Below are 1,153,433 nucleotides of genomic sequence, written 5' to 3'. Positions count from 1 at the left end.
AGCGTCTGAAGGGGCGCCATACATACGATGTCCTTTCAAAAGCACTGCATGATGTACATGTGCAGTACAGGATCCACAACAAAGTTATGTGCACTACTACAGACAATGGCTCCAACTTTGTGAAAGCATTCAGAGTTTTCATGGCCAAAGAACCAGTGGAAGCTGCAGGCACCAGTGATGATGATGGTGATAACCAGGAGGAGGAGGAGGCTGAGGTGGAGTTTGTGCCTATCTGTGAGATCCTGGACACAGGACCTGAGGCAGAGGAAGAAGCTGCAGACTCAGGAGAGGATTTTGTTTTACCACCACACCAGAGATGTGCTAGCCACACCCTCAACCTTGTGGCAACACAAGACATAGAGACCATGCTTTCTGACTCCTCCAAAAGTAGTCTTCTTGGTCCTTTCAAGAAACAGTTTCGTTCCTTGATGGGAAAGTGCAGCAAGTTGTGGTCCAAGCAGAACCAGTCAGCCCAGATTGCTGAGTATATCCATGCGCAATGTGGTGTGTATCTGAAGGTACCGAATAAAACCAGGTGGAATTCCACCTTTGATGCATTGAAGCAACTACATGAGCTCCTGTCAACTGTGCCACTAAAAATGCATGCCATAATGGACCGCTGCTCCTTGTCCAGGATCACAGCTGCTGAGATTGAAGTGGTACAGGAATACACAGAGATTATGGAGCCACTAGCCCAGTCCCTAGATATCCTGCAACGGGAGAACGGCATGTTCATGGGGTATTTGCTACCAACGCTCTGCAATCTGGACCGCAAGTTAGAAGGACTGGAAAACAAACCTGAGAGGTACACATACTGTTTTCAGCTGCTGAGAGGTGTGCGCGAAGCCCTAAGAAAGCGGTTTGCAGCTATCTGGGAGGACAAGAGGCTTCTTCTGGCAGCCTGCCTACACCCTCGCTTCAAACTAGATTGGCTGGAATCGTGTCAGGCCACCACCCATACCAACAAGTAAGAACATTAGGGAAGCCCTTTGGGTGGATTACTCCAAGGGAAATGCTGTCTCAAGGGAGGCATCAGAGGGCTTAAGGTGGTAGGCAGGGGCTGGTCCTTTTCTTCCTGGGGCTCCTCATCACAACCTTGGGTTGCTGCAGGTAATCCTTAAGGGTCTGCTGTGCTGCCCCATGAGCATGGTGACTTGGTCACCTTCCTACCTTCCATGTCATCATCCACAGGCTCAGGCTGGACCCTGAACCAGGGGACATGACAAGCATCAGGAAATGAAGAGCAGATGATGGTTTCCTAACATATATGTGTTAACATATCCTCTCTCTTTCTTAGATACACAATGGAAGCCTTGTTGAAAGCTGAAATAAAGATGGGTGTACTTAATGAGGACAGTGATCAGTTTTCAGATAAAGACCAGGAAGGAGATGACTTAGAAGATGACTTCTTTAACTTTCTGCCCCAGGGCAAGAAGTCAGCAGTGGACACTGATGAGGAGGAACTGGTGAGGTACCTGAGGTCTCCCAGCAGGGAAGTGTCATCACTCCATGGCTTTCCACGTGTGCTGCGGTGTTTTTTGCAGCACAACACAGGCATGCCTTCAAGCGCCGCAGTAGAACGCCTGTTCAGTACTGGTGGCAACGTAATGACTGTAAAAAGACATTCCTTGTCTGACATGCTCTTTGAGCATCTTGTTCTTTTGAGACATAACAGAAACATATTATAAAAGCATTTCAAGTGTAAAATTTGATTTCAAGAGTTGGGGTATCTTCATTGCTTGGGGGGATATGAGATTCTGTTATGCCATTATGTTAATCTTATGGATAATTTTTTTTATTCTACTACCCCCTGTGTGTGTGTGTTTATTTTTTAATATTGTTTTAGGCTTCTTAGATGTGCAGCAGCCAAGGCCAGCACCTTGTAGGAGTTTTTTTAAAAAAGTAACTGAAATGTAATTGTAGTGATTACTTTTGAGAAAAAGCAAAGTAATCAGTTACTTTCAGAGCAATTGTAATTGTAACGGTAATTACTACTTTTTTGGGCCAAGTAACTGTAACTGTAATTTATTACTTTTTAAAAGTAATCTTCCAAGCTCTGGTCTTGCTCCACACCCCTTAAATTCTTTTTTCTGGCTCGAATGTGTCCCGGAAGAGTCATAATGCCTCTTGCTTGTCTGGATGGAGGATGGAGAGATATGTGCAAGGATGGGTGTGCAGAAACCTGCCATTTGTGTGTTTGGAATGTAGCCTACTGTATAAATGCTAAGAATCACATCCATTGCTTGGCCCACTGTTGGCTCTGGCCCTGCCCACCACTGGGATGTGCCCTCTGGAAGGCTGTCCATGAGGGAATGAGGGCACCCTTGGACAGGTTTATGAAAGTTCGGACTAAAACCTGGAGCCGATTCCACTACTCCACTGACATGGAGCCACCAACTGCCACCAGCTTCTGGCTCTCAAATTTTAACAATGGCAAAATTGAAAGTGTTTCTTTAAAAAAATAAAATAAATAAATAAAGTGTGTCATGGTAGCTGCCCTTGTACTAGTTGCTTATCACATAGCCTCAGCATTCCTTACCTGAGTGTTAAAATGAAAATTAATTTGAGTATTAACAGGTTGCCTTTCATCACGGCTTTGTGGGGTTCTGCTGGTCACTTTGAGAATTCTGTGTTAGCATCTCCAGTTGATAGTAACACAAATACAGGTTTGTATTTGTGTTAGGGATGGGGGGGATTTGATTAAGTTCATATTTGGAGCTGAATTTATTAAATTTGTACTTTCAGAAACAACTTGAGATCCAAAACACAGTCATCTTTTGAAATTCGCACTTATTTAAATTTTGTGATGCAGTTTGCCAACCAATGTTTACAAAAATGCATATGTTAGAGGAAAGTGCTCATAAAAATGAATATATGAGTGAAAATAACATACAAAATGCATTATATTAGGATAAATTGCTTGCAAAAAAAATTACATTAGTGAAAACCGCATACAAAAATATGTTTAGTGGGATAAATTCTCACTAAAATGCTGGAGAATTTTCATGAGTTTAAAATTTTTTTGCAAATTGCTGCAGAAATGTGGAGAACTGAATTTAAGATTGGAAAAATGAGAAACTGAGAGATCTGAAACTGACCTTTCATTCCGTCCCTTATTTGTATGTACTACTGTACATGGTTCTTGGGGTGCAGTAAGTAATTGACTTCACTGTTCCCTTCTATTCTAGAAAAAAACAGACAACAACTAAGTAGAATGTACAAGCCCAAAGTTTGGAAACTGCTGCTTTAGATCAGTATTTTCCAAATTGTGCCTCATGGAATCCTGAGGTTTCTTATGTGGATGTGGTATTATGTGATGTGATGTTAGGTTAGGTTAGGTTAGGTTAGGTTATGGTATGGTATGGTATGGTACCTTATGTAGATGTGTTGTTATGTAATGCTATGTGGATGTTATGTACTGTTCACTTTATGTGGATGTGCATCTGCAAAGCTCCATCCAGGGAAGCTCCACGTCACCATGCTGGCTGCTATTGCACGGAGCATGGCTTGCCCAAGGGCCCCTCAAAATCTGGAGCTGACCCTGTCTGCCATCTGTATAATCATTATCCCATTAATGACCCATTAATGCAAAAGGACCAAAGTCAAAGTGGCAAGTTAAAAATACAGTAGAACAATAAATTTAAAAAACAATTAAAACCTCAATAAGCCATTAAAACAACCAAAGAGCAAACTCAAATTTATTCTCAAAGAGAGTAGAGGAAAGCAGAAACTCTGCCACACTAATTATAAATTTAGAGCAAGGCAAGCCAAGGAGGCATTTGTAAACAAAATCATTAAAGACATTTTCAATGATCAGTGCTTTTATATTTTTAAGCCCATCATCACTAGGAGGAGGGCAGCCAGGGAATCAGAATGGCAACATGTTTCTGTGCAGCTGAATGGCCATGTCTTTATTGCATTTATTGCATTTATTGGGTTTTAACTCTTTGCTCCTATTATTATTATTATTATTGTTGTTGTTGTTGTTGTTGTTATACCCACTTTTCACCATCAGGCTCTAGGATGGGATACAACAATTTAAAATTCAATATTAAAAATAATTATGTTCTCAGTCTAGAATCTAGATCCTACATCCCACAGCTGTGATTTGCATAGGAAGAGTAGTACCCATGATCACCAATGGGAGCTTCCATTTCAATGCAGCTAGAAGGAGCCTCCAATACAGTTAGAGATTTAGCTGGGGGAGACACAAACCTCATGGCTGCTATTTACTTAAAAAACATTCACACTATTAATTGCATGAATAACATCAAATAGGGTTCCAGCTTTGGAATAACCTTCTCTGAGGTGCATCATGCTCTTTTATTATTTCCATTTTGGCCACAGGTAAAGATGCATGCCTCTTAGAATCATAGAATAGCAGAGTTGGAAGGGGCCTATAAGGCCATCGAGTCCAACCCGCTGCTCAATGCAGGAATCCAAGTTAAACCTTTTGCCCAGGGTTGAAATACCTTCTCTTATTTCTGCTTCTGATGCCTCATTTATCTATGATTGTTATTAAGTGTATGATATTGTTTGATTCATTTTGTTTTCAATTTTTAAGTGATAATAGTGATTTTAATACTTGTTGCGTGCTGTCCTGGGATCCTTGGGTTAAGTGTGGGCTACAATGACCCCAAATAAATTCATCTGTTTTGACCCTTGCATGTATGTATGTCGAGCTTCACCCAAAGAAATGGAATATTGTGCAACCACTGAGTGAATTGGTTGTATTGGTCTTCACTGCAAGAATGTATTGGAAAGATACACTTAAATCTGGCAGGGCACTTAAAGAACAATGTCAAAGAGAATTTGAGCCTGGAGCCACATGTGTCTGTATTTTTATTAAGATTAACTCAAGGAAAAGAAAAGTAACAGAATTAATATACAAATGAAAGTTGTGTTAATAATTTACTATGGATAATCAAAATATAGTCTTTATTAGCAATATGATTATGATCTACATAGTATATGATTCTGTTGGTTATGTTTATATTTTATTTTGAAAATTAATATTATTTATTTAGACTATTTCTATACCTCAATATATATATATATAAAAGGATCTCTAAGCAGTGTACAGAAAAGTAAAACAACTACAATAAGCATTATAAAAATGCACAATAAAACCATAATATAAATAATACATACATAATACAAATTATTAATAAATAAATACTGACCCAAATTCCTTCACACTTCCCCACTCAACATCGCGGCCTCACCCAGGACTCCACCCATCCACTCACGCTGTTACCCAGAGCCCAAGCACATACATTATTTCTTTAATAAAAGAAAAAAGGGGAAAAAGAAAAAGACTAACTCATTTTATGAACTGTCACAGACTACTGCGTTACAGGTCAGAGATGGGCGAATCTGTCAATTTCAATTTCCAATTTCCCCAACCTTAAGTTCAGTTCTTCATATTTCTGCATCTTAAAACTTCTTTTTAAAAGAGTCCCAGAGAAACTTTGTCAGCATTTCAGTACATATTTCTCCTAATACACATATTTTTACAAGCAACTCCCCCATTTTATATGATATTTTCACAAATATATGCATTTATTCTCATCTTTCCCCAGTGATTTCCAAACTATGGTCCATGGACCACCAGGGGCTGCAAGCTTCATTCCGGCAGTCTGCAGCATGTCAGCATAAAATATTCATATTGATATTTAATTGAATTTGTATTGCTTTTTTATTTCTTACATTGTACAGTATTACAGTTTGAATTCTATGGCATTCATTCATAATGCAGAGTATGGCAATGGTTACAACAGGCAGAAAAATCATTTAAGTGGTCCTGCAAGGCCATCAGCAAGTTTCTAGTCGTGGGGGGAAATGTTTGGGAACCGCTGATCTAGTGTATGCATTTTTGTACATGTTATTGCATGACAAAATTTGAAGATGTGCAAATTTTGAAGGATGGCTGTGTTTTGGTTTGCATATTGTTTTGGGAATTAGGTAGATCCATCTTTAAATGTGAACTGAATCAAATTTCTCCCTCTGCATCCCCCCATTCTTAATTGCAGGAAGAACTGTATTCTACAAAAGCTCATGCTTCAAAAATAAAACCAGTTCATCTTTAAGATGCTACAACCTCAAATATGTCCTTTCTTAAAGTCATATAGCAGTGTCAAAGAACGGTGTTGTAACATTAACATAACTGGGGGTGATTGGTTTTCATCTGAGTGTTCTTTAAGGACCTCAGACTGGAAACAGAAGAGCTATTAAGTACAATATGTGACATCCTTGAAAGCAGCCTACACACTGGAGGCTCGGCAAGTGGTAGATTTAGCACCAGTCATTAAAGAACAATCCAGGCTGGATTGGACTTGGGGGACATTCAGAAAAAGAAGCTGTCAGCCTAAATTCCATCCTGGATAAATTGACTGAAAGTGTTATTACTGCTCAAATGGTGAAATATATAGAACAACAACCCTTGCTGAGGAAGAATTACCATGGCATTGACAGAGATGTCTTAGCTCATTAAACGTCTCAGATGTGCTGCCCTAGACTGGCAGTTCTAAAAACGAATTTCACTCCTAATATTCCTGCAAGGAAGCTTGTAGTTCACACTGCATTCCAGGACCTTTGTCGCTATTTATGCTCTACTTTTGCATCTTTTTCCAAAAGGAGAAGGTAGTGTTAATCTAGCCACATACTTAGTAGTATAGGGGGCAGGCGGGGTCTTTGAGGTAAACCGGAATGACTCCAGAAAAACTAGTTTAGGAAAGTAAAGGCAGGGAAAGGTCATTCATGATTAGGGGAGCAAGGATTTTGCTGCACACATTAAAAATGAATATACTGTGAGCCTATGACAGAAAGCTGGCATAGTTAATAAAGTTGAGTGGGAAATCAGTGGTGCAGTTCAGTTATTTTAGACTCTGGACTTAAGGGGCTGCTACCCTCTTTAGATGGTAATTTGTATTATTACAAATTGCCATTTAAATCTCCATCTACCTGCTCATTGGGTCCCCAGACCTGCTATAAAGTCCTTCCCTGATTGCACCACTGCAGACAATATTTTGAGGGAGCACCTGAGGCAAATGTTCCTCACCCCCTAGGGCTCCTTTGTTGCTGCAAGTAGGGTTTACTGGCTATTAATAATTTTATTTATTTAGGTCAGGGGTTGCCAACGTGGCATCCCTATGTGCAAGGGTTACGGATGGAAAGATCTGTCTTTTGGTTCTCTCATTTTCTCGTTTTTCCAGAGTTAAATTCAGTTCTCTACATTTCTACCGCAAGGAACAGGTGCGTAGTCTGGGAGTCATCTTAGACTCTTCCCTCACACTTGAGGCTCATGTAGCCTCGGTGGCCCGGAATGCGTTCTACCAACTTCGGTTGGTAGCCCAGCTACGTCCCTATCTGAGTAAGGAGGACCTCTCATCAGTGGTACATGCTATGGTAACCTCGCGTCTGGACTACTGCAATGCGCTTTACGTAGGGCTACCTTTGAAGACGATTCGGAAGCTACAGCTAGTGCAAAATGCGGCAGCCAGACTGCTAACAAGAACTAAGCGGTCTGAGCATATAACACCTGTGCTAGCCCGTTTGCACTGGCTTCCAATATGCTTCCGGGCCAGATTCAAAGTGTTGGTACTTACCTATAAAGCCTTATACGGCGCGGGACCACGATATCTGTCGGAACGCCTCTCCCGATATGAACCGGCCCGTACACTACGGTCTACTACGAAGGCCCTCCTCCGGGTTCCGACTCATAGGGAAGCCCGGAGAGTGGTGACAAGATCTAGGGCCTTCTCAGTGGTGGCCCCCGAACTATGGAATGGTCTCCCCGAGGAGGTGCGCCTGGCGCCGACACTATCATCTTTTCGGCGCCAGGTTAAAACCTTTCTCTTCTCTGAGGCATTTTAATTCCTGTTAATTGTAAATTATTATATTTTGATTTTAGACTGTACAGTTTTGTGTACAGTTTTGTGTTATTTTTATTGTATTTTTAATGTTCACCGCCCAGAGAGCTGTTGCTAGTCGGGCGGTATATAAGCTTAATTAAAATAAATAAAAAAATAAAAAATAAAATCTGCAAAATTCCTCATGAAAATTCTCCACCATTTTAGTGTGAATTTCTACAAATAAACATATTTTTGTAGGCGGTTTTGACAAAGGTACACATTTTTGCAAGTCATTTCTCATTATTTCATGCCTTTTTGCATGTTGTTTTCACTCATGTATTCATGTTTATGTACACTTTCCCCTGATATACGTATTTTTGTATCTGTTGTTTAGTTGGCGAACTGCATCCCAAAATTCTAATAAATGCGAATTTCAAAGGATGGCTGTGTTTCTGTTCTCATATTGTTTTGAAAGTTGTGAATTTGATAAATTCTTCTTGAAATGCAAACTGAATCCAAATTGTCACCCATTCCTACCAAGGGTGCCCTTGAGGTCTTCCCCTGGTGTCTGTGAAGTCTTTGAGGCCCCTCACTCATTGCCCCTTTTGGTCTTGAGCTGATGAAAGTAGTCGCCTTTTTCTCCCTTGAAATGTACATAGAGCTGAAAGAGGAAGTTGGAAGAGTGACACTCTTTCCTGCTTCCTCTTTCAGCTCTATGTGCTTTTCAAGGCTTAGATTAATTCTACTGGATCCAAAGTTTACCCAGATTTCCTCAGAAAAGCTAAGTCTGTGTGCATATACTTTTTTCTCTTGGAGGGCGGTGGGCAGGGAGATGATCCAAGGAAGAAGGAATGCTGGGAAAACAACTTTAAACTTCTCTTTAAAATAGGTTGAACTTAAAGAATTTCCAACTTGAATACCTCTGACCTGGCGGAAAAAAAATTCCTTCTTGGTAGGCTTGCTTTTATTGACTATAAATTCCTGTACTTTTCCAGTCAGCTTCCATCCCGTTTTCTTGCTAGGGTGATTGTGTATTTCTGCTGTAATAAGCAGAGGTGGACACGCTATGGAATACATAGTCCAGGCTGAACTTTCACCTCAAAGTTGAACTGAACCCAAATCAAACTTTCTACTGTTTGAGAAAGTTTGGTTCTGATTTTCCTTCCCCTATTATTATTAGGTTTTGTAGCCTTTGTAGTTTTCTGATTCCTGCTGAGAGTAGAGAAGCCAAAATACCTCAATACAGGCAGGCCTTGCAACATTTCCAAGAATGTCTTTCAATAGGAAACTGTGGGAGAAGGAAATGAGATTTGCAGTGCAGTTCAGCCGAGCAGACTGACTGCGAGAAGGATATCAGGGTTCATAGATCATCTTCTTCCTGGTCACCATGAATGAATGAATGAAACTTTATTTTTACCCCGCCCTTTTTCCAAACTGGAACTCAGGGCGGCTTACAAATAAAACTACATGTAATTAAAAACATACAAAAATATACAATTAAGATACAATTAAACTATACGCAACCTTAAAACCATGAAACAGGCACTTAAAATACTAAAAACAATTTAAAATAATACAAATAACAGCATAAAACAATAAACAAACCTTGTAGAGCCCAATCCTTGTCACCATGTCTTCTCCAAGCCATTTGCCTGCCCTTGGGCCCAACCACCTGTCTCTGGGTTGGATCCAGTGCTAGTCCTCCTCAGAGCAGACCCATTGAAATTAATGGACAGAACTAACACAGGTCTATTAATTTCACTGGTTCTTCCCTGAGTAGGATGTAGTTGGCTACAACCTTCTGTGTAGATATGGAAACAGGAAGTAAAGCTGTCTTGAAAGCAGTGGGCTGAGTCGAAATGGGAGAGTCCCTTCATCTCCCCCTCTGCTCACCTGTTGTCAGGCAGCAAATATTTTGCTCTTTCAGACTTAATTCTAGCAGATTTTTATATTGTTTTTGTTTTTTTATGACTGAACTGTTGATAATTTGATGTATTCTTGTTTGTCTGGGGTTTTGGCTGTTTTCAGTTACATGATTGTTTTTACATATTGCTGTAACATTGTTAGCTGCCTTGGCGGTCTACTCGACTGAAACTTGGAGAAGTATTTTTAATATGTTCATTTTTAAAAAAAAGCAATCTGTGAGTGCTCCTGTTCAGGTTTCTGGCCAGCCAGCCATACCCTTTCCCCAGCTACTACATTCTATTCCCCCTCCCCCTTGGTTTTCCATCATCCTGTTCAACAGACAGGGTTAGGAATATAGGACGCTGTCTTCTACCAAGTCAGACCAGTGGTCCATCTAGCACAATACCTTCTACACGGACTGGCAGGGGCTTTTGAGGCTTTCAGACAGGAGTCTCTCCCATCACTATCTGGAGATGCTAGAGACAGAACCTGGGACCTTCTGCATGCAAGACAGATGTTCTGCCAGTAAGCTATGGTCCTTCCGTAGTGGTACTATGGCTACTGAGCATGCTCAGTCTTCATGCTGTTTCAGGATTCCACCCTTAGCACTTTTTTTTTTGTATGTCTACAAACCTTGGGGTGGCCCCAAGCCTCCTCATAGTTTTCTTTTGGATGTGGATGGTGTTGTTTTGGCTACATAATGGCCCACCCTTGGAGACGGGGTGCCTGTTACAAAGGAGAATCTTCTGTATGAAGGCACCCTCTGTTTCAAGGGCTGTCTGGTCCAAGTCTGGCTTAAAGATAAAGAACCCTAGGACGTGAGGGCAGGAGAGGCCTTGAAATGGCCCATCCAGTTAGCAGCACTTGGATTGACAGCAGGTCGCCCAGGTCACCTGGTCACCACCCTGTCCCTCACTATGGTGAGATGTATTGTATTTGCAATTGCACATATAAATTAGCATATGCCACATTTGATGCAACTCTGTGCCGTCAGTGATTTGTTTCTTCAGGTTTTTTTGGCAATGGTAAGTGGCTACTCTACTTGGAGAGTGAATTCAATCTAAGGTACAAAGCAGTGGTTCCCAAACATTTCCACCCCCCAGAACGCTTCACAACTGCTGAAGATCTTAATGACTTTTTCTAAGTGTTGCAGCAATTGTAATGCGCTGCGCCAGATGCTGTATTATTTTCACTTAATGACTTTTCTAATGATTGCAGCAGTTGTAATGCACTGTGCTACATGCTGTATTAACTATTTTTATAGCTTTTATTTCGTATATACTGTACTTTATTGTATTACAGTTTGAATCCCATAGAATTGGATAGGGTGCCATCCAACTCAACTTTCTGCCGGGCTGGGGAGAGTTGGATGCTGTGGATCCCCAGTTGCACTGGCAGGCTCCTGCTGTGCCAAGCTCCACCGGCAGCCCTCTTCCATGGCTGAGCCGTGGCGCTGCCTGGAGTCTGCTGGCAGCGCCAGGAGTCCGCTGGGGATGGCCTGCCTGACAGACTGAGGGCCAGTGAAAACTGGTGAATTCTGGGGATGTGGTGGGGGACTAGCCATGGGGGGACTTACACGAGATCCTCTTCACGTTCAGGCCCCTCCCCCAGGCCCCAATTCCCCTGCAAACTCCCCCAGCCAAAAGGCTGGCACAATAAAATGATTTTCCTAAATTTCCACTGTGGCCCACAGGGAGCGCTTACTTCACGGGAGGCCTATTTATCGGAGCCAGTGTTTCCTAGCCAGCTCATGCGTGTGGGTCCTGATGGAGCCAGCAGTCAGCTAGGGTGGCAGCTCCTGAACAGGAGGAGGATCCTGCAGAGCTTTCTGCCGGCTCCTCCTCCGTCAGTCCCCCTTCTGCCGCCTCCTCGGCATTTGAATTGCTCTGCCCAGTAAGTAATAAGTACAATTCCATTGTACAAAGTAAGTTTCACAGATTTCAAATTGTAACACCATAAAATACAATACAAGAGATAAAAGAAGCAATAAAAATAACAGTTAATAATCAATATGAATATTGAATGCAATGAATTCTCATCTTCAACCCCAAATCCACAGGCATGCCATAGACCACCTGACTGAAGTTTGTGGACTACTGGTGGTCCACAGACTACAGTCTGGGAACCCCTGGTACATAGGGTTTACTCTCTAGACCTGGGGCAGAGATATGAAGTGCCTATTTAGTTGCCAGTCAGGCATTGCTTGTTGTTAGAGAAGGGGTTCATGGGGGCAAAACTGCTAGTACTTGAAGCCTGTAGAGACGCTATGCAGCTGTTCCAAAAGCCCTGCAAAGCTGTTTCCTATAGACACACACACACACACACACACAATCCTTGAGTTGTTAGGTTGTCAGTTCTGGATGAAGTTCCTGAAGTGATTCCATTCCTGCGAGGCTCCTTGGCTAACTTCGTAAAGTGTGAGTTATCCCCGGGGCTGAGATGACATTTTCATAGGGCAGCTCTACCCTCGTTGGCTTTTTAAAATAAAATGGGTTTCTTAAACAAGCCACCCATATTAGACGGTGCTGAGAAACCGATATTGCTTTCTGTGGCAATTAGGAAGAGGGAGGGAGCGGCTGAAATATGTGGAGACCTGCCGCTTGTTGATGTATCCAAATCACATAAAGTTTATCACAATCCCCCTTCCTTACTCCAGCCTTGTGCTGTCAGCAAGTCTTTCTTTATTCTGTCCAGACATTTGCTCACAGATGTGAAGTCCCGGAAGATGTGACTGTTTGCACTATATCCCATCCTTGCTGGAACTAGGAGAAAAAAAATATACTCTTGGCTGCCTTGCTTTCCAGATTTGTAACAGATCTCTCGATGCTGCCCTCTGCTTAGCATGTGGTTAGAGTGATCTGAATCAGGAGGAATTGGATATATTTCCTTTTAAGGCCATGGGCCAGCTGTGCTCTCTCTTGAGATAGCTGGTCCCATTGATTTCAATGAAACTGACAACAAAACTAGGCATGCTTAGAATTGCAAACAGGCAGGCACCCTTGGGCCTTGACATTTACAATGTGAGTGCAATGTTTTTGCAGTGTCAACAACTTGCTTTGGTGCCTGAATGGTGTATATGTTATGGTTGGAAACCCCTAATGTTAAGGCCAAGAAGCAAGCCAGAAGCCAGCGGCAAAGAGCAAGTCCAACTGAAGGACAATCCAGGAGGCAAGGTGGAGGAGCATGCCAGAAGTCCATGCTGAAGAGCAGGTCAAGACTGAAGGACAAGGAAGGTCAATGGGAAAATCAGGCTGAAGGACAAGTCAAGACTGAAGGATAAGCCAGGAGGGAAAGTTAAGGAGCAAACTAGAAGTCAAGGCTGAAGAGCAAGTCTCAAAAGTGTTAAGGGTTAAGGAACAAGCCAGGAGTCAGGATTGAAGAACAAGTCAGAACAGGAGGACAAGCCAGGAGTAAGGACAGAAGAATAACCAAAGGATACAGGAACATATCAGAGGTCAGTTAGGCTCAGGTGGTACACGAAATACTCTTTTACTTCTTTCTGTCCAAGAGGATCTAATAGCCAGCCCAGTGGTGATGATGTGAGGAGTCAGTCTAGGGTCTGAGAGTACTTCACTGAGATGCTGCCATGTGCAGCTCAAAGGTTCACCACATGGGGGAGCTGCACACAGATCCAGCATTTCTTGACAGCTGCACACAGCACACAACATTTAAGAGGCAGCACAAGCTGTTCACCTGTTCTGCTAACAATGGTGACTTCAGTGGATAGTAATAACCCTTTGTGCCTGCAGGAGGTGCTGTAGAATGGATGCGCACTGAATACTTGGATGTCTTTTGTTCCATGCTGATTGCAGCTTGCTTGCTGCCTTATTTCCCATCCAAGCTCTTCATTCTCTGCAAAAGCAGAACTCTTGAATGTACTATATAAGAGATAACTTATAATAATGTTTTTGTGAATTTAGGGAACTAACTTTGCAGCTAGATTTTCCAGACCACACAGGGAGAAGTTACACTGTCCACAATTTGTGTGTATGTGTAAAATTTAGAAAGGGGAAAAAAGATCTCCAAGAATTAAATAACACGGGAGTGTCCAAAAGTTGGTGTGGGGAATATTCCCACTGCTTGAACATCTGTAGTTAATTATGGAGATGTGCTGAATAGTTTTTTAAAGGAAGAATAAACACTGGCATCAAAAGTGTAAATAAAATTACCAGACAAAGCTTATGTTCAAAGGGACTTGACTCTGCAGTATTAGCCAGGCAGATTTTAATGGGCTGCCTGGATAAATGGCTGATGATGAAGGAGGATTGTCACTGATTAGCTCTGTGTAACTTCTTGTGTTTCTGTGTGTGTATATGTGCTAACTCTTATTTTTTGGCAATCTTCACTTAAAAACAAAGACCCTCTCCAGCCTCATTGACCAGTATTAGTAACAGTTTCTTTTCTCTAACAGGTGAAACTTCATTTCTCTGCAACCCAAATCCCAAGGCCTGACGTTAACATCCAGTGGTGGCTGGTGGCTGGTGGCTGCATGTCAGTGGGGCAGTGGAGGTGAACTTTAAAAGATCTGTCCAAGCTGCTGATGCCACCTTAGAAGTTTGGACTAAAACCTGGAGTGAATTCCACTGCTCCACTGACATGGAGCCACCAGCCACCACTATTAACATCTGAGCAAGATGAACGTGTCCTGGTCCACTGGCCCACTGGCCAGTGAAGGACCTGTTGCAGGAAACTTGCTTCCCTGTTCTCTACCAGAAAGGAGGAAGGGCCATAGCTCAGTGGCAGAGCAGCTGCTTTGTATGCAGAAGGTCAAAGGTTCAACAACAACACACACAGGCCAGTGGGCACAGCAGATGAGCAATGAGGAACTCGTCCATGAGAGTGGGAGCGAGGAACAAGGCATAGACAGCAGTTTTGACTAAAGTACACATTTTTGCAAGCAATTTATCCTAATGTGATGCATTTCTTAGAGTGAACTCGCTGTTGGGCATTGAGGGCCCCTTTTTCATATCTGAAATAAAGTCTCTTATAACATACAAAGTATAGCTAAACAATAAGCAGGCAATTAAAATTAGTGCTAAGCAGGCTTATTTGAAAGTTAAGAGAGCAAACCTAACCCACCCACCCTCAGCCCTGTGCAAAGAGAATTTGGATTGCTCTGCCCCTCCATCAAAAGGAATAGGGCTTAACTAGAGGATTTGCGCTAAACTCTACCATCAGGGGCAAATCCCCCTAGTGGGGTTTTTCAAGAAACTGGCATGGAACCCCAAACTGGATTGGGAGCATGTTCTGGATCAGAATGCCCCCCCCACACACACACATACACTCACAGTGTATTTTTAAAATATTAGGCAGGTGCCGTCTCTGCTATCTTTTCGGCGCCTTTTGAAGACTTTCCTCTTTCAACAAGCCTTTTAAGTTGAGGCCTATCCCAGTCTGCATCTGTGTCAGAATTGTTTAATATGTTTTTTAATAATTTTTAACCCTTTTTTAAAGTTGTTTTTTAAAAAAATGTTTTTAATGCTGTTTTGTTAATGTATTTTAAGATGTTTCTATGACGTTTTAAATTGTTTTAGTGCTTTGTTTACCCCCCTGGGCTCCTGCTGGGAGGAAGGGCAGGATACACATTAATTAATTAATTAATTAATTAATTAATAAAATATGTGAATGACATAATGTGCAGCTTAGCACTTACTAGGGATGAGTGAATCTGTCGATTTCTGCTTCTCTCTGTTTCTCATTTTCCAGTCTTAAATTCAGTTCTCCACGTTTCTGCAGCAATTTGTCGATTCGTTTTTTTTAAATCCTCATGAAAATTCTCTATCATTTTAGTCCAAATTTCTCCTGATGTACACATTTCAATGCAATTTTGCTCAATACACACCTTTTTGCAAAACCATTTCCCCTAAAGTGAAGCAACTTTGAGTGTTATTTTTACAAAGGTATGCATTTCAATGCACACTTTCTGCTAATATATGCATTTTTGTACACTTTATATGGAGAACTGCATCGCAAAATTTGGAGAAGTGAAAATTTTAAAAGACAGCTAGGTTTTGATTCGTTTATTGTTTCTGAAAGTGCAGATTAGGTTGATTCACGTTTAAATGTGAACTGAACCAAATTTCTCTCCTAAACCTAGCCCAGACATACCTGGCTATTACAGAAAACATACAGCAAAGGTAAATATAGAGTTCTGACTCCACAAAACCATCCCTATTTCCATCTCCCAAATATTGGAGAGTACGAGGCAAGCCTTTCTGAGTAAGCATGGTAGAGAATTCAGCAAATGTGTCTTGCTGGGCTCCAATTCATTAAAGCTGCCAGCGATGCCCGCCCCCTCTTGGGAAACTCAGAGATCTTTGGCACTCAGATTGACCTCCTGACATTAGCTTGTCCCCAACTGAGCGTGCTAATCATTTGGGATCAAATGGCAACACCTCTGCTGCAGTGCTAAACAAACAGCATCCAAGGGGTTAAAACACAGCCCAGCCATAAGAAGTTTGGCAAGAGACTCCAACAGAGACCTTGAAATCCTGTTAATTAATGCCACACATGTGCTGCATTTAACCTCTGACCTTTCTCATAATAGTTTACACAAGTCATACCCAGGCCAGTGTTTCTTAATGTACTGGGTTGCTAGGACAACTGTCACGTGACCTTTTTAACTATATTGCCCAGTTTCTGGGAGGCAGCCACCACATGCAGAGAGGGAGAAACTCAACCACATGTGTGCGCACACATGCAGATTGTAATGGGAGTAGGAGAATAACACACAAGAGTGAATTATTCTAGGGAAAATTGCTTGCAAAAATGAGTACATTCGTCAAAACTGCAGACAAAACTGTGTACAGTAGGAGAAATCCACACTAAACGGCTGATCAATTTTGGGGAGGATTTAAAAAAAAGAACTCACAAATTGCTGCCAAAATGTGGAGAACCAAATTTAAGATTGGAACAATGAGAAATTGACACATCCTTTCATCCCTAGTCACAGTTTGTCTGGAGAGAACTAAACCACAAGTCTGGGTTTGGATAACACACTAAGCCGAGCCATATATCCTGAAGACAAACCTAAGATATATCCAAACCACTTTTCTTTATTTTAAGCATTTTTACACCACTTTTTGGCCCCAAAAAAGTCTCCCAGAGTGGCTTACAATGACCAGTAACAAGTCAGCCCCTGCCCTCAGGCTTACAATCTAAAGGACACAACACAAAAGGAAAAGGGATGGAAGCAAAAGAAGAAAAAAGCAAACTCGACCACTACTTAATTACAAAGTTCTTATGAGTGTTTTTTCTCTCAGAGAGAAAGGAAAATGGACCCTCTCTGGTTGAAGAATGCAACCAAGTTGGTCTCCTCCTTGCCCTGGTGTTCATCCTGGGAGGCAAGGGAAGCAGCTTCTCAGTGGCCCTTGACCCCGTAGCCAATAGCAGAGGCCAGACTTTGCTGCCCTTCAGCTCTGCAGTCTGAGAGCAACTGGCAGAACATTTTGGAGCAGTTATCAGGACATAGCTCAGTACTGTCTACTCAGTATTGTCTACTCTGACTGGCAACTGCTGTCACAGAGGAGATTCCCAGCCCTATTTGGAGATGCCGATCAGCTTCCCAGCATGTCTTTCGCCACTCGTGCTCTAGCCATTGTCTGGCCTGTTTCATTGCCCTTAGCTCAGTGGTGTACCAAGGTGCAAACTGGGCTCCACAATGATGGAGAGGGCGCTCTGGGGCAACTATGTGAACAGCCCGATACGCCTCGCTGTTCCACAGCGTGACAAGGACTTAAACAGGGTCACCTGCTCTATCTACTGGAAACTCCCCCAGGGCATTCAGGAATCCAGTGGATTGCATCAGTCTCCAGGGGCGGACCATCTTAATCTGTCCACCACCCCTGCAGTGGAGGATTTGAGCCATAAGTCTAAACTTCACCAGGAAGTGGTCTGACTATAACAATAGGGTGACATCCACCCCCATCTCCAGACCACCCCTTCCTCCATCTGGAGTAAAAACCAAGTTGAGGGTGTGCCCTGCCCTATGTGTCAGGCCAGTGACAACTTGAGACAGCTCCATGGTCATTATGGAGGCCATGAAGTCCAGAGCCAGAACACTAGAGGCAGCCTCAGCATGGACATTGAAATCATCCAGGACCATTGTTCTGGGCTCCTCCAACACCACAGCTGAGATGACCTCCACTAGCATGGTCAGAGAAGCTGCTGGGCAGCAGGGTGGACAGTACACCAGCAGCAACCCTAGTTTACTGTCTCCTTGACACCAGGTGCAGGCCCTCACAGCCAGCTCCAAGAAAGAGCTGTTTCCTGGTGACAGAGATGGAAGTTCTGTAGACCACAGCAACTCCTCCTTGCCATCCCTGCAGCCTGTGCTGGTATTGCACCAAGTATCCAAGTGGGCAAAGCTGGGTCATATCAACTCCTTCCAGTTCACCTACCCAGGTCTCAGTAATGCACACCAAACCGGCACCTTCATCCAAGATCAAATCATAAATGAGTGTGGTCTTATTGTGTAGAGATCTGGCATTAAACAACACATATAGGCCAGTGGGCACAGTGGATGAGCAACGAGGAACCTGTTCATGAGAGGAGTGGGAGTGAGGAACAAGGCATAGATAGCAGTTTTGACTAATGTACACATTTTCACAAGCAATTTATCCTCATGTAATGCATTTCTGTATGTTATTTTCACCAATATATTCATTTTCTGTGCACTTTAATGTACGCATTTTTGTAAACATTGCTTGGGTGGAGAACTGTAATGTAAAATTCAGATAAGTGCGAATTTCAAAGGGTTTCAATTGTCACATTGTTTCAGAAAATGCAAATTTGGTAAATTTGGCTTTAAATGTGAACTTAATCAAATTTCTCCCCTGTCCTTAACTGTGAATGATAGTTCCATATATAGACTTACAAAGTTTGGAAAAATCACTGTTGCCATGGAAACCCTCTGGCCCGTAAGAACCCAGCCATGGCCCCGTGAGAACTTCACAGAGGTGTAACATGAATGGCAACAGTCATTTGGAAAACGCACATCTGCCTGCTTCTTTGTTAGGGTTATATGGGGAACCGTTAGTCTCTTCTGTATCTCATCCAGCAGTGTTAAAAAAAAAAAAGAATGAAAAGATGCCCTGGGGATAGATTTGGCGAGCCCAGTCCAGACTGAGATGCTTATTACAAATTCTGTATAGCACTCCCCACTTGGCTGGTCTAAGCTTCAAGGTGGAGAATCTGCTAGCTAAGTTGGGGAGTGGGGAGCAGATGGGCTGGGTGTCAGGCTGGAAGGTCAGAGTGGGATAAAACATCAGTGTTGCTTGCAATTGTAATGGAAGCTTTAGCCGGAAGACCTTTCCCTTGAACTCCACAGTAGTCTATAATAACTATAAGCCTGGTTCTGCATTTTAGTATTACTAATCAAATGACCCTCCGTGGCGCAGAGTGGTAAGCAGCGGTAACGCAGCCGAAGCTCTGCTCACGGCCAGAGTTTGATTCCAACGGAAGGAGGAAGTCGAATCTCCGGTAAAAGGGGTCAAGGTCCACTCAGCCTTCCATCCATCCGTGGTCGGTAAAATGAGTACCCGGCATATGCTGGGGGGTAAAGAAAGGCCAGGGAAGGAACTGGCAATCCCACCCCCTATATACGGTCTGCCTAGTAAACGTCGCAAGATGTCACCCTAAGAGTCGGAAACTACTTGCACTATAAGTGCGGGGACACCTTTACCTGTACCTTTTAATCAAATGTACCATTTGTGTCATAAGTATGTAAGAAGAGCTCTGTTGGATCAGCCCAAAAAACCATCTAGACCAGCATCCTGTTTTCAGAGTGGCCAACTAAATGCCTGTGGGAAGCCTGCAAGCAGGACTTGAGTGCAACAGTGCTCTTCCCACATGTGATTCCCAGCAACAAGCATTCAGAGGGATGTTGCCTCTGGCAGTGGAGGATGAACATAGCCATTGAGAGCTTTATCCTCCACGAATTTGTCTAATCCTCTTTTAAAGCCTGTGTGTGTGGCTGCCCTGCGCAGTAAGCCAGAGAAATGCGAGTTACAGGATCTGTCTAGGCCTATGGGTGCCAGTGTGGATGAGGACTTGAGGACTTCCTCTGATGCCCACATGGCCTCTGAGCCCCCACACCCTATTTGCTGCCCCTCCACAGAGGTGATCCATGATTTGATGGCTTGGGGAGATCCTTTTTTTTAATTAAAAGGTGAAGATCCATAAGGATGTGTACTATGTAAAAATCATGAAGATCTATGAGGACCCATATCTTGGATCGATGTTTTTGTGGTGCTGGCAAGCAAGTGATGTCTTACTGTGCTATCTACCTCTGTAAGCTTCAATTTGATGGTGGTTCTGGGTGCGGGTGTGTTCTGTGTTGCAAATTCAAGATAATCCATTTCAGTTCTGCCGGATCCAGGTTTTACCCAAACCACTTGGAAAAGCAAAGATGGGTGTGTGCTTTCCTTCTCTCTTTGTCTCTCTCTGTCTTGATGATGGGTTAAGGGCCCCTCCAGACACATTCATTGAGCATTTTGTGATGATTTGTGCTCATGGTGCTGTCGGGGCAGTCACACGCAATTCCGCTTTCAATACTGTTTGGGGTGCTCACACGGTTTCGTTTCCAGTCAGTGCATATCCTGGCACTTCCTCCTGAAATCCTGTAACATTTTATGCCACAAACATTCTAGTTTATTTTTGTCCCATTTTTGTTGTACTATAGCCCCTCCAGACAGCAATAACAGGGTAGCGTTGGGGAAGCATCGCAACACAAACTAATGTAGAAAACCCACCACCACTAATGCACTATTATTGTGTCATGAACATGTGGCAGGATACATCCGCAATAAAACGCCAGTCCAGTGTCCCAGAGAGGGGGAAGAGAAGCAGTCGGAGAGGGGTGATGCTCATGGCATTCCCTCAATATTCAAAAGGTGCTCATGGGCCCAGAAAGGGTGGCAATCCCTGCTACATGTGGTTTAGCCAGTGACTGGAAATGCCAACTGAAATAGGGAATTCCAGTTTCCAGATTTTCCCAGGTGTGCTATTTCAATGGACCTGCTTACTCCATCTTGTATTCATAGCACCAAAAATGGCGATAGAGCCTCTTGCCTTGCATACAATCTACCTTCTACCCTCAGCTGTGTAACCAGGGGTGTAGTCATCCAGGGTCTTAGACCCCTTACTTTTTTGGGAGCAGGGTCCCAGCAGGATCCCTATGTCTCCAGCATCCTACAAGCCAATCAGCATGAAAGAAGAGTGTGTTAGCCACTGAAAAGTGTCTTCTAACATGCTCCCCTGTCCTTTTGTGCTGATTGGAGTCAGAGTGAAAGGAGGTGAGTCAGCCACTGAGAAGACTCTTTTCAGTAGCTAACACTCTTCCCTTTCATGCTTATTGGCTCCTAGGGACATCTGTTGTTGTGGGAGAAGGCGTTAATAAGGATCTCATTCTCAACTAAGCAGCAAAAATGGGGTGTGTGATGTGGCTGTGACTATCATAAAGGGGCCGTGCACTTCTGAATTTGCCACTGCACTACTGTGTGTAACCAGGGGTCTCAGCTCCTCAGGGTCTGCCTCACCCCCAGCAGCTGAATGTAAAACAAGATGCCTCTTGGGCAGGGCTGTGGAGTCGGTACTTCAAACCTTCGACTCCGACTCCTCTATTTTTCTACTGTCCGACTCCAACTCCTCTATTTTTCCACTGTCCGACTCTGACTCCTTCATAAATGGCAAATGTATATTGATTTATGTTAAAATATTAATATTAATATATTAATTTTATTTTGAAGCCAGAGTCAGTACATTTTTTCTGACTCCGACTCAAAATTGCTTCCGACTCCGACTCCACCCAAAATTGCTTCCGACTCTGACTCTGACTCCAAGACTCCGACTCCACAGCCCTGCTCTTGGGGGTTGGCTCCAACCCAGAACTTGGAAGATTACTTTTAAAAAGTAATAAATTACAGTTATAATTACATGCCCCAAAAAGGTAGTAATTACAGTTTCAACTACAATTGCTCTGAAAGTAATTGATTACGTTTTCTCAAAAGTAATCACTACAATTACATTTCAGTTACTTTTTTTTAAAAAAAAGCACATACAAGGCGCTGGCCTTGGCTGCTGCACATCTATGTAGCCTAAAACGACATTAAAATTAAACACACACATACAGAGGTAGTCAAATAATTCATTTTAGTCATAAGATAGCAATGGTGGTCTCCCTACTGGTAAGGGAGGTGGGGAGGGAGACAGAGGCCACTGCTCAGATCTTTGCACATCAAACCAAGTGCAACCCCCCCCCTCAGCCAGCAAGCATAATCTCTCGCACTTAACCACCTTCCGGACCCTGCCCTTCCACCAACTAAGGGACACTCACCCAAGCAAACATTTTTCCCTGAGATGCAAAAAGTTAAAAGACTGCAAATGCAGTACAGTAGCCAGAGAGGGTGGTGGAGGCTACTCTGTGCCAAGTGCGTGCATGCACGCACGCAAGCACGCACGCATGCATGCACGCGTGCGCACGCACGCATGCACACACACATTGTCATCTTTCACCTCCACAGTTCTTTATCTCTATTCTGCTGCTGCCTCCTCCTTTATCCATGTTCTTGCCCTCCAGTTCCTTTTTCCCTCCACTCCATTCTTCACCACCACCATCAATTTTTTTAAACAATTGTTTTCTCCACTCCACCCCATCTCACTCTCCACCTCCTCCCTTGTTGCTTCCTACCCACCCACAGAACATGAGGGAAGAGCAACGCTGCACGGAAGCCCAGGTTGAGGCACATGATTTTCATCCACAAATCAGAGGAGCAGAAGACTTCCCCTGCTTCACCCCCCAAGTAATGCCCAAAAGTAACACTGGAAACATTACAATTACTCCACAAAAGTAATAAAATTACTCTTAGTTCTATTACAATCAAAATGTAAAGGAATTACCCACTCGTTCCTTAAAAAAGTAATGAATTTGTTACTTGTTATGAATTACTTCCAAGCTCTGCCCCAACCACGTGAACTCGCTCTGTACTCTGTTTTGGTGCTGTATTTGTTTCCCCCCATCTCTCTTTGGTCTGTGCCTGACAAGACTTTTACCTCTGTATTTCAGTTCAGATTTTTCCGACAGCATTCCTTGCTCGGATTCCCCCCCCTTCTTCCCATGGCTGCCCGTTCTGCTAGCTCTGACCCCACTGAACTCAAAAGCTCCCCTTGTGTGGCTTCTGCAGCACCTTCCCTGGCGTTGCCATGTAGAGAGAACTGTCCCATATGAGGGAAAAGGGTTGTAGCTCAGTGGTAAGAGCATTTGTTTTGCATGTAGAGGGCCCCAGATTCAATCTCCAGGTAGGTCTGGGAATGTCCCCCATCTGAAACCCCAGAGAACTGCTGCCAGTCAGGGTAGACAATACTGAGCTAGATGAACCAGTGGCCTGACTCAACAGCTTTCAGGAAGGGTCGTGGTTCCGTGGTAGAGCATCTGCTTTGCATGCAGAAAATCCCAGGTTCAATCCCTGTTGTCTTCAGATGGGATTGAGACAGACCTCTCTGAAACTCTATAGAGCTACCACCAGTCAGTGTAGACAATACTGTTAGATGGACCAACTGTCTGATGCTGTCTAAGGCAGCTTCCTAGGTACTCATGGTCATCCAACCCAGAGCAAAGCCACATTCACACCTTTTATTCCACTATTATTCCACTTTAAACAGTCACGGTTTCCCCCCAAAGAATCGTGGAAAGTGTTGTTTGTGAAGGGTGCTGAGAGTTGTTAGGAGACCCCTATTCCCCCCATAGAGCTAAAATTGCTAGAGAACTACCCTTCCCAGGATTCTTTGGGGGGAAGCCATGGCTGTTTAAAGTGGAATAAATGCATGGTATGAATGTGGCCTAAAATGAGGAGTGAGGGCCAGTTCCAACAAGCAAATAAATTAATCTCTGAACAGGTAGTGAAATCCTCATAAATGTGAATCACTCCATGTGTTGCAGTAAATTGTTCTGCATAGCACAACAATTTCCAGAATAACATGTCAATTTCTGGCCGTGGACATGGGGTTAGTCTAGCAAAACCAAGATGAAGAAGGGAGGAGGAGGAAATAAAATAGGGAAATGCCACATGCTAAGGGGTTGCAGATGTCTGGATGTTGGCAGGAATTTGGGTGCAGCGGCTGATACAACAGTTCATAACGTGCTGAATAGTAGAGGGGAGAATCTATTAAAACATACCCTTTGTAAAGAGCCCATTGAACCATCAAAGCCAGTTAGTACAGGCTGGATACTGGAGCCAGCCTCATCTTATTACAAAGAATGAAGCAAGCCTCTTGGCTTTTTCATTGAAAACGTCCTGAATTGTTGAAAGAGCCAAACAGGAGGCATTTGGAGCGTGGGTGTAGGCCACGGACTTGGCATGGCGCTGAATGAGGTGGACTAGCAGGAGTTGGATTTTTATTTTCTTTTTTAAAAAGCTCTGGTCCCTATTACCCAGAATGCAAAAAATCCCCCAAAACATCAAGGACAAGACATGGAAGCAGCAATAACCTAAGTTGATAATATCAGTTTGTCAGCTCAGTCCATAAGAACACAAGAAACGCCCTGCTGGATCAGGCCAAAGGCCCATCTAATCTGGCAACAAGTTTTCACAGTGACCAACCAGATGCCTATGGGAAGCCCAGAAGAAAAGCCCTGCTGGATCAGGCCAAACGCTTATCTAGTCTGACATCCTGTTCTCAGTGGCCTGAGCGCAACAGCCCTACTTGTGATTCTCAGCAACTGGTATTCAGAGGCATGCTGTCTCTAGCAGTGGAGGTTGCAGATAGCCATTGTGGTTAGTAGCCATTGGTAGCCTTATCCTGTATGGATTTGTAATCCACGGAAGCTAGCTAAGAACCTTTTCCTTCTGAGGCTGGCTCCTTTCTTAATAAAATCTATAGCCAAAGTCTCTCCTCCTCTCCTCCTCCAGGCTTAGGCCATGCAATCAGTCCAGGATTTCCTCCATTTTTTTCCTGTCCTTGATTAGATTATAGGCTCCCCACCCACAAGCCCATGCTCTATGTGCAGAAGTGTCTCATTTTTGTGTGTCTGGCATAACTATATCCTGGGGGAGGGGGGGAATGGCCACATTTTAAGCACTCTTGCACAGAAGGTGTTTTGCATCATGAATGCAAAAACTGAGGTAGCCGTGGGGAGAAACTTTCCAAAAGAAGGGAGGAAGCAAGTCATTTCTCCAATGAGGCCCTTCTCCTGGTGTCTAACAGCAGGAAGGGTTGTGGTGAAGGAGGCTGAGGGTTGTGGCTCTCCAGAGCTGCTCCTCTGCCCACATAATGGCCTCCGCTCCCACCACATGCCGCCGTCTGAGCGTCCAGGCATAAACACACCCATGTAAATGCATGCCTGCAAACTGCATTAGAAACCACAAAAACCTACGCTTCAACTGGCTCCGTTTAGCCCTGCAGCTGGGCTGAAAATTTGGAGTGAAAGCTGAGCTCCGGCAGCTGCTGGCTAGTCGGTTATTCTGGAGCAGCCTCACTTCTGATGACGATGCTGGTTATTAATCCAGTGGGAGGAAGATGATGGTGGTGGTTGTAATGGTGGGGCACACTTCAAATAATGTCCTCTTGGGAGTCACCCGGTGGTGCTCTTTTTGTTTCAGTTGAGCACGTTCTCTTTCTCTGAAGGAGAAAAAAAATGCAGAACAAGCAACAGGAGACTGCATTTTCGATGCAAGGACCATGTCGCCTTCCCATTCTCTATGGTTAAACTAAAAGCATGAAAAGAGCACGGGAAAATCTGTGAGTAAAGAAGGAATCTTCTTCCTGAGAGTGCTGCCTGATCCCCTTCTGTAGTATAGGCTGTTACCAGCAGCTCCTTATAGGGGCGTCATAGAATTCCAATGGAAATGGGAGTGGAAATTGCCAATGTCTGCTTATTTGTCCCATGTCTGGAACAGAAATCAATCCAGCAAAGATGATCACCATCATTGTTTTTTTTGTCTACACACAAAATTGATGACATCTCCCCCCTATTTGCATTGCGTTTCCTTTGCATCGAAATGAATGGCCTTGCATTTAATGTGGAATAATATCATGATAACATAATTAATAATGATAAAATTCTACCACAGCCAAGAGTGAGTCAAATAATATTTTTGTCAAAAGCTGATCTGCAGCAGAATGAAAACAGCGCTGCATGCGATAAACCCTGAGTCCGAATGGAAATCGATGCCTTCTTACATCACTAGCTCTACATGTATAGAATGCAGGATTTGACTGTCAAATGAATCTCTGAGTGCTTTTGGCACCAGGTAGTTAACAGCCTTGAGCATTGGACAGCACTGCTGGATGAAACAGCAGATCGTATGGATGCACAATTTATTTATTTATTGCATTTGTATACTGCTCCTTAGCCAAAGCTCTCTGGGCGGTTTACAACAATCCAGATGAACACACTTCTGTCCTCACTAGATATGTGTAGGAAGTAGGGATGGGTAGACATTCAATTCAATTCACATTTAAAGCTGGATGTATCAAATCCGTACTTTCCGAACCATTATGTGAACTGAAACACAGCCATCCTTTGAAATTTGCAGTTATCCAAATTTCGCAGTGCAGTTCTCCAACCAAAGTTTACCATAATGCATATATTAGGGGAAGGTGTGCAGAAAAGTGAATGTATTAGTGAAAATAACATACAAAAAGGCATCTTGGTAGCAGAAGTTGCTTGCAAAAATGTGTACACATTTACAAAAATGTGCTTATTAGAAGAAATCCACACTAAAATGCTGGAAAATTTTCATGAGGATTTTTTTTAAAAAAATTGTAAATTGCTGCAGAACTGAATTTCAGATTTAAAAAAAAGAGAAATTGAGAAATTCCTAGTAGGAAGATAAAAATCAGTTTGTGCAGATGGATCTTTTTGTTGGATTAATTTCAGTAACATTAAACTTGCCTACGTGTGTGTTGGATGATGGCCCTAGTGCAAGAGCAGAAAATATTTGCTTGTCATAATCATACATGTGTCTTCTTTCCTCTCTCCCCAGAACACCATAAATGGGGCAAGACAGGAAATGTGTGTGGCAGTTGAGACCCCCTAGGAGGAATGGCATTTGCAGGAAGGGGACCAGGACTGCCTCTAGTATTTAGGGGGCTCTTGGCAAAGTGCCATTTGTTAGATACCCCCCCAACTCCTAAAGTGGTGGGTTGGGCTCTGATCCAAGTGGGTGTGCTTATCTTTGTAATGTTGGCTCCTGGAGGTGGTCATGTTTTTTCACCCAAAGCAGAGTCACTTCTAGGGACATTGTAGAAAGAAACAACAACCATGGCATCCACCATGTTTTTTCTACAAGTGTCCATGTTTTTCTGCACACAATGCCCCAGAACTCAACTCAACATCTGGTTCTCAGGTCGAATGGCCATAGCTCAGTGGTAGAGCATCTGCTTTGCATGCAGAATGCCCCAGGTTCTGGCCAACTCTGTTGGATTCAGACTCAGACTCACTGGTTTGTTTTGCTCCATTACTTTTAATGTGGAATTTCAGCTTAGAGCGTTTCATAGATCAGTTTACAGATTACACAGGATTCTGCATCTCTACACAGCATAACTAGGCATGACTGCTCAAAGCTAAGATGTCAACTCAGCAGTTAGACACCCCCTGAAACTCTTCAAGTAGGTTTTGCGCGGGCTCTTTCTATTTGCGTGGGGAAGTGAGCACTCCTCTTAAGTTGAAAAGCTGGAGCCATCTGTGCACACCTGAGCATCTGTCTGTGTGTCCTGGGCGCTGGCGGTGGTGGCAATGGCACTTCATAGAGATCTGCCTTGAACACAGGTTGCGCCTCTGATTCCTCCTCCTCTAGAAGAGATGTGTGCAGCAGCAGCTTGGGTGAAGAGGGGAGGCTGAGGGGGGGAGAAGGGCTGGGTCATGGTGAGACAGCATTTCTTTTGTTGTGTAACTGGAGCTAAGGGGGTGGAGCTGTCACTGTCAAAAGTGCTGAAGCCTTCTGCTTCAGCACCCCACCGTTGCAAGCCACTGGGCCTCTCCCCTGGATCCCATTCTATCTCCTCCTCCTCCTGACCACCCCAGGAATGCTCCATGGGGCTTATGATGCTAATATTTTCATGTAGAGCTGGAAGATGCCTCAGTCTGAAATCCTGAGAAGCTGCTGGCAGTCAGTGTAGACATTAATGAGTTAGATGGACCATTTGCATAGATTGAGAGGCAGATTACTATTTGCCTTCTGTTGTCATGTCTCTAATGGCTATTGAAAAACCAAACTCCCTTCCTCAAAATGGTCTCCTGTGCTCATTTTGATGATGGTGAATGTTCTCCAAATGTTCATTGATATTCCATTATTATTTGACATCCGCAATCAGCATTTGCCACCTGACAATTTGGCAATGGATCATCGGGTCAACATTTGACACCCGGCTCACAAGAGCATTTAGTCAATTGTGTATTGGCTTCATTCATTCACTGAAGCCATTGGGAAGATCCCTTTGATGAAGGAGCAAAAAACCCCAAAGCAATCAAATCAACATTTTTATCACCATGTGAATTAGTGAAGAGAGATCCACGTGAGCTGGACATGAGTGCGGATGAATGAGCACATGTCTGAGGCCCTGAAATTAGAATCCTTCATGGGTTAGCAACACTCCCAATTAGTAAGTAGCTAGAGACTGTAAACAATGGAAAGAACAACAATTGAGTCTTTTTAGCCACAGCATTTTGAAGGGAAGTTCTTCAAGCAATCGCTTTTGTCACTGCATGAGAAATCACAGCCTGGCTCCACAGAGATTGGCCTTTTTTGAGAATAAGTACAAACTGTGGGGCCTGCTAGCCTGTGTGCAGCCCACTGCATTTTGTAAGAAACAAACTGGGCCAGTGTTCTGCGGATGTAAATTGTTCACAGTTTCTTTGGCTTCAGATTGTCTTTTTGTGAACATTCCTGACATGCTGCACCCCTGTGTTTTGTCAGGCTCTTTGGGAAGAAGCATTTTGGGTACACTTTTAAAAAAAGGAGCATCTGCAAGAGAGAGAATGGGGAGGGTGGGGGGAAGCAGAGAATTATCCTCATTTTTAAATTTGCACCAAACTGTGTGGTTGCCCCCTTCCTGGTCCAAAAGCACATTTTAGGAATGTCAGTTGTTACACCCAGTCTTTCTAGCGATCTGAGGCCAAAGCTTTAAAAATCAATCAATCAAAGAGCAATACAGAACTTATTATGCCAGATCTATACATGCCAAGAGAACACAAGTGTTCTGAAGTAAATTAGAACTGCCCATTAGGTTCTATAAAGGGCTTTGATGTTCTGGGATATCAGACAACCCTTAAAATGAAGGGCATCTGGCAACCCTAAGTCATGTCAACACCTGTGTTTTCAAGAGTCTTCCATTTTCTCTACCATTTTGAATTTCACAGTTGCCAACCCCAGATGTTTGTGATTAGTCAGGCACCATAAATCTTTGAGATTTTGTATGTGTCTCATTTAGGGCGAGAAAAGAGAAGAATGTGAAGGTGATCCAGGATGACTGCATCTCAGTAGTACATAGTCAAGAGTAGGGGAAAGTTAAATCTCCAAGAAGTTTATAAAGTTGGTGTGTGTGTGTCGAAGTTAGCACATCATGGAGCTGTAGCAACCTATCTACTACATCGGGTAACTGGTAGGTTACTACAGCTCCATGATGGACTAACATCAACAGACACATACAGACTTTATAAATGTTTTGGTTTGCAGCATTGCACCGTTTGGTTTAATCCTTATACCATTGCAAAGACCCTCTGGAGCTATAGGATGCTACACTAATTTCTCTCTCACCTCCAAATAGCTTCATTGGTCCTTTTGCCACCTGAAAGGCCTGCACTTTTGTTGCTTGCATCATGGAATATGTGGACCATATCTGTGGATAAAACATACACATAAGTAAAATATACACCTTGTGCAATCAGTAATCATTTCATAATTCAGGGGATACCAAACTGTGGCCTGTGGATCACCACTGGTCCATGAACTTTATTCAGGTGGTCTGTGACATGACCACATTAAATATTCATACTGATTTTTAATTGCAGTTTGAATTCTATAGAATGCAAACTGTAATACAATAAAATGCAATCTTTTTTTTATAATAATTTTTTTATTCAAATTTTTATAAAAACAAATACAAATACAACAAAAACAATACAACAGAAAAAAAATAAAATAAAAAGAAAAACTTGACTTCCGATTTGTTACAGATCAGCTATAAGTATATAATATATATCAAACCTGTCTCCTAGAACATACGAAATTCACTTTTTTCCATAGTCTATCTTGATTAATCGTCAAATCCCATTATCATCATTTCATTTTTTCTTTCAACAAAAAGTCCAAAAGAGGCTTCCATTCCTTAAGAAATGTATCTGTCATTTTTTCTCTAATAAGACATGTCAATTTGTCCATCTCAACTAAGTCCATTAATTTCAATAGCCATTCTTCCATTTTGGTATCGATTCCATTTTCCACTTTTGTGCATATAGTAATCTTGCTGCCGTAATCATATATAATATTATTCTTCCATATTTCTTTTCCTTTTGTTTATCCATAAAACCCAATAAAAAAAATTCTGGTTTTGACTGAATATTTATCTTTAAGATTTTTTGCATCATCCTACCTATCTGTGCCCAAAATAATTTTGCCTGTTTACACGACCACCACATGCAATCTAAGAAATAAAAGAAGCAATAATAAATACAATTGAAAACAATACAGCATTATTAGTGCTGTATATAAATAGTGCATCCCAACAGCTACAACAGGCAGAAAAAACATGAAGTGGTCTGCCAAGACCAGCAATTTTCCAATGGTTCATGGGGCAAACAGTCTGAGAACCACAGTTCATTGCTGAACCTTTAGGGCAACAGCTGCATCTTCCATGCCATTACATTTTAGGAAATCTTACTAATGTGTGTCATGAAGTGGAATTATAACTCTTCTGATTTATTCTGGAAGCACATCCATGACCGTTGGTTTTCCCTTACCACGGGATGGTGTCTGGTCTCACAGGAACCTAGGAAGCTGCCTTATACTGAGTCACACCATGGGTCCATTTAGCTCAGCATTGTCTAACACTGACTGGCAGCAGCTCTCCAAGGTTTCATGCTAGGGGCATTCCTAGCCCTACCTGGACATGCTGGAAATTGAACCAGGGACCTTCTGCATGAAAATCAGGTGTTCTACCACTGAGCACAGCCCTTCCCTAAATATACCCGTTGCTCGCGCTTTAATGGGACACACGCCTGCCACAAACAGATAGGGTGGTCAAATGTACATTGCCAAAGCAGAAGAAATATATGATTTTTAAAAAGGACAAAAGAGGATAAATGTTTGCACAAAAGTTGTAAATACTAATTTTTGTGTATAGACGGACATATAGAAATAATGACTTTTCTTTAAACAGAAACACACACAATACATCTCACTATAGTGGGGGTTGACCAGGTGACCTGTGTACCTGCCCAGTCTGCTGGCTATCCAGGCATTGCTAACTGTGGATGGGCAGCTTCAAGACCCCTCCTGTTCTCACTTCTTAGGATTCTTTATCTTTCAGCAGGACTTGGACTGGAGAACCATTCTAACAGAGGATGCTCCCAAATGGAGGGCTCTGCCCTCTGTAAAATAAGATATCTAGCCACCCTGCAAACTAATTTATTTATTTATTATAACATTTCCCTCTCCATTTTATCCTCACCACAACCCTGTGAGGTGGGCTAGGCCGAGAGATGTGACTGGCCCAAGGTCACCCAGCGAGCTTCATGGCTGAGTCGGGATTTGAACCCTGGTCTCTCAGGTCAAAATCCAACATGCTAACCACTATACCATGCTGGCTCTCAAAAATATATGACATTTGCCTTCCTGATTGCCTATTTATTTATTTATAATGGTTTTAAATACCGCTTAGTATAATAACAATTTCTATGTGATTTACCTAAAAACAACAGACAACACATCTACCAGTTGTTTCCAGAGTCATTCCTCCTTGGGTGTGTTTCCTCAGTGGACTGAGAGGTGGCAGCAAAGACTCTTGGAAAGAGGAAACAGATGTGTGTGTGTGTGAGAGAGAGAGGGAGCGAGAGGGAGACCGTGACGGTCTAATATGCATATTTTCAAACCATCTCTGGAAATGACTGTACAAGGTTATTTCAGATGTACTTCCATTCCTTAGTCGCAGTACTCAGTTTGGAACCAAGCACATGGTTGAAAGACTGGACTCCAGCTTTCTCAGGAATTCCAGTGGGAAAAGAAAAAGAAAAAGAAAGAGCTTCAGAAAATGACCTGGCCCAGAGGTGGAACATTCACGTTTGGAATTTGGAAGGGGGAGGGGTTATGGAAAGGGATAAGTTTTCCACTGCTAGTTGGTTTGCACAGAGCTTTACATTTATTAGGTAAGGTCCAGCTGCAACATGAAGCACTCACATAGTGTGCACTAGGGATGGGGGAGAAATTTAGTTCACATTTAAAGCTGAATCTAAACAATTAGCACTTTCCGAAGTGATACATAAACCGCAACACAGACATCGTTAGAGTTCACACTTATCCAAATTTTGCAATGCAGTTCTCCAACCTAACAGCATTTGCAAAAATGCATATATTGGAGGAAGCGTGCATAAAAATGAATATATTAGGGAAAATAACACACAAAAATGCATGACGTTAGGAGAAACTGCTTGCAAAATGCGTATATTAGTTAAAATGCTTATACAAATGCGGTTATTAGGAGAAATTCTCACTAAAATGGTGGAGAATTTCCATGAGAATTTTTTAAAAAAAGATTCAGATTGCTGCAGAATCTGGAGAACTGAATTGAAGACTGGAAAAATGAGAAAGAAAGAGTACTGAAATTGATAGATTGGTCAATTCCTAGCGGTCACAGCAGAGGAATGGCATGCACAGCATCTATCCACAAACAACCCTGTCTTACAGACTTTGGGGAAGTTTAATTCATGCTCGCATCTAGTTATGCACTATTGGGCTTCTCCAGAGCTACAAATGTTTAACACTATTTCTGAAATTCTAGCTGGAAATTGCAAGAGCCTCTAGTCCTCATGATTTTCTCAGCAATGTAACTGGGGCTCAAACAACAACCACCACCACCAGATTGGGTGAATTCATCAGGATGGGAAATTTCAATGGCCAGTAACTAAAATGGGTAGGGCATACATTTTCTTTTGGGTGTGCATCAGTGTATGGTGTATGCAGCATGAGATTTACAGAACAACGGAGCCCAGAGAGTTCTCCACTTGACAAAGATAAGTAGGGAACCTGTGGCTCTCCAGATGTTGCTGGACTCTCCCCTCAGTCCCAGTCAGCATGGCCAATGGCCAGAGGTGATGGGAGCTGTAGTCCAGCAACATCTGCAGAACCAAAGGTTCCCCATCCCTACTATAGATGACAAGCCATTCAAATGACCAAGGGATCGGATTATGATGATAATTCAAAAATTGTAAAGAGGTGGAGAGGAGGTAGACACAGCAAGGGGAAAAAACAGAGCTTTCTACTAATTATGCGCTCAATTTTCTAATAAGGCAGAATTGTGTACAAATTATTATTGTTCTGCAATATGTGTACAAATGATTAATCAATCAATTCAATGCAGTGCTTTTTTTGTCATGACACTCACCAGTGTGGAATACCAGCACCTCTTTTTTTGCTTCCCATGGCAGCTGTTTTGTGCTGGCACCCATAGCACTTTTTTGAAGAAATGAGTACTGGCTCCTCATTTTTTAAATCAAAATAGCACTGATTAAATATATAACCCATCTTCCACCATCAGAGTGGGTTACAACAGCTTAACAATCAGTATTAAAAACTGCTAAAACATATGACAGACACAGGAATAGAGTGGGTCATAAAAATGCATATATCAGGTGTCAAAGGCCAGGGTGCATCATCATCATCATCATCATCATAACTTTCTTATCTATTAAGAACAGGACTTCCAAAATGTGAATTGTCCTTATGAATTGTGAACAGGGGCAGAAATTCTCTTGCCCTATTCTGGTGACAAAGATTGAGGGGTTTGGGCATTGTCTAGAATCACTGTATTCCCCTTTTGGGCTTACTTGGCAGCGGCAGTAGCCAGAAGCAGCGGCACAATGATGGAGTCACCATTTAAATTTCCCACAGTGCCCTGCAGCTGGGTTTATTCTAATGTGCAGCTAGACACATTTTGTGCAGCGTAAAAAAAAAAGTGTGCAGTGTGAACTACATTTTTGTGCAGCATATGAACATATAGAATTTAATAAGGAACTAGGTAGTTTCTCAAAAAGAAATCAATGAGAAAAGATAAAAAGATATAGAAAGTGAAGATAAGATACTGGTTCCTTTCAAATCTTCATAACCTTATACTAATGGCACATTTTTGGTTAAAAAAACACACGAGGTGCCGGTACTCATATCTTGATAAAACGACTGTGGGTACCAGCACAAAATGGCTGACATGGACAGCAAAAAAGAATAATGTCACAGACACAAAAAGAACTGCTGATAGTATATTAGGGAACAAATTACTTGACTGGTAGTGTGCTGGCTGCTTGTACAGCAGGAAAAAAAGCTTAAAATAAACCCTGCCCTGGAGTGAGGCTCCGTTATGGGACATTGTGGGAAATTAAAATTATTATTATTATTTATTATTTATTAAATTTATTAGTCGCCCATCTGGCTGGCTGTCCAGCCACTCTGGGCGACGTACAAAATAAAAACATACAAATATGCCCGTATCTGGACAGGGAACATCTTGCTTCAGTTGTCCATGCTCTGGTAACCTCAAGATTGGACTACTGCAATGCGCTATACGTGGGGCTGCCCTTGAAGATGGTTTGGAAACTGCAGCTTGTGCAGAATGCAGCGGCCAGATTAATAACCGGGACCAAGCAGTCGGAACATGTGACACCGATTCTGGCCCACTTGCACTGGCTGCCTATGTTTCCGGACCCGATTCAAGGTGCTGGTTTTAACCTATAAAGCCTTACACGGCACGGGCCCACAATACCTGATGGAACGTCTCTCCCGATATGAACCTACCCGTACACTGCGCTCAACATCGAAGGCCCTCCGACGGGTGCCTACTCAGAAGGACGCCCGGAAGGCGACTACAAGAAAGAGGGCCTTTTCGGTAGCGGCCCCCGAATTATGGAACATCCTTCCTGACAAGGTACGCCTGGCGCCTACTTTACTATCTTTTCGGCACCAGGTGAAAACCTTCCTCTTTGCCCAGGCATTTTAATATTTTTAGTATTTTAGTAATTGTATTTAATGTTTGTAAAGATAGTTATATGTTTCATCTTTTTTTTTCTCTAATTACTTTTGATTTGTATTTAATATGGGTTTATTATGTTATCTCACTTTTGTTTTATGTTTAAATTGTTGATTTGATTATCAGGTGTTTTTTAAAATTGAATGTAAATATATATTTTTTATCAAATGTACACTGCCCAGAGAGCCTTGCTATGGGCGGTATAAAAATTGAATTAAATAAATAAATAAATACATTAAAACATTAAAAATCTCAACAACTGTAATAAAACCTAACCCACCCCAAAAGCCAGGTCTTCAAGACCCGGCGGAAGCTCATCATAGAGGGGGCATGGCGGAGATCATTTGGGAGGGAATTCCACAAAGTGGGGGCCACAATTGAAAAAGCCCTCTCCCTAGTTCTCACCAGTCTAGCTGTTTTAACATGTGGGATAGAGAGAAGGCCTTTTGAGGCTGATCTTGTTGAGCGGCATCCCTGATGATGTTGGAGGCGCTCCTACAGATAGACTGGGCCGAAACCGTATAGGGTTTTAAAGGTCAGAACCAACACCTTGAATTGGGCCCGGAAAACAACCGGTAACCAGTGCAAATCCTTCAGCACTGGAGTGATGTGATCTCGCTGGCGGCTGCCTTTAATCAGGCGAGCCACCACATTCTGTACCAGTTGCAGCTTCTGGACCGTTTTCAAGGGTAACCCCACGTACAGCGCATTACAGTAGTCTAGGCGAGAGGAGACCAGGGCATGTACCACCGATGGGAGCAGATGGTTGGGAAGGTAGGGGCGCAGCCTCCATATCAGATGGAGTTGATACAGTGCCGCCCGGCTCACAGCCGAGACCTGAGCCTCCATGGACAGCTGGGAGTCAAGAATGACCCCCAGGCTGCGGACCTGGTCTTTCAGGGGCAATTGTACCCCATTGAGCACCAGGTCAACATCCCCCAACCTTCTCTTGTCTCCCACAAACAGTACCTCGGTTTTGTCAGGGTTCAGCTTCAGCTTATTCCTTCCCATCCAGCCACTCACTGAATGGTAGCATTTTAGGGGCATTGTGGGAAATTAAAATGGCAAGGTGGGTGTCAGCAGTGGTAGGCCCTGCTGGAACACTGGGGCGTTGGCATTTGCCCGAGGTTGCCTCATGCCTCATGTTGATGTTGGGCTTGGAGAGATAGATGAGAGCCTTCTGCATTTTCATTTCCATAATGACAGCAACAAAAGAGAGCCAGCTGCCTGCCACTGGGAAAGAATTTGCCTGAAGTTTAGTATGCTGCCCCCCTCCCCGGCCTCCTGTCAGCGAGTCACTTCAGGTGCCTAGAAAGCTCTCTTTCCACACACTGAAGAGGGAAGATTGGACGAGATGGTATCAGGGACCAGCTGGGGAGGACTGAGTCACTCCTGAAGGCTCATTGACAGGGCTCAAGGCAGCCTACCGATGGAATGCCTCTCAGCTAAATCGAGATAATCTGCGGCCAGTCACACAGGCAGTGGGGCAGGTGTTTTCAAAGTATATGGGGTCCTTGGGGGTGAAAGGAAGTCCAAGAGTCATCTCTTTCACACATTGCTTGCTATCATGTAGGGTGTTCATGTGTCCTTTACAGAGGACAGTCCTTGATTTCAGTGGTTTCCTACCTTTTCCCATCATGGACCACTTGAAAATTGCTGATGATCTCAGTGGACCACTTAATAATTTTTCTGTCTCTTGTAGCAATTGTAATGCGCTATGCTAGATGCTGTATGATTTTAATTGCATTTTAATTGCTTCTTTGATTTCTTGCATTTTATTTCATAGAATTTGCATTTTGTATGAATATTACATGTAAACGTCGCAGACCACCTGAATAAAATTCGCGGACCACAGTTTGGGAACCTCTGCTCTGTTTGAAGGGCTGTGTAGTAACAGACCTCTGTTTGCAGGTTGTCCATCCCAAGACTGGTTTAAAGATAGAGAATCATAACAGGGAAGAAACAGGGGCCTCTTGAAGTTTCCCATCAGCAGTGAGCACCTGGACCCAGACTGAGCAAGCATACAGGTCACCTGGTCACTGTCTTCCCCACAATAGAAGATGCATTCTACAAAGATGCCTGCTTTTGTTCTCTTTTTGGGTGATGAGAAAAGGGTCACCCTAATGCCACCTTTGCACTTCCCATCTTCTAACTTTGGGTGGCGGTGGCAATGGGGAATGTCACATACAAAGTAGAAAGCAAGATGCCATCTTGGTCATTAAAGGTTATGTTGAAATATCTGCTATGTATTTTGGAAAGGTATTTCTCTGTTCTCTGTGCTCTCAAGATATCCCAAGCAAATTTTGCACAATCGTTCCTGAAATCAAGGGGCAGGTTTTTGTCTATACTGTGATACAGTTGGATGCCATTTTGAATCAAGATGGCAGACTGAACCTTTCAAAGCTGCATTGATTCCCCCCCCAGAATTCCTGAGCGATGCCCGATATGAGGCTGCTAATATATAATAATAATAATAATAATAAACTTTAATTTATAGGCCGCCTATCTAGCCAGTGGCCACTCTAGGCGGCGTACAATAAAACGTGATAAAATACAATAAACAATAATAAAATACAATAAACAATAATATAATAAGTTCGGTGCTTGTTAACCAAGTGTGGCCACTTCCTGCTTCAACACCTTCATGGATCTCCTCCCTGAGGGCATCCAGATAACAGCAGTGTAACCCCAAGAGGTTCAATTCAAAATGCAACCAGCTCCTATTCCAGGACCCCTCCACGTCTGGGTAGGTTTCATTTATCCACTGACACGCTGGCCTTCTCCTTTGTACTCTTTCCTTTTGTTTTCACACAGACGTGCGGGAGAATGTTTTTATTTCCTTTCTTAAAAATGTTGGCTGCTTTCCCCAACACCTCCCCCAACTCTCATCACCCCCTGCTCCAAATGGTTTTGATTTTGACCAGACGAGGCTAGCAGGTGGGAGGATCATGCTCTGAATCTCAACTTTTTGGGTGGGATAGAGGGAGGTTTTTTAAAAAAAATAAAATTAAATAAAAATAACCACAGCTCTTTGAAAGAAAACAGACGGGCCAGCTATTCTTTTTACATACAAGCTAAGAGTAGATCCAAGGTCAGTGAAGGAGAAAATGATCATGACTCCGGGAGAAAGGATGGGCTTGTGGCTCATGTGCAAACCATCGTTTGGGTTGGGTCAAGGTTTTGCCTCTACCCCACTGGAGAATGTAGCTTAACTTGGAACATGAACATTTGAGATTCCTGCTTGGAGGGAATGCATGCCCACTGAGAAAATAAAAATGGAACATTGGTTAGATGCAAGTATTTGGCAGATTTTGAAATGCGGACCCTCACCTTGTAACCTTTCCTTACTTTGTTATATAAGAATACTAAGTTTTAGATGCCATTAAGCAGGGATGGCCAACATGGTACCCTCCAGATGTAATTGGGCTACAAGTCCCATCAGCCCCACCCAATATGATCAACATTCAGGTATGATGGGAGTTGTATTTCCAACAACATCAGAAAAGCACCATGCTGGCTACCCCTGACATTCATGATAGCAGAAAAGGAAAGAGGCATTCATCTGCCCACCAGGGCACAATCCACCAAGAATCCATCCCCCTTCTACCATGAAAGAGATAAGGTAATATCCAATGTTAATCATACTCAGAGTAGACCCATGGTGCAGCCACCCCACTGCTCTTGTGCAGGCGGGATTCCATTGCAAAGTGGCAAAGGCAGGTTGAGCAATGAAACTGGGCTTGGCAATCACACTCAGCAAACCGGCTTCCAAAAGATAAATTTTTAAAAATCGGGGGGTTTTGTGTGGTAAGGAAAGTGATGGAAAAATGCACTGTAACGTGTGGCATCACAATTGTTTGATAAATCAGAAAGAGGGCTCAACCCCACAAACTTTGTGCAAACAGATCAGGATGATTGCTCAATAAACAAATCATCAGGAAGCAACCCTGCCAAAATGTAGCCATTCTATCAATTCCAGTGAGCCTACCCTGAATATGACTAACCGTAGCTGTCACCCAGAGGAAGCTGCTTTATACTAGCCCAGACTAGTGTTCATAGTGCTGTTGTATTGTTAATTTTATTAGAGTGATTTCCTTTTTGTTGTTATATTCCTGTGTTAGGAGCAACAACAATAGCAATAGCAGCAGCAGCAACAGACTATTTGCCCATCTTGCACTCTTTATGGCAATGGATCCCCAGTGGGGAATCTTCTTGGGCTTAATAACTGACCCTGTTAATTGAAGATGCCAGAGATTGTATCTGGGACCTTCTGCATGCAAGGCAGGTGCTCTACAGGGCGCCCCCAAATGAATAGGAGCGGTTCAAGAAAAAGGGGCACACATTGTTGGAACTTGTCAGCATGGGAGAATTAATTCTTTGCCCCAAATCTGTTGTAACTTCTTATCAATTTACTTTTGGTTGGGAGGCATTTTAAAAAGTTGGGGAAAAACCCATTTCCATTATTATCACTCCCCCCTTTTCTTCTTCTACTTCTTTGCAGGAAAAAATTGCTGTCCAAACTGAAGGGCACAAAATCCACCAGCGATGTGTCGTCTCACAGAGCTACAATTTTCAGAGTTCCCCAGGAAGAGGAATTGATTGTTAACCCACTCTGGGAACTGTAGCTCTGCAAGGGGAATCGGGGGTCTCCTACTCTCAGCACCCTTAACAAACTTCAGTTCCCAGGATTTTTTGGGGGGAAGCCATGACTGTTTAAAAAGGTATGACACTGTTCTAAATGTATAGCGCAGATGGGGCCTCAGAAATGGAATATTGAATCTATGCTTTTTAGGACCAAACAGGAAGCCTCAGGGCCACTTCTAAGGAAGATGCATGGCCGTGGCTGTGATTTATATAGCTTCTCTCCTTCACCTGCTGCCTGAGCCATCTGCTGGCAAGCTGAGTTCCTTCTCGCTGGCTGACACAACACTCTAATCTACAAACACATGTTCTCATCCTAGGTTCCTCTCAAATCTCGTCTTGCTGACCATAACCCAGAGGAGTTGACTCTACATACTCTATAGCTGTCAGCCTAGACAGTTGTAGGTGAGGTCATGCACAGATTGTGAGCTTGAGCGAACTGGGTCAGAAAATTTAGGCCTTGTATGCTAAGGAGGTGATTCAAGAGCACCAGGCTGTATGGATGGGGGAGAAATTAAATTCAGTTTGCATTGAAAGGTGAATCTACCTAATACACACAGCCCAAAACAATATATGAACTGAAACAAGCCATCCTTTGACATTCACACTTCTCTGAAAGTTATCCAACCAAACAAATGTGAACAGTGTATATTAGGGGAAAGTGTGCATATATAACATACAAAAATGCATTATATTATGGCAAATTGCTTGCAAAAATATGCATATTAAGCCAAATTGTATAAGAAATTGCATATGAAAAATATATTCCCAGTTGCTGAGAATCACAAGTGGGTAGAGTGGGCGATTGCACTCAGATCCTGCCACAGATGGGCATCTGGTTGGCCATTGTGACAACAGAATGTTGAACAAGATGGGCCTTTGGCCTGATCCAACAGGAGTCGTCTTATGTTCTTATGGGGAGCAAAACCGTTCCTCTCCATTCATCCAATGAACAAGGAGAGGGTGATTTCCCACCCCATGATGGCACTGGGCTGGGCCCTCTCCACTAGAGTGCTAGACAAAAAGCTTCTTGGCATTACCAGCCATTTGCCGTTTCAGTGTTTTGGGTTGGGCAGGATGCTAGCAGGGCTTCCACCACTCCTGAAGCTTCCGCCCCCTTCCTCCTATTTCTTCTCCCCAAAACCATTTTTGGGCAAAACATTTTTTTTGTTTGCAAAGCAATCTGAACAGCGGCATCAGATTGCTCTGTCACGGAGAATTGCCCCCTTCCTTGCAATCAGCCACAATCTTCACAGTTCCTGGTGCACTCTGTCAAGAAGAATATAGCGGCCCTTTGGGAATTCCACTCGATCACACCTTAACTTAGAGCGCTGAGCAAGGAAGCACCTCTCCTCTTCACATTTCAATCCTTTGAAAAGCATTGCAGCAGATTCTTACTCTGCCCTCCAATGCCACTGCTCTCAATGGTGGCAGAGAGGACTTTGCATGGAAAGGAGGCTCTTTCTTGCTCTGCACTATCTCCAATGCCACTGCTGCTACTCTGAAACCCTGCTTTAAATCCTGACTCTAGAGGAACATAGGAAGCTGCCTTTATGCCGAGTTATACTAGTGGTCCATCTAGCTCAGAATTGTGTGCTCTGACTGGCAGTGGCATTCCAGGATTTCAGACAGAGAGTCTCCCTCCCAACCATAACTGGAGATGCCGGGGATTGAACCAGGGACTTTCTGTGTATGAGGCAGATACTCTTCCACTGAGTCACGGCCCTTTCTGGAAGTTGCCTTATACTGAGTCAGACCATAGGTTCATCTAGCTCAGTATTGTCTGCTCTGACTGGCAGTGGCTCTCCAGGATTTCAGGTGGGAGTCTCTCCCAACCCTACCTGGTGATGCCAGGGGTTGAACCTGGGACCTTCTGCATGCAAGACAGATTCTAGAGCCCCTTGAAGGATATGACTGAGAACCAGGAGGGGTGTGTGTGGAATGTGTGTGCTGTGTATGTGTGTGTGTGAACTATACGTGTGATGAGTGTTTGTATGTATCTGTGTGATCTGTATGTATGGGGGTGAAGGGGGCATGGGTGTACTGCATATTTGTTGAATGTGTGTGTGCGTTTACATGCATTTTGGCCACACCCACCCCTGGCTTTGGCCACACCCACCACTGGCTTTAACCACATTGTCTAGGAGGGTGGCCAACAAGTAATGCAGACTCAGGGCTGAAAAAGGCTAGCCACCCCTGATGTAGACAATGGATATTTATACAATATTGACATACAGCAATATGTCAATATTCCTCTGGGAGGAAGGGTGGGATATAAATGTAATAAATAAATAAGAAGAAATAAAGAAGTGCCATAAAAATATCATTCATACTTTATAAAGGGGGGGATGAGTTCCACATTTTCTACTTTAAAGATTCTGTTAGTTAAACCACAAATTCAATCTTTCATACAGTATATTAAATTAAAGCAGTATTGCAAACTTGGAAATAAGTAGTCCCGCTTACAACATTACATGTATGTTTTTCATTTATTTCTAAAAAGATCTAATTTCTGACTTTTTCCTTTGATACTTATATAACCTGCTAATTTAGCCTTCACCACATAGACCCACATTTTGATAGTCCATTCTTGGACTAGTCCATTGGACTTAGAATGATGACCACCAATGTGAATGGCTTTAAAAGAGGTTGGCTACTTGCCATGATGAGTTGGAGGCAGCATGCGTCTGCATTTCAATTGCTGGAAACCGCAGGAGGGGAGAGTGCTCTTGTGCTCTGGTCCTGCTAATGGGCTTCCCTTGGGCATTTGGTTGGCCACTGTGAGAACAGGATGCTGGGCTAGATGGGCTATTGACCTGATCCAGCAGGCTCTTGTTATCTTTTTATTCTTCCTACTTTGGTCATTTTGATTGTTTCCATTATTTGGCATATGATAACTAAGCAGCTGTTCCCATGAAGCATCCCACCTACTTTTAATAGTGAGAACAAAACTACTCCTTTGCGAAATGCAGCAGAAGTAGATGAGCTACACATTTTTACTGTAGGCTGTATCAAAGTTACCACCCTTAAAATAAAGCCAGGAAAATAGGATAACTAGTGGCTTGATTGGTTTTAAGCACTTATCACTTGTCTTTCAACTCTAGAGTCTCCCCAGAGGTTTATTACACAAATTCAAATTACAATAGAATGCCATTAAAACATCAGAACCAGCAAGAGAGAAAAACCACAACTAAAAATAAAACAAACATCACAGTAAATTAAGCAGCAAAATAACAGAACAGCAAAAAATCAACCATTAAAAGGTTGAGGGATTAGAAAGTTTCAACTTGGTTCCTGAAATATAATAATGTTCTTGGCACCATGCAACTCTTTGTGGCAAGAGGTTTTCATGTATGCATTTATCCGAGAGCAGGAATGAATTTCCTTCCAAAGATTTCTCCTCGAAACCCTCTTGAATGAGTTTTATGCCAAATATTTAGTGAATATTCTTGGTCACAATATAGTGGTATGTATATGTATGTATATGTAGCTCATGTGTAGGAAATCTTTGCCCCTCCAGTTATTGCTGAACTATAACTCTCATCAACCCTGGCCTTTGGCCATGCTTGCTGGGGCTGATGGGAGTTGTAGTTCAGCAACACTGGAGGGACACAGGTTTCCCACACCTAATCTATCTATCTATAGCCCATTCTAGTGTATAGAAGACTTTTGGATGGCTGGGGTGATGAAACTGAATGAGCTGAATGACTCATAAAATGGGACATGTTGGGCTTGGAAGTAGCATAATCGTACGTTACAGCTCATGATAATTCAGTAATTCAATAATTATTGATTCAGCTATCAGATTTCACAACAAAACTTATACATCACACAAAACAGAACACAAAATTTACAAAGACCTCTATTAATAGATGGGAAACAATTATTCCATTATTGATTATAATAATGGATGTCCAGCTATAATATTTGTTTTGAATATTTGATATTTGGCAATAAGTGACAGTTGACGTGTATTGGTATTACTTTTTTGACAGTATTTGATAATTGGCATGCAATACTAACTAATATTTTACTGTATCTGATACCTGTAATGGTACTTCATGTTTGACAGCTGATAGTGCATGAGCTTTGATGTTTGATGCCTGCCGAAGTCAAAACACTCAAGAGGTGCCAACAACTCTAAAACATTTTAATTTTAAAAAACTTCATATTTAACTTCAAATTTGATATTTTGCTTTCAGAATCTGAATGGTAAATTTTGACATTTTGGAAATTTTTCATATGTTTGCAAAGAAAAAAAATCCATTATAATTCATTCTGGTCCCATTCATGGTGTATATGATGGAGGTTATATTACCCTGTGCTAAGATTAAGTAGTACATTTCCATGTTCTCCTTCAGCTGCCTGCAAGGAAACTCTTTGCAAATTTTCAGCTGCTTGTCTCCCAAAACTATAGGAGAGCTGAGCTCTTGCAAAGGACTGTGGCTTGAACTAGTGACTTAGCTCACTAAAGGCATTGTGTGGTGCCAAGCGGAAGGGCTGTAGGTCAGTGGTAGAGCATCTGCCTTGCATGCAGAAGGTCCCAAGTTAAATCCCCAGCATCTCCAGGCATGGCTGGGAGAGAGACTCCCTGACTGAAACCCTGGAGAGCCACTGCCAGTCAGTGTAGACAGTACTGAGCTAGATGGACCAGTAGTCTGACTCAGTATGAGGCAACCTCCTAAGTTCCTAAAGCCTCCTGTTTCACACTGCTGAATTATACGGTGAAGTGCTGACAATCCATGCTTAGGATGATTGTGGTTTTCTATAAATCTTTAACCAAAAGAACAAATATCCTCCTGGCTTCTAAGTCAGTGTCAAGATGGGCACTCAATGAATACAATATGCAGAAAATGGAGGAGAAGCTTCAGTAATGCATAGCAGAGGGAAACAGGGAGAGACTTGTGGTCTTCAGGTGGTTGTGGATTCTCTTTCATTAGAGGTTTTAATGCAGAGGCTGGATGGCCACCTAGCGGGGATGCCGTAGCAGTGGATTTTTCTGCATCGATGGTGGGTTGGACTAGATGACCTTTGAGGTACCTTCCAGCTCTATGATTCTGTAGGGTGTTACAAGCACATCCGTATTCTTGTTTATGCAGTGTAGCATGATAAGGGAAAACTCACTTGGGCTTCTTCTCCTCTCACTGCTTCATTGCCATAGTTTGTCTAGGAAACATAGGAAGCTGTCTTATACTGAGTCAGACCATTGGTCCACCTAGCTTAGTATTGTCTACACTGACTGGCAGTAGCTCTCCAGGGTTTCAGACAGGGAGATTCTCCCAGACTTATCTGGAGATGCCAGGGATCAAACCTGGGACCTTCTGCTTGGAAGAATAACTTCTCTTCCAGAAAGGTGGTGAAAGGTGTCTGGCTCACGAAGCAGTTACATGGATAGTGTGATGAGGTTTGCCACTTGTAAACAGATGTCTATTAAGTGGGACTTGCAACAAAAATGTTGCAGAGTACCATCACTTCCTAAGAGAATATTTGTGGGGTTATTTTGCCCCCTTAGTTTTTCTCCTTTTATAATTCTGCAACTTTTGAGGTTCCCCCAGCAAGTTTTCTAAGTTCCCTCATTTTGGTTCCATTTCTGGTTCCATTTCAGTTGGCACTAGGGATGGAGCAATCTGTTAGTTTTGATTTTTCTCAGTGTCTCAGTTTTCTACTCTTCATTTCTTCACATTTCCACAGGAATTTGCTTTTAAAAAAAACTCATGAAAATTCATCAGCATTTTAGTGAATTTCTCTGAACAAACCCATTTTTGTATGCATTTTTAACTAATATACATATTTTTTCTGTACTTGTTAGTTTCCCTTGATAGAAGGAAGTTTGTTATGTTCTTTTCACTAATATATGTATTCTTTTTGTACACATTGTTTGGTTAAACAACTATATCACAAAAATTCAGAGATCTGCGAATTTTGAAGGCTAGGCAAGAAAAGGTAAGAAATGACATGATAGAAGTATATAAAATTATGCATGGCACGGAGGAAGTGTATAGAGAAAAGTTTTTCTCCCTCTGTCATAATACTGGAACTTGGGGATCTCCAACAAAACTGAATGTAGGAAGATTTGCAACAATATAAATATATGATTCAATCTTGTCACAATATTAACAGTTTGCTGTTGTATCCATATATTGTATTCTGAACATACAATATATTTTGGATGATAAATCTTGAATTATTATTAAATGAGCTGCCTAATCATTCCTAATTTGAGGGCTTTCTCCAGATTAGTAATTTGGAGTGTTTGCTGGCTGACCTCTGTGAGCATTACTAATTTGAAAGATTTGGGACAGACAAAAGAAAGTACTTCTTCACACAGTGCATAGTTAAACTATGGAACTGATTCCCATAAGAGGTAGAGATGGTCACTCACTTGGATGGCTTTAAAAGAGGATTAGACAAATTCATGGAGGGCCAGGGCTATAGCTATGGTCTTCCTCCACTGTTGGAAGCAATATGTTTCTGAATACCAGTAAATGGAAAAGGCAGGAGAGGAAAGTGCAACAGGTCCTGCTTGTGGGCTTCCCATGGACATTTATTTATTTTTATTAATTTTATTCGATTTATATACCGCCCACAGCCCGGGGGCTCTCAGGGCGGTGCACAACATGGATAAAATACAATAAAATTACAAAAGCAGTAAAATATACATTATTAAACAAGTAAACAGCCAGATATACATTAAAAGCACAAATAGATTAAAATGCCTGGGAGAATAAAAAGGGTTTAACCTGGCGCCGAAAAGATAAAAGTGTAGGTGCCAGGTGCACCTCATCGGGGATACTATTCCATAATTGTTGACCACTGTGAAGACAGGATGTTGGACTAGATAGGCCACTGGCCTGATTCTGAAGTGCTCTTATTATGTTCTTATTTTGTTTGCACATTGGTTTGCGTGGTGTGAATTAGGTAGTTTCCCATTAAAATGGAAATAAAATTGAATTACTTCTTCATCCCTAATTGGCACTTGTATCTGAGTTCCTTAATGGGATGCTTGTTCACACATCAAACTGAACATAAGTCCAAGCTAGGGTTGCCAGGTTCAGGGCCTGAGAATGATGCTGTATCTTTAGAAGGGAAAGTCAGCCAAGTGCAGGTGTTGTTGCAACACTGTAATGGGAAAAACCACAAGGTGGAATTCTCCCTTCCCCCTGCACAACTGGGGCATGGCAACCAAGAGGTCTTCTGTATCTTTAGTCCAAGCTCCCTCTACACATGTACAAATATTTGTGTACACATGTTGATTCACTCAACTACTGTGTACACAGGTGCAGAGACTGTACACTCATTGAACATTACATGTACGAGTGTACAGGCCAAGTGTGCACACAGATTGTACCCTTGTTGAATGTAATTTGTGAACACCCCTGGGGTCACAGGCTTTGCCGCAGCTTCCCCACACCTCTAGTAGAGCTTTGTCTCAGGTCTAGAAGAAGTTCTCTCCGCAAAGCCTCAGAAGCTGTGAAAATCAGACCTTCCTTAGGCCCCTCATCCCCTCAGGGTTCAGCTCCGGAATGAGACCAAGGGGCCAATTCAAAGCCCTTTAGAAAGAAAAAAATAAAGACCCATTTCCTCAGCAGGCAAACCCCACTGACTTCCCTCCCTCGCTTCCCTCTTCTCCTCTGGCGTCTTCCACATCTTCATTTATTACCCCTGAGGGGATTCATAAAGCTCAACAGATGCCTTCCACAGAGAGGCCTACTGTGATCGATAACCAAAGACAATGAGCCTGAGGAGGAGCAAGCTGGGCCACCTCATGAATAAACATCATGCGGTTGGGAGGACACAGCAGCCTCTCTTCACCAAACCCGGCCAATTGTGTGGCAACCGCTTAAAATTCAGCCTCGGCCGGGGCCTGTCTTCCCAAGACACCACCCTGCCCAAAACCTGTTGGGTGGTGGCGGCTGGCTGGCTTATTTATTTATTTCCTCTTCCTCCAACTTGAAATGACAACCTGGTTTCTTTTCACCCCTTTATCTCCCCCTCTATTTCTGTTGCCTCCCCAACCTACCCACCCCCCTCTTATTCCATCCTTTTTCCTTCCCCCCTCCCCCATTTCATTCTCTTCCTTGCTTTTGTGAGTTGGGCCATGACGAATGGCAGAAAAAGGAGGATGCTGTGAGAAACTGGAACAGGCCATTGAGAGAGTGGGTGGTTGAATGCTTTCTTCATTTACTTAAGGGTGTTTTTTTTTTGAGGCTGCAAAAATATATTTTTTTAATTGTCTGGTGGCTCAAAAGCTGGAATGAGGGGTGGAGAAATGCACCCCAAGTTGGGCCATATAGAACTGGCTGTTTTGTTTTGTTTTGGTGGCCAGAGGGGTGTGTTTGGGAAGAGAACCAGCAGCAAAACAATGGGAAATGTTTTCATACGAGCATGGTTTTTATTCCCTTTCCAAAGCAGGGGGTATTGACTTGTTAGAGGAAAGAGGGCTTGGAACTGCTTTTCTGTCCCCCTGTGTAAGCCCTGTCCTTGCACAGGAAAATCAGCGTGCTTGCTTGCCGCTGAGCCACTTCTCTTGGGACTGTGATCTTCCTCTTCTCTTTGGCTCTTTGCAGCTGGAAAAAGGGGTGGCACTGAGATTATGCTTATATGAGCTAGGGATGGGGGAGACATATGATTCAGTTTGCCTTCAAAGGCCAGCCTACCAAATCCACACTTTCCAAAACATTATGTGAACTGAAACACGGCCCTCCGTTCTAGGGATGCAAAGATCTCTCAATTTCAGGTCTCTCAGGTTCTCATTTTCCCAATCTTAAATTCAGTTCTCCACATTTCTGCAGCATCTTGCGATTTTTAAAATCCTCATGAAAATTCTCCAGCATTTTAGTGCGAATTTCTCCTAACAAACATGTTTTTGTAGGCAGTTTTGACTATATGTACACATTTTTGCCAACAATTTCCCATCACCTAATGCATTTTTGTATGTTATTTGATTTTTATGCACACGCTCCCCTAACATATGCATTCTTGTAAACATTGGTTGGCGAACTACATTACAAAATTCAAGTAAGTGCAAATTTCAAAGGACAACAGTGAGTTTTGGTTCTCATATTGTTTTCCAAAGTGCGTATTTCATATATACAGCCTGAGGTGTGAACTGAATCGAATTTCTCACCCATCCCTATCACTGGCATGTGGACCTCAGAAGGTTGCCCAGAAGGGAATGCAGCTCTCAGACTGAAAAAGGTTCCTCATCTGTGATGTAAATGGTTGTGCATGAACTTCCCCAATTGCCAGTACATTGCGTTTTTTCATACTTCTCATGAGCACTTCCCTAGGTAGCAAATGTTGCTGAGTATTCTGTAACCACATCCAATATGAATTGAAATATCCTAATAAAAACATTCTGAAAATGTGCCCCCCCCCAAAAAGAAACTTGCTTTGGAAGCCAGTGTAGGACAGGTGATTCTAGATTAAATCATTGAAGCTTATGGTGGGCTGAAAAAAGCCCTTCACTGATGTATAACGGCGTGGAAGCCGTAGGCTGTTCTGGCATGAGAACAGAGGCTGCTACAGCACACACAAGAGTGTCCCTGTTTTCATTTGTTTGTGTTGAAGGGTATGCCATTATAGTCAGGCCAACTGGAGGCCTAGATTCTAACATTTAAAGAAGATTAAGGGCTGCAAGATCTGTCCAACGGCACCCTCTGTTCTAGCACTCTAACAGCGGCAAGCCAGAAGCTCCCAAGAAGGGCTTGAAGGTGTTCGTTGCCTGCTCTGTACTTGCTCCTTGTGGCTCTCAGCATCTGGTAATTGGTAACACAGTGATCTCTTGGATCTCAGATGCTGTATTCTCTCACCTTATCTACCTCTGTTGAAGGGTGAATGTGACCCTCAGCAATTCTGTCGGAGTGAGTGCTTGATTAAAAGCACCTGGTAGAAGCGACTGCTTTGTTGGAAGTGAAATCTGTTAGACTTATTTCCAAATAAGCATGTAAGAACCACCAGCTGCAGACTGGAAGATCTCTGGACAGTTGTCTTGACACCTGATACATCTTAGCAGTAGTGTAGTGGTGAATTCAGAAGTGCAGGGTCCCTTTATGACAGTCATAGCCATACACCCACCCCTTTCTTTGCTGCTGGTTTGAGAATGAAATCCTTGATAATGCCTTCTCCCACAACAACAAACATCCCTAGGAGCTAATCACCATGAAAGGGGAGAGTGTTACCTACTGAAAAGAGTCTTCTCAGTGGCTGACTCGCCTCTTTTCACTCTGATTGGCCCCAATCAGCAGGAAAGCACAAGGAAGCATGTTAGAAGACTCTTCTCAGTGATGAACACACTCTCCTGTCTTGCTGATTGACTTATAGGATGCTGGAGACATAGGGAACCTGTTGGAACCCTGTTCCCCCCAAAAGTAAGGGGTTTAAGACCCAAGACCCCAAAAGAGTACACTCTGGCATTTTAGGGTCACATTAGATGAGAACTGTGATCTGGATCTCTCCCCCCTCTCTTAAAGGTGATATGGGCAGCAGAGGGCCATGAATCTGACTTGGGGCCACAGTACAGTACTGTTTCCCCAAATAAAATCACCCTGAAATCCCCATGTGGACAAACAGATAGTTAACCCTCCTTGACTATATCCCATATCCCTGCAGGGCCCCCACAGCTAATATTAATTTTTAGGTAGCAATGGGGGAAGATGTTTCAGACCCTTGGCCTCTCAATTGTGGTGTGCCACAGGGCTCTATCCTCTCTCCCATGCTATTTAATATCTATATGAAGCCGCTGGGGACAATCATTTGGAGATTTGGGCTGCAGTGTCACCAATATGCGGATGACACTCAGCTCTATCTCTCGTTTAAATCCTCACCAGAGTTGGCTGTGGAGACCATGTCCAAGTGCCTGGAATCCGTGAGTGGATGGATGGGAAGGAACAGGTTGAAGCTGAATCCCGATAAGACCGAGGTGCTACTCGTGGGGGACAGAGGAAGGTTGGGAGATATTGACTTGATGTCCGATGGGGTGAGATTGCCCCTAAAGGACCAGGTCCGCAGCCTTGGGGTTGTTCTTGATTCCAGGCTGTCCATGGAGGCTCAGATCTCGGCAGTGAGTCGGGCAGCTTGGTATCAATTACACCTCATACGTAGACTGCAACCATACCTTCCTGTTCATCAGCTCCCATTGGTGGTACATGCCCTGGTCACCTCTCGTTTGGATTACTGTAATGCGCTCTATGTGGGGCTACCCTTGAAAACAGTCCGGAAATTACAACTTATACAAAATGCGGCGGCTCGACTACTTACAAACTGTCACCGCCGGGAGCATATCACCCCAGTGCTATTCGACCTGCACTGGCTTCCAGTTGTTTTCCGGGCCCAATTCAAGGTGTTGGTATTAACCTTTAAATCTCTACATGGTCTCGGCCCAGTTTATCTGATGGAGCGCCTCCAATGCCACCAATTATGCCGCCCGACAAGATCAGCCACACAGGGCCTTCTCTCAGTCCCGCCAACTAAAACAGCTAAGTTGGTGGGGACTAGAGAGAGGGCATTCTCAGTGGCGGCCCCCACTCTCTGGAACTCCCTCCCGTATGATCTTCGGCATGCCCCATCCCTGAATGTATTCCGCCAGGCCTTGAAGACCTGGCTTTTCAGACAGGCCTTCGGGACTTCCGGGGAGGGTTAATCTCTATGACAAATTGCCCATTACTCTGAACTGTCATTGTTTATAGTTTTTATCGTTTGTATTGTATTATTATGATGTATTTTATTGTAACCAAGATGTACGTCGCCTAGAGTGGCCACAGGCCACATAGGCGACACAGAAATTAAATTATTATTATTATTATTATTAAAATAAATCTCGCAGATCCTGATCACAGATTTAATGCAGTTCCTTGCACCCAGTTGGTGTGAACAGCAGAACAACCAGTGTGCCATCATATCTCCATAAAAGCATATACTTCAATTATAAAAATCATCATGATCACTCTTCTCTTGGATCTCATCAGGATTCCCACTCTTCATCCTAGACCTGGAGCCTTCAATCTGTTTAGACCCAAGGCCACTTTTAACTGCAACAGGGATGGGGAACCTGTGGCCCTTCAGATATAAAGTGTAATGGGCTGTAGCTCAGTGGGTTTGAGCATCTGCTTTGCATGCAGAAGGTCCCAGGTTCATCAATCAGGGATGATGGAAGCTGGAGTCCATAACATCTGGATTCCCTATCTCTGAACTGCAACCTCGAATGTGGGATCCATAGTTATTTTAAAAAACATTCATGGGCCATCGTCCTACTGTTCTTTCTAGGGTGGCCAGATGTAAGGGAACAGAGGGTTCCTGTTCTTTTAACAGTTGTGTACAAAAAGAAATTTTGGTGGATACAACTTATCACCCAGGAATAGGGTTGCCAGGTCAGATGCATCCCAAGCCCTGAGATTTCAGGGGCGGGCCCTAGTGATGTCATGTGGGTATCCTAGTGATGTTATGGGGTGGGCCCTAGTGATGTTGTTAAGCATGATACATTAAGCATCAACCACAATTGCTTGGAGCATACCACTCAAACAAATTAAGATAGAAATCTTAGCTAGATAGAATGTGTTTTAACTTTTATGGGTTTTAATTTGGTTTGGTTTAAATTTGTATACTTGTTTTTAATTGTTGTAAACTGCCCAGAGAGCTTTGGCTATGAGGTAGTATATAAATGAAATCAATCAATCAATCAATCAATGAGGGTGTTTCCAGGTCCAGTTGAAGTGATGGGATCATTCCTTCTCACCTGCTTAGACAGCCTGGGTAAGGAACATGTAATCTAGCCTACTTGCTTCTGGCAAGAAGGGTTTAAGTGCCCTCAGGCCACGTCAGTCACCAGAAGGCCATTGTAGGAAGAAAGCCTAGTGTTGTGGAGAGGTTAGATAGGAGCACTTAGGAGTAAAGATGGATGCCCTGAAGGCTGCAATTCTAAGCACACTTACTAAGGGACTAAGCCCCATAGAACTCAACAGGACTTACTTCTGAGTATATATTGTAAAGATTGCGCTGTTGGTAAGGATCCTCTGCAAAGATATCCATATCAAAGCAGCATTGGCAACCCCCTGCCTAGAATGCCTTGCCTGCCTTTTAATGTGGCTGCTCCAAACTTCTTTACAGACGACCCTTCACTGCAGAGATGTTTGAGAAATGACGTTTTGAGTTAAGAAGATTCTCTACTCTTTCCTGCCTACTCTGTGGACTGCTATAAACTCACTTTGACAGCCAACACAATTCCAGTGCGTAATAATTGACAGAGAGAAAACACACATGGTTTGGTCTACCTTCACAGGCAGTAGATTGGGAACAACAGCAATTGAAGCCACACTTCTCAGTATTACCACTATTGGGCAAGAAACAAACCATCATGCAAATAACAAGGTGCATCAGTGGGTTTAAGGGGGTTGAGCTGAGTGCATGGAACCACTGTTGTTGCTTCTACTGATGTAAGGTAACAAGGTCAGAGGTAAATGAAAAGCAAATAGAAAAAGAAAAGACAGTGATGATTTCATAAATGCAATACCATACCAACCACAACAAGATTCCTATGAGTAAGACAAAAAACTCAGCATCCCACAACCAGTCAGGGTTCCTAACCAAAAGTGAAAAATCGTGGCAGCCAAGGTAATAGAAATCCCCATGCAGCACAACCTGACGCGGGGGCTGTAGTTAGTGCAGAATGCTGTGGCACGATTGCTGACGTGAATGAGACCCTATCAGCACATAATATCTCTGCTCTGATATCTGTACTGGTTGCCAATTTGCTACCAGGCCTAGTTCAAGGTGTGCTTTCCATGTTACGGGTGCCACATAGTACTTGTTCTGCTCTTGTAAGAAATCAATCCTTTAGTGTGGCAGTACCTACACTCCCTGCCTATTTACACTAGGTAGGTGCTTCATTGTACTCATTTTGGCACCTGCTAAAAACATTTTTGTTTAGGCAAGCCTACCCAGGCAAGTAGAAGCTATTATTTTTTATCTGTTTTTAACTCATTGTTGGCTTTATTATTTTGAATGTTTTTAAATACCTGTCTAACTGTTTTTGCCAATAATTTTATTGTTTTGATTCCTTCTGTAAACTGCTTTGAGGTTTTTTACAATAAAGTGGTATATAAATGTTGTAAATAAAATACATAAATAAATTTCAGAGTCACTGTGGCCCTTGCGTCTCTTTTAGTCTCCCAGGAATCTGCCTTATACCGAATCAGACCATTTGATACCATCTGGCTCAGTACTGATGACATGGACTGGCATTGGCTCTCCAGGATTCCAGGCAATAGTCTCTTTCAGAGATTGAATTTTGGACCTTTGCATGCAAAGCATGTGCCCTACTACTGAGCTACAGCCCTGTTTAAAAAAGATATTTTAAAATTGTTCTTTTCAGTTCACTAATGAATGCACAGCACATTGGGGCAGATCCACACCATTCATTTAAAGCACATTCAACATACATTTGAATCCCATGAATCCCATAACAGAATCCTGAGAACTGTAGTTTGTTTAGGGTGGTGGGTACTATAATTCTGAGGGGGAAACTACACTTCCAGGAATCCTTTGGGGGAAATAATGCACTTTAAATGAGAGTTGGATGTGCTTTAAATGTATTATGTGGATCTACATTACTTCATAAACTTTGCCTGAATATAAATCATTTTAATTAAATTTTAAAATGGAAATAAGCTACAAAGTTTACTGGGTGGCCATGGGCTATGCACCATCTCTCAACCTAATCTGTCCCTCAGGATGAAAACAACAGAGGGGGACCATGACCACCCCAAGGAAGAAGGGTACACTTAAAATGTAGAGAAAATAATTTGTAAATAATAATTTACAACCATAGTGTGAAATCAGATACATATCAAGACATAGTACGAAGAAATATTTATATCAGCATGAATCTCAAAGATTATTATTATTTACACAGCCTGTAAAGATATTTATGGTGCAATCTTATGCAAGTTACTCAGAAGCAAGTCCCAATGTATTCAACGGGGCTTACTCAAACAAGGAAGTGTGCAGAGGACTGCAGTTTAGTGATAAGGAACTTCACTCACCCAATCCAAAATTCAAAATCATACCAGTTTAAGCTGTTTTGCAACTGTTTTATATTTGTTTTATGTTTACTGGGTTTTAAATGGCTTTATTTCTTGTTGTGAGCTGCCTTAGTTTCCAAACCTACCTCACAGGGTTGTTGGAAATATTCCATATACACACACACTGGAGATGTAAAAATATATTCACCCCATATAATAGTTTATTGTCAAAACCAGTTGGCCATTGCAGAACATTTTTTTAAAAAGCATTGTTTCCTTCCAAATAAAAGCAATGACACCTAAGTAAGCCCTGCCTAATTGCTTAAAAAAAAAAAGGATCGGAGGAGGAAAGAAAGATTACCAACACAATCCTTTTCTATGTTCACTCAGAAGTCCCACTGATTTTCAGCACAATCCTAACCATGTCTTTTCAAAAGTAAATCCTACTGAATTCAATGGAGTTAACTCCCAGGTATGTGGAATTAGCATTGCAGCCTTACTCCGAGAAAAGCTTCTATATTGGGAAGGTTTTCAAAACAGATTATGAATAAATAAACTGCCCTCTTCAACAGTCCAGTAACATTTAAACTTGTTTGACTCTTTAATTAGAAAAGTATAACACTGCAGTATGTACACTTTTTAAAACTTCTGTTCAAAACTTATTTGAAAGATAAAATGTATAATATGCCATTTTTGCAAGTAATTAAAAAACCCTGCATGCACACCTTTACTATAATTATAACTAAAATTGTTTTCTGTGTATGCCCACCAAGATCCTGCTGTGATCTTCTATTGTAGTGCAATCCTATGCATGTTTACTCAGAAGCAAGTCCCAATCCTGTACAGAGAAAGTACTCTTTATGCTGCTGAAAGCAATAAATTTACTGAATTCCTGATGTGAGACAAGCAGGGAAAGGAAACTATTATCAGAACTTGAAATGGGGTTTAGGTATTGCCAGGAGTAAACAAATCTTGTCAATCAGAACGCTGCCTTCCAGAGCTTGGAAGTCACTTTTTTGAACTATAACTCCCATCAGCCCCAGCCAGCATGGCCACTGGATTGGGCTGATGGGAGTTGTAGTTCAAAAAAAGTAACTTTTCCAAGCTCTGCTGACTTCACTTATTGGCTAAAAACATGAAAGGGCAGGGATTAGAGCAGTACTAACTGAAGTTGTGGGGGGACGGCAGCTGACATTTTGGTTTATATCTTTTGAACCAGACCACCTAGAAAATTTTTTTTTTAATGAAAGTTAAGAGTCCAGAGATTAAGGTGACTCACCCAGAGACCCAGAAAGGACCCCCCAAAACTGGGGTCTCTGGGCAAAAACTGGATACCTGGCAACGCTACCCAGGGATGAAAAAAAGCAGCACCTGCCCGAACTCCTTCTTGGTTGCAAGACTTCTAAAGGAGTCTGCTTGCCTTCTTTCTCTTAAAACCAACAACCAAAAAAAGTAAGTAAAGTAGGTTTTTGAAGCAGCTTTTTAGGTCTATGATCATCTCACATACAGGAGCAAGGCAAGATATAAAGATAAAATAGGCACATTAGGAAGCATACAGGATTCAGAAGTCGCTTAATACCCATAATACTAAAACTCGGGGCTATCCAATAAAACTGGATGTTGGAAGATTTGGGACAGACAAAAGAAAGTACTTCTTCGCTTCACTTGCATAGGCAAACTATTATTTATTTATTTATTACATTTATACCCCGCCTTTCTTTTCATGATTGAAACCCAAGGCGGCTTACATATGGTTCCCAGGCGGTCTCCCATCCAAGCACTGGAATTCGCTCCTATAAGTAGTGATGGCCACCAACAGAGGATTAGACAAATTCATGAAGGATAAGACTATTGATGGCTACTAGTCAGGGTGACTGTGTTCTGTCTCCACTGTTCAGTAAGCCTCCGAATACTAGTTGCTGGGAATCACAAGTGGGGAGATGGCAGTCTCTTGCAGGCTTCCTGTGGGCATCTGGTTGGCCACTGAGAGAACAGCAAGCTGGACTAGATGGGCCTTTGAGCTTGATCAAACAGGGTTTTTCTTATGTTCTTATGTTAAAGTTTAAGAAATGGCAACCACATGCTAAGTGCTGCCCTTCAGAGCACTGCAGGGTTCGGTAAGGCTTAAACATAAGAACATTATTTGCAGGCAAGACTAAAAAAAGGCTGAGTGCTTTTTATAAAAACCCCACTGAAACAAAACAAAAAACCCACTGAAACAAAAAAGAATTCACTGAAAAAACCTCACTGAAACAAAACAAAGTGCCTCTGAGCATGTTCAGAGTGCTCTTCCCTTCACCACTGAATAAACACAGCCAAACATTATCTTGGACCAGAGGGAAGCAGGCTGGGTTGAACCCCATCGCAGACTTTCTTGAAGTTGGGAGGAACTGTGGCCGTCCAGATGTTGTTGGACTCCAAATCCCAGCCGCTCCAGCCAGCATGCCTCATTGCCAGGGAAGATGGGAGTTGTAGTCCAGCAACACCTGGAGGGCTGCAGGTTCTTCATCCCTGATTAAAGAGTTGGCTCTGTTTTGCTTTACCACTTCACTGTGGCTGCAATTCTGTTCCCTCTTGCAAGTTTTCACAGCATGTGCCTCTTGTGGAAAACCCCCCACCCCCACCAAAAATCTTTGATTTCAGATTGAAGGCCTGGCCATCTCCTGCTGCAGGAGGGCCTGTGTATTACAATTTCTGTACAAGCTCCCCAGCCCCCCCGCCACCAGCTTCCCCTGCTCCTCTGTGCCTATCAATAGGGGGAAACAGCTACTGTTTAATCCTGTTTGACAGCTCTTTCAACATCCCCCTCTTTCCCTCCAGCTTTGCTGTGGCTCATCCAAGGCCCCTTTGTGGGAATAATCAAAGCCCGGTGAGTGATGGCCTTTGGGGAGGGGGAAGGGGAGGAAGAGATGTCAGAGGGAACACAAGGAAGACCTCCTTAGTCCTTTGGGGAGCTGCGACCAGGACTTGTTTGTGGTATGGCGAAAAGCGTCGGTATTGAGCTTGCAAAGGGGGGCAGTGATGGTGGTGCGCTAGGAGGGATGTGGTGCCTCTTTGTTCTGGGCCCCTCCCACCCATTCCAAACTGCACAGGTGTGCATTGTGGGTGGCAGGCCAGCTCGGCCGCAGGATCAGGCCAGTTACTCCCCTTTGGTTTGGTGAGGAGGAGGGGGGGACCAACCTGCCTTCCCTCCCTGACACTGTAAATATTCATTTTTTTTGGTAAGGAGATGCTCGATTTTGGCAGGACATGGGTAGAAACAACAGAAACCATGGCCTGCATCCTTGGAGGCACAGTTTGCTCAAGGTTAATTCCATTTGAATTTGGAGACGTGACACACTTTCCTTCCTTCTTTCCCATTGCTGTCTTGTGCTTGGCCAGCCTGTCTGGTCATCGGTGTGTGTGTGTGTGTGTGTGAATCAAGAGATAGTGTGACAGGCGTCTCTCTCAGAATTTTAGAAATTGACATGGAGTGGAAGAGCATTGGACTGGGGCCCTTTGACAGCCTGCTTTACACCCCAACCACCATCCTTGGCAAAAAGGGGCTCCGCAGTGTCCTGAGATGGGATAGTTGATACCTAAAGCATCCTTTAAAAGGCTTAGAGCAGCAGGGATAGGAATATTAAGCAAAACAAAGCAGAGAAAAGACTGTACAGAAATATGACTGCAAGGCAGCTGAACTTTTGTGTGCAAAACAAGGACTTGAGGTTCATTTTCCACACAGGGCGCTTCCAGGCTGCTGTTATTTCCAGGCAGGAGTCAATCACGTGCTGGCAAATTCAGGTTGTACAGTTAGAGCTGATTTGGAGGTTTTCTACAACAAACCTGTTTCCCCAAAAGATTAGACTTTTTGCAATAAGGAAAGTGTTGCGTAGATGCACTGGAAAGTGTGGGATAATGCTTGATGCAATGTTGGGCTCATCCAGACAACTGTAAAATGTGTGACATGATCGCTTTGTGTTTTCATTATTTTTTGGTCGTCCATATGACGCCTCGTGCTTTTGCGCATTTTCGCGCGGTTAAATCCGCTCCTGCAATACCGCAAATCTTGCGATTTCCTTTTTTAAACTGGGAATAATCCGCTGTACCTTCAGGCACTCGGATGCAATACCGCGGACTTTACAGCTGTGGGCGTTTGATGGGCAGTTCTTGGGCGGTTCCCCATATCCCTTCCTTCATTCTCAGCCAATCATGTGTTTCCACTGTTGCGCATGTGCGCGAATGTCCGGGGAAATCCCGGGAAAAAGGAACCTATCAGAGCAATGGTGTGGTGTTGGGGGGGGGCTGCAACTTTTACTGCACAGATGCAAAAAAGCGCATTTGCACAGAAGCAGCAACAGCAGTTAATTTTTAGCCAGCCTGCAAACTGGGCAGCTGCTCAGGGTGAGATCTGCAACTGTGGTTGTTTGTAAACTTTTTCAAGAGAGAAAATATTTATCTTTGCCTAACCTCCACCTCCCACCCCTCACCCCCCCCGCATCAAATGCCCTTCTTGAACATATTGGTCTTTGCTTCCAGGCATCCAGAGTCGAGGGAGAGGGGGGAGAAGAGAAATAGAGGCTTTCCTCTTGGATTACATACACTCAAGCACCCTTAGTCAATTTCGCTTTCCTGCCTTCAAGGCTACTCTCTTTGAGTCTTGTCAATTTCAACCACAGCCTGCAGGTTCTCTGCAGCCCAGCTGAGCTGAAAAGCGTACAGTCGCTTTTGCGAAATATCGCAAGTACAAGCAAAAAACCCACAGGAATTATTGGCATATAAGTGGTTTGCTAGAGCATCTCAGCCACCCGCAACCATAGAGACTGGTGGTCTACCTTCCTAAACATGACACATAGTTACTTGCTGTTCTGGAGAAATAAGTGGAATTGCAGTTGTGTATCTCCAGAAACGTTAAAGGTAGAAAAGCATACAGTCGGTTTTCCGAAATATCGCAAATACAAACAAACAAAAATACAGGAATTATAGGCATATTAGTGGTTTGCATGTTTCTTTTATCAGAGGGAACGCAAAGCCTGTGCTGGTCACTTCAGTGCAGATTGACACAGCAGCACGCGGGGCTGTTTGCCCGCATTCCCTGCCTGAGCCAAGAGCGTTTGCTTCCCTCAGGGGCAGCATTCCTGCCGCCGAGCCGCATAACGGTCCGGGGCTGAACCCTGCAGTGAATGAGCCCAAGGGTTATGGGGGCATTGGCCTGGCGATTACAAGCTCTGATCCCTTGCACTGCCCACAATCCCCCTGGATGGTCAGGGGCACCTGGAGACACCCCCCCGGCCGGCGCTGCTCCAGAGTGGTGAGCAACAAGGAACTCCGTTACAGCCACTACTACCAAACCATCAAGAAATTCAAACTTTCATGCTCGTACATTTAAGCGCATGCACCTTGTTGTGCTTTGTTGCAAAGGGGGAGAGGAGCATACGTCATATTTTTGCGGACCAATTGGCTGATGGGGGAGTGTTATGGGCGGAGCTGGGAAAAATTGAGAAGAAGTACGGGTCCTCTCTCTGCGTCTGTGGGTGCAAAAAAAGCATTTTTTTTATTGGGAAAGAGCGAACAAATAGGCAAAGTGAGGACTGTCAGATGACGAACCGGATATGGACACCGTGGATTATCCCTCTCCGTTTGGATGAGCCCATTGTCTAACTTCTCTGTCAACAAATCAGGATGATTGTTCCCTAAACAGGTCAAAATGACCACAGTGTCATAGTGTCACAGTTCCAGCAGAGCAGAATCCCCTCATCCCAAATATAAGTTGTATGTTCGTTTTAAAAAAACACGTATTAAGCACCATTGCATTTCTAAAAGTATTTTCTCTTAATACACACGTTTTCAAATGTTTTTTTCCCAGCTGAGAACTGTATCACAAATTTTGAAGAAGGACAAAATCCAAAGAATAACTGCATTCCAATCCACACATTAATCTGAGGAGCTGATGATCAGGTCAGCCTGTATCAGAATTCATGAAATTCACATTCCTCAAGCATCTCTATTAACTGTTTCCTCCCATGCTACGATCCTGATGAAATTCCCCCCACAGCTGAGTCTTGACTTGGGAGGGAAGCTGCCATGGTTGCCAGTGGAAGCTCCCTTTCCAGGCAGTGTGTGTTTGTGTGTGGGGGGGATTTTGACAGGACCACAATGTGAGAAGGAAGGGTTAACCCCCCCTTCCTGGATGTCATGACCCAGATCCTGACTGGACCCCAACACCTGCTATTTCTGCTTGGGAAAAAGCAATCATGGAACTTCAAGGATGCCTTTAGTCTCATGCATGGTCAGCAGTAAATGGTATGGTGTCACAGCACTAGATGGTTAACCAGCTTTGTCCAAGTGATGTCAGTCCTCAAGGCAAGTGAAGGCAATTGAGAGTGAGAATAGGTGAAGACCATGTCATATGTGAATATTTTCGTAAGGAGTACTAAAAACTCAGACGAAGGAAGCACTTTTGGGCACCGACAAAAATGTCTGCTAAAAAATCAGCTCTGATTCACATATGACTAGTTGGCTAGTCGAAAAACCTGGAAATAAGGAATATGTAAGCTTCCGTATTCATAGGAACAAACAAATTATTCCCCCAGAGTCCTTTGCCATTGGAGCAGACAAGATCCAGGAAACATGGGAATACCTTTCAGGAAACAATTTATCTTATACATAATTCAACTGTGTGTGGACCAGGATGATTTGAAGAAAATCCTGGAACTGATCCCTGAGTTTTCTAGCTGAGGAATTCCTTAAGTTGTCAAACATCTTGCAGCTCAACTGCTCAACATCCTAAGAACACATGTTAGCTCATAAACCTGGGATTCTCTTATCTCAAAAGGGCACATCCGACAATTAGCTTATCTGCTTTGCAAGTGAGGAACAGCAACTCTTATCTAGATGACTTCCTTATGTTGAAAAAAAAAATATGGAGATGTTTGGAGTCCTCTGGGAAAGTCAGTTACATGCTTGGTATCAACATAGTTAAAGCCAATGCCTGGTCTATAGGAAAATAGAATATGTGAAATACCTGTATCTCTGCAACAATGTGTTGCAACATGGAGTGTTTCTGCTCAGAGCCCCAGCCATTCCATTCCACCCACCTGCCCAGTTTTCCTCCCTTCCTCCAACAGGAGGACTCATACTCATTGAGTATCATCATTGGCCTGTTTTACGCCCCATTCATATTGAGGTTTTTTTGGGGGGGGTGTATGGGTGTGTGCTCAGTCCCAGATACATTAAAATCTTGGCTTTCTTCATTGATTTATGGGCAGCTTTCAGATCCACCCCTGGGGACTTTTAAAAAATAATTTCCCAGTGACTCAGGAAATGACCTATCCTGACAATGAGATGGTCCTTTCTGCACAGTTTTCCTTTCTATGTATCTCTTCTTCCCTTTCTGGCCATTCTGATCCCCTTCCCACCCACTTGTCAAGTTTTTCCCCTCTTAGTCTTTCAACATTCTGTGCCAATAAGCCCTTATTTGGCTGTTTGGGGAATTGCTCACCCTTAGGGTTTTTGCCCCCGTAAAGAAAGGGGAAAGGCTGTGGCTCAGTGGTAGAGCATCTGCTTTGCTTGCAGAAGGTCCCAGGTTCAATCCCTGGCATCTCCAGGTAGGGCTGAGAGACTCCTGCCTGCTAGATGGGCCAGTGGGTCTGACTCAGTATAAGGCAGCTTCCTATGTTTCTATTGTTTGAGCATGTGCAAACCTCTGAGCTATCTTGAGTCTGGAGTGTGGGCAGCAATGCCGTAGGGCAGAGTTGGGGAACCTGTGACCCTCCGGTTGTTATTGATCCCATAAGCCGCAGCCAGCATCCCAATGGTTGGGGTGATGGGATTTGTAGTTCAACAGCACCTGGAGGGTCTCCATCCTTGCTGCAGGAACTGTATGTGTGTGTGTGTCAGTTTGTTATCCTTCTATAATTATAATTTATCAGCATTTAGTGCAAATTTCTCTTAATATTCCCATTTTTAGATGCAATTTTGCCTAATATGCACGCTTTTTGCAGAGTAATGTTCCCATTATATAATGCAATAATTTATGCATTTTTATACTCACACTTTCCCCTTGTATATGCATTGTTGTACGCTTTACTTGGCTGGAGAACTGCATTGTAAAATACCTGGGAAGAGGGATTGATTGTTAAACTAATCAGGGAATTGTAGTTCTTGGGGAGAGAAATAGGGGTCTCCTAACAACTCTCAGCATCCTTAACAAACTACAGTTTCCAGGATTCTATGGGAGAAGCCATGACTGTTTAAAATGCTGTCATAGTGCTTTAAATGTATAGTGCAGGTGGGGTCTGAATGATGAATTCATTTCAGCTTGAGCTTTGCAAGGTTCTGTTATGACTGTTATAGATTCCCCATTCTTCAAAACAAACCTCTCGCTCGCTCGCTCGCTCGCTCACAGTCCCCCCACTGCACCAAATGGCTCTGCCTTTGATCTTTCCTTGTGTCCTGTAATTGAAGGTGATTTTGCCAAGTTGTCCAAAACAATGTTTTGCCTGGATTGCTACAACAATAAAACCCTCCCTTTGGCCCAGACCACATCTGCACTGCAGCTTGTTTGGCCCTCAAACCTTTTTTCAGGGTCAGTGATGTCAAAGGAACCATCACACCCAACATAGGCGGCATCTGCTTTCTGATACAGCTCCTCTCCCTGGCCTCACCAGGATTGGCACAGCTGGGGACATTTGGCCTCCAGGAAGAGAGTGCTCCATGGTGGGATTTTTTTTTAAAGGGGGAGGAGGAAGTGAGGTGGTTGGGAGAGGCATGCATTACAATGCGGATGTTCAGGTCAGGAGAGGAAATGCAGTGCAGAGCAGGGCATTTTCCATACCATCTGCAGAATTCTTACGGTAGTAGAGGTAGATGATCTATTGCACTGAAGCACATAAGCACTTTCTATCTTCTGCAGTAGAGATGGAATGATATGTCCATTTTGGTTCTGTCAGTTTCTCATCTTTCCAGTCTTAAATTCAGTTCTCCACATTTCTGCGGAGAATTTTGCAAAAATGTATTTTTTAAATAAAAATCCTCATGAAAATTCTTCAGCACTTTAGGGTGGATTTCTGCATTTTTGTATGCAATTTTGACTGATGTACATATTTCGCAAGCAGTATCTACTCATATAATGCATTTTTGTATGTTATTTTCACGTACCCTTTCCTTCAACATATGCATTTTTGTAAATGTCATTTGGTTGGAGAACTCAGAGGAGCGCAGATTTTGAAGGATGGTTGTTGCGGTTCTCATATTGTTTTGGAAACTACCAATTTGACATATTCAGCTTTAAATGTGAACTGAATCTAAGGGCCCATCCATACAACTGTATAATCTGCAATGTTATAGCTTTGTCCTCATTAATTCACCATCGTCCATATGATGCTACAAGCTAGTGCTGATTTTTGCGTTCACAAACCGATATGCTTTCCTAAACCAACAATCAATCACATTAACGTCCGTGCGCACGGACACATTGTAGTGGACTTTCCTGCAATAGGCAGTCCATGGGCGTTCCTCCGTCATATGCCAACCCCCTTGTCTCCTTCCCACCCAATAGCACATCCACAAACCTGTGCATGTGTGGGAATTTTAAAAAAAGATATACATTTCTACGCTCTTCTGAAAAAGCACTCGAAAAGCAAATGACCGTTATGGGCCAATCACTGAAAAGGGGTGGGCTTAGGGGAGTGGCCAATGCTAAAGCAATTTAGACAAAAACAAAAAAAAGCCCACACGTATGGATGCTTGATAATCGGGTTTTCACAATAATCCAACCACAAACAGGACATATATGGATCTTGAGGCCACCAGTAGTGTAGTGGCAAATTCAGAAGTGCAGGGTCCCTTCATGATAGTTACAGCACGTCCCCTCACAGCCACAACTCTTTCCCACTTTCCCTCATCTTGCTTGCTCTCCATGTGGTCTCGGAGTTCACACTCCATTACAACAAACATGCCTAGGAGCCAATCAGCATGAAAGGGGAGGCTGTGGGTTAGCTACTGAGAAGAGTTTTTTTCAATGACTGACTCACTTATCTCCTTTCACTCTGATTGGCTCCAATCAGCATGAAAGGACAAATAACAGTGGCTAATATGCTCTCCTTTCATGCTGATTGGCTCATACATAGGGATCTGGCTGGGACTCTGCTCCCAAAAATGTAATGGGTCTACGCCCCCCATGACTTCAGACAACTACACCCCTGGAGGCCACCAACTGAACATGGAAAGCGCGGATTTTGCGGTTAGCTATGGATGGACTTTAATCCCGATTATGCAGTAACTAATGACTAGGGATGGGTGAATCTGTCGATTTCAGTTTCCAATTTTTCCAAACTTCAGTTCCATTTTCCACATTTCCACATCAAAGCATTAATGCTAAACATTTCCACCAAATGCTAAACATTTCCACCAAAGTTCTCCTCCTACATTTTTGTATATAATTTTGCCAAATTACACTTTTTTTTTGCAAAGCATATTTTCCCTAATACGTATGTTTTCCCTGATAGATTGCATTTTTATACGTTATTTTTACTTATATGCATTTGAATGCATGATTTTGACAAGTATGTGCAGTTTTGTAAACATTATTTGGCTGGAGAAGTGTATTGCAAAATTCGGAGAAATGCAGATTTTAAGGATGGCTTCTGTTTGCATATTTTTTTTGAAAGTGCAAATTAAGTAGCTTCGGCTTTAAATGTGAATGAATCGAATTTCTCTGCCATCTCCAGTTTTCAGAATCTGGCGGAAGTGACATAATGAAGATGCCAGCTGCATCTCTGTGGGGAGGGAATTCCACAGCTTAAGTGACAGTAAACCCCATTGAAATGAAGTAAAATTGTATAAGTTGGGCTGTTAACTTCTAGAGCCTGAGGGTGTTTGTGTGTGTTGGAATGCATCCTGGAGAACCTGACTGCACATGTGTGAATGCTAACAGAATGATTAAAAAACATCCCTCACAGCTCTCCCAAAGGCTAAACCGAGATAGTGTTTTACTAGGGACAGGGCCCCAAACATAAGGACCGTTCCTGGTAAATAGGGACAGCTGCCCGTGTGTGAATATAAAACCTTGGAGCTAAGTTTCCCCTGCCAGGATCCCAAATTCCCCTGGCATAGCACTTGTGTGGCATGGTTGCTCTTTCCATGCCCTTGCCTGCCAAATACACTTGTTTTCCGGAATACACGAGTCAATCAAATATCATGAATCAGAATTCAAACAAATATTCCCAATAATATTTACCTGGCAGACTCTGGTTCCCATCTCCGTACCTTGCTTCTTTCCATTTGTCACGGTGGAGTCAGGTAACATGGCTGATGGCTTTTGCAGTCACCGAGGGATTGGAAGGAGGCTGTTTGGTGGACCCTTTGGGGGAACCACCTCTGCAGCCCTCACCGTTTCAATTGTTTTGCAGTTTGCTTAAAACTGTGGGAGTTGATCAAGCTGTTGGCTGCTGGACTTTTTCTGATGACTTAGGGGCCAATCCACACAATGCAGTTTGTGAGTTGGGTGAATTTCCTAGCTACGATTTTATCCTGCACTTCATCCGAGATGTTTACAGCAACATCACATGGGTTTTTCCACCCTCATCTTAAGTTTTGGCCCCACATCAACTGTCTGAGGTGAGTTAGTCTGAAAAATACGAAGCTTCCAGATGACCTGTTTATTGAGCATCCATCCTGATTTCTTTGCACAAAAATTGTGAGGAGGTTAGATGATGTTCACCATTTATTGAGCATTCATTCTGATTTGTTTTTGGAGTGGTTAGAGTGGTCACATCACCACACATTTAAAGCACATTTAAAGCACCTGTAGTTTACCTTTGACAGAGCTGCATTTCCCGGCACCCTTAACAAAATAAAGTTCCGACAATTCTTTGTGGAAAGGCACATGCTTTAAATGTGCTTCAAATGTATAGTGTTGATGTAACTGATGTTGCATGAAGGAGTTGTTAACTCACACTTTCAAGTGTATTTCCCAACCACGTTCCTTTTCACAAAAAGTCTAGTTTTTTTGGGGGGGGGGAGTAGGTTTGTTGCACAAGATTGCCTAATCACCTTTAATTGCACATCCTGAATTTGCTGGCATGTGGTTGAATCCCACCTGAAAATAGCAACAGTTTGGAAGCGCCCAAGGTTGCCCATGGCTGCCTGAGCATTTGAGTCCAGGTATCTCCAGCCCTAGTCCGCCCCTAATAACATTATAGCACAGTGGCTCCAGTTTTTTTTTAGATGCCCGTGCTCTCTGTAAGCCTCCCTCCTTCCCTCTGTAACCTCTGCCTATTCATTTGTCCTCTCCAATTTGTCCAAGCTGCAATACTGCCCATTCCAATTTGCAGGGTTTATTCTAAAGTGCAGTGAGATACATTTTGTGCAGTGTCAAAAATGTGTGCAGCGTGAGATAAGTTTTTGTGCAGCAGAGCATATGGGATCTAATAAGGAGCTAGGTAGCTTCTCAAAAAGAAATAGATGAGAAAAGATTAAAAGAAATAGAAAATGAAGATACTGGTTCCTTTAAAATCTCCATAATGTCATAATAATAATGCATTTTTGGTAAAATAAAAAATTAGGTGCTGGTACTCATATCTTGATAAAAGTACTGTGGGTGCCAGAACAAAATGGCTGGCACAGACAGCAAAAAGGAGGTGACCGTACTCTGTGCCAGTGAGTACTGTCACAAAAAAAGACCTGCTAATAGTATCTTATGGGACAAATTACTTGACTTGTTGTATGCCTTCTGCTTGTGCAGTAGGGGGGAAAAGCTGAAATAAACCCTGCCAATTTGTGCGTGCGATCAAATTGATTTGTGTCCACAGTACTTTTCTGAACATCCAAATATGTTCCAAGTGTGTGGTCTCGTAGATTTCAGTCCCCTTCAGCCCCAGCCGGGGGATGATGAGAACTGTAGTGCAACAACATCTAGAGGGCCACAGGTTCCCCTCCCCTAGTATAAGGGCATTATGCTATTAGTAGAAGACTCAGTGGTTTTTTTACAGAAAGGAAGAAAGAAAGGAAGAAAGAAAGAGGATGTTATTAGCTACCGGGCCAAGTTCAAGGTTGTGGTTTTGGTGTACAAAGCCCTATGCGGTTTGGGACCAGGATACCTGAAAGATCGTCTTACCTCTGATAGACCCAGTTGGTCACTACGCTCTGCAGGTGAGGGTCTCCTGCAGATACCATCTGATCAGGAGGTCCGTTCTGCACAACATAGGAAGCGGACCTTTAGTGTAGTGGCACCTACCCTTTGGAATTCCCTCCCCTTATATATTAGATAGGCACAATCTCTGTTGTCTTTTCAGTGCCTACTGAAGACCTTCCTCTTTCAACAAGCCATTTAAGGAGAGACCTAATCCCAGTCTCTCTGTTGCTTTTGAAGATGTTTTCAAAGCTGTTTTTTAAAGCTGTTTTTAAGCTGTTTTGTTTTCATATGTTTTAAAGTCTTTTGCTTTTAGGATGTTTTAAAGTGCTTTTAGTGTTTTTGTTTGCCGCCCTGGGCTCCTTCTGAGAGGAAGGGCGGGATATAAATGTAATAAATAAATAAAATGTGACTGCAGTGAAAAGATGAGATTCCCCAACACATAAAGAAAGCAAATTGTTCTGAAGTCTAGGAGTCTTATTTGGGAATTTGGAAACAACACCCTGGATGTTGGGGTCTCCAGGACCTCTAGATCCCCTCTAGGCCCAGGGAAATTGTCAAGAATCTTAGTGTAGGCAATGCAGGTGCTGGCTCACCCCGGAGAGAGAATCTTTCCAACGAAAAGGAACATTTTTCTCCAAACGCGTTCCTCTCCCCGTCCCCCTCCACTCCAGTCCTCTGTTCATTTGGGATTTAATGATATTGCAATGTATACAGTGCCCCAGCCCAGTGCACCTCCTGGCACGAAGCCTGCATGAAAAGCTATAAAGCAAAGACATAAGCATTTTTTTAATGCAGAGCCCAACTGAATAAACAGTGGAAAGCAAATGGCTGCACCACTTTTTACCCCTCCCTTTTCTCCAGTGTAGGGTTTGCTGCTTAAGTAAAATGAACACAAGGAGATCTGGCTTTCATCCCACCCAACAGTTAACAGGATTCTCCCTCCTGAGGAAGCTGCTTTAAACTGAGTTAGATGATCAGCCCATCAAGCTCAGCATTGTCTACACCATGGGTTCCCAAACGGTGGTCTATGGACCACTAGTGGTCCACAAGCTTCCTTCAGGTGGTCCGCCCTTCATTCAGGTGGTCAGCTGTAGATCTGTAGATTTGGGATTGGAGATGGGAGATGGCACATCCATTGCGTCCAGTATTTATATTGATTTTTAATTTTTTTCTTTTATTTCTTGTATTGTAGTTTATTGTATTACAATTTGAATTCTATATCCAGCACAGCTCATTACAATTGCTACATCTGGCAGAAAAATCATGAAATGGTTTGCCAACACCCTCAATAATTTTCAAGTGGTCCGTGGGGAGGAGGAGTTTGGGAACAACTGGTGTACACTGACTGGCAGTGGCTTTCCAGGTTTTCAGCCAAAGGAGTCTCTCTCAGTCCTCCCTGGAGGTGCTGGGGACTGAACCAGGGACCTTCTGCATGCAAAGCAGATGTTCTACCATAAAGCTATAGCCTTTCCCCTCCTTTTGACTGGGTAGAGGGGACTGCATCAGTGGTGTAGTCATCCAGGGTCTCAGGGGGTCTTAGACCCTTTACTGGTTTGGGAGCAGGTCCCAGCAGAGTCCCTATGTCTCCAGCATCCCAGGAGCCAATCAGCATGAAAAGGGAGTGTGTTAGCCAATGAGAAGAGTCTTCTTGCATGCTTCCTTGTCCTTTCCTGCTGATTGGAGCCAGTCAGAGTTAAAGGAGGTGAGTCAGCCACTGTGAAGATTCTTTTCAGTAGTTAACTCTTTCATGTTTATTTGCTCCTAGGGACATCTGTAGTTGTGGGAGAAGGCATTAACCAGGATCTCATTCTCGACTAGCAGCAAAAAAATAGGGAGGGGTGTGGCTGTGACTATCATGAAGGGACCCTGCACTTCTGAATTTGCCACTATACTACTGGACTGCATAGTAAATAACAAAGGTGGTGACCATTGCTCGTTTCTCTCTTCAGCCATTTTGGTGACCGTTCATCCATCCCATACACACTGCTCCTCTTCTCCATCATGAAGTTCCTCTCCACTGAACTCCATGTTGTAAGCAGCATGTGGTGAAGGCCGGAGACAGAGCAGGAGGGATGGGAGAAAACAGGAGAGCAGTCAACCCACCTTCCTCTCTCATTGTGAATGCCATGTGCACTGTGTGTGCATGCCTACCATCACCCAGGATGGTGGCGGGGGCTTTCCTAAGGGGCTTATGCCCCTGCCACCATCTTGGTTGATGACAGGCATACATGCTATGTGCGCATGTCATTCACACAACACAATTCCCTCCTCTTAAATATTAGGCAGTCGCCATCTCTATTATTTTTTCGGCGCCTTTTGAAGACTTTCCTCTTTCAACAAGCCTTTTAAGTTGAGACCTATCCCAGTCTGCATCTGTGTTGGAATTGCTTTTAATATGTTTTTTTATTTTAAACAATATTAAAGATGTCTTTAAAGCTTTTAAAAAAGTTTTTAAAGTTGTTTTGTTTTAATGTATTTTAAGGTCTGTTTGATGATGTTTTGATGTGTTTTTGTTTGGCGCCCTGGGCTCCTGCTGGGAGGAAGGGTGGGATATAAATCAAATAATAAATAAATAAAGAGGTAGGTGTGGGCACAGGCAGGCTTCTTAGCCCTGTGCCTCCTGTATCGGGCAGGGCATTGGGCTATGGCCCATTCATGCCTGGCGCTGTCTCTGAGGCTAGGTTTCTGTGATTTCATTAAGGATACCCTACCTACCTTTCCTGTAATAAATTGACCTCATGTGTGTGTGTGTGGCATACTCTATTGCATCATGGAATCAGATCTCTGCTATGAAAAAGTGAGGAGGAGGAAGAAGGCCTTTGCTCAGTAGTAGAGTATATGCTTTGCATGGACAAGGTTGCAAGTTCAAATCCCCAGCGTTCTCTAGCTAGGGCTGGGAAAGACTCCGCAGAGAGCCGTTGCCAGTCATTGTAAACAGTACTGAACTAGATAGACAAATGGTCTGATTTTGTGTGAGGCAGCATCCTATGAAAACAGGTGGAGAGGGCAAAGAGCAGCGTTCTTTTGTTGAGCCTCTTGCTGACCAGGAAAGTTTGGAAATGAAAAGCTGCAAAAATAAGTTAGAGAGGGAAACACAGCTGCTCCCAAGAAATCTTAGGTTTGTTTGCCTTTGGGATGCTTGCCTGACCGGGAGGGTCAAGGAGCAAGGCATTTACAAACGTGCCAGGACTTTGCACGGGTGGATGAGAAACTGTTCAAGAGGACCAAGAGATTAGAGCAGTGATTATTTATTATTATTATTATAACAGGAATGTGCATCAATATGATGGACTGGGGTATAAGTCACTTGTACAGGAGTTCTTCATCCTTTTCCAAGCTGGGAGCACCCTCACTTTCTTAGGACAAAAAAAGGATCATATGGGTATCTATATATTTTGCCCTGTGGGGCAAATGGTTTCAGGAGAAGAGAGGGGATTTCAATTGGGGGAAATGACTTTAAAAAAAACACCATGGTGCTAAGGTCCCAGTTCAAATTCCATCCTCCTTCAGGTGCTGTTGACAGTTTTAAATAAAGAAGGAGATTTGAATACACCTATCTTTGCCTAGAGCTCCTCCAGATGATCTGTTTATTTAGCATCCATGCTGATTAGCTTGCACAAAGCTTACATGGTGGTTAGACATTGTCTGGTTTTTACTGAGCATCCTTTCTGATTTGTTTCTAGGGTGGTTATATGACAATGAGCATTCATCCTAATTTGTTTATGCATCTATTGTAAAGAACCCCTTGTCCTATCTAAGCATCCCTGTAGTCCAAGGTCAACCATGACTCTTCATCATGTTGGGAAGGTTAGATGTGAGACATGTTGGATCTTGAGATGCTCCTGAATAAAGTCTATCACATCCCTTTGGTCAGGCTCATAGCTGAGTTTTCTGATGTAATATCATCTGAGTAAATGCAGCACACTCATCTCTGCTGTAAGAGATTTGAAAGATCTGTGCACACATAAACACAGAGCTTGGATTACTGGGGCAGGCAGACAGAGGGGATCCAGCCCTGTACCTTTTGTGATGGACTCCTTTGCTGCTGTTTTGAGAAAGCAACCAGGTGGGATGTGGCTAAAATTGGGGGCCATGGGTGTGGGTTTGTAGATTTAATTAAGTCCCCCACACTACCCTTCTCCCTCCATTAGATGACTGCTCAGGCATACATCAGATTTTCCCAAGGCACATCAGTATGAGGAAGGGCTGTGTGCTCAGTGGAAGAGCATCTGCCTTGCATGCAGAAGGTCCCTGGTTCAGTCCCCAGCATCTCCAGGCAGGGCTGGGAATGTCCCCTGCCTGAGATCCTGGAGAACCTCTGCCAGTCAGCGTATATGATACTGAGCTAGATGGATTGTGGGAAGCTTCTGCCAGTCAATATAGACAGTACTCAGCTAGATGGACCGATGGTCTGACTCAGTGTAAGGCAGATTCCTTGTTCCTAGTATGACTTGAAGGACAATGAGGTCATCATCTTGCTGCAGCTACCTTGGGTTACATGCCAGAAGAAAGGTAGGACATAAATGTAAGAAAGTAAGCAAATAAAATAAATATGATGATGATGTGAGTATTTAGCTGTTTTCCACTGTATTTTATGTGAGTATGGGACGCTAGCATTAGAATGACCACTTCTGAACTTGAGGTGCCCATGTGATATCCACCGTACTACACTGAGCCCTTTGTCACAGGCTGCATACACACCATACCTTCAAAGCACATTTAAAGCACATGACTTTTCCCAAAGAATCCTGGGAACTGTAGCTTGTTAAGGGTGATGGGACTTACAGCTCTGTGAAGGGTAGATAACATTTCCCAGGATTCTTTGGGTGTACTTGTGTGCTTTAAATATGCTTTAAGTGTGCTTTAAATGTATGGTGTGTATACAGTCACACACACAGCTTTTAAAGCAAGCAAGCAACAAACTTGGACCTTGCAAATGAGTTACTTGTGGGACCTCCCTTTTGCTCTCAGTGATGTTTTCTCATGTAGGGTCACCAACATTAATGCCATCTGGATTTCAACCACCGATGTTCATAAACTGAAAGATGATTTTCCCCAGTGCAAGTTTTTACAAGAGGAAGAGGTTTCAAAAAACGAAAAGGGATGGGACGGGACAAACCAGTGCCCGAATTCATTGACTCTCTGCATTCACACCTGGATCCAAATGTTGTCGCTCAGACCTTTCTGTGCTTCACTGTGGTCCACGTGTCTCAAGCAAACAGGTATCTGAGCTCCTGAGCTCAGATGGGGCTGGTCCTCCATTGGTAAAATAATGTATGGCTCATCCATAAAAATAAAAGAAAGGGAGAGAAACTGTCCTAAAAAGTGTCCAAAAATATAGATATTCTTTTTTAAAAAATAATACAGATTCATAATTTTCAACCACAGGCAAATGTTTAACATTCCTGAGCAATGAGGCCATTTTTTTATTGCCTTCATTGTTCTCAACGAGCTGGAACTGTGAAAATGAATATCTGCCCTGACCCCATTAGTTAAAAAACTGAAATGGCAAAAAAAAATTATGATGATGAAAAAAAACAGAGAGAGAGAGAGAGAGAGGCTGAGGGAAAGCAAAGCTGTTCAGAGAAATGATTGAATGCAAAAATAACAAAGGCAAACATGGAAATAAATCTGCCTGCCTTGAAAAAAAATCTTTAAATGATATTTTAGTACAATCACAACAGCAATGAATCATAACTCAGCTCTTTGCTGGGGGAGGCTTTTTCATTCTGTTGCAAACTATTGTCATTCCTGAAATCCAAGAGGGCATCCTTCTTCATTTGCACCCCTTCCCAACCACTCCCCTCCGGCCAAAAATCCATAGCCCGATGAGGTCAGTAATGTGGCTTGGTTTGGCAGTCAGCAAAATAGAAGCCACATCGGGGAGGGGAGGAGTGGCAGCAGCGGGGAGGAGAGGGGGGGAGGTGGAAGTAGAAAGGATCCAAGTTGCAAGTGGAGGCCTGACTCCAATCAAGCTATCTCCAGGCTCAGTAACAAACACAGACCACACAGGCGCTGCTGAAATAACTTTTACTGGTTCCGCAATATAACCTCCAGCACTGGCAGTCTAGTAACCAGAAGGGAAATTATAGCCGCCTGCTTGTCTCTAGAAGGGCTGGTAAGCATGTAATTCAGCCAGTAAGCCAGGGAGGGTGGTGGTAGTTAGGGAGGGAAGGATCTGTCCATTTCATTTCTCTTCGTTTCTCATTTTTCCAATCTTAAATTCAGTTCTCCAGGTTTCTCCAGCAATTTGCAACTTTTTAAAAAAGAAAGAAAAATGTTCAGCGTTTTAGTGCAAATTTCTCCTAATAAACACATTTTTCTATGAAGATATGGCTAATGCACACGTTTTTGCAAGCAACTTCTCATCATACAATGCACTTCTGTATGTTATTTTCACACATTTATTCATCTTTATACACATTTTCCCCTAATATATGCAGGTTTGTAAATATAGTTTGGTTGGAGAACTGCCTTGCAAAATTCAGACAAGGGCAAATTTTGGAGGCTGGCTTTGGTTCGGTGCTCATATTGTTTCGGAAAGTGTGACTTTCATAAATTCAGCTTTAAATGTGAAATGAATTGAATTTCCTCTCATCCCTAGTGATGGGGAAGAAACCCTCCCTGATGGGAGCATGTGACAGTTCACAAATACCAAGCAATCAAAGAGCAAAAAGTGAGAGAAGCCACACACACCCTGATCCAATGGTGCAATGCTCTGCAATGTTCATATTACAGAAGGACAGCCAGACTCCTTGCCCTAGCTATTGCCCTTAGAAGGCCACAGTGGGGGCATGATCGGGCAAAAATTGGGGGGGGGAGTCTGGGTGATGAGACTTGTGGATTTCATTGTTTTATACATTTATATCCCAAGCTATATAGTTGTATGAATGTGTGAATGTGTATGGACTGAATTGTATTGATTTAGTTAATTAATTTAATTTGATGTAATTTAATTAGTTTAATTAATTAATTAATCGGTTTAATTACTTTATTTTAAATTAGTAAATACTGCTGCTATAGGGTACGGAGGCGGGTCTCCGGACTAATTTTATTAGGGTGGGTGGCCTGCTGATAAGCAGATAGGGATTGAGGCATGTGCAAGCCGGAGAGGGAGGTGGGGGGCCAAGTTATAGGAAGTTTGGGCGGCAGGCGCCGGAAGGGTGCTGCTAGCAGACCACGCCGGAATAGGGGAACACGGGACAGATGCATTATATCCATCCCATGTTCCGGGTCTGCTTAGACTCCGGGGAGGGTTAATTGTTATAACTGTAATGCCTCCTGCCCAGTTTTAATATTGTTGCTGCAGATGTATTGTTTTTATATTGTATTATTATATTTTATCAATTGTATTCTAACAAATTTGTAAGTCGCCTAGAGTGGCCATCGGCCAGATAGGCGACGAAGAAATTAAATTTATTATTTATTATTATTATAAGCTCAAGGTAGCATATATAGTCTCCAGCAGATGGTCAGCAGAATGTGAAGCCGCACAGGTCACCTGCTGTCTTGCCCATAATGGTAAGACGTGTTTGATTTAAATCATCACAATTTGCATCTATAATAAAAAATTAACATGTACATTTAATGCAAATTGATGTCCAATTTGCCCCCCCTTTTTTGAATGGGTGATGCAAATCCCTTTTTTGGGTGGGGAGATGCATAACTGGACACCCTAAGGGTACGTGGCCTCTTATAAATGAGACACAGAGAGGTTGCGTTCTGGTCTGATGCCAGATCCCATGGAGGAAGTGGCGTAGTGTGGCCCTTGGCCAGGGACAACCAGGCAAGGCTGGTTGAAAGTTGCTGAATTGCAGACAACTCCAAGTGAGTAACTTGCTCCACTGAGGCCTGTTATGCCTCAGCCTACCTCCTCTAGGCTCCACCCCCTTGAGAGAACTTCAGAGCCTTAAAGGGCCAACCCTCTGGCCTGAAGATGGGCACTACTTCTCCTATGTTCCATGGCCTCCCGACCGGTGTGTTCCCTGTGCTGCCAGACTGGTGATGTGTGCTGGGAGGCATCTTGTTTTTCAGGCTCAGGGGAGGGTGTCCGTGAGGATCCAGGCTCTGGCCCCGTAGACCCTGGTGGGCTGAGGTTCCTCTGGTGGTTCCTGTCCAACAGCCTCAGGTGCAACAGTCTCCCAACCTTCAGTGGTCACTCTGAACCCTGACCCGGCTCCCCATCTGGTGCCCCTGCAGCCTCTGAGTCCAGATCACTGCTGAATACAGGGGTCGTGACATAGGGAGAGTAGAGTAGGCAGTGATGAATGTGGGAAAATGCCATCATATATACATAAAGCTTGCTGGCAGTTGGGAATGGGGGTTAAGGGGCAAACAAGACATGGATTTTGTTTGCGTTTTGATGAGAAACTACCTAAATCACATTTGGGAAACCAATACGTGGCCCAAAATGCAGCTATCCTACATAGGAAGATGTGGATTGTGTTCATTACTGTAGCATCATGGTGATTATGTAAACATAATGTTTTGTACAAATAAGCCTAATGACAACAACCAAAACTCTGTATCCATCCATTTCCCAGCTTTATCTATCCTCCACTTCCCTAGGCTTAGAACAACAGAAGCAGGGTTGCAATTGCAGATGCAGGCAAAGTAAGGGTTAAATATGTGCCCCCAACCAAGCTCGTAGGTCACTGGTTCACAACTGATAGGATCAAATGTTGCCATGCCAAGGAGGCAGTGGGGGCGGGAGGCCTCCAAGGGTCTTTGTGGCCTGCCCACCGTGCATTCCCTGCCTCAGTTCTCCACCTTCACCGTCTGCAGCTCGCCAGATCGCCTCCTCTAATCATCACCCGGCCTAATTGAAAATCTCTCGAGCCCTATCCAAGGGTTGTCAGTGACGGCAGCGGAGCAAAGGCTGCAGGTGTGTTTGTGTGTGCACAGATTTGTGTGCATGTGCGCGTGGGCGGGGAGCAGGGGGAGGAGGCAGCGGCAGACTTGCTGTGGTTCATTTCCAGCTTGGCCTGACCGGTGGGGGGGACAGGGAGAAGCTTTTAACTGGCATAAGGTTACAGCCAGGCAGCCCAGCGATGCCAAGGATGTGAGGAATCTGCTCTCAACCTCAAAAGGATGCATTCTTTTTATAGTCTAATTAAAAAAATAAAATAAAATAAAGGGAGCAGCGGGTGGTGTAGGGGGGCAGTTGCTGGGGAATTGCCGCACACCTGCTCAGTGGGCAAGCCAGGCAGAGAAAGAGAGAGAGAGTCTTGAAAGAGGCCAAGAAGGGAGGGCGACAAAGAGGAGGGGAAGGGGGTGAGGAAAGAAAAGTGAATGGGGGTGAAGGTCAGAGAGGGCGGCCAGCACCATTTCTCACGACAGGACGCAAAGCACATTTTAGATACTAAATAAATATATACATACATACAGTGGAACAGTGTCTCTGGATCTGGCAGCATAAGGCTCCCTTCACACCATCCACTTATTCCACTCTTATTCCACTTTAAAATCATAGCTTCCCTCAAAGAATCATGGGAAGTGTAGTTGGTGAAGGGTGCTGAGAATTGTTAAGTTTGTTGTTGTTGTTGTTACATGCCTTCAAGTCAATTACGACTTATGGTGACCCTATAAATCAGTGACCTCCAAGAGCATCTGTCATCAACCACCCCGTTCAGATCTTGTAAGGTCAGGTCTGTGGCTTCCTTTATGCAATCAATCCATCTCTTGTTTTGCCTTTCTCTTTTTCTACTCCCTTCTGTTTCTCCCAGCATTATTGTCTTTTCTAGTGCATCCTGGCTTCTCATGATGTCTCCAAAGTATGATAACTTCAGTTTCATCATTTTAGCTTCTAGTGACAGTTCTGGTTTAATTTGTTCTAACACCCAATTATTTGTCTTTTTCACGGTCCATGAAAGCTCTCCTCCAACACCACATTTCAAATGAGTTGATTTTTCACTTATCTGCTGTCACTGTTCAACTTTCACATCCATACATAAAGACTGGAAATACCATGGTCTGAATGATCCTGACTTTGGTGTTCAGTGATACATCACTAAATTGTTAAGAGAGACTCCTGTTCCCCTGACAGAGCTGTGCCTCTCAGTCAGTTCCCTCTTCCCAGGTATGCTTTTCTTTAATAGGTTTAATGGACTGTTTCAGTTCAGAATGCTTCATGAATCAGCTTACAGGTTACACAGGATTCAGCATCTTTACCAGGTATAGCTAGGCACAACTACACTGCACTAAGACATTGTCACGGCAGTTAGACGTGACCCCTTACCAGCCTTAAGTGAGGATGGGCAGGCTCCCTGCTTGCATGATAAAAGTGTCACAGTCGGAAATGCGCATGCATTGTCCTCGGTGGGACAGTGGGAACTCTTTGAGCCTGCTGGTGCTGCTGCCTATGGGCCTGAGGCAAGGGCTGGTGGACCAGTTCAGCAAGGTCCTTCTCGTCAGGAGGAGGTCTGCTCAGTGGCATTGGCGGGGAGAGCGAGAAAGGGAGGTGAAGGGAAGGTGAAGAGGCAACTTCTTGATTGGGCAGCGCCTCATCCGTGGTATTTGGATCTACGGGGGTGGAACTGCCAGTGGCATGGGGTCCTTCAAGCTCAACCACATCTGAATGCACGTCATGAGGGGCTTCCCCCAAGTCTAAATTTGTCTCCTCCTTGTCGTCCTCATTGCTCCAAGACCTTTCCATAGGGCTCGGGACAGTTCCATTCACAGTTCAAGTTCATCCAAATGATCCTCAGCAAATTTTCCCCCAGCATTCAGGATGTTACAGGCTGCTGCCCTGAAGTATAAAATATACTGAAGGAGACAAAGAAAACATCAACATATACACAGAGTATAATGTGAACTCTTTATTTCCCCCAACCTTATGCTTAAAGGCCCAAAGAGGCCTAAAGAGTAAAAAATACACATGTAACAGAATGAACAAAGTAGAAATCATTCAGAGTTCCATCCCAAAACAAACCAGCAATTGTGGAAACTACGTTCAGGTGGAATTCAGAGGTCTTTGAACTAATTCAGTGAACTTTGTTAAACTGAACTAGTTCAGTCCAAGCACTGCAAAGGTGTAAGATGGGGGATCTCCTAAATTTAAGGTACTTTATTATTTTTTTAAGGAACATTGCTTGTACTTACTAACCCATTTAGCACCAGAGGTGTGTGTGTGCAGAAAAGCCTTGCAGATGCACCGGAAGATTTATGCTTTCTGTTTTCAACACAGCCATTTCCATTTGCTTGTCTACTTGGAAAGGATTTGGGTGGGAAATGTGTAGCAAGACCTTACTGAACCCAACACACCATGATGAACCATGATAGTTATCTACAACTGACTACTCAGGATGTGGGTAGATGCACCATGCACAAGGGACCAGCTGGTTAGATTCATGACTGGAACTGACACATGGTGCAGCTTCTGTTGGGCTGCCCCATTGCAGACTACAAGTGTGTGTGTGTGTGTGTGTGTGTGTGTGTGTGTGTGTGTGAGAGAGAGAGAGAGAGAGAGAGAGAGAGAGAGAGAGAGAGAATTACATGATTCTAAATGCCCCCCCTTTTTAAAGGAAAAAAAATCAGGTTTGGCAGCAGGAGGGACATTTTCCTTGCCATAAGGATAGAGAAAAACAGAGGGCAGGTGAACACATCAACTGTCTTCCTGGTCTCACTGCCAGGGATAGATGGCAGAAGGAAGCATTCTTGTTCCTTTGGGATTCCAGAGAGGTAAAGGGGGGCTGATTTACACATAGGGATGAGCAGATCTGACAGCTTTGGTTTCTCACAGTTTGTCATTTTTCCAGTCTTCAGTTCTTCACATTTCCAATTAACAACAACAACAACAACAATTTCCTAATGGTAATTCATCAGCATTTTACTGCAAATCTCTCCCAACATACATATTTTTGTATGCAACTTTGCATCATCTAAGCATTTTTTGCAAAGCAATTCTCCCTGAAACAATTCATCTTTGCATATTATTTTCACAAATACATGCATTTCAACACACACTTTACCCTAGACAACCTTTCCCAACCTTTGGGGTCCCCAGAAGTTGCTGGACTATAACTCCCATCATTCCTGACCATTGGCAATGCTGGCTAGGGCAGATGGGAGCTGTAGGCCAACAACATCTGGGGACCCAAAGGTTGGGAAAATCTATTTAATTTTAATTAATTTTTAATTAATCAATTTTATTTATTTTTTATTTAATTTTAATTAATTAATTTTAGCATGACTTTCTCCTAATAAATATATTTGCGTGTGCATTTTGAGTGGTGTACACACTTTTGCAAGCTGTTTCTCCTAATATAACTTGTTTTTGTAAACATTGCTTGGTTGGAGCACTGCATTGCAAAATTCGGATAAGTGCGAATTTCAAGGGTGGCTGTTTTTCTGTTCTCATATTATTTTGGGAATTGTGAATTTGATCAATTCAGGCTTAAACTGCAAACTGAATCAAATCCCCCACACACACATCCCTAACATGCAGGGTGAAAGTGTGAGGAGGGCTGATGAAGGTGAATTAAAGGCATCCCCCCAAAAAAGAGTAGGGGAGGGGCTTTGTTCTTTTAGGGTTGGAAAATGGTCAGATTTGCAAGCCCATGACCCACCTTCTAAGAAAACAAACTCTGGGCAGCAATGGAGCAGTCTCCAGCAGGAAAAAAAAAAGGCAGGCAGGAAGTGGGCTCTAGTTGCCAGGAATGTGAACTATGTCCCAACTCTTAGACAGGTGTGTACAGCGGGTTTGACTTACTGAATATGCCATCGGTGCTTGGATTTCTGGGAGGTGGGAACCTTTTTCTTTAACTCCTCTCTAATGTAATCGCATCTCCCACTTTTATAGATGGCAGCCCTCTATTTGGAGGGCCGTCTTACCCAAGTTTGGTTTAAAGATAAAGAATGCTAAATAAACTTGCCCATCCACAGTTGGCAGCACGTGGACAGAAGGCTCAGCAGGGCACGCCCATGTCCCTCTAGTCACAGCCTTGTGCCCCACTATGGTGAGTGCATTGTATTTCTATTTGAACTGTAGTCAATATTTCTGAATCCGCATCTATACCTATAAATGAGTACTTGCCAGTTTTATGCAAATTAATGTCCACTTTTGGGGGGCAAAGTGTAAGTGGCCACTCATACTCAAGTATCTCCAGGAAGAAAGAGGTCAACAATTCCTTTCTTCGGCTTCATATTTATATCTTTCCCCCAACAATTTATATTATGTGAAAGTAGGGAACCTTGATTGATTTGGTATGAGAAAATATCCTCTTACTGTGTGGTATGGAGCAACCATAACTTAAGAACATAAGAAGAGTCTGCTGGATCAGGCCAGTGGCCCATCTGGTCCAGCATCCTGTTCTCACAGTGGCCAACCAGGTGCCTGGGGGAAGCCCACAAGCAGGACCTGAGTGCAAGAACACTTTCCCCTCCTGAGGCTTCTGGCAACTGGTTTTCAGAAGCATGCTGCCTCTGACTAGGGTGGCAGAGCACAGCCATCATGGCTAGTAACCACTGATAGCCCTGTCCTCCATGAATTTGTCTAATCTTCTTTTAAAGCCATCCAAGCTGGTGGCTATTACTGTGTCTTGTGGGAGCAAATTCCATAGTTTAACTATGCGCTGAGTAAAGAAGTACTTCCTTTTGTCTGTCCTGAATCTTCCAACATTCAGCTTCTTTGAATGTCCACGAGTTCTAGTATTATGAGAGAGGGAGAAAAACTTTTCTCTATCCACTTTCTCATAAGAACATAAGAACATAAGAAGAGCCTGCTGGATCAGGCCAGTGGCCCATCTAGTCCAGCATCCTGTTCTCACAGTGGCCAACCAGGTGCCTGGGGGAACCCCGCAAGCAGGACCCGAGTGCAAGAACACTCTCCCCTCCTGAGGCTTCTGGCAACTGCCATGCATAATTTTACACACTTCTATCATGTCTTCTCTGACCCCCTTTTTCTCTAAACTAAAAAGCCCCAAATGCTGCAACCTTTCCTCATAAGGGAGTTGCTCCATCCCCTTGATCATTCTGGTTGCTTCAGAAGCTACTTCCATGGCAACCCAAAAGATTAGCATGTCCTTCAAACGAGTATTTGGGATCTGAGCTTCAAGTCTGCATCTCTCTGGGCAGGTCTTTATGATGCACCAGCAGACAAGTTTCCTACTTGTGTTTACTAGTTAATGTGGGCGCAGGAATGCAAAAGTCATTTGGAGAGGGAGGTTAGCAGGGAGAAGGGATTTGCATCACAACTGTGGATTAGGAGCACCTTGTGATTCTGATCCAAGACAACAGCTTGCTTGAGGTTCCTCAATTGCTTCTGGAGGCAATCTTGATATGATCATGTGTAAGCTGTGGAATTCTCTCCCCACAGAGGTGCATCTGACACCATTATGTAATTTACATCATATGCTGAAGACACACAATTCCACAGTGATTTAACAATCAATTCCTCTTCCTAGAGAACTATGGAATTGTAGCTCTGTGAGAGGAAGGGGGGCTCTCATTGACTCCTGGAATCATAGAGTTGGAAGGGGCCTATAAGGCCATCGAGTCCAACCCCCTGCTCAATGCAGGAATCCACCTTAAAGCATAACAACTCCTAACAACTCTCAGCACTCTTCACAACCTACACTTCCCAGGATTCTTTAGGGAGAAGCCATGCCTGTTTAAAGTGGAATAATAGTGGAATACATGTACGGTACGAATGTGGTTCAGGTGACCTGTGCACCTGCTCAGTCTGTTCTCCAGGTGCTCACTGCTGATGGTAGGCAACATCAAAGTCCCTTTGTGTTCTCCCGTAAGGATACAAGAATGGCCCCCCTGGATCAGGCCAAAGGCCCTTTAAATCCACCATCCTGTTCTCACAGTGGCCAATCAGATGCCCCAATGGAAAGCCCTTCTGAGGGCTCTTCATCTTTAAACTGGGCTTGGACTGGACAGCATGTCAAAGAGAGAAGTCCTTCAAATAGAGGATGCTCTTCTGATAGCCAAATAAATGACTGTCCCCTCTAAAGTAGGGCACATTGCCACCCTAAGGCAGAAGCTTTTCACACAAGACACAAGCAGCAAGATCACTGCTTTCCTTGGCCCCAGTTACATCCCAGACAGAATATACTGCATCCAGTTTGGATCATCACATTTTTGTAGATCTCCAATGCAAACATTAAACGGGGGCAATTCAGAGGAAAATGACAAAAATTAGAAAGAGTTTGGATGGAAAGCATGAGGGAAGAGGAAAGATTGAAAGGACTGTCCTTATTTACCTTGGAGCAGGGATGGCCAGCTTCCTATGCTTGTGGGGAGGGGAAGGGAGGGGGAATGTTCCCTGAATGTGACATCATTGCTGGCCTCAAAGTGCCTGGAAGGATGTAATTGCTGAAAGTGCCATGGTAGCAGACCAGCTCCTGTTGACAGGGCAAGATGACAGCAGTCCATAGCCAGCAATGAGTGCCGCAAGCAGAATCTAAGATCAGGAAACAGGACCTGGAAGACTTTATTAAAGGTCAGAGAGCTCCACCTAACCTGTGCTGGTCTGCTAGTAGAATGAAGTAGAGTTATGCAAGAATCTCTCTCTCCCCACCCTTGATTTTGTAATTCCATTTGTTTTTCATATTAAAGACTTCATTTGTTTAATTATTCATTCATTTATTTATATGTTGGATTTATGTCCTGCCCTTCATCAAATCTGCAGAGACATCCATCCACTTCTCCAGTGGCAATCTGTGTAAGTGTGACAAATGAAAGATGTGTTGCTGCACTCATTGCAAATGGTTGATGGGAGGGCGGATCAATGTTTTATGAGGGCTGGTTTGCATGTGCACAATTCCTTCTGAGGTTCGTTCCTTGGGCTGACAATCATGAAGAAATGTGCCAGATGCAGAGAGGAAGAGAGTGGGATGGAAATGCTATTGCTGCACTAGGTAGCCACTTACCAACAGATCATTAATAGGCAATAATGTGATGTTGGAGACAGGAAAGAGGTGTCCAAACAAAGTGATGTGGGCCCCATCACACAGGTTGTTCATGGGATGGTGTATTCTTCCTATCTGCAATCATGCCCTACCTGATTCAGTGTCCTAAGACTGTTCACATTCATCCTAAAAACAAAGTTTCTAGTACTTATGACTAATATGAGTGTGTTGTCTGACGAAATCTCAGAAGCTTGAGCAGCTGTCAGATTGTGGACCTTGCTTTGACCTTCCTGCTAGCTCAGTGGTAATGCATTTGGTTTGTATGCAGAAGATCCCAGGTTCAATCCCTCTCCTCTCCAGGTAGGGTTGGGAAAGACGCAGGAGAGCCATTGCCAGTTAGTGTATTCCAGTTTGATCCATCTGCATCTGCATTTCAACGTGGTGCAACATTTGGCACTTATAGCTAGACGTACAGCATTCATCAATCTGGTGCCCTCCAGGTGTTTTTGACTACAATTCCCATCAGCCCCAGCCAGTCCAAAACATTTGGAGTGCACCACCTTGGAGAAAGTTGTCATAGAGCCCCATCAAAACTCTCCCTCTGCTTCGCTGGCACATGGCTTTGGGGTTATCGCTGCTGACTTAAACTTGGAAACTGCACGTCAGCCCTTCAAACCAGCTTACTTTCAATGGCCAGGGACTTCAGCCGATTCTCTTTGCCTGAATTTCAGAGACCTGTTCAGAATCTCCATTTCAGGGAACCTCAAGGGCACTGGGGAAGGCCCTTCGACGTGGGTGCCTCTCCTCTAGCCTGTCCAAATATTCCTCCCAACGCCCTTTTCCTTTCCCATAAGAAACCCTTAAAAACGACACGCCTATCAGGAAACCTCAAATCAGGGCCAATGTTTTTGAAAGACTTTGGGGAAGAAAAAAGGAAAATACACATCTGCCAATATAATCTGACTTTTCCAAATAAATAAAACCGGCTCTCTCCTACTTTGATCCTGTGTTCTAGCCTTTTTCTATTTATTTAATTGTCTCATCCAAGTTCTGAGTGGGCTGGTTGCCCACAGCTGCTGAGCTTGCATTCCTTGGGGCTTATCATCAGCTGCCTTACCTGTTTATTATTACCCCAGCAGGCTCCGGTAACCAAAGGCTGTCAGAACATTGCCTCCCTGGCGGAGCACTCGCCAACAGGGACTCACCTGCCTTGGCTTTCCACAGCATGTTCTGCATTGGTTCCCTGGCAGTCTCACTGTAATGCCAAAACGGATAGAAAGGGGTGCAGGGCGGCACTAGAACAATGACCTGGCATGTCTCAGGGCACCCTGGCATCTCCAGCTTGACAGCAATTAGGGATGGAAGGATGTGCCAATTTCAGTTCTTTCAATGTCTCATTTTTTCAGTCTTCAATTCAAATCTACATTTTGGGAGCAACGTGTGATTTTAAAAAAAACAACTCATGAAAATTCTTCAGCATTTTAGTGTGACTTTCTCCAAATAAATACATTTTTGCCTGCAGTTCTGACTAACGTGCACATTTTTGCAAGCAATTTCTTGTCATATAATGCATTGTTTGTATGCTATTTTCACGAATATAGGCGTTTCTATGCACATTTGTGCCTAAATATATGCCTTTTTGTAAACATTGGTCGGGTGGAGAACAGAATCGCAAAATTCGAATTTTGAAGGCTGTCTGTGTTTTGGTTCTCATATTGTTTTGGAATGTGCAAAGCTGATGGATTTGGCTTCAAATGCAAACCATCAAATTTGTCTTCCATCCCTAACAGCAATACAATGAAGATGGGCACAGACGGGGGGGGGGGAGGTGGTGATTGGAAGCAAGGTAAATTCTGAAATGTTGGAAGCTGACTTACACCAGGTCAGACTATTTGTCCATCAAGCAGGTTTTTTGTTAAAAAAATCAGTTTTTCCAGCTGCCTGTAAGACACCCCAGACTAAAAAAAAAAAAAAAAGGGAGGGGGAAAGGTGAATGAACATAAAGCATGCTTTGCTTCTTGCTTACACCCTATATCAGTGGCGATTTCTCCAAAGGACCCACTATTTCTAATTACCATACAGCGACAATTCATTTATTCATCTCTCTTTGTTCAGTAATCAGGCACACACACAAAAGGAGTACTTTAAGGGTATTTACTATTTAAGGATGCAACAAAGCATGACCCAGCCAAAGAGATGAAGAAGAGCAGGTTCTGGCCAAAAAGAAGAAGAGGCTTTTTATTGTTGTTTGGGCAGTTTGTTTTAAGGATGGAAACTGAGTGCATTCTACCTTTAGGTAATTTGGGTACATGCTGTCCCCGACATTGTCTGTAATTTAAACGCTTCATAAACATGTGTCTAAATTGCCACCCCCATTTTTCCAACTACACATTATCAGCTTTCCAACTGCACATTTCCCCCTAACTCCAGAATTTGGGGCCAACTGTACACTAAAAAAAAAAAAAAAACCTTGCCATCTAGTCCAGTATTACCTACTCTGACTGGCAGTAGCTCTCCAGGATCTCAGAGGAGGGCCTTTCCCATCACCTGCTACCCCAGCATTTGCCATGGTGGGGCCCTCCAGATGTTGTTGGACTACAACTCTCATCAGCCCTAGCCAGCATAGGGAAATGCACCAATGAGAAGGCATGCAAACACCACACAAGCAAATCAGGTTGAATGCTCATTGTTGCATAACCTGAATTTGTCACTTTGCAACTAGGGATGGGAGGATCTGTCTGTTTTGGTTCTCTCAGTTTCTCATTTTTTCAGATCTTGGGTTCTCCACATTTCTGCAGCAATTTTTTTTTAAATCCTCATGAAACTTCCCGACATTTTAGTGAGAAATGCACATATTTCTATGCAGTTTTGACTAATGGATACATTTTTGCAACCAATTTCTCCTAATATAATACATTTTTGTATGTTATTTTCATGAACATATTCATTTCTATGCACATTTTCCCCTAAAATGTGTGTTTTTGCAAGCATTACTTAGTTGGAGAACTGCATTGCAAAATTCAGATAAGTGCACATTTCAAAGGTTGTCTGTGTTTCAGCTCTTACGCTGTTTTGGAAAGTGCAAATTTGAGAAATTCGGCTCTAAATGTGATCTGAATTGAATTTCTCCCCCCTGTCTGTTTGCAACTGAATCCCACCAGCAAAATAGAGACAGTCTAGCAGCTGCCCTTTGGCTCGAACCAAACCTTCCGAGTTTGTCTCAGATGATATTCATCTGAGGATCCTCCTCAGATTCCTGCATCTCTTAAAAAACCTTTCCTGGTAGGGAGTTCCACACTAAAGCCCACCACACTAAAGGCTCAGTCCCTAGTCAAGGCCAACCAAACCTCAGGGGCATTGGCGAACCCCCAGAAGTGCCTCATCAGAGGACCTCAGTGATGGAGGTGGAGCATAATGGATCACACAGTCCTTAAAGTATGCTGCTAAACATGCTCCTGAACTCCTTAAAGGAAATTAAGGATATAAATTTAATATGTACTGATGTGGAGCAGTAGTTTTACAGCCATGTATAAGCAGAGATTTGCTGTTGGCTTCAGCAACAGCTTGACAAAATGGCTCCTGCCCTCCTCAAGGCACCTGACAATTTCAGGGCTACCTATATAGCAACTGACTACAGGGAGAGATGGATGGGGAGGCATAGGGTTCAGGGGTGTAGTTGTCCAGGGTCTTGGAGGGTCTTAGACCCTTTACTTTTTGGAGAGCAGGGTATTAACAAGGATCTCATTCTCAAACCCGCAGGAAAAAAAATGTGTGTGTGACTAACATGAAAGGATCCTGCACTTCTGAATTTGCCATTACATTACTGGGGTTGATCATTCCTTCCCTGACAGAGGTTTCCAGGGCCTTGAAACCATAAAACAGCTGCTTTTCATTTCAGCTGAGATATTTTATATTCTTTTTAAACTGACTGCCTTCAGGCCGAGGCGAACTACAGGGTTAAGTAAAGAAATAAAATAAAGCAACAGGGAAAAGTTTGACTGCTGTAGCTTTCCCTGCCATGGAGATGTCATGAGGAGAAAAAAATGGTACCTGTTGATTTCCTGCAGCCGCAAAAAGAAACGCCTGTGGAACTTCCTCCCAATGGAAATTAGACAGGCACCCTCCCAGCTGAATTTCAGGCACATGAGTCACTTAGACTTTTTTGGTTCCAGCAGGTATTTTAAGGTAGTGTGGGGCTTTATGATGATTTTTATTGTTTTATTATTTCATTTGCTTGCTTTTTGGTGCACACTGCTTAGAAACACGGATAAATTAAGTAGCATATAAACGTCTTAAATAAATACATGAATAAAAAGGCACAGAAGCTGATTTCAGGGCAGGGATTCACTGCTCTTCATTCGAGTAAATGCAGAGTGCCCCTTTAAAGAAGGGTTTTTCCTTGTTGTTGTTGTTGTTATGTGCCTCCAAGTTGACTATGACTTATGGTGTCCCTATGAATCAGTGACCTCCAAGAGTATCTGTCATGAACCACCCTGTTCAGATCTTGTAAATTCAGGTCTGTGGCTTCCTTTATGGAATCAATCCATCTCTTGTTTGGCCTTCCTCTTTTTCTACTTCCCTCTGTTTTTCCAAGCATTATTATATTTTCTAATGAATCATGTCTTCTCATTATGTGTCTAAAGTATGATAACCCCAGTTTCATCATTTTAGCTTCTAGTGATAGTTCTTGTTTAATTTGTTCTAACACCCAATTATTTATCTTTTTTGCAGTCCATGGTATCCGCAGAGCTCTTCTCCAACACCACATTTCAAATGAGTTGATTTTTCTCTTATCAGCTTTTTTTACTGTCCAACTTTCACATCCGTACATAGAGATCGGAAATACCATGGTATTCCTTGTAGTCTCTGAAATATCATAAGGAGGGTTGGAGGAGAAATTTGATTTATTTGCGCTTCAATGAGAAACTACTCATTTGCACTTCTTGGACCAATATGGGAACCAAAACAAAGCTGTCCTTTGAAATGTGCACCTCCACATTTTCTGATGCAGTTTTCTAACCAAACAAAAATGCATATGCTTATACAGGGATAACCTGGCTACAGTAATCTATGCTCTGGTAACCTCAAAGTAGAATTATTGCAACGTGCTTTACATGGGGCTGGCTTTGAAAATGGTTGGGAAACTTCAGTTAGGGCAAAATCAACAGCCTGTCTGTTGACGGGTTTAAGGTGAACAGAACATAAAACACCTATCCTGTTCCAATTGCACTGACTGCCTTACACTTCCGAGCCCAATTCACAGTGCTAATTTTTACCTGTAAAGTTACTTACAGCTCAGGACCCCAATATCTTTTAGAACGCCTCTCCCAATATGAACCTACCCAGACCCTTAGATCTTCCTCTGAGGCCCATCCTCAGGTCACTCCTCTGAGGGAGGTTTGGAGGGTGGTGACAAGGGAGAGGGCCTTTTAAGTTGTGGCTCCCAATCTGTGGAATATGAGCCCTAGTGAGGTCCGCCTGGTGCCTTCACTGACATATATTTGGTGCCAAGTAAAGACACACCTTTCTTCCAGGTATTTGATAGATTGAGATGACATTTTCTTTTAACAGGCTGCCAATTATGCTTTAATATGCTGTGGCTGTATGGGAGTGCTATTGCTATGGTTTTGTTGTTGTTTACTGTTATGTTTTTATAGTGTGTTTTATTTGTTTTTGTTTTAACATTGTGTAAGTCACATGGGGACCTTTGGGTATCAATAGATGAATAAATCTAATAAATAAATAATAAATAAATATATTAGGGGAAATGGATTGCAAAAATGTGTATATTTGTCAAAAGTGCATAAAATGTGGTTATTAAGAGTTCACACTAAAATGCTGATGAGTTTTCATAAGGATTTTTTTAAAAAAATTGCAAATTGCTGCAGAGATGCTGAGAACTGAATTTAAGAGAGGGTCCCTTCACGATAGTCACAGCTATGCCCCCATTTTTGATTTGGGGTCGAGAATGAGATCCTTTTAATGCCTTCTTCCACAACAACAGATGTCCCTAGGAGCCAATAAGCATGAAAGGGGAGAGTGTTAGCTACTGAAAAGAGTCACCTCCTTTCACTCTGATTGGTTTCAATCAGCAAGAAAGGACAAGGAAGCATGTTAGAAGACTCTTCTCTGTGGCTAAGACACTCCCCTTACATGATTGGCTCATTGGAAGCTGGAGACACAGGGACTGTGCTGGGATCTTGCTCCCAAAAAAATAAGGGGTCTAAGACCCCCTGAGACCCTAGACCACTACACTCCTCTGGCTGGCTAAGGGCAGACTGAGTTTGGTGGGGCAGTGCCCCACTCACCCTAATGGGCCAGCCTCTACTGTGCTGTCACCAGCATCCTCCACTGCATCTGGGAACAGTGGGGCACCGGTCAGGGGGCATGTGGCTACCGCTGCCCTTCCTCCAAGCATCTTCCATCTGAGGCAGCTGCCTTGCTCTGTATAATGGTAGGGCCGGCCAGCCTGCAAAAGCTTATTTTATTTATTAGATTTATATCCTGCCCTTCCTCCCAGTAGGAGCCCAGGACAGCAAACAAAAGCACTTAAAACACTCTGAAACTTCATAAAACCAGACTTTAAAAATATTAAAACAAAACATCTTTAAAAACATTTTTTTAAAAAAGCTTTAAAGACATCTTAAAAAAAAAAAAAAGCTTTAAAAACATATTAAAAAGCAATTCCAACACAGACACAGACTGGGATAAAGTCTCTGCTTAAAAGGCTTGTTAAAAGAGGAAAGTCTCTACTTAAAAAGCTTGTTTGTCACTTTGTTTCATTTCAGTTGGTCCTAACAGAAGTATTATCCTGCCATTGCTTTTTGATATCTCACACAGAGTCTTACAATGGGACCGAAGCTTCTGGGCTGGTGGCAGAATGCTGCTGGATCCTGGTAGCTTTGTGGCTCAATTTGGACCACTTCCTTCATGGATGGACTGACAAATCTGTTGCTGGAGCCCAGTTATTACTCGAATTTGTTAGTGCATGTCTGCATGATACAACAATTGCAAATCTATTAATGATTCCCAGTTTGAATGCCTTCTTGCACAGTGCTTGTTTATTGCAATAGGGCTTGCATGGGAGGTTTGTGGGTGAATTGTGCTCCACTATGGCCCCATCTGCAACAAATATTTAAAACAGCGTTGCACCACTTTAAACAGTCATGGCTTTCCTACAGTGTCCTGGGAACTGTAGTTTGTTAAGGGTGCTGAGGGTTGTTAGGAGACTCCTATTCCCCTCCCAGAATTCCCTGAAAAGAGCGATTGATTATTAAACCACTCTGGGGCAAGCCATGGCTGGTTAAAGTGGTATAATACCGCTGTAAATGTATAGTGCAGATGAGGCCTACATGGATAGGCCCTTACTTCCTCACACCTCTTGCTCATAGCCTCATGAGGAGGTGCGTCTTCTCACTTGATGCAAAGCACATGCACCTATTTTTTATCTGAGCAATGCTGAAGACAACCGATTTGGTATAGATATTCGTGTCTAGCTCTTTTGAAATCTGGGCCTACTCCCAGATGAAAGAAGAAGGGGTAGGGAAAGGACATTTCTTGAGGGTTGATAAACAGATGCTTCTGTGGGAACCTTGATGATGTGAATAGCAATCACACGATGGGGGGAGTGTTATCAAGATTGCAGCGTGCATGGAGGACAGGTCCCTCCCCACCTCAGCATAATCCCCTGGCCCACCCAGCACAGAAGTTAGCAGTGGGGGGAGCTCCTATTGGCACCAATGGGATGTTTGTTTCCTAGTGTTAATTGCTACACATTGAGAAGGGTGTCACAGAGAGGGAGGGGTTTAAATTTCCCCTCCCTGCACATTGCAGTTTTGATAACAGCCAGGATCCTAAACCCTGGATTGTAACTGACTTGTTTCCCTAAACCACAGTTAAGACTAACCACAGTTTGTCCAGGCTTGGGCATAACGAGTAACAGTGGTTAGCTGAAATGCCAGCAAAAGCTCCTGATTTCCTTCCAGCCACACTGGAGGAGGAGAGGGGAGGGTTGGGAGGCTAGATCAGAGGCTCTCCTATGTTTATTTCTACAGTGCTGAGCTCTGATCTTGTTGCAGCTGTGCTGAAGGAAGAGGGGTTGGTGGGAGAGCTAGCTGCGTGTTACATGTAATCTAGGCCATTGTCTCTGTTTCGTAGCTTCCCCTCCATAATTACCCTCCGCAATCTATTTAAATGTCCCTTTGATGAACACTCCTGCATTCTCCTTGTTAGTGGCTCATAACTTATCTGCCCAGCGCACTGATATGTGAGGAGTGGGTGGGTGGGGGTAAGAAAGCAAGAGAGCTGTACATTCCACTCACAGGCAGCAGTTCCTGTGATGTGCCTGGGTGTGCCTCCACAAGATGATTGATGGGCACCATGTTGGGGGCAGATGGAGTGTGCCTGGGGTTCGCCAAGAGCGCCGAGCTGTCCAAAATGCTGACGGATGAAGCGTGTCCGGACTGTGAGGGATGACACCTCCAGCGGCCTCCTCGCCTCCACATCTCTCTCCCTCTCCCCCCTCCTTCCTCGGCTGCTGTCACGCTGGGGTGGCGAAGGTGATGGAGCGTGTCCGCTCTGCAAAGGACGTCATTGCCTGTGCTATGCAAGAGCTTTTGCTGATGGGCCATCCTTCTTCCACTCCCGGCAACTTTTCCACTCTCTGGGCCAGATCCGCAGCAAAATGTAAATCATTGTTGCACACTCTAGTTGCTGTAGTGAAACTGGTCCAGTCTACAGGGACTGTGGGCGGTTTACCCCTGCGATTCCTTCGGTTCCTGTCCCGATGTGATTCAGCGAAGATGAGCTGCTCCGTGATGAGTTAACTCAGCTATGCTGAGGGAGTCACCTTGTAAGACACCTGGGCAAGAGGCCCTACAAGTGCAGAGAGTGTGGGTGTAGCTTTGGCACCACCCTGGAAGTCATCACCTACCAGCAGACCCACTTTGGGGCGAAGCCCTATAGATGCTCCCACTGCGGGAAGGAGTTCACCCGTCAAGCCAACCTGCTGAAGTAGCCAAGGAGCCATGTTAAGGAGCCCGTTAGGACATGTCACTGGGCCAAAGGTGGTGAGGGAACATGTCCTCCCCCTGCATTAAAGTCAGTCTAGAACCTGAACAAAGATAAGCCCTTCTGTAGCTTCAGATGATGGGGAAGCTACAGGGCTGATCCTGCTTTTGCAACAGCACCCGATAAATCCGCACATGGTTGAGGAATACAGTAGGGCCCCGCTCATACAGCGGGTTACGTTCCGGACCCCCGCTGTAAAGCGAAAACTGCTGTAAAGCGGATCCCATTGACTTACATGGACCCAAAATGGCGCCCGGTGGCAAAAAACCGCCGTAAAAGCTGAACAAGCGCTGTAAAGCGGGTCCTTTCTACAATTGACAACCACTGTATTAGTGGAACGCTGTAAAGCGGGGCCCTACTGTATTTCAGAAAACAGCATAGAAATGAAGAGATTGTAGAAATGCCTTGATGTGGAAGAGGTGTGGCTGACACCAGGTTCTTAAAAGAAGGCCTATCAAGGTACAATTAGCAACCATGTCTACTGATTCAGAATTCATATTTTTCACATTTCTGGTTCACATTTGTTTGACACCTGTGTGTAAGACAGGCAGCCTGATCCTGCGTCTAAACCTAAGTGGCTGCAGTGTTTGCAGACAGGGCCCAAGCTGCTATCAGGGGGTGCTCTGGGCAACCTTGCTGGAAGGAGCCAATCAATCGGCCAAGACTGATCGGGCAAAAGGAGGAGAAACAGTGGTGTGAAAGGAATTCTCTATTTCGACACGTTGACGTTTCACAAGTAGAAGCCAGCCTCCCAACATCTGGCCCGAGATATTGCTAATTGTCTAAGAGCAACTCCAGATGTTTCAAAGGCCTTTCTTTCTTTCTTTCTTTCTTTCTTTCTTTCTTTCTTTCTTTCTTTCTTTCTTTCTTTCTTTCTTTTTCTTTCTTTCTTTCTTTCTTTCTTTCTTTCTTTCTTTCTTTCTTTCTTTCTTTCTTTCTTTCTTTCTTTCTTTCTTTCTTTCTTTCTTGCACTCCTCTCCCTGATACTGTTGGTTCACTGCATTGCCACTCCGGGCCTTGCTTATAGATAGGACATTTCCAGGATAGGGCAGGGCAGTTGGGGTGGGTGAGGAAGAGGCATTCCTCAAATTGATGCACAAGGGCTGCTATCAGCTACAATCGATAACCACACTCAGTGGTTATGCTCAGGGACTGATAGGGCGGTAAGCAGAGAGGCCAACAGTAGGTGGAGCCGGTAAGTGGAGCAGAGACAACTAATGCTAGTTTGCTTCCCATCCTTCTCGCTGCTGATTTCTACAAGGGGCAACCCTGAGACTAGGGAAGAGGACGCTGAAGGCCAGTGCCACCTGCGGGACTGGTTGTAAATAGGAAGGCAGGGCAGATGGGGGCTGGCTGAAGGCAGGCTGAAGTCGATGGGGTAGTGCCCCATTTGCTCTGATGGACCAGCCTCTGCTAATGGGGATATAGCACAGGGATGGGGAACCTGATTTAGCCCAGGGAATGGGAACCACAGGCCCAGAGGCTGAATATGGCCCTCGAGGCCTCTGTATCTGGTCCCTGGGGCTGTCCCAGGCCACACCCATCCTCTCCAGGTCCTGCCCCTCACCAACCCTGCTCCATGCCCACTTTGAGTGCTTTGGCTTCGTTGGGATGTGCTCTTGAACTGCAATGAGGCTTCTTGTTTGCTTGGATGAAGGACGAAAAGAGATGTGTGGGTATATATAATTCAGAAGTGCGGGGTCTCTTCATGTTAGTCACAGCCATGCCTCTCCCCTCTCTTGTGCTGCTGGCTTGAGAATGAGGTCCTTGTTAACACCTCCTACAACAACAGAAGTCCTTAGGAGCCAATAAGCAAGAAAGGTAAGAGTGTTAGCTACTGAAAAGAGTCTTCTCAGTGGCTGACTTATCTCCTTGCACTCTGATTGGCTCCAATCAGCAGTAAAGGGCAAGGAAGCATGTTAGAAGACTCAGTGGCTAACACACTCCCTTTTCATGCTGATTGGGTGGTAGGATGCTGGAGATATTGGGTCCCTGTTGGGACCCTGCTCCCAAAAAAGAAAGGGCCGTAAGACCCCCTGAGACCCTGGACGACTACACTCCTGTATATACTCCTCTGACGTTTTGTGTGGCTGAAATGTAGCCTACTGTACAGTGGTGTACATAACTTCTGGTTATGTCCCCATCCTCCTCCCTGCTGACTTCTACAAGGGGTGCTGCCACCCCCTGGACTAGTTGTAAGTAAAAAGGCAGACAGGTGGGGTCTGGCTGAGGGCAGACCAAGGTTGGTGGGGCAGTGCCCCCCTCGCCCTCACAGATCTGCCTCCACCGCTACTCTACAAAGGTAACAGTTGCATCTATTGCTCTCTCTACTTTTGGCCTTAGCCTGCACGCTCTTTACCCTAGCAACACCCATTTTTGCCTCTGGCTCTGCCCGCCACTGGCATGTGGCCCCAGAAGGTTGTGCACAAGGGAATGTAGCCCTCGGGTTCCTCACTCCTGCTAGTACAAGATGCAAAATAAACTAGCTGTTACTCTTTGAATCAGACTGTCATCTTTCCCAGATGTAGTATGCAAGCTTCCAGATTCCACAGGGCTCTTCATCTGCATCAGCTTGTTAAGCTTGCATCACACATGTATACTCATTGCAATGCCATCCGTGCCATGGTGGCTCATAAAAGTGGTCCTGTTTCTCCAGCTGTAGCAAGAAAGATGACTTTGGAAGGTTCGCACGCCGGCCATGGTGGTGAGATCCATTGGTCAGAATGTTAGGGCTGAGCATCTCATAGTCAGAGGCTGTGAATACAATGCAAAAAAGGTGCAAGGTGCAGTTTCAGAATCTTGTGATGTGCAGAGCAGGGAACTGAGGGTGGGGTGGGGAGGGGAGAGATTGCAGCTCAATGGTTAAAGCATGTGCTTTGCATTGCGTAGGGTCCAGGTTATCGAGAGTTAAAAGGAACAGGTAGCAGGTAATGAGTGGCGCAGTTAAGCAGTTTTACACTCTGAATGGTTCTTGTTCACTTCCCTTAGGGGAAGGGCCGTAGCTCAGTGGTATGACTTGTGGTACGCATGCCTTGCATGCAGAAGGGCCCAGGTTCAATCCCCACCATCTCCAGGCAGGGCTCAGGGAGACCCCCTGTCTGAAAAAGAGCCTTTGCCACTCAGTTGTAGACCGTACTGAGCTACATGGATCAATGGTCTGACGTATAAGGTAGCTTCCTAGGTGCTCTTCTTCAGATGGTAATATGTATGACTTTGCTTACTTCAAAATGTAGGAAACACGTCCTGCTGTGCTAGGGGCCCTCCTGCTCATCCTACTGAGTGCACCCTGGACTTCTGCCCCAAAGTCCTGGTGATGGGAAAAGCCTCTGTTGGAGAGTGGCTACCAGTCAAGGTCTGGGTAGAGACATTTGCCTGGGCAAGGTCAACCTCTGCCCTGGTACAAGGCAGCAGCTTCCTCTACCCTCACCTTAGATCAGTTGGGTGTGTTTGTGATTATTGCTGGGGCAGCAAAGTCTCAGAAGCTCTTCCCCCCCCTTCAGAATGTCTGCAGCTGAGCCCTTGCCTGGAATAGCCCGAGGCAAAGTCCTGGGGAGCAATGGCACAAACAAAGCCCTGGATGTCATCCTGAGTCATCTGCATCCAAAGCCAACATAGTATCATCCTCGATCCCATGCTGGCCGATGACACAAATCTTTCAGCTTTACTGTCTTTGGGCCATTTGGCAAGCATTAAGATCCAAGGCCTTCACAAAAGTGCTGGATGTGGACAGACGCCACCCCAGCAAGCCAATACTCCTAGGAAACCGCCATTTGGCCTTTATTTCCATGTCGAGACAACCCAGGAGCAAACCTGGGGAGATTAACAATGACATGAGTGGCTTTTAAGAGTGATTAGCAAGCGTGGGTCCTCTTACCTAGGTTAGGACCCTGGCAGCAGGATTGGGTGTCTTTAACCAATCTGGATCAGGACCCTTGTGCTTGCTATTTGCATTGGAAGAGAAGCTGCCATGTGGTGCAAGTGGATGGCTACCAAAGAGAGGACTTCTCGGTATGGACACCTTGGCTATGGAACAGCCTTCCCAGTAGGGTTGCCAGGTCTCCAGTTTTTGCCCGGAGACTCTGGATTTTGGGGGGTCCTATCCAGGTCTCCAGATGAGTCACCTTAATCTCCGAACTGTCAGCTCTTCACTGAGACAGCAGTGTCGGTGGGGGTGCAGGCAGGGCTGGAGATTCCTTGGTAATTGCCAGGCTGTAAGTCCTCAGCCGGCAGCTTGGCTATAAATCTGCCAGGCTAGCAAGGAGGAAGCAAGATAAGGACAGAGGCTGTTCAAAGCTTACGTGCCAAGCCAGAAATCCAGAAGAGATGTCAGTGAAGGTCCGGGTCTAGTTTGCCGAGAGATCAGTCGAAGTCAAGGTTTAGGGAATAGGAAGACACACAGTGGTCACGCCTGACGTTGTAGTCAGCAACAAGCTGAAGCCAAGGTTTGTCTTTTAAGGAGCAGGTTTGTCAGCAGGTGTGAGCCATCAGCATTTTGGCCTTAAGTGGACAGGCCTGCCCCTCTTCTGCCTGACCTTCTGTTGTCTACGTTCTGCAGGTGAGGGGGGAGTATCCTGTTCACTGTTTGCGTCTGGCTGAAGGGCTTCAGCTGTGTCTGGGGTGCTCTGCAGCTGAGGGGGAGAAGGAGCTGGGTTCTCAGGAGTTTCCTCCATTTCTCCTTCTGGGTCTGCTGCTTCTGGGTCTGCTGCTGTTACTTCCGAGTCATCCTCATCTGATGAGTCCTCTGACGGGGCCATGACACGAACTTTGTTTTAATTTTTTTAAAATTAAGTTTCTAGGTGGTCTGGTTCATGCGATACTCACCAAAACGTTAGCCACCCCCTGCAATTTCTGTAAAATGATACCTTAGCTGACTGCTGTAACCCCGCCCCCTTCAGGTTTGTAGCCAATAAGTGAAGTCAGGATTGTGGTTTACAAGGCATTTCTTGGCCTCCAGCCAGTACCTAGACCCCATTGCAACGGTAGAAACTCGTTTTTTTCCCGTTTATCTGAAAAGCTCATAAATTGAGTAAGTATATAGCTTTCAGTTTTTTTCTCTCTTGTATGCAGAAGTCAAACAAGTTTAAATTTTCCAGGGCAGGGTTTTGAAAACCTTCCCAATATGAAGCTTTAATCCAATACATGCTTTTCTGGGAGTAAAGCTGCAATGCTAATCCCACACAGCTGGAGTAAACCCCACTGAATTCAATAGGACTTACTTTTGAGTAGACATGGTTAGGATTGTGCTGTAAATTAATGTGGCTTTTGAGTGAACATAGCAAAGAATTGTGTTTGTGTTGTAAATCTTTCTCTCCCCCTCTAATCCTATTTTTTAAAGCAATTAGGCAGGCTTACTTAGGTATCACAGTTTTCATTATCTAGGAAACTAATATTGTTTTTTTTTTTTTAATTGCAATGACCAACTGGTTTGACAATAAACTATAATATGGGGGTGTATAAGAACATAAGAAGAGCCTGCTGGATCAGGCCAGTGGCCCATCTAGTCCAGCATCCTGTTCTCACAGTGGCCAACCAGGTGCCTGGGGGAAGCCCGCAAGCAGGACCCGAGTGCAAGAACACTCTCCCCTCCTGAGGCTTCCGGCAACTGGTTTTCAGAAGCATGCTGCCTCTGACTAGGGTGGCACAGCACAGCCATCATGGCTAGTAGCCATTGATAGCCCTGTCCTCCATGAATTTGTCTAATCTTCTTTTAAAGCCATCCAAGCTGGTGGCCATTACTGCATCTTGTGGGAGCAAATTCCATAGTTTAACTATGCGCTGAGTAAAGAAGTACTTCCTTTTGTCTGTCCTGAATCTTCCAACATTCAGCTTCTTTGAATGTCCACGAGTTCTAGTATTATGAGAGAGGGAGAAGAACTTTTCTCTATCCACTTTCTCAATGCCATGCATAATTTTATACACTTCTATCATGTCTCCTCTGACCCGCCTTTTCTCTAAACTAAAAAGCCCCAAATGCTGCAACCTTTCCTCGTAAGGGAGTCGCTCCATCCCCTTGATCATTCTGGTTGCCCTCTTCTGAACCTTTTCCAACTCTATAATATCCTTTTTGAGATGAGGCGACCAGAACTGTACACAGTATTCCAAATGCGGCCGCACCATAGATTTATACAATGGCATTATGATATCGGCTGTTTTATTTTCAATACCTTTCCTAATTATTGCTAGCATGGAATTTGCCTTTTTCACAGCTGCTGCACACTGGGTTGACATTTTCATCGTGCTGTCCACTACAACCCCGAGGTCTCTCTCCTGGTCGGTCACCGCCAGTTCAGACCCCATGAGCGTATATGTGAAATGAAGTTTTTTTGCTCCAATATGCATAATTTTACACTTGTTTATATTGAATTGCATTTGCCATTTTTCCGCCCATTCACTCAGTTTGGAGAGGTCTTTTTGGAGCTCTTCGCAATCCCTTTTTGTTTTAACAACCCTGAACAATTTAGTGTCGTCAGCAAACTTGGCCACTTCACTGCTCACTCCTAATTCTAGGTCATTAATGAACAAGTAGAAAAGTACAGGTCCCAATACCGATCCTTGAGGGACTCCACTTTCTACAGCCCTCCATTGGGAGAACTGTCCGTTTATTCCTACTCTCTGCTTTCTGCTTCTTAACCAATTCCTTATCCACAAGAGGACCTCTCCTCTTATTCCATGACTGCTAAGCTTCCTCAGAAGCCTTTGGTGAGGTACCTTGTCAAACGCTTTTTGAAAGTCTAAGTACACTATGTCCACTGGATCACCTCTATCTATATGCTTGTTGACACTCTCAAAGAATTCTAATAGGTTATTGAGACAGGACTTTCCCTTGCAGAAGCCATGCTGGCTCTGCTTCAGCAAGGCTTGTTCTTCTATGTGCTTAGTTAATCTAGCTTTAATAATACTTTCTACTAGTTTTCCAGGGACAGAAGTTAAGCTAACTGGCCTGTAATTTCCGGGATCCCCTCTGGATCCCTTTTTGAAGATTGGCGTTACATTTGCCACTTTCCAGTCCTCAGGCACGGAGGAGGACCCGAGGGACAAGTTACATATTTTAGTTAGCAGATCAGCAATTTCACCTTTGAGTTCTTTGAGAACTCTCGGGTGGATGCCATCCGGGCCCGGTGATTTGTCAGTTTTTATATTGTCCATTAAGCTTAGAACTTCCTCTCTCGTTACCACTATTTGTCTTAGTTCCTCAGAATCCCTTCCTGCAAATGTTAGTTCAGGTTCAGGGATCTGCCCTATATCTTCCACTGTGAAGACAGATGCAAAGAATTCATTTAGCTTCTCTGCAATCTCCTTATCGTTCTTTAGTACACCTTTGACTCCCTTATCATCCAAGGGTCCAATTGTCTCCCTAGATGGTCTCCTGCTTTGAATGTATTTATAGAATTTTTTGTTGTTGGTTTTTATGTTCTTAGCAATGTGCTCCTCAAATTCTTTTTTAGCATCCCTTATTGTCTTCTTGCATTTCTTTTGCCAGAGTTTGTGTTCTTTTTTATTTTCTTCATTCGGACAAGACTTCCATTTTCTGAAGGAAGACTTTTTGCCTCTAAGAGCTTCCTTGACTTTGCTCGTTAACCATGCTGGTTTCTTTACATATGCAGTGTGTGTGTGTATGGAGTCTTTCCAACAACCCTGTAAGGCAGCTCACAATAAGAAATAAATCCCTTTAAAATCCAATAACCATAAAAACAAGTATAAACAGTTGCAAAACAGCTCAAAGTGGCATGATTCTGAATTTTCGGTTGGGTGAATGAAGTTCCTCATCACTTAAGGTTGCACTTCTGTGCACGCTACCCTGTTTGAGTAAGCCCTATTGAATACATTGGGACTTGCTTCTGAGTAAACAAACAGGATTGCACTATAAATAACTTTACAGGTTGTGTAAATAATAAACATATTTGACAGTCATGCTTATATAAATATTTCTTCATACTGTGTCACAATAAGTATTTGATTTCACACTATGGTTGTAGATTATTATTCCCTCTACATTTTAAGTGTGCCCTTTTTCCTTGGGGTGGTCATGGTTCCCTTCTGTTGTTTTCATCCTGAGGGGCAGATAGGCTGAGAGATGATGAGTAGCCCATGGTCACTCAGTACAGTTTATAGCTCATTTCCATTTTCAAAAAATTAATTAAAACAATTTACATGCAGGCAAAGTTTATGAAGTAGATCCACGCAATACATTTAAACCACATCCAACTCGCATTTAAAGCACATGACTTCCCCTAAAGAATCCTGGGAAGTGTAGTTTCCCACCCACAGTTATAGTTCTTACCACCCTTAACAAACTACAGTTCCCCTGATTCTATGGTGGGATTCATGCGCTTCAAATGTGTGTTGAATGTGCTTTAAATGTATGGTGTGGATCTGCCCTAGGCATGATGTGCATTTATTAGTGAATTGAAAAAAACAATGTTAAAAGATACTTTTTTAAACAGGGGAAGGGTTGTAGCTCAGTGGTAGGGCATATGCTTTGCATGCAAAGGTCCAAAATTCAATTTCTGAAAAAACTATTACCTGGAATCTTGGAGAGCCAATGCTAGTCCATGTCATCAGTATTGAGCTAGACGGTACCAAATGGCCTGAGTAGGTATAAGGCATATTCCTTTGTTCCTAATAGGGGAAAGAGACCCAAGGCCCTAGTCACTCCAAAATCTATTTATGTATTTTATTTACAACATTTATGTACCACTTTACTGGAAAAAATCTCAAAGCGGTTTACTGAAGGAATCAAAACAATAACATTATTGGCAAAACATTTAAAGACAGATATTTAAAAACATTCAAAATAATAAATCCAACAATGAGTTAAAAACAGACAAAAAACATAATAGCTTCTACATGTCTAGATGGGTGCTGAAAAGAGTACAACGAAGGCATCTGCCTAATGTCAATAGGCAGGGAGTTCCAAAACGTAGGTGCTGCCACACTAACCGACTGATTTCTTACAAGACCAGAACAAGTATTATGTGGAGCCCATAACATGGAAAGCACACCTTCAATTTGGCCTGGTAGCAAATTAGCAACAGTGCAGATTTCAGAGCAGAGGTGTTATGTGCTGACAGGATCTCACTCATGTCAGCAATTGTGCCACAGCATTCTGCACTAAATGCAGCCTCTGGGTCAAGTTGTGCTCTATGGGGATTTCTGTGACCTTGGCTGACTGGCTGCCAGGAATATTTTAGTTTTGGTTTTTGGTTAGGAATCCTGACTGGTTGTGGGATGCTGAGTTTTCTGCTTTACTCATGGGAACCTTGTTGTGGTTGGTATGGTATTCCATTTAGGAAATCATCACTGTCTTTTGTTTTTCTTTTCTATTTGCATTTCATTTATCGTTAACCTCACTCATTTACATCCATAGAAGCAACAATAGTGGTTCCATGCACTCCGCTCAACCCCCTTAAACCCACTTATGATGCACCTTGTTGGTTGCATGACTGTTTGTTTCTTGCCCAATATTGGTAAAAGAGAATTCACATTTTGGGAAGTTTGGCTGCAATTGTTGTTCCCAAGCTGCTGCCTGTGAAGATAGACCAAACCATGTGTGTTTTCTCTCTGTCAGTTGTTACTCACTGGAATTGGGTTTGCTGTCAAGTGAGTTTATCTTATTTTACTCATTTCTCAAATCTCTTTCTGTAGTGAAGAGTCAAATCTGTAAAGAAGTTTGGAGCAGCCATGTTAAAGGACAGGGACAAGGCATTCCACACAGGGGGTTGCCAACCCTGCTTGGATATGGATATCTTTGCAGAGGATCCCTAGACAAGCTTTACCAACAGCACAATCCAAACCATATCTACTCAGAAGTAAGTCCTATTGAGTTCTATGGAGCTTAGTCCCTTAGTAAGTGTGTTTAGAATTGCATCCTTCAGGGCCATCCATCTTTACTCCTAAGTGATCCCATCCAGCATCTCCACAACTCTAGGCTCCTTTCTTCCTACAATGACCTTCTGGTGACTGGCCTGGCCTGAGGGCACTTAAATCCTTTTTTCCAGAAGCAAGTTGGCCAGATTAAATGTTCCCTACCCAGGCTCCATCTTTTAGCTAAGATATCTATCTTAATTTCCAATCAGAGAAATGTTTTTGTTTGAATTGTATGCTCCAAGCAACTGTGGTTGATGCTTAATGTATCATGCTTAATGACATCAATTGGGCCTGCCCCCTGATATCACTTGAGCCAGCCCCATGACATCAGTTGGTCCTGGCCCATGACATCACTCGGGTTTGTCCCTATGACATCACTAGGGCCCGGAGAGGTTTGCCTGGCACCTTCTTAATAGTCTTGCAAAGACCCTTTTATCCATCCAGGATTTTAAAAGTTGTGTTTTAAATCCAGGCTTTAACACTTTTTTTTTTTGCTACCTCTATGCGCAGCAGGTGTTGTTTTTCCCCCCGGTTTTTTTTGTGTGTGTGTTTTTAACTGATTGATTGTATGCTGCATTTTTAAGATTTTGTTTAAGGTGCCCTGGGAAAGCTTATTGATGGGTGACTATATACTTCTAAATAATAACAATACCAGCAACAGGAGCAACAAAAGCGACTGCAGCAACTGCAATAACTTCTCCCCCACTGCAAATAGGTACAGGACCCCCAATTTGGATCAGGACTGCAGTGGGGGGGGCAAAGAGTTAAGGCACTCCCATCCCATCTAGGTCCCAATCACACTGCTATGTATTTTGTTAAAGCCATTCCTGTAATTGCAAATGAAGTTGGCGAGGCAGTGCCCCATTTGCCCTAAGAGGGCAGCCTCCATTGCAACTCCAGTCTTGCCTGTTGGCTGTCGGGGGTTTCTCTGTCAGCCCTTTCTGGCCAGCTGTGTTTGCAGACTCTGTGCGGCCTCCTCTTAGTGATACATAATAGTAAGAGCTAGGGATGCAGGAGGAACTTGATTCAGTTCGCATTTAAATCCCAATTCATCAAGTTCACACTTTCTGAAACAATTTGAGAACCGAAACACAGCTATCCTCTGAAATTCGCACTCATGTTCATTTTTATGCATAGTTTCGCATTATATATGCATTTTTGTAAACATTGGTTGGCAAAATTCAAATAAGTGCAAATTTTGAAGGATGGTGTGTGTGTGTTTACACACACACACACACACACACAGACACACACACCATCCTTTGAAATTTGCACTTATTTGAATTATATATATATTTCAGTGAAGTGTAGAAATAAATGGTCTGTTAAGACTGGTAGCTGAAAGAATAAAGAAACTGAAGGTTTATTACTACAAAGAGGTAAAGCCATACATGCTGAAGCAGCCATGTGGCTTGTACTGAGGGAGCCATTACTAACCAAATGAGGAAGAGGAAGGGAGGAAGAGGAGGAGCGAAGCCTGCAAAAATAACAAACACCCCAGAGGAAGAGGGAAACAGAGACACCCCCCCTTCAACCATCGCCCCCACTGGTCCAGGTTGCCCACCACACATGTTGGTGCCCCACTCCCAACATATACCCCATGAGACTTGTCTCAGCTCTTCCCACTTGGTTTTTAGTCTTCTGGAAAAGTTGGTGCTATTCCATGAAGTCTTGGGTGTAGGATAGTAGTCTGTTCCCCCGATCAGCTTTGTTCCTATGGTGTTGTTTGCTGATGCCCTTCTGGCTTTTTGTTTCTAAACTGCTGCATTTTTATTAGAGTTTTTGGAAGTCTATTAATTGTGTGGTTTTTTTAAAAAAAATTAAGTGTTGTTATATTTTGACATGTGACTTTTAAAATTCATTGTAAGCTCCTCTGAGGGCCTACGAGCAGAAATCTAAGTGCAACTATAAATAAATATAAGTTCAAACATAAATAAATCACATTCTTTGAATCTGAGAAGGTAATGTTCATTCAGCCCTATAAGCAACATCCCATGTCTTAAGCAACCAGTGATCAAAAGATGGTACTGGGGAAGCTGTTTATATCAATAAAGCTATCCACAACACTTTAGCAACAACTAGTAAGTTGAAAATCTGGCCCCTTCCTTGTTTCTCTAGAGACTTTCAGATATGCCAAGTAATATGATGATGTGACTTGACCACAAGTTCATCCTTCCTCCCACACCTACGAGACTTTGGAAAGCTCTGCCTGGAGCTGAGTCCAACTATGATGTAAATGGCCAATGCAAACAGTAATGGGCTAGTCTGAGCCAAAGAAGGGACAGCTGGAGGCCCATCAACAACTATGTCTTGCAGCAGGTTCTTTCCACCTCTGCTGGCGACAGCAGCTTTTACTCTTTCTGAAATCAGCAAAGATTTCAGCCAATGACAGACTGAGCCAACCAATTCTAGTTTTGTTCCCATCTTCCTCTCCGCTGAGTTCCCATCTTCTTCTCTGCTGAGACTAAGGAGGAGAGGCTGACAGCCAGAGCCACCTTCTAGACTGGTTGCAAGTAAGAAGGCAGGCGGGGGCGCTGGCTGAGCACCACAGACTGAGGTTGGTAGGGCCTTCATTGCCTGGGCCCCCCTTTAGAACTGATGTGCCAAGAAATTTGATTCAGTTTCAAATTCACACTTTCTGAAACTGTATGAGAAGTGAAACAAAGCCATCCTTTGAAATTCACACTTATCCAAATGTTCTGATGTAGTTCTCCAACCAATGTTTACAAAAATGCATATGTTAGGGGACAGTGTGCATAAAAATGAATATATTAGTAAAAATGGGATACCAAATGAATTAGTTACAACTGCATACAAAATAAGCTTATCAGGAGAAATTTGCACTAAAATGCTGAAGAAGTTTCATGAGGACTTTTTTAAAAAAATTGAGAATTGCTGCAGAAATATGAATAGTTGAATTTATGATTGGATAAATGAGAAACTGAGAGAACCAAAATTGACAGATCCTTCCATCCCTAGCTGCGCAGCTTTCACCTTTTTCTTAGTATAAGCAATGGAAGGCCTTCCCTGGACCTCAGTGAGAGCTGGCCAAACAAAGCCCTAAATCTGTCCCTACTCCTGTGCCATCTCTTTACTACAGTGGGGAAAGGGAAGATCTAGGCATGGAGGTCTGTGCCAAATGTAATTTCCTCCCCCCCTGTTGGTTCTTTGCATCAGGTGCATCATGCATGCCCCAAAACTGATGGCTACATAAATCCCACTTCTTTGGAGACCACTACATTCAGATGTAAAAATAAAGGTTTTCTCTCTGGTTATATTTCAGTGAAGGAGCAGGGCCCCCATCTGAACCCACCCTCCCCCTTTTAAAACAAAAATGAGAAAGTATAAAAGGCATTTAGTACACATGTGGTCCAGTCTACCTTCCCCAAAGTTCAAAATATGTGATACACAATCAGATCCTAATTTCAGGCTGCTCCTAAAATTCCAATTGCATCACGGCCACCTATTTTAAATCCCATTAAAACTGGCTTCGCTTCTCCTCACATGTTTTACATGTCCCCACATCTATTTGAAAGCAATGGACAATTTGCTTTACGGCACATTTGAATGTAACTCGCCCCTCCCTTCCTCACCTGTTTTTCCAGATGGGAGTTTATGGGATCTTCTCTTCCAGAATATTAATAACAGGACTCTAAGGAAATGTCCAAACACAATCACTGGGATTTATGGCCAGAGAAGATGCCCTTAGAGAAGGATGCAAAGGTGAGCACACACACAAGAGTTACAGTCTAATCTCTGGTAGCTGTTCTGAGCACAAAGAGAGCTCATGTAGGGCTTGAGCTGTGTGCGCAGCAGGATGACTTATGGGGCCCAGGGGGCTGGCCTCTCCGATTTTTTAAAAAAATATTGTTATTTTAGTTTATTTTACATCCCATCACTTCAGTTTACAGTGAACCTCCCAGAGCAACCCACAGAATAATAAAATCAAATCCAAACAGAAAATAAATGTGCTAGCCCCTCCTCCCAAATGTTAGCTTTTATTTCTGGAAAAAGTATGTTTCTAGACCTTTGAGTTCTGAAGATATAAGGGGGAAATGGGCAGGAGGAATGTGCCACTCAGTTGCTTGCTCACCACAAAGGAACTCTGCTCCCTCTTAAGATTAGAAAAACGAGAAAGGGAGAGAGCTAAAATGGACCGATCGTTCCATCCCTAGCTGCGCCTCTGCTTTGGTACCCCAGGACAGTTGTGGGGCTCACCTAAGATGCCCAGAGCACCCCAAAAGCTCTTTGAGGACCAGTTAGTGGTGTGTGATGATCTTTTACTTTATAAGAGTCAAATTCTTTTGAATATCTCTCTATGATAGTCATTGTTTGTTTGTTTAGCGTGCAGGGCATTTTACAGAGCATAAGACAGCAATGGGGAAACCTGCGGACCCCCCAGATGTTGCTAAACTAGTACTCAAAACATTGTTTCCTTACAAGGGAGAGGGGCTGTGGCTCAGTGGTAGAGCATCTGCTTTGCATGCAGAAAGTCCCAGATTCAATGTCTGGCATCTCCAGGTCGGGCTGAGAACGATCCCTGTCTGAAATCCCAGAGAGCTGCTGCCAGTTAGTGTAGACTATACTGAGCTGGATGGACCAATGGTCTGGCTCAGTATAAAGCAGCTGCCTCATCACTGACCATGCTTGATGTGCAAGGCTTTTGTTAGGCCCACATTTTTAAGTGAACTGGTCTGATGTGAAATTTCTTGATTGGAAAAGAGTCATTCTTTGAGTTTTGCACTTCTCCGAATTTTGCAATACAGTTCTGAGCTAAAAAAAAAGGTAATTATATGTATATATATAAAGGGGATGATGGATTAGGTCAGAGGTAGGGAACCTTTCGTCCTCCAGATATTGGTAAACTACAACTCCCATCAGCCCCAGCAAGCATGGCGAATGGCCATGGATGATGGGAGTTATAGTTTAGCAACATCTGGAAGATCAAAGGTTCCTTACCCCTGGATGGATCCAGCAGGAATCCTCTTACATTCTTCTTATGACCATCTTCCTCTGCCCCTCCCTGAAGACCATGCAATCCATGAGATTGCACTGTTCACAATAAAAAGTCTCGCCACAGTGCAGGCCCATGCCACTCTCCCAGAAAGGAATCGCTGGGTGGGTTTGGCTCCATTCTTGGGAAGGGTTTCAGTTTTCAGTAATGAGGTGAATTGGCAACAGGTTTCCTTGAAAGTTGTGGCATTCAGGCATTCATAATCATTAGCCATTTGGAGGGTGAAATTAGTTCATGGAATAAGAGCAGACAAGAAGGGCAGCAGAAATAACGAAGGGAATCCAATAAGCAAAGTGCTTCCATTTGTCTTGGACCCCACAATGGATTACTACCATTAACTCTCCTGTGTATGTGCTGTGCATCTGGTAGGCTGAAGCCATTTATTTTGCATTGCGTGGGTTCTTGAAATGGGGGAAAAACTGGCCATTGTTTATTTTGACAACAGAAACCTCCACTCCTTGGAGTTTCTGGATAATGTGATTTGTCCAAGATGAAGGAATAAATGGTTTATTTTAATCCCTTGTATACATGGCCTGTTGTATATATACAGAATGTGCTTTTACAAAGGCATTGTGGTTTATGACACTGTTGGGGGGGGGGAGTGAGTTTGCCAGCTCCAGCCGGGGGTCTTCAAGGGAAGATGAAAAAACTTCACACGTTGAGAGTTGACTCACTGAACCCACCTTGTGGTACGACGGCAGGCTTGTCCCAAGCTCACCTCAGTCCCGGGGTTTGTCTCTTTTACCCAAATGCAGGAGGATCTGGGATCTGCATGGAATAACACAGCCAATAGGATTAAGCAGCAGTAAATGTGACCAAGGGCTGTGAGAGGAAAGAGTAAGAATGATATCGAAAGACCTGCACTGAAACAATGCAAATGTGTTCGCAATGAGGGCTGGAAAAGGGAGGCACCTCTCGACATTTAAACACAAGAAGCCAAAGTGAGGCTAAGCAGCACTGGTTCCACCATTTAGGTCAGGGACGAGGGAATTTATGGCTCTTCAGGGGCTGCTGACCCACAACTCCCATCACCCCTTGCTATTTGCCCATGCTGGCTCAAGCTGATGGGAGTTGGGGGTCCAGCAACATCTAGAGCAGCCTTGTCCAACCTTTGGGACACAGATGTTGCTGGACTACAATTCCCATAATTCCTGACCATTGGCCATGCTGGCTGGGGCTGATGGGAGTTGCAGTCTAGCAACATCTGGGAACCCAAAGGTTGGACAAGGCTGATCTAGAGGGTCACATGTTTTGGGCCAGGGAGGCTAACCTTTAGCCCTCCAGATTTGGCCAGACTACATCTCCCATAATCCTTGACTGTTGTCCATGCTGGCCCAGGCCCATGGGAGCTGGAGTCCCACAACATCTGGAGGGCCACAGGTTAGCCCAGCCTTTCCCAATCAGTGTGCCTCCAGATGTTGTTGGACCACAATTCCCATCTTCCCTGAACATTGGCAATGCTGGCTGAGGCTGATGGGAGTTGTGGTCCAACAACACCTGGAGGCACACTGGTTGGGAAAGGCTGGATTAGCCCCTTCTGCCTGTTTTGGACAGTCAGTGATGTTTCAGTTTGGTCCTATTGGAAGCTGGTCCATTAAGGCAAATGGGGCCTTGTCCCACCAACCTCAGTCTGCCTTCAGCCAGACCCCGCCTGCCTGTCTTATTACTTGCAACCAGTCCAGGGGGTGGCCCTGCCCGCCAGCTTCCTCCTCCTTATTCTCAGTGGTGCCCTTGTAGAAATGAGGAGGATGGGGACAAAACTAGAATGAGTTGGCTTTGCCTGTCATTGGCTCTGGCTCCACCTACTGTTGGGCTCCCTGCCTTCCGCCCCACCAGTTCCAATGTTCACCAGCTGCCACTGCTCAGAAGATATCAAACTGAGGGTAGAAACACACTCACTGTTCTGCCGGTTCCAGTATGTCTCTCCCTCTCTCTTCTGAAAAAGGCGGCACACAATGCTACTCAAATCCCGCCCTTTTTACCGTAGAACCTAGTGGGAGCAGCTTGAGTGCTTTTATTTTTAAATAATTTGGATTCAAAGAAATTTTGCTACTGAAAGGCAGATTGACCCGTTCCCCCTCTGGGCGTGGCTAATGGAAATGCTTTAATCTGGCAACAAGTGTGTTTATAGCCTCAAATTAAGATCTTTGTTGCTCCGACGCAGAAGAATGGAAAGAGGAGTTATGAGAACAGGGTCTTGAGCTGCAGGCCAGCTCTGCAAATTAGGAAGGACTGAGTAGCTCTGTTTTCATTGGGTGTAAAAATACTATGCAAACAAATGGATCCTCTCACAGGGACCCCACCCCCGTAGATTCTTGTTCCCCCTTGAGTTGTCTCATCCACACCTTGTGAACTATTGAACATTCTCAATTTTGAACATTGATCAAAAGCTCAACGGTGGTATGTTCACATAGCTGCAGCTTCGTGCAAGCAATGGTCTTGAGAAAGTGAAGAGGTCAACAGTGTGCGAGTCGAGGGGTTGGAAAGCATAGCTGAGCCATGAGGTGGGACGGTTGAGGTCCTACAGCCTCAGTCCCTTTAACCTCATTCTCTCCATCACCACAGCCTTGGGAAAACACTCGCCAGAGGAAGCCAGCAGGTTTTGCCAGATGGCTGACTGCACTGACCCCAACCATCCCCCCCCTTAACTTTGCCTTAAGAAAACAAGGAGCAGGCCAACCAATCGGTTTATGGCTTCCTCTAGTTCAACCATGTTCTTTGGCTGTAAACTCTGTCGTGCTTGGCCAACCTCCACTGTTTTGGCTGGACGGAGGGTAGAGCATTGCTTTTATAGGTGCCTATAAAACTGCCTGTAGGAATTTGGATTATTCATGGCGATGGTGCAAAAAGGAAAACCATGAAAACAGGAAGGAGAAAAAAATACGTTCCAAAGTCTTTCTTTAACCCTACAGCTGTGGGACTAACAAAAATATAGTTGCGTGTGGAATCCTCAACAGGTGGCTGGTCCTTGCAGGACAACAGCCATAACTATCCACAGTTTCACCTGTAATTGGTAAACATAGGAACAGTGCTGCACAGAAAACTTTCTCAAAAGTTTGCTTCCCCACAAAAGAGTTTTCTGGTTTTCTGCCTAATTGGCAGGGCACTTTAGGATCTCTTCAGAATTTTAGTGGTTTTTGGTAGGGATAGGGAAATCTGACAATTTTGGCTTATTTCAGTTTCTCATTTTTCCAGGCTTAAGATCAGTTCTGCAAACTTCCACCTCAGCTGGCTTTTTTTTTTTAAATCCTCATGAAAATGCATTAGCATTTTCATGCAAATTTCTCCTAATATACACATTTTTATATGCAATCTTGTATATTGTACCCATTCTTTGCAAAGCAATTCCCCCTAATATAATGCATTTTTGCATGTTATTTTCACTAAAATATGCATGTTATGCACACTTTACCCTAGCTAAGTGTCGGTAACGCAGCCGAAGCTCTGCTCACGGTTGGAGTTCGATTCCAACGGAAGGAGGAAGTCGAATCTCCGGTAAAAGCGGTCGAGGTCCACTCAGCCTTCCATCTATCCGTGGTGGGTAAAATGAGTACCCGGCATATGCTGGGGGGTAAAGAAAGGCTGGGGAAGGAACTGGCAATCCCACCCCATATATACGGTTTGCCTAGTAAACATCGCAAGACGTCACCCTAAGAGTCGGAAATGACTCACACTATAAGTGCGGGGACACCTTTACCTTTTTTTAAATGTATTTTTGTACACATTACTTGCCTGGAAAACAGTACTGCAAAATCTGGAGAAGGTCTAATGTCAAACAGTAGCTGCATTTCGGTTCATGTATTGTTTCAAAACATGGATTAAGTAGGCTGGCCATTAAAGCCAAACTAAATTGAATTTCTCCCATGTCCCTAACTATGGGTTAAGTGCTCAATTTTTAATTATCTGAGCTAACAGTTAGATGAAGGAACTGGAGGCAATTCAAGTGGGGCTAGTAGCACCGCAGACCAGAATCTGCTTGGTTCACTGGTATCTTCAGATTGGGACTTTATAGTAGAAGTCCAGAGTTCTAGTCAGTAGAATGAGCAGGAGGGCCCTCCACCTTGTAAGACTATAAAGTCTTTCTGGGTCTCACTGGGTGAGTCAAACTACTATGTAGCTCCAAGGTGTACCACATCCCCTTATGCTGGATATTATGGAGAAAGCAGTCACAGAAAAGTTTCTCTCTCTCTCCCATAATACCAGATCTTGGGGAAATTCAATGAAGCTGAACGTTGGAAGATTCAGGTCAGGCAGAAGTACTTATTCACACAGCACATAGTTAAGCTGTGGAATTCGCTCCCATAAGAGGCAGTGATGGCCACCAACTTGAATCAGACAAATTCATGGAGGATAAGGCTATCAGCTAGCCATGATGGCTCTCTCCACTGTTGGAGACAGTATGCCTCTGAATACCAGTTGCTGGACACCGCAGGAGGAGAGAGTGCTCTTGCACTTAGGTCCTGTTTGTGGACTTCCCACTGGAGCATCTGGTTGGCCACTGTGAGAACAGGATGTTGGACTAAATGGGCCACTGGCCTGACCCAGAAGGGCTCTTCTTATGTTCTTAGAATGTCCGCACTGTATTAACTAACCGCCACAGATCAGGACACTTTCTGGCTGAACCCACAAGGGACAATTCCTGGTAGGGTTGCTACATACTTGTCTTACTTTGCAGAGGAGAGTCTTCTGTTTGAAGGTGTTCTCTACATGAAGCGCTGTCCAGTCCAAGTTGGGTATAATGATAAAGAATCCTAAGAAGGGAGAAGAGGAGGGGCCTTGAAGTAGCCAATGAACTGTTAGCACTCTGATAATGGACTCAGCAAAGTGCACAAGTCACCATGTTGAGATGTATACAATATCAATTTAAATTCTAGTAATTATTTCTAAATGTGTACCTATACCAGGGTGGGGATGTGACCAATGATCAGGCTTATTGTTGTTTCTGTGTTATATTTGGAGGGAGGGATGTGGATTTATTGTTAAACTTGATTTTTTTTTTAATTGTGTATGAAAGTCATCAAGAGACCTCTTGTATTAGGTGAAAAATAAATTGAGTTGTTGTTGATAATGATGCTAGTAATGATGATTATTATAATAATAATAGTTGTATTTTAAATTCTAGTTTATTTATTTTGTTCTTTTATTGTTGTAAATTTGTCCCGAAATAAATTTTGATTGCGGGCAGTGTAATATTTTAAGTTAAAAGAAATAAACAAACAAGTTCTCAAAACTAAGAATGTGTGATATTGATGATCCATGGGATATTCTCTAAATAGTCACTGAATATTTGATACTGACATTAGCCCCCTCAGCACCCCACCTCTCTTATACATGTGCCCTCACACAAATACATATCTTGCTGGAACAAATGTATAATAACGTACAATTATTGGGCTATTATAAACTGATCACCCTGAAAGACCTATCATTAACTTGTTTTGCATTCCAGATTGAAGCATGGAGGGGGCTTTGTCACTTTAAAAACATTTTTATTTACTTAATTATAAACAAAATAGGAGTTATTTGCAAATGTACAATGATAAACCAACAAAACCTCATCTGTAAGCACTGAAGGCTACATTAATGTGTGCCCTCTTGTTTGGAAGCATCAGTGTTTTCTATTTATGACTTTGCTGACAGGATTGTTCAAATGCTGAAATAGTTACTGCTACAGCAATGTGTCCCATAATTACACATGACGCGTGGGATCCCCAGAACTGTTGCAATAGAAAGGTATGTGTTTCCTTTCAGTGATAAGTGGTTTGCAAGTAGTTGCAATGACAACCTGAGAAGGCATTCTCAAGGATACCTTGTCCTAAAAGCTCTTAAACGCAGATCATGTCAGCATTGCCTGCTGGAGTAAACACACCACTGTCAATGTCCTAAGCTTGCTGCTCAGAAGATATTGTCTATTCTGAAATGCATACTCAAACACAAAGGATATGCGTACCACCACATCAACTGTGAAGATGCATTTGTGTTTCAAATGTGGCTTTTCCGTATAATGTTCTAGAGGAGTAACTGTATTAGCTGCAGTGTAACCAGCAAAGGGTCTTGTGGCATCTTGAGGACAAACAATTTTATTGTGGCATAATCATTCATGAACTTAAAGCCCACTTCGTTGGATGCATGAAGTATCTCTGTGTGTATATTAACTATGGTTTTTTTGGGGGGGGAGGGGAATTAAAAGCAGAAAAACTGCTAAGATGTGTTTCATTAGAAATTCATGTGCAAGTCTAACAATTTAGATTAGATAGATAGATAGATAGATAGATAGATAGATAGATAGATGATAGATAGATAGATGATAGATAGATGATAGATAGATAGATAGATAGGTAGATAGATAGGTAGATAGATAGGTAGATAGATAGATAGATGTTGGGATAACAATAGGCCTTTGTACATTGTTTAGAAACCACAAAGAAACAACCTTGACAAAGAAGCTAAAACAAGCTGTTTCAAAACATTTGAATTCTGATGGCCACAACCTCTCTGGCTTGGAAAAGTTTCCCTCACAGCAACCAACAAATCTGTAGAAACAAAAGACTTCTGGATAGGGGTGGAGGAACCAGTCTACTCTCAATCCATGCCATTTCCCCAAGTGTGCATTCACAAAGACATCCCATACTTTTTTGTTAATCTGCGGTTTTAAAAAATCTGTACGAAAATTTGTGTTTACATTTGTAAATACATAGTTTTGAATGTGCTCTCAAAACACACATTTTGAAGTGCATTTTATCTCAGAATCTGCATTTGGGGGCGGGGCGGGGAATCAAGCCAAGGACTGTATGACAACTCTGGGGGAAACGCAAAATCCAGTGGATAGTTACATCACAATCTGCGCATTAGATTGGGTGTCTCTGTAATGATCAGATTCCTTAGCCATTCCTACTTCTGAACCTATAGATTTAAGACCCTAATTGTATACACAACTTTTTCTGGGAGTAAGCCCCCATGAATCCAATGGGACTTCCTTCTGAGTAGACATGCTGAAGTTTGTGCTGTAACTCCACTTGGGTTTAATCTGAAAGTTGACATGCAATTTCTAACTATTTCTTTTTATAAAAACACCTCTCTTACACAAGCCACACTTCTTAGTAAGTCAAATAGCCATGGCTGCTCCCCCAAAATCCTAGGAACTGTCATTTGTTCAGGGTGCTAAGAGTTGTTAAATAATTAGGTGTCAGAACAAATTAAACCAGAACTATCACTAGAAACTACAATGATGAAACTGAGGTAATGATACTTTGGACACATGAGAAAACATTTCCCTAGAAAAATACAACAATGCTGGGAAAAACAGAAGGGAGTAGAAAAAGAGGAAGGCCAAACAAGAGATGGATTGACTCCATAAAGGAAGCTACAGACCTGAACTTACAAGATCTGAACAGGATGGTTCATGATGGATGCTCTTGGAGGTCACTGATTCATAGGGTCGCCATAAGTCGTAGTCGACTTGAAGGCACATAACAATAACACATGGATAGTGCAGATGGGGCCACTGTCACGTTAGCATCCAGTGTTTTCATTTGAAATCCCAGCTGTTTTACCAAGGCAGAACCCAAAACGTTCAACTAAACTTGATCAAACCTTTATCACTGGCCATCCACTTATTTGCATTTAAGTTAACATTCAGCAGTATCCTTCTCAGCTCCACACTCTACATGCGACAGCCAACCTGTTAAGCCTTTAAGGCGTGCCAAACCTTTAAAAAATAATTGAATCTAGTGAACTCACAATTTAAGTCAAGTCCAGGGGTGGGGAAGCTGTGGCCCCCCAGATATTTTGGACTACAACTCCCATCATCCCTATTGGCCGTGCTGGCTGGGGCTGATGGATGTTGAAGTCCACAACCTCATCTGGAGGGCCACCAGCTCCTCAGCTTAGACCTTGACCAACATTCTATTTACAAGAGAGGAAAGGTAAATGTCTCTTGATCCTGACAATCAGGCATAAAGGGAATGCTCCTTCTCCAATTGCTTGTGCACAGGATTGAGTATCCAGAGGTATATTACTTTTAAAGTACATTTAAAGTGAAGGCGGCCGGGGGGGCATGATTACTTGTCTTTCTTGCTTTCATGCATTGTCAAGAGGAAAGTAACATCATCATGATGGGCAAGTGCACAACATCAACAGCATCTCATGAGAAGTGGCCTTTGCAATCCTTTGAAAGTGATGCTTTCTGCAAGCTTAAAAATCCTCCAATCCTGCATGTGGGTGAGCAGCAGCATCATTTTATTTGGGGGAGGGTGGAAATCTCAGGAGGTTCTTTGAGAGGTGTGAAAGAAAATCCCCCAAGAAGGGGCAGCTGATTGGCTGGGCTACAAGTATGAGCAAGGGCTCATCCACATTGCGATTTAGTGTGTGTCTGGTGCTACTTGCAACCCTTTGTAATTCACATGGTTCACATGACGTTGCAGGCAAACAGAAGCTAGAATGCAGTTTTCCCCTTTAAATCCATATCAACCCAATCAAATTATAATGTGAAAAGAAAAGGAAACACTGTGTCAGATTCGCTGTGCTCCTCCATGTAGGTACTTTGCCTCAATGTTTTTTTACTGGGCAGGCTGTCTTATGCCCCATTGCTGGTTCCCTCTCTCTGTTGCCTGCAAAAGCTGTGGCAGCCGCTGCCTGTTTTGCCTTTCACTCATTCCCCCCTCTAATCAGTTTCATGTAGTTTCATGTCAATTGCACCCCAATGCTCTCTGGGCTTCAGCTGGGAGAGGCATGCAATTAACAAGAAACAATGAAACTGACAAAAAAAATCCTCCCCATTAGCAATATCAATACTCCAGAGGGAGTAAACATGTAAAATTGTTGGGGGGCCACAAGGCAAAAGCGATACTAAACCTTTCCAGATGAATGCCTACTTGTGTGAAAGGAAAACATCAGACTGGAAGCTACCATTGAGCAAGAAGTGTGGACCTTGAAAAGCTATTGTGATGGTAAAAGCAGCTTCTTTAGTACGAAGTTAGGCTCCCTTGTGGATAAGCCCCAAGATGAAGTGCTTATCCACACAGGAGCATACCTTTATACTAAAGCTGCTGCTTTTACTGTTATGACAGATTTGCAAGGTGCATACTTCAGTCTCAGTAGTAGCTTCAAATCTGCTATTTTCCATTCACACTAGTAGGCGTTCCTCTGGGAAGGATTAGTGTCGCTGTTTCCTTGTGGCTCTGCCCTATAATTTTACATGTTTACTCCCTCCGGTTCAAGGCTGAAGCCAGGAGAGCGCCTCGGTGTGCAATTGACAAGAAAAAATGAAACCGACCAGACCCCCCCTCCCCTCTCCATTGTCCAAGTCTGAGTGAAAGGCAGATGGGGGGGAGTGAGTGAAAGGCAAAATAGGCAGCGGCTGCCCCAGGTTTTGCGGGTGGCAGAGAGAGAGGGAGCAGGTGATGGGACATAAGAGAGTATGCCCACTAAAAAAACATTGAAGCAAAGCATCTACAAGGAGGAGCACCGCACAACTGAGATGGTTTTTCCTTTCCTTTTCATATTATCAGCAGATTGGGTTAATACGGATTTAAAGGGGAAAACTGCATGATACTTTCTGCTTGCCTGCAATGTCATGCGAACTGTGTGAATTACAAGGGGATGCAAGTAGCACCAGACACACACTAAATCACTGTGTGGATGAGCCTGAAGACAGGAAGGAGGCTGCCATCGTAATTATTCCACCTTATTTGGCAACAGGGCTGGCAGCAGGTTTGAGAGGCTTATGAGCAAGCCCCATTCTGGTGGAATCACCAGAACTGGGCAGGTGTCATCCCCCCATGAACTTAACAGGAGGCAGAAGGCTGGGCAAGATGGGGGACAGCAGGTGAAGTGGCTGCAGCAGCAGTAGGCACTATCTTAATTTCTTTCAAATGCCTCTGGACTGTATGCTGAGGCCCAGAGGAATTCTGGGAAAATGAAGATGACAGCAGGTGCCTGGCTGTTGATGTTTCTTCCAAACTGCATGTACAAGTCTTTAATTATTTTTCACCTTAAACCAAAGGGAAGTGTCAGCAATCGCAGGCCATCTGGTGTCCAAGCTCCCAGTGGTACCAATGTTGTGCCTGCTTGGCAACATAACTAGCTCACCAACTAGCCACCACCACTACCACCCCATACCTCAACTAGCCCATGTAGCTCTTATGCTTTCACTGTGTGTGGCAACTGACAACATGGCAACCTCAAGTGTCTCCAGAGGGAAAATGGGGAGGTATGGTCTTCCAGGGAAAAGCTTTGGCAGGCCTGACATGACCAATGTTGTGGCCCTATATTGCCATACTCCTAGACTAAAGCATAAATGGACCGCCTGGAACTGCCTGGCAAGCCATGCAAGCAAACCACAATGGAAGCACTCAGACTTTGCTGAAAGGGCAGCCGGATGGCTTTTGAATTGCTGCTAAAGAGAATTAGCACTGGCGCAGCGAAACAAGCTACCCATCACCACATTGTCTACACTTGTTCAACCTGATGAAATCATCCTTCCTTACACCAGGCAGCTGGCAGGATAACCTACCAAACATACAAAGTCAAACAGTTTGCAGCGAGTATCATCCTGTGGTGACATAAAATAACAGATGTGATTAACCCAAAGTATTGAAAAACAATGAGGCTGGCTTAAAAAATCTAAATTATTAGAAAGGCAGTGCTATAAATGCAGCACTGCCAACTTGGATGGCTTTGAAAAGAGGATTATACAAATTCACCAAGGATAAGGCCATTGGTGTCTATCAGTCATGCTATGCTCTGCCTCCATAGTCAGAGTCAGTATGCTTCCGAATACCAACTGCTGAAAACTACAGAAGAGGGGAGTGCTGTTGCACTCAGGTCCTTACAGGCTTCCCACAGGAAACTGGTTGGCCACTGTGAGGACAGGATGCTGGACTAGATGGACTAGATCCAGCAGGCTCTTCTTATGCTCTTAGTTCATAGGTGTTCATAGATCTCAGAGTTCAGTTGTCATTGACTTTGCCACCTCTCATATGCTGTTAGGCATTTGGCTCTAGGTTTACATCCTTCTGTGACATCAGAACAACTGAATCAATGGACTGTGACTCCTCAGGGAGACCACTCTGTAATGTCAGAGCAGTTGTGCCAATGACAGCCAGAAGGCAGCTGTAACCCTTCAAGTGAACCTTTCTGTGACATCAGAACAGGTGAGCCAATGGAAGCCAGAAGGCAGCCCTGACTGTTCAAACAAACCTCTGTGAAACCAGAGCAGCTGTGCCAATGGCAGACACGACACCCTAGGCCTGTCTCAGGCCCCGCAATAGCATAGAGTTTGCAAGTCGAGGGCCTTGGCACTGGGGTGCCTGGGGATTTGCTAGCAATAGTAAGGATGGCGTACTGGCCATCGGAGTAGATAACTGAAGCATCTAGAGAGATGGGTACAGGTGGTGAGATCAGAGGGCCAAGAGGAAGGTGAGCCAATAAGCTCTTTAAAGGACCCTTATCGGGTTTGTGTGCCTTTGTGTGTGTAGGTTAGATTGGCAGTAGAGCATCTGCTTCTAATGCAAGAAGCTCCCAGGTTCAAGCCCAGCATCTCCAGGTAGGCCTGGGAAAAACACCCTGCCTAAAACCCTGGAGAGCCACTGCCAGCCAGTGTTGACAATACTGGGCTAGATAGACCAGTGGTCTGACTCAGTATAAGGCAGCCTCCTACGTTCTTATGAGGTTTTGGTAGGAATGGGTTTTGCAGATTCCATATTTTTCAGCCCACCCACAGAACTGTTGCTTTTGTGCACAAGATGAGGATATTCCTCGACCCCCAGAAAGAGCTAAAAATCAGATTTGTTCAATTTAAATGGAAGCTGAGATTGTCACGTTACCACCTAGTGGTTCCTCCACCAATAGGCAGAGAGAGTCAAGTTGCTTCCGGTGGCAGATAGTGGCAGAGGGGGGGGTAGAGAGTGGTGGTGGCCAGGTGCTGAAGGACAGCCTGCCATGTGGCCCCTAAAGCAGCCTGCAGCCCTCAAGAAGACACTGCTTCATCACCAGTGTCAAAATTAGACTAAATCTGCACCACACATTTAAAGCACTCTGATACCACTTTAACACTCATGGCTTTCCTCACAGAATTGTGGGAACTGTAGTTGTTTAAAGTTTGAGTTGTTAGGAGACCCCTATTCCTCGCTCTCAGAGCCACAATTCTCAGAGTTCTTTGGGAAGAGGGATTGATTGTTAAAGCACTCTGGGTCTCCTAACAGCTCTTAGCACACTTAGCCAACTACAGTTCCCAGGATTCTTTTGGGGAAGTCATGACTGTTTAAAGTGGTATCAGAGTGCTTTAAATGTGTGGTGCAGAAGACTGGGGCCTAAGACTCAACTGCCAGTCCAATCAGCTTCTGCTGGCAAAACAGGGGTGCCATCTTGTCTTTTGCTTCAGGAGGCAAGATGTCTTGGGCTGGCCCTGACCACCAAGAAATGCAAGCTTTAGGGGCAGATGTCTCAGGTTCCCAGTAAAAAAGTATACCAGTTGGCAGCCCTGAAGGTCAGGAGGCAGTGAGGTGAGAACATAATGCAGTTAACACCTTGAGCCTAAAGGTTGTTGCCAACTAAGTCCTACAGAGAGCAGACCCACTGAAATTAACAAACCAAAGCTAGTCATGCCCCATAAATTTCAATGGGTCTACTCTTCCCAAAGCCAATGGGACCTTCCTCCCATCGCTAAAAGATTGGAGTGCAGAAATGGCGTTGGAATCAGAGAACAAAAGCAGGAAGGAGTCTTGTTGCACTTTAAAGGCTAATCGGCTGATTGTGGCATTAAGTTTTTATGGACCAGAGTTCAATTCATCAGAGAACAAATACAGCACACACAGAGGTACCTGCACTGAGACACAGAGGGTGTGTGTTTGTGCATGGTCAACAGTGGAGCCCCCAAAGGCCCTGGAATGGAAGAGGAACAGTCTGTGATATATTAGCTCCACTGTGGAAAATCTGTTTCCTCTGTACCCTTGACAGAGCTGAGCAAAAAAAGGCTCCGCTCCTATTTTACGGACCCAGGTAGTAAAATTGAGGTAAGGTGCATTACGGCTTTTTTTTGGGGGGGGGTGTCAAAAAGGGACAGAGAATGGAGTCTTCCCAGCACTGCTCTTTTCAATAGCCAGTGGCTGCCATATCTGCTCCCCTACAGCTGCCCTCCGAGCAATTCTACAAGATGATACAGCATAGTTCTGAATGGAATTAAGGGTGGGTGGCACGATGGCATTCCCACCAGCTCCCCAACCACCATGGTCAATGGTAAGGGATGATGGGAGTTGTAGTCCAACCAGATCTGTAGACAACCAGGTTGGGGAAGAGTGGGTTGGATAGATGAATCAACTAAAAACATGTTGAGCTTCTGAAAAGGCGCCCCTCCAAACTTAATACTTTTAAAAACTGCAGATACTAAATGCCATCTTAAAAACAGACATTCCCAAATGGGGGAGGGAACAGGAGAGGGCTGTTCTAAAAAGGAGGCCTGCTCCACTCACTGAGCTGCCGGCCTTGATCATTTGGCCCTCAGAAGTTTGGCCAAGGATGAATCTGGCCCTTGGGCTGAAAGCTGTTCCCCACCCCTGATCTATACAGGATGTTTATTTTAAGACACTGGTTTTTCTCACATGCAAATTTATGCAGACTGAATTGATGGATCAATTAAAACTCATAATGGTAAATTGACCAAGGTTTCTTTTCTCATTGGGTATGCCACAACATTTCTCAGCAGAGATTTTCCTTCCCCCCCCCCTCACAAAAGAGGGCCATTTTGCTGAATATCCTCCACCACTTTTTTGGGATGGCCTCCATTTCCCACTCCCCCCCAAACCCACCATGCCCTGGGACAATGCAACTATCTGGGGCGTTGCAGGGGGATACCAGGATGCCAGCACAGGAGCTCTGCTATTGTCCCTTCTGCTGCTTGCCCCCACCTCCTGCATAAACCATTAGAGAATCCACCCCGCCCTGAGAATGGTTGGTGAAATTGACCCCCCCCATTTTAAAGTTGACAACGAGGACATTGAACTTGTCATGGATTATCAATACCTCGGCACAGTCATTAACCAAAATGGAGACAACAGTCAAGAAATCAGAAGAAGGCTAGGACTGGGGAGGGCAGCTATGAGAGAACTAGAAAAGGTCCTCAAATGCAAAGATGTATCACTGAACACCAAAGTCAGGATCATTCAGACCATGGTATTCCCAATCTCTATTCACTAATAGGCAAAAAACCTTGCGGTTTAAGAACATACCTATAGCCCACAGCTATTCTATCAAACTTTAAAAAGCAGGGAAATTGGGCAGCTATAGTGAATACACCAGGGGAGCAGGAGACCTGACCTCCTCTCTGAGATATTGGACTGCCCTACAAATTGGTGAAAATGCAAACACCATTTGGGTTGGTCTTTCACAGTCCAATCCACTTCCTGTGTAGCTTGGAAGAATTTGGTAACATTTTTTCAAAGTGAGGATAACACCTCCTGCACCTGAGCTCCTGCCACAACAGACCTGTTTAAGGTGCTCCAAGGTTTTGTATCTGTATGTGTGTGTGTGTACTGTTAACAGACCTAATATGGTTACCCAGGAAGAGCTAATGGCAAGAGGTGCCACCACACGCCTGGCCTTCCAGCAATGGCATCGCTGCAGATTACCGGAAGGGAGAAGTGGCGGGAAGGTCAGTGTTGTGGGGATGCGCCGGTGGGAGCACTATATTGGCTCTGCCGGCGCAGCTGCAGAGCGCTGACCACCCTATCACCTCCCCCTTGTCTTCCTGGTAAGTTGCAGCAATGCCACTGCCAGGAGGCTAGCCGGATGGTGGCACCCCTCCTCACCAGCTGTCCCTGTGGCTGTCCCTTTGGAATTTGGCAGAATCAGAGAAACACTGCAAAAGTTTTTTTTTAAAAGCAGGGTGGGAGTTTTGCTCCTGCCTAGAGAAGATCTGAGCTGTCTTCTTCCAAGTGTCTTCAGTTCACTTAGTGGCCCCACAAGACCTCTCCTTCACTTCGCTCCTTGTTAAAGGTTTGTCATTACTGTGTTACTCTTAATAAACATTTCTTTGTTTTTTTTAAAAAAGGAACCATGCCCGCAACCCCCACCCCCTAGAAATCGTTGCCAAAATATACACTATACACAGGCGAGTCCATCCATTCCCTTGACACGTATATGTACAGAGTCTCTCGGAACAGTCTGCGGAGCGCAGTGCACAGGGAACCAATGGGCAAGCGAGGAGGAGGGCGGCATGCATTAACAGATGCAAGCCAAAGCCAATCATGGCTTCAAGCACTTCCCCTTTTTCTCCCGCCTCTGCAGTTTCCGGAGGCGCCGAGTCCAGGCATCCCGCCACTGGATCACCAAGCTGTTCTTGTCAGCCATCAGTCCCGGTCGGTCGGTGGGGTTTTCGCTGATCCCCATGACCAAGTACTTTCTGCTGATTTGGATCTTGGGGCATTTGCATGCCAGGTCTTTCATGTGGATCCACAAGAAGTTGTCGCCCCTTTTCACCCGCTCATCCCGGCACTTGTAGACTGAGAGGATGTTGACGGTGAACTTGGCCCAGTTGGCCACTGTCTCCATGTCTAAGACATTCACTTGGACAACTGGAGGTGAGAGAGAAAAGCCACAATAGCAAGTAACGGATGCTGAATATTTGGAATCAGGCATGAAAACACAAATTACAAAGGGTTGTTGTGCTATCGTGTGATTTTATAGCAATGCCCCATGCATCAGCATATTACATCAGTGCTGAAAGCTCTGCACTGGTTGTCAGTGCATTACCGAGCTAAGTTCAGGATATTAGCCTACTGTGAATTGTTTGCAAGGGTTAAGTTGCTCGCCTCCGTAGCAATCTTTATGCCCCATTTAATTCTATCGTAGTCCCCAGTGAGGTGTCCAGTGCAACATATGCTGCAACTTCTTGGGTCAGTTTCAGTTGATGTGGCCTGATGATGTGGACAAGGCACTTGCGACAATACAGCCAACGTGTCCACTCAACCCTTGCCCTTCTTGGCTTATTAAAGCTTGCTGAGGGCTCCTCCTTAGGGTGGGAGGGTGACACTCCCTCTGTGATCCGCAGCAGCGTCGGGTCCTGCAACCTGACCCTACCATAGATCGCAGAGAGGAAACTCCCAGGCACCTCCCCAATACAGACAGTGTGGGCATCAACAAGCCTACCTGCCTGCCCCACCTACCTCTCCCATCAGTGTGAATCCCATGCGCACCTGTGCGCACATGCCTGCCATCTGTCAAAATGGCGGTGGGAGCTTCCATAAGGGGCTTCCCTAAATATGTTTTTAAAGATGTTTTGTTTTAATATGTTTTTAAAGAAATTTTGTTTTAATGTGTTTTAAAGTCTTTTGTTTTTAAGATGTTTTAAAGTGCTTTTAGTGTTTTTGTTTGCTGCCTTGGGCTCCTTACGGGACCAAGGGCAGGATATTAATTGATTGATTGATTGATTGATTGATTTTGATTGATTGCTTGAAATTACTGTTAGTGTACAAAGCCCTAAATGGGCTGGGACCAGGCTGCTTTGCCCCTTATGAACTGGCCAGACCACTGCAATCATCTGGAGAAGCTCTCCTGACTGTTTATGTCGTATTTGTTTAGTTTCTATGCAAACCAAGCATTTTAGCATACTGGCACCTGTCAATCTGCAATACTGTTCCAATTGAAACAAGATGGGCACCTATGATCCTGATATTGCGTCACCTGCCAGAAACATATTTGTTTCACCAAGTGTTTTTAGAGAATTAGATTCCTGCTAGACCAGGCCAAAGGCCCACCTAATCTAGTCCAGTATCCTGTTCTCATAGTGGCCAACTAGATGCCTAGGGAAGCCTATAAAAACATAAGAAAAGCTCGAGTGGCTCAGGCCAAAGGCCCATCTAGTCCAGCATCCTGTTCTCAAAGTGGCCGGCTAGATGCCAGTGGGAAGACCACAAGAGGACCTGGATGACTTCTCAAGATGATAGATCATCTGTTGTTATCTCTGTCACTACACAACTGAAGTTTATAGTTTTGCTGTGCAATGTTTTTTAATTGCAGTTTTGTATGTTTGTTTCATACACTGATGCCTTGAAAATCCTGGTGGGCAGAAAGGCAGGGAAGCGATGCTTTAAATAAATGATTTCTGATCATAATTCTCTTCAGGGGTAACTGTGCTTCTGCAGAAGATATAGTTTGTTTTGTGTTTTAAAAACGTCTCTGCTACCACCCTGTCTCACAGCCATCTGACAATGATTTCTAGTCCCGTTCCCTTCTACCTTGCCAAAAACATCTTTTCTGTTGGAGCCAAGGAGTTCCTGTGGAAGATCAATCACAAACCTCAGCCTCTTTTAGGGATCCTCCCTCTCTTCCAAAGAGTGAATGTGTTTGTGTCAGGGTGATTAACAACCTGCTGTCAGGATGCCCTGAGTCCAAACTTCACACACATCCCATCCCTTTCAAACCCTCTCACCCCCCACCCCCACCCCACACACCTTGCAAAAGAAGTGGATTGGGGGGGAAAGCACTTTTTAACATATTTGGCAGACAGGGAGTGACTGTGGGCAGGGGCAAGAAGGGGAGAGGGCACAGAATATTTTCCTAGGTTGTTTTTTTCTAATGTGTGAATTTCGATCTGGAGAAACAGCAAGGTTGTCAGCTCCTGGAGCCAGGGCATAACAAGCATGGGCGACGTGGGGAAGCTGTTCCCTACTGATTTTTTTTTGTCATGTTTGTCCCCTTCCCCACATCGCTCACTTGTTCTATCCATCCTTGATTGCTGAGAATTAGCTACAGTGCAAAACAATGTCACACATGTTGAAGAAACTGTGGGATTCAAAGCCCTGCAGATACCCTGAGGGGCCTGATCCAGGGGCCCGATCCTCAGGCTCCTGGAGGGGGTGTCACAAAATGGAAGGCGCAACTGTCTCCCTCCCATACGCTCATACTTTCCACCGTGGCCAGTGTGAACCAGCAGGGCTATAAGGCTGGTCCATTGGGGGTAGTGGGGCGCTGCTCTACCAACCTCAGTCTGCCCTCACTTGCCAGCCCACACCTGCCTTCCTTCTTACTTATAACTAGTCCAGGAGATGGCCCTGGCTTTCAGCTTCCTCCTCATCCTTAGTCTCAGTGATGCCCTTGTAGAACTAAAGAGGGAGGAGAATGAATTAGCTGGTTCTGCATGACTCTGCTTCCACATACTGTTGGGATTCCTACCTTCTGCCCCAACAGTCCCAAAGGGCACCAGCCACCGCCGGGGTTATATATATTCTAAATCAGTAATAGTTGAAAGGGAACAGGGAAGGGGTTGGAGGAACTGGGTGGGCCAACGAGAGGGTAAACTGGGAATTCTTTCCCGGTTCAGATTTTAGTCCGAGCTGGAGAACAATTTAGGGGCCTTATAATGCTTGCCTCTTCGTTGAGGTCGGCATTATGACTGAGCATCCAGAGATCACTTCTGAGCTTGAGATCAACCTCTCTAATGAAAATACCTCACAAAGCAAAAAGCAATGACCTGGTTGTCAGTGTCTCCATCACAGAAGCTTGGCCAGCAGCTTTTTTAAGGCCTAGAGGCAGATGCCAAACTCTGGATGGGACTCTGGATGCTTTCTGGTCCATTAAGGTGAATGGGGCACTGCCAAACCAACCTCAGTTTGACCTAAGACAACCTTGCTTGCCTGTCTGCCTTCTTACTTACAACCAGTCCAGGGGGTGGCACTGATTGTGGTAACTTCCTCCTACTCCTTAGTCTCAGTGTTGCAGGACTTAGCAGGAAGTAGGATGGGGACAAAACTGGAATTAGTTGGCTTGGTCTGCCATTGGCTCTGGCGCCACCTACTGTTGGGCCTCCAGCCTTCTCCCCTACCAGTCACCATTGACCAGAGGGTAAGGCAAGTTCCTGGAGAGGAGATTCTTGATTTGACCCTTCCATTTTTTGCATCAGAGAAAGGAAAGCTTGTCCTTACCATAGTCTTTCTTGCAGTATTTTTTCATGTTAATTTTGTAGTTGCCTTTGGCTGGCTTGCAGTAGGAGTCACAGTCTGCTGGGGACAGAAACAAAAATGCAGTTAGGATGGCAGCTATTTAGTTAGCAAAGTGGCAGCAGCACCATCAACACAGCCAGGGATGGATGCACCAGTCAATTCCTGTTTCTCATTTTTCCAGTCCTGAACTGCATCAGTTTGTGAATGTGAGGACAGGTTGATGGACTAGATGGGCCTTTGGCCTGATCCAACAGGCTCTTCTAATGTTCTGAGGCTTTAAAAAAAAGTTTCTTGCTCACCAATCCCCCCCCATTCCCCATTACCTCAGCAGCTATGGGGTTGGGAGTAAGAGGTAATTTTGTTCTTTGACCCCCCAAACATGATAGGCCAAATGCCCTTCTAGTTAGTGGGGAGACTACACAGTATTCAATAAACAAGCAAGCAAGCAAGCAAATCAACGATACCCCAAGGAGAAACTGTTGTTGTAACAATCAAATGTTATTACTGCATAAATTCAGCTTGTAAAACACAGGTGAACTTCAACAAAAGTTCTTTGGCCAACTGAAATGCAATCTTTTAGTTAGAAGTGCAAACAATCTTAAACTGCTAGCATGAAGCAGGAGCCCCATCAAAGAAAATGAAAGAAGTATCTAACTTTTGCTTGATTTTTAATCATTCTCTAACTTCCTCTATTCTCCTCTTTCACAAAAAAGAGTGTAACCTGAAAGCCTCATTATCACCTTATTCCCTTGCCATAGCAAGCATTGTCCATCAATTACCCTTACAGATGACACCACCTCTAAAAAAAAGTCCCAAGCTGCATTCCTCTGCACGTCACCTCTGCTACATCATTGCCTGTAGTCATGGGTTTCCAGTCACATGTCTGGCCACATATGCAGCCACATGCCTGTGAGGTTACAATCCCAAATGTAGAACTTGCACAGAGATGCAACAATGAATTAGCGTTTTTGTTCAAGAGTTCAGCATGGAAAAGAATATAGTCCCATTTTGCAGTTGAGGAACACAGAGGCACAGCAAGTGATTAGCCCAAGATAAGTCAGTGAAGTTCTGGACAGAATTCTTAAGCAGAAACAATAGTTAAGTAACAACAAAAGAGTGCCTCTGAGTTTACAAAGAGTGCTTTTACCTCATCAGTGAGCAACTGCAGTCTCCACTGCAGAATTAAAAAGCAATGTTTACAAAGTGATGGCAAATCTCACACACAGATTAAAGCCCCAACACTTTTCTTTTTAGCAATGGCTCCACTTTCTTTGCCATACCACTTGCTGGAAACCACAGGAGGGGAGAGCGCTGTTGCGCTCAGGTCCTGGTTGTGGGCTTCCCATTGGGGCATCTGGTTGGCCACTGTGAGAACGGGATGCTGGACTAGATGGGCCACTGGCCTGATCCAGCAGGGCTCTTATTTCTCATGCTAGCAAAGTGCAACTGCAGAACAGATTCTTCTGTTCTTCTCCACGCAACAACCCCACTCCTATTTCTTCCTCCTCATGAAAACAGGTTTTCTCCCCCCAAAAAACTCTTTCCCCATTATATTATTAAAGACCTGCCTATTATCCTCCCAAATTAATTTGTGCCAAGATCTCATCAGAGCAACTATCATCTCTTTCGGGGTAAACTCTAACACCCATTTCCACACAAACTCCCCTCCTCCCCTTCATCTCATCTAGGCCGCAAAGCTTGTTGTGCGTGGGGAGTGAGGTCTGGACAGTTCTGTGATTATCACCACGATTTGTCCTTATGAATACATGAAGGGGCTGTAGCTCCATGGCAGAGCACCTGCTTTGCATGCAGAAGGTCCCAGGTTCAATCCCCACCATCTCCCGGTAGGGCCGGGAAGAGATTCCTGTCTGAAACCCTGGAAAGCCACTGCCAATCTGTGCAAATATGGCGCTGGATGGAACAATGTTCCAGCTCTGTGGAAGGCAGCTGCCTATGTTCCTGCAGGGAAAAACTCAGTGGTAGTGATGGGATCCGTCGGCTGGTGCCGGTTCGAAAGCGTTCTGTCGACCTTACAGGCTGGCAATGGTTTGAGTTCATTCTTTATCCGCTAGCTGCTGCTTTTACCAATGCGTGTGGGGTTTTTTCACACGGAAAAAATACCGATATTAATATCAATATTTTAAAAGGAAATTTCAATGTTTTGAAGGAAATATTGATATTTTAAAAGGAAATATTGATAAATCATCATTCTTACAATCAGTGTTGCTGCACTGGGCTCCTACTGGGAAGAAGGGTGGAATATAAATCAATAAATAAGTAGATAAATAAATAGATGTTTTAGAGGCAGATTTTTTTCTTTTAAAAAGTCCATTTTCAAACATAGCCACAGGAATTCGCTACACTAAAATCCGATCCTTGTCAACTGAGAATAAGCAGATGAATGGAAAATTCGGTACCAAATCCGAATTGGGCGGAATTCTAGCACATCCCTACTCAGTGGTAGGCTACCTGCTTGCTTGACTGATTTATTTATTTTTGATTGATTGATTGACTGATAATATCCCGCCCTTTCTCCCAGTAGGTCCCAGGTCCAATCCTCAGCATCTCCAGGTAGAACTGAGAAACACTTCTATCCAGTAGTGGACAGGAGGGTGGGGCTGCACTGCTCACCTGACCTCACTTCAGATGGGGGAGGGGAAAGGCAGCAGTAAGACTCGTGCAGCCCAAACACTGGTGGAACAAACCCAGCACTTTGTGTTTGCCCTGCACTAATCTCACCCTTCCGGCACTCAGCATGTTTACAACATAGTGGTCTCGCCGCTGCCTCACTCCTCTTCTCCATCTCACTACACACGCTGTCTAACACTGGCCCTACCTGGAACTCTGGACAGCTGTTGCTGGTCAGTGTAGACAATACTGAGCGAGATGGACCGATCTGACTCGGTATCAGGCAGCTAAGAACTTATGTTCCTATGAGAATACAGGTAATGATAAATGAATTGTGTTGAGAAGGGCTGTAGCTCAGTGGTGGGGCATCTGTTTTGCATGCAGAAAGTCCCAGGTTCAATTCTCAGCATGTCCAGGAAGGGTGGGGAAAAGATCCATGCTTGAAATCCTGGAGAGCTGCTGCCAGTCAGTGTAGACAATATTGAGCTAGATGGACCAGAGGTCTGACCTTAGTATAAGGCAGCTTCCCCCTCTCAATATTCCCATTTGATTTCAGCCTTGGTGTGCTTTGTGCTCTGTGAACTGCAGTCAGTCACAATGCACACTGCACATCGCTAAGCACTGCTTGTCTGGAGCTTCTCTAGGAAAATGAGCTTGATTAATATTTTCCCTATCTTTCTACAAAAGCAAGGAAAGTGTAGCCTGCCACCACTTGCAATTGCCTTCCTGACATGGTCCAGATTGCTTAGGGAAGTCGGAGAATTCTGATGGAAACAGAAACGGGAACGGAAATTGCTGATGTTTGCTTATTTATCTTGTGTCCAGAACGAAAATCGATCCAGTGGATATGGTCGGTATTCACTGTTGTTGCTTTCAGTCCACAAACGAAACACAATTGATTTGTGTCTCCCCCCCCTTTGAATTGTGTCTCCTGTACACTGAAACAAACGGGATGGAATATTGTAATAACAATGTAACATATGTAATTTGCATAACTAATTACCTAAGTGGCATCATTTCACCACAGCAGACAGGAAGACAAGTAGCATCCTTGTCACCAGAAGACAAACTGCAGTGCAACAGAAACAGTGCTGCGCGCGACCAATACCTGCTTGCGCGCGACCAATACCTGCTTGCACCTCCCCGTGCGGCTTCACCCCCAAGCAGCACGGGGCAGCTGACTTCAAACAGCTTGCCCATGTCAGGCTCCAAATTCTCCGCCTTTCTTGGCCAACCCCAAACCTTCCCTCCCTCCAATCCCTCGTGAACATCATTTTAGCAAAAAGAAAGAGTCAGAGGCATGTACCCTCTCCTCCTCCTCCCCCCTCCCCCCATTGCCTGTCGTCTAGCCTTTGAACATCTCAATTTGCCTCTCTCCAAAGTTTCCGCTTCTTTGGCTGTGCTTCCCCCCCACCTCCTCTTTTCTCAGCCCCATGTCCCTCCCCCTCTTTTCTTCCTCTCCCTCTGGGGTTCTCTGTCCACTTTGGCAGTGGCTGGCACCACCTTCCCTTGGGATGGGGCGTGCAGTCAACGAAGTTTCCTTTTTTGTGCGTGTCTGACTTGCCAGAGGCTTCAGAGAAAGAAAACTCCTGTGAAGGGGAGAGCGAGGGGGCGGAAAGCACAGTGCCTGTACACACACAGCCTCTTTGGCATGCAGAAAAGGAAGGGTCCCAGAAAGAAACGCAAACCCAGCTGGGACTCGGCTGCTCTTGCTGTTTCCACTCCACTTTCCCTTTTCTATCCCGGCTTTTATGTTGCCTGCTCCAGATTTGTCTCTGCTAAAAAAGACTCAGCATGGAGTTAATTCTGCCCCAAGGGGGAGGGAGTAAAGCAACAGCATATAGGCTGCCCCTTGCCCACCTTGGCCAGGCCTGGGACAGCAGGGCCTTTATTTGCTTTGTTCCATACCCCTGGCTCCTGTTTCCATGGAGGGAAAGCACGAGCCAAATGCCAGGGAGCTTTGATGGCCATGGCGAGAGCCATCTGCCTGTCTCTTTCTTTCTCTTGTAGCAGTTTTCCTTTCTTGCCTCTTTTAAATCAGGGAAGGGCCACGGCTCAATGGGAGAGCATGTGCTTTGCACACAGGAGGTCCCTGGTTCAATCCCCAAGGGCATCTCCAGGTACGGCTGGGAAAGATCCCCTACCGGAAACCCTGGAGAGCTGCTGCCGGTCAGAGTAGACGATACTGAGGTAGGTGGAACCAATGGTCTGACTCAGTACGAGGCAGCTTCTTACCTTCCTAAATCAACACACACCAGCACAGTCCAAAAAGCTGATCCCCGCCCGCATCTACCTGTCACCCTTGAGACCATTTGAAGACGTGCTTAAGGATTTGGAAAGTCTGATTAAGAAAGAGAGAGGAGGAGGAGGGGAGACAGAGAGAGGATGTTTCTCTTTAAAAAACATTAACTGGGACCGCCCAAAACAGCTGTCTCTCTCACCCACCCACCCACCCACCCACCCACCCACACATCATCATCATCACCACCAACAACAATCTGTCACCCTTCAGACCATTTGAAGAGGTGCTCAGAAATTTGGGAAACCTCACTGGCAGAGAGAGGAGAGGAACAGAATATTGCCTCTTTTAAATCAACATTCATTGGGAGAGTCTTTGAAGGGTGCCGAGAGTTGTTGAAATGGAAACAGGCTACCTTCAAGTCGATCCTGACTTATGGCTACCCTATGAATAGGGTTTTCATGGTAAGCAGTATTCAGAGGGGGTTGACCATTGCTTCCCTCTGAGGCTAGTCCTCCCCAGCTGGCTAGGGCCTGCTCAGCTTGCCACAGCTGCACAACCAGCCCCTTCCTTCTGCAACTGCCAGCTGGGGGGCAACTGGGCTCCTTGGGATTATGCAGCTTGCCCACGGCTGCACAGGTGGCAGGGCACGTAACCCTTGAGCCACTCACTGTGGTGTGATCTTTAGCTGGCCCTTGACACCCAGGAGACACGAGGAGGGATTTGAACTCACAGACTCTGGACTCCCAGCCAGGCTCTCCTCCCCACTGTGCCATACCAGAGTTGTTAGGAGACCCGTATTCCCCTCACAGAGCTACAAATTCAGAGTGATTTAACCATCAATCCCTCTTCCCAGGGAACTCTGGGACAGGTAGCCGTGTGAAGGGAATATGCCCCCCCCCAGCAACTCTCAGCATCCTTCCCAAACGACAGCTCCCAGGATTCTTTGGGGGAAACCATGAGGGTGTATATCAGTATGATACTGCTTTAAATGTGTAGTGCAGATGAGGGTCTGAAAAACAACCACACACCAGAGGTGCACAGTACCACATGTGAAACTGCCTCTATCGGCCGAGCCATTAACGAATGAGTTGATACATTTGTGGTGCCCTCCAGCTCCAGACCGCAACAGCCCGATCAGGATAACGGAGCGTGTAGAGCATAAATAAAGCCACAGGGAAGACGAGCGTAAGGAAGGAGCTGCAAACGCTGCAATGGCGAGGTTATGTTTTGTTGAGTCTCCATTTGCTATGACTAAAAATTTTTCCCTCAGAATGGCTGACTATATTTGGAGTTACTGAGATAGTTGCTTAGTCTGGTTTTGCAGGGAGAGGGAGAGAGAGAGAGATTCCGAGCCAAAGACGCCCAGATAGAAAAATCATTTTTCATTATTATTATTTCGGATGTCTCTGATGAAGCAAAAGATGTGGGTGCCGTCAAACAGCTTTTGGAGCCTAGAGCAGGGGCAGGGAGGCTCCTTCAGCTGAAGGGCCACATTCCCTTCTGGTCAACCTTCTGGCGGCCAGATACCAGTGGTGGGCAGGGGCAGAGCCATGAATGTAAATGCTACCTTTGTACAGTAGCCCAGTTTCTCTACATACACACACTCCTCCATGCAGACAGGCAAGAGGCATTATTGGAGCTCAATGGCACATTTCAGCCTGGCAAAAGCACTCAAGAGGGTGCCAAGCAGGGCCAATGAGGGATATGGCCTGGGAAGAGCTCTGGGGCCAAACGGAGAGCCCTAGAGGGCCACATTCAGTCCCTGGGCCTGAGGTCCCTGCCGCCTTGTTACATTACATTGCTCTGTGTTTTGAGGGCAAGCCCTCTGAAATGGTCAAGATCCCTCATCATTTATCTGCAGTCTGTTGCACCCAGCAGTGGAGTTTGTCCCCAGGCCACTCAACACAAAGGGATATAAATTCTTCCTGTTCCAGCTGTGGTTTTCCGTGGCCTTTGGCTCCCGGCTTGCGCTGTTCCCTGGCTTCATGCCCCTGTTCTGCATCTCTGACCTTTAGCTGTTCCGTATTACAGAATGGTGGTGAGGGGATCAAGGCTGAGCTGTAGGCGAATGGCCTGGGAAAACCTGGAAAAGTTGCTGGAAGGGGAAGGGCCAATGTTCAGTGGTAGAGCAACTGCCATGCATGCAGTGGTGTAGTTGTCCAGGGTCTTAGACCCCTTACATTTTTGGGAGCAGGGTCCCTATATCTCCAGTATCCTATGAGCCAATCAGCATGAAAGGGGAGTGTGTTAGTCACTGAGAAGAGTCTTCTAACATGCTTCACGCTCTTTTCCTGCTGATTAGAACCAATCAGAGTGAAAGGAGGTGAGATCAGCCACTGAGAAGACTCTTTTCAGTAGCTAACACTCTCCTCTTTCATGCTTAGTGGCTCCTAGGGACGTCTGCTGTTGTGGGAGAAGGCATTAAAGCAAGGATTTCATTCTCAACCCAGCAGCAAAAGAAGAGGGAGGGGCATGGCTGTGATGATCATGTAGGGACCCTGCACTTCTGAATTTACCACTACACTACTGCATGCATGCAGAATGTCCCAAGTTCAATCCCCAGCATCTCCAGGTATAGCTAGGAAAGACTCCTGTCTGAAATCCTGGAGAGCCGCTGCCAGTCAGGGTAGGCAGTACTGAGCTAGGTGGATCAACGCTCTGACTCACTCTCAGGGAGCTTCCCAGGTTCCTAAGGTCAACCTTGATGAATAGAAATGGCCCTAGCAAAGAGGCAGCCAATCTTTTGGGGCCCATTTGCAAACCAGAGAAACTGCCATGTCCATCACAAACACATTGCCTCTGTTGGCTACAAGAGAAGCCTTCCCTCTGGGTTCATTTCAGCAGGAGGGATGGGACCCTGTAGGAAGCACGGAAGGCCTCTCTGGGCACATGGGCACACATCGGCCTCGCACTGGTGATCCACATTATAGTGACACAAAAATGCCCAATGCCTTTCAGGTTGACAATAACCATCCTCAGGGCACCACAAGATTCCATTTCTCCGAGCATGGCAACATCTCTCTCACTTTTTTGGGGGGGGGGGAGGCTTCACTTCTTGATTTGTTTCCCTTGGTCTTTTTGCCCCCTTTCTTCCCCATACGGGAGCCAAGAGTTGAGTCAGCACAAACAGCAAAGGCAGGAAGCTCAGGTGAGGCCTTCACCAGTGGTGGCTGCTGCACATTGGGACTGGTGGGGCGGAAGGCAGGGAGCCCAAGCAGCAGGTGGAGCCAAAGCCAATGACAGGCACAGCCCAGAGCCAATGACTGGCAGAGTCAACTCATTCTATTTTTGTCCACGTCCTCCTCCCTGCTGAGTTCTGTAAGGGCAGCATTGAGACTGAAGAGGAAGAAGCTGATAGGCAGTGCCGCCCTTCCCCGGATTGGATGTAAGGAAGAAGGCAGGTAGGTGGGGGTTAGCTGACGGCAGACTGAAGTTGGTGGGGCACCGCCCTGTTTGCCCTAATGGACTGGTCTCCATTGGTCTTCACTTGCACAGAAAACATTTTATCTTACTTCCTGCCCAGGAGGACTCAACAGCCAACTTTGGGTGGGCAGTGCCAGCCCAGATTCTCAGTGCACTTTGCTGCCAGGAAGATGCCCCAAGCTGGCACTGCCAGAAGTAAAAGTGAGTGGAGCCACAAAAGTCCATTGACTCACATATCTCTCTATCCTCCAGTCCAGGGTAGCAAGAAGCATGATCAGAGATCAAGGGCACATTCTTGCCTGGCAAAAATACTCGAGGATGCAAACCAGGGGCAGTGATGGTCGTGGCAAGGGGGTGTGGTCTGGGGAGAGTTCCAAGGGCCAGACACAGAGGTCTGGAGGGCCACATTCAGCCCCTGGGACTGAGGCTCCCAATCCCTGGTGCAGAGTAGCTACATGGGCCAATGGTCTGACTTGGGATAAGGCAGCTTCCCCAGTGAATTGTTACCTAAATCTTCTCCTTTTTGATTGGCCAAAGTTGGAAAGTGAGCACAGGTGTTGTCAGAACTATGCCTGAGGGAAGATGTGTTGAAGGTTAGGAAGAAGGAACAGGAGACAGGCAGACCTAGCAGTTGGAACAGTTCTTTTAGAAACCAAAAGCCCAAGCCAAACTGAGTTGCCAATGATCCAAATTGCAGAGACACTGCCAGAAATCTGTGCAGCCATAAATCTTTGTCCGTGTTTTGTATAATTATATTTTTTTAAGTGTCACAAGATGTAAACTAATCTGCTCAGTTAGAAAAACATGTTTTTTTGGGAGCCGGGGGGGGGGGAAGGGAGAGAGATTTGGGCAATCTCTGACAAAGAGCGTCAGCAGGGGGGAAAAGTTCTTAAAAGGACTGGAAATTATTATGCCGATTATTTATAAAAGCTATAAAAAATTCCCCCCTGTGTGTGTTCGCCTGCACCACCCCCTTCTCTCCCCCAATCCAAGGCTCTGCATCGCCTTCCTGTTCACACCCTTCCACCAGCAACGAGTGAGTCTTCCCAGCAGACAGCTGGAACGTGGCAACAAAGAGCACGGATGGTCCTGACAAGGAGCACATGATGACAGGAACAATGACAGCGGTGCCAGTGGAGATCAGGAGAGTCGTTTTCACCTGCTTTAAGAGAACCAGGGCTTAAAAGAGCCCCACCCTCACAACCAGGGTTCAGTCTCCAGACCTGTTTCCAATGCTACACCTCTGCAACCAAACCTGTGATGCTGAATATTCACGTCTTTCAGGGATAGACAGCGTGGCGCCCTCTAGATGCTGTTGGACTTCAGCTGCCATCCGCTGCAGCCTACATGGCAAAACGGTCAGGGATGATGGGAGTTGTAGTGCTGCAGCTCCAGAATGCTCAGTGGGCAAGCATGTTACCTTTGGAGCAACAGAAGAGGCAAGCTGCTGGAGCAGGCCATTGGCCCATCTCTAGTCCAGCATCCTGTTCTCACAAGTGGCCAAGCAGATACTCATGGGAAGCCTGCAAAAGCAAGACCTGAGTGCAACAGCCCTCTCCCCACTTGCCATTCCCATCAACTAGTATTCAGTACCGCACCTTCATTCCCCCCCCCTTTTTGGAGCAAATAGCAGCTCCAGGTATGTGTATGGGGAGGTGCAATACAGATCAGGGAAACAGTGTGTGGTGTAGGGAAAGGGTTAAACCCCTTTCCTGCAGTGCCAAGGTTCCAATTTGAATGGGGGGGCATGGCTGCCTTTACTATTGAAGACAACAAGAAGTGGTTCTCCTAATGTCGTCCCATGTGGTGTAGCCTCAAAACCCTCCTTTTTTAGAAAGGGTGTTTGCGACGGGTTTGCTGGAGCTAGCCGTGTGTTGAGTGATACTTTATGCTGTTGTTTTATTTGCTTTTGGTAGCTTGTTCCATTGCTGTGTTTATAACTTTTTCTATTTATTTCATCATCGTGGATTGTAATAAGCTTTTGGCTGGGAATCAGGGTATAAATATGAACAATAAAATCAAAAATAATGTAAAGGCACATGAGCCCCTGTTTATTTATTATTTGATTATTTTATTTATATCCCGCCCTTCCTCTCTCTCTTTCCCTCTCTCCCTCTTCCACTTTCTGTGTGTGCATGCGTGGGCTCTCCCTAAAAGAAGGGCAATTTTCTAATGAGCAGGGGCGCAGCTGTCCAGGATCTCTCTCTCTCTCTCTGTGTCTGTATTAGACCCCTTACTTTTTTGGGAGACAGGTCCCTATGTCCTCCAAGGCAATCAGCATGAAAAGGGAGTGTGTTGACCACTGAGAAGAGTCTTCTAACATGCTTCCTTGTGCTTTCCTGCTGATTGGAACCAATCAGGTTGAAAGGAGGTGAGTCAGCCATGGAGAAGACCCTTCTCAGTAGCTAACACACTCCCCTTTTAAGCTGATCGGCTCCTAGGGATGTCTGTTGTTGTGGGAGAAGGCATTATCCAGGATTTCATTCTCAACCCAGCAGCAAAAAAGGGGAGTGGAGGGAGAAGATGGTGGTTTTGTTCCTGTCCAAAGCCAGGAGTAGGGAAGGAGGAGGAAAAGAGAGGAAAAATAATCAAGAACATGATTATCAAATGCCTACTGAGTTGTGTGTGTGTGATTTTGACATGTCAGAAACTGAGTTTCTTTGCTTGCAAAGCTAGCTGGGCTGATAGTGTCATTACGAAGCTCATTGATTTCATTACAAATCAGATTGCTATTGAACCGGTGTTGGTGTTGAGTGACTTTTCACATTCACCTCAAGTGAGACTCCTCCTTGCTCAGTAAATCAAAAGTGAGGAATATGTTACAGGTCCTCCAAACCTCTCTATTTGGTCCTCAAGTATCTCCTCAGGCCACACCCCCTCCCAAAGGCGACACCCTCCTCAAGTGCTTTTGCCTGGCTGAAATGTGTCCTTGAATGGCAATAATGCCTCTAGCTTACCTGGCTAGAGGATGGAGAGTTGTGGAGGGAGTATGTGTGTGAGTGTGTGTGCAGAGACCTCTGCCTTTTGCAGGGCTGAAATGCAACCAACTGTCCAAAGGGAAGAGTCATCACATCCATCACTCTGTCCACATATGATTTTGGTCCCTTCCAGCACTGGTACGCGGCCCTCAGAGAGTTGCCCAGAAAGAAATGCAGCCCTTGGGTTGAAAAGGGTCCCCTTGTGCGGAAGAGATGCGGGCTGTGAAAGAAAGAAAGAAAGAAAGAAAGAAAGAAAGAAAGAAAGAAAGAAAGAAAGAAAAAAGAATTGGGAAGGAGGGAGGAAGGAAGAAGGGGAATGGCAAAATAGATGGAAGGAAGGTTAGAACTACGAGAGCAAAAGGGAAGGAAGGAAATTGGATTCAGAATTTGGAAAGCAAGGAAGCTGAAGACGAAGGGAAAAAGACAAGGCCAAGAAGAGCAAAAGAAAGAAGACGTCTTAATGATTTTCATAACCATTTAATAAAAAATATGCCTATGAAAGGCAGGAAATAGTTTGTGGAATTAGTAACTTAAGGAACTTAAAAAAAAAGAAGCCTCCTTTTTGCACAGTGTACTTTTCCCAGACTGTAAAATTAATTTCATTCCACATTTCTGTCAAAGGCAGAAAGAGAACATGGAAAAAGAGCAACCCAAATTCATCTGATGTGGCCGGAGGTTAGGGTACTCAGAGTTTTCCATGCAAGAGGCAGAGGAGACATGGAAGGCAGCTTCAGCCTGGTGTGTTCACTTGACTCCCGAGGATTCCAACCCTTTGATCCTTGGGTATTTTGGAGACTCGCTCATGCCAGCATCTCAAAGATGCTCCAGTTTGAGGATTTTCCCATTTTGAGGCAGCTGTTCAGTGTTGATGCCTCTCAATACTCGGCACACAGTTTGTGGGCAGAAAGGAATGCTTAAGAGAGCGCTGGAGCACAAAAGTGCAGTCTCCGAGGCCTCATCTGCACTATACATTTAAAGCAATGTCATGCCACTTCAAACAATCATGGCTTCCCCCCAAAGAATCCTGGGAACTGTAGTTTGTTAAGTGTGTTGAGAGTTGTCAGGAGACCCCTATTCCCTTCAGACAACTACAGTTCCCATTGTAGTTTAACAGTCAATCCCTCTTCCCAGGGAGCTCTGGGAACTGTAGCTCTGTGAGGGGAATAGGGATCTCCTAACAACACTCAGCACCCTTCACAAATGACAGTTCCCAGGATTCTTTGGGGGAAGCCATGACTGTTTAAAATGGTATGGTGCTGCTTTAAAAGCATAGCGCAAACAGTAGCATCCCGCTTTGCAAATCCTGTATCAAGGACGGGTGGACTAGATGACCTCAAATATCACTTTACACAATTACGTGTAGTTCTGTAGTAGACCTAAACTTTTAGGGCAGTTCTTTTCAAACTGGTGTCATGTACAGCAGGGATGTACAACAGGGATGGGGGAACCTCTGGCCTTCCAGATGTTGAAGGCAGTCAGACGTGGACCTCCAGTTCCCTGGCCGTTGGCCATGCCATGCTGGGGCTGATGGGAGTTGGGAGTCCATCTGGAGGGCACCACATTGTCTCTCCCTGTCCTTGCATATGCAAATTTCTCTCTGTTGACAAGCTGCTTAGCTGCTTTCAGGTAAAACGGATTGATTCGCTGCTGTTTGCCAGCAACTTACTGGGCTGCCAGCCTAACCAAAACAGCCAGCTACTTACATTGAGGACTCACCCTCTTCATTCCATCTGGCAATTCCACTTTGGCCACCTTGAATCTTGGCTCTCGGACCATCAGGAGGGCATCAAAGGTGCCGGTGTTGTAAGAACTACACTTAAAGCATCAACAGCAAGGGGTGTGTGTGCAGCAGACAGAGACTCACCTCCGTGCTAGATGAGGCAGCAAGTGTTTTTTGCTTGTTTGTGGGTTTTTTGCACCAGTGTGGTAGGCTGTAGATAGCTTGAATGTGCAGGGAAAGAAAAGGAGGGAAGGAGAGCGAGAGGAAATGAAAAGCAGAGTCCACAAATGAGTAAAAGGGGCAACGTGATGAGACTTGCAGAGAGAAAGCTCGAATTCAATGGATTTTCGGATGCAGAAGGCCGAAGATCCGCTCACTCGCTCATGCTGGAGCATCCATCATGAGAAACAACCCTATAAAGTGTCAAATGGGATTGGATGGGCATCAGAAAAGCTGCTTCATAAGCACCTCAGTCCCTTGCCAGCCTCTGGCATATTTCCACCCAACCCACACTTCCTTTAAACTTCCAGGACGAGGTGTTACACCTACAAAGGGGATTTGGAGGCAGGAGCCATTTCAGCTCCAAGGCAACTTTCGCCAAACTGGTGCTGTCTGGGTGGTTTGGCCTGCAATTCCCACCCGCAGTCACCCTGGCTGCAGATGATGGGAGTTAATCGCGTGCAACATCTGGAGGCCACTGGGTTGGCAAAGGGTTGTTCACAGGGCTCCCTACCTATGACCCTTCCAAACAGGTGTCTGCTAACTTGGCTCCCTAACAAGCCATCACCCATCACGATGCTGGCAGCATCCCACGAAAGGAGTAATAAATAGCCCATAAAGCATCTGGTGCTTAGGTAGATGGAAGCGGCTGTCCGGACATAGCAGCTAAGGTCAGTTTGGAAAGAGATACTTAATTTGTGATTACTTTCAGATGGGAAGGAGCAGCAAGAGAAGAGGAGAATTTCTCCTCTGGAGGAATTCGGTTTGGTTAGGATTTTAATGCAAATCTACTAGGGATGGATATTCCTAGTTCTGTAAATTGGTTTCTCATTTTCCCAATCTTAAATACAGTTCTCCACCTTTCTGCAGCAACTTGCAATTTTAAAAAATCCTCATGAAAATTCTCCAGCATTTTAGCGCATCTTTCTCCTAATAAACACAGTTTTGTAGGCAGGTGTGACTCATGGACACATTTTTGCAAGCCATTTCTTCTCATATAATGCATTTTTGTATATTTTCACTCATATATTCATTTCTATGTGCACTTTCCCCTAACATATGCATTTTTGTAAGCATTGATTGGTTGGTCAACAGCACTGCATAATTCGAATAAGTGTGAATTTCGAAGGATGCCTGTGTGTTGGTTCTCATATTGCTTCAGAAAGTGTGAATTTGATAAATTCGCCTTGAAATGTGAATGGAACTGAATTTCTCGCTGAACCTTAAAATGTATTTAATTCATGCATTCAAAATTCACACTTCCCTAAATTTTGATGCAACTCTCCAACCAAATAATGTGCGTACAAAACTGGGTGTATTCAGGAAGACGTGTGCATATGTGAGTGAAAAGAACATACAAAATGCATTATACTGGAGGGGGAAATGTGTATAGCAGACAACATTGTATACAAAAATGTGCATATTAGGAGAAATTTGCACTAAAATCCTGCTGAATCTTCATGAGGACTTTAAAGAAAAAAATTGCAAACTGCTGCAGAAATGAGGGGTGGGAGGGAGGGAGGGAAAAGCAACAACCCACAACAGGGAGACTGGGTGGGGATGGGGAGCTCTTGAACATTTGCGAAGTCTGGGCTGCTCACCTGCATTGTAACATAAAAGCTTTATTGGAGCAGAAGAAGAAAACCAGATTAGAAACAGACGTCAATAAAATGGCTGGCCTCCTCCACCCTCACCACCCCAACTCGCCTGTTTGTTCTTCCACGTAACCGCTGCCGATGCCAGCCTCTCCAAATTGCCTTTTTTCTTTACTAAAAACCATACTCTCCACATTTGGGTTCCCCCCACCACAGCGCAGGTCCCTTTCTTCTACTGCCTCTAAACTTCTTTTGCCACTTAAGCGCGTCTCAGTGGCCCAGCTTGGAACCGTCAGCACCACCAGAAATGATATGAATGTGCTGCGCTCAGCAGGGGGAACCCATTTTGTGGCACGCGTCCAGGTGGGCACTGAAGGGAAATGGCTGCCATTTGCATGAGGGTGTATGAGCATGGGAAAGAGACAGAGTACTGGTGAGTGTACGCTTTCAAAGGAAAATTGCAGGCGCAAAGCCTCTTTCTCTCTCTCTCTGTGCATTTGTGTGTGCAAGGTAGTGTGTGCAAAGCACATAGAGAGTGAGGCTGGGTGCACATGAAAGTGTGCTCATGATTTTTGGGGGGAGGGTCTACCTACAGCAGATTCTAAGCATGTTTTAGTGCATGTTTGGTGTTAGCCACTCAATACGTTAACGTAGAATGAGGTAGTAGACTGAGGTGGTGATTTTTGTGTTTTGGGTGTTTTTTACTTTGTATTTCAGGGAAGAGTTGTAGCTTGTATTTGTATGTTTATATTTTGTACGTTGCCCAGAGTGGCTGGACAACCAGCCAGATGGGCAACTAATAAATTCAATAAATAAAAATAAATAAAATAGCTTAGTGGTACAGCTACTGCTTTGCATGCACACAGCCCCAGGTTCAATCCCTGGCATCTCTATTCAGCACTGGTTAAGCCTCATCTTGAGATCTGTATCCAGTTCTGGACACCACACTTCAAGTAGAATGCAGACAAACTGGAACGGGTTCAGAGGAGGGCAAAGAGGATGATCAGGGAACTGGAAACAAAGCCCTATGAGGAGAGACTGAAAGAACTGGGCACGTTTAACATTGAGAAGAGAAGACTGAGGGGAGATAGGATCACACTCTTCAAGTACTTGGAAGGTTGCTATACAGAGAAGGGCCAGGATTTCTTCTCGATCGTCCCAGAGTGCAGGACACAGAACAATGGGCTCAAGTTGCAGGAAGCCAGATTTCAGCTGAACATCAGGAAAAACCTCCTAACTGTTAGAGCGGTACGACAATGAAGCCAATTATCTAGGGAGGTGGTAGGTTCTCCAACACTGGAAGCCTTCAAGAGGCAGCTGGACAGCCACTTGTTGGGTATGCTTTAATGTGGATTCCTGTGCTGAGCAGCAGGTTGGGCTCAATGGCCCCTTCCAACTTTGTGATTCTATGATTCTAAGTAGGACAGTGAATATCTCCTGTCTGAAACCCTGAAGAGCTGCTGCCAATCAGTGTAGGCAGTACTGAGCTACATAGACCAATAGCCTGATTTTGTGGATTTTTGGAATTTATTTATTTATTACATTTATACCCGGCCTTTCTGTCTTTCTATCAGAAGGCTGTCTGTGCACTAAGATTCTGCTTATAGTATGATCCCACAACTATATGAAGACCCCCACTGGATCAGACTATAGATCCTCAATTGAGTCCAGCATCTTCCCTCTTTTCACTAATTGCTGGGAAGGTATCTTTGGGAAGGCATGAAGGAAATAGGTTGCTCATCCTTCAGCTACGACCAGCACAGGATTTGGTTCAGTCTGTATTTTTAAGCGAACAGATGTGATTCATGCTCCCTGGATTCATATACAAGTCAAACACAGGTATCCTTGGCTGTTTTCCAAATTTTGTGATGCAGTTCTTGGCTGGTTGGTTGGTAGGTTAAAGGTTTCAAAATGTGTATTTTATGTTAACAATGTGTACCGAAACTTCGATTTTAGACTAATATCTGTAGTTTAAGCTAACACACATCTAAAAATAATGCAACATTTTGTGTGTGCGTGTGTTTTAAATTGCAGACTGAGGCAGAATGGATTTATGAACAAACACACGTGAAAGTGATATGGACTGGAAGCGAACTAAACTAAACCGCATCAAAAAATAATGCCGCATTGTGCGTGCATGTTTCAAATTGCAGATTATGAATGAACACATGTGAAACTGATGCGGACCGGAAGCAAACAGGTCTGTCCACCCCTTCCTCCAGCATCTGGTGTTCAGGGGTACACTGCCACTGAACATGGAGGTTCCATTTAGCTAGCATGGCGAATTGCCTTTGACAGATCTATCCTCTGCTAATTGGTCTAATCCTCCTTTAAGACCATCTAGACAAGTGGTGGCTGTCACCACCTCTTGTTTAGTTGCCCTCCGATGAGAATTAATGGGCCGTTTAGAAACAACAACAGACAACACAACACATTCATGGAACAAAGCTAGCGGTGGATAGGTGAGTGGTAGAGGACTGACGATCCCTCTCTTCCAAAGCCCTGCTGGGCTCCTGACAGCAGGGCAGAAAGGAGGGAGGAGGAGTGTTTTTCTCTTTTCTGTCCCCCCCTTTTTTCCTTTATGATGTTCTTCCAATTGTTTCCAAAGGGAAGGAGAACACATATGCTAGCTCTGGGGGGATTCCCCTTCTCCTAGCTCCAGGGGGATTCCCTACATTTTGGTGTGTGCCTGTGCCTGGGATCTGCCCTGGCCAATGGGAAGCCTGCAAGCAGGACTAGGGTGCAGCAGCCCTCTCCCCACTTGTGATTCCCAGCAACTGGTATTCTCAGGCATACTGCCTCTGACAGTGGAGGGAAAACACATCTTCCCTTTCTGAGCATGGGTCTCTCTGCCATCAGAGGGAGATTTAAAACATGTTATGTCTCCAGGGGCTAGGGAGGGGCAGGAAATTCAATTTAGTTTTTCCCCAGGGTGAATCTATGAAATCCACACTTTCCAAAACAATATGAGAACCAAAACACAAGCCACCCTTCAAAATTTGCACTTACTCGAATTTTGCAATGCAGTTCTCCAACCAACCAGTGTTTACAAAAAATGCCTATGTTGGGGGGGAACTGTGCATAAAAATGAATATATGAGTGAAAAGAACATACAAAATGCATTCTATGGTGAGAAATGGCTTGCAAAAATGGTTGTATTGGTCAAACCTGCCTACAGAAATGTGTTTATTAGGAGAAATCCACACAAAAATGCTGGAGAATTTTCATGAGGATTTTTCATGAGAATTTTCATGAGAACTAAGATTGGAAAATTGAGGAAGTGAGAGAACCAAAACTGACAGATTTTCCATCCCTGCCTGGGGCACCCTTTCTAGGCACCATAGGATTGCAGCCGCGGCCACAAGGAATTCCCAGGGGGTGGGGTTTTTTTAGGGCGGGGGAGGCTTCTTTCTTTGAAATGTAAGCTGAATTTAGCACCAAGCTGAGGACTCTTGAAAGGCAAGATTTCTAGGCAAGCCTTCCTCTGTGAAAGTGTGCTAGTAGCATGCCCAAGTGAGCCCATGTATAAGCGAAGCAGATTGAGAGGGTGAGAGGTATAGAGCCCTAGCGTGTGTATAAGCGGCAGCTGAGTGAGTGTGGATGTGAAAGAGAAAGTGGACGACAGCCAGAGTTGGCATAACTGGACAGCTGGTGGGCTCCACTTCCATTAACTTTCATGAAATGTTTTTCACTGTTTGCATTTGGCACTGGCTCTCCCTTCTCTCTCTCAGCTTGTGTAATATGAAAGAGAAAGACCAAGTGAGTTTGCACATCTGGTTTATTTCTCCTGCCTATTTCTCTTCTTTTAAAGGAATATTTTGTTTTAAAAAGAGATGTAACTTAATTAGGTGTTATGGCTGCAAATCTTTTACTGCTGAATTCCTTTTAAATCCATGCCCGGTAGAATCAAGGGCATAATAAAGCACTGGGGAAGTGTGTGTGTGTGTGTGTGTGTGTGTGTGACAGTTGCTCCATCTGCACTATATGTTTGAAGCAGTATCATGCTACTTCAGACAGTCATGGCTTCCCCCAAAGAATCCTGGGAACTGTAGTCTGTTAAGCATGCTGAGAAGTGTTAGGAGACCCAGATTCTCTACACAAAACATCAGTTCCCTGAGTTCCCTGGGAGGAAGGATTGCCCATGAACAGGTTAAACCATATTTTTGTTTCGACAGGCTTTCCTAGTGGGATGAATGGATGTCTGCCACAGATTTTTAAATTTATTTGCTGCTTTTTTCTGTGTTTTTAACTTTAAAAAAAAGTTTTTATTGTACATCTTCTTGAGAGGAGATTGTAGAAGGTGGTGTTGGATTATGACCTAGGAGACCATCCCACTGTATCCCTGGTGCAAGCGACACAACTGGCATCCAAAGTTATGGACAGGTAGACAGCTGGTAAAAAAGACACCCAGCGTCCTAGCATGCCTGGAGCCAGGTACTGAAAGAGACAGTGTGGCACAGTGGTTAGAATGCTGGAGGGAACAGGAGAACAGGGTTCAAATCCCCACTCAGCCATGAAGCTCACTGGGTGTCCTTGGGCCAGTCACTGTCTCTCAGTCTAACCTACCTCACAGGGTTGTTGTGAGAATAAAGTGGGGAGGGGAGAACCATGTTTGTACGCCACTGTGAGCACCTTGGTGGAAAGGTGGGAATATAAATGTAATAAATAAATTGTGGTTGGTATTGTTGTTATTTGGCAGGTGCACTGAGGCACCTCTCGGCAGTGGAACTCCCCTGGTGGCAGAGGCCAGTGGATGCAGGCAGGGCTGGGCAGAGCAACACTTCTGTCTCATCTGCCCCCCCTCCAGCCGAGTGGATTGGGAGTTTGAATTGCAGCCTAACAGACAGGAGAGTGGTTTCTCGGAATATCCCAGAATTGTGGACCCACCACAGAAAAAGCCATATCCCTGCTCTCAACCTGCTCAACCTCTAATGGTGGGGTACCAGGTGATGACCTTATAGAAGACAGATTGGTATGGGAGAAGGTGATCAGGTGCTCCATCTTTTGCATGCACTACAAGCTTGTGCTTACAAAAGATCAATGCTTTTGCGCACGCTGTTCATGGGCAATGAAACTGACCCCGCTACTGCCTCCCCTCCCCCACAAATTTTATTTGGAGCAGGCAGCAACGACATAGGCAACAGACCCTGCAGCTCCTCGGGGGAGCATTCTTTTCCACCAGGGAGGGGACTCAAAGACCCAGCATCATTGGTGGGAAAATGATGCTCTTTGCATCACTTTCCACTGTGGAGAAGGACCTTCCATTCCTCATTTCCCCAATTCAGGGGCAACCACCACAATGTCCCTGTCCCCCCCAGATGTCTGGACTACAACTCCCATCATCAGTTGGCCATGCAGGACAGGGCTGATGAGAGCGGCAGCCCAAAACACCTGGAAGGGGCACCTTTCCAGCAGTGCCCTAACAAGGCATTTACAACTAGGACCTAGACATGCAGCTTCCATTTCTAGCCATAGAGTTAGAAGGAGCCTGAGACTGAATAGCAGCCAAAGTGGGTGGTGTTGGTGTTGGGAGCCCAGATCATTCCTCTTCATCCGTGTGACCCTTTCCCCCTATTAAAAAAAAATAACATCCCCACCCAACATCAGCCATTTCATCTTGACAGGCTTTCTAAACACACAGCAGGTGTGTCAGATTCTTTGAGGTGCCTGGTAACAGTGCTCCATGTGTTTCAAGCCCCTTGCTTGCCAGGTGTTCAGCTGCCCCATCCTCCACCCCCTTTACAAGCCCCCCACTCCACATTGATCAGTCCAAGCCACGGCATCACCCTCTCAGTATGTTCACCCCCCCAAAAAAAAAGAAGAGGGGGGAAAAGACAATAATGCTGGGAAAACAGCAGGGAGTAGAAAACGAGGAAGGCCAAACAAGAGATCAACTGATTCCATAAAGGAAGCCACAGGCCTGAATGTACAAGATCTGAACAGGGTGGTTCACGACAGATGCTACTGGAGGTCACCGATTCATAGGGTCGCCATAAGTCGAAATCGACTTGAAGGCACATGACAACAACAACGGTTCAGGCAGCTGTTGCCTATCTTTATCGTTTTAGTAACACAATCTCCAGATTTAATACAGTCCCCCACCCCCGCAAAAACCCTATCCTCTTTTCACCTATCATACAGGTCCTTAACATGAGCTCGCTGCCAGCTGGTCATTTATTTTATTTTGTTTTAAGTTTAAAACAAAAAAAATTATACCACCTTTCAATCACATTCCCAGGGTGGGTTTACCAAAAAAAGAGAGAATAAAATAATTAGAATGTAGCTGCAAAAATAAAATAAAACAAACTTAAATCGCGTTCCACTTAACAGAAGGCAATCCTCTAGCTGAAGGGCTGTCGGAATACTGGAAGCTGCTATATGCTGGGTCAGGCCATATCCTTCAGCTATGGCCCTTCAGGAGCAGATCGTGGCATGACTTTGGTGGACCAGAGCCTCTTTCCCACAAGACTCTTTCTTCGCACTCTTTCAAACCGTGGCTCTCGTGAGAGTCCCTGGATTGCTTGATACAGCTACCTTGGGATTGACTGTTTCCCCAGCCCGATCCGGAGTAGGGACGGAATGACCTGTCAAGGTCGTTTCTCAAGTTGCTCATTTTTCTAATCTTCAGTCCAGTTCAGTGCCCCCCTGCAAGCAGACCTTTTCCAGACGATATGGTTGGTTGACGGGTTGTTGCTGCTTTTAAACGATTTGCCTTTCGTTGGGCATGGTTTGCTTTTGTAGGATATTGTGTACCCAGTTTGAGCCTAAGGAAAAGGAGAATGGAAGTGGAGCACTCAGCCTTGATAACCAGCTGATCTCAGGGCAGACGCAATGGCAATGGAGATTGGTCAATTAGGGCGTATGGGACGCTGCCCCACCAGCCTCGGACTGCCCTCAGCCTATCCCCAACTGCCTGCCTTTGGACTTGCAACCAGTCCCGAGGTTGGCAGTGGCTCTCAACTTCCTCCTCCTTAGTCTCAATGTTGCGAGGGAAAGGGAAGAGGAATCCCTTTGGAATTTGCACTTATCCAAATTTGGCAATACAGTTCTCCAACCAAGGAATGTTTATGGAAATGCATATATTAGGGGGACGCGTGAATATATGAGTGAAAATAAACATACAAAAATGTATTGTATTAGGGGGAATTGCTTGCAAAATATGTATATCAGTCAAAACCGCATACAAAAATGTGTTTATTAGAAGTTTGCACTTAAATGATGGAGAATTTTCACAAGGATTAAAAAAAAAAATTGCTGCAGAAATGTGGAGAATTGAATTTAAGAATGGAAAAATAAGAAACAGAGAAGCAAAACTGATCCTTCCATCCCTACTTCTGAGTAAACATAGTGAGGATTGCAGTGTAAACTGAGATTAGGCATACCTCAGCAGAGTGAACTCTCTGAAAAGAGACCAGAGAGTTCAGTGCCTTTTCTGAACAGGACCTCGCTCAAAATTCCTGCAACAAGCAACCCCCACCCTCCCACCCTCTTCCTGCTCCAAATGTTCAGATTCTGCCAGGGTGGATCCTTAAATACTCCTCCTCAGAGTGCATCCTGGGGAATGGCAAAATATTTGGTGCCACATATATTTGAACTAGAAACAGGGTTTATAAACAGAAAACCACCGATAATTCTGTGGACCACTTAAGCAGACTTCCTTTGCTGAAAAGAAAAAATAAAGAGCCGGGGTTGTTCATCAAGTTTCTTTTATATTTTTCCAACTAAAACTTTTACAAGAACCTTCAATGTGTTTTAAACAAAATTTGAATCTTTCCCTCCCAAATGTACCTTGGAATGAAGATTTACAGAAACTAGCTCCACACCTCCACTCCCTTTCCTGGAGTGTCCCCTCTTTGATGTTCCTAATTAACATGCCTAATAGCCAAAAAGGAAAAGAGGGCTGGGGGGGTAGAGAGAGAGAGAGAGAGAGGTTCATTTTGGGAGTATACTAGGGAGTTGCCATGATTTTATTCCCCACAATCTTTCTTGCCAGGAAATTAAGGCCAAGCGATTGCTTTTGGAATCTCCACGCTCCTCTCTCCATCACTAGGGATGGGATACTGACCAAAATAAAGGACTGCTGGGCTTCTTGAGCCCATGACAGCTTTCTTCTGAGAGTGAGCAGGTGGCCCAGCTCATTTGCCCAGGGCCATGATTGAGGTATATAAAATTATGCATGGCATGGAGAAAGTGGTTTCCCTCTATCTTTCATAATATAACAACACATGGTTGTCCAATGAAGATGGGTTGGACATGGAATTAGATGGGGAAGGGCTGAAGGTCAGTGGCAGAGGATCTGTAGAGATGCTCTGCCACTGACTCTTAGCCCTTCCCCATCTAAGGAGGTCCCAGGTTCAGTTCCCAGAATCTCCAAGTAGGGCTTGGAGAGACCCCTCTTTGAAACCCGCAAGACTTGTTCTTAGTCAGTGTGGACAGCAACACTGAACTAGATGGACCAATGGTCTGACTCACTATATGGCAGCTTGCTACGTTCCAAATGATGGGAGATTCAGGACAAACACCACCACTCCAAGTCCTTAAACTAAAGGCTTGTTCACACATTATATGGAACACAGGTACCAGCTGTCTCTATACATGTACAGGTGTTTGTGTGAGAGTGTACACTTGTTGAATTATACGGCTCAACAGTTGTGCACACAGGCTTGGCACCTGTTGAACATTACATGCAAATAAAGTGTGATTGCACAGCTTTGCGTACACAGATAGGTAGATGTACACTCATTGAATTTAATTATGGAACATACTCCCATAGGATGTGGCAACGATGGCCAACTTGGACAGCTTTAAAATGTGTTTAGACTAGGGATGGAAAGATCTGTCAGTTTTGGTTCTCAAGTTTCTCATTTTTCCAGTCTTAAATTCAGTTATCCACATTTCTGCAGCAATTTGCTATTTTTAAAAAAATTCTAATGAAAATTGTTCAGCATTTTAGTGTGAATTTCTCCTAAAAGAACATTTTTGTAAGCAGGTTTGACTAATGTACACATTTTGGCAAGCCATTTCTCATTATATAATGGCATTTTTGTATGTTATTTTCACTCATATTTTCATTTTTATGCACAGTTTCCACTAACATATGCATTCGTGTAACCATTGTTCGGTAGGCAAACTGCATCGCAAAATTCAGATATGTGTAAATATTGCTTTGGAAAGCCCAAATTTGATAGATCCGGCTTGAAATGCAAACTGAATCTAAATTCTCGCCCATCTCTAGTTCATAGCGGATAAGGCTGTTCTTATCCCTTATCCCACAGACCCTCCGTGGCGCAGAGTGGTAAGCGGCGGTAACGCAGCCGAAGCTCTGCTCACGGCCAGAGTTCGATTCCAACGGAAGGAGGAAGTCGAATCTCCAGTAAAAGGGGTCGAGGTCCACTCAGACTTCCATCCATCCGTGGTCGGTAAAATGAGCACCCGGCATATGCTGGGGGGTAAAGAAAGGCCAGGGAAGGAACTGGCAATCCCACCCCATATATACGGTCTGCCTAGTAAACGTCGCAAGACGTCACCCTAAGAGTCGGAAACGACTCGCACTACAAGTGCGAGGACACCTTTACCTTTTTTAAGGCTGTCCATGGCTACTAGCCAGGACAGCTATGCCCTGCCTCCAGGTTCAGAGGCATGCTGCTGGACAACAGCATCAAGAGAGAGCAGCAATGGGAATTCAGGGGACTCAAACACATAAGAACGCAGCCAGAAAAATAACAAGAAGGGAAGGGAAGAGAAACCACAGAACTAACCAAATGTGTTTCAAGGGTGATGCTGAACTTTCTACCCTTGTATCAAGGGGTGGGGGGGGAGAGAAGAAGACTGAAGGGAGAGTTTTCATGAGCAATTCATCAACAAGCCCGTGTAATGGGGCAAAGCAAAAGTACGTTCCCACTGAATTCCTAGCACAAAAGAGCAATTGTGCGAAAGGTCTGGCAAGAAGGGGTGGGGGTGGGGATGAGGAGAGGTTGCTAAATGCAAGTGGCATTTTTTATTTGGTGGTTGCCTTTCTGGGTGGAATGCGATGGGGGGGATGTGTGGATTAGGTGGGCTCTTTTGTGCCCAGATTGGACAAGCTTGGCACAAGAAGGTGGCCCACTTCAGAAGGATTGACATCTTCTAGCAGTCTGCCAACCCCCTTTCCCACCCAGTCGCTCCCACCACTTTGCTCCAGCTGCAACTTCCACCTGCAGCTTCTAGGCACAGGTCTGATTAAATGTCGTGACTCACAGACAAAGAGACTCACCGGTACATCTGCTTGTTCTGTGGTTGTCGTGATGGGGAAGAAATTTAAGTCAGTTCACATTTAAAGGCCAATCCACCTAATTTGCACTTTCCAAAACAATATGCAAACCGAAAGGTTCCCAGGCACCCCCCAAGGCAGTGCAGGCTTCAATAAGCCCTCTCAAGCATCCCACCTACCTCTCTTATCAGTGTGAATGCTGTGGACAATGCATGTGCATCCCTACCACCACCCAAGGAGGTGGCGGGGGCTTCTCTAAGAGGCTGACGCTCCCACCATCATTGTGGTTGATGGCAGGCATAAACTCTATGTGCTGATGTAATTCACACAACACAAGAGGTAAGGCTTATTAGCCCCGCACCGCCTGTGTCAGGAGGAGCATTGGGCTATGGTGCCGTGGGCCCAGGGCAGGCTAGTGCCCAAGGGCCCAGTCGTGCTTGGCGCTGGCCTGTTAAACAGAGATTAAAAGATATGGACGGCCAAGAGTTCCATGCTTTAGCCCCTGGGCCACGTCCACCATGCTCACTGGGCCTGATTTGGTCTGCCACTAACCAATGTATGCCATACCTAAACTTTTTAACAATACCTTAGAAGAAGAGCTCTTCTGATGGTACATTTTAATATTTCACCTTCAAAGAAGTTAGAGGGCAGTTTTGCTATAGTTCCTATCAAGGATAGGTGCTGTCCATGTAATCAACTGGAACTTGAAACAGTTTTCCATCTGGTGTTTTTTACTGTAGATTTTATCAAGGGGTCAGAGAATGTACAATCTATCTTCTTATGAGGCAGTTTCCCGGTCAATCCTTAGCGACTCTTCTGAGTATTTTCCTTGGGGGAGTCCAATGTATTCATTACCGAGCAGGTGGCAATATTTCTGACTGTAGTAATATCTCTTAGGCATTCAATGACTGTTAGCTCTTAATCTTCACCTTTGCTCTTTTGATTTTGTTGCTATGTATCATACAGTTTATATTCTATAATGGTTGGTTGACCACAATAAAAATGTTGCTGTTGTACACTGGTGTGTGTGTGGGGCAGCAATCTAGAAAGAAGGACCAGAACCAGTAGATGGAAATTGCCAGGAGGCAGATGTCAGCTAAACATTAGGAGAACCTTCCTAAGAGTAGGTAGAGACAGCCTCAGGAGGTGGTGAGCTCTAGTTCACTGGAAGTCCCTACACTGAGACTTGATGGCCACCTGTCAGGGATGCTATAGTTACTTCCTACATTGCACCTCCTGTGTTAAACGGTGTTGGCGTAGTAGAGGACGTTCAAGGCCCCTCCAACATTTATAATTCCAGATGCAATTGTACATGTGGCTAAACTAAGTTTTCATGTGCCGTATCCTACAATCCTACACACACTTACCTGGGAGCAAATCCCATTGAACCAACAGGGCTTACTTCTGAGTAGCCATGTATCAGTTTGCACTGCCAGTAACACTCCACACAGAAATGATCTTGTTGCACCAATCATGCAGTGTCATCCAGATGCTTCTCTTTTGTAGTAGTAGTGTCTTATTAATGTGCATGTGCTGATTGTTTAATATCTATATGCTGTTCGATGTCTATATGAAGTCACTGGGTGAGGTCACCTGGGGATTTGGAGCATGGTATTGTCAACCTGTTGATGACATTCACCTCTCCTCTCTCTCTCTCCTACCAGAATCAGGTGAGGCTGTATAGTTCTCTGGGGGCAGCGATGGGCTTAGTGAGGACCAATAAACTGAAACTGCATCCTGATGAGATGGAGGTGCTGTCGCAGAGAAGTTCTTAGGTCTGGGAACTGGGTAGACAACCAGCTCTGGATGGAGTTGCACTCCCCTTGAAGCAGCAGCCATATAGTTGGGGGTACTCCTTGATCCAGCTTTGTCACAGGAGGCCCAGATGGTTGCAGTGCTAGGAGCGCCCCTTTGCATCTATGCCTGGTTTGCCAGCTATGGCCTTTTACTGGACCAAGATAGACTAGCCACAATTCTCTATGTCTTAGTAACCTCCCAATTAGACTACTATAATATGCTGCACATGGAGCTATCCCTGAAGACAGCCTGGAAACCACAGCTATCGCTGAACGCTACCACAAGAGTTCTGAGTGGTGAAGCACAACAGTCATAGAACAACAATTAATTACCAGGCCCAATTCAAAGCCCTGACAGTAACTTGTAAAGTCCTAAACAATTTAGGATCCCCTACATTGATGGAATGCCCCTTCCCATGTCTGCTGATTTGGGCAGTGAGATTTATAGGGGAGGCTCTTCTCATAGTCCTGCCAGCTGATGAAGCCTGTTGTGTGGTGTTGAGGGACAGAGCCTTCTCTGTGGTGGCACTCAGTTTGTGGAACTCTCTCCTGTTGGAAGTATGCCTGCCTCCCTTTTTTAGTGACTTTCCACCATCAGTTGAACACATATCTTTTTACCCAGGTTTGGGGGGGGCAGGGTTTAAAGGGGGGATGGGGCACCTCAGGCCTAGGGGCCAAATATGGTCCTCTGGGTCTCTTTTTCTGACCCGGGGACTCTGCAGGCCACACTCCTTCTCCCCAGGCCACAGCCCAGCCCAGCCCCACTTCATATCCTCCATGAATGTTTTTGCTTGACTGTAAAATGTCCTTGAACCTTGATAAGGGTTCTTGGTTGCCTGAATGGAAGACAGAGAAGTGTAGAAAGGAGCCTACTGTAGAAAGGTACAATTTGCATTTGTTGGTACACCCCCTTTTGCCTCTGGTCCTGCCCATCACTGACATCCCACGAGAGGACTCAGAGCCGCAAGCAAAGAAGATGAAGGTGGAAAGCCGGGAGAGAAGTGTCGGGAAACTCTCCAACAAGGCCAAACTCTCCAGGCTGGTGACAGCCAAGAGGAAGCCGGATTTGAGCGTGGCAAATGGGGCGGACAGTTGGAACATGCCGCCGGGCCCAGGTGCCGGGAGTGCAGACAAGACCTCTGTGGATACCTCTCTGGCTTCCCGCTCAAAGGCGGGCGCCTCTTCCCTCAGCCTCCTGGGAGCATATTCTGACAGCGAGGACAGTAAAAGTGACTGACCACCCCTGGTTGAGGGAGTGAGTAGCCTGTGGCTATTTATTATTATTATTATTATTAATATGCTGTATTGTACGTCGCTCAGAGTGGCTGGGTAACCAGCCAGATGAGCGTCTAACAAATTGAATGAATGAATGAATGTGGTCCCCAGGCGGTTACCCAGATGGGAATGCAGCCCACAGTCTGAAAAACGTTTCCCTTTCCTGGTTCTGATATTTGTATTTTATGAACTCAACTGAAGCTTTTATGGTTTAATTGTAGTTGGATTATATTTACGGGCAATATTCAGAGCTAGTCCTACTCAGGGTAGACCCAAAGAAGTTAATGGACATGTCTAACTTAGGTTCATTTCAATGGGTCACCTCTGAGTAGGGCTTAATTGAATACAACCCTATGTATTCATTACATCTCAGATGAAAGACAATAGTAATAAGTAAATAGACTACATGGAGGGGTGGTGGTGGTGAATAGATACAAAGGAAGCACCGAAACTGAAAACTGCAGTTGAGTTCTGTACGAGCAGCGCTTTTGACAACATTTGGAAAAACTACGGAGGATTCCTAACTCATCAGTTCTTCTTCATACAAGGAGAGTTTTTTTTGGAAGCATCCCCTAAAGTTACACATGCGCACACACATACAATTCACAAAGCCAGAGCAGTGTTCTTATTTTTTGCTTTCCAATATAACAAACACTCACCTGCTGGCTCTTCTGTGCTGGTGACCACGGACGTTGGGTTGATGGCAGGAATCTCTGGAAAAGAAAACATGGAGTTTCTTAGTTGGCTTGAGCATGCCTGTCCTCTCCCTCTCATCACCTCTTCCCACTGCTGCCAGACGGGTTTGAGAACTGCATCATCGCAGGATTCAGAGGAGTGTGAATTTTGAAGGAGGGCTGTGTGCTCGGTTTGCAAATGGTATGGGAAAAGTGCAAATTAGGTGCAAACCCATCCAAATTTCTTCCCTGTCCCTAGGAACTGTGTAGTCCCTGAGATACAGTCCAAACCTCAAGAGGAAGGGGCCCAGTGCAATTCAGATTTCGAGGAGGCCACTGAAAGCAGAAATAAACCAAAATATGTCTCAAAGTATACTCTGAAGGCAGTTAATACAGCCACTACCTTGCTAAGCAGTGTGAGTGGGGTCAGTGCCTTGGTGGATGATTACCCGAGAACCTCATGCATGCCATGAGGAATGGAAGGATCCGTCAGTTTAGGGTATCTCAGTTCCTCATTTTTCTATTCTTAAATTAAGTTTTTCTCAGCATTTCTGCAGCAACTTGTGAGAATTTATCCTAACAGACACATTTTTGACTGCAGTTTTGACCAATGTACCTGGTTTTGCAAGTGATTTCTCCAAATACAATGCATTTTTGTGTGCTATTTTTATGCACACGTTCCCCATGTATATGCATTTTTGCAAACATTGTTTGGAAAACTGCATTGTCAAATTTGAATCAGTGGGAATTATGATGGATGGTGTGTTTCAGAGTTCATATTGTTTCAGTAAGTACAAATTTGGTTTAAATGTGAGCTGAACTGAATTTATCTCCCATCCCTAGATGCCACCTTGAGTTCCACAGTGGGGAAAAGGTGGGATATTATTGTACTAAATAAATCAACATGGCCCTAAAATGTCACTTTTTGTCATATACTTACCCTCAGCAACAGCCTGTCAGCCTCTAGTCACATCATTCTAACAACCTTTGTGTGTGTGTGTATGTGTGTATGTGAATATTGTTTCACTGAGATTTCTAGTAAATGTAACAACAAACAAGTAAAACAACAATCAAAGTACAATAAACATGTCACTCTATATAAAACAGAAAAAGAGTACATTCAGCAACAGAAGCTTTATATATAAAATGGAAAGAATACCAGAAAGCAGAACAACAGAATTAAAAAGCAGGGTACACCTCCCACCAAAAGGAAGTTAATGATGAGGGTGGTCTCGCTTCTGCCCCATCTTCAATAGCATAACATAAAAAGGGATACTATATTGGAGTAAATTTATCGGAGGATGTCTCCCCTCAAGCTTTATTCCACTCTTGAGTTAATTTTTCATCTAGTGCAAGTTGCCAAAGCCTGGTAAACTATTTTTTTTAATCGATAAATGTTCTGCCCCCTTTCAATTTTTGGCTATTTCAAGCCTTGCTGCAAGTAGGAATCTGGATAGGAGAGACATCTGAGTCTTAGAAATTATGGAACCCCCTTTAAGGAAAAGAAGTGCTAAGGCTGGATCCGGGATAATTGTAGTTTTAAGAACTTTACAAGCAATTTGAAAAACATCACTCCAGAATTGTCTCACTTTATTACAGTCCCACCATAAACGTAGGAAAGAGCCACGGATTGGGCATCCCCTCCAGCACAGAGGGGAGAGGGAGGATTTGATATAGTTCAGTTTGACCGGAGTGAGGTGCTACCAATGTATAACTTTCAAAGCATTTTGTCTGCTGAGGGCTGAGGTGGCTCTTGAGTGTGGGCCTACCCATATATCACTCCATTTCTCTTCTGTGATTTCCCTCTCCAGATCTTTAGCCCAAGCTTTACATGCCGAATTTTCTTTTGCAAATTTAAACTCTAATAAGAGGCTATAAATTACAGTAGGGCCCCGCTTTTCAGCGTTCCACTAATATGGTGACTAAAATTAGAGTAAGGCCAAACTCATATGGCGCTTGTCCCACTTTTACGGCATTCTTTGGGCATCAGGTGCCATTTTATTGAAGGAGTTCTGCTTTTCGGCGGGTTTTGCTTTTAGGCGGGGGTCTGGAATGTAACCCACTGTATGAGTGGGGCCCTACTGTATAGAGACAGCGCCTTTTGGGCTAGAAGTTCCCTGTTTACACAGGGCTTCATAAGATGTCAAAAAACATGGCAAACCTTCTGCTTTGTAAATTGTGTTTAACAACCTTTTTACATGTTTTTAGATAATGTAAGGAGAGCCCTGCTGGATTAGGCCAGTGACCCATTTAGACCAGCATCCTGTTCTCACTGTGACCAGCCAGATGCCTCTGGGAAGCCTGCAAGCAGGACCTGAGCACAAGAGCATTCACTCCCCACGTATGAGTCCCAGCAACTAGTATTCAGAGGCATAAGGCTTCCAACACTGGAGGTAGAACACAGCCATTGTGGCTAGTAGCCATTGACAACCTGATCCTCCACACAGGTATTTCATTTTTTTAAAAAAGCCTTTCTAGACCTTGAATTGTTTTTTAAAGTTTTACTTTTATTTTATTCTTAATTGTATTGTTTTATCACTGATTTGTTTGCTGCCATGTCCTCTGTCGAGAGGAAAGGGGGGATATGAATTTAATTCATCACCATCCAAACTGCAGAAGCCATCATTACCCTTGGAGGAGTACAAAAGCCTGAAAAAACTTGGCTGGCGGTACTCACTAGGGATGTGCAAAAATTCCACCCATTTTGGAGTTGGTACCAAATTTTCCATTAGTTTATTTCTCAGTAGCTGATGATCAGATTAGAATGCAGCAAACTTATGCAGCTATTTTTGAAAACGGGCTTCTTTTTAAAAAAAATCTGCTTCTAAAACATCGATTGTAAGAATGATCATTTATCAACATTTCCTTTTAAAAAGCAATATTTCCTTCAAACTATCAATATTCCCTTTAAAATATCAATATTAATACCAATATTTTTTAAAAATACTAATAGCAATGTTTTTCTGAGCGAAAAAAAACCCGGATCAGCAAAAGCAGCTAGTAGATAAAGAATGAACTCAAATCAATGCCAGCCTGTTAGGTCGACGGAATGCTTGTGAACTGGCACTGGCCAACGGATCCCATCCCTAGTACTCACTGATGCATGGAGCAACTGGCGAACGGCTCTGTTGGTAGCCTTTGGCACAGCGGTTGCAGGTTAACCCTGTCACACCATCTTTGCACGGGCATTGCCCAGTGGTCTGGTTGCAGGTTTTTCCAGCTGCGCCAACAGGGTGGCAGTCGCATGCTAAGTAAGGGGTGAGAGGGAGAGGAGGAGAGAGAGAGAAAAGGTTAAAAGTTGGTCATTGCAAACACACACACACATTTCATAATATGACATGCTGGGAGAGGCAGAGCTATGCATGAACAAAACAGCAAATCAAAACACATGTAACAGTGAGCAAAAACTCTTCCAGATTCTCCAGACCTGACTCCAATTGCTATGGCAATAAAGGGGCAGTTATATGTTACCTTGATAGAGGAGGAGAGTTGTGATCCCAGCTCATCAGGGATCACACAGTGAACATAAATGGCATCATAACACCAGGTAGCCAATAGGGGGAGAGTTATGATCCCAGCTCATCAGGAATCACACAGTGTACATAATGGTATCATAACACCAGATAGCCAATCCAATCTGATGACAAACATAGCCTATTCAAAGTGATAAAAATGCTTCCTGAATAAACAAACCCTATCTATCACCTTCCTAAGGAATTCCTAAAAAATAATAATAATAACTGGGAGGCACCTTCCAAAATTTGTTTGCAAAATCCATCTCTCTCCCTGCTTTCAGCTCAGTCCTAAATATGAACACAAAGCATATATGCTGGTAAGTCAAATACAAAATACTAAATGATTACTGTGGCATTACATATCAATAAAATGCAAAACAAAATGGGAGACAATTGCTGCTTTTTGTAATAAGAGAAGCAACCATAACCTGAATTAAAATCTTGCAAAACTCAGTCAGATTTATTAGCAAGCTCCAACTCTGCACTCTCTCTCTCTCTCTCTCTCTCTCCCCCCTTTCCTATATAATTACGTTATCACACATAATTTGGCTTAATAGTCAAATCATTCCCCAAGGAGCACTGCGAACTTGTGATTTTGTGACCTAGTTTTAGTCACATACAGTAATTTGCAACAATTGCATTTAGTGGAGTTTAATGTTGCATTTTATGGATGCTTTTAATAATGCGACATTGAGTAAATAAGCAAAGTTTTGTTCACAAGCTTTTCTGAAAACAGTTCTGCTATGCACGCGCATCTCTGCCATCAATCAAGATGGCAGCAGGGGCTTCAGCACCTTAGGGAAACCTCAGCCGCCATCTTCATTAACAGCAATGCTAAAAGGCAGGAGACAGGTAGGTAGGGTGAGAGAATGGTGGGCAGGCAGAAGCTCCTGCCCTGCTATCCATGGCTACTGCCACGGATCGCGGAAGGTGAGCAGAGGAGCTCCTCAGGGACCCCTGTAGCTCTAGGGGCCCTTGGGCCAGTGCCCCACTTGGCCACCCTTTAGAACCAGCCCTGCCTCCGCCTGTTAAGTTACACTCTCCGCTGCGAGACTCTTGCAAAAGCTAGCCAGGAATCACATGACTATAGACTAGGAATGGAAAGATATGTCCATTTTTAGTTCTCTCCGTTTTTCATTTTTCCAATCTTAAATTTGGTTCTCCACATTTTTGCAGCAATTTGCTTTAAAAAAAAATCCTCATGAAAATTTGCCAGCATTTTAGTGCGACATTTTTGCAGGCAGTTTTGACCAATGTACACATTTCTGCACGCAATTTCTCATCATATGATGCATTTTTGCATGTTATTTTCATGCATATATTCATTTTTATGTACACTTTCCTCGAACATACGCATTTTTGTAAACGTTGGCTGGCGAACTGCATCGCAAAATTCGAATGAGAATTTCAAAGGATGGCTGTGCTTCAGTTTTCCTATTGTTCTGGAAAGAGCAAATTCGATAGATTTGGCTTGAAATGCAAACTGAATCGAACTTCTCCCCCATTCCCACTATGGACTAATACACAGCTGTACCTTGGGAATGTAAATCCATCCTGTTGTGATAACGCAGATCATGGCAACATCTTTTTCCCTTCCCCCCCCAGTTGTGAACCAACGTTGATGTATGTTTGTTTTTCCTACTGCTTTCAAAAAGCTTGACAATTTCAATCCAGTAGGAGAATTGCATGCAAATCTGTGGTTTGTTTTTCCATGATGCAATTCGCATTCTGACCCTGCCCTCTCTGAAAGCAGGAGAATAATGGATAATACATGGCAAACCGTAAACTAATGAATGAAAAACAGTGTGTGTGTGTGTGGAGAGGGGGAAAGAGCTGCTCCAGTTACTTTTTGCATGAGAAGAGCCACCCCCCCGAGCCTGAACACTCATATGCACAGCGACGCTTGTTTGTACAAGTGAGGACTCACGTGGGAATTTGTGTGGGCTGGAACAGGAGCCGCTATGATGGTGACAGCACTGAGGAGCAAGCTGCAACTTCTTATACACCACCATTTTTGGCAGCACTTGTGGCAGCAGTGGCTGACACCGGTTGGGACTGGGCGAGCAGAAGGCCAACAGTGGGTGGAGCCAGAGCCAATGAGAGGCAGAGCCAACTAATCCTCATTTTGCCCCCATCCTCCTCTTTGCTGAGTTCTACAAGAGGCAACAGTGAGATGGAGGAGGAGGAAGCCAGAAGGCAGGGCCATCCATTAGATTGGTTAAGGCAGGCAGGCAGGCAGGTGAGAGCTAGTGGAGGACAAACTGGGTTTGGTGGTCAGTGCTCCATTTGCCCAAAAGGCCTCCACTGGTTTCCAGACAACTATTGGCAAGACACTGGCAATTTTCTCACATCTGGAGTGTCCGCATGGCCATGAATCACAGTGGTTTCAAATCATTTTCATTATTGCTGGGATGGGAAAGTGCCACTACGAGGAAAGGTGCACAAAGATCAGACATGGTACAAGCACCCAGCAGCCTTGGACAGCTGCCCGGGCCTTGCCAGCAGCGGCATTGTTGGAGGAACCCTGGGACTTTCACAGTGTGTTCCAAATCTCCTGCCTCTTCCCCCCTTTTAAAAACCTATAGCATTATATACATATACATATATATATACATATATACATATAAGACAGTTTTGAAAGCAACAAACAGAACTTCACTCAAGCTTGCTCTGGATCCCTATAAGGATTCCGTTAATCACCTAATATATATATATGAACGTATTTGTGATTAACCAAACAGAGGTTTTTATTATATTAACAAAACGTTTCAGCTTCCACCTTCATCAGCTGCCAACATACAAATGCTGTTGCGAAGGTGGCAGTTGTAGAGCTTTGAGGATGGAATGCTCAGAGGGGCTTCATTTGCAGAAGCTAAGCGATGCTGGTACTGTCCTCCAGCTTCAGGCCATGTGGTGCCAATGTGTCCAGAGAGTAAATCCAAAAGTTCTCCCTTTTGGTCAATGCTGCTGGATCTGCTGGCATCTCTATCGCTGTAATGGAAAGGTCCAACAGGCTGTGACCCTTGATGTTAAAATGCTTTGCAACTGGTTGCTCCACTTTTTTGGTCAAAATTGCCGACTTGTGGTTCCTGAAGTGCGTGCGTAGGTCAGTTGTGGTCTTTCCTACGTATTGGATATGACATCCTGGTCTTTTGCACTCAATGATGTAAACTATATTGCAGGGCCTGCAGGTGATGTTCTGTTTGATGTAATATGTCCTGCCTGTCCTAGTGCTTGTAAAAGTGGCTGTCTCCCTGAGGTACACACAGGTGATACAGCGTTTGGAGTGACAAGGATGAGACCCTGGATTGGTGATAGGTGGCTTAAGCACAGCTCTCACCAACAGTCTGTGCAAATTAGGAGGTTGGCGAAATGCTATAACAGGAGGCCTGCTGATTGCTCTGGTAAGATGTTCAGAGTTTGCCAGCTCTCCTTGATTGCTCAGTGATAGTTAGGAGATGCTGGATGGAAATCTACCACAAATGGAATCCGTTGCTCTCTGCTCTTTGACACCTCAGTATGATGGAGGAGGTTTTCTCTGGACAGAATGCAGGCTCGGTGGATGTTGCAATTCATAATATGTAGAGAATATATATATGACATATATATATGAGCCTCAGCTCCTTGTGTTAAGCTCCTGGACGTCAGCGTGTTTAAGACCAGCACATACAGCTGCTTTTCAGTATTAAGCTCTGGACACCCAGAAACAGCCAACTTTCCTTGTGCCACCCCAGGGCTAAGACAGCGGCTTCAGGGGGACAGTCTGGCTCATATGGAAACTAGAAGGAATTTCCATGCTGACTTCAGCTGTCTGCCAATCATGAGCAAGTGACAGGCCAGAGTGGAAGGGAAAGTGTGTTAAGGCTCATTAAAGGTAACAAATTGCAACCCTGAGAGAGAGAGAGAGGGAGGGAGCAAGGGATGGTGGAGAAAATGAGGAGGGAATCCAAAGAGAACGATGGAGGGTGGTTTCCAGCAGGAAATTTTTTAACTTTGGAAAAAATGCTTAGTGAAAGATATCTGGCTTATGTCAGAGGGAAAAAGGGGGTAAATTTATTTACAATGCTTTGCTCATTTTTATTGTCAGTAAAGCAAACAGTGAGGGTGGTTTGCACAACCAAGTCTCTCCAATCTTGGCGGCCCTTCGCCCAAAAGGATTTGAGGGTTCTGGCTTCTTCCCACTGTGAAAAACTGCACATTAAATGCCATTGATGTTAACCATGTCACTGCACATTAATAAAATGTATAAATATCACTAAGACCACATGAGTTATACTGCAGTTAGGATGGACATTTCTAGTGGCCTTGTAAAGATATATTTGTAGTCCACAATCCCCAGGTGTTATCAAACAAAGCTGAATAGTCCAAAGATGGTTAAAATGAGATGAAGGCATGTCCTCCACATGAGCCGTCGATGGATGGACACACAGTAATCACCGGGCTCTAGGAAGGTGAGAGGAGCAATAGAGGATGAGTGGAGGTGCAAGAGAATGGTTACTGTGAGCAAGGGTATGTGGCTATCATAAATTGCACAATGACGTAAAATGTGCATGAAACAGACTGTGAGGGTAGGAAGATGTGGAAGAATGGACTGCACCACATCAAACCACAGGCAGGAGATAGCAGTTTTGAATGCTACTGTGAAAGAGTAAGATTTTCTGGTATTTTCTGTTGGATTTTTGATTGTAAAATGGTTTGGGTTGATTGGGTTGTAAAATGATTGCTTTTTTCTTTAAAGACTTGTGCACAGGAAAGTCAAAAGTATGCTGGAAGGTCAAACATTTAAGAGAGGAAGGTTTGCTCAAAGGAGTCAAAGTATGGCAAATTTGCTCTGTCCAGGGTGAAACTCTAAGTGTGTTTTTTAAATAGAAGACGCTGGGTCTGGCACTTAAGCTGCACCTTAGCTCCCTCTGCAACACATGCTACATTAAGAAGAAGAGTAAGCCCCCCCCCCTCCATTTTAGCACACACAAAATTTAAGATTCAGGTTGAGTGTTTGGCATGTAAGTTTGATAAATACATTTCCGTTGCTAAGCAGAACTTAAGTTCTACAGAAGAGAAAATAAATGAAATTGTCAACGACATAGAAACATTATAAAATACAGTCGCTATTATTACAGTTCTAAAATATTGATGTTGGAAGTGGGGCAAGAACAACAACTGTTTTGCTCTTTTGTTTAAGCTCCAGAGGGAAGATAGGGCTAGGGTCCTCCAGATGGATAGGCTTTGTTTAGCTTTCACCTGTGATGCTCTGACTGACTTCCTTCTGTCGCTAGACTGTGACGTCTTTAGGGAAGCTTACCTGCCCCTCCTCCTTCTGCCCTTTCCACTCCTTTGTCCTCTGGCTGTCCAGGAGAGAGGAGACTCCTTTGTCTCTGCTCTCTCCGAGCATGGGGCTGACTCCTACACCTGGGCGTTATGCCTCCAACTTAGCTAGTTAGTTACAACTAGGTATGCCTTTCTATCTACTATGTATTTCTATAAATAAAGTAGCATTTCTTATTTTACTAAGTCTCCAGTCTCAGTGATGCTGATGCAGGGTAAAAGCCTGCTTTCTTAGGCAAACGCACACACACACTGGCACACTCGCATTTCAGACAGCTGTTATTCTCTGCTGCTGTGGTGCTGCTTTTAAACAAAATTAAGCAACACAACTACACACAACGCAACAATTGATGCAGAGCTCAGAAACCCTATTAGATCATAATTACCTAAATCAACAAGGCTATCTAGGACACAAGCAAAGGTGACTGGCCTCTCAAAAAGAAGAGAGCCAGATGCTTAAAGGAAGGAATATTTACGCTAAATTTCCTTTGAAGAAGATAAATGATGCACCCCCTAAACTTGCAAACTTTCTCAATTATCAAATATTACATTCCACAAAATATCCAACTATGGAAGACTTTGATAAGTCATATGCCAAGGTGACATACATTGCAACTTTTGCAGTAATTTTGATTAAACCTAGTCTACTATCATCAAAGTGAAATAATTTTAGTTACATCTAACAGAACTACTTCACATAATTGCTATTTTATTATCAAAACCTAAATTATATTGATACAAGAATGTATCTGATTCACCCCTGAGCATAGTAAATGTATCAATGTTAAAAATAGCATTCGCTATGAACACAACTTGTCTGGCCAATTCAAGGTTTCCTTTTTATAACAGGAAACATGGGTGCATTAGTTCAAGACAGGGGATGGGGAGTAGTGATGTACCAGTCTGATTTGCAAGTCTGCTCTGTCTCTGAAGGACACCACAAAATACAGAAAGATGTCTCCTGTTTCCAGTATAATGATTTTAATTGAGCTGACTGAGGTAAGGAAAATCCAGAAGTGTAGTGGTAGACAGTCACAGCCATGTCCCTTCACAGCCACACCCCCTTCTAAGATTATACAACCTTCAAAGTCTATAGAATAATCTGGCCAGGCTTGAATATCTTTCTGTTTCTCTATCACTGTCACCATTTGACTGCCCTTTCTCACTGTCAGAGATATTGCTTGAATTACTGAGTTCAATGTCTCTCCTGCTGCTACCAAACTGCTTGATGATGTAGATGGGATGCTATCACCACAATTCACTGCCTCTTATTCTGCAGTTACAGACTTCTCCCTCTCCACAACTTGGCTTTTTGTAGTAGGAACTAATAGGCACTCCTTGCACTCTGATTGGCTCCAATCAGCAGGAAACAACAAGGAAGCAAGTTAGAAATCTCTTCTCAGTGGCCAACACACTCCTCTTTCACACTGATTGGCTCATAGGATGCTAGATACATAGGGACTGCTGGGACCTGGTTCCCAAAAAAGTAAGGGGTAAGCATGGGAAGAATTCGGTTTCTTTTGGATTTGTAACTGGATATTTTCAAAGTTTGCATGCTCCCTCTGTGTGCAAAACGAACATGCTTGTTAGGACCTCAGCGGATTTCCCCAACAACAGACTGCGCAGCAAGGAGAGCAGGGGTGCACAAGTCACAAAAGTGTGGGACCTGCATGGAGAGGATAGGGAAGAGAGGAGGCAGCTGGAGTATGAGGGTGGGGACAAGCATGGGAAGTGTCCTTTGGCCCAGGTGGCAGTGCACAAAGGGAAGCAAGCAAGCAAGTGAACAATGGCTGCACTGGGCATCTTGTAAGAGCTTGGAAGATGGAGGAAGGGTACCCTGGCTTAGAACTTCGGGTTGGGAAGCAGGCAGCATCAGAGCAGGAGATGCGCCAGGTGGGGGGCACGATTGGGAGGCAGCTTCTTCCTCCCTGCAGCTGCCATTTTCCGTCTGGGCAACACAAAACAGAAGCACTTGTTCTGATCTCCCAACCAGCTGACTGCTGACATTCCTGGTGGAGGGCATTTTAAGGGTTAACACCACAGAGACTGATTGCCAAGCCCAGAAAATGTGAGGAGCCTTTCTAGGCTTGGCTTTCAATATCTGTAGTATTAACCCTAAAATGTCCATCAACCCTCACAGGAGGAGGGAGGGGAATCGGATCGGAAAAATAAAGAAGTCTGCGGAAATGTGAATACAGAATGCAATGGCCTGCCAATTTGCCAGAATTGGAGTGGATCAGCAACCAGAAGCGGATCCCAACCCTAGCAAGGGGGCTAAGACCCCCTGACACCCTGGATGGCTACACCCCTCAGCTATGGGGCCTGGTGGAATGTCTCTGGAACCAGCCAAAATGGGTACAGAAGTGGGTAGAGTCGCCACAAAAGGTTCATTCAAGGAATCTGGCAGTGAAGGGGAAACAGAAATTTAACCAAGACTGTACCCTCCTCCTGACTGGCTAAAAGGTCGGGAGGCAGAGTGAAAATATTGTATATAAGGCAAGCGAGAAAACAAGGTAGTTAGTCAGAAGGTTGTCAAGTCAGAAACCTGAAGGACTGGAAGAGAGTTAAGGGGCTGAAACACTTAAGTCAGCTGAAACACTGGAAAGTGGTAGCGAATACAGCTGGACCACTGCAAAGGACCACGAAGGGATCCAGAAGCTAAACTGAGGGATGCAAATTGACAAGGTTTTGCACGATTAGGAAACCATCTTGAATAGGTATAGCTGGAAGGGTCGATCTTTGAATATTTATTTGTTTGTTCTTCTGGGTAACTATGCAAAGGGCAACATTACTTTTTTCTCTCAGATAATTTTCTCAAACATTGCCTTGCCAAAGCACTAGCTAAAAGCAAACCTTTGGCAGGGGCCTTGTTATTTACTCCACATCTAATTTCCATGCCACTCTACCCAGTATTGGGAGTAGGCTGGCCCCGTTAAAGTCCAAAGGTTAAAGAGCTGTTTAGCCGAGGTATGCAGAGAAAAATCAAGGTATCCAACTTGATGGCGGCAGGAGCGTTTGGCAGTTTTACTTGCCTCCTTTCCCTCTCACAGGGTAGGCCACAGCCTGTGCTGTTGCAACTACGCTATGTGAAAATGTCCCACAAGCAGGAAACTGGTGCACTTGGGAGAAGGATTCTAGCTACAGTGGTCACTTACCAATCACCAAAAGGAGGAAATGCATGACTAAAAAAAGAGGACACCAACCTGCATAAAATTTAGAAATAATTGTTATAATTTACAAAAGTTCCATACGTCTCGGTGAGAAAGACTGTGACTAGGTGACCTGTGAGCCTGCCCAGTCTGCCCTCTGAGTATCAACTGCTGATGGGCAACTTCAAGGCTCTTGCTCTCTCTTCTAAGAGTTCCTTATCTTTAAACTGGACCTGGACTGGTGCAAACAGAGGAGACCTTCGGCTAGGGAGTCATCCTCTGTCGCTTTTCTTTTCCTTTCCTTACAGAAAGCTTTTTATGCAGGGGGAGGGGGACATTAAAAACAAACCACAATCTGCCACCTGGAGTGACGCAGTCCAGTCTGCATCTAGCTCAGTATTCTCTGCTCTGGCCGGCAGCAGCTCTTCAGGGTCTCTGGCACAGGCCGCATCACTTGCTCCCTGAACCTTTTCACTGGAGATGCCAGGGAATGAACCTAGGACCTTCTGAAGGCAACGTATGCATACATGCTGTACCACTGCGCTATGGTGGTATTCTGTCTACCTGGGACAGTCTATCTACCTAGCTCAGTATTGTCTACTCTTATTAGCAGCTCTTCAGGGTCTCTACCAGAGACCTGTTGCATCCGTATCCTGTTTCACTGGAGATGCCAGTGAACTGAACCTGGGACCTTCTGCATGCAAAGCATATGCTCCACACTGCTGAGCTCTCTCCCCCCTCTCCTCCTTTTTTTGCATACTGAGGCAAAGCCTAAGGAGGCCTGGACTCTGCCCCTCGCTGCAGCTGGGATCCTTGGTACATCCACAAGCGTGTCCAGAATCCCTCAGGGAGTTCACAAAACAGCTAACAGATTCACAACCCTGAATCCAGGGGGCACCGTTACTTTTGGCAGCTTGGTGGATAAAAGGAAGGAGAGAGCCAGCTAAGCATGATGAGTGTCCCATCAGCAAGTCTTGGACCAGGGCCTGCTTAAAAGATGGCGGGGAGGTGGGGGAAGTATCATGGTTTCCATCAGTGTAACAGTCAAACATGATTCCACTGCCAAACAAAAACACACATACGCACACATCCCCCAAAAAGAGATGTTATCGTTTCCCTAATTTTCACCAGATGGGATCTTGCCAGAGCGCCATGTCTCAGCGCAATGGGCTCTCTCTAACTCAGCGAGAAGCGTGCACACTGCACCTAATGGGGAACAGATGCAATGGGCCTTATCAGATCCTAGCCGGGATTGGAAACGGACGTGTTTCTGATGAGGGCATTTGGGGGGCTCAGCTGTGATAACACATGGCAGCGGGTGGCGGAGTCCTCAGATGATGTCGAGCCTCCCCTCAGTCACAACAACATGCTTTGATGCTGGGGAGAGCTGTCCGCAACACTTCTCTCAGTGAGCTGGGCTGCTCCCTTCCTCATGGAGACGCTGAGCGGCCAAAATGGGCTTGCAACAACAACCCTCCAGAGGTCACAGTGGTTAGTCTGTAGGGTGACACCTAAGAGGAGGGCAAAGTAGTCATAAACCAGGAGTGTGCTGCATCTGTCAGGAGCCACATGCCAACTGTGGGCAGGGCCAAGGCCAATGGAGGGCAGAACCAGAGCCACTTCCTTCTCCCACACGCGCTCTCGCTCTCTCTATTCCTCCCTACCCAGTGGGCTGCTAGAGGACGACCTTTTCACTCACTCCCTTCTTTCTAGGGATGGGTGAGAAATTCAATTCAGTGTGGATTTCAAGCCAAATCTATCTATCAGTTTGCATTTCAAGCCAAATTGTTGTAAACTGTCCAGAGAGCTTCAGCTATGGGGCAGTATACAAATGTTAGTAACAACAACAACACTAATAATAACAGTAATAGTAACAAATTTGCACTTTCCAAAACAACATGAGAACTGAAATACAGTCATCCTTTGAAATTCGCACATTTGAATTTTGCAATGCAGTTCGCCAGCCAATGTTTACAAAAATGCACGTTAGGGGAAAGGGGGCATAAAAATGAACATATGAGTGAAAATAACACACAAAAATGCCTTATATGATGAAAAATGGCTTGCCAAAATGTGTACATTAGTCAAAGTTGCCTACAAAAGTTTTTATTAGGAGAAATTCACACGAAAATGCTGAAGAAATTTCATGAGTTTTTTCAAAGAAATCGCAAGTTGCTGCAGAAATGTGGAGAATTGAATTTAAGATTGGAAAAATGGGAAGCTGAGAGAACCCAAAATTGACAGCTCTTCCCATCCCTAGTTGGGGGAGGGCCTTCTATCTCTCTCTCCCTCCCCCTGCCCTCGAATGGGAGGGAGAGATCACTCTTGCCAGAAGTCTAAACTGATCCTTTGCAGAGATTAGCTGAGTGCCCATAACATGAGGCCGAGGGCCGCATGCAGCCCTAGTGTCCCAGGTTGCCATCTCCACTATAACCATGAACAAGTGTGGACAGCAGCCTGGCTGAACGCCTGGTTCCAAATTGTTCTAAAGCCCTTGTTGGGGTTGGGGGGAGGAGTCTTCTTGCCAGCGGGATGAATAAATACTGGCAGTCATTGCTGGTCCGTGTATTATGGCAAGCAGTGTAAGGCGAATGCCGGAGTTTCACATTGCAATCAGTGGATGCTGGTTCATTGTGTCATGCGGGACACCTCCCCACCAACCTCAGTCTGCCCTCAGCCAGCCCCCACCCCCAAGTCCAGCTTCCTTCTCCTTAGTTTCAGTGTTGTAGAACTGAGGAGGGTGGGGCAAAACTAGAATTAGTTGGCTCTGCCTGTCATTGCCTCTGGCTTTGCCTACCGTCAGTCTCCCTGCCTTCCGGCCTACTAGTCCCAATGGACACCAGCCATCACTGACTGCAATGCTGTCTTGTCAGTTGTAAAGCGTCTTTCTCTTAGGAACCCACCACCAATGTGCTGGGGTCAGCATATGAAGCCTTGCTCCCAAATGGGATCTCCTTCTGGAGTTAGGCAAATGGTTACATGGGGCATGGCCTTCTTATTGGTGGCATCAATCTTTTGGAGCACCTTCTGGAGTTCCATTTGTTGCTGGCCTTTACAAGGCTAGTCAAGGTGATGTTACTACTACTACTACTACTACTATTACTACTGTTATATCCGATAAAACAGATAAGGTAAGCACGAAAACAGGAGGGGGCAGGCAGGGAATTGACAATTAAAAAAACAGCCTAAAATGCCAATTCACCCATAGACCTTTAGGAAATTATTATTAATAATGGGTTGCATTCAACTAAGTCCTGTTCAGAATAGACCCATTAAAATAAATGAACTTAAGCTGGGCATGTCTAGTAACGTCAACGGGTCTACACTGAGTAGGACTGGCATTGAATACAACCCTGCATTAATAATAATTGACAATAAATCAGGTAAACCACTAGCAATAAAACCAGCCTAAAATATAAAAAAACTATTATTGTTATTATTGTTGTTTTCCAAAAGTCTATGGGTGAACTGACATTTTAGGCTGGCTTTATTGCTGGTGATTCACCAAGTTTATTGTCAGTAGTCCCCCCCCCAGTCCCCTTGCTGTTTTAATGCTGACCTTATCTGTTTATCTGATAGTCTTAATTGCCAGGGAAAATAATTCAGCATTGGTTTCTTAATTGCTTTCATTTTTTTCAAATGCAGAAAATAAACAAAAGATTGGCAATCCAAACATTAAACCATAAACCAACAGAAACATGAAAAATATACACCAAGTGAATAGACTGCAATAAATCTAGATCTAAATTATTTTACTGTTTATAAAAATGGCTAAAGGGCACTCAGTTTGATACAAAACTCTCCCTCCCCTTATGCTTCAGTCCTAAGAGTCAGTCCCTTTGGATTCAGTGGGACTTCCTTTTGAGTAGAGATATGGATGGGCTTACATTGTTAACAGCAAAACTTCAGTTATTTTAAATATTTCTGCAGTTTCCCATCCTTTCTGCATCCATTATCTCCTGGATGGAACCTCAGAATCAGGGGAGCAGACTTTTGCCTGGCTTATTTTATTTTGGATTGTATTGTATTATTACAAGGTGGCGTACATGGTTCTACCCTCCCCATTTCATCCTCACAACCACCCTGTAAGGTAGGTTAGGCTGAGACTGGCACAAGCTCACCCAACGAGCTTCATGGCCGAGTGGAGATTTGAACCTTGGTCTCCCGGGTCCTAGTCCGACATTTTAATCACAACACCACGCTGGCTGTGAGCCACCTTTCTGACCTCACTAAAGAGTGGTGGTTTTCAGTGGCTGACTAAGATAGCTGGTTTAGTTGTATTATTGTTTTATATGGATGCAGCTTGCCTCAAGCTGGGAACAAACTCAGTCTTCCCAGCCTTAGACGTCTTCTCACTTGCTGGCCACATTTAAGCTTTGTATAATTTATTATTCAGCACTGATCCACGCATTTTAATTGCAAACTGGTAGATAAGCTTTGAAACTTAAAGAAAATACCACTGTACATTTTTATGCTACATTTGACCTATTGTTAAGGCAGCATGGGAAGCTGCCTTATAGTGAGCCAGGACATTGGTCCCATCTAGCTCAGTGTTCTCTACACTGACCAGCAGCAGCTCTCCAGGGCTTCAGATGGGGCATTCCTGGCCCTATCTGGTGATGCTGAGGGCTGATCCTGGGATCTTCTGCATGCACAGCAGATTCTCTACCACTGAGACATGGCTGTTCCCCAAAGCATTGGAAGCTGCCTTATACTGAGTCAAGCCATCTCCCTGTTCTCTAAAATGACTGTCAGCAGCTCTCCAGGATTTCAGACAGGATTCTCTCCCAATCCTACACCTGGAGATGCCGGGCATTGGACCTGGGACCTTCTCATTCAAAGCAGATGCTCTGCCGCTGAGTTAGGACTGACGCACACACGCACCACTCAGCCAGCACAATGTCTTAGAACAATTGATGGCACCAGTTAAAGGACATGAGCAGGGCTGATTCACCATATTTGAGCTCCTCACCCCACCCAGGAAGGTGCCAAATGGTAGACCTCCTGATGAGTGGGGCCCCAGCTAAGTGGACTTCTGGCTGGGTTGTGGAAGCCATCTGTTATTTTTAGTTCCCACAGTGCCCCAAACTATGATGGGTGTTCTGGGTACTGTGGGAAATTTGTGGGAAATTTAAAATGGCAGACCCAGCCACTGTAGTAAGCAAAGCCTATGGCCAGGTGAACATACAGGCCAGAAGGTCAAAGCAGGTGTCAGCCTTGGTATGTTCGGCCAGGGTGCTTAGGCCTCAGCAGCTGCTGGAAGGTTCCGGGTTCTGACACGAGCTCTGGCTACAAACTATAATGCTACCATGAGTCAATCAGTCCCTTAAAACCAAACAGATTCAAAGCAGTGGCGTGGGTTGTCTGGAAAAATTCTGGATCCAAAAATTTCCCAGTGCCTCAAAGCAACCATGTTAATTTTAGGTGCCATTAAACTATCTCAAATATTTTCCAATCATCAAAAGCAGTTGGACTATTTCGTTAGGAATTAAAGTTCAATGAAACATATTTAATGTGGTGCAATGTGTTATGTTCAGACAATTTCAAAGCTTTACTTGGAAATTACTTTAACTGGAATACTTGTAAATAACTTTTTAAGACATGACAACCCAATAGCATGTACTTCCCATATGTAGTTTAAATTTCAAGGTGGGGGAAGCAATGAAAACAGTGAAACACCCCCCCTCCATTTCCTAAGGACAGCAATCTGAAAAAATAAATTACAACTTTCAAACTGTCCAATTTGACTGACAGTAAACTAGGATCCATTTGTTATGTTATTAATTAGTTTTATGGACGGATGTTGTTAGAAGTTGAAAAATTTCCATGGAAAAAACTGGTAGTGGAAAATTCTCTGGAATATTATTTTGTGGCAGAAAAATTTCCAACCCGCAACCCTGCACAAAGGCATGTCAAGAAGACAGCAACTTCCTGCATTCAAAGTTTGACATCCACGTTTGATGCCCACCAACTTGGATGGCTTTAAAAAGTGATTAGACAAATTCATGGAGGATAAGGCTATCAATGGCTGCTAGCCATGGTGGCTGTGCTTTGCCTCCAGAATCAGAGTGCTAATGCAAGAAGCAGGTAAAGTATCATCAAAATGATGGATGCATAAAATAAAGGACAGGGCTACAGGTCCTGCACCACTAAAAGAGGCTACTAGTAGCTAAGGCCCTACACATTAAAGGCCAAAGGCCTGGGGGGAAAGGAGAAGTCTTTACCTGGCACCTAAAAATAAAGATGGCACCAGACGGGCCTCCTTTGGGACAGCATTCCACTGAAAAGGCCTGTTCTCATGTTGCCACCCTCCAAACCCATGGAGGGGGCACATGAAGACAGGCCTCAGATGATGATTACAGGGTCCAAGTTTCTCATGTTTCCAATCTTAAATTCAGTTCACATTTCCACATCAGTTTGAAATTATTTTTTTAAAAGTCCTCATGAAAATTCATCAGTCACTTTCTCCTAATATACATGTTTGTATGCAGTTCTCTCTAATATACTCATTTCTTGCAAAGCAATTTCCCCTACCAGAACATTTTTAACGACATCTTTGCTAATACTGCATTTTAATGCACATTTTATCATGGTACACACATTTCTGCACGCATTACTTGGCTAGAGAACTGGACTGTAAAATCCAGAGAAGGGTGAATTTCAAAGGATGGCTATGCTTCGGCCCGCGGATTGTTTCGGAATGTACAAATTAGGTAGGCTCACCTTGAAAGGTGAATTGAATTGAATTTCTCCCCCAGCTCTAGTCTCTGTACAAGCAGCTCCTTGGATGAGGCCACTAAGTTGCCAGCCTGGAGTTTAAATCTCCATGTTTCATATGCCAAAGATCCGATCCTTGCCCCTCAAAAGGAGGATATTTCTGCTTCTAAGAGATTAGCAGCTTCTATTCTCCAGCTTCCATGGGATACCCTGCACATTTTATGGCTTTCCTTAAATTATGGGGATTAACAATGAGACGTGCCTTAGTTGGCTTTTCAGTTACAACCATTCAATTAGCCCAGTCTGAACATTTGTCCTGTGTTTTCCATATGCCCAGCTTTTCCACATTATCAAGCTCACTTTATACTTCAGCCGTTGGCAAAGGGATCACTGGAGGTATTAGCCTGTCAGCTTTAATATGGCCTTCACCTTCCAGACATCCTTGGGATGCCGTACGAGCATTCAGTGGGATGCAGCCTGTGCTTTGTGCGTGAGATTATAGAGAGCTTGTAGAAAAGCACATTTTGGAACTATCTTCAGAGCAGATTGATCTCCTGGCTCTAGCACAGAAAATGCATTAGAGCTACAATTGGGTGGGGGGAGCCATTAATGACACTAAAAACAAAAGCCCTGATTCCTTCTTGCCTGTGGTCGCCCCATTTTATTTGCATATGACAGTCCATTTACATGTACGTAAATTTAAAATTGCCCATTGCCTTTCTGTATCTGTTTGTTTATTACAGGTGTAGGGAACCTTTCGCCCTCAGATGTTGCCAAACTACAGCTCTTTCCATCCCTGGCCATTGACCATGCTTGCTGGGGTTGAGGGGAGTTGTAGTTCAAGAACATCTGGAGGGCCAAAGGTTCCCCACATCTGATTTGTTATATTTATGGCAAGACAGAAATGTACATGGTTCTCCACTTGCCATTTTATCCTCACAACAGCCCTCTGGTGTAGGTTCGGCTGAGAGAAAGGACCTGTCGGGAATGCTTTGATTTGGATTCCTGCATTGAGCAGGGGGTTGGACTTGATGGCCTTGTAGGCCCCTTCCAACTCTACTATTCTATGGTTCTATGACCTTCTGTGCCTTTAACAGTGGGCAGTAGCAGGAGATTCTGGCTGGTACAGCTTCTCTGATCTTTGCCTAACAAAACTGAACCTGCAGGGATCTGACAGGGACTGAAACTCAAGATTGCTAAGTGAGCTTCAAAGCTGAGTGATAATTTGAACCTGGATCTCCCCACTTCTAATCCCACACTCTAACTATTACACCACACTGCCTTTCATAACATTGAAGCTGACTTAGGGGAATGCCTCCTTCCAAACAAGAGTGACCAGAGGAAACAAAGGGTGGGCCTTTCGGCTCCTTTAACTGTGGTGCAACAGTAGGAAATGTGCTGGTGAAAGTTCTCTGACCTTTGCTTAACAAATTGAGCCTGCAGGGCTTTAACAATAAATTAAAGCAAACTCACCATCTATGTTGTATTCTCCCTAAAAAGGGCTCCGGAAACTTTAATAACTGCATAAGAAGAAATTTAACAGGTACTTTAAACTTTTAAAATATGAAGTTCTCTCCCACAGGAGGCAGTGATGGCCACCAACTTGGATGGCTTTAAAAGGGGATTAGACAAATTCATGGAGGAGAAGGCTACCGATGGCTACTAGCCATGATGGATATGTTCTTGATCCACAGTCAGAGGCAGTATGCTTCTGAATACCAGTAGGTATTCTGCTCCCACGGGTAATACTGTTGGTGCGTGTGGAATTGCGTGTCCGGCTCTGTACAGGTGAACAGCAAAACGTTCAAGAAATCCAAGCGCAGACAGAGAACTTGTTTAAGAGTCCTTTACTGTGGACATTAAAGTAGCAAAACAGCATACAAAGTTTTTCTCTTTCCCTCATGAATACAACACCTCTCTAGCAAGAACTGCTTCCCCCACAGAGCTTCTTTTGGTTTCTCTCCAGCCTTTTGTAGATAAGACTGGCCTCGCTGGGCACAGCTGCCTGCCAACGTCCTTGGTGCTCTCCCTGGCTGGATTAACCCCATAACTACAGTTTTGCTCTTCTACTCATGTGAGGTACATACGCACGTACACACATATCCAACAAATACATGCTCTGGTCTCCTCTCGATTAGACTACTGTAATGCGCTCTACGTGGGGTTACCCTTGAAGACGGTCCGGAAACTCCAGCTGGTACAGAATGCGGCGGCACGCTTAATAAAGCAGAGCTGTCGCCGGGACCATATCACCCCAGTGTTGATCGAGCTACACTGGCTGCCAGTTGTATACCGGGCCCAATTCAAGGTGTTGGTATTAACCTTTAAAACCCTATACGGTTCCGGCCCAGTTTATCTGAAGGAACGCCTCCAGTATAATCAAATATGCCGCCAAACGAGATCAGCCTCTCAAGACCTTCTCTCGGTCCCACCGGTGAAAACAGCTAGGCTGATGCGGACCAGGGAGAGGGCTTTTTCGATCATGGCCCCCACCCTTTGGAATTTGCTTCCCTTTGACCTTCGGCATGCCCCCTCCCTGATGACTTTTCGCCGAGTCCTAAAGACCTGGCTTTTCAGGCAGGCCTACGGGACTCCGGGGTGGGTTAGGTTTTATACTGTACTAGTGTAGGATGGTTTAGATGATTTGATATTATATTGTGATTGTTATGTATATGTGGATATTGTATTTTATATTGTGTACGTCGCCCAGAGTGTCCGTTAAGTCGGACAGATGGGCGACTAATAAATAAAAGTTTATTATTATTTATTATAGGTGAGGCTCTCAAATGGGGAGAATGCAGTCGCACTCAGATCCTGCTTGCAAACGTCCAATAGGTATCTGGCTGGCTATTGTGAGGACTGGATGCTGGCCTATGTGGGCCTTTGGCCCGGTCTATCAGGGCTTTTCCTTCAGCCCCAATCAAAAAAAAAAGTTATCAGTTGTAATTCAGGAGACTTATGTTTGTTGTGACTAACTTGACTCACTGATTTCATCAATGAGACTTAAGTGCAATTCATTTCCCCTGGACTGGAGTAGCAGTCAGTCTCTCAGCCCCACTCAGTGTCATGCAGAAGGGTAAGGGAGGGAAAACATTGCTTTTGCCTAGCAAACAGAAAACGCATGCCCCTCACCCCATTTTAGGTTAAGTCAAAACCTGCTGGACTGAAATTCCTATCTGCTTTAAATCTGCTTTCAAGCCTGGCCGTGGTTCCCTTCACAGAGCTACCATTCCCAGAGCAGTTTAAGAACCAACCCCCCTTCCCAGGGAACTCTGGGAAATGTAGCTCTGTGGAGGGGGGAATAGGGGCTCTCCTAACAATTCTCTCAGCTCCCTTAACTAACAACAGTTCCCAGGATTCCTTGGGGAAAGCCATGGCTGTTTAAAGTGGTACAATACTGCTGCTTTAAATGTAGGCTTTGTGGCCTTTCACTCAAGTCAAGACTGGCACAGAATATTCTGTTACCTGAGGTGGAATAGCTAATGACCACTTTAAACAGTCATGGCTTCCCCCAAAGAATCCTGGAAACCAGAGTGTTTTAAGAATCAATCCCTCTTTCCAAGGAACTCGGAAATGTAGCTCTGTAAGGGGAATAGGGGGTCTCCTAACACCTCTTAGCACCCGTAACAAACTACAGTTCCCAGGATTCTTTGGGGGGGACTTACGACTGCTTAAAGTGGTATAAGAATGGTTTAAATATACGACGTTAATATGGACAAAGAAAGAAAGATGGAAAATGGAGGGGTAGAGAGAATGTCATCCACTTGTTGATTTAGCCCAACTTGCTGCCAGTGGTATGTGGCCCATGACCACTCTCCTCTAAGGCAATATTGCCCTTGACCCCAAAAAGGTTGCCCATCCCTGCCTATCCCTTAAAGAGATCCCCTTTAAGGCTCCTCTGAAGCTTCCCAATCCTTCATCCTGGAACAATGCATCCTTCAATGCTCTGATGATTCAATGGTCTGTTGACGGTAATAACATTTGATTTGATGTAAGAGCAGCCACACCATTTGTAACCGGTGTCGACAGAATCCAATCACTTCTTCCCCTCCAGATCCACCAAAGATCCCATGATATCGGAAGAAGCAAAGAGCACCCTTGCCAGCACCCAGGAGTTCCCAGAGGGCAATGCTGGAGCTCCACAGGGAGACGAGGGTGTGTGTGTGTTTGGTGGAGGATGTACTTCTCTGGCTCTGCACGCAAGTGGCCAAAGGCTGCCCTGCTCTGCAAGACTGGTCTATCCTGTCAGAGAAGCACTGTGAGCAGACGCACCACTGCTCCACCCCGGGCAGTAAGGTTTGTGGTTTGGCCATCCATCACAGCCATATCATCTCTTAATAGAGTTGCTTTGTAACTTCCTAAATGCTCTGCAATTACGTTCTGGGAAGATCTCAAAGCAAGGGACTTGCCTGGACAGACCCGAGCTGCTGCTTCAGCGATACAGATTAGAGAGTTCGAAGCCAGAATATATTTTCAAGGCAGGGAGGGAAAGCTCCTCTTGGTACTCCTTGCAAAAGGAAGAAGACTGAACGGCTGCCAGAGTCTGGCTGGGGTGGGGGAGTGAGTGAGTGGGTGGGTGGGAATGCACCCAGTCTCCTTCCCTTTGAGTATGTTCCCGCACAGACAGCCCTAAAGTCTCCCTGACGGGATTCCTCGACTCTGCCCCCCTTCCCCACAAAACAGCAGCTTGTGCGTGCATGTGTGGCAAAGGATAAAGAGGATATCTTCAAGGAAGGCTCCTAAATCCAGAGCAAAGAACATAAGCGGAGAGACAAGCGCTTCTGTTTCCACAGCGCCTGGTTGCCGTGATGCCAATAAAGAGTGGGGTGAGGAGGAAGGTAAATAATTGATTCAGAACATTACCGAGAACACAGGTCAGGAAATAGCTGCCTAACCCACCTCCAGCAAGAGCATAAAGAGATTCCTTGTGGATCAGACCAAACACCCACCTAGTCTAGCATCCTATTCTCACAGCGGCCCACCAGACACCTATAGGAAGGCCGCAAGGCCTGAGAGCAGTCCAGAAGGTTGTGTGTACAGAGCAGATGTTTTTCAGAACAGACAAAAGGGAGTATTTTCTTCTTCAAATAGCACCTGGTGAACTTACGGAACAGGTGGCTCAATGATGTGATGACTAGGGATGAGCATATCTGTCTCATTTCCCCCTTCTTAAGTTCAGTCCTCCATCTCTCCACATCAGTTTGCAAAGAACTTTTTAAAAAAAGTCCTAATGAAAATTAATCAGCAGTTTAATGCAAATTTCTCTTAATGTACATGTTTGTATGCAATTCCCATAATATGCATAGTTTTGCCAAGCAATCCCGCCGAATATAATGCATCTTATATGTTCTTTCAACTAATATGTGCTATGCGTGCTTTACCCCAGTATATTCATTTTTGTACCCATTACTTGGCTTACTTGGCTGGAGAATGGCATTGCCAAATTTGGAGAAGTGTGAATTTCAGAGGATGGCTGTGTTTTGGTTTGCTTATTGTTTTGAAAATACAAATTAGGTAAGCTTACCTTTAAATGCAGACTGAATCAAATCTCTCCCCTATCCCTTCCTCTGGGTCCAATGCTAGATTTTCTGAGCTACCTGTTAGCTGGTTGAAAGTACTGGAGGCAGTTCAAGTGGGTGATGACACACTCCATCTTCAGCTCCCTTTATGCATTATATGCACAAAGTAAGCTGATGCACTGAAATAGACAGCAGGGCCTTGCTGCAGGCCATGCCCCCAATGTTGCATGGCATCTTTGTCTCCATCCCATGACTCATGTGGGCAGAGGAAGCCTATGCGTGTAGGCAGCGCTGGTCCTGCCATGAGGCAGACTGAAGCAACTGCCTCAAGCGGCAGATGCTAATGGAACAAAGGGTGCAGTGGCAGCCCTCACAGCTATTTCCCTTTGGAGGATGACGAAAATGTTTGTCTACTGATGTGATGGAGGATGCTGTTCCACAGCCAGGAACGCCAGAGAATTCTGTTAGAAACAAGAGTGGAAATTCCTGCAAATTGCATGTTCATCAGAGGTCAGTAATGGAAATCATGCAAGTATTGGCTATCTCTCTTTTTTTAGCCTGCAAAAGTTACATAAATAATTACATCTTTATTGCATTGTTTTCGCTGTTTCCCTTCCACTAAAATGCACTGAAGTTAACATAATGAATTACATATGTCTCAGCCACAGTGGATAGTGAGATGAATAATGTATGTTTTAGCGGAGACCAACTGTAGCAGAAAAGAAACAACGCTGATTGCAACAAATCCAGGACAGGTTAGAAATCACTGCTTCCTTACATCCCCGTCCATAGCCAGTGTTGAAATAAGTTTCAGCTGCCATTCCAATCAGTTTCTGTATCTAGAGCATCTTGTCCTTTGCCTTGGGCAGCAAAATATCTCTGGCTGGCCGTGTGTGAAAACCTGTACACCTGGAGGCTTCCATGGGAATTGGAACCCCAAATGCACATCTTCTATACAGGTCTGTGCTCAAACAACCCTGCCCAGAGGGTAGGCATTAAGGGATGGGGAAGCTGCACAACAACTTGGGCTGGGGTGACAGCTCAGGGCTGTGGCTCAGTGGTAGAGCATCTGCCTTGCATGCAGAAGGTGCCAGGTTCAATCCCCAATGGTGTCTCCAAGTAGAGCTGGGAATGTCCTCTGCTCGATACCAGGAGAGCCGCTGCCAGTCAAGAATAGACAATAGGGAGCTAGAAGGACCCTTGGTCTGACTCAGTATAAGGCAGCTTCCTATGTTCTGATGGTCCTCCACAACCACCTGGCTGTCAAATGTTATTATTATTAATTTGATTTCTTGCCTGCCCTTCACCCTAAGGTCTCAGGGTGTGTTACAGCAACTTAAAATTCAATATTAAAAATAGTTTAAAACAAATGACATTCTGTTGTTGTTGTTATTCAGTGACTATCTAGAGTGAATGTTCAATAGAAAAAAATCACAAAGAAGAATTCTGGAATTTGATCCGATTTCAAAATCTGTGAACAATTGTTTCAACTCAAGAAGCTACCGAAACTTTTGACATGGTAGCAGCAAAGGAGTCACTTGCTTTGTTCCAAATTGTTGAGACACCCCTTAAAGCAGAGGTCCTTAAACCACAGTCCGTGGACCAAAGGTGGTCCACAAGGTGCATTCAGGTGGCCTGTGGACAGAATGTGGAACTGTTGAGAGTTAAAAAGAACATGTGCTACTATCTCCACCTCATAATTGTTGCACGGGCAGCATCTGTCATTTGCTTGGACTCTTTTATCTGCCTCCTAAAAGTTTTAAAATGTTCAAATGTGCCAAGGGAAAAGCTTGCCTACATTTTGGAACAGATAGCCCAATGCAGGTAAGGCATCCCTTTACTGGAGTCTGCACAAGGCAGACTCAATAACCAGGAGGAACGTTTGGAAATAAATTTGTCCTGGTCCCAGTTTATCAACAGCAGATAAGAAGGAGATAGCTCAATTAAACTAATTTTTTGCAGACTGCTGGCTGTCTCTCCAGAACATCAATCAGGGCTTGGAATACCAAGGCAGGCACCCAGGAAGTCTGGGAGACACTGGGCAGAAAGCAGAATTCTGTCTATATGAAAGGCTGACGGGTTCAAATCTGGTTTAAAGATAAAGAATCGTAAGAAGGGAGAACTAGAATCTTGAAACTGCCCATCAACAGTGAACACCTGAACCTGGAAACATCTGCATGCAAAACAAAACAAACCTCCCTCTGATCTCTAGTGGGAGAGATTAGAAGTACCTAATTTGCACTTCCCGAAAGAACATGCAAATCAAAAGGCAGTCATCCTTTGGAATTTGCACATTCTCCCACTGAGAAAGGTGTACATATACTAGGGGAAAGTGTTCATGAAAGCACATATATTAGTGAAAATAACATATAAAATTATATTAGCACTATATTAGGGGAAATTGCTTGCAAAATATTAGGCAAAACTGCATACAGAAATGAGGGGAAATGTGCAATGAAATGCTTATGAGTTTTTCTAAATACTTAAAAAATAAACTGCAAACTGATGCAGAAATGGGGCAAACTGAAGACTGGAAAAATGAGAAATCTGAGGGAAACCAAAATTAACTGATTCACCCATTCCTATCCACCATGAAACTATTGGCCCCTGTAGGGAAAGCAAGCACACAAAAGCAGTGGTGGTTGGTGCCCATTGGGATTAATGGGGCAGAAGACAGGGAGGCCCCCAGCAATAGGTGGAGCCAGAGCCAATGATAGGTGGAGCCAGAGCCAATGACAGGCGGAGCCAACTCATTCTGTGTCCCCCATGCTCCTCCTCCTCCCTGCTGAGTTCTACGAGGGGAAACACTGAGGAGCTGATAGGCAGAGCCACCCCCCTGGACTGGATGTAAGTAAAAAGGAAGGCAGGTAGGGGCCTGCTGAAGGCAGGTTGGGTTTGGTGGGGCAATGCCCCACTTGCTCTAATAGACTAGCCTCCACTGCACAAATGCAAGGAAAAAAAGGTTGGAAGGGTTTGCCCTGGGAAGCTTCAAAACCACTCCGAGGCTGAAAGGGATGTATATGTGTGCAAACTTAGGAAAGGAAAGAGGCAGGGAAAATTTCACAGCAGCAGCGGCAGCTACCGCCAGGGTTCCAGGCTTCCAGCAAATCCCTTCCCAGCCCCACAGAGGAAATGACTCAGGGCTTTTTTGAGAAACCGCACGCTGACAAGTTCACCGCCTGCCCTGCCACTTTTGTGCTGGGTTGCAAGATTCAGGGCACATTTCTCACTCCCAGCTGCTCTCCAGGAAACGATGCGGAGACTGAAGGAAGGGGGGGTCTGTGCAGCAGGCTGGGCTTTGCAACGGCCGGGTGGCTGCAGATGGATGCTTGCTGGATCCACCCAGCTGAGGTCAGACTTCAAAGATGAAGAAAAGTGGAAATGAAAAATTGTGATGAAAACACAAACTGCTCAAAAAAAGTGCAGGGGTGGGGGCAAGAATCCTCTTTGGAACAACTTTTATGTTTTCTCCCAAGGAGGAAGCTATCAGAGAGGGAGATACCATGGTCAAAGACCCCCCTCCTTCCTCTTGACTCAGAATGGGCCCATTTTCCAGTCTTAAGCTCAGCTCTCCGCATATCAATTTGCATTTATAAAAAAAATCATGAAAATTCATCAGCATTTAAGTGCAAAGTTTTCCTGATATACACATTTGTATGCAACTTTGCGTGATGTACTTATTTTTGCACAGTATCTTTTCCCTAATATAATGCATTTTGGTTTGTTGGGTTTATTTTACAAATGTTTGCATTTTTGTACTTGTCTGGAGGGCTGCACTGCAAAATTCAGAAAAGTGTGAATTTTAAAGGATTATTATTATTACATTTGTATACCGCCCCATAGCCGAAGCTCTCTGGGCGGTTTACAACAATTAAAAACATTAAAAACAAATATACAAATTTAAAAACACTTAAAAAAAATTAAAAACACATGCTAAGGATGGTTGTGTTTGCGTATCATTTCAGAAATTGAGGATTTAGGAGGTTCACCTTTAAATGTGAACTGAATCAAATTTCTTCCCCATCCCTGAGAGGAGGTACCATGGGCAAAGACCCCATCCCTTTATCTTGGCATTTTTTCTAAGCTTGTTCAGACAATTATTGGGGGGTGGGAGCTTGCTTTGTCTCTTAGAGTTCTTAAAACTCTCGGGAAGATCTGGCCCATTCCAGCTGAGGAAGGGTCATTGTTCAGTGGCTGAACACATGCTTTGTATGCAAAAGGTTCCAGGTTCAACTCCCACCACCTCCAGGTATGACTGAGAAAGACTCCCTTGTTTGACACCCTACAGCAAGTGTGGGAAACTGGATCTGGCTAGCAGGCCAGATCCAAAACTCTCCCACTCTGTAAGCCATGTTGGCAGGTGGGATGGTGCCTCCCACTAGTCAGTCACATGACATCAAGTGATTCAGCCATGGTTTGTTCCAGCCACATCTGCAAAAGAAGATTGCTCCTTTGCAGCAGTGGCTCAAATTGAAGCTAGGCTGCGAAGGAAAGACCCACATCACACTCTAAGGCCCCATCTATACTATATATTTAAAGCACTATGATATCCCACTTCAACAGTCATGGCTTCCCCCAAAGCATCCTGGGAACTGAAGTTTGTTGAGGATGAGAGGTGTTAGGAGACCCCTATTCCCTCTCACAGAGCTATAGTTCCCAGAGTGGTTTAACAAACAATCCATCTTCCCAGGGAACTCTGGGAATTGTAGCTCTGTGAGGGGCTTAGGAGTCTCCTAACAACTCTCAACTCCAGGCAGCATGGCCAATAATCAGGGATGATGAGATCTGTAGTCCAACAATATCCATCCTGGCGGACTAAGAGTTCACCGTCCTGGCACTATGACCTTCTTGCTCACTTGGGACTCAGGTCTATGACTCATCTTCCTCCAAGGATTAACAGAGGCTGTACCTCCCACTCCCCCAGCACCTTTTTATTTGTTGCTCCTGATATACACCAGTGGTCCAGTCACAGCCACCGTGTTTCTGTACGATACTACCCATGTATGTTGATTGCAGGGTGACTGGCTGGAACCGCTTGACCACTGAGCTGCCTGTTGGGCTAGGAGGGCCAGGCTGTTCCAGGAACATGTCATAAGAACGTAAGAGCAGCCCTGCTGGATCAGGCCAGTGGCCCATCTAGTCCAGCATCCTGCTCTCACAGTGGCCAACCAGATGCCCATGAGAAGCCCACAAGCAGGACCAGAGCTCAACAGCACACTCTCCCCAGCTGTGATTCCCAGCAATTGGTGTTTAGAGAGTTACTGCCTCTGACAGTGGAAATAGGTCTCCCCTCACTTCCTGCATATCCCCTGGAAGAATCTGATCTTGGGAGCATTGCCTGCCCTCTCACAGCTAGGGTTGTGAGGGAAATTTAGATGGGTTCACATTTTAATATTGAACTACCTTATTTGTACTTTCCAAAACCATCCCCTGACCAAGACACACTCCTCTGAATTTTGCAGTGCAGTTCTCCAACCAGGTAATGTTGGTTGGAAATGCATCAATTGGAGGAAAGTGTTCATTAAAAAACCCCCACCAGAAATGCATAATATTAGGGGAAACTGATGTGTGCATGAAGGAAAATACACACTAAAAATGCTGACAAATTTTCATGAGGACTTTTTAATAAAGAAGAAAAAAGTTTGCAAACTGATGCAGCAATGTAGAGAACTGAACTTAAGGCTAGAAAAACGAGAAGCAGAGAGAGACTAAAAGTGATGGATGTGTCCATCCGCCTTCCCAGCCCATGCCTCGGGCTGCCATATTCCACCCTTCCTCACAGCAATTGCCTACAGGAGACGCAGCTTCCTGGCCACATCAGCTGCTTTGGTAACGGGGCTGCCCATTGGCAAGGCAGCTGCCATGTCGAGGCTGCAAAAAGCACAGGGTCCCTTGGGGGAAAGAGTGTGAACTCTTCCGGCTACAAGGAGACGGGACGGTGTGGAAGCGAGGGACACATGAACAGGAGGCCTTGCCCACTCAGCTGCCGGGGTGATTAAAAATGATCAGCTTTCTATTTCCTAATGACCTGACTAAGAGGCTGGGCTCGTTCACCTAGCCATGCAAGATCCTCGCAACACGCCCGTCGGACAGCGCTGCCTTCAGCTTTACGGGGCACTTGTTAAAACTGTGAAGTTTCTCCTCGCAGCATCTTCCATGTTCCATCAAAACCCTTAGGGCAGATTGCGATTTTTGTAGGTAATGCAATCAGGCTGAAGGAAAGGGGTTTCCAGTGCCCCCAGAGCGAGGCACTTCTTCAAAGGAAAAGTGTGCGGCTCCTTCTGGCCCACCGTGTGTCCCAGCTACACACCATTATGATCTGCCAGAGAATTTATTCCAAGTGCAAAACATCTATAAACTAAAAGTTCCTGCAAAAGCAAAGCTGCAGCACCTACCCACTCCAAACCTACAAAATGCTCATTAGGGCCAATGCTTAAACACTAGGAGTATTTGTTAAGAACAAAACACAGGACTGAAATGATATTTTGTATACAGCTGTGCTTTGAATGTTTAAAATTCACATCTTGACTTTTCTGGGGGGGGTGGCAATTGAAAATGTGAAAAGAAAATGTGAACATCAGCCATCACTCCCCCTCCCTTGTGCATACTGAAAAAACGCTACCCCCCCACCACGTTTATTTGGTCAGAATTCACATTTTTAAAACGGACATTTTGAAACAGAATTTCCTTACATTCCAGATTTGGGGTTCTGAATATGAAATACTTGCTCTCTGAGTCAGTTTTAGCTTTATGCGGGTCAGCATTAAGCATGACAAGCCGCCTTCAGATTATTTGGGCAGCAGATATAAAAACTGCTGACGGAGAGCCCATCTCATACATGAAGGAATGCTAAATGGCACTTGCTGTGGCACAGGACCACTCCAGACTGGCACTGGTGGGTTTTTTTGCAGGTGTATTCTGCAACATGTCATTGATGCAACAACAGTGCGTTAGTGGTGGATTTATACTGGACTGACTACACATTGTTCCACTTTATTCGTCGTTCTGCAACGCGCCCTTACTTGTTGCATTATTGCCATTTGGAGAGGCTCTCTTATGCTATAGCACAACAAATTCAGGACAAACACAAACAGAACATTTCAGGTATAAATAGTAACAGGATTTCAGCAGTGAGTTATGGGACACGCCCTGAATGGAAATGGAGCAAAACATTTGCAAGGCAAACAGTATTGAATGCAGGATTGTGTATAACTGCCCCAATACCATCATGAGTACAAATCATAGCAAACGCACTATAAAAAGGATGCCAGGAAGGGCCCATGTACATATGCTTTCTAAACAAAATACGTTTCTCCTCCCCTTCAAAACAATTATTTTATTTATATTGAGCTTTGCGCAGACTACAACAGGAGGAGAGGGAGAATTTAACACACACACCTCACTGCCATCATCCTGATGGAAATGGGCCATCCTCCTCTGGGGCATTACTTGGCACTAATGCAAGCGTCCCTCCTGATGCAAACAGCAGCATCAGGGAGAAAGATTTCTGTTTGGACCACTGCAAAGAGTGAACACCTCCTCCGCACCCCCCGGAGTCTGAAAGCTTCTCGGGGTTATTCCAACAACATAAGAGTGTTATGTTAGCACACAGAGCATAGACCAGGGTGGGGAACCAGATGTTGTTGAACCACAACTAGAAATGGAAAGTTTTGTCCATTTTGGTTCTTTCTGTTTTTAATTTTTCCAATCTTAAGTTCAGTTCTCCACATTTCTGCAGCAATTTTGTGATTTTTTTTAAAATCCTCACTAAAATTCACCAGCATTTTAGTGCAAGTTGTTCCTAATAAACACATTTTTGTAGGCAGTTTTGACTAAAATACCCAGAGTTAGAGCTATTTTATAGTTATTATTAATTATCAGTTTCACAATATTGTTGTATATTTATATTCCTGAATTATTTATTTATTTATTTATTTATTGTTTTAATCTTTTTAAAAATGCTTTTCTTCTTTCTTTCGGTGCGAATGCAAAAAGCCTGGTTGGCTGTTGCATAATAAGCTGAACTGAACTGAACAGACAATGGACACATTTTTGCAGCTATTTCTCATTATATAATGCATTTTTTTCATATTATTTTCGCTCATGTATTCATTTTTAATGCCCATTTTCCCCTAGCATATGCATTTTTGTAAACATTGGTTGGTTGGCGAACTGCATTGCAAAATTCGGATAATTGCGAATTCCAAAGCGTGCTTCAAACTGAATCGAATTTCTCACCCATCCCTAACCACAACTCCCATCAACCTTGACCATTGGCCATGCTAGCTGAGGTTGATGGAGTTGGAATCCAACAAAATCTGGAAGGCCACAGATTCCGTACTCCTGTCACAGATGAAACAAGATCCAGTTTAAAAAAATATAAAAATCTCCAGACTGAATGGGTGGAAGCAACGCTAAGCTGAAAAGGTGAAAACTCTCCCACTAAAAATAAGGTTGGGCTGGGAGAGACTGTAAAGGGCAAGGGATAAAAATGTAGAAATTTGGGTCGGGAGAGAAATTCTACAACTTTGAGGAGCAGGAGGCTTACTGGGAAAAGCACTTTCCGTTCCTCCCCTGCAGTAGTGACTGGTGCCTGTTAGGTCTGGTGGGGCGGAAGGCAGGGGGCCCAACAGTAGGTGGAGACAGAATCAATGATAGGTGGAGCCAGAGTCAATGACAGGCAGAGCAAACTCATTCTAATTTTGCCCCCCAGCCTCCTCCCTGCTGAGTTCTGCAAGGGCAACACCAAAGTTAAGAAGGAGGAAGCTGATAGGAGTATCAACTGATGGGACTAGTTGTAATTAAGAAGGCAGGCTGGTGGGGGATGGCTGAGGGCAGACTGAGGTTGGTAGGACACTGTCCCACTTGCCCCAATGGACCCACTTCCACTTTCCCACCCCCTTTTAGTATATGTAGTTTTACCACTACCACAACACCAAAACTAGGTTTAAACCAAGATAGGAGGGGGGTGGACAGAGAGAGAGCTGCTACTGCTTTTTCAAGTAAGCCCCCTGCCCCCAAATCTTTTAGAATTTCTCTCACAAAATAAACAGTGTCCATCAGGGATAGCCAATGAGATGCCCTCCAGATATTGTTGCACTGCAGCTCCTATGGCCAGCATGCCCACTGGACAGGAATGACGAGAATTGTAGTCATTCTCATCATCCCTAGAGCTAGAGGGAGCCCCCAGCTGACAAAGAGTCAAGGCGAGTTAAGCAGCAGAGCGAGTTCAGCAGCAGGGCGAGGAGGCCAGGGCCCCCCCACTCTGCCCGTCTGTTCCCTGACCTCAACTAAACCGCAGTCCCCAACCCATTAACAAAATAAACCTTAAACAAAACTATGCAGGTAAGAAGCCAGCAGGCGTGTGGGGGCTTTCCAGTGTTTTGCACTGCCTGCAGCATGTACTGCCTGTTGGACAAAAGTCATGGGTGTGCTCTCGGTGCAGTGAGCTCCTGGCTCTCCGGGAACAATGTCATTTCCTTGAGGCCAAGGTGGCTGACCTGGAAAAGCTGAGAGAGGCAGAGAGGTGTGTGGAGGAGGCCTTCAGGGATGTTATAGCTGTGTCCCACTCCAAGGATGATAGCTCTCCTGCTATCATGGAGAACGATGGTCTCGGGGAAGGAGAGCATCCAGCTGAGGAAGAGGGAAATGATCCCTTAGAAGGGATCCATTCCTTGGGGGATGAGCAGCTATCCTCTCGTACCGAGGATATATCGCCGGGGGGTGGAGAGATCCTTGTAGTGGGTGATTCGATCATTAGGAACATAGAAAGTGGGGTGTGTGATGGGCGTGCAGACCGCAGGGTGATTTGCCTGCTTGGTGCGAAGGTTGTGGATATCACCCGTCGTTTAGATAGTTTGGTAGGCAGTGCTGGGGAGGAGTCAGTGGTCGTGGTGCACGTTGGCACCAATGACATGGGGAAATACAGCCGTGAAGTCCTGGAAGCAAAATTTAGGTTGCTAGGTAGGATGCTGAAAGCCAGGACCTCCAAGGTGGCTTTCTCTGAAATGCTACCGGTTCCACACGCAGGACCAGCCAGACAGGCACAGCTGTGCAATCTCAATGTGTGGATGAGACAATGGTGTAGGGAGGAGGGGTTTGGATTTGTTAGGCACTGGGGAACATTTTGGGACAAGCCGGGCCTCTACAAAAGGGACGGGCTCCACTTGAACCAGAATGGAACCAGACTGCTGGCACTTAAAATTAAAAAGGTGGCAGAGCAGCTTTTAAACTGACTGAGCGGGGAAACCTGAAAGGAGCTGAGGAAGGTCCTGTTCGGAATAAACCTTCCCCCTGGGATAAAGACCAAAGAAATGATGAAATTTTAAAAGGGGTAGGCCTAGAAGTAGGCATTGTGAGAGCAGGGGCACAGGATATCAATTCAGAAGGGCAAAATTACCACAGGCCAAACCAAAAGTGCCAAATACACTTGAAGAGAGACATTGCTTACAAGTGTCTGTACGCTAATGCTAGGAGCCTCCGAACCAAGATGAGAGAACTGGAGTGCTTGGTCTTAGAGGAGAGCATTGATACAGTGAGCATAACGGAGACCTGGTGGAATGGAGAAAACCAGTGGGATACGGTTATCCCTGGATATAAACTATATCGGAAGGACAGGGAAGGACGTATTGGTGGCAGTGTCGCTCTATACGTGAAAGAAGGCATTGAATCCAGCAAGCTCGAAACCCCAAAAGAGGCGGACTCCTCCACAGAATCATTGTGGGTGGTGATACCATGCCCCAGGAGGGATTTAATACTGGGAACGATCTATCGTCCCCCTGATCAAAATGCTCAGGGAGACCTGGAGATGAGATACGAAATTGAGGAAGCATCCAAACTAGGAAATGTGGTAGTAATGGGTGACTTCAACTACCCGGACGTAGACTGGCTGCATATGTGTTCCAGTCATGACAAAGAAGCAAAATGTCTAGATATTCTAAATGACTATGCCCTAATCCAGTTGGTCATGGAACTGACCAGAGGGACGGCAACCCTGGACTTAATCCTCAGTGGGGACCAGGACCTGGTGCGAGATGTAAGTGTTGTTGAACCAATTGGGAGCAGTGACCATAGTGCTGTTAAATTAAAAATACATGTAAATGGCCAATTACAAGAAAATCCAACACAGTCACATTTGACTTCAAAATGAGGGGATTGGTAAAAAGAAAGCTGAAAAACAAAGTGCAGAGGGTCACATCACTCGAAAATGCTTGGAAGTTGTTTAAAAACGCTATATTAGAAGCTCAACTGGAGTACATACCGCAGATCAGAAAAGGTACCGCCAGGGCCAAGCAGATGCCAGCATGGTTAACGAGCAAAGTCAAGGAAGCTCTTAGAGGCAAAAAGTCTTCCTTCAGAAAATGGAAGTCTTGTCCGAATGAAGAAAATAAAAAAGAACACAAACTCTGGCAAAAGAAATACAAGAAGACAATAAGGGATGCTAAAAAAGAATTGGAGGAACACATGGCCAAGAACATAAAAAAAAACAAAACAAATTCTATAAATACCATCTAGGGAGGCGATTGGACCCTTGGATGATAAGGGAGTCAAAGGTGTACTAAAGAACGATAAGGAGATTGCAGAGAAGCTAAATGAATTCTTTGCATCTGTCTTCACAGTGGAAGATATAGGGCAGATCCCTGAACCTGAACTAACATTTGCAGGAAGGGATTCTGAGGAACTGAGACAAATAGTGGTAACGAGAGAGGAAGTTCTAGGCTTAATGGACAATATAAAAACTGACAAATCACCGGGCCCGGATGGCATCTACCCGAGAGTTCTCAAAGAACTTAAATGTGAAATTGCTGATCTGCTAACTAAAATATGTAACTTGTCCCTCGGGTCCTCCTCCGTGCCTGAGGACTGGAAAGTGGCAAATGTAACACCAATCTTCAAAAAGGGATCCAGGGGGGATCCCGGAAATTACAGGCCAGTTAGCTTAACTTCTGTCCCTGGAAAACTGGTAGAAAGTATTATTAAAGCTAGATTAACTAAGCACATAGAAGAACAAGCCTTGTTGAAGCAGAGCCAGCATGGCTTCTGCAAGGGAAAGTCCTGTCTCAGTAACCTATTAGAATTCTTTGAGAGTGTCAACAAGCATATAGACAGAAGTGATCCAGTGGACATAGTGTACTTAGACTTTCAAAAAGCATTTGACAAGGTACCTCACCAAAAACTTCTGAGGAAGCTTAGGAGTCATGGAATAAGAGGAGAGGTCCTCTTGTGGATAAGGAATTGGTTAAGAAGCAGAAAGCAGAGAGTAGGAATAAATGGACAGTTCTCCCAGTGGAGGGCTGTAGAAAGTGGAGTCCCTCAAGGATCGGTATTGGGACCTGTACTTTTCTACTTGTTCATTAATGACCTAGAATTAGGAGTGAGCAGTGAAGTGGCCAAGTTTGCTGACGATACTAAATTGTTCAGGGTTGTTAAAACAAAAAGGGATTGCGAAGAGCTCCAAAAAGACCTCTCCAAACTGAGTGAATGGGCGGGAAAATGGCAAATGCAATTCAATATAAACAAGTGTAAAATTATGCATATTGGAGCAAAAAATCTTCATTTCACATATACGCTCATGGGGTCTGAACTGGCGGTGACCAACCAGGAGAGAGACCTTGGGATTGTAGTGGACAGTATGATGAAAATGTCGACCCAGTGTGCGGCAGCTGTGAAAAAGGCAAATTCTATGCTAGCAATAATTAGGAAAGGTATTGAAAATAAAACAGCCGATATCATAATGCCGTTGTATAAATCTATGATGCGGCCGCATTTGGAATACTGTGTACAGTTCTGGTCGCCTCATCTCAAAAAGGATATTATAGAGTTGGAAAAGGTTCAGAAGAGGGCAACCGGAATGATCAAGGGGATGGAGCGACTCCCTTATGAGGAAAGGTTGCAGCATTTGGGGCTTTTTAGTTTAGAGAAAAGGCAGGTCAGAGGAGACATGACAGAAGTGTATAAAATTATGCATGGCATTGAGAAAGTGGATACAGAAAAAGTTTTTCTCCCTCTCTCATAATACTAGAACTCGTGGACATTCAAAGAAGCTGAATGTTGGAAGACAAAAGGAAGTACTTCTTTACTCAGCGCATAGTTAAACTATGGAATTTGCTCCCACAAGACGCAGTGATGGCCACCAGCTTGGATGGCTTTAAAAGAAGATTAGACAAATTCATGGAGGACAGGGCTATCAATGGCTACTAGCCATGATGGCTGTGCTGTGCCACCCTAGTCAGAGGCAGCATGCTTCTGAAAACCAGTTGCGGGAAGCCTCAGGAGGGGAGAGTGTTCTTGCACTTGGGTCCTGCTTGCGGGCTTCCCTCAGGCACCTGGTTGGCCACTGTGAGAACAGGATGCTGGACTAGATGGGCTACTGCCCTGATCCAGCAGGCTGTTCTTATGTTCTTCTTAGCAACATCTGAAGGGCACCACTTTGGCCGCCTCTGGTGTACATAGCCACCTAAAGAGGGACAATTACTTTCTGTACTAAGCAGGCTGCTCCCACTTTCTTTGGAGCCCAAATCTGATAGCGTCACATTTGCAAATGAATCTCAGGTCACCAGTATTGCTTCATGTTAAAGTTACTTTCTGAAACCATTGTGTTGTTGTTGAATGGCAATTTTCAAGCCCTTTAGCTTACTGGCAAGCACTCTGAGGCTTTTGCATTGGTTGTATACTTACTGGGGCGGAGCCAAAATGGGGCCTCACCTTTTTCACCATCCCATTCATCTCTGGAGGACACTGTTTCCTCCCCAGAATTAAAAATGGCAGCTGGCAATAGCAAGGGAACTGGGAAAGTGCTGGTACATTTTGCACTCATGCCCTCAAAATTTGTCTAACCTCCAGTGCAGGAGATGAGAGTCAGTTTTGTCCCTTTTTCCCATAGACCCTCCACTATTTCCCATGGACTCTCCACTATTTCCCATGAACCCTCCACTAATAAATTATAGAAGCCCAGCCATCTGTTTGTGACTGTCAAAAGAAGAAACCTCTTTGCCTGAACTGCTCTTGTCTCCAGTCCCAGCTCATCTATGGATCTTGGGTTGGAGAACACATGCCCCAAGTCTGGTTTCCAGAACAGCTGTACAAGGCCCAGACTTGGACAGCAGTGATGTGGGTTGGAAAATTTTCTGGAAAGTTGCTATTGAAACCACTGCTATATTTTTCTGTGGAATTGTTTTCTATTTTTAGAAATGCGCCGCTCATAAAATTAATTAGGAACATAATGAAGAAACATGTCAAGTTGGGCAACCAGGATGGATGCAAGACCAAGTCAAACCTTAGAAAGAATGTGGTCATTATTGATCTATTCCATTATTGGACTATTCTTAGGGAGCACACAGATTTATGCGCATAGCTCTTCAGGCTTACTAAAATGAGTAATTTTCATTTTTTTAACAATCTGAACAATGTCAACGAAGGGTAGGCTGTTGAGATGGCATGTCTTAACCATATTTGCAAGCAGTCCAATAAAAATAATGTGCATGTAAAATTTTGGATTTGTTTGAATATAGCATTTACACCACACTAAGGCTGTAAACCTAGGTAAACTTGCCTGGGAGTAGGTACCATTAAGTTCAATGGTAGATATGCACAGCACTGCACTACACAGCCACAATCCTAAACATACTTCCTAGGGAGTAAGCCTCATTGACCACAGTAGGACTTACTTCCAAGTAAATATTTATAAGACTGCACCATCAGTGTGCTGTACTTTACTGAATTTCCTCCCTCCACATCAAATATTTCAGTTCAACTGCTTGTGATTAGCGTGTTTTATATATATATATATATATATTCTAATACAGGACATAACATTAACATAGCAGACTGTTTTGTTTATCAAATATTATTTATTTGTTATATTTATATATCACCCATGAACTCAATCCTCTTGTTTATAAAATTATTAAAAATGCAAAAGTTGAGATACAAAAAATAAACATGAACCAACTATAAACAGTACAAAGCAGTACACTGAAAGGTCAGTACAAACACAACTGCATGAAATCAATTTAAAACCAGACTAATACCATCAGGGGGAAAAAGAAATTAGACGCATAAAAAGATCTTTGCCTCATTCTGAAAGGTCCATAGCATAGGCATCAGGCAAGCATTTCTGAAGAGGGCATTCCATAAATGAGGAGCCCGCATCAAAAAGACCCTCTCTCTATTCAACACCCACCTACAGTGGTGCCTATTGGGACTGGCAGGGCGGAAGGCAGAGAGACCAGCAATAGGTGGAGCCAGGGCCAATGACAGGCAGAGCTATCCATGACTGGCAATATGTAAGAAAGCAGGAAGGTTGGTGGGTCAGTGCCCTACTTGTCCCAATGGACCAGCCTCTCTTGTATTTACCAGTCCCCATTAATAACCTCACTGCTGTATTTTGGACCAGCCGAGTTTCAAGACCATTTTCAAAGGTAGCCCGAGAGGTTTTAACAATCAATTCCTCTTCCCAGGGAACTCTGGGAACTATAGCTCTGTGAAGGGAATAGGAGCCTTCCAACAACTCTCAGCACCCTTCACGAACTACACTTCCCAGGATTCTTTGTGGAAAGCCACGACTGTTTAAAGTGGAATATGAGTGCTTTAAATGTGCAGTCCAAACAGGGCCTGGGTCTGTTTATTGGCCCTCATCTAGTCCATTACTGTGCGAAGGCACTCATTTGGGACCTTGCTTGGGTTAGATTAAAAGGAAGTATAGATCGGGGTGTCATCCACGTATTGGTGGCACTTCAGGCCACATCTCTGAATAGCCTCTCCTAGTGATTTGATGTCAAAATTAAATAGCATGGAGGACAAACTAGAGTCCCAAGTGTAAATCCCAAGCAGTAGAGGAATAATCCCCCAGCATCACATTCTGTAATCATCCATCCAGATAGGGGCAGATCTGCCTCAATGCAGTACCTCTAACCTACATCCTAGATAATACCATGGTATCCATGGTTGATGTCATCAAAAAGCCATGGGGAGGGAGGAAGGGGATCAATGGGGCTGCATCCCCCAGTCTGTCCTTTAGCAAAGGGCGACCATGGCCATTTCTGTTCCAAAACCAAAAGTCTAACAAACGTGTTTAATCATATCTTCATTGATTTAGGGCAGCAGAAAAAAATGCTAATTTATTCCAGAAAATCCACATCTTTGCCTGACCATCAGTAACCCCCTGCCTTGAACTGCCTCACCCCCTGCTACTCCTTCATCCACTTAGACCATGGTATTCCCGATCTCTATGTATGGATGTGAAAGTTGGACAGTGAAAAAGGTGGATAAGAGAAAAATCAACTCATTTGAAATGTGGTGTTGAAGGAGAGCTTTGTGCATACCATGGACTGCAAAAAAGACAAATACTTGGGTGTTAGAACAAATTAAACCAGAACTGTCACTAGAAGCTAAAATGATGAAACTGAGGTTATCATACTTTGGACACATCATGAGAAGACATGATTCACTAGAAAAGACCATAATGCTGGGGAAAACACAAGGGAGTAGAAAAAGAGGAAGGCCAAACAAGAGATGGATTGATTCCATAAAGGAAGGCACAGACATGAACTTACAAGATCTGAACAGGGTGGTTCATGACAGATGCTCTTGGAGGTCGCTGATTCATAAGGTCGCCGTAAGTCGTAATCGACTTGAAGGCACATAACAACAGGGATGGACAAATCTGTCAGTTTTGGTTCTCAAGGTTTCTCACTTTTTTCATTCTTAAATTCAGTTCTCCACATTTCTGTAGCTGTCTGCAATTTTTCTTTTAATCCTCATGAAAATTTCTCACCATTTGAGTGCAATTTTCTCTTAACGTATATACTTTTTATGCATCTTTGACTAATAGCCAAATTTTTGCTGAGCAACTTCCCCCTAATTCAATGCATTTTAATGTAATTTCCATTAACATATGCATATTTATTTATTTATTTATTAAATTTATATCCCGCCCTTCCTCCCAGAAGGAGCCCAGGGCATGGGCACACTTTACTTTATGCACGCTTTACTTTAGTATATGGATTTCTGTACACATTACTTGGCCAGAGAACTGCATCACAAAATTCGAAGAAGTGTGAATTTTGAAGGAAGGTTTTTGGTTCACATATTGTTTTGGAAAGTGAAAATTTGGTATGTTAGCCTTAAAAGGCGATCTGAATCAAATTGCTCCCCCATCCCTAGGCAGAGAGCTGGCCTATTTATCATCTAAGGGCAAATGGCAATGAAGGAAGCTACTGTCTGGAAACACCTTTAAGGTGCTCTTCTAACAAGAGTTCCATGAAGATATATATTTTCAAAGAGGCTGATGGGAAGCCTGAATGAAGATTTTTTTTTTAATTGTGCCGCGGATACACATGAACCCACGGATAAGTTATACTGTGGGTAAAACCTGATGATACATAGAAGAAGCCTGCTTCTCATTTAAACCCAGACTAAAGATTAGTGTAAATAAACCATGACAGGGGAATGAATTATTCATTGCTGACAGAGCAATGGTTTTTTGCCTGAGAGACGCATGAAAGTAGAAAGCGTGTCTCCTTCACCTTTGGCTATAAACTCACACGTCGATTGTGAAATTAATTAATCTGGATGACATACCAGAGACCGTCTGGTTTGGGTGACACATTCTCTTGTTTACGCTTGGGATCATCACTTCACTCTTTAGGGTGTGTTCTCAATGCGATTTGCCCTTTGCAACAAAATCATCATAACAATAAAAAAACTGTACGTTTCTATAGCACTCTTCAGTGCGCAAGTGAGCCCAATGGAGGCTGGTCCATCAAAGTGAATGGGGCAGTGCTCCACCAGCCTCAGTCTGCCCCCAGACAGCCCTCGTCTGCCTGCCTCCTCAGCCTCATTTTTGACCTTGTAAAGCTCAGTAGGGAGGAGGACAGGGACAAAACTAGAATGTGTTTGCTCTGCCGATCATTGGCTCTGGGCTCTGCCTGTCAGTGGCTCTGGCTCCACCTACTGTTGGGCTCCCTGCCTTCCGCCCCACCAGTGTCAATGGACAGCAGCCGTCACTGAGTTAACCAATAAATTCCTAAGAGGTTTAGTCGCCTCTTTTCACACAGTTAGGGTGGCAAAAGTATGGTTTATTTATTTATTACAGTTACATCCCACCCTTCCTCAAAGGAGCCGAGGGAAGGGAACATGATACTCCATCCTGATTTCATCCTGACAACAACCTTGTGAGGTAGGCGAGGCTGAAAGATAATGACTGGCCCAAGATCACCCAGCAGGCTTCATGGTTCAATGGGAAACTGAAGCCAGTTCACTTCTGTCCTAGACCAGTGCTCTAATCCAGGCTTTGCCCAATCTGGTGCCCTCTAGATGTCATTGGACTACAACTGGGGCTGATGGGAGGTGTAGTCCAAAACTTCTGTAGGGTACTAGGTTAGAGAACTCTGCTCTAACCACTATACCACATTGGTCACAGTGGTTTGGATCCTGAGTTGCCCTTTCATTCATGGAAGGGCTTCTTTCATTCATGAAGAGACTCAGACCCAGCGAAGGCTCCCGCTGGCAGAGGAAGGGAGAGGCGATTTTTGCTGATTCCCCCCAGCACCATCCCCTGCACTGTCCTGGAGGATCTCCCAAATCTCTGGAGCAACCTGGGGTTGTGTGTGCAAAGTACTTGCAAAGAAACAAGCAACGTGCAAAAATTGCTTCCCCCACCTTCCAACAGTGGGGGGATCCTGTAAGACTTTGGTTCATAAGAAACTTCAGCTCCAAGCTGTTAATACCATCACTCCACAGCAACTGGCAGTCAGGCTGCCTCTGAGCTTGGAAGCTAAAAGACACTGATAGATCTGCTTTCTTCCCTGAATTTCTGCAATCCACTTGCAAAGCCACCTAAGCTAGCAGCCACATCTTCTGGCATTTATTTTATTTATTGTATTACATTTATATTTCACCTTTTCCCCCAAAGAGCTCAAGGTGGTATACATAGCTATCCCCCTCCCCATTTTATCCTCACAACAACCCTGCAAGGTGGGTTGGGATGCAAGCCTGTGACTGGCCCAACATCACCCAGTGAGTTTCATGGTCAAATGGGCATTTGAATCCTGGCCTCCCAGGTCCTAGTTTGACATCCTAACCACTATGCAACTATGCTCAGAGGCAGTGCCTATCCCTGTGCTACCTGACCCTTTTCGTAAGAGATGCCAGGAATTGAACCTGGACTCTTCTGGACCCGCATTGGCGAGACTCATTTAACACAGTCACGAAATTGAGCCTTCAGTGCTTTGGCACAGTTCTCTGGACTGCTCTGCCAACAGAGAGTCAGCAGGCAACTTCTGGTTTAACCTTTAAACTCCTGCTGAAAACCTTTCTGTTCTGCCAGGCTTATGCAGGCAGTTAAGAAGATGTCTCTCTGCAGTAGCTGACCTTGTTTCTATTGTATTTTAATGGTTTCTATTATAAGGTTTTTATTTGCTGTAACCCACTTTTAATGAAATAGCAGTATACAAAGATGTTTATCAATAATGCGCTACAGAGTCTATGCATGTATACCCAGAGCCTAGGCTCCTGTGTCTTCCAGAATACTGGATAGCCCGCTCAGTTCCATATGCTGTACACCGCCCTGAGACTTGTTGCTATAGGGCGGTTTACAAGCGTAATTAAATAAAAATAAATAAATAAATAAAATATGGTACCCTGAGCGTGTGAAGATTAGAGACGGGGACAGCACTGGCACCACTTTACACATTTGTTGAATGCCCAAACAGAGGGATCATCAGGAAGGTTGGGAGAGATTATTGTTCCTTACCTTTGCAGGCCTTGCGGTCAGTGATGGATTTGCTCAGGTCCCGGTAGAAGCCCTCCTTGCAGTAATGGCAGTGCCGCCCAGCGGTGTTGTGACGACAATTGAGGCAGACACCTCCACTTTTCCGTCCTGAGAGTTTGTACAGCTCCATGTTGAAACGGCAGCGGCGGGCATGGAGATTGCAGTTGCAGGCTACAAGGAAGAGATGAAGCTGGTCAAAGGAAGGAGCAAAAAGGCCCACACGCTCATTCATCCACTGCAAAACCCTGTCCTTAAACAGATGCATAGGGTGGCAATTTCCAGTTGAGACGGTCAGGCCACACCAGTAAGCTGTAGAAGAGCTACTTATTTAATTATTTGCTTTGCAGTTTGCCTAATTGCTATGGCGGGGTCATGTGATAGGTCAGATGTCATATTCAAACCACTTGTTGGTTAGTAGGGCCACCCCTCAGTCAACTGTCCTCCCTCGTACAAGTCAGGTCCCTCTCTTAGCTTGCCATTGTGTCCAAACTGATGGCCTCTTCAACTGATAATTTGCCTCCAAACCAGCACTAGAAATGCAGGACATCGTGTGGTTCCCAATCCTATTTGCAGTAACTATAGTTTGCCCAGTTTGGATGTCCCAGTAAACTATGGTTATGGTGAACGAAGAAACAAGGAAGGGAATTATAGAGTGGGAGAGGAAGGAAGGAAGGAGTGCATGAACCCAAGGCACAAGAAGCTTGATGGAGAAAAGCCTTTTTTGGCCATGACATCTGAACTGAGATTTTGTGTTAAAAAAACACAACAAATCATAATGCTGTTTACAATGACTAAAGCGATCCTCATCCTAACCCATTGCAGGCCACCAAAAATTCACGGAATGAAAACTCTCAGAGCTAAGCTACATGTTCATAAATGGTATGTGGTATCTAGAGGATGGGCAGCCTGAGCCTGTCCTGTTTCATTCTCAGTGGCACACAATCACAGGTCAATTTTGTACAGATTTGTTTGAAGGAATGCACGAAAAGTTGACATTTCAATTATAAGAATTATTAAATGCATTTCGGTATGTGTGATGCTGTACGTATCTCCCCAAAATGTGTAATTTTTCAATGCTTCTCAATGCGTTTCCTTGTAAAATATTCATTTTATATACCTGTTATTTCATATACCTGCTAACTGTGGTCACTTGTTGCGCACTGAAACTGCATTGCAAAATTCGATGAAGTGCATCATCCAATTGGGAACTGTGTCCTGATCTGCAAGCAGGTCTGGGACCATCAAACTGGGTCAGTCCATGGCAAGAAGTGGAGCAAATTATTTCCTCTTCCAACTCTAGCCCTTCTTGAGCTGTATCATTTCAGATTCCCTAGGCTCGGTGTCTTGTGTTTAACATTTAAAAAGTATTGGGGGGAAAGCCTTTCATTGAGCCACAACATGAGCAGAGGCTCAGTGTGGCATCAGCAAGTTCTTATGAACTTAACAGCCCTGCTAGGTCAGGCCAAAGGCCTATCTGGTCCAGCATCCTATTCTCACAGTGGCCAACCTGAAGCCTATGGAAAGCCTGCAAGCAGGGCCTCAGGACAACAATATTCTCCTCACCTGCGATTCCCAGCAACTGGCCATCAGAGGCATTCAGTGGAGACAGAACATAGCACCATGGGTAGTAGCCATTGATAGCCTTATCCTCCAGAAATTTGTCAAATCCTCTTTTAAAGCCATCCAAGTTGGTGGCCATCACTGCCTCCCATGAGAACAAATTCTATAGTTTAACTACACGCAGTATCAATAAGTACTTTCTTTGGGCTGTCCCAAATTTTCCAGCATTCAGCATCATTGCATGCACCCAATAGCGAGGGGGAAAAATCTCTCTCTGTTTTCTGCACACCGTGCATCATTTTATACACCTCTCATGCCCCCTCTTACTCGCCCAAGAAGAAACGAGGAAAAATGGCTCCCCCGTTCATCTTGGCTCCTGATTCTTCCCTCCGTACAGCCTGTTCCACCCAAAACCCCTGCCCAGCGCCCGTGCAAAGACCACCCACTTTGAATTGGGCTGGGGCTGTGGGGGAGGGGAGTCCTCTCTGTTCTACACTGCCAGCGCTGTTACGGAACACGCACAGTACCAGCTGCAGCCAGGTCATGAAGTGAGGCACGGGGAGGCAGCAACAGCAACGAAGAAAGCTGCTAAAGTCATTTTGCTGGTTCCCAAACCTCCTGCTCCTCTTTCCCTGTTTTTTTCTGATTAACCACAGAAACCAAACTTGAGAGCGGGGCCAGGATTCATGTTTGCAAACATTTTTCTTTTAAGGGAAAAAGGAAAGCCAGCTCCCGTTTAATACACTCACGCAAAATGATAATGGGAACAAGATTCTCCCTGGCTATACCCTGCTGTCCTCCATTGCCCTTGTGCCCCCCCTCCCCCAATCCTTATTCCTCTCTTTCCCGGACAAATCCCTGTGAGGGTGAGAGTTTTTCCAGGCGTGCTGTGAAATTCATTAATGTGTCAGCCCAAGATTCAGCTGCCAGGCCTGCTTATCATTTGCATGAAATTTCCTCTCAGCTAACTCACCTCGTCCACCCCCCTCACCACCATCCTGGTGTGGTTTGCAGATCTTGCAGCTTCTCTTTGTAACAGAAGAAAGTGGGGAGGAGGGGTGGGTGGGGGTGGGGGACCCCTTGAAGATCAAACAGCTCCGAAGAATAAGGGGGAAGGCTCTGTAAGTTCAAACAGCTTTACGCTGGCTGAGAGTAACGTCCCCCATATCTCTTCCCAAGACCCCCTGCACCATCCTAACTTCTCAGCAAGATATTACTGGACGATAACAGCAATCATTATATTTCTATAGTGCACACACCAAAGTGCTTTACAAAATAGTATAAAACCGTCACACAAAAATAATTTTTGCAAAGCCAAGGAGGCAAAATCTGGAAGGATGCAAAAAGGAAACTAACAATAAATTTTCTTGAACATTGGTCTTCAGTTGGTGGGTCAGGACTAGGGATGAGGGAGAAATTCAATTCAGTTCGCATTTAGAGCCAAATTTATCAAATTCACACATTCTGAAACATGAGAACCAATACACAACCATCCTTTGAAATCCACGCTTGTCTGAATTTTGTGATGCAGCTCTCCAGCCAGAGTGTTCACAAAAATGCATATATTATGGGGAAAGTGTTCATTAAAATGAGTATATTAATGAATATAACATACAAAAATGCATTATATTAGGAGAAATTATTTGCAAAAATGCATACATTACTCAAAACTCCATACAAAAATGTGTTTAGTAGGAGAAATTCTCACTAAAATGCTGGAGAATTTTCATGATGATTTTTTTTAAAAAAAAAATCCAAACTGCTGCAGAAACGTAAAGAAGTGAATTTAAGATTGGAAAAAAGAGAAGTTGAGAGAACCAAAATTGACAGATCTTTCTATCCCTATTCAGGACTCACAAGGGAATCTTATCCTGAACCAGCGTCAGAACCTGGCATCTTCAGGCAGCTGCCAGGAGCCCCCGCACTCTGGCAGGGCCCACGGGTGATGACTGGCCTGGCTTCCCCTTGTTCTTTCCCCTCTGATGAGAACCAGGGCATGCTGGAGCCACCATTTAAATTCCCTACATGGTTGCAGAATGCAGTGTCACTACATGAATGGGGCCACCATTTTGCTTTTCTACAATGTCCCAGAACAACACTTTGTATGGAATTAAAATGGCAGCTCTGCCAGCCCCTAAGGTTAGGACAACCAGGGATTGCCAGGAGAGGGGCTTAAGAAGGGAGACAGCTCAAAACAAGGTTCTCTGCTAAGGTCCCCCACAGCCTGGAATTGGCCATGATCTCCAGCCAACAAGGCATGTTGCAGTCACATATGTGTCTCCAAAAAAGAGGACAGAACAACACATTCCCCATCAGCAGGTTGCACTACCTGGCTACAATCTTCTCCACTATGGTAAGATGAACAGTGTTTCTATTTAACTTATAGGAGGTGGGTTGAAGCCAATATTAGCCCTACTCAGAGTAGACCCATTGAAATGACTGGGCATGCCTTTGGTCCATTAATTGCAGTGAGTAGTTCTAAATTTGCATCTCTACATTTCAATTGTCATGTGCAATTTTTTTGCAAATCTGTGACTTCTGTCGACCCAGGTGTGTTACTGGGTGATGCATTTTAGCGCAATGTGTAACCGTACAATATAGCTCTGGATGAAGAGATGCTCCATGCCTACTGTTGAATGGGTCTGAATTAAAGGAAGAAGAGACTTTACGTTGGAAGAGAGGAAGGTGTCACTTAGGGGTGGAGGAGAAACTTGTTTCATTTCAGATATTAACGCAAACCAACCTAATTCAAAACTATACATGAACTGCAGTGCAGTTATCCTCAGAAATGGGCTCTAGATTTCGTGATGCACCTACAACAAAAAAAGGGAGGGTACACAATGCACATATTATGGGGAAAGTGTGGATAAAAATGCAGGTATTACTGAAAACGATGTACAAAAGTGCATCTTATTAGGAGAAATCGCTTGCAAAAATGCAGTACTTTAGGCAAAATGGCACACAAAGACGGGTATATTAGGAAAAACACACACTAAAATGATGAATTTTCATGAGGATTAAAAAAATAGCAAACTGATGGAGAAATGTGGCAAACTGAACTTAAGGTTGAAAAAACAAGAAATCAAGAGAAATCAAAAGTGACAGGTTTGACAACCCCTACTGTCACTGCTCATTCACCACTGATTTATGTTTCATTTCTTACATTTCTATCCCACCTTTCCTCCAAGGAGCTCGAGACAGTGTACATGGTTCTCCTCCCTCTCCATTTTACCCTCACAACAGCCCTGGGAGAAGGCGGTTAGGCTGAGAGCCAGTGACTGGCCCAAGGCCACCCAGTGAGCTTCATGGCCAAGTGGGGATTTGAACCCTGGTCTACCAGATCCTAGTCCAGCACTCTAACCACTACACCCCACCAGCTCTACTGATTGGTTACTGCTTGGGGAGTGGCGGCTACCACACCCCTTCTGACCTGCAGCTCCCATGTATAAGATGTTACGCATTCTGCTCCCTTTGTAAGAGAAACCCTCATGGATTATTTATCAGAGGTGAATAGGTGAGTTGGGAAGGAAGTGTGGGTAAATAATTGTCCAGGCTTGTCTCAGTCCCTCTGACTTCATCAGTGACAATTTAGCTTAGCGAGGTCAGAGGCCAAAGAGAGGCTGAAAACTACTCATAGCAGCACCTAAACAACAGAGGCATCATTGCACTCACAGGAACATAGAAAACTATTGCCTTATACCAAGGCAGATCATTTGGTGACTAAAGGGGACTGTTCCTGGCAACCTGAAGACTATTGGTAAAGCATGTTTTTAACTGTAACTCTGTTTTAGAATGTTTTTAACTATTTTTAGAATGCTTTCCTTTTTCTTGTTGTTCAGTCTTTTCAACTGGAGAGACAAAGGATTGAGCCTAGGACCATCTGCATGCAAAACAGGTGCCTTGCCACTAAGCTATGGTTCATTCCCTGCTGGCTACTCAGTTGCATCCCAGTAGTAACCAGGTGGTATTTTAAACAGCTTTTCTTGATTATCATCATCATCTCAACTATATTATATCATTTCAACTCTACCCAGTCTTTTCCCCTTGGGCCATTGGTTAAGAACATAAGAACAGCCTGCTGGATCTGGCCAATAGCCCATCTAGTCCAGCGTCCTGCTCTCACAGTGGCCAACCACTGTGGGAAGCCTGCAAGCAGGACCTGAGCACAAAGGCACTCTCTCCTCCTGTGGTTTCCAGCAACTGGTATTCAGAAGCATACTGTCTCCATCTGTGGAGGCAGAGCACAGCTGTTGTGGCTAGTAGCCTCTGATAGCCTTGGACTGCCTTCAAGTCGATTCTGACTTATGGCGACCCTATGGATAGGGTTTTCATGGTCAGCGGTATTCAGAGGGGGTTTACCATTGCCTTCCTCTGAGGCTGAGAGGCAGTGACTGGCCCAAGGTCACCCAGTGAGCTTCATGGCTATGTGGGGATTCAAACCCTGGTCTCCCAGGCCGTAATCCAACACTCTAACCACTACATCACACTGGCTCTGATAGCCTTATCCTTGATGAAATGAACATAAGAAGAGCCCTACTGGATCAGACGAAAGGAATATATAAAGCAAAATTCTGATGCCCCCAAAGTGGCAAACCAGGTGCCTATGAGAAACCCACGAGCAGGGCAAGGCAATCAAATAAGCCTTTTCTAAAAGCTTGGCAGGAGCAAGCTCTGTCCTACTTCCTCACTCAAGGAAGTCATTCATTCTTGAGCTTCAGAGCCACTATGGAAAAGACCCTACATCTCCTCACCTTGACCACATGTCTGACTTTACAGAGGACAGGCCTCTGAAGGGTTATGATAGGTCAGTCTGTTGCTTGTCCAGTCCAAGTCCCATTTGAAGATAAAAAACCACCAGAAGGGAGAGCAGGAGAGGCCTTGACATTGCCCATCAACAGGTAGTAGCACCTGGACATCAGACATGACAGGTCACCCGGTCAGTCTTTCCCACTAAATTTGCATCTACCTATACAAATCAGCAAATGCAAATTTCCTTCTTTTTTTTTAACAACGTGTTAATGGCCACTCTTTGAAGAGGTGAAACTGTGAAAATGACACTAAACATGGAAGCAACCAGAGCGAGCTAGAATCTATACATTTTTATTTAAAACCCATATTAATGCATAGGAAGCAGCTATAAAATGAATCAGACCATTGATCCATCAATGCTGGCAGCAGCTCTCCAAGGTTTCAGGCAAATAATATCTCCCAGCCCCACCTGGAGATGCCAGGGATTGAACCTGGGACCTTCCGCATGCAAGGCAGACGCTCGACCGATGAACGACGGCCCTTCCCCAAAACGCAGGAAGCTGCCTTATTCCAACTCAGACAATTGGTCCATCTAGCTCAATATTGTCCACACTGACTGGCAGTAGCTCTCCAAGATTTCAGACAGGGGCTCTTTCCCAGCCCTATCTAGAGACTGAATCTGGGACCTTCTGCATGCAAAGCAGATGTTCTACCACTGAGCTATGGCCCCACATTCACATGCACACACCCATGTAAATGAACAGGAGGAATAAGATAAAGCAAATGACAGCATCTAATTCTTGAAGGTAATTACATAGACTTGCCTACAACAGAAATAAACCAGAGAAAGATATCCAGTTGACTTTCTGGATCTACTCTGTCTGGACAGCTACAAGTATTCAGAGCTAACTAGAGCTCCTGCTGTTTTGGTCTGCACTGACAAGTGTCATATGTAACCTGTGCAGGAGACATTTTCCATCTTGGCTGCTACTCGCTCCTGGAGGGGAAAGGAACTGTTCCAGAAAATTACTTAAGCTTCTGCATATAGCTTATTTTTCTCCCCTTGTTTTCAGACATGACAGTAGCAGAGAAAGATAACTTGACACCACCACCCCACCCCAGAGTGCACTGAGTGAGCCAAGAGGCCGAGGCCAGTTCTCAGGAGGCCAGGGGTCCCCAGCAAGACCCTCATTCATGCTGGGAGTAAAGCACCAATGCTTGCTACAAGGGACTTGATCCATGGGGGAGGCGAGAGACAGAAAGGCAATCTATTCTTTCTTCTGCTGATTCCTCATCTAAACTGTTTGTAGTTTTTGCATGCTTTGCTCCTCTCCTTCCTCCCTTCTCTTCCTGTCTTTGTTCTCAGTTAGTTAGTAACAGCGCCAAGTGCAGGTAGCATGGCTGCTTCAGCATGTATAACTTTACTTGTTTGTAGTAATAAACCTTATGTTTCTTCATTCTTTCAACTAAATGAATGTGCAAGGAGAGTTATCCACAAAGGCATGAGCTCCGCCCCATCCCCATTGACCTCTTCTGTACTGAAGGGTGACTGATTGTGGCAGGGAAGCCTCCTGCGCTCATGAAGCTCAGGGTTCCAAAATATATGGAGCTTCACGAGTACAGGAAGCTTCCCTGCTGCAAGCAGTCACCCTTCTTATGGACGGCAATAGGAACATGGGGTTAGCACTAGGATAATTCCAACAAAACCAGACACAGAAGCTGAAATTGCCAATGTCTCCTTATTTGTCCCATGTCCAGAACAGAAATCAATTAGCGAATACCAGTCAGTATTCACTGTTATTTTTCAGTCCACAAATGATATGTAACTCCTGACTCCTCACCCTTCCCATTTAAATTATGTTGCTTTTGCATTAAAATGAATAGTGTGGGAATAATTACATCATCAATTATGTTAAATTCATAACTTATGTAAATAATGATATACTTTGTGTCAAACAGCGGACAGCGAGACAAATAGCACGGCATTTGGTGAAAACCAAACTGCAGTGGAACAGAAACAGTGCTGATTGGACAGACATCCCTAGCTAGCACACCCATGCCTGCTCTCCCCTATCATGGCTTCCCCCAAAGAATCCTGGGAACTGTAGTTTGTTAAAAGTCCTGGAAGCTATTAGGAGCCCCTGTTCCTCTCACAGAGCTACAATTCCAAGAGTGGCATGACAATCAATCCCGCTTCCCAGGGAACTCTGGGAATTGTAGATCTGGGAGGGAAGTCAGGAGTCTCCTCCTCAGCACTACAGTTCCCAGGATTCTTTGGGGGAAGCCATGACTGTTTAAAGTTGTATGATAATGCGAGAAATGTATAGTGTAGATGGGAACTAGGACTAAAGTGGTGAGTCGAAAAGTGGCCTCATCATAATATAGAGAGCTGAACTTCAGAAGAAGAGGGAAAGAGGGATCTCTCTTGGTGGGGGGAGATGCTAATCATCACTTATTGTATAAGAAAATAGAGGGATGTGTAACTGTGTGTAGAAACTGGTCTACTGTACAAAAGGGAAATTTACACATGTTGCTCCACCCACTTTTGCCTCTGGCCACACCCACCACTGTCATATGGCCCTTGGAAAATTGCCCAGAAGAGAATGTGGCCCTCAGGCTGGAAAAAATTCCCCGCTCCTGGACAAGATGGACCCATTTCTGTTATTCTCACAACGATTGGTACAATTAAATAGTAGATTCCCACCCCAGCCCCTACTTTTCAATCCATGAAAAAAGGAAGATTCTAGTTCACATTGTGCATGATGTGAACTGTATGCAGCTGCAGCAGTGATTAAAAGGCTGCTACTCCTAAACAACTTATACTCTACAGTTGATACCACCAGGAAAGCAACACCGTGGCAGCTAGTAGTGCTGAAGCCAAAGCATTTAGCATATCTGTGCCAAACAATGTGGGAGGGATTGCCAAAAGAACCAAGCACCAGCCAAATTCTGCCATCAGTGAAGTCAAAGGCTGTTTGTTCCGCTCTCTGCTTTCCTAAAGATCACTCCCAAGGTGGCAGTAAATAAAGCCACTAAGCAGAAAAATAATTTTCCTGCTCTAGCATGTGCACAGATATTAATATCACTAGGAAATTTCTGGGAATCGCGTCCTCATGAAACCAAAGGAGACCCCCCAGAAAGGGTGTAAGGTGCACACATATCCCTTCATTTCATTTCAAGGCTTCAGCTGTTGCACAGAAGACGAATGCTTCTGCAGAGACACATAGATGTAGAATTTCACACACACACAAGAAAGGGAAGAAAAGGTTACAGTTGCAAATGAGAGGCACCTGCAAAAATTATCATCATCATCAACAACAACAACAACAACAACAGGCACATTTAGGGTGGTCACGTGTGTCTTACTTTGTGGACCACTGTCTTCTATTTGAAGGGCCACCAAAGGACAATCCTTTATTTGAAGGCTTCTTCTTCTTCAGGATGGGGAAGCGAGGGCAAAATGCGGCCCTCCAGGCCTCTCTATCTGGCCCTTGGGACTCTTCTTAGGCCACGTAGCTTCCTCAAGTGTTTTTGCCTGGCTGGAATGTGTCCTTGAACTCGAATAATGCCTCTTGTTTGCTTGCCTGGATGGAAGATGAAGAGGGATGTGCAAGTGTGTGGGCACATCCACACCAGACCTTTATTCCACTTTAAACAGTCATGCCTTCCCCCAAAGAATCCTGGGAAATGTAGTTTGTGAAGTGGTGCTGGGAGTTGCTAGGAGATGCCCTATTCCCCTCACAGAGTGACAATCCCCAGAATTCTCTGGGACGAGGGGCTGACTGTTAAACCACTCTGTGCACTGGAGCTCTGTGAGGGGAATAGGAGTCTCCTAATACCCCTCAACACCCTTCACAAGCTCCACTTCCCAGGATTCTTCGAGGGAAACCATGTTTAAAGTGGAATAAAGGTCTGATGTGGACGTGGTCTTTGAAGGACACTTACCTTCTCTGCAAAAGTTAACAAATTTACATTTGTTCCTCCATCCGCTTTTGCCTCTGGCCCAGCCCTGCACTGGCACGTGGCCCCAGGAAAGTTACCCAGAAGGGAATGTGGCCCTCAGGCTGAAAAGTTTCCCCACCCCTACTGCAGACCACCAGACCTGACAGATAGGGTCCAAGTTCAAAGGAAATCTGAAGACAGATTGCAGAAGAAAACAGGCAGGCAGCCTACCTAAGCGGGAGGGTTGGCAGATCTCCCTCAGATCCCTTCCCCAACATGACTGCGCTTGATCTTTCATAGCAAAGCACGTCTGCTGCATAGTCTTCCCTTTCCCTCCCAAGTCGAGAGGAGGAAGATCAGCTAGAAACCTGTGCTGCAACCACCAGCCAGTTTTTGTTACAGCTCAATCTCTCCCTGTCTCATGTTAATCACTAAATAAAGGCCTGAATGGTTTCTGCTGTTTGAGGGTATTAATAAGAATTTAATTGCATAGTTTCCGGCTAATTATATAGGAGCTTGCTTCCTTCCTCACAGAAGTGCAGCCAGTCTGCTCCCTTCCCTCCTTTCAAAACTCACATGACCAATTAAACAATCACAGGTTCAATTAATTTGTAAATAATCACAGGTTCAATTGATTTGTAAATAATGGGCCAATTACACAACACTGCCATTCTCTGTTCTTCTTCCAAAGGCCACCGACATTCCCCTTCCTCCTCCGGTGAATCTGCAACCTGCCAGCTTCCTGCAAGCATTGTGGAGCATCAAACGCACTTACTGTCCGGGAACTAGCTGGGAACAATTAGCCAATGGAACAATCCTAGCGCAGACGTCAATGCCAAAGCCACAACAGATTGGAGCTACACCCCGTGCCTTCGCTGGAGAAGTGCCTGGCTGCACTGCCTACAGGGCAGGGTTGCTACCTCTGCCGTGTAGGAGAGGAATCCAGGTCCTGAAAATGCCACTGCTCCCTCCTTCCCTCCCTCCCTCCCTCCCTCTCTCCCTCTGCCACCCAAACCATCGTAAGGAAGCCATTCAGTAATGAGTCGTTTTGGAGCACTCCACCAGTGAGTGGTCGCTCCGATTAGCAATTCTCCCAGAGGTGCCGGCAAAGGGAGTGCAACCCACATGTTAAGAACTTAAGAAGAGCCCTGCTAAGGGAGAGGAATGCAGGAAGCGGCCTTATACTGAGTCAGACCATTGGTCTACTTAGCTCAGTACGGTCGACACTGACTGGCAGTGGCCCTCTAGGATTCCACACAGGATTCTCTCCCAGCCCTACCCTGAGATGCCATTGGGGACTGAACCTGGGACCTTCTGCATGCAAGGCAGGTGCTCTGCCACTGAGCGATGGCCCTTCCGCTAAGGAAGCTGCCTTATACCGAATCACACCGTTGGTCCAGCTAGTTCAGTATTGCCAACACTGACTGGCAGCATCTCTCCAGGATTTCAGGCAGGGTTTTCTCTCAGCCCTACCTGGAGATGTCAGGGATTGAACCTGGGACCTTCTGCATGCAAGGCAGGTGCTCTGCCACTGAGCTATGGCCCTCCCCCATTGTAAAGCAGATTAGATCACTGGACCCAGTGGCACAGCTAGGGCTGGATCCCAAGGCCCCACAATCTAGCCTCCCCCTAGCGACCACCAAGCACCAGATGATGGGAGCAGCAGCCAATAGCCCCCATGGTGGGCAACTAAGATGACATGAGCATGCTGGGACCAACTGGGGCCAATGCAGGTCACTGCAGCATCTTGCCTTTCTTCCTTGTATTTAAAAACATCTTACAGTCAAGAGGTGGCAGGCACATGCATGGCTGTAGATGCTAATTTTATTACTGTTTCTCGTTTAAAAGATATATTACTCTTTTCTACAGCAAAATGGTGCTTCTTTCCAAGTAAATGAGTTTAGCATCAGGGCAGCAGACGCAAAGTCCATTTTGTCCCTAATAGTCATGATGGTGCTATGCTTTAAGTGACTTTATAATGCAAAGCTGCACATACTCAGAGTGGGTGGTATTCACCTAAGTCCTACTCACAGCAGACCCATTGAAATTAATTAGCTAGTCATGTCTATTAACTTCAGTCGGTCTGCTCTGAGTAGGACTAGCACTGAATGCAGAAGCAATTGTAAAGCATAGAAGGACGGTTAGGATGGCAGGAGAAGCCAAATGTTAATTGCGTGCTTCACAATTAGGAATGGGTGAGAATTTTGATTCGGTTCTTCTTTGAAGCCACATCTATCATATTCGCACTTTCCAAAACAATATGAGAGCAGAAACACAGCCATCTTTCGAAATTCATAATTATTCAGATTTTGTGTTGCAGTTCACCAAACAGTGTTTACAAAATGTACATATTAGAGGAAAGTGTGAATATATGAGTGAAAATAACATGCAAAAATGCATTATATGACAATAAATGGCTTGCAAAAATGTGTACATGCATCAAAACCGCCTACCAAACTGTGTTTATTAGTAGAAATTTGCACTAAAATGCTGGGAAATTTTCATGAGGATTTTTTTTTAAAAAAAAATGAACCATAAATTGCTGCAGAAATGTGGAGAGCTGAATTTAAGATTGGGAAAATGAGAAAAGTGAAATCGAGAGATCTTTCCATCCTTATTCACAATACACATGGTTATCTAAGGGGGGGTCAGCCATAAGACATTACGTTCAGGGTCTAAAATTATCTAATTGCACCACTGGGTGCTCCATCTACCAGTACAGCATCCTGTTTTCCACAGTGGCCAATCAGATGCTTCCGGGAAGCCCACAAGCAGGGCACAAACGAAACAGCCCTCATTCATTGCCCCCAGCAGATAGGAGTGAGAGATGCACAGCCTCTGAAAATGCAACTACCATTGCAGTTACTAGTCCTATCCTCTATAAATTTGTCTAATCTTTTTTTTTTTTGTGGTCTAACATCAGCATCAAAGACCAGCAGCTGTCACCCATCTTGTGACCATGAATTGTATAAGTCAGTGAAGGGGGGAGATCTGGTCTTCCACATGTTGCTAGACTTCAGCTCTCATCACCTCTGACCATTGGCTATGCTGGCTGGGGCTGATGGGAGTTGGAGTCCAACAGCATTTGGAGAGCCACAGGTGTCATGGGCTCCCAGGAGAATCTCTGGGAAGGTTCGGAAAATGGAGAAGGGGTTGCCAACATTGGGGAGGGCATGGCCAGCACTGGTGAAGGAAATGAGGGGGTTACAGAGGATGTGTCTCCAGAAGCCTCAAAGTTGGCTGCTGGAGTTACTGAGGAAGGCTCAGACAGCCTCTCCTTGTCTCAGCCACTGGTGAGGACTCTCTGCAGGCACCAAGGCCAAGCGTAACAGCAAAAGAGATGAGTGGTAGCAAAAACATTAGAATGTCTCAAGCAGAGGAAAATGAAAGCAACAGCAGAGTCAGAAACTAGCATGTCTCCAAGGACACAGAGGATAGAGAAGAGATGGTTAAAAGTAGCCCAATTTCATCCACCGCCTGTCTTGCAGCTCATGCTGAAAAGACCCTGAATTGATAGTGTTAAGTGCCCTCCCTGTTTCTGTATATAAGAAGCAGCACTGCTTGTATTTACTACTGCGACAACTCGTCTGCTGTTGCTTCCAGCATCTAGTATGCCTGTTCCTGTTTGAATCCCAGTTTAGGCCTAGCACGAGATACTAGATCCCTGTCCTGATTTCTGGAATAAAGCTTTTTGCAGAAAAACCCAGTCTCCGAGTCCTGAGCCTGCTTCTCTGGTTGGGAGCCACGACAACAGGTTCCCAATCCTTGCCTTATATACAGATGGTTCCTGTTCTGGTCCTCAGCATTTTGAGTTAACAGGTTCTTGGGTAGCAGGATTGGGAAAGATCTTTTCCTGAGACCCTAGAGTGTCACTGCTAGTAACAGTGGAGGCTCATCCATTAGGGCAAATGAGGAACTGCCCCACCAACTTCCCTCAGCCAGCCCCTACCTACCTGCCTTCCTACTTAATAGATTTAATAATAGTAATTTATTGTTTTTAGCCAATAGCCATTACAATATAAGTATCCATATAAAACATATGATAAAACATGTATATAAAACATTTGTGGAACATTAGGAATCAGTCCAATGATACATGAATAAAACCCTGAGCTTTCAGGAGCTAATTAAAATAACTGTGAACTGTTGAGATTTACTTCATTTACTTATTTATTTAAATTAGAAGTGTACTCAAGTGATCCCCCTTTTACTGGTAGAGCTAGTTTGTGTTAGGGAGGCCATTCTAATCTTCGCTGCAGTTAATGCGAATAGGGCTACCCTATAGGTAACGAATTTATCTTTGTCTGCCAGCAGCCATTTTACCTTAAATTTGTCTGACTGGCCTTCTAATAAGGTCTGGAAGGGAAGGAGTCCAGGAGATGGCACTACCTGTCAGCTTCCTTTTTCTCCCTCTTTGTCTCAGTGTTGCCAGAGAGCGAGAGGGACAAAACAGGCATTAGACGGTTCTACCTGCCATTGCCTCCAGCTCAACCTACCATTTGGGCTCCCTGCCTTCCACCCTACCACTCACAACGAGCACAATCCACCACTATGGCCAATATGGACAGGGTGGTCAAATGCAAAAAGTGGACAGGGCTGCCAAACCATTAATTGTTGTGTAGAAGAGGGGATCTCGGCTGGTGTAGCTCCACAACTATTAAAGATGCAGGAGGCCTGTCCAATATCAGACCTGACCGCCCAAAAAAATGGACAAAGGAGACCAAGAGTTTTACTCAGTATAAGGCAAGCTTCATATGTCCACATGATTCTCTGATAGGCAGTCAAATGAACAACTGAATTAACAAACCTGCCAAGGAAGAGATATTGAAGTTCTGTCCCTGTCATTCATGCTTTCACCGTATGGTTGACCTATTCCCAAGATAAGGCCAAGAAAACTGCAGTGTTTTAATATTTGTTTTCTGATGATATTCCTAGATATGTGCTAGACACAAAACAGGCTTCATCTTGCCCTCTGTCAATGTTGAGTAATAGATTAAATCTTTATTACTTTGTTCTGTAAATTATGAGCTATGCATTTCCAGCAACCTTTGCTTGAAAACTACAGATCTGAGCTATTAATTTATTTATTTATTTCGGTCGTTGACCAGCAGACAGATTTGAGCTATCTAGCAGCTCAAGTTTGACAATGGCTATCTTTGCTAAGTATATCAGATCTTGGCAAGAACTCTGTTTTGATTCAGCAGTTCTGGCCCTGCAAACTATACACTTACTAAGGTCCAAAAGGACCAACATACAAATGTGTGCAGGCTAATTTGGCTTGCAAAAGAGTTGAGCTATGGGCTGAAAGCACATTCTGATTAGCTTCCAGACAGCTATGCTGCAAAGTGCTTTGGTTTGATCCAGCAAGCTCAGTACCCCAAATAGTTTAACTGCCAATGCAATTAGTGAATAGCGGGATGACACTGGTCAGAATTAAAATACAGTTGAGGGGTCAGATATCAAAGCAGAAGACAGACCAGACCTAAATATAGATGACTGACAAAAGTGGACAGTCCTAGCTTGGTAAATTCACCCTTTTTTTAAACTGTTTGGCACAGCCCAAGTTCTATTCTGAAATTATTGATGAGATGGGGGGGATGATTTCTCTGGTTACCTCTACTCTGTATTCCACTCCTTCAGAATTCTGGTTTAAGTGGGAGAATTCCTAAAATTAATTTTGTGCCACATTTTTGTGTTTTGTTTTTGCAGTTTAATCATGCTTATATCCAATAATTTTTAAACCTTGCTGAAAATCTTCCAACCCCAACAACACCTCTATCCTACCTTGATCTTACATCTCAACCCTAATGTATATAATGGGCACATGAACACAAAAGTTGCAGTCTCCTCCACACATGTGAGAGTAAACCACAGTCAATATAGCTGAGCCTAAAGCTGCACAAGATTGTGTTGCAAAGCAGTTGGATCTGTAGATGACAAGGGGGTCAAATATATGCTAAAGGAGAATAAGGAGACTACAGAGAAACTGAATAAATTATTTGCACCTGTCTTCACACCAGAAGATGCAGGGCAGATCCCTGTGCCTAAGCTAACTTTTTCAGGAAGGAAGTTTGAGAAACTGAAGCAAAGAGGGGTGACAAGATACGAAGATATAGGCCTTATTGACAAATTAAAAACTGACAAATCGCTGGGTCCAAATGGCACCCAAAAGTTCTTTTAAAAACTCAAATGTGAAATAAAAAATAATTGTCCCTAAGATCAACCTCTATCCCTGAGGACTGGAAAGTGGTCAGTGTAACACCAATTTTTAAAAAGGGATCCAGAGGGGATCTGGGAAATTACAAGCCAGTTAACATCTGTTCTAGGGAAGCTGGTGGGAAGCATTATTAAAGATAGAATGACCAGCATATAGAAGAACAAGTCTTGCTGAAGCAGGACCAGCATGGCTTCTGCAAGAATAAGTCCTGTCTCACTAACCTCTTAGACGTCTTAGAGGCTATCAACAATCATATAGGTAGGGGTGATCCAGCTGAGAAGCATATCGGTAGGGGTGTTCCTGCTATGTAGTTAAGACTTTCAAAACACTTTCTATAAAGGCTCCAGAGAAAACTTAGTTCTTCTATTATACACTCCCAGTATCTTAGTTAAGGAACAGGAAACAGAGAGTAGGAAAAAAATGGACAGTTCTCCCAGTGGGGGTATGTAGGAAGTAGAGTCCCCTAAGGATTGTTACTGGGACCTGTGTTTTTCACTTTTTCATAGATTATTTGGAGTTAGGGTGAGCAGTGAGTAGCCAAATTTGCTGATAACACCAGATTGTTCAGGGTGGTAAAAACAAAAATGGATTGTGAGGAATTCCAAAAAGATCTCTCCAAACTGGGTGAGTTGGCATTAAAATGGCCAATGTGACTGACCAGGAACAAAACTTGGGGCCACGGCGAATACCTCAACAAGGAAGCAACTCAGATAGGGAACCTATAGAGGAAGCTCCACCCCACCCCTGATCCGTGCAGCTGTTGTTTCCATGCACTTTCCCCTTCTCTGGAGTAGCCTCACAAGCAGCTAGCCAGGCACTTTGGTGGTGGCTGTGCCTGGCTACCATCTCCTCCATTCCTATGGCCGTGGGGGATATGAGGGGGTCCTGAGAGCTGGTCAGGAACTGAGACAGCTGCAGTGAGGATCTCTAGTCCTGGGACAGGATCCAGCACTGATGATCATTGACAGTGTAGGGATCTCCTTAAGAGCCCAGTTCTCCCCAGGTTTGAAGTGTGGGCAAGGAAGGACACTGACATCCCATCCCCTCCTGTGTGTTTAGCAATGTGTAATCAGGGTTGCTTAGGCAGTGTTTCTTTGTGTGAGAATCGAGGAATTATACAAGGTCCTACAGGTCTTTCTCTCTCTGACCTTTTCGCCACTCCCCTCCCTGGCCCTGCTCAACGTCTTACTTGAGTGCTTTACTTGGCTGGAATGTGTCTGGATGCACCTTGCTTACCTGGGTGGAAAGATGCATGTGTGCATGTGTAAACCTCTGGCTTTTGCATGGCTGGAACGTCACCTGCTACACAAAATTGCCCCGCCCAACTTTTGCCTATGGCCTCCACCCACCAATGGTACATGGCCCCCAAAAGGTTGCCCATGATGGAATGTGGCCCTCAGGCTGAAAAAGCCCCGCCCCCATCCCTGATATATACGGCTGAATTTGGAGCGCTGTCAGAGATGAAATAGAGGGAATGGGCCTACCTCTTTTTCTCCATTTTTGATGCCATATTTTTTCTCCTGCTTCAGTGGCAGCCATCCTCCTAATGGCTGCCATTTTCTTCAACCCCATTTTCTCCAAAAGCCCACTAGTACAACATCATCCTGTGGCATGGCATTGCTCACAGTGTTCTGGGAGGGAAATGGGAACCACTCCCTTTTTGCCATCAGCAACCGGGGCAGCAAAACTGGGAGGCCCGAGTTATAAACGCCTCCATTCTCATCTATGAAACATTTAAGGGTATAGCAGTTGCGCTTGTTTGCGTTTAATTTTGCAACCCATCTATAAGCCCTTTTTCCGGAGAAACCAGAAACATCAAACCACAGTAGGAAAGGCTGCTTCTCTTGATATATATCTGGCTTATGCCATAAGAGTGGAGGAGGAAAACATGTCTTTACAAGTTTTACAGGTATATTATTAGGTGACAAACGAGTGCTGCATTGGGGGAGGGGTGCTAATGTTCAGTCCTTGCCTTTCCAAGTAGATCCTATTTTCTGTTGCCTCTCCCTATTAAATCATTGTTCCTATTTTGCCTTCTGGGAGAGATTTGGAGGAGGAGGTTGCTTGTTTTTTAAAGAAATGTCATGCGCTCATGCTAAGGCAGGAGTACCCAATGTGGTGCCTTCCAGATGTTGTTGGACTGCAACCCCCATCAGCCCCAGCCAATATGGCTTATTATCATGGGTGATGGGAGCTGTAGTCCAGCACCACCTAGAGGCACCACATTGTCTACCCTTATGCTAAGATAAACTTGCTTCCCATCCATTGTCTATCCTCCCCCAATAACGGTGTCTCTGAATATTGTGTAGTGCTGGATGTATTTGAGGTGCAGCTGCTCTATCTAAAATGCAACCAAGGTCCTTGTGAGATGGAGTTACAGGCAGCACCAGAGGCTAGACCATTAGGGCAAGTGGGGCATGGCTTCACCAACTTCACTCTGGCCTCACTCAGCTAGCCCCTGCCTGCCTACCTTCTTACTTACAACCAGTCGAGCGGGTGGCACTACCTGTCAGCCTCAGCGGTGTTATTATAGAACTAAGTCAGGAGGGGACAAAAATACAGTTAGTGGACTCTGCCTGTCATTGGCTCTGGCTCCACCTGCTGTTGGCCTCCCAGTCTTCTGTCCTACCAGCCACAATGTGTACCAGACTCCACTGATAAGCAGGAACAAATCTTGGTCTGGGTTCATGGTTAAGGAGGACAGCCCTTAACCACGAGCCCATGTTTGCAGGGCACACTAAGGTAAACCTTGGCTGAGCTGCCACACTGTCCTGTTGGAACTGGGGAACAGCACAGTGGCTGCAATTTCCTCCCCGGGAGCCTGCTTCCTGCTCACATGAAGCCATAGTTTGCCATAGTGTGAACATGGCCAATTAATGTTGCCAAACATGCTTTGAGTTGAAGAAGCTAACAAACAGGCACAATCAGGCCCTCTGTGAACTTAAACATTCTATGAATCATCCTTACAGGCACTCCTAGCTGCCTCAGCCAGCATGGCCAGTGGTTAGGGATATTTATTTATTTATTGAAATAATATCCTGCCCTTCATCCTGAAGGAGCCTATGGCACCAAACACAACACAACATTTTATTGGCTAAAAAGCTATCTAAAAACAATTACAGAGAAAAACACTCTTAAAAACATTACTAATAAAAACATTTTTCCATCCAGTGATCTCTGGGTTGCCAGGAACAGTCCCTTTCAGCCCTCAAATGCCTGGGTAAACAGGAATGTTTTTCAATTCCTTCTGAAAGTCAGTAATGAGGGAGATAGATACACCTCACTGGGGAGGGCATTCCACAAACAGGAAGCCACCACTGAAAAGGCCCTGTCATAGGTCACCTGTCAGTGGTGGCACCACCAGCATGGCCTCACGTGCTGATTGTAGGGTCTGAGATGGTTGATACTGGGGAAGGTGCCCATTTAGGTACTTAGGCCCCAAGCCATTTAGGGCTTTATATGCTGTACCACTAACGCCTTGCCTTGAGCCTGGTAATAGCAGCTGTAGTCCAGCAACATCTGGAGAGGCGCAGCCTCCCATCTTTGATGGTCGGAGCAAAAACATGTCTCACCTACCTAACCTCCACTGTGTTTGCCCCACTTCTGAACCACTGGCGTTTACAGGGCTCTGGCGGTGGAGCTTTCCTCTCTATGCCATACTGGGGGCTTGCCAGAAGAGGGAGCTGCTCACCTGGCCTCTAGAAAGCTGCTGGGTCACTGCTGAGAATGGCCAGAAGGTGTCACTGCAGCTACCAGCTCAACAGGTGTCAGGATTCAGGTGACACAAGTGACCAGTAGGAGTCCTACAATGCTTCTGACACTGGCCTTGGTTATCAATAGGAGTACCAGTTGCTCAGATACAAAAACTGCTCTAGCTGCCAACTCCCTTCCTCCCTGGCTGCTGTCTATGACAGGAGTAGTAGTAGGAGAATCATAGAATAGTAGAGTTGGAAGGGGCCTATAAGGCCATTGAGTCCAACCCCCTGCTCAATGCAGGAATCCAAGTTAAAGCAGAAAGGGGCCCTGCTGAGCTTCTCCCTGCCATGAAAGTATTCAGATCAGTCAGAGCTGGGGAACTTTTGTCAGCCCAAGGGCTGCATTCCCTTCTCATCAACCTTCCCAGGGCCACGTGCCAGTGGTGGGCAGGGCCAGAGGCAAAAGCGGGCAGAGCCATGGATGTAAATTTTTGCCTTTGTACAGTGGGCCAGTTTCTGCACAAGGAATGGGGAACCTGTGGCCCTCCAGATGCTGCAGGACTCTCACCATCCCTGACTGGTTGGCCAAGCTGATGGGAGTTGGAGTCTGACAACACCTGGAGGGCTACAAGTTCGCCACTCCTGCTCCCCCCCCCCTCTCTCTCTCACACACACACACCTCTATCCAGGCAAGCAAAAGGCATTATCAGAGCTCAAGGACACCTTCCAGCCACACAAAAACACTCAAGGAGAGTGCAGAGCAGGGCCAGTGAGTGGTGCGGCCTGAGTAGAGTCCCAAGGGCCAAACAGAGAGGCCTAGAGGGCCACATTCAGTCCCCCGCACCTAAGGTTCCCCACCCCTGAGATAAATGAAGACCCCCTTCTCAGATATGGGTTGGCCATCCAACCAGACCCATGTTTGAGGGTAACCTGGTATAGTGCCCTCTGGTGAATCATTCCTCCCCTGTTGGTGGGCCCTCATGGACTAACCTGGTGATGGCAGTGGAACAAATACTCAGCGCTCTAAGCAGCAGCAGGTAGCTGGGTCTAAGCTGCCATTTAACTACCCATAATTTCCTTGACATAATATAACTCCAGGCCATTGTGGGAAATTGAACTGGCAACCCCCTATGCCTCAAAGCTATGCTAGACCCAGCTGTCTGGTGCTGCTCAGAGTGGTATTTTAAGGGGGATGGAAAGTGTCCAGAGTTGGCATCAGCACTGGGCCCTCCTAAGGTATTGGGGCCCTAGCAGCTTCCTGAAGATGCCAGGTGTTGGTGCCAGCCCTGGAGGTATATCATCTCTCTTCTCCATAGGCACATTTGCAGAGACATTCAAGTTCTTTGCAACCAAAGTCTCTCTCTTTTTGCTCAATGTTGGTGGAGCAATTCCCATCTGCGTTTGGTGCTCTTGGTCAATAAAAGAGAAATATTAGCATCTATTATAATGATCTGGGCTGGCTAAAATATTTAGAACAAAAACAAGTGTTTGTTTGTTTTTTAAATGCCATATTTAGTTGGAACACTTTTGCAAGTGATTTGGAGGGAAGGCAGAGAAGGGATTTCTATAAAGATTCTGGCAGAAATCATTCAGGCTTCCTGACTTGAAAGGATTATAAAGATCACCTAGTCCATCCCTTGCATTGGCAAGCTTCTTTAGCCCTAAAACATTCTCAACTGAATAACTCATCCAGTCCTCCTTTTTTTCAAAACAAATACTATTAACAAAAAAGAAAAGAAAATTAAGTTGCTGGCAACCAAACAGTTGTGCCAAACACACCAAACCCACAACTTGGAAATGTGCCAAAACCACAAAAAGTAGTGAACCCTGAAAATGTTCAGATCCAAGTTGTTGTTGTTGTTGTTTTAGTAACCACACACATTGTTTTTCAGGAAATCACATACACAAAAATCATTCATGCCACCCACCAGTCTTTGATTAAACTGGAACATTCTCTCTTGACACAGAATTTGCTATGCTCTATAGGACAGCATTTTCTAGCATTTTCTTCATTAGAAGAAAATGAAGAATTTTCTCTGGATTTCTCTCGGAAGCCTCATCCAATCGCCATCCTAAAGACCTAGAAACCATAGGTATTCACAGCTTGCCATCCTAGAAAAAGGGATGGCCAAATCACATCTCAGTGCAAGAGAGAAGAAGAGGATATGATTGGCTGTAAGGACTGGTGTGTTAGTGCCCTGTCATGCAGGGCCTGTTCTAAAGGGAGGCCAGGTTGGTCACTGGCCCGACAGCCCCTGGAGCTACAGGGGGCCCCTCAGCCGCCCCTCCGCTCCCCTTCCGTGATCCGTGCCCCCCACATCCCCCCACATCTCCCCACTTACCAGTCTGCTGTCTTTTACCATTGCCCTTAACAAAGATGGCAGCCACAGTTTCCCTAATGTACTGAAGCCCCTACTGCCATCTTAGTTGATGGTAGAGATGCATGTGCGTAGCACGCATGCGTGCCATCAACAAAGATGGTGGCGTAGGCTTCATCCCCTTAGGGAAACCGCGGCTGCCATCTTGGTTAATGGCAATAGTAAAAGACAGGAGACAGGTAGGTGGGGGTGGGGTGATGCCCAAGGACCCCGGCATTCCTGGAGCCGGCCCTGCTATCATGAGTCACGGTGTTCCACTGATACACTGAACACTATGAGAACAGAATGCAGGGATCTCTGCATGTTATTACGTGAAGAAACATAGGGAGCTGCCTTATGCCAGGTCAGACCATTGGCCCATCTAGCTCAGTACTGTCTACACTGTCTGGCAGCAGCTTTCCAAAATTCCACATGAGGGTTTACTCCCAAGTTCTAGGGATGGAAAGATCTGTCAGTTTTGGGTCTCTCCATTTCTCATTCTTCTAATCTTAAATTCTGTTCTCCACATTTCTGCAGCAATTTGTGGGATTTAAAAAAACTTGTGAAAGTTCTCCAGCATTTTTGTGAGAATTTCTCCTAATAAACACATTTTATAGGCAGTTTTGACTAATGCACACATTGCAAACAATTTCTTGTCATATAATGTATTTTTGTCTGCAGTTTCCACTCATATATTCATTTTTATGCACACTTTCCCCTAACATATGCATTCTTGTAAATAATGTTTGGTTGGTGAACTGCATTTCAAAATTCAGAAAGAAAGAAAGAAAGAAAGAAAGAAAGAAAGAAAGAAAGAAAGAAAGAAAGAAAGAAAGAAAGAAAGAAAGAAAGAAAGAAAGAAAGAAAGAAAGAAAGAAAGAAAGAAAGAAAGACTCAGGATTTTGCAACCGCACTGATGCAATTATACCAAGTCAAATGTAGACAGAGAGGGTGTGTGTGACAAAGACAGGATAGGGGAGTGGTGAGACTATCCATGTTGACAATCCTAGCCGTGTTGACAGGATACCTCAACCTATGCGCCCAGCCTTATCGCCATTAGTTACAGAGTGCCTAAATTGTCTAGGTGCTGCACAAGGAATAAGAAAACAAGATCGTCTCTGCCCGCAGGCTGACAAGGAAAAGAGGACAGAGAAGGAACAGGCAAAACAAGCAAATTCGCCCTTCCACTGGTAGCGACCCTAAAACATAAACGTTAATATAAACCACGAAACACAGGTGCCAGATGTCAAGGCTCACAGTCCATAGAGCCTGCGTAGAACGCAAGGGACAGTCTCATGATGACATGCAACAATCAATCAGCATACCAGCGGTGGCGGCTGGTGGCCATTGGGGCTGGTGGGGCTGGTGGGGCAGAAGGCAGGTAAGCCCAGAAGTAGGTAGAGCTGGAGCCAATAACAGGCAGAGCCGACTCATTCTAGTTTTGCCTCCTCCCTACTGAGTTCTATCAGGGTAAAACTGAAACTAAGGAGGAGGAAGCTGATAGGCAGAGCCAATCCCTGGACTGGTTGTAAGGCAGGCAGATGGGGGCTGGCTGAGGGCAGACGGAGGTTGGTGGGCATTGCCCTACTCGTCTTTATGGACCAGCCTCCACTGCAGCATACACATACAGGTGTGGTAAAGCACTGCAACAAATGCTACTTGATGTCCACACCAGAATGGGGAGGGGTATAAGTCCAGTTTGGATGCTTAAGGGATGGCAACGTAGGGGGAGTTGCAAGCACCTTCCCCACCACCATCATGCGCAACTGATGTGGCAAGATGCAAGCACCCCACACAAAAGCCCAGTTTGCCCATTCTTCCCTGTCCAAACAAAAGGGGAGAAAACTGTGCACATGTGGAGCTTCACGCAGAGCTCCTGCACCGCACATTACATCTGTCAGAGTAGGCATCAGTGCTGGGCCCTTCTGGGGCTTTGGCCTTTGGGACCCCAGCAGTTACCTGAAGATGTCAGGTGCTAGCACCAGCCCTGCAGCCACTTTGTATCCGTAGCCATGTCTGCTGAGACATTCACTTCTGCCACGCACCACATTTGCAGAGAATCCCCATCTGAGTTTAGCGCCCTTGGCCAATAAAAGAAAGGCAATTGTCTTCCATGATCACGATCAGAGCTGGCTGAAATATTTTGAAACGTCAAAGGCAGCTCTCAGGATGTCCTGTAAGGTTACAGCAGAAATCTCTCGACATGTACAATGTGTGGGCAGCAGCCAAGCTAGGGCAACCATGAACCCCTGCCCGGACTAGCTGTATAACAGGGGCAGGTGACTTCCCAGGCAGGCCCTCTCCCTTTAATTGGTACTAATTGCTGCGACCGCTCCTGCTGGCCGGCAAGATGTCACGGCTGAAAGGCACAGAGGGGGACACCGGAGGAGCTAATCCGGCTTTTGGCCACTAAACCCCCTTTTGGAGGCGTGTGATGGAGGGTCTCTTTCACAGAAGGGCACAAAGCCTGGAAGAGGATAGGGAGAAATTGGAGATGGAGCCGATAGGAAAAACTTTCACACGGCAGCTCCGTTAAGCCGCCTTTGTGCAGCGGAACCTGTCCTGGACGTTTTAAAGGGACACTGACTCCCTCCCCCAACCCTCCGCTTGCATTCCTTTTCTCTCCTCTTGTTCATATTTTCAGTCCCATCTGCCAAAGGGCTGAACCCCATAGGGTTGCTAAAGGGGGAAAAAATCTCCCGAGAGAATTTGTTCAGCTAGCTAGGAGGGTTGCGAGAGGGAAATGGCAATGACTTCAAGAGACTTTGGCCAGACTGGTATCGAAAGTTAACTCCCCTCTCCGCTTCCTCTGGTCTCGGCTTGCGTTTCTTGCAGTCTGTGCTGTTTTCTCCTGAACTGCTGTGCTGATCTGTACGGAGCCGATCAGCTGAGAGCTGATGTATTTGCAGGCAATCCTTAACATGGCTTAATTCCACTCAAGTTGCTCATTGTTGGTCTTGCAAATTGGTCCACCTCAGCCCCTTGGCCTGAGGCTGCTGTGCTGCTCAGTGACATCAAGCATCTAAGCTTTAGGGGAAGCGCCGAGGCTCAGTGGCAGTGAATCTGCCTTGCATGCAGAAGGTCACGGGTTCAATCCCCGGCATCTCCAGGTAGGGCTGGGAAACCCTGGAGAGCTGCTGCCAGTCAGTGTAGACTATACTGAGCTAGATGGGCCAATGGTCTGACTCAGTATAAGGCAGCTTCCTGTGTTCCTATGCCAGAGTTGGGCAATCTGTGGCCCAAAAGCCTGAGTACCATGTGAACATTAGCCTAATTTCATTCAGGTGGCAAGGAAGGGAAATTGGGTGGTAGAGAGAGAGAGAGCCTAACCACTTTTAGCTTTGGCCCTGACCACCACTCACTTTGGCCTTGCCCATTGACAGCATGCAGCCCTCAACAGCTTGCCCCTAAGGGAGTGCACCCTTTAACAGGAAAAAAAAAGATTCCCCACCCTCAACCTATGATGCCTCTGCCTGCCCCATCATCAGATCAAATCAGACAATGATCAGGCAGTGAGATCTAAAGTCAGCAAAGAGTCAGCAAATGTAAAGAGCTCAGAAGAGGGACAGCAGTATAACACTCGGCAACGGATCTAGAAAGGGTCCTCCCACTCTCCTCTCTTATGGGTTTGAAAATACTTCGTTTCCAGTAGGCTTTTGGCAGTGGTGGCTGGTGATAATTGAGGCCAGTGGGGCGGCAGGCAAAGAGCCCAACAGTAGGTGGAGCCAGAGCCAACGACAGGAAGAGAAGCCTCCCGATTGGTTGTAAGTTACCCTTGAAAACGATCCGGAAATTGCAGCTGGTACAGAATGCGGCGGCAAGCTTAATTAAGCATAGCCGCCGGCAGGATTACCAGCTGTTTACCGGGCCCAATTCAAGGTGTTGGTGTTGACCTTTAAAACCCTATATGGTTTCGGCCCAGTATATCTGAAGGACCGCCTCCAGTATCACCAATCAGGCCGCCTTACAAGATCAGCCACACAGGACCTCCTCTCGGTCCCACTGGTCAAAACAGCTAGACTGGTGCGGACCAGGGAGAGGGCGTTCTCGGTTGTGGCCCCCACCCTCTGGAACTCTCTCCCTTATGATCTCCGACATGCCTCCTCCCTGGTGGGTTTTGGACGAGCTCTTAAGACCTGGCTATTCAGGCAGGCCTATAGGAATTGTGGGGTGGATTAGCTTTTTGATATATTATTGGATGTTTTCTGATGTTAGATTAATTGATAATTGTGTTTGATTGTTTATTGTATTTTCATATGTTGTTGTAAGTCGCCTAGAGTGTCCGATAACTCGGACAGATAGGCGACTAACAAATAAAATTTTATTATTTATTATTATAAGTAAAGTAGGCAGGCAGGCAGGGGCTGGCTGAGGCTGGTGGGGCAGTGTTCCCATTTGCTCTAATGGACCAGCCTCCACTGGCTTTTGTTCTGCTGAGCTTGGATAATGATTTTGTTCTTTCATCTGCTGCACTCTTGTCTTTTGACTTGTCACTTAACTGTTCATATATATATATTGTAAGCTGCATTTCTTTTAGTGGGAAGGTTCAGCATAAACACCTCTAATAATCGTAAGATTATAACATCAAAACAGCCTGTCATACTGAAAACTTGCCTGCCTGCCTGCCTACTTACCGTCTTGCCTGCCCTGCCACCCTCCACACACTCCTAGCCGCTGTATTGAACTTCATTAGCTGCAATTTGGCTGATGCTGCCATTTCTGTTTTTCCCCACAATGAAGCAGACATTGCAACAGTTTGATGCATCCTGAGGAAAAACAAAATGGCGGCTACCAAGAGGCTGCCTCTCAAGAGCTTTTCTGCTCCTTACAGTGAAAACAAAAGAAAGCGGGGTGGGATGGGGAAGCCTGTTAGGCTTACTACAAAGTAAGCCCTCCCCGTGAGCCTTAAGGGAGCCCATGCTCAGAGTAGGGCCCACTCATATCTGGAGCCATATCTGTAATATTTACAGGCCCTTTGCCAGTCTAAACATAATCGGCATTCACTGGAATATCAAAGAATGCAACCCAGGCCACATCCACACCATAAATTTATTCCATTATTATTCCACTTTCAACAGTCATAGCTTCCCCCAAAGAATCCTGGGAAGTGTAGTTTGTGAAGGGTGCTGAGAGTTGTGAGGAAACCCCCTATTCACCTCACAGAGCTACAATTCCCAGAGTGGTTTAACAGTCAGTCCCTTTTCCCAGAGAATTCTGCGAACTGTAGCTCTGTGAGGGGGAATAGGGGTCTCTTAACAACTCTCAGCACCCTTTCATAAACTACACTTCCCAAGATTATTTGGGGGAAGCAATGACTGTTTAAAGTGAAATAATAGTGGGATAAATGTAAGTTGTGAATGTGGTCCTAGTCTATACCATTTCTATAACTGCCACCAAGAGCTTCGGCTATGGGGCGGTATGCAAACATAATAAATAAATACATAAATATATAAATAAATTACTGTGTTCATTTGGTTTATACACCTTTGTACCTCTACCCATATCTGCATGTCTAACCACTTCTTTCTCAGGGCTGTTTAACTCATCTAATGCAAGGATAGTGAGACTCAGGCCTGGGGACTAAATATGGCCCTTCACGCCTTTCAGTCTGGCCCCCTGGACTTTCTGTAGGCCACGCCCCCTCTTCCCAGGCCACACCCCTCACCAGCTTTGCTTCACATCTTCCTTGGGAGTTTTTGCCTGGCTGGAATGCGCCCTTGAACTCTGAGCATGTCTCTTGGTTGCCTGGATGGAGGATAGGCAGGAGTGTGTGAGCCTGTGTAGAAACCACCCTATTGTACGAAGGTAAAACATCAATTGCTCCCAGAGCTTGGAAAAGTTACTTTTTTGAACTACAACTCCCATCAGCCCAATCCAGTGACTGGGGCTGATGGGAGTTGTAGTTCAAAAAAAGTAACTGTTCCAAGCTCTGATTGCTCCACACGCTTTTCCTTCTGGCCACACCCACCACTGGCATGCGGCCCCCAGAAGTTTGCCCAGATGAACCTTTGATCTAAAAGGTTCCTCACCCTTAATCTAACAAAGTAGGCTGGGGGCTCTTGCCTATGAAAGCTCCTCTCACAAAGAGCCAGTTGTGCAACAGGCTGCTTTGGATAAAGATCAGCGGCATCTGTTCCTATTGCAGAATTTGGCCTTTTTCCCTGGCTTGTGTTTTGTTCTGTTTTGACTGGCAGACCAGCACCAACAGTCCTGGACAGATAACAATGTACAGGTAATAGGAGCCGACCAGCACAAAAGGAAAGACTGAATATTCTCTTACCTAGGCACTCATTGGCCTCCCTGGCAGTGGCCCTCTGCCACGGGCGATCGTAATGGAAAGGTTTGCAACGGTCACACTCGGGGCCTTCAGTGTTGTGCTTGCAGTCGCACACCAGCTTGCCTTCTTTGTCCTTCACGCAGCGCGAGGCATGCCCGTTGCACTTGCAGCGTCCCCCAACTTGAAACTCACCCACAGCATAGTAGTAGGAAGAAGAGCTCACCCCACCATCCTCGTCCTCATGGTCCCGACCCCCTAGTTCCCGGAACAAGTGAGGGCGGCTGAAAATGACTCGGATGTCAGTGGCTGTCACCCAATCCTGGAGAACAGGACTGTTGTCAAAATCTTGGGCGGAAGGACGCCCGTCCAAAGTGCTGAAGGCAATCAGCCCTCCGGTCAACGGGTAGAGGTCGGTGTGCCCGTCCGTGCACAGCGCCTCCTGCTCGTTCTGCTTGGTGACGGTGGCTTTGTTGGGCTTGCCATAGATCTTCCGGCACTGCGAAGAGTAATACTGATAAGGCACCCAGGTTTTGCCGTAATCCATGGACTTGAAAATGGCGGATGACTCGGGACGGGGCGAGCAGAACTGCAGACTCACATAGATCACCTCAAACTTCTTGCCCAGGGAGAGGGTGAGGGTGATGTTCTGGGGCGAATGGTGCAAGGTCTCCGAGCGCCAGCAGGTCATATTGGCAGCGGTGTTGAGGTCGGTGAGGTAAGAGGCTGGGTGGGCTTTCCGGGGATCTGAAGAATCACAGTGGCGGGTGGGAGGCTTCCCGCACGTGCTGGAGGCATGGACTTCCTTCCCAAAAGCGGCATTGACGAACTCTGGGATGCAGCGTCGAGGTGCCCCTTTTTCATCGTAGCAAGGGTCAGGCGGGATCTGCTGCACTGCAAAGGGGTTCACAGCCTGAGACAGGTCTAGCCCACAGGCAGTCAGGAGCAACCACAACATAGGCAAGGGGTCCATCCTCCCAGCGAGAGACCTTCCAAAGTCACAGAAACTGGCTTCTCTCTAAATGAAAAGCAAATGTAGTGTTAAAATGGTTCCAGTTGTTCGCTGGGGATTGGGGTGGTGGTGGAGAGGGGACAGAAGCTCAGGCTACAGTACATCTCCAGCTTTGAGGAAGGGAACATGGACTGGAGAGGGAATAGGCAGACAAGCTTGCAAACATTTTTAAAGGCTGTCAGAAAGTTGGAGGAGCGCTCGATTGTCACTTTGGACAGGGCAAGCAGCAGAGGGGTTCAAACCATGGGAACAGTGAACATACAAAAGTGCTGTGAATCTGTAAGCTCGGCTAAGCAAGAGCACAGGATGGTTGTGGAACCCACACCTTTTGATTTTTTTTCCCCTTGGGGGTGTTGCACAGGTCGCAGCTATAGGATATCCGTTTTGGAGCTTCTCTGCATAAGCTGCAGGGAAATAGTCTTTGTGCTCCTGATGTGAGCCACAGCAGGAATGAAAGAAATCCTGTCTCTTGATGAAGAAACAACTCTTTCTATCTCGCTTTTGTGGTTAACTAGGGAGATGATCGTCTCCCAGCCAGTTATCTCATGGAACCAGCTTGGAGTGGGCTAGGACTGGGGGAGACCTCGGTTCAAATTCCCACTCTGCCATGAAGCACACTTAGGACAATCACCTTCTCCCAGCTTGATCTACCTCACAGGGTGGTTGTGAGGATAAAATGAGGATGGGGAAGGGATGAATGGAGTATGCTGCCCCTAAGCTCCTTGGAAGAAAAGCAGAATAAAAATTTAATAAACAAAACACTAAAAGTTAACTTTGCTTATGGCTAAAGATGTAGGCTGCATGCAGTCAAACAACAAGGTCTACATAGGTGCAGGCTGAAGTTGGGTGTAATGCGGATCGTGGAGATTAGATGCAGATAGGGATGAAGGGAGAAATTCAATTCAGTTCACATTTAAAGCTGGATTTATCAAATTCACACTTTCCAAAACAATATGAGAGCTGAAACACGGCCATCCTTTGAAATTTGCACTTATCTGAAGTTTGTGATGCAGTTTTCCAACCAACCAATGTTTACAAAAGTGCATGTATTAGAAGAAAGTGTGCATAAAAATAAATACATTCATGAAAATAACATACAAAATGCATTCTGAAATTGGTTGCTCATTAGTCAGAACTGCATACAAAAATGTGTTCATTAGGAGAAATTCACACTGAAACGCTAAAGAATTTTCAAGAGGATTTTTTTTAAAAAATCACAAATTGCTGCAGAATTGAATTTTAAATTGGAAAAAAAAGAGAAACTGAGAAAACCTAAGCTGACAGATCCTTCCATCCCTAGATGCAGGATCAGCCATGCTGGCCTCTGCAGTCAGCACTGTAGGACATCTGCCTGAGCCCACACACTAGCAAGGCACCACTTCCAAACCTCAGACGCCTCTGCCCTGTTCTTCTTCCTCCTTGCAGATGCTGCCTCTGCACTGGCCCTATCATCACCATCATCATTGTTGACATTTATTTGTATGTCATGTTTCTAAACCATCCTCAAAGCGGCTAACGACATGAAAACAGTCACATAAGCTAATGTACCAACAGTTACAAGACATAACAAAATATAAACAGTCGCATAAACAAAGGGCTAATGCAAACCCTTCATATTAATAAATATGAAATAAAATTAAACTGCCCAGTGATAATTCATAACAAGTTCTAACCATAAAAAAATACAAGAACACAATCCAGATAACAGCAAAAATAATGCAGCTCCAAAACAAAATCTTGACCCTCAGCAACAAACCCTAAACATTATCCCACTCCAATAGTCTCTCTGTACCTTAAGAGGCAGAAGCGTCCTTTGTAGGTGGAGTCGGTCAGGGCCCTGTCCTCACAGATCAGGAGGAAATTGGTCAGACAGAGAGCAGGGACCAAGTCTTGTAGGACTCACATCTCCAAGTGTGGAAGCAGAAGCACAAGTAAAAAGGCACCACAGATCCACCATGACTCTCACTCTCTCAGTCTGGATTGTATTTTATTTATTTATTTTATTGCATTCCATTTATATCCCACCTTTTCTCCTAAGGGCTCAAGGCAGCGTACATGGTTATCCCCCTCCTCATTTAATCCCCGTAACAACCCTGTGAGGTAGGCTAGGCTGAGACACAGTGTCTGACCCAAGGTCACCCAATGAGCTTCATGGCTGAGTGGGGATTCAGACCCTGGTCCAGGTCCTGGTCCAACAATCTAACCACTACACCACACTGGCAGTGCAGCTTGGGGCACAGAGAGAAGAGGGAACGAATCTGCAGTGGTGACGGCAGTGATGAGGTGGTCCAGTGAAGGGCACCCTGTCTGAGGGTCACCCAAATTGTGGGCACTCCACCTCGGAGTGCATTTGACCCAGAGTGCAAAGGATCAGTGCAAGTAAACTCCTCAATCCATAGATCCCACTTTAAGGTAGGCTTCCCATAGTGGGCATCTGGTTGGCCTCTGTGAGAACAGGATGCTGGACTAGATGGGCCACTGGCCTGATCCAGCAGCCAGGCTCTTCTACGGGCCTTATGTAAGGTGCATTGGTGTCCCAGCTCATCATGGCAGGAAATGTTTGGGTGAGCGGGCCTGTGAAGGTACATGGGTGGGAGGAGGAGAGAATCAATACCGAATAGCCAGAACACAAGTACAGGTAGCTATATATACTTGGCATTAATTATGTATAGCCCTGCAGAAGTCCCAAACACAGTTCATGTCTGTGCCTCTGAATGCAGCCTCAAATAGCTGTGAAGGGCCATTAGCTCAATAGCCTGTTTCCGGAAGAGGCAACTTCCTCTATTGATATGTTGTGCATCCTCGGGAGCTGCTGCCAGTCAGTGTCGACGGTCCTGGGCTAGACAGACAAACAGACTGACTCTGTATAAGGCAGCTTCTCCTCTTCCTGTGCTGTCAATCCTGGACAGCTGCTGCCAGTCAGTGTAGACAATACTGAGCTAAATGGGCTGACTCAGACTAAGGCAGCTCCCTCTGTTGGTATGTTGTCAGCTCTGCCCGTCGGTGCAGAGAGTATTGAGCTGGATGGAACAACGGGCCGACTTGATATAAAGGCAGCATCCTAGGTTCCTCATGCTTTCCTGCCATTTGCATCTGGCCCATTGCTTGCCCAGGGTCCTAGTTAAAAGCTTCTCTCTCTCTCCTTGCTTTGCCTCTCCCCGCCTCCCATGCACCCCATCATCAGTTCCTCCCTCTTTTCAATTAGGCCAGTCCTCCACTCCTGAGGACAGTTGTGTTCCTACCACATGCTGGGTGAAAACTGAAAGGTTTAATTACCTCCTAATGCCCCCAGTGGGGAAGCCAGCCAGCTTCCAAAACCCTGCATCCCACATCAAAGGCCAAGGGGGAAATTGGGGGCCCAGCAGGGCTGATCCAAGCCCACCAGGCAGCTATTCTCTGCAAGGAGCGACGCTTGTTCCCACCCACTGTAAAGCCAGGGCAAGAGTTTGCTCTCTGAATGGGATGTTAATCAGGCAATTTCCCGCCCGCCTTCATCCTGCCTCGGGGTCCCTTTGCACAGCTTGTCCTTTAGATTATGGGGCAATGACAATTACTGAGGGAGGAGGCTGGGTGGGGTGGGGGAGATGCCCGGGCTTCATCACAGCAAAGAGGCTTCTGCCACATTGTTTGTCGCTTCAAGTTTGACACTGCCGGTCAAATCAAATCAAATAAAGGAATTGCAAAGCAAGAGGTTTGCAGACCTGCTGATATCCTTCCGCTTGGATGGTTGCAAAAGGAGGTTAGATCAATTTCATGGGAAATAAGGCTACTAGTCAGTGGCTGCCAGCCACTCCAGTATCAGAGGCAACACGAAGGGAAGATTGCTGCTTGTGGGCTTCCCACAGGCATCTGGTTGGCCACTGTGGGGACGGGATGTTGGACTAGCTGGGCCTTTGGCTCTCCTTAGGTTTTTAGGAGAGGGGTTGCACTCACATTCCATTTCAAACCTATCTGCCTGGCCTGCACTGGACAGGGGCAAGGACTGCCCGAGATCCCAATGGATGGATCCCAGTCAGTCCAGGTGGAAGAACATCATGAGCAAAAGATATTGCTCAAATGTCTACTGTCTTTTCAGCCCCCAATATTTGTTACTTGTCAACAGCTACTAGCCACAATGGCTAGGTTCTCCAGTATGCCTCTGAATATTAGTTGCTGGGGAATCACAAGCAGAAAGAGTGCTCTTATGCTCAGGTCCTGCTTGTGGGTTTCCCATAATGGGCATCTGGTTGGCCACTGTGAGAACAGGATGCTGGACTGGATGGGCCACCAGCCTGATCCAGCGGGGCTCTTATGTTCTTGTCCACTTGCAGAATAGTTTTTAGTAAGACTAGCAACACTGCACTACCAAATATATTCCAATGTCCCTATTTACAGGTGACACTCCCTATTTTCAGACCCCTAGTAAACCCTATTTGGGTTGCTTCAGGATCCGAGGTTAAAACTTAGTTCATGCAAGTTCCCATTCTTCAGGGTGCAGTTCTCTGTCCTGGGCAACCAGAAATTAGATCTCTAACTGGGTCCATCTTGCAATGAATGCAACTTGTATCCAAGGCTGCATATGCATGTGCATGAACATTAAGGCACTGCACACACACGAACATTAACATGCCATGCAGTGTGGAGCCTGCCATTTCTCTTGCCACAGCTGGTGAATCAGGGTCAACTGCAAGCCATCATTTAAAGCAGAGCTGGGGGACCCTTGGACTCCAGCTCTCATCAACACCAGCCTGCATGGCCAATGGTCAGGGAGGATAGGAGTTGAAGTCCAGCAATATCTGGAGGGCCACAGGTTCCCAACCCTAGTTTACAACTTTAATTACCCACAATGCCCCAGAATAGCTATGTCATGCTCTCTAAGGCATTGTGGGTAATTGAAATGGCAGCTTGTAGTCAACTGGCAGGTACCCACCACAGCGACCCTGAGGGCAGGCATCAGTGCCAGTGGACCCTCACTGGGGCCCTAAAGCCCTGGCAGCTGCCTGAGAGTGCAAGGTGCTGACGTCAGGTCTGGGTCAGCCACTCTGTCTAGCCTAACCTACCCTGCAAATTTGTCACGAGGGGAAAATATTGGATAACCTCAGCAGACGCCCTGAGCTGAGACAGTAATTTGATAGATAAATAAATACAAATTAATTGCACAACCTAAGTCAACCTGTGGCATGCTGCTGCCTGGATTAGGCAGGCAGGCAGGAAGGCCGGCAGCCAGCTGAAAAGTTGTCTGCTTCTTTCTTTATTTGCAAAAGAAAAATGGTTCTTCAATTTGGGTACCGGTTTGCTCTCTTCTCCATGCCAAACCCACTAATGGCTATGGAAACTCCACCCATTCTAGACCAAGATACGGGCATGCATTGGGGCTGGTTGCTTGGGAGGAACAGAACAGGGCAGGCAGCAAAACACCTGACAATAACAACTGACAGTAAGGGGAGGAGGCAAGGACCCAGGGAGTGACTAGATTGTCCCCCTAACCATTCTTGGCTCATTCAGCAGAAACAAGGGAAGGGTCAGACTCTCGGTCCATCTAGCTCAGTATTGTCTACACTGACTGGCAGCAGCTCTCCAGGGTTTCAGGCAGGGGTCTCTCCTAGTCCTATCTGGAGATGGGGGGGATTGAACCTGGGACCTTCTGCAGGCAAGACAGATGCTCTGTCACTGAGCTATGGCCCTTCCCCAAGAGGGCCCGTAACAAACAATGTGGAGTGATTCTATTCAGGAACCAAAACACTCCATTCCATATAGTCTCTGCAATCTAGCCTTCTGTGCCCTCCCCACCACCACCACAATCAACCAGTCAGCATTCTGAACCCACTGAGCTGTTTGGGGTTTCTCCCCCCCCTTAGGATCCCCCCAAGTTTCATTGTTCTTCTGCAAACCTGAGCCTGTTGATACCCAATGGTGACTGGTGCCCATTGGGACTGGCGGGGCGGACGGCAGGGAGCCCCAACAGTAGGTGGAGCCAGAGCCAAGGACAGGCGGAGCCAACTCATTCTAGCTGTCTCTCCCTCCTCCGCCGCCCTGCTGAGTTCTATGGGGGGGCAACACTGAGGAGGAGGAGGAGGAGGAAGCTGACAGCCAGTGCCGCCACCTCCTAGACTGGTTGTAAGAAAGAAGGCAGGCAGGTGGGGGGGTTGGCTGAAAGCAGACCGAGGTCGCTGGGAGACAATGCTCCACTTGCCCTAACAGAGCAGCCTCCACTGCTGACTCCTCCTTCTTCTGCATGGAAGGTGCCGTATTGGCTACTTAAAGACCAGCGCTTGTAGAATTGCAGTTGCTATCAGTATTTATGGTCACAGCATATTTATTTATTTTTATTTCGTTTGGGGAGAAAATAAACTTGCATCCCACCTACTTTCCAAGGAACACGGGGCTGTATCCAATGCTAGCCACTCTCGCTGAAATTAATAGACATGGCTAACGTAGGCCCATTAATTTCAAAAGGGCTACTCTGAGTAGAAGTCAGTTGAATATAATCCAAGGGCCCCAGCGCGTCAGAATCCCAGAGAACTATTCCCAAATCAAAACCAACCACAGAAACCACAACCACCAAAAAACAAAAGCAAACCTACAGTAACAATTCCAACGCAGCCAAGGACCGGACAGGAAAAAAATCAGCCGAAGGCTTTTTTGAATAGCTTTGCCTTCACCAGCCACTTGAAGCCACAAGAGCGGAGGGAGAGCCCAGCTGCTGGACCAGTCCAGTGGCCCATCTAATCCAGCATCCTGTTCCCACAGTGGCCAACCAGATGCCCATGGAAAGCCCGCAAGCCAGCTGGACCTGAGTGCAACAGCCATCTCTCCCCACTTGGGATTCCCAGCAACTGGCATTCAGGGGCACCCTGTCTGTGACAGTGGAGGCGAAACACAGCCTAGCCATGACGACAAGCCCTGATGCACCTCCTTTTGGAAGGCATTCCGCAGCGTGTCCAGAAGGGGCGCTTGCACGACATCTAGACAGTGCCTCCGAGAATGTGTAGAGAGCCCACTACTCATTATTTGCAGCAGGAAAATAGCTCAGTGGTAGGGAACATGCTTTGCATGCCAAAGGTGCCAGGTTCAATCTCTGGCATCTCCAGTTAGGGCTAGGAAAGCCTCCTGCCTGAAACCCTGAGGAGCTGCTGCCTGTCAGTGTAGACAAACCATTCCTGACCTCTAGATGATATTGGACTCCAGCTCCCATCAGCCCCAGCCAGAATGGCCAATGATCAGGGATGATGGGAGTTGTAGTTCAAAACATCTGGAAAGCACCAAGTGTCATGGCCCCGTCAGAGGACTCATCAGACGAGGATGACTCGGGAGTAACAGCAGCAGACCCAGAAGGAGAAATGGAGGAAACTCCTGAGAACCCAGCTCCTTCTCCCCCTCAGCTGCAGAGCACCCCAGACACAGCTGAAGCCCTTCAGCCAGACGCAAACAGTGAACAGGATACTCCCCCCTCACCTGCAGAACGCAGACAACAGAAGGTCAGGCAGAAGAGGGGCAGGCCTGTCCACTTAAGGCCAAAACGCTGATGGCTCACACCTGCTGACAAACCTGCTCCTTAAAAGTCAAACCTTGGTTTCAGCTTGTTGCTGACTACAACGTCAGGCGTGACCACTGTGTGTTTTCCTATCCCCTGAACCTTGACTTGGACTGATCTCTCGGCAAACTAGACCCGGACCTTCACTGACGTCTCTTCTGGATTTCTGGCTTGGCACGTAAGCTTTGAACGGCCTCTGCCCTTATCTTGCTTCCTCCTTGCTAGCCTGGCAGATTTATAGCCAAGCTGCTGGCTGAGGACTTACGGCCCGGCAATTACCAAGGAATCTCCAGCCCTGCCTCCACCCCCACCAACACTGCTGTCTCAGTGAAGAGCTGACACCAGGTTGGGGAAGGCAGGTGGAGCTAGATGGACTAGTGATGTCATTCAGTATAAGGCAGCTTGTTATCTTCCTACTGAATCACATCTCTCTCAAACAGACAAACACACAAGTTTGGCAACTTGCAGTTGGGGGCTAAAACAACCACCAGCAAAGGATCTACAACTATCACTCCTGTGCCTCCGGGGCAGGGGGAGGGGGAAATGGAAGAAGGGACATCCAGCCTTCCGGTTTTGTACTTTGGGTCTAAGCAAAAAGTTATCCCACCCTCCCCGCTGGAGGATGTGCATTCTTGGCCCAATAATTTTCTCTAAATTCTGGATGAGACATATTGCCTTGCACAGCCCTGAATCTCTTCCAACCTTTTGAAGGGGAAAAGAGATACCCTTGCTTTATATTAAAGGAACAAGGGGTCTTTAGTTGGGTAGCAAGGAAGCCAAGTTAGCAAGCCACTGACTGGTTGTGTGCCCAGCTCTGCCAAAAAAGTATTTTTGAAATATTAATTTCAAAATATACATTTCCCCCTTTTAAGCCAAGAAAGTGTGAGAGATTTTTTTCCATTTAGCTGTCATAAATGTATGCATTCTTATGGTCATGCAATATCTCTCACTTCCCAAAGATTAATGATGCGGAGTTTCAAAAGTCAATACATGCTAACAGAGTCAGATGACATCCAGCTTCCCTCTAGGCCAGCCTTTCCCAACCAGTGTGGCTCCAGATGTTGTTGGACCACAACTCCCATCAGCCTCAGCCAGCATTGCCAATGGTCAGGAAGGCTGCTCTAGGCAATCTTGGGCTAGCCCAGCAGATAAAAGAGGAGGTTGGGGCCCACACTAGATATCATTTTTATTGTGCATTTATGACGATTTGTGCTTGTGATGGTTTTGGGGTGGTAATACACAGCTGTCAAGAATGTTTGCTCCTGCAAAGGTTTCAGGGCAGATGCGCTGCTTCATTTCCAGTCAGTGCATGTCCCATAATGTCCTGCTGAAATCCTGTAACATTTGGACGGTCCACCTTTTTTGTCCTGTTTTGTTGCGCTAAAACAGCTGGTATAGCAGTGGGGAGGAAAGCCTGGCTGGGAGTCCAGAGTCTGTGAGTTCAAATCCCTGCTCGTGTCTCCTGGGTGTCAAGGGCCAGCTAAAGATCACCCCCACAGGGAGTGGCTCCGGTTATGTGCCCTGCCACCTGTGCAGCCGTGGGCAAGCTGCATAGTCCCAAGGAGCCCAGTTGCCCCCCAGCTGGCAGTTGCGGACAAGGAAGGGGCTGGCTTGTGCAGCTGTGGCAAGCTGAGCAGGCCCTAGCCAGCTGGGGAGGACTAGCCTCAGAGGGAGGCAATGGCAAACCCCCTCTGAATACCGCTTACCATGAACACTCTATTCATAGGGTAGCCATAAGTCAGGATCGACTTGAAGGCAGTCCATTTCCATTTTGTTGCGCTACTAATGTGACACACACGTCTCTTGCAGTTATACGTCATCCCGCTTTCAATACGTTTGCACCTGCATATTGCCTTGTTTCCTATCTCCCATAGCTTCCTGCTGAAATCCTGCAACTTTTCTCACACAACAAACATTTTTGGGGGTGTTTTGTCCGTGCTTTTGCTGTGCCACAATGTAAGAGTGCCCCTCCAGACAGCAATGACAGAGTAACACTGGGGAAGCACTGCAGAACAACTAATAAACAGGAAATTGTGTGGATTGTCCTGTATAAATCCACCACTAATGTACTATTGAGCCAGTGTGGTGTAGTGGTTAAGGTGTCGGACTATGGGTTCAAATCCCCACATAGCCATGAAGCTCACTGGGTGACCTTGGGCCAGTCACTGCCTCTCAGCCTCATGAAAACCCTATTCATAGGATCGCCATAAGTCGGAATTGATTTGAAGGCAGCACATTATTATTAATGTACTATTATTGTATCAAAGTTAGGTTGCAGAACACACACACACAGTCTGGAGGTGCCCATAATCTAATGTTTGGTGTAGGTTCAATTAGGAATGGGCAAGAAATTCAATTCAGTTCACATTTAAAGCCTGATCTATCATATTCTCACTTCTGAAACAACATGAGAACCGAAACACAGCCATCCTTCAAAATTTGCACTTATTTGAATTTTGCAATGCAATTTGCCGACCAAACAATGTTTACAAAAATGCATTTGTCAGGGGAAAGCGTGCATAAAAATGAATATATGACCGAAAATAACATACAAAAATGCCTTTATATTAGGATAAACTGCTTGCAAAAATGTGTACATGAGTCAAAACTGCCTACAAAAATGTGTTTATTAGGAGAAATTTGCACTAAAATGCTGGAGAATTTCCATGAGGATTTAAAAAATAATAATTGCAAATTGCTGGCGAAATGTGGAGAACTGAATTTAAGTTTGGAAAAATGAGAAACGGAAAGAAACGAAATAGGCAGATCTTTCTGTTCCTGGGTTCAGCAGATAATAACAACCTGGTGAGAAACAAACAAACAGGCAGAGTTCTGCACCCGTTAAACAGTGACAGCTAAACGGCAAGAAACTAGCCCCAGGAACCCAACAAAGAGAGGTACAAAGGGAGGAGGGGATGGTGAGATAACGTTCACAAAATTAACAGATTTGCAGGCCTTTTATAGCACAGTCCTATGCATGCCTACTCACAAGCAAATCCTATATAGCAAGGGTGGGCAGAAGATGGATCAAGATCTACTGGTCGATCTCTGGAAGATTTGCAGTAGTTCACCTTTCATTTCTGACTCCAAATGTTTAACAAAAGCAGCAAATTCCTCTCTTGCCCCCACCAAAAAAAAAAAGATATGGGAGGGGAATTAGCTGAAATGAAGAAAGTTTAAGGGGGGAATCTGGAATAGATTTTTGTTAGACAGTCTGAATAGTGCTCAGTTCTGGTAATGGGGTGAGTCCTCCTAGGCTGAGATGCACTCAGAGGTGACATCTTCCTTAATTCTCAGTGTATGTCTATCCTAATTTACTTAAGCCACTATTTCCACTTGGCCCCAGCTGGCGGACCTCAGGGGTCTAAGAAAAAACAATGTAGATCTTGCATGCTTGAAGTCCACCCACCCCTGCTAGCGAGTTCAATGGAGCTTATTTCTAGGCAGTGCCTTTTTTTTTTTTAAATGAGGTTCCGGTACTCATATTTTGATAAAAGTGTCGAGGGTGCCAGCACAAAGTGGCTGCCATGGGCAGCAAAAATAAAGGTGATGGTATTCCGTACCGGTGAGAACCATCACACAAAACAACAACACTGCTCTCAGGTAAGGGTTAAAAGCAAGGGCAGAGAAACTCAGGCCCAGGGGGCCAAATGCGGCCCTACAGCCCTCTCTGTCCAACCTTTGGGACTCTCTCCAGGCCACACACCTTCTTTCTCTCACTGGTCTCGCTTCACATTCTCCATGAGTGCTTTTGCCTGGCTGCAATGTGTGCTTGAACTCCGAAAATAACAGAGCATAGCATGATAATAGCATGAAGACTATGCTCTGCCTCCATGGTTGGAGGCAGTAAGCCTTGCTATGGCTAACCCACTTTCAAGCTTGGCCCAGAACTCTGGCTTCTAGCCCTGCAAAGAAGAGCACCTCATAACCCGTGCCAAGCACACTTGAAGGCAAGCCCTTCAAGTCTTACATACTCTCTTTCCTGGGGCCTTAATTCACTCTGTCCCTGGAGCTGCCTTGATCTGAATGAGATGAGCCATGCTTTAAAACGAAAAAGACGCAGCCCTGGCTCCAGATGAATTCAAGCACTAAGCAGGCAACAAACTATAAATTCTCCCATGCTGCAGCTGCAGAACAGTACAAGCAGATACTTGGGAGCTGATGCAGCAAAACTTAAACTAATCTGTAAGTGATTTTATGGGTTTTGCTTTCCAGGAAACAATAACCGAGATGAAACTATACACACACAGGGAGAAAGTGGGTGTAGGGATGGGTGAGCATTTCCATTCAGTTTGCATTTCGAGCTGAATCTATCAAATTTGCAACTTTCCAAAACAGTATGAGAACTGAAACACAGCCTTCCTTTAAAATTCTCTTATTCAAATTTTGCGATGCAGTTCGTCAACAAAAACATGCATCTATTAGGGGAAAGTGAGAATTAAAAAAGTGAATATATGATTGAATGAATGAATGAATGAATGTTTATTTCGGTCCATGACCAGCAAGAATATATGATTAAAATGCATTACATAATGAGAAAAGGCTTGCAAAAATGTGAACGTTAATTGAAACTGCCTACAAAAATGTGTTTATTAGGAGAAATTTTAGAGTGTTTTTTTTTTAATTGCAAATTGTTGAGGAAATGTGGAAAAGTGAAATTAAGATAGGGAAAATGAGAAACTGAGAACCAACACAGACCGATCTTTCCATCCCTAGTTGTGGCTGGGTCGGTGTGCATGCGCATGCATGTGTGAGAGAGAATGCAATGAAGGTTGTCATAAGAACATAAGAAGAGCCCCAACGCTGGATCAGGCCAGTGGCCCATCTAGTCCAGCATCCTGTTCTCACAGTGGCCAGCCAGATGCCCAAGGGAAGCCTGTAAGCAGGACCTGAGTGCAACAGAAACTGGCATGCGGAGGCCATACTGCCTCTGACCATGGAGACAGAGCATACCCATTATGGCTAGTAGCCGTTGACAGCCTTATCCTCCATGAATTTGTCCAAACCTCTTTTAAAGCCATCCAAATTGGTGGCCACCACGGCCTCTTGTGAGAGCGAGTCCACCCTAAGGCCATTAAAAAATTTGGATGAGAACTTAGGAACAAGTTTGAGTCAATTTGTTTAGGATGCAATCAAGACTAGGGGGTTCTCTCCCATTGCAGGTGTCAGATCAGCAGAGTCACTCTGGAAATGATTTGCCTTTAAATTACTGCTGTCATGAATAGTCACTGTGCTCAACTTGGATACGTTTGCATTTTGCATAGATAGAGCCTCTCACTGCTGCCACATTTGTCACTTTTTGTCAAACTGTCACATTTGACATTTTCCTTTTTATATACTGATGTGCATGTCTATGTGGATAACTCTAGACCACAGCTGAGCAGCCCGTTTTCCTCAACACCTCCTGAAAGCTGCCCTGTTCTTCCCTCAGAGGAAGGGCCATAGCTCTGGGGCAGAGCATCTGCCTTGCACACAGAAGGTCCCAGGTTCAATCCCCAGTGGCATCTCCAGGTAGGGCTAGGAGAAAATCCTGCCTGAAACCCTGAAGAGCCACTGCCAGTCAGTGTAGACAATACTGAGCTAGATGGACCAATGGGTTTGACTCAGTATAAGGTAACATCCCACGTTCCTACGTTTGCAATTCTCTGTGTGGTTTAACAATCAGTCTCTCTTTCCAGGGAACTCTGGAAATTGTAGCTCTGTGAGGGGAGCAGCAGTCTCCTAACAACTCTCAGTACCCTTCACAAAGTACACTTCCCAGGATTCTTTGGGGGGAAACAATGACTGTTTAAAGTGTTATCGTAGGGGCTTTGAATGCATGGTGCAGACGGGGCCTAAAAGTATATTAGCAAAGTAAAAAATGCTGCTCACAGGGTCATTACCAACAGCCTTGCAAAATAAGCCAGCTCCCCTGTTTCGTGTTAACTAGTGACGGCTTTAAAAAACACCAGATAACTGGTCAGCCTCTGCATTATTACAATGCAGCAACTGGACTCTCTCTAAAGAGATTTTTGGTTGCTTTTGTCCAAGTCCAGCAATAGGGCTTCAACCTGGGCGTAATGTTATTTCTCCTCTTGTTTTTCAGATTACAAGACTGCAAACAGCGTCTCCGCTGGAGTCTTGGACAAAGCAGCCAGCGAAGGGCAAAGAGCGAGATCTCAACCTTCCTCCTTTAAAAGTGGCTCCAGGGTGGGTGTGACATTGCCTCTGCTCTTTCCGCCCAATGTTCACTGGGAACTGTCCAGCAAAAGAGTGCAGGAGTTCAGTGCTGAATCCTAACCCCAGGACACAGTGGAAGACTAAAAAGATGAAAACACACCAACGTCTATGTGTCTGGATAGGCTTGGCCAAACAAAAAAAGTTTTAAGAAGGCGCTGAAAATAATGCAGTGAAGGCGCCTGCCTGATGTCAATAGCAGGGAGTTACAATCATTGGGCTGAGGAAGCACAGAGATAGAGACATATTTGGGAGGTTAGGCTGAGAGATAGTGACTGGCCCAAGATCACCCAATGAACTTTTTATAGCTGTGTAGGAATAAAGCTGTATCACTGTACACTAAAGTCAGGATCATACAGACCATGGTATTCCTGATCTCTATGTATGGATGTGAAAGTTGGACAGTGAAAAAAGTGGATAAAAACCAACTCGTTTGAAATGTGGTGTTGGAGGAGAGTTTTGCACATACCATGGACTGAGAAAAAGACAAATAATTGGGTGTCAGAACAAAATAAACCAGAACTGTCACTAGAAGCTAAAATGATGAAACTGAGGTTATCATACTTTGGACACATAATGAGAAGACAATGCTTGGGAAAACAGAAGGAAGTAGAAAAAGTGGAAGGCCAAACAAGAGATGGATTGATTCCATAAAGGAAGCCACAGACCTGAACTTACAAGATCTGAACAGGGTGGTTTATAATAGATGCTATTGGAGGTCACTGATGCATAGAGTCGCCTAAGTCATAATCAACTTGAAGGCATATAATAACAACAACAAGGGAAGTGTCCCCAAAACTGGCATTTTATGCTGTTGCCACTACAATATGGAATGCCCTTACCTCTGGCATATGTGAAGCAGCAACCATAAGTTGCTTCAGATGTCTTGAAAAGACTTCTCTTTCTGCCCAGGCATTGCATACCTCATGACGTAGGCCCCTGTCCTATGTGCTTAAATACCCTAATTTATTTATTTTTATTTGCTTTTACATGTTTTCTACTGCTGCTTTATTGGCATTAGGCTGTATTTTTGTTTTAATGACATTGTGAAGTATATTGCTTAGCAATGTTTAACATATTACGCTGTTTATAAATGCTTTTAAATAAAAAAGGATAGGGATTTGAACTGAGATCTTCCCTGCCCCATCTCCAACACTTTAATCTAGCACAGCTGTGCTAGCTGGGGAGGCTGGTGTAATCCAAAATGCCAGGAGGGCACTAGGTTGGAGAAGTCTGCTTGAACCATTACATTAGACTGCGCCTCTTGCAATCAGATCTCATGTTACAACAGAGCATGCTTTATACTGAAATTGACAACATTTTAAAAGTGAGCTACTTTGGCCGGATCATGCCCTTGGTATGAAGTTGTTGTAGAATGCTATGTGGTGGGTTGGGGGGAACCTGCAGACCTTCAGATGTCATTGGACTTGAACTGCCATCAGCCCCAGGCAGCAGAACCAATAATCAGGAATGATGATGAGGACTGTAAGAACATAAGAACAATTCTGCTGGTTCAGATCAGTGGCCCATCTAGTCCAGTACCCTGTCCTCACAGTGGCCAAACAGATGGGAAGCTCGCAAGCAGGACATGAGCACAATAGCACTGTCCCCTCCTGCAGTTTCCAGCAACTGATATTCAGAAGCATACTGTTTTCAACAGCAGAGGTAAAACATAGACATCAAGGTTAGAAGTTCAGCAACACTTGGAGGACCACAAGTTATCCATCCCTGTTATGGGAGGTGCGGTAGGTGGCAACACGAGAACAAGCCTTCTCAGTGGTGGCTTCCCATCTGTGGAATGCTCTCCCCAGGCAGGCACACCTGGCACCATCACTGTCTCTATTTAGGCTGCAAGTAAAATAAAAAATTATTCACCCAGGCCTTTGGGATTTAGTGTTCTGTTTGTTTTTAGTCAGGTGGGGAGAAGTTGGATTTTGTTTTTATGTAGTCTGAGTACTTTAGGTTGTTTTTATTCTTGTTTTTAAATCTGTTTCCACCATTAGTTAGTTGCTTTGAATTTTCAATTTAGAAAAAAAGTGACTAATAAATATTATGATATATAAATAATATATGGGAAGAGGCCCTCGGTTATAAGCAAGGAAAGGACCAACATTTTTCTAGGGGTACTAATGTCAGAATCTGTGGCAAAAGCTCTGACCTTTTTCTTTGGGGCAGCAGAGCAACCCTCAGGAGGTCAGTGCTTTTTGCCTCATTCTCTCTCCTGTCCTCTCTCTCTCTCTCTCTCTCTCCCCCTCTCTTTTGGTTGAGTCATTGAATCAGCAAAAGACGTTGAACCCTCAGGGCCCAAATAATTCCTGCTGCTTTGATTCCTGCTTCTGTTTTTATTACCTGGATCTCAGCCACTGAGCCAACAGATGGGGACCAAAATATCAGCACTGCCAACGCACGACATAAGAATAATTCATCACTGGGTGTATCTTCCTGGGGTGGAGTCTGAAAAGGGGTCAGATATGCATCCAAGGGCCTAAATAAACATTGGTATGAAATAAAATCCCAATGGCCTTTCTTGGCAGTGGTGTTCAAAGAGGAAAGCTGCTTTGGGAGGGGGTGATTTACAGAGGAGAAGCAATGGTGTAGGTGTTTAACCCTCCCCCCCTGCCATTCCCTACCCCAAATGAGTGAGAAATTCGATTCAGTTTGCATTTGAAGCCAAATCTAATTCACACTTTCTGAAACAATACGAGAACCAAACACAGCAATCCTTCAAAACTTGCACTTACCTCAGTTTTGCAATGCAGTTCTTGAACCAAACAACGCTTACAAAAATGCATACGTTGGGGAACAGTGTGCATAAAAATAAATAAATTAGTGAAAATAACATACAAAATTTCCCCCAAAATGCTGGAGAATTTTCATGAGGATTTTTTAATATATATATATATAATAATAATCCACAAATTGGGCAGAAATGTGGAGAACTGAATTTAAGATTGGGAAAATGAGAGAACCCAAACGGACAGATCTTTCCACCTCTAGTTTATTCTCATAAGTTCATAGTTCGATCCCTGCAAGGAGAGGGGGAAATGAGCGGGGGTGAGTTGGAGCAGAGAAGTGGCTGTTGGAGAGCGGGTTAAGCACACACTCCTTCACTGCTTCCCTAAAGTAAATCATTCCTCCTGCTGTTGGGCTTCTTACTGGGGCATCTGGTTGGCCACTGCAAGTACAGGATGCTGCATTAAATGGGCCACTAGCCTGATCCAGCAGAGCTCTTCTTATTTTCTCCTAAATATGAGTTCTTTTTCTTAAAAAAAAAAAGAGATTCTTGTGGTTTGGTTAGACACAGATGAGTGTAACGGCAATGTGAGAGACATCCCTGCAGGGGTGAGTCTGCAGCAATCATGATTCTGTAGAATCGACAAAAGCTAATCCTTGAAGCAGACTGGTTGCAACTGTGCACCGACAGAGTGATTCTGTTGAGAAGAAGAGATCTGGATACCTCAAGTACCATTCCCCACCACCCAAAATGAGATCCTGCACTCAGGGTAGGACTCTAGGCAGACATCTAGGGCCCAAAGAATAAGCTATAAGTAAGGCAATCCAAGTAAGACAAGAGTAAGATAGTTCAAGAGTACTTTATAAAACATATTAATTTTCAAAATGGCAAATTATTGAAACTTCAAGTTACAAAGTTCCCCAAATCATTTAGATTTTTAAAAAATCCCTTTGGCCATTAACACTGTTTTTATCTAAGCTGTAATCCTTACAAAAAGCTTATAAAGTGAGTCAGTACTATTATTCCCTATAGAGGAGATTGGCAGACAGGGCGGTGGTGGCTTGTGCCCGTTGGGACTGGTGGAGCGGAAGGCAGAGAGGCCAACAGAAGGTGGAGCCAGAGCCAATGACAGGCAGGGGCAACTAATTCTACTTCTGCTCCCATCCTCCCCCTTAATGTCAACATTGAGGAGGGAACCAACAGTCAAGGCCACACTCTGGACAGGATGTAAATAAGAAGACAGGGCAGGTGGGAGCTAGCTAAGGGCAGACTGAAGTTGGTGGGGCTTTGCCCTAACAGACCAACCTCCACTGGGGTGGGGGGAGAAGAAGCAGACTGAGACTGAAGGGCTGCCTGCCTGAGGCCACCTAGCAAGTTCATGGCAGAGGCAAAATTCGAACTGGGGAATCCCTGGCTTCTAGCAGTCTCGCAGCCCTTATAGCACCCCAAGCTCTCTTCCTTCCCCACAAATGCTCTACCATAAGGGAAATTGAGGCAGGATGCTGGAAAAGAAAAATGCCCTCCTTTCATTGCAGCTTGAACATTATTTCCTAATTGGCAGGATGCGGAAAGTGAGGAGAAAAAGCTTGTCCTGTGGCTACTTGCAACAGTGCCAGAATCCTAGGAAGGGCAAAATCAGATCAGACATGTCGGAACACAAGCAGGTCATTAATAGATGGTGGAGCCGTTGAGCCTCAAGACTGCGTCATTGCGCAAAATAGGTTCTGCAAACAGCATAAGAGCTTCAGTTAGGGATACTGGCTTAGTATCTCACCCGTGATATCTTCTTGTAAAGAGTTCTGAATGAAGCTTGGTCTCCACCAACAGAAAAAGAATCAAAAGCATATCCTTCAAATCCAAGTCTGAATTCCCAGATGAATAATTGTAGTGCAGCGATGCCAGTAACCAACGGGTCTAGAACCAAGAACCTCCAGTTCCATCTTTAGCTGTCCCCAAGACACTACACCTGTGGTTTGGAGCACCTTTTATGGATGTGAGACACACCGGACTGGACCCACCCAGGTTGGACATTTGGCCTGCTCTGTGAGGAAGGATTACAAAGGCCTTTCCATTTGGATTGAGATTTCTCCTGAGCAACAAGGCCTTCCCTTTCTTTACATGCCACTTTTTAATTATTCAGTCACTTGGCTATAATCCTAGAATTACTTACTCCAAAGTAATGCCTGCTGAACTAAATGAGACCTACAGTAGGGCCCCGCTCATACAGCGGGTTACATTCCGGACCCCCGCTGTAAAGCAAAAACCGCTGTAAAGCGGATCCCATTGACTTACATTGACCAAAATGGCGCCCGGCGGCAAAAAACCGCCATAAAAGCAGAACAAGCACTGTAAAGTGGGGCCTTTCTACAATTCACAACCGCTGTATTAGCGGAACGCTGTAAAAGCGAAGCGCTGTAAGGCGGGGCCCTACTGTATTTCTAAGTAAATACATTCAAGGTCAGGCTGCTAATAGAGCAACAGAGTATCAAAATCTCACTTGATCAGGTGACCATCTAAATGAGGCTATAACAAACCTTTGTAATAATGCGGCCTTCCTTAGATCTTAGCTGCTGCCTGCAAATGTTTGCCCGATCGCTCAAAGTCACCACTGTAAGTTCAGCATCTTCCTTGGTTTTTACTTGAAGAGGGTTGAGCAAATGCCTAATCTAAGAGAGAACCATGCACAGCCTCTATGGTGTGACTAATTGCTTGTGTAGGATTAGAAGGCAATAGACCTTGATTCAAATCCCCATTCAGCCACACAGCTAGGGATGGATGAATCAGTCCATTTCAGTTTGTCTTTTTCCAATCTTAAATCCAATTCATCACATTTCTACATGAGTTTGCAATAAAAAAGGCTTTGCATTCATCAGCACTTTAGAATGCACTTCTAACAAACATTTTTGCATGCAATTTTTCCTAACAGAGGCATGTGAGACTTGAATACTACTCTGAGTTCCTTGGGAGAAGGGTGGGACAAAAATATGATACAGTGCCTTGCAAAAGTAATCAGACCCCTGACCAATGCTCTCATATTACTGTATTACAACTGGTACACTGTAATTTCATTCTGTATATTTTATTTTGAAACACTGAAACTCAACATCAATTATTGTAAGGTGACATTGGTTTTATGTTGGGAAATGTTTGTAAGAAACATACAAAACTGAAATATGTTGCTTGCGTAAGTTTTCCCTGTGCTGTGGAAGCTCCCAGGTTACACAGAAGAAAAACTGCCCTATTGAGGACACAATTACTTTACCATTGGCCTCCACCTGTAAACCAAGTAGCTGTCACATTGTCACGATAAAACCCCCACTGTTGAAGGCTCATTGGTCAGGCTGTGGATCTGAAAGCAAATGAAGACCAAAGAGCATTCTACAGAAGTGAGAGATAATGTAATACAAGTGCATAGATTAGGAAAATGGTACACATAATATCCAAGAGTTTGGATATCCCAGTGAGCACAGTTGGATTGTCCTGCCCAGAGGTGATGGATTCAGACTGAGGCGAGGTGATGTCTTTTTCTCTTTTTATTAGTGTTATAGTTGCATCCAAAGCTGTGCTCTTCATATACCTGTCTACTCTGACTCACTACTCCCCTAACTAGCCTAGCTAAGCAGTCTCTGCAGCATTTGAGGAGAGATGACTCAGCACTTGTGCCTTGGGAGACACTGGCTTAAGTAGGGAAGGTTTTGGCTCGTAAATGGTGGCTCCGCCTGAGTTGCACCCTCCAAAAGTCTCTCTTCTTGCACCTCCTCGCACAGGTCGAGGGGCGGGGCAAGTCTCAGACAATCCATCTGACAACGAGGCTTCGTTAGGTGTTGGTGCGGTCTCTGGAAGCGGGATGCTGATTGGCTGGGGACTTTTGAAGTCCCTGGTGGGAATTCCTGCACAGGAGTAGATAGCACGGGTGGAGAGTAGCTTCCCAACTGCTCGGGCATTGGACTTGCAGGTGGGGCAGGAGCTTCCTCAGTGGAAGTGCCAGGCAGGGGGTTTGGGGGCAGCCAAAACCCTCCCCGCTCGTCTCCCCTCCTTCAGCTTCCCAAGGAGCCTCATCCCCATCTGACTCCCCTCCCTGATCTAACTCTCCCCTCGCCAGGGTCACAACATGGATCAATAATCAGGAAGTGGACACTGCATCACACCACCCAGGCACTGCCAAGAAAAGGTCATCCCTCAAAACTCAGCACTCGAACAAGAAGGAAGCTTCTGAGAGAAGCCACAGAGAGGCCAACAATGACTCTGAAGGAGCTACAGAGTTCAGTGGCTGGGAGTGGAGTCATGGTGCTCCAGTCAACCATATCAAGAGCTCTGCATAACACTGGCCTGTATGGGAGGGTGGCAAGAAAGAAGCCGTTACTCAAAAAGTACCATCTGAAAGCACGTCTGGAGTTTGCCAGAAAGCATGAGAGTGCCCCAGCTGCGATGTGGGAAAAGGTTTTGTGGTCAGATGAGACCAAGGTAGAGCTTTTTGGCCAAAACTCAAAGCGCTATGTGTGATACAATCCTAACATTGCCCATGCCTCAAGACACACCATCCCTACATTGAAGTATGGTGGTGGCAGCACCATGATGTGGGGATGCTTCTCATGAGCAGGGACGGGGCATCTTGTTAAAATCGAAGGAAGAATGGATGGAGCAAAATACAGGGAAATACTGTGAGAGAACCTGCTTCATTCCACTAAAAACTGAAGCTTGGGACAATGATTTTCAGCGGGACAATGATCCAAAGCACAAGGCCAAAGCAACATTGGAGCAAGAACAAAAAGGTGAACATCCTACAGTGGCCCAGTCAAAGTCCTCATCTCAATCCCATTGAGAATCTCTGGCGCTATTTGAAAATTGTTGTCCACAAGTGACATCCAACCAACCTGAATGACCTGGAGAGAATCTGCCAAGAAGAATGGGCCACAATCCCTCCGACACTGTGGGAAAGCTGGTACATACCTACCCCAAAAGACTTAAAGCTGTTACTGCAGCAAAAGGTGGCTCTACCAAATATTAATGTGTGGGGGTTGAATACTTATGCAAGCAACATGTTTCAGTTTTTTATGTTTCTTACAAACATTTCCCAACATTAAACCAATGTTACCTTACAGTAATTGATTTTGAGTTTCAATGTTTCAAAATAAAAGATCACACAGCACGAAATTACAGTGTTCCATTTGTAATTCAGTAATACGAGAGCATTGGTTAGGGATCTGGTTACTTTCGCAAGGCACTGTAAATAAACCTCAGCATAGGAGCAACATGAAAGCTCAAGCACAGTGTCTCTGTATCAATATGCAGTACCTAGGGATGGAAAGAGCTATCAGGCTTGGTTCTCTTAATTTCTCATTTTTCCAATCTTAAATTCAGTTCTCCATATTTCTACAGCAACTAGCATTTTTTAAAAAAAATGCTCTTGAAAGATATCTAGCACTTTCGTGCAAATTTATCCTAATAAACACACATTTGTAGGCAGTTTTAACTAACGTACACATTTTTTGCAAGCCATTTGTAAACATATAATCCATTTTTGTATGTTATTTTCACAGATATATTTATTTTTATGCACACTTTGCCCTAACATATGCATTTTTGTAAACATTGTTTGGTTGGCGAATTGCATAGCAAAATTCAGATAAATATGAATTTCAAAGGATGGTTAGGTTTCGGTTCTCACATTGTTTGGGAAAGTGCAATTTTGATTCAGCTTGAAATGCAAACTAAACCATTTCCTCCTCCATCCCTCTTATAAACATGACAATAGGAGATACTCTTGACTCTGCAGCTACTCAAGCAAGTTTACAAATTATGCAAAATTCTGGCAGGACTATCTGTCCTTCAGTCTGATTTTGACCCGCCATCCCAAAACACTCCCTCTGCATTTACTTACTCGCCACATGGCACAAGTTGTTGATGATTTAGGGTAGTCCAGGACTGTCTACCGTACTTGCGAATAAATCTGGCAATTTTCATACTTATGCACAGACTTTTGGAACTATGAAAATGTTAGGATCTGGGGAATGTTTTGTTTTGTTTTGTGCAACCATGCAAAATGTGCAAATTTGTGACATCCAGATTTGAAAAATGTCCTTTATAAACCATAAGGAAACAAAACATTCCTTTTTGCAGCCGATATTTCAAAATGCCTTTGGCAGGGCATATCACCGGACCTCATGGAAAAGGCATTTGGCTCTCCCATTCCCCTTCTTCTGTATCCCTCATTCTCTTAATGCAAAACAGACTCTATTTCCCTCTGCATCTCTACTCACTGGGGCTAAGCCATAAGTGGAATGAGCCACATCAATCAGAGGACTTTGGGCTCTGCATCCAGAACAGAGGTTTCAATATTATTTTTAATGGGTTGGAAATGCAACTCAGAAATAAGAATCCAGGTCCAGGAGCAGCCCACCTGTGACTCAGTTGGCTTCCTTTCCCTTTTATGTTACTCTCCTATCTCTTTGAGCTGGTTTTATGGATGCTAATTATGGATTTCATTGCATTGTTCAGCAATGAGACACAAGGACAAATCCCACCACCACTCCCAGCCTGATCTGAGCCAGGACTTCCTTGTCGCAACTACATTTTTTATCACAGGTGCAAAGGGGCAGTGATTATAGAGCCACAGACAGAACTCATGGCTTAGAATCTAATGCCTGAACCTGTGCCCATAAACTGCAGGCCCCAAACGAAAATAACGTCTGCTGAATGTCCAAAGATAGAGAGGCCATACATGTCCGAGAAGAACATTAGTGAAGGGAATGCAGGAAACAGCCTTCTACTGAGTCAGACCCTTGGTCCATGTAGCTCAATATTGTCTACACTGACTGGCAGAAGCATTCCCAAGGGTTTCAGGCAGGTTCTCGCGCAGCCTTACTTGGAGATGCTGGGGGTTGAACCTGGGACCTTGCGGGGATTGCTTGAATCAAGCCCATTTAAGACACAAGCAAATAGCTGTGGGAAGGAAGGAAGGAAGGAAGGAAGGAGTTGTTGATATCATAGGCAGAGACCCAGGTTGTCTTGGGTTTTTTGACAGGCAGAGAACAATGGTTTTATTGAAATCACCCTGGATTATTAACCATGGTCTGAACTTGGCTGCCAGATTTGTCCAGATTTGGACATAACACTAAACTGTGATTAGAAACTAGAAACAAATGCTTATGATTTTCTTGTGGCCATGCCAGGGGGAAGAGGAAATGCAGAAACCTGAGGCTAATGCAAAACATAACCCTAAAAGACTGTAAGCACTGGCATCTGTGTTCACACTATGCTTTAGCACAGGGATAACCAACATGGTGCCCTTCCAGATGTTGTTGAACTCCAACTCCCATCGCTTAATGTTCAGGGATGATAGGAGTTGAACAGCATCTGGAGGTTGCCATGTTGGCTACTCCTGATTTAACACTATGTCCAAACACAACCAATGAAACTTAGTGCTTCACTTTGATGAGATCATACCCTTGGCATTAGGAGTCTCAATGCCAGAGGTAGTATTTTCTTGGCGTTAACTAGTGCTGGTATTGAAGCCACCACCATAATCCAACAGACATATGTGGAGAGCAGAATGACATATTACTGAGGATTGTACCAGGAAGACACTACATGGAATCTGTTCAGTGGCATTCTGTCAGAGGCAATTCACATACATACCTGTCCTTAGAGAATAGCAGTAGTGGTAAGCTGTTATTACCCATTAAGGTCTACTAGCAGAGGAGGTGTACTAGTAATTTGCATCCCAAAAATGTGGGAAGAAAAACAGTGCATTTCCTTATACGTTAAGTGAACGTTTCCACACACAAGCACATACACACAAGGTCTGGGGTGCCTCTCCTTACTTTAAAAAGTGTTGTTTTCAGTTTTTTGGTAATACATGAACTTCAAAAACATACATTTCCTTGAAATCCATCCTGTATTCACAATCTGGCATCACAGATGTGTGCATTTGCATTTTTGCACAGCTCAAACCCAAACCATTTGTGTAAAGTGCCAAACATTTCCTCAGCAAGACAGATTGTACAAAAGGTGCACTTGGCAAACAAATCCCAAGGCTGGATACAGATTCTGAAAACATCAGTAACTGGCAACCTGAACCTGTTGGCAAGAAAATGGCTGTTCTTCAAACAGGTACTACAGTTTAAGAGGCCAAATGAATTCTCATCCAGCCAGCATTCTTAAAAAGGTGAGGGGGAGGACTCTTCCAAGATGTTTAAAAAAAAAAGATTGTCGTTGATTATTAATAAAAGATGACAACCAGAACAATAACAGAACTGTTAAGCGATACCAGCCTAGAGAGATGCAGAGATTTTCCAGATGGAAAAGGCCATTGAGTCACCTCCATCCATCCCAAGTGGATCAGAATTATGCCCTACAAGATCATGATGCTCCGTGAGTGCTTTTCTTCCCAGTCAGCTGAGGAAGAATGTTCAGTATCCTGTTGGTTTTCACATCTACTTCACTCTCCCTGTGTCTCTCTTGGGGAAACTCTTTGCCTTATTTGGAAATGATACAGAAGAAGCAAAAAATAACAATAATAACAATCTGGTATCTCCTCTGGCAGTGCACCCCTGCTCATGTCTCTGTCTCTCTCTCTCTCACACACACATGCAACAGATTAATTTCCAAAGAACATTGATCAATGGATACTTGTTCGCTCTGCACGATGGCAGAACCAAGGTTGTAAAGAAAACTAAAACATGGCACTGTTCAGCTGAAAGGCAACCGCCATCTATACCAACGGGCTCGACCACTGCCAGAGATGCACTTAGCCACTATTTCAGATGCTTCCCTGGGGGAGAAAACATGAGAAATGGATAGCAGCTGGACGATGGATGATGAGAGGGGCCTGAGGTCCTTAATGGGGAACTAAGTGGTGTCTTTGTGTGGAGGAGATTGTGATGTTTGGTGGGTACAGTGCTACTGAATATGCTACTGAATGAATTACTAGGAGGCACTTCTGCCTACACCGAGGGATGGATGAGTCTGTCCATTTCGTTTTCTCGCAGTTTCCTATTTTTCCAAGCTTACTTCAGTTCTCCACATTCCCACATCAGTTTGTAATTTTTTTTAAGTCCTCAGGAAAATGCATCAGCATTTTAGTATGAATTTCTTCTAATATATACTTTTTTGTATGAAATGTCCCCAAATATAGACACTTGAGCAAAGCAATTGCTATAATGCATTTTTGTATTTTATTTTCACTGGTAATATGCATTTTTGTACACATTACTTGGCTGGAGAACTGCGTTGCAAAATTCAAAGGAGTGCAAATTTTACAGGAGGGCTACGTTTTGGTTCGCATATTGTTCTGGAAAGTGTGAATTAAGTAGGTTCACCTTTAAATGTGAAAGAAATAGAATTTCATCGCCATCCCCACCTACAACCCAACCTGCAGTAGTCTGGATCACAGCAGTAGACAACAAAATTAAGCCCCAATTATTAAAGAGAAGATGAGTTCTGAGTACGGTTGGGGGGAGAATTTCAATTCAGTTCACATTTAAAGGTGAATCTACCTAATTCACATTTTCGAAAGCAATATGCAAACCGAAACCGAGCCATCCTTAAAAATTTACACATCTCTATGATGCAGTTCTCCAGCCAAGTGATGTGTACAAAAATGCATATACTGTGATATAAATATGCATATATTAGTGAGAATAACACTAATAATATAAATGCATTACATTAGGGGAAATTGCTTTGCAAAAATGTGTATATTAAGGAAAATTGCATCCAACAATGTATATATTAGGAGAAATTCACACTAAAATGCTGATCATTTTTAAACAAATCACAAACTGATGTAGAAATATGGAGAACTAAACTTAAGACTGGGAAAATGAGGACCTGAGAGAAACCAAAATGGACAGATTTGCTCATCCCTAGTTCTGAGTTAAAACTTATTTTTTAAAAACTATTTCTGATCATGGGTTTTGTTATAGTCTCATATTAAAAGGTGTAATATTGGGTGTGTTTTTTCTCTGCTGCGATTGTGAGAAATAGTAAGAGCCTTTGTCCTGGTGCTTTGGGACAGTGAGCCAGGACACAGGGACAAATTTAGGGGCAAGTAGCCTAGGCAAATGCCTATCGCATGAGAGAGGGAGGCTTGGAGGGGGGCTGGCTACCATCATAGGATATCTATTCAACTATTTATTTATCTATTAACTTATCTACCTATTCATTCATTCTGTTTAACAGTTGCCCAATAACAATCATGCCCACAGCAACATGCAAACGCTACAGACTACAACAATCCACATAGATAAAATTCTGTAGAGTAGTACTCACACACTCACACAAACACACACATCCTTTTATTTCAGAGAAGGAGTCTAAAAATCGTGGCAAGCAGCAATTAATACCAGGCCTAACAAGTTCCATAGGATTAAGCAGCTTCATTAAAAGACAGCCATAAAAGGCTTGTGTGACAATAAATAGTATTATGCTTGGTGCTAAAAATACCTTAAAGTAGGTGCCAGGATAATAGCTTCGGGGAAGGCATTCAACAAGTGAGGAGCTGCCACCAAGAAGACTATTTCTCTTGCAGTCACCTGGCAGATCTCAGCTTGAAAAGGCATTCGGAGAAGAGTTATCTCTGGACTTGGGTAGGTACTGTGCATATAGGAATTATCTGTCTCAGGGATGGAGACCCTTTTTTAGGCCAAGGGCTGCATTCATTTTCTGGGGGCCACATGGCAGTGCTGGGCGAGGCCAGATGCAAAAGTGGGAGGAGCAATGGATGTAAAGTTGAGTTTTGTATAGTAGGCCATTTTCAACACACACATCTACCTCTCCATCCTCCAACTCAGACAAGCAAGAGGTATCATCAGAGTTCAAGGACACTTTCCAGCCAGGCAAAAACATGCAGGATGCGAAACAGGGCTAGTGATGGTTGTGACCTAGGGAGAGTTCTGAGGGCCGCACAGAGAGGCCTAGAGGGCCACATTCATTCCCTAGGGCTGAGGTTCCCTGCCCTGTTCAATGTTCTCAGCAGCTGAAACAAATAGTATTAAGCAAAACAGCTGACATGTTAAACCTGCATGGCCAGCAGCATGTTAATTCACTTTTCTTTTTAATTTGTGGGGAAGTGATGTACATCATCGGTGCCCATTTCACAAATGGGTGTGTGCAACTGAGTGGCATTGTAACGAGATCCATGCATGCATATTGCTCATCTTATCTGACAGGGATAGATCACACATGCAAATTGTACATCAAAGCTAGGAAGTGGCCTGCAAATTCAGTAAGTAGCAAGGTACTCAAAAATTGAATGGAGGGTACACTGAAGATATTCTCCATCTGGGACACCCTTTGGGCCCTGTCCCAGGTAAATCAGTGTCTGTTATTTTGCCCTTGAGAGAGGATTCCAAGATGTCTTTTGAAACAAAACAAATGTAGAGCATGCACTCCCTTCTCTTCTGTAACTATAAATGTCACTGGATGCATTTAGTCTGCAGCTATTCTATAACAGAGGCATGGTGAAATCAAACATTATAGTAAACACTCTTGAGTTTTAAAAGACTGAGGCTGCAAATGGAATACTTACAAAGGAAGTCGGCTGCCTTGAACACAGCAGGACCTTACCTCTAAGTAAGCCTAAATAGGATTGCACAGTTACATCCTTAGAGGTCTGGACAGTGTGGGTATAAATATAGTTACTGCGAGGCATATATACAGTCAGACTCTTAAAATAGCAGCAGCCACTCCATGAGGCTATAGCAGAGAGACAGAGGGGGCACCGCAGGGCTTGCATCGGCTCTGCAGAATCACCAGCTCCATTAGGTTCCTCCCCATGACAGTCATCTAGCAGAAGACAACCCATCAGGTTGTAGCAGAGGGGGAGAGAGGGCAGCAGGGCCTCTCCATTGGCCCAGCTAAGAGACCAGCAGCTTTTTGACTCCTCCTCTCCTTGAACTTTTTCCATTCCAGATGTATTCTGTAACTAAGACCCAGGTTCTGCTTTCCCCCCACCTTCTCCTTCCCAATCCTTTTTCCTTTTGTGTCATGTCTTTTAAATTGTAATCCCGATGGCAGGGACTGTCTTATTATTGATATTTGTACGCCACTCTGGGAACAGTCTTCTACCCCCCCCCATATGAAGAGTAAAGCGAAAATACCTTTAAATAAATTAAGCAAACAAACAATGTTGACACAAAACCATTTTTACTTATTTTTAAAGAGTTTAGTCCTCATTCTTTCAGGGTGGAACTTTAATGTTTAGATATCACTCCATCATTGGGCAACTGCAGGCAAATCTGTCAAATTTGGGCTTGTCATTTTCCCAATCTTAGATTCACTTCTCCACATCAGTTTGCAATTTTAAAAAAATGGTGCTGATTTCTCCCAACGTACACATTTTTTAATCCAGTCTTCTGTAATATGCATATATTTGCAAAGCACTTTCCCCTAGTATAATGCACATTTGTATGCTATTTTCAGAAATATACATGCATATATAGGCACACTTTAACATAGCATGTGCATTTTTGTACCCATTACTTGGCTGGAGAACTGCATTGCAACATTCAGGGACGCGCACATTCAGAGTTGGCTGTGTTTTGGTTCATGTGTTGTTTCAGCAAGTGCAGATTAAGTAGGTGCATCTTTAAATGTGAACTGAATCCAAGCTGTCCCCCATCCCTAGCAACAGGTCCGGCTCCAGGAATGCCGGGGCCCTTAGGCATCAGTTTGTTCTGGCCCCCAGCATGTGTGTGTGTGCGCGCACGTGCACACGCATGCACACACACAGCACCCCCCAACCCCCACCTACCTGTCTCCTGTCTTTTACCATTGCCCTTAACAAAGATGGCGGCTGCGGTTTCCCTAAGGGGATGATGCCTCCGCCGCCATCTTTGTTGATGGCACGTGTGTGTGCTATGCATGTGCATCTCTGCCATCAACTAACATGGCGGGAGGGGCTTCAGTACCTTAGGGAAACTGTGGCCCCCATCTTCATTAAGGGCAATGGTAAAAGACAGCAGACAGGTAGGTGGAGGGGTCTGGGGGGGCGTGGGGGGCCTGCGGATCGCAGAAGGGGAGCAGAGGGGCAGCTGAGGGCCCCCCTGTAGCTCCGTGGCCATCGGGCCAGTGACCAACCTGTCCGCCTTTTAGAACCGACCCTGCCTAGCAGCACTGTGACTCTCCATCACCTAACCCCAGCCAGTGCAAGAGGCACACCAGCATCATGGACGCCACATTAGGAATCAATTCAGTTCACATTTCAAGCCAAATCTTTCAAATCTGCAACAACATAAGAACTGAAACACAGCCATCCTTTGAAATTGGCACTTAATTCAAATTTTGCGATGCAGTTCACCAACCAAACAATTTTTCAAAAATGCATACGTCGGGGGAAAGTGTGCGTAAAAATAAATACAGGAGTGAAAATAACACAAAAAATGCACTATATGATGTAAAATGGCCTGCAAAATTTGCACACGAGTCAAAACTGCCTACAAAGCAGTGTTTATTAGGAAAAATTTGCACTAAAACGCTGAAGAAATTTCATAAGGATTTTTTTTAAAAAAATTGCAAATTGCTGCAGAAATATGGAGAGCTGAATTTAAGATTGGAAATAATGAGAAACTGCAAGAACAGAAATTGACATATCTTCCCATCCCCACTCCACATATAGGGGGCTACACCAAAGAGGACCATGTTTTGTGTTCTCTCTCTCTCTCTCTCTCTCTCCCCTAATAAGACTCTACCATCAAAAACCTTTTCTTTCCTCTGCCAGGAACCTAATTCAGTAGGTTCTGGCTGCTTTACACCAGGGTTGGCTCTCCAGACGCTGCTGGACTGCAAGTCCCATTGTCCCTAGCCATTGGCAGTGCTGGCTAGGGCTGATGAGAACTGGAGTCCAGCAACATTGGGGGGGCAAAGCTTCCCCAGTCCTGCTTTACATAATGATCCCTGCCCCAGCTGCAGAATGTTTCTACCCTCATCAAACAAACAGAATTTGCCAAGACCAAAAATCAGCTGTGGACACGGATAAATTATTCCATGTGTCACTGGAGTAAAAGAAAAGAACAAACACGCACACAAAATGGACAAAGAGCTAAAAGCAAATTGTGTGGCCAGTGGCAGAAGGGAGGACACACAGAAACACTCTTAGAAACACCCTGAGAAAAGGCATAGCTCAGTCTGCAAAAAGCCCCAGGTTCATAAGGAAACTGGCTGGCAGACAAGGAAATGATTGGATTAGAAAAACTCATAAAGAGGAGTGAACACATCTATTGACTAGCCTTAGATTTCCAGATTAAGACAGATGCTCAGACAATATACCATATAGGTTATAGTAACTACAACTAGGACGTAAAAGGAGCCCATTTTGATATAGCACAATATTTTCAATAGTGACCACTGAAGAAGACGTGATACAGGTCGAAACGCATATGGTCCTTTTTGGCTGGTCCATGACCGAAATAAATTCATTCATTCATTCATATGGTCCTTTGCTAAATTGACATTTAGCCAAGTTTCTGTATTACGATTCCGCGTCTGTGTTAGAATTGCTTGTTAATATGTGGGTTTTTTTAATAATATGTTTTTAACCCTTTTTTAAAGATGTTTTTAAAGCTTTTTCTTTTTAAATGTTTTTAATGTTGTTTTGTTTTAATGTATTTTAAGGTCTGTTTTTTATGATGTTTTAAAGTGTTTTTAGCGTTTTTGTTTGCCTCCTGGGCTCCTGTTGGGAGGAAGGGAGGGATATAAATGAAATAATAAATAAATAAAGAATTTACTGTGAAGTTAGTATGTTAAGGTATATATGTTCACAAGAGATTGTGGATGCAACACAAACCTTCCATCTTCACATATGACGACACAGGTTATGGGATAAAGATATTTGTTTTAAGGTGATAATTTATATATTTTTAATACTTGATTTAGTATACTATTATTTATTTATTTATTAGATTTATACCCACCCTTCTTCCCAGTAGCAGCCCAGGGCGGCACTTTGCCTAACTTTTAGTACTTTGCTCAAACTTTTTATTTCAATTTTTGTAAAGGTTTGGTGGTACATTAGTCTCTGACATCACCAATGAAATTGATTTCAGATAGCTGGAAAATATCCCTGCCTGAGACTGTGGAGAGCTGCTGCCTGTCAGAATACTAAATCATAGAATCATAGAGGTGGAAGGGGCCTATAAGGTCATCGAGTCCAACCCCCCTCTCAGTGGAGGAATCAGGCTAAATGTATAAAGCATTGTCATATGTTGTGTGATGGCAACGCAGAAAACATCTTAAACACACACATAGCACAGACTCAAAGCTTAGAGGAAGGATGGGGAATCTGCATCCCTCCAGATGTTGCTGGACTCCCAAGTCCCAACAGCCCCAGCCCACATGGGCAATAATCAAGGATGACGGGATGAGAACGAACTTCATTGAAACAGGCATGGAGAATCAGCCTCTCTTAGACTTTTTGTCGAAAGATCAAAATAAAATGATGATACTGGGATTTGATGATTAATTAAGACAGCTTATGGAGAAAAGGGATTTTGTATGTATATATATTAAGGGACAGGTTTGATGTATATTATATACTTATAGCTGATCTGTGACAAATCGGAAGTCAACCATTTTATTTTCATTTTTTGTTGTAATATTGTTATGTTTTTTCTTACTTTGTTTTGTTTGTTTTTGGAAAAATTTGAATAAAAATTATATATAAAAAAAAAAAGAAACAGGCATGGAGAATCCATGGTTCAGAGGCCAAAACACAGTCAGCAATCTTTAAACCCACTGATTCCCAGGAGAGTCAAGCATGCACAATTCTTGGCTGGATTGTGCTTAGAATATTTCCTTTCTAGCACACTAGTGAGTGCCCTAAAGGCATTACAAGTTAGGGCTGGGAGAGAATTTAGATTCAGTTCACACTTAAAAGCAAACCTTGCCAATTCCCACTTTCCAAAACAATACACAAACCAAATACACAACCATCCTTCGAAATTTGCACTTCTACGAAGTTTGCAGTACTGTTCCCCAACAAAGTAACATATACCAAAATGCATACTCTAAGGTAAAGTGTGCATAGGAAAGCATATATTAGTGAAAATACAGTACGTAACATACAAAAATGCATTATATTAGGGGAAGCAGCCTGCAAAAATGCAGACATTTGGGAAAATTGCATATAAACATGTATCCGTCAGGAAGAATTCACACTAAAATGATGAATTTTCTTAGGTTCAGTGGGGTTGGGAATGTCCCCTGCCTGAAACCCTGGACAGCCACTGCCAGTCCATGTAGACAATGCTGAACCAGATAGACCAGTACTTTGTCTTGGTTTAAGGCAGATTCCTAGGTTGTGCTATTCCTCAGCAGCTCAAGTGAAATTGAATGCCTTCACCCTCCTAATGGCCCCCTCCCCCCACAGACCACTGGAAAATTGCTGAGGGTTCTTGGCTGACCACTTAATGATTTTTCTGCCTGTTGTAGCCATTGTGTGCTGTGTTAAATGCTGTACGGATTTTAATACCATTTCCTTTTATTTCTTGTATTTTAATATATTACAATTTGCATTCCATAGGCCTCAAGTGGCAATACAATAAAATACAAGATGGGAAATAAAAAATAGTATTAAAAATCAACATGAATACTTAATGCAGACATGCCATTAAGTTGCATGAAGACCTGCATGAAGTTCGTGGACCACTGGTGGTCCCTGGGCCACAGTTTGAGAACCCCTGCATTAGAGGAAGAGTCATAGTTCAGCGGCAAGCAATTTATAAAATTCAAGAAACCTAACCTTACAAATCCAACTTTCTAACCACTGCACTGCGCTGCCTGTCAAGCCTCGGTGCTGTTTCCTGGGGCAGGAGCAGAGAGCCATCATGCAACTGCCCTGTCTGATCCACACACTGCCTCATGATGGAGCTGGACTGGAGGCCATATAATGACACAATTGCTTGCAACAGTTAGTTAGTTGCTTCTAATAATGAAAGGACAGGACAAGATGTGACCAAATCTCTGCTTGCACCACTAAGCGATAGCTTTAAAAATCAGTCCATTGTCCTGATGTAACATCAGTCAGAGCCTACCCTGTTGTCTTAAAACCTGACTTAAATTAACATCGGTCCCCACCCCCCAATGCAAAAGGGAAGGGCGAGGGAGAAATTAGCATCTTCTGAAAAAGAGGCCAGATTCCTTTAGTTACGAAACACAATGGAAAGAAACCAGAAGGAACACAAAGGCACTGAGAAAACCTGCATCAGAAAGGGCTGTCAGTGCTCAGTCCACTAGCCATTCTTTGCTTTATCCTGCAAGGAGGAACTTTTTCTTCCTTAAAAGCCACAATTCAGGGGCGGCTCCCATTCATTTCAATGGGGCTTCTGGCCCAGGAAGGGCTTGCCAACAAATTGTGCCTTCAGCTGCCTGTTTCTGCAGCAGCACCACCCAGGCGCACAGAAGCCCACAGTGCACATCCGATGCAAACCACAATAGCTGTCATGAATCCAGGGCCTCTTGACTCAGGTTTGCTCACCAGAACCCAAGGCAAAAACACCTCCATATATGGCACAGTGTGATATGATTTATTTGGCCTATGTACTTATGTGGGCCCACCACCGTGCCGCTGAGATTATTTGACTTTTGACGCCTAGTTTATAGCATCTGCTTCTTTGCCACAATGCTTGTTTACTCAGTTCACCCAATCCACAATTCAGGATGGGTTGTTTTTTTTTGTCATTTTGTGTGTGGGGGGGTAAGGTTAGTTAAAGCTTGAAAAGGAGAGAAGGGCTGGTATTTGGCCAGTCAAAAAAGGGGGGGAAAGTTTTTCACAGGTCAAATATTGTCCAATAACATACCATCCAACATTTTAAATATGAAAACAGGAGTATGGTTGTAGCACTCCTCACCTATCACATCCATACCATCCATTTAAAGCATCTTTTTAACACTTTGAACAGTCATGGATTTCCACAATGAATCCTGGGAGCTGTAGTTTGTCAAAGGTGTTGAGAGTTGTTAGGCGACCCCGGTTCCCCTTACAGAGCAGCTGTTTGCAGAGTGGTTTAACCATCAATCCCGCTTTCCCAGGGAATTCTGGCTCTGTGAGGGGGATAGGGGGTCTCCAAATAACTCTCAGCACCCTTAACCAACTACAATTCCCAGAATTCTTTGGGGGAAGCCATGACTGTTTCAAGTGGTATAAGTGTGGTTTAAATGTACAGTGTGGATGTGATCCTATCTTGTACAAAGGATTCACTTTCCAAACCTCATCCTCTCCAATATTACACATTGCTGCAGGATCTGTTGCATTTCCTCCGCAGATGTAAAACAAAAGGCTCCTAGTTCCTTGGGGTAAAGACATGCTAGGAAAACATCATTCTCCTTCAAATTACTTCTACTTCACATCTCCTTCTATTGGATGTGGAGTGGTTTAGTGCCAAATTTCAGAATGGTGTGTATTGGACAGTGTGTCTAAAACTTAACCCACCCCAAAGGCCTGCCTGAAGAGTCAGGTTTTCAAGGCTCAGCAGAAACTCATTATGGAGGGGGCATGGTGGATGTCATTTGGGAGGGAATTGCATAGAGTGGGTGCCATGATTGAAAAAGCCCTCTCCCTAGTTCTCACCAGTCTAGCTGATTTAACTGGTGGGCCGAAGAGGAGGTCTTTTGAGGCTGAACAGAGGAGAGCTTCTCTCTGTGAGTGAGCATGGCAGTGGCTGATGTGTCTTTTTCCCATTGATGGGGGGGCACGCCATACCATTTTTGTGACCCTGTCCCTTTCTCTGCTTGTTTACAAGTGGCATTCATTTTGTGTTACATCACACTCCCATGGCAGCCGTTTTGTGACTGGCGCCCACAGCACTTTCTCAAAATTCCAAATGGGCCCACAGATCAAAAAAGGTTGGCGACTCTTCATGCGGAACATTGAAATAACACAGTTCCTGCCAAAATGATTTACATTCTTGATGCAATTCCACATAGCAACATGTTCTATACAAGTGTATGCAACCTCCTTAAAGAATCCACAGGGCATAACATGTACACAGGGCATACCACATTCTAGTATGCACTCAAAGTATCAGCATGCATAAACTGATTGAGTTATTTAAGATATTTATATCCCACACCATCAACCCCTTATGGGACACACACACACGCACAAGCTGACCTGCTGCACTAGAGCAAGTGGGGCAAACCTTGGCCCTCCAGATGTGGCTGAACTTCAACTCCCATCATCCCTGGCCATTGGCCATGCTTCCTGAGGCTGATGGGAGTTGTAGCTCAGCAACATCTGGAGGGCCAAAGTTTCCCCACACCTGTGGTAGGGTGACAGAGTGCTTCAATCCACTTTTAATTGCAAAAATACCCACACTTCCAGTATGCACTTGAATGAATCCCTCCCACAAAATAGTGACAGCCTTAAGACACTTGTGGCACTTTTTTTAAAAGATCAGAATCTTGGAAAGCTAAGAACCAGGCCTAGGAAGCCATCACATCAATAGGCCCAGGGTGAGACAACAAGGCAGGATGTAAGCAAGGAGGCTTTCCTTTCCCTTGATCGTCCGCATTTGCCTAGAGATGATGAAGGGCTGGACGCAGGATGTGGCTTTTCACAAGAAGGTTTTTAAATCTACGTCCTGCTATTCAACCAGTTTGTGGACTAGGGTGTCTAGCAGACCAACAGCATACCACCAAGAGACCCAGTGATTAGATACATTAAGAAACAGTCATCTGGAATGCCTTTGATAAATGTTTAATAGCACCCAACCTGGTGCTTTACAGGACCTTAATCCCAGCCTAGCCATCCTAAACCCCTTCACACATTCCAATTGCATTGTTTGGGTGCCTCACATGTCCTTGAGAATAGCACTTGGTATGCAAAGAGATTCATTACCACTGATTTGATCTCACACAATGTGGCTGTGTGTGGGTTTGTGGGCAGGGTGGGGGTGTTTTAAATGCAGTCCTACAGCAGAATGCCTGTTGTTCCTGTGCCCTATTATCCCATTCCAGAACAAATCAGCCTGCTTGATTAAAAAAAAACCTCCTTGTTGCCATTTTGTAGATTTTGGGGGATAGCTTTTTAAATTAAGAAGTACAGAATTAAATATTTTGAAGTTTTGAGACCATGTGCCAAATCTTATTTGCAGATCATAGCATTGGGCTGGTAAATAAAGAAAAATGCTCATATGATGCAGTCCAGTTCTTGGCAACTAATTTCATGTAAACTGTAGCCCTATGCTTCATGTTGTGCCTGTAATATCTAGACATATAATAGAGAAATCATGCATTTTTAAAAATAATCTTGGGCAGAGAGCTTTGTTCAGTGCTGTAGCATCTGTGAATCCACAGAATTCTATGCACCCAAAAGTAGGAAGCTGCCTTATACTTTCAGACCATTTCCAGGGTGTCAGACAGGAGTCTCTTGTATCTGGAGGTGCTGGGGATTGAACCGAGGACCTTCTGGGTGCAAAGCAGATGCTCTGCCACAGAGCTGTGACTCTTCCCTCCCACTGCTGGCTCCAAAATTCAGGGGGCCCTTGGCCAGGATCCTGTTTCAGAAGTATTGCTAAAGGCTAGAGTACCTCTGAGCACATACAGAGTGCCTTTCTCCCATACCATGCAACTATGCATCATGAATTTTAGAGCGGAGATGGAGACTCTGTGGTCCTCCATATGTTGCTGGACTCCAACTCTCACTGGCTGGGGCTGATGGGAGTTGGAGTTTTTATGTTTTTTGTAAATCTTATTGATATATTGACTTTTAAATGTAAACCGCTTTGAAGTCATCCCGGATGAAAAGCAGTACACAAGATCACCAAACAAACTGCATCTGGAGGGCCATCCATTTATTAGGCTAACCTGTGGCCTTCCAGATGTTGCTGAACTACAATTCCCATCATCCCAAAACATTGGCCATGCTGCCTGTTCAGCAACATCAGAAGGGCCACAAGTTTTTCAAATGAAACTGTCCCCTTCTCTCCTTCCCTGCCCCCAAGTCATTAAGTGCTACTGATAATCACAAAGCCTATTGGCTCCTATGTTTTATAAAAGCAACACTGCAGGAAAATACCAGATACCAAATTTGCTTGCAAACTTCCATGAACAACCCGTTGAACAGGCAGAATCTCTGGGTGGACCCCATAGTTCCTGCCTCATCCCTCAACATCATACCTAACACCTGAGCACCCCTACCTGAAGATGCCAGAGTTTGAATGTGGACTCTATTTTTAATGCAAAGCACGTACTCTGCTAATGAGCTATGACCCATCCCCCAAAACATAGCAGGCTGCCCTCTATCAAGCCAGAGCATTGATGTAGCTAGCTCAGTATTGTCCACATAGACAGAAACTCGCCAGGTTTTCAGACAAGAGTCTTTCACAGCCTTAGCTGGTGAGTGAACCTGGGACCTTTTCCATGCAAAACAGATGCTCTCCTACAGAGCAATGGTCTTTCCCCTTCTCACTGCCTGAGGGCCCATTACTTGCCCTCTTCTGTTCTGCCCAATCCATACAGACACCCAGAGGGAGAGGAAATCAGAGGTTATTCCACATTCCTGTCACTGCTCACTCATGACTCATCCTGACGGCCTGTTGCATTGAGCATCCTTCCTGATTTGCATGCACAAAGCTTATGCAGAGGTTAGGTTCTGTCTGCTCTTTATTGAGCACTTTTTCTGATTTGGTTGCAGGGAGGTTACGCAACAAGAAGCAGCCATCCTGATTTGCTTGCAGGATTTTTACCGATCTTCCCATTAGGAATGGGTGAGAAATTCAATTCTGTTTGCATTTCAAGCCAATGCTATCAAATTTTCCCTTTTCAGTACGAGAACCAAAACACAGCCATCCTTCAACATTCGCACTTATTTGAATGTTGCAATGCAGTTGGCCAGCCAATATTTACAAAAATGCATCTGTTAGTAAATAAAAGTAAATATACAAGTGAAAACAACATACAAAAAATACATTACATGATGAGAAATGGCTTGCAAAAATGCGTACATGAGTCAAAACTGCCTAGAAAAATGTATTTATTAGGAGAAATTCACACTGAAATGCTGGAGAATTTTCATGTGGTTTTTAAAAAAACTGACAGATCTTTCCACGCCCCTTCCCATTAATCATTCATCCCCCACTTCTCAGTGCATTTCCCCCTCACTTTCCTAACTACAAAAAGTCAATTTTTGTTCCAAACAGATTTGTTGCTGTAGGGAGACAACGCACTTTAATCCACTTTAATTGACCAAACCTACATTTCTCAATATTCACTTGAATGCCTCCCACAAAGTAGCAATAGTTTGGAGACACCCACAGGTAAACAGGGAGTGATAGCAAGGAAGAAGAAGAGCAAAGCCAGGGGGCTTCATGGATTGGCAGCGGCTCCCATTGTAAGGCAAAAGACCTGGCCGGTGCACAACAAGGCTGATCTCTGACACCAGGCCCAGTGCACAAACTGCTCACCCCTCCAAACATCCTATTTATTGTGTATTGATTATAGGAATGGGGTCCACTGGCCAGTGCCAGTTCGAAAGCATTCTATCACAAGTAGGCATGTACTAGAATTCTGCCCAGTTCAGATTTGGTACCAAGTTTCCCATTAATTTACTCATTTGCTCCTCTTTCACATTGGATTTTTATGAAGTAATTTTCCGTGGCTATTTTTGGAAAGGGATTTTTTTTAATGGATGATTTGTGCTCATGGTGGTATTGAGGTGGTTACACACAATCCCATTTTCAGTCCCTTTCAGTACCATTTGCACCTGCAAAAGATTTGGGGCAGACATAATACTATGTTTCCAGTCAATGTATGTCCCATAACTACCTCCTGAAATCCTGTAACTTTTTATCCCACAAATGTTACCGGGGGGGGGGAGTTATCCCACTTTCATTCCTCTATTGTGCAAGAGTATCCCTCCAGGTGGCAATAACACAAGTGGAACAACTAATAAAGTGGAATTACGTGTGGATGGTCCAGTATAAATCCACCACTAATGCACTATTATTGAGTCAATGACATGTTGCAACACACTTCTAGATCTTTCCATCCCAATATATATATATATATATTCTCAACTTCTAGCAATTCTAATGCTTCCTCAGTCCCTGGCATAGTGCTCCCCCTCTTATGGTTTTCAGAACCTTGTTCTGAGGCCAGTAACCCACAAAACCCTGAAGTTGCTTTCCTCAAAGACCTACAACCCTCAGGCCAAGAGTGCATATGTCTCATAGACTTTGCATTTGCTAACTGTTCTGAAAGAACCTGCTTTATGTACAGAGTCCCTCTTGAACACCAGTGCCTGTCTGCCTGCCCATTAGGCCTGCGTCCACCAGCTTTTCTTACTGATAGGGATATGGAGGGGGGCAGGCAATTCCTTTGGAGACAGATCTATGAAACTGGCACTTTCTGAACATGAGAAGAGAAACACAGCCTTCATTTGAAATTTGCGCTTATCCGAACTTTGCAGCGCAGTTCTCCAACCAACCAATGTTTGCAAAAATGCATATATTTGGGGAAAGTGTGCATTAAAAGGCATATATTAATGAAAATAACACACAAAAATGCATTATTTTAGGGGAAATTTCTTGGAAGTCTGTATGTTAGTCAAAATGGCATACAAAAATAGGTTTATTGGGAGAAATTCGCACTAAATGCAATTTTTTCTTTAAAAAATCACACATTCCCGCAGCAATGTGAAAAACTGGATTTTTAATTGGAAAAATGACAGAACTGAAATGGACAGATCTTTCCCCCTCTACTTTCTGATCCACCTCAACGTCCTCCCGCTCCAGCCTAACAAAGAGACCTTTATTTTCTTCCAAGGTTTGCTCCAGGATTCCGTTTCTGAAGTACTACTTAAAACTAAAGCATCTCTGAGCAACAACAAATTAACTTTCTCCTACCACCAGGTAACTACAGCCACACTCCCATACATCATAAATTAGAGGGTTCCAGGCCAGGTGGTATGGTTTTCAAATTAGCTCAAGCCCCTTCCCCCCCCCCTTAAATCATACTGCTGAAACTCATAAAGCCCACTGGCTCCCTCTGTTCTGGAAAAGCAAAACTGCAGGGAAATTTCCCTTCCCAAATCTGTCAGCGAGCTAGCATGAATTACCCACGCAGTATGTACAATGCCTTTGGCAACATCCCTATGCCAGTTCCTGCTCAGTATCCGCAACAGTTGCACCAAATGTCTGAGCAGGCTGTTCAGCAGCTGTACAAGGGTGCTGCCTGATATGGAGCCTCAGACCGTTGGTCCATCTCACTCAGAACTGTCTACGCTGAAAAGGCAATGGCTCTCCAGAGCTTCAGAGAGGGCTCTTTTCCAGCCTAACCTGGAGATCGCCCGGGACTGAACCTGGGACCGTCTGCATGCAAAGCATATGCAGTCCCAATGAGCTACAGTCCTTTCCCCTAAGTGCTTATCAGGTGAATCAGCACCTGGGTTAGTGCCACGGGGGCCCTTTTCCCATCCACTTATCTGACTTCCAGCTGCAAGGATAACTGCAACAGATGCTAGATGGTAGATGCAACGCCAGGGCTCCGTTGCCTCTCTCAAAGCCAAAGTAGATATTATTTTTATTGCATAGCTGGCAATCACATATAGTTTTATTTTTTTTAAAAAGAAAACAAAATAATACTAGGAACAGAGGGCCATGGTCTTCCTCAGGACCACAAACCATGAGGAAGAGAGTCAGAGTCCAGCATCATCTGAAGGGGTACAGGTTCCATACTCCTGTTTAATATTGTGCACCTCTGTGTGAAGATATTTCTTTCTTTTTTTGAACTAGAGACACTTTTGGTTTATCTCTGTTTCACATTTTTCCAATCTTGTTCAATTCCCCACATTTCTGCCCCAGTCTGAGCATTTTCTTTTTAAAAGTCCTCATGAAAATTTAGCAGCATTTTAGTGTGGATTTTTCCTAATTGTACATTACTGCAATTTTGTGTAATATGCACATTTCCCCAAAGCAATTTCCCCAAATGTAATGCATATTTTTATGTTACTATCTGCAATATATGTATGCACACTTTACCCTAGTATATGTATTTTACTACACGTTACTCGGCTGGAGAACTGCACTGCAAAATACGGAGGCGTGCAAATGTCAAAGGAGGGCTTTGGGTATTATTTCATCAAGTGTGAATTAGGCAGGTTTGCCTTTAAATGCAAATAGAATTGAATTTCTCCCCTATCCCTACTTTTGAGATCTTTGATATTCACACTATTAAGAGGACCGACATCTACCCCACGGAGATGACAATCAAAAACCCAGCACAGAGGAGATGACAGATAAGGAGAAGGGAGATGAGGCAGAGGTAAACTGGGGGTAAAACATGCCTTTATTTCAGTTATGGAAACTTAGGTTTAATTGAAGCGGCAGATGGGAACTAAAGGCTCAATGGAAAAAGTGCTCAGTCAGGAGAGATTTGAATGAAGTGAAATAATAGCATGCAAGTGCTGAGAGACACACAGGCAGGAGTCACCTGTGAGAACAGGACACCTTGGATAACTAGGAATGATCTCAACCCTAAGCCTTCAACATTCATGACCAAATGTGAATTTTCTCTCTCTAGGAACATAAGAAGCTGCCTTATATTGACTAAGACAATTGGTCCATCTAGCTCAGTATTGTCAACACTGACTGGCAGTGGCTCTCCAGGGTTTCAGGCAGGGGACATTCCCAGCCCTGCCCGGAAATGCTGGGGATTGAACCTGGGACCTTCTGCATGCAGAACAGTTGCTCTGCCGCTGAGCCATGTCCAGTGCCGGATTTAGGAGCAAGCCAAGGAAGCCATGGCTTGGGGCTTCAATGTTACCTCTAAATATGCTGGAGATAACAAATATGTTTTATTCTCATTTAAACTGCTTTGGTTGAAATAACCTTTCATAGAAGTAGTAAGACAAAATTCTGATATAATGGGGGCCGGCTGTTTTAATTGTTTTGTTTTTTTATTATACTGTGATTAAGAAATCTGATTTGTTTAATTTATTATGTTTTTTAAAAATATGTTTTAACATGTTTGTTTTTCCTTGAAACTCAGGGAATATTCTGTTTAGTCTATTATGTATATTATGTTTTTCCCCTTGTATTTCTTGTTCTTAGTTTTATATGCAGTGTTTATATTACGTTGATACTAAAGAGAATGTTTTGTTCAGTTAACGCTATTTTATTGTTTTTTGTAGTTGTTGCTTTAAGATGTTTGGACTTGTTGTACACCGCTTAGAGTTTTATTTAAATATAAGTGTTATATAAATGGACTAAATAAATAAATAATAATAAATAAGATGCATCACCAAAATGTTGAACCCTGGCCTCCTTTTCCCAGTCCACCCCCAGCCTCATCAATTTCCCTACCACGGCTGCTGGACTACTCACTTGCTCAGCCTCAGCTCAGACCTCAAGAAGAGGCCATGGGAGTTAGCCTACCAACACATTCTAACATCCCTGCTCCATACCAGGCATCATTTCCACTAATCCCCTCCTTGCCACTTTCCCCTCCTCTTTATTGTTTATGGTATGGGGCCTCTGAATCTTAGGGCCTCAGCCTGTCTTAATCTGGCCCTGGCTACATCCCCTCCCAGAAGGAGAAGCCTGAAGGCCCATTGTCTCATTTTGATGCACACCTTTTTGTCATCACCCAACCTATCTCACTCTCCAAACTATACACGCATTTCAGAGTCGGAGAGAATTCCGCACTCCCTGGCAAAGCGGAGCGGGGAGCGTGACCTCCCAAACGGGTCACGCTGCGTCTTTCTGATAATGTGTTTGGAGACAAGCACTGAAAATCAGTCCACATCAAGACCATTGAAACACATTGTAAAGGAATATTTGTTTGTTTGTTTGTTTATGACATTTATATACCCCGCCTTTCATTTCATGATAGAAACCCAAGGCAGTTTACATATGGTTGCCAGGCGGTCTCCCATCCAGACACTGACCAGATCTGACCCTGCTTAGCTTCAGCAGGGTGCTGGCCTCATGTGCCTTCAGACCATAACCTGGAATAGGGGGACTTCAGACCATAGCCTGGAATAGGGGGATAATGTTCAACTGGTGCTACTGCTAGCAGGCACACAGAAGAAATTCTCCAAAAAGAGGGCTCTTGTTTTAGTGTGGTATCAGAAGCTGAAGCTCGGCTTCAGCTTGCTGTAGTATGGAACATAAGAAAAGCCCTGCTGGATCAGGCCAAAGGCCTATCTAATCCAGCACTCTGTTCTCACACTGGCCAACTAGACTGGATAAGCACCAGCTAAAAGAGCCCAGAGCAATGCTGCTTTACGCCAACACAGCCAACTAAATTAATTTGTAAAAGAACTGCTGCTTGGGAGAGGTGGAACTTCGTCTTCCTAGGATGCCATTTGCTCTGATCTGGACAATGTGCCCCTCAGCTCAGATGTGCTCAGGATCTGTGCGGGGACTAGTCTACTGTTGCTCAGGGGCGGCAGAAATGCACACACTGAGAAGCACCCCAGGTGCTGCTTAAGAGGCCCCAGGGATGAATCTTGGCTCAAATTAAACTTTGCTGAGAGCATTTTGAGACAAGGAGGGCAATCTCCAGCTTTGTCTCAAGCAGCGGTAGTAGCAACGAGCCCATTTGGCAATGTCTGCCAATGGAATGAAGGGTGTTTGGGCTAGAAGAATGATGAGGCTGGGTTCAGGCGAGCCGGATTTTAAAAAACCTTCCTGCCACCACAGACTTCATCTCTGGCCCTAGGCAAGACACTCAGGGCAGAGTAAAATGTTAGCTGCCATGTGCTTTTGCATGACAGACCTCTGCTACAGTCCATAACTATTTTGTGTCCCCTTCCCATAATAACTAGGCTACATTTTACCTTTGGGGCAGGAGGGACAAGGGTTTGCACTTTTGTCTTTTTCTATTAAGCTGCACCAAAATCTACTCACATCTGGTAATCTTTGTATTTTGATAAGTACGACATGTCTCTGTGTTCATCTGTTAAATGTTGGCAGGGGGATGGGTACAGAATCAAAAAGAGAGTCCAAAAGACAGAAAGCTGAAAATGCGCAGAGAAGATCTCTGTTAATGATGCACCCTTTGCATGTCTGTAAAATGCACCAGGCTCAAATATAAAAAAAGAGAAAGAGAGAGAAGAGGGTGGATTTATATACTGCTATTAACGTACACACACACACACACACACACACTCCAAACATCTATCATTGCCAGGAACAATCCTTATGGTAAAACTCTGTGTTCTTACATTTACCTTTGGGGAAAGTTTTGTTAACATTTCATGAGTGCAATCAGCCAGTGTTGTCAGTCTTCAAGGGTCAGATCCAGTGGTGCCATAAAGACCAGGATTTTAGGGCAGGAGGCTAGGGCCCCACTCTGCAGAATGAACAGCTGGGCCCCCAAAAGCAGCAGAGCTCGTTGGCACATTTTGAAGTAGGTGAAATAATATATGTTACCATCTAAAGGAGGAGGGGGGAAGGCATGGAAGACCATTCTGTCCAGAGTCTAAAATTACCCAACTCCGGTGTGGGGGTCCATTTTATTATGGTTTTGGATAGCCTGGGGCTCCTACTGGGAGGAAGGGCGGGATATAAATTTAAATAAATAAATAAAATAATATTATTGTTGTTTATTACTACATTTTTTACCCACCCTTCACTAGTAGGTCCCAGGGCAGGTTCTAACAATTAAAAAATAATAATTAAAAACAGTTTGAAACAGTTACATTCACAACTAGAGACACTCCTAAAAATATCTCTCTCAAGTGTCAAAAGCGAGAGCGAAGAGGTGCGTCCTCAGCATATATGATGAAAAGCTGTACAGTGAAGCACAATGAAGCTGTGCAGTGAAGGTGCCAGGCGCACCTCTGTAGGGAGGGAGTTTCACAACTTAGGGGCTGCCGCACAGAATAGCCTCTCCCAAGCAACCATCGCAAGCTTCTGAGGGTGGCAGGCGTACCAAGAGGGCCCCTTCTGCCAATCTCAACACCCGAGAGGTGTTGGAGGGAAAGAGGCAGTCTTTCAGACATTTGGGACCTGAATCCCAAGGGCCGCTTTCCTTTCTAGGCAACCTGCCCAGGGCCATGTGCCGGTGGTGGGCGGGTCCGGAGACAGAAACAGGTGAGGCAATTAATGTTTACCTTGGTACAGTAAACTGGTTTCTACGCACACCCCTCTCTGTCCTCCACCCAGGCAAGTAAAAGGCATGATCAGAATTCAAGTACACTTTCCAGCCAGGCAAAACACAGAAGATGTGAAGCAAGGTCAGTAAGGGGTGTGGGGAAAGAGTGGGTGCTTGGGGAGGGGTGGTGGTCTGGGGAGAGTTGCAAGGGTTAGATAGAAAGGCCTGGGAGGAGAGCTTTTGGCCTCCTCAGGCCTCAGGTTCCCAATCCCTGACCTAAATACATCACTGGTCACCTGCTCTTACAGGGTCTAGAAATTAAATTTCAAGAGTGTGCAACTCCTCTCTCATGCACATGAATGTGAACGCATGCACGCTCATGCACATTTAGAGGCTATATACCCTGCCATTTCTCATGCTGGTGAGGCTCATTTTCAAGTGTTGATAAATAGCCTTTCGGAGCATTATTTTCCCCTCTAGTATCTCTTTGATCTAATGAACACCCATCTCGTCTTTTAAAGCCATTCCGGGCAGGCTACTGAGTTAATGGACACAAAGACACCAGCCTATCTTTCAGAGATGTAACACAATGAGGCTTATACAGCATTTCTGCAAATTGAAAGGTTGTGTTAATGAACAGCCACAATGCTGGGGGGTTCATTTCAACCAAAAATGATACCAAACATAAAATGCTAAATAAAAGCAAATAAAGTTGCTTTGGTCCACAAGAAGTCCAAAACATACAGTTGGGCAATAGTTTTAGTTGGACCAATGAAAACGTCACAAAACAGTAAGCAAGCATTTAAGTTCTCCAGAGCTCTGTATAAGGTCTGCACCTAGACACAGACTCGGAGTATGACATGCATCCCATCACACTACAATCACAGAGCAAAGGAAGTGTTACTTTATAAAAGACATCATAGATAGATTTTGCTGCCACAAGATGTGGTTCGGTGGCCACTGACATGGAGAGCTTTAGAAGGAGGTTAGACACAGTCCTTTAGCCAGGGTGGGGCAAACGGGTGCACCACCATCCCTAGAGCTGTGCTTCACACCTCCCTCCCAGGATTTCTTTTTAATTTGTGACACAACAGACAATGACAGACTCCATTTAAAGAATGACATCCTACAGAAATACAAACACTGCCATCACTCTACAGTTAGCTAGCTGGCTAGCCACCTAGGCTATAACTCAGGCCTAATTTCTGATTTTCCCAATGTGTGCAGCTCAGCATGAAGGCTTTTCAGGGTTTCTGGGCAGAAGAATTACACAGCAACCAATTAAACAATCCAATTGCTTTCCACAATTAGTTTCCAATTGGTTTTTCTTGCATTTGAAAAAGAAATACAGCTAATCTTAATTTTTATAAATATTTACATTACTTTAATTCTAGGAAAAAACAACAGCTACAACTGTTCTAAGATATGATTTTTTGATGCTATCCATTTTTTTCTCTCTGAAAACGTGTGTTGTGAACCTACCATTCAGAAAGCTTTCTTGCACATTTGCCAAGCATTTTTATACGTTTATGAAGGGAAGTCATTAGGCAGTAAATGTTTTACAAAGTTAGGGACTCAATCTCATTGACTTCAACAAAAAAGTTATGCATATTGTTCTCAGCGCCACTTAAAAGTCCTTAAATGCTTGACTGTGGTTGCATTGTAATGCGCTCTTACTCTGTTTCTAAACCTGTTTTCTGGTGCTGGTGTTGTCATGATACAGGATTAAAACTGAATTTTTGAGAAAACAAGCTCCACCCTAGTTTTTAACATGTTAGTTGTAGCATAAACTATTTTATTTGTTTTACACCCTTTCGTATCCCCTTGTTCACTGTATCCTTAACATCCTTTTTTCTTATGAGACAAAAACTATGCCAGTCATTTAATTCCTGGTGTTCATACAAAATTTTCTGTTAACTTGACATTTACATAGCCCATTATGCAAGTTAACATACTATTTGCATGGAAGAGAGGTGAGAGGGAAGGTCATTGTCCTTCTCTTCCCCAGGCCTGGCCCTCGCATCCTCTCCATCAGTGAGTGTGGGGTGGGAACTTGGTTGGCGCTATGTGTCTCTCTCCCTCCTCCCAAAAATGCCCTGCCTAGAAATGTGGCTGCTCCACCTAACAAAAAAGGCTGGCTACAGAGCTGATTAGACAAAGTCACGGTCTCTCAAAAAGTTATTAGCCGTGATGGCTTTATAGAACCTCCATGTTCAGAGGCAGTGTACCTTTAAAAATCAGATGCTGGGATAGTGGGAAACAAGGGGGGTGGGATCTTCTGGTGCCCTGCTTGTGGGCTTCTCAGAATCATCTGATTGGACAATCTGGGAAACACACTGAATGTGATGGAGACTTGGTCTAATTCAGCAGAGTTCTTCATATGTTCCTAATTCTAAGAATGTCATTTTTTAAAAACAGAAAGTCTTATATCAAGGCTTCATATGCCCTAAAAGTGTATATGGGTCTTTTGGGGGGGAGGTGCCCCCAGTTTCAGATGATGACTTAAAAAAATCATCTGCCAACTTTCGGGTACCAAAACACACATGCTAGATGTCTCTTATTGTTGCTTCATCTGGGAACAGTTTTAGAGAGGAGAAATCTCTAAAGAGTTAAGCAGCAGAGGGAAAGGATGGATATCAAATGCAGTAGCTATTGGCAAAAAAAATAAATTAAATTAATGCATAAACGCTTTATGGGGCACGTTCCAAGCATTGGGATCTGCATGCATGCACAGGGCTAGTATGTTCTTCAACACTGTTCTTCAACCTTGAATTGCCAGATGTTGTGCCATAACTTGCATCATCCTTGGCCATAGGCCAAGCTGGCTAACAACATCTGGGGACCAAAGGTGGAAGAACAGTACCTTAGAGGGCTGCTTGACCCACCTGCTTCAAGCTGGATGCACCCAGTCTCGACAGAACTTTGCATAAGGAAATTACAGCTGAAGCAAGAAAACACCAGAAAAAAGATACTCTGAAGTCTCTATTCTACTGGAGAAATATGGGATAGGCATTATTCAGAGCAAAGGGGTACCTCTTAGGAGCAATCTACTAAGTACATCTCCAGAGCTTGCACAAAAGTTCACCTGTGCTGTCTCACACAAGCCTATATACCTGATGTGCAAGGTCAGGACTGGCCTTTTTGAAGGCATCTGTACAAATCCCACTTGGCACACGTGACGTGAAAAATGCTGTGTGTGTGCATAGGATCATAGTGTTGGATGGTACCTCAAAGGTCATCCAGTCCAACCCCACACCAAGGCAGGAAAGTTGAAGCTACAACGTCGCAGATAAGATGCCCTCCAGCTTCTGCTTCAAAGAAAAAAATACTCTTAATCAGGGAGCGTCTGCCACCTTCAGAGGTAGTCCCTACATACATACAGCGTCTTGCAAGACCTCTGCCCGGAACACCTTTTTTAAAGTCCACATAAAATTATCCCCTACTCAATCTCAAGCTGTAAGCATCTCCCGTGCTCTCTTACAGCTGTCGAAAGCCAGAGGCTGGATTCTCTTACCACCTACCCTACTGGACCCATTATTCTGAACACACCCATCTCTGATTGCTGAGTGTGTCTCTTGTCTCCGCCCCCCCCAGTCTCATTTCAGAACCAGCCCATGTTTCCATAACCATGTTTAAGCATCCTGGCTCTCCCGTATATAAATTGTCCATCAAACTGAACAGCAGAGCAGTTATTTTAGACGGCAAATCGCTTAAAGGTGCCAATTTGTTATATAATACTAACTTTCATATACATACATACATTATACATATAATTTATATATATACATGCACTCACAGAGAGGGGACCATCGTTAGTACAGGATTTAACAAATGGAAAGTGTTTTAAAAGTTCGATCCCTTTTTTGAAATTTCAAGATGAAGCTCTGAAAGGATTAAACAGGAAATAAAAAGGAAAGGAGGGAAGAGAAAAAACAAGAGAGAGAAAAACAGATGGAAAGGAATTTTAAAAAACGTATTAAGTACTATTTAACTTGGACAGAGCAGAATTAGCCGGGAAGGTGTGTGTAAAAACAGATTCTTAATCAACGCAGTAAGCAAAAAGAAGGAAAAGGAGTCCCCCCCATACGCACACACACACACTTTCCCACACAAACAGCCTTTAAAATGCTGTCAAGAGTTGAAACGCAGGCAGAAAGAAACGCATATCATTTCTTCTCCCGGTGGCATAATGAACTTTTACCGCGGGGGGGTGGTGGTGGAGCAACTTACCGCGACGAGAACAGGTAGAAAGTTCCACTTTCGACGCCCAGCCGGGAGCCGTCAAAAATCGTCTTGGGGAAAAACAGGCGGAGAAGGGCTCGCCGTTCTGGAGGCAGAGCGCGCGCGAGAGCTCTGCCGCGGCAGCTGGTCGCAAAACAGAGGCGGGGGGCGATCAGCCAAGGCAGCCCAAAGCCCAGCCCGGCTGCTATTTTGCGCCCTGCGGGGGAACTGGCCGTCCGCTCTGCCCGCTGGCCCGGGGAGGGTGCTGCCCCCACGCCGACACCGCCGGCTCCTCTCTGGTCTACCCGAGGAAGGGGCTGCCTGGCTGGGAGGGTCGGGGGCGGGGAGAGCGAGGGAGAAGCGCAACAGTGGAGAAACTGAGCCCCAGCGGCGGGCTGCCTTGAAATGGGAGTTTAAAAGGTTTCAATAAATCCAGGGGTTGAAAGCAGAAGGCGGAAAAAAAAAAAAGAGGAAAAAGTCAACTCCCCGAGGAAATCAGAAGCAGATTTCAAGACATTCAATCACATCCAGGGAGGTGTGTGCCTGTGAGGGCGAGCGAGCGAGTGTGTGTGTGTGTGTGTGTGTGTGCGCGAAAAAGAGAGAGGGAGAAAGTTGTGCCCGGCCTTCCGTGGGTTTGCCTCTCGCTTTCTGCCAATCCCACCGCCTTTGCTCGCTGCCTTTTCTGCGCTCCGGAAAAAAGGAGTCCCCCCCCCCTTCCGAGCCAAGGCTGGCTGGCCCAGCCACCGCCCCCTGGGCTATGCAGAGGGTAGGAGAGGAGGAGAAATGGGGAGCAACGCCGTCGGGGGGGCAGCCGGAGGGGACAACCAAGGCAGGAAGGGGGGGATTATAAACTATTCTTGCAACGAGGTAAGGATGGCGAAAGGAATTTGGAAATGAAAACAGGGAGTCTGGGGGGGAGTGAATCCAAGGGCGGGGGGACTGCGGAGAGGGGGTCGGCTTGTCAAGCGCTGCTGCACTCCCAGCTTTCTGGAAAGGCAGAGTAGAGGTGAGGACAGGGGTGTGTTTTGAAATATTTTTTTGGCTTCACAGGCTGTTGGGTTCTTGGAGGGTCTAGGAAATTGAAAAAGGAGGGGCCGACCAGAGGGAGCCGAGACCGGGGCCGATGGGGAAGGAGGGGGAAATGCCAGGTCAGGGGAGGGGGAGGGGGTTTCTCCGGGGAGGGGGACTGAGCCGGCATTTCCAAAAAGTGGGGAGGAGGCTTGCGAGTGCCCCGCTGGGACACACGGCCCGAGACATTGGCAGCATCCCAAGTGAGGCATCACCGTTGGAGTTTCTTGCTCGCCCGGCCCTTCACAACAGGGGTGGACCCTGTGGCCCTCCAGATGTTGCTGGACTACAGCTCCCATCAGCCCCAGTCAGCGTGGCCAATGGCCAGGTGTAATAGGGTGTGTAGTCCGGAAACATCTGGAGATATGCAGGTTCCCCTGCCCTGCTAGTTTACAGTAACCCTCTCATTCTTCCTCCCAACAACACTCTGTGCCATTTGCCCCCCCCCTCCAGGCTGAAAAGGATGGAAGTTGCTCAAGGGCCGCCCAGATTGCTCAGGGGCTTGAGGGCCGAGTCACCCTGGTTCAAATTCCAGCCTTTGTCCACTGAAACCCGCAGCGGATTCAGCGCTCAGGCTGCGATTCTCAAGCCTGCAGTTCAACGCTGCATCCCGCCAGCCTCTGGCGCAGCAGGCAGTGTCCACATGTGCCAAACATATAACTCCAAGCTGCCCATTGCAGCTCCACCATCCCAAAGAATGCAGTTAAGTCTGAACATCCGACCCAAGCAATGGTCAACTGTCGTTGTGCAAACACACAGGACTTAATCACACAAGAAGCACCTGATGTGACCAACTTACAATTGCATGTTGCTATTGTTTTTTTTTAAAAAAATAAATCTTAAGAAGGGGGGAAAAGGGAAGTAAAAGAATACACATTTTTTAAAACAGAAGTTGTCAAGAAACTAGTACATACACATCCCATATTACAATTAGGTGGCAAATTATCACCTCTGTGTACACACATCTGTAATGAGTGTCTGTAGGGCAACTGCCTGGATTTCTAGTTCAGCACTGTTATCAAACCCAGGGGCTCGCCAAAACTCAGCCCATTGGGATATTTTAAGTGGCAGAGATCAGCAGTGCATCAGTGTGAAGGATAAATGAACTCTGTCTTCAAAGGTGTGCACAATGCCTCTCTGTCACTATTAGGGAAAGCACAGCCATTTGCACTGAAGTTCGAATTTAAATCCGAATCTATAAAATTCACACTTTCCAAATGAAATATGAGAACTGAAATACCGCCATCCTTTCAAATTTGCACTTGTCCCAATTTTGCAATACAGTTCTCCAACCAAAGTGTTTACAAAAATGCATATATTAAGGGGAAAATGTGTATTAAAATGTGTATGTAAGTGAACATAACATACAAAAATGCATTGTATTAGAAGAAATTGATTGCATAAATGTATATATTAATCAAAACTGCAGGCAAAAATGTATTTAGGAGAAATTCACACTAAAATGTTGAAGAATTTTGCATGAGGATTTTTTAAAAACTGCAAATTGCTGCAGAAATGTGGAGAACTGAATTTAAGATTGGAAGAATCAAAAGCCAAGAGAAGTGAAACTGACAGATCATTCCATCCCTAGACACCATTGACTAACCACAGCCCTAACCACAGTCACACAGGATTAGTGGATAGGCCATCCAAGGTCAGAAATGCCAGGCTGGTTTAAGCTCCAACTCCAGAAATCTGCATGGTGCAGAGTCAGGCATGTGTGGGAAGTCTCTACACAGGTGTTGTACATATAATGAATCATACCATTGGCCCATGTGGATCAATATTGTCTACACTGACTGGCAGCAGCTCTCCAAGGTTCCAGGCAGGAGTCTTTCCCACTCCTGCTTGGAGAAGATGTGGGGGATTGAACCTGGAACTTTCTGGATACAAAGCTGCACTCTGCTGCTGAGCCACTGCACAAAGCAGGGGTGGCAACCTCAGGCCCAGTGGCCAAATATGACTCTCCAGGCTTCACCGTGCAGCCCCTAGGGCTTTTCCCATGCCAGACCCCTCACTGGTCCTGCTCCATTCCCTCCTTGAGTGCTTCTTCCCAGCTGGCATGAGTCTTCTTACTTGCCTGGATGGAGAGATGTGTGCGCATCGAAACCTGAGCATTGTGTGTGGATTTGTACTGTACAAAGGCAAGAGTCACATCTGTTGCTCCACCCACATTTTGCCTCTGGCCACACCCACCACTGGTATGCGGCCCCCAGAAGGTTGCCCATAAGGGAATGTGGCCCTCAGGCTTGAAAAGATTCCCTCACAGAGACACCTACATACACATGTGATCCTGTTTTAGGAAGGGCACTATTTCATATTGTTCCTCAGATCTTCTCTTGGAAACACACTCCCTTTAAAATATAAATCATAACAAAAGTCACCCCTTAACCCTCACAAGGGCTTTCTTCCGCTACTATGTAAACCACAGAGACAGCCACATGGGAGACCCCCACCAAGCTTGCTCAGTCATGATCAAGACAAAGCTATGAGACAGCCAGGTCCCCATGGATCCATGGATGAGAATTCAAGACAGTATCACCCCAGTTGCCCATCTCAACAAGAGCTTCCCATTCAGTTTATAGCCAAACACTCAGCATGCGGTCAAAATCTGAGCACAGACCTGGATGTTGTAGATATTTTTAGGCAGCCTTATTTCAGTTTTGCTGAACACTGAGGATACGGAATAAATGACCGATGCTTCCTTCTTCACACAATGCAGGACCACAGGTTGTTGCGAAGACCAGTAGCAGAAGCAATGGTTTTAAACGAGTCACCCAAATTCTATCATTGACTTATAAGATAGCTATGAATGGAGCCTCCCCATTCAGGTGCAGTATACCTCTGTGATTACTAGATGCTGAAGGAATAATTATCTCCACCACTGGCATCAACACTTTGAATCCTTGGGCAATTGCCTGGACCTCAGCAGGGACCACCAGTACTAATGCTTTCCTTGCGACCCCCTTGCCAGGCGGCAAGCAACAATCAACCACTATTCAAAATTGTCCACAATTCCCCCTGAGGCAGCATCGCTGTGGGGCATTGTAGGGAGCCCATAGAGGGCACTATGCCAAGCCTGGAGCCAGCCCTGACTGTCTTCATTATACCCAGCTGTTGTGTCCTTTCCCAGGATATCATTTGGCCACTGCCATGTCATAGACAATGTGCTAGACCAGATGTAACTTGGTCTGAGTCACCCTGGCAATTCTTAAGACACTGGCCAGTGAAGAGAAAATCTCAGAAAGAGCACTTGAAACAGTTTATTAAGGCCCAATGGATATTTTAAGTCTGTTGACATACTATATATTTAAAGCACATCCCCCCTCAAGAATCCTGGGAACTATAGTTTTGCCCTCACAGAGCTAAAATTTCCAGCACCTTTAACAAATTACAGTTCCCAGGATTCTTTGAGGTGAGGGCTTTAAACGTATGGTGTACATACTTCCAAAGCTTCTTTGTCAGAGTTTCATCCAGAAATAGCTAAGGCAAGGAGACCTACTAAATCAAAGCTGGGAAAACTGTGGCCCTCCAAATACTTTTTATTTATCATTAAAATTATATGCCACTCTTCCTCCCAAAAGGAGTCCAGGGCAGCAAACAACAATAATTTAAAAATATATTTGTTGGACTTGAACTCCCATCAGCCTCAGGTAGCATGGCTGATAGTCAAGGATAGTGGGAGCTGGTGTCCAGCAGCACCTGCAAGTCTACAGGATCCCCATCCCTGTGTTAAAGTCATTGAGAGTCTTGAGGCTTACTCCCAGGTAAGTAAGTACAGGATTGCACTCTTAGGCCGTAGTCCTATACACACTTACCTGGGAGTATGCCCCACCGAATTCAGTGGGACCTCTCAGTATGCATACCCAGGATTATGCTGTAAAGGCTGCAATCTTATACCCACTTACTGCTAGGGAACAACATCCACTGAATGCAGTAGGACTTATTTCTGAGTATACCTACATAGGATGGCAATAAACAGCGTCTTTTAATTGTTTCCTTCAACAGCATATTTTAAGATTCCCTATTCTCTTTCCCCCCCCCCGAACTGGTATTTTCCCTTTCATTTTTTGTTCTCAACTATTTCATAAGCCAGTAGAATTCACTATGGATTCTTTGGGTTCTAGCTACAATCCTGAGAAAAGCAGCTCCTTTAAAAAAAAAATAAAAAGCAAGTTTCTAGTCCTGGTAGTCCCTCCAAATGTATTTTAGAGGGGGAAATGGCCAAAACACATAAAGGTCAGGAAGGGGTGGGGAGGAAAGGACAGAAAGAGACCCAAATTCATGTTTTCAAAATCTGTATTTAAGATGTTGTCAAGGGCTGCTGTATGTGTGTGTGTTTTCTGGGCAGGGGATGAGAAGCATTTGACCGAATATGGAGAAACAAACACATTGACTAATCGTGACTTAGTATGTGCTGTGTTCAAAATAATAATTTGCAAGTTTCATGGGGTTGACCCAAAACACCGAAAGGACAGATGCCCCTCTCCTCTGCCCAGCTCATGAAAAAATATCAAGTGTGGCCTTTAACAGTGAGCCAGTTGATTGCCTTCTTTTATAAGCCATGGTGACAGAAAAGGGCCCACCAAACTGGCAAGAGACTGCAGATCTCACACTGGATTGCCCCTTCATACACTCACCTTTGTCTGTCATTCTTCACTAGGAACGAGGAAGGGGGGGGGAGAGAGAAATTCGATTCAATTCGCATTTAAAGGCAAACCTACCTAATTCACACTTTCCAAAACAGTATGTGAACTGAAGCAGGGTTATCCTTTGAAATTCGCACCACTCCAAATTTTGCAAAGCAGTTCCCCAGCCATTTAATGCGTACAGAAATGTAAAGGTAAAATATGCAAACAAATGCAGATATATATTAATGAAAATGACAGCAAATATGCATTCTACTAGAGGAAAACTGCTTTGCAAAAATGTGCATATTAGGCAAAATTGCATTAAAATATGTATATTAGGAGAAATTTGAACTAAAATGCTGGTGAATTCTCATTAAGACTTTTTTAAAAAACAAAATCATGCAAATTGATGTGGAAATGTGAACTAATCGTAAGTTTGGAAACATGAGAAATGGAGGAAAACGGAAATGGACAGCTCTGCTCGCCCCTCAGCTTTACACAGTGCATAGTTAAACAATGAAATTTGCTACCACAAGATGTAGGATGTCCAACCAACTTGGATGGCCTTAAAAGGGGATTGGACCAATTCCATGGCTATCAATGGCTGCTAGCCATGATGGCTAGTATATTACCTCCAGCAGCAGTCACTGAGGAACAATGACTGGAGAGGACTATTACGCTCATATCCTGCTTGGGGGCTTCACGGAGACATCTGTGAATAAGGGATGCTGGACTAGACAGGCTTTTTGGTCTGATCCAACTGTGCTATTCTTAGGTTCTTATGCTCCCAGGTACTTCAACGTACACAGGAACTTTGGCATACAAGGCACAGACCCAATGCCTTTGTTAGTGGTGACTTCCATCTATTGCGTTTAAGGTCATGTTGCTGTCTCATCCAGCCCAGTTCTGTCACGGGGTAGCCAACATGGTGCCCTTCTGAAGTTGCTGGACTCCAGCTCCCATCAGCCCCATCTGGCAAGGCCAATGTTCAGGCACGATGGGAGTTGTAGTCCAACCGCATCATGAGGACACCATCTCTGGTCTAGCAGCACCACTAGACCAGTCCAGCAGTATCTGAGATTTTTTTAGCCAGGTCTGACCTTTTGCATGCAAAACATAGGCTGCTTTGTTTCACAGCAAAAAGAATAGGTCCCCTCCCCAAAGGAGACATTTTGAGGTTTAGAAATCATATTCATAACCCAAGCTGCCCTTCTAGTGGAACTTGATCCATATTTTCCATATTCTTGTCTCTCTCCCTCCTCTAATGGCACCTGCAAAACAAGCTAAGGATTCTTAAGCCGGTAGAAGTAATGTCAACAGCAGTATATGCAAGTGAGGGGTGCATGTACAATGTAATCTCCCCTTCCTGATCATTCACTCTGGCTGAAATGTTAGTTATGCACTAGGAAGGGACTCAGACTGATCTGGAGTTTTGCTGCTACCAGTTCCAGATGCAACATACGTGCCAGTTCCAAACCCTGCGTAAGATCACCAAACCTCTGCAATCAGTATCACATGGAACAGGAGTTGGAAAGCACAGGAGGCAGGTTATGTAAGGTGCTAGAAGACTGCTGGTACCAGCATCCCCATGGATTAAGGGCGCACACACAATCTGTTCCAGCAATACCAAGGCGTCCAAGACTGGGTTAGCCTTCCGACCCCACCCCCAATGATGTTGTATTCACAACACAGCTAGCCATCCAGATTTCCTCCAAATCAGCATTCTTCAAATGATATGAAACAAGAAGCTAACCTGGCTGGGGTTTCCTGCCTCTTAACTTTCTGTCAGCTCACGGAATGAAAAAGTCTGGAACAAGGTGTGCACCCAGTTTGGAAGCCAGAGGAAAACATCCGTGCAAAAAAGAGGCTAGAATTAAGATTGCCAACAGGCCAATATTATATTATTTTATTTATTAAATGTCTACCTTGCCCTTCCTTCCCAAGGAGCCCAGGGCAGCACACATCAAAATGTTAAAACAATACAGTTTAAACTGTGTTACTGACTTTCTGTCTGGTAATCAATACAGGAATACCCCGCTATACGGACCTTCACTTTACAGACACTCACGAGTACGGACACATTTACAGTAGCACCATTCCCGTTTACGTACGCTCGCTTCGCAAGAACGGACACTTAACGGCATGACGCCACCGCCCGATCAGTTTCCAACTACAAACTTTTTCTTAAAATAAGGCCTACTGTGTTTATTTTAGTTACAAATGCATTATTTACATCAGTTATGCCCATATATGATTATTGCAGTGCAGTATATGCATCGATAAATGAAAAAGGTAGTGCTTCACTTTAAGTACATTTTCGGTTCACTCTGGACCCGTTGCATACGTTAATGTGGGGTATTCCTGTACTGAAAAGCCAGCAAAATGCAGAGTCGGAACTTGCCCCACCCCTGAAGAGACATTCAGGTCCTAGCCACAACCCATCCATTTCTGCCCTGGCTCAACCTATCACCTACCAGATATGTTCAGGCTCCACCCCTGACCCATACATCTTCATCTTGGGGGGGGGGAGTAGTGCTTTTTTAAAATCAAAAGTTGGCAAACCTACCTGGAACATCAATGGAAGATCTACACTGAAAAATGGAAATAGACTGCCTTCAAGTCGATCCTGACTTATGGCTACCCTATGAATAGGGATTTCATGGTAAGCAGCATTCAGAGGGGGTTCACCATTGCCTCCCTCTGAGGCTAGTCCTCCCCAGCTGGCTAGGGCCTGCTCAGCTTGCCACAGCTGCACAAGCAAGCCCCTTCCTTGTCCGCAACTGCCAGCTGGGGGGCAACTGGGCTTCTTGGGACTATGCAGCTTGCCCATGGCTGCACAGCTGGCAGGGCACGTAACCCCTCAGCCACTCCCTGTGGGGGTGATCTTTAGCTGGCCCTTGACACCCAGGAGACACAAGCGAGAATTTGAACTCAGACTGTGGACTCCCAGCCAGGCTCTCCTCCCCACTACTGTGCTATACCAGCTAGATCTACACTACATACTCAATAAAGACCTGAGTAGGCCCACCTGAGTAGGCCCACCTGAGTAGGCCACTGTTAAGAGGCCTCTGTGACACTCACACAACCACATAGCATTTAAACACAGATAGATAAGACAGGGCAAATGTAATAAAGCAATCAAATATAAAGGAGTCAGGAATCCCACACAATGGCACATTTAAATAACTGCATTAATTGCAAGAGTCTGGGGTTACTGGTTGATGACGCAGATTAGCTCAGCAATCAGCTATGTCCTTCCAGAGGAAAGTAATAGCAAGAGGCCATTGAATTAAGAGTGGGAAGGTGCATTGGAGATCATCTAGTCCACACCCTGTTTAGTGCAGGATCTGGCAAGGACAGCATCCTTGACAGATAGCTATCCAGCCTTAGCTAAACTATCTTCAGGCTTCAGCGAAGGAGAGTCCACAACCTCCTGAGGCAGACTGTTCCATTGTTGAGCATGGGGTTAGAAACTTTGTTCTTGTGCATAACCAAAACCTGCTTTCCTGCAATTTCCAACCACATAAAATAAACATGTTCCATCTTGTAGGCTGGCTACAAAAGGCGTAAATGGCAGCATCCCAAAGGCATTGTGTCGCTTGTTCACTTCCAGAAGTACAGTGTCCCCTTCTCAGTCCCTGGGCCAACAATATGCTGATTAGGGATAGAAAGGGTCTGTCAGCTTCAGTTCTCTCCATTTCTCATCTTTGCAGTCTTAAATCCCGTTCTCCACATTTCTGTAACAATCTGCAAATTTGTTCTTAAAAATCCTCATGAAAATTATCCAGCGTTTTAGTGTGAATTTCTCCTACTAAACAAATATTTGCATGCAGTCTTGACTAATGTACACATTGTTGCATGCAATTTCTCCTAAGTATTGCATCTTAGTATATTGTTTTCACTAATATACTCACAATTTCTCCTAATATATGCATTTTTGTGAACGCTGCTTGGTTGGGCAACTACATCGCAAATTTCAGAAAAGTACAAATTTTGAAAGATCACTGTGTTTCAGTTCTCATATTGTTTCAGAAAGTGCAAATGTGATAGATTTAGCTTTATATATAAGGGATGAATATCCCTTTTATAGAGATGTCTCACTGCTAGATTTAAAATAACTTAAAATCTACTGCTTCCTTCTCTCTTATCATCTGATGAGACATTTATAAGAATATCACTTCCTTTTTAAACATTTATTAAGGTCCCAGCTGGTGAGAGAGAATGGCCATTGTAAAAAGCAAAAGGCAGAAGCACTTTTAAAGGCAGAAAACAGGGGAGGGGCATCCTGAACTATAAAAGTGGGGGGGGGATGAAGAACTAAGGTTGTCTTGAGACTATTTTGTAGGAGGAATTCCAGTGCAAACCGGAAATTTAGGTTTTTGCAATTCAACTGGATTAAAGCAGTCTGGTGCTCTAGCACAACAAATCCACTATAAGAAAAATGGACTAATTGCAGTTAGGAAAGTGACAAGGAGATGCATTAAACAGTGTGGGGTGAACAAATGATTAATGGGAAGCCACATACACACCCCACAAGCAAACTCAGATGAATTCAAGATGAATGTTCATTGTCATACAAATTCCTTGCAAACTAATCAGGACAAATGCTCATTAAAGTCTGGATAGAAACTAGCCTCCACATAAGCATTATGCAAGCAAATCAGGAAGAATGCTCAACATACACGTTTTCTTGAAGGGCCCTAAGAAACAGCCCAGCCTGTCCTTTAAAAAAAAAAGCAGCTTCCTGTCCTGACCTTCCATGACTGCCACAGACCATCCTGTAGTGCCAAAGCTCACCATGCAAATCATCAACAACATACTTGCAGCTTAGGGTTGCCTCTATCCAGACTTGGGGTTTATCATCACAGGTTTGGCAGAAAGTTAGGAGATACAGAACCATGCTGTTGATTAGATTGGCTTTTTATAAGTTTTTATTTATTTACTCAGGGATGGAAGAGCTAGGCATTTCCCTCAGAGCTCAATATGGATTTACACCCCAGTATTTTCTGCTTTGGGCAGATTCAGAGGATGGGTTTTATTCATGTTCAGAGTCTAACTGATTATGCTATTAGAAGCTGCAACAACAACAACAACAACAATCCTCTTTACCTTGCTCAGTTATAACCACCAACATTAAATGCACTAGAATGGATTTCTGTGAGCTTAGTTCACCCCCTGCTGGTTGCACAGTGATCCTTTGACACTTAATTTTTCAGAACACACATTACTTTTTTCAAATGGGTACACACAACACATTTTGTATCTACCTGTAATATGTGCATGTGGCAAATGTGTGTTTCCAACACACACATTCCTCTCTCTCTCCCTCTGTGTTTGTCTGTGTGTGTGTGTGTGGGGAGGGTATGTATCCCTCCGCCAGGAAAGCAGGATTAGCCAATATCTGTAAAACTGCCTTAAGTGTACCTTTCCCAGGCTGTGCTCCACAAAACACTTAAGCCAGCAAGCAAACTTGTACTAAAAACATGAAGTTGTATCTAACTAGGGATGGAAGGATCTGTCAATTCGGTTTTCTCAGCTTCTCGTTTTTCCAATCTTAAATTTATTTCTGGAGAAATTTTTGATTTTTTTTTTAAATCCTCTTGAAAATTCTTCAGCATTGTAGTGCAAATTTTCCCTAATAAACTACATTTTATGCAGTTTTTACTAACGTACACATTTTTGCAAGCAATTTCTCTTAATATAATGCATTTTATATGCTACTTTTGTAATTATATTCATTTTTTATTTTATTTATTAAATTTATATCCTACCCCTTCTCCCAAAAGGAGCCCAGGGCGGCACATTTTCCACTAAGACATGCATTTTTGTAAACATTTTTTATCAGAGAACTGCACTGCAAATTTCAGATAAGTGTGAATTTTGAAGGGATAGCTGTGTTTCAATTCTCATATTGTTTCAGGAAGTGCAAATTTGATAGATTCAGCTTTAAATGTGAACTGAATCAAATTTTTCCCCCATCCATATATCCAACTAGGCTCTAGTCAGAGTAGACCCATTGAAATTAATGAACCTGAGTTAGGCACGTTCATCGGATGCAACCCATGACATGGAAGATCAAACCAGAAAGCAGGTAGCATGTAACAACTTGATTTCTTCCACCTTTGCAGCGGTTCCTTTCCCTGTTCAAACTAAGCATGGGAGTAAAAATCTCCCCAATCTTTACTGTTGGAACACGTCCGTCGCTTTTTGGGGGGTGGGAGATTCAGTTGCAAACTAGCAAATTCACACTGTGCAATTTCAGCTGATTTGATGCTGCTGCGCAAAAAGTACACTTTCCTTCCACAAATCTGACTTTTGGATGCTTCTGGGTGACCTGTTTATTGAGCATTCATCCTGATTTGTTTGCAATGGTGATTAAAGATAACAGTGGCTACTTAACCAGCATTCATCCTGATGTGTTTACGGGGAGGTTAGATAACATTGCACCAAAGCAATTGTTGTTCCACCTTTCCCAGGGCATTTCCCTGAAACTTTCCTTATCACAAAAAGTCCAGACATTTGGAGAAGCTGGTTTATTGTGCAAGACTTCCTAGTCAAATGTAATAGGGCAAGCTGCATTAGACAGTATGTGACCGAATACCACCTGGAAATATTGGCAGTCTGGAAGCGCCTTTGCAATAAGGAAAGTAACCAGAAAATGCACTGAAAAGTGTGTGATAACACTTGATGCAATGCCATATCAACTCTTTACAAACAAATCAGAATGAATGCTCAGTAAATAGCTGTCATTGTCCAGACCTTCCCACAAACTTTGTACAAGCAGATCAGGATAAACAATAAACATAATAATAATAAACAGGTCATTTAGAAGCAATTTTCCTCTCGTTTGCCCTACCTTGTATTCCACTGCTTCTGAATTCCAATTTTTAAAGAGGAATTTGACATCAGGCAAGCACTTGCACTGGACTCTTCCTGGCACCTGCCTAAAACAGTTTTGTTTAGGAAAGCCTATCCAGACATTTAGAAGGTATAGCGTTTTAATCTGTTTTTAGCTTACTGTTGGTCTTATTTAGTTTTTGAACATTTTGAAATGCCAGTTTTTAAATGCCTGTTTTTAAACTATTATTATTATTTATTTAATTTGTACCCCACCCTTCCTCCTAGCGCCCAGGGCAGCAAACAAAGCACTAAAACACTTTAAAACATCATAAAAACAGATCTTAAAATACATTAAAACAAAACAGCATTAAAAACATTAAAAAAAACTTTAAAAAGGGTTTAAGAACATTATTAAAAACATATTAAACAATTCTGACACAGATGCAGACTGGGATAGGTCTCAACTTAAAAGGCTTGTTGAAAGAGGAGAGTCTTCAAAAGGCACCGAAAAGATAGCAGAGATGGCGCCTGCCTAATATTCAAAGGGAGGGAATTCCACAGGGTAGGTGCTGCCACACTAAAGGTCCGTTTCCTATATTGTACAGAACGAACCTCCTGATAAACTATCTTTTACTGATCATTTTAATGTGTTTTATTCTATTTTGTAAACCACTTAGAGATTTTATGACAATCTGTAATGCAGTGGCAAATTCAGAAGTGTGGGGTCCCTTCATGATAGGCACAGCCACTCCCCCCTTTTTTGCTGCTGGGTTGAGAATGAGGTCCTTGAGAATGCCTTCTCTCACAACAGCAGAAGTCCCTAGGAGCCAATCAGCATGACAGGAGAGAGCATTAGCTGCTAAAAAGAGTCTTCTCAGTGGCTGACTCATCTCCTTTCACTCTGATTGGCTTCAATCAGCAGGCAAGGACAATGAAGACTCTTCTCAGTGGCTAATGCACTCCCCTTTCATGATGATTGGCTCATAAGATGCTGGAGGCTTTGGGACCCTACTCCCAAAAAAGTAAGAGGTCTAAGACACACACACCTGAGACCTTGGATGACTACAGCCCTGAGACAATCAAGTGGTATATAAGTTTTGTTAAATTTATTTTATTTTATTTAATTAAGCTTATATACCGCCCGACTAGCAACAGCTCTCTGGGCGGTGAACATTAAAAATACAATAAAAATAACACAATACAGTATATCACAATACAAAACTGTACAAAAAACTGTACAGTCTAAAATCAAAATATAATAATTTAGAATTAACAGGAATTAAAATGCCTCAGAGAAGAGAAAGGTTTTAACCTGGCGCCGAAAAGATGATAGTGTCGGCACCAGGCGCACCTCCTCAGAAAGACCATTCCATAGTTCGGGGGCCACCACTGAGAAGGCCCTAGATCTTGTCACCACTCTCCGGGCTTCCCTATGAGTCGGAACCCGGAGGAGGGCCTTCATAGTAGACCGTAGTGTACAGGCCGGTTCATATCGGGAGAGGCGTTCCGACAGATATCGTGGTCCTGCGCCGTATAAGGCTTTATAGGTAAGTACCAACACTTTGAATCTGGCCCGGAAGCATATTGGAAGCCAGTGCAAACGGGCTAGCACAGGTGTTATATGCTCAGACCGCTTAGTTCTTGTTAGCAGTCTGGCCGCCACATTTTGCACTAGCTGTAGCTTCCGAATCGTCTTCAAAGGTAGCCCTACGTAAAGCGCATTGCAGTAGTCCAGACGCGAGGTTACCATAGCATGTACCACTGATGAGAGGTCCTCCTTACTCAGATAGGGACGTAGCTGGGCTACCAACCGAAGTTGGTAGAACGCATTCCGGGCCACCGAGGCTACATGAGCCTCAAGTGTGAGGGAAGAGTCTAAGATGACTCCCAGACTACGTACCTGTTCCTTTAGGGGGAGTGTAACCCCATCCAGGACAGGGTATATATCCACCATCCGATCAGAGAAACCATCCACCAACAGCATCTCAGTCTTGTCAGGATTGAGTCTCAGTTTGTTAGTTCTCATCCAGTCCATTGTCGCAGCCAGGCAACGGTTCAGCACGTCGACTGCCTCACCTGAAGAAGATGTAAAGGAGAAGTAGAGCTGCGTGTCATCAGCATACTGATGACAACGCACTCCAAAACTCCTGATGACCGCCCCCAGCAGCTTCATATAAATGTTAAAAAGCATGGGAGACAGAACCGAACCCTGCGGGACCCCACATTGGAGAACCCACGGTGTCGAGCAATGTTCCCCAAGCACTATCTTCTGGAGACGACCCGCTAAGTAGGAGCGGAACCACTGCCAAGCAGTGCCTCCAACTCCCAATTCCGCAAGCCTCTCCAGAAGGATACCATGGTCGATGGTATCAAAAGCCGCTGAGAGGTCAAGGAGAATCAACAGAGTTACACTCCCTCTGTCTCTCTCCCGACATAGGTCATCAAACAGGGCGACCAAGGCAGTCTCAGTGCCAAAACCAGGCCTGAACCCCGATTGAAATAGATCTAGATAATCGGTTTCATCCAATAGCGCCTGGAGCTGGTCAGCAACCACACGTTCCAGGATCTTGCCCAGGAACGGAACATTGGCTACTGGTCTGTAGCTGCTGAAATCCTCTGGGTCCAAGGAAGGTTTTTTCAGGAGTGGTCTCACTGCCGCCTCTTTCAGGCAGCCAGGGACCACTCCCTCTCGTAAAGAGGCATTAATCACTTCCTTGGCCCAGCCAACTGTTCCTTCCTTGCTAGTTTTAATTAGCCAAGAGGGGCAAGGATCCAGTACCGAAGTGGTCGCACGAACCTGTCCAAGCACCTTGTCCATGTCCTCGAACTGAACCAACTGAAACTCATCCAACAAAACATGACAAGACTGTGCTCCGGACACCTCAGTAGGATTAACTGCTATTAAATAGGAGTCTAAGTCCCGGCGAATGCATGAGATCTTATGCTGGAAGTGTTCAGCAAATTTATTACATCGAGCTACCGATGTATCTGCCGTATCTTGTAGGCCTGGATGGAGTAGGCCACGAACCACTTTAAAAAGCTCCCGTGGGCGTGAGAGAGATGACTGAATAGTGGCGGCGAAATGTTGTTTTTTTGCCACCCTCACCGCTCCTACATAGAGCTTAGTAGAAGCACGAACCAGCTCATAATTGCATTCGTCGGGAGTTCGTCTCCATCTCTGCTCAAGCCGCCTCCTGTCTTGTTTCATCGCTCTCAGCTCCGGAGTATACCAAGGAGCTGTATGAGCTCTACATAGGAGAGGGCGCGCAGAAGCGATCGTGTCAACAGCCCGGGTCATCCAAAGGGAATTTCAGACAGGAAGAAAGTGCAGTTTGTCTCATCAGTCTGTTCATTTGCATCTCCCAATGAGCCCTTGTGTATTGTTAAAACACTGTAAAAAAGCCATCTTGATATAATTGCTTAAAACTGTATTGGGATTCTTTTTCTGGAGTGTTTTACCTATACACACATACATTGTGCTATACATTGGTAAAGCAGACAGAAAGAATCTTTATTCAATCAATGTTGTTAAGCATTGCTTTTTTGCAGTCTTTTATCCAAGCATACAAGTGCATCTCCTTGTCAATAAAACTCCACACAAAGGGAATCTTGATGCAGTCATGCATATGATCACATCAGAATAGCTCTTTTCCCCTGCGCATTGCTAATGCATGGGAAGGAACTCAAAGCTGTAGCAAAGAGTTCATGCAAAGGACTCTATACAACATTTGAAGGATTTCTTACATGCTGATTCCACTTGGGAACTCCAGCCAAATTTCAACTGGATCAATGAAAATCCTATTTGTAGGGTTGCCATCAGTCGGAATCGACTTGAAGGCAGTCCATTTCCATTTTCTTGATGGAAATGCCCCCCAGAGACCACTTATTAAAGTGTAGTTTGACAAAATATGGGAATAGACTGCATGTCAATGCAAAGTAGGGCTGCTTTGCATCCTAATCTCAAGGATTATTTCTTGGGGAAATGGGGCCTGCTTCTAGGTGCCTGTTGAATGCTCTCCCCATGGAAATGAGCCTGGCACCACCATTGTCAGTTTTTAGGTACCAGGCTAAGACATTTTTATTTACCCTTTTGGCTTTTGGTGGTGAAGTTATTTCTGCATGCATCTTCTTGAGAAAGACCTGGTTCTTCAGATGCAACAGGTGAGCAGACTCCTGTTATATAACCAAGTCTTGTGTTTAAAGTATCACTCATATTTTGCAGCAATGCAGAACAGCCAGGCAGCTCCAAATATAGTTCCCAACTGTCACCAAGATCCCTGGCCACATCACAGAGAAATAAAAATATAGGAAAGTGTCAGTTAATTGGATGCTAGGCTAATGGCACATAGGTCTTAATTCAAGGGCAAAAACAGAATAGCAAAGCTGGTTTGGAAAACAGAAGAGTCACCCGGCCTATTAATCATGACCCTGTGGGGCTGAGACTCACAAGAGGGTTGATGCCTGACCCAACATGAGTCATACTCATGGCATCACTAGATTTGCATGTTGTTGCTTTTGAAAAGAAATAGAAAGATGAAAGGAAGAATAAAGGAGAAGGGTCGTAGCTCAGTCCTAGAGCATCTGCCTTGCATACAGGTCTCCGCCTCATACCCCACCATCTCTGGGAAAGGCTGGGAGAAAACCTGAAATCCTAGACAGCTGCTGCCAGTTGACAATACTGAGCTAGATGGACCAATGGTCTGACTCAGCAGAAGGCACCTTCCTGTGCTTTGGGAAAGGGCCATAGCTCAGCAGTAGAACATCTGCTTTGCATCCAGAAGGCTCCAGGTTCAATCTCTGGCACCTCCAAGTATGGCTGACACTGTACCCGGCCAGGAATTTTGAAGAGCCATGGCAAGTCAGTGTAGACAATAGTGAGCTCAATGAACCAGTTGTCTGATTCAGTACACGGCAGCTTCCCGTGTACCTTTGTTCACATCACATTCAGGGCTGTAGTAATCCAGGGTCCCTGGGGAGTCTTAGACCCCTTATTTATTTGGGAGCAGGGTCCCAATGTCTCCAGCATCGTATGAGCAAATCAGCATGAAAGGGGAGTGTGTTGGCCACTAAGATGAGCCCCACTGAGTGTCAATTGCAAGCAAACCTGTATTAGTCCCCGTTTCAAAACGTCAAGACAAGTTGTGGAGAGAGAATTCTGTCATCGCCCAAGAAGAGACAGCGAATCCTGATGATCGCATCCTGTAGATCACAGTTTGGTAGCCACAGGAGATAAATGTATAGACACTGAATCCAGAAATTCAAGCAATATTCTTGACAATGAGAAAGAACAGCAAATTTCCTCTTTCAAAAAGTAGAAGAAGGAACAAAGGGATCAGCAATCCTGGACCTGATCTTAACTAACAGGGACGAATTGCTCACGGGAATTAAAGCGGTCGGTACCTTGGGGGAAAGTGACCACGTAATGCTGGAATTTGTGATTCTGGGGAAAGCCAAAGAAGAATATAGTCAAACATGGACCTTGGATTTCAGGAAAGCCGATTTTAGCAAGCTCAGGGAAATGATGGGTAGGATCCCTTGGCTAGATAGACTAAAGAAAAAAGGAGCCCAAGAAGTGTGGGAGTTCATGAAGAACGTATTACAAAAAGTGCAATCGCAAACAATTCCAAAGAGAAAGAAAAACCGAAGACATCGGAAAAAGCCAATGTGGCTACACGGAAGACTGGCGGAGGAGGTAAAAGTAAAAAAGAGCATGTATAAAGAACGGAAGGAAGGACGCATCACCAAGGAAGAGTACCGACGAGTGGCTCGGGCTTGCAGGAATAGCGTAAGGAAAGCTAAAACCCAGAATGAGCTGAGGCTGGCGAGGGAAGCGAGGAACAACAAAAAGGGGTTTTTCAGATATGTTCGAAGCAAGAGAAAGACCAAGGAAACGGTGGGACTGCTGCTCAATGAGGATGGCAAAATGTTGACAGATAACAAGGAAAAGGCAGAACTGCTCAACGCCTATTTTGCCTCCGTTTTCTCCCAAAAAGGGAACAGTGTGCAACCTTGCATCAGTAGCAATCTCAGTAAGGGGTCGGGATTGCAGTTCGAGATTGATAAGGAGATAGTCAGGAAATACCTAGTTAACCTAAATGAGTTCAAATCTCCAGGGCCTGATGAACTGCATCCCAGAGTATTGAAGGAACTTGCGGATGTACTCTCAGAACCTCTTGCCATCATCTTTGAGAAATCCTGGAGAACGGGAGAGGTGCCGGAGGATTGGAGACGGGCAAACGTCGTCCCGCTCTTTAAAAAGGGTAAAAAAGAAGATCCGGGGAATTACAGGCCGGTCAGTCTGACTTCAATACCGGGAAAGATATTAGAACGGATAATAAAAGAGTCCATTGGCAACTATCTAGATGACAATGCTGTGATTAGTAGGAGCCAGCATGGGTTTGTCAAGAAAAAATCCTGTCAAACTAATCTCATCTCTTTTTTTGATCGGGTCACTAGCCTAGTAGATGGTGGAAATGCTGTAGATGTCATCTATCTAGATTTCAGCAAAGCGTTTGACAAAGTCCCCCACGACCTTTTGATTAGCAAACCCGTCAAATGCGGACTAGATGAAAATACTGTCAGGTGGATTCACAACTGGTTGGAAAACCGTACTCAAAGAGTGGTCGTCGGTGGCTCTGCTTCGGACTGGAAGGAGGTCTCGAGTGGAGTGCCACAGGGTTCTGTCCTGGGGCCGATACTCTTCAACATTTTTATCAATGACTTAGATGATGGGGTGGAGGGAAGCCTTATGAAGTTTGCGGATGATATGAAACTGGGAGGGATAGCTAACACAATGGAAGACAGGAATAAAAATCTAAAGGGACCTGGATAGACTAGAAAATTGGGCTGAAATTAATAAAATGGCATTCAATATAGACAAATGCAGGATTCTGCATTTAGGCCACAAAAACAAAATGCACGGGTACAGGATGGGAAATACCCGGCTTAGCAGTAGTGCATGTGAGAAGGACCTTGGAATTGTAGTGGATCGCAAGTTGAACATGACCCAGCAGTGTGATGCTGCAGCAAAAAAGGCAAATGCGGTTTTGGGCTGCATAAACAGAGCTATAGTTTCCAGGTCGAGGGAAGTAATAGTCCCACTATATTCTGCATTAGTCAGGCCTTATCTGGAATACTGCGTTCAGTTCTGGGCGCCTCATTTTAAGAAGCATATAGACAAGTTAGAGCGGGTTCAGAAGAGGGCGACAAGGATGATAGCTGGTATGGAGAACAAGTCTTATGAGGAAAGGTTGAAGGAACTTGGCATGTTCAGTCTGGTGTAGAGAAGGCTGAGGGGCAACATGATTACACTCTTTAAGTACCTGAAGGGCTGTCACATAGAGGAGGGTACAGATTTGTTCACTGCTGCCCCAGAGGGTAGAACTAGGTCTAATGGTTTTAAGTTGCAGGAGCATAGATTCAGATTGGACATTAGAAGGCACTTCTTGACAGTAAGGGCAGTTCGGCAATGGAACCGACTGCCTAGGGAGGTGGTGGGATCCCCTTCGCTGGATGTCTTCAAGCAGAGGCTGGACAGCTATCTGCGGGAGATGCTCTAGCTGTGGATTTCCTGCTGTGAGCAGTGGGTTGGACTCGATGGCCTACAAGGCCCCTTCCAACTCTATGATTCTATGAAATGGTGACAGTGACAGAGAGGCAGAAAACAGTATTCAAGCCTGGCCAGAATATTATCTAATTTTAGAAGGGGGTATGGCAGTAGCAATCCAGAAGGGACCCGACATGTCTGAATCTGCAACCACACTACTGAGACATTACAGATTTGCATTGGATCCATCATATATTCGGGGGTGGGTGGAACCTGTGGCCCTCCAGATATTGTTGGACTCCAAATCCCACCAGTCCCATGGCCATGTTGGGGCAATGGTCAGAGGAATGATAGGAGCTGTAGTCCAACAACATCTAGAGAGCCACAGGTTTGCCACCCCTGCTGTCTAGTAATAGCAAACTCCTTCCTCGTTGTCATACCAATGTAGCCAGAACACCACCATCCACACACAAGAGAGAGGTATAATTAAGTTTGGGGAAAATCTAAGGTTTTCAGAAGTACAAAACACATTGGACGAGGGGGAGACCCACGGGGAGGGGAAAAACCCCTCATAGAGATCAGTAGGCACAGTATGGTGACTGACTGTTAAGAGTTGGGATTAAAAATCCAGGGGGAGAAAGTATGGAATTAAGTATCCTGGGAAAGAATATGGTTGTCTAAACTAGCTGGTTGGAAACTGAGTGACAGTGTCCCATGCTGCAACATTTTATTGCAGGCCTCATTTGTAACTAGTTTAACTAACTGTCTGATTTCCACCCCACCTACCAATCGTTAATACTTGGTGCATTCCAGTCCCCTGGGGACTAGCCAAAGACTGAACCAGAACATATTTTGAAAGTGTTGCCAGAACCCTTTGCTTGGGATTGCTCTGGACTGTTATGGTTCACCAGGGAGAAGGCTGGCCTATAAATCTGAGTCTGCAATCTTATGCACACTTACCTATAAAATAAGCCCCACAGAACTCACCTAGATTTACATCTGACAAAACCTGAAAAGGGTTGGGCTGTAAGTAAATGACGGAGAATGCACTAGCAGCTGGTGAGCCAGTTGCCCTCTTGACTAGAGCTCCCATCATCCCTGACCATTGAACATGCTGTCTGGGGCTGATGGGAACTGGAGTCCAAGAACATCTAGAGAGCCATAGGTTCCCCATCTGTGGAATAGAGAAAGCATTATTGGACAGCAACAAACACTTTTAAGATCATATGTCTTCAGGAAACCTGGGCTACCTCTTTGGACAGTTTAACTCTGTCAGGATATCACTCCTTTTTTAGGCCCGCGGTAAAGTATTCAATGAAAGGTTGACCTAGTGGGGGCCTTGCCACCTTTATTTCGAATACGTGCTTCCTGTCAGCTGATTACCTCCCAACATCCCTTCCTCAATCTATCCTGGCGCTCAGAATTAGAGGTTTATGGGCTGAGGCCCTTAATTGTATAAATGTTTACCTTCCTCCCACCTGCAATACTACTTCTGCTAATACTAACGTCTGGGATAAGTTAGAAGAAACTCTCACTCAATTTGAGACACAATTTCCGAACGATAGATTTCTATTAAGTGGAGATTTTAATGCTAGAATAGGCCATCTCTGGTCAGATAATACTGAATCTTCTAATTGGGAACTTTTACATCAGGATGGTAAGCAGTACAGGATTTTGCAAGACAAAAAGACAAACAAAAGGGGCCCTCTTTTGTTGGAATTAGCCCTAGTGCATTCACTCAAAATTTTAAACGGGACCATATTGGACTCCTCTCAGGGCTCCTTTACGTATTGGTCATCCTCTGGATTAAGTTTAATTGATTATATACTAGTTTCCCAAGCACTACTTTCGGATATTATTGATTTTCAGGTTAAACCCAGGATAGAGAGCGATCATTTCCCTCTCCAATTAAGATTTAAACTCTCCAAGAATAACACTCTTAATACCTCACCATTGAGACAAGCAGGGTTAGAGAGAAAAGTCCACTGGTCGGGGAAGTTGAGAGATTCCCTGGCTATCCAGCTGGGGAGTAATACATGTCAATCACTTCGTCAAGGTATTCTAGATGATAACCTGGACCCTATTCTGGCCTTCGAAACAATTCTTTCCCTGCTCAGACCATGCCTGACCCAAAAGAGCTACGGCAGTTCTAGGATACACCCTCCACATTCTTGGTTTGACCAAGAATGCAGAATAGCAAAAAGAAAGATTAAGTCCTTCCTTCGTTCGATCCTTAAGCATCCATCTGAACAATCTCACAGCCTTCTGAAATTAATGAAGGCTTCCTATAGAAATCTTTTAAGACAAAAAAAAGCTGATTTTGCAGAACTCCGTTGGCAGCGGCTAGCCAGTGCGGTTTCCGAAAGATAAGAGCGCCAATTTTGGAATATAGTTAACTCTGGGATGAATTTGTTTAAATCTCTAAACGTGAAACGAATTTCGTCCGCAACTTGTTATACCCATTTTCATAGGCTCTATTCCTCAGTAATAGTCTCACAAGGTAATTTACCGGACTATGATATCTTAAATGTGCCAGTTTGGCCTCCAGTCACTGTTGATGAAGTGAGATCACTCATTCAATCCCTGAAAAATGATAAATCTCCGGGCGAAGATTTTTTCCCCCTGAAATTTTTAAGCAATTCCCAGATTGGTGGGCCCCCCTTTTGGCCCGCCTATTTTCCAGAATTATTAACTCAGGTATTGTACCTGAAGGGTGGAAACGTAATATCATCGTCCCAATATACAAAAAAAGTGACCCCTCTGACCCCTCTAACTACCGCCCAATAAGCTTACTAAATATAGCTTCTAAACTTTATAGCAAATATCTCCTCCAAAAGTTAGAACAATGGGTAGATACATATCAGCTTATCCACCCTGAACAGGTAGGTTTTAGAAAAGGCTGCTCTCCGATTGACCACTGCCTAACTCTTTCTTTTTTGGTAAAACAAAATATGATCGGCCCTACAAGACACCTGTATGTCGCATTTGTTGATCTGGCCGCAGCCTTTGACTCAGTGGATAGGAATGCTCTCTGGTCTAAATTATACAATCTGAATATAGACTGCCATTTGTTACATCTTATGAGGGCTTTATACACTAATACAAATGTCCTGGTAAGAGTAAGCCAAAATGGGGAATTAACAAATCCGATAGCGGTAGAGAGGGGTGTCAAACAAGGCTGCCTTTTAGCTCCCTTGCTTTTCAATTTGTTTCTAAACAACATCATCTCTGACCTATCTGGTCCTCAATACTTTCCACCTTCTATAGGACATAAGGTGTCTATCCTCTGTTATGCTGACGATATGGCCCTTCTTTCATTGGTGCCCATTGGTCTAAAAAGGTTGCTGAGGAGACTTCAGGTCCTCTGCATAAATGAAGGGTTAAAGATAAATTATGGGAAAACGAAAGTCTTAGTCTTCGGGAAAAGGTATGAAGGGCATCGATGGTCACTAGCTAGCCACCAGTTGGAACAATGCCGTGAGTATAAATACTTGGGAATATGTTTCTCGGACACTCTTTCTTGGAAAAAGCACTTGCAAATTACAAAATTAACAGCGGCAAAAACAGTGGGAGCAATCCTGAAGTTTTACTGTACGGCTGGTGGCAATTTGATTTCACCAGCTTTAAAAAATTTTCAAACTAAAGTAATACCTCAGGTCCTGTACAGTGCTTCTGTCTGGGGCTGGGATAAGGAAATTTCTTCGTCCTTAGAGATAATACAAAATAATTTTCTTAGACGTCTATTGTCCCTTCCCCCAGGAACCTCAGCAGCTATGATACGAGCTGAAACTGGCCTCCCCCCACTGAGTGCGCATATCCACCTGACTCTTTTGAAGTTCAGGAGATCAGTCAATACACTCCAGGGCAAGGAAATATTAAAACTCTGCCTTGAACATCCATTTGCTTCTAATCTATGGGATAGTAAATTAAATGAAATATTGCATAGTTACCATCTTACTACACAGGATTATATCTCCCTATCAACAAACAAAAAACTACGTGAAGCCATTTTTCAACACTGCGAATATCTAGACAATTTAACTTTAAATAATTCTAGCGTAGCCCCATGGTATGGGAGGTTTAAAACTGACCATCACTGCGCCCCATACCTTACGCAGCCTTTTCCAATTAACTTCAGACATGCATTTACAGCAATACGCTTTCTATCTTTGCCTAACGCTGATAGAGAGGGACGGATTGCTGGCATCCCGAAGGATCTAAGAAAATGCGTCTGTGGAGCCCAAACAGAGGATCTTCCTCATATATTACTACATTGCCCAATATACCAGACCCCGAGAACTAGATTTTTTAAAAAGTGGTTTGATGATCACGGGTTGTTTACGGAAGATGACAAAATACTCTTCCTAATGTCTGATTTAAATCCAGAGGTGACCCACAAGGTATCTTTGTTTGTGATAGCAGCTAGGAAATTACGAGTTAATTATGTTCTAGAGTGCTAAATGAAATAGGTGTTTTATAACTGATATTATGTTTTAAACTGTATAGTAACTATAGTAAAAATTGCTGTACCCTTTTAACATTGTGTTGGCCTATGGCCCCGCAATTTATAATAAACTTGAAACTTGAAACAAACATTTTGGCCACTAGATGTCCCTGCTGCTCCACAGTCTGCAGGATTTGAACTGAAATGTATCAATTTCTCTTAAAAGGCAAGAGGCTTCTCATACCAAGAGGTTTAAACAGTTTTCCCCTCTTATATCTTGCTGACACAAATTTAAAACCACACCAGCTACCAAAATGAACATTAGCATAATACATTAATTAGGATCAGGTTTTTCAGTTTTACCAAATGCTTCAGCTAGATGTTAAACCAACAAAACTAACAATCCAGGCAGGCAGACCGGGGAGGAGATGATGGACATGATAAATTTTAAAGATATATATACAATTCCTCTTCCAAATTCTAATCCACATTCACACATGGCACAAATAGCACAAGGGATGTCCAAGAGATGCTTTCTGGTACCAGGAGTTAAAATTCCCAAAGAGTCCAATGGCACCATAAAGAAAAATTCATTTCTTGCAACAAGGGCATTTGTATGCATCTGCCTAACTTTGGTTGCAAAAGATGATCTTGCAGAAAATTGCATCATCTTTAAGGACCAGCAAGAACTCTGTTCCCTTTTTAGCTGCAAGAGACAAAGGGTGAAACTAGACCAGGATTGTAAAACCTATGTGGCCCCTCCAGATGTTGTTGGACTCCAACTCTCATCACCCATGACCACTGGCCATGCTGGCTAAAGCTGATGGGAGTCCAACAACATCTGAAGGGCCATAGATGGAGCACCCTTAAACTAGCTCTTTTATTATTAGACTTACGTATTTATAAATAATATTTCCCTTTTTGTCACACTAGGACCTGGGAGACCAGGCTTCACATCCCCACTTGGCCATGCAGCTCACTAGGTGACCCTGGGCCAGTCATTGTTTCTCAGCCTAACCTACCCCACAGGGTTGTGGCGAGGATAAAATGGAGAGGAGAGAGAATCATGTTTGTACACCAACTTGAGCTCCTTTGAGGAAAGGGGGGCTGTGAGGGCAACAACAACAGCAATAGTTAAGATTTTGTTTTGTTTTAGTATTCTTTTGCAGATTTAAAAATATTATGTATACCACCCTGAAATCTGCTTTTGGATGAAGGCACAGTTTATATTTTCTCTCCCTCCTCAAATAAATACAGTATGCAAATTTAATCAAGTGTTTTCAGTTATTTGTTAATACAAATGCAACTTGTACCAGACTACATTCTTGACAGTTAATAACAATCCCCTTTATACTAAATAATAAGTGCATAAAATAAATGATAATTTGAGCTTCTGATAACTACTAACAGCAAATAGGGTGGTCATTTTGAGTGAAACCACACTTTCTCTTACCTTTGTATAGCAAATTGCCCCTTGTTTACCATTCCGTTTGCCAATCTTGTTCATATTGGCATAGCTTCTTTTTCCTGTTTTTAACCTATATGATCCAAGTAATTTGACTCAAAGTGGCCATTTTCCACAGTTTTCATTCATTTTTTTAAAACAGTACTAGAAGTGCCAATGTTCGTTTCGGGCAACTGAAGATGTCTTTCTTCAAGGACCACAGGGAGAGGAGTAAGTAACGGAGAGCTGAGTTGCATTAATTCACACACTGGCACTGAGCATTTATTAGCACCCGCTGTGGGAGCTATTTTGCTGGGCTGGGCTGGCCTCTGGCTGCAGGTACAAGCTGTGATTGTTGAATGAATGCATTTTGTCTTTCTGCCAACAAGTGAGGCAAGCCGGTGAATCCCAAACTCCTCAAATATGAAACAGGCTCACAAGTGCGGACCAGAGCCAGAAGTTCAGAGACATGATGCCTTCCCATGTGATATGGCAAGCCTGTCTTCCCTTGCTGCCCTTTGGCAGGAAAAAGGTGTTAAAAGACACCACCCAGGCTTACTTATATTAAAACTTACTTTATTTATTTCACTGGCCTCCCAAGACAGCTCAGAACACAGAAATCAAAACATAAACCACATCTCATTATAGTAACATCAGAGTCCCAAATGCTTCGTACATATGCATCTCCATGGTGTAGGAACATAGGAAGTCGCCTTAGCCTGAGCCAGGCCATTGGTCCATCTAGCTCACTATTGTCTGCACTGACTGGCAGAGGCTCTCCAGGATTTCTGGCTGGGGACATTTCCAGCCCTACCTGGGGATTGAATCAGGGACTTTATGCATGAAAACCAGATGTTCTACACTGAGCTACAGCCAGGGATGCGGGAGAAATTTGATTCAGTCCTTATTTAAAGGCAAAATTGTCTAATTCACATGTTCCAAAACAATATGTGGACTGAAATACAATCGTCCTTCAAAATTTGCATTTCTCCAAATGTTGCAATACAGTTCTCTAGCCACGTAATATGCACAAAACTGGATATACTGCAATAATGTGTGCATATAAATGCATATATTCATGAAAATAACATACAGATATGAGTAGTATACTCCTAATATGCATTACATTAGGGGAAATTGTTTTCCAGAAATGTATATTAGACAAAATTGCATACAAGCATGTGTTTATTAGAAGAAATTTGCACTAACACATTGCTGATGAATTTTCATGAGGTCTTTTTTTAAAAAAATCACAAACTGGCTTGGAAATGTGGAGAACTGAACATAAGACTGCAAAAAATGAGAAACCAACAGATTCTTCTATCCTTAGCTACAGCCCTTCAAATCCTTACAACTATCCTTTAAGGTAAGCCTACTTTTAAAATCCCAGTATTGCAGGTGGTGGCAGGGCAGAGGCCAAGAGACAGCAGGCTTGTCTAAGTCTACCTATTGAATTTCTTGCTGAGGTGGCATTTGAAGCAGGGGTTCTTAGCTTACTCTCTTAGCCATTTTTTGTTAAGGTGCTTCCAGACTGTCATTATTTGGGAGTAAGATTCAGTTACACACGCAAGTTCAGGTTGCACAATTACAGTTGATTTGGAGTTCTTGTGCAGCAAAAATGACAAGAAAATAAACTGGAAAAGTGTGGAGTGACATTGGCTTGATACAATGTAATCTAATCTTCCTGCAAAACAAATCTGATGAAATGCTCAATACACAGGTTGCTTGGAAGCGGCCTAAAACAGCACCCTAAAAAAAACAAACCATACAGTCCAGTGCAGCACTCATATAAAACCAGTTTCAAAGAGGTAAAGTTAAAATCAGCAGCAGTTTAAGCAATTAAATACATGTATAAAACACTCCTGCCCAACCTCTCTGCGAAAAGCAAACAAGTAGATTTCCAAGACTCGTTTAAAAGCCAGTAAAAGAGGAAGCCAAACGTAAATCCCCAGAGGTGGTTGGTGCCTATTGAGACTTGTCTGGGACAGAAGGCAGGAGCCCAGCAGTAGGCGGAGCCAGAGCCAGTGACAGGCAGAGCCAACTCATTCTATTTTTGTCTATATAGCTGTCCCTCAAATACTTTAATATCATGTTTTAGTCTGCAACTGTTGTGTGCCCTGCAAAATTACAGTCAAGGGAGACAATACATTTAATTGGGCTGACTCTTAATAAAGATGGCGGTGCAAGCTTTAGGGCAGCAGGGGAAAGTCTTTTTCCAGACGAAGAGTTGCATTCCTTTCTGGGCAACATTCTGGGGGCTACATGGCAACGGTGGGCAGGGCCAGAGGCAAACGTAGGCAGAGAAGGTAATGAAAACTTTGCCTTTTCACAGTCTGCAAGTTTCTACACACACTCACACCCCTCTCTTTATCCTCCATCTAGGCCTGAAAGAGTTGACGGACACATTCAAGCCAGGCAAAAACGCTCCAGGAAAGTGTGAAGAAGCAAAGCAAGTAGAGGGTGTGGTCTGGAGAGGAGGTGTGGCCTGGGGAGACAGAGTACATAAAGCTAAAGAAGGAAGTGGGAAGAGTAACACTTTCCCACTTCCTCTTTCAGTGTTATGTACTTTTCCAAGGCTCAAATTAACTCCCTAAAGTTTCCATGGGGGCATGTGGTGCGCTCACGGTACTTGCTCAAATATCCAAATGTACCAACAGGCATAAAAAGGTTGGCATCTCCTGGACTAGGACCAAAGAGAACCAGTCAAGTCCCCACCCGTGCATGAAGGTCACTAGGTGACTTTGGACTACTATCCCACAGCCTAGTTTACCTTACCGGGTTGCTGTAAGAATAAAACGAGGGGGTGGATCAGGTATGCTGCCCTTTCTTAGAGGAAGGGTGGGATTAAGACGTAACAAAAAAAGTTTGTATTCTTGGATCTATTACTATGGGCATACCACTGGCGGCTGCCTGGTTAGTGTTGACCTATGATGGGGCCTTTTCCTCTGGTGACTCCCCATTTGTGAAGTCCCCTCCCCAGTGAGATGCGTCTTACAGGAGGAATTTAAAAACAATCCTGTTTACCCTGGCATTTGTTGGCTGAAGGAGACTGTTCCTAGCAACCTAGAGATCACAGGATGGAAGAATGTTTTCCTCTGTAACTGTTTTTAGCTGTAATTGTTTTTAGATTGCTTTGTTGTTGTTAAAATGTTGTGTTGATGTGTTTGCCGCCCCAGGCTCCTTTGGGAGGAAGGAAGGGATATAAATTCAATTAATAATAATAATAGTACTAATAATGGATCTACTGTATATCATCGGGCCATTTGTTTTAACCTAGCCCGGTGCTCCTTACTCTGGCTGGCAGTAACTCTCTGAGGTCTCAGATAATAGTTCCTTTTTCAGCTCTGGTATCTGAGATTCTTTCTTTAGGAAAAAAAATTGAAGTACATGGATTTTCCCAACACGACAAAATGAAGAACAAAATCAAACGCCAACAAGAGGGCATATAACAAATGAATGAAATCGGAGCCCAGAGGACTTATTAAGAAAATTACAACACACTTTGCTGCTGCAAGTCAGGTAAATGTATCCTTTCAAAAGGATAAATGAGAGGAAGGACAACAAGTCCCCAAAGCCCCTTTGTTGATGTAAGAGATGAAAAGAAATCCGGTTTCAAAATAAGGAGTCTTGCTTAGCTGAGCCACTTCCCAGTATTCTTTGATGCATTAACTTTTCAGACCAGGCCAAGATACAAAACTTTGTAAACCAATTCTGGCTGGAATACCCAGCAGGGCTTTTCTATCATCTTGTTACCACCCTTCCAGCCCCTGTAACAAGGAAGAACAGAAGCTTTGCAAAGCAGTTGTTCTCAGCCCGCTTTTCATATATCGAACGAAGCACTAACTCTCAGAGGCTTGTCCACACATGACACTGAACACAGGAACAAGCTGTCTCTGCACATGTACAAGTGTTTGTATGGAAGAGTGTACACTTGTCAATTTGTACAGCTCAACTCTTGGGCACACAGACCTTACATGGAAACACCTGAATGAACGTAGAGAACACCTATTTTTGTATGCAGATTGTATATTAACTGAATGTAATGTGTGAACATCGAGATTCTGTTCATCGGAGATGTTACATGTTAAAGACCAAACCTGAGAATTTACGCATTGAGTTGTATCCAATGTCAGTCCTACTCAGAGTAGACTCATTGAAGTAAATGTACTTAAGTCAGTCGTGTCCATTTATTTCAACGGGTCTAGTTTGAGTAAGACTAATATTGATGCAACCTAAAACTGCTTTTTAGTAGAATCTCCTCAGAAAGCAATAAATATAACATATGGTAATGCAAAACACAGGTTAATAAACTTCAAAACACCCAAAAACCTTAAAACTAGACAGTGCATAAAAACAAGTCCATCCAGCAGATCCACAAAGACAACATATAAATGGAAAAAAGAAGAGCCACCAGGTCAGCAGCCAACTTAAAATCACTTCATAAAAGCGGCAGATAAGGTTGGGGGGAGAAATTCAATTCAGTTTGCATGTAAAGGCAAACCTACTAAATCCACACTTTCCAAACCAAGATGTGAACTGAAACCCAGCCATCCTTCAAAACTGGCACTTCTCCGAATTTTGCAATGCAGTTCTCCAGCCAACTAACATATACAAATATTCACAACTAGGGTAAAGAGTGCCTAAAAATTCATATATTAGTGAAGATAACACACAAAAGTGCAATATATTAGGGAAATTGCTTTGCAAAGATGTTTACATTAGACAAATTGCATACAAAAATGTGTTTATTAGGATAAATTTGCACAAAATACTGATGAATTTTCATGAGGATTTTTTTCCACAAAAATCTGAATTGCTGCCGAAATGTAGAGAATTGAATTTAAAATTGGAAAAATAAGAAACTGAGAGAAGTGAAATTGACAGATCGATTCAACCCTAGGGACAGATAACAGAAAACTTCCTCTGTTCTTTCCCCCATTTCACCTCTTAGATTGCATGCTCCTCAGGGCAGGGACCTGTTATTTTGCACTTTACAAAGCACCATGCCTGCTGATGGTGTTATATATACATAAACAAATAACAGGCAGACTGCCACTTAGCAAAGGCAAATTCAGACAATCACATTTTCCTCATTGCATGGTTAACTTTAGAATTTAAGATGGGGGGTGGGAAATCACAGTTAACCTTCGCAACCCTTACACTTTGGGGTCAGGGCACTGCTTGAAGCTCCAGAGCCCATTTTCAAAACTACACCACAGCCTCCCAGCATGTGAAATAAAAAAATGGAGAGCAATACTTTCTGAGGATGTGTGTTTTCCTCACTATTGACTAGCCACAAAAACTGCTCAGCCTACCAAAACCTGGGATGGGTTCTCCAGGTCATTGTCACAAGTTTTCAGGCACTATTGAGTTCCAACATCCCTTGTATTGCAAATGCTTCTCTGCCGAGGACCAACCCTACCGTGAGGCGCAGCAAGGCAACTGGTTTTGGATGTGACAAAAGGTTGGCAAACTGTTAGTTATTTGGTTTATAACTATTATCTTTTTATTGCCATAGAAGGGAGAGAGATGTTTGTCAGGTGCCAAAATAACCCTGGCCTTGGATATGATTCACCAGAGCTTGAAGAACGGAGGGAACAGCACTTGTTCCTCCGCCATAGGCAGCAAAATGCTTCCGATGTTCGCTCAAGCACCTCATATCATTATCAGTGTGGCATCAGTTTGCTTTCGTCCACATACTTCCTATTTCGGCAGCATACAGAAAGAATTGGTTGAAGCATCCGACCTCGGTCTGTGATGTCCCCAAACAGATACGTACTGTCAGCCTCCCTCTCCTTAATAGCTACTTGCCAAACACTTTGGCTTTGAAGATGCCCTCCAACGTTAGCACCCACATTATTTTATAAATTGCCTTTCATTTGAAGAAGGCATACCAAGATGGTTCATAAGCAAATAAAAGCCAACCATAAAATAACAAGAATAAAGCAAACTGAAAAATACAGCTGCCCATAATTAAGATACATAGTAAAACAATTACGGTAAAACATCCATAATTAAAATATATAATAAACAAGCCCATTAAAACAGCATAACAGTGAAAAGGGTTAAAGCAACATTCAAAGCAAGAGTTACAAGTCAGGAAAGCAGGGGAATGCTTGCCTAAACAGGTGTGTCTTCAAGAGCCGATGGAATGCCAATACTGATGGGGGCCTCCCATATTTCAGCAGAGACAGCAGTCCACAACACTGGTGCAACCAGTGAAAAAGCCCACCTCCAACCCAATAATCTTCAGGCTGCAGCAAAACTAGCCACGATCCATTTGTTTATCTTAATGCCAAACAGCAGAGGGGAAAGCAGTCTTTCAGGGAACTTGGTCCAGAGTTGTATAGAGCTTTGTATGTAAGTAACAGGTCTTAAAACTGGTTTGGTAGTTAATATGCAGCCAGCGCATGTCTCTTAGCACGGGCATGGTATGTGCCTGATAAAGAGCACTACTCACCGCCTGAGCAGCAGCATCCTGAGATTAATAGAAGCTGCCACCTGCAATTCTGTGGCTTACCTCAAGGGGCAACAGCACACAAACCCAGCAGTTCCTGATACCATGGAACATGAAGGTTGGCTCAACACCATTATTGCAAGAGATAGAGGAAACTGAAATAAAGATGTGTGTGCCTCCTGGAGAAGTTCACTATGATGCAGCATGAGGAACAGCAAGGGTGGGGAGTTACATGCCACTATGTCTGTTGTAGAATCAGGTTGTGCATGTGCTTTATAAAACACACACAAAGTGCCCATGCATGGAAAGCTTTAATGCACAAAAAGAGGCCTATTTAATAAAAGTTTACAGAGCTTCTGGGTGTCAACCTGGTACAAATCTTGGGGTGCAAACCAGCAACTGGAGCATCCTGTGGTGGACCAATAATCCAACATTTCTGGAACAGCCTAAATGTTCCAAAGGTGCTCACTCAGTGACCTCTTCTGTGCAATATGAAATATGAAACAAGGTGGTGTACACCAACCCTTTGGCAGAAGAGAGCTTTACAGTGAGTATCTGTAAAGAGGCATTTTGCAACCACACTACTGAATCTAATCGGTCACAATCCCTCTACTTCATATCTGAACACCCACCCAGTTTACAAAAGAACTTAATGTTGCATCGATGAGTGGCTTTGATAGGTTCCGAGGGTGCAAAGGTACAGAGAAGCTTAGCTGTGGACATTATCAGAGTCCTGCCCCAACAGCACCACTGAGTACCCATCCACAGAGCAGAAGGTACATGCTGTCTCTACATGGTTCACACACTAGTATCAACTCCTGTCAATGAGCCTTCACCAGGAAGGAGTCATTATTTTGCATCAGGTGTGCTTGGATCAATCAAGCTGTCATGATCCTGAAATGACCAGGACACTGCATCAGAGGCTCTACTGCTTCCAGCAAAGGACCTAGAGTGAGCTCCGGGCTCTGAACCGGATTCTGGTGACCAGGGGACCACTGAAATCAGGTTTGGCAGGCAGGGACCCACTAAACCAGATGCCACAGCCCATAGACCCAGAGGCAGAAGCCTGACAGGCACTTTCCCCTGAGCCAGAAGAACTCGGTTCCTCCTACAGTACCTTGCCAGTTCAATGGTGCTGGGAGTGCACCAGGTGAAAGGCCACAAACAAAAGATAAGTGCCTATCTACAAGCCAGAGGGTCGGCCCTTTAAGAGACTCTTGTTCTCCACAAGGGGATGTAGCCTAGGAGAGCTGGACTGGAGGCAAAGGCTTAAGAGGCCACCTCCAGCCCTTGTTGGAGTAATTTGCTCAGCAGGAGCTCTCCATGGTTCTGCAACAATTGACCTGCCTTGCCTCATGGGCTCCTCTGCAAGACCAGAGCGAGACACAAGTGTCCAAGTCCCTGATTCACATTGCATGGCCCTCAGTAAGAAGGTATGTTACATGAGATTTGTGATGGTTCATTCAATATAACCTTTATCTCTTCCCCTCCCATCATTACCACCACCCTCACAAATTAGTTGGCTAAAGACCTGCATGTGTGGTGGACATACATGCTAAAAGCTTAATATGTGGAATGCAGTTCTGAGAAAGAGGATTTCCCCAAAATCTAAAGTTAGCCATGTTGGCCCATAAGAAAAAAAAATCCAAACTCCTTAATAGGGCAATACCTTTATTAGGGCTCAGTAATGCCACAAAATAGCATGCATGTTTTCAGGTTGTCTAGACCTCTTCATAGGGCAAGAACAGCCTTTGCCAGCTTGGTGCCTTCCAGCTGTTTTGGACTATAATCCCCATCAGTCCCTGTCAACATGGTAGCGGTGGCTGGGGGTGATGGGAAATGTAGTCCAAAACAGCTGAAAGGCCCTAAGTTGGCAAAGGCTGTTCTTGTCTTATGTAGTCCAGAACAACTTAGAGAGCACCAAGTTGGCAAAAGCAAGACTAGGAGGTCAACAAAGCAGGGGGAGGAGAAAAGTTGGGTGATGGTGAAGCCATGGAGTCTGCATCTGGTCACAGCCTTAGATGGAATGCAGGAGCAGGAAGTAGCAGTTATTCAAACAAAGCTCTGCCAGGTGCTACATGCTAAGAGGGTTTCCTTGTCTGAGTACAATTAGGGATTTCCTTGTTTCAGTACAATTTAGCATTCAGCCGCTAGATGGCAGATTTCTCTCAGAGTTCAGAAGCCTCTACTTTGAAACTCCACTTTGCAAGGAGTTTTCTCTCTACCCATTTTCTTCTCTTTTTCTTCTGAGAGATACATTCCCTTGGGGATAATCTGCCAGGAGCTCCATGCCCCTAGTGGGCAGCCAGAGCCAAACTGTCTGTGTGGGGGGGTGTCACTCCTTCCACTCTCTTTCTGCCACTCCCCTCTCTCTGCTATCCCCTTCCCCCCCTTACCACCTACATGAAATTAGGCCAAGGTTGCCCATCCATGAGGTCACTTGTGGGCACCCTTAGGCACAGGGCCCTTGGGCACCAGGCATGACTGGGCCCTTGGCCACCAGCCTGCCCGAGGCCACAACACCTGCCCGCATGCCCTGCCTACCTCTCCCATTGCCTCACATGAATGCTGTGTGTGCAGATGCCTGCCATCAACCAAGATGGCGGCAGGAGCATCAGCCTCATAGGGAAGCCTCCACTGCCATCTTGGTTGATGGCAGGAACCAGTGCTGCTGTGCATCATGGAATGGAAGCACTACCATCCCACCCTAAGGGCTGCAGGGGCCCTTGGCCAGGGCCCAACCTGGCCACCCTCTAGTGCCGGCCCTGCTTAGGAAAGCCTCCTTTCTCAGTTGTCAGAGTGTCAACACACTTGGATGAAACGGATTACTTGGATCCATACCAATTGGGTTTCAGGACTGGTCACGGAACTGAAACAGCCTTGGTCGCTCTGGTAGATGATTTGAGGAGGGCATTAGATAGGGGAGAATTCACCTTTCTTGTCCTCCTCGATCTCTCAGCGGCTTTTGATACTGTCGATCACGGTATCCTTTTACATCGCCTGGAGGGATTGGGAATTGGAGGCACTGTATTATAGTGGTTCCGTTCCTTTCTCTCCGATAGGTACCAACAAGTAGCATTGGGGGAGGAGGTTTCAGACCCTTGGCCTTTCAATTGTGGTGTGCCACAGGGCTCTATCCTCTCTCCCATGCTATTTAATATTTATATGAAGCCGCTGGGGACAATCATCAGGTGATTTGGGCTGCAGTGTCACCAATATGCAGATGACACTCAGCTCTATCTTTCGTTTAAATCTTCACCAGAGTTGGCTGTGGAGACCTTGTCCAAGTGCCTGGAATCCGTGAGTGGATGGATGGGAAGGAACAAGCTGAACCTGAACCCCGATAAGACCGAGGTGCTACTTGTGGGGGACAAAAGAAGGTTGGGAGATGTTGACCTGAAGTTCAATGGGGTGAGTTTACCCCTGAAGGACCAGGTCCGAAGCCTTGGGGTTGTACTTGACTCCAGGCTGTCCATGGAGGCTCAGATTTCGGCGGTGAGCCGGGCAGCCTGGTATCAACTACACCTCATACGAAGGCTGCAACCCTACCTTCCTGCTCATCAGCTCCCCCTGGTAGTACACGCCCTGGTCACCTCTCGTTTGGACTACTGTAATGCGCTCTACGTGGGGTTACCCTTGAAAACGGTCCGGAAATTACAACTTATACAAAATGCGGCGGCTCGACTACTTACGAATAGTCGCCGCCGGGATCACATCACACCAGTGTTGTTCGATCTACACTGGCTTCCAGTTGTTTTCCGGGCCCAATTCAAGGTGTTGGTATTAACCTTTAAATCCCTATACGGTCTCGGCCCAGTTTATCTTACGGAGCGCCTTCAACGCCACCAATTATGCCGCCCGACAAGATCAGCCACTCAAGGCCTTCTCTCAATCCCGCCAACAAAAACAGCTAGATTGGCGGGTACAAGAGAGAGAGCATTCTCAGTGGTGGCCCCCACTCTCTGGAACTCCCTCCCACAAGATCTCCGGCACGCCTCTTCCCTAAATGTATTCCGTAAAGCCTTAAAGACCTGGCTCTTTCAACAGGCCTTTGGGATCTCCGGGGAGGGTTAATTACTGTGACTGAAATGCCTCCTACCCTGTTTTAATATTGTTGCTGCTGTATTATTCTCATACTGTTTTCTATTGTATTATTGTATTTTATCTCATTGTGTTTTAACTGTTTTGTACGTCGCCTAGAGTGGCCTTTGGCCAGATAGGCAACACAGAAATTAAATTTATTATTATTATTATATGCCTTGGCAGGGCCAGTAGATCTCCTCCACACACCCTCCCCTAAAGGCACAGACACAGAGGGAACCCTTTAAGAGCAAATCAGGGTGAGAGAACAGAGCAAATGGGGGACCAGGCCAACCATCTCTGCCCATAAATGTAGGAGAATGGATGAGGATCCTCTCCTGGAGGGCCCAATAGCTTTTTATAACATTTCAGATGTATAAGATTGTGCATGGTATAGAGAAAGTGGATATAGAGATGTTTTCCTTCCTCTCTCATAATTGTAGAACTTGGGGTCACCCAAAGAGCTGAATGTTGAGAGACTCAGGAGAAAGAAAAGGAAAGACATCTTCACATAGTGCACAGTTGGACAATGGAATTCTCTGTCACAAGATGCGGTGATGGCCATCAAGTTGGATGGCTTTAAAAGGGGATTAGACCTATTAATGGAGAATATGGCTGTCAGTGGCTACTAGTCATAATAGCAGCCATGTACTATATTCAGTATTGGAGGTAGCAGGGCCAGCTCCAGGCATGACAGGGTCCTTGGACACCAGCCTGCCCTGGACCCCCTGCTCCCAGCCCCACCTGACTGTGCTGGACCAGTCCACCTTCCTCTTCTCCCTTTCTGTGAATGCTGGGCACGCAGGTCACTGCCATCAACCAAGATGGTGGCGGTTCTCTAAGGGGCTGATACCCTGCTGCCATCTTTGTTGATGGCACGCATGCATACTACGGTGTGCGCACTCACATGGCTGCCATCAACCAAGATGGCAGTAGGGGCATCAGCCCCTTATAGAAGCCTCTGCTGCTGTCTTGGTTGATGGCACCTGCATGCGGAGGGCATTCGCAGAAAGGGAGGAGAGGCAGGTGAGCAGGCGGGTGCCACGGGCACATACAATCTGTAGCGGGGGCTTGGAGGTCCCTCTATGTGATCTGCGGCAGGGTCAGGAGTCAACCCCGCCAAGGATCGTGGAGGGGGGAGTGCTACCTCCACACCTTAAGGAGGAAGCCTTCAGGAGGCCCTCTGGCTGCAGGGACCCTTGGCCAGGGCCGGACCTGGCCGCCCTTTGAAGCTGCCCCTGGGAGGCAGCATGCCTCTGAATTCCAGTAGCTGTGGAACAGCAGTAGAAGAGAGCTCTTGCACTCAGATCCTGCCTTTGGGCTTCCCGTAGGCATCTGGTTGGCCACTGTGAGAACAAGATTCTGGATTAGATGGGCCACTGGCCTGATCCAGCAGGGTCCTTCTTATGTTCTTAGGTATGGTGTAAGACTTGCGAGTGGAGGAAAGCTCCACCAGACTTAGGATCCTAGCCTCAGATTCCACCTGGTCTCACAATGGCAGCTTCTTATTTCAGTTCACTGAGATTGCCAAAGTCAATAGAGAACAACTAGATTGTCTTTTTTAAATTATCTGATTGTACAGAATCATCATGGAAGAAAGGCTGGGAGCAGTCACTGTGGGACACATTGGGCTCTTGATACAGTTGCCCCTGAGCACCCTCTCCGGTATTGCAGAGGCCATTCTGCACCTTGATTACCTGGGAACCGAGGGCGATTCAACAGGGCAGATAACAGCAAGAGTGCAAGTGGCAAGAAGCTCACTGCAAAGTTGACAGAAAAAGAGTGAAACAACATAATCATAATTTCTGCATGGTTGTGAAGGCAGCAAAGAAGGGCACTTCTCTGCCTCCATTGCCTCACCAGGTACCTATCCAATGGAGCTTTTAGACCCTACTCCAGGCAATGGAGCTTTTAGACCCTTCAGAAGCCCACTGTGATTTGTTTGCAAGGGACTTTGAGGGTAATGTTGCTTGCTTCCATAGCAATCTTGATGCCACATCTACATTCACTGCAATTTTAAGTGAAGTGCCCAATTTAATGTTTACTGTAACATCATGGGATCAGTTTCAGCCAATAGAGCCTGATTTGTGGACAAGGTACTTGCAATTATGCACTCAACCACTTGCTTCCTTGACCCTCTTGACTCATGAAAGCTTGCCAAGGGGGTATAGTTTTGTGGATGCATGATGTGGTTGGCCACTGCGAGAACAGGATGCTGAACTAGATGGGCTACTGGCCTGAAGCAGCAGGCTTCTCATGTTCTTATGGTTAATTCACCCTTATGGGAGGGACTGGTCTGAAAGAGGCATAGACTAATTACCACCCAGTCACCAATAACCCCTTTTTGGGGAAGGTGATCAAGAGGGTTATGGTGGAACAGTTGCAGGTACTCCTGCATGAAGCCAATTATCTCTACCCATTTCAATCTGGATTCAGGCCTGGTTATGGAACTGAATCACCCTAGTCACCCTGATGAATGGAGTGTAGCCTCCTAATTGACTGTCTCCCACTCCCTTTTGATTCTACTATGGTTAGCCTTAGGGCCATGGATTAGGGGCCCAGGTTGATGGGAATTTACCTCCACCTCATCTGCACTGAAGTATAGATGGGATTCTAAGAATGTGGACTTCTCTCACATTTGAAAGCATGTAAAGGAGGGGTATCCGATGTGGCATCCTCTAGACCAGCCTTTCCCAATCAGTGTGCCTCCAGATGTTGTTGGACCACAACTCCCATCAGCCTCAGCCAGCATTGCCAATGGTCAGGAAAGATGGGAATTGTGGTCCAACAACATCTGGAGGCACACTGGTTGGGAAAGGCTGCTCTAGACATTACTGAACTTCCATTTTCCATTGGCTTCAGCCACCATAGCCAATAGCCATCTGAAGGCCACATTGGCTACCCTTGATCTAAAGACTGGATTCATATTATATACCACTTGAGCAGACAATTCTAAAGCAAATGCATGTGTGGGGACAGAAATCTTATGTCAATCTTGGGCTTCTGGCATCATGATAATATAGGAACAGCCAGACTCTGCAGGCAGAGCTAGACACAGGATCACACGATCCTTCTCATGATGCTATGACTGGCTCCTGAACTCTGCTGAAATTCAGGAGGAGCAGAAACTGAATGGGTCACATGCCTGTGCATTCTGGGCTGAGAGGGCAGGGCATAATAAATAAATAGTTTGGTTTGCCACCCTTTTCCATGGTAAAGAGTCACTTCAAAATGCAATGCACAAACAAGAAAGCAAACAAACCTGGGAACCCCACATCTCAACAGGGGACAACAACATCAAACATTTGCAATAAATAATCATGATAAATTGTTTGACTGAGCAGGGAAAATATTCAGCAAAGCAGAAGGCTGGTAGTCCACTCATGTAATACATAACAATCAGCAAGAGAGTTTTATCAAAAGCAAGCAGTGTGAAAGACCTTCTTGCACTGCCACCTCCTACAAAGCAGCAGACCTTCTGGACACTGACCACCACACCACAATTGTGCAGAATCTTGTTTAACATCCCAAGCAGGAGAAGATCATCTTTGGGGGGAGAGATGACCCTTGGCTTGGGATGGAAAGCTCTGCGATCTCAGTTTCTCATTTTTCCAGTCTTAGATTCAGTTCTCCACATTTCTGCAGCAATTTGTGGATTCTTTTTTTTTTAATCCCCATGAAAATTCTCCAGCATTTTAGTGCTAATTTCTCCTAATACACACATTTTTGTAGGCAGTTTTGACTACTATACCTATTTTTGCAAGCAATTTTGTATACTATTTTCACTCATACATCCATTTGTATGCACATTTCCCCCTAACATATGCATTTTTCTAAACATTGTTTGGCCAACTGCACTACAAAATTCAAATAAATGTGAATTTTGAAGGATAACTATGTTTCGGTTCTCATATTGTTACAGAAAGTGTGAATTTGATAGCTCGGCTTGAAATGTGAAATGAATAGAATTTCTCACCCATCCCTAGTTTGCAACACATCCATCCTTTGCAAGCTGGAAACATTCATATACAGAATCATATAATGATGAATTTCGTTAACATCCCCATCAATCACCCTTCTGTCAAGAGCAGAGATCAAAAAAGCAAAGGCCCAATGAAGAATACCATCCTGCCCCTATAGCATAGTACATCAACCCAGCATAGATGACACAGTTTTCCCTGTGTGGTTCTGTCTCTTAACCTAATCGAGGCACACAACAACAAAAAGCCTGGTAGGACACAGATTGGGGTGAGGGAGAAATTCTATTCAGTTCACATTTAAAGCCAAACCTATCAAATTCACACTTTCCAAACAATATGCAACCTGAAACCCCAACCATCCTTCAAAATTCACACATCTGAATTTTGCAATGCCATTCTCAGCCAAGCAATGTGTACAAAAAGGCATACACTAAAGTATGCATAAAAACTGATATATTGGTGAAAAACGCATACAAATGTTCATTGTTTTAGGGGGAAATTGCTTTGGGAAAAATGTGTGTACTAGGCAAAACTACATACAAAAATTTGTATATTAGGAGAAATTCACACTAAAATATTTATGACTTTTCATGAGGACATTTTTTTTAAAAAAATGCACACTGATGTGGAAATGTGGAGAGCTGAACTTAAGACTGGAAAAATGAGAAACCAAAACTGACAGATTTGCCCATCCCTAATGCCTCTAGTCATTTCTTGTGCCTTCATAAACAAGCCTGTCTCTCTGAGTACAAAGGGCCTTCATCAGGCTTACTAAAATTAAGCCATGCCAAATTTCTGAGACCTGGAATACAGTTCCACAACATTTACCAACCACAGCTCATAAAAGTCGCTGAACTGTACAAAACACTTATGGCAACAGGCCACGGATCTAAATCCCAGCGCACAAGTCATCCCATAAACACCAGTCATAGGACTTAAACATTTCTTTCTTTCTCGAGAGTTTAAAGCCTCAAAGATTGAAGAAAGGGATATCAAACACCCAGGGCTGGTCCAAGATATCTTGCTGCCTGAGAAGGGGCATCAAATGGTATCTCCCTCTCCCACCCCTGAGGCAGAAAAATCTCACAAACATCTTTCCCCCTCTCTGGAAACAACATTACAATTTGCTACACTTTCATAACACCCCAAATCAGCTGCCTGAGGCATCCATCACTCTGTCTAATGGTAGGACCAGCCAGGCAAATACCTAAGACAGATAAATCCAACTCCAAAACCTTTCCCTCAGTTTTGAAACAGCTTTTAAAATAGATCATAAGACATTGTGTTCTTCAACATAAGTATTTTTTTCCTAAAATGCATATATATCTTCATGAATATTTCAGAAGAATTCTGGATGAGAATGCATTTTAAATGAAGGACATGATCTTCAGCAGGCCAGTGCATGCCCTGCTACTGACATACTTTGCGGTCTGTTCCCCCATCAAACTGTGCCAGGGATTAGGGGTGGGCAAGAAATTTGATTCAGTTCGCATTTAAGGCTGCATTTATCAAATTTGCACTTTCCAAAACAATATGAAAAGAGAAACACGACCATCCTTTGAAATTCACGCTTATCCTAATTTTGCAATGCAGTTCTCCAACAGGCAACCTGTACAAATATACATATATTAGGAGCAAGTGTGCATAAAACTGAATATAAGTGAAAATAACATACCAAAAATGCATTATATTAGGATAAATTGCTTGGAAAAATATGTACAGTAATCAAAACTGAATACAAAAATGTACTGAGGAGAAATTCACACTAAAGTGCTGAAGAATTTTCATGAAGATTTTCAAAAGGAAAATTCACGAATCGCTGCAGAAATGCGGAGAGCTGAATTTAAGATTCGAAAAGTGAGAAACGGAGAGAACCAAAACTGACTGATCATTCCATCCCTACCAGGGATTGATCTGAGCAGGGCTGATGTTCAAAAGAAACCTGTTTTTAGCACCAGTCTTCAGGCCCCGAGTTTTGCGAGGCACAACGACAGGGTCAGGGACCTGTGGGTCTTCCAGGTGTCACTGGACTACAACTCCCATCATCCCTGATCATCGGCCACACTGTCCGAGGCTGATGGGAGTTGGATTCCAACAACACCTGGAAGACCAGCAGTTCCCCATCACTGCATCACAACCATGCCCCTGTATTCATCTGAGAAGTGTTGGAGTTTGTGCTCTAAGCAAAGAGTTCTTTATTCATCCTCTGGGTGGCGGCGGGGGGAGGGAACAGGCCCCTGATTTCAGGCTGTTTTAGAAGAAAGTCCTTTAGAAGCCAATGAGACTGGTTCAAATATTGCTTTTAATTTCAATCCCCCCCCTTCTTTTTTTCCAGGCACCATTCAGGGAGAGAGAAAAAATGCAGTTTGGTCTTGTGGTTGCTACTGCTCCTTTTAAGTCACTCCTATCCCTTGCAGCCTCCCCCCCACCCCCGCCGCCTGGTCTGTGTAAGTTAGAAGGGGTTAAGCTGCTGATCCTCTAGCTAACTGCCTCATCCTGTTCCGTCGGCTAAGTGGCGCCGCTGATAGCAAGGGGGCTTCCAAAAACCCCTGAGATTTTGCCATGTGAGCCAGCCAGAAAGCCAGGGCTCTCTCCCAAAATGCTTTGTTGTTGTTGCAGAAAACACACTTTGAAATCACAGTGCATATTCATCAAGATTCCTTTCCTTCTAAAACAGGGTTGTGTGTGTGGGTTGTTGTTGTTTTTTCTTTTAAAGAGTTGCATTAGAGGGAAGTGAAAGGACAGAAAGAAAGAGAAGCTGGGAGAGTGACCATGATAGGCCGAGACTGGAGAACCCAGGGCCTCGAATAAGGGAGCACAAAGGAGCAGAACAGGGCGCTGTGCAGCATGTGGGAAAACTGCAGGGGATGTGCATGCTTGCAGTAAAAACGAGCAGGGAAGTGGAGGAAATTAAAAATCAAAAAGGACTGCACAGCAAAGGAAGAGCAGGAGACAGAAAATAGCTTGAGGAGAAAAGATGAGTCTGCTGGATCAGGCCAATGGCCCACCTAGGCCACCTGCCTATTCTCACAGTGGTCAACCAGATGCCTATGGGAAGCCCACAACCAGGATCTGAACACAAGAACACTCTCCTCCTCCTGTAGTTTCCAGCAACTGGTGTTCAGAAGCATACTGCCTCCAACCATGGAGTAAAATATAGCCATTATGGTTGGTATCCACAGATGGGCTTCTCCTCCATGAATTTGTCTAACCCTCTTTTAAAGCCATCCAAACAGGGATGTAGTTGCCCAGGGTTCTCGGGGTGGGGTGTCTTAGACCCCTTACTTTTTTCAGAGCAGGATCCCTATGTCTCCAGCATCCTACAAGCCAATCAGCATGAAAGGGGAATGTGTTAGCCACTGAGAAGAGACTTCTAACATGCTTCCTTATCCTTTCCTGCTGATTAGAGCCAATCAGAGTGAAAGGAGGCGAGACAGCCCCAGAGAAAACTCTTTTTAGTAGCTAACACTCTCCTCTTTCATGCTTACTGGCTCCTAGGAACATTGGTTGTTGTGGGAGGAGGTATTAACAAGGATTTCATTCTCAACCCAGCAGCAAAAAAGGGGGAGGGTGTGTGGCTGCGACTACCATGAAGGGACCCTGCACTTCTGAATTTGCCACTCTACCACTGCAACCAAGTTGGTGGCCATCACTGCCTCTTGCGGGAACAGATTCCATGGTTTAACTATGTGCCATGTGAAGTACTTTCGTCTGTCCTTAATCTTTCAACATTTTAAGCGATTTGGAAGAGATATGCCAGAGGAGGGAATCATTGCCACTGATCTGCACACAGAGAGAGAGAGACACTTGCTTTGTCCCAGTGTTGCTGCAGGCCGAATAGAAAAACTCACAAAGCTTGTTTGACCAAAGGGATGGTGATGGAATGAGCGTACAAAATATGAGCGACAGCTCCTCTCTTGACAGATGTAGAACCCCCATGGGACAATTTTGTCACTTGTGCTATCTAATTCCTATGTGAAGCCATCAGGAGATTTGAAGCAAAGGTCCATCAGTATGTTGATGACATGCAACACTATCTCTCTGCTCCAGCTGGTGAGAGGCATGGGGGGCTTTTACATAATCCATATATTAAAATATCATTACCAATAAAATAGCAATGGCTACTGATTATATTCCAAGCAAAACTTATGGTGTCAATGCTGATGTTTAACAGCCTAGGACCCAGATATCTGTAAGAACATCTCCTTCCATATCAATGATAGTCTGCAACATTCCACTGCAGCTCATACATGTTAGCACATTTGGGCCCACCTTCCCCATGACGTCTCTGCATGGTAGAGAGAAGATGTATTATCTCTAGAGGAGAGAGAAGAATTCTGGGATATTTTCACATGACCTCACTATAGCCCTCAGTGTGGGATAAAAGAGCATTTCCATCAGGAGTGTTGGGGGGGGGGAAGTCAAGCCATCCTGAATCAGATCTACAGGAGTTACTGTCTGCATCTCCCTCTCAAGATAGATATTAATCGTTAATCACTAATGTTCAGGTACTTGGTATCCTCCAGATGTTGCTGGGCTACAGTTCCCATCATCCCCAAGACCCTGACCATGGGCCATGCTGGCTGTGGGTGATGCGAGACATAGTCCAACAACATTGGAAGGGCATGGCTTTGGAACACTGCATGTACAGAGGCAGGAGAACAGGGCCCGTCAATTCCCCACACCTTTTAACCTCTATGGGAAGGGTGATTCTTTGCTTTTGCAAAGTGGCTAAATTCACTCTACCAAATAAATCAGATTTAAATTGTGGAGTGACTACATTTTAAAGACATAGAGCAAACCAAGGATTTTTGTTTGTTTTCAACCTTCCAGGGATGCCACAATTGCAGCGAGACAAGCAACGGGCCTTATTCACTGCAAGGGATGGATATCTCAATTTTGTTTTCTTTCCGTTTCTCATTTCCCCCCCCCCCAATCTTAAATCTAGGTTCCCACATATCTGCAGCAATTTGCAGATTTTTTTTAATCCCCACAAAAATTCATTAGTATTTTTGTACAAATTTATCCTAAAAAGCACATTTTTGTATGCAGTTTTGACTAATGTTGACATTTTTCCAAGCCAGTGTCCCCTAATACAATGCATTTTGCATGTTATTTGTATTAATATGTGCATTTTTACACACACTTTCCCTTGGTATATGCATTTCTGTACACATTGTTTGGTTGCAGAGCTGCACTGCAAAATTCGGAAAACCGTGAATTCCGAAGGAAGGTTGTGTATAGGTTTGCATATCAGGTAGTTTCTCACTAAAATGCAAACAAAATTGAATTTCTCCCCCATCATTATTCGACATCAGCAATCTTTACACCAACAAGTTTTAAGAAACTCCATCAGTTTTCTCTCTATGGTCTTTTCCCCTTTTGTGTGAATATTATTTCCCCCTGAAATCGGGGGTAGGTGACATAGAGGCAACACCAAGGAACAGCTTGGAAACTGTTCTACCCTTCTCACAGTTCACATGCACCAGAAATGTATTTTTTGGGAGGGGAGGAATCCTCTACCATCCCCCCCAATAAACATAGCCATCAATTTCATCCAAGGTTTATTTCCCAGGTTAGCACAATACATGGGATCTCTGCCTGGCCCTGAAACCTAGCAGAACAAAACGCACTAAGACGTTAAGGGGCCATTTGTAACCAAATCCTACCATGCTAGATACTGCTGGGATTAGGTCAGAAATATTTTCCCAGAATACCCTCCCCCACCAAAAAAAAGCCCTTCTACAGATGTTCAGCGTCCACACCACAGATGTTGTTCCTCTTACAAGACAAGCTTCCCTGGTCTTTTGTACAGGGCACTAGAAAAAGACCTCTCCTTCCTCCCAGCCCCCTCTGAACCTCCCCCCCCCATCAAAGAGCAGTGGGTACATTCAACCCCTTTTCCAAAACTGAGAGCAAGTTTCAGTGCTGCACAGAAGACAAGGAAAGGGTACAAATGAGAAACACTGCTTAAAGGTGCATAGACCAGTGGTTCCCAAACATTTCACACAGACAGACCACTTGGAAAAATTGCTGATGGCCTTGGTGGACCACTTAATGATTTTTCTGCCTGTTGTAACAATTGTAATGTACTGTGCTAGAGGCTATATGACCGCAAACTTCGTTCAGGTGGTCTTTCATTGAATTACAATTTACATTCCATAGATTGCAAATTGTAATATGATAAAATACAATATAAGAAATAAAAGCAGCAATAAAAATACAATTAAAATCAATATGAATATTTAATGTGGACTTGCCATGGACCAGCTGAATGAAGTTTGCGGACCACTGTTGGTCTACAGACCGCATTTTGAGAACCCCTGGATTAGGCAAATCCCTCATCTTTAGCATGTGATTTTCTTTTTCCTCCTTCTCATTTGTCTGCAGTTTTTTGCATAGCTATTTAACCCCTACCTCAACATCCATCATACAGAAGCTCATGCAACAATAATGTATTAAAAGGACAAGCTGAGTAAAGTTCAGGATCAACCCCAGAATTTAAACCAGATCAGGCCATCTTCTCCCATGCCAAAACAGACACAATGCACTTCCAATGCACTTCCAAACTATCATTATTTTGTGGGAGGGTTCAAGCACATGCCACAAATTTAGGTTTGTTCAATTAAAGTGGATTAAAGGGCTCTGTTGCTCTAACACAACAAATCCTTTTAAAAAAAGAATCAGACTTTGTGGTTTGGAAAGTGACAGGGAAATGCATTGGAAAGTGTGGAAGGAAGGAATGATGGATAGGAACATGTGTAAACAACTCTGCAAGCAAATCAAGAAAAATTAAGATGAATGCTCATTGTCAAATAACTGCCCAGCAAACAAACCAGAATGAATGCTCAATAAAGACTAATCTAACCTCCATGTACTGACCCTCCGTGGCACAGAGTGGTAAGCGGTGGTAACGCAGCCGAAGCTCTGCTCATGGCCGGAGTTCGATTCCAACGGAAGGAGGAAGTCAAATCTCCGGTAAAAGGGGTCGAGGTCCACTCAGCCTTCCATCCATCCGTGGTCGGTAAAATGAGTACCCGGCATACGCTGGGGGGTAAAGAAAGGCCGGGGACGGAACTGGCAATCCCACCCCATATATACGGTCTGCCTAGTAAACGTCGCAAGGTGTCACCCTAAGAGTCGGAAACGACTCGCACTATAAGTGCGGGGACACCTTAACCTTTACCTTTTAACCTCCACGTAAGCCTTCTGCAAACAAATCAAGATGAATGCTCAACAAACAGATTGTATGGAGGATCCTTACATCACAGTACCAGCAAATCCAGGTTCTGCTATTAATGTTGATTTGACACTCTTGCACAACAAACCCAATTCCTCCCAAAATTTGACTTTTTGCAATAAGGAAAGCAACAGACAAAATGCACTGAAGAGGATGGGATAACACTTGCTTGATGCACTGTTGCATAACCTCCCTGCAAAACAAATCAGAATGAATACTCAATATACAGCTGATGTCATTTATCCTCCCTGCAAACTTTGTGCTAACAAATCAGGACTTATGTGCAACAAACAGGTCATCCAAAAGCAGCCTATGCTTCCAAGTGTACTTTACCCGACTGAGAAAGTATGTGGTGGGGGCTGGGGAAATGAAAGGAATTGGTCTTTACGTCTAATTTTTCCCGTCCTTCTTCCCAGGAGATCACAGTGGCGTACTTGGTTCCCCCATTTTATCCTCACAAATATCCATCCCACATTTTAACATCACCTCTGTCCAATGTGGTGGGTTAGGCCAAGAGATGGTGATTGAGCTAAGGTCTCACAGGTTTTGTCCCCATCTTCCCCCCTGCCAAGTTCTAAGGAGGTGACAAGCGACAGCCAAGGCCACCACCCTGAGCTGCCTGTGAATAAGAAGGCAAGGCAGGTAGGGGCTGGTTGGAGGTAAACTGAGGCTGGTGGGGCAGTGCCCCACGTGCCCAAATTAACCAGCCTCCATTGTGGGCTAGATGGACCAATGGTATATCATTGCAGCTTAATGTTGTAGCATTGTAGGCTTCCCGGAGACATCTGGTTGATCACTGTGAGATACAGGATGTTGGATTAGATAGACCTTTGGACTAGTCCAGCCTTTCCCAACTAGTGGACCACCGGATGTTGTTGGACCACAATTCCCATCTTTCCTCGCCATTGGCAATGCTGGCTGAGGCTGATGGGAGTTGTGGTCCAACAACATCTGGTGGCCCACTCATTGGGAAAGTCTGGTCTAGTCCAACAGGGCTCTTCTCATGTTCAGTATAAGGTAGTGTTCTATGCTGCATACCAGCTTAATTTGTGGCATTGCCATCTGTCATACAATTTGTAAAAGCAAAATAACCTCAGGGTTAGTAACCCTAGGCAGAATTGAGCAAGTGTGGTATATCTGTAGTGGTGACAGAACAGGACCAGAGAGAGCTGTGCCCAGATGCCCACACAGCCATGAAGCCCAGTGGGTGACTTTTGAGCCAGTCATCAACTCTCAGCCTAACCTACCTCGCAGGGTTAACATCTGTGGTGATCAGGAAAACTTTGTACCTGTCCCAGGGCTCCTTAAAGGAGACAGGAGAGGTAATGATAAATAAGTGATAAATATTGCATTTCTAAACAGAGAGGGGGGTGTTCAATGCTAGCCCTTCTGGGAGTAGACCCATGGATGTTAACAGTCATGACTAACTTAAGTTCATTCATTTCAGTGGGTCTATTCTGTGTGAGCGCCTATGAGGAGAGACTGAAAGAACTGGGCATGTTTAGCGTTCAGAAGGGGAGGGGAGATAGGATAGCACTCTTCAAGACCTTGAAAGGTTGCCACACAAAAGAAGGCCAGGATCTCTTCTCGATTGTCCCTGAGTGCAGGACACAGAATAATGGACTCAAGTTACAGGGAGCCAGATTTCAGCTGAACATCATGAAAAACCTCCTAACTGTTAGAGCAGTACGACAATGGAGCCAATTATCTAGGGAGGTGATGGGCTCTCCCACACTGGAGGCCTTCAAGAGGCAGCTGGACAGCCACAGGTTGGGATGCTTTAATTTGGATTCCTGGATTGAGCAGCAGGTTGGGCTTGTTGGGTTTATAGGCTCCTTCCAACTCTACAATTCTATGAATACAACCCAGAATTTTCTAAGCCCTAACCAGTCTAGAAATCACATTTATTTGAATGGTCAGCTCTTTCATCTTATATACAAGATATGTGGTGAGGGGAAAAAATGGAAAATGGACTGCCTTCAAGTCAATTCCGACTTATGGCAACCCTATGAATAGGGTTTTCATAGTAAGCGGTATTCAAAGGTGGTTTACCATTGCTGGCTGAGAGGCAGTGACTGGCCCAAGGTCACCCACTGAGCTTCATGGCTGTTTGGGGATTCGAACCCTGGCCTCCCAGGTTGTAGTCTAACACCTTAACCACTACACCACACTGGCTCTCTCGTGAGGGGAAGTCAATAGGACATAAGGAAAGTCCTGCTGAATCACCCTAAAAAGCCGTCTAGTCCAGCATCCTGTTCTTGCAGTAGCCAACCAGACACCTATTAGAAGTCTACAAGCAGGACCTAAGCACAACAGCACTCTCACTTCTTGCGACTTCCAGCAACTGGCATTCAGAGGCATATTACCTCCAACAGTAGAGGCAGAACATAGCCATCAAGTCACTCAGCAGAACATCCTCAAAAGCACCCTCTAATTTAATGTTCACAATAATGTTGATATACTTAACAAGTGGGACTTGCAACAAAATGTTTCAGCATATCCTGTCTCCTACTAGAAGGTCTCCTGCTCAAGATGTTTGCAAGTAAAGATAGGAAATTTGATTCAGCCCACATTCAAAGCCAAACGGTGAGACCGGGGTGTATTTTATCACCTTATTTGTTTAATCTATATGCAGAACATATCATACGGAAAGCGGAATTGGACCAAGATGAAGGAGAAGTGAAAACTGGAGGAAGAAATATAAATATTTTAAGATATGCAGATGATACTATACTACTAGCAGAAACTAGAATATCTGAAACGAATGCTGGTAAATGTCAAAGAGGAAAGCACAAAAGCAGGACTACAGCTGAACATCAAGAAGACTAAAGTAATGACAACAGAAGATTTATGTAACTTCAAAGCTGACAATGAGGACACTGAACCTGTCAAGGGTTATCAATACTTCGGCACAGTCATTAACCAAAACTGAGACAATAGTCAAGAAATCAGAAGAAGGCTAGGCCTGGTAAGGGCAGCTATGAGAGAACTAGAAAAGGTCCTCAAAAGCAGAACTTGGAAAAGTTACTTTTTTGAACTACAACTCTCATCAGTCCAGTCCAGTGGCCATGCTGGCTGGGGCTGATGGGAGTTGTAGTTCAAAAAAGTAACTTTTCCAAGCTCTGCTCCAATGCAAAGATGTGTCACTGAACACTAAAGTCAGGATCATTCAGACCATGGTATTCCCGATCTCTATGCATGGATTTGAAAGCTGGACAGTAAGAAAAGCAGATAATAGAAAAATCAACTCATTTGAAATGTGGCGTTGGAGGAGAGCTTTGCACATACCAAGGACTGCGAAAAATAATTGGGCATTAGAACAAATTAAACCAGAACTGTCACTAGAAGCTAAAATGATGAAGCTGAGGTTATCATACTTTGGACACATCATGACAATACATGATTTACTAGAAAATACAATAATGCTGGGAAAAACAGAAGAGAGTAGAAAAAGAGGAAGGCCAAACAAGAGATGGATTGATTCCATAAAGGAAGCCACAAACCTGAACTTACAAGATCTGAACAGGATGGTTCATGACAGATGCTATTGGAGGTCACCAATACATAGGGTCACCATAAGTCGTAATCAACTTGAAGGCACATAACACACAAACCCCAATCACACTTGCTGAAACAATACTAAAATAAACCACAGCCATCTTTTAAAACTCACATTTTTTCAATGCAGTTCACCAACCAAGCAATGTTGTCCTGTTCTCACTAAGCTCCTGAGGATACAAGAGACTTGTCAGCAGCAACCCCAATGTGGGTGACCATCATACAGTATCCAGGGGCAGTCCAAATTCAGGGTCCAAACTTGCAGAGTCCACAGCCAAGGGTCAGGCAAGGGGCAAGGTCAGAGCAGCCCAAGTTCAGGGTCCGGTCAGTCCATGGACAAAGCAGGGCAAGCCAAGAGACAGGTCCAGGGTAAGCCAGGATCAGGCTTGGAGCCAACAGAAGATCAGCTAATAGGCCAAGTACAAAGCTAATACATAGGTACTTTTCCACCCAAGCACTGGGGTTTTTGAGTTGGAGTTGCTGGAACCACACCCTCAGCCTCAGGTGACAGCTATCAAGCAGACCTTTACTCCCAAGGAGAACTTTACTCCCAAGGAGACCTTGCCTGTAGTCAGGCACTTATCCAGATGAACTGGGTCTCCAAGTGGCATTTGAGCAAACGCCTCTCTCTTGGGCTTGAGACCCATTCAGCCTCGAAGTCAGAGACTGAACCAACCCTGGGTGCGGATGACCCTTCCTCGGCCTCATTGCAGGACCCTGGCTCCTCAACCCCAGATGGAGCCTGACCAAGGGCTGGGTCTAAGGCTGGAGCCTCCTGGTTGTCCTCTGATGAAGACTCCCCCAGCTGGGACCTGACAACTGTGTGCCAAAAATACATATAACTACTAGGGTAAAGTGTTCACAAAAATGCATGTGCCACTGAAAATAACACACAAAGATACATTATCTTAGGGGGAATTGCTTTGCAAAAAATGTGTTTGCTAGGCAAAATTGCATTCAAAAATGCATATATTAGGGAATTTTGCTCTAAAATGCTGATGAATTTTCATTAGGCCCTTTTTTAATGCAAACTGATGTGGAAATATGGAGAACTGAATTTAAGATCGAAAAAATGAGAAACTGAAATTAACAGATTTGCTCATCCCTACCAGCAAGCCATTTGCTAATCAGGGCATTCCACTGCCCCATGCCCCAATTTCTTATTTTTCATTTCAACCGCCACTCAACATTCCATAGCTGCAGAGCATGCTCAGTTCTCACTGTTCTGCTCTTGTTCTGTTCTGAGGCTCTTCCCCCTGCCCCCCCTGCGCTCTTAGGTGTTATTTTGTTTTAATGTTGCTCTTCTTTCCCCCCCTTGTTACTTCAGCAAACCTCACCTGAGCAATGCTGAAACTTTCCATTTTGGTTGTAATCCTATCAACATTTAGCACCTGAATTAGAGAAAGTAATATATTTCTTCACAATGACCCAACAGGGCTAAGCTCAGTCACTGAATATTCTTTGCTCAAATCAAGACCTGATTTCAGAAGGACATTAACAGAAATGCAAACACTGTCAAAGGCTGCAGTCCTATACATACATAGAAGTGCCATTGGACTCAAAGGGGTTTACTTCTGAGTAGGTGGGGATAGGGTTGCAGTGGAGGCAACCCTGGCCTGCCCTCAACCCTCAGCCTGCCCTCAACCAGCCCCCACCTGCCAGCCTGCCTGCTTGCCTTACTATACAACCCATGCAAGGGTGGCACTGTCTGTCAGCTTCTTCCTCAGTGTCACCCCTTGTAGAACTCATCAGAGAGGAGGCTGGGGACAAAACAAGAATTAGCAAGATCTGCCTGTCACTGGCTGTGGATTCACCTCCTGTTGATCTCCCTCCCTTCTGCCTTTCCAGTCCCAAGGGGCACTAGCCACCACTGTAGGATTTCACTGGAAGGAACTTACTCCTAAACTGCCCCTTCTTAACAGGGCTGCCAGCTTCTTTTACTGGCCCTGCTGGTGTGTATTTAAAAATATGTGATTCCCCACCCCCAGTCTGAAGTGATATGGCCCATCATATTACCTTATGCTGCTGCTGATGTAAACCTGCCCTAGTGCCTTTGAAGCCAGGAAGCAAGCAAGCGAAAAAGGGCTGAGGACGTATGGCCCAATAGATAGTGTGTCAAAAATGAAAGGCGTGGGTTCAAGTCCCTATCCAATTATGAACATGCTGATTGGATCATAGAGTCATAGAAAGTAGAGTTAGAAGGGGCCTATAAGGCCATGGAGTCCAACCCTCAGAAACCTGCCCATTCTGATCTGGGCCTTCCCTAGCAATCTCCTGTAACAGCATGCCACCATACGGGAGTACTTGTGTGGTTCATCCCATCATCTCTGACTATTGGCCATGCTGGCTGGAGCTGATAGCAGTAACAGTAGTCCTGGTTTTGAGGGAGGCTTGTCTGTTATTACTGACTTTTAAGAACATAAGCAGAGCCCGTCTGGATCAGGCCCAAAGTCTATCTAATCCAGTATCCCGTTTCCCACTCTGGTCAACAAGATGCCACTGGGAAACCCACAACCAGAGCACAAAAGCAACAGCTCTTCCTTGTTACATGTTGCCAGCCTCTGAAAGTTAGAAGTATGCGGACATCTGCAAATGGAGGTCCCATTCATAACCATTACAGCTAATGAGAACATGTATTGCCTTCAAGTCAATTCCGACTTATGGCAACCGTATGAATAGGGTTTTCATGAGACTGAGAGGCAGTGACTGGCCCAAGGTCACCCAGCGGGCTTCATGGCTATGTAGGGACTTGAACCCTGGTCTCCTAGGTTGTAGTCCAACACCTCAACCACTACACCACACTGGCTCTCAATGAGATCATAGGGAAAAGGGGTATCCAGGGCCTCAGTAGGTCTTAGAACCCCTTTCTTTTTTGGGAGCCAGGTCACAGCAGGGTCCCTATGTCTTCAGCATCTTATGAGCCAATCAGCATGAAAGGCGAGTGTTTTAGCCACTGAAAAGAGTCTTCTAACTTGCTTCCTTGCCGTTTCCTGCTGATTGGAGCCAATCAGAGTGCAAGGAGTTCCTATCCATTCCTACATCAGAAAGCCACGTTGTGGCGAGTGAGAATTCTGTAACTGCAGAAGAAGAGGCAGTGTATCCTGATGGTCACATTCCATCTGCATCATCAAGCAGTTTGGTAGCAGCAGGAGACAAACGTGTAGACACTGAACCCAGTAATTCAAGCAATGTCTCTGACAGTGAGAAAGGACAGCAAGTGAAAACAGTGATAGAGAACCAGAAAGCAATATTCAAGCCTGGCCAGACTGTTGTATAATCTTCGAAAGGGGGGTTGGCTGTGAGGAGTCGTGGCTGTGACTGTCATGAAGGAACCCTGCTCTTCTGAATGTGCTACTATGCTACTGATAGGGAAAGCTCAGCTGGCTCAGAAACCACAGGGCCATCTATTCTAGCATCCTGCTTCCTACAGTGGCCAATTAGATTCTTCTGGGAAGCAGGGCACCAAAATAAAAAAAAAACACCAGCCCTCTCCCACTATTTCTCCCCAATAACTGGTATTCATTGGCATAGTGCCTCTGAAACTGGAGGGTAGATGTAGATGAATGTATTTCCCCTTGCAGCCTGTTCTGGTTTGGTGTGTGTGTTTTTTTTGCTTTGTTGGCTCTGCCCTATGCCCCGTGCTTCTGATTTCTAATTTAACTCGCAGCACTTCTAAAATTAATTCTGGAATTGGAGAATGAACAGCTTGCCGTAGCTCTAAGCTCATTTGTATCCAAATTACTGCAATGCACTCTGAGTGGGGCTTCCCTTGTATTCGATCCAGAAACTCCAGTTAGTGCAGAATGCTGCTGTATGACTGCTGACAGGGGTGAGACCCTGTCAGCACGTTGCACTCTTGCTCTGAGATCTGTACTTGCTACCGATTGGTTATCAGATCAAATTCAAAGTGTTACTATTACTATATAAAGCCCTAAACAGCTTTGGTCCAGTTGATTTGAAGTATTGCATTACCCTTTATATGCCCACTCGACCCCTTCAGTCTGCAGAGTTGGCCCTTCTGGCAGTGTATACACTTCAGTTTACTCTGGATCCAGTGTGCTCCACCACTGGTTTGGGAAGTGGTTTACACATGATGTTAGCCACCATCCAAATCTATCCTGTCATTTCGTACACAGTGCTGTGTTCTGATGTGTTTTCCCCCAAATCAGCTTTTATCTGATTTGAGAAAAAGGACGACCTAGTTGTATTTTAAGCCAGTAATGTGTGCACAGCCTTTTACAAGCATTACATAATGTCTGTTCCACACTCGCAAGGAATCACTCCCCTAGTGTGGAAGCAGCACCTATTATCTGGGATTCATTGCTATTAGGCAGGCACCTTCGCTGTATTGCTTTCAGCACCTGTTAAAAACATTTTTGTTTAGGCACATTTATCCAGACATTTAATTTAATTATGCATATTTGCCTTAAAATTGCTGATTTTATCTGGTGTTTTGATGCATTGTATGCCTACTTGTTTTTAAAGTTTGATTTTATCAGTATTTTCTTATGAATATTTTACATGACTGTATATAAATCGTTTAAGAGGTTTTTGTTGATTAAGTGACATATAAATCTTGTTAAATAAATTAATAAATAAAATATACCCATCCCACTGCCTGCCATATTACTGATACACATTTACATAATAAAGAAATCTTGATATGGTTGTATATTAGATTGCGTCAATATACTTGTCATACACTGTTTGGATGATATGTAAATATGTTCCTGCCCATTAGTAAAATACCACATAAAAGGAATCTTGACACATCCCATCATACAATTGCATCAGGATGGGGATGTTTTTGTGTGTGTTTATTTTTCAATGCATACAAGCCGTATATGTAAACCACTTAAAAGCCTGTTTTGGCATTAAATGATATATGAATGAATAGATAAATAAATAGTGTAGATTGGTAAAAGACATGCAATTGCATCAACACTTGATTTTTAATCCTTCAGTGTTTTATCAATATGTGCATGTGCATTATTAATGTGGGAATGGGGGAGAAGACACAAATTAATGGAAGGAACAGAAGGCCATGCCAAAATGCTCATGCATTCCAAATGGTATGAAATTTGAAAATATAACATGAAACAATGGGGAGGTATTCCTGGTTTCCACTCTGGAAACAAGATAAGCTAATTAAGGACTCCTGAGGTCACAGAGAAATTTGGATGGAAAGAGTTTCAGAAGCGCCCTAGTTCCACAGAGCCATCATGGCCAAAAGCATTGGCCACTTCTTATACACACATTCCTGGGAGCAACTCCCATTGAGCTCAACCCGGCTTACTTCTGATGTATAGGATTGCACTCCACAAGAGCTATATACAGAGCTAGTAACAGTCATATTCAAGAAGATCTATAAGGCTACTTAATATATAACCTTTCCCCAGGCTAACAAATTGCTTCTGAGGATGTCGATATTTATTCCAAAACATGGGCTTTTGTGTTTTGTTCAGGCAGTTAAATAGCCCAAGGTATAACTTCTATACTTCCCCCACTGCAGGGATGGGGAACCAATAGCCCTCCAGAAGTTGCTGAACTACAACTCCCATCAGCCCAGCAAGCATGGCCAATGGCCAGGGATGATGAGCATTGTAGCAACATCTGGAGGGTTAAAGGTTCTTTATCCCTGATCTATAGTAACATGGAAAATACAAACTGAGAAGTCCAGCTGCCACATGAGATAAACACGCCTGTACATGTTTCCTCAGAAGTAAAGCTCACTGTGTTCAGTTGGGCTTACTTTCAGGAAGGTGTTTACAGGATTGCAGCCCAACTGATCCCTATAAGGCACAACAAGGAGAAATAAATGCTGCTGGTGATATACCAGAATATCACAACTGTCTTTTTCCTGGAGAGGGGGAGGAAGACATGGTTCAGCCCCAGCCAGCATGACCAATGGTCAGTGATGATGGAAGCTATAGTCCAACCACATCTGCAAGGCACCATGTTGGCTAGCCCTATTCTAGAGCATGTTACATCATTCTCTACCACTACTAACGCTGCTGCCCCACTTTTCACAGATGCTGTGACATTTGAATGATGGTAAATTGAGAGATCAACACTTATCTGAGGTCTAAATATATCGCACAGCTTGGTTAACATCAACAGATTTCTTTGGATTTCACACCAGGTGGGATCTCTGTCTGATACACAGGATTTATACATGGTGTAATCCACTGGGACTTTTTCTCAGAGATCTGTAGTACATAGTGGAAGTATTTCTTGAAAGATAGAGTTTATTGCTAAAAATGTTTTGATCAGTCATGGTTGATATGTACACTGATATGTTGCAAAAGGAATATTAAAGTAAACGTTTTCAATATTTTCTGGCATAATCTCTAGCTTTTTTTTCACCTCCTATACACAAACAAAGAATAAATAAACTGTACACAAGAAATTTCTTTTAACATCTCTACATAACTATATGTATTCCAAAGCAAAACAATCCATCACTCTTTCATAACTTCATACATTTTTTTTAAAAAAATCTCCTTAATCAATATACATATTCTTTTAAAAAAACCTAGACAACTTTGAAAATTAGTCTGAGGATCAGTGACAAGTTCAGAAGATAACAAACACACAAAAATACAGGAAACAGAAATTAAACATCTTCCTAAGGGGGTTGTGTGGGGAAGGGTTGCATATCATAAACCATCTTTATAAGGAAAATCTCTCCTCTTTTGCTGAAGAAAAGTCTTCCATTTTGAAAGGGTTGGGGTTCAACATGTGGTCCTGCAACATCACCATTTTATTCTTAATAATAATAATAATAATAATAACAACAACAACAACAACAACAGCAATAATAAAAATAACAAAACTGATCTGTTTCCCCCCTTTTAAATCTCTATATTTACAAAGGACGGTAATTTTCCTTTTGTTAGATTGCTATATAGATATAAAAATAAACATCTTATTGTAGTGCTTAGCTTTTCTCAGGCCTGCACTGCAGTTCCTTTCAGATTTTGTTTTTCCCATATCAAATAAAATAAAATAATTAAAAAATACAGTGCAAGGGGGTGCTGGATGGGTGGGGGGTAAGAGGACCAAGAAATGAATAAGCAAGGTCTCGTGTGTTAAAGTTTCCGTGTCCTTATCTTAGGAGAGCAAGGTTCACCAGGAGACCATCAAGTTCTTGATTCAATCATAAAAATCCCTAGCCAAGGTTGCAAGATTACCGACACCTGTCATATCCGTCAGCAATCTGGTTGGAGATTCCCAGGATGCTAAGGCCTTTTGGACGAGACCTCGTGCGAGATTTTCAGAACAGTACCTACTCCAACGAATCTCATGGGACTGGGATTGTTCCTAAGGCCAGTCCCCTCGAGCTGATCCACAATATCCACACATAGACGCACAGCCAGGAGCGGTGAAGGTCTCTTAGATCCAGCAGGGGATCCAAAGGATGAGGCTAGCAGGAGCATTTGCACTCTGAAATAACAGGGTACTGGACAGGGATCCAGGTGCAATATTTTTGTCTTGACCACCCTTGGCAGTACCACCTCAAGAAGGTCTTGGTGACCGATTTGACCGGCTTACAGTACATGCCCTCTGGGAAGGAGCAAGACCTTTCCGCAAAACAGTTCCCTTCCTTGATGTAACGAGGCCAGAACCTCAGTCCCAAATCCTTCCAGGTGTACAGCACCGGGCAATAAGTATACGCCCAAAGCCATTGCAGAAACTTCCTGCGGGCTTTCTTGCCCATTTTAAGCCTGGTCCCATAGGGCGTCTCGCCCAAGTCCAACTTTTTCAGCTCGCTGGGCAACGGCCCTAGCACCTTGAACCTGTGCAGCGGATCAGAACTGGAGAGGTTGACCTGGGCCAGAGCAACCACAGACATGAAGTTGGGGTCAAAGTTGCTCCCCAGCTTCTTCCTCAACGTCCGGTCATCCAGGTCTTGCTCCTTGGGGTCATACTCTGGGTCTGGATGCTCAATGATGTCCTTGACAGGCAGATTGTCACTAGGGGAGGGCCTGAGCCGGAGGTAGGGCTGACAAGAGCCCGGCTGGAACAGCACTGCCAAGGAAGAGCAGAGCAAGAGAGCTTGGGGGGCCTTCATGCTCTCCTTAGCCCAGCTCAGCCCCAGTCCGCTGGCACTTTGTACAATGGGTCTCCCCAAAGGGAACAGCCAGGCAGTGACCTCGACTCGCTTTCCCACCTCCCCCCTTTCACCGATTGTTAATACTCCACAGTCCCACTTGCCAAGTCCAAGGGATTCATAAATAGGCAGAGACAAAGTCCAACAAGGCCTCTCGCTTTAAATAGATCGCGGAGGGGTTAGATGACAGACGCATGTAAGGTCCCCTTCTGCAATCTCTCCCTGCCACTAGGCAAGCATGGTGAAGGGGGAGTGAGGAAGAAAAGGGGGTGGCAGGGAAGAACTGGGGGGGGGAGGGAAGCAGCCGTTAGCCCCCTCCTTCTAAGCAAGCCTTCCCAAAGGGCAACCAAATTCTTTTTGCTCTTGGTAACCTCGGTCCTTCTCTCTCTCCAAAAAATTCACAGCGGACCCGTCTCCATCCCCATGGTGACAGCTGGACTTAGACCCACGACAACATGTCTAGACGGTATGACAGGGTTTGGCGTGAGACCGGAGAGCCCAGGAATAAAACCCTCTTTTATAGATGGGGGAACTGTGAAAAGGGGGGGTGGGGAGTTGGCTGCAGCAAAGGGGTGGGGGTTGGAGTCGGAGGAGAGGTTTTGCTTTTGTTTTTTAAGAAAAAGAGGGAGAGTCACAAGAAATGGATCCAATTTTTTCCCCCGCTGCTGTTGGCGGGGGGCTTCCCACTTTTCCCGATTGCCCCCCCTTTTCAATCGGAGGGGTGGGATTCGAAGTCCAGTCAATCGGTTGTCGTCCCCTCAAACAGCCACAGATCCCCAAGGAAACGGCCCAACGGAGCCCGGAGGACTTTGCTTCATTTTTGCAGTCTCTTCTCAGAGAGGGTGCTGTGGGTCAAGTAGAGGGGGCGGGGATCTTGCTGGAGGGGTGGAGGGCAGACCTTCTCTGCACCCAATTAGAAGGGTCCAGAGGCCCCCAAACCTGTCTCCGAGGTCATCCTCCGCACCACTCCAAATCGCAGGCACCCAATAAAATCCCAACGGGAGCGGGAGAGGCGAAAAGGCCCAAACGAGCGACTTGCTGAAAGGAGGACAACTCAGAAGCCTCAAAGGAAATCGCCCCGACGCAGCTCCGATGGGCGGCGAGTCCAGGCGCCGAGAGGAACGTAAGAACACGAGGCTCGGAAGGCTAGCGGGGGAAAGCGTTGCCTTGTTTCGGTGCTGTTGTTTCGTGGGTGTTTTTTTTAAAGCCACCCAATTTGCAAATAAGTTGCAAAGCTAAAAAAAAAAAAAAAACCGCCCAGTCGTCGAGAGCCCGATCTCTTATCCCAGAGGGGTCAGGATCCTGGGAGTGTGTGGCCGCGTAGGTGTGGGAAGAGCAGTCTCAGTAGGCTGGGTGGGCGCGCGTTTGGCGCTCTCCGCCTTGCCGCCGCCTTGCAACGTGCTCTCCTGAAGAAGCTTTTGAGCCGCGAGCGAGAGCGGCAGCCTCCGAGCGCCCCAGTCTGCAAGGCCAGCTCGGGCCGCCTCCGGAGGAACGCCTCGATCCGCCGCCGCCGCCACAGCTAGTGGTGAATCTGATGCGACGGCGGGGGCGCCTGCCTGCCTTAAACGCAGGAAAGCCGGCGAGGTCCTCTCCTCGGCTACCTGCCCTGGATGGATGGGTCGGTTCTCCGGCGGAGGGCCCGGCCGCTCCGCGCCCCCTTCTCCTCCTCGGTGCTTCTGCTCGCTCGCTCCCGGGCGTGCGCGCTCTCTCCCCCCAACCCTCTCCGCTTCCCAGCCACCGCGCGTCTGCCGCGCTCGCCGCGCTCAGTCCCAAGTTAAATATCCCCCCTCGGATGGAGCCAAGTGTCAACGGGACCTGCCCACCTCTGTCACTTTCACCACGTTGCCTGATTGACAGCTCCCACCCGCTCCCCTCCCCCGGCCCTACATGGAAGTCCTGGGGCCCAGCTCCTGGGTCCTAAAGCCACGCCGCTCACCAGCTGGGCGCGCTCTTGCTGTCTGGGTTAACCCTCCGGGAAGCAGAGTTTTGCCATCCCACGGTTAATTCCGGTGTGCAGGTAGACACATTTTGTGCCGGGTCCAAACAAGCAAGCAAACACGTGTGCCCTGTGAAATACGTTTTTGCGGAGTTGCTCGTATGGGACTTTATAAGGAGCTACATCGTTTCTAAAAAAGAAATCGATGGGAAAAGATGAAAAGGACTAGAAAATGAAGATCAATTGGGGTTCCTTTCAAATCTTCATAACTTTATATTAGGAGTTAGTGCTCTTTCGGTTAAAAAACAAACACCGATGTGCCAGTACTCATGTACTGATGACAGTACTGTGGGTACCAGCACAAAATGGCAGCAAAAAAAGAGAGGTGCAGGTACTCGGTTACGGGCGAGTGTGGTCACAAGAAAAGCCCTTTCTAATGGTGTGGGCTGCCTTCAAGTCGATCCCGACTTACGGCAACCCTATGAATAGGGTTTTCTTGGTAAGCGGTATTCAGAGGGGGTTTACCATTGCCTCCCTCTGAGGCCGAGAGGCAGTGACTGGCCCAAGGTCACCCAGTGAGCTTCATGGCTGTGTGGGGATTCGAACCCTGGTCTCCCAGGTCGCAGTCCAACACTAACCACTATGCCACACTGGCTCTCGATAATAGTATATGATGCCACAAATTACTTGACGAGTTTGTGGGCGGGCAGGGTGCTTCGAGAAACGCTTAGAGTAGACCCTGTGCCGTCCTGTGTTAGCTCCGTGTACAGCAATGGCTCATAACCGTTTTGGGGGTCACGGACCCCTGGGAGAATCTGACTAAAGCTATGGGCCCCACATAGATAGATAGATAGATAGATAGATAGATAGATAGATAGATAGATAGATAGATAGATAGATAGATAGATAGATAGATAGATGGATAGATAGATTTTATGTTATTGCACTGGAAATTGGTTTGTTTTTGGGGTTTGGCCCCCGGTTCACACGGACCCCCTGAAGCCCATCCATGAACCCCGTAGGTTAAGAAAGGCCTGGCATATAGGAGGTAAGCCACTGCTGAGGACACGGGGCCAAGTGGGGAAGCAGCTTGTTGCGTGTGAGGTGGAAGAGGGAATGTACTGGTTTCCCTGGGGAAAGAGTTGTTATGATTAGTATTGAAATAGGACGCTGCCCTGTACCGAGTCGAGTCAGACCATTGGTCCATCTAGCTCAGTACTGCCTGCACTGACTGGCAGCGGCTCTCCAAGGGTTCAGGCAGGAGTTTCTCCCAGCCCTACCTGGAGATGCCATTGGGGAGTGAAACCGAGTGACCTTCTGCATGCAGGACAGTTGCTCCGCCGCTGAGCTATGGCCCTTCCATTTGAAACACACGATCGTTGTCGTGGCACCGATTTAGGATGCAACTCTGCACCTGAGCAAGTCTTTCCCTCTGAGCAGACATGGTGATCCCTTCTGTTTTTCCCAGCATTGTTATCTTTTCTAGTGAATCCAGTCTTCTTATGATGTGTCCAAAGAATAACCTCAGTTTCATTGTTTTAGCTTCTAGTGACAGTTCTGGTTTACTTTGTCCTAACACCCAATTATTTGTCTTTTTCGCAGTCCATGGTATCCGCAAAGCTCTCCTCCAACACCACATATCAAATGAGTTGGTGACATGATAGGGCCGTGCTGATATCGGGGCTCCAGCGCAGGTGGATGGACGCAGGAAGAGTCATCCTCAGTTGTCACTCTGTGCGCACACACACACGCACACAGAGGGGCATGAAATGCACCGTCTGTGACAGGGCTCTGTAGAGTTCAGATGTTGTATTTTGACGTAGCAAATGACCCAGCAGATGAAGCCACTGGCATCTGCAAAAATCAATGGTCTCGCCTTCGATACTGCAGCCAGCCTTTGAGATAGTAGACTGGGATCCAGTTCAGTCTTCCAGCCCTCAGGATGCATTGCGCAGGGGGGGCGGTATTTCTTTGCCGGCTCCTGCCTCGGCGCCTAGGCTTTTCCTTCCTCTCAGCTAGCTGGTGGTCGCCTCCGTAACCAGCGCTTCTTTTCCACAACAGAGAAGCGCCCAGGCTCACGTTTGTCTGGAAGTCACACTCTCTCACACACACTAAGAGTACCAGGGGGCACTGCTTGTGGTGGCAGAATTCAAGGCACTCTGCACATGCTCCGAGGCACTCTCTCCATCTGACGTCCTCACATGCCCCAAAAGTTGAGCTCCGGTAAACGTCCATGATGATAAGAACTGGTATTAATATCACAGAGAAAGGCTGCATTTACTTCCTTACTTACTTATAGGAAGATTTATAAACTACTTAATCAGAGCGCTCGCTAAGCAGTATACATAATTAGAAAATGTTGATAAACCATAGCCAAAATCCACAAAACTATACTGGCTGGTATTCAGCGCTAGTCCGACTCAGAGCTGACCCCTTGAAATTAATGGGCATGGCTATGTTAGGCTCATTCATTTCAGTGAGTCTGTTCTGAGCAGGACTAAGCTGAATCTAACCCATCATGTTTTACAAAAAGAGCGTCCCCTTTAATGCCTCTAAACCACTTGGAGACCGAGATGTGGTGAAAAGCGGGGTATACATTTTTAAAATAGTATTTCCAACAATGAAGAATAAATGATAACCCCTCTTCAGTCCACCAACTCTCTCTTCAGTTCCTCAGCTAAGGAGGCCTACCCAACACTCTACCAGCCTCTGTACCATGGCAGGCTATTGTAGGTCCCCTAAATCTCTCCCCCCCCCGCAAATTCGAGCCCTGGAGTCTTTTTAAATGTGCATCTATTTACGCTGCAGCGTGCAAACCAGCAAGCCGGTCCCTTGGAAGTAAACTCCAGGGATAGCAAAGGCATCCAAGTGGTGTGTTTAGGGTCCCCGCTCTCCTGAGATGCTTTTCTTTTTAAAGAGGGCCTCGGGGGAAGGCGCCCGTCCTCTGCGTATCACTAGTTAAAAGTGCTCTTGCCCCGCAAACGAGCCCTTGGGAGCCCAATGGGGTCATTGTTTGCTACTCGGCGCGCTTAGAACTGCCGCCCGGATGGGAAAGTGGTTGGTTTTCAACGGCGTGTATCGCCTAGTCCAGCTGCCTTCAGCTCCTGCCTCCGTCGAAGCGTGGGGGGAGCAAAAGGGTTAATGAAGAAAGGGCGGGAGGACCAGAGGCGGAAGAGAGGAGAAATTCTGCACAAGCTGCCGGCCGGCCGCTGGGCGCTGCTGTAGGCACTTGTTTAGAAAAGGCAGGAGAGCCGCTGTGTTGTGTTTGTTTGTTTTGCAGGGCCAGCACAGCAAGGGGCCCCTCCTGGGCTGCCCAGACTAGGGCTGCAATCCAACACATGCCTGCTCAGAAGTAAGCTGCATTGGGTTCAATGGGGCTTACTCCCAGGTAAAAGTGGCCTAGGCCACTTTTCAGTTTCCTTTACACCAGGGGTGGGGGACCTTTGGCCTTCCAGATGTGGCTGAACTACCACTCCCATCATCGCCATGGGCATTGGCCAGGCTTGCCGAGGCTGATGGGAGTTTCAGTTCACTGACATCTGGGGTACCAAAGGTGTACACACACACACACACACCTGCTTTACACCAAGGATGGCGAAAGCCAGATGTTGTGGGATTCCAACTCCCATCAGCCCCAGCCGGCATAGCCATTTGCCGGGTATGATGGGAGCTGTAGTTCAGCAACTTCTGGGATGGCCACTGCTTTCTACAGGGAGGATAAGGCTATCAATGGCTAGCAAAGAAAATAACAGAAGAGGAAACAAAATTACTCAAGTCAAAATGAAGAGGTGTTTGTTTATTTTCCTTTTTGTTATCAAATGAGAGCCAGTGTGGTGTACTGGTTAAGAATATGAACTCTTTATTGTGGCCAGATGCATTTTGGACCTTGATGACCCTTTTTCAAAGGTAGTCTTAGGCCAGACTCCTAATTCAAAATCCCTTTAAAGTATTGGGACAAACCAACCCAAAGGTTCTGACTTCATCAAATAATTCAGTGGATCGCATCATCATTCTCTACCACCACCATATCATGCCATCATCATTCTCTACCACCACCATATACCAGCATATCACCAATGCTGACATTAAAATGGTGGTAACAGTTTTGCTGGGAAAAACAGCAGGGAGTAGAAAAAGAGGAAGGCCAAACAAGAGATGGATTGATTCCATAAAGGAAGGCACAGACATGAACTTACAAGATCTGAACAGGGTGGTTCATGACAGATGCTCTTGGAGGTCGCTGATTCATAGGGTTTCCATAAGTCATAATTGACTTGAAGACACATAACAACAACAACAAAGGGCATAAAGAATATATATTACACTTGTACTCACTTGATCAACTCATTTGAAATGTGGTGTTGGAGGAGAGCTTTGAGGGATACCATGGACTGCAAAAAAGACAAATAATTGGGTGTTAGAACAAATTAAATCAGAACTGTCATTAGAAGCTAAAATGATGAAACTGAGGTTATTATACCTTGTACACATCATGAGAAGTTGTGATTCACTAGGAAAGACAATAATGCTGGGGGAAAACAGAAGGAAGTAGAAAAAGAGGAAGGCCAAACAAGAGATGGGTTGATTCCATAAAGGAAGCCACAGACCTGAACTTACAAGATCTGAACAGGGTGGTTCATGACAGATGCTCTTGGAGGTCACTGGTTCATACGGTCACCATAAGTCGTAATCGACTTGAAGGCACATAACAACAACAACAACAGTTTTCCAGAACATCACACCACTGTTTCCTCCAGAGCAAGTGGACAGCGGAGGAAAGAGGCACTCTCTAGATTTAGTCCAGCATCATCTGGAGGGCAGCAGGCCCCTATCCCTGCCGTATGCAGCATATCTTCCCACCACAATATCAGGACCAGACAGACAAAACATGAGCAGTCTGCAAGCCCATTACAATCCTTTCTTAAGGCTTATACATCTGAAGAAGAAGAGGGCCTGGTTTGGGTGAACCTATTTTCCACCCCATCCTGTTGTTAAAGGAGCACTGTCTACAGCAAAGAGTCTCCAATGTGGTGTCCACAGGCACCACATGTGCTCACAAAGGCCTTCTCTGGCAAGCTAGATGCCTCCGGAAACTTCACACGCATTTTATATTGAGAGTTACAAATGGGACCTGCAACAAAATGTTGCAGTGTGGGGTACACCTTTTGAACATTCCAGCCAACCAACTAACCTCATTCTGTTCTCCCCCACCCCCAAAAAAACTTCAGCAACCCATTGCCACTGAGCATAGTCAGTCTTCACTGGACTGTTTTCTTTGGAAGAGGGATCTTGAGGTTCCCCCACCCCTCCTCACACCTCCCTTTTGTGCATGGATAATGTCATTTTTGCTACATCAGGATCCATATTCAGAGAATGAGTTGGCTAGGAAATTGGGATGTTGCTTGCATACATGGATATTTTCCACCTAGCTGTCATAGCTAATAGCCATTGACAAATCTATCCTTCATGTATCATGTTCTCAACACGTGTAATTTTGTGGACCACTATTCTCTAAATATCTGAGATTCAGGGATGCCTTCAAGACAGACTCCAACCTTGGTATATCCCACAGGCACTCTCTAGCCTGGAAACATTGCCTCAAACTGAATTTGTGTGTAGACTGGCAAACATTTCCCATTGATACACGAGGGGCCTTCTGCATGCTCTAAGAGTAATTTTCTTCTCTTCATTGCATTCCAGGGCTGAGCTCCAGAATTCAAATTTTTTTCCTAGGCTCAACCAGTTCTTCCAACTTCAAATTAAACATACTTCTATGGGATATGGAGTGGTGTTAATGCCAAATTTCAGAATGCTGAATGTTGGACAGTAAACTGTCCAACACATGCACCAAACCTATTTAGAATCTGGCTCATGCTACTTTGAACATCAACCCATAGTGGAAATGGACTCAATTCTACACCATCACCCTTTCCCCAAACTTTCCCAGGTGAGAGTCAGTCCAGGGAGGAATTTGCAGAGACATAAGCCTCACGTTTGCCATTTGTCATGTACATCAGCATCCAATTTGGACCAGGAAGCACGGGAAATGTAATTCTAATTCTTTCCATTGGCAATGCACAGTGCTGTGAGCATGCACAGCAGAGATAATTGGTATTGGGAAGCATGGGGAAATTTGGGGTCCAAGCAAAGGGCTGCTCGCCCATCCCAAAAGAATAAAACAAGAAAAACATTGGGACCAGGCATAAAAATGTAAATGTACTACCTTCAAGTCGATCCTGACTTATGGTGACCCTACGAATGTGGGGATTCAAACCCTGGTCTCCCAGGTCGTAGTCCAACACCTTAACTGCTACACCACACTGGCATATCAAAACACATTTTGAAACATCTGCACAGGATACCCATCCAGTCCTATGTACAATTTGAAATGAAAGATGCTCGCCTTTAAATTCCCAAATGACTTAGAGCCAGTGTGGGGATTCTTTGACCTTCCAGATGTTACTGAACGACAACTCCATCAGCCCCAGCAAGCATGGGCAACGGCCAGGGATGATGGGAGTTGTAATGCAGCAACATCCGGAGGGCCAAAGGTTCCCCATATCTGACTTAGAACCTGGGTACCTTTCTCTTGCATGAGCTTACCTGGCTACTGAAATCATCCTAAAAGGCTCTGAATCCCCCCCCCAGTATCAGAGATGAGTGGGGGGAAAGTCTTTCTCTCTCTCTCTGTTGTTGTGAAACCCCAGCTATGAAACACTGTCCTCACAGAGTCTTGGCTAATGCCAAGGCATATATCTTTTTGTTTTTATTCCAAGGCATATATCTTTTTATTTTTACCTGTGCCTTTTACACCTGTGGATTTTAGATCTTGATCTTTTTATTCCATTTTATGTTGAAAATGGTTTACCCTACTGGTATAATAATAATAATAATAATAACAACAACAACAACAACAACAATAATAATAATAATGTGAGCCACTTTAAAAGTCCTTGGACTGTTGGCAAAGGTTTTATTGTTTGCTAGGTACACCGTGTAACCAGATAAAAATACTTTGAGAGCCATATATAGCCCAATCAGTGCCAATGCGCCATTCCTGTCTCTTTGATGGTGGAGAACATGGGTGTGTGGAATAATGGGCACATTCTTCCACATCAAAGGAAATGCTTATTTACAGTAAATGAAAATTTTCCACATATAAGAAGAATGATGTGGAAAATATGGATTTGTCAAAATCTATGTTAAAAGGAAAAAAAGCTTGTGGAGAGTGATTAACTGACATTGCTTTTGAGGTTTCCCAGTAAGGAAACAATTAAACAAAGGAAGGAAAGAAAGAAATCAGCTTGCATGGCTACTTCAAAAAAAATGTTTTTTTAATTGCATTCTTTATGTGGATATGTCAGTCAGAGACAATTGATGCCATTTCAACATTGTTTTATTATTATTATTGTTATTGTTTTTTTAAATATTTGTATTGCAGATTTGTTAAAGAAAAAAATAGAGGGGAGGGGGAGAGGGGAAAGAAAGAAAAACACGGGAGGGGAACACCAGGAAAAATGTATCAAATCACATTATTAATACAATAACCTTCAACATTTCAACATTAAACATGCCATTTTGACTGAGAATGCTGAAATGTTTTGGTTCTTCACATTCCATGGCAGGGGTGGGTGGGAGAAAATTATCTGCAAGCAATCAGTTCAGAGCTCTGGCAAGCTCTGCATGTAGAAAGCCCTAGATTCAACCCTTGGCATCACCAGGTAGGGCTGGGAGAGATCTGTCTGAAATCCTGGAAAGCTGCTGCCAATCTGTGTAGACAATATTGGGCTATATGGCCCAATGATCTGACTCCATATAAGGTGATTCCCAATGTTTCTTTGAGTGATCTCTCTCTCCTCAGCCCTGTAGCCTTCCTTGTTAGCTGGACCTGCCACATTTCTAGATGGGGCATTTTTGGAGGGGAGGGGCATAGTGCCAGCCAATCCCCTCACACACACACACTGGTGGAAAAGATGTGACAACCAGGCCAGGGGAAGGGAAAGGTAATGACATTCTCCCTCACTCTTCCTCTGTGTAGAGTGTGTGTACAACTTACATAATGGGTATGGAAAAGTCAAGTTAGCAGAAAATTTAGTATGTACACCAGAAATTAAATGACTGGCATATTTTTCGTTTCATATGAAACAAGGATGTTAAGAATACAGTGAACAAGGGGATACCAAAAGGTGTAAAACAAACAAAATAGTTTATAGTATAATTAAGAAGTTAAAAATTAATATTCTAACCATTCATATTAGAACCATTCTTGTCTGAAATTACAGACCTCACTATTCTTCAGGTATGAATTAAATTAAATATGTTGGATTATCTTGCCCCCCACTTTTTTTTAGAGATTCTCAGCAATACTAAACTCAAAAACTTGGCTTTGTCTATAGCTACAGTCCTCTTTCACCTGCGGTCTGTCCCTGTGTTCTGATCCTTCATGAACTGAACTACTTTGATAATGACAGTGAACTCCTGAACTTGGCTTTGAGGCTAGACTAGGTATCTCTGTTTAAGATTCCACCCAAAAAACAAACTTGACCATAGTACAAGTTTAGGAAAGGGCAGAGAGAAAATAAATAGTTTAGGGTGTGTTTGTTAACTCCTCCTTGAGGGTCCCTCCTTTTAGTCTTGTTCCTGACCTTTAGATTTTCCTTCCTGTTGGACAATCAATGGCAAACTTTTTAACTGGTTGCTATATAAAGGATTAACTAATAGGTTGGAAACTAATCATGGAAAGCAATTGGAATTTTTTTTACTGGTTGCTGGGTTGATTTTCCTGCCAAGAAACCCTGAAAAGGCCTCATGCTGAGCTGCACACATTGGGAAAATGAGAAAATAGGTGGCCAGCCAATGAGCTAACTGAAGTGTGCACAACAGTGTTTCTGTTCCACTAGGGCTGTTTTCATCCTTTGCCATCAAGTACTCAATAAAAAGAAGATAAAGTCACTATGATTGTGACTATAGTGCTTTAAAAGAGTCAATGGTATCTTAGGGTAGTTATTTTTTAAGATCACTTTGTTATTTCTTTATGTCACCTAAAGCAATAAGCACCCATCATCATATTAACTGCAGAATAAACAAACTCTTGCTTCTTCCTGCAGGCAAGCAAACATGCTTCAATATTGCTGGTTAGGTAGCAAACACAACTGAAATTGAAACTGAAAAGCAGAGCAAAGGAAACTCCAAAGGATAGAGTCTAGTGAGTCCATAATACAAAGTTCTAACATTTAACACTTCAAGGGTCGTGTCACTATACAGGCTAGTTTTTTTCCAGATCACTAAAGCAAATATAGGATTATTGTGATCATGAAAAATCCACCTGTGGTCATGGAAAGTCTTGAGTGAGCAGACATTTGGGGGTTCTTCCAGATGAGGCTTTTGCTGTGCACCCTGCCTTGTTCACTGAATTTTTGGAGGGTCCTTTTCTTAAATTGCTCCTGTTCTTGAAACAAACTGCCGTTCTTTAAGACATTTTCTTGAAAAAAGATCTTAGGGAGGGCAAAGCACAGCTTGGGGGGGAGGGTGCACCCTTTTGCTCCCCCCCCCCAGCTACAGGCCTGGGCAGCCTGCTTTGTTAGTAAAGAACAGAGAAAAAAGGGGGGAGAAAGAAGAGGGTGCTGACAGAAACAGGCAGAGGGGTGACAAAACTTTCAGCCCCTTGAAAGTTCAGCACCACCATCACCACCCTGGAATGTGGTCCTCACTGGGGGGGGGATCATCTCCCTTCTGCTGTATAGCCTTAATATCCCCATCGTTTTCTATGAATATTTTGGGTTGTAGCCAGTGCTAATCCTACTCAGAGTAGGTCCATTGAAATAAATGAACACAACTAGGTTCATTACTTTCAATGGGACTACTCCTGTGTAAAATTTAGTTGGCGACAACCTATAGGTTTATACCACCCTCCTTCCAAAGAGCTCAGAGTAGCATATATTGTTTTTTACTAGTGTGTAGGTTGCAGGCAAGAAAGCTTTTTTCAGCCTAAGGGCTGCATTCCCTTCTGAGTAACCCTCCGGGGGCCACATTCCAGTGATGGGTGGGAGCAGAGGCAGAAGCAAGTGAAACAACAAATATAAATTTTACCTTTGTACAGTAGGCTAGTATCTACACACACACACATGCACACACACTCCTCTCTCTTTGCTCCATCCAGACAAACAAGAAGCATTATTAGGGGTTCAGACACACATTCCAACCAGGCCAAAAACCCCAATCCTTTCAAAATTATATCCTGAATCCTTGAAAAAAAGGGGGGAAATCTAAATAAATTCTTTAAAAAAAAAAAACACGTTTCCCATAGATTACTTGGGCCAACTTTACTTTAAAAACTACAACCCAACATCAACCCTTCTCTGCCCGCTCCCCCCCCCTGGCTCTTTGTCTTTGCCATTTGTTCCTGGGGTGTAAATTCATAGAATCACATTTTCTGGATTACTTCATAATTCCAGGGGCAGCAACTAAACAAGCAGAAAGCACCACGCTGCCCGAAGACCTGGAGATGCTGGAACAGCAGCAGCTGCAGACAAAGAAGGGAGATTTGGTCTTAATGACTGTAAAGTCCTGCCCTTGGAGAAAAGGAAATAAACACAGCTACAGTTGTTGGGCAACCAGCAGCTTCAGTCATCACATTAACGTGAGGCTCTTTTTTCACTTCTTCCTTTAATTTGCTCATGACTATCCTTTTTCCAACAGCCAACTGTGCAGTTGCTGCAGGGGAGGTGAAGATTAAGGGATGGAGAGGAGTACATTAAATGGTCTGCCACCAGGAGGTGTGCAAGAAGACCGAAGTAAGGCAAGGCCTGCTTCCTGTATGCCGCGGAGGCTGGTACATTAGGGCAAGCAGAGCACTGCCCAGTAATGTAGTAGCACATTCAGAAGTGCAGGGTCGCTTCATCATAGTCACAGCTGCACACCCTCCCCCTTTTTTCCCCTTTTGTTCCTGGGTTGAGAATCAGATTCTTGTTAATACCTTCCTCCACAATATGTCCCTAGGAGCCAATCAGCATGAAAGGGGAGTGTTAGCTACTGAGAAGAGTCTTCTCAATGGTTGACTCACCTCCTCTCCCTCTGATTAGCTCCAATCAGCAGCAAAGGACAAGGAAGCAAGCTAGAAAACTCTTCTCAGTGGCTGGCACATTCCCCTTTCATGCTGATTGCCTCATAGGACACTGGAGATATAGGGATGCTGCTGGGACCCTGCTCCCAAGAGTCTAAGACCCCTGGAGACCTTGGATGACTACACCTCTGGCACTGCCCCACTCAACTCACCCTGCTCTCTCTGCAAGTCCCTAACAGCCTGCCTTCTTACATCCAGTCCAAAGGATGGAACTGGCTGCTATCCTCCTTCTCCTTAAGTCTGAGGCTGTGAGCATGCTTGTCACTTGAAAAGGAGCCAGAATGTTTTGCTTTGGCTGTGTTTTGAAGCATCTCTGCCCTCTGCTGGCTACACCTCCCTTTCCCGCTGCTGACTTCAGACCTTTCAGGACCGCACACACAAAGTGTTGGGCCAGTCACTGTCTCTGCCTGAACCTGCAGCAAAGAGTCTTTACTGGCCACACCTGGAAGGCAAATGGGTTGATCTGCCAATCCTTTCCAAAATCTACCTGAAGCTGAATTAAAACAAAACAAAACAAAATTAAAAACTAAAGCTGATCTGACCAGGGTTTTAGAGTAAAAAGGGGTGGAGTTTGACTAGCGTTGTATGCCCGTTTTCAGAAAAAAGGGTGGAGACACACTGGAACCAGCACAATCGTGACTATGCTACCCTCACTGTTGCCTTTGTAGAACGCAGCAGAGAGGAAGATGGGGACAACCCCAGAATTAGTTGGCTCCGCCTCTCTTTGGCTCTGGCTGTACCTTCATTGGCTCTGGCTCCACCCACTGTTGGGCTCCCTGCCTTCCGCCCTACCAGTCTCAATGGGTAGCAGCTGCACTGCCTGTATGTATTGCTAGGACTTATCAAACTAAATTCTGTATGACAAAAGGCTTAGGTCCAGGCTATCTGTCAGACCGTATCTCCCTATATGAACCTGCCCGGACCCTGAGATCTTCAGGATACACCCTTCTCGCAATCCCAATACCTTCACAAGTGCAACTGGTGGGGACACAAGACAGGGCCTTTAAGGTGGCTGCCCCTAGGCTCTGGAACTCCCTCCCTAGAGAGGCAAGAATGGCCTCCTCTGTGCAGTCCTTCCGCCGACAGCTAAAGACTTTTTTCTTCTGGCAGGCCTTTGGAACTGAAGGCTTTAAGGGTAGTGATTGAAGAGGGTGCTGTATGTTATTGTTTTACTTGTATGCTCTTAAACTGGGTTGCAGTATTTTAAGTGTATGGCTAATTGGTTTTAACATCTTAATAGTTTAATTCTGTTTTAATGCTGATTTTTATATGTTTATACGTTTTATATGTTTATATGTTCTTAATGATATGTACTTACTTTTATCTGGAAGCCACCTTGAGTTCCAGTTTGGAAAAAGGGCGGGGTATAAATAAAGTTAACAACAACAACAACAACAATAAAGGGCACTTCCAGACTGTTATTTTCAGGTGAGATTTAACAATGTACTGGCAAATTCAGATCAGGTAACTGATGTTGATTTGGTGATCTTGTGCAACAAACCCACTCTCCTCCCCCCTGCCAACCCCCCCCAAACTTTTTTGTGATAAGTGATGGGGAAATGCACTGGAAAGTGTGGGATAACAAGTGCTTGATGCAACATTGTCAAACATTCCTGCAAACAAATCAGAATGAATGCTCAATAAATTGCTGATATCTGTCTCTGCCCCCATCGCCAAGGATGCGCTGGCAGATGTGCAGGTGTGAACAGACTGAGCTGTCTCACCAGCCTCTGAGGAGTGCCTCTTTGCCTGCCCCTTGTCTACTTAAGTGGTCTCAGCGGGGTGTGTCGGATCGCTGTGATAACATCTTTGCTTGAGGAGCCATGCCTAGCCATGCCTTGTGTAGTCACAGAGACTTGTGCAGTCTGTAAGCTGACCTATGAAACTTCTAAGCCTAAACTTCACATTAAACTTAAGGGAGAAAAACACATCAGTGAGTTTCAGTCTGAATCCAATGTGGTTGGCCAGGACATCTGGAAGTCAGGCCTGGCACCAGCGGGTGGCCAGGTCGGGCACTGGTTGAAGACCCTGTGGCTGGCTGAGGGCCCCTGCGACTAGCGAGGATCCCTGCAGCTAGCCGAGGGTCCCTGCGGCTGGGATGGTGGAGCTCCCACTCCACAAGCCCCACCAGCTTCAGGCTGTGGGCAGTGACTGTGGTGTAGATTGTGGAGCAAGAGCTCCACTCTCCTTGCAAATAGAATTCCTGAGCGTGCATACAGCCAGCAGGCACTTAAATATGCCCAGTTGCTTCATCTTGTGCATCAGTGATGGCAGGCATGCACGCTGATGCGCAAGGTGGTACAACCAGGCATATTTAAGTGCGGGTCGGATGTAGCAGGCTAGTGCCTGAGGGCCCATAGCGGGCTGGTATCAGCCCTGCTGAAGGGCCACAGGTTGTCCATCCCTGCTACATACATTTCACTTTAAGAGGACCTTCCAAATGTGCATTTGCATGTTTCATATCACTAGGAATATCTCCAGAACCGTTTTCTGATTCTGGAGAACTCTGTGCCCACCTAGAAGGTGTAACATTTGTTGTTGAACCTGGCATTCAGTATGGGTACTTGTGGAAGGACCATGAATTCAATGGTAGAGCACAAACTTTATATGCCAAAAAGGTCAGTCATTGCTGTTCCCCTGCTCTCCCAGGCAGGAAGTGCTGCTTTGAGAGACTAGAGCTCATATCATAAAGGGTAGAGCATATGTTTTACATGCAGAGGGTTCCAGATTCAGTTTCTGATATGTCACTTAAAAAAAAAGAAAAAAGGATGAACTATCAGGTGACAGGAAAGACCAAGACCCTGGAGAATTCCTACCAGTTAGAGTAAACTAGAGCTGTGTGCAAATCAATGCTGGAAATTATCCACCCGATCTGTGTGCAAAACAGTGGGGAAACCATATCAATGAATTTCTCCTGAGGGTGGAGCTCACCATTAGCAGTGACAGGGGCATGACGTTTTGCTTTTCCCCCAAACGAGTTGTGGGAGGTGGCTATGAAGGGCAGGTAATAATAATAATATTAATATTATTCATAATAATAATAGTTCTTGTTATTGCAAATGACAGCAGCAGCAACTCCCTTGCTACCATGGCCTCCATTTGCATCTTCCACGGTGTCCCCAACCTAGTGTAATTCCAGGGCTTTGGGGGTGGGGTGGGCAATGGCATCTATCACCAAAAGTGGTGGAGAATATTCAGAAAAAAATCTGCAGATTGGCTTTCTTTTTCTTGGTTGGGTGAGAAAATGAAAATTCTAAGAACTTTTCTCAGAAAAAAATGTTTTATGAGAAATTTCAGGATGTAGTTGTTGTTCAGTAGATGTTGTTGGTGAAACATTTATTATTATTATTATTATTATCAGTATTACTATTATTATTATTACTATTATTATTATTTTAGTTTATAAACAGTTTATAAATTGAATGACCCCAGAGCAGATAAAACTACCAATAAAACCACAACATATACAAAACATAACCTAAAAATTATACAAAACACATATATGCAGCAAGCAAAAAATCCAGGTCAATAGCAAGTGGTAACCACCAAAAGCCTGGACAAACAGGCGTGTCTTTAAATGGTACCGAAAAGAAATCAATGTTGGCACCAGACATAATTCAGAGGAAAGATCATTCTAGAGAAGGGATGGCACTACTGCAAAAGCCCTGTCCCAGGTGTGGGGAACCTTTGGCCTTCCAAATGTTGGTGAACTACAAACCCCAACACCCCAATAAGCATGGCCACATGCCAGTAGTGGGTGTAACCAAAGCAAAAGTGGCTATGGCCCAAAATATGTGCATGCACACACACACGTACAGACACAAACAAACACCTTCATACAGGCAGGCTGGCACACATACACACACACCACCTCCCCTCTTCTGCTGATCCGTGCTGATCTACAGAGCTACAGTTCCCAGGATTCTTTAGAGGAAGCAAAGTGCTTTGGATGTGCTTTAAATGAGTAAGGTGTGGATGAGACCATAGTTGTCTGCCTTATGCATAAGACACTTAGGTTGCAACCAAATACATGTGTACTCAGAAGGAAGCTCCACTGGGTTCAATGGGACTTATTCCCAGGGAAGTCGGTATTGGATTGCAGCCTTAGTTTGCAGTACTGGTGCAACAGTGTGGTCTGTTATGTTTTATTGTTCCCATTATTTAATGATAGACTGTTACTATATTGTATGGAATTGCATGTTTATGCTTTTATTCATGTACCTCACCCTGACATCTTTATGAAGGGGAGGGTAAATATTAAAAAAAATGTAAAGAGCTGAGTCTAAGAATATACACCAACAGATGTTGAACATGCCCTCCAGCCGTGAGATATCTGAAAATAGATATCAGCAGAGAAAAAGAACAAAGAGAAAAGATAGGTTGGTTTGAATCTCCAGGAAATCTTAATCATTTCATTGGGGGTGGGTGGTGGGTGGGAGAGGCTACCTTCTTCTCGGCCAGAAATTCTGAAATGGAACAGCAACAACAATTAATCCATCAGCAAGACAATAAATCCAAATCACTCAGCACTCACATTAACAATCAAGAAGGGAAAAAATGGTGGCTAAACATTCTGGGTTGCTGTATCCAACTAGGTTTTTCTCAGAGCAGACCCACTGAAATTTATGGGCCTACGTTAGCCACATCCATTCATTTCAATGGGTCTGCTCTACTGTTACATGGCTACACACCCCTTTCTGTCTGGCAGGAATGGAGGAGAGATCTGATTCAATTTGTATTTAAAGCCGAATCTATCAAATTTGCACTCTCTAAAACAATATGAGAACTAAAACACAGCCATCCTTTGAAATGTGCAATTATCCGAATTTTGCAGTGAATTCTCCAACTAACCAATGTTTATAAAAATGCATATGTTAGGGGAAAGTGTGCATAAAAATGAATATATACATGACAATAACATACAAAAATGCATCTGCATCAAGTCTGTGTCTGTGTAGGAATTGTTTTGATATGTTTTTAAAGATGTTTTGTTTTAATATATCTTAAAGATGTTTTAATATATTTAACGTCTGTTTTTAAGATTTTAGAGTGTTTTCAGTGTTTTTGTTTGCTGCCCAGGACTCCTACTGTGAGGAAGGTCAGGATATAAATTCAATAAATAACAACAATAACAATAGGATGAATTGCTTGCAAAAATGTGTCTAAAAACCTCCACAATGAATTGCTGCAGAAATGCGAAGAACTGAATTTAAGACTGGAAAAATGAGAAAAATGAAAGAACTGAAATTGACGGAACATTCCACCCCTAGCTTTGAGTATGACTAATGTGGATACAACCCTCTCACGGCAATGTTTTTGTGCGTTGTGCCACAACAGCAGCTACATCACCTCTTCTGGAACCTTCTGCTCTTCCAGCAGAGACAGGTCTTCCGTTGTTGAGACAACAAGGGCCTACTTTGGCTCATGTGTGGGCTGGAAAGCAACAGACATGGAGAAAATGCATAAAGGGAGAGAAAGCCCCGTGCCAAATAGCCTTCATGGCACACTTGCCGTCATTACAGCACAAAAGTCTGGCACACACCAAAGACGATGAGTTCATGTTCCAGAGCGGAGGACTCTATAGTCACTTCTTAGAAATCTGACTGTCACGCCACAAAGCAGGTGCGGCCAACCCTGGGAAAAAAGGTGATGTCAGAATATGGCAGACGCAGGTCAGCGTAAGCAATTGTAAAGCGAGGCACACTGGGGCAAAACATCCTAACTTCACATTTCCACCTGCCGGGGGAGCGGGGGAAGGAGTCTGAACTGGTGCAGGTGACTAACCTGGAAAGAGATCTTGGGGTTGTAGCAAATGTCTTGATGAAAGTGTTAATCCTGAGTGAGGCTGCTGTGGGAGGGAAAGGGGGAATTCCATGTTAGGGATCATTAGGAAAGGGCTCACCAATAAAGCTGCCAATATTGTAATGCAAAGTTACAAATCCATGGTGCAGCCGTGTTTGGAATGCTATGTACAGTTCTGGTTGCCACACCTTAAAAAAAGATATTGCAGGGATGGAAAAAGTTCAGAAAGGGGCAATCAAAATATCAAGGAGCTAGAGCAACTCCCCTATAGGATATTTGAGTTTTTTCAGTTTAGAAGAGATATGAATAGGGGGTGGGCACTGGAATAGTGTATAAAATGATGCATGGAGTAGAAAAAGTGGAAAGACGTTTTTCTCCCTCTCTCATTATGCTAAAACCAACCCAGTGTCATCCAATGAAGCTGAATGTTTGAAGATTCAGGACAGACAAAAGGAAGTAAACCTCACAGATGTAGTTGTCCAGGGTCTCGGGGGGTGGCTTAGACCCCCATACTTTTTTGGAAACGGTCCCAGCTGGATCCCTATGTTTCCAGCATCCCATGAGCCAATCAGCATGAAAGGGGAATGTGTTAGCCACTGAGAAGAGTCTCCTAACATGCTTCCTTGTAGTTTCCTGCTGATTGGAGCTAATCAGAGAGAAAGAATATGAGTCAGCCACTGAAAAGACTGTTCTCAGTCGCTAACACACTCCCCTTTCATACTGATTGGCTCCTAGGGGCTTCTCTTGTTGTGGGAGCAAGCGCACGGGGCAAGGACTCATCTCTGTGGAGATGAGGATACACAGCAAGTAAGCGAGGGATGTGGCTGTGAGGGGGCATGGCATAACTACTGAATCATGAAGGGACCCTGCACTTCTGAATTTGTCACTACACTACAGACCTTCATATAGCACATAGCTGAATTTGCTACAACAAGACCAGTGGAGGCTGGTAGGTTCAATGTCAGTGGGGTGCTCAGCACCTTGGACAGGTCCTTGAAAGTTCGGATGAAAACTCGGAGCAGATTCACTGCCCACTGACATAGGAGCCACCAGCTTCCACAACACAAGACATAGTCATGTTTGCCAATTTGCTTAATCCCAAAAGTATTACGCAAGTTAATGGGGATAAGGCTACTAATGACTACTAGCCAATTCTGGCTAAATATTACCTCCAGTATCAGGGTCAGTGTGCCTCTGAATGAACACTAGCTCCTGCCAAACAGTGGGAGAGTGCTCTTGCGCTCATGTCCTGCTTGTGGGCTTCCTGTAGGCATCTTGTGATCGATTGAGAACAGAGTACTGGACCAGGTAGGCCTGTGGGCTGATCCCAGACGGCTGTTCCTATGTTTTTATGCCTCTCTGAATGGATGCAACTGAAATGAACTGCTAACTGTTCATACTCATATAGACAATGTTGTGCCTCTGCTCTGTGCTCTGGAGAGAAGACTGCTAAAACTGAGGCCATGTACATACAAATTCTGCCCAAATTCTTTATCAAGTAAGTCTGAAGTCCATGACCTGCACAAAACATACCAATGGAGCAAAAGGCACACTAATTTTGCATTATTTAAAGCACTTTTGAGAGCCAGTGTGGTGTAGCAGTTAGAGTGTTGGACTATGCCCTGGGAGACCAGGGTTCGAATCCCCACACACTGGGTGACCTTGGGCCAGTCACTGCCTCTCAGCCTCAGAGGGAGGCAATGGTAAACCCCCTCTGAATATCGCTTACCATGAAAACCCTATTCATAGGGTCGCCATAAGTGGGGATTGACTCGAAGGCAGGTGTGATGTTCCTATATTAATGTATATATGGTAAGTGTTGGTTGTTTAGAAGATACATGGTAAGTGGAATGAAAGAGGGGGAGTGAATGGGCAGTAGAATGCGAGATGATTGGCTGAGTGTTTAAAATGGCTGAATGTATAAAGGGAGGAGTGAGAGTGGAATCTGGGGGGAGAAAGAACTGAGTGGGTTGCTTGGTGGGGTTTAGAGAGTTGTTTGACAGGAGAGAGTGGAGAAGGAGGGAGGTGGAGTTCGGATTAGTATTAAAACCATATGCTTATGTGCTTTAAGAAGAAATCTTGTTAATCTTGTTAGCTTTGTTATCTTTAATAAATACTTAATTTAGTTTACCAAAGGCCTGATCCTTGACTGGGGTTTCACAGACCAGAAGGGAGGGTAAGGTAATGACCAAGGCTGAAGGGGAACTGTAACAAATGGTGGCAGCGGTGAAGAGAATAACAATACCAGTATTCAGAGTCTCTGGGAATACTAGTATTAGGACGTGACTGGTGGTTGCCTAGCAGGGGGATCTGTTGAGATCTGTGCTAGAGCGGTGAGAGAAATAATAAAATAAAGGACAGTGCGGACTGGTGGAGTCCCTGGTGGTGCCTAGAGACAGGCAGTAACCACGAGCAGGTAGGAACCTGACAGGGAGAGCCAGGGAAGGACGCCTCACAGCAGGCCATTTCCATTTTTACCTGCTTCCCAGCATTTGTTGCAGACACAAAACGAGATTACCCCGTTAGTTTATTTATGAGGTTTATACTCAGCGCTGTTCAACAGATTTCCAGAGCGGCTTACAAAAAGTTAAAATTACAATAATGCCGCTTAAAATAAAAACATTAAAATGTCACAATATAATAGAGCAGCATGTCCTGCTCCCCTGAGGGGTGAACACAAAATAACTTCACATTGTTAGCATGCAAATCTCTGGGGAGCAAGTCCTCCGCAGCCCATGAGATGAAGAGGGTTTTATTTATTTAGATGTTTATTAACCACCCATCAACCATGTCCTCTGGGCAGTTTACAAAAATCTGCTTATTACATTTAATTCTCACAGTTTCTACCCTTGTGAGGCAGGTGACCAGCTATTCACATTTCATAGATGGGGAAACAGACTAAGGTCTCATCCACACCATGTGCTTAAAGCACTCTTATACCACCGTAAGCATAGAAACATAGGAAGCTGCCTTAAACTGAGTCAGGCCCTTGGTCCCTCTGTCTCAGTACTATCTACACTGGCTGGCAGCCACTCTCCACGGTTTCAGGAAGGAATCTCCCCCAGCCTCAGTCTCCCAGCCAAACGATCCTGGGAACTGTAGTTTATTAAGGATCTCCTAACAACTCTCAGCACCCTTAACAACCTACAGTTCCCAGGATTTTTTGAGGGAAGTCATGCCTGTTTAAAGCGGTATGATAGGGTTGCCGAGATGACCTGAGAAACAGCAACTTAGCAAAGGCCACATGACAGATCTGCAACAGCTGAACCCTCATCTCCTGGATCTGTCCAGCACCAACACTGGCACGCTGGTTGCATCACGTCTCCGCTATTGACTGGAAATGTGGGGAAATTAGGGCATGATAAAATGTTATTGTCTACCTGTACAGTGAGGACCACCTCTAGGTGCATCTAAGTCCACAGTGGTTCTTCTTGACAAATGGTTGTCTGTATTCCAGATGTAAACTTTGGATCTGTTCATATATGGCTCCATGTTCTATTCCAATAACCATGATATTCAGGAAATAAGGTGTGATAGGTCATTGATGTGGCTTCTCTTCATGCCACAGTCATTTTTTCCTTGAAAGGAATGCAAACACTGAATTAGTGTGCCAGGGTTCAAGTGCTCCTGCTGGGAGGAAGGGCGGGATATAATTCAAATAATAAATAAATAAATAAGTGCTGCAGATTTATCATGTATCTTTCGCCAAATGGCTGTGTCCCAGTCTTCATTTCCCACACCTGTGAAAGGGGAATAAGAATTGCCTAACAAAGGCTGCCACTATGAGAGTGAAATATAAATAAGTGCATTTTTAAATTTGTCATCTTATTGGTGATAAGTTTCAGCAGCAGGAGCAGCAAATCGGTTAATGAGAGTCATGCCCTTAAATGCCCTTTAAAAGAGAACACACCTTCTTATTAGTACCCCACCCCTTTTTCAGAGCTGAAAGGTGACACTGAAGAAATCAACCTGTCAGCTGGGGGCTCTATCCCCGAATTTTTGGCTCAAGTCGTTGCAGTATCAAGGCAACATGTGTGTGCCAAGACAGAGGAAGGGGAGTAGAAACCAACCCAAGCCCTCCTCACCTCCTTAACCTTCGCATTGCTCCCACTGACATCAACATTGAACAAAATCCGATTAGACACACAGCTGGCTTTTGCTGACACCATAGGGGGAAAAGACACATTCTTCCTGGTGCCAGTCACTTCCTCCGAAAGACATGAAGTAACCAGTCAGCCATCAGGGCCAAAGTGAGGCAAGCCATTAGACTGCAGCAGCGCTTGATTTGATTTGGTGTTTTGTTTTTTAACAAAGAAAGATACTGGAGCTCAACCTTACTCGGAAAACGTCTTCAAGTGGGAGTTATGACCCCAGAGCGCATGCCTCTGCACCCACATCCCCAGTGCAGCAGCGTTTGGCTTGACCAGATGCCAATAGGGATGGAGAACCTAAGAATCTAAGCAGAGCCCTGCTGGATCAAGCCAAATGCCCATATAGTCTAGCATCCTGTTTTCACAGTGGCCAACCAGATGCCTGTGGGAAGCCCACAAATGGGACCTGAGTGCAAGAGCACTCTCCCCCATCCCCCTGGTTTCCCGCAACTGGTATTCAGAAGTATACTGCCCCCAAGTGTGGAAGCAGCAGAAAGTCATCTCTCCTAAAGGTTCATTCAATGAAGCTGAATGTTGGAAGACTCAGGGAAGATGAACGAAAGTGCGTCAACCAGCATGGCCAATGGGAGTCATAGATCCCTGGTCCCTTTCCCCCACATAATTAATACAATCGCCTCCCCTGCACATCTCTGTCAGCTACAAACACATCTGTAGTTCATCTGCAATTTTTTTTTTTTTAAAAAGCAGAAGAACAGAAATTTGGGAGTTTCCTTAACATTCATCCTCCTTTCCACACTGGCAGTCCTGAAATTAAAACTGGCATCTGTTTAACAACAACAACAACAATAATAATATGTGCTCCGTACTGCTCTAACATCCATGCCATTCACCAGATCAAGGACTGCCTGTGTGGAGAGGAAGACTGTGACCAGGTGACTTATGTGCACACAGTGCATTGTTAGACTATGGAATTTGTTCCCACGAGAAGTAATGATGGCCACCAATTTGGATTGCTTTAAAAGAGGATGAGACAAATCAGTGGAGGATAAGGCTACTAGTCATGATGGCTATGCACTACCTCAGTGGCAATTTGCATCTCAATATCAGTTGCATTCAAGCCCTGCTTGTGGGCTTCCCATAGGCATCTGTTTGGCCACAGTGAGGAGAACAGGATGCTGGACAAGATGGGCCTTTGGTCTGAACCAGCAGGGCTCTTCTTATGCTCTTATTTATTTATTTACTGTATTTATTTATTTATATACCGCCCCATAGCTGAAGCTCTCTGGGCGGTTTACAGTATATATAAACATATATAAAACATATATAGAAGGGGTGGCGAACCTGCAGCCCTCCAGATGTTGCTCGATTACAACTTCCACTGGCCTCCACCAGCATGGCCAGTGGTGAGGGCAAGACTTTCCCCAGGCTACGCATCATTCTCCCTAGGCCATGTTGCTCAGGAGCCATACTCCATGCCCTCCTTGAACGCTGTCGCTTGCCTGCAATGTATCTTTAAACTGTGATCATGCTTCTTGCTCGCCTGGCCGGATGGATCTGTCAGTTTCAGTTCTCTCTGTTTCTCATTTTTCCAGTCTTAAATTCATTTCTTCACATTTCTGCAGCAATCTGCAATAAAAAAAAAAATATCCTCATGAAACTCCATCAGCGTTTTAGTGTGAATTTCTCCTAATAAGCACATTGTTTGTATGCAGTTTTGACTAATGTACACATTTCAGAAACGTCTTTTCCTAATAGAATGCATGTTGTATATTATTTTCACTCATGTATTCTTCTTTATGTACACTTTCCCCTAATATATGAGCTTTTGTAAAATGTTTGGATGGAGAACTGCATCGCCAAATTCGGATTAAGTGCAAATTTCGAAGGATGACCGTGTTTCAGTTCTCATATTGTTTTGGAAAGTGTGAATTTGATAGATTCACCGTCAAATGCAAACTAGAGAGAGAGAGAGGTGTGCTTCTGTGTGTATATATAGAAACCTCTGACTTTTGAATGGCTGGAATGTACAAAGGTAAGACTCACATCTGTTGCCTCACCCACTTTTGCCTTTGGCCATGCCCATACTTCTCTGGCATGCAGCCTCTGGAAGGTTGCCCACAAGGAAATGTGGCCCTTTGGCTGAAAAAAACATCCCCACCTTTGCTCTATTTGAAGGGCTGCCCGGTCCAAGTCTGGTTTCTAGGCAGGGAACTAATTCTAAAAAGCCACCCTGCTTTTGCTGCGGAGGTGCTTCTTATTAAGAATGTTGCAAAACAGGACTTTTCATTCTCCAGCCCAATACAAGCTTACAGCAAGGGAAAAGTAAGCCTAATAGCAGATTTCCTTGGTTCAGACACTGTTTCAGTCACTGTTTTTTCCTTTTTATTTATTTACACCAGTCAGACTGTTTACCAGTCTAGCCCAATATTATCTACTCTGACTGGCAGGGGCTCTTCAGAGTCTCAGGCAGAAAAGAGGCTTCTCTCAATGATTGGGGAAGGACCACGGCTCAGTGGCAGAGCATCCGTCTTGCATGCAGAAGGACCCTGGTTCAATCCTTGGAACCTCCAGATAAGACTGGGAGAGACTCTTGTCAGAAACCCTGGAGGGCAGCTGCCAATCAGTGTAGCCAATACTAAGCAAGATGGATTGGGGGTCTGATTAAATATAAGGCAGCCTCCTTTGTTCCTATCTGTTATTGAGCATTCATCCTGATTTGCTTGCACAAAGCTTACACAGAGGTTAGACTATGTCTGGTCTTTAGGGAGCAGATTGTGTCTGGTCTTTAGGGAGCATTCATCCTGATTGGTTTGTGCGGATGTTATACGACAATTCATCCTGATTTGCTTGCACAGTGTCATACATCCTCCCCATCGCTTTCCTAACTGCAAAAAGTCTGTTGCTGTTTTTTTTTTTAAAAAAGTGGATTTGCTGTGTCAGAGCACTTTAATCCACTTTAATTATACAAACCTAAATTGTGGGGATGTGACTGAATCCTCCCGCAAAATAGTGACAGGCTGGATCCTTTTTTTAACTGGAGAAGTTACGGATTGAACACATGCCTATCTGGATGCAAAGGAGTGGCTCTATAGTCCCTCCACAGAACTACATATGGTCTCTTTTGGTTGAGGTGGTGGTTTTCATGACCAATGAAAGCTGAGATCCAGAAGCAATTTTTACAGATAGAGGGATTATTATTACACAGAGCACATGGGTAAACAGCCCAAGAAAATCCATAAATAGGCTAATGTCCAGAAGAGCATAATGTTCGGTCCATCACTTGTGAGAAATTAATCTTTCTGAAGCTGAACTATAACTCTCATCAGCCCTAGCAAGTATGGCTAATGGGCAGGGATTATTGAAATTGTAGTTCAGTAACATCTGGAGGGTCAAAGGTCTCCCACGTGTTTTAATCCTATAATCTGGAATTACCTACCTATAGATATTAGGCAAGCACCTTTGTTGTACTGTTTTCAATGCATGCTAAAAACATTTTTGCTTAGGCAAGCCTACCCGGACATAGAATTTTGTTATGCCTATTTACTTTTTAAAATCTGCTCATTTTATCTATGTTTCAGTAATTTTATTATGTCTCCTGTCTGTTTTTATTGCTGTTTTGAAATGAATATTTTATATCATTTTATGTAAACGACAGACAGACAGACAGACAAAATAAAATGTGTTAGATTATGGTAAATAAATACCAGATTGCCACAAGAAACTAAAGAAGGTCGCTGAAGGAAAATCATACCCTGGAAGAATATGTAGATGAAGCAGGGAAGGGGAGAGTGATACAGACAGACTGTGTGATAAGTTGAGTGAAGTACGACAGCTGTTCAAGGAGCACAGCCTGGTTAAAGGAGCGGAGCCCAAGAAGAACAAGAGGGAGAGGAAATGACAAGTATCAACCTAAAGCAAACTATCAAAGCAGTAAAAATAGGCAGTGAGATTTTGGCATAGCAAGGAATCAGATTTAACATCATCATCATCTGACTGTCCATAAAAGCATGCTCCGTATATATTTTAAAGCCTCCCTGCTCTCCATATCGCAATTCGCCACTGTGGCAGAGACTTTTCCATATAAATCATGATGCATCCACCCCCCCTCCTGCTAGATTTCTGAAATGAGAGGAGCAGGGGATGAAGGTCATGCTCCTTGACTTGGAAGCACTTTCTTCTAACACCAGTGTAAAGATTTTGGCCACCTTAGGCATTGCTCCAAGAGTCTCTATTTAACAGGGACTAGGTGGCCATGTGACCCACTTTACCAAGGACAATCCTGTCTTTGAAGGACTACTCAATCTGAAGGGCTGCCCAACCTAAGTCCAGTTTAAAGACAAAGTACCCTAACAAAGGTTGAGCAAGAAGGGCCTTGAATTTGCCCAACAAGAGTTAACACCTGGGCAGGCAGCTGAGGAACCACACAAGTCAGCTGGCCGCAATCATCTCCACTATGATGCATTCCATTCCTATTTAAATTGTAGTAGTTATTTCTATATGTGCATATAACTGACATAAGCAAATGTCAGGCAAATCTGTTTCATCTTTTGTCGGGCGATGCACAAGTAGCCACCTTAGCATGAAATGAGGAAAAGCAACTGCAAGCTGGTGCTGCAAAAACAATTTTAGTGGTCCAGAGAAGTTGAAGGAGACCAGTCAGAAGAGAGAAAAACTGTGTGAGTGAGTGAGTGAGTGAGTAACTATTTCTATGTCCCTGTTAATTGATTTCTGTTACCTTCAGGTACTGAGGGGCCATGATTCCCCCTTTAAAATGAATCCAAAGGCATACACAAACTCTGGGGGAAGATTGTAGCTCAGAGATAGAACATCTCCACATAGGGCTAGGGGAGAACTCTGTCAGAAATCCTGAAGAGCTGCTGCCAGTCAGTGTAGACAATACTGAGCTAGGAGGACCATTAGCCTGACTCAGTATAAAAGCAGCTTCCTAACATTCTGATGCTTTGTGTTTACCTGTTTTATCAATGAGACACAGATATTACTGATTCTTGAGGAGGGCTTTATTAATCACACCCAGTCACATTCTCAGCCTAATTCTTTCTGGCTATTTTGCTCCTCCTTCCCAGCTCCCCCCTCAACTACTGGGTCCTGCTCAGGACAACCTTCTTAAACACAAACTTATGGTTAACAGAATGCAACATGATGTTCCTTCTCTTACTAGATCTTCCTTCTGTCACTTCCTAGCTAGTAGGTCATGATGGAATGCAAATTAACCATCGCACCTAAAATGGAAGCAGCAGAAAGAGGTGGGAACAGGAATACAGGTGAAGGTAGAGGTGCCTACAATACATAGGATGGGATGGTGTTAAGAATCTGCCTTCTATCAGGTCGGACTATCTAGAAGAGTATTGTTCTAAACAGCAGATGCTTTTCAAGGTCTTAGGCAGAGGTCTTTCCATTACCTATTACCTACTATTCACAGAATAGCAGAGTGGCAAGGGGCCTGTGAGGCCATCAAGTCCAAACTCCCTGCTCAATGCAGGAATACAAGTTAAAGCATACCAGACAGCTGGCTGTCTGGATGCCTCTTGAATGCCTCCAGTGTTGGAGAGTTCACCACTTTCTGAGGTAATTGGTTCCACGGTCGTACTGCTCTGTTAGGAAGTTTTTCCTGATGTTCATTTGAAATCTGCCTTCCTGTAACTTAAGACCATTATTCCATGTCCTGCACTCTGGGATGATTGACAAGAGATTCTGCCTTCCTCTGTGTGACTAACACAGGCAGACTGAGCCTTTTAGACAGAAGATGCCAAGGACTGAGCCTGGAACTTTCTGCATGCAAAGCAAGTACTCGCCCATCAAACTACAGTCACTTTGAATAGTTTCCATGAAAAGGTTTGAGGCTCAGATATTTCACCTTCTGGCTTGGCTCACTTGTGCAAGTTATCTAGAGACGTTTTTGTTCCATGGGGACCTTTCTGAAGTCATGTAGTCTGGTTTGCATAGGTTGTTCCATTGGAGGCTGGAGGATTAATGGTCCTGCTTTGTTCCCAGGGTGCCTGCTTCAGTGCTATGAGTTTGATTTCATTGCAGTGACATGGGTATTTATTTTATTATATGCAGATGAACAAAGGGTTTGTTAAGCAAAACATTGGTTTTGTTGGTCAAGAGAACTAGTGGTCAGTAAATCTTTCCTTGGGTCAGGTTGATTCCAGTGGTGGCTGGTGCCCATTGGCACTGGCGGGGCGGAAGGCAGGGAGCCCAACAGTTGGCAGAGCCAGAGCCAATGACAGGCAGAGCCAACTAATTCTAGTTTTGTCCCCACCCTCCTCCCTGCTGAGTTCTACAAGGGCAACACTGACACTAAAAAAGAGGAAGCTGTCAGCATAGGACTACGTCTGAACTGGTTGTAAGTGGGCAGGTAGGCAGGTGGGGACTAACTTAGGGCAGACTGAGGTGGGTGGGGCTGTGCCTCAGTAGCCCTGATAGGTCAGCTTCCAGTGGTTGATACCTTTCTAAAATAATGCACATTACAACTCACCCGTTATGCATTTGGACTAGAGTATGTCAAGGCAGGTCAGTGTCCATTACTCACAGAAAGCATCGGCTTGAGGAATAGTAGAAAGCTGTCAGGCTGATCCCTCTAATGGCAGAATAAATCCTCTTCTCTGAAAGTGGCTTACTGGGTTGGCTCCCTGAGTGGATGCCTGTCCGCTTGCCAACTTCTAAAAAATGTGGAACCATCAGATTTCTCACTACAGCAGCATGACATCCCCTCCATCACGTGTGTTGACATAATAAAATGTTGCTGTAGTCTCTGATGTGTCGTCAATGATGTCAACTCTATTTAAAAGGCATGAGAAATGTTAGGGGCAGATTCTGTTTAACAACAGGGTTTAACAGGGATGCAGAACCTCAGGCTCGGGGGGGGACAAATGCGGTCCTCTGGACCTCTCTGTCTGGCCCAGGTGAGGGCCTTCTGCAGATACCATCTTATCAGGAGGTCCATTCCGCACAACATAGGAAATGGACCTTTAGTGTGGCAGCACCCACCCTTTGCAAATCCCTCCCCTTAAATATTAGACAGGCACCATCTCTGTTATCTTTTCGGCACCTATTGAAGACTTTCCTCTTTCAACAAGCCTTTTAAGTTGAGACATATCCCAGTCTGCATCTGTGTTGGAATTGCTTTTTAATATGTTTTTTTTTAAAAAAAACAATATGTTCTTAACCCTTTTTAAAAGATTTTTTAAATCTTTTAAAAAAAATGTTTTTAAAGTTGTTTTGTTTTGGTGTATTTTAGGGTCTGTTTTTATGATGTTTTGATGTGTTTTTAGCGCTTCTGTTTGCAGCCCCGGGCTCCTACTGGGAGGAAGGGCGGGATATAAATAAATAAATAAATAAATAATGAGGCCTTTTTATTGCAACCTGATGTGGAAATATGGAGCACTGAAGACTGGAGAAATTAGAAATGGAGAGAAACCATAAGTAACAGATTCACCCATTCCCTAGCTGCTGCCAGTCAGTGTAGGCAATACTGAGCTAGATGGACCCATGGTCTGACTCAGTACAAGGCAGCTTCCTCAGTTCTATTTGTTTCATTTTAAATCAGCATCTAACAGTACTTGAAGATTCTCAGTTCAGCAACTCCAGACATGGGGATAATTCATGAGAAGCATACCCAGTCTTTAAAATGCAACAGCAGGAGCCCAGCTGACTGTAGCTGAATGGATACAATAAGTGTGATATGTTTTGGTGATAAAGAGGTTGACCGCCAGTTGAAAAAGAGACAGAGAAGGTTTATTTTGGTGCTTAGCTCTCCAGTGCCGAATCTTTGACAAATCCAGGACTCGACACCCAAGCACTTTTGAAATATAAGCTCCCTGATCCAGCAATCTGTGCTCATAAGGCAGTCTTCTATGTGTGTGAATCATCTCACCAGATGCTCCTTGATCCTTGCTGCACTGGGTCCAAAAGAACGTTCTCTGACAAATGGTCAGCCTGGTCATCTCTGACCGTGCTGGCCACCTGTTTGGATGCTGGAGGGAGTGAATTTAGGTCGTCCTTCCCTGTTCTGACTCCAGCCAAGTGATGTATACAGACAACACAAAAGTCAAGGTTAAAAAGCTATAGATAATAAACATGCTGTATTTTTGTTACAAAGTAAACCTGATGGCTATAATGCCAAAAAGTGAATTTGCAATGTTTACACAAGCATATGAAAAGAATAAAATTTGACCTTATCATGAATACAAAACTTAGGATATACGAATCTAAAAGCTTAGGAACCTTTAGAGTCCAAAAACTTCAGATGGCTGAATCCATGAGATTATTATAATGGCCAAGTAACATCAACATGTATAAAAGCACGAAAAGCTCAGCACAATCAGTAAAATATTGCCAATATTCTTCAGTGAAATTCTGTGAACCCCTGGAATGCCACGTGATCTCATCACCCTCAAAGTTCATGGTGCCTGCACATCAAGATCCAGCAGATGTGCGTACCACACAGGTATCCTTGCACGTCATAGCATGTGAGCAACCCTCTGCTGCATGTGGCAATCAGCAAGTTGGAGTCATGGATCTTTGGTTTGAAAGATGCTTGCAACCATCCGTAACCAACCACTATTATCTTGAAAGTAGTAGGAGAACGTATCAACATACCAGGGCATTCTGTAGCTGACTTTATTCTTGGCTATCCTTGAAGAAGGAAACCTTCAGAGAGCGATTCCAGTATGAAACTGCTGAACTACAATTTATGAGGATATTTGATTCTATCAGCTGTGGCTTGAATCAAGATTATGGGTTTTTATCACACTGTATTAGTTAATGAGCTGGTTATATGCTTCAGCCGATAAGAGGCTAGCAGTTCATGCACCTGGGGAAGTGGACACTAATCCACAAAATGTTATGCCATAACAAATGTTAGTCTTTAAGGTGTCACAAGGCTCTTTGTTGTTTTTATGGCAGCAGCCTAGGAACATAAGAAACTACCCTGTACTAAGCCAGACCATTGTCTATACTGATTGACAGTGGCTCTTAAGAACAGTCTTTCCCAGCCCTACCTGGATGTAAAACATGTGCTCTGCCACTGAGCTATGGCCCTTCCCCTATAGGAACATAGGAAGTTGCCTTATATCAAGTCAGATCATTGGTCCACCTAGCTCAGTATTGCCTGTAATGAGTCAGCAGTTCTCCGGGGTTCCAGGCAGGGGTCTTTCCCAGCCCTACCTGGAGATAGGGGGGGATTGAACCTGGGACCTTCTGCATGCAAAGCAGATGCTCTGCCACTGAGCTACAGCCCTTTCCTTTACATACACACACAACATACACACATACCTTTATTATAACTTACAGAAAAGAAAGAACTTAATGTGCATTTCTGTTTTCCTTCTTTTCTGAAACGTGTGTGGTGTTAATGATATAATTAAATATGCACACTGCAGTAATGAATATTAAATACGAAAGTTAACAGGAACAAGAAAAGGCCATCTCAGAAGCCATCTTCAATGCCTGAGCCTACAGCACAAGGGCCGTTTGATTCAGAGTTTCATATTTGCGTGAGCTGTACCATTCATACTAGTGGAGGAAAGAGATCCATGCTCATCAAGGACTGCAAGGGAGCATACATGAATGGAGCAGCCCTTTAGAGCCAGAAAGATCCACACATGCATTGGAGCAAGCGTGCCTATAAAAAAAATCCCTGGCTGGGAGTGCACGCCTACAAAACCATGGATGTAAATTGCAACATACACCTAAAACTAATCACCAAGGATCTCCACATGTATCTTCATTCCTTTGAAAGAATGCAACTTCCTAATCACTCATCACCAGGCTCCAGGCCAAGAACTATTAATGGCAAATACTTGTGAAAAATCGTGCCAGTGCCAGGACAGAATTCCAACAGCAGTAGGTGAATGCCAGAACAAAAGGCCAAAAGCAATTGGTAAATGCCAGGGCTTGCAAAGATCTCTCTGGGGATCAGGTAGGCCTCAAATTCCTTGCCACAGCTGGTATGTAGATTGGCTGCTGACTGAGTCTGTCTCATCATATCAGCGTTCTTACTCTTCCCAGGCAATGAGCAATTTAAAAACATGCATACTTTAAAATGAATTAAAAGACTGTGAGAAGCGCCGCAGAGAGCTCATGCACAAATAAATATTACCAGACCACACCTTTTCTTCACCCAGGTCTGGCTTCAGCATGTGGCATCATCAGGAAGCTGCCAAGGCCCCCATCATCCCGGCAGAGCCCACTGCTGACCAATGGTGGCTCGTGTCCATTGAACGGGTAGGGCGGAAGGCAGGGAGCCCAACAGTAGGCGACGCCAGAGCAAGTGATAGGTGGAGCCAGAGTCAATGACAAGCAGAACCAACTAATTTAGTTTGTCCCCCATCCTCCTCCCTGCTGAGGAGGAAGCCAACATCCAGGGCCACCACTGGACAGGATATAAGTAAGAAGGCAGGTAGAAAGGGGCTGGCTGAAGGCAGGGTAGGTTTAAGAGGACACTGCCCCATTTGCTCTAATTAGTCTTCACTGCTGCTGGCTTCTGTGTGCCTTGAATCAATTTCCTCTCTGGCACTCTGATCAGAGTCAGAGGTTACGTCTGGGAGACACACAACAGCATACTTTGCCAAGAGCTCTAGGTGCCCCCTGCCTCCATCCCGCTGGAATTACATTTACATTTGGAAAGCCCAAGACATTTTGGAACCTGTGATGAGACACTCAGATGGTACCCGGGGACAACCGCCCAAATGGGACACAGGAAGCGGCCTTATACTGAGTCCCTTTTATTCCTTAAAATGAGCTTAAAGTAACAAACTGCACATGCTCAAAGGGAGTTCAAAGGGAAGAGTCGCATGCATTGCTCTGCCCACATCCACCTCTGGCCATGCTTGCTACTGGCATGTGGCCCTCAGAAGCTTTACCATACTGGAAATGTGGCCCTCAGGCTGAAAACCTTTCCCCTGAAAAAAAGTGCACTAAATCACAAACAGCTTCTCGGCTCTTAAATCAGGGCAGCGCCAGCACTCAAGGGATGGAAGGAAAAGTCAAGGGTCCCAAAGGAATTCCACAAGACCCTCCTCTGACTTCCCACATTTTTATTGAATTTTGGCCTCCCATAGTCTTCTAAATGCAGCTCTATGAGGGGCAGCTCAAAGAGTAAGGGGAGGTCTTAGGGACAGAGACTGATCACAACCATACAGCAAGCCTCCTCCTCCTCCTCCTTTTTTTCTTCATTCTCCTCAGTGTACATGATGCCTTAGTAGGAAAAACAGGTATAACAACAACAATAACAACAAGGGCTGAGCCTGAGAAGAAAGGTTTGTGAGGTGCTCTGGGGCCATTTGATGTTGAAGGGTAGCATTGCTGGCTAACTTCCACCTGGCCTGGGAGGGCCAGGCTCTGACTTATCCCTGCTACAAAAAGCAGCAAATGCTGAAGTGGCCAGAGACCATCTTACCTGTGTGAGTTCTGCAAGACCTGCTTCCCGCATTGCTGGATAATTCCCATCTACTCTGTCTTACTCCAGCTACAAAAGCAGCAACTGCTGAAAGGGCGAGGAGCCATCTTGCTACTAGACCCGAAAGACCTGCTGCTCAGGATGTCTATAGGCTACTGGGGATATTTTTAAGGAATTCTTTTGGGGGTCAAGATTTAATTTTAGAGGTGCACTTTTGCTGTTTTAGGGAGTATAGCTTTGTATTTTTATTGTTAGACATTATTATGAAGTATGTGGCGACTGCTTAATTTTATTGTATATTTATAGAGATGTTTTCATTAGTTTATTGCTTATGACTGTGGTTTGACTATATTTTGTTTTATTTTTGTAACTGTTAGAATGACTCATGCAATTTTTCAACGTTGTAAGCTGCCTTGAGCATGGCTCAGCTGTGGAAAGGTGGCATACAAATAAATGATGATGATGATGATGAGATCTCTCCCCATAATTTGAGCACCAGGCTGGAGCAGTTATTATAGGATAAATAAATACAGCATATAGCAACGGTGCAGTTGTCCAGGGTCTTGGGGGGTCTTAGATCTTTTACTTTTTTGGGAGTAGAGTCGAGTAGTTTAGTGGCAAATTCAGAAGTGCAGGGTCCCTTCATGATAGTCACAGCCATGCCCCTCATAGCCATGCCCCCTTTCCACTTTCCTTCATTTGCCATGCTCCCTCTGTCGTCTTGCGAGTCCACACTCCACTACAACAGATGCCCCATGAGTCAATCAGCGTGAAAGGGGAGGCTGTGTGTTAGCTACTGAGAAGAGTCTTCCAAGTGGCTGACTCAGCTCCTTCCACTCTGATCAGTTCCAATCAGCTTGAAAGGACAAGGACACTGATCAATGGCTGACATGCTCCCTTTTCATGCTGATTGGCTCATTCATAGTCTATAAAGCAGTTTCCTGTGCTCCTATTTATATCGGGCCTTTATTCAGAACCGCGAAAGCTTGCATTATTTTGAGGGGAAGGGCCATAGCTCTATGGCACAGAGCATCTGCTTTGCATGCAGAGGATCCCAGGCTCAGGCCCGGCTGGCATCTCCAGGTGGGGCTGTGAAAGTCTCCCTACTTGAAATCTGGAGAGCTGCTGCCAGTCAATGTAGACAATACTGAGCTAGATGGACCAAGGATTCAGTGTATAGCAGCTTCCTATGCTCATACAGATGTGAAGACAGACAGGTAGATGATCACTGCACTCTGCAGGTGAGGGCCTCCTGCAGATACCATCTTATCAGGAGGTCCCTTCCGCATAACACAGGAAATGGACCTTTAGTGTGGCGGCACCTGCCTTTTGGAATTCCCTCCCCTTAAATATTAGGCAGGCGCCATCTCTGTTATCTTTTTGGCACTCGCTGAAGACCTTCCTCTTTCAAGAAGCCTTTTAAGTAGAGAGCTTATGCCGGTCTGCGTCTGTGTTGGAATTGCTTTTTAATATATTTTTAAACCTTTTTTAAAAAAAATGTTTTTAAAGCTTTTTTTAAAAGATGTTTTGTTTTAATATGTTTTTAATGGTAGTTGTGTTTTAATGTACTTTAAAGTCTTTTTTTTTAATGATGTGATAAAGTGTTTTTAGTGCTTTTGTTTGCCGCCCTGGGCTCCTACTGGGAGAAAGGGTGGGATATAAATAAATAAAATAAATAAATAAATAATGTAGATGTAGATATTCCCTTCCTCGCTTATTTCTGGCCTCTCCCACATCTATCCCCACCTCTCTTCCCCCCTCGCTCACCCTTAGACTTCCTTTTTCTCATTCAGCGCTCTCTCTCTTTCTCTCTCTCTAACTTTCTCTCTCGCTATTCTGCCCCTCACTTTCCTGCAGCTGGTCCCCTGTCCTCTCTCATCCTGTCTTCCCAGGCCTGGGAGTTACAAATGATTAGATTTTCAGCCCAATTAAGGCAGCCTCTCTCCCGGCTGGAGGAGAGAAAAGGTTGGCGCTGGAAGGTGGGAAACGCACTTTGACAGGCCCTGGCGTCTCCAGTGCCCTCCAATGGCACTGCCTGCTGGGCCCCTTTGTTGGCCTGCTGCAGGAGAACGGCCAAGCACAGCTGGGGGAGTGAGGAGGGGGGTCTTGCTTGCCCCTCCTCTTCCCAAGCCGGGCAAAAAGAATAGCTAATTAAGAGGTCTAAATGCAGGCAAAGCTAATTCCCTATTCAGGCTACTGATGGGCAGTCAGGGGGCCGGGAGGGGTGGGTGGGAGGAAGGAGGACAGGCTGAAGAGCATGACATCATGCTTTTTTTTAGCAGGGGGGGTTGCTCCATCCAAGAATCTGGGGACTGGGTTAACCCTCTCCTCACTGCCCTCCAGGCATAGGGAAAAAGAGTCAGTCCAAGAAAAGGCCACTGATGCTGCAAAAGTAGGCTTGTCTGGCTACTTTTTCTGAATGCAGAAATTGGCAGGTGAAAATCATTCTATGCAGGGAGGGGAAAAATCTGGTGCCCTCTCTGTTAGGCAGCCATCCAAAACACAAAGCCTGGATCTGTAAAATATATATATATTTTAAAAAACTCACAAGGAGACAATCCTATGAGAAAGTGGGTTTCAGGTTTCTGGGAGCCTCGTGTGGCAGAATGCATTCTCACTCTGATACTTCTTGTATTGCCCTTTATCATTCAGTGTTCTGACAGTGAGGTTGTCATCTGCGCCACCCACCTCATGGAAAGGCTCCTGAACCTTTAATTTATGATGGGCAAAAATGCAACAGGTGCAGCCTTCCAGCCCTGAGCAGTTTGATGGGGTGACTTTCAAAGGTATACAGAGGAATTTTCTTTAGTACACAAGATCAACACAGCTACTGTTCTCAAAAGCAAGTGAAAGTAATTCCTTTCTGACTCGAGTGTGTGACACATGTACAAGCATGGCAGAAGTCTACCAATTTGTTTGGGGGTGGGGGAGAGAAACCTTTCCCGAAGCCAGGCAACCAGGAAAAAAGTAAAAAGAAAAACATTGGCTTATCTTTATCATATAATGCCTCTTCCAATTATTCTGAAACTACTTAGAAAGAAAGAATAGGTGAAAGGACTTTTTAAGAGCCAGGAAAAATAAAGAGGAAATGAAAGTGGAAGGCAGAAACTCTGATGGGATGGAAGAACGGCACACATCTGGGAAGTGTCCGGGGGTGCATAAAATTAAGTCAGAGCTGCACACCGCCCCACGACACAGTCAGTACTAGGTCAGCAGGGTGGGTGTTGCTGTTCACCTGACTTCCCAAAATGAAGGCTGTTGTCGGTAACCAAGAGGGAGAAGGGTGAGCTGGTGGGGAGGTCACCAGGCATGGCATCAGGACCTTTGGATTGGCTCCACCACTGGGCCTGCACGTCCCCAACATTCTCTTGGTTACTTGCAGCAACTTCCATGATGGGAATCCAGATGATCAACGCTACCCCACCCCGCTCTGTCAACTGCTACTGAGCACAGGTTGCCCTCTTATGCCCTAAGCTGTCAGCTGGGCTGATGTGAGGGTAAAATGGGGAGGGGGGAAACCCTCCCTGCAGGTCACAAGGATCTTCAGAACCCAAGAGTGTTGCTTACTTTCAGAGACTACCTGGCGAGCCCCTTACCCTCACAAGACTAGGTACTCTTGTCATCAGCGGTCCTGTTTGTTGTATGTTTTATTTCCCCAGTTAGGCACTCCTTCAGTGGGAACTGGTGGCTCCGTGTTAGCAGAGCAGTGGAATCCGCTCTGGGATTTAGTCTGAACTTTCAAGGAGCTGTCCAAGATGTTGAAACCTATACAGATACTAACCAGTCAGCATTGACCACAATCAGCTTTTCTTCATTGAAACTGAAACATTCCAAAACATTCCCAAAAGGCTACCAGTTTTGTTTCTTCCCAGACAGTCAGAAATCAATTTGGATTTAATGCTGCAAGGATGCTTCCAGATTAAGTACGCTGATCTACAAATTCCGTCATTATTTATATTGTTATAATTACAAGTGGGAACTACAGCTAAATGTTGCAGTATGGAGTGCTCCTTTTCAGGATTCCAGCCAGCCATGCTCTCTTCCAGGATACTCCATTCCATTTCTCTACCCTGGTTTTCACCCCCACCCCCAACAGTCAGTCAGTTTTCCTTGCCCGTTGATCATGCTCAGTACTCATTGGGATGTTTTTGTGGGGGGGGAGTCCCCCTCACTTAGGCCCTATTAAAAATAGTTTTCTTGGGGGGGAGTATTTCTGCAAACCTTGGAGCTTCCCTGAGTGTCCCTCTTGTGGGTGGACGCTGCCATTCTGGCTACATAACAATGCACACTGAGAGAACAAGTTCACTATTAGCGTGTAGAATTTGCTTATGCTTGTAAATATTAGATGTCTTCTCCTTGCCTCTGCCAGTCATAAATGAGAACAGTGGGTCCCCAACACAGGTGTGGGGAACCTTTGGCTTTCCAGAAGTTGCTGAACTACAACTCCCATCAGCCTCAGCAAGCATGGCCAATGACCAGGGATGCTGGGAGTTGTAGTTTAGCAACATCTGGGGGAGGCAAAGGTTCGCACACCTGTACTATACGCAATAGAATTGCCAGCGTTCAGGTGAACATTTTTATGTGGTGGCCCCCGAATTATGGAACGATCTCCCTGTGGAGGTACGCCTGGCGCCAACATTATTATCTTTTCGACGCCAGGTTAAAACATTCCTTTTCTCCCAGGCATTTTAATAAATTTAATAATTTAATAATTTTAATTTTAACATTTTAACATTTTAACATCTCAATTTATTTTTAGCATCTTAGTATGCTAGTATATTTGTATTTTAGTATGTTTAAATTGTTTTATAAATGGTCTTAATTGTATTTTTGCTGTCTTGCTTGTTGTGAACCGCCCAGAGAGCTTCGGCTATGGGGCGGTATAGAAATTTAATTAATAAATAAATATAAATAAATATCTCTAAGATTTATTATTATTATTATTATTGAAAAAGCAATGGCCAAGGCTATGAATGATTTATTCAAAAATAAATTTATTTATTTAAAAGGACAAACATCTCAAGGGTACAAGTGAATGCAAGAAACTGTCAGGTCCTCTGTGAGCCCTTGCGCTCAAAAGGGTCAGGATAAAAGTTTTCAAAAGAAAAGAAATGATCAAATATCAAAGTGTCATGGCTCTTGTACAAGGCCTGCTCATTTCAATGGAACAGGAGTCAGGTGGACTTTCCAGTGGAGTGCAGTCAACTTTTGAAGAGGCAGCCAGAGAAAGGACAAAGAGGGGTGAAGAAAGATTATCTGGAAACCTCAAGTACATGGCCCTCAGCTCTTTGATGGAAGAAAGGCTGGATACAAATATACCACGGAGTGGGGAAGCTTTTTTAGCCTGAGGGCCACATTCTCTCCTGAGCAACCTTCCAGGGGCCACTTGTCAGTGGTGAGGTAGGGCTGGGTGCAAAACAGGCAGAGCAACTCACGTGAATTTTACCTTTGTATAATACACTCATTTCTACATAAGACTTTCACATCCTTCTCTCTGTCCTCCATCCAGGCAAGCGAGAAGTATTATCAGAGTTCAAAGACACATTCCCCCCAGGCAAAAGCACCCAAGGAGGGTGAGAAGCAGGACCTATGAGGGGTGTGGCCTGGAGACAGGGGGTGTGGCCTGGAGACAGGGGGTGTGGCCCAGGGAGAGGCCCATGGCTAGAGAGAGAGGCCTGGAGGACCACATTAGACCACAGGCCTGAGGTTCCCCATCCACATATTCATGGAACATGTAGTTTGGCCTTTTTGCGGCAGAGGTCAGGGGCTATAGCTTAGTGGAAGGGTGCACAGAAGCTCCCAGGTTTAATCCCTGGCATCAAAGGCGTACAGATAGGAGGCGATGGAAAACTCTACCTCTACCTGAAACTCTGGAGAGTGATGCAGGGAGTAAATGATACTAGACTCAATGGGACAAATAGTCTCTGAACTGGTATAAGGCAGTTTCCTTATGATATGTTTAGTTCCCTCCTTTGCCGTGCAGAGAGGGACGGATGCATCTGCCAATCTCAGTCTCTCTTCATTTCTAATCTTAAATTCAGTTCTCCACATTTCTGCAGCAGTATGCAATTTTAAAAAAAAATCTCATGAAAATTTTCAGTATTTTAGTGCAAATTTCTCCTAACAGACACATTTGGGTATGCACTTTTGACTAATATACACATTTTTGCAAGCACTTCCCTCCCAATATAATGCAGTCTTATCTGTTATTTTCTCTAATGTGTGCATTCTTATGCATATATTAGAGTATATGCATTTTAGTGCACATTCCTTGGCTGGAGAACTGCATGGCAACATTTGGAGAAGTGTGAATTTCGAAGCACGGCTGTGTTTTGGTTTGCATATTGTTTCAGAAAGTGTGAACTAGATAGCTTCTCATTAAAATGCAAACAAAATTGAATTTATCTCCACCACCACCACACACATTTCATTTTTAGAAATCAAGAACTGTAGGCGCCTCCTTTCTACTCTTTCTACTCATAGAGATAAAAATTTAACATTGGCTCTAAAATTCAGGAGATTGGCTTTCACCAGTCTTTCAATTCTCATAATCACATCAAGCTGCTAGATCCCATTGAATCCTGAAATTTATCTGCAATTAAACATAGGAAAGTGTGTGCGTCCAAGAATAATTAGCTAAACGAAGCAATGTGAATCTCAGACTCATTGGGAGAGGCAAATTGGTTCCAAAGAGCAATCAGGAAACTCTGGCTTGCCAGACAGTTGAAAGTGTGGTGGCCAAATCAAGGCGGGAAGAGATTTCCAAGCCTTTGCAAAGCTTTCCAGGCAATCAGTGGGTGAATTTAGACTCCCCCTCCTTTCCCTACCCCTCAAACAGGATTGAGCTGTTTTGAATTCAATCCTTCTGGGTTTGTTGGCGTTTCTGGCAAAGCTGAACCGATGTACCCCTCTTGGCTTTAGAAATGAAGGAAGTTCCTTGCCTGTCTTCCTCCTGTCAACGTTCCAAATGAGGATAATGATTACATGAATAAATGGCACAGATACTGAGCCTCTATATTTCTCTGCAAAAGCATTTTTTTACTGATCCAGCAACAGCCATTTAGCAAAGTTGTTGCAGGGCCTCCAGAAGCCATTATAGAGTCTCCCTATCATTGGATATGCTGGTAAGGCAACCATCCTCAGGGATGTTTGTATCAGATTCTGCCTGATGGCAGGGGATGCAGCAACACTGGCAATGAGCCTATACATACATAATGGGTGGCAGAGTAATCCAAGTCCCCTTGGCTTGAAGCTCTGTTAAGCCCCACTGGGTGGCAGCCAGAGTTAGGCTTGCACCCTTGCCCCAAACTTATGTATTCCCTCCTCCCTTCTGATTCCTTCTCTGCCTGCCTCCCTAGTTCAAGCAAACCATAGTGACGTACAAACTGGGCAAACCAATAGGAGACAAAGTATGGTTTGCCCAGTTTGAATGTCACAGCAAACTGTGGTTTGGGCAGACCATACTTTGACTCTAAGCTATTTGCAGTGATATCAGAAGGCACTAATATATTGCTAGTTTTTGTTAGCTCTAGGATTAATATGACATTAATATATGAAACTGGATCATACTGTATAACAGCTATCTATTTTGCTTTTGATTGCCAATTGATGACGTGAACATTTGATCAACTGTTGTTTTGTATTTTTAATACATTTGTAAAAAATTTTTTTAAAGCAAGATGTTAAGGCAAGGACTGTGAGCACGTGAGAGGAAGGCAAGGGGAAGAGTTCATTGGAGCATAGGAAACTGCCTGATCTGGAGTCACATTATTGGTTGATCTAGCTTAGTACTGTCTACACAACTGACAGTGGCTATCCAGGGTTTAAGACAGGGACTTCCCTGGAGATGCTGGGGATGAACCTGGGACCTTCTGCATGCAAATAACATACCGGTAGCGTTGCTTACCTGTCCTTCCTCTGGCTGAGTTGCTGCTGCATACCAGGATGGAGAGGTGAATGCAGTGCAGACGCACCAGAGGAGCCAATCCAGTGCTCCTGCCAGCATTTTTCCATCATCCCAACCTGGCCACCACCTAGGCCCTCCCCTTCTCTATCCCATTACACAGCAGTGAGTCGGCTGGAGGGAGGTCATGTAAACAGTGCAACTCCGCTGCACCTACCGCTATGGGAATGCGCTGTGTCACATGATAGCTCATGAGCTCAAGGCACAGCCCTGATGGCCAAAGAGTTTGGCCATGGGATTCAATGGGCCCGGTGCGCCTCATTTTGATTCCCTGCATGACACAAAGGTCCTGCCTTTCCTTCAAAACACAGGAAGGTGCATTCCACCGATTCAGGCCCATTGGTTCATCTAGCTCAGCACTGTCTACACTGATTGGCAGCAGCTCTCCAGGGTTTCAGGTAGGAGTCTGTCCCAGTCCTCCTTAGATATGCCAGGGACTGGAATTGGGACCTTCTGCATGCAAAGCAGAGGCTCTGCCACGGAGCGATGGCCCTTGCCCTGCTTTTAAAGCAGTTTCTCAAACTGCACAGTAGCGAGCTTTTCCCAAGGCAATAATCAAAGCAAATGTCAAAAAAGCCTCTCCAGAATGTGTGTGTGTGTGTGAGAGAGAGAGAGAGACAGAGAGACAGAGAGAGAGAGAGAGAGAGACAGAGAGAGAGGAACAATTCACATGATAGCACAATCTCTTATCAACAGTCCAGCAGGGGGAAAGAGACCAAAGTAAAATAAAGGAAGTGGGAGTGCAAGAGGCCATGAAAAACAGATGCTTACCTCATGGATAAGCTGTCTTGATAATCTGTTGCATTGCTTTCACATTTTGCCGCTCCTTCACGTGGGCCAGGAAATACACTGATTGGGATGTCGGGGGGGGGGGAAGCTGAAATATGCCAAAACCACAACTGCTGTCCATGGTGTGGAGTCCACTGGACAATGGATTCCTTCAAACATGTTAACTGGGGCAATAACTATTTAAGAGGCCATCAGGAACAAGGGGAGGAGCCACACCTGACTGGTAGAGTGCCTGCTGGTAGAGTGCCAGGTTCAATCCCCGACATCTCCAGGTAGAACTGGACAAACTCAATCAGGCTTCAGGCCTGGCCATGGAACAGAGACTGCCTTGGTCGCCCTGCTTGATTACCTACGCCGGGCATCAGACAGGGGGAGTGCATCCCTGTTGGTGCTGCTGGACCTCTCGGCAGCCTTTGATACGATCGACCACGGTATCTTTCTGGACCGTCTAGATGGGATGGGATTGGGAGGCACTGTTTTACAGTGGCTCCGGTCCTACCTGACAGACAGGACCCAGAAAGTGGTGCTGGGAGACTACTGCTCGACCCCTTGGCCGTTGGCCTGTGGGGTACCGCAAGGTTCCATTCTGTCTCCCATGCTCTTTAACATTTATATGAAACCACTGGGAGAGGTCATCAGGAGATTTGGAGTACAATGTCATCAATATGCTGATGACACTCAGCTCTCTCTCTCTCCCTCCCACCTGATTGCAGGGAGGGAGTGCTCATCCTAAACTGGTGCCTGGAGGCTGTGAAGGGCTGGATGTGGGCTAACAAACTGAAACTTAATCCAGACAAGATGGAAGTACTGCTGGTCAAGGGAAAAACTGCATCAGGGATGGGGTTGCAACCTGTTCTGGATGGGGTTGCACTCCCCTTGAAGGAGCAGGTCCGCAGTTTGGGAGTCCTCCTGGATCCTGCCCTGCTGCTTGAATATCAGGTGCCTGCGGTAGCCAGGAGTGCTTTTGGACAACACAAACTGATCTACCAGCTGTGTCTGTTCCTGGAGGCCGTTGACTTGGCCACAGTGACACATGCATTGGTGACATCGAGGCTTGATTACTGTAATGCACTCTATGTGGGGCTGCCTTTGAAAATGGTTCGGAAATTGCAGTTGGTTCAAAATGCAGCAGCCAGAATGTTAACTGGAGCACGACGCATGGAGCATATTACCCCTGTAATTTATCAACGTCACTGGCTCCCAATTTGTTTCCGGGCTCAATTCAAAGTGTTGGTTCTGACCTTTAAAGTCCTAAACGGCCTTGGACCAATGTAATTGAGGGACCGCTTACGCCCATATGTACCTACCCGGGATTTAAGATCATCTGCCTCTGGTCTCCTCTGCGTGCCTGGAGTGAAAGATGTTAGATTGACAGGCACGTGGGAGAGAGCTTTTTCAGCTGTGGCCCCCAAGCTTTGGAATACTTTACCCCAAGAAGTTTGCTCTGCTCCCTCCCTGTTGGTTTTCTGGAGACTTCTGAAAACAATCTTATTCCGGAGAGCCTTTGGGAGGGACTGAAGGTAGAGACCGACACTGATTTTATGCCTTCTACGTTAAAATTTTACCTTTGTAGTCCCTTTAGTACCAATCCCTATATATATGTGTCTATATTTATGTGTGTGTGTGTGTGTATATATATATAGTATTTTATGTATTTTAATTGTATTTTATGTATTTTAATTTATTTTAATGTTTTTGTGATTTTACTCTTTATAATTTTATTATGTACATGTTTGATTTTATTTTTGTAAGCTGCCCTGAGTGCCCCACTATAGGGTAGAAGGGAGGGAAATAAATATTTTAAATAAATTAATTAATAAACTCCTCCCTGGAATCGTGGAGAGCCGCTGCTAGTCACCGTGGACAATACTGAGCCGTACGGACCAAGGGTCTGACTCGGTATAAAGCAGATTCCTACATTCAGTGTTCCAAGGAGGTTAGAAGTAGCAAGCTCTGCTGTCTTCAATAATTGGATTCACTGTCTGCTTCAAGCATCCGGGAAGACCAGCAGTACTTGGTTGTTGTTACATGCCTTCAAGTCGATTACAACTTAGGGTGACCCAATGAATCTTTTATATATATATATATTTGTAGGGTTTTCATGGTAAGAGGTATCCAGAGCTGGTTTACCATTGCCTTCCTCTAAGCCTACGGCACCCGGTATTCCCAAGCGGTCTCCCATCCAAGTACTAACCAGGCCTGACCCTGCTTAGCTTCAGAGTAGTATGGCCGTAGGCAGCAGTACTTTAACGTGATCCTATTGCTTCTTAAAGTGAAATGTAGCAGGGGCAGCTTGAGTGGTTGCCAAACAGCGACAAAGTGCCATATTCTTAAGCTGTTCTTATTTACTAGGCATCGTCTCTGTTTTCTGGTACCTCCCCCTGGGAAACCACTCTTCCTGTTCTCTCTCTGTTTTTAAGGAACATAGGAAGCGGCCTTATACTGAATCAGACCATTGGTCCATCTAGCGCAGTACTGTCTACACTGACTGGCAGTGGCTCTCCAGATTTCAGGCAGGGTTCTCTTCCAGCCCTACCCGGAGATGCCATTACGAATTGAATCTGGGACCTTCTGCATGCAAAGCAGACGCTCTGCCACTGAGTTACAGCCCTGCCTCTTGCAGTCACATTTTGAATTTATAACCTTGTTTCAGGACAATTATGTTTTCTGTGGTACAACTTTAATAGGAACAACCTCCAAGACTGGCTACTGTAGATTACACAATACCACAGCATACAGCAGGCAGCTTATTTATTTATTTAAAATATTTATATACTGCTTATTATTATTTATTATTATTATTATTTATTAAATGTTTATGCCACTCTTCCTTCCAGAAGGAGTTTAGGGCAGCAAAGAAGAAACAGAACACTACAAATATCTTAAAACATAATAAAAAACAAAGCATCTGAAAGCATCTTAAAAATAAAATGTATTAAAAAATCTTTAGAAATTTTTTTAAAAAAAATCTTAAAAAGCAGTTCCAAAAAAGAGGCAGACTGGGATATGGTCTCTACATGAAAGACTTGTTGAAAGCAGAAGGTTGTCAGTAGGCGCCGAAAAGATAACACAAATGGCACTTGTGTAATATATAAGGGGAGGGAATTCCAAAGGGTCAATGTCACAGCACTAAAGATCTACGTCCTATGTTGTGCGGAACAGACCTCCTGATAAGATGGTCTTTGCACGAGGCCCTCACCTGCAGAGCGCAGTGATCAACTGGGTATATAAGGGGTAAGATGGTCTTTCAGGTATCATATGCATTTCTAAGTGTTGTACATAAAACCTAGCCTACATAAAACGAACGATAGAATGATAAAATCATCACAAAATGAAACATTATCTTAAAATGCCTGCTGGAACAAGATAGTTTTAGACACACACCTGAAGTTCAATGAGGAAAGTGCCTATTTAATCTCTGTTGGGAGGGTATTCCACTGGTTTGGGCTCACTACACTGAAAACACAGCTTCTAGTTGTTACAAGGCATGCATCTGAGCCATGGGAGACCACCAATAGAGACCCCCACAAAAGATCTCAGTGATTGGGTCAGGATATACAGTAAGGGATCAGGTGGTCCTTCAGTTATCCTGTATATATAGTTTAGCAGAGTGGCCATATACATATAGTCAAAAAAGAGGACATGGATTTGCACAGAATTCCTATATGCTAGAGTATCAATGTAAATTTAAAAACAATCTCACCATAGTGGGAAGATTGTGAACAGGTGACTAGGGATGAAGGAGAAATTTTATTTTGTTTGCAATTTAAGGAGAAGCCATCTAATTTGCACTTCTCGAACCAAATATGCGAACGAAAACAAAGCTATCCTTCGAAATCCGCACTGCTCTGAATTTTGTGCTGCCCTTCTCCAAGCAAACAACATGTGCAAAAATGCAGACATTAGAGGGAAATGTGCATAACTCCATATCTTTGTGAAAATAACATAGAAAAATTCATTATATTGAAGAAAACTGCTTGCAAAAATGTGTATATTAGTCAAAACTACATGCAAAAATTATTAGGATAAATTCTCACTGAAACACCAACAAATCTTCATGAGGATTAAAAAAAACCAGAACTCAAATAGTTGGGGGAATGTGTAGAACTGAAGTTAAGGTTGGAAACAGGAGAAAATGAGAGAAAACCAAAATGGACAGGTTTGTCCATCCCCACAGGCAATCCTGTGTGCCTGCTCAGTCCTCTGTTCACTTGCTTACAGGCAGCTTCAAGGTTCCTCCTCTCTCTCCCTTCTCACACTTCATAAGGACTTGGACCTGTCTGCCCTGCCTGCTGTAGCTGCATACACGCCATATATTTAAACCACCCATAAAGCACATGGCTTCCCCCAAAGAACCCTGGGAACCCTGTCATAGCTACAGCTCCCAGACCCTTAAAAAACTACAGTTCCCAGATTCTTTGGGAAAGTCATGTCCTTTAAATGTAGGGATGGAAAGATCTGGCAATTTTCCAATCTTAAAAAATCCTCATGAAAATTCCCCAGCATTTTTGTGCACATTTCTCCTAATAAACATTTTTGTAGGCAGTTCTGACTAACGGGCACATTTTTGCAAGCCATTTCTCGTCATATAATGAGTTTTTGCATGCAATTTCCACTCATATATTCATTGTTATGCACCCTTTCCCCTAAGGGATGCATTTTTGTAAACAATGTTAGGTTGGCAAACTGCATTTCAAAATTCAAATAAGTGCGAATTTCGAAGGACGGCTGGGTTTCAGTTCTCATGTTGTTTCGAAAAGCGCAAATTTGATAGATCCAGCTTGAAATGCAAATTGAATCAAATTTCTCGCCCATCCCTAGTATACAGCCTGTATCACTGACTTGCGAGACAAATGCTAAACTTTGCCACGAGACAGGGAGAAAACAGACAGGCCAGAATCTTCACACTGCAACAGCAACATCCTTCTACCCTTGGGCTCCAGTTTGGGCAACTTTTTTTTCCAGGCCCCAATTAAAAAAAAAAACCCCAAAGAGAAGGGGCATAGTGAAAGAAACGGCGTTTCGTGCCTGAGAAGATTAGCTCTCCAAATTGCATACGGATATGAGGTGGGGGTGTGGGGTGGAAGCAAGTGGAGGGGAGGGAAGCCAACCTCCCTGGCAATAAATACCTAGTTCATTTAATCAAGAGGAAGGGGGGAGGGCTGGAAGAAAATGAGGTGGGTGGGTGCGGAATTAGCCTTGTCAAACAAGGGGCTTTGCTGTCCCAGAACTACATCTTTATTGTTGCCATTTTTCATGCTTACTTAGTTCTGAATGCTGCAGAAGACAACGGCTCATTATAGGTAGGGGGCTTGGGATAATGGGAGAGAGATGGTGGGGCAGACGAGGGGGGAGTCATAGGTCCCAGACTACTCCTGCAGCATCAAGGGACTGGGGGCGAGTGGGATGTGTGTGTGTGTGTGGGGGTGGGAGTTTCCCTCTGGGGCTTCATGCAGAACAGTTAGACTGTAGCAGGGAGAGAATGGCTATTGACAAGGCAGGGGGAAATATTATTTTCCTACCTCGATGACGTGAATGACGTCTTAAAAGGCACAGCGAGGGACACAACTTCTCCTTCGGCTTCCAAAGGCTACAGCAGTTCATGGGGACTAGTTACCGCAGGGAACTTGTGGCCCCTCAGATGCTCTTGGACTCCCAACTCCCATCAGCCCCAGCCAGCCCAGCCTATGGTTAAGGATGGTGAGCGCTGGGCGTTCTCACAACATCTGGAGGGCCAAAGATCCCTGAGTTACCCTTTACATCGTTTAACCACCCAATCGTAACCATCCACGCGTAAATGCAGCCAGAGTAGGAAAAGTGTGGTGAATGCAGACTTATGGATAAGGTGGGAGTCACAAATCTATTTTGTAATTGAAATTGTGGTGGTTACTCTGCAGTAATTATGGAAGAACCATAGGCCTTCTTCAGCTGACCACTGTTCAGATCCTCTGCAGCGAGTCAGCCAGTTAGAATGGTTTTTCCCTTGGGCTGCCTGCACACCATGCCTTTCAAGCACATTTGAAGCACGTTATTTCCCCCCAAGGAACTGTAGTTTTGAAGGGTGCTGGAAAATGTAGCTCAGTGAGGGGTAAAAAGCAAGTTCCAGGTGGAAATAATGTGCTTCGAATGTGTTTTAATGATGGTGTGTTTGCAGACAAAAAGAACCTTTAAGATTCTAGAGCAGGGGCTGGGAAGCTCTTCCAGCACCGGGCAGTGGTACAGTGGCAAATTCTGAAGTGCAGGGTCCCTTCACGATAGACCATGCCCCTAACAGCCATGTGTCCTTTCCATTTTCCCTTGCTCTCTGCGTTGTCTCCAAGTCCACACTCCACTACGATGGCCCTAGGAGCCAATCAGCATGAAAGGGAAGGCTGTGTTAGCTGCTGAGAAGAGTCTCCTCAGTGGCCAACTTACCGCCTTTCACTTTGATTGGCTCCAATCAGCACAAAAGGGCAGGGACTCTTCTGAGCAGTTAACACACTCTCCTTTCATTATGTTGTGACTCTGCTCTCAAAAAAGTAAGGGGTCTATGACCCTCCCACGACCCTGGACGTCTACACCCCTGCCAAAGGGCTGCATGCCCCATCCAGAGGGCATACTATTGATATTACAAAGGTAAAACAGAGATGCAGGGTGAGGGCGGGCAATATTAGGATTGGATAACAAGCACTGCGGGTGGCTTAGGAACCTGAGTCCCAACGGCCAAATGCAAGTGCTCCAGGCCTCTCTGTCTGGCCCTCGGGACTCTTCTCAGGCCCCTCCCCTCCCCAGGCCACACCCCTCACTGGGTCTGCTCCAGGTTTTGTTTTGTCTTGTTTCTGCCCTGCCTGGAATGAGTCCGTAAACTGGAATAGCGACTAGCTTTTGTACAGCTGGACTGTAGCCTCCTGTAAAAGGTAAGAGTCAGATTTGCCACCCCACCCACCCCTGGCCTATGGCCCCTGGAAGGTTGTCCACAAGGAAATGTGGCCCGCAGAATGAGACAGTTTCCCTATCCTGTTCTCACTGTGGCACAGCAGGTGCCTATCGGAAGCTCACAAGCAGGACAGCAGTGCTCTCCCCATGTGCAAGCCCTTCCAGCGACTGGTATCCAGAGACGTACTGTCTGAACAGTGGAGGTAAAACAGAGCCATCGTAGCAAGTAGCAACTGATAGCCCCATCCTCCATTAATTTGTCCAGGGCTCTTTTAAAGCCATCCAAGTTGGCTAGACACAAATAAATGCCATATATTCGTATTAGTTATTATTATTGATTGCCACTGCCAAAGTAGCAGGAAAGCCAATGCACCCAAAGGTCACAAAGTTCCCTGCCTTGAAGGACCCCTGTGCCTTTCATAGCAGCAGGAAGAGGAGGATTCCCATCACTACATCTGCATGGTGGGAAAATCTTCACAAGTTCAGATTGACATTTAGGTCTTAGAGGGTGCAGGGGCCAAGTCAGAAAAATGTGGGGCACATCCAGACTAAGGCTATGGACACACCATATGTTTTAAAAGCACATTACTTGCCCCAAAGTATCCTGGGAACTGTAGTTTACCCCTCATAGTTCTCCACCCCAGGGTTAGGACTAAAGCCAAGAGGAAGTACAGGAGCTCATGATCAGGGGTGTAGTCATCCAGGGTCTCAGGGGGTCTTACAACTCTTACTTTTTGGGGGAGCAGGGTCCCAACAAGGTCCCAATGTCTCCAACATCCAGTGGGCCAATCAGCATGAAAGGGGAGTATACTAGCCCCTGTGAAAAGACTTCTAACCTGCTTCCTTGTCCTTTCTGGCTGATTGGAGCCAATCAGAGTAAAAGAAGGTGAGTCAGCCACTGAGAAGATACTTCTCAGTAGCTAACACTCTCCCATTTCATGCTAATTGGCTCCTAGGAACATCTGTTGTTGTGAGAGAAGGCATTAACAAGGATTTCATTCTCAATCCAGCAGCAAAAGAAAAAAAAGGTGGAGGGTGTGTGGCTATGACTATCACGAAGGGTCCCTGCACTTCTGAATTTGCCATTACACTACAGCTCATGCTGCAAGAATGAAAAAGGCATATGCTCACACATACAGGAGGCCTTTGGCTACATCTTTTAAAAGCATTCCATGCAAAAAAAAAAAGATCAAAACAGGCAACAAAATAGTCATGGCTTTCCCCAAAGAATCCTGGAAACTAGTTGGTCAAAGGTGCTGATGAGAGACTCATATTCCCATCATAGAGCTACAATTACTAAAGTTCCCTGGGAAGATGGATTGCCTGTTATACCAATCTGAGAGAGGTATACTGTCTCTGAAGATGGAAGTTCTATTTATTTTCCAAGGCAAATAGCCATTCATTGACTTATCCTTCCAGCATTCCCTCCACCACAAAAGTCATTTTTGCCACTGAAGTGAAGCCTGAACCACATGGCTTGTTCTCATTTACTTGAAACAAACTCACTGTGCTCTGCAAGGCACATTCTCTGGTTATGCAAAAACAGACAAACAAACAAAAATAACCAACCTGGATGGTCCTAAATCTGGGCCATGGGTTGGATATTTTGTTTGTGCACTTATTTTTTATTTATTTAATTTTAGGGATTTAATGTACCCTACCCTTCAACATGTTCCCCCAAGGCAGCTTGCAAAGAATTAAAAGCTTGTAAACACTGGGATTCTAGAGCTGAGCATGGATCCAGAGGCTGCCTAGAAGCCTAAAACCTTGGACAGGAGAGAGAGAGAGAGAGAGGCCAGCTCCTTAGCCAGACCTGGAGACCAGCATCTTTCACCAGTCATTCTCTTCCCTGCTCTGTTCCTTGTTTTGTCTTCCAATAGTGAGGAACAGATTCTGCTCCTGGGATCTATGGGTGGTGGGGGAGGGGTGGGTGAAGAGGGTGGGACAGGAGTCAGGATGGAAGGTACTTTCCATCTGACTAAGAAGACCATGGAGCCTACGTTCTCTCTGGAAATTAAAAGCAGAAACCATGGAGCTGTGACAAAAATCTGCATTACGTTATGGCAACTCTTGGCATTTAAAAAAGTGTGTGTGTGTGTGTGTGTGTGTGTATTGCATCGATTTGAAAGTCTGCCAGTGATCATCATCAAAGTGATATCAGTGCCTTAGAGGAAGAACAATGGTTCTGGAGTCTGGAGTACAAAAGGCATGGGGGCGGGGGCAGGGAAGCATAAGGGGAGAAGCCAAGTATTGATGCCAAAAAACTTTTAAAAAATCAGCTCAAGAGACAGCATGGATGTGGGTGGCTGGGTCATTTTGTTGTCGTTTTGTTTCCCAAAGTATAGATGCAATTTAGTATGGTTAACAGGAGCCAGCCAGTAACATCAGAGTGCATGATCGATTGAGCAACAGACAGACAGACAAAGACTGGATCCCATTAAGGCTGGATCTTACTGGCTCCGTTCCTGTGCATCCTTGGACAGCAATCCTAGTTCTAATGTGTGCACTACTGGGCCTGATTTAAGGTACAGTAGGGCCCCGCTTTACGGCGCTTCGCTTTACGGCGATTCACTAACACAGCAGTCTCAATTAGACGCAATTAGACTAAAGCCCCACTCATACGGTGCTTGCTCCGCTTTTATGGTGGTTTTCGGGCATCACGCACTATTCTATTCAATGAGTTCTTTACAGTGGGGGTCTGGAACATAACCCGCCATATGAGTGTGGCCCTACTGTATATCAGTAACGCTTTACAAAACTCTAACAACAGAGTGGGGACTTCAGACCCAGGGGCAAAATGTGGGAAGCCCACAGGCAGGATAGCAGTGCTCTCCCCCCATGCAATTCCTTCCCAGCAACTGGTATTCAGTGGCGTACTGTCCGAGCAGTGGAGGTGAAGCATAGCAATCACAGTAAGTAGCCATTGATAGCCCCATCCCCCATTAATTTGTCCGGTTCTCCTTTAAAGCCGTCCAAGTTGGCTAGACATATACAAATGCCATTCGTCGTTGTTTGTGGTGGTGGTTGATTGCGACTGCCAAAGTAGCAGGAAAGCCAATGCACCCCAAGGTCACAAAGTTCCTTCCCTTGAAGGATTCCTGTGCCTTTCATAGCTGAATGAATTCATCAGCAGGAACAGGAGGATTCCCATCGCTACATCTGCAGATTGGGAAAAGCTTCACAAGTTCAGTTTGTCATTTAGCTTTTAGAATGTGCAGGGGCCAAGTCAGGAAAAAAAAGCTGGCACGCTAAAAAACATCCAAACTAAGGCTGTGTACACGCCATTTAAAGCACATGACTTCCCCCAAAGTATCCTAGGAACTGTAGTTTACCCCTCAGAGAGCTACATATTCCCAGCACCCTTGATAAACTACAGTCTGGATGTTTCTTAGTGTGTGAACTTGTTCCCCCTGAAATTCAAAGAACATTTTCTGAAATGTGCTTTAAATGTATGGTGTATGTGCAGCCTAACTTTCAACACTTTTCTCCATGACCATAAGGATAAATAAATAAACTGGCATTGGCGGTGGGGAGATGAAAAAGTGCGAACTCTGGATAGTGGTTCTACCATCTAATCTAGCCCTGAGCATGTTGGTGATACAGGCTTGCCATTCAGTACAGAGGAACACAGGAAGTTGCCATATACCAAACCAAACCATTGGTCCATGTAGCTCAGTACTGCTCACACTGACTGGCAGTGGCTCTCCAGGGTTTCAGGCTGGAGTCTTATCTTTGCCCTTACTTGGAGATGCTGGAGACTGAACCCAGGACCTTCTGCTCTGCCTCAAGGCTGATTCTTAAATGAACCACAGCCTCAGCTGTGACATATTTATAGCTGAGATACCCCAGGAAGGCTGCTGGGTGGTTTTTCCTTTGAGTTCTTTTATCATCTTATGGTAACTGTTGATATAGGAGGAGTAACAGTTTGCACTTTAATTAACAAAGAATGAGCGGCATCAGGACTCACGCATCTTGCACATCTGCTTTTCTAATGTGGCTAGGCCCTGCAAAAACAAATAGACAGCCCTAGTTGTCTGAATTTATGCACTCACAAATGTGCCTCTCTCCACTTATCACCACAAAATTCCATCCTCCAATGTTTCATTTCCAAGCTCAGCTGACAATTAAAATTTGCTCCATTTTTGCTTCTTTTCTTTGAAGCAACTCCTTTTAAAAAGAGTTGAAATGCACTTTTGGAGCTCACCTCTGAATTTAAGGCCCAGCCTAAAACATTCAGACGGGTAGCCATATTAAGTCTGTTGCAACAACAACAAAAAGAGTCTTGTGGCACTTTGAAGACTAGTACATTTGATGGTGGCATTAGATTTCATGAACTAGAGCCCACTTCACCAGATGCATGAAATGTAATTCTAAATTGGCCAACATGGTGGTGAATGAAGACGACAGGGAAAGCAAAACACAAAACTAACAAGATAGTACGAATTATGTGAAAGAAAAATAGTTACAGTGACAATTAAGAAGGCCATGCTGGTGATAATACAAAAATCCCGGCATTGGTAAACTAATGAACAAATGTAATGTGATAAATATCCATAATCTTGATTAAAGCCAGAGGTGGCAACACTGAATTTCCTAGCTGTAATTCTGCACTGCCTTTGGGGCTAATTCAAAAATAAATAAAAGGGGCTGTGTGCAGAGTGTCTGCTAATGAGCAGATCTCAAGCTATATTGATGGGTGAGTTTTAATGTTGCGTAACAGTAGAATCCAACAAAACGGTTGTGCTAGCAAAACTTGTGCAATCTAATGTGCAGCAAAGTTGCCAGCAACCTCCTTATGCATTCTCTTATGCAACAACCCTCCACTGGTGCAAAACATTTCACAGCGGAACAAGTAAACCACCAAGTGACTTTAACTTAGTGCTGCTTTGGATGCAACCCTATAGATCTCCACTTCCAGCTTTGGGGAATTCCTGATGAAACTTGCAAATTCCTGAAGTAAGGCACATTTCCTTATAAACTGAGGAGACCTTGGTTGGGTACAATCCCAGATTTGCACTTTCCAAACCAAGATGCAGACTGAAACACAGCTCTTCTTCCAACACACTTCTCCAAATTTCGCCAATGCAGTTCAACCAAAGAATGCATTAAAAATGCATAATGCATTCTGTTACGGGGAACTTGCTTGCAATAAATACATATACTAGGCAAAACTGCATGCAAAAATGTGTACATTAAGACAAATGTGCACAGAAATACATACACGTTTTCATGCAGACTTTTTTTGAAATTGCAGATGTAAATGGAAAGGGAGATTTAATTAAAGATTTGTAAAGTAAGAAACAGAGAGAAACTGAAGTTGACAGATTCAGCCAACCCTATTCACTACTACAGAGATTTCCCTTATATGTATCTTAAGTCAACATGGAGTCCCCATAGTACTGACTAGGGATAGTATCATCTAGCTTCCTATTTGCAGTAGGATTTGCCATGATCCTTTTTCTTCTTATCCAAAAACGGGTTGTGGCCAAAGGCCAGCAATGGGAAGGGCCATAGCTCAGTGGCAGAGCATCTACTTTGCATGCAGAAGGTCACAGGTTCAGTGCCTGGCATCTCCAGGTAGGGCTGGGAGAGACTCCCTGCCTGAAACTGTGAAGATGGCCCAATGGTCTGACTTAGTATAAGACGGCTTCCTATGGTCCTATGACAAAAGGCCTTTTTCTCAGGAGATGAGGAACCATTGGAAACATCCATTAACCTGGGAGTCTCTCAGATTATCTCCTGTATCTATGTTCTCTACTATAAAGGGAGGTAGAAAGAAAATCAGTATTCCAAGTTCTGTCAAAAAACATATATGTGAGAGTGTAGTGGTGTGTGATGTGAGTGATTGTGTGTGTGGACTGTGTGTGTAAGTCTTGGGTTTGCACCATGTGCCTGGGAGAGAGGATTCAGAGCCGAGTGGGAAGATTTGAGGGGGCCCAAATTGGTGTAGTGACGGGTAGAGGGAGATATGGCGTTGTGGAGAAGACTTGCCAGGTGAGGGGAACTCGGCCCAGGCAATTAACGGCTGTGCCTTGTTCCGGTCTCCCCCACAACCACAGGTCTGTTGGTTGTCCTATCAGCCAGCTCTCAGATCTCCGGATGTTGCTTCTAAATGCCAGATCGGTACATAATAAGATCTCTCTCATTCATGACTTAATTGTGGATGAGGTAGCCGATCTGGCATGTATAACTGAGACCTGGGTGGGTGAGCAGGGAGGAGTTAGTCTCTCAAAGCTGTGCCCACCAGGGTACTTGATTCAGCATCAGGGTAGATCTGAGGGTCGGGGAGGGGGGGTTGCTGTGGTCTATAGGAGTTCCATCTCCCTCTCCAAGCACCCTGTCCATGTGACTACTGGTCTGGAGTGTTTGCATCTTGTGTTGGGCCAACAGGACAGATTGGGGATTCTGTTGGTGTACCGCCCACCCAGCTGCCCAACGGACTCCCTACCTGAGCTGACGGAGGTGGTCTTGGATGTATTGTTGAGATCCCCCAGACTGTTGGTGCTGGGAGATGTCAACATTCATGCCGAGACCGCCTTATCTGGGGCGGCTCAGGACTTCATGGTTTCCATGACAACCATGGGGCTGTCACAATATGTTATTGGCCCAACGCATGTAGCAGGACATACTCTTGATTTGGTTTTCGCAACTGGACAGGGGGATGGTGATCTGAATGTTGGGAGTTTTACATCAGTCCCTTTGTAATGGACAGATCACCGCTTGTTGAGGTTTAGACTTACAGCGGCTTTTCCCCTCTGCAAGGGTGGGGGATCTATTAAGATGGTCCGCCCCCAGAGACTGATGACTTCTGGTGATTTTCAAAGAGCTCTGCGGAGTTTTCCGGCTGATAGGGCTGGCGCTCCTGTCGAAACCCTGGTTGAACTGTGGAATACAGAAATGACCCGGGCAGTTGACATGATCGCTCCTGTACGCCCTCTCCTATGTAGAGCTCATACAGCTCCATGGTACACTCTGGAGCTGAGAGCGATGAAACAGGCTAGGAGACGGCTCGAGTGCAGATGGAGGCGAACTCCTGATGGACGCAATTATGCACTGGTAAGTGCCTATACTAAGGGGCGGTGAGGGCAGCAAAAAAGCAATATTTTGCTACCACTATTACATCTTCTATCTCCCGCCCGGCGGAGCTTTTCAAAATTGTCCGAGGTCTATTGCATTCTGGCCCTAGGGACATGGTGGAGCCATCTGAGGCCCGCTGCAATGAATTTGCTAGGCACTTCCAGGATAAAATCTCTTGCATCCGCCAGGATTTAGACTCCAATGTTATAGCAGTTGAATCGAATGAGGTATCCAGAGCTCGGCCTTGTCTTGATTTTTTGGATGAGTTTCAGTTGGTACAGCTTGAGGACATTGACAAGGTGCTTGGACTGGTGCGTGCAACCACTTCTAGGTTGGATCCTTGTCCCTCTTGGCTGATAAAAGCTAGCAGGATTGGGACAGCCGGCTGGGCCAGGGAAGTGATTAATGCATCATTGCAAGAGGGAGTGGTCCCTAGCTGCCTGAAAGAGGCGGTAGTAAGACCACTTCTGAAGAAATCGTCTCTGGACCCAGAAAATCTTAATAACTATAGGCCGGTAGCAAATACTCCATTCCTGGGCAAGGTCCTGGAACGAGTGGTTGCCAACCAGCTCCAGACACTCTTGGATGTGACCGATTATCTGGATCCATTTCAGTCGGGTTTCAGGCCTGGTTTTGGTACGGAGACAGCCTTGGTCGCCCAGTATGATGACCTTTGTCGGGAGAAAGACAGGGGGAGTGTGACTCTGCTGATTCTCCTTGATCTCTCAGCGGCTTTTGATACCATCGACCATGGTATCCTTCTGGGGAGACTCGCTGATTTGGGAGTTGGCGGCACTGCTTGGCAGTAGTTCCGCTCCTACTTGGCAGGCTGTCTCCAGAGGGTAGTGCTGGGGGAGCATTGCTCGACATCCTGGGCCCTCCAGTATGGAGTTCCGCAGGGGTCAATTCTGTCCCCCATGCTTTTTAATATCTACATGAAGCCGCTGGGTGCAGTCATCAGAAGTTTTGGAGTGCGTTGCCATCAGTATGCTGACGACACGCAGCTCTACTCTTTTTCATCTTTTCCAGGTGAGGCTGTCAATGTGCTGAACCAATCCCTGGCTGCAACAATGGACTGGATGAGAGCTAACAAACTGAGGCTCAATCCAGACAAGACTGAGATGCTGTTAGTGGGTGCTTCTCCTGACCGGATGGTGGATGGTGGATGTTCGACCTGTTCTGGATGGGGCTGCACTCCCCCTGAAGGAGCAGGTTCGTAGCTTGGGAATTCTTTTAGAACCATCCCTGTCACTCGAGGCACAAGTAGCCTCGGTGGCACGGAGTGCTTTTTACCAACTTTGGATGGTGGCTCAGCTACGTCCCTATCTGGACAGAGAGAACCTCGCTTCAGTTGTTCATGCTCTGGTAACCTCTAACTTAGATTACTGCAATGCGCTCTACGTGGGGCTGCCTTTGAAGACGGTTCGGAAACTGCAGCTCGTACAAAATGCAGCGGCCAGATTGATAACAGGGACCCGGCAGTCCGAACATATAACACCGATTCTGGCCCGCTTGCATTGGCTGCCTATATGTTTCCGGGCCCGGTTCAAAGTGCTGGTGTTAACCTATAAAGCCTTATACGGTTCAGGACCACAATACCTGATGGAACGCCTCTCCCAATATGAACCTACCCGTACACTACGCTCAACATCGAAGACCCTCCTCCGGGTGCCTACTCATAGGGAAGCTCGGAGGGTATCAACAAGAAATAGGCCCTTTTCAGTGGTGGCCCCCGAATTATGGAACAATCTTCCTGATGAGGTACACCTGTCGCCAACATTATTATCTTTTCGGCACCAGGTCAAAACTCTCCTCTTCTCCCAGGCATTTTAGTATGTGTTAAAAATTGTTTTTTAACTTTTTTAAGAATTTAAAGATTTTAAAGTTGTTTTAAATTGTCTAAATATGTGGTTTATTGTATTTGATGTATGACTGTTGTGCACCGCCCAGAGAGCTTCGGCTATGGGGCAGTATATAAATTTAATAAATAAATAAATAAATATAATCATAAGAATGGCTTGCAGACCTAACATTAATTGTTCTGATTTATCTTTTGAATTTCCCTCCTCTCTGGGCTGCCGACACACTAGCTGCTTCAAAAGCAGCCAGGCTGTTTTCTCTGGCTTTGGTTTGGTTTAAAACACATTTGCCCATGGCTGGACACATCTCCCTTCCCCATTGCTGATCTCAGACCTTTTAGGACTTCATATAGGAAAGCGCTGAGCTAATTGTGGCTCACGGTCACCCACTGAGCTTCATGGCTGTGTGGGGATTCGAACCCTGGTCTCCCAAGTTGTAGTCCAACACCTTAACCACTACACCACACTGGCTCTCTTTTTTTCACAGGAAAGCGCTGAGCCAATTACTGTCGGTCTAGCCAACCTACAGCAAAGCATTTTCTTTGGACACACCAGAGTAGCAATGAGTTGATCTATCACACAGTTTTCATGTCAACTTCAAGCTGATTTCACAGAGAAATGCACTTGAGCTGCATTTCCCCAGACTTTGGAGTAAAAAGGAGCGGCGTTTTGACTAGCGTTGAAAACAGAGGTGGAGATGCACTGCAGCCAGCACAACCGCAAGTGTGTCTCTAGCCCTAGTCAGAGATATCAATCTCCTGAAGCATCCTAAGAAGCTGTATTCTACTCAGGATTATCATACAAAGGTTTAATTGAACCATCAGCAATATCCACCACCTGATCTGGAAAAGAACCAGACAGAGAAGGGCAATTGCTGTTCACCTGAGGTTCAGAAACAGGGAGAACAAGGTGTTGGCTCACTCTTTTCTGGCTATTCTCGTTTCCAGGACTCTCCTGGTCTGAATTTTTTTCTTCTTTGGAAAAAAAAACCCAGTAGTATCAACAGGTAATTAATAAACAAAAAAATCCCAAATTGATTTTTATAGGCACATGAGTGCCTTATTACAGCTATCATTCCATAGCGGACATTGCATCCTTGTCCTGACCATTTTGATCGCTATTCAGTCATGTGGTTCAGCAGTTTTACACTTGAGTCTCCCTTTAACATTCCTGTGTTGAAGAACATCCATAAGTGTAGAAAAGAAGAAGAAAGTCAAACACTGGAGTCAAATGGCTATGAAGTGCAAGAAGTACAGTCTGTGACAATTCAATTAAAGCACAAATTATGCAAAAATAAGCACAGACTAAAACAGGGTGGGAAACCTGCAGTCTTCCAGACTTTGGAGTCCGGCAGCCCCAATCAGTACGGCCAACAGTCAGGGATGTGTGCTGGGAGAATGCATTCAACCATTAAAAGATTTTGGAATGCCAGAGTGTCCACCCAAGAGGGAACTGTTCAGTGTATCACACAAGTCTGCCCTTGATTCCTTCCAATCGCTCTTCATTGAGGCTGTGTATGCAGTGTACATTTAAAGTACATGACTTCCCCGAAAGAATCCTGGGGCCTGTAGCTTACTCCTCACTGAACTACAATTCCCAGATCCCTTAACAAACTATTGTTCCAAGGATTCTTAAGGGGAAGTCATGTGCTTTAAATGTATGGTGTGTATGCAGCCCATGTGCAGGTAATACTGTCACATTTGTATTTTGTGTGATTGAATCGTTCAGCTACTTTAAAGAAGAATAGAACAGGATTCCTCACACTCAGAAGAGGTTGTCTGTTTCAATTGAAAATGTGAAAAAGGTCTAGGTGTCTGAGTTCATCCTAGCTGAATATTTCCACATCAGTTTGCACTGTTTTAAAAAAGGTTCTCATGAAAATTGTCAGCATTTTAATGAAAATTTATACCAACATACAGATTTTTGTATGTAATTTTGCCTGAATTGCACATTTTTGCAAAGCAATTCCCCCTAATATAATGCATTTTTGTATGCTGTTTTCACTATTATATGCATTTTTATACACAGCTTACCCTAATATGTTCATTTTTGTACACATTACATGGCTGGACAACTGCACTGCAAAATCTGGAAAAGTGCAAATTTTGAAGGATAACTGTGTTCACACATTGTTTCAGAAAGTGCAAATTAGGTAGAATTGCTTTTAAACAGAACTGAAGGAAATTTGTCGCTCATACCTAGTAATCACATAATATTGGAAGAATATGCTCTGATCACTCAACTCCAGTTAACCGCCCAGCAGCAGCACCAAATGAAGTTTTTGAACACTTCCATGGATATACCTTGCTATGCCATAGAGATGGAGCAAGCCACATTATGTCCAAGCACCCAGGACAACAGTTTGCTGCTGGAGAAAATGGACCGTTATTGGATGGAATGCTCAGTGATTCGAGGCCACCAACAGCTTTCTGTGCAATGCTGATGAAACCTGCTGAGACCTTCTCTTTTTTAAAAGGATAATCCTTCTCAGCTAACAGTAGGCTGATAATTAAGCCCCACTTTTTTTTTTTGCCAAAGCAAGGCATTTTCTGACCAGATAATCTTGTAGGTAAATATCATAAAGCTGGCTTTTGCCATGGCCGGCAAGTAGACCAGCCTGTGAAGGCTGGATTCTCTAGTATGTGATACCCTCAAATCCTGGTTCTGTGCATTGAATCTCTTCTCTCTGGAGAGAAGGTGCAACATGCCTCTGCCAGATGTTAACTCAGCTGGGGCCAGGGTTATCTCCTTAGTGAGCTGGTGAATCCTGAGAAATGGCCAGCTTCCCTTGTGTCTGATGCCTATGAAGGGTTTTGATCAGTGCATCAAGGTGGTCCAGGGACTGGGTGGGAGATGGTGAAAAAGCAATGTCACAGCCTTGTGTAAAATTGTTCTCCCATTAGCTTTGTTTGTGTCCAAATACATTGCCACCGCCGCGCCCCCCCCCCCATGAAACCAGAGCAGAAAAGAGAACGTGTGTTGGGACCTGCAAAACGAGAGAACAGAATATAAATCACTAATGGGAGTTATACTTCCATTGCAATTAGCAGGCATGTTAAGAGGGAGATGATTGGGACTGAAGTGGGTGGGTGGGAAAGGGTTAAAACATCCTACCCCACCCCCGTCAGGGTTCTGATCCATACTATACTTCTTGTGCTTGTTATTTTAAAAAACAAACACAAAACATACTATTTCTAATGTTGTGTTGTGTCTAAGGGCTGGAGCTTAGTGGTACAGCCTCTGCTTTGCAGGCAGAAGGTCCCAGGTTAAGTCCTCGGTATCCCTAGGTGGGGCTGAGAGAGACCCTTGCCTAAAACCCTGGAAAGCTGCTGTAGGCAATACTGAGTGGTCTGACTCAGTATAAGGCAACTTCCTATGTTCCTAATTTTGCCTAAGCTGTTTTAATACCAATGCAGACCAGTGGTCCATGCTCCCAGTAATGTCCACCCTGCCTATCAGCAGCTGCCCAGGGAGATCCTTTTCTATCCACAGCATGCCAAAACCTTCCTAACTGGAGATGTCAAGGACTGAATCTATGACTGCACATGTGCTTGATCACTGAGCTACATTTGAAATGCTAATACGATTAGGTACACCTACCCCTTTCCTTCACTTGGCCTTCCTCACTGGAGGCAGTGTGCTCAGAGAGGGGATCCACATGCTGGAGACTGTTCCAGAGCAGAGCATGCTGAGGACTCAGCTGCAGGAGTCATTTTCGATCCCTTTCAAGGGGTGAGGTTTATGCTAGAAAAGAGTAAGTGAATTTCAGGGAGAGTAGCGGGTCTTAAAGGAGGGTACAAACCCACCTATTTTCAACTTTTGAATTTGGGCAAGAACAACCTTTCTTTTTGTGGGTCACACAAAGAGATGCAGTGACTGATGCCAGATTAAGAAAACTAGGAAGAAGCAGTACAGGCAGCCCACACATTGCCGGGCAACTTGAAAAACTAACTTTTGCTTTACCCAGCAGCCAGGTATTGTTCAACATCACCAACCTTGCACATGAGGCCAAAATGGCTACTAGCCCACTTGCCCATACATAACTATAGTAGTCAGAAGTGGTACATAGGCAAAAAGGAGGAACAAAGAATCCACTCTACTTCAGTTTATAAAAGTGTGTATTTGCTTGGCTGCCCAGAGGCAACTAATCTTTGCCATAAGTAATCAAGCTAGTAGGGATTTACAAGCCTGCCATCATCTTTGTTCAGGATGTGCACAGTCCACAGTCCATTATTTTGACAAGCCCCAGGAGTCACCACTAAGCTCCTCACTGCTTTGTGTAGTTATTTCGTTCATGCTTTAGATTCAGTGCTGGTGTTCATCCCATGTTCATCTCATTTTGAATCAGGATACCCTGCAGAATTGGGGCCCCCAGTTATATACACACAAATATACATCTGATTAACTGCTGTATTTATGCGTTGCTGCTTGTGCATGTACATTTCACATATCCACATAACAATGCAGCATGGTGCCTTTTATATTGTGAGCAGTACTGTAGTGGCAAATTCAGGTTGCTTCATGATAGTCACAGCCATACACCCTCCCCCTTTTTTTCTTTTGCTCCTGTGTTGAGAATGAGATCCTTGTTAATGTCTTCCTCCATAACATATGTCCCTAGGAGCCAATCAGCATGAAAGGGGGGGGAGTGTTAGCTACTGAAAAGAGTCTTCTCAGTGGCTGACTCACCTCCTTTCACTCTGATTAGGTCCAGTCAGCAGGAAAGGACAAGGAAGCAAGTTAGAAAACTCTTCTCAGTGGCTAGCACATTCCCCTTTCATGTTGATTGCCTCATAGGACACTAGAGATATAGAGACCCTGCTCCCAAAAAAGTAAAGGGTTCTAAGTCCCCCCTGAGACCCTGGATGACTACACCCCTGATTGTAAGGCATTATTTAAACCTTTAATTGTCTTGGGTACAGTGGTAGAAAGGCAGTGTATAAAATGTAGTAAACAAACACACACTTTCCTATGATTTTTTTGTCAGCTAGGCCTCTTTAAAAACAACAGCAGGTTAAAAGTATAAATTCTTGGGTCACTCACTTTCAACCTCCTATGTTAGTGGTTATCATCATATCTTACGGCAGTAAGTTCATGGACTTCAGTGCGACAAGATCACCACTATCTTAGACGATTTTAAAAGGGGACTGGGCAAATGCATGGAGAGGTCTACAAATGGTACATAACCAATATGTGGAGCCTTCATGTTCAGAGGCAGTATACCACTGAATACCAGTTATCAGTGGTCAACACTGGGGAAGGCTGTTTCCTTAATGCCCTGCCTTGTGGGCTCTGGACTAGATGAGCCACTACTCTGTTCAGCGGGGCTCTTCTGATGTGGCAAGCAATCTAGTTATGAGATATCAAGCGATTACAATCATGTCTGAAATGCTCCTGCAATTCTATGATCAGTTTGATCCCAGGCCTATGGAAACCTTGGAGCAGTGCTGAGCTTTAGAGACAGGGGTGTATGGGTGTATGTGCATGCATGTGCACATGATTCTTGGCTGAGGAAAAGGATAAGCTGGGAGATTACTGGGTAGTTTAGGAAACAAAATGGGAAAAGCAAGGACAATGGACTGTGGGGTCCTTGCAAACCTTTTCTGCTATTGACAGGTGGAGCCTGACTGGCTGTCTGCCTCTATTCAGCTCTGGGAGGGGTGCCTTTTTAATCTCAGCAGGAAGCTCATCCCTGCTAGCTGCAGCTCAGATGCTAACCAGCAGCATGCTGTCCTAGCTCAAGATGCCTAAGAGGTTGCATCCCTCCCTTGCCCTCTTCCAGGTTTTGTAGAGCCAGTTGTCACATGCCAACAAAAAAGATATCCCTGGATAAAGTGATTTGGAGAGCTTAGTAATGTCTTACTACAACTGATGCCCTTTGGTATTAAAAAACAGGGTCACATCTACAGCATACATTTAAAGCACATTGAACACACATGGCTTCCCCCAAAGAATCCTGAGAACTGTAGTTTATTCTTCACAGACCTACAATTCCCAGCACTCTTAGCAAACTACAGTTCCCAGGAATCTTTGGGGGAAGCCATATGCTTTAAATGTGTATTAAATGTACAGTGTGGATGTGACCATACACTTGTTTTGTATTGAACCAAGCAAGGGTTTCATAGCATAGCAGTTAATGCACCGAGTAAGCAAGCCATTTCCGTGGAATATTATTAGCACTATTAATGTATATACTGCTTAATGCCAAAATAGGCTTCTAAGTGGTTTACAAAATATAAAAATCAGTTACTCAGACATTAAATGATAAACATCCATAGCTGATTTAGCTCATGTATATTCCACTATGTACAGCATGTAAGTAATATATGTTTAGTAGTACTTTCACATTTCAAGCCATCTTGAGACTATTTTTAGTAGTAGTAATAACAATAGTTAAAATACATGATAAAACAATCCCATTAAAACATATGTATAATGCTCTAAACTAGGGATGGGGAACCTCTGATCCATGGGCCAGATTTGGCCTGCTGGGCCTCCCCATTTGACTTGCGAGGCAGTTTCCTCCAAACCATGCCCACCGGCCCCACACCTGATGTCATCTGGGGCAGGTACAGGCTTGCCTTGTAGAAAGCAGGAGTGAACCCTCTGATGCACGGGGAGTTCAGTCCTGCCTGTTGATGACCTCCCACCACCCCAATGGGACCATCCACCTGTTAATCACCAGGTGCTATTATGTCCTGCCAACCTGTCAAAGTTAGCCAGTGGGATTGGGGAGAAATAAAGATCTGATCTGCCAGGACAAAAGGGCATGGGCATTTGTGTGTGGCTAGATAAGACAGCACACAAATTGTTTATGCATACAATTGTATCAGGATTATTCTATATAGTGGGGTTTTTTCCCCAAATGTGAAAGAGCACATAAGCCAGAGGTTACCTAACTGTGGTCTGCGGACCACCAGTGGTCTGTGAGGTTTGTTGAGGCAGGGGTGTAATCGTCTGGGATCTCAGGGGGTCTTAGACCTCTTACTTTTTTGGGAGCAGGGTCCCAGCAGGGTCCCCGTGTCTCCTGCATCCTATGAGCCAATCAGTATGACAGGGGTGTGTGTTAGCCACTGAGAAGGGTCTTCAAACATGCTTCCTTACCCTGTCCTGCTGATTGGAGCCAATCAGAGTGAAATGAGGTGAGTCAGCCACTGAGAAGACTCTTTGCAGTAGCTAACACCCTGTGAGCCTGGACGACTACACCCCTGGAAATCATTGACATAAGCACATCAGTAAAACTTAGCATAAAAAGAATCTTGACGCAACTATACATATCCTAACATCAAGACTGTTTTATTTTTCGGGTAGTGGTAACACAGACGGGGGGAAGACATTAAGGAACTAAAACCTGTGCCAAAATTACACATGAACCAAATCCAGAATTAATTAAAGAAATCATCCTAGTTAAACAGGAACTCAGGAGGAGTGAAATGCAGGACAGAGTGAAATCAGAGACAAACAGTAAAGCAGGGGTATGGAATCCAGCAGATGTTTTTAGACTATGAACTCCCATCATCCCTGACTATTTACCATGCTGGCTAGGGCTGATGGGAGTTGTAGTTAAGCAAGGTCTGCAGAGCCACAGTGCAAGCCATCCCTGTAAAAAAACGAACAGGACAAAGGAAGTCCTCTCATTGGGAATGCTATGTCTGTTCATGCTACGCTACCAACTGTATTCATTTAAGTCACACAGGCAAGAGCTACCACCAAAATCCCCCCCCCGACATGCTCACTGGTGGTTGCATGAACAAGAACAACATCCCTTTGCTTCTTGTAATGAAGTCCACATTTGTTTCTACGTCTGTCACAGGATAGGATTACTGATTGCAAAGACAGACGTCGTTTCTGTATCTTCAAAAATTTAGAAGAGGGAATTTTTTTCAGGTGGAGCTTTTCACTCCCTTGCACGACCTACTCTACCTATCAATATTCCCACTGTAGCACAATGACTGAAAGCTCTATCTGGTCATCCCAGTGAAGAAAACAGTGAAAATACATTTTAAAAAAACCCAAGTTGATTAGCTTTAATTAAATGCAACAGAAGGGGTTAGAAGGCAAGTCCTCTCCTTTGGGGCAGGAAGAGTGGTAGAGTTTTCAATGGGGTCTTTAAATTGTGTGTGCGCATGTGCGTCTGACTCTCATTCCAGTTCCTTCTGCTGTGTACTGGCGATGTCTTCCCAGGCTGGTGCCTTGGACAGGGCCTTTTTGCCAGCCGAGCAGGTCAGAGAGATGAAAGCATGCCTTTGTAGGCCTGCCCCAAGTTCCTAGGCGACGGACATCACCTCATACTGGCACAGAACAATGGCCAACTCTGGTCCCTTGGAGTTGTCTCTAGCTGATGTCACCATCTATCATGGCCATCATACTTAGGAGAGGAAAGCAAGCACACACACACAATGAGGCTTGGTTTCAAGTCTCCTGAAAGGAGCGTGCCTGTTGCCTCTGTCCTTCCACTCTCAGGGTTGTGAGCAGGGTATATACTATGTGAACAGGGTTCTGACAGTACTGAGCCAGGATTTAGGCTGCAGGCCTATGCATACTTTCACTTGGGAGGAGGGATGGAGGAGAAAGTAGATTCAGTTACCATTTGAAGCCAAATTTGTCAAATTCCCACTTTCCGAAACGATATGAGGACCAAAACACAGCCATCCTTTGAAACTCCCACTTATCCAAGCCATGTTTGCAAAAATGCATATATTAGGGGACAGTGTGCATAAAAATAAACATGTTAGCGAAGATAACAAAAAAAATGCATTGTTATGAGAAATTGATTGCAAAGATATGTACATTAGTCAAAACTGCATACAAACAAACATGTTTATTGGGAGAAATTTGCAGTATAATGCTGATGAATTTTTAAGACCTTGTTTTTTTTAAGTAATATATAATAAATATAAAAAATAAATAAACAAATCAGCCAACTCAAAATTACTAAAAAGTGACAAAGATCAACAGCAGAACCATATCAGTAGTTAAAAACTTCAGGAGAAAGCCAGCAAAAAAAAAAAAGATGAGTTTTGAAATCATTTTGGAAGGCCTGCACTGTCCTGGTCTGGTGGTGTGCACTCAGGATTGAATTCCAAAGCTGTGAGACTGCCACGGAAAATACCCTTTGCCTTAAACCTGCCACTTTAAGTACTACTGGTGGGGGGCAAATAAGAAGGGCTTCTACTGTTGATCAATGAGTGTGGGCTGGTGAGTACAGGCAGACCTTCCAATAATTTGGACCCAATTAAGGCTTTAAAGCAGCAGTGGGGACATTTTTTTTCCGGGCTAACGGCTGAATTTCTTTGTGGGCATGTTCCAAGGACCATGTGGCAGCAGTGGGCAGGGACAGTGGCAAAAGTAGATGGAGCAACAAATGTAAATTTTATCTTTCTAGAGTAGGGTACAGTGGAGACTGGTCCATTTGGGCAAATGAGCCCCTGCCCCACCAACCTCATTCAGCCCTCAGCCAGCCCCCACCTACCTGCCTTCATACTTACAACCAGTCCAGAGGGTGGTGCTGCCTGTTGTCTTAATCCTCTTCAATATCTGAGTTGCCATGTAGAACTCAGCAGGGAGGAGGATGGGACAAAAGCAGACTTAGTTGGCTCTGCCTTTCATTGACTCTGGGCTTCACCTGCAGTTGTCTCTGGCTCCACCTACTGTTTCCCTGACTTCTGCCCCATCAGTCCCAATGAGCACCAGCCACCACTGATAGGGTAGTTTCTTCAAACACAATCCCCTGTCCATCCTCCATCTAGAGTAGACAAGCAAGAGGCATTATCAGAATTCAAAGGCACATCCCAGCCAGACAAAACACTGGAGGTTAGAGTTGCCAGACTCAGGGCCTGAGAATGATTCTGTTTCTTTAAGAGAAGAGAAAATTCAGCCAAGTGCGGGTTTTCTTGCTACATTGTAATGGGAAAAACCACAAAGTGAAGCTCTCCCTTCCCCTTGCACAACTTTTAAAGATACAGGAAACCTCTTGGAAGCTGGGCCTGGCAACCACCTCCCCCAAAAAAGATTTTGATTTTTTATAATGCTTTAAAAAACAAAACAAAAAAAAACCCTTTCTGATCACCACAATTTTAGCAACATAGGTAATGGTGGTGACCAGAATGATTTTTTAAAGATTTTGTTTTTTGGGTAGTAATTAAAAGAGCAATTAAAAAACCACACCCACTGCAAAGCTTATAGTGAATAAGTGGGGAATCTTCAGCCCACAGACCTAATTAGCTCCAGCACAGGTCCCAGTTGAGTCTTATTCTCCTCAAACTATGCCCACCTGGCCAACACCTGATGTCATAACTAAGTGCTGAGCAGCTTACAGGAACCTCACTGGGATTTTCACTTACAGCAAGCCCCAACATTTGTCATAAACTCAATTATCCCTTTCCATCACCAGCTTGAACTGAAGCCAGTGATGCAAAGGATCTTCCTCTGTTAAGGTTGCCAGGTCAGAAGCATTCCAAACCCTGAGATTTCAGGGGTGGGCTGTAGTGATGTCATGTGAGCAGGCCCTAGTGATGTCATTAAGCATGATACATTAAGCATCAACCACAGCTGCTTGGAGCATACCATTCAAACAAAGAAAAATCTCTGTTCGGAAATTAATATTGAAATCTTAGCTAAATGACAGCGTTCTCAGGTCCAGCTGAAGTGATGGGATCATTCCTTCTCAACTGTTAGGAAGCCTGGGTAGGGAACTTTTAACCTAGCCTACTTGCTTTGTGCAAGAAGGGTTTAAATGCCCTCAGGTCAGGCCAGTCTCCAGAAGGCCATTGTAGGAGGAAGGGAGCCTAGTGTTGTGGAAATGTTAATTGGGAGCACTCAGGAGTAAAGATGGATGCCCCTGAAGGCTGTAATTCTAAGCACATTTATGAAGGGCCCAAGCCCCATAGAACTCAATAGGACTTACTTCTGAGTAGATATGGTTAGGATCATGATTAGGGATTCTCTGCAAAAATACAGATATCAAAGCAAGGTTGGCAACCCCTGCCTGGAATGCCCTGCCTGGCTTTTAACGTGGCTTCTCTAAACTTCTTTACAGGCTTGACCCCGTACTGCAGAGAGAGGTTTGAGAAATGAGAAGAATTAAGAAGATTCTCTACCCTATCCTCCCTACCCTGTGGGCTACTATAAACTCACTTTGACAGCCAATCCAATTCCAGTGAGTAATAACTGAGAGAGAAAACACACATAGTTTGGTCTACCTTCACAGGCAGTAGCTTGGGAACAACAGGAATTGAAGCCACACTTTCCAGTGTGTGAATTCTCTTTTACCATTATTTTGCAATAAACAAATCATCATGCAAATAACAAGGCGCATCATCAGTGAGTTTAAGGGGGTTGAGCTGCGCTCAAGGAACCACTGTTGTTGCTTCTATGGATGTATGGGAGTGAGGTCAGAGGTAAATGAAATGCAAATAGAAACAGAAACAGAAAAAGACAGTGATGATTTCCTAAATGCAATACCATACTAACCACAACAAGATTCCTATGAGTAAGGCAGAAAACTCAGCATTCCACAACCTGTCAGGGTTCCTAACCAAAATTAACCAAAAAACCCTGGCAGCCAGTCAGCCAAGGTCACAGAAATTCCCATGCAACACAACCTGACCTGGGTGCTACAGTTAGTGCAGAATGCTGTGGCATGATTGCTGACATGAGTGAGACCTCTGCTCTGAAATCTGTACTGGTTGCCGATTTGCTACCAGGCCAATTTCAAGGTGTGCTTTCCATGTTATGGGTGCCACATAATACTTGTTCTGCTTTAGTAAAAAATCAGTCCTTTAGTGTGGCAGCGCCGATGCTTTGGAACCCCCTGCCCATTGACATTAGGCAGGCACCTTCATTGTACTCTTTTCGGCAATTGCTAAAAACATGTTTTGTTTAGGCAACCCTACCCAGGCATGTAGAAGCTATTATAACTAATTGTTGGATTTATAATTTTGAATGTTTTAAATACCTGTCTTTAACTGTTTCTGCCAATAATATTATTGTTTTAATTCCTTCTGTAAACTGCTTTTATTTTATTTTTACAATAAAGTGGTATATACATGTTGTAAATAAAATATATAAATAAATTTAGGAGTAACTGTGACTCTTGGGTCTCTTTCCTCTTTTTACCTCTTTTTGGAACAAAGGAATCTACGTTTACCGAGTCAGGCCATTTGATACCATCTAGCTCAGTACTGAATCTCTCCAGGATTCCAGGCAATAGCCTTTTCCAGATACTAGATTCTGGACCTTTTGATGCAAAGCATGAGACCTACCACTGAGCTACAACCTTTCCCCTGTTTAAAAAAATATCTTTTAAAATTTTTCTTTTCAATTCACTAATGAATGCACAGTATACCTAGGGCAGGTCCACACCATTCATTTAAAGCACATTCAACATACATTTGAAGCACATGAATCCCACCACAAAATAATGGGAACTGTGGTTTATGAAAGGTGGTGGGAACTATACCTGTGAGGGAGAAACTACACTTCCCAGGATTCTTTGGGGGAAGCCATGCACTTTAAATGCAAGTTGGATGTGCTTTAAATGTACTGTGTGGATCTACTTCATAAACTTTGCCTGCATATAAATAATTTTAATTAATTTTTAAAAATGGAAATCAGCTACAAATTTTACTGGGTGACCATGGGCTATTCACAATCTCTCAGCCTAATCTGCCCCTCAAAGTGAAAACAACAGAGGGGGACCACCCCAAGAAAAAAGGGCACACTTAAAATATAGAGGAAATAATATACAACCGTAGTGTGAAATCAGATACTTATCAGGACACAGTATGAAGATATATTTACATAAGCATGACTGTCAAAGATGTTTATTATATACACAACCTGTAAATATATTTATAGGGCAATCCGATGCATGTTTACTCAGAAGCAAGTCCCAATGTATTCAATGGGGCTTACTCAAACAGACTGGCATGCACAGGACTGCAACCCGAAGTGATAAGGAACTTCACTCACCCAACCGAAAATTCTGAATCATGCCACTTTAAGCTGTTTTGCAACTGTTTTATACTTGTTTTATGGTTGTTGGATTTTAAATTGATTTATTTCTTGTTGTGAGCTTCCTTGGTTTCTAATCGGCAACTCTACCTTACAGGGTTGTTGGAAAGACTCCATACACACACTGGAGATGTAAAAATATATACACCCCATATAATAGTTTATTGTCAAAGCCAGTGGTCATTGCAGAACATTAAAAAAAAGTACTAATTTCCTACAAAATAAAAGCAGTGACACCTATGTAAGCCCTGCCTAATTGCTTTAAAAATAGGATTGGGGAGGAGAGAAAGATTTACAACACAAACACAATCCTTTGCTATGTTAACTCAAAAGTCCCACTGATTTACAGCACAATCCTAACCATGTCTACTCAAAAGTAAATCCTATTGAATTCAATGGGGTTTACTCTGGGTATGTGGGATTAGCATTGTAGTTTTACTCCCATAAAAGTGAGTATATGATTAAACCTTCATATTGGGAAGGTTTTCAAAACAGGCTATGAATTAGACAAATAAACTGCCCTCTTCAACATCCCAGGAAAATTTAAACTTGTTTGACTCCTCATAATTAGAACAGTACACACATTGTAATCACAAGCTGCACGTATACTTCTTTTAAATTTCTGTTCAAAAATTATTTGAAAGATAAAATGTATGCTATTTTTGCAAATAATTAAAAAAACCCTGCATGTACACTTTTAATATAATAATAACTGCAAGTGTTTACAGTAAACAATTGCCTACCAAGATCCTGCTTGATTTTTTTTGGTTCTACATCTCATGCACACACAGAGAAAGGGATTTTTGCTAAAGCTATATACTTACTAAATGTATGAGATTTCAGACAAGCAGAAAAAGACGACCGTTTTCTGGCCTTGCAATGGGTTCCAGCCATTGCCTGTAGGTCAACAAATCCCTTGTCAGTCACAACCCTGACTTAACTTACTGGCTACAAACCTGTAAGGGCAGAGTTAGAGCAGCCAGCTACAATCTCATTTAACAGAAGTTGCGGGGGGCTCTGACATTTTGGTGTGTATCTCTTGAACCATACCACCTAGAAAGTTTTTTTAAATGAAAGCTGAGAGTCCAGAGATTGGGGTAACTCACCTGGAGACCTGGAAAGTACCCCAAAAATTCAGTGCCTCCAGGTGAATACTGGAGATCTGACAATCCTATCCTCTGTAGGCTCGGCTTCAGTCATGCATGCAAAAAAAAATTCATTGTGACATCAGGTGATTGACAGGTAGGAGGCCTGTCAAAATGGCTGACACAGGTGGGTGAGTGTCAGGGAAGTCAGGATCTGGGAAACATGAAGGGGCAGGACTGCAGCTTGAAATTGATAGACAAATGGTTAAGGAACATCTAATCACTTTGAATGAGTTCAGATCTGCAGGGCCTGACAAATTGCCTGCTGGAGTATTGAAGGAACTGGCTGAAGAATTCTTGGAACCACGTCTATTATCTTTGTGGAGGATGAGTGAAGTGCCGGATGACTGGAGGAGGCCTAATGTTGTCCCTATTTTCAAAAAGGGGGGAAAGGAGGAACCTGGGAACTACAGATCAATCAGCCTGACATCAATCCCTGGGAAATTTCTGTAGCAGATTATAAAGCAGTCAGTCTGTAAGCACCTTAAAAACAATGCAGTGATTACTAGAAGCCAACATGGATTTGCTAAGAACAAATCCTGCCAGGCTAATCTTATCTCATTATTTGATCGTGTAACCTCCCTGGTAGACTGTGGGAATGCTGTGGACATAATATATCTTGACTTCAGCAAAGGTTTTGACAAAGCGCCCCATGATATTCTGATTAGCAAACTAGCTAAATATGGACTGGATGGAACAATTATCGGGTGGATCCACAGTTGGCTACAGAATCCTATGCAAAGAGTGCTTATCAATGGTTCCTTCTCAAACTGCGGGGAGGTAACTAGTGGAATATTGTAGGGCTCGGTCCTGGGCCCAGTGCTCTTCAACATTTTTATTAATGACTTGGATGAGAAGGTGCAGGGAACGCTTATCAAATTTGCAGATGATACAAAATTGGGAGGGATAGCTAATACCCCGGAAGACAGAAACAAAATTCAAAGGTCTATTGATGGGCTAGAGCACTGGGCTGAAAACAACAGAATTAAATTTAACAGGAATAAGTGCAAAGTTCTACAGCTAAGAAAAAGAAACCAAATGCACAGTTATAAGATGGGGAGCTTGGCTCAGCAATAATACATGCAAGAAGGATCTGGGATTGTTGTTGATCACAAGCTGAATATGAGCCAACAGTGTGATGTGGTTACAAAAAAGGCAAATGCTCTTTTAGGCTATTTTAGACAATGGAACCAATGACCTAGAGAGACGGTGGGCTCTCTAGCACTGGAGGCATTCAAGAGGCAACTGGACAGCCACCTGTCGGTTACAGCTGCATCACTAGCGGGAGTGCGGGGGGGTTGCAGACCTCCGATGTGCGCCCTCCCAGGTGCATGGATGGGGGTGGCTGGCTTTGTGTGCATGCGGGCACACGTGGGCACACGCGGGCACACGCGGGCACATGCACGCACTCACCACACTCCAGGCTGACGGTGGAAGGCCTGTCCCGGCTTCACTGCCAGCGAGCGGGCGCCTGCTTTCGCTCTTGCCCACCCGCCTCTGAGGAGGAGTTGGCTGCTCCGACGCCGACCCAGAGCGCTTCTCGGCTCCTTTGCCAGGCAACGGCGCGGGGCGGGGCGGCTCTGGATGTCACCCCCCTCATGGTGTCACCCTCCACACCCCAGTAGTGACGCCCCTGGTCGGTTGTGCTTTAACTTGGATTCCTGCTTTGAGCAGGGGGTTGGACTCAATGGCTTATAGGCCCCTTCCAACTCTACGATTCTATGATTCTATGGCTGGATCCTGTTCTCCACCCCATTATAATGAACTTGTATAGTTACTCATATGAACTGGACCTTCCTTACCCTCAGTAGCTATACCACACCTGCTGATGTTGACAGAACATAAACAAAATGAACATGCAGAAAAAGTGTAATATCCCTGATAGTGTAGAAAACCAACTGCAATTCCACTTGTAATTTATAGTGACAGACCAATAATTATTAGCACTAGGAACCATCAGGAAGCAGCCTTGATCAAATCAGTCCAGTATTTTATTTATTATACTGCTGGATGAGTGGAGGGAGGTCAATGCATAGATCCAAATACACAGGCAGTATGGTAGCAATGCAATTAGTGCAAAAGCACCAAACTTCCCATGTAGGTAGGATGCAAGATAGAAATGCCCTCAGACCGGCAGTATCCTGTTCCATAAGAACCCAGGCCTTAGACAGCAGCCTTCACATCATCTTGTAATTACTCTGCAGAACAAGTTTGGATCTTGAAATTCTCTATAGATGGTAGGATGGGTGAGTAGGAGGGAGAGATTGTTTCTCTCTTTAATTCTTGAGGCACCTCACTGAATACACGCACTCTGGATGGAGCTCAAGATGAGAGAAGATGGGAAAATAAAAGCTGCCCTAAAACCCTGGAAGAATTTGTGAGCCTCTCACAGCTAATCCAAGCTGAAGATCAGGAAAGCCAGTGGAATAACTTGTTGATCTTTTTGTTATTTTTATTTTGCATGTGCCTGGGTAAATTTAGTTCCCATAAAAGTGAGGAGTTGTCAGCACTGACTTTAGAGGCAGGCATGGGGCAGGCAGCTGTTGTGCACAGCTCACAAGACAAAGCCCAGCTGATACCCCTCAATCCTGTCCTAAAACATCCTCTGCTATTTCCATCCCCCATCCTTTCTCTCTGTGACAATTCTGCTGGAGCCAGCTGGTATTGTTGCACACTTCATCCTTCTCCGTGGATATCTGTTTCTATACCTATGATACAGCATGGCTGTACAACCAGGGATGCCTGAACATCCTACTATGCACCCAGAAAGTAGCTGCAAGCAGGGCTACTCTCATCTCAGTCCTGCTTGCGAGCATTTAGCAGGGGTGGTCAGTTTTGCAAGAGCTGCTTGAATGCTAGCATGCATTCTTAACCACACTCACCTTTCTAAGCCATCATCCCAACCTGGGTTCCCATTCAGTTTCAATACCTGCCAATATCTGAATTGTTTTGGAAGTTTTATTTTCCACCAAAATTGAAAATTTAGGTGCACCTTCACAGATGGCACTAAAAGCAGCTGTGAGCTTATCTTAAAAGTGCTAGTTTGAATACCCTTAATATAAAATATGCAGCCTTTAACAGTATTATCCTAGGGAAGGACCCAATAGATACAGATTACAGCATTAAAATAGTTCATATACAGTTTATAAAAGAGAAGGTAAAAACACAACACCGATCTTACAAACCTATAGAAAAAAACCCTTAAGAGCAACAAAAGGAGGCTCCTTACTTTATATATGTAAACACTAACACTAGTATCCCACAAAAATGGCACCAAAAATGACAAAATCTGCATCAGTCATGCTTCCAGGGGGAGGACATTCAATCAGTGGGGAGTTACCACCAAGAAGGTCCTGTCCTGTGTCACCACATATTGGACATCTTCCAGTGATAGTACAATGAGAATGCCCCCACCCACATATCTTAGTTAAGAGGGTGGAAGAGAGCTATTAATACAGTTAATATAAATTCTAGTCAACGTAGGCTTTATTTTGCATCAGTGTTGCAGGAAATGCAAAAATGGTGTTGGGATCATTCACACATTACACACAAACAAACCTGAGTGTGCACTGAATGTACACTTACTCAAGAGGGAGCTGGAACAATCACGTTTTTACATGCATGTTTAATACAGCAAGTTATAGGCCAGAAAAGTGTGTGAAATTATTCTTAGGGCTGAATTAGAAATTGCTAGATACTGGTTCCCATATTTGTCCCCCGAGGTGGACTGTGTGTAGTCAAATGGCAGGAAGGCAATAGAAGCCCTTATCCTGTGGTACTCAGATGTTAGTCTTATTTTTATTTATTTAACAAAATTATATATGGCTTGCTTGACAGAAGACCTCTACGGCACAAGGCGATTACTTCATCTACTCTTTCTGCTACTAGTAAAACACTGAAATAGACCTTGGGGAGGACTACAACAATGAATGCAGACAAACACAACCATTTTATTATTTTTTGCATTCTCATTCCCTCTCCAAATATTTCAAATTTCTACACAGTAACATCAGGGCTGGCCTTCCTGATAGGCAGGATGAGTTGGCAGATTTGGGCTATTGTTAAAGGATAACAAATTGTAAATGATTTAGGTTATTATGTTTTCATCACCATGGGAGCACCAGCTGGCTTTTCTCTCTCAGGCATCAAAATATACGACAATATCTCCACCTTTGTGTTTCACAGTACTTCAGGATCCAGTTCTGTGCTCAGCAGAAAAAAATACCATTGTAATTCCTAAAAGAATGGATTTTTAAAAATTATTGGAAAACCCTGCACATTATCTTTTCCTAACTGTGGCCCTCAACCCTGGCATCTTCCTTTTGTTTTGCTAACATGAGACTAGATTGTACTGAATGTATTTATCTAGGTATTTTTACTTGTCTTTTCAGCCATGTTGGGTCCTGAAGGATGGCTTACAATATTTAAAAACCCAACAATAAAATCCATAATAAAAATGTGTGTTGTCCCAGGAGATTGTTCCAGGTGGTCCGAAGCCTGGTTGGTCCAGTTGCCCAGGAACCTATGGAGCAATCTAAAATCTCCTGTGACATTTTTGCTAAACACTTTGCTGGTAAAATCGAGCGCCTGAAGAGCATGATTCCGTTCGCCGTGGATACAGGTAGTGGGCCAGGGTCGGCCAGTTGCATTCCGGTCCAGTGGAATCGGTTTCAGCCTCTTCCCTCTGAGGAAGTGGACAAGGTGCTCAGTACTGTGAAGCCAGCCACCTGTCTGTTTGATCCTTGCCCTTCGTGGCTCATTATGAGTTGCAAAGAGAGACTGAGCGAAGGGATCAAGGCAGTGGTAAATGCATCCTTGACAGAGGGTGCAATGCCATCAGCCCTCAAGGAGGCGGTGATAAAGCCCATCTTAAAAAAACCCTCCTTGGATCCCCAAGAGCTGAATAACTTCTGCCCAGTTTCAAATCTACCATTCTTGGGCAAGGTGATTGAGCGAGTGGTGGCCAAACAGTTACAGACACACTTGGAGGAAACGGATTATTTAGATCCATTCCAATCGGGTTTCAGGACTGGGCATGGAACTGAAACAGCCTTGGTTGCTCTGGTGGATGATATGAGGAGGGCGTCGGATAGGGGAGAATATACCTTCCTCGTCCTCCTAGATCTCTCAGCGGCTTTCGATACCGTTGACCACGGTATCCTTTTGGATCGCCTAGAGGGACTGGGAATAGGGGCACTGTTTTACAGTGGTTCCATTCCTATCTCTCAGATATGCACCAACGGGTAGCTTTGGGACAGGAGGTTTCAGACCCTTGGCCTCTTAATTGTGGGGTGCCACAGGGCTCTATCCTCTCTCCCATGCTGTTTAACATCTATGTGAAACCGCTGGGGGCCATCATCAGGAGTTTTGGGCTGAAGTGTCACCAATATGCGGATGACACTCAGCTCTATCTCTCGTTTAAGTCCTCACCAGAGTTGGCTGTGGATACCATGTCCAAGTGCCTGGAATCCGTAAGTGGATGGATGGGAGAGAACAGGCTGAAGGTGAATCCCGACAAGTGTTGCTTGCGGGAGACAGAGGAAGGTTGGGTATTACGGACCTGATGCTTAATGGGGTGAGATTACCCCTGAAGGACCAGGTCCGCAGCCTCGGGGTCATTCTTGACTCCAGGCTGTCCATGGAGGCTCAGGTCTCGGCGGTGAGTCGGGCAGCTTGGTATCAATTACATCTGATACGGAGCTGCGACCCTACCTTCCTGTTCATCTGCTCCCACAGGTGATACATGCCCTGGTCTCCTCTCGCTTGGACTACTGTAATGCGCTGTATGTGGGGTTACCCCTGAAAACGGTCCGGAAGTTACAGCTGGTACAGAATGCGGCGGCGCGCTTGATTAAGCACAGCCGTCGCCGTGATCATATCACTCCAGTGTTAATAGATCTCCACTGGTTACCAGTTGTCTACCGGGCCCAATTCAAGGTGTTGGTGTTGACCTTTAAAACCCTATATGGTTTTGGCCCAGTTTATCTGAAGGAGCGCCTCCAGAATCACCAATTATGCCGCCAGACAAGATCAGCCTCTCAAGACCTTCTCTCGGTCCCACCGGTTAGAACAGCTAGGCTGGTGCGGACCAGAGAGAGGGCATTTTCGATTGTGGCCCCCACCCTCTGGAATTCCCTTCCTCTGGATCTCCGACATGCTCCCTCCCTGATGGGTTTTCGCCAAGCCTTAAAAACCTGGCTATTCAGGCAGGCCTATGGGATTGGGGAGGATTAATTTTCCAGTTTTAACTGGAAATCGGTTTTAAATTGATTTGATTGTGTTTTGCTTGTATATTATATTGTATATCATGTACTGCTTTTTATTATTGTAAGTTGCCTAGAGTGTCCACTAATCTGGACAGATAGGCGACCAACAAATAAAATTTATTATTATTAAATTTATTATTAACAGACAATATGATGTCCATTTACTAATTTTTGGAAAGTGAAATATGAAATTACAACTGGTATCTGTTTTATTATAATATTAGTTATAAATTTTCCAACTTTTTGTGTTGCACAGTTTTGTATATAAATTGCATATTAATTATATTAGATACATTATTTTTATTTTCACTGTGTATTGTATACTTTTATATAAACATGGTTAATGAAATAAAAAATAATCTAATGTCTGCCATGTAGGACATGCAATAGGCAGAAACTTTATTGTCAGTGTACCAGTTTGGCTGGCATAGAGCTTGTCTGTCTTAATTGGGAACTTGATTACAACTTGGCAAATATGGACTGAATTTTAACATTTTGAAAATGTTAAGACTGGAGGACTTAAACAGTCTGGGTATGTAAGAAAGAATAAAAAAGGTGCCTTTGGGTTGTAGGAAAATGCATGTTTTAACGTTAACGCTCCAAAAATTATTGAGCAGTACCTATTGCCAGGACTCAGCTTGTTAGCTCTTATGCTATGAAATATTCTCTGCTCTGTTTTCTGAATATAAAAACAAAAGTAACTATTTTCATTATTTGAAAATGTTAGGGGTGGCTTTATGCTGAGAGTACAACCAGTATTTCAGGCACAAACAAAGCAAATGTAGCCATGTTTGTCCACAAGACAAAAACTCTAGAATCCACAGTTGGGCCAATCCCTTTATTACGACCTACCAAAATGTCACAAAATAGTGGCAAGCTTTTGAGTTCTCCAGAACACTTCATCAGGCAGGTTGTTATACAAAGCAGGGGGTGAGGGGGACGAGGAAAAGTAAAAAGCAAAAAAAGTTCAACAAACTAGGCAAGATGTTGTAGCCCTAAAGTCAGCGACTACGAGCACACTAGTAGCCTACAACAAAGTGTTTCCATTGGCCACACCTGGAGGGAGAATGGATTGATCTGCTGATCAGTTGTGAAATCTGTTTGAAGCTGAATTTTAAAAAATGCACTTGAGCTGATCCCACCAGGTTTTACAGTAAAAAGGGGCGGGATTTGACTAGCGTTGTGTGCCCCTGTATTCAGAAAGAGGCGGAGATGCAATAGAACCAGCAGAAGTAAGGACAGAAACACACTCACTGTTCTGCCGGTTCCAGTGTGGCTCCACCTCTCTCTTCTGAAAATAGGGCTCCTTTTTACTATAAAACCTGATCAGATCAGCTTGAGTGCGTTTTTTTAAAAAATTCAGCTTAAAAAATATTTTGCAACTGATCAGCAGATCATCCCATTCCCCCTGCAGCTGTGGCTAATGGAAACACTTTGATCTGGCGAGTATGTGTTTACAGCCTAAGTATATCTTAGTTGCATGCCTCAGAACAGTATGTGTGATTCAGTTCCAAGATGGAGATATAAGTCTCTGTCTGCTAGGTGGTACTGGTATTAGGTTACACATCTAGGATTCTGAGACAAAGAAGCAATGGCTGCTCCCCATTTTTGAAAACACAAAAGGGTGACTGTTATTATCCAGATCTGTCCCATATGCAGCAGAATCCGGAGATGGCAGAGAGGACAGTACCTGTGCAGATTCCAGGGGTGGTGGCAGTGATGGCATAAAAAAAAAAGTCCCCTCCTTTTTAAAAAACAACAACAACCTCCCTGCAAGTTTAACACACACAAACCTAGCAGGAGGGGATGGAATTATAGTCTGCCCTGCACTCTACACTATTAGTTTTTACCTTGCAAGGCTACAAGGTTGTTTTGTGTGCACGTGTGTTGTGCATTTGAGCACACGAGTTTCATAGAGTCATAGAATATAGTCGAGTTGGAAGAGGCCTATAAGGCCATAGAGTCCAACCCACTGCTCAATGCAGGAATCCAAGTTAAAGCATCTCTGACATGATGAAAAAAGGTAAATGAATATAAATAAAAAACAAATATAACCCCCCCTTACAGTCTGAAATGGTACAATCCATTCTACCTCTACCACCTCATTCTACTACTTGTGTAAAAGGGCCCTTTCTATACACCCTCAAGGTTTTTAATGCCGGAATCACACTGTTTTTAGACCATGGTATTCCTGATCTCTGTGTATGGATGTGAAAGTTGGACAGTGAAAAAAGTGGATAGGAGAAAAATCAACTCATTTGAAATGTGGTGTTGGAGGAGAGCTTTGCAGATACCCTGGACCACGAAAAAGACAAATAATTGGGTGTTAGAACAAATTAAACCAGAACTGTCACTAGAAGCTAGAATGATGAAACTGAGGTTATCATACTTTGGACGCATAATGAGAAGACATGATTCACTAGAAAAGACAATAATGCTGGGAAAAACAGAAGGGAGTAGAAAAAGAGGAAGGCCAAACAAGAGATGGATTGACTCCATAAAGGAAGCCACAGAGCTGAACTTACAAGATCTGAACAGGGTAGTTCATGACAGATGCTCTTGGAGGTCACTGATTCATAGGAACGCCATAACTCGTAGTCGACCTGAAGGCACATAACAACAACAACAACAAAATGTCTTCCGTGTTTTGATAGGTGATTGGTTTTAGTTTTTTTTATTAGTTACTTTGCCCAGCCCTGTACTTGTCTAATCACACAATTAAGCCCCATCGAGTTCAACTTACTCCCAGCTAAGTGTGTATAGGCTTGCAGGCTTGCACTGTTAGCCGCTTAATAATAATAAACATTGGATATATCAAAATAAAATAATAAATAAAATACCAAGTGATAACACAACCCTTCATGGGGAAAAAGTGGCATCAGCCTGCTTTACTGAGACTGACATCTTGTAGAGCCAATCAGAATGCTGAGAAGAGAAAGAACGAGCCAATCAGAAGCAGATCCCTCTAAGTCCCAGCCTTTGTCTACTGTGGCGATTCTGAGGGGAAATTTCTGAGAGAAAAAGAAAAACCGGCTCTGGCCTCTTCAGTAGGAAAAGGTATTTGGCCCCTTTCTGAAGGAAGCAGGGGGCCCTTCCTCCATTTGCTACTTGTCTTAGACCAGAAGAGGGATTGTGGGAGAGACCGACTGAAACTGGACTTGTCAATGGCTTCGCTCCAGGTGAGAAGTGTCTCAAGAAGCAGCACACACAACCCATTTTGCCACTAGCGAAAGAGGACAACAGGGCAGGCCTGTGGTTTGGGCAAATGCCTCTGAGGACTGAGGGAAGGAGATGTTGCCCGGTCTCATAGGATTTGGCCCCCTCTTTTTTAACCAGAATCTCTGGGGAAAGAAGTCAAGAAGGGTGTACTAGCTAGCAACAAGGAGAGAAGCCATTTTTCACAGGCCTCCCCTCCATTCTGTTTGAAACTTTTTCAGGGGGGGGGAGGTTTTTCGGGGGGGAGGGGAAGGCACTGACTTCAGGCTTAAAGGATATGCTTTGTTTTTCCTAGAAACTCGGGTCCCTTGAGGTGCATTGCCAAATGCAAAATAGCGGGGGAGAAGGAGGGATGGCACCTCTGAGCACATGGTCCGCCTGGATGTTTTTCACACTGCCCACCTGTAGGTCTTGATCAACTTTTTACTCATTTTGGATTACACCAGATAATAGGTGACGCCAAACATCACCCGCTGCTCAACAAGCTTCACCCTTGAACTCTAGACTCTTATCTCCTGGGTCTCTCTCTTGGGAGGCATAGCAACTGTATATACACACGCATAATTATATCTATGTGTATATAAATAAATACACAATCACATACACAGCCCCATTCAACTTAGGACAGATTCCCAGTGTCTTGCTGGCTGCAGATTTGGTCTCACCTCTGTAGAATAAAAAAAGAAATGCATCACCTTAAAAAAACAACATAATATTTGTATCTGCTCATTGAGACACAAACATGTATTTAGAAATAATTTAAATGGAAATGTAATACATCTCACCACAATGGGGGAGATTGTGATCAGGTGAGTGGAGTGCCTGCTTTGCTGCTATTCTGATGCTCGCTGTTGGGTAGGTGAAAGGCCCCTGCTTTCCTTTCTTACTTACCTTTCTCTTTGAAGTGGATAATTACCCTTTACCCTTTTCCTGAATGCTCTTCCCCACTATCAAGGGATGGGGGAGAATATCTGCTACATCAGACTTAGTACCGATTTCGACTGAATTTGACAGTCCACTATCTTTTCAGACCAGCACTGATCTCTTGCAGCGGGCTGTGACTGTAGTTGGCACAGATTTTTTGTGGCAGGTCACGTCTGCAATGGGCACAGATTCCCCCCCCCCGATTTCCCTGCCTGTTTCACGTAATTATCTTGCTGCATTCAAATAAGGTCAAGGAAGGGATAGTGGCCCAGAGTTATGGTGTCTGCCAGTGTGTGTGGCTCCCTGTCAATGTGCACGGGGGGGGGGTGATCCTTCAACATTGACTTTATGACAAAATTGATATTGCGTAGTTCACGACCACAACAAAACATTCATGCAGCAAGCAGGCAGTAAGAAGAAAAAAACACCCTAAACCCATTAAATCCTACCTACTTCTTCACACCAGCACCATGCACACACAGTCACACACAATCAAGAAATGAAAACAAGAATAGCAAATGGCAAAAGGGAGGGGAATAATTAAGCAGCACATCAGTTAGCCTGAGGCAAGAGACAGATTCAAAGGCGACTATCTGCCTCATTTCCTGTGTAAATAGGAAAAAAACCCATGTGGAACACTGTGAGCATTTATGTAAGCATTTTTGTTAAAAATTACACATTTTTTCACCACCAACCTCCCCCCCCCCGGAGATCAAATCGGCAAGTGCCAAAGCAAGCAGGAACAAAAAAAGGGCGGATCAGGATCAAACAACACTACTGGATCAGAACTAGGCAGTGAACCCCATCCCTAGGACAATCCTTCAAATAGAGGAGTATCCTCTGTAAAGTAGGACACATGGCCACCTTGCACCTCAGTGGCCTCTACAATTCATGTCTCTTAATTTCTCCCATAGAAAGAAATTCCTGCCATTTGCTTCTATCGAAGAAATTTTAAAAATGTGCACTGTGCATACTACCTTGGCATGTCTGGGATGGGAGATAGAAATTTGACACACACACATACAGCATCCTGATGAGCAGCATTTCATTTGTATTTTATCTCCTCTAACTCTTCAAAATCCAGTTTGTAATTATTGTGGACCCCCTCTTCTGATATGTAAAGTACCCCCTTATTTTTTTGTGATGGGCTGGTGATGGTGGGAAATAAACAATGACACTTTAAAAAGGCTAGTCTGGACTGCAAGTCATATCCCTCTGCCAGTCACCAAAAAAATAAAAATTTGGAGCTAGAAACCTCTGGGGACTGATTTATGAGAGTGTCAAAATTTATGAAATACTGTGGTCCCATTAGAACACTACAAGACAGGGAGCCCTATTTCAGCTGGTGCTTTCCTGTATAGCACAAAGGCTAGTCCATCCCTCCTCAGAGGCATCTGACGCCCCCCCCCATAGTCACATGGTGTCTAAAATTGATTTCAGAGCCCTGGTGTATTAATAACATCCAACAATCTTTGAAAGATACATCTGTTGGCACTGGACTGTTTACAGCAAGTGCTTAATTTCTAAAGTGAGAGGTGCTGAGTAGGAAAAAGTAACTGCCATTTGGTCCTTAAGGTGGTGACAAACCAATGTTTAGGAATGCTGTGGCAGTAACACTTTTTTTGCACAATAATTGTGCACTGGCTCCTCATTTATTGTTCTTTCATCCATGTGTCTTCCCTCAGCACTTCATTTCTGTTGTGATGCTATCCCATTTCACATTTGGATCTGTGAAAATATGACATTTCCCTCGTTGCCCCAGGAATGTGCTTATGTAGGTACCACAGATGCTTACTATTATTTATTTATTATTATTTATTAAATTTATATTTCACCCTTCCTCCCAGAAGGAGCCCAGGGCAGAAAACAAAACACTAAAAACACTGAAACATCTTAAAAACAGACTTTTAAATATATTAAAACAAAACATATTTAAAAACATACTAAAACAAGACATCCTTATGATAGAGGTTGCCAACCTTTTGGGGCTAACCATCACATTTGGAATTTTATGAAAGTGTTGTGGGTTCCTATTAAAAAAATGGCTGCAGTGAGGTGTGGCATAATACACAATAGTTACCACATCTAAAAGAGTAGAAAAAGAGACAGGGCCACGAAACGTTACAGGCATGCACCCCATCAATGGGAAAAAGGCAGCTACTGTATATCAGCCACCACCACACTTGCTCACAGAGAGAAGTTATTTGCACCTCTCCTCTGTTCAAATGGAAGGGAGGGTGAGTGTCCAGTCCTGGCACCCAGTGAAATTTGGGCATGTCTTTAAGGGGACATTTTCAGTGTAGGAGAAGCTTAACTAATTTAATTTTTTATTTTTTTATTTTGTTGCTGCTTGTGTTTATTGTTTGTTGTCTGATTTTATTGTTGATATTTTGTATTTTAACCTTTTTGTACACCGCCCAGAGAGCCACTCGCTATGGGCGGTCTATAAATGAAACAAACAAATAAATAAATAAATAAACTAGTGCACACAGGAACTGAGTAGGAAAAGCAAACTGTCTGTTGTGCATTGAGGTATTTACTGAGATATTTCATGGGTTCCATAGAATGTACAGGCGGGCAATCCCTGCCTTACGTTAAGAACATAAGAAGAGCCTGCTGGATCAGGCCAGTGGCCCATCTAGTCCAGCATCCTGTTCTCACAGTGGCCAACCAGGTGCCTGGGGGAAGCCCGCAAGCAGGACCCGAGTGCAAGAACACTCTCCCCTCCTGAGGCTTCCGGCAACTGGTTTTCAGAAGCATGCTGCCTCTGACTAGGGTGGCACAGCACAGCCATCACGGCTAGTAGCCATTGATAGCCCTGTCCTCCATGAATTTGTCTAATCTTCTTTTAAAGCCGTCCAAGCTGGTGGCCATTACTGCATCTTGTGGGAGCAAATTCCATAGTTTAACTATGCGCTGAGTAAAGAAGTCCTTCCTTTTGTCTGTCCTGAATCTTCCAACATTCAGCTTCTTTGAATGTCCACGAGTTCTAGTATTATGAGAGAGGGAGAAGAACTTTTCTCTATCCACTTTCTCAATGCCATGCATAATTTTATACACTTCTATCATGTCTCCTCTGACCCGCCTTTTCTCTAAACTAAAAAGCCCCAAATGCTGCAACCTTTCCTCGTAAGGGAGTCGCTCCATCCCCTTGATCATTCTGGTTGCCCTCTTCTGAACCTTTTCCAACTCTATAATATCCTTTTTGAGATGAGGCGATCAGAACTGTACACAGTATTCCAAATGTGGCCGCACCATAGATTTATACAACGGCATTATGATATCGGCTGTTTTATTTTCAATACCTTTCCTAATTATCGCTAGCATGGAATTTGCCTTTTTCACAGCTGCCGCACACTGGGTCGACATTTTCATCGTGCTGTCCACTACAACCCCGAGGTCTCTCTCCTGGTCGGTCACCGCCAGTTCAGACCCTATGAGCGTATATGTGAAATTAAGATTTTTTGCTCCAATATGCATAATTTTACACTTGTTTATATTGAATTGCATTTGCCATTTTTCCGCCCATTCACTCAGTTTGGAGAGATCTTTTTGGAGCTCTTCACAATCCCTTTTTGTTTTAACAACCCTGAACAATTTAGTGTCGTCAGCAAACTTGGCCACTTCACTGCTCACTCCTAATTCTAGGTCATTAATGAACAAGTTGAAAAGTACAGGTCCCAATACCGATCCTTGAGGGACTCCACTTTCTACAGCCCTCCATTGGGAGAACTGTCCGTTGATTCCTACTCTCTGCTTTCTGCTTCTTAACCAATTCCTTATCCACAAGAGGACCTCTCCTCTTATTCCATGACTGCTAAGCTTCCTCAGAAGTCTTTGGTGAGGTACCTTGTCAAATGCTTTTTGAAAGTCTAAGTACACTATGTCCACTGGATCACCTCTATCTATATGCTTGTTGACACTCTCAAAGAATTCTAATAGGTTACTGAGACAGGACTTTCCCTTGCAGAAGCCATGCTGGCTCTGCTTCAGCAAGGCTTGTTCTTCTATGTGCTTAGTTAATCTAGCTTTAATAATACTTTCTACCAGTTTTCCAGGGACAGAAGTTAAGCTAACTGGCCTGTAATTTCCGGGATCCCCTCTGGATCCCTTTTTGAATATTGGCGTTACATTTGCCACTTTCCAGTCCTCAGGCACGGAGGAGGACCCGAGGGACAAGTTACATATTTTAGTTAGCAGATCAGCAATTTCACATTTGAGTTCTTTGAGAACTCTCGGGTGGATGCCATCCAGGCCCGATGATTTGTCAGTTTTTATATTGTCCATTAAGCTTAGAACTTCCTCTCTCGTTACCACTATTTGTCTCTTATTTGTTACTAAGAATGAATGGCAACTCCTCACCCCTACTATACCTACACAATTTTGTGAAATTGATTTTAAAAAACAACCTTTAGTTGATAAATGCTTCCCCCTCGCTTGCAATCTTGGCTGACAATATTTCCCTCCTTCTTGTTGAGCTTAAAAATATGGTGAAGACCAAAATAATACACCTATTAGTTCATTCTTGTATGTTGAAATAGGATGTCACACTGTTGTTGCCAAATTCATGCTTTCAAGATCTGGAGTAGTGTACAAAGCATAAAATGTGATTAGGCAGGAGAATCCAAGACATTTGACTAATTTCAAGCACCTACTCCATCCGTCCAAGAGGTGTGCCCAAGAATAATCTGTGACATTGCAAGGAATTATGACACACAGCCTGTAGCTTACTGCTCAACACAGCCATTTGGGTTCCTTGTGCTCTCAGACTGGACCTATGGTTGTGAAATATCTGTATGATTGTGTGGAAAGGACCTAAGGTGTCTGAGGTGGAAATATTTGGATAGTTTTACCTTATTCCTTCTTGAGACACCTCAGCCAGATCTCATCTCCATCCTGTACTGGTTTTCTAATTATACTATACCTTTTTCTATTGAGAGTATATTTCAGGCAGTTTTCTACTTTATAAAGAACCAAAGTGGGAATTTCATTGATGCCATACAAATATAGAATTGGAGGGGAGCCTAGGAATCTTGATTGAAACCCTTGTCTTAAGGCAAAAAATACTTCCCTTCATCCTGGTATCCCGTGTGCTGCACTTAAACATGTCATAGATTCTGTACTCTTTGCAAATATTGTACATTCACTAGAGGGAGCCAGCAAGGTGGAGTGGCTAAAAAGTATTGGACATAGATGTATGAAACTCAGATTAAATCCCTATGCAGCTGTGAAACTCACTAGCTGGGCATGGGAAAGTCCTTGTCTCTCTGTTGCGGAGTTCCAGTGTGGTACAGAAATATACTAAATAGGGGCCTCAATAAAAAAATTGCTTTTTTACTCATTTAGGTGACAGAGATGACAGTGTTGCTCTTTGCATGTGTACACTCCATACATGGAATGAGAACCACAGGGATTATTTCCAAGCAGTGATGCAGCAAACTCCAAAATGTGTTCCATTTTAGGCATCCTTCTCCTCTCTAGTTTCGATCACACCCTGAATGGAGAGGTGGGATATCCTGAACTCAGTGATCCTCTCTGGGCTAGGGAAATTATTCTCATTTAAAGTCTTCCTTTGTGACATTAAGCTCAACCCATTTTTTAAAAAATGGGGATGGGGATTAGTGGTGATCTATTTTAACAGAATAACATTATATACAAATCTAGCTTTGAACATTTGATTTGGGTCAGGTGATTTGGAAGTTTTAATGCAGAGCTGTCAAGTGTTGGTCTAAAAGGATGCTGTAATGTACTTTTGCTGCTTTGGTGTCTGCTAAAAAGATGTTCAAAGGTGGCAGATCTAAAGCAGCCACCAGCTTATTAGAACAAAGAATCATGTTGATCTGAGAGCCTGATGTTTCTTCAGAACTCAGCTCCGTTTCAGGGGAGTAGAATAACTTGCTGATAGCTGGTTTCAATTTATTCACTTCTTGGAGGAGACAATAATCAGGGAAGGAGATAAATAATCTTCAGATGGAACAATTAAATTTAATTGTCTGAAGACTATTTGTCTCCTTCCCTAACTATTATCTCTACTGCAAACCTTATAAATTGGATCCAGCTATCAAGTAAATTAAGCTTTGTTTCCCTTTTGAGCTCAGCTGCCCAGACCAAACTCCCTGGGCTTGGATTAAATGATCATTGTTGATCTTAATTTCGTTTGAGGTCACTTTGAATCTCTCACCCCTGGAATTGCCTACTTTACAGACTCAAAGGCTCTTTGAAAAACTCAGAGGTCTTCATTGGCTGCTGGGTGCTAGAATGATTCAGTTGAAGTCACTGAGATTCTTCAGATGTATGCCAAATAAAAGTCTGGCCCATGAAAGGCTGTTAGCGATCTGACAAAGCAGATTGTTTCCCCTGGGTGTAGTCTTGGGTTTGCCCTGGTCAAATTCAGATTCTATCACAGAATGCTTGGCTGGGCCTTGGACAACTAACTAGTACACAGACCCAGTTCCCCAGCTGTGAAATAGGATAAATAGAATAGCATAGCTATTTTGAGGATGATTGTAAAAAAAAAATAGCAAAGTATATTGTATGTTAAATGTGTCAGAACAAGCATTTTAAAACAAAACATCATGCAAAACAGTTTATTGATTTAATCTCCACAGAATATTGTGATGTACTAGCCTAGATAACTTTTGAAAAAGGATTAGATAAATTCAAGTAAGAATGGAACCTCAGTCTTTGTGTTTAGAGGGATGAGACGCTTGTTATTAGTGATTAGGGCAAAACAATATACTACCTCATCTACCAGCTTCTGTGTGGACACTGTTGGAGAAAGCACTGCAACCTGTTTAAACTGCTGGGGGAAGAAACAGTTAATGGAAATATCCACACTATTCAAAATGATTATATATTAAGTGTATGTATCAGTTCTTTCCTTTGTGGCTAACCCAGATAATATGTATGATATATATATATGGCTGGCTTGCTGAGTAATGTGAAATTTTTTAAGATAAGGGAAAGCTTCCACCTAGCTAGTGCTCATTACTATCCATCTTTTTTTTAAAAAAAGTATTGCTATTAACTTGAGAAAACCCTGTGAATAAGAAGGTACCTGTGAATAAGAAGGTTGTGTGCATGCTCAAGATTAAAACCAGTCCACCTACAATCTGACTCCAGCACAATCCCTTCTGACCATGGCTTTCCTAAGCTGGAGCATTAAACGGTGGAACAAGAATTCAGCATTCATATAGAGCAGAAATTACCAACCCCTGCATTGTCAGGGACCATCTAAATCTGATGACAGGAAGTGTATTTTGCTGCCGAGTCTATAAGTCAGTCAGCACCACCTAGGAGTGAGGATTTATCATCAAGGAGCACTTATACTCAGGCATGACATGCAAAGTCCAAAAAGAGATGCAGCATAAAAGAGATTCACCATTAAAAATGTAACATTAAAAATGTTCACATACAGTTTTCTTGAAAACAATTTTATTTTCTGAGTTAGTGAAAATATGGGCATTTTTTACCACACACCTTGATTAAAAATTTGGCTTGTGCAGTGGAGAGTATGTGGGGAATTTTAAGAAACATTATATATGCTAGATTTGGCTTGCTTGTCTTGTCTGATACACAGCAAATTATAGCATAGTGGGGAGGAGAGTCTGGCTGGGAGTCCAGAGTCTGTGAGTTCAAATCCCCGCTCATGTCTCCTGGGTGTCAAGGGGCAGCTAAAGATCACCCCCACAGTGAGTGGCTCAGGGGTTACGTGACCTGCCACCTGTGCAGCCGTGGGCAAGCTGCGTAGTCCGAAGGAGTCTAGTTACCCCCCAGCTGGCAGTTGCGGACAAGGAAGGGTCTGGTTTGTGCAGCTGTGGCAAGCTGAGCAGGCCCTAGCCAGCTGGGGAGGACTAGCCTCGGAGGGAAGCAATGGTAAACCTCTGAATACTGCTTACCATGAAATCCCTATTCATAGGGTCACCATAAGTCGGGATCGACTTGAAGGGAGTCCATTTCCATTTTCATGTGTCTGTAGCTGTACTCATTGCACCCCATGATTGAGGATGGTTGATAGATTATAGTTTGGAAAGAGGCAATAAATTCTGTGTGAAGGCAGCTTGTTCACAACCACTACCCCACATTCTTGGATGCATGTTTTACTTGGAGATCTCTAGTTGGAATTCTTCTTTAAAACCTCCACAGTTAACATTAAAAATGAGAACTAAGTCCTCTAAATACTATAGGCACGTGCATACATTTTGTCAGCCCCCTTCTACCCATCCACTTGCAGTCAACATGAAAAGTTCTATCTAATAAATATCAGAAGCACTAGATGCCAGGGCACTAAGCTTCACACAGGCCTTCTTCACTCATATAGTTATATTAATCCCTATGCTTCCTAGAGGCTCTAGTAATTTGTCTTCTCCTAGTGGTGCTAGGGATTACAAAGTGATGAATGCAATTTCCAACACAGTTTACCTCTTGGTACCCTCAAAATAGACATGCAGTTTGTGACTGAACTGTAATTGAACATTAGCTTTGTGTTTTAATCTGCTCTTTAACTGTTTTGAATTGTTAATTATGTTGTAACCCACTCTGGTATCATTTAATGAAAGGCGAGCTATAAACAAACACATAAGCCATGCTCTAACTAGGAACACTGTTAGACAAGCAGTTCTTGCCCTGTACAACACAAATGCTAGACCGTTTATTAAGCCTAATCATTTATCGTGGGCCTCAAGGATCAAGTCTAACGGTTGTTGTCTGAACAGAAGCAGAGATTCACCAAGCCAAACTTTACAGCACTGCCCATTGTTTATTCTTAGAAAATGTTATATAGACTATAAAAACAATTGAAAACATGCAACAAGAGAAGCTTAGAGATGATGAGCAATAAAAGGAATCTGTAGCATGCTGTACATGGATTAGATTTCAACTGAACAGCCAAAGGACTGAGACCCTGGTTCATAGACTAGAATCAGTGAGCTAGAAGAAAACAAAAGTCTTCTCCTGATGCACATGTGATGACCCCCCCCCCCAAAAAAAAATCAGTAAGGGAGATCTTTGCACACATATATGATTCTTCCATAACAATTAATTTGAGGGCAGGAGAGCTGTGTGTGTCCTTGGGAGCTCCCATATTGGCACAAAGTTGGTCTTTCTCATACTCAGATTCAAGTTCCTGTCTGCACCATCCTTCGCTTTCTCCTACAAACAACTTGGTCCGGCTTGCACTATAGACTTAACATAGGAAAATTATTACCAGAGTAGATCTATGTTCTATCAGACGTCTTCTGCTAAAGCCGGCTAGCACTCTGGAAGAAGCCCTGGGTTATTTCAGCGCTGAGCTAGGTAGTCCTGAAGCAATATAAATTAGTAAAATTGCTTTTGACCGTGAGCACCCTTTAGTATTTCTATCTTCCATGCATTTACCTCCCTGTTTTGATGAGGGCATTGTTCTTGCATTGAAGTCTTATAAATAAGCCCTCAAAGGTTATTGGCCTACAAAAAGGAAAAAAAAGCTTGTCTGTTGGGGGTTGCAGAGGAGGGGCAGCAGCTCACTGGATTTCTTTGCTGGACTCAGAGGGGGGTTCTTCCCTCCTTTGGCAAACCGCAGTTTCTGTGCTGAGTGCAGAGGAGTTCCATTCCTCCTCTTCCAGCTAGCTGATTTGACTGCATGCAGTTTTTATGTTACCTGTGGCTACTAGGTTAATACTTTAATACAAGACTATACTACTGGTTATTAATCATATTTCATAGAAGAAAATTGACACAAATGGTATTGTACGAGCAATGAGAGTTAAATGACCTTAACAATAAAAAAGTAAAAATATACACCCTTAATTTAATAATAATTCTCAACCCATTTTGTCTCTTTTTTCCCATAAGGCGGTGGAGGCTCCAGCTTTCCAGACAACTTGAGAGACAGTGTGAATTCCTCCTGCAGGTGCTATCAATTAATGTCTTCATTAAACACCAAGATCAAAGCCACCAACAGATGGAGCATGATGGAAAGAGAGGCTGTAGAGCCCCATATTGCCACCCACCAACGCTCACAATTTCAAAAGAATTTGACTGATAGGACACCAGTTTGACCTGGAAGACGCCGTCTATGTGTAAAGTCAGGAAGGAGACATGTAGAACATTTGCCCGGTATTTCCTCATTTTTCAGGTCTGTTTTCCAAGTTAACATTTCCTTAATAATATCATCAAAGATGTATATAGGGAATGGAGGAATAATAAAAAGTAAATGCATGTTATTGAGTGCCTCCCAGTTTGGAAATGATACGGAGACACCCAAAAATAAGGTTGTGGTTTCTCCATACTGATTTCCTATACACAGAAATAGCATAGATGTTTGTACATTAAAATAATATTTTAAATGCATCACATATATAAGGGTAAGGAGCATTTGCCCATTCTGTCCTTAAGCATTTAGTGAAGATTTAGGATAATTGTAAAACAAAAATGCTTTGTACTCTTTTCTGCTACTTTATTTTTGTAAGCTCCCCACGGATCTGTAAATTCCAATATTTTTGCCTTGCCATGAAGGGTAAAGATAACCATATTATCTTCATGGCTTCAGTACTTTGAATATCCTTTCATGCCAAGGATACTCCTGGGGGATGGTGGTTTCTGGTAATGACCAATTTGATAGAGACATAGATAGCTGGGTTTGTGATGGGAGTGCAGACTGTATATTTGTGTGTCTCCTTTATCCCCCAAAGTCAGAAGGCAACTCACATGATAAATAAATACTACCAAAACTAGAAGTGACCATGCTAAACAACCCTCATAACATTTCCTGCTATAGAATTATCACAGGGGACCACCATAAAACAAGAAACAGCTAAAAAACAGCTAAAAAAAATCCAGTAAGAGACAGATATCAGTATTTAAACGTTTGGGTGTATGAAAAAGTCTTAGCCTGGCACTAAAAAGATGTTAGACTTGGGGCCAGCTGCATAATAACTTGTTTGCCTGTTCTGAAGGTTGTATATATCACCTGGCATTTAGCCTGGTGGATTGTGCTGGAGAAAAGTCATTGCTTGTGGTATATGCTGACACCAGTGACGTTGGAAATCATAGTAATGTGATCCTGGAAGCAAAATTTAGGTTGCTAGGCTGGAAGTTGAAAGGCAGGATCTTCAAGGTAACTTTCTCTAAAATGCTACCCATTCTATGTGCAGAGCCAGCTAGACAGGCAAAGCTGAGACAGTAGCATTTAGAGGAAGGTTTTGGACCTGTCAGGAACTGAGGAATGTTTTGGTATAAGTCTGGCCTGTACAAAAGGAACAGGCTGTATTTGAACCAAGATAGTTGGCATTTAAAATAAAGAAGGTGGCAAAGCACCATTTAAACTGATTGCTGAGGCAAAGGAGCTGGGGCGCATCTGGTTGTGATAATTCTCCCCTAAGGGATGAGGGTGGAAAAGTTTATGATCGCCCAAATGAAGGTGGGATAGAACTAGGCAATGGAAATGCTGGAAGTGTGGAAGTACGATAGCTATTCAGTTAGACCAAAGTGCTGTAGTGAGAGACACACATGCTAGAGCAGCCTGTCTCAACCAGTGTGCCTCCAGATGTTGTTGGACCATAACTCCCATCAGCCTCAGCCAGCATTGCCAATGGTCAGGAAGATGGGAGTTGTGGTCCAACAACATCTGGAGGCACACTGGTTGGGAAAGGCTGTGCTAGAGACATATGGAGAGATACATCATGTTTGGGTATTTATATGCTTTGGGGCAAGATGGGCGAGTGGGACTGCTTAGTTTAAAAGGCAAGTATAGTTATAGTGAGCATCATGGAAACCTGATGGAATGGGGAAAACCAGTGGGACATGGTTATCTCTGAATATAAACTCTATACTGTTCCCAAATGATGCCTAGTTAGTTCAGAAGGAAGTATGCTAAGAAAATGCTTACCCTTCAGTTGTTCAGCTGTGACTACATTTTTCAGAGCTCTGTCTTGATGAAAACCCCACCCTCAACCTTTTGATGGCAGCTAAATTACAGAATAGTCTATATTAATATATATTAAAAAGTTCCCTATCTTTGAGTTTACAAAGCTTATGGTGGCATCAGTTGTAGATAATGTATTGTAGTCTGAGGTAAGAAAAAATGTATTATTTCACATGCATTTACTGATTTCCCCCCCTATCTCAACTTTCATCTGAATTGCCTTAAGTATTATGCAAATCTTATGTTATTGGCCAGCACTTTGGTTCTCCCAGAACTGTAGCAGAAAGAAGGGGAAGAGAAGTGGGTAGAAAGGGCTCTAGCTTGGTATTGAATACAGACTCTTTGGCTGTTCCAGTGAGATATTGGCACAACTTAAGATTTAGGCAGAAAGAATAGGCAAGCCTGTACAAAACTGAGGTGGGGGGCACTGTTTTTGTGCAGTTGTGGGATGGAAAATGTGAAGTGGGTTGTTGTGTGGAGGGGAACAGAATGATATATTTTGTGGTTGTATGTTCCAAGCTATACAATGTAATATGCTCAATTACTTCCCTCAGTGCTTAACTACTAAGAAGAGTGTCACTTGGGCTTTAATCTGTGTGCAAGATTCATCTTTATAATTTATTAATTCTATAAGAAGGGCAGAAGCTGCAGTTGCTTAGTAGTGTGGGGAAAACAGTCTTCATATATCCAAAGGCACTCTATTGTTACTTAACTCTTATTTCTCCTTAAAAATCCTGCCTATGAATTCACTGACTAATCTTGGACTTATTTGCTGTACTATGGATTTTAAATTTTTACTGATTCATCTCTGTATCACTCAGCCAGTATCTTTTTGGTGTACATGCAGAATTGTGCATATATGTGTAGTACATATATTTGACTTGCCATATAGTGTGTGGTTTGCCTTAAAACCTTTGTCATTAGGAGCCACCTGCTTGCATTCACTTTTACTTCCATCTTTCTATACTTATGGAAATTTGAGACTGGGGTCACTTCCAGATGACCTATCCATTGAGCATTCATCCTGATTTGTTTACACAAATTTTGTAGGAAGGTTAGACTATGTTAGCTATTACGCATCAAGCGTTATCCCACACTTTCCAGGGCATTTCCCCATCACTTTTCTTATTGCAAAAAGTCTGATTTTTTTGAGAATTGGGTATGGCACAAGAGGGCACAATTAACTTTAACTGTGCAAATCTGAATTTGCCAGCATGTGATTGAATCCCACCTGAAAATATCAACAATCTGGAAAAGCCCTGGATTGTGCTGGCCCACAGTTGACTTCCCAACTCCACCCCTAGCCCCACCCACTCTTTCACAGGAGTATCCTCATCTTTATCTGTGAAATGGGTGGTACATTTGAAATGCCACAGGGGGGTGGCTTTCGTTGTCTCAAACTAGTGAAAACAGCAACAGCAACTAACAGGTTTTTGCAAGTGTTACTTAGAAAGTATTTCTTTGTTCCTTGCTGAGATTCAGTAGCATGAATGTTTAGATTAAAGGGGTTCTGATTTTGTCCAGGAGAGCAGGATTTTGTTGTGATACAAAGAAGCCATATAGGAGTGGGCCTATTATTTTGGTCTATAGTACTGACACTCAAAAGCCTATCCAACTGAGAAGAAAATATGTTATATGTTTCAAGATAGGTTGCCAATTTACTTATTTCTGAATTGAATGCGATGCGTCCATATTTATTAAAAATGGGGAAAAAAGGAAGGCGTTTAAAATAACTACATGTATTCTGCTTCAGGCTCTTTTAAATGATAGTAAGATACAAATGTGATAAATTCATATTTGCCAGAAGCTGTTATCTTGGGATTGTTATAACAGTATCTGTCTATGCAATTTCAGACTCGCTCTCCTTGGTTCATTCACGAGCCAAATGTATTTCCCTGGGGAACAATGAGCTCCACCTACCCAAGAAAATAACCATGGTTAAGAGCCACTAATTATTTTAGAGTTTATTTTCTCACTTGCCACCACAAATATGAGATGAAAACAATTTTAGGAGATGTCTCTCAATAAAAACTGAGTAAAGATAATGTTAGGGAGGAAGGGAAGTGTATGCTAATCTGTATGGAAATAGCATCTTGGTTACTGTTTATTTCTATACAGTAGCGTAGTGACAAATTCAGAAGTGCAGGGTCCCTTCATGCTAGTCATGCCACGCCCCCTCATAACCACATCCCCATACTCGCTTGCCCTCCGTCATCATCTCAACACTGCTTTGTCTTTCCCATGTGCACCTTCTCCCAGAACAACAGATGTCCCTAGGAGCCAATCAGTATGCAAGGGGAGTGTGTTAGATACTGAGAAGATTCTTCTCAGTGGCTGGCTCACCTTCTTTCATTTTGATTGGCTCCAATCAGCAGGAAAGGACAAGGAACCATGTAAGAAGATTCTTCTCAGTGACTAACACACTCCTCTTTCATGCTGATTGGCTCATAGGACACTGGAGACATCGGGACCCTGCTCCCAAAAATGTAAGGGTTCTAAGACCCCCTGAGACCTTGGACCACTATACCCATTTCCATATATTTTCTATTGGGGAAACTTGCCACAATAGGTCACATAAAACTGCTGCACTTTGTGGAAGGACTGAAAGGTGGCTAAGGTAAGGTAAGAGTACCAATCTAGGGGGGCATTCCCTTTTACCAGTGTTATTAGCATGAAGGGTGACAAAAGCTAACAGAGACCCTGCCTATGACAGTGCCTGGCTGCTATATCCTGCAAAACCACTTGAACCCATCACCTAGCACCTGCTTTCACTGACAGGATGCTCTGTTGTAGTAAAGGATACCATAGCCCAACCAAGATGATAGCATCACAGCCTGTGTGCAAGACTAAAACCACCCCTAAGCATGATGCATCAGAGTGGTGTGTGTATATATTTGTATTGATAGAGGACATGGCTCACACCTGATGACAACTTCACAGAAACAGGAAATCTTAAAGCTCAATGTGCTGGGCTGGAACCTGCAAGATGCAGGGTTACACTTGCAAGGGAGAAAGTCTGAGAAAGGAGTACGGCAGTTGTAATGTCTGGGGGATAAAGGTGACATCAGGCCAGATAAAGGTGACCAGTACTACAAATGGACTTTAAATCTTGTCACAAGTAGGATAATTGAACCAAGGAAGTCAAAAGGGAATTACAGATTTTTATCTATAAGGTAAGAAAATTCAGAATACTTCAGCCACTGACCCATTTCTTAATTGACTAAATAACTGACACAGTGAATGTGTGCTATTAAGTCATGATATCAGATTCACATGGTACAGGGAACATAATGTTTTTGTAAGTCTGCTTGTTTAGGAAGCCTGTGGAAGGGAGCTATTCCTTCTCACCTGCATCCTGCAGCATTGGTGTGGGCTGGAGAGATTCATTTAATCACTGTTCTGCCTTCTGCTTAGGAGATACTTCTGCCACAGACTCAATCCATCCACCCCACTTAAATCATGTGAAAGAATCCATGCCTTGCTTACTCTGGAAGCAGCTGCTTTTGCCTGTTAGGGAAGAGCAGCGGCTCTGACAGTAAGCACTATCTTATCATGAGCACCTCTCCCTGTTCCCTAAGCAATATGCCTGGCTGTTTGCATGTTGGGACAGGGGGAACCCAAATGTCTTTTCTGGTCTGTCGTCACACTGGTTTGTAATAAGAGGGCATTCAAATTATGGCAGGGAGGGTCTAAATGTGTTAAAGTGTAGGATTGGGAAACTCCCTGAGATTGTAATCCTGACTCTGCCACTGACTTGCTTTGCCACTTTAGGAAACTCATTTAATGGATCTGTGCCCTAACTTGTCTTCCATTAAGAGCTAGAAGGAAATTGCTGAATAGTGAGTGCAGTAGTAAGATCCAGTGTGGTGTGATGCCTAAAGTGTTGGATACAATGGAAACCTTGATTCAAATCATACCACAAAGTTCACCAAGTGGCTTTAGGTACATTGCTGTCTCTAATCTACCTCGTAGGGCTGTTGTGAGGCTATAACACTACTCTGAGCTCCTTGGATGAATGCAAACATAACATATAAACACACTTTGATATGGCAATTGAAATGTATGGAATTATTCTCCAAACTTTTAATCTATTTTCAGACCATTATTCCCACACAATTGTTCTTATAGGGATTCTGTCCTTCCCATAGTTCATTGGTCTAGAAAATAGTAATTTATAAATGGAAAACTAAAGCTATAATCCAAATAATGTTTAAAACATTTCTGGGCAAGACCACAAATTCATCAGTTTACCCGAGCTGATTATTTGGCCAGTGCTCTTTGGTGATGGTACAGACTAAATGCTGTTGCTGTGCTCTGCTCTTTGTGCTGCAGTAGCGTGTTTTTGGATTCACTCCGCAATGCTATTTAAAACAACATTTAAATGCAGATGGCTTCAGGCAACCCTCAAGATGGCAGCATGTGCAGACACTATGGCACCAATCCGGCAGGGAGTTCTGCACAGAGAAACTCCAATGGAGCATTTCAGGACTGGAGCCTAAACTACAAATAAAGAGAGCTTGAGCAATTAAAGGGGATATGATCAATGTTATTTATATACACACAGACATATGCTCCAGTTGTGGGCTGAGCTCATTTTTATAAAAACTTTAATCGTGCTTGGAAGAAAGGAGACCTGTCAGTTTCACTGTATGTTTATGATTGGTTTCAGTTTTCTGATCTTTGGCTGTTTTTTCCTGCTCTGAATTCCAACACTGCAAAGAGGATCCAGCTCTCTGTCCATGATCCGCTCCCTATGGATTTAAACACAACAGACTAGCAACCATGTTTCTATGAAGTTATGTTAGTGCATAGACAGGCACTGTTTTTCTAAGGAGGCAACAACATCTCTCAGAACCCAAATTTCAGAATTATCTAGTGACACAGGTTGAAGACGTTCACCAAAAGGGCATCATGGTATGAGAAGGAAAGATGGGATCACTCTCAGCAGCACAGCTGTCTTTACTACAGACCACAGTTCTGATAATAGTTGCAGCTAACAAAGAGACCTAGCAGCCAACAAAACATCATGCTCTTTGATGTACAAGATCAGCCAATCACAATCATAGTAATAATCAGCAACTGAGAGGAGAGGAAAGGAAAAATTAACAACTAAAGTGTTGTCACAACAGAGGCTTTGTAGCACAGCTATGATGGCAAAATCAACACCCACACATCTGTGATTTGTTTTTTGCTTTTAAAACAAATAAAAAGGAACATTTTACTTAGCACAGATTTCTGCTCTTGTAGGAGAGCAGAGACTAGTCTCTACATCTGAGATAGTACCTACTTGTAGGAAGAAGGGTTTAACTTTTGACCTCACTAGGGGAAAGAGTTCCTTGCTCTCCCCCATCAAGAACAAGTGTCATAATTTGGGGGAAAAGGAATATGAACACAACCACAGAAAACCAAACAAAAAGACATGAAGGGTTAGAAACTGGGTATCTCTGTACGGCCCTCTGTAGCTTATGCGCTTATGAATGAATCCTAGCCAAAAGCTCAAGCCTGGGTGGGTAGAGCAACTCTCTACTTTTAGAAGAATGAGAATTTATGGCAAATTAACATCCCCCTCGTCTCTCAGGAATATAGAAGCATATCAATATCTGGGATGTAGAAAAGCAGTAATCTCCTTTGAGTGGGCCTGTAGTTTGTTTCTGGCACACTTAGGAAATTAGTACCATCTTCAGAACCTTTTGACCAAAGGCAGCAAAAGCCGAGGAAAAGGATTCACTTTATAATGCCCAGTAAATGTGTGAACCAATGCTCGGATTACATTGGTTCTCCCCCAAGGAGATTGCTTCAGAACATTATAGTAGAAGATACTCCTCTCATAGAATGAGCAATAATTTGAGATGATATAATTTTGTCCACTGCCTTCAGAGCTCAAATAATGGCATCCTTAAGCAATCTAGTGAGAGCCAGTGTGGTGTAGTGGTTAAGGTGTTGGACTATGACCTGGGACACCAGGGTTCAAATCCACACATAGCCATGAAGCTCACTGGGTGACCTTGGGCCAGTCACTGCCTCTCAGCCTCATAAAAACCCTATTCATAGGGTCGCCATAAGTCGGAATCGACTTGAAGGCAGTACATTTACATTTTTAAGCAATCTAGACAAAGTAGCAATGAATACTTAATTGCTCAGGGAGGACAGTTGGAAGGATATGGAAAGAGCTTCCTTCCTAATAGCTGTCCTTTCTAGACAGAATATAAAGGTTCTTCTAATTAGGTTTTCTCTAGGATGTACCAGGATGGGAGCAAAATTTAAGCAAAGCCCATTCCTATAAAAAAATTAATTGTACTTTGGCATACAACCTTGCCCATTTGAAAGATACGCAGATCTTTATTAGTGGACAATGAGCTCAAGCTCTGATATTCTCCAATCAGAAGTGATAGCCACTGGAAAAAAAGTCTTACAGGAAGTTCCTTCAGGGGAACACCAGGTGAAGGCGCAAAGGAAGGACTGATCAAACCCAGGACTGTGAAGTTCAAATTCAGAGTGGGAAATCCATAGACTGGTGGAAGATTATTTAGTGAAACCCCTTTTAGAAATCTGTGTACAGTATGTGACCATGTGAAAACATGTTTGTCCTCCCCTACAATGCAGTACCCTGCTCAGGAGTGGACCAAGACCTTTCTCTTAAAGGTGTTTATATTAAATCCTTTCCTTCTGCCCATCCTGCAGAAACCTCACAATGCCTTGTTCCAAGTGAAAGCTCTTCCTGGCAATCCAGTTGGTGAAGGCTTTCTAAGTATTGTATTCCAGTAGTAGTCCTATGGGTGGATTTCCTCACAAAAGAAATGGTCCTTAATGCCTGTTCTAGGCTAGGGTTCTAGTTAGGAATAGAGCTGGCTGCAGATGAAGTGTCAGCCCTTGCAAAAGAAGACCTGATCTGCTTGGCAGCCTCCTGGCCCTCCTCATTGACAGAATGACTAATTCTGGAAACCAAGGTCTCTGATACCAGAAATGGGATACTAGGATTATTTCAGTATGACAAACCAAAAGCTGCTAAACTCAGGAACAAGTGGGATGGGAGAGAGTGCATGAGATCTTTGGGTCAGCAGGATGAGAACATCCCATATTAGGGGACAATGACAGTAAATACATGAATCAGTCTAGCTTGTTTTCAGAGATTGTGAAGAGTCCACCACTGGCATCATTATGTACTGGAACACACAAAGGTGTAATTTCTGTTCAGACTGTAGAATTATTTGCCTGCTGAGTCAGTCTTTTGTCACATTCAAAATTCTAGTTACGTACTTTATTTTGATGGAGGCAAGGCTATTCTCCTCCCATGCAATCATATCATTCTTCATGTAATAAGGTTGATTGAATTCCTCCTTGCCTGTTTATGTACATATTTGCAGATTAATTGTATGGGTGCATGGGTATTCTGCATTTGCAGTTGGAAGGCCACCAGCCCCCGTTTGTTCACTCTTAGTTCTAGTCTGCTCATTTGAACTCAGACCAGGTCCTCTGGGTTATCTTTCTGGAAGGTGAGCTTAACCAAAGAGGCTCACATCCACAATGATAAAAATGTTGTGTATTGCTGAGAGATATTCCCTAGAACACTAAATCTGAAGCCAGTCAATCCAGGCATCTCCACATCCATAACATGCATAAACATGAATCTGCATTAAGGATGGGATCCGTTGGCTGGTGTCACTTCAAAACCATTCTGTCAACCTAACAGGTGGTATTGATCCAAGTTCATTTTTTGTCCTCTATCCATTGTTTTTACCAGTCCAATTTTTCCTCCCCACAAATACCAATATTGTATCAATATTTTGAAACCAATTAGCGATATTTTGAAAGGAAATGATAAATTGAAGGAAATACCAATATTTTGAAAAGAAAGCAGTTTGTCTCCTCCTCTACTATCATAGGCTTGGTTTGCTTCTTGTGTGCTTGGAGCATTCCAATGGAGGGGGTGGCACAGAGAGAGAGAGAGGGTGCTGTACTACTGTACTGTGCCCCGAGTAAAATCAATAAAAGAACAGTATATTTGAAGGAAGAAATCCAGTGTCAGGGGAAAGCCACTTTGCTCTGGAAAGATGGCGAATATGCAGACCATTGGGTGCTAAATCTGAATTCAGTGGAATTCTCGCCCCTCCTAGTCCGCATTGCAATATATTACTGGAACAACAAGAGCAACATCTTCTACAGGGGTCAGTCATGAAACCACGTCCATGCTATCACATCCTGACAGGATATCAAGTTCTCCAGAAGTTGAGATAACTGCAGAGTCTGCTTGGCAAGAGCTTTGAATGGCTTGCATGAGTGTTCTCACTTTCAGGATCATCTCCCTGGACAGTAACATCTGGTTCCTTTGGGTCTAAACTGGCTCAGTCATTGTACCAGTTGAAGAACATGTTTCTCTATGTTGATATAATACAGCCTGATGGTTACTCATACATCCTCAAAGGCTCTCTTTATTGATAGGCTCAGAATATTATGTTGGTAAGATATACTGGAAAGAAGAAGGCAAACAGAGCTACCAGTACTTTTGTTAATGCTCTGGGAACCAGTATCAACCCAAATGAATAATATTGAAAGTGCCTCCAGTCCTACAAAACCACAGAAACTTCCTGTGATTCAGGTTGATGGGCATGTAGTATTATGATGGACCAACGAGTTTCTATGTGGAGGTGCTTATTTATGAAATGTATATACTGTCCTTCAACCATACTTTTAGGGCAGTTTACAAAACCAAACCAGAATAAGGAACTTGTTGAATCTCTTTGGATTAAGCAGATCTCTGTCCTTTTTTTTGAACTAAAAAGAACTGAGTAGACCCCAAAGTGCTTCTGGGAAAGAAGAGCTGGTTCAATAGCTTGAATATCTAAGAAACAGTATGGCAGGTGTGGAAAACTTTTGGCTCTCCAGATGTTGCTGAACTATAACTCTCATAAGCCCCAGCAAGCATGACCAATGGCCAGGGATAATGGTTATAGTTCAGCAACATCTGGAGGGCCAAAGGTTCCCCACATTTGCTGTATGGCTTTGAAAAGTGTGTGTCTTGGCCTTTGGTCCACAGAGATTAAATGAAACAATCTATGAGGGTTTTGAGGAACTTCAGGGCATCCTTCTTTCTGTCTCCAGTGTGGAGATAACTTATGTGGACTTTGAATACCTGGGGGCAAAGTACTGAAGACAGCACCCTATCACATGGGAAGAAAACTGGTGGCAAGCAGAAACATTTCTTTCCGTCCCCATGGGATAAGCACATAGAATATTTAATTTGCTGGTGTGTTTTGAAATTGAAGCTTTTAGATTCCCTGGGTTTGTAGATCTGAAATGACTTGTTTGGACATATGCTGAACCTTCTTAGCCATACTGAGGGCTTTTGCCTTATCCTTCTTCTCAATTAGAGCAGCTCCAAGGGGATTCTGAACATGATAAATATGTCAGAGTCCAGAACAACACTGAACTTTTTAAAGTTTAAAGTTCCTATGTTCCACTACATTGGAGGCAATGGCACATTGCTCCAAGTTACATAGCATCAGTGGAAGAATCCATTGGCACATTGGTTGTGAGGGAGGTCTTCCTAAGTTCCTCCTAGATGGTCTTGAAGGTTTCTGATTCTGTAGCAGTGAGGTCTACCCAAACGTGAATTGCTTTGGCAACCAGAAGTGGTCCTTGGGCCTGTGATGAAGGCATAAGATTACTGAAATGAAAGCAGGTTTAGGTCTGGTGAGTGCCTGGAGAAACCACCTACAAACCCTGTGTGCTGCCTTGTGTTCTATGGAGGAAAGGTAGGATATATGTGAAATAAATAACAGATGGTTGTACCATCATGGCTGATGCCCCCAACCTTTGAGAGCTGTCTTTGTATACTTGTCATCGAAGTCCTCAAGGTACTCTTTCCCATCAGCTGGTATGGCTACTATGGACATAAAAGCTACTATAAAAGCATCCATCTGTAAAATGTTGGGGTACCCTGAGGTTTACAGAAGTATAAGCTTTTTTTTAAAAAAAAAGCTAAGGGGGAAAACTAAAACAATTAGCTCCACGAGGACTAAATATGCTTAGTAGCTATTGAATGTTGCATGCCAGATAGAAAACTGGGTAAGGAGAAATTACCCACGCAACTCTACTTCTCCTTTTCATCTTTCTCAGGTGAGGCTGTCAGTGTGCTGAACCGATGCCTGACTGCGACAATGGACTGGATGAGAGCTAATAAACTGAGGCTCAATCCAGACAAGACTGAGATGCTGTTAGTGGGTGCTTCTCCTGACCAGATGGTGGATGTTCGACCTGTTCTGGATGGGGTTGCACTCCCCCTGAAGGAGCAGGTTCGTAGCTTGGGAATTCTTTTAGAACCATCCCTGTCACTTGAGGCTCAGGTAGCCTCGGTGGCACGGAATGTTTTTTACCAACTCCGGTTGGTGGCCCAGCTACGCCCCTAATCTGGATAGAGAGAACCTCGCTTCGGTTGTCCATGCTCTGGTAACCTCAAAGTTGGATTACTGCAATGCGCTCAACGTGGGGCTGCCTTTGAAGACAGTCCGGAAACTGCAGCTTGTACAAAATGCAGCGGCCAGATTGATAACAGGGACTAGACATTCCGATCATATAACACCGATCCTGGCTCGCTTGCATTGGCTGCCTATATGTTTCCGGGCCAGGTTCAAAGTGCTGGTTTTAACCTATAAAGCCTTATACGGCGTGGGACCACAATACCTGGTGGAACGCCTTCCCCGATATGAACCTACCTGTACACTACGCTGTACCTCGAAGACCCTCCTCCGGGTACCTACCCATAGGGAAGCTCAGAGGGTGACAACAAGAAAAAGGGCCTTCTCAGTGGTGGCCCCCGAATTATGGAACAATCTCCCTGATGAGGTACGCCTGGCGCCAACATTACTATCTTTTCGGCGCCAGGTTAAAACTTTCCTCTTTTCCCAGGCATTTTAATATTTTAGTATGTGTTGAAAATGTCCTGATTCTTCTGGAGAATTTTTATAATTTTAAAGTTTTTAAAAAGTTTTAAATTTGTTTGTATGTGGTTTATTGTATTTTGATGTTTGATTGTTGTACACCGCCCAGAGAGCTTCGGCTATGGGGCGGTATAGAAATTTAATAAAATAAATAAAATAAAATAAAATAAATAAATAAATGCTCTGCTTCAGCCCCTTACAGTATTCTGGAGAAGGGTATGGCTGACTAACTGGAACCCTTAACAGAAACATTTCTTTTGGGGTGATGATGCAGTGCATCATACTGTTGCAGGTTTCACTTGTCTAGTATTTATTAGCTATCTTGTACTTGCCTAGAAGGCATTAGATCATTTTGACTAAAACGGTTAAAAAAACTAGGAAAGGGGTAACAGCTACTTTGCCTAGTCCCTGAAGAAAACCAGATCAGGTTCCCCATGGGATAGTAGGCAAGGATCTTTTCTCCATAACTCCCGCCCCCTTCAAGAAACTTGAGGGTACAGGTAGGTTTGACTAGTAAGTTGAAGAACAGCTGACTTGGGGACAAACTTACACCTGACCTTAGACTGGGAATTGCCCTCTTCCCTTAGATGTGAAAGGGAGGCTCCCTTAGAACTGATTTAAATCCTTAAAGGGTATGAGGACCCCGTGATCAACCTCAGGATGTTTTTCAGTGGATGGGAGTATCTCACTTTCTGCTAGGACAGTCTTATATATGGAGTTTGCCCTTATTTCTGGAGCAAGATGGAGTCCACAAATCATGAGATGTGGTGCTACTAGAAGGGACGCAGTACATAGGAAGGTACCTTATACTGAGTCCTATTATTGGCCCATCTAGTTGTCCACACCAACTGGCAGCAGCTCTTTACGGTTTCAGATTGGAGCCTCTCCCAACACTACCTGAAGATGCCGGTGATTGAACATGGGACCTTCTGCATGCAGACCCGATGCTTTGCCACTGAGCTATGGTACTTCCCCAGCATGAAGTTACAAACTGGGGATGTGCTATTAGGTCACAGCCTCAGGAGGGAGTTAAAGAAAAATAAGTTCAGAGTACCTGAGAGGCTTTGGGTGTATAGATGGTATATCTTAGGGTGGAAACTAGATGGGATCAGTGGAGCATGAACTTCCTGCCCTCAGGGCAGGCCTAGATGTTAATTGGAGATATGGGTCTGGGAACCTAGGTCTCCATAGAACAGCTGCCAGGGGCAGACATGATCTGAAATGTAAGGGAAGTAAGGGATGGTTCACTCTTTGAACTTCGGCTAAGCCTGTTGTCCTGAGAAATCAGGACTTGTCTGCCCCTTTGTTCTCCCAGAGATACTCACATGAACTTTGTAGGAGGCTGAGACTTCAGCCATTTCTTTCCCAGAGATTCTCTGCTTGGTTTCCATGGGATTGGACAGGAGAGAATTGGTGCCTCTGCAGCTGACTGAAGTGGGGCTAATCTCTCAGTTGCAGCCAGCAGGATTGGGGAAAAGGGAAAAAGAAATAAGAGGATCTTCTTGACTTTGGTACCAAATCTTTGATACTACTTTTCCTAGACTGGGGGAGGCTGCTGTGTCAATGCTCAGTTGCCCAAGCTTTGTACTGTTCCCAGCTGTGAGGGAAGGCAGGAGTGATCTTTCTGAGATACTTTGTTTCTCATCTGCTTGGGTGGATAGTGTTACTAGTCATGGGGTTGAGAGCAGCTGTGCGTGGGTGGTGGCAGCAGACCTTTCCCAATGCTACTTCTGCTCTTGTGAAGGGTAACACCAGATTTATATGATGCTTCACTCACAGTCTTCAACAATAGAAAAAAGTCATGGATTCCCAACATTGTAGGGGAAGATAGGCAGGAGCTGCTTGAGAGGGGGTAACACCAAACCTGCAAAGGGAAGCAGAGCAGCTTAAAATGAAAAGAGAATCTGTAGGGCTGTCTTTAAAATGAGGAAATGAGTTCTCAGGAGCTGTTCAAAAATATCTATAGAGTCTGTACTCCAGAAGGGCAGTGAGTGCCTCCTTCTGGTGAGGTCAAAGGTTGATCCTATCTTTCTATCAAGAGGATGTTCTATCTCAGATGTAAAGTCTGGCCTCTGCACAGCTTGAAAATCTTTTAATTTTGTGCTGTGTATAAGGTAGAATTAAGAAAAGGAGAATACTTTCTTCAAAGAACTATGTGCAATTTCATATTTTTCCAGGTACAGTGAAAACAGATAACAGGACATGAAGTCTTTATGAGCTCCCTGTGCTCCTCCACCCTCCAAGGCCCCGACTCTGTGCCCACTTCAGTCAGTCATGGTGGCTTTTCCTTCAACATCACATTCCCTCCCTCCCTCCAATGTTCAGAATGAAAAATATAATTAAGTATTGCTTCTTTATCCCCAGCAGGCTCTTCTATTCGTGGAAAGTGTCTTCAAAAATTTAATTACACTATCCCAAAAGCTCCTGGACCCCACCCTCACTTCTATAGTCATAACAAACAAGCCTTGATGTCTTTGGTTAAAACAAAACACACATATGTATACACACACACACACACACAAAAGCAACACGCTGCCCAGTATGCTCCTATTTTGGCCTATGATGTCTGGCACAAAGTTGTCTTTTCAAGAAGGAAGCATTGGTGCTGAGCTGTCTGCTCATTGGAAGTTGAATGTTCTTCACTTTTCCTCCCTACTCCCAAAATTCACTCTCCTCCTCTCATACAGTTGTTGCTGGCCCATACTGAAACAAGAGAGGGGAAGTCTCTTTGATCCGAACACAGAACCTCCCATCAGGCCAAGCCTTTTGGAGAGAGAGGGGCAGGAAGTCATTTGGAAGCCACTGCTCAACATCATCTGACACGAACACTAGTCCAAAGTGTTCCAATTGATCTTCACTGTAGCAGAAAGCATCTGCATTTCCCAGGACATTGCGTGAGACCTCATTCATCTCCTGCACCACCAGCTTCACCACGTCTTCTGCCGACATCTTGTTGGTGATGTGCAGCTGTGCAGAAATAGAGGTAAGTAAGAGAAAGAGGAAGGACACAAAGATGAGGATATACCCAAATAAGCTAGCTTCCCCTGGAGAATAAACCCAGATATTCATTGAGAAATTAGCGTTTCTTCCCTAAGCTTGCTCCAGTTGCAAAGGTATGTCCTAGAGTCTAAGCTGTTATCAAGGATAACATCTGAGGGCACTGTACTCAAGCCTAATTGAATCTGGTGGGCTGTCCTAGATTCAGTTTGAGATCAGCATATTGTATTGCTGTCCACAGGCCATCTAAGCAAACAAAAAGGACTTGGCCATGCCTAAAAGAGCAGAAAGTGGAAGATGTTCTGCTAATGTGGCACAGCAGTCATTTGATCACCCTTTTTTGCTATATACCAATGAAAAATGAGGACAGAAATACTGATGTCATGTAAGCAGGTTTGGAAAATTACATTAAAAATACAGGTCAGTTTTTCTTGCCACTGATGGCAATGAATGGAGGAGCAGTGAGATGTAGATATTGTCTGAATGTGAAGAGCTATGCCATGGCCATCTTCCCTAGGACACCATCACTCAAGAGTGGGAGGCCTGGTTTGACATACTTAGGTTTGAGTCAGGCTTAGGCTCCATACTAATCATGGCTATGGCAATGAAGAATGATACAGAGGATACAACTACCACCTGTTTTGGCTGTAGAGGATAATTCCCTAATAAACATTGCCCCCTGCCTATTCATTCATTTTATCTGACTGTCCAAAAAGTAGGCACCATGAAACCAGACTGAAGTCTGCCACTGACATTATGTACAATCATGGTTTAGGGATTCAGAGGCGGTCATGGGGTCAGATACCCCACTCTCCTCTTGGAAACAAATGCCTCCTTTCCCCTCTACCCCACTTGGATATTTTGCATGATTTTTGCTCACTCTGGTTAAGGATGTTCCTTAATATAGGACACTAGTGTTGAAAGATCATCTCATGGCCCACTCCTAATCCTTAAACCATAGTCATATGTTATGTCAGTACTGCCTTGCTAAGCCAGTGCTGCTCTAATCAATCATCATCCCTTGCTATACACAAGCAAAATGCCATTTGAAGTAGAGTTATATTGCCATTGTCCCTTTTAGATGTTATGCTGAATAGTCCTTTTCCCATAAGGACAAGAAGAAAAGACAACAGAGAAAATGCCTTGGTGTCTTTCATGTTAGACAAAATTTGGCTATTTATGATTCATGAAATTCTGAAGTAAAAGCATCATAATAAATACTAAGGAAGGTATGCCCAAAATTTGTAACACTGTAAACCACAATCAAATGTTACTGGTAAGCTCAACAAACTGAACCTGGCTGATGTGGAAATGGTCATTGTTTTCTAAATTTCTGCTTGGGAACAGATCACTGGATGCAACCACTAACAAATAAGGTGCTGAAGGAAGGAATGTTATGTTTTAGAACTATCTCAGTTGAGTCTATACTGTGGTTTTATAGTGGGATGGATGTGCATTCTAATAAATATATGCTTGCAAGGCCACATTCCCATACACTCCTGTGCTTGTCTCCTGTTGCCCACTAGCCACAATGACTATCTTGCAGCAATGCAGGCAATATAGAACACAAAGCAATATAGAACACAAAGAATCTGCCAAAAAGAGACCAGCTCTTATAACATGGCTTCAATTCTTTCTGCAAGTGCAGAAGTAAGAGCACAGGGAGCTCCTGTCTGGATGCATTCTCGGATCACATGGAGTAATTAAAATAATTCTAATTCACTCTAGCCTACTGACCCTACCATTGCCAATCCTGGGGAGCAACCCCAAAATAAGCAATGGTGGGAAAGCCTATAACTAAATGAAACCCATTTAATGGAAAGCATGAGGAAGGGGGAGGTCACATGCTCAGATCTGGAGAAAAGAAAATATCTTCTTCCTGCCAGTGTTGCCTCCATTCCCAGTACAGCACTATTGTGTTGATGAGGCAAGACCAGGATTTTAATGATACCTTAACACTTGTCTCTTTGGAGAGCCCTGTTTCATACTGAGGGCACACACGCAAGGTGAAGGAGCCTGTTGACTTGCCCCGGTTTGCTACATGTCCTGGCTCAGGTGCCTCCTGGAAGGTACGAGTCCATTCCACTGAACGTGTCCGAAAGACAGGCTCAGAGCTCTCGGCAGGCCAGCCATGCCTGGGGCTGAATGCTGAGCCTGTCCCAAATCTCACAGGGCTGCAACGGCCTGCAGTTCTGCTTTCAGTTGGGGAGCTGTCAACGGAGCCAGGACAGGACTTTCTGGCCCCATGGCAGAGGGGTTTAGGGAAATCCAGACTGCTGGTACGAACACAGTAGGCCTGCCTCTTCTCTGTGATGCGCAGCAATTCTATTTGCCGACTAGGAAGCACAAAGTCACTGTCATAAAGTTCTGGGGGAGGCCGAGGCTCCTCTGAAGGGATGGGAGGTGTCTTTAGCTCGTGTCTCTGTAGGACATCAGGAGCACTGTCCCTCAAAGGGCGTGGATTTCTTCTACCACAACATTCAGGCCCTGAAGAGGAGTAAACAAGGTCAAGCTCTCTGGGGCTTTGGGCTCTGCTGGAGTCATAATCACTGTCTGTAGCTAAAAATACTTCTGATGAGCCCTCTTCATCTGAAATTCCATGTGAATCTGTAAGAAGATGATAAAAAGGTTACTTTATCTGGGAATTATCTTGGCAGAACACGTGGTTATCCACTGAAACAAGCTGTACAAGGCCAAACCTGGTTGTACTCCAATCCCTGGAGTTCTGATTGGCTGCACTGTTGTCTGAAGCTCCTCACAAGAACCAACAGGGATGCAATATTACTCAGTAATCAGTTGCTCCAGACATCAATATACATTAAATCTTCTCTTCCTATCTCTGGTAAAACTCACTCCGGTTCTTGCGCATTTCTTTACACTGTCCATTCCTAACCATTTTTGCCTGGAGCAGATTTCCTGCAGATTACCTTCCTCATTTTTCTGGAAAATATATGTGTACAAGGGAGGCTTATAGTCTGTGTGTTCTTGCTAACCAGTATCCGGCAAGGAGAACTAGAGATCTTTTTAAAGATTACAAAGTATATTCCAACAACTTCTTATGTTGCACTGTCAGGGTATCTGGAAGGCTTCATTAAGGTTAATGATAGAAGTGTTCCTATTAAAATGGTGGTGGCAAAGATAACTTTGCCGTCTAGAGCTCCTACTTGCTGCCCTGAGCTCCTACTGGGAGGAAGGGCGAGATATAAATCTAATAAATAAATAAACTTGATCTACTTAATGAAAGTGGTGACAGCACCTACCATTTTATATGCAATAGTTGGGGGAAAAGACACACTTTTCATATTGTTTAATAGAACAAAGGCTCTCCAATTCATTTAAAAATTCATATGTAAAAAACAAAGTAGATGCATTCAAGAAAATCAATGGCAAATAAAATGATCATGTTCCAAAATGTTCAATTTTTTGAATTATTGCAAAACCCCTATAATTTTACAACCAACTATATATGGACATTCTGTTCTATACATCAGTTTCTAAAAGCAAAAAAGCATGGTGGTACCACATCCAACATTGGTGTGGGATGTTGCCTTATTTGACTTATGCTGCTTGGCCTTCCTTGCCTTTCCAAAGTTGGCCAGACTAATACAACTTAAGGTCCAGGAGCCACTTAAAGCTCTCTCTGTTTGTGGCCCTGGAAGAACCCCAAACATCAACTGTTTGCAGGCTGATTACCTCTCTTTGCAAAAATATTTGTGGCCCGCATAGATGTATCAGCAGTGGGAGAATGCCTACATTCTGTTTTGCTTCTGGATTTAGTGTATGGCTGGTACTGGGTTTTCTAGTCTTTTGTAACCAGCCAGTCATGCTGCATACAGTCACCATACATCCATACATTAAAAAAAATCTAAGTATACACCTGGAAAAGTAGCATGTGAATGAATGCAACATATGCTTGTTTTGAAAACCTATACCATACTGGTACATTAATCAAACAGTGGTGGCGTAGACCTCCCTGTTTAAATACACTTAGTTGCAAACTCAGGTTTGCTGCCATGTAACGGAAATGCCCCTTTAATGTGTCAGCTGCTGGGAGAATTAGGTGCTTTACCACTGAGATATGGTGCTTCTACAAGATCAGAAGGTAGAACAGAAACAGGCTAAAAAGAAATAAAAAGCAGGTAATAGAGATAGGTTGCAGTAAAGAAATGTAGCAGCCTAGGTTAAAAAGAGAACACTTAAAAATGTGAATGTTTCAAAAATGTTTCAAACCTTTGAAAAGCATCTGAGCAGTTCAAGAAGGAGAATAAGCTATCTAGGAAGGTAAGATGGTAGACTGTCCGTATCAATAGTCCATAAAAGGTTGACCAGACAAGTAGCGGGGATGCTTCAGACAGAATTTCCTGTATTAGGGCAGAGGGCTGGACTAGGAGAGGGAATTGATAGTCACAAAAGATCTAGAAAAACAATGGAAACTCTCACCAGAGTTGAGCTTGCGACTCATTTCAGGAGAGGGGGTAGGTGAGGGAAGGAAGTCCAAATGGGAAGAGGTTGAGCGAGTTTTCTCCTTTAGTGCAATGTTAGATTCCTCAAGAAACCACATGAGTGGAATGCCACAAGATGGTTGCTTATACCGCGCATGCTGCAGTGCATCCATAATCCAACGCATTTCCCGCCAAATCTCCTCCATTTGCTGTCCAAGACAAAGACACAGAATCAGCTCCTTTTTATGGAGCACAGAAAATAATCTTTCAGGGGACTGCACAGCAGACTAGTCCCAACCCCTGCCATCTGCATATGAGAAGGGGCTCTACACACATATTGACATTTACTCTTACACATCCTCTATGTGCAGGGGATCCTGATCTCTGTACACGTATGCCAATATGCATGTGCAGCTTCTCACGCACACTGAACTTTTAGATGGGGCACAGCCACCAGGTGTGTTATAGCTCATTTTCATATAGCCCTGCAAACCACAGCATGCAATCCTTGAAGCCCCTTAGGCTCCTAGAGTGTTGTGCTACCAATCTAGAGAGAGGGTTCATTCACTGAATATGTCTCAGACTGGCATTTTCCTAGAATTGCTTCATTTCCCTTTCTAATCACTTTGTAGTTCTAGGATCTCACTGAATCCAGGACTTTGCAGAGAAGTAAATTTACCCACACCCATAAAAGAAGACAACCCAGAATCATTACAAAAAATACAACTGAAATTCACTCACACCTCCTTGTGGTGTTCATTGCCCTTTGCATTTAAGCTGCCAAGCAGGTAGGATCAATCTAGGAGACAGATTTGGATTTGACTGGAGGCATGTGTAAGCCACTTCTCCAGTTAGATCATTAGAAATATTAACCACAGTAGATGGGATTGTTGGCCAGAGCTGGTGCATGTCTTGGGGATCCTTGATAACTGACAATAAATAAATAACTAAATCTCAACACAGCATAGCACAGCTGATCAGGAAGCATAAGGTAGGCTGGCACCACCTACCAGATGTTGCTTTGACTTGGTAGGAAGCAAAAGTGGTAGTTGCAGGTAGCACCTACCCTATATAATGTTTACTTAATGTTCTTTTCAAGGTGTGCTGGAGGCATCCAGTAAACAGTGGGTTAACACCTCCACTGCACTAGGACAACCAGGATCATGTGATACCAAAATGATTTCATCAGCCAACTCCTGAGCCTCAGCCTCCAGTTCTGACCACATCCAACAAGTCCAAGATGGAGCACTGACCACAAAAATACAGGTTAAACCCATTGAAAGCATTTGAGAAGGGGAACATCCTCAACTGCTCCAGTCTCCCTCAGATGATCAACTGCTTCTTCCACTTTTGTTGAATGTTGAAGATGGCAGGAATCTGATTCTCAGCCTCTTGGCAACTTCTATTGCATATCCATATTTGATAGTATTCAGGATCCATTTGTCTCGTAGATGCCACCCGGGCCGACAGAAAATCCTGAAGGCAACGCTCTACAGGAGGAGGATTCACATCAGAATTGCTGGTGTCCTGACCGTGCTCTCCAAGTGGCTGAGAGACTGGACTAGTCTGAGATTGGGACAAAAAATGGTCCCTACACCAGGCTGATCAGGACTGTCTGAAGTCTCAGGAGTAGATGTTCTGACAGGAGGAAAACTGAAAGGTGAAGCCACATCTATAATAGCTCTGAGAAGAGTGGTTATCATCTAACTTAAGAGCTGATGGCATCGCTTCTTTTATCCTTTGTTTTCACTAACTCATGCTTTAGAGCCTCTCTCCAAACTAGCTGTTGAATGTGCTGTCAACATTCCAATGATGCAGCCAGATTGCATGCCAGACCACTGTATTAGAAGCAGTGGTCTGAGTGACAAATCACAACATATCTAAACTGGTGTTTTCAATACAGGATATAGATTTTGAAATGTGCACTAGAGCCCCATGCATGTTATCCTCATTAGTGTATTGTTCTGTCAGCAGTTCTGTCCTCTGCTCAGAAGGATGGAGAGGAGAAAAGTGATGTTGCAGAAGCTGCACAAAGCTTTCTTCAGTGATAATTCAGAACATCTTGGGTGTGTGTGTGGGTGGCTCTCTGACCACTACCCCAGACAAGAGGGCCACCACAGAGGCATCTACAAGGGAACTCCAAAGTCTTTTCTAGCAAAGAATAAAACTTTTGTGCTATAATGCCAGCTACCTCCTCAAAGTAAGTGGGAAATGGAACCTCTCTGGGAGAGGATTTAGCTGCTGGAAAAAAACAGAAGCTCCTATGGATGCTAGCTATGACACCAAGGACTACTTGGACTCCAGACATAGGGAATAGCATCGTAAAAAGCTGAAGAACAAAATAATCAGCATTCTCCTTCTCAGAGGAGCCCTGGGAAAAGGTCCTATGAAGAAGAAAGGGATATAAGCCCTGTCTGGCACGGCTGATGTAAGATTGTGAGGGTCCTCTGAGGAATCTTAACTCTCAGAGATTTTTGAGATTCAGTAGGCCTGCTACCATATGAAGCATGTTTTGTTTTCCTTATTTTTCTTTTCTTTTTTATGTGTAGTGATGGCCCCATTGGGGACAGAGCGCAAGTGGAGGGCTGAGGGAGGTCAGCCATGATAGTTTCTCTTAGCTGCTGGGGCTGTGTTGCTGGGTGAATAGCTGTTGAGCTCAGAAGCGATAGCCATGCTTCACTATTGGAATGATGAAGCTACATTACTAAGTGGCCATTTGCTAACCTTAGGAACAGCCTGCATGGTTGGGACCTGCATTGTTGCGCCACTCCTGGGCATTCTAGATGGGGGAGATGGTGGCTCTGCCCCCTTGTGGTAGTCAGTGCCAACAAGTCTATCTAGGATGAAGGCACACAATGGTGGTGTGCAAAAAAAATGATTGCAAAATGGCCACGTGCTCTCTCTTCTTGGAGCTGTCATGAAACCACTTATATGAAGAATCCAAAATGGTGGTCTCGGTGGCAATGCATGTCACCCCAGCCCTGATGGTAAGTGGGCTACTTAAACACATATTGATGCTGCCCTTCCTCAAGGGACTTGGGTTTTGTGGCCCCGTCAGATAGAATGGACGGCAAAATGGGAACCATACTGCCCACAGTGGAGCATTCTGGACACAAAGTATGGACCATTTCTTCCACTGGGGAACCTATGATGGAGAGAGCTGAAGAAGGCAGGAGAATGGGCCACTTTGTTTTACTTTTTAAATTTACTTCCTAATTTTATTTATTAAATTAATATCCCATCCTTACTCCCAAAGAAGCCCACAACACAAATGCTGGTTCTTTCCTTCTGCACGTCTCCCTTCCCCACACATGCCATCAGAACAGCCAGGGGTAAAAAGGTGGGAACGGGCAGAAAAAGGAGTGTTAAAAAATATTTGAAGAAAATTAAATAAGAAACCAGGAGCTGGCAAGGTAAGAATAAAAAACCATGAAGGAAAGAAGCAGAAGCTTTAAAATGCTCTGTCCTAAAGCGAGGCAGGGAAGGTACTGGAGGTAGGGACTCAGAAGGTGGCTGATGCAATTGTTTTGGAACCATGTGACCCAAGGCACTGGGGGTGTTAACCCAATGTTTACTGGATGCTTCCTACACACAATCTCCAGGCAAGAGAGCTAAATTCAAGCATACCAGCCACATAACGAAGAAATACTGGATTGGGTATATAAGGTACATCCTATCCTAGCATATCATGCTGACTACCCTCAACATACAATACTTTCTACTTTCCCTGTGTAACATACCTGTATATAGTCCTGAACTTGTTGATGCCTCTGCTTGGCAGTAGTTAATTCTGAGTCTGAGAAGGCCTCCCTGAGGCTCTGTTGGGAAAGAAGTGACTCCAGCTCCAAGAGTGCAGACACTTGGCAATACTGACTAATGAACTCGTGGTCATAAGTGAAAAAATGAACTGAAAAACAAAGAGAAAGGAGGAGATCAAGTGTCACCAGAGATCTAATCGCTATATAAAGTGGAAAGAAGCTCACGGCTGCATCTGGCTAATCAATATTTGTTTGTTTTTATTAGAGGTGGTTAAACTATGGCCCACATCTGCCCCCCCATTTGTCATTAAAAAAAACCACGTTAAAACATTTGTTAAAAACATTCTGATTGCCCCTATGGGTTCCCTGCTGTGATGCCATGATGCTGAAAGCTTTTTGTGCCTCTGCATCCTATTTTTCCATCTAAAAATGTAAATAGTTTAAAAAATAACTGACTGCTCCCAGAGGTTCCCCACTGTGATACTTATATGTTAAAAGTTTTTGTGGCCCTCCATGGCCCCCCTTTTGATTTTATAATTTTTTTTTAAAAAAAATCTGTTACTGAGTATTCTCATACCACCTTCCCCTTATGATGCGAAAAAGATTTTTGTGGTCATCCAAGGCTTTGTCAAGTTTGTCCATTTTCATTTATTTATTGAAACATTTAAACTTCTTAACTGACCACTTGTGTGGGTCCCCGGCTGTGATTCTGTGATGCCAAAAACGTTTTGTGACCCCACCGCAAGCCTACCCATTTGTCTGTTAAAGAGCTACACCCACTTTTACACTTCAGCCATGTCTATTTTCACAATTTGGCCACACCCACTTTGGCATGCAACCCCCAGAGAGTTGACCATGGGTCAAGGGTGCCCCTCATTCTGAAAAAGGTTAGTGACCCCTCATTTATATGCTGCTTTTCTTCTATCATGAAACTCAAGATGGCCTACATGTGGTTCCCAGGCAGCACCCATCCATTCTTAGCTTCAGCAAGGTGGTGGCAGCCTCATGTGCCTGTGGATCATAACCTGAGATCTGGATATGGTGGACAGCTTATGTAGATGATAAGCAGGCCCCCCTTCTTTCCAAGTCACCTTCACTGCCAAGAGGAGTGCTGACTAGTAATGGCACAACTTCCTCAATCCAAAGCTCAATACACTAGCTAACAAGATGTAATGTCTACTATACTTGCCCCTTGTATTTTGTTGATTCAGTGAAACACACACATTAATACTGAATTATGATATTGGGATTCCCTGAGTGCATACTACAAACCTAAGAAATCTGAAGCTGAGCTAATCCTAACAATCTGTTTGCAAGCCATACCATATGAAATAAGCCCCCCTCCCCCCACCAAGGGATAACATGGGAAAGTGACTTCTTTGCCTATATAAACAGAGAGAGTGCATATTTATCTAACGTACCAAAAAGTTGTGAAAAGAAAATAATACTATGGAACCTTAAAGACCAAATGGTTCATTTTGGTAATTAACTATACTATAGCTGTTTACGTTCTTGGTGAGAATTGCTACTTAAAACATACCTCTGAAGAAAAATTCTGTAATATGCTCGGTCTGTATTCAATCTTTTTTCCTGGGAGCAATGCCTTCTCAACTTTCTTGTCATTTTACTTTTTTACTTTTACTGAATGCATACCACTGACTGAGAAGGTAGGTGCATTGGTTCTTGTAGATTAAAAAACAAATGAGCAATGAGGGAATTAAAGGTATCAGAAGACCATGATTAATACCGCACAAAGTATATCATAATGTATTGCACTGAAATGCATATTATACTACAGTTATCTGAGTGTCTTCTGATATACACACTCCTCTTGCCATTTTCTCAGTTCATGGTTTGTAAGGAAAACATTGCAAATGTGACTATTCAGGCAAACAATTTGTGTTTTGCACACTTAAGTATCTTTTCCCACCTGATTTTGCTCTTGGAAAGATTAGCTCTCTTTTTTTCTTTGCAGCTGAGTAATGAAACTCCTTTGTAAACTCTGTAAACTTTGTAAAGTTCATACCACAACTTCAGTCCTTTTTCAAAACAGAAGCAACAAGCAGAGGATGACAGAGTACAAAGTCTAGATGCCCCAAGGATCCCCATGCAGCAGTCCTCACCTAGCTCAAAGATCTGAAGAGGGAGTGTCAGAAAGCCAGACCGAGGGGTGTAAGGATTGTTCTGGCCAGGGGCAGTGCACACATCATCAGAGGGAGGCAGAAGCAGGAGAAAGGAGACCTGTCCTCCAAAGTCCAGAACTTCTTGACTGTATAGGCGAAAATCTTTGGCCTGTAGAATTCAAACATGAGAAGGCAGTGCTTTATTGATGTGATAACCACTTCAACAGCTATAACTTTACACTTTTATTGTCCTCACAACCAGATGAACATGCATGGGTGATATGGTGATGATGTCATATATGGATGATTCATTGAAAACACTCTTTTGCAACTTTTTATTGAACTAGCCTCCTTCTACAAGACTGAAATATCCCTGCAAAACATCCTTTAGATCTTTGCCATTGTTCATAGAGACCCTCTATTAAGGCTTTGGCAAAGTAACAGAATGCAAAAGGGCTTTAATGTGCTTAAGAAGCAAATATACTTTGGAGAGGTGGCTATCCGGATCTAATGTTTCAACTGTCACTTCTGTTGCTGTGTCTGATTCTCCTAATTTGGTAAGATGGAATAAAAAACCCCTCAAATATTAAGATGTTTAAGCATAAAAATACACACATTCACTACAAACAGTGTATCTTGCAGGTTTCTCTGGATTAAGTCATGCCAAGCAAACTAGGGACAGATTAGTTTTAGCTAATATTACTAAAGTTGATCTACTTTAGATCTTCTCTGAGGTGCAGCCAAATCTTGCAAGTCTGTACCAAGCAGGACCTGCTTACATCTGCAGTGCAGACCAGTTTCGCTATGTCATTGAACAGAATCTGCACCGGAAAGGGAATGACTTCAGTGCAGGCTCACCCCTGGCTACAACATACCTGCTTACAAAGAACTACTTAATTCTTTGTCTGCCTTAATATCTCTGACTAGGGGTTTTGCCTTTGCACACTTTGTGCACCAACCCCCTTGGAACTCCCCAGAGAGAGGGACTCCCAACCCCCCTAAGACTCAAACACACACATATACCAGGCACTCCCAAACACATACACAGGGGTGCCAAACACACCCACCAAGGAAAGACCCAAACCTGCCCCCCAGCAACTTCCTAAATACCCCCTCACCCCCAGGCAATTACCAAAATGGTCCCCCAGGCTGCTGCCACTGCCCTGATTAAGCAGCTTATCAGCCTCCCGCCTGCCCAGGATGCTGCACCCCCAACCACTTACCAGTCTCCTGCATTGTCACTGCCGCTGACTTGCTTGCCCCTTCCACTTGCTCACCCTCCCTGCTGCCCTCACTCCCTTGCCTGCCGTCCTGCTGCCGTGCCCCATCCCACCGCACCGCTGTGCATGACAGCTTCACGGCTTACAAAACTATTCACTAATAGGCAAAAAACTCTTGCTGTTTAAGAACATCCCTATAACAGATGTTTATATCAAACTTTAAAAAGCAGGGAAATTGGGCAGCTATAGTGAATGCCCCAGTGTCAGGCCCAGGATGTGACTCAGGAACCAGACCAACGATTGTAGTTAATTCGTGTTTTATTAGGGTAATGTCCAAACAAAGACTGCGTTTTCTCATGAATCAATACAGGGATACAGGTCCTGCGGCATTGGGAGAAAGTTGACAGAGCAAGGGACTTCTTCCCGCCTGTTCTTTAAGAAGGGGCCAAACGGGCGTGCAATCTTTCGCTCCTCCTTAACTGCCCCTCAGGTACTGCCCGCCTTCCTCCCCTTCTCTCCTGTCTTTTCAGCTGTCTGCGTGTGCGCGGTGAGGGGGGAAGCATCACCCCCTCCTCTTCTGAAGTTCCCGATTCCAGGATGGGGGATAGGGGAGGGGCTGATGGTAAACTGCCTCCCCGCTTTTCGGCTGTGAGCAGCCCTCCCTCTTCCCCCTCTTGCTCTGAGCCTGAAAGAGGGGGAGGCGTGAGAATGTCCAGGGAGGGCTCAGGCCTCAGGTTGCTAAGCGACCTTATCACTGGCAGTTCCTCTGTTTCGTCTTTGCTCCAAAGGGGGGAAGTTCCTCCCCCTTCCCTCTGCCATCCATCCGAATACTCTTCTCCCAACTCTCCGGGATCCAGCTCCCTGGGATTGGGACCCCAGCTCTGCCTTCCGACACCATCCCCCCTCCCAGGCTGTGACCCCCTCCCCTTGTCTGGCTTGGGACGGTGGGGAAAACGTTGATGGAAAAGTTTTACCAATTCTGGAGCATGCACATCAGCTGCATCTTCCCATGATCTGTCAGCCACCCCATAGCCTTTCCAGTGAATCAAGTACTGCAGCTTGTGGCGTCTGATCCTGGAATCTAAGATCTCCTCAACTTCAAACTCAAGCTGCTCATTTACCAGGAGTGGAGGTCCGGGACGTTCCTCCGGCCGTAACTCACTGGGAGGGGCGGCTTTCGTTAAGAGGGATCGATGGAACACAGGATGTATTTTAAACGTGTCAGGCAGCTTCAGTCGGTACGCCACGGGATTGATTTGAGTTTCTATTTCAAAAGGACCCACCCTCTTGTCTTGTAATTTTCTACATTTGCCCGGCATCTGGAGGAAGCGGGTGGACAGCCATACCTGGTCTCCCGGTTGAAGGGGGGGGCTCCTTCCTGTGCAGGTCAGCAACTCGCTTGTACTCCGTTTTGGCTTCGTTTAACTGCTGTTTCAGTGTCTGTTGCGCCGCTTGCAATTCCTTAAGGAAGTTCTCAGCTGCCGGTACCAGCATTCCTTCTGAGCTGCTTGGAAAGACTTTAGGATGGAATCCATAATTAGCGAAGAACGGGGTTTGTTGAGTGCTGGAGTGCAGAGAATTGTTGTAGGCGAACTCTGCAAAATGCAAATATGATACCCAGTCAGTCTGTTGATAGGACACATAACTTCGTAAATATCTTTCCAAAACAGCGTTCAAGCGTTCCGTCTGCCCATCTGTCTGGGGGTGATGGGCGGAGGAGAGTTTTAATTCCGTCTGCAACTGTTTCCACATTGCTCTCCAAAATTTGGCTGTGAACTGAGTTCCTTGGTCTGAGACTACGCTGTTTGGCAATCCATGCAGCCGGTAGACTTCTTTGATGAATAACCTGGCCGTTTCTTTAGCCTCTAAGGCCCCTGCACAAGGAAGAAAGTGTGCCATTTTGGTAAGTAGATCCACCACTACTAAGATGGCTGTCATTCCTTGGGACTTGGGTAGATCAGTTATAAAATCCATGGAGAGGTCCTTCCAGGGTTCGTGTGGGACAGGCAACGGTTGTAACAGTCCTGCTGGTGTCCCTGTTTGTGTTTTTGTCCGCAGACAGACAGAGCAGGACTTTACATAACTCTCAATATCCCAACGCATTTTAGGCCACCAGAAGTCCTTGGCCACGTTCTGAATGGTCTTGTAAATCCCAAAGTGTCCCGCTGTGATGGAATCATGACACTGGCGTAGGATTCTGAGCCTTAATTCCCCTTCTGGCACATATCTGGCGGTTTTGAACCATAACAGTCCATTTCTCCAGTGATAGGTTACTTCTGAGTCTTGACCTTGTCCCGTCTCCTGCTGATATTTTAGCATGTCTGCATCTTCTTGTTGTGCCTTTTTGAGTTCCTCTTCCCATGAAGGCTGGCATACTCCCAACGTTAATTTCTCTGGCGGGATTACGTACTGAGGCTGGTCCTCGGATTCACTTCTTTGTATTGTGGCTGTCTGGATAAGGCATCCGCTCTCTGGTTTTTGGCTTGGGCATGGTAAGTAATCTGGAAGTTAAACCTAGTGAAGAACTGGGACCATCTTATCTGTCTCTGGTTCAGCTTTCTGGCTGTTTGGAGGCTTTCAAGATTCTTGTGGTCGGAGCACACTTCAATTCGATGAGAGGTCCCCTCTAGGTATTGTCTCCAGTTTTCAAAAGAGTCCTTGATGGCCAGCAGCTCCTTCTCCCAAACTGTGTAGTTCTTCTCTGCAGGCTTTAACTTCCGAGAGAAGTACGCACAGGGGTGCAGCTCCTTCCCTTCTTGGTCTAATTGTAGCAGGACCCCCCCGATGGCAAAATCTGAAGCATCTGCTTCCACTACGAAAGGGCGGTTCGGATCAGCAAAGCGCAGAATGGGCTCAGTAGCAAACCTTCTCTTCAGCTCCTCAAAGGCCTCGGTGGCGTTCTCTGTCCATTGAAACTTCTTCTTCCCCCTTAAACAGTCAGTCAGAGGAGCTGTTAATTTGGAAAACCCTGGAATTAACTTTCTGTAATAATTGGCAAACCCCCAAAACCGTTGTACATCCTTTTTGGTGACAGGTTGGCCCCAGTTCAATATGTAGCTTACTTTCCCTGGGTCCATCTCCACGCCTTCCACTGAGATTCGATATCCAAGGAAGTCTAGAGACTTGAGGTCAAATCCACATTTCTCTAATTTAGCATACAGGTGATTTTCTCTCAAGTCTCTTCAACACCATCTTCACATGCTGGTCGTGGTCTTCCTGGTTCTTTGAGAACACCAGGATATCATCTAAGTAACAGATTACATACGTGTCCAACAAGTCTCTAAACACGTCGTTCATGAATTTTTGAAAAATTCCTGGACTTCCACAAAGCCCGAACGGCATGACCAGGTATTCATACTGTCTGTAAGCAGTCAAGAATCCTGTTTTCCATTCATCTCCCTCCTTCATTCTGATCAGATTGTACGCTCCTCTCAAATCCAACTTCGTGAAGATTTTTGCAGAGCGCAGTCGGTCCAGCAACTCTGAGATCAGGGGCAGCGGGTAGCTGTTGGGGATGGTGATCTGGTTCAATGCGCGATAGTTGTTACAGGGTCTGAGTTCCCCCCCTTCTTTTTCACAAACAATAGTGGCGCTCCAGCAGGGGATTGTGAGGGGCGTATGAATCCTCGCCTCAGGTTTTTATCCAGGAATTCCTTCAGGGCCTCCCTCTCATTCTCTGTGAGAGAGTAGATTCTCCCTGATGGGATGCTGGCTCCTGGCACTAGATCAATCGCACAGTCGTAAGGGCGGTGGGGGGGGTAAAGTCTCTGCCTCTTTTTCATCAAACACATCTTTGAATTCTTCATACTTTGGCGGCAGGGTCACTTGCTCGATCTCTTGCACTGCCCCCGCTAAGGTGTTCTTGATTCCTTCAGGTTGACAGTTCTCCTGGCAATACTGTGAGGTGAACCACACCACCACCTCCTTCCAACTTATTTTGGGTTCATGCTTTGCTAGCCAGGGCATTCCCAGAATCACCTCAAAGTTCAAGAGATCTGACACGTATAGCGAAATGAACTCTTCGTGCCCAGGGATTTGAAGTTTCACTTCCTCCGTGGCTTGTGTCACCCCTCCTGACTTCAGGGGTCTCCCATTGATAGTCTCCACAGCTAGGGGAGCGTCCAGTTTCCACTGGGAAATTCCATGACGCTTGACTAACTTTGCATCAATAAAATTTGTGGAGGCTCCACTGTCAATTAAGGCAGTGGAATTAAACACCACTCCTCTGGAAGTTGTAATCCGAATAGGCAAGACCAACACCCCCTTTGAGGGAGGTTGGATCGTTGGGGGGCCTTTATACAATGCTGCCCCCAGTCCACCGGCCTGCACGTGGACTGGGTGTTCTAGTTTCCCGACGGCTCGGCTTTCCCCCCTTTCAGTCCACAGTCTCTGGCCACATGGCCCGGCTTTGAACAATAAAAGCATAAACGTTCCCGGCGTCGTCTTTCCTTTTCTTCTTCCGACAGTCTTGGCCTAGCCCCTCCCTGTCCCTCAGTTGCATTACCTGCCATCCCTGTAGTGGGAAGGGTCTTGTTGCGGGATGCCGAGGCTGAGTATCTCGGGACCTCCTGCTTCCTTTCCAGGCGCCTTCCTTCCATCCGGTGATCTATCTGTAGGCATAGCCGGATGAGCCCTGGTAGGTCAGCGGGGGGGGAGGTCCTGGCCAACTCATCCAGGATTTCAGCATTTCACCACTCCGGTACATAAACATCAGGGCGGCGTCATTGTAACCAGTTTCCTGGGACAGAATTTTAAAAGCGTTAGTGTACTCGGAAACAGTCCCTTTAGCTTGCTTCAGAGCGCCTAGTTGCCGCGCTACTGTTTAAGCCCTTTGCGGGTCTTGAAACATCTCGGTCATCTCCTGTATAAATCCTCTGTACCTTCCTAAGACAGTATCCTTTCTCACGAGATACGGAGTCACCCATTTTGCAGCTTCTCCCTCCAGAAGGCTAATCACGAAAGCTACTTTAGCCCCATCGTCTGGAAATTCCGTGTGCCTGACATCCAGATATAACTCACATTGAGCCACGAAGGTTGCCAACTGATCACTTTGTCCCGCGTATTTTGGGGGCAATCCAATGGGAACCTTTACTACGGCAGCTGGAGGGGCTGTTCGCATCTGGTCTATCGTGGCCTTCAAGGTTTGATTATCCGTCTTCAGCGCCTTGACTGCTGCTAGCAGGGCATGAACATCCGTCTGCAAATCAGCTACCTTAGTCCTCAGGAGTTCCACTTCTTCCGTCTCAGAAGTGGGGTCCGTCCCCCCCGCTGCTCCCTTTGACATCTTGTCCCAGTCAAGTGAAGAGAGCGTTGAGGGTGATTTAGGTGGCTCTGTCAAGCTGTCAGGCCCAGGATGTGACTCAGGAACCAGACCAACGATTGTAGTTAATTCGTGTTTTATTAGGGTAATGTCCAAACAAAGACTGCGTTTTCTCATGAATCAATACAGGGATACAGGTCCTGCGGCATTGGGAGAAAGTTGACAGAGCAAGGGACTTCTTCCCGCCTGTTCTTTAAGAAGGGGCCAAACGGGCGCGCAATGTTTCGCTCCTCCTTAACTGCCCCTCAGGTACTGCCCGCCTTCCCCCCCTTCTCTCCTGTCTTTTCAGCTGTCTGCGTGTGCGCGGTGAGGGGGGAAGCATCACCCCCTCCTCTTCTGAAGTTTCCGATTCCAGGATGGGGGATAGGGGAGGGGCTGATGGTAAACTGCCTCCCCGCTTTTCGGCTGTGAGCAGCCCTCCCTCTTCCCCCTCTTGCTCTGAGCCTGAAAGAGGGGGAGGCGTGAGAATGTCCAGGGAGGGCTCAGGCTCCCCGTTGCTAAGCGACCTTATCACTGGCAGTTCCTCTGTTTCGTCTTCGCTCCAAAGGGGGGAAGTTCCTCCCCCTTCCCTCTGCCATCCATCCAAATACTCTTCTCCCAACTCTCCGGGATCCAGCTCCCCGGGATTGGGACCCCAGCTCTGCCTTCCGACACCCAGGGGAGCAGGAGACCTGACCTCCTGCCCTACAAATCTGTAAAAATGCAAACACAATTTGGGTTGGTTTTTCAGAATCCAATCCACTTCCTGTGCAGCTTGGAAGAATTTGTTAACATGTGCCTCTGTGCATATGGTGAGTGGTGGCAACACCTGCAATCAGGACTACATCTTGAAAGATGGAGAATTATTTTTTTATATTTTGTTGGTGTTTTTCTTACTTTGCTTCTTTCCTGTGTTACTACTGTTTTAACAGAGAATCTAACCTAGAAAATTATATTTCTCTCGTTATTCATCCTAGAAATCTGTGTCAAATTTATTTTCATTAATTTCAAAGCCTTTTTATTTGCTAATGTCATATGATGACTCCTATTCCCCTGACAGCTCCAGTGGCCACAGTGGTTTAACAGTTAGCCCTTCTTCTGGGGACTGGAGCTCTGTGAAGGGAATACAAGTCTCCTAACAACTCTCAGCACCCTTCACAAACTACACTTCCCAGGATTCTTTGGGGGAAGCCATGACTGTCCAAAGTGAATAAAGGTCTGGCGTGGGTGTGGCCACCTGATTAACCAAGCCAAACAGCTGCGAGTGTAGCTTCTTACTGATTTGGTTCTTACTGAGCATGCCCGTACTTATCATTGACTCCAATCTTAAATTTCTTAAATTACTTAAAAATCAGCCAGGCATTTTTTTAACTTTTAAACTGCAGAAGATGAAGGTCAGAGTATGGGACAAGGTCAGTAATAGGATTACAGGTACACTGTGAGCATGGCTGATTTGTAATTAATTTCAACAGATTATGAGACCACTGACAGAAAAAAGTCCAACAGGGGTCTGCATTTTTTCCCTCTTGCTTTGAACCCTCGATTCTCTGTGTTTTGTGCATTGCCATAAAAACTTAAGAAGGTTGATAAGGAAGCATTTCTGAGTTCAGGACTGTAAGTTTTGTGATGTCTTGTTTTGAAATGAGCTTATGGGAAGTGGCAGAATGGCATGGGGAGTACTTTCAATTTAAAGTTGAGGAATACAAAAACTCCATGCTGGCTATAGTATATAGCCACTTTTATGGCTGTATAATTGTATAGTTACATAGATATGAAATAGAACAGTAAGAAAAAGTAAACTGGTGACAATGCAGATAAGAAGTAGTGCCTCTTTCTCCTCACACCCACAGTACAGCCCTGCCTAAAGTCTACCTCATGCAGCGGGATGTTGACCAATTGCATCAGCTTTTTGATTGACCCTTGAAGTTCCTGAAGCAAGAGATGTTGGGTTGTCTCTAGGTCTTGCTCTGTGGAAATAGGCTCTTCCACACTGGCCAGGTGCTGCAGCCACTCCCATTCCTCCCTAAAAGGAGACAAATGGATGAATGCACAGATAATTTCTGTTATGCATACGAAAAAAACATACATGATTGTGTGCATATGATTGATTGTGGCTTGCTGGTATGTATTTTCACACTTAATTGCTTATGCAGGAAATTATGAAGACGCTTATTTTGCAATAGTTGACCTTTGTTTTTATTGCATTTTTAATGTTTTTTATTCTATTGTGGTGGTTGTTTTTAATGTGTTGTAAACCGCTGTGGTATTTTGAACGAAATAGCAGTATACAAATATTTAAATAAATAAATAAATGCATTTCATGTAGGAGATAACTTGGATACAACTCTCCTGAGGGGCAGAAGGAAAAACCTTGTTTGGACCACTACTTTAGGCGGTATAGGACACAGTTCACATATTGGATTCATGAATCCGCAGATCAGAGAGAAACTTCAAAATACTGCGCTACCATGCTCTGAGACCAGAACAGGAACCTGTAGTTACTCCAGAAGTCACAGTTTGGTCACATCACCTGAAGCTGCTATCACATGATTAATACACAGCGAACTGGTCACTATATGATTTCCCCCTAACTAGCACATATAACATCACTGCTTGAGCAATTCCATCAGAGACCTGGATATATCTGATTTTAACATCAGCAGCTCAACTTGCTGGCAAAGTTGTCTGCCATGCCCATGAATTCTCTTCTCTGCTTTTCTTGACCATATCCACTTAGCCACTGTCAGACTTGTGAGGGACCTCACTCTAATCTCCTGACAATAATAGAGCAAGTGATGTAGAACCAGGGCTGTGGAGTCGTGGTACGCCAAACCTTCGACTCCGACTCCTCTATTTTTCTACTGTCCGACTCCACCCAAAATTGCTTCTGACTCCACAGCCCTGGAAAGCGCTGTAAATGTCTTTTTAAATTGGAAGCTCTCGTAGGAGCATTTTTATCGCTGCCTGAATATGCACTGATCTTGGCATCACAGCATTTGTCTTGATCTGGGTCCTGTGTCATACACTGACACACAAAATGTTTTCCATCTTGAGTTATGGTGAAATGCCCAACTACAGCTGACTTCATGGGAAGCTTCTTTGACATTTTGAGTTTATATTTTAAAAAAATTGTCAATCAAAATTTATTTTAAAGTTGGAGTCGGTACATTTCTACCGACTCCGACTCCACCCAAAATTGCTCATGACCCCGACTCCACAGCCCTGTGTAGAACACAATGCATTAAGAAGTTACCCTGGGCATTTACTTATGCAGCAAGCCTGGATTAAAAACCCTACCTGGAGATGTTTGGATTGCTTCGTATCTTCACGTGACATAAGATGTTGGGTAACCGTTCAGGCACTAACACTCGGATCTGGTCAACAGCACTGCAGAGCTTCAGGTAACCCAAATAGAGACCAGGGGGGAGAGCCTGGCTGCTTCGTTGGTGGTAACCCAGCTTGTCCTGAGGGAGGAAACATGTCCATAGAAATGGCACATCTTGCTGTGGAAATACCACAAAATTCAAGAGAGGCCTGCCAGCAACGCTAACATCACCAGAAGCTGCCGTAATAGAGTCCAAGCCAGGAAGGGTTAAAACAGTGGTGCTATTAAAAAAAAAAGCAGATCAAACTGAATACTCTGTATGGCTTGAATTCAGAGTTCAGCCTAGCTATTTTGTCTGTAGCTTCCAGGTTCTAACCAGGACCAAAAGCCCCAAAAGGCAGACTGGCATGGGGCAGGAGGCCCCGGAAATTTTACAAAGGAGACTGTTGTTGTCAGATATCCAGACTGGTGTTGCAATCTCCAGGAACAGAGACAGTGTTGAACTGGCCCTTTAGTGGTTTGGCCTTTGCTAATCCTGGCAATGGCTTTGAATAAGCAGTTTCAATAGACCCTTGTACAGGTGCTCGAGTGCCTTTTGTTGTTGGAGACACTTGGCTGACTGAAAGGAAGTGAAAAGAGAGAGAAACAACTAGAGGGGTCAAGAGGAGGAGTAAAGGCTGAGCACCCATGGAAATGATTCTTTGCAAAGACCAGCTAACAGGCTGGGAAAATAACTGCTCCTGGATGCAAGAAGAGCAAATGTTTTAAATAATGTTATCTCAATCTCCTAGCAAGAAAACACACCTGGGAAACCAGTTTTTCATTTGCCTCTATAAAGTGACACATATCTTGAATAAAAACTAAGCAAAAAAGAACGTAATGTTGTAAGGCACAACACTGTCTGTTCCAAACTGGCAGAAGCTGAACTTCTGCACTCCTGAACAGGGCTTAATGCAAGCCTAGTGGTACCACGATTTAGCCCCAGAATCCATTTTCAACATGTAAATGTGTAACAACATGTGAGTGTCCCATATATTGCCAGACAACTGGTCTCTCTAGCCCTGTACTGTCTGCTCCAAGGGTAGGGAATGTTTTTAGCCTGAGGGCCACATTCCCTTCTGACAACCTTACTGGAGCCATGTGCCAATGGTGGGCCGGGCCAGAGACCAAACAGGGCAAAGCAATGAATGTAAATTTTACCTCTGTATAGTAGGCTAGCTACTACACAAGCACCTCTCTGTCCTCTATCCAGGCAAGCAAGAAGCATTAGCAGAGTTCAAGGGCACATTCTTTGAGTCAAAAACACTCAAGGAAGTTGTGATGCAGGGCCAGTGGAGGGTATGGTCTGGGAATAGTTCTAAGGGCCGGATATCTGAAGGGCTGCATTCAGTCCTTGGGCTTGAGGTTTCCCACCCCTGGTCTATTCCAACTGGCAGTCAATTCCAATATCTGACGTAGGGGTCTTTCCTAGGATCCTTTTAACTGGAGATGCCTGGGATTTTCTCTATGTAAACTATTTGCTCTATCACTGGGTGCCTATGGGCACAGCCTTTCCTTCACTAAGAAACTACAACCAGCCACCTGTATGGTCATCAGCAGCACGTCCAGAGCTGTAGGCTCTTCTGGAGATGAGATAGACTTGCGACTTGTCTGCAGCTTTGAGAGAGGGACCCAGCGGATGCTTTCAAAGGTCTGGTTTGTCTTCACCTCCTTTACGGTCACAACCAAAATGTTGCCCTGCTTGTCTTTGATGGGTTCAAAAAAGACCTGTCCCAGATCTTGGATTCCCAGCAGACCCTTATAAAAAGAGGAAAATGGTCTCTCTTAGATGGTATATCCTCTATACACTGGAAAATGTATGACATGTAAATATTCAGACAGAAGCTGTCATTAGCTCCATGTAAGCAAAAAGTTACTTAGCGACACAATGATAAACGACACATGGGCTGTCAAAAGATAGAAAGATTTTTTAACAATTAATTAACCAATTAAAATAAATGGGCTGCCTTCAAGTTGATTCCGACTTATGGCGACCCTATGAATAGGGTTTTCATGGTAAGCCGTATTCAGAGGGGGTTTACCATTGCCAATTAAACTGACATACATTTTATGTATTACAACACTTTGGCAAAGCTGCTTTTCAGCATACCTCAATGAACACAACTGTTTTTCCTCATTATGAAGGCTGACTAAATTGGCCACTGGCTGCTTGAAATTATTGCATATTTAGACTTTCTGCTGCCTGTCAATGCAAACATACATTGTGGATAGTTTGAGGTGGCTTGGAAGAAAGCGTAACCACACATGGAGGTGGCTGTACATGCAACCCAACAAGTGCAGCCATTTCAAAGGGCCACTGTCATTCACAATACCCCAGTGTTGAATATCCTATCATCAAGAAACTATGCCTGGCACCCAGCCCTCGAGTCTTCATAGTCACCTCCTCTTTTCATATTTGTTATATATCCCCTTACTCTCAGCCGCCTCAAAGGCCTGTTGCCGGGCAGAAAGGAGTATTTTTTCTTGAATCTAAATAATTTTTCTCAATAAGAGATACCTTTCTGACATTAAAGGGATCTGTTCCAGAAGGCTACTGACTTTGCCACGTAGCTGGTATACATTATATATTTGCAACTGAACTTTCAACTGATTAATTGTAGTGGTTAATCAGTTAAAGCTTAATCTATTAAGAAACTTGTTAAAACACATAAAACATAAGAAAAATTGATGTGACTGTTTTGCTCCCCAAAATGCATCAGAGAGACGATAACAGAATGGCTTCACAACGTGTACTTTGGGTATGAAACAAATATTTGAATGGCTATCCATATATTATTAGGACGTTTCCCAAGGGGGGTGTTTATGCTGGAAAGCAACAAAGAAATTAGCCCCTAGCCAGACAGACACCCAAGAGACTCAACACCTCACACTTAACATTATCTATTGCTTCTGCTCCAAACGCAATTACCTTCTTAATGAAGGATATATCTTCCATTTTCTTTTCCACTCACCTGCTGAAGTTGCTCAGTGTTTGTAAGAGTATTATCTAGCTGAAGCACAGATCTAATGGCCCTAATATTACTGGATTGAGCATGCTATTAACCGGATGGATGAGTCACTTATTTTTCTGGCTGGCAAAGCACTCATTTTTGGTACTCTTGTTCCTAGGAGAGGTTCCTTTTCTTACCTGCATCTGTGAGATGGCCAGAAGCATCTTGAGGCGTGTTTGCAGAATGCAAGAACATGATGATTGGGAGACAGTGACACACTGACGCAGCCACAGGATTTCATCCCACATGCACGACACCTGCAGCAAGCATAGCAATAGGATCATATAGGTAATTCTAGGATTCTTAGGCCTGTCCAGTTTTATTTACAGCGAGTAGGGAGCTACCAGAGGTCAGCATCTTTTGAAATTAATAGATTGATAGATAAAATGTGCTTATATCCTTGCTGGTGTCCCACCCTTACTGGCAAATGTGCATCTCTCTAAGGCAGGTAAAGTTGATGAGGGTTTATCAGACTACTGTACAATAGGTTCACTCCACATTTTAATTTTCCTCTGTAAAGTAGTCAGTTTCTTGTTTTTGTTTACTATAAATAGGAAAATTTAAAGGAAAATGGTCCGGTGGACTGCAACACAATATTTCATGTATTTCAATTTAAAGAGCACTTTTCTACTTCTGCAATGCTTAAATAAAATTTCATGCACTCTAAAGTCACCCTACTAAGCAGTCACCTTGGTAAACCAGAGGAAGTCTTGCATGAGCAGGCAGGAGTAGGTGTCATCTATCTCTACCACAGGGATCTGATCCTCATGTGTGACTAATATGTTGTCATCCTTGTAGAATATTGATGCCAGATACAAGCCCCTGGGAGGAGAGAAAACAATTAGCTTGGGAAAGATATTGTTTTGGTATTATAATCATCATCATCAGGAAGGATTCTGTCCAGGGCCGGCCCCAGGCATGCCGGGGCCCTTGGGCACTAGCCTGCCCTGGCACACGCACGCATGCCCCACCTACCTACTTACTAGGCAGGAAGAGGAGTGGGAGGTTGAGCAAGCGGGGTGGAGGGCGAACGAGGGAGCCGGCGGGGGTGGAGGGCGAACGAGGGAGCTGGCGGGGGTGGAGGGCGAACGAGGGAGCCGGCGGGGGTGGAGGGCGAACGAGGGAGCCGGCGGGGGTGGAGGGCGAATGAGGGAGCCGGCGGGGGTGGAGGGCGAACGAGGGAGCCGGCGGGGGTGGAGGGCGAATGAGGGAGCCGGCGGGGGTGGAGGGCGAATGAGGGAGCCGGCGGGGGTGGAGGGCGAGTGAGGGAGAGAGCGAGGGAGCCGGCGGGCCAGCAAGTGGTTGGCAGTGGCAGCTCTCTCCCTGCAATCTGCGGCAGGGAGACTGCCGTGGAAAGGGAATGCTACTCCCCCACCATAATGAGGGGCCCTTGGGACAGTGGGCAAGTGAGCGAGTGGGCGCAGGCGGGCCAGTGAGCAGGCGGGCAGCTCCCTCCCTGCCATCCATGGCAGGGAGCCTGTCGGGGAAGGGGAGCACCACTCCCCCACCATAACAAGGGGCCCTTCAGGGGCCCCTATGGGCCATGGGACCCTCAGCCAGGACTCCATCTGGCCGCCCTTTAGAGCAGGCCCTGATTCTGCCCATCATGGTGGGAACTGAAAGGAAATTCCCTGCCCTTTTTTTTTCAGAAGTGCCTGGGAAACACTGAAGCCCACTCACTCTGTATCTTGAAAACTCAACTAGTGATGAAGGGCACAGGTGGAAGAATGGCATAACTTGATTACCCACACACCCTCTTACCTTTTCAGTGTTTTTAAGAATTTGCTGCCAGGGTGGAAGAGATACTTTAGGCTCTTGGAGACAGAGTGCTTTCTACTCTGTGGCTGATTCTTACAGGGTTCTAAGAAGCAAAGTACACGCAAAAGCCATTATACATTGCATCTCCTACTGCCCACCTACCCCTATTCTCATCCCTCCCTGCTCCAGGGCCCTAAATCATGACCTGGATCTTGGATCCTGGAGGGGTTGGAAGCAAGCAAACATAAGATCCAAGATATATACATATTAAATATCAAGTTACCTCAACCAGGAACTTCAAGATTATTCAAAGCTAGCTATCGTCAGTCCCTCTAAGAACACATTCTCTTCTTACTGCATAGCTTTGTAAATATATTTTTGTAAAGACTCAGAGCCAAAGACTTGGCTAGTAAGATGAAATCAAGAAGATATGAAATTCATTCCCTGCTGTCTCTTGATGCACACAATCCCCCTGCCAAAATCACATAGCTCCTCCTGTCCTTAGCTTTTGTGTGAGGGTTTCACAGCACCTTTTCTCGTTGACCTCTCTTTTCTTCAGCTTTCTATGTTTCAGCCCCTCTTTTCTCCCACATTCATTCTACAGGAGCCTGCTGTTGTTTTTTTGGCATGCTGTATATTTTGTCCCATTTTTCAGCCATGCTACCAACTGGGTACCTGTCTCCAGCTCTCCCCCACCCCTGAGACTGTTCATTCCATAGCTAAGCCTTCCTTCTCAAAGAAGAATGGCTCTGAACACTCCATCTCCAAGGAAGGCTAGCAGACAAGCAGCAGTCAGTTTTTAGCCTATTGAATACATAAACAAGATAAGGACTATAAAGCACAATTAAAATGACATGTATTACTTTAATTGTGCTTTATAATTCTTGCTTCACTCATGTTAATAACCCTGTGAGGGATGTTGTAAGTAGTCTAAATTAAAAAGCCGAAGATAATAAACATATATCAATTTGCTACAAAGGGGATTCAAAGAAAAGTAAAAAGTAGAGTTAGATTTACACCCTGAGATCATATGGATTGTCCCTATAGAAAGTGCCTAGGATCCTGTGCCTGCAAAATTTGAATTCAGGTACCACACTCCCGTAATAGATCTCACTGGCCCACAATCAGTTAACCTCAGTGCTCAAATTACGGGGGGGGGGGGCTAGAAGGATCCCAGTTCCTTTTACCTTTTGTAATGGCTCTATTAGCTACCATTTTTGGAAGGGTATGGGAGCAATTTAGCTAAAATTGTGGGGAGCCAGGCAGCAGGCTTTGTATATTTCATTGAGATCTTTCCTAATGTTTCATCCATAATTGAGGGCTCATTTCCCCACTTCAATGTTACGGCTCTGATCAAGATTTGTTTATCACACAGTGGAGCCATTTTAATCAGCAGGTACAGGCATAGACTAAAAGGAAAAGAATGCAAGAGAAATGCATTGTTTCCTGCTATGAAAGCAGAACTTCCACCAAGCTGGAGCTTCTTGTCTAATTTACAAACTCAGTTTGGAAAACTCAAGAATGAAGCTGGGTTATTAGCTGTTAGCCTCAATCAACCCCAGAATTATTTATATTCACCTTTCCTACTCCTCTTGATACATAAGAAGTTGGCTTGATTGTTCTTCCTGAGGTTCCCAGCAGCTCATGAACTCTACCCTGGAGCAAGCATAGCTGCCCCCCTCCCAAATGCAGCTTCAGATTACTACAAAGGCCCCAATGATTTTCTTCCTTAGCAGAGCCTGAGTAGATTATTCAGGGAACTGGTATCCAAACTGCCTCTGGACACAAAAGTGGGACTCACCATGACACACACAGTGCTGGTGAACCATCTTCGCCTGGCTTAGAAGGTGGTCCAAAGCTTCAGCTTGACCTCTTCGCCTTGGCGCCCGCCCATCATATTCTCTCCAGTCTGACATGGGAAGGAAATAAATACAGCAATAGTAGCACAAGCTGCTAGGGGTTCTTGGACCAGGTGCCTTCTAATCCATCACAATGTCTTTTCTGTCCTCACAACTGTTTCATATCCAAGGTCAAAGCCACAGGATGCCATAGAACTGTTTTCTGGCAACGTGCTTTCTTAAAACTCAAGGAAGTTATTGGCACTAAAGCTAGTAGAGTTCATGGATAGGTGATTATCATCATAATTTGAAAGACTTAGCCTTTGACAATGGTTTTCAATTTATGGACCAGACCCACAACTGGATGAAATCCTTTCCTAAACTGGATCACACCAGCAGCACCACTACCATTTTGTGGTCATTTTAAATCTTTAGACCTGGTTCACATGTAACAGGAAGTCAAACCATGGCTCACCATGAAAGAGAAGATATGTGGGTTCCCAAGGCAAAGAACTTGACTGCTGTTCTCCCCTGTTCTGCTGCTGCCATGCTACCTGGGGCTAAGCCATGGTTTGGCTTAGCATTATATCTGAACCTGGGCTTGTAGTTTGTCTCCCCCAGAAAAATAATGAATGGTAAACCAAGAACAAACCTTGGTTACAGCTTGCCATGAACCTGGGTTTGGCAATAATACTAAGCCAAACCATGGCTTAGCACCAGGTAGCATGGCAGCAGCAGCAGGAGTGGGAGAGGAGCGTAGTGGCCACAATCTGGGAATCCAGATGCTTGGTTGTTTAGGCTAAGCCATGGTTTGGTTTAGTACTGACTGGGCCTTTGTTGTTATTTTAAGAGGAAAAAAGAGACAGAGGTGGCAGTAGGAGATTTGGGGATAAACAGAGAGGGGAAAGATGGGCATGTACTGTAAATCATTAAAAGCCTGTCCCATACTATAGGTTGATGATTAAAAGGTCTTGACTTTGCAGAAGTGGAAGATTACTGCAGTATGACCAAGGCTACATAGAGTCTTTGCTTAAAAAAAAAATCTTCAATTTGGTACCCCAGGTTCTGTGGCAAGGAAAATCAAATTTGTAATCCAAATAAATTTCACTGATTAAGAAATTTTCAGTATGTTTGCTTATGTTCTATGAATTATTATGCTTCTGCTAGCCATGGGAAAAGACAAGGAACTGTTAGAAGCATTGCAGCCCCATCCCCTGATGACTTTAAATCATATGCACCCAATGTTGCTTCTGAGATTTCACTAAGCCAACACATTTTTGAGCATACCCCCAACACCCAAAGTCTAGCAACATGTATATTTTTTGTTTTTAAGACTTTTTTTTTTAAAAAAGATGCTGATTCTTTCACTTGACACCACTTTCTCTTCTTGTACATCATAGCTGTAGAAACACAGAAATGCAGATAGGTCTGACTAGGATTCCTCCTAGCTTTACATCAGACCTCAGTCTCAAGGAGGTGCAAATCATGTTAGGCAACACAAAGGCAGTAACCCAAAAGCAGTAACCACTAGTGGGAACTGCTTGTAAGGGTGATGGAATTTAACAACTGCAGCCAGAAGGAGGAGATGACAAATCACAGTAACAAACAAGGTCAGGTCTGTTGTAGCTCTTTTCAGTCTTTCCGTAGCCTCACTCCGGCTGCTGGCCTTCAACTGGGGAGAAGTTTCTTCATACCAATGGTGAGAGTTAGGCTCACCTAGACAAATAAATAAACAGAACTTCTTCCCTATGCTTCTCAGTTATGAGGTGGCAGAGCTACTGAGCAGCACAGGCAAGTGTGGGGGAAACAGCTCTTTTACATTAACTTTACATTAATTGGTTTATACACTCCCCCGTGCTGCCGTTTTCCATGGAAAGATCAGCTCTATTAACTTTGGCGGAGACCTGGTGCTATTTTAGGTGCTCTAAAAACACTCAGGGAGGTGCCTCACACTTTTACGTGACAAAAGTTGGTTATTTTTATTTAGGAGAGAAATATTTTCTTTAAAATGTGAAAGCAAGAAATAATTAATGCTGTCTAACTCAGACTGGAATATTATTGTTAAATACAATATTGCACAGCCCCAAGTTGAAGGGCATAATCCACTGAGTTTAGTTCCCAAGTAACCTCCAATTTGGTCACATGGGTTCTCCTTAAAGGTATTGCCCTTTTGGTCGATGAAGCAGTATGTGCAACTATCGGAGAGAATCTTGTTTTTAATGACACAGTTGCTTAACTATGAATGTCTCATTATGATAGAGAGTGGGATTGGCCATGGGGGACACAATTTACATCCGTTAAGTTGTAAGCAATACCAGCATTATTTGCAGCAACCTTGGCTTGTCTTATCTGTTGTAAAATGAATGGGAATCCTACTTGGTCTCAGTGACGGGACTTCTATAATCTAATTGCAACATAAATGGGAAAAAGCATAACTATTGGTTTAGATTTTTTCTTTCACATTTTGTTGACTTCTGCTTTGTTGTATTAAATGCACTTTACATAAACGTTATGCTGGAATGAAAATCCTATGTCATCTTCACCGTGTCAGGGGAAGGCATTTTCTGCCACTTTTTCAGGGGAGAAGGTGGTATGAGATGGCAGAGGCTAGCGGATATTGACACCCAAGAGCTCTTGGCAGCTTCCCAGGGCCCCTGCTCCCCCCTGACATTGGGCCTATCAGGACTTCCTTGTAAAGATGGAATGCCCTATCTTAGCTGGTTATCTGTTCCCAAGTATAGGAGGGCATTTTCATTGGCCCGATTTAATGCCCTACCATCTAAACTCTTGGAGGGCAGATACAATAAAATCCCAAGCAACAATAGACGCTGCCCCTGCGATAACGTCGAAGTGGAGTCTATCTTACATGTTTTGTTCAACTGTAGATATTATCCAGGGCACAGAAAAGATCTAATATACCCAATTATGCAGTCCTTCCCTGCCCCCCCCTTGAGTCTCTTCTGATCGCTCTACTTTAGGGTTCTGACAAGACAATTACCGTGTAGGTGGCAAAATTTCTGAACCTCGCCATTTTAATCAGACCCTGTAAGATCGTAAATGGCAACTAACTCAATTGGATTGTTTCTTTTGTCTGCTTTAGTTTCTGATTTCAAGCATTTTTATCTTTTATCTTTAATATTTAATACCAAGTTTTTGTATTTGTGGTCGGTTGACTGTAAATAAAGATTGTTGTTGTTGTTGAGATGGCAGAGGGATTCCATAGTTTTTTCCTTTTAAACAAATCAAAAAGATTTACCACCATTTGAAGTGCCAGTGGAGTGCCAATCAGCAGCTTACTGGCCAGTAGAGGCAGCCATCTTTTTTTCTTTTTAACCAACAATGCTCTTGAGAGCAAAGCTGTCATGACATAAGCATTGTTTCTGTTTGGGCATCCGATAGGATCAAAGTGGCTGCTGGGCTGCTGACTAGAACTCTGATGCTATTTCATGTGGTGACAAATCTTCCTTGTTTAAAAGAAGAAAAACCTAAGGAAACACTGTGCTCCCCCAGCCCCCCCCCCCATATGTATCAAATTTGCCTCTCTATGGCACTCTATGCTTAGCTCTACATAAATATAACTTTGGAATTCTGGTTTCTTCAAAATTCACCAAAGCCCAAGCTGTGGTGTAATATTTATTCCAAATGGCTTCTAGTGATAAGTTAGATTAATTATCATATTGTTACGCACCATGAGCACATGGGATGGGGCAAGCTAAATATTTAACAACCTAAATAAAATAAATGTTTGTTTATATATAAGAGAGTAGGAAGGAGAATGAGCATTAGAAATCCTTGAGGATACTGAAATAATATTTTAAGTATATGGGCCATTTGTTCAAGAAACAAACAAGGATAAAGAGAAGAGAACCATTGAGTAATTAGCAGTCTGGATAAACTGGAGCATTGCTAACATAAATTATGTTGCCATGGGAATCCCTGAAGGACACATTCATTTGTAGGGCTTTGGCATTTCAGATAACCAGAATTAGGAGACATAACGTTCTGCTGTTTGTGTGTGTTCTATACATAAAACAATGGGGGAGGGAATGGCTTCCAGTATATTCAGGGCCACAGCTTCTTTCCCAACCCCACTGCCATCACTACTAGTCCTATTTATCCTTACAGCCATGCTGTCCCCAATCAAACTACCAGCAGCCCAAATCCACAAATTATGTAAAACAAACCTCATTAATTTGTGTGCAAGTTACTTTTTCAGGAGAGGGAGCAGAAAATTCTGGATGCGCTACATGAAAGAACTCTTCTGATCCAGTCAAAGTTAAGCATTTGAAGTCTCATTGATTTCCATGGAAGAGATGTAAGCTACTGTAGTGATCTAGAATTTTGAATATGGCTCCCTCTTGAAAAGGCCACTCTGATAAAATTATCTTTGAATAGTCCATGGAAGCCTGTGCCATAATAAATTTGTTAGTCTTCAAAGTGCTACAGTACTTTTTGTTGAACACCACTGAGTACCCACTAAGCTCTATAACATGAGCAAAACCAATAAATTAGCATTAGGTATCAACCAGGAGGTACTGTATGTGTTTGATGCTCCCTGATGTTTCTACTTACTCGATGGAATAGCAAAGGGTGGTACTGAAGTTTGTGGAGGCCCCCAGCCTTTCATGTTGTAGGCAGATACTTGGACATAGTAGGCTGTACCCTGTAGGCAAAGGGAAAGGAATAAGGAATCACATGGACTGGTGAAAACCCTGTCGCTCAGCAACTATGCAGGGTGAAGGCTGGTTTCAGTCTCCCCTCCACACAATACAGTCATCAGATATTCTCCACAATATGGTATTTCTGAAAGGGAGGAAGGATGTGTGCGGTGCAATATGGCGTGTGGCCCACAGTGACCTAAAATGAACTTGCAGAAGTAGTGCAGTTCAGCACCATTTTGCAGGGTCCTTCTATCTTCTCCTTCTGTCAAGGGTTCACAACTCTGGAATAACCCAGATTATTTTGATTTTGGAAGTTCAGCTCCCGCTGATTTAATTTCTGATTGGATTCAGAGAAGCTGTTGTGTGTATCACATCTGATTCAAAATGAAACCAGATTAGGACTCCAGGGTAGCACTACAGCTCTTCAGAAGTCTCCAAACCCTGATGCGATATAAATGCTGTGTGCCAGGCCTAGAGGACTCAGAACATTACACAACCTTCCTACCACAAACGAGATCCTCCTTACTTTCTCCTCCCCATTTTATATTACTTAGGTGGAACTCATTTGTAACGTGAAGATAATTCGGTGGCCCCCGAATTATGGAATGCCCTCCCAGATGAGATACGCCTGGCACCTTCTCTGTCATCTTTTCGGCGCCAGGTAAAAACCCACCTCTTCACCCAGGCATTTTAAAGTATTTCAGCTTTTAATCTTATTTTTTTTTAGTTTTCTTTCACTTTGTTTATATAATGTTTATATTGTCTGCGCAATACACACTTGCTGTATTTTAAATATTGTGGTTTTATCATGTTGTACACCGCCCTGGGAGCTGCTAGCTATAGGGCGGTTTAGAAATGCAGCTAAATAAATAATGAATAATAATAAGGCCCTGGTGTAAGAGGTCATTGTCTTGTATCGGAACTACTCAGAGACCAAATTCAGATCTAATCCAAGATAAACATGGATGTCTAACAGACACCCAGAACATAAATTTGAAGTCCACCCTGTATCCTATGTTGCCCCATAACCTTGCCAAAAAATATTCCATCTCCTTTGCTCTGTATTCAATTCCTGGAATGAGTCCTAGTCTGCCCCAGAAAAGCTTCCAGTCCTTACATATTACCAGTCCCAAACACCACTTCAGTTCAGTTCAGTTTCACGTGTGTAGTGTGTCTTTCCTAATGCATGATCAAATTGAACTGTGTCAGCTGATAGACAACCCAGTGGTATCACACAGCTGGCTTCACAAGTAAACATTTCCATTGGGTATAATCTGTGGAATGTAAGCTTCCTTAGGAGAATAAGGGAGCAGAGCCAGCCTATGGGCTGCTTGTTTCAAAATCATGTCCTGAATCTCCCAGTCTCATCTCTCCCACAACGTGCTATCATGCTGTGTGTTCAGAAGCCTGGCTCCTGTTTGAGCTCTTGGAAGCTGTCCACCACACAATGGGGAGGGGACAGCTGACAGGCAGCGTGGGCCCTGCCGTTCCCAGAGAGATAAAACGGCAGGGGTGGGGGGCAAGTCCCAGCCAACCCATGACCTCCATACACTTGAGGGCTGGAGCGGAGTCACTGATTCTCATCTCCAATTAGCCATGGAGCTAGTGGTGAGAGTTTGATCTTTGCAGGTGGTGGGGGAACCAGTTTCTGATTTAGTGGCTTGGGGTGGGGGTGTGAGGAGGAGTGCCAATGGGTGGAAATGGCAGAAAAACTATCGATCACATGGTTTAAGTGGAAAAAAACCTCTCCCCCCTCCCCCCCCAACTGTAAGGCATTGAGATTTTTTGCCTGGGAATGCCTGCTCCTTCCCATGTAATCCATACACTGAAAACTATGAACAGCTCCTGACACTTAGGATGTTGCATTTCATGAGGAAATGGTAACTGTAACCATATCATTTTTTCTAAAGGCATTTACTTGTATTGGGTCAACATTGAATGTTTTCCGATTTTGATACTCACTTCCTAAGAAACACATTTGACAAAGCCAAACAGATTACTAATTTCTCCAGATGACTCAATTGTTTAATTGCTGCTTTGTGCTCCTTTATTCCTCTAGCAGTTGCTGCTTCATGGTGCCATTTTCCTTCTTCAGCCTTATTTGTCCATGCTGCAGTTTAATTGAACAGCTGTGGTAGACCATGTGACATCAAGTTAGATGTAGCCTTATCATTCCATTGACAAAATCACATGGATAGCCACATCCAATAGACTAAATGGCAGTGTGGGCAAATGAGGCAGAAGGCTGAAGGGCAGGAAAGGGAAGAGAGAAAAGAAAATGGCACTGGGAAAGCAGCCCTGAAACTACATTCACAAGAGGGAAAATATCTGAAACAGGAGGCACATCTCATCACTTATGCAACGGAACAAAAATGAGTGTCTTATTTCTCCACATTATCTAGACTGCTTGAATTCTTCTTTATGCTCTGGGACAGCCTTGAGCATTTTTGTTTCTGAAATACGCGTAAAATATTCACCAGAATCTTCAGTACTGGAGTATTTGGCCCAGAAGCCTCATGGCCAGGCATGAAATAAAAGACACTCATCTGTGGCAAGTAAGGGCCACTTTCAGGCAATGCAAGCCAGGAGAAGCTTGTTAGATCCCTTCTGCCTCACATATTATTACTGTATGTGTAGCATATTTTTCACATGGAGGGAATATATTCAAACATTTGGTCTTTCCTTTGCAGTCTCAAGCGGTACAGTCCAGCAATAAATTTATGACATGTCTGATGAACATGTTTCATTTCAGACAACCTACCTTCTCCACACCACACCAATAAGTAGCCAGTTGCTGGAGTTGTTACCTTTGATTCCTGATGTACTCCACACTCTTGGCTAACTTCAGGTGCTACAGCAAGAAAAGTGCTATGTACAAAGCCTTGCTCTAGCTGAGCATTCAGATTTGCCAGTAAAGTCTGCTTTGACTATAGTTCAATACCATTTGGGGCTGTTAATCCCGTGTTCAAGTGTGCAGTCAGTGCATAGGGCAAACACGCAATCATTCTGCCTTGCACAGTATATCCATTAGGTCCCCAAAAGGCCGCACATATTTCAGGGACCTTAAAACGGCCCCTTACATACAGTTAACTACAATAAGCACTGTGGTGTGTGAGGAAGTACCAATCTCTGAAATGGGTTCATTACTTAAGAAAAGCAGATAGTGAAACTGTTATGACATCCTCATATTCTCATGTGTGGTGGACAGAGCTTCATTGTAGAGATCTTGCACTTTGGTGGCTTAGAGCAAGAAGTATGGGGTGAAGGGGTCAGTTGGGGTCATGCCCTGAAGTACTCTTGTGGCTCAACACACAGCACAGTAACTCACTCACCGAGACGAGGCCATGGATGGTGATATGTAGGTTTTTCAGCTTGTTGATCACCACTTCACCCAGGAGTGGGGAGAAGGTGGGGGAACAGCTCCATTCGACTGCAAACAAAGGAAAAGTACAGCCACTCCGTCAGTAATTGGGAGTCTTTCATCAGCAAGGCAAAGGATGTAGCGCTTGGCAGGCAGTCAGAGTTAGATTAGAGAGTTGGGCTGCCAGGGATGGTACAGCTGCTGTAAGGGGATTGTCTGTGAAACTAAAGAACTAGCTAGAGCAAGGCCAGCTGTGCATACTGGAAAAATGTCTTGAGAAAAAAGGCATGGAAGAGCTGGGGGGAAGGAAGGCTTCAATTGTGTGTGTGTGTGTGAGGGAGGGAGGGAGGGAGAGAGAGAATGCAACAACAGGGCACCTTTCTCATATTTGAAGGACCTCACTTCCTGCTGAACATGCAATGCATGAGCTGCAGGTTGTCATGCAGTAGAGAAGTCTCTCTAGCTAGAGTTATTTCAAGTGCTTATCTCAGCACAGGAGACATAACAGAAAGAGAGCTAAAGGCCAAAAACAAAACAAAACAGGACAAGCTAACGAACCCATAGATAAAAGAGAGAGAGCACAACAGATGGACCAAACAAAGGCAAGAGAGAGGGTGGGAAATAGACAAAGTAGATTAAGTGGCAGGATTTGGTGGAGACTGGTAAAGGAAAATTCTTCTGGAAGCCAAAGTTATGATGAGAGGATGCACAGGATTTAAACTGCTGGGAAATCTATGTTGAGGGAGCAGGTGTTGAAGCCAAAATGGGACATGCTTTTATGGGCAAAAAGCAGTCTGAAGATGGGACAGAGTTAAGGCATTCAACTCTGGGTGAGCACTTGGGAAGACAAGACTAAATCTTTTGGCAAAAAGTAACTTGCCTAGTGTGGAACCACCACCATTTAGACACTAATATAAACTGTAGCCACATCTTTCCTTCTCAAATTAAGTAGGAAGGATAAGGCATTTTCCACCAAATTTCAAGAACAGCAGATGCTGGCAAAATGGTGAAATTGATTCAGGTAACAGGTGGCCAACAGTGGAGGTGGACTAGAAAAAAGGCATGAAAATATTTCAAATTCCACAACTAGAAAACATAAATCCTGGTAATCTCCATTTAGTATGCAAGATGTGTGTATGAGGGGGGGTATACATCAGCTCTAATGTTTAAATATCTCAAATGTAAACTTAGGGTTTTCAAAATTAGGAAGAGGTTGGCAGTGACTAAGATGAAAATGCACATAGGAAGTGAAATGTGCATGCCAAAAGGAACCCAGGATCATATATTTATTTAAGTAATGTATTACCTTCTCTTCAGCCAGAAGTCTTAAAGTAGCTTATATAAAATATTTTTCCAACAAATAAAATAAAATGAGGAAAAAACAAATCTCAACAGATCTTAAAAGGCCTGTGCAAATAAAAATAAATTCATAAAAACAGAGGGTGTAAAGTGAACCTCCCCAGGGAGGGAATTCCAGAGGTGGAGCTCCATAACTGAGAAGGCTTTATCTCTGGTCACACCCATCTTACTTCTGATCCCAGGCAGCAGCTCAGCACTTCCAGAGCTCCCCATCCCTGGCTGATAAAAGGGATAAACAGCGAGGTGTATCTGCATATTGATGGCATCTCACCCTAAATTCTGGAATGACCTCACTCAGTGGTTTCATATATGTGTTAAAACTGCAGAGGGGACAAACGAGCCCTGCAGTGTTATGAACAGAGGAATAGTCCATCAGCATCACCACCCAGACAAGGACAGAAGCATTCAAACACAGTGCCCTTAATTCCCTTCGTGGACAGCTGGTCCAGAATAACATTATGGTTAATGGTTTTGAACACCACTGAAACATCCAGGAGAAGCAACAGCGTTGTACTATCCCAATTTCTCTCCTGGCATATACCATCAATTAGGATGACCAAAGATGTTTCCATATCAAATCTCACCCTGAAACCAAGCTGAAATAGATTTAGATAATCAGTGTCATTCACGTGTGTTTTGAGTTGCCTGGCCACCAATCATCTGAGCATCTTGCCCCAAAAGGGTCTATGGGCAACTAACAGTTACTATCTGGGCACAAGGAAGATTTTTCCCCAGAAGTCACCACACAATCACTTTTTTCAAGGTGGCTGGGACCAGCCTCTTTTGTAGGAGGCTTTTATAACCTCCAGGTACAACCCTGCTAACCCTCCCCACAGGACGCTATAAAGAAGAATTGGCAAGGGATGAAATAAGATGCAGTAGACTGTATTCTTCCAAGCATCCCATTCATGTCCTTGGATCTCAGTAACCCATGTACTTAACTAGATGGTATTCTAGATACAGACTGTATTTCAAGAACTGTGGTGTCTAAACCACTGTAGATGTAAGCAGTTTTCTCCCCAAAGTGCCTAGCACTCATAGCAGGCATGCAAGAGTTCCTGAATATCAGCCTGAGGGCCAGTATGGAGAAGGCCCTGAATTTTCTGGAATAGTTATGTTGGACAGCAATGTGAGGATACAATGGGGAAGGAGAAGTATTGCTTCTTTGCTGTCATTACCATCACAGAGTAGGCGCAAACGCACGGATGGCAATCCATAAGCCTCTGGGCAAGGGCCAGCCCTGCAAGCCTTCTGAAATGGTCCAATAACAATAGATTACCAGGCCATCACTTTCCCCCAGAAAGACCATCACCAGGCCTCATGGCTTGTTAGCAAGGTAATGTACGTGACAAAAGCTAGAGGAAGGATTGCACTGGGAAGTAGACACTTCATTCCTGACCCTCCTTATTTGTTTGAAAGCATATTTACCTTCTTCTTTAGCCAAAAAGGCTCCCATAGAAGCTTCAAAGATGGGTAGTAATATAGTCCCTACCCTCAGGCTTATAATTTAAAAGATATCTAACGGGTCTTTCTACCCTCCAGGGCCTCCAATAACCTCCTCCCTGCTCATTATGATTTCTGTAGGGACACTCCCTCAGGTTGTTAATTTCACTGCTCAGGCACGTCACAAAACCAACCTACAGAAAGCACCAAAACAGCCTTTCCTGAACCGTATGACATAATGTGCCTAGTGTACAGTCTCAATAAATACAGCAGCTTCCTATGTTCAAGGAGTAAAATGGGGGACAGGTAGAGAAGCAACTGGGAATCCCATACGTATTATGGTTTTTGAGCCTTTAAAATAGATGAAATTCATACATCTTCAATCTCTCTCAACAACCTGCAAGGGTAGGACATGGTAAAATTTGTAACTAAAGCCTGAGATTCTATAAACCACCCAATTTTTACGATTATAATTCATAAAACATCCAAAGTATTCTAGGCACTGTACAAAGGTTTTAAGAACAGGACAGTTCCTGCCTGCAGACCTTTCATCTTATAGATGTGAAACAAAAGAAAAAAGATACGGGACAGAAAGATGAAAACAGGCAAATTAAGCACAAATTCTTTATCAAGTTACACAATATATAAAAACATTTTAAAAGGCAGTGGTAACTGATTAAGGCTCTAGGAGTAGTATCAGTAATGAAAATGTCCACGTCCCACTCATTACACTAGCTGTACTATATACATTATGTTGTGTGATATAACAGGGGAACAGCTGCAGCACTGGAGGACTGGAGAAGACCTGCCTTGGGAGTGAGTACTTCAGCATCTGGGTGCTTACTTGCTTGCTCACTCCTCTGGGTTGCTGTCCCTCAAGACAGCTGAGGTCTCTGGTAAGTGGTGCAAGGACTGGGACCCTCTGTCTGATCCTGAAACCATAGAGAGGCTGCAGTCAATCTTGCAACCTCTTGCATCATCTCTGGGCTGTGTCAGGGGACATAAAAGCCTGGCTGCCCTTAGGTGGCGATCGGACGCCAGCGGGGTTGCCACCAAAGGGATGATATCAAAGTGGATTGTCCCTTGGGGAGCTACTTATTACTTATTTATTTCTTTATAATATTTCTATCCCGCCCTTCTACCCCACAATGGGGCGCTCAGGGCGGCTTACAATAGGAGAGACTGAAAGAACTGGGCATGTTTAGCCTGGAGAAGAGAAGACTGAGGGGAGATATGATAGCACACTTCAAGTACATGAAAGGTTGTCACATAGAGGAGGGCTGGGATCTCTTCTCGATCGTCCCAGAGTGCAGGACACGGAATAATGGGCTCAAGTTGCAGGAAGCCAGATTTCGACTGGACATCAGAAAAAACTTCCTAACTGTTAGAGCCATACGACAATGGAACCAATTACCTAGAGAGGTTAGTGGGCTCTCCAACACTGGAGGCATTCAAGAGGCAGCTGGACAGCCATCTGTCGGGAATGCTTTGATTTGGATTCCTGCATTGAGCAGGGGGTTGGACTCAATGGCCTTATAGGCCCCTCCCAACTCTACTATTCTATGAAAATCACACACACACGTAATAAAATTATACAGAATAAAAACACAAGACAAACCAGTAAGTTAAAATACATAAAATACAATTATTTAAAATACATAAAATACAATAAGCATATATATATATATAAACGTAATTGTGATTAACCAAGCAGAGGTTTTTATTATATTAACAAAACATTTCAGCTTCCGCCTTCATCAGCTGCCAACAGCTGATGAAGGCAGAAGCTGAAACGTTTTGTTAATATAATAAAAACCTCTGTTTGGTTAATCACAATTACGTTCATATATATATTTTAGGTGATTAACGGAATCCTTATAGGGATCCAGAGCAAGCTTGAGTGAAGTTCTGTTTGTTGCTTTCAAAACTGTCTTATATACTATTATATTACTATTGTCTCCCCATATTTGTACTTATATATATATATACACACACACACAAATAAACCGAGAAACCTACGTGTGTGTGTTTGTGTGTGTGTGTGTATATATATATAGAAGTACAAATATGGGGAGATAATAGTAAAAACCACAAGATAAAAATTAAAAAGAGAAAACAAAAAACGTAGAAACAGTGTCAGACTCGCCCATCAGACCTTCTCAAAGCCTCTCTGGAACAGGATAGTTTTTACAAGTTTCTGGAAAACGATCAGGGAGTGAGCAGAATGGGTTTCTGAAGACAGTTAATTTCAAAGCCTAGAAGCCACAACTGAAAAGGCTCTCTCATGCGTGCCTGTCAGTCTGACATCTTGAATTCCAGGCAAGCAGAGGAGACCAGAAGTAGATGATCTTAAATCCAGGGCAGGAGCATATGGACGCAAGCGGTCCCTCAGATACACTGGTCCAAGACCATTTAGGGCTTTAAAAGTCAAAACCAGCACTTTGAATTGGGCCCGGAAACACATTGGGAGCCAGTGGAGTTGGTAAAGCACTGGGGTAATATGCTCCCTGCACCGTGCTCCACTTAACATTCTAGCTGCTGCATTTTGGACCAACTGTAGTTTCTGAACCGTTTTCAAAGGCAGCCCTACGTAGAGTGCATTACAGTAATCAAGCCTTGATGTCACCAAAACATGTGTCACTGTAGCCAAGTCAACTACTTCCAGGAATGGACACAGCTGGTAGACCATTTTAAGATGGCCAAAAGCACTCCTTGCTACTTAGGGAGTCCTGAGGGCGAGGGCGCTATCTGTTTCATTTCTGTTTAACCAATCTAGAGGATATTGTAGGTGGGGAGGGTGTGAAGTGATTGTGTAGTTCCTGTGTAGGGTGAGAGCCTATGCAGTGAACTGAATGATAGGAGAAAGGTGCCAAATGCCTTCAGAGTGAGAGTATGTAACTGGCAGAAGCCTGGTCCTCCCTGCGTGTGAGACAGGGAGGAGTAGATGTGACGTGTGAAAGACACTGAGTGGGTCTGATTGTTCCTAGTTCTCTCAGAGGCCTACTGGGATAGTCGGTACAGGTAGGTTTCATTGGTAGGCTGTTGTTGGGTTCATATCAGGTGTTTAGGAGGAGTCTTAGTAAGGAGGGACATGGGTGATGCCACCCCAACTTCAGCGATCATGGGTAGAGGGAGGTATAGCCATGTGGAGATGGTGAGCTACCACAGAAGTCAAAGGCAGGGCTATCTACACCTTGTTCCTCGCTCCTGGTCCTTCCATGGATGGGTTCTTTGTTGCTCATCTGCTGTGTTCACTGGCCTATATGTGTTGCTGTTTAACATCAGTTAGGTACACAATAAGCCCACACTCATCCATGATTTTATCATGGATGAAGGTGCTGATTTGGTGTGCATTACCGAGACATGGGTGGGTGAGCTGGGAGGAGTTGATCTGACCCAGCATTGCCCATCTGGATACTCGATGCAACACCAGCACAGGTTGCAGGGATGGGGGGTGAGGGGTTGCTGTGGTCTACAGAACTTCCATCTCTGTCACCAGGAAACCACTCTGTCTTGGAGTTGGCTGTGAGAACCAGCACCCAGTCCAGGCCAAGGAGACAGTAAATTAGGGTTGCTGTTGGTATACCTTCCACCCTGCTGCCTGGCAGCTTCTCTGACAGAGCTGGCAGAGGCTGTGGTATTGGAGGAGCCCAGGATGATAGTACTGGGTGATTTCAATGTCCATGCTGAGGCTGTCTCTAGTGTTCCAGCTCGAGACTTCATGACCTCCATGATGACCATGAGGCTGTCTCAAGTTGTCATCAGCCTGACGCATAGGGCAGGGTATACCCTTGACGTGGTTTTTGCTCCAGTTGGTGGAAAGGGTGGTCTGGAGAAAGGGGGTGGATGTCACCCCATTGTCATGATCAGACCACTTCCTGGTGAAGTTCAGACTTACGGCTCCAATCCTCCCCTGCAGGGATGGTGGACAGATTAAGATGCTCCACCCGCAGAGACTAATGGAATCTGGTGGATTTCTGAATGCCCTGGGGGAGTTTCCAATAGATTTATTTATTTATTTATTATATGATTTATATCCCGCCCTTCCTCCCAGCAGGAGGTGGTGACTCTGTTGAAGCCCTCGTTATACTATGGAACAAAGAGGCATGTCGGGCTCTTGATATGTTTTCCCCTGAGTGCCCTCTCCAGCACTGTGGAACCTGGTTTGCACCTTGGTACACCAGTGAGCTAAGGACAATGAAACAGACAGGACGATGGTTAGAGCACAAGTGGCGAAAGACATGCTGTGAGGCTGATTGGGCACGAGTAAACATCATAACCGTGCCTACTGTGTGGCAGTGAGGGCAGCAAAGAAGGCCCACTTCTCTGCCACCATTGCATCCTCAAGTAGCCATCCAGTGGAGCTTTTCCATATTGTCAGGGAGTCTGTTCACATCAAACTCCAGGAAATAGAGTTTAGACTCTTCGGAGGCCCATCGTGAATTGTTTGTAAGGCATTTTGAGGGTAAGTTGCTCGTCTCTGTAGTAATCTTGATGCCCCGTCCACATCTAGTGTAGTCGCCAGTGAGGTGTCCAGTGCAAGGTCTGCTACAACTTCTTGGGATTGGTTTCAGTTGATGTGGCCTGATAATGTGGAAAAGCTGCTTGCAACGATGCAGCCAGCAATGTGTCTCTATCCTTGTCCTTCTTGGCTTATTAAAGCTTGCCGAGGGGGTTTGACTGAGTAGATCCAGGGTGTGGTCAACATGTCATTGCAGGAGGGAGTGGTTCCAGACATCATGAAAGAGGCGGTGATCTGACCGCTCCTGAAAAAGCCCATCCTGGACTACCGCCTGGTCACAAATACCCCCTTTTTAGGGAAGGTGATTTGAGAGGGCTGTGGCGCAGCAATTGCAAGAACTCTTGGATGAAACAGATTATCTTGGTCCATTCCAGTCTGGGCTCAGACCTGGTTATGGGACTGAATCGGCCTTGGTCGCCCTGATGGATGACCTTTATCTGGGGAAAGATGGGTGAATGAGACCCTGTTATTATTATTTTATCTCTCGGCGGCTTTTTATACTATTGTCCATGGTATCCTTCTGAACCGACTTGGTGAGATAGGTATCAGAGGCACTGTTTTACAGTGGTTCAGATCCTAACTCCAGGGTCGTTTTCAGTTAATAGCATTGGGTGATTGTCTTTCATCCCCCTGGCAGTTGTGCTATGGGGTGCCTCAGGGTATCATCTTGTCCCTGATGCTGTTTAACATCTATATGAAGCCCTTGGGAGTGGTCATCAGATTTGGGGCAAGATGTCAGCAGTTCGCTGATAAGACCCTGCTCTATTTCTCTGTAACTTCTGAATTGGGAGAGGCCATGTAAGCCCTGGATCGTCTGGATTTGGTGGTGGGCTGGATGAGGGCCAATAAACTGAGTCTGAATCCTAACAAGACAGAGGTGCTGTGGGTTGGTGGTTCACAAATTCGGATAATTGGTCAGTTGCCTGCTTTGGATGGGGTTGTACTTCCACTGAAAGAGCAGGTTCATAGTCTGGAAGTGCTCCTGGATCCATCTTTGTAGCTAGAGGCCCACGTGACCTCAGTTGTTAGGAGCGCCTCTTACCAGCTTCAGCTGGCAAGACAGCTATGCCCATTTCCAGACTGGGATAGCCTGACCACTGTTGTCCATGCACTGATAACCTCCAGGTTGGATTACTGTAATGTGCTGTATGTGGGGCTACCCTTGAGGTTGGTCTGAAAGCTGCAGCTGAAGTATAATGCGGCGGTGCAACTGCTCACTGGGGCAGGGTATTGCCAACATGTTATCCAGCTGCTGAAAGAATGGCACTGGCTGCCCATTAGCTACTAGGCTAAGTTCAAGTTTGTGGCTTTGGCGTACGAAGCTATACAGCTTGGGACCAGGATACCTGAAAGATCAACCAGGATACCTGAAAGATTACCCCTTATATTCCCAGTTGATCACTACTCTCTGCAGGTGAGGGGCTCCTGTAGATACCATCATCAGAAGGTTCGTTCCACACAACATAGAAGTCCTTTAGTATAGTGGCACCTACCCTTTGGAATTCCCTTCCCTTAAATATTAGACAGGCGCCATCTCTGTTATCTTTTCAGTGCCTAATGAAGACCTTCTTCTTTCAACAAACCTTGTAAATAGACATCTTATACCAGTCTGTGACTTTGTTGGAACTGCTTTTTAAGATGTTTTTAAAGCTTTTTTTAAAAAATATGTTTTTAAAGATATTTTGTTTTAATATATTTTCCTCCTACTGGGAGGAAGGGCAGGATGTAAATTTAATTAACAATGACATATTTTATACCTTTTAAACCACTACTGAACTATGCTGATGCATTTCTTTTTCATTTTGGACCTGATCATCTTAAGAGTATATTCATAAATTACCAACCTCAAAATGACATGCCACAAATAATTCACAAAAGGTAGATCTTAAAGCTGGATCACTCAACCCCTGAGGAACTAGCTAGGATAAGATTTCCAGGCCAAGGAGGATTGCAACAAAGAAAAAGGAAACAATTTACAGGTCCCTGTAAGTTAAATTCTTGGTAAATATGGCTCTGAGCAGCCTTTGGATTTACCTTTGTATTTGGTGACAATGGCTGAATTGACACTTAGTGGGTCCTGGAAGGAAACTTCCACAGAAGTGCTGCTGGCCACTGAAAGGTGAACGTTAGTGGGTGGATCTGGAACCCCTGAGAACAGATAGCACAGGAATGAGGAGGGAAACATCCAGGTGTATCAATACTTGTGTGGAAGGAACAAGTTCTTCCTTTAACATAAGCCTAATTTACAACGTAAATGTCAATCAGAATGGTCACAGGAATGGAGACTTTCTTATGAGATGAGGCAGGAAGGCCTGTTTCCTTTGCAAAAAAGAGAGAGAGAGATCTTGAGAAGAGATATGATTGCATTTTATAATTTGGAATACAGTGAGATGGGAGGTTGAATCAGCAGTAAAAACAAAATCGGAGACTCTCCCCTTACATTCAGTGCTCAAATTATGAAGGAAAGGTGGGGGCCTTACTGAAATCCACAGGCTACACCCAACTCTCACACTTTTAACCAAGTCATGCTCCTCCGGGGTTGCCTTCTAAAGACAGTAGTTAAGAGGGTCATTACAAAAGACAGGGGACTAACCTTCCTTTACAATTCAAGACTGTGTGGATTCTGTGTTTATCTTCCCCATCCCCACAGGATCAGTTACTGCTAGAAACAGAATGCAGTACCAGAAACAGTAGACTACATTACAGATTACTGTAATGCGCTTTACGTAGGGCTACCTTTGAAGACAGTTCGGAAGCTACAACTAGTGCAAAATGCGGCGGCCAGATTGCTGACAAGGACCAAGCGGTCTGAGCATATAACACCTGTTCTGGCCAGCTTGCACTGGTTGCCAATATGTTTCCGGGCTAGATTCAAAGTGTTGGTATTAACCTATAAAGCCTTATACGGTGCGGGACCACGATACCTTGCGGAACGCCTCTTCCGATATGAACCGGCCCGTGCACTACGTTCTGCTACGAAGGCCCTCCTCCGGGTTCCAACTCACAGGGAGGCCCGGAGGGTGATGACAAGATCTAGGGCCTTCTCAGTGGTGGCCCCCGAACTATGGAACAGTCTCCCTGAGGAAGTACGCCTGGCGCCAACTCTGCTTTCCTTCCGGCGCCAGGTCAAAACCTTCCTATTCTCTGAAGCATTTTAAGTTACATTGATCTAATTTTAATAATGTTTATTGTATTGTTGATTGTATTTTAATATTATTTTGTTATTCATTGTATTTTTATACTATTTTATGTTCACCGCCCAGAGAGCTATCGCTGGTCGGGCGGTATATAAATTTAATAAATAATAATAATAATAATAATAATAATAGACTTGTGATACAGAAAGCTGAAGAAACATTTTCTTTTGTGAAGCTTAGCAGCAGGATCAGCCTTTATATTCAAGGATACACTATTATGATTGTATCTGGGATAAGAAATTAATGCTCCTAAAAATCAAATGGGCTAGAAAGGTGGCAAGGGCTGCTTTCACCTGCAGCCCCTACTGTTATGTGGGCCATATGAATATGTTTACAAAACACATTAATTACAAGCACCCTTTGCCATGATGTGGTTTCATTTCTCTTATTAATGCTCCTAGCTCATTATGCTTTACAAGATGCCTTCATTTTCTATATCAACCAGATAGATCTAGAATATTGCACTTAGATGGGAGATGTGCTTTCAAAGCTCTGCCCAGTGAGGAGTTCACTAGGACAGCACTGGGCAAGCCGCTATCATTCAACCTTGACTCCTCACCTACTATTTCCATTAAATAATGACTAGCTTCAAGAGGCATAAGGGCTGTGACTCACTAAAAACATATACTGACAACATCATCATGAAACTCTTCTCTTAGGGATGCTCAGTATGATGGGTCTTACCCCAAATGCTTTGGCTTGAATGATCTTGAGCCATTTCTTTGCTGCTGTTTTGAAGTGACTACTGGTTGTAGAACCTGATTTCTCATCTTTCTAACCCTGCAGCAACATGGCTAATATTCCCACACCAATCTACTAAAAAGGCTGAGGGATACATATTACACTGCTCTGTCAGACACTTACGAGCATGCTCAAATCCAGCATTCATGCGCTTGTAAAGCCGATAGCGCCACTCCCAGGCTTTCAGCTGTTTCTCTTTTTCTGAGCCATCTGCACTGGGTACCTCATTCACCACCTGGGCAGTAAGATCATTGACTCGCTGCTCTGCCTCCTGGACCAGTGTTGACAGGTGCAAAGACCGACTCTCTAGACTCACAACTTTGGAAAGGGAAGAGAGAGGAAAGGAAAAACATCAGATGTTGCACAAGAAGAAGAGGAGAAAACAAATGTGACTAGGAATAAACGTGAATCTCTGAAGGGATTCTCTTTGCCTCTACCCCCAGAAAACCTCTGCAAAGCAATCCCTCAAGCTCAAGAAGCACAGCTTGATCCCCATTTCCGAAACAATGTGGGATAATAGTGCAACTGGGGTTTGAGTTATTAGATAAAACCACAAAGGTACTTCTCCACAACAGCTCCTGCAAATTTGTGATTCTGGCTCCTCTTAACAGCAGATTTAAAGGCCCATCTCAGAGTAACCCCAGCTCACCCTCACTCCCCTCAGATACAAAGAGAACCCGCTGCTTATGAAGGAGTAGATATCCTCTCTGTGGTCAGCACAGCTTTACTACAGACAGCAGATGTCCACCAGTTCTAAACAAGCCTTTGGATAGCAAGTCAGAACTGAATTGCCTATATTTATTTATTCAAAGTATTTTTCTTTAGTGGAAAGTAACAAATCATGGAAGACCCCAGAAACCATGATGCTTGCTGTTGAAGGATGGCAACTATGATCCTCTTCCTGATTCTAGTACTCAGAGTAAAAGGAAACTAAGGAATGAACCTTCTACCCTTCATTACCAGAATTGGCATTAGGCATTACCAAAACATGTTTTTGTATTTCTTTACATTGCATGAAAAGCCCACATTGACTAAAACTGACACTTTATTTTAAAATGGATTTTCTGTTTCTAAACCTGGATCAACAGCATTCACATTTGCATGTCTAATTTACATTAGTCATCATGATTGATCCACAACTAAAATATTTCTAGACATCATTTGTGAAAATATACTTATTCTGTAGGAATACGGAAATGGGTCCAACTTTATTCTTCCCCCAAGGCCATGTTTCCTCTTGGATCTGGTTGCACCCAAATCTTTTGTCAGCATCCGTCATACCAGCATGCTTGCATGTATACACACAAACACAGAGACACTTACCTGTCCCACTGGTGGTGCCTTCACCAGGCAGCAATGTACCAGTGTGGCAGAAGCAGCAAGTTGCCCTAACACACAGTTGCTGGATATCCCTACACACAGTGGATGCTTGGGACAAATCTCCCATCATTAAATGGGATGGCCAGGTCTGTTATTTCATCCTGCTTTGTTGTTGCCGTTTCAGAAGGTAATATATGCAAAGTGTAGCAGATCCATGGCTGGAGCCAAATCTTTGCAAGCTGCCTGTGTGAGGTACTTGCCTGTCTTAGTCTAGATGTGTTAAGAACAAGAGAAGAACCCCATTGACGTTCAGAGTGCATACACTCTGTTCTCTTGGTTTGCCTGACTTCTATGGCTAGACAGCAAAGAAACATACACCTCTTTTGGAGTTCACTACCTCTTTTCACTGAATTCCATTATTACATACACTGCCAACTAGGTCTGTGGCTGCTCTCTGTGTGGGGCCACCCAGCAAGCAGAAACCCCAGTGGCTGCATCCAGCACAACCTCTGTGTGTGTGTGTGTGTGAGAGAGAGAGAGAGAGACAGACATGGCAGGGAGAGGGAGGGGGAGAATGAACTTGTGGAAGAATATCCCCTATCTCCAGGGAAAGAGTACTAGTAAACACTTATTCAAAGTCACTCCTTTCTCTCCATTCACAGGAATGCCTTCGTTTAGAGAAAGGGGATTCTGTTCCTGACCCTAATTCCAGCATTGCCATGAAGAAAACATCAGTTTCTTCATCAGGCACACTACCTGTAAATAACCAGCAGATGAAAATTTTCCTTGTGTTCTTAGCCAGTCATCTGAAGGGAGGTGGATTCTTTTCCTCGTTGTTGCATTCATTTCACCTGATCGGGCAGTTTTAATGCTTCTTGCAGCAAAGCAGTTCTCTTCCAAGACGACACTTTTGAGAGCCAATTTAGATATTCATCAGGTGTGTGGATCCCAACAGTACAAGCAGCTCAGCTTGAATCTCTCATGCTTCTGCTGCACCATTACTTGTAATGTACAGATCAGCTCAAAGAATCTCTTCCTCAGGAATATGCCACAGAGGACGAAATCACTCTCCTTATGATTTTACCACTACTACTTCCCCCCTTGGGTGTTCACTCTTGGAAGCATTCCTAATCCCCAGTCATGTTGATAACTACAACTTCTTGTGTCATATGCTCCTCTGACACCTTTCACCTCTAGCTTTCATTTGTATCACATGTTTCAAGATCTATGCTGTTGAATCACAATCACATCGGGAGTGCCTGGGCTCCCTCAGATACAGAAAGAGTTCTCCTACTTTTAACTACAGCATGTCAGAGAAAAGTCTGGCAATGTGATTTCTCCTATACTAAGTGAACATGCCATGCAACTAAGGAAGACACAGGAGCAAGACAAGTCCGCTCTTATGCAGCTAATGCCTTCCAGATGCTTTTCATTTTTCACATGTCACCAGAAGGGAGTAGAATTTGCATTGCTCATGATATCAGTAACCACAATGACCAATGTTCTTTAAGCACCTTAAGAGCAAAGTGAGCTATTGAAGGTGACTTACAGTGAGGGCTTTCCTTGGCTCCAGCCAACAACAGCGTCTTGGCAATGGGTGCATTGTTGGTCATGATGGCAATATCCAGTGGCAAAAGACCCTCGCTGTTTGGGGTGTTTAGATCCAGCTCCTCCAGGCTATACTGCTTGAGCAGCTCCTGCACCGTATCAAGGTCCTGCAGCTCAACAGCTTCAAAAAGAGCAGCGTTGCCTTGGAACTGCAGAGAAGAGCAGAGTTATACAATCCTGCCAAATTTGAGTATGCCACCCAGTTCATAGTCTTTGCTGCTCAACTGCTTTACTATAGTAACAAGGTCAAACTGAAATGAGGATTGAGTAGATCAGCACAGAGGCCAAGAATTGAAGATGGCATTGTGTGACTGCTTTCCCGCTTGCAACTCAAGCTATATTTACCATATCCATGAGACATTGGTTGAGTTGTAAGCATGCCTGCTTCACCAAATAACAAACAATTCTACTCAAACCACATTCTCATCTTAACAAAGCCCACCCTGAAGGATTTGCTAGTTACTGACCACATAGCTATCCCTTATTCCTTTGAGGCATGATGCAGAACCTTTCATTGCAACTATCTTTCACAAAGATAATCATGTTCCTCAGTAAAACTCACAATGCATTATCAAATAAACAACAGCAAATCTTTGTCACTGTTTACGAGAGTGGGAATTAGAATTAGTGAAGATAATTTACTTGAAAGGATTACTATAAAGCAAATGAAACCCTTGATTGCTTCTACTGTTGCTAGGTAGAGATACTGAAAAGTTATTTGTTCAGAGAGCTCAGGATCAGGAAGATGCTTGGCACCTCTGATGCTCCTATCAAAGTACAGCAGTTCACTTGCCTCCTTTTCTCTACACTAGCTGCATTGTGCAGTCCAGTTTCATGACGTAGCAGCGGGTAGGTAGGCAACCAAAATCTGAAGTTGTTGCCACATTGTGGCAGGAAACACCAGATCAACCATTCTATTGAAGGAGCAGGAGTTGAGCCTACCTATATGTGTCCCTTCTGTTTTCAACTAAAGAACTGGGAAAGAGAATACCATGGAATTTGATAGCAGTTTGATTACTTTTCACTTTCTCCAAACTATCACCAATCGTTGTGCAAGCATGGGAGTGCAGAACCAAGGTAAAGCCCAAGAACAACATTTAAACTGAACCACCAAGGTCAAGACACACTTCCCTTGCACATATTCAGTTCTTGTTAGTAGAGCATGCAAATTCTAAAAACCCACAGAGCTCCACAATTGTCAGAGCAATATACTCACAAGATAGGACTTGCGGAGCTTCTCCTTTTCACATTTCCCTGCTAAGCTCCCTTCGTCAAATGACATATAATTAACTCTGAATTTCCCAGAAAGGTTCCGATAGAGCCTTTTGGCAGCATTTGGAGATGAGGGTCCTGGCTGCTTCCTAGACTGGGCCAGCTGCAGGTCTCTCATTTGCTGTGTCATCTTAGGTGAGGAAGACCTGATGAACAAAAAAAAAAAGGACAGTTGAATAATGTTAAACATCTAATAGGTGTCAATAGAGGTTTGACAGGGAAGTCCACTGAACATCCAGCCAGTGCAATGGTGGTCCTGTTGAAGAACAGTTTTGTGGAACTCAAGTTTGCTACACTGCCCTACCAAAATCACTGACCGAATATATGGAATCATTTTTGGAATCATTTATCAATCTTCTCTGTAATTCAGTATGAGTGCTCTCTTATATCCAGTGGGTCTAGAGACCAGCATTGCACTGAATGTTCCATGAATCTTAGAAGGTATCTGGCGCTGAATCTTACAAAAATCATTAAATTTCATCTTTCACTTTTTAGAAGCAAGTCTGAGTTGGTTGGAATCTCCAGCACTGGGGTTAGGTGTTCTCTCCCTGTAGCTCTCCGCCTTTCCACTAACTCCCTAATTCCTGTCCTATGTACTTACAGTCAACTCAGTGTTCCATTAGCTCTCAATTTAATTAATGCACATATAAGGTGCCTTTTCATGTGCTAAAAACAATTCATAAATGACAAAAAAAATCCAACACATAAAGCAAACATTAAAAAAATGGGTAAAATCAAGACAAAAACAACCTCCTTTAAAAAAACAAAACAAATACACATTACCACCTTATAACATATACCGGGGTAGGGAACCTCAGGCCCAGGAGCTAAATGCAGCCTTCCAGGCCTTTGTATCTGTCCCTTGGGACTCTGCCCAAGCCACATCTCTCAGTGGCCCTACTCCATGCCTTCCTTGAGTGCTTTTTGCCACAGTTCTTGATAGTGAGATGTGTTTGGGTGTGGATTGTAGAAACTTCTGACTTTTGTGTGGCTGTGTTGAGCCTCAGCTCTCCCAGAAGGGGCAGGAAGGAGGGAGGCATGAGTTTCAGGCGCCTCCGCTGCCAGGAGACACAGGAGACTTGGGAGTTGTTGAGTCTGAGCGAGACCTTGGGGAGGGAAGTGAGCCTGAATTCCAGTCAGTTCCCATGGAAGATGCGATCTCTGAGGAGGAGAGCGTGCCGCCCCCAGTTGCTGCTGAGGACCTGTTGGGGGAAGCTCCAGCAAAAGTGCCAACTCCTCCCTTACCAAGCAGTTCCCAGGATGCCACCAGCGTGACACAGCCCCCTGACCTCGAATCTGTTACTCAGGAGCAGGTGTCTTCCGATGAGCCGCCGCGAGCAACGGACAGGGCAGAGACGGGACTTGCGAAGGAGTCAGAGATTATGATTGAAAACGTTCCCTACTTAAGCTTGCTGCTTACAGTGGGGAGCTGCTGTGTCAACTTACTTCATAAGCCACAGAGCATGTCTAGAGTATAGTTAGGGATTTTAGTGAGTGCAGGTTTTTCTATGAAGTGCAATGCCTTTGATGTATCCATAACGAGATTTAATTGCACCCGCGTCTCAGCCTCATAGTTCCGGCTCTGGACGGGACAGGCTGGAATGCAACCTACTGCACAAAGTTGCTCTGCCCACTTTTGCCTCTGGCCCAGCCCAGTACTGGTATGTGGTCCCCAGAAAGTGGCCCATGAGAGAATGAGACCCTTGGGGTGAAAAGGGTCCCCCCGACATATTCTAACTAGTACAGCCATAAGTCCCAGCTAAAGCTCAACTGGGGCAACAGTGCCAGATGCATAAAAAGAATCATTGTCCCACTTTATAGTTGCAACTTATGACAGTTAAGTCCTTTTCCTCCCTCAGCTTAGCCAAAACAGTAGCTTATTAAGATACAACTCCTGTTGTCAAACTGGGCGATGGGGAACAAAATCACAGATACAGTTTTCTTAAGGAATGGCAGTATGGCTACTTGAAACCGCACACAATCAGTCCTCTTGTGAATCTAAGCTGCAATCCAGTTCACTGTTACACAAATTTACTGTAAATCCCATTCATTTCCGTGGGACTGTTCTTGTTACTGGAGGTCAGATTGCAGTCGCCATCTTACAGGTATCAATTGTGTAACGTTTGCCCAAACCAAAAGAGCTAAAATTATATTTGTTTATATGCAGAAACATATACAAACCTGATTCCATGGGGGGGGGGGAGAAGAGTTATTTTGCAACTTCTGTCAAACCTTCCCTGTTCCAGTTCTTGTAAAGAAACATCACAACACTCTTGCTGCATATACTAATTGCTAATTTTTAGAAATCAAAGGAGAGGGCAACTGATACAGAAAGGCACCACAACAACCTGGTTTACATGCAACACTAAAGCAAACTACGGCTTAGCATGAACAAGCAAGTATGCAGGTGCACACAGCAAAGATCTCAGCCATTTCGTGGGCGAAGTGATTGTCTTGCATGGATTCAAACCCAATGTATAAAGCCGCAGACAGATTTGTATCACCCACTGCCTATTGAACTGGCTGGAATGAACAAAGAAATGTAGGTGCTGAACTGGTTTTCTGGGATGTCCGGTGCATCAATAAATTAGCATGAAACCACCTCAGTTCTGCACAATACTGATGAAGCACATGCTGAAGAAGTGCAAACTCTGGCAATTAATATTTATGAAGACAGCCCTGCAGAGGGTATTATCTGCCTAAGTCACTCAATCACTCTGATTTTATCTGAGACATTGTGGGCTGCAGAATTACATTATTTTACCTTTTATGATACTGCTTTTTTAAAAGCTCAGAAATTCAGTGAGATTGGCTCCTGCCAAGCATTCTCTTGAGATGGGTTGTGAAGAGTAACATGTCTCTCTGCAAATGAGGATGAGCCTGTGCTGTAGGAAGAGTGATAATTCTTTTGTACTTAGGCTGGGAAGTGCAAATTTGTGAAGGAACTTAGGCTTTCAGCAATGTTTGGCCTACAATAGTGCCCTGGGGTCCTTCTGGGAGGAAGGGCAGGATAGAAGTTTAATAAACAGAATAAAATAGAAGTTGGCTAGTTCAGCAGTTGGAGGGCAGTTCCAAATGATTTGACAGCACCAGGCATTGTATGATTAATCAGAGAGTAGTGTATCTAGTTTAGTCTCCCTCTGGTATTGTTACTTATGTAAATCTATTCAAATAGGGCAGTTTGACATTTGACACATTTGCTCCATATTTAAATGAAGGGTTGATTGTGCATACTTAAAGAATGGGTTCACACATATCTTTACCACAGAGAAGTTTGTGCATTTGGGTGCATGTGGTGGTTTTCAAGATGCATATCAGTACATGTCTGAAGGGATAATTTTGGATAGCATGCCATCAAAAAGCACACCACATATGCTGATCAGTTGCACGATTATCTGTCAACACATCAGAGAAAATGGCTGGAAATGATCCCTTTGGAATGTGCCTTTATAGAAGCATGGTAGGCAACACTCAGATACAACGTTCTTGGTTTTGACAAAGTCCCACATAAAGAGCTCCTAACTTAAGCAGGCTTCAGGTAAGAGGATGGGTCATCTTATGTCTAGGGAACTGTCTAAAGGAAACAAAGCATAGGAATGAATGGGCTAATTTCACAATGGAGTGGAGTCAACAGTGGAACCACACTGGGATTTATACTGGGATTGGTACCTTTAAATGTATTCATGTGATCTGAAAGCCTGGTTTCAGAAAGGTCCAAAAGCACTGAAAGTATAGGCTCACTTGTAAATACTGATCATATCGCTATATAAATTTTCTGAAATTATACTGATCCCAGTGGTATTAGCAACTGGTTAAGTGTTAACAGTAGAAGAGACAAAAAAGAAATTGGAAACCAAAACAGCTGAATACATACAAAATCATTTCCTTAAAAAACAACGCTAATAGTGTTGGCTGGTTTCTGCAACCACTCTACAGCCTGGCCTTCCCCAACCTAGTACCCTTCAGATGTTGTTGGACTACAACTCCCATCATTCCTGACCACTGGTCATGCTGGCTGGGGCTGATTATAGTCCAAAAACCAGATGAGGGACGACTGCTTTAGCCATTACCAATGTGTGGCTAAAATATAGGGATTGTCTAAAACTACCAGGGTCCAGAGCTGGGCAGGATTTTGGAATACAAAGTGTGCTTGGTATAAAACTTAACCATGCTAGCTATCAGTGTAACACAAGTTCTTACCCAGGAGCTCAACATCACAACGTCTAGAATTTAGTTCGATGCATTTTAAGCCATGAGACATTTTTTCAGGAGCAACTGAACTAGAGTCTTCAGATGAACTGCTGAATCCTTCCCCAATGTGGTGCCCTCCAGATGTTGTTGGAGTCCAGCACGGATAACCTGCAGCCATTATGGCCAATGGTGAGCTTCTTGACTTGAAATGCATTGTAAACTGTGTTTTTGAGTCTCCTTTCCCCTCATCACTTACCAGCCTGGTGACTCTCTTTGGAATTTAGCTCAAGCTACCTTCCTTAAGTCTGGCTCCTTGTTGGCTTCTTCCCACACATATTCTGGTGGTGGGATAAGGTGGCATCATTAGCCTCTGTGAAAAAGTGTACCAGGAACCCCAAGCACCAGCCTGTGTTTTGAACAGTGCTCCACAAATGGAAACAAAAGTTCAGTATAGACTGGAAGCAGAATACCAGCTAGACAGTATGTTCAAAGTACACTCCATGCCAAAGAAAAATTAAGAACCATAAGGTTCAAGAAGCATTAGTTAATGAAGGACAGCTCCCATTAGAGGTTAAATTAGAACTATAAATGAATGGAATCATCCAAGGCTTAGGACACATGGCAACTCAGAACAAGGTCAAAAGAATAAGAGGCTGGAACAATGACGAAACTAGGAAATGAACAAGGCTAAGCAGGAAGCTGACAGGTATTCTTATCTATTCAGGACACAGCCCGGCCTTGTGGAATCAGGACCATGAACTGAACCAAGATTTCAGGTTGTAGTCCACTAACAATCATATCAGGAAATGAATAAGTATCCAGATCTTTGTGAAATTAAGTGGGGCAGATAGCTAGGAGTTAATTCACACCTCTCTAATGAGGTGTGAATTGCTGTGGATTTAGCATCAATTACTTCCAAGTGTTTGTGTTCTCACACTACAGCTGATATTGGGTAGCAGACTTGCTGGCTCAAACTGAAGCCCCAATTGTGCCCAAGACCTAGAAGAGGTATTTAAATATAGCTGATCACTGTATGCAACTCGTTGAAAAAGTTGTGAGGAATAGCAAGTTAATTTTGAGATTCAAATTGTATAGATTTCCAGGAGGATCTTGAGGGCATGCATACCTGCCGATTTTAAAAACATTATTCAACATAATCCAATCAGAAACAAAATTCCAAGGCATCAAAACACTACCTGGAACTAGAGGATTACAACCTGTCTTGGCCCTGCATCCCAATCCCTCTCTATCAGTGGAAGGACCAGACACACAGAGGACAAGGATGACTGGTTTTATGAACATCCTTGGGAAGCAACCATCAAAGTAACCATCCCATTAAAACTCCCATGGAGGAAAATGAGCCAAAGGGAACAGTGATGCTTCAATCTGCTGCTGCACCTCATCCTCTGACCATAACAACTTTCCCCCAGAACTATCTGTAGCTGCTGAGCATTCACTTCCACAGCTATACCAAGCCCAAGGGCAAAATAATAATAATATAATAATAAAAAATTATTTCTAGGCCGCCTATCTGGCCAAATTAACGGCCACTCTAGGCGGCGTACATAGACTAAAATATAACATAGAGTAAAATATAACATATAATACAAAACAACAACAAGTATACTCAGTCCAAACCTACCCCCATCATACAAAAATTTAAACTAAATTAGACAGAGGTCTCGAATGCCTGCCTAAAAAACCATGTTTTCAGTTCTCGGCGGAAGCCTGTCAGGGAGGGGGCATGGCGGAGATCATAAGGCAGAGAGTTCCAGAGGGCGGGGGCCACAATTGAAAATGCCCTCTCTCTGGTCCGCACCAGCTTAGCTGTTTTGACTGGTGGGACCGAGAGAAGGTCTTGGGAGGCTGATCTCGTTTGGCGGCCTATCTGGTGATGCTGAAGGCGTTCCTTTAGATAAAATAAAGCATCTCAGCTCTGCCAGAGTGCATACCTCTGGAATTGGAGGGTGGTCCCTTTAATTCTGAACAGTTTCCTCCATGGAGGTACAGCTTGGGGTGTACACAACTCTGCAGCAGTATTTAAGTTCTGAGTCTGCCCTGAGTCTGTTCTGGACCTCCCTGCTTGCAAGTTGCTCTTGCAACCAGCTCCATAGTAAACTGATCACGGTCCTGCCAGCTAATTACCCTGGATTCTTGCCACATATTATGAGCTTCAGACTGGAACAGGAAAGGACAGGATCACTACAATACCCTAAAAAAGAAAGCCAGACAGGTGTTCATATAGAAGGGGGGAAAGGAAAATAGATGTCTATCCAGAACCTCCAAGGTAACTAGTGAAGCAGACAGAAAAACACCAGAAGTAGAGAGTAGCCTTGGACAATTAGCAAGCAGCAGCAATCTGGCATTCTAGGTGGCATTAACAGAAATATAGTTTCCAAATCATGTGAAGTACTAGTTCCCTTCTATTTGGCATGGGTTAGGCCTCATCTTGAGTACTGCATCCAGTTCTGGACACCGCACTTTAAGAAGGATGCAGACAAACTGGAACAGGTACAGAGGAAGGCATCAAGGATGGACAGGGAACTGGAAACAAAGCCCTGTGAGGAGAGACTGAAATAGCTGGGCATTTTTAGCCTTGAGAAGAAAAGGCTGAGGGGAGATATGATAGCACTCTTCAAGTCCTTGAAAGGTTGCCACACAGAGGAGGGCCGGGATCTCTTCTCGATCATCTCAGAGTGCAGGACACAGAATAGTGGGCTCAAGTTACAGGGAGCCAGATTTCAGCTGAACATCAGGAAAAACCTTCCGGGAAGGGTTGCTGGACTTCCGGGAAGGGTTGCTTTGCCTGTGCTGCCTCTGAGTCGAGCTCTCGTCTCAGAAGAAGCTTTTTCAGCTTTAAAATCAGTCAGAATGCTCTTTTTGACTGGTAAAGATTTTCTCCCGGGCAGGGAGAAACGTAGAGATTAACCACAAAGTCTGTTTTTGTGGGGAGGACTGGATTTCATTTATTTATGAGAGAAGGTTCAAACTGCAATGCCGGACGGACTTTCATCAAGCTCTAGCTGATTACAGCGACACATTTATCTTTTCTTCAAAGAAAAACGGACTCTAACAGGCAGACAAGCATCCTTCTTTCTATTTTCTTTTTTCACTTGGTTTAAATTGGTGCAGCAAAAAAGAGATTTGTCAATGAATCAGCTGTGAAGAACTTCTAGGTGAGTTATGGCTTTTCTCTTTCACTCACGAAATTAAGGAGGAAAGAAATCGAAAAAGCTTATCTTTGTTTTTATCGCAAAAAGCTGTCCTGGAGGTGCATTCTAAAGATACCAACGGAAGAGGGATTTCTATTTCAAGGAGGGGGGAATTTTTTTTTTTTTGGTCTATTTCATTTTGACGAATCTGCTTGTTCACGATGCCACTAATTGTTTTGATGTTGGGAACTAAGTTTGTTTTGTATTCCTGAACACATAGAGATAAGGCAGGCTGTACTGTCTACACTGATATCAGCAAGCCTGGAATATTAACCCAATTGTGGCTGAAATAATTTTTGTTTCTGTGGTTCTAAGAATGGCAACCAGGAAAGTGATTGAGACCATGGAAGAAATTATGTTTCAGAAAATAATGGGTGAGATTGAGATACGAAACAAACCCTGAGACAGGGTAGACAGGAGATGAAAATTGAATTTAACAAAATGATGCAGGAGCTTAAAGAAATAGGGGATTCTGTGAGAGAGGAGTTTGATGGGATTAGAGATGAGAAAAGAAAAATTAAAGGGAAGCTACAAGCCCTGGAGATTGGAACAAATGTGAAATTGGAAAAAGATTTGGCGTTTATGGATGTTAGAAATAAAGTTTACTGTTTGGAATTCAACATTGTCTCTGAAGAAATTAATGAAGATTTTGGTGGTAAAGTTATCAATGTCTTGGATAATTTTCTGGACTGGAATGATGTAATGGAGCTTGACATAGAAAAAATCTATGGAGTTGGCTACAGATATGTGACAGTGGAGAAACTCTTAAGAGATGAGCCAGTGCATTTTGTAAAAAAGAAGAACAGAGATATGACTTTGCAGCAATATTTCAGCAACATATTCAAAGAGTGATGGTGAACAATAATGAGGAAGAACAGGTTAGGGCAGAGGTGGGGAAACTGTGTTCCTGCAGATGTTGTTTGACTCCAACACTCAGTCCCAGCCAGCATGCTAATGGCTAGGGATGATGGAAGTGGTATTCCAGCAACATCTACAAGGCTTGAGACTCCTCCACCTCCTAGTTTGGTTGGAGTGACTCCCACTAGAAGTTATAGGGTTTCCACGTCTGCCAGATGACATTTTTATGAGGAGCTATCCAAAACAGTCTGCTCATCAAAGTTACTTCATGCATTATTTTTTAACCTAGAGTTAGTTAACTCAGACATTTTACCATACCAATTTTTGTTGCATGGTGAAAACCTAGCTTCTGGGGGGAGGCTTTTGGTTGATAGCTAATTAGCTTTGCTGTAGTGTAATTGTTTCTGTGATTTGTTTTATTTTTATTACTACTCTAATTACCAGCTATTAGCTGCAGTGATCTATCTTTTCGTTTTAAAGAAAGACAGGATACAAACACACAACCATCTGTATTGGCTCTTTAGCTACCACTCTCACTGAATTCTGTATATGTGCACATGCATACCTCACAGTATTACCTGATTGTGATGTTGGTACTACCAAACCAAACAGGAAGCTGTTTATTTATTTATTCCATTTATGAATAACTGTCCACAAAACATCCCAGAGGAATAAAACATCAATAAAAACACAGTTAAAAACAATACTGTGTCCAACACAGATATAGACTGGGATAAAAAATCTGCACCTAAAAGGCTTTTTGGAAATTTTATGCCTTCAATAGGTGCTGAAAAGATAGTGCATGTCTGATATGTTGCAGGAGAAAGTTCCAAGGGGTAGGTACCACCACACTAAAGACCTGATCCCTACATTGTATGGAACCTCCTAATGTTACCTGTAGGAGGCGCTCTCCTGTAGAGGGCCATTATCAGATGGGTATATAAAGAGTGAACAAATCTTTTAGGTATCCTGGTTCCAAGATGTATAGGGCTTTGTATGCCAATACCAGCACTTTTTTACAATAAAAACATTATTTAAATTCATACAAATTTTAAAAAAAATCTACATGGAAAAAAAGGTGAATAGCAAAAATAGCTTCCAATACTTGAAGGCACAAACATATTCTACATCTATTGTACTAAAATTCCTTATATCTTAGACTGACATTACATAGTCAAATAACATCTTAGGCTTTCTCTGTATTACATACATCACAAATGTTGGAATGAAAGATTTCAGTCTGATACACTGCTCACAGAAAGGCATAGATCCATCCATTGATAGTATGGAAGCTCTGGCTAAACAGAATAAATAAATATGAAAACTATTATAATTTTGAGTTAAATTAGTCTAGTCTTTTTTCTTCTATCCTTCAGGTAAAGTCTTGCATTCAGACTTTATGAAGTTTATACCACCACATAGGCACATATGCTGTTGGAGGAAACCTGTATTTTGACTGTAATTTGTGTATCTAATAAACTCCGACCAAACAGGAAAAAATGCATCTTACCAGCACTTTGAGCTTAGCATACCTAACTTGCATCCAGTGCAATTCTTTCAGTAGTGGTGTAACACAATGGCAACATTTTGTGCCAGCAAGCAGTCGAGTCACTGCATTTTGCACTAGTTGTGCCTTCCAGGCCAATCTCAGGACAGCCCCACATAGGATGCATTGCAGTGATGCAGTCTAGAAGTTATTACTAGAGCATGGACAACAGTGGTTAGACTATCCTGGCCCAGAAACAGCCACTGCTGTCTTATTAGCCAATGCTGATTAATGGCACTCCTAGGCACTGAGGTCACCTAGGTTTCCAGTGACAGAGATGGATCCAGGAGCACCCCAGTCTACAAACCGTCCCTTCAGAGGGAGTATGACCCCATCCAAAGCAAGCAATTGACCAGTTATCCAGACTTGGAAGCTGCTCATCCACACCACCTGTCTTCCCGGATTCAGATTCAGGCTTTCCCCCCTCATCCAGCCCAACACTGAGTCCAGGCACTGGTTCACAACTTGCACAGCGTCTCCTGATTCAAATGTTATAGAGAAATAGAGGTGGGTGTCATCAGTTTACTAATGACACCTCCCCCCCAAACCTCCTAATGATCACTCCCCAAAAGCTACATGTAGATGTTAAATAGCATTGGGAACAAGATGGTACCATGCAGCACCCCAAAGCACAACTGCCAGGGGGCAAAAATAATCACTCAGTGCTATTCTCTAGAACTGACCAAAGCAACAGAAAATATGTGTATACCTGCTAGAAGCTAGGCTTAGCATTTTGTTTGAAAATTTGGCCTATCCTTCATCCTTCTCCCATTTGGCAAACTATCTTGTTTTGAACACAGCTGAAGTTAACATGCCTGTTTGATCTTGCAAGAACAATAACTTAACTTACAGAGGTTCTACGCACGCCAAAAATATATTTGTTTGTTCTCCTGCATCCTTAATGATGCCAGTAGAGCCCTAGGAGAAGAGGCCTGCAGTTAACCACAAAAATCAGCAGGAGCCAACAGACTGTGGGTTTGTTGGTTTTCTGGTTGTTGTTTTTTAAAGTGGGGTCTACTGTAGAATGAGTAGCAATCTTAGCATCACTCATTGTGAGGGAATTCCATCATCAACAGGCTTACATCCCCTAACAACAGATAATCAATGAGAGGAAATAGAGAGGCGCACACAAAGGGGAGAAATGTCTCCAAAATCATACAAGTTGCTTGAATTATATTACTTCCAAGAAAGTTTCAATATATTTATTTACAGTGCTTACATTATACAGCCATGAGAGTGGCTGTATACTATAGCCAGCATGGATTGTTTGCATTCCGCAATGTTAAATTGAAAATACCCCCATGCCATTCTGATGCTTCCCATAAGCTCATTTTAGAACAAAACCTTACAAAACGTATAGTCCTGAACTCAGAAACGCTTGCTTAATAGCCCTCTACATTTTCATGGTGATACACAACACAGTCAGAGAGAATTGAGAGTTCAAAGTGTAAAAGAGTGAGAGAGAAAACAGATCCCTTTTGGACTTTTTTCTTTCAGAGTTCTCATAATCTGTTGAAATTCATTAAAAATCAGCCATGTTCACAGAGTACCTGTAATCCTATTACTGACCTTGCCCCATACTCTGACCTTCATCTTCTGCAGTTTAAAAGTTAAAAAAATGCCTGGCTGATTTTTAATTAATTTAAGAAATTTAGCATTGGAGTTAATGATAAGCCCGGGCATGCTCAGTAAGAACCAACTGTGAGTGTTCTAAAAGCCAGACTCAAAGCTGCTTGGCTTGCGTAATTAGGGGACACACCTACACCAAACCTTTATTTCACTTTAGACAGTCATGGCTTCCTCCAAAGAATCCTGGGAAGTGTAGTTTGTGAAGGGTGCTGAGAGGAGACTCGTATTCCCCTGACAAAGCTCCAGTGGCCAGAGTGGTTTAACAGTCAGTCGCTCTGTGAGGGGAACAGGGCATCTCCTAGCAACTCTCAGTACCCTTCACTAACTATACATCTCAAGATTCTTTGGGACAAGCCATGACTGTCTAAAGTGAAATAAAGGTCTGGTGTGGATGTGGCTGAAAAATGATACTGTACACAATGTTTTCCTTTTGGAAAGTAAAGCGGCTTCCCTTCTGCCCAGTGCCCACCCACTCAATCTCTTCCCCTCCCCTTCTCCTCCCTCCCCCAGGTCACTTTCACCTGTCCTAAGCATGATTGCACTGGAGTAAATCCCACTGAACTCAAAAAGCATGCAAATGACCTGCCCTCCTATCCCCTCCCTCTTGCCCCTTCCTTCCCCCTTCCATTGCCCTTTCCTCCCCCTCCCGCATGGTCAGTTTTACCTATCTTAAACATGATTGCATGGGAGTAAATCCCATTGAACTCAGTAAACACGCAAATTATCAAACCTGTCCTCCCCTCCTCCCACATTACCTCCCTTTTGTCCCTTCCCACCACTTCCTCTTCCTCTCCCCCTCCCCTTCCCATCTTTCCCCCTCCCCTGTCCCCTCACTTCATCCTTCCCTCTCCTCTCCCCCTCTTCCTCCCCCATGGTCAGTTTTACCTATCCTAACCATGACTGCATGGGAGTAAATCCCACTGAACTCAATAAACATGCAAATGATCAGACCCATTTTCCCCCTCCTTCCCCTTTCATCTCCCTTCCTCCTCCCCTCCCCTCTTCCTCCTCCCCATCCACTCCAGCCTTCCCTACCTCCCTCTTCTCCTCCCCCATGGTCAGCTTTACCTATACTAAGCATGATTGCATAGGGGAAAATCCCACTGAACTCAATAAGCATGCAGATGGTCAAATCTGCTCTCCTCCTTCCTGCTCCCCTCCTCCTCCTTCCCTCTGCCCTTTCTCCCCTACCCCTGCCCTCCCTCCTTCTCCCATCCCCATTCCCCTGTGGTCAGTTTCACCTACCCTCAGCATGATAGCAGGGGAGTAAATCCCATTGAACTCAATAAGCATGCAAATGATTAATCCATTCTCAGCAACCTTGCACAGGATCCCATTTCTTACCCCTGGATTAAAAAGCAGAGAAATTCACTAATAGGCAAAAAAAACCTTGGGGTGTAAGAACGTGCCTATAGCCAACAGATATTTCTATCAGACTTTAAAAAGCAGGAAAATTGGGCAGCTATAGTGAATGCACCAGGGGAACAGGAGACCTGACCTCCTCTCTGAGATACTGTACTGCCCTACAAATTTGTAAAAATGCGAACACATTTTGGGTTGGTCTTTCACAGTCCAATCCAGTTCCTGCGTAGCTTGATAAAATTTGGTAACATGTGCCCCTGAGAATATGGTGAGTGGTGGCAACACCTGCAATCAGTCCAAATAACAGAAACAAGACAGTTAATATTAAGACAGATAATATAGTTCAGATAGTCTCTTTAAATATGTTTGATTTACTTTGCAATTTTAGTGAAGTTTCCTACAGTAAATCATTTTCTTTTGCTTCTGTTTCAGTGAATATGTGAAGTATAGCAACACTTTGGAACACTAGAAAACTCCAGAAACAATTGTAGAATAATGGCACTGAGTATTCTGCAGAATAGTTTCTAACGGACATGAGGAGTGTCTCACTTTGCACAAGATTTGCACTTTGCACAAGTATGCCCTGGGACAGTTCCCAGTAGATACAGCAGGTGACCCTGCTGAAGCCCTTGTCATGCTGTGGAACAGCGAACAGCGAGGCACGTCGGGCTCTTGACACAGTTGCCCCTAAGCGCCCTCTACGGCATTGTGGAGCCTGGTTTGCACCTTGGTACACCAGTGAGCTAAGGGCAATGAAACAGGCTGGACAATGGCTAGAGCGCAAGTGGCGAAAGACATGCTGTGAGGCTGATTGGATATGAGTAAAACATCATAACTGTGCCTACTGTGTGGCGGTGAGGGTGATGAACAAGGCCCACTTTTCTCTCTCCATTGCATCCTCAAGTAGCCATCCGGTGGAGCTTTTCCGTATTATCAGGCATCTGCTGACGTCAACTCCAGGAAATGGAGTTTTAGACCTTTTGGCGGCCCACTGTAAATTGTTTGCAAGGCACTTCAAGGATAAAGTTGCTCACCTCCGTAGCAGTCTTGATGCCCCAACCACATCTACTGTAGTCCCCAGTGACGTGTCCAGTGCAATGTCTGCTGCAACTTCTTGGGGATGGTTTCAGTTGATGCGGCCTGATGAGACAAGGTGCTTGTGTTGATGTGGCCAGCAACATGTCCTCTCGACCCTTGCCCTTGGCTTATTAAAGCTTACCGAGGGGGGTTGACCAAGTGGATCCAGGGTGTGGTCAACACATCATTGCAGGAGGAAGTGGTTCCAGCTGCCTTGAAAGAGGTGGTGATCTGACCGTTCCTGAAAAAGCCCACCCTGGACCTGTTGGTTTGTGACTACAGACCGGTCGCAAATACCCCCTTCTTAGGGAAGGTGATTGAGAGGGTTGTGGCACAGCAATTGCAAGTACTCTTGGATGAAACAGATTATCTTGACCCGATCCAGTCTGGGTTCAGGCCTGGTTATGGGACTGAATCGGCCTTGGTCGCCTGATGGATGACCTTTATCAGGAGAAGGACAGGGAGAGTGTGACCCTGTTACTCTTACTTGATCTGTCAGCAGCTCTTGATACCATTGACCATGGTATACTTCTGGGCTGACTTGGTGAGATGGGTATTGGAGGCACTGTATTACAGTGGTTCCGATCCTATGTCCGTTCTCAGATAATAGCAGTGGGTGACTGTCCTTCGGCTCCTGGCAGTTGTGCTATGGGGTGCTGCAGGGTACTCATCTTGTCCCCTATGCTGTTTAACATCTATATGAAGCCCTTGGGAGTGGTCATCAGGAGATTTGGGGCAAGATGTCAGCGGTATGCTGGTGATACTCAGCTCTATTTCTCCATAACATCTGAATTGGGAGAGGCTGTGCCAGCCCTGGACCGCTGCCTGGACTCTGTGGGCTGGATGAGGGCCAATAAACTGAGTCTGAATCCTAGCAAGATGGAGACGCTGCGGGTTGGTGGTTCCTGAGTTCAGATAATTGGTCAGTTGCCTGCTTTGGGATGGGGTCGTACTCCCTCTGAAAGAGCAGGTTCGTTGTCAGGGGGGTGCTCCTGTATCCATCTTTGTCACTAGAGGCCCAGGTGACCTCAGTGGCTAGGAGTGCCTTTTACCAGCTTCAGCTGGTAAGACAGCTGTGGCCCATTTCTGGACCGTGATAGCCTGACCACTGTTGTTCACACACTGGTAACCTCCAGGCTGGATTACTGCAATGCACTCTATGTGGGACTGCCCTTGAGGTTAGTCCGGAAGTTGCAGCTGGTGCAAAATGCGGTGGTGCGACTGCTCACTGGGGCAGGGTATTGTCAACATGTCACCCCGCTGCTGAAAGAATTGCACTGGCTACCCATTTGCTGCTGGGGCAAATTCAAGGTTCTAGTTTTGGTGTGCAAAGCCCTATATAGCTTGGGATCAGGATACCTGAAAGACCGTCTTATACCTTATATACCCAGTCGATCACCATGTTCTGCAGGTGAGGGCCTCCTGCAGATACCATCTGATCAGAAGGTCCGTTCTGCACAACACAGGAAACAGACCTTTAGTGTGGCAGCAACTACCCTTTGGAATTCCCTCCCCTTGAATATTAGACAGGTGCCATCTCTGTTATCTTTTCAGAGCCTATTGAAGACCTTCCTCTTTCAACAAGCCTTTTAAGTTGAGACCTATACCAGTCTGCATCTGTGTTGAAATTGCTTTTTAATATATTCTTAAACCTTTTATAAAAAATGTTTTTAATCTTAGACAATGTTTTGAAAGCTTTTTTAAGAAATGTTTTTAAAGATGTTTTGTTTTAATTTGTTTAAAAGTTTGTATTTATGATTTTTTAAAGTTTTTAGTGCTTTTGCTGGCCACCCTGGGCTCCAGCCGCGGGGAAGGGTGGGATATAAATCAAATAATAAATGATTAATTAAATAAAACAGTGGGAGATGAAATATATTGTATGTTTTTAACTATGTCCACTTTTCCTTACGTGGAGTGGTTTAAGTATAGCAGGTTGAAAACATGCATCTTGGGCAGGCCAAGTTTGTTTTTTCCAACAGCTATAGTCATTGCTTAAGTAGTAACATATTGTATTCAGTCTGATTTTACATCAAACTGCAGTTTCAGATTTCATAGAATCATAGAATAGTAGAGTTGGAAGGGGCCTATAAGGCCATCAAGTCCAACCCCCTGCACAATGCAGAAATCCAAATCAAAGCATTCACGACAGATGGCTGTCCAGCTGCCTCTTGAATGCCTCCAGTGTTGGAGAGCCCACTACCGCTCTAGGTAATTGGTTCCATTGTCATATGGCTCTAACAGTTAGGAAGTTTTTCCTGATGTCCAGTCGAAATCTGACTTCCTGCAATTTGAGCCCATTATTCTGTGTCCTGCACTCTGGGATGATTGAGAAGAGATCCCGGCCCTCCTCTATGTGACAACCTTTCATGTACTTGAAGAGTGCTATCACATCTCCCCTCAGTCTTCTTTTCTCCAGGCTAAACATGCCCAGTTCTTTCAGTCTCTCCTCATAGGGCTTTGTTTCCAGTCCCCTGATCATCCTTGTTGCCCTCCTCTGAACCTGTTCCAGTTTGTCAGCATCCTTCTTGAAGTGCGGAGACCAGAACTGGACACAGTACTCAAGATGAGGCCTAAGCAGTGCTGAATAGAGGGGAACTAATAATTCACGCGATTTGGAAACTATACTTCTGTTAATGCAGCCTAATATAGCATTTGCCTTTTTTGCAGCCACATCACACTGTTGACTCATATTCAGCTTGTGATCAATGACAATTCCAAGATCCTTCTCACATGTCGTATTGCTGAGCCAAGTATTCCCTATCTTATAACTGTGCATTTGGTTTCTTTTTCCTGAGTGTAGAACTTTGCATTTATCTCTGTTGAATTTCATTCTGTTGTTTTTAGCCCAATGCTCCAGCCTATCAAGGTCCCTTTGAATTTTCTTTCTGTCTTCCATGGTATTAGCTATGCCCCCAAATTTTGTATCATCTGCAGATTTGATAAGCATGCTCTGTACCTCCTCATCCAAGTCGTTAATAAAAATGTTGAAGAGGACCGAGCCTTGTGGTACCCCACTCGTTACTTCTGCCCAGTTTGAGAAGGAACCATTGATAAGCACTCTTTGAGTACAATTCTGGAGCCAACTGTGGATCCACCTGATAGTTGTTCCATCCAGCCCACATTTAGCTAGTTTGCTAATCAGAATATCATGGGGCGCTTTGTCAAAAGCTTTGCTGAAGTCAAGATATATTATGTCCACAGCATTCTCACAGTCTACAAGGGAGGTTACCCGATCAAAAAATGAGATAAGATTAGTTTGGCAGGATTTGTTGTTCATAAATCCATGTTGGCTCCAAGTAATCACTGCATTGTTTTCAAGGGGCTTACAGATTGCTTTATAATCTGTTCCAGAGTTTTTCCAAGGATTGATGTTAGGCTGTCTGGTCTGTAGTTCCTCGGTTCCTCCTTTTTGCCTTTTTTGAAGAAAGGGACAACATAAGCTCTCCTCCAGTTATCCGGCACTTCACCAGTCCTGCATGATTTCGCAAAGATAATAGACAGCAGTTCTGAGAGTTCTTCAGCCAGTTCCTTCAATACTCTAGGATGCAGTTTATTGGGCCCTGCCAATTTGAACTCGTTCAAAGTGATTAGGTATTCCTTGACCATTTGTCTATCAATCTCAAGCTCCAATCCTGCCCCTTCTACTTCATGTTTCCCGGGAGGGTCACAGATCCTTTTTAGGGAGAAGACTGAGCCAAAGTAGGAATTGAGCACTTCTGCCTTTTCTTTGTTATCTGTAATCATTTTGCCATCCTCATTAAGTAGCTGTGCCACCATTTCTTTTCTCTGTCTTTTACTATGGACGTACCTGAACAAAGCTTTTTTGTTGCTTTTAGCATCCCTTGCTAACCTCAGTTTATTCTCAACTTTAGCCTTCCTGACACCATCCCGGCAATTCTGTGATACCTGCCTGTACTCTTCCTTTGTGGCCTGGCCTTCTTTCCACTTCCTGTATATGTCCTTTTTTGTTTTCAGGTCCTCTCTAAGCTTTTTGTGAAGCCACATTGGCTTCTTCTGTTGTTTCCCTCCTTTTTTCCTTGTTGGAATTGCTTGCCATTGCGCTTTTAGAATTTCCTTTTTTAGAAACTCCCACCCATCTTGGACTCCTTTTCTCATTAGGGTGGCTTGCCATGGAACTGTACTTACAATTGTTCTAAGTTTATTAAAATCAGCTTTCCTGAAGTCCAGGGTGCGCATATGGCTACTCTCAGCTTTTGCTTCTGTTAAAATCAAGAATTCAGGTATGGTGTGGTCACTTTCCCCCAGTTAATGCACCAAAAATAGAAATAGAACCTCCAGTTTGAAACACAAAAGGTTGTCTTCAACATCATATGACATTGTCAAAGGCTTTGAAATTAATAAAAATAAATTTGACACAGATTTCTAGGATAAATAATGAAAGAAATATAATTTTCTAGGTTAGATTCTCTGTAGAAACAGTAGTAGCACAGGAAAGAAAAGTAAGAACACCACCAGCAAACATACATTAATGTAATTCTCCATCTTTAGAGATGGCAGGTTGCCACCACTCACCATATGCTCAGGGGGACATGTTGCCAAATTCTTCCAAGCTACACAGGAAGTGGATTGGACTGTGAATGACCAACCCAAATTGTGTTTGCATTTTTGCAAATTTGTAGGGTAGTACAATATCTCAGAGAGGTCAGGTCTCCTGTTCCCCTGGTGCATTCACTATAGCTGCACATTTTCCCTGCTTTTTAAAGTTTGATAGAAATATCTGTTGGCTATAGGCATGTTCTTACACCCCAAGGTTTTTTTGCCTATTAGTGAATTTCTCTGCTTTTTAATCCAGGGGTAAGAAATGGGATCCTGTGCAAGTTTGCTGAGAATGGATTGATCCGCCCAATTTCCCTGCTTTTTAAAGTTTGATAAAAATATAGAAATATCTGTTGGCTATAAGAACCTTCTTAAACCGCAAGGGTTTTTTTTCCTATTAGTGAATATACACTAGTTATTTGCCATTGAAGAGTTTATTAAAATCTAAGGCCACATTTGGCAATTCAGTTCTTGACTGTTTTAGATACTGGTGCCATCTCTATGGTCAGATGTTAACAAGGAACTTAAATCCATTCCAATTAAACAAGGGAAACCATTGCCGTAACCAGCAATTAAACAAAAAAGTTTCTGTACCAGAAGTCTGCACTGGTTTCGCCAAACTGGATTCAACTGTGCAGGCAGAAGAGACTGCTGGGTTTCTGACTCTACAAGTGTGTTTCCCCTCTTACATAATTAGTAGCATGACTACCATTGTTAGTCCTAATTGCAGCTCTTGTGGGTGGTCTTCATAAAGAAGTCAGAGGTTAAGGAGAAAAATCATCAGTGTCCTAAACAAATAAACATGGGCCCAACTTTTGCATCCCAGAAATATGCCAAGATCTTGGTAGGAGAACCTCAGTGTAGTAGAAAGATTTGCTCCCTTTCTGTGAGCAAGAGGGAGGGGGTTGCCAACAAAACAGCACTTGTACAGGAAAGGTAGCTTGCTCAATCACAGGCAATTCCTCCCCTCCCCACCGAATCATGTGATTTATTTATGAGCTAAAACTGTAAGGAAGCAAATAAACCTATGTTCTCCTTTTGTTCTTTATACCTCTATAGCAAGTTACACATTTTCTTCCCTTAACTGTGGCTGGTAAAAAGGATGCCTCTTAAAAGCTAGATTCCCCTGATTTTATAATGCAGTCTCCTGAATTGGGATTTGAAGAAATCCTTCCATGAGAAGAAATGGCAGTCCTGAAAGCATTTCTTAAAGGCATCTGGAAACCTGGCATATCTATTATCTATGGTTTCTATTCTGCATGTACAAACACAGCTTATCAAGCATCCCTGTCTTCTTCATGCCTGCTTGTGAATCCTGGTTTGCCATACCTGTAACACTTCATTTAGCAGATATTTCTTTGAAGTGTAGAGAATTAAAACTGATTTTATTTTGTCATTTATGTAAGCTAAACAGACTTGCTATCTCTTCTTGCAACTAGGTCTTTGGATGGTGTCAGAGGGAATCTCTGCAACTTCTCCCTCCCTCTATCATTTGAGCAGTAATTTATGGTGCTTGAAGCTTCAATGCTTGGAAGACAAAAAGACAGCAAGGAAATACCTGGCTTTAAACTAAATTGAAATTTTTACAGGCTGTCTATGGGATTAACACTGCTTGGTCTTTATCTGTCTCTGAACTCTGAAGTAGCTTTACTGAAGAGTATTTGGCCTGCTTGTAACCCAAATGATTTTGACTTGATATAAGATAGCACAATTCTTGGCATGATGGGAAAAGGTGGGAGTTCCTCTAATGCTACCTTTCACTCAGGAATTATACAAAGTACCTTAATGTTGCTATGATTGCAAAAGGGAACTGGATAAATGCCTTCTTCATTTTTCGTACTCAAGTCATTTATTCAATAATAAAACCAGCTGTATATTATCTCCTACTAGGACAGAAGTAAAATAGCAATTCCTTTCTCCGCTGTACACAATATGCACTGGCACTTTAGAGAAAACATACCTAGTTTCAATTGATATTAAGTTAGCAGGACATGAGGTGCGGTGGCTGGCACACTGCATTATAGAAATCTGGCCACCTTAATTTTATGTACTATCCACATTTAGAGATTACAAGCTGTATTTTTTGATGTGTCACACAAATCTAGCTCTCAGCATAACTTCCAGAACAGCAACACTCAGTATGTGTTAAGTAGAATTGTCAGGTCCAGGACTGAAACAAGGATACTGGTATCCTGCCTGCTAAATAGGTACATTTAGAGGCTAAGCTCCAATATTAGGGGCACAAGGTCCATACATATCAACAACTGGTATGCACAGAGGGGAAAGTACTGCACCTTTTTAATTGGGATGGTTGAATTACATGCCAACCTTGCTAGGAGAACCTGGATGAAGGACAGTTGCCTTTCCTTTTCCTCAAATTAGATATTGGAGAAGCTCGGTGGGTTTTCCCCAATGCATTCCTCATTGCCAACCCCTAATTGCTGCTTAACATTAAATATTGAAGTGAGGAAATGTTGGGCAAATGTTCTTGCTATGGGAACACACAGTTCCCTTTAATTACATTGTTTTTGTTTGGCTTTTTTTATTAGTTGTGCTGTGGGTTCCCCCTCTTTGACAGGGCCAGCAAAGCACATGCTAAATATGGCTGGTTTTAAATCCACAGTGAAACCCGAATCTCGGCACCAGACTGACTGGAATCGGTGCAACCCAGGGTTACGAGGGACACACATTCCAACCTCTCTACTGTTCTTCAGATCCACAGTGAAATAACAGCATGCCCCTCCCTCCCTTGGTTGGCTGGAAACTGCTTCAAAGTCTAGCTACAGAGACAGAGGGCTGCTGCTGAGCCTGTTCAATAAGCTTAGCATTCCATATAAAGAGCGTAAGCTCCTGCACGTCCATTCCCCAAAGCACTCCTCTCCATGACCCATTACTCATACTTATTCCCCCCCATCATTCTCCACAGCAAGATCCCTCAACCTGTTGCTACCTCCTCCTCTGTTCTGCATCTTGTTCAACATGTCAAGTCAAATTCTCTCCACCTGTTGATAAGTTTTCACCTCAGTTCTTCATGTATTAAAATACATGTGTGCGTGTGTATGTGATTTTAAAAGCATGCCAAGATGCTGTCAGGCTTTGGATGTGGCTTGCTTTGTTTTTGATTGGAAAGTTTTATGATTGCATTGGGAATCTAACCTAATTGAGGCCGAAGTCAGAATTACAGTACATGGGTATGTATTTAAGTTTGTTGGAGAAGCTTTAACCAGTCTATTATAATTAGTCTGCGGCATGTTGGATTTATTTATTTAAAAAATAAATAAAAGGAAAATGATAAACACAGAACTGAGCAATAAGTCAAAGTGACCCTAACCCATCAACTATTTCATGAAGTCATGTTTGGCCTTGGGAGTTTCTGCAGGAACTTGGGGAGGAATCCATTCAGTAGAATTCAAAACATCTTCTCCTGGATATGCTAAAGGTAAGGCTACTCAACTACAGGTAAGATACTGGTGAGAGTGGAAGAAATGCTCGAGACAGATGAGAAGCAGATAGCCTAACTGCCTAGAGTTGTAATTTCATTTCATTCTTAGCTTCAGGGCTCAAAGGAATCTACTTTCCTCTGGAATGATTGCTCTATAAGTCAGTCTTGCAGTGCACCTGTTCTCTCAGTTTATGACAAACAGATCTATAGGTCGGTCTGTATTTATGGAGGTGAGGGCAAGGACCTGCCTTGGCAAGGGACTGGATTAGATGGCCTTTTGTTCCTTTTCTTTTTTCTTCACATTTTAAGTGTTTGCCCATGAAGAGGAAAAACAGATTTAAGGCATATCCAGATGATAAAAAAAGCAATCAGCATTGTAGTAAAACTGACTCCTGATCCAGTTCAGTAGAATGCTCATTGATTTTTTTGAAAAATTAGTATCTACATGTGAGATATCTACCAGTGCTGGACAGGAGGACTGCACAAACTTCAACAACAACATGATTGAGAACATAGCAGGACGTTGCTCCAGAACATGCACACCTTACTGGCCTTTGCCATTCCCCCCCCTTTTTTTTCAACAGCTCCAAAATTACTCCCACAGTTGTCAGGGAAATAATTATTTAAAGGGGTAACAATGATTAAAAATGAAATCAAACATTAACAATGACATAAAATAGCTTGGAGAGAGGAGCTGTAATGCTCAGTGATATCTTGGGCACGAATGGGTGCCAACACCATGTGTGGGGCCACCAACGGGGAAAGAGTTGATACTTGACCACTAACATGCTGTAAAAAATGCAATATTCTCAAAACAGAAGAGCATCCTTGAGGGAAAATGTCAGGATCCTGTGCAACAACAGAGCAATAATTATGCATTTGTTACTCATCTGGTATTGTCATGACACCTACATCAAAACCACCATTTATGAACATATGGATTGGAATGTTGAGGGCAAACAGCCACTCTCTACATGCTCCAGAAAAACCCTTATGCTTTAAATGTAATGTATTTATTCATTTTATCTCACCTTTCCTCCATGCAGCTAAGCGGCATATATGACCCCCCTATTCTATCTTCACAACAACTCTGTGAAGTAGGATAGACTGAAAGAGAGGGTGTGCGCATAAATGTGTGTGAGACTGGGCTAGGGTCATCCAGTGAGTTTCACAGATGACTGGGGATTTGAAACCAAGTCTCCCCAGTCCTAGTCTAAAACTTTAATCACCATACTATATTTTGCAAATGGATTATAAATATTCCAGGATGAAAAGTTAAGAAATTTCTCTTTTATAAATGACAGAAACTTTTCAAGAAGCAATAAAGTGTGCTTTGAAGCCTCTTAAACCAGAAAATAAAGAGCTCAGAATGAGTAAACCTCTCGTAACTTTGCAGTTTAAGGGCACAGTGCATGCATGTGGACAAAGTTTTTTTTTAATTGCCAGATTAAGATTTGTGTTTGTTTTTAATGTGGTGTCATATAGTGCATACAGTGAGGGCAAATGGCATTATGTTCTAAGGGTCCATGATGCCGCAAAATATAGGGCAACTTTTGAAATAAGGAGCAGTGGTTAAAATAAGGTACATCCAACAATCCATGGCAAATTGCGATGTAGGATATGTATAAATAAGGATTTTGCTACATCAGACAATTTCTAGAGGCTTCTTGAAGCCCAAATTTATGTAAGTTTACAGCCATGATAATTCAGCTTTTATTTATTTTTAAAGGAAGTTGGAAACCCTTCTGGTTGTGGGAAACATTTAGAAAATATAATTTTAAACATGTTTATTTATTTATTTATTGTGCTTTTATACCGCCCTTTAGCAATAAGCTCTCAGGGCGGTGTACAACAATAAAAACAGGTTAAAATACAAGTGAGTATAAATAAGATGCACTATAAAACATATGTGAAAACAATGGTTTTGAAACCAGAAAGTACACAAAGGTGGGCTGGGGAATGTAAGATGACACAATATTTCAAGGATACCATTAAGATTTTAAACTCATTCTTGCAATTTGTGGGACTCTCAGAATTTCTGAACATTTGGAGTAACTGTGGCTATAGTGCTCTGAAAGTGAGAAGGGGGAGGCTGTTAAAGCAGGTTGTTGTACAAGTTGCTGTGGTTACACAAGCCTGCTTGGAGCCAACAGCTTAATCTGAGAGTCATCACAGCTTGAGAACGGGGCTTGTGGGGAGGGGGGGCAGATTGTGCGCTGACAGCAGGCAGCCAGCCTGAGTCTCTGTCGCCAAGTGCCACAGACAAGTACCCATGCCTTGAGCTAAATACAGGAGACATCCCTGAGATATCAAAAGCCACTATTTTGTCTCTTTCATTCCTTCCACTCCAAGCCACCTCCTGATTCCATGTGCCAAATGCTTTCTTTGGGACAATTAAGGGTACTGGCTTGGGAAGAAAGATGGGTTGTGCCACAGACATGTCTTCCTTAGGCAGCTTAGCCAAATCTCCTTTACCCAACAGGGAAGACTTCTCAGTGTTTTAGACCCGAGACATTGCCATCCATTTAAGACAACAATCCCCTTGCTAGGAGAGGAGACTGTTAAGAGTTTTGTTTCTGTACCAATGCCAATGCTCATTAATCATGGAAATGCAGCCATTCTGGTGCCTCTGTCTTCCCTGTCAACCTTAGAGTGTCTCTGTTTCCTATCCTGGCTACTCACACAGCTTTGGCAAGGACCAACCATATTAGAGGGTTTTTTCCTCCTCTCCCTTGCATACACACACAAAACTATGTTCCCACCACCAGTGCATCCTTTTGATTACATACCAAGCTTCTGGATACCCAGAAGTGTTGCCAGTATCATCACCTCCACATGTTACAGAGGAACAGCTACTCTAGTTAGTTGCCACAAAAATCATAATCTTGTGGCAAGATTTATTGTGGCGAAATCTTTGTTTTTGTTCTACATCTCTGTCATTTTCTGAGGTGCCTGAAAGCTAAGCCAATGTTTTCATATTGTAGAAACAAGTAATTCTATGATGTGTGATAATATTTTTGTCCAAATATAGGAAGGATCCTATCAACTTAATCAGAGCAGAAAATGAAATTAACAAACTGCAGAGTCTCACCAAAGAGGCAAGAGATGGTGCAAGGAGGGGTAATCTGCATATCAGAATCTCATTTATCAAAAGCAAGATCAGCAAGAAATCTCTCATCTCTAAGATAAAAGTATTGTCTTGGCCTGTGATGTACCCTCTTTCAATTAGTGACCTGGAGAAAGGAGAGACTCAAAAACTTTGGGACACAATGATAGAAAGAACAATGTACTCTATTAACTTAAAATGTCCTGATCAGCAAGAGCTCAGGTACACATTCTTTGCTGTGTGAATGTCTATTTGACAGTGCTATACAATGTGGAAGAGGAGAGGAGAAAGGAAGGTCTTTGTGAATGGTGGGGGAATAGTTATTTTCTTGATTTATAACTGTCCAAAGTCAGCATCTCTGTTTCCAGCAGCTGGCAGAGGTCCTGTTCATTATTTTGCACCCAGAATAGCATGGCTACAGTTTCCAATGTCCCTATTATTTTCACTCTCACTCTTCTCAGAATTCAATTCAGAAATTAACTTGGCTTTGCCCAAACGGGGGTGGTGGTGGTGGAGAGGGGGAATACAAGTATTGCCCAGCTTTTAGGGTCTTCTTACACATGACGTTTAAATTGCCTCCGAGTCTCTTTATAGTGCCTATGCTGTAATGCACGTAAGTAATTTTGTAGCAATAGAGATGATGAAGCCTCCGGCACTGATAGGCTCAGCTGCTATAATGTCAACACACATAGGTGGGTATCACTGCCTAAGCTGCTTTGATCTTAGGAGGTGGCAGGACTAAGAGTAGGGCCTCTGTGTCCCCCTCTGCCGGCTGAGGTATGGTTAGCGGGACAGCACCCAGCTGGTAGAATTCCCTGCTCCAAGAGATTTGTCTTGTCCCTTCATTGGTTTTTTGTCCCCAGGTAAAGGTTTTTCTATTTAGGCAATAATTTAGCTGATTGATTTTACTAGTGTTCCTTCTCTGTTTTGATGTGTTCCACTAGTGACGCATTTTATTGGTTATGGTTTTAGTTACTTTTCTTCTACTGTCTTTAAATTGTAAGCCCCTCAAATGCTCTTCACAGGAATGGAAAGGTAAAAATAATTCTCATAATGTAAAATTAAAAATAAATAAATCCTCTTCTGTACTTTGCATATGTATACATCAGCCTCTGTTAGTGCAGGAGCATATGCAAATTCCACAAAACTCTTAATCTGTTTTAATGGAAACAGATACATACTACATATTTATAGAGCAAATGTTATAATGAATGTAAATGCTAATAATCTTTGACTGAGACAGTGTCATCAGTGTTGATGAGGGATGGGAATCCTGTAGCCCTCCAACTCCAGCTCCCATAATCCCTGACCATTGGCCATGCTGGTGGGAGCTGGTGGGAGTCCAGTAACATCTGGAAGGCCACAGTTTCTCATCCTTGGTGTATATATAGTGCATTAGAGAGTTACATGGGGAAAACAGATGGGTCTTGACTCCCAATCAGTTTGCTACAAGGAGGAAGGAGATAGAGAGAATGGGAGGTGGAAAGAATGTGGGTACATGTTATTCCTCATATAGTTGGGAACAGAGATTAACAGGATATCCCAAAGGACAATTAAGACACTGTTTCAGGTGATTTCATTATATTGTATTCTGCTAGATTAAAAATTCTGTGCAACTCAAAATCTTGGGTAATTCCTACACCAACAAAAGATGATGTATTGTGACAAGTTACTAACTTATCTATTTTATATCTCTTAAGGAGGGAAGTATCAGACAAATAGGCAAGATGACGGCAATCAAACAGCAGAGAGTAATAAATGGGTTGCTCTGAGAGATAATCCCACTGGGGGCTTCCAATGATGTCAGCAACCGTCAGGGTGGAACAACTTGCCAGGAACAGCAAGATGACATTGTGTGACTTACAACCTTACTGCTTACTTTCATAAATGATGATTATATGTTTCTGTTTTCTTAATGACCAGTGAATCCCAGAATGGACTCCAACTTCCAAACACTGAGAACCTGGAAAATATTCACCATGAAAATAGTCATTATTGTGATCTGTTATTTTCCCAAATGGCCTCTTTTCTCCTGTTGGAGTCAGATGACAAACAAAAGAGATTTTTCTTTTGGGGGGGAAAGAGAAAAATTGTTAAAATGTTGGACTCGTTTATCTGCTATCATCTGACTGAAATTGGTGATCAGGTTGCAGAAAGTGAGAGCCCGAACTATGAAAAGCAACGAATAAGCAAGCTACTTTCAAAGTCTAATAACAGTTGGGGATCTTGAATTGTTTTGAAGTGTTAACATTTGCAGTTTTCCACAAAGAAGCAAGTATCTATCGCATCCCATGTATAGATATTTCAAAATATAACTGAACCTGATATTTCAAAGAAACATGAATGAAGAAGTTGTAGGATTCCATGCTACAACCGAAGAAATGGGACTGTGTGCCCTGTACACAGAATCATTCCCCTGGATTCTGTTTTAAGTAATTATTTTTTCCTTCACTACTCCCAGTCACTCATGAAGTTTATAATCCTTTAAAGTTAAAAAGAAAAAAAATGTGTAATTTATTTAAAACAGGCATCTTCTTTCTGTCTGAAGACACACAGAGGAGATACATAATAAAACAGATGATGCAGTGTTAATTAAGTAAATGAAGCTGTGTCCCTGGATTTATGGAAGCATTTGGTTGAACACTGGATCATCTAATTATATCCCCTACATTGTCCTAAGTATTCATCCTCTCTTAAAAACAAAACCCCAAACCCAAAATGCCCTTTGCAAATACTCTTACACAGTTAATTATTCACACCCCAGCCTAGCAATCTGACCAGATTAATCATAGATTACACTGAGCAGCTATCATGTCTCTACCAGGACTGCAGTTCTTTTAGCTGTTCCTTTAACCAAAACAGCCCTTACAGCATAATTAACTTAAATACTAACTCCACTAAGCTGATGGTTCAAGAAATAACCACACAATGTATTTCAGTACATTTAAGTGATCTTCATTGTTCTTGGAGACTCCCAGATGAGGTATGAATAGCTGGCAATAGTAAACAGCTGCTTAGAGGAACTTTAATGGCTGACACACTGGGAATTTTGGATGGGAAGTAAGAGAAGTCAAAGAAGATGTGACATCTCACCAGCTGGCTCTACCTGTGATACTCCCACCAGGGCCACCACCTGTCAGGATCTTGGTTTTTATTTGTTCTCTCACACACTGTAGCACAGATCTCACAAGATCCCACTGCTAGGCAGCACCACCAGTCACTCCCTGTAAACAATACTGCTAGAGACTTCGCCTTAGTCTCCCTATGGCTTGTTACTTTGCGTCTGGGTGCCCTTGCTGTCCACAACCCCCTTGTATCTTTGTCTATAAAGCATACAATCCTGGGTTGCTCTGGATACTTGACGATGTTACAATATCTCTCTTCACCGCTGCCACCATTTATTCCATACTGTTTCCCTCCAGCCTTGGTAATTACCCTAGCCAAGGATCAGACTTTTGGTAAACCAATAAAAGTATTTGATAACACCAGGTAATAACAAGATTACTTTAGGAATGTTCAACAAGCGTATGGTTTCATATAGTGTCACCCTTTATGTTTCCAGTCTTATATATTCTGCCTAAATACCAGCAAAATATAATCCAACCCTCCCTCAGAACTCTGCCAACCAACTCATCCAAATAACTCTCCACTCATGACTCTCACAACTCCCCCCGACTCAACTGTCATCCTCTCATTTATACCTTCAGCCATTCAAATACTCAGCCAATCATCATCCAACATTCTCTAGCATTCTAGCCTATGTACTCCCCCCTCTCACTCAGTCACTTACCATATATCGCTTAATAAACCCACACTTACCATATTTACAGATATTAAAATACAGGGACATCACAGAAGACACTTGAAATAAACTGCTCCATATGACTTCAATCCTATTGAAACATCTTCTGCATTGCAATCATGTGGTTTAATTTCCCCAAAATTAACTTCAGAGGAGAGCACTCATACGAACAGCTTGCATGTGGAACAGCCTCCATACAAATCTGTTTCAAGCATACATACATGAGTGAGTGTATGCATGAATTGGTCTTAAGATTCCTTCCATAAGGGTAAACGTTGCACAGTGTTGTAATGCAGGAGTCAGATGTTCTGTTTTCAGCACAGTTGATCCTTGGAGGGCGTTTCCTCTCATGTTGATACCTATTCATAACAAGGCCTCTGTATTACTGACCTCCCACTGTATTCCTGTGACACTTACTATATGAAAATATAGTGTTACATGAAAATATGCATATTAAAGCCCTGATGTCTTTTTTTAAAGGTAACTTTTAGAGAGGCTGATTGAGAATGGTGTGTGATGTAAGAGCACACAACCATTTCCCTACCAGCCATCTTCCAACCCCCCCCCCCCCGGGAAGATATGAACATGTTAGTGAGGTTAACCAGCAGTGCAAGAGTTTCTATCCCAACATAGTATTTCATTGTGCAAAGACATGTAAGTGCAGTTCTTTCCTAATTCCAAATGTTCTACCAGTAAGACCTGGCCCTGTCCTGTAATTTGTATGCTTCCTCACCACAGCAGCTATTGTGCTGTTAATAATGCACAAAAGATGCCTTTAAAGATTTGCGGGGCTATAGCATGATATTGCCTTGGTGTAGAGAGAGAGTAAAGTAAGATGGTGATCCTATAGTTACTCATAAATCCAATTCAGTTGAGTGCAACTTACAACATGTATTTGAGATAAGGATCTCCAAAGGGAGCCCAACAAAGAAAAGAACTGGATGAGCCTGTCTGGACTTCCAGTCCAGTAATTTGACATGCATATTGTCAAAAGAGTTTGCAAAAAACCTGAGGGTGATAAAAGATACCTCCTAAACACAAGTTTAGCATTTTGGAGAGAACCTAGACTCTGGGAAGATGACAGATGCATATATATATATTGATTTATTAGCCACTTTATTTTTTAGAGCCAGACTAATCCAGGCATTTCTGCATATTGGAAGCCAAATTTCAACCATACCTCCTGAACCATTTTATCAAGTTTTCAGGATCAGGCCCTGCTGTTTGTTTAGCATTTTGGCAAGCTCTGGCTACACAGCATAGCATCACAAGCTTCGGCAGACCACAAGGATAGTGTCAAAGCTCAGTTCCATACAGTTAATTCAATAAGTCACAGATACCATTACTTCATAAGGCAGAGAAACTCCAACATTATTAGGGGAATTGTAGAAGGGGAGGAGGGGGGAAATGGAGAAGGAAAACAGAGAGGGTGGAGGGCTGGGGGTGTGTTAGAACAGCGACAAGCAGAAGAACAAAAACATCCCATAAATCATGGAAAGCTGCTGAAATACCAGAACAAATGACTCCATATCTTGGACATTGTTCCTGCGCAATGGTTTAATGCACACACAGAAGCAAAAATAAAGTGCCTTCAGTTTCATTTCAGCCCACTTCTCTATGCTGGGGAAGGAATGGCTAAGTTTGACTTAGTTTGAGTTGTGTGCAGAATTCCAGAGGACATGCAGGCAGTTTGAACCAACAGTGGCTGGATTTATAAAACTGCCTGAGTGATTAGGACTTTCAGTTCCTATTAAGGAAAAATGGGATCCCGGGTAAGATGACTTTGGAATGTGGAGCTGGTGTCAAAGCCTTTATTAGTGTCAGAGGTTCAGTCCAAACAACATCCTGTGCTCCAGTTACAATTAAGTTAACTGAATCTCCTGTTCCGTTTTTTAGCTTCTCTCTTAGGCAAAGAAATGCCTCCATTGTACCATTATGCACAATACATTTTTAATACAACAAATGCATGGTTTTTCACCTATAGTCCAGGTGTCTTCCCTTTAACAGGATGTCTTAACCCTTGTTAAGGATGCATTACATTTTCCTGGAAGAGGTGAGGTATATTTTGTATGTAAAAAAATTAATATTCTTCCTGTTTCTCTATATCCATTCTGATTTCAGCATGGAATATGGTGACATATAAATGCCTCAGGCTTCTATCAGTTATTGGATGCAATAATTTCAGTACTGACTTGCAAGCTCCTAAACAAGGGGGAAAATGAATTATCAGCTGTAAGCGGTGAAGTTCCCCACCCCCACCCCAGATGGTGATTGTTCAGGGCAGGACTATGACCACGGACAATGTCTGTCCATTGTGCCACTGCAAAGGAAAAGGAATGCAACCCTGCATTGCCTGGGCAACATAGGAATGCCTCCCTTGCTTCCTGCCCTGTATCTAGGCAACTAGGTGATTCTCTGCATCTCCCTGCACTGTGCTGTGATCAGCTTGGAGGGAAGGGAGTGTCACACAGTTGTCCAGGCAAGCAGGCAATTCTCCCTATATTCTGGCACTATGCTATGTGTTACTGCAGCAGAGTGTCAGAAGAATAGCAATGGTTACTTGGTTGCCAGGCAATCTGATGAGTCTCCCTATCCTTTGGAGATGTTACTCTGCTTTGCGCATTCAGCTACGCAAAAAAGCCACAGATGAGAGCAAATTAAAGGATTCAGAGGGCATTTTCTGTCCCATTGCCCTATAAATTCAACCTGAAATCTTGGCAAATGATGTATCAGCATGGCCCTATCATCATGTTTCAAGACAGTAACATTCAATTTAAAACAAAAAAATAAAGCCAATAAATCCACAATTTAAACACTTAAATCCAACCATTCATGCCTCAAAAGTTTGACCAAATAAGTTTTCCCCCTGTCCTTTAAAAAAAAAATCCTGACACAGGAGGAGTTAATTATATAGCCCTTTTCAGTGGAGATGAGTTCAACAAACCCATTGTTTTCATTGCTGCATATTAATATCAGTGAGAGAGATGAACTGGTTATGCAAACTAAACTGACTGCAAAATGGGAACAAAGAATACCAAATACAGAAAAAATGCTTGTAACTGAGATAAATTAGGAATTACAAATGTTCTCTGGCCAGATTTTCTTGAAGGATACACTGGAGGGGTCTAATGTGTCTGTCGGCTCTTAACTAAATGGAAGAAGATGGATGAGCTTGGTCTGGTCTACACTTTCTTTTTTGTGTTGGTGGGTACAAGGGTGTCAGAGGCCTGATGTAGTAGACACAATGGCACTGGCAGGAGATATGTTAGTAGACACAGCTTTCTCTTAACTACTCCTGCATCAATAGGAGGCACTTGGCCACACGCTTCTATACTAGTTTTCCATCAGTGACAAGAGAAACTGCAAGTGTTTTTAATCACTTCTGCTGCATTCTGACAGTTTACCAATCTTTCTGCATTTACACTCCTTATATTAAGAGTAAAAAGAAACCAATGCTATAGAGTTAGCAAAAATATTACAAGAATATGAAAAAGAGTGGACTTCTATTATTAAACATTAAATAAAAAGATGTAGAGGAAGAAAACTGGATAAGAGGAATTAAGTGGAATTAATATAGTCAATATTCAGGAATCAAAATAGGTAAGAACCTGAACACCTTATACAAAGATAATTGTGTCTGTCTTCAAAGATAAATACAATAGAACCTTAGAAATGGGAAAGACTTAAAAGTTTTCCTCACTAAGAAGGATAAACGCAGCTAAGATTATCATTCTAACTAAAATAATGTTTGTGTTGCAAAACCTGTCAGCAGTATGTTCTAAACAAACCTTATGTGAATGGCATAAAATGATACATTTTATATGGGAAGGAAAAAGCCCCAGAATAGTGACATTTGGGATAAAATTGTGGAATGAGAAAATATTGAGAATCCTAAATGTTAAAACAGATTGGTTTGCACAACATGCCAAGCCAAACCTTGGTTTAGTGAGACTGTGTGAACACATGTGCTCTCGGAGAGAAGCTCACAGCTGCTTTGCTCATCCCTGGAGCTCACACCATGTTGACCTAAGCCAAGGTTTGTCTTACTTTCCTTGCTTTCTTGCCATTTAACCAAACAAAAATTGCAAATGTTGGTTAATGAATAAATGTTATTCATTAATAGGCAAAAAACCTTGCGGTTTAAGAATGTACCTATAGCCCACAGCTATTTCTATCAAACTTTAAAAAGCAGGGAAATTGGGCAGCTATAGTGAATGCACCCGGAGAGCAGGAGACCTGACCTCCTCTCTCAGATATTGTACTGCCCTACAAATTTGCAAAAATGCAAACACAATTTGGGTTGGTCTTCCACAGTCCAATCCACTTCCTGTGTCTTGGAAGAATTTGGTAACGTGGGGAAGGGAGGGGTGAAGGAAAAGGGAGGGGATAGGAGGAAGGAGGAGAGCAGGTTTGATCATTTGCATACTTTTTGAGTTCAGTGGGATTTACTCCTGTGCAATCATGCTAAGGTGAAACTGACTTGGGGGAGGGGAGGAGGGAGAAGGAGGGCAGGGAGGGGAAGGGGAAGAGATTGGGTGCATGGGCACTGGGCAGAGGGGAAGCCCCTTTCCTTTCCAAAAGGAAAACATTGTGAACAGTTTTCTTTTTCAGGGTTTCCCTCACCTTTTTATTCTACAGCAGGTACATGTAGCCTCCCACCCAAATTTAAACCTGTCCCTGGCTACATCTAGACCAGACTGTTATTTCACTTTAGGCAGTCATGACTTCTCCCAATGAATCCTGGGAAGTGTAGTTAGTGAACAGTGCTGTGTTCCCCTCACAGAGCTTCAGAGTGGCTGACTGTTAAACCACTCTGGCCACTGGATCTCTGTCAGGGGCACAGGAGTCTCCTCTCAGCACCCTTCACAAACTACAAATCCCAGGATTCTCTGAGGGAAGCCATGACTGTCTGACATAAAATCCAAGTCTGGTGTGGGTGTGCCCCCCTGATTAGGCAAGCCCAGCAGCTGGGAGTCTGGCTTTTAGAACACTCACAGTTGGTTCTTACTGAGCATGCCCGGGCTTATCATTAACTCCAATGCTAAATTTCTTAAATTAATTAAAAATCGGCCAGGCATTTTTTTAACTTTTAAACTGCAGAAGATGAAGGTCAGAGTATGGGGCAAGGTCAGTAATAGGATTACAGGTACTCTGTGAACATGGCTGATTTGTAATGAATTCCAACAGATTATGTGAACTCTGACAGAAAGAAGTCCAAAAGGGGTCTGTTTTTTCTCTCTTTTTACACTTTGAACTCTCGATTCTTTCTGACTGTTTTGTGTATCACCACGAAAATTTAGAGGGTTGTTAAGCAAAGTGCTGGTTTTAACCTATAAAGCCTTATACGGCACGGGACCACAATACCTGCTGGAACGCCTCTCCCGATATGAACCTGCCCGTACACTACGTTCTACATCGAAGGCCCTCCTCCGAGTTCCGACTCATAGAGAAGCTCGGAGGGTGGTAACAAGAACTAGGGCCTTCTCAGTGGTGGCCCCCGAACTGTGGAACAGTTTCCCCGATGAGGTGTGCTTGGCGCCGACGTTACTATCTTTTCGGCGCCAAGTCAAAACCTTCCTCTTTTCTAAGGCATTTTAATCTAACTTAATCTAGTTTTAACATGTGCTGTAACTGTTTTTAGTTTTCCTATTCTCTTATATTTTTGTTGTATTTTATTATGGGATTTTATTGTATATATTTGTATTCTTTGTTGTACACCGCCCAGAGAGCTATGCTAGTGGGGCGGTATAAAAATTTAACAATAAATAAATAAATAAATAAGCGTTTCTAAGTTCAGGACTGTAAGTTTTGTAAGGTTTTGTTTTGAAATGAGCTTATGGGAAGCATCAGAATGGCATGGGGGGTATTTTCAATTTAACATTGCGGAATGCGAAAAATCCATGCTGACTATAGTATATAGCCACTCTTGTGGATGTATAATAAAGATAGGGGAATGAAAAAACTATCCTTGACCATTCACATAAAATCATATCAGTGTGATCTAATGGTTAGACACTTAGACTAAATACTAGTTGCTGGGATCCACAAGTGGGGAAAGTGCTGTTGGACTCAAGTCCTGCTTGTGAGCTTTCTACAGTCATCTGGCTGGCCACTGTGAGAACACAATGCTGGATCAGATGGACCTTTGGCCTGATCCAGCAAGGCTTTTATGTTTTGATTTTCTCACTCAACCAAAGAGCTCACTGGGTAACCATATGTCAGTTACTCTCTCTGAGTCAAATCTGCTCATGGGGTGGCTGTGAAAATAAAATAGATAGAGGAAGAACCATATATGCTGCCCTGAGCTCCTTGGAGGAACAGCAGGATAAAAATGTACAGAATAAATAAAAATACCACCATAAAGTTTATTTACAAGCATGACCTAATCTGTACCACCATCCCTAATCAATGTAAGAAACACCCAAACAAACTATTACTGTCATAAAACAAGAATTTGTATTACTGCCAGTTTGAACTCCTCCTGAGATGAAACATTTTTGTGTAGACAATGACTAAACATTTCTCATAGAACTTCCAGCTTTTGCTTCCCTGATCATTTAATTGTGATCATATAATCCAGAGCTCTCCCCTCCCCCAGATCTTCTTGAAAAGCAAAGAAAGCACACCATGAATGTGGAGTGATTGGATAGCTGCCTCTTTCAAGACTGCCAGGATCACTCACTCCTGCAAGGATGTGTTGACTGCATCCTGGATCCATCTGGCCATTACCTCAGCATGCTTTAATAAGCTAAGAGGGCCAAGGCAGCATATGGTTAGCCACATCACTGCAGGCACCTTGGCCACATCATCAGGCTGCATCAACTGAGTGATCCCATGATGCCACAGCAACTCTAACTGCCATCGGTAGACACAACTGTGTGCTCTCACTCATGTTTGGTTGGCTTCACAGCATGTCTTTCACCACTTGTGCACTAGCTGTCTTCCAGCCTGTTCCATTCCCTGGTATACCAAGGAGCAGAAGGGGCTCCACAATGCCAAAGAGGGTGCTCAAGGGTGACAATGTCAAAAGCTAGACGCATCTCACTGTTCCACAGCAAGATAAGGGCTCCAACAGGGTCACCTGCTCTATCCACTGGAAAAATCCTAAGAGCATTCAGGAATCCAATTAATTCCACTAGTCTCAAGGGTTGGACCATCCAAATTGGTCCACCAACCCTGCAGGGGAGATTGGCGCCATAAGTCCAAGCTTCATCAGGGAATGGTTTAACAAAGAAAACAGGGCGATATCTACCCCCCTCTATTTCCAGACCACCCCTTTCTCCATCTAAAGGAAAGACCAAATCGATGGTACCTGTCAAATTGATGACAACCTTTTTCTGACATTAGCATGTAAGTATCCATAGCTCAGCATCTGTGAGCACATATGCAAGTGGGTATAACTACTCTGGACATACCCACTCTTGCATTCAGACATGCATCCTTTGGAGACGCAGCCAGCCTTTAATTCAACATTCAGGCCCAAAATTGTTAGCCACCACTGTTTTACAACAAAAAATCAGACACTTCCCCAATGTCTATCTTCCTACACATGCATCTAGTAACCAGCTTGAATACCTAGCCTCTGGAAATTTAAGTATTTGCCTTTGCCAAAGGCAAGATCCAAGAATACTGGAAGGACCAATGCTCTGAGATGGTACAGCACATTCATAGGTTCCTAACAGTAGGGACTTTGTGGCACCAGATTTTAGGAAAAAACACACCTAAGAAAAGTCTAATAATGAAGTACTTATTTTAGTAAATATCATATGAATGAAATAAGTGTTTTCTCAATTTTAATTTTTTTTACAAGAGGAATTCAGCAGACTTAGTGTAGTTAGTGCTGAACTTTGGAGCAAAAAAAAGCTGTTTCCTTCACTTTTCAGAGTACATAAATGTGTGCTGCACTAGCTAAATAAAACAGGCACTGTACCCCAGAAGGGACAAGCATCTTTTAATGCTCCACTTTGACTAGGCACAGTCTTGAAAATGTGATAGGTTGTTACCTGAGATTTTGGCCAGATCTGACAGCTTGAGTGAGCTGATTAGAGTGAGGTATCTGTTCCTTTGGGGCTCTATTTCAAACATGCTACATTCTACCTGAAGTGTCCAAAGCAGATTTTTGTTTTTTGGGGGGGACACCTCCAATGTTACAATTTTGAGTGTAATGCAATTGATAGACTGTGGGGTTTGGAGGTGAGGGGGCCAGGTTTAGATGTCTGCTTAACTCCAAGAAGAAATCCAGGTCATTCTTGGTGGTGGCATCTAGGTTCAGGTACACCTTAGTTTGGGAGACTCGGGCCCAAGCTTCACATTCAACTAGCATTTACTCAGAGAAGCCCCATTGAAATTAACGCAGCTAAGTTAGTCATGGGCATTAATTTCAGTGTGTCTACTTTGAGTAAAAGTTAGTTGAATACAAGCCCCTGCATGCCTATTTTTTTCTTTTAGAAATAGCTACCCAATCTGCACTGGGAACGCACTAGGAGTAAAGGGCTAACCCCCCCCTCCTCACACTGATTATTTCTGAAAGAAAAACAGCACATTCGGGCAAACCACATGATTAACATCACATGAACTTTGGCTCTTTCAAAAAGATTGTTAATACTTTTGTTTAGTTCTGCTTTTTATGCTTTCAAATCAGAGACATTCTTTATAACATTGCTGTGCTTAGTAACATGGTTGCTTGTTTCTAAACTGATTTTATTGCTATTGTTTTATATTGGGTAGTATTCAACTAAGTCCTATTCAGAGTAAACCCACTGAAATTAATGAACCTAAGTTAGTCATCTCCATTAATGTCAATGGGTCTGCTCCGAGTAGGATTAGCATGGAATACAAGTCATTTTATTTTAATGCTATTTTGTGAACCACACTGAAAATTTTCAAACTGAAGAGTGGTATATAAATAAGTAAAATACAAAGCTTAAAAATCACATTAACACCCCCCCCATAAATTAGCAGGAACATTAATATTACAACAAATACACCAAAACCAGCATCTTAAGTAATGCATACAGCCACAAAGCCAGGGCAGGGTCAGTGTACTGAATGTTGACAGCTGCCTCAATACATGGATTAAAAGAGGAGTGTGGAGAGAACTCTACGGAAGTTAGGGATGCTTGAGGAATTCAGTTTCTGTGAATTCTGATGTGAACTGACCTGACTGACACTTCACTGACTAATGAGCTGATTGGAACACAATTTTTCAGTTTTTTTTTTGAAAGCAGATTAATGCAGAAAAGGGACAGAACAGATTTATGAATTAACACATATGAAATTGGCACAGACCGGAAACAGACTGATCCCTATATCGCTAGTGGGATTCCACAGGGAACATGCACTTGCTCATCACAGCCCTCCTGCTCAAAAGAAGCAGATTAATACGAGAACAATCCCACAAATTCTTTCTTGGTTACACAGCCAAGTTACTAATACCTCATGATAAAATGTATCAAAGGTTACAGAAAGGTCTAGCAGAGCGCTGTTACCCATACTGTTCTCAAGGTGACAGTCATTCATAAAGTATAGTGTTTAACAAATCCAGAAAATGTAGAATATGCAGGTGTGCTTGAAGTTGGGCAAATTATCACTCAGTAATTATCTCTAGAAAGGGTAGGTTGGAAACAACTTGATAGCTAGTTGGGAAAAATGCATTCAGAATATTTTTCAGCATCAGAATTCTTTGCATGTTGTAGTCATGTCACAAATTGGTACAATTTATTCCCATGTCTTCAACTACAATGCCGGGCGAGTTTAGGGCAATAACATCTTATTACAAAACAGTCATAGGTAAAATGAATCATTCCCATATTCCAAAATGCGCTCACACACACCCCATTGAGATTTACAGGAGCATTCCTGTCCCTTTGGTCTGGTCTACACATGTAACAGAATGAGGTGAGAATGAGATAACAGATACTGAAATATTTGAAATTGCTGGTGGCAGATCACATTTTAAAAAATGTTTTAATGAAAAACTCCCTGCAAGTTGAACTCCAGGATAAAAAGAATAAGCTGAGCTAGACCCTCTCTCCCTGTTTTCTACTTGCAGGGAACTGTTGTTTTTTTATGGCGGAACATTGAAAAGTTGCATCATTCCTAATTGCATTGGTACAATCTACCACCTCAGGATACTGTCACCCATGTGTAGCACCTCAGGATACTATCACCACATCTACATGTGTAGATGTGACCTGGATTATAACATGGGGATCAGTGTTAAATTCCAACTGTATTTATTGAATGCTTACTTAAATCTGCAAAATCTGGTCTTATTTGGGGATCCTGGGCTTTATAGATCCTCAAAAATGTCAAACTCCTCCACTTCCATTGGCTTCATTTGGCATCACAGGTGTTGCATACCACTGAATACTAGGCCTTGGGTATTGTTTTTGGCTGTCAAAATTAATTGCCTCCAGCTCTGTATGTCTCCATTTCCATATGGGAAATAAGGAGACACACACTTAAATGACCTAAGAGAGCAGGGTAACATTTAATGCATGAATTGTTTCTGTGAAGGGCTCTACAGAAGAAATTAAATGAAAGTAAGGTGAGTCATAGACTGCTTACATTCATACAGTCCCTTTGACTCTAGTGGGGACTATACTAAATATGTAAGTGGCTAGTGAATAGGCCCTTTTATACAACTACTGGGATGGGACCACTTCATATATACGTGTGTGTGTATTTCAGTATACCCATTGTTAAGCATCGAGGCTGAGTTTTAAGAAAGGATGTGGCAGCTTATTATACCAACTATCACCTTATTTGTTGTTGTATTTTAATTTACCATCATAAACATACATTTTATTGATGACCTAGCTGTGAAAGGACACCTAGTGCATTTTGGGAACATGTACCATCTTCTCCCCTATATCATTCTGGAGGGAAAACAGCCCTGGTTTGCAGGAAAAGACTGAGCAAGGAACTTTGATGGGTGGGGAAGCACCAAGGGGCACGGGGGGGGATGATGATGGACAAACAGGAAGGGTAGATCAGCATATGTTTTAGAGACTGTGTGTGGGTCAACTAAGGAGCAAAGGTTGGAGGAACCAGAGCAAATCCGCTAGCAAAAAAACAACACTTGCTCCTGTTTCTAGAAAGATCTGTATACAGTCTTACACCACACGTTTTGCCAGAGAATTCAGAGCAGCTTACATATTGTCTAAAATTATCAAGGTCGTGAATGATCCTGACCCTAGAGACACTTCTTTGAAGGAAGACGTTTGGGACTCTACACAGCACCCTGCTCCCACTGAAGACATGGAGAAGCTCACTCCAGTCATCATGAAGAGCCCCATCTCAGAGATGCCTCAAGTAGGCTTCCTAATGACCTCATCCCAAGCCTTGCCTTGATCTTCAGTCTCCCTTCCATTACCCCCTGGGCCTCAGGATCAAAGAGAGTGGCAGACCAGCCCAACATCACAGGAGGAGCACACACTTGGCTGCCAGGCAGCTCTATTGGCAGGGGTCTACTTGAGAGGAAGGGTCTATTCAGGAGGAGGGAGAAGATCAACTTATGATGAAAAACCAGGCATTTTAGAATGTGAGGTGAAGGCTGCTCTTAAAATACTTGGAAGAAACAAATCACCAGGAACAGATGGCATACCAACAGAGCTGCTAGAAGCTACTAAGACTGAATCTGTCCAAATTTTGACAAAAATTTGTCAACAAATATGGGAAAGAAAATAATGGCCCACAGACTGAAAGTGTTCCATATAGATCCCAATCCCAAAGACGGGATCCCAGGGTATGCAGTAATTATCAAACTATTGCCTTAATATCCCATGCAAGTAAAGAAAGGCTCTTACTATATATGGAGCGAGAAGTGCCAGATGTCCAGGCTGGATTTAGAAAGGGAAGAGGCACCAGAGATCATATCACAAACATACGTTGGATAATGGAACGGACCAAGGAATTTCAGAAGGAAATCACCCTGTGCTTTATAGATTACAGCAAAGCCTTTGATTGTGTAGCTCATGAGAAACTATGGAATGCTTTAAAAGAAATGGGGATACCACAGCATCTGATTGTCCTGATGCGCAACCTATACTCTGGACAAGAGGCTACTGTAAGGACAGAATATGGAGAAACCGATTGGTTCCCCACCGGAAAAGGTGTGAGACAGAGGTGTATTTTATCACCCTATTTGTTTAATCTATGCAGAACATATCATACAGAAAGCGGGATTGGACCAAGATGAAGGAAGTGTGAAAACTGGAGGGAGAAATATCCATCATTTAAGATATGCAGACGATACCATACTACTATCAGAAACCAGTAATGATTTGAAATGAATGCTGATCAAAGTTATAGAGGAAGGCACAAAAGCAAGTCTACAGCTGAACGTCAAGAAGACTAAAGGAATGACAACGGAAGAGTTATGTAACTTTAAAGTTGACAATGAGGACACTGAACTTGTCAAGGATTATCAATACCTTTGCACAGTCATTAACCAAAAAGGAGACCATAGTCAAGAAATCAGAAGAAGGCTAGGACTGGTGAGGGCAGCTGTGAGAGAACTAGAAAAGGTCCTCAAATGCAAAGATGTATCACTGAGCAGTAAAGTGAGGATCATTCAGACCATGGTATTCCTGATCTCTATGTATGGATATGAAAGTTGGACAGTGAAAAAAGCGGATATGAGAAAAATCAACTCATTTGAAATGTGGTGTTGAAGGAGAGCTTTGCAGATATCATTGACTGTGAAAAAGACCAATAATTGGGTGTTAGAACAAATTAAACCAGAACTATCACTAGAAGCTAAAATGATGAAATTGAGGTTATCCTACTTTGGACACATCATGAGAAGACATGATTCACTAGAAAAGACAATAATGCTGGGGAAAACAGAAGGGAGTAGAAAAAGAGGAAGGCCAAACAAGAGATGGGTTGATTTCATAAAGGAAACCACAGACCTGAACTTATAAGATCTGAACAAGGTAGTTTATAACAGATGCTATTGGAGGTCACTAATTCATAAGGTCGCCATAAATCGTAATCTACTTGAAGACATATAACAACAAATTGATGTGGATGAAGTGCTTGTGACAATGTGATCAACAATGTGTCCTCTTGACCTTCATCTTTCTTGTCTTATTTAAGGTTGTTGAGAGGGTATGATGGCCCCCTGGCAGCTGTGCTGTGAGGTGCCGCAGAGTACCATCTTATCCCTAATACTGTTTAACATCTATATGAAGCCCTTGGGAGCAGTCATCAGGAGATTTGGGGTGATGTGTCAGCAGTAGGCTGATGATACCCAGCTCTATTTCTCTGTAACATCTGAATCAGGGGAAACTGTTCAAGTCCTGGACTGGTGCCTGGACTCTGTGGTGGACTGGATGAGGGCCAATAAACTGAGTCTGAATTCTAGCAAGATGGAGGGGCTGTGTGTTGGTGGTTCCTGAGTTTGGATAATTAGTCAGTTGCCTGTTTTGGATGGGGTCGTACTCCCTCAGAAAGAGCACGTTCATAGTCTGGGGATGCTCCTGGATCCATCTTTGTCGCTAGAGGCCCACGTGATGTCAGTGGCTAGGAATGTCTTTTACCAGCTTTAGCTGTTAACACAGCTGTGCCCGCTTCTGGACCAGGATAGCCTGACCACTAGTAACCTCCAGGCTGGATTACTGTAATGGGCTCTATGTGGGGCTGCTCTTGAGCTTGGTCCAAAAGCTGCAGCTGGTACAAAATACACAGCATGACTGCTCACTGGGGCAGAGTATTGCCAATGTGTCTCCCCACTGCTGAAAGAATTACACTGGCTGCCCATTAGCTACTGGGCCCAGTTCAAGGTTCTGGTTTTGGTGTACAAAGCCCTATACAGCTTGGGACCAGGATATCTGAAAGACAGTCTTACCTCTTATACACCCAGTTGATCACTGCGCTCTGCAAGTGAGGGTCTCCTGCTCCTGCTGATACCATCTTATCAGAAGGTCCCTTCTGCACAATATAGGAAATGGACCTTTAGTGCTGTGGCACCGACCCTTTGGAATTCCCTCCCCTTAAATGTTTGACAGGCAAAATATCTCCGTTTTCTTTTTGGTGTCTACTGAAATCTTCCTCTTTCAACAAGTGTTTTAAGTAGAGATATTATCCCAGTCTGCGTGTGTGTTGGAATTGCTTTTTAAGATATTTTCAAAGCTTTTTTAAAAAGATGTTTTGTTTTAACATAGTATAATGTCTGTTTTTAACATGTTTTAGAGTGTTTTGTTAGCTGCCCTGGACTCCTTTTGGGAGAAAGGGCAGTGTGTGTGTGTGTGTGTGCCTGCACGCGCACGCATGCACACGTGATTGTGAATAACAAAACAGAAGTTTCTATTGTAATACCAAAATGTTTCAGCTTCCACCTTCATCAGCTGCTAACATACAAATGCTGTTGCCAAGGTGGCAGTTGTAGAGCTTTGAGGATGGAATGCTCAGAGGGGCTTCATTTGCAGAAGCTAAGCGATGCTGGTACTGTCCTCCAGGTTCAGGCCATGTGGTGCCAATGTGTCCAGAGAGTATATCCAAAAGTTCTCCCTTTTAGTCAATGCTGCTTGATCTGTTGGCATCTCTATCGCTGTTATAGAAAAGTCCAACAGGCTGTGACCCTCAATGTTGAAATGTTTTGCAACTGATTGCTGCACTTTTTTTTGTTAAGATTGTCAATTTGTGGTTTCTGAAGCGTGTGCATAGGTCAGTTGTGGTTTTTCCTAAGTATTGGATATGACATCCTGGTCTTTTGCATTTGATGACATAAATTATATTGCAGGACCTGCAGGTGATGTTCTGTTTGATGTAATAGGTCCTGCCTGTCCTAGTGCTTGTAAAAGTAGCTGCCTCCATGAGGTACACACAGGTGATACAGCGTTTGGAGTGACAAGGATGAGACCCAGGATTGGTGATAGGTGGCTTAAGCACAGCTCTCACTAACAGTCTGTGCAAATTAGGAGGCTGGCAAAATGCTACAACAGGAGGTCTGCTGGTGGCTCTAGCAAGATGTTCAGAGTTTGCCAGCAATGTGGTAGATTTCCATCCAGCATCTCCTAACAATCAGGGAGAGCTACCCAAAAGTTTAGCCTGTTGAATTTCTGCCTGCCATACAGCTCTTAAAGGCACAAGAACACTGTTTCCCCCCCAATGCCAACCCTAAACCAAAGCCTAGGCTGCCATCCTGTACCCACTTACCTGGAAGTAAGCCCCATTAAAAACAAAGAGTTTTCCTTCTGAGTTGACACGTATACCATTGTACTGTATGTTACCTAAACAGTGAATTCTTAACAACTTTCTGGACTCTTGCAAAGCAGGAGACATGCCTAAGCCTCTTCGCAATGTTTCCACATGTGCCTTTTGCGGGGAGGGTGTATTCTTTAACATTCACCCACACTTGATGTGTAGTAGTGTTTACATAAAATAGCTTCTGGGTACTACCTAATCTCAGGCAAACGCAGCATAGGAAAGATGCATCCTAGTTGCTTGGGAAAAGATAAGGACTAGCGGGAAAAACAGAAGCATGAAAAGTACACTACAAGGGGGGGACAGCAGCTCTGTAGGACCCCAGGGATTCCTACTGCCTGATGTCCAACAACTCACTTATCAATCACAGCTATGACTTCACTCATTGGCTAATAACACAGAGAGGCAGGAGCAGCCAGACAGGCTCATTTATTTCACATAAATCACTTAGAAGGGTACCTGCACATTTTGCTCCATAACATTCTTTCTAGGAGGGTTAGAGACTTCCTTTTTCAACCCCCCCCCAAAAAAAGTTCAGATTCTGGGCTACCTGCTTAGGGTGCCAATGAAAGCCTTCAAAGGTGCCATGGTATCTGTGAGGAACGGATTGACGTCCCAGTAGAGGCAGCTTCTGACACTCTGCTGTTTGGTGTCAAAAAATTGAGTTCTTTAAATTTTTCAACTACTTTTTTAGCTCAGTACTGTAACCACAAGGCACCACTGTTGCTTGTCACTATACCTTGCTTCATTTTATACAAAGTGTGTATGACAGTTTTCTGATGTGCTGTCCATTATGATGATGTTGTCTCTGGTTGACAACATAGGTGGTGGGGAAATGTCAATAAATCAATGAAGTGCCTTGGGTACTTTCAGTTCTTCAGCATCCACGAAGGGATCATCCAATGGCATACAAATGGCCCCTTGCTTTTTTATAGCCAGACTTTGGCATGCAAAGTTTGGCTTGTTCACACAAAAGTAGTGTCTTAATTAAAGGTTTTGGCTGGCACTACACCTATCCTACATAGTTAGCACTCATCACTTGCTTCCCACATGAGCCCCAGAGAGTGCTTGCTGCACAGGCCAGAAATAAATTCATGGATAATAGTACAAATTAGGTAGAATTCTGCTGAGTGAAGCAAAACCTCAAAACTCTTTAAACTCCAGAGAATGTCTCCCATACAAGGAGGCTTGCCATTTGGTTAATTTTAAAACCCACCACTACAATACCAAGCAATGGGAAATTCTAAATCAAATTTTCCCTGCTGTTGGAGAAGTGGGGAATTCTATTGGTAAGGGGCATCTCTTACCTTCTTACTGGAATTCTATCCCATTCACAGAACTAAATACTTGAAAAGATGCAATGGTTCTGAAGGTAATCTATGCCATCTATGGAACCAAACATCCTAAAAAGAGTGCTTGTTCCTAAATTCAATGCAAAGGGCCAAACTACATGTTATATGTATGGCTGCTGCTGAACACAGTGGACATCTATTTAACGTTCTGTCTGTAACCTCTAACAGTACTTACCCCTGTCCTTATGTTAGACAGGCACAAAGGCCCTCCCTCCTTAGACCTTGCTTTGCAAAAGGAGAGCGATATTAAGTGACATCCATGGGGGTGAAGTGGGAGAAAGTCATTCAGTGTTCAGGGGAAATACACTTAAGAGTTGAAGGGTTTTTTCTTCTCTCCACCCCTGCATTTTAAAAACGAGTCATTCCAAGTGGCTCTTACAAAGAAAAAAATTAACACAGGGAGGAGTCCTTGGTCCATCTCCCTTTCAATTCCCTTGTGAATTTTTACCCCCTGGAACTTCAGCCAATCCTTCTTGACCTTTTGGGGCTGATTTGGGCGTTGTTTTGCCCCAGTTCCCCTCAAAACCTCCAAAATTTGGGTTGGCCAAAATGTTCAGTCCAACCTGTCGCGATGCCATAGCTTTCCACCTTTTCCCATGTGTGCTCACTCAGCTCTTTTCATCTGCAGAACTTGTGGAACTTACAAAAAGTCACGTAATACTCGGTCCACACTTGTAAGAAATCGTTCTTTTAGTGTGGCAGCACCAACACTTTGGAACTCCTTGCCCATTGACATCAGGCAGGTGCCTTCGCTGTACTATTTTGGTGCCTGCTTAGAACATTTCTGTTTAGGCAAGCCTATCCAGACACGTAGATGATGTGTTTTAATCTTTTTAATTTACTGCTGTTTAATTGTCTTTTAAAATGTTTTAATTACTTGTTTTTAACTCTTTTTATGGATAATTTTAATGTTTCTTGTAAATCACTTAAAGATTATCTTAAAATCAAGCAGTATATATATATTATTAAATAAATATATAGTTCCCTGCCTTCTGCCAGTTGCAGCCAATGAAGTGGAGTGAGATTGAGGAAGGGAAGGGCATGGGTAAGGTTTTATTTTTAAATATTAATTATGGAAAAGGGGAAGACATACTTGTGCGGCTGCCATTTTCAGTGGCAACTATGTGCCACTGGTCTAGGGGGAAAAAGCACATGAGAAACTTGCCCTTTGAACTGTCCTGCCTGAAAAACTCATTTCCACATTTAGTCCTTGCTGAACCTGTTTTGTTCTAGTCCTGACCCCCTCCTTGAGATCTTGCTGTCCGTTTCTACTCTATTCCAAATTGTGTGCTGGCGTCACAACATTGCCTCCTGGTTTTCTCCTCCAGTATTGAACTTTCTCTTCATCCTTGACCTGATCAAGCCCCATCTTGGCTGCAGTTTTGGGAACATCCACACAATCCATGAATAAGCCCCACTTTCATTTTGATCTTCAGAACTGGTAAACTGAGTTAGAAGACAGCCAGCCATCAGAGAACACTTAACTTATCACTCTTTTACAACTAAATAACAACTAAATAAGTGACCATGCTAGAGCTGTTTATCTTGAGTGGGTGCAATTTCAATTTCATAGGGAAACAAAGCAGTTCTGAGAATCAACTCTTATTCGGAATGCTTCTGACTAGGATTTCAGCTGTGCAGCCTGCTAATTCTAGCCATGTGGTTTGACTCGGAGGGTGAGTTTGCAGACCTTATTCTACTGTTCCCTATTGGGAATATGCAAAAGGCAGACATGCACCTGTCAACATTCTGGAATACTATTGGCCAAGGCACACCTCTGTTTGTAGATGTGCACCTCCACTTCACACATTGCACAATTCTCACAAGGATCACTACTGTAAACACAGCAAGGATGCCTCCTGTTGTAAAATGTGACTTGCTCTCAGATGGATTCTCACACAGGTCAACTGTGCAAATACATCAAGTTAGGCCCTTACCTAAGATCCTAAGAGCACTCATAATGCAAGCCAATGTGTTCTTTTCTTCTTCAAAGTAAGCATAGAATCTTAAGTGCTTTTATGGGGTGATGCGCACTGGTGATCCATCTTAGCATAGCCTCCATAGGAAAAGATCTGACTTTTGATGTGCTAGCTTCTCTTTTCCAAAAGCATTTCCCCGGTGGGAAAGAACCTTGCATGGAAAAGTGCGACAGTAGAAATGTCAAGCTGTGGCAAATGGTTGGGTATGATTTTGTTCTGTCCTGGGCCCAACTCTACATCTCTTACCATTCAATGCTCAGAGACCTGGGACGGAAGGCAGGCAGCTCAGCCGAGCCATACTCAGCTTTCCTCTTCTTCTCCTGCTTCTGTTTAACTGATAACCGGTGCGTGAACTTAGAGAGGCTGCTCTCAGACCTGGGGAGGGGGGGAAAGGAGAGGCATTAACTTCATCATAGCATCACAGTAACCAAAGGGAATGGCAGGAGCAAGAAGCCACGTTGAGAGTGCAGGTGGCTGAATCTTAGAAAATGAAGGAGCAGAACTATGAGTTCACAGGATCACCTATGACCAGAGGTAGTTACACCGAGCTTGCCCTCAGTGTAAAACTTGCCCAATGTACTCACATAAATCAGGCCTTGTCCAAGTAAGCACATAAACTATAGATTTCGTCTATGCCTGCACGCAAGTTTATTTCAAACTGGAGAAGTTAGCCAATGATAGCAATTTATTTGTTTATTGATTTTTGTAATCTGCTGTGAGAGCCTTTTTGGTAAAAGGGTGGGGCATAAATGCCATAAATAAATAAATAAATAAATGTAAAAACTGCACATTTCATCTAGGTGACTAAAGTATTTATTAAGGAGTCTGGTGGCACCTTTAAGGCTTAAAGGACAACAAATTTATTGTGGCATAATCTTTCATATGCTGAAGCATGCATTTGACAAAATGGGCTCTGGCACTTTAGGAAAATAGGAACACAGGAAACTGCCTTTTTCTGAGTCAGACCATTGGTCCATCTAGCTCAGTACTGTCTACACTGGCTGGCAGTGGCTCTCCAGGATTTCTGAGAGGGTTCTCTCCTAGTCCTGCCTGGAGGTACTGGAGATTGAACCTTGGACGTTTTGCATGCAAGGTTCTACCATGCTATGGCCCTTCCCCCTGTACTGGTTTTGCTACAACAGATGAAGAAGACTATCCCTCTCAAACAAGATATTAATTGGAATCTTTAGAATCTCAGCTTTACTTTTTAAACCAATGTTCTACTTCTTAAGGTTGAATAGAAAACCTTACGTGTGACTTCAATGTTTGGTGAACATAACATACAGAATGCAGTTTATTACCTAGGTATAGATATACTTGGCCTCTATTTTAGAGTATAATATAGGGAAAGATTCTGAAATACTATGCAGAGAATGACTTACATTGGCTGGGCTTAAATACAAAAACTGCCAGAAGGCACAGAAAACAAATACGCAAAGAGCAACTTGGCTACAGGAGTATCAAAGAGAAGTGGTAATTTAAAAACTGTTCTAAGGAACCTTGGAGCCCCCCAGCTGCATTTCAGAGTCCCTCAATGAAAAGTTCAGGAAAGCTTCACTGAAAAGCTTGCCCACCTCTACAATGGCAGAGACAGGGTCAATTTGTAATGCATTTTGAGGTGCATTTATGTGAGGGATGACTGTGAAGCCCTGGACAGTATGTGAACTGATGGTATACACTGGTACCTTCCACAGCAATCTCTACAACACAGAAGGTTTCCTCAAGTGATGCACTGTTGTGGAATGGATTCCCAGAAGGTTGAAAGTTTGGAAACCACTGATTTAACAGACATTCAGAAGGAATTGGGGGTGTGTGTGTGTTAGCAAGGGAATAGCAAAAAGTTAGGAAAATAGAACAAAAACAGCAGCTTCATGGTCCTCTGCATGTGCATCCATATTGGTATTTGCTTGTGTATTACATATACCTAAGTCAGTACATTTTTATGACTTATTTAAACCAAGCAAAATACCTCAGAACCATTTCCCAGAAAAGCAATTCTGCTGTCTCTCTCTTTACTACACTGAAATAAACCTCAAACAGCTAGTCATTTTGCAGATATGTTTTTAAACATCAGCATCTTCAATTCATTAACTCTGGTTATTGATTTATTTTTCAGCTTATAAATTTGCTGTTCCTCACAACAGGGTGGAGACAGTTTTTTGGAGGGGGAAGCCATCTGTCTAAATATCACCACTGGGAAAGAGCAGGCTTGGGCATTTCAATATTTTTCAAAATTTAAAAATAATCATTTTTAGTTTGATGGAAGGAATGCACAAGTGCTATTTATAAAAAATGGGGCGGAGATTAAACAGCTCTAAAGAAAATACTGGAGGAAAAAGTATTTGATTAGGACAATTATGCATCTCGTTAAAGCCTGCAAAACAAAACCTACAGCTCAAATGCTATCTCTGTCAATCACATTCTCCCCTACAACTCCATGTCAATGCTCAGGTGGTAATGAGTCATATTTCAATTACCTGGGGCTCAGTAAAACCAAACTTTTACCTCTCAAGCTATTTCTACATTCAGAGCTGAGCAGAAAAATGGGAGATATCAAAGTGACATGTATTAAAGGGTTGCCCTTCAGAAGCCAGGCATTTCACATACTGTACAAGTGGGGAAATTTCACTGGAAATTCTGTTCATTAACCACACACACATTTCCCCCTTATTCTATTTAATAGGCAGTCAGCACATCAGGAAAGGAGGTAGGTTATCTGGCAAAACATGCTGTCCCACCATCATTTACATCTATCTGTGTGGTCTCCTGATGTATTGTTCTTCTTTGGAACAAGTACTGGTGCCAGCACATTTATGCATTTATTTACAATTATGTTTTTCAGAAACAGGATGCTCATCAAAATGCACCTCAGTCCACTTGCTCCCGAATCTTTGCCCACATTAGCCTCTCATGTATTTGCATTACAGCAAATAAGCAATTCTATTCTCTCTCTCCCTGATATAAACTATCAGGTAAGATAATACTGTAATACTGTTATCTATGGGTTTAAGCACGCTTTTCAGATCAGCTGATGGCCTAACGAGATCAGCATCACTGAACCCAATCCTTTTTCATTCAGGGTTAAGCTCATTTTTGGAAGGGGAAGGGAGGAGGTACTTCACACTTTCCCTGCTCCAAATCACCTCCCTGCAAGTTCTTCCCCCTCCCATAGGGTACCGAATGTATGTTGAGGGTAACATGGTTAGAAGCCCCATAGGATGTGGGGATTAGAACAGAAATGTGGTGGGTGGGAATGGGTTAAACATCAGCTCCCTCCTCATTCATGCTTCTCCACTTCAAATGACCCTCTCATGCAGTGGACTTTTAACAAAAGGGGGCTGTCAAAGTTGGTTACACTCGCTTGCATTTAATGTCTAGTCCGATCCAGACAAACTATGAGTTGTAAGTCACAGGACAAACCTTGGTTACACCTTGTGGTTTGTGTAGAGAGAGCTGAACCACAAGCTTGAGTTCAGACATGGCTTAACTCAGCACATGGCAGCAAAATGACCGGAAGAGGAGCACAGCCAATTGCGACCTCCCCTCCCAGCGCCTGCACCTTTGCTCATTCCTGCTAAACCATGGTTTGCTTAGCATTACATGCAAACCAAGCCAATGTGTGCCTTGATTAAGCTAACAAAGGTTTCAGGCTTGAGAAAACATTCCTGAATCTGGGATGGTACCTCCCCTCTGGCTCTGGAAGGCAGGGTCCAACTTCGAACACCTGACCCAGAGGGAGGGGCCATTCTATCCTCCAGTCCAGCTGAAAGTACTTTTTTCCACCATGGAGTTAGGCAAGGATGTGTTAATTTATACTTGGCTCATCTTCCCACAAAGGTGGCTTCAATATCTTCTCATTCTCTTAGACTAAACACCACTAAAGTTTACATCCTATTATATGCAGATTAAGCTGTATCACAAACGTAATATCACAAACCTGGTTAGGGTTTAGATGGCTGCTCACTGGCTTTGCAGATTACTATGCAAAATAAAAAAAATATGGTGCTTTGAAAAAGGAAGACCAAGTATTCTTGGACCAGGGATAGCCACAGATTAGAACAATTACCTTAGGATCTGGTTTTATGATTCTACCAACTGGACTGTGCAGGGCAAATTAGCAAAGGCCAAACCAGAGCATACAGTAATCAGCTCCAGCAGCCATACAAGTGTACATTGCAAATGTTATGAACCAGATTTTGTATGGAGCTTCAATCTGTTTTCCTGGGCTTGTATTTTCCTTAGAAAGAACTCAGTTCTCCTTTCTTAGAGCTATACTGTGTACAACTAAATGTGTTGCTAGCGCTGTCCTTAATCTGGACGTTAAACTTAGCTAATTAAGCAGCTTGGGATGAATATACTCTATTCTTTATTAGCTCTAAATCTGCTCTTCTGCCTCTTCAGTGTCTCTTGCACCATTATTTTGTGTCTACATGGAAAAGTGAGTTAATGAGAAAAAATGTGATGCTAGTTTGTCTCCTCTTTGTTGTCTTTGGACCTAGTGCAAGCCAAATATATGGTTAAAAAGAGAAGATATGGGTGTATAAGAGTTACATGTATCAGCTAATGGGCCATGTATACCACAATCATACCTGACTGGCCTACCCTACCCTAACATTTTCTGGGTAGAAGGCCAGGACTCCTGAGATGTATGGGAGCTTACTTTGGAGACAAACCCACTGTCAGGTCTAAAATATTTTATGCAACAGACAGCATGCTTAAGTTTCTGGAGAGTAAGTCGTTCTGGCAAGGATATTCCTACTAAGGATATCCTTCAAGGTCCAGATCCTAATAGGAAGCAGTAACTTTCAAGTACGAGTAACAGAATATTTCTTAAAAAGAGGCTTTAGATCATTCTTGTCTTTCAAGCCTTAATGTGGAGTTAATAGCATTTAAATATGTGATAATGTAGAGCAGTTAAACTGCAAACAGATCCTAATGCTTAGTTTATAAATTGTGAAATATTTGAATTATAGTGCATCGAGAAAGTACAGTATAGCCACATCTTTTTGTCATTTCCTATGGAGTTTGCTCATCATTTTATTTGCTTATTTTGAAGTTAGACTCCTACAAACTATCAACCTGTGTTGTAAGTCAAAATTCTAGAACTTGTCATCCATCACTCAGAAATATTCACAGGGTAGATTCAAAGTGTGCTGATTTTTGTAGTTGTCAGGCATTTGGAATTTCAGTATAACTTTTTCTGAAGAGGTCCACTATAGGATGGACTCTAAAGGCAATTGGTCATTGAAAAGCAATGATCATCTAGTTGGCCCAATTAATGCTGGCTGTGTAAGCTGTTGTGTAATGACTTCTACAGAAAACTTGTTCTACTTCATAATATACATCATCTGCAAAAGTCAGAACAGGGTGAGAAAGGTGTACATTATAAAATCCACCCAGCCTTTTCTCTCATCCCCCCAATATTTTTCCCTCTCTATATGAAGTGGCTGCCTATGGCACAGCTCATAGCTGTGTCCTTCTGAACAGTGCTCCAGAGGAAGCTTAGTATGTTGAAGAAGAATGTAGGGGATCAGAATTATCTCTAAAAATAAAGCAGAAGGTGTTTATTATTAGTCTGTTATATTTTAATAACATTGCTCATCAAGGTGGTGGGGCCACAGGTCTATGGCAGAGCACACTCTGGGCATGCAGAAGGTTCCAAGAATCAGGATCTGAAAGACCTCTGCCTGAGACTTTGGAGAGGGGCTGTTAGTGAGAGAAAACAATGCTGGGATAGATGGGCCATCAGCCCTGGTATAGCCCAGCTTCATATATAAAGGGGAGGGACCATAGCTCAAAGGCAAAGCACATGTACATGTTTTGTGCATGCAGAAGGTCCTCAGTTCAATCCTTGGTATTTCTAGTTAAAATGATGAAGTAGGAGGTGATAGGAACGCCTCTTTGCATGAAAACCTGGAGATCAGTTGCCAGTAAGAGGACAACAGTTAGTTAAGTTGGACAAATAGTCTCATCTGGTATAAGGTAGTGTCAAAAGATCTTCTATACCTATGTAATGAAACTCAAGACTAACTTGGCAAGACTGTCCAAGGTAAACATGACTAATGTGCTCTCAAATGTCCACTAACAAAGGCAGAATGATTTCAGTCGCTCCTAAGGTGAAGGGGTATTAAAGTACTGGTATGTCCTTATGCAATTAGATCCATCTAGCACAGGAAATGTGTAAGCAAAGCAGTCTAAACTATGAGCCAACCCCTGCCGGATTAGAGCAGAAAACTAGTTGTTCTTCATGTAAAAAGTCACTTTCTCTTCTATTTCTTTTGTTCCCTGCTATTTTCCAAACCTTTACTTGTGAACAGAAAAGTTGGGAAGAGAGAGGGAAAGAAGTCAGCATAACAGTTTGATACCAGCTTTAAATCACTGGTTATTCATAGTTTCACAAAAACTACTATTTACATTTGGAAGTAAGTCTTATTCATTTAAACTGAGCTTACTACAGATACATATTTAGTAATGCTGGGCCACACTAGCGCTCGAGGAACAGTGAGGTGCAGAGGGGAATTTTTGCCTAGCCCCACGGAGTACATCGCTTAACAGCAAGGCGTTTTGGCAAATTGTATTTACTTGGTTGTTTCAGGAGTTTTTAAATACTGTCTTTTAATCATAACTCCTTTAGTACATGGCTAGCCTTTATTTTGGGAGTCACCAACCGGTTACCTGCAGGAGACTTGGCACCTGCAAAGGCCTTCAATGGTGCCTCCACCAGCACCTCAGAATCTGTGCTTTCATTTCTTTAAAAAAGTCTCTAGCCCTCCTAGAAAGGATGTTATGGAGCAAAATATGCAGGTACCCTTCTAAGTGATTTATGTGAAACAAGCCAGCCTGGCTGCTCCTGCCTGTCAGGGTTATTAGCCAATTAGTAAACCCAGAGCTGTGATTGGTAAGTGAGTTGTTTGGACACCAGGCAATAAGAATCCTGGGGTCCTAACGAGCTGCTGTTTTGCCCTCTCTTTTAGTGCACATTTCTTGCTTCTGGCTTTTTCTTTAACATTCACCCACATGTATTATTTAGTAGTATTTGTATAAAATAACTTCTAGTCACTACCTGATCTCAGGCAAACCCAGCACAGGAAAGATGCATCCTGGGTGCCAGGGAGAAAGTAAGGGAAAACTAGGGAGATTCCAAGGACTAGGGGAAAATACCCCTTCCCCTCAACGGCAAATGTGAAAACTTAGGCATGTCTCCTGCCTTGTGTACAATGGTACAAATGTCTACCTCCAAGCTAGATTACTGGAGGGCGGCCTTTGAAGACGGTTTGGAAGCTGCAGCTTGTGCAAAATACAGCGGCCAGATTTGTAACAGGGACCAGATGTTTCGAACACATAAAATCGATTCTGGCCCACTTGCATTGGCTGCCTGTATGTTTCCGAGCTCGATTCAAGGTGCTGGTTTTAACCTATAAAGCCTTACATGGTTTAGGACCACAATACCTGATGGACCGCCTCTCCCGACATGAACCCACCCATACACTACGCTCAATATCTAAGGCCCTCCTCTGGGTGCCTACTCCGAGGAAAGCTCGGAGGGTGGCAACAAGGGAGAGGGCCTTCTCAGTGGTGGCCCCCAAATTATGGAGTGATGTTACTGATGAGGTGTGCCTGGCGCCAACACTGTTATCTTTTCAGTGCCAGGTCAAGACTTTCCTCTTCTCCCAGGCATTTTAGCATGTGTTTTTTTAAAAAAAATAAATTGTTGTTTTAAATTGTTTTTTGTGTTTTAAAATTTGTATGTTTGTTTTTATTGTTTTTAATTGCTGTAAACTGCCCAGAGAGCTTTAGCTATGGGGCGGTATATAAATATAATATAATAAATAAATATTCAAAAGCAAGTCTCTTTGCATTTAATGGGGCTTACTTCCAGGTAAGTAGGTACAGGATGGTAGCCTAGGCTATGGTTTTGGATTGGCATTTGGGAAAACATGGAAATTCTTACCATGAATTTCTATTCCCAGAGGTTCCTGTAGAGCATTTCTCAATCTGGTATGGTACCTCCATCTGGCTCTGGAAGGCAGAGTCCAACGTCTAACCATCTGGCCTGGGGGAGGGGCCATCCCACCCTCCAGACTGGGTGGAAGAGCTAGGTCAGCCCCTCAAACCCCAACAGACTCCAGTGAAGTAGCAGCAACATTACCTGAATGGGCCCTCCCCACCACTAACAAAAAAGAAGAAACCAGAACAGTGATAACAGAAAAGACAGCCAACTGGCCATTGTCAAGTATAAGAATATGGGAAACATGCACATGAGAACAGCAATCCAGGAAATCCCACTGGTAGTCCCTAACTGTCACCCCACATGTATGGTGCTGGCAGAAGCCACTAATTCATGGTAAGAATTTCCATGTTTTCTGCAGTGTTTCCTGGAGGCATTCCTGAATCTGGGATATACCAGAGCAGTACTCTAATGGGTGGGATTCCAGATGCCGCAAGTCATGGCTGCACCACTTTCTGAATAAATTTGCGATGGGGGCAGGGCTCCAAATTAATTATAACAAATCAACAGGTATGTTTTTTCATATACCACCTGGTCATAAATTAGAAATTTGTAAAACTATGGAAATATCAATTTGTAACACTTCATTCCAGTATTTGGGAGGACAAATTCCAAAAAAACTTTCCCTGACTATTTCAACTCAATTTCCACCCACTGATTGGTAAACTTAAAAGGGATATAAAACGATGGTCCAGGCTTAATTTCTCTTGATTGGGAAGAATAGCCTCCATACGAATGAAGGTAGCCCCAAGGTTTTTGTACCTCTTTCAGGTTCTCCCCATCTTCCTTCATCCAAAACAGATTAATAGATGGCAAGACATATTAAATAAATTTGTGTTTCAAAAGAAAAAAACCTCAGTTAGCAAAGAAACTATATTATACTCACATGGATGGAGGGGGATGGGGACTCCCTAATTTACAGATTTACTATTCAGCTTTTCAACTACGACAATTAAGTTTTATAATTATGAGAGCAAATAAAACCTGGATTCAATTGGAGGATCGTATGTTACATCTTAGTCCGTTATGGTCACTACCATTTACAAATCTACAATACCCTTTTCTGCATTCCATAGTCAACCCTTTTACAAAAGCTACTCTTTTATGCTGGAAAGTCTGGCAATTGAAAATCTCACCAATACACTCCCTATTCAGTCTTATCCCAGATGAGACACTTAGGAAGCATATTGCACATTGGGATCAGTATGGGTATTTTAGGCTTAGGGACTTTTATACGCAAGATTGCCCGATTTCATTGGATCAACTTAGGGTAAACATACCGAATTTAGATTTAGGATAGCTTCATGCCCTCCAATTGAATCATATTCTCAAAGACCCAGATGTTAGAGCTCATGCTACTCGCCCATTTACTGCTTTTGAACATGCATTGTTAACACTGGGTGTTGGAACTAAAGGTATTATGTCTGTGTTTTATAAAATATTATTGGACGCACAAATGAGTCAATTCAGTGGTCTTAAAATTCAATGGGCACAAGATTTAGATTTTGAGTTAAATGATACAGAACGGAAAAATATTTGTTCATTTAAATATAACAAAACCATATCTGCTGCTCATAAAGAAATTAATCTTAAAACCCTACATAGATGGTATTTAACACCACTTAACTTATATATAACCCACTTGTCTTATATATCTTCTAACATGAACCCGTTATGTTGGCGAGGATGTTCTATTAAAGGCACATACTTTCACCTTTGGTGGACTTGCCCTAAAATTACTCCATTTTGGGACCTCATGCATAAGGAGCTTAAAAATATTATGAAATAAAATATAATGTTCACTCCAGAACTGCATATGTAGCCACCTGGTGGTTATTTATTGATTACATGACTAAGAGTGATTTACATGATCACCTCCCATCAACGGTCAGATCCATATGGTTTTCCTAAATTTTCTTGCTAACCAACTCATACATACTGAATTGCAATTTAATTATTAAGTATAGTTACATTTTTTGTTCTCTTTTTTCAATATTAGTTTAGTATGAGTATTAATGTATTTATTGTAATATTGTGTAAATTCTGTACTTTGTTAAGTAAGTTTTTCTTTGTATTCTCAGTGATCCCGGGATTTGATTGTTGCTTCTGTTTAAAGTTTTGTTCTTCTTTTATTCTGTATAATAAATACTTAATAATAATAATAAAATGATAGCCACCAAGAAAGCAGTCTTAAGCATCAACATCTTCAAGTCACACCATGCCAATGACTCAAAAGGTGGACTGATCAAGGCTGAGAGAACTCAGTTCAGATTCCAGGTAGGGAACCAATGTACCACGGGCGGATTACATAGACCCACCCCCCTCATGAACCACCTGTACAGGGGATGAGTCACAAAGGAAAAATTGCCCCTGCAACCCAAAATGCTACCAACTCTTGCTGTGTAAGCATGCTAATACTGAGTCCCTTATCCAACTCCGACTGTAGGAACTCCAGAGATAGCCCTAGCAGAGGGATCGCTTCCCCTAGACCTGCACCAATCAATGAAGACTCTCCAGGTCAAGCTATATGCTCTGTGAATGGAAGCCTTCTGGGAGACCAGAACTATATCAAATGCCACCCCAGAGAACCCCAGCTTCTTCAACCAGCCCCACTCAGTCTCCATGTTGTCAAGCAGAAGAGCTCTGGCCAGGGGTGAAACACTGGGGTCTGACTCAGAAGATCCTTCCAGAGGGGGGGGGCACTAGAGAGGCTGAATGAAGAGATTAAGCAGCTCCAGAAGCCAAGGTCTATGTGGCCAAAGTGGAGCCACCAAGATGACTTCTGCTCTCAGCTGACATATTCGCCTAATGGACTGTGAGAGCAGCCTGAAGAGAGGGAAGGCCCTTCAGCCAAACAGCTGTCAAAGCATCCACGTCCAGGGCTTCTGGAGATAGGTAATGAGAGAAGAAGCCGCTGAGTTGAGACTTGTCATGAGAGGTTGACCATAGGATGACTGAACTAAAGGGTGATCTGTTGAAACACCTGGGGATGCAAGTGCTACTCCAAATCTGACAAGGTAATCCTGCTCAACTAATCCGCTGTCACATTCTGCACCCCTAACAGATGTTTCACCATCAATGACAGGAGTGATGACTCCACCCCACTGAAAAGAACACCCGCTTCCTTCATCAATGCCTTGGACCTTGTGCCACCCTAATGGTTGACATACAATTTGGCAGAGACATTGTCAGTCCTCACCAACACATAAAAGCCCACAATGTGCAGTTTGAGCTCCAGCAGAGCTGACCTCACTGCCTGTAGCTCCAACCAGTTGATGCTCCTTTGTACTTCTCTAGTAGACCAAACTGCTTGGTTAACATGGGCATCCAGATAAGCCCTCCAGCCATACATGCTGGCATCCATAGTGATGACCTGCTGGACTGGTATCTCCATGCTCACTGCCTCCAGAAGTCATGCTCACCGCCTCCAGAAGTGACTGCAGTGACCCACCCCTGCAGAGTAGTGTCATGTTAGTCAATGGAGTGATCCTTTGACTACACTGACCCCCCCTGCAATATTTGTAAGGCTTTAGCCCAGTAGTCCCTTAGTGTTCTTCCTCCTCCAAGACTTCATTGACTGGCAAGGAAGTCCCCAGTCCTTATCTTATCTGATCATCTAACCCGGCACACACTCATTACTAATGAAGAGACTGCAGTGACCCACCCTTTCCAGGAATCCCCCCAATCTTTGCGCTCAGCCAAGTCCCCAGCACACACTCATTACTAATGAAGTGACTGCAGTGACCCACCCCTGCAGAGTAGTGTCATGTTAGTCAGTGGAGTGATCCTTTGACTACACTGACCCCTCCTGCAATATTTGCAAGGCTTTGGCCCAGCAGTCCCTTAGTGTTCTTCCTCCTCCAAGACTTCATTGACTGGCAAGGAAGTCCCCATTCCTTATCTTACCACCATCACAACTCCTTGTGAAGGTCCCGTTTGATAGGAATTTCCAAACTGTGTGACTGCAATCCACTCCTGGAACAGCAGAAGAACTTGAAGTAATGTCTGAGAATGGAAGCAAGACAACTTCACCAGGGGTCCTGGTATGAAACAAGCATCCCTTGAAGCCTGGCCAGTTCCTTCAGGTCAGCAGACCCCAAGAAAATGACCCTCTCTAGCAGAGAAATGATCTAGTCCACTTGCTCCTGGGTGAGGTGTAGGCAAAAACTGTTTGAGTCTTTTTGAACCCCCACATGGGTGATGGTCTGGGTGGGCTCCAGAGCACTCTTTTCCATGTTCACAATGAACCCATATTGCTTCAGGCATGCCAAAATGGTCTGAATGTTCCTCCAACATTGCTACCCTTGATGATGCCCAGATGAGGATGTCATCTAGTTAGGGATGCACAAGCATCCTCAGGGTCCTCAAGTGTGCCACCAGGTCAATTTGCACTTTGGTGCAGACCCTTAGGGTGGAGGTGAGACCAAACGGAAGAGTCCTGTAATGAAAGTGCCTCCTGTCACAGCAGAATTGAAGGTATTTCCTGTGCTGGCGATGGATGGGTATGTGAAGATATGGTTTTGATAAGTCAGTGGATGCCATTCACCCTGATTGATGGTCTCTGTGATTGACTTCAGGGTCTCCATCTTGAACTTCTTGTACAGCACCCTTCTGTTCAGCCACTTGAGATCAAATGTGGTGCAGGCATCCCTATTTCTCTTTGGAATCTGAAACAGGATTGAATACACCCGCTGCTTTAGACTTAGCCCCAGGACTGGCTCCACTGCCCGGACGTTGAGGAGGTGACTGGTGGCCCTGAGGTAGGCTTGATGTTTGTTTGGCCTCTTGGAGTGCAGAGTCACTATGAATTTCCCCATGGTAGCCTGGAAAGCTCCAGTGAGTACTCTGAGGAAAATTTGAAGAACCCAGTTGTCTGAGGTGGTTCTGATCCAGTGGTGAGCAAAATGGAGTACCCTGCCCCCTATGTGGCCCTGCTCCCCTGGTGTCATGCAGACTGGCCCTTCTTTGTCCTCTTCTGGAACTTGGTACCAGTGGAGTAAGTGGAGGATGACTGACTTCTGGAGGATGCCGCCCATGAAGGCCTGTCTGTCCTGCTCCAGCATTGTTTGAAACCCCTGGAGGAACGTGGATATTGGAATGAACTTGAACTCTGAAAGGACTGGGACCGTTTGTGCTTGTGCTTGTCCTTCCTGGGTGGGGGCAAGGCCCTCTGCTTGTCACATGTTTTTACAAGGATTTTCTCCAGTGGCTCCCCATGCAGCTTGGATCCTGCAAAGGGCCAGCAGGCCAGCCTGGATTGGGATGCAGGGTCCATCTCCCAGCTGCAAAGACAAATACTGCATTGTGCAACAGCTCTTACTGCCATGGCTCTGGGATTAAACTGCATAGTACCACTTGCTGCATCCGCCAGGAATGCTGCTGTGAGATATATCTTCTTGAGAGCATCCTTAATGTGCTTGGGGACATCTTCCCTGGCCGTCGGCTCATTCACCCTCAGCGTATTGGCCCAGGCAAAAACAGAAGCTGCTGCCGAAGCTCGAAAGGCACAGGCTTCAGCTTCAAAGTCCCTACACAGCGCAGCCTCCACTCTTTTATCACATGGATCTCTGGATCTTCCCTGAGCCCTTGGAAGGTATACCCATGGAGAAGAATAGTGTGGCTACTGGCTGATCCACAGTGGGGGTCCTCTGCTGTTCCAAAATTCTGACAGGGGAAAAATACTGTTTTTGAACCAGCTTATGAGCAGGCTTGTGCTTAGTTGGGGAGGCCCATTTTGCTTTCCATATGTCATGAAAGAAGCCTGGGAAGAGAAGGGAGACCAATCTAGGCTGCCCATTGGGAAAAGGAGCTCCTCTGGAAGAAACAGTGGCCATAGCCTCACCCCCTCCCTCTTAACTGGCTCCTCTGGAAGCACCAGAATCCTCTGGGCCTTGGCCAGAAGAGCAGGGAAAACCTCTGCTGGAAAAAGGCTTCCTTTGGCGGGGGGGGGGCTTTCAGGTTCTCCTCAGAGGAGGGTGAGCCCTACGAATCCAACAAGGCATGTGCCACGTGCATGCTATGCCTAGACCACCTGCCCCAGTGGCAGGGAGAGAAGGAGGGTGCAGAGGCCTGCCTCTTGCACTTGCAAGAGTGCCACTTGTCCTGTCCCCTTTTGCGTGGAGGGAAGGGAAACTGGAGGTGAAGAAGGAAGACTGAGGAAAATTCTGGAGATGAGAAGGGGGTGATCTGGCATGCTTCTTCCTGGAATTCCCCAAATGAGGCCTCTTGCATTTCTTTCTCCTCCCCGCATGGGCATGGGACTTGGTCTGGGAAGAGATTGAAGGGGCTGTCTTTGCCACCCCCACTCCCTAGACCTCCTTGGCAATGAGATCCTGGATCCAAGGAAGAAACTGGGGTAACTCCCCCTCCCTCAGGATCCTGAGCAGAGAGAGACGCTCTGTAGGGCCACCTATTCCCCCCTCAGTAATCTCCACTTGGGGGAAGAGTGCACCAAACCTAAATCTTACGCGGATAGCTGCTCGCTCCCAGGATCATTAGATTTGTTGCTCGCCATATCCAGCTTGTTGCAGCCCAGCCAATCCTATGGTGGTCAGAAAAGACTGAAGACAAGGCCAGTCCCCTTAGACGCCAACCTGCATCTCTCCTGTGAAGCGAATTGGTGGGAAAAGGGGCTTACAGAGCCACCGGCACCACTAGCCTGCAAGTCATAGTCGCGCCTCTCCTCTCTGAGAAGATGTACCCTTGCTGCCTGCGGCTCCAGCGAGCAGGTCGCTAGATCGCAGTTGCACTTCTGCTGGTTGAGAAGGTGCACCTCGCTGCTGGAATGCTGCCTGCTAGTGTTATCCCGGGCCCTCACTGCACTGAGGTGTTAAGGCAGAAAGGGGAAGGGAGGGAAAGAGAGAAGGACAGAAGAAGGCAGAAGAAGGAAAAATGGAGAAGAAGAACATGGAGGTTTACAGAAGTAGGCTGGCTCTTTTTTTTTTTTTTACAATAATTTTTATTCAAATTTTCATAAAACATACAAAACAAAATCATAAAACATTCAAAGACAAAAAACAAAACAAAACAAAAATGATTAAACAAAAAAATAAAATGTTGACTTCCCATTTGTCGCAGATGAAATCAGTTGTAGGTCTACAATATATAACAATCCTGTCTCTTAAATTATATTATAAAATCACTTTCCTCCAGTAGTTATCTTAATTAATCATCAAATCTCATAAACATTACTTTATTCTTTCCACAAAAAGTCAAAGAGAGGTTTCAATTCTTTAAGAAATATATCTATCAATTTTTCTCCTAATAAACATGTCGATTAATCCATCTCGTTAATAATAATAATAATCTTATTGTCATAACCATAGTCCAAATAAACATATCGATTAATCCATCTCATCAAAATCTGTTAGGTCCAATAATTTCAATAGCCATTATTCCATTATCCCTATTAATTCCATCTTCCATCTTCAATAGTCCTGTTAAGTCCAGTCATTTCAGTGTCCAATCTTCCATTATCAGTATTCCATAATAATCTTGCTGTCATAGCCATAGTCATATAATAAGAGTCTGATGGGAATTTCCTCTATCCCAAATATTTTCTTGCCATCAATTCTGAATAAGTTGCTGAAATATTGTTGTAAAGTCATATCTGTGTTCTTCTTTTTTACAAAATGCACTGGCTCATCTCTTGAGAGTTTTTCCATTGTCACATGGAAAAGAAGTAGGCTGGCTCTTAAGGAGCACAGCCTGGACCCAAGTGACCACAATAAAAGCATGGAGTGTGGGATAGCCCCTCCCCCCAGGTCAGGTGGTTAGAAGTTGGACCCTGCCTTCCAGAGCCAGAGGGAGATATCATCCCAGATTGAGGAATGCCTCCAGGAATCATTGGGGAAAAACCTGGTTCATCTGCCTTTAAGAGCTGTATGGCAGACAGAAATTCAACATGCCTTTTCTAGTATGAAAATATAATGATAGCAAAAGCTTTACCATGACTACTCTCTAGTTTTGTATTATGCCATACCCCATGGCAGCCATTCTGTGACTGGTGCACCCAGCGCTCTCAAAATTGCCATATGTCCTCCAGTCCAAAAAGGTTGGTGACCCCTGGTTTATTTATTTCATTTATTGCCACCTTTCTTCCACGGAATGGAAGATGGTGTACATGGGGTTCCCAGACAGTCTCCCACCCAGACACAGATAAAACCATGCTGTAATGGCCTCCTGTCTCTACTACTTTGCTCAATACCGGTAAAGACTGTCCGGAACGTGCAGCTAGTGAAAAATGCAACTGCCAGGTCAGTGAAGGCACATCCTGATGGAACAATGAGTTATCAGTCGAAAAAGCACTGCACTGGCTGCCAGTGAGCAACCAGGACCAATTCAAGGTGTTAGTATTAGCATACAAAGCCCTAAATGGCTTGGGACCCAAGTACCTAAAACAGCACCTCCCACAATATCAACCATTTTGGGCCCTACAACTGGCAGAGGGAGCCATGTTGGTGGTATTGTCACTGGGTGCTGTGCAGTTGGCACTGACCCACAACAGATCCTTGTGGGTAATGGTTGTCTGTTTATGGAATGCCCTTCCTGGTGACATGTGAACATAGGAAGCTGCCTTATACTGAGTCAGACTATCAGTCCATCTAGCTGAGTTGTCTACACTAACTGGCAGTGGCCCTCCTAGGTTTCAGAAAAGGAACAATTCCCAGCCCTACCTGGATACGCCAGAGATTAAACCTGGGATTCTCTGCATGCAAAGCAGATTTTCTACCACTGTCTCCCTTATTATTAACATTCAGGAGAAATTTAAAAACATTCCTGTGCATTCTTTTGCTGTTTTATTGTCTTCTTTGGAAGAAAGTCTAGGACAGAAATTTAACAAATAAAAATACACAAAAGACTGAGATCTGTTTAACCTTCAACAAGGTTGCTGCCTCATCTGCCTTCAAACCATGACCTGCAACCTTTAAAATTATACAGACGAGAGACTGCCATTAAGCTGTGCCCATTTATTTTCAAAGGGTTACATGCTGTTTCAGTAACCTAACTTTGCAGCATAACCTAAAATTGAATTGCTTCCAATTATTTGTTCTGCTTCTGCTAGTCACAGAGAGCAGCAATACAGAGCATATATGTTCCACTCCTGGCCAATGGAAATCTCATTCAGTAGTTCTTCTGAATTCTGACATTTCACCATGCATGGTTCATACAATCTAAAGTGATCTTCACAACCATATTTATTTATTTATTTATTTAAAATATTTCTATCCCACCCTTCTACCCTATAACAGGGCACTCAGGGCGGCTTACAAAAATAAAATCAAACATGTACATAATAAAATTGTAAACAGTAAAATTACAAAAACATTAAAATAAATTAAAATACATAAAATACAATACACACACATATATATATACAGGGATTGGTACTAAAGGGACTACAGAAGGCATAAAATCAGTGTCAGGATGTACCTTCAATCCCTCCCAAAGGCTCTCTGGAACAAGATGGTTTTAAGAAGTCTCTGAAAAACCAACAGGGAGGAAGCAGAGCGAACTACTTGGAGTAGAGTATTCCAAAGCTTGGGGACCACAGCTGAAAAAGCTCTCTCCCACGTGCCTGTCAATCTAACATCTTTCACTCCAGGCATGCACAGGAGACCAGAGGCAGATGATCTTAAATCCCAGGCAGGTGCATATGGGCGTAAGCGGTCCCTCAGTTACATTGGTCCAAGGCCGTTTAGGACTTTAAAGGTCAGAACCAACACTTTGAATTGGGCCCGGAAACAAATTGGGAGCCAGTGGAGTTGATAAAGCACAGGGGTAATATGCTCCCTGCGCCATGCTCCAGTTAACATTCTGGCTGCTGCATTTTGAACCAACTGCAATTTCCGAACTGTTTTCAAAGGCAGCCCCACATAGAGTGTGTTACAGTAATCAAACCTCAATGTCGTCAATGCATGTGTCACTGTGGCCAAGTCAACTGCCTCCAGGAACGGACACAGCTGGTGGACCAGTTTGTGTTGGCCAAAAGCACTCCTGGCTACCGCAGCCACCTGATATTCAAGCTTCAGGGCAGGATCCAGGAGGACTCCCAAACTGCGGACTTCTCCTTCAAGGGGAATGCAACCTCATCCAGAACAGGTTGCAACCCCGTCCCTGATGCAGTTTTTCCCTTGACCAGCAGTACCTCCATCTTGTCTGGATTAAGTTTCAGTTTGTTAGCCCACATCCAGCCTTGCGGTACCCCACAGGCCAAAGGCCAGGGGGTCGAGCAGTAGTCTCCCAGCACCACTTTCTGGGTCCTGTCTGTCAGGTACGACCGGAGCCACCGTAAAACAGTGCCTTCCAATCCCATCCCAGCTAGACGGTCCAGAAGGATACCATGGTCGATCGTATCAAAGGCTGCCGAGAGGTCCAGCAGCACCAACAGGGATGCACTCCCCCTGTCTGATGCCTGGCGTAGGTCATCAAGCAGGGCGACCAAGGTAGTCTCTGTTCCATGGCCAGGCCTGAAGCCTGATTGAAAAGGGTCTAGATAGTCCAGTTCATCCAGGAAAACTTGGGAGCTGAGCAGCCACTACCCTCTCAATCACCTTGCCCAGAAAGGGGATATTAGAGACTGGGCGGAAGTTGTTAGGATCTGCAGGGTCTAACGAAGGCTTTTTTAACAAAGGTCTTATCACAGCATCCTTCAACAATATTGGCATAAGGACCAGAAAGTCCCACACCTGCTTTAAATAAAACCCTAACTCTCAGGAAGCCAAATTCTGTGAACAGTTCTACGTTGTGCAACTTTTCTGTGTCCCCACAGAATCAAAGCATACACAAACCCCGCATTCAGGTAACCAAATGATAAAATGTTTGTAAAGTTGCACAGGAACCAACATTCAGTTAAGCTCTGAGACAGAGTTTAGAAGATTATTTTTTAAAAGGAATAAATCACAATTACTGTTACATGGCACCAAAAAGGAATAAATTACCATTACAATTACAATTGTTTTGAAAGGAATTGATTACTTTACCATTACTCAAAAGTAATAACTACAAAAAAAAACACTAGAGTGCCTACAGGGTGCTGACCTGCAAACCCAAGTCGCCTAAAGCAACATTAAAAATAAACACACAGAGGTAGTAGCATAATTCTTTTCATCCATAAGATAGAAGTGGTGATCTCTCCGCTGGCAAGGGAGGCCGGAAGGGAGGCAGACGCCACTACTCAGATCTTTGCATGTCAAACCAAGTGCAACCCCCCAACTCTCTCTCTCAGCCAGCAACCACAATCTTTATCACTTAACCACCTCCTGGATGCTGCCCTGCCACTAACTAAAGGACATCCACCCAAGCAAACATTTTCCCCTGAGATGCAAAAAAGTTAAAAGATTGCAAATGCAGCAAAGCAGCCAAGGAGAGCAGTGGAGGCTGCTTTGTGTGCCAAGTGCAAACAGTATTCTCTCTCTCTCTCTCTCTCTCTCTCTCTCTCTCACACACACACACACACACAATCTTTCACCTCCACAGTTCTTTATCTCCATTCTGCTGCTGCCTCCTTCTTTCTCCATGTTCTTGCCTTCCAGCTCCTTTCTCCCTTCATTCCATTCTTCGCCACCACCATCCATTTTTAAAAACACTTCCCCTGCTCCCCTCAAGTAATGCCCAAAAGCGATGCTGGAAATATTACAACTACTCCTCAAAAGTAATAAAACTACTCTTTGTTCTATTACAATCAAAATGTAAAGGAATTACCCACTCGTTCCTAAAAAAAGTAATGAATTACAAGTAATTCATTTTTCGTGACTAATTACTTTCCAAAGGGGAAAGTAGCACTGTTATCTCTTGAAGAATGCCCATGTGTGTGTAATACATCACTTCAGCAGAACCAACACCTTTAAGACAAGGATGCAATACCACAAAATATTTTAGAATATCCTACAAGTTGGTTGATGAAGTCAATTGCAGAGAGCTTGTCGAGCTTCATACATACTTTGAGCATACAGTCCTAGGCAGAAATGTCCTCCTAGGACACATGAAACTCCTGGTAGGGATGTACAGTGCCTGCCTCTGTAGACGTTATTCAGACATACTTTTGGGGTAGGTTCATATAAGTATTCACATTTTAAAAGCACTCTTCATTCAAGCAGACTAGAAATAAAGTTCAGCTGAGAATTAGTTCCTTTTCATTCAGTTTGAATAAGAATCTTGTGTAATGTGATAACTTGCATACCTCTATGCAAGGGTCAAAATAACCACTATCTATCTTAATTATTAGTATATGAAAATGGAAATGGACTGCCTTCAAGTCAATCCCAATTTATGGGGACCCTATGAATAGGGATTTCATGGTAAGCGGTATTCAGAGGGGGTTTACCATTGCCCCCATCTGAGGCTAGTCCTCCCCAGCTGGCTAGGGCCTGCTCAGCTTGCCACAGCTGCACAAGCCAGCCCCTTCCTTGTCCGCAACTGCCAGCTGGGGGGCAACTGGGCTCCTTGGGACTATGCAGCTTGTCCACGGCTGCACAGGTGGCAGGGCACGTAACCGGAGCCACTCCCTGTGGGGTGATCTTTAGCTGGCCCTTGACACCCGGGAGACACGAGCGGGGATTTGAACTCACAGACTCTGGACTCCCAGCCAGGCTCTCTTACCCACTGTGCTATACCAGCTATTAGTATATGAAGCCCTGAGAAATTTTGCTAATTTCACTGAAATTCTCTTTACTTTCCTTGTAATTACTATGCGTGTTTCACCTGAGCAGAATTCTTCTAATTCACCTCAAAGTTTGCTTTAAAATAACTTTTATTTGGCACCTAAAAAATAAGAGCAAGAGTGCTAGTCCAATATATCTGGGGAGGCCTTTCTAAAGCCAGGCACCACAACTGAGAAGGACCTGTCAAAGATTATCATTCACATCAATTCTGAAGCAGGGCCTCCTTTGATATGCAGAGATACATGGGCAGTAGACATGCAGGTCCTTTCAGAGTCAGTGTCAACCCTAATAATATATATCAATAATATATATCAATGTGTCTATTACCACAACTGAGAAGGCCCTGTCAAAGGTTGCAACCCACTTCAATTCTGAAACAGGGTCTCTACTGATATGCAGAAATACATGGGCAGTAGACATGCAGGTCCTTTCAGAGTCAGTTGCAATCCTAACAGGGCTGGTTCCAAAGGGTGGCCAGGTTGGGCACTGGCCTGACGGCCCCGCAGCTACAGGAGCCCCTGAGGGGCCCTCCGCTCCTCTTCTGCAATCTGTGGCACGAGCCACGCTGCGGATAGCAAGACAAGAGCTTCCGAGCCACCCGCCGCTGCCTCCACCCGCTACCATCCCCCCCGCTTCACGTACCTTTCTTTGCTGTTGTTTGCAGCTGCACACACAGGGTTACCATCAATCAAGATGGCAGCCGAGGTTTCTGTAAGGGACTGAAGCCTCTGCCACCATCTTGGTTGATGGCAGCAATGCACGCGCTGCGTGCCATCAACCAAGATGGCGGCAGAGGCTTCAGTCCCTTAGGGAAACCTCGGCCGCCATCTTGATTGATGGCAACCCTGCGTGCAGCTGCAAAGAACAGCAGAGAAAGGTAGGTGAAGCTGGGGGATGGTGGCAGGGATGGTGGTGGGCGGCGGGTGGCTCGGAAGCTCTTGTCTTGCGATCCGCAGAGCAGCTCGTGCCATGGATCGCGGAAGGGGAGTGGAGGGGCCTGGGGCAGGCTGATGCCCAAGGGCCCCGGCATTCCTGGAGCCGGCTCTGAATCCTAACAATATCTATCAATTTGGACCACACGTGATCAACTATTTATATTCCTTTGTCTGCCACATATATACCAACAAACAAAAAATGCTAAAGACCAAATTACATGTTACATTAGAAGTGTTTTAGATAACATATTTTGCTAGAAAAAGCAGCCAGGGGGCTGCCAATCCAAATTGAGACCATGGTGGAAGTGAGAAACAAGTTTAGCCCATACCATTTTCCTATGAAAATTACCATGGAAGGCATTGTGCCTCCACCCCACATGCTATTTGCAACAAGGAGCAGCTGTGTGTGTGTGTGTGTGTGTGTGCACGCAAAGCACACACACACACAAATTTTGATGACAAAAAGAAAGAGTTAAAACACTCCCCTTTACAGTTCTGATCTGGCATCTACACAGCTGCTTCTTCTAAATAAATATGTGGCCAATTAACTAAGCATGTTAGTTAAAAACACTTTTAATGTAGCATGTAGTTTGTTAATGGGATCTATTTCCCACATTGAAAGGTGTGTGGAACTGTGCCCATAGGAAAGTGCTCCACAGAGGGCAAGTCACAATGTAGACTGACCCCCACTCCCTTGGATTTCTCCATGCTGCTGTAAGTCATTCCTGTCACTAGCATACAGCAGTCAGGAAAAGACTGTGTAACAGTCAACATCAGAAAATGGTTTATATTGTGTCAGACCATTGATTCATCTCGCACAGCACTGTCTACACTGACTGGCAGTGGCTCTGTAGCGTTTCAGACAGGGACACTGCCAGACTTACCTAGAGATGCCCTTGTGGACTGAATCTGGGAACTTCTGCATGCAAAGTAGATGCTCTACCCGTGAGCTACAGTCCTTCCCCCTAATGGAACATGGGCTGATCCACAAGAAATGCTGCAACGAACACATTATTTGATCAATGGTAAAGGCATTCAGTTTCAAGATGCTTCCATGCCACTCATTGGCATGTGAAGTAAAGTCACAAGGAGTCATATTACAAGATGTCATGTTACAAGATCACATTCCCTCTTCACTAATAAGGGCTGGTCCATCATGCTGTGTCAGTTTGTTCACTTGCCCATCTCATAAGACAAGACAATTTCTAGGTTCTAGCATCTTCCAGTTGAGCAAGGTGGGGGTGATTATTTCTCATATCCAGAGTTACAACACTTCTGACTATACAAGGATGAAGAAAGTTTTAGAATCTCAAGGAATCCTGTGGTTCTGTCCAGCTGAACTGAATATCACAAATAGAAAAGTGAAACCAGAGTTGCTATCCCCAAACAACACAGCCAGTGTCTTCCCGTAACCTCACACCAGGAGTTTTTATATTTACATTACAACCTCAGTAACTCCTCACCTTCCAGATTATATAACAAATTGAAACCATCAAACATACAACCCAGACTGCTATAAGGATGAAAAATCCCTTTTATTACAAAAACAAAAACTAAGGAATCCAAAGTCACAAAACTCAATAAACTTGAGACTTGAACACTGGTGAAATGACACACTAAAAATGCTGTGGTTGGCATACCAAAATCTATCATTTAGGCTGCACCATCATTCATTAAACAGTTAAAAAAGGCCATTACTAGGAACACACAGCAAACAGCCTATGAAGTTTTGCATTCATACGTGCCATTATTACATGTAAGTTGAAGTCAGCAGTTGTACATGAAAGATGTACAAATAAAGCCATTGTCAGGTACTTGCATATACGACAACAGTTTGGGAGTTGGCATGTGCTTATGAAATGATAACTGGAAGGATCAGGATGCATGAAGGTAATTCTTAGAGCAGGCTGTAAGCACCAAGGGCTGGCTCATGTACTTATAAACAAGTTTTCAAAAGCACACATGCAATAAACAAATCATATGGGTTATTCTGAAGCCTCTCTCCCCCTCCCCCCAAATCACAATCCTCTTTAGGCATGAAGGGTACCTACAAGAAGCACATACACCTCTAGCCAAATCACTTGCCAGTCAGGCTGACAGTAACAGACAAATTGCTGAGAATGGTGTTGGCTGCATTCATCATTAACCCAGCGGAACCTTGCTCATCATTGCTTGTTAACGAAAAGCAGCAGCAACCAATGTGGTACCCTCCTGATGTTGTTGGACGGCAACTCCCATCAGCCTCAGCCAACAATCTAATAGTCAACAATGATGGGAATTGTAGTCCAACATCATCTGGAGTGCAACACATTGGCTACCTCTGATGTAGATTGATGTAGGCAATAATATCAAGATGCTGGAACAAACCCATACAGAGCAGAAGCCTTTTTGGTTCTGAAGTGGGGAGAGGTTGAAGTTCTTCAGGACATGTACAGGAAATTAGTTAACTAAATACAAAGATATTCCCCCTCCCCTTTCAAGTCAATCCATCAAGAAAGCAATAAAATGTAAATGTTTCTAAGCTAGATCCCTCTGTCACACCTGGATGGTCAAGAACAGCATCATAATATACTTTTCTAAGTACCAAAACAAGCTGCAGTAAATCACCATATTCTGTCCCTAATCCCTCAGCTAACATGCTCAGAGCTTTGGTGGGTTGGAGCGGGGGAGGGGAGGGGAAGGACAGAAGGAGCATCAACCAATCAACATCCTGGGGAATGAGACCCCTTGCCAGCTGGCTGCACCACCAGTTAGGAAAGAATGCCAAAAAAATGGTTAGGGTGGGTGGCACTTTAGCTCCTCTCCTTAGGTCCCCCACCAGTCCTGGTGCTGTTTCACTCACCTGCTTAATACTTGTAGGCTTGTTCTTTCCTGATGCCTCCTGTTTCACCTTCTCAGAATGATGGATTCACTTCAGAAAACGCTTCAAAAAGACCTTTCCAAGTTGCAAGTGTGCACACATCAAACACAATCACCTACTATTGGCCAAAATTCCCATTCAGAGGTTGCCAGTTCCCTCCAACATCCTATTTTGGCTACATTTCAACCTCACTAATCAAACAAGACCTTCCCCTTCATTTGCCACCCATATTTTCCTCACACATCATCTTAATTCTCTCTCCTCTCTCTCTTTCTCTGCTTGTCTTTTTCCCCCCAATCTTGTTTCTATAGAAACGAGATTAGCAGAGGGGGGAAATAAAACAGCCCCATGTGACTCAGATTCCAACACTAAAGAATCTCTCTCCCTCCTCTCTGTCTCTCTCACTCTAGCTGGTGTTTTACATAACAAGTCATTGTATGGAGCTCAAAAAAAGAAAAAAAGAAGGAAAAGACAAAAAAGAGGTGAGGAGGACAGAGGAACAGGCTGCAGGGGGCTGTAGAGTCAATAGCAAACCATACTTCTCCATTTCAGCTGCAGGCCTATAGGGTAAAGGCTGTTACCTCTCAAACAAATTTCTATCCCATCTGAATGAAGCTGTAATCCAGGGCTACTCAAACCATCAATTAAATTAATCCCATCCCACAATATGATGTCCTGGGGGTGTCCCAGCTTCCATACTTCCTTGTGGCACTTGAAGAAGCAGAAAACAATTAGGGGAGGGGGAGGGGAAGTGCATGGGGAGGGGAACAGGGGGAGGGGAAGTGCATGGGGAGGGGAACAGGGGGAGGGGAAGTGCATGGGGAGGGGAACAGGGGGAGGGGAAGTGCATGGGGAGGGGAACAGGGGGAGGGGAAGTGCATGGGGAGGGGAACAGGGGGAGGGGAAGTGCATGGGGAGGGGAACAGGGGGAGGGGAAGTGCATGGGGAGGGGAACAGGGGGAGGGGAAGTGCATGGGGAGGGGAACAGGGGGAGGGGAAGTGCATGGGGAGGGGAACAGGGGGAGGGGAACAGGGGGAGGGGAAGTGCATGGGGAGGGGAAGTGCATGGGGAGGGGAACAGGGGGAGGGGAAGTGCATGGGGAGGGGAACAGGGGGAGGGGAAGTGCATGGGGAGGGGAACAGGGGGAGGGGAAGTGCATGGGGAGGGGAACAGAGAGAGGCAGCATGGGCCAACTAAAGAGATTTGGTGAACTTTATGTGCCCCACTAAGAGCCAGTGTGGTGCAGTGGTTAGAGTGTTGGGCTACAACCTGGGAGACCAGGGTTCAAATTCCCACACAGCCATGAAGCTCACTGGGTGACCTTGGGCCAGTCACTGCCTCTCAGCCTCAGAGGAAGGCAATGGTAAACCACCTCTGAATACTGCTTACCATGAAAACCCTATTCATAGGGTTGCCATAAGTTGGGATTGACTTGAAGACAGTCCATTTCATTTTCATGTGGCCCACTTACTGTGCAACAGAGATACAACCCTGTATCACTGCAGGTACCTTGTATCTAATCAGCTTATCAACGTTTCCCAGGCAAGACCAGACTAGATAACACTAGATCTAAAGACTAGTTAGTTATTAGTCATTTGTTCATAGATTTTTACAGTAGGAAAAGATGGAAGAAAAGTGGAGTAATAAAAATATTTGCATCTAACAAATCTACCTATGGTCCTAAAAAGAGCATTATCACAACGAGAGAACTTCATAGCTCACCTCAGATGGGCTGCACAGCCACCAGGGGATGGGACTGCCACTCTTATCAGTTTTAGATTAGCTCAAAATCACCTCTTAAATGGACCACTTAAAAACTTTTGTATTTTAAAAAGAATACCCATCTGTATATCAGCAAATTTAGCAACTTCAGCACAATTCTGTGAGCAAAAATCATTGCAAACACAAGGCCTTATTTATGGGTCATTTCTAGAACAACAAAAAGGAGTCTCTCGGCACCTTAAAACTAACACACTTATTATGGCACAAGCTTTCATGGGCCTGAGCCCACTTCCATCAGATGAATATTGTGAAAACAGCCATCACATGCTTGGGACATTTATCTACAAAAGTGTATATATAATTTTAACAAAGTTATGACTGTCTAAATGGTTATTTCAAATACAGTTTTCATCCTAGCATAAGTGCATGTTGTGCCCCACTCAAAGTATTGAATGGCTAGCTATAGCTTATCCTTGTTCCTTGGCAAAGGGCTGAATAGGTAGCCATTGCGCATGGTACCAGCATCATTGCCCATTCTATGCAATGGGCTTAAATCTCAGGTTAAGGGAACACAGCAATTGGGAGATCATTTTCATTTGCATCCTGAAACAGCAACAGCTAATACAGTAGTCAAGAACAAAGTTGAGAATTGTTGCCCTCAGGAGAGGGTAGAATGCAATCACTGCCCTGGAAATGGAATTTGCTCACCTATGATCTCTTTATAATTACCTTCACATTTGTATTTTGTTATTCAGTGCCAACAACTGGCCACAACTTCATCTTCATTTCTTGTTCAAATTAAAAACCTTCAAGCATGGAAATGTATTTGGCATCAATTATGGATTATCATTTTACGACAAAGTCCCAGAGTAACTGTAGTGCTACTGATGTTTGGCCACAAATCAAGCCTACAATGCTATTTCAACTTATTTATTTATTTATTTAAAATATTTCTATCCCACCCTTCTACCCTATAATAGGGCACTCAGGGTGGCTTCCAAAAATAAAATCAAACATGTAAATAAAATTGTAAACAGTAAAATCACAAAAACTTTAAAATAAATTTAAAATACATAAAATACAATTAAAATACATAAAATACAACACACACATACACTAAAGGGACTACAAAGGTAAAATTTAATGCAGAAGGCATAAAATCAGTGTCAGGCTCTACCTTCAATCCCTTGTTCTATGGCAAACTTGTTCTATTACAGCTCAAAGGATGTTTCTGCAGTGGAAACGAAGGGAGGGAAAGGAAGAAACTAATCTGCATCACACACCTGTGACGCTCTTGCATTGACTGGTTGAATCTTTTTCCTGTGAAAAGTATTTTAAAACACATGTACCTGAGCATGCCCAATTGTGTTAAGTGAAGCCAACACCCAATCCTTGTACAGATAGCAGTGAAGCAGGTGAGCACCTGATACATCCTGCATCTGCCCCTATATCAGAAAGGGGGCATGTGATTTATTCCTGTGCTCCACAGCTGAGCCGTAAGACAAATGAAGAAAAAAATGACAGGTTTTATGTTTTCCTAACCAGCTGTCGGAGTAGTGCAGAAATTGCGGTCAACCGCTATCCTGCAATTTGGGTGTAACAGATAGTTTCAGTGGAGAACAAAACTTGGATATAACTTGTATTGCAGATTAGAGAGACGTTACTGTGACAGAGCTATTAGATGAGTAGCCTGAGTTGCTTAAGTGAGATGTGAGATACGGAAAGGAAAGGCAGAGAAGGTGTGAAAAAAGGCACTGCAAGGCAAGCCCCAAGCAGCACAGGGACAACTGTGAAAGACACAAGAACATAAGAAAAGCCCTGCAGAACCAGGCCAAAGGCCCATCTAGTCCAGCATCCTGATCTCACATTAGCCAACTAGATGCCTATGGGAACCCTGCAAGCAGAGCATGAGCACAACAGCAATGTCCCCACTTGTGATTCCTACCATTATTCTCCATTAATTTTTCTTGATCTCTCAGTGGCTTTTTATACCATTGACCACAGTATCATTCTGGAGTGGCTCAGGTGGAGGCACTGTGCTCCAGAGGTTCTGCTCCTACCTCCAGGAACGTTTCCAGAAAGTAGTTATGGGAGGCTTCTGTTTGACTTCCCTGGGAAGCTTCCCTGTGGTGTCCCACAGGACTCCCCATGCTACAGTATTTAAGATCTATAATGAAGCTGCTGGGACTAGACATCAGGAGTTTTGGAGTAAAGTGTCACCAATATGTGGATAACACTCAGCTTTCCCTTTCTGTTCCATCTGAATCAAAAGAGGTGGTTGAGGTGCTATACAGGTGTCTGGCGGAAGGGATAATAATAATAATAATAAAATTTAATTTATGTGTTGCCTATCTGGCCATTGGCCACTCTAGGCGACGTACATGTAACAATTAAAACAGAATACAATAAAATACAATAATACAATGTAAAAACAATACAGCAGCAAGAACAATATTAATACAGGGTTAGAGGCATTTCAGTCATAACGATTAACCCTCCCCGGAAATCCCAAAGGCCTGTTGAAAGAGCCAGGTCTTTATGGCTTCACGGAATACATTTAGGGAAGAGGCGTGCCGGAGATCTTGTGGGAGGGAATTCCATAAAGTGGGGGCCGCCACTGAGAATGCCCTCTCTCTAGTTCCCGCCAATCTAGCTGTTTTTGTCGGCTGGATTGAGAGAAGGCCCTGTGTGGCTGATCGTGTCGGGCGGCATAATTGGTGGCGTTGAAGGCGCTCCTTTAGATAAACTGGGCCGAGACCGTATAGGGATTTAAAGGTTAATACCAACACCTTGAATTGGGCCCGGAAAACAACTGGAAGCCAGTGTAGATCGAACAACACTGGTGTGATGTGATCCCGGCGGCGACTATTCGTAAGTAGTCGAGCCGCCGCATTTTGTATAAGTTGTAATTTCTGGGCCGTTTTCAAGGGTAACCCCACGTAGAGCGCATTACAGTAATCCAATCGAGAGATGACCAGGGCATGTACTACCAATGGGAGCTGATGAACAGGAAGGTAGGGTTGCAGCCTTCATATGAGGTGTAGTTGATACCAGGCTGCCCGGCTCACTGCCGAAATTTGAGCCTCCATGGACAGCCTGGAATCAAGTACAACCCCAAGGCTGCGGACCTGGTCCTTCAGGGGTAAACTCACCCCATTGAATTTCAGGTCAACATCTCCCAACCTTCTCTTGTCCCCCACGAGCAGCACCTCGGTCTTATCAGGGTTCAACTTCAGCTTGTTCCTTCCCATCCATCCACTCACGGATTCCAGGCACTTGGACAAGGTCTCCACAGCCAACTCTGGTGAAGATTTAAACGAGAGATAGAGCTGAGTGTCATCCGCATATTGGTGACACTGCAGCCCAAATCTCCTAATGATTGTCCCCAGCGGCTTCATGTAAATATTAAATAGCATGGGAGAGAGGATAGAGCCCTGTGGCACACCACAATTGAGAGGCCAAGGGTCTGAAACCTCCCCCCCCAGTGCTACCTGTTGGTACCTATCGGAGAGAAAGGACCGGAACCACCGTAATACGGTGCCTCCGATTCCCAATCCCTCCAGGCGATGTAAAAGGATACTGTGGTCAACAGTATCAAAAGCCGCTGAGAGATCGAGGAGGACAAGAAAGGTGAATTCTCCCCTATCTAATGCCCTCCTCATATCATCTACCAGAGCGACCAAGGCTGTTTCAGTTCCGTGACCAGTCCTGAAACCCGATTGGTATGGATCCAAGTAATCCGTTTCATCCAAGTGTGCTGTCAACTGGTTGGCCACCACTCGCTCAATGACCTTGCCCAAGAATGGCAGGTTCGAAATTGGGCGAAAGTTATTAAAAACTTGGGGATCCAAGGAGGGCTTCTTTAAGATGGGCTTTACAATTGCCTCCTTGAAAGCTAATGGCATCACACCCTCTTGCAAGGATGCGTTTACCACCGCTTTAATCCCCAATGCCCAGTTTCTCTCTGCAGCTCACAAGGAGCCACAATGGGCAAGGGTCAGTTAGGCAAGTGGTAGGCTTCACAGTCGAAAGCACCTTGTCCACATCCTCAGAAGGGAGAAGCCGAAACCAATCCCAACTTACTGGTATGCAGCTGGCCAACTCTGGTTCACTTACTGTGTCCACGGCGCACAGGATCGAGCTCCGTAAGTGTTCGATTTTATCGGCGAAGTGCTTTGCCAATAAGTCACAGGAGGCCCTTGACTGTTCCAAGGGTTCCTGAGCAACTGGACCGACCAGGCTTCGGACCACCTGGAACAGCCTCCTGGGACAGCACTCCGCAGACGCAATAGAGGCAGCAAAGAAAGCCTTCTTTCCTGCCTTTATTGCCACTTGGTAGGTAGCTACTGCTGCTCTAACCTGTGTCCGGACATCTTCGGAGCGGGATTTCCGCCACCGGCGTTCTAGTCGTCTCACCTCCTGTCTCAGAGTACGCAACCGTGGTGTATACCACGATGCTAACTGAGTTCTATTCAGGGGGAGAGGACGTTTTGGAGCCACCCGGTCTAATGCCCTGGTGATCTCATCATTCCACTCCTTCACCAGGGTTTCGACCGGGCGACCTTCAGCAGGTTCCAATTCCCCTAGCGCAGTTAGGAATCCATTTGGATCCATCAGGCGCCTGGGGCGGACCATTCTAATGGGTCCTTCGCCCCTGTGGAGGGGGCGCGGCATTGAGAAGTCCATGTTTACCAGGTAGTGATCTGACCATGACACAGGAGTGGAATAAGCCACTCCCAACTTCAGAGCACTGCTGTCCTCTTCCAGGACAAACACAAGGTCGAGAGCATGACTGGCTACATGGGTGGGCCCATTATTACTAAGGTGCAGTTCCCAGGAAGCCATGGTTTCCAGGAAATCCCGAGGGGCTCCAGTGAGAGTGGTCTCGGCATGCACGTTGAAGTCACCCAGCACTAACAAATCTGGGGACAACGCCCGTACAGCTGAGACCACCTCCAGCACCTCGGCCAGGGAGTCTGCCGTGCAGCGGGGTGGGCGGTACACTAGCAGGATCCCTAAACTGCCCTTCGGGCCCAACCTCCAGTACATACAATCAACAAATCGAGTCCTATGGAGAGGGAGTCTGGCAAAAACCAAGGACTCTCGATAGATGACTGCCATGCCCCCTCCCCGCCTTCCCATCCTCAGCTGCTATGCGCAACAGAAACCTGGTGGACACATGGCCTCAAGAATGGGAGCAGAGGCCTCGTCCAACCAAGTCTCCGTAACACATGCCAGGTCTGCTCGCTCATCCAAGATCATATCATGGATGAGCGAAGTTTTTTGTACCACAGACCTGGCATTACACAGCAACAGTCGAAGGTCGGTAGGAACCTTGCATCCCCCAGTTTTCGTCTGGTTCTGAGCTGACCCGGAACAGGGGATGGGTATAATGCATCTATCCCCTGTTCCCCTATTCTGGCGTGGTCTGCTAGCAGCACCCTTCCAGCGCCTGCCGCCCAATCTTTCAATAGCTTGGCCCCCCACATCCCTCCCAGACTTGCACATGTCTCTATCCCCAATTGCCAGTCAACATGCCACCCGCCCTAATTAATATCAGTCCGGAGACACGCCTCCGTACCCTATAGCAAGTATGAAAATAATTAAATTAAATTAATAAATTAAACTAAATCAATATAATACCGCCCCAATTACACATTCACACATTCATACACACCCCATCTCAAACCAACACAATTTGGATGTGGGCCACGCAATGGAAACTAAATCCTGAAAAGACAGAGGTGTTATATGTTCCAGGTTTTCGAGTCCAGGAGATGGGAAGAAGGCATGTTATAGATAGGGTGGCACTCCCCTGAAAGGAGCAGGTTCGTAGCTTGGGGTGCTCCTTGATCCAACATTGCCACTGGAGGCTCAGGTGACCTCAATGGCTAGGAGTGCCTATTTCTACCTTTGGCTGCCGTTTTGGACAGAGACAACTTCGCAACAGTACTCCATGCTTTAGTAACTTCCAGATTGGCTTCTTGCCATGCATTTTACACGGGGCTGCCCTTGAAAACTCTGAAATTTCAACTGGTCCAAAATGCAACTGCCAGATTACTGGCTGGGGTTGCTTTTAGAACTTATATAACTTACATAACCCTTTTTCTAAAACTGTTGCATTAAGTAGCCAGTTCATTTCCGGGCCCAATTCAAGATGATCATGTTAGTGTTTAAGCCCCAAATGTGCCTACTGGGAGGAAGGCCAGGATATAAATAAATATAAATAGGCCCCAAATACCTGAGAGATCGTCTCCTTCTCTACAGACCCTTTCAGGTTTTAGGAACAGCAGACGGGGCCTTCTTGGTAGTTCTACCACACTCAGAAGTTTGGAGTGTGTGTGGCCCGGGACAGAGCTTTCTCTGTGGCAGCCCCTAAGTCGTGGAATTCCCTTCCTACAGAGGTGTATCTGGCACCTTTGCTGTAAAGCTTTTGGCGAATGCTAGAGATGCACCTCTTTACCCTGGCCTTCAGCACTTGAGATGTATGTTTTTAGGGCCCATCCTGTGAATGTAATGTGTTTTAATTGTTTTTAATACTGTATCTTAAATTTCTGTAACCTGCCCTGAGACCTACTGGGGGACCGACAGGGCAAGCAATATATATAACAACAACAATGATGATGATGGATTTGTCTAATCCTCTTTTAAAGCCATCCAAATTTGTGGCCAGCACTATATCTTGTGGGAGTGAATTCCATAATTTAACAATGCACTGTGTGAAGTTTTCTCTTTTATCTGCCCTGAACCTTTCAACATTCAGCTTTATTGGATGGCTTGGGGTTCTAATATTGTGTGTGATCGCTTTCTCTACACCATGCATAATTTTATACACCTCTATCATGTCCCACTTTACTTACCTTTTCTTTAAACAAGCCCCAAATGTTGTAAACCTTCCCTCACAGGGTAGTTGCCCCAGCCCCTCGAAAATTTTGATTGTCCCTTTCTGGACATTTCTGGCTCTACAACATCTTTTTCTGAGGTGAGGCGACCTGAATTGTACATAGCATTCCAAGCACAGTCACACCAAAGATTTGTATAACAGCATTATGAAACTGGCAGTTTATTTTCAATACCTTTCTTAATTATCCCAAGCATGGAATTTGCTTTTACCCCCAAAGATGCTACACAATGGGTTGACATTTTCATCAAACTATCTACTATGACCCCCAATTTCTTGTTCCTGGTCAGTCATTGCTCCACATATGTGAAATTAGGACCTTTTGTTCCAATGTGCATCATGTTACACTTGCTTACACTGAATTCCATTTGCCATTTTACTGGCGATTCACCCAGTTTGGAGAAACCTTTTGGAGCTCTCTGCAATCCCTTTTAGTTGTAACAATCCTGGACAATTTAGTATCATCAGCAAACTTGGCCACTTCACTGTTCACCCCAACTCCAGATCGTTTATAAACAAGTTAGAAAGCACCCTTCCAATCCCAATCCTTAGGGGACTCCACTTTCTACATCTTGGGAGAACCATCCATTTATTCCTACTCTCTGCTTCTTTTTCCTTGACTGCTTACTGATCTATAAGACTACCTCTCCTCTTATTCCATGATTGCTAATATTACAATATTTTTGTCACAAGTTTTTGGTGAGATACTTTGTCAATGGGCTTTTGCTAGTCGGGCGGTATATAAGCTTAATTAAATAAATTAAATAAATAAATTGCTTCTGCTCTAGTGGTAAACACAATTATTTTGGAATAAGAACCATTGTGATATAGAAAAGGACATCTGTAACCATATACATGCCTGGCCGGTTGCCCTCTGACTATAAAGTAAGAAATAATAAAGGATGCTGGCCCAGATGCTGATGCCAGGCATGTTTGCCCCTGCACATATCCCTCTACCACTCTTTGGGTGGTCATGTGGGGGCCTGGGTTGTGGAGCCCTGGACTTTGCACCAATGACCACAAAATATGCTTAGACCGACTCTGCAGGCAGATTTTCTGGTGTAAATATTGAGGACCAAGGGTATTAGAAAGAACTGGCTTAAGAACACTGAACTTGATGAAATATTCCAGTCCTCCATTATTGCTTCCATTTAAAATTATGATAACCAGGTCATGCAAACTGCCAAATAAATTGCTCTGATACACAGGGCTCATTAAAATGCAGTTATCAGGATGCATTACAATTAACAAGTCTGTGGATATGTTGTTTTTAATCACAGATAGAATCTTATACTTCACCCAAAGTGGATGGTTACTAGGGGTTACCTTTTACAGGAAACTTAAGAAGGTACTAGAGCAGTGCTTGAACCTGATTGGTGAGTTGGCCTTAGCCATGAGGGAAATTCCGTTTTATAGGTGAACATATGAAGCTGCATTATATTTAATCAGGTTATACTTACACTGTAGTTCATTGTGTCTACTCTGACTAGCAATAGCTCTCCAAATAAAATAAAAATAAAAGGGAACTGACTTCCAAAGCGAACTATATTAAAAAAAAATCAGACGCACCTGTAGGCAGCCCAAAAATTCAATTAGTTTTGCTATGCAGAATTAATCATAATCAAAACTGATGGTTTTGAAATAAAGTTATTCAAACAAAATTGTATGTGTTTTTTAAAAAATTCAATATAATAAATATATTTGGCTGAATGCAATGGTAACTTACACTCAATCCCACAGCATTCCTCTGTTTCTCTAAAATGTGCACATCTTTAAATATCCCAGAGTACTCTAGACAACAGTGGGTGCAACCTAAATGACCTTAGAGAAAAACGGAAAATCATGAAATCCACAAATTTGTGGATATTCACTCCACAAGCGTTTGTTTTGTTTGCTTCCCATACCTGCTCCTTTTCAACAACCAACTGAAATGTAGCATGATTGATTGGGTTGCATTTTGTTGGTGTCAGAATCTGTCATTGTTCCCTACAACTATATGAAGCATTAAATTTGATAGCTGGCCCCATTTTCTCCTTGTTGAGGAAATATGTTTCTATCTACCCATTTAACAGAAAGGTAGCCAAACAGCTCTGAGAAGACAAGGAAAGATATTCCCCCTCCATTTTAAAAGATTCCACTCACTGATCATTGGGAAATGCTGCTAAATATCAGGATATAACCTATGGTGCAGGTGGCCAAAATCTAATAGCTCTAATAACACTGAACGCTGCAAAAAATAATAAAAAAAGAATACTGGCAGTTCCTGAATTACTGCTGGACCACTGTCTACCATGAGAAGATACCTGAGCACCAGCCTGCTTGTCCCCTTGTCCCCTGCCCTATTTGTCCATATTGATAAAGAGATGTAGCAATGAAGATTTCAATCCCAGCACACAAATGCTTAGTATTTATCTATTTATTTGGAAAATATATACTCCATTTCTTTGAGTGTTTTCCTTAATTTTTTCCTTGCCATAGGCATACACAAATCTCATTCCAATTCTTCCATTGATCAATCCTTGGGGTTTAGTCCCTATCCTTCTCATTAAAATTCTCTACACTAGTTGGCATCAAAGTTGTTTACAGTAAAAGCCAATTAAACATCAAATGTAACAACAACAACAACACGGTGCAATCTTACACATCTGCTCATAAGTAAGTCCCATTGAGTTCAATGGGGCTTACTCCTATATAAATGGGTATAAGATTGCAGCCTAAAAGTAATCCTGGCATTCTAGAACTGGTCTAAATCTAGGATACCCATGTACCAGACCCAATGCTGTGCAACGTTGGAAGCAGGACAGAAAGAGGAAGTAAATCTTCTACAGTGCAAAGCAGAAATACGGAACTTGCAACCCTCCAGATGTTGCTGGACTCCCATCATATCTGATCATTGGGGCATGCTGGCTGAGGATGATGGGAAAAACAAATTCTTACCCTGAATTTCTGTTCCCACGGTTTCCCAGAGGACAGCCCTTGTCCTCGGGATGGTGCCTCCCTCTGGGTGCAGGGAGGGTCTTCTTCAGATGACCTCAACCTGGAGGGAAGGGGCCAAGCAAAGATTACCTCTCAACCCCTCTGACGAATCCATTGATGTGACAATGTACCATGTTTTGGAAAACTCATCACTCAACAGAGCTGAAACTAAGAACAGAAAACCACCCACATGGCCAAAGAGGACTGTGTGGGCAACAGTAACAAGAAAGAAGAAATGAAAGAACAACCCAGGAAATCCTGGGGGGATGACTACCACCCCACATTCATGGATACCCCGGGCAACCCGCCACACTAGTTTTCAGGAAGGGGGGGGAGAGCCAGAGACCACAATCCCACTCAGGATGGGTGTGGCAAGAAACACGGCTCCGTTCAGCAAGGAGTCAGTCTCCCTTCCGAAGTGGCTGCCTCTGTTGCTGGGACACTGCGTCTAGCCACCCTCCGCCAGTGTCTAAAATACCTCGCATGGCAACAAAAAACCCAGCCAAGCTCGACAAACCTCCCAAACTCCGGACCCATGGAGTGAAAGGGAGGGGGAAACGGTAAGGGACAAGAGGGAAGAGAAGAGCAGCTAACAAAGTAAGGAGAAGAGATTGACTGAGAGAAGAGTAATAGGAAAAAAACGCAAAAAATAGCGAACAGCTAGACAAAAGGAAGTTCTGAGCAGAGAGAAGAAAAGACCCAAGCTTCACTAACCACAGGCAGAGCCGGGAGAGGGATGACTCCTCCCCCCTGGAGAGGAGACTAAGAGGTTTAGAGACCCTGCCTGTCACGACCAGTAGGAAGAGTCATCCCTAACCAGGAATGTCCTCCAGTCCTATCTAGGAAAGAGGGATCTCTCCCTTGGGCCTGACTCCACTGGAGATAAACCTTTCACATGGATGCCATCTAGTCGTACTTGTTGATGGCTTCCGAAGTAGACTTGAGTGTTTCCATCCTAAACTGCTTGTAGGCCACCCACCTGTTTAGCCATTTGAGGCCAAGTATGGCCCAGATATCCCCCATTTTTCTTCAGGACTAGAAAGCAAATGAAATACACCCCCCCACCCTGGTCCCGCATCAGGACTGGCTCTGATGGCCAACAGGTGGACTGATGGCTGTGCAAGAAGGCCTGATGTTTGACTGGATTCTTGGATCTTGAAGTGGCAGTAAATTTCTCTCTTGGCTGTCTAGAGAAACTTGAGGAACTCCTCCTGACCTGGTTAGGGATTAGATGAATTTGTATTCACCCTTGCCAGCTGCTCCTCACATGCATTTGACACCAAATCCTGGCATTTCCCCGCACCTCTTGCTGAGATGGTGTGGTCTGTGAGAAAAAAAAATCTCCCTCATCGTGCCTCAGCCGGGCGTCTAGGTGGACCCTCCCCGCCCTGGCTAAGGACAATAAGGAAAGAAGGGGGTAAGGGCAGGGAGATCCAGATGAGAAAGGTCAGGAAAAAACAGAAGAGATGCTGAGCTCTTAAGGAGCTCTGTGAGACCTGACCATTCACTGCAGCAGGCAGGGCCTGTCTGGAGAGTGGGATGCCCCTCCTCCCAGGGTGAGGTCATCTGAAGAAGACCCTGCTTGCACCCAGAGCGAGACACCATCCCGAGTACACAGATTGCCCTCCAGGAACCTCTGGGGAATTGGAGTTCAACAACACCTGGGAAGGCCACATTTTCCCCATCCCCGGTGTAAAGGAAGTAATGTGCACATAAAATAAACAGTGTAACTGCGTAATAGAAGGTAGAGTACATTAAGGCAAATGGGAACTTAAATGCAAAGAAAGTAAGAATGGGGCGACAACAAAATGTACTTATTTGCATTATGAACCACACTAAATTGCTTACTGTGGAAGCAAAGAAAGGAATGTGATATTACATTTTCACCAGTACAAAACTCTGCTTGTTGTGTCTCTCATTCAAAATACAATATATATTATGCACAGGTTCACTGCGTGTTTAAAAAAAAGGCAGCACATAAATCTAATCTCCTCTCCAGAGAAATTTTCTCATAAACTGTAATACTGAAAGCTCAACTTGTGTTATGATTATGGCTTCTTTTCCATCCAAGCAAGTGGTTCCTTGCTTTCTAGCTATTTAAACATTTACTACAATTGTCCAAGATAGATTCATCAGGTACACATGCTCAGTCCAGTCCTAGGAAGTTTTTAAGCTCCATAACATCTGACAGCAAAAGACTTCACACACTAATTGCACACCAAGAAAAATACATTTCCTTTCTAGCAGGATTGAAGTTGCGTTTGTGCTTCATCCCATGGCTATCTAGGAACTATATGCATTCTGCTACTCCACTTAGAAAATACTCAGGAATTAATTTTGATCTCGGAGCTCTGAATGCATAAAATACTGATTATGACAAGAGCCATATGTGTAGCTACACAGAGCTGGCATCTGACGCAATATATCTACAATGCTGAATTTGCAGATTGGTGCTAAGTTTGAAATGCCTCCATGCCAGTCACAGTTAGACATGTGTGAGCCCACCCACCCACCCTGTTGCCCTGCTAATATAGTCAACATTCTTTTAACTCCTGAACTCAACAGGATGGCTGGGATAAACCCACTCACTGTACACTGGCCTAATTATTTTCTAGTATGGCTTAAATGCAGTAAGCATTATGATAGATGCATCTGGCAAAAGATCTGGAAAATTCTGAAGTACCAAAAACGTAATTAAAGTTTACTCGTATTTGCAAGAGCAAGGAGAACGAGCAGCAGAATTTATTTATTACCTTTATATACCGCCCCATAGCTGAAGCTCTCTGGGCGGTTTACGGCAGAATGAAGAAGAAGTGATATGGTAGAGTTCTGGGGTAATGGAATGGACTGCATCAGACTGCAGTTGGAAATGCGTATGTACCTATCCATGCTTTGAGATCATTACCAGAACTCCTTCTCTGTATGCCTCTCTGAACTGAATTACGGTGGGTGGTCACAAGAGAAAAGGCAGCGGTACCTCATTTGTGGGATGCCCTCCCCAGAAAGGCTTGTCTGGCATGTATCTTAATGTCATTTTGGTGCCAAGCAAAGACCTTTATATTCTCGCAGGCTTTTTAAATCTAATCTTTTACACCTGTTTTATTCCTGGAATATTTTAGGGTATAATTATATGGTCTTGATATGATTTCAGCTTTCTCTCTATTTTATACTGATTGTTCTAATACTTTTTTTTACAGTTGCAATTTTTATAATGTATTTTTTATTATATGCTGTATGTCACCCAGAAAACACTAACTGCTGGGAGACAAATTCCCTGAGAGTAGAAAATTATCATGCCAGTAGGAGAGGTGATCTCTCCTTGATGTGCTGCTTTTCTACTAGCAAATATGTTTTGTTTGTTTTTATGGAGCACTGAAAAGAAAAAAGTTCTACATAATTTCTGTTTCCTGTTGCTTACTTTGACCCAAGTTGTGGCATTCTGTAAACCACACCATCCTGTGTTCCATGCTTCAAAGCAAGGAAAGAGATAATTGTTGTATCTTCCACTGTATTTTCCCATCTTACGTGTATTGTTCCAAATTGTGTATCCCAGGTTAGATGTACTCATGCAGTACGAGATGAGTGTGTGCTAAGACAGCCTTGAGCTGGTAGATACTATACTGCTTCAATCTACCAGTAGGAAAAAAAAAACATTTTCATATATGGCAAGCACAGAACAGTCAAAGAAAGGTACGAGAAGCAGAAAACAGGGCCTGGTGTGTAAATTTTCCACTTGGTACATTTTCACAATTAACACGGCTATTTTGTGAAGAATAATATATAGTCTGTTGTCAAGACCCATTTCTCAAGAAACACAGGAAGCAATGAGAGGGATAGTGAGCCTGTTAGCTGCTATAGCAAGAAACCTGGAACCAGCTGAATAACTGGCAACTCCAAAGAGTTGTAATGATTTAGCTTCATTCCCCATCTCCCCGGAATGTACAACGTACGCTGCTTCCATTGTGCATGCTAGAGTTCATGCAAATGTGAGCCAGGAACGATCGGGCTGGACATAATACACTGAACTTTAGAAAAATAATAATTGTAGTTCAGAGTTTTGGCCTTGTTAGACATTTTTCTGTAGATCACTTCTCTTCTCTCCCCCCCCCCGCCCAGCCCAGCATCATTTCTCCCTCTAAACAACAGCTATAGAGAGAATGAACAAAATACCACAAAATTCAATATTCTGCCAGATAATGTGGGTCCAGTCCCTTCTGAGATCAGTAGTGAAGCTCACACAGATATGAACAAGAACTGGATTACTTATTTTATTAATTGTGCATAAAGTAATTATAGACTTGATGAATTTTGCAGGCCATTATCTGTCACTCACATGTTCATGGAGATAGAATATGAATTTCAGAATCAATAACAAAGTACTGAAGCACATGAAATAACTATTATTTTTATTTTATTTTTGAAATATTTATAAGCAGCGTTTCTGGGTTATGTCTAGACTGTTTCAATTTAACTTATACTAGCTGATTCAAATGTACATATCATCCCACAGAGGACAGCCAAACAAGGAATACAAAATGACTTAAACTTGCATAACAGAGATTCTATTGCACATAGCATTCTGTGGCAATATGACTATATATCAGGGTTATTCTTACAGGTAGGCCAAATGTTGAGAATGTTATATTCAAGGATTTGTAATACACATACATTACTATTATGATACATATTTTGCAAAATCAGGAAACAATTACCTGAGAATGGAAGACAACAAGTATATGAAATGGAGATTTATGTATTAAATCCATCTAAGTCATAGTCAGAACAGACCCACTGAAACAAATGAACATGACTTCAATGGGTCTGCTGACTGTGCCTTAGTTTAATTTAACCCTGCACATTTATGTAGTAAACTCTACCAGGACACATTTGGTTAATTGTATTGACTATTTAGTTGGCTTTTTAACTAGTTCATTTAAATTAAAATACTGCTATTTCTTATTTATATACTGTCTTTCTGCCAAGGCATTTGGGATGGTTAAAATTTAAAGTATTAAAGCAAAACAAAACTTAAACAACAGTTACAAAAGACAAAATAATAAAACAGAACTAATTTTTTCATAGTTCATCTTCATCCAGCCATATTACTTGCCACGGACAGTTCCCCCAACCTGTCCCTACAATAATCTTTTTATATGCATATGTCATTGAGAAGGCTGATTATAGTAATCCAGCCCATGGCTTAGAAAACTAAACTCTGCTGATTATTGCCCATGCAATAGATAAAGGAGTGGGAAAAACTTGGTAAGCAAACGCAACAGTGCTGGAGACTAAGATTATTGTAAAAGCAGCTAGTCATTAATATTAGCTAGTTACTCAGAGCTCATCTCCAGCAAGCTTCCTGTTACAGGCCGGAGCCCATACTTAGCTCCACTGATTCATCTCTGCCCCAGTCTACAGTGTCGCTTCCCTGCCCAGTCCTCATGCTTTATCAATCCTACTAGTTGAGATCCTCGAGTTGTCATGCCAGATGCCTCCGAATGCCTCTAACCTGTGGCAGAACACATGCCTTAAAACATTTCCAGTCTTTTAGTGGAGTTATGCTATTGTTTAGTCTGAACCCAGCTCTTGCACTGGAGCCTATTCTTGTTTTTGGAGGCCAAGCTTCCAAAGATCCTGTCAGGAATGGAAAACTTTGTTATTCTGGGCTACCACTCAGCCAGAGTTTTCCAAGTTCAGGAAAGCAGTGATGTGGTTACACTGACTTAGCCACAGAGTCTCAACGGTTTTCCTTTTTGGATGGGCATCAAGATCCTTTAGTGGACCACACTGCCTGATATAATCAGTCACTATCTGGAATTCCAGGCAGGTGCCAGGAAACATGTGTTTGCTTGTGTGTATGTATACAACAAGGAATGAGGGAAGCGACAGGCATACTGAAAAAGCTGGAAATCTGATAACTCAGCACACGTCTAAACTTATAGTGGGACAGGGTGAAAAAGGTAGTGGGAATAATCTGAAGGGCCTCTTATACAGGCACAGGTGGGATGGACAAAGGTTTGTTATAAAACAGAGAAGGAGCTAATTAACCCTGACAAATATATATCTATATAGAAACAAATTGGGAATACACTGCACAAACAAAATGTTAAGAGCACTGTCACAATTGTTCCATGCTTTCCCCAATTCTTAATTCCCTACAGATGCATGGGCATGCTCTTTTGACTTATGATGCCATGGAAAGGTAATGACCATATCATGTAACTGTTTTTGCTCATGGAATAGAATTTACAAAGCAATCCTATGGTGACAGGAGAATGGGACTGGGTCAGCATACCTGTGCACAACTCAGACATGAATACAGTAGCGGAAGGTATGGTGGGGCAGAGGTGCTTACCTGATCTCCCAGCAGATGAGCTGCTGCTGCTTATCAGGAGGGGTGAGGCGATAACGAGGTGGACCTGGTGCAATCCAGCACACCTGCCAATGTGTTCACACCATGCTGCCCTCCCCACTACCTCACCCCTCCCAGTATGCAGCAGTGACTCACATGCCAAGAGGTCAGGAAAGTGCCTCTGCCCCACCATGCCATCTGCTACTGCATAGGTATAACCTTTTCTTTTTCTTAATCATCATCAATATCTACCAAAGAGAATACTACATATCGTGTTGCATCATCATTGAACTTGCCATTTCAAAACACTGGTCCAGTTTATATGGATCTTGTTTGCCATGATGTTGGCTCCCTCTTTCCTTTGCATGCTCCAGTTCCCTCCCTCACTTTCCACAATTATAGTTTGCTATGCTAAACAATGAAGGCAAACTATCATAAACTAATATTGCAGGCTTGGTAACCCAGTTTAAGTTATGGTTTCCAATTCTAGTTTGGAGGTTTGTGGTAACCATAGTTTGCACCATTCAGATATCATAGTAAACTATAGTTATCACAAATTGGGAAGTGTTTAAGGGAATCAGAACACACAATGGGAGAAGGGAGAGGGTTCACTGGAGCCTGAGATAGGTCCCAATTGCATACCCTTCATAGACTTACAAATAATAATTTCTACATTGGTCCTGTAAAACTATTAACTCTTTCTGAAACGAAATGGCCCTTTCTCAGCAGTTAGGATTACCATTTTCCAATCTATATCTATATCTTTAAAAAGTAATGTAGCAATATACACAAAGGATCCACTGGAATCCAATGCTCTGATATTTATGGAACATGTGGAAGTGGAGGTGTACACCCCGGATGACCATGACCATAGCTGCCCACACTTTTCAGAGTGGTCTGTTTTAAACCTGCTGGTGGATTGCGAGTAGGGAGAATATATAAAAGGAGGTGTGGGCTCCTGCAAAGCAGATGACCACAGTTGCTGCTAGAGCACGTAAGTCTTACTGAGATTTTCATCACTGGAATGACTTTGGGTGCACACCTGATGTAGCCTTCCAAGATATCTGATTTAATACTCCACCCAATTCAAGTGTGCAATATAGTTCCCACTGTGGAGGTTTCCTGTTGGTTGCAGTAGCCCAGTCAAATGCCCAGGCAAAGTCATGATTATCTAAGGAACAAAGGTAAACATGCAGAGAATTGGATATGATAAACTATCCCATCAGCTACAAATCCTTCCAACAAGCCATACAAGGAAGTGTATCCCATTAATATATCCAGCTCATATTCATAATCACCTTTCCTTTTATACCTCGTTTTTGTCAAACTATATTGATGACCCTAGAATACCACCACCTCGTCTTTTTTTCCTTGCTTTTAATAGTCACTGTTTGTAAAATCTGTGCAATTGTTAATACATTTTTATATTTAGATCTTCAAAGACATTTCCCCAACCGAAAAACAAACAGAAAATAGAAACCAGCCCAGTTCCAAAGCAACAAATTGGCACACATCAGGAACATAAGAAGAAAGCTCATTAAACTGAGATTACGGTCAGAAAAGTAGCCATATAAAAATGGCACCTTGTTGTTGTTGAACATATTTTTCCCCTGGGGGCCTAAGTGAGTCACATAGTATAGCAAAAATAAGCCAGCAAAAATATTGCAGGATAGCATGTCTGGTTTTATTCTGTTTCATGTCTTTGATAGATCTGATGGCTAAGCCTCAGTGCTTTGACCTTGGGCATTCACCACAACATAGGACAATTAGCTAGAGTTTTGGGATTTAATCAAAGAACAACAATAAGCAAGATATCCCTCCTGCCCCAATTACCTAGCCCTCTTCCATACTTGAAGGCTATATATGGTTGTTGTAAACTCCAGTAAATAAGATTCAGTTGCCACAATTCTGGAATAGGATGCAGCCATTTTATGTTGCCTTCTCAATGGAATTCAGAGTTATAACTGGTGTGACTGATTGGTAGCAGGAATCTGTCAGTGTAAGGGGCTAATGCATTGACACATAGAAGGCCAATGTAGAGACTAAATCAGCCACAATACTTGAGGTAACGGGAGTACATTTATTCATGCTGGCAGTTTACCACTGGCTCAGTGCTAAAAGGTCCAGTGTGTGTGCCCTACCAACATAAGGTTTTGAATGGAAGTACAATATGTTATTATTAAATTGATAGTGGGAGATCCAGCAGTACTTTATTGCAGTTTACTCTGTAATGCTTGGGCAGGCAGTGTTTGGAAGTGGAGTGTAATTACTGTTCCTACCCTCTTGGGCAAAAACAGCTGGTTGTCCCTTTCCATGGGTGGCATTATCCATAGACTCTGACCACATGCCAACAAATATGGGGTAGCAAAAGCTTAATCCCCACCGCAGTGGCTGTGATATTATACAGAAGCAAGATACTGTTCTGCTAAAAATTGAGCAGGAGCAGGCTGCTGCTGTTTTAAATGGCAGATACTAATAGACACATGCAGCTATTATACAGGTTGCTATAAATCACATGGGGAATCAGTGAAATAAGGAGGCCATTTTTACTCCTCACACTTCACCTTCAAATGAGTGCTAAAAGGTTTGTCAGGCATTTCAGGTAGGATTCCTCTAAGGATTTGAAATGAACAAAAAGGTTCCTACAATACAAGCCCACTCCATCTGCCCTCTCTTGAAGTTCCTTTAGACAATGTGTGTGTATTTTTCACAACAAAGTTAAATGATATTACAACGGTCTCTGAAGTCCATTGAGAAGGTAGCCAAGAAGAAAAAGCAACTTACTAAAATACGTCCATCTCTCCAGTGAGACTCTGTACCAGGAGGAAAATTGGGTTTATGAACTATTCACTATTCTAATGTCCTGCCAAATGTGAAAGCTCTATTATGAAAGGCAGCAGGCATCCTCAGGATAGGGGGGGAAGGAGGGAAGAGAAATTCTCTGCCACCAAGAACAACTGCCTGTGTGTGGTATTCCTGCAGCATCCCATCTTCTCTTCTTCATTATGTCCATAGATTTAACCTCTGTTTTTTTTCCATGGCTAAGAAATGCCATAGAGGTGGAGAGACGAGGAGGAGATTTGTGATGCAATAAAAACATTCCTGCCTGCAAAGCACGAAACCCCAAAAGTTTATAGGAAACCACTGTCTTTGGATGTCTGCATATCTTCAGGCATCCTGGGAGCTGTAGTTGAAAGAAACCAAGAAAAGCATGGGGCCAATAATGATAGTTTCTGGATGAATGCTGTGTGACTATTGGCTCCCACATTAAAGCTCAAAATCTGGGATGCTGAGCATGTTTCTGCAGCCAATTGAGAGGCAAACTCCCTGGCGTCTAGGTCCTAAGAGGCATTGAGAGAACAGCCTCCACAGAAAGAGGGGGAAGAGGATGTTACAAGCCCCCACATTTTTTCCTTCATTTTCTGGAAAGTCTTGTCAAGCCTGAAGAAACGTGTGAAGAACCTATGTTACTTAAGAGGAATTTTGAATTTCCTTGTACATGGGACATAAACAGTGCAATATCACTAATTCACTATAAATTTCAAACTTTTGGGAGCTGGGTGTGCTAGTGTAATGGTCAAAGGAAGAGAGCAGAAATGGGAGAACAGAAACTTCTCTGTCCATGGCAGGGGAAAAGGAAACAATGTATATACACACTGCTAGCATCCCTTCCCTCTGTCTATCCATAGAAGCCTTCCCCAGCTTTGCATCTTCCAGGCGTCTAGAACTACAATTCCCATCAGTCCCGGTCAGCACATCCAATGACCAGGAATGATGGAAATTTGAATAGTAAAATAGCATCTATAATCGCTTACCACCCCATCCCAATTTCTTTGGACCCTTTTTATTAAGCTCTTCTGTGTTCATTGTTATTAAATAATTACTAATGATTCCCCCCCTTTCCAACTACACATAAGCAACCATGTCATCAGATCTCTTACTAGACAAGAATAATTTCACAAATGGAAAAACCATCATTGCACACAATTTATTACATAGCCTCACGGTGTGGCAGATGGGGGGGCAGAGAGCTGTAAGAGACTACCACCACTGAGTGATGACTAGGGGTCCCCCAAATCCCTACTGGCAGCTGTCACTTGATGGTTCAGATGGCATGGCAAGGCATGGGAGGCACTGTGTAGTAATTTGGCTGGTGAATTGCCAGCTGAGTCCCACATAGAAAGATATCGTCATTGCCCATGCCGGGCACTGCTGTTCATTCATTCATTCATTAACTATGCCCTTGCATGGTGCCTTCTAAGTTGTGCCTGCCTCTGCTGCTACCAACAGCCACTCAGTGGCAGTACCTTCTCACTGGTCTCCGCCACATCTCATTGGCTGCTATGGATCTAAGAGTCTATTCACATCTGCTGTTTTTTCCAAGTTACATCTGATGTTTGCAACAGTGATTCAGCTGCTGAAATTTCGCACATGTGGACTGCAAATGCACAAGGAACAAGCAGTGATGTATGGTGGAAAATTTTTCATTGCTAAATTTTTCCATGGATTTTTTTTCAGTTTTAGAAATGCATTGTTTCATAACATTAATTAGTAACATAATGACTGAATGCAGTATGAGTCAAATTGTGTAACTGGAATGGACACAATACCAGTCTAAAATCAAAGTTGTAATTACCTTTATTCACAAGGCTGACTATCCCTAGGAAGCATGTACTGTAAATGTAAACACAGAGCTGTAGGCATCCAAAATTACTATGTTAACAGTTTCAGTGCCTTCATTCCTCCACCACCTCATGCTAAACCAGATCTCGGTCAAAGAAAGGGAATGGAAAATTTGCTTCAAAATTTGCTGGGCAACCCAAATACTAGTGGCAAGTAACCTATTAGGCTGCCTCTTCTCACCCTACAAACAAACTTGAGAAAGAGAACTAATGAAGGCACAACATAAGCACCAAGAACTTAGCTTCAGTCCATTCATTTGAAAATAAGTGTCCTACTATGTATGGATTGTACATATTCACTACACATTCCTTTCTGCCCAAAGAAAACCTTACAAAAATATAGTGAAATCCTATGAGTTTACTCAGATGAAAGCCCCTATGGAACCTATTCTCAGGTAAGTGAATATAAGATTTCAGCCTTAGAAACTGTGTGCCGGTAGTACTAGAGGATGTGGGAGAATGGGTTTAGAGTATACCCCAAATTATTAGCAACAATTTTTGCCCCAGAAGAAACTGAAGCAAAAGGTGTGGGGGGGGAAGTAGCTAACAAGAATTTATCAAAAGTAAAAAGGAAATGAAAAGATCAGAGATGTCAGGGGAAAACCCAATGAAGAAAGCATACAGAATGTGAACATCAGTGCACTGCAGTGACTGGGATAAATAGCCAACCCAATATATGTTATATGAATCACAGACCCTTGGTGTTGCAACTGTATGTGACTCAAACCACACTGGATGACCTCCCATTTAGCCTCTTTGCCTCAAGGGCCTATGGTTCAATTCATATTCTGAAAATGTACTGTGGTTCTGATGGAGCCACACACATGCACAACCACTGGGTAATATTTCTACGCCTATGAAAGCATGATGAAGAAATGTGATGACAAATATATGACGTATGCCATTGCATGGGTAACTCAAAAGTACATGGTATGGTATTTTTGTTCCTGTGAAAGTAAGGATTTTAAGGACAGTAAGAGACTCAAAAATCCAACAATTACCACTGACAGATAAATGGAGGACTTTCTGGAAAGAATTTAAGCTATGCAGAAAAACCAACAACATATGACTATTCAAATTGGCAACTTTTTTGTTTGCAGTCCCCAGAACTCACATTAATAGTACAATGCCCATACCATTGAAGAAAAGTATACTTCTTTCTGAAAAACAGAGGCCTCACCAAAACAAAAGCAATACTGAAAGAATGGCAATATCTCCTCTTGCACAATCTTGGACTGGTCTAAGATTAACTTTTGTCCATCGCTGCTGGCTCATATACCTTATTGCCTGGAGTTATAAACAGTCAGGACTTTTGATTTCAAAAAGCAGGGAGTAGTCATAACCTAGTTTAAATTTGGTATTCTTATTCTTACTACTACTGTACTACTACTACTACTCATTTCTGCTCATGTAACATCTTGCCTGATGAAGAGTTCTGGAGAACTTGAAAGCTTTCCACTATTTTGTGACATTTTGCTTGCTCCGAATAAAGGTGTTGTCCAACTGTAGATTCAGAAATCTACTGTTACTCATGTTTTGTGTATATATGGCCAGGTTGTTTGTGCTATCCTGCTTTGATCTCCTCAGCCTTTGCATCTTCCACTATAATGGGCAGCTACCAGTACTTTGTAGACCTAAGCTGAATCTTACGTAACAGCCACAGGCTATGATGATTCCTGTTTGAGGAAAGAAAACTTTAGCTGGGATTCTGGGGAATCACTTACATGCTTTTCAATCACTTTTGCTTTATCAGGGAAGATTAACAGAGGGTATGGGAACGTCTAGTCTATGTATTTTGTGGCCTATACCCTGCCCTAGAATGACAGAAGGAATTAGGTACAAGAGAGATTATAGGTAAGGGGGCAAAACATTCTGATGGCCATAAATATGACATTTCCAAAAGAACCAGAAATCTGAGGAGTGAAGGAGAGTAGCAGAGTATGGTTAATGAGAAAATGAAGGCGGTGTTAAATCATGCACTGCTCTTTTGTACAAGCTGTGGCAATTAATTTATTAGGAAAAGGTTCAACATATACCTGAAAACCTAAAAAAGTTGTAACCGTAAGCCCAAAGTAAAAGGACTGATAAAATAAGAATAAAAAAGGACATCTATGGTAAAAGAATATTTTTATTATTGAACACGGAGTCCAGAGCCTTTCCTTTTTAACTGATTGAAAACTGTTAATTAACTATGTGTGTTGACCATGCCCTTTGCCATCAGTCTGCACAGATGATTGTTGTTGTTATGTGCCTTCAAGTCAATTACGACTTATGATGACCCTATGAATCAGTGACCTCCAAGAGCATCTGTCATGATTGAACCACCCTGTTCAGATTTTGTAAGTTCAGGTCTGTGGCTTCCTTTATGGAATCAATCCATCTCTTCTTTGGCCTTCCTCTTCCTCAAGCTCTTGGTGCTTATGTTGTGCCTTCATTAGTTCTCTTTCTCAAGGTTGTTTGTAGGGTGAGAAAAGGCAGCCTAATAGGTTACTTGCCACTAGTATTTGGGTTGCCCAGCAAATTTTGAAGCAAATTTTCCATTCCCCTTCTTTGACCGAGATCTGGTTTAGCATGAGGTGAGGAGGAATGAAGGCACTGAAACTGTTAACATAGTAATTTTGGATGCCTACAGCTCTGTGTTTACATTTACAGTACATGCTTCCTAGGGATAGTCAGCCTTGTGAATAAAGGTAATTACAACTTTGATTTTAGACTGGTATTGTATCCATTCCAGTTACACAATTTGACTCATACTGCATTCAGTCATTATGTTACTAATTAATGTTATGAAACAATGCATTTCTAAAAATGAAAAAAAATCCTCTTGTCTCCCCTCCCATCTTCCTTCTTCCTTTTCCCCTGCCCACTCCAGCCCTCCCTCCCTCTTCTCCTCCTCCCCCATGGTCAGTTTCACCTTTCCTAAGCATGATTACACAGGAATAAATCCCACTGAACTCAATAAATATGCAAATGATCAAACCTGCCCTCCTCTTCCCCACCCACTTCCACCTGCTCCCCTCCCCCTCTCCACAGCCCTTCCTTCTCCTCCCTTCCCCTCCCCCATGGTCAATTTCACCTATCCTAAGCATGATAGCATGGGAGTAAATCCCATTGAACTCAGTAAGCACACAAATAATCAATCCATTCTCAGCAAACTTGCACAGGATCCCATTTCTTAAGAATGTACCTATAGCCAACAGATATTTCCATCAAACTTTAAAAAGCAGGGAAATTAGGCAGTTGTAGTGAATTCATGTTACCAAATTCTTCCAAGCTACACAGCAAGTGGATTGGTCTGTGAAAGACCTACCCAAATTGTGTTTGCATTTTGACAAACTTGTAGGGCAGTACAATATCTCAGACAGGAGGTCAGGTCTCCTGCTCCCCTGGTGCATTCAATATAGCTGCCCAATTTCCCTGCTTTTAAAAGTTTGATAGACATATCTGTTGGCTATAGGTATATTCTTAAACCACAAGGTTTTTTTGCCTGTTATATAGGCAATCTCAGGTGTCAAAGGTTTGGGTAAAGAGGTGTGTCTTCATAATTCACCTAAAACTGTACAATGAAGTTGCCAGACCTACCTTGGTAGACAGGGAGTTCCACAACTAAGGGGCCACCATAGAGAATGCCTACTTCTGGGCCACCACCACCCCGAGCTTCCAAGAGTGGCAGAACTACCAAAAGAGCCCTTTCTGCTAATCCCAACATCTGAGAGGTTCTGTAGATACTGTAGTCAGACCAGATCTCAATAAAATACCCTATACTGGAGCAGGATCCTCTCTACCTAAATCTAAGCCCTCAACACATTACATTTTGAATATGCCATGCAAACACAAAATGAAAAGTATATTATGAATGTGAATTTAACATCTGTATTAGCTGGGGACATGCCCAAAATAAAAGATTGGCCACAACTCCTTACCATATATACCCGGAAAATAAAAAAATGTGTCGGTCAATATACAATGTGTACAGCAAACCTTAGATTATATTATATCATATTGTGCAAAATCAGATATAAATGGCTGTTCTGCTGTAGAAGTACTTCTTGCTACTTCTGATAGAACCCATCTTCTTTCTGAAGGTTTTTAATTTTTACCGGACCAGCAGCTAAATTCTCTCAACATAGTATCAGCAGCAAGTCAAAGGGTTTGAAGGTAAAACAAATGGAAGCGCAGGGTCAAACTAGATTTGACATGAAGTCCCGAGTCTTTTTTCCCACTGAAAGCACTGAAAGGCTGCAAATGGGAGCAGTGGGTGGCAGCAGCAGGGTAGGGAAAGTTACTTAACCCTTTCTCTTCATTCCATTTGTCTGCTAAAATTGCCCTCCTCAAAGCTACTTTTCTCCTTGAGAGTGAAAAGATATGGATCCTTGTAAGCTTTCCCCTAGAGGTGAGCAGGAAACAGTAGGGATTTTTAAGCAGACAAGCAGCAGAAGGGAAAAGGATCAAGCAACTTCCCCACTGCCCTTTCACTTGGCAGAACTTCCACTTCCAGAAAAGCAAAACAAAACACAAACCAAGCCCATCAAGAGAAAAAGACAATGAACTCCAGGGTGTATCTAGTTTGGCCCTAAGGAACCTGTGTTTTTTGAAGTCAAATCTAAACTAAAATCTACCTTTCACCCCACCCCCTATCCCCACCATAAATTGAAAATCAGAGAAAAGAAAGGCAGAGAGAAGACTAGGAAACATTAATTTGTAATTTAATAAAATAAAGATAGAAGGAAAGCCAAGACTGAAAAGAATATATGTCATACAAAAAAATCTTGGTAAAACACAAAATTGCTTAGTGATAGGTAAATATGCTGCAGAGAACCTTCAAGCACCTTCCAGACTCTCTTAGCCTGTCTCAGCAGGAGACGGGAAGGTTGGAACCTGTCAAGACAGATACTCTAAATTAGGAATCAAAACATTCCGTCCTGCTCAGCAGAACTATAAATTCAAAGTGAGTCCTTGTCTAAGACAGCCAGCGGTCTAAGCAAGACGACGACAACTCCTCAAGAGTCCAAAATATACTTGAAACTTGTTTTCAGGTACTTTACACATTGCTTTAAAATTTCCATCTGACCACTCTGCAGACCAGCTGTTTTATTGTGAAACCAAAAAAGAGCTGATATTGACTGGCAGGCATTAAATAAGAAATTAACTTCAGATACAAACAGTGGACTACTTAGGGAAGGTTGAAGAGAAAAGTCCATTTACCTTTGAAAGGGCTTCATGTTGTTTGTTTCTATTACTTACTCTGATAATCATCTCTTTTGTATGCACTATGCAGGCATAATTATTACTTATTTGTAGAGCTCCATCCGTGTGTATGGTGGCATTTAAATTTTGCAGAGCCAAGGAAAACTTGCGAGATCAAAATCTGACTATATTTGCCACCAGAAACCCACAATTGTTGGAAGCCCCTATTCAAAGGTGGCCAGAAGAGTAAAGACACTTCCCAAATCAATTTGCATCTTACCACCCTATAGAAGCTAATGACACCACCTGATGTGGCAGTCAGCACAAATGACCATCATGGGGGCAAATTCAGTTGGGGGAATAAAACACAAAATGATTGAAAGAGTTTCATTCCTTCACAGGGAGCAACAACCACAGCCCAAACTGGGTGGAACTAATCTCCCACACCATCTATTTTTATTATGCCCAAGTCTACACAAAACCCTCAACTTAATCTAAGTTTTCATTAGCAATAACAATCAGAAAACACGGGTGAAGAGAAGTTTCTTTCATGTTATGTTTTCTTCCTAATATTTCTTAAATTTCTCTGGGAGTTGTTTCCTAAATGGAGAGTATTATAATTATGGATTCTGAACACCCACATTCCACTGAAATGCTCCATCAGTCAAAAGGAAAGGCACAAAGACTTTGTTGAGTTTCACCAAAGCTTCAGCCAGGATAGCAAACACAGGATTTTCCTCCCTTGCATAGGTCTCAGTCAAATATCTAGCATCTACTGTGAAACAGATTAGATACAGTCTTTTAACAGCTCCATTTATTCGTTTAAAAAATAAAATAATATAGATTGATACTGGACAGGAAGCAGGATAAAGCAAACTGCTCCAGGCAATACCAATGTATGTGGGGATAAACAAAGGAAGAAACCGGTATCCGAATGGTGTAGCAGTTTTTCACAGTACTGGGCCTAGACCAGCCAGAAGAAGGAGAGTCGCTTAGGCTTAGCTTCGGGCAGCAAAATTTCCTGGGCAGAACTGACACTTGAAGACTTAATGATGAATTCACAGTTACTGGATATGTTGTAAAGTAATTTAAACCTATGGCTACATGAACAGAACTGAAATGCAAGCACATTTGAGAGAAAGCAGATAACTCTCCCTAAAACAGGACCTGTAGCCCTCCACATATTGCTAGACTGTATCTTCCATTATCCCCAACCGCTTGGCCATGCTGGGTTGGGCTGGTGGGAGTTGGAATCTGGAGGGCCACAGGATGGCCTCCCCTATCCTAAAGAGCAAGATCACTTCTTCTCAACTTTATTCTGACTATGCTTTCAGGGATGACACTGTCTCAACTTGAAAATGTAATTAGGATTGAGAGAAAACAGTAATCGTTAATTTCCTCTTTGGAAACCATCTCAATACAGGAGATGTACACAGACATATATCCCATAATCACTACCTTGCAAATCTTATGAAGTGCCATAATGCCAGGAATTCCCAAATGGTGGGTCAGCAGAGGGGTATTAAACAACTCAGTACAGATGGCTTCAGGAGGTTTTACTTCCAGACTGCAACATGGAAGTGACCCTATAAGCTGGTTCCATTAGACAGCAAAAGGTATACCTAGATACCATGTTGGATTAACCATTTCATTTGAACTTCAGGAGGTGGAAGGCTTTCTAAAGGGTTCTGAAAACAAGGATGGTAAGATATCCTTATTGGCCTGAGCTATTCTTCACCGAATCCTTTTTGAAAAGGCAGCTTTTGCCAGAAAGGATTCTATATTGTAATGCATGATAAATGTATGGTGAATGTCTAGATTGCCACTAGATTGCCAAATTCAGTTTGCCATTATAAGGAGCTACCATAGCTAAGGCAAAATTATAGCTGCTACTAGTGCCAATAATCATATTTAGCAGTACTTAGACTCTCTTGTCCCCATGACTACAGACAAATACTCAGCGACTAAATGGCCTCCAGCATCTCAAGAGTGAGTCTTCCTTCACTGTCCTATTTACTCCTTTCTCACAGGTACTCTGTTTCATCTTCTCTGCTTTTATTGTGCATCAGTATTCATGAATTTCCCTCCCCCCAGAACTTGCCAGACAGCAGCTTCCTGCACTCCTGGTCTGGGCACTGTAGCAGACATCTGAGCATGCAGGAAATGCCCCAGGGGAAAAGTCACATATGCCGAGAAAGCTCCCGCAATGAATGCAAGAAGCCAGTTGTGTGTACTGCACAGCTGCGCTAGTCCAGATGTGACCCTGTCAGTCATGTGGGCTGAAGTCATGCACAGCAGACTAAAGCAAATAGTACATCTTGGACTGTGGATTCTGGGAATGCTGAAACAGGACTCCGAACCCCCAAAATGAACTTTGATCATCAGATTCTACCATCCTTCTCCTTGAGGAGCATTTAATGTTCTTACTGCAACATTGCCATGTGCTTAATGAGATATAAACAGTTAATCTCAGGTCCATGAGTCCAGTACTGGGTTTAATACAAAGAACTACTAAATGCCAGACTATTCTCAAACTATTGTTGTCACAAAGCCTACTAATCTTAATCTGGCCCTGTCCAGATATATTCAAATGTATGCATACATGTGCGCTCTCCCCCTCCTTTCTCTCATATACACACGGATCTCCCAGGGCATTATGGCAGAACACTGAATTTAACCCATGGGAAGCAGAATGAGAAGAGAGGCAATGTAATGATACTTAATCAAGAAGAGTGAGCTGCTGTTCTCTTATTCTTGATCTTTTACCTAGTTATTTGGGGTGAGGCAGGGGGGAAAGGAGTTGTGTTATGGAGTTATCGGTTGAAACTGAAGTTAAACACAAAGTGAGTGAGGAACCTAGATGGGAGATAACTATTGCAAAGACTCACACCTTTCACCACCAATGACCCATTGACATCAAGACGGTAATGAATATGACAGGAAGATATTGCAGAAAATATGCAATTATGTATCCTGTTAACCCTTAGGTTTAGCTGTTGTTGTTGTTATGTGCCTTCAAGTCGATTACGACTTATGGCGACCCTATGAATCAGTGACCTCCAAGAGCATCTGTCATGAACCACCCTGCTCAGATCTTGTAAGTTCAGGTCTGTAGCTTCTTTTATGGAATCAATCCATCTCTTGTTTGGCCTTCCTCTTTTTCTACTCCCTGCTGTTTTCCCCAGCATTATTGTCTTTTCTAGTGATAGGTTTAGCTAGGGTTTTCTATTATCTTGACTCCAAGAGATTTCTTTCCTTGATGTCAAGCTTGTCCAACAGATATTCAATTGTTCCAAGCGCAGATCTTAGTATGAACCCTCCACACAATGCCAAACAACTTCATGCCTAAGTATGCCTCTGAATACCAGCTGTGGGGATCACAAGTGGAGAGAGTGCGGTTGTACTCATGTCCTACTTGTGGGCTTTCCATGGGCATCTAATTGGCTACTGTGAGAACAGAATGGGGGGCTTGGTGGGCCTTTGTTCTGATCTAGCAAGGTTCTTCTTGTTTTGTTTTCACATACACAATCTTTTTAAAACATGCAGCCATGCTTTGAAATAACCTTTAGAAATGTAGGATTTTTGAAAGGAGAAAAACTATGGCCAAAATTAGCTAGGGCCTTATCACAGAGCTATGACTGGTACAGAATAAAAAAATGTGAGCAAAGTTAAGTTTCCCTGACCACTGCTTGAGAAATGACAATGATGAATGTAAAGAGCTCCTTTGCCAAGAACATACTATAGAGAAAAAGCAAAATAGGCAGAATGGATGTTAATTAATTGCCTGCAGCGCAGTCATTCCCCTGACAATGTGCTATTTGTATGCATCAAATACTGCCACCACCAATATAGGCTCACATTTCCTACCAACTCATTGCTCCCCAAAATATAACACCTCAAGTAGGTTTTAGATGGTACTGAATCAGCACTTCTGGTTAGCTGGAGAAACAGACTGCATCATCCCTTATGTTGACCCCTAACCAGGAAGTGTGCAGTGGTTTGGAAATTAAATAATGAATGGTGGTACTGATATAGCATAGAAGAAGTAACATATATGCCTATAAAACAGAGATAATTCTAACAGAGGCTTTTAGAAAAATTCTGGGGAACCAGTGATATAAACAAACCCTAAACAATCAAATTAGACAACTGTCCTCTCTAGCTTGATGTTAGTAAGAGAACAAAGGAACCACAAAGTACAAGCCAATGCCAAGGGGGACTGTAGGAAGTACAAGAAAGACAAGTGAAGCATGAGTAACTATGACTCTTTTGGACTCAAAGCTGTCCATTCTCAGGTGTAACTCCATATGTGCCTAGAATGTGTGCAAGGATTGTCCACCCTGTCACCACCACTCTCGGCTGAATAGAGGTGACATCACTGGCCAGTGATGTAAAGGTGTACACGCATCATCTTTTTTTGACGTTGCTCAGACTGCTTCCTGGGGTGAAGCCTAGGGCCAAGATGTGGTTGAGGTTGCTGGGCAGGCCCCGTGGACCCACCAGTGACATACAGACTTCATTCTGTGTGGCAAAGCGAGTGGTCTGTGCCTAACCCATTTTAAAATGTCATGGGTTATGTTGCCTCATGCAATGACCAATTGCACCCTCAGCAACAGAGGGATGCATGTGGTGGTTTCCCTAGTGAGGGAAACCCATACTGAACTGGACACTTGGCTGAAAGCGTTGTACCTGGAGTTAGTGGAACTTGTGAGAAGGGATCTTGGGGAGTGTGTGTGATCAAGTCACTCCCAGTCATGCTGGCTCATGGAGATGAGGCCAGATCCAGCCTAGCCACTCCAAGAAATAAGATACAGGGAGAGTGACAAGCCTCGTATTGTTTCAATGCAGCACAGTTTTAACTCAATTAAGATCTTTTTTATTTTCTCCTCTTCCCCTGCCCTTGTTGGGAACTCGTGATGATTATCTTCCGGCTATTCGTTTAAATTTCCACCAGGTCGAGTAGCAACGGTCATGACAGTGTCAATAGATTGACAACAACTGTAAACAGATGGGCAGGCCATCAAGGAAATTGGTCAACCCCCACTAACTTGAAAAAGGAACAGGAGTAATGCCCTGTTCCCCATAAATTAGCCAACATTATCATTACCATCAATAGCTTCTGTAATGCTTGTAGCATACAATGGAAAATTTTTGCCTAATCTATCCCCTCAGCAACCCCGTGGGTAGACTATGCTGACAGCTAATGATTTGCAGAGACTATTCAGGAGACTTCATGGCTGACAAGAGACTTTAAGAGTCCAGCATCAAAACCCTTAAAACTCTGGCCTCTGTATCACATAGCAACATCTCCATTTGGGAAACACAAGCCTGATTAACACATGCATGTGGCTAGCTATCTCTGAAGTGGATTGTTGCACACTTGGCTAATATAGGGTAGGGTAGGTCAGGCTTAAAAATAGTGACTGGCCACTCAGTTTCATGACTGAACAGGGTTTTAATCCCATTATCATCCCAGTCCTAATCTAAAGCTCTGTCACACCACACAAGCTCTTACTTCATGTTCTCACCACACATTTGAGGTTATACAAACTGACATGAAAATTCTACCTGCAATGATGTATTTGTCAGGCCCCATTCACACATGCAAACCACCACTCGATGCTCTAATTGAATGATAGACCTGCATGTGTGAACCAGGCCACAGAGATTAGCCTCAAACCCCTGCTAGCCCTGCAACAACTTAGATGCGGAGCCCTCTAATAGCCCATGCTTACAGCTTGGGAAAGACCAAAAAAATATATTAAAAGAACATAAATAAAGTTGCTTAAGACGGTTGTTTACCTCCCCTCAATATGGGACCCTCTCCTCCACCTCCCCCTGCACTCACAACCTTTCTGTTTAACTTGGCACAGAACAGCTAGATAATTTGTTTCCATTGCAATGAAGTCCTAATTAACTGGAATAAACTTTTTACACTAAGTGTGTTTGTTTAATAAACTGGCCCTTTCAGTGCCTTACCAAGAGCTGATTGATGAATTTGAGGGGAGTGGAAACACGCCGAGCGCTTGGACATTAAAGCTGCAGTGTCTGCAGAGGCTAGTCCTGAAAAAGCTCCCTCTGTGTTTGTGAAATCCAAAATGACACATCAGATGTCTGGCTAGGGACGTGGACTTGAGCTTCACTGTTATGTACAAATATTTAGCATTTTATTTTCTTCTCCCTCCCACCACCTATTGCCTACCCTCAAGACTGTTTGGATTTATTCTGTACAATTTAACGCCGGTGTTGCCCTGTGGTCCCTTTGACTTCCTGCAGCCTTCTCTGCTAGAGCATGATATTGGACAAGCCAGGTATTTGCTTATAGCTGGAAGAAAGGCATCAGGCAGGATAGCCTTCACACAGCTCTGTATAGCTTCTCCAGGAAGGAGGAGCATGACCAAATCTCTATGGTTAAAATATTCCAAATTCTGTTCTCAAGAAATATTTTGCATGCTATGTAAAATATTTAATTTACAAAATGTATTCTGGTTCAAATGTTTGGGTTTTCAAAGGATTTGCAACTCATTTCCAAGGGGGGCAAAGAAAGGTACCAGCAGGTGAAAAAAAAATTATAATCTAGGGAGAAAGGAAATGGCAGAGGGCAGGGACAAGAGCCAACAGGAGGCTGAACAGTTCCAAAGCTTGAGCTCCTTAAGGACTGAAAGACTAATATCTCACCCTAGGTTCCTTAACGTTTTGTAGATGCTTGTTCTTGTTTTTCAATTAGTCTATAAGCTAAATGTTAACTTGAAACAAACCAAACTCCACCGTAATTCCAGATTTTGCCCTGCATAGTGAATGTATGGACACAAAGAATGTACAGATCTTTGAGAGCAGTTCTCTCATGGCCAAGATCAGATATCAGTTGCCTACTAGTGAGCAACTTGCTGGCAGAAAGGATAAAAATGTCTGAACTGAAAAATGTTCACACCTCCAGGAGGCATTTCAGTTAAAATGCTAAACAAAATTCTCCTAATATTATCACAGTGGCTAACTTAAACAAATTGAATCATTTCAACACATGGTAGCAAAATGTTTACTAATAGCATTAAGATACAAGGTGAGTTGAATCAACCTAAATCGGAAAGCTATTGTGTCCTTAGGGTGAGGGTGGGGCATCTTTCTATAGTCAAGTCATGAAAACATGAGAGAACAAACATCTACCACAGCCATTTTAATTTCAATTATCATTATTTTAAGATTAGGACTCAAGAGTTATGCCTGGGCAAAACCATGCATGTTATAATTAGGACTGCACCGTTATTCGCTTCATAACATTTTCAGTGTAAAAATGGGAGGAGGTACACAAAATGCCTGAGGGGGAGAAAACTCGGAATACTTTTTATCATCTGTGTTTATGGCTGTTCACAGCCTAGGATGGTAAACCAACTGTGACCTCTCCTAGTCAGGAACAGTTTGACAACAGTGATCCGTGCTCTGATAATACCCATTTGACTGCTGTAATGCATTGTATGTGATGCTAGTCTTAAAGCAGAAGCTGCAGCTAATTCAAAATACAGCAGACAGGATTTTGCATGGGATGGCTTGCTGGGAACATATCTCACCAGTTCTGAAAGGTCTACACTAATTATAGAATCAATTTCAAAACTGAAGGTGCTGGCTTTAACTTTTAAAGGTCTCCATGGCTTGGGAACCAGATACTTTAAGGACCGCTTTCACCCATCAACATTTGGTTTTAATTTATTTTACTTGTTTTGGTTTTTTGTTTGTTTTAACTACATTGTTTACCTGGGAAAGATCATTTGAAAGGTGGTTATGCATGCCTTGAATAAAATAAAATAAAAATATCTATGACTTTGGACTCAAATAACACACAATGAGAAAGGCATCAAAATACTATTCCCATTCCTTGCAGATACCAGAGAAAAGAGGCTGTGCAAAGGCTGCCTCTTATTTGCAGTCTCTCTTCTAAAAAAAAAAAACAGTCTGCAAAAGGAAAGACTTTCTGACTGGCCCTCTGCGTGTCTTTCACAATGGATGGCATATGTATATTTGGAACTAGTGCAATGTCACAGGATTAAGCCAAAGATCAAGGGAAGGAGCTAGGTGTAGCCTACACAGTCAGTGATCATTAGCAGAAAAGTTCTTCCCAGGACCAAAGATAAGACAAAGTCCAGAGCAAGCCAAGGTCAGGAGCCAGGGTTAATTAGGAGTGTAAAAGCAAAGCATCTCCCAGACAAGACTACATTGATAATTAATGAATCTGTCAGAGGACTGGCGCAAGAGGAGTCAGGCGCAATATGTAACCATAGGATGAGGGAGGGTGTGTGTGTGTGTGTGTCAAGAATAGCAGGGATACGGAGTAGACAAGGAGTTATTCCCCTCTTCATTCCGAAGACTTTAAGAGCCGCTTAAAACATAAAGCCTCAAACACATTTTTAAAGCAGCAGCACCAGTAATCTCAAAACACAACAAAAGCCACCAGATTAAAATGAGACTAAAAGTAGCGCTGAAAGACCTGGGTGAATACAAAGATCTTCACCCTGGCACCAAAGGTCAAATAAAGTAACACCAAGCAAGCCTCTCCACTTGGTCTCAACTAGGTCACTAGCAAGAAGCTCTTTCCCAATCTAGCTACACTGAACAAGGGCATCTGCTTGACAGCTGGTCAGAGCAGGGTCTACTGATAGATCTCTGGGCAATTTGCAGTAGATCAGCAAGGGTGTTTGATTTCATCTGTTTAACAACACCACCCACCAAAAAGAAAAAGGCAGTAGCCTTATTGCACACTTATTTGCCTAATCCATAGACAAGTAGTACATCTTTGAGCCTCAGTGTTCCCTAGCTGTAAAATTAACCTTATGCCTAAGACTCCTGATGCAACTCATTGTTATAACAGCAAGAAAAACAAAATAAAAATCTCTCTACCATGGCTGGCCTTTTGCTAACTCTCAGCCTCAGTGATCCTCAACACTGTAAAACAGTTCCAGGCTATGGTCTGAAGACATGTAAGGCCAGCTCCCTGCGGAAGCTAAGCAGCGTCAGGTCTGGTCTGTGCCTGGATGGGAGACTGCCTGGGAACCATACGTAAGCCGCCGTGGGTTTCTATCATGAGAAGAATAAATGTAATAAATAAATAACATGAGAGTTAAGAGATTGTCTGTGACCTGATCTTTGTGAAGCTCTGCAGGTCAGTTTTACAGTTATATGTTAAAAGCCTTGATCTATAATATCTCAGATGAGAAATTTTACTTGTATATTCAGATTATCCCAGTTTGTGTCTCAGGTGCAGCAGGTAATTGCCTCAATCCCTCAGTTGCCATGCACAGCAACTATTTTGCATTGACTCTAGTTGGCTGTCAGGCTTCTAATAAAAATCAAAGCATATCCTATAAGCCTGGTTTGTCCGTCCAGCCCTGTTCTAGAGCCCCCTGCTGAATTACATGTTTGCCTAGAAAGGAATAGTGGAACCTGTGGCAACTTGCCTAGGATGAAGTTCCCAGTTTGTGCTTGGATGACCTTCACATGTATATTTTGGAAACAAATGCAAGCTTCATTTGAACTTATTTTAATGACCAATAATAAGAAGGCAGGTAGGTTCTGGTATCATGTAGTTAACTGTATACTTGTTTACACATTATGGTATGCTTCTTCTTCACCACTTTGAGCAGTATAAAAGAGAAAGCAACAATTTTCAAAACCAATATAAAATGTGAATATATGTTGGTTTAACATTTGAACTACATGCAGAAACGCAAAAGACTTTTGAAGCATTGCTTGTCAAAAGAGCCTGATTACAAACAAGAGGCAACAACAGTAGTAACAAACTTTACTAAGAAGCCAAACACATTTTGTAATACAAGGGTTACTTAAAAAAGTCGAAGTCAGCCCAGCAATAAATCGTTGTGTTTAGGATCTTTGTACAGAACGAATATGTTAGCAAGCTACGCCACTTCATAATGTGAAAAATCACTCTGAATATACAGAGTTGGGAGTTATAATGTAACAGTTGGAAACAGAAGCACTATATCCTGGTATTGAAATGTTAAACCTAGCTGGCAAGACCACTAAATGTCTAACACTTAAGACCTCCACAGCAGGTGCTTCTAGCCACAACAATTTAAAAAGCCAGAGGCTGAATGAGATACAAGAAATGGGCTGCTGTTTTTCTAAACTTCCTTGTCAATACAAAAACAGCAAAACAGCCAAAGAGTTGAGCTTGGCAATGTTGACCAAGATGCAGTAGTTTTCTATGAGTTTGGTAGGTTCATTTTCTCCCCCATTCCTAATTTAGTTTGAAACCTCAAGAAAATTTGCGTCTTATTTTTTATTTTCCTCAGAACTGGAAGGAAATTTCTATCAAAAGGAATTACAGATTGTACTAGATATTGTGTATGCTTCATTGTAATTCTTGCACACAGGCTAAAGAAATAGTAGTGCATGCATTTTTTCATAAATCATACTGTAGCATGGGATCTGGAAAGTTTAATAAGCACGGTCAGCCAGCAAATGTTCAGAATTTAAATGGGCCTTGCAGATTTCGATAAAACTGGTTTTGTGAGTGATGCTCAGCCCCAGCTCTGCTATATTCAAACAGCAGCAAAAGCAGTTATTAAATTTTGCAGGGAAAATGAATGCAAGATTCTCACTAAAGCACTCTTGTGGGAGGAAAGATCCCATTTGTTATGCTCTTGCTGCAATATTCTTTGCTTCACATTGTCATACTTTGTTTTGTTTATGTTGATAACCCACTCTACCTAAAACATTTTTCCTTACATTATTTGATTGTGGGGATTATTCTCAGTAAGATATGATGTCAAAAACCATCTTTGTGTCGACTCATCATTTCAGACTAAGGAGAATCCATTCCAAAGATGCCCATCCCTCCACTGGATGTTTCTTAACCAGTTACCAATCCTTCAGTTTTTGCCACTCATCATCTAGTTGCTACTGACCACACCTGCTTATTTTCTCTCAGACCCTCCTGTAGCCACATATGTTTACAGTTTTTTGTACCCTCATCCCACCTCTAGCCAACAAGAAAAGCAGAGCTACTATCTGGTACCCTTTGACTAAGGATCCATGGTCCCTTGTTTTCTGCTGCTATTCATTCCCTATTCATAAGGAAATATTTGCCATCACTCAGTGCCATATGGCTGCACTATTGGGGGTACTTTATTTCAGAAGCTCCAAAGATACAATACCCTTGCAAATCTCCTGGTGCTAATCATAAAAGAGAGTTCAGAACAGATCTAATCATTCCTGAACACTGACATATCATTGGCTTAGTATGGATTGAAAAACACATCTATTACTTGAAGGAGGGCTTTAAGACTTTTCACTAACTGCATATAAAATGTGAATATCACAGCTATTACATCGGTTGGCTTGATCACCTTATGAATGAAGATATGACAGCACTGTCTGCATTCATTTTGGTGGTGGTGGTGGTCAAATTTGGTATCTGGATGCGCTTTCCTGCCCAGCTTCTTTTATAGGCATTTTATCATCACACAACCCTTGACCCCCTTTTAGATTTTAATTCTTGGAGTTGTCTATCACATATAAATGGTTTTCAGCTATGGCTTTCAATTAATTCAAGTTGGGGATGCAAGGAATCTGCTAGAGGACGCTAAAGCCTTTCTGCTAGCCATGCATTCTTTCATTTTGTTCCATTTTGTTCATCTCCAACCGCTCATTAAACTGGCAGTAACCAGTCATTAACCACCACCACCAATGACCCCTGACTCGAAGAGAGGCCAAGATCTGAATGGCCAAGCAGAATTACTTCTCTGTTGTTGCTCTTCAGGGTGGTCCCTTTAGGATGGGCAGAGGGCAGTATGGCAGAAAAAGTTCACCTTATGGTCTGACAAACACCCCTTCCAGCATTCAACTCTCCCTCTCTATGCCTGGGCACTTTTGTTCTTTCAAACTGAATTTTAAATTGACACGTCCATTAGTGGCAAGGAGAGTCTCAGCCAAGCAGATTTTAAAAACTGGACTAAAACTAAAATTACAGAAGAGACCATGTTTGTTACAAATTGGGGGAAAGACTTGTTTCTATAGCAACCAAATCAGTACAAAGTTTCTCAATGCACTCTCAACACATTAAAAGCTATGGAACATAAAAGAAAAAACTCCCACAAGGCTTCATGAATCTAACCATTTCCAAGATAGGAACCAAATTTTATATGTAATAAGGGCTTGTCTTGAGAGTATGGTATGATGGCACAACAATAGTTTGCTATATCACAAGGGCTCAGGGGCTGATAGAGGGGTAAGCCAATGCTCCAAGTTGAGTTTGCACCTGATAATTGTAGATAGCGCTAGGAAATTTCCTAATCAGACTTTGTGCGGTGGTTTTACCTTCCCTTCTAGTATCTAAGTGAGCAAAGGGTATAAATCGAACAAATGTCTCGCCTATGCTGTTTGACAACTCAATTCTTAGTAGCAAAAAACCATTTCCTGTACAGTGCCATTTAAAGCAACCATCTAACCGAAGATTAAGATTTGGGGCCAGCCTTGCATATGGCAGGTATGCAAAAAATTCAGGCAGGTTTATCTCAGCTGTCAGTAATAAAAATCTAGGATTAAGCTCCCAAGTGTCACAGCCCCTTCTCAAGATTTCTCAGTCTGACTTTATCACTGTGAGCAGAAGCAGCAGATTGTGCAGGAAGATTTTATTATTTCACCTGCCTGTTGAGCAAGTGACACCTTGTCATGCACCCCATTAGGATATGGTCAGAAAGAAAAAGCAGGAGAAATTGCCAGATGCTTTTCTAAAGAAATATTCAACACAGAAGGTATGCAACATGAGACACAACAGCTTATTTAATTTGCTGCTGACACTGTGCTAATCGTGTGTTCTGTGCTACACTAAGTAGCTGACTCACCTGCTTCCTCTATTGTCCACTGTCTAGCTAAGAGGCTGGATTTCTTGAACATGCTTATGCATCTCTCTTTGCTTAAGCAACATGTTGACAACCAATTTATTGAAACATACATACACTTTCAGCTGCCCATTGTTTAATTTGGAAAATACTCAACAAAGTGAGAAGAAAAGAACTGGTTGGGTTGGCTTTAAGTGAGACAATGCAATCTTCCATTCTACACTTTAAGGAACAGTATGAGGTATGCCAGAGTTTGTCTTTCATAAGGATGTTCACTTCCAGGGACAGGATAACTACATATAGTCTTAAATATAAATAAAAGGATTTGAGTTCACAACTCTGTGGTACAGCACATGTGAGAGAGACTACAGTTCAGTGGCAGACTTGCTCTTTGCCCCACACTTGAGGCCAAGACAGCCAGAATTGCCACTGACATCAGCAAAGGAGAAGAGCAACTCCATCACCCCCCCATGAGGATTCTAATTAGAGATACATGAACATCCCAAAAAGAGCCATGCGTTTGCAAGTGCCAAAGTTAAGCTTTTTCCAAGTAACTAGTTTGAGCACTCACAAAAGGCTCAACTATGCTCAAGGGATGCTCCCTTCCATGGTGTTGACTGAAGGGCCTACCAGCTTACCTGCCATAAAGGGGGAAGCAGTGGTGGCAGAGGGCGATCCAGATCTCCAGTGGAATATTAATTCCCAACCGAGAAGACTATTTATTATTTACTTCAAAAGTTTATACACTGCTTAACATGTAGTCTCCAAGTAGTGTACAGTAAGGTTACAAGATACAGTCAAGATAAAGCCAGTTAAAATTATGTTGGACTACAAGACTCAGCATCCCCATTGGGGAAATGCTGCTGTTGTATCAATTTTGCCACAGAGTGTTGTTTTTTAAAAAAAAGAAAAAAAGGAACAGCAGAAAATTGGCATACATAGTAACCCAAAATTATAAGTGCATCAAATATAGCAGGGTGGAATTAAAGGTGGGCCCAGTATTTGAAAAGGCTGAAGGCTCCTGCCATACACAACATCTTAACAGATGTCAGTTGAAGATCTGTCTATAGGGCAACTTGCTCTAGGACAAGTCTTGCTAAGTATGTATGTACTTATGTACTTCATGTACTGGGATATGCATATCTCCTACTTACAGAAAAGACCCAGTTCTGCCAAAAGCTGAGCCATTCTGAAGCACATCATCTTATAGAGATCTCATTAGGATCAGCATTTACTGTACACTTTTATAATCCCAATGTCATAGTGACAGTACACGACACAGCAAAAATGCCAAGACTGACTAATGTAGTACACATCACTCAAGACGGTGCACCTTAACCTTCTGATGGAATCATGCTGCCAATGGCATAGGAAAGGGAGCAGTTTTGAAAACTGCCAAATATTCGAAGGTCTCACTCCCTTTCCCCAAACTAGCAATTAAAAAGTGCCCTGAAGCAAGAAGACTAATAATTCTAAATTAAAAAAAAACCCTAAATGCTGATTTAAAAGCCTAATCTTACACATGTAATGTTTTACAACATGATGTTAGCTAGTTAGCAAGATCATTCTGGGAGGTAGGGGGGCGCACTCAGCAGTACCTGCCCTTTTTGCCCCACATGAAGTGCACAGTTATGCCAAAGGTGCTTGTGTGCCATTGTCAGGGGACAATATTCCTATGTCACCCTTTGGTATCCTTCTGCTACACGTATATATTTTCCATGTGGCAAAGAAAGACTCTAAACAAAGAGTATTGAACAAAACAAAGAGATAAGAATGTGGATAGATGGGAGTGCCTTGTCTCACAAATTTTTCCTCCTCTGACCTACACAAAACCATTTGAGTGCACAACAATATAAAAGTAAGTTCAGTGCATTAAAATAATTAATTATTGTTTGAAAATTACAAAAATCTGCAAAAATAAATCACCATCTGATTTTGGACAGCAAATAGGTACAAGATATATCCAACAAAATATGTCAAATGGAAATATGAAAAATCCAGATTAATGTACAATAGTTTACACAAATACATTCTTGATAAATACTGAATACTGTTGCATTTACATCTGTATCCCACCCTATATCCAAAGCAAACACTGTGTTTAAAACCACCCAGAAAAAATAACCACCCAGAAAAAGGGCAGCGAATTCAAATAATGCCTGAAAAAGGCTTTAACAACTCCCTTCCCTATTACCAAGTAACACCGGAAAGAGAAAAGCTACACTTTCTACCAGAAAAGACTGTGATGAGGGACCATAGGAAGGAAGCTCAAATGCTCTAGGCCAGCTTTTCCCAACCTTTGGGTCCTCAGATGTTGATGGACTACAGTTCCCATCATTCCTAACCATTGGCCATGCTGGCTGGGGCTGATGGGAGCTGCAGTCCAACAGCATCTGGAAGAAGGAACTAGGAGCTGACACAAGAGCAAGCAAACACTGGGGCTTAGTATAAGAACATTAAATAATTGAATCCCCTTTTGTTATGGCATGTTAAAAAGGTCCACAGCAGTTGCCAAAGCTTTGATTACTTTTTTAGTGCTGGGCATTGAAATATAGCAACTCAATTGGCTGAAGCAAAACCAACCCTGTTCAGACAGCAGCTACCTGAATGAAGATGGTATCCTTGTGGCATCTCAGATTACAACCACCACCTTCTGCTATCTATGGTAAGGTTATCACATTACAACTTCTAAAAGTGATGCCTCAAGAATTATGGAACCCACATTATATTTTATCATGACAGATTCTGCTTTGCTCCCATACCTCTAATGCAGGAGTGGCTAATGTATGGCCCTCCCAAGGTTGTTGGAGTCCCTGCAGCCCCAGCCAGCATGGTCAAATGGGCAGGAATGTTGGGGTTTGTAGCCCAACAACATCTGGAGGGCCACAGATAAGCCATTCCAGCTCTAAGTTTTCAGAGACAAAACAATGACATGTGCAAAGGTAACACAGATTCCTTATAAAGATTGCAATCATTAACACGTTTACTTGGCTTTACATCTTGTTGAAATCACACACACACAAACATAACACTTACTTTGATGTATACAAGTCCTTCTTGTCTGCTGATCCAAGGCTCTGGAAGACAGAAAGGATCCCATTAAATCTTACCTTCTCCCTAGGTATATGCAGCACACAAAACAAATATCACAAAGCATTACATGGGGCTTACAGTTTCTACATTTTCACCTTTGGTTATCACATTATACCCAGCAATCACCTGGTATCATACCCATCAATGAAAACGAAATGGGACATTAGAGAGCTTTCATATGGAGAACTTGTCAGGTGTCTAGGGCTGGAAAAGCAAATCTGACCTTTGCAAAGCAGATGGAGAATGTGTCAATAATGGGTCTCACCACAGGTGGTATTATTATTATTAACAACAACAACAACAACCCTTCCTCCCAAGAGGAGCCCAGGGCAGGAAACAAAAACAAAAAGAATCTTTAGAACAAAATGTCTTTTAAAACATCTGTAAAACATCTTAAAAAATAAATCTAGAACAATTCCAGTAATGATGCATACTGGGATAAGATCTCTACTTTAAAGGCTTGTTGAAAGAGGAAGGTCTTCAATAGGTGCCGAAAAGACAACAGAGATAGTGCCTGTCTAATATTTAAGGGGAGGGAATTCCAAAGAGTAGGTGCCACAATGCTGAAGGTCTGTTTCCTATGTTGTGCAGAACAGACCTCCTGATAAGATGGTATCTGTAGGAGGCCCTCACTTGCAGAGCACAGTGATCAACTGGGTATATAAAGGGTAAAGCGGTCTTTCAGATATCCTGGTCCTAACCTGTACAGACCTTTATAAACCAAAGCCAGCACCTTGAACTTAGCCTGGTAACTAATAGGCAGCTGATGAAAGAGCTGACTGAAGACTAGCAGGACCAGCATGAGACCGAAAATGCCCACAAGCCAGGGAGGGGCTGTAGCTAAGGGGAAGAGCATGTACTTTGCACGCAGAAGGTTCAGTCCCTGGTATCTCCAGTGAAAAAAGATTTCAGGAAACAGTTGCTAGGAAAGACCAAAACCCTGCAGAGCCATTGCTCTCATTGGAGAGTGGAGACACTACTAAGCTAGACGAAACTAATAGTCAGTTCAGTATAAGGCATTCATTTACACATTTAATCCTGTACTATTAAACACCTCTTTGAGCTATAACTTCTCCCACTTCTAGATTTAGTGTTACTGTGCACATCCAGCCATGGGAAAACCTGCCTTTTGAAAATGCCCTAAGTTATTCTGAATGGTCAATACTACATATATAAGAGATATTATAAGTCAAATTTTGTTTGGGTGCTACCTAGATGGGATTGGAAATTCATCTTACATCGGTGGAAAATGGGACACTCAAATCCTAGCCAAGCAAGCCACCATGTTTCATAAATTTCACCCAAACATTTCTTAGTGCACTGAAAAGTGCAGGCTGAGTGGAGAGACAGGAAGGAAGTTTGAAAACCCTACAGACATGAAAGCAAACAGGGCTGCCGGGGCAAACCATGTTGAATCACTAGCTAAATGAATGCACATTCTTCAAGCCACAAAAAATGCCAGAGACCTCAGATATGAGCAACCCAGTCCGCCGGTGAAGTAGAGATTCCTATGAGCTAATCTACCCAAAGTCCAACTCATCCATCATCTTTTTGCCAGCCAATGTCATACTGCCCAAGTAATTTAAGTATTTGACAGAATCCTCAAATACTTCAAGGAATATAGAGTTTCCAAAAGATATGACAAGACTGAATTCCTCAGAGGACTGACAATTTGCATACGCATTAACCATTCCATTTGCAAAGAAGTAATAGTTCACTGTGGACTCAGCTGGCTGTCAATCCCAGGTTGAGTGTAAGGATGTGCTGGACGTGTGCACACATTTGTGCACTTTCTAGAAGAAGCAGAGTAAGATTAGCGCTGTGGAATCACAGCAATGTAAGTATGAAAGAACGTGTGCAGGATACCTGCAAGGGATGTAGGTATATAAAACGTGTTACCTTCTGAATCTATGGCAACCTGTGCCAGTCACAAGGGGCAGCTGACTGGGGGTGCAAGGGAGTCCTACATCTCATACCTCCACCTACAACCTACTGCCAATGACATTTTATTTCCATTACTCTTATTAGGCAAGGAGAGGTCTTGACGTATCAGCTCTCTTCTGCTAAAGGTTTTCTACTGTCATACTGAGAACCAACCCTGGGGGGAGGAAAATATTTCCCCAGAAATAAACATACCCATATACAGCCATACAAAGGCCACACCCCAGTTGCCCCGTGGAAGACGGTATGGTGTTATTTGACTTGAAGACTCACAGAAAAGAACAGAAAAAGCCAGGAACAGGAAAGCAAATCTATGCCTGGCAATCTCACTTCCAGAAGTTTGTTGCCTATTCTTACCATCGATTACACACTTAACTGGGAGCAAAAGATGGAATACAAAAGAGACGGGCCAAACCTTAGCTCAAGAAGCCCAAGATTTCCAAATGACCTAAAGTATCTTCTTCTGCATTCAACCTGTAGTTCTAGTCTCTCCTTGTTTATGTCCCCAAGCTCCTTCTTCTAATCCTTCTTTTCCTTGCAGGAGAAGCTGAGGTTGATAGTTGCTTGCTAGTAGCATGCTTGCACTCCGGAGCTGCTGTTGTACTTTCACGTTGCGGTTGCCAGGCAATGCCTACAAGCTGACTCCAAAGCAGTAGGAAGCAACCAGGCAGAATACTAATCAATGGAGCAATAAACGTGCCCTCCCTAGTGCTCACAAAATGAGACCTGCCCCCTAAAAACAGCAGCAACTGCAGCTTAAGTTTATTTGTGTGCAAAGTAAATTGAAAAGCAAAGCCTCAGGCTCCCTATTCGGGAGGAAGCTTGGATATTATTAGATTGTAAGTCTGTGGGCAGGCCTGATGTGGTTTTTTTTTTAATCATAATTTGTATAGCATCGAGTTTTCCTGTAGGTGAACAGATTATTACAGCCATTGCAAATGAGGCCAACATCACACCAAGTTACACTCACCATATTTGTGCACTGAGAAATGGGGGGGCAGATTTATTGCTCTGTTGGTGAGAAAATATGCTATCTCGCTCAGTAAATCGGTTTTCCAGAAGTATTTGGGGACATGGGCAAAAGGTGCCATACAATTTAATAGCAAACAACCATGATTTGGGGGGGGGATCTGAGGAGGTGCCGGAGGCTGATGGATCAGTACCCCTAGGGAAACCCCAATTAAATCCCACAGGCTACAGAAAGTACTTCCTCTATAAACCCCTCTTGCCTCTGGATTGATTAGCAAAGATAGAAGCTACACTCCAGAGGCTAGATGATGCTCAGGGCTTCCGTTTGCTGATCCCTCCCTTATAAGCTAAAGAAGAGAGCTTTTACACTCCCCAGTTAAGCTACATTTATAGGGTGTCAGGACAGGTAACAAACTAAAAATTACAAAATAATAATCTACAAAGTGTAAAACACATTAAGAAGAATAGTACTATTTACAGCAGATATAGGGAACCTTCAGCTCTCTAGATGTTACTGAACCAAACCTTCCATCATCACTGGTCACTGACCATGCTTGCCAGGGCTGATGGGAGTAGTAGTTAATCAAAATCTGGAGGGCCAAAGGTTCACCACTCCTGATTTACAGGGAGGACACGTGCATTTTCATGCTTCATTTCTAAGGCTTGGGTAAACAGTTGTATCTTAAATGGCCAACAGAAGATATAAAGTGTTGGTGCCATGCACACTTCTATGGGAAGGGAGTTCTACAGTTTTGGAACTACCATAGAGAAGGACCTGTCACAGGCCACTGTCATCCTCCCAGACATCTTGAAGGCAACAGTGACTCTTTTGCTCATCTCAGTACCCAAACAGGTGCCTATGCGAGGAAAGCTCCTTTAGGGAACAATCCAGTCCCTGTAATGAAGTTCCATAAAAACCACCTAGTATACGTATAAGAGAACCAGAAAAAAATAACATGAAACCTGTTTACTGTAAACTCTAACACCCATATGAATGTAAGAATTTTATAATTGAATTCCTTGACCTCCAAAACATATATTTAGACACAAGAATGATATGTGTTCCAGAAGCCGAAATAGGTGCAGCTAAAATATGGTGGCAGCCATTTTGAAAGCCAGCATCTAGAAAATCTGTTCCAGACTGTGGTGATGTCAAGTTTTTCTGGTTCTCTTATACATATACTAGGTGGATTTATTGGTTAGACAAATCAGAACAGATTTTTTTTTATGGAACTTCAGTACAGGGACAGGACTACAAGTCATTTAGGGCTTTCTAAATCAACATATGTACCTTGAATTAAGCTTGGAAATGAATAGGCAATCAGTGCAGATGCCTCAGGACAAGTGTAATTTGAGTCCTTGAAGTCATGCCAGACAGCATCCTGGCTCTGCATTGTGCACCAGTTGCAGCCTTCAAGCTATCTTCAAGGGCAGTTCCACATAAATCACATTGCAATAGTCCAATCTGGAGGTTACTAACGTATGGAGAACAGTGGCCAAATCACCTCTGTACTTAAAACTCAGCTCACTGCCATTACTTAGCCTTAGTGGGTTTAACTTGCCCTCCAGTTTCTCAAAAAGTTTTCTTCCCTCATTAAAAGAGTTTTCTGTTTTCTGCCTTATTCATAGGGCACTTCAGGCATTTCCTTAGAATTTTGGTAGGTGCAGGATCAAGCTTATCTTACTGTTATGAAGTGGCCAAGGGTGGTGGTCTGTCTTCCTTTCCATTAAACATTTATGCAGCACTCTGCAGCCTCCTTGACTGTCCACACTTCCATCCCTGGCTATCCATCCTGGTGGCCACCTCAAAGATATGGTTAAGTTCGACAAAAATCCTGTACTCTATCTATAACAATTTCTCCAGTTTTTCTCTCATCTTTGGTAATATTTGAACGCAATTTGTTTTCTCATTAATTGACTCTATTGTCAGGGGTGGGGTGGGGGATACAGAATAAAATTTCAACACAGCACTAATTTAACTTATGAACCTGTTACTGAAGCTCCTGGCATGGGCTCTTTGCCCTTCTCTTCATTAAATTTCATTATAGGCCGGATTTTCTTATTATATGACAACTCTATTCAGAACATTAGTGTAGTCATGGCAGAGAACTGAACTTGATGCACTTTAGGATCACAAATAGCCTAGCAATTCCACAGGACTGCTATTTTCATGAATTCATTTTATGCTCACATGCAATAGCAATCATATTCTTGCTTTACTCAATCTTTTTTCTGTCTATACCTCTCTCTGGTCTTTTACATTTATTTATATAACTTTTTATTTTGTAAGAGGATATGGCGATCTGTATAACTGCACAAGTTTTATAATCTAGCAGGTGTATTTTTCAACCGGAGCAGAGTTTATGCAATGAATTCTCAAATATTTTAACACAATCATGCTCTTCCAAAAACTTTATTACCCATGCTACCCTCTGTCAAACATTTCTGGAACTTAACAGGCAAATACCAATGCCCCAGCCCTCCAAGTTATAGTTCAAAACATGGAGTGAAGTCCACAAATTATAATAAATTTGCTGCTGCTATTACAAAAAGGGCATCCCTACCCTCACAACATCTAGGATGACCTATCGAAATCCTGAAATCACAGCACTGTGCTTCTCTGTCTGAAGCCTGCAAAAGTCGTTTTCCCAGGCAGAGAACACTGTGGCATCAGGATATATGTTGTCATAAATGTGATAGATATGTGAATGACTAATGTATGTAGTAGAATGGTTCTCTGACACCCACAAAAACACCCACAAATGTAAATGTACTGCCTTCAAGTTGATTCCGACATATGGCAACCCTATGAATAGGGTTTTCATGAGGCTGAGAGGCAGCGACTGGCCCAAGGTCACCCAGTGAGCTCCATGGCTATATGGGGATTCGAACCCTGGTCTAGAAACCATTTTAAATAATAGCATCAAAATCATGTTAAAAGATTTTCAGTAATTAGAAATCGAAGCAGGTAAACAATGCTTGAAACCACAGAAAACTAAGATGGCTCTATTCATTAAAGGTATTTATCTTATCTCAATTTTGTGCCATATAGCAAACCTGTTTCCTTTGGCTTTCTTTCCCCTACAAGTATAGGATTAACCACCACTCTTCAGACACACATGTACATGATTGCTCCATAAAGAATGGTGAATTTTTTCAAACCACTTTTCATTTGTGGAGACATGTTTTCTCCTCACAGGAAATTCCCTGTTTTATTTTGCCATCCAATTCTTCAGCTTTTGTAAAGAACAGCAAGTTTCTATCCCTCATTAGTGGTGCTGTCAGGACAGAACTTTGGGGCAAAGTCCAGGGCCTCACTCAGAATGAGCAGGAGGGTGTGCTCACAGAGCAGAGCTGGCTTGCCACATGTTGAAATAAGTGAAATATATATTACCACTTAAAAAGGGGGGGCCTATGAGATCATTACATCTAGACTTAGTTAACACCACAACCATCTCTCATAGCTGAAGTTGAAAATCTAAACATATGTGGGCAGGGTTACCTAAATACTTAGAAACACTTCTGTTTCCCCAGCTATGATTTAACTAAGCATCTGCTATCATTGCGTATGGTACAGTAACAAATTACAACGTAAAATATCTACTCTCCAATACAATTTGGAACAGGAAGACAGAAAGTAAAACAAGTCAAACTTCTAGACTGGGCTCTAGTGCCTGTATTTAAGAAATACAACCCCTCCCCTGCTAAACAGATTTTTAAAGAACTGTCCACACATATCTACAGATGCAGATATTTTTCAAGGGAGAAGAAAATGCCACTATCCTATCAGTACAATAGACAGTACTGGGATGTTTCTCTACATGCATGCGGGCAACACAGGGGAATAAGAGAAAGCTTTTCCATGAGTATGCTAATATGTTGTATCCATTAAGATAGCCCAGTTTCCCCTAGAAAGCAGAACTCCAGAAGCAACATAAAGTTTATTTACACATTAAGAAAAAGAACTTGCTACAGCCCTCCCGGGAGAATGCCACTTCAGAATGCATGGAAGGAATTGCATGTTTGAATGCCCGCTCATTTCAGTCCCACCCTCTGCATGTAAAACATAACAAGGGTTCTAATCTACTATTTTCGATGACACACTAGTTTTCGTTGTGATTTATGAAAATTGGGGGATTCCTATGTTTGCATCCTGATTCTGAACTTATAAATAAGCCTCATAATTCTGGTACAGTATAATTTGCAACTCCTGAGAAGGTACAGAGCATGTGAGGGGCTAGGAGACTGCACCTTCCACTAACATCCTGCACTGAAATATCTGAGGATTAGGTACTAGGATTTATTTCTCAACACCCCCTCTTTTGAACATTCAATCTTCACCTCTGGGTTCCGTGTGGCTCCATATGACTCACTACCAATCCAGGTTCTGTGCATTACTTTTTGATTACTCACCTCACTGATGACTCAGAGTTTAGGAACCACATATTAAATCCCTTAACAAAATAATGGGGAAGAAAGTCATTTTTATTGTGCAGTGAGTATTTTTACTGAAGTATATTTCAGGATAATGCACTTGCCTGTCTCCATAAAATGATTTTGCCTACTTGGAGAAGGACTGAATGTTTTCCCTATAGCAGTATTTGCAGCAGACATAATTTATTATGGAATAACACTCTTGGCTTCACGTGGCACACAGAGAGATGAAGTATCCGTTGTTCCTAGAGGCAATAATAATAAATAATAAATAAACTTTAATTTATAGGCCGCCTATCTAGCCAATGGCCACTCTAGGTACAATCTAGTTGTACAATCTAGTTGTATTTAGGGGTGAAAGAATCTGTCCATTTTTGTTTCTCTCAGTTTTTCATTTTTCCAGTCTTCAGTTTTAAATGTTCCTGTATCAGTTCACAATTTGTTTTTAATTCCTTACAAAATTAATCAGCATTTTAGTACATATTTTCCTATTATGAGCACATAATGCAAGTAATTTTCTCTAATATAATGTATTTTTTGTACATTTTAACAAATATATATGCATTTTAATGCACAATTTCCCGCCCATATATGCATTTTCACACACATTTTGGTTGGCGAACTGCATTGCAAAATTCAGAGAACTGTGGCTTTTGAAAAATAGCTGCGTTTTGGTTTGCATATTGTTCCAGGAAGTGCAAATTAAGCAAGTACACATTAGAATGTGAACTAAACTGAATTTCTTCGCTATGGCCACATTCACACAGTACATTTATTCCACTATTATTCCACTTTAAACAGTCATGGTTTCCCCCAAAGGATCCTGGGAAGTGTAGCTTGTGAAGAGTTCTCAGAGTTGCTAGGAGATTCCTATTCTTCTCACAGAGCTACAATTCCCCTAATGGTTTAATAGTTAGTCCTTCCTCCCAGAGAACTCTGTAAATTGCAGGTCTGTAAGGGGAATATGGCTTTCCTAACAACTCTCAGCCCCCTTCACAAACTACACTTCCCAGAATTCTTTGGGGGAACCATGACTGTTTAAAGTGGAATAATAATGAAATAAATGTACAGTGTGAATGCAGTCTATTTCTTCACTATTCCTAGCTACATTAGAGTTACTAAGAAATTTGACACTGACTTTCAGAGGAGGTGGACTATATTCATGTTTATTGTAACTTGGCAAACATCATCTCTACCACATGGTGCTGGGAACATTGTGTTGGTGGAGGTTTTGCCCCACTTAATTTCAAGCTGCCCATCACAGAAACAGCAATTTCTCCTCCTTCCTACATATACTGATAACAGGATACAGTGGAAGAATTTAAGCTGTAGAACAAATTCGCTACAGGGGAAAAATTAGGTCCCTTACTTGAATTGTGGTTCCCTGGAGTGTTCTGGCGATCCTATACACCTGTAATGCATTAGCCAACTGGAACTAGAATCCTATAACTCATAGCGATTTATATCAGCACTAAATATTCCCAAGAAATTCCCAAGGTCCTCTGAATTTGTTTTCTTCACTCCACAGCAAGGCAAAACCACCAACATACACAACGCACCTCACTTGTCAATTATTTTGATACTTGTATTACCCCATCAAAGGGTCAGAAGACAGACTGTAGAAGCAAAACCAAATGGTTTTCTTTACTATATGTACTCCAGGTAGGTTGTACATAAAACTAATTTTTCCAGGGATGGGCTGGGAAAGACTTCTTTCTGAAACCCTGGGGAGTCACTGCTAATCAGTGTAGACACCACTTAGCTAGATGGACCAACTGCCTGACTCAGTGTAAGGCAGCTACCTATGTTCCAATGCCACATTACTTGTCAGAGCATGTGACAGCAACAAAAAAGAGTAAAATATCCAGTCAAAGTGGGTATGACCCATTCTTACCAGGTGGTTAATCGGAAAGATTAATGGTTGCAAATAAGCACATAAAGGACAATTACTCTCTATAGTGAGTGAGCCACTCTTGAAACCAATAGATCCTGTTTGAAAGTGTATTCTACATAATAAGGTGACTTATGCATCTCATGGATTACTCGGCTTTTTCGTCTTGCTTTATAAAAACATTCCCACCCTGCTCTCAGCTGTTCTCCTGTCATTACCTATCTACAGTGGGTTTTGGCTCACAAAAATCTGAAGTTGCTATATATTTTAGGCTTTTAATGTATTTTTAAACACCTTTATTTATAAAAAGAAAAACAGCCAAAACATCTGGTCAGCCAGTTCATTTGAACCACATCCCAAAGTATCAACGTCCAAGAAATTGTGTCCTCCAGTTTCCCTTATAAGAAATACCACAATCAACATTACAACTATAAAACAGCAAATATTTATTTTTAGATTGACATCACTGAAGTGGCCTTCAAAGGTTGGACAAGAAGCTGCACTTTGTAAAAGCAGAACATCCCATACCTTGATCTGGTTTGTGCAACACAATAAATCACACTATGCCTTAGTGAGAACACACAAACGTGTGGGCTCCTGCAGAATAGTCCGCAGCCACTTTGCTCCTTCCCTGTCCTTTTTAATGCCCTACCAAACTGAGTTAAGTCACAGTCAGTTTATTTATTTATTTATTTGACTTATTATTTGATTTATATCCCATCCTTCCTCCCAGCAGGAGCCAGTTTAGTCAACTTTAACTCCATACTGGTGTTGGTAGTAGTAGTGGGTCAGGATACCTTTATATCTAGGACACACAGTCCAGCACTGCAATCTGTAATCATTTAAGCCTATTTAATATTATGACCTCTTTTAGGGGCAGAAGCAAACTTATTGCTGTTAATTTAATTTTTGGGCAGTTTTTTGCCCTAGCATTGTCTGTCAGTTTGTATCTCCAGGTTTAGGAGGCATTTCCACTGCTTTGTCTAGTCTCTAAGCCATATAGTCCAGAAATAAAATGAATAGTTATTTAAACATATTTACTATTTTTCCCTTTCAGGTACATAAGCAAACATGGATGTTATTTCATTTGGGGGCACTTTCTACCCTAGCACACTCAGTTTCCTTCACTTTGGGGGCCTCTCAGCATTGCTGTGTAGGGCATTCTCCCAGTCCAGAATAATTATTTAAATATAGTTAATATTTTTCCAGTATGGGGATGGTCATTCATAGCAAAACAGTTTCAAGTTCATAGGAAAATGGTTCCAAAATATCCCAAGAACATAGGTGGCACACAGCCTTCACAACCACATCCCCAAGATCCCAAGCTGGAGAGAGGGAACAGTGCTTTAACAGTAACTGATACAATGAATGCATTTTCTGCCACCTTTGCCGAATATATATTAACAGAAGAAGACCAGAAACTAGCTTTCTCTAACAGAGCTTTTAACAAAAACAGGAAGACTGCTTTACAGGACTAAAGAAAGACTTTCAAACATTGCTCATCCAAATATCACACTATAGCAATGTGTGCATGGGAAGAACATAGGAGATCAACCATAGCGAAAGAGAGTATCATTAGTTACTGAGCAGATAGCTATTTTATCACCAAAATAGTGGGATAAACCAGCTTCATGCTGATCAAGAATGAAGCTTGAATAAAACACTCTTCTGCATTAGTGCTGTCAAATTCCAGTTCTGAGGATTTTTTGCTACCCCACGTAGTCTTTTAACTGTGACCCTAAACAACTATGTATGTGCACACAAAGAAAAAATGCACAGCTGTGTTGTAGTGAATTACAAAATGTTTTATTCCTCATGCACAAATAACAGGCCCTGCAGAATTTCCAGGGGCCCATACAGAGAAATTTTCTGGATTCACCCCAAGTTCCAACACAGACGTCAAAATGCAAATAAACAGTATGACATATTTGGGATACCAATATGCTTGTTAGCAATGCAGTGAGCACACAAAAGCTCCATTTAAAACAAAATTAAGTGAATGCTGCTGATACCCTTAGAATGGAAGGTTTTCTCCAAGGTGGTCTTCCATGAAACAACATTGCACAGAGAGTCCTAGTACTAACTTGGAGTGGGCCATGACTCAGAAGGGAGTCTGCAAAAATGACCTGGTTTAGGTTTCAGAATTCTCTCAATTTCCACATTAAATTCACTCCATTAACAAGTCTTGTTACAATTTCTTTAGCTGCTTGAAATGCAGGTTGGCAGCATGAAAAATTAAACTTTGAGAGGAGGGTTTTTTGCCACTTTCAGTACAGCCAGAAATAAAGATTATGTAATATGAATTCAGCTGACTCTGCTGTCAAATGCGCGTGAGGAAAATCACTGTACTGGCCTTGTAGAAATCTGAGGGGGAGAAAAACGAGTTTGTTTTGGTCAGTAAAGTGAGTAGATGTGACTCAGCCTCAGAGGGAGCAGAAACACTGAGTAAGAAGGCACTATTTATACCAAAGCCCCTTTATGGATTTTAACCACTAAATTATACAAAGAAATCTGGTCATGACTCCACAGGAAAGAATGAAACTTAAGGACTGTTTTTCTCACACTTGCCACACACACATACACACACACGCCTAATAAACTATGTCTTTTCAGGTTGAAATATTACTATGCTTTTAAAAACAGGGCCTGAAATCTAGCCCAACATTTTAGAATCAGAGGGCTTTTTAGGAATGGGTTTGTAACTTACCAAGCATGTAGCCTTACATAGTGTTTACAAACCTATCACCAGTGACTAAGGGACATTACACAAACCCTTTGTAAAAAACAAAAGACACTCCACTCCACAAGTTCTTAACAGAAAAAGCAGCAGGGAAAGGTGAAGCAACAGATGAGGAGTGCTCAATTCTTTCCTTACGTACCACTTCTGTGTTCCTAATCTTCTCTGCAGCTGCTTTCCCCCCTACTGAGTTCTAAATGCATATCTGCAAGGGCAGATACATATCTGAAACCCCATAGCAGGAGCAGCTTGGAGGGGATTTGAAGCTAGAAGCAACGGACAGGGAGGAATTTATGCACCAACACAGATTTGGAATCCATAAAGGGCATTGATTTGAGATGCTATTTGGTGGGGAGAAGCAATAGGTGGGGAAAGAATTAAGCACTTCACCCTACTACTCTTGGGTTAGGGGAGAAGAGGCTGTTGTGGGTTTCTTATTTGAGCATAACATCTAGTTCATCTATGAGAACTTGATGTACAAGCTGAGACACTAACAACCATAACTAGCAAAATAACTGAAAAATGTGACATTGGATTAGTATCAAAAGAACGTTATTTCTGTGTCACAGCAAAAGAAAACAAAGCAAATGCTGGGAACCAAGAGGTTAACAATACAAACCAACCTTCTGTCACCTTAGTCTCTACCATTTTTTAATCCACTTTTCTTTGTGGCAAGGTAAAAGTCATTATTTTGCCTGCCACTGCATTGCTTGCCTGCCTGCCACTGCTGTTCTAGCACTGACCTGTGCTAACTTTTGTCATTCTGTCATTCTGGAAGTACACATATGAAGACTGGAGCATCAATGTTGGTGCCAGATGAGTCTCCTAGAGGAGATTTTGGTTGATGAGTGCCTGATGCACATGTGCCAGAGGACAAGAACTTTGCCACGCAATTCCCACCTGGGAATCCCTCCATGACTTAGAAGGCATATAGGACATAAGCCTGTGCATCCACAACCGATAAAACACCCAACACAGAAAAGCAACTCCTTTGTATCTTTGGGCCACCCCACATATGGGAAGGAACCAGTGTGGTATAGTGGTTAAAGTGTTGGACTACGACCTGGGAGACCAGGGTTCAAATCCCCACACAGCCATGAAGCTCACTGGGTGACCTTGGGCCAGTCACTGACTCTCAGCCTCATGAAAACCCTACTCATAGGGTCGCCATAAGTCAGAATCAACTTGAAGGCAGTACATTTACATTTACATATGAGAAACTATGCCTCTCAACAGTTACAGGAGCTATCTGGAGAACTCACATCCACAACAGCATCTGGTCCACACATTCAGCCTTTGCCAGGATCAAATCAAATGATGTATATACAGCAGAAGTGGATCAACTTTTTGGCTGTGAGGGCCACATCACCAGGTTCCTATTGGAAGGTCAGCAGAGTTAACACAGCAGTTGAAACAAATCAGTCTGTTGAAGTCTGGTAAAGGTGAAAAAGAAAAGTGAAGGTTTATTCACTAAGAATATACATAGCCATCTCTCTGAGTAAGAACTCAGACAGCCACATCCTCACAAAATGGAGGGAGAACAAAGGAAGAATGTGTGGTCTGAGAAGAAGCAGGAAAAAGATGCTCAAATGAACAAGTTACAAAGTGGTCAGTGAGAGGAACACAAAATGTTACTCTTTCTGTCTAGCACCTCCCACTGGTTCAGGTAACTAACTACAAGTGTTGTTGCTTCATTCCAACACCAATTCTGAACCACACTTGGTCAAGTCCACAAGGTTCATCTTCTCTCGCAGACGAACTTGATCTCTAGGAAGCAGTTTAGTGAGAATGTCAGCTATCATGACTTTCATTGGGCAATACTGCATCTCACAAAGTTCTTCCTACTACATGTCTCTTATGTGATGTTTCACATCAATGTACTTAGTGTGTGCACTGTTTTTCTCCATTTGAGAAATCTTATGCAGCTTTTACTGTCTTCCAGGATTTGCACTGGCTTAGATTCATTTATTCTAAAATCCTTTAGTAAGCCAGATAGCCATTCTAGTTCTTGGCATGCTAGGGCAACTGAAATGTACTCTGCTTCAGTCAATGAGGCTGCCACTGTTGGTTACGTCTTGCTAATCCAGCCAATTGCTACATCTTCATAAAAGAACAAATTGCCACTAGTAGATTTGAGATGTACAGTGTCCCCAGCCCAGTCTGCATCAGTGTAAGCTACTAGTGTGGGACTATTGGTGGTCAGCAACTTTCATTTCAGATGTGTGGTCCCTTTTGGATATCTGGCCGCTCTCTTCACAGCACTCCAGTCTCTGTTTGTAGGTGAATTGGTACCCTACACAGAATCCCTACAACTGTGGCTATGCCTGCTCTGGTTGTGGTGGTCAGGTAAAGCAGCTTTCCTATAGTTGTTCTGTACTCTTCATTCGGAAAAAGGGGTGTCTCCTTCCCCTTTTCAAGTAATTTATGTCCATGGGCATTGCTGTTGTATAAGCTTCTGTAAGCCTTAAGTATTCAAGAGTTTCTTGGATCTCTTGTTTTTGGTTGAGGAGATAGCTCTCATCTTTATTTATTTATTTATTTATTTTTATTTAATTTAATTTATATACCGCCCTAAGCCCAAGGGCTCTCTGGGCGGTGTACATAAAATAAAGCAATCAGGAATATATAAATACAATAAAACAATAGAATCAAACCAACAAAGGTAAACAAAAATAATCAAACAGTAGCAAAATACAACGATACATATAATAATACGCATTAAAATGCCTGGGAATATAAAAAGGTTTTCACCTGGCGCCGAAAAGATAGCAGCGTCGGCGCCAGGCGCACCTCATCGGGAAGACCATTCCATAGTTCGGGAGCCACAACCGAAAAGGCCCTATTTCTAGTCACCACCCTCCGAGCTTCTCGATGGGATGGTACTCGGAGGAGGGCCTTAGATGTTGAGCGCAGTGTACGGGTAGTTTCATATTGGGAGAGGCGCTCCACCAGGTATTGCGGTCCCATGCCGTGTAAGGCTTTATAGGTCAAAACCAGCACTTTGAATTTAGCCCGGAAACAAATAGGAAGCCAGTGCAGACGGGGTGTAATATGAGCGGACCTTCTTGTCCACGTCAACAATCTGGCCGCTGCATTCTGGACTAACTGTAGTTTCCGAACTGTCTTCAAGGGCAGCCCAACGTAGAGCGCATTGCAGTAGTCCAATCTAGAAGTTACCAGAGCATGAACGACTGAGGCAAGGTCGTCACTGTCCAGATAGGGACGTAGCTGGGCTACCAATCGGAGATGGTAGAAAGCATTCCTTGCCACTGAGGCTACCTGAGCCTCACGAGACAAGGAAGAGTCGATAAGAACTCCCAAGCTACGAACCTGTTCTTTCAAGGGGAGTGTAACCCCGTCCAGAACAGGGTGAACATCTTTCTCTCTTTCTATTTGGATCCCAAGATAATGGGTGACTTCTCCCAGTCATTTTATCTCTATCTCTTGTCTTAAGTGATGTACAATGTCCTCACAGTCAGTTCTGTTCTCACAACCCAAGAGTAGATCATCAACAGAAATGACTTGATATATCCAATTTTCATTTCTGTATTGTGTGTAGAGACAGGGATCAAGTTCGCTCTGCCTGAAACCTTCTCTAATAAGTAACTGGTTCAGTCTTTCATTCCATGCTCTGGCAGCTTGCTTCAGACCATACAAGCTTTTCTGACGTTTTCGGACAAGTTCCTCATTTCTTGTTGCTTTAAATCTAGGAGGCTGTTCCATGTAGATCTCCTCCTCAATTTCTCCATATAAGAATGCAGTCTTTACATCAAGATGTTCAACATGCATTTTGCGTGATGCTGCAGTACTAAAGAATGTCCTTATTATGGTGTATTTCACTACTGGAGTGAATGTCTCGTCGTAATCCTCTCCATGTCTTTGTGAAAAGTATTTGGCTACTAGCCTTGCTTTGTATCTCCCCTTCTGCATCTAGCATGGCTTTGAAGACCCATTTCCGCCTGCAGCCTTCTTGCCAGAAGGCAATTCTGCGAGAGTCCAGATTTGGTTCTGGTGCAGTGCATGTATTTCCTCTTGTGCAGCCTTCTTCCACTTGTGTGCTTCAGCTGCGACGGTTCTCTCAATTTCTTCCCAAGTTGAGAGCTCATGCACTGTTGCCCCTCTTGCAAGGTAAGACAGTTGTATAGGTCGGATTCCTCTGTTGAGAAGAGTGTCTGGGTTCCTGTACAATAGGTCTAGGTTCTTGGTTGTGGACCCATCTGCTGGTGTAGCGACCTCCAGCTCTAGACTTCCCTCTGCTTGCTATACACCCCCTTCTGTCTGTGCTTTTCTAACAACTTTGCCTGATGGTAGGTGAGTTCCACCTCTTGTGTTGAGCACTGTGCAGCACCTTGGTTTGCACTGATTCTCTCATTCTCATCAAAATAAACAACACTACTTAGTGTTATTTTTCCTGTAGTTGGGTACAGTATCATGTAGTCTTTGCTTCTTGGTTCATAGCCAAACATTAGGCCTTCTTCAGCTCTGTCCTCTAGTTTGGATCTCTTTGCTTTTGGTACATAACTGTAAGCTTTGTCTCCAAATATTCGGATATGTCCCATATTTGGTTTTCTCGAGTGCCACAGTTCAAATGGCGTACTGCCTGTTGTCCTGGTTGGCAGCCTGTTTTGCAGGTAATTTGCTGTCATCACAGCCTCTCCCCAATATTTGCTAGGAATATTAGAGTCCAGTAACAAGCAACGAACCATCTGTACTCAACCCTGTTGTCTGTTTGTAGAGCCTCAGGTTCCCTGTTAAATTTGTTGCTGACAGCAGCTATGTACTGCTTAAGCATCTGCAGGGTCTGGCTCTTCTACTTGAGCAGGCAGGTGATGCAGTATCTGGAATAGTCATCTACAAAAATTTAGATGTAAATATTCCCAGCCTTACTTGGTCCACACGAATCTGAGTTTACCAGTTCTAATGGTCTTTTGGTGTGCGTTTCACTTTGTTTTGGAATGAAGGGCCTTGTACCCTTCCCTTTTATATAGTTTCCAGCACCTGTCTGTGCTGCTGTTGCACACTTTTATTGCTATGTTTCTGGCTAGGTCTTCCTTTTCCAGATCCAGTATGGCATTTGTATCATGATGATCAAGGCGTCGGTGCAATAAAGACAGACAAGATTTGTTTGCACAACATCTCACCACATTCACATGCTTTTGTATACAGTCTAGTTCATAAACCCCATTTTTCTCAAAAGCTTTGGCATGGACTTGTCCATCAGCAGTTGTAGTACACAGGCCATTACTGAAATAAACATCAAAACCTTTCTTGTTTAGTTTTGAGACACTAAGTTTGAGACATACCCAGTTGTGAAAAGGAACATATATTTGTTACACCAACTAAGAGGTCTTTAAAATTTAGTCTACCTGTGCTGCATCCAACTATCCTAATGGATTCTTCAATGGCTACAAAAACAGATCCACTTTCATTTCTGTTGATTTAATTGAAAAATGCTTCATTGCCGCTCATATGCAAGCTTGCACCAAAGTGGACTAGCCATGTGGTTTTTGCATGATTATTTTTTGTTACTGTAAAGTCTCTATGGCTTTCTGAAGCTCCTCTGGGCTTGTTCTAAAATCTCTCTTTGACTGTCTCTCTTATTTGTGAAACTGCTTGTTTAAAGGCGTGAGACTTCTACACTCCCACTGAAAATGACCTCTTCCCCCACACCAAAAACAAGCTTGGGCTTTATTCTGTGATTGGCTGCACGTAAATTTCTGGGTTCTCCTTCCCGATTGGCTGCATGCAAAGCTCCTGTTCCCTTTGTTCTTCTGGGCAGTATAATTTGATTCACTAGCCTGTTCAGTTCTACAAAGACGCTGTTTTGATTCCTTTTGGAAATCAGAGACTACTTTAGTAAACTCTGGACTTCTCTTAGTGTTAATTCCAGATATAAAAGCAGAATATTCATCTGGCAAACATCCCAGCAAGATAACGATTTTATGCTGGTCATTTAAAACACCTCCAATTTCAGAAACTTTTTGCATTAGATACAGCAACTTGGTTAAGTGAGACAGTGGGCAGTCTCCTTGTCTCAGCTGGGCAGTAAACAGCTGCTTATGCAGTTGAATTTGATCTTGTATGTCTCTGTTTCCATACAGATCCTTTAAAACTTCTAGCATTCCTTTTGCTGTCTTTTCATTTCTTACATGCACTATTTCAGCATCAGATAAACATTGAATTAGAATAGCCTTAGCTTATTTATTTTGTGCCTGTCATCCAGCTTTGTCTGCTGCTCCTTCCAGCTGTGATTCTTTTATTGTCTCCAGGAGCCCTTCTTGATCCAGAACAGCTTCAAACCTACACAGCCATGTATCAAAATTATCTGGTTGCAGTTTCGGGATCAGGCTGTGCACGTTAGTGCCCCCAGCTTGTGAAGCCATTGTAGATTCACACAAACACACACAAAAATATTTTCTACACCTTTAAAGTGTTTTTTTGCCATCTGGGCTCTGAGGGCCACATTACCAGGTTCCTATTGGAAGGTTAGCAGAGTTAACACAGCAGTTGCAACAAATCAGTCTCTAAAGACCATGGGTTCAGATGAAAAAGAAAAGTTGAGGTTTATACACTAAGAACATACATAGCCATCTCTCTGAGTAAGAGCTCAGAGAGCCCCGTCCTCACAATATGGAGGGAGAACAAAGGAAGAATGTGTAAGAAGAAGCAGGAAGAAGGTGCTCAAACAAACAAGTTACAAGGTGGTCAGAGAAGGGAACACAAAACATTTTTCTGTCTAGTACCTCCCACTGGTTTTGGTAACTAACTACAAGTGTGGTTGCTTCATTCCAACAGTTTTAACTCCTTCAGGGACCACATGTCACGAGTGGGGGTGGCCACCTCACACCTGGCAAGTGCATGCACAAACATCTCATACAAACCTGAGCATGAACACACTACAGTGAACATTGCTTCCATCCCCTTGCTCACAGGATGATTGAACTGATGCACTCTGGAGTGAGTGATCTATTTTCCAATCCTTGTGTGGCTCAGGAAAAAAACCAACACCACTGCTGCTGGGGTCAACAGAAAAGGCTTGGGGGTGGAGTTGGATATGGCCTGCAGATTAGCCACCACTGGTGCACAGGGATCTCCACTTCAAACTGAGAAAGAACACAGGCAGGTTCACATTCTGACCAATGGAAAAAGTTAACTAACTTTTGAAGCCAAGGTAACTGGTACCAAAAATGCTTTCTTGAGGAAAGGCAGCTGAAGGATGCCCATCAGCTCCAACAGCTTCTCTATCAACTTGAACACTACCACAAATATCTTGATGTCAGGTAGAGATTAGTGAATTCTTAAGGCATCTCCTTCAGTGAAGTAAGCAAGCCCCCTGCAGATGCACATTCAGCCAAAATTACAAGGTAATTCCTAAAAAGGAAGAAAGGAAATAAACTCCGCCGTCCCCTGCGTCAGTTACAGTTACAGCCCCATCGGCTAGAACCATTAGCATAATACTCTTGTGGTGATTTCCTGAATCTGGGAGAATTTTTCATAAGAGGCAAGACTAGAAAAAAAATTCTTGTGGGCAAGTTGCCCAAGCTGCTAGATTTATTTATTTTATTTATTTATTTATTAAATTTATATACCGCCCGACTAGCAATAGCTCTCTGGGCGGTGAACATAAAATAGCATAAAAATACAATGAATAACAAAATAATACTAAAATACAATCAACAATCCAATACAATAAACATTTTTAAAAGTAAATCAGTGTAACTTAAAATGCTTCAGAGAATAGGAAGGTTTTGACCGGCGCCGGAAGGAGAGCAGAGTCGGCGCCAGGCGTACTTCCTCGGGGAGACTGTTCCATAGTTCGGGGGCCACCACTGAGAAGGCCCTAGATCTTGTCATCACCCTCCGGGCCTCCCTGTGAGTTGGAACCCGGAGGAAGGCCTTCGTAGCAGAACGTTGTGCACGGGCCGGTTCATATCGGAAGAGGCGTTCCGCAAGGTATCGTGGTCCCGCACCGTATAAGGCTTTATAGGTTAATACCAACACTTTGAATCTAGCCCGGAAACATATTGGCAACCAGTGCAAGCTGGCCAGAACAGGTGTTATATGCTCGGACCGCTTGGTCCTTGTCAGCAATCTGGCCGCCGCATTTTGCACTAGTTGTAGCTTCCGAACTGTCTTCAAAGGTAGCCCTACGTAAAGTGCATTACAGTAATCCAAACGTGAGGTTACCAGAGCATGTACCACTGATGTAAGGTCCTCTTTACTCAAATAGGGACGTAGCTGGGCTACCAACCGAAGTTGGTAAAACACATTCCTAACCACCGAGGCTACTTGAGCCTCAAGTGAGAGGGAAGAGTCTAAAAAGACTCCCAGACTACGAACCCGGTCCTTTAGGGGGAGTGTAACCCCGTCCAGGACAGGGTATATATCCACCATCTGATCAGAGAACCCATCCACCAACAGCATCTCAGTCTTGTCTGGATTGAGCTTCAGTTTGTTAACTCTCATCCAGTCCATTGTCGCGGCCAGGCAACGGTTCAGCAAATCGACAGCCTCACCTGAAGAAGATGAAAAGGAGAAGTAGAGCTGCGTGTCATCAGCATACTGATGACAACGCACTCCAAAACTCCTGATGACCGCACCCAACGGCTTCATGTAGATATTAAAAAGCAGGGGGGACAAAACTGACCCCTGCGGGACCCCATATTGGAGAGCCCGCGGTGTCGAGCAATGTTCCCCAAGCACTACCTTCTGGAGATGACCCGCCAAGTAGGAGCGGAACCACTGCCAAGCAGTGCCTCCAACTCCCAACTCCGCGAGCCTCTCCAGAAGGATACCATGGTCGATGGTATCAAAAGCCGCTGAGAGATCAAGGAGAATCAACAGAGTTACACTCCCTCTGTCTCTTTCCTGACATAGGTCATCGTTCAGGGCGACCAAGGCTGTCTCAGTGCCAAAACCGGGCCTAAAACCCGATTGAAATGGATCTAGATAATCAGTTTCATCCAATAGCGCCTGGAACTGGCCAGCAACCACCCGTTCCAAGACCTTGCCCAGGAATGGAACATTCGCCACTGGCCTGTAGCTGTTAAAATTGTCTGGGTCCAAGGAAGGCTTTTTCAGGAGTGGTCTCACCACTGCCTCTTTCAGACAGCCCGGGACCACTCCCTCTCGTAAAGAGGCATTTATCACTTCCTTGGCCCAGCTACCTGTTCCATTCCTGCTAGTTTTTATCAGCCAGAAGGGGCAAGGATCCAGTACCGAAGTGGTTGCACGTACCTGTCCAAGCACCTTGTCCACGTCCTCGAGTTGAACCAACTGAAGCTCATCCAACAAAACAGGACAAGACTGTGCTCCGGACATCTCACTAGGATCTACTGCTATAACTTGAGAGTCTAGGTCCTGGCGGATACATGAGATCTTATTCTGGAAGTGATTGGCAAACTGATTACAGCGGGCCTCCGATGATTCCACCGTGTCCGGAGGGTTTGAATGGAGAAGCCCCCGGACAACTCGAAAGAGCTCCGCTGGGCGGCAAAGAGATGATTTAATAGTGGCAGCAAAATGATGTTTTTTAGCTGCCTTCACTGCTCCTACATAGAGCTTAGTCGAAGCACTAACCAGCGCATAATTGTATCCATCGGGAGTTCGTCTCCATTTCCGCTCAAGCCGCCTCCTATCTTGCTTCATCACTCTCAGCTCCGGAGTATACCATGGAGCTGTATGAGCTCTACACAGGAGAGGGCGTGCAGGAGCGATCGTGTTTACAGCCCGGGTCATCTCCGTATTCCACAGAGCGACCAGGGCTTCAGTAGGAGCGCCAGTCCTATCAGCCGGAAAATCCCCCAGAGCCCTTTGAAAACCTTCAGGATCCATTAGTCTCCGGGGGCGGACCATTTTAATAGGTCCCCCACCCTTGCAGAGGGAAGAGGTTACTGAAAGTCTAAACTTCAGCAAGCAGTGGTCTGTCCATGACAAAGGGAGTGTTGTAAAACTCCCCACATCCAGATCACTTTCCCCATGCTCAGTAGCAAAAACAAGGTCTAGAGTGTGCCCCGATACATGTGTTGGACCACTAACATATTGAGACAGCCCCATGGCTGTCATGGAAGCCATGAAGTCCTGAGCCGCGCCAGACAAAGTGGTCTCGGCATGAATGTTGAAATCCCCCAGTACTATTAGTCTGGGGGACCTCAACAATATATCAGAGACCACTTCCGCCAGCTCAGTTAGGAAAGCCATTGGGCAGCAAGGTGGGCGGTACACCAAAAGGATTCCCAGCCTGTCCCTCTGGCCCAACACAAGGTGCAAACACTCCAGGCCAGTAACTGAATGAACATGGTGCTTGGTGAGTGAGATGGAACTCTTATAGACGACAGCAACCCCACCTCCCCGACCCTCAGATCTACCATGATGCTGAACCAAGTACCCCGGTGGGCAGAGCTGAGAGAGACCAACTCCTCCCTGCTCACCCACCCAGGTCTCGGTTATACATGCCAGATCGGCTGCCTCATCCACAATCAAATCGTGGACGAGGGAGGTTTTATTATATACCGATCTGGCATTTAATAACAGCAACTGAAGATCTGAGAGTTGGCTGATAGGACTACCAACGACCTTGCGGGTGTGGGAAGGACCGGAACAAGGCACAGCCACAACATGTCTGGACCGCGTTCCCCTTACCTGGCACATCCTTCTCACAGCGCCATACCTTCCTTTGCCCGACACTACGGTAATTGGGGGCCCCTCAAGTCTCCCCGCCTGATGGATAAAACTCTCTCCGAAGCACATAATACAACTAAAATATACAACAATTAAACGTATAAAAACAGCCATATATACAGCCATATATACAGCATATAAACATACACACTCACTCAGACATACATTCATATAATCAGGCACCCATTCATCTCAAATTGCATCAACACACCAACAAAAAGTAAAAGAAAAAGAAAAGAAAGCAGCGCAGCAGCAGCAAGAGCAGCAGCCTCTCCTTCCCTTGGAGCGATGGTTTCTTCCTCCTGCAGGCACTGGGTCTCCCAGGCCACCTCAGCCAGCCAGCTTATGTATCCCTCCAAAGAGGGACAAGTGGTGAGAATCAGTCCTGGCTTGCTGGGTACCTGGGGCCTGGTCCTGCCAGGCAGAAGTCCCTCTGGGAAGGGTGGTGGAGGTGGTGGTCCCACGGCAGCGGCAGCAGCAGCAGCAGCAAGAGCAGCAGCCTCTCCTTCCCTTGGGGCGATGGTTTCTTCCTCCTGCAGGCACTGGGTCTCCCAGGCCACCTCAGCCAGCCAGCTTATGTATCCCTCCAAAGAGGGACAAGTGGTGAGAATCAGTCCTGGCTTGCTGGGTACCTGGGGCCTGGTCCTGCCAGGCAGAAGTCCCTCTGGGAAGGGTGGTCGAGGTGGTGGTCCCACGGCAGCAGCAGCAGCAGCAAGAGCAGCAGCCTCTCCTTCCCTTGGGGCGATGGTTTCTTCCTCCTGCAGGCACTGGGTCTCCCAGGCTACCTCAGCCAGCCAGCTTATGTATCCCTCCAAAGAGGGACAAGTGGTGAGAATCAGTCCTGGCTGGCTGGGTACCTGGGGCCTGGTCCTGCCAGGCAGAAGTCCCTCTGGGAAGGGTGGTGGAGGTGGTGGTCCCACGGCAGCGGCAGCAGCAGCAGCAGCAGCAAGAGCAGCAGCCTCTCCTTCCCTTGGGGCGATGGTTTCTTCCTCCTGCAGTCACTGGGTCTGGTTAGATGCAGTAACAAGGTAGTATAGGATCCTGCCCTTTGATATACTGAAAACATAATTCACTAAAAACAAAACAAAACAATTTTCCCACTGACAAGATCAAGTTTTTGTTTTATTTATTTCTTTATTTTGTTTCTTAATTTATATCCCACTCTTCCAACCGGAAGGAGCCCAGGGTGGCAAGCAAAAGCACTAAAAGCACTTTAAAACATCTTAAAAGCAAAACAATTTAAAACATACTACAACAAAACATAATTAAAAACATTAAAACAAAGCATCTTAAAAACATATTTTAAAAACTTTGAAAACATCTCTGCTTAAAAGTTCTCTACCTAAAGGCTTGTTGAAAGAGGAAAATCTTCAATAGGAGCCGAAAAGATAACAGAGATGGCACCTATCTAATATCTAAGACAGTGTTTCCCAAAGTGTGGTACACGTACCCCAGGTGGTACGCGAAAGGGTTTCAAGGGGTACGCGGCCGAATGTGTTTTTTTGTACTTTATCGTGTTTTAGCAGCAAAAAACGTGTGTGTGTGTGTTTTTAAGAGAAAATACAGTTCTTGTGATTTCTCCAGTTTCTCACACAATCATGTGAGGGAAGATCAATATAATAACAGTGGTTTATCCTGATGTTATTCAACGCGTAGTCTCTTTCGCTCTCAATGCATTCCTTGTCTTTTCGTGCACCCCTCCAGTTTCTCATAAGACTCTGACTCCCTCGAAATGACTTTGGCCACCAAAAAACGCTTCTACAAACAGACAGATGGCACCACAAAGATATTTATGCGTATGCTCGACTACAAAAATGTTCAAACCGGGAAGCGGGGAAGTGGAGTTTTTTCTCTTTCTTCAGCCCTGCAGCGGCCATATCACCAGCCACTTCCCTCTTGGGGAATCTCCCGCTCTTTGGCTGCAGAGCTGTTTTTCTCCTCATCCTGCCTGGCCTGCCCGCTCATCAGCTGTGAATTTTAATTTTAATACCAAAAAAGTATTACTCTTTATTTCCAGAATGGTTTTTTTGTTTGAATAAGTTATTTTAATTATTAGTATATGAATTATTTCTATATTTTTGAATATATATTTTTGTTACATAAATATTATTTCCATTATGAAAATGGTTATTACTTACTTTGTATTTATTTTTTTACAAACATTTCATATAAAATTATAGGAATTACGAATGTGTTATAATACCTTACCCCTCTCCCAATTATTTTTGTGAAAGTTGGGTACGCCGGTAAAATCAATGTCTCAAAAGGGGTACGCGCATGTTGAAAGTTTGGGAAACACTGATCTAAGAGGAGGAAATTCCAAAGTGTCTGTGCCAGAACACTAAAGGTCCACTTCCTATGTTAAGATGGTATCTACAGGAGGCCCTCACCTGCAGAGCACAGTGATCGACTGAGTATATAAGAGATAAGACGAACTTTCAGATATCCTGGTCCCAAGCTGCATCTGGCTTTGTACACCAAAACCTTGAACATTGCCTGGTAGCTAATGGGCAGCCAGTGCAATTCTTTCAGCAGCAGGGAAACATGTTGGCGATACCCTGCCCCAGTGAGCAGTTGTGCTGCTGCATTTTGCACCAGCTGCAGCTTCCGGGCCAACCTCAAAGGCAGCTCCACATACAGCACATTACAATAATCCAGCCTGGAAGGTTACCAGCGCATGGACAACAGTGGTCAGACTATCCCAGTCCAAAAACAGCTGGAGCTGCCTTACCAACCAAAGCTGATAAAAGACACTCCTAGCCACTAAGGTCACCGGGGTCTCTAGCGACAAAGATGGATCCAGGAGCATCCCCAGACTACAAACCTGCTCTTTCAGAGGAAGTACACACTCATCCAAAGCAGGCAATTGACCAATTATGTGAACTCAGGAACCGTCAACCCACAGCACCTCCGTCTTGCTACGATTCAGACTCAATTCAATGGCCCTCATCCAGCCCACCACTGAGTCCAGGCACCAGTCCAAGGCTTGCACGGCCTCTCCTGATTCAGATGTTACAGAGAAATAGAGCAGGATATCATCAGTGTACTGCTGACACCTTGCCCCAAATCTCCTGATGACCGCTCCCAATGGCTTCATATAGATGTCAAACAGCATCAGGAATACAATGGTACCCTGCGGCAACCCACAGCACAACTGCCAGGGGACCGAAAGACAATCACCCAATGCTATTCTCTGAAAACCACCCCGGAGATAGAATCGGAACCACTGTAAAATGGATGCATGCAACTTTACCCTTGAAGTGCCTTGCAAACAATTCACAGTGGGCTTCTGAAGGGTCTAAAACTCCATTTTCTGGAGTTGATGTTAACAGACCCCTGACAATAAGAAAAAGCTCCAATGGAGAGCTACTTGAGAATGCAATAGAGGCAGAGAAGTGGGCCTTCTTCACTGCCCTCACTTTCACACAGTAGACAGAGTTATGTTTTACTTTGTGCCCATCAGCCTTGCAGCATGTCTTTCGTCCCTTGCGCTCTAGCCGTCATCCAGCCTGTTTCATTGCCCTTAGTTCCCTGGTGTACCAAGGTGCAAGCTGGGCTCCACAATGGCAAAAAGAGTCCCCAGGGGCAACCGAATTACGAGCCCAACATGCCCCACTGTTCCACAGTGTGACAAGGGCTTCAACAGGGTCACCTGCTCTATCTACTGGAAACTCCCCCAGGGCATTCAGGAATCCAGTGGATTCCATTAGTCTCTGGGGACAGACCATCTTAATCTGTCCACCACCCCTGCAACGGAGGATTGGAACTGTAAGTCTAAACTTCACTAGGAAGTGGTCTGACCATGACAATAGGGTGACATCCCCCCTCATCTTCAGACCACCCTTTCCTCCATCTGGAGCAAAAATCAAATCAAGAGTGTACCCTGCCCTATGCATTGGACCGGTGACAACTTGAGACAGCCCCATGGTTGTCATGGAGGCCATGAAGTCCCGAGCCAGAACACTAGAGGCAGCCTCACCATGGACATTGAAATAACCCAGGACTATCATTCTGGGCTCCTCCAATACCACAACCAAGACTGCCTCTGCCAGCTTGGTGAGAGAAGCTGCTGAGCAGCAGGGTCTAGTTTACTGCAACCCTAGTTTACTGTCTCCTTGACCCAGCACCAGGTGCAGACCCTCATAGCCAAATCCAAGACAGAGTAGTTTTCTGGTGACAGAGATGGACAACAGCACACAACGGTCAGTGGGCACAGCAAATGAGCAACAAGGAACCTGTCCATGGGAGGAGTGGGTGCGAGGACAAGGCGTAGATAAACTTGCCCTCATCTTCCATGGTAGCCCATTGCCTCCCCATGGCTATACCTCCCTCTACCCAAGTTCACTGAAATTGGGGTGGCATCACCCATATCCCTCCTTCTCATGACTCCTCCTCAACACATGATATAAACAACAACAGCCCACCAATAAAACCTATCGTTATCCCAGTACACCTCTGAGAGAGCTGGGAACAGTATTACTAGAACTATACTACCCAATATCTTTCACACAAGTAACATCTACTCCCCCATTTCCAATCTCACACCCAGGGAGGGCCAGCCTTCTATCAGCTACAGACTCTCACTCTGAAGGCATCTGGCAACTTTTTCCTATCGCACAGTTCACTGGAGAGGCTCTCACCCTGCACAGGAACCACACATGTAGCTTGAGTACACCAGGATTCAGTATCTACTGATTCAGCACAGACCTAGCACAGAGTCAATTCTCAGTGCTGCCTTCCACTGCCTCTTGCAAATACTCATCAGGCACTGACTATGCAGTGGGAATACAAGTGCTTTGAGTTCTGTGAAAACATAGAATCCACCTGCTTTTGGGCCAGCTTCAAAATGTAGTAGATTTATTTATTTACAGCATTTATTTGCTGTACAGTAACAAGGTCGGCAGGACAGGTTACAGTATCAATATCAGGGCCGGCCCCAGACATGCCGGGGCCCTTGGACACCAGCTTGCCCTGGGCCCTGGCACGCATGTGCACATGCACACATGCACGCGTGCGTGCACCCAGGGCCAGCCCCAGACACGCTGGAGCCCTTGGGCAAAAGCCTGCCCCAGGCCCCAGCGCTCCCCTTCCGTGACTCACGCACAGCTAGAGCTTCAGGACTCTGCCATTCCCTTCCTTAACTTACCTTGTTCTGCGGCTGCTCACACAGCAGTGCCCTTAAGAAAAATGGTGGCTGAGATTTCCCTAAGGAGCTGAAGCCTCTGCTGCCATCTTGGTTCATGGCAGGGATGCGTGCCTTCTAAACTACTGTGTGAATCCAACACTGCACAGAGCACACAATGTGAGAGGCCACAGAGGACTGGAAAAGTGCCCATCTTAAGGCCAGAGGGTTGCCCCTTTAAGAAACTTTAGTTCTCCAAAAGGAGACAGTGCCTAGAAGAGGTCGACTGGAGGCAGGGGCTGAAAAAGCCTCAGTTTGCTTCTAACTCTTGTTGGAGTAAGGTGCTCACTAGGAGCTCTCCTGAGTGCTGTGACAACTGACCTCCCTTGCTGCATGGGATTTCCATGGAACCAGAACAACACACCTAGCCTCCATGAATTTGTCTAATTCCCTTTCAAAGCCATCTAAGCCAATGGCCAACAGCACATATCTTGTGAATAAGTGCTTTCTTTTGTCTGTCTAGAACCTACTGTTGATTGATTTTATTGGGAAAGAAATAGAAAAAAATCCCCTCTATTCGCTTTCACCACGCCATGTCAAAGTGTGTAAGTTACTTTGTGTTTATTGAGTCCCTGATTAGCCTTTCCTTGCACGGAAGGTGTTGCGAGCCCATGATCTCTTTGGTTCTTCTTTTCTACAGCTTTTACAGCTCTTACACTATTCTTTTTGAAATGGGGCATGGAAAAATGCAGAATACCTGGCATTAACAGCACAATCCTATGCCTCTCTGTTCAAAAGTTAGTCGCAATGAGTTCAGTGGGGCTTGCTCCTCGGTAAGCATGCATAGGACAATAGTGTAAGATATTGGGCACCGTTTTATACTGTATATGTGTTCCTGTGGAATCTGCCCAAAATCACATAAATAGTTTATGGCACAGCACGGTACTAAACCAGACCTCTTGAAAACCCAGTGACATGATGTTAATATGAAAATCCTCGGTAACTGCTTCCGTAGATTACACATGGGATGTAATTTCAAGCTTCACATATCAAATAGTTCTTGCAGGCCCGTAAGAGCCTATCCAAAACCTTTTGGCTGCAATCAGATGCACACATATATGCGAGTTAAGCTCCACTGAACACAGTGAAACTTCCTTTTGAGTAAATGAGCACAGGATTGCTCTGTGAATTTGTTAATGACCCCAAATCTTCTTTGTCTTCCTTTTTTAAAAAAGAAAGAAAGCAAAAGTAGACATTTAACATCAACCAATGGCGCCAAGCGCAAATGATTTGCTATTTATACAGGCTCCAATCTCCATTAAATATTTAGGCATCAAACTGTAAAAAGGAAGCACAAGACATACTAGTGAATAATTTGAGTGCATTATAAAAAGCCTGGAGGGAAAAAGGGGTTTTTTTTGGGACATGTTCCCAATCTCATTAATTGGGAAGACAGCCTTGGGAAAAAAAACTCTTTCTCCCTGAATCATTATCCACTCTTCAGAGTGTATCATATGAAAACAGTTATATAAAAGAATAAATTATATTTGTAATGGCAGGGACCCCAGAATAAAACTAGAAACTGTGATGTTCCCATATAAAGATAGGAGACAGCTATCTGTTCCAAATTTTAAAAGTGTCCTACTGCGCCAAATCAAATTCACTACATACCAATATGACCATATAAAGAGGACTCCACCCAGGCAATCTTGGAAACAATAACCCCTCAGACTATCCATTTAATGTATGGGACAACTAGTCAATGTAAGAATGCAGGAATAATTCTAATAACTCATTAAACACATAGCAACCCACCACCACCACCCGGAGATTGCCAATGGCATTTTTATAAAAAGTGATGCAATCATTTAAATAAAAAGATTTCCCAACACAGTGCTGTTCTATTTATCTTTATCATTGGCTTTTTTAATGGATATGTTTTGAATGGTTTTAATTCTACAGACAGTTATTGTTAAAATGTAATCAAACTATTTATATGTTTTTATCCATGTTTTTATCTGTATCTTTGTTTTAATTTTTGTAACCCACCCTGAGTCCCAGTTTTGGGGAAAAGGACGGATATGAAATAAACAAACAAATAAATCTGATTAATGAAAAAACAAAATATTTCCAAAATTCTGAAAATATTTTTTCTTATTTACATAGATAGATTACAACCTCCTCAGTGGAAAGTGTATGTTTTAGTTCATTATATACTAGCAGTTTGAGTGTGTTTTACTTGCAGGCTCTTAATAGAAAATATTTTTTGTTTAATGGCCTGCATTTATACAAAATTAATCCAGGGAAGTGAATGCTCATGAAAGGTGTGGAAGAAAAGTATCTAGTTAATTTTCTAGTGGAACTCTGAATACCAACAGTATACTGAAGTATGCAAACTATATAATTTGTAGTCAAATTTCCTACCCATACATTTTAAAGCTTGCCCTACTTTCAATTTCTTTAGGAGTACCTTGCAAAAGGCGGGGGTATATTACAGTTGTCTGTTATGCATTAAATCCTATGGCAAATGTGTACCTCTCTATATATATTCCAAATCAGGGCTCATGAGACAATGTGTTAAGGAAATGTATTTAAAAGTAAAACAGATGCCAGGATTGTGTTAACGGGAACACTGTGAAGGTTATTCCCTGTTATGTTTTTATAAACGTGAGGGTTTCCACAATGGCGTTCCTTTTAAGGGGCATATTTGCCCTCACCATAATTACAGGGAAGGCTTGTGAACATTCTAGAATCAAGAGTTAGGAGCCACGTGAGATCAATCAACCAACAGATGAAGGCGCGGAGCAGCAGATATAAGGCTGCTCCGTCCTTCCCACGCTTGCCTTTTTCGCCTTGCGGCACCCACCCTCCCTTCCTTGTCAGCATGGGCTTTGCTGGTCGCCTGAATGGGGCCGAGTAGGGATTTTGGGGGGGGGTCCTGATTTCAGAATCCCTTTCATTTTGCCTACTCCATACTGCTCGGGTTTAATTCAATTGGCTTTTCGGTTGGGTTGGGATGCGTCTGCTTTGGCTGGCATAGAATTCGGGCAGGTGAGGTATATGGGGGTTAAAATTAGGCGGTTAAGGCATCCTGAAAAAGGGGCACTCCACAGGGAACCATCCGGGCTTGGTGTCTGGTGGCGATCTGGGTTGTGTCCTTGTGGGACCTGCTTGCACATCAGGGTGAACGCCTGTACAGCGGGGCCATGGTGTGGAGGTGGGAACCACACAGCTGGCTCCAAGAGCAAGGAGGGAGGAATTCACACACGTCCTTGACTCTTGGGTTATGTAATGACGTGAATGGATGCCTTTAGAAGGTGAGGGTGTAATCCCTCATTGTTAGGTTTAGCCTCACCAGCCCGAAGAGTTGGATATTTGAATAATTGGCTGTATTGCATTTGATTTACGATGTTATATTTTAATAAATATAACATTATACCAGTCTGGTGTCACGAGTCTTCCTTGTGTGGGGGCAATTTACTTCTGTGTTTTGAGAAAAAGGTAGTGAAGGAAGCACTATGTATATGTACTTCCAAGAGAGCCATAGGTATCCAGAGAGGCTTGGTAAACCACTTGAAATTCTTGGAAATAGACATTTGAACAAGCTCTTTCCTAATTTACAATTTAGCAGCCTTTTACCATATTGAAATATTTCTGTGGCTTCAATATGTATAAGTAGCAGCCTTGCAAGATATTTATTTAATTGGTTTATTTCTTAAAGACTTTCTTTATTATTTGTTACATTTATATCCTCCCTTTCTTCAATGGGACTCAAAGCAGGATACATAGAGTTTCCCATCCTCAAACTGACCAAATCTGGACAAACTTAGCTTCAGTATGGTCCTCACATCAAGGCTGCCTCAGAAAAATGATTTTGAGTGTCATATAAGGGGCAACAAATTGCTAGTTATTTAATTAATTCTCACTGTATACACAAGGTGGGATTTTATGCCTCATAAGCTTGGCAGCCTTGGATACTCTGCACCTTGACTTGGGAGGCACTACTGTTTATGCCTCAGGCAGCAAAATGTTTCAGGCCAACCCTACTGGGTCTAATTTTTATTCTCTCCAAGTACTCTATAAAATATGTTTTAGACAATTGTACAGTGGAAGCGGCAGGACAATAGCTAGGCTAAGGGCCATTCCAAGTTGTCATCCAAACTACATAAGGGGCAATGCTGAAAGGTTAGCAAACACTTGATAATGGAAAGTGTGTTATTTACAAGATTAGTAACAAGACATTATTACCATAACAGGCTTGGCACAGATGTAGTAATTGCTGTAGATGTTTTTAGTGATGCATTGCATGTATTTGAACACAGGATTCATTTGTACTGATTTATGTTCCCCCTATATATTATGATTTTGCTTTCATAGTATTCCTGGTTATTGATAATTTGTATCCACTAAATATGATTGACAACTTTAAAAATACACATCTCAAAAAAAGTTAGTAGCTACACTACAATAAACATGTTTTTTGAAATGCCTAACAATTCATAATCTCAAAATCAATTTGAACGACAATTCATTGACACACACCCTCCACAACCACTCATTCTTTTCAGTTATAACCTCAAGCAGAACTCAAGTGCTGTAGAAGCCTTTAGAATTGTTATTACAACAGATTAAAACACAAAGAAACTTGCTTTTATTGGCATTCATTGCTCACTGAATAAAAGTTTAGAAGAAATTGGAGGAAGCTTCTGCCTACCAAACTGCTCTGGATTAAGCTCCAATATCATGTGCTTCAGGTGCACTGAAAAGAATAAATAAGAATGCGTTCTTTAGGGCTTGGCAAGTTTTTCTATATTCCTTTGAGCCTGACACAGTGATCAAACACCTGAGACCCTAATACCAAGTAAGTGCCAAGTTTCCACTGCCACAACACAGTCAATGAGGTATTTGCTCCCTGGAATGCTTCAGCTCACTGAAAAAACTGTGGGAAGAACAGCCACAATTAGACATGTGTATGTTTATTACATATTGTACAGAGGGTCTCTGTCATGTTAAGATTTGACTGGAATACAAGGACATCTACTATAGGCCAGTGTGGAGAGAAGTCTGAATTTCACCTAAGAGACCTGAGTTCAACTGAACATAGCTACTTCCCTGTAACTGATCTTTGAGTAGTCTCTCCTACAGATGTGCAATATTAAATATAGGACTACACAGCGCACCCATCAAAAGAATAGTGCATAAACTCTCTTTCCCTCTCTCTGAACCTATATGTTCTGACCCATTCTTTCAACAGTTGTTGAAAGGGCTATCTCTGATGTACTGGGGTTCTTGCAGTCAAGGTTGGATAAAGGACTCAGTACTAGTACACCTAAGAGGTAAGGGGCTGCGCTTGGCAGAATTTTGGGTTGCAGGGTCAATTTTTCCATTGTGACTCATCCCCTGTAAATGTGGTTCATGAAAAGGGTGGGCTTACGTAATCCTGTAGTGCACCGGTCCCCTACCTGGAATCTGAACTGGGTTCTCTCAGCCTTGATGGGTCCACCTTTGAACCATTGGCATTGTGTGATTTGAAGATGTTGATGCTTACGACTGCTTTCTTGGTGGCTATCACATCAGCCCATCAGTCTCAGAACTAAGAGCTTTGTCTTCTGATTTCCAGTTATGCATTTTTCATCAGGACAAGGTTCTCTGGCACAATCCATCATTTGTTCCCAAAGTTAATTCACTTTTCCACAGGTCACAGGCAATTGTGCTGCCTTCCTTCTGTCCCTATCTGGGGACGGCCAGGGAAAGAGCTTGGCATTCCTTGGATGTGCTCAGGGCTCTGTGCTTTTATTTTGATAGATCAACCAGCTTCCAGAAGTAGAAGGCCCTCTTTGGGGGGGGGGAGCTTCAAAAGGGAACAAGGTATCATCATCATCCATTTCATATTGGTTGTGGGATGCCATAGTGCTGGCTTACCAAGCCTTGGGCAAGACTTCTCCAGGAGGCCTCACTGCTCATTCATTGAGGGGAGCAGCTACTTCTGCAGCATTTAAGGATTGTTTCTCTTTTCTGGAAATCTGTAAGGCAGCTACTTGGGCCTCACTTCACACATTCTCTAAGCACTATAAGCTTGATGTGTCGGCATCTTCAGAAGCCACCTTCGCCAGGAAGGTCCTCCAGAAGGTGGTGCAGCCATGATTTGTGGCATCCGGAATCCCACCCATTAAGAGTACTGCTCCAGTGTATCCTAGATTCAGGAATGCCTCCAGGAACCACTGGGGAAACATGGACATTCTTACTGTGAATTTCTATTCCCAGAGGTTCCTGGATGGCATTCCCCCACTTCTTCATTCTGATTGTGCTGTGCCGTACATGTAGGTTGGCAGTTGGGACTTCCAGTAGGATTTCCTGAATTTTGCTGTTCTCATGTTCATGTTTCCTGTCTTCTTCTAGTTGACAGTGGCCAGTTGGCTGTCTTTTCTGTTTTCACTGTTCTGGTTTCTCCTTTCTTTTTAGTGGTAAGGAGGGCCCATCCACATCATGTTCCTGCTACTTCACTGGAGTCTGTTTGGGGGCTGAGGGGTCAATCCTAACTTTGCCACCCAGTCTGGAGGTTGGGATGGCCTCTCCCCCTGGGTTGGGAGGTTAGAAGTTGGAGCCTGCTTTCCAGAGCCAGAGGAAGGTACGATCCCAGATTGAGAAATGCCGTTGAGGTACCTCTGGGAATAGAAATTCACAGTAAGAATGTCCACGTTTTCTGGAATTCCAGCACAGAGAAAAGTGGCAGGGAGGGAACATGGTGAGTGTCAGAGAGATTAAAACATATGGAATCCTTCCGCTGCTTCTTGGTTGCAAATCCACTCTCCCAATGATGCTTTTCAGTGGAGAAGCAGCTGTCAGACTAACATTACACACAGCTGATTATAATGTGTGATTTGGTCCCAAGTTAACCAAAGTTCATTCTGGTGTTCAGTCTGCATTTTCCTGCTGCCACATCTCTTTGCCTAAATGGCTATAAATATCTAGTTGTGGTGTAGTGGTTAAGGTGTTGGACTACAACCTGGGAGACCAGGATTCAAATCCCCACATAGCCATGAAGCTCACTGGGTGACCTTGGGCCAGTCACTGCCTCTCAGCCTCATGAAAAAAAAACCCTATTCACTGGGTCGCCATAAATTGGAATCGACTTGAAGGCAGTACATAACATAAAACAAAGGTACAATAAATGCAGTATGCCTCTGAATACCAGTAAATGGAAAAGGCAGGAGAGGAGAGTGCTGTTGTATGCAGGTCCTGCTTGTAGGCTTCTCATAGGCATCTGATTGGCCATTGTGAGAACAGGATGCTAGATTAGACGGCCTGATCCAGCAGGGCTGCTCTTATAGTCTTAAATTCTTTGTATCTCTATGTTATTTATCACAGGGGGATTTTCATTCTCACTGTTTAGCCTTAACGTCAAGTAGCAAGTTGAGTGAAACACAAGTTTCTGTTTTCAAAACAGAAAAACAGAGCTTATATACAAAACATTATATAAGCATAGCAAAATTCTGACAGCCAAAGGAGGTCAAATTCAGGAGAACATTTTAAAAGTTACAAACGTTAGTTTCATCTTTTTCAAGTGAGGCAATGAACATACTAGATCAGTGTCTTGACAATGAATTGTTTCTAGATTGGGATAAAGGAACAAGGACATAATTTGGGGTGTTTCTAGCTTTATTACAGTATTGGAAGCGTAAGTTACCTCCGTTGCATAGAGAACTATTCACCAGTTGTGGCTGATAGGCCAATTACAAGAATTCCTGAACAGAGATAGTCTACCTTCCATTATCCATGTCTTGGTAAGCTCCAAGCTCGACTGTAATGCCTTTGAAAAAGGTCCAGAAACTACAGGTAGTACAAAACATTACTGTGAGAACACATAGCATGGAAAATTTATTCCAGCGACCATCCATGTTTTTAAAGCCGAAATTGTCTCCCAGATTCTCTATGGGGCACTTATTTGGTTTAGGTGCTCCAAGAGCTCTCTCAAAGGAACTCAATCTTATTTTTTTAGATCTATAATTTGGTGTACCCAGGGGTGTTGCTGATGCTGCCCTTAATCTGGAGGCTGGCCTTAATTCTCTAAAATGTTTGGCATGGATTTATTCTTTCCAGTTTTGGCTCCACTGTCACGTTTTGCTTATTCCCACTTCCAGGTGATGATGGATTCCTTTCAGTCATCCTGGAAGAAGGTGCAAAAAGTTACCACAGGAGGACTCTCACCTTCCTATCTGTTATCTATGGACTTAGAAAGTGCCAAATCTATTGTTATATAGAGGCTAATGGACACTGACTATCAAGAGCTCCATGTATCATGGGTCCCATGGAGAATATTTGGCAGGATTGGGAGAACGGGGAGAGATTGCAGATGTTGGAGAAAGGTCTGATGAGACCACAGAGGAAATGCTTCCTGACACTCCTGTCAGCCTGTTAGCATTTCTGCTGAGGAATGCTTCAACAGCCCTCCCCTCCCCCACCTGCAGTGAAGAGTGAGGAATGTAGTCTACCATCATTGCTAGCACCCAGCCCAGATTCATTTATGCAGCAGTCAGGCCTTAATGAATCTGCTGGACAATTTCAGATAGATAACAAGGGGGAATCTCTCATAGAGTCAGAGCTGACAGTTTCTCCAAGGCCACGCAGATGGGAGAAGAGATGGTTACAACTTGAGATATTATCCTCTTTTCCCAGGAGAAGCCGCCGCCTTGCTTCAAAGACTGGAAAGTGCTACATTTAGCTCATGCAAGTAGAGTGCCTTCGAGTGAGAGCTTGGTGTGTCTTAGAGTGAAAGCTTTGCTGTGACAACTATCTGCTGCTTCCACAGCCTAGTTGCACCTGTTGGTTCATGCCTAGTATGTTTTGATGCTGTGCTAACCTCTGAAATAAAACTCTATGAAAGACATAATCTTCAAGTCTGCTTCTCTGGTTGAGAACTAGAACACCATGGAGCTGTACAGAAACCACATTCCGCCCAGTCACTGGGTCTGTTAGGCCTTTCTGGCAAAGATAGTATGCCCCATTTAAGATGGTTGTGCAGTCCCAAATACAGAAAAGTGTTTCCTTTTGACAGTTAATGTTTTACCCTCTAAATGTTTAGATAGCAGATACAGTAAAACTCCAGCTAACAGATTTTGCCCTGGAGACAATTTCGAGGTCAAGTCCATTCTGCATGTGTGTTTTTCAGATGCAGTTATTATCAAGGGGCTAGAAAAGCCACAATACATCCTATTACACAATCCTTTCCAGGCCGCTCCGTAGAGTCTTTTATGATTATTTTCCTTGAGGGCTCAAACGGGTCAATTACTGAACAAATGGCAAACTTTCTGAACCCAGCTATTTTGACCAGACCACTTGTGATTGCCTGACTGTGTTCATATTAACTGATTCCTATATTCATATTTTGTTTATTTTTCCAATCTGTATTAATATGCATTCTTTTTATATATTCATCCCATTTAACCATATGTATTTGTGGTCAGCTGACTGTAAATAAAATGGATTGATTGATATCACTGTGAGAACAGTAACTAGGACCAGGTACTGGGAATACATCTTGCCAATGCTGAAACATTTGCATGCTTACTTCTACACTCAATTCAAATTACTTATGCTTATCTTTAAACATAAAAACAAAACTAAAACTTTTAGAAACAACTAATATTTCAAAATAATATATACAGCATAAACACATCTAAACAGTATAGCTATACGTAACAATGCATGATAATGATAACATCAAATCCCCGGTAGAGGTGGATTCTTATTTTTAAAGACCTTCATGGGCCCTAGCTTCATATTAAGGTCTATCTGCCGCAGACAAATGGTTTGGACTGAAGTGGTTAAGATACACAAAGTACAATGGCCTATGATACACAAGACAACAGTGTGGTCTGAACATTAATGGACTACTTTCAACAAAATTAAGATATTATGCACTACAATGTATCCATTCTATTGAGAGAATTCATGAACGTCTCTTTGATCGCTCTGCAGCTTTCAGTACTGTTGACCATGGCATCCTTCTATCCTGAAGCATTTCAGGGAGGTGGGGGTTGGGGGCACTGTGCTTCAGTGGCTCCACTCCTACCTCTAGGGCTGTTTCCAGAAAGTAGTTATAGGAGGCTACTACTTAGCACCATGGGAGTTGTCCTGTGGTGTCCCTCAAGGGTCTGTCTTGTTCCCCATGCTATTTAACATCTATATGAAGCCACTGGGAGCTGTCACCAGGAGATTTGGAGTGAGGTGTCACCAATATGCAGATGACATGCAACTCTATCTCTCTGTTCCATCTAAATTGAGAAAGGGGGTTTAAGTGCTAGACTGGTGTTTGGAGATGGTGATGGGCTGGATATGGGCCAATAAATTGAGGGTGAATATTTAAAAGACAGAGGTGTCATGTGTCCTGAGTTCTTGAGTCTGGGAGGTGGGGAGACAGCCTATCTTGGATGGGGTTGCACTCCTCCTGGAAGGATCAGGTCTGTAATTTGGGGGATGCTCTTCTATTCAACCTTGTCACTGGAGGCTCAGGTAGCCTTGGTGTCTAGGAGTGCCTTTTTCCAGCTCTGGCTGGTTCACCATTGCTGGCCTCGTTTGGACAGAAAATACTTGGCCACTGTACTTCATGCTATGATAACTTCCAGACTGGATTATTGCAATGCTCTCTATGTGAAGCAATCTGGCAACAGCCAGATTACAGATTACATTTAGATCTCACATAACCCATGTTTTACAACAGCTGCATTGGTTGTCACTTCATTTCCAGGCCCAATTCAAGGTGCTCATGCTTGTGTTTAAAGCCCTAAATGACTTAGGCCCCAAATATCTAAAAGCATTTCCCCTACTGATTCTCTTGGGTGTTGAGGTTGGCTCTCTTGGTAGTTCCATTGCCCTCAGAAGTACAGGGGGCAGTGGCCTGGGAGACAGCCTTCTCTGTGGCAGCCCCTAAATTGTGGAATATATATATGGACCCTCTCTAGTTGTAAATGTGATTTGTTTTAAACTGTTTTATATAATATATTTTATTATATATATTGTTGTCGCTCATCCTGGTACCTGCCCTAAAGGACAAGTAATAAATTTAATATCATAATCACATTCATATTTAATTTGCTCTTTGTCCCCCTGGGGAAGGGGGATAGCTCAGTGGTAGATCACCTACTTTACCTGCAGAAGGTCCCAGGTTTCATTCCTATCATCTGTAGGAAGGGCTGGGAGAGAACCCTTTCTAAAATCCTTGGACCTTCTGTAACACTGGACAAGACTGAGCTAGATGGACCAGTATAATGCAGCTTCCTATGTTCATATTCATATATTCATGAGATGGTTAAAGAAAAAAAATTGATGGTGATTGTCAAGTAAACTATTAAGAGTTTATACACATTCTGATAGCTAAGTGAAAAGTATTAAATTCCTTAAACACAATGTTTAAAATGTTTATTTGCATTTTTCTCTGTTCACAACTTATTTGTAAAAGGTTTTCCCCTTTTGTCAAATGAATATGCATGTATAGTAACAAACTCATTCATCTATGTTTCCTCTATTATCTGCCATCCTTACATTTTGGGGAAATTATTAAAGCAACAAATGTTTGCATGTGATTCACTCTGGATATTTAAATTCTTCCATACTTCTAAAGCTAGATGGTATATTGGTCAAATGGAGGTAAATCTAGTTTACACCCACTTTAAAATTAATTTTCTTAGGAAACCTAGCATATACATATGGACAGTCAACAATATGGAAACAGTTTGCGCTATTAGAAAACCAGCTAGGTATTTGTATTTTATATTGTTGTGTACTATCTAGGTGTTTGTATACTATTTTTTTTAACTGCTGGTCCTGTGCCAGCAGACATTTTCTTTTGTGGTTACTATGCCTTGAAAACTTCATTCAGCCACTTATTTTCAAAAGAATCTGCTTATGGCACAACTTGCCTCAAATTCATTACGCTATGTTCCCCAATTTCCCCCCCAACTCAAAAGGTCAGGGGGAATGTGTTTTACCATCTTTTGATGGGAATGAGATCATGTGACATTGGTTATTGTGACATGTCTTCAATGGGCCTTGAATTTTTACAAAAAGTGAGGTGTATAAACAGGTATCCTTCCAAAACAAGTATTTCCAGTAATATTCATGGGCAATTTTACATTGTAAGTTGACCAGTTGATCAAGTATATTGGCCTTAATGTTTGTTATATTTAGTTTTAGTGATTAATTTGCTACAGGGTAACCAGTGGGCCCCACACCACATTCATCTGGTTTGCAGACAGATTCTTTGAGCACTCTGAAGACCTCATGGTGAGGTATTTTTGCTGTATTTACTTATGACTCATATCTGATCTTAAGAGAAATGTATAGCTCCTATCCACCACTTCGACACAAAGCTTTCCTTTAAACAGTCATGAAGATATAAGCACCATCCATTAACTGTGGGATATTTATCAGCCAGGTTCTTATATCTCTGTATTTGGGATCTAGCGGTGGGTGACATGAGAGTTATATTAAGGCTAAGCTCTTTTATATTAAGCCTAATCTTTTTACATTATAGGTATGTAATTGTTACATAAATGGCAACATTATCATGTTTTTAAAAAAATATTTTATCAAAATGTCATTAGATACCAGTCAATAGCTGCCCATTTCTGGGATGAGGGTTGGGGATGTTAGGATATACTAATCAGTTGAACTTACAATGCAATCTAAACCTGTCCACAAGCCTTCTGGTGGTGATTTTCTGCCCATAATGTTCAACCATATCAGATAATTTTAAAATCCTGAATGTGTTTAGAGCTGATGACAACCAAATATTTATATCCTGGAATTAAGTGTTACCAGAAGAGTTCTTTATTTTAAGAAAGGATGCTGCTTTTATGCCCTTTCTGTACTTCCTTTAATATTTTAATGGTTTCTTAAATGTTTTACATAATTAATCTCATTGTCATGGCAAAAATGTCTCTTAAGATGTGGAAATTAAAATCCCCAATATTTCTTTCCATTGCATATTATTTTCTTTTCCCCCTGCATGTTGCAGTTCAAATAAGGACATCTACTGTTTTACAAACAATTTATCCCTCATATAAAGAACAAAAATATCATAGATTTCAATTAAAACATTTAAAGTCTATCCTGGGATATATCATAATTTTTAAAATTAATCACACCAATGCAAATATGTAATTTCACTGTGTTTATCCATCTTTACTACATGCATCATTCTTGGATACCAGACCATCAACAGTGAGTTTAAAAGAATGCAAAAATAATGATTTTTTAAATGTTTTTTCACCTCGGAAGATTCAGGTACCGTATTTTTTTAAACTATGTCTTTTCAACTTCTAAAATTTTTTGATAATTAAGTATACTCTTTTAATACTTCTGCATTAATGCAAAATTAATTATAGAAATGATAGCTTAATACCTTAACAATAATTGATAAACCCAGTGGTTAGTAATTAAACTTTAATTTCTACTTGTAGAATGCATCTATTATTACTTGTCCATTGTACCTGTGCATTTTCTTTACACAGTATCTGCTTCCAGCTTTTAAAATGGTATCATTTAAAAGATTGATTGGGTCTGTGGTGTCAGTGGTCCTATAAGAAGATATCAAGTTTCTGTCATAAAACTATAAAGAACGATATCATAATGGGGGAAAACCTGTCACTTCTGCATTTGTCCTGTGTACATAATTGAGACAGAACATAAAATTAATGGGTGTGGAAGCATACACAACAGTAACCAGACCAAAGAAAACAATGCTGATGGGGACACTAGCGGGGGGTGGAGTTATTTCACACTCCAGGTTGAGAGAATGCTGGGTTGGATCTCTCCCCCTCCCCCAGCCTTTCTGGGTGGGAGACAAGAGAAGAGTGAGTGCTGTATGCCAGGTTTGTATGATTATTTTCTCTCTCTCCAGACTCTGTTTACAATATGGGGTTAATATGTATTTTGTCTACTGGATGGCTGGCTGCAGTGGGCAAGAGAACTGGTTTCTACCCAAGGGTGAGAATCTGTTAGCAGAACCTGTCCCTCCCCCAGGTGAGAGATGGAAGGGGAGTGAGTACACCCTACCTGAGAGATAGGGGTGACCTGACTGATTTTTTTTCCTGTTTCTTGTTGCAGGCTTAAATGGTGTTCCTGACAGATATCCAGTGTGATTGATGCATTGTTTGTGATTATATTGTTTTGATTTATTGTATATTTCTTTTGCATTAATTTCTGCTCACCCTTTGGGCCAAAAAGCAGTATATAAATAAGCCAAAATATAAACAAACCAAACCAACACAAAATCCTAGCATCTCCCCCCAGAAGCCCAGTCTTCTTCCCCACATTTCACCCCAAAAAGAGACTTGTATAATGGAATTATGTCTGAATAATGTATGAATAGAAAATCTCCATAATTGGTTATAATATAAAAGTTGTAATTATTACCAATAACAGAAATATAAAAATGCATGGACAATTACAGATCTATTTAATTTTCAGTCAAAAGGGATGGTATGCTAAAGCAGAGAGAGCTGGCAACATAGTATATAATTTACAATTTGCACTAAACTCTTGGCAGGAAATTTTATATGGAAACAAAGTCAAGGCTGTATTAAACATAATGTATTCTGAATTTTTGATCTTTACTATTATACTTATTACAATTTTCAGCTTCAAAATAATGTCAAAACTTTCAGCTTTCAAACATAACATAGGAAGTTATATACAAATTTGGCAACAATTACATTGACTGAATTGTGGGGGGGCAGATACTGGATACTGTCAATGTGTCATATGTTGCCTCTAACACATGAAATATGTGAATGCATTTCACATATCTGGGGGCTGTGGAGGAGAGGGGAATTAAACAGTACATGAGAAGTCTTGAGGGAGCCTTGATCAGGGCTGGGACTGTTGCGTGAGGGATATGTCTTTCCTTTGTGCCATGGTCCTTATGAAAATCGAGGGGCCAAGGCAAAGCTGTTATTTGTTGTGAGAGGGAAGCAGCCAACTGGTCTAATTTGTCCTGCAATCAGTGCACGGAAACATAGATGGTGCCCTTGTAATGGATGGGATGGGGAGGCCTACTCTGCCATGGTTCACCCATAGTGCTATTGGTAGTAGGGCTTAACATATACCTTAGTCAGCAAGAATTTCACAGGCAAGGAGGAAGTTGGGAACTAGCAGAGGGGCAGTCCCTAAGCCTCATTAGACTATATCTCAAAACCATAATCTGATGAGCTCCCCAATCTATCTACATGCTATGAGAATCAATCTGAATATTTGCAAGCTATGAGTTGTCTGCACTATATCTGTGAACTTTTGTTTGTATTTCAGTTTGCATCTACAGAATTTTGTCCTGAGAACAGAATGTCCTTTCTTTTTGTTGGCTTTATGATATCTCGCTAGTTTTGCTCTAGTAGCTTAAACAGTTTTGTTTTAATGTATCCAAGTAACTGTTTAATAACCAGCGTTTCCCACTTGCTTTTATTTCTCCAGCTCTTAAAGTTCATCCTTACAATTTATTTATTTTGTTTTCCCCTCTAGGTAGTGTTCAGCGTTCTTTTAATTCTTGTTGTTTTTTAAATATTCTTTTCCTTAAATTCTGCAAGTTGTTGTTTAAGTTCCTTAGCAAATTACATATTGTTTCTTCCTTGGTTTGGTACTATTGTTAGAACTGTACTTTCTACTAATTATATTTTAGATCCATTTTGTTTGTAAATATTCTAACACTATAACTCTAAACTGCAAAATTAAACTTCTACGGTTTTTGCAGTAAGTGCTGGCTGTAGTATATTCTCTTAAGGTAAAAAGAAAAGAAAAAAGCATGGATGACTTGTGTGGCCCAAGTGAAGGATTCAAATCTTTTTCAACAGCTCTAACAGAGTGAACTGCTAATGGAAGATGAGGGGAGGTTACTTTTGCCTTCCTCCTGCAGGCCACCCTCCTGAAAATCTGTATGGGAAAGTGGGGGGAATCCTGTGGAACAAAAATTTTAGGTGTTGGAAGCTATGGGGGACAGGGAGAATAGACTCCTCCTCTTTTGATAGATGTCATGGGTGTTAATTGATACAAGTCATAGGTCTATAATGCAAATATGCATAAAATTTGCATATGGCAACCTATACACAGAGATGCATTTAGGCCGGATCAGTGTGGTGAGAGAGATGACTCCTCCCCCCACAGGAGAGGAGGCAAAAGGCTTTAGTGGACCCTGCCTGTACCTTGCAGTGGCAGGAGTCATCCATCATCCTCAGGTAAATTTGGGGGTCAGACCCTCTGAGTCCCTAACAATGCCCCTTGCAGATGCCTCAGCTAGATCAAAAGGGATCAAATTTTTAAAAAATCAATAAAAACATTAAAAAGATAAATACAGTGGCCTCTGTCCTTCTACTTAAAGTATCTGGGATGCAATCCTATGGGCCACCATCTGATATCTGGATAGTTCCTAGAAACCATATATTCAGATCAAAGAAGAGAACAAAATCCAGTGCCTAAAGCCACTGAAATGAGTAGTTTTAAGTGGGGAGAGTAACTACTAGCACCTTTACAAGCCAGTCCCAAAAGGTCAGTGGAAATGAAAAATAATAAAATAAGGAAAGGTGTTTGTTGGCTGATGCACCTCCACAACAATTGGGAGGACCCAACATGGTTTTAGCATAGTTTCATTTATTAATTCAGAGTTGTCATAATCTCTCAATATATCCTTATCTGACTTTGACCCTAAACAATAAACCTGTGGAGAAGGTTTGGCTAAGAGACAGGGAATGGCTCAAAGCTGGCCAGTTTGCTTTATGGCTGAGCAGCTATTTGGATCCAAGTCCCCTTCATTTAAAACCACTATTCTCTCTCTCTCTCTCTCTCTCTCTCTCTCTCTCTGGAATAGGGAAACATCACAGAAAATAAGACTAGTGCAAGTTAAAGAAGCATTGTTGGAAGCTGGACCCTTGGGATTCTGTTTCTGTGGCTAAATCTCTAGGGGTTTTTTTTGTAGTTTTATATTAACAATCTGTGATGCTCCATACCTTTATGTTATGTTTTCTGCTGATGCATTATGATATTTATGGTAAGAGTTGCTATTAGAATATTTAAGGTAAGTGGTGAGTGTTAGGAAGGGGAGATAAGTGAATAGAATGCTGGAGTGTGCTGGTTGGTGATTGGCTGAGTGACTGAGAGTTGAATGTTTATAGTTGAATGCGTGACAGTTTGGCAGTTGGACAGGGTTTTGAGGCTTGAAGAGTAAACGGTTGTGCAGAGCGTGATAGGATAGGTTCAATGTTTTTTATTATTATTTTGGTTTTAGATTGAGGAGGGGTGGAGACAGATTAGGAATATTATAGAGTGGATAGGGTAGGTAGGACTTCACGAGCTTAAAGAACGTGTAGTAACTTAAGTGAAAGACTAAGTGGATTAATTTTATTTGTTTATAAAGATATTTGTATACCACTATTTCATTAAGAACATCGAAGCAGTTTACAAGTTTTTTAAAAACATTGTACAATAAAAGTAATAAAAATACAATAAAAGCAAAGGTCAACTATTGCAAAAAGACATCTTCTTAACTGCCTTCATAAGCCTGGAAGAACAGAAAGGTTTTCAACAGGCTTTTAAACAGAAGGCACCTGCTGAATCTTTGTTGGCAGTGCATTCCAGAGAACTGGGCCGATAACAATGAAGGCTCAGTTTCGTGTCAATGTTAAATAGCCTTGCCAACTTGGGGGACGACCAAAGCCACTCCTGCAGTTGTTCTTTTTAATAGCATTTGTACTTTAATGTTGTTTTGTTTTCACACACACACGCCTTGTCATTAGCTAAGCTTAGAGTGAATCAGATACTTTTATCTGTGGTGGCAGGAAGTACCTGAAGGAGTGATACAGTATAAGGTTACAGGGGATCAACTCAGAGCAGTGGGCTTTAAAGAGACAAAGTGCCAAAAGTTAGTTGGGACTTGCCTGGATACCTGAGCCATTATAGCAACAAGGGTGGGTAAACAGAGAAAGGAATCCGTAACACAACACTGCTATATTTTGGTGTGTAAAAGTAGAAAACATGTCTTCCTCTAATAAAAGAAGTATGTTAGCAAGGTGGGGACACAACAGTACCCCTTTGGTGCGATGGATAGAGGCATAAGTATTACATGGAGGAAGCCGAAGTCCAATCTTTTCCCATCATTCTTTTTCCAAACAGTAATTAGATAGCAGCGCATGAAATATGGCCTTTTCATGTTGCTAGTCTCCAGCAGTGGCTACTAAGTAAGAAAAATAAGACCATGGTAGGCACTGGACATATGCCCATCAGGCAAGATAAGCATACCTAAACAAGAATTTGAATAATGGGATGATGTTGTTCTCTCTTATCAAGACCCATATATATTTCTACACACACACCTAATGGTACCATCATCTCTGCATCACCAGTTTGGGCTTGAACAACCAACCTCTGGCTTGCCAGACACAGCCAGAAGAATAGGGTAAATAAAACTTCCCTAAGCACCCCCAAAATAATTCTAACTCCATATGTGCAAATAAGATTTCCCATTCTCTGTCTCGCATTGCCCAGATAGGTAATTAACGACAAGTCTTGCCCAGCCCTTGGAAGGGTCTGCAGCTCAGTGGAAACAGAAATCAGATTTCCAATGCCACAACCTCTTTCAAATGTTGCAACATTTGTGCTACATTGCTTGGCAGGATACTCAGAAGATACACAATGTTGCAACATTTGTGCTACATTGCCTGGCAGGATACTCAGAAGATACACAATGTTGCGACATTTGTGCTATATTGCCTGGCAGGATACTCAGAAGATACACAATTAACCCACCTTGTTGTGGGGAAGTGGGCTGGTTGTGGGTTCTCCACTGCTTTCATAAGTCACACTAAAAAACAGGCAGTCAAAGTAAATAATATAATTTATTAACAAATTAGTGTATCTCCTACTTCTAAGCCTTTTCATTTCTGGCCTGTTTTCTTAGGGGGGGAAATCTGCAAGCATCCTGAAGACTATAACTGGATGTTTGCTAATCTTCCTAACAGCCATATAATGAAAATTAGACCCAGATGCTTACTGCATATCTGAATTATAAATCCTATTCATAGGAGGAGGAGTCATTTCCATTTTTTATGCCAAGAAAGAGGTGGGACTCCAGAATGAAAACAGACAGGAGGGAAATTGAGAAAAATGAGATTAATAAGAAGTGGGGCAGGGGGAAACAGAAGAATTGAATAGAAATCCCAAAGGAGTTGTGGAGAAAGAGGAAGAACCCAGACAAGGGCGCCAAAAGGCAGAGAGACAGAAGACAGGAAGCGCCTAACTAGAATGGAGACAGAGATACTACAAACCCATGGTGACGTCATGCTGGACTTAGAGCAGTTTCCAAAACAGTTCCAAACTGTGGGAGATGAGGGGAAAAACTTGAGAAATAATAATGAGATGAGTCTTTATTCTTGGAACTAGAGCCTGTCAGATTTGAAGAGCTGACTAACTCTGCTCCAGTTTTTTCCTTCTGCTTCATTTTAATTGGCAGATTGTACTCTGGGATGTAGGAATATGGGAATGGGGAGGGACTGCTGTAAGAGTTTTAGGCAACATCAGAAAGGGAAATATCTGTATGCTGTTTTCTTTATAAATGTTCACAAGAGAATCAGTTGTTGAGGAGGATACAATGTGCCCCCTCCTTTCACCCCCACCGACAATGGGTTAAATACATAAATGAAACCCGAGAGCACACAGGGAAGTAAATAAAAAGAAAATAGATAAAAACCATAAAATCTGAATAGTTCTGATGCTTGTCATTCTTGTTTCTCAGGCTGTTCCCATTAGCAGTTCACTGTTCAGTTCCGAGGGAACAGATCCAGCATGATGGTTATTAATAAAAATGTGAGGATTGGAAGGAAGTGAATTTTTAAATTTAAATTTGGAGACAGGGGAAGTGGAGAGCAACCCTGCAGTGCCTAACGTATTCCCAGTTTTTTCAGCATGGGTGAAAACCACTGCCCCTCCAGAATCTGCTGCCATGCTGCCTGGGGCTGATGGGAGTTGGGGAGTCCAACATAATCTTGAGGGCCACAGATTCCCTAACCTTATTTAATAGAAATATGTAGATGCCCATTGGCCCCAGTATGGACGTAATGATACAAAGGGTTTTTTTTGTTATGAACATGAGTCTAAGACTTATGCACTCTTTTCCTCTGCTAGCATAGCTTACAAGGAGGAGACTGGAAGCTTGCACTTCGGATTTCAATTAATCACTGTTTAGAATTCAATATGAACCACAAACTGTGGTTAATAATTAACTGCTTAATCTTAACTATGGTTAGTTGAAACTAGTCAGCATCGTAACTCATAGTTGTGCCACTAGAGGTTCAGTCCACATCTGTACCCACTTCTCCATTATATACCTCCTGGTCTCAGTCATGGGATAGATTGTGTATAATTGTTCTGGACACGGTACTAGGCTAATGAATTCACTGCACAGTCAGAAGCAACAATGACTCATTGTACTGGTGGGTGGGCAAGATGAACCCAGCTTCTGTGCATAGTTACTAATTTCTTCTACTAGCTTACTCAGACATATAGAACAAGAAAATAGATCCAGTGATTCTATATGAATAATTGAGGTGTGCTGACTCACAGACTACTGCAGCTAATGCTCACCATTACATGGGTTACTCAGATGACTTGACCCAAGTTCATCCCATTGGATGTTATTTACATATTGAACTAAAGAATGCTAAACTGTAATGAATTGCTCAATTGTAAAGACTGCACTCCCTTTGTCCATTCCAAGAGTTACATCAAACTGCATATAAAGCAAAACACATGAGGAAAGCAGCCTTTCACTGTTTCCTGTTGGGCCCCATTACCATGCATACATGAGTCCTAAGAATCTACAAATAGCCTTACTGGATCAGATAAAAGGTACATCTAGTCTAACTTCCTGTTTATAACTTTTTCCAGTTTCTTCAGGGAAGACCAAAAGAAGGGTATGACAACAATGGCCCTTCCCTAGCCTGTTATTTAGAGAGCCGTACTGCCTCTAAACATTGAGATTTCATTTACCTATGATGGCTGTTGCCCACTGATAGACTTAATCATTCATGAATTCACATAATCCTCCTTTAATGCTACCTAAGCTAATGACTATAGGTACATCATGTGGCAGCAAATTCCATAACTGAATTATGTGCTACATAAAGAACTGTCCATTTGTTTTGTTCTGAATCTAATACCAAACAATTTCACTGAATAACCCTGAGTTCCAGTGGCAGAGGGAGAAACTCCCTCTATCACGCTGTGTATAATTTAATGTCATCTTCCCAACCACCCAAAACCCAATAAAACTGCAAATACAACCCCTTTCCCAGCTCTACAATATTTTTTTTTGCATGAGGGGACCAGAACGGTACATAAAAATACAGAATCACAATTTTACATTCATTCCAATTCCTGATCATTCCTAATATGCTTTTTTCACTTCCAAACACTTAAAATCAATGCTTTCCTTGAGCTTATGCACCATGGCCCCAGGATACCTTTTCCAGTTAGTCACAACCAGTTCAGACCCCACTAGCATATGCTTTTTTCTCATTTGTAGAATTGTTTTGTTCCATTGTGGATCACTTTACATTTAGTAATACTGAATCTCATTCACCATTTGTTATCTATACACAGTTTGGAGACATCTTTTTGAACTCTTTACAGTCTTTTTGGATTTCCACCATTGTGAATAATTTGGTGGCATCCACAAACTTTGCTAACTCTGTTCACCCTGGACTCCAAACCATTTGCGAATGGTACCAGTTCCAATGTTGTTCCTTTGGAGAACCTGTTGCCTAATTCACTCCATTCAAACAAGTATCCACTTATTTCTACTTATTGTTTCCTATGCTATACCCAATTACCTAATGGCCAAGAAAGCCCATCTCATAAAGAACTGCTGGATGAGACCAAAGGCCTATCTAAGACAGCATCCTGTTTCCCCACAGTAGTCAGCAAATAACTACTAAGTTAATCAAGAGATTTTCATGAGAGAGTTTTATCGAAAGTTGTGGAGGGGTGTTTTGTTTAATCAATCTTCCTGTTTGAGAGCATTATATCTAACTCAATATTCAATCCAAATAGCACTCTAGGGAAAATATAGCATTTCAAGACACGTGTCTTGTATTAAATGGTAAAATTCATCAACTAGGGAAAAATAAGGATAAATTCACAAGGTTGGTTTCCAATATGGTTTTTTTGATACTTTTAAGTGAGATATTCAATATAATCTAAAACTCTATAATCTAAAACTCTCACATAGATTTGGCTATAGCAATTAATGTTATGGGAAGTTAGGGTATATAAGAACAATGTATGAAAAAAGCTGTGTCCTTTTCTCTAGGGGTTCAGAAAATTGAGTGCTGGACTAGGATGGGGAGACCTAGGCTCAGCCCCACGTTCAGCCACAATGCTCTCAGTGTGACCTTGGGCCAGTCACTATTGCTCAGCCTGAATGACCTCATGTCATGATTCTAGAGTTAGACTCCCCTTCTTCAGGGGTTGAGGGTGGGTATTTAGAATGGAAAAGAAAAATGCCCTCAAGACTAGTTCCAGATTTATATAGCCTACCACAAGTACCTGCACAAGAGAAGCCCATTGTGTCAGGACCTCTATAGCCTGAAGATGTCACATCATCTCCATTCTATCATAGTCAACAACTGAAAAAGCAGTCTGACGCCTCTTCACCCTTTTAATTGAAGAAACTGCTCTCATCAGAGGCAGAGGCAGCAATTGAGATACTGCCACAGCTCATATTTAAGGCTCAGTTTGAGGGTGACTGCTGCTGAAGCAACATTTGAGCTCTATTGTTATGGAGTGTCCCCCCCGAGTTCTGTATGGAGCTGTCCAGGGTACCACTGAAGCCTTGTCTCTGTACTACTGAGGTGATTGCTCAAAAGAGGACATCTCACAGCATTGCTGTGAATACAGAGGGAAAGGGGGAGGACCATGTTTACTGCCTTCAGCCCCTTGAAGGAAGTGGAGGACATAATTAGTAAATTTTAAAAAGTATTTTTGTTAACAGATCTATTTCACATTTGAGTATTCTAGGGAGTGTGCCATGCCATCCATACCTGGTGACTTACTAATTTTTAAAATTGTTACATCCCTGTATTTTTATCTCTTATGACTTCTATTTGACAGTCCTACAGCTGACCTCCTTCAGGCATCCTTTCCCACTTACCATGTTTCAGTTCAACTGCCTCACCAGCTACCTTTCTAATTTTGATATATTTAAAGGATTATTACAGCTTTACTAGAAAATAAGGTACCAGAAGATCCTCCAATTCAATACCTTACACTAAGATAAAATTTCTGCACATGTATTTCTAAGTGTCCCTGAAGTTGAGAAGTAGTAAACATCTTACTGCAGGTCAAAATTAGGTGAAGATGAAATAAATCATGGGCAACTAGCCATTCTGACCTTCAGATGTTTTTCTGCCCAGGCTCCCCAAGCATATAGGAACAGGCAATTCATTGAGCACAAAAGCAAAGCCTTTAAGTTCTTCTTTATCCATTTGTCTCAAGCAGAAGTGGCAACAAAAATACTGTGACAAGGATGAATTTTCTAAATGCTTGAAAACAACAGCTAGATCATGCAGCCTATACTGGATAGTCCTCTGTCTCAGATTTAAGCAGATTGAGATTGAAGTCTGACAAAGAGTTACAAAACTATGTCAAAAAGAATTCTCAGCTCCTAGACAATAAAAGTGTTATATGTATTTCACAAATCCTGTGGTAGAATAATCAGACAGCACCTTTGAATTGGGAAGCCATGTGTAAATGGACATATTTCCATCACCATCACAATTTCTGCAAGCTTTTTGACCAGTCAAAAGCCATTTAGACATTTTTTAAAACCCACTACTGTTTGATAGTAGTTTCTCCTTTGTTCTTGTCCCCAAAATCTCCAGCCATACCCTCAAATGAAGGCCAAAACGAAAACTGTCCCCTGCTCAGTGCCAGATACCTCCACCCACATTCATATTGCCAAAAGCCCAAACAAAATATCCACACCTTTTGGGGAGTCAAAATCATTCCAATTCCCAGCAGTGAAAACTTCTACTCTCCTATTTCCAAAATCACTTTCCCAATGGAGCAATTACTGCCAATCCAAATAATCACATCATACTGAACATTGGGAAACATAATAAACTGAACAATATCAGCATTTGTAAAGCCAGGGAACAATGACTGATGATAATCACTGAATGTTCAATTCAACAACAGTCTCGGTTTAGTACCCAGTACTTAGATACTGTGAAAAGAGCCTGAAAACAAAGAAATGGCATGGTCTTCATCAGCTGTCAACTCTGCAAATGCAAAGGAAGCAGTAATCATGTTCAGTAAAAAAGAAGACTCTCCAAACTGAGTAGGTAAGCTATATTATACAATTCCTATTTATGATTGAGGACCCAGCACCCACTTCACTAGATACAAAGACATCAAAGAGATAGCAGAACAGTTTATAGGTTGAGATGGAAGAAAATAAGTAAATACAACCCATGTGAGTCAACATTTGTTGGGAGTAAGGAGGTTTTTGTATCCTGGTTATAACAATGGGTGTTTGGGGGGGCGTTTAATGGAAAAATACCAGACAGTAAGCAAAGTCCCATCCTACAATCAGTAACATGAAACCAAGTGGGAAGGACTAGAGCGGATGAAAAACACTTGGGTGACTGCTGGCTGAAACTCAGTTTGTGTTTGCTCCTCCCACCTCCTAAGCTGATTCCTCTTCTACAAAACAAGGTTAGAACACCTGCAGCTGTTGACGTTACACTAAAAGATCATCCTCTCTCAACTTGGTATTTGACAATGGGTGGCTTCCACAGCTCAGCTCACAAAAGCAGCAGTGAAGGTCAGCAGAAGCTCCTAACAAGCTGTAAGCTTTATCAGAGTCAAATGGTCTTGGAATAAGCTTTACATCTTGGCATCTTAAAGTCAAGGTGTTCAGCCAAATGGTTTGTGTAGATTATTTCAACTATGATTTGTTGTTCTTTAATCGAGATATTTTTATTTGATTGCCTGGGATGCTCCCTATGATGGAGGGAGCATCAGGTGTGTACAGAGTGAGAGTTTGTTGGTGGAGAAGAACTCAATCTCCTGAGGTGGGGTGAGGGTGTTTGTATTGCCCCAGATGAGAGATGAGTAATTTTGCTGCTATTATTGGATAGCTTTTATTCAGCAGATGTATTTTTCTGTACATTATTGGTTGTTCAGTGCATGTATGTTTTATTGTAGTGAGAACTGGGTGGATGCAATGATGCGGTGGGTGGAAGGAGAGTGTGATTGTTGAGTGATTGGGTGTGGGGTTGTGTGTTTAGCTTCATTAACAATTTTGATCACGTGACAGCTTTTGCACCATTCATTAGATTTTATAGACAATCAATGTATGCTGATTTTGATGTTTGCTTTTGTGGATTTTATTTTACTTATGTATATTTATTACGCTTAAGTACTTTTGTACTCTGTTTTGAGATATTTATTTTTGCTTAATTATGTTATTTATAATGTAGACTTATTATAAGCACCAGTAACATTTAGAATTAAATATAGAAACTATACTGTATTACATTTTCTTGAAATAATGATTTTTGTTGGGATACGTAAGCCACTTGGGAGAGTTGTTGAAATATAAAACAGTATACAAGTTACATATTAATGGTAATAACAACACTCCTGATTATCTAATAAGTCACGGCTCCATTGAAGTGGGGCCTCTTTAGCACCCTCTGCCCCACTGCTGCTGCTGCTTGTTCTTATTTCCTAAACATGCTGATAATAATTATGATATCACTCTGCCATATCATTTTATGATTACATTATTATGGTGTGTTAGGGCATGACTACTCAATACAGTGCACATGAGTTCACTTGGGAAGACCTCACTTAGCCCATATTTATGGGATGTCACTTTTCATGGATGCTGACATGTCAGAAATTAAATGAAAGACCACTGAGAAACTGATAGCCATTGTGGCAACTGTTGAAAGCCAAATGAGCCACTGAGGGAAGTTTAAGTACAGTATTACTTTTAACATACTGTATAATCTGAGAATGTAATGCTACTTCAACAAAACAGTCTATGTTTCAAGCACACTGGAAAATTTTAACTTCTGCATTCTTCAGTCTGTTGCTTTACTATAGGATAATTTGGGTCAGACTAATGAGACATCTACCATATTATTCTGTCTCCAACACCAACCAGATCCAAAGTAAGCATTAGAGCTTTGTGTTGTTATTTAAAATACTCTTGTTCCTAATGATCACCTTGAATGTAATATGGAACATCTGAAAATCAGCACAATAAGAAAAGTTAGCTTGGTTTTTTGTGGCCAGGTTTAAGCTGAAGTTGGGTGGACTTTCAACTGGGATTGTTAACTTCTTGGGATTGTTAACTTCTTGTAGAATTTTTATCCTGCTACTGCTCGACATGTTTAGACTTCGTGTTAATTTTAAAAATGTTCTTGACTATGGTAGAGAATATAAATATTCATATGTTTAGCTTGATACTGAACCAAGACTTACCTGCTCTGCTCCTTCAAGGAGCATATTTGGATTCATGTTATATTACCTGACTTTTATCCCTCTACTATAGGGAAATCAGAGGTATTATGTTCAAATATAGTATTCTGTAATTGTAATATATTCTTATGTATTTTTCTGCTGATATTTTAATGATATGGACTTATTGGCAAAAGGTTAGTTAGCTAAATATGAATATTTTTGTTTCCCTCATTTCTGTCCCTGTAATGACATGATCCCAGAGTGTAGAGAACTCTACAATATGAGTCTGGACTTTGTCACAGTGATTAATACCATAATATCATACAGAGACAGTAGTTTAGCAAGAGCCAGGCTTGAGATGGCAACATTTAGGGCTGCTTGCAGTCCTTGATGGCATTTTGTCTGAACGGTCAATGTGCCAGCTTTACAAAAAGGTTTTCAGACCAAAAGTAGGACTGATCTAAGATCCCCAAAGTTCTTGTCAATACTACTCTCTGCCTCCTTATTTGTCTCCTGCTGTCATATTCAAAGTAACGTCTCTCTTGGTGACCATAAGCACCACCTTCCTCAGAGGATTCTGATTAAACTCAGAATCACATGCCCTGTTGCTGAGCAATAAACAGCATTTCCATTGTAACTTTGTACCTTTGTGTTTTGCCTCAAGGTTAATTCTAGAATGGCCATGTATGCTACTTTACAGAGGAGAATTTTCTATGTCAAGGGCTGTCCATTTTAAAGAACCATAAGAACAGAGAGAAGCAGGGATGTTGATGTTAACCCTCCCCATTTAGCACATGGACAACAGACTGAACAGGCACAGATGCTAGGCATGCTGTTCCCCACTATGGTGCAATGATTTTAATTTCTAAAACAAATCTCTAAATATTTTAGGTATTCAGATTTAATTTCTAAATGTCCAAACAAATTAGCATGTGTAAATCTGTACCTTCTTTATAAATCAAATTTATAGACCACCCTTCATTACATGGTAATCACAGGGCAGTTTCAAACATAATTTCAATAAAACAAACCATTCAATACCAATAAAATAAAATCCTATATAAAACCATTACAAATAAACAGCAGCAGTTTGAACAGATTGAGATCTTAAACACCAGTTAGAATCAAAACTACTTAAATTCTTCAGAAGGTCTGAGAGTACAGGCATGTTTTAAGCAGGCATTAAATGCTTAGTAATAAAGTAGCATCTTTGCCTTCAGAGAGTATGTATTCCAGAGCCAGGGCACCACTATAGAGAACACCCTATCATGCATAACTGCACAGCAATCCATGCCTACTAATGGGACGAGTAAGGTCCCTGTGGCAATCTCAGGGCCCAGGATGGGTGATACAAAGAAAGATACTCCAATATGTACCTCCAAACATTGTTCAAACTTCTTCATTGTTCAAAGCTCCCCAGAAAACCAAGATGCACTTTGGGCTCATCAGCACCAAAGAGCGTAGCTAGGAATGATTATGTCAATGACTCTTTTCAACTCACCATTCCACAGTTAGGACAGGGCCTTGACAAGAGTGCCAAAAATGTCAACTTGAAAATCTTCCAGAGCATCCAGGAATCTTTCAGATTCTCTAAATCTCTAGGGATGGACCATCTTAAGCTGTTCTCCCCTTTGATGCATTGCCTCTTTTTTGGCAACACGTAAGTGGCTACCCTAATTACATGGAGGAACTGGTTATAATTTTAAAACCTTACAATTTTCTCTCTTATCTTGATACCTCAACATCTTCTTCATTGGCTTATGGATCTTTTTTTTTCCAGGTTGAAGCATGATCAGGAATTGCTACATCTGCTTGAATTCCTCTAGTAAGTCAGGCAGTGTAACCTCTTGCTGCCCCCAGTAGGTCCAATTATCACATTTTCTAGACACAGGCTTAGAACATGTGCTAGGCAATAGCTGTGTTAATTTTCTAGGGAAGTTTGTTTCCCCAAGCCCACAGATTAATCCAGTAACTTCTTTGTAGTTTATGCTATCGAAGGTGGGGCAGAAGCAAGACTGCCCTCATCATTAACTTCCTTTTGGTGGGATGTGCACCCTGCTTTTTAATTCCATTCTGCTTTCTGGTATTCTTTCTATTTTATATATAAAGCTTCTGTTGCTAACTGTACTCTTTTTCTATTTCGTACAGAGTGACATGTTTATTGTACTTTGTTGTTTTACTTGTTACATTTACTAGAAATCTCAATAAAATACTATTCACAAAAAAATGTTATTTTGCTGGTGTCTGTGTTTTGCCTAGTAACTGTGGGTCTATCTTATTCCTTTACTTCAGGGATAGCCATGTTAATCTACTGCAGCAAAAACAGCAGAGTTTAGTGGGACTTTGAAGACTTTAAAGAAAATTATTCCAGCATAAGCTTCCATGATCTAGAGTACATTTCATCAGATGCATGAAATGAGTTACAGGTGTATATACACACATGGTGGGGGTGGGGAGGATTGTAAACAATAGTGTCAGAGGGAAATAAAATGCAGAAATTACAGATTGTGATAATTACTATATTTCTGTCTAACATCTTTAAGGCTTCTATGCTTGTAAAAGAACAATGTACTATATTACTTGAGATCAAATATATCTCAAGTAAGACAGGAAAAGTAACCAAGGTCTGTAATGATCCTAAGTTACTCACTTTTTCCTTCAAGACGAAATCTCCTAGACAGGTTAACATCTTTTTATCTTGACACAAAGCAGCTACTACATTATTAGAGTTTCTACACAGGAGTTATTTACTCCCAATACCTTGGAAGTGTAATGTTTCAGTCTTCCATTCATTTTAATTGGAGTCTAATGGATCTAAATGTCCTTTTAGTGAAATCCTCAATTTAAAGGTGTGTTTGTGTGTGAGTGTGTGTATGAAGACAGACAGAAAAACAACACACGTTTTGTTGTAGGAGAATATATAGAATATGACACAGCACAGGCTGCAGGAAATCTATTATATATTTTGGCAAGTTGTTTGTTTGCTATGCATTTGGACACCTCTTAAGATATTGTAATCAAATAATTGCATAATTGTTCCTGAGATCAAAAAGTAGGCTTTCTTTTATGTTTGAACACAACTGGATGCCATAGGAAGAATGAACCTTTCAAAACTGCACTTTTTTTGTTTCCAAACAATGACGATTGCCAAGGCTGCTGGTGTTTTACATGTTTTTATATTCCTTTGGGCTAACCATATACATTTGCAGCTACCCAAATGACTTGTGGCCTAGTACTTCTTGGATAGTCTTCGTCTGCACCAGTCTATTTGATCAGGGGCTCTCCTCTGGGTGACCCTACCTTCTGAGGTAAGGGAGGTGACCACCAGGGAAAGGGCCTTCTCATTAGTCACCCCATCTTTGGAATGTTCTCACCAGGAAAGTGCACCTGACACCTACTGTTAGGTGCATGATCTGTCTTCTACCTAGCAATGGTGATGTTATCACATAGCCAATCTGATTGGCAACATCATGTTAACATCACCATTACTAGGAATGAGGTCAGTTCCTAAACAAAAAATGTTCTGAAGCTGTATGCCAATCATTATGCAAAAAGCTCACATTGGAGTGGCAGTACATGAATGCCTATGCTAGGGAATGCAAAGAGGAGCACTACCTGAATTCACTACCTGAATGCGGTCTGGGGATGGGAAGCTGCATCTATTATAACCCTAGAGACCATTCAGACAAATTTTCTTAGGCGCCTATTATTTCTTCCTCCCGGAACTCCTGCAGGTATGCTTCGGGCGGAGATTGGCATTCCTCCGCTCAGTGCTCACATACACCTAGCCCTTCTGAGATTCATGAGAACCTTTACCGTGATACAAGGTAAAGAATTATTAAAATGTTGTTTTTGCCATCCCTTTTCAAATAAAATTTGGGGCAGCAAAATAGAAGAATTATTGCACAGATATCACCTAACTCTTCAGCAATTTTATACTATAGGCTCAAACAAGATGCTTCGAGAAACGATTTTTAATCACTGTAAATATCTAGACAGACTCACCTTACTTAATTCTCATGCAGCCCCATGGTATTGGAGATTCAAAATGGACCCTATTTGTTCCCAATATCTTCTGCACCCGCTTCATATTAATTTAAGACATGCATTCACTGCAATTCATTTTTTCACTCTTCCCAATGCTGATAGATTGGGCTCAATAGCAAACGTCCCTAAGAATTTGAGAAAATGTGTATGTGATCTAAATGTGAAGGAAGATCTCCTGCACATTCTGCTATATTGCCCAATATATCACAATCTTAGGCTTCATCTTTTGCAAGAATTGTTGGATGCAGATAGGTTGATTATGGATGAGGAAAAAATAGTCTTTTTAATGTCAGATCAAAATTTCCAAATAACACGCAAGGTAGCTCTATTTGCTCTAATAGCTCAGAAACTGAGAGTTAAATTTATCATAGAATCATCTTCCAAATAAATGCTACGAATATAATAAATGATAATATAAGAGCATGATTCTTGTTATTTACTGATCTGTTGTTGTGAACATTTTTAGCTTATTCCTTTTTTGCACATATACATACATATACAAATGTAAGCATATTCATTGTCATTTTTGTATCAAATATTATATCTTTGTGTATATTGTGTTGGCCTATGGCCCTGCAATTAATAAATTATGACATATGAATTCATATCAGGAGTGCTGTAAGGGCATCTGAATGTGGAAGATGCACTCTCACCATGAAAACACTTTTGTCTTTTGTGCCCATGCCTCCCCAAATTGCCAAATGGTGAGAAAATGTAAGAACCTTCCCTGCCTCATTTTGGTAAAGCCCTAGGAAATATTCCAAAAAGCAGAGAGATATTTCTATATACCACATAATCCATGATTTATTGCATGTTTACAGTCATCCACTCCAAGCTGCTTTGCTCCTATAGGGGAAAAGATAGTGTGGGAAGCAATTAGGATAAGGATGGGGAAGCTGTGGCCTTCCAATGTTTCTAGACTACAACTCCCATCATCCCTGATCTTTGGCTATGTTGACTGAGGCTGATAAGAGTTAGAGTTCAACAACATCTGGAGAGTTGGAGGTTCCCTACCCCTCAGTTAGGAATAAACAGCCCTTCTCCTCCGCTATTTACTCTGCTCATACAGAGATCCTCAGATAGCTATTTATGAATCTCTTAAATAATGGCTAGTTTGGCCCACAGTGTGCTGCAATCTTTTAAGTGTTCTCGTTCAACATTTGCAGCTCCCGATATTAAAACAAAACAAAAAAGGCAATATAGTTGTACATTTAAGCAATAATGAAACTATCTTTGAAACTATGGAAGTGACTTTGAAACTGTGCACAGAGATGTAGGAAAGGTATGGAGAAGTCAGATAAAAAAACCACCTCCCCTCTACTCAGTTTTGTTGGCATTGCTTCAAGCAAGTTTTCCTGCAGAGAGAGAACCTTCATGTAGGAAATTATCATTCTGAAGTCACCATTTAAATAACTGGCTTCAGAAATGGCAGAGTGTGCACTCATATCTCAGAAAGGTGAGTAAAGACCTGGAAATTGTATACTACATGTAGCAAATCTGTTGGCAATTTTATTATTAGCTTAGTCACTTTACAATCATATTTCAAAGCACCAGACTGTATGTTGTGGTATGTAGGGTAAGCAGATTCAAACAGAAAAATTTTGCTTGTTCTAATGCTTGGAGAGATTCAGAAGTCCTAATACAAGTCATTCCCAAGCTCTTAATAGGACACTGAATCACTTTCTTTCTGTGGACAGCCTATCAGAGGAGCAGAAAAACATTCCTAGCTTCTGACAATGTTATACTATACATGTGGGGCTTGGGTTTCTAAATATCTAGCTTCAAGAACCTTAGCATTACTCAGCATTACTGAAAATAATGAGATACTCAGAGGCATGACTATCAAATCAAAGGAAACTGATTCCGAGGGAGCTAGGATGCCTCCTATATTCTGAAAGTAGAGTGGTTGTAATTACTATTTATTTGTATGTGTTCACCCTTCGGGTAAGACAAAAACTAGGTGAAAGTACTTTTTTCAGCTTCAACAAAAACAGGCAACACTCTTTACCAAGTTTTGTCCATACATTAGTTTTGGGAAACTTTTCAGTTTTGTTAGATCCTGCAGTTCTTCTTTATCATTGTATAACACAATATGATAAGGTTTAACTTTTTAACCTATAGAAGGAGGTATCACTTAGCACTGTTAATAGTGTTTTTAGATATATTGGGAGGGGAAAGGAGTTGTACTTTTAGTATGATTTAGTCAGGGGTGTAGTTATCCGGAGTCATAAACCCCTTACTTTTTTGGGGAGCAGGGTCCCAGCCAGGTCGCTATGCACGAGCCAATCAGCATGAAAGAGAAGCTTGTTAGCCGCTGAGAAGAGTCCTTGTCCTTTTATGCTGGTTGGAGAATCAGAGGGCAAGCAGGTGGATCAGCCACTGAGAAGACTCTTCTCAGAAGCTAACATACAACCTCTCCTTTCATGCTGTTTGGTTCCTAGAGACATCTGTTATAGTGGAGAACAGCAAGGAAGATAAGAGAAAGTGGAAAGGGGGGCTTGGCTGTGAGGGTGTGTGGTGTCAATTATCATGGAGGGACCCTGCACTTCTGAATTTGCCACTAAACTTCTGGATTTAGTGTTAACTTTTTTAAGTGTTTCTGTGTACCTTTGCATGGAATGCAACAGATTAATTTTATGAATTGATTAAAAGAATTAACTTTTTCAAAACTTTGAGGGCAAGCCTCTCCTCTACTACCTGCATTAAGTTTTCCCATCTGTAGAATAGGGGTAACAACTCTAAATCAGCCAACCTCACAGGGACTAGCTGAACCAGGTTTGATTCATTCATGACTATAAACCGTATGATAGTGAACTATTATTGTAACCCTGCTGAGCATACGAGAAGCATTCAAAGCCACTGCTGACTTGGCTCTATAAAGGGTAGATGGATAGGTTTGCTGAGAAGGAAACAACTTCCTGCTTTTTCCTCTAACATGCACATACTTTCTTTTTCCCTTTTTGCCTGAGTTAATAGGGGCTTCAGGCTGGAATGCCTATTACACTTTGTGGCCAGCCCTTCTGGAGACAACCTTCTACTTGAGGTTGGTTGAGTATGACATGTGTAAAACCACTGGCGATGTTGTTTATTTTGATTCCAGTCCTTCGTTCAACCATTCAAAATTCTTTAGGAGATCAAGACATTTCACTAAGATGGAATTTTGCAATATGAAAATAAATATTCCAGCCAATGTGATGATGACTGGCTCGGAGACTGGCCAATCAAAAGCTTAATATCCTTCATGTGTTCATACTGCAACTCCAGTTTAGCTCTCTCTGCCTCCCCATGTCACTTCAACAGCAGCTCACAAATGAACAGGCAGAAAGCTGTTAAGATAATATGGATATCGTGGGGGGAAGAAATCAGATGTGTCAGCTATGGAAAGGGGGAGTGGTTACTTCTTCACCACTCAGAAATACATCAAATCTGTATAAGATTCTAGCAAAAGAAAGTAACACCTTTTCCCTCAAATCCTCTCTGTCCTCAAACAAGAGCTGGTCTATAAATTTCACTTACACTATCCCCATGGTGACTTTCTCCTGCAATCTTAATACCATTCACTGTGTGTACATTTGTGTGTGAATGTATTGTGAAACTTGTCTAATGAAGTAAATTAAAACTCACCACTTCATATCCATCATATCACAAGTGTCTCCACTCACCAGAGATCATAGAATCATAGAGTTGGAAAGGGGCCTATAAGGCCATCGAGTCCAACCCCCTGCTCAATGCAAGAATCCAAATTAAGGCATACCCAACAAGGTGGCTGTCCAGCTGCCTCTTGAATGCCTCCAGCGTTGGAGAGCCCATCACCTCTCCAGGTAATTGGTTCCATTGTCACACCACTCCAACAGTTAGGAAGTTTTTCCTGTTCAGTTGAAATCTGACTACCTGCAACTTGAGCACATTATTCCGTGTCCTGCACTCTGGGATGATCGAGAAAAGATCCTCCTCTGTGTGACAACCTTTCAAGGACTTGAAGAGTGCTATCATATCTGTCCTCCGTCTTCTCCTCTCAAGGTGAAACATGCCCAGTTCTTCCAGTCTTTGTTTCATCCTTGTTACCCTCCTCTGAACCTTTTCCAGTTTGTAAGCATCCTTCTTAAAGTGTGGTGTTCAGAACTGGATGCACTACTCAAGATGAGGCCTGACCAGTGTCGAATAGAGGGGAACTAATACTTCACCATTTGGAAACTGTACTTCTGTTAATGCAGCCTAAAAGAGCATTTGCCATTTTTGCAGCTGCATCGCACTGTTGGCTCATATTCATAAGAACATAAGAACATAAGAAGAGCCTGCTGGATCAGGCCAGTGGCCCATCTAGTCCAGCATCCTGTTCTCACAGTGGCCAACCAGGTGCCTGGGGGAAGCCCGCAAGCAGGACCCGAGTGCAAGAACACTCTCCCCTCCTGAGGCTTCCGGCAACTGGTTTTCAGAAGCATGCTGCCTCTGACTAGGGTGGCACAGCACGGCCATCATGGCTAGTAGCCATTGATAGCCCTGTCCTCCATGAATTTGTCTAATCTTCTTTTAAAGCCATCCAAGCTGGTGGCCATTACTGCATCTTGTGGGAGCAAATGCCATAGTTTAACTATGCGCTGAGTAAAGAAGTACTTCCTTTTGTCTGTCCTGAATCTTCCAACATTCAGCTTCTTTGAATGTCCACGAGTTCTAGTATTATGAGAGAGGGAGAAGAACTTTTCTCTATCCACTTTCTCAATGCCATGCATAATTTTATACACTTCTATCATGTCTCCTCTGACCCGCCTTTTCTCTAAACTAAAAAGCCCCAAATGCTGCAACCTTTCCTCGTAAGGGAGTCGCTCCATCCCCTTGATCATTCTGGTTGCCCTCTTCTGAACCTTTTCCAACTCTATAATATCCTTTCTGAGATGAGGCGACCAGAACTGTACACAGTATTCCAAATGCGGCCGCACCATAGATTTATACAATGGCATTATGATATTGGCTGTTTTATTTTCAATAACTTTCCTAATTATTGCTAGCATGGAATTTGCCTTTTTCACAGCTGCCGCACACTGGGTCGACATTTTCATCGTGCTGTCCACTACAACCCCGAGGTCTCTCTCCTGGTCGGTCACCACCAGTTCAGACCCCATGAGCGTATATGTGAAATTCAGATTTTTTGCTCCAATATGCATAATTTTACACTTGTTTATATTGAATTGCATTTGCCATTTTTCTGCCCATTCACTCAGTTTGGAGAGGTCTTTTTGGAGCTCTTCGCAATCCCTTTTTGTTTTAATAACCCTGAACAATTTAGTGTCATCAGCAAACTTGGCCACTTCACTGCTCACTCCTAATTCTAGGTCATTAATGAACAAGTTGAAAAGTACAGGTCCCAATACCGATCCTTGAGGGACTCCACTTTCTACAGCCCTCCATTGGAAGAACTGTCCGTTGATTCCTACTCTCTGCTTTCTGCTTCTTAACCAATTTCTTATCCACAAGAGGACCTCTCCTCTTATTCCATGACTGCTAAGCTGCCTCAGAAGCCTTTGGTGAGGTACCTTGTCAAACGCTTTTTGAAAGTCTAAGTACACTATGTCCACTGGATCACCTCTATCTATATGCTTGTTGACACTCTCAAAGAATTCTAATAGGTTACTGAGACAGGACTTTCCCTTGCAGAAGCCATGCTGGCTCTGCTTCAGCAAGGCTTGTTCTTCTATGTGCTTAGTTAATCTAGCTTTAATAATACTTTCTACCAGTTTTCCAGGGACAGAAGTTAAGCTAACTGGCCTGTAATTTCCGGGATCCCCTCTGGATCCCTTTTTGAAGATTGGCGTTACATTTGCCACTTTCCAGTCCTCAGGCACGGAGGAGGACCCAAGGGACAAGTTACATATTTTAGTTAGCAGATCAGCAATTTCACCTTTGAGTTCTTTGAGAACTCTCGGGTGGATGCCATCTGGGCCCGGTGATTTGTCAGTTTTTATATTGTCCATTAAGCTTAGAACTTCCTCTCTCGTTACCACTATTTGTCTCAGTTCCTCAGAGTCCCTTCCTGCAAATGTTAGTTCAGGTTCAGGGATCTGCCCTATATCTTCCACTGTGAAGACAGATGCAAAGAATTCATTTAGCTTCTCTGCAATCTCCTTATCGTTCTTTAGTACACCTTTGACTCCCTTATCATCCAAGGGTCCAATCGCCTCCCTAGATGGTCTCCTGCTTTGAATGTATTTATAGAATTTTTTGTTGTTGGTTTTTATGTTCTTAGCAATGTGCTCCTCAAATTCTTTTTTAGCACCCCTTATTGTCTTCTTGCATTTCTTTTGCCAGAGTTTGTGTTCTTTTTTATTTTCTTCATTTGGACAAGACTTCCATTTTTTGAAGGAAGACTTTTTGCCTCTAAGAGCTTCCTTGACTTTGCTTGTTAACCATGCTGGCATCTTCTTGGCCCTGGCGGTACCTTTTCTGATCTGCGGTATGCACTCCAGTTGAGCTTCTAATATAGTGTTTTTAAACAACTTCCAAGCATTTTTGAGTGATGTGACCCTCTGGACTTTGTTTTTCAGCTTTCTTTTTACCAATCCCCTCATTTTTGTGAAGTTTCCTCTTTTGAAGTCAAATGTGACCGTGTTGGATTTTCTTGGCAATTGGCCAGTTACATGTATGTTTAATTTAATAGCACTGTGGTCACTGCTCCCAATCGGTTCAACAACACTTACATCTTGCACCAGGTCCCGGTCCCCACTGAGTATTAAGTCCAGGGTTGCCGTCCCTCTGGTCGGTTCCATGACCAACTGGTCTAGGGAATAGTCATTTAGAATATCTAGAAACTTTGCTTCTTTGTCAGCTTGTATTCAACAACAATCCCAAGAACTTTCTCACATGTAGTATTGCTAAGTCAGGTATATAACCCATTAGGACCAGGCAAATTTTGAATTAATAGTCCCAACTGAAGAATTTACTTTTATTGTTTATTTTAAACATTTATGCATCAACTTTTATTACTACCAACCTGAGAGTAGATCCAGATTATGCTGTCCCAAAAATGTCTCTCTTTTTTTTACCATTCTCTTTATATTAATGAGAAAATAAAATATATTTCAAAATTATCAAAGGGAGAAGGAAATTTCAGAGAAACTCTCATGAGTGATATGCAGAGCTTTTACTGCAAAATAACTTATTTTCAAGGTGGTGATGGGATATTTTTCAGTGTCCTTTCTCTCTGGTAGCCTGCACTTTGCAGGCTTCCTGGGTGACCATGCTTACTAAAAATCCCATGACATCCTTGGCTGGGCTTTCCCATGTATGTAGAAGGTAGGAACGTTACCTACTGTGTCCCTGGCCACTATTTAAAAAATAACATAGTAGCATTTTCTGAGTTTAAACAAAATAACATAAGTATTTTGAAATCAGTACATAAATATTTTATAAAAGTAAAAACAAAAGTAGCAACCACACCTATTAGAAGCACAGACACACACATACACCAGCTTCCCATACTTCAATTAAAATCCAGGGAAAGATGTCATGAAGGGATTCCTCCCATGGGGCTTTTTGAGATCAGGAAGCACAGGCAGCTGAGGAGGCTGAATCATGTTGGAGAAATGTTAACAGGAACAGAATCAGAAACACACACAAACAGCCAGTTTAAAGCTCAATCCCATACCCACCCAAGAAATTCTGAAGTGTCCTGTGAAAGAGGGAGAAAAATCAAAGCCTTTTTCACAGGTAAAGAAAACTTTTGAGAAACTAGAGCACATGTTTTGGCACAGCATCACTTTTAAATGACGGAACAACAGACAATTTGAGCTGAGAGTCTAGCACCACAACCTAGAATTCTGCGGATCCTGATTTCAGCTGATCCAAAGAACTTGCCACAACACCACTTCTAAAGCTCTTTGGATCTGCTTCATTCCCACAGTCTGGATCAGGAAGATTGCCATACTGCCTGACTGCCCACATTCTATTCTACCTGTCTGTCCCAAGTACTTGCAACCGCTTTTAGCCAACCGCCTAACAAAAGGTAGCTTTGGACCTGACAGAAGGGTAGCAATAGTCAGCAGCTGCCCTTCCCCATGGTTCTCCAGTTCATATGAATGAGGGGAAAGGAAGAGACTCAATAGATATACTTGAAGTTATCTTTCTCCTTTTGCAGCACAGCCTTATTTTTTCATGGGAAAATAGGGCTTTCACACTGTGTTCTAATTTCAAATAGACTGCGTCACCCAGAGACACAATAAAATTCACAGACAACAATTCTTCCCTACACTACAAATGTCAATGGAACTTTTTTCTTATTAACACAGTGCCATGTTTTTATGGAGCTGTGCATGAGGCGTTAGCAACAGTTTGCCCCTTTCATACACATACACCTTCCTACCACTCCTTCAGGCCTGCTCATAATTGGCTGGGTTTTAGTTCTAACAAATTTCTACAGATTACAAACAAATGAACTTGACAATGCAACAATCCATTTTTTGTGGCTCCAGTTTATGATGTGAAAAAAGGCAAGATTCTGTCGCTGCAGATTAGGGGAAATAAAGAACTACAAGAGGTGATTCATCTTCCATCATAGCTGGACTATTTCCGCTTGTTTAGCCACACTCCACTTGCCCTAAGGGCCTCTTTCTGGAGTTCCTTCTTGAATGCCTTTCTCAGGGACTGTAAGGGGAGACTCCACTAGAGTCTGGAGCAATTCCACTTGCTCAATCCTACTTTTCTTGTCCTGGAGACCTACATCAGAAGCTTCTATGTGGTTGTCTTTCCTTGAACCTGCAAAGTGAAACCTTTTTCCTTCTCCCAGCAAATATGTCCTTCCCTCATCTCATACCTGTCAATCCTCTTCATCCCAACTTTAACCTTTTTTCTCTTCGTTGTTCTTGCACAGTGCCTGATGCACATGTCTTGTTCTCCTACCACCTATGCTCACTTGAAGTTCCCCCCCAACTTTCATCAAATAGATTCATCTGTCTGCCAACATTCAATGCCATTCCTCATCTCTATGTCATATCTTCTGAACATCCTTATTTGTCATCTTCTTATCTATTCCATTACTCCTGTACCCTTTGCCCAGCTTTTCACTAATGAAGTGCCCTCTTCTTGTGGCTTTTTCGCCCTGTTCTGATCAGCTTCTCCACCTCTTATCTCCTTTTTTTTTGTTCTTGTTTCTCTGCCTGACTTTTCTTCTCACACTCTAAAACTACAGATTGTTCTCCTGATAATTTCTTTCAAAGGAAAAAAATAAAAAAATACCTTTTGTCTTTAAACTCTCTCACTTTTGATATTACCCCCACTAGTGGCATATCTGCTTGCTCACACTCTGAAGTCTGAAAAAGCCCATTTTGGATCCTCCTCCTCTTCTGAGTTATCTTTTCCCACCACCCTTCTTTGTTTCTAAGCTTTTTGAACATCTCATATTTACTGTGTCTCATCTTCTTTGCTTGATCTTTATCAGCCTGGTTTATTGTTCACTTTTGTTCTACAAAAACAGCTCTTACATATATTAATGATCTTTCATTAGTTAAAACCTCAGACTCACTTTTTCATTGCTTTTCTACTCAATCTGCCCTCAGAATGTAGTATTGATCAATCTACTCTTCTTCATATGGATTAGGTATTTATGGACATATTATTCCTTGATTTCTCATTATATCAGTTCTTTTACTGTATTTTTTAAAGCTTCTTCCTCCTCTCTGCTCTCAACAGGTAATCTTCAGGAATCCATTTGGGATACCTTTCTTTTCTTCTTTTTAAAAAATCTTTTTTTATAGTACTAGTTTTAGAATGCTTTGCCAAAAGGCATGAGGGCTGCCACTTTTCCTCAGTCTTTTAAAGCTATGCCTGAAGACTTGTTAGTCCCCTCGAGCCTTTGTTGCCCAATTCTCTTCCCCATCTTTATTTTGTCTTAATTCCCTTCCTCCTTCTCTCCCCCCACCCCATTAGACTGTTAGCCTGTGGGTATGATCTGTCATGTTTTGATAAGATCTTTAGGCATTTTATAAATAATAAATATTAACATTGCTGAAAAGTAGCTTTGCATTTACACTCTGAAATATCCAGTATATTAGCTGGATCCTCATTGCAGTTAGAGATGCCTCACTTTTGGCATTTCCTTACACACTTAAATAAAAACTATGTTACAGTTTCCAAATGATTAAGTACAGCCAAATAGACCCTTAGAATATTTTCACACTTAGGTGTGCACATTTTACATATGGTAAAACGTAGAGCTGAAACATTTAGTCAATGAGTTAGATTTAATATGTTTTGATCAAACAACTGCCCCTGAATCATCAAGCATCGGTTTTAATTTTTAGATTTATTTTTAAACACAAGTACTCATAAAAACTGCAGATGGCATTCCCTCCTGCATGAAACAAAAGAAGAATGCCTCTAAGATTGTGCACACAGCAATATCTACGTGCATCAGAAACAAAATGTTTTTCTGCAGAACTTTTCCTCTTATGCAAATATATGTAATTTAATAAATACATTTATAAATGAATATTTCTTTAATTGGGGGATAGCTGTTGTAAGCATGTAATTTATTCCTTAGTAATCACAGACTTAGCCACAGAAACATCTGGGTTCATTCATAACCAATAAGGAGCAAACAGGCAACACTATGAAGTTTTAAAAATTTGTATGTCTATAAGAAATTCTATTTCATCAGGACTTTCAGTTGCCACTTTTAGCTAATCTGAAGGGATATGAAGAAATCAGCAACAGGCCTACGGCTGGTTAGATTTCAGGATCTTATTGCTCCAGTTTCAAGTTGTGCCTTCTTTCCATCTTTCCCCACTGTCTTTATGCAGAGTCGGTATTTCCTGCAGCCAAGGAGGAACATAATTCATATTCATATTGCTGCCAAGCTTGATACATTTTACCCATGATTCTCCATAAGAAAACGGGGCAGGGAAGCAGCAGCAAGATTATCCCTGTTCCTTTATCAAAACTGGGTAAAAGCACACACTGAGGTGCATGTTAGCTAGCTGTCACATTGAACAGAAACGTATGTTTTCTGCTTTCCAGGCAACGTCAGATGCAGTAAGCTATCAGCCAGACACCAATAGTTGCTATATGCCACCATTATGCAATCACTTAGTGCCATCCTAGTAGGGTACAAGATCATTGGGTTATGCACTGCTTTTTTGGTTCAAAATTAAAACAAAGATGCTTTGAGGATTCTCCCTTCTGCAATTAAGAGTCCATGTAGCTGCAGGTGCTCAAGGATCTAGTATACCTTCTTCTATGCCATATTAAGTAATATGGCTATAAGTCTTACCAACACCACATGCAAAAGCAGGGAGCTGTGATTGGTCACAGTTCCTATTTCAGGTTATTTCCCTGATGTGTTTTCTACAATATCTTTCTAGCGAATAAACAAACCATGTGGCTGTGTGACATTACAAAGCAGAAGCGGCTGTAAGCCTCTGCACAGTAAACAAACTCTACATATGCAGATAGAGCAACTTATCTCAGCCAATCCTCAGTCTCAGATGGTGGTTTTAAAAACCCTACCTATGCTCCATGTGATGGTGGAAGGAGGCTACTCGACCTAATGCAAAGTTAATTTGAAAACCTGTACCCTATATGCCCTGGAATTAAGAAAACGCAGATGTGTATTCAGTGGTCAAAAAACATGCTGATTTAAAATCAGAGTTATCATGTTGGCTCAAGCCCCATAAAGCTGAGAAATGGAAAGCGAAGGCTGATGCATTAACAAATGTGTGCATGATCAGGAAATGATGTTGTGCCTAGTGATAGAACAGACTCATCAGACTGAATTGTGCAAAGTCACAAATTGTGCTTGCTTACCCTTCATGTGCCCACACTTTTCCTTGCTCCCCATCATTCTTTGCATCTGAAGTGTCTAGGACTAGCAAAGACACCCCACTTTATCCTGATCTAGTATTGCCTTATGAAACACTGAAACACTGTTTTGGGAGAAGAATCCTCCTGTAAACTGACCTGTGCCCATTTGTTGTTTACACTGGCAGCTAATATAGACCAATAAAAATATACTTCAGGCTTGTAGAGGAAGACACATCAATAGATTTCTGCCAGATTGGAAAGATATATATAATATGCCATTTCAAAACTTGGATCAAAAAGATTAAATCTTATGATTTTCAGCAATTTTTCTGTACCTGTGCCACTTTTTATCAAATTGAGTTGAAATTTGGCACATTCATAGATCTCATCAGGTAGATCACACATTTCATGTTACTTGCTCAAAAGGTGTTTCTTAAAAATAAACTATAGAATTTTGAGACACAACCTTATAAAAAACTACTCACCTTAATGGGACACTGCCATACCCCTTTAATCTTTTTACAAGACTGCAAAACTGCACTGCCTAACTATGTACCATCCAGGTACATGCTCACTCCAGATCTTGAAGAGTGAGAGGGAAAATATATTTTGTCACACAGAAGTACTGTGGTTACCTCCTTTCGGTTGCCATAGACCATGAGGGCTAGGCAGGTGGGAGGAAGGCTTTAGAAAACATGAACAAGCACTTGGACAGTTTAAATGTACAGATAATGCTACAACAGTTTTTTTAAAATGCTCTGGAAGTTGAGCATTCTTATGTAAACACAGTCAAATGACAGGCACTATTTAATAGAAATAAAAGTCAATCAAATGGATATTCAAGCCTGAATCCTTTCTGTGACCTTTGAAAATACATATAATTCCTGTGCTTTTACCCTCTCATTTTAGATACTTGAGGTTGCATTAGCAAGTATCAGGCAAGCAACTAAAGTTATAGCCTAGCCATGTTCCTTATATGTGAATACATTCCTTACATATTTGATTATATTAAATAAGTGAAATGAAATGAAAAATTCTGCACACTTAAAATCTCTAAAGACCCCAGACTGCTGTTGTATATGGACTGCTACTTATTAATCAAAATTCTTAAGTTAACAGTATTCCTGTGAGTTGGGGCTGCATACTGTGAGGGAGGAATGGGGGAAGGAGGTGTACTCCATTTTCTTTCTAATATTGATGAAAAATGGGATTACCAGAGCCATACTCATGTTCTGTGGATGGGTAGCAGGCGACGAGAGAGGAGGCGGAGAGTGAGACGGGGTGGAGTGGAGAAAACAATTATTTAAAAAAACAGATAGTGGTGATGAAGAATGGAGTGGAGGGGAAAAGGAACCAGAGGTCAAGGACATGGATAAAGGAGGAGAAGGAGGCAGCAGCAGAATGGAGATAAAGAACTGTGGAGGTGAAAGATGACAACGTGTGTGTGTGTATGTGTGTGTATGTGTGAATACTGTGTTTGCACTTGGCACACAAAGTGGCCTCCACCACCCTCTCTGGCTACTGTGCTGCATTTGCAGTATTTTAACTTTTTTGCATCTCAGGGGAAAATGTTTGCTTGAGTGAGCGTCCCTCAGTTGGTAGCAGGGCAGGGTCCAGGAGGTGGTTAAGTGAGAGAGATTATGCTGGCTGGCTGAGGGGGGTGTTGCATTTTGTTTGATGTGCGAAGATCTGAGTAGTGGCCTCAGCCTTCCTCCCCACCACCCTTACCAGCGGAGAGACCACCATTGCTATCTTATGAATAAAAATAATTATTCTACTACCTCAGTATGTGTTTGTTTATTTTTAATGTAGTTTTAGGCTACTTAGATGTGCAGCAGCCAAGGCCAGCACCTTGTAGGCATTTTTTAAAGTAACTGAAATGTAATTGTAGTGATTACATTGGAGGAATAGTAAAGTAATCAGTTACTTTCAGAGCAATTGTAATTGTAACGGTAATTACTACTTTTTTGAGCCATGTAATTGTAACTGTAATTTATTACTTTTTAAAAGTTATCTTCCAAGCTCTGCCCAAGATGCAGTGTTGTGGAGGGCTGAGAAGGGCCAAGAATCCAGCACAGGGAGTCTGAAAATGAAACAAAATCTCTCTCTCTCTCTCTCTCTCTCTCTCTCTCTCACACACACACACACACACACACACACACACACACACACACACACACAAAACACACACACTCACACACACAGAGAGAAATCTGTCTTCTGTGTTTCAGATGGAGTTTACGCATCAGAAAAGAGGAAGGAGGCTTAACTTAACAGGAAATATCTTCAAAATTAAAGTGTGCATCTGTATTGCAATTATTTTTAACTGTTTATATTAATTGTTTTTATACTTGTTATATAGTCATACATGTTTTGTTTTATAATTGTAGATTGTAGTGTTGTAATCTGCCCTGGGGCTTTATGGCTAAGCAATCCAATAAATAATTGTATCTATCTTTTCTGGCAAAAGTCTATGTTTTTACATATGTGTTTATATAAAAAAGCAACCAAAGTATTTCTAAAAATACACAAATGCATTGCCTCCTGGGTCATTGTCTTCATCTCCTTGAAAGATGGACATCTGTCCATCAGAAGTATCATCACTATATTTGAGTATCTGAAGAGAAATTCCTGGCAATATCAAAACAACACTTGAAAGGTTTATTCAAAGGCTCCTGGCGTGCATCTTTATGGAGCCTTGCTATAAAGGAAAGAAGGATGACAAGAGTAATGGGGCTGTTGGAGTTACCATTGCCAGGATTGGAATTGGAAGCAGTCCTCAAACAGGAGTACCTTGTGGTAAATGAGGAGAGCTACGGAAGCTGCTTAGATGCCAGCAACAGCTAACATTGACAGCTCACATTTCTGAAATGAAATCAACCCTATGGTGTAAGCATATTCTCCATGAAAGTTCTTGTTGGGAGACATGATGCATTTTTACCTGGAACAACATGATCTGGATTTTAAATTACAACCACAGCAGACCAATGAAGGCTCAGACATTTATTTTCAAGCAAGTACGGTCCTATTTATAGCACTTCTGAAAATATTTGGCATATTTTCAGTGCTGCAGTGCTTCGGCTGATGTAAAACAGAGAGCAACAGAAATACAGTATTAATAGAATTTTATTCATCTTGTATGCAGTGAATGTTTGATAAAGACCACTGGGAGATTTACACGTTTTGCAAAATCATATGGTATTATTATTAGTATTATTATTTGATTTATATCCAGCCCTTCCTCCCAGCAGGAGCCTAGGGCGGCAAGGGTGGTACAGTCCTTCACAAATAAACTGAAGAGAGTAGCTGTGAGAATCTATTGTAGCACAGGAAAAAGTGAGTTCTGTAGCATCCTCAAAGACTAAAGCATTAATTGTGGCTTACGCTTTCATAGGCTGCATCCTACCCCTTTAGAATACAGTTATTGGATTATTCAATATGCCCCATGTTAAAATAAAAAAACCACATCCTGCACACACATCAGAGAATAAGGCTGGAGTATAGCCTCTCCACCTGATGTGTCGGAAGGTCTCTTATGCACATTTTTACATTTCACAGTAACAATCACAATTAGGTATCCAGGAAACCAACTTCTGCAAACAAGGGATTTTTTCCAGATTTGGCAGAATAAAAGAAGGGAAATAATATGTCTGACACTTGTGTGAAGAGAAGAGGACCCTGAAACACTCCTTGGGTCCTAGACCTACATTAGTCCAGGTAAGGAGAACGGAAGTGCATGTTAAGTGAAGAATGGTGGTAACAAGACAAAGATTTATGAAAATGTTAAGCATTCAATAGTCTCATAAGAATAATAATGAATATCAGCATAATGCAGTATGTCCTAAATGTCATCATCTCTAAGAACATGAAGCTAAAAAGAATGGAGGTGAGAAACTATTGCCAGAATCATTATTAGCATATTTTACAATAGATAACATTAATGCCACACCTTCTATGATAATGGAAAGACACTTCCAAGGCACACCTCACGATCAGAGAATGTGTCCATGTGGTTCTGGTGCTGCGGAGTTTATAGCACATATGGCTTTTGCACTGAAATTTTGATAAGGGTATGAGGGGCAGGCTGCTGCATCCCATTTAGGAAAGGTTTCGTGGTCGAGCTGATGCAGTTCTTTTGAAAGTATGTTTAAACTGTAATAGTCCCTATGTCATTTTAAATGTTGTGAAATGTTTAAGCGATGTTATTGACACTAGGGCTAAAATGCTTGCTGATTAGCAGTTTACAGAGCAACTAGCTTTAATGTTTGTTCAATTGTACGTAAAGGTTGCTGGATCATATATATATTTTAAAAATAGGTATTCCAAGGGCTCACATTATGGATATTTTAAAAATAAGGATTATCTACAGGACTACAAGGACTTTCTGCAAGTAGACTGTGAGCTCCATGCCCAGTTGTTCCACAGCCACTGAAGAGCCTGCCCTCTCTCCTTTTGTTGCAGCCCCACAGTCTATCATATTAATAGGACAACTGGCACATTTTAAAGGGTCAGACATTCACACAGAACAGAGAGGGCCTTCAAATGTAAATTTATGTTACTATCCAAGTTAATTTTACAACCCCCCTGGGCTCCTGCTGTAAGGAAGGGCGGAATATAAATCAAATAATAAATAAATAAACCCCTTGCCTGCTTGGAGAACTACCAATCTATTATTTAAATGCTTGCTTTATCATTAAATCTCAGTGGTGTCTGGCACCCTAAAAATCTGCACTGTTTTCACCAGCCAGCCTCCCACAAGCCACATAAGAATCCAATCAAACTGAGTCCATGAAACACCAAGAGAATTAATTGTATGACAACAGCGCTATTTCCCCCCCTTGCCAGTTTTCCCTTCTAAGCTCGAAGTCTGCCTTTCCTTCTTCAAGTCCTGCTTAGAACCACACTGATTTTGAACTGCTGTGCCTGAAATAGGAGCCTCAAAAATTATGGGAGTAGGTCAATCATTGCAATTTTGTGTCTGTAAAGTAATGAGTGCGGTTAGGGACTCTGCCTGATAATTTATCCAATACTTGTCAAAGACGTTCAATGGAAAGCAGTCTCTAATGAATGCAGATACACACCAGCAAGGAGATGGACCCAATGAGTCTTTTCCGACATGGATTTCCATGGCTCCAGCTAAGGTTTATACAGCAGCTGTTTCCATGGCTCCCTGAGCAACCGACGCTAGCTGCAAAAGCACTTTCAATGTAACAGTGGCTTCCTTCACGCCCCCCTCACCCCAAGCACATACCTCGATCCCTGATTAGCAGCATAGGCACCAAAATGGCGCCTCTCTGGGGAACTTGAATCCAGAGATGGAAAATATACAAGCTAAAGGGAGTGGAAAGGCAGGCAGTTCCCAAGCAGTGGTCTAATCCCCACAAAGCCATTGCCTGAGGATGGAAATCCCATGACATTACAGCACTCTGGTCTGCCACAAAGCATTTGTCTCTCTTCAAAGCCTCCTCAGAAAATCGAAGGCTTTACAAGTCATCCTCAGCTGCAGTTGTCAGCTGTATTGGAATTTCCAGATTGCCACCAGCCTATTCTCGACAGCTTTACTGTTGCCGCTTTACAGGCCAAAGTCACTTGGAGTAAAGCCCGATGGCCTTCTCATTTACAGCAGCTTACCCAAATAAAATGGCCACTGGCTTGTAAGGCAAAGTTGCTACATTAGCCCAAGGGGAAATCCAGAGACCAACAAGGGGAAGTTCAGCAGCCGGTCCAGCTGTCTCAGATTTTAACTGGAGATATGAAAGGATGACTATAAGGCTTTTGGGACCCGATAAAAATGAAAAGTGGGGGGAGGGGGGAAATCCAGAATGACAAGGTGGCAGGTGTTTGCTGACAGAGATGGACTGCTGCTGCATGCTGAAGAGCAGCGCTGAAGTTACTTCCATTTCTGCCATGTATAAACCCATTTTGGTTGGGTTCAGGCCTCCTAGGCTAGACTGAATCCCAGCTTCCATGCCCACATGACGCAATACAAAGAACCCCCACCTGCAAATTTAATCTAGAAGACAAATAGGGTGAAAAAAGATCTTAAGCTTATGCTTCAACTGCTGATGTATAAAATGTGTCCTTAATTCAAATAAAACAAAGCCGTATTCTCACATTACCATTGAAGACAACACTCAAAAGCTTCTTGAAAGCAAGCGCCATGTATACTACAAGCTGCCTTTTTTCAAATTAGAAACGTCTTTCCCAGTTAGCTAGAGCTGGTGAGGAGGAACGGATTGGGGCATAGCGTAACAACTTATAAGCACACCCACTCCACCTGGAGGGATTCCACAAACATTTCTTTACAAGATATCTTGCCCTGCTGCTATATTCTCACAGCATCTCAAATCAGCAGTTTCATTATTCATTTGGATATGTACGCGGTGCCAAGGCTAAGCATGTGAGCATAGAAGTCATAGCAGAGTCATTACTCCCCTGAGAGGGCTGTTCTAGTCCAATCAGGCATTTAGGGAGAGCCAGGTTTATCTGTTTTTAATCTCACCCCTTGAGACAACTGTCACAAACAGTTTGCAGTCAGGGTAAAAGAAGCCTTTATGTGGTCTCTAGTAGACACTCTTTTAGCACCGTTTAAAGTCAGGTTGTAGCAAAGTGTAGTGGGGTCTGTGACACTTCTGTCTAACAGGGATATATACACATACCATGTGCCCGCAGTAGACTGGCCTCACACACTGCAGAGTGGCCGAAAGAGGAGGCAACACCATCTACATACTGTGTACTACCATTTCAGACAATTTATGAGAGTTTCAAGTATCACCACTATGTGTATATGAAAATCTCCCTCCTTATGACTGCAATTCAGGCAAAAGACAAGCAAAGTGTAAAAGAGCATAATAAGAGTGCCAAACTAGCAGAGCAACTCCAAGGAGACCACATAGCGGCTGCGTGGTAGCAAAGCTGGACCAGGAAACCCAAAGCCAGAATGGACCTCTTCACTGCCAAGCTCCTGGCTAGCCTGGCTCTTAAGGAGCTGTGCATGCCTGGCAGCTGCCTGAGAAAGAACAAGCTCTGTCAGCATGTGGCACTTGGGGTCAGCCCAGAGCTTCTGGAGACGGTATTCCAGGACACATGGAAGTTCAATGCTGGTGATGCAAGAGGAGGCCCCCTTGGCAGTTCAGAGTTGAGATCTCCTGGTCATGGTGACTACCACTGAGGCATGGCTATGTCTGGAACACAGCAGTGGGACATATGACAATTGGTGCCAACAGCTCCATCTCTGTTGGTACATTGTGTATGGGGGATGCAGTCATCGGAGCACCAGGAAACAATACAAGTTCATCCATGACTTTCATTTACCCCATAACTTTTGTCCTAAAAGAGCATGGGCTGGAAAGCTTGAAAGACTGTGAGTTATGTCAGCTCCTGCTTCAGAATGATTCTTCGCTCTTGCCTGAGATATGTCCATACTATAATAAAGGGGCTGGACCCTATGGATCTTGTACCTTTGTGAAGATCTGTGTCAAACTTCACATATGCCAGTACTCCCTCCAAGGAGAATGTAGGTTTGGGAACAACTACAAAAGCTCACACAACATTTTTAACCTAGAGTGTTGTGAGAATCTGGAGAAGTGGGAAATGAGCAAAGTCCTGATTAATAAAACTCCCTTGATCTACAGGAATGCATATGACATTGAAAAATACCACATCACCACATTGCAAAGGAACTGGATGGTGTAATACAGCACAAAAAGAAAACATAACAAAGCAAAGAGAGTGTGTCAATCAACCTCAATAGGATTACATAAAAAATGTCTGTCCCTGACAGGAATCCTTCCAGAGGGTTCCATGAAAACCTGGTGGTCTATACGGTAGGGCCCCGCTTTCCGGCGTTCCGCTGATGCGGTGGCTTTCAATCAGGGGAAATTCCCCGTTTTAAAGCCGATTTTGCCGTTTTGCGACATTTTGCCGCGACACAGCCTATTAAAGTCAATGGGTTCCGCTTTACGGCAATTTCCGCTTTATGGCGGGGACCTGGTCCCTAACCCGCCGTATAAGAGAGGCCCTACTGTATCCATGTTCCTTAGTTGCTACATATGAAATAAAGCTTGACCAAACAATGATTTTGTCAAACAAAGTTTGTAATGCACTGAGTTGAGCACTGGGTTTTGATGTGGGCTAACTTGGTGATCCTAGGCAAGCATTGTTCCCATGAGAGACTTCTTATAATGATGAAAAGGAGATAACTCCATGTGTGCTACCCTGAACCCTTTGGAGAGTCATATAATATGAATCTGACTAAACAAAATGGATTTATGAAGCTTAAGGCACATCTAAGTGACAACTTCCCAGGCTGTAGTGTACAACTGCACATAATTTTCCTTTGGAGCACCGTAATGCTCACTTGCAGAAAGCTGTACAATGGACTGTATATGCTTGCTATGGACAACCATACGGATTGGCAGGACCTATTGTAGACAAAAGTACCCCACAGGTATGGAATACAGCACGGATGACTAATGTTTTTTGGCTGAAGGGCTGCATTGAGAGTCATCTGCTCCTCCAAAGGCTGCAAAATCAGCAGTGGGCATGGCCAATGCTCCCCTGCTAAAATGCACTCACATTCACCACACAGATAGACCACACATCCATGAATACACAGTCCCACCCCCATGGGCAAGAATCAGTGTTTCCTCTCCATCCCATAACAACACTGCAACTGGGGATTGGGGACACCACTTCTTGTCCTTCAGCCAAAGATACAGGAAGCATCCTTAACAAATGTTTCAGAGCACTGTGGAAGCGCTCATGAATAAGGAAGTGGCAGGCAGCTTTCTGGACATGGTGCTGCTGCCACTTCTAATGGCTTCTTGGGAAATTGAGGGTGCTTTGGAACCCATGAAAAACCCACAGAACAACTTGCTGTGATAGCAAGAAACAGAAAACAGGTTTAAAAAATAAAAACTGCCACAACTGACAAATTTTAGGGGGTCTTGGGGGGGCACAAGAAACTTTTTTGGTAGCCATGGTTAGCCATCTCTGGAGTGCAGGAAATAGATGCCACGTTTGAGCCATACAGCAGGGCCTCATGAGTTGGTTCCTATTTAATCTTGGGAACTAGATTACTGCTGAACACATCCCTCCACCTCTGTTTATTTTCTCACCCACATCTTGGACTATGGATCTACATCTTCACCACAGTGCTCACATGCTCTCTTATTGTCAATAGGGTGTACAGGACCAGTTGCTCTTCTGACCAACTACTCTTGTCATCTGGAAACCAGCCAGCATTTTTAAGCAGCTGTCACATAAAAGTAAACATTTAAAACCATTACATTTATGACAGTTTATATTTAATGCTGCCTAGGTTTTTGACTTTACTCCATTATGATTCCGTTAAATAGTTTCCCTCTGGAGCTGGCACTTCTATCCCACTGCCTGGCAGGCAAACATTGAACAATTTCCAGGGCTGTGATATCATCTCATCCTCCCATCATGGATATGGCTGTGAGGTCACTGCATAATAAGCAATATCAAGCAAGTTCTCAGGCAAGGGGATTTGGGAAGTATGTAGGAACAGGCTTAACTTTTCAGGAAAAGCTTTTCATGAAGATGGAGAAAACTCTTTCCCTATCTTAAATGCTTTGGAGTTGATCTAACATTTCATCAACATTGTGGGGCTAAGCAAAATGAAATGAATTGGAATTATTTGTTGCTTTTTTCAGAAAGGTGAACTCAAAGCTACTTACAAAAATGAACATTAATTCACCATCTCCCTTCACCACAAGGTACTTGCAAGATGGTAGAAGCTATTAAATAACTTTGTATTTTGTGCAAAGCAACCTCAGCTGACACTGAAAAATTATTATAGGAAATTGGGGGGTGGGGGATGGGGGACTTCCTCATTTGGTGTTATATTGTGATGCTTTTCAATTAAGACAGCTCTGTTCCATGATTATGAAAGCTGACAAATCATGGATTAGGCAGAAACAGAATATGATGCCATGCATGACTTTGTGGTTGTTACCTTTTTGTAAAATTACAAGATCTTTATTATCAACAATATATAATTCCTATATGACAACTACAGTTAGGATCTTGAAAAAAATGGCAACAGTATTTCTCCCATCTGTTCACTCTTGATGCCTTTGGGAGTCCATCCAAGAGTGCTGAGAATGGGAATGCAAAATGCAATTTTGTCCTGGGAAAAGAAAAAATTATTTTGGTGAAGAGCTGCATATTTATGTTTAACTTTTGGTTGAGGTTGCATATTTACAGGATCCTTCCTGTAAAATTGACATAGTGGCATAACCTGCTTTAGGACACTGGGCAGGGGTGAAACAAAAAGTCAAGCATTAATAGTCATGTTTGCACTTAGGAAAGCAGGAAGACAAGCTGGGGGTCTATATGAAATGAAGGACAAATACAGAGTGCTTCCAGACAAGGGTCTGATGTCACAAATGAGTCATTCAGATCCAATATTTCTGTGTGCATTTTGACATGTTAGCTTCCACTCATTCCTGCTTTTTTTCAGAAATGGGAATTGATTGCTAGTCCACCGCTTGCCATCCACACCAGTTGACAGAACCGGTTGGAATTGCAGAGTCAATACCTATTCCATCAGTAGTCTAGCGCAAACAACAACATTTAGTGTCAAAACTTGAACGGCAAGTTGCATACAAATGTGCAATGCAGATGGGGAAAAGGAAGTATCAAAGGGAATAACCCAGAGAGGAAAAATGGCCTTTCAGTTTATTCAGTGAACTTGAAATCCGGACACCTGGCTACACCTTTCTAGCTTTGCCACAGATTCTCTCCTATTTTCATCTAGATATCAATCTATTGTTGTTCATCAGCTCCCAGGTCATGGTCACTCATGTGTAATTTGTCTCAGAAGATCTCTGTGTGTCTGGCTTTCTCTGCATGTGAAGCTTGCATGGCTGGTTCTCCAATTTCTTGCACTACTGAAACACAAATTACCACCATCACACCTGCTTTCTCTTGCTCAGGCAGTGACATACACTTGAAGGATACAAAGTTTAACCCATACGCCAAGCATGACAACATGAACTGGCATAAATGTTCCCTTCCATCTCCACTTCCATTCAAGCCTCTGTCTCCTGCCCTAATGTGCTTACTTAAGTGGCCAGCCCACCTGTTCCAGCTGACAGAGAGACAGCAACATCTTACAGCTGCTGAACTGACTTATTTTCTCCCACTCTGCCCTTCCAAAGCATTTCTGCATACAGCAGCATCAGGGCATTGGGAAAAATGATCCAAGTGTACAAGTTTGTTTATAACTGAGAAGACAGCAGGGAGTTCTGACAGTCCAATCCCCACAGACATGGACACAGAGCCCAGTTTCATGCTCCTTATTACCCATTCATCTATGCTATCTCATATGCATTCAGCTAGTTCAGACAGTGGGTGCATAAGCCAGTGCTACTTTGAAGTATCTGAAAAATGTACTGGACCAGCTTAATCTGTTTTCTTATCATGGGCAAAAAATTAATATAAGCATGATACCATCACATTGGAAATTGTACCAGCTGAAAGAGGGGGAAATGTCTCTGCTCAGTTCCCCATGCTACACAGTCATGTGGCTGGAAAATCATGGAAACCATACACTGACTGTGACCTGTGGGCAGAGCCTATTATTTATTTATTTATTATTTGATTTATACCCCACCCTTCCTCCCAGCAGGAGCCCAGGGCAGCAAACAAAAGCACTAAAAACACTTTAAAACATCATAAAAACAGACATTAAAATACATTAAAACAAAACAACTTTAAAAACATTTTTTTAAAAGCTTTGAAGACTTTTTTTTAAAGGTTATGCAATCACTTCCCTGGACCCCTTGTTTTCCCTTCTCCCCCCCCCATATTTTCCACTTATATTTTCCCCCATAACGAGAGAGGCTTCAAAAATAGAAGGACAAAATATCTATTTGCAAGCATTTGAGATAATTTGAAAATGCAATTTTTTTGTCAGAGACCTTTAAAAAACAGTGGGGATGGGGAGAGAACTCAAAGCCAGGATGACAGAAACCGAACTGTGTTTGCATCTCTGTCCCTAGGAAGAGCCTAATTGCTCCATAATAACCCAATGTATAAGGACAACTGGAAAAAGCAGATCAAAAATAACCTATGAAAGACAACGCATGTGACCTACATGGGATTCTTTTGGGAAAGCCATAACTGCGTTAAAGTGGTATAATACTGCTTTAAATGTATAGTGCAGATGAGGCCTCAGTGCTAAGAAAAGAAAGTTTGTGATTCTACTTCTGCCTCAAACTCATAAGTGAAGAGATTTGCTTACAGATTATCTGTGGGCAGTTATAACCCAAGGTTACTAATTTCCATTTCATTTTAATATAACTAACTAAACCAATGAGTGTCCCAACAATGCAAAAATATAGAAATGAGTGGCTGCATTCACAGAACCATCATTTGGCGTTATGAGCACAAGCACAATAAGCCTTGAATTTCCGAACTTTCTTCTTCCCTTCCTCCATACAGGAAGGACATTAGAAGTTTCTGCTTCTGACCTGCTGCAAAACATCTTTGCCAGGGTCAGACAAAATGGCCAGCTATGGTTTGCTGCAAATTAGGAAAGGGAACTTCTGATCTTCTCCCCTTGCATGTGGAGGGAAAAGAGGAGGAAGCTTACAAGTTCAATGCTGCTCATGCTCATAATGCCAAACCAATGTATGCTATTATTTCTGAATATAGCTCCAAGAATACCCTTGAACCCTCTAAAATAATACCTCTATCAAAATTATAACTGCCACACTGATGGGTTGGGGGACTGTGGCCCTAAAAAAAACAAAGAGAAGGAGAAGGAGGAATGAACTAACAACAACAAAAGATGAGGTGAGCAAAAAGATTTTGGAAAACAGTTAAGTCATCTTGCCAAAACTGTTCCCCTAGCTGGCTCAGTAGAGTTGTGAAAGTAGAAACCTGATCAGCCTTTAACAGTGGAATGCATGGAAATGACAACTGTGCATAACTACTAGAGAATCTACAACCGGTGTTCAACAATCAGCTAGAATTGCACAAATAATCGGAATGTTTCATGTATGAGCTCATTCTCAGGATAATACCCTTGCGTGATCCCACCCTACAGGCATTCATTGCATGCTCAATAAATGCAAGAAACCTCCCCTCACCCACCCAAAAGCTCCTCTCTCCTCTACTCCTTCACAAACCCAAAGCAGCTTCACATTAACTACAAAGCATGTGTTACAAGTCAGGAGCACTCATGAATGAGGCTCCAGAAACATGGCTAGTAGAGACACAAATCCTATAGGAATCCAAACAACTCCAGCCACTTCAGCCAACAGTGTAACTAAAAAGGCACATTTGACACAAAAAGATGCCATATTTTCAAAGAGGATGAGACCATAGAGATTGGGGACAGGCTGTGTCAAAAATCTTTGTTCCCGGTGTTTCTTTTGGATACATATACACAAGCTGTCATTCATGCAATACACTCAATACATAGCAAACTATTAGTGCAGTGCTCACCTTATTCTGATGACATCATAGGCTATCCTTGTAAACCACTTTACTTCTGGGCTTCTTGTGGAAAAAGAGGTACCCCTGTAAATATCTAGGCCAATATAATAAAGAGATCCTATCATCTTTTCAAATGGCACAATATGCAATAGCAACCAGTGAGTATGTACAGCAGAGTGCAGATTCAAGCAGAGTGTTAATAATATTTATACAATAAATGTGTTAATTGAGGCAGCAATGTGCTATTTCAAGCAGTGTGTTTCCATGCTGCTAACTGTTATCCACGCACGCACACACCCCGCAAAAAAAAAAAAAACTCTGAATGCCTTTTTTTATTTTTCAAGTTTGAGGTTGTGAACTCTGCATGTATACAGTCCTAGTATTTAAAAACAACCGTCACACCCCAGCCCCCACCCTGTTATTTATCCATATGTAGAGGAAATATCATATGCTAAACCAGTTCAGTTTATCATGCAACAGCCAGCCAGGCTTTTCGCACACAGAGATACAGGAAAAGCATTAAAACAATGATTACAAAGAAATAAATAACTCAGAAGTATAAACCGAGGTAGCCAATGCAATGCCCTCCAGATGTCACTGGACTACAACTCTCATCATCCCTGACCACTAATCATGCTGGTTGGGACTGATGGGAGTTGGGTGTCCAACAACATATGGAGGACTACTATTATGCTAAAGAGCTGTTCTTGAAAAAGTAAGAAATGCCACAAGGGGCACTATTGTTGCAATGTCTGTATCAAATTATTCACATGGTGTATCTTAAAACATACTTCAGCACTGACATTAAAAAAATTGCCAGATAAATAATACACACATGATGTTGCCACTGCAATATTCTATTTATTTTGCATCCCTCATTGTCCGATTCCCAGGCTCCTCCTTTACTGCAAACATGTAAAGAAGAGCACAGGAACAAATGGGGAACAAACCAAAATGGAGTGGGGTCAGGGTTGGGTTTAACCTGCATGAGATGGGCTGCATTGCGGTAATCATCTAAATCAATGTCATAATTTTGTTGGGCTAATTCAGAACATTTGGAGTTACTGTTGACAGGCAGAGTGACTGGAGGCAATAGTGGAAACTACTTGTCTTACTTCCCAACACCCCACAAATTGTGTTCTTAAAACAAATAACTACACACTGTCAGGACTGAGGGTCTGAGCTCAAAGGGAGGGGTCACCAAGTTAGGAGGTCAGGCCAGGAATCAGTGCTGAGGGACAACACAAAAATTCAACACCAAAGAGCAAACAAACATGCTGGGAGTCAGGACCTGGAATACAGCTGTTGCCCCAGGAAAGTGCCAGTCCAAAAGGAATTCTGCCTTGGCTCAGAAGGCTCAATAGCCAGCCTGGAGCCTGAGAGCACAAGAAGATGCTCCACAATGCAGTTTAAGTGGTCACAACATGGGGCAGCTGCACATAGAGCCGAGAGTTCCTTCTTCTAGCCCCAGTGGCTCCTGACACACACACACCATGACCTTAACTTCTTTGACACTCTTTTATGTTTCACAATGACCATTTTAATTGTGAACTTTAAGAATGTTTAAAACATGATCTTAAATTAGCCAATATTTAAATTCTATAAGTCTCTGGTAACCTCTTCTCTGATTTCACACTGGAAGCTGCAGAAATGATATGAAATAAAGACATGCAGCATCTCCAGCAGGCGCAGTCTGGTGTCCACCATCAGCAAGAAAATTGCATCCAAAATTTGATACTCTACTAACAATAAACTATATATAAACATTGTGCTATCTATCTCACAATACATTGGTACTATAGCCCAAACAACTTGTCTATGCTGTCCTAAAACATATTCTAGCCCAATGTGTCCTTGTTAATAGTGATTTAATGCATATGTTTTCCAGCTGATGTATGGCAGGATTAGTTCACTTTTTGAAATCTACTTTGAATAGTTTGCATGCACGTAATGCTACCAAAGTAACATGTATTAATCTTAAAAGCACAAGAGAGTTTCTAAGGCATTTTTCTGTATTTGTCTTTTAAGAAGTTATGGAAAACTTGTTCTTCCAGAGAACCCTAGGACAAGTCAATCTCTGTGTTCCCAGTTCTGAAACAGGGATACTATCGCTCTCTCCACATTAATATGTTAAAATAAACAACACAGTGCAGGCAGAGAGGAGCTCAAATAACTAACCTCATAGAAGGCTTGTACTGGCCCCTGTGTGGATAAATCTTACATCTCACTGAAATGAGAGCAATCCCAAAATAAGTTTTCAAACTATGATCTGGAACACTGGGAGGAAGGTACTAGTGCAAGTTTCTATACCGGAAACAATGGCTCACCTGCAAGTGCCCAAACAACTGTCCTTAGTACCTAACAGGTGGGACAACATTCTCCTTGATCTATAGCAATTTTGTCTGAAAAGAAAGGGAAGTGTGATCCCCAAAATTTCAAAGGTATATGACAGAGACCTGCTTCACCAGTTGGAGCCTCCCTCATTCACTCATATACACATGAAAACAAGGAGCCAAAAAAGGTGCTGCAAGAAACATACTAGAGGGAACCAATTAAGGGGAAATGACTGCATCTCATAATTTAGAGAACCAGCAGAAGTCAGGCAAAGAACCGACAGTAGATAAAGTCACTTAAGTCCACAATAAAGTTGTTTCAAGAAGCATCGAGTGTTACAGGAGAGCAAGTCTGAAGCTGCTAAAAACAGGGATAAATAAGGGAATTGTCTTCAGGTTATAAAGCATGTTGACGACACTTGGTAGGGTATTGTGCTAGGACTCAGAAGGGTATGGGAAGGAGACGGGACAGAAATTGATGAATGGAAAATATTTTGGAATAAACCATAAGTCAAAACATCATCTGCTCAAATCCATGAAACTATGATGAAAGTGGCACATAGGAGGTACCTTACACCTGTCTGAATTAGCGCAGCCCACTCACCCATTAGCTGCAAGGGATGCAATATATATGACACCTCCACCACATGTGGTAGAATGTGCTTGGGTTCAGATTTTTTGGACTCAAAATCTGTAATGAAATACAGTTTACAATAACCCAAGTTTTAGACAAATCCCCACATCTAGCAATTTTTTAAAAAATTGCCAATAAAAATTTACTTAAGATATTACTCTTGATTACTGGTATCAAAAAGTCTGGTACCTAGCATTTATTGAAAAATTGATAGCCAAGCTATGATTGGTTCAGGGACTCTCGAAACAGACAAATTCCTCCGCACATGGTACCTTTTTGCAGTTTACATAAATCATGTGGAGCATGGACATGATCCATCACCATGCTTTACCTAAATCTAGAAAGCTTAAGAGTCACAGATATAAACTTCTGATTATGACTGTTCAATATCTCTCATTTTTATACCTTGTCTCCACTTTCAGAATTCCTTTTTAGTCTTTAGTTTCATTTTTTCTTTATCATACATTTAGGGTACACTTACTTGGTAAGCTTAGTCTCCTGCAGACATTAAGGAGCAGGCTTTAATTTTGTGCTGATACTTATTGATTATAGTGTTTGCTTCCATCCATCCGTGGTCGGTAAAATGAGTACCCGGCATATGCTGGGGGGTAAAGAAAGGCTGGGGACGGAACTGGCAATCCCACCCCATATATATGGTCTGCCTAGTAAACGTTGCAAGATGTCACCCTAAGAGTCGGAAACGACTCACACTACAAGTGCAGGGACACCTTTACCTTTACCTTGCTCTCTCTTTATTCTTGACAATGTACAATGTTTTATTTGAAACTTTAATAAAATTATTAAAAAAGGAAAACCAGTTAGAAGTGGGAAGACACCTTAGAGAGATGCAACAACTTTACCAGCTCATGGTGTGCAAAGTATTGTCAGAAACTACCTTGGTGGCCCACACTATGAGCTCCCCCTAGTGGAGAAAGGATAGCTGGTGGCTTACTAGCTGTAACATTTATTTTTTAAAAAATACCACCACTAAACACATGTCAAAAGACACAAAGTGGAACTTCAGTGGTATCTTGCTATTTACCAACTAACATTCTTACCTCCATGCTGGGGGGTTGGGAGACAGAGAACGAACTAGAACAAAAATATTATCACTCTCACACATTTGACACACACAACAGGTTGTAAGATTGAATATGAAATGAAGAACTGGATTGTGGTCCTGCATGTCCAGAGATTCTCCTTTCATCTCCACAGCGTGGTAGAAAAATAATCTTCTATTGCAGGTTGCCTTCAAGTATGGAGACCATTTATTACAAAGGTCAGATCATTTGAGAGTTATGTCATTTCTTAGTTATCCAAAGGTTTGGCACATCTCTTCCCTTTGAACTGAATTATCTGCTCATCCTTCAAACAAAACTTCTTCTCAAGTGGTTGAGCTCTGGCGCTTGTACCAAAGACACTCACTGAGTGTGCTTAGAAATGCCAGGTCAGGAACAAAATGAGCTAGCCAGCCCTAACCCAAATATGAACTATTTTGTAAGTCAGTACTCATTGCCAAGGTACATGGAGAGAATATAAAGCCAGAACTACTTGGGAGATGGGAGAAAGGGGTGGGGGAAGAGAACACCATCCGTGATTGGGAAAAGCAATTTAGCTTGGCTATTTCTAGAATGTTTAACAAAGAATTGTCAAACATGAAATAACTATAAGTCATGTTCGGAAAGTGTCTTCTTTTTGTCTTATGGCCCTCTATACCTTCCAAGGGAAAGGACAGCAAAGAAGAAAGAAGAGGCAAACTAAAGTACTAGAAAGTGACAGATAACTGGTGAAAGGAGGAAGGGAAGGCTTATTCAAGGGATAAAGAGATCAAAGTATGGGACAAGGCCTCCTCTGTGTGGATGCTAAACTATTTTAGTAGCCCAACTGACCTTTGGATCCCAAACAAATGTAAATCAGAAATTTAGTTCATTTGAAGCAATACAAACTATCTTTCTGAGATCCATTATGTCAACCCCGACATGTGTATCTAATAACATTCTAAGACTCGAAGCAGGGGCTCAAATGACTGAAACCAAAATTTGGTTAATGAGAATTAATCTATGGTTAAAACTTAATTTTAACCCAGTAGGTATTGCTCCAGATATTCTGATTGATAATCATCAATCCCCTTGGGTGAAATCAATTACAGACAAACTATCACAGATAGGCTTTTCAACACATCTTATTAAATTTATGGGTTATGAAGCTGCGTTGGTTGGAATAAGACAGCGTCTGTCTGATATAGACCACCAACAGCAATTACTTTTAATAAAAAATCAAAGACACAACCAAATATTTTTTAAACCAATGCCTTATTTACTGACCTTAGAAATACCTAAACATCGCAAAGCCTTTACTAAGATCCGATTAGATGTGATGCCTTCAGCTGTTATGGATGGCAGACTACTCAAAATACCATATAAAGATCAAGTATGTCTTTGTGGAGAAGGTGATGTGGAAAATAATAAACACATACTTCTTCACTGCCCCCTATATAAGACACTAAGGCAACAAATAATTACCCCATTGTTAATAAACATACTTCACAAATCTGAATTAGATCAATTAGAATATCTATTGGGGGTTACCTCCCCTAAAATTACACTTCAAATAGCAAAATATAGTGTAGCCGTGCAAAATATACGATCTAATATTGTAAAAGCTATTTCTTTCTGTAAATGATAATTATAATCTGTCATACTGGATTAGATATTTATTGACAAATGTGTTGTCTTAATAAGTTATTATAAAGTGCCAAGCGATTGATTATAGTTAATTTAAGATGATATGTTAGATATATTAACATTGTAAATTAAAGTTTAACCTAGGCCTCACGGAAATTTAATTAACAAATTTAAGTTTTAAATGTTCTTAAGCTATTTTAAAAATTCATGTTTTTATATATAAAACTATGTATTAACTAAAATGTCATATAGCATATTGCTACATGTATGTTTTTGTCTTACTATGTTTTAAGCTGACCTATGGTCGAATAAAGATTGGATTGGATTGGATTGATTTGAAGAGGGATTCTATTCCAGATTTGGTGTTGATTGGTGGTATAATCTTGAGAAGAACTTGGACAAATTAGTGCCATACTACATGCAAAGCAAAGTGTGATCTTCATGCATAGATATGTTGCTGCGAATTGATGTTATCCAGTAATTTATAGGTTATTGGTAGGCAATGCAGGGTACAACACTATTTAGGTTCTGAAATATTCAGTATTTTATAATGAGCTGATCCATCCCAATTAGAGAGGCTGGAGGGATCTTAAAAGCATCACAGTATGTGGTGGGTATTGCAAAAGCATACGTATACTGATCCCAGTATAGAACCTTACAAGAATCTGAGGCAGAACTCTGAAAGAATAGCCATAGGATACCCATAGGATACCTAGCCTTTGAGATTACTCCATTAGGACAATGGAAATAAAAAGATGTCTGCACCAGCCAAATATGATCACTACTGGAGAGATGCATTGACAAAAATCAAACACCTGACTGTTTGTTGAAGGAAGAGCAATTTTAAGTTAGATGGATTGAAGAAAAGAGAGACAGACACACAAAATTCCCTGGGGGAAAATATACAAGTAAACAAGACACCACCTTTGGAAAGAGCAACAGGTAAGCTTTCCAAATCCTTCAAGCTGCTTTCAACCCAACACACTCCCTTTAACTAAAACCTGTGCCAGCTTTTCCTTAACATGCCATTGCTAAGATTCCATCCACATGCCAGGAGATGCTGTAGTCATGGGTTTTCATGACTTTCTCAAAGCCAGACACATCGAGACAGAGTTACCGAAGTCTCCAGAGGGCCAGACGGGTGGAGAGAAGGAGGGGGGCAGAAAGAGGATGACATTGAGATCTCTGCTACAGGACTTTCTGTTGCAGTGCGACACCTAAAGGACGCTTTGTGAGGCTGCACCAAGAGAATATTCCTGAAAGACTCTAATTGACCACTTGTTCAATACAGTCTATGGAAAGCCTCCCCCCTCTTAATAGTTGGGATGCTAGAGGAATTTAGATTGCTGAAAATTCAGGCATGATCTGACCTGATCCACACCACCAAAACTCATGTGTAGAACATACCTATCGCTTGGATTTCACACTTCTCTGGATTTTGCAATGCAGTACTTGGTTTAAAAAAACAAATCAAACTACAGCATTATACAGCATGTCACCTGTATAATTCCAAAGTGATTTTAAAAAGAAAAACCATTTAAATGCACATTTTATGGCAGATTGTTTAAAACCATGGAAATTGAATGGGTCGGATTGAGGAATGAACATTATATAAAAAAGCGGTTCTTGTTTTTAACATTGCTGGATGTTTTCTTTGCCAGGGGATGGGATGATCTAGCAGAACAGACAATTCCAACGGTCCCATTTCTCAGAATTCATTATAAATGGTGACCATAAAGGTGGGGAGTTTACCCAAACCAAATGAGGGCATATGAACCATATTATCAAAGTCCTTGTATTGTCTGAATAGTAGTGACAGATACTGGATTTATCACCCAGAAGTGTCAGGTTTTCCTTCAAAGCAAAACAAGAAAGGTGGCAATAAAGCTTTCAGTTACAGTAGCACAGAATACCTCAATGACTACTCATCACTTGGCAACATACAATACCTATCATAGGAGTAATTCCAGTAGATCCATGTCCCTACACTGCTGATGCACACTATGGTGAATCCATAAGCCATTTGAATAAGGGATGCTCTGCTTTGCTGAACTCTACACGATGAGATGCAGAACAGGATCTGCTGACTAATGATGATCTTGGGGTAATAATTTGATATTGTCCCAATTTTCAAAGGTAGCAAGAATAGTCATTCTATTCTAGTGACTAGTGAATGGGAACTTTGCTCAGGAGTGTTTGTTTTTTAAATTAAGCCACAGCAAATCTCTCTGTCAGCTGTATAATCCAAACCTAGCCACATTTACTCAAACGAGGTCCCACTTAGATCAGTGGGACTTAGTTCCTGGTAAGTGTACTTTGGCTTGCCGCCTGTTTTAATTTTTGAAAAAGCTTTGACACATGCATGCAATGGCACCATGTGCTCCTCTTGTATAGAAGAAAATTGTTAAAGGTTATATGTATATAGTACATGCAGTAATGTACTGTGTTTATTGGAAAGTAATTACCAGTTTTTTCAGGGAATTAGCAGTTGTCAACACTAAGCACGTTTTGTGAATGTGGAATGCACTGTCACATAATGAACAAAAGAAAGACATTCATGTGTAGCCCTTCAAAATCTTTCTTATAAAATACAAGATCAAGTAAACAGTTGTTTTGGATGGTGAAAGTTTTTAAAAATCCACATTTCTACTCTGGGTGAATCTGCAAACTCAAAAGACCTATCAGGGATACTAGGAAACAAGACACAGGGTACACACAACGCAGGTTTAAAATGCAACTGCACAGTACATCACTAGCTTTGCTTCCACAGAGATCCCCAGTAGCAAAGCCATCAAGCAGAACATTGTTGATTTACGTTAAACAGATACATGTGCAGATTTCACCAGGTTTACGATAGATAGCTTTCATTTATTTAAACTGTGTGTCAATGGAATGCAGCATAGTCCCACAGGGTTTATTAAGACGACTCAATGTTCCCTAGGCAGCTCTGTGAAGGCTCAACACACGCAACTTTCCCTACCATGATCATGAAAGAAGTCAGTTCTATGTGTACTACTGGTAACAAGAGCCAAGAAACCAGTACTACTTGTTTATAGGGAAAAGAAATAAAATGTTATGTCACATGTAAATTGAGAGAGGCTGAATCGGCACTTGGTCATGAACACCTCGGAATCAGTGAATCTTGCCACAATACAGAGGTTTGGCAACTTGGAATGAATATCAAAGATTATAACACCCACCACCACCAGCAGTGCTCTAATGATCCAGTATATTTTTAACAATACAGGAAACTCTAGCAATAGCAAATGCTTTAAGATGTAAAGCTGCTTAATTATGTTGCTTGCAAGTTTGCCTTGGAATAAAAAGCAGGGTAGAATATACCTGACATACATTCATAAATATGTGCTTGCCCTATCTGGGCCTTAGACGGTTGGCCTTTCTGAAGAATGCAGGAAAAGGCAAACTGAGACAACATGGAAGTCATGCTCCCTTCTTCCTCCATTCTGCTTACCCCAAAATTGCCTACAACCAGCTCGAAGGTCATTGGGTAAGGGCTTTCTGAAGGGAAACAGAAAAGAAATCCAGAGATCACGTATGCATTCACACTGCCTTATCACTCACCCTTCTGTCCCCACAAAATGCCTCCAGCAAGCAATAAACCATGTCAAACTACTCACGAAGGCTCAGAGAATGAGATGATGCATGCAGGTCCAGACTAAGACATTTTGCTGCCTGAGGCAAAGGGAGAAAGTGTCACTCACTGCCATGACATATGTACAGAAATCTACTAGACTGGCAGTTGAGACTTAGTTCAACACTGGCGAGAGGACAGCTTCCTCCACTGCAGCAGAAGGCAGCAGACTAGCTAAGACGACACAGGGTAGGCACATACAGCCTTGTCCTCCAAGGCCTTGCTGCCACTCCCTGTTCCACAGCATTTGCTACCTGAGGTAGCTGCCTCTCTGTGCCTAACAGCAGAGCTAGCCCTGGATGCATACATACATGCTCTTTCATTGCTGTCACCACACACTTGAACAAAGCTTCTGAGATAGGTGTGTTAGACAGTACATTCAGGCAGCTGGGAAGGAATGTCAGGAGAAGGGAGCAAGATAAATAACAAGATATTGCTTTCCCCCTCCCCACATTCTCTCTTTCTCTCCTCCCCACTTCTCATCCCAGTAAGGCAGAGGAACTTTCTATCTGTGTCAAAGGATTCTTTCCTAACTCTATCATCAGGTTGAGTGCTTAATGGCTTATGTTCCCCTAGCACCTTTATTGTGGTCTTTGGTTTCTTCAGGTTGAAGGATTCAAAACTTTTGTGTGAACCTAGCAACGAAAAAGCTTTGTTAAGGCACAGGACATGGTCATGTAAAAATGCTACAAACCCAAGAGGAGTTATAAAATTCTGTTTTTGCCCAAGATTACATTTTCCATCACCCTTATTTGGCAGCATTTTTTTTCTTTATATGAACTTTATAAACAATTCTTAGAGCAAATGCACAAAAGCTATTTTAGTGATTGTCAAGTGTTTGACTTGTATATTCACACAGTTATTAGGTACACATTCCTGAGTAGCAGCACATATACTGTGTACACACACAGCAAGATGATGATGGATATAAGCTGCCACCCACAAACCATGAAAGACAGATCACATGGACTTAAACTAGCATAGCCCATTAACTGAAATCCAAGCAATCCAATGTATTTGTGGTTTGGGCTGCATATATAAAGATTCTACTATGTTTATACACTTCTATGCAGCAGATATGGCAACTTTGATCTGTCTACAAAATGTGACTACCCTCCATTTCGTTCTCCTGCATATTATGAGTTTACTTCTGCAAAACAGAAACGACAATGTACATTTATGTACTACGTAACTATGTATAAACTACATATTTGGGAAAGAAATAGGAGAGAAGAAAACAGATTGCTGAGGGAGACAGGAGGAATCTTAGCTTCTTAGCTCCAAGTCTCCTTAAACACCTCACTTTCGGCTGCTGAGGTTGCATCAGCTCCTGGGGTAGTATTTATAACTGTTTTTAAAACCTGATATTCCATTTCCAGTTGCTCTGTGGGGGTGAATTGAATCTTCAGGGCCCCCAGCCAAGCAGCTGCTGCCAGCATTATCCCTCTTCCCTCCACATCCTGCTCAGAAAAGCCTTCCTACCGTCAACAGCTTACTGGCATAGTCTCTTTAATTAGCTGACCAAGGCAGGCCCTCATTAAAGAGATAGATGATTGAAGTCTGGTTGCGGCCATGGGGAGAACCTGTACTCTTAAGCAAATCATCTGTATGTCAAAGCAAACATTCCTGTTCCTCCCTCTTTGGACTGTTTTCACCAAGAACTAGAGAAGATCTAGAGATTTTTAAAAGAACTGGCATTTTAGTTTTTTAAAAGCTCATTGAAGTATGTGAAACTGAAAGAGATGTGAGGTTCCTTCATAGGAACTATTGCAAGCCCAAACCAGAGTATCTCCTAGCCTACACAGTACATTTTGAACTGGATTGTTTTGTGACCATGTCTGTCTAACTTCTCACAGGTTTTCATGCTGGATGGGGCATGGTCCTGGACAAGTGAGAGTCATTTTCCATTCAAGTGGTCCCATGTCATGAGTGGTAGAGTAGCTAAACTATGGGCTCATCCTCTGCAGCCAGGGCTCAAGTAGGAGGAGGACAGAATGGCCTCTGTACATGAAGAGCTCTAAAGCAGGACCCCCTTGGCTTGCTAGTGTGTCATAACTACTACCCAGCTAGTGAGGTTCATTTTGGTTCCTGGAGGAGATTTTAAAAAATCTGTTAACTCTGTGTTAAATGATAATAAAATGAGACCCTTGTGGGCAATAGCATCAATCACACACCTATTAAATCTACAAAGTAACCTGTCAAGATAACAACAGTTCATAAACTCTGACCATAGACAGTTTGGAAACAGGACACTGGATCCTTTGCCAGGGTATAAATCCTCCCAACAACCCATGAAGCTCTCCATACCTATCCACAGCACGTCACCTATCCATCCACAAAATCAAACATACTGATGGGTTTCAAACAAAGATATTGATTCCTTGGCAGTACCCACTTGTTTACCTACCCAAAGTCAGAAAAGAAAGTTAACTATCAAAATTACTTCTTTTTTGCCTCTAACATGTTACAAGCCCATTTCATAAAATGACATTTCCATTAATTGCATCTCTGCCTCATCAATTACATCTTCACTTAATTGCATAACCAATGAAATAATACAGTTACCCTTTGAAGTGAAGCAACCACAGATTTTTTTACATTAGCTTTCCCCAGCCTAGTGCTCTTCAGATGATTGGGGCTACAATTCCCATTATCCCCTGACCATGCTAGCTGGGGTTCATGGGAGTCATAATCCAACAACATCTAGAGGAAATCAAACTGGCTGTTCCTGCTATAATGGCTAGAGATGTAAGTAGGGATGGACGGATTAGTATTTCTGAGCCACGTCACTTTTCCATGTGTTCATTTGTAAGTCTGTCCTGTCCTATTTCCACATTAGTCTGTCATTTAAAAAAGCACAAAAATCTGTATTTAAATAAGTTTTTGAACATATTTTCTTACAAAATATGCATTTTAAAATGACTTTGATAAATATTCTTTGAGCCAAGAACTCCTTTCCAACATTTGGAAGAGTGCAAGATGCGATGGATAGCTATGTACCAATTCACACCTTAGCCTGGGAGGTATGGATCAGGTCAGTTTGCATAAGATCAGATATCCCTAGATGCAAGTTCCCTCATTCTTGCCTGTCTTCTGTTGTTTATGCTCTGGTAACCTCTAGGCTAGATTACCACAATGTGTTATACATAGCGCTGCCTTTGAAGACAGTTCGGGAACTGCAACCGGTACAGAATTTGGCAGCCAGATTGCTCACTGGGACAAGATGATCTGAGCACATAACACCAAATTTGGCACAGTTACCAATTTGTTTCCAGGCTCAATTCAAAGTGCTGGTTTTGACCTATAAGCCTTATATGGCTCAGGACCCCAATACCTCAAGGATCGCCTCTCCCCATATGAACCCACCCAGACCCTGCATTCAGCCCTTCTTTGTGTGCCCCCTCTGAGGGAGGTGTGGTAGGTGATTACATAAGAATGGGCCTTCTCAGTGGTGGCCCTCCGCTCTTCCCAATGAGGCATGTCTGGCGCCTTCATTATCTTTAGGCGCCAGGCAAAAACACTCATCTTCTCCCAGGTGTTTGGCTCTTAATTTTTAGAGGGTTTCTGACATTGTAGCCTCTTTTAGGGGGTGGGTTGTTCCCTCCTCTTATTCATGTAGTGTGGTTTTTTTAACTTTAACATTTATATTGTATCTCACTTTGGATTCATTTTTATGAAGAAAAGTGACCAATTAATTATAATTCTGTATAGGCACTGACACAGTTAGTATCTTCCTATTTACTATGCAGACACGTGCACACACACCCTGGACTAGGGTAGTTACATCAAGATCTGACAAACAACAGTGCACATATTAAAAATGCTGCAGTGGTTAACGATGAGCAAATCAATACCCTACTCCAGCCTTTCCCAACCTGTGTGCCTCCAGATGTTGTTGGACCACAACTCCCATCAGCCTCAGCCAGCATTGCCAATGGTCAGGAAAGATGGGAATTGTGGTCCAACAACATCTGGAGGCACACTGGTTGGGAAAGGCTGCTCTAGACATTACTGAACTTCCATTTTCCATTGGCTTCAGCCACCATAGCCAATAGCCATCTGAAGGCCACATTGGCTACCCTTGATCTAAAGACTGGATTCATATTATATACCACTTGAGCAGACAATTCTAAAGCAAATGCATGTGTGGGGACAGAAATCTTATGTCAATCTTTGGACTTTGGATGGCATTTTTATAGCATGGAAGTGAATACATAGGGTTAAACTGTCATACAATAACTAGATAAGAATTGCAACACTGGTCAAAATTTCAGGGTCCATCTAACACTGTATTCCAGCCTTTCCTAACCGGTGTGCCTCCAGATGTTGTTGGACCGCAACTCCCATCAGCCTCAGCTGGCTGAGGCTGATGGGAGTTGTGGTCCAACAACATCTGGAGGCACACTGGTTGGGAAAGGCTGCCCTACTCCCACACATGCCTGAGGGTAGAATTCTAAAGCATACGTATGAGGGAGTAAGCCTAGTGGAATACACTGGGATATACACTAAGATTTACTTCTGAGTAAACACAGGACTGCACTGTAATTTTGTAGAACTATAAGCCATGGTCCAATTCTCACACAATAGATGAGGTGGTAAACCAGAAAGCCAATGTGGTGTAGTGGTTTGAGTGTTAAGACTAGGACTGGGGAGACGCAGGTTCAAATCCCCACATTCAGCCATGAAGCTCACTGGGTGACCTTGGGCCAGTCACCAACTGTCAGCCTAACCTATTCCACAGGGTTGATATGAGGAAGCACCATGTACGCTGGCAGGATATAAATTAAATAATTAGTTAAATAAACCTGTATCTGGGCTCCAGACTGCAAATAAGAGCTCACAAGATGGAATGCCTGCTCAAAGAAAAAAGAAATCCCTGCATAGAAAAAACTAGTATATCAAGGGAAAGAGTTCTAGCCTAGCCACTTCTCCTGATCTCCTAGCTTTCTATGGATGAGATTTTCCCCCTTAGGAAAGCATTGTCATACGAGCCTCTCCCTTACCCGCACTCATACACAACTTTACTACCTTGTCTGATGTTTGGAAACTTAAGCACATGTCTCTAAGAAATTTAGCTAAATTTAGTGGTTACAGATACCTGAAACAATTGAAGAGGGAGCCCAGGCTTTATTCCTGCTTTTCTTGTTGTTTTAAGGACGGTGGTAAATAATCCTTCTTGCATATTTTGCAAGAATCAGAAGCTTATAGCACAACAGATGGACAATCATTGATCATTCGTTACATGGGTTCTATACAGCTTCTCCCTAACGCTATGGCACTGTCAACAATATATTTGGAGACTAACAGAGCACGACATATAGAAGTTCTCTCTCAGACTTCCAATAATTTAACAAAACTCAATACATAGACGCTCTATACAATTGAGAAAGACAGAAGCCAGTTAACCTTGCAAGGATGGAAGAAGATAGTGACAGATTTCAATAAGGCACTTTGCACTAGCATTTTATAGCAAAAAATACATCCTCCTCTTTCTCACTGGCATTCATTCAAATAACTTTGTGGAATATTTTGGGCAGAAAAAGTGGATTTAAATTGTCTCTTATCTTTTCTTGAACACCTGCCCCAATTCTCACCTAAAATCATGGTGACAGTAAAGGTCCTTGGGACAGAATTGAATATCAGTTATAGGAAATCTGTACTTTCAGACCACATCCACACAGGACATGAACTTCCTAGAGCCAAGACACAAACTGTTAAGAGTCCATCTGAGGGGCACGAAAGCTACATAACTTGGGAGTAATGACACTATATGTAACTGTTTCCTCCTAGGATCCCACCACCACCAGGTTTCTGTTGTTGTTGTTATGTGCCTTCAGGTCGATTATGACTTATGGCGACCCTATGAATCAGAGACCTCCAAGAGCATCTGTCCTGAACCACCCTGTTCAGATCTTGTAAGTTCAGGTCTGGGGCTTCCTTGATGGAATCAATCCATCTCTTGCTTGGCCTTCCTCTTTTTCTACTCCCTTCTGTTTTCCCAGCATTATTGTCTTTTCTAGTGAATCATGTCTTCTCATGATGTGTCCAAAGTATGATAACCTCAGTTTCATCATTTTAGCTTCTAGTGATAGTTCTGGTTTAATTTGTTCTAACACCCAATTATTTGTCTTTTTTGCAGTCCATGGTATCCACAAAGCTCTCCTCCAACACTTCAAATGAGTTGATTTTTCTCTTATCTGCTTTTTTAACTGTCCAACTTTCACATCCATGCATAAAGATCCAGAATACCATTGTCTGAATGATCCTGAATTGGTGTTCAGGGATACATCTTTGCATTTGAGAACATTTTCTAGTTCTCTCATAGCTGCCCTCACCAGTCCTAGCAGCCTTCTGATTTCTTGACTATTGTCTGCAGTTTGGTTGATGACTGTGCCGAGGTATTGATAATCCTTGACAAGTTCAATGTCCTCATTGTTAATTTTAAAGTTACATAAATCTTCTGTTGTCATTACTTTAGTCTTGACATTCAGCTGTAGTCCTGCTTTTGTGCTTTCCTCTTTAATTTTCATCAGCATTCATTTCAAAGCATTACTGGTTTCTGCTAGTATGGTATCATCTGCATATCTTAAATTGGTATTTCTTCCTCCAATTTTCACACCTCCTTCATCTTGATCCAATCCCGCTTTCTGTGTGATATGTTCTGCATATAGATTAAATAAATAGGGTGATAAAATACACCCCTGTCTCACACCCTTTCCGACTGGGAACCAATCAGTTTCTCCATATTCTGTCCTTACAGCAGCCTCTTGTCCAATGTATAGGTTGTGCATCAGAACAATCAGATGCTGTGGCACCCCCATTTCTTTTAAGCATTCCATAGTTTTTCATGATCTACACAATCAAAGGCTTTGCTGTAATCTCTAAAGCACAGGGTGATTTTCTTCTGAAATTCCTTGGTCCATTCCATTTTCCAACGTACGTTTGCAATATGATCTCTTGTACCTCTTCCCTTTCTAAATTCAGCTTGGACATCTGGCATTTCTCACTGCATATATGGTAAGAGCCTTTCTTGTAGAATCTTGAGCATTACTTTACTTGCATGGGATATTAAGGCAATAGTTCGATAATTACTGCATTCCCTGGGACCCCTTTCTTTGGAATTGGGATGCATATTGAACGCTTCCAGTATGTGGGCTATTGTTTTGTTTTCCATATTTCTTGACAATTTTTTGTCAAAATTTGGACAGATTCAGTCTCAGTAACTTGTAGCAACTCTATTGGTATTCCATCAGTTACTGGTGATTTGTTTCTTCCAAGTATTTTAAGAGCAGCTCCCACCTCACATTCTAAAATTTTTGGTTCTTCATCATACAGTTCCTCCATGAATGAATCTGTCATCCTTACATCCCTTTTATGTAGTTCTTCAGTTTATTGCTTCCATCTTTCTTTTACTTCATCTCGGTCCATCAGTGTGTTTCCCTGTTGGTTATTCAACATCCCTGCTCTTCGTTTAAATTTTCCTTTAATTTGTCTAATCTTTTGGGATAGGGCTCTTGTTTTACCTTTTTTATTATCCTCTTCTATTTCTGTACAGTAACTGGAACGGCTGGTTGCAGGCCAGCTCCAGACACTCTTGGATGAGACCGATTATCTGGATCCATTTCAGTCAGGTTTCAGGCCTGGTTTTGGCACGGAAACAGCCTTGGTCGCCCTCTATGATGACCTTTGTCGGGAGAGAGACAGGGGGAGTGTGACTCTGTTGATTCTCCTTGATCTCTCAGTGGCTTTCGATACCATCGACCATGGTATCCTTCTGGGGAGACTAGCTGAGTTGGGAGTGGGAGGTACTGCATTGCGGTCGTTCCACTCCTATTTGGCAGGTCGCCTCCCGAAGGTGGTGCTTGGGGAACATTACTCGGCACCCTGGACTCTCCAGTATGGGGTTCCGCAGGGGTCAGTTCTGTCCACCATGCTGTTCAACATCTACATGAAACTGTTGGGTGTGGTCATCCGGAGCTTTGGAGTGGGTTGCCATCAGTATGCTGATGACACGCAGCTCTATTTCTCCTTTTCATCCTCTTCAGGTGAGGCTGTCAATGTGCTGAACCGGTGCCTGGCTGCGACAATGGACTGGATGAGGGCTAATAAACTGAGGCTCAATCCAGACAAGACTGAGATGCTGTTAGTGGGTGGTTCTTCTGACCAGATGGTGGATGTCCAACCTGTTCTGGATGGGGTTGCCCTCCCCCTGAAGGAGAAGGTTCGTAGCTTGGAGGTTCTCCTAGAACCATCTCTGTCACTTGAGGCTCAGGTAGCCTCGGTGGCACGGAGTGCCTTCTACCAACTTCGGTTGGTGGCCCAACTATGTCCCTATCTGGACAGGGATAACCTGGCTTCAGTTGTCCATGCTCTGGTAACCTCCAAATTAGATTACTGCAATGCACTCTATGTGGGGCTGCCTTTGAAGACGGTTTGGAAACTGCAGCTTGTGCAAAATGCAGTGGCCAGATTGGTAACAGGGACCAGACAGTTTGAACATATAAAACCGATTCTGGCCCGCTTGCATTGGCTGCCTGTATGTTTCCAAGCTCAATTCAAGGTGCTGGTTTTGACCTATAAAGCCTCTCCCAATACGAACCCACCCGTACACTACGTTCAAGATCAAAGGCCCTCCTCCGGGTCCCTACTCCAAGGGAAGCTGGGAGGGTGGCAACAAGGGAGAGGGCCTTCTCAGTGGTGGCCACCAAATCATGGATTGCCCTTATTGACGAGGTGCGCCTGGCGCCAACACTGTTATCTTTTCGGCGCCACGTCAAGACTTTCCTCTTCTCCCAGGCATTTTAGCATGTGTTTTTCAATTGTTTTTTATATTGTTTTGAATTTTAAAATTGTGTTTTAAATTGTTTTTAAAATATGTTTTTAAATTGTGTATTTGTTTTAATGTTTTTGATTGCTGTAAACCGCCCAGAGAGCTTCAGCTATGGGGCGGTATACAAGTGCAATAAATAAATAAATAAATAAATAAATAAAAGTTCTTTGTCCCTTCGTACTAGTCGCTGTATTATTGCATTTAGGGTTCTGACTGTGTTTGTCTCCTTTTGCTTTTGCTTTCCTTCTCACTTTAACAATTTTAAGAGTTTCTTCAGTCATCCAGTGAAGTCTTTCTCTCTTTTTAACTAGGTATCGTCTTTTTGCATTCTTCCCTGATAACGTCTCTAACTTCTATCCATAGTTCTTCTTGTTCTCTATCAACTAAGTTTAACAGTTCATGATCTGTACCGCAGTCTGCTCCTGGTCTTGTTTTTGCAGAAAGTATGGAATTTCTCCATCTTATGCTACCAATTATATAATCAATTTGATCCCTGTATTGACCATTTGGTGATGTCCACGTGTACAGTCGTCTTTTTGGTTGCTCAAAAAATGTGTCTGCAAGAAATAAATTATTGGCTTCACGGAATTCAATAAGTCTTCCTCCTGCTTCATTTCTATCTCCTAAGCCCAATTTCCCCACAATTTCTAATTCTTCTCTGTTCCCTACTTGCGCATTCCAGTCCCCCATGATTGTAAGAACATCTTGTTTTGGTGTGTGATCAACTACTTCCTGTACTTCTGCATAAGATCTCTCCAGTCATCTTCTTCTATGTTTGCTGTTGGAGCATAGACTTGGACGATAGTTATGTTAATAAGTTTCCCATTAAATCTCATTGATATCACTCACTCAGACCTTACGTTATAGTTCCTAATTTCTTTTTCTACATCACTATTAAAGCAACCCCATTTCTTCTTAATTTCTCATTTCCTTCATAAAGTATTTTGTAGTTGCCTGACTGAAAATGTCCTATTCTCCTCCATTTTAATTCACTCACACCAAGTATTGTAATCTTGATGCATTCCATTTCTTGCTTGACAATTTCTAATTTTACCTGGTTCATACTTCTCACATTCCATGTTCCTATTGTGCACATCATACAACACTAGACTCTCATTTTGCATCTGTGCACATGAGCCTCTGGGCTTCCATTTGGCTTTGACCCAGTGGTGTCATTTGTCACAGTGCTACTCGTACTTGTCCTTTGTTCTTCCCCAGTAGCTCATTGAGTGCCATCTGACCTGGGAGTCTCATCTTCCAGTACTCTCTCATGTTGCATTTTGGATACTCCGTTCATAGAGTTTTCATGGTAAGAGGTATTCAGAGGTAGTTTACCATTGCCTTCCTCTGAGTCTGGATGCATCTTAGTCTGATGTCTCAGCTTTGACCATTCCGCCTTGGGTGCCCCTGCTAGGAGTCTAGCCTCTTGGTCTAGACTCCTGACAGCATTGATCTCAGCTTCTACAACACTCTCACCACGTTAAGGTGTGCATTCTAGAGCAGGATTCTACAGAATTAAATTAATTTTGGTGTGATAACAGTTGAGCCTATACAAAAGGTGTTTCCAGTGAAATCTGTGCGAGATGGTATACAATAGCCACATTGGTTCCAAAGCTGTTACTGCTGTAATTTTTCATCACACTGATTTCACATTCAGACTTAAGTTCTACATAGAGGAAAAATACCACACTAGAATCAAACTGGATATTTACTTGATAATCACAAATTTAACTCTTTTACCAGCATTTGGGATTAGGTTTTTTGTTTTGTTGCAATAATAGAGACCACAAAAGACTGAGAATATGTTCCAACAAGCTCATTAACACCATGAGCTCAACTGAATTCATTATGTAACCTGTGAGGCACATCTCTCCAGGCATATTATTATTTTTATTTGTACTGCACAGTGGGGAGGAGATCCTGGCTAAGAGTCCAGAGTCTGTGAGTTCAAATCCCCACTTGTGTCTCCTGGGTGTAAAGGGCCAGCTAAAGATCATCCCCACAGAGAGTGGCTCAGGGGTTATGTGCCCTGTCACCTGTGCAGCTGTGGGCAAGCTGCACAGTCCCAAGGAGCCCAGTTGCCTCCCAGCTGGCAGTTGCGGACAAGGAAGGGGCTGGCTTGTGCAGCTGTGGCAAGCTGGGCAGGCCCTAGCCAGCTGGGGAGGACTAGCATCAGAGGGAGGCAATGGTAAACCCCCTCTGAATACCACTTACCATGAAAACCCTATTCATAGGGTAGCCATAAGTCAGGATCAACTTGAAGACAGTCCATTTCATTTTCATTAGTCATTTGTTGTTACTAAAAGTTCTTCAAGCGACTTACATGTAAAAGCATAAATGCATTATATCACTGAGGAAGAAGGGGGGAAAGACCATATAAAAGTTACCTAGCCAGCCCACACCATATCTGGGTCCTACACATGCAGCATTAGCATGCCGGAAATCTATGGCCCAGGAACACACCAAGTTGATACATTAAAATTACATATGTATAAACCAGTGACCTGATTCAAACATGGCCCTGTCCACATCAACACACACACAAACATAGATACATATCCAGCATCAATATTAGATCAGGCCCCACAGGTCATACAAAAAACATCAAAAATGTACACCAAAAGTGCAATGAGATTAAGTAACATGCCCAAGATGCCAGACAACAGAGTTGAATGCAGGTCTCTTAAATTTCGGAGCTCCTAACCAAAGAGGGCATGGTTCATCTGACGAAAGTTTCCCAATCCTTAAATTCAGTTTGCCAAGATAACTGTCCAAATAGGCCTATCATCCCTCCAGGGTAACTTTAGCCCAAGTCCCATTATCCTCTTACCAGCAAAGCCACAAAGGAATGACACATAAACAAATAACCTACTAGAGTATAGCGTTTCACTAGATAGCTTCAAAGCTATTCCGACTCTGAATGCTATTTGTAGTGTATAAGAAATGCAGAGAGATCTAATACAAAGGTCAGGTGGAACTGGTGGAAACTCCCAAGAACAGCCAATAGCAGCAGAACCTCAAGAATTCCACTTTGAGTCATTACTGAACCTGGAGTAAGCTATGCTTTTTTTGTAATTAAACTTCATTTACTTTGGATTTGTGAAAAGGTCAGAAGATGATTGCAAATATAAAAAGTAGCGTCTTCCCCCCTCCCCACCCCAAAAAAGAACGCTGAAATATTACAAATGAAACTATTTTGGACTGAATATTTTTTACGGGGGAGAGGGAGGGGAGGGCAAAAAATTCCACAAACCTTTAGCACTAACAAGTCTGTTCCATGCGGTACCACCATTCAGTCATGTGGCAATCACTAACAGATGAGGACAGTTTAGAAATGTGCATGCAATAGAGTTAACAGGGAGAAACAGTGCAAGGAACAAGAGAGCTTTCAACATTCTGGAGACACCAACACGTGACAAATCATCCCAACTTTCAAGAAGATTGGCAGCTAGAAACACTGCACCCCTGCTGGAAGGCAAGAGAAGAGACCCACAACTCAACTTTCCCCAGCTTCTCTATAGCACCCATTGTTCTCTTAATCCTTTTTTCTACAGTATAAACACCCAGAAACACTCAAAAGACTATTAAAAAATGAAGAGCAAAGAGGGACCAGTGATTCACCTTATCCCATCCAATTCACACTAGCTTCCCATAGCTAATTTGTCCACATATACCAGAAATAGATATCAGGCATGGACATATCCAACGTATCAATTTGCCCACACAGCAAATCATTCCAAAGGATTCAAGCAAATAAATTGAGCTACATGCTACAGCAGAAGGGAGAAAGAAGGGGATAGAGAGAGATTATCATGCACTAACATGATTAAAAACTAATCACAGTTTATTTTAAAGCCTATATATTTTCTAAGGGAATACAACAAAAGTTTAAAGATACAATATTTGCAAGAGGAGAATTCAAACTTTCATACTTCCACAAAGTTCTTTGTCAGGCAGCACCTTAGGTACCAGCTGGGACATAACATTCTATGCCAACTAGAAGCCTATAAGCCAAACAACTGGCCAGTTACTTGAAATCAATATGTGAACCCCAGCCTTACTTTAAGTTGCTTTTCGGTCCGCATTGCCCCCTAGGCAATACTATAACTATAGTACTATTACTGTAACAAGCCTTTTCATGATAACAGAGAACATGAAAGGTTCAGGCTGCGTCCTAAGAGTTTGGAGCATGAGTGTTCTGTGTCTGATAAGGGGATTGGGTGGTATACACAACACAGCACATTTAATAAGGTATGCAATTTTGGTTAAAGCCAGGTTTAGGAAGGAAGTGAAAAATGACTCTGCTTCATGGCAGGATCACACCTATCTGGCATGATGTACAGACTCTAGACTTCTGGTCTAGTTAGTCTCATCAGTTACCACCATCAAGGATGCTGACCAGATGTGGAATTTCCTCCCTACGGACTTTCATCTGGCACCTTCACTGGATAGTTTTCATCATATACTGAAGATGCACCTCTTTACCCTGGCCTTTGACACCTGAGATGCCTTATGGTGAAAGATGGATAAGAAATCCTATAAACAAACAAACATCTCTTTATATAGTCTTGTATCCTGGTGCAGTATCATTGACCATTCTAATGCTACACTGTAGCCTTCACTAGACCTTCACGACTGCTTCTTGTTGGCTCTTTGCAGTGATGATGCAGACCACTCTTGGCTAGCTGTTTCAGTCTGTGTTGCTGATGTTGGTCAGCCATGCTTCAGGCCCTGGAGTAGAGTTGTGCTCTGTACAAGATGACCACAGGTTAGATGTCGTAGATTTTGAGGACTCTAATAGGAACACCAGAAAGGCTTCTCCCCCTCTCAGTATGTGTGCATGTTCAGTTAGTTCTGAGAGCCTTAATAGTGAGGCAACTTTAGCCATGGTCCCTTACTCAATACTAAATTGTGTTTCACATGGGGAAGAAGCTCTTGCCTGTATGAAAGCGACAAGTTGCTCACTTCACATAGTCATGTGCTTCTAGATAGAAAGTATCTGAATAGGTCCAGTAGATAGAATGCTGCATTGTATAACAAAATCATGCCTCCCATTGTACCCATTCTGGAAAATGTTAACTGGTAGAGGAAGAAGCATATGTAGGGCAACCACAGCCTCAACATCTCACAGCTATGCTTCATTACTAACCCTTCACCTCTACCCTGCATACTGGTATATGCTGAGCACATAAGCTAGTCAAGTGTATAGAAGCCAAACACCCAAGACTAATTAAAACCAGCCCAGCCACTCCAACTGCAAAACCATCATGGGCAACATTATAATGGCCACTTCCTTTTGCCATGCAAAGCAGGAACTGAAACCACCAAAAGCAACAGAAACTACCTAAGGAGATTTCTCATCACACCACCATCCCTCAAATTTTAAAATAAAGTAGAGAAAGAAATGAAGGTCCCAAGGAGAATAGAGTAGGTTTTTACAAGAGCCAGCTGACTCCAGAGGGTATTTTGCTCTCAGATTGTATGGTAGAAGAAAAAGACGGTTTTAGAATAGGAAACACAAACACTTCTGTGCTGTGCTTAAAAGGAGATAATGTGAGTTTTCTGTAGCAGAACACTGAAAGGCCAATGTGAACATGTCAGTACAAAAACAGAGCTGAGCAGATGCTAAAGTCACAAAACTAAAACCTCCAGGTTTTAAGAGGCCTGCCCATGGAATTAGCATTAGATAGGCACAATTACAGTCAGCACAGACACACAAACCAACAAAACCCTTCCATGTTTGGCAATTCTGTTTAGTTATGTCAGACAGAATGTGTGTGTTCTTATATCTATATCTTTCTTAGGAGACTGTCACATAGTGTGAGGCCAGCCAGCCATGGCAGCAGGTGGGCCAGGCATGGCAGGGCCTCAGGGGAAGAAGAGGGCCACAAGGGAGCAAGCGACCATGGCGAGTGAGCGAGGTGAGCTGAGTAACAGGGCACTCAGCAATGTCTCCTAAAATCAAGAAACTCCTCCTGAGAGTTCTCTCAAGTCCTATATAGCATGCACTGCTCAAAGCCAGCGTCTTCCAAACTTCATCTTGTATCCCACAGGCTCACTGCCAGACCAAAATAAGGCAGTGGCTAGCCTGAGGGTTCTAGAACCTTGCAAACAGAACACGAAACATGAATGTCATTCCTGTCTCCTACAGTACCCAGAGATATACTGCCTCTGTTTAGGGATTGTGGCTAATTAGCTGTTGATAAAGCCATCCTTCATGAGTCTATTGAATCATTTTTCTACAACCAAATCAGTGGCCATCACCGTATCTAGCAAAGGTGAATCCCATACATTAATTATGTATTGGGTGAAATACTTTCTTTTGTCTACCCCAAGTCAACAATCAAAATTAATGGGAGTCCCTGTGGCCTAGTATTATATAAAAGGAGAGCAAATTCACTCTAGCCACACTGTTTATAAGAGCCAGTGTGGTGTAGTGGTGAAGGTGTTGGACTATGACCTGGGAGACCAGGGTTCAAATCCCCATATAGCCATGAAACTCACTGGGTGACCTTGGGCCAGTCACTGCCTCATGAAAACCCTATTCATAGGGTTGCCATAAGTCGGAATCAACTTGAAGGCAGTACATACACTGTTTATAAGTCACAAAAACTCTAGCCTGTCCCACTTAGTAGTCTTTTTTGTTCTACACTAAAAAGCCCCAAACACATTAGCCATCCCTCACAGGTAAGGCACTTCAACCCCTTGATAATTTCACACAAAAAGTGAAAGGTAGCAATGTTGGCCCATAAGAAAAAAATATATATTAGGGCAATATCTTTATTAGGTGAACCAAAGTATCACAAAAGAGTATACAAGCTTTTGGCTTCTCCAGAACTCTCCAGAACTCAAGCAAGATAATAAGCAGGGTGTGGATGGGAGTGCATGGAGAAAGAAATCTTTGGCTGATGTTGAAGCATGAACTCTGCATCAGGCCACAGACTTCAGATGGAATAGGGGGGAGGTATCAGACACTCAAATTATGCTCTTTTAAGTGCTATACAGGTATCAGTTTGCACCAAAAGCCTGCTAGAAATAAGAACTGGCTGTTACCCAGGTCCGTCTGGATCCTTAAGTGAAACGATGCTCCATAGGTGGAGAGCAGAAATCAAGAGAAAGTTATTTTAGCAGAAGTGGAAGTTAACTATAGGTAGTGTGCTAGGGAAAAAGTCAAGAGAAGCCAAACTGGGTAGCTTTACCTAGCAGATAGCTGTTCAACAATGGGATCCTAAACTGGAGGAAGTGGATTTTATACCACCTGAAGATGGAACATTATCCTATTAGCCAACATTCCCTTCAATGCAAGTTCTTCAGCTTAATTCAGTGTGCCTCTATTTGCTAGGAGTATGCTCACACAGCAGCTAGAGAATATGGGTGTGATTACATACAGATAGAATTTCATGCCAGAAGGCTCAGGTGCAGGAGGGCAATGCATGATCAAACATCTTGCTATGAACAAGAATACATGAAAAGTAAACACATAAGGTATTCTTGCCAGGAATATTTGTTTTGTTTGGACTTACTAGATGCTAGTCCACAGCATATACTATTAGAGGATGCAGAGGCCCAGCACGATGGCACGTGACAGGAGAGACTGGAAAAGGAGTGGGAAAGCATATGAACGTGCTTGTTTTGGTTGTAGTTTGAGGCTTGTCTTGTTGATTCAGATTTTTAGCCTGTGGTCTCCTGAACAAACCACAGACTCATTCCTCCCTGAAGGTTTCAATTTTAACCAACCCCCAGTCTTTTTTTAATGCTTCTGAGAGCAGTGACATATGTCAGCTCAGAGCAAAACAGTCAGCCCAGCTTTCAAGAAGACTGCGGTGAAGTGAAACAACATTTTACCAAGAACACCACACACCACCTGTCCCTCCCCATCTCCAGCTTCACATGCTACAATAATATAGAAGAGCTTAACAAAGACGACATATGTATCCACAGCTGAACCTCCTATGCAAAGATTAGGCTGCGGGTCACTCTGGAATTTAGATACCTACATTGACTGATTAACTGCCAAAAGACAGACAAGATCACAACATAACTGAACGCTACATAACTGAACACTATCAACTTGCACAAATGCAGGAGAAAGAATGCTCCTTCCCCTATATGATGAGGGTGTTCTGTGCTGTTGTGAAAATCTTGAAGCCTATGGGGTTGCCCTCAACAGCAGACACATTCTCAATAACGCCACTTGCAGATTTCACCTCCATAAACAGAATGGTGCTCTAGCCTAATCGTGATACAATATTTTTTTTAATTTGCATGTGCATTGCTGGGTCATGCACTTACCAAACTTTCACTTTCACCAACTCCTGGAACTATGTGCATTCATCACCACAGAATAAGGCAGACAGAAATGAAAGGATGCAACAGCAATGTCGAGGGAACCTTTTTCCAACATCCCCATATAAGTAGAGGACATTAATCACCATGTTGGCAAGCATGAGCCAACAGAAATTTGTGACAAAGACTGGGTGTCCAGGTAAAAAGCCATGTCTTGCATGAAGCCATTAGGGAACCCATTCATGACAGAAGAACAAATGGGCAAGGACAGGTTCACTAGCCAAACAGACAAATGCATCATTAAATTGCAGTAATGTCTTCAGTGCAGTACTGACCTCAATGAAGACAAATATTTCAAAGAAGCACAAAAGTGGGCAAGAAAGTAGAAGAAAAAGCTGAGCAGATCTGCAAAATACAATCTTTCTTTACAAATAAAGGGTCATTCTCTCTATAGCACATCCTTTTCAGAAAAAGAAGCTGGCTCATCAAAGAGGGCAGTGTGTTGCTTTTCATTTTTCAGCCAATAACAAGATATTACAGCAAGCTGCCTGTAATAACAGGCTTGAAGTGGAGCGTGCAGCAAGAAGCAGCACTGCCTTGAAAGCAGTGCAGAAAAATGACCCCATAGCTCACACGTTTTTATTTTCTCAGAAAACTTGGAGTTGAAAGGTGGTCTCAAAGGTTGGCATGTTTAAAATAACAGCTTGGAGGAGCTGCAAGTAGGGAGGGGTGTGTCAAGGAATAGGACGCTGCTCTTACGTGTTAATGAGGGTCTATATTGCTCCTACCCTTGCAGGCATTGTGGGGAACATTACAGTGAGGCTGGGGAGGATGGTGCCTTTGTTGACATCTCCCTCTTTCTCTTGCCTCCTTTTTCCCCCTCCCTGAAAACTTCTGGGTGGGCTGCTGGTTTAAACTGAGCCCCTGTGTTTAAGACAAAGTTCAGTCTCATGCTGGGTAAGGGCAAGGGGATCTCCATAATTTACTGAAACTGCAGCAGGCATTTTGGAAGAGAAAAGTTGGCAGCCAAATTCTGGGTACATTACCAAGACTAAAAAATGGGGGGGGGAATCACCAGCATGGAGGTGGTATTTGTAGACGCCAAATCCAACTAGAATAAATTTATCCTTTTCTTCCAATGGCTCACATACAGTATACCTAAATATATACTTTATGGAAAGTGTGGAGTGATTTATTTTTGTTATTGTTGGTCTAAAATTATACCCAGCTGAAATGTCACCAACTGAGTTATTGAACCTCAAGGGTCACTCACAACCATATCAAAGATATGTCATAATGTAAACATTAAAAAAGACTAGAAGCAGAAGTAACATTGGGGGAGCCAGTTGCCAAGCACAGCAGTCCAACAAGCAGTAGCCAGCCTGTCCAGTGACTTCATCGGACTTTACAGCAAGCAGCTCATCGTTATCTGCCAGATCTACCATCAATCAAATTCAGAGAACCCTCTCAAACAAGGAGGCAGTCATGGTCTAAATCTAGGTTAGTCCATCTTGTGAAGGCAAGGGTTACTCTTCTATTCTGATCCTAGCAGGGTTTTCTGTTGCAAGAGCAGAGACACAAAGCACAATGTGATGCTGTCATTTTCCCCAACATCTTCAAGCAGCATTCATCCACTGGTGCAGAAGCTTATTGTTCTTGGGGGAGGGGACTATCCCTGCCCATTTGTCCCTTTTTGTACTCATATGCACATGATTTTTGTATTGGCTTACTACTTGACACTTTGGTAATTTTTTAAAATAATTTTTGAAAGGTACAGAACCAAGTGGCAGCTCTACCTCAATGTAAAAGGGAGCTATGTGTTTCAGAAATCTGTTAGCTAGTCTAGAACACTAGCTAGTTCTAAAAACGGGTCAAGACTTTCCACCAGATTGTATGAGACTAGCTGGTATGTCACCAGTTAGTAAATTTAGGTCACTGACTTTGCGTGAAATCCACCTTACATCACACTGGCAAAAGCTTCATCCCTGAAGTTGTATGAACATGCAGTTGCCACTTGGAGGACTTAGATAGGAAGCTGCTTTATACCAGTTTAGACCATCTAGACCAATAATGCCCACACTGACTGGTAGCGGCTTTCCAGGGTTTCAGGCAGGAATCTCTTCCAGCTGTACTTGGAGACACTGGGGATTGAACTGGGGACTTCTGCATTCAAGGCAAATGCTGTATCACTGAGCTATGGCCCTTTCTTGAAGGGAAGTAACGACTGCAAAATTCATCTTTGGTAAACTGGTGCCAGGACACTGTTTCCAGAGAACGCATCATTAAAAGTCCTTGCTGGCACTGATACATCAGGAGTATTAATTTGACATCATTCAGGAAGAGGTGAAAAAATTAGCCTAAAATGATACAGCTGACACAGATTCCCTCTGGCTTTTTGATTTCTAAACTTTAAGAGGTTGTAATCTTTATTTTACTGTAATGATCTTTCCAAAGTACAGAGGCATTTAAGAAATACTGGGGTTGTTTTAGGCCAATGGATATTAATGCACACAAAACAAGAATTAACCTACCTATAATGCTATTTTCATTTAGGCACCGGCGCAGAAAGCATCAGTAATTCTGACTTCGGTGTCTCCTACTTTTGTAGTGGCTGCAAGTGCACACCATCCTAAATAAAGCAGATTACAAAATAATAACCTAACGGTGGCATTGACAGAGAACTGCTTTTTAAAGCATCCTAAGTGGTTGCATCTTATACTTGGCAGATTTTGTAGACAGCAACTTTGCTCCTGTTTTAGATTCTGCTGGGAAGATAATACAAGACATATATCCCTGCTAAAGAAGATCCAATAGCAGGATCAGACATAAAAGAAACTAGCAACATATTTTCTCTGTTGTCTTTTTGGCATCTACTGAAGATCCTCCCCTTTCAACAAGCCTTTTAAATAGATACCTTATCCCAATCAGCATCAGTACTGGAATTGTTTTTTAAGATTTTTGGGGGTTTTTAAAGATGTTTTTAGAGCTTTGTTATTTGTTCACCATACTAGGCTCCCTATGGGAGGAATGGTGAGATATAAAATAAATAAATAAAATGAAAACGTTTGCACCAGCTTTCATGCCTGAGCAGAAACTCAACTAGTATAAATATTTAGAGTACCTCTGATACTGTACACACGTGCAGTACACATTTAAGGTAACTAGAAGCATGCAGCCTTTTAGATTGTAAGCTTGAATACAAGGATTACCTTGTTTGTTATTGACCTTCTGTAAACTGCTCTGGGAGCCTTTTCAGCTGAAGAACAGAACACTGTAATCAGTCAAGTGAAATAAAACTAGAGGAATGTGTCAGAGGAGTTATATCAAAATAGATATGTATTGTGTGAAAGAGATAAAAGTGAACTCCACCAATATGCCCTTTATCCAGCCATGAGGTTTTTGCTCTGACTAATGATATATCATTCTGTGATGCTGCTGTTTGCTGTGCCACAGAGTAAGTTATCACTGCTGCAATGACTCAGAGACTTTGGCATATCTTTTGGCTTTCCACTTTAAATCAACACATTTTAGAGCACTGAAGCTTGTCTATTATGATACATCATTTTCCTTTACAAAGGAACTGCATGAAATCTGCAAACCTTTGCTATAACCAAGAGTGGTAGCTCTCCACCCCAAATTGACAAAGATAATTAAAATTTCATTAAAATCAGATAACAAAACCTGTTTATTGAAAAGGAACACTGTTTAGCAACAGCAGCAGTAAACTTAAGGCTTTCCTTTTATTTATTTGTTTATTATTACATTTATACCCCACCTTTCTTTTCATAATAGAAACCCAAGGTGGCTTATATATAGTTCCCACGCAGTCTCCCATCCAGGCACTGACCAGACCTGACCCTGGCCTCATGTGCCTTCAGACCATAACCTGGGACTGAACTGAATAAAATAAATATGCTGCAACATTACAAAAGCGGCATGTGAAATTTGGGGACACAAAACTCATAGAAAACAAATGTGTAATATAACAAATTAGCTTTACATAGATCCTTTGCCACCTTCTACAAGCATCTTGGCAAACTAGATATGCCCACACCTCTGGCCTCACAGGTGCAATATGGACACAGTCTATGGAGATGGGTGCACAGTATGAGGCATTTTAGAAGGTCATGTTGGCACAAGCAGGACTATGATTGGACCAGTGTGTTCTAGACTATCCCTTCCTAAGAGCTTCCAATCATCACCTCTCCGAGACCTAAAGCAAGTTCCAATGTGTCATGTAAAGATTTAGACATTTATCCAGCCATACCTTTATGAAACAAAATTCTTTCACCACAGGTAGCATTTTACAGTACCATAAACATCACCACCACTCCACCATATCCATAAAGCTTCTATGCAACAGTGCTAATTACTGTAGACTGCTGTTGTGTGTGATAAAACAATAATGAATACTCAGCCTTAAAAGATGAAGATTTTTGAAAAAACAAAAAATGTTTCAAAACCAATTGCCACCAGGATAGATGGACTTCCCTTGGGCATCTCCCGTGCTTATCCCAAGACAACAGTTATTTGCACAAAGTGAGCTTTTGCAATCAGTCTGGTGTCAAAAATGCACATAGATCCCAGTATTAAGAATGTATCAATATTAAGTGGCCCACTTATGGGACAATGCACACTAGAGAAGTGTAAAAAACCTAGCTGTTCAAAACAAAGTGAGACATTGGTGGCTGGTCTTTAGGAAACAGTGCACAAGGAACTCCATAACACAAGGTGTTCCCAAAACTGAACAGGAAAACAAATCAATTGTCTGACTACCCTTATTCATGCCTACACTCATTGGCCACACAAGCAGCTCTAGAACTACACACACATATACCTCTTTGACTTGGAGAAATCAATGGTGATACATTTAGTGCTCTTAAGTTTTAGAAAACTGAAAATATTTTAATTGATAAATTGCTCTAGATATTATGTAAACTGTATTACAAACAGGTTTCAAGGAGGGAGAAGCCTGAAAGCTTCATGAAAAAACTGTTAATGAAAGCAATAATTGCTTTTACTCTCAACCATTCTTCAGGATACATAGCTGTTTGTTTAAATGTTTTCCTCTCCTACATCCATATATGCACCCTGAAAAATCCTGTTTTCCAAAGCTGAACCTTTTAAGCAACTCTTGATTTTTATCTCTCCATCACACACACACAAACTGGAGATATTCTACAAGTTTCATCTATGGACGGAAAAATTAAGACAGCAACTTTTTTTAAAAAACCTACAGATATCTTTAAAGGATTTTTTAAACTACTTTTCTTTATTGGCCCCAGATGGAAAACTCCCTTTAGAAAACAAAGATCTATAACAGTTTTCAAAGCTGTGTCACGTAATTAATGTCACATTTATCTCTTCAGCAGTGAAGATAAAAAGAAGCCATTTATCCATGTCCTCATTATTTTTATTCTCCTTTTAAATCCAGTGTTAAAAAAGCAAAGATGAGATTTGAAAGGGGAAAAATGTTTTGACTTTCCTTTATCCCACACTACAACAGCATTAGAAGTCCTCACCCCCATCACTTTCTTTTCACTGAAAAGTCCAGTGGTGGGCAGCAGATGGTTAAGTCTCTATTAAGAAACCCTCTCTCCTGGCAAAGGCTCTATTCTCTACCACATAGCCCCTCCCCACAAAAAAGTGAACAGTTCAACATCCAGAAAGAGTTTTCCTACAAGTTTCTCTTGGTTCTGTTATAAGCTCAGCCTTCATCTGTCTGCTGTGAAGAAAGGATAAACCATACTATTTTGAAAATCACATAGATTGAAAAAATGTATATGTATCATTTTTGAATCATGTTGTATGTCAATATTAATTTCAAGCCAATAGGCCTATGTTTAAACTTTCTTGATTAGCCAGTCATTGTAATTTGTATTCTTTTTATTTATTTATTTATTTATTTATTACATTTATACCCCACTTTTCTTTTCATGATAGAAACCCAAGGTGGCTTACATATGGTTCCCAGGTGGTCTCCCATCCAGGCACTGACCAGACCTGACCCTGCTTAGCTTCAGCAAGGTGCTGGCCTCATGTGCCTTCAGACCATAGCCTGGGACCTTTTTATGGTGTTTTATGTCTTATTATACTTTTATATATTGTTGTACACTGCCTTGATATTTCATGTAAGTTGGAAGTATGTAAATATTTTTTATAAATAAGTTAAATTCTAGTATTTTACAGCCAGTTTTAAGGATTGGCTTTAGCTGTGGCAGTACAAGCAATTATTTGTGATGTCTCTGTCACAGATGAAGGTGACAATTGTACAAAATTCTTAATACTACACATGGAATGCTGATGATGGCTTTGCCAGAGAAGTGATATGGTAGAAGCCATGGAAGCCAAAAAAGTGCTCCTAGCATCTTGGTGAAGTGTGTTAGAGCTTTGACTAGCTATTTCTGGAGCCACAAGCAAATTAGATATATTTCATCAGGTCCTTATATGCATTAGAAAGTGAGCAAGATGTTGGTAGTTAATTTTTTTTAAATCTAAAAAATAAAATATGTTTAAAGCATTAGAGAGTTACATAATTCACAGAATTTAAATTCCCCCACTATTAATAGGCAGTAAATAGAACCTACAATTGCCAGCATTGAGCACATCCTCCTCAGGAAAGTACTCTGCAATTTTATCTGGTCAAACTATTAGCACTTAAAGGGCAGGTATGCTTTGAAACATGATTTATATGCTTATTCAACAGTTCCGCTTTCCCTAAATACATCTGTCTCCTATCAGTCGACATTATATTTGCTTCTTTTTTTAAACTTCTGTTCATACTAGTCCTGCAAATGATGATCAACAGCTTTTCAGAATCTGCTTAGTCCATTCAATGAAAAGAATCTAGAATCCCGTTATTCATATGTGAAAGATATTGGCCTACACGGGTTACGAAGAAACTGCTGCTTCCTGATGATGGAAGGTTTAAAAAGAAAGGTCTCAGCTTGCCTGGAAAAAGCTAGGTCAACTTGCAAAACTGGCACTTATAAAGGGAACCCAGCAGTGCCGTCTGTGCAGCTCTTTCCCCCCCCCCATCACAGAATTGCACACCACAATAAGGGAAATGTTCAGGATGTTGTTTACAGCTAGCATTGCTCTGAAATAATCTTGCTCCTTCTAAAACAAGATATTTATTTGAAGCATTTTATGTTGCTGTTCAGCTGAAAAGGTTCCTGGAGAGACTTACGTAAGATCAATAAAAACAAGAAAAGCCCCTCCCACAAGGTTACAATCTAAAATGTTACAATACAGAAGAAAAGGGGGATGAGAAAGGAGGAGGTGTATATAACCCACCACAGAAGAAAAATATGTGGAAGGAAGAGTACATGGTGCACCAAAGAAGCAAAACATGGTCACTACACCAAAGGGACTTACTCCCAGATAAATGTGCATAGGATTAGAGCCCAATTTCCATTCACTTCTTAGATATGATTCATTCATGATAGTTTATTCCTTTTAGTGGGAGGTAGGAACAGAAAAAGAAGTCAAATATAAAGCACTTCAAATCTTATGGCAGTCTCAGTTCAAATCACTGCATTTTCCTACACTTTTAAGTCCCCCAAGGCTTGAAGGAAGGCATCAGCTAGGATTTTTCCTTCCCTGCTGATCGGCTGCAGGGGTTTTAGTTTCCATACAGAGCATCTTGAAAGAAAAAGTATTCAGCAGCAAGGTGAACAGAAGCTGCTGCTGCTTATGAGAAATCTCTTCCTCTGATTAACTGTGAGAAGGATAAATACCAACCTCTTCCACACACAACATGGAGCTCCAAAGCAGAGATCACCCAAGTAGAAGCCACCTTTGTACAAAAATAGCTTTGGAGCAAAATATTAAAAAGGTTAGGACAGCGGGCTCCTATCAAATATATAAAGGGCATTAAGTCCTAGTCACATGTGAAGTAGGGTATGAGATTACATGCATCCTGCCACTGGGTGCATTAGCCCTGCCCCATCTACATGCTTAACATAATGTTCAAATAGGAATCTATCAGCCCTATCCACACAAGTGTTTCCCTAAAAACTGAGGAGGTACAAAGAAGAACTGCATAGGCTGATATTGCAATGTGATATTCAATGTGCAAACCTCAGACCAGCATGAGAGCAATCCCAATCTCCTAACATATGCAGGTCTTCCACAGGCAAATAGAACTTTAAATAAAGAAACAGATATGGGGTGCAGATATAATACTACTCCAACCTTGAAAATATTGATAGGGCCAGGGTATCACATTCTCGCTCCCGACAGCCTTCTGTCACTTTTAGACAAATTCCACCCAATGTGCACAGGTTATAAATCCTGCATCAGGAATGAACTCTGGTTGGCATTAACCATGATTAAAGTTTGGTGAAGAAAACTTATTTATTAGATTTATATCCCGCCCTTTCTCCCAGTATGAACCCAGGGTCGCAAAAACTTGAACATGGTTAAGAGAAGTATAAATTTGCACTAGTGGATGTCACAAGTATTTAAATAGAGGAACTTTCACAGGCAAACACTCTTCCTCAAATGTTCAGGGAAAACACAGCCTTGCTTGCAAAGCCTGCTGGGAGGAAGGCTGTATTCATAGCAATACTGCAGATGCAGCAGTGGCTCGTGGGAGCCTCTTTTCCTGCCAAGGACAAGTTCTACAAGTCCTAGAACTCTCACTGGTTCTAGTGATGCTGCACAAACCAGTTGCACATTTTAAAATTATTATTTCACTTATTTGTCAAACTCTTATACAGAAAAGTCTCAAGATTGCTCACAAAACAGTACGATAGTAACATGAAGATAAGATGCAGTAAACAGCTAAAATCCTATAAGTGATCATACAATAATCAACTTCCCAACAGCCTAAGCATGATCACCATTAAAATTAACCAGCTATAAAGAAAACTACTCCTAGCAGCAACAAGAGGATAACAATCAACTGCCTAGTAAAAGAGAAGCCTTTGCCTGATGCTGTTGACGTAGGACTCGTAGTCCCAATCCACAACTTAAAAAGATGTTCCACTGGGAGACAGAAGCACTTGCCATCTCTGCCTTTCCTTTGGCTGCCCGAAATTAAGTTTCTTCACCTTCAGGAAGGGGAAACAGGAAGCAGCAGCAGAGTGGGCACTTCTTAAGCTCCTCTGAGGACTTTGCAAGTGTTTGCTTAGGATGCACACAATACCACAATTCCTTTTGGAGAGAACACAAGAGGTGCTCGTGAATCCCTAATTCTGAACACAAAATTAGAGAGTCTGGGGATGGAAGAATTCTGCAGCCTGCTCCATTCCCTAACCCAGCCTTCCCCAGCCTTATGTTCTATAACATCTGGAGGGCGCAAGTCCCAGAACATTGACCACACTGGTGGGGCAGACGGGAATTGCATCTGCAGTGAGCAAGAAAGCAACCACATATGCAAGCAGTAAACTTCAGAAAGAGGCAGGAGTCAAGGATGCAGTATTGATCCTATATGAGTTTTCAGCATTAGTAAATTTGCTGGGATTCTCCCCCCACCTTTATTGCCTAAGCAAAGACAGTCAACTCCCTGGATAAAAGCAGAAGGTGGGTTGCAAGGCTGTTGCCCTTTGTCAAGCCACTTCCCAAAAACTTTGGCCATCCTTTTATTTATATCCTTCCAAGCACTCCATAGTTGCCAATTTTCACATTTGGTCTGGAGCCTTGCAGTTTTATACGACTAAATAAAGACCATCTGCCAAAACTATGGGGATTTCAATATTTATTATGTCCTTGGTTTATTTTTTTAAAAAAGTTTCCAACCAATAGACATGGCTTCATATAAGAGCTTGAATGCCTGATTACAATAGAGCTAGAAGACTAAAGTAATAACAGAAGATTTATGTAACTTTACAGTTGACAATGAGGACATTGAACTTGTCAAGGGTTATCAATACTTCGGCACAGTCATTAACCAAAATGGAAACAATAGTCAAGAAATCAGAAGAAGGCTAGGACTGGGTAGGGCAGCTGTGAGAGAACTAGAAAAGGTCCTCAAATGCAAAGTTGTATCCCTGAACACCAAAGTCAGGATCATTCAGACCATGGTATTCCCAATCTCTATGTATGGATGTGAAAGCTGGACAGTGAAAAAGGCAGATCAGAGAAAAATCAACTCATTTGAAATGTGGTGCTGGAGGAGAGCTTTGTGCATACCATGGACTGCGAAAAAGACAAATAATTGGGTGTTAGAACAAATTAAACCAGAACTGTCACTAGAAGCTAAAATGATGAAACTGAGGTTATCATACTTTGGACACATCATGAGAAGACATGATTCACTAGAAAAGACAATAATGCTGGGAAAAACAGAAGGGAGTAGAAAAAGAGGAAGGCCAAACAAGAGATGGATTGATTCCATAAAGGAAGCCACAGACCTGAACTTACAAGATTTGAGCAGGATGGTTCATGACAGATGCTCTTGGAGGTCGCTAATTCATAAGGTCGCCATAAGTCGTAATCGACTTGAAGGCACATAACAACAACAACACAAAAGACTGAAACCCACAGCATGTTAAAGAAGTTATTATTTTAATGCAATATTTAGAGCCAATCTGATTTTTGAAGCAAAATAATTGGCTTTTGACACCCTGCAGTTAAGCAACTAACACTCTCTCTGGTAAGATCCCAAGACAAACATTATTGTTATTTGTCATTATGAAGGATTGTTATTGTGTAGTTATTTCCATGTATGTGGATGTCCCTGAACTTTTGAAAGTCAACACTCCCCCTTCCCAATAGAGAGTTTGCTCATGTTTTAAATACTTAGGTATTGGCTCCAGCAAGTCTCCCATCATAAGAGTGCAATGAGACATAGCCCTGCATGTGACTTCTGAATAAATGCTGTATCCTACATAGAACCATCTAGATCCCTTTGGAATCTCTCTAGATGAGAGCTGTTTCCTATCAGGGGACCTGCATAGCCTGTCTTTATACTACAAAAGCTACTACTGGCATCTCATGAAAGAAACAGCCAGTGGAAATTCTAGCAGCAAGCCTAGCAAAATATTTCCTTATCTAGGAAAGCAAAACACGAGACCTCCATTCACCATCAACAACGCTATCACAAATCTGCTGTAATCTGACCAAGCCATCGCTCTGCAAAGAGCCAGTCAGTCACTTCTAAAGCCAAGATCGGGGGCCATCAAGCCACATAATGTCTGAAAGGTTTACCCTGCTGCTGTTACTGGTATGTGGATAAATAGAGAGATTCATCGAGTACTACACCAGTAAAGACAGCCAGCAACTCCTCCACCCCCCTCTACCAAAAAACACAACAGTCCTTCACATTCAAAGTCACAACACACTAATCCCCAGACAGTCTACTTATCCCTTTATTTGTTGAATGAAGTTATTTATACAAGAGGGTCCAAAGAGATACAGAGAACTCATTTGCAGGGACATCCTGTAGCAACAATCCTTTTATCTCTTTATTTATAGACAGATATTTTATGCACGGCAAAAAAAACTCTAGCTGAGATGCAACAAGTCTTCTGCTCATTCACTTGCCCTGTTGACAGATGCAGCTACATACAATGGCTCTTAGCGATAAGCAAGATCAAGATATATACACAAGATTCAACTCCAAGGCCAACATTTTCCAAACTAGGGATTGTGCTTCTTCTTCTGTTTCCTACATGGCCCATAACATTCACCATCCAACTGACATTAGAGAATCTAAACAAAGCAGTAATTCAGATTTTACAGACAATACCTTAAATGGTTCTACTGTCTTGCAAGTCTACCATTATTCTTAATTAGTCCTATGGATTGTAACAATTATGATTTTGCGTATGCAGAGTTGTGCAAGAGCTAACTTCTCAGCAGACACAGTGAAACATACTAGTTTAAGGGGACAGTTGTAATGGGCAAACTAGCTTCAGAAAGGTCTCTTTATCCCCAGTAGCCTGGATTGTTTCTGGAATGTCCAAAATTGTTACTGTCACTTGCTGCTGTGCTTCAGCTATGAGAAGAAGAAAAATAAACACTACTGGCATCACTTGCCATAACTTCAAATGATACTTTGAATACGAGGCTAAAAAACTGGAAGAGGAAGGAACCCGTATAAGTAAGAGTTCCTACTCTTGATACCTCAGAGCTTTAGCTGGATATTGCTTTGAGCAGGGTTGGCTAACCTGTGGCCCTCCATATGTTGTTGGACTAACATGATCAATGGGACGATGTGAGCTGTCTGGAAGGCCACAGCACTATCTGGAAGGCCACAGACTTTTGACAGTATTGAGCTAGGCTTTGACCCAGGACTGCAACCGATTCTGATGAGATAAAAAAAGAACCTGCTACTCATATCTTTGTTGGTCATTTGTCTGAGCTAAGCTGACTTCTCGACATTACAAAAAGTCATGTTCACCCATATAAAATATCCAAAAACCACAATATGGTTACTCCTTTATTAGGACCAACTAAGACATCACAAACTTGTGAGCAAGCTTTTGAGCTCTTTTGCTAGAAAGGTTACTGACACCTTCGAATGTGTTAATTTAAATTCTAATAATAACATTACAGTGAGGCTGCAGGACAGTGGATATTGTAAGGAAGGGTAAGAAGATAAGCATCACTCTTTTTCCTTTTCTCTTGAAAAGCTTTGCCTGTTCCCATTGCTTCTGGTACATCCCATAATCACCCACATCTGAGAGATAAAAGCTGAGATCTTGGCCCTGTGGTACTGTTAAGACTGCAGGCAATGATGTAGTAGAGGGGGAAGGGGAGGAGTGCAACTCTGGGATATTTTTCACAGCAGGAATGGTGACATCATCTGCCAGAGCACCAGGATAATTGACAGAGCCTCCTTGCCCTGGCAAGTGAATGTGGTGATAAGGAAGGTTTTCAAGTTTGTTTGTGACAGATTAGCATAGAGGAAGTCAGAGAACAAGGAACATAATCAAGCAGAGGTTGGCTATCTCTTCTTTAATGGGGCTCCTACTTCACACTAGCTGTCTAAATTGTAAGACTTCTTTGCAGTGTTATAGAGTGCACCATCAATCACTAATTTAAGACTGCCATGTTTCTCTTTACTTCTGCTGCCTGCCTACCCCAATTTGGGTTATAAACCAGATATTAATTTCTTAAAAATAGGGAGCAGCCATTGCCTCTTTAACCAAGAATCCTAGGTGTGCAACCTGATGTCTTATTAAACCAGGGACTTATTAAACCAGCAATCTCCATCTTGGGGCTGCAAACTGACCACATGGCTGCAACATCATCCTAATTTGTCATTTTTTCAATTTTTCCTAATCCCCCACACCCTCTGCATTGTGTAACATCTTGCCTGATGAAGACTTCTGGAGAATATGGAAGCTAGTCACACTTTTGTGACATTTTGGTTGGTTCCAAAAAAGGTATTGCCCAGGTGTGAATTTTGGAGTTCTTTGCAAGATTGTTTACATTTCAAATTAAAAGCTACAGGTTGAATTTCAGATGGCTGAATGTCTGGGTTCAGGCTTGGTTATGGGATTGAATCAGTCCTGGTCACCCAGATGGATAACCTGTATCAGGAGAAGGACAGAGGGAATGCTAACCCTGTTAATTCTTGCTTAGTATCTCAGCAGCGTTTGATACCACTGATCCTGGTATCCTTCTGAGCCAACTTGGTGAGATGTAGTGCAGTGTAGTGGCAATGAACCTTCGGAGTTCCCTCCCCTTAAATATTAGATAGGTGCCATCTCTGTTATCTTTTCAGCCCCTACTGAAGACCTTCCTCTTTCAACAAGCCTTTTAAGTAGAGACCATATCCCATTCTGCGACTGTTTTGGAATTCCTTTTTAAGATGTTTTAAAAAATATTTAAAACATGCTTTTAAGATGGTTTATTTTTAAAATGATTTAAAGGTGTTTTGTCTTTGAGATGTTTTTAGTGTTTTGTACTTTGTTGGCTGCCCTGGGCTCCTTCTGGAAGGAAGGGCAGGATATAATAGTATTAGTAGTAGTAACAACAACAACAACAACAATAATGTCTTTTACAAGTTGAACCTATTTAGTTAGAAGCAAGAAGCACTGAGGGCGCACGCACAGACACACCTTGCTTGTCAGCACTGCAGTATGCTGGAACTACAGGCACAAATGTTCCTCTGCCTCCTGTTTGTTAGCTTTTTGCCTTCTACAGCCAGAAAAGGGCATGCCACTACCTAGTTTCCCTAATAAACTCTGTTAATATGCATGAGGAAGCAGCTGTAAAATGGGCTCTCTCCCACCCTAGGTGAAAGACATTAGCAAGGTAACAACCTTCAGCTATTTCAGATGTACAAGGCTCAAAAGTTTTAAATAGACCAGGCTTTTCCTTAATGCTTGTTAAAAGGACTGAGAAGCAGAGGCACATTTGAGTCACCGGCTCCCTCTCCTGGCACAGTATTAAGCACTCGCAACAGTAACCTTTCATAATCCTAACACTTTAAAGATTACAATAATCCACGTAAAATTTGGGTACAAAAGTGTGCTCCATACTGCAAGGCTGACAAAATAATTAAGACCAGAGGAGTACAAACCCTCCATGTATCTTTACTAATGTCATGTGCACTTATAAGCCAGAAAACCTGAGACAAATTAAACCTATAGTCACAATTCACATGGACTTTCTGCACAACTCCATTGAAAATAATGGGAAATCTCATTTCAGTGGGGCGTACATAGGCGTAGTTTCAAGCAAAATAGCTAGGATGGGGTGGACAGATTTCAGGCTTGCAGGATCAACTTTATTTTTTACTTGAACCGCAAGATCCACCAAATAGAATTAGGTGCAAAAGATACACACTTAGAATGAAAGAGTTCTGAGCTCACAAGCAGCGATGTTTGTTTTCCATAAAATTTTGAATTAAAATGTTCATATGCAAATTAGGGTAATTTGCATAGGGTAATTTTCATTATGAACCTTTCCAGTCTGCATTGGAAAATTTTCTGATGCCTTAGAGAATGATCTTATTAAGCATGTTTATTTTGCTTGCATGTAGTAAACAAAGCTATAAACTTTGAAACTGTCAAGCTTGCCTAATACTATATTAGCAGTTGGCATCCATTCATTGTTACTAATTAATTTATGAAATGGAAAATTTTCCATGGAAAAATTAAGCATTCCCCATCTCACTGCCCAGGAGTTTGTTGTGAGAACAAGAACTGAGATGAGCTACTTTCCCTAGCTTTCATTTCAGCAGTATAATTTGGGGGAGGAGGAAACAATTTTGTTGCTGCCATTTGTTAACCAATTGTAAGAAATCCTTTCAATCCATTTCAAATCACCCAGATGTCTACCAGCAGATCCTAATCTACCTTCTGCCCTCCCCTGATTTAGAGTTCAGGAACCTGCAGAAGCCCAACATGAAAAACATGTTATTTAAAAAAAAAAAACCAAAGCAGAAACTGCATTAGGTACTTGAAAAACAGCATAGGTGCTATTACTTAACCTTATTTTTTGGATGCTGGGCTTATCTATTTTTAAAACTTCTATTCCACCCTTCGTCCTGAGATCCCAGGATAGGTTCCAACAATAAATACATATAACAATAAACATTAAAAAAATCTACCAAACCAAACAATAAAATAGGAACAGTCTGTCACTTCCAGAAATCTAGTCATCTAAAAGTCTGAAGGAAAATACAAGGCTTGAGCTAGCATCTAAAGTTTAACTGAGGGGGTGCATTCCACAACCAGGCTACCATTACTGAGAAGACCCTCCAGTGGTTCAGAGGCTTCCCTTAAAGCTGGAACTACAAGCACAGCCTCCTCACTAAATCTCAGGCAGCTGGCAGGTTGATAACAAGGGTAGAATATTATACAAACCTGTGTTACAGTCTGTTGTATTGCATAAGCATTTGCTGGGTGCATTTCGCTACTGCCTGTATCATTAACAGGCCAGTTCTGTACAATGAGTATTCATTAAAAATATGATAAAATGGTAGGAGGGTGGTAAAGATGTTCTGCAAATTCTACTAACAAATTATCACCATACTATGTATTCACTGAATACATAGATATATATTATGCAGAGCATGCTCAATAACATCATGCAGATTAATCCTAATCACATGGTTATTAATAATCACATGATGCCAATCAGTAAGTGGCTGAGGGATACTTTCCTCTCTTTGTTTTACAGCTCAACAAAATAGGTGTTCGAAGCATGCCCTGGAAGGCACAACCCATCTCCTCTACTCTCCTAACCAGACTATGATATTGTGCATAGAGCAGGGTAGGCGCAGGGTCTGAATGTGGCCCTCCACACCTATCTATCTAGCCCTCAGAATTCCTCCCAGGACAGTCCCTGTCTTTCCAGAGTACACCTCCTACTGCCTCTGCTTCTCACCAGAGTGTTTTTGCGTGGCTGGAATGTGTCCTAGAACTCTGATAATGCCTCTTGCTCATTTGGGTGGAGGTTAGAGAGGTGGGTGTGAGTGCGTGTAAAAACTAGCCAATTGTACAAAGGTAAAATTTACATTTATTGCTCTGCTGACTTTTGCCTCTGGCCCCACTCATCACAGGCATGTGGCTCTTGGAAGCCTGCTCAGAAGAGAATGCAGGCTTTGGGATGAAAAAGATTTCCCACCCCTGGCACAGAGTAACAGTAAGAAAAAGAAACCCAAAAGCTCTTTAACACAGTGGAATTGTCCCAACAAAACCTCAGTTTATTGGTTGGACAAATGAGCAGTTCCTTGGCTCCCAGCTCCATCACTCTTTCAATATGGATATGATAGCGTTTCCGCTGCTTTTTTTTTTTTAATATCCCTCAATGCTATGCTCTAGCATTAGATTCCTACCTCCTAAGCTGGTTTGCTGGTTAGTATAAAAGGTATTCAAATTTTGGATTTAGTTTAGATTTTCTTTTTTACTTGCAAGCCTCCATCTACCTTGCCTCCTGCTTTCGTGAGCTTTGTCTAAACGCTTAAGGCTTGCCCACTTATAGGTAACTATGACTTTCTTTAATTTAATATTAATTCTTTAATCTAATATTTAATCTAGCATTCTAGGAAATTTAGAACTAAAATATATAAGTAGTGTGGCTGGAGGAAGTTAGGAGAAAATATATTATTTATACTAAATGTTTGCTTTGTCAATGTTTTCTAATGTTACTAGTCCATATTTTGATTATTTTATTGTTAGTTTATATCATCATTAATCATTAGTTCATGCAACTATATACAAATGACATTGCTTTAAGATATTTTCTAAGTTACTTTAATTTCCTGTAATTTCAAATATTATCTTTGTTTTATTGTCTATTACCTCATATCACCGTTAAGCTTTGTGTAGTAAACCAGTATATTCACTTCAGTTATTATGTTTTGAGTTTGTGGTTTTGAGTCACAGATTGTGTTTTCCTCGCTGTTCCACTTGGTTGCTGCTCAGCAAAATGAAGCAAGATTGACGATCCAATGAGGGCTGATGCACAGGCCAAAATCTGGCATGGTGTGCATGAGCCCTGAAAAGATCTATTGATTAACACACCTCATGTAATTAATTGGGTGTGTGTGATTAATATCCAAAACACCCATGAGACCATCACCATGTATTGTTGAGAAGAGGATGGGAGGGGTTAGCCCTGCAGGTGTTTTTTGTCATTATTATTTTTTAATTGGACAAATGTTCCAAATGCCTGAGTGCTCAGTCTTCTAAACAAGTTATAACATCACAAAATGGTGTTGATGGGGTCTGTGTGTGTGTGCGTGTGTGTGCGCATGCCTGCAAAACTTGCACAACACATTTGACACTGCACTCACAATTGACACAGATGTAACTGGTGGGCAGAGAGAGGACGGTCATAAAATATAGCCCTTTAGGTATTGGGAATTCTTGTGAGTCCCAAACAAAGATGTAATCTGATGAAATCTACATCAAAGAATGGTGTAGTCTGAAGGCACATGGTCTGACGGCACATGAGGCCAGCACCCTGGTGAAGCTAAGCAGGGTCAGGTCAGTGCTTGGATGGGAGACCGCCTGGAAACTATATGTAAGCCGCCTTGGGTTTCTATGATGAAAAGAAAGGTGGGGTATAAATTAATTAAATAAATAAATAAAAATAAAATAATCAGTAATTAACAGTGTAGGATTTTTTTTCCAAGGGATGGGTATAGATTTATCTATCTCAGGTCATTTAAGTTGTCATTGCTTAAATCAATGGGTTCTGAAACTAGCAAAATGGATTCAGTCCACATTTACAAATAGGCACTATACATTTTATCTTTAAAGTTGCCGTGTGACTATTTTAAAACTAGTTATCTTGCTCTCTTTTTGTGGCTCTCATCCCTTAATATTTTGACTGCTGTTACTTTGACAGACAGGAGAAGTCTCACATTCCTTCATCTCCCACCTCCTCCTTGTTCATATGCTCATTTTCCACTTACAATAAAGGAACAAATTCACATAAAACATGTTTAGCACAGGTATCGGACTACTAGCGATTATTCAAAACCTACTTTCAACTCCTCGCACACTACACAACAAAGTACAGCCATTGTGACTCCCCAACTGGATGCTAACAAGAGGTATTTCTAAATATCCTGAGCTGATATGAGAAAAGGAACGTGCAAGCTTCTTTCCTCCCTGTGGAGTAAATTTCCCACTGCCTGCCTGCCCGCCCTCCCATCGTGCTGAGGGCAAGGGACAGACTTATCCACCTGCTTTACCATATATTAACAGCTGTCTCTCTCCTAGTGCCCAGGCCCTAACCCTGAAACCAATTCAAACATTTCAGTGATGCAGAGGGCTAGCTGACTGACCTCCGGAAAGCTGCCTACACATTTCCCTCAGCAGTACCTTCCCACTCAGCCAGTATGGAGCCTGCTTAAGCAGACCCTTCAAGGCCACTGAAGGGGCACTCAGCTAAATTAATTCCTGCTATCTGTTTTATCCTTCACTGAAGAAGACCCAGATTCAAACACAGACATCTATGTGTGGGCTGAAAGGCTAGACTTTGTCAGAACTGGATTAATATGTAAATGGCAAAGAGTAAGACTGCCTAATAGAATAAAAAGAGCAGAACAAAAGATATCCGTTTCATCCCACCCACCCCCTACCCCCAACTTTTTGCACATGGGCTGAAGTCCAGAAGAGCATCTGATATTGGAGGCCAACAGAGGTCTAGAGTGCAAGCTAGTCAGCTTCACATTATTTATTTATTATTTATTTAGATTTATATCCTGCCCTTTCTCCTAGTAGGACCCCAGGGCAGCAGATTAAAGAGATACCGATATGATGATGAAAAGGGCAGGGAGAGTAGCACTGGCAAGACTGAGAAGCAGACCAAGTAGCTCAGATAAAACTAATTTTGCTGAAAGTTGTATCTGAGAAGTAAGTATTGTTGGGAAACCTAGGAGTATAACTCTTCTTCCAGTAAAACCCAAAGTCTAGGAGTATAGGAACTATCTTGATACAAATATCTAAAGGTCCGAAAGTTTCAAAATTGTGACAGACAGAGAGAAAGTGACCAGAGCAAGCAGTTTAAAGGAACATGCAGAGTTTCTGCTATAGACATCTGGTGAGAACAGAATACTGGATTAGGCGGGCCACTGGCCTGATCCAGCAGACTCTTCTTATGTTCTTATGAAAGGTAAGAGGCAATCTGTATTATTATTTATTTACTAAACTTACTAGTTGTTTGTTTTGTAAGAGGTCTTCAAGCGACTTACATTTAAAAAACAAGCACATTATACCACAATAGATTCCAGTAGTCTCAGGACAGCATAAACTGGAATATGTCAAAGGACTAGGCTTTCTAACTTTCAAGCACAGAAATACCTAGTCCTTTCTAAATCCAGCAGAACTCTTAGCCTCACTGAGTTGTTTTTAACAGTGTATTCTGTGTGTGTCTGGTAACTCACCTGTTAAACTTCCATTTACAGTTTTTTTTAACCCAACACATATGCATACACTTAAAATACTCATGAGCAGAGTGACATCATTACAGAAACCTCAAACAAAAAGCCAAAACTCTCTACCAATTATCTAAATAATTTGGATGTCTTGCATACTGTATTTGGAACCTTGGAAATGAAGATAAATTCTAACATTCTAATTTATGATATTTTAAAGTGTTCTTAGTGCTCTTGTTTGCAGCCCTGGGCTCCTGCTGGGAGGAAGGGTGAGATATAAATCAAATAATAAATAAATAAACAAACAAACATACATTCCAGAATACTGGAGTAAAATGATCTCACCAACACTGCACAGATGAACAAACAATGAAAGTCAGAGAGATTTCAAACCAATCCAAAAAACCAAGCTGATTCCTAGAGAAACATCAATCACTAATGCCAGGCCATGTTAGCAGTAACAAGAAACACTACGACCCTATAAATATATTTGCTAGATGCCTCTGCTATGTACAATAGTAAGTCTTTTCAGGCCACTTCACATTGAATTGAAGTGTTGAAAATTTCTGGACTAGAGCCTGTCATCAGGCTATCTTCAATATTTTTAAACAAAGGTGGGGTACAAATGTTTTAAAAATAAATCTAAATATATAAATATCTCCTCTATCTACACATAACAACATACACACCTGCACTACCTAGCAAAATACAAGTTTTTTTCTGTTTCCAGAGAGGTAGCCGTGTTAGTCTCCTGCAGCAAAAACAAGGAGTCTTGTAAAGGTCAAAGGAAGACTAAAATGGGGAGCAGTTGAATTGCAAGATATCAAGAGGTTCAATTTTATTACTTGTGCATTAGGCACAGTTGATCTTTATCACACTGCATGCATTGTCTTACAATACCAGGATGTCTGTTATCAGCTACTCTTATTACCGCCGGCACTTTTCTACATTTCATTTCCTTCTGACCTCACTGCTTGCAATACCCGCCCTCAAAACACCATGAATATATGTACCTACAATTCACTTCATGCATTTGATGAAGTAGACTATAGTCTACAAAAGCTTGTATCTTAATAAACTGGTTAGTAATTAATGTCCCGTGAGAGCTAGTGTGGCGTAGTGGTTAAGGCGTTGGACTACAACCTGGAAGACCAGGGTTCAAATCCCCACAGCGCCATGAAACTCACTGGGTGACCTTGGGCCAGTCACTGCCTCTCAGCCTCATGAAAACCCTATTCATAGGGTCACCATAAGTCAGAATCGACTTGAAGGCAGTACACATACAATTAATGTGCCACAAGACTCTGCTTTTTTTGCTGGCACCTATATCAACCTCCATGGCAAAAAGTAATATTGAAACACCTCTCAGACTGGATCCCTCTGGGTATTGATGTGGATTTATTGGAGGCTTTGTAAAACCCCGATGCAATTGTCTACCTCAGTGTTATCCAACAGCCATTTTCAAATATTTTTCAAAACAAAAAACATATCCTGAAAAGATGAGAACCCTAGATCGACAAGGGGTAAGATCCATAGCTATGCCCTTCCTTATTACAAAATGCATAATGTCAGTAAACAAAGAAAACATTCTGACCTTGATTGGTCAATGAGGATCTCCCAGGTAGTTTCAGAGTTACCCCAATGGGTATCAGATACTCCGTAAAATATTACTCACTATTCCATTCCATTCCCCCCTCCCCAAAAAAGCCCAAGTTTCAGGTGCAGTATATTATGGCCCGATATAAAATGGATTAAATCCTTGCTACCCAAATAATGGTCATTACCACCCCTTTGCTCCCCCAAATGAGATTTTCTAGAACCACCTTTGCAGAACCAAAAAATAAGGGAGTGTCAATCACAGTGTAGAACTATGCTCAAACCTGGTTAATAAAATGAATAAAGTGATGTGTTTCAGCTTTCCAAGAGCGCCTTGAACTACTCTCTCCACGTTTGTGGTGCTCTGTACATTTTTTGCGAGCAAGCATAGAGCATAAAAACCTTTGCAAGGCCAAGAGCTGCACAAGTTTGGCAGGAACTGGTTTACTATATCAGTCTCTCATCTCCTTCCAAACAAGCTTGGCAAAGTTATATCATTGTGGCTTCCAAGGGCAAATGCACACACTTGGGCTGCCTCCTGAGCCTGCCTCATTAAAGCCACTTTTCTTCTGCCTCGCATTCTGCAACCCAATATTTGCTAACAAATGACAACGGTATTTTTGCAAAACAAGAATTTCTGCATCTTGAACCAAAATGTCTTTCAGAAGAAGGGTCAGAGTGTAGTAACCACATTTAAAAAAAAAGAGGAGGAAGGGTGAGGAGAAGGGAGATGAGATTGGATCAGATGAGGGGGGAAGGGAATAGCAGAGACTGATTTTTCAAACATGGGTTATACAGATACAGCAAGTGAAGAGAGGACAGAATTTGCATTTAGAGCATTAGAGTCCTGGTAGCCAAGGAATATATTAAAAAGCCAAGTAGTGGGGAAGGAAATGTGAGATGGGCGACTACATTTTACCAGCGAAGAATGGGTGCTTTTTTTCCACTGCTTGCTTGGAGCTGGGTGCTACAGATCATGTGACCTTCCGGGAAGTTCTGTGTTTAACACCGGTGTAAGATGCTGAATGAACGGTTATATTATTCACCCAAAAGAGCTGGGTGCCTGCCAGCCGGCTCAGACCTCTATCATTTTTTTTCTTCCCTTCTCAAAGAAAGACAAAAAGGCCCATGAATGAATGCAATGGCAGAGGAGGGAGGGAGGGATCTTAACAGATTGAAAAGAAACCTTCCTGAGACAAAAACAAAACAGAGAAACCTTTAACTATTTGGAAACTAACATAATCAAGAAGGGTGACTCGCCTGTTTAATGTATTTATGATTAGAGAGTAGTGACAATCAAGTAAGGCTGAGAACCTGATGAATTATTATTCCAACAAATATAAAAAAGCATCTCAGTACATTGACCATCATTCCCTTGATCCACATAAAGAGGCATATGAACACCAGAATAATTCCAAGACCTATTAAGAATGAACAGTGACTATCATAATACTGTTATTTTAAGAGCTGCTCACCAATCTTGAAATTATGTTACAAGGTTCCAACACCTTGCTCTCAGAATATGATCTTTAGCCCACACTGGACTCTTATCTTGCCTTATATATCAATTGTGCAAACATTATGGGGGGGGGGGTTTTTTAGCTCTGATAAAACAAAGTAGGCCCACTTGCATGGCTGATCAATCACTTGCTTCTAAAGCTGAATGTAAATTGCAATGAAAGAAATATGAATAATACATATACAAATTGTTGTTGTGCTATCCTATGTACTAAAGTAATCCTTTTCTGAGTGCTGCTTCTGATGTAGTCAAAATGGTCCCATCCACACACTCGAGAGGTTCTCAGCCTGCTTGGGGGAGCCCAAAAGTAGCCCAGTCATCACCAAACATTATCAGTTGGTATGGAATGCTGACTGCTGTGGGGGGGATGGAGAACTGGGAGGGGGAAGGGAATGGAGTATCCTGAAAGGAGGTATGGCTGGCTAGAACCCTGAACAGGAACATTTCACATTCCAGATCACTGATGGATACAGGGGTTATGACAACCACCACAGTGTATGAGGAAAGGGTTAAAAAAACACAGCTGCTACTTAAAGTGAAAATCAAATCATCACCACCACCAAACTGCAGCCCTAACATAACATGTTTGGCCCAAAGGAGCAGGTTTATAATAGATTGGTTGCTACCTTCATGCTGCATTTGGCTTCAGTAGAAAAGACAACAAATTTCCCAAGATGACATGAAGCAAAGTAATTTTGAAAGATGCTCGGTATTTACAGACTTACCAATGTTGGTCACTAACAAAATCTCAACATTCTAAAACATGGAGTGTGTTGAGGGAGTGCCAGCCTATTGTAAGCATGGGGGGGGGACTCTTGGCAAATCAATTACCTCCAGCTTGCTTATTTCTTCTACCGATACATTTTGGAGAGGCAAAATGTATGTTTGCATTTGATTGTGACATATTGTTAGATTATGTTTTCATGTATTTACTTTAAATTTACAGACACAGTCAAATCAATTCAGTAAGACATACCAGGCAAGCTGTCTTTAGTGAGTGGCTGTGGTATTATGCCATAATTGAGGGTGTGGAAAAAACAAGCTACCCAGCTAGAGCAAAAGACCACTAGACACTTAAATATTTCATACCACCTTTATTTGAAAATTCTTGGATTGGGCTTTGCTTGTTGGTTTTTTAGACTGGTAGCAAGCCTGGCTGATAACACCATCCACATCAAAAATCTTTGACTGAATCTTCAATGCAGGTTGAACTCCTATGTTCAAATTCTTTATAAGCTTCCTATCACCATTAACAATGGAAACATCACGATAGTGATGATGATACATGAAGCAGATTACACAACAGTCCATATATACTCCGTGTGCATCTCAGGTTCTAGGTGAGCAACTAGTACTTTGTTTATACTGGCTAGAGCTGATGGGAATTGTACTCCACTCTACATATATTGCTCCCTGGTCAAAGACTGAGAGATACACATTCACATATTTGATCTTATTGTGCTTTATGAGAGACCAATAATATCAGCTATGAAAATTGGCTTTGCATTTGTAATTCAGGAGAAGTGGAAGACTAAGGCCATAATCCTAACTATATTGGCTCTTCATGCAGCAAGGAGAAGGAAAGCTGTAACTAAAAGTTATACTAACTGGGCACATGGCCACCAACTTTAATTTTTTGTTCTGTCCCGTAATATTAACCAGAAATATATTATGCAAGTGGCATGCATAATCTTTTACTCCCCTGTATACTATTCTACCTTTTTTTTATTTTCAAGTTGCAATGGCCATGATGGCTATTCCATAAAAAAAATCTTAGTTCATAAGTACGATCTCTATTGTGGCAAGCCTCAACAGATGTAGATGAACAAAGCCACAGACAAGATGGCGTCTCCATTCTGTGATACCAAATTAGATATTCAAGGCACTTCTCATATTATTCTTGAAAGACACACTATACTTAAAAGTAATATATGTGTCTGGAAGATGCATGAAAACTTAATTAGGGGTATGCATTGGATCTGGATGAATTGCTCTAGTAGGCTGCCTTGGAGGGATTTCTGGGGTTGTCAGAGGCAAGCAGGAGCTATACGAGACTGTCCAACTTGAAGAGGGACCCCCTGATGGACTCTGTGCTGCCTTGGCAATCCGGATGTCAGAAAAATGATACAGAAAAATGTATGCTAAACATGAAACTAAAAGTCTCTAAGCTTACCATATGCCAGGGTATAGTGAGGAGAAGGAAGAGCAAAACCAGAGTTGGTTGCGACTAACAGATCAAGCTTGTAATCTAAAGGAATAATTTTACCAGGTAAGCATATGCCTTTGTGTTCTCCCTCCTCCAAACACTCAGTTTAAAAGGCGCCTAGCACAAAAGCTCCTGGACTTCTTTGTCTGCAATTAGACAATTCTATTCCCCAGGGGCACCTCCTCATATCAGCAATCAGACCAATTCTGCCCACAAAACACTGAAATGAAGAAATTCCCTTTTTTTTTACCTGTTTCAAAACTGTAAAGGCTGCCCCTGCAGGAAAACCACGGCAGCTATCCTTCTGACATTAGGCAGGTTTCATCGCCTTAGAAGGGGTGGCCAAGCCTGCAAATGTCATCCAATTCTGCCCCAAAATAAAAAACTTTTAGACGTCCTTATTTAAAATGAAAGTTTAAAAATCAAACTTTTAGGATGCCCAGCACAAACACATATACACAAAATGGACCTGTCTGGCAGGCTCTGTCCACTTTAGAGGACTCTTCAAGCATGCCTTCAAATTTAATCTACTTCTGTCAAAAGAAGGATGGGGAGTTATAGCCATTTTTAAATTATCCAATACTGAATGGGATGAGGGGAAGCAAACCAGACTCAGATGGAACCCAATCTAACCGAATTAGCTAGCCTATGAAGCACTAGGGACCAAGGCGGGCTATTTCCCCAAACTCCAAAGTGGGGTCCAAGCCAAGTATTATGGTCAATCCACAATCTTATTCTGAATGACACAGTACATGCATTTGCCATGGAAACAAAAAAAAAATGTAGCATGAGTATCTCCAGAGTTCTGCAAAGGACACCAAAATGCACATCTGCTCTAAAAGGAAGATATAAACTACAGGAGAAGGTGGTTGCAAGATTTGCACAATACACTTTAGTTGCAAATTCTCTTAATCTTTGTTCCAACAGAAGCCGTTCTCTCAGAACAGCAGGCTCTGTATCAGGCTATCCAAAATTCTGCATTTAACATTTTATGCAATTAACCATAAGTTCCATTTATATGTGCATATTTAATTTTGATTGTTTTAATAAGATATAGGAAGTCAAAGTGCAAGGAAGATGTAAGACTGTCTGCATCCTCTATAAGTCAGAGGTTTTTCAATGTTACAAATGGAGTCAGATTCTTTCAATAGACTTCTACACAAAGCAAAACCTAGAAGTGTGGTTAGATGATAATTCAAAGGAAGAGAACCATTCTGAAGGAAAGGGGGCTTTAAACAAAATCTGGGAACAAGAACAGGCTGGCAAGGCTGGAAATAGAGTATGATGCCCACAAACTAAGAACATGTAAAATTATCTTTGTGCCCAAACGAGTTTGTATTATTCTTTTGTATTGATTGACTCCAATGGCATCTGTTCACTTTCTATGTCTGGGAAGCTTTTCTGAATGATTCATTATGATATTTCTAAACTGGGTTACAGAGACCTCTAGCAAGGTATTCACTCAATGGTCATAAGTGATTTCATCTATGGCTTGTGCTTTTTCATTTTAGGAGGAAATGTATTTGGTTTATCAGGCAGTTCTGGAGAAATAATCTAAAAAGAATTCTGGAGTCAAATAATCATGAGTCTGTACTAGGGTAACCAGGTCTCTGGTTTTTGGCTGGAGTCTCCGGTTTTTGGGGGGGGGCTCCGGCTCTCCGGCTAGCGGACCTTAATCTCCGAACTCTCCGCTTCAATTTAAAAAAATAATTAAGTTTCTAGGTGGTCTGGTTCTCGAGATATACACCAAAATGTCAACCGCCCCCAGCACGACTGTTAAATCTGTTTTACAGCTCCTAGCTCTAGCTACAACTCCCATCAACCCTGGTTGAGTAAGCCCCACTGAATACATTGAGACTTGCTTCTGAGTAAGCAAACAGGATTGCACTATAAATATCTTTACAGCTTGTATAAATAATAAACATATTTGATAGTCAAATATAAATATTTTGTCATACTGTGTCCCAATAAGTATCTGATTTCACACTATGGTTGTACAATACTTCCTTTACATTTTAAGTATGCCTTGGGGTGGTCATGGTTCTCCATTGTTTTCATCCTGACGGGCAGATAGGCTGAGAGATGGTGAGTAGCCCATGGTCACCCACTACAGTTTATAGCTCATTTCCATTTTGAAAAATTAATTAAAACAATTTACATGCAGGCAAAATTTATTAAATTGATTCACACAATACGTTTAAAGCACATCCAACTCACATTTAAAGCGCATGACGTCCCCTAAAGAATCCTGAGAAGTGTCATTTCCCCCTCACAGTTATAGTTCTCACCACTCCTAACAAACTGCAGTTCCCATGATTCTGTGGTGGGATTCATGTGCTTCAAATGGGTGTTGAATGTGCTTTAAATGAATGGTGTGGATCTGCCCTAGGTATGATGTGCATTCAAGAGTGAATTGAAAATAACAATTTTAAAAGATACTTCTTACTCTTACTTATTTCTCAGACCTCTTTCTGAAGTGAAGGGTCAAATCTGTAAAGAAGTTTGGAGCAGCCACGTTAAAAGATAAGGGCAGGGCATTCCAGGCAGGGGGTTGCCAACCCTGCTTGGATATGGATGTCTTTGTAGAGGAACCCTAGTCAAGGTTTACCAACAGCACAATCCAAACTATATCTACTCAGAAGTAAGTCCTGTTGAGTTCTATGGGGGCTTAGTCCCTTAGTACATGTGTTTAGAATTGCAGCCTTCAGGGGCATCCATCTTTACTCCCGAATGCTCCCATCTAACATCTCCACAACACTAGGCTCCTTTCTTCCTACAGTGACCTTCTAATGACTGGCCTGGCCTGAAGGCACTTAACCCTTCTTGCTGAAAGCAAGTAGGCTAGATTAAATGTTCGCTACCCAGACTCCATCTTTTAGCTAAGATTTCTACCTTAATTTCCAATCAGATTGTTTAATTGCATGCTCCAAGCAACTGTGATTGATGCTTAATGAATCATGCTTAATGACATCACTAGGGCCCACCCCTCAAATCTCAGGTTTTGGGTTGCTTCTGACCTGGCAACCCTAGTCTGTACAGCAAAAAACCTGAAGGTCTTACTCAGCCTCCTCCTGCATACACTTGCCACTTAGATTTGGGTACAAGTTAACGCCAATAACAAAAAGCAGACGGTGAATATTATCTTCAGTTGGATATTGAAGCAATAGGGGCATCCAGATTGATCCCTGCTCGTGTCTCCTGGGTGTAAAGGGCCAGCTAAAGATCACCCCCACAGGGAGTGGCTCAGGGGTTACGTGCCCTGCCACCTGTGCAGCTGTGGGCAAGCTGCAAGGAGCCCAGTTGCCCCCCAGCTGGCAGTTGCAGACAAGGAAGGGGGTGGCTTGTGCAGCTGTGGCAAGCTGAGCAGGCCCTAGCCAGCTGGGGAGGACTAGCCTCAAAGGGAGGCAATGGTAAACCCCTTCTGAATACCGCTTATCATGAAATCCCTATTCATAGGGTAGCCATAAGTCGGGATCTATTTCAAAAATGCAGCATGAGAGAAATATCTGACATTATCTCACCTTTTTTTGAAAGGCTTCTAGAGCTCTGTGCTTTCACAAGGTGAAAAATAATTTGTTGGAAGTGACATGTAAGAATATCCCTAGACAACAACATTTCTGTATTTACAGAAGTCATGAGGTTGAGAATACCATACACAGTAGGTTACATTAAATTCCAGAGGGAAAATATTTGAAGAGAAATTTAGAGTCGGTAGTTACCCACGGTAATATGGATATTTGCTGTCAAGTACGCCAAGTCTGTTATGCTTAACATGGCCAGTGTAATGAACACTATACCCAGGTATTGGAGGCAGCTGGGAATCACAAGTGGGGAGAATGATGTTGTGCTCAGGTCCTGCTTATGGGCTTCCCATAACAGCCTGGTTGACTACTCTGAACCAGTAAGATAAATGGATGTTGGACTAGATGGGCCTTTAGTCATATCCAGCAGGGCTCTTCTAATTGTTATGAGGTTTAGATCCTAGACTATGAAACACATGAATTTTGCCAGTGCTGTTTTCAGTTTAAATGCTAGATGACGTTTTATGACACAATGCAGAACAATTATGTATTTTAGAGATGTCAAATGTTGAAAAGGATGACTGCACATGACTCACCCAGTACACAGGTCAATGGTAAATGGACACAGGATGACGTGGGTTGGGATAAAAGCCTATGTGGTTTCACAGGATATTGTGTGTAGATGATGTTACCAAGATGCAATCTGAGTAACTCGAAAGGTTCCAGAAGTTATTTCATTACAGCAGAACCAAGAATAGTGTAAGTACCAGACAATATCTTCTATTGTACAATCATATTCTTAAACAGTTTTTGAAGGTTTATTCCACTGGTATAGATATATAGGAAGTACTAGCACAAGGCAAAGTAAACCAACAGACTTGTTCCAGAGTTGTGACAATGTTAAAGCAAACGCTTTGTAAAAGAGGTAAACACAAATGTGTATTTCTTTAAGATGTCAGAGGTACCATGTGACTCCTTACCTACTGTGCATTTCTTTCCTATATTGATTTTTAAAGGTAATCAAGCCATTTCAAGAATCTACTTTGCCACTTAATTATGCCTTTTTAAAAAAAATTATTGCTTAAAAAGAAAAAATACAATGCCATTATTTTTATCACAATACAACCAATGTAAGAATCTTAATAAAACCATTAACAGAAACAGTGGATAGAACTAACGTAAAGCCCTTATGAAAACCACATTGTCCTGGCAGCAACTGGTAGTTGTTCACTTAACCATATTCATTTGTATACATTATAAAATTCCACCAGAATGTGTCAAAGGCCTGAAACTTTGTAAACAATAAAGATTGTGTTTTATTTTATCCAGAGCTGCTATGGTCCATACATTTCTATACCGTACCTTCCAGTGTTTTCCACCTCTGTAATACTATTTGGTGTGCCACCTTTAATGACTTTGAAATTAAAGGTTTTGCTTTTAAGTTAGCATTACTATCCATAAAAAAGGTAATAAAAACAATCCTGGAGTCTGGTCAATTTTTTTCTTTACTTATATTATATATCTCTGCATGTACCATGTTCCAGAACCCCATCATCTTTGCATATAGCTATCACAGATGAAAATAAGTTCCTTTAATTAGGCATCCCCACCAACCTAATGGACTCATTGTAGATTAAACATCTACAATGCAAACAGGCACCTATGGAATATATTTAAATCAACAAATCTATTATTATGCCTTGTTTATGTACCTCAACCAAAGAATATGACTACCTTCCCACACTTGAATAAGGATTTGAAGTTGGATCTCCCCAATCTTAGTCCAACTTTCTAACCACTACACCAAACTGGCTCTCAGTTAAACAGCTTATTTCAGTTTATGAGGCTACCTGTTAAAATAGCAGTCCATTTTTCGTTTTACCAACTTCAGTAGCAGCTTAGTAGCTTCCAAATATACCTAAGTACACCATTGTGGATCCCTGAAATTTCAATCATCATCATCATCTTTAATTATTTTATTATTTTATTTAATATCCCTCTCTTCCTCCCGGTAGGATCCCGGGGCAGCAAACAAAAACATTAAAACACTATAAAACATAAAAACAGACATTAAAATATATTAAAACACAAAATCTTTAAAAACATTAGAACAAAATATTTTTATTACTACTAGTCCTCTAATTCTTTGACATATAATAATTATATGTCAAGTGGAGAACTATAATTTGCTGCAATTTTAAAACCTCCAAATAATGTATAAAAATGACAGCTGAACCACATTCTTCTACTTTTGCCTGTCAAAATGCATGTTCTGCATTTCATGTCAAACAGGGAAGGAGCGGCAGACATGAAGGAAGCCTCTGTGAAGATCATTGTTAAGCAGCCACTGCTGCTTCCCCAGACAGGCAGGAACCGACCAACCAGTCCAAGTTATTAGTGTGTGTATATTCTACCCCCTTCTCTAAACAGCCTGGAGCCTTAAAGGGGCCGTCCTAAACTCACTACTAAGCCAGTCATGAGCAAATCCAGCATTGGAATGGAAGCTGCATTAGCAACTGCAGGCGGGTGGACATGGTACCAGAGATTGCTACCGCCGTGGGCTTCGTGTCCAGTCTCCTCCGCACCCATGGGTGCATTAGCGAGCAGCAGCTTCAGGTTTTCAGCGGGGCCCTCAAAGAGGCACTCACAGAGCATTATAAACATCATTGATTCCCCGAGAGACCCTTCAAAGGTTCTCGCTACCGCTGTATCCGTATCAACCATAAAATGAACCCTATCATCAGCAAGGCAGCTAGCCAGATTTGACTCAGCCTCCAGCAGCTATATCAGCTCCTGCCCAGTGAACTCACACTCTGGGTGGACCCTTATGAGGTCTCCTACGAGACTACAAGACTGATGGGGAAACAGAAAAGGTTACCAAATATCAAATCAAAAGAACTCTACACTTCTAAGACCCCGTCTCCACTGGAATGGACCCCTCCCTACAAGTGGTTTACAGCCATACAATGCAAGACAACAGAATGTATATATTTATTTTGAATTCCCGATCTGTATTATTGATGCGATGAGAATGCTTTTTTTAATATTCGTGTGAATTTATAAATATATTCTATCGTATTTTTTGTTTTGTATATGATTCACTTGTTTTCATGTACGTTGTTTAGAGATTTATTGCTCGATTATGATACTTAAAATATGGATCATTGCTCTTATTAGCAACTGTATTGAATGTGAGATTTATATTGATTTTTGCTGAAATGTAAACCACTGAGATTTTTTGAAATATAAAATGGTATACAAGTTAAATAAATAAATAAATAATGATAAGGAAACATTTTTGCTTATGAAACTCAGTTCCCAACTTAGCTACTATTTACACTGAGCTATGTTTAGTTTCCCCCTTTAGGATGCACACCTTAACGTGGTGAGGGGGTTTGAGAGTGTTGAAGAAGCTGAGAGCAATGCTGTCAGGAGTCTAGACCAAGAGGCTAGACTCCTAGCAAGGGCACCCATGGCAGAATGGTCAAAGCTGAGACACCAGACTAAGATGCATCCAAACTCAGAGGAAGGCAACAGTAAACCAGCTCTGAATACCTCTTACCTCGAAAACCCTATGAACAGAGTATCCAAAATGCAACATGAGACAGTGCTGGAAGATGAGACCCCCAGGTCAGAAGGCACTCACCAAGCTACTGGGGAAGAACAAAGGACAAGTACGAGTAGAGCTGTGACTAATGACACAGCTGGGTCAAAGCCGAAAGGAAGCCCAGAGGCTGATGCGCACAGATGAGAAAGGAGAGTCTGGAGTTGTACAATGCACACAATAGGAACATGGAATGTGAGAAGAATGAACCAGGGAAAGTTAGAAATTGTCAGGAAAGAAATGGAGCGTATCAACATTACAATACTTGGCGTGAGTGAATTAAAATGGACTGGAGTGGGACATTTTCAATCAGGCAACTACAAAATATTTTATGCAGGAAATGAGAAATCAAGAAGAAACGGGGTTGCTTTAATAGTGAGAAGTGATGTAGTAAAAGCAATTAGGAGCTACAATGGAAGGTCTGAGCGAGTTATATCAATGAGATTAAATGGGAAACCTATTAACATAACCATCATCTAAGTCTACGCTCCAACATCAAACGCAGAAGAAGAATTGGAGAGATTTTACGCAGAAGTACAGGAGGAAATTGATCACACACCAAAACAAGATATGATGATAATCATGCGGGAGTGGAATGCAAAACTAGGGAACAGAGAAGAACTAGGAATTGTGGGGAAATGGGGCTTAGGTGACAGAAATGAAGCAGGAGAAAGACTTATTGAATTCTGTGAAGCCAATGATTTGTTTCTTGCCAACACATTTTTTGAGCAACCAAAAAGACGACTGTACACGTGGACATCACCAGATGGTCAATATAGGAATCAAATTGATTATATAATTGGAAAGAGAATATGGAGAAGTTCCATACTTTCTGCAAAAACAAGACCAGGAGCAGACTGTGGTACAGATCATGAACTGATCGTATCGAAAATCAGAGTAAAGCTAAAGAAGAACCACAAAGCACTCATAATGCCAAAATACAATTTAAATAACATCCCAGAAGAATATAAAGATCAAATAAGGAACAGGTTTGAGGCTTTAAACTTAGTTGACAGAGAACCAGAAGAACTATGGAATGAAGTCAGAGACATTATCAGAGAAGAATGCAAAAAGACAATATCTCTAGTTAAAAAGAGAGAAAGACCTCAATGGATGATGGAAGAAACTTTAAATAGTTAAAGAAAGAAGGAAAGCAAAAGGACATAGAAACATGGTCAGAACCCTAAATACAATACAGCGACCAGTACGTAGGGACATAACTATTGCAACAGTTATTGCATAGAAATAGAAGAGGACAACAAAAAGGGTAGAACAAGAGCTCTATTCCAAAAGATTAGAGAAATGAAAGGGTAATTTAAACCAAGAGTAAGGATGTTGAATAATCAACAAGGGAACACACTGACTGACGAGATGAAATCAAAGGAAGATGGAAGCAATACACTGAAGAACTCTATAAAAGAGATGACAGGATGACAGATTCATTCACGGAGGAACCGTATGATGAAGAACCAGAAATTTTAGAATGTGAGGTGAAAGCTGCTCTTAAAATTCTTGGAAGAAACAAATCACCAGGAATAGATGGCATACCAATAGAGTTGCTACAAGCTACTGAGACTGAATCTGTCCAAATTTTGACAAAAATTTGTCAAGAAATATGGAAAACTAAACAATGACCCACAGACTGGAAGCATTCAATATATATCCCACTTCGAAAGAAATGGGATCCCAGAGAATGCAGTAATTACCGAACTATTGCCTTAACAACAAAGGCTCTTACCATATATGGAGTGAGAAATGCCAGACGTCCAAGCTGGATTTAGAAAGGGAAGAGGCACCAGAGATCATACTGCAAACATACGTTGGATAATGGAACGGAGCAAGGAATTTCAGAAGAAAATTACCCTGTGCTTTATAGACTACAGCAAAGCCTTTGACTGTGTAGATCATGAAAAACTATGGAATGCTTTAAAAGAAATGGGAGTGCCACAGCATCTGATTGTGCAACCTATACTCTGGACAAGAGGCTACTGTAAGGACAGAATATGGAGAAACCGATTGGTTCCCCATCAGAAAGGGTGTGAGACAGGGGTGTATTTTATCACCCTATTTGTTTAATCTGTATGCATAACATATCATACAGAAAGTGGAATTGGACCAAGATGAAGGAGGTGTGAAAATTGGAGGGAGAAACATCAATAATTTAAGATATGCAACCATACTCTTAGCAGAAATCAGTAATGATTTGAAACGAATGCTGATGAAAGTTAAAGAGAAAAGCACAAAAGCAGGACTACAGCTGAATGTCAAAAAGACTAAAGTAATGACAACAGAAGATTTATGTAACGTTAAAGTTGACAATGAGGACATTGAACTTGTCAAGGATTATCAATACCTCGGCACAGTCATTAACCAAAATGGAGACAATAGTCAAGAAATCAGAAGAATGCTAGGACTGGGTAGGGCAGCTGTGAGAGAACTAGAAAAGGTCCTCAAATGCAAAGATGCATCACTGAACACCAAAGTCAGGATCATTCAGACCATGGTATTCCCAATCTCTATGTATGGATGTAAAAGTTGGACAGTGAAAAAAGCAGATAAGAGAAAAATCAACTCATTTGAAATGTGGTGCTGGAGGAGAGCTTTGCGCATACCATGGACTGCGAAAAAGACAAATAATTGGGTGTTAGAACAAATTAAACCAGAACTATCACTAGAAGCTAAAATTGTGAAATTGAGGTTATCCTACTTTGGACACATCATGAGAAGACATGATTCACTAGAAAAGACGATAATGCTGGGGAAAACAACAGGGAGTAGAAAAAGAGGAAGGCCAAACAAGAGATGGATTGATTCCATAAAGGAAGCCACAGACCTGAACTTACAAGATCTGAACAGGGTGGTTCATGACAGATGCTCTTGGAGGCCGCTGATTCATAGGGTCGCCATAAGTCGTAATCGACTTGAAGGCACATAACAACAAAGTTTATTTTTTCTAAATTATTTAAATTACACATAAATATGCAGAGACGTTTTTTGGCATTTCCGCTGCCACCAACAGTCATCTAAGCCAATAGGTGGCTCTAGTTCTGCTTTCAAGGTCTATACTTTTATCAAAGCTGTATGTATTCTACATGCATTCATCATATATACATGTTTTTCAAATGTAAAATATGGTCACTGTTATGGAAGGACTGTTGCTTTCATTTATAGATGCTAGTGAAACTTAAACTTCCAGGCTTGGAAATACAACTTCACAAGTGTCTAATATTCACCTCACCTTCATACCACCTTTGAAGTCTTCTCCAGTTCAGATTTTAGTCTGATCAGCAAGTAATTACTCCAGCCTGCCCCCAAACCTCACCTCCCCCATCCACCAAATCCCATCCCCACCACCACCCTTAGCAGGCCGCTGTTATAAGAGCAAGCCACACACAGAGAGAAAAAACAGCGCACCACTTTGTGCATCCCTGGCTTGAAGTTATTAAAGCATCTATGAGAGTGGAAGATGGTTATTTTCCAGAAAATGGTGCAGCTGGAAAAAGCATTCCAGGCTATAGCAGTTACCTCTGTGTACAGAATCAGTGCCATTTCCAGGAGTACTCCAAAAACTGCATACGTGATCTTGAAGTGTGACACCATTCATAATATGCAAAAGCACCTAAATCATGGCTAGTTATGTCCTACACCATTAACATACTTGACTGGCCTGTGCCAGGTTCAACCTCAACTGTCCATCATTAATTTCAGACACCTCTAAAGGAAATCTAATGAAAAGGCAAAATATCGCTAAAAAACTGCACAGTAGGTGTTGAACAGTGTGAGAGACAAAGGTGAAACATGGAACTGCACAGGACTCCTGTGGGTTAGAACAACCATCACCCAGCACCAGTATTTGGCATCTATCTGTGAAGCAGAACCACTGCAATGCAGAACTTCCAGTCCCCAACACACAGGTAATCCAACATGATTTATGTTATCAAAAGTTGCTGAGAAATCCAGGAGACTTTACAGTCACACACTCTGTCCTTCTCCCATTGCAAGCCATCAATCTGGGCAACCAGGACAGTTTCAGTCCCACAATTGGAAGTAAAACAGACTGATAAGGGTCTGGATGATCTGAATTACCCAAGACAGCCTGGATTCAGGTCGCCACTGTTTGCTCAATCCCCTTTCCCAAGAATAGGAATCAGAGACTACAAATTCAGATGGTTACAAAGATTTTCTTCTTTTTCTGGAGTGTAATGGTGAATCAATCAAGGCCAAGGAAAGGCCCTATTATTGGCACCTACTGGCAGAAAAGCTTGACACATCTCAAAGCCTTTCATAAAGCTTTGTAGCCTTAACAAACTGCCAAAGAATCTCTAACATGCAGCCCCAAAGATTCTTATCTCAAAGGGCCAATTCCACCGACAAGTTTGTAATCCCCAAACTGCTAAACCTACAGAGCAGAGGATCTCTGTCTTCCGCATATGTCATACAATCCCAGATAGCGGGTTTCCAGCCCGAACCCGCTAAAGTCAGACACGAATGCAGAGGTGTGTTTTTCTTTAGTAGATTTAATAGAAAGTTTCAGTTCAGAGTGCTTCATGAATCATCTTACAGATTACACAGGATTCAGCTTAATTACTAGGAAAAAGTAAGCATGATTACATTGCACTAAAACATCGCAGCAACTAGGCATGCCTCCTCACCAACCTTAAGGATGGGCTGGCACCTTACTTGCTTGGACTGAGTATCACTGCAGAGAGCACACACACAGACATGCACTGCTCCTCAGAGACAGTAAGAGCCAGCGCCATCTCCTACGAGTATGGGGAGAGGGAGGTTGGACCACCTCAATGAGGGTGGAGGGGGATTGCACGGTGGTGATGGCAGAATGGGCAAAGGAAAGGGATGAAAGGTAAGTGAAGAAACATCTTCCTGACTGTAACGTGCATCCTCGCTAGTAACTGGATCTCTGGGGCAGAACTGTCACTCGCTAGAGCATGGGAGCGTGCAGACTCCTGTGTGCCTGAAGACATGTCACTGGCATTTTGTTCCCACTCAAAGTCCGACTCCTCTTTGTTCTTGCCCCACGCCCTTTCTGTGGGGCTCATGGCAGTGGGATCCACTGTTTGCACCACCCCACAAAGCTTGAAACACTCAGAATTCAATTTCCAACCCTGTACAAGCCACTTGGAAGAGCTCAGTGCCCCATTAAAACTCTAAATAGATCGATTTGTCTCTGCCACCTTTTCAGATAAAACATTCTAAAGTCCTCCAAAACTGGGCAAAAGGAAAATACTGTCGACTGACTGAATCTGACTCCCACTGCCTTTGCCACTCACCCAACAACATCCTTTTAACCCAACTCCTAACTTCTGAAAAGGATAGGGTAACACAAGATCAACGTTCTTCTGCCCCAAGTCCTTCCTAGCCCCCTGGTCAGCCATCTCATTCCTGGCAATGTCTACATGAGCTAGAATCCAACAAAACAAAACCAAGACATCCATTAGTTGTAATTCAGTAGCCCCCATATCTCATTTACCAGATTACTTTTACAACCCATACTCCCATCAGAATAGCCTGAATCCTAACTACATGTGGAACATGCCTAACAAACTTCTCAGGAGAAGCAAATTCCCAACAAACCTCATAGATATTATACACAGGTTCTAACTGGAATTTCATCTTCTGTCTATACAGGAATCTTCTTTTTCATTAGTGGTTTAACAGGTTAGGGAAATTCCTCTCTCTGAGATGTGTTTTATCACCACTGTGAGCAAACTGACCAGACTCTCACAGCCAAGAGGGACAAGGATCAAGTACATAAGTGATCAGCTGCACTTCTGCAAGCACCTTTTTGGCTTCCTGAAGTGTCTGCAACTCAAACTTATCCAAGCACTGGTTACCAAAGGGGGCAGAGAATACTTCTAGTACAGACTCTGTAGCCAGTGCAACATCCATTCAGAGCAAATGCAAGCAATGATATCACAGTACTCCACAAACAAGTCAAAAGAAAGCTACAGAAGCTTCCTGCACTTCACCCTGGGGGCTAATTTGTAAATATCCTTCAGCACCAAAAATAGCTGTGCCAAATAGCACTGAGCTGATTTTTGTTAATCCCTGCCACAACTACCACAGCAGAGGCTTTCAAATGAACTCTAAGCCAGAAGTGGAGAACCTGTGGCCCTTCAGATATTGTTCAACTACAACTTACATCAACCTCAGCCAGTATGGACAAAAGGTCAGGGATGACAACTATAGTTCAGCAAAATCTAGACGGCCACATGTTAGCCACCCCTGCTCTAAACCATACATGGTCAAATGTAATGAAACACTCACACCTCTTGCATTCTAGTCATTGTCCTGCTTAGTCATCTATAGCTCCCCCAAGGCACTGACTGGACTCTAGCTGGTATCAGAGGATGCTTAGAACTAATGTGTTAACAGTCCAGGCCAATTCCCGACTCAGCAAAATAGCTTGTCTAAACAGAGTATGTATATAAAAAAAACCCAAGGGCCATCTGGAGCTTCAGCTGTCCCACCAACATCCAGGTGTGGAGATTATGAGCCCCCAATAATCTAACACAAGATCCAAGATCTGTCTAGGATAAGGTAGCCAATACTATACTACAATACATAGAGCCTTCTATCTTCACATGTGCAGGGCATCAGATCTTATGAGCAATATGGGTTAGGACCCATCATTGTCACAGTGATCATGAACCACGTTGCCTAGTTTTATGCTTTGCAAGTGACCAGCTAAAGACATGGCTAAATAATTTGCTGTGGTGCATTTGTTTTCCTTCCTTCCAGGTGGTTTTGCAGGAAGAAAAACAAGTTTCAAGACAAAAATATCTGGATACATGTTCATTCTTTCAGCAAAAGGACAGCTGTGGTCAGTGAAGTCACATTAGTATATTCCAGTATCGGGCTGTGTAGGGCTTCCCATAATTCCTTCAAACATTTTATTGCTTGTACTGGAAGCTAGTACCCTACACACAGTACTTCTTGAAGCATTTGCCTACTCGAAGCATCCTTGGAAGAGACAGAAAGGATTCTTGTATGGAAACACTTGCAGTCACATACAGTCCTTTAATCCTACATATCCTTGCTTCTTCCCTACATTAATTTATAATTTAGGAGCTCAACAGAATTTATTATTATTAAATTTATATCCCGCCCTTCCTCCCAGAAAGCACCCAGATTATGCTTCCACCATAAGATTACTGTTTGGAAGTAGTCTAGCAATAAAAAAGGTTCATGTGAATCAGTCCAGAATTAGAATTAAGGGTTCATTAAGGGTTCATTAGGATGTGTCATCAGATGTTTAATATGTTGATACTGCATGCATTTATATAGTGTCCTGCCATAATTCATGAAGTTGGCTATCTAACAGCCATCAGAGGTACTCCTTCAAGTACCCAACAGATTTTGATTTTAAAATATATTATTCCCAACCCCCTGTATATATCCCTAAGCCAAACATATATTGTTTTATGCTTTCAGGATGCCAAAGCAACAACTAAGCTTATACCCAGCTACCCCTTAAGAATGAAATGGAACTTGTTTTAAAGTATTCACCAAAATCATTCAACAATTTTAAGATGGAAAGTGAAGGATCTTAGCCAGCTGGCTTTCACAGAGGGAATGCAGAGAAGCAGTCCAAATGCAATCTTTCAGGTAATATTGGAATCCAAGACAACACTGGCATTAAACATGGTTTAGGTTTAAGTTTAAGCATAGCCAACTGTGGTCAACAAAAAGACTAGGCAGCCACCCAGGCCAATTCTTCTGCAGTGGCAGAATGTTCCATACAATCCCTAATAAACACTCCCTAAACATTGTGTGATTTCACTTAAGTCAGTTTTGTAGGACCCCAGCAACAAGACTGCTATGTCTCAGAGCTACCACACTGTCAGTATTTCTGAAGTGAACTACAGGAACACAATGCCATTTTTTCTTAAGAACAAAATATAGGACAGACCTAACACAGCTTAAGATTCAGAGATAAAATTGTATAAATACAAATACAAGTCATAAAACAAAAGATCCACCAGCTAATTTCACCATGCCATAAAACACAAGTGGGGCAGCCTGCAGCCCAGGCACCACATGCAGATCACAATACTTCCTCTGTTGCATTCTCCTAGCCCAGCAGATTTCCTTTCTTCCTGTTCATTTCCACCTTATTTTTCCTGGCTTTTATTAGTCCCTCCCCCCCCCACTATATAGGTTCAGTACAATTGGAAGAGGAAATATTTTATTTCATAAAATGTTTTCTTTAAAAAAAAACAACCTCCTTTCTGCTAGCATGGCTTGAGGAAAATTATTTGAACAGCTGTCTGATAACAAATTGCTATACTTCTGCCGTATGTGGGTGTGTATGTGTAGCACACTAAAGCAGAGCCGGTACCAGGCACGAGGAGACCCCCAGGCACCAATGGGCCACCCCAGCTCCCACATCATCAAATTAGCACGCTAGCGAGCTGCACACACACTCCTTTGCATGCACTTGCATGGCGGGAGGTGGGGCGGCCGTGGCTATTTAAGTCTGCACCAGTTGCATTGGAGGGTGTTGCCTAGTAGGGTGGAGCTCTGTGATCCGCAATAGTGTCGGGGCATTATTTGCAGCCTGGTAGACCTGCACAAAATTAGGAATTCTAATCTGAGACAGACATGGTGAAAACTGAAGCAGGGAGTTGTTTCAGCATTAGTTAATGCAGAACACTTTTGTCTCTGACTCTGCCCACTGCCAGCATGCAGGTCCCTATCAGGCTACCCTGAGGAAACGTGGTCCTCAGTGGAAAAAAGGTAGCCCACCCACAATAAAAATGTGGAGACAGCTTGCATCTGAGCCTGAGACAGAGAAGAAAGAACAAAAACACTGGAGCAAACCTGACCTCCCACCACCACCCACACCCATACCCATCTTCCTTACCAAAGTAATAAACCATCTTTTTCTTCATGATCTCCTTTTGGAGGAAGGGCAGAAATATAAATTAAATAAATTTCAAGTGAATATTTCACATATGTTTGGGCTCAAGATCTGCAGTTGCTTTCCAAGATAGGGTATTTCCAGTTTATTTATCTTTCATCCTTTATAGGAACAATAGGTGACATTAGCTATTTAATAAGCATTCACTCTGATTTGTTTGTGGGTAGGTTACACGACATTGCATCAAAACAAGTGTGATCCCACACCTTCCAGTGCATTTTCCATTCACTTTCCTTATCACAAAACTTCCAATCTTTTGGAGAAGCTAGTTTGTTGTGCAAGACTTCCCAATGCAACTATAATTGCCCAACCTGAATTTTCAAATATGTGACTGAATCCCAGCCAAAAATAGCAACAGTCTGGAAGCACCTACAGTCTCTTTAATTCTTGGAATTCTAATTCTTCTTATAATAAATGCAATACAAAAACCAGCTACCCCTGAGACCTCACTTTAAAGCCCACTATCTTGTTAAGAGCTATAGGCTAGGAGTGAAAGTAGATATTTCAGCCAGAGCCCCACAGAAGCTTCCACTCTCCCCTAACAGCAAATCGTTCAAGTATGATATCATTTTAAAAGAATTGTGTTGAATTGACGATGCACTTTCAATGCAATCTTGGTAATACAAGCACAGAAGCTTGCACAATGAATTCAACACAATTCTTTTTAAACAATAAGTGTTCTTGAAGGCAGGACTTGTGTTTCCTTCATAATTGTGTGGAAGAGGGTATACTTGCTGAAATTCCTTCTTAATACAATTGTTAATGCAAAGGAAGAGAAGCAAACTTTTATTTTTGCAACACAAGAAGAGGTAGCTAGACCGGTAACCTGACGCTGTGTAAATTAACTCCTTATGTTCTGAAACAAGGCAAAGATATTAAATTATTCTTTAGACCTGAACACACAAACCCCATCAAAAAGTGAAAAGCACCTTGAGGTGCACTGATGCTTCCACAATTACATTTACCATTAACCGAAAAATCTTTCACCATGGGGATTCCCCATATACAAGAGGATAAGCTGGCAGGCAAGCTAAGGACCACTTTTAAAGCATCCAGCACTTGGTCCCTCACAGCTTTTGGGCTCTCCCTTGAAACTAAACTTGCAAATTGATACCCTCAAAGATTATGCAGTGGTGGAGGGGGAGTGTAGCAGTCAATACAGAGTTGGGAAAAGCCCTGTGTCTTGCTAAAAAATACTATCTGAGAAAAGTGAAGGAGAATTGACCAGAAAGACTTCTACAGTGGGGTAGAGTTTTGCAGCCTTTATTGACTTCTTATCTGCTTTTGATCTGGTGGGCAGGAAAAGGTTGTGACATAAACTGGCCACAACTAATGTCGACAAAAGACTACTTTAGGTTATTCAGATATTGCATTATTATGCTGGTTGAAATTCGTCTACAAGGTGCCTTAACAAAAGTAATCCACATCAACAGAGGAGTAAAGCAGGACTGCATTTTGGGCCCTGTTAATGGTCTCACTCCTAGAATGACTTCACCTTACTCCTTTGCGCCTTCAACTGGAAACCATAAGGTATCGGTATCACCTTATGACAGCAATTTGGTACCAATTTCTTTAATCAGAGTAAACCTTAAGAGAATGTGGCTCAGATTTGGACATATTTGTAGGGAAAAACAGTTGACAGGTAACTATTTAACATCTAAGGTTGTGCTCTTTGGAAACAGAATCTTGAATCATAAACAGATACTGCCTTAAAGTAGGAAATATTTGGGATTGCGTTTTGATGAGAAACCTATCTGGAAACACCATTTAACCTCTACCAAATTACTGAGTTCCAGGATTATCAGCCAGTTTCAACTTTTAATATCAGCAGTGATCAGGGGGTAAATCCTGCCTTAATGTTTAGACTGTTAAGGTCGCATCATAAGAACATAAGAAGAGCCTGCTGGATCAGGCCAGTGGCCCATCTAGTCCAGCATCCTGTTCTCACAGTGGCCAACCAGGTGCCTGGGGGAAGCCCGCAAGCAGGACCCGAGTGCAAGAACACTCTCCCCTCCTGAGGCTTCCGGCAACTGGTTTTCAGAAGCATGCTGCCTCTGACTAGGGTGGCACAGCACAGCCATCATGGCTAGTAGCCATTGATAGCCCTGTCCTCCATGAATTTGTCTAATCTTCTTTTAAAGCCATCCAAGCTGGTGGCCATTACTGCATCTTGTGGGAGCAAATTCCATAGTTTAACTATGCGCTGAGTAAAGAAGTACTTCCTTTTGTCTGTCCTGAATCTTCCAACATTCAGCTTCTTTGAATGTCCACGAGTTCTAGTATTATGAGAGAGGGAGAAGAACTTTTCTCTATCCACTTTCTCAATGCCATGCATAATTTTATACACTTCTATCATGTCTCCTCTGACCCGCCTTTTCTCTAAACTAAAAAGCCCCAAATGCTGCAACCTTTCCTCATAAGGGAGTCGCTCCATCCCCTTGATCATTCTGGTTGCCCTCTTCTGAACCTTTTCCAACTCTAGAATATCCTTTTTGAGATGAGGCGACCAGAACTGTACACAGTATTCCAAATGCGGCCACACCATAGATTTATACAACGGCATGATGATATCGGCTGTTTTATTTTCAATACCTTTCCTAATTATCCCTAGCATGGAATTTGCCTTTTTCACAGCTGCTGCACACTGGGTCGACATTTTCATCGTGCTGTCCACTACAACCCCGAGGTCTCTCTCCTGGTCGGTCACCGCCAGTTCAGACCCCATGAGCGTATATGTGAAATTAAGATTTTTTGCTCCAATATGCATAATTTTACACTTGTTTATATTGAATTGCATTTGCCATTTTTCCGCCCATTCACTCAGTTTGGAGAGGTCTTTTTGGAGCTCTTCGCAATCCCTTTTTGTTTTAACAACCCTGAACAATTTAGTGTCGTCAGCAAACTTGGCCACTTCACTGCTCACTCCTAATTCTAGGTCATTAATGAACAAGTTGAAAAGTACAGGTCCCAATACCGATCCTTGAGGGACTCCACTTTCTACAGCCCTCCATTGGGAGAACTGTCCGTTGATTCCTACTCTCTGCTTTCTGCTTCTTAACCAATTCCTTATCCACAAGAGGACCTCTCCTCTTATTCCATGACTGCTAAGATTCCTCAGAAGCCTTTGGTGAGGTACCTTGTCAAATGCTTTTTGAAAGTCTAAGTACACTATGTCCACTGGATCACCTCTATCTATATGCTTGTTGACACTCTCAAAGAATTCTAATAGGTTACTGAGACAGGACTTTCCCTTGCAGAAGCCATGCTGGCTCTGCTTCAGCAAGGCTTGTTCTTCTATGTGCTTGGTTAATCTAGCTTTAATAATACTTTCTACCAGTTTTCCAGGGACAGAAGTTAAGCTAACTGGCCTGTAATTTCCGGGATCCCCTCTGGATCCCTTTTTGAAGATTGGTGTTACATTTGCCACTTTCCAGTCCTCAGGCACGGAGGAGGACCCGAGGGACAAGTTACATATTTTAGTTAGCAGATCAGCAATTTCACCTTTGAGTTCTTTGAGAACTCTTGGGTGGATGCCATCCGGGCCCGGTGATTTGTCAGTTTTTATATTGTCCATTAAGCTTAGAACTTCCTCTCTCGTTACCACTATTTGTCTTAGTTCCTCAGAATCCCTTCCTGCAAATGTTAGTTCAGGTTCAGGGATCTGCCCTATATCTTCCACTGTGAAGACAGATGCAAAGAATTCATTTAGCTTCTCTGCAATCTCCTTATCGTTCTTTAGTACACCTTTGACTCCCTTATCATCCAAGGGTCCAATCGCCTCCCTAGATGGTCTCCTGCTTTGAATGTATTTATAGAATTTTTTGTTGTTGGTTTTTATGTTCTTAGCAATGTGCTCCTCAAATTCTTTTTTAGCATCCCTTATTGTCTTCTTGCATTTCTTTTGCCAGAGTTTGTGTTCTTTTTTATTTTCTTCATTCGGACAAGACTTCCATTTTCTGAAGGAAGACTTTTTGCCTCTAAGAGCTTCCTTGACTTTGCTCGTTAACCATGCTGGCATCTTCTTGGCCTTGGCGGTACCTTTTCTGATCTGCGGTATGCACTCCAGTTGAGCATCCCACATTACATGGGGCTGAAAACTAGGGAGAAGGTATCAAACCAGAATCGGAGGTTCTCCAAAGTAAGTTTATGAAACAGTTTCTTGGGACTTCTCCCAGAAATAGGGATCTCTGCCATCTACCCACCTTTGGGTGGAACTCAGGTTGCTATATCAATCTCGCCATTATAAGTGACTTACTCTACCTCTGATACTGACAGGCTAAAATGGTTTGAAGGGCCATTCTCTCACCAAGTTATGCTGGGCTAGAGTAAGGAACAGTGAGCAGTGATGCAAGGTAAACTGAGAGCTTATAATTTATTTATGAAGAAATGTCTGTCTACTGGCCAAATCTCTCAGCCTGCTCAAGGTGAATCATTCTAGCTCACATTGTCTCCAGAGTCTGACTTTCCCTCAGATCTGCAGGGCTTTTACAGAATTCAGATTCCAGATGATGCCCTTTGCTTACCTTGAGGGTAAATACTTAAGAATCCAACCAGCAGAATAAAAGTGTATAATTTGCTGCAAGCAGATCAAAGATCTGGTACATTACTCATAATTCTGCCTGTTGCATCTGGACCCTAGGATCCAAATGCTTCTCGTTCATCTGTTACGATCAATGAAGCAAAGTGAAGGCTTGATACAAGCACCTTTAAAGCTACCAAGCACTATATCTTATGAATAAACATGCACACTATAGTACAAGCCACAACTGGCTATGGAGTAAAATCAAAGTATATTTTTTTCTTTATAAGAACAATATATCAGAAAAGCAGTTTTGACCAGTTTAAAAAAAAAAACTACAGACCCAAAGTCTAGAGAGCGCCAAATCAAGGGGGGAAATCACAACTGTTGATCCATTAAAAGAAGATCCTCCACTAATCTGAACATTTTAACACAATGACACATTGAACCTGTTCATAATACACCTTTGGGATCTTTGTAAACACAGTGGGACACAAAATATTGCAAACATAGAGATAGAGAGAAGAGAGAGAAGGGATTTTTCAAGGCTAGATTTTAAAATATTTTACTTGTTTTTATTGTATTCTAAACTGTAGAAAAGACTTTAAACTATAGAATTTGTAAACACTCAAAGCATTTCAAACCAACAGGAAGAGAGAGGGGGAACATTGGCTTGAGCCTCAAACTGGCCCGGGTAGGTTTTGAATCTGACACCAACTCCAAAGCTCTCGCCCCTCTCCGGTGTCACGCTGCATGCTGAGAATGCTTTTGCTTAACTGAGGATATATCATCTTCAGAGGAACACGGCCTGGATAACTAGTCTCTCGGCAGCCTGGGAGACGGAAGTCTGCAACTCCTGCCAAGCTTTCATGCAGCCAACCCAAGGACACTGTAACGCCTCTGAAGAAACAGCCCCACATAAGGTTTCAAAATCTAAACATTCTCCTTGTTAAGGGGAAAGTTCATCAGATTCCATTCTGTCTCATTGTGGGACTGGCTATCTCCATGTCCAAACCACCCACATTCCTAATACTGACAAAGATGTGGCACCAGGCTAGCATCTGCAGAATCTATACATCTGTACCATACTATTAGTTTGCTTCCCAAATGACAGCTACCTCAAAATGTATGAGAAAGAGGATGAAGCCTCATCTTTTAAATTTATCAGTTGCAGTTTTTTTAAAAAAACGTTTGGATGCATTTGGGGAAAGGATACATTACAAAGGCCATGAAAAGAACAGAGAAAAACTAAACACATCTCTATGCAAGCATTCAAGTTTAGAAGGAAGCCCCAGATGACTGTTTCTATATATATGGTAGATTTAAAGACAGAAAGGAGGTAGAAACTGAAAACCACAACATATTATTCAGTATTTTTCAGAGTCAAGACATTTCCCAATATAAAACTCTTCCCCAATTATGCCACTGATGGAAATGTCTAAGCATTCCATCCTCTTGAACAAAATTCAGTTGCCCTGACTTTCCAAGGATTTCACAGTGTTCTTCTGGGCACTGTGCAATGAGACAGGGTATTAAATCCAGTGACTCTAACAAAGTTAGCTCATTATATCCCAAATTTTATCTCACATGCAAAATAAAACCTGACCAATTCTACATAACAAGTTTTGTGGGAAGGAAAGGAATTGTCAGATCTAACTTCTGTCAAGGTACGCATAGAGATGAGGCATAGGTAAAGGAAACCTGCTGAAAGGATGACAACAGCAAAGTTCCCTTGTTGCTCATCTAGTGAGCTTTTATAGAAGTTGGGAAGCACCACATCAACAACTCTGCCCTATTGTTAAGAAGCTATCTTAAAGGTCTGGAAGATCTTCTTTGGTCAGAGCTGTAGAATATTTGTTATTGATTTATTTAATTTGTTAATCACCTAACACAGGGCAATCTACTTATTTCACTTCGTTCCATTTATGAATTATTTCTTATGAAGCATCTCAAAGTGATTTAACAACAAAACACTATAAAAAACGAATCTCTAGGAGACCTATAACCAAGTTTAAAAACATACAAAATTTTAACAACCACCATCAGCATTTTAAAAGTACAGCAGAAGAGAGACTGAATCCCTGCCTGACATCCTTCAGAACCAGGGTGCAGAACCCATCACAGGCTTAAGTCTTGACAGAAACCTAAATCTGACATAGTTAAATTATATCCACAGTGAGATCTAAATTAAAAGAAACTTTCTCTGTGTTGTCGGATTGTGGCACAGCAGAACTATCTTTGCACTTATTAGAAAAGGGCCTATTAAAGATATGGCTGGTCATAGAGTCACAGTATTTAAGGCAAGAGATGGGTGTGCCCTACTTCCAGGACATGGAAAGCCTATAAAATGATTTAGTCCAGCAGAAAGGGAGGAGGGATATCAGAGGGGCTCTCAGTAAGACAATGGTACTACTGCTACATTTATATGCCTGTCATTGCTGTACCTGACAAATGCAATAAGTTAAATAAGTTAATACTTGTGCTTCTGAGCATTACTGGATTTCCTTGATTTCAAATGCAGAAAGGCAGTGTTTACATTTATAATAAATTTAGTTGATTCCTCTTATATAGTTTAGCAACAGTAAGTTGTATCAACCAAAGTAGTCAGATATGAAGCTCTAACCCTAGTTTCACTCTTGACCATAATAAACACTAATCAATGTACTGAAATTCAACACAACCATTTTCCTATTGTTAAGCTCCTTCCTTTGCCATTAATCATACAAGGAGGCCTGCTGGATCAGACCAAAAGTCATGCATCCCACATTGTATCAACCAGATGCTTCTAGGAAGCCCACAAGAAGGGCATGAGGCAATATCCCTCCGCTAATATTGCCCTCCAGGACCAGAGCCATACTTCCCCCTAAACATGGAGGGCCCATATAGCTAATAGCTGCTGATAGATCTATCCTTCATGATTTCGTATAATCCTCTTTTAAAGTAATCCAAACCAGTGGCCACCACCACATTTTTATGGCCATGAGTTCCATCTGTGAATTATGATTGTTTAAATAACAATATGTTAGGGCTTATCCCTGCCCAGACCTTGAACCTGCAAGAGAAGCAAGGCCCTCTATCATATCTCTTCAGACCCTGAAGAGCCAATGGAACCATATACCCCTGGCCCAGGACTGGAGGTCCCCACACCAGCCTCTTGGACTCCTGGCATGCTCTCACACACTGCTTCATCTCCCCCAGGACAATAGCAGCAGAGAAGGCCACAAGCTAGGCAGGAGCTTCAGAGTCAGCACCAAAGGGCCTGGCTAGCTGAACCCGAGGCTACTCAGGAAGAGGGGAAAGAGCAGAGAAGCACCAGCTCGGATCAGGGCCTGGTTGAGGGCAAGGAGCCTCCAGCTCGTACACAAGCTCCTAGTCTGCGCTCCTTCATTTCTAAAACAACAGCTTTCTCCCACGCTAACTGATCCTTTCAAGTGGGAATGACAGAGATGGAACCTGGAACCTTCTGGATATAAAACATTTGCACAGCCACTAAGCTACAGTCTCCCCACCCCCCCCAATGGTGTGAATAGGGTTACTTTGGGAAGACTTCCATTCAGTAGGCAAATCATAGACGTGTCCTTCTCGTGACCATATAGAATCATTTGCAATTAATTCCACAAAAAAGGTCTACAGATGAATCTTTTACCATCACAAGAAATTGTAGATGGTGATAAAGCTATTCCTCTGCTTTATTTTGCCCAATCCCCAGCTGTCCTTCAATGAGTCTAGTTTTATATATATACACACACACACACACTTTTTTTAAAAAATCATTTAAACAAGCAGTAACAAATCCCAATGAAGGTCACAATGACAGTGCAAGGGGAAACTATTCAAGGGCTAAATAAATTCAATTTGCTAATTAAGGAGGGGGGTAGAGGAAGGGTATAAGGAGGTAGACTTTGTTATTCACTTCCCTCCAATTAACATTCCACTAGCACTGCACCACTTTCTAAGAACAAGGGACTGTACACAGGGGGGTATTAAAGTAGTGAGATGAGCTATTTTTTAAAAAAGGCATCAAATCCATATAGTCTCAGAACCAGATATGTAGTATTACAGAAACTGCTAAACAAAACTAACAATAAGAATGCATATCAAGCACTTTCAACCTAAATACTGTCATAGTCTTTAAGGAAATTTAATTTCATAGTTGATCTAAATATCTTACATATGGGGGAAGAAAAACCAAAGTTAACATTATTTTGCTCCCTCCCCCCCGCAAGAAAATTATATTAACAGTAGATTTACATCTTGCTGAAAGAAAGCAATTATTGAATATGGCTCAACTGAATTATACCCACAAGGTGTTTTTAACATGCATCTGTAACCCCAGGTGCCAAATTCAATCTGGAAGAAAAAAACAAGTTGGATGGTTTACAAAAGCGTAAGGCATTACAAAAAGGTAAAGCATTACTTTAAATGGTCATATTTCAGATAAGTACTGTTAATGAGGCAAAGGCCATTTTCTCATTTATGGGCAACTCCTCTGTTAGATAAAAACATAGTTTCTCTCATTCATGACACTTATAGGAAATTCCTGAGCCCTTTGTGGAGAAGTGGCTGCCGCTCAAGGACAGCAAATCACTCATTAATTCTTTTTCCAGAATGAAACCCTCTTGTTCTTGTCAATCACTATGGACTTCAACAACAATATTACAGCACATTTTAAAACCACATTATGTTCTCACAGCTTCAAAAATCACAGCCTGTTCACCTTTCTAGATATATTTAAGGAGATTCTCTTGGGCTTATCTGAAATATTTTGTCTATGTAACATATGACATGCAATCTGAAATGAATAAAAACCACAAATCCCAACCCTCCAAAAAAATCAAAAAGCCAAAACAAAATGTTTTTAAATAGAACTAATCCCAATTACTGCACAACTGAATGAGCCAGCAGATCAGCTCTCCATCAGCTGCAGACCAAGCACATCTACCTTGGGTTCTTGTTGAACTTCATGTTTCTTCAAAGTATTTGCATCTGGTGACACTTGATGTCTTGGTTTACTGAAACTTCATTCCCCTTTAATTTGTTTTTATGCTAACAATGCACAGTGTTTGTTTTTAACAATATCTTAAGGGTGAATTTATTGAGAGACCATTAGCTTGTTCCACTTTGCTTATCACAAGCAAAGCTGTGGCTGATTCACCATAGAAATTAAGAAGCAATATGTTTTGTATTTAAATAAAACATTGCAAAAAAATAAGTACCATTATTTGTTGTAGCCCACTTATGGAACTTAAGGAAAGAAGGAATGGAACAACCACCATTTATGTCCTCCTGAAATTAATTTAGAAAGTACAAAAAGAAAAGGACATCTGACATATGCAGTTCTTTCAAAAACCTAATGAAACAGTTTTGAAAAGGATGCTAAGACAACTATAATCATCAGTCTCATTTGCATATAATGGTAAGCCAAACCATAAGCAAGGAAGCAGGGCTGGCCCCAGGCATGCCAGACCCCTTAGGTACCAGCCTGCCATGGGCCCCTCCGTGATCCACGGAACTTAAGCATCCACGGACTGCAAGACAGGAGCTTCCGTGCCGCCTGCCATCCCCCTGCTATCCCCACGCTTCACCTATCTTTCCATTGTTTTTCGCGGTGCATGGAGGTTTGCCATCAATCAAGATGGCGGCCAAGGTTTCCCTAAGGGGCTGAAGCCTCTGCCGCCATCTTTGTTGATGGCAGCAACGCACGTGTGTAGCACGCATGCGTGCCATCAGGCAAGATGGCGGCAGAGGCTTCAGCTCCTTAAGGAAACCTCGGCCGCCATCTTGATTGATGGCAAATCTGCGCGCTGCAAAAAACAACGGAGAGGTAGGTAAAGCGGGGGGATAGCGGGAGGATAGAGGTCTGCGGATGCTTCCACTGATCGTGAAAGAAGAGCGGAGGGTCCTCTGTAGCTCCAGGGGCCCTTGGGCCAGTGCCCCACCTGACCGCTCTTTAGAACCAGCCCTGCAAGGAAGTGTGCTGGTGTCCTTAGAGAAAATCATGGGTGCTTCACTCCTTCCCTGGATCTGTTGCTGCTACACTACCCAGAAATAAGCTATGGTTTGGCTTACAGTTATGTGTAAATCCAAGTCCATGTTCTGAGTTCCTTGGTTACAGTTCATGATCTGTTTGGAGCAGAACAAACCATGATTCCAGGTCTGCATGCAATACTAAGCCAACCCATGGGTTAGCTCCAGGTAATGTGGCAACCGCAGGACCAAGAGGGGGGCAAAGTGGCCAGTATTTTCTGTCCAGACACCAGAACATTTCTTTGTTTATGGAAGCCAATACATGAAAGACTGTGGCATAATAGGTAGTGTGTTGGACTGGAAGGAGAGACCACAGCCAATAGTATCAAAAGACCCCTTAGCAATAAGATTCAGGAGAGTCAAGAGGGTCACACTCTCTCATCTCTCTCCTGGCAAAAGTCACTCTCCAAAAATATTAAAGCAGTCTCTGAGTTGTAACTAATGTTAGTCCTACTCAGAGTAGACCCATTTAAATTAATGGACATGACTAACTTAAGTCCATTAATTTCAATGGGTCTACTCTTAGTAAAACTTGGTTGGATACAACCTGCTGTACCAAATCACAAACCAAAGTCACATTAAAAGTCAGTTTCATTTAAGAGTGTGGAATTAGAAACGAAAGAACAATGTAGTCATGGATTCAGTCCACCAAGCAACATCTAGTCAAGATAGGCTGGACCAAACAATCTCAAGGCATGACAGGAAGCACCAAGTACCTTTTCCAATTCTTTGAGTGTTTTACTTAGTGAATTGACCTCAAGATCTTATCTGATATATGCCCTCATGCAGTCGAATATGCAAATTGTGAACACAACAAAGACAGACAGGCAGGGCAAAGCCACAGCACATGCACAGAGGAGGGGATGCCTTAACCCAGGGGTGGGGAACCTTGGGCCCAGGGGCCAAATGCAGCCCTCCTGGCCTCTCTATATAGCCCTCAGGACTCTCCCCAAGCTACACCTCTTCCTCAGCCACATCCTCTCACCCCAGATCACACCTCTCACCAGTCTTGTTTCACATTCCTTTGCTGTTCTTGCCTGGTTGCATGCTTCCTTGAACTCTGACTGCATCTCTTACTTGCCTGGAGGAAGGCTAGAGAGGGTGCAGGAATATGTGTAAAACTTGCCTATTGTACAAAAGCGAAGTTTTTCATTACCCACTTTTGCCTCTGGCCCCATCAACCACTGGCAAATGTCTCCGGGAGGGTTGTCCAGAAAAGAATGAATATCTTAGTCTGAAAAAGATTCCCCACCAATGCCTTAGCCACACCTGTAAAGCCCCTGTCATAACTCTGCCTACTCAAAGTTTGTTTCTTATCAAAAAGAACCTACTGATGAGACCTTTATTGCACACCTTGATAGAAGCAAATAGAAAAGCAAGTTCTAGATATCCAACATTGTTCATAAAAATGAAAAATGGAAATGGACTGCCTTCAAATCAATTCCGACTTATGGCAACCCTATGAATAGTGTGTTCATGGTATTCAGAGGCGGTTTACCATTGCCTTCCTCTGAGGCTGAGAGTCAGTGACTGGCCCAAGGTCGCCCAGTGAGCTTCATGGCTATGTGGGGATTCAAACTCTGGTCTCCCAGGTTGTAGTCCAACACTCTAACCACTACCCAAAGCCTATATTCTCTTCCCTTATTCCTTCTCTGAATTACTGTAATCGCCAACAAATGTTGAAGTACTAACAGCAGCACTTCAGAAAAGCAAAAATAAAGACCACCTCTGCTCCTGGGAACCCACTACCTAAATTGGGATCCCACAAAAAATGCTACTACATATAGTTAACCCTTCTAGCACACCCATTCCTAATGTACCAAACCATGCTTGGATATTTCTCAGGTTTCCCCTTTCCTTCAATTGTCACTGAAGGAGCAAGTGAGACAAATTATTCTCATCATAATACAGTTATTGTATAATGTAGTGTTAATGCTGATTGCCACATTTCTCCCCCTAACAGAACATGAGCAAGACTCTGTCAAGCTGGGTAGCATATGGTTTAGAACCCAGTATTTTTTTCTTCATCGGATACCTCTTTCAAGTTCTATGTCCCAAACAATATTTCACAGCTCCTCCCAAATGAGTAATTTCAAACACCACCATGCGTGTCTTCATCATAACAAAGCCATTCTAGCTCAGGAAGACTTATTAGCCACTTTGGGCAGCTCCAGACTGAGAATATTTTGTGGGAGCAAAACTGACTTTTGCAGTTTTGAAAAGTGACGGGGAAATGCAGTGAAAAGTGTGGGATGAATGAACGACTAATAAGAAGACCTATAAACACCCCACAAGTAAATCAGGATGAATGTTCATTGTCACAAAAGTACCCCAAAACTAACCAGAATGAATTCTCAAGACCAGATATAATTTAATTGCATAAGCTTTGTGCGAGCAAATCTGAATGAATGCTTAATAAATAGGTCTAGAGGAGTCCTTAGCTTTCTTTTGCATTGTACAGAGTGGAAACAATCTGGCAAGAAATCATATCTGTTTCCCTGAAATCATAACAAGCCAACAAATATGCCTGCCCGCAGCTGTGAATATGGAACTTAAATTTAATTAATTCATTTTTATATGGTAGCATTTTAGAATGTTAAAGCAGTTAAGAAAAGTGTCCAGTCTTCAGAAGCTGACACTTGAGTGTTTTAAAGGTATAGGTGTACAAACAAGGTAAAAAAGGGCACATTTCCAAAGCTCTCTCTAATAACGGATACTAGAATTATTTTACCTGGAGTCCAAACTATAAAAACTATTTAAAAGAGCAAATTACAGCATCAAGTCCAGATTGTCACTTTAACTACAACAATACAGAAGAGGATTATCATAATCAAAATCTGACAAAATCAAGCATGCCCATAGCCCTCTCCTCAATCGTCTGGCTATTAAGCCAAACAAGAAGCAACTATTATTCCAGAGAGGAATAGTGCTCAGATAAGAGCATTTGAAATCAGCATGGAACTTGGAGCCACTCTAGTGACAGAAAGTAGACATAAAACAAAACCTCAGCTTAAAAGGATGGGGGAGGGAGAGAGGCAGAAGTATTATTTATTGCTTAGCCTCTCATCCACAGGAAGCATGGTGCTACAGAGACCTCTTGCAGTGCAGAGCTGATACTGCAGCCAGAAGCTGAGAGCTGAAGAATAATATTCTATAAAAGCAAAGCATTTTTTTAAAATTGGCCAGGCTGACAACAGCACACCTGTTCAAAACATATTTGCAACTTACCAAAATGTCGTTTCCTAACTATTTTTCCACATGGCACACAAGTCACAAAATTATCATCAAATTTATTACCTGCCGTGAACCAAAAGATTCCAGGACTGGTCACAACAGTATAAAATACAGTATTAAAAACTGTTTAAAGCAAGTTACATTCAATCAAAATCAAGCATTACAGTACCTGCCCAGGCCACAGCAACGATGTTCAGAAGCTCAGGACCACTTAGACTTCCTTCCTACCTAACCATCATTCATTCATTGGCGATCACTCGTGGCCGAGTAAGATTGTCTTCCAGGGTAAGGTCTTTAACAGTGACTGTGGAGGTCAATTCTGGATCCACACAGCCTCCAACAGTGAGGACATAGGTTTCCAGATGGAAGATGGTCACGATGAGGATTTGCTTGAAAGATGCCTGTGCGTGAATTTGCTTTATGTGGGGAGATCGGTGCATGACGATCAACACACAATCTTGACAGAAAAAGGCTTTGATCCAATGGCATGGGTACCACGAAGATTGGAAGTCTTTTATCTGCTGCAGCTTTCATCCGCCTTCACAGCCGTTGTAACATACACATTCTTATCCTCTGCCTGTTCTGCCTTTGAGGACTTTCTTGGATCGTTCTTTGTCTGGTTCCTCTCCCTTGACCTTACTGCCGTGGGTGACCCTGCTGGGAGTACATGACTCCCGACGGCATCGCTCACAGGGTTCACTGGAACACGCAGGCCCACTCACCAGGGCAAGGTGATGATCCAGCGAGATAAGCACCAAAAACCATCACCAAGGCTGGAGGAAAGGCAATGATCAGTATGGGAAGGACTTCCATGAGTGGTCTTGTCCATATGATTCTGAGCTTCGAAACATTAGAACTGGGGCATGGCGAAGAGGCCAATCTTGCACCACGGGGGCAATATATTTCTGGCATCTGCTTTACTGACCTTACTACACTGGTCTTTTTTCAACTGCACTAGCTCTAGATGTGTTTCCCAGCCCAATTCAAGATGTTTATTATTATCTAGAAAGCGCTAAGCAGCCTGGGACCAGGCTATTTGAAGGGTAGCCTTCTCCTGCATGGCTCACTAGCTAACTAATTTCAGATACATGTCCCAATGGGAAGGACAGCTTGTATTCTCTGAGAGCCCACTTTACTGAACAATGCATTCACATATCTGTATGTGGCACTCAAAGGTGAGATAAACACCCAATTGATGGTGTTATTCTTGACTTATATATTTATTTGTTTTAATGCTTGTAAATTCGCATTTGTTTTTATGCTATAAACAGTGTTTATATACATAGCACAGAGACCACTGAGGAAGACCAAGGTCGAAACATGTTTGGGTTCTGTTGATGCTTTGGGAGTTATAACTGTCCATATAGTAGTGGGTTTTGATGATAGTTTGTAAGTTATAACTGTCAATATTTTTAATATTTTGTCTGTCCACGCTGTTTTTGTTTATATCTTTTCTTTTTATACTTGTACAGAGGACCTGCTGTGTTCCACCACCTAGAGAGGTGCAACTGGCAGGGATGCAAGGCAGAGCCTTTTTGGCTGTGGCGCCCTGATTATGGAATTATCTCTAAGGGAAGTTCGATTGCCCCTTTGGGTGGGCATTAAAGACATTTTTATTCTCCCAAACTTTTAATATATTTTAATTTTGCCTGTTATGGATTGTTTGCTTTAATTGCAATGAGATTTTAATTGTTGTAAACTGCCTTTAGGCTGCTCCCCTTTTTTTGAGGGATGAAAGGCCATTTCTATACATTTTGCTAAATAAAATATAAAAGAATCCTAAGTTAAGGCATTGTTCATTGTGTGCATATTTTCTAACGCATACATCTATCCCAAGTCCAGCAATATTTCTCTTAAATCTTTTCTCTAACATAGGAATGTGGGTTACCAATTTATTAAAAGACTTTAAGAAGCTAGAAATCAACCTTCTATTCAGTATCCAGTTGTTTTTAGGTTAGTATAGGAGATATTTTGTTTCTAATTTGTCATCATGGTGTTGTTTATTTTTTTTCTAGAAAAGCTGAAAAGGCCACCTGCCTCCTTTGTTAATATTCACTGGCATCGCCAATGCATTGAACTAGACAAATGTTATTAAGACTTTCTGGAAAGCAAAGGAGCAGCTGAAGCACTAAACATTACGGGTTTGCAAGAAATAAAATTAATAATGCCCTTTCTATTTTGGATCCAGAGGACCTTAACTATTGGCTGATATAATTTTTTTTATATCGTTTGAATTTGCAAACTTTTCACTAACGCACAGACTTCAAAATTATAGCCACAAATCAAAGCCATGGTAAAATGCCTCTTTCGACATCAGTAAACCTCTCTATTTTCCCCAGGGCAAAAACCTCGCACCAAATATGTACATTTTGTTTTCTACATATATTTCAGCACTGTCTCATATTAGACTCAACTGAGCACAAAAAGTGCAGTTTACCCCTAATTAACTATAGGGAATTCAAGTGTAAATGCAGTCTTTTCGCCCTACTACCATGATTTTTAAAAATAAAACAAACATACATTGCATGCCTTCTCCATGGAACAGTGACACTATGACCAAGGCAACCTGAACACTGGGAAGGATGAGTAGCACTTAAATCAATGTTTTATTTATTTTATCTATGCCCCATCTTTCAGCTTAAAAAAAAGCCTTCGCACAAGCCCTACAACTCAACAAAATATGACATCAGTTTAAAATGTAGAAATAAACTAAAATAAACATGTTAAAATTTCACAATCACAATAAATGCACCCAACAGGGGCAAATTATTTTTGTGCCTGATGGCAACATGCCTCGGGAGAATGCTTCATAATTGGACACGTAACAGAAAAGGCCCTAGCTACCAGGCTAGGCTCCGATAGTCGATATGAGCCCACAATAATTGTTTGCACTGACAGGCAGATTCATATGAAAGTAGGTGGTTCTTTAGATACCCAGGCCATCTAGGGATTTAAACGCACTCTGAATTGTGCTCAGAAATGCACCAGAAGCTACTTAAGATCATTCAATACTGGTGCGCTGCTCCGTGTCAGTTAACAACCTGGCCATCAAATTCTATGCCACTTAAGTCATCAAACACTTTTCAGAGGAAGCTCGGACTCAATATATAACACATTACAGTAATCTCACCTGGATGTTACAAGGGAATGGATAAATGAACAAATAATATCTTCCCAGGAAGAGATGCAGATGAAGAGAAGAATGTGAGTACAGCCTGTGGGGCACAGTTGGCACAGAGCTAGCCTACAATAGTGGCTTAGATACTGAGCTACAAATCTGGAAGTCCCTGCCTTAAATCTTAACTTGCCATTAACTTAATAGGTGGTTTTAGGAAAGCCACTTTCTCTCTCTCAGTCCTAATATCCCATCTGAAAAATGAGTATAATACTGGTCTCACCCACCACCCTCTCCTGGGTTGTTAGGATAACATTGTAATGGATGTGAGGTATTTTGAATGCTCCAAAAAAGCATTATGTAAATGCTTCATATTATTATTATTGCTTAGAAGAATCCAGGTTTAACTATTCTCTCTCTCTCTCTCTCTCTCTCTCTTTGGTAGGTGATAAACCTGGCCAAAAACGCAAGGATACATAAACATTGTGCCTGGTCCATACAGAATATTCTCTAGCTGTGTGAGAGCAGGAGTATATTCCCACTCAGCTTTCTCCCATGCTCTCTGCATATCCACTGTCTTAAATTTTGAGAAGCTCCTTTCTGGCACACACAGCACAATGAGCTGGGACCACAACGGCAACTGCCAGAAAGAAAACAGGAGCATCCTCTGAGGCAAATGGTCCAGAGAAAGCGAATGCAGAAGTCCCAGAGTAGCCTCTTAAAAGATACACACAAGGGATGGGGGTGTTTGCAGTAGCTTCCAGCTTTACAACTAAGAAGTACCACCCCTCCAATTCTTCAGAACCTTTGAGATGCTGCTAGAAGCTGGTCTTAGTTGAGAAATTGGAAGTTGCAGGCACCACACAGTAATTCTATACAGCTTTCATGCGTCACGTGGTAGTCTGAATCTACTCTTGAGTAAACTTTGAAAGGGTGGAGAGATGAAGACTCTAGGTGTGCATTCATGTGACCAGACAAGTGTGGTTTATGTTGATTTTGGCGTGGGGATGGAACACTCATAATTCCCTTCATGAGACAAACAAGTTATTTCCACGAAGTTGCACTGCTGAAGCAGACACTGGATCTGCTGTCTAAAACTTGAGCTATGAAAAGGAGGGCATCACTATGTAGTCACCATTACATAAACATGGCCTCAAACAATGAGCTCGTGCCATCACAGAGGTCCTTCAACACAACTATGCCAGACAATCAATGTTGCATCTTGTCCTCTTCATTTGAATAGTATCCTACAACATACAATACCCCCCTCTTCAAAAAAATGAACTCTGCTTTAAACACAGTCTGTTCCAAATTTTTGCAGAGCATTAACAGAGATACCCATAGATAAGAGACTCAGTGTCTTTTTAAGGCTCAAATACAACAGAGGTAACACAGCAAAAAAAATTCACGTTATTCACACACACAACTTTCTAATGGAAGGAAAATATATGAGCATCTTCCAAAGAAAAATAAATTCCTCCTCTAGTTCTCTCAGCTTGCTGTGAAATATCACAGTGGTTCAAAGTACAGCTCAAACCAGTGTGCCCCCTTACTCCCCTAGAGAGTTATAAATTGGCCCACTATTCTTAATATTTGTCTTTGTCATTTACACCAGCAAACATTACATGGACTGTCACTCCTGCTTTGATCTGGGAAACAGACGGACATTTCTGAGACCAATACAACCTCTTCAGTAATTCTCCCTCAACTGCAGTCTCAGCCAGTCTGTCTCCTCTCCTCTTATCTTCATATCCTTGTCACACATAGTCTGCCTGACATTTGAATACTCTCTCTTTCTTTCCGCTGTCACAGACTAGCATGCCAACTGCAGCCCAACTCTTCAAGTGCTCTTCCGCCAATTCCCTTTCTGTCTGCATCTGTGCCTCTGCCACAAGAGAAAATGCACAGAGAGCAAGGACGAGAAAACAAGAACAACCCAAAGGATGGAAATAGTTCAGCAGGACAGGTGGCATTGGGGCAAGCAGTCACATTAAAAGCCAAATACATAAACTGAGGCATTTTACACAGTTCCTCATGTTGTCAATATGAGTTACAGGCACCAGGGCAGTAAAGTTGAGACAGATCGCATTTGTTCAAGTACTTTATAACTCTAAACAAAGCTGTCCCTTTCTAATGACATCATCTAGCTGGGCAGAGATTAATTATTTCTACTACATCTCCCTTACTCTAGAAAAGGTTCAAACTTATAATGGTTAATATAGTCAAAGTTTAACAGAGTCTTTAATAACTGGGTGTTCTACAAATCGAACCTTCTGGTGTATTGAGGCATGCCCTGATTAGTATAACAGAAGGAATGTGACAGCTGTTCTTGATTGTATCAAAGTGTCCCTTCAGTACGTATCAGCAAGGAGTTTCTGTGACAGCTTGGACATTTCCTTGAACTCTCATTTCTGAAATCCAAACTTGTACTTATCAAAAGACTGCCAGAGGCACAATTTCATCACTTTATTTTTTTAAAATTCTTGTATATGAACTTTTCAAGTCAGCTGCAATGGTTGGTATGCTTGTATGCAGTCATCAATTTATGCTGGGCTCCACCTTTGCACTGGGGGACCATATATGTCTCCTTTTTTTGGAGGAGGTTCTTCAGTGACCTGACATCTAATTCTGCTTCCCAGTTACTATAAGAGAAATGTAGACTAGTGATATCCTGAAAATCAAAATGTACAACAAAGCATTTTAAGGTAATAGCAAAGAATTGTGGTCCATTATTTGTCAACAAAATGGGGAGTATACCATGGTGAGCAAATATACTCTATAACAGAGCAATTACTCTTTCCATGGTCATCCTCTGTAGTTTGCTATCTCTAAGTAGTAGCAATAGTCAATGGCAAGTCTTTCCAGGTAAGGAAACCAGCTGCCAGTATTTGCCATGGATGTTCTAGTAGTTCTGTGGTAATACAGGGCTCTATACTGTGACTGGACAATGCTGAGTACAAACCTACCAGTTGGATACCCAGGTTGGTATGTCTTTATTTATAGTAGGTCACTTAACATGAGCTTGGGCTCAACATTTTGCAATACCCTGGTGACTCTTTTCTAAATTACCCTGCTGTAGAGTCAGTGGGATCATTACTCTGGTTTGAAACACTTGATGATATGAAGACTGAGTCTCTCCTGTTATATTTAGCCAATTCAGAGTCTGGTGGCCACAACAAAAATTCAATATAAGCAATATTTCATCAGCAGTGAAATGCACATACAAAGCAACTTCATGTTCTTGATGTAATGAATCTCAAGACAATGGCCTCTGTAGTGGTGCTTGTAACAGAGTATCTGCTGACATCATTTCCCAGGGATGTGTACAATCTTCAGGTTGGATTCTGTCATCCAGAGATGACATCTTTGGACCCTTGGAAGAAATTCATCAAAGGTTTTATCTCCTAGAAGGGATATAACAGGCTTATATCTCTTTGTAGGTTGAACCTCAAACCAATAAGGTATGTTCTGCAACATTTACCACCATGTCACAGCCAGAACCCCTTTCTCAATTTGTTGATATCTTATTTCTACTGGTGTGAGTGCTTAAGACAAAAGTAATCAGGGTCCAATGTCCTGTGCAGTGGTGTTGCTGTAAGATCCTTCCAAGTCCAAAGGATAAAGGATCCACAATCTTTTTATTTTTGTTGCCATCCCTCTGCGATATGTGTAGCATTGACATATGTTGTCTGTCAATTGGGCTTGAGACCATTTTTAGTTTCTCTTTGTTGCTGCTTGACCACCTCAAATTGATAAGATTATGTAATGGCTTTTTGAAGAGTTAAAGCACAATCTAACTATAATCATGACAGCTTATCATCATGAAGTTCTATGGTAAGACATCTTCTTATTGATGTCTTATTGTGGCCTTCTTTAAGAAAATCATAATCACAAAATTTTGCAAGTATGTGGAAAGGTGTGATACAGCTATCTATTAGATGCTGACCATTGACTGGGCACTGGGAAACCAACATATGCAAATTAGTATTTGCTCATATAAACTAGCAGCACAATTTTATGCTCCAACTGCACTGCCTGGATCTGTCATAATGCATCTTGGAGACAGGTCACCAATAGAGGCTCTATGTTGGCACACCTCTAGTGATGTCCTGATGGAATGGTATACATGCATATATTCACCCATTAGTGTAAATGGCAAAAAAGTTGAAAACAGTCAGCATCAGGAACAGGGTGAAAGAGGAATGGGCTTAGTCTCTATCCTTAACTTCACAAAGATCACCAAGAAGAGGTGGTATAAAAATAAGACACAATGAACTCAACTGAGAGCCAAAACACACTATATCCCAATCCTGCTCCACCCACCCCATGGTGAGAGAGCATAGGATTCAAACCAACTGTACACTCAGTCACAGTATATCACTACCAGTATATAAATCTCTGACAGTAAATCTGTTAACTCATATAAAGCACAGGACATGGATCCATCTTTCTCTGGCCTCATGTCATGAACACTAAGAGCAGAACATGGGGTTCCTCAGTGGTGGGAACAATGGTGAAAGGCACTTTGCTCAAATAGCTTGACCTCGGAACAAATGTGGGAGTAGATCACTAGCACTTGTCTTCTCAGAACCCTTACAGGTACTGTGGCTCAAGACTCCACACATGCACACCCCACAGGAACTTCTATTCACCCCAACCGGTTATAAAAAATGAATGTACAATATACAGATAAGAAGGTCGGAATACTGCAAATGTCCCCCTTATAGGAGATATAGGGTTAAACAGGCTGCATGAAGAAAAGCGGGGGGGGGCTTGCAACCATAAACACTCCACATGTAGTTTAGCTCTCCATTGGTGAATACCAGGCATTCCACTCCAACCATTGCTAGTGCTAGCCAAATACATATGAACCCCCTTGTCTTAATATATCAGAGCCTGGCTGCATTGTCTTGTATGCTTGTTCTGCTCCAAGTTCCACTGCAACTTTCTATAGATAAAAGGATAAGTACTGTCACAGTTGCAGTGATCGATGGGGTCATTACTGTTGCCATGGACAGTGGGGGAATGGCTGTTAAGAGTTACTAAATTCTCTTTCTGGAGTAGTCATTTCTTTCTCTTTTTCTCTGTAGGGAGTGCACAGAATTGTAAATACATTACTCTGATGGTATGCTGACAAAAGCTGGCCACCAACGTAGCAGACCCTTGCTCTAAGGATAGAAAATAGAACTTTTAAAATGTTGGTAAAATGGTACAGGCATGTGGAGGAAGGGACAGATTACGTTTCCTGTCACCAGTGATGTCACTGACACTACCCAGTACGTGCCTGTGATCCTCATGCACATCCATTCCATGTACCACATATATGTGCCCTGCCTGTTTCTTGCCATTTCAAAAAAACTAAGAAACATCAATTTTAGTAAATATTATTTAGCGCAACTATATACACCATGGTATCATCCAATAAACGCTATTTTTTTTTAAAAAAAGACATTGTCAGACAGCATTCTTGTTCCATTATGATGTTGCTTCACCAATTTAATACATTTACAAACCACAGCTTGTCTCTCATTCAGTGCTTTTTAACAGTGCATATTCTACCATAGATTGAACATCAAAAAGTTGATATGGTTAAAGCATCATTTTATTTGGTAACTGGATAATGGAGGTTAGCTTTCACTTTTACTCCTTCAAGTAATAGCAGCATTCAACTGATCAATCAATCAGACTCTTTAAAGGGTTTTTTTCAGATATCTGAGGTGTTTTGCACAATATATGCACACAGTATATTTTTGTTGCTAAGGAACAAGACATCTTTCCCGAAGAGAACATTTCTGTTGCCAAGATAAACTACATTTTCCCAGTAATATTGAATAGTTGGGAAAATGAGGATCCATCTCCAGATAGCATTTCAATTATTCTTTGATGTGGTACATGGGATGGATGTGCATGGGGGTCACAGGACCTACTGGGTAGTGTCAGTGACATCACTGGTGACAGTAAATGTATTCTGTCCCTTCCCCCACTTCTGTACCATTTTACCAACATTTTTAAAATTCTCTTTTCTTTCTTTAGAGAAAGGGTTCTTAAACCTGTGGTCCACTGACCCCTAGGGAGTAAATGGGTGGGCTTCCGGAGGTCCGTGAACCAGGTGCAAACAAAAAACAATTTCCAGTGCAAAAAATTGTTCTTATTTATTCATGAGGGTCCATAGCTTTCATCAGATTCTCAAATGGGTCTGTGACCGCAAGAAAGTCAAGAACCACTGTCTTAGAGGCTAAAATTCCTTTGCTGTACCACACAAATAGGGAAGCATTCCTAAAGCCTTTCAAAAACATAACAAGTTGTGAACAACAAGGCAACCACCACCTCCCTTTCTCCTTTCCCCACCTCATTAGTGATAGCCTGTCTGAGTTTATATTTTTATTACAGATATTTCTATCCAATCCTCCTAATTAACATTTTCAAGGAAGTTTACAAGACTAAGAAACAATAAAAAACAAGGCTACAAAAACAGAGCAGTAACATTAAAACTCCAACAGAACAGCAAAAAAAAGCAAACCAGTACAACAAAACCAAGAACAACCAGAAGAGTAAAACAACACAATTTGCTGTTTTCTTAAAAGGGATGGGCTAACAAAAGCATTTTTATCTGTTGCCTAAAGCTCACAAGAACAGACAGAGATAAAAAGCCCAAGGGAAGATATTGATAAAGCTAGAAAAGGAAGGGAGTTCCAGAACTATAAGGCTATGCATGCATTGGTTACATACATCCCATGTTTTAAGGATACATATCTTTCCACGGTGGCTTACAGTAAGATCAAAACACATAAACAGAATCATATTCAGACATGCCTCATTAGGATCCTTATCCACAAAACAGTTGATGTCAGTTGACTGATTTGGGAGGTGGGGGAGGAAGAGAAGCAGAGACAGTCTCTAATATAAATTTTGCCTTCCCCCCCCATGCTTTCCTACCCATATGAATCATTATTAGACTGGAACCCTTTGTTTTCCTAGCCTTTTTAAAATATATTGGTATTCTACCCATTCACAGCAAGTATGATGAATAACCGTTTCACATAGAAATTTCTGTGGATGGATGATCTTTGGCAGGAAAGTTGTCCTCATTGCATACTCTTATAAATTCACATGCCCACATGAGTTCAATGAGACTTACTCCCTCGTATAAATCCTTAGGACTGCAGCACTACATGGGTTCAAATTGCACTTTTAAAAACTGCTAAAACTGTTTCCACATTCTTTAATCTTTCATCTCTCACTAAAATTTGATCTGTACTTGTATAACTCTCAGAGCCTACCTAACAGCTAACAATATTAGTAAGCTAAAGAGAATTTCAAACCAAATAAAGGGTTTTAAAGTTTCCCCCTTGTCTCACAATAGCATGGTACAGAGATTTCGCACTGGTCTTGTCTAATGTATCATGAATGTAATTATGACCCTCCTGGCAAATGTGAAGTACAAGTTGAAGGGACAGGATTATAGCTTATGTATGTATGTATGTATGTATGTACTGCCTTCAAGTCAATTCCAACTTACGGCGACCCTATGAATAGGGTTTACATGGTAAGCGGTATTCAGAGGGGTTTACCATTGCCTCCCTCTGAGGCTGAGAGGCAGTGACTGGCCCAAGATCACCCAGTGAGCTTTCTGTCTGTGTGGAGATTCGAAGCCTGGTCTCCCAGGTCGTAGTCCAACACTTTAACCAATACACCACACTGGCTGTTATACAAATGTTTAAGGAATGCCTAATCACTTTGAATGAGTTCAAATCACCAGGGCCCGATGAACTGCAACCTAGAGAATGAAGAAACTATCTGAAGAATTCTCAGAACCACTGTCTAGTATCTTTGCAAAATCATGGAGGATGGGTGAAGTGCCAGATGACTAAAGGGGGGCTAATGTTGATCCTATCTTCAAAAAGGGCAAAAAAGAAGAACCTGGGAACAACAGACCAGTCAGCCTGGCATCAATCTTATGATGTTTTAAAGTGTTTTTGGTGCTTTTGTTTGCCGCCCTGGGCTCCTGCTGAGAGGAAGGGCAGGATATGAATAAAATAATAAATCAATCAATCCCTGGGAAAATTCTGGAGCAGATTATAAAGTGATCAGTCTGTAAGTGATTCCTAGAAGCCAATATGGATTTGTCAAGAACAAATCCTACCAGACTAATCTTATCTCATTTTTTGATTGGGTGACCTTCCTGGTAGAATGTGGGAATGCTGTGGACATAATATATCTTGACTTCAGAAAAGGTTCTGGCAAAGTGCCCCATGATATTCTGATTAGCAAGCTAGCTAAATGTGGGCTGGGTGGAACAACTATCAGGTGCATCCACAGTTGGCTACAGAATCTTTCTCAAAGAGTGCTTATTAGTGGTTCCTTCTCAAACTGGAGGGAGATTACAAGAGTACCGCAGGGCTCAGTCTTGAGCCCAGTACTCTTCAACATTTTAATCAATGACTTGGATGAAGAGGTGAATTATTTATTTTATTATTATTATTTATTAAATTTATATACCGCCCGACTAGCAATAGCTCTCTGGGCGGTGAACATAAAATAACATAAAAATACAATGAATAACAAAATAATACTAAAATACAATCAACAATCCAATACAATAAACATTTTTAAAAGTAAATCAGTGTAACTTAAAATGCTTCAGAGAATAGGAAGGTTTTGACCTGGCGCCGGAAGGAGAGCAGAGTCAGCGCCAGGCGTACTTCCTCGGGGAGACTCTTCCATAGTTCGGGGGCCACCACTGAGAAGGCCCTAGATCTTGTCATCACCCTCCGGGCCTCCCTGTGAGTTGGAACCCGGAGGAGGGCCTTCGTAGCAGAACGTAGTGCACGGGCCGATTCATATCGGAAGAGGCGTTCCGCAAGGTATCGTGGTCCCGCACCGTATAAGGCTTTATAGGTTAATACCAACACTTTAAATCTGTCCTGGAAACATATTGGCAACCAGTGCAAGCTGGCCAGAACAGGTGTTATATGCTCGGACCGCTTGGTCCTTGTCAGCAATCTGGCCACCGCATTTTGCACTAGTTGTAGCTTCCGAACTGTCTTCAAAGGTAGCCCTACGTAAAGCGCATTACAGTAATCCAAACATGAGGTTACCAGAGCATGTACCACTGATGTAAGGTCCTCTTTACTCAAGTAGGGACGTAGCTGGGCTACCAACCGAAGTTGGTAAAACGCATTCCTAACCACCGAGGCTACTTGAGCCTCAAGTGAGAGGGAAGAGTCTAAAAAGACTCCCAGACTACGAACCCGGTCCTTTAGGGGGAGTGTAACCCCGTCCAGGACAGGGTATATATCCACCATCCAATCAGAGAACCCATCCACCAACAGCATCTCAGTCTTGTCTGGATTGAGCTTCAGTTTGTTAACTCGCGGCCAGGCAACGGTTCAGCAAATCGACAGCCTCACCTGAAGAAGATGAAAAGGAGAAGTAGAGCTGCGTGTCATCAGCATACTGATGACAACGCACTCCAAAACTCCTGATGACCTCTCCCAACGGCTTCATGTAGATATTAAAAAGCAGGGGGGACAAAACTGACCCCTGCGGGACCCCATATTGGAGAGCCCGCGGTGTCGAGCAATGTTCCCCAAGCACTACCTTCTGGAGACGACCCGCCAAGTAGGAGCGGAACCACTGCCAAGCAGTACCTCCAACTCCCAACTCCGCGAGCCTCTCCAGAAGGATACCATGGTCGATGGTATCAAAAGCCGCTGAGAGATCAAGGAGAATCAACAGAGTTACACTCCCTCTGTCTCTTTCCCGACATAGGTCATCGTACAGGGCGACCAAGACTGTCTCGGTGCCAAAACCGGGCCTAAAACCCGATTGAAATGGATCTAGATATTCAGTTTCATCCAATAGCGCCTGGAGCTGGCCAGCAACCACCCGTTCCAAGACCTTGCCCAGGAATGGAACATTCGCCACTGGCCTGTAGCTGTTAAAATTGTCTGGGTCCAAGGAAGGCTTTTTCAGGAGTGGTCTCACCACTGCCTCTTTCAGACAGCCCGGGACCACTCCCTCTCGTAAAGAGGCATTTATCACTTCCTCGGCCCAGCTACCTGTTCCATTCCTGCTAGTTTTTATCAGCCAGGAGGGGCAAGGATCCAGTACCGAAGTGGTTGCACGTACCTGTCCAAGCACCTTGTCCACGTCCTCGAGTTGAACCAACTGAAGCTCATCCAACAAAACAGGACAAGACTGTGCTCCGGACATCTCACTAGGATCTACTGCTATAACTTGAGAGTCTAGGTCCTGGCGGATACATGAGATCTTATTCTGGAAGTGATCTGCAAACTGATTACAGCGGGCTTCCGATGATTCCACCGTGTCCAGAGGGTTTGAATGGAGAAGCCCCCGGACAACTCGAAAGAGCTCCGCTGGGCGGCAAAGAGATGATTTAATAGTGGCAGCAAAATGATGTTTTTTAGCTGCCTTCACTGCTCCTACATAGAGCTTAGTCGAAGCACTAACCAGCGCATAATTGTATCCATCGGGAGTTCGTCTCCATTTCTGCTCAAGCCGCCTCCTATCTTGCTTCATCACTCTCAGCTCCGGAGTATACCATGGAGCTGTATGAGCTCTACACAGGAGAGGGCGTGCAGGAGCGATCGTGTTTACAGCCCGGGTCATCTCCGTATTCCACAGAGCGACCAGGGCTTCAGCAGGAGCGCCAGTCCTATCAGCCGGAAAATCCCCCAGAGCCCTTTGAAAACCTTCAGGATCCATTAGTCTCCGGGGGCGGACCATTTTAATAGGTCCCCCACCCTTGCAGAGGGAAGAGGCTACTGAAAGTCTAAACTTCAGCAAGCAGTGGTCTGTCCATGACAAAGGGAGTGTTGTAAAACTCCCCACATCCAGATCACTTTCCCCATGCTCAGTAGCAAAAACAAGGTCTAGAGTGTGCCCCGATACATGTGTTGGACCACTAACATATTGAGACAGCCCCATGGCTGTCATGGAAGCCATGAAGTCCTGAGCCGCGCCAGACAAAGTGGTCTCGGCATGAATGTTGAAATCCCCCAGTACTATTAGTCTGGGGGACCTCAACAACATATCAGACACCACTTCCGCCAGCTCAGTTAGGGAAGCCATTGGGCAGCAAGGTGGGCGATACACCAAAAGGATTCCCAGCCTGTCCCTCTGGCCCAACACAATGTGCAAACACTCCAGGCCAGTAACTGAATGAACATGGTGCTTGGTGAGTGAGATGGAACTCTTATAGACAACAGCAACCCCACCTCCCCGACCCTCAGATCTACCATGATGCTGAACCAAGTACCCCGGTGGGCAGAGCTGAGAGAGACCAACTCCTCCCTGCTCACCCACCCAGGTCTCGGTTATACATGCCAGATCGGCTGCCTCATCCACAATCAAATCGTGGACGAGGGAGGTTTTACTATATACCGACCTCAATAATATATCCGAGACCACTTCCGCCAGCTCAGTTAGGGAAGCCATTGGGCAGCAAGGTGGGCTTGGAATGGAATGCTTATCAAATTTGCAGATGATTCAAAATTGGGAGGGATAGCTAATATCCCAAATTCAAAGTGATCTTGATAGGCTGGAGCATTGGGCTGAAAACAACAGAATGAAATTTAACAGGGTAAGTGCAAAGTTCTACACCTAGCAAAATGAAACCAAATGCACAGTTATAAGACGGGGAATACTTAGCTCAGCAATACTACATGCAAGAAGGATCTTGGAATTATTGTTCATCACAAGCTGAACATGAGCCAACAGTGTGATGTTACTACAAAAAAGGCAAATGCTACTTTAGGCTGCATTAACAGAAGTATAGTTTCCAAAACCTATGAAGTACTAGTTTCCTTCTATTTGGCATGGGTTAGGCCTCATCTTGAGTACTGCATCTAGTTCTGTACACCACACTTTAAGAAGGACGCAGACAAACTGGAACAGGTTCAGAGGAGGGCAACAAGGATGATCAGGGGACTGGAAACAAAGCCCTATGAGGAGACACTTGGGCATGTTTAGCCTTGAGAAGACTGAAAGGAGATAACAGCACTCTTCAAGTACTTGAAAGGTTGTTGCACAGAGGAGGACTAGGATCCCTTCTCAATCATCCCAGAGTGCAGGACAGGGAATAATGGGCTCAAGTTACAGGAAGCTAGATTTCAGCTGAACATCAGGAAAAACTTCCTAACTGTTAGAGCAGTACGTCAATGGAACCAATTACCTAAGGAGGTGGTGGGCTCTCCAACACTGAAGGCATTCAAGAGGCAGCTGGACAGCCATCTGTTGTGTATGCTTTAACCTGGATTCCTGCATTGAGTAAAGAGTTAAGAGCTGAGGGCCTTATAGGCCCTTCCAGCTCTACTATGATTCTATGTGTGCAGTGCACCCACTTACAATGGCACTGCTCCTAAGCAAGCTGGAGGTACCAAACGAGAGCCATGTAAATTATTCCTAGACATTTGGAATCCTAGGCACAGCCTCTTCAAGAAGATGATTACTGCAATGTCAGCAAGAAACTTTCAAAAATTAATAGTTCATTTGAAAAAGTCATCAACTTGACTTGAAACCCCAACTCTGCCCCCTTTAATTCACTATTGCATCAGGATCAGTCTATGCACCCCACAAGAACATTATATATTACACTTTAGTGTAATTTATATTACACTAAACAAAGATGCTGCTAAAAATAGCCCAATCTCAGTTTGATCGCTGCTCCCTGGCTGTTTTGTTTATCCCATAAGCCAGTTAAACCTGGGTATTTCAAAGGCACTGAAGCTTTATCAGCCTAAAGGACTGTAGAGGTAACATGACAAAAGCACAGATGCTGAAAAAAGGCCATCGCACAAGTCATTCATATCGCTGGACACTAAGGAAGATAATGCAGAATTATCCACTGTGACAAAACACAATTACCGTAACCTGTTGTGTACTTTGCACATTGTGAGAGACTGCAGCTGGACGTCTTTTGTTCCTCTTTCTGCCTTTCTTGATAAATGTCTAACAGTTCAGACTGTCAATTTTTCTTTCTATATTTTCAGATAGAACTGGAGGAAATGTGCTTAAGTCAAGTCAACTACAGGCCCTGTATGCAATATTCTCTACCCATATCAGGGTCGAACTGAAACTTTCAGCTTGCATTTGCACATGTGAAGATGTTTTCACTGAAGGTAAATGCTAACACTGCCCCTATGGAAGTTAACTATTTTTTTGCTGCAAAAGACTAACAAGCTTCTGGCATGAGCTTTTGCAGGCTATAGCCCACATCATCATACACATGGATGTCAAGGGGGAAAATGTAAAATTAGTGTTAAATGGCAATGGAATGCAAATGTACAGTGTGCAGCAATTCAATTAGAGCCTAAATATGTGCAATATTACTCTTGACATCAGCAGTCATAACATTGCTATGTAGTGTACTATCTGCAGTGGGACAGGAAACCATTGTGACTATGCAGGCCCAGATGAAGAGAACTTAACTTTGATAAGTTGCAATTCAGCAGTTTGATGGCAAAGTTTGAAGTTCCTTTATTTCAGGTTGACTATGTTAGGATCAGTAAGAGTGCAGCCTGGTAGGCTGAATTTTTTTCCTACAGCTGCCTGAATGCTGCCATTTCTAGCATCGGATTTTTGTCCTTCCATTGATTCTTTTGTGCAGGGACTGGCTTATTTGTCCTAATGGAGAATGCAAAAGGGCATTGCTGGGAGAGGATAACATATCACAGTGTAAGTGTGGCTCCCGAACTGTGGAATGGTCTCCCCGATGAGGTGTGCCTGGCGCCGACGCTGCTATCTTTTCGGCGCCAGGTGAAAACCATTTTATATTCCCAGGCATTTTAATGCATATTAGTATATGTATTTGATGTATTTTGCTACTGTTTGATTATTTTTGTTTACCTTTGTTGGTTTGATTTTATTGTATTATTGTATTTATATATTTTGATAGCTTTTTTGTATGTACACCGCCCAGAGAGCCCTTGGGCTTAGGGCGGTATATAAATTAAATTAAATAAATAAAAAATAAATAAATAAGTAAGGTGAGCAGGTGATATTGTGGCTGACATTATTATATCCTGCAATAGCGCTGAGAATTACATGTGTAGATTGGCATCTAGGTTTGTTGCAGGCTCTGGACCCTATGTGGCTTGTTGCTGATGAGCACCTGTTTCAAGGGGGAGAGAACAGGCCTGCCACCCAAGGCCTGTAAGAGGGAAGCATCATTGTCCAGTCGGCAAACCCCCAATGATACATTCAAGCAGTTTTAGCTGGGAGTTATAGGTGACATAAGTGGTATTCTGCCCCTTTCTCTTCTAGGTCTGGTCTTACAGGAGATTATTCCTGGGTACCAGTCTGCTTTTTTAGTTCAGTAGGTAGATATTGCACGAGGCATTTCTTCGACTACAAATCCTTAAGTTGTGAGCCTATGTGCAATGACTCATAACTGATTATGCTGTGCTGATTCGCACTGAGAGTAATGAGCATGCACATATTATCATGGTGTAACTTCTCTTTTAAACATTTTGGAGCAGGACACATTTCCCAACATCAGCTTATCTTGATAAACATTCGTGAATTTAAAAAACATACATCAGAATCACAATTTTTTTTTTTTACATACATTCCTTAGGGAAACCTCGGTCACCATCTTGATTGATGGCAAACCTGTGCATGCAGTGCGCGCCGCCGAAAAAACATCACAGAGAAAGGTAAGTAGAATGGGGGAATGGTGGGCGGCTTGGGATCTCCCACCCTGCGATCCGCAGTACCAATCCTGCTGCAAATCACACAAGGAGAGTGCTGGGGCCCAGGGCAGGCTGGGGCCCAAGGGCCCTGGCATGCCTGGGGCTGGCCCTGCTTCTAACCCCTGGTGTAACACGTGAAATAACAGCACTTTGGGTGAGTTCAGCACCTGTGTGGGTGTAGTAGGTTTAATATTCAGGACAAGTGTTTTTTCTTTGACACGGTTTTATTTCAGGTGGAAAGATTTATTGACTCTCTCATGAACCCTCTTGGGGAGGATTAAAAGTGAAACAAAAATGTCTATCTTTTTAAAAACTGTGAGAAGTGGCGAGTGAGGGAGTGAGCCAGCGGGGTGGGTGGGGGGGAAGTAGGGCAAGTTAGCGAGTGGGGGGCAAGAGAGTGGGGGTGGGGCGGTAAGGCGAGTGAGCGAGCGGGGGTGAGTGGGGGTGGGGGTGGTAAGGCGAGTGAGTGAGTGAGTGAATGAGAGACAAGAGAGTGGGGGGCAGTAAGGCGAGTGAGCAAGCAGTGGAAGAGATTGTGGGGTAGGTGGTGGTAAAGTGAGTGAGTAAGCGAGTGGAGGAGTGAGAGTGCGGGGGCGGGTGGGCGGGCAGTAGGGAGAGTGCGGGGGCGGGCGGGCGGGCAGTAGGGAGAGTGCGGGGGCGGGCGGGCGGGCAGTAGGGAGAGTGCGGGGGCGGGCGGGCGGGCAGTAGGGAGAGTGCGGGGGCGGGCGGGCGGGCAGTAGGGAGAGTGCGGGGGCGGGCGGGCGGGCAGTAGGGAGAGTGCGGGGGCGGGCGGGCAGTAGGGAGAGTGCGGGGGCGGGCGGGCGGGCGGGCAGTAGGGAGAGTGCGGGGGGGGGCGGGCGGGCAGTAGGGAGAGTGCGGGGGCGGGCGGGCGGGCAGTAGGGAGAGTGCGGGGGCGGGCGGGCGGGCAGTAGGGAGAGTGCGGGGGCGGGCGGGCGGGCAGTAGGGAGAGTGCGGGGGCGGGCGGGCAGGCAGTAGGGAGAGTGCGGGGGCGGGCGGGCGGGCAGTAGGGAGAGTGCGGGGGCGGGCGGGCGGGCAGTAGGGAGAGTGCGGGGGCGGGCGGGCGGGCAGTAGGGAGAGTGCGGGGGCGGGCGGGCGGGCAGTAGGGAGAGTGCGGGGGCGGGCGGGCGGGCAGTAGGGAGAGTGCGGGGGCGGGCGGGCGGGCAGTAGGGAGAGTGCGGGGGCGGGGCCAGTAGGGTAAGTGAGTGAGTGGAGGACCAAGAGAGCAGGGGCGGTAAAGGCAAGGGAGGGAGGGAGCAGGCCTGCAGGCAGGTTCAGGGGGAGGGTGGTGGTAGGGCAAGGAAGCAGAGATCCACCATTTGGCACTCGGGAGATCACCCCTGAAAGCCGGAAAGGGTAACCCTAATTCTCTCTCTCACTCACTCTCACTCTCTCTCTCTCTCTCTCTCACACACACACATCATTGTCACTCACCTCTATAGCTCTTCACCTCCATTCCTCTGCTGCCTCCTTCTCCTCCTTCATCCTTGCCCTCCGGCTTTCTCCCTCCACTATTTTCTTCTCCACCACCTTCCATTTTTGAATAAATTTCTTTCTCTCTCTCTCCACCTCCTCCCTCGTGGCCTCCTAACACAGAGCACAAGGGAAGAGCAACTCTGCGCAGAAGCCCAGTGTGAGGCACATGTCTTTTTTCCACCAATAAGAGGAGCAGAAGACTTCCCCTGCTCCCCCCCCAAGTAACGCCCAAAAGTAATGCTGGAAACATTACATTTGCTGCTCAAAAGTAAGGAAATGATTACTTGTTCTATTACTAGCAAAATGTAAAGAAGTTACCTGCTCATTACTAAAAAAAAGTAATAAATTACAAGTAAAAAGCTCTGGTCCTTTGACCGTGACAGAGGTGAGTGTGTGTTTTTTACTTTATAGTTGGGTGTGGGTGGGGCACATGCAACTGCAGTTTCCTGTAACAGTACATCCACCAGTGGTATTTTTAAGTTTGCCTTCACATTGGTGGGATGCATGAGAAAGAGAGAAAATGTACAACTCCCTGGCAAGGCAATATAAAAAATTGGTTTTGGCTGGTTCCTCTAACTTTAGCATAACCATTTTGTCAAGCACATCAAGGACAAAATATTTTCTTGGGCACAGTGACTGAACAGGACTATCCCTGCCAGGCAGCAAGGTGAGGTGACCTCTTTCATCGTTATGGGTGAAACAGATGAAGACAGGAATTCAAGTCCAAATGGTGCAGGAAGAGTTTTTAAATTGTTATCCCTAGCAGGGAGAGGAGATACCATTTGAGCTCCACTTCGTGCAGCAAAATGTCTTAGACTAGCACTAGACTGAAAAGATACAAATTGACCTCAGTTTTTGATCCTTGTGCCTCAGACAGTGATGTCTGCTAAAAGTCAGGAGATAAACAAAATAAAGCTTTCTATACAGAAATACAATTTGTATGATTTGGCAATGTCCTCAGTCATTGCCATCAGCAAGCAACCTTTCATCCACTTGTATGACAATGTTAAAGAGAGACAATGTCAAAGCAGGGACACAGAAAGATGCAGCATTTGTTCTTATGAATGCTATGGATAGAACTCTGTATGAATGAAACCAAACCATCAGCCCTGAGTATCAGAAGGAAGAACTATAAATGGGATTTTGCTTCAATGATGTTTGTTGGGAATGAACTTCAGAGGCTTAATACTATTTATCTCAAAAGAAGAGCTGACTACTACCAGGCTCTCAAACCTCATCAAGCGTAGCAAACTTCACTGGCATCAACCTGTAAAATTATATGAACAAAAGCATCAGAGGCTGCTTCCTTAAACTCTTCTTAGCATCACTAGTATACAGCAAGATCCGCCCTACTGACACTCAGGTCTGATCATCTGAAGAGGCAGCAAGAATTTGAAGCCCCCAAATTATTTTATGGCTGGATTACCATACTTTAGAACAAATACTGCTCCATGCTATACCCCAGAGCTGAGAGCGATGAAACAATATAGGAGATGGCTTGAGTGCAGATGGAGACGAACTCCTGGTGGATGCAATTACACACTGGTAAGTGCCTATGGTAAGCTGTATTTAGGGACAGTGAGGGCAGCAAAAAAGCAATATTTTGCTGCCACTATCAAATCATCAATCTGCCGCCCAGTGGAGCTCTTCAGAATTGTCCGGGGGCTATTACACGTTGGCCCCATGGACGTGGTAGAACTATCTTGAGGCACTTCCAGGATAAAATTTTTAGCGTCCACCAGGACTTAGACTCCAGTGTTATAGCAGGTGAATCAAGCGGGGTATCCAGAGCACAGCCTTGTCCTGATTTCTTGGATGAGTTTCAGTTGGTACAGCTTGAGGACGTTGACAAGGTGCTTGGACATGTAACCACTTCTGTGCTGGATCCTTGCCCTTCTTGGCTAATAAAAGCTAGCACGGATGGAACAGCCGGCTGGACCAGGGAAGTGATTAAAGCCTCTCTGTGAGAGGGGGTGGTCCCTGGCTGCCTGAAAGAGGCGGTAGTGAGACCACTCCTGAAGAGATCCTCCCTGGACCCAGAAAATCTTAATAACTATAGGCCGGTAGCAAATGTTCCATTCCTGGGCAAGGTCCTTGAATGAGTGGTGGCAGGCCAGCTCCAGACACTCTTGGATGAGACAGATTATCTGGATCCATTTCAGTCGGGTTTCAGGTCTGGTTTTTGCACGGAAACAGCCTAGGTCGCCCTGTATGATGACCTCTGTCGGGAGAGAGACAGGGGGAGTGTGACTCTGTTGATTCTCCTTAATCTCTCAAAGGCTTTCGATACCATCAACCATGGTATCCTTCTGGGAAGACTGACTGAGTTGGGAGTGGGAAGGACTGCATGGCAATGGTTCCGCTCCTACTTGGTGGGTTGGCTCCAGAAGGTGGTGCTTGGGGAACATTGCTTGGCACAGTGGACTCTCCAGTATGGGGTTCCGCAGGGGTCAGTTCTGTCCCCCATGCTGTTCAACATCTACATGAAACCACTGGGTGTGGTCATCCAGAGCTTTGGAGTGCATTGCCATTAGTATGCTGATGACTGCAGCTGTATTTCTCCTTTTCATCTTCTTCAGATGAAGCTGTCAATGTGCTGAACCAGTGCCTGGCTACTACACTAGAGTGGATGAGGGCTAATAAACTGAGGCTCAATCCAGACATCAATCCAGCATCTCAGTTGGTGGCCCAGCTACGCCCCTATCTGGACAGGGACAACCTGGCTTCAGTTGTCCATGCTCTGGTAACCTCCAAGTTAGATTACTGCAATGTGCTCTACATAGGGCTGCCTTTGAAGACGGTTCGGAAACTGCAGCTTGTGCAAAATGCAGCGGCCAGATTGGTAACAGGGACCAGATGGTTCGAACATATAAAACCAATTCTGGCCCACTTGCATTGGCTGCCTGTATGTTTCCGAGCTCAATTTAAGGTGCTGGTTTTAACCTATAAAGCGTTACACGGTTTAGGACCACAATACCTGATGGAACGCCTCTCCCGACATGAACCCACCCATACACTAAGCTCAACATCAAAGGCCCTCCTCCGGGTGCCTACTCGGAAGGAAGCTCAGAGGGTGGCAACAAGGGAGAGGACGTTCTCAGTGGTGGCCCCCAAATTATGGAATGATCTTCCTGACAAGGTGTGCCTGGCGCCAACACTGTTAACTTTTTGGCGCCAGGTCAAGACTTTCCTCTTCTCCCAGGCATTTTATCATGTGTTTTTAAATTGCTTTTTAAAAATGTGTTTTTAAATTTGTATATTTGTTTTTAATGTTTGTAATTGTTGTAAACCACCCAGGGAGCTTCAGCTATGGGGCGGTATACAAATGCAATAAATAAATAAATAAATAAACAAACAAACAATACCTCATTCTGCAGCAAGGTGCCTAGAATGTTAAAATCTAATCAAAGATTTTGGAATTTCTAGTGGGTAGCTCAAATATCTCAAGGAAACAATGTTGACAACCCTTATGTATAGCCTTACTTGTATTATTTTAATAAAATGTTTCCATTTATTATAACTGCAGAAAGAATGCTATTCATATGCAGATCACAACAGTGTTATGAGTCTATGGAGATACTAGGTATCTGAGTGTTAATCACTAGGGTATATGATTACTACCCACAGACACAAATTGTTTTAAAATTGGCTTAAAATAATTAGCATCCATGTCTAATATCAATTGTATGCTATGTGAGAATCTGTGACAGTGTATTTTGTCTGTGTAACTCTTGTTAACATTAAACCTCATTTTCACTATCTAACATATTCTCAAACATCCGCCACAGAAGTAACAGTCAAAGCCAAATGAATCCCAGAGGCTAAAGTGAAAGCTGTATTCACACAAAAATGAAGCAGAAATATTTGGAAAGAAACAGGGAAGAGACAACAAGCATTAAAAAATATGACACTAGTCAGTGTCTACTTTTACAAGTATTGATATGGAACCCATAGCTAGTATTTCATATAAGTAAAGCTGAAGCAAACTGTCAGTACTATAGCTATTTCATACTGCAGAGAGGCACAGATGGATAAAACATGCATGAACTCTGGCTAGAATTACTATCAAGCTTTATATCTTTAATAGACAATGCTACCATAATTAACAGGTAGACTCAGGGTTTTGGCTTATTTTCAGTTAGAAGATGCCAACTCCCGGTACACAGCACAGCCCTTCTAGATGGAAAATTCTAATTAGGTACATAGGTTCATCTCAGAATGTCAGAAAAGACAAGACAGAGATGTTTTAAATTCCTTCTTGACAAAGCAGGCAGTGACAGCCTCTTCACAAGGAAGCAGTAATCAGGCCACTCTTAAAGAAACCTAGGCCTAGACCCAGAATTTGTAAACAACTACAGACCAGTTACCAACATCCCCTTCCTCACTTTGTGAGCTAGCTAGAGAACTCATCTTATGGGCGAGCTATATAAATATATAGAGTTAACAAGTAAAAAAAAAACTAATTATGAAATAGAGGTCTGATCAAGATGCTGAACAGCCACTCCATAAACTCTTGGATGAAACTGATTTTCTGGATTTGCTTCAGTCGGGATTCCCTTGGTCACTCTGTAAAATAGCCTTTGCCAAGAGACAGAGGAAATGTGATCCTGTTGATTCCACTGGACCTCTCAGCGGCTTTTGATTCCATCATTCATGGTATCCTTCTGGAAAGGCAGTCTGGGTTGGGTGTTGGAGGTTCTGTGTTACAGTGTTCCTCTCCTACTTGGATGGTCAATTCCAGAAGGTGGTGCTCAGGGATTGTTGCTCTACCCTTTAGCTGTTATGTTCTGGGGTTCCACAGGGCTCTATTTTATTCCTCATCCTGTTTAACATCTACATGAAACCATTGAGGGAGGTTATCGAGAGAAGTGGTGTCACCAATATGCAGATGAAACCCAGCTCTCTCCCCCTTTTTCACCAAATCCAGCTGAGGCAGTAGGTGGTCTGAATCAGCACCTGGACTGATGGGAATTGTATCCCAACATCTGGAGGGCACCTGAACATTAGGTTTTTATTTTGCAAGTGCTCTTGAATCAACATTATCGATGGAGGCACATATAGCATTGTTAGCTCCAAGTTTCCCTGATCCTATCAGTAGAGAGATAGCCTTGCTACAGTTATCTATGTTCTGGTGACCTTTTGTTTGGATTACTGGAATGCATGGGGCTGTTTTTGAAAACCTGAAACTTCATCTGGTCCAAAACAGAGCAGCAAGATTGTTAACAGGGGCTAACTGATACATTATGCCATGCTTTGCCATCTGCACTAGCCCCTAGACCATTTCCAAGCCCAATTCAAGGAGCTGATATTAATATTTAAAGCCCAAAATGGCTTGGGGCAGATTACCTGAAGGACTGCCTCCTCTCACATATACCTACCAGGATACCAAGATCATCTTCTAAGGAGAGGTCCAGTGGGTAGCTACTAAAGAAAGGATGTTTTCAGTGTTGGCATCTCAGAATGTCTTCCCTAGTACCCACGTGACAATCTTTTTGGCAACTGATGAAGACCTTTTTATTTCCCCAGACTTTTCAGTCTTAAATATGTTTTGTTTTAATGTATTTTAAAGTCTGTTTTTATGATGTTTTAAAGTAATTCTAGTGTTTTGTTTGCCGTCCTGGGCTGCTGCTGGGAGGAAGGGTGGGATATAAATTATATCACATGATTAGATAGATTAGACAGACAGACAGACATTTGGTGTATTTTATATCTTGTACTGATTTCTACTACTGGATTTGGCTTTTCTTTTTATGTTGTATTTTAATATTTTACGTTCTTAATTTGCAATTCTTTACTTGTAAACCATCCAGAAAGACTGTGTTACTGTGTGAAATAAAAATATTGAAATAAACTAGCAGAACTGAAACACTCTGCAAGCGCTTTTTTTTTATGTTCCATCTTTCCTGAATGAACCTTTTGAGCTGCCTTATACTAAGTCAAACTGTTAAGCTCAGGGCTATCTATACCGCTACCAGCAGTGTTTCAAATAGAAGCCTTTCCCAGTTCTATCTAGAGATGTGAAGGGTTTAACCGGGGACCTTCTGCTCTACAGCTGAACGACTAAAACGTTCCCATCAGTTAAGAATATTCATCAATTTTGCTCTGGGTTACTCAGAAACTCTGCCCTAATGCCACATGAGTCATCTAAGCTACTTAGTAAGTAGCCTTTAGAAGAGTAGCAAGAGACTGAGGAAGAGTCAGGATGCTGTTCTGTTGTTCTTGGGAGAGAAACAATAAATGTCTAGTTTCTTGTGGTGTGTCCTCTAAGCCTCCCGTGACAGTATCAGCCTCCCAAGACAATAAGAGCATAAGCACAGAATCATGATTTGGAGGGACCATCTCTCAGTCTCCACTTATCACATCAAGATCACAATGTGTCACAGCCAGAGAGCTAGTGAACCATACATCATTATTAACAAATATCACTGTTAGTGTGAGACACAGGGGAAGGAGAGATGGCAAAAAGCAGGAAATGGGGGGGGGTCAGAAACTGTCCTGCTTTCTGGGAGTTAACACTGAAATTCCAGCAACGATCTCTCTGCCAATTTTTCTAGCGACACACTCAGGAGCTCTGTCTATTTGTTGCCAGCCCAGATGCTGGGGACTTGAAGAAATCAAACAAAATTGTAGCAAGAAATGTGTTGTATCCTAGGTACCACTAAAACATGTCTGTGCAGTTCATCATCTGCATCTTTGCATCCTCCTTGTTTGTTCCTCCTGCAGCACCACAAAGTCTTTATTGCAGTCACTACCAACTTATGCTTTCAATTCATTTTTGGTAAGGGATTTTGAGTGTCAAAAAGCCTTAATTATCTTAAGTTTAGCCTTTCTACAGTAATCATCTCCTTCCCTAAAATAATGCTCTATCTACAAACCTAGAGATGGAACTTGCATAGGGCAGGAAAGGACCATAAGACCATGCGGTGCAAGTTTTTGTTTGCAAATCAACATTTATCCACCATCACTCCAATTTCCCATAGATCGATCTATGTCAGATATGGGGAACGTTTGGCCCTCCCGATGTTGCTGAACTATAATTCCCATCATCCCTGGCTGGTGGGAGCTGTAGTTCAGCAACATCTGGAGGACCAAGGGTTCCCCACCCCAATCTATGTTATCTAAACCACAGCATGCCAGAGGCACAAGGAACAGGTGTGCAAATACATCCACCTAACCCATGCAAGCAAGTCAGACCACATATTTCAAGGTGCAGGAGAAAAGTCACCACAAGTCTGACCAAATGGAAAATTCCTTCACAACATCTAGTACAGGATGAAACAACAAAATACAAATCGGCAGTAGGCTATTTCTTTCCCCCAAAGCATAACTGACTCACTCTAGACATTGGAAATCCTTCTGATTTTTTTTTTTTTTGCTTCTTACCACAAATGTTGGCATCAAAGATGGCTGCTTTCATTCTCTTGCTGTATCATTCATTAATCGATGTTCTGTTTGCTTGCAATTGCAAAATCAGGTTCTTAAAACAGCATCCACAGAAAGTGGAAAGTGTGTCAAATAGTGGTATAGTCCATCACCAGGATTATTATCCCATGAGACCAAGATTGCAAGGGACTTATTGAAAAACACAAAAGAAGCAGATGGATCCAAGCAAAATATAAGTTTAAACAATAGCAGAATTATGTACAAGGCTGCATAACAATACTGAATATCAGGTAGAAGGGAAAAAGTGAGGAAGCCTGAAATGTACTGTGGAAAAACAGTTGGATAGTTTGTCCACGGCTTGTCTCCTTGCTCTCTAGGCCACAGAGTTCTGCAACAACTGCTCCTAGTTTCTTCACATTCTCCCTCATTATTTTCATGCACTTACCAAATGACAAGTCTACCTATGGCAGCATTGCCTTTCAGGAGAGGGACATTGGATCCCTTCATTACAATCCTGAAGCTGGTAATGAGGTAAAGAACTGAACATATCACTCTTCAGATCAGGTGTGTCTCTGAAAGTGGAAAATGAGCCCATTAAATTTTAAAAACAACCTACGTAACACACTGTGCCCCATCTGTTGTGTCTGCTGCTGTCCTGTCTCATAAGAATTTGAAAACAAATGTTTATAGCTTTCTTCCTCAGTAATCCTGTACCCATGAAAATCAGGTGTTTTGTTGCTATGAACAAACTCACTTTGACCTTTATAACCCCTGCTTACTGGACATCCACACCTTTGCTTAAATTTTTGGCCTGTCTACCTTGGGACTACTTTTAAAGGAGACAAGTGAACCTTCCATTGTCCACATATAGAGACACAAAGACCTAGAAGCAACAGGAAAATACAGCGAGTGTTGTTGTTTTTTCATTTTTCCAATGGAAAAACTGGACATTTGGAAGCAAACAGAAGAAAACTCATGAATTTTTTTTTTAATGTAAGACAATCTACAGTATTAGAGACTTATAATTGTGACATATACAATAGTCAAATCCAAGATGCATTTCTACATCTAGAAGGTGCTGCTGTCATGAGAGAAGTATACAGGGCTTTCATTGCTTCTGAATTGCTGCTTCCTTCCTTTTAGTGACTCTGAATCTAGTTTGAAGACACTAGAAACAAGTATTCCATTTCTGCTGTCGTTTTGACCTGGCCCATCTCTTGTAGTCAGCTTTTTCACCTGTTCCCTCTAATTACTATGACACAGACATCCTGCTACAGATTGGGAAACATGGAGCTTATCACTCTGCCTTGCTGTAGGATAAAAAGTTCAAAAAGTGGTGGGGCAGAAACTGTAAAACACATACACACAACTACCTACCTGTTGTAGGTGCCTCAAAATCTGGAAGTTTGGATGAGAACCAAGCACTAGCCGAGACCCACAGAAGAAAGCAGACTACAATTGGGTATACTCATAAATTTTGCTTGTACAAAACTAGCCTTTAGAATTTTACATTTCATAAATATGACAAACATATTTTATAGTCTAACTTATAAATGACAGATTTTATATTTTTAAAGCAATAAAGTTTAGGTTTGATGAGAAAGTATTACATATATATGTATTTCATTTCCTTCCAAATTTCTCCCCCCCCCAAAAAAAAGCATTAAAATGAACAGGAACATGGAGGTTTTCCCATGCCTTCAACAGTTTCAGAACTTTTACATCTCTATCAGCATCACAGCCTAATTTAGCATTTATAAATGGAATGAACTAGTTAAAAGCCCAGTCTTCTTCCCAGTTCCATTAGTCTCCCAAAGCAAACCAGTACATCCCCCTACTCAACTGAATACCCTGGCTTATTCATTACCCCTCATAAACAAACTGCAGGGCTGCAACTTCAAACTCACTCCTCCCTAAAACCAGATACATCATTGAAACACTTTAAAGTTGCAGACCACATGCCTTCCCATCAGGATCCCCTCTTCTTACAGAAACTGGATTGTTCCTGCAATTTTGGCATTATAGCACCTTTAGCTATATATGACTCGGCTCTTGTCAACCTATTATTCTAGACTTTCCCCCTATATATGACTCGACTCTTGTTAACCCAGGTATTACTATCTCATAGATATACTTGTGTTTGGATGTCTGTTTACCTTTTTGTGTGCTACTGTGATCTGTAATGCTCTTGCGGAATCATTTCTGGTTCAAACGTTTTCAGTAATGGCAAACTTTTTTATTTTTAGAAGAATTAAAATGTATAATAAATTGAAAAGTCTTTTTTTACTTCTGATAAACACAGGGTTTCGACTGCACATTCCAAAGGTGAAAGATATGTTCGATGGGTGTGTATGTGCACATTGCGCGTGCACTTACTCAGCTCAAGGAGGACATATTTAGGATGCAAAACTACATTATGGTTTTAACAATGTAGATGAGGGAGCTACATAGGATTTTAAATATCTGTCCAATAACTAGGATTCAGTACTTTTAATATGCCATTCTGCCACAACCAAAGCAAGGTCACCATCACCTTTAGAGCACTGAATATGTAAGCTGGTTTGTGAGAAGAAATAATTAACAGTGGTCCAAAATTTGGAAGTGTGCATGGGTTTGAACCCTTTGAACTACAAGTAGAAGAGGAGCCATTTGGTACTCACAAATTGCCTCCGAAGTTTAGTTTTGACCCTCTCTGTCTTGGTTTCTGTGGGCTGGATAGAATAGCTGAGGGTGCTTAAATGGTTGTCCACTGAAAGACTTTTCCTCATGTAGAAGGCCTGAGTTCTCAAGGATCTGAAAGGTGCCTCATCCATGCCAGTGCAGAGCCTTGGCTGAAGGGCAGGATCCCTTGCAGGTTCAGTGCAGTCGTCTTCCAGCTGCCATACCTCTCCTGGGAGAGCAAGGAAGAGAGAGAGACAGAGATAGACCTCAGATGTAGTAGGATTTTTTTTCTGACTTGCTAGCAGCGTTACCAAGCACTGCTTTCATGTTTAAAATATCTCAAAGCTAAAGTGCGCCTGGTTTCTCATTATTAAAAATATCACTGCAGAATACTATCGGTTATATTCAACTAAGCCCTGCTCAAAGTAGACCCATTTAAATTAATGAATGTAAATTAATCATGTCTATTAACTGCAATGATCTACTCCGAGTAGGACTAGCATTGAATACCATCCTATGTACTTTCATGCTGACTTCTTGAAGCAAGTCAGTGACCAGGATTCTTGGGTATTAATATAAATCTTTGAGACAGCACTCGACCATCACCACAGGCTTAGCACTTATTATGGGTATGCATCAATCACAATATTTGGTTTGAATTCTGATTCAGCACTTCAGAAAACAGCCTGCCCAATTAGGCTTGGAGTTCATCCGTGTCTGCTTTGTTTTACTTACACATATATACACACACAGTGTGGGAGATGAAAGATCGCAACAGTTATACTTACCAACACTTTCCTATAGATATGCCCATATGCACGCACAAAAGGGTCTTTTCACAAAGCCCTTATATGAGGACAACACAAAATAAGGCCAGGAAATACTGAGTATTTTGGCCTCTTATGAGACAAAACTCACTTTAATACAATCCCAAAGTACTCAGAATACTTTAAAGTCTTAAGTTCTCAGAACTATGATATGAAGCCTATTACTAAGTGGTCCACCAAGACCCTTAACAATTTTCAAGTGGTCCAAGGGGGGAAGTTTGGGAACAACTGACCTAGAGTAAACACGAGACACAAGGAGTTACAGCTTCAAACATAACAGCCCCATACCATGGCAGAAGATCATCGTTAAATGTTCTCCTAAAAATCATACCCAAGGGCCTCAGCATCTCTCGAGAATACCAGATAAGCCCTTTCTTAATCAGTATGCTTTAGTGTGTGAAATCTCTCAGTGTGGACCAGAATATGTAATCAGCAGTAAAATAACAAGAACAAAACAGGACCTGTTCTGCTCCTCTGCTCTAACAACTGTTTATTTGTTTGTTGCCTTCTGACCATTTCCTAATCCTCACATCCACAGGGAATTCTCTCATTTGGGCTAGTCAGCAGGAGAAGGCAGACACAATTCAAGTCAAAACACAAGAAGATAAAATAATAAGTCCTTCAGGTTTAATAAGCCAAGATATAATCCTTTTGGACATGCAAGCAGCACACACACACTCTTTCTCTAAAACACCAAAACAAACAGGGCTCAATAACATGACAAGAAACAGGATAAGCTTATGCTTACTTTGATATGTAAAGAAAAAAAACTTAAATGGGAGCCAGATATATATGTATGTAAGATACTCAAGTGGAAGGTGGTTTTCTAAAGTAATTTTTAACTGGAAATATTTAGAACCATCTTCCTTAATTATTTAAGTAGTCACCTGAGAAAGGGGCCACACAAGCTGTTCTGATGCTTTTCTCAACCTGTGACAGGATAGAAATTGAGCTAACAATAAAAACAAGAAATGCAGGATTACTTACATTTACTGAAACTTACCAGTAGAGGGCACTGTGCACCCTTTCTGACAGTCGGGGGCAGAGTGATTCCTATAATGCTTCTGTTCTGGCATATCTTTCCTGTACAGTTTTGAATCTAGAAGAGGAACCCGGCTTATGATAGGGGACTGAGGAATACTTGGAAGAGTGCGCGACTTTCCTAATACAGGTCTCTGTGGCTTTCTGTCTAGTGACCTTAAAAACAATAAAAGGAAAGAAAAATTTAAAAACAATCTCAATCGCAGATGCACTTTCGGTCACAACTTTGTATTCCTACCAGCAATGTTGCCAATTTTGGAAATTAGGTGAATTATTATTATTAGATTTATATCCCATCCTTTCTTCCAGTAGGAGCCCAGGGCGGCAATTCAGAAAAGAATATCCACCCCAAGTTGAAAACGATTTTTACACTCCATTGCAGTAGCTCTGTTAATTTCAACTCTGTCAATTTCTGAGCTGACTCCAACACCTTCCCCAAAACCTACCATCCAGAAATGATAACAGGAGGAAGGGATAAAGGGGAAGGCTACTCTCTGTGCTTTCATTACACCCAAAAGCTTTACCAATAAGATGTTCCTGGGGGGAAAGTACTAGGGTTTCTGTTTCTGGGTCTTATTAAGGATCCAGAACACCACTCACAACAACAATTCCCAGATATGTTACACTAATGAAAATCCAAAGAAATCTCTCTTTCTTTCACCCTCTCACCACCAGTCACTGCTGGTAGAAGGTAAGTTGAGGGAGATTGCAATGGGGGGGGGAACTGTCTGCAAGGAATGGTGGGAAAAGCAGAGAACTGGAAAGGGAGCAATTGGAATGGGCCATAACCTTCAGAGAACTCTGAAAAAGTCCAGAAAAAATGTGCCTATTCTGAATCAAGACTGAGAGGAAGAGAGCTTGCACATCTCCAGTTCCACCTCCTAACGTATGAAGACCTCATACATTCTGTACGCATTCAGCTCCATTTCTCTTGCCCTTCTACTCTGGGAGGTGACACTAATTTTTACAAATGTAAATTAAATATTCTGATGTACAAAGAAAAATGTGTATCATAAAAATCAATTAAACACACAATTTTCATAAAGGATTTCTATAAGCCCTGCCAACCAAAACATCTCTATTTAGATGTGAAATCCCTCAAACATGTTTTTCTCAATGGGTAAGACACGTTTTCCAAGGGAGACATATGCAAAGGAATCAGATTTATTGTCCCTTCCTATTCATTCATTAGGTGGGAAAATGCCAACTTAGTGCCTTTTCCTCACATTAAACACAATATAGCAAGCGTCCAAAAGAATTTTGTACTGATCCCATCTTTTCCCCGACTTGGGTTCACCTGAGTTCTGCACTGAGGGCAGGAGTAATCACTACCTCATTTTTTTATATTTAAGAAGGCTTGACTTGTCTTTTGGGCTATTCATAGCTTCTCCAAAAAAAAGTAGTCCAAACCCAGTCTTATAATTGTACTTGTTACAAGTGTATTTTCCTCTTTGCATATGTCTCATTTTGCATTGCTGTTTGATGCAATTTAAAAAGCAAGAGCCAGAGCCAGGAGAGAATGTTAGTTTCTAAGATTATTCTAGTAGGGGAATAGATATTGTTAGACTATTAATGGCAACAAAGACAAATTCACAGTAATATCAATCAATAGGTATTAAAATGGACAGGGTATCCAACCTGACACTTACGATGCCTCCAATACTAGAAAATAGGAGTTGGGTTAACAGTAAAAAGGGTATGTACAGATGACATACAAGAAAGAGATCCCAAAACACACATACACAACACTGTAAGCATATTTTTATAGGTTAGCTGGTTTGCAGGCACGCTTATCCAGTACTGATGCATCATCTTGTGCTTCCCCACTGGCTGGCCTGGACCTTGCTAGCACCTCCTGTTGAGGAAGGTTGCCTGAGACAGAAGTGCATTTTCCTCCCCAGCTCGCTCACCTGCTCCTCACTGCTGCTGGAATTACCACCACCTCCTGCTATTGGTAGGAAGGAAAGTATGCTGCAGCTTGGAATCCAAGAAAGAAGTGGTGCAACCTCTTCCCATCTCAGGCAACCCCCTGTGGGACGGCCTATTCCACAGCAGCAGCAGGAGGGGAAGCAACAGCAACAGCAACAGTGACCATGGTAGCCAGACAGCAAAAAGATATACCAATGTGTAAATATAAAGAGAATCTTACAACATTCAGAATGCCTTACATTTTATTTGAACGTTTAGTAGGCAACTAAACATTTCCTTCAGCATCTGGATCTGCTACTTTCAGACAATGCCCTAGAATAGAACCCTGCTGGGAGGAGGAGCAGGATATAAATCAAATAAATAAATAAATAAAGAGATGGCCTGCTGACTAACCCAGCTGAACTGTTTGTTATCACCAATAAATACATTGGTACTTTCAACAGTGATGGGATGGTACATCCCAGCTTGTCCAAGTAATGCTAAAAGCTTGTAGAAAGCAAGACAGACAGACACACAAACTGTATTTCTTAAGCTTTTTTTAAAAAGACCTAGCCTTACACAGATTTGTCATTGGGAAGGCAGGAACATCACAGCAATTACTTGCAGATATGTAGGTATTATTGGTATACTCATAAGTAGGAGGATGAGAAGGTGCTCCAGATTTCCAGAGTGCACAGGGACACAGTCACCAGAAAAAGCGAGGGAAATAAGAACTCGTAGTACCTGTTTGCAGCCTTCAAGTACCTGCCCTGAGGAGGATGGATAGGAGAAAGAATGTGAAGACTCTGGACATAGCTGGTTGCAAAACTTTGGTGGATACAAGAATTTAGCAGACTACTCTCTCAAGTAAAGATACTACCAGAAGAAAAAGCGGGCAAGCTGCATCTTTAGTTGGCATGTATGCTTGAGCCACACACTGCTGTGCTTATAACAACACAATGGGATAAATGTCACTGGAGTCAGAGGGAAGAGCTCGCTTCTCGGGAACTGATATTTTGATCTGCTCAGCTGCAGGCAATGATTTATTAGGAGTCAAGTGAAGAAAAAAGACCACATGAATAAGCTGAGAATCCAACCTCAATTCTTTTTTCACAAATAATTTTGGTCTATTTTGTTTTCCAGTTCGGACAGTGGAAAATATTTTCAGGGGATATTCAGATCTGTGATCCTCTGTCACACACCGAACTAGATATGTTGGAGACACATGAAACATCTTTTGAATGGGTATTTTTTTTAAAAAAGAGCCACATGTGAGAGCCAGTGTGGCGTAGTGGTTAAGGTGTTGGACTATGACCTGGGAGACCAGGGTTCGAATCCCCACACAGCCATGAAACTCACTGGGTGACCTTGGGCCAGTCACTGCCTCTCAGCCTCATGAAAACTGTATTCATAGGGTTGTCATAAGTCGGAATCGACTTGAAGGCAGTACATTTCCTTTTCATTTTTAAGAGCCACATGAGGGACTTCAATCAAGAGAGGCAGAGCAGGAGAACAGACTGGGTTAGATAGACAAACAGCATGATATTTATTTATTTTATTATTTGATTTATATCCCGCCCTTCCTCCCAGCAGGAGCCCAGGGCGGCATTTTTAAAAGCTTTCAAGACATCTTTTTTAAAAAGGTTAAAAACATTCTTTTTTTAAAAAAGGATTAAAAACATATTAAAAAGCAATTCCAACCCAGATGCAGACTGGGATAAGGTTTCAACTTAAAATGCTTGTTGAAAGAGGAAGGTTTTCAATAGGCGCCGAAAAGATAACATAGATGGTGAACGTCTAATATTTAAGGGAAGGGAATTTCATAGTGTAGGTGCTGCCACACTGAAGGTCCATTTCCTATGTTGTGCAGAATGAACCTCCTGATAAGATGGTATCTGCAGAAGGCCCTCACCTGCAGAGCGCAGTGATCAACTGGGTATAAAAGGGATAAGATGGTCTTTCAGGTATCCTGGTCCCAAGCTGTATAGGGCTTTGTACACCAAAGCTAGAACCTTGAACTTGGCCTGGTAGCAAATGGGCAGCCAGTGCAATTCTTTCAGCAGTGGGTGACATGTTGGCGATACCCTGCCCCAGTGAGCAGTCTTGCCGCCCCATTTTGCACCAGCTGCAGCTTCTGGACCAACCTCAAAGGCAGCCCCACATACAGCGCATTACAGTAATGCAGCCTGGATGTGACCAGGGTGTGGACAACAGTGGTCAGGCTATCCCGGTTCAGAAACAGCCACAGCTGTCTTACTAGCCGAAGTTGGTAAAAGGCACTCCTAGTCACTGAGGTCACCGGGGCCTCTAGTGACAAAGATGGATCCAGGAGCACCCCGGGACTACAGACCTACTCTTTCAGAGGGAACACAACCCCATCCAAAGCAGGCAACTGACCAATTATCTGAACTCGGGAACCACCATCTTGCTATGATTCAGACTCAGTTTATTGGCCCTCATCCAGCCCACCACCGAGTCCAGGCAGCGATCCAGGGCTGGCATGGTCTCTCCCGATTCAGATGTTACGGAGAAATAGAGCTGATTATCATCAGCATATTGCTGACACCTCACCCCAAAGCTCCTGATGACTGCTTCCAAAGGCTTCATATAGATGTTAAACAGCATGGGGAATAAGATGGGACCCTGCAGCACCCCACAGCACAACTGCTGAAAGACAATCACCCAATGCTATTCTCTGAAAACAACCTCAGAGATAGGATCCAAAACACTGTAAAACGGTGCCTCCAATACCCATCTCACCAAGTTGGCCCAGAAGGATACCATGGTTAATGGAATCAAAAGCCGCTCAGAGATCAAGTAAGAGAAACAGGGTCACACTCTCCCTGTCCTCCCAATAAAGGTCATCCATCAGGGCAACCAAGGCCGATTCAGTCCTTAACCAGGCCTGAACCCAGACTAGAATGAGTCACGATAATCTGTTTCATCCAAGAGTACTTGCAATTGCCGCGCCACAACCCACCCCATTTATTTATTTATTTTTGCACTTGTATACCGCCCCGTAGCCGAAGCTCTCTGGGCAGTTTACAGCAACCAAAAACATTAAAACAAATATACAATTTAAGATACATATTTTAAAAACAATTTAAAACACAATTCAAAAATTTAAAACAATCTAAAACAATTAAACCCCATCATCTCATTTATTTATATATTTTATTATTCAATTTATATCCCGCCCTTCCTCCCAGCAGGAGCCCTAAGGAGATGATAGACAGGTATAAGACAGCTTCTTATGTCCCTATGTTTCCTATGACTGTTTCCCCTTTCCCCTCAAAATCCAGCTCTGCTACTTTCCCATCCATGGCAAGGAAAATAAAACACCCCCATATCTTTTCATCCTGTGTATGGGAAAGTAGCTGGGGCTGATGGTGATTCTATGTGGAAAAAGTAGGAGGGTAAAGGATTAAAGAGCCCCACTTCCCAGCATTCCTCTATTGAAACTGGCAGCCTGTTGCAGATGCTTTTCAGTTTAAAAACAAAACCCTGGCTGTTTGTTTATCTCCTGCATATCATCTAAATCAGCCCTTTGCAACCCAAATTTTCTCCCCATGTTTGGTTCTTTGTTGAAGGCAAAGGGATCGCACAGCATCTGTAAATCTTTCCCTAAAGCACAGCACACAGCCCTGCTGCAAGTAGCCACATCACACAAGCAAAGGCCCTCAAGGAGAGTGCATAAAGATTGCACAAAGGTCAGTTATAATCAACTGTACCAGAGCCTATAAATAACTGATGTTCTGCTTTTCAGCTGTGGAAGAGATCATAATCAAGGTCTGACAAGGATTAAAAAATCCTTCCACCTGAGGTAATTAACTAGTCCTTGTCAACACTACCTGCTGAGCAAACCAAATTAGGGTATGACAAAGTGTATTGCTACTAAATTGCACTCAGATGTCTTTGCTGTTTGGGAATCAAAGCTACAAGATGAGGAGCACGCAGAGGTTAGAAGCTGGCCACAAGGTACAATAACAGGTTGAGTTAGGTAATTCTTCTAAGACCCAAATACACTGATCATACAACAAAAACATGCTGTGATTGGAAGAAACTCAACTCCTGAGAAAGAACTTGTGAAAGAATCCCTGTTGAATTCCCTACCCTTAAATATTAGACAAGCACTATCTCTGTTATCTTTTCTGCGCCTATTGAAGACCTTCCTCTTTCAACAAGCCTTTTCAGTTGAGACCTTATCCCAGTCTGCGTCTGTGTTGGAATTGCTTTTTAATATGCTTTTAAACCTTTTTTTAAAAAAAAACACCCAATATGTTTTTAACCTTTTTTTTAAAGATGTCTTGAAAGATTTTTAAAAAAAATGTTTTTAAAGATGTTTTGTTTTAATGTATTTTAAAGTCTGTTGTGATGTTTTAAAGTGTTTTTAGTGCTTTTGTTTGCCGCCCTGGGCTCCTGCTGGGAGGAAGGGCAGGATATAAATCAAATAATAAGTAAATAAATATAAATAAACTTCCATTGGGCAAAGCACATGCCTACTGCCTCAGCATCTCCAGAATAACATCATACTTAAGCTTCCACCATACCTTGTCCAAAGTATTTTTGCTGCCTCAGGGAAAGCGCAAGATGGTGGCTCCTCTCCACTGCAGTTACAGAAGCTGACTGGAATTGCAACTGAATTTTACTTCAACACCGGTGACAGGAGAACATCCTCCACTGTACGTAAGGCATCATTATAGTCTGAGGTTGTTAGGACAGGCTGTGTAGCATACACAGCTCTGTCCACCAACAGAGGGAAATAGCCAGTGGGGTTAGGAGGAATAGCCCGTGGCAGGGGGAGGGAAGGCTACCACCACCACCACCAGCACCCAACATCTGCCACCTGAGTCTGTCTCACTTTATATAATGGAAGAGCCAGCCCTGAATCTTCCCTTTATACAACTGAAATGCCTTTCAAAACAGCTCCCCAAAATTCATTTTTCCTACTTCAGCTAGGTTAGGAAGCAAATTCTTTTATTGACCTCTGGTCAAACTGCATAGTAATCTTAGCAGTTTTATTTTTATTTTTGGTCCTTTACCAGGAATATGCAACTTGGCATGCTCACCTGAGATCTGCCATTATCTGCTCTAAAAGCACTTTCATTGGAATGCCTACAGTACTTGAAGCACACTGTGATCTGAAAACTGAGCAGGGATGGAAGTGAAGGTAAACAGGCAACCAATATCAAAGAAGGGACAAAATAGAGAAAACATGTTATATCTGTTAGCTTCTTTCAATGTTTGATACTGCCATGAATTATTGCTTTATTTGTGGTTTTCATTGTTTCTTGTGCATTTGATGTTTTATGTCAATGTCATTTTGTGAATTGCTCTGAAAATTTTCTGATGAAGGGTGGGTATATAAATCTTTGAAATAAATAAATATATAAATAATGTCCTAAGCCACTATGAATCCCAGCTTCCACTGAAAATTCAAGGAAAGGCTGTTTGAACCCATACTTCATATGAATCAGTCATACCCTCTTCACTAGAGACAGTTATATCAGTGAGCATGACTTGTTTGTTCAAACATCAGGAGCTAGATGATGAGTGAACTGGTGTGTATTATTTCAACAGTGATGCTTTCCTCTCGGGCAGATGGCAGATGCCCAACACCAGTTGTTCTGCAACCGCTCAGACATAAGAACGAGAGCATTACACCAAGCAACTAAAAGGGAGAAGTCAGCCTGGAAATACTTTTATCAGTGCATTTTTTTCTTTACTACTGATTGCAGCATATAGTGTGTCTCTCTTTAAAGAAAAAGGAGACATTTCCACATAGCTCTGCTAGTTTAGATGCATTATTAATTTCTTTAAGTCAATAATTCCCAAAGTGTGTCCTGGGGCAAACCAATGTTCTGCAACTGAACTGTTCATGCTGCAAAAAATTATTTTTTTAAGTCTCCAGTGAAGCTCGAAATAGACACATATACACACACACTGCTGTGTACTTATTCTCTGCATGATTTACTGCCTGATTCCTTGGCTCCTTCAAGTCAGTCTCCTGGGGTACCGGAGGAGGGGCCCCTGTACAGAATGTGGTTAGACCATTAAACTGCCAGGCTACACTCCTTTAGGAGGAAGGACAGGATATAAATTTAATAAAGGAATCCTCCCCCATGCCGAAACACAGCTGAAAACCTGCTTTCAGAGAAGTCATGCTCCAAACACTGACTCAAACAGAAAGACACGGGATGCCCTCTTCTGAGGAGAGGTAGTTCTTACTCTAGAAGTAATCTTTTTTGGATGTTAAGAGTGAAGTGTTATCTCCAATTTTAACTGAGAAAAACAAGTATGAATTGCCCATTTGAAATTTGAGGTACACCACATTAATTAATTGATTAACACAAAGGACAAGGAGATCCATGCAGTTCACAAAATACCATGCAAGAATTTTTTATTTTATTTTTTTATTATTTTTTATTAGTTACATTTATATACCGCCCTTAGCAAATAGCTCTCAGGGCGGTGAACAGCATAATTGTGGACAACTGTAATGACTAAACTACACAATAATGGATAAGATTTGGGCACTGCAGTAAACTGTAGAAAATACCAGCCAGTTCACACATGATGTTTACCCACAACTGTAAAAATATGGAGATAGCAGGAACAAAACAGCCAAAAACATGTTCTGTGGACTGGCCTTTACATTCTAAAGTGAACAGAGAGTTTATGGCAGAAAGATATTGAGTATCTCAAGCCAGAGCTCACAAAGATTAGCACCTATGACTCTACCCTTATTCTTAGAACACACTTATTGACCTTCTGTAGCTCAATTTTATAAACATCTTTTCAAAATTACTCTAGAAACTTGAGAAAGTGAAATTCAAAAACATTACATCCTTTCTATCAATGACATCATGACAGACAGGTGGCATGACAAGCAGAGAAAACTGCTTGCATTCAAATGTTTACATATTTTATTATACAGTTTCAAGACAGAAGTCTTAAATACTTTTCCTTATTTGTAAGAGGTTTTAACAATATTGTTAACTTACCGACTCAAATGTCAGGACCAACTAGATGCTATGATACACACACAGCTGAAGTCAAATAAAGCACCATGTGTCTAGTCCCACAAATTACTAGTGACCTCACAATGCTCTATGTTTCACTGTCCCTGTTCGTGGCAAAGAAGCTCAAATTAACTGCTTCTGGCAAACAAACCCCAGAAAATGTTATGTCAAGATATGGGGAGCTTGCATCTCTCATCTCTAGCACCCATTTCATCATTTCCCATATAGCTTGGGCATTGGATTTTTCCATCTTGGACACTGTCACCTCTTGGATTGAGGATCAGCAGCACCAAGCATTACAACTAGATATTAATAAAACCTATCCATCTAATCATTTAAGTTCGGCAACATTTGCTCATTCTCTCCTGTTCTTATCATATATCATGAGGTAACTGTAATTACCACAAAAAATAGCGATCTAACAAAGCTTAGTCACATCATAGCCAGAGTTCACTTCACACAAATACAGTTACACATCAATGGAGGGAAATTTAGCAGCTGATATTTCTGTCTCTAGATATTAGGTAGGATGATAAACACAGCCAGACAACACAAAAGAATAATGAAATCATTAGTATTCATGATCTTGTTTGCTGGTAAAAAGCCACCTCCCCCAAAACCTTGGTTTCTTTTGGTATTTTCCCAGTATAAGAAATTGGCAACTGACATGACCCAGCCAGAAGCTAAAATTAACAGCCACAATACTGGCACACACAGAATTTACTTTCGCCAACACAATCACATCCCCCCTTTTTATGTCTCATTCCAGCTGCCTGTCTCTAGGAGATAACCTAGCAATACTCTCTGATGGCACCGATGCTGGGATGAACAATGCATCATAGTGCACAGTTTTACCTCTCATTCTTCTGTACTTGGCCACATCTAATCTCACTTGACTCTGGCAAGCCATTTTCTGCATCAGCAGATTATTTTTAAATTCTAGTGCCAGTGAAATCTGTCTTAAAAGCCCTTGTGTAGGTTGCACAATCTGAAAGATACTAGTTTTAAGTTGGTAATCATAATTCAGGCAGAACAGATTTAATAGAATACTCCAAAAGGCACCAACTAGCTTAGGAGCTAGTTTGCAACACTGGTATTTACCGAAAGCTCTACATTATATCTGATATCAAGAGCTTCATGTCTTGCACTCTATTTTTGATGCAAATTTGAGAAAAAGAGGAATATGGAGAAGGTAAAGCTATGCAAAGCATAGAAACCCCATCCTCCAACAACATAACATGCAGCCCAAGGACCCCTTTAGTCTAAGACTTCTGCCCAAATATTTTTAGACATGCCAGAAACAATATAAACACAAAACAAAATCTCAGAAAAATATTCTTCATTGGTCTAATTTCAGGGCTCTGGACATTCTTAACCAATTTTAAAAATATAAATAGTCTTGGTTACAAATCACATGTATATGTATAGGACGACAAATTAGTAATTTGTTCATGTGCTTGTGGCAGTCCAAAGTCTGAGTCTGCTGCAAGGATTCCTGAACAAGTTATCTTGGACATCCGTCATTAAAATTCTATTATTCTGTCTAGCCATTTTTTTCCCGTTTACATGTGCTACTGACCTTACACAAAGTTATAAAGGTCAACTGTGCATTGCATGGGAGCAAATACTTCCTTCTTGTTGAGCCTATTGTTCAACACAGCTCATAAGCTCCCAATTACATCAGAATATAAAGTTTCTTAAAAGCAAGCACAAAACAGAAAAGTCATCATCTGTGTCGCTCTTAGTGACATTTTTCTGGGAACTGTCCTATACCAGGAAGATGAATGATTTTGGTTTTTAGCTGTTGTTGCTTTATAGAAATGCTTGGATATTATTGGCTTGAATTTTTGTAAATATTGTTTTTATTTGTATTTTGTATTTGTGTGTAAGCCGCCTTGGGGGCCTTTTTGCCCAAAAGGCGGCCTAGAAATAAATCATAACATTAAAGCCTGGGAGAACAAAAATGTCTTAACCTGATGCTTAAAAATGAGAAAGTTACAGACACATTAGTGCCTCTGGAGAGGATATTCTGCAACTGAGGCACAGAAATGGTCCTATCCTACCCACCCATCTTCAGACAGTTGGGGCACCCAGAATATGATCTCTGAATATCAGACAGGCTGGTGCATAAAGGAGCAGGCCATCCTTCATATACCCTTGTCTGAAACTGCTTAGGAACATAGGGAAGCTGCCTTATCCTGGGTCATACCATTGGTCACCTAGCTCAGTATTGTCTACAGCAGCCTTTCCCAACCAGCGTGCCTCCAGATGTTGTTGGACCACAACTCCCATCAGCCTCAGCCAGCATTGCCAATGGTCAGGAAAGATGAGAATGTGGTCCAACAACATCTGGAGGCACACTGGTTGGGAAAGGCTGGTTTACAGTGACTGGCAACTGCTCTCCAGGATTCCAAACTGGGTATATTCCCAGTCCAATCTAGAGATGCCAGGAATTGAACCTGGAAACTTCTGTATGTGCTTTTATAGGTAAAACCCAGCACTTTAAATTGATTTTGGAAATAAGCTAGAAGTTAAAACCTTTTAAGGTTTTAACCTTCCTGAGTTCCAGGCCCTGGCAAGCATCTCTACACTTCTAACGTAAGTCAATATTCCAGCAGGCTTCAAGCAGCAAGGAAGAAAACAGGAACTTACCGTACCATGGAGCTAAACTAATTGTTTAATGCATTGACAGGTGTAACTGACATTACTATTTATCAGGAATCAACATGCCTAGCACCATATAATGCACAATAGGCTCTGCTCTGTGGAATCTGAAAAGATTAGCTCTACAACAGGGTGACAACACAGTAAGATTTATTTATGGTCCCCTCCATCCATAAACTGTACAGGAACTAGATGTCCATGTTCCAAAAGCAGTTTTGAACTGTTCAGTCAAAATAACCTACAATATCTTTGGATGCAGGAAGAACTAAGGTAAACGTCAGACAAAATAGCCTACTAATAAACTGGCAGTTGTTTGTATATGTTCACTTCTATTCAAACACACTTTAAAAAAAAAAAAGACCTCTCCTTTTCAATAGGTCTCTATGGATTACATTTCCCCACTGGAGTTTAAACCAATATGCTTTCCCCATCCATCAATATGTCAGAAAAAGACAGTAAGAGTCTCTGGAGAAGGTGTGCTGTCCATAAATCAATGATCATAGTCTTCAGTGCTCCTGGATTCATCTTTGTCACTAGAGGCCCAGATGACCTCAGTGCCTAGGAGTGCCTTTTGCCAGCTTCAGCTGGTAATTCAGCTGCAGCTGTTTCTGGACCAGGATAGCCCGACCACTGTTGTCCAGGCAGAGGTAACCTCCAGGATGGACTACTGTAATGCACTCTATGTGGGGCTGCCCTTGAGGTTGGTCGAGAAGCTGCAGCTGGTGCAAAATGTGGTGGCATGACTGAACACTGGGGCAGAGTATTGCCAACATGTTACCCTGCTGCTGCAAGAATTGCACTGGCTGCCCATTAGCTACTGGGCCAAGTTCAAGGTTCTGATTTTGGTATACAAAGCCCTAATGCAGCTTGGGACCATGATACCTGAAAGGCCATTTTACCACTTATATACCCATTCAATCACTGTACTCTGCAGATGAGGGCCTCCTGCAGATATCATCTTATCAGGAGGCCCATTCCACACAACATAGGAGGCGGATCTTTAGTGCTGTGGTATCAACACTTTGGAATTCCCTCCCCTTAAATATTAGACAGGCACCATCTGTTATCTTTTCAGTGCCTACTTCCTCTTTTAACAACCCTTTCAAGTAGAGACCTTATCCCAGTCTGCAACTGTGTTGGAATTGCTTTTTAAGATTTTTTAAAGATTTTTTAAAATTTGCTTTTAAAGATGTTTTGTTTAAATATGTTTTAAAGTCTTTGGTTTTTAAGATTATAGAGTGTTTTTAGTGTTTTTGTTTGCCACTCTTGTCTCCTTCTGGGAGGAAGGGCGGGATGTCAAATAAATAAATAAATAAATGTGCACACTTAGAGCTCATAATGGAGAATTATGGTGTGGGTCTCTATAGAGAATGGGCACTTTGCACAAACAGGCTACATCAATTATTGTAAATTGCCCAGAGAGCCTCGGCTATGGGGCGGTATATAAATGTAATAAATAAATAAATAATAAATCAGAACATGTATGGAAACTTGAGCACCTTGAGATTACAGACAGAAGACACCCAACACCAGCCCTGGCAGGGCAGAGCTCTTCCCACAGGTAATGAAAGAATAACACCCAGAACTGTCTCCTCTCACACACACCTTTGGTACATGTGAATACTATGTATTGTCTGAACAGTATTGTTCCAACACTCTCCCTCCTCCAACAGCAGGTAGCCTCCTATACACACAACAGAGGCACTCATCCCCCCACACAAAGGTAAGGTCTCTGTTGACAGAGCCCAGCCACTCCATTTCAACCATTTCCCATGCTTGTCAAACACTCAACCACTTTTGCCATGCAGAATCACAGTCTGGATGCTTAGAAAAGAACTATCCACACACAGAGTTCTACTGCAAACCCAAAATGCTCAGACAGTGCAATCTAAATTGTTTTAAATTGTTTTTATATTGTTTTAAATTTTAAAATTGTGTTTTAAATTGTTTTTAAAATATTTGTTTTAAATTGTATATTTGTCTTAATGTTTTTGATTGCTGTAAACCGCCCAGAGAGCTTCGGCTATGGGGCGGTATACAAGTGCAATAAATAAATAAATAAATAAATCTACCCTCCCCTATGACAAAGGGGAAGGCTGAGGCATGACCACTGGCAAGTGACACCAATCACTCTTCTCTCACACTTTCTTATGACCTGGGACTGTGTGTTCCAGCTGCTGACTATTGCTTGTTAATCATCCCTGTGTCTCCACTTGTTCTCCACAAGCCAATCTCTCACAAATACAGGATCCATTCCATCCACTGTTCTGTGAAGTCCACCCCATGACCAGCAGCAGTGACTACGATGCTGCCAGCTGTTCCTCTGTGGTTACTCAGGCTTCCTGGTCTGTGAAGGGCTGGCCTCTCAAGGTACACAAACAGGATGAGTGCTGTTGTCAGGGAATGAGGCAGTCAGTTGGCCAAGGGAAGGAATGGTGACAAAGCGGCAAAGAGGCTTGCTGGGATGCCACCCAACAAGGCTGGCCTATCGGTCAAAACATAATAGGAGGCAAATTGGTTGTGAGTTGCCAAAGGGAGAGGATGTACCAAAAGCAGCTCCAGACAATATCACTCTGAGTGCCTCAGGGCATAACTAAGCTAAGGGGACCTGACAGGAAGCTCAATGGGACACATGGGGCAAAAGAAGCAAAGACGGCTTTTGTGAAAGATTTCAAGAGGATGGATTGTTCTTTTTAACTACACTTTTGTCCTCCTGCATACAGAATTCCATAGACGTTTCCACTGCTAAATAGATAACTGAAGCTGCAATGTTCAAGTCCAACCTAATGATTGATATTACCATGATTTATTTGTGAAGCATCCAGTATGCTCATAGGGAAAACTTTCTTAGGAATTAGCTAGCTATGGAAATTTTTCAAGGTTTTTTTTTAATGTATGCAGATGTTTGCTTTTCTTATAACAAGTGAGTGGAAACAAGCCCAACTTACTAAGTTCAAAACACTAAGTTCTATGCAGGCTGTACTGTAACTCACAGTGGTACAAGGAGGCAACATGACCACTCCAACACTTAAAAGTTAATGAGCAGACAATGTATGGAACAGAACTGTGACGTTATAAGGACCCCAAGACAGGGGTTGGGAACCTCTGGCCATTCAGTTGTTGTTGGACTAACTTCCATCAGTCCCAGCTAGTTGGCCAATGGTCAAGGGTTATGGAATTTGTTGTTTAATGAGGGCCACACGTTCTCTACTCTTTCCCTAAGGGCCTTGAGAGATTCATTCACACAAACCAAAAATCAAACATTTATTGAGCTCCTACTCCTGCTTATGCAGGTAGAAGTGAAATAAGACTGCAGCTGCTTATATAACAGAGTCTTGATACAAACCCATGTTTTCAAATGTCATCACTGTTTAGAAAAATAATTTCAGAATACACATTCTCATTTCCATGATATAGCAGTTTATAATTTTCTTTTTCTTGTCTTACATTTATATCTCACCTTTCTTCTGACATGGAACCCAAAGCAGTGTTAATGTGGTTCCCAGAAAGTCCCCCATCCAGACACTGACCAAATCTAGCTGCTTAACTTCAACAAGGTGGTGTCCTCACACGTCCTCAGGCCAAATTCTGGGATTAGGCCAAATCTGTAGAACCATATAAGTACAGACACCACGTCTTCAACTGTCTAAACGTAGTCTACTGTCTGTTTACAGTGTCAGCCTTTCAATCCTCTCAAGCCTAAGTTTTTAATTTGCATTTTAAATCAATAACACAGAGTGAATTTGTTTCGACTGCCACCACCTTAGTGTAGCAGGTATTGACACAGCTAATTGCCCAATGCTCAAGGCTTAAAGACAAGTGAAAAATCCAAACACACTACCCCAACTGTTGTGTAAAAATAAAAAAAGACTGTCCTCTCTTCTCTTTTAATTTACTGTGAATCAAGGGCCATGAACAGGAAATGTTTATTCTTCATCCATTAGCCAAAACTAAAATAAAAATGACATCTTTCCATAAAATATGGACTGTCAGGAACTAGAGACAACTTATTTTTTAATCTCACCTTGTTCTGCTGGTGTTGAATTGCCATCTTCAGCGCTCTGGAGTCTTCACATTCCTTTAAAGAACAGAGTCTATCAATCATTCCCTCAGTTTTTCTCTCTTACTACACACCTCAGTTCAGACCACAGCTTTCACATTGCTTATCTGCTAAAACCACAACTGTCTACTGCAAGTAGCATCCAAACTGGATGGTATTCACCGAAATCTTACTAAGTAAATATGACATGTCCCAATAATCAAACTAAAATTCATCCATGCAAAGCAAAACACACAAAAAGCTGTTTCCCACATAGCTAGTGTTCAGAATGTGGGAATGGTCAAATACAGCGGGACAAAAATATTTTTCAACACAATCTCTGGGCAGTGTAACATGGAGACACAGGAATAAACCATGCGCTTCCTCCCATGAGCGGGCTTCATATATACTGAACAAACTTAGGCTTGAGAGGACTGAATATAGGTGGGACTTTCTGAGTATCCTTTTCGTTATAGCCAAGATTATGGTCTGAAGGCATATGAGGCCACCACCTGGCTGAAGCAGGTCTGGGTCTAGTCATTGCCTTGATGAGAGACCACCTGAGAACCACGTGTATGCTGTCTTGAGTTCCTTGATGAAAGAAATGCAGAATATAAATGTAAGTAAATCAATCAATCAATAAAATAAATTTAATTAAGTTAAACTGAACCATTAATACTTTAGCTCCACTTTAAAATACTCAAAGCAGTGTGAAATCCTTTCTGCTTACCAGTCTATATCAAACCTGTTACTAATTCATTAAAATTTAAATAAGCCACACTGGCTTCTACTCCAGTCAAATCTGACTTTTCAATGACATCTTTCTGCAGATATGCACTGCACACGCCACCTCTCCCTAAGTAAGTACTACAAATGAATAGCAAATTTCTTGCCTGTTAAATTAAGGGCAAGTTCACACAACCTCCAGCTGCAGGGGCTAGAGTCAATTTCTGGACAAAGGGTGAGCTGTCAGTTTTCAGCAAAGTAGCTGCCTGGTTTGTGCCTAACTGCTCTACCATGTGCTCTCTACTATGTGCTCAAATCTCTGGAGAGTGCTTTATGAGATGAGTGCAACAGTCACAGAGCTCATCTTGCTGGGAATTTGGATGTTCACTGAAGCGGTGGTTTGAAAGCATATTCTGCATCTAGAATGCAACCCGACAACATTCACTCACAAATTGTGAGCCATATCCAACACTACAGCTCTGCTGGCACAAATGACTACTGTGCTCACAACAGAGCTTCCTCTTTCTTTCCTGTTCCCGCCACACACACACACAGACTCAAAATCAGCTCCAGAGGGTTGCAGGACCCTCCAAAGTAGATTTTGGAGGTGTGCAGGGATAGGAAAGGAAACTGTAACCCGCCTGGTGCAGCAGTGGATACAACCCTCAATTGTGGTAAATCCACTCTGCACACTGCCCCTTCCTAAAAGCTACTAAATAACTTACTGAACACTGCCATTTACAATTTCCCTCATCTGAATTGGGTGCTCATTCTTCCTTGGAGAACAGTACACAAATGAAAAGTGCATGCCTTTTCTTTCTTTTGTGTTTTATGCTCTTTTGTGTGTTTTGTTCTAATTTTTGCAATCTCCCTAGTAGGAGTTATCATAAAGTGAGGGGCATAAATATATAAAACAAAATTATTGCTTCCAGGATCAAAATACTCAAGGCATCACTTCAAAACTCTAATTCGATATCCTAATGACCCATAAACCATATCACATTCAGAGTCTCAAGCATGGCTGTGAAAGGTATCGTAAAGTGCTAAAGTAGAGTGTGTAGATATCTACATGACTGTAAGTGTACTCAGTTTTACAGAACCTGATAATCTCATGTAGGCTTCGGCATTATCATAAGCACTGTCATTTTTTAAATTCTTCCAAATTATAAAGAAAACTTTGAAAAGCTGCAGCATGTTTATACTGCTCTGTTGCCAATCAACGGACACAGAAAAATACATGAACAGGGAATTGCTCTAAGAACACAAGCACATAACTCATTATACAGAGCCAAACGATTGGTCCAACTAGCTCAATGTTGTCTACACCAACTGGTAACAGCTCTCCAGTGTTTCTGACAGAAACACTTCCTAGTCCTACCTGGACATGACAGGGATTTAAACCAAGAACCTTCTGGCAACGTATGTGCTCCATCACTGAGATACAACACTTCCCAAAGAAACTTTTCAGCTAATGACATTAGGAAAACACCTTCTAGCCACAATTTTTATAAGTGCTCTTAATATTTACATTTCAACTCTAAAAATTGCCTTCTTCTACCTACTTGCATAGGTGATGGCAACTTCCCATTCACCCAGCAGTGACTCAGCAATGAAGTAGTGGGTGGGCTGAGTATTAACTATTCTTTCGAGCAACCATGACTCACAAGCCAGAACTTCCTTTTGCTTAAACAAGACTTAAGTTATTCACCAGTCATGTTATGTGCTTAATTTCCCTCAACACCGATGTGGTTTTCTGTCCCAACAACCTAGCAGCACAGTAAAAGCAACTCACATTACTATCAAGTCTTCTAGATGATGCTGAGAAACAAGCTACACTTACAACTGGACTCTCAGACTCATCCAAACAGATCAAAAGTTCTATTTCAGATCCATACTGAAGGTTTTATTAAACTGAAGGGTTAACAAAAGGGAGAAACATTTTATTAGTGTCCTGGGTTCTTGAAAGCCTCCTTCTGCAGCATCTACAACTGGGCACCGAGGGCCAATTCACACAGCCAGAGAGTCCATGTGGTGTAGTAATTGGCATCCCAAACTGGGTCTGAGAAGAATTCAGGATCAAATCCTTTAAAAGAATTAAGCACTGAAAACTGTAAACATTAATTTTAGCACACTGAAAGACCTGTACATGATATGCCAAGTATTGTCCACAAATCTGTTTCAACAGACTGTAACTGTCACTGGAGGTGAAGAGTGGAAAATGTTCTGCTGAAAAACATAGGATTGTATCCAAGTTTTGTTATGGAAATATGCAGAGATACTCAGCATCTGAGCTGCATGTGTGCCAGTGTGTGTATTTACCTAAGTAGCAGGCTTTTATCCTGCATTTAAATCACTGAGACTTAAGACTTAGTAAAATTAGAAAAGCTACTTTATTTATAGAAATACATAGTAGATAGGGAAGGCATACCTAGTTCAAACTAACTAAGTTGGAGGTGCAATGCCCAGACTTGGATATTGCCCTCATGGCTCAGGAGGGAGAGCAAAGACAAAGATGTCTCCTCTCTCCTAGGACAGTCAAAGAAAAAGACAAAGGAAGGAGGAGCAAGTCAGCTTCCCTGAGCATATCAGTTTACAATGGAAGGGAGGAAGGTAGAGAACAGCACAGGTAAAGGTAGGCAAGCCTAGCCAGCTAGAGGACCCTAACTCTATCTTCCTTCTGGAATACAAACAAAAGAACCCAAACAGGAGTTGCTCTTGCCCCACTTCCAACATGTTAATCGTACTCAGAGTATACCCACTGAAATTAATAGACAGAACTTATGAAAGTCCACTAATTACAAAGGGTCTTTTTTGAGTAAAACCTAGCTGGATACAACCCATAGTAGTGATAAATGTTCTGCCTACATACAACATACTTATTTCTTGTTCTGTAGTAGAGATTCGAGCACAAAATGCACTCACAAAACCATGACCTTCTTTGTAATCTCAAATAGTATTAGTCACAGATGGCCAATACAGCCTGTTCATGCAAATGGTTCAGTCAAAACATGTCCTGGTACTGGGTCATTTGTTTAGAACTTTTGATCTAAACAAATGAGCCATGGCTTATGAAATGACTATACATTGAAATGTTCACAAAACCAGGTTGCATCTACATAACCAGTACAAGATCATTTCAAAGCAGGAAATAAACAGGTGGATTTGGGTAATGCAGTTTCACCAGTAGTTGATGTTACCAAGTTCAGCAGTTTGGTTTTGCAGCTCTTTGCAAATATAATCTGCTCAAGAAAAATTTCCTCCTCTTATCTTTAAACTATATTGTATGATTTGTTAACAATAAAATAACTTCTCATGGCATGTAAAATTTGGCTGTTTGTTGGATATGGTTCTCTGTTGCCTTCAACAAAGTTACCTTTTTTGCAGCACAGATCTCCAAAAGTATTGACACACTCTCCAGAAGTATTTGGGCACCAGTTCTGATCCTGGTTAGTAAGCCAACATTAAGCCACAGTTCCCAAGTTCAAATTCAGTGAATTTAAGCTGGCACACAAAAGGAAGAGAGAGGAGGGGTAATAGGGCAGCATGCAGGCCCAACATTCACTCTTAAGGATATTTACCAGAATAGAACATTGCATGCCTTTTTCTCAAGGACCTACAGTCCATTCTAACAAAGTTAATATCTTTGCAGTGAAAATCTGATGCTCAAAACCAGTTGGTTTTATCCAACCAAGTCCTTCCCAAAGTAGACCGACTGTCATTAGTGGACCTGTGTTAATCATGTCCATTAATTTCAATGGGTCTAGTCTGAGTAGGACTAGCAGTGCATACTGTTGACATGTGTGCATTGTTGCATGAAACAGCATACATTACGTTGGAGTTAAGTTGAGCAAGAAACTTCTTCAGAGCATTAGAGCATATTAAGAGTCTTTATTAAGACATTATGGCCAGAGGCTTAAGAGTAAATACATGTAGAGTTTTTTCAGTCACCCCCCCTTCTGGTACATCTCTCTCCAACACAGAAGAGAACCTCTCAGTTCAGAGGCATAGTTCAGAAGACTCAACTTACAGATAGCTGCTAGAACTTTTCCCATTTTATCGTGATGGCTACCATAGCAACGGCCTTGGCAGTCCGTTCCCAGACTGGGCAAAGACACACCTCCCCCTAGTTACAGTTTTGCAGACTTGATGGAAAAACAGACTCAGTGACAGTGCGGTTCAATGGTCAACAAATCCCCCCATTTTCCCATCATGTCTGTAACTCATTACAACAATAACAATACATTTCTCCAATACATCTTGCAATACAGCTTACATTTCAGTACAGTTCAAAATTACATCTCAGTACATTACAGTACATTTCAGAACATCTCTGTACATTTAGCTAGAACTTTATTCAATCAAACTTTGGCTGTACACATGTCAAATACAAAGTGTCACCATCCATTTCCACCAGTTTATGCATTCCAGGACTGGATACTAACCCCACTGTGAATTTTTCAGGTGGTTTCCCTATGTTTACTCTTGTAGAACGTCTTAAAGGTACCAGAGCTTCTGCTCTCTCTGCCCCCCCATCTGTGCTTGTGCTTGGCACAGCCTGCGCAGGAGCTTCCATTTCCTCAGCCTTGCGTTTCTTTGATCTGCGTTTTGCACAAATGAGCTCATTCAAAGCATCTCTGAGAGGTATTTGTGTGCCTTCCACTTTAATGTCAAGATCTGGCTTAAATGATTGTTTTTCTGTGTCATCTGACCCTGTAAGAACAACTGTTTCTCTTTGATCTGATCCCACGGTTTTTCTGAGACTTTAATGCTTCTGCTCAGAAGTAACTGCTGTGTTTCTGGACACCAAACTCTGAAATATGCATTCTGAAATCCCAAAACAAAACCTTGCTGTGCTCTGGGCGCAAGCTTGCCCCTCCTTTTTCCCTGTGGAATGTGGATCCAGCACCTTGCCCCGAATTTTTGAATGTGTTGTACTTTCGGTTTTCTGCCAGTGATTTTCTCATAAGGAGGCATTCCAAGTGCACTGTGTAACACCCTATTGTGAATATAATTCGCATAAAGAATTGCTTCTCCCCAGAAGGAATTCCCTAAACTGCAATCCATCAGCATGGCTCTCATTGCTTCCTGAAGCACCCTATTTTTTCTCTCAGCAGATCCATTGGAAAACGGGCTAAAAGGAGCTGTGAAAGTCTGGCGTATTCCCTTACTCTCAAGGAAGCCACTTAACGCTTTGCTCGTAAATTCCCACCCCCCTGATCTGAGTGAATCGCTTTCACAGTGACGTCATGTTGAGTTTCGATTCTCTTAATGAACAGTTTCAGCTTCTGCTCAGCTTCACTTTTCTGCTTAAGTAAATAAACATGAGTGTATTTTGAAAAATCATCAACCAGTACCATAAAGAATTTCGCACCTCCTCGTGAAGCATTTATTGGCCCTGATAAATCAACATGAACTAGCTGGTAGGGAGCTGTTGTGGTTCTTTCAGCCTCCCGGTTAATTGGTGCAATAGTCATTTTAGCTTTATGACATGCATCACAATCCATTAACTGTCCACAATCTCTTAAACGCATGTCTTCACTATGCATTGGGGTTTTCTTAATCGTGTCAAGGTTTGCATGCCCCAGCCTTTGATGCCATTCATGAACGCAGCCCTAATGTACCTGTGCCTCAGCGTTTAACACAGCACACCCTGCTTGACTGCTCTTTATTACAAACTGTGAATCATTAAGGCTTCCCTGCAAACACACTTGATCTCCCCTCATTATATAACATTGGTCTTTGTGGAACAATATAGAAAAATCACAACTCACCAGTTTTCTGACTGACAATATGTTATGAGCCAATTCCGGAACAAACAAACAATCTGACATTATCCCAAGTTTATCAAATCTCACCAGTCCTCGGGCTTCCACCCGTTTCTGTGATCCATCAGCAAGTTGCACAAAATCCTGCACTTTTTCTGAAGCATAAAACAAACTTCTGTCTTTAATTAATATATGGCTCGCCCCGCTGTCGAGAAGCCATTCAATAGGTGCTAAAGTTTGTGGCTTCTGTTTACAAACAAAGTTCACACTTCCCTGCTTCAAGCCTCCGTCCCTGGAGTTGCGCTTGACTGCACAGTCTTTCTGGAGATGCCCACGAGCCCCACAGGCATAACAAGCCTTTAACAGCTGCCGCTTGTAATCCTGTTTGCTTTCGGCTGCCTCCTCCGGTTCGGCACTTTTCTCCTCCTTGCTTCTGACAGCTTCCATCAGCTCGGCTCTCTGCGCCTTCTGCCTCCGCTGCCATTCCTGGGACAAATCCTGCAACGCGTCCCACATCTGTTTAGCCGACAGCTCATCTCTCACACACATCAGTTGAGAATCCGATAGAGCCAAGATTATAAACGCCTGCGCCCTCTGATCTTTGCGCTTCCAGGCCGCGGTCAATACCGCCGGGGGTGGTCCATCGATAATGTCCCATAAATCCTCATTTATCAGCAAAGCCCGCATCCTCAGCTTCTAGCTGCCATAATTCTTTTCCGTCAATCTTTCCATTGGCAAGCCTGCCCCAGACAGGTTTACAGCCATGTTGCTCACCTCCGTCTGGTACAATCAATCAAGCTGCCCTCTGGAACTCCGTCTGCCGTTCAGACCAGCAACTTACTCCCGTGTAATGCGCTGTGGATCTGGACCCATAACCCTGTTGACGTGTGTGCGTTGTTGCGTGAAACAGCATACATTACGTTGGAGTTAAGTTGAGCAAGAAACTTCTTCAGAGCATTAGAGCATATTAAGAGTCTTTATTAAGACATTATGGCCAGAGGCTTAAGAGTAAATACATGTAGAGTTTCTTCAGTCACCCCCCCTTCTGGTACATCTCTCTCCAACACAGAAGAGAACCTCTCAGTTCAGAGGCATAATTCAGAAGACTCAACTTACAGATAGCTGCTAGAACTTTTCCCATTTTATCGCGATGGCTGCCATAGCAACGGCCTTGGCAGTCCGTTCCCAGACTGGGCAAAGACATACCTCCCCCTAGTTACAGTTTTGCAGACTTGATGGAAAAACAGACTCAGTGACAGTGCGGTTCAATGGTCAATAGTGTGATGTAGTGGTTAGAATGTAGAACAAGGACCTGGGAGACCAGCCATGAAGCTCACTGGGTGACCTTGGGCCAGTCACTGGCTCTTGGCCTAGCCTATCTCACAGGGCAGTTGTGAGGATAAATTGGGGGGGGGAGAACCATGCACGCCACCTCAGCTCCTTGGAGAAAAGGTGGGACAGCAATTTAAGAAATGTAAACCCATATTAAGCATTTGCCGGGTTTCTTATCAGCATCAAGGATAGATTGCTATCCTTTTTTTCTCAAGCACATCATCTCCTTGTAAGTCGTATGATCTGAGGGCGCCACTGAAGCCAATCTTTCAAGATAGTTACAGGCTGCAGCATTTGTTTACATTTTCACTGTACCCACATTCTTAGGTGATTCCTAAAAGAGCGTTTGATGAAGGATTGTACCAAGAAATTTAATGGATGGTTTGGGGGTGTTTTGGGAGGGAGAAGAGCTCCATCTCTTTCCCTCCTATTATATTTTTTCCTCTGAAACATCATTCATGCACTGCTGGCAGTTGTACCCATGGGTACAATTATGACTTGTCTCCCATTAAAGCAGCCTTGCTGGTAGTCCCAGCTAGAAAGAGATGCTCCAAAACCCTCTTTGTTTCCAGCAGGGTGGAGTATTCAAGCTTGCCTCCAATATTCAGAATGAAGGAGAAAGTTGGTGTGGAATTAAAATAACCAGGATGTAGAGGATTCTGGGTATCTGAAAATATGTTTTCACTCTGTGTCTGAGTAAACATTCCAGGAAGCACTCTGGTAATACTACTACACTCTTTGCCCTACCTGTTCTTTCTCTACCCCAGAAAATTATCATCTAAAATCTAATTAAATTCCATTAAGCACATTTGAAAGAGCACATGCATTTCAGCCACATCATTTTTCATCCCATCCTGCAATTTCCATCTTCTAGAATGAAACAGAATGAAGCAAAAATAGGAGACAACAACTCAAAAGGAAAAGCCTCCCGCAAAGAGCAAAGTTAAAGTTTCTTGCAGTTTAATATGCAAAGCCTAAGCAGCTCAATCAAGCAACCAAAGCTAAATGTCATTTCCTCCCTTGACACTATCACTCTGCTTCTAAAATAGAACATGTTCTGTTTGGTGGCCCACCAGGGAGAAATATATATTTTATAGGTTACAGAAGAATATCAGTGCACACACTGTCAAAGATGAGTGACCAACAGCTATACAAATGATTTCTTATTTGAATCATTATTTGGGAGGGACTGAATGTTATAGCTTGAAACTTATTTTATTTCCCCCCCTTTCAAGTTTTACCTCTTTAGACTTCTTTAATATCACCCCCTTGAATTGTTAACTGTATTTTATGTATTTATTATCTATTTGAATGTTTTATTGTGTTTTTATTTACTGTGTACAATCACATTGTGAACTGCCCTGAGTGCCCCATCATGGGGTGGAAGGGCAGGATAGAAATATTTAAAATAAATAAATGTATTCCAATGCAAAAATAATGGTTAAATGCAGGAATTAAGATGGGAAAACAATGCAATAAAGTATATAAATGTTTCGGAAATTGTATCGTTTCAAGTACTAGCGCTTCAAGACTCTTGAGTAATCTCATTAATTTTTTATCTGGAGTTGTAATTAAAAAAAAATACTATTAGTGAAAGCTATAGAAGCCCAGAAGAAGAGGAAAACTGTGCTCTACATCAAAGAAGATGAAAGTGTGCTTATAAAGAGTTGTTTTGTGCTTCAGTAGACAGAAAGATGTTTGCTAGAGAGAAGAAAGACTCCAAGTGCTTCTGTAGGGCTGCATTATGTTGTGGTTGGAAGAAAAAAAACAATACCAGAAACATAAGGAAGCCCATTGAAGGCATAACTCAACCAGCTTCTTGGATTTAAAAACAGCTACACTGGACTTGTGTGTTAATATGTATATTGTAATAAGTTAGCTCTAAAGGAAAAGCAGTGGGTTAAAGGCTTCAGCCATTTTGTGATGATCCAAAACATTATCTATTGGTGTGATTCACAACCAGTATTAAGATGATTCTCTGAAGATGTATAGGCAAGAAAAACTAATTAAAAAGAACTTATTCATACCTATATTCTTTACACCCAAATAAGCATAATTCAGCAGCATATAAACTACACAGCTTTCTAGTACTGCAGCATCCTGTGTGAGCAATATTTTGGCACAGATTTCTTTTTCACCCGGGTTACCCATTAAATCTTAATGGTATAGCTAAACATTGAAAGACAAATGTCTACAGTCAGGCATGTAACTTACACAGGTAAGTAAGAGTAATAATCCAGTTTCTATTTTTAGAGGTGATACAGAACATGGCAGCTATTGCTGTGTAATGGCTATTGCAGGTGCTCAACATTCTTATGCATACAGGGTAGAAAAAGTACAAATTAAGTTGACAAACATTTCCATGAGAGGAAAAACTGCCACAATATATGCAACAGGATGTACAAACTGTCCAACATGCCCTGACTTTCTATGATCCAACAAAATTCCATTACCAGCTCTGAATTGCATCACCCTTGGAAGCATTTGGCCAATATATCTATTGCTGAAAATTCTACTTTTAAATCATCTGTGATATTGCATGCCAAGGCTAATGTAAACAACAAATATTTAGTGGGCAAGCAAATACAGGCAGCTGTGGTGGTCCAGGGAGGAAAAAACCTAAACACAGACATTTATTACGACCAACTAAAAATAAAAAACAATGGAAACATATAAAACCCATCACTTATGAGGGGTACACATTGGTCAGAAGACTAACAGTTAGAAGGTGTTTCCTGATGTTCAGCTGAAATTTGGCTTCCTGTAACTTGAGCCCATTATTCCATGTCCTGTACTCTGGGATAATTGAGAAGAGATCCTGCCCCTCCTCTGTGTGACAACCTTTCATGTACTTGAAGAGTAGTATCATATCTCCCCTCAGTCTTCTCTTCTTCAGGCTAAGCATGCCCAGTTCTTTCAGTGTCTCCTCATAGGGCTTTGTTTCCAGTCCCCTGATCATCCTTGTTGCCCTCCTCTTAACCTGTTCCAGTTTGTCTGCATTCTTCTTGAAGTGTGGAGACCAGAACTGGACTCAGTACTCAAGATGAGGCCTAACCAGTGCTGAATAGAGGGGAACTAATACTTCATGCGATTTGGAAATTATACTTTTGTTAATGCAACCTAATATGGATGAAACTTGCAGGCACAGTAGCCACTCCAGAGTGGATAAGCCAGTGAACTTACAAGCAAAATAGTAATAGCCTTCCCCTGCAGACCTTTAAAATTGGATTTTAAAAAAAGGAAACATCTAGAACTGTATTTTGGGACAGAACTGAATTTTTCCTCCTCCAATTACAAGTTTGACATGTCAGACACAACAGAGCTCTCCCTCTGCCCTCTTCCCATGATATTTTGATTGCTCTCTCTTCCCTCATCACCCCACCCTGGTTTTATTCATTATATGGTAAGCTTAGAAACACTACTTTTGCTTTAGCAGATATTTGTCTGCAGGGCTGTGGTTTCTTTTTACATTTGGACCACTGAGACACCATGAGGTGCTTCAGCAGTTCCTGCTTCAACTCATGCTGACTCGTTCAGATCCTGCTTTGCCTCTGATAAGCCCAGAATCCCTTCAAGGCACACTCCTTTAGTTCAGGATTCATCTAACTCCGATGCGCACCCATAGTAGTTATTCACTTTTCTGTCTGTGTGGAATATCAAGTTTGGCTACCCAAGAGGAGAATTTTGCAGCTTCAACAAGATGATCTTCTACCACCTAACATTTGGGCTTTGTCTAAAGAAAATCTTGCTCTCTTCTCCCACCAATTCAGTTTCTACTGATTCTGTAAGTAGTACATCTAAAATTAAAATATTAGTTTTGCCAATTCAATCAAGTGCCACATTATTTTTTATCTTATGGAAGAGCCATGACTAACTTTAGGGACAGATTTAAATAAATATCTTGTATTTTCTAAGAGAGTGGCCATTATTTCTATTTTGCTGTCACCTGTTATTTTTTGCACTGTAATCAATGATAAGGAGCCTCAGACTGAGGCTAACCTTGGGATTTAGCCTACAGAGCTATCTAAGAAACTGAGTATTCAAGCTCCTAAGGTCTCCTCATGCACAAAGAAATAGGGGCATGAAACATGGGGGGGAGGGACCTCAGGCAACTACTGGTCCCCTTCTAGACCTTTTGAATATTTTGAAATCTGGGTATTTCATCTGAACCTCAACATGTGACCAATAAAAAAAATGGAACAACCACTCAACCACCCCACAAGTTGGTTTGACAAGTTTGACTGAGGAAAGAACCAGAATATAGACTTTCCTTTAGCAAACACGTATCTATATTACTGTTACAGGAGTATGGCCAATACTTTATCTATGGACACAGAAAGAATAGCAGCTTGTAAAATAGGCTGTAGAGTCCAGAGGAACTCCTGGACATCCCATCATGACTTCATTCACCCTAATCCTCCTAATGAAAAAAAAATGTCAGGTACTTCACTTCTTAAGAGTGAGTGAGTGAGTACAACAGACTTCAAAACAAACCCTCATGAATAACTGCAGAAATAGTAACACTACCAATATTCATGTGAACGCAACCTAAGATTTGGTTTAATATTAGATTTAGATTGCAATACATGGAGCCGTGCAGAAAGATAATGGTTTCACAGAGGTCAACAGTCATCTTCCCTCTTCTCCTAGACCATATCCAAAGTTTGATAGATCCCAGGCTCTCCTACTACTATGTTAAGCTTAACTGGAAAAAAGATTACCAGAATTTTGTACAAAATGAGAAGAGACACCACAGAAACCGCAAGGAGAAGTGTTTAATAGAAACCTTTTTCAAGTAACAAATGATTAAATACTTACTTCTTAGATATACTCCTGTTTTTCATAATTACCATCTTAACCAAATTCTTATTACAGAAAGTTAAGAGCAGCACAGTTTCCCACATCCCAATTACCCTGGCATACACACATGTTAAGCAACATAAAGTAGAGTGGGTTTTTTCCACTACCTGCATTCGGTGATACTACAGCAGTAGCTGCCACTCCTCCTGCTACTCCGCCGATCAGATCGAAATTCATTCCTCGACTTCCTCAGGCTGAAGTACTCTGTAAGCTTTCCAAAAGACGACATGGCACCAGAGCAGTCTGACCTTCCGCTGCGTACATACATATGCCCGAATCTACATGCAGATTCAAATGCTAGAGCCAGTATGTTTGCATTTCTCAGGATATGCTGCCAATGCTTGCTGATCAGGTGAGCTAGGAGAGTTGGAGAAAGAAACAGGGGAGTTTAAGGAAGGACAGACCGTTATCTTTCATGCTCTGATATTTTTTCACACAGAAGCAACAAACAGAATATAGAAATTAAGAACACAAGTGACAGGAGTACTGCTACTTTTTACTACAGAACTGAAGAAGAAGAAATCCCATCTGGGGGGAAATCCTTTGGTACAGACATGATGCATTTGATAGTTCCTGCTGTACAAGATTTTCAGAAAGACATGCCTTTATATCAGAAATTGGGGGGGGGGGGTCAGCCTTTAACTATGTCTTAATTTAATGGAGGGTATCTACATTCTCAGCCGCTTTTCATCATGGAACAAAGGAAAGTGGAAAGACACCTATAAAACTAGAAAACTATATATGTTTACATGCCCTAAATAACCAAGCAGCATGAAGTCAAATGCATCTGTCCCTAGTGACCCAAGTACTACATATACTAATAATTGGATCTTTGGGCTGCTCCTGTATAGTGTTTCAGGGTTTATAAGCTTGCACTTTACCCACTTCAGTTCTAGTCAGAAGCACCAATCTCTCACACATAGCAGCCCCTCTTCTACCTTATCATGGTAAGTCTTTATTATTAATTAGGTCTCAATTAATATAGACATTATTTACAGTAATCTGCACTCCAGCCCTGTGTACAAACACTAGAAGATGCAATTGCATCCAGCAATGAACAACTCTGCATAGTAGAATGCAATTCTCCCTCTTAAAATCCTCAGCCAGTCAGTCACACTCATGCTTATCAGCTCTCTAACTCCCTTGATCAAATTGCTACCATAGAAGGGATAGCCCAAAGAGGCATTAATGGGAGGTTGATGGGTCTTCATAAACTCATTTGAACCCTAATGAGCACATAGATATTAAAACTCAGTTGAGAAGAAGCATATTTGGTCACAAGCAGCAAGAAATTGCAGGGTAGTAACACATCCAATTACTTTTTAGACAAAAAAAGACAGGAGCAAACAAACTGTTCTGGCATCTTTTCCAACCTTCACTTGTGGATGCCACATTAAAAATTAAATGTTAACTGCTATTTTTCTGCCTGAAGCAACCTGACACAATAAAGCAGCAGTCAATATTGCAAGCCTGTCACATAATTTCCCTGCAAACAAATTCATTTTCTGTATCTATATTTTCTTCTGTTTCATTAATTTCCAATAGTTGGATTTCTATGTTTGAAACAATGCATCCAGCATCAACTATAAAGAGCAAACAGCCACCTCCAAAAGACTGAGAAGAGGGGAGATTACCTAAGGTTTGTTTGAAAATTGAGGTGCTGCACTATACAGTATTATGCTCGTAACAATTTCAGACATTTTTAAAGGCAACTATTTCTCTTTCCTGCCTCTCTGTGAACAAGATTATCCTAAGATGTCATAAATTGCAAAATGTGCATTCAGCCAAATTTGCACAAAGAAGTAACCACTAGCACACAATTCCTCTTTTCATGTTCCAACATAGGCTAAACTGGTGCAGATGCCTGAACATTAAGTACAGCAAAACACAAAAACACAGGAGAGGCAAGGAGGACAGAAGACAAGGGGGTGCGAGGAGGTGAAGGATGACAAGAGGACAAGAAAAACAAACCAAAATTAAACCAATTTAAGTGCGTAAGACACCTGCTGGCTTGTTCCAACTGAACGGCTTTAGGAGGCTCTGTTGCAGTGGCGGTAGAAGCAGCTCCCTGCAGTCTCTGAATGAATCTCTCTCTTTTCCCTTTAGCTGCTTGGCAGCAGGTAGAAAACCTCACACAACACCTTCTTGTTCCCATTAATATTTTATGAGAAAAAAATGCAGCCCTGAGACCCCATTCACTGCTTTGGATTACGTCCAGACAATCTTCTCTCCATCCCTAAATTCAAACAACTCCACCTCTGTCTTGATGGTGTGTTAATTTTTCTTTTTTTATAATCAATTCACTTGCAGAAAGATAGATCAAAACAGCATTCACTCCTGCTCTCTGTCTTCTCACATGTACATTCCATCTCATGCTCTGTACCACCGGCTCTACCCCTCATCTCTTATAAGGCACAGGATTGCCATCCAAAGAAATGTAAATTCCAAATGAGGTCAGGAACAACAGAATGGAATCAGGCACCAAGATTTGGGGGGGGATGCAGTTGATGGGGTGGGCACAGGGGACACAGGGAGGAAGGGAACACACACACACAAACACTTTTATCTGCATTAAGCACCCAAACCCTCTAACAAAGCTCTTCTAGATGCAGACAGCATTTTCAGGAACCATCGACACCTTGGGAGGGCTATAATAATGATTACCTAATACAGAAAAAATTGTTGGCTACTAAGCAACACAAAGGGGAAGAGTTAACACTGCATACTCACAAGGCAAGACGGGGGGATGGAAAAAGAGGGGTGAAATTGTAGTATATATCCCCTCTCAATATTCTACGTGAACAGATATGAGAGAGAGAGAGAGAGAGAGAGAGAGAGAAGCAAATGTTTCACAGGATTTGCTTGGCTGCACTATCCTATCCACTTGAGCAAACTACTATTGGGACTTACAGGTGGGAAGCTGTAATATATTCTGAAGGGCTGTGATAGGCATATGAAGACATATTTCTACATGAATAAAAGTGTGTATGTGATCTAACACTTGCATCTTACAACTCGTGTTAAAATGGCCACCAGTCATCTCAATTACTAGCAGAACCAGTATCATACAATCCCCCTTTCCTCTTCTTGTTTAACATTTCGATTTATGTGATAGAGCTATCAAAACATACAAAAGTTAAAACATACACTCCATATAAAAAACTACCATTGTGTGAGATGAAATACATTTACAGAAGGCAGAATATCATCCTCTACATGGGGTTTAACCATTCAAATTGGTCATAACCCAGTCTCACAGTTCTTTACAAGAACCACTCCTGGGCTCAATGTTTCATTAATAAGTTGGGGGGAGGGAGAGATGCCTGAACATAAATATAACAGAAAACACAAAAAAGCAAGGAAGGGAAAGAAAAAGAGTGTGATATATCACACCCAAAAGCCAGTTCTTGAACAGACATGCTGGAAGAATTTGATCTTTGTGGATTCTGATTCCAACTGACCTGATCCATGAGCTTCAGCTTTCACACTTGCCAAATATTCCAAATGCAGCTACTAGCTCAAAACGCGTAACGCTTTAAAGATTCATATTATGAGAGATATTTAAATGAAAGGTTTTGTGCTTTTTTGTTTTAAACAAATTGGCATATATATGTGGAAATGGAATGGAATAGACTTATGGGTGAACAAGCAATAGACACCAATTGCAAACAGACTGATTCACCAATCCCTTTGCTAGGACACGTACAAAAATGAATGGCACTTTTCAAATATATCTGCAAGACATTGTTCTCACCTATTTTACTAAGAACTTTTAACAGTTCATGCCACACTGTGGTAGGAAATAGGGCCTCTTCTGTAAAAGAAAGATCAAGTTTGATCTACTATGGAGACCCTGAAAAAACGTTTCAAGCAATGTCATCAGGGTATCAAGCTCAGCTTCTTTTGACAGGTCAAATGGTTATCCTGAGAGTAAGCCCCACTGAATTCAATATGGCTTACTTCTGAGTATGCATTATTAGGATTGCACTGCAAAGATGAAATGGCTGCTATTATAAATGCCTTGGCCGCTATTAATGTACTCAACGTTGGGCTGCTCTTAAAAGACTGTTCAGAATGAGGCAGCCTGCACATTAATTTAAGTAAACCAATTCCATCTGACTATAGGAGATGGAAGGAGAGAGATGGGACTGCAAAGCCTCACCATTCACTCTGCTTAAAAACAATCACCTTTCAGCTCCTACTCTCCAGATAGCCATAACTTGAACTATGTAACTAAGAAATAATGCCAAGACTTGCTTTTTTCCTCCTCCTTGCAAATACTTTTTCTTTTTGTGTCCTGTCTTTCAGATTGGTAGCCTGAGAGCAGAGACTCTCTTATCACTAACATGTGTAGGCTGCTCTGGGAGCCTTTTTGGCTGAAAAAGTTTTTAAAGAGGTTATTTAAAATGCTTTTAATAAATAAAGAAGCAGTAAGGATGTTAAGGCAGCTGATAAATGTAATAAATAATAATACCCATTGCTATCAATGGGTCTATTCTATTAGGTTTGGACACAACTTGCTGGGTTTTATGTTTCCCACGCTCCCCTAATGGCTTTTTAAAGCCATGTTTGGAAAGGTATAAATAAATTTGTCACTCTTTTTGTACATAGATGCACCCACAAAGAGAACACATTTGTGAAAAAATCAATTAAATGGTGTACAATTTCATACCAATATGTGTATCGTGAAGTACCTATTCAAGACATTATCATAAGGAACACTCAGCCATTGCCTTCCCCCCCTTTTTTTGTACAAAAGGCCACAATCCAAAGAAACGTGTGTCTAAGGTCACACAAAAGTTTGTACCAGTTGCTCAATGATCTCTTTTGAACTAAAAAAGCAAGGTCCAAGTTGGCCCTATGCTGCCCACTCCTTGGCTTTTGAAATTCCCCATCCCACTCTCACACATGTCTGAAGACGTTTCCTGTACACTACAGCAAGCTTTTTTGTAATTGAGCCATTTTGCAATGAAGCATGAGAAATGGCTATAGAAAGAAAAAATCAAAATCCGTTGGGCACATCTAAACAGTTCTCTGTGGCCAAATATTAACATTTCGTGGTGTTTTTGAAAAGGATATGGAAAGTACAAAAATGGACAACTGAGCCATCATCTTACACAATCTCTGTACTGGCACTGTGGCATGGAGTCAGCGGCAGTGTTGGCACCCATCATTCATTCACCATATCTCATAACGCAGTTCCACATGCAGAAATATAAAATAGTTACATCACCTCAGCTTTTTTTTAACCCTTCAACATGCACTATAATTTTAAATACAATCAACGTGCTTATGCCACTAGAACACGCAGTTTCTCAGATTTCTATTTGTTCCGTTCCCTATTGCGTGCATCCAAACCTAGCATTTGCATTAGGGTCCAGAGAGCTCTTCGTAGTATGTTCTTCACATAGCTATCAAACTCAACCTTCTTGCATGAAACTTCCAGCACATATTAAGTCTTCTTCAAAGCAGAAGACAATAGCTGCTTGTAAATACTGAGACTCCACTCTTCTGCACTACTTGTAATTAGCCAGAGTAACATTTACTCCCATTTACCACAACTCCAAGCCAGCAGGTTAAGATCCTTCCTGAAGCAGAATTTCATCCGGCCCACGGTAACGGCACACTCCAGAAGTTCTGACCCTTCCACCAGAGAATGAGACAGGCAATCGGGACTGGCTCTGAAGCAGATACCTAATGGCGGCAGTGGTGGTAAAAGATGTTCCTCACTTGCTGCTGCCACCTTCTCCTCCTGCCAGGCAGCCATCACCCTGGTGCCCAAAAAAAGGAGAGGGGGGGGAAACAAGCAGAAGGCGAGAGCCCCACCAGAGAAGGCAGCAGCCAGGAAGAACTGCTTTTCACTGTTAGCGCCTTCACTAAGTATCTTCAGGGTCTATTAAGTTACATCTTAAGAAAGGAGAACAGCCTGTTGTCCAAAAAAAGCAGAATTACTCGTTCCTGGCCTGATCCAGCCAAGCCTGTCTCCGGAGTAACAGAGAGTCATTAGCAGCCACCCTCCTACTTGTCCTGTGATTGCGGCAGCCACTGCTCTATGCATCTGCTTGAAGCTCCCCCTTTTCAGGTGAGCATGGCAGCTAACGGTTGGGGGGCATGGCTCAGGACATGGTTTCCATGCTGCTAAGGGACTAGCAGAGTGGGCCAGTAAGCAACTGTATACCACTATGGTATTTTGTGATGTTTAGCAACTATTTCTATTATTTCCAAAAATAAACCAACCAATTTCTGCTGGCAGAAAATTACTCTTCTAAAGTCATTACAGCTCATGATCAAGTGAGCATGATACAGTAATGCTGATCAAGTGCTACAGTGTCCTTTAATGGGGTATCTCACATTTGATACTATAGAAAACCCACAATTCTTTTGTTGTGCCCTGCATTTGTATGAAATTTCCTGAATGTACTTTCCATTCCTGAAGAGCTCCACAGTCAATATCTTCTTTCCTTTCTACACATTCTTCTTATTCAGAAGCTTCACATAGCAAGTCTCTCTCTTATTATCCTTGTTCCATGCCAAATAGACTCTGTGGCTAAAGATACTTGTTTAAGAAGCAACACTCAGCAGAATAGGATGTGGGAGGGCCATACATCTATCTATGGCAGGGGGGCAGGCTATAAGGGTGGCACAAAGAGAGCGAGAGAGAGCACTATGCAATTTTGGTTCTTACTCTGCGCACCATCAGCTCTGACTCTCCAACTGGTTTTACACATAGGTCAACAGCCCTTCATAGGAAAAAAAGTTTCCCCATCCCTCACCTACTGGCACAAAAGGCAAAATTCTCTAGACACTGTAATTTATTTATTCCCACCACCACCACCATAAAGTCACAGACAATTCATTCAGGAAGATCCTGATTTTGTTCAGAGCAGTAGCACTAGGACAGAGGATGATTAACTCTCCCTTGTGATGTCTTCCTGTTTGAAAATTATACATACTTTTTTCTGCCAGAACCATAGAATATGTCATGGCCCCGTCAGAGCGGAGCCATTGAGTCCAAACCCCTGCTCGATGCAGAACTGTGCTATGGAGGGATGGAGGGAGGGACAGAAATAGTCACCTGTAAAATGTTTCTTTCCCAGAGGAGATAAACAGCCTGCTAGGGCGACAGCTTTAATTGGGGAAAATGGCACAGAAGTCAAAGGTTTAAAAACTCTCTTTCACACCATCACTGTTCCAATCAAAATTGGAGCCCCTATACAACTATTTTGGAGAAGGAAAAAACATCAGAAGATCCATTTATTAATCTACCTCATCACTTCTCCTTTACCATTCAAATTATTCCACCTTCTTCATCAAGTAAAATAAAGTGATAGATGTTTGAAGCTATTATATTCATGCAGTTTGCCACCAAGGAACAGCATCTCTATTCTGGGTCAGTCATCATTTCTCTCATGTGATTTATCCCCCAAGGACTCTCATGCTGTTCTTTGTGGAATCAAGGTTTAGGATTTACAAATGTCTCAGCTAGCCAACACTAACTGTAATGTACTTCCCATGTAGCACAATTCTAAATCTGACATGATGTCCAACTCTCAGGTAACCTCAAAGTGATGTTCGATGCACCAATTTGATATAAAAACGTAACCTGGTTTTTAAATCCTACAGCAACTGAATCTACCTCTAATAGTACCTCTCAGGATCTTGATTAACATCCCCACCTTAGAGTGATGGACTATCACCATATAATCTACTTTTCCATCCACCCTACTAGGCATGGCCTTCAGTCAACTAGGTTCTTCTGTCCTTATTTATTTATTTATTTATTTTATTCCATTTCTATACCGCCCTCAGCCAAAAGGCTCTCTGGGCAGTGTACAACAGAGTAAAATTACAGTAAAATCACATAAAAACAGTAAAAGCATACATAATAAATAATTAAACAAGCTATAGATTAAATTACAAATTAAATTAAAATTAAAATGCCTGGGAGAATAAAAAGGTTTTAACCTGGCGCCGAAAAGATAGAAGTGTAGGCGCCAGGCGCACCTCATCGAGGAGACTGTTCCATAATTCGGGGGCCGCCACTGAAGAGGCCCTAGATCTTGTTACGACCCTCCGAGCCTCTCTGTGAGTCGGAACTTGGAGGAGGGCCTTAGATGTTGAACGTAGTGAGCGGGTAGGTTCATATCGAGAGAGGCGTTCCGCTAGGTATTGTGTTCCCGCGCCATGTAAGGCTTTATAAGTCAAAACTAGCACTTTGAATTTGGCCCGGAAACGAATAGGTAGCCAGTGCAAACGAGCCAGAACAGGTGTTATACGTGCGGACCGCCTGGTCCGCGTCAATAATCTGGCTGCTGCATTTTGCACTAGCTGTAGTTTAAACTTCACATACATTCTATTCTAACAAACAAGAACAAGGCATGACTAATGGAGAAACATTTAGTTAGTAGCTGTTTTAATTGTTTTAAATATGTTTTTAATTACTTGTTTTTATTGATAATTTAATTTTGTGTGAAATACTGAGAGATCTTTACATTCAAGCAGTATATAATTTTTTAAACAATAAAAATAAATTCTATTAAGCATATATGAGAAAAGGAGGGTGCTGTAATTCCAGCCTAGCAACCGGTGCCTTACAATTCCAACACTGCAATAGAGATTATCCATATAACAAGTCTGAAATGAAAGTCACAAGATACAAGTAGGAAACCCAAGAATACTGTGAAGTTCAAGAAGTATTTGAGGTTCTGTGTTGTCCTCTGAAGCTAGGGAGGAGAACAGGAATGTGGATGGAGCTCAAAATGAGAAAACATGTCAAGTAATTTAAATTACATTTTCCTCCGATATTGACTTCAAGATATTATCTGTACCTTGAGAAGTAAAAAGATCATTTTGGAAGAATCCCAACACCAAGCAGCTGATCTCACAAGTATGCTTTTCCCGATACTTGTTTATAGGAGACTAACAAACAGCATGTTGTGATTCAAGCCCTTCTTTCCATCCTCCATAGAAACAGATGGACCACAGACATAATATGTGGCTTTCCAAACCTAGATCATCTCCACTGTGCACCAGCAGCTTTTAACTAATGCTTTCTGACAGCCTGAGTGGTTAAAGCAACAGTTATAGGACAAGATGATTAATGCCAAAAATAGTTTAAAATGAAGCTCCTTCTTTGACTTCCAAACAGTGCAGTGAGATTGCCCTCCCAAAGTACATCTCAGATACATGTGATGAGGCAAACACTAAAAATTCCTGCTGCTGTCAGCGTCACCTGAAAGTAAGGGACACATTAATGGACTGAAGCATATTACCTCTTTACAGAAACTCACAAATCCTAATAAAGGTTTATACATTAAAGTCTATATTCTATAGACTATATTAAAGTCAATGTTCTTCCATTTAGTTTCATTTGGGGCACATTTTAAGCAGGTGTTGAAAACCAAGTTTCAGAGATACAACTTGTTTTTAGACAGATGTACAAATTCCTAATGGTGTGTTCTCATCTGAACAACCATGATGGAAGTTTGAATCTTGAAACTCTCTGCTGTCATTGTTTTTCATTCATAGTTGTCCAGCCATCAATGGGGGAGAAGATTATTGCTTAGTGAAAGTGCATATGCATAAGGTCCCAAATTTGATGCCTGGCCTCTCCAGTTCAGATGGCAGCAGATGACAAGACCTCTGAGACTGGCAATGAATCACTGTCACTCAGAGTAGACAATACTGGACTACTTGTTCAAAGAACTTGGTGCAGTATTAGGCACCTTCCTTCCAGCGAACACTCATGGAGTCCCATACACACATTAATAGTAAAGGACCATGAAACAAGGATGGATCTATCCTACTGAAGCTAGAAAGCCTCTAGAACTTGCTTTCCTATAATGTGCTTGGAATTCTATGAACGTGTGATAGACATTAATAATTATTTTAAGTGATATTCGGAATGTATTTCCATGAAATAAACAAAATCTCAAGATTTTTTAAAAATGCATTAGGGAAAGTGTACATAAAACTGTACACAAGGCAACATATCCAATAAGCTTGAACACCAATGGCACTTCATCACTCCTTTCCAAAATGAGAAACAAGCCCTAAAAAAAATTACTCTGAAAATTACCGTGAACAAATTAGGCTGTAGCCAAATTAGTCATTCTCAGAGTAAACCCACTGAAATTAATCAACCTAAATTAGCCATGTCTATTAACTTTAATGGGTCTACTTTGAGTAGGACTAGCATTGAATACCACCCAGTGGGATTGCTCTAAGTATGACTTAACATGGGATATAACCCACTGTCAGCATCATAACAAAAAAAAACTCCACGCATACAATTACCCCACTATTACATGCTGTGCATCAACTGGATCTTTTTCTACATCGTTGTTGTTGTTGTTATGTGCCTCCAAGTCGACTACGAATTATGGCGACCCTATGAATCAGTGACCTCCAAGAGCATCTGTCATGAACCACCCTGTTCAGATCTTGTAAGTTCAGGTCTGTGGCTTCCTTTATGGAATCAATCCATCTCTTGTTTGGCCTTCCTCTTTTTCTACTTCCTTCTGTTTTTCCAAGCATTATTATCTTTTCTAATTAATCATGTCTTCTCATTATGTGTCCAAAGTATGATAACCTCAGTTTCATCATTTTAGCTTCTATGATAGTTCTGGCATAGCAAAGAAACAGAATGAGTTAATGGCACTAAAATGAGTTAAAGGACATCAGAAATGCTTTTTAAAAGATCAGCAGCAACATTTATTCTTTGAGGAAAATATGGGAACTGAACAATTAAGATCCATAATGAACTTTCTGGATCATTGTTTTCAACAGCATCATAGCACAGTAGACTGGGAGTTCAGCACAAAAAATTAACAGACAAGTGGTACAAACTGTCAGGAAAAGGAGAAAGTTTGTTCCCAACAATTAACCAACAGTCAATTAATCAATTCTAACAAAGCTACAATCAGGAGAAGGAGGCTTCTCAGATATCTTCCCATCAACACTAATGTTGATTTTAAAATATAATTGTCACCTGGGAGGGCACCAGGAAGAGGAGAGAAACAGAGAAAAGGGGGAGAAAGTGAACAGTAAGGAAGATGTATCACAAGTGCTGACTTGTTCAAGTGCTGTACTGTATTACAACTAATGTATTCCAAACTAAGTTGCCCCTTCCTGTTATCATCTAGTTGGGCAGAAATTAACTCTTTCTACTACATCTCCCTTCCTCTAGGAAAGGTTCAAACCGATAATGGGAACAATATTCAAATGTTGCTTAACTCCACCCCCCCCCAAAAAAACACAGTCTTTAATAATCTTTCTTTTCTTTTTTTGTGGAATTGAGGCATACCCCCAAAGACTTCCAGAGGCACAATTTCATCTTGTGGTCCATTATCTGTCCTCAAAGTGGAAGGTATGGTATGGTGAGCAAATGCACTCCTTTAGCACACAGTTACCCTTTACATGGCCATACTCTTGCAGGAACAATAATCAACAATATACTAAGTGGAGTATATTTGCCATAGATGCCCTGGTAATTCTGTTGTGATACTAGGCTTTACTGGAACTGGGTAAGGCCAAGCACAAACTTGTATGTCTTCAAGGCTAATAAAATGTCTGATGGACTCGCCCTTGCTATTTTGTAGTGCCCTAGTAAGGTTAGTGATTCTTTTCTAAAAATGTCTTGCTGTAGGGCTGGTGGAATCATTACTCTGGTGTGAAACATCAGCAAAATTGACCACATGAAGACTGTCTCCTATTAATATTTAGCCAGTTTTTTCTTGTGGCCACAAAAATAAACAAACATTGGTTATATATTTGTTCTAAAATGCTGTGCTTCTAAAATCCTTTTTTGTAGAGACTGATGAGGTATCCCATCAGCTGTGAATTCCACAACTTCTTGTTCTTGACATAAATCATCTGGAGCTAATGACCCCTGTATTGACACTTATGACACAGTATCTGCCAACATTAATTATTTTCCAGGGACACATCTAGCTTTGAAGGTGAATTTTGACATCCAGAGATGAACTCTTTGGACCCTTGGAGGAAGTGCACCAAGGGGTCTGACTGTCAGAAGGGATACAAGAGACTTGTGATCTCTTTGTAGAATGAATGGCCACACAATAATGTATTTTCTTAGGTATTCAAACATCCACATCACTGCAAGCACCTCTTTTTCAATTTGTGAATATCTTGTTTCTTCTAGCAGGAGTGCTTGAGACAAAAGCAATCAAGGCCCAATGTCCTGTGCAGTCCAAAAGGGTGAAGCATCTGTGGCAATTTGTGTCTCCTGAATAGAGCCATACAGAGCTAGTACAAGAATGAACTAAGTATAATCTTAATCCCACAACATTAACGGGCAAGGTAACCTTTTGTCTTCAAGCACCTTGAGAAAATGTTCAGGTAAATACAAAGTACATTTGAAAGCAGATGCAGTTCCATATGCTATAACTGCACCCAAGCATGTACCCTTGCCAGAATGGAAGAAATCAGAGTGATGACAAAGATTGAAGTGTCTACACTTGCATATGCTGAGATTGTGGTTCTGTCAAAACCCAATGACAAGATTGTGATTTGTGTTGATTGGACACAACTAAGCATATATGTTTGTCAAGAGAGGCACATCCTACTGTCAGTAGAACACACTTGGGGCACATTTGTGAGGACTCAAGAATCTCCAAATTTCTATTGAAACAAGAGATTAAATACAATACACTGCTGCTCATCTAGACATTGGACTACATTTAAGAAAACCTTTTCCCTATTCCACAGGCAACAAAGGAAACAAGTGGTGCACATGAAACAAATACTAATGTTCACCTGAAACATCCACATTTCAGTTTTTAAACTTAGGCCTTTACTGTTATTTTTTGAATACTTTTAGAAAATACTTCAGTGTTTGTTTATTTATTTAAAGTAAAAACAAAGTATATATCACATCTTGATATTTTCAAGATTACGATACTGTTACCAAACATATCCTCTAGAAATAATGAGGTGTGAAGATAAAAGCTTTTTAAATTATAGAATTAGAAGAAATCAAGTGCTGAGGCTAATTATCCAGGATAAGTTCAATTGTCAGACACCTTTGATTCATTAGATTCCATAGTAAGATCTTCACAATGCAATTACTGGTGCAAGAGCTTTAATTACAAAAGTGATTAAGAGACAAATATTAGCTCTTCAAAAGGCTAGAATTGATTATGTCTGTACCCTAGCGTTCCCGAAACTGGCACTGTCCATTTCCCAGGTCAGGAAAGTTAGAACATGGAAGTGTTGCTTCAGCAATGAAGCAACATGTATAGGAGCTGGAGGCTTTCAGCTTGGCCCTGGCGGCTTTCAGCTTGGCCCTGATCCAAATAGGTGGGTTTTTAATGTGCTTTCCCCTCCTCCCAAGTAGCTTCATGTGCAGCTAGCCAGGCACTTAAGCAGCAGCTCTGAAGGTCACCGTTTCCTCTTCTCCTGTGGCCCTACAGAGTCTGACAGCCAGCCAAGGAACCTGGGCAGCTAGTACAGAGACACAGTCTTAGGGCAGATATATCCTGATCAATTGGCTTTTCAGTGTCACTGGCAGTGTAAAGGGCTGCTAGAAGTCCTGCTCCTCTTATAGTAGACCCCAGATTTGAGGTCTGAGCAGGGCTGAACCCTGCCTATTTATTTATTTGCAGATTTATAGCTACCAAAGTAGTGGACAAAACGATAAAATATGATTACAGACTCAAACTAAAAGCACTAAAACTATTCCTACAGTTGTACAAGTAATATTCCATAGAATGACTGGGTCACACTTGAGGGAAAGCAGGGAAAACGTTAAACAAAAATGTCTTCAATAACCACCTAAATATCACTAGGCGCTTGTCTCATTTCCATTGGTACATCACTCCAGAGGGCTAGAGCTGCAACACTAAAAGCTCAGTTTCTAGTACATACTAAGGGAACCTTTGTGGCATGCAGTACTCTCAGCAGTGTCCCTTCTGACTTGCTAGGGAGGGACATCTGGGACGAGGCAGTTCCTTAGGTAACTTAGGCTTCATTCCAATACACACACCTGGGAGTAAGTCCTATTGAACCCAATGGAGCTTACTTCTGAGTAGACATGGATTGCAGCCATAGTCCCAACTTTTTTACAACTTGAAATGCTGAAAGCAAAACTTTGAACAGCGCTCTGTAGCATATTGGCATCCAGTGCAGCTCTGTCAGCAGAGGTGTTACATGATGTCAACAGGATACCCCAGTCAACAACCCAGCTGCTGCATTCTGCACCAGCTGCAGCTTCTGGGTTCAGCCCAAGGAAAGACCCACAAAGGGCCCATTGCAGCAAATGAGTCTTCCAGTCTTGAGGTTACCAAAACCAGGACTGAAGTGGCCAAGCTAACTCAATTCAGAAACAGCCACAGCTATCTTATCAACAAAAGCTAATAAAAGGCAGTCCTAGTCCCCAAGACCACATGCACTTCAAATGACAGACAGGTATTCAAAAGCACCCCCAGACTACATACTTGTTCTTTCAGAGGACATGCAACTCCATTCAAAAGTAGTAGCTTATCTACCTCCTGGACATGGAATCCACTCACCCACAGAAACTCCTTCTTGCCAGGGTTTAAACTCCATGTATTGGCCCTCATCCAGCCTGCTACTGCGCTCAAGGCACTGTTCCAGAACTTGCACTGCCACTCCTGATTCAGACATTAGAGTAACAGAGTCAGTATACTAATGACATTTTGCTACAAATCCCTAATGACCGCTCCCATCAGCTTCATAATTAAACAATGTTTCACCAGCCAGCACTATGAAATTGTATACAGATTCAAGGAGAATTTGTCACTACTGATTACTAATAAGATTAATACACTAAGAAAATAGTTTGCCAATTTGCCTTGTGCAGGCACATGTATCCTATTCCACTCTGGAGATGCAACTACTTTAGTCATGAATTATTACTGTTTGCCGCTTTTAAATTACACAGTGCTGCCATTTGCAGGCAGCAATGTCAGTCTCCTTTCAAAGACATCCATTACCCATCCTTTAATTCATACCAAATGCATGTTGAGGTATGAGTAGGGAGGTCACCTTGCAACATGGACATTACTGCATACATCCCAATGCAAAATAAAATGAAGTACTGCAGAATCTCTACACACTCTCTCCTTAGTCCCGCCATTGAAGCATTCCATCACTAGCAGCAAAGCTAGCCATAGCAGGCAAAGAAAAAGGAGCCACGGGGTGCCCCATCTCCTGCTGAATTAAGAAAAAAGGATAGTTCAAGTTATGCAAGAGAGATGTCTTATGCACAGGCGAACATCAAGCTTGGTCCCCAGAACAGTGACTAGCCTCTGGCTGATAGCCACCTTATATATTGAAACACCTGAAGCTCAGTTAACTGTTTATCTGCTTGATAAAATTTACTATCCTTCAGTACAGGACCTATGGGCACTGGTATATTGAAACTCCAGTGCCCTTCTCCTCTGCAAAGCAAGACTGAGAAGGGTTTTTTCAAATCAAGCACTAACATTACAGATGGAAAAAGCAGGGCTATTCACCTTAGGCTGCTAAAGCTCAGCGACAAGCAGTTCGGTTTTTTAGCCAATATGAAGGTCTGGAAGGATGTTAGCAATGCAACCTTTCCATTTTTACTGGGTCTTCCTTTCTCTCCTCCCATAGTTAGGTGTGAGAAATTGTCTCTTTCAAGGTAACTTCTAGAGAGGCTGCAATTTTTGTTGTTTTTGCTGCAATCGACTAAGGATCTTGTGGCACCTTATACATGTAACACATTTTTATGGTATCAGATGCATGAAGTGTTATCCTCTATTGGCAGGTATGGGGGGCACATATATATGCTGAGGAATTAAGGTTCAGACATCAGAGGGTTTATCTGGATTTCGAGAAGTATTTTAAAGTCCATGCACACATGGACAGATGAATCTGCAAAAACTGTTTGGGTCAGTTAACTCATGAACTTATTTGCAAAACTGTTCTAAAAGATAAACTGGGGGAAAACCATAAGCAATTATCACATGAACACAATAGATGTGTATGTTTTTGTCATGTAACTAGCAGGCTTTGAGGAAGCATGAGCAGCCTCAGAAAAGGGAAGTTTAGCGCTTTCTCTGTCACAGTCCCAAGTTCTCTCAAAAGCTCATGCAGTTAATATGTAATTGCATTCATGCAATTAAAGCCACATCTAGCTTGGACCTCTAGTGTGGCCCAATACACCCTTTTACAGATCACTGTCTTTATAAGTTGAGATCAAGAAAACTGCCAACACAGACAACAGCTGCACTACTGGTTGAGCATGAAAAATGAATGAGGCCTTTCCACCAAATCACTCACTCTCTTGCAAAGAGAGACAGGAGGGTGAGAAGAGAAAAGGCAAAGTCATAAATCTGTATCTTGGGCACCTCTGTACAATGACTGCTGCCAGGAGCTAAAAAAAAAAGTGGATTAAGACAATAGAGATTTACATTTATGAATAAATCTATCTCAACCTTCTCCTTATTCAAACACAAGGTTAGCTATTGGCCTAGTTACCAAAGATGCATGAAATAATAGGAACTCAAGGTACTATCTTCAAGTTCTTATGCACCCAACGTCTTGTAAAACCCAACCAGAGAATGAAAGGAGTGAAACTCACACAGTGGCCTGGTTCACACATCACATTAAACCATAGTTAGCTGTAGGGCCTTCTCAGTGGTGGCCCCCAAACTATGGAACAGTCTCCCCGAGGAAGTACGCCTGGCGCCGACTCTGCTCTCTTTCCGGCGCCAGGTCAAAACCTTCCTATTCTCTGAAGCATTTTAAGTTACACTGATTTACTTTTAAAAATGTTTATTGTATTGGATTGTTGATTGTATTTTAGTATTATTTTGTTATTCATTGTATTTTTATGCTATTTTATGTTCACCGCCCAGAGAGCTATTGCTAGTCGGGCGGTATATAAATTTAATAAATAATAAATAAATAAATATAAATAAATAAATAGGTTAAGGCAAATGTGCAAATTGCTGAAATCATGGATGCTTTGCTCCTCTCCTTTTCCTGCTACACTGCCATGCCATGTTATGGCTCAGAGTTGCATCCGAACCTGGGCTCGTGGTTTGTTTGTTGAACTTGGAAAAGGTGGATTGGAGGAAGAAGCTTAGAAGGCCCCAGTACACCCCCAGCCTTTGTCCAGAGTAAGTTGCTCACTTAGAGCTATCCTTGGGTGCTGCAACTACTAGCTTGCCTTGCCCCCCTGGACAGATTGGTCAGAACATCTGCAGCATCTGTCTCAGCCAGAGCAGGGGAACTACAACTCCCATCAGCCCTAGCCAGCATGACAAATGCCTTTTTATTTATCTTTTTATTATTTTCATAATAAGAGAAAATAAAACCTAAAACCATGTAAACATACATAGGAAACAATATAATAAAAACAATGACACAAGGATAACTATAGAAGGAATAAAAAGCTAGAAGGTAGAAAAATAGTTAGAATTAAAGTGGTCTAGCTGTGAAATTATATGAGCACCTGACCAGACAACTCATGAGGCTTAGCAAGAAGTCAATAGGATGAACGTTTATTATTATAAACTATGAATGGTGTCTTTTTTGCAATTCACATCCTAATTTGAGGGGAAATATGAGCTATGAGGGCAATCAAGCCAAATTCTTTTCTGAATCTGTACTTAATGTACATCGTTTCCCATGGCCTACTGTATATGACAGTGGTAAGGCCAGCAAGCATAGCTAACCACCCTAGATTTGATTGCAGTGTATCAATTACCCATTTATATCTGTGTAATCTAGGAAATGGCCAAATTAGCAAGAACAAGGGCACTTCTTCCATATGGAATTGCCACTCTATGTCCTGTAAAAAAACCTGACATGACAGAAAATGGACCTGCCAAAGCATGGGATGTTATGTAGCTTGCATTGAGAGATTAGTGAAAGGACAGTGCTAAAAACCCTCTGTTTGGAATTACCCCAAGACAGACAATGGAAATACAAGTTAAACCTGCTGTACATTTGTATTAGCCATGGAATAGGACATTAAAGTGCAACAAATACTGTATCTATTCGTAATGTACCTGCCTCACAGCTGATTCGGAGCACCTATAAAGCAAACATTGGATCTGCATAGAAGACATTTGGACATATTGTATCAGAACAATTACTTCATGAAATATTATTAATCTTGCTTCAAGCTACGAAACAAAAATGTGTGGATGGGAACAGTTAAAGAACTGCTGCTGCTGAAGCCAGAGATCCCTGTGTTGTCTTAATCTGTTTTGGTTTTACAAGAATCATGGGGGGGGGGGATGAGTCTTGTTGGTTTTTCACATTTGCTCAGTATCATGAAACTGCAATAATGATTATACAGTGGCCTGGTTTGTATATACAATTGCCTGGTTCACTATTGTTTGAAGGGGACTATGCAGCATGCAAGTGCATAGAATTTAAACTGCAGGCATTTTCATGTTCCCCACATCCTGCCCTTTGCATTGCTTAAACAAAACTACATAAACTAGAACAAGGATAGTCTAATGTGAATACAGCATCGATACTAGTAGCATAATTTTTCTGAAAACTAAACCTCCTAAAAAATAGAACAATTCCAACCCCTTTAAAGTATATTATTTGTCAACACCATTCCCACCTGGTTATACTCCATGAGAAAATGCATCTAACAATTTTCATATGAAAATTAGAAATAATTTTCCCCAAAAAGCAGATAAGCGAGAGAGTTGGGTAATATTTATATTCATAACCATGTTCCTTCCAGTTTGGCTTCTTTCTTTTTTAAAAAAATTCTTTCATTTCCAATTCTGCAACCCAGAGGGACCAACAATGCAGAATGTTCTATAGAATCATCCCTTCTGCACAGAAATCTAGTAACTCAGAGCCCATTTTCAGCACAACCTAAATGGGTCAATGCAGACCAAACATGCTGACCTTATATTTTTATTATTAGTCCATAGTAAAGACATCAGAAACAGACCATGAAATCACATGATCCTTTGCCCAGCCCTTCCCCTCTTGTGCGCTAAATCCTCCACTCTTTCAACAATAGCCTTAAATTATAGTTAAAGTCTAACCAAGACTAAAGCTAACCAAATTCAAACCTGATATGAAACCTAGCTAAGGCTGATGCAGACATAAGAATTACAGAATTTCCAGTGGAATGAGGAGAGTGATCATGATCCTGTGACCCGCACCTGACCTCTTAACATGCTCCAATGTTTGTTGATCATAGTGAAAATCTCAGCCTGTGTCAATGTGCAGCTACATCAACATGTCTCAAAGCAACTGATTTCATGCTGTCAGCAAGCACTAAACTCAGCTTGATTTAGCATGCCACTGAAAATGCTCCAATAGTTACAGTTGCAGAGTCTTGCCAAAGGCTAGTATGGGTTGATTAATTGTGTGAAGCAACTGCATGCACAAGATCACTTTGCCACAGACTGACCTTTTTTCTATGGCCATAACATACCAGGGTGGTTGTGAGAAAAGGCTGTCTGATTCAGATATCAAGACTATGCTTCACAACCCACTTACACCATAGTGAGAATTATCATGCCACGTAACTTAAGGCAAATCTTACTCATAGAGACGACCAACAGAGGCTTTTCCAGTTTATATTTTCTTTTTGGATTATCATTTTGCATTAACATAGCAATAGGTATAGATGAGAAACCCTTATGGAGAAGCTATGTTTCAATATATGTTTGGGGTGCTGTGCAAAAACTGAATATAGATAGTGAAGCATAAAAATCAACAGAAGGTGAAAATCAAGGAAGAGAGTTGGGAAGCATCCATACGGCCCCACAAGGCTTTATTTCATGTGGTGTGTCTGCAGGTAAAAAGCACATTTCAAAGTTAAAATATATTAGGAAATAGAATTACTTTATCTCTATTTATGAGAGAGAAGGATCAGATTCCTAGTCCAAAATTACAGCTTTCATTTCTAAACACAATTTTAAATCTTCGTTGTTATAAAGACAGATATTAATACATATAGACTGTGTTCTCTAAAGGCTCAAAACATGAAGATGCAATGAGCTACATTAAAAATACTCTCACCAATATGTGGCTTCTCCCATTACAAAGGTCTGTCTCTTCTTCTTTCTGTGTCAAGAGGCAGGAACATAACCTTCCTACCTACAGCAATTTGCCTTAAGAGACTACTCCTTATATTCAATGTTATTCAGCTAAGCACAGTAGCACCCTCATGTGAGCAGAATAGTACCAGCAAACAAGCAACCAGTTCAAGAAGCAAGTATGTTTTCTCCTAAGTTCAGCCTGTTGCTTCATTTGGTATCCAGTACAAAGGCAAGTGACTTCGTTTCTTCATCCAACACGATGAGATATCCACTTGCTGCACGTATATGCCATGTTCTCAGGCAAGAAAACAAACATCACACATACCTTGCAGATAACCACACTGGCGTGTCCTTCCCATCTATAGTCTCTACTGCCTTTTGTTTGTTTCTTTCTACTTGCAGTGGAATGGCCTGTGCTTTGTCCTGTCCTCCTTCAGGGTCAATAGGAGAATCCCACTGGTATGTGGTGAGCCATATAAGGGGGGGAAGTTTTAGGGACCTTCCCTTTGACCTCCCCCATCAAACTCCTCTGCCAAACTTCTGTTAGCTCTCCCTGTTTGCTCACTCTTCAAGAGCTGGCTCGCTTGTATCTCCTCTAGACCAGCTGACACAGTTCCTTCTGTTCTGCTCTGCTCAGTTAGGAATCATGAAACAAAATAAAAACTCCCAGCAAACACAGTTGCTCCTAGTTGCACTCAGCAGCTATAATACTAGAACAATTTGCTTTCATCAGGTGAAAAGGAAAATGCCTATATCTGATAGGAGTATCTGCACTCGACCTATGTGGGAAATTTCAAAATTGGTTCTTCATTTACTCAGAAATGCCTCCTTTAACTGTCTGGTAGAGGCATTAAGAACATACAAGAAGCTTTATACCAAGTCAGGCCATTGGTCCATCTAGCTCAGTGTTGTTCTACACTGACTGGCAGGGGCTCTCCCAAGTTTCAGACAGGGAATCTCTCCCAGCCCTACCTAGCAACCTGGAGATCACTGAGGGAAGAATTTTTTTAAGCTGTGTTTTAGAATGTTTTTAATTCTGTGTTTTGGAGTGTTTTTAATTATTTTAGTATTTTTTCCTCTTTCTTGTTAAATTGTTTTGTTTATATTTGCCATCCTGGGCTGCTTTGGGAGGAAGGGTGGAATCTAAACCCCCCAAAATAATACCTGCTATATAGATTTTACACATAAAACACAATTAATTGCCTAGCTCAAGAATAAACTGGGGGGGAGGGGGAAGGAGACATGCAAAGACACTCTTTGCCATCAGGAACAATCAGAAAATTCTGTATTCTGCCAACATGGAGAAAAAGCCTTCCAGCTTGTCAGTGAGTATTAGTTCACTTGCCCACAGGCAAAGGATTATAAAGAAAAACATCAAGAAACTCTTTTGTCTACAAATGTGTTAGAAAGCAAAGCATGAACTTCCTGAAGGGGGGGGGGGAGAGCCTGCAGATCAGAGATGCAATTTCCTCTCATATCATGATGCTTGCTCTCTGCCCTTGTTTTCTAAAATACAAGTTATTTATTCATGCTGCTGTACAAGGAAATTTTAATGCTGCCTTGGGCTCCTACAGGGAGGAAGGGCAGGGTATATTTTTATTCATCATCATCATCATCATGCTCTGGTAAGTTTGCCTGCAACTTGGAAGCCTCTTCCTAGGATAAGAAAGGTCTTGATCAAAGGGATTTTATCCAAAGCAATCCTACATCAAGAAAACCACATCTGTTTGCATGTCTTGCTGCTACGACTAGTAGCTATGATAACAAGTACTAATGACAATTTCTCCTAGTTTTACTCCTGACAAATCTTTTACATTCTTAACTGTTACACATACAAGAGCTAGAGCAGCTGGAATGCATACAGGAAATAAGTTCTAAAAAAAGATTCATTCATGGAAGGCATAAAGATACAATTAGAATCTAACCCAGCATGATAATGTCCTCTGTACCCAAAACACACACACACACACACGCAATACTAGGTCCCACTACCTATTATTAATTGAACAGGACAAAAGGCATTGGTAAATTTAGAAATGTTGGCTTTCAAAAACTTGTGCTAATTTCCTCTTCCTGTACATTGCTGAAGTCAATGAAACTTCACATGAGCACAACCCTCATAATAAGCATCATTCCAAAACCAGAAAGCAATGTAATATTGTACCCAGCAGACACTATGGACTTCTTGTTACAAGGTTGGCTATGGTTTCTCTTCAGTGCTGATGAGTGCAAGGAAAGAGAGTGATGCAAGGATAAGTTCTCTCAGACTCTTGTCAAATGACAAACTCTTCCTTGCAGATAACTCCAGTGACAGGTTGCTATCCAAAGCTCGCATGAGACAAAAAAAAGGAGAGGATCCCTCATTGCAAAATAATCAATGGCTACTAGTCAGAAAGGCTACTATATTGTCTCAAGTAACAAAGGTAACATGCCTCTGAATACCAGTTGCTAGGGAACATGCGCAGGAGAGTTTTATCATGTTTATATCCTACTTGTGCACTTCCCATGCACATTTGGTTAACCACAGTCGGAACAGAATGCTGGAGAAGATGGGCCTTTGGCCTGCTCCTTATGTTATCATGGGTGAATCATCCAAAATGGGAAACTACATGTGGATTCTCTCAGTCTCTGAAATGTAACCACAACCAAGAAATGTATAACCACAAGAGCAGAAAACATGATCTAAACACTTCACCAGCCAAGTCATGACGCATCAGCACTGTCCTAAATAAGCTGTTAAAAGGGATAGTGAGAATTCTGTCTTCGTTAATTTCAATATGAACTGAAAAGATCTGTACCTACCACACAGGATTAATGTGAAGATTAGAATTTAACATTCAACAGATTTAACACTGCTTGAATGTTTTGACAGTTCAAAAACACATCAAGATAAACTTATTTCAAACTTAGGTAAAAACAGCTCAGCCACAATAAGGATACACAGTTGGGACAACTCAATGATTTACAACAGGCAGGGACACAAAACAGGGGTGTCGATTGTCCCCCCTGCTTTTTGCTATTTCAAAGGAACCCCTCGCAAATTAAATAAGGGTACACAGCTTTAATGGAAAAAACCACCCAGAGACTAAAAATAACACAACAAACAAGCAGACTCTTACAAACTGATTAACACTTGGTATAGTGCAGCGTTTCCCAACCTTTGGGTCCCCAGATGTTGCTGGACTACAACTCCCATCAGCCCCAGCCAGCATGGCCCCTGGCCAGGAATGAAGGGAGTTGTAGTTCATCACCATCAGGGGACCCAAAGGTTGGGAAAGGCTGATGTAGTGGTTAAGCTGTTGGACTACAACCTGGGAGACCAGGGTTCGAATCCCCACACAGCCAAGAAGCTCACTGGGTGACCTTGGGCCAGTCACTGCCTCTCCGCCTCAGAGGAAGGCAATGGTAAACCACCTCTGAATACCACTTACCATGAAAACCCTATTCATAGGTCGCCATAAGTCGGAATCAACTTGAAGGAAGTCCATTTCCATTCTTTCATTGTTTTATTCAGCATGCAAGCAACCAGGACCACCCAATGAATCATCTATCCACACATGGACAGTTATGGTTTGACCTTGTAAAATGGCCTATGAAATAGAAAAATATATTTGATACCTGAAACTGTTTAGGGAGGAGGTTTAACAGGTTTTTATTGTTTTTCTCCCCCTCTAGGATGCACACCTTAACGTGGTGAGGGGGTTTGAGAATGTTGAAGAAGCTGAGAGCAATGCCGTCAGGAGTCTAGACCAAGACTCCTAGCAGGGGCAACCCAAGGCAGAATGGTCAAAGCTGAGACACCAGACTAAGATGCACACAAACTCAGAGGAAAGCAACAGTAAACCACTCTGAATACCTCTTACCACGAAAACCCTATGAACAGAGTATCCAAAATGCAACATGAGACAGTGCTGGAAGATGAGACCCCCAGGTCAGAAGGCACTCACCCAGCTACTGGGGAAGAACAAAGGACAAGTACGAGTAGAGCTGTGACTAATGATGCAGCTGGGTCAAAGCCAAAAGGAAGCCCAGAGTCTGATGCACACAGATGCGAAAGGAGAGTCCGGAGTTGTATGACACACACAATAGGAACATGGAATGTGAGAAGAATGAACCAGGGAAAGTTAGAAATTATCAAGCAAGAAACTGAACTTATCAACATTACAATACTTGGTGTGAATGAATTAAAATGGACAGGAATGGGACATTTTCAATCAGGCAACTACAAAATATTTTATGCAGGAAATGAGAAATTAAGAAGAAATGAGGTTGCTTTAATAGTGAGAAGTGATGTAGCAAAAGCAATTAGGAGTTACAACGCAAGGTCTGAGCCAGTGATATCAATGAGATTAAAGGGGAAACCTACTGACATAACCATCATCCAAGTCTATGTTCCAACATCAAACGCAGAAGAAGAATTGGAGAGATTTTACCCAGAAGTACAAGAAGAAATTGATCACACACCAAAACAAGATGTGCTGATAATCATGGGAGACTGGAATGTGAAAGTAGGGAACAGAGAATAACTAGGAATTATGGGGAAATGGGGCTTAGAAGACAGAAATGAAACAGGAGAAAGACTTATTTAATTCTGTGAAGCCAATAATTTGTTTCTTGTGAACACATTTTTCAAGCAACCAAAAAGACGAGTGTACACGTGGCCATCACCAAATGGTCAATATAGGAATCAAACTGATTATATAATTGGCAGCAGAAGATGGAGAAGTTCCATACTTTCTGCAAAAATAAGACCAGGAGCAGACTGCGGTACAGATCATGAACTGGTCATATCGAAAATCAGAGTAAAGCTAAAGAAGAACAAAGCAACCATAAAGCCCAAATACAATTTAAATAACATCCCAGAAGAATATAAAGATCAAATAAGGAACAGGTTTGAGGCTTTAAACTTAGTTGACAGAGAACCAGAAGAACTATGGACTGAAGTCAGAGACATGATCAGGGAAGAATGCAAAAAGACAATACCTCTAGTTAAAAAGAGAGAAAGACCTCAATGGATGATGGAAGAAACTTTAAATGGTTAAAGAAAGAAGGAAAGCAAAAGGACATAGAAACATGGTCAGAACCCTAAATACAATACAGCGACCAGTACGTAGGGACATAACTATTGCAACAGTTATTGCATAGAAATAGAAGAGGACAACAAAAAGGGTAGAACAAGAGCTCTATTCCAAAAGATTAGAGAAATGAAAGGGTAATTTAAATCAAGAGTAGGGATGTTGAATAATCAACAAGGGAACACACTGACTGACCAAGATGAAATAAAAGGAAGATAGAAGCAATACATCGAAGAATTCTATAAAAGAGATGCAAGATGACAGATTCATTCACAGAGGAAGAGTATGGTGAAGAAACAAAAATTTTAGAATGTGAGGTGAAAGCTGCTCTTAAAATACTTGGAAGAAACAAATCACCAGGAACAGATGGCATACCAATAGAATTGCTACAAGCTATTGAGACTGAATCTGTCCAAATTTTGACAAAAATCTGTCAAAAAATATGGGAAACCAAACAACGGCCCACAGATTGGAAGTGTTCCATATACATCCCAATTCCAAAGAAAGGGGATTCCAGGAAATGCAGTAATTATCAAACTATTTCCTTAATATCTCATGCAAGTAAAGTAATGCTCAAGATTCTACAACAAAGGCTCTTACCATATATGGAGCAAGAAATGCCAGGTGTCCAAGCTGGATTTAGAAAGGGAAAAGGCACCAGAAATCATATTACAAACATATGTTAGATAATTGAACAGACCAAGGAATTTCAGAAGGAAATCACCCTGTGTTTTATAGATTACAGCAAAGCCTTTGATTGTGTAGATCATGAAAAACTATGGAATGACTTAAAAGAAATGGGGGTGCCACAGCATCTGATTGTACTGGTGTGCAACCTATACTTTGGACAAGAGGCTACCGTAAGGACAGAATATGGAGAAACCAATTGGTTCCCCATTGGAAAGGGTGTGAGACAGGGGTGTATTTTATCACCCTATTCATTTAATCTATATGCAGAACATATCATACGGAAAGCGGGATTGAATCAAGATGAAGAAGATGTGAAAATTGGAGGGAGAAATATCAATAATTTAAGATATGCGGACGTACCATACTACTAGCAGAAACGAGTAATGATTTAAAACAAATGCTGATGAAAGTTAAAGAGGAAAGCACAAAAGCAGGACTACAGCTGAACGTCAAAAAGACTAAAGTAATAACAACAGAAGATTTATGTAACTTTAAAGTTGACAATGAGGACATTGAACTTGTCAAGCATTATCAATACTTCAGCACAGTCATTAACCAAAATGGAGATAATAGTCAAGAAATCAGAAGGCGGCTAGGACTGGGGAGGGCATCTATGAGAGAACTAGAAAAGGGCCTCAAATGCAAAGATGTATCACTGAACACTAATTCAGGATCATTCAGACCATGGTATTCCCAATCTCTATGTATGCATGTGAAGGTTGGACAGTGAAAAAAGCAGATAAGAGAAAAATCAACTCATTTGATAGGTAGTGCTAGAGGAGAGCTTTGCGCATACCATGGACTGCGAAAAAGAGAAATAATTGGGTGTTAGAACAAATCAAACTAGAACTATCACTAGAAGCTAAAATGATGAAACTGAGGTTATCATACTTTGGACACAATGAGAAGACCTGATTCACTAGAAAAGACAATAATGCTGGGGAAAACAGAAGGGAGTAGAAAAAGAGAAAGACCAAACAAGAGATGGATTGATTCCATAAAGGAAGCCAAGGACTGAACTTACAAGGTCTGAACAGGGTGGTCCATGACAGATTCTCTTGGAGGTCACTGATTCATAGGGTCACCATAAGTCGTAATCGACTTGAAAGCACATAACAACATTGTTTTTCTTGTGAAAAATGTGATGTAGAAGTACTTTGGAATCCAGAGTGTGCATTGTATGCTTGTTGGTGGTGGTTGTTTGGTAAATCATAAATAGAAATTTTTAAAATGCATCAAGATAGAATGCCTATTTTGGGAGTGGGCATTTAGAAATTAATATTTAAATAGGTGTTTATATATAATTTTTTTCAAAGTTTTTTAAAACAAAATTTGCTGATAAATGCAGAATCTGAATGGAACAGATTTATATGAAAATGCCATGGACTGGAAATATACTGATCCATCCATCCCTAGTCACACCTTGGGATGATCTCAAGTGACAACCCTTAACCCATCACCATCTCCCAAGGTTAACATGGCATTCTTCAGGGAACATATAATCAGATGTGTTAGAGGAACAGGAAACCATCATGCACCGTTGAGTTATAATAATAGTTTGACTGCAGGAGGTTGATAACATAACCCATTGCAAGCACAGGATTCTATGGATATCTCAAAAGCATATAGAACACAGGAATATGACCACAAACAGGTTGGATCACAGTTGGTAAATGGGATTCTTTCTAGAGTTGTGCACCAAGCTCTTATCTGCATAATTTTCTTCCTCAACAGCCTGCCAGCACTTGAAGTTTGGCACTCTACAGGCCAGAGTGTAAATCTCATCTGCTTTATAGTGTTTTTAAGTAACATACACCATAGCAGTATATCCTTTGTCTTGAGGGGTAAATAAAGCACAGTTCTACTGAGTCATGCACTGCATGACTCAACTGTTTAAACTAGGATATGACCCCAGATATGTGCTGTCTCTTCAATATATTATTTTAAGGTTACTTTTTTAAAAATAGAAAGAACATAAATCCATTTTCCTCCAGTTCCTCTTAATCATTCTTTTTCAATGAATATTCAGTCAATATTCATTCACATACCATCTCTAGCAGAATAGTGACTTTCAAAGGTGTGTTCCGCAAGTATAATATTCAACTTCGCTCTTTCCTAGTGAAACCTTAAGCACTTCAGATGTCAGCCTTACTTTTTGCATACTATAAAAAAGCTGCATAAAGAGTTAAGCGGGGAAGGGCTGGATGGGGGTTAATAAGCTGAGTCTGAATGCTGATAAGACGCAAGTGCTGCGGGGTGGGTGGTTCCCATGTCTGGGAGGGGTTGTACTCCCCCTGAGAGAACAGTAGTCTGGAAGTAGTCCTGGATTCCAAATTGTCTCTGGAGTCTCAAGTGGCTTCTGTGACTAGGAGTGCTCATCTCCAGCTTAGACTGGTTTGCCAGCTATAGCTATTCATGGACTGGGGTTGTCTGGCCTCAGTTGTCCATGCTCTGGTGACCTCCCATTTATAATGCACTCTGCATGGGGCTGCCCTTGAAGACAGTCTGGAGGCTGCAGCTAGTGCAGTATGCAGCTACTAGGCTGGTAAGTGGGGCAGCCAGATGGGACCATGTGTCACCAGTCCTGAAGCTCTGCACTGGTTGCCAGTGAGCTACCAAGCCAAATTCAAAATGTTAGTGTTAGCATACAAAGCTCTAAACTGCCTGGGACCCAAGTAGCTTAAGGAATGACTCCTACAATATCAACTATCATGGGCCCTTCTATCAAAAGGGAAGGACCTGTTGGGCTGTTTCTGGCTGCTGCCCAATAATAAATAAATAATAAAATTTAATTTTTGTGTCGCCTATCTGGCCGAAGCCACTCTAGGCGACGTACAAACTAAAATTCAGTAAAATACAATACAATATAGATAAAATACAATGAAGTCATTAATCACAGCAGCATGAGATCAGTTAGGGCAATCAATAGATAATAAGTATCCCAAAAAAGTTAGCCCTCCCCGGAAATCCTAAAGGCCTGTCCAAAGAGCCAAGTTTTTAAGGCCCGGCGGAATGTATCCAGGGAAGGGGCATGGTGAAGATCGAATGGGAGGGAGTTCCAGAGAGTGGGGGCCACCACTGAAAATGCCCTCTCTCTAGTCCCTACCAACCTAGCTGTTTTCGTTGGTGGGACTGAGAGAAGGCCCTGTGTGGCTGATCTGGTTGGGCGGCTTAATTTGTGGTACTGGAGGCGCTCCTTCAGGTAAACTGGGCCAAGACCGTATAGGGATTTAAAGGTTAATACCAACACCTTGAATTGGGCCCGGAAAACAACTAGAAGCCAATGTAGGTGAAATAATACTGGCGTGATGTGATCACGGTGGCGGCTGTTTGTAAGCAACCGCGCCACCGCATTCTGCACCAGTTGTAGTTTCCGGACCGTTTTCAAGGGTAACCCCACGTAGAGCGCATTGCAGTAGTCTAATCGAGAGGTGACCAGGGCGTGTACCACCAGTGGGAGCTGATGAATAGGGAGGTAGGGTTGCAGCCTCCGTATGAGATGTAATTGGTACCAAGCTGCCCGGCTCACTGCCGAAATCTGAGCCTCCATGGACAGCCTGGAATCAAGAACCACCCCGAGGCTGCGGACCTGATCTTTCAGGGGTAAACTTACCCCATTAAACTGTAGGTCAACAGCACCCAACCTCCCCCTGTCACCCACAAGTAGCACCTCGGTCTTATCAGGATTGAGCTTCAGTCTGTTCCTTCCCATCCACCCACTCACAGATTCCAGGCACTTGGACAAGGTCTCCACAGCCATCTCTGGTGAAGATTTAAAGGAGAGATAGAGCTGCGTGTCATCAGCATATTGGTGACATCGCAGCCCAAAACTCCTGATGATAGCTCCCAGCGGTTTTACATAGATGTTAAATAGCATGGGAGAGGGGATAGAGCCCTGTGGCACTCCACATGTGAGGGGCCAAGGGTCTGAAACCTCATCCCCCAATGCTACCTGTTGATGCCTGTCAGAGAGAAAGGAATGGAACCACTGCAAAACAGTGCCTCCTATTCCCAATCCTTCCAGGCAATCTAACAAGATACCGTCGTTCACAGTATCAAAAGCCGCCGAGAGATCCAGGAGGACAAGAAAGGTGGATTCTCCCCTATCTAATGCCCTCCTCATATCATCCACCAGAGCGACCAAGGCTGTTTCAGTACCATGTCCAGTCCTGAAACCCGATTGGTATGGATCCAAATAATCCGTTTCATCCAAGTGTGCTGACAACTGGCCAGCCACCACTCGCTCAATGATCTTCCCCAAAAATGGCAAATTTGAAACGGGGCGAAAGTTGTTCAAGACTTGGGGATCCAAGGAGGCCTTTTTTAAAATAGGTTTTATAATTGCCTCCTTGAGGGCTGGTGGCAATGCACCCTCCTTCAAGGATGCATTTACCACCGCCCTGATCCCTTCGCCTAATTTCTCCCTACATTTCATAAGAAACCATGATGGGCAAGGATCAATCAGACAGGTGGTAGGCTTTACCGTTGAAAGCACCTTGTCCACATCCTCAGAAGGATTGGCATTGACCCATAACAGGGCCTTCTCAGTGATGGTTCCCCATTTGTGGAATGCTCTCTGACGAGATCCATCTGTCTCCCTCACCACTCAGTAGAAATTTTAAAACATTCCTGTTTACGCAGACATTTAAAGGTTGATAATTGGCCATGACAACCTTGAAATTAGTAACTGTGAGGGTATGCGATTGCTTAAATTGTTTCAGATGGTTTTAATTGTTTTAAATATGTTTTATTGTAAATTGTGTTGTTTTAACATTTTGATGTTTGCTACCCTGGGCCCATTTGGGAGGAAGGTCAGGATACAAATAAATAAATTCCAAGTAACAAAGATGTCATAACATTTAACACTCTTGCTTTCTTTGCGTTCAATTGGAGACACATTATCGGTCATTATCTTCCATGCCAAGCCTGGCAACCTACAACACAAACTGCCCAATATACTGGGGCATTTCCCATATCATTCCTGAACATACAACTGCTAACATTAAGTTTCTCTGTAACAGCCAGCATTATTATTCCCATCCACAGGACACTAACCACCTTCAGCCAGTAAAAAGACCACAGTGTTTTAACCTAGTTCAGCTTTAATGAAAACAGTATGACAAATACCAATAGATCCCCTCATACGCAGAAGTGATTTTAAAAGGGGAAAAACTTCTCCAGGAAGAAAGATTCAGCTGCTTCTCTCGTGAAGAGTTAACAGAAATAATCTTCCTGCATGCCTACTCTTACTAGGGAAAAGAAAGGACAAAATTCACTTCCTATTTCATGATTGGCAAGATGCCCTCTCCAATTTAGATTAATTGTGCAAAGTTTCCAGGCATGCTCTTCTATAGGCCAAGAACACTGTGCCACTTCCAGCTATAATCCTTTCAAAGGCTCATAAACAAAGACTTAGCACTTGAATAAAGGAACTGCAAGGAAAAACCCATGACAGCATAGAATGGAGCTAGAAGTGGCACGTGTCCACAGTCTCCCCTGTAAAGCGATATTGAAAGCTAACATTGCACCAAGCAAAGTAAAACACTTGTCAAAAACCTCAGTTGGAGAGTGGCAATACAACATAATTTTGAGTTTCACATAAAAAATAGGGCAGAACACCACAAGTTCTGCATATAGATTTTCTCTATTTCGGCATAAATATAAATGTTGGTAACAACACAACACAACACTCCTAAGCAAACTGAAAAATTATGCAGCTCTAAATGTAAATAATTCAGTAACAGCCAAAAAAAACCCTTGCGGTTTAAGAACATACCTATAGCCAACAGATATTTCTATCAAACTTTAAAAAGCAGGGAAATTGGGCAGCTATAGCGAATGCACCAAGGGAGCAGGAGACCTGACCTCCTCTCTGAGATATTGAAATGCCAACACAATTTGGGTTCGTCTTTCACAGTCCAATCCACTTCCTGTGTAGCTTGGAAGAATTTGGTAACATGTGCCTCTGCACAGCAAATAGTGAGTGGTGGCAATACATGACATCTCCAAAGATGGAGAATTACATTTTTGTATGTTTGTTGGTATTGTTCTTTCTTTGCTTCTTTCCTGTGTCACTACTGTTTCTACAGAGAATCTAACATAGAAAATTATATTTCTCTCATTCATCCTAAAAATCTGTCAAATTTATTTTTATTAAATTTCAAAGCCTTTTTGTTGAAAACCCTGTTCATAGGATCACCATAAGTCGGAATCGACTTGAAGACAGTCCATTTCCATTTTTTCATAGGCACATTCTTAAACCACAAGGTTTTTGGCCTACTACTGAATTTCTCTGCTTTTTAATCCGGGAGGTAAGAAATGGGATCCTGTGCAAGTTTGCTGAGAATGGATTGATCATTTGCATGGTTATTGAGTTCAGTGGGATTTACTCACCTGCAATCATGGTTAGGATAGGTAAAACTGACCATGGAGGAGGGGGAGGGGAGAAGAGAGAGAAGGAGGAAGGGAGGGGAGAAGGAGGAAGGGAGGGGAGAAGGAAGCGGAAGCAGACGATTAGAAGGGGAGGGGTGAATGAAATGGAGGGAAGGGGCAAAAGGGAGGTGCTGGGAGAAAGGAGGAGGAGGGATCAGGTTTGATAATTTGCATATCTTATTGAGTTCAATGAGATTTACTCCCATGCAATCATGCTTAGAATAGGTAAAACTGACCATGGGGGAGGGGAAGGAGGAGATTGGGAGGGGGGATTGGAAGGGGAGGGCAGGTTTGATCATTTCCATTCTTTTTGAGTTCAGTGGGATTTATTCCTGTGCAATCATGCATAGGATAAGTGAAACTGATCTGGGGGAGGGGCAGGGAGGGGAGGAGGAGGGAGAAAGGGGGAGGGGAAGAGATTGTGTGGCTAGGCACTGGGGCAGAGGGGAAGCCCCTTTCCTTTCTAAAAGGAAAACATTGTGAACTGTATCATTCTTTTTCAGTGTCCCCACGTTTATTCTACAGCAGGCACATGTAGCCTCCCAACCAAATTTAAACCCAGCTGTCTCTGGCCACATCCACACCAGACCTTTATTTCACTTTTAATAGTCATGGCTTCTCCCAAAGAATCCTGGGAAGTGTAGTTAGTGAAGGGTGCCGAGAGTTGCTAGGAGATGCTCTATTCCCCTCACAGAGCTACAATCAGAGCGGCTGACTGTTATATCACTCTGGCCTCTGTCAGGGGAATAAGAGTCTCCTCTCAGCACCCTTCAGAAGCTACACTTCCCAGGATTCTTTGGGGAAGCCATGACCATCTAAAGTGAAATGAAGGTCTAGTGTGGGTATGGCCCCGGTTAGCCAAGCCAAGCAGCTGGAAGTCTGGCTTTTAGAACACTGACAGTTGGTTCTTACTGAGGATGTCCAATGTTATCACTGAATTCAATGCTAAATTTCTTTAATTAAAAATCAGCTAGGCATTTTTTTAACTGCAGAAGATGAAGTTCAGAGTATGGGGCAAGGTCAGTAATAGGATTACAGGTACTCTGAACATGGCTGATTTGTGATTAATTTCAACAAATTATGAGAACTCTGACAGAAAAAAGTCCAAAAGGGGTCTGGGTTTTCTCTTTGAACTCTCGATTCTCTGAGTGTTTTGTGTATTGCCGTGAAAACTTAGAGAGCTGTTAAGCAAGTATATACTATTTTGAACTATAACAAGAACCCAAACACCATATGGCAACAAAATTGTTCTTCGGAGATAACAAGCTTACCAGTGAAGATCATTTGGACCACTGTTTACCCAACATTATTACATGAACTTGTGGCTACTGCATTTCCTATGGACATTATCAAATGCTGAAAAAAACCTGTTAAAATGTCTGCTCTTTGAAAATCTATAGAGCCTTCTCAATAAGTAACTGCTGAGCCATTCTACTTATATCCCTTCCCTTTCCCATTTTAATCTGCTCTTCCCTTACCTAAGCACTTGCTTACTACCCTGTGGCAACAAACAAAATGCATTCATCCAATGGTAACAAAATGCATTCATCCAATGGTAACAAAATGCATTCATCCAATGGTAACAAAATGCATTCATCCAATACATTCTTCATAGACTTATCTTCCTCTCAGCTACACCAGACTTGTTCTCTAGTTTCAGTTATCAAAGAAACTGAAACATGATAAATCCCCCTTTTCCTTACATGAGGATAGCTGAATACTTCCTGTTGCCAGGTTTGGAACAATTATTATTCATTAATAACTTTATTCTGGCGCTGTCAAACTGGTTGTCTCTACTGTACCTTTTTCCTTCTATAACCACATATTTTAAGTTTGTAAACCTGAAGGCAGTGTTTATGTCTTTTATAGACAAATGAGACTATAAATTTGTCTATTTAATAGTTGTAACTTTTATTGCAAGCCACCCAGAGAATGCTACTGAGCAGCTGAAAAGTGTAGTAAATAAAAACGTTGATGGATGTAAGCCACTTTGGGTGACATCATTGGCCTGAAAAGCAGGATAGAAATAAAATTAAAATCCTCCCTTCAAGCTCTTGAGTAATCACCAAGAGCCAGAGGACACATTACGATCTGGAATTCACATAACCATTCACCTAACCATGTCCGTAACACCAGTCATTGATATTGCAGCATTTTTCTCCGCATACAGAAAATGTACTGTACAATAGCTATTTAAAATTGAGAGTTATATAAGCAAGACGTGTCACTATTTTCTCCAAGTCAATCTTTATGTAGCAAAAAATATAACTATTTCAAAACAGAATGTATAAACTTCTTCAGCTGATGTAGAATGCAACTCATTGGAGCCAGATGGTGAAATCAAATTAATCTTTTTATTAGAGAATGTTTGATTACAGATCAATGTACAGGCAATGAAGCAGCATATATCACTCCCTTAGAAATCAGGTACATGCAGAAAAAGTTTGACAAACAATAGAGGGAAGCAGCATATGATAAGGTATGCAAGTCCTTTTAGGGTAGGTGGCAAGTCAAGGTTGATGATGGATGGTCTGCCTTCAAGTCGATTCCAACTTATGGCGACCCTATGAATAGGATTTTCATGGTAAGCGGTATTCAGAGGTGGTTTACCATTGCCTCCCTCTGAGGCTGAGAGGCAGTGACTGGCCCAAGGTCACCCAGTGAGCTTCATGGCTGTGTGGGGATTCGAACCCTGGTCTCCCAGGTCGTAGTCCAACAGCTTAACCACTACACCACAATGGCTCTCAAGTCAAGGTTAGAGTCCAATAAATGAATTTCAAGAGTATCAAGAAGGGAGATCGGGACAAGGCCAGTCTCGCCTTGTGGGGCCAGTGAGCCGGGCCAGTCATCTTCTGCTGATTGTAGCCTCCAGTCGTGTGTCTTTGGTAACCTGAGATCTTCTCCAAGGCAAGGGGGTCCTCTGAAGGCATTATCTCCGGTGGTTGCTGGTGTATCCAGTGTATTCAAAGAGCATGGTTGTATAAGGTGTGAGAGAATGTCACACGTAGCAGTTCCCAGAGTGCAAGGTTACATACAGTAAGCAAAGTAAAGATAAAATACATTTAGGATGCAGAAGAACCTTCTGGTATACAACTCCTTTTCCTGGATTTGCGTTGATAAGTCCAGGATGGACTTACATCAGATCTGTACAATTGCACTGGTTACTGGTGTATTTTGGAGCTCACTTCAAAATACTTTTAACGCCCTGAAAAGCCCTAAAGCAGTGGAAGCCAACTTTATAGCTGTTTAACCTTTAATACTACATTACCATATTTCTATGCTTATATTTTGTTCACCACCTTGAGGAGACTTGGTCCAGAAAGGCAGCTTATATTTAAATTTATGAGGTCAAACTTGAAATTAGATTGTACCACTTCTGACTACAGGTGGGAGCTCACAGAAATCAATGTTCTTACACTCACACTTTTTCTGCGCATAAAAAACAAGCGTGTCAGAGAGAATGGCACCCTTCTACCTCACATGCTAATTTTCAATATAGAGGGAAGCATTCACCCAAGGAAAATCCCAGGCTAACATGGTATTACCTAGTCATACGTTTACTACCTAAGTACATCTCCTCTCTCTGTTCCTCTAGTCAGATAGTCACAGGGAATGTCCTAGAGCTGACGAAAATTGTTCCTACAACCAAAATGAAGGCCAGTATTTGTATCAACCAAACTGAAAACAAAAACATGACTTCATACAAAGATCCCAATGTCACAAGTGTCTAGAAAGCAACCTTAAATGCTATGAATATTTTCCATAGTTAAAACACATAAAATGAAATGAAAGAAGCTGGGAACACACTCCTTTTGAGTCTCAGTAAGGAAAATAAATTTGTCTCCAAAAATATTTAAATGACTTCTTGTATACAGCTTCTTTGTTGCACACAGAATTTAGCCACATAGTTTCATCCTAACTTCCATCCTAACTTTAGACAAGTAGTCCAAAAATGTTAGTTTGTAGCAGGATTGGGATGGGAGGATAAGAGAGAGATGGTTCTGCACAACTCAGAATGGACTTGAGCATCAAATGGCATGCATCCCATTTGCTATGAATATCATTTTTGAAGTACCACTAGTTACCAGAGTGTCAAAAGCTTCTCCAGAGCACGCTGCTGAGAACAATATCCTCACAGAGAAGCAAATTTGTGAGGATGAGAAAGATGGATCCATGACTTAATCATCCCTTTATCTTTCAGAGCAGTTACTCTGTAAAGATGGTGGGGATGTTTGGGTGAAACCATATAACCAAGGAAGCAAGCACTTTTCCTTTCCTGACATTTTTATAAGAATTTCAGCTCTCATGCCAACCCTCATGGTTCATAATAATGTACTAATGGATACAGCAGTTTCCTCAAGGCTCCCAAATCAGCAAAACCATTCCTAGAACAGCCCACTGAACAGATTTAAGATCTACCACCAAAATGCATACAATTGCATTTAATGGTATATAATTATATAAAAAATACTGTTCCTTCTCCTTGCTGTCTATCTAAGGAAGCAGAGAAAAATAACAGCCACAGAGATGTTGAGCACCTTGGAGAAATGTAGAATGGTAATTCAGAAACATAAAAGGAAAACTAATCTCCAAGTTGTAAAGCAATCTTCAAGTGCACAGAAGGTGTGTTATGAAGATATAGGGAGATTGAGACAAACTGGAGGATGTAACTGGTAAGAAATGTGTAAGTAAGGAGAAAACTTGCAGAGGATAACAAATGTAGTCCCTGTCTTCTAGTACTAGACTACAGAGGCAGTACTAGACTGTATTTCCTACAGGGACAGAAAACAAAAGCTGCCAATCAAGGCAGGATAAAAATGGCACCTTTAAAAAAAAAAGTCACTCCTTTATTTTCTGACACTGCAGATCTGGACAAGTTTCAGACCTCTCTGCTGTGCATATAGAAAACAATGGGGCATTAATGAAAACATAACCTGTGTCAAACCATAAAGAATGCCTGTCTTTATTATCTCTGTCATTTCATCAGGGTCTGTTTGTCAGCCATTGTAACAAACAACAGACTGCCTACTTATCTAGGGAGGAAATGCTTTTCTGTTAAAGTTCTTTTTTGTTTACATTTGGGAAAAGGATAGCAAACATCAGTTTTCATTAACCCTGATGATTTGGCAAAGTCTTCATCTGGCAGAGATCTAATCAGAGTCATCCTCACACTTTCCTCCATTTCCCTCCCCCAAAATTCCCCACCTCCTCATCTAGGCTCCTGCCTAGGATATAACTCAAATAATAAATAAATAATAAATCATCCTGAAATAAGTAAACATAGCTATTAGCTTTGGACATGGGTGGTCGATACAGAGTTGGGACTGAAGGAAGAGCATTCTCCAGTGAGAGAAGGAATGGCTGATGTCCCAACAACAAACAACTGATTATATTGATTTGAAAAACACAGAACTGCATTGTTACAAAATTCAAAAATTGCATTTCCCCACAAAGCACTTACATTCGTCAGAACTGCATTCTGCTTTACCCTTTGATAAAGCACAGATCCATCTTCTTTCATGCAACCTCAGTACCACCACATAGGACTATGGCAATTACTATTCCCTTGCTCTGTACCTCAGGTGTAAAACTTGTTCTGCAAAGAAAATAGCCTTCAGCCTCTTCAAGCCTGCACTACAATTATTAATTAATACAAAGATCAAAATTTAATAATTTTCTGTATAAAATTTAAGTTAAAAACGCCATAGAGAAGAGGCAGGTCTTAAGCTGGCGCCGAAAAGACAACAGCGTCGGCGCCATACACACCTCATCAGGGAGACTGTTCCAGAGTTCGGGGGCCACCACTGAGAAGGCCCTAGTTCTCGTCACCACCCTCCGAGCCTCTCTATGAGTCGGGACTCGGAGGAGGGCCTTCGATGTAGAGCGCAGTGTACGGGCAGGTTCGTATCGGGAGAGGCGTTCCGACAGGTATTGTGGTCCCGCGCCGTATAGGGCTTTATAGGTCAAAACCAACACTTTGAATCTGGCCTGGAAGCATATTGGCAGCCAATGCAAGCGAGCCAGAACAGGTGTTATGTGTTCCGACCGCTTGGTCCTCGTTATTAATCTGGCCGCCGCATTTTGGACCAGCTGTAGCTTCCGAACGGTCTTCAAAGGCAGCCCAACGTAGAGCGCATCGCAGTAGTCCAATCGTGAGGTTACCAGAGCATGTACTACTGATGTGAGATCCTCTCTGCTCAGGTAGGGACGTAGCTGGGCTACCAACTGAAGTTGGTAGAATGCATTCCGTGCCACCGAGGCCACTTGAGCCTCAAGTGACAGGGAAGGATCTAACAAAACTCCCAGACTATGAACCTGCTCTTTTAGGGGGAGTGTAACCCCGTCCAGAACAGGGTAACTATCCAACACTTGGTCAGAGATGTTTATACAGATCAGAAAGGAAAGAACAGAACCACTGCAAAACAGTGCCCCCTATGCCTAACCCCTCCAATCGGTCCAAAAGGATACCGTGGTCAACGGTATCAAAGGCCGTTGAGAGATCCAGGAGGACAAGGAAGGTACATTCACCCCTATCCAATGCTCTCCTCATATCATCCACCAAGGCGACCAAGGCTGTTTCAGTCCCATGTCCAGGCTTGAAGCTCAACTGAAATTGATCCAGATAATCCGCTTCCTCCAAGTGCACTTGCAACTGCTTTGCCACCACCCGCTCGACCACCTTGCCCAAGAATGGTAAGTTTGAGACTGGACGAAAGTTGTTCAGATCTTGGGGATCCAAGGAGGGCTTCTTTAAGTTTGGTTTTATTACTGCCTCCTTGAGAGCTGATGGCATCATGCCCTCTTCCAAGGATGCATTTACCACCGCCTTGATCCCCTCACCCAGTCTGTTCTTGCAGCTCATAATGAGCCACGATGGGCAAGGATCAAGTAAGCAGGTCGGTGGCCTTAAGGTTGAAAGCACCTTGTCCACTTCATCAGAAGGAAGAAGCTGGAACCGATCCCACATCACCAGAAAACCACTGGCCGATTCTGGCTCACTTACTGTATCCACAGCGTGCGGAATTGTACTCTTTAGACGATAGATTTTATCCACAAAGTGCTTTGCAAACTCATCACAGGAGGTCTTAGAATGTCCCATCGGTTCCAAAGCAACTGGACCGACCAGGCTTCGGACCACTTGAAACAGCCTCCTGGGACAGCATTCTGTGGATGCAATGGAGGCAGCAAAAAAAATCCTTTTTTGCTGCCCTTATTGCCACATGGTAGGCCGCTGCAGCCACTCTAACCTGTGTCCGATCATTCTCAGGAACTATGAAAGACATAGGGCTTACCTTTGGGTTTAAGGAGGAGTCTGTCCAGAGACCCAGCTTGGGGGTATAAAACACACTTAAATAGGTATTGGTCAAAGGGGCTCCCAGTTCCGAGACACATGTCATTGACATGACAGTCTTAGTCTTTATTGTTATTGTTTTTAGCCAATGGCCATTACAATATAGGTAACAATATGGAAATTGGCATGACAGTCAACTAAAAATGTATGGGTAAACAACTTAAAATAATAGGTAAGAGATTCAAAGGGTGGTACCATAAGGGCAACTGAGCTCCCAAGGAGGGAACCTGTTGACAACTGGCAATACAAGCCACACCTACCTGGAATTTGTTGAGACAGAAGGGAAGGTAATGTCCTCTTCCTCTCACCCTCTAGGATGCTGTCAGAAGCAACACTTAGAATATCTGCTCTCTGAAATTTATCTGGATTCATTTACAGTCACCTAGCACCTCCTTAACACCATTGTAGCTGAGTGTTCAGCTTTTAAAAGAACCAAATATCTGAAAGAACACTTCCCATAGCAGCATGTCTGCCTTCTAAAATTTGCAGTGGAAGCCCTATTGGTGGTTCCCCTACCTAGAAATGTTCATGAAGAATTAGTCTACTAATGGCTACTATTCATGATGGCTATATGCAGCCATCAGAGACACCATACCTCTCCGTACCAGTTTCTGGGGTGCAGTAGTAGGAAATTGTTATTGTCTTTATATCCCAACATATAAGCTTCCTGGGGTTGTCCAATTCATCAAAGAAACCACACTGAGTTATTATGCCACTGAGTTATTATGGAGTAGTTGGGAGGGAGAGGTTGCACTTTAGCATTTTTTGCAAATAAGCAAAAAATATTTAGGAAACTTCAGGGTTACTTCTCTCTTGTGTGTAGATGGTACAGTTTGGGCTCCATCTCCACAAGCGCAGAAAACTCAAGCTAGTATTAGTATTTATAATGGTGCTTTCTTAGTAATATCAGAAGGTAGGTCCAACTGAAAGTTTTATAATCATTGACCTGTACCTCACTCAGGCTAGAAAAAGGTTTTTCCCCCTCCAAGAGCGTTGACACCATTTTTCTAACTGCTGTCATGTACACTCATCTCACTTTCACCTCTAGTAAATATGTTTCTGTATTCAACACAGTGTATTGTTTCAAAAACCTTCAAATCCTATTTTGACCAGTGACAGCAATGGGACAAAAATATGTGCTCACCACGGAAAAGTAAATCTCTCTTGAATTACTTTCAATTCTCTTTAAAACTATCATCTGTCTATAGTCTTAGCCTCACTGAGAGGTACATTACTAAGGTTATAGAGCAGAAAACTGGATCTTTCAAGCCCCATAAGTTTCTGAGCATTTCTTCATGTATCTAAGAAGCTCCATCATACTGTGAACAGTATAGCAACTTAATCAGGTTCTCAACCTAAATAAAAGGTACACACATAGCCACAATGTGCATGTCATGGATTATCCAACAAACCTCATATCCCTTTGCCTTTAGCATGTTTCATGCTACATGTGAATTAAGACAAAAGCAGAGCATTACAAATAGGTTACTCATTTATTTGTAATATTTTTTTTTAAGTGTGATGGATGGGGAGGGCATGTTTTAGTTTTGTGAACAAAGCAGAAGTCCACTGAGAATTGTTGTTTCCGAGTAATTCACCAAGAACTGAAGAGTTAAACAGATTAAAAATTCAAGCCACATACACAGTGACATTTTACTTCATAGTGATTTTAAGGAACCTCTTAACACCACAAGGTAATCGCATATTCCATTCATTAGCAATAGGTACAGAGGTTAACCTGCACTTAATTAGAATTAATTTTAATTTCACAGGAATAAGGAAGACACATTATAAAGTATCTCTTAATATTATATTGTACAAGCTATGAACAGTAGCTCTTTTTACAGCTTCCACTCCTCTCACATCCCCTTCCCCCAAACTCTTGAGCAGGAAGCATCTGCAAAAGGGAATGTATTTTGAGAAAGATGAGATGACATTATCACTGGGGACAGAAGATGTAAAAATAAAAACAGGAAAGCATATTAGGCTAATGTTTAGAATTCTGCTGTCACTCAGGTAAAGGCAACGGAGAGAAATGGGGGGAGGGTGGGTAGAAACCTTGGAGGTGAAAGAAATCCCATGGAAAAGAAAGAGGGGGCATCTTTCATTAAACGAAGCCTGAAATATGAATGAGCTTCCTTGTCACAAATAATTGGGCTGCCAACACTCAAGTCCAGCTTTCCTTTTGAAAAGGGTGCAAAATCCTTGGCAGCCAACTACAGTCACCCTAAAGGGGAAAGAAACAGAAAACTAGCAAATTAAAAAAAAATTCATAAGAATTTAAGGAATGATGTTTCTGAGTCTCTCACGAAAAGGGGCAAGGTGGGGGGGTGAGCAGGATTCTGAATAAGTCAGGAGCGCTTCCATGCTTCAACTGTCCTTTACCAGGATTTACCTACTAACCAACAATTTTAAATAATGGACAACACTTCTGGGCTCTCCAAAGTCTCACACTAGCCCACCCTATCATAGCTGATCAGTTTCTCACATGGAACATGGTTTATGGCTTCACATTCCACCCCCAAAAGCAAATTACTTATATCTAGAGCCAACTGTAAGACTACTAGACTATGACCAGACTGAGTAAGCCTAGCTTGCTAAACACACTACTCAAATGCAGACTAAATAATACCCACTCATTCGTACCAACATCCAATGCTTTCTTGTGGCCGTCTGCAAGGGTTTTTTAAGAACAGAATCCAAATCTGTATATTGTTATGATACTAGTTCAAAGTAAAATTTAGCAGAACTGTCCCAAATTTCTGTAAAGTCAACAGTTACATTCAGTTTCTGGATTACACAATAAATGGATGTCATATCAAGTAACTATGAATAAGATCAAAGTGTGCTCAATGTATCCATGCAAAACACGTTCACTACAACAGAAGAGACAGAATCATTTGGTCAGTCAAGCCAGGCTGGGGGGGGAAAGGTTAGCATTCTGGAAACAAACTTTTCCAGTGGAGTGCTCCTGTTTAGAGTTTCAGTTAACAGGCAGTCAGCATTCCATAACATCTGAGCATGCTCCAGCCTCACTGAGGTTTTCCAGGGGGTCTCTCCCCCCACCTGTAATAACCTGGGAGGCTATGCTGTATTTATTTATTTATTTATTTCGACTTTTATACCACCCATAGCAAGTCTCTCTGGGCGGTGTACATCAAATAAAAACACTTCACATATAATTTAAAAACCAACTGGTCATCAAGTTACAAAAGGATGTATCATATACTGTCTGTTAAAACATCAAATACAAATACTAAAATATTCATATATTGAATGTTAAAAATATTAAACATTAAAACATTAAAATGCCTGGGCAAAGAGGAAGGTTTTCACCTGGCGCCGAAAGGATAGTAATGTAGGCGCCAGGCGAACCTCGTCAGGAAGGGTGTTCCATAGTTCGGGGGCCACCACCAAGAAGGCCCTCTTTCTTGTAGTCGCCTTCCGGGCGTCTCTGTGGGTAGGCACCCGGAGGAGGGCCTTCGATGTTGAGCGCAGTGTACAGGTAGGTTCATATCGGGAGTAGGGTTGCCAGGTCTCCGGCTTTCTGCCGGAGTTTCAGGAAAAAGAGGGCCGTCTCCGGCCTCCGGCTATACTTCATTTAAACAGGAGGATCTCCGGCTTTTGACTGGCCCCCTCAGCCAAGCATGCGTGATTGACACACGCATGCATGAAGAAGGCTGTGGCTGGCCGCCTTCCCGCCTGCGTCTGTGACGACATGGGTGCCTTGGTTGAGTCGGCGCTCCTGCAGGGCTCCCCCCAGCAGCAGCGCCGGGCGTCTGCCTCAGCCGTCATGGTGTGGGCACCGACGGGCAGGAGCGGCCGTGATGGGACTGAGGAATCGGTTCCGGGGTAAGAAGGCCTCTAGGTTAGAGGCTGGCTCGGGTCGTTGGTAGGAAGGTCCTCGCTCGGTGGTCGTTGCACAGAGGGCAGTCGTTGCCGGGGTAAACAGGGCCTTGCGCACAGAGAGAGAGAGGAGAGGGGGGGGCGTTGGGCAGATGTTCCATATTTAGAGTTTACACAGTTAGCTAAGAACTGCCCAAGGGATGCTCTTGTAGTCAACTCTTGTGACTATTAAGAACTTTATGAGTTTCAAGAAACTATAAAAAGTAAAAAAAACCCCAAATCTCCAGCAAACATATTACAAAAACAGTTACAGTCTCTGCCAAGTATAAGGCAGGAACTCTGCAGAGCTGTTGAATATTACTCTGACGTCCTCCACCAGCAAAGAAATAAGGATTAGAACATGATGCAGGCAGGAGCTGGAAACAAACAGGATGGATCCCTACTGTGGAAGAGCCCAAAAAGTTTTGTCCTCCAAACCAGGGCTGAGTTGTGCAAACTGTCATATGAAATGGACTTGAAAAAGATTCAGGAGCTGGCACAAAACTGCTTAACAAGTCATTTTTATATATATACTAGAGAGAGTAGTATCAAAAGTGCAGGATGCTATCATGCTACTCTAGTCTTAGGAATACAGAAAAATCAGGCTCCCCTTGTGCCTCATACATTTTCCTATAAGTCTCATACAATGAACCACACACACATCCCTTGTATAACCAACAGCTATATTTGTTTGTTTGTTTATTAAATTTATTAGTCGCCCATCTGGCTGGCAATCCAGCCACTCTGGGCGACGTACAAAATTAAAACATATAGTTACATTAAAATATTAAAATCTCAACCAATAATAATAAAACCTAAACCACCACAAAAGCCTGTTTGAAGTGTTCTGTACTGCAAGCACAAAATAGCAGCTGTCATGAACCACCCTGTTCAGATCTTGTAAGTTCAGGTCTGTGGCTTCCTTTATGGAATCAATCCATCTCTTGTTTGGCCTTCCTCTTTTTCTACTTCCTTCTGTTTTTCCCAGCTTTATTGTCTTTTCAAGTGAATCATGTCTTCTCATGATGTGTCCAAAGTATGATAACTTCAGTTTCATCATTTTAGTTTCTAATGACAGTTCGGGTTTAATTTGTTCTCACACCCAATTATTTGTTTTTTTTGCAGTCCATGGTATCTACGAAGCTCTCCTTTGACACCACATTTCAAATGAGTTGATTTTTCTCTTACTCACTTTTTTTACTGTCCAACTTTCACATCCATATGTAGAGATCGGGAATGCCATGGTCTGAATGATCCTGACTTTAGTGTTCAGTGATACATCTTTGCATTTGAGGACCTTTTCTAGTTCTCTCATAGCCCAAAAAAGTAAGGGGTCTATGACCCCCCCACAACCCTGGATGACTACATCTCTGGTTAGAAGTAGAAAGAAAATAAAGTGTCTTTTTGTACAACATGCAATCAAGTTAAGGAATTCAGGGCTGGATGGCCACTAATTTGGATGGCTTAAAAAAAAAAGATGCATCTATGAAGGATTATGTGTATCAAGCACATGATAGCTAAATGGAATCTACATTCAGAGGCTGTATACCTCTGGTTGGCACATCCTGATTTGCTTATGGGCATTTGAAGTAATTTGCTTGGCTGCTGTTGAAGACAGAGTAGTTATGTTCAGATGTAATGCTAAACCATGGTGGCATATTGTGTGAATGAACAGCTATAGGTCACATACTCTCTTGCCCCATGCAATCAGAAGCAAGGGACACGTTTGGGAGATATTTGGGAGCTATTTGTTGTTGTTATGTGCCTTCAAGTCTATTACGACTTATGGTGACCCTATGAATCAGCGTCTTCCAAGAGCATCTGTCAAGAACCACCCTGTTCAGATCTTGTAAGTTCAGGTCTGTGGCTTCCTTTATAAAATCAATCCATCTCTTGTTTGGTCTTCCTCTTTTTCTACTCCCTTCTGTTTTTCCCAGCGTTATTGTCTTTTCTAGTGAATCCTGTCTTCTCATGATGTGTCCAAAGTATGATAACCTCAGTTTCATCATTTTAGCTTCTAGTGATCGTTCTGGTTTAATTTGTTCTGACACCCAATTATTTGTCTGTTTTGTAGACCATGGTATCCGCAAAGCTCTCCTCCAACACCACATTTCAAATGAGTTGATTTTTCTGAGGGGGGGGAGGGCAGAGAGGTGCCGGGGCTGAAGCGGCCCAGAGATCACCAAGGTTGCTTGGCCCAGAAGGCCCTGGCGTCGAGGCTGGGTGGGGCGGCTTCGGGGGGAAACGGAGGCAGGTGCTCTGCACAGTGCACATGCTTATTGCTTAGGAGGAGGCGCTCTCTTCCTTTATTTTTATTTTTTTTATAAGGCCTCGTAAAGTAGAAAGGCAATTGCTGCCTACACTCACCCTGCTTGTATGGCCATAAATATTAGGGGACACCCACTGCAGTAGCCAGCCAACACATAAAGTTGCAGTGCCTTATGGATAACTTTGTGGATGATCCCCAGTCAAGTCTTAGCAACAGCACAATGCTGACAGGCAGTTGCCAACTGCTTGCCTAGAATGCCCTCCCGTGTCCTTAACATGGCTGCAACCATATCTACTCAGAAATAAGTCCTATTGAGTTCTATGGGGCTTAGTTCCTTAATAAGCATGTTTACAGTTGCTGCCTTCAGGGGCATCCATCTGTGCTCCCATCTAACATCTCTGCAACACTAGGCTCCTTTCTTCCAGTAATGGCCTGGCCTGAGGGCACGTAAACCCTTCTTGCCAGAAGCAAGTAAGCGAGATTAAATGTTCCCTAAAGGCATTGAACTGTGACCTGGCAGACCAGGGTTCGAATCCTCACACAGCCATGAAGCTCCCTGGGTGACCTTGGGCCAGTCACTGCCTCTCAGACTCAGAGGAAGGCAATAGTAAAACACCTCTGTCTGAATACTGCTTACCATGAAGACCCTATCTGGGACCAACTTGAAGGCAGTCCATTTCCATTTTGCATCACCCTAAGCTTGTGAGAAAGAATGACCTTGTCACTTCAGATGGACCTAGGAACACCCTATTTTAGGTAAGATTTCTATTTTAATCTCCAGAGAATTTTTTTTGAATGGCATGCTCCAAGCAACTGTGGTTGATACAATGTATCATGCTTAATGATGTCACTAGGGCCCGCCCCGTGACGTCACTAGGGCCCGCCCCGTGACGTCACTAGGGCCCGCCCCGTGACGTCACTAGGGCCCGCCCCGTGACGTCACTAGGGCCCGCCCCGTGACGTCACTAGGGCCCGCCCCGTGACGTCACTAGGGCCCGCCCCGTGACATCACTAGGGCCCGCCCCGTGACGTCACTAGGGCCCGCCCCCATTTTCTCAGGTTTTTGGATGGCTCCGACCTGGCAACCCTAATCGGGAAAGATGTTTCATTAACAGCTACAGTCACCCTTTTTGTCCAATTCATTGGTTATTTGCATGATTCATTCCAGTAATTCCAAATTCTCTCATTCCCCCCTCCCATCCCCACTTTTTAGGGGAGGCTCCCTAAAAAAATGTTTGTACTTCAGCAAGCCTTGGGTCTTCATCGGACCTGCCAGTACCTCCCTCTTGTGCATAGACGGTTCTATTTTAGCTCCATAAGGATCCACACTTAGAGGATAAATTTACAATTAATATATAGGATCATTAGACCACTTATAACTAGTGGGTCCAGTTACTGGTTCATACCTTTAAACATTTTTGTAAAAGCACAAAACAGTTTCTTTTGAGTGCAATACCACAATACCACCCAAACCCCAAAACTTGCCTCTTGCTACTTCTGAATCACATAAACGACACATTTTGTTCTTTCCCACCCCAGCCTTTTATCCATCTGCCCACCACTTAATCCCTTCCTGTATTCCCATTGTTCTCAGGTCTCCGCACTCAGCCTTCATTATTACCAGCTTCATCCTTTCTAGCACAACTGAGAAACCACTTCTGACCGCAATCTAAAGAAAGTAGCACCTTGCCCTCCACCTTTCAGGCCTCCTCTCTGCAGAGTCTGAGCCTGAAGCAGAGCATGTTTTGGTTATCCTGCCATATCTGGGAGGCTATATTATATCAGCTGCAATCACTTTTTTGTTCAAGTCACAGAGTATTTGCATGCTTCATGGCAGTAATCCCAAGCTGCATGCCATAGCACACTAATGTTGGGTATGGAAATATTACTGACTTGATATAATAAGATATCGGTTTATTTCCCGATGACCTGACCCCAAAACATTCCAGTGGCTAAGTGAATAAAAGCCTGATTGAACTGGAAATGTGTTCCCCTCCCATTTCCTTGTGCATATCTATACTTTATGTCTTGTATGATGTTACCAACTGTATCACAAAAGAATGCCTATGCTTCATTTACATGGTTGTAGACCTTGACACGCATTCGCGTACAAATGCAGAAATGTAACCTGAGTGTAATTCTTAGTTTAATGATCCCACTTGTAACCGAACCTCCCTGCTCCTATCTACCCTTTGTTCCTCTGGCTCCGAGCGCTTATCTCAAGGTCGTGTAAACTATGTAAGCCTATGCCTAAAGAAAGGAAAGATGTTCCTGGCTTTTGTTAACCTAAGCACCCCATCTCTCATATCTAAGATATTACTATGTCTAGCAATGTTTTTCTATTCTTTATGACGTCTGCTCCCCATTTTGTAACCATTGGGGAACTATATAAATCTTGTGTGTATCAATAAACATGGTTCCCACTTCTGAAAGGCATCTTGCTGGCAGGTCTTGGGACCCCTTTGCAAAGGTAATATTGTGTGTTATTTCCTGGCCTCTGGCAGTAGATTCTTGCTCTCAACTCCGCACCCTCCCGGGTGGATGTGAACTGAGTAGACAGTGACAGCTTGCGTGTTGGGTTTGGACCTAACACTAACATGCCACAAGAACGAAAATTAAGGAACACAAGTCTCCAATGAGCCTAAACTACCTATTGCCAGGGGAGAACACCACTGTATCACATCATGATTTACTGAGTAAGACTGTTCCTGGCAACCCAGATATCGCTGACTGAAGAATGTTTTTGCCTACAATTGTTTTTTAGAATGTTTTAAATTGTTTTTAGAATGCTTTTTTGTTGTTAAATTGTTTTGTTTAATAATAAATAATACTGCTCTGTTTCTGCCTCATTATCAGCCTTCACCGGGGACAGGTAATATTGCTGCATCTGATGTCACTGGTTTATTCAGTCACTTCAGATGCAAAGACCTGTCTTTTAGAGGAAGCACACCCACTACAGAAGCATGTCCAGTACCCTTGGAGAAACAAAGGAACAGGCTTCTTTGACGGTAAAGATTCCATACTTTTATACATTCTAAGAGTAATCTTTCAGGTATGTATGAATAAACTGTACTTCCAATTTTAATTCAGAAAATAAGTATGCCTCAGCTACCCAAAGACTAGGAAATGCTATCATATTTCATAGGTACATATCCCAAGAATCAAAGCAGAAGTCCCACTGATCTCAAAGGAATTTTCGCTTATTATAATTTAGCTGGAACTAGACAAAGTTACAAATATAGCTAAGTCCTATGGCCAACAAAAGAAAAATAGGTTCTGCATGAACCAGTGCATGCACAACCTATATTTTTATATTACATGTTTGCCCAGGTTGTTTGTTTGACAACCCGCTAGCAGTTGTCTCTGACTCAGCATCAGACCTTTTTTTCTTGTGACCAAACAGGATAGTTGTGTTATTTGCCTCCTTGCCACTTCCATTCTGTTTGAACACTAGTCATCCCAACACTGCCCTGCCTTGATCAACTTCTAATTTCATATTTCCCTTCATTTTTTCCATATGAACTTATTGGAAGGCACAGTAGAACATTCCTAAACAGGTATAGAATATTCAGAGTTCTTTCTGCTAATATTCCCTTTAATAACCAACTCAGGTGGTTGTGTGCCAACCAAAATGATCAAACAAGCCACTAAGAAAGAACAGGGACATAATCATGATGCTCTGGTGAATTCCAAGGTATTTACTAACTGCAAACTTCAGTTAACACCATCAGTAACAATTGGTTTGTTCTAAATCCATTTCAATCAAATGGATCCATTTCAATCGGGCTTCAGGCCTGGACATAGGACTGAAACAGCCTTGGTCGCCTTGGTAGATATGAGGAGGGCGTGGGATAGGGGCGAATGCATCTTCCTTGTCCTCCTTGATCTCTCATCGGCTTTCGATACCGTTGACCACGTTATCCTCCTGGACCGCCTGAAGAGGTTAGGCATGGGGGGCACTGTATTGCAGTGGTTCCATTCCTTCCTCTCTGGTAGGTACCAAAGAGTGCCATTGGAGGATGAGGTTTCGGATCCTTGGCCTCTCACTTGTGGGGTGCCACAGGGTTCCATCCTCTCCCCAATGCTGTTCAACATCTATATAAAGCCGCTGGGGGCAATCATCAGGAGATTTGGGCTGCAATGTCATCAGTATGCGGATGACACGCAGCTCTATCTCTCATTTAAATCTTCACCAAGGTTGGCTGTAGAAACCCTGTCCAAGTGTCTGGAGTCGGTGAGTGGCTGGATGGGAAGGAATAAGCTGAAGCTGAACCCTGACAAAACCGAGGTACTGTTTGTGGGAGACAAGGGAAGGCTGGAGGATGTGGACCTGGTGCTCAATGGGGTATGATTGCCCCTGAAAGACCAGGTCCGTAGCCTGGAAGGTCATTCTTGACTCCCAGCTGTCCATGGAGGGTCAAGTCTCGGCTGTGAGCCGGGCGGCGCTGTATCAACTCCATCTGATACGGAGGCTGCGCCCCTACCTTCCCAACCATCTGCTCCCACCAGTAGTACATGCCCTGGTCACCTCTCGCCTAGACTACTGTAATGCGCTCTACGTGGGGTTACCCTTGAAAATGGTCCGGAAGCTGCAACTGGTACAGAATGCGGCGGCTCGTCTGATTAAAGGCAGCCGCCGGCAAGATCACATCACTCCAGTGCTGAAGGAGTTGCACTGGCTACTGGTTGTTCACCGGGCCCAATTCAAGGTGTTGGTTTTGACCTTTAAAACCCTATACAGTTTTAGCCCAGTCTATCTGAAGGAGCGCCTCCAGCATCGTCAGGGATGCCGCTCAACAAGATCAGCCTCAGAAAACCTTCTCTCGATCCCACCGGTTAAAACAGCTAGACTGGTGAGGACTAGAGAGAGGGCTTTTTCAATAGCGGCCCTCACCCTGTGGAACTCTCTCCCAAATGATCTCCGCCATGCCCCTTCTATGATGAGCTTCCGCCGGGCCTTGAAGACCTGGCTCTTCAGGCAGGCTTTTGGGGTGGGTTAGGTTTTTACTGTTATGGTTTTAAATTTTAACGTTTTAATGTATTGTTTTTTTATCTTGTACGTCACCCAGAGTGGCTGGACAACCAGCCAGATGGGCGACTAATAAATTTAATAAATAAATAAATAAATAAATATGTTAATATTTACAGGCACTTCTTAGAATGATTCTTTCTTATATAGTAGCGGTGGGAAACCTCCAGTCTCCAAACCAATCATAGCTCCAAGTTTAATTTTGCACATGACGCCATTTTCCCCAAACCACACCCACCTACGTATGAGCTGACATCACTAGGGACTATGCTGATGGGCAGGAGGACAGGGTTTAATCTTGCACTGGCTGTGCAATTCTGTTCTCAGCAGGGAACAAGATTGCACAGCCAAGGCAGGATTTAATCCCCACTCATCATCTGAGTGTGGATTAAAGAATAGTCCTGCAGAAAAGCACCCTTTGAAGCAGCTTGCACATATTACTTCAAGGAGGTTTTTGCAAAGGCTTTAAGGCAGCTCCTGCATTCCCATTTGCTCAAACGGCAGCAAGGGAGCTATATAAAAGCCTTTTGTAATTCCCAGATCTTGGAGATTCGCAGATCTTGGAGACATAAAAGTGGGGCAACTTGGAAGAGGCTTTTGCAAGTCCCCCTTTCTCTTTACGTCCCCTAGCTTGGAGACTAAAGGGAAGCCTGAGGCTGTCCACCTGTCAGATCTGGCCCATGAGGCAGATCCTGATAAGGATCTAGCCTATGGATCCAAAAAGGTTCCCTGCACCTATTATAGGTATTCAGTAAAAATGAAAAAATGAAAAAGGTTGATTCAAAAATCCAGCAAACAAATCACAGAGCTGGAAGAGACTTCAAAGGTCATCTAGTCCAACCACTGTATAGAAAATTGACTACTATGGCATTCCTGTTAGGTGATCCTCTAACCTGTGCTTAAAAACCTCTAATGATGGGAAGCCCACCACCTTCCAAGGCAATCTGAGCCACTGTCAACATTCTAATGCAGCCTTTCCCAACCAGTGTGCCTCCAGATGTTGTTGAACCACAACTCCCATCAGCCTCAGCCAGCATTGCCAATGGTCAGGAAAGATGGGAATTGTGGTCCAACAACAACTGGAGGCACACTGGTTGGGAAAGGCTGTTCTAATTTTTAGCCAAAATCTTTTTTCCCCTTTTAATTTGAAGGCATTCGTTTTGATCCTATCCTCTGGTACAACTGAAAATAAAATTTCTCCATCTTCCGCGATAGCTCTTCAAATATTTGAAGATACCACGATATTGCTTCTTAATACCTAGTTGCTTCAACCTTTTCTCATAGAGTCTCCAAGCCGCTCACCATTTTGTTGCCCTCTCCTGGGCATGTTCAAGCTTGCTGATATCCTTCTTAAGTTAGAATGCCCAGAACTAAACACAATACTTCAGGAGAGATCTGACCATCACAGAACAGAGCAGTACCATTATTACTTCTTGCATTTCAAGTACTATACCTCTGTTTTGTTTTGTCATATTGCATTGCCGACGTATGTTTAGCCTATGGTCTACTACAACATGTAGATCCTTTGTGCACAGTACTGCTGTCAAGCCAGGTGTTGGCCATCCTGTATTTGTGTATACAATTCTTCCTACATAAATGACAAAATTAACATTTACTGCTGTTGAAATCGACTATGGTCTGAAGGCACATAAGGCCAGCTCCCTCAGGGTTAGGTCTGGTCAGTGCCTGGATGGGGGACTGCCTGGGAACCATGTAAGCCACCTTGGGTTTCATGAAAAAGAAAGGTGGTGGGGTATAAATGTAATAAATAAATTAACTCGTTACTTGCCCCAGTTCTTCATCCTAACAAGAGTATCCTAAATCATGTTTTTATCTTCTGAGGTATTAGTTGCCCCAGCTAGTTTGCTATCACCTGCAAAATTTGAGCATCCTCTTTACTTCTTCAACTAAGTTATTTATAAAGATGTTAAACACCAAAGCCAGGACAGACCTCTGCAAAACCACACTGATCTACAGATCAATGAGGATGAGTTGATAAGCACTCCTTTGGTATGGATCAGCAACCACCTATAAATCTACTTAATGTTTTTCCCACATTTTAACAGCTTGCCAACAAGGCTATCTTGGGAAAACTTGTCAGAAGCTTTGCTGAAATCAATATGTTCTACATCCACAACCTTCCACTGACATACAAGGCAGTAAGTATCAAAAAAGGAAATAAGATTAATCTGACATGTTTTATGTTGAGAAACGTCTGAAGGCTGTTCAAACAGCACCAAAAAGGAATATGTCCAAACTCATGGCCTGATATGAAGCTACTGCTCAGCTTTATCTCTCTTCCCACAACTACTACAAGTTTCTGGAGAAAAAGCAATATTGGGACTTCCGGGAAGGGTGACTTCGCTTGTGCCTGCTTTTGGGACAGGTTCCCGCCTCAAAAGAAGCTTATTCAGATATAAATCAGTCAGAACATTTTTTTTTTTGACTGATGAAATTTCTCCCGGGCAGGGAGAAACGTAGAGATCAACCTCAAAAGCCTGTTTTTGTTGGGAGGACTGGATTTCATTAATTTATGAGATAAGGTCCAGCCAACAATGCCGGACGGACTTCCTAACAAGCTCTATCTGCTTAAGCGATACGTTTATCTTTTCTTTAAAGAGAGAACGGACTAACAGGCAAGCACCCTTCTTTCTATTATTTTTTTTACTTGGTTTAAATTGTTGCAGCAAAAGGAGATTTGTCAGATTGATCGGCTTTGGACAACTTCTGGGTGAGATATAGCTCTTCTCTGTTATTCACGAAATTAACAGCTTATCTCTGTTTCTGTCACAAAAAGCTGTCCTGGAAGTGCATTCTAAAGATAATAAACAGAAGAGGGATTTCTATTCCTGATTTCTATTCCGAGGAATATTATATTGTCTGGGACTATTCTCTTTTTGGTCTATTTTATTTTGACGAATCTGCTTCTTCACGACGCCACTAACTGTTTTGATGCTGGGAACTAAATTTGTTTTGCATTCTTGAACATAGAGAGATAAGGCAGGTTGCTGTTTATACTGTGATGTCATCAAGCCTGGAATATTAACCCAATTGTTGCTGAAATAAGAAGTGGTTCTTCTTTATTTTTGTTTTGCTTTGTTTTCGTGGTTTTAAAAATGGCAATCAAGAAAGTGGCTGAGAATCTGGAAGTAATTATGTTTCAGAAAATAATGGATGAGATTGAGATAACGAAACAAACCCTGCGACAGGGTAGTAAGGAGCTGAAAATTGAACTGAGCAAAATGACGCAGGAGCTTAAAGAAATAGGGGATCCTGTGAGAGAGGAGAATGAGATCAGAGATGAGAAAAGAAAAAATAAAGGGAAGATACAAGCCCTGGAGATTGGAACAAATGTGGAATTGGAAAAAGATCTGGAGTTTATGGATTTTAGAAATAAAATCTACTGTTTGGAATTTAATGTTATCTCTGAAGAAATTAATGAAGATATTAGAGATAAAGTTATCAATGGCTTGGATAATCTTCTGGACTGGAATGATGTGATGGAGCTTGATATAGAGAAAATCTATGGAATTAACTGCAGCCATGTGACAATGGAAAAACTCTTAAGAGATGAGCCAGTGCATTTTGTAAAAAAGAAGAACACAGATATGACTTTACAACAGTATTTCAGCAACTTATTCAGAATGGATGGCAAGAAAATATTTGGGATAGAGGAAATTCCCATCAGACTCTTATAATATGACTATGGCTACAACAGCAAGATTATTATGGAATACTGATAATGGAAGATTGGACACTGAAATTACTGGACTTAACAGGACTATTGAAGATGGAAGATGGAACTAATAGGGATAATGGAATAATGGCTATTGAAATTATTGGACCTAACAGATTCTGATGAGATGGATTAATCGAAATGTTTATTTGGACTATGGTTATGACAATAAGATTATTATAATTATTAACGAGATGGATTAATTGACATGTTTATTTGGAGAAAAATTGATAGATATATTTCTTAAAGAATTGAAACCTCTCTTTGACTTTTTGTGGAAAGAATAAAGTAATGTTTATGAGATTTGATGATTAATTAAGATAACTACTGGAGGAAAGTGATTTTATAATATGATTTAAGAGACAGGATTGTTATATATTGTAGACCTATAACTGATTTGATATGTGACAAATGGGAAGTCAACATTTTATTTTATTTTTGTTTAATCATTTTTGTTTTGTTTTTTGTCTTTGAATGTTTTATGATTTTGTTTTCTATGTTTTATGAAAATTTGAATAAAAATTATTGTAAAAAAAAAGAAATTGGTACAACCAATAAAAATAAAAAGTGGGATATTAAAGGATAAAAAAAAAAAGAGAGAAAAAGCAATATTAACGGATCATGGTCACACAGCATAAAATCCCTATGATTGCATGTGTATGTCTTGGAACACTGGTCATACTACCTCCTGGTATCTCACTAGTCTTACTATCCGTTTTGAAAGGAAACAGCTACTACTTCCTGTAGATACTACATGGTCAGCTAAAAACTTCAAAAAGAGAAAAATAATACACCAGACACAGGGAGGCATATATTTACTCCTCTCACATCCCAAAGATCCTTGCTTCAAGGAAAGAGATCATTGTGGCATTTTCTGGAACTAAACAAAGAGCACTAGAACTTGTGCTTCATTAATCTTTCTTGTTCAAAGACAATGCAGCTCTTGCAATAATATAAAAAGAATATGCAAGCAAGCAGTCATCCAGAGTGACTGAGGGGAATGCTGGGAAGAATATAAGGGAACACCACCCACACACCCACACACCCACTCTCTCTCTCTCTCTCTCTCTCTCTCTCCTGGCAGATGTATCTTGCTCTTCCAATCTTGTGACTATGGATTCAAGTGCCCTAGGGAACACTGCTAAGCTACAGGCAACAAGACAACAAATCCCTCAGTTGTTTGTTTACCACTCATTGTTTTACTTACAACACACATTTGTTTACAAGAAGGTCATTAAACAATTCCAGAAACCTTCACAAAACAAGGTACAAGTCTACTGCAATATTTCTATGTGGAGTAATAGTCAAGCTTCCAATGTGTACTATAGTCAATATTTCAAATTACAAAATATGTACTCCAGCTATACACCCAACAGAAACCAGGCCAAGTTCAAGGTTCTGGTTTTAGTGTACAAAGCCCTATGCAGCTTGGGACTAGGATACCTGAAAGATCGCCTTACCACCAACAGACCCAGTCAATCACTGTGCTCTGCAGGTGAGAGCTTCCAACAGATACCATCTTATCTGAAGGTCCATTCTGCACAACATAGGAAGCAAACCTTTAGTGTTGTAGCATCTACCCTTTGAAATTCCCTCCCCTTAAATATTACACAGGTACCATCTCTGTTATCTTTTCAGCACCTACTGAAGACCTTTCTCTTTCAACAAGCCTTTTAAGCAGACTTTATCCCAGTCTGCGTCTGTGTTGGAATTATGGGAGTAAATTGGCCTTGGTCGCCCTGATGGATGACCTTTATTGGGAAAAGGACAGGGGGAGCGCGACCATGTTATTCTTATTTGATCTCTCAGTGACTTTTCATACTATTAACTATGGAATCCTTCTGAGCCAGCTTAGTGAGCTGGGTATCAGAGGCACTGTTTTAGAGTGGTTCTGATCCTACCCCCTGGGTTGTTTTCAGATAATAACATTGGCTGATTGTTATTCGGCCCCTTGGCAGTAATGTCGTGGGGTGCCACAGGGTACCATCTTGCCCCCCAAGCTGTTTAATATCTACATGAAACCCTTGGGAGCAGTCATCAGGAGATTTGGGGCAAGGTGTCAGCAATACGCTGATGATACTCACCTCTATTTCTCTAAATCGGGAGCCATGCAAGCCCTGGACTGGTGCCTGGACCAGATGGTGGGCTGGATGAGGGCCAATAAACTGAGTCTAGCAAGACGGAGGCACTGTGGGTTGGTGGTTCCCAAGTTTGGATATTTGGTCAGCTGCCTACTTTGGATAAGGTCATACTCTTCTGAAAGAGCAGGTTCATAGTCTGAGGTGCTCCTGAATCCATTTTTGTCACTAGAGGCCCAGGTGACCTCAGTGCTTGGAGTGCCTTTTGCCAGCTTCGGTTGGTGAAACAGCTATGATCGTTTCTGGACCAGGATAGCCTGACCGCTGTTGTCCATATACTGGTAACCTCCAGGCTGGATTACTGTAATGTGCTCTTTTTTTATTTCATCTCGGTCAGTCAGTGTGTTCCCCTGTTGATTATTCAACATCCCTACTCTTGGTTTAAATTTCCCTTTAATTTCTCTAAACTTTTGGAATAGGGCTCTTGTTCTACGGTTTTTATTATCCTATTTCTATGCAGTAACTATTGTAATAGTTCTTTGTCCCTACGTCCTACCTTTCGCATCTGTGTGCATCAGCCTCTGGGCTTCCATTTGGCTTTGATCCAGCTGCATCATTAGTCACAGCCAGGGCCAGTTCTAAAGGGCAGCCAGGTTGGGCACTGGCCCGAGGGCCCTGGAGCTACAGGAGTCCCTGAGAGGCCCTCCGCTCCCCTTCCACGATCTGCGCCCCCCCCCACGGCCCCTACTTACCTGTCAGCCGGCTTTTTAGCATTGCCCTTAATGAAGATGGTGGACGCAGCTTCCCTAAGGTACTGATGCTGCCGCCATCTTAGTTGATGGCAGAGATGTGCGCACATAGCACTCACATGTGCCATCAACAAAGATGGTGGCGGAGGCTTCATTCCCCTTAGGGAAACTGTGGCCGCCATCTTCATTAAGGGCAATGGTAAAGACTAGACAGGTAGGGGGGGCATGGGTGCACGTGCACACATACGCGCGCACACGCACACCCACCCACCAGGGGGCCAGGGCAAGCTGATGCCCAAGGGAGCCGGCCCTGGTCACAGCACTACACGTACATTGTTCTTCCCCAGTAGCTCACTGAGTGCCATCTGACCTGGGGGTTTCATCTTCCAGCACTATCTCGCATTGCATTTTGTATACTCTGTTCATAGGGTTTTCACAGTAAGAGGTATTCAGAGGTGGTTTACCATTGCCTTCCTCTCAGTTTGCATACTGGGAATTTAAACACTCTTTAAGCAGGCCAGAAGAAATTCTGTGTTCTAGTAACTGCAGAATCCCTAAATTTAATCATTCACTTTGCCCCACAGTAAAGGCAGAAAACACACATCCCCAGAGATGTTCCTCATCTCTCCCTTGGGACAGCTGGGTAGTAGTATGGACTGCCTTCAAGTCAATCCCAACTTATGGGCAACCCTATGAATAGGGTTTTCATGGTAAGCAGTATTCAGAGGGGGTTTACCATTGCCTTCCTCTGAGGCCGAGAGGCAGTGACTGGCCCAAGGTCACCCCGTGAGCTTCGTGGCTATGTGGGGATTCAAACCCTGGTCTCCCATGTCATAGTCCAGCACTCTAACCACTATGCCACACTGGCTCTCTGGGACAGCTCGGAGGGAGAGATAACAAACCAGTCTCAACAGAGCACAGAAAATACAGAAGCTGAAGCACAAGAAAGTAATTCCATAAAATAATCCTGCTTCAGTCACAATGGTTTTCGAACTAGTTTCACAATAGGTAAAAATCCCTATGCCTCTATTCAAGAAAACTATATTTATGTAATTGGAAAAAAATGTATTTCCAACCACTTAAGCAAAGGGGATTATAATGTGAAATTAATATTTTATAACTGTTATTCTATAACTCTATCGTTATCCAAATTTGCTACATATCCGTATCAGTGAGATCTTAAATGAAGAATTCTCTTTATCCAAATTTCTGCTTTTCAGATAGTTGGCTGTTCCTGAGAAGACTTAGCAAAATAAAATTGCTATTTCTACACAGATTTAGCTGTAAATTTGTTTTAATAAAAGAATAATGTTGCCAGGTGCATTTTCTTCACAGATTAAAAAATGTCTTGAACTGGGTAACAGGAAAAAATTCTGAAGGAAAAATATAAGCATCAGATTTTTAACAGCCTCTTGGCTATTCCTCCCCACAGGGCTATAGACATGTATCACAAGAGTAAACATGTATCTCAAATCACACCAGCAGTGGGAGGAAAGTGGAAAAATCAGTAGATGGAGAAATCTTAAACACTCCTCACCCCTACCCTACTTCTCTATTTCAAGTTTAATCTACACATTTTCTTTATCATATTAGAAATATAAAATACTCAAATATATAAATACATAAACAAACATATTGTCAACAAAAATATTAAAATATTAGAGAAGAAACTCTTACGGATATTATTGTAGCGCTTAAACTTAGTCTATTAAACACAAACACCACCTTCCATTAAATCAATTACAAAGGTTTAAAATGTTTGTGAACAATCAACATTAATATGTTCTACCACAGCTCTTCATGTTTTACCACATTTTTTATTTTTATATTTTGTTTCTATGAGCAGGAACTTTAGTGATAACAGATCCCAAACCTTATTTGCCTGTTATATGGAAGCTCTTATTTGATTTTCAAAATCTTGCCAGTGTAATTCTAACTTCTGTCAGTAAATACATAACTGGAACATTAATACTTTGATGTTTAATATCTTTAACAAAATTTAGCAGACAAAGGTTTGGTTGCGGTATTCATTTTACATATTTTATTTGTTGTATCAATGGGCATTTTCCAAAGTTTTCTTGCTCTTTCACATAGCCACCAAATGCAGGAAAATTCATACATTTCCTTGTAATATTTGTAGTACTTCCTTGTAATACTTAACAGTAAATAGAAGATCAGGTATTATATATATGATCCAAACTTCAACCAAGATCCTATACATCATAATGCTGGAGGTGATTTCACACAATCGAAGAGAATACACACAACAGGATGACCATAGGTTTGCCAAGTAAATGTTCAATTATTCTCTATTTTCAAATAAAAAATTCAACTGTGTGTTGCTTAACAGCAAGTAGAGAAGAACTGTTTTACGGATGAAGATAAAAGCAGTCCTCTACAGGATTACTATAGGAGAAAAGCAAAGGGTGCTAGCTAGAAGCTTTAACACTCATATTTCAAATACTTAGCGCAGGTGTTTAGCCTTCTCTCAGAATGTTTTAACACTGTGTACAATTTGCTTCAGGCAGGCTACGCACCAGGAACTTAAACCAGATGGCCACAGGCTTGTAATCACACTCCAACTACATCCATCTCCTTCACTGACACAGCAGTCAATTTGGCTAGCCACGGGACATTAATTTGGGGTGTACAGAGACAAAATCAAACCATAGAAGTACATGTAAGCTGAGAAGTAGTAAGGAATAGACATTTATTACATAGGTCTGCATTTACAACATTGCCTAAAAGTGCACTTGTAAACCCAGGTGCATCCCCTGCCCACATGGACCTCCCCTCATTGGACCACTGCCTTCAGCTGTCAAGTGTGATTACCCACAACAGACAACATAAAAACATATGAAAATGCTTCAAAATGATAACCATATCACCCATCCTGTGACACACTTTCAATTGCTGGAGTGACCCTGACATAAGCCTTTTCTATGTTAGATTGCCTAGTATAGGACTAGATAGAATAATGCCCTGGCTTAGTTGGCCTTTATTACACATACTCACTGCTTTTCTCCTATCTTTTTAAAAAATTTCTTGAAAAAATGTTTGGATTCCTGGGCTGAATTAGAGTCATATCACATTCAAGGTTCTAGTTCTATCTTCACTTTGCCCCCATCCCCAATGCTGCCTAGACTGTCTGGGCTACACTACTAGTTTCAAGTTAATGAAACATAGAGGGGTGATAGGCTGAAGCTGCTTGCCAAGAGACTTGGGCTTAGCTAGGAATCTTCCTACTCTATAGAATAAATAAACTAAGTCCCCCGGTTCCAACTCAGGTTTGGCAAACAAGTAGGAAGTGGTAAGAAGAGAGAAGCACAACAGTTAGTGGACTATACTATAGGGCTGGCACTGGCCAGAAGTCCCCATTATTCCAATGCCAGGATGCCTGTTACTACCAACAAGCATTCTGTGATTGGCCACACACACTTGTAACTCTGGATAAATGTGGTGCATCTGATGAAGCAGACTTTAGCCCACAAAAGCTTATGCTATAATAAATCTGTACGTTTTAAGTGCCGCATGATTCTTTGTTATTTAGTTACTAATTCAGTCTCCACACTGCCATAATTGTATATTCAGCTCTGTAGATACTGACCTGACAGACTCAGAGAGAAGCATTGAAGAAGACCTTTCTTGCAGATATATGAAATCATAAATTAAACCACTAAGATTGATAGCTTCATGTTTTCCCAACATAACAATGTGGACTGCACACTAGCATAATTAGGCTCAACGAGCACTTCTAGAGTGTTTATATGCTCTTTAAGTTCATAGTTTTAGCTACAATATAGGCATATGAAATATTTTCTATCAGGGAAATTGCTCATGGTATTATTCTCACTCATGAGTCCATCTGCAAACAATTCCCATGAGTAATAGTGAGGTGGTAAGGATGTATTCCCATGGGATGCCTCCATATTTTTGGCACACTCGTGTTTGATTTGGGTTAGGCATGGGCATAAATCCTTCCCACAGGAGTGACTTGTAGAAACATTATTTCAAGAGCAAATTGCATCATGGAAAGTGGTCCTCATCTAACAAGCATCTGCAAGAGTAACATGCCTTTTCAATTATGAATTAAACTGAACAATTCCTGTATTGATTTCACCATTCAAAATGGTAATTTTGCTGCCTGTGATCTATAAGTTCCTTTAGCATAATAGGTAATTTAGTTCAAAAAATGAGTTAGCCACTGACAGCATCTAGACCAGTGGTTCCCAGCCTGTGGGCCATGACCCCCAGGGGGCTGTGAAGTAATCTGGGGGGCCCACAAATTGTAAAGAAATTAATTAATTTTTAAAAGTCTTCCCTCCCTGGATGCTGTCTGCTCCCCACTGCAGACCACACCTCCCCCTTGCTCCAGACAAGAGGGGAGGACATTTGCTGAAGCGGCAGAGTGTCTTTCAGGTACACTGAGGGCAGGGGTCTGCCTATAAAACATGTGGCAGACGCCGAAGGAGGCTGAGGGCAGAGCTACCAGGAAGAAGAGGGGATTACTATCTCCAAATCCTTTCTCTTCACATTGCCACTGCTGATGACCTCCTTGCTCAGAACGAAAGGAGAGGGCTTTTCATGAAGCAAAAAGAAACAAGGCTGCAAGAAAAGGTTGTATTCACCCTTCCTTCCTGGCAGCCATCCTGCCTGCCTTTCTTGGCTCCTACCACCTCCTCTAATTGGCGAAGCTGCCCAGATCTCGCTTTCAGTCCAGACAGCGCCAAGAGGCAGTAAGGAAGTATGGGACTTGCTCACCCTCCATTTCTGAGGCTAAGTGTGCGTGCCAGCATCCCTCCTTCCTTCCACCTACACTCCGCCCCGCCCCCCCCAATCTCTCTCTCCAAGACTCTGCAGCAGTTGAGGGCTTCCCCACTCCCACGTGCCCGAATGCATGCAGTGTGTGTGTGTGCGTATGTGTGTTGATCTGTGTTCTGCTCCTCTTTCATTCTCCAAGTGCATGCTAACCAAATGATCAGTTCTGATTATCATCCCAAGGCCTAAAAGCACCTTGTTGTTTGCAGTGCACAATCTAGCATCCCCATCACAAACACATTGCTGCTTCTTGATTATTAAAAAAAGAAAAAGAAAAAAAACTCAGCAGGTTGGCTGAAGCTGCAATTCTGGTAATGCAGCAGAAATATATTTAATTATTATTACATTTATATCCCACCTTTCCTCCCAGTTGCTCAAGGTGGTGCACACGGTTCCCCACCCCCTTTCCTTTTTATCCTTACACCAACCCTGTGAGATAGATCAGGCTGAGAGACTGTATCTGGTCCAAGGTCACCCAGTGGGCTTCATGGCTGGGTGGGGAATTGAACCTGGATCTTAGTCCAACACTGTAACCCACAGGTATTGGGAGGCAGGACTGTACATCTTCAGACTGGGGGAGGGGGATACCAATTTGTTTGGATCTTTACATTAAGAAAAGAAAGCAACACTTCCCTGTCTGCAGGGAGCTTTTAATGGAAAAGGATATTTGGAAATATGATTTTGCCATGCACCATTTTTTCAATTAACAGAGATAAAATTACAATTAGCATGGGGGATAATGAAATTTTTTGAGCTTACAAAGGGGGTCCCGTACTCATAAAGGTTGGGAACCACTGCTCTAGACCATGTCTGCCCCCCTACTGACAACCAAGGAGAAAGAAGAGACAAGAACATAAGAGCAAACCATCACCTCTTAATCTTGCTTTCCTCCTTCTGTTCTCCTCAGTCTTCAGTCTCTCTCCCTCTTCCATTCTATTACAGAAAATGGAAGCAAACTTCTCCTCTTCCCCCTCTCTAAATTCATTTGGCAGGAAAGGGAAAGAGGGGCATACTTGTCTGAAGAGTAGTGCAAGGTATCATTTCCTCCTTCTCTCCCATATAAATAATCACAAGCTAACAGACCATCCAGAAGCAGTAGCACAGTATATGGGTCTGTTACTAGGCAACACTTCCATTCTCCCCACCTCAGAAACATTTTGATATTGGAGGGTTGAAGGAAACAGCAGTGGCTGGAGGGGGCAACTGGTCTTTGCTAGCAGACAACCATGCATATAGAGGGGAAAGCACAACCTACAACCTCCATTTACTCCTTTAAAAAGCCCTCTAGTAAACTGTAGTGCCAACTAGGAGTTTTGTTTTTTTAAGGGTTAGGTCCTCTATGCAGGTTGACTGCTTTTACAACTTTGGCAGACAAGTCGTTCACCCTTAATGGTCCATGAAATTCCTAGGTTACAGTGGGCTCACATGGAAGTTGTAGCAAGACAAGTGGATCCTGGCTGCAGAGCTGATTGCAAGCTTCAGCTTTGAACTCTACCAAAGCAGCAGAACCCAGCAGTAACTATTGAATACATTAAAGAAGATGCTTATGCAGCCAAGAAGAAACTATCTGGGGTTGCACTTGGCTATATAAATAAAGCAATGTAGTAAACCGCTTTAGGAGAATCTTACCATTAGTGAGAAGACATCAGTATTGGGCCACTTGTGATGCCCTACCAAACAAAATAATTCTTCTGGGCGGTGACAACAAGAATATCATTCTAGGAAGCAAATATTAGGTGCCACCTGGAGATGCAGCCAGATGTAATCTGTAGATAAAAAACAAAAACAGGTTTTATATAGCAACTCTCATTATGAGACTCCTAAATTACTGCAGTGTTACTTAGCTTCAAGAGAGAGATTAATAATAACATTTATCTGAGTCTGTGTTGAAATTGCTTTTTAATGTTTTCTAAGCTTTTAAAAAAAGTTTTTAAAGCTTTTTTTAAAAAAAATGTTTTAAAGATGTTCTGTTTTAATATGTTTAAGGATGTTTTGTTCCAATATATTTTAAAGTCTGTTTTTATGATGTTTTAGAGTGTTTTTAGTGCTTTTGTTTACCACCCTGGACTCCTACTGGGAGGAAAGGCGGGATATAAATAAAATAAATAAAAATAAAATGTCACACTTGCCATGTTCAAAGCACTTTACACACAGTCTCAGTAATCCCTACAATAAGCCCATATGGTAGGCCTGCTTTAATATCTGACAACTGAAGATTGGGTGGGTGTGCAGCTATGATACAGAAGCATGGAAAAAGCCAGCCAGTGAGTTCAAGCCTAAGAACTGGGACTTTTCAACTCTCATTCAGTACACTACACCTGCTTCCCCTGAATTCAGGAACAAAAGCAATTGAATTTAATTACCAGAGTGATAATAAAGAGCTACATTTAACCAGTGATGGAGAACATAGGAGCAACCCAACCTAGTAAGTGCCCTAAATATATAGCACTACCTACCTCTTCTTCCTTCAACCTCATTAAGAACTGTTCTACAGCAGTGCTAACTTTAATCACAGTGCATTTTAATCTTCTTAACTTTTTAAATCTTTTAATCTGTATTTTAATTTTTGTAGTATTTATTTTGTTTTTGCTGTGCTTTTCGTTGTTTGTTTGTATATGTTTTTGTATTTTTATTATGATATATTGTATTTTATTTTGTTTGTTCACCGCCCTGAGAGCTATTTCGCTAAGGGCGGTATATAAATTGAATAATAAATAAATAAAAATAAACTTCAGTCCATGTTAAAGCCACACTACTCTTTAACACGTTATATCTTTCTATTAATGACTTACACCAAGCCTTTTGAACTTATGAACCCCAAACAGTTTACAAGCAATTGTAACAATTTTATACAAAGCAATTAACTGACCATTCAATGGAGAAACTGCCAAGAAAATAGAGTTCCTTGCTCGTCTGCTGGAGGTGGGTAAGTTAACTCATAACTAGGTAACACAATGTTAATGACTGTCCCCAGCTCCTCTACTAAAGTTGCTGTTCTTTTGGGCTTGTAGCTAGTGCAAAAAAAAAAAAAAGCCCTCACCAAAGAACTGTGCTTTCAGACAGCATCAGATGTAAAAGTTCTACTCTTCCCAAATTTCCTGATGGGAAAGTGTAGGAATAGAATAACCAACCGTGATAATAAAACTGATATTAAAAAGAACAGCAGCAGCAGAACTGATGATGGATAGCTACGACAGCAATTTTGGAACAGCCAAGATCACTTGACAATGGTTTTCTAATATACAGATATTGAACAAAATTGAATGAGAACACTCGCTTTGACTCTTTACAAGCTGGTTCAAGACACGTAGGCCAAACATCAAGTGCCCACCTTCACCACCACCCTCCGCAAAAGGGCCCAGCAGCTTACTTGGAGCAGTGACCAGTTCAGCTCTCTGGTGGGATATACATTCCCACCAGAGAAGAGACTGGGATTACAAATCCCAACAATCCTCTACTTCCCTACATTTAAGGTCAGAGCATCCAATGGCCTTCTCCCTGGTAAAAATGAACACAAACACTATCATTTTTATCACCAGGATTACTGAGACTAGTAGTTACAGCCCCTCCCCAGCAGGAATGATGTTCCACCAGGAAACCAGAGCATCCCATCTCCCACTTTCACTGCCTTCTCTGGCACAACAGGTAGGTTGTGCACCCTCAGGTTTTTTGTGCTGGCACTCACAAAAGGCTTGAACGTTTGGGAGAGCCTGACATGGGTGCTTGCAAAAGTGTGAGCCTTTTCAGCTCAAATTTCAGGATGGCAATCAATCCCTCATTTTATGTTGCCCAGAAAGCAAAAATTAAGCAAAGTCCTTGGTACCAATGACATGATGACAAAACATGTCCTCTCCTCAACTTTCATTATCAGGCTACTGCAATTATTAACACACTACTTAATTTCTGAAAGATGTTCCAGGTTTCTATCTGCCCAGAAGTCATAGGTGTGCTGACTGCAGAGAAAAGCTCTCTGCATATTCTTTACCATCACTGCATCTTCCAGAGCTGAGCCACAGATCAGATTAAACCTTGCTACTTGAGGAATTAATTCCTGACCACCTCCCTTTAACCTCTCCACAGAGTTGCCGCCTTGCAATTCCTTGTTCAAGAAAACCATATGATGATATTTACAGAACACCACTCAAGCTCAGACACTAGTGTGGCTCCAAAATTACTGCTGCAGCTGGCTCATAAAAACAATTATTCCAGGTCTAAAAAGAGCACTAATTTTGTCCCACTGAATTACTAGAAAATATTTCTGAAGATGTGAACTTCATAATAAGAAGGCAACTTACATGAAGATAAAGTTTCAGTACATCTCATGCTTTCTGTGCCTCAATACAATACTTAAGAATCAAAATGTAGTCCTCTCGTACTTATATCTTCAGGGATAAGAAGGGAAAATGTGCAGAGATGGGGAAAGTGTCATCCATGATAGAAACCTGCAGATTCAATATATTTATTTATTTATTGTTTGATTTCTATCCCGCCTTTCCTCCCAGCAGGAGCCCAGGGCGGCAAACAGAAGCGCTAAAAACACTTTAAAACATCATAAAACAGACTTTAAAATACATTAAAACAAAACAACATTTAAAACATTTTTTTAAAAAAGCTTTAAAAACATCTTTAAAAAAGAGTTAAAAACATTTCAAAAACATTAACAAGCAATTCTAACACAGACATATATATATATAATGTACATATATGTACATGTACATATATAGTGTACAGAAGCAAGAGTCACCAAGCTCTGAAGTCCTTTTGGTTCAAAATTAGTTCAGCAAACTATAGTCATGCTCTAATATATTACTAGAAATACGCCCCGCTATGTATGCTAAAACTTACTCCCAGACAAGTGTGGATCGGATTGCAGCTTCAATGGCCCAAGGCACTACATACATTAAAAACACAACTCTGCCTGCCTAATCATAGCATGCTTAATTGCAAGTAACAGTCTGAACCGATACAAAGTTGGCACACCTAAGCCCGTTGACTGCCTCCTCCTTTATGAATATCTATACTGACAAGCTCCAAGTATCTCCACCATTTGGGATACAGTAGACAGTTACCTTTTCAGCAGTGGCATCTAGATTATGAACCTCCCTGGAGAGGTTTGTTTTGCCCTTCACTGTTGACTTTTAAAGCAGTTCTTTTACAGAAGCCTTTATAGCACTCAGGTTTTCAGCCATTATTTAAGGGAACTGGTTTCTGCCAATTTTTCTGCTGCTGAATTGAGTTATTCTCCTGCATTTAGTTTTTGCTTGTCAATTGTCATGTTTTATTGTTTTGATTATTGCTTTAAATTTTAATTATGGATTTTTTCTATCATGATCACTATAATAACCATTCATTCTAGTTCCCTACTTTCTGACTACTGCAATCATCTGTAAGATATGGGTTTTGCTATTATCCATGTTATGAACTGCATCCTGCATTTTTGTTACTGCCTTTGGTTCATATGGAAATAAAAGTGAACTGAATCGTTACTATTTCCAGTGCAATCTTAATCATGTTTACTCAGAAACAAGCTCCACTATGTTCACTGAAACTTACTCCTAGGTAAGCACGCACAGGATTTAAGGCTTAAGCTTGATTCCAGAACACACTTCCTGGGGAATAAATACCGCTGAGCACAATCAGACTTACTTCTGAGCAGGCATGCATAGGAGTACATTCTCAATTGATCTGTAAGCTGCCTTGAAAATCAAGTAGGATATAAATGTTTTTCTAAATAAAAAACTATTGAAATTAATTACCTTAGGCATAATTAATTCTGCATAGGATTGGGCTTCAAGTACCACCAACTGACTGCCTGGCAGATATGCACAGGTGTGCAGCCTAAGAATGTACTTTAAGTGAGTCATACAAAGTCATCAAAAAGTATTCACCCCACATTCATAAACAAGTACTAGCCCATCTGCCCATGTATTTATTTATTGACCAATTTTATATCTGGTCCTTCATTGCATATTGATCCCATCTGTCATGGCCCCGTCAGAGGACTCATCAGACGAGGATGACTCGGGAGTAACAGCAGCAGACCCAGAAGCAGCAGACCCAGAAGCAGCAGACCCAGAAGGAGAAATGGAGGAAACTCCTGAAAACCCAGCTCCTTCTCCCCCTCAGCTGCAGAGCACCCCAGACACAGGTGAAGCCCTTCAGCCAGACGCAGGCAGTGAACAGGATACTCCCCCCTCACCTGCAGAACGTAGACAACAGAAGGTCAGGCAGAAGAGGGGCAGGCCTGTCCACTTAAGGCCAAAACGCTGATGGCTCACACCTGCTGACAAACCTGCTCCTTAAAAGTCAAACCTTGGCTGCAGCTTGTTGCTGACTACAACGTCAGGCGTGACCACTGGGTGTCTTCTTATCCCCTGAACCTTGACTTGGACTGATCTCTCGGCAAACTAGACCCGGACCTTCACTGATGTCTCTTCTGGATTTCTGGCTTGACACGTAAGCTTTGAATGGCCTCTGCCCTTATCTTGCTTCCTCCTTGCTAGCCTGGCAGATTTATAGCCAAGCTGCCGGCTGAGGACTTACGGCCTGGCAATTACCAAGGAATCTCCAGCCCTGCCTGCACCCCCACCGACACTGCTGTCTCAGTTAAGAGCTGACACCATCTGCCCATATATTAATGTATATGACACATATTGTTAACTTAAAAAAGAAAAGAAGCAATGCTCTCCTCATAAGAAATGCTGTCCGGGTGTATCCCCTGAAGGAAGCAATCTTAATTGGCATTTTGTCTAATACAATACAATTTTAAGCAAACAATCTAAAAATAAAGCTAATTCATTCTCCCATCATAAAATACCAAAGCACTAGGAAGACACCTGGTTTATTTGCTGGACATCTCACTAATAGCCAACACATACCGCATTGTGCCAGTAGTCTTTCAGAAGATGTACTTGCAAGCCAGAAGTGATCAAGATGTTGAGGTACATGTCTATTTTTATTCATGCCTTAGCTTTCAATTAAGAGCTATTCAATTAAGGGGGTTCATAAGGTAAAAATAACCATCTCTAATTATGCTTGCCAACCCATTAGGGATATTTTTCTGTTAAAGTACCGCAATCTAATGTTCACACTTAGCTTTTAAGGGTGCAATCCAATTCACATTTATGCCAGGCTGAGGGGAGTTGAATGCGGCAGATCTCCAGCTGAGCTGGCGGGGTCCCGACTCAACCGGGCTTTGCCAACATAAGTCCCGAGGGTAGCATAAGAAAGCCAACACAAGCCAGTGTAAGTCCTGATAAAGGAACGTTCTGGGGGCATGTCGGGATGGGTCGAGGTGAGGGGTCTTAGGCCATATCCAACTCATGTTTGGAGCGGTCACAATTCAGGCAAAGGTTATGTAGGGGAAAAGATCGGTATAAGAAAATAATTGCAATAGAAGTCAATGCAAAGGACTTATTCCCCAGTAGGGGTATTTAGGAGAGCAGGCTTTTACTTTCTGGCCCATGTGCACAGCTCCTAGCTGAGCTAGCGTTCAGCCAACCCAGAGGCTCCTGCATGGCAGTTGGATGCAATGGAACTTTTATACCTGCTACTCTTCCTCCAGCACCACTTACACTGACTCCTTTTGAGTTGGATTGCTCTCTCCATCACATACCTGACTCCTAGTCTACTTCCTACCCCATTTGTCCTTATTAAAGTCTCAAATTTTGTCTGCACCCCTGATACAGATAACAGTTATACATTAACCCCATGTGCTATATTGTTCTGTACTCTCACTACTGTCAGTCTAAAAATCCACTAATAAGCCTCTCACAATCTGCCTTTTGGAAATCATACATTTACTATATTTGCCAAGCTGTCCCAGAAATTTTAATTTCAAGCTATATAAATCAATAGAAGAAAATAAATTAAAGTTATTAAAAATGTCTTGATCAGTATGCCAGGTTTCTAGTTACAAGAAGCTCAAGACTGGCTTATAGCTTTTTGTTGTTGTTATGTGCCTTCAAGTCGATTATGACTTATGGCGACCCTATGAATCAGTGACCTCCAAGAGCATCTGTCATGAACCATCCTGTTCAGATCTTGTAAGTTCAGGTCTGTGGCTTTCTTGATGGAGTCAATCCATCTCTTGTTTGGCCTTCCTCTTTTTCTACTCCCTTCTGTTTTTCCCAGCATTATTGTCTTTTCTAGTGAATCAGGTCTTCTCATGATGTGTCCAAAGTATGATAATATCAGTTTCATCATTTTAGCTTCTAGTGATAGTTCTGGTTTAATTTGTTCTAACACCCAATTATTTGTCTTTTTCGCAGTCCATGGTATGCACAAAGCTCTCCTCCAACACCACATTTCAAATGAGTTGATTTTTCTCATATCCGCTTTTTTCACTGTCCAACTTTCACATCCATACACAGAAATTGGGAATACCATGGTATGGATGATCCTGATGTTCAGTGATACATCTTTGCATTTGAGGACCTTAAGAGTGAAAAGTTGAGAGAGGCATTGAGTACACACAAATTTCTGCTGTCCTACTGTCAACTCCAATCACATAGGTTTTATAAACAATAGAACTTGCAAAACCTATCTACCAGAGGCAAATGTGAGATAAATGTCCATACTACAAGCAGCAATATTTTATTTTAAAAAGCCGTCTACTACCTGAAGAAAAAAATCTGTTGTGTCTCCATCTACAGTCTTAATACCCATGAGTTTAAATAATGTCATATGAATACAACAAACACTGGCAGTTTCATAGTGTCATTGAGTGTGAGAAAACATGACTGACTCCATAATGGTCAAACCCAATGGCTTTCAAAACTCTGCCCCCGGGAATCAAAAGTCAGAGAGGTCAGTAAACTTCCCTGAGTATCAGCTTGCCTGCAACAACTAATCTTCCCCTGCAACACATAGCTGCAAGGGAGCAACAGCACAATTCTGCAGCACGCTGTCAATTCACACAGGCTAATGATGAAGCCCAACAGGTCTGACCAGTACCCTGTGTCAACCAATTGTCTGCAAAATTCCAAGATCAAGATGATCAAACAGCCTGACCTGCTCCTGTACCTTCTATCAATAATCTGATGTGCAGAATTCAGCAGATGAAGCTTTTCACATCATGATTTTTTTTTAAAAAAAAACTTGGCAAACCTTTGTATAGGGATTCCATGACACATTCACTGGCAGGTAAATCAATGTGGAAAGTGTTCCCTGGAGGAGGTTTGAAACCCCTTGCTGTAGTTATCTTTACAACCCACTAAATATACAGCTTGTTTATTTGTTTGTGGCAGTTATACAGGCATACAAAGTTCACTAAGTGGCTTACAAAAATAATAATAAAATAACCATAACACAAATTGCAGCATAAAATGGTTAGCAAACCAGTTTCAAAGCATAACGAAGAATACAAAGCAGATAAGCAGTGGATGTAAAACTTTAGATTACAGGTTTTAAAGGGCTGAGAGTATTTAAAAAACTTCATCTGGTGCCAAAATGACCTCTCTAGGTAGGCATTTCACAACAAAAAATGTCCTCTCCCTGGTGATTCTCTGTCTTAATTCTTTTGGGAAGGGCACATAGACTAGGGCGTCTGAAGAATATCTCAATTTGAGTAGAAACATATAGGAGAAAACAGTATTTCAGGTACCCTCATCCCAAGCCATTAAGGGGTTTTAAAAGGTCAAAACCAGCACTCTGGGCTCTGGAAGCCAGTGCAACTGATAAAGCATTAATACAATATAACCAAATCAACCAGTCCCAGTTAACAATTTTGCAGTCCTATTTTTGGATCAACCACAGTTTCCAGATGATTTCAAAGGCAACCCCACATAAAACACACTAAAATAGTTTCCAAAGCATGGGTAACTGTAGCCAGGCTATCTCCATACAGGTAGAGTGTCAGCTGGCATATCAGCCAAAGGTATAAAGAGGTGCTTGGAGCCAAAGAGGCCACTTGACCCTCTAGTAACCATACTGGATCAGTAAGCAACCCCTTTCAGAACAGGTTAAACATCACTCATCTGGATGGACAAGCCACCCAACAAGGGAGGACTGAGTTTCAGCTAATTAACCCTCATTCTGCCCATTACCACACCCATGCACCAATTCAGGACACCTACAACTTCACCTACAGTACATTTGATGGGGAGAGGGAGGAGATAAAACTGGCTGTCATATTGGTAACACTGCGGAACAAATCACTGAATGACTTCTCTCAACTGTTTCATGCAAATATTAAACAGGAGAAAGAACAGAACCCAGCAATATCCCAAAGCGTAACTACCAAGCGATTAAGCAGTACCACCCTACTGGCCATCCAAATAGGATCAGAATCACCACCAAGCAGCACCTCCAACACCCAACTCAGATAGGGAACCCAAGACACTGTCTTTCCCAAAACCAGGCCTGCAGCAGGATTAAAACTGGTTCAGAAAAGGAGTTAACAGGAAGTTACATCATTTTTTCTTCTATGTAAGTTTCATTTACTGAACTAATTCTCATCTAAGCTTCTAATCTCTTCATAATTTATCCTGGCAGATTATTTATAATGCACAAACATATTTTTTATAGTGGCCAAAGGCATCTACAATTCAGGCTTCCTGATTCTGGCAAATGTCTAGCTGACATTTGATTACTAAGAAAAAGGCCATGTTTTCTTTGCTCTTTGTAGATACAATGAAAAGTGTCACGTCATAGTAACTCTAGCACAATTTTTTTAAAAAAATATCAAGAACTTTCTTGATACAAGCCTTGCAGCAATTAGCAAAAAAAATGCAGCCTCATTCAGATGTTATGTTCTGGAGTCAATAGCCTCATGATTTTATGTACAAAGATATTTTACATACATTCCCTCTCAGAGTGGTATTCAATGCTAACCCTGCTCAATGAAGTTAATAGACATGACTAACTTAGGCTCATTAATTTCAATGGTCTACTTTTAGTAAGACTTAGTTAAATACAACACTTGCACAGGTGTGGTGCATTTACTGACTGCATGTTTGCATCAGCATTCATGTTTACATACTTTATGCAGAAAGTACATAAATGCTGGGAAAGTGATCTTTAAACACAAAAATTATCCCTCTCAGTATTTCTACACTGAAAACTGCTAGGGCTTCATTTGTTCGTTTATAAGAGCAGTGGGGAATCTGTAGCCATCTGTCCCAACTAACACGATCAATGTTCAAGGGTTATGGGAGGTGGACCCCAATGCTATCTCAAGGTCCACAGGTTACAGAGCCCTGATTTATAAGGTCAATGTAAAGCCACAAGGTATTCTTTCCTCAAACTGTCAGCGATATACCACATACACTAACAGATGTAATTGGCATCAAAGTAGCAGGATGAGGTGACAGATTTAGAGCTGAGAAGTGAGAACTATTAAGATCCAACATATTTAAACACATTGAAATGCTTATGATCTATATCATAAAAGCCATTTGGGATTTTACAGTGAAGCTGTCTGACATGTCTGAGTGAATTGTCCTAATGTCATAGAGATGAAATATGCAGAAGTGTCTGTGGCTGCCATTAGGGATGTAGGAACCTGACTTGTACTGGCTCATATAGCTCAACGTTGCATACATAAACTGACAGCAGCACTCCAGGGTTTCAGAGAGACTTCTTTTTCAACCCTGCCTGCAGATGCTGAGCTAAACCTAGGACCTTCTGTATGGATGCAAAGCATGTGCTCTGCCACTGAGTTATGGCCTCCTTCCCCTGAGGTAGTCCGATTCAAGAAAGAGACAGAAGGGACTAGGAAAGGTGGTCAGAAACCTGGGTGTAGGAGGAGCCCAGAACCTGAGAAGAGAGCAGGTCAAGAGAATCTAGGGGGGCTTGGGAGATCCAGAGGAATGAGAAAGAGGCCAGAGACAGGAGTCAGAGTAGACAGAAAGGACAACTGCATTTGACCAGGAGCTGCAGAAGCAAGGAATTGTAATTCAAGTTGAAATAACCAGTCTAATATTTGTCTGCATACCTCTAGTAAGCAGTCAATATTAGTATCTTCCAAAGTAGACAAAAACCCGTAGATTAGTAGTGAAATCCTATGTATGTCTACTCAGATGAGAGTGCCACTGACTTCAATGGGGCTAACTCCCAGGTACAGAACTGCAGTCTTCCAATTTTCTCTCCACATTTTAAATTTCTAATGAAACAATTACAGGAACTACTCAAACAACAGTACAGAAATGAATCCTAGGCTCCTGCCTCCGGGAGTGATCCCTAGCCTTGCTGTCATGGGACACAGTTATGTTACACAAAAACAGCTCTACCTTCATCTTGCACAGAGCTGTTTGAGATACATAGCAATTGCTGTCAAAGCCATCCTATACTCCAAGGGGTAGTCAATGTAATGCCTTCCAGATGTTGCTAGGCTGCAACTCCCATCATCCCTGACCACTGGACATGCTGGCCAGCGCTGATGGAAGTTGTAGTCCAACAATATCTGGAGGGTACCACATTGGCTGCACTTGCTATCAGCCATTTTGACCCAGAAAGCCATAGAGGCAGGCACAAAATGTGTGTCAACCATTATTCATAGTAAATAGGTGTTTTCTGATGAGCAAGACAGTCCAAGGCAACTCTACCTGACTGGAAACCACCAAATCAGGTTTTGGCTTGTGTGGCACAAATAATTAATTTTGCTGCTGAAGCTGAATCTAACTGACACACTGAGGCTGCTCAATAACTCAGAGACAGCGAGTATGTTTGCACATTACACTAAATCAGGGGTGAGAAACCTGTTGTCCTCTGGATGTTGACTCCAACTCCTATCAGCTCCATCCAGTATAGCCAACAGTCAGGAATGATGAGAACTGATAGTCCAGCAATATCTGGAGGGCCACAAGTTCTCCATCCCTGCACTACACCATGGTTTACCATGATGTGCATAAGAAGGAATAAGATACAACTGCATGGCCAGCAGGAGGACTTCACTTGCACTTCTGTTAACCACAGTCTGTTGTGCAATCTGGAGCAACAAGTTCTGGTTAATAAAAGGAAGTTGGCTTGTTGAAATTAATGATAGGTATTGAACTACAATTCTGGGACCAGATGGCATGTCAGACTATGGCTAACTAAATCAGAAGCAAAAGCTTCCAGATTCCTTATCTCGGCTGCACAGCAGGCAGAGGCTCACTAAGCCTAAGACTCACTGCAGCTTCTGCATGTGGTGCTAAACCATGGTTTAGCATATTGTACAAATGCAGCCCATGATTTACCAAAGGCTACTCAAACACTTAATTCTTTTGTATCTGGGACTCCTTCACTCAAACCCAGCATTCAGTTCTGTGCATTGCACTACCTCAAGATATAAAATTGTTTCAGCAAATGTGAGTCTTAAAAGGGACCTCTATGAAGAGAGTGATCAAGGATGGGGAAAAACACATTTAAGAAGTTTCCTTCTGTTATACTGTTGTTGTCTTATCATTATCACTGATCAAGGATGGATACTGTTGCTGGGTTATAGTGGTGGTGTTGCATTATCAACAATTATTTGAAATTCAAAATTATTAGCGGTAAGATACCAACTCAAAGTAAATTCCTACTTTAAAAAAAATGTAGAGTTCCCCTAAAACCAGAAAACTCTAAAACAGGAGTTGGGGAACCTACAGCCCTTGGCAAATTCCATGTGGATTGGGTGATCTCAGAAGACAGGAAGGAATGGGGGGAGCTGAAACAATGGAGTGATGGGGAAATGAAGAAAATCCCTCTGCAAGCAGTCAGTTCAGACCTCTGGCAAATAATCTGTCCCTTTTCTGGCAGCTCACTGGATGGGGAGAGAGAGAGGAAAGGGGGTGGCAGGAAAGAGAATGAAGGCAGACTATTGGACATAAGTCTAGAAAGATCTGAATTTAGCCACAAAGCTTACTGTGTGATACTGGACAGATGCTGTGACAGAATGAGAGAAAAAAGGTGAACCTGCCCACTTTTGGTTCTGCCCCTGCCCATCACTGACTTCAGCCCTGCCCAGGACTAGCATGGCCCTTTGCCTGATTGTTTAAGCCCAAGGGAATGTGGCCCTTGCTGCACATGCCTGAAATAAATTATGAGTAAAAGGTAAAGGTGTCCCCGCACTTATAGTGCGAGTCGTTTCCGACTCTTTGGGTGACGTCTTGCGATGTTTACAAGGCAGACCGTATATATGGGGTGGGTTTGCCAGTTCCTTCCCCGGCCTTTCTTTACCCCCCCCCCCAGCGTATGCCGGGTACTCATTTTACCGACCACGGATTAAATTATGAGTACACATGAACAAATATATTAATGGAAGGTGACACTTCAGCCTGGAAAAGGGACATCCAAAATGGCCCATACTACTCTTGCATGAACTTCTCACACAACTAGGAAGATGGAGGGGGAAGAACCTCTTGACTACAAACATCATGGAACCCTCATTAGCAGTCCTAGTATCTTTCAGAGAAGTTTTTTAAAAAAAATAAAATGACATAAAATGATGCATAAAAAGACCCCATTAGTCTGAAATATGTGTTGTAATTACTAGTGGACCTGTTCCTATGCCAACTAAATAATTTCACTGCAAAGCCAATTTTGTTAAATAGATAATTAGACCTTTCTTAAAGGGAACTTAACAGAATAATGCCATGCAAGGCACAAAAATTTCAGCACAGTATACAACAATTCATATACATAACACACTACAGCTCTTCCCTGTTCAAATGAGCAGATTCTGTCAGTACAGAAGAAGCTGAACAGCAAAAGAGCATTACAAAAGCATTAAGTCATTCTGTTTCATCAATGTTTTGCTACCCAATTAGCTGCTCCAAACATAACAGGAAAACATCTCTTTGAAAGCCAGCAAATATTTTGCAGTGGATGGACTGCTACATTTCTTTCAAAAAAGAATGGGGGACTATTGAAGAAGCACATAAATACCAAAGAAAGTACAGTACCTAGTGAAATCAGCTTCTGGATACAGAACCAGGGAATCTGCATTCCATTTTCGGTACAACAGAGGTGTTTGGAAATGCCTGCTCTTCTAGTCCTGTGTAGCTCTCCCTGTTCCTTATTAAACAGCAAGCCTTGCTCACTTGTTCCAAGAGCTCCGGACGAGATGTTCCCCACTGAATACTTGGACAAGAAAGCAGGAAGCCTGCCTTCTCATAAGAGCCCAAAGGAGAATTCCAACCACATAGACCTAATTGCTGGGAAAGTCAAGGGGAAGAAACAGCACTCTTGGGGTTTGGAGCTGTACTCTGGGGTGGAGGGAAGTGAAATAAAAGAGGAGGATACTGACAGTCCGAAAACCAAAATTGCATCTTGCGAAAGCCATACTGAATGCTATTGCTGCAAAAGTAGTGAGGTTTCCAAGAGATCAAAACAAGTATTTCTCTGCCCCTCTCCAAAGCTGCTGCAAAGTAAACCAAATCACACACACCATGAAAGCAGGAGAATTTACAGGGAGGAAACACATGTACATAGTGCCAAATAGAAAGAGCCAAAGCAGCATACAGCAGCCAAGCAGAGAGGATAAGTAGGCTTTCTGGGGAAGACGGTGGCAGGGCCAGAGGAAAAGAAACTGGCTCAGTATTTTAACTCACTAAAAAAATGCACAAGGATCAAAACTGCAAAAACTAAAACAAAAAATAAGGTGCACTCCTGAGCTGTGAAATCTGAATCGACTGTGATGCATTGAAAGGAGATACAAGCCTTTAAAATAAACAATATCTGGCATCCCTATCTTGATTTTAGTCTCACAGCTACACTGCTTCCACTTAGTAAGATCTCCCACCCACCCCACTACAAAACAAATTGGGTGAGCAGCACATATATCTCCCATGGGAGAAAGTGGGAAGTTCCTTTTTAAAGCCTGTGTTAAATTTCAACAGCTCAGCCATGCCTGTAGTCAGGGGGGACTACCCCCCCCCATTTTTAATAAAAATAATTAAATTACAGAAAAAATCCCCTCTACTTTTTTATCCCCCCCCCTCCAAACTTTTAGGCTGGCTACAGACCTGAGCAAGGAAATGATTAGAAGCAACGAGGGACATGGCATGGCTTTGGAAAATAGCAACACGGGGGGGGGGTAGGATAGCAGTGAGGGAAATGAGTGGGACTAAGACCATGGAAGTCCAACTTGTTGACTGCTTTTAAAGCCTCAGAGCCCTGGAATAAAGCTGGCTACAGGCATGGGGCCTTAGGATCTGGCAAGCAAGATTCAAATATGCATCTAGTACACACTCCATGAGATACAATGCCCTGCCAGGCATCCTGCCAGATGGTAATACTTAAATATGGGCTGAGAAGTAATTACTTTGTAACATTCTCCCTCTCCCCTCCCCATAAAAGCAGGATGGTGCCTTTTTGGCCACAGCCACCTGTTCTAACCTAAATAAAAAGGAAATGGACTGCCTTCAAGTCGATTCCGACTTATGGCGACCCTATGAATAGGGTTTTCATGGTAAGCTGTATTCAGAGGGGGTTTACCATTGCCTCCCTCTGAGGCTGAGAGGCAGTGACTGGCCCAAGGTCACCCAGTGAGCTTCATGGCTGTGTGGGGATTCAAACCCTGGTCTCCCAGGTCGTAGTCCAACACTTTAACCACTATACCACACTGGCTCTCTGTTCTAACCTTTGGCCACATAAATTATGCCCAGCATGGTGTAGTGGTTAGCGTGTTACACTAGGACCTGGAAGACCAGGGTTCAAATCCTCACTCAGCCATGAAGCTCACTGGGTGACCTTGGGCCAATCACCAGCTCTCAGCCTAGCCTATCTCACAGGGTTGTTGTGGAGACTAAATTGGGGGGAGGCATGTATGCCATCTTCAGCTACTTGGAGAAAAGATAGGATATAAATGTAATGATGAATAAATACATACATATAACCATCCCACCACCACCTCAAAGCATTTGGTTTGCATATACCACTAGGCTCTCTGCTTTCAACCCATCTGCTAGCTAGTGCACCTTATATCAGGGTTTGGAAATGTTAGGCCCCAGGGCTGAATATGATCCTCCAAGCTATCAAAAACTAGCCTAGCACACCAAGGTAAAGTTTATATTCATTGCTCCACCCACTTTTGCCTCTGGCTCCACCCACCACTGGCATTTGGGCTTCCAAAGATATGTAGCCCTTGGACTGAAAAAGGTTCCCCACCCCTAACTTAAATGCTCTACCCAGGTACAGCCAGGTGCCACTCAAGCCCAGAACTTATTTTCAACTGGAACTGTTCATCGAAACATAGGAAGTCATTAAAGATAACAATGCCTCTGAGCATGGCAAGATTGCGGTTCACCACATGCTGCCCTGGGCTCCTGCTGGGAGGAAGGGGGGAATATAAATAAAGTAATAAATAAATAAATAAAAGAGCCAGGGTCAGCCTCTTGAGTCAAGAAAAAGGCACCAGGGCATACTTCAACCTTGGCATGTCTACCACTAGCTTTTGCAGCGCACACACATATAAATATACACATGCCTACACACACACGAGCGGCCTGAATAACCCAGGGCGGCTGTGCTTCTGCGCCTGTGCAGAGCGCCTTCCCCCCTTGCCACCGACGAAGCGGGTCCGAGGTTACACTATTTCCCGCAAAAAACAGAGAAGAAGCATTTTCAGAGAAGCTCGAGCCCCGCTACCAGCTAGTTCAGAAATGAAAACCAACGAGGATGGCATTCAGTCAACGCTAGCCCTACTCAGAGTAGACCCATTGGAACTAAATGGCGACCACTAACTCAGGTCCATTCATTTCAGGGGGTCTACTCCGAGGAGGGCTTAATTCACAAGAACCCCTAGAAAGGCGGCAACAGCACCCGCCGGGATGGGGGTTCAGGGAAGCAGCAAAACCCATCTTCGCCTTCCCTCAAGCGACTCTGAGGAAAGCGCGGAGAGAGGGGACGAAGATACAACATACCCGCAAGAGGAGACAGCGGCGGCAGCGACACCACCGCCACGGACTCCTCTTCCCCCTCCTGCCCCCGACCGGGCAAGAATGGCCTCGTCCTCCATCCCGTGCGTCCCTACCGTGTTGTTGCTGGCAGCTGCGGCGCCGGCTGCTTTGCGGGCATAAGGGGAACTGAGGGGAAGGAAAGCCAGGCGCAGCCAGGACTCGCCCCGTCTCCAGACCGGCCCCGCGCGAGGCAAGGGGCGGTTTGGGCGGGAAACTCTGAAGAGGAGAACCTGCAGCAGCTGCAGCCCGAATCTGGAGAGGAGGAACACCAGCGCGCGCGCCCGTGTGTGTGTGTGTATGCGAGAGAGAGAGAGAGAGGGGTGGACTTCCGAGTAAGCATGCGTAGGTTTGAGCTTTAAGGCTGCTATTCGAGGCGTGCTTACTTGGGAGAAAGCCCCACTGAACTTAACAAGACGCCCTTCTGAGTCAAAGGGCTGTGGGTGTAGGGCAGGGTGCGGGGACAACAGCGGGCAAGCAAGCTGTGTTCAGTTACTATGCTTAGCAGTGCTTTTTTTTAATTATGCTGCTCACCGATAGGCAGTACCGGCACCTCTTTTTTTGCAGCCATTTCGTACTGGCACCCACCAACACTTTTAGCAAGATATGAGTAGCGGCACCTCGTTTTTTATCCAATGAAGCAGCAGCAGCAAGCAGCAGTAATAATAATAATAATAATAAAGTGGAGAAGACGACGGAAACTAGGTCCGCAATCTTACACGCTCTTTCCTAGGAGTAAGCCCCAATCAAACTCGGTGGGGCTTTCTTCTGAGAAGGCATACATAGGATTTGCGGGACCAGCAGAGAGGAGGCAAGATTCACCGAGAGGCTCTTGTGTATTTTGCGATGCAGTCTTGAATATACCCATCTGGTGTGTCTTAAAAGCTTTTTCTGTGGCTTCATAGATACCTCATAATAACCAGAGAATGGATATAGGCACTCCTGGGGAATAATAACTGGAGCTGGTCTGAAACAGTGCAGCATAGAAAGACTGCCTGCATTAATTTCTTTCTTGATACCGTTTATATCCTACCTCTTGCCTCCAGCGGCTTCAACACAGGGAACATCAACAATAAAAATAAAATATCATTTTAAATTACTGTTGAAAACTAAAAACAGCAGAGCAAATAGCAAGTAAAAACTAGGAAAGGCTCTCAGATGGTATTAAAAAGAAGAATAGGGTGGGCTTTGCCTTGGCACCTAAAAGAGAACAATGATGACACCAGACAATCATGAGTAGAGAAAAAGGTCCATCATTTGGGGGCCACTACAGAAAGGCTCTCTCTTTAGTAGCCACCTACCTAGCCTCAGAAGATGGAGCCACCCAAAGAAGGCTCTTGGCACAATCCTATAGAAGTTAGTCAGAAATAAAGTCCCATTGATTTCAGTGAGGTTTATTCCCAGGTACAGGATTACAACCTGACTGAATTTACACCTTATGATATGACTTCCTTCTCTCCCACCCTCCCAGCTGTTTGTGAGGGAAAGCCAAATTCACTTCAGCTGCCCACATTTCCAAGACACTCCCCTCATTATTATCTCATACTTTCTTTGACAGTAGTCTTCAACGTTTTTAAAACCAGGGCCCACATTTATCTACAACAGGTGTGAAGAACCTTTGGGTCGTCAGATGTTGCTGAACTACAACTCCCATCATGCCTGACCATTGGCCATGCTGGCTAGGGCTGATGGGAGTTGTAGTTTATCAACAGCTGATGAGCCAAAGGTTCCCCACACCTGATCTACAACCTGCAACATGGGGCCTACTTTTAATTTTTTTAAACAAAATTAGACATAACCATCTTATCTTCTCTAGGCTTTTGGTATTCAAATGCTGGGTTTGGAACCCACTCCTGATTAATGGCCTGATCTAGGGTGGGTTACGATATAGTTAAAGATAAATATTAAGAAATGAGTCTCCAAATGTATGTTGGGTTAAAGATGGATCCTACATCTGAAAAGGTTGAATACTACTGAACTACATATCCTATGTATTGTATCCTATGTTAGTCCTACTCAGAGTATATCCATTGAAATTAATGGACATTAATTCATGCTGATTGGTTTGTAGAATGCTAAAGACATAGGAACCCTACTGGGACCTGGCTCCTCAAAAAAATAGGGGGTCTAAGGGGATCTTAGACCCTGGACAACTGCACCCCTGCTTTGAGTTAAGTGGATATCAATGTCCACATCACAAAAAAACCCCTGAGAAAAAAAATGCAAAAATGGGGCACCGGAGTTGAGAAGGTTCTCTCTCCCTCTCTCTGGTCATTACCACCCATCTTATCTTGGATAGTAGGGGCACCTGGAGGAGAGACTCCAAATGTGATCTCAGTACACAGGCAAATTGATATAGGAACAGGCATTTCTTCATGTGCCTGGATCCTAAGCGAATATAGGGCTTTAACTGTAAGCGCCATCACTTTGGAAACATACTGGAAGCCAGTTAAGTTTTTCAAACTCTGGTGAGATACCTACCAACCAGTCCCAATCAGCACCCTGAGAGCTATATTTTTTAACTAACTGTAGTTAGTTAAAAGCCAACCCCACACATAATGCATTGCAGTAGTCAGTTCTAGATGAACAGCTGTGCCCAGGCTAGGTGAGACTTTGCCACCCCGTGTGGCAAAAGATGGCCCTCGATTTAAGAAAAGGCAAGTGTCAGAACACTAGACAATTGACAAAGTTACCTCCAGATGACGTTGGACTCTACTTTCCATCATCCCTGACCTTTAGTCTTGCTAGCTAGAACTGATACGTGGAGTCCAATAACATCTGGAGGGCACCACATTGGCTATCCCTGTATAAAATATTAAGATATAGGCAGCCTTTCCTAGCCTTTGGGTGCCCATATGTTGCTGGACTACAGTTCCCATCATTCCTGACCATTGGCCATTCAGGCTGGGAAAAATCTACCAACATCTGGGGTCCCAAAGGATGGGAAAGGCTGAGACAGAGACAAGGAAATAATAGGCAGTTGCTAGGAGATTCAGGAATGTGACCCTCCAGATGTTGCTCACACCATCCCTGACCTTTGGCTATGCTGATTGGGGCTTATGGGAGTTGAAATGCAGCAACATCTGGAGGGCACTAGGTTCCCCATCCCCAATTCAGAAATTAGTTTGAGTCCAATGAAACATACTAGCTTCCAAGTAAATATGCCTAAAGACTGCAGCCATGGAATTATGCTTAATTGAAAATTGTAGGTAGTAGCTAACCAGATTAATTTGTAAGGCGTCCAGTAACATAATTTTAATATATTTTCCCCATAGGACTGCATTGACCAGTGAATACATTAGAAAGATACCTTCTCATCTATGTTTTGAATGCAATGGGCTTATTTGCTTATGTAAGGAGTTTAGACTACCATAGAATCATAGAAGTGGAAGAGGCCTATAAGGCCATCGAGTCCAACCCCCTGAAGGTGACTAGATCACCTTTACTATTTTGTTCAGTACCAAAGCCCTACACCTACCTGAATTTGCAAGCCTCTTCCAAGCCATGCACCCAACTAAACATTAAATATATTTTGAGATGTTAGCTGAAGCAGATTTGTCTGCCTTTTTTTTTTTTGCAACAGCATTGCAGATCCACCACCAATTCAATGTGTCAGCCTAGCCACTATTGTTACATTTTAAAAAGTGTACATTTGGTCTTTTCTCCCAGTACATAATTTGCAATTATCTAGGGCACCTTTAATTTAATCCTAGTCTCTGTGTGCAGCAGCACCTCCTAACATTGTGTCTTATTCACTCCTGGTGAGGAGAAGCAAAGTTCAGAGGACCAAACAGAAATTGCTTGTTACTTTTGCTGTGCCTGATCCATAAATCACACTCTTGATCATGCTGCATATCCCTTACATAATGCATTAACAAATCCTAAGTCTTTGCAAGATGAAGCCCCAAATAGTTTCTGCATGGCCTGTTCTTCCAGTTTGACTTAACTGAGTTAAAATCATACCTTTTGTTAAATGGGTGTAACTTTACATGTGGAGAGCCCTTCAGCAAATGTAATCATAATAATAATAAAGTACAAAATAAACTTGGACTGAAGAGAGAGTACAATACAGCCCATGGAGTTACCTCAGTTTCTATTTATGTCATTAAATGTAACCTTGCTATGCAATGGGGTGGTGGACTGAAGCTGCAAACAGAATTTACCTCTTAACCGGAACATTTAATAATAGCATAATAATAGCATAATAATAATAGCATAATAATAATAATAATAATAATAATAATAATAATAATAATAATAATAATAATAATAAAAAGAACATTCTGACCATGGTACGTGAGTGAATGTTACCAAATAAGAAACTTCTATTTTTTCTGACTTTGCATAATTTACTTTAAACCTCAGTATTACCTTTTATATTTTCACAGCAAAAGAGGAAATGAAATAGCTACAAAAGATGAATACAATGTTGCTTTTTTTTAAAAGGCAGAAATATTATATTAGCTTACATATACACCCTTTCACAATGCGCTGCAAATGTTTTAAAAGATCATCCATGTAATAGAATAAATATTAGTGCACAGAATTGATACTGTTTGAAATGTTGATATTCCCATAATAGCCGTACAACTGAAGAAAAGCTCCCAGCATACTACATCCATTTCTTTTAGATTTGGATGATTTTATTTATTTATTTCCCACCCTTCCTCCCAGTAGGAGTCTAGGGCAGCAATAAAATTTATATCCTGCTCTCCTACTAAGAGTACCTAGTGTGGTGTATAACATGGCCATAAAACTAAATTTTATAGTAAATAAAAATGCAAATACAATAAACAACTTCTAAAAACACTAGCAAAATAAAACCTGCATTTATATCAAAGCAAAACACAAACTTAGTGGCAGCAAGAGTAAAAGTTGTTATATATTAAAACTAGCAACACTAAAATTAGGTGTTGTACATAAAAAAAACAATTAAAATAAAAGTTTCCCACCTCTGGCAAAAGACACCACAAAGAAAGAGCCTGCCAACTTTAATTAGAAGAAAATTCTAGAGCATTAGCACCACCACAAAAATTTCTGTTACTTGCACTCACTGGTTGAATCTCTGCTGACAGCAAAGCCTCTGAAAATTATCATAATTCTTCAACGTGCTTATATGAAAGCACCTGGTCCTAAGCTCTGTGTGTGAGTGTATTCTGTGCCTTCACGTCGATTATGACTTATGGCAACCCTATGAATCAGCGACCTCCAATAGCATCTATTATAAACCACCCTGTTCAGACCTTGTAAGTTCAGGTCTGTGGCTTCCTTTATGGAATCAATCCATCTCTTGTTTGGCCTTCCTCTTTTTCTACTCCCTTCTGATTTTCCCAGCATTATGGTATTTTCTAGTGAATCATGTCTTCTCATTATGTGTCCAAAGTATGATCACCTCAGTTTCATCATTTTCACTGCTAGTGATAGTTCTGGTTTAATTTGTTCTAACACCCAATTATTTCTCTTTTTCGCAGTCCATGGTATGCACAAAGCTCTCCTCCAACACCACATTTCAAATAAGTTGATTTTTCTCTTATCCACTTTTTTTCACTGTCCAACTTTCACATCCATACATTGAGATCGGGAATACCATGGTCTGAATGATTCTGATTTTAGTGTTCAGTGATACAACTTTGCATTTGAGGCCCTTTTCTAGTTCTCTCATAGATGCCCTCCCCAGTCCTAGCATTCTTCTGATTTCTTGGCTATTGTCTCCAGTTTGGTTAATGACTATGCCAAGGTATTGATAATCCTTGACAAGTTCAATGTCCTCATTGTCAACTTTAAAGTTACATAAATCTTCTGTTATTACTTTAGTCTTTTTGACATTCAGCTGTAGTCCTTCTTTTGTGCTTTCCTCTTTAACTTTCATCAGCATTTGTTTCAAATCATGACTGGTTTCTGCTAATAGTATGGTATCATCTGCATATCTTAAATTATTTATATTTCTCCCTCCAGTTTTCACACCTCCTTCATCTTGGTCCAATCCCACTTTCCGTATGATATGTTCTGCATATAGATTAAACAAATAGGGTGATAAAATACACCCCTGTCTCACACCCTTTCTGATTGGGAACCAATCAGTTTCTTCATATTCTGTCCTTACAGTAGCCTCTTATCCAGAGTATAGGTTGTACATCAGAACAATCAGATGCTGTGGCACCCCCATTTCTTTTAAGGTATTCCATAGTTTTTCATGATCTACACAATCAAAGGCTTTGCTGTAATCTATAAAACACAGGGTGATTTCCTTCTGAAATTCCTTGGTCCGTTCAATTATCCAACGTATGTTTGTGATATGATCTCTGGTGCCTCTTCCCTTTCTAAATTCAGCTTGGATGTTTGGCATTTCTCGCTCCATATATGGTAAGAGCCTTTGTTGTAGAATCTTGGGCATTACTTTACTTGCATGGGATATTAAGGCAATAGTTCAATAATAATTACTGCATTCCCTGGGATCCCCTTTCTTTGGAATTGGGATGTATATTGGATGCTTCCAGTCTGTGGGCCTTTGTTTAGTTTTCCATATTTGTTGACAGATTTTTGTCAAAATTTGGACAGATTCAGTCTCAGTAGCTTGTAGCAACTCTATTGGTTTGCCATCTGTTCCTGGTGATTTGTTTCTTCCAAGTATTTTAAGAGCAGCTTCCACCTCACATTCTAAAATTTCTGGTTCTTCATCATACAGTTCCTCCATGAATGAATCTGTCATCCTTGCATCTCTTTCATAGAGTTCTTCATTGTATTGCTTCCATCTTCCTTCTATTTCATCTTGGTCAATCAGTGTGTTCCCCTGTTGATTATTCAACATCCCTACCCTTGGTTTAAATTTCCCTTTAATTTCTCTAATCTTTTGGAATAGGGCTCTTGTTCTACCTTTTTTTGTTGTCCTCTTCTATTTCTGTACAATAACTTTTGTAATCGTTCTCTTTGTCCCTACGTACTAGTAGCTATATTGTTGCATTTAGGGTTCTAACCATTTTTCTATCTCCCTTTGCTTTTGCTTTCCTTCTCTCTTTAACCATTTTAAGAGTTTCTTCAGTCATCTATTGAGGTCTTTTTCTCTTTTTAACTAGAGATATTTTTTTGCCTTTTTCCCTGATAATGTCTCTGACTCCTATCCATAGTTCTTCTGGTTCTCTGTCAACTAAGTTTAAAGCCTCAAATCTGTTCCTTATTTGATCTTTATAGTGACTATCTGAATGATATCAAGTGTTTTAATATTGTTGCTTCCTCCCTGCTAAAACAAGATCAGCACCACATGCCTTGTTTCTGTTATTTTGGCTGATTGCAGGTTTTGCCACCACTCACCATATGCTCAGAGGCACATGTTACCACATTCTTCCAAGCTACACAGCAAGTGGATTGGAGTGTCAAAGACCAACCCAAATTGTGTTTGCATTTTGACAAATTTGTAGGGTAGTACAATATCTCAGAGAGGAGGTCAGGTCTCCTGTTCCCCTGGTGCATTCACTATAGCTGCCCAATTTCCCTGCTTTTTAAAGTTTGATAGAAATATATGTTGGCTATAGGTATGTTCCTAAACTGCAAGGTTTTTTGCCTATTAGTGAATAATCTTCCAAGGTAATGTGGCTGTGACTATCATGAAGGGACCCTGCACTTCTGAATTTGCCACTACACTGCTTGATGTAGCTAGTGTATGTTAAAATTGAATCAAAACTGGTAGAAGTTGCCTTCTTTTATCCAATTTCAGAAATGTTCTACAGGGCAATTGTATGCCTAATTTCAAAAGGCAATTATCCTCTGCAATCCTAAACACATCTTCCTGGAAGTTAGCACCACTGAGCACAGTGTGACTTAGTTCTAAGTAAACAACATAGAATTGCACTGTACAGAGGGTTTATAATTTCAGAATGGTATCTTGTGCTTGGTCAGACATGTTTTCATGGTGATGAGCTGAGAGAACCATTGTATTGCACATGAGACTTAATGATTTCCCTAATATCAATCAATCAATCATTTATTACGGTCAATGACCAGCACTATAAAATGTTAAAACAGCAAACAATAAAACATATCAATATTATACAATGAAGGAAACAAACGGCAGCAGCCTGAGATAATATGGAATTGTGGTATTAAAATTAGGGCAGCAATGGGGAATGGCCCACCCGAGGTTATTCATTATTGTTATTTCCTTAATAAATCTTGCCGTAACTCCATGAGTAGTAGGTAGTTCTGCAATGAGATGGGAATAGCTTTTTACAAAGTGCTTGGTAGTAGTGACACAGGTTATAAGTGGGTCATCAGTCCTCTAGCACAACAGCCACTGTCAATATGACAGATGGAAAGAAAGAAGCATAGGAACAAAAAATAACACTGTGTTAAAAGGATCCCCAACATCAGCGATATGAACATATTTTCTGCATATTTATACTAATTAAAAACTGGGTGCTGGGATTATTATTTTAAGTGGGAGGAGGAATCCAACTAAGTTTCACATTTAATGGGGCAAACAAATAGCATGTGATGAATCTGAAAGCCAAAACATTCCAGGTCATGCTCTGAATCAGAAAGAACCTTATTTTGCCCCTTGTGGCCAAGGGCAGTAGGATCAAACAGGAGGAACTAGAAATATCTCTCATCCTTAGGACATTGGTTCAATGGGGTGCCATGAACACTTTTATAAACTTATAGGGCATGTATTCACGAAAGCAAATGAAAAATGCTTCAGTCCCACTGATGCTGAAGTTCAGTCAGCATTTTTCTGGGCAAATAAATAATTTGTCATAACTTTGATGCTCAGCACTGCAGATAAGAAAAGGGAGTTTCCAACACAGATAGTAATCTGAATTCAGTAATAATTGTTTGCAAGATCAAAGTATGGGCTAGGTTAATTGAGTAATTCCCGAACATGCATTATGGAAGACTGGGGCTAGGTTGCTATAATGCAGAGTGGGGTAGGATGGATGGGATGGGTCTGTTAGAGAAAGGCAACTGGATTTAGGAACACAGGAAACTTTATACCATTGGTCCATCTACACTGATTGTCTACACTGATTGGCAGTGGCTCTCCAGGGTTTCAGGCAGGGTTCTCTCTGGAGATTAAAGGGACTGAAACTGGGACCTTCTCCTTGAAGGCAGAAATGAAAAATCAATCAAGAACATTTCATATGTCATTTTGGAAACCAATTGGGCTGTGTTAGTCTTCACTCTGTCTTTGAAACATCATTACTGAAAGCCTCCCAGATGTTTGGTATTAGAAAAATCTGGCTCACATGTGTACTTTTAAAATATGAGTATTTAAATTTGTTTTTGTTTTTTAATGAGGAAAATCACACAGTCTGATGCAATACTTGGGAAAGCAATCTATGCTATATAGACACAACATTATGCCATATATGACTAATCCATATATTTATCCATCATATAATTAGCACAAGCATCAGAGATAAAAGTCATCCAAGGAGAGAGCAAAAAAAATTTGCTTGATTTCTGAACTTCCTCTCCTTTTGTGAGACCTCTTTTTGCTACTTAAGCTCAGCCTCACAGACGGAGTTAAAAAGAGAGAGAATTAGCTTCATTGTAGCAGCTGAAGCCCAAACCACATTAGTGAAGTTTGTATCATGAAAGTGAAAGCCATAGTCGGTGTGTTGCAAATGGGACAAAAATGACTCAAATGCCTTTTAAAAGCCTTACTACTACGGCACATTAGCAAAGGGTTGCAGTGCTATTCCTGTCTCCAGGACCAGCTATCATCATCTGGGACTGTCTATTTGTTTATATCCCACCTTTTGAAAAAAACATGTCCAATGTGCTTTACAACAGAGAGCAATAATACAAAGCAGCAACAATTAGATATGTAATTTGGATAAGAGTTTTTTTCCCCAGGGGATGCTCATTATAACACTTACAAATATCTGAAATGCTGTCATATAGAAGAACGTTAAGGGTTTTAGATCTAATAGGCTAGATCTAATAGGCTAGGTAACAGGTGAGTAAACTTCAGGCTGATAATGGTTAACCATCTGTTAGAGATATTCTAGTGCTGCATTTGCTGCATCAAGCAGGATGAAATGGTCTACATAAAGGTCACCAGTGTGGCACCTGTGGGCACCAGTGGGCACTGCCCACCAATACCTCCTATGGCACCAGCAAAAGGTCTTAGTAAATATTCCTTCCAAAATCCACAATGCACAAGAGACAGCTTGCTATTCATGCTCAGTTCCTTTTTCACTTTTTCAGCCTCTCCTACTTTTGCACATACCCCCTTAAGTATGTCTACATTTTATTAGTTGCCTGGACAGGATGCCCAACCTCCTTGTTCCTGGACAGAGAAAAGCTGCATAGAGTGTGGCAGTGAAATAGGTGCCTTTTTCCATGAAGAAGGGATGCCTGCACCATTTCGTGGTCCTGTCTCTTTTTCTGCTCTTTTAGATGAGGCAGCCATTTTGCATGGTGTCACACACACCCATGGCAGCCATTTTGTATTGTGTCATACTCACATATCTACAGTAGCCATTTTGTGTTATGCCACACATGAGTAAGCAAGCTTAATTTACACTGTTGAAATCAATTAAACATTCCCATTCCAAATACATATATGTAGAAAAGGATGCTTTAGGTTCCAGAAAAGGGTTGACATTTTTGTGGAATAGTCTTTCTAGGGAGACTCACCTGAAGCCAACCCTGATGTCTTTACAATACTGTACCTGAAGACCTGTGTATTTGCCAGTGCTTTCCAGCAGGTTGTCTAAGCTAGCTTTAATGCTGCTGACAACATTTTACAAGCTCCGCTGGTTATACTGTTTTGATATGTTTTACTACTGCTGTTTTAATAAGTTCATGATTTGTTTATTTTTAATTAATCCATCTGTCTCTGAAGCTGTAAAACCAGAGGGTGACATAAGTAAACCAATAAAACAAAACTAGCAAGCAAGCTTTTCTTGCGGACCAGACATAACTTTGATATTTTGTTAAGAAGTAATTTGGAATTAGATTGAATTGGCAATGCTGCAACGAATAGGTCAACATGAATCCCCCATAATACCATAAACTTTTTCAATCTATATGCACACAGAATCTAGTATTCAGGGTATGAAATTGAGGACAAACCCCTAGGCCAGGTAGCCAAACACTTCTCCTGATAGTATTTTCAACTAGGGTGGATGAAAAAATGAAATGGACTGCCTTCAAGTTGATTCCGACTTATGGCAACCCTATGAATAGGATTTTCATGGTAAACGGTATGCAGAGGTGGTTTTACCATTGCCTTCCTCTGAGGCTGAGAGGCAGTGACTAGCCCAAGGTCACCCAGTGAGCTTCATGACTGTGTGGAGATCTGAACCATGGTCTCCCAGGTTGTATGCATGGAGTAAACAAAATAGATAGAGAAAAGTGTTTCTCCCTCTCACTTAACACTAGAAGTTATGGACATCCAATGAAGTTGAAGATTCAGGACAGAGAAAATAAAGTACTTCTTCACACAACAGTGCATAGTTAAACTATGGAATTCACTCCCACAAAAAGTAGTGATGGCCACCAATTTGGATAGCTTCAAAATGGGATTAAACAAATTTAGGAGGACAAAGATACCAATGGTTACTAGCCATTATGCCCATGTTCTGTCTGCACTGTCAGAGGCAATAAGCCTCTGAATGCTAATTGCTGGGAATCACAAGTGGGGAGAGTGCTGTTGGGCTCAAGTATTGCTTTCAGGTTTCCCATAGGCATCTGGTTGGCCACTGTGGGAACAGGATGCTGGACTAGAGGTGAGCCATTAATCTAATCCAGCAGGCTCTTCTTCTTTTTTGAGAAGGACTGTTAACAGGACTGTTCTCTATTTGAATGAGCCCTTTCTGAGAAGGACTGTGTGGTCCTAGTCCAGTTCAAAGATAAAGAACCATAATTTATTTATTTATTTATTTAATTACATTTCTAGACCGCCCTATAGCAGAAAGCTCTCAGGGCGGTGTACAACAAATAAAATCACAATTAAAATATGAGCAAGTGTGGAAAAATATATATATATATAGTACAATTATAAAACATTAATAAAATTGCCATTGAGATTTAAATTAAGATCATATTAAGTTTAGAATGTTAAATTAAAATATTTAAAAATTTACAAAATTTAAAAAGCCTGGGCGAAAAGGTAAGTTTTTACCTGGCACCGAAAAGATAACAGAGAAGGCGCCAGGCGTATCTCGTCTGGGAGGGCATTCCATAGTTCGGGGGCCACCACCGAGAAGGCCCTAGATCTAGTTGTTGATCTCCAGGCCTCTTTATGGGTTGGGACCCGGAGAAGGGCCTTCGACGTCGAGCGTAGTGAACGGGTAGGTACATAGCGAGAGAGGCGCTCCATCAGGTATTGCGGTCCGATGCCGTTTAGGGCTTTATAGGTAAGAACCAACACTTTGAATCTGGCCCGGAAACATATCGGTAGCCAGTGCAGCTGTGCCAGGACAGGTGTTATATGGTCAAATTTCTTTGTCCCAGTGAGAACTCTGGCCGCAGCATTTTGCACTAGCTGAAGTTTCCGAACCGCCTTCATAGGTAGCCCCACGTAGAGTGCATTACAGTAGTCCAATCTAGAGGTTACCATAGCATGGATAACTGAGGCAAGATGCTCCTTGCTCAGATAGGGTCGTAGTTGGGCTACCAGCTGAAGCTGGTAGAATGCATTCCGTGCCACCGAGGCTACCTGAGCCTCAAGTGACAGGAGCGGATCTAATAAGACCCCCAAACTACGTACCTGTTCCTTTAGGGGGAGTGTAACCCCATCTAGGACAGGTCGAACGTCAACCATCTGGGCAGAGGGTCCTCCCACCAACAGCATCTCAGTCTTGTTAGGATTAAGTTTCAGTTTATTAGCTCTCATCCAGCCCATTATCGCGGCCAGGCAGCGGTCTAGTACATCAACAGCCTCACCTGACGAAGATGAAAAGGAGTAGTAGAGCTGCGTATCATCAGCATATTGCTGGAAACGCACTCCAAAACTCCTGATGACCTCACCCAGCGGCTTCATATAGATATTAAAAAGCATGGGGGACAGAACTGAACCCTGTGGGACCCCATATTGGAGTACCCAGGGACTCGAGTAATGTTCCCCCAGCATCACCTTCTGGAGACGATTCCCGAGATAGGAGCAGAGCCACCGCCAAGCAGTGCCTCCCACTCCTAAATCCGTAAGTCGCTCCAGAAGGATACCATGGTCGATGGTATCAAACGCCGCTGAGAGATCAAGGAGAACCAACAGAGTTACACTCCCTCTGTCTTTCTCCCGACAGAGGTCATCATACAGGGCGACCAAGGCCGTTTCTGTACCAAACCCCGGCCGAAAGCCCGATTGAAATGGGTCTAGATAATCAGTTTCATCCAAGAGAGCCTGGAGTTGGCGAGCGACCACACGCTCTAGAACCTTGCCCAGGAATGGGACATTTGCTACTGGCCTATAGTTGTCCAAATTATCAGGGTCCAAGGAGGATTTTTTTAGGAGCGGTCTCACCACCGCCTGTTTCAGGCAGGGTGGGACCACTCCCTCTCGTAAAGAGGCATTAATCACCTCCTTGGCCCAGCCGGCTGTTCCATTCCTGCTAGCTTTTATTAGCCATGAGGGGCAAGGATCCAGAGCAGAAATGGTCGCCCGCACCTGTCCAAGCACCTTGTCCACATCCTCGAGCTGTACCAACTGAAACTCATCCAATAAAACAGGACAAGACTGTGCTCTGGACACCTCATTAGGATCAACTGCTACAATAATGGAGTCAAGGTCCCGGCGGATGTTCATGATCTTATCACGAAAGTGTTGCGCAAACTCATTACAGCGGGCAATTGATGGTGTTATTGCGTCCAGGGGACCAGAGTGTAAAAGTCCCCGGACAACTTTATAAAGTTCCGCTGGGCGGTTAAGGGATGACTGAATAGAGACAGCAAGTATTGCTTCTTTGCTGCTCTCACTGCCTTCACATAGAGTTTGGTAGAGAGCTTCACAAGTGCATGATTACAGCCGTCGGGAGTTCGCCTCCATTTGCACTCAAGCCATCTCCTTTCTTGCTTCATCACTCTTAGCTCCGGAGTAAACCAGGGAGCCAATTGAGCTCTGCAATGGAGAGGGCGCACCGGGGCGATCGTGTCAACTGCCCGGGCCATTTCCGTATTCCACAGCATGGCCAGGGTTTCGACAGGACCGTCAATTCTATCAGCCGGAAAATTCCCTAGAGCCATCAGAAAACCCTCAGGATTCATTAGTCTCCGGGGACGGACCATCTTAATTGGTCCTCCACCCTTGCAGAGGGGAGAAAACAGTGTGCGTCTAAACCTTAATAGGCGGTGATCTGACCATGACAAAGGAATAGATGAAAAATTCCTCACTCTCAGATCACCATCCCCTAATCCAGTGGCAAAAATCAAGTCCAGAGTGTGCCCCAACACATGCGTAGGGCCAGTAACCAATTGAGACAGCCCCATGGCTGTCATGGAGGTCATGAAGTCCTGAGCTGCTCCAGATAAAGCGGCCTCAGCATGAATGTTGAGATCCCCCAATACCAAAAGTTTGGGGGAACGCAACAATAGATCCGAGACCACCTCTGTCAGCTCAGTTAGGGAGGCTGTTGGGCAGCAGGGTGGACGGTACACCAACAGAATTCCCAGTCTGTCTCGCTGACCCAACGTTATGTGCAGACACTCTAGACCATTAGCCATCTGGATAGGGTGCCTAACAAGAGGGATGGAACTTCTATAGACTACAGCGATTCCCCCTCCCCGACCCTCGGATCTACCCAGATGCTGAACCGAATACCCAGGTGGGCACAACTGGGAGAGATTAATACCTCCCAGATCGCTCACCCAGGTCTCGGTAATACATGCCAGATCGACCACCTCATCCACAATTAGGTCATGGATGAGGGAGGTTTTACTATTTACCGATCTGGCATTAAAAAGCAGCAACTGGAGATCCGAGGGTTGGCTGATAGAACTACCAGCAATCCTGCGGGTGTGAGGAGGACCGGAACACGTCACAGCCACCAGTTGTCTGGGGCAAGTTCCCCTTAACTGGCATGTCCTACTCACAGCGCCATACCTCCCATTACCCGTCACTACACTAATAGGGGCCCCCTTTGGTCCTCCCTCCCACAACACTGTCCTCTCGCCCTGGCACATAATAAAAATAAAATAAATAATAAAACTCATGGCATATACACACAATCACACACTCACTCATACAACCCACTCATACATTCAGACAACACAGCAGCATCCGAGAAGCTTCAGCAGCCGATAATCCGTAGTAGCTGATGTAATGGGACCCAAGAACGATAGACAGCAATGACCCCCAACCTGGTGATAATGACAGCAGCAATGGTGGCATACACCTCAGAAGAGGCAACAGCAGCACTTCAGTCTCGCATTCCAGGACAGCCCAACGGCAGCAACAGAAACGTCCACGCCCTGATCAGGATCAGGCCTGGGGCCTGGTCCTGCCAGGCAGAAGTCCCTCTGGGAAGGGTGGTGGAGGTGGTGGTCCCGCGGCGGTGGCGGCGGCGGCGGCGGCGGCGGCGGCGGCGGCGGCAGCAAGAGCAGCAGCAAGAGCAGCAGCAAGAGCAGCAGCAAGAGCAGCAGCAAGAGCAGCAGCCTCTCCTTCCCTTGGGCAATGGTCTCTTCCTCCTGCAGGCCCTGGGTCTCCCAGGCCACCTCAGCCAGCCGGCTTATGTATCCCTCCAAAGAGGGACAGGTGGTAAGAATCAGTCCTGGCTGGCTGGGTACCTGGGGCCTGGTCCTGCCAGGCAGAAGTCCCTCTGGGAAGGGTGGTGGAGGTGGTGGTCCCACGGCGGCGGCGGCGGCAGCAGCAGCAGCAAGAGCAGCAGCCTCTCCTTCCCTTGGGCGATGGTCTCTTCCTCCTGCAGGCCCTGGGTCTCCCAGGCCACCTCAGCCAGCCAGCTTATGTATCCCTCCAAAGAGGGACAGGTGGTAAGAATCAGTCCTGGCTGGCTGGGTACCTGGGGCCTGGTCCTGCCAGGCAGAAGTCCCTCTGGGAAGGGTGGTGGAGGTGGTGGTCCCACGGCGGCGGCGGCGGCGGCGGCGGCGGCGGCGGCGGCGGCGGCGGCGGCGGCGGCAGCAGCGCAGCAGCAGCAGCAGCAGCAGCAGCACAGCAGCAGCAAGAGCAGCAGCCTCTCCTTCCCTTGGGCGATGGTCTCTTCCTCCTGCAGGCCCTGAAGAAGAGAGAGCAAAGCTCTTGAAGTTGCCCATCAACAGTTAGCACCTGGACAGGTCATCTGGTCATAGTCTTCCCCACTAGGGTGATAAGTACTATAGTTCTATGTAGTTTACAATAATTATTTCTATATTTTTATGTATACATATAAATCAGCACATGCATATTTTATGCCAATATATGTTGGTGTGGATTTATTTTGCTGATGTGTCCGTTCCCACCCTATTTTCAGCTGGAAAGTGCATTTTTTTCTTTTTTTCTCTTCCTATGGTTCCGTGAACTTTATTTAACACCTGCAAGAGTTCGCCCAGCTTCTGTTCATTTTATTATTTAGTATTACATTTATATTCCACCTTTCCTCCAAGATTCTTCCCCCTCCCCCTTTTTATCCTCATAACAACCCTGTGAGGGTAAGTTAGGTTGATAGCCAATGACTGGCTCAAAGTTGCCCAGGAAGCTTAATGACTAAGGGAAGATTTGGACTCTGGTCTCCAAGATCCTGGTCCAGAACTCTAACCACTACTCAAAAGTAAATCTCATTGAGGTCAATCAAGCTTATTCCAATCAGTGGGGACTTAGGCTGCAATCCTATACACATTTACCTGGAAGTAAACTCCACTGAACTCAATGAGGCTTGCTTCTGAGCAGGTATCTGTAGGACTGCAGCCTTCATTTCCAAGGACGCCTCCTCCTTTGTAGAGAATTGGCAGGATCTGGGTTGGGCCATGCTGTCTGCATCACATCAAGTTTCAAGCAAAGCTTTTAAGGAAGAGCATTAAGTGTGGAATTGAGCCCCGAAACCCTTTAGAAATTGAACCCCTTTCTTATACCCAGAGCAAGTCACAGCAGCAGCAGCCAGTTAAGGCCAGTTGTAGCTGGTGCCCATTGGGACAGGTAGGGTGGAAGGCAGAGAGCCAACAGGATGTAGAACTGGAGCTAAATATGGGCAGAGCCAACTACACTAATACCTCAGTTCATTAACTGAGATGCATTCCTGGGCATTACTTTAACAGCAGCTTTGGTACCAGAGGTAGGGATAACATGGAAAGAATAGGGATAGGTTCCTACACCACAACAAAAGAAAAGCAGTTAAACATACTTCAGCATTTTTTTTATTCAAAGTGAACAATACTCATGTCTGAAATGAAACAACCAGGCCACGTATGTCTTCCATACACATACATTCCAAAATTCATCCGGGGTGCCTGCCTTGCCTTTTTTCTTTTATCATATAGCATCTTGCTATAGCAATCTAAAGCTTTGAGCACAGTTCTCCTCTCTGTGCACTCGAGCAGGCAAGGGGCAGCCACCACCATCACCCTGTGCTTGCTCTCTCTCTCTCTTTCTTTGCTATCCTCCCCTAGACTTGAGCAGACACATCTGCAGTAAGTGCTTCCAGGGCACCCAAAGCATTGTTTACTGTGAAAGAGCCTGTGCCATCTGGAAAGGAGTGCCATTCCAGCCATGCAGACCAGTAGACAAGGAGCCACATTCTCACTATGTCAGAGTGTGAGCCCCCCACGCCCCTGACCCAAAAAATACTTTGTTAAAAGAAGCTTCTTTCCTGGAGGATTTGTTAACTGAGGTATTACTGTAATTCTTAAATATTAGACAATATTATTAAATACTGTTTAAATACTGTATTACTAAATACTATTAAATATTAAATTTTAATATTAAATTTAATATTAGAATATTAAATTCTAAAATATTAGACGGATGCCATCTCTATTATATTTTCGCCGCCTGCTGAAGACCTTCCTCTTTCAACAAACCTTTTAAGTTGAGACCTGCGTTTGGGTTGGAATTGCTTTTTAATAAACCTTTTTTTAAAAACAATATGTTTTTAACCTTAGATGTCTTGAAAGCTTCTTTAAAAAACGTTTTTAAAGATGTTTTGTTTTAATGTATTTTAAATTCTGTTTTTATGATGTTTTAAAGTGTTTTTAGTGCTTTTGTTTGCCACCCTGGGCTCCAGCTGGGAGGAAGGGTGGGATATAAATGAAATAATAAATAAATAAATAAATTCTAATTTTGCCTCCATCCTCCTCCCTGCTGATTTCTGTAATGTCAACTCTGAGACTAAAGCTGACGGCCAATTCCAATTGTCAACAAAATGGCCGCAGAAGGCAGTTCAGAGTGTCTTCCTTCCAGGGAGAACTGACCCCAGTAACTCTAGAAAGAAATAAAATATTAAAAAAACACTTGAAAATTACAAACACTATCAAGGCTTTCAGCAAGAAATCACTGTTGGCAATTTCCTACCTTATTAAAACACCTCTGGGCATGTTTCCCATTTTAGAGATCTCTGGCACATTGTTGTTTATTTCTGTGTTGTCTTCTTATTGCTAGCAGGTGAAAATGGTTTCCATTAGTTTTATTTATACATTAATGCCTTTTCTGAAGACAAATAAAGCAGGGTGATTCAGTGTGCACTGGGGGGGGGGAGAAGAGGATCAGAATGACAAACCCTGTCTGTGTGACCCAAGTGTATCCAATCTACATTCCATACAGTCTCTTTCCACCCGGTTCCTGTCAGTTTTCAGAGAGAAAATGAAGATGGTATACAGTAGGGCCCCGCTTTACGGCATTCCGTTTTCCGGCGTTCCGCTGATGCGGCGGCTTTCAATTAGGGGAAATTCCCCATTTTAAAGCCGATTTTGCGCTTTTGCGGCAATTTGCAGCATTTTTGCGTCATTTTTGCACAGCGCAACCCATTATAGTCAATGGGTTCCGCTTTACAGCGATTTCCACTTTACGGCGGGGGCCTGGTCCCTAACCCGCCGTATAAGCGGGACCCTACTGTAGTATTTTCAGGCTGTAGGCTTCTAGCATTATCCAATAATTGCTCTTCCACCATAAGCTAGGAAGGGCCATAGCGCAGTGGTAGAGCATGTGCCTTGCATGCAGAAGGTCCCAGGTTCAATCCCTGGCATCTGGGGAGACTCTCTGTCTGAAACTTTAGGGAGCTGCTGCCAATCAGTGTAGACAATACTGAGCTAGGTGGAAGTGATTCAGTAGGTGATTCAGTACAAGGCAGCTTCATAATGGCAGCTGAATTTTTATGTTGCAATCTATATAGCACTTTTTCATCTGTGCATCCTGTGATGGTCTGTCCACGCTCATGGGCACCTCAGTGGGGAACAGTAGTGCAGTGGCAGAAGTGCAGGGTCCATTTATGATACTCACGCTCAAATTATTCAACCTTCTAAAATTATAGAAAAATCTAGCCAGGCTTCAGAACTGCTTTCTGCTTCTCTATCATTGTCACCATTTGATTCTCCTTTCTCACTGTCAAGAGATATTGTTTGAAGTACTGAATTTAATGTTTACACATTTATCTCCTACTGCTACCAAACTGCTTGATGATGTAGACAGGATGCTATCCTCAAGATTTATTGTCTCTTCTTCTGCAATTACAGAATTCTCATTCACCACAACTTGTCTTGGCTTTTTGAAGTAGGAATTAATAAAGGCTTGCTTGCCATTGACTCTTCTCAGTGCCTAACACACTCCTCTTTCATGCTGAGACATAGGAACCCTGCTGGGACCCGGCTCACAAAAAAGTAAAGGATCTAAGACCCCCCCTGGGACCCCAGACAAGGAGACACCTGGGGGATGTTTCTTATTGTGTTCTACATCCTGCCATTCATTGGTTGGTAGCGGCACACCTACAGGATAGCTTCTTGGTTTTCTAAATGCCATATTCTTCCTGTGGCAAGGCCATGACAAATGTCTATGACACCATCACAGTACCAAATTAGACACATGAATTCCTATTGATGGATTGTACCATAACTTTTATGCTGAGCATATTGTACTGAATCCTATGCCTTAAATCTTATTTTAGAATATTCAGTTGTGATTTGGTTGCAGGTTCATAGTGATTTTTATTTTCTAAGCTTCTTTGGGAGCCAATTTGGCTAAAAAAAAAGGCTATAAATGTAGTAAATGAATTTGTTTCTGGAATGCTGGATGAAGTATTAATATATTAACAAATTAATATCCATTTTCCGGCTTTCCGCTGATGCAGCGGCTTTCAATTAGGGGAAATTCCCCGTTTTAAAGCTGATTTTGCACTTTTGTGGCATTTTGCAGCATTTTTGCATCATTTTCGCGTGACGCAACCCATTATAGTGAATGGGTTCCACTTTACGGCGATTTCCACTTTACGGCGGGGGCCTGGTCCCTAACCCACCGTATAAGCGGGGCCCTAGTGTATTCAACATTTTTCATCATGCATAAAGTCAATTTATCACTTGAGATGTTATGCAGTTGTGCGCATCATAAGACTTGTATGTGTTAGAACTACATTTAATAATGAACCTGTAATTCAGTCTTTGGCTACTCTTGCATAAGATGCACTGTCATCATCATCAGGATTAACTGTGACAGCAAGACTGCTGCCTGAATCTGTAACTCCATTATGTTCCACTGACATCATGCATTTATTTGTGGCTGTAGTTCAGGTATTTAAGCAAGGTATAGTTCAGGTATTATTTAGGTTGTTTTTTACGGTTGTAATTATGTTTTTTAAAATTGTTGGAACCTGTCCTGGGACCTCTGTGTGAAGGGCAGGTAACAACAACAACAAATAACAACAACAACAATAAATAACAATAACAATAAATACCAAATACCTGCCTAGATACCCTGCAATTGGAGGAGCTTTGAGAATGAAGTGGATAGTTACATTTGACATGAGCAAAACAAAAATGCCAATGAACCAGTGTACATGTCAGTATCTCCTATGGCATCTGTGAAAGGTCTCAGAAAATCTCCTGAAAAATGCTCATGAATTAATGAAGATGTAGTCTAGAAATAATAATAATAAGAATAAAATTTTATTTATCAGACGCCCATCTGTCCGACTTAACGGACACTCTGGGCGACGTACAATATAAAATACAATCTCAACATATACATAACCATCACAGTATTAATATCATAACATATCATCTAACAAACCATCCTACACTAACACAGTATAAAACCTAACCCACCCCAGAGATCCCATAGGCCTGCCTGAAGAGCCAGGTCTTTAAGGCTCGGCGAAAAGTCAACAGGGAGGGGGCATGCCGAAGGTCAAAGGGAAGTAAGTTCCAGAGGGTGGGGGTCACGATCGAAAAAGCCCTCTCCCTGGTCCGCACCAGCCTAGCTGTCTTCGCCGGTGGGACCGAGAGAAGGTCTTGTGAGGCTGATCTTGTTTGGCGGCATATTTGGTGATACTGGAGGCGTTCCTTCAGATAAACTGGGCCGGAACCGTATAGGGTTTTAAAGGTTAATACCAACACCTTGAATTGGGCCCGGTATACAACTGGCAACCAGTGTAACTCAATCAGCACTGGGGTGATATGATTGCAGCGGCGGGTCTGCTTTATTAAGCGCGCCGCCGCATTTTGTACCAGCTGGAGTTTCCAGACCGTCTTCAAGGGTAACCCCATGTAGAGCGCATTACAGTAGTCTAATGGAGAGGAGATCAGGGCATGTATTACTCGTGGGAGCAGATGTATGGGAAGATAGGGTTGCAGCCTCTGTACTAGATGAAGTTGGTACCAGGCTGCCCGGCTCACTGCAGAAACCTGAGCCTCCATAGACAGCTGGGAGTCCAAGATGACCCCGAGACTGCGGACCTGGTCCTTCAGGGGCAATCTCACCCCATTAAGTATCAGGTCTAAATCACCCAACCTTCTCTTGTCCCCCACCAGCAACACCTCGGTCTTGTCGGGGTTCAGCTTCAGCCTGTTCTCTCCCATCCATCCACTTACAGACTCCAGGCAGTTGGACAAGGTATCCACAGCCAACTCTGGTGAGGATTTAAATGAGAGATAGAGCTGCGTGTCATCCGCATATTGGTGACACTGCAGCCCAAAACTCCTGATGATGGCTCCCAGCGGTTTCATATAAATGTTGAATAGCATGGGGGAGAGGATAGAACCCTGTGGCACACCACAGTTGAGGGGCCAAGGGTCTGAAACCTCATCCCCCAATGCTACCCGTTGATATCTACCGGAGAGATAGGAACGGAACCACCGTAAAACAGTGCCTCCTATTCCCAATCCCTCCAGGCAGCTCAACAGGATACCGTGGTCGACGGTATCGAAAGCCGCTGAGAGGTCCAGGAGGACGAGGAATGTGTGTTCTCCCCTATCCAACGCCCTCCTCATATCATCCACCAGAGCGACCAAGGCTGTTTCAGTTCCGTGTCCAGTCCTGAAGCCCGACTGGAAAGGATCTAAATAATCTGCTTCCTCCAAGTGTGTCTGTAGCTGCTTGGCCACCACACGCTCAATCATCTTGCCCAAGAATGGTAAATTGGAGACTGGGCAAAAGTTGTTTAAGTCTTGGGGATCCAAGGAGGGTTTTTTCAGAATAGGTCTTATCACTGCCTCCTTGAAGGCTAATGGCATTGCACCCTCCTCCAAGGACGCATTTACCATTGCCTTAATCCCTTTGCCCAGTCTCTCTTTACAGCTCATAACGAGCCATGAAGGGCAAGGATCAAGTAAGCAAGTGGTTGGTTTCACAGTAGAGACCACCTTGTCCACTTCATCAGAAAGAAGAGGCTGAAACCGGTCCCAGCAAATCGGCCTGCAACTGGCCGCCTCTGGACCACTACTTGTAGTCACGACGTACAGAATCTTGCCCTTTAGGCGCTCGATTTTATCGGCAAAGTGTTTAACAAATATGTCACAGGAGGCTTTTGATTGTTCCATAGGTTCCTGCACAACTGGACCGACCAGGCTTCGGACCACCTGGAACAACCTCCTGGGACAGCACTCTGCCAACGCAATAGAGGCAGCAAAGAATTGCCTCTTTGCTGCCTTTGTTGCCTGCTGGTAGGCCGCTATTGCTGCTCTAACCAGTGTCCGATCACCTTCAGCGCACGATTTCCGCCATCGGCGCTCTAGTCGTCTCACTTCCTGTCTCAGACTGCGTAACCGTGGTGTATACCAGGGTGCAGTCTGAGTTCTATTCAGGGGGAGAGGACGTTTCGGTGCCACCCAGTCTATTGCCCTAGTGATCTCCCTGTTCCACTCCATCACCAGGGTTTCGACCGGGTGGCCTTCAGTTAGCTCCAGATCACCCAGCGCATTCAGGAATCCAGTGGGCCCCATCATGCGTCTGGGGCGGACCATCCTAATAGGTCCTTGTCCCCTGCGGAGGGTATGCAGCACAGAGAGATCCAATTTTACCAGGTAGTGGTCTGACCATGACACAGGGCTAGAAGAGACAGTCCCCATTTTCAGATCACTTCCCTTCTCTCCTGAGACAAATACAAGGTCAATGGTATGACCGGCTACATGGGTGGGACCCATATTACTTAGGTGCAGTTCCCATGAAGTCATGGTTTCAATGAATAAGTAACTAATGCTGTGTACACACCATACATTTAAAGCACATGCTTTCCCCCAAATAATCCCAGGAGCTTTAGTTTACCCCACACTCTGGGATACAGCCTCACTGTGTTCTAAGTGTTGCCCATAACGAAAACAGTGTGAGTGTGTGTGTATATATTTCATACACTTTATTAAAGCTTGCTAGAACTTTCTGGTTTTACTTCTGCCCTCATGTACAATTCTTCATCCTAAATTTTTCACTCTAGCTGTACACCTCAGTTAGCAGGACTGCATTATACATCGCCACCAATCAAAACTATCTGCGTACTTCAGTCACTGCTGCAATTCACATGTCACCCATCCAAAGAGATCTTAGACTGGCATTCTTCTAAACAAATAAATCCTTCTAAATCAGTTGACTGCGCTAAGGTTTGAAGGGAGGTAGATTCGGGGCATTTCTAGACCACTGCTATTTTCGGGTGGCACCAGGTAAGCAGCCTTGCTTGCTGTACCGTCAGCTGTCCCCACCACCTCTAGCTTCCTGAAAGCTCCTTTCTTGTCTTGTTACCATATGGAGAAATCTGGCCCTTTATCAAAAGTGAGTTTGGAATAGATCCCCTCAGCAAGGTCAACGTTGTCAATGCCATCCAAAGAACGCTTTTGCTAGAGCTATTTATATCACTGAATTTTAAAAATGTTTGTAGCTCTTTCTTCTGGACATATTCTGTCCTTGGTTTTAGTCTGATTTGCCTGGCAGAAATCAGAGCTTAAGAAGGAGGGTTTTGATCTGAAGGTCAGAGAGAATCTGATGCAATTTGCTTGATGTGAAAGGAAAGTTTCTCAGATACCAGTGCAGTTGTGTCTGTAATTTTACAGAAAAGGGGAACAAAATAGTTACAGAAAAGGGAAACAAACAAAATCCCCTCCCTTAAAATAGGGATACATATGTTACAACTTGAGCATAACACACCTTACACACATATCTCAGTATAATGTTGCAGAGCTCTTTACAGTCTAAGAGATAACAAAGCAATATTACCCTATTTTCCACTGGCAACCTCAAAGCTATGTTTTCTTTACAATCACTTAAAATGCATCCCTGCCTTCTCCTACTAATCCTTAATACGATTATAAAGTTCAATCATAAAAACATCCCTGCTAGATCAAAACAAAGGTCCATGTTGTCCAGCATTCTGTCTCCCACAGTGGTCTGGAGCTTTTGTTTGGTGGTCACAGCTGCTAAAAGCATAGATACCTCAGATGAACCCATTGAATCCAACATGTATTATTGTCAAGTAAGTATGCATGTGATTGCAACCTTAGTGCCTTGCTGCAAAATTCCCCTTTGTTTATTCTCTCATTTATCAGGATCTCAGTTCCAAGACTGCAGGGCAAGCTGTTTGAAAAGGCGGTGTTTTAATTAAGAGACCTTCTAAAGAATGAACACAACTGACAGTGCATGTTAAAAATAGCACAGTTCAAAGAACTGGCATGTCAAGCCCTATGGCTGTGCCTTCTTGTTTGGCTTTGGGATTTTGTTATTTAATTAATAAATGCAAAACAAAAAAAGTCTGCTTGGTTGTATGATGTGACTAAATGCGCTAGCTGAAGTCTACTTGTCACAGCTTTTAAGAATTACGTCCACCATCTACATCCTTGTTATCTGCATTAAGTTCATCCTTGATCAATGGCTATGTGTACTAGACTAGCTGAGGCTTATGGGAGTTGGAGTCCAACAACATCTGGAGGGCACAGGTTCCCCACCCCTGCTCTATGTGAATAGTATTCTCATCCACCAACACCACCCCGCCAAGGTTCTGGTTGGGAGAAATGAGCCTTTACTATTCCAGATTTTCAAAACTGAAGATGGCTGTTAGGAGTAGCTAGCACAGCAGCTCCTCGTTCACGCTCTGAGCCAGCTACGAAGGTGAACCACACAGACCAGAAGACACTGGGCAGGTTGTGACGCCCTTCCCGGCTCTCCCTGTCAGGTTCCTACCTGCTCGTGGCTACTGCCTGTCACTAGGCACCACCAGGGACTCCACCAGTCCGGACTGTCCTTTTTTATGGTTTCTCTCTCCGCTCTAGCATAGACCTCACCAGATCCCCTTGCTAGGCAGCACCACCAGTCACGTCCTATAACCAGTATCCCCAGAGACTCTGCCTGAGTCTCTCTCAATCAAGTTACCTCTGTGACTGTCCCCAGCCCCCTTGTATCACTGCAGATAACTCATAACTCAGGGTTGCTCTAGATACTTATGAATGTTATAATCTCCTCTTCACCGCTGCCACCATTTGTTACTGTTTCCCTTCAGCCTTGGTCATTACCTTACCCTCCCTTCTGGTCTGTGAAACCCCAGCCAAGGATCAGGCCTTTGGTAAACCAAATATAGTTTTTATTAAATAACAGAGATAACAAGATTACTTTTCTAATGGTCTACAAGCTTATGGTTTCATCTATTACTGTGATACTTGACTTATCATGAACTAGAACTCCCACTCTCTCTTTCTCCATACGCTCCTGACATCCACCTCCAAACACCACCAAACACTTCTCAAACAACCCAGCAACGTCCACCCAGAGTCACCACAGATTCTCCACCGATTCTCCTGTCATTCTTCCATTTATACTCCCAGCCATTCAAACACTCAGCCAATCATCCAGCATTCTACTGCTCATTTACTCCCCCCTCCTCTTTCATTCCACTTACCATGTATCTTCTATACAAACAGCACTTACCATATATACATTAATACAGGAACATCACACAGGTATCTATTGACTAGCCTTAGATTTCCAAATTAAGACAGTTGCTCAGACAATGTATTATATAAGTGAGTTTTTTGGTGTAGATATAGAGAAACCCCCCTTTCATAGATATTTGGAAGTGTAAAATGTTATATACTTACTTTTTTATTTATTTATAGGTTACAGTAGTTACAACTAAGACCTTATTATACAACACAATTTTTTCAACAGTGACCACTGAAGAAGACCTGACACAGGTCGAAATGCGTATGGTCTTTTGCTAAGTTGACCTTTTGCCATATTTCAACTTTTGTAAAGGTTGGGTTTGGATCCTTTGGTGGTACATTTTGCTGAGATGCTCAACCAGCCAGAGGATAAAGGCTTAGTAGACGACACATATAGAGAGGGTTCCAAGGAGAGAGAAGAAGTAGCAGTAAAAGAGTAAAGAGTCTGTGGGCAAGCTGTGCCACAGTGACCTTTAGGACAATGGTTCCCAAACTTTTCTTCCCATAGACCATTTGAAAATTGCTAAGGGTCTTAGTGGGCCACTTAATGATTTTTCTGCCTGTTGCAGCTATCATAATTCCATAGAATTCAAATGTTAATCAAGTAAAATACAAAATAATAAACCATAACAAAAATACAATTAAAAATCAATATATTTAATGTGATGAGTGTGCCATCTCCCATTTCCAAACATAAATCCACAGAGCATGGACCACTGGTGATCCATGAACCACAGTTTGGAAACCCCTAACTTCGGACACAGCGTGGAAGGAAGGAAAAGGCCACACATCTGGGGCTAATCACCCCAGTGGCAAGTCAAGGAGGATGAGAAGGACTCTAAGCCCATAAGAGTTAAGAGCTCACCAGGTGTCTTCTGAAGGTAAGAGAAACCCTGGAGCTCTGAAGAGCCTTCACAACATCATTCAGTATTTATTTATTTATGTATTTATTTATTTATTTATTAGATTTGTTAGACGCCCATCTGGCAGAGGTTAATCTGCCACTCTGGGCGACGTACAACAAAATACAATACAATCCATGTAAAAACAATTCAAAAAGCAAACAGTGTAAAATTTAAAAACTGAATAAATCCCCACAGAACTACCCTCTGCCACCCTAACCCCCTTCCCAAGCCTGGTTAAAGAGCCAGGTTTTCAAGGCCCGACGAAAGCATAACAAGGAAGGGGCCTGACGGAGGTCAGTTGGCAAAGAATTCTAAAGTGAGGGAGCCACTACTGAAAAAGCTCTGGACCGTGTCCTCCCCAATCTCGCTGCTTTTGTTGGAGGAATAAGAAGCGAACCATTCAAGGACGATCTTGTAAGCCGGCGCCCCTGGTGCGAGTGGAGGCGACTCTTTAGGTAAAGTGGGCCAGCCTCGTGGAGTGCCTTGAAAGTTAAAGCCAGGATTTTAAATTTGGCCCTAGAAACCACCGGTAGCCAGTGCAGTTCCTTAAGTACTGGGGTAATATTATCACGGCGGCGGCAGCCCTTAATCAGGTGAGCCACCGCATTCTGCACTAGCTGCAGCTTACAGACCATTCTCCAGGAAAGACCCACATATAACGCATTACAATAGTCCAGCCGGGACAGAACCAGAGCATGTAGCACAATAGGGAGCAGGTGGCTCGGGAGGTAAGGGCGTATCCTAAGAATGAGGTGAAGTTGGTAAAGCACCGCCCTACTAACAGCTGCTACCTGTGCCTCCATGGATAGCTGGGAGTCAAGAATGACCCCCAAACTCCGGACGTGGTCTCTTAAGGACAGTTGTATCCCATTAAGCACCAAATCCGTAATCCCCAGCTTCTCTTTATCACCCACCAACAGAACCTGGACAGAAATAACCAATCTATTCCAAACGGAACCAAAATCTGCTGCTCCTGCTGCTCCAAACCCAAGAGCTAGAACTGAAATTATTACAAACTCCATCCAACGAGGAATGCTGTCAAAGGCCATCGTGCTGCATTTAGGTATGGAGAATAGGTGTTCCTGAGCAAAAAACCTAACTTCTTGTGGCAGAAGATGTTACAAGACATCGTTTAGGGACATCTTCTAAGGAAGCTGCTTTATACCGAGTCAGACCACTGATCCATCTAGCTCAGTATTGTCTACACAGGCAGCAGCTCTCCAGGGTTTCAGCCAGGGAGTCTCTCCCTGCCCTGTCTGAAGATGTTGGGGATTGAACCTGGAACCTTTTGCATGCTCTGCCACTGAGCTACAGCCCTTCCCTCAAACTATACTGCCACGTTATGTTTCTTTCCCCCCTCTATTTATTCAACACCATTAGAGTCATATTATCTTATGTTGCAGCTGTTTCTTTTTTTCTCTGTATAATGTTGATGTTTTTATAGTTTTTAATATTTTATAGTGCTGATCTTTGACCATAATAAATGATTGATTGATTCCCCCCCACCTAGTAGCATCTGTTATAAACCCATGCATGATATGACATCATCACATTGTGGGTTTCTCTTCCCTGTCTCATAAAACAAACTGAGAGTGTTAGGGGACAGAAAAACACAGAGCAGAATAACACTGTTTCAAGCATTGTGTCATACTGAGCACATAAGGATGAAGAGGATTTTCCAAGGAGAAAGAAAGACAGAGCGGCGGCAGCGTGCACCTCGTAGCATCTAATTTCTGTTACTATTTTTCTTCCTTTCCATTCCACTTTTCTATTGAAATGCAGCACTCAAGCCATATTACAAAGCTACAAACAAAAGATACGTATTAAAAGTCTTGCTCAGATATTAGAACAAGTGGATAAGACATAGGCTGCTTACATGCCATACATTTAAAGCACACTGAAAACACATTATTTCCCCAAATGATTCTTTGGGGAGAAGATGTGCTTTAAATGTATGGTGCGTATGCAGCCAGAGAAATGGAGGGGGAAGAGAAATGGGGTGAGAGAGAGGGGAGAGAATCAGAGGGGGAAGCCAGGAAGGGAGGAAGAGAAAGACAGGAAGAATGGGGTGAAAGAGAGAGAGAGAGACAATGGGATTACAGGTACATCAGAGAGGAGAAAAAATGGGGTGATAGAAATATGTGAATGGATTGTGTAAATGGGTTGTGCATGTAATCTTGGTCCTAGTACCCACGTTTGGGTTTGGCTGTTCCTACCACTAACACCACTAGCATGCAGCCCCCAGGAAGATATGCACAAAGACCCCCGGGTCCAGGCTGAAAAATGTTTCCCACCCCATTTGAGATAGTTTGAGATTTGGGAAGAACCTGGAAATATGGTGTTCATTTTTCTCTTTGAACCAATCTAAGAGGGAACTGTTATATAATTATAGCAAGGCAGCATGTAACACCCCCAAAGTCATTGAAAGTTACACGTTCTTACAATTCAACATGATGGAAGTGCATGAATGAAACAGGAACATTTTGCCATCTATGGTGGGATTGCCCAGTGGAAATAAATATTGGCCTCTAATATCAGGAAAGCAATTGATAGAATCACAAAGACACTTTGTACCTTTAGATCTTTCTTTTATTGGCTTGTACAAACAGGCTTAACTAGAAGTTATAAAGAACTATTATCATACAAGTTTACTGCTGGAAGGGGAGTAGATGCCAAACACTGAAGTTTAGACAAATTACCTACAATAGAAAAATGGGAACACAAAGTACATGAATATGCTATCTTAGCCAAATTTGACCCATTATAAAAGAATGAAAGAAGGCAGCTTGTAGTGTATCCAAGCACAGTGAGTTGGCTGTCTGCTGACTCCTTAGGCATGACCCAGACTCCTAATTCCTCCCTTCCCTTATACAAGAAAGAAAAGACCCACTGAATAATCCTGCCAGCAAGCTGAATATAAGCTTGTATTTAAATTAGTTAAGTTACAAGCCTCTGTTTGGAGTCTGAACACAAGACAATGGGTGGTATCCAATATAGCACTAACAACGGAGACTGGCCTATTAAGGTGAATGGAGCAGTGTCCCACCAACCTCAGTCTGCTCTGAACCAGCCACCGTCTGTCTGCCTTTTTACTTACAGCCAGTCTAAAAGGTGGCACTGGCTGTCTTGCTTCCTCTTCCTCAATCTCAGTATTGTCTCTGTAGAAATCAGTAAGGAGGAGGAGGATAGGGACAAAACTGTAATGAGTTGATGCTGGTTCCACCTACTGTTTGGGCTCCACGTCTTCCACCCTACCAGTCCCAATGGACATTAGCCACCATGGAGCACTAAGCAACTCATTCCATCAGTGCAAATATATCTGCTTGTGCAATGGAATTTTCCCTCCTTTCCCAGCCCGCACCCTGTGCCCTCCCCAAAACTGCTCTGGAGGGTTGGGGGAAAACCCAGAACAGATTTAAGGGAGGCAGGGGAAGGTTCCGCTGCACAAGCAGAAATCATTGCACTGACACGACACTTTAGTTGGATATCGCCCAGTTAAAATTGTGAGCCTTTATTGGAATTTTTTTAAAAAAACCTTTCTTGTAACTTGAGTCATATAGAACATATTATTTACCTTATAACAGTTGCAAAATATCTCAGAATACTAGAGAATTGCTGAACGCTGAATTGATAAGGGGCTGGCACAGAGAAAAATGGAACTTAGCACTGATGGGACAATTAGCCTACCAATTATGGGCATGTTACAAGAATCAAAACACAGATAACTTTTCTACAATTTGGTTCTCCTTTATTAGTTGGGGTATAATGAAGGAACATGAATTCTGATTGCTTCCTGGTACATGGACAATTATGGAACAATATTTTGATGTGAAATATATGATGGTTTGATGGGCCTTTTCTGGACTGATACCTGTATTCATCCTTGTTTGTTCTTTGTTCTGTTGTGTTATCTGAAAAATCAAGAAAAACATCTTATTTTATTTTTAAAACCTTTTTGTATTTGTTTCTATTTTACAAAATGTATATACCACTTCACTGTGAATAGAACTTCTAAGTGGTTTACAAAATATATTAAAAAATATCAATAAAAGACAGGAATTAAAATAAATTTACAGACTAAAAACAGATTAAAACACTGATTGACTTCTATGTATCTTGATAGGCTTGCCTGAACCAAAATTTTTGTAGCAGGCTCTGGAAAGAATACAGTGAGGGTGCATGCCTGATGTCAATACCGGGAATTCCAAAGTGTAGATACTGCCATAGTAAAAGCTCTATTTCCTACCAGTGCAGAACAAATATTATGTGGCACCTGTAACAGTGCCAGTTGTAGATCCTGTATATTGTTGGTCTTGTGCAACTGAATGCTATGTATATTTTGTAAATTCTGTAACATTTTTTAAAAAAGATTTGACATTGGGAACACAAGCAACAAATGAAAAAGCAGATGACCTCAGTTTAAAAAGCCCCCCAACACACACACACACACACACACACACACACACACACACACACACTTGGAACATCAAACTTTATTGCACAGGAGAGGATAGCTTGGTGTTTATCAAAACAGGGGTGGAAGGAGGCTTAAATCCATGTCTGTTCTATAGCAGATGATTTATAAATCTCCAATGATGGGGATTTGCTAACACAACAAGCACATAAATACACAGCTCAGATGGGATTCCAGATATGCTACAACAGCTGACAGCCATTAAACTCTCATCTGTTGGGCTGTGCCAGGCTCAGAGAGCTGAGAGAGAGTTGCCTCTTCCAGATGTGCAACTGGATCTGAGCTTTGAGTCAGGTGTCATGCTAATCTGCTATTATATATGATCCCTCAATGAACTGCTTCTTCCTGGTGATACAGGAAGCACCCAAGAGCATGACTTTCAGGTTATCACTGACTGCATGCTGGAATAAGGCATTGCTGCATCCTTTCTGTTGCAGCTGGAGGAACAGAGCAGCTGCTCTGGTAGTCTGTGTGATCCTGTGGGAATGTTATATCAGCTGGAAAGTCAGCAAATCTTGCAAGACTCCAGTGGGGCCGCCAGCCTGTCATCTTTACTAGCAAATTGTAACAGATGTTTTAAAAAAATATGCTCTCTCGAGCATTCCAGTTTCCATTACCTCTGGGTCTTCTGCAATACTCCTTGATCTCTGTGCTAATCTGCTTTCCTTCTCTCTCCAAAAAAAGCATAGCTGTTCACTTCCTCCCACCCACCCATTCACCCATACACATGTGCACACACACACACACACACACAGAGCGCACCTCCTGGGAATCATGAAGGATCTGAAGAAAAGGAACAAAGAAAGACCACCTGTCACTGGGTCAAAGCACACACTGTTGGCTTTTGAAGGGGGTTTATTTTGAGTATGTTGCCTCCCCTTCTTCTGCTCCTTCATTGCAGCAACTAGAGGACAGAGAATGGGTGTTACCCCTCCTAACACAGCATGTGTAAGAGTGGCTCCGGGGGTTGATGGAAGTGATCCATTGTAGAACTGCATTCAGCTTGAGCATGCCTAGTTCTGAAAAAACAACAACAATCTGTCAGCAGCCTAAACAGGAGCCTCTGACTTTCCTAACATCTTCTCTGTCCACTTCAGCCATGATATACATTTCTATCCTGCCATTTTAAATGGAATTCAAAATGGCATACATATTACAAGATCTGAACAGGGTGGTCTATAACAGATGCTATTGGAGGTCGCTGATACATAGGGTCGCCATAAGTCGAAATCGACTTGAAGGCATATAACAACAATGGGTTCCTAAGCGGGGTCAGAGAAGCAACTGGATCTGCATGTTGCTGTCCCATGTGGTGAATCACTGAACTGCAGTTGGCAGCTTTCTCAGGCCCTATCTGTATTACAGTATACAGTAGGGCCCTGCTTTACAGCGCTTTGCTTTACAGTGCTTTGCTAATACAGCAGTCTCAACTAGATGCAATTATTATTATTATTATTATTATTATTATTATTATTTATTAAACTTATATACCGCCCCATAGCCGAAGCTCTCTGGGCGGTGCACAAGACTAACATCAAAATACAATAAACACATATTAACAATTTAAACACAATAAAAAGATTTAAAATTTAAAAAAGATGAAACAATTCCAACACATACTAAAACGTATTAAAAATTAGACTAAAGCCCCACTCATACGGCGCTTGCTCTGCTTTTACAGTGGTTTTCGGGCATCACGTGCCATTCTATTCAATGGGTTCCGCTTTACAGTGGTTTTCGCTTTACAGCGGGGGTCTGGAATGTAACCCGCCATATGAATGGGGCCCTACTGTACATTTAAAGCTGTATTATGTGACTTTAAACAGTTGGAGCTTTCCCCTAAGAATCCTGGGAACTGTAGTTTGTTAAGGATGCTAGGAGTTGTTGGGAGACCCCTATACCCCTCACAAACCTACAGTTTCCAGAGTGGTTTAACAATCAATGCCCAGGGAACTCTAGGAAGTGTAACTCTGTAAGGGGAATAGGTGTCTCCTACCAACTCTTGGCACCCTTCACAAACTACACTTCCCAGGATTCATGGGGGGAAGCCATGGCCATTTACAGTGACACAATACAGTACTGCTTTAAATATATGGTGCAGATGAGGCCTCAGTGAAGACCCTTTCAGCACCAATTCTGCCCATGCAAGTTGGCCATTAGATCTCACTGGGCAGGAAGGAGTATAAAAAGCTTTCTGTTGCAGTCGAGCCTTGCTTAAGCAATAAAGCCTTCCTTAGCTCTGTATGTTATCGTTTTGCCTCTTTGTTGTGATTGATGTCTTGTCCCATTGTTTCCATTGTTGGCTTGGGTCCAGGCTATCTGTTAGACCGTATCTCCCTATATGAACCTGCCCAGGCTTTGAGATCTGCAGGAAAGGCCCTTCTGTCAATCCCAACACCCTCGCAAGCACAACTGGTGGGGACGCGAGATAGGGCTGCCCCTAGGCTTTGGAATTCCCTTCCTAGGGAGGCAAGAATGGCTCCCTCCCTGCAGCCCTTCCGTCAGCAGGTGAACACTTTTTTATTCCGAAAGGCTTTTGGAACTGCTGGTTCCTAAGGATGGGGTTTGAAGAGGGTGTTGTATTGTATTACTGTTTTATCTATACTATTTTAAATTGATTTTGAATTACTCCAGTTGTATATCTAAATAGTTTTATGATTGTGCATAGTTTAATTGTAGTCTAATGTAGCTATTTTGTATGCTTGTGATATGTACTTTTATATTTGGAAGCCGCCTTGAGTTCCAGTCCTTGGGAAAAGAGCAGGATAAAAATAAAGATGATAATAATACTTTTTGGTTTCACCTCAGTCTGCTGCCCATGGTCGAACCCTCCAACCCTCCAGCAATGGTCTGACTCAGCATAAGCCAGCTTCCTAATAATACGTTCCTATTATTCTGTGTTTTGTTCTTAAATGACTACTATTCTCTTACTGTTTTACTGTTGTCTTGATTGCTGCTTTGTTATGGAGGCTGTTGTTTATTGAACATTTAAAACCTGTTATTTTAAATTTTTGTTAGCCACCTTTAACTGGTTTACTATGAAGATGGATATACATGTTGTTATGTGCCTTCAAGTCAATTACGACTTATAGAGACCCTATGAACCAGCGTCTTGCAAGAGCAGCTGTCATGAACCACCCTGTTCAGACCTTGTAAGTTCAGGTCTGTGGCTTCCTTTATGGAATCAATCCATCTCTTGTTTGGCCTTCCTCTTTTTCTACTTCCTTCTGTTTTTCCCAGCATTATTATCTTTTCTAGTGAATCCTGTCTTCTCATTATGCGTCCAAAGTATGATAACCTCAGTTTCATCATTTTAGCTTCTAGTGACAATTCTGATTTAATTTGTTCTTTGTTGTTGTTATGTGCCTTCAAGTCTATTACGACTTATGGTGACCCTATGAATCAGCGTCTTCCAAGAGCATCTGTCAAGAACCACCCTGTTCAGACCTTGTAAGTTCAGGTCTGTGGCTTCCTTTATGAAATCAATCCATCTCTTGTTTGGCCTTCCTCTTTTTCTACTTCCTTCTGTTTTTCCCAGCATTATTATCTTTTCTAGTGAATCCTGTCTTCTCATGATGTGTCCAAAATATAACCTCAGTTTCATCATTTTAGCTTCTAGTGACAATTCTGATTTAATTTGTTCTTTGTTGTTGTTATGTGCCTTCAAGTCTATTACGACTTATGGTGACCCTATGAATCAGCGTCTTCCAAGAGCATCTGTCAAGAACCACCCTGTTCAGACCTTGTAAGTTCAGGTCTGTGGCTTCCTTTATGAAATCAATCCATCTCTTGTTTGGCCTTCCTCTTTTTCTACTTCCTTCTGTTTTTCCCAGCATTATTATCTTTTCTAGTGAATCCTGTCTTCTCATGATGTGTCCAAAATATAACCTCAGTTTCATCATTTTAGCTTCTAGTGACAATTCTGATTTAATTTGTTCTTTGTTGTTGTTATGTGCCTTCAAGTCTATTACGACTTATGGTGACCCTATGAACCAGTGTCTTGCAAGAGCATCTGTCATGAACCACCCTGTTCAGATCTTGTAAGTTCAGGTCTGTGGCTTCCTTTATGGAATCAATCCATCTCTTGTTTGGCCTTCCTCTTTTTCTACTTCCTTCTGTTTTTCCCAGCATTATTATCTTTTCTAGTGAATCCTGTCTTCTCATGATGTGTCCAAAATATAACCTCAGTTTCATCATTTTAGCTTCTAGTGACAATTCTGATTTAATTTGTTCTTTGTTGTTGTTATGTGCCTTCAAGTCTATTACGACTTATGGTGACCCTATGAATCAGCGTCTTCCAAGAGCATCTGTCAAGAACCACCCTGTTCAGACCTTGTAAGTTCAGGTCTGTGGCTTCCTTTATGGAATCAATCCATCTCTTATAAATGTTGTAAATAAATAAATGTTTCCTGTGCCATTTGCTCCTGTAGATGAAAATTAGCCTGTAATTTTGACCATTAGCAGGCGATCAGCTTAACAAAGAATTGTCAGCCAGCATCTATAACATATTAATTTATCTTGTTACATTACAAAGAATGATTCAGACACAAAGATTATCATATTACCATATGAATACGTTGCGTGTGAGTATGAGTAAACACAGTTCGTATTTATAACCTTCATGGCCAAGTTAAAAGTAATTCACTCATATAAGTAGAACATAATATTTGGACTTAATTACAGCTTTGATAGAATTCTATATGGATACCCAGCATTTCCTTTCAACTGCAGGAATTGTTCCACAAGTAGGTTTCACCACAAGTGCTATCGTCATAATATTTTATTATTTTCCCCCTTTGCGACTAATTGTCAGAGAAGAAATTGAGATAGAAAAGGGGGTGAATCTATAGTTTGGAGTTAGGAGAGAAAATATCGAATGGCCTCCTCTGTCCACCTGTTTATCAGCAGCTGCTGTGGATATCCCCCTAGGCAACAGCAGGAGAGAGTCAGCAGTAAAGCAGGGAAAGAAGAGAGACAGGAAAGCCCAAAACTTGCAGGTCCCTTCTGGAACATTTGGCTTAAAGGTAGATGGATCGTCTGGGAAGGCTCCTTAATTGCACAAAGGTCACCCTGAGACATCTTTCATATCAGGAGTGGGGGACCTTTTTTGAGCCCCAGGGCCATATTACCTCATTTTTATTGGTGCACTTCCTTTTTTTAACAGTGCAAATGGCCACCCATTTACTGGGGGAGACAACAGTAGGAAAGAGTTATTTTCTTCCTGCCCTATTGGTGGGTCTATGTATTGTCAAAACTGGAGAGTATGAGGAATCCAAATATTCTCCCTTTAAAAGCCCCATCTGATATCTATTTTAGGGTCTGATACTGCTTAATACCATATTTTAATATGTCATAGTAATTCTCTGTAAGAATGGATGATGAAAGACAGTCTACTCAGAACAGGATGTGAGGGACTGGACACTCCAGGTTACCCAGACATCTTGGTGGCTCTTTCATGTGGTTAAGCTTGGGAACAAGGTGACTCATCTCTAAAGCATCCTTTGAAGTAGACAGGAAACGATAAACAACACCTGGTGCCTTATCAGTATGTTATGACTATAGCAATGAAGCCATGGGAACAGGATTACATACAACTAGAGTGTTTTTTGAGGTGGCAGTGCCACCTATTGGTCATTTACAAAACTAGAAATGGCCTATAGCAGTCATTTCTCTGCCTATAAAAGAAACACACAGGCACACAGGGAGGACAGAGTCATGGGATACAGAGACAGCAGACATCAACCATCGCACATCAATGGTACAAGCTCTGTGAAAGCCTAGGGAGGGCTGCTGAACTGACCCACAGGAGACTCCCTCCCCTGTAATATAGGCAAAAAGGCTTCCCCCCTAGCTGAGACTGGTAAAATATTTTCTGCCATAAAGGATCTTATTTGTAAAGCTGAAGAGTAATCTCTTAGCTGAATAAAGCCACACTACTTAGCACAAACTTCATTTCTTATCTGACCCCATCATAAAACAACCCCCCCCAGCAAACACAAAGGGGGTGACAGAACAGCATCTTGGAAGCATTTGGCTGAACCAGAATAGTAAACTAGATGGACCTTTTTAGTCAAATCCATAGGAACATAGAAAGCTGCCTTATACTAAATCAAACCAAGGTTACATCTAGCTCAGTATTGTCTAAACTGACTGGCAGCAGCTCTTTAGGATTTCAAAGAGGAGTCTCTCTCCCAGCCCTACTCGGAGATGCCGAAACTTGAACACGGGACCGTCTGCATACGAGGCAGATGCTCTACCACTGAACTACTTAAACGTCTTGTGTTTGTATACAGTTGTATACAAGAGTATAACTGGGGCTTTTTCAGCTTGCAAAAGTGACCCATCTTCTTCTCAATGTCTCCACATCAAGAGCTTGCCTCCACAGGTGTCTCTTCCATCACGCTGAGCAATGCTGATAACTGTGGAAGTACAGAAGAATGCTGGCATCTATTTATGACATCATTTTCCAGCAGCCATTTTTTCTGAAGTCTTTCACATGCAAAGGTTATGATGATCTAAGAAGGCATTCCGATTTGTACACATTTTCGTGAACAGTACAAGGCAACACCTGCAGACAAGCCCAAGGTTTGGCTGTGACTTTTTAAAAATGCAGGTTTAATAAACAAAGATGATTACTGTGGAACTTCAAGGACACTGGGAGGAAAGCAGCTCTGTACTCTGTGACAAAATTGTGGAGTGACTATGTAGAATTAATTAAAAAGCATGGTGAAGAAAATGAGATCTGCCCTGCACATGAAGCAGAATTAGCTGTTAATGAGGCAGCAGAGACCTGAGATGGCAGAACAGACTGTGGCTGCAACCATATAAACACTTATATAGGAGTAAGATCTATTGAACACAATGAGATTTACTTCTGAGTAGACATGTGTAGCATTATACTGTGTACCACTTAACAGAAAACTGTTTCCAAAAAGCATTGCCTTAATGTTTTTTCCTTTCCCCCCTCTCAGATTGCAGTGTGGGGCAATCAAGATTGAGAGTATAGTGGAGGGGGAAGGAATATTGACCATCCCCAGGGGGTGCAAACTACCCCCTCCTAACATTTGGGATGGGAAAAGGAGGTTGCCCACTTGGCTATAGAGTATTAGAAATCTGGAAGCAGAGTTGCTATTCTACTTCCAACTAAAGCAGAACAGCTTTACTAATGTACTGTATTTTTATATTTTTTGGGCTGGACATTTGTGGTTTATTTTTACTGGCTTTTAATTATATTATTGTTGTAGCTGTACTGTATTATATTTTTACATTGCCTTAGGAGCTTTTTTGTTGTTGTTAAAAGCAGCATAAAAATATTTTTAAATAAAATGAAATAAATTCACAATGATTGGGTCCTGCAAAGTCATCCACAGAGACAGCTGTATTAGGCTGTTTCCATTAGCCACACCTGGAGGGGGAATGGATTGATCTGCCGATCAGTTGTGAAATCTCTTTGAAGCTGAATTTAAAAAACAAAAACAAAACTCAAGCTGTTCCCACCAGGTTTTACAGTAAAAGGGTTGGGTGTGACTAGCATCATGTGTCCCCGTTTTCAGCAGAGAGAGGTGGAGACACACTGGAACCAGCAGAACAGTGAGTGTGTTTCTACCCTAAGTCTGTAGCAGCAAAAGAAGAAAAGAGGAGTCTCATAGCACATTAAAGACATAACTGGTTTATTATAGCATAGGCTTTCATGGTCTAGAGCTTGATGGACTCTAGTCCACAAAAGCTAATGCCCTAATAAATCTGTTAGTTTTTAAGGTGCCAGAAATCACTTTGTTGTCTCCATTGAGAGGAGGAAGTATGATCATATCTTGTTGGCACTGCTGTTTTTTTCTAGAGAAAACATTGTTACGCACATGCACCCTACTTCCAAGCACTGAGATGTACAATGCTTGCCCTGGGGGTTCATATTCTTTTAGAATGAGGTCACTGGAGACTTGTGGCATTTTTGTGATGTATGGTTTATTTACACACATATATAGGCTGAGTACATGTAGAATGTTCACACATAATTCACACTGAAACAGATTCTGCTCCCCCATTAGTTTTCTAGCAAGTTTGGGGTGGCACCAAGGCTCTCCAGAGCACCCAAAAAAACCTTTCCTCAGACTATCTCCCAAACTAAACTTGCAGCTTCCTTACAAAAGGCTTGATGACATCATCTCTCACAGAGTGGAGGGAAGCTAAGCTTTGGTTCCTAAATCATCAGTTTATTACCATCAACAGACCAGAAATAAGACCAGAGTTTACCATACAGTAACACCAAAATCTTAAACACAGGACAAATACAATAAGTGTAACAATAGCTTATATACATAAGAACAAATAACCTCAGGTAAGCCCCTGAAAATAATCCTTCCAGCTTCAGATGGCTAATTGCCTCAGTAGGTTGTCTCCAACTAAGTCCTACTTAGAGTATACCCATTGAAATGAATGGACCTAAGAGAGCAATGTCCATTAATTTCAATGGGTTTACTCTGAGTAGGACTAGCATTGACTCCAACCCTTTATTCTCATTGCCATGAATAGAAATTTGGCCACCATCAATTACACCCATGGGATTTTATCTCCCAGCAAATGTTTGATATAGAATTGAGCTGAGCTTCCTAATAATGAGGCCAGTAAAGGGCCAATAAAGGAACTGCAGAACAGAAGGGCATGCTCCTGGTTGTTATAAGTGCATGCCTTGGAGGATGGTGGTTCCCATCCCAAATGGCTCTCTCCTTCCAGAAGACTCCAGCTACACAGAAAAAATATTCTTAATAAAAGGAGGGTATTTTAACCTAACAAAGCCAGATTTGTTTGGCTGGTTTGACCACTTAACTTTTCACTTTCAAGTCTCCCTACCTTACAACACAGAATTGTTGAGTTGGAAGGGATCTCTCAGAGGACATCCAGACAAACCCCAAATCTCAGAACAATATGAATTGCCTATTTGCCTTTCAGTCATGTGGTGCTAGAAGCTCCTCTCCTTTTAAAAGATCAAGGGGAATTATGTGCATTTTCCTTATTTCAGAAGTATAAATCTAACCTGCTGATGACAGTTCCAGGTGATCTGCTGGAATGAATTACCAGCAAGGTGGGGTTTTGTTTGTGTGAAACTGTGTAATGGGCATATCTTCCGCTCACCCACAATAAAACCTATGTGGGAAATGAGAGTCCAATGCTGGTTATATATTTTTACATAATCTTGTGATATCTTTCATGTTTTACTCAGGGAAAGCAGCCAGATTGTGGGGAAACATTGTGGATGTGATTTGGTCCTATAAAATGTAAATGTACTGCCTTCAAGTCGATTCTGACTTATGGCAACCCTATGTATTGGGTTTTGCATGAGGCTGAGAGGCAGTGACTGGCCCAAGGTCACCCAGTGAGCTTCATGGCTATGTGGGGATTCAAACCCTGGTCTCCCAGATTGTAGTCCAACACCTTAACTACTACACCACCCTGGCTCTCATTTGGTCCTATGCATTGCAGTAAAAAATGTTTTGCCTATGTGGATTTTTTAAAATGAGATTTAATTATGTCCTAGTTTTCTTTCTGTTTGGCTCTTTTTCCAGGGTGAAGGCTAATTTAATATTCACCTTCACACTGGTATTTAAGGTGAATTTTAGAAAATTTAGTGGGACTTGTAGCTTGTTAAAAAATGATCAAACTAATTGCAAGAGGATGCAATCATTCTCCAGTGAAATTGCCCTCTTGCGGTTTGTGTTTCTCCAAAATGTCAGGCACACAGCTTGTCTGCTTGTCTAAGTGCACTGATTTGTAAGTATAATTATATCAGTGGGATTGGTTTCTAAATAAGTGTGTCTATTTTTTAGGAAAATAAACTTACCAGTCTCTCTGTGCAAGAAAAAAAAGGCTTCTGTGCAAGATAAAAATAACTAAGTCAAGTGGAAGAAAGTTTGCACTAAAGTCAGATCACTGGTCCATCTAGTTTAGTACTGTCTACACTGACTGGCAGCAACTCTCCAGAGTTTTAGACAGAGAGTCTCTTGCAGCCCTACTTGGAGATGGCAGGGACTGAATCAGAGATGTTCTGCATGGAAATCAGATGCTCTATCACAGTCTTTTGTGGAGGTCCACTCAAGAGATGCTCTGATGCGTGCAGACAGTTTAATTGTCTGTTGCAATTTACCTACTTACCAGGAATAGCCCATATTTTCCAGTATTTATTTTATGATTTCTTACTAACTCTAAACTGTGAGGTCCCAGGGTGGGTTGTAACATAACCTGTTCCTTCTAAATCATTGGTCACTTCTAAACAACATGTTTACTGAGCATTCACTCTGATTAATTGGTGGGGAGATTATGTTGCTTCAAGCAAATGTCCTATCCCACACTTTCCAATGCATTTCCCTGTCACTTTCCTTACTGCAACAAGTCTGATCTTATGGGGAAGTGTATGTGTTGTGCAAGACATTTCAATCAACTTTAATTGCACAAGTTGAGTTTGCCAGTAAGTAATTGAATCCCACCAGAAAACAGTGACAGTCTGGATGTGCCCACTGTTTGTTTTGGGGGTTTGGGGAATATCTTGCTGAACTTTTAGTGCAAATTGCTAGAGTAATCCTTTCATCAGGGTTCATGTGCCCTTCCCAGGATATCTAAAAATTCAGTCTTGGGGATGAGAGTGGATGCATTGTCTTCCAGATCAATGCATGAATATTAACACAAAGGCACCTTGCACTACACAGCCTACCATTTTGCATACTGAAGCTGCTGAGGCATACTGGGAATATAAGAAGAGCCCAGCGGGATCAGACTAAAGGGCTATCATCCAGTATTCTGATCTTATAGTGGCCAAGCAGATAGATACAGGAAGCCTGCAAGCAGGACATGAGTGCTTTGTCAGTCCTGAAATGCCCAACATCCAGCATCACTGAATAATCTTGAGTTCTAACATTATGAAAGACAGAGAACTTAACTCCCTCCACTTTCTCCACAACTCCATACATAATTTTTTATACACATATCCTGCCCCCCTCACTCTCCCTTTTTTCTCAACTAAAAGGCCCTAAGTGTTATAACCTTTCCTCACGGAGGAGTTGCTCCAGCCCTTTGATAATTTCGATTGTTCTCTTCTCTCTGGAGTGGATAACTTCCTAAAACTTGCTTTGTTTTTCTAATCTTAGCCGAAAGTACAAACACTCTCTGTGCTTTTAAATACAGGTGACTGCAGAGAAATTGAATGCAACATAAAGAAGACAGAGTACAGTCTTCAGAAAAGCTTAATAGTGTGTGTCAGGGCTGGCTTGCCATTAGGTAGAGTAAGGCAACTGCCTCAACTGGCAGATACTGAGGGTGTCCCTTCTCTGTTCCCCCTGAGTCTCTAAGAGAGCCTTCTGCCCTCAGGTGTGGTGCAGAGTGTTGTCCCATTGCCACTTGAAGTAAGATTCAACTGGAAATCTAGTCAAATTCTGTAGGTGGAATGGGATGGGATGCTATCTTGTCCACCTCAGGCAGCAAAATGCTCTAGCTAGCCCTGGTGTGTGTGTGCAGTTTGTATGTATGTATGTATGTATTTCCCGCCCTTCCTTTCAAAAGAAGCCCAGAGCAGCAAACAAAAACACTAAAAGCACTCTAAAACATGTTAAAAATAAAAGGCTTTAAAACATATTAAAAGAAAACATCTTAAAAACATATTTTAAAAAAGCTTTAAAAACATATGCACAAGGTCTCTACTTAAAAGGCTTGTTGAAAGAGAAAGGTCTTCAGTTAGGCACTGAAAAGATGATGCCTATCTAATATTTAAGGGGAGGGAATTCTAAAGTGTTGGTGCCACAACAGTATGAAAATTGAGGCATTACCACTATTTCTCTATCTTCATCTGTGAAATGTTGGCGGAGGGTATGTTCACCCTCCATCATCACAGACCTTGCACATACCAGGTTGAGCTGTCCGCCATTGTCAGAGGTTAGAAGAACTAAGGGATGCACAAAGCCAGGAAGACCTTTTTACTTAGGCAAAATCCTTGTCCAAACAAGGAATCTTTACAGCTCTTCCAGTCCAGCAGGCCCCAATGTCAGGCAAGCAGTCTTTTGGGGAATTTATTTGCCATTATTGCTCTTCTCAGTACAGAACCTTGGATAATATTCCTAGGACCCCAGGCTTCCTTAGAGCACAGTTTTACAGAGGAGGTCTACAGCTCAGTGGTAGAGCAACTGTTTTGCATGCAGAAGGTCCCAGGTTCAATCCCCTCCCTGCATCTCAGGTAAGAATGGGAAAAGACTCCTGTCTAAATTCTAAAGAGCACCACTGTCAGTCAGTTTAGACAGTACTGACCTTGATGGGCCAAAGGTCTGACTCAATATAAGGCACATTCCTGTATTAGTAACCATTAGCATAATGTGGTGATCAGATGCAAAATTCAGGGATCAAATGCAAAGGTTCCTGCACCTACACTAGTTATGAAGAAGAGAGGATTTCAGCAGGAGTACCAACACCCTGCCGAAATTCCCCCTTTTACAAATCTATGAAAGATGCAGGAACCCTGTCTCTTTTTCACCCACCACCCTATCCCTATCCCCTTAGTTATAGATACTTAAAGTGGCTTGGCTCAGAACCCCCACAAGAACATTGCCACACATCTGACAAATTCAGTTCTCTTGCTTGTGAAAGTTCATGACGCGATAAAAATAAGTAGTTTTTGAAGTGCCACGGTATCCTGCATGAGAGTTTTAAAAAAAGAAAGTAGAATGGCGCCTTCAACCTGGTGGAATGGAGAAAACCAGTGGGATACGGTTATCCCTGGATATAAACTATATCGGAAGGACAGGGAAGGACGTATTGGTGGCGGAGTCGCTCTATACGTGAAAGAAGGCATTGAATCCAGCAAGCTGGAAACCCCAAAAGAGGCGGACTCCTCCACAGAATCGTTGTGGGTGGTGATACCATGCCCCAGGAGGGACTTAATACTGGGAACGATCTATCGTCCCCCTGATCAAAATGCTCAGGGAGACCCTGAGATGAGATATGAAATTGAGGAAGCATCCAAACTAGGAAATGTGGTAGTAATGGGTGACTTCAACTACCCGGACATAGACTGGCCGCATATGTGTTCCAGTCATGACAAAGAAGCAAAGTTTCTAGATATTCTAAATGACTATTCCCTAGACCAGTTGGTCATGGAACCGACCAGAGGGATGGCAACCCTGGACTTAATCCTCAGTGGGGACCGGGACCTGGTGCGAGATGTAAGTGTTGTTGAACCGATTGGGAGCAGTGACCACAGTGCTATTAAATTAAACATACATGTAACTGGCCAATTGCCAAGAAAATCCAACACGGTCACATTTGACTTCAAAAGAGGAAACTTCACAAAAATGAGGGGATTGGTAAAAAGAAAGCTGAAAAACAAAGTCCAGAGGGTCACATCACTCGAAAATGCTTGGAAGTTGTTTAAAAACACTATATTAGAAGCTCAACTGGAGTGCATACCGCAGATCAGAAAAGGTACCGCCAGGGCCAAGCAGATGCCAGCATGGTTAACGAGCAAAGTCAAGGAAGCTCTTAGAGGCAAAAAGTCTTCCTTCAGAAAATGGAAGTCTTGTCCGAATGAAGAAAATAAAAAAGAACACAAACTCTGGCAAAAGAAATGCAAGAAGACAATAAGGGATGCTAAAAAAGAATTTGAGGAGCACATTGCTAAGAACATAAAAAACAACAACAAAAAATTATATAAATACATTCAAAGCAGGAGACCATCTAGGGAGGCGATTGGACCCTTGGATGATAAGGGAGTCAAAGGTGTACTAAAGAACGATAAGGAGATTGCAGAGAAGCTAAATGAATTCTTTGCATCTGTCTTCACAGTGGAAGATATAGGGCAGATCCCTGAACCTGAACTAACATTTGCAGGAAGGGATTCTGAGGAACTGAGACAAATAGTGGTAACGAGAGAGGAAGTTCTAGGCTTAATGGACAATATAAAAACTGACAAATCACCGGGCCCGGATGGCATCCACCCGAGAGTTCTCAAAGAACTCAAATGTGAAATTGCTGATCTGCTAACTAAAATATGTAACTTGTCCCTCGGGTCCTCCTCCGTGCCTGAGGACTGGAAAGTGGCAAATGTAACGCCAATATTCAAAAAGGGATCCAGAGGGGATCCCGGAAATTACAGGCCAATTAGCTTAACTTCTGTCCCTGGAAAACTGGTAGAAAGTATTATTAAAGCTAGATTAACTAAGCACATAGAAGAACAAGCCTTGCTGAGGCAGAGCCAGCATGGCTTCTGCAGGGGAAAGTCCTGTCTCAGTAACCTATTAGAATTCTTTGAGAGTGTCAACAAGCATATAGATAGAGGTGATCCAGTGGACATAGTGTACTTAGACTTTCAAAAAGCTTTTGACAAGGTACCTCACCAAAGACTTCTGAGGAAGCTTAGCAGTCATGGAATAAGAGGAGAGGTCCTCTTGTGGATAAGGAATTGGTTAAGAAGCAGAAAGCAGAGAGTAGGAATCAACGGACAGTTCTCCCAATGGAGGGCTGTAGAAAGTGGAGTCCCTCAAGGATCGGTATTGGGACCTGTACTTTTCAACTTGTTCATTAATGACCTAGAATTAGGAGTGAGCAGTGAAGTGGCCAAGTTTGCTGACGACACTAAATTGTTCAGGGTTATTAAAACAAAAAGGGATTGCGAAGAGCTCCAAAAAGACCTCTCCAAACTGAGTGAATGGGCGGAAAAATGGCAAATGCAATTCAATATAAACAAGTGTAAAATTATGCATATTGGAGCAAAAAATCTGAATTTCACATATACGCTCATGGGGTCTGAACTGGCGGTGACCGACCAGGAGAGAGACCTCGGGGTTGTAGTGGACAGCACGATGAAAATGTCGACCCAGTGTGCGGCAGCTGTGAAAAAGGCAAATTCCATGCTAGGGATAATTAGGAAAGGTATTGAAAATAAAACAGCCAATATCATAATGCCGTTGTATAAATCTATGGTGCGGCCGCATTTGGAATACTGTGTACAGTTCTGGTCGCCTCATCTCAAAAAGGATATTATAGAGTTGGAAAAGGTTCAGAAGAGGGCAACCAGAATGATCAAGGGGATGGAGCGACTCCCTTACGAGGAAAGGTTGCAGCATTTGGGGCTTTTTAGTTTAGAGAAAAGGCGGGTCAGAGGAGACATGATAGAAGTGTATAAAATTATGCATGGCATTGAGAAAGTGGATAGAGAAAAGTTCTTCTCCCTCTCTCATAATACTAGAACTCGTGGACATTCAAAGAAGCTGAATGTTGGAAGATTCAGGACAGACAAAAGGAAGGACTTCTTTACTCAGCGCATAGTTAAACTATGGAATTTGCTCCCACAAGATGCGGTAATGGCCACCAGCTTGGATGGCTTTAAAAGAAGATTAGACAAGTTCATGGAGGACAGGGCTATCAATGGCTACTAGCCATGATGGCTGTGCTGTGCCACCCTAGTCAGAGGCAGCATGCTTCTGAAAACCAGTTGCCGGAAGCCTCAGGAAGGGAGAGTGTTCTTGCACTCGGGTCCTGCTTGCGGGCTTCCCCCAGGCACCTGGTTGGCCACTGTGAGAACAGGATGCTGGACTAGATGGGCCACTGGCCTGATCCAGCAGGCTCTTCTTATGTTCTTATGTGGAGGCAGTTCTCTCCTTGTTTCTCAGACAAATTTTTGGTGTTCCCAGGTGCGTTCCTGCGGCGGTCCTTAGGTTAGAATCCGGCCTAGTCTCACTTGAGTCTCAAGCGTGGATGACCGCCCTAAATTTCTGGCTTAAAATGTCTTATGAAAAATCCACTGGCTATCTCCCTTTACTCTGGGAAGACTCTTTTACCTCGAAATGGGCCCTAACGTTTACAAACTACCTCGCAAGTATTGGCCTCTCAATTGAACATCTGATGTCCCACACTCCAGAGACAGTTAAACTTTCTATCCGGACTCGTATCAGTGATATGGACTTCCAACGCTCCATTACCGCAGCCACCTCGACCTGTTCTCCTATTCACTTTGGTCTGAGCTTTGCGCCTATGCTCAGTGCCCCTTATCTGGAAACTCTCACGATCCCCAAATATCGTCTAGCCTTTACAAAGGCTAGATTTAACTGTCTTACCTCTGCCTTACTTGAAGGGAGATTTAAACATATCCCATATGCAAACCGATTATGCCTTTGTGGTGTCAGCGCCATAGAAACTCTCTCTCATGTCATCTTTGAGTGCGCCCTATATGATGATATTCGCTCCAAATTCATAACCCCCATCATAAATAAATACCCCTACAAACCGCTTGACTGTTTACTTTTACATCTTTTGTCAGCGGCTAATAAGGATACTATCTTGCCAGTCGCTAAATACATTTTCGCGGCCCAATCAATACGGAGGGCATCTATGCCTTCAGAAGCTTCCGCTACCTTATTGTAACCGTTTCCCTTGTTGTTCTATTGTTTTATTGTTTTAACATGACTGCAACTTTGTAACCTCTTGTTATAAATGTACGTAGTTTTATCTATAAATGTTTTTGGTCTATGACTGTATCAATAACGACTGATTGATTGAGAAAGTAGAATGATTATTTGTCTCAAATTGCCGCTAATTTTGCCATTGCAAAAATACACCATTGGCTGTTCCTGCAAATAGCTAGTCCCATACACTGTTCCATGCTCTCAGTCCCTTGGTAGTTTCCTCTCTGATTACAGTGCACATGGCATAGTCTTTTGCAGACACATCATGAATCAATGTTGTCTCATAATATTGCCTGGTTTGTCATTTTAAGTGTGTCTTTTAGGATTTGTGCAGTAACCTGAATTTTATCAATGAGTGGCATGAAGAAATAAGAACTGTTGCCATGGTCTCTGTGTTGCTTAGCATCCAGTTTCGCAGCTCTTGGCTTTCAATCTTTACAACCAAAATGTTGAAGAAAATGGCGCTGATGAACTTCAACAGAAGTATTCTAGACTAGAGAACATTTTTTGGGGGGGGGGGAGATTTTTACTGTTGTCACACAAGTTGTCTGCAAGCACAATTTGAGCAAAGGCAGGGAGATCAAGCCTTAAAATAAGTGATAGTTTATTGGGATAATATATTTTGTTGTTATCTTTGCTCGCATTGTCTGACAGATGTTTGCAATGCAAATACAGAGCATATTCAAATAAGTTTCAGAGCATTTTCACACAAAGCATACACTGAAACGACAAGTGTTCCCAAATCTACCTCTTGATTTTCTGCCACATAAGATGAATAGCTGCCATTCACTAATATGGGAAGAGTAAAGCAATACCATTATTATTTAGGAATGTTACACTGCAGTCCTATACACAGTTACCTGGAAGTATGTCTCATTGAATTTAGTAGGACTTACTTCTGAGTAGGCATACCTAGGTTTGCACTGTTACTCTAATCTTGCTCCAATAATTGTATTTTCATGCTATAGAAGTTTAACCTGTTAAATTTCTGCCTGCCATGCAGCTGTTAAAGGCACAAGAGCCCTGTTTTCCCCAATGCCAACCCTAAACCAAAGTCTAGGCTACCATCCTGTGCCCACTTACCTGGAAGAAAGCCCCGTTATTATTATTACATTTGTATACTGCCCCATAGCTGAATCTCTCTGGGCAGTTTACAACATTAAACACAAAAAGAGTTTCTTCTGAGTAGACATGTATACAATTGTACTGTAAGTTAACTATACAGTGAATTCTTAATGAGTCCTTGGTCTTCGGCAAAGCAGGAGATATGCCTAAGCGTCTTTGCAAAGTTTACACGCTTGCCTTGAGAGAAAGAAAACTAAAATACGTTATATAGATATAATTATCCAAAAAAAACCCCTCCCTCCTCCGGATAAACTATATTAAGTCTAATTAAATCCATGCATAAAGAAAAATCTCTTTGCACTTTTTTTTTCAGTTCCCATTTTTTAAAAAAAATCTTTCTGAAATACATTAGGGTAAATAAACAAGCAAGAAAGGAAAAATGTTCATCACCACCTATTATGGTTCTGAGTTGGCGACCTTTGTCCATTGAATAGTCCAGGAAGATCTATGTCCTGCTATGAGAAGGAAAAGGTGTTCAGTGTGGTACTTGGGGTTCTACCACCACGTCGGACTGGCAGTTGTGAGGAATCCTGCTGAGGTGTTGCGCTTCTTGGATGTGTTTTTAAGATGTTTGGTTTCCCATTTCTGATCTTTGCTTTGCCCAATATTCTCCATGTCCACATCCTCCTTACTCTCCTTTGTTAAGTTCTCTGGCCATTCCAAGCCACAGGCAGTGAGGAGGAGTAGAGCGTTTTTAAGTGATGTTGCGGTGAGTTGTTGGCCACTACGCATGACTATCAGTCTGAAAGGAAACCCCCATCGGTATTTTATACCAGCTTGTTGTAGTGACGCTGTAATCGGGCGAAACTCTTTTCCTCGCTTCAGTGTCTCAGGGCGGAGATCGTGTAGAGTCAGTACAGTCTGTCCATTGCATGTTAATTTCTTCATCTTCCTCACTTGTGCCATAAGCTCTTCCTTTTTAGCGTATTGGGCGAAGCATACTATAATGTCCCTCAGAGAAGTCCCATTCCATCCTTAGGTTTAGCTGCCAACACCCAGTGTGCCTGTTCTAAGTCTGAGGCACAGAGGGATCATAGTTGCAAGGCAGCCATAGATGCAGAGTGCTCCTCAGAGCCTTCTTTAATGCCACAAAAACGTACGTTCAAGCAATGGGCCTGATCCTCCAAATCTTTGAGCTTATTTTTTGTTGTTTTATTTTCCTGTTTAAGCAGAAGAATCTGTTCTGCGTTCACCATCCCCAGATCTAAGGCTTCTGATGCCGAGGTTGCTATTTCCTCCAGCTAAAAGTCTCAATTTTCTCTTCTAATTGTTTTAATTTTGCTTCCCAGCTGCATTCCATTACTTGAAGGATTTAAATTGTGTGGCTAATTCTTCACGAAGGTTAGGAAATGCAGTGCTGGGTTCTTGAGTTGCAGCACGGGCTTTTTTTTTGCTTGACCAGGCACCATGTTGTCAGCCGCTGGTCTCTGTGCTGCTGTTGGGCAGTCTGTGTCTAATGGCCGAAAATAGCCTGTTAAACCCCCTTCTTTCACTTTGGACATGGTTGGTAGCATGTCCCAATGGGTCTGACATATAATAAAAAGTGAGATTTTAAAGGTTACCTTGTTTAATCTGGGAACATTATCCAGAGGAAGGCAGAGCAGGGAAACTAGGCAGCCATCTTGTAGCCCTGCTGGCCATGCCTTCACCCCCCCATAGTCACTTGGTGAGCTTGTGAAAAAGTAGGGATTTCACAGCTGATCTCGCTGGTCATTATCATCATGGTTTATTTCCATAGTAATCTACGCTCAAGGCAGCTTGCAACATGAAAAAGTTACATAATTAACTGTTACAAAACAAGATTCAAGATAGTCAAACATTAAGTTAAAGAAACATCTCATTAAGAAACACAAAACAACACACAATAAAGTCCAACCATAAAACACAAAAACATAATCTCTATAACAGCACAAATAACTACCTCCAGAGTTAGGTTTTGACCAAACCCCCCCCCCCAAGAAGCCCCTAAACAATACCCCACAGTCAAGATGATCTCTGGCATCGCCAGGCAGTAGCAGCTTTTATAGCTGCAGTCCGCTAGCAGTCAGTGCCCCCACCTTCCCAGGCCAGGTGGAAAGAAACCAGCAAGCAGGGCAAGGATCTTGCAGCACTCACAGTCACTCCTTCCAGCATCTCCAGGTAGTAGCAGCTTTTATAGCTGGAATCAATCAGGGCTCCACCTTTTAGTGTAAATGGAATGAACAGATGCAAAAGAGGACAGGGCTTCTCCACCTTCAATAGCTGTGTAGAGGAGAGAAAATATCAACAGATATATCCTAGTCTTGCACCACTGTATCCACTATACCGTACTAGCCTATGGTGATATTTTTGCAGTAAAAGCAAAAACAATTATGCAGTGTCAGAGATCCTACAGATGTTCCTGAAAAATATTAGTTCCTCCTCTACTATTGCTCATCATAATGATGGATATTTCAGTAGTGAGGAAATAAAAATCAGTGTCTTACTGTAGAATGAGCTATACATGAGGAAATATTTGGAAGTATAGTACAGCAACAGCACGTGAAAGGACTAGGAACACACAGTAAGGAGTGCCAGTGTTTTCCTCAGGAACTGAAATGTGGGGGTTAGAGGGACAGGTGTCAAGGCTGGCCCAAGACATTTTGGTGCTTGAAGTGAGGACAAGATGGTATCTCCTCCCCATTCCATGTACAGAAGCTGACCAGACTGGCAGCTGTATCTTCGACAATGGCAATGGGACAACAACCCTAATCACGCCTGAAGGCAGCAGGCTAACAATAAGTTCTGCCTTCCCAATGCCTTGCTGCCATTCCTCCGAGCATCTGTCACCTGAGGCAGCTACCTCACTTAGCCTAATGATAGGGTTGGCCTTTTTGGGGGGCAAGGGGGAGAACTGTTAAAATCTTCAGTGAGTGAGGTCTGAGCAGGTGAACCCTCTCACCTAAGCAGACATGGGCTCAGGGTGTCTTGACATCACAATGAAGAAGTGGAGAAATGTTTAAGTATCACGACATTTTTATTAGATTTAACATGTCATCATTATCAACACATAGATAGCTACATCTGCAGCAGCCAAAGTGGTGCCCTCCAAATGTGGTGGATTACAATTCCCATCAGCCCCAGCCAGCATGGGCAGTGGTGAGGAATGATGGCACTAGTACTCCACAACATCTGGAGGGCATCATGTTGATTACCCGATGTACATCTTTCTAGTTTTTTTGTTGTCGTAATTTTGCCCAACTCTGTTACTGAAACTGAATGCTGTGCATTCATTGTTTCTCAAAAGTCTTCTAGTTCTGGTCCTTCAGTTTATATTTTTACTCATTTATGCACATGATCAAACAAATTTGTTAGAGAATTTCCTGATTATATAACAAGCATGGAGAGTGGCAGGTTTTTACAGTGTATTTAATGGGAATGTTGACAAATGTATTCTCCCCAACTTTAGCTTCAGGGGATTTTCAACAAGTCCTATAGCTAATATTAAGAGGGGCGTTTTACTATCATGATTTTCCAGAATGCTGTATTTGTAACCCTAAATTAGGGTATTTCTATCCACAGTTTTTAAAATTAATGACAACAACAATAATGACAATAATAAATATTTATATGAAAACATTCAGATTTGGTTCCTGTAAGTTATGGAACTGTTTTCCAGCCAAGAGCAAGGTCAATGTTTCTAATAAAATTATAAATGTCTATAGCACCCAGGTGTATTTAATAACTATATACTCTCATTTCCATATACCATATTTAGACATCATTGTCATTCAGAATGCAATTCAGCATAAGGATTGTAGATAGTAGGAGCTGGCCCTCTGCTGGGTGATTTTCTAATGACTTCCCCATAAAATGTTTCAGATAGCCTAGCCAAATATTTACATTTACTGTTATTCTGCAGACTCCTGGTACCAGTTTTAGGGAGTTCTCTCCACATATTAGTTAAAGACTTTGTGACAACTTTACCTATATGAGAAGATATCTGTCTTCCTACCACTACAACAGGTGGACTTTTATGTATATATTTATGTATTGCTTTTTCTTCTTTTTTGTAAAAATGAGATGCTAGTACTCATGAAGTGCTGTGGGTGCCAGCACAAAATGGTTGCTATTGGCTGCAAAAAAAGAGATAATGGTACTCTGTATTGGTGCATACTGTAACAAAAAAGATAGATAAGTAGGTAGATGTGTGTGTATGTGCGTAACATACACACACACACAACACACACACACAAATGAATCTAGTGAAGAATCTGGTTTTTTTAGGATACAAGGAACTTCAAAGAATCTTTATTTAATTTATCTCATAATGTACACGGCCGAAACCCGTGCAATTCTGTGTAGAAATCTGACCCAATTCAAATTGGGCTTATCCATATCAATTAGTTGTAAAGTGTTCCCCTATACCTTCTGTTTACAGCATAAGGCATTACTCTCACTCCACTTCTCTGAACTGTGAGAAGTTCCAGGGGTGTAGTGCTTACCTCTTGTTTGATTTCCTTTGGAAGGTGATCACTGGAGATTTATGGCATTTGATATTATTTGTGTTTATTTACAAAGATAAAAGGTGAGCATATTCCAACAGACAGCCCAAGCCAATGATCTGTATAAAATCTCCAGAGAGAGCAGTTAGCACTCAAAAATGCTCTTAAAACTCACCCTTCTCTAGCTCTCTTCAGGTATTATGCATGAACACAGAACCCCAACACATGCAGAGGGTTGTAGGGCTCTCCACGCTCCAGCCCAGACCCCAATGTCCCCATCCACTCCACTCCTGGATTTCCAGCGCTGGACAGGAAGAGGGCTTCTTATCAGGGCTCCCAATCAGAAAGAGACTTAAGCGTGTTCAACTGAATGCACTTTGAAGCCCCCTTCAGACCTTCCTGCTCAATGTGAGATCAAGATGCAACAGGTGTAGCTGGCATATCTGAGAACATTGGGGGGTGGGGTGGCAGGTACTGGGCAATCCTTGTACTTCCTATTTGTGTTGTCAGGGCTGAACAAGGCTTGTCTCATTCTGTCTCTCTCAGTCTCTACTCAAACTAGAGCTAAGTGGGGAAAAGAAAGACATTGGGGTCTTTTCCTAGCCATTCGCTTAAAGAATTATGGGAATAGAGTACCTGAGTATCTCAGGGTATTCACTCCTTTCTCAAGTCAACAGTGTCTGGTCTGGTATTGTCCTTAAGGCAACCCACAGCGATAGTCCTATTTACTCATTCATTACAGTATTTATTTATGCCATGTGGGAGAAACCAATGCAAATTTGTGTGGAAATGTGCCTTGAGAATACAATGTATCTCACTGTTTTAGAGGGTCTTCTCCCAATCAGAATCCTTTTTGCACAGAAAGGTCTCCTGCTCACCAAAGAAGTACAGCGAGGCCATTAATGTGTGGAAACATGTCCTCATCCAAGCAGACAGATTTTGCAAACATTTTTGCTCATTTTTGTAAGACATAATATGCAGATAAACCTAATAAGTTTGGTTTGTTAACCATACATAGGAACATCGTAAGCTTCTGTATATTGCTTCATCTAGTTCAGTATTGTCCACACTGACTGGCAGCTGCTCTCCAGGGTTTCAGGCAGAAGACATTTCCAGCCCTACCTGGAGAAGCTTGGGATTAAACCTGGGACCTTTTGCATGCAAAGCAGTTGCTCTAGCACTGAGCTATGGCCCTTCCCCGTTGCTGTTACCTATGCATTTATTTAGGTATGCCTTAAATATATGTTGTTGTTATGTGCCTTCAAGTCAACTATGACTTATGGCGACCCTATGAATCAGTGGTCTCCAAGAGCATCTGTCATGAGCCACCCTGTTCAGATCTTGTAAGTTCAGGTCTGTGGCTTCCTTTATGGAATCAATCCATCTCTTGTTTGGTCTTCCTGTTTATCTACTTCCTTCTATTTTTTTCCAGGATTATGGTCTTTTCTAGTGAATCATGTCTTCTCATTATGTGTCCAAAGTATGATAATCTTAGTTTCATCATTTTAGCTTCTAGTGACAGTTCTGGTTTAATTTGTTCTAACACCCAATTATTTGTCTTTTTCGCAGTCCATGGTATGCGCAAAGCTCTCCTCCAACACCACATTTCAAATAAGTTGATTTTTCTCTTATCCACTTTTTTTTCACTGTCCAACTTTCACATCCATACATAGAGATCGGGAATACCATGGTCTGAATGATCCTGATTTTAATGTTCAGTGATACATCTTTGCATTTGAGGCCCTTTTCTAGTTCTCTCATAGCTGCCCTCCCCAGTCCTAGCAGCCTTCTGATTTCTTGACTGTTGTCTCCATTTTGGTTATTTATAAAGAGGAGCTGTCAAAATGGAGCCTCTGTTCTTCATACTGAATGCAGAAAAGTTTTATTTATTATATCACACGTCACCTGAACATATCATATCCAATCATCACCACCATAAACACATTGTACTAGTTTAATCTGCTTCACCAGTGGGAAAGCTTACTTTGCCACAGTACTTCACGTACAGAGGGAAACAGTCCCATGGATGGGCTCTTGCCCAAGAACCCTCTCCTCTCCACAGACCTCAAGGCACTCCACAGATCTCGAGGCGGGCGACCCACGTTGCAATCTCATTCATTGCGAGGCTGAGCACAGCGTGTTAAATTCATATTGACTAGGGCCTAAATCTATGGCAATGGCAATGCTAAACCACCTCTGAATACCGCTGACCATGAAAACCCTATTCAAAGGGTCGCCATAAGTCGGGATCGACTTGAAGGTAGTCCATTTCCATTTCCAAATCTATGGCCCAGGCCCATGCGTCTTCCGCATAGCAACTGTTGCTAAGGACTGGCAGCCGTTGATAAGGCGGATCCTGGCAGGGGTTAAAAAAATATTCCGATCATAAAGTACGAGGGGGGAGACGGGGAAGGCCGCCATAAGACCAGAAGGGAGAAACCTTCACTGTTTCTAAGGAAGGTACGGGACTGCTCGGAGTTTGGAGCAGCTCCGATCTCGGCCATGCGGTTCACGATAGCCCTGACAGGACCTATCAGCGCGGGCTTGTCGAACAGAGGTGGAAAAGGATAGAGATAGAAAAGAGTAGAACACAATAGAGATAGAAAATGGAGATATTAGACATGGACAGTAAAGATAGAAATAAGCCATTGCATTTTTTTAAAAAAGGTACAAAACAAAAATTCCAACAAAAATGCAGAGCGAGGTCCATGTCTGTCTCTATAGGTTATTTGTGGCCTTAGGGTAGGGGGGTGTCGCTCTATACTTTCGCACCTCTATGGTGAAAACTCTATCCATGTGCATTGGACGTTAGGCTGGGAGAGCTAGTTGGGTGTAAGGCCGGAAGTGCCCTAAACGGCTGTGTGGTCTTGTGCTCGTTTGGATGGAACTGAGGGCTTTACAGCTTCTTTCTTTCTTTGCCGTTTTTCACCGGCCTCTTCCTCATGCTGCCTGCCGACTGTGCCCACAGGTGAGATTACTGTAGTTACTGTTATTAATTCCAATGACATCAGCGTGCCTGGTGCTTTACAGAGTAGAAGCTGATATTGCCCCAGGTCTGAGGAGTTCATCATGCAATCTAAAACTCAGTTCAGGAGAAATAGAGGAAAGGGAGAGAAGAGAATGGAAGGAAGAAGTATCTCCCACACACACACACACACGTACACACTTTTTCCCTGTCTATTTGGGACAATGTGGAGGGTTCAGCCACATAAACTATTTGCAGTGCTGAGGCTTAGCCCCTTGAGCAACTGAATGAAGTAGTGTTTAAGCTTACTGTGTTTAGTTTCTAAATGAAGGTGAGGCCTGGATTACAGTTTGCTTGTTAAGTGAGAAATCCGCACATGCACACACACCACTTTGAATGTCAAATTGTGTACGGGGTTGTCCTCCTCCCTGGCCTTTGTGCTTTCCTAGATAGCGGACCAATCTAACTATTGTCAGTTACATTGTTTCAAACTAGGTAGTAATGTGTGGATCTTCTTTATTTGTTTATTATTACATTTATATTGCACCTTTCCTCCAAAGGGCCTGTGAGGTCACCCAGTGAGCTTCATGGCCAAACGGGGATTTGAAACCCGTCTGACATTAACCACTACACCACACTAGCTCTCATCTTACTCTTGCTCCCCTTCTGAAAACCAGAAGGAAAGTGGTCTGGTGCAACTGACAATATTCCTTCCATGAAACTGTTTAGGGACATTATTTTGCATGCATTTTGATAGTTGAATGTTAGTGGGATCAGTAGGCTTCCAGACCAACATTTCTGTAGTGGCTGATTCTGGAGTAAACAAGGTGGATTAAATGCATTCCTCTAGCTAAAGTGTGAATAACTGGTGAAGGAATCTTCTTCTGTAATGGGATGAAGAAATTATTTTCTTGTTGTGCCGTTTGTCATTTTAGACTGGTTTCACTACTCACCCAAGCCTTGAACGACTGCGCTGAGCAGAAGCAGCGACTGCAGCAGAACCTGAAGCAGTGCCAGGCTGTTCTTGGAGACTGGTAAGCTGGGGGTGGGGAAGGAGGGACGAGCGACAGCCCTATCCTAAAGTTCCAGAGAACTGTCTGTCCTCTTAGTGAATTCAAAGAGTGTCAGTGAATTCACTTTCCCCCCTTCTTCCCTTATTGCCAAGTAGAAGAGATGAGTTCATATGGTTAAAAAAAATCTAAAAGCAAAGAACCTTGATGTTTCTTGAGGGTGTCTGGCGAAAGAAAATTGTTGTCATCTATGACAATTTCTGTCTTGTGTGCTATTTGGAATTTTCACGAGAAGCTGCTGTGGAGGAATTACTGGTCTACCTTTCCTTCCTGAATGCATGTTCTGTGTTTTCTTTCTCTCCGCTAGGAACTTGCAAGCTCCTGAAACCCCAGTCCTTGAGGATAGCAAAAATGATAATCAAGGTAGGGGAACTATATTTCTTTTTCCTAACCCCCTCTCTTTTCATTTAGGTGTTCTCTTATAGGCCTCTTTCAACTCTACTGGTCTATGATTCTATGCTTTAAGCTGGATTCCTGCATTGAGCAGGGGGTTGGACTCAATGGCCTTACAGGCCCCTTCCAACTCTACTATTCTATGATGCTGTGATTCTTTTTCCTTTGCCCACAGGAAAAGTTAGGTTATTTTGTCTGTGTCTCCAGACTTAGAGCCAATTCACTGTGGGATTGCACTGGTATTGTGTATTTGGCTGTGGTAAACTGGTAAAGGGGTGATGTGGGGGGGGAAGGGAGAGAAAGATAAAAGGGAGAGAAAACAAGAGGAAAAGCATGAAGTTTATAAAACAGTAAAAATGCCCAATACATTTTGGTGAAGACCTTATTCAAGGGCACAAAAAAAAATAAAAAAATTCCTGGTAAGGCTTTACATCTTGTCTTACCAGGAAAGCTGTATTCTTTTGACCCTGAAGAAAGTCATCACCAAAACATGATGGACATTTCTACAGTTGTATACAATTCATATATTTTTCAGTACCATTTTGAAATGTCTTTTTTTTACAGTTGTGTGCTTGGTCACTGCTGCCCCCTTCTTTTCCTTTTAAGAGGCACATGGTGGAAATGCACTTATTTTACTTTATAAACTGCTAATTCAAAAATATAATGGTGATATATGATAAAATAATTAAAACATAAAATACAGGACAAATGACCAACCAGATCAGATTAATTCTCTAAAAATGTTTGGCAAAACAGAAACATTTTCAGCAGGCAAAGAAATATCAGATTTATAGGTGCCTGTCTGGTTTCAGTAGGAAAAGTGTTCCAAAGTACTGGTGCTGCTATGCTAAGTGCCTTTAAGAAACTAAACAAATACAAGATCATTCTTACTGGGAAGAAGGATGTGATATAAATCAAATACCAACCAACCAACCAACCAACCAAGGGACAGACAGAAGTGCTTCTGCAGATGATTTCAATGATCTGGCTTGCTGGTGTGTAATGAACAAGGTGGTCCTTTAGGTAGCCTAGTTCTAGGCTTAGGGCTTTATGCATTAGCAGTTATACTGAATTTACCTAGGTAATGTATTGGCAGCTGTGCATTGCTTTTAGCACTAGTGCACCCTTTCCCAACTAGTGGGACACCAGGTGTTGCTGGACCACAACTCCCATCAGCCTCAGCCAGCATTGCCAATGGTCAGGAAAGATGGGAACTGTGGTCCAACAACATCTGGTGGCCCACTAGTTGGGAAAGGCTGCACTAGTGTAATATGCTGATATGGAGCTCATCTGGCTAAAAACAGGGTTACAGCATTCTGCTTTAGCTGCAGTTTCCAAACCAACCGTAAGGGTAACCCCATGTAGAGCAAATTGCAATAAGGCAGTGTATAGCAGTGCTCTTCAACCTTGGGTCCCCAGTTGATGTTAAACTCCCATCATTCCTGGCCATTGGCCAAGCTACCTGAGGATAATGGGAGTTGTAGTCTGACAACATCTGGGGACTCAGGGTTGAAGAACATCGATCTAGAGGTTCCCAAGATCTGCACACTGTGGCCAAGCTATCCCTGTCTAGGAATGTCCATAGCTGATGTACCAGGCAAAGCTGGAAGAAAGCATTGTTAGCCACTGAGAAATACTGGGAAGTCATATTTGATCGTGGCTTCCTGACACATGTCCAAGGAATATTTGGGATGTGTATCTCGTAGTCACTGTCTATGTTTAATGCAGCATGCATCTGGCTGGGAAAGTTGGTTAGGATCAGATCCTGGGTAAATTTGGTTAGGATCAAATCCTAACCCCAGAAAAGGATCAGGTGAAAGGACATGTGTCCCACGCAGTATGCCACAAGAAATTCCTTCTGAATGTCATTGCTTACTTCATTGTTTCTGTCTCTCGAGAAGGATCTCAATTGGTCCTCTTATGAGGTTGCTCTCCATTCTGCTTTTCAAGATAGTATCTCTTGTGAGTAGGATCTGCAAGAGTGCTAGGAGCATGCACTGCCACATGTTCAATCAGAATAATGCAGTTGTAGTATATTTGCATCATCTTTGAGGTCTAGGTTTTCAACTAACTTGTAAAACAAAATAAGTGAAGACTAGGAGAGTGGAAAGGCGTGGTGGTGGGAGCAGGGAGATGAGCTGTAAGGTCAAAAACAGTAAGGAAGGCTCAGGAATCCTGCATAGTATTAGAGCAGCTCTGCTACCCTTTCTGGCTTGTCAGATTTCCATAGATGATTTCTATGTATTTTTCAAACTTTCATCCACAGCAATAAGCGATGCATGAGCTCTAGGCTTCTTTGCAGTGCAAGCACAGAATTCCACTTGTAATTGTGTGGCATGTGCATGCTTTTTGTGAGCTATGGGCTGGTTCTGCCATATTATTCTGTGGCATTACCCTGAGGAATGTGATACTGGAGACAGACGACATAACTCTCCTCACCTCATGGTACATACATGGAAGATGCATTTAGTTAATGAGGGTGTTCACTGTGAGGGAGGGAAAAAGCATATGCATCTCACGTTGTCCATAAATGGCCTTGTGCTTGTTTAAAATTTGGAGGAGTGAGACAGCACTGAAAGGCCTTAAATGACATATTTGCTTATATCCTGCATTTTTAGGAAGTGAGCCTTCAGCCAAAGAGCTTGAGGAACTGGAGCTGCTGAACAAAGCCCTAGAGAAAGCATTAAGGATCCGAACAAAGTTCCAGCAGACTCCATGTAAGGTTATAGAAGGTGCCAAAGCTGCAGACAAGAAGGCTGTTACCAGCACTGCTGCAAAACAGCAAGCCGGTCATTCTAAGGAGAGCATCTCTAAAATGGTCAAAGAGCCCTCTGTGAGCAGAAAGCCCGTGTCTCCCCACAAGGCGACAGCATACATGCTGAAAGCTCCCTATAGGACAGACCCAGATGTGAAAAGGGCGCAGGTGAAAATGTCAGCCAGGCTTTGTTCCAGATCTTCAAAGGTGCATGGGAAGAAGGGGTCACCCAAAGGGGCTGCCTCCTCCAAAGCCAGGTTGCCTGCAAAAATGACTGAAGTGGTTCGTGGAAAGGTCCGTGGCAGCGAAGGACACAGAATGCCGCCAGACTCTTCTGCATCGTCACATTGTGCAAAGCGAAGTCCTTCATTTGGGAACTCTGTGGGCGGGGACACCGCAGATGCTGATGCATTGTTATCTGAAGCAGAGCATAATCTTTATGATCCTGCTGCAGAGTCTGTAGTCACTCAGAGTCATATGGGAGAAGGCGTCCCAGGAATGAGTGCAACATCCCAGGTATCTACTCTCCAGGAACAAGGGTAAGTTTCCAGGAGCAGCCACCCTTTAGCTGGCTTAGATTGCTTCTCTTCTTGTTTAACTTCTCCAAAAATTGTCTGTGTTTGTGTGCATGCTAAATCGGAGCAGATATATTCTTAACACAACCTGAGTCCAAATTTTGTTTCCTTATGGTGCCATCTAATACTTTGGATGCTCATGATCAAAGATCTACTGCACACCAATAATACATGTTGGGTTTGGCTGTAAAAGAGCATAGAATTTAATTTGGAATAAACTGTGTGGATTTAAATTCAGTTTGATAACATTTTCCCCTCTGAAATCCAGTCTTGGGCACTCTTGGATTTTGGAGTCATCCTTTAGATGCTACCTGTGCATTTTTCAGGCTTCTTCCCATGCAATCATGAGAACAGGTTGCAACTAAAATATTTTATGTTATGCTATATTAGAGTTTGTATTTTGCTTGAATCTGAGTATGGCTATAAGGGAAAGCTAGTCTGTCATGCTTGTCAATCTACCCTTGAAAATGAAATGGACTGCCTTCAAGTCGATTCCGACTTACGGCGACCCTATGAATAGGGTTTTCACGGTAAGTGGTATTCAGAGGGGGTTTACCATTGCCTCCTTCTGAGGCTGAGAGGCAGTGACTGGCCCAAGGTCACCCAGTGAGCTTCATGGCTGTGTGGGGATTCGAACCCTTGTCTCCAATTTATACAAACACCAGTTTGCATTTGGTGCATGGCCTTGTTTTCAGTTAGTTATTTAATGTTCTCCAGTGGAATATCCCAGGGTGAAGGAGGCTTACGTTTCTTGCATTGATCGTGATCATCTTCCCACTGATCAAGAGTGTCTTTAATAGTGTTTATTTGTATTATTTCTATCTGATTCTTCCACTCAAAGGAATAAGTGGATTACACAAGAAACAAGTGCAATATAAAAATTAACACCACAAATTAATCTTTAAAAGCAGCAGTCATTAAAATAATTTTAGAGGGAGTTAGATATGAAAAGCCTGTTTGAATAAAAACGTTTTCCATTTCTGTACAAAATATAGTAAGGAGGGAGCCAGGCACATTTCCACAGGGAGGATATTTCAAAGCTTTGGCACTACCACGGAGAAGGCCCCGTGTCTTGTGCTTGTAGTGATGGCGCAGAGAGCAGGATCTCTGAACCAGAACTTAGAGCCTGGCAGGTTGATACAGAAGTGGGCAATCCCAGAGTAATAAGACCCGTGAGGCTTTGAAGGCCAAGGCCAGGAATTTAAATTGAGCCTGGAAATAGATAAATAACCTGTGAAGCTGGCACAAAATTGGAGTGACATGATCTGATTGTTGGAAGCTAGACACAAATCTGGCCATCACATTTGGGACCTGTCAAAGTTCCTGTGCTGTTTGTAAAGACGGTGGTGGGTCCAAACAAGTGTCCCTGAATTAAACAAATTTAACTGGTGGCAATGAAAGCAAATTATATGTCAGGTGGATTGGAGTTGGCATAGTGTGATAGTCATGCCTGGGTTATAGAACGACAGCTGGCATGCATGATGTTGCTGACTTGCTTTTTTAAATTTAAAATGAAAGATAAGGAAGTTTACAAAATTACCCAGATTTTGAATATGTGCATGCTAAGTATGACAATGCAGGTCAATTCTTTGCAGGTCTTTGCTGAAACTGCCACCTCCTTATGAGAAAGCCTTTTCCAGATATACCAGGTAACCTTAACTGAGTCCCAAATGGGACGTTCTCTGCAAATGGATAATGGGAGAAAGTGGAGAGAGGAATCTGAATCTTTATGGGAGGTTTTGAGTTACTTGCAAAATCAGACTGGAATTGAAGGAGTGTTCTACAGTCTGGAACACCCTCAAGTGTGGCACAAATCTGTGTGGTATAGCTGGGTTGGGTTTTAGAGGTCTGGGGTCAAATCTGCCTGGGTAGCCTCTCATTCTCTCGGCCTTTGTTTGCCTTCTGTGAAATGGGCATAGAGATTATGTGTCCCTCAAACCCAGGGGTAAGGGACCTCTGGCCTGCAGGCCTCATTAGGTCTACCAGGCTGCCCCATTTGGCCCACAAGACAATTTCAGCCAAGCTGCATCCACTGTTCCTATACCTGATGTCATATATGATGCATACGACATCAGGTGTGGGGCAGTTTGAAAACTTGTCTCAGCCGAAAGGGGACTTGCAGGCACCACTGATCAGCTGATTGATGGCCACTGCAAAGCCCTCCGGAAGACAGGGCTTTGAAAAGGGCTTCACAAGACTGGACAGTCAGCCAATCTTTGCTTCTTCAGAAGTAGCTTTTCGAAGCACTGTGCAAGATTGAAAGCAGCTCTCAATGGTCACCTGATGTCATTGTGACAAAAAGGTGTTGGCGGTGGCTCCACCCACCTATCAAAATTGCTCCTTGAGGGACAAGGGAGATAATTGTCGGGTCCACCAGTCAGATCCAGTTCCTCACCCCTGTCCCAGACCAGTATTGTCTGCTCTGCCAGCAACTCTTTGATAGGATCTTGGGCAGAGGTCTTTTCCATTGCCTTATCCTTCAAACAGGAGATACCAGGGATTGAACCTGGGACTGTCTGTGTGCCAAGCATGTGCTCAGTGCAATGCTAGTTTGGCTAGAAATGGGTTTGTTAGGCTGATGAAAGACAGACCCGATCCCCCCCCCCCCGCTCTGCACGGTATGCAAGGTCCTCTGTTCTATTATCCTGCTTGGAGGTCATCAGTCTCTTCCATCTTAATGCCTGGAGGTGATTCTTGGGGGCTGCAGATCACCAGGAGAGTTGCTATTTACAATCTTGGCTTAAAAGCTTATCATGTGGCACCAGCTGTAACTATGTAGGAAGGGCTGCAGCCTCTATGCAGTGTCAGCCCTGCCTATGCGGTGTTGCGTTCATTTCCTCTGGTATCTGAGCAGATGCAGGTAATGTGTGATCAGAGACCACAGATGACTGCCTCTCTAAATAATAATAGGTACTGTGTGCTATGCTTTTATGAAGTTACAGTATGGCTGCTGGTTTTCTGATTGCATCCAGAGCGGGAGGTAATGGGGCAAGAGAAAAGGAAAATGATGAATCCATCTATATATTTGCATCCGACATACCTGTAGATTATACTTTTTAAAAGGAAACTAAAACAAAAGGCACCAATCTGTGTTGGAAAGAGACTGCATCAAATTGTAGATTCAGATGACCTAGTTTTGTCCTGCTGTTAAAACTGAATCCACATGTGGCTTTCCAGTTTCAAAGTAGACACATAAATCAAAATCTGTTCTTGCAAATATGTATTAGGAGCTAAATGCTTCCTCCTCCTCACAGCTTGAGAAGCATAAATCACTAGTTACTTAACAAAAGTCTGTGATCTAGATACCAATAAAGTTTGAATTTGGAACAGGCAAAGAAATATCTGTTGAATTCTAAGTAAAATATAATCCATTGTTCCACTGAATTTTTCTGTCTAAAGAGTCTAATCTGGTAAGCCATGATGATCCTTTTTGATCCCAGAACTTGGCCCTGTGTGTTGGAAGTGTTCTCTAAAATAGTGAGGTCTCATTGCTAATGCAGATTTCTCTAAGGCCTGGGTAGTAGACAGTGGTCTTTCTGCTCAGTTATATTTTCTCAGTATTAGTGCTCCTTAATGACTCCAGTGGAAACTGCAGTACTGGAAACCTGACTTGTATCTCTCAAGTAAGCTGGTGTCCTTTCCATGACTGGTATCCCACAATTAGGCAGCAGATAGCTAGGCAGGTTGTTCATTCTGACCAGGTCCTGTGCGGATGGATGGAGACAGACTCCTCCCATATGTGGTCAGATCATCTGCATTTAATTGCCAAAATAAGTGCATTTATTTTGCCAAAATAAGTGCATTTATTTTGCCAAAATAAGTGCATTTATTTTGCCAAAATAAGTGCATTTATTTTGCCAAAATAAGCAAAGGCCAGGCGTGCTCTCCCTTGCCTGTAGTTGAATCAAGGATCCTATGTTGGATTACTTTTCCAATAGGATTATATGCAATCCATCCTTTTTCCTGAGGCTCTTTTAGGCTCTGATCTGTTGAAGCTCTGAGCGATTTGGGATCCTGAGATGAAATTAAAGAAAAGAGAAATATTCTGGGCCCTGCTTCAGGAAGTAATATGCAAGATGTGGATTTCAGGTGAAGCCCAACTCTTGTTGACTGCCTGTTCCCCTCCTTTCTTCTGCTGCTTGCTGCAAATGCCCAGGCTGTGGGAGAAATGCCGTCTTTGCCAAACGACACCAGAAGCGGCAGCTGTGAGGAATCGTTTTGTGGAGAAGCTGCAAGCAACAGTATCCTTTTCTAGCTTTCTCTTTAGATCAGGGGTGGGGGGACATCTGTGGCCCTCCGGATGTTGTTGGGACTCCCAATGGCCATCAGCCGCAGTCAGCATGGCCAGCAGTCTGGGATGATGGTAGTCCAGCTGCATTGGAAGGGCTATGGGTCCCCCCCACCCTCTAAAAAGCTAATTGTTATTCCCTTGCCAGGTTGAGCGACGGGATAAGACAATGTGCAGGTACCTCTCTTTCTTCCTCCAGTGAGTCTAATAGTGGCGGGGGCAATTTAGAGCAGGGAAGCAATCAAATTACAAGAAGCCTTGGAGAAAAAAATCGAAAGGTCAGAAGATCCAGTCATGGAGCTGAGTTTCCATGGAGGAAGATTTTTCTCCTGTGGCTAGTATGGAAACAAAGCGGGCTGCCTGGGGGAGAGATGACCTGACCTCCTTCTCCCAGCCCTCTCAGTACCTGCATGGGGTTTAGTGAAGTCACATCTGTGGCATTCCTAGTCACCAAGCAAGTTGTTGAATGCAAGGCTGGTTTTGACCCTGAGCTATTTAAACCTGCTATAGAACCTGGCAAGGCAACCCATAAGGATGATGAACCTGAAAAACCCTAGTGCCACGTTCTGTTTACTTAAGCTTATCGCCAGTTCTGCTCGCCTTCACCAGCCTTCAGTCCAGCCGAAGTGAAAAAGGAGTTGATGCATCTGCGTGACGTCCACTCTCTTGTGACCCAGTGCATGAAAGCTGAGACCCCAGGTAAGAAAGGTGCTAAAACGCCTTAGAATTAACCTGGGAGCATATTTGCCGACTCAAAACGTTGCAATGGATGCATCCATACCCACAACTGTGAACATATGAGTCACAGTCTGAAGCTGCTCCATGCATTACATGGCAACAAAGCACAGCTTGCCCCAGGGTGTGCACTCAGCAGGGAGTTGCAGTGACCCCTGGCTCTCTGTATTTGCTGTAAGATGCATGTGCTTTGAAGCACAATATACCTTGCCCTCATGTTACATATTTCAAGACTTGAAAACCCTAATGCATGGTAGCTCTCGGAGCATAGCTTGCACGGATGAGAGGGATGATCTCCAGTGTGAGGAGGGGGTGGACTAAACCACTTAAAGCCCTGGTACTGTAGAGCTGAGGGGGAGCGCACTTCGGCCAGAGGACAAAGGGCCACTGGAAGGCTGGACTCCCTGCTTTCCTGGGAGAACATTGTAGCAAGGGGAAGACTAGCCTGGCCTCATTCATCGGCCAGGGAGAGGGAAAGCAGGAAGCTCTGTTCTAGCCATTGTCCTCGAACTGCAGAGCTGAAGGGGAAACACACTTACACCATCCATTGGTCAGGGGACTGAAGACTGCTTTGGTTTCGTGTGTGCTTGTTTCTTTTATTGCAATCTCAACCTTAAGGTTGTTTACAACATTTGGTCAAAAGGCAGGGTATACACCTCCAAAAAATATAGCAGGGTTGGGAAGGAACTCTTGTCTGAGATCCTGAATTAGGCTGACTTGAGACATATTGCCGGTCTGGGTTTTGCAGTACTGCGGGCGGTAGAAGGGCCACTGGACTGGCTTTGTGTAAGGCATCTCAAAGAGGGGAAAATGCAGACTGTTGTGTGCCATGATCGCTGCTTGATTGGATCGTTATGTTTTTAATACGTTCATGTATTTTTATTAGTACGTTGCTTATTTCATTTTTGCTGTAAATTGCTTCACAACACTTTGTTGTGGGAAGCGATTCATAAATTCAGCAGACTGTCTTTAAAATCCCCCCTCCAAAATTTAATTTCATCTTTTGATCTGATGTAATCCCATATCTTTGTCTGTGAGACCCCGCACCCGCGACCAGTTGACCCTGCCTCCTCTGTGTGCCCTCAAGCCTCTAAGCCTGTTTTTTCCTCTTAGCTTCTCTTGGAGAAAATCTGACTTGGCAGAGACAGTATGAAAGTCTTCTGACTCTGGAGGGCCTGCAAACGATGGTAGACCAGTGTCTGGACAAAGTGCATCAGCTAAGAGAAGGTGAAGGATATGACTTAATAACATTGTTAAAAATATGATTCATCGATACAACAATTTACAGATATAATAATAATAATAATAATAATAATAAAATTTTATTTGTTAGTTACCTATCTGTCCGAATTAACGGACACTCTGGGTGACTTACAGCAGGATAATAAAATACAATACACAATACAATAAAATACAATACACAATACAATAAAATACAACCACATTCATCAATTAAAACTAACATCAAAAACATCAGTTAATACATTACAAACTAATCTAGCTCGAAGTTCCTGTAGGCCTGCCTGAATAGCCAGGTCTTTAAAGCTCGGCGAAAACTCAACAGGGAGGAGGCATGTCGAAGATCGTAGGGGAGAGAATTCCAGAGGGTGGGAGCCACTACCGAGAACGCCCTCTCTCTGGTCCTCACCAGCCGGGCTGTTTTGGCCGGTGGGACTGAGAGGAGATCCTGTGTGGCTGATCTTGTGAGGCGGCTTAATTGGTGATACTGGAGGCGGTCCTTTAGATAAACCGGGCCGAAACCATATAGGGTTTTAAAGGTCAATACCAACACCTTGAATTGGGCCCGGTAAACCACTGGTAGCCAGTGAAGATATATCAACACCGGGGTGATATGTTCCCGGCGATGGCTATGCGTAATCAAGCGTGCTGCCGCATTCTGTACCAGCTGGAGTTTCCGGACCGTCTTCAAGGGTAACCCCACGTAGAGCGCATTACAAAAGTCTAAGTGAGAGGAGACCAGGGCATGTATCACTCGTGGGAGTAGCTGTACAGGAAGGTAGGGTCGCAGCCTCTGTATCAGATGTAGTTGATACCAAGCTGCCCGGCTCACTGCCGAAACTTGAGCCTCCATGGACAGCTGGGAGTCAAGAATGACCCCTAGGCTGCGGACCTGGTCCTTCAGGGGTAATCTCACCCCGTTAAACACCAAGTCGATGTCTCCCAACCTTCTCTTATTACCCACGAAAAAAATTGGGAGCTGCAAACACTGCGCATGCATTCTGCATGCTTCCCCTGGATGGTTGAAAATTCGGCACGCATCGTCTACCTAGGCAGGCCATGTAGGGTTTAAGATATTTTGCCACCTTCCATGGCACCCTGGTTTTCTCAGCAGAGAGTTCCAGTTCAGCCCTACCCTGTGGCTAAATCACTCAGTTTCGAGCAATATAAACAAATTGTGCCATAAATGAAAGATTTACTATAGGGGGGTCTTTTTAAGCCATCTGTTTCAACCCTGACTCACCATAGGTGAGCACTGACTTGCCATATCCTGGAAAAACCATGAAATAGCCAGTCATTATCTTGACAATCAAAACAACAACATTTGTAACAGTTCATCATTTAACGTCATCATCATTATAGTGAAATAGTTTTAGCGTGTGTTTTTAAATGACTTTTTAGAAATGTGTTTTTGAAATTGCATATTTGTTTTTAATGTTTTTAATTGTTGTAAATCACCCAGAGAGCTTCGGCTATCGGGCGGTATACAAATAAATAAATATATAAACCCCCTGCTTAATGAAGGAAACCCAGCACTGGAGCATCCCCAACAGGTGGAACCTCAGGCCTCCGAGCCAGATGTGGCCCTCCAAGCCTCTCTGTGTGGCCTTTGGGACTCGCCCTAGAACACACCCACCCTACTGGCCATGCTTTGTACCCCCCTTGACTGTTTTAGCCTGAATGGGAGGTGTCCTTGAACTTTTATAATGCCTCTTGCCTGGATGGAGGACAAAGAAGGGTGCGTGAGTGTGTGTAGGAACTAGTCTATTGTACAAAGGTAAAGCTTCCATTTTGTTGCTCCTCCCTCTTCTGCCTCTGGCCCTGCCCACTGCTGGCTTGTGGCCCCTTCAAGATTGCCCAGAAGGGAAGGTGGCCCTCGGGTTGGAAAGGGTTCCCTATCCCTGCTGCAGGAGATTGGTTCCACTGTCAATCTGCTCTTAATGTTAACGTTAAGAGGTTCCTCCTAAAGTTCAATTGAAATCTCCCCTCCTGCAGCATCAGTCCATTGGATCTAGTCCTGCCCTCTGGGTCAGCGAAGAACAGGCCTTTGCCCTCTTCTGTGTGATGGCCCTTCAGGTATTTGAAGAAGGCTGTCATGTGTCCCCCCCCCCCCCGTTTCCTCTTCTCCAGGCTAACCTTTCATAACTTTGTGCTTTGCCGATCCCCTGACAGCCATGGAGTCCCATTCGAAGCTGTTTCCCGTTGACTCTCCTTGCGACAAGGAGTGTTCCTGCGCGTGCTGTGTTTCCCCTGGAAGGCAAAGCTGTTGGGATGTCAAAATGGTTGGGCCACCTCCTCTGCTTTTCTACTCCAGCTTGAAGGAGCTGAGGGAGATGGAAGCCTTGAAACTGAAGGTGGCAATGCTGCACCAGCAACTTGACATACAGAAGGTATCTTGGCCACAAGTGTGCATTTTGTGGTGTTGGCTCTAAGCTCTTTGCTCCCTTTGACTCTCTTCATACATCCTGAGCAGGTTGGGCTGGTTTGTATGTCTAAGATTTAAGGGCCGTAGCTCAGAGGCAGAATATCTGCCTTGCATGCAGAAGGTGCCAGTTTCAATGCCCAGCATCTCCAGTTAGGGCTGGGGGAGACCCCTGCCTGAAACCCCGGAGAGCTCCAGTCACAGTAGATAATGCTGAGGTGCATGGACCAACGGTGGTTTGACTCGGTATAAGGCAGCTTCCTATAAACCTCAGTTTGGCTGTTGCATATTCAGATAGATTAATTTGCTTCCCTGTTGCATCGTACTAAGAGTGAGTGGATGACATGTAAGCCAGCTGGGGAATATAACTCTCACAACTCTAAACTGGCCAAATGAAAGTTCAGTTTTTGCTTAACAGTGGCTGCGGAAATCTTTTCTGATAAGCTTGAACTGGTTGTGCTTATTTACTCACAGTACGAGTTCTGGAACGGGCTGAATTACTCTTTCCTGATACCTTTCCTGCCTAAGGAAAGGAAGGCTGTGGTGGGGCGATAAACCGCCTGCGTTTGTGTCAGCCCTCTCTATGAGCCCTTTCCCTTCCTCTCCATCAGCAGTTCCTTTTGCTTAGAGGAGCAGCTTTTTCCAGTAATTATTTTTTATTTTTAACATACTCTTAGAAAATATGCCTGACAGAGAGAGAGAACATAGCATCTTTTCCTTTTAATATTTCCTTTGTTTTTATTGTCTGCATTTTCTTTTTCAGGAGTTCTTGAATTGAAATTTAAATAGTAAACATGACACTTCTGACAGTCTTAAGTTCTCATACTTATCTTCTATTGATTTCTTTGAGTAACAGGCGGATGATACTGGCTTTACATAAATCAATAAAAGTCCCCATTTTTCATAACTTTATCCCATCTGTGCCACCTCCTTCCACTCCCCCCTGGCCTGTCATTCAAGTACAATGCATGAAGTTTGACATAGGAGCAAAGTCCTAAATTTTATCTTACCATTCCCTTGGTTTTTCACCTGTTCTCTTTCTCTCCCAACTTCTGCCTGAGCTGCCCCTAATGTCATGCCTCCTTGGCATTAGGCTTGTCTGAATCATGCCAGTCTGATGCTGCACTGCCTCTGATCAGTGAATATTTTTTTCGACACTGCAGGATGCTTGCGGGGGTTCTGCTTTGTGAATTTCCTGGTTGGCACTGCAGAAGGCACTAGAAGTGAAGCCTGCCAACTGCCTATGCAGCCGCTTATTGGGAGCTGGAAAAAGGAAGTCAAGGGGCCTTTCTATCTGTCTTGCTCGCTACCCTGATTCAATATATCACCTGCGCTCCTCACCTTCTGCTGACTAGTCTCTGTTGGGGATTTTTTTTCTCCCCATTAATACGTTGTCATGTTGTGCCCAGGCCATGGAAGCTGAACTACTTCCTCTTCTAGAACCTGGGCGTGTTGAGGAAAGCTCCAGAGCGTCACTGTACCGTGCCATTTACACGCTGCTGTGTGAAGGGAATGAGCGCTTCCCTGTTCTTGTTAAAGATGAGGAACTATCCAGCTGACCTGACACTTAGAGCTGACCGTATGTCAAAGCACATGGTAAGCATCAAACTCCGGCTGCAGTGTTTAACCCAGTGCACATCCTTGAACTGTTCCATTAATGATGAAGCTTAATGGTACGCTGAGCGGCAACTGTTTTTCTTGCATGCATTCATAAAACAAATAAAATGGTTTTATACCTCTGAAATAGCTTTCCCTTGCGCGAATTCCCTTTGGCCTCATCTAAAACATCTTAAATCACCTTACTCATTGAGGCATCATACTGTGCTTCCACGGAACTGGCCAACTGGGCCTTGGGTGCTTCTCTATTTGTTGTGTCAACATACGCCTCAAATTATATTACACCCACCCACAAATTTGCATTCAGAGCCAAGCATCGGGATTGTAGAGGGAACAGTAAGTTCTGGGCCAGCTCTAGAAGCCGTGGATGCTAGCTGCAAACTCAAGGGGGTATAGCAGAGCTGTCAGGGATTATTCATATGGTATTTATTTATTAAAAACTTTTTTATATCGGCTTTTGGCCCTAATAAGGGCTCCCCAGCCAATGTACAAGAAAATAATATATCACAAATTCAGGTTACGTAGTAAAAGTTGTTTTAAACTGTAAAACAAGCTGGGGACTCTTTGTCCTTGGTAGAGAAGGGCAGAAACGCTTATTTCCACATCAGAAAACAGGAAATCTCTCAAAAGTTCTAAAATCCTTTCTTTAATCTGTTCTGAATTCTGGAACCCTTAGTCCATGGGTTATCATATTGTAATCTGCATGGTTCCAGAGGCTTTCTTGATATCATAAGCATGATTTTTTTTTGGGGGGGGGGTCTGAGGGATAGGGAGGGAAGTACTACTTCAAATAAACATAACTAGCCTCCAACAACAGGACTACCATTGCTAGTAAATCAGGTGAGTGAGCAGTAGCAAGGGCTGGGTAGACCTCACCTCTTGAGAAACTTGCCTTCCAGGTCTGCTCAGTTGTTTTTTAATGGCTAGACTTGCTGCCTGTCTGGTATCCAGATGACATCATTCTACTTGCCACTTAAATTCTCAGTTATTTCCCTGGTTTCTTTTACTGCCCTCTCCCTCCATGCTTAATTAATTGCACTGCTGCTTCAGAGCCCCTCCCAGATTTTCCTTAAGAAAAAAAAAAGACCCAAAACAACAGGATAACACTGGACTACACATCAGGGTTGTCCTACACTTAACTCCCCCTCCAGCCAAATGAGTGTGCCAACCCTGGGTTACTCTGCACGAATGGCATAACCTACATTCTCAGTCATAGCCCTGCCCCTTTGCAGAATGGGTGTAATCATGGTTTTTATCTACACTCGTACAGTAGTTTTTAAAATGCTTACAGATTCAGGAAAAAAAATCTTCTTGTTCCTTTGAACTAAGGCTGAAAGATCATGAACTGCTGTTGTTGCTGCTACTTTTTGTTGGTTTTGGTTCATTTCCACATTAGTTAAATACAGGTAATACAAGTAAAAAACCAACCAACCTAGTAACCATAAATAAAAGAGAAACAGTAAGAAAATGCAAAAGCGAAAAGTATTGAGACAGCAGTTGTGGCAAATGAAAAGTTTTGTAAAATATAATTTGAGGGTGAAGTATATAAATGTGCACATTGTAAACCAACATCTTATGCAATTCATAATTTTTGAATACTTTTGGCACAGTTTTATTATTGTCTGTTTTGCTTGTGAATATAATACAAGTCCACCAGTCTGCTGTGAAAATGTACACATAGCTAAAGAACTAAAGAAGAAATATACTTTTGTTTTTTGGGTTGATACACAACTCCTCAATCACAGCTCCACCAAAGCCAATCACAGCTATGCTGAAATTCTGGATAGCCGGACTGTTCTCTGTGAATCAATTCACCACGAAAGACCGACATAAAAGGCTTAAATACAAACCATGAAGTTCCTTCTCTCGAGTCCAGACAACTGGTGCTTCATTGCAGCATGCTCCTTGTCTAACTGACTAGATCTGTTTTCCTAAACCTCAATTATTGTTATGATTTCATTCATTAAAACCACTTATAGGTGGGAGCAGGCATATTTCTCATGCAGCAAATTAGTATAATGCCTGCAAATCTTTCCTCCTGTGTCAGGTTTTAAAAATGCTAGATTTAAAAAAAGAAAGAAAACTGGGAATTAAGAATTATGGCCTATTGGGGATAGGGGGCACCACTGCCCCCCATGGATGCCCATGATCATAAGCAGGCTGTGTGTCCACAACACAGCCAGTTAATACCAAAGAAAACTTCCAGACCTGCAGTGGAACCTTCTGGTTTATAAAAATCTGTTCCAAATGTGGGTGAGATTTCAAATTCTGATTTGAACCCAGTTTGGCAGAAATGCACCAGAGCAAAAAGAGACCAAAATAAGTCAGTTTTGAGCTGTGAGCTAACAAGAAGGACTACCAGTTGTGGTGCCTGTCATTTTGGCATGCATGTGGCCTTCTTCAGCTCTTGAGGACTCGGGATGTTTTTGTGAGCAGATTAAAAAGCATAAGGTTCAGGAGTTCAGTGAGAGAGCACCTTACTAAAGGCCCAGTTGTACAAGGAAAAAAGCTCTTCTAGTGCAAGAGGTGGCACATAATCTCTGCCTGCCCAGTGCCATGTTGCTGCCAGTTGCAAAATTCAGGTCTCATTCTGCAGTTGACTCCCATGTGCCTATGTGTGCACATCCATGCTGCATCATTGCAGGAGTCAAACATTCCTGGTGCTCCAGAAACCTGGGACAACAGGAGCTGGGGCAGAGAAGTAAAAGTATTTGTTTCCAAACATTCCTGGCTTCCTAAGAGCCAGTGCATTACTTCTGTGTGGCCAGGAGGCAACCCTATATTTTCTAACAGCAAACTTACTCTCCAAGTGTGGCTCCTTATGTATCTAAAAACTCTATCTGCACACAAGGCAGAGTCTTCAGCAGCTGCTCATAACTGAAAGCCCCATGGTTTGCAGAAGGAGCCCTATGGTTTGCGGAAGTACAAAAATATCTTCAGGGGAAAAGCTTAAAGGGGTGTGTGTGTATGTAACCAATGAGGACTGAGGATGCTCAGTAGGAATGGAAGAAGTGTTCTGGCTGTTGTGCCCCAGTCGAAGGGAGAATTAGATCTGGGAGGGGAGTCAGATGAGGACGAGGCTCCTCGGGGAGCTGGCGGAAGGGAGACGAGTGGGGAGGGTCCTGGCAGCCCTCAGACTCTCATGCCCAGCACTTCCACCAAGGCAACTCCTGCCCCGCCTGCAAGTCAAATGCCCGAGCAGTTGGAAAGCGACTCTCCAGTCGCGCCATCTACTCCCGTGCAGGAATCCCCGCCAGACACTTTAAACGCCTCCCAGCCAATCAGCATCCCACTTCCCGAGGCCATGCTGCCACCTAGTGAAGCCCCGCTGTCGGATAGGCCGGCTGAGACTCCCCCTCCCTCGCCTTGTGCAAGAAGAGAGACTTTCAAAGGGTGGAACTCAGGCAGAGGCACCACTTACATGCGAAAATCTTCCCTACTTAAGCCGGTGTCTTCCAAAGCACAAGTGCTGAGTCAACTCTCCCCAAACGCTGCAGAGACTCCTTAGTTAAGATAGTTAGGGAAAGTAGTGAGTCAGAGTAAACAGGTATATGAAGCACACTGCTTTGGATGTAACCATAACTCTAATAAAAAGAGAAAAAGACATCACCTTGCCTCAGTCTGAATCCTTCGTCTCTGGGCAGGACACTGGCTAGCTGGGATCCAGAAAAACGAGCATTTGACATTACAACATTTTGATGCTGGCCCTTCTTGCAGGGGTGTAGTCATCCAGGGACTTGGGTGGTCTTAGACCTCTTACTTTTTGGGGAGCAGGGTCCCTATGTCTCCAGCATGCTATGAGACAATCAGCATGACAATCAGCCACTGCAAAGAGTCTGCTACAATTCCTTGTCCTTTTTTGCTGTTTGGAGCCAATCAGAGTGAAAGGAGATGAGTTGGCTACTGAGAAGACTCTTCTCAGAAGCCAACACTCTCCCTTTTGTGCTTATTAGCTCCTAGGCATATATGTGTTGTTGTGGGAGAAGGAATTAACAAGGATCTCATTCTCAACCCAGCAGCAAAAAAAGGGGGGGAGCATGGATGTGAGTAATATGGAGGGACCGTGCACTTCTGAATTTGCCACTACACTACTGCCTACTTGTCTGAGCACATTGATGCTATTCAGCAGTGAGTCCCAACAGGCCTGCCCTATTACAAGCTGGTTGACTGCCTGAAATCTTCTCATCGAGAGCATCCACGTGGCTGTCTGCCTTGGATTGGGATTTTCATGTGTCGAACCCTGTTGCAAGGTCAAGAATTTTCAACCACATCAGCCTGCATCCCTGGGTGCATGCTGAGTTATTCACAAGACCAACAATGCAGTGTTTGAAGACAGAACGCCTATAAAACATGAGCTGCTACTGAGTTAGGACAAAAATGTTTAAAGAAAGGTTGAGCTTGACTCACACAATATTTGATCAGTTTTTGCAGCTTCAGATGGTTTTTTTCCCCTAGGCCATCTACCCTGCTCTAGTTGAATGGCTTCCTCTGGCATGGTGCCCTATTAAAGCCTGATTATAGCATGGAAAGCAGCAGCAAGGGCCGGCTGTCTTTGCTGGGCTTGGCGTTGACGGAGCTGTGACATTTTAATCAGTTCACCTGCTTGCCTTGTTATTTCCATTAAGCCCGCAGGAGCTGTGAGTGCAAAACAGCCGCTTTCCCATCAATCGTTGAAATTTGGAGATGGGGTGTGTGGAGAGCTACCAGCAAAGTTCAATTGTTCAACATCTAAGGTTGCTGTCTTCAAAATGTTCAAATATTTTTGCTTCTCAAAAGAGCATCAAATTAGTTTCATGCTTTTCTTCTGAAAGGTGATTTATTCTGGTTTCTGTCCCCCCAAGACATAGTCATAGACATGTTTTTAAACTTTTCCTCCCAAAAAGTAAGCAAGTTAAGGGCACACAGTCTCTAAAGTACAAAAAGTATAGTGGTGGAGAGACTGATCTGTGAACCAGAAAATCAGCCCCACGTTCAGTTCCACCTCCTCCCATGAATGTGCTAGGTACCTTTAGGTAAGCCACTCACTCTGCCTTATCCTCATATTGGGGGACCAAACCCTTGGCGTAGAGGGGCATAGTAAGGCAGGTGTGGGGAATCTTTGGCCCTCCAGGTGTTGCTGAACTACAGTTCCCATCAGCCCCAGCAAGTGTGGCAAATGGTCAGGGATTATGGGCATTGTAGTTCAGCAGCCTCCAGAGGGCCAAAGGTTCCTCATGCCTGTAGTAAGAGTTGCTGAGATAACAGCCTGGTCCTCATGTCACATTAAACCACAGTTAAAATAAACTATGATTTTAATGTTCTCACATTAAACCAGGGATAGCCAATGTGGTGCCCTCTAGGTGTTGGACTACAGCTCCCATCATCCCTGAACATTGGCCATGATGGTTGGAGCTGATGGGAGAAGGTGTCCAACATCTGGAAGACACCATATTGGTTACTCCAGATTTAAATTATAGCTAAAAATAAACTATGGTTTTAAAATGAACTATGGTAAACCAAGAACAAACCATAACTTCTACTCATATTATATTTGGAGAGTAACGGTCCATGTGCCTGTGTTCCCATGTAACAACAAGCCAGACTGCTGTTTCCTCCTCGGGATGCCACCAGCAGGACAGAGGTGAAGCACAAACCTTTTGAGTAGCATGCACCGCTATTTTAACTATAGTTTACTGTGACGTGCAAACCAGGCCAATCTATGTGAGGTACTTTGAAATAATCTAAAGCTGTGGTTTTCAATCTTTCCACTTTTAGAGGAACTCTTGCTACATTGACTTAGCTGTTGAAGAGCCCTTTGTATGTTGGCCACAGAATGGGCAAATTTGTCTCCAGTATGTTTTGCTGGTAATCCCAGAACCAAGGACTGCAGGCAAGGTGCATTTCCACTTTCTGATGCCAGCAGCCTAAGGTCCTCATCCCTTGCTTTCTGGTGATACATGAGTCTGCATCCTTTTTCTCACAACTGCTGTATGGCAGTTATATCTGGCAACTTAAGGTACAAGCTCCACCTTCATCTTCCCCTTATCTGCACAGGAAAGTTACCTTTCTGGACCCCAAAGGCATGCATTTACATGACAAATGTTAATTTGGTTTTAAACCAGTTGAAGTGTCATGATTTCTCCCAGTGAATCCCAGGAAGTGTAGTTTGAAGAGGGTGCTTAGAATTAAGGAGTCCTGCTGGGGGGGGGAAACGTTGACACAACTACATGTTATAAATATAGGGCAGCTGGGTACAGCAGAAGATGGATGCCTCATTCTGTCTCTATGTAAGGTCTTATCCATAGAAACAGGAAAAGGGTTAAAGCGACACATGGCCTGAACTTCCAGTACTGAATTGAAAAGTGCCATTGACCATGATTATGTGGATGCATCAAGGCGTGTTGCTCTACCTGTATATCTCTGTGAGGCAAGCCTCGTCTGCCTGGCGCTGGTAACTTTTTTGAGTGGCAACTGCACTTAGCTTAATACATGAGTGCTTTGGTCAATAGTAACTTTATTTATATACCACATTTCCCACAAATAGTCTGTGCCCAAAGCAGTTTACATAAACAAACAGTCCAAATACTGCGGCATAACAACAGTACATAATAAAAAGAACAATCGCTCCAACACTAAAAAAACAAAATATACATCAAAATGTCAATGAGCATTAAGCTCAACAACAAACCTCAAGCCAAAATATCCAAGAGCAACCCCAAAAGCTGATATAACAATCTCTTCTACCTCCCCCCCCCATGCCTTCTGTCTCAGCTCAAAAGGCAAGAAAGCCTTCCAGAAGCAGCTCCCTTATGAAGACTCCTCGGGCTGGAGGGTGGGGCAAGGCAGGTGGAAATAGCCATCCCCTGATGGCAAACACAGAGCTTCTCTCCCCTCGGAAGCAATTTTGGGTGGAGTCAGAGTCGGCAGAAATGCACTAACTCTGGCTTCAAAATTAATTTTGATTGACAATTTTTTTAAAATATAAATTCAAAATGTCAAAGAAGCTTCCCATGAAGTCAGCTGCAGTTGAGCATTTCACCATAACTCAAGATGGAAAACGTTTTGTGTGTCAGTGTACGACACAGGACCCAGATGAAGACAAATGCTGTGATGCCAAGATCAGCGCATATTCAGGCAGCGTTAAAAATGCTCCTATGAGAGCTTCCAATTTAAAAAGACATTTACAGCCCTTTCCAGGGCTGTGGAGTCGGAAGCAATTTTGGGTGGAGTCAGAGTCGGAGTTGGAGGTTTGGCATACCAACTCCACAGCCCTGAAGGAAACACCCGTTTGAAACCCTGGAGAGCCATTGTCAGCCATTGCAGACAGTATGAAGTAGATAATAATAATAATAATAATAATAAATTTTATTTATTGGTCGCCTATCTGTCCAGGTTAGTGGACACTCTAGGCGACTTACAATACTAAAAGCCACACATAATATACAAAATACAAAACAAAACACAGTCATCATCAATTTAAAATTAGTTTCCAATTAAAACATCATAAAACTAATTCTCCCCAATCCCATAGGCCCGCCTGAATAGCCAGGTTTTTAAAGCTCGGTGAAAGCTGATCAGGGAGGGAGCATGTCGAAGATCAAAAGGGAGGGAATTCCAGAGGGTGGGGGCCACAATCGAGAATGCCCTCTCTCTGGTCCGCACCAGCTTAGCTGTTTTAACCGGTGGGACCGAGAGAAGGTCTTGTGAGGCTGATCTTCTCAGGCGGCATAATTGGTGATTCTGGAGGTGCTCCTTTAGATAAACTGGGCCGAAACCGTTTAGAGTTTTAAAGGTCAACACCAACACCTTGAATTGGGCCCGGTAGACAACTGGTAACCAGTGAAGATCTATTAACACTGGAGTGATGTGATCATGGCGACGGCTGTGCTTAATTAAGCGCGCCACCACATTCTGTACCAGCTGTAACTTCTGGACCGTTTTCAAGGGTAACCCCACGTAGAGCGCATTACAGTAGTCTAAGCGAGAGGAGACCAGGACATGTATCACTTGTGGGAGTAGATGAACAGGAAGGTAGGGACGCAGCCTCTGTATCAGACGTAATTGATACCAAGCTGCCCGACTCACCGCCGAAACCTGAGCCTCAATGGACAGCTAGGAGTCAAGAATGACCCCAAGGCTACGGACCTGGTCCTTCAGGGGTAATCTCACCCCATTAAGCATCAGATCTTTAATACCCAACCTCCCTTTGTCTCCCACAAGCAACACCTCGGTCTTGTCGGGATTTAGCTTCAGCCTGTTCTCTCCCATCCATCCACTTACGGATTCCAGGCACTTGGACATGGTATCTACAGCCAACTCTGGTGAGGACTTAAATGAGAGATAGAGTTGAGTGTCATCCGCATATTGGTGACACTTCAGCCCAAAACTCCTGATGATAGCCCCCAGCGGTTTCACATAGATGTTAAACAGCATGGGAGAGAGGATAGAACCCTGTGGTACTCCACAATTAAGAGACCAAGGGTCTGAAACCTCATCTCCCAAAGCTACCCATTGGTGCCTATTTGATAGATAGGAATGGAACCACTGTAAGACAGTGCCCCCTATTCCCAATCCCTCTAGGCGATCCAAAAGGATACCATGGTCAACGGTATCGAAAGCCGCTGAGAGGTCTAGGAGGACGAGGAAGGTATATTCTCCCCTATCCAACACCCTCCTTATATCATCCACCAGGGCGACCAAGGCTGTTTCAGTTCCATGCCCAGTCCTGAAACCCGATTGGAATGGATCTAAATAATCCGTTTCCTCCAAGTGTGTCTGTAACTGTTTGGCCACCACTCGCTCAATCACCTTGCCCAAGAATGGTAAATTAGAGACTGGGCGGAAGTTGTTCAGCTCTTGGGGATCCAAGGAGGGTTTTTTTAAGATGGCTTTATCACCGCCTCCTTGAGGGCTAATGGCATTGCACCCTCTGTCAAGGATGCATTTACCACTACCTTGATCCCTTCGCTCAGTCTCTCTTTGCAACTCATAATGAGCCACGAAGGGCAAGGATCAAGCAGACAGGTGGTTGGCTTCACAGTACTGAGCACCTTGTCCACTTCCTCAGAGGGAAGAGGCTGAAACCGATCCCACCGGACCGGAATGCAACTGGCCGACCCTGGCCCACTTCCTGTGTCCACGGCGAGCGGAATCATGCTCTTCAGGCGCTCGATTTTACCAGCAAAGTGTTTAGCAAATTTGTCACAGGAGATTTTCGATTGCTCCATGGGTTCCTGAGCAGCTGGACCGACCAGGCTCCGGACTACTTGGAACAATCTCCTGGGACAACACTCTGCTGACGCAATAGAGGCAGCAAAGAACTCCCTCTTGGTTGCCTTTATTGCCACTTGGTAGGCAGCTATTGCTGCTCTAACCAGTGTCCGATCGTCTTCAGTGCGAGACTTCTGCCACCGGCGCTCAAGTCGTCTCACCTCCTGTCTCAGACCCCGCAACTGTGTTGTGTACCAGGGCGCTGTCTGAGTTCTATTCAGGGCGAGAGGACGTTTCGGAGCCACCCTATCCAAAGCCCCAGTGATCTCCCTGTTCCACTCCATCACTAGGGCTTCGACCGGGCGACCTTCAGTCAGCTCCATATCACCCGGCGCATTCAGGAATCCCTGAGGTTGCATCAGGCATCTGGGGCGGACCATCCTAGTAGGTCCTTGTCCCCTGCGGAGGGTGTGTGGTATTGAGAGGTCTATATTCACCAGATAGTGATCTGACCATGACACACGGTTAGAAGAAACAGCCCCCATTTTCAGAACACTTCCCTCCCCTCCTGAGACAAACACAAGGTCAATAGCATGACTGGCTACATGGGTGGGCCCTGTATTACTAAGGTGCAGATCCCACAAAGTCATGGTTTCAATGAAATCCCGAGGGGCTCCCGTGAGGATAGACTCGGCGTGTATGTTAAAATCCCCCACAACCAAGAGGTTGGGGGAAAGCAACCGCACGCTCGAGACCACCTCGAACACCTTGGTTAGGGCATCTGCTGTGCAGCGGGGTGGGCGGTACACAAGCAGAATCCCTAAACTGTCCGTTGGGCCCAACCTCCAGTACATGCAATCAACAAACTTGGTCTCATGGAGAGGGGGTCTGGCGAAAACCAAAGATCCCCGATAGATGACTGCCACACCCCCTCCCCGCCTACCAATCCTCGGCTGCTGTGCGTACTGGAAACCGGCTGGACACATGGCCTCAAGTATAGGAGCTGAGGCCTCATCCAGCCAGGTCTCCGTAATACATACCAGGTCTGCGTTCACATCCAAGATCATGTCATGGATGAATGCTGTTTTTTGTACCACAGACCTGGCATTACACAACAGCAGTCGAAGGTTGGATGGAGTCCTGCATCCCCCAGTTATCTTTTGGTCGTGAGCAGGTCCGGAACAGGGGATGGATATTATGCATCTATCCCTTGTTCCCCTATGCTGGCGTGGCCTGCCACTAGCGCCTCTCCAGGATCTGCCGCCTAGCCTATTAATATCATGGCTTCCCACCCTTCCCACAGTTCCCCCCTCTGATCTACACATATCTCCCTCCCTGTTCGCCTATCAGGCAGGCCCTTACCCTGGATAACTATGTCTCTCTTACCCACATGTGGGGTTGTTTCGCCCACAGCTGGTGGGCTTTTCGCCTCACACCACTCCTGGGCCTCCACCCAGCAACCATCCCCACCCCTCACTACCCTCCCAGTCTCGCTCGTCGTGGCCAGACGTCTCTTTGTTTTCGTCTCCTCCTCTCCTCCTCCCCTCTCAAGGCCTCTTCCTTGAGGGCGGCTGGCGAAAGCCGCACCGTGTCGTGTCACCGACACCGTTGGCCAAAAAGAAGGGCGCCTCGTGCCAATGTCGCGGTCCAAGAAGGGCGTGTTGCGCTGCACCACTGATGTCATGGGCCAAAAAGGGTGCGCCACAATGTCACTCCGCCGCCGATGTCATGGGTCAAGAGGGCGCATCAATGCCACAGGCCGAGGAAGGCGCATCATATTGCACCGCCGATGTCGTGGGCCAGAAATGATGCACCATACTATGCCGCTGTCACCGCGGCCGAAGCCAGGAGTGCGTCGCGTCCTTCTCCCAAGTTACCACTCCTCCGGAGCCACCAGCAAGAGTTGAGCTGCAGCTGCTCCCTTCTTCGCGGACAGATCTGTCACTCCTCCACTCCACTCCAGCCTCCACTCCACTCCAACCGGACGAAGCCGCCCAAGATAACAAGCAACGCTGCCTCTCTGCTCAAGAGGGAACGCCGCCCCGCCCCGCAGGAGGCAGCCAACGGCTGCGGCGGCAGCAAGAAACACCGTCCAAGGAGGGAGCGCCGCCCGAAAGAGGGAGGCAGCCAGCGTCTGCAGGAAACGCCGCCCGAAGCGAAAGCGCCGGCCCGCCCCACAGGAGGCAGCCAGCTGCAGCAGGAGCGCCAGCCGCAACGGCAGCAGGGAGCACCCCTCCACCCAGCCGGACGAAGCTGCCCAAAGGCAGCAAGCAACGCCACCTCCCCACCCGACGTGGAACCGCGTCAATGGCTTGACTCCAGGGGTGTAGTTGTCTTTGGGGAGGGGTGTTTTAGACCCTCAGTGTCCTACAAGGCAATCGGCATGAAAGGAAAATATGCAATCCACTAAGAAGAGTTTTCTAACTTGCTTCCTTGTCCTTTCCTGGTGATTGGAGCCAACCAGAGTGAAAGGAGGTAAGCCAGCCACTAAGAAAACTCTTTTCAGTAGCTAACACTCTCCCTTTTCATGCTGATTGGCTCCTAGGGGCATCTGTTGTTGTGGAAGAAAGCATTAACAAGAATCTCATTCTCAACCCAGCAGCAAAATAAAAAAAGGGGAGGAGGGTGTGTGGCTGTGATTATCATGAAGGGACCCTGCACTTCTAAATTTGTCACTACATGACTGCCTGACCCAATATAAGACAGCTTCCAATTGGTCTCTTAAATATTAAGAGTGATTGTTTACATAGTCTTATTTCAGGTCTGTTGACTAATAAATTGATGACTATTGACATAGCTAGCTAATATTAATATATTAATAACACATGGCTGGAAATGTCAGGGGTTTGAGCATTAGACATAAATATAGGTTATACACACTCATTTAAAAACCGCAGACAAATTAAAATATTCAAATACAACAGTGGCATCACTAGGGGGGTGCAGGGGGTGCGGACCGCACCAGGTGACACCATCAGAGGGGGGTGACTCTCAGCTTTAATTTTTTAAAAAATTAAGTTTCTAGCTAGTCCGGTTTTTGAGATATACATAAAAACGTCAGCCGCCCCCAGTGGCGTCACTAGGGGGGTGCGGACCACACCAGGTGACACCATCAGAGGGGGTGATTCTCAGCTTTAATTTTTAAAAAAAATTAAGTTTCTAGGTGGTCCGGTTCTCGAGATATACATAAAAACGTCAGCCCACCCGTTAAATCTTTTTTTAAACTACTGTATAGCACTTCATAGCTTTAACCCCGCCCATTCAGGATTGCAGCCAATCAGTGAAGTGTTTGTTTGACCTGTGGCAGTGTCTAGTAAACCTCATTGCAAGGCCAGAAAATGGTGGTTCCCCCCCCCCGTTTATCTGAAAATCTCATAAATTGGGTAAGTATATACATTTCAGTTTTTTCCCCTCTTGTGTGTAGGAGTCAGATCCTGGGCAGTGTTTTCAAAACCTTCCCAATACTTGCTTTTGTGGGGGTAAAAGCATTGCTAATCCCATATCTCCAGAGTAAATCCCATTGAATTCAATAGGATTTACTTTTGAGTAGACATGGTTATGAATGTGCTGAAAATCAATGGGACTTTGGAGTGAATGTAAAAAAGAATTGTGTTGGTGTTGTCTTTCTGTCCCCCCCCCTCCTCCAGTCCTATTTTAAAGCAAGTAGGCAGGGCTTACTTAGGTATTACAGTTTTTATTCTGTAGGAAACTAATACTGATTTTTTTAAAACTAATACTGATTTTTTAAAAACTAATACTGATTTTTCTGCAATGACCAACTGGTTTGACAATAAACTATTATATGGGCTGTATGTATTTATACATCTGCAGTGTGTGTGTGTAGTCTTTCCAACAACCCTGTGAGGTAGGCTTGGAAACCAAGGCAGCTCACAATAAGAAATAAAGCCATTTAAAATCCAATAACCATAAAGCAAGAATAAACAGTTGGAAAACAGCCTAAAGAGGCATTTTTCTGAATTTTGGGTTGGGTGAATGAAGTTTATTTATTTATTATTTGATTTATATCCTGCCCTTCCTCCCAGTAGGAGCCCAGGGCGGCAAACAAAAGCACTAAAAGCACTTTAAAACATCATAAAAACAGACTTTAAAATATATTGAAACACCTTTGAAAATATTTTTTAAAAGCTTTAAAAAAACTTTTTTTTAAAAAAAAAAGAAAAGGCTTAAAAACATATTAAAAAGCAATTCCAGCACAGACTCAGACTTGGATAAGGTCTCAATTTAAAAGAACAAGTTGAAAGAACAAGTTCCTTATCACTTGAGGCTGTAGTTCTCTGCACACTTCCCAGTTTGAGTAAGCCCCATTGAATACATTGGGACTTGCTTCTGAGTAAACAAACATCGGATTGCACTATAAATATATTTAAAGATTTTTAATTCATAAACATATTTGAGAGTCATGTTTATATAAATATTTCTTCATACTGTGTCCCAATAAATATTTGATTTCACACTATGGTTGTAGACGATTTTTTCCTCTACATTTTAAGTGTGCCCTTCTTCCTGGGGGTGGTCATGGTTCTCCATTGTTTTCATCCTGAGGGGAGGATAGGCTGAGAGATGGTGAGTAGCACATTTAAGGTCTCTTCACCTCCCCCCTTTTTTATTTGTATTTATTTTATATTTCTCCAATATCTTCCCCTGGCTGTTCTTATGTATTTTAAATATTTTTAGATTAAATAAATAGGAAATCATAATTGTGAACCTCTCTAAAAGCAATTTACCTATCCTTATGTTTTGGCAAAGTGATGGTGTGAAGGTATGCTGGTAGAACAAGAGACCATGTTTGAGGCATGTTATAAGGTGTTTGATGACTTTGTCACACATTACTTTTTGAGACCTGTAGATTCATGTTGGAAAGAACACGTGCACATATTGAATGGTGGCTTGGGTGCTGTTTTTTCAGTCTACGCTGCATCACAAACAAGCAAGGTACAGCAGCTTTTTCCTTGTCGCCCTGTTTATGAGTTTGCTGCCAAAAAAAATAATGGTTGCGGCTTTGCTTGTTAATGTTTTCTTTAGGACACATCTTGGTGCTTGCAAGTTTAGTTTAGTTTACCGTTAAGCTGAAAGCTTTGTGAAATAAAAAGTGAAACTGATCATCCAGAGGGGAGTAATGGTGTGAATGAAGACTCTCAAATACTGAATAATGCATGGTATGAAGAAAATGGATAGAGAGAAGCTTTTATTCCTTTTTCGTGATAGAAGGGTCTGGGGGCATTCAATGAAGAAGAGTGGGGGGAGATTGAGAACAGACAAACCAACAAAAAAGTCCTTCTGAGCATAGTTAAACAATGGAATTTGCTATTGCAAGATGGCTTTAAAAGAGGATCAAACAAATGCATGGAGGATAAGGTAATCCTAACTGTGATAGTTATTCTCTGCCTCCACTGTCAGAGGGAGATTAATTTTTTTATTTTTCTATTTATATGCCAAAATGGCTCCTAAGCGGTTTACAACACAAATCAGTTATGAAATACATACGTAGTTAAAATACCAGACACCAAATAGCAATTCAATTAAGACTTCCTTAATTAAAATATACAGAACACACAAGTTAAAAACATGGTAATTAAAATAGTTTAAAAACAATCAAATCAGTTAATAAAATCAAAAGTTGGAGTGCGGAGGAATGCGTGCCTAAACAGGAGCCGGTGGAATGCCAATACAGATGGAGCCTCTCATATTTCAAGAGGGAGGGCATTCCACAATATAGGTACAATCACGGAAAAATCCTGCCTCAATGTTATTGCAGTGCTGCTGAATGCCAGTTGCTGGAAATCACAACAAGGAAGAAGCCTGTTTCACTCATTTCCTGCTTCTGCGCTTCCCATAGAAATCTGGTTGGCTGCTGGAGGCAATAGAATGCTGGAGTAGACAGTCCTTTGTTCTGATCCAGCAGGACTCTTATTATTTGTCAGATGATTTGTCCATCTAGAGCAGTATTATCTACTCTGACTAGCAGCCGTTCTCCAGGGCCTCACACATAATGTCTTTCCTGTTACTTGCTATCAGATCATTTTAATTGGATTTGAATCTGGAACTTTCTCTATGTGCTCTATCAGTGAGCTACAACACCTGACTAAACTGTCACAGATTTATATACTAAAAGCAATCTTTCTCTCTGTGGTATGGGTCCTTTTGTAACCATCCATCACAAGGGAGAGAGATAGGCAGACTTGTGGGAATCCCAAGGTTTCAGAACTAGAAAGAAAAAAATAGCAGGGGAGGGGGAATGCAATGGCGAATTCTGGGAAAGGACATGATTGACTAACTGGAACCCTGAACAGGAGCACTCCACACTGCAACATTTTGTTGCAGGTTCCGCTTGTGATTTCTTTTTAAAAAAATAACAAAATTGCTTCTTTCTTTGTTGCTGTGTCCTCCCATTCTTTCCACTGGGGCTATCTAAATGCAAGTAAATCCAAGCTGGTTTTGACAGAGCTTATTTCCCAGTAAATATATTTACAAATGCTTTTTCCACTGAAACGAAACCATATATATATTTTAAAAACCCATACACACAGAATCCTTCTCTTTTACATGCTAGTTTTCCATCTGCAGTAAGTTTTTATTGTATAAAAAAGCATGCCATTGGAGCATGGTATTATAGCTGCCATGCTAAATGGAGGCAAATGTTTGGCCGCTGTTTGCAGGGGCCTCTGAAAACCACATAAAGGGTGGCTTATGCACAGCTTTACACACACACACACACACACACATCTTGGACTTGGCTCAGACTTACACTATGTTCTTCTGCAGTTGTCAACCTGAAAATGAGCTGTTGCTATTTCCGCCGCCTCCTTCTCCACCTCTGACGCTGAATCCTTTGACAGAGCTAACCAAGGAGGTCGTGTGAGCCTGCTGTTCAGCTGAAAATAGCAGGGAAATGTCACCTAGAACTTGTCACTATCTAAGAAGCCTTTGTTGGTTGAGAGGAAGATGACATTTCCATGCTATTTTCAGAGCCACACTTCCTGAGGCTCCTGTGTTATTAAGACAACACTGTAATCCCCCCCCCACACACATCTTGACTCATCAACATTAGAGGCAGAGAAAGGCCTTCTAAGCCCATGCCCCATGAGCCAAGGATTGCATTCTCTTATCCCAGGTCTTCAGTTGGTGCTTTTATCAGTTCCTAGCTGTGCAGGTTTCCAGGGAGCAGAGCTACGGGGTGGAGGCAGAGGTTGGAATAGACCAGGGGTGTGTGGAACCTCAGGCCCTGGCGGACAACAGGCCTCCCTGTGTGATCCTCAGGAATCTCTCCAAACCACATGCCCTCCTCAGCAACATCCTCTCTCCCCAGGCCATAACTCTTGCCATCCCTACTTCATACCTTCTTTGAATGTTTTTTAAAAAGGGCTTGAAAAGAACCCTCTGCTGTTCTTTGAAGCCTTGGCCATCAGCTGATTGTCAGCACTTCAAAGCACTGTGCAGGTCACTTTGCCCTGTGCTTTGAAGTCCCAGTGACCAGCGGATCAGTGGCACTTTTGTCCCAGACACCTTTTTTCCTATCCACACCTGAGATCATATATGATGTCAGATGATTGGCTGGTGGGTGTGGCTTGGAAAAAATGGCCTGCCAGGTGAAATGGCGAGGCCTGGCAGTCTTCATTAGTCCTGCGGGCCAGAGGTTTTCCATCCCTGCATTATAGTAATTCAACATGGAGGTTACCAGAGCACGGATCGGCAAGGCTGTCCCTATCTAGAAAAGGACATATCTGATGAATGCTGCGAGTCACTAAGCCCACTCCCCAAGGATAGCAAGACCAGGACTGAGAATTTGGAGGTCAGATAGAAGCATGGGGGAGAGTTAACCCCAACTTTCTAAAGCACCATAGCTCTGATCTCCTACTTCAGGGCTTCAACAGCTGCTCTTAATTAAACAATAATAATGGCAGGTGATTATGATAGCCAGCGTGATGTTGTGGTGTTGGAGTAAGATCTGGGAGTCGAATCCCACTAAGTCATCTAGTTGCCATGGGCCAGTGATGCACATAATTCCTGACCTACCTTGCAGGGTTGTTGCAAGGATAAAATGGGTGGGGATGGGACAGTGTCCACTGCCTTGAGCATCTTGGAGAAAGGGTGGCATAAAAACATTTATAATAAAATAAAAACAATTATTATAATAATAATCTTTATCAGGGATTTCCTCTAACACATCTCACTATGCTTCGAATTCTTGGATGAAGTAAAGTTTGAACTGGGGTCTGGGGAACTTCTTAGTTCATAGCTCATTATTTCAATCACCACTAAATTAGTTTTCAGTGTGGGTGGGTGTGGTTGCCTGGCTTATGCACTCAAAACAGGTTCTTTATTATTATTATTATTATTATTATTATTATTATTATTATTATTATTATTATTATTATTATTATTTATACCCCGCCCTTTCCCCAAAACTGTAACGCAGGGCGGCTTACAACTAAAAATGGGTATATATGAGCATGGCCTGCTCCTCCTCCTGTGGTTTTCCAGGTTGAGGCCAGCTGCACATACACAACCAAAGAGCACTGCTGCCACATTGTTAATGTACACCATGCTCTGGGAACTTCCTGACTGGATTACCGCAATGAGCTCTATGTGGGGCTGCCCTTGAAAATGACTCGGAAACTTCAACTGGTCCAAAATACAGCACCCAGATTACTGGCTGGGGTTCCATTTAGAACTCATATAACCCGTTTTAAAACAGCTGCACTAGTTGCCAGTATGCTTCTGGGCCCAGTTCAAAGTGTTTAAAGCCCTGAATGACTTAGCCTCCAAATATCTCAAACACCGCCTCCTTCCCTACAGATCCTCTCAGGTGTTAAATTGGCAGAGGCCCTCTTGGTAGTTCCACTGCCCTCAGAATTTGTTTTTGGGGGGGAGTGGCAAACTGAGAGCGAGCATTCTCTGTGGGAGCCCCTAAGCTATGGAATTCCCACAGAGGTGCATCCGGCAGCTTGATTGTATAGTCCTATGCTGAAGATGCACTTCTTTACCCTGGCCTTTGACACCTGAGATGTGTATGTACTCGATTCCAACTTATGGCGACCCTATGAAGAGGGTTTTCACGAGGCTGAGAGGCAGTGACTGGCCCAAGGTCACCCAGTGAGCTTCATGGCTATGTGGGGATTTGAACCCTGGTCTCCCAGGTCGTAGTCCAGCACCTTAATCACTACGCCACAATGTACATTTGCGGAATCCACCCTGTTCGCGTGACTTGTTTTAAACTTATCTTAATATTGTGTTTTTAGATTGCTACAACCTTCCCTGAGACCTTATGGTGAAGGGCAGGTAACAAACTGAAACAACAACAACAATAATTTTATTATTGTTTTTAAGATGTTTTAGAATATTTTTAGTGTTTTTGTTTGCTGCCCCGGGCTCCTACTAGGAGGAAGAGTGGGATATAAATGTAATAAATAATAAATATTATAATTTTTATTTATTTATTTATTTATTTATAGAATTTATTAGTCGCCCATCTGGCTGGCTGTCCAGCCACTCTGGGTGACGTACAACATAGGCATATAAAACCTAGACACTGAAAATCTAAAAACAATGAAGATAACATCTAGCCCACCCCAAAAGCCTGCCTGAAGAGCCAGGTCTTCAAGGCCCGGCTGAAACTCATCATAGAAGGGGCATGGCGGAGATCATTTGGGAGGGAGTTCCACAGGGTGGGGGGCCACAATTGAAAAAGCACTTTAAATATTTAAATATTATTATACCTGCAATGGGTTGCAAGAAAAGCTTCCTTTCTCACATTTGCGCTTTTCATGCACCCCTCCCAAGCAAAGTTTTACATCCTCTTTGCAAAGACTCCACTGATTTTGCCAGTGGCAAAAAGAGGTGATGGTAAAATTAAAGAACATATGACACAGAGGTGGGGAGAGGCTTAAGGTGCATGCTGATGGGGTGCAATCACACACACACACCCTCTGGTCATCAGATGATTAGGGAAGGGGTACTCCCAACTGATCTCCAGTGACAAAGATGGATCCAGGAGTACCCCCAGACTCCAAACCTGTTCTTTCAGAGGGAGTGCAACCCCACCCAGAACAGCTGACTGGCCAGTATCCTGGACGCGGGACCCCCCCCCCCATGCCTCCATCTTCTCAAGGTTCAAACTCAGTTTATTGGCCCTCATCCAGTCCACCACCACGCCCAGACAGCGGTCCAGATCATGCACAGCCTCCTCTGACTCACGCGTTATGGAGAAACAGAGCTGCAAGTCACCAACCCTGCTTCCACTAGAGGGCAGCAGAGCCTCATTATCTTGCCATTCCCCCCCCCCTTTCGTTACGTCTAGCGCGTAGCTGTAAACGGACTGAACGACCCTGCTGGCCCATCCATCTCTCCCTCAAAGGTGCTTGCAGATGGGCACTCAGGTATTGGCTTCTTTCTCTTCTTGCAGAATGAGTCACACAAACCCAGTTGCCCTGATAAGCGTTTTGTGCTGAAAGTAATGTTACTAATGAAAAGTACATCCTTACATTGGTCAGTGCAGTAACTGACCAGATGCAAAGGAGGTATTTCCTGCCTTTTAGATTGCAATCCTGCCTGCAGGGATTTTTTTAAAATAACTGATCTTTAAGCCACACTGGGATTTTTTTCAGCTGAACAGCAAGGGTAGAAACACTTACTTTAAATTAAACTCCTCTGTCTTTGAGGGATTTTTTTTCAACAGGTGTGGTTTTCACCAGCCCACCATGACCAGCTTCACCTGTCACAATTATTTCTGCAAGTCTACAGGAGGCGTCCTGTTTTTCTTTGCATTTGGGCACTTTAACCAGCTTAAGCTGGGAAGGAAGGGACTTCAACACCTTTTGCAAGCCACACCGTAACACTCAGGTATGCTGAGAGGCCGATCCTATGAACAATTACTGCATGGCAAGGCTCATTGAATTCTGTGTGATTTTTTCTTTCATATGAGTGCATTCAACTGCGGCCTTAGGATTCAATTAAATAAGGGGGACCTGCAACAAAATGTTGCAGAGTGGAGTGCTCCTATTTAGTGCTCCAGCTGGACATGCCTTCTTTCCCGAGACTCCATTCCATTTCCCCTCCCTCCTGGTTTTTCACATGCACCCCCATCAGTCAGTCAGCATTCTGTGCCCACTGTGCATGCTCAGTCTTTATTGGCTTCTTGCAATAGCCGGCTGGAATGGAACTTTTGGGTTTTCCAAGTCCAGACTGCTTTCCCCCTTCTCCTTTTGAACCACTTGACAAGAGAAGAGAAAGCCTCCAAGCTAGACTGTTTTACAAAAGGAAATCCTGGGAACCTTTCACCATCTCCTCTCCCCAGATCATTGAATGCTTTTACTTTTGCAAAGACTCTTTTGTTTCTCTCTCTCTCTCTCTCTCTCTCTCATAGATTCCAGACAGGAATTAAACAGGACTTTCTTTTCCTTGTTCTTGAATGGGTTCAATCAAGCTTGTGACCTCCCTCTCCCCCCTTCCTTTCTTTCCTCTGTTTCTCTTGTGGCGTCAACCACATTGATTGCTTTTGCAGATGCTGCGTCTGTCCTGCAATGCTTTCCTGCGTCACTGGCTAAAATGAGCTTTGTTCCTAGAAAGACAAATGGGTAAAAGGTGATGTTTATGGTTATGATGTTGGCGGAGGCATAGCAGGGAAGCCAAGAGCAGCCAGCGTACTTCTTCCCCCCTCCCATTATTTCCATTGCTGGGAAAGGCTGAGACTGCAGCAGAGGGACATGGAGGTTTCCAAAGGAGCCGCATGTCAATGGGCCCAGGCATGCACAGCGGCCCCATTGTGTGCCCAGATAGCTCTTGCATGCCAAGAAGGAGACAAGGGCCTTGGAGTCAGAACAGGGCTTTGCTCAGGAACTAAGTGCTTCTAGTGGCAAGTTCTGGGTTGGCAACTCACTTGACAGACATCAGGGACTCATGAGGAACCTTTGGCCCTCCAGATGTTGTTGAACTACAACTCCGATCATCCCGGACCATTGGACATGCTGGATGAGGTTGATGGGAGTTTACTACATCTGGAGGTCCCCCAGCCCTGTCATAGACCAATGTTTCCCAACCTGGTACACTCCACAGTTTTTAGACACCCCCCCCCCAGCATTCTCTGTCATCGGCCAGACTGGCTGGGGCCGATGATGGGAGTTGTAGTCCAAAACAGGTTGCAGGGAGTGGTTGGGAAGGTTGGTATTGATGACAGAATGTTAGGCTAGGAGTGGGAAGATCCAGGCTCAAATCCTCATTAGCCACAATGCTCCTGGGGTGACCTCTCTCGACCTACCCTACCTTGCAGGGTTGTTTGGGGGATACAATGGGAGGAAGAGAGAGCCACGCCTTTCCTAGAAACTCAGTCTGGGATTAAAATGGAATAAGCAAATGAAATACAGTGCGAGTTGACCAGTGTTTCACAACCAGCATACTTCCATGCTGGGCTTATAGGCGACCTCTGCTATCTCTAGTCCACATCTCCAGTCCACCGTGGATTGCAACAATCCTGTCCTGTGGAGGTTGTGAACCTACAGAGAACTGAGTCAGAGCGACCCTTCAGATACTGTAGGAACCTAGGAAGCTGCCTTACACAGAGTCAGACCATGGGTCGATCTAGCTCACTACTGTCCACGCTGTCAGCAACTCTCCTGGGTTTCCAGACAGGAGACACTCACAAGTCCTACCTAGAGATACCAGGGACTGAACCTGGAGGGACATTCAATGCCCCACTTTGCACCTACCAACCCCTTGAGTGTTTTCTTGCATGGATAGAAGGTGCCTTTTAACTCTGATAGTGCTTCTTGCATATCTGGATGGAGGGCGGAGAGAAGGATGTGAGAGTCAATTGACATCCACCTACTTTTGTTTCTGGCCCTGCCCGCAGCTGGCACGTGGCCCCTGGAAGGTTGTCTAGAAGGGAATGCAGCCCTCAGGCTCCTTAGCCCTGACTTATGCAGGTGGCATTGCCTGCCCTTATCCCAAGAGAGGCCTGGGGAGCTACATTTGGCTCCCGAGCATCCCTCTCCCCTGATCTAGGCTAGCCAGAGGCTATACAACCAGCAGTCTAAATGTTAAAGACTCGATTTCCCCTGCAAGCCAGGATGAAAAAGCTAAGCAGATGGTTAAGTGGGCACTTAGGGGTGCTGTAATGTTGAACAGTTTACACAGCACTGGAGATATGACTCACCCTTGGATTGCTGTTCCGCTTCTCCTTCCTGGCTACTTTCCTGTATGACTTTCTGCTGAGTCTTGATGATGGAAGCGTCGCAGTGCCATTCATCCAGCATCACTTACACCGGCACAGTGTGGAAATGTCACAAGGTTGTATGTTGAGTCAGCATGCTCCAGATATGAATGGCTGCCCAAAAAGTCACAGTGTGGGGAATTCTGCCCTGGTATGTATGTCCTGGGCTCAAAATTTATAACAGAGTGCAGTTTAGGATGAGCAGCCTGGCTTTTAGAACAGGGATGGAGAAATATTTTCAGCCTGAGGGCCGCATTCCCTGGTGAGCAACCTTCCAGGGGCCACATGCTGGTGGTGGCATGGCCAGAAGGAAAGTGGGCTGAACAGTGGGTGTGACATCCCTTTATACAGTAGGGTATATCCCAGCCACACAAAGGTCAGCAGCTTCTACACACGCATGCACACCCACACCCACATCCAGCCGAGCAAGAAACACTAGGCAAGGAACAGGGGATGTGAGAGCATGCTTAGGATTGAAGGCTCTTCACTTTAATTTTCCATTTTTTAATTGTTGGATTTTTATTCTTTCCTCAATTATTGTTATGTGCCTTCAAGTCAATGATGACTTATGGCGACCCTATAAATCAGTGACCTCCAAGAGCATCTGTCATGAACCACCCTGTTCAGATCTTGTAAGTTCAGCTCTGTGGCTTCCTTGATGGAATCAATCCATCTCTTGTTTGGCCTTCCTCTTTTTCTACTCCCTTCTGTTTTTCCCAACATGATTGTCTTTTCTAGTGAATCATGTCTTCTCATGATGTGTCCAAAGCATGATAACCTCAGTTTCATCATTTTAGCTTCTAGTGACAGTTCTGGTTTAATTTGTTCTAACACCCATTTATTTGTCTTTTTCACAGTCCATGGTAATTCCACAGGTTAGAAGAGTTGCCTTGATTGCCCTTGAGTCCTGAGTTTGGGCTCATATCCTGATATGGCTAAGCAAGAGCACCTCAGCTATCTTTCCAACATCCTTTTCTCATGAGACTCTCGCCAGCCAGGTTAGTCTGTTTTCACATTGGCATACAAGTCTTCAAAAGCTTGCAAAGTGCCAAGCATTTTGTCTAAGCAATGGATGGGCATTTAAGTCTGTGGTTTAAGCCTACCCACTTAGAAAAAATCATGGGACTTCCAGTTTTAGCCAAATCATGTCCCCCATAGTTTTCTAAAGCAGTAGCTAAGAGGGAAACCATAAAAGGTAAGGGGACCTACACACTATGGCCTACAGACCATACATTTAAGCCCCTTGGTTTTTTCCAAAAAAATAATGGGAACTGTGGTTTGTTAAGGGTGGTGTTTGTTACAAAGGCCCCTTAACAAACTACAGTTCCTAGGATTCTTTGGGGGAACTAAAGTGCTTTAAATGTGTTGTTAATGCTTAGTTGTGGATAAACCCAGAATCTGTAGTATTCTGAGCTAGGGCAGGAAAGATATTTCCTATGAGGAGACGGACGTATACATCACAAAATTACAAGGAAGTTATACGCAGGTATTCAGAAGGAGGCAAGTAGTGGGGCCACTGTAGGAAAGCTGGGAAATGCACAAGGTAAGATGTAATATATCCACCTGGCACCAACAGTATTTGTGGATTTCCTTTGGAAATGTCTCAGCCAGCCAGAAACCGGTGAAAAAGATAGCAGAAAGGCTGTGATTTTGGTACTTTGGACAGCTCCCTAGTGGTGAAAGCTGGATTGTGCATGAAATAAAAGCCACATGCAACTTGATTTATGTACAGCAATGACTCGTACAGCCCAGCAGAAACCTGTGGCAACTTATGTGATTTTTTAAAAACAAAAATATTATTAAGAAGTGAGTTGCTTATAATGGCAAGATTTGTTGCTTAGATGTGAGTTGCTTATAAAGGCCTGCTCCTTGGATAACAATTATCACGTAGTGTTGTAACTTTGTCCTTTTAACTGATCAGTACCACTTTGCATTGGGAAGGGCCATAAGTCAGCAGTAGAGCATCTTCTCTACATGCAGAAGGTCCCTGGTTCAGCCCCCAGTGTCATCTCCAGGTAGTGCTAGGATTTTCCTCTGTCTGAAACCCTGGAGACCTGTTGCCTAGTTAGTGTCTTTGGCGATCACTTGTGGCCGAGTAAGATTGTCTTCCAAGATAAGGTCTTTAACAGTGGGTTCGTAAGTGACTGTGGAGGCCAATTCTTGATCCACACAGCCTCCCACAGTGAGGACATAGGTTTCCAGATGGAAGACGGTCGCAATGAGGATTTGTTTGATGTGCCTTCCGCTTAGCTCATTTGTCCCTTTCGCCAGTTAGAGTAGACAACGCTGAGGCTGTGAACACACTATCTGCCAGAGCAAAGCATTTCCATTAGGAGGGGGAACGGGTTGATCTACTGATCAGTTGCAAAATCTCTTTAAAGCTGACTTTTTAAAAAATGCACTCAAGCTGCTCCCACCAGGTTTTACAGTAAAAGGGGCAGGGTTTGACTAGCATCATGCACCTCTGTTTTCAGAAGAGAGAGGTGGAGACGCACCGGAACTGGCAGAACAGGGAGTGTCTCTCTACCCTGAGCTACTGTAGATGGACGAATGGTCTGACTCAGTATAAGGCATCTTCCAATTGTCAGAAAAGGGGTGGAGAAGCCCTATTAAAATACCCTATAATGCTGTGATGTTTGGCAAAGGACACTAACTGTTTACACTCTGGAAAACAGCAAAACAACAGAGAGCTGTTTTTAGAGCGTGCATGTGGGAGGGGATGATCTTTATTCAAGTTTCTTTGTTTTAGAAAGCAGTAGAATAAAGGATTAAAATGACTAATACAGTCAAGACTTTTAGACTTCAGGTCTCAGGGGTAGGGTTAGTTTCTTTTTTTAAAAAAACAACAAGAACTTCATGATTTTATGTTAAGTGGCATGATAGCTATATGCTGCTTCTAGATTCAGAGGCAATGTGCTGCTGAATACCATCTGAAACCCTTCAGGCCCTGCTTGTGAGTTTCTTAGGGTAGAAACACACTCACTGTTCTGCCAGTTCCAGTGCAGCTCTCCTGAAAACGGGGGCACACCGATGCTAGTCAACCCACTCCCCTTTTTTACTGTAAAACCTAGTCAGATCAACTTGAGTGTTTTTTTTAAAATTCAGCTTCAAAAAGAGTTTGCAACTGATCGACAGATCAACCCATTTCCCCTCCAGGTTTGGCTAATGGAAAGAAACACTTTGCTCTGGGGACTAGTGCTTTCACAGCCTTAAGAAGCATCTGGTTGGACACTGTTTGAAACAGGATGATGCACTAAACCAGATGCGGGGAATCTCTCACCCTGCAGACTCTGCTGAACTACAGCTCCCATCATCCCTGGCCACTGGCCATCCTTGCTTGGGCTAATGGGAGTTGTAGTTCAGCAACATTTGGAGGGTCAAAGGTTCCCCACACCTGCACTAGATGGATCTTTGGCCTGGTCCAGCAGGGCTCTTTCTCTGCTCTTATCTTCTAAGTCAGGGGTGGGGAATCTGTGGTCCTCCAGACATTACTGGACTACAACTCCCATCATCCCTGAAACATTGACTATACTGGCTAGGGGATGGAGTCCAAAAAGAGCTGGTGGGTGCACAGGCTCCCCACCCTTTGGGGAAAAGAAACCCAGAGATATCACAAGTCTCTGAACTTCTAAAATGAGAGATGGTGTACCTGAAACCTCCCTCTGAGCCGGAAGCAGCACTTTCCCTTAATAGGCAATGAGCAATTGCTGGTTTTGAGTTTTTCTTGATTCTGAAAGGAGCTTTGCAGGTGCTCAGGAAAAAACTCTTATTACTTCACAGATCCTGCAGGGTTTTGTGTCACGGCACTGAAAACAGTTTTTGAAGGCAAACCAAATGCCTCGCATTAAGTCCTAGAGTTCATCTTGTAGGAGTGACTGTGATGGATATAGCCAGCTGGCTGTGAGAATGGTTTGTACTGGGCAGGGATAGGGATTGGTGGCCCTCCAAATGCTGCTGGATTCTGACTGCCAGTGGAGACTGCTCCCTGAAAGTTCAGACTAAAACCTGGAACAGATTCATGGCCCCACTGACATTGGAGTCTCCAGTCTCCACTGTCGACTTCCATCATTGACTTTCATCTGGAGGGCCACAGGTTCCCCAGCCCTACTGTGGGAGATGGTCATGTCACTCATTGACCCAAGTCACATGCCTTGTTGTTGTTATATGTCTGCAAGTTGATTATAACTTATGGTGACCCTATGAATCTTCTTTTGGACATATTCATAATGTTTTCATGGTAAGAGGTATTCAGAGGTGGTTTACCATTGCCTTCCTCTAATTACGGCACCCTGTATTCCCAGGCGGTCTCCCATCCAAGTACTAACCAGGCCTGACCCTGCTTAGCTTCTAAGAACAGACAAGATCAGGCATGTGCAGGGTAGTATGGCAACAGGCAGTCTCATGCTTACTATTTTTTTATTTCATGCACAGTATATCTTATCTTTCCTCCAAGAGGTAGAGGCAGCATACATGATCTTCCCCCAACACAACCCCATTTTTATCCTCACAACCCTGAGCAGTAGCAACTGGCTCAAGGGCACCCAGAGAGCTTCATGGCTAAAGGTCAGAGCCAACTAATGTCCATTTATTTCAGTGGGTCTAGTCTGAGTAGAATTAACTTTGGATGCAATCCTAAGTGGAGACTTGAATCTCAGTGTCCCTTGTGCTTGTCCAGTGCTCTATCCCCAACACTACACTGGCTTCATACAACAAACAACTTAAATTCAACACAGGCATAGCTGCTGGAGACAAAAGGGAGAGGGTCATTCATAACCTACTTGCTAAAGAAGCAGATCCCCCTCATTGCTCACTCCAAATTGCAAGCCCGGCTTGGGAGTTTTTATAATGATCAAGTCTGATCACATGATCTGCCCTGGCCTATCAAGTTCAAGAAGGGGGCCTCACTCTTCATATTGCAGTTCTCTTCTTTGGCCACCAGGGATGCACATGCGCACATGGAGATGAACTGGGACTTAGATGTGCTCAGCTCTGGTTGATTCTTTTTCTTTTTAATCCATTGTTTTATTTCAATATTAGCTTCAAATTCAACAGGAATGGGCTATATTGAGGAGAGAAGGGAAATAAAAATGTTTAGCATATTTATAGTAATGATAAATCAGAGCTTGGAAAAGTTACTTTTTTGAACTACAACTCCCATCAGCCCCAGCCATGGGAGTTGTAGTTCAAAAAAGTAACTTTTCCAAGCTCTGTGATAAATAACATAATAGTAACAGCAAAAACAAATTTGGATAAGCAACGATGAAACACAGTTCTCTGTTGCTGTTTTATACAGAGAATTTAAAACTGTTTCTGAGCTTTTTTTTTTTTTTAAAGTAGTCAAGAGGGAGTCAATGAACATACGGGCACACCATTTCACTGCTTTTTAGCGCCCCAGATGCTTTTGCCAATTTGCACATTAAGCAGGGAAGTTTTGTGTCACAGGCAGCAGCAGTAATTGAATGTGCCAGGCTGCCAGCTCTTCTGCTCTAGGGAACACAAGAGGCCTTCTGCAAACTGAAGTTTTGCAAAACTTGACAGATGAAATGGTAGACTCATATGTCAGAAACTGGCAGGTTCATGCCGAGGGTGAATATGCCCCGGGGAGACAAAGGTAACAAAAGTCTCTCTGGATGGTGTTTGTTTATTTATCTATCTGCAGCATATGTACCCCTTCCTTTAGCCAAAAGGGGTCTCAGAGCAGCTGTCAAAAACTGGTTCTAAGATGGCCCTGCACTCAGGCTCATAATCTAAAGGCATGGCACATGAGGAAAAAAGGTTGGGAGGGAGGAGGGAAAAGCAAGCTCTAGCACAAGTTCTTCAGGTTGCAGTTCTTAAAGTTCCAGCACAACAGGCTTTTTTTAAAATAACATTTTTATTTCATTGTTCTCATATCATCTTATCTCTTTGCTAACTAAAATATGTTATCTCTTGCTAACTAAAATATGTAACTTGTCCCCGGGTCCTCCTCCGTGCCTGAGGACTGGAAAGTGGCAAATGTAACGCCAATATTCAAAAAGGGATCCAGAGGGGATCCCGGAAATTACAGGCCAGTTAGCTTAACTTCTGTCCCTGGAAAACTGGTAGAAAGTATTATTAAAGCTAGATTAACTAAGCACATAGAAGAACAAGCCTTGCTGAAGCAGAGCCAGCATGGCTTCTGCAAGGGAAAGTCCTGTCTCAGTAACCTATTAGAATTCTTTGAGAGTGTCAACAAGCATATAGATAGAGGTGATCCAGTGGACATAGTGTACTTAGACTTTCAAAAAGCTTTTGACAAGGTACCTCACCAAAGACTTCTGAGGAAGCTTAGCAGTCATGAAATAAGAGGAGAGGTCCTCTTGTGGATAAGGAATTGGTTGAGAAGCAGAAAGCAGAGAGTAGGAATAAACGGACAGTTCTCCCAATGGAGGGCTGTAGAAAGTGGAGTCCCTCAAGGATCGGTATTGGGACCTGTACTTTTCAACTTGTTCATTAATGACCTAGAATTAGGAGTGAGCAGTGAAGTGGCCAAGTTTGCTGATGACACTAAATTGTTCAGGGTTGTTAAAACAAAAAGGGATTGCGAAGAGCTCCAAAAAGACCTCTCCAAACTGAGTGAATGGGCGGAAAAATGGCAAATGCAATTCAATATAAACAAGTGTAAAATTATGCATATTGGAGCAAAAAATCTGAATTTCACATATACGCTCATGGGGTCTGAACTGGCGGTGACTGACCAGGAGAGAGACCTCGGGGTTGTAGTGGACAGCACAATGAAAATGTCGACCCAGTGTGCGGCAGCTGTGAAAAAGGCAAATTCCATGCTGGCGATAATTAGGAAAGGTATTGAAAATAAAACAACCGATATCATAATGCCGTTGTATAAATCTATGGTGCGGCTGCATTTGGAATACTGTGTACAGTTCTGGTCGCCTCATCTCAAAAAGGATATTATAGAGTTGGAAAAGGTTCAGAAGAGGGCAACCAGAATGATCAAGGGGATGGAGCGACTCCCTTACGAGGAAAGGTTGCAGCATTTGGGGCTTTTTAGTTTAGAGAAAAGGCGGGTCAGAGGAGACATGATAGAAGTGTATAAAATTATGCATGGCATTGAGAAAGTGGATAGAGAAAAGTTCTTCTCCCTCTCTCATAATACTAGAACTCGTGGACATTCAAAGAAGCTGAATGTTGGAAGATTCAGGACAGACAAAAGGAAGTACTTCTTTACTCAGTGCATAGTTAAACTATGGAATTTGCTCCCACAAGATGCAGTAATGGCCACCAGCTTGGATGGCTTTAAAAGAAGATTAGACAAATTCATGGAGGACAGGGCTATCAATGGCTACTAGGCGTGATGGCTGTGCTGTGCCACCCTAGTCAGAGGCAGCATGCTTCTGAAAACCAGTTGCCGGAAGCCTCAGGAGGGGAGAGTGTTCTTGCACTCGGGTCCTGCTTGCGGGCTTCCCCCAGGCACCTGGTTGGCCACTGTGAGAACAGGATGCTGGACTAGATGGGCCACTGGCCTAATCCAGCAGGCTCTTCTTATGTTCTTTACCCAGATGCTCCGTACAGAATAATAAAAAAAAGAGTAACAGTATCAAAACCAAATAAAACACATAAAGACACTAAAAACGCAAGCAGGCACACTCAGCCAAAAGAGTATATGCAGTAGGCATTTTTTAGCTGAGCCACTGATATGTCTTCCCTCCCCGATCCTGCAAATTATTATTCTGGTTTTTATGATGTGTTTCTGCTGGACGTTTTTTAGTTAGGTTTGCTTTTCATTTTTGGTGTGTGTTCACGTGTGTGTTCTCATCTGCAAACTGCCTTGAATTTGACGTTACTGTTGGGATATGATAATATAGAACAGAAACATCCAAATAAATAAAATAGACAAATAAAGAATCCAAAGCAGCTTTCAAATAAAAGAAAAAAAAACCTAATAAAAACAAGAAGTTAAAAACACTTAAAACAAATGGATAAACCACAAAGATGTAGATTTTGTCGTTATGGGTGGAGTTCAGGTTTTTTTTAATTGTCTTAAGCTGTAACCCACTCTGCGTTCTCCTGGAGAAGGGTGAGTGATAATAATATCCAAATAAACCAAGAGTGGGAAAATATGGGGCGGGGCAAATGTGGCCCTCCATTCCTCTCTAACTGGCCCTTAGAATTCTCCCTAGGCCACACCTCCTCTCCCCAGGCCACACCCCTCGCTGGCCTTGCTTCACAGCCCAAGCGTTTTTGCTTAGTTGGAATGTGTTGTGGTCTGGACCTCTGATAATGCCTCTTGCTTGTCTGGACAGAGGACAGAGAGGAACATGCGAGTGTGCATAAAAACTAGCCTGCTGTACAAAGGGAAAACTTACATTCATTGTTCTGCCCACTTTTGCCTCTGATCTCACCCACCACTGGCATGTGGCCCTCAGAAGGCAGTTCAGAACAGAATGTGGCCCTTGGGCCAAGAAAGGTTCCTCACTCCTGAAATAAACAAACGAACAAAGGATCCAAAGCTTCAAATGCATCCCAAAAATCAGAAATTAACTTAAAATAAGTAAATAAACCACAAAGATACACAAGAAGTATTAAAACATGGGGGGGGGGACAGAGCAGACTGCAATAGAAAAGATGAAAAGCCAGCAAGTTGCAGCCTTCTAACTGGGGCTCTCTCCAAGAAGTGTTTCCTCACAGTTCCTCTGAAACAGTTAACAGGCTCAGAGCTCCCGCCCACAGGTATGATATCACTTCTTCCATCTGCCAATCGCCTCTCGATGTTGCAGCAAAACAGTCAGTGGAGCCTCAGCTGAGAGCAGAAAGCAAGCAGCAGCAACAGCCACCAGAGAGAATCTGTCAGACTCCAAAAGGAGGAGGAGGAGAGAGAGGAGGGAGAACACAGGACTTTGCGTTTCTTGTTTCTCTACTCACTGGCAGTGAAAGCTGCATTGGAGGCAGGAGGTCCAAAGCGATGTCATAATTGCAAACCCACCAGGCTTGCGTGGGCACCTCCCGCTGTGCATCTCGACAGGATGATGGGCTGCAAGTCCAACTCGCTCACTTGCTTGCAAGGAGGGAAGCCGGCTCTTCCTGTAGTTGCTGCCAACACAGACTCCACGGCCACGCTCAACAAACTGGCCCTGGCCACAGGGGGCACTGAAAAATCCTGGTACCGCTGCGTCTTCCCCTTTGGCATCGTCTCCTTGGTCATTGGCATTGCTGCCACGTGCATCACCTTCACCATCAATGGGCCGCAGATGGACATTGCCAAGGTGGTCTCCGTGGCCACCCTGATCTTCGGGGTGGGTCTGCTAGTAGGCGCCTTGGTCTGCTGGCGGGCCAAGAGAGAGCGTCAGCGCAAGAAACAGCAAGAGGAGCCTGTCCCCTTGGAACAAGGGGCTCTATGATGCAGGCATCAAGCCAGAGCCCCAGCAGGTAGACCAGTGGCTGGCGAGAACCCTACCTTTTCCTTGTACCCCATGGCAGAATGAGGGGGAGCCGGGAAGGGGGCTTTGAGGTCACCCTCCAATCTTTTTGGAGAGCGAGAGAGAAAGGAGAGTGGAACCTGGCAGTGTGTGGGCAACTTTTGTCCTGTTTTTTAAAAACATGTTGAGCAATGCTTTGAACAATGATGGGACTCGGCCCGTTCCAGGAAGGATGGTGAATAATGGGAGCCAAGTGGCAGGAATGGGTGGCTGGCTGCTGTGTGTCAGGCTGTTCCCCCAGAAAAGTCGCCCTCACCTTGGGTTTGCAAGCTTCATTGCCACACAGAACTGCTTGTTTACAAAGAGCCCCAAGAACAACTCCTTTTAACCACCACCATCAGCACCAGCACCAGCAGAACTAGAGCAGGGAACGTGACTCTTCCTTCAAGGATGCTCTCTGCTTGTTTCCATCACAGCTATGCATATCATTGACTGACCACAGAAAGAGATATCTATTTTTTTTTTAATGATGAAGATCCTGGAGCAACATTCCCCAGGGAAACACGAGTGAGTGATTCTAAAAAGTTCCCAGGCTTCTGCGGGACAAACGATGGGGTTCTGTTGTTTATTCTGCAGGCTGAGAAAGATGACAGACTGGGGTTCCAGTTGGTGACAGCCAGACCTAAACTCTTTTTATGGGGGGGGGGGAGCCCAAGTTCAAAGGTTACGGTCAGGTTTCTTTTTTTCTTTTTTTTTGAATGAATGAACAAATGTCCTCCCTCCATCACTCCTTAGAGGAAGTAAAAAGAAAGAAGAAATATCCCTGTTCTCTTATGGGGAAAGCGCACAGTGGCAGTGAAGAGTCAAGACAAGTTACATGATCTCATGAAACATGGGGCACCTGAAACTGCAGCTGAATCTTGCAAAGTGGTCCGGCTTCACTGTGAGGCAACTGATCACTGAGGAGTGCAGCCCAGTTCATGAAAGAAGAGGTTGACCTCATCTGCCCTTCAGTGCAAAGTGCTGCATCCCAAGAAGGATTCTAGTGCTGGTAGAGATAGTAAAGGGCTGCGTTAGAGCTTTGCCCACCTGAGTGGAAATTCACAGTCATGCGCCACCAACCCATGGAGTGTGCATTGTGCCCCGAGTTGGTTGCACATTGACAGGATGCTGACACGGCAGTGGTGAGGCTGTCCACCGCAGGCAGGTGTTCCACTAATTGTCAGAGAAGCAATGTTGGTGTGGGTCATCCCAAACGGTGACATTCCTGATTTAACTGATGTAAACCGTAGCACGGGATAGGCATAAGAGAGAGTAAATGTAAAATGCATTACAGGTGGCTTCATAAGGGGAAACAAAACAAAACAAAACATGATGCCCTGGTTCCATCTTCCAATGTTGCTCCTGGGAAAGTGATAGGACTGGAATGAGGAATGTATGCATTCCTTACTTCTCTGTACTTTCCCCCTTAACCCGACCTCCCTGGTACAACTTTTTTCAGCAGGACACTCCCATAATCTACAGCTGTGTTGACCAGCAATCCAAGGAAAGTCTCCTTTTCCCTGTTGCACTCAGTTCTCAGTTGGCCTCTAGCAGTACCCAGGCAGGCTGCTAGCTGTACAGGGAAGGGAACTCCCCCCGCAGCCAGCTGCTCTTTTGGCTTCTCAGCACCTGGAGCTCATCCACATATGCACATGCAGCTGGAAAGAAGTGAAACCGGACTCTTTGTAAGCCTAGGAGCTGGAAAAAGGCATCATCTAGGACAGGCGTGAGGGGGGGAATGATGGAACTGGGAACGCTTGTTGTGCACATCCATCACGTTTCTTGGCTAACTCTTTCATGGAGTGCTGCTGGATCCTTCCTCCCTCCCCAAGGGGGGCTCTGTTATGCCTGGCCGAGATGTAACATATGTGTAAGTGCAAACTTGACTGTGCCGGAAGGGAAGCAGACAAGAGGCGGCAACCCTTTGGGGCCATGTCCAGAGTGCAAACTCCTGCCCACCTGATTGGCACGCTAAAATAGGGGTGGCCTACATCTATTCTCTTGGGGGCTGCTCAATCCTCCAGACTTCATTCTGGGCAGGGGAGAGTGCATAAGGAATTTTGCTGCAAAAATACAAACACCTAGCAAGTAGCTCAATGGCAGAGCCCCTGCTTTGCATGCAGAAGGTCCCAGGTTCAATCCCTGGCATCTCCAAGTAGGACTGGGAGAGACTCCTGCCTGAAACCCTGGAGAGCCGCTGCCAGTCAGTGTAGACAGTGCTGAGCTAGATGGACCAATGGTCTGATTCAGTAAAAGGCAGCTTCCTGTGTGGACGGGCTTCATAATAAAGGTAGCACCATCTGATCATAAGGGATTGGCATCTATCTCGTCTGCTCAGGCATGACACTTATATATAAATATAATATTATTACAATATTTTTATCCTTCCCTTTTTCCAAGGGCAGCATACATAATTTCCCTCTTGTATCCTCCCAATAGCCCTGCAAGGTAGGCTAGATGGAGAGAGGGTGATTGGCTCAAAGTCACCCATCAGTTACCAGAAATTTGAATCTGGGTCTTCCTAGGTGAAGTCCGACACTCTAGCTCCTGCTTCATCACACACATGATGCATCTTCCACATCACATGCATGTCGCACACATCTCTTTTTGTCCACGTGTAAGTAATTTCTATATATCTGGTATGACTTTTATTTCTTAGAACTTGAAAACATTTTGTTTTCACCATGAATGAAACTGTGGGCAATGTTTCGCCATTCTTTGATTAGAACTTTGGTGGGGCTCCAAGGGGCCAGGTAAAATTCCCTCAAGTGTGTACGTGTGTAGATCTTGCCGCCCTGGACTCCTACTGGGAGAAAGGGCGGGATATAAATCTAACAAATAAATAATAGATCTGCCCAGAGGCTGCCAGTTGGCCATCTCTGATGAAGGATGTTGTCTCACACATGAGAGAAGGCAAGCACCTTTCTCTCCAAGAAACCAGACATGCTGACTGTATGTGTGGTGCTGAGCCACATGGGGGCTCATGCTAGCCATGTAAAATGATGGAGGGGGAAGCATTTTGCTTGCCTGCAATGTGGGCACTGGAAGTGCCGGGACATCATGTTGGATCCCCAGAACTGGAGCTCCAAATGTGTCCTCCTCAGTAAAAGATGTGAGTGATAACTTTCTTGGAAAGTGGGGATGAGGCCATAGCTCAGTGGAAGAGCACGTGCTTTGCATGCAGAAACTCCCAAGTTCATTTTCTTTTTGGTAAAGTCAAGGTTATTTCCAGACTAAGGATAGCAGAATCTGTCCATTTTGGTCCCCTCAGTTTCTCATTTTGCCAGTCTTAAATTCAGTTCCCTGCATTTCCACAACAATTCACTGGTGTTGTTTAAAATCCAGATGAAAATTCTTCAGCATTTTAGTGTGAATTTCTTCTAAGAAACGTGTTTTTGTAAGCTGCTCTTCTGCAAGCAATATGCATTTTTGTATATTATTTTCATTAATATGTTCAAGCATGTTTGTAAATATTGTTTTGTTGGAGAACTGCATTGCAAAATTCCAAAAAGGGCAACTTTTGGAGGATGGTTGTGTGTCGGTTCTCACGTTGTATCAGAAAATGCAAATTTGATAGAGTCGGCATTAAATGTGAACCAAATCAAATTTCTCTCCAATTTCCCGGCCTACCTGTTTATTTGAGTGTACATCCTGACTTTCTTGCACAAAGGAAGTGAGAAGGTTAGACCATGTAGGCTAATTATTGATTATTCATTCTGATTTGTTTGTGGGGAGGTTATACAAGGTTGCATCAAAGCAAGTATTATCCCACACTTCCAAGTGTATTTCCCAGTTAGGATTTTACTTTCCTTATCACAAAAAGTGAGGGGGGGTTGCGGGGAGAGCAGTCTTGCTGTGCAAGAGCACCAAATCAACTTTAGTTGCACAACCTGAATTTGCCGGTATGTGATTGCATCACACCTCAAAATAGCAACAGTCTGGTAGCATCCCAGATAGCAGATTATGGGAAAGACTCCTACTAGAGAGCTACTGCCAGTCAGGGTAGGCAATGCTAGGCTAGATAGGCAAATAGTCTGACCTCATATAAGGCAGCTTCCTCTACAGCATAATTCTTACTTTCATCATATGTGACCCATGCTTTTCAGAGAGAGAGAGAGAGGCAGAACCCTCAAACAATTTTATAAGTTTACATGAAAACTGAGCCTGTGACAAAGCCAGGATGTATGTCTCCCCTGCCTTTTCCAAGAAAGATCTTTTGACAGTTTCCAATGCTTTGTTCTGTAAGTCAAGAATTCAGAGCTAGTCTATTCTTGGTTGTTATAGTCTCAGTTTCCACCGAGAGGTGGGGTGCTTCGGAGAGAAGAAAAGACACCTTTGCTCACCCAGGAGAATCCTTTCTTTCCTTGCACAATAGAGCAACACCCTGCCATGGTTAACTCCTTGCTTTTCCACTGTTGCAAGAGGCAGGCGGGCTTTCTGTAACGAGGCTGCCAATAGCACATCTGCTTTCTCAATTTCTCTGCACTGGGTAATCAAATATATGACCTCCCCACCCCCAGCATGGCATTTCCTGAGCTGGAAAGATCTGTATACAGTTTTGTTGACATCCCTGCATGGTTTTCAAGCCCACGAGCCAACAGGCAGATTTCAACATTCTTGGGGTCCATGCAGATATACCTAACTTTGGGAGCTGGTGCATATTTTTTTCCTGCTGAAGGGGTGAGCTCTGCTTTCCTCCTCCTTTATTTCTCTACTGATGTATGTATTTGGCACTGAATTCTGGGCCATAGCTCAATGGAAGGACACCTGTTTTGCACTCAGAAGGTCCCAAGTTCAACCCCCGGCATCTCCAGGTAGGACTGGAAAAGATTCTCTGACTGAAACCTTGGAGAGGACCTGCCAGCCAGTGTAGCTAGATGGACCAAGGGTTTAATGAAGCGTAAGACGGCTTCCTATTTCCCTGTGTATTGTTGATTTTAGCCACTGTCCCATGTGTTCGGCAGATTTTCAGCAAAAAATAATCATAATAAAGTTGGGCACATTTATTTTGGTACCTTTAAAAAAAGAAGCTAACCTATTATGTTTTAAAAAATAATTGAAAAAAATGTTCTAAAGATGGGGGAGTGGTTTTGTGATGGTCATAAAGGCCAGCCAGTCACTACCTTGCACAGCCAGTTTCAGCTGGAAACAGCAAGAACTGGTTACTCTTGCCAGCTTCTCTGAAGAAGATTGTCAAAGTTGTATGTCTGGCTCACGTTGCGAGTTGCCTTGAGCACAGATCACTATGGAAAGGGGGCATACAAATAAACCATGATGCTGATCAGTAAAAAGAGGGAGAATGCATATCCAGTTGCACTCTATACATATGTACAGAACCCCAAATCCTGTGCTGAGCTGTTAGTCCAAGTTGCAGGCAGAAACTAGCATGAACTGTACAGGATGTAACTCTTGCAGTAAAGCCCATTCACATAGTTATGTATGGGCCATTCACATAGTTACTTTATTCCTTTGGTTTTATTTTGTTTGGTGCTGCAGCCCAGAACCTGTGCAGTTGGGACTATATCATCTGGACAAGGAGTTTATAATTTCAGTTAAGGACATTGGGGGGGGGGGAAGTCAGGCACTGTGGAGTTCAGCTAGGATCCCTACAGGTCAGGTGCCAATTCCCACTGCAGCTGTTGGCTTGAGGATGAAACTGCAGGTGATTCAAGTAAGGATGTTGACTCCAAAAGCCAGTCATGGCAATCAGGTGATCCTGGCAAGCCATTCAGATGTGTCTGCTTGCTACAGAGCCCCAAGTTCTGCTACACCTGTGTTCCAGCAGGGCTGCTCTTGTGGCCTGATCAGACTACACAAAACACTGAGCAAAATAAAGAAGGATGTCTGCAGGTTCAAGAATAATTGTCAGCCTAGCCTTCTTCCTGAACGGCTATTTTTCTATTATGAGAGAGGCCTCCCTTCCCTATTCAGGAGCATTCAACTATGCCCACATGTCTTACCTGGATCCTGAAGTGGTGCAATCCAGGAAAAACATTACTGCTGTCAGGGAGGCACTAGGGAATCAGTCTTAGAGAACCTGCTTTCTGTGCAGAAGGATCCTGGGTTCAGCCCCTGGCATCTGCAACTGGGCAGTACCTCTCTCTGCCTGTGATCCTGGAGAGCTGCTGCCAATCAGGGCAGGCAATGAGCCAGTGGATCTGGGGCAATACAGAGCAGCTTCATAAAAGCAATATTGCTGATTGTATAAAGTGACCCTTGGAAGTTCTTTAAAAGAGGCTGGCCAAGGAGGATGCATTTGAGGACTTTTCCTGCATTTCCCTAGTCCAACAGTAATGAGAGCATCAGGCAAGTTTCGTCTTGGGAACCAGCTGCTAGTAGTCTTGCTTTTGCATAGTGTAAGCCCTGCTGTAGCCAATGGGGCTGGCAAAGCACTTTCCAGTGGGCTAATGCCTCATTGGAGGCTGTAGTGCTGAGCTTGACCTTCTCATTTGGCTGAGTTCCCATTTCCGATCACGCCTTTTCTCTCTGCTTATAACCAGCCAAATTCAGCCAAGTTCTCAGAAGATGGAACAGTCTATGCACAAGCTGTGTCTGTTGTTTCCTCCCACTGGTCTGCTAAGTCATCCTTTCTATAGCCTTGTGGAATGGAAACAAAGTCGATGTTACCTGCAAATGGCTTTGGCTTCCAAGATTTTCTTCCTCCAGCTGAAAAAGGCTCCTGCTTGGAACATTGCAGCCCTCAAGTGCCAGATTACAAGACCCACATTGGTGGGACACTCAGAATGATTCTGGAACATGCAACTGTGCAGCCAGTGTTGCTTGGTGGTGCCAAGTGTCAGCCTGGACCCTGGAAGACCAGGGTTCAAATCCACACTCGGCCATGAAGGTCACTGGGGCAGTTGCTGATTCTCAGCCTAGCCTACCACATAGGGTTACTGTGAGGGTAATATTGAGAGATGGAGAACTGTGTCACCCTGGGCCCCTTTGGGAGGAAGGGCGGAATGTAAATGTAATAAATAAATACATCATCCTTGAACTCCTTGCAGGAAATTGTGTAGTCTGGTCAGTACATAAGAAGAACTTTGGTGGGTCAGGCCAAAGGTCCATCTAGTCCAGCATCCTGTTTTCACAATGGCCAATGGGATGCCTCTACGAAGCTCCCAAGGCAAGTAGGACTTTGGATTGCTGTCTCCTGCTGTTGCTCTCCAGGACCTGCTTCTAGATCAGGGAGAGCCAAAGTGGTGCCCTTCGGACGTTTTGGACTAGTTACTATCAGCCTAAACCTCCATGCAGAATGTCTGAGGCTGATGGGAATTGCAGTCAACAACATAGGGGGTGAGCACCACACACGTTGGCCACTCCTGCTATAGAGCTTGAGATCTCAAATGGCCACCATAACTGTTAGGCATTGTTTATAGACTCTTTCCTCCCCCAGTTCATTAGTCTATCCCCCTTTACAATCCATTTATGCCAGTTAATGGCCATCAATGCATCTTGATGCAGCAAATTCTGCCGTGTGAAGTACTTCCTTTTTGCTTGTCATGAATCTGCTGCCAATCAATTTCATTCGGTCACCCTGAGATCTAGTATTGTATGATGGAGAAAGAACTATTTCTTTCTATCCATATTCTCCACACCATGCATAATCTTTAAAAATGCAACCACATCCCCCCATTAAATAATCTCTTTTTTCCCTTTTTTTTTAAAGCCTCAAATGCTGTAGCCCTTCCCTTCAAGTGAAAATGCTCCAACACACACATCCATTTAGTTGCTCCTTTGGCTTCTTTGCCAGCTCGATGATATCCTTTTTGAGATGGGGTACACACAACTGTCCACAACGAAATCATCAGCTATAGTGCCTTTCCAAATCAGGACACCCCAGCTCCTCATCGGAGGGACAAAAATATTAGCTTTCCACCTCATCTGTTTACTTTAAAGAGGAGAAGAAGAAAATCTGGTGGGGTGTGTGTGTGTGTGGAAGCTTATAAGCAGGTAGCTTGTTACCCAAGAGCAGCTCCTCTATTGCTTTTGGAAACCTTGCAGCAGAAAGAGAACGCAATCAGAGCCTGAGCTGACGTTCCTGCTGCCAGCAAACACCTGCTGCACCAGTGGTGGTCTACCTGGGTGAGCAAAAGTCACCTGAGATCATTTCCTCCTTTGAACAGGAAAAATTGCAACTTACATGGTTGAAGCTGGTCCTTCATTTTTTAATTTATTTTGCAAGAGTAAATTAATGTCTGAAGCAGAGACATGTGGGAAATTGTAGCAGCCAGGGCCGGCCCTAACATTAGGCAGAATGAGGCAACTGTTTCAGGCAGCAGAGTTTGGATATCACACAAGGGCAACAAAGTATTGATTATTTAGTTTGTTATTATTGTACTTTGACTCACGGTGGCAGAGTCGCCATTTGCTGTTCCGCCTCAGAGAGCAAAACATCTTGGGCCAACAACTGCTTCCCTGACCAGGAAAAAGAAATGCATCTTGCAATTTGTCAAACCAGGGAAGTTGCCTCTGCAGTCTTCCACAAGGCGTTACATTCGCTTTTGAAAGTGACAGTTTGCGATTATAGAGGTTAGATAGCTACAGTAACACCTACACTGGCTCACAGTGTCTGTTTGTTACACAGAAGTGTTGATTAAACTTTTTTGAAGCTTTTGACACCGGAGTCACCCCCCACTTACTCTTTTCGCAGACCCTTTACAAAAATCCATCATGTGTGTTTGCCCCTGTTGTTGCATTTCTCCACTTTGCCAGCCTGCTGTAGCACTTCTCTCAAAATGACAAAGGGGAAGTTAGAGCATCTGCCTGGCACGCAGAAGGTCCCAGGTTCAGTCTCCAGGTAGGGCTGGGAGAGACCCCTGTTTGAAACCCTGGAGAGCTGCTGCCTGTCAGTGTAGACAATATAGAGCTAGATGGACCAATGGTTTGACGCAGTGTAAGACACCTTCCTAAGTTCCTGTAACTAGCTTTGTGATGAAATTCTGTATATGAAGAGTAGAATCCTTTTGGGGAATCGGGGATCTGTAAGAAGCTGGCAGCCTCTGTTGTCAAAGTGCCAAAAATACATCCTTTATATGTATATTTTTGTGTTTTTCACGAATGTTGCGCTGGAATCACATTTCACTAAAAATAAAATAAAATAAAAAAGAAGATAAAATCCCTTCTCTGGTGAGCCTTTATGTTTCACATTGCCATGAATACTGATGGGTTGAATTTTCAAAAAATCACTGCACAAGAAAAGAGAGGTGTGTGCAGGGGAGAGAGAGATTTCTAGAGAGATAGTCATGTTCGTCTGTTGTGCAGCGAAATCAAATAATCTTATTCTGGTACCTTAAAGAAAATGAAACATATTACAGAAGAAGCCTTTGTGGAATACTTCATCAGATGCATGAAATGATACACAGAGCGACAGGAAGAGAGAGGTCCCTAAGAAGCATTTGTCATGAAACTAACTCACTGGGGTGGCTGTGTGTCCTACTTTACACAGAACAGTCTTCTATTTCATGCTGGGTCCAAGTCGTAAGAAGGAAGGAGAGCAGCAGGAGCCTTGGAGGTTGTCGTCATCCCCACCAGGCAAGACTGGACAGGAGGGGGCAAGACAGAGGATGAGGATGCGGACTGGGATGAATCACTTGGGGAGGGGGCTGGCAGTGGAATGGACTTAGAGGGTGCACCAAACCCTGTCTTGGACTTCACAGCTCCAGACCCCTATGCAGGAACCCAGCCAGACCCATCAGATGCTTCCCAGCCGGGAACACCTCCACCTCCCCTGCCTGAACTGTCCGTTAGCAGCCCCCCCCCACTGCCGTTGGAGGGAAAGACAAAAGACTGGCTGAGGCTCCACCTTCGCCCCACTCTCAGAGACATTCAAAGCGGGAAATTTAACAGACTCAGCTAAGGAGGAGCCTTAATTTGTGCGCACGCTCCCAACCTACTTAAGCAGACGGGGGGGGGGGGACCCAGTTGCTGAGTCGATGTCTGTAGTTGCAAAGTCATGCTTAGCTAGTGCTGGAGAGGTACTAAGTTGCTAGAAACAGTAGTTAGTTTCATGAGGAGCTCTGCATTGCAACTGTCTATTACTTTAATAAAAAGAGAAAATGCCACTGTCAAGCCTGACTCTCTCAACTTCGGGCAGGACAGAGTTGCCCATTTACCTTTAAAAAAAAATTGCTTTGTACTTACATGCCCCATTTCAAGCAAAGCCCTCTAGAAGAAGAGGAAGCATGTCACATAGGCGGCGTTCACATAACATTTTATTCTAGAATCTACAGAGACTTACTTGTTTTTTCTACCTAGTACACACGCAATCTAGATCTACTGCATATTTTTTTTCCTGCCCCTGAAAAGTGCTTCTTGAGAAACTGGTTTTATTTCAAAAAGACAAGCTCATCGCAGATTGATTCTGCATCATCCCACAGTGTGGCCCTTTGAAAACAGATGAAGGTGGTCCCAGCAATGGGGTGTGTGTATCCACACCTGCCCAATTACATTGTCAGTGGGCGTATACCACGAGCACAATCACTCTTCCTCCTTCATTCACCTGGGACATGTTCAAGGAGGAAAAGGCATGGATAACCTAATTTAGGGGAGGGTTTTCAAATGCGTATCAAGTGATCACACCCACCCCTGCGGATGGTAGGATCTAGAATCAATTTAGATTGAAAGCGGTATGCTGAGGATGAGCGTAAATGATTCCGGATTGAGAAAATCTACATTTTTGTGGTACAATGTACAGAGTGCATGCAGCCATAGAAGTAGGGCCCCACTCATACGGCGATTTGTTCCGGACCCCCGCCGAAAAGTGGAACTCATTGAATAGAATGGTGTGTGATGCCCGAAAACCGCTGTAAAAGCGGAGCAAGCACCGTATGTGTGGGGCTTAGTCTAATTGCATCTAATTGAGACCACCGCATTAGTGAAGCGCCATAAAGCGGGGCCCTACTGTATCCAATTCTCTTTAGATCAGTAAAGTTACTAAATCTATTAAGTTCTGGAACTACGCTATTTAAACAATAATTAAAAATATTTAATGGTGAAAGAAAAACAAAAAAAAACAGGCAATTTTAAAAAGAAACTGTGAGATAAAAGCAATTCTAACTTCTCTAATCTGACTTTCCAGTTATGATAGTTTGCTGAGCCAGCCTTACGTCGTGAAACCATTGGCTGAGAAGTGCAATTACTTGTAATGTTTTTAGAATGTTTGTAACAATATTGATGTGTTTGCTGCTCTGGGTTCTTTTGGGAAGAAGGGCGGGATATAAATTGAAGTATTACTACTACTCCAAGCTAAGTCTGCATTCATATACTCACATCTAGATCTGAGCAGGGACTGGCATGGAGAGCAATTCCCCCGATGGGCAATTTCTCCCCAGTCCATGGAAAAAACTTTTTTTCTTTGTTACAAGAACATTTTTGGAAGTAGTTTTTTGGGGGAGGGCGGTATCAGGAAAGCCAAAGCTTAGAATGAGCAGAGGCTGGCAAGGGATGCTAAGAGGAACAAACAGGGCCTTCTGAATAAAGAAGATGGAAATAATTAGGTCCTCTGTTGCCCTAGCAGGGTAATGGGTTGTGTTACAGGTATGGCTGGGGGAGAAATTCTATTCAGTTCACATTTAAAGGCAAACTTACCAAATCTGCACTTTCCAAAATAATATTCAAGTCAAAACACAGCCATCTTTCACAAAAACTTGCACTGTTCTGAATTTTGCAATGCAGCTCTCCAGCCAAGTAATGTGTGCAGAAATGCACATATTAGGGTAACGTGTGCATATAAACACATTATTTTAGGGGAAATGGCTCATAAAACTGTATATTTGTCAAAACTGCATACAAAAATGTGTTTGTGTTTATCAGGAGGAATTTGCACTAAAATACAAATCCATCCAGTTGTTGGGATGCTCTATCTTCCTTACATTAAAGAATTTTCGCTGGGATTATTGTAAAAATTCACACATTGCTGCAAAAACATGGAGAGCTGGATATAAGATTGGAAAAATTAAAAACAAAGAACACTGAAAATGCAGATGCATCCATCCCTAGTTACAGGCAGGCAGATTTCGATTGAATGTTAGGAGAAAAGTCTCAGCAGTAAGAGCAGTTCAACAATAGAACCAGTTACCTAGAGGGCTGGTAAACTCCCCCTCACTGGAAATCTTCAGACACATTGGATATCTATCTGTACAGGATGCTCTAGATTCATTGCATGAAATAAGGGAGTGGACTAGATGACCTTACAGATCCTCTTGAACCCTGTAATTCTATGGGTACATATATTTGCTGTGAGAGGGTTACTATGTAGTTTCCTCCCTCCCTCTCCTTCATTTGGCCTAAATACAAATAGAGCTAGAAAATGGATGTGGATTAAGAGGAATTGCCTGGCAGCTGCACTTCCTGTTTACCCAGCCCATAATGTGCCTTAATAGCCTTTCCAGACGTGCATTATTGGGCTGATCATGTCTCTCTGATGGGTAATTTTCTGCTCTCTCTGCCAGAGAAGCCCTCTGAATCATCTGAGTACCTGCCACTCTTTTTGACCTGGTTCTCCTCCTTTGCACACTGCAACTCACTCCTTTCTGAGCCAAGTTTCCCATTTTTTCCCCTCTGGGGGTGACATCCACACCATACATTTAAAGCACATGTAAACCCCATGGCTTCCCCCAAAGACACACAGCTTCATTTCCAGTCTGTGCATATCCTGCAGCTTGCTGCTGAAATCCTGTAACTTTTCATACCACAAATGTTCCGTGGCTATTATTTTTTTGTCTCACTTTTATGGCTCTTTAGTGCAAAAAGTGCTAACACTGGGGAAGCGTCACAGAACAACTGATAGTGGAATGATTTGTGGATGGTCCAGTGTCTATTCACTATTAATGCACTATTATTGCATCAATGACATGTGGCAGAATACACCCACACACAAAACCAGTCTGGAAGGGTCCTTTGTGTGCACAAGCGAAAGGAAGAGAAAGGTTTGTGCTTCTGACCTCAACCTTTCTCAGAGGAGGCTGATCCACTGGGCCGAGTGGAGCACTGCCCTACCAATCTCAGTCTGCCTCAGCCAGCCCCCACCTGCCTGCCTTCTTGTTTTCAACCAGTCAGGAGTTGGCTCAGCCTGTCATTGGCTCTGACTCCACCTACTGCTGGTCTCCCTGCCTTCTGTCCTACTTGTCCCAATCAGCACCAGCCACCACTGGCCTCAGCTGCTGTTCATTTAAAGAATAAGAACAACCTGGAAGAAAGAAGCATCAGTGACCTTCCAATCACTTGTAGTTTGGCTTGTTTCTTCTTTGTTTTTTTTAACATTTTGACTCGTCATGGAAGAAAACTCTGCTGTGTTCTTCTGTTGCCTTTCTGTCAGGTTCCCCTTGCATATCATGTACTGCTAATCTTCCTACAAACTTTGACTAGCTTATTTTTTAAAAGATCCTCTCTAATTTTGCCCTTGCTTGCTAGTAAGCATAAAGCATAAAGAGAGTAATTAAGCAACATACAATTTAAAAGAGAGAGAGAGAGAAGCAGCAGCAGCAAAACAGAGCCCTAGAGCATGAACATCAGCTAGCTTGCCCCCCTGCCTCCCCCCCCCAGCACTGGTGGTGTGACATTTGCCCTCCTCCTACCCCTTTGAGATGTGAGCTCTTCGGGGTATGAAGCGCTTTTTCTCTGCCAAGGCCTGAAACAAAAAGGAGTTAAACAGAGAGAAAGTGGTGCATGTTCCTTCCTTCCCCATTGACAAAAATGGCTAGACCTAAAGGTCAGTGTTTCCACCCACCAATGGCCAGGTTTCCTAATGGTGTGTGTGACAGTTTGACTCAGTCACAGAGATGTTTCAGCCAGGGCTGCCAACTGGTTAAAGAATTTATAGCCGATGAATCATCTAGCCTCTGATCTTGGGCTTGTCTTTTGTCCTCCTTCTCCTGAAGTTTCAGGAATTACCAAATCAGGGGCAGGATGATGTCGAGGAGAATTCCTCCATTAAATTTTCCTTTGGTTGACCTGGATGGATGGATTTTGCATGGACGCATAAGCATCCCGTTGCTCGACCGAACAGGGGTCAAACCTTTCTAAGTGTTCTTCTGCAAACACTTACAAAAGCTTGTTGTCCGTGTTCAGTGTAAATGCTGAAGAGTGCTTGCAAAGTGATCCTGCAAGCACCACAAAGTCCCATTCCCCACCACCACCTCCTTTCCTTTCCCCAAGGCCCAGAAACATAGGGAATGGCAGGGAAGGCTGTAGGGGCAGGAGCTGCTCCAAAGTCCCAGTAGAATATCTTGTCTTACCAAGGCCTGGGGCTGCTATGCACATCATTTCCACCACAGAGTGCTTGCAGTTCCTTCAAAAAGATGCAAGAACCACCTGTGAAATGGGAACAGTGGTCTACCTCCAAGGACGATTGTGAAGATGAATGGTGTTTTTGTTATTTATTTTCTGCAAAATGCTGAGCAAGGGTACCTCCAGACTGTCATTATTTTGCAGGAGGGATTCAAGCACATACTGGAACTTTAGGAATGCACATTTGAAATCCATAAAAGTCCTTTGTTGCCCTTGCACAACCAATCCCCTTAAAAAACAACAGCAGATTTTTTGCAGTTTGAAAAGTGTCAGGGAGAGGCATTGATATGTGTGGATAAACAAATTATTAATGGGAACATGTGTAAATAGGGTTACCAGATTCAGGGCCTGAGACTGATCCTGTATCTTTAGGAGAAGAGAAAGTCAGCCAAGTGCAGGTGTTCTTGCAATACTGTAATGGGAAAAACCCAGAGCTTGGAAAAGTTAGTTTTTTGAACTACAACTTCCATCAGCCCCAGCCAGCATGGCGACTGGATTGGGCTGATGGGAGCTGTAGTTCAAAAGAGTAACTTTTCCAAGCTCTGGAAAAACCACAAGGTGGAATTATTCCTTCCCCTGCACAACTGCAGGGGGAAGGGAGAATTCTACCTTGTGGTTTTTCCCATAAGAGTGTTGCAAGAAGTTGAACACCTGCACTTAGCTGACTTCCTCTTCTATACAGGATCAGTTTCAGGCCCTGAACCTGGCAACCCTATGTGTAAATATCCTGCAAGCAAATCAGAACAAATGTTCTGTCTTTTCGTTACTAAGCATTCCTCCAGGGAAGGGTTAACAGTGACTCATCAGCTTCTGACAGGAGGGCAAGCATATGCTAAAATCATGGCTCCTTTTTTGCTGGAGGCATTTCAGACAGGATGCAGCTGAGCCTTCATCAGAAATATTATATGGGGACCTTTGCCTGCTTAATTGTAGAGCTGGGCCTTATTCTCTGGCTTTTTCAGGAAATCCTACAATAGGAAAGATCTCAATAAGCAGACCATCTGGAGATGACCTAAGTAATCCTCCTTTGGAATAAACCCTATTGAGTCTACAGTGCTTAATTCTGAATAATTCTGAAAACCAGTTTCTCATTTTTCCAGCCTTACATTCAGTTCTTCACATGTCTGCATCCACACTTTTGGGGAAAAAATCCTTATAGATTTCTCTTCATACACACATTTTTGTATGCAATTTTGCCTTATATATGGATTTTTGCAAAGCAAAGCAGTATAATGCATTTTTGTATATAATTTTTGCGAATACACACACACACACAAATTCTGAGCAAATGTGCATAGGATTTAAATGTAGAACAGCAACGGTAACCGCAGCCCTGGCTTCTCTTTGCAATTAAATGTCACACAAGGTGAGATAGCTCAGCAGAGATGTTTTTTGGGCAGCTTATCAAACATGCAAAATATCTTTTTCAATTTTTTAAACTGTAATCTTTGAAAAGTCTCAGGAGGAAGGAAGGAAGGAATAGCGTGTCTGTTTGCTCAACTACCTCTAGTGTTTCCACAGAAATGCCAAGTAAAATATTTTATTTGTTTCTTTAAAATGAAAACAAGCCATTTATGGTTTACCACAGGGATGCGGAATCTGTGGCTCTCTCCAGACTTCACTGGACTACAACTCCCAACATCTCTGACCATTGGCCATGCTGGTTAGGACTGACCGAAGCTGGCGTTGAACACCAGAACACAGGAAGGTGCCTTAAACTGAGTTAGGCCATTGGTCCATCTAGCTCAGTATTGTCTACACTGACTGGCAACAGCTCTCTGGGGTTTCAGGCAGGAGTCTCACCCAGCCCTACCTGGCGATGCTGGGGATTTAACTTGGGACCTTCTGTGCTCAAACCAGATGCTCTACCACTGAGCTATGGCCCTTCCCCAACATCTGGAGGCTTCCAATCCCTGCTTGACCATGTTGTGCAAATTTGGCCGATGTAGGGATTCTGGAGCAAAGAAGAACCTCGCCCCAAGATTTGAAATGAATCTGCATCGACATCTGTCTTAACCGCGTCCTGTTTTTTTTGTGGACCCCTCCCAACTTCCTTTAGTTGACAGCTCCCACACAGGATCTGGAATCTTTCTGTGCTGTGCTAAGTCAGTTTATTTGCCTTATTTCTGGTTGAAACAGGAAGAGTTTTGTATGTGTGTGTTTTAAACAAGACACATTGGGAGCCCCAGATATCTTCAGCAATGGGTGTGGGGGAGATGAGAATTTTGGGAAATGGCTGTAAAAATAGCTTTGACATTTTGAATGTAGATAGGGTGTTCTTTTATGGCTCTTCTATGGGTTTTTTTTCCCCCTGAGAGAGATTTCTGGAAAGAGTGGGAGAATGAAACCAGATTTCTCAGACTTCTGAGGTGTTTTGTTCAATTTCTTTAAGATAACCTGCCTGTTTCCTGGAACAATATAATGCCTGGGTTGCTGAGACCTTGGCACAGGAGAGAGGAGGAGGTTTCTGCCAGTAATGCAGTGGAGACTGGTGGCTCTGATCTCAATGGGGCAGGGAATCCACTCGGGTTTTAGTCCAAACTTTAGTGTTGTAGGAGACTTCTGCTTTCCTGACAGAGGTCCAGTGGCCAGAGTGGTTTAACAGTCAGCCCCTCTTTCCAGATAATTCTGGGAACTGGGGCTCTGTAAGGGGAATAACAGTCTCCTAACAACCCTCAGCACCCTTCACAGACTACACTTCCCAGGATTCTTTGGGGGAAGCCATGGCTGTTTAATGTGGAACAAATGTCTAGTGTGGATGTGGCCAGAGAATAGCTGCAAGGGGCCTTTAAGGCCATCAAGTCCCTGCTCAATGCTCCCACTGATTTAATTTCCTCTGGTTGTTTTTTCCCCTCTAGATGGTGCTTGCATGAGAATAAGCCATGCTTTTCACAGATTATTTTAGATGGGGTCAGTGGAGGCTGGTCCCTTAGGGCACATGGAACACTGACCCACCACCTTCCGTCTGCCCTCATCGGTTTGCCTGTCTTCTTACTTGCAGTCCAGGGAATAACACTGGCTTTCAGCTTCCTCTACCTTAGTCTCAGGGCTGCCCCTTGTAGAACTCGGCAGGGAGGAGGTTGAATTATTTGGCTCTGCCTCTGATTGGCTCTGGCTTCACACATCACTGGCAATCATTGGCCTCTCTGCCTTCTGCCCTACCGGTCCCAGTGGGCCCCAGACACCATTGGATGGGGTTTGCTACAACAGGATGATTTGCACCCCCAAGGTATTATCTGGTGCCTCAGGTCATATCCCTGTCTCTTGAAGAAAGGCAGAGAATTAAGAGAGGGAGAATCCCGGGCTTTCTTATGCCTTTGACATTTTTCTCTACCCCTTTTCTCTCACCCTCTGTCTTTGCGTGTCCTGCTCTCAATCTCTTTCCACTTTATCTGTGTTTTATTTCACCCCAGCGTTTGCATGCATGCCTTTATGGAGTCTTGGCTTGCGGTCTGAGAAGTGTAGAGATGTAATTACAGAGGGAGAGGAAAGACGTCAGGATTTTAAAAACAAGCTAGCATTACATGGGACTGTGAGTAGCAAATTCTGTTTGGCTGTCCCTGAATGGAAGTAACATTAGATACATTCAGAGAGCCCTTGATATCTGGGGGCCCGGGGCTAAAATCCTAAACCCCACTTATCTGGGAGAGAGTAGGGATGGGATGGATGTGTCAGTTTTGGTTCTCTCCGTTTCTCTGTTTCCAATCTTACATTTGGCTCTCCACATTTCTGCAGCAATGCCCCATGAGAATGGGGATTGGGGAAGATACATTTGCACCAGGGCCGGTGTACTGACCGGTGGGAGGGGAAATCTGAAAGCAAACAGCCTGTAGGGATTGAAGGATCTGTCAAATCTGGTTCTCTCGGTTTCTCATTTCTCCAGTCTTAAATTCAGCTAACATTTCTGCAGGAATGTGTGATATTTTTGTTAAGATCCTCATGAAGATTCTTGAGTATTTTAGTGCAAATTTCTCCTAATAAACACATTTTTGTATGCCGTTTCGACTCACGTACGCACTGTTGCACGCCAGTTCTCCTAACAGAATGCATTTTTGTATGTTGTTTTCACTAATATATTTATCTTTATGCACATTCCCCCCTAATATATACATTTTTGAAAAACATTGGTTGGAGAATGGCGTCACAAAATTCAGAGAAGTGTGCATTTTGAAGGATGGCTGGATTTCGGATCTCAGGTTGCTTCAGAAAGTGTGAACTCGATAGACTAATCAGAGTTTCCCACAGATGTCTGTTTGGCCACTGTGAGAACAGGCTGCTGGACTACATGAGCTATTGGCCTAATCCAGCAGGGCTTTTCTTTTGTCCTTATCAGCATGCACACGCACACAGGAGCACACGCACACAAACTAAAACTAGAAATCCAATATAAACACAAGGAACACAAAATCGATATGAAACCGCACAAAAGCCAGCAAGGGGGAAATAAATTTGTATACAAGAATTTTAAAAAGCACCAGTATCTACATCTACATCTGTTATGAGTTACAAGAATAAAATAGTCTCTGCTTGGACATAAAACTGAGATGGCTTATTATGGAAGACGAAGTATCCTCTTTGCATGACTCCAACACTTTTCCTAACTGCTTTTCTTGCATCAAGTCAGTGTTAAGAGCCCAGTACTAGCACAACTGCCCAAGACAGCACCCGGCAATTCCTAAATACCACAGATTCCCTGGGAGAGAGAGGGAGTGCACCTTCCCGCTGAATTCTCAGAGTCCACCCCCCCCATAATCACTAGCAAGCTGCCATGTGGTCATTTTCTTTCCTTTTTGCATAGACAATTTTTTGAAAATACAGAAAATATTTAAAAATCCGCAAAAATGAGACAGCAAAATGTTAATACACAAAGCAAATCTTGCCATTATTTATATGATTGTCTGGTCTATATTTATGCCTCCTTTTCTAACATACCCTCCATAGCACATCTACTCAAAACATTGCAATATGGAGGGCTCATGTCCAGAGTGCCAGCCGCCCAGCCATGCCCTCTTCCAGAACTCTCCATTTCATTCCTCCTCCAACTAGGTTTTCCATTTCCCCCCCTCCCATGTCCACTGAGCATCCTTAGTCCTCATGAGGCTGTTTTCCAGTCCACCTTCCCCTACAAAGTTTTTTTTTAGGTTGTTGCATTTGTTTTCCCTTCAACCTCGGGGTTTTTCTAAGCTTCCTGTGTGTTTTGGCTACATTTAGGATCCACATTTGGAGATGGAATTCTCTGTTCAGTGTATTGGATGCTGCCTGGTACCCTGCATGTTTTTCTATATCATGAGTTCTGTTAGAGTAGGGGTGGGGAAACTGTGACCCTCCAGACATTGCTGAACTACAACTCCCATCAGTCCCAGTAAGCATGAACAATGGCCAGGGATGATAGGGATTATAGTTCAGCAAAATTTGGATGGCCAAAAGTTCCCCACGCCCATGTTAGAGACTTCCTGGTGTGTGTGTATTTTAAATGAATGTTAAAAATTCAGAGAGGAAAGAGAATATCTCCATTGGGTCCAGGCTTCCCCTGTGAGTATATCTCTGATCTAGGAGTAGTTGTACAGCTGTCTAAATAAAATGCACCAATTGCATCTTGTTTTAAAGCCGTTTTAAACATAATTGCATCTTGTGTGCAGAAGCCCCATCTAGGTTTTGTTTACTTGCCCCGTGTGTTCTGCATAACTTTTTTTTCTCAAAGGTTGAGCACAGCTGATTAACTTTGACTCCCAGGGTATAGATTCCTAGCATTCATGAAAATCTGGGCCCTTCATATGAACTAAATAGCCCTTTTCATAAGATGCATCTTAATTTCACTTGGCTCAGCTGACTTTAACGCTTTCCCTTTAAGATTGCTCCCTTGGGCTTCCCAGAGTTGGCAGGGCAGCATTTCAGAGCTTTATATTCGGAAAGTGACATCTAGGTGCTAAGAGCTGCTGGTGCGACAGGCATTTCACACACGTCAGTTAGACTATTGAGTTTCAAGCACAGAGTCCCACCAAACAAGTCTTTGGTTCCGGTTTTTTGTTACACAGGGTTGTTAACCTGACCCTGGAGAAAACTCCAGCAGGTGCTTTTGAAGGAGCAGGTTGTTAGGGAATCCACAGAGTTCATTCACCTCGGTTAACACCATCAACACCATTCAGCAAGGAAGCAGTTTACTGTCCAGTTTTGTGGATTATTTACTTTATTGGTTGAGATAATGAATTCTCCTGAATGCTTAAGTCAGTGCTGGACTTGTGTGAGTGAAATGATTACACACGAAGGCTTGCAGTAGCATTTAAAGAGTATAATCCCCAGTAGCTGAAGGTCCTTTCCTTTCCTGATTTCTGCACCTCCCTGAAAACTTAAGTGCATGGGGCCCACTCACGTTTTCTGCACAAATGTATGTGGGAGACCAAGGGTGAAGACAGAAAAATGAAACATTTTTAGAGTGGGAAGGAAATAGTTCAGTGGTAGAGTACTTGCTTTTCATGCAGAAGGTTCTAGGTTCACTCCCTGGCATCCCCACATAAAAAGGATTACATAGGAGGGGATCTGATGAAGCTGATGAAATCAAATTCAGCATATATGAATATAGACAATTGCCAAGAATATCCAGCACTGTCACATTTGTCTTCAAAAAAGAAAACTTCCCCAAAATGAGGGGATTTGTAAAAAGGAAATGTAAAATCAAGAGGGTCAAATCTCTCCAAAATGCTTGGGGGTTGTTCAAAACCACAATTATAGACGCTTAACTGGAATGTATACCGCAGATCAGGAAAGGTACCACTAGAGTGAAGAGAATGCCAGCATGGTTAACAAACAGAGTCAAGGAAGCTCTTGGAGGCAAGAAGGCTTCCTTTAGAAAATGGAAACCTTGTCCACATGAGGAGTACAATTTTATTTATTTATTTATTGCATTTGTATACCGCCCCATAGCCGAAGCTCTCTGGGCGGTTTACAACAATTAAAAACATTAAAAACAAATATACAAATTTAAAAACACATTTTTAAAAAGCAATTTAAAAAAATTAAAAAATACAAAAATGAGAACGCACTTTGGCAAAATAAATACTAGCCGACAATAAGGGATTTAAAAAAAAAAGTTGAGGAGCACATTGCTAAAAATATAAAAGACCATCAACAAAAAATTGTTTAAATATATTAGATGCAGAAGACCAGTGATTAGACCTGTTGATCACAAGGGAGTCAAAAGCGTATTAAAGGAGGAAAAGAAGACTGCAGAGAAGCTCAATGAATTCTTTGCATCCATCTTCACAGTGTAAGATGTAGGGCAGATCCCTGTGCCTGAGTTAAATTCCTCAAACAGGGAGTCTGAGGTATTGAGGCAAATAGTGGTGACAATTGATCAAGTTTTATTAACACACTAAACACTGACAAATAACTGGATCCAGATGCCATCTATTTGAGAGTTCTTAAAGAATTCAAATGTGAAATTGCTCATCTTCTAACAAAAGTATGCAGTGGTTTAAACAAGGTGAGATCAGCCAGCCCACGTGGCTGGAGTGGCAAATTCGGAGGTAGCCAATCTGGTGCCTTCCAAATGCAGTTGGACTCCATCTTCCATCATTCCATGATCCACGCTGGCTGGGGCTGATGGGAGTACACCCTTGGCAAGTATGACAACACATGTTGGCTATCCCTGGGCAGGATTTATGACTGGACTCACTGGTACGGGACCATTTCAAACACTGCGAAAATAATATGCCTCTCTAGGTTGTTGTGAGATTGAAATGATTAGATGGCTGTAGAGTATTTTGGATGTTATGCTGTACTATTTTAAAAAACCAAGTTTTCCAACCATCCTGGTGCAAGGCAGGGGAATGTCACTGTTGCCGCTGCCGCCACAGCCTCCTCTTCTTCCATCTACCAAGAAAAATAAAGTTTAGATTAGTTCATAAGCGGAAAGTTGGAAGCCTCTGGTTGGGAAGCCAAGCTACAAAGAACGTCATACATCCAAATCGGAAGATAAAAATAGGACAGAGTGTGGTCTTAAATCTGAGTGCTCTTTACAAAATGTCATGGGCAGATGAGCCAGGAGCAAGGCCAGACAGCCAAGAACCAAGCCCAGTTCCCCACCAGTAAGATTGATTTCCCAAGGCTGGGAAAGGCTTCCTTCTGGGAAGGGAGAGGAACCAGAAGAAAGTGTACAAATTCCTTTGTCTTGAAGTAGTCTTCACAAGGCAAGAAATATTGAGCCAAGGAAGCTGTTTTCCATCTGTTGCTGCCCATCACTGAGCTCAGGGCCTCACTTCCATTGGGCAAACTGAGGCAGTTGCTCCATGCAGCAGAGATGTTGAGTAGCACATGAATGCCCCTGGTCCCGCCTTGCTTGCCTTGTCCACTCAAATGCCATTGCCGCCACCCATCTCTCTCTTGCGGGGCTCTCCAGAGCATGTCTTCACCCTTCTGCCTTGTTCTAAGGAAAAGGGTCCTTCCTCAGAGTTTATAGTTTATTTATAGTTTATTTATATACCACTTTTTGGCCAAAAGGCCCCCAAAGTGGTGAACAACATATTAAAACAGATTACAAAAAAAAAGGAAAAAATAACATAAGAAATATACAGTAAAAATACAATGCAACAAGAACAATGTAAAAAAAAATTGCAACAAAAAGAATGTTTTCTTTGTTTTCAAATGATGCACACAGTTACCACAGCAGATGTGGTCTTAGGAGAGAATTCTTTTATTGGAAGCACATAATGTCGTCGGCCAAGTTTTCCCTCTTCACCTCCACGCGGCCCTTGTTGGTGGTGAGCTGGTCCACCTGCCTGGGATGCGGGGAGGATGTCCGACTTCCCAGGTGGCACACTGCTGCATTGTGAGGCTCTGCAGCTGCCATGGAAATTGGTGGTGCTGTAGGCACTCTCACAAGGCATCTTACAACGAATGCCTTGCTCTGAGGAAGGACCCCTTTCTCCTAAGTGAGGTATGAGGACGGAGTGGGTATCCAGTTTTCTGTGTGGTTTGTTTTTATGTATACCACTTAGAAATGCAAGTAATAAAGCGGTATATAAATGTCTTAAATAAATAATTTTAAGTAAATAAATAACCAGCTGGGATGAACAGGACAGGCAGGTATTTTGAAGACCAGAAAGATAAGAATGAATAATAAAGTGTGGAATAGTTACATGGGAGGCCATGCTCCTTAAACACATTTCTGTTGCTGAAGAAAGGCTGTTCTCAACACGCTCTATAACCATTGATCCTGTGGGGCTGCATAATGTGTCTGTCATTAGGGGCCTGTTCATTGTCTTGCTTCAGGCAAGGGGCAATCCAATAAAGTGAGCCTGAGTGGGAGCTGGTGTTGATTTTTCCATGTTGTTGTGTTTCAGACATCCTTGATGTTCAGTGCCACTTGCACCCTTTGCCTTTCTTAAATCCAGCCATCGGGTGTTCCCACAAAGCGTTCAATTATGTGTGTGCGCTTGTTGCAATGACTGAAGCTGTGCTGGTAAATTACGTCCTTAACCCTGAAGTAGAGGTGGGAAGCAGAGTTAAAAACAGAGGGGGGGGGAACCCTTTTAGCAAACAACCATAATTTTGTTATAGCTGCTGTCACACAGGGCAGAGCAAGGAGCTGAGTCGCTGCTCACGCACAGCCAGCAATGATGAGTCACCAGCGTCAGCATAACCAACCTTGTAAATAACTTGGGGAGGACAGTCGCTTCCCAGTGTTGAGGTAGCTCCCTCCAGCAATGTCCATGTTACCTCAATCCAGACAAGCTCTATTCTCACTTTGCAGCTTATTTAAAATCAAATGGATCCCCTGGAGCGGAAAGTCCATCTATTTTTTCATTTCTTTAGTCCTCATTCGCACATAACCCATCCTCCATTTCCAATGGAGACTGGTGGCTCCGATGTCATTGGGGCAGGAAATCTGCTCCGGGTTTTAGTCTGAACTTTAAAGGAGCTGTCCAAGTTGTGGGACCTATTTTGCGAATAAGTTTCAGCTCCTTGGACAACTCCTTCAAAGTTCAGGCTAAAACCCGGAGCGGATCCAACCCCCACTGACATGGAGCCACCAGTCTCCACTGTTGTTTCTTTGCTCTGATTTTTCTGATGTTCTCCCTCCACATGGCCAAGGTGTCAGGATCCCACCGAACCCAGGCAGCCTCCAGACTGTCAGTATTTTGGGAGAGGGGTGCAAGTGCATACTTGAATTAAAGTGAATTAAAATGCTCTGTCACCCGAAGGCAACAAATCCACTTTTAAAAAAAGCAGTAACAGACTTCGGTGGTTAGGAACACAATGGGAAGGTGCATTGGAAAGTGTGGGATGAGCAAATGATTAATGGGAAGACATGTAAACACCATGCAAGCAGATCATTGTCATATAGCTGCCCCATAAACAAATCAGAATGAATGCTCAATAAAGGCACGGCATAGTCTAACCACCAAATAAGCTTTGCACAAGCCAATCAGGATGAATGCTGAATAAACAAGTTGTCTGTTTCAGGTATAGAACCAGAAAGGCCCCTAGACTCTGAGCTTTCTTTCTGTTTAAAAAGTAAGTTTCTAGGCCAGCCTTTCCCAGCCAGTGTGCCTCCAGTTGTTGCTGGACCACAACTCCCATCAGCCTCAGCCAGCATTGCCAATGGTCAGGAAAGATGGGAATTGTGGTCCAACAACATCTGGAGGAACACTGGTTGGGAAAGGCTGTAGCCCATGTAGAAGAACTACAAAGCAAGATGTGCAGGCATCATTCTGACCAATTCCTGTGTGAGAAATTAGCTTGCCCCGCCTTTCAGTATCTTTAGCCAAACAGTGAAGTTTACAGCTGTGATTGATGAGTGCTATGGAGAAATATTAGAGTCACACATATAGTAAAGATGACCCAAAATGGCTTCAAAATGGACCAGGAAATCCCTTTTCTGGACAACGGAGAATTTCCAGCTCCGTTTCCAGTTTTGGGGTCTTCCTTGGTGTAAGTGACTCTAGATGTTCTCTAGACTCAGACAATGAATGAATAAAGCTTTGCCTGGTTCACTCTGAAGAGACTTCCTCATTCCTACGGAAGTCTTTTTCTTCTTCTTCCATGGTAGAGAAGTGACTGTTCCCTGGGGAAAACAACTGAGAAATCCAGGACTTTAGTGCGGTTGTGAATGGGCCATTGCATGCCCACCCAAATGCAAAAGATAGCAGCAAAAGCAAGAGTTCATGCTTTCTAACTCAGGTTTAATTTTGTGCAAAAATTAAAATCACCAGGGTTGGTGAGGGGTGTGGCCTGAGGAAACTCCCGAGGGTGTGGTAGAGAGGCTTGGAGGGCCGAATGTGGCCCCTGGGCCTGAGGTTCCCTGCCCCTGACGTAATGTTTGACACCTATCAAATACTGGGAGAGAAATTCAATTTGGATTGCATTTAAAGATGAATCTATCACATCTGCAGTTTCTGAAACAATGTGAGAACTGAAACACAGCCCTCCTTCAAAACCCGCAGTTATCTGAATTTTGCGATGCAGTTCTCCAACCAATGTTTACAAAATGCATATATTAGAGGGAAATGTGCATAAAAATGAATATATTGGGGAAAATAACACAAAAATGTATTGTATTAGGAGAAACTTCTTGCAAAAATGCATGTGTATTAGTCGAAACTGCACACAAAAATGTGTTTATTTGGAGAAATTTGTGCTAAAGTGCTAAAGAATTTCCATGAGGATCTCTTTTTTTAATGCAAATTGCTGGGGTGTTATGTATAGCTCTGGCAGCAGCAACTTATTCGCTAAGCAGAATCAACAAAAAATTGCAAATTGCTGTGGAAATATGGAGAATTAAATTTAAGATTGGAAAATGAGAAAGAGAGAAAATCAAAACTGATAGATCCTTCCATTCCTACAGGCTATTTTTTTCCCCTTTCAGATCCCCCCCTCCCCCAGATTTCCCTTCCCATTGGTCAGGACACCAGCCCTGAAGCTAGTGCATTTTCCCCATTCTGACAGGGCATTTGGGGAACTTTAAATATATATATAATTCATTGGATCTGAAGCCTCCTCCAAGCTGCCCCCATCATGCTCTCTTTTTTGCTACTGGAGAATGACAGAGCAGCAAAGGCAGCGGTGATTGCCACACCCGCGGTGGGGAATCTTGCAAGGGTGGACTATTGTCTTTGCTCCAGTAACTCCATGGAATACCCTTTCGGGGGCAGAGCTTGGGAAAGTTACTTTTTTGAACTACAACTCCCATCAGCGCAATCCAGTGGCCATGCTAGCTGGGGCTGATGGGAGTTGTAGTTTTAAAAAAGTAACTTTTCCAAGCTCTGTCCAGGGGCCATAGGATTGCTTTCTAAGGCCCCATCTGCACTATCCATTTAGAGCAGTATTATAGCACTTGAAACAGTCATGGCTTCCTCCAAAGAATCCTGGGAACTGTCATTTGTTAAGGTGCTGAGCAGGGGTGTAGTGGTCCAGGGTCTTGGGGTGTGTGTGTCTTAGACTCTTTACTTTTTTGGGAGCAGCGTTCCAGCAGGGTCCCTAAGTCCCAGCATCCCATGAGCCAATCAGCTTGACAAGAGAGTGTGTTAGTCACTGAGAAGAGTCTTCTAACATGCTTCCTTGTCCTTTCCTGCTGATTGGAAGCAATCACAGTGAAAAGAGGTGAGTCAGCAACAGAGAAGATTCTTTTCAGTCGCTAACACTCTCCCCTTTCATGCTTATTGGCTCCTAGGGATGTCTGTTGTTATGGAAGAAAAAAAGGTGGAGGGTGTGTGGCCGTGACTATCATGAAGGGACCTTGGTGCTGAGAGGAGACCCCCATTCCCCTCACAGAGGGAATTGTAGCTCTGTAAGGGGAAAAGGGGTCTCCTAAAAACTCTCAGCAGAACAAACAACAGCTTCCAGGATGCTTTGGGGGAAGCCATGACTGTTTAAAGTGGAATAATACTGCTTTAAATGTATAGTGCAGATGGTTTATTCTAGCAGCCTCCTCATTACGATATTTAGTCTGCTGTTGCTGATACATTTTTTTATTCTGCTGTTCAAACTGTTTTGTTTTGTTGTAAAAAAAACCTTTTAGCATTTTGTTAAGAGCACAGGGAGCTTCCTTATACTGAGTCAGACCCATTGGTCTAGGGACTGTCCCTAGCTGAAGTGGAGATGCCAGGGATTTAGCCTGGAAACTTCCTGCATGCAAAGCAGATTCTCCACCGCTGAGCTAAAGCCCTTCCTCAAATATTATAAATGTTATTCTTATTTGGAAGAAGAAGAAGGGGGGGGGAATCTTCATATAAAAGTTCAAATGAATGAATGAGTGAGTGAGTGAGTGAAACCCACAGCCATTTGTATTCCATGTAGATGCACAAAATCACATCTGGTTATGGCAAGATCTTGAAATTTGTATGAAATAAATAACCTAATCACAGTTTTTCACACAACGCATTCAAGATGTCTTTTCCTTTTATGGTTCATTATTAGTCAGCATGCTGCTCAATTGGAACACTCTGTGATGTTGTGGCTGATGGGGCAGGAAAAGTGTGAATGCATCCATTTGCGCTTTCTATGTAATGTTCATAACAGGGGGGAAAGCTCATGATTCCTGTGGAGAGAGATGCCAGCTTCACCTGTCTGGCAGGGGATAGGTGGGGAGTGAGGGACACATACAATTCATACTCCACATATCTGCAGCAATTTGCAGTTGTTGTTTTCAAAAAGTCCTCATGAAAATTCTTTAGCATTTTCATGCCAGTTTCTCCTAACAAGCATGTTTTTGTCTGCAGTTTTGACTAATGCACTCAATTTTTGCATGCAGTGTTTCCAATCATAATGCATTTTGTGTTATTTTCATGAATATATTCATTTTTACACACATTCTAATCTATGCATTTTTGTAAACATTGTTTGGTTGGAGACCTGCAGAGCAAAATTTGGAGAAGTGCAAATTTTGAAGGATGGCTGTGTTTCGGTTCTCATATTGTTTCAGAAACTGTGAACTTGATAAATTCAGTTTTAAATACAAACAAAATCAAATTTCTCCTCCATCCCTGCTTGCAGGAGACATCCTTTTACTTTCAAGAAGGCTAAACGGTACTTTAAAAAACTGTGTATAAACTTCTACTGATATTAAATTTTGCTTTACAAATCAGCCCATCAGTTGACCCACAATAAAACCATTCCTAACTCCCTGATACATCCTTTCTTTGACCTTTGCCCCTGTATTTTCTTGGCTAGCACCTTCCTGCTCCACAGCACCCCCCTGATAGTGGCTGGAAGGGGAACTGCAGCCAGTCGGCCTAGAGGAGTCAGGTGACCTGGGAAGCTAATATGGATCCTGGCAGACCTTTATAAGCATTTCTTGAAGCTTGGCTTCCTGCTCTGAATAACTTGTCAGTGAAATGAGGTATTCACCAGAACTTTCTCTTGTGGACAAATACAGACCTTGTGCTTAGTAGTGATGGATGGGGAATTTGATTCAGTTTGCATTTAAAGGCAAACAGACCTAATTCAACCTTCTTGAAACAATATGCAAACTAAAACACAATCATCCTTCGAAATTCACAGTTCTCTGAACTTTGCAGTGCAGTTCCCTAACTAAACGATGTGTACCAAAAAAGAAGTATATATTAGAAGAAAGTGTACATAAAAATACATACATTATTGACAATAACATTTAAAAATCCATTCCGTTAGGGGAAATTGTTTTGCAAAAGTGTGTACAAGAGGCAAAATTGCATACAAAAATGTGTATATTAGGAAAAAGTTGCACTGAAATTTAGATGAATTTTCATTAGGACTTTAAAAAAATCCACAAACTGGAAATGTGGAGAAGTGGAGACTGGAAAAGTGAGAAACCAAGAGAATATTAAATGGACTGATATGCCTATCCTTAGTAAGATAGGACTCCAGGCTATCCTAAACTGCCAGACCTGATGTGATGCCTAAGGGTGCTTCCAGACTGTCACTATTTTCAGGAGGGATTTGATAACATACCAGCAATTTCAGGTTGAGCAATTAAAATTGATGTGGAACTCTTGTACAACAAACCCACTCTCCCCACAACCCCCCAACTTTCTGCATTAAAGGAATGTATCAGGAAAATTCTCTGGAAAGTGTGGAATTCCACTTGCCTGACACAACATTGTCTAACCTCCCTGCAAACAAATTGGAATGAACACTTAATAAATAGCACACTAATCACCTACAGCAAGTGTTTCCATTGGCCACACGTGGCGGGACAACGGGGTGATCTGCCGATCAGTTGCCAAATCTGTTTGAAGCTGATTTAAAAAAAAAAAGCACTCGAGCTGATCCCACCAGGTTTTACAGTGAGGCAGAGTCAGTGGCGTCACTAGCGGGAGTGCGGGGGGGATGCAGACCTCCGGTGCGCACCATACTCCACACTGGTGGTGGAAGGCCCATCCAGGCTTCACCGCCAGCGAGCAGGCGGCTGCTTTCAGCGTGGACCGGGTGCCGGGGGCCCCTGCAGCCTGAGGAGAAGCGCAACTCAGTGGCAATAAGAGAGGAGCCGCCGCCGTCTCCAAAGCCCCAAGTCTCCGCCCTCTCCCTCCTTCCCCCCCCACCACTCCACCACTCTCAGCCCCCTCCCCAAAGGAAGGATCAACAAACAAACAGAACAAGCCAGAGAGCCCTGAAATTCACCCGGGGGAGGTGGGTGGAAAGCAGAGAAGGGGATGGAGTAGTTGGTGAGGAGAGGGGAGGGACGCGGACCGACGGGCTGACAGTCAGGGGGAGGGCAGAAGCACGCCGGGTGAGGAGAGGAGCCGCCTCTCCTTCTCCGTACTCTGCAGAAGGGGTAGGCAGCAGCGTCACTAGCGGGAGTGCGGGGGGGGTGCGGCTCTGGGTGTCACCCCCCTCATGGTGTCACCCGGGTGCGATCCGCACCCCCCGCACCCCGGTAGTGATGCCCCTGGGCAGAGTTTGACTTGTGTCGTGTGCCTCCATTGTCAGAAAAGAGAGATGGGGACGCAATGGAACCGGCAGAAAAGTAAGTGTGTCTCTGTCCTTATGCTCTCTGTAAACTTTGTGCAAATGTTGAGTGCTCAATAAACAGGTTGTCCAGAAGCAACCTGATATGGAATGGTTCTGGCTTCTTATAAAACATTCCAGGTCATGCTTGCGCACTGGTCTGAGTGGTGGTGGTGGTGGCAGCCAGTGCTTCCTGCATCGATAGAGTTTGATCTGATGCACACAGCCATGCACATGTCTGACAAACCTCGTAGATTCCCCAGGCTGACATTGCATGTTGGCTTTATTTTAACTATTGGGCCGTTGTTGCTTAAACTAGAAATATAGAGTAAAGGCAATTGCTTTAAATCATCCCTCCTGACATAAACCTTGGAAAAAGGCCCGGCTTGCACAAGAGCATCTTTTATAAACTGGGAAACAAATCTTGCTGGAAGAAAACAATGTTAAAAGATTTTCCACAGTTTTTACTGCCTGTGTACACCAATCAGTCACTCTTCAGCAAGAACTGCCCCAGCTATGGGTGAAGAAGGACCCAGCGGCAGCATGAATCAGGGACGTGACCTTTCAGGCATTTCGGCCGTCAGAAGAAACTGATCTGTTGCAATGTATGGAAATAAATGAGTTAGGGGAAGAGGGGGACAAGGGATGGTCAGCAGTTTCGGCTAAGACTCTGGAAGGATACAATTTTTCCTTTAACAGAACATCTCAGGGCCAAGCTGTACAGGATCTAGGATCAAACAATGTGATTTTACATTTATATATATTTACTTTCACTAAGGAACTACTAAAGAGCCCCAGTCTGGATCAGAGCGGCAGAAAAGCCTTTCTTTTCTGTTCTTGTTTTAAACAAATCAATTCCTGCAATCTTATTTCTGCAGCTTAGATTCCTCCCAGTGGTGGCTGTTACATACACAGGATCCTTCCCCAACATGGTGTCCTCTCCAGATATTTTGGACTAAATCTCCCACCATCCCTGACCACCGACCATGCTAATCCTATGCATACGGGTTCTGAACTGGTGGTGACTGACTAGGAACAAGGTTGCAGGGGATTGCTCAATGAAGCGGCTGACTCAGGGTGCGGCAGCTGTGAAAGACACAAATTCCAGGTTAGAGATCATTAGGAAAGGAGTTGAAAATAAAACTGCTGATATCATAACATCACTATATAAATCTATGCTGCAACTGCTGCCGGAATATTGTGTACAGTTCTGCTCACCACACCTCAAAGAGGATATTGCTGAGCTAGAAAAACTTTGGGAAAGGGCTACCAAGATGATCAAGGGGCTGGAGCAACTCCCCTATGAGGAAAGGTTCTAGCATTTGGGGCTTTTTAGTTTTAGACAAAGAGAGGTGAGTAAAGGGAGGCATGACAGGGGTGTATAAAACGGTGCATGATGTGGGGAAGTAGAAAGGGAGACATTTTTCACCCTGTCTCATAATGTTAGAACTTGGGGACATCCAATGAATCTGAATGTTGGAAGTTTCAGGACAGACAAAAGGAAATGCTTCTTCACACAACATATAGTTAAACTCTGGAATTTGGTAATGGCCACCAACTTGGATGGCTTTGAAAGAGGACTAGACAAATTCATGGAGGAGAAGGCTATCCGTGGCGGCCAGCCACAATGACTCCCTCCACTGTCGAAGGCAGTATGCTTCTGATTATCAGTTGCTGGGAATCACAAGTGAAGAGAGTGCTCTTGCGCCCAGGTCCTCCTTGTGGGTTTCTAATAAGCGTTTGGTTGGCTTCTGCAAGAACAGGATGCTGGGCCAGATGGGCCCTTTGACCCGATCCAGCTGTAGGGCTCTTCTAAGGTTCTTATTGGGAAGGCTGGTATACAGGGATGGGGGATGGGGGAGAAATTCAATCCAGCTTCCTTTTAAAAGTGAACCTACCTAACCTGCACTTTCCAAAACAATGCGTGAATCAAAACGCAGCCCTCCTTCAAAATTCGCACATCTCCAAATTTTGCAATGCAGTTGCCCAGCCAATTACAGCGTACAATAATGCATATACTAATGTGCATAACAATGTGTATATGAGTGAAAACAGCATACAAAATGCATTCTGTTGGGGAAAACTGCTTTGCAAAAATGCATATAAGGCAAAACAGCATACAAAAATGGAAAAATGCACGATAAAATGCAGAAGAAATTTCAGGTGGACTTTTTTTTTTTAATTGCAGGCTGATGTGGAAATGTGGAGAACTGAACTGAAGGTTGGAAAAATGAGAGACTGAGAGAAACCGAAATGGACAGAGTCACTCATCCCTAACAGGAACAGAGGAATCTGCCTCGTATCAGGTCAGACCATTGGGCCCTCTGGCTCAGTATTGTCTACCAAAGGGAAGGGGGACCTTTCTCAGCCCAAGGGCCACATCTGGGCAATCTTCCAAGGGCTACATGCCAGTGGTGGGTGGAGCCAGAGGCAAAAGTACGCAGAGCAATCAATGTGAATTTTACCTTTTGTACAGAAGGCTAGTTTCTGCACACACTCAACACACCCCTCTCTAATCTCCATCCAGACAAGCAAAAGGCATGATCCGAGTTCAAGGACACATTTCGGCTAGGCAAAAACACTCCGGGGTGTGTGTGAAGCAGGACCAGCAAAGGGGTGTAGCCTGGGGAGAGGACGTGTGGCTTGGGGGAAGGTTCCAAGGGCCAAATGCAGAGGACACGAGGGCCATGTTTGGCCCCTGGGCCTGAGGTTCCCCACCCCTTGTCTACTCAGAGTAGAGCTTGAAAAAGTTACTTTTTTGAACTACAAGTCCCATCAGCCCAATCCAGTGGCCGTGCTGGCTGGGGCTGATGGGAGTTGTAGTTCAAAAAAGTAACTTTTCCAAGCTCTGACTCAGAGTAGCTGTGGCTCTCTAGGGTCTTAGGCGAGGGAATTCCCCATCCTGTCATCTACATTCCTTTAACTCAAGGGTGAGCAGCCAGCATCTCCAGGGTCACATTATCTATCGATAATAGAACGAGCCAAGAAATGCCTGAATCGATCAGATGTAATTCATGAACCCAAAACATATGATTCCTTAATTAAAAGCTCTGTAGATTTGAATCCAACTTTGAATTTCGATGCTCCTCCTCCTACTATTGGACCGCCAGATCGACCGCCCATCTGTGAAAAGATGGAGGCAACTATTCATTGGAAATTAAGATTGAGCCACAACACGTTAGTGCTATTTCACGTATTTTGAATCTTTTCCATATGCAGAACATAGGTCCACTGAAATACAATGACCTAGTTAAGGTGGAAATTCTTTCAAACCTAAGCTCGGGTCTGTCTTTACTATTAACCTTTAAAACTTGTGATACAGTGAAGCTACTTTTAACAAGGAGAATGTGTCTCAGAGAGTTGGGTGTAACGATTCAGAGACACTTTATTAATGTAGCCAGTCCTCATCCCCTAAACTTAGGATATGTACCTACACATTCAAATATTGATGAACAATCAATGGGTACTCTACCCAATCCTCAACCTCATATTATCAATATAAAGACGACAGATCCCATTTCTAATCATGGTAAAGCAAAGACTCAATCCCCTACTCTCTTAGATGACAGTGTGGAAGATTTAATAGTTAATTTTCCAAGCTTCTCTGAAAGCATACAACAGAATATTATTATGGACCTCCAACACCTCCTTCAAACCCTACAAAATAAGAAATCATCTCTTTGTTTAGGGTCTAGTTCTGCTAATATAACATATGATACCAAATTAGATGCGTCACCCTCGATCTCACAAGATACAAATATAGAAAGTTTTAATTTACCGATATCAACCACAGGCCCAATGCAACAATTAGAATCTCTTTTATGTTGATCTACTAATGACCTAAGCCCTATTCTGCTCAACCCCCCCTAGACTTAATTCACCTGAAATCCCACTCTGTCAAAAGGCAGGATGTTAACTCGATAGAGACAACACTGGGAAAGGGGAGATACAATTGAATGAGCAATTTTAGGTATCCCAAGAACCCCTCCCCATCTCGTTGTTTAATAGTTCCTACGCAAATTTCCCAACAAACTGAACAGCCTCTGTATAAAAAACAAATTCATTTAAGTTATTCAGTCTTACTCTTTAATGCTAGATCTGTTAATAATAAGGCCACAACCATCTACGACCTTATTCAGGATGAACATGCAGATATAGCATGTATTACTGAGACCTGGCTAGATGCCTCCGGTGGAGTGAATCTTACCAATCTCTGCCCTCCTGGTTTCACAGTGGTCCATCAACCTAGACTTGACAATCGAGGAGGAGGAGTAGCTTTAATCTATCGTGAATTGATTCCCTTGATTAGGCTACCTCATCTACATAATACGGGATTTGAATCTCTTTGTTTGAAATTTGGGGATCAAGACTGTCATGGCCCCGTCAGAGGACTCCTCAGATGAGGACGACTCAGGAGTAACAGCAGCAGACCCAGGAGCAGCAGGAGACACGGAGGAGCCTCCTGAGAATCCAGCTCCTTCTGCCCCTCAGCTGCAAAGCACCCCAGGGACAGCAGAGGCCCTGCAGCCAGACACAGACAGTGAACAGGATACTCCCCCCTCACCTGCAGAACGTAGACAGCAGAAGGTCAGGCAGAAGAGAGGCAGGCCTGTCTCCTTAAGGCCCAAACGCTGAGGGCTCACACCTGCTGTCCATCCTGCTCTTTATAAGGCACACCTTGGCTGCAGCTTGTTGCTGACTGCAACGTCAGGCGTGGCTTTGTGTAGACCTAGTTTCCCTGCAGCATCTCTTTGACTGACCTCCTTGGCAATTGATCCCGGACCTCCACTGACCTCGCTTCTGGACTTCTGACTCGGCAAGTACGCTTCGGATAGGCCTGGCAGATTTACAACCTGACAGCTGGCTAAGGACTTTCCTTCCCTGCCAGAGACCCAGGAATTTCCAGCCCCCCCTGACACTGCTGATGCAGTGTAGAGCTGACAAAGACCAACTAACAATTTCATTAATCTATCGATCTCCTCATTGCCCCACTAGCTCTTTGTCTGATCTATATAATTTGATTTCGGGATGGATGTTGGAATCACCCAGACTTTTAGTACTGGGAGATTTCAACATTCATGCAGAATCAATTTCTTCAAGTTTAGCATGAAATTTTCTAGTCATGATGTCTACTCTGGGGCTCCAACAATTAATTACGGCCCCTACCCATAGTGCGGGCCATACCTTGGATCTCATTTTCCAATCGGATCCAGACATCAATGAATGGAAAATAGACAACATAGCCATTACACCGTTACTATGGTTGGATCATCATCTGATCAGTTTCAGATTACTAGTAACCTCCTCACCTACCAACACTAGAAGAGCTACAAAGCTATATCGTCCGAAGAGATTACTAGATCCTAATATATTTGTACAGAAACTGAAAAATCATCCTGGCCCACGCATTGGAGAACCAATTGACACTATGATTAACACCTGGAATTCCATCATGACAGACACGATAGACTCAATAGCTCCCCTTCGACCACTAAAATGGTAAGACCGAAACCAGCTCCCTGGTTTTCAGAAGAACTGATAATAATGAAACGCTCCTATTGCTGCTTAGAACGCCGATGGCGAAAGACCAGGAGTCTTTCGGATCGGGCTGATGCTAAGAAATTGGCAAAAACTTATGCCTCTGCAAGACATGCCGCCCAAAGATCTTTTTATTCGGCTGCTATCATTTCAGCCGGGAATCAGTCAAAAGAGCTCTAAAGGATACTTAATGGTCTACTTCGTCCGACACAGCCTGATTCTGGTATAGCTCCCTCACAGGCTCGCTGCCAAGAATTTGCCACATTTTTTGAGAACAAGGTTAATCAGATCTGTCTCTCATTGGACGCTAATAAAATAACAGGCCCTAGTGATCCCATGTTTGACACGGCCTATCTTTCTCTATATACAACCTTTCAACTGATCCAACCAGAAGATATTCCTAACTTCCTCAATGGAATGAATCCCACGACATGCTTATTTGACCCATGTCCATCCTGGCTGATAAAAACATCTAGAGTTGAATTGGCAAATTGGCTATGTCTGATAGTCAACTCATCACTTCAACAAGGTCACTTACCTGAATGTCTAAAACAAGCAATTATAACACCTTTACTTAAAAAACCGTCCCTTAATGCCACTCTTTGTGATAGCTTCCGCCCTGTATCTAATTTGCCATTTATAAGCAAAGTCATCGAACGAGTGGTGGCGGCACAGCTACAAAGTTTCATAGACACCAATGACCATTATGACACCTTTCAATCAGGCTTTAGACCAAATCATGGGACTGAAACAACCTTAGTGGCGTTAGTCGATGATTTACAGCTTGAATTAGATAAAGGTAATGTGACCTTACTAGTCCTATTGGATTTGTCGGCCGCATTTGATACCATTGACCATGATATCCTTTTGAATCGCCTTTTCGAGATGGGGCTACGAGGTGCTGTAATACAATGGTTTCGCTCTTTTTTAGAAGGTAGATTTCAAAGAGTTGCCCTTGGGGACTTTCTTTCAGAGCCCTGGCCATTGCGATATGGTGTTCCCCAGGGCTCTGTTCTCTCCCCAATGTTGTTTAATATATATGTAAAACCTTTAGGTCGTATCATTCGTAAATTTGGAATTTCCTATCACCAATACGCAGATGATACGCAACTCTACTGCGCATTTCCACCAGATGCCAAAGGGGCTGTTCACCCTCTGAACCAATGCTTAGCAGCAGTGCAGAATTGGATGAATAGTAATAAATTAAAACTTAACCCAGGTAAAACAGAGGTCCTTCTAATTGGACGAGACCCCCTTCAGGAAAATAAAAATCTCCCCTCGTTAGATGGGATCTTACTCCCCCTGAAGACGCAAGTCCGTAGCTTAGGCATTATTTTAGACTCAGCCCTAACCCTGGAACCTCAGGTCGCAGCAGTCTCACGGAGCGCTTTTGCACAACTAAAATTAGTTAGCCAACTTCGTCCTTTCTTGGGATTATCCGATTTACGGAAAGTAACGCAGGCCCTTGTCACATCATGATTGGATTATTGCAATTCCCTTTATGTCGGTCTTCCTGTCAAAGTCCTCCGGCCGCTTAAGCTGGTGCAAAGAGCAGCGGCACGGATGCTAACAGGAGCTGGCCCTCGAGTGCACACCACACCACTCTTATATAATCTACACTGGCTTCCTATTATGTTTCGTAACCAATTTAAGCTGTTGGTTCTAACTTTTAAAGCTTTACATAATTTGGCGCCACTCTACTTATCCAATCGCATTTGTGAACACACATCCCATCGTCCACTGAGGTCCATTGCAGAACGTACTTTGATTATTCCTTCAACTTTTACCATCTGTCAATCAGGCACTAGGAATAGAGCCTTTTCAGTGGTAGCCCCTAGCATGTGGAATGCCCTTCCACTTGAGATACGGCTTTCTAATTCCCTTTTAGATTTTCATCGACATGTTAAAACATTTTTATTTCACCAAGCTTTTAATATGTAAATGTTACTGTTTTATTTAATATTAATTTTAATTGTTGTTTAATGGATTTGTTACCTGATTTTATGAGTTTATCTATATTGTATGAATTTATATTGTTGTTCGCCGCTTTGAATTCAGTGAACGAAAGCGGGTTATAAATTGGCAAACAAACAAATAAATAAATAAATAAATGTGGCCTTTTGCCTAATTTCAAAAGCCCTCTGCAGTTGATCAGGTCAAACCTCTGGCAATGGCAGTCAGTTCCTCCTCAGCAGTGCACCGGGCGGGGAGGAACAGGGAAGGAAAGAGGAAGGGTGGTGGAGAGAGTGAGAGAGCGCCTGAGCAAAGGAGTGGACGTGGGTCCCCTCAAGTTGCACCTCCCACCCCCAGGACAATATAGCCCCGGCTTGACAGGTCTGCCTTTATTATTAAAACTGGCAGCAATTTGTTGTCATAGGAGCTAATGGTAGGAGATGCCTTCTGAAAGGGGGCATATCTTTCGGTTCCTGCTGTTTTTTTTCCTGGCCAGAAGGGATGTCTGGGTGTAAAAGAGGATTGATAGACCGGCAGTCAAACAGTAAGATAAAAGATATTAACAGTGCACTTGCAGTCCAATGCGTATCTACTTGGAAGTAATCCCTATTGAGTTCAGACAGAGCTTACTCCTAGGTAAGTGTGAACAGGATTGCTGTCTGGATCAGAGCGGGTATGCAGGGGAAATTTAGCTCTGTTCTCCACTGTTGACATCCTGCAGAAAATCTCTCTTGTTCTGAAGGTAGCATTTGTTTGGGGGGAAGGTTCCCCTATTGGGGTAAGTTGCAAAGACATATGTAATGTGTCTTGTGTAGGGATGTGATGCATTGCTGGCTCAAAAACATTCCATTGACCTAACAGGCCAGTATCAGTCTGAGTTTGTTCTTTGTCTGCTAGTCACTGCTTGCACTGATCCGTTTTTCCCCTCGTAAAAAATATTGATGATAATATTGATATTTTAAAAGTAAATATTGATATATTGAAAGGAAATATCAATAAATGAAAGCAAATATTGATCAAATTATCGTTCTTGATATTTTAGAGGCAGATATCTTTTTTTAAATAAATCTGCTTTCGAAAATAGCCACAGAAAATTGCTACATAAAAATCTGATCCGCAACAGTAGAGAATAAGCAAACTAATGGAAAATCTGATACCAAATCCAAATTGGGCAGAATTCTTTGTTGTTGTTGTTATGTGCCTTCAAGAATTACGACTTATGGCGACCCTATGAATCAGTGACCTCCAATAGCATCTGTTATAAACTACCCCATTCAGATCTTGTAAGTTCAGGTTTGTGGCTTCCTTTATGGAATCAATCCATCTCTTGTTTGGTCTTCCTCTTTTTCTCCTCCTGTTTTTCCCAGCATTATTGTCTTTTCTAGTGAATCATGTCTTCTCATTATGTGTCCAACATATGATAACCTCAGTTTCATCATTTTAGCTTCTAATGACAGTTCTGGTTTATTTTGTTCTGACACCCAATTATTTGTCTTTTTTGCAGTCCATGGTATGCGCAAAGCTGTCTTCCAACACCACATTTCAAATGAGTTGATTTTTCTCTGATCCGCTTTTTTCACTGTCCAACTTTCACATCCATACATAGAGATTGGGAATACCGTGGTCTGAATGATCCTGACTTTGGTGTTCAGTGATACATCTTTGCATTTGAGGACCTTTTCTAGTTCTCTCACAGGTGCTCTCCCCAGTCCTAGCCTTCGTCTGATTTCTTGACTGTTGTCTCCATTTTGGTTAATGACTGCGCCAAGGTATTGATTATCCTTGACAAGTTCAGTGTCCTTGTTGTCAGCTTTAAAGTTATATAAATCTTCTGTTGTCATTACTTTAGTCTTTTTGATGTTGAGCTGTGGTCCTGCTTTTGTACTTTCCTCTTTAACTTTCACCAGCAACTGGTTTCTGCTAGTAGTATGGTATCGTCTGCATATCTCAAATTATTGATATTTCTCCCTCCAATTTTCACACCTCCATCATCTTGGTCCAATCCCGCTTTCTGTATATGTTCTGCGTATGGATTAAACAAATAAGGTGATAAAATACACCCCTGTCTCACACCCTTTCTGATTGGGAATTCTAGCACATCCCTAGTCTTGTGGGGAAAAGATGTATCCTGATTGTCCTGCTGTGTGATCATTCATAGTGGAGTGCTTCCTTTCAGTCATCCCCAGAAAATTGCATTAGCCTGAGACAAATGACTCCTGCTTTCCTCCTTGCAATTATTACAGACTATTAGCACTTGTGTCCTGCAAGCTAATTGCAGAATGATGAGCTTAAAACAATGAATCAAAAAGGAAGAGGTGAGACCATTGTCTGCTGGGCTATAAGGGGTGGTGCCCCCTATCATTTCAAAGTCTCAGGAACACAAAGGGGATGTGTTCTGAGAAGAGGTTAAGTGGTAATATAATTAGAAGCAATGCTTTGAGCTCCATTAATACAATATGGTCAAACTAAGCATCTGTCTTTTAGGTCATGTTAAACTACTTGAGCCAGTGTGATGTAGTGGTTAAGGTGTTGGACTATGACCTGGGAGACCAGGGTTTGAATTCCCACACAGCCATGAAGCTCACTGGGTGATCTTGGGCCAGTCACTGCCTCTCAGCCTCAGAGGAAGGCAGTGGTAAACCCCCTCTGCATGAAAACCCTATTCATAGGGTTGCCATAAGTTGGAATCGACTTGAAGGCAGTCCATTTCCATTCTTTAAACTACTCAGAGGCCTTGACAGAGAAGAAAGGGAAATGAGAGCAGGCACAAAAAAGTTCTGTGTACTGGCTGGCATCCTTGCAAAGTCTGTCAAGAGAGGGGGAAAGTGTGATCAGGGCTGCTATCGCTACCCATCCCTAGTTTTTGCAGCTGAAGATTTCCCCTCTCCTTTCATAGGCTAAGCAATTGTTCTCCGGAGACACATGGCTCTCTCTGCTCATGTCAGCTCTTCACTGAGACAGCAGTGTCGGTGGGGGTGCAGGCAGGTCTGGAGATTCCTTGGTAATTGCCAGGCCGTAAGTCCTCAGCCAGCAGCTTGGCTATAAATCTGCCAGGCTAGCAAGGAGGAAGCAAGATAAGGGCAGAGGCCATTCAAAGCTTACGTGCCAAGCCAGAAATCCAGAAGAGACGTCAGTGAAGGTCCGGGTCTAGTTTGCCGAGAGATCAGTCCAAGTCAAGGTTCAGGGGATAGGAAGACACACAGTGGTCACGCCTGACGTTGTAGTCAGCAACAAGCTGAAGCCAAGGTTTGACTTTTAAGGAGCAGGTTTGTCAGCAGGTGTGAGCCATCAGCGTTTTGGCCTTAAGTGGACAGGCCTGCCCCTCTTCTGCCTGACCTTCTGTTGTCTACATTCTGCAGGTGAGGGGGGAGTATCCTGTTCACTGTTTGCGTCTGGCTGAAGGGCTTCAGCTGTGTCTGGGGTGCTCTGCAGCTGAGGAGGAGAAGGAGCTGGGTTCTCAGGAGTTTCCTCCATGTCTCCTTCTGGGTCTGCTGCTTCTGGGTCTGCTGCTGTTACTCCCGAGTCATCCTCGTCTGATGAGTCCTCTGACGGGGCCATGACAGCTCAGTAGCTTCAGCTGGACGTGTCAGTCGGCTCCCTTTGTGCAAGGAGGAGGGGGCAGATTTGTGGGAAAGGAACAAGCAAGGAGAATTAATGCTCTTGTTCTTTCTGCCGCACATTTGAATAAAAAGGTGCCTAAAAGCATCAGAGCTGCACATTTCATTTCTGAGGCTCAACTCCATAGCTGCTACTCATAGAGTGGTCAGATGTTTAGGCAGGGCGGATCAGAGGGGGTGGGCCAGGAGGACCATTTAGCCTCAAGCTCAAAATGGCCCTCAAATTCAGACACTTGTTGATTGTTCGACATTTGGTAAGTTTGACAACTTGTTTTGATTAGGGCTGTGCACTGGATCCAGCTGAGTCCCAGATAATGAACCAAATCATGTCAATTTGAGTTGAGCAGGGATTTTGTCAGACCAGCTTGAGGCCACCCCGAATCGCTTGCGGTTCACCTGGGGTGATCTGGAGGCGTCAAAAGGCACCCTGTGTGCATCCCTCATCCTGACTGCATGCTTAATTAGAGTTTTAAACCCTGATTAAACATGTGGTTGAAAGGAGGTGAGGGAGGAGGCACAATATCCTTCCCCCCGTACCATGACTATGCAAGCCCCCCAAATTGGTTCAGGGCCAAGATCCAAGTCAGGATTGGGGCTGCTCTGGAGTGCTGGATCGGGCCCTGAACCAGGTCAGGGGTCATGCACAGTTCTAGTTTTATGCACACTGGACATCTAACTCAGCATTTACACTGACTGGCAGTGGATTCCAGGGTCTCAGGGCACGACTTCCAACCTATCACTGTTTTGCAGGTGGGATTCAGCCACATACTGGCAAATTCAAGTTGCACAGTTGACAGATGATTTGGTGCTTTTGTGCAACAAACCTGCTTCCCAAATTAATCAGACTTTTTGCTGTAAGAAAGCAACGGGAACATGCACTGAAAAGTGTGGGACAACCGTTTATTGACACAACATCGTATCTCCTCCCCGCAAGCTTGTGCAAGCAAATGAGGATGAATGCTCAATAAACAGGTTGTCTGGAAGTGACCTTAGGCAGGGACTAGCGTAGCGACAAGTAAAGACTGTTTTATTTCAACGGGCATTTGGGATAGAGAACGACCAGGATTAAGTGTCATAGGTTTGGTGATTACATTATATGATTTTATTATTTTAAATTGTCCGCTGTTTTTAACCTATATTTTATGGTTTTAATTTTTCTCATCGTTTAATTCATTTTAATAGTATACTTCTGTATGTTTGAATTGGTGTTGTTTTGAGTTGTAAGCCGCTCTGAGTCCTATTGGAAAAAGGGCGGGGTCGAAATAAAGTTTATTATTATTATTATTATTATTTTCTGTATTGAAGCCTCCCCGGCCAAGTTCAAATGATCACTCTGATTTGACAGAGAATATGTTTGCACAAAACTTGCACAGAGGTTGCACTACATTGCAGCAGTGGTGGCCGGTGCCCATTGGGACTAGTAGGCTAGAAAGTAGGGAGACCAACAGTAGGAAGAGCCAGAGTCAATGGCAGACAGAGTCAAGTAATTCCACGGCACAGTGAGTTGGTGGGGCAGTGGCCCACATATCCTAATGAACCAGCGCTGCGTTGCCTGTTTATTGAGCATTCATCCCAATACGTTTCTGCAGAGATTCTACAACATTGCCAGTTAGTGGTGGTTATCCTGTACTTTTCCGGTGCAATTTCTCATCACTTTTCTTATGGGACTTTTTGCTGTTAGAAAAGTGACAGGATCATTGCATGAGAAAGTGTGGGTTAGCAACCGAATGTTGTGTGAACAAACAGCCCATTTGGAAGTACTCTCCATTTCATTAACTTAGGACATTTATACCTCCTTTACGGTGCTCGAGGCAGCTTTCCATACAAACATAAACCAGTAAGACAACATTCCCTAAAACAGCAATAAAACCCTGCAATGAACAAGCATCAATCAGACCAGCAGGAACAGAACATTATAAAAAAATAAATGTAAAATGTAAATAATACAAATGACCTAAAACCAAATGGATGGCATTTATATAGAGGTATGGGATTGGGTAGCCGGTCTAAAATAATAATCAGTTCACTTAAGCAGGGCTGAATTGCAGTGAGACCAGGGTGCAATGTTTGTTGTTACTCCTACTCAGTGTCGACCCTTTGAATTTAATGGCCTCCTAATGGGAGAAAGGGCAGGATATAAAACAAACAAACAAACAAATGGACAAAGCTATCTTAGCTCCAGTAATTTCAATGGGTGTGCTCTTATTTATGAGAGCCAGTGTGGTGTAGTGGTTAGAGTGTTGGACTAGGACCTGGGAGACCAGGGTTCGAATCCCCACACAGCCATGAAGCTCACTGGGTGACCTTGGGCCAGTCACTGCCTCTCAGCCTCAGAGGGAGGCAATGGTAAACCCCCTCTGAATACCGCTTACCATGAAAACCCTCTTCATAGGGTCGCCATAAGTCGGGATCGACTTGAAGGCAGTCCATTTTTTTCACTCTTAGTTGGATACAACCTTTGGAGTCTACAAGATTTTCTAGGACCCACACTGGAAGGAACAAGAGACTGAGACCTAAGTATGGAAGGAAGATGGGGGATCTTATTGAAATGTTTTGTTTTGGTCCTTTTTTTCCTCTTTCCTTATCCCAGTCACCCCCTCTGGGGCTAGACAAGGCATTCTGCTGCCTGACAAATTTGAGGGGGGAAATTTAGAATCATGGAATTGTAGAGTTGGAAGGGGCATATAAGGTCATTGAGTCCAACCCCCTGCTCAATGAAGAAATCCAGGTTAAAGCATACCCAAGAGGTGGTTGTCCAGCTGCCTCTTGAATGTCTCCAATGTTGGAGAGCCCACCACCTCCCTAGGTCATTGGGTTCATTGTTGTACCATTCTAACAGGAACATTTTTCTGATGTTCAGCCAAAATCAGGCTTCCTGTAACTTGAGCCCATTATTCCACGTTGTGCACTCTGGGACGATCAAGAAGAGATCCTGACCCTCCTCTATGTGGTAACCTTTCAAGGTCTTGAACAGTGCTGCCATATCTCCCCTAAGTCTCTTCTTCTCAAGGCTGAATGTGCCTGTGATGTTCCTGTATTAATGTATATATGGTAAGTGCTGTTTGTATAGAAGATACATGGTAAGTGGAATGAAAGAGGAGGGGGGAGTAAATGAGCAGTAGAATGCTGGATGATTGGCTGAGTGTTTGAATGGCTGAGAGTATAAATGGAAGGATGACAGTTGAATCTGGGTGGACGTGAGTGGGTTGTTTTGGTGGACGTTGGTGGGTTTTTGAGAGTTGTTTGAGAGGTGTTTGGAGGTGGATGTCAGGAGAGTGTGGAGAAAGAGAGAGTGGGAGTTCTAGTTTATGATAAGTCAAGTATCATAGTAATAGATGAAACCATATGCTTATGTGCCTTTATAAAGTAATCTTGTTATCTCTGTTATTTAATAAATACTTATTTGGTTTACCAAAGGCCTGATCCTTGGCTGGGGTTTCACAGACCAGAAGGGAGGGTAAGGTAATAACCAAGGCTGAAGGGAAACAGTAACAAATGGTGGCAGCGGTGAAGGGAAGAATATAACACCACGTATCCAGATCAAACCAGAATTATATGCATTCTGTATAGATCAAAGGGATTGGGACAGCTTAAGCATGCAGTCACAGAGGTAACCTGATTGAGAGAGACTCAGGCAGAGTCTCTGGGGATACTGGTTATAGGACGTGACTGGTGGTGCTGCCTAGCAGGGGGATCTGGTGAGGTCTATGCTAGAGCGGAGAGAGAAACCATAAAAAAGGACAGTCCGGACTGGTGGAGTCCCTGGTGGTGCCTAGTGACAGGCAGTAGCCACGAGCAGGTAGGAATCTGACAGGGAGAGCCAGGGAAGGACGTCACAGTGCCCATTTCTTTCAGTCTGTCCTCCTAGGGCTAATCCCCTGATCATCCTTGTTGCCCTCCTCTGAATCTGTTCCAGTTTGTCTAGTGTGGTGTGCAGAACCTGACACGCTACTCAAGATGAGGCCTAACCAGGGCCGAACAGAGGGGAATGAGTACTTCATGTGATTTAGAAACTTAACTTCTGTTAACACAGCCTAAGATGGCATTTGCCTTTTTTACAGCCACATTGCTCATATTCAGCTTGTGAGCAACAACAGTTCTGAGATCCTTCTCGCAAGTAGTATTGCTGCACCAGTTTGATTCGGTTCACATTTAAACTTGCCTAATTTGCACTTACTGAAGCACAGCCATCCTTCAAAATCCACATGTCTCTGATTTTTGCAGTGCAGTTCTCCAGCCAAGAAATGTATACAAAAATGCATAGACTAGGGAAAAGTATGGATATAAAATGCATATATTAGTGAAAATAACATATAAAATCTATTATATTGCTTTGCAAAAATGTGTATATTAGGAGAAATTTGCACTAAAAAGCTGATGAACTATCACAAGGACTTCTTAATAGATAGATAGATAGATAGATAGATAGATAGATAGATAGATAGATAGATAGATAGATAGATAGATAGATAGATAGATAGATAGATAGATAGCACACTGATGGGGAAATCTGGAGAATTGAACCTAAGATTGGAAAAAGGAGAAACCAAAATTGACATGTTCGCCCATCCAGACGCAAAGGATGAAGTGGCACTCCCCCCTCCCCAGTCCCTGCACAGAAGCCAGTCGGACTGTCAGGTGAATCTTACTTCCATACTGGTAATGCAATGGCATCCTCCACTGCACTTGAGACACCAGGCATGCACTTGGGGGGTCCAGAACAGGCAGTCTGGCAATGGAGGTGAAAGACTGAGAAGAAATAGCCAGGGGGCGCTGTTGCTGCCCTCCAACATCTCCTGCTTGAGGCAGTTGCCTTGCTTTGCCCAGTGGTAGAGCTGGCCCTGATCTCCTCTTCGTGTCCCCGTCCTGCCATTGGACAACCTCCACCCCAGCTTCAGAGCGACAGAGGGACCTTTGGGAGCCTCTCTCTTTCGCATGACATTCCAAGGCCTTCCCTGAATGATCAGGGTGTTTTCTTTTGTTTTAGTCTCTACATGTGTTGATATAAGAAAAATACTCATGGTAATAGTCTTCTATTAATAAGGTGAACAAAACACATCAGGCCAGGCCACTGGGAGAAACAAAGAACACACCTGCAACTAACATGCCTACTAGGTCATGCTGGCCTCTTTAGATACAAGAAACACAGGCTGAAGGAATCTTCTGTGGTTCTAGCCAGTAGTTAAGTAATTCCCCCCTCCCTCCACTGATGGGCCCAGTTTGCAGCTAGGAGAACTAACCAGAACTGTTAATTAGCTCTGCACCCTGAGGGACTCTTCATATCACACCCACTAATTGCTCTAAAAACCATAAGTACCAATTAACCCTTAGTTTGCACTATGGGGGTGTGTCTCCCTGCCACTGCTATTCCAAAAAGTCCCGTCTTTGGGGGAAGCGGGTTTGTTGCACAAGACCTTCCAAAAGAGCTATATAATTGCACAACCTGAGAATAGCAAGTGTCTGGGGGGCATCCATGGACAGCAAACTGAGCAGGCACACAGGTCACCTGGTCCCCATCTTCCCCACGATGGTCTTGTATTTCAATTTCAATGACAGTAATTATCTCTCCGTTTGCATCAAGGCTTATAAAATGAGCATATGCACATTGTATGCAATTTGGGGTGTCTGATGCATATGTGGCCGCCTACTTTTCCCCTTGGAGCTTTCCCCTCCCACCCTGCATAGCGAGGGTTTGTACTCTCTCTCTCTCTCTCTCTCTCTCTGTGTGTGTCTCTCGCTCTCCATAGCACTATAAGATGGCTGTCATGTAGCTGCTCTGGGGCCCCCTCCTCCCGCAAGGCTAATAAACACAGGCTGCCACAAGAACACTGGGAGATAATTGGTAAAGATGAGCCTCTCTTTGGTACAGCTGGAGAAAAGATACGCAGGAGAAATAATGGGAGCTATTCTTGCGGTAAATTACCATCCAGGCTGCTATAGTAACCCGTCTTTTAAAGATGTTTCGACCTCCTTTGGACTGTCAAAAGCCTGTCTTGGTCAGTCTGTAGTTTTCCATTTCTCTGGGTATTGCCTGCCTGTTTTTCTACCTCACAAGTTGCAGAAAAGTAGGAGCCCCTAGCCCCGGAAGAACATGCAGTCTGGTTTTTCATTCTCTTTCTTTGCCAGCCAGTCAGCTTGAGATCTGCTTATCTAAGTGGTCCCATGCAGGGCCCCTCCAGATGTCCTTTTCATTGCGCATTCATGATGATTTGTGCTCATTAGGCTATTGAGGCAGTCACATGCAGTCCTGCCTTTGATACTCTCTGCGCCTGCAAAAGTTTGGGGGCAGTCATACTGCTTCGTTTCCCATCAGCGCATAGCCCATAACTTGCTGCTGAAATCCTATGTGGCTGGAGTGTTGGACTAGGGCCTGGGAGACCAGGGCTCAAATCCCCCACTTGGTGATGAAGCTCACTGGGTGACCTTAGGCTAGTCACTATTTCTTAGCCTATTGCCTAACCTACCTCACACAGTTGTTGTGAGGATAAAACAGAGAGGAAGGAGAATCGTGTACGCCGCCTTGAGCTCCTCAGAGGAAAGGTGGGACTGAAATGGAATAAATAAATAATGTTCTGGTTTTTCTTTTGTTTTTTGCCTGATTTTGTTGCACGATAGCCCCTCTCAACAGCGCCAGTGTAGTAGCATTGCGGAAGCATCACCAAACGAACTAAATCAGACTAAACCTCCCTCTAATGCACTATTATTGTTGTGTCAAGAACATGTTGCAGATTACACCCGCAATAAAACACCAATCTGGAGAGGTGTGTCTGCCCAATTGGGGTGGCCATGTGTCTTACTCTACAGAGGACAATCCCCTACGGGAAGGGCTGCCAGACAGTCCTCTTTTTGAAGGCATCCTTTGTTTGAAGGGCTGTCTGGTCCAAGTCCGATTTAAAGATAAAGGAGAGCAGAGACCTTGAAGTTGCCCATCACCACTGAGCGTCTGGGCAGCAAACTGAGCAGGCATGCAGGTCACCTGGTCACTGTCTTCAGCACCATAGCGAGACATATTGTATTCATGTTTATTTATTTTATTTTTATTTATTTATTATTCGATTTATATCACGCCCTTCCTCCCAGCAGGAGCCCAGGGCTGCAAACAGAAATGCTAAAAACACTCTAAAACATCATAAAAAGACCTTAAAATACATTAAAACAAAACAACGTTAAAAACATATTTTAAAAAGCTTTTAAAACATCTTTTAAAAAAGGGTTAAAAACATATTATTAAAGAAAACATATTAAAAGCAATTCTAACACAGACGCACACTGTTTAAATTATAGTAATTGGGTTGAATCCAACTAAGTCCTACTCAGAGCAGACCCATTGAAATTAATGAACCTAAGTTAACCATGACCATTAATTTCAATGAGTCTGTTCTGAGTGGGACTAGCATTGGACATACAACCCATTACTTCCACAATATTTGCACATACACGTATTAATTCACATATGCAAATTTTATGCAAATCAAGTGCCCCCCTTTTGGGTGATGCATAAGTGGCCACCCTACACCCGCTGTTCTTAAAAATTCCTGAACTGAATCAGAGCATATTTCCATCTAGGGATAGGGAACCTGTGGCCATCAAAATGCCCCTCCCACTGGGGGAGTAATAATTCTATTTTAAGTCTCAGTCTGGGGTTCCTGTTGCTGGAACAAAATTCAAACCTCCCTCTAGCTTGAGTTTCACATAGACTCTTGCCTGGCCTAGCTGCAGGAATAGCTAAATGGAGCTCCCCAGATGTTGTTGGATGTTGTCCCATCAGTCCCAACCAACATGGCCAATGGTCAGGGACAATGGCAGTTGTAATACAGCAACATCTGGAAGGCACCACATTGGTTACCCCTGCCTTACTGGAACTTGGACATGCTCTGCCTTACCTTGTTTGACCATGCTTTGCTTCATCTTCTTGTGGAAACCTGAACTCTTGCTGTCATCCTCCTCCCTCTGATTTAGGGCTTATCCACACGGGAGCATTCCTTCCTACTAAAGACACTGTTTTTGCCTCTGTTTTCTATTTGCACCGTCCTCAGTAAGGGCTCAATGCCAGCTGCAAACATGGTGTTTTTTATTCACACTGAGGGGAAGGATCAATCAAGCAGTTTCCTAATGACCATGCCCTCTCATCTAACATTTCCACTCCCTCTGGTTGCTCATGCTCAGTTTGTTCTACCAGTTAGTTTCATTAAAAAAAACAACAACCCAGAAGTGCGATTATTTGTATTTCACTGATACAATGTAGTTGAAATACAAATCTTTGTTTGAGCAGTGTTATGCTTTTGCGCACAAGTTGGGGGAAAAGAAAAATAAGGCATCATTTGCAGCAACATAAAAAAGGCTTGCAGAATGGGGCAGAGTGGCCCACAGTTGTTTGTCAGTACACAGGAAAAAAATGAAACAAAGGGGAGAGGAGGGAGTGGGCATGGAGAGGGGAACAATTGACACACTAAAAGAATCGGAACCAAGTGTCTGCAAGCACTAGAGATATGGAGTGAAGACATTTTTTCCTTCACTTTTCATATTATCAGAGGATTGGATTAGTATGGATTTACAGGGGGGAAACTGCTTGATATCTTCTGTTGCCAGTAATGGCATGTGAACCATGCGAATTAGAAGGGGGTGAGAGTAGCACCAAACACACACTAAACCACCATGGAGATGAGCGCTTGGACCAGAGCCCGTTCCTACTGGAGCCATCACCCGGGGCAGACCACATTGGTTTCTGGGACATCAGAACAGCTAAGCCAATGCCATCCAGAGGGACAATTATGTCTCTGCCTTATGACATCAGAACAGATTAGCTAGTTACTGTTGGGTTACATTGATAACCCCATGAAACATGACACTTGCTAGTTAAAATATAAATATGTACAATTTTTGCCTCACCATCTTGAAACAGTCCCTGGGTCTTCAGCCGTGTTTTTCCTCTTTGAGATGCATTCTTTTCTGGTTCTGTATTGAACTTTCAGTTTAACAACAAGGGAGGGAATGCACATTCCTCAAAATATTGCCAAGCACCCAGAGTAAATTGAAAATGTTTTTTCATCTTGTCATTGCTTCCTGTTAAAGTCACCCTTGTGGTTACCCATAATATTTGCAGAAAGCAACATGTCTTCAAACAGAAGGGTGCGTGTGCGTTTGTTTTTAATCCTCAATACTGCTTTTTTCATCAACAATAGTTGACTTTTAAGGATTTGCATGTCTTGGACTTGTCTTATGAATGGGTCCACATTTATCCAGAAAACGACTCTATGGAGGCTGCTCCATGAGAGCAAATGGGACACTGCCCCGCCAACCTGAGTCTGCCTTTAGTCAGCCCCCACTGGCCAGCCTTCTTATAACCAGTCCAAGGGCTGGCATGGGCTGTCAGCTTTCTCTAGTCGTAACGTTGCCTTTGGAGAACTCAGTAGGTGGAGGATGGAGACAAAACCAGAATTAGCTCGCTCCACCTATCATTGGTTCTGGCTCTGCCTGTCAATTGTGTGCGATTTTTTTAAAGTCCTCGTGAAAATTCAGCAGTATGTTAGTGCAAATGTCTCCTAATATACACATTTTGGCGTGTAGTTTTGCCAGAGACTGTGCTGAGACCATCAAGGTCCTGCCTTTCCCCCTGCCTTGCCCCACCCCTCTGCCTGAACCCTCATAATGAGGAGCTGCAAAGTGCTGCAAGGGTGAGGCAGTGCTGGATCCATCAAGGGACAAACATTTCCACCCGCCAGGGCCAGGCATGATTGGGTGCTTAAGTACCAGCTTGCTTCAGGCCCATGGTGCCGTAGCCCAACATGCCCCGTGTCCCCCACCTACCTCTTGTGTTTGTGAATGACATGCGTGCATAGCATGCATGCATGCCATCAACCAAGATGGTGGTGGGGCATCAGCCCCTTAAGGAAGCCCTCCCCGCCATCATGGGTGATGGCAGGCAGGCACGCACAGCGCACACGGCATTCACAATGACGGGAGAAGTAGGTGGGGTGTGCGTGTGGGCTTGTTGAAGCCCGCGTTGTCTGTATTGGGGGGGTGCCTGGCAACTCCTTCTCTGTGGATCATAGAATGGGAGCATCACCCTCCCAAGCCCCTCTGGACCACAAGGGTCCTCGGCCAGGGGCCAACCAGGCTGCCCTCTGGCACCGACCCTGCCACCCGCCTTGCCCCCTCATCCCTGCTCTTTCTGACATCTTTCTGGGTAAGAATTTTTTTAAAAAGAGATCAGTGACATGCTAATGTTACATGCAAATAGACTGGCTCATGTAGTAAATGTGTTTAAATATGATGGGGGAAGAAGAGGTATCCAGCAATTTAAATCAACGTACCTATTAAAGAAAAATCTTCACAAAACCATGTTGCACTGTTATTGTAAGTCTGTAAATTCTTACATTCATTTCTGGTAAATGTTGAAGATATCAAGCTAATGATGCTGGATTGTTGCACACCTGTTGGCAATGCGACACAGTAGAAGAATATTGGGAAAATGTCTCATTAACGAAATGTTTTAGAGCATGCACCACAGTTTTCCTATTAAATGATCTGAGAAATTGTTTAAGAGCACATTGATGAGTAACTCATTAGCTTGCGCAGAATGGCATTTCCAAAGGAATGGAAGAATGGAAAGAAGGTACTGGAGGAATGATGCAGGAAAGTATGGAATGTAATAATGAAATTGACTGCCACAATTAAGGGCTGATGCCAAACCTGTAGTGTAGGGGCGGGGAATGTTTTCAGCCAGAAGGCAACATTTGCTCCTGGGCAACCTTCCGTGGCTCCAAGCCAGTGGTGGGTAGAGCCAGAGGCAAAAGGGAATGGAGCAACATGTGCACATTTTACCTTTTGCACAGTAGGCGAGTTTGTACACACACTCATATACTTCCTTCCGTCCTCCATCCAGACAAGCAAAAGGCATTATCAGACTTTTGAGGACATCTTCCAGACAAGCAAGCACACTCAACGAGGATGTGAAGTAGGGCCAGTAGGGGTGTGTGGTCTAGGGAGAGTCCCGAGGGCCACACTGAGGGGCTCGAAGGGCCGCTTTTGACTGCTGGGCCTGTGGACTGCCCCAGCCCTGCTAAAGTGCGTGATTGCATGATGTGAGGGTTATTTTCATGTTTCAGCTCAAGATTCAAGGGGAAGGGGAAAACCAGAAGGAGTAAACAGGTGGTTTTTTGGGGTGGAACATGACAAAATTCACCGCAATGTTTGGGGCTGTTTACCTGGTTTGTGTTGCTCTTCAGTTCTTGCCCCCACAACCGGTAAGCAGCAAAGAATTTTGGGGGTAAATTTCACAGGCGCACCCCACAATTTGCTGAAACCTCCCTGCCAAATTTGCCAACCTGTGATAGGGCACCAAATTAGGGAGGAGCCATTTTCATAGAGTGCTAGGTGTAGGTTGCTTCCCCTGATTTCCTTTGTTCTATACATTTCCACATTGCCCGTTGTCATCCTACAGCTGGTCGCTTCCTATAGCTGGAAAAGGTTCACAAAAAGACAACCAAAATGATTTGGGGGATGGAACAATCCCCTATGAGGACTGGTTAGAACACATGGGACTTTTTTTTTTTTTAAGTAAAAAAACAGCACTTAGAAGAACTAGGAAAAGAATTGACAAGTCTAATGCAGGAATATAAAAGAACAGGATCTGCCAAACTAAGGAGAAAAATGGAACAAAAAAGAATAGGATTAAACTTGGCACATATAGATGATACTATGGTTAATATGTTATATTCAAAACAAAGAGATTATGAATTCGATGGAAGGGGCTCTAAATTATTAGCAAATAGAGTTAAAAAAAAGAGAAGGCAGAATTTAATATGGACTTTACACACAGGGAATGTTACTTCTCCCTTAGTAAATGATAGTTTGGAGATAGGAGGGGTTCTTGCTCATTTTTATGAAATATAAACATGAGCAAAAAGACCCCACGCTCATCCAGAATTATCAGGATAACTATCTCCAAGCTATCTAGAGCAGAACAAGAAATTTGTCCAGCTTGCGGGCTTCCCCCAGGCACCTGGTTGGCCACTGTGAGAACAGGATGCTGGACTAGATGGGCCACTGGCCTGATCCAGCAGGCTCTTCTTATGTTCTTATGTTCTTAAATATTGGAGAACACATGGGACTTTTTAGTTTAGAGAAAAGGCAAGCAAGAGGGGATATGATAGAGGTGTATAAAATATTGCATGGTGTGGAGAATGTGAATAGAGAAAAGCTGTTCTCCCTCTGTCATAACACTAGAACTCGGGGACATCAGATGAATCTGAACGTTGGTTCAGGACATACAAAAGAAAGTACTTCACACGGTGCAAAGTTAAACCATAGAATTCAGTCTAAGAGGAGGTAGTGATGGCCACCAACTTGGATGGCTTTAGAAGAGAACTAGACAAATTCATGAAGGACAAGGCTATCAGTGGCTACACACCACAATGGCTATGTTCTGTCTCCACTGTGGCATTCAGTGGTTTCGGCCCAGTTTATCTGAAGAAGTGCCTCCAGCATCACCAATTATGCCGCCTGACGAGATCAGCCACACAAGACCTCCTCTCGGTCCCGCCAGTCAAAACAGCCAGGCTGGTGCAGATCAGAGAGAGGGCATTCTCGATTGTGGCCCCCACCCTCTGGAATTCCCTTCCTTTTGACCTTCGACATGCCCCCTCCCTGATGGGTTTCTGCCAGGCCTTGAAGACCTGGCTATTCAGGCAGGCCTACAGGGTTTTTGGGGTGGATTAGTTTTTATGATGTTATTAATTTTTATGATGTCATTAATTGGAAGGCTGGTTTTAGATTAATTATTGACTGTTTTTTGATTCATATGTTGTACTTATTAATTCAGAGCTTGGAAAAGTTACTTTTTTGAACTACAACTCCCATCAGCCCAATCCAGTGGCCATGCTGGCTGGGGATGATGGGAGTCGAAGTTCAAAAAAGTAACTTTTCCAAGCTCTGCTTATTATGTTATTGTATGTCGCCTAGAGTGGCCGTTAATTCGGCCAGATAGGCGACTCACAAATAAAATTTTATTATTATTATTATTGTTGTTGTTGTTGTTGTTGTTGTTGTTGTTGTTGTTATTATTATTATTCAGTATGCCTCTGAATCGCAGTTGCTGAGAATCACAGGTGGGGAGAGTGCTTTTGTGCTCAGGGTCTACTTGTGGGCATCCCATAGGCATCTGGATGGCTACTGTGAGAACAGAGTGTTGTACTAGTTGGGTCTTTGAGCCAATCCAGTGGGGCTCTTCTTATATTTTCATAATGCACAACAAACCAAGCCCCAGAGTGGCACTTGCAGTTTCTGCCGCTACAACCCTATAAGCAGCATGCTTTGTATTGCAAACAGGACTCAATGCGACAATTCCCAGTTATAAGATTTAAGCCCTGTGTGTGTTTGTTTTTGTTGGTTCCTTTTCATTTACCTCCCACAGTTTCCTGGCATGCAGACATATCAATATTTTTACTAGAACAGGAGGTAGAATTTCCCATGAATATACTATTTATTTAATTTTTAAAAAAGAAACAGCAGGACACAGTGATTTAAGGCTGAAGGCAGATAAAAGTCTCTCCCCCCCCAAAGATCTGATGACAGCTCAAAAGAGGGACTCACTCCCATGTAAATGTACTTAAGTTTGCAGCCCGCCATGGACAGCTCCTTCAAAGTTTGGACTAAAATCCAGAATGGATTCCACATCCTCGCTGACATGGAGCCATCAGACGCCACTGAAGTTTGGCACGTTTGGGCATCTGCCAGGGCCCACGCCCCAAGCAGGGGGCCCATTAACAAGAGCTTAACTTTTTCACCATTGCAATTGTCTTGCTTGTTTACCTGCCCAGACAACAGTGGCTGTAAGAAGGAGGACCAGATGCCACCACCTGCTCTACAGCAGCAACAATAAGGAAGAGAAAGAGCACCAGCAGGAAATAACAGCAGCATGGAGGGCGCATGGAAAGTGCTTTGCGCAAGGGCCCTCCAGCACCTGAAGCCAACCCTGAATGCAGACGAAGCAGGGTTTTGAATGGGTCCATGAACACATGGCCCTTTTGCACGCAAAACAAGGCTGGCCAGAGTGTCATCATCATCATCATCATCATCATTATTATTATTATTATTATTACTATTATTATTATTATTATTATTATTATTATTATTAAATTTTATTTTTACCCCGCCTTTCGGCCAAAGGCCCTCAATGCGGCTTACAAAGAAAAATAAACACAGGTATAAAAATACAATATAAAAATACAATAAAAGGAATACAATTTACAAAAATTAAATTAAATAACAAATAACATTATAATAACAAATAAAATTAAACAACAAATAACATTATCATTATCAGCACTGCCAAGAAAGAGGAGGTCTTAATTATACAGAAAGCAAAGGCAGCCACATTGGGCCTCGAGAAAAATTCCAATATCCATAATAGCGCAGTATTTTTATTAGACCAGCCATTGTAAGCATTGCTTTATTTATTTATTATTTTTATTTATGAATTGCTTTCTCTGAAGCATCTTGAAGTGAGTTCACAGTAAACGATATATTGTTCTGTTCTTTTTGGAATGGTTTTATGTCATGATTTTATCTGTTTATATAACTGCATTTCTGTTGCTGTGATCTGCCCTGGGACCTCATGGTGAAGGGTGGGTAAAAAATCTTATAAATAAATAAAAATAAAAATAAACACATACAGTGAAAATGTATATAAAGCCAAAGAATAAATAAAACAATTTCACATCCAATACCAAATGCAACACAGATACCAACTGGGATCAAAGTATCCACTCAGAAGGCTTGTTAAAAGCAAAATGTCTTCAACAAGGACTGAAACGTTAATGGAGACAGCTTTATACCCAGCCTGATGAAGAATTCTGCAGAACTCAAAAGCTTGCTCACAATTTTGTGACATTTTGGTTGGCCTAATACAAGTATCGTTGCCCTACTAATGGATTTGGGAATTTTATATATATAAATAACTGTATTACTGTATAAGCCTACAACTGAAAGCAAATAAAGCTTGACTTGACAGCAGTAGCGTAGTGGCCAGTTCAGAAGTGCAGGGTCCCTTCATGTTAGTCACAGCCATGCACCCCCCCCTTTTTGCTGCAGGAGTAAGAATGAGATCCTTGTTAATGCCTTCTCCCACAACAACAGACATTCCTAGGAATCAATAAGCATTAAAGAGGAGAGTGTTAGCTACTGAGAAGAGTCTTCTGTGGCCCTCCAGGTATTACTGGAATCCAGTTGCTATAATCTCTGACCATTGGTCATGCTTGCTAGGGAGGATGGGAGTTGGAGTCCTGCAACATCTGGAGGGCCACAGATTCCCCAGTCCGTTCTTCCAGCTCTGAAGTGGCAGTGGAGGGAGGTGGTCCATTCCATTTTGGTTTAGCTGTTTTAAACAAGTTCTGGTTTTAAAGAGCCTTTTTCTTTATTTTTATTTTTAAAAGAAGGGCAGGTCTATTTTTTATATACTTATAAAAGTATAAGTATAAGCACTTATGGCTGGTCTGGGACCGACATAAAAAATTTCATTTCATTTCATTCATTTATCTTAATCTTTTTTTACTTATTTATTTATTTGCAACAAATTCTATAGTGCCAGTATTAAGAAACATATATCAAGGCGGTGAACCGCATAAGATCAACAATAAAATTTCATATAACAAGTGCAAAATACATCACAAATCAGTAGATCAAATTAATATATCAAACATACAGCTGGATCATCCCTCATTCAAAAAGCCTGGGTGAAGTGATGAGTTTTAAGCAGGTGCCTAAATGTCAGTACTGAAGGTGCCCACCTGATGTTCACTGTGAGCACATTGCAAAGGACAGGTGCCGTCATGCTAAAATCCCTGGTCTTAGTTGATCTTGGAAGCATTACTAAGAGTGTGTCTCATTCATTAAGTCATCTTTTATTATCTCATCTGTGACAGGGCACAAGAGGCAGTTAATATATTTCAGTAGCTTTTTTACAAAAGCACTTTGTGTCCAGATTAAACTGTTTGTGTGGGTTTTTTTTAAATCTAAAGTACGTCCTTCACAGTATGTCTGAGAAAGCACATCTTGACTTTCCTGCCTTCTGAATCGCTAATATGGCAAAGCTGTGCTCAAAAACAGAAACAGAGAGTTTTTTCTACTGGCTGATTAAAAACAAAAATGGAAATCAAAAGACATTTGCAGATGCTAATGGGAGCAAAATGGTGACATTGCTGAGCATGTGCAGAGAGCTTCCCCTTTCCTACTGCCTCGTTATCACAGGCTGCTCACTCACATTTGCGATAATGGAGAGTAAGTCAATGCAAGACGGTGTGATGCTTGAGGCAAAGTACAAAATGGCACCAACCTATTCCACATGCAAAGGCCAACCAGACTGACAGTGGAATCTTATCTCTTTTCTTTCTTTTTCTTTTTTTTAATTAAATGTTATTAATTTCCCCTCAAAAAAAAAAAAGCGAGTTAACACAATAAAACCAGAACTAAAAATTATTCACAATGTGTTATATCTCTCTATTAGGAATGGAAGGATCTATTAGTTCTGGTTCTTTCAGTTTCTCATTTTCCCCAGCTTAAATTCAGTTATCCACATTTCTGCAGCAATTTGCTATTTTTTTTAATTCTACATGAAAATTCTTCAGCATTTTAGTGCAAATCTATCCTAATAAACACATTTTTGCTGTGACAAATGTACACATTTTGCATGCAATTTCTCCTAATATAATGCATTTTTGTGTGTTATTTTCAGTAATATATTCACTTTTATGCACTCTTTCCCCTAATATGGTTCTTGTATTGTTTTGGAAACTGGGAATTTGATAGATTTGGCTTTAAATGCAAACTAAATCAAATTTCTCCCCCATCCTTACTCCCTATTAATAAAGATTTTATGAACAAGTACCAGTGGCCATCCCTTATTATTCCGCTAAGTCTGTGGTTTTCTCACTCATCCTTTTCCACATACATAAGAGATGAGAATTGCCAATCCATGTAAAAAGACAAGGGTTCTATATTTCCCTTAGCAGCCCATAATTGGCAAGTTAATTTCTCTGCCAGAGCAATTGTCCACATCCTTTTATACCACAAATGCAGTGAAAGACCATCCAGTGTTCACCAACATCTTGCTATCGCTAATCTGGTTGCTCCTACCAAAAACGTTAACAATTCCTTGCAGTGCAAATGTTGGTTAGAATCTTCAGTGACCCACAACAAATCCAAGTTAAAGTGACATTACAATTTCCCTCCCAAACATCATCTCCATTTCCAAAAATACTTGTGACCAAAACTTTTGCACTGCCCTGCAAGGCCACCACATATGAATAAAGGTTCCTCATTCCCCACAACCCCTCCAGCACTGGGGACTCTGAGAACCTGATATTCAGGAGAATTTTGCTGGGGGGATACCAACAATGAATGATCTTAATAGAACTCTCCCTTATCTGGGCTGAGACTGATTTCATTCGTTTCTTAGTCCAAATTACCATTCACTGCTCATCTGACAATTCTTTTTTCAGGTTCTTTTCTCAATTCTTTTCTCCTAGAGTAACTTTGTGAGGTCAGTTGGTGTGCCACAACCACTAGTGGGTGAGCCAGAGCCAAAAATGGGTGGAATCCTTGCAGGATTGTATAGCTGACTCTTTATGCCCCCCTGCTCCCCTCTCCTTCTGTGCCATCCCTTCTCCAGAGGTTGCATGCATCCCATGGGCCACAGATTCCCACCCTAGCTTTGGAGATCAAGTAATGAGGATTGTTTTGTGTCTGCCTCACCAGTCTTCCTTTTTTGATGGGATTCTAGACTCTGAAGGCAGCTAACATTATACTCCTGCTCACTTGTAAAATGGCCCCGGTAATCCAGTATTTGAGAGTATGTGTTTGACAGGGTACTCTGTGTTCATACAGCAACTGCCGTGAATATCTTGTACCAGCGATGCTTGAAGCAGTATAATGGGCTGATTAGTGGCTGTTTAGCAATCAGTGGGAAATAATTAGCAGTTTCACAGCCATCACCTCCTTCCTAATACATGAACCCACTACTCTCCTCGCTTTTCACTTTTAGCAGATGGACAGTAATGACTGAACCATCTTCTCTGTCCAAAGAGAAGAGGAGGCTAGGATGAATCACCATGATAATGAGTGTCCTACTGATGCCATGTGAGGTTTGCTCACTGCCTTAGAGACCACAAAGAAAACCAAGAAGAGAGAATGTGGAGGAGGCAGGAGAAAGATAAAGAAAAAAGGAAGTGGTGCTGCAGCTAATTTTAAACTCTGGGCTTAATGGCCTTATTTGATGTGGGGGAGGGAGGGTATGATGAGATCAGGGATGGAGAACCTGGGGGCCGAACGCAGCCATCCAGGCTTCTCTGTCTGGCCCTTGGGACTCTCCCCAGACCATACCTCTTATCAGCCACGCTTTGCCCCCTCCTTGAATGTTTTTGCCGGGCTGGCGTACGTCCTGGAACTCTGATCATGCCGGCAGAGGCTGGTCCATTAGAGCAAATGGGGCACTGCCCCATCGACCACAGCCTGCCTTCCCTTGCCCGCCTTCTTACTTACAACCTGTCCAGGGGGTGGCACCGGCTGACGGCTTCCTCCTCCTGAGTGTCCATGTTGCCTTTGCAGAATTTAACTCAAGGAAGATGGGAACAAACTAGCATTAGTTAGCTGTGCCAGTCATTGGCCTCCTTTGCTTTCCATCCTGCATGCCCAACGGGCACCAGCCACCGCTGGATAATGCCTGGATTTCACACACCTGTAGAGATGAACGTAGGATAGCAGCTTTCTTTTCCTTGACAGGGTTTCTGTGGGTTTTTTTTTTAACATCAGGAATCCAAAAGGCAAAGTTTTCCTGCATGAAAAGGGAAAGATGAGGGCAGATACGTCAACCAAATTTCTGCCTGTCGGGCAGCTATGTTAAAGACACAGCCTTTTTTAGGATGAAGGTGGCCCTCCTCAGTGAAAACAGGCAGGAGAGTACTTTCATTCCCTTCAACTTGTCACAGATGGGGATGACAACAAAGGAACACATTTTTAAAGTCCCAATTCTCATATGAAGAATCTTTGCCCAAGACCTCCCCAACCACTGTGGCCACTCACACATCACCAAAAAAGTATAATGTATAGCATTTTTATAACAAGTGTAAAAAACAACACCAATTTTGCATGTGCTCATTGCTACATGTGCTCTCCTCCTCCTCCTCCTCCTCATCGCCACCATTATTGTTGTTGTTGTTGTTATTCACCCTTCACCAGCAGGTCTCAGGGTGGGTTACAACAGTTTTATTATTAAATAAATTAAATAAATTAAGACTGTGAAAAGCTGAGCCATGTGCCCTGCTCAGTCTGCTGTCCAGGTGCTGACAGAAGTTGATGGGCAACTTTCAAGACCCCTCTTCTTCTCCCTTCTTAGGATTCTTTATCTGGACTTAGCCTGCAGACATCAAGGACTGTTCTCTGACAGCCCTTCAGGTAGACGCCCTCCTTTATAAAGTGGGATACGTGGCCCCGCTAGTATCTGTTGGGGTCTGCATACCAGACATACACCTGCGGCCACTCTGCAGGGAGACAAAGAACCTGAGAAGACCCTTGCTGCTGGATCAGGTCAATGGCCCATATAGTGCAGCATGCTGTTCTCACAGTGGCTAACCAGATGCCCTAACGGGAATCCACAATGCAGGACATGAGTGCAACAACTTGCTCCCCAGTTGTGCTTCCTAGAGATTGGCATTCTAAGGCATACTGCCTCCAACAGTGGAGGTAGACCAGAGCTGTCATGGCTAGCGATGAACAACATTTCCTTATTATTTAAATGAGTGTTTTTCAGTGCCTGTCACAAACCAGTGAAAGAACACTGCACAAGCCTGTTTGAAAACAGAGCTGAGAGAAAGACGGGAATGTAAGTCGTGCCTAGCAAAACTAGGTTCCAAAGAATCTGCCCAAGTAAGCAAGGGGTGAATCACTGAATGGTCCTAGGAAAAGTCAAAATAAAATAAAGATTCAATATATCCCCTGGGATATCCAGACAGAAGGAGGGGTGTTGTTCTAGGATTTTGGCCCCATAGCATTGTGACTGTTCTTTCTGAACAGGGAAGCTACTTTATACGGAGTCAGACCATTGGTCCATCTAGATCTGTACAGTCTACACCACTGTTCTTCAGCCTTGACTCCCCAGATGTTGCTGGACTACAACTCCCATCATCCTTGGCTATTGGCAAGCTGGCTGGGGTTGTAGTCTGACAACATCTGGGTTGAAGAACATTGGTTTACACTGTCTTGAAGAGGCTCGTCAGGGTTTCAGGCAGGGGTCTGTCCCAGCTCTACCTGGAGATGGTGGGGATTGAACCTGGGACTTTCTGCATTCAGAGCAGATGCTGTATCACTGAGCTAGGGCCCTTCCACTAGGGGCAGGTTGTTGTTGTTTTAACCATTTTCCTGGCAGGATGATAACTGGAAGTTAATCCGAGGCTGTGTAATTAAAACAATTACTGTGTTCTTTGCACATGTACATTACCTTGCACATCTCCCAGAAGCTAATGGAGTGTACTGTGGGACCATGATGAATGGGAAATGGCTGGTTAATAGCTGGGGAATAGGCAATTTCCTAAGCCGGGCTTTGGCCAATCACTTTTAACACTCTCTTTTGAACACGAGCTATACCAGTTGCAATTTCAGAGGAACTCCTGCTGCTGAAAGCAATTGAACTTCAATCTGTGTGATGTTTGTTTTTGTTTTTGCAAATCCTAGGCTCTCCTGAGCAAACAAAGATGGGAAAGTTTTCAGTTGGAAGAGTAATCTTGCTGGATTTAAATGGGCCATGTGTATTAGGATTGCCAAGGCTCCAGGTCAGGACTCGGTTGCCTGCATGGCACAGTGATCCTTATCAAAATAGGTATGTGTGAGCATAACCTCCTTCACACATGGCTCAGGCATATCTGTATATTCTCACGGCATTTTTCATAACTTATATCGGGGTAGCCAATGTGGTGCCCGCCAGATGTTGTGGACTCCAACTCCCATCATCCCTGACCATTGGCCGTGCCGGCAGTGGCTGCTGGGTGTTGTAGTCCAAAGCAAGTGAAGGGCACTGTGTTGGCTACTCCTGTTTTACATTGTTATGACCTTGTACCCTCTTCTGGCACTTGGGAGTGACCGTAATCTTATTGCATGATACAGGTTAACTCTAAATGTGGCTGAGTGTCTGCTGAAATAGAATGGGCACCTGTCAAATAGCTCAAGACACTCCTGTGCCTTTAACAGCTGACTCCTATGCAAGTTTACTCAAAGGTAAGTCCCACTGAGACCTGACCGGATGTGTGTGTGTGTGTGTGTGCATCCATTTCTTATATGCATGTGCTTGTCTGTTTACCTAAAAAGCACACAAGGGCCTGCTTTTTACATTAGAAAAAGAAAAACAAGTTTTCCCCTAGAGTCCTGTAGCAGCCAGGAAATTGAATCCTTGCTTGTAGAATGCAAATTTTATATATTCATGTTATTACTATGCTTATTTGTCTTTGCTTTCTGGCAGGAGCGAGGATCTGGATCTGGCCAGTGAGCCAGCTCCTGCCATTCCCTAACCCCTATGGGCCATTTTGACAGCTGGGCAGGGCCACTCACCTGTAAGAAGAATAGGGGAGAAATGCAATTAAGTTTGCACTTCAAGGCAAACCTATCAAATTTGCACTTTGCAAAACAAGAAGTGAACCAAAATGGAGCCATCCTTCAAAATTCACCTTCTCTGAATTTTGCAAGGAGTTCTCCACCCAAGTAATGTGTTCTTGTATATATATAAAAGTAGTGAATATAACATTAAAAATGCATTATATTAGGTGAAATTGCTTTGCAAAAATGTGTAAGGTAAAATTGTGGGGGGAAGTGTATGTTAAGAGAAATTCTCACTAAAATGCTGATCAATTTTCATGAGGATTAAAATAATAATAATCACAAATTTCTGCAGAAATGTAGAGAACTGCATTTAAGATTGGCAAAATCAGAAACTGAGAGAACTGAAATTGACAGACCTATCCATCCCTACCTGTCAATCACCTGAAATCACCATGATGTCAGACAAAGCGGTTTCCTTTGTCCACGTGGTTTGAAATCAAACCACATGGGCAAAGGAACCAGGTTTTGCAAGTGCTGAGAATCAGCAAGGTTCTATTAAAAGGGGTTTGCAGATGCCACCAAAGAGCTGATCAGTAGTGCCTGCAAAATCCCTTTCCTTTATCTGTGCAGCTTGAAATCAAACTATGCAGGCAAAAGCAAAGATTTTGGAGGCATTGCCGATCAGCCTGATCAGCAGTAGCTGCAAACCCTGATTTCGGCAGGGACTCACCTTGTTACCTGCCCAACCTCTGACATCATATATATGAAGTCAGGTGTAGGGCAGTCAGGTTTGGGCAGGTGCGTATGGCTTGGGGAAAACAGAACATAAGAACATAAGAAGAGCCTGCTGGATCAGGCCAGTGGCCCATCTAGTCCAGCATCCTGTTCTCACAGTGGCCAACCAGGTGCCTGGGGGAAGCCCGCAAGCAGGACCCGAGTGCAAGAACACTCTCCCCTCCTGAGGCTTCCGGCAACTGGTTTTCAGAAGCATGCTGCCTCTGACTAGGGTGGCAGAGCACAGCCATCATGGCTAGTAGCCATTGATAGCCCTGTCCTCCATGAATTTGTCTAATCTTCTTTTAAAGCCATCCAAGCTGGTGGCCATTACTGCATCTTGTGGGAGCAAATTCCATAGTTTAACTATGCACTGAGTAAAGAAGTACTTCCTTTTGTCTGTCCTGAATCTTCCAACATTCAGCTTCTTTGAATGTCCACGAGTTCTAGTATTATGAGAGAGGGAGAAGAACTTTTCTCTATCCACTTTCTCAATGCCATGCATAATTTTATACACTTCTATCATGTCTCCTCTGACCTGCCTTTTCTCTAAACTAAAAAGCCCCAAATGCTGCAACCTTTCCTCGTAAGGGAGTCGCTCCATCCCCTTGATCATTCTGGTTGCCCTCTTCTGAACCTTTTCCAACTCTAGAATATCCTTTTTGAGATGAGGCGACCAGAACTGTACACAGTATTCCAAATGCGGCCGCACCATAGATTTATACAACGGCATTATGATATCGGCTGTTTTATTTTCAATACCTTTCCTAATTATCCCTAGCATGGAATTTGCCTTTTTCACAGCTGCCGCACACTGGGTCGACATTTTCATCGTGCTGTCCACTACAACCCCGAGGTCTCTCTCCTGGTCGGTCACCGCCAGTTCAGACCCCATGAGCGTATATGTGAAATTCAGATTTTTTGCTCCAATATGCATAATTTTACACTTGTTTATATTGAATTGCATTTGCCATTTTTCCGCCCATTCACTCAGTTTGGAGAGGTCTTTTTGGAGCTCTTCGCAATCCCTTTTTGTTTTAACAACTCTGAACAATTTAGTGTCATCAGCAAACTTGGCCACTTCACTGCTCACTTGTGGGCCAAATTAGGCTCATGGGCCAGATGGTCCCCATGCTGCCTTATGTCCTGATCACAAACATGGGTCATTTTACCTCCTTCCATTTTTGTTCAACTGAAGATATATTTAATAGAGGTTTTAATGTAAAATACTATTCCTTGAGGAAGTGTTTATTTCACGGTAAAAATGCAAACATTGTTTTTTGGGAGCGGGATGTCTGATGTCCAAATTTATGCCCATATCAAGTACCCTTGCTAACAGAGAGGAAGGATCCTCCTGGTTTGTTCTGCTGCCATCTGCTATGACTCACTGAGGAGAATTGATGGAGGCAATTACAAATGGCATGCCAGCAGCACAGAACAGAGGAGAACCAGACATTTAGAGATGTCCCACTGAAGCCCAGAAATCCTTTCAATCTCATTGTCAGAGCACTTCAGCCTCATCTGCACTATACGTTTAATGTCATATCATGCCACTTTAAACAGTCGTGACTTCCCTCAAAGAATGCTGGGGACTGTAGTCTGTAAAGGGTGCTGAGAACTGTTTGAAGGCTCCTATTTCCTTCCCAGACCTACAGTTCCCAGAGTTCTTTGGGGCAAGGGATTGATTATTAAACCACTCTGGGAATTGCAGCACGGGTTGTCTGTCTGAAAGTACCACTGCTCTGCTCATGCAAGATTCAAGACTGCAGCCAAAGGCTCTTAAAGGTGAAATATAGTACTTTCCAATAATCCTTTCTTCCTTTCTATCTGGGATATGGAACTTTTCCCCCCTTACAGACAACCTTCTTGGGCCCACATGCCAGTGATAGGTAAGGCTCAAGGCAAAAGTAGGTGGAGCAATTTATTTATTTAACAAAGTTTATATACCACTTGATTTGTAGAAAACCTCTAAGCAGCTTACAAAAAACATTAAAATTATAAATAAAAACAAGTAAAAATATTTTTAAAACAATTAAAACAACAACAGAGTAAAAAAGATTAAAATGCATCATCATCAGTGTGTCTGGACAGGCTTGCCTAAACAAAAAAGTTTTAAGTAGGCGTCTGTCTTTCAATTCTCTGTATTGTTTTGGATAGTTCAAATTAGGTAGGTTTGCCATTAAGTGTGAACAGTTCCTCCCTCAATCACTAGTATGCAGTGTACAGAGTCCACCTTGCCAGGAAACAAAGTGAGAGGAAGGAAATGAAGATGTATCACAACTGGGCTATTTGCAAGAGAACATTAGACTAACAAAGTTGTAATTGAATTAACTGGAAGAGGGGGAAATAGACTGAATTTATCTTTCAAAGCTTTCTTTGCAAACTGACACATAAACTGCACCAAGAGACTTTGATTACTGAGACATAACGTATGAGAAGTGCCCTGAATAGTCAATGTACTAAACATCAGTAGTGTTCTAGCTCTTTAAAGAGAAATTATACTGAAATTGTATGAAATACAGTGTTTTAATATTAATATTGAAAGTTGGTTGCACCCTGCCTTTTGGCAGCCGTTTTCTAGATCGCCTTGATAGTACTTCAGCTTATTCCAGTGGACTTGGGGCTTACCTTAATTTCTATATTTCTAGATGCCCTCATGAATCTTACTCACAAAAAGCTTATTTTATTCCCTTTAGCTGCTGCCAGAGTGAAAATAGTCCATCACTGGAAATATACCTCTCCCTTTTTGATGACAGAATGGTGGAGAAAAGTTTGGTATTTATCTTTAGCTGAAAAATTGCCTGAGACATTTGGTATCCATTTTATTGTATACGTGGTTCAGAATGATGATCAAATATTGCCTCCACTGTTTCAAAAATCATTCTGGCTGGCTTATGGGCTGAATTTCTATTTGTTACTTACTATTTTTTGGATGTATTTAGAAAACCTGTAACTGTCAAGTACATCATGTAGTTTTGGTGGTGTTTATTGATTTTAGTTGGTTGTTGTTATGTTGTGAAATTTATTCAATAAGAATACTTTTCAAAAATATTCATATTGAACGTTATTAAAGTGTGGGGTTTTTTTTAGTATTTATCCTTTGTGTTTAATTCAACATGTATGTTTTACAGATCTTTTTCAGATGTTCATGAACATTCATGCCATCCCTGACAAGGGGCTCAATTTCCTGCCTTACAAAGGGCCCCTTCAGGCTGGTGTTTTATTGTGGGTGCATTCTGCATCCTGTTCATGTCACAATCACAGTGTATTTGTGGTGGATTTTTTAAAAAGTATTCTGCTTTCATTTGTTCTGTGATGCTTCTCCAGCGCTACCACATTATTGCTGTACGAACGATCTAAATGGAAATGGACTGCCTTCAAGTCGATTCCGACTTATGGCGACCCTATGAAGAGGGTTTTCATGGTAAGGGGTATTCAGAGGTGGTTCACCATTGCCTTCCTCTGAAGCTGAGAGGCAGTGACTGGCCCAAGGTCACCCAGTGAGCTTCGTGGCTGTGTGGGGATTCGAACCCTGATCTCCCAGGTCATAGTCCAACACCTTAACCACTATACCACACGATCTATAGTGCAACAAAAGCGGAACAAAAATAAACCAGAACATTTGTGGCATAAAAAATTACAGAATTTCATCAGAAAGTTACAGGATATGCACTGTCTGCAAAGGACGCAACGTGACCATCCCCAGAATGTTTGCAGGCGCAAACAATACTGGAAGCGGGATGGTGTGTGAGTGCCCTTATGGGATCATGAACACAAATAATCATGAATGCACAATGTTTGGAGAGGCCCTAAATGTAAATGGACTGCCTTCAAGTCAATTCCGCCTTATGGCGCCCCTATGAAGAGGGTTTTCATGAGGCTGAGAGGCAGCGACTGGCCCAAGGTCACCCAGGGAGCTTCATGGCTGTGTGGGGATTCGAACCCTACACCTTAGCCACTATGCCACACTGGCCCTAGGTGGGTCAAAGGTCAGGAAATTCAGAATACCTGGGGAGCTGTCCAACAGGGAACATTATAAGATTAGGTATTGCTTCAGCTGTGGTTTATAGCTGGTGTTGTTACCTCACTCCTTCCTGACCTGCCATCAGAGCCCTAACCCAGAGCACATGAGGAATCAGGCACCCGCCTTGTGAATAAGGCTCAGGGAGAATTGTTCTGGTGTTATCGTGCTGCACCTCCAGCTCTGTGTTTCCATTTGGGCATACTGCTGCCTTTGCCGTTAGGAATGAAATTGGTAGATCCAGAGTGAGGGGATGAGACCAGTCAGGGTATAATGGTGCCTCCAAACCTGTGGCTTCTTTGAGCAGACTGTCTTCCCAGGTGATGGCTTAGGAAGGGTGATTGGTCTCCATGAACTCTCCTGGAACTTCATCAATGCTGGGGCCAGCAACTGAGTCCTCTTCTTCTGAAACCAGTTTGCTGCTGGTATATGACCGTGCTGGTGGTGGGAATGATATTGTGAGGTGGTGTCATGGAGGCATCTCCCCGTCACCATGTGCATTTTGCTCCTTCCATGCCTGACTGCTGCATGATCAGTGGGAGCTTGGCAGTATTTCCATGGACAGCAGGGGAGCAGCTGTCGGAATGGTTCCACTCTGGGTTGTTTGCAGTTCTATCATTTTCACTCATCTTTTCTACTGGGAGGATCCTGAGTATGTTATACTGAACTATAGGATGGATTTAGAGGAAGGCAACCCATGTGATTGATGGGGCTATTGGACTTGGGGGGATCATGGCCATCTGTCATGGGTGAGCTACTCAACTCTTTGCACAACAGCTGAAACAAATAGTACACACAGTTCATTCACTTTTAAAGCTGACAGCAGTAGCGTGATTGGCCAATACTGTGTGAGCCTCTTTGAACTTGCCACCTGACATCATTATGGCATGGGGTGATTGACTTGCTGGAGATGGGGTAGGTTAGGATCTGGCACACTCCTTGCTTGGGAAACTATATCAGATGTGATGTCATGGCAACAGATCTATCAGTTTAACCTGTGGTCCTCCAGATGTTGTTGGACAGCAACTTGCATCATTATTGGCCATGCTGGCTGGGACTGATGGAGTCCAACAAAATCTGGGGGTCACAGGTCCCCCCCATGATACCAACTCTTTATTGTGTTAAGACACATTGATTTCCCTGCTTGCAGTTCTTAATCACACAGCCACTTTGTATGAAAATACACATTCCAAATCTTTACAAGGTGCTTGTTAATAAAAACATTCTCCAATCTTATACGCAGGAGGAAATAATAACTGTAAGAACATGCTGAAGGTTTTGAAATGTTTACACACAGTTGTCATTCTCATTCCATTTCCTCCCAAAACATTGTATGCCTAAATTTCCCTGAAAGGCAAACAAACCTACATGTTGTGTTCATATACCATGTTTTTTTTTTAAACCAATGGGTTATTAATCATATGAAATTATCATTCAGTTCATAATTAAGTTTTGAATTCCTTTGTTCCTGGAAGCCAGTTTTTTCAATACCTAAAGAGTGCGTGGAGAACTGAAACAAAGCTATACGCTGCAATTAGGGATGGTCCATAGCTTCGCACGTGCTTTGCGGGCATAAGGTCGCAGGTATCTCCAGGTAAAGACCTGTGTCTGAGACTCTGGAGGTGCTGCAAGTCAGGGCACAGACTATTCTAAGATAGATGGGCTAATGGTCTGATTTGCTGCTAGGTAGTGTCCTATAATCGTAAGAACATAGGAAGCGGCCTTGTACCCAGTCAGGCTTTTGTTCCATCTAGCTCACTACTGTCTACACGAACCAGCAGTGGCCCTCCCGGCTTCCAGACAGGGAACCTTTTCCAGCCCTACTTGCAGAAGCCAGGGATTGAACCTGGAACCTTCTGCATGCAAAACAGATGCTCTGCTACTGAGCTACGGCCCTTCTCTGGAGTCTGAAAACATTGGGAGATCCAAACTAGATGATATATCAAATGTGTGATTGCCTTTGCATATCTTTAAATCTTTTTTTAAAAAAAATAACAGCCATGAGAACCACTGATCTAGACTGGAGCGATGGTGCAGAAGAGATGGCTCAATCCTTCCCTCCCTCCCAATTTTCCAGAAAAAGAAACTGCCCCCCTTCAAGCTTCCATCTGCCCTGGTGGAAAGGTGCTGTGGGAACAAAGTGCTGCTATAAGTGGGACCTGCAACAAAATATTGCACTTGTGATGTTCTGGTTTGATGCCAGATCTCGCAAAGTAAGCAGTGGCAAGGTGGGTGAGGAGTTGCGAGGCCTTAGACAGAGAGCTCCAAGTGAGCAACTTGCTCCAACAGAGGTTGAGAACAGACTGCAGCCTATTAAGCCTTTGTCTCCAGGCTACCTCTTCTACGCTGCTGGACCAGTGAGATACTGTGGGAGTAGCTGAGTTCCCAGGCTCCGGGGAAGGCACCTACAAGGGTTCTGGCTGTGACCTTACAGGCCCTGGAGGTTCTTCTGGGGGCTCCTGTCTGACAGCCTCAGGCTCAGTGGTCTTCTGATCTCCAGCAGATGGTTCAGAGCTCTGAACTTGGTCCAGCTCTGTGAGGGGTAAACTATAGATCCCAGGATTCTTTGGGGAAAGTCATGTGCTTTTCAATGTACGGTATTTACACAGCCAGTACAATTTTTTTTCCCCTAACAAAAATTAAAGAATAGCATTGTCTCATTCAGCTCTTCTTGCACTCTGTGTTTTTTCTTTGCAGGGAAACCAGAATCACACTGCCACCCCCCTTCCCTTTAAATGGTGAAAATAAACTGTTTGCTTTATATAATATTTCATGGTGGGAATGCTTTGGTACGTATTTAAATTTTAAATGAGCAAAAGTGTAGGGGAGCGCATTTTTATCTGGAAAATAAAATCAGGCTAGGCAGAAAATTTTTGGGCTCTTTACATTGATGGATGAATCCTGTCTGCCGGAGGAAGGACTGCTATGCTGTCTACCCATATTGTGTAATTATTTCTCCCAATGAGAGAGGCTGGTTGGTTGGTTCCATTCCCAGCATTTCCTGTTCTCATAAATGTCGTTTTCCCCTGCTCTTAACATATATTAATTACTTACTTACTAGAAAGTATTTAATGTAGCTGGAGTTTGAATGAAATCAGTCTGTGTGGATGAAATGTACTATTTCATACTCTTTGTTTAACACCAATCCTTTTATTAAAAAAGGCTGTGTGTTCATCCAAATGCATATAAGTGCCCTGTGCCTTATCCCTGAGCCTTCCATAAAGGGAGGATGTGGAATTTTGTTAAGAGTATATAAGTGGGCCTGACAACAGAATTATCTCTTACCTATCATATATTTAAAGCACATTTAAAGTGCATGAATTCCTCCAAAGAATCCTGAGAACTGTTGTTTACCCTGCCAGAGCTGCAATTCCCAGCACCCTTAACAAACTACAGAACCCAGGATTCTTTGGGAGAAATCATGTGCTTTAAATGTATATGTGTACTATGCAGCCCAAGAGAACTGCTGTTTAGGATTCCAGCCTGTTGACTCCCCCTTCTCTGGCAGACCATTCCCCTCTCCCTATTTCCCACTTTCTGTTTTTCTTTTTCAACTGACACCCTTCTCTGGCTACTGAGCACTGGGGTTTTTTTAACTTTTTTGTCCCCGTTTTTAAAATATGGTTCTGCAAACTTTAGGCTCCCTGAGCGTGTTGACACCCTTATCTTGTTTCTCAGTGTCCCCCTTTTTGCTACAATCCTGTTGGCACGGACCACTTGTGTTTGGTTATTGGAAGGAGAGATGTGCCTCTTTCAACAAGTGCACCAGCAAGTGCAGTCCTAACACATATACACATCCTGCAACTCCAGTTCATTTGTGCACTTGATGATTATCTGCACAGGGCTTATGTCATGCCCTTCAGACTGTTCTGGCATACTACAAAAATCTCTGCGATATGGACCCTGAGCAGTCAAGAGCTTTCTTATATAAAAAAGCTTGGCTCTAGTTTACCTAAAGTGCGCAGGCTAAGATCTAGCCATAAATGAGGAGGATTTGGAGCAAACCCCTAAAAAGCTAGAAGAGCTGTGAGTAGAGTTAGTATTATGTGTGGGTTGTGCCTTCACCCAAGGGAAGCTGAGTGCATGTCTGTCTGTAATTTGAAATAAGCTTCCTGTCCTAGGGCAAAATTAGTATTCTGGTTCATTTCAGGCAGTCTGGCCACTCACCCCTTTTGAACAGGGTGGGGAAACTTTTTCGGCCTCAGAGCTGCATTCCCTTCAGGTCAACCTTCCAGGGGCCACGTGCCAGTGATGGGTGGGGCCAGAGGCAAAAGTGGGTGGAGCAACAAATGTCAATTTTGCCTTTGTATAGTAGGCTAGTTTTGACACACACATTTGCACACTCATCCATCCAGGCAAGCAAGAAGCATGATCAGAATTCAAGGGCACATACCAGCCAGGCAAAACCACTCAAAATGTAAATGTACTGCCTTCAAGTCGATTCCGACTTATGGCGACCCTATGACTAGGGTTTTCATGAGGCTGAGAGGCAGTGACTGGCCCAAGGTCACCCAGTGAGATTCATGGCTATGAGGGGATTCAAACCCTGGTCTCCCAGGTTGTAGTCCAACACCTTAACCACTACACCACACTGGCTCAAGGAGGGTAGAAAGAAGCAGTAAAGACTGTGGGGAGTGGGGAGAAAGTGTGGCTGCTGGGGAGGGGGGATGGCCTGGGGAGAGTGCTGGGAGCCAGGAACAGAGGCCTGGAGGGCCACATATTGCCCCCAGGCCCAAGGTTCCCCATTCCTGCTCTAATATTTAACTCCGCATTCTTATCAAAACTATCTGCAACTTGGTTGATCCTGTTTCCTCTCCCCATTTTTCCTGCAAAGAAATATGACTTCTCCTCTGATTGCTGCCTTTTTCAATTTCATCGCAAATGTCAAGGTTTTCAGTGCACTTTAAAGATTAAAATCATAACATCTTTCTTTTTGTTAAAGTTTGAGGCAGAATGGGGGTGTGGAGGTTTGGAAACGAAGCAGAAAGTGTTCAGGGGGAATGTGCAAGCACAGGTTTGTTCCCTCACTCATATTCCCTCTCTCCTTTTCAGCTTTTTCCCTGCCTGTCATTCTATAGTCCCAGCTCCCTACCTGACAGGCAGCAGCTTCATGGTGCATCATCCACATTTTTGGAAAACACATGTGTAGTTTCCTCTTCCATAACTTCAGTCTTTCCCTCCAGGCGTTACTGACTAACAGATGCACTTAAAGTTCTGCTAAAAGCAAAACTAGCCTCTTTTAGCATCACCAGTATGAGCAAATAGTTGCACAATGGAACTCTTCCTCTCTCCCTCGCCCTCTGCTTAAAATGCCAGCACCTTTGTTGTCATTTTGCATTCATTTTCCCCCACCAGGCTGTGGAGGTGTAGGAAAGTTATGCAATACAATATGAATTTGATGCCACCTGGTGGTAGCTTGACTGGTGATATTGTTGTTCTGGGTTTTTTTTATTGTTATATAAGGGCTCCTCCAAACATCCTTTCTATTATACATCCATGATTATTTGTGTTCATGATGCTATTGGGAAAGTCACACTCAGTCCTGCTTTTGATATTATTTGTGCCTGCAAAATGCTTTGGGTTGAACATAGTGCATCATTTCCAATCACTGCATATTGTGTAAATTCCTGCTGAAATCCTAGAACTTTTCATACCAAAAATGTTCTGGGTTTGTGTTTTCTCCCGCGTTTGTTGCACTATAGCCCGTCTGGACAGGGCCAGCTCCACGTTTCTTGCCCATCCTTTCCTTCTTAAACCACACCCCTCCATCTTGGCCCCTCCCCTTTAAACTAAAACAAATTTTGACCGATGTGACAACCACTTATTGTCAAAGAAAAACAACACAAACTTTTGTATTCCATTAGTTGTCTTGTGAATTGTTTTGTCAACCATATGATTTAGAGGTATAACTTAATCTGTAATCCTGTGCACACTTACCTGCCACCCTGTGGTCCTTTGGGAGGAAGAGTGTGATATAAACTAAATAAATAAATAAATAAACAGATTCATAGGGACTTCCATCCGAGTAGACATGTACATAGGATTGCACTGTCAAATATAGAACTTGAGCCCTAACTTAGATGTAAACAGAAAATCATATCAGCATGCAAACGATCTCTTGTTCAATCCCTGGCAAGTTCTGGTAGGGCTGAGAATATTTCCTGTCTGAAACTCTGGAAAGCCACGACCAGTCAGCCTAGACAATGATGAGTTAGATAGCTCTCTGCAAATTGTTCTCATTTGGAATACCAAAATTCAAGAACGGGGATAATACGGAATTTCTAGATTAGCTTTTTGAGGGGAGGATGGGTAAGGGAGGAGAGAAGAGGAAAAGCTCCAGTTGGACTTTGCTTTCTCTTCAGGGAGGGGAGAGGGGAAAGGACTTGGGGTAAAAGCCGCTGCCACCACTGGCTGCAAGCAGGCAGATCTGATGGGGTTTAAATTTATTGATTTTCTTAAGGGGGGGTGACAAGCACCATGATTGTATAGGTGAAATTACGATTTTTGTCCAAAAGTACATCACCTTACACTTGCTTACATTGAACCAGATTTGCCATTTTAATGCTCATTCACCCAGTTTCAAGAGATGCTTTTAGAATTCTTTGTGACCCTTTTACGTTTTAACCACCCTGAACAACTTAGCGTCATCAGAAATAAACTTGACCACCTCAGTGTTCACTTGTAACTGCAGGTCATTTATGACCAAATTTAAAAGCAAGACTTGGGGAGTGGACAGCACTGGGTTAGGTATGCCAATGGTTGGATTTTGTAAACGGCAGTTTCATATTATCTACAAATCCTTCCCATTTGAAAAATATCACTACCAAGAATAGGGAAAACATTTTGAAAAGGACATCTGGAGTTTCTAGTATAGCCTTTTTGAGCGGGGGGGGGAGAGGGGGCAGGAACAAAAGCATACTGCAGACTTTGGTTCAAAAAAACTTTGACAAAAAGAAGAGAACACATATCCAACCAATACCTCACCCACAAATTTGATGCTGTACCATCAAAAATTGGTGGCTTTTAAAAATATTTTTATTTATTTTAAAGTGTCAACATGGCAAATAAACAACCTTGTGTAAAAACAAGACAATAAGTCACAGTTAAACATTGTGTAGAGAGTGTGCTTTTCATTGGCGATCACTCATGGCCGAGTAAGATTGTCTTCCAAGATAAGGTGGTTGAAAGACGCCTGTGCATGAATTTGTTTTGGGGAGGGGAGTGGCTCACAAATGATCAACAACAATCTTCATCCACCTTCGCAGCCATTGTAACATACACATTGTTATCCTCCGCCTGTTCTGCCATTGAGGACATTCTTGGATCGTTCTTTGTCTGGTTCCTCTCCCTTGACCTTACCGCCATGGGTGACCCTGCTGGGAGTACATGACTCCCGACAGCATCGCTCATAGGGTTCATTGGAACACACAAGCCCACTCACCACTACAAGGTGACAATCCAGCGAGGAGAGAGTGTGCTCCCCCACCTTTTCTACAAGTTCTTCTTAGCTAACTGTTTAAAGGGGCTTTGCGGGGTTGCTCCTTTGCTTGCTTGATGCTTGCTACTTACTTATGCAAATTCCAAGAAAGTGCGAAGCCCCCCACTCCCAGCTGCAGATCAAAGGGCTTCCTTCCAAGCAGGAAGGGAAGATTTGCAACCTCACAGTGAGCAATCATTTCAGCTCCACACAGAGAGAATGTGCGCTCTAACTTTTAGGAGGCATGCACACAACAGAGAAATAAGCAATATACATATATACAATATATTTTAAAAGATATACAAAGGATCAGAACTGATGGCTATGGAAAAAATCCTGTTTATTTGAGTTACATTTTAATAGGTATTGTGCTGACATTTGTATTGTAATGTACTTTGTAATGTATTTGATGTGGGAAGTTTGCTCTGGTCTAATGAAAGTTAGTTTAATTTGCTGGTCTTGCATCAAAATAAACAAATCAATCAAAGTTAGTTTAACAGTTGCTTGAGGCCTTAACTGACAGCTGTGAGAAAGGGTTGGTGTGAAAATCCTCAGTATGCAAAAGAAGGATAGAAGGTATGCATTGTTTGATCAGTTAGAGAGTGATAGTGCGATTGGCTGGTGTTGATTTAGAGAGGGCAGAAGAAGTAAATATATATAGCTAAGCGTAGGTTAGCAGAGAGTGGGATGGCATTGTTGGTGTTCATGGAGTCAGCAAGAAGATGATGAAGAAGACAATAGACAGAGAGAACTGAGGAAGAAGGAAGACTTGAAAGGCAGGTGGAGTGACTTGATGGCTGAAGTCTTGCTGGGGACAGCTGAATCACTTTGGCATAGACTGCAGAGACAAGGGGATAACCTGTCTGCAGCTCTGAGGGGAGAAGATAGAAGAAGCTTGGAACGTTGGTCTCTGGTGACTGCCAGGAGTACCAACAGTAAGATTTCTAGGGCAGTACAGCAACGCAGACTTGCTCCTATAGGTTCATAAAGGGTTGGAAAAAGGGGCTGCCAGCGAGGCCTCTGTTATAGCATTGATGAGACTTAACTGGGGTGGAGAGAATAAAAGGGTAATTTGGCTAAGGGGTTTAATAGGGCAACTAACTGCTTCCTTAAAACTGTCATCATCATCATCATTATTACCCACCCTTCACCCAGAGGTCCCAGGGTGGGTTACAACAACGTAACATCAATCATTGAATCTAAGCTGTTAGTGTTTAAAGTTACAGTAACAAGTCAACAAAGTGCATGTTCATTTAAGCTTGTGCAGTTAATAATCTTGTAATCAATATAAATACCCTTAAAGATAATATCTGTGAGTAGAAACACCCTCACTGTTCTGCCAGTTGCAGTGCATCTCCACCTCTCTTTTCTGAAAAAGGGGGCACATGATGCTAGTCAAATCCCATCCCTTTGTACTGTAGAACCTGGTGGGATCAGCATGAGTGCGTGTTTGTTTGTTTTTAAATCGGCTTCAAAGAGATTTTGCAACTGATCAGCAGATCAAGCCATTGCTCCTCCAGGTGTGGCTAATGGAAATGCTTTGCTGTAGGCATCTAGTGTGTTCACAGCCTGTATCTGACTGGCTTTGTACCATGCCTGTACCTCACAGTTACTGGATTATTGGTAAATTAAGGGTTTTGTTTTGAAATGATCTTATGGGAAGCATCAGAATGGCATCGGAGGGTATTTTCGATTTAACATTGCGGAATGCAAAAAATCCATGCTGACTATAGTATACAGCCACTCTTGCGGCTGTATGATACTCCTCCTCTCTCCACAGTGGCCAAGACAGATATGGCACATAGCTGGATCTCAGGACTTTTACAAATGTATTAAAAATGCTGGTTCCTGGATTTTCCCTGTGTGCTAGTAGTAGCTTTATGCAGGGAGGGCAGTTTTTACCGAGGGAAATCGTCAGATGACCCTTCCTTCAGAGCTGATGCTTCAATAAAAACCAGAGCTCCTCTTGTTGTTGTTGTTGTTATGTGCCTCCAAGTCGACTACGACTTATGGCGACCCTATGAATCAGCGACCTCCAAGAGCATCTGTCATGAACCACCCTGTTCAGATCTTGTAAGTTCAGCTCTGTGGCTTCCTTTATGGAATCAATCCATCTCTTGTTTGGCCTTCCTCTTTTTCTACTCCCTTCGTTTTCCCCAGTATTATTATCTTTTCTAATGAATCATGTCTTTTCATGATGTGTCCAAAGTATGATAACCTCAGTTTCATCATTTTAGCTTCTAGTGATAGTTCTGGTTTAATTTGTTCTAACACCCAGTTATTTGTCTTTTTTGCAGTCCATGGTATGCGCAAAGCTCTCCTCCAACACCACATTTCAAAGGAGTTGATTTTTCTCTGATCCGCCTTTTTCACTGTCCAACTTTCACATCCATACATAGAGATCGGAAATACCGTGGTCTGAATGATCCTGACTTTGGTGTTCAGTGATACATCTTTGCATTTGAGGACCTGTTCTAGTTCTCTCACAGCTGCCCTCCCCACTCCCAGCCTTCTTCTGATTTCTTAACTATTGTCTCCCATTTGGTTAATGACTGTGCCAAGGTATTGATAATCCTTGACAAGTTCAATGTCCTCATTGTCAACTTTAAAGTTACATAAATCTTCTGTTGTCATTACTTCAGCTTCTCAGCTGCTTTCAAGTGTGCGTGCGTGAGTCCATACTTGCATGCATGTGTGTGTAAAAATGTGTGCTGTGAAATTTGGGGAGACCTTATTACTGATCTCCTCTATCACATCTCTTTTGACCCTGAATTAAATTACTGTAGCTGTGTAAGATTTAGGCCCTGTTATCTATGAGGCACTAGCCATCCAAGCTCTGTAAATACAGTTTCCAACCAGGCCAGTAGATCTAAAGGAGCCTGTCTTCCTGTTAAAGTTAAAATGTCCACCCCCACATCAGGCCATCACTTTCCACTTGACAGATCAGTGAATCATGGCAGTGCGACAGTGGCAGATACGGGACCTCGGAAAAACATCCTCTGAAGCAAAGGGACTTGTCAAAATTGAGAACCTGTAATTTAAAAGGGGATTGATTGGAGTGCTTTTATAGCACAGGCCATATGGACAAGGAACAGCCAGGACTGACAGCAAGATTCATGGTGCTGTTTCATTCCCCTCACTCAAGGTGTGCACGCATGCACACGCACACACACACACACACACACACAGATTACTCAACACTTGATAACTATTTACAGCTTTTGCCAAAACAGATATAAAGGGAGACAAACTGTAGGATATATGATGTGTTGCAGTATCAGATCAACCTACTCGTGTTCACTTAGTTCTTCTCCTTTGTTTAGCCACCCTTTTAATTCCCCACAATACCTCCAGAATGATGCTAAACCAAAGGCATTGTAGGAAATTCAAAGGATGGCTAGATGCAACTGCATGGTGCTGCTTGGGATCTGGGCCAGAGAAAAAATATAAGCAGGGTGTACCGTAGACATCAGCAGAGGGCCCTGCCAGGGCATTGGGTTCCTGGCTGAGTGGACTCTGGCCCTGACTGTCCCCTCAACATTTCCAACAGCCTCCTTTACTGAGAGGTGAGAGCTGCTGCTGCTGCTCCTGCAACCACCATACACACCAATCAGTCATGAAAGCTTTACTGTAATGAGATTTTTAGGAGGTTTTAATTACTACCCAGTTTACTTTGTAAACTGTATGAATAATTTTTTTCTGAAGATATAACATATAAATAAATAAAAATAATTCAGAAATGTGGCCCTTCTGTCTCTTTCTCTCACACACAGTCAGATTGGATGTAGTCCATTATACCACCTTCTTCTGTTTTATGTGTAGACCAAACCTGACTTTGCGTAGTTAGCATCAGAGTGTGCAAAAACAGGTGATTATTTGTGTCCCATCATCTGAAGTAAGAGACAGAGCCTTTTCAGTGGCGACGCCATCCTCAGAGAGGACCTTGTCCTGGTTTCTCCTTGGTGCCAAGTGAAGACCTTTATATTTACCTTTTATGTTCATTTCATTTTTTTAAAAAACGGTGTATTGCTTTTCTAATACCTAAATGTATTCAAGGGGTTTACAACCCATAGTAGTAACAAAATATCTAACAAAAAGAGGTGCTGAGGTTTATTTTGTTATTGGCATGGGTTTTAAGTGGTTTGTAGGTAAGTTTTGTTGTTTTTACTGTTTTAATGTGAGAATGTTTCTTTTGTTGGCAACTTGAAACCTTGTCTATGGCCACATATGCCTGATCTTGGAAACTAAGCAGGGTCAGGCCTGGTTAGTACTTGGATGGGAGACAGCCTGGGAATACCAGGTGCTGAAGGCTTAGGCAATGGTAAACCACCTCTGAATACCCCTTACCATGAAAACCCTATGAATATTTCCAAAAAAGATTCATAGGGTCGCCATAAGTTGGAATAAACTTGAAGGCATATAACAAGTGGAAACCTTGTTAGGGTTAAAGAGACCAGTATAAGGATATAAAGACCAATAAATAAATGTGCGAGTGATTTGTGACAATCTATGTTTATTGGTGAACATACTCAGGTCTTCTTCACACACATTTATTTTTATTTATTTATTTATTTATTTATTCGATTTATATACCGCCCACAGCCCAAGGGCTCTCAGGGCGGTGCACAACATGGATAAAATACAATAAAATCACAAGAAACAACAAAGTATACATTATTAAACAAGTAAACAACCTGATGTAGATTAAAACACAAATAGATTAAAATGCCTGGGAGAATAAAAAGGTTTTAACCTGGCGCCGAAAGGATAAAAGTGTAGGTGCCAGGCGCACCTCATCGGGGAGACTGTTCCATAAATCGGGGGCAACCACTGAAAAGGCCCTAGATCTTGTTACTACCCTCCAAGCTTCTATGTGAGTCGGAGCTCGGAGGAGTGCCTTAGATGTTGAACGTAGTGAACGGGTAGGTTCATATCGGGAGAGGCGTTCCGGTAGGTATTGTGGTCCCGCGCTGTGTAAGGCTTTATAAGTCAAAACTAGCACTTTGAATTTGGCCCGGAAACAAATAGGTAGCCAGTGCAAATGAGCCAGAACAGGTGTTATATGTGCAGACCGCCTAGTCCTCGTCAGCAGTCTAGCAGCTGCGTTTTGCACTAGCTGTAGTTTCCGAACTGTCTTCAAAGGCAGCCCCACATAGAGCGCATTGCAGTAATCCAGTCTAGAGGTTACCAGAGCATGCACAACTGAAGCGAGGTCGTCGCTTTCCAGATAGGGACGTAGCTGGGCTACCAACCGAAGGTGGTAGAACGCATTCCGTGCCACCGAGGCCACCTGCGCCTCAAGAGACAGGAATGGATCGAAAAGAACCCCCAAGCTACGAACCTGTTCCTTCAGGGGGAGTGTAACCCCATCTAGAACAGGTTGAACATCCACCATCTGGTCAGAGAAGGCGCTCAACAACAGCGTCTCGGTCTTGTCAGGATTGAGCTTCAGTTTATTAGCTCTCATCCAGTCCATTATCGCGGCCAGGCAACGGTTCAGCACATTAACAGCCTCACCTGAAGAAGATGAAAAGGAGAAATAGAGTTGCGTGTCATCAGCATACTGATGACAACGCACTCCAAAGCTCCTGATGACCGCACCCAGCGGCTTCATGTAGATGTTAAAAAGCATAGGGGACAGGACCGATCCCTGCGGGACTCCACAATGGAAAGTCCAGGGTGTCGAACAATGTTCCCCAAGCCCTACCCTCTGGAGACGATCCACCAAGTAGGAGCGGAACCACTGCTAAGCAGTACCTCCAACTCCCAACTCCATGAGTCTCCCCAGAAGGATACCATGGTCGATGGTATCAAAAGCAGCGGAGAGATCAAGGAGAATCAACAGAGTAACACTCCCTCTGTCCCTCTCCCGACATAGGTCATCATACAGGGCGACCAAGGCTGTTTCAGTGCCAAAACCGGGCCTAAAACCAGATTGAAACAGATCCAGAAGAGTAGTCCTGCGAGTGGTTGTAGCAAAAAGAACAAAGGATCTTGTCCATTCTCAGATCTCCAGCTGTGCCAACAGTGCCATACTTTGTTCCTGATTGCTGGGCATCCATTAGTTCCCTAACATCCGCTAACTACGCTATGCTTCTCATTGAGGCAGTGTTTACAAAGGTTCAACTTTTTGCTTTCAATAATCAGTGACTGTCAATAGCCAGCTAAGGCAGAGCTTATTTACTTCACATGTACAACGCTGCGCAACCCTACTCAGAAGCCCCATTGAGTTCTATGGGATTTACTCCTAGGTAAGCGTGTACAGTAGCGCAGCCTTATTAAACGTCAGTTGTGTGAGGCCATCTGGTCTGTCAGGCGCCAAAAAACAATGGGTTGTAACCGACATAAACTAGGGCAGATCCACTGAAATTAATGAACCTGATTTATTTTGGTCCATTTATTGCAACGAATCTACTCCAACAATGAATACAAGCCATTGACTCGAATCTGAAGCATCGATCGTGTACGGCTGCTTACTTTCACATCCCAGCCGCCGCTGCGGCTCTTCGAAGAGTGAGAGCCCCTTCCTTTGCGCCTGCGCCTCAACGCCACTCCTCGCGAGGCATTCGAACCACCAACCGCCCCGTAATTCGAATCCTCATCGTGGGTGGCCCAATGATTACCCAGCGGTCCGAGAAAACGCGCGGCGGGCCACCCTCTTTGCCCCGCCCACCATCCAATCACAAGTCCGACTGGGTTTGAAAAAGTGGGCGCGCGGTTGCTAGGTGTGATCCACTATGGGGGGGGGGAAATTCCTGAAAGAAAGAAAAGGGCGTGGTTTGGACTTAACTTTGCCGCAGCCCGCACTATCAGAGCCGATTGGTTAGTCCGCGATAGGTGGGGGCGTGGCTTTAGGCTTGAAAGGAAGGCGGGGCGTTCGCTTTTTTTTGCTGAATAGATCTTGAGTGGGGAAGGGGGCGTGGTTAATATGGAGACCTCCCACCGGCCGGATCGGCGCGTACTACGAATTTGCTCTTTGGTTGCTGTGTCGCTCAAGTTCTGGGTTGCGTTGCGCTCCGTGAAGACCGGACCTCACGGGCTTACCAGTGGGAATGAAAGCCGGTGGTGAGTGCCCATCCCCGGGGCGTCAGGCCTGAGTAGCCTTTATGGGTGTGTGTGTATGTGTATCTTAGGCTGGGATGCCCCATAGGTCTCTATGAGCAAAGTAGGACAAGGATGCTCCTTTTTGCCTCTGTGGAAGTTTGGTGTCCTGTTAGTTACTAATAATTAATGTGCGGTTGCTCTGGGATTTATCTATGACGGCTGCCTGCAGGGAGCGTTAGGCGAAAAACCTGCTCCTGCTAGGAGGAAGGGTGGGATCAAATAATAAATAAATAAATAAATACCGTGAGGTCTTTAAGGTTTGCTGGTGTTTGGACCAGGAAAGCAATGACTACTTGAATGCTTACTCACAAGTAAACCACTCTGGGTGGTGTCCTGTGCTAGTTCTAACTCAGCGTAGAGTAGACCCGTGGGAGTTACTAGACATTACTAACTTAGGTTTCATTCATTTCAGTGGGTTTGCTCTGAGAAGGGCGTAGTTGGGTACAACCCTCTGGGTTTTAATGGTGCTTTCTCCTATGTAAGCGTTGACGCCCCAAATATATTTGTGCTAGGAAGCAAATCCCATTAAATCCAGCGGGTCCTGCTTCTTGAGCAAACCTGTTTAAACTGGGGTTGGCTTCAGTTCTACGCCTATACAGGGTTGGATCCAGCCAGCCATGCTTAAAATGGGCCCGCTGAAATCAGTGGTGCTTAACGTACTAATCCCGCGGCTAGTTTTAGAGCACGAGTGACAGTTCCAGAAGGTAGTCCTACTGAATTCAGTGGGGATTACTGCCAGGTAAATGGGATTAGGATTGCAGCGCGTGTATAGATCCAGCCCTTTTTTACGAGTAAACTGCTCTGAGGTCGGTGGGGCTTAGTTCAAAGTAAATCCCACTCCTCATCATCTCCCCCCCCCAAAAAAAACCCCAGTGTGTGTAATGGGCCTGCCTACTCCGAATAACAATTCATGCATCTGATGCACTCCAGTCCACGAAAGCTTTTGCCATGATAAACGTCTTTAAGGTGCCACAAAACTGGATGATTTATACTCCAGCAGACTGACTCGCCTGGAAATGAACTTCATTTATGCATCCTTGCTGTAGAGGTGTCGGAAGTCCTAGGTGTATACATTATGAAAGGGTGGATAAAATATGAAGGAGGTGAAAAGAGATCTAGGTTTAGAAGAGACTGCTCAGTAACTGCGAATCTTTCCCTCGCCCTCCGTGGTTGGGAGGGTGGGAAGGAATTGTCCCCGAATTCTGTTTACGAGCAAACACCTTTGGAAGCTTTTAAACTGCTTCAGCTGTACCTGAAGGCTGTAGTTTGCAAAACCTTTTTTTATGCGTTCGAATCGGTGCCAAACGTTTAATCGTAATCTGCTTCGCATGGTTTAGGTTGCTGTTCCCACCTTTCTGTCCTGCTTTTGCCTACGTGCTGGAGTCAAGCCAAACCGGGGTTTAAATTTAAATCTCAAGCAGAGAGCGCCCCTGTAATTTGGGCGGGTGGATTTAAAAAGTAAGCAGAGCCTATAGTGGGACAGGAGCAGCGTGCAGGGGGTGGGGATTGGCTTGAGGCTTTTGCATGGGAATGGAACATAATTGCAGAGTATTGTCCGTAGTTTTTTTTTGTTTTGCAACCCCTGGGTTTTTTTCCACGAGACCTAAAAGCAGTGGATATTTTTCAAATGTTTTATTACACAGAGGTTAAGGTTGAAGGCTGGGATGGGAGTGTGTAGGTTATTCTGTCTGCAATGAGTAATAGAGAGATGCCTTGTTTCTTTAGCCAGTTCTAAAGAAAATGCTAAAAGTTTTCTTTCGTTTTGTGGGTCATAAGTACAGCACTCTGTTTTCATCAGGTGACAGCTTTTTCACTTCAATAAACAAAAAATTACAAACCAGTTTTTGTACTGAGGTTTTATGCTGGTTACGGGGTTGGTTTAATTAAAAAGGCTGCAACAACTGCACTTAAACTGGATTATCTGGATTTTGCCTTTTGTATAAAAGGGTATTTCTTAACTTCATAATGAATTAAGATCGTTTGGTGTGTAACGTTGCTACTTTTGCTTTCATAGATAGGTACTATTTTTTAAATTATGCAGTTTTCTGTGTGCGTGTCAAAAGCTTTGCATAGTTTGAGTTGCTTATCTCTGGGTATTTGAAAGTAATGAAAAGGCATTACAGACCCATTCCAGCCAAAGTTGATCATTTTTTCATGTCCCATTGATATAAATGAGGTTTAAGAGACGCTTGAAGCTGCAGTCCCTTGAACTCAGTGGGAGTGAATGTGTATAAGACTGTACTGCAAATCTCTCAAGATATATGAGAGAGGTGCAGCACATTCCTAAGCATGCTTTCTCTGGAAGAAGCGCAATTAAGTTCCATAAGTAAGTGCATATAGGATTACATCCTTAAAAGTGCTTAAGTTTCTTGGGTTGTGCCACATGTATTTTCTGCACAGGAGGAAGTGTGAAACCTGCACACAGATCGTTGCATGTGGTGACCATACATGCATTTTTTCTGTTGTGGGTGTCTCTCAGGAAGCCATACTTAATTGCAACTTCCCACTGTGTACATAGTTAAATGTACACATGTAGTTTTCAGTTTTTCAGTGCTGGTGAAACAACACATGAAGTGTTAAACTGCTGGAAACTAGCAGGTTATTTTGGAATGGAGACAACCTTTTGGGGGAAAATACTGTAGTTATGAACAGGTGAGATCTCCCAAATTAGTAATAGTAAAGTAATTGGCGTTCTCTCCCTTCCCTGTTCTGAAATTCCCTGCTCCAAGGAGGGTCAGTTGGCATTCTCCTTCTATTAGCTTAGGAGGCAGTAAAAACCTTCCAGAAAGTATTTAACTTAGCTGCCTTTAAAGAACAGTCGTTTAATTTGTTTTTTAAAAAGTGGATGATATTTGATTATACTACATTTTTCAAAAAATGTAATCTGCTCAAAACTGTGCATTGGGCCGTGTCTAAGTTGAATTTCAAGTATTCTTGATATGTCTGCCTACATTTAATTATTTGCAGTCTTAAAAAAGGAAACTTCTTGCAAAGCTTCCTTGTCTGCACACTTGTCAATGGTGACCAGGGAAGTGCGTATTCACAAGATGACAGCTTCAGTCCTAAATGCACTTGCCAGGAAGTAAGCTCCATTGAATATAGTGAGCCTGACTTCTGAGAAACATGCATAAGATTCTGTTGCATGTTAATTCTGGTCTGTAGCCAATGCTAGTCCTACTCAGAGTAGACCCATTGGACATAAGAGCCTGCTGGATCAGGCCCATAGCCCATCTAGTCCAGCATCCTGTTGTTACAAATGCAGGACTTGAGTGCAACCCCACACTTCCCCACCTGTGGTTTCTAGCAACTGGTATTCAGAAGTATATTGCTTCTGACATTGAAATCAATGGGCATGAGTGTCCATTAATTGCATTGGGTCTACTCTGAGTAAAAGACAGTTGGGTACAACTCTCTGTCTGGCAGATAACCTCCGAAACAACAGGCAGTCTAGCCATTTTGAGGACTGTGTTTCTGACCCCTCTTTGACAAACTGTTCTATAAGAAGATGCCCATGTGTGCAAAAGCATAATGCAGTGTTTTCTGCATATATATTGCTGTAGACAAATTCCTACTTGAATAGTGAGTGTGGAGTGATGGACTCCACAATGCATTGGCTGAATAGTTTTGGTGATTGATTAACTTTTGCTAAACACAGAATAAGAATACTGAAGCTTTTTCCCCCTAATACGTTATCCTAGAAGACAAACATTTTTACAGCTAACTGAACAGATGGTATTTGCTGCATATGTTTGTTGCTCTTATTATTACTATTATTTATATCCCAACTTTTAGGATGCAAATCCTCCCAAAGTGACTAAACATTAAACTACAGTGTTTTATTCTTCTTAAAAAACCTTGCAACAAACAATACTGGCAGGGCTGTGGAGTCTATGCCAAACCTTCGACTCCGACTCCACCCAAAATTGCTTCTGGCTCCACAGCCCTGGAAAGCGCTGTAAATGTCTTTTAATTTGGAAGCTCTCGTAGGAGCATTTTTATCGCTGCCTGAATATGCACTAATTTTGGCATCACAGCATTCATCTGGGTCCTGTGTCATACACTGACACACAAAATATTTTCCATCTTGTGTTATGGTGAAATGCTCAAATACAGTTGACTTCATGGGAAGCTTCTTTGACATTTTGAATGTATATGTTTTAAAATTTGTCAATCAAAATTTATTTTGAAGTTGGAGTCAGTACATTTCTACCGACACTTTGTGTTCCAATGGATCCTTCTGTGTTTGCTGCTGCTTTTGTTTAATGACACATCTGCACTTGTTCCAGTGATCCACTGTAGATGCCCCAGGTGCTTCTCTGTCCCTTCAAAGCGAAGGATGAGGAAAAGACCCAGAGTCCTGACACTGTTGTGCCTCCCTGAAGATGTTCTGTTCCATGTTCTTAAGGGGCTCCCTGCTGAAGACATCCTTTCCCTCCGAGCGGTAAGTTCAAGCTTTTTACCCTGATGGTGTGTTAATTTATTCAACTTTAAAAAAAAAACACCCTCCCAGGATGGCATGCAATTAAAATATAATACAATACTATAACAACATTAAAAGTCATTAAAAAATAAACCACAAATGTCTAGTCTGGACCTGTGGCCCTTCAGATGATGATGGACTACAACTATCAGCTGGGACCTTTGGCGATGCTGGCTGGGTCTGATAGGAGCTGGAGGCCAGCAACATTTGAGTGTTGTGGGTGCCGCCCCCCCAAATTGGTCCCCCAGAGAGAGACAGAAAAGAAAGCACACACAGAGTTTCCAAGGGATCTGGGTAAAAGTAGTTTCCAGCAGAATGAATCTGATCTGAAAGAGGAAGTGTGACAGAGCATCGCTCTTCTGACTTCCTCTTTCAACTCCATGAACTTTTCAGGGGAGAAAAAAGGTAACCATTCTTCATCACCTCATGAATGGGGAGGCTCTGAAGCTTTGTGGGTGCCAGGGGGAAATGTCAAGGGCACTATTGTGCCCAGGGACACCACGTTGAAAAACCCCTGATTTAACATATCTCTAGCTTGGCTCTCAGTAGTTGTAAATGGGAGGTGCACTGTCACATTCTTTGGGTTAGGACCATTTGGTTGTAACTAGGGATGAGATCCATTAGCTGATGCCGTTTCAAAAGCATTCTGTGAACCTAACAGGCAGTATTGACTAAAGTTCATTCTTTGTCCGTTTTCTGCTGCTTTTACCAGTCTGATTTTTACCCTCTCCAAACATATTGATAGTAATATTGATGCCTTCTTTCAAGATACTGATGTTTTTGAAAGGAAATATTGATAAATAAGAGAATACCAGTATTTTGAAAGAAAGAAAATATTGATAATTTGAAGGGAAATATTGATAAAGGAAAGGAAAGTTGTTTTGACTGAGGCTGCTCAGTTTTCACGTTTGCAGGCAGAGACCAGCTGAGGAGGAAAGGAGCTTTCAGTGCCCTCCACCTCCTAGAGTCAACGTGGTTGAGACTTGGCTTTTTTCCTCTCCTTTTGAGTTTGGATGGGGGGGGGGGAAGAGAGAGAAAGACAGCGCTGTAATGCTCTGCTGTTCTGTGCTGTGAGTAAAAACAGTACAAGAACAATTTATTCGATAGAGGGGAGGAAAGGCGCTGGCATAAAGCCACTGAAGTTTGGACCAAAGATGGATATGCAAACCACTGGAAAATCCGGTGCTAAATCACGAGTTCAGCTGCATTCTCTCCCAGTCCCTAGTTGTAACTGCTTGCCTTTCCTCTAGGTGCACTCCCATCTCAAGTACCTTGTCGATAACCACGCCAGCGTTTGGGCCTGTGCAAGTTTTCAAGAAGTGTGGCCTTCTCCAAGCAACTTGAAAATGTTTGAAAGGTAACTCATAGGAACTCGGGGAAACCCTAGGATTAAGGAGAATAAGATGTTCAAAGGTACAAAGGTCGGACACTTATTATTTTTCAGGGGATGGTGGTCAACAATTCGCCCATTTACTGTGCCATGTAAAAGCTCTGCGCGCTTCTGGTTGGCTCTTTAAATCAGAGGTTGCACTGGATGAGAGAAGCGAGGTCTCCTTCTCTGGAACATGCAAATATTGTAGCTGTTCTAATGCTCTTTGCTGCACTGCTGGGGTAATGCAAGAAAAGCCCCCCACCCCACCCCCACCATAGGGGCATCCTCCATGTGGACTTCCTTGCCTGCCTACATTCTGGATGCTTGTTATGTTCTTCCCAATGGATAAATACTGCTTTGTATCTCAGTGCAAAGAGGGTGCTGGGGTTTGTCCATAATACAAAAGTGAACCAGCCCCTTCTCTAGAATTCTCTGGTAACATACATATAGATGTCTTTGGAGAAACAGGGTGGAATTCCCTCCCCTCCCAAACTACAATGGGTAGAATCAGCTTGGAAAAGTTACTTTTTTGAACTACAACTCCCATCAGCCCCAGCCAGCATGGCCACTGGTAACTTTTCCAAGCTCTGGAATCCATTTGTTCTGTCTTGTGTGCAGAATGGCTTTTGAACTAGCCAAGGACTTCACTAACATAAGGAGATGGCTTTTGCATGTTTTCTCCCGTGTCTCCCCTCAAAATCAGCTCTGGATGCTTGGGTGACTACTGGATCAGTTTGGGAAAGCATGGGGATTTCCGGGGGAAGGGAAAAGGGGGTCAACCTAAAATTGCCACTATTCCTTTCTGTTTGTGGAGATGTCCACTGGATCAGAAGCCCTTCCAGAAACAGGAAGGTGCCATTGGATGCAATAATATTATTTGTCAGTGGAAAATCCACTTCCAGGACTGTGTTTCATAAAACTAATGAATAACACAATGTACACAGTACGAGTCAAATTGGGCAACTGGAATGTATACTAGTTAAATCTAAACTTCAGAGTTAATAGACTCTGAAGTGACTCTCCCTAGGAAGCATATTATATGTACATGCACGGCCTTTTAAGCATGCTAAAATTAGTATATTTTAACAGGGTTTTTATATTGTCGACTTGTTAAAAGCTAATTTGTAACATGGCTGTCATGCAAAGAATTGTGGGATTTCATCTTGCTCAGAAACAAGGCCCTTGTGTTGAGTGGAAAAATTTGGCTGCTTTGCTGTCTCATTTCTTTACAGCTGCAGCTAATTAGAGAATCTTTGAAGGCACCTCCTTATCTTCTGAGAGCCTAGTACCACGGTCAGCTTGGCCTAGGATGAGAGGGGCATACGTGCTTGTTAGGCGCGAAGACCTGAAGAAGAATTACATCATGAGAAAGCCCACTGATTGGTTAATTAGGGTGGTCTGTGACTAGGGACTTTTCCTTAAATATAGGGGTGAAATCTTGAGCCTTTGTTCCCCTGGGTTCCATCTTGCTTGGGTGGTTGATCCACTGCTGTCACTACCCATACTATGCCGCTGTGGGGAGAGGTGAGACTTTGCAACAACCACCTCTTCAGTAAGTATAGAGTAGGTTGGTTAGTTTTGTTGTTTCGTGGTGTTAGACCTTTTGCGTGTATTTTACTCAACCCTGTTTTAAGGGACTGTTATGCTGCTATTAATTGTGCACTATTAATTTTGCACTATGGGTTTTAAAGGACTCTTTTGCTGCTATTAATTGTGCACTATATTTTATTCAATAAAGCTACTTATTTACCAATGTGTGTTTATTGCTGGAGGAGAATTTTGGCTCTGAATCGGGTACCTTGGCCGCTGACCACTGGTTACCGCGTTTACGATCTGCTTGGGGCTCCAGGACAAAGAGTGCTTGTTTGGCTCTTGTCTTGTGGAATCCCTGGCAGGGTTATTCCTGTGCTCTGGGTTCCCCCTGACTCAGAGTGGTTAATCAGGTTAAGGGGTGGTGGTGGTCTACCTACCTGGCACGGTTGGTGTTGGAATACTCAACCTTGGCAGGGGGAGATATTTTGCCAGGATCAATTGCCCTGGGTGGGGAACTGGGTCCTGGGACTGCACTGAGAGCCAGGCTGGTGTTAGGTTTGGCTCTAGGGCATGACATGCATAATCTTTTTTGGTGAATTCAAATCGGTACAAAGTCCATTAATTTTTTTTATTTTTATCACAGCGGAGCATATGAAGTTGGATAAAACAATTTTAAATCTATTTAGTGGGGACGTTGCCTTTCATCCATAAAGTGCTAAGTATGGAGAGGATTGTTAAACACAATTCATATAATATGTCATTATGGAAAGGGGAGAAATGAATAGAACTACATTATCAGAGTCGAACTCTGAGGGGGTGGAGCTTAAAATATGCTTCTCTAGAATTCCAAATAAATGCATACTATTGTGGAATTGGAGAATGGTGAGGTTGCTCTAACATATGAGAAATAAAGGGTCACCAGATTGCAGCCAAGTCTTCTGGACTATCTTTATCTCTCTGGACTTTCAGATGTTTCTGTTATATGCCTTCAGGTTGATTACGACTTATGGCGACCCTATGATTAGCAACCTCCAATAGCATCTGTTATAAACCACCCTGTTCAGATCTTGTAAGTTCAGCTCTGTGGCTTCCTTTATGGAATCAATCCATCTCTTGTTTGGCCTTCCTCTTTTTCTACTCCCTTCTGTTTTCCCCAGCATTATTGTCTTTTCTTTTTTTTTTTTTACAATAATTTTTATTCAAATTTTCATAAAACATTCAAAGACAAAAAACAAAACAAAACAAAAATGATTAAACAAAAAAATAAAATGTTGACTTCCCATTTGTCGCAGATCAAATCAGTTATAGGTCTACAATATATAACAATCCTGTCTCTTAAATTATATTATAAAATCACTTTCCTCCAGTAGTTCTCTTAATTAATCATCAAATCTCATAAACATTACTTTATTCTTTCCACAAAAAGTCAGAGAGGTTTCAATTCTTTAAGAAATATATCTATCAATTTTTCTCCAAATAAACATGTCGATTAATCCATCTCGTTAATAATAATAATAATCTTATTGTCATAACCATAGTCCAAATAAATATATCGATTAATCCATCTCATCAAAATCTGTTAGGTCCAATAATTTCAATAGCCATTATTCCATTATCCATAGTAATTCCATCTTCCATCTTCAATAGTCCTGTTAAATCCAGTAATTTCAGTGTCCAATCTTCCATTATCAGTATTCCATAATAATCTTGCTGTCATAGCCATAGTCATATAATAAGAGTCTGATGGGAATTTCCTCTATCCCAAATATTTTCTTGCCATCGATTATGAATAAGTTGCTGAAATATTGTAGTAAAGTCATATCTCTGTTCTTCTTTTTTACAAAATGCACTGGCTCATCTCTTGAGAGTTTTTCCATTGTCACATGGCTGCAGTTAATTCCATAGATTTTCTCTATATCAAGCTCCATCACGTCATTCCAGTCCAGAAGATTATCCAAGCCATTGATAACTTTATCTCTAATATCTTCATTAATTTCTTCAGAGATAACGTTAAATTCCAAACAGTAGATTTTATTTCTAATATCCATAAACTCCAGATCTTTTTCCAATTCCACATTTGTTCCAATCTCCAGGGCTTGTATCTTCCCTTTATTTTTTCTTTTCTCATCTCTGATCTCATTCTCCTCTCTCACAGGATCCCCTATTTCTTTAAGCTCCTGCGTCATTTTGCTCAGTTCCATTTTCAGCTCCTTACTGCCCTGTCGCAGGGTTTGTTTCGTTATCTCAATCTCATCCATTATTTTCTGAAACATAATTACTTCCAGATTCTCAGCCACTTTCTTGATTGCCATTTTTAAAACCACGAAAACAAAACAAAAATAAAGAAGAACCACTTCTTATTTCAGCAACAATTGGGTTAATATTCCAGGCTTGATGACATCACAGTATAAACAGAGCAGCCTGCCTTATCTCTCTATGTTCAAGAATACAAAACAAATTTAGTTCCCAGCATCAAAACAGTTAGTGGCGTCGTGAAGAAGCAGATTCGTCAAAATAAAATAGACCAAAATAAGAACAGTCCCAGACAATATAATGTTCCTCGGAATAGAAATCCCTCTTCTGTTTATATCTTTAGAATGCACTTCCAGGACAGCTTTTTGCAATAGAAACAGAGATAAGCTGTTAATTTTGTGAATAACAGAGAAGAGTTATAGCTCACCCAGAAGTTCTTTAAAGCTGATTCATTTGACAAATCTCTTTTTGCTGCAACAATTTAAACCAAGTAAAAAAATAATAGAAAGAAGGGTGCTTGCCTGTTAGTCCGTTTTCTCTTTGAAGAAAAGATAAACGTATCGCATTAATCAGATAGAGCTTGTTCGGAAGTCCGTCCGGCATTGCTGGCTGGACCTTTTCTCATAAATTAATGAAATCCAGTCCTCCCAACAAAAACAGGCTTTTGAGGTTGATCTCTACGTTTCTCCCTGCCCGGGAGAAATTTCATCAGTCAAAAAAAAAAAAAAATGTTCTGACTGATTTATATCTGAATAAGCTTCTTTTGAGGCGGGAGCCCGTCTCAAAAGCAGGCACAAGCGAAGTCACCCTTCCTGGAAGTCGCCCCAGAATAATTTCTAAGGACTCTAGTATTCAAGGTGGGGGAGAATGAGTTCCTATGCTCCATCTGCTACCCACCCAAAGATTATGTAACAACATAAGAACAGCCTGCTGGATGAGGCCAGTGGCCCATCTAGTCCAGCATCCTGTTCTTATAGTGGCCAACCAATGCCCACGGGAAGCCAAGCATTAATAGCCTTCTTCCCCTCTTGTGATTCCCACCAACTGGCATTCACAGGCACACCGTGTTCGACAGTAGAGGCAGAACATAGTTGTAGTCATGGAGGATAAGGCTGCTTCATTTTTAGAGGCAACCTTTTGCTGTGTGAAAAGTAGTAGCAGAAGTGACAGCGAGAGTCCAGCTCAATAATAGCCACAGGAACAACTTCTCCACCTTTCACCCACCTAAAGCCTGCAACTTTCTCTTAAAGGACTCATAAGATTTGAGGGGCTTCCACAAGGTGACGACAGAACTACCAAAAAGGACAGGAGAGAAAGCCCAGCTCAATAGCTGCAGCTTCTCTAGCAGAAACTGAAGGAGTAAATCAGTGGTGTCATAATCACGCCAGCCAATAGCGATTATTTATTTAGCCAATTGTTCTCAAAATGGCTATGTTACAATTAAAGAAAAATTAAATACCAGAACAATCAGCTACAATAGGAACATAGGAAGCTGCCTTATACTGAGTTAGCTCACCAGGCCATCCAGCTCAGTGATGTCTACGCAAGAGATCTTCAACCTTAGGACCCCTGATGTTGTTGGGACTATCAATCATCATCAACACATTTATTACCCACCCTTCGCTAGTAGGTTCCAGGGCAGGTCACAACGTTATAAAATACATTACTAAAAACAGTTTAAAACAAACAACTTAGCCAACTTTCAAGGATGATGGGAGTTGTGGTCCAACATCAGCTGTAGACCTAAGGTTGAAGAAGGCTGGTCTGCACGGACTGGTAGCAGCTCTCCAGGGTTTCACACTGGGCCTTTCCCAGTCCTACTTGGACATAGCAGGGATTGAACCTCGGACCTTTTGCATGCAAAGCAGATGCTCTGCACCTGAGTTATTCCTGCTGCTTCCCAGCCAAATGTTAAAGCATGTTTTAATTACAACTGTAATTGCTACAGTGGCTATTGTAATTTCTCTAGCTATAGACTGAGCAATTGATGCAATGATGGGACCGGCATTGAAATCCGAGATAGGCGAACATTTGATTACAGAGATTTGTATCTCCCTCCCCAAGAACGACACTTCAACAAAAGGAAACTATACCAAAGAAGCATACAGTGCATTTATTTATACATATGAAGATTTATATTTTGCCATTCTATCACTTACATACCTCTCGGTATAAGCACCTTCTTCTCTCTCCTAATTCCTCGCTCCCAAGAAATAAATTATGTAGCAGGATGGAGGTCTTCATTTATGTTGAATGACTTTAGAACACTAATCCTGTCTTATTTACTAGAGACTTGACTACTACCAGCTTCCTGCATTCCCCTTGCAAAGTCTATTTCTGCCTACCAGACTTTTGGTTTTTCTTTCCCTGAACAAAACAACAAAAAAGCATTAATCAGATTTCTTCCTTGGGATGCCAGCCAATTACCTGGTAATTGGGAAGGGTGACTTCGCTTGTGCCTGCTTTTGAGACGGGCTCCCGCCTCAAAAGAAGCTTATTCAGATATAAATCAGTCAGAACATTGTCTTTTCTAATGAATCATGTCTTCTCATGATGTGTCCAAAGTATGATAACCTCAGTTTCATCATTTTAGCTTCTAGTGACAGTTCTGGTTTAATTTGTTCTAACACCCAATTATTTGTCTTTTTCACAGTCCATGGTATGCGCAAAGCTCTATACGTTTTTCTGAGCAATAAAAATAAGATTTTTATACCATTTTAGGTTTTCAGTCCCCTTCATTTGCCTCCCATCACCAAAACAAAATCTAAATGTCAGGGGAGTGTGTGCTACTCAGTTTTAAAAATGTGGAAGTATTCCAATAAAAATAATTTCAGCAAAGCTTTGTATTTGTTTGAATATAACATTAACTACTTTGGACTATTGGAGAAATGTTTCAGATAGTTATTTAAACAGCATGCAAAATTAATATGACATACTTTTAAAATTCAGTACAATATTAAAAGCCAAACGAACATGCTAAATTATATTGCCATTGGTTCCAGGGCAGTAGAAAACTTCTAGGAAACTTGTCTCACTGGTCACCTAGATTTGTGTTGTCTATCAGCTTAGTGGCATAATTGTCATGTGTTCAGGATGTCTAGGAGAAAAGACACTGCCTCTATCTCTGCTATAACTACAGTAATAATAATAATAATAAATTTTATTTTTCAGCCGCCTATCTGTCCGGGTTAGGGACACTCTAGGCGACGAACAAGAATAAAAACAATCCATATACATCAACATAATCAAATTTTAAGCTAAAGAAACCATCCGTTAATTCAGTTATAACATAAAATTAATCTGTCCCAATCTTGTAGGCCTGCCTGAACAGCCAGGTCTTCAAGGCTCGGCGATAGCTGGACAGGGAGGGAGCATGTCTGAGATCAAAAGGGAGGGAGTTCCAGAGGGTGGGGGCCACAACAGAGAATGCCCTCTCTCTGGTCCGTAGTAAGTCTCTAGTGCCTCGATGTTGTTTCATTGGAGACTAGGGGTGAGACTCCTGGATCTTCCTATTATTTATTGAATTTATATCCTGCCTTTCCTCCTAAAGGAGCCCACAATATTTTAACAGCAGCAAAAGCAATCTAAAAACAATTACAGATAAAAACACCCTAACAGCCATTAAAGATGCAATATTTTTTCCATCCAGTGACCTCTGAGTTGCTAGGAATAGTTTCCTTTAGCCATCAAATGCCTGGGTAAACTGGAATGTTTTTAAATTCCTCCTCAAAGTCAATAATGAGGGAGACAGAGGTGCCTCAATGGGGGGGGGCATTCCATAGGCGGGGAGCCACCACCGCAGAGGCCCTGGCAGAAAGCCTATGCAAAAGTCCTATGGCAAAAGTTCAAATTTCTCTAACTATTTGGATTTTTTTTAACAGTGAAGGAAGAAGATGGAGGTTGTAACCCTACTAAAATCTGCCTTCTGCTCTGTCCTGTGAGCAGTGGTGATGTGTCTGGGGTTGGATGTCAGTGTACACATGTGCACACACAAAACACAGGAAGCTGTGTTTGTTTATGAGGGGAAAAAATCTAAATCTACAGCTGGGCAATATATTAGGACCAGGCAAAATGTCAAAAAAAGAATGTGCAAGCTTTCAAACTCTTGGGACCTCGTCAGGCTTGATGTTGAACGCAAAGGGGAGAGGAAGAACAAGTATCCAGTCCTAGTCCTACTCAGAGTAAACACATTCAAATTAATGGATATGGCCAAGTTTCTTCTATTTCAGTAAGTCTACTCTGAGTAGATCTAGTAAGATACGTCTCAAAGTATGTATCAAGGAGATGGCAGATTGATGGGATTAGTCTCTTTTAGGTGCTGCTGGTCTCGCCTTGACACTTGAGATTATGGACTAAAGCAGTGGCTGATCCTCATTTTTGGAAGCGCAAGACAAGCAATTACTCAGATCTGCCGTCAGGTTTAAGTGAATCTCAGGTTCACGCACAGAATGCTTTCTTGGGGAAGTTATTTAGGGAGCAGTGGGATTGGTGACAATTGTAGCACCAATTCCTCACTTTGCTCTGTCCCTGTTTGATTAAACTTAGAATTTTCAAAATCCTGTATTGTTTGTTCAATAGCATTATGTATATTTGTGCAGGGCTGCAGAAAAGGGTAACTTTGAAGCTGCTGTGAAGCTTGGCATAGCCTACCTCTACAATGAAGGCTGTAAGTACTGAGTATACACAGAAATGCATTCATGGGAAATATCTGGCAGTATGGTGCCCCACTAGAGCAGTGGGGAGGGGCCTATAGCCCTCCAGTTGTTGCTGGATTGCAACTCCCATAATCCCTGACCGCTCCCAGCCTGCGTGGCCAGCTGTGAGTTGTCCTTTGCGTAGTTAGCTTGCTTAAGAGTTGTTTAGACTCCTAAGACAATGAGGACAATATATGGCCAGTTTGGATGCCTTTAAAAGGGGCGACGTTCTCCCTCTGGTGTTGCAGGCAGGATGCCTCTGATTATCAGTTGCTGGGAATCACAAGTGGGGAGAGTGCTATTGCACTTGGGTCCTGCTTGCAGGCATCTTATGGACATCTGTTTGGCCACTGTGAGAACAGGATGCTGGACTAGATGGGCCACTATCCTGATCCAACAGGGCTCTTAAGTTCTTCATGACAAGACTTGAATAGGTGGTTCTTTTTTCATTCTAACAGCACTTATTTATGTATTAGGTTTATATCCTTCCTCCCAGTAGGAGCCTTATTTGCATGGTGTGTTGGTCCTTTCCGTGCACTGTTTGATGCATGGTCATTTCAGCTAGTATAGAAATAACAGTTAGTATAGACAAGAAACCTTGACTACAGTTCATGTTTTGCTTCTGCACGCTAGCAGGGAAGAGCAAAGTGGCCCAGGTTGGCACATTCCTGGTAAACAATGAATCATAGTTTATTGTGATGTCTGAACTTGGACAGGGATGAATACACGGGCACATATTTTCTGCATGCAGGTCTCAGTAAGAAGAGTGAGTCCTGTTAAGCACAATCAAATTTGTGGACCTCTTATAACTATGCAGTGACAAAGTAGCAGTGATAACTTTTGGTTGTTCATGAGCCATAGGATTTCTTACGTCTCAAGTGTTATTTTATGTTCTTTTAAAGCAGCGCCAACCCTTTCGTTTCCACTTTTCAGTATCTGTCTCTGATGAGGGCCGTGCAGAAGTGAATGGGTTAAAAGCATCTCGCTTCTTCAGCCTGACAGAACGTCTTAACACCTGGGCAGCCCCATTTGTCTGGCTTTTCATTCGCCCTCCCTGGTCCCTGAGTGGAAGCTGTTGCAAAGCCGTCGTCTATGAGAGCCTCAAAGCAGAGTGTCAGCTGCAAAAAGTAAGCGGGCTTATTTTGTGGCTTTCAGTCTTGGACCTCACTCTTTGACCTAGTACTTATTTTTGTCTTAAGCCTGTGTTGTGAGGGAAAGATTAGTCAGTACATTCTAGCCAAAGACAAGGCATCTTAACTTTCTTATACCTTCAGGTGCAAGAGATTTGCAAGCTTTGTTGTTGACTACACAATAAGGGATCTTGAGAATGTTCTCCTTTCATTTAATTTTTTTTAAAAAAAAAATTCCTAGTGAAAATGTCTAAAGCTAGAAGGGGCTCAGTTCAAATGTCAGGAGGATGTGTATCATTTGCCATGTCTCCCTCTGAATAGCAGAAACCAAGGAGGCAAACTTGCAGTAAAATCCTACACATGTCTACTTGGAGAAGTAAGCCACACTGACTTCAATGGGGCTTACTTCCAGGTAAGTGTGTGTAGGATTGCCCTCTTAGGCACTGGCTCTTTGTCTGTCCTGAACAGGTCCCCTCATTTCCTCACATTGGCACATACCTCCTAGTCCTGCAATCCCTGTTTCTATATCTTGGGCCGGTTAATATCTTCTTTTTCCTGCAATCTACGCACCTCACAGTGACCTCATTTTCCTTCCCTCTCCTTCCAGTTGTCCTTGAATTGCTTAGGTTCTGTAACATAACTTCTTGAGAACTGTAGTTTGAGACCTGACTTAAGCGGACATGCCCTTTCCATCCAACACCTTGCCTTGACTTCCAGGTTAACTTGCAAAATGATGAGAAGTAGGATTGATCAGTCTTTGGAAGTCCAGTCAAGGAAAACATTATATGTAGAACAGCGTTCACAATGCTTGCAACTTGGCTTTTCTTTATAACAAATATGTCCTTCCTCCTTTCTTTTAGGCTCAGAGAGGGGCAATTCTCTATTGCCTAGCTAAAGTTCTAAATCTCTTTGAGGTAAGTTTTTATAATGGTACCTACCACACTATTCATTTCGTGACTTTGAATAAACTTCAGCACAAGGTCTTGCATGCTGAATGTCATGTCACTGTGGTGGGCAGCTTATGTGCTGTATTTATTGAATCTGAAGATTTGTTTCTGCAGGATAAGACAAGCTAGAAAGGTTTGGTTTCGATCTGTGACTCTGTTCCTAATTGTAACATTTCATTTATTCAGTTAATTTTTTGAGTTGCTTTTGAAGGCCAAGCCCTCCCATACTGTCATACAGAGAAAGAAACAATGGAACCTCAGGCAGAATATGGTGCATGAGGGAAATTGAATTAGATCACCTAAACCAGGTTTGGGAAACCTTTGGCTCTCCGGATGTGGCTGAAGTATAACTCCCATCTTTCCTGGCTTGCTGGGGTTGGTGGGAGTTGTAGTTCAGGAACCCACTTACCTGGGAGTAAGCCTTACTGAACTCAATGTGTCTTTCTTCTGAGTAGGCATACATAGGATTGCACTGTGAATAAAGCTTGCACAGTGATTTGAAAGACTGGAAACAGTGGCTTCCTTTTCAGGTTTGCTAATGCTCTGGCCAAATGACCTGGGCTGCAGTTTTCCCTGAACTGGTGGCTTCTCAATTCTTGGAGTTGCTTAAACCTTAAGAGAGTCTTGCTTTGGTGACTGTCAAAGTGAGCACTGTTTCTTGGCAGCTTGGTTTACACAACCGTAATTGAACGGTTGGGATAAATGACTGTCACCCTTATTCTTAGGATGAAGAAAAAAGAAAAGAAGCTCTTGAAATGTTTGAGAGCTCCTCGAAACGGGGTTGCTTGCACAGCTCCTACTTCCTCTGGGAAAATAACAGAAAAGCAGCTGTGAGTATATATGACGCTTTCATAATAGCAGGTAAACAAGGCTGGAAGAGCCAAACAAAGATGAGTGCCTTCTGGCTCCTGGTAGTGGAGACAACTCTATTTGGACAGCTGGCATGGATGGGCATCAGGATGGAAGGAAGAGAGAAGAATGAGGCAGTGTAGGGATTTGTATGGTGTTGGGTGTCCTGCTTACCAGATGGCTGGGAGTACTCGCCCTTGGAGAGCTGATGAGTAGATCTGTGGGTACATGAGCATGATTCCCTTAACAGAATAAAGGTGCATAAAACTTGCCCATCTTCCAAGTAAATACTGTATCACTGCTGGGAATAAGAAGTGTGTCTTTGGGGTTCTGGTATATTTCCAATAGCCCTCAAATTTGTAGGTTTAGGAAGGACGAAAGGAAAGATTCTTTGTTAATAACACAAAATACACAGTCACCATTTACTAGGCCTGTGTCTTACTTTGATCGCATTTCTACTTTGTAGATGTCAGACCCTGGTAGATATCTCCAGAGCCTCAGGAAACTCAGGGATTATGCAGCTAAGGGCTCCTGGGAAGCCCAGGTAAGACTGTCACTCTTGGATCTGAGGGTTTTGCACTTTGATCCATCTCCATTGAAACAGGCTCTGTCCAATCCACTCCCAAGTTGAGGACCACCCTGCACACATGGTTCATGTAGTCACTAAAATGAAGTTACTTCCTCTGGATGCAGCTGAGTTGTCTGCACCTGTGGAACTGTTGAATGCCGGCCCCCTGTCTTGTTTATGTAAATTATGAGCAGTTAATGTTGTGAGGATAAAATGGGGAGGGGGAGAGATATGTATACCACCTTGAGCTCTTTGGGGGGGGGAAGTGGAATATAAATATAACAAATAAATAAATACGGCTCTAACGCACAAACCTTTCATTCAAAACCCTTTCCCTCCACGGCAGCCTCTAGGTTCCATTGGACCTTTGCCAGGGTGCTGGTCAGTGCGTTCCCTGGTCAATAAGTTTACCTAGTACCATTGGCTGGTTCTGGAAAGCCTCCCACCATTTAAATTTCCCACAATGCCCTGAAGTGACACCATACTGGGTACATTGGGGCATTGTGGGATTATTTTAAAACAATGTTGGGTGGCGTTTTAGCTGCTTCCTGCAGCTGGTGAATGAAAGTGAGGAAGGGCCAGAGCAGGCTTCATCAGCGATAGTGGGTCCTACTTGGGCCCTACTGCTGCTCAAGGGTGCCAGGTTGCCGGCCCCAATCCTGCTTCTCTCTCTCCACCCCCCCTCCCAAACTACAGAAGCGGATGATGTGTATAAAATTAATTGCAGCATGGAGAAAGCAAATACAGAAAAAGATTTGTCCCTCTCTCGTAACGCTAAAACTCATGGACATTGAGTGAAGCAGAATGCTGGAAGACAGGCAAAAGAAAGTCTTTCACTCAACTCACCCGTGGAATTCTCTCCCATAGGGGGCAGTGATGGCCACCAACTTGGGCGGCTTTAAAAGAGGATTAGGCAAATTCATGGAGGAGAAGGCTATCAGTGGCCACTTGGCCACAAGAGTTGGAGGCAGTATGCCTCTGCCAGCTGCTGGGAACTGCGGGAGGGGAAAGCACTGTTGTACTCGGGTTGTGCTTTGTGGGTTTCCCATAGACGTTTGGTTGGCCACCGTGAGGACAGGATGCTGCGCTAGATGGGCCACCACCCTGACCCAGCAGGCTCTTCTTAGTTTCTTAAGTGTTGAAGATGGTGTCACTAAATACACCAAATGCATCAGCTGTTACTTGAGTTCTTGGGTGTCCCTAAAAACCCCAATGTGGAGTCTTTGGCAGAACAAAGTCTTTTTCATTTTTGCCTTCCAAAGCCAAGTTGTTTTCCTTGTTGATTTGTGCCCTTTCTTTATTATACAGATAGCTCTAGCCAAAGCTTGTGGGAATGGAAACCAACCAGGACTGGAAACAAAAGCCTCCAATGAGATGGTGGCTCAGCTCTTCCAGGCTTCCCTTCCTCTTTGCAAGCAGAGCATCTTCACTGTTCAGAAAGGGATGAACGAGACAATGAGGTAGAGACAGAGCTGGCTGCTGGAGTAAGGGAATTATTTGCTGAAGCTGCTTGTGTTAGATAATTATCTGACAAGAGCTACTTATTATAGCTCTCCATAGGATGGTGCACAGCATGCTGGGTTGCTAGAGGATGAATTTTCTTTCTGGAAATGTAGTTGTTCATTTTTGTGGGGGGGGGAAGTATTGTAATCTGCAAGAAAATACATATACACGTGCAGAGATATATATATATATTCAAAATTAGTGGATTTAAAAAGGTATCTTAATTACTCAGTAATGGCTTTGCACCTTGCCACGGTGCCACATATAATAGCTGAGCCAGAGAGAAGTAAAGTTGGCTCTTGAGCAATCTCCGCTTACATTATTTTCTCTGCTACTTTAATGCACTAGATTAGCTGAACCGACCAGCTTTTAAAGGAGCATTACCATGGATAGATCATTTGAGCTCTCCAGTTGGTGTTTGGGACCATGCCAGTCTGGCAATGTCATCTTTTTCTCTCCACACCCCCTTGCAAAAAATAAAATAAATTTAAAGTGCAAATAAGCAGTCTAAATTTGGTTGAAAACTTTACTGGCCCATAAAAACTGCTTCGATCCCTTAATATGGATGTGCTGCATTGCCTTTTGTTAATGCTGCATAATAATGTGGCTTTGATTGAGGATCCCAACTTGTTCTATTCTTTACAACTTTTTGTAGCAAAGTAATATTTTGCTATTTTATAGTTATTCATGGTGGCTTGTATGTGTGTTGTCAACTGATATATTTTGTTTTCTTTTTCATTGTACTTTGCTCTGGGCTCCTGTTTAGAGGAACGGCAATTCACAAATGTAGTAATAATTGGAGGAAGGTGGTGGTGTTGCTATTGCTTGCAAGAGCTGAGGATGGCGAGCTTTTAAAAGGTGCTTGTTCCTCCTGTTTAGATACATTCTGATTGACTGGCTGGTAGAAGTGGCCACTATGAAGGATTTCTCAAGCCTCTGTCTCCACATGACAGTTGGATGTGTGGACCGGTACTTGAAAATAAGACCTGTATCCCGGGCACGTCTTCAGCTTTTGGGAATTGCATGCATGGTTATTTGTACACGGTGAGCGACTCAACTATTGGGAGTGATAACAGTTAGGCTCTTTTTAACGAGGACTGTCCCTATGGGACAAAATCATGGTCTGCAGAAGTTTTCTGAACGTTAGAGTCTGCAGAAGTTTCCGAACGTTAGATGTCTAATGATGTCTCCTGCTAATTATTTTTTTTAGCTCTGGATTTATGAGCCAAGTTGCAAACTTGCTGGCTGGAAGTGGGGGATTTATTTGAAATGAGGTTGTGGCATCTATTCCACCCAGTCTGTTGTGATTTCAGGAGCACTGGAACTTTAATTATTACTGGAGTCATATTTTAGGGCAGACAGTGATAATCACCCCAGCCCACCAGGCCTCTCCCCTTGGGGAAGGGCTGTAGCTCAGTGGTAGAGCATCTGCCGTGCCTGCAGAAGGTCCCGGGTTCAATCCTTGGAATCTCCAGGTAAGGCTAGGAGAGAATCCTGTCTGAAATCCTGGAGCGCCGTTACCAATCAGTAGACAGTACTGAGCTAAATGGAGCAATAGTCTGACTCAGTATGAGGCACCTTGCTGTGTTCCTGTCCAGCCGCCAGCATGCTCAGTAAGTCATGTGCCTTCTCTGCAGCCCAGGCTTCCTGGTTCTCATTTTGCACTGAGCTGGCCATGAAGGAAGCGAGATCTTCCTGCATCACCCCAGTTCGCTTCATTTTCTCTCTCTGCTCTGAGAGAAAGGGGAGCCCCTTATGAGTGTGCAGCCAGGAGGCCGAGGTGAGAAAGGCTGGGTTGTTTTAGCCTGAGCCAGTTCAGGTATGTGAGGAACCATTTCCCCAGCGGAAACAAACCCTTTGGGGTGAGGAGGAAGGTTCCACATCCTTGTTTTAGTGTAGCTCAGTGGAAGAGCATCTTGCTAGGTTCATTCCCTGTCCTCTCTAAGGCTCGGGAGACCCTGGTCTGAAACTAGAGCAGCCTTTCCCAACCAGTGTGCCTCCAGATGTTGTTGGACCACAACTCCCATCAGCCTCAGCCAGCATTGCCAATGGTCAGGAAGATGGGAGTTGTAGTCCAACAACATCTGGAAGCACACTGGTTGGGAAAGGCTGCTCTAGAGAGCTGTTGCCAGTCAGTGTAGACATTACTGAGTTAGATGGACCAATGGTCTGATACGATATAAAACATTGTCCTATGTGTATAGCTTTATCATTGCAGGTGACATATTTTAATTTTTTGCTTGATACAATGTTAGACAACTTCTGCTTGAATAACTATATGATGGTATTGAATAACTATATGATGGTATCTTAAAAAACAAAAATGCATTCTATTTACTAGGGATGTGTAGCAGCTGGAAGATCTGATTTGTACCTCTAACTGTGGGAAGCAGCCAGGTCTGCTTTGGAACTGCTCTGTAGTCTTTCCAGTTTGACTGGTCATTCAGGACTGAATTAGATCTGTTAAAAAACAAAGCTCTGTTGACCCACCCCCCCAAATTCCATAATTAAAAAAAACCCAGCTATAATGGTGTTCCGTTTCATAGAAGTGGATGAAATTTGCAGACAGCAGGTCCTCCTTGTGGATTAAGCCTGCCCAAATATTGTAAGCAGACATAGCCTGTAAGGGGTTTTGTGCAGGGCACCTTTAAACTTTAATTTTTTAAAAAATAAAGGAGATCTCTAACTTTCATTTTCTCTGGAGATGAAACCTGCCCAATTTTAGAATGATAGTTGCAGTTCTTCCACAGGGCAAACTTGACTGTTTTGAGGTGGATGCAATAAGAATTATGGGGGGGGGGAAGCAGGGTAGACTGGGGTGCAGGAAATGCCTCCTGGCAAGGACCTCTTGCCCCAATGGTCGTGGGGGTGCTTTCCCCCCTGATTTTTAAGGGTACAGTGGAGATCTCTCCGTTTACTTATATAGGAGAAGGCACAGATCTACATGAAAAACAGTTTTTAAGTTCTCCCCAGAATCACTGTGATTGCAGTGCCCAGGGTAAATAATTCAGTGCGATTAAAAATTAGACCTGCCCATCAAAACAACGGCTGTGCATTCTTTGAACTGCTGAGGCTGTATGGCTACTGGGAAGCATAAGGAGTCCCTGATTCACCTTGGCAGGTGTTGTTCTGACTCTGATCCTGCTGTTAAAATGAGAACCTTCCCCAACTTGCCTTGTAATTTGGGCTATACACAGGCCAATGTACACCACTAGTATTTACATACATGCGTTGGGATGAAAGATCTTCACTTGATCACATTTTTCAGATGCTCTCTGCTTTGACTTTAGAGATCAGACCAACAGAGTTTGCTTTTAGCTGCTTATTTAGGGTGTACACTCACACAAACCTGCCCATTCTATCTGGTGTGGGTAGAGAAAACAGATCTACCATTCTTGTTCCATGTGTGGGCCTTGATGCTAATCCATCTTTTGTTGACAGTTTTATCAGCAAAGAGATTCTGACAATACGGGAAGCTGTTTGGTTAACAGATAACACGTACAAATATGAAGATCTTGTAAGGATGATGGGGGAGGTCATTTCTGCCCTAGAAGGCAAGATAAGGGTAAGCTTGTAGAGACGGTGAGAGCCTCTAACCTAGCTGCTATTATCAGAAATATAATTCTGACTAGATAGACATTGGTGTGATTTGTTTCACTTGCTTTTTCCGCGAGCTATCTTGCAGATTAGAGAGATACTGTGTTCAGAGAAATGGGTCATTCTTGTAATTCAGTCTTGCTCTTCCCTTATATATTCCTGGTGGTGGTAAAGATAAATAGTTAGACTCTGTACCAGTTAAAAATAGACTGTCTTCTTGCAGGGTTGGGCAGATGCCGCATACATCTCTCATTCATTCATTCACTCCTTCCTGCATTTGAGAGGAGTGGCTGAAGAAGCCTGAGATCCACTCACAACTCTCTTGGGGACTGAAATAGTGCCTGACAATTTCATTGAGAGACATCCAATTTCCACAGCTTGGATGGATCATTGTCAGTGGCTGTGCCCATGTCCTGGAATTTCCTTCCAAGGGAGGCCTGTCTAGTCCCTCTCCCTGATGACCTCCTGGCAGGGGGAAACCTTTTGTTAGACAGGCCTTTGACCTGTTGAGCGCATTATGTTCTGCTGCTGCTAATTGATAGTTTTACTTTAGTTGGCTTTTTAAAAAACTCTCTGGGTTTTTATCTGCTTTGGATTACTGCACTCACAGCTAAGAAATTCCTAGTTCTAGCCATGAGAGCTTGTGGCCTTGGGTGTGGGGGGGGGGTGAACACTGATGTACTCTGGCGCACATTTTGGGAATCACTAGTGTTTATAATGATCCCTTATCCCAGCATGAAAGAGTGCTGGATGAAGAGCCTTGATTCTGCCAGGTTGGTCGATTTTCTTTCCAGGTGACTTTGTGTTACATCTTGGAATGTATGAAGGTATGGCAGTGAATATAAGGGGTGGTTGTTCTAGGGTATCTGTCCGTGTAAAGGGGTCACAAATCTGCCCCATGCTCTTACTCTCGGTGGCAAATGCTAGAGGAAGGGTTCCATCTTCTACGGGAAAGGCCATAGCTCAATGGTAGAGCGCATACTTTGTAGGCAGAATGTCCCAGGTTCGGTCCATGGCACTTTCAGGTGGGACTGTGAGAGGCCCCATTGAGAACGCTGCCATGTAGGTAATACCATGCTAGATGGATTATTTATTTATTTATTGCACTTGTATACCGCCCCATAGCCGAAGCTCTCTGGGCGGTTTACAGCAACCAAAAACATTAAAACAAATATACAATTTAAAACACATATTTTAAAAACAATTTAAAACACAATTTAAAACAATTTAAAGATTAGTTGTCTGATCCAGCATAAGGTAGCTTCCTGTGTTCAATTTTCCTCATTTGTTGCCCTCCAGAGGAGCCTAAATGTAAATGTACTGCCTTCAAGTCGATTCCGACAATGGCGACCCTATGAATGGGGTTTTCATGAGGCTGAGAGGCAGTGACTGGCCCAAGGTCACCCAGTGAGCTTCGTGGCTATGTGGGGATTCGAACCCTGGTCTCCCAGGTCGTAGCCCAACACCTTAGCCACTACACCACACTGGCTCTCTTATAAATAAATACCTTTTCCTATTATTGTAATTGTATGTTTTGTCGCTCTGGGGTGCTTAATACAGAAAAGTAGGAAAGAAACTTCACTTATAAATTGGATGCAACTTCCATAGGGGTTTTTTTTGCATAGAATGGCCGAACTTTAAAAATGATGGCATGCTTGGAACAGTATGGGCATGTTTAATGTTTTTTTAAAAAAACCCTTTGTATTCTCTCCACTTTTTAAGTTACCTACTATTGTGGACTACAAAGAAGTGCTACTGAACATAATCCCGCTGGAAAGAAAAACCATGTATCTGTACAGCTTCGTCTGTGAACTCTCCCTCTTAAACACAGGCCTTTGCATATACTCTCCTGCCCGGTTGTCAGCGGCAGCCTTGCTGCTGGCCAAAGTACTGCACAAGCAAGGTAACAGTTTTCCTGTTGAAACATTTGGATTTGGGTCCCTTCTTGGGATCATTTCTAGAGGGATGGTCCCGTTTTTAGTTCGGTTGTTTTATGGGGTGAGCTGGTTGTTTTTAGTTAAGCGAGTGAAAGTGGCTTCCTTGGAGCTGGACAGACAATCTTCAGCCAACGAGTTCAGGCAACGGCCTTGCAGTCTTGGAAGCATCATTGGTTGTCAATATACCAGACACTTTAGAGAACTGAGATAAATAATGTCCTGTTTTAGAGACTGTTGAGCGATATTGGTGATTTTTTAAATGTTCTTGTTTTTCTCCAGCCCATCCTTGGACTAACCAGTTATCTGAAAGCACAGGATTTTCTCTTGAAGAGCTGATGCCCTGTGCACTGAGTATCCACAAGAAATGGTAAAAACATGGGGTGGAACATGCCGGGCCGGGGAGAGGGGGGAATGGAATCAGTGGATGAGCAACAACAGAGTGGTCTCTGTAGCTGTTGCAAAATCATCACTGGCACTCTTGGAATATGCTTTGTCCCTTTCCTGGAGCATGTAGGAAGTAATTGGTTGGTTTGGTCTTTCATAAGTCAAGCGAGTGATTTGCTTGGGGCTCTTAAAAGGGTGTGTGGTGGTCACTACTGGGGAGGGATTTGGAAAGTATGGTCCCCCACATGGTCTACCCAATATGGGTGGGCCCAAAAGCACCTTCTGCTCCCACACAATAGGGTATGAAGGACTCGCCTTATCACAGGCCCTACAGTTCATGGCCAGCAGAGGAGCAATGCAGAAAGTGAAGGGTTAACTCCTCTTCAGGTAGAAAGTGGGGCCAATCAGAATTTGCTTGGGGGGGGTTGGCTCTGCCTTCTGGAGAGCAACAGGGCAGTTCTGATGCTCCTGAACTATGGCTTGGGAGTAGCTTGTTGGCCCTAGGCCTATAACACTTGACAACACCCAATGTTCTGTGGACATTTGATGCTTGCAGTCTCGTAAGGGCGGAGAGACAACTGCCCAGGGTAGTGAGATTGCTCTGAGTGGCCCTCTAAGAAAACATAAGCAGCTGCCTTTATGCTGAGTTATGGGCCATTGGTCCATCTAGCACATTCCCAGCCCTACCTGGAGATGCCAGGAACTGATCCAGGGACCTCTGCATGCAAAGCAGCTGCCCAGTCATTGAACGATGGCCCCTTCACCTATAAGGGAATAACCACCTTGGAAATCAAGCACCCAGAGTAGCAAGAGCTTGCTGAACTCCCTGCATGCCGCCGTCATCAAGATGCTTCAGAAAAGGTTGCCGTTTGCTTGGCTCCCAACCAAATGCGCACTAGGGAGAGGCAATTGTTGTTCCAATCTCACTCTTGGACCTCCCCATTTGGCACCCAACGTAGCTCTCATTCCCAATGACTTTCCTTTTCTTTGCCCTTCAGCCTCTTTCTCCCACGCAAGCTGACACATCCTCTTTCATCACATCCTCAGCACTGTCAACAATGTACACTTTAGTCCTCTGCTTGCAAGAGAGGTGTCATAGTCCAGCAGTAGAGTACATGTTTTGCATACAGTAGAGACCCAGGCTCTCTGAAATCTCTTAATTAGAAGGCGCTGAAGCTGGTCTGTACTCCTGGGGTGTAGGGCAAGCAGAAGCTGCAGATTGCTTTTACCTCTGAACTAACAAGCTGGCTTGCACAAAAGGGGGAAGTCATTTAATTGATGTCGAGCGCATAAGCCCAAGGGGCAAAACGATGGCTTAAAACAGAGGTACCAAACTGTGGCCTATACACCACCAGTGATCCATGAGCTTCACTCAGGTGGGCTGCAGCATAATTGTGGCTGAAGACAGGAGACAGCCATCATGTTGAATATTCATATTGTTTTTTAATTGTATTTTCATTGCTTATTTCTTATATTGAATATTATTCTAATTTGAATTCTGAGGAATTACAGTTGCTACTACAGGCAGAAAAATCATTAAGTGGTCCGCCAAGACCCTCGGCAATTTTTAAGTGGTCGGAGAAAAAGGTCTGGGAACCACTGATTTAGAGGACTGGGAATGTTTCATGCAAACAGACTCGTAATGATAAAATAAGTGGTTCTGTTACATTTCTCCAGTGAATCTCTGAAAGAGTTGTACTTACCACCATCTCCGTCTGTCTCCTAGTTTCCACGAAGATGTCCCAAAAGATTATAGGCAAGTGTCCCTTACTGCTGTGAAACAACGATTTGAAGATGAATGCTATGAAGAAATTGGCAAGGAAGAGGTACTTCTAGCTGCCTTTGTGGGGTGTGAGAAAGGGAGGGTCCCAGTGTACCTGAACTGTGATCCTATACCCACTTACCTGGGAGCAAGCCCCACTGAATACAATGGGTCTGTCTTATGAGTAGAATTTTATAGGATTGATTATTAATCTCCAAGGCACAATAAAATGTGTCAGGTTTGGCAGGGTCCTTAGCAGGGGACCACCTCTGGAAGAGTCCTTCAAAGCTGGTGAAGCCCCTTAAGAGTAATGCAGATCATCTGGAAAAAAAATCCCAATGCAAATTAGGATAATTTGCGTTGGAAATTTTTCAGTTTGCGCTGGAAAATTGTCTGATGTTCTGGAGAGTGATCTGATTTAGCATGTTTGTTTTACTTGCATTTTGTATGCAAAGCTAAAAAGCCAAGCTTTCCTAATATTGTGTTTAGAATTAGCATCAATTCATTGTTGCTACTGGACTGATAAAATGGAAATGTTTACACAGAAAAATAAATCACTAGAAAACATGCTGCCCCTTACCCAGGCAAAAGCGAGTGAAGCTGCTGGAATACTGGAGGAACTTGTAAAGCTTGCTGCAACAGTATTTACAACTGAGCATGTGGTGTGAAAGACTCCTTTTCCTAACATTTTGGCTTCTTGTTTTTCTCCACCCACCACATCTTTGAAATATATTGTATATGGTTAACCGTACTGTTGCCCTGACTTACTTTGTTTGTTGCTATTTTGTGTTTTTATTATGTTTTTATATTGATTATGTATTTTTATTGTTTTTATTATATTTGTAAGCTGTGCTGACCTCTGTTTTTAACAGCAAAAGGGCAGGATATAAATTCTCTTAATCAATCAATAAATACTCCGTAGTGTTGGAAACTAGAGTCTAGGCATTTAAGGCTAAAAATGTTGCTTTAAAAAAAAAGATTTCTCACATCTTTCCCCAGCTTTTGGTGGTAATTCCTAGGCACAAAAACAAAACAACTGGACAATCCAAGTATTAATATGCAAATATTTGCATAATATGCAAATAATATCCATAATATGCAAATACTTTACATAATATGCAAATTAACCTGCCTGGATTTGTGGAACTGTAATATGGCAACCCTAGATTTGGGTGTACATTCTTTATGACTAAATTTGTCATCAGTAAAGCTTCCCTCACATTTTTTTTCATGTAGAATTCCCCCATCTTTTTTTTTAATTCACGATTTCTTTACAACATAATCTACAACAGCAAATATAAGATTTTGTTTTGAGAACAGAATATCACAGTTATTTGTGGCATGTCTAACAAACAGAAAATTGTTAGGAAAAGGATGAAGTGCACACTTTCCAACAGGGGCAAAGGACCGAGAAACTGAGGCTACAGCCCTAAAGACATTTATCTGGGAGTAAGCCCAATTGAACTGAATGGGACTTATATCTGAGTAGACATGCAGAGAATTGCAGAGTTGTGGAAGCTGTACAGTTGCCATACTATTATGCATTTAGAAAAATTATGTGAAAGAGGAAATTAATTACTGCAATAGGAATGTGCAAAGTCTTGACTTAATATATATCTGGTTATCCATTTATAAATGAATAAAATGTGTAGTTTGGATGGTGAACTAGACAAACAAAGGCAGAGAATATATAAAGAGAAATGTCTGCATGTATCCACTTGATGTAGTATCATGGGGTCCTGCTGTGGAAGCTGTGTCCCAGATTTGGAAGCTTGCATACATGCAATTTATTGTATTATTGTATGTTGTACACCGCCCAGGGAGCCATTGGCTATGGACGGTTTATAAATGAAATTAAATAAATAAATAAACTTGGGAAAACATCCCTTCTTGAGTTGGCAATCAGTATTGGCTGATCAGGCTCAGGACTGGTCCTGGCACCTGACGTTTTGACATTCTCACAATGCCCCTGGGGCCCCACTCACAGTGGAGTGATGCTGTGTTGGGATACTGGAAGAACTAAAATAATGCACTTGCTGGCTACACAAGACACTTTTTTTTGGTGCTACTGGTGCCCCCTTACTTTAAAAAAAATAGTGCAGCAGAGGGACCTCTGGGGGGCTTGGGCCTTCAAGTGCTCAGTGGTGTCGCCCCCCTGACACCAGGCCTGCACCTTGTAAAGGAAATGCAGCAGCGCAGCACTTCATGTTAGGTGAGTAGGTAAGTGGTAGCCTGTCAACTAAAAAGTATTTCCACTGGTGGTTCAACTAACTATTAAAAATTTAGTCAACTGATTAGATGTGTAAGTTTGTGGAACATCTATAATGGTGTATTAGGTGTGGATAAAGTGCGGGACTAGGAGGATTCAGATCCCCATTCAGCTATGAAGCTCACTGGATGACCTTAGGCAAGTCATTGACTCCCAGCTTAACCTACACCACAGGATTGTTGCGAGGATAAAATGAGGATGAAGGGAACTGTATCTTGAGCTCCTTGGAGGAAAAGTGTGATGTAAGTGTGGTAATAAATATTGGGTGGCTTACTAGAGGAAAGAACTTAATGTAATAAACAGCTACTAATTACAGAGAGGAGGCAAGACCACCTTTTAACATTTCCTTTTTATAGGATCACACCTGAACCAAACTCAGTTCACTAGAAGCATGCCCTTAAATCACAACTCCGTTGATTAAAACGGGCAAGGGCTAATTAATGAAACCTCTTGTTGATCTGATCACAGCTACAATCTTATCTGTGCTTATGTGCGGCTAAGAGCAGTTGAGTTCAAAGGGCTTGCTTTAAAGTAAACATGTAAGATTGCACTTGTAATCAGTACCTTAGAGGAGAGTAGCCAAAGACAGGGAGGGAGGTTTGAGCACAGGGTGATTGGGGCAAAGAATGGCAGACCACTTTGGTCTTAGTGGGTGGGGTTAAGATGCATATATGGCTGTAGCTGTGCTATCTCACTGAGCTCTCTGTCTTAGGTCATGAGTTACAGCCAGCTCTGCTCACTGCTAGGAGTGAAAGACCAGGATCCAGAGCCTGACTCTTTGTACATGAACACAGTGGAAACCTTCCTCACTTCTCCATCGGGAAAGAGAACAAAAAGGCAAGTCCGGCTCCTCTATTTTAATAGGGTATTGATGGCATACTTGACTTCGTCTCTGGCATATGCTACCGTGTACCAAGTGGTTTGTCCGCTTCTACCATCTAGCATGGTTCTTGGCTGCTTTGTATTGCTCATCTATCAAGTGGAGAACTTGCAGCCCTCCAGATGTTGTTGGTCTACAGGTTAGCCCCCCCTGCTCTATATGGAATCAGATCATTGGTCCACCTTGGCTGGCAGAAGCTCCTCAGAGAGGGGGCTTTCCCAGGCCTCCCTTGAGTTGGTATGCAAAGCACGTGCTCTACCACTGTGTTAACTGTCTGTCCCTCTTGCAAGCCAGCTCTGCTGGGCAGCCCAGTAAACAGCTGAAAATGGAATCATCTTAAGTGCTCCAAGTCTAGCCAAGAAAAGGCTCTGTGCAAATAACCTGTTGGCTGTTCTGCTTGGTATGCCTTGCCAATAATTTGCACAATGGACAGTGCTTAAAGTGAGAAGTGGGGAGAAGGGAAGAGGGGGTGGATTTGTTTAACATTAGGCCAGACTCAATTATATTTACTGAAAAGAAGTGGAGGGTGTTATGACTGCTTGAAAAGTGGAATAGGTTCCCATCCTGCTCCAAGCGCTTGACTGTGATGTGACCTCTCTTGAGAATCTTTTATTAACGGTGACATATATTCTTCCCACAGGAGAAGAGAAGATAGCATCCAGGAAGACAGGGGAAGCTTTGTAACGACACCTACAGCTGAACTGTCCAACCAGGAGGAGAGCCTTCTAGACAATTTCTTGGACTGGAGCTTAGATTCCTGTTCTGGTTATGAAGGAGATCAAGAAAGTGAAGGCGAGAAGGAGGGAGATGGTAAACTTGTTTTTCGCTCTGGAGGGAATGAGGGTATTTATAACAACAACGCCCCACTTTTCATTCCAGTGGTTCTCCTAAACCCACGCTGCTGCCACCTTTTATGAGATTGAACACCTGTTTGTCAGGGACTGGTTTTTATTTTTATGTACAGTGCATCCGATGGTGCTGTATAAAATGATGATGATGATAATACATAACATTATTCAGTCTCACTTAACTCCCTCAGAACCTTTAGGTTGCTAATAACCCGGTAACTATGAAGTACAGATATTATATTTAACAATGGTATTTACATTTATTTATTACAAGATTATTAACTGCACAAACTTATTTGGTTATTTAAAAATAGTACTGTATCTTTAATGATCATGTGCTTTATTAACTTGTTACCATCACTTTAAATACCAACAGCATATATTCATTTATTAATGTTGCACTAAGACAGCTTTAAGGAAGCGCTTAGTGGCCCTATCAAAACCCTTTAGCCAAATTTCCCTTTTATTCTGTCCACCCCGGCTAAGCCTCGCCAGTGTTATAACGGAGGTGTCTGCTGGCAGCCTCTTTTTCCAGCCTTTACGAACCTATTAGTCTGCCTTGCAGTACTGCCCTGGAAATCTTCCTGCTGGTACTGCTGCCGGTCACCAGAGACCAATCTTCCAAGCTGCTTCTCTCGTGTCCCCAGTGCTGCAGCCTGGTTTTCCCTTTGTCTCCGGCCTAAGTCGAGCGATTCAGCTATCCCCAGCAAGTTTTCGGCTGCCAAGCCACTCCATCTGCCTCTCAGGTCTTCCTCCATCTTCCCCACTTCTCTTCCTCTGCTGTTGTCATCTGGCTGACTCCACAAACACCAAGCACCAGCAGCTCCAACTCGCCAGCCAACTGCTCCCAACTTGTTCTCAGCTGACCAGCACCTGGCCATATATACACTTTTCTTGGCCCCTCCAGGCCAACACCAGCCAATCACACTGTCCAACTGAAAATTCTAAACCTTGCCCACCAATTGCAACATGTCTATCTTCTAGCCTTTTCTACACTGAGAATTCTAATGCTCACCTGTCAGTTAAGCCCCCCCCCCGACAGTTAAGCTCGTTTTCACTGGACCAGACAGAAAACTGCATCACTACAATTCTACATTCCTATATCATTACAATACAAATGTCCGAACAGTTACACAATACCCATTAAAATGTAATTCAAATAAACAGGATTTCTTCACATAGGTTATTGCTGCTATTGTTATCAGGAACTGGGAGGAGGCGTTTAATTTAGGCTGCACAATCAAGTGAAATGGTACTTGGGATTGAATTTTTGAATGCATTCCTTCAGAAACAGAACCTTGCTCTGTTGAAAACTTAGCATCTTGGATGAGAAGGGTTTGATTTTGCCTCCTCCCAAATGTGCAAGTTTCATGTGCAAGGATTTGGGTGGTGGTGGTACTGAGGGGAACATTTATTGTATGTATGTGGCCCTTTACCTGCGGCCTGGACTGGTATGGCTTTTTGGGGGTGTGGGGAATTGGCACTGAATCATATCAATTGTATAAATTGGGTTGCTAGCCCATCTCTTGCTGTGGCACCCTCAATGGCCTTCAGTGGTCTCTAGCCTGGAAAGAAAGTTATAGAGCAAAATGTGCAGGCATCCTTCTAAGCGATTCATGTGAAATGAACCAGTTTGGCTGCTCCTGCCTGTTAGTGTAGTTAGCCAGTGAGTGAAGTCAGAGCTCTGATTGTTTGGACACCAGGCAATAGGAATCCTTCAGGTTCTAAGGAGCTGTTTGCCCTTCCTTTTCATGCAGTTTTCCTGTTTCTGTCTTTTCTTCTCTAGCCCTTGTAATCTCCATAGTATGATCTTTTTTCCCCTGGCAACCAGGATGCAACTTTTCTGTGCTGGGTTTGCCCTGAGATCAGGTAGTGCTTAGAAGTTATCTTCTGCAAATAAGTGTGGGTAGATGTTAAAGAACCCTCACCCCCAAAGTAAATATGAAAATTTTGCAGAGGTTTAGGCATGTTTCCTGCTTTGCATGAGCTAAAGATTAAACTCATTAAGAATTCACTGTATAGGTAACTAACATTCCTATGATATGCATGTCTACCCAGAAGCAAGTATCTTTGTGTTGAATGGGGCTTACTTCCAGCTATGTGGGTACAGGATGGCAAATTAGGCTTTGGTTTAGGACTGGCATGGGGGGAAAACAGGGTTCTTGTGCCTTTAAGAACTGTATGGCAGGCAGAAATTCAAGAGGCCAAGCCTCTTCTAGCATGGAAATACAATTATGGAAAAGCTTCACCATGACTACTGTCCAATTTAGTGTTATGCTATGCCCCCATGGCAGCCATTTTGTGACTGGCGTCCCCAGCACTGTCTCAAAATTTGAAATGTGCCCTCCTCTCCAAAAAGGTTGCTGACCCTCGGTATAAATTGACTCTCAGAAGGCAGAGTGCTAGAACTGGTTTGTTGTATCAAGATCATACATTAACATTTCATTGTAAGAGGGTGAACTTGGGTGGAATTAGAACACAAAGTGGCATATAAGTACACTACAAAGATTAGTCTTACTTTTTTTCAGTAGGGTTTATTCACCTAATTATATGGTTTTTCTGCATAGCTACAGTTCCCAGTGGAGTTCTTGATGTAACTGCAGTATGTATGGGCCCTGAGGAACACTGCTATGGCTGTTGCAAAGAATCCAGTGATGAAGAGAGTCTTGCCAAAGAGGGATCTACATATGACCTAAATAATTATGACCTGCCAGGTACTGAGAAGAGGTGGCTTATGCACCACACCCTACAAGAAGGCGCCATTGAAGCCAGCTCTGGGTATTCCTCTGTCAACAGTGCCAGCCCTACTTCCACTATAGATTGCAACTTTGGAGCATCTTCCAAAGCTACCTCAGCACAGCCTCTGGACCCCCCCAAGAACAAAGGCATATCTCCTCATGACTCAAAACTATGTTTACACTCGGCCTGTTCTAGATCTGGCAGAAGGCAAGCAAAACGGAAAAATGTGGCAGAATACAATGAAGAAAGGATGAACTTGGGTTTCTTAAGCCTCTGATGTCCTGGTGCTGCTTACTTTAACGTCAAGCCTCTCTGAAGCAGACATGGCTGAAGGCTGCCCTCCACACGGTGGCTCATAAGTTGTGCAGCCCTGGTCTCACCTAATGTTTACCTAAAGAGCTTTCCCAAGACTTTTTTGTCTTCCTCCCTACAAATCATTTTGCAGTGGCATGCTTATGGCCCAATCAAGGCTTAAGGCACTAGCAGGCATAGCTGTGGTTTGATCTCTCCTGCAGAATATGGCCAACAAGAATGTTGCTTCTTTCTCATTCCTTCTGTTCCGTGTAAACAACATCTGCGGAACAAATGACATGATCAAGCATTATTGATGAAGGTTCTGTGTCATTCTTAGCTCTGCCCTAAAGTGTCTCATCTTGGCAAGATCCAATAGACCTCTCAAGTTAGTGGTGTTAAGGTTGGCCTGTCTGAGTCTTTGGTTGCCTGTTAAGTATTTGGTATGTCAGCTGAGATATGCACTGCCTCTTCATTGCCTCTGTTACTTCAAAGCAGCATTTTCACTGCAGTTTACTAAGGAGCAGAGTGATCCTGCTTACAAATGTATTAGGAACTACTTTTGCCTTTCTCTGTTTAAGCAATACAGTGACTGGTGGCAAACAGCTACCTGTGGGAGATGTGATCTGTGCTAATAATTTGAATACGTGTCTTTCTGTATTTGATTTTTGTTTTCTTTTTTAAATTTTCTTTTCAATATTTTTCCTTTTTTCTGTGGTTATCTACTCTATATACACAAAAATGTAGGCCCCTCTAATTACTAAAGTTTTAAGGTTCTATCTCTGCTGTAATTGCAGTGGTATATGGGGGGAAGGTATTACTACACAGATGTTGGATGATGGAAAATAATCTTGCTCAAATTAATGGGAGGTTAGAAGTTTCAAAAAACTAAAAGATAATGTGTCGTAACTGTTACCACTTTAGATGTCCCATTGTCCGAAATAGCCCATTTGTTCATGGAATCTGGGATGAACCATTCTCCTTACAAAGCTGATTACACTAGCAGTCTCAACTGAGTACCTTGGACATGTGGGCTTGAATGATCACCCATTCAACTTGACCGCCTCCATGAGGAAAACTTTGAAATGGTGCCTGCAACAGTCTGTGACAATCGTATAAGCAATAAGAATTCTGGGCAGGGACCTTTGTTCTGTCTGCTGGGTCCCAGAATCAGGTTTGATTCCTTCTATGAATTATAAGGTACAAAACGTATGTTTGCTAACAATTACACGAATCTGAGAAACACTGGACAGGCTAAATGATTTTTTTTTAAAAGAAAGTAATGTCAATGACAGTTCATGTTGGCTCATGATGTTTTTTATAAAAAACAAGCTTTTAAAAATATAAGTGACTCTTGACTTGTATTTGTGAGTAAGGAGCTCTATGAGGGGTTTACTAAAAGCTACTTGAGTTTCTCAGTAGACATGAGATCACTGTCACATTAAGGAATAAGCTCTATGTTGGACTAATTTATTAGTCTGCAGTTATTGGAAGCATAGCAGCTAGGAGGAAAGCCATAAGGACACTATTTACTAGTAGATGGGGTATCTTAAAGAGGCATGCAGTATCTGATAAAATCTTAAAGCACTGTTCTTGAAAATAACATCTTTCCACTGAGGGCCAAAGTAAACATTACACAGGAGCTGGTGAGCTGAGCACAGGAATAAGCTTTCCTCATTTCAGCAGTCTAACTAGGAGTGTGGGGGAGACATTTTGTTGCTATTGTCAAACTGGGAGTTGGAAATCTGGGGGATCTGTGCTGATCAGATGCAAATCCCCAAGATCTATTGCTAGATCTTGATCTACCCACCTGATCTATGCTGCCATTTCTGTGTGAGCAAAGGCCCACCACCTCTTCCAACTTAGGCAACCTTGTGTGTCCCCCTACCCTGTGCTGCTTGTTCCCCATGAATTTGATTAGGGGTTCAAATAGATCCTAACAAGTGGCAAGCCATATAGAGCAAAATTCCCTTCCAATTTGATGTCAGCTCATGTTAGAATTCACTTAAGGTGGCATCTGTCTCACCACTCTTAAGAAAATTATTGGACATCTGAGACCCCCGTGTTGGTGGTAGGTACCTATCTTTACATGTGGAGTTATAAGCTGATTTAGGGTGCTTGCATGGCTGTCTTTAGAGAGAATGATTACTAGGTGAAAGATCTCTTATACAAGGATTTGTTGACCTTTCTGTAGCACAATGGCTTACTATAGCCAAGAGCTGGAAAGTAGTAGAAGAATGATATTTACAGGTAGAGGTTTGATGAAAAAAATGACAAAACAAGTAGGGTGGACATGAATGCAAGTAGGGAGGGCTAGCAGTATCTGCATTCAAGTGTGTTTTTAAATTTGGAAGCCATCCAGCAATCAACTTTGATTTTTAAGAAGTGCAGTTTTTTAAAAAAAAAATACTTATAATAAAACTATTGGCCAGAGTTTACTGAATGAGCAGTTGGGTATTACTACTACTTTCGTGTTTTTCTTAACTTAAAAAAAGAAAATAAAAACGCAGGTTCAAATAATATCCTTAAAAGGGGGTCCTCTGCCTGGAACATCCTAAAGATTAGCTCCTTTGGGAGGAAGGGCAGCAGATAAATTTAACAATAATAAAGCGGTGGTTTTCTGCGTACAAGCCCTGAGGGCTGCAATCCTGTGCGCATTTACCCGGGAGTAAGGCCCCTTGAAGAGGAGGGTTTACGCCTAAGTGAAAAGCGACACGCATAGATAGGATTGCGATGTAGGTGCGCAGTAGGAATAAAAGATCTGAGGGCGTTTCTTGTTCAAATAAACACTGACAAAACAAGGGATTAACCGCAGCCGCATTAACCCACCGAGCCGATCTAAAAGCGGCTCCTGGTCAGGCAGGGAAGAAGACGCCTCATGGGGCGTCGCTGGTGGGCCTGGGAAGCGAAGGGACGCGGCGCGCCGGAGTAATTGTGTGGTGTGGCGGGGACGCGACGAAGGGCTTTCTTCTTCCCAGGCAGGTCCGAATCGCCACCCTGCTTAAAGCGGCATGGAGCGCCTAGGCCGCAAGAGGCCGCGCCTGCGGCCCGAGAAGGGAGACGCTGCCAACAAGCGAGCGAGCCCTGTGGCTGGGTGGGTACGAATGCGAGCGGCCGCGGCTAGGAGGCTCGGTCGGGCCCAGCATGGCGGCCTCTGTGTGCGTGCGTGCGAAAGAGAAACTGAGAGGTGCCGAGACCTCACTAGGGACCCCACATGGGCCGCTGCGTTCTTGCTCCCCAAACGCAAAAAAGGGAGTCGCTACCCAGTATAGTAGACTGCAAAAATGGGGAAACGACAGGAACTACGATATATCACTATAATGCAATGCCAACAAGTGTACAGGCAGCCAAAATACTGTGTTTGGTATCTATAGCATTATTTACTGTCTGCTCTCTTTGTCACTGTATTTTGGCTATTTGTACAGTGTCTGTCGTTTTCCTATTCTTGCATTGTATTACACTGAGTAGAGACTCCTTTTTTGCGTTTGTTTGTGGAATCTTCTCCTTTTTGGCAGTTTATTTTGCCCCCCCAAGACATGAAGAGCCCCCGCAGTAGCCCCTCGAGGCACCAAAAAAGGTTCTGCCAGAATAAGGCTGCCTCTAGGAGTAGCCCCATTGCACTCAATGGGATTTAACGTCTGAGTAGAGACGCATACGCTTGCGTCGCAAATGTCTAGGTTTTTGACATGCGACGAGGCTCTTCGGCTTTTTCTTTAAAAAACTAAAAGCAAAGCTGCAATCCAATACACACGTACCTAGGAGTAAGTCCCATTGAACCCAATGTAGCTTACGTCTGAGTAGACGTGCATTGGATTGCACTGGCAGTCTCCTTGAACTCGCTGAGACTGGTTTCTTCTGAGGCACTGGATCAGGCTCAAAATGCCTCCAGGCGAGGAGGATTTTTGAGGTCCAGTCAAGGGGGGCATTACCTCAGGAAAGCGGGCTTCAGCTGGATCTGAGGGTGAGGATGACCACCTCAACAACGTTTGTTGCTTTTTAAGAGTTGTTATCAAATAAGCTACTGTACTGCTGCTTATTTTAAAAACAAACTTTCTACTGTTCTTTGAGAACCCCTCAAAACATCCATTCAAAACCGAAACTGAAATTTTAGTGAAAGGTGTTTGGACGCACAATTCTGCTTTTACCCTTCCCCACCCCCAATTTTTTTAAAAATAATATGGTCCATAACATAACTCCGTGTTGTAGACAGAGTTTCAGAAATTTGGACTGTCCCTAATGGTGGTTTGTTTGTTTTAAATGCTTATTTATTTATTCATTCATTCAATTTCTATGCTACCCTTCCTCTCGAAGGCGCCAAGGGTGGTTGGGGGCCCTGAACTATTTTAATCATTATTTATTTCATGTGTATGCCATCTTTCTTCCAAGGTTAGCATGCATGGTTTTCTACTTCCTCCCTGTCTCCTCATTTTATCTTCATAACAACACTGGAGGTTGGTTAGGCTGAGACTGGTCCCACTATGTTGTAATGCTATACTCAATTCTGGGGAGTAAACGGCACTGGGTTCAATGGGATTTACTTTTGCGTAGACATGTATGGGATTGATATGTATGGGAAGCTGCTGGTGTGCTTCATGGCTCAGTGGGGATTTGAACTTGGGTCTCCCTGCTCCTAGTTCAACACTGTGATCGCTACATAATATTACCCTGTTGTTGCTGTTAACTTTTTTTTAGATTAGAAACGTTTTAATTGACCGTATGGCTATAACATGCAGTTTAAGTTTTGTAGTTTGTTGCATCTTATTTTTTTTCATTCCCCTCGCCACCTGCTTTGTTAAATGTTTTGCCTGATTGAGTTCTGGCAACTTGGAACGCTTGCCACTATTTTGTGGTAGAGGTTTATAATGTTATGAGTAGTAGAGACCTTTTTTGTCTCATAAATAGTAGGATTTGGGATTATCCATTTAAATTGCTTTGCAGTAGATTTGGATCAGCTGAAAGAAAGTTTCCTGGACAGAGTTTAAATCCACTGGACTACTTCAATTTACCCTGGGTGGGGCTGCTCTTGAAGTCTATTTAGAAGCACCAGCTAATATATTAGCTTGCTTCCTAATGAGCAAAAGATGAGGCGAACAAATATGACCTATGCAACATCAGCTATACTGAAGGTCTGGTAGTCTCCAGGCAGAATTCATAGTGTAAGTATGTACTTGTAAAGCTCTATTTGGACTGGCCTCTGAGCATCTTTGGAGTGCCTAAGCCCTATGGGACTTCTTCATAGCTCATGCTCTTAACCATTACATTACATGTACATTAATAATATTGAGCAAGAAGAGAGACGGAAGCACCAGATTGAGTCAGACAAAGGGACAGGATCCGGTGCTTACTGGAAAATATTTATTGTTGCAGCAACAATAAATATCTTTATCTAGTTCATTCATAATAAAAACATTAATAAGAATTATTATTTACATAGCGCTTACTTACAAAAATATTTTCTAAGTCATTTACAAGCATAAAATCAATTATAAAAATATATCTACACATGGATAGTGTAATGTTTTGATGAAATTGTTTTATTGTGTATTTTAATTACTAAAACAATTTCATCAAAACATTAGAATGTCCATAATTAAACTGTACAATGAAATTTGTTATGTGCCTTCAAGTCGATTACGACTTAGGGCAACTCTATGAATCAGCGACCTCCAATAGCATCTGTCGTGAACCACCCTGTTCTGATCTTGTAAGTTCAGGTCTGTGGCTTCCTTTATGGAATCAATCCATCTCTTGTTTGGCCTTCCTCTTTTTCTACTCCCTTCTGTTTTTCCCAGCGTTATTGTCTTGTCTAGTGAATCATGTCTTCTCATGATGTGTCCAAAGTATGATAACCTCAGTTTCATCATTTTAGCTTCTAGTGATAATTCTGGTTTAATTTGTTCTAACACCCAATTATTTGTCTTTTTCGCCGTTCATGGTATGCGCAAAGCTCTCCTCCAACACCACATTTCAAATGAGTACAATAAAATAAGCTTATTAAAACAGCATAGCAGTTAAAATAGCACTAGGACAATCAGACAATGGCATGAACAGTTTGTGGTTATTTTAAATGTGTAAAGAGCTTTGAGTTTTAAGTTTATCAGCGAGTGACGTAACAGCCCAACTCATTTTTTCTATTTTGTTAGCTGATCCTGTTCCCCCCCCCCATTTTACTAAAGGAACATTAAGAACATAAGAACATAAGAAGAGCCTGCTGGATCAGGCCAGTGGCCCATCTAGTCCAGCATCCTGTTCTCACAGTGGCCAACCAGGTGCCTGGGGGAAGCCCGCAAGCAGGACCCGAGTGCAAGAACACTCTCCCCTCCTGAGGCTTCCGGCAACTGGTTTTCAGACGCATGCTGCCTCTGACTAGGGTGGCACAGCACAGCCATCATGGCTAGTAGCCATTGATAGCCCTGTCCTCCATGAATTTGTCTAATCTTCTTTTAAAGCCATCCAAGCTGGTGGCCATTACTGCATCTTGTGGGAGCAAATTCCATAGTTTAACTATGCGCTGAGTAAAGAAGTACTTCCTTTTGTCTGTCCTGAATCTTCCAACATTCAGCTTCTTTGAATGTCCACGAGTTCTAGTATTATTAAATCATTTGGTCTTATCAATTTCCTGTGGAGTTTTTGATGGTAGGTGAATTGAGCCTTATAGGGATGTTCACCGGTGCAGCTACCAAATCCATATTAAAAATATTCTTTTCCATTTTGGCATTTAGTTTTTTCTGTGTCTCCCCCCTTCTTCTCCCCCCCCCCAATTGTTTTTCTAGAATGGTCAATTTTTGCCCACAGTGTGGAGAGAAGGTAGAGGCAACATTTAATTTTTGCCCCTCCTGTGGGGGAAGACTACCTATGCAAGAGGAGGAACCCATGCAAATAACTCCAACTCCTTCACTGAAAGGTATGAATATTCAGTCAAATAGGATCTCTGCAAGCTAAGAAACATTGCCTATCTGGTGGCCCCAGCTGAAAGTCCTGTGTAGACAATACCTTGCAAAAGTAATCAGACCCCTGACCAATGCTCTCATATTACTGAGTTACAAGTGGTACATTGTAATTTTGTTTTATATGACATTTATTTTGAAACACTGAAACTCAGAATCAATTACTGTAAGGTAACATTGGTTTAATGTTGGGAAATGTTTGTAAGAAACATAAAAAACTGAAACATGTTGCTTGCATAAGTATTCAACCCCCACACATTAATATTTGGTAGAGCCACCTTTCGCTGCAGTAACAGCTTTTAAGTCTTTTGGGGTAGGTATGTACCAGCTTTGCACACAGTGTTGGAGGGATTGTGACCCATTCTTCTTGGCAGATTCTCTCCAGGTCGTTCACGTTGGTTGGACGTTGCTTGTGGACCGCAATTTTCAAATAGCGCCATAGATTCTCAATGGGATTGAGATCAGGACTTTGACTGGGCCACTGTAGGACATTCACCTTTTTTGTTCTTGGGCCACTCCAGTGTTGCTTTGGCCTTGTGCTTGGGATCATTGTCTTCCTTCCAAGCTTCAGTTTTTTAGTGGACTGAAGCAGGTTCTCTTGCAGTATTTCCCTGTATTTTGCTTCATCCATCCTTCCATTTTAACAAGATGCCCAGTCTCTGCTGATGAGAAGCATCCCCACAGCATGGTGGGGACACACCTATAGGGATGGTGTGTCTTGAGGCATGGGCAGTATTAGGTTTGTACCACACATAGCGCTTTGAGTTTTGGCCAGAAAGCTCTATCTTGGTCTCATCTGACCAGAAAACCTTTTCCCACATCGCAGCTGGGGCACTCTCATGCTTTCCGGCAAACTCCAGACGTGCTTTCAGATGGTACTTTTTGAGTAACGGCTTCTTTCTTGCCACCCTCCCATACAGACCAGTGTTATGCAGAGCTCTTGATATGGTTGACTGGAGCACCATGACTCCACTCCCAGCCACTGAACTCTGTAGCTCCTTCAGAGTGATTGTTGGCCTCTGTGGCTTCTCTCACAAGTCGCCTTCTTGTTCGAGCACTGAGTTTTAAGGGATGGCCTTTTCTTGGCAGTGCCTTGGTGGTGTGATGCAGTTTCCACTTCCTGATTATTGATCCAACTGTGCTCACTCGGATATCCAAACACTTGGATATTATGTGTACCATTTTCCTAATCTATGCATTTGTATTACATTATCTCTCACTTCTGTAGAATGCTTTTTGGTCTTCATTTTCCTTCAGATCCACAGCCTGACCAATGAGCCTTCAACAGTGGCGTTTTTATCCTGACAATATAACAGCTACTTTAATGGTTCACAGGTGGAGGCCAATGGTAAGGTAACTGTGTCCTCTATAGGGCAATTTCTTTCATCTGTGTAAACTGGGAGCTTCTGCAGCACAAGGGTTGAATACTTATGCAAGCAACATGTTTCAGTTTTTTATGTTTCTTACAAACATGTCACCTTACAATAATTGATTTTGAATTTTTGTTTCAAAATAAAATATCACACAGAACAAAATTACAATGTACCATTTGTGATTCAGTAATATGTCAGGGGTCTGATTACTTTTGCAAGGCACTGTAAATATATGTTCCTTTTTAACATGAAGTAAGTTTCTGGGTCAGGAAGAGTGGGTTGCACAAAGGAAAAAGTATGCACCCATAGTTAGAATGTTTCAATCCAAGATACTGATCTCAGTATTGTGTTTGATTTGCTAAGAGCACATGACCTGCCTCAATTTTTTTTTTCAAGCTGACAAATGAAAACCATTGCAGGGCAGTTATAAGGATAACATTTTGAGAAGGATTCTCACCTACTGATGGCTTTAGGAAGATGGGGGCTGAGAGTCAGAATCATTCAGGGATCTTGGCTGGGAACCACCCAGAGAGCTTCAGCTATGGGGCAGTATATAATAAATAAATAATACATAAACTGTAAAGAAGGTCCAGCTCCATGTTTTCCATCTCCAGCTCCGTTGGGCAAGCTACCCTCAGAAGCCCCATCCCGTCCCATCCCACCATTTAGTGCTTGCTTGTTTGTGGGCAGCTCGTCCTGTTGTGACAGGGCTAAGCAGAGCTTTGGACTACACACCTGAGCTCATCAGCACAGCCTTCTTAATTATGCTGGCAGCCCCCCCAAGGTATGCAAGTTGGGATGAGCCTAACATTAACACAGAGGCAGGTATGTGTGCATGGCCTAGAGCTCTGGTCAGCGCCACTACCAGGCTGCCCCCCCAGTCTCCACTACAGGGAGATGGCCTGTCTGCCCTAGGGCAGGTTGCCAGCGATGCTGAGTGGAGTTCAAGACTGCGTGCTTGACCTTGCTGGCCCAACTGGCTTAACTTGACCAGCACCAAACATGATGTACACACATTAGAAATGGAGCCAGTGTAATTGGATAATGGGGTCAACAAGTATGGGCACATGACCCAGAGATTTGCTCATTGCTGCTGCCAAGCCACCCCTCAGTCCCCACTGGCTGCTACCATGAGCAGGCAAGCTAGCTGGCTGGCTGAAGCAGCAGTAGGGCAGCACTTCCACAAGTATGCCATATTGCCATACATGTTAGCACGTGGCTGACTGTAAACACCTTTGTTACTCTGACCATATTACCTTTGTCTTGCCCAGAACTAAGCCAGGAAGGCCAGGATCACCTGCACAGGTCTCCTATAAAGAAAAAAGTGGAAATGTTACTAGACAAAGAAAAAGCTTGTGCTTCACTTAAACAGAACTTGGCAGCTACATCACCAAAAGCAAAAGGTGAGGATCTTAGTCTGCAGGCATTACTGCCTCCTCGTTACACCGTGATGGCAGGTTGGTTGGCTGGCTTTGAGTTTATAACACCAGTAATTTTCAGAGTTTTCCTGAAAACTAGCTTTCTTAGTTTTACACTCATTCCCATTTTTGCTCTGTTTTGTGCGGTCTTTTTATTTCTTTTTTTAAAATCCATTTTTATCCCACTGTTTCCTCCAAAGAGCTCGATATCATATATGGTTTTTACAAAAATATATTCACAACCCTGTGAGTTATATTAAGCTCAGACTCTGACTGGCTGAAGAATGTTCCAGCCCAGCATAATGTTCCAGTCCTCTCCAAAATAGCTCTATTTATTTATGCTTGAAAACGACTACCTCAAAAACAGATGTTGGCCTTTTCTTTTCTGCTAGTAGTGCTCATTAGGGCATCTTTTTATAATAATTACAACAGCTTTCAGTTAGGTATATGTATTAAGAGTTGAGACAGAGAGGTACAGAAACGAGATGTTGCTTTTAAAGCAAAATAAACACAGTTGTCTGACTAGGATTTATTTTAAGTAAGTACTAAAGTAGTTACTTCAAGTCACGTGTTGGACCATCCCCTTTTGCAGGCCAAGACTGGGTTCCATTGATGGAAGAGAGCAGGACGAGTTCCCCTAGGTCATTGAAAACTGAGACAAAGCTGTTACTAAAATCATGCCAATTTTATAGGTGGAGGATCCACTCCTATAGGATTTTGACTATATGTGGGTTCTCATGGCAATACAGTTGGCTTAACACATAGCTGAATTCCTGGAAATGACTTTAAAAGGGGTAAACCAAGGAGCTGTTTCTCTTCCTTCTCTTCTGGACATCACCTTGTATATTGTGGCAAAGCAAAACAACTTTGTGGCTATGTGTGTGCTGTTCTGGGGATTATGCCTGAGAAGGATGTCTTTGGTTTAGGTTTAGTGGGAAGTGACATACATATTTAATAAGTCCTGAAGTGATTTTACTAGCAAGTTTAAAAAATAAAACAATAAAGGAGGGATTTTTAAAGAGGAACAGGAAGTTTGGCCCTTGGGTTTCTTGCCTAGGGCCTTCCTTGTCACTCAGAGCAATTTAAGTGTGGAGAAGCAAATTTCTAAATGGGAGTTGGGGGCACCAGCAGCAACACACTGATATTACCATTGGTGCTTGAATAATGGTTGGGAGACTCTACAGAACTAGGACTTGAGTTCTTTGTTAAAGGCCTTGAGTCTTAATTTTTGCTGGCAGCTCATATTGAGTGGAATAGAAATGTATTTTATTTAAAAGTATTTATAAATGGTTGAATATTTGAAAAATCTCAGGTGGAGCATGATCTAAAAAAAGAATATGTCATTAAAACATTAAAACAAAAACAACCTACAGCCAATAAAACAGTAGTATAAAAATACAAAAAAAGAATGTTAGCATGAGTACTTGCTCTGAACCCTCATGGTACAGTGGATTGTAAATCTCAATAAGTGATATTTGTGTGTCTCTTGTAAAGCAAAGCCCAGTTCCCGATCTCCCAGGAAGGACAGGGGTGCCTTGGTGAGACCTCTTCCAGAGGGTGAAATCCTGACAGACATGAGCAGTAAGCAGTGGATGCTTGGAAAACGTCTGAGCTGGAGTGACCGTGGACTGATGTATGAAGGTATAAGATGACCTCACATGGCAATGTGTCGTGAAGAGAATATAGCCACCTCCTCTGTGCCCCACTTTATGAAGGAAAATCTGCCCTTAAGTTGAAAAACAGGGTATACCCACCCCTGTGGATAAATCAAATCAAGTTGTCAGTAGGAACACACAAAAAAGTGACTCAAGAAAGTTTAAAAAAATGCTGACTAAAGTAGCCTGGGGCTCATCTACATGGGAGCATTTCTTCATAGCAAATACACTACTTTTACTTTTGTTACGGATTTGCACCGTCTGCAGTTCCTGCTCAATGGTGGCTGCTAATTGTTTTTTTCCCATTCACACAAATAGGCATTCCTCTGGGAAGGATTAGTCTTGCTATTTTCTTGTGGCCCCGCCCTCTAATTATACATTTCCACTCCCTCTGGTTGCTAGGTGACTGAGCATGTTCAGTCTGTTCTACTAGCTGCAGTAGATTCCTTTAAAAAAAAAAAGGAAGTGCAAATATCTGTGTTTTCCCTGCCTATATTTGGCAGGATACTGGTGAAATGCAATTGTTTGTTTGAGCAGCGTTTCGCGTTTGTGTACAAGTTAGGGAGAAAATAAAATAAAGGCACCGTTTGCAGCAACATAAAAAAGGCTAGCAGAATGAAGGAGATCAGGCAGATGTTGCTTGTTCACCCACAGGAAACAAAATGAAAGAAGGAAGGAGGAGATAGTGGGGATGGACAGGGGAACAATTAAAACACCAACCTAAAATCAGAGCAAAGCATCTGCGACCATTAGAGAAACGGAGTGGAGACTTTTTTTCTCCCCTTTTTGTATTATCAGCAGATTGGGTTAGTATGGATTTACAGGGGGGAAACTGCGTAATAGCTTCTGTTTGCTGATAACATCATGTGAACCGTGCAAATTTAAAGGAGATGCTAGTAGCACCAAACACACAGTAAACCACCATGCAGGTGAGCCCCAGTCAGAGGCGTTCAGCAAATAAAATCAGTTTCTCTGTTTATAGTAGGTCTTAACATGGCATCTAAAACTGGGAGTTTGTCCTTATCCCACTATGTTGTTCCTTGTCTGAACTGCCCACTTAGTTCAACAAGCAGTGTTTTCCCCCAAATGCTGTAAGGTGTGCCACTGACATTGCATATCTCTAATCTGTCCAACCATTTCTCAGTGTCTCTTGCTGTGGTTGTGGCGGACGTAAGGAGATGTCGCAGTCAAAGGATACAATGTGGACTTTATTATCCACATCTGCTCCTTGCCCAGCATATTGTACCAAGTTTTCTGATGCCTATTGTTACAGGGGTGGCGTGCCTCTAACAAGAATGAAATAAAATCAGCATATTGCTCTTCGTATAATAGATGTATTAATAGTATTTAACATTTATGTGATGCTTTAAGACTTTTCAAAGTGCTCCTCGTATGTAATCACACCTGAAGTCACAAGTCATGTAGCATCATGACTAAAAGTATGAGCTGAGAAGTCTCCAGTTCAAATCTCACCCTGGCTGCAAAATCAGTGAGTGGCCTTAGGCAACTCCTTGCTCTTTCAGTTTCAGCCTCCTGTTTATAATATTGGGGCAATAATGCTGGCCTACCTTACAGAGGAATCAAAATGACCGAGATGATATGTGAATCTTTTTTTAAAAAATGCTAGGAAGTGCTACATAAATGTTTAGTATTATTACCATCCTGTGTGATCATCTCTGTGTGCTGTGTAGATTTTCAGAGGGAAATGAAATAAACCCTTGAAATGCCTTGATCCAGTAGAAGCCTGAAATGAAATGCATATAAAGCCATTTTCTCTATTTCACAGCATTTCCTTGTCAGCATATCTAAGCAGAAAAACAATTGTGCTCAGCTTTGATCTGAATTATGACATGGATGTGGTTCATATGGAGAAGGAGAGCAAAGCCCCAGAAGTGGCTTTTCGCTGGTAGAATAGTTTTGGATGCTATCACCATTTTTTTGGCTTATAATTTTGCATTGTATTTTCACGCTCGCAGGTTCACATTTGGCAGGACTGTACTGTTTACTCACTGACCCAGTCTGGACTATTGTATGAGGTGTAATAAACCCTGGTTTATGAAGCTGTGAATGAGCACTGGGGCTGAGCACTCCTTCCCTGACCTCTCCCTCCCATCACATGCCAACTTTGATGCAAAAATCCTGGTTTGCATTAAGTGAGAGCTCCCAGTTATGTCTAATGTGAAACTCTAACTTAATAATATGAACCTGCCTTATTTTCCTACTTTGCTAACAGACACCAAAGCCAGTCTGTGGCAGAAGGAGGTGGAGGATGTTTATGATTTTTGAAACCTGTAATGATCAATCAATCAATCAATCTTTATTGCCTAGCCATAGGCCATTGCAAGTTGCACAATTACAAAAGTTATCTAAAACAATGATTTAAAACATACAACGATAAGTTTCGTGAGATATACAAGATGGCTGTCTTAAAACTCCCCTAAAGATTACTCGAGCAGTTGGGCTACCTGTGTCGCCCGAATCTTTTGCGCCGCACAGGCGAAAAGAGCAAACCTGTATGTGACCATAGGGTCTTCATCGGCTAAGAGAAAGGCAATGGTATCCTGCAAAGACCTCCCTCTTGCCATCAATTTGCTCAGTATATTGGTCCGCGGATGTGCATATAGGGGGCATTCTAGCAAATAGTGCGGGAGGTCTTCCACCTTATTAGCCCCGCATATGCAGAGTCACTGACTCCATGGAATCTGATTATAACGTCCCACCAGAACGGTGTTCAGCATTGACTGGAACCGGAGTACAGTAAAAGCTTGTCTGAGATTTGGTGTCATGGGGTGGGCCAGATAATTCGCCCTTTGATGGTCTTTTTTTATAACCCCAAACCATCCTAAAGATTTGGAATTGGTAATCACCAGTCTATCCAGCCAGTGACAATGCAAGAGAATTGACTCTTTCAGCCTTGTTCTGTCGTGGGCAGCTGAGTCGGCTGGGGAGATGTGGTACAGATGGTAAATGCCAGAGATCTTTTCGCCCCAGAGTCTATCTCTGAAGGCCTGCTCGCCGCATAGTTTCAAAACAGTCTTAGCATGTGAATTTTTAATTGAATCCCAAAATTTAAGTAAAGCACAATGAATAAGAGTGCTTACAGGTGGAATGCCCAACTCAGCACGCAGTAAAGCTGCTGGGATGCCTACCAGCAAGCGCAGGAGTTTTTTTGCAAAGCTGTTCTGCACCACCTCGATATTACGAAGAAGAGGACTCTCCCAGCCCCAAACTGGGGCACCATACAAGATCTGTGGTATAACTTTGCTGTAATAAATTTTCAGGGCTGGGGGGATGAGGTTACCTCCTGTTGATCTATAAAAGCTCAGGATAGCTCCACATGTTTTCAGGGCAATGGCTTTGGTGTATTCAATGTGTTTTTTCCAAGAAAGATTATCCTGAAAAAATACGCCAAGGTATTTAAAAGAACGACATTGTTCAATTGGATGACCATCCATTGACCAAAGAAAATTACGGTGCCTTTTACCAGAAACCATGACTTTTGTTTTAGCATGGTTGATCTGTAGCTTTTCTTTTAGGCAAAAGGCACTACATTTCGAAAGTAATCTCTTTAGCCCGTTATGCGTCATGGAAAGAAGAATCATGCCATCTGCGTATAGAAGGACCGGGACTTTCCTGAATGCAACTGCTGGGGGAAAATATTCTGAGCCTGTCAGTTTAGTGACTATATCGTTGAGATAAAAATTAAAAAGAAAGCACCAAGAAGCATCCTTGTTTACCTCCCTTGTTGGAGTCGATGGGGTCCGTTAGCGAGCCCATGTAACCCACCCTCACTATAGCTTTATCGCCAGTATACAGTTCCCTTATAAGGAATAAGAGTCGTCTATCAATATTCGTGTTGGCTTGCTTGGACCATAGCATTGTCCTATCGATGGAGTCAAACACCGCCGCCAGATCTATGAATGCGGCGTATAAGTGTTTAGTGGGGCCTAACGTACATTGCCTTGCAATAAAATTAAGAGTTACGCAATGGTCTACCGTACTTTGTCCTTTACGGAAACCAGCTTGCTCAGGGAAGATGACATTGTTGGCAGATTCCCACTCTTCTAATTTCGTTAGGAGATATTTAGAGTACAATTTAGCGGCAATGTCAAGGAGGCTAATAGGACGGTAGTTGTTTGGGTCCTGCCTGTCA

At 43.1% G+C, this 1,153,433-nt stretch overlaps 7 protein-coding genes, 1 long non-coding RNA gene and 2 pseudogenes across 29 annotated transcripts in view; 4 read left to right on the top strand and 6 right to left on the bottom strand.

The window, feature by feature from the left end:
- Positions 1–116,131: 116,131 nt before the first annotated feature.
- On the bottom strand, positions 116,132–330,581 carry NTN3 (netrin 3). Of its 7 annotated transcripts, none has more exons than XM_061599695.1 (7): positions 330,222–330,581; positions 228,095–229,106; positions 199,277–199,465; positions 158,396–158,545; positions 155,284–155,337; positions 126,482–126,559; positions 116,132–123,133 (listed from the first exon to the last, which is right to left on the bottom strand). In XM_061599695.1, the coding sequence occupies exons 2-7, from the start codon at positions 229,059–229,061 to the stop codon at positions 122,805–122,807; spliced, it is 1,767 nt and encodes a 588-aa protein (XP_061455679.1). In that variant the 5' UTR covers positions 229,062–229,106; positions 330,222–330,581; the 3' UTR covers positions 116,132–122,804. The 7 variants fall into 7 exon arrangements, with proteins under 7 accessions (XP_061455679.1, XP_061455682.1, XP_061455680.1 ...); XM_061599698.1 differs by having other exon boundaries at positions 126,482–126,556; XM_061599696.1 differs by lacking the exon at positions 330,222–330,581 and adding an exon at positions 278,828–279,355.
- A 5,530-nt stretch (positions 330,582–336,111) lies between these two features.
- Positions 336,112–340,048, bottom strand: LOC133371713 (noggin-2-like). Its single transcript, XM_061599413.1, has one exon. It carries the CDS (start codon positions 338,178–338,180, stop codon positions 337,533–337,535), a length of 648 nt encoding a protein of 215 aa, XP_061455397.1. The 5' UTR covers positions 338,181–340,048; the 3' UTR covers positions 336,112–337,532.
- A 43,462-nt stretch (positions 340,049–383,510) lies between these two features.
- LOC133372137 (5S ribosomal RNA) lies at positions 383,511–383,602 on the bottom strand (annotated as a pseudogene).
- Positions 383,603–446,421: 62,819 nt separating this feature from the next.
- On the bottom strand, positions 446,422–919,482 carry LOC133371697 (ankyrin repeat and fibronectin type-III domain-containing protein 1-like). 10 transcript variants are annotated; one of them, XM_061599367.1, is made up of 26 exons: positions 919,302–919,482; positions 904,435–904,581; positions 901,769–901,905; positions 838,099–838,348; positions 809,638–809,831; positions 807,807–808,036; positions 613,414–613,454; positions 545,487–545,615; positions 497,859–498,060; positions 496,584–496,791; positions 493,838–494,032; positions 491,811–491,924; positions 482,424–482,521; positions 479,003–479,093; positions 474,394–474,501; positions 472,596–472,695; positions 471,524–471,656; positions 470,972–471,091; positions 469,366–469,581; positions 467,757–467,923; positions 466,332–466,482; positions 457,941–458,109; positions 455,800–455,966; positions 452,058–452,268; positions 449,569–450,224; positions 446,701–447,587 (listed from the first exon to the last, which is right to left on the bottom strand). In XM_061599367.1, the coding sequence occupies exons 4-26, from the start codon at positions 838,257–838,259 to the stop codon at positions 447,300–447,302; spliced, it is 4,149 nt and encodes a 1,382-aa protein (XP_061455351.1). In that variant the 5' UTR covers positions 838,260–838,348; positions 901,769–901,905; positions 904,435–904,581; positions 919,302–919,482; the 3' UTR covers positions 446,701–447,299. The 10 variants fall into 10 exon arrangements, with proteins under 10 accessions (XP_061455358.1, XP_061455351.1, XP_061455352.1 ...); XM_061599368.1 differs by lacking the exon at positions 919,302–919,482 and adding an exon at positions 918,078–918,436; XM_061599369.1 differs by lacking the exon at positions 919,302–919,482 and adding an exon at positions 915,007–915,110.
- A 29,437-nt stretch (positions 919,483–948,919) lies between these two features.
- Positions 948,920–969,020, bottom strand: LOC133371989 (uncharacterized). Of its 2 annotated transcripts, none has more exons than XR_009759438.1 (3): positions 968,765–969,020; positions 950,456–950,663; positions 948,920–949,081 (listed from the first exon to the last, which is right to left on the bottom strand). It is a non-coding gene; the product is annotated as an uncharacterized LOC133371989 (long non-coding RNA). The 2 variants fall into 2 exon arrangements; XR_009759439.1 differs by lacking the exon at positions 968,765–969,020 and adding an exon at positions 958,492–958,576.
- A 5,447-nt stretch (positions 969,021–974,467) lies between these two features.
- TEDC2 (tubulin epsilon and delta complex 2) lies at positions 974,468–989,851 on the top strand. Of its 2 annotated transcripts, none has more exons than XM_061600103.1 (10): positions 974,468–974,633; positions 975,566–975,664; positions 976,008–976,063; positions 978,712–979,387; positions 981,019–981,072; positions 983,580–983,664; positions 984,302–984,410; positions 985,560–985,673; positions 987,858–988,075; positions 989,271–989,507. In XM_061600103.1, the coding sequence occupies exons 1-10, from the start codon at positions 974,608–974,610 to the stop codon at positions 989,295–989,297; spliced, it is 1,464 nt and encodes a 487-aa protein (XP_061456087.1). In that variant the 5' UTR covers positions 974,468–974,607; the 3' UTR covers positions 989,298–989,507. The 2 variants fall into 2 exon arrangements, with proteins under 2 accessions (XP_061456087.1, XP_061456086.1); XM_061600102.1 differs by lacking the exon at positions 989,271–989,507 and adding an exon at positions 989,517–989,851 and having other exon boundaries at positions 974,469–974,633.
- Positions 989,852–1,013,107: 23,256 nt separating this feature from the next.
- LOC133371954 (transmembrane protein 100-like) lies at positions 1,013,108–1,025,504 on the top strand. Its single transcript, XM_061600022.1, has 2 exons — positions 1,013,108–1,013,136; positions 1,020,895–1,025,504. The coding sequence occupies exon 2, from the start codon at positions 1,021,141–1,021,143 to the stop codon at positions 1,021,513–1,021,515; it is 375 nt and encodes a 124-aa protein (XP_061456006.1). The 5' UTR covers positions 1,013,108–1,013,136; positions 1,020,895–1,021,140; the 3' UTR covers positions 1,021,516–1,025,504.
- On the bottom strand, positions 1,016,415–1,016,533 carry LOC133372193 (5S ribosomal RNA; annotated as a pseudogene).
- A 78,041-nt stretch (positions 1,025,505–1,103,545) lies between the features above and the next one.
- CCNF (cyclin F) lies at positions 1,103,546–1,139,234 on the top strand. Its single transcript, XM_061599873.1, has 17 exons — positions 1,103,546–1,103,812; positions 1,108,138–1,108,292; positions 1,109,582–1,109,688; positions 1,118,088–1,118,155; positions 1,119,117–1,119,310; positions 1,120,174–1,120,227; positions 1,120,986–1,121,090; positions 1,121,576–1,121,653; positions 1,122,986–1,123,137; positions 1,124,060–1,124,224; positions 1,126,622–1,126,745; positions 1,128,500–1,128,680; positions 1,128,994–1,129,081; positions 1,130,825–1,130,924; positions 1,133,842–1,133,966; positions 1,134,650–1,134,819; positions 1,137,425–1,139,234. Exons 1-17 carry the CDS (start codon positions 1,103,800–1,103,802, stop codon positions 1,137,871–1,137,873), a joined length of 2,328 nt encoding a protein of 775 aa, XP_061455857.1. The 5' UTR covers positions 1,103,546–1,103,799; the 3' UTR covers positions 1,137,874–1,139,234.
- A 1,429-nt stretch (positions 1,139,235–1,140,663) lies between these two features.
- Positions 1,140,664–1,153,433, top strand: part of VRK3 (VRK serine/threonine kinase 3) — a 28,702-nt gene continuing 15,932 nt past the window's right edge. For 2 of the 5 annotated variants that reach the window (XM_061599275.1, XM_061599274.1), the window contains exons 1-4: positions 1,140,664–1,140,981; positions 1,144,661–1,144,791; positions 1,147,479–1,147,610; positions 1,149,120–1,149,266. In XM_061599275.1, the coding sequence (XP_061455259.1) occupies positions 1,140,899–1,140,981; positions 1,144,661–1,144,791; positions 1,147,479–1,147,610; positions 1,149,120–1,149,266 (493 nt within the window). In that variant the 5' untranslated portion in view covers positions 1,140,664–1,140,898. Of the gene's footprint in view, positions 1,140,982–1,141,045; positions 1,141,849–1,144,660; positions 1,144,792–1,147,478; positions 1,147,611–1,149,119; positions 1,149,267–1,153,433 lie in introns of those variants that run through there. The other 3 variants (XM_061599276.1, XM_061599273.1, XM_061599277.1) reach the window with 2 other exon arrangements.

This window comes from Rhineura floridana, chromosome 17 (assembly GCF_030035675.1).
Source record: "Rhineura floridana isolate rRhiFlo1 chromosome 17, rRhiFlo1.hap2, whole genome shotgun sequence".
Classification (NCBI taxonomy): domain Eukaryota; kingdom Metazoa; phylum Chordata; class Lepidosauria; order Squamata; family Rhineuridae; genus Rhineura; species Rhineura floridana.
This window is presented reverse-complemented; position numbering and strand designations above follow the sequence as displayed.

Coding starts and splice junctions, on each gene's coding strand:
- NTN3 (XM_061599695.1), bottom strand. CDS start 229,061: ATGGACCCCTTGCCTATGTTGTGGTTGCTCCTGACTGCCTGTGGGCTA. Junction 155,338..158,395: donor GCCAGTTGCTCCATGCATCA/GTGAGTACTAGG, acceptor TTTCTTTTCCAG/AGATTCCTGCCATCAACCCA. Junction 126,560..155,283: donor CAGCACAGAAGAGCCAGCAG/GTGAGTGTTTGT, acceptor TTCTGTCCCCAG/CAGACTGTGACTCCTACTGC.
- LOC133371713 (XM_061599413.1), bottom strand. CDS start 338,180: ATGAAGGCCCCCCAAGCTCTCTTGCTCTGCTCTTCCTTGGCAGTGCTG.
- LOC133371697 (XM_061599367.1), bottom strand. CDS start 838,259: ATGTATGTACGCAGCGGAAGGTCAGACTGCTCTGGTGCCATGTCGTCT. Junction 613,455..807,806: donor CTAAACTTCGGAGGCAATTT/GTGAGTACCAAA, acceptor TCTGTCTTCCAG/AGCCTTGGATCAGCAGACAA. Junction 467,924..469,365: donor TGCTGCTGATGACCATACAG/GTGGCTGGTTGT, acceptor TTCCTCCCTCAG/GACAAGCTGGGTTACCACCA.
- TEDC2 (XM_061600102.1), top strand. CDS start 974,608: ATGCTGCCTGCCGACTGTGCCCACAG. Junction 974,634..975,565: donor CCTGCCGACTGTGCCCACAG/GTGAGATTACTG, acceptor TTGTCATTTTAG/ACTGGTTTCACTACTCACCC. Junction 975,665..976,007: donor CAGGCTGTTCTTGGAGACTG/GTAAGCTGGGGG, acceptor TCTCTCCGCTAG/GAACTTGCAAGCTCCTGAAA.
- LOC133371954 (XM_061600022.1), top strand. CDS start 1,021,141: ATGATGGGCTGCAAGTCCAACTCGCTCACTTGCTTGCAAGGAGGGAAG.
- CCNF (XM_061599873.1), top strand. Junction 1,109,689..1,118,087: donor AACTTGAAAATGTTTGAAAG/GTAACTCATAGG, acceptor ATATTTGTGCAG/GGCTGCAGAAAAGGGTAACT. Junction 1,124,225..1,126,621: donor TGCATGGTTATTTGTACACG/GTGAGCGACTCA, acceptor TTTTGTTGACAG/TTTTATCAGCAAAGAGATTC.